At 41.1% G+C, this 1,049,227-nt stretch overlaps 24 protein-coding genes and 3 non-coding genes across 84 annotated transcripts in view; 17 read left to right on the top strand and 10 right to left on the bottom strand.

The window, feature by feature from the left end:
* The first annotated feature begins 9,762 nt into the window (after window positions 1-9,762).
* Window positions 9,763-14,605, top strand: GLRX (glutaredoxin). The gene is made up of 3 exons (XM_048054740.2): window positions 9,763-10,161; window positions 12,172-12,286; window positions 14,373-14,605. Exons 1-2 carry the CDS (start codon window positions 9,964-9,966, stop codon window positions 12,277-12,279), a joined length of 306 nt encoding a protein of 101 aa, XP_047910697.1. The 5' UTR covers window positions 9,763-9,963; the 3' UTR covers window positions 12,280-12,286; window positions 14,373-14,605.
* A 146-nt stretch (window positions 14,606-14,751) lies between these two features.
* On the top strand, window positions 14,752-18,189 carry LOC136789045 (E3 ubiquitin-protein ligase Topors-like). 2 transcript variants are annotated; one of them, XM_066988391.1, is made up of 2 exons: window positions 14,752-15,592; window positions 17,049-18,189. In XM_066988391.1, exon 2 carries the CDS (start codon window positions 17,136-17,138, stop codon window positions 18,165-18,167), a length of 1,032 nt encoding a protein of 343 aa, XP_066844492.1. In that variant the 5' UTR covers window positions 14,752-15,592; window positions 17,049-17,135; the 3' UTR covers window positions 18,168-18,189. The 2 variants fall into 2 exon arrangements, with proteins under 2 accessions (XP_066844492.1, XP_066844491.1); XM_066988390.1 differs by lacking the exon at window positions 14,752-15,592 and adding an exon at window positions 16,695-16,915.
* Window positions 18,190-22,148: 3,959 nt separating this feature from the next.
* Window positions 22,149-27,641, bottom strand: LOC136788992 (E3 ubiquitin-protein ligase Topors-like). Its single transcript, XM_066988222.1, has 3 exons — window positions 27,465-27,641; window positions 26,273-27,331; window positions 22,149-22,214 (listed from the first exon to the last, which is right to left on the bottom strand). Exons 2-3 carry the CDS (start codon window positions 27,242-27,244, stop codon window positions 22,149-22,151), a joined length of 1,038 nt encoding a protein of 345 aa, XP_066844323.1. The 5' UTR covers window positions 27,245-27,331; window positions 27,465-27,641.
* Window positions 27,642-49,196: 21,555 nt separating this feature from the next.
* On the bottom strand, window positions 49,197-50,652 carry LOC136788993 (E3 ubiquitin-protein ligase Topors-like). The gene is made up of 2 exons (XM_066988223.1): window positions 50,440-50,652; window positions 49,197-50,306 (listed from the first exon to the last, which is right to left on the bottom strand). Exon 2 carries the CDS (start codon window positions 50,217-50,219, stop codon window positions 49,197-49,199), a length of 1,023 nt encoding a protein of 340 aa, XP_066844324.1. The 5' UTR covers window positions 50,220-50,306; window positions 50,440-50,652.
* A 7,005-nt stretch (window positions 50,653-57,657) lies between these two features.
* Window positions 57,658-63,544, top strand: LOC136788994 (uncharacterized). The gene is made up of 3 exons (XM_066988224.1): window positions 57,658-58,856; window positions 58,990-60,079; window positions 63,309-63,544. The coding sequence occupies exons 2-3, from the start codon at window positions 59,077-59,079 to the stop codon at window positions 63,542-63,544; spliced, it is 1,239 nt and encodes a 412-aa protein (XP_066844325.1). The 5' UTR covers window positions 57,658-58,856; window positions 58,990-59,076.
* A 2,863-nt stretch (window positions 63,545-66,407) lies between these two features.
* TRNAE-CUC (transfer RNA glutamic acid (anticodon CUC)) lies at window positions 66,408-66,479 on the top strand. Its single transcript has one exon. It is a non-coding gene; the product is annotated as a tRNA-Glu (tRNA).
* A 6,204-nt stretch (window positions 66,480-72,683) lies between these two features.
* On the bottom strand, window positions 72,684-74,151 carry LOC136788995 (E3 ubiquitin-protein ligase Topors-like). Its single transcript, XM_066988226.1, has 2 exons — window positions 73,936-74,151; window positions 72,684-73,802 (listed from the first exon to the last, which is right to left on the bottom strand). Exon 2 carries the CDS (start codon window positions 73,713-73,715, stop codon window positions 72,684-72,686), a length of 1,032 nt encoding a protein of 343 aa, XP_066844327.1. The 5' UTR covers window positions 73,716-73,802; window positions 73,936-74,151.
* Window positions 74,152-92,649: 18,498 nt separating this feature from the next.
* Window positions 92,650-94,115, top strand: LOC136789145 (E3 ubiquitin-protein ligase Topors-like). Its single transcript, XM_066988985.1, has 2 exons — window positions 92,650-92,824; window positions 92,958-94,115. The coding sequence occupies exon 2, from the start codon at window positions 93,045-93,047 to the stop codon at window positions 94,074-94,076; it is 1,032 nt and encodes a 343-aa protein (XP_066845086.1). The 5' UTR covers window positions 92,650-92,824; window positions 92,958-93,044; the 3' UTR covers window positions 94,077-94,115.
* A 2,024-nt stretch (window positions 94,116-96,139) lies between these two features.
* On the top strand, window positions 96,140-96,211 carry TRNAE-CUC (transfer RNA glutamic acid (anticodon CUC)). The gene has a single exon. It is a non-coding gene; the product is annotated as a tRNA-Glu (tRNA).
* A 26,245-nt stretch (window positions 96,212-122,456) lies between these two features.
* LOC136789100 (uncharacterized) lies at window positions 122,457-124,693 on the bottom strand. Its single transcript, XM_066988720.1, has 2 exons — window positions 123,742-124,693; window positions 122,457-123,608 (listed from the first exon to the last, which is right to left on the bottom strand). Exon 2 carries the CDS (start codon window positions 123,519-123,521, stop codon window positions 122,490-122,492), a length of 1,032 nt encoding a protein of 343 aa, XP_066844821.1. The 5' UTR covers window positions 123,522-123,608; window positions 123,742-124,693; the 3' UTR covers window positions 122,457-122,489.
* Window positions 124,694-139,419: 14,726 nt separating this feature from the next.
* On the bottom strand, window positions 139,420-142,059 carry LOC136789096 (E3 ubiquitin-protein ligase Topors-like). The gene is made up of 2 exons (XM_066988638.1): window positions 140,694-142,059; window positions 139,420-140,560 (listed from the first exon to the last, which is right to left on the bottom strand). Exon 2 carries the CDS (start codon window positions 140,471-140,473, stop codon window positions 139,442-139,444), a length of 1,032 nt encoding a protein of 343 aa, XP_066844739.1. The 5' UTR covers window positions 140,474-140,560; window positions 140,694-142,059; the 3' UTR covers window positions 139,420-139,441.
* A 4,616-nt stretch (window positions 142,060-146,675) lies between these two features.
* Window positions 146,676-149,174, top strand: LOC136788996 (E3 ubiquitin-protein ligase Topors-like). Its single transcript, XM_066988227.1, has 2 exons — window positions 146,676-147,922; window positions 148,056-149,174. Exon 2 carries the CDS (start codon window positions 148,143-148,145, stop codon window positions 149,172-149,174), a length of 1,032 nt encoding a protein of 343 aa, XP_066844328.1. The 5' UTR covers window positions 146,676-147,922; window positions 148,056-148,142.
* Window positions 149,175-159,086: 9,912 nt separating this feature from the next.
* On the top strand, window positions 159,087-160,537 carry LOC136788891 (E3 ubiquitin-protein ligase Topors-like). Its single transcript, XM_066987598.1, has 2 exons — window positions 159,087-159,262; window positions 159,396-160,537. The coding sequence occupies exon 2, from the start codon at window positions 159,484-159,486 to the stop codon at window positions 160,513-160,515; it is 1,032 nt and encodes a 343-aa protein (XP_066843699.1). The 5' UTR covers window positions 159,087-159,262; window positions 159,396-159,483; the 3' UTR covers window positions 160,516-160,537.
* Window positions 160,538-169,109: 8,572 nt separating this feature from the next.
* On the top strand, window positions 169,110-172,265 carry LOC136789060 (E3 ubiquitin-protein ligase Topors-like). Its single transcript, XM_066988453.1, has 2 exons — window positions 169,110-170,981; window positions 171,115-172,265. Exon 2 carries the CDS (start codon window positions 171,203-171,205, stop codon window positions 172,232-172,234), a length of 1,032 nt encoding a protein of 343 aa, XP_066844554.1. The 5' UTR covers window positions 169,110-170,981; window positions 171,115-171,202; the 3' UTR covers window positions 172,235-172,265.
* Window positions 172,266-183,445: 11,180 nt separating this feature from the next.
* On the top strand, window positions 183,446-186,829 carry LOC136789078 (E3 ubiquitin-protein ligase Topors-like). Its single transcript, XM_066988515.1, has 2 exons — window positions 183,446-185,563; window positions 185,697-186,829. Exon 2 carries the CDS (start codon window positions 185,784-185,786, stop codon window positions 186,813-186,815), a length of 1,032 nt encoding a protein of 343 aa, XP_066844616.1. The 5' UTR covers window positions 183,446-185,563; window positions 185,697-185,783; the 3' UTR covers window positions 186,816-186,829.
* A 9,554-nt stretch (window positions 186,830-196,383) lies between these two features.
* Window positions 196,384-199,052, top strand: LOC136789051 (E3 ubiquitin-protein ligase Topors-like). The gene is made up of 2 exons (XM_066988421.1): window positions 196,384-197,015; window positions 197,149-199,052. The coding sequence occupies exon 2, from the start codon at window positions 197,236-197,238 to the stop codon at window positions 198,265-198,267; it is 1,032 nt and encodes a 343-aa protein (XP_066844522.1). The 5' UTR covers window positions 196,384-197,015; window positions 197,149-197,235; the 3' UTR covers window positions 198,268-199,052.
* A 981-nt stretch (window positions 199,053-200,033) lies between these two features.
* On the top strand, window positions 200,034-200,105 carry TRNAE-CUC (transfer RNA glutamic acid (anticodon CUC)). The gene has a single exon. It is a non-coding gene; the product is annotated as a tRNA-Glu (tRNA).
* Window positions 200,106-205,070: 4,965 nt separating this feature from the next.
* Window positions 205,071-209,285, top strand: LOC136789133 (E3 ubiquitin-protein ligase Topors-like). 2 transcript variants are annotated; one of them, XM_066988906.1, is made up of 2 exons: window positions 205,071-205,314; window positions 208,153-209,285. In XM_066988906.1, exon 2 carries the CDS (start codon window positions 208,240-208,242, stop codon window positions 209,269-209,271), a length of 1,032 nt encoding a protein of 343 aa, XP_066845007.1. In that variant the 5' UTR covers window positions 205,071-205,314; window positions 208,153-208,239; the 3' UTR covers window positions 209,272-209,285. The 2 variants fall into 2 exon arrangements, with proteins under 2 accessions (XP_066845007.1, XP_066845006.1); XM_066988905.1 differs by lacking the exon at window positions 205,071-205,314 and adding an exon at window positions 206,098-208,019.
* A 4,603-nt stretch (window positions 209,286-213,888) lies between these two features.
* RHOBTB3 (Rho related BTB domain containing 3) lies at window positions 213,889-238,304 on the bottom strand. Of its 7 annotated transcripts, none has more exons than XM_066988896.1 (12): window positions 238,038-238,304; window positions 237,159-237,351; window positions 233,652-233,844; window positions 231,241-231,389; window positions 229,584-229,695; window positions 228,405-228,770; window positions 225,896-226,029; window positions 224,691-224,802; window positions 223,316-223,489; window positions 221,956-222,122; window positions 220,537-220,633; window positions 213,889-217,713 (listed from the first exon to the last, which is right to left on the bottom strand). In XM_066988896.1, coding segments are annotated over exons 1-12 (1,815 nt in total). In that variant the 5' UTR covers window positions 238,040-238,304; the 3' UTR covers window positions 213,889-217,597. The 7 variants fall into 7 exon arrangements, with proteins under 7 accessions (XP_066844997.1, XP_066844998.1, XP_047902544.2 ...); XM_066988897.1 differs by lacking the exon at window positions 238,038-238,304 and having other exon boundaries at window positions 223,316-223,345; window positions 223,421-223,489; window positions 237,159-237,494; XM_048046587.2 differs by lacking the exon at window positions 238,038-238,304 and having other exon boundaries at window positions 221,956-222,083; window positions 223,421-223,489; window positions 237,159-237,494.
* Window positions 238,305-251,698: 13,394 nt separating this feature from the next.
* On the bottom strand, window positions 251,699-266,228 carry RFESD (Rieske Fe-S domain containing). Of its 2 annotated transcripts, none has more exons than XM_048046569.2 (4): window positions 266,205-266,228; window positions 258,308-258,488; window positions 258,183-258,217; window positions 251,699-257,632 (listed from the first exon to the last, which is right to left on the bottom strand). In XM_048046569.2, exons 1-4 carry the CDS (start codon window positions 266,211-266,213, stop codon window positions 257,339-257,341), a joined length of 519 nt encoding a protein of 172 aa, XP_047902526.1. In that variant the 5' UTR covers window positions 266,214-266,228; the 3' UTR covers window positions 251,699-257,338. The 2 variants fall into 2 exon arrangements, with proteins under 2 accessions (XP_047902526.1, XP_013048774.1); XM_013193320.3 differs by lacking the exon at window positions 266,205-266,228 and adding an exon at window positions 259,381-260,945.
* A 1,822-nt stretch (window positions 266,229-268,050) lies between these two features.
* Window positions 268,051-284,842, bottom strand: ARSK (arylsulfatase family member K). 4 transcript variants are annotated; one of them, XM_066988900.1, is made up of 9 exons: window positions 284,635-284,771; window positions 284,052-284,331; window positions 279,602-279,731; window positions 277,743-277,902; window positions 276,640-276,922; window positions 272,845-273,016; window positions 271,218-271,442; window positions 270,052-270,276; window positions 268,051-269,966 (listed from the first exon to the last, which is right to left on the bottom strand). In XM_066988900.1, the coding sequence occupies exons 3-9, from the start codon at window positions 279,669-279,671 to the stop codon at window positions 269,683-269,685; spliced, it is 1,419 nt and encodes a 472-aa protein (XP_066845001.1). In that variant the 5' UTR covers window positions 279,672-279,731; window positions 284,052-284,331; window positions 284,635-284,771; the 3' UTR covers window positions 268,051-269,682. The 4 variants fall into 4 exon arrangements, with proteins under 4 accessions (XP_066845001.1, XP_066844999.1, XP_047902555.2 ...); XM_066988898.1 differs by having other exon boundaries at window positions 283,579-284,331; XM_048046598.2 differs by lacking the exon at window positions 284,052-284,331 and having other exon boundaries at window positions 284,635-284,842.
* A 49-nt stretch (window positions 284,843-284,891) lies between these two features.
* SKIC3 (SKI3 subunit of superkiller complex) lies at window positions 284,892-333,676 on the top strand. 3 transcript variants are annotated; one of them, XM_066988895.1, is made up of 43 exons: window positions 284,892-284,979; window positions 285,144-285,266; window positions 286,222-286,319; window positions 286,788-286,931; window positions 287,961-288,052; window positions 288,685-288,760; window positions 290,601-290,741; window positions 292,231-292,329; window positions 292,988-293,096; window positions 295,411-295,551; window positions 296,775-296,876; window positions 300,170-300,306; window positions 300,949-301,035; window positions 301,124-301,227; window positions 301,334-301,460; window positions 302,627-302,806; window positions 303,594-303,718; window positions 304,163-304,416; window positions 306,395-306,497; window positions 307,287-307,463; window positions 308,435-308,579; window positions 308,747-308,825; window positions 308,938-308,999; window positions 309,129-309,185; window positions 310,300-310,368; window positions 311,856-311,930; window positions 312,546-312,687; window positions 313,848-313,941; window positions 314,473-314,550; window positions 315,888-316,012; window positions 316,839-316,962; window positions 318,775-318,993; window positions 319,834-319,906; window positions 320,648-320,701; window positions 320,813-320,924; window positions 322,213-322,341; window positions 322,980-323,101; window positions 324,532-324,687; window positions 327,422-327,574; window positions 328,471-328,521; window positions 329,284-329,414; window positions 331,144-331,267; window positions 332,782-333,676. In XM_066988895.1, exons 3-43 carry the CDS (start codon window positions 286,230-286,232, stop codon window positions 332,857-332,859), a joined length of 4,740 nt encoding a protein of 1,579 aa, XP_066844996.1. In that variant the 5' UTR covers window positions 284,892-284,979; window positions 285,144-285,266; window positions 286,222-286,229; the 3' UTR covers window positions 332,860-333,676. The 3 variants fall into 3 exon arrangements, with proteins under 3 accessions (XP_066844996.1, XP_066844995.1, XP_013048756.3); XM_066988894.1 differs by lacking the exon at window positions 284,892-284,979 and having other exon boundaries at window positions 285,037-285,266; XM_013193302.3 differs by lacking the exons at window positions 284,892-284,979; window positions 328,471-328,521 and having other exon boundaries at window positions 285,038-285,266.
* A 4,018-nt stretch (window positions 333,677-337,694) lies between these two features.
* Window positions 337,695-363,835, bottom strand: FAM81B (family with sequence similarity 81 member B). Its single transcript, XM_013193324.3, has 8 exons — window positions 363,753-363,835; window positions 354,949-355,192; window positions 352,834-352,952; window positions 348,711-348,840; window positions 346,594-346,700; window positions 342,628-342,760; window positions 340,516-340,711; window positions 337,695-337,846 (listed from the first exon to the last, which is right to left on the bottom strand). The coding sequence occupies exons 1-8, from the start codon at window positions 363,761-363,763 to the stop codon at window positions 337,725-337,727; spliced, it is 1,062 nt and encodes a 353-aa protein (XP_013048778.3). The 5' UTR covers window positions 363,764-363,835; the 3' UTR covers window positions 337,695-337,724.
* A 26,274-nt stretch (window positions 363,836-390,109) lies between these two features.
* On the top strand, window positions 390,110-662,626 carry MCTP1 (multiple C2 and transmembrane domain containing 1). Of its 13 annotated transcripts, XM_066988624.1 has the most exons (23): window positions 469,607-469,681; window positions 469,792-469,830; window positions 486,395-486,509; window positions 506,207-506,349; window positions 508,995-509,074; window positions 509,638-509,746; window positions 516,664-516,702; window positions 527,669-527,839; window positions 530,854-530,984; window positions 542,480-542,666; window positions 547,649-547,742; window positions 559,631-559,733; window positions 563,031-563,133; window positions 563,515-563,616; window positions 563,959-564,033; window positions 565,848-565,967; window positions 607,045-607,164; window positions 623,388-623,441; window positions 630,301-630,381; window positions 652,321-652,430; window positions 655,571-655,680; window positions 659,234-659,331; window positions 660,506-662,626. In XM_066988624.1, the coding sequence occupies exons 3-23, from the start codon at window positions 486,449-486,451 to the stop codon at window positions 660,575-660,577; spliced, it is 2,163 nt and encodes a 720-aa protein (XP_066844725.1). In that variant the 5' UTR covers window positions 469,607-469,681; window positions 469,792-469,830; window positions 486,395-486,448; the 3' UTR covers window positions 660,578-662,626. The 13 variants fall into 13 exon arrangements, with proteins under 13 accessions (XP_066844726.1, XP_066844720.1, XP_066844727.1 ...); XM_066988625.1 differs by lacking the exons at window positions 469,607-469,681; window positions 469,792-469,830 and adding an exon at window positions 390,110-390,242; XM_066988619.1 differs by lacking the exons at window positions 469,607-469,681; window positions 469,792-469,830 and adding an exon at window positions 423,331-423,780.
* Window positions 662,627-675,745: 13,119 nt separating this feature from the next.
* Window positions 675,746-715,474, bottom strand: SLF1 (SMC5-SMC6 complex localization factor 1). 2 transcript variants are annotated; one of them, XM_048046668.2, is made up of 18 exons: window positions 715,280-715,474; window positions 714,833-714,946; window positions 714,596-714,671; window positions 711,894-712,137; window positions 710,664-710,826; window positions 704,723-704,854; window positions 702,727-702,780; window positions 698,414-698,572; window positions 697,613-697,779; window positions 696,098-696,235; window positions 695,262-695,427; window positions 687,314-687,461; window positions 685,061-685,206; window positions 682,986-683,155; window positions 682,359-682,486; window positions 680,275-680,367; window positions 679,708-679,890; window positions 675,746-676,767 (listed from the first exon to the last, which is right to left on the bottom strand). In XM_048046668.2, the coding sequence occupies exons 1-18, from the start codon at window positions 715,304-715,306 to the stop codon at window positions 676,283-676,285; spliced, it is 2,793 nt and encodes a 930-aa protein (XP_047902625.2). In that variant the 5' UTR covers window positions 715,307-715,474; the 3' UTR covers window positions 675,746-676,282. The 2 variants fall into 2 exon arrangements, with proteins under 2 accessions (XP_047902625.2, XP_013048761.2); XM_013193307.3 differs by lacking the exon at window positions 715,280-715,474 and adding an exon at window positions 715,104-715,268.
* On the top strand, window positions 715,262-974,921 carry KIAA0825 (KIAA0825 ortholog). 23 transcript variants are annotated; one of them, XM_066988616.1, is made up of 24 exons: window positions 715,262-715,485; window positions 715,833-715,925; window positions 722,409-722,591; window positions 727,104-727,189; window positions 733,993-734,132; window positions 754,405-754,544; window positions 764,165-764,333; window positions 769,537-770,206; window positions 794,215-794,385; window positions 802,619-802,713; window positions 804,536-804,763; window positions 805,690-805,955; window positions 807,258-807,408; window positions 812,475-812,665; window positions 814,804-814,986; window positions 826,043-826,153; window positions 831,554-831,693; window positions 840,358-840,546; window positions 842,031-842,264; window positions 844,121-844,529; window positions 848,477-848,633; window positions 852,819-852,974; window positions 856,947-857,041; window positions 937,092-939,593. In XM_066988616.1, exons 6-24 carry the CDS (start codon window positions 754,414-754,416, stop codon window positions 937,228-937,230), a joined length of 3,885 nt encoding a protein of 1,294 aa, XP_066844717.1. In that variant the 5' UTR covers window positions 715,262-715,485; window positions 715,833-715,925; window positions 722,409-722,591; window positions 727,104-727,189; window positions 733,993-734,132; window positions 754,405-754,413; the 3' UTR covers window positions 937,231-939,593. The 23 variants fall into 23 exon arrangements, with proteins under 23 accessions (XP_066844717.1, XP_066844715.1, XP_047902616.2 ...); XM_066988614.1 differs by lacking the exon at window positions 733,993-734,132 and adding an exon at window positions 751,570-751,742; XM_048046659.2 differs by lacking the exons at window positions 722,409-722,591; window positions 733,993-734,132; window positions 937,092-939,593 and adding exons at window positions 968,785-968,911; window positions 973,140-974,921.
* Window positions 974,922-982,069: 7,148 nt separating this feature from the next.
* ARB2A (ARB2 cotranscriptional regulator A) overlaps window positions 982,070-1,049,227 on the top strand; it is a 259,415-nt gene continuing 192,257 nt past the window's right edge. Inside the window, exons 1-7 of one of the 9 annotated variants that reach the window (XM_066988633.1) lie at window positions 982,131-982,210; window positions 992,384-993,623; window positions 1,003,767-1,003,835; window positions 1,007,204-1,007,305; window positions 1,009,987-1,010,087; window positions 1,036,097-1,036,162; window positions 1,043,983-1,044,174. In XM_066988633.1, the coding sequence (XP_066844734.1) occupies window positions 1,003,778-1,003,835; window positions 1,007,204-1,007,305; window positions 1,009,987-1,010,087; window positions 1,036,097-1,036,162; window positions 1,043,983-1,044,174 (519 nt within the window). In that variant the 5' untranslated portion in view covers window positions 982,131-982,210; window positions 992,384-993,623; window positions 1,003,767-1,003,777. Of the gene's footprint in view, window positions 982,211-982,988; window positions 983,125-992,383; window positions 993,624-1,003,711; window positions 1,003,836-1,007,203; window positions 1,007,306-1,009,986; window positions 1,010,088-1,036,096; window positions 1,036,163-1,043,982; window positions 1,044,175-1,049,227 lie in introns of those variants that run through there. The other 8 variants (XM_066988632.1, XM_066988634.1, XM_066988630.1 and 5 more) reach the window with 8 other exon arrangements.

Below are 1,049,227 nucleotides of genomic sequence, written 5' to 3' on the forward strand. Positions count from 1 at the left end.
AGACCTCTCTCCCATCGCAGGAAAACACAGGAATTCTGCAAAAGCTCCATTTTGGCAAAGTTCAAACTACCTGAGGATACAGTGAAATGAATTGGCATCTACGTCCACTGAGTTTTCATGAGTGGGAGCCAACCTCCTCACTTCTGTTTGGGAAGGGGGAACAGCCACCTCACAGGCAGACCTCACATCTCCCCTCTGCAGGAGGCACCAGGAACGCCCGTCCGCGTCCCGTCCCACCACGGCACTACCTTCTGCTCAGAGGTTTGAGTATCTTGGGGTGGGAAAAGCCCCAAACACTTCCCCCTTGAACCATTCTTCTGGTGTTTCAATAATGAAGAACCAGAAACAAACAAAGAAGGAAAACGAACAAAGAACCACCAAAAACAAGTCCAGAAAAAAAAAAAAAGAAAGAAAAAAAAAAAGAAAAAAAAAAAAAGGAAACCTGTAGCAAGGAAAATGGCATTTCACATCTAGTTATTTGGTATTTGGGGTTTTTGATGATTTTCCAGACTACTCTACTTGTTTAACACATTCAGGAATACATTTGTATGTAAGGATCATTTTTAGCTCTGATGTCCCAGCTGCAGCTATAAGCTGTGGAAGACAGACTGCTGTGCAAACAACTTGACTATGCCCAGAACAAGGTACGAGGGGACCACGTCTCCTTGCTTCTCCTCAGAAAATACCGGGGTAAGCAATGTAGCTCTTCACAACATAAATAAATAAATAAATAAATAAATAAATAAATAAATAAATAAATGAAAGTTAAACGATCATTCAGCAAGAATACTCAGAAACTTATATTCATAATAGCATTATGTATAAATGTGGCACCCTCAGATACAAAGATCTGGATAAAGATTGTGTATAAATGTGACACAAATACAAAATTGAGATTTATTGAGATTTCTTGGCAGAGAAGTGAAAATAAATACTCATTTTATATGTGTATTTCTTTTCTCTTTCTCACAGCATTTTCCTTCCTCCCACCGTGCTCAATTCAATTTTCCTTTTCCAAAATTTATGGCCCTGATTCTTATTCCGCACAGAAACAGCTGGCCCCATGATTGATGTGCATCAACAGCAGCAAAAGGAAAATCTGTGGATGCAAAATGTCTGCAAGATAACATAGCGACAGAGGCTCACAGAGCACACTGACACACTGCTGAGCAGTAGCATTTTCACTAGGAAATTGCTTTGAATTTTCTAATAGAATTACAAAAGCAAGAGGAAATATACTAAATTCCAGTGCGTTGGTAGTCCAGCAAGATAAATGACTCCAAGCACTTCTCATCTGTAATAGTATTCAATTAAACAAGTACTCCATCACCCAGGGAACATTATTACACTTAGAGAAACATAAAGACGGGAAATGTAATTCACAAGACAAACACGGACTAGGAGCAGAAGACGGGAAATTACTAACCAAAGCCAAGCAAAGCAGGAGGTGCCTGACCAAAATGATTCCCAGTGCCCCTACACTGAAACTCATGTACGTAGACAAAAGATGAATTTGGTGTGCTCTCTTTAACAGTGTAGCCAAACAAAAACACTGCCTTTTGCCCAATAAGCAAATACGAACACAAAAGGCTTATATATATATATACATATATATATACATACATATATATGAGGGTTACTCACCGTAAATTATGAAACTGCTCTGCACAAACAAAGCAAACCTTCAAGTGCATTGGAAGGAAGGCCTTTTATCTGGTGTCAAGAGGGCAGAGTCTGGGGATGTCCAGAGGATTACTTGTGTATTCTGTAATAAATTCCCTTAACCTTGCTCCATCTCAGTTTGGGTTTTCTGATAGAAACTCACAGAGCCACTGCAAATGCTATTAAATAACTCTGTATAAATATAACACCTAAATGATACAAATTCTCCCAGTTTTCATGATGATGCTTTAACACATGTAAGATCAATGAAAATATCTAACATTATTACTAGAAAGAGTTTATTTCTTTAAAAATACAAATCATGCTTTTAACCACCCTATGCCAGGATATGTTAAATTCCTTCAGATAATAATTCTTCAAAGGGACAGGACCAAACCAGCACGCCTTTTGCTTCACATACCAGCCATGTTACTCAGCACTTAAGAGCAGCTGCACAGGAAAACAAGAACAGGTTGGGCATGTGCCCACTTTTTCTTTTTTCTTTCTTTTTTCTTTTTTCTTTTTTCTTTTTCTTTTTCTTTTTCTTTTTCTTTTTCTTTTTCTTTTTCTTTTTCTTTTTCTTTTTCTTTTTCTTTTTCTTTTTCTTTTTCTTTTTCTTTTTCTTTTTCTTTTTCTTTTTCTTTTTCTTTTTCTTTTTCTTTTTCTTTTTTTTTCTTTTTCTTTTTCTTTTTCTTTTTCTTTTTCTTTTTCTTTTTCTTTTTCTTTTTCTTTTTTTTCTTTTTCTTTTTCTTTTTCTTTTTCTTTTTCTTTTTCTTTTTCTTTTTCTTTTTCTTTTTCTTTTCTTTTCTTTTTCTTTTTCGTTTCTTTTCTTTTTCTTTTTTCTTTTTCTTTTTCTTTATTTCTTTTTCTTTTTCTTTTCTTTTCTTTTTTCTCTTATTTTTCTTTTTCTTTTCTTTTTTCCTTTTTCTTTCTTTTGCTTTCTCTTTCTCTCTTTCTTCCTTTCTGTTTCTCCATTTCTTTTTCTTTCTTTCTTCCTTCCTTCCTTCCTTTCTTTTTCTTTCCTTTCTTTCTTTCTTTTTCTTTCTTTCTTTCTTTCTTTTTTCTTTCTTTTCTTTCTTTCTTTCTTTCTTTCTTTCTTTCTTTCTTTCTTTCTTTCTTTCTTTCTTTCTTTCTTTCTTTCTTTCTTTCTTTCTTTCTTTCTCTCTCTCTCTCTCTCTCTTTCTTTCTTTCTTTCTTTCTTTCTTTCTTTCTTTCTCTTTCTTTCTCTTTCTTCCTTTCTTTCTCTTTCTTTCTCTCTTTCTTTCTCTTGCTTGATTTCTTGCTTTCTTTTTCTTGCTTTCTTGCTTTCTTTTTCTCCTTCCATCCTTCTCCTTCCTCCCTTCCTCCCTCCCTTCCTTCCGTCCCACCGAGGCCGGGCCGCACGGGGACACCCCGCGGCGCGCTGCTGCCTCCCGGCGGAGGCTGCGCGGGGCGAGGCCGCGTCCTCCCCCGGCACGGGCACGGCCCCGCGGTGCTCCTTGCCCAGCCCAGGCCGTGGGGCACAGCGAGAGGAGCCCCCGCGCCCTGCCCTGGGAGCGGGGGGGACCCACAAACCTTTCAGATTTAGCCGTTCCTCGGCCTGCTTCTTAAAAAAATTGGTTGCAGGGGCTGTCGTGAGGGATGCAGAAGGCTCTTGCACAGAAAAAAAAAAAAAAATTCTAGTATTTGTGCAGAGCAAATGCACAAACATTTTTGTGCATTTTTTTTTTTAAGGAATGGACAGCTACACAAAATTATTCAAATTATTGTTATTCTCTACTATAGCCAATTCAAGGACAAAACTGTGCATAAGGATTGGGCTAATGCTTAAAGGAATCAAAACTAACCTAGCCACCTAGCATTAATGTCTGGCCAGGACATGGTATTGCACCAAGAAACAGGAGGGTGCAGGTGCAAAATCCTGTATCTCTTTCAAAGCACAAGGCCAGGTTTGATTTGATTTTCAGTTGTTCTTGCTAGCCCAGAATAGTAAATTTTGCCGTTTTGCGTGTTGTGTGATCTTTTCCATCTGCAGCCTCACATAACAATCTATACAGTGCCTTAAACACCCCTGCTGGGGTGGTGCCAGTCAGTGCAATCACAAAGAACTGGTGCATTAACGAGGGCACTTCCGAGACCCCTGGGATAAGAGACTGAGAGAGGTCAGCAGGAAAGGAGCTGAAGTCCTAGCAGAAGGCTATGACCGGCTTGGCGGCACCACTGGCACGTGGTCCCAAGGCTCCTCTCCATCCCCTGATGTGAGTGGGAGCAATGCACCCGCTCACACCGTGTTCATACTTAAGTCTCACGTAGAAATATGCTGAGACTCAACTTGCCTGACCCAGACGTTCTTCTCTCGGTGGAGAAGAGGCAGCCGCGGGCTCCTAGGTAGTTGTAGCTTGAATGCAGGCAATAGCTTTCTGGCATCTGCCCTCCATTTCTACTGCATCCCATAGGATCCAGCTCCATCAGTCACACCAGACCATAGCCACATTCATCTCCATGAAAAGCAGCTAAAACAGCCACCCTGACTGGGTGACCCCTAATATTCACTATCAACAGGCATAAGGAGGGACACAGGAGGCAAGACAGTCAGCAAATGCTGTAAGAGGTGCATGGCATCCCCAAGGTCTCCCCATGCCTTTTCCTCAGCCACCACTGTCCCCCTAACCACAAGAGAGCCTCCTGATCCTGGCAGAAACGCAGAACTTACTGCATTTCCCACATCTGGGCAATTGTTGCACTGTATTTCTGGAAGAACAATAATAATTAAAAAATCTGTTTCTAACCGGAGGAAGAGAGAGTCTGAGGACAGTTGTGTCCATGCTGTCCCTGTGTAAAGTGGCAGAAATACTGCGCTCCTGACTAAAAGGAATGTTTTCCTTGATATACACAGCTATTTATACCTGCCACATCAGCGGGATGTCCACACAATGGTAATTTTTCTGCCAACTGTTTATCAAAGAAGCCAGGACAAAAAATGAGCTGCAAACCGCGGGGCCGACCTGGATTTCTAATGCATTACTTTCAACTATACAAGATTTCCCAAACACTTCATATTCATCTACTGCCAATCACCACAAACCACATTTCCCTCAAAATCTTAGGAAGCTTAACCTTCTATCCTGAAAATAAAACAGTGCAGGAAAACATGAGGAGTTGTGCCTTCTTCTAATCTCCTAAACGATTCAGATCAGTGTGCTGTCCTCAAACAACTCCTACAGATATGCAGATTGTCTCGCCGTGTGGGCCCTGTGTTCAGCTGGGATCCCAGATGAGCTCTCCCCTTTGGTGTAAAGCCAACTTTAAGGGAAACAATTTTGGAACCGTGGCAGCATTACTGTTTTTGGACAATCATTGATCCCTGACCGGCTGCTAAAAATAGCTTCCCTCTGCACACGCGGCTGTTTCGCTGGAACTGGCTGAGTTTGCTGGGATTTGCAAAACCCGTTTTCCCTGCACTATTTCCCCACCTGTCTTCCCCAGCCTGAGATTGCAACTCTCCTTCTGCTGGGAGGAAAATGAAAACGTTTCTTACCATCATCACCCGTTCTGTGCCTTCCGTCAGGCGGAGAGGGCTTAGGAAGACCAAAGCTTTGTTCATGTTTTACAGGGTATTTGGGTATTGCTTTGCTCAGTGGTGCAAGGTGGAGCTGTTTGGGCCCATTTTCAGAGCTGACCTGGAGTCACACCAGGCCAGCGGTGCAGGACCTAAATCCCCAAAGCTTTTTTTGCGTCCGTCTGGACCTGCCATAAAATACTGACTGAATAGCACCCAAGCCTCCCGTTCCCACTCCGATTTTACTCTTCCTACTTTAACAGCCTGTAAGACTCCTTAAGTTCAGTCACAGTTCTCTGTGCACGGGGTAAAAACCCAGGCTGTATGTAAATATTCAATATGCCAGCCTGCCACTTGGAAATACAGACTGCGATCTGAATGTGTGTGGGCACCATATACGAGGAAGAACAAACATTTTACTGCAAACATACGTATGTAAATATTAAACTGAATGTAAATTTTCAGTTCAGATGTTCTCAGTCTGGAAATAACTTGCACATATTTCATTTTTAAATGGTTCATAAAAAGGCTTACCAGATTCATAATCTGGTAATTACCAGAAAATAATATTATGGACACTTTTCAAGCTTGTATAGGATCAAGACTCAGGCATATAAGTATATGCCTGAATGCCATTAATATTTTTACACACTTCATTGCACGGGACTGACCCTACACTTATCCTTCCCTTTTTCCTTACATTAGTGATGCATTTTTACCCATTCTCAAAGCAGAGGTTTTCCCTAAAGGAAGTGTACCTACGCATTTTTAGACTTTCCCAGGCGAATATCTAACATTAGTGAGTTTTTCTGGGATTTTCACACTTTCATTGCCGTAACATCCAGAATAAGTAAGTGATGTTGAACCTGGGTGGCACTGGAAAAGTGAGAGATTATCCTTTCACAACGCCATCAATCACAGGCACTTGGCACACGTACCAGTGAAGCCTGTGTTTATCACAGAACCTATAGCTCCAGGACACTGGGCACCAAATAACCCCACAAGTAATGATCGCAAACCACACCCCGTGGTGTGGATTGAGATATCTTAAACCAGCATCCACAGGTTTTGCTCGGGTGCTTAATGCGGCCGTCATTCAATGTGTTCAGGAAAGCGCAGCCTTGCAGACCCACACCACGCATGTAGCATCACAACCAGAACCTCTTACAGGAGGAACTCTCCTGCACCCTGACCTTCTCTGCTGTGCCTACAGACTATAAATCTGGTGAAGAGCAGCTCAAACCTCTCTCCCTTCTGCATTTCAGGCCTCTCTTCCTTGTGGACTAACAGCCCTATCATATTTCTTCAACTCCATGCCTATCTGATGTTATTTAGTAATCCTCACAGCAGGCAGACCTGCAGAACATTATTCAGGGGAGTTTTTTAACCCTAAAGGTGCCTGTACCTTGAGTAAAGCCTTCCCAGGGCACTCCACAAAGAACGAGGTGCCACCCTGTAATTTGGAAATACAGACGATGATTTAAAGGTGTGTGGGCACCACTCACAAGGAAGAACAAACCTTTTAGTGACTTACAATTCTTACTTTATCGTTTTAAGGCTCCACACCACAGAATTTACACGTGAATCCGGAGGATCAGAGCTTCAGTTAACCCCACGTTAACCGTGGCATTTGCTTCTTCAGGTTTAGTTGCATTTTTCTCCTTGTTCATGTAGTTTGCACCTGGTGTTGTCAAGCATCCAGCCAGGATCCACGTGCCTTTCCTACGTATGAAAACTAAACAAATAGCACAATAAATAATGGTAATGACAGCAGCGTTGTCTGGAAGGTGAGGAAATCTCTTGAGGGGAAGAATCCCAAGCCAGGTGTAGCTGGATGCCCCAAAGTGGCACCAGGAGCTGGCCTCTGCATCAGCCAGGGGACTGTGCCCCAACGGGCATCACAAAACCTCCAGGTAGCCTGGCTGGGCTTTTCCTAGGTTTCCTTTGAGGATATTTTTAAAGGACGATAAAAAGGGCTGAGTTTTAAGACTTCTCTTCGCATACCCAGACCTGAGCAAATTGCATGAAATCTTCCTTTGGCGATCTTATCCCTGTGGATGAACTGAACACTGGGAGTGTTCAGCCCCAGGCTCGGTAAAACAGTCTCCCAGGAGCTTTTTGTCACACTGAGTCTAACCGCACATCTTTTTGACAAGTACAGGGGAGTGGGATTTTAGCCTGTCCTGGGCTGCCACATAAGCAGAGAGCAGCCAGGAACTGTAGGGTTTGGGGTGTCTCCCAAAGGGTGGCTGGATCTCACCATGCTGTCCCCCAGTCTCCAGCAGAGATATTATCAGAGCTCCCAAAAAATGACCAAGCAAGTATCTTCAGTCAAAACAGGCTTCAAAAATGCCTCAAGCATCCACCAATCTTTCCTAAACCCCATCCACTTTTAAATCTATTAATCTGGTATATGCAGTCCACAAACACACGCATACATAGCGCCTAATTTTGCTGTAGCTTCAAGGTGAGAGACCAGGTACTTAGCCAGGTGGAGGCTATCATGAAGGCTGAGGCACACGTACCAGATAAAATAATTTGGGAAGAGCAGTGGGTCTCAGAAGTCTTCCGTTTTCTTATTACTAGGAAAGTCAACTGAAAGCTGAAAGCAGAAGTTAATCTAGAGATTTTATGTGGTGTACCAAGCACACAACCGATGCCTGGCAAGCATGGTGTGCCAGATGTGGCATGGTGTACAAAGAGGATACAGAGCCTAATTTTTCCTTTCTCAGCTCTGAACAAGAGTGGGTAGAGCTCAGAATACACATTTTTTTTGTACACAATAGTGCGTTTTTCCCTCTACAATGCTGATGATGCAGCAAACAGAATTTGGGAAGCTGTGTTTTGGGTAGGAGAAGAGCTCTCATGTCTGCCTATCCTGTACAAGGTTGATTGACAGAAAAAAAAAAAGAAAAAAGCGGAATGGTCCTGGTGCTGCTTTTTCACAGCTCATGAAAATAACAAGTTGAATGTATCTATTCTCTTGTTCTTTTAAGCCTTGATGTTGTAAATAGCTAAAACGTGCACAGGGTGCCTACACTCGGTGAGTGGCCAAGTTACTGCAGGGCATTTCCTACATGTGCAGTTCTGGGCCCCCCAGTCCGAGAGAGAGATGGGCTTACTGGAGAGGGTCCATGAAGGGCCCTGAACGTGGGAAGGGACCACTGCACCTCTCATGCAAGGAGGCCATCCAGCCTGGAAAAGAGAGGCTCAGGCGGGTGAGAGGCTCATGACCAGAGGCAATGTGGACAGACTGAAATGCAGGAGGCTCCATTTAATTGGAAGAAGGAAAACATTTTTTTTTTTTTTCAATTTCTGGAGACATCCAAGCCCTGATGGACACGAGGCTGAGCAACCTGCTCAAGGTGAACTGCCCCGGGCAGGGTCTGGCAGGGAGGTCCGCAGAGGTTCCTGCCCAACCCAGCCACTCTGTCATTCCCTGCAAATTAAATGTGTGGGAAGTGCTGGGTGCTCAGAGGTTTAGTTCAAGAAACAGTGAAGCGTCAGGCTGAGCAGTAAGGGCTATAATGCCTGAACTGACTTAGAGCAAGACCTTTATCTTTTGCGTCATAGTTTTTCTCAGCTAGAGAGGTGGGAAAAATCATCCAGGGAGCTGAATGTTGGAGGACTGCCCAGTGTCTTTGCCCCGTGCCTTCCGCGAGGCAGAAGTCCCCTCCAACAGCACGGGGAAATGAAAAGTTGCAGCTTTATTGGGGGGGGGCAGGTGGTGTAGGACGCCCTCTGCCTGGATGACCGATCCTGCAGTGCCGGGCACGGCTGTGCCCCAGACGAGTTCCTCCCTGCAGGTGAGATGGTGCCCCCACGGGCAAATACAGCCCCCCGAGGGATTTCAGTCTTAGCACTTTTCCCTGTGCCAGGCGTATAAAATCACACTTACTTGTTTCGTGCAACGTGTGTTGAATCGCGCTGAGGCAGTTAGTAGCTTCCCCAAAATGGTTTTTCAGCACTGGTCTGCTGAAAATTATTTTATTGGTCTATAATAATCTATAATAATATAAATATAATAATATTATTTTATGGTCTGCTGCTATTATTTTAATAACATTTGGGGACTTTTTTTTTTCAGTTCTGGAGCTGGTTCTTCAAACACTTCCAGTTCTCTCTTCATGTCTGGGGTAAAACACAGACACTTTGAAAACTGAAGCAAGTCTGACAAGTCATCAAGGAATTTTGGGAACTGCAGGCGGGGAATCCTACCCATTATGGAAAGTTTGCAGGTAAAAATACATACACACATTTTTTTTTATTATTTTTTTATTGTTTTTTAGCTTGTATAATAGGAAGTCTGCATAGCAAAACTATCTGCAGTTTTCCTGTTGTCTGTGCAAGTCAGGGTGAGTGCCGTGTCCCGCAGCGTACGAGGTGAGAGGCAGGAAAGGCACAACAAAACCCTTGAAATAGGAGAAAGGCAATGGAGAAAGCACAGCTTCAGCAAGAACATTTGTTAATGAGAAACTACTGCAGACCTTGTACATGCATAAAACAGCACTTGATAATTCTCTGCCTACTTTTACTCCACTAGCTATCTCACCAGCTTGTGGCTTCTGGCAAAATATATAGAAAGTGGAAGTATTGCTTTAAAGCATGCGATTGGGTCTGTAAGAGATTACATCCTCCTGGGGAGGAGTTTTCCAGGAGGAAGGCACGGTGCAGCCCATAAATATCTGGGACTGGGACTGCTGCTGTCCCACTTGCTGTGAGCGTGCTGCTGAGGGGCACTGCTCCTGCTCCTGCCCAGCAACATGGTCGATGCCTTTGTGAAGAGCAAAATCCGAGATGACAAAGTCACCCTTTTCATCAAGGCATCCTGCCCTTACTGCAGGAATGCAGTGGAATTGCTCCAGGAATTTAACTTTTTGCCAGGACACCTGGAGGTGGTGGACATCACCGGGATGGAGGACGTGCAGGACTACTTCCAGCGAACGACAGGGCAGCGAACCGTAAGTGTTGGCTCTCCTGTTCCAGAATTTTGTCTCCTGTGCCAGCTGGCAGCCGGGCCCGCTGCTGCGGAGGGTGAGGCAAGGTCTCCTCACCGGGTACTTCCCAGTGAGACTGGCCAGGTCGTGGGGAGAAGCGCCACCCCACCCCACCGCACCCTATCCTACCCTGTTTTTTTAAATCGCTCTCCTCCTGCCCCGACTGCTGTGCTGCTGCTCTCCAGCAGTGCTGCCCCGCAGCCCACTCCCCCTGTGGACCTCCACCCTGTGCCGCCTGGGGCTGCAAGACCCCCAGGGACACCTTGTGCCTCCTTCAAATCCACCTGCCATTGCTGCGTGGGAAAACCTGACGCTTGCTCTGGCTGCAGAAGGGCTTGCGCAGGGAGCGCCCGCACGTTTTGGGAACTGTGGCCCGAATTCCCCCGGTGATTGTGCTCTGAATCTGCCTGAGTCCGCACGGTGCACTTGCAGAGGAGGGAGGGCCACAAGTTTGTCGGAAATTGGGCAACTGTTTTCCCCTCTGATGTCAAGCAGAAAAAACACTTCAAATTGACTCATTTCAGCCGGCAGCAGAGTAGGCACCGTGCTTGCAAAACGTAGTGGCCGCTTATTCGGAAGCTTAATTAAATAATTAGATTTGTGTGAGGGAGCAACGTTACGTGCTTGGATTGCACAAGTAACTTCCTCAGAAACACTGCCATGCAGGTCGGGCAGTTCGTGCCCCAGCGTTAGCCCCACCTTTGTGTAACCAACACACCTTCTTCTCCTCCCCGGTGCCTTTCTGCCAGCAACGGCCCGGGCTACTTCCCACGAGTCACGCATGTGAAGCACCTCGCTCGGCTTCTTCGGAAGGGCACGCGACACCCGAGCATTCGACAACTCACCCTCGGGGCTGCTGGAGCACCCTGGCGCACTTTTTCTGCGCTGACTGCCAATAAATATCTTTAATGTTTCTTCCCTCAGCCCCAGCCTGCTGTAGCACTGGACCCATCGGACCTTTTGGAGTGTAGTTAATATTTCATCCCTGTATCCTCTGCCTTTTGTGAGCTGTGTGAGACACTGCCATGTGCTGGTGGCAGTCCCTGCAGACCTCAGGAAACCTCACGGCCTTACACGTGGGCTCAGACACAGCCCCGGCATTGAGCGGTGCTGGAAATGGCAACAACACCATAAAAGCAGAAGTGTTTTCCCAGCAGCAAGGGAATCTAGGAGGGAGAGGACGGATATCTTAGTGAAGCCACATATTGAAAGCAGCAGATGATTTCACAGCAGGAGAGGAACCGACAGCATGAGTAGCAAGAGAAGCCCCACACAGGAAGCGGAAGCGAATTTCCTGGCTGATAAGGCATGGTGTGAGGTTTGACAGTGGGAGAAGTCAGCTGCTGAAAGCAGAAAGCAAATTCGCAGCATGGGAGGGATGGAGAGAGAGGGTTTGCTCACGTTGTGCTTTGCCGAGTTGAGGAGGGGGGTGTCAGGCCAGGGTCACGGAATAAAGCTTGCCTTGTCTGGTGCTGCAGGTTAGAATCAGAATCGGGGAGCGGTTTGGGTTGGAAGGGACCTGACAGATAGTTCTGTAATTGTTCCTGGCCTTCAGGAGAACCCTTTTTTTTCTTTTTTTATTTCTTCCCTGAAATTTGACTCTGGGCTGGCTGCCCATCCCTCTCACTCGGGTGACAACCATCAGACAGTTGTCCCTCTGCTGGCACAGCCCTGAGGAACTTGCTGGCTGCTGCAGGCAGGGAGGCAGCCCCAGTGCATGCCCTGCAGGTCCGCAGGCTCTGCGCCGCGCACCGCGAGGGGAGACGCTCAGTCTGCATGGAACGGAGAGAGGAGACACAAGGCTTGCTGAAAAGGGACCAGCAGGGGTGGGGGAAGAAAAGGGACATTTTGTAAACTGCCGGTCTCTTTATCATGAAGTCTGCTCTCCCGACAAGTCCTCTCCCTGCTCTGCTCTTTTAGTGACCCAGAGGTTGCCCTCTTTACTGATTAATCTGTATCGCTGTTTCTGTCCAGGTCCCTCGTGTGTTTATTGGGAGAACCTGCATTGGAGGATTTTCTGATCTGCAGAATTTGTATCAGGAGCTCCCCGGTATGCTACAGAAGATTGGTGCCCTGCAGTAGCTGAAGGGTAGGTAGCTGTAGGACTACAGCTTTGGACAACAGCAATGCTTTCCAGTGCCATAGACGGAATTTGAGTATAGCTGTGAGCAATCCAGCACAGGCATCCATGGCAAGAGCAATGCTGGACTGTATACCTGGGTAATGTGCACACTGCAGCCTTGCAGAGGACAAGGTACAGCTAATATCAATACACAGCCCCAGGCCTGTGCCCTTTGGCTTCCCTTGTGAAAGGCTTACTGATCAGCAGGTCAGCTCTGGCTACAGGACTAAAGATGTTGCAGGACAGTCCCCTGCCTAAAATCCTGAACGGAGTTTCTCTTTGATTATCTTTTTTTTTGGAAATTAGGAAATTATTGAAGCTAATTTGTTTTCCCTTTCCCTTTTTATTACTAAAGCATGACTTGATGGAGCAGTACTGTGTCCTGTTACATGACAATGAAATGCCCATTCCCTTCTGGTATTCCCAGCTGCAGCGTATGCTTTGTGAAATGTTTGACAGCATGCATTTCAGTTGCTAGCCTTTGCCTAGGATCTAGCCAAAAATGATTTTCCCAGGGACAGAAAGGAGGCCCTTTTGTTCTCTTTTGGCCCCACCAACAGTCCTGCATATCCTTGTTCACCCACGTCCTACTAATATAGCATTAGAAGCTGTCTTTTTTGCCCATTGACGTCCCTTGCAAGTCACATCTTGAAGTGAGGACTGGCTTTCCTAGCATCATTCCTACATGCCTGGGCAATGTTTCCAAATTCCTCCTTTCTAACCCATCCCTGCTTTCAGCTCCCTGTGCTGCCCGTTCACACTAGGGCCCTGCTGCGAGCTCCTTGTTCAGCCAGGCTGCTCTCCTGCTGCACCTACCCGCTCCCTGGAGCACCGGGCTTTGGGCAGGCCACTTCTGTGCTCAGAAGGCTAGGGGACAGGAGAGTAGGGCCTAACATCTGTGCCTGTGGGGTGCACAGAAAGGCGGAGAGGACACTGAGCAGTAGCAGCAGGTGAAGAACTGGAGGAAATACTGCAGTGGGCTGTCCCCGGTCCTCAGCTGCACAAAGGAGCTCATGCAGGAGGCAGCGCTGTGGCTGGGAACCCCGACCCCTCTCAGGTGCAACATGGAAGAAAAAGTCGGCCAGATGAGAGCTGTGCCCTTTAATAAGCCCCAGGCACTTTACTTTCTAGAGAAGAGGGGACGGAGGTGCACAAGTAGCCAGCTCTGCAGGAGGCCAGGTCCAGCTTCAGCGAGCAGTGCGGGACACTACGGTGCTAGGCACTGTGCAACAAGAGCACACCCGTCTCCTGCTCTAAAGGGTGCTGGTGAGATGGGCACAAAACCCTGCCTGTTGCTGCTGCTCGTTAAGCATCCCTTAACAACCTGTTGTAGCATGCACCCAGAGGGAGATTTTTTTTTTTTTAACCTAGGACCTGCTTATCCACAAGTAAAGATGCAACTAACTGCAAAAACAGACAAGGGTGTGTTTGTGGGTGTGGGTGCATACAACTCCAATACTGTGATTTCTGCACAATAAATAATGCATGATCATTACAGCACCCTGAATTAAGCTTAAAAGTGGGCATGTCTTCTCAGGAAGAGCACAGGCATTGGGACGGGTTGCCCAGGGAGGCGGTGGAGTCACCATCCCTGGGGGTGTTAAGGAAAGGTTGGACATGGTGATAAAGACAAAGTTTAGTGGGTGATATCGGTCATAGGGGTATGGTTGGACCAGATGATCTTGGAGGTCTTTTCCAACCTTTAAGATTCTATGTTTCTATGTGGCTGAATTCCTTGCTTTATGAAGTTGGAAGTGCTCATTTCCCTCACTTGGATGAAACCTGTTGGTTTGGTGTGGTGATTTTTAGCAAAGAAGACTGGAGTTAGGTATATGTATGTGAAATACATATAACCTGTGCATTGTACACAAAGAAGTGTGTGTATGTACAGACATGGACTTATGTATATGACTTAAATTTATACGCATGTATACACACACTTAAATCTGTACTTAAAAGGTCTCCAAAGTCTGTTCCATAAGGGTATTTGTTTATAAAGTAATCTATCCCTGGAGTGATCTCTACCATTTATGTCCACTATTTCTGCTTCCAGGACAAAGATGACCACGAACTGTGACCTCCCCATCTTAACATGCGCACTTCTTGGAACAGATTCTTTCCAGCTGCTCTCTGTGGGATCAAATACATCTTTTTAGGGGAATGCAACTTCTTTTCATTTCCTTTATATGTGCTTCAGCGTGTCACATTTCTTCATCCTTTCTGTAGTTGCAGAAAGAAGTCCAGAATGTGAAACAAATCAGGCTAATAAAATACACTTGCACTAAATGGCTCTGCTCACCTTTGTGTTTCTTTTCTAGATCCTACACTCATTCTAAGTGCCTCTTTTCTCTCTACAATCTTTTTCTATCTGTCTCTCCCAGAGGACCTTCTCGAAATCCTCAGCACTTTCCATGCCTTGTAAAACATGTCATTAAAATGGATCAAGCTGGAGCTGCACACAGTAACACCGGCTTGCTGTAATGCAGCCCCGAAAGCAAGCACTTGCAGCCTGTAAATACTGGCCCTTGCCTTATGACCCATCATCCTTCAGCTGATGTCTCATGGCAGGGTCATGAAGGTTGGAGCAGCCTTTTTTCTGTAAATGTTTTGTTACAACACAGCTACTGGCAAGAAGGGTTATGGATTCTTCATTTCTGGCTGTAATCTAAGAGCTGCTTCAGACAGAAAATGCCTGGGGCTGTCGGACAAATCCTTGATTGAGGAGGCTGCTAATTGAAGAATACTCCACTGTGACAGCACTGGTCAAATTAAGACTTCAACTAAATAGTGTTGTGCAGGGAAACCAGACTTATGGGAAAAGGATCGTGCAGCTACTACCAGACAAAAAAAAAAAAAAAAAAAAAAAAAAAAAAAAAAAAAAAGAGCCTCTCTAAAACCTTGGCATTAAAATAACAAAATTTTGTTTCCAAAATTGAAAGTTTAAAGATTGCTTTTAGTTGATGAAGAGGCAAAATAAATAAATAAGTAAATAAGTAAATAAATAAAAGCCTTCTAAATTCTTCCCACTTTTATTTCTCTCTTTTAAGCTCTGCTTTGTGTGCTGAGCAGACAAAGGCCTAACGGGAAGAATCTAGAACAATTCTGGGGCCACCATGTCAGCATGGCCCCAGCGGTCACATCCTTGACAAAGCTTCGTCCTGAGCACAGCCTCTCACCCTGTGGGGAGCTCTCATGAGACAGCACGAGCTTGTCCTCACAGCCACCAGATCAGCGAGAAGCCATGCAACCTGTCCTCGCTGTAAAATTTCCTAGGTGAGCCAGCTCTGGTTGCTGACCTTCAATAAACTCATCAGAAGAGAAAGAGAAGGTATCATGGGCTTTTTTCCATTCTTGGAAAGCAACGGAAAAGACAAATACTTAATTCTGGGGAAGTTTAAATCCGTAACTTCTTGGCAGAAGAGCGATCTCATATTTCATAGAGTGATAGGATCATGGAATAATGGAGTGGTTTGGGTTGGAGGGGACCTTAAAGCCCACCCAGCGCCACCCCCTGCCATGGGCAGGGACACCTCCCAGCAGCCCAGGCTGCCCCCAGCTCCATCCAGCCTGGCCTTGGGCACTGCCAGGGATGGGGGAGCCACAGCAAATCGGGGCAGCCTGGGCTGGTGCCTCACCGCCCTCAGAGCAGAGAAATTTTTCTTTCTAGCTCACCTAATCTCCAACTTTGAGACATGGATATAGTGCAGGACAGTGTCAAATGCCTTGCAAAAATCCAGGTAGAGGACAGTTGCTCTTCCCCTATCCACCAGTGCTGTAACCCCAATGTAGAAGGCCACCAGATTTGTCAGATGTGATCTGACAAAAACCTCAACTGTGTTAATTTCTGGACAAGTACAGAGGATCTCAGAGCAGAAGCATTTTTACTTGCGATAGCAGTGGTGGGTGTCCCTACCCAACGCTTCTTAATATGCCCTGAATGTACAGTTTTGTTTTATTTGACCAACACAGGGCTTTTACAGTCAGAAAGGCCCGTGTCTGCTGTGTCTTGAAACTTTGGAAACTCTTTTTGGAACTTCAGTTGATGTTTTGGAATGGACAGTGAGAGGTACAAGGGCACCTGCCGGAGCACTGGCAAGACAGGGCCCAGGCCTGGGTGGCTGCTGGGAAGCACCAACATGGAGCAGAAGACAAAGGACGAGGGGAGGGAGCAGGCAGCAGCTTCATGGCAGAGCCAGTGGGCATGCAGAGGCACGGTGCTGGTGCTGGCCATGGCCCTGCTGGGCTGAGCGCTGCGGGCCGGGGCAACGCAGCAGGTTGTGACTTCACCCAGCGATGGGCTCTGAGGTCACCCAGAGCAATGGTCTCTGAGGTCACCCAGCAATCGACTATGACTTCATGGCCCTCGCTGCTCATATTGGGGCGCAGGCAGAGCCCGCCCCAGCCTGGCTCGTGCCTGGACTCCCGCTGAGCGTTTGTGCGAGGCTTGGAGCGCCGAGCAAGGATTTGTTGGAGCTGTGCTGTGGGGCCGTCGGCAGCTGTTCTCAGTGCCCGTCCCCGCAGGCAGTGCCTGTGTTTCCCCGGCCCTGCCTGGCTCAGGCAGCCGGGGCCCTGTGAGGAGCACTTGCAGCAGCGCAGGTGAGCTGTGTGGGGACACGTGCCCCGGGGCGGCCCGCGGGGGACGTGGGACCACCCAGCCGTGGGGCTGGGGCCGGGGGGGTTCCTGCTGAGGGGCCGGGGCACAGCCAGTGACCTTCTCTCTTCCTCGCAGCGTGCGCGATACCCGCTGCTGCAGTGCCGGTGCAGGGGAGCAGCTCATCAGCATCAGCTCTCCCCAGCGCACCTTAACGAGAAGATCATGGCCACGGAGGAGGCGTGGATGTGTCCCGTGTGCCGGGAGGGGCGAAAGGACGTGGCCTACGCGACACCATGTAACCACCGGTTCTGCCTGGGCTGCATCCAGCGCTGGGCAAAACTGAAGGCGAGCTGCCCACTCTGCAGGACGGGCATGAGGACCATCAAGGTTTCCGTGCGGGGAGACGAAGACTACCTGGAATGCATCGTCTCCCCTCCCGCAGTGCCTGTACCTGTTGGCTTCCAGGCAGGCAGCGCCACCGCCCCCCACAGCCCTGCAGCGCCGGCTGCGTCCTCTGTGCCAGCCGAGGAGAGGGATGCGGAGCCCGATCCCCGCGCTGCTGTGGGCGGCCTCCTGCCCGAGGACTGGGCCGTGCTGTTCAGGGAGCGCAGGGACATCCTCGACCCTGTGCTGCCCTGGCTTCGCCGCCAGCTCTCAGCCATCTATGGGACACGCTGGTGGCAGGAGAGAGCTGCAGAGAGCTTCCTCCTGCACTCCCTGTGTGTGATGGGGCTGGACAGGGACGCCATCATTCAGCACACACAGCCCGCCTTGGGGCCCCTCACCGTGCCGCTCATCGACGGGCTCGTCGGCACCATCGTGGCTCTCTGCGGCGAGGACGCACGGAGGCTGCTGGGCCTCGAGAGCAGCCGCCCTGCCAGGGCGCAGGAGGCCAGACCTGCAGCTGCTTCTGGGCACGCTGCTCCAGCGCAGGGAGCCTTCAGTACCAGCCCCGCGCCCTCCAGCAGCTCTGCAGACCCTGACACGGACGAGATCCCCGGCACATCCAGCGCTTTCCAGCGTGGGGGTCCTGGCGAAGTCCCAGCTGCAGGCAGCCCCAGGGAGCACGAAGAGCCCCGTGAAGAGCTGGGGCAGGAGGCAGCAGCAGGTCCCTCTGCCCGGGCCTGCAGGCGCAGACCCTCCACTCCTCACCGCTCGACTCGGGGGTCCCGGCGCCCCAGGAAGCGCACCCGGGCGAGCAGTGCCCAAGACTCTCCCCAGCCCTGCAAGAGGCCGCCCCCCCGGCGCCTCTAGCAGGGCTCTTGCGGGTGGTGAAATAAAGAACAATAAAACATATTGAATATACAACAGAAAAAGTCTCGGTGTGATTCGACCCAGAGCTGGCACAGCCCCGTGCATGCTGCTGCCTTCCTTCCCTTTTCCTGGTGCCATCCCCATGCCCTGCTGGCCCCCACTGTCCCTTTGGTCATGGGTGATTAATGCCCCAGGTGGGGTCTCCCGAGAGCAGAGCAGAGGGGAACAATCCCCTCCCTCACCCTGCTGGCCACCATGCTGTCGGTGCAGCCCAGGCTACGAGTGGCTTTCTGAGCTGCAAGCACACCTTGCCAGCTCATGTCGAGCTGCTCAGCAACCAGCACCCCCAGAACCCTCTGCTCAGGGCTGCTCTCAATCCATTCCCTGCCCAGCCTGTATTTGTGCTTTGGGTTGCTCTAATTCAGATGCAGGGCCTTCCATTTGGCCTTGTTGAACCTCAGGAGATTCACACAAGCCCACCTCCCCGGCTTTTCAAAGTTCTCCTGGATGGCATCCCTTCCCTTCAGCATCTTGACAGCACCACCCAGCTTGGTGTCTGCAAGCTTGCTGAGGGGGCACTCAATCCCACTGCTCATGTCAGCGACAAAGATGTTAAACAGCACCGGTCCCTAGAGCGACCCCTCAGGAACACCACTCCTCACTGGCCTCCCCCTAGACACTGAGCCATTGACCACAACTCTTTGAGTGTGGACATCCAGCCAATTCCTTACCCACCGAGTGGTCCAGCCATCAAATCCCTGTCTCTCTAACTTGGAGACAAGGGTATGGTGCAGGCCAGTGCCAAATGCTTTGCGCAAGTCCAGGTAGATGATATCAGTTGCTCTTCCCCTACGCACCAATGCTGTGGGCCCCCTGTAGAAGGCCACCAGGTTTGTCAGTCCAGTCAAACCTTTAGTGAAGCCATGCTGGCTGTTCACCACTCACCTCTTTCTTTTCCCTGTGCCTTAGAATAGTTTCCAGGAGGATCTGTTCCATGATTTGACTGGGCACAGAGCCGAGGCCTCTAGTTCCCTGGCTCTTCCTTTTTCCCTTTTTAAAAATGGGGGTTATGTTTCCCCTCTTCCAGCTGGCTTTAGATATGGCAGAATGGGAAAAGGAGGGCACCTTTCCTAGTCAGCTCTCCTAGTACCTGTACCAAGAAGATAGCAGCAAGGCGCTTCGGGAATTTCCTGGACCTCTTTGTCTCAGCGATGTGATATTCCCGCTTGATGTCGGGCACGCTGAAGTGCCCCGTAAGGACAAGGGCAGACGATCTAGAAGTTTTCTCACTTCCTTAAAGCATGATTCATCAGTGCCGTCATCCCGGCCAGCTCGTCTATAGCGGACTCCCACAACGACATCCCTTTCAGCTGCCTGTCGCTAGGTCCTTACTCAGTGGCTCTAAACCCCATTGTCACCGACTGGGAGCTCCGTACAGCCCAGTGCCTCCGTTACATAGCGCGTGGCCTCCCCAGCCTCACCTGCCCTGCCCGTCCCTTCTGAAGAGCCTGGAAGCATCCATCACAACGCACCAGTCACAGGCCTCTTCCCACCGGGTTTCACTCATGCCAACAGTGTCGTAGCTCTGGCATGGGGCCAAGGCTTCCAGCTCCTCTTGCTTGTTTCTCATGTTGCATGTGCTTGTGGAGAAATAGTTCAGATGTGCTTCATTGAAGCCAGCCCCTCGCTGGGCACACTGAAGGGTCTTGCTAGCACATGGTCCCTCCGCTTTTGGTGTGCAGTCCATAACTTGTCAATTTTAGCCCTCCCTGGTGGTCTAGTGGTTAGGATTCGGCCCTCTCACCGCCGCGGCCCGGCTTCGATTCCCGGTCAGGGAATTCCCATTTTCCCAGGTGCCCTTACGTAACAGATTTGAGGCGCTGGAGCTTGAGAAGCCGGTGGGTGAGGACGAGGTAGAAAGTCTACCCAGGAGGATGCCTAGGGCGAGGAAGCTGACTCCACGCCTCAAGACTGCCTCCACCAAGAAAGACAGAAGGGTGATCGTAGTAGGTGACTCCCTTCTCAGGGGAACAGAGGGCCCTGTTTGTCGACCTGACCCTACCCGTAGGGAAGTCTGCTGCCTCCCTGGGGCCAGGGTCAGGGATGTTGCCAGGAAGCTTCCCAACCTGGTTCGCCCCTCTGACTACTATTCTCTTTTGATAGTCCAGGCTGGCAGTGATGATATTGAAGAGAGAAGCCTGAAGGCTATCAAACGGGACTTTAGGGCACTGGGAAGGTTAGTGGATGGAGTGGGAGTACAGGTGGTGTTTTCGTCTATCCCTGCAGTGGCAGGGAGGAGTACCGAGCGGACACGGAAAGCCCACTTGATTAACAGGTGGCTCAGCGGCTGGTGCCAACACAGAAATTTTGTTTTTTTTGACCATGGGGTGCTTTACTCGGCACCCGGCCTGGTGACCGCAGACGGGTCCCTATCTCTAAGGGGAAAACGGATCCTAGCCCAGGAGCTGGCAGGGCTCGTTGAGAGGGCTTTAAACTAGGAAAGAAGGGGGATGGGGCTGAAATTAGGCTTGTTGGAGCTGTGCCAGGGGGAACAATGGCAAAGCCGGGGAAGAAGGCGATGGCCCAGCTGAAGTGCATCTACACTAATGCACGCAGCATGGGTAACAAACAAGAGGAGCTGGAAGCCATCGTGCAGCAGGCAGGCTATGACTTGGTTGCCATCACGGAAACGTGGTGGGACCACTCTCATGACTGGAGTGCTGCAATGCCTGGCTATAGGCTCTTCAGAAGGGACAGGCAGCACAGAAGGGGTGGTGGCGTGGCTGTCTATATTAGAGAGTGTTTAGATGTAGAGGAACTTGAGGCTGGGAATGATAAGGTTGAGTCCCTGTGGGTTAGGATCAGAGGGAAGGCCAACAAGGCAAGCTTCCCGGTGGGGGTCTGTTATAGACCGCCAAACCAGGCTGAGGAGACTGATGAGGAGTTCTACAGGCAGCTGGCAGAAGCCGCGAAATCGTCAGCGCTTGTTCTCTTGGGGGACTTCAACTTCCCAGACATATCCTGGAAACACAACACAGCCCAGAGAAAGCAGTCTAAGAGGCTTCTGGAGAGCGTGGAAGATAGCTTCCTGACGCAGCTGGTTAGAGAGCCTACCAGGGGAGGTGCCCCGCTAGACCTTCTGTTCACAAACAGTGATGGACTGGTGGGAGATATGGTGGTCGAGAGCTGTCTTGGGCAGAGTGACCACGAAATGGTAGAGTTCTCTATTCTTGGCGATGTCAGGAAGGGGACGAGTAAAACCACTGTCTTGGACTTCCAGGGGGCTGACTTTGAGCTGTTCAGGACACTGGTTGGCAGAGTCCCTTGGGAGGAGGTTCTGAAGGGCAAAGGAGTCCAGGAAGGCTGGGCACTCTTCAAGAAGGAAATCTTAATGGCTCAGGAGCGGTCTGCCCCCACGTGCCCAAAGACGAGCCGACGCAGAACTAGACCAGCCTGGCTGAACAGAGAGTTGTGGCTCAAGCTTAGGAGAAAAAGGAGGGTTTATAACCTTTGGAAAAGAGGGCGGTCTACTCAAGAGGACTTTAAGGATGTTGCGAGGCTGTGCAGGGACAAAATTAGAAAGGCCAAAGCTCATCTGGAGCTCAATCTGGCTACTGCTGTTAAAGATAACAAAAAACATTTTTACAAATACATCAACGCAAAAAGGAGGACTAAGGAGAATCTCCATCCTTTACCGGATGCGGGGGGAAACTTAGTGACAAGAGATGAGGAAAAGGCTGAGGTGCTCAGTGTCTTCTTTGCCTCAGTCTTTAGCGGCAAGACCGGTTGTTCTCTGGATACTCGGTACCCTGAGCTGGTGGAAGGGGATGGGGAACAGGATGTGGCCCTCGCTATCCATGAGGAAATGGTTGGCGACCTGCTACAGCACTTGGATGTACGCAAGTCGATGGGGCCGGATGGGATCCACCCGAGGGTACTGAGCGAACCGGCGGAGGAGCTGGCCAAGCCGCTTTCCATCATTTATTGGCAGTCCTGGCTACCAGGGGAGGTCCCAGTCGACTGGCGGCTAGCAAACGTGACGCCCATCTATAAGAAAGGTCGGAGGGTAGAGCCGGGGAACTATAGGCCTGTTAGTTTGACCTCAGTGCCAGGGAAGCTCATGGAGCAGATTATCTTGAATGTCATCACACGGCACTTGCAGGGCAAGCAGGCGATCAGGCCCAGTCAGCATGGGTTTATGAAAGGTAGGTCTTGCTTGACGAACTCGATCTCCTTCTATGACCAAGTGACGCGCTTGGTGGATGAGGGGAAGGCTGTGGATGTGATCTACCTTGACTTCAGCAAGACTTTTGACACCGTTTCCCACAGCATTCTCCTCAAGAAACTGGCTGCTCGTGGCTTGGACTGGCATACGCTTTGTTGGGTTAAAAACTGGCTGGATGGCCGGGCCCAAAGAGTGGTGGTGAATGGAGCCAAATCCAGTTGGAGGCCGGTTACTAGTGGAGTCCCGCAGGGCTCAGTGCTGGGGCCAGTCCTCTTCAATATCTTTATCGATGACCTGGATGAGGGGATCGAGTGCACCCTCAGTAAGTTTGCAGACGACACCAAGTTAGGTGCGTGTGTCGATCTGCTCGAGGGAAGGAAGGCTCTGCAGGAGGATCTGGATAGGCTGGACCGATGGGCTGAGGTCAACTGTATGAAGTTCAAGAAGGCCAAGTGCCGGGTCCTGCATCTGGGGCGTAACAACCCCAAGCAGAGCTACAGGCTGGGAGATGAGTGGCTGGAAAGCTGCCTGGCCGAGAAGGACCTGGGAGTATTGGTTGATAGTCGGCTGAATATGAGCCAGCAGTGTGCTCAGGTGGCCAAGAAGACCAACAGCATCCTGGCCTGTATAAGAAGCAGTGTGGCCAGCAGGTGTAGGGAGGTGATTGTCCCCCTGTACTCGGCTCTGGTGAGGCCGCACCTCGAATACTGTGTTCAGTTTTGGGCCCCTCGCTACAGGAAGGACATGGAGGTGCTCGAGAGAGTCCAGAGAAGGGCGACCAAGCTGGTGAGGGGTCTGGAGAACAAGCGTTACGAGGAGCGGCTGAGGGAGCTGGGGTTGTTTAGCCTGGAGAAGAGGAGGCTCAGGGGAGACCTCATTGCTCTCTATAGGTACCTTAAAGGAGGCTGTAGAGAGGTGGGGTTTGGTCTATTCTCCCATGTGCCTGGTGACACGACGAGGGGGAATGGGCTAAAGTTGCACCAGGGGAGGTTTAGGTTGGATGTTAGGAAGAACTTCTTTACTGAAAGGGTTATTAAGCATTGGAACGGGCTGCCCAGGGAGGTGGTGGAGTCACCATCCCTGGAGGTCTTTAAAAGACGTTTAGATGTAGAGCTTAGCGATATGGTTTAGTGGAGTGCTTAGTGTTAGGTCGGAGGTTGGACTCGATGATCTTGAGGTCTCTTCCAACCTAGAAATCTGTGATACTGTGATACTGTGATCAATTACAGCTCGATAGGCACAAACCAGACCCCAGCATGCTACGGTGATTTGTGTCACTTTGGAACTGCCAGAGTCATGAGACCTTTTTTTCAAACATTCTGCCAGTTTTTTAGGATTTTGCACTTGTTCAGGGGTGAATGTCCAAAACACTGGAGGTGCCTACTGCTCTAGAAACATGCCCATATCCTCCCACACTCCCTGCCACTTGCAACTATCCCGCCTCAAGACAGATCTCCGGATGAGATTCCTAAGTAGTTGTTTAACCCTCAACAAAACCTGAAGCGCATTCAGGAGACATAACAACAAGAACATGCTGGCCTGAGTATCCCAAGGATATTCAACATCTTGGAGAACCACCGTAACTAGCTCGGGGGATAAGAGGGTGGTGAAGGAGAAAGGGAGAGTGAACAGGTAGGGAAACATGTCTTCCCCTGTCCCCTTCACAGATTGGCTCCCTGACGAAAAAAGGCAATAGGTGTAATTGCTAATAGTTTCTGAGATATGGTTTCCAAAGTATAGAGTCGGCGTCAGTGCTGAGTACAAGTACCAGGTTAGAGTCATGACCAGAAATTTCATCATTTCATAAGCCATTGTTACACCGCACAGTACCACAACAATCTTAAACCAGGGCCCGGAAAGGATAAACAACGCGACAGGGAGCACATACAGAAAGTAACGTGCTGTAAAACTCAAATTGGAAAACAGGCACAGCAGACTGGAGATTAAGGCAATCAACATGGTGACTAGCAACTATTAAGCAGGTCCAATACTTATACCAATTTTAGTTTAACACACTCTGGTCAAATCTGTCGATATCTCAACCCTTCGAGCCCCACATTGGGTGCCAAAAGGACTGTTGTGGTTTAACCCGGCTGGCAGCTAAACACCACACAGCCGTTCGCTCACGCTCCCCCCTCCCTCTCTGGGATGGGGGAGAGGAACGGGAAAGTGAAGCCTGAGAGTTGAGGTAAAGACAGTTTATTAAGACAGGAAAAAAATAATAACAATAATAATAATAGTGATAATAATAATAGTGTTAATGATAATAGTATTAATAAAAATAATGTGTATGAAACAAGTGATGCACAATGCAATTGCTCACCACCCGCTGACCGATGCCCAGCCTATCCCCGAGCAGCCGGCCCCCCACCCCGGCCAGCCACCCCTATATATTGTTTAGCATGACGTCAGATGGTATGGAATACCCCTTTGGCCAGTTTGGGTCAGCTGTCCTGGGTCTGTCCCCTCCCAGCTCCTGCTGCACCCCCAGCCTGCTCACTGGCAGGACAGAGCGAGAAGCCGAAAAGTCCTTGGCCTGGTGTAAGCACTGCTCTACAACAATTAAAAAGTCAGCATGTTATCAGCGCTCTTCTCATCCTAATCCAAAACATAGCACCCTACCAACTACTAGGAGGAAAATTAACTCTTTCCTAACTGGAACCAGGACAGCCACCATCCACAAATCAGGAGAAAGAGCGAGCGTTTTTCCCAGTCTGCCGTATCTAAAGGCAGCTGGAAGAGGGGAAACATAACCCCCATTTTTAAAAAGGGAAAAAGGAAGAGCCAGGGAGCTACAGGCCTCAGCTCTGTGCCCAGTCAGATCATGGAACAGATCCTCCTGGAAACTATTCTAAGGCACAGGGAAAAGAAAGAGGTGAGTGGTGAACAGCCAGCATGGCTTCACTAAAGGTTTGCCTGGACTGACAAACCTGGTGGCCTTCTACAGGGGGCCTACAGCATTGGTGCGTAGGGGAAGAGCAACTGACATCATCTACCTGGACTTGTGCAAAGCCTTTGGCACTGGCCTGCACCATATCCTTGTCTCCAAGTTAGAGAGACAGGGATTTGATGGCTGGACCACTCGGTGGGTAAGGAATTGGCTGGATGTCCACACTCAAAGAGTTGTGGTCAATGGCTCAGTGTCTCGGGGGAGGCCAGTGAGGAGTGGTGTTCCTGAGGGGTCGCTCTAGGGACCGGTGCTGTTTAACATCTTTGTCGCTGACATGACCAGTGGGATTGAGTGCCCCCTCAGCAAGCTTGCAGACACCAAGCTGGGTGGTGCTGTCAAGATGCTGAAGGGAAGGGATGCCATCCAGGAGAACTTTGAAAAGCCGGGGAGGTGGGCTTGTGTGAATCTGCTGAGGTTCAACAAGGCCAAATGGAAGGCCCTGCATCTGAATTCGAGCAATCTAAAGCACAAATACAGGCTGGGCAGGGAATGGATTGAGAGCAGCCCTGAGCAGAGGGTTCTGGGGGTCCTGGTTGCTGAGCAGCTCGACATGAGCTGGCAAGGTGTGCTTGCAGCTCAGAAAGCCACTCGTAGCCTGGGCTGCACCAACAGCATGGTGGCCAGCAGGGCGAGGTAGGGGATTGTTCCCCTCTGCTCTGCTCTCGGGAGACCCCACCTGGAGCATTAATCACCCATGACCAAAGGGACAGTGGGGGCCAGCAGGGCACGGGGACGGCACCAGGAAAAGGGAGGGAAGGCAGCAGCATGGACGGGGCTGTGCCAGCTCTGGTTTGAATCACACCGAGACTTTTTCTGTGGTATATTCAATCTATTTTATTGTTTTTTATTTCACCACCCGCAGGAGCCCTGCTAGAGGCGCCGGGGGGGCGTCCTCTTGCAGGGCTGGGGAGAGTCTTGGGCACTGCTCGCCCGGGTGCGCTTCCTGGGGCGCCGGGACCCCCGAGTCGAGCGGTGAGGAGTGGAGGGTCTGCGCCTGCAGCCCCGGGCAGAGGGACCTGCTGCTGCCTCCTGCCCCAGCTCTTCACGGGGCTCTTCCTGCTCCCTGGGGCTGTCTGCAGATGGGACTTCGCCAGGACCCCCACGCTGGAGCACGCTGGATGTGCCGGGGATCTCCTCGACGTCAGGGTCTGCAGAGCTGCTGGAGGGCGCGGGGCTGGTACTGAAGGCTCCCTGCGCTGGAGCAGCGTGCCCAGAAGCAGCTGCAGGTCTGGCCTCCTGCGCCCTGGCAGGGCGGCTGCTCTCGAGGCCCAGCAGCCTCCGTGCGTCCTCGCCGCAGAGAGCCACGATGGTGCCGACGAGCCCGTCGATGAGCGGCACGGTGAGGGGCCCCAAGGCGGGCTGTGTGTGCTGAATGATGGCGTCCCTGTCCAGGCCCATCACACACAGGGAGTGCAGGAGGAAGCTCTCTGCAGCTCTCTCCTGCCACCAGCGTGTCCCATAGATGGCTGAGAGCTGGCGGCGAAGCCAGGGCAGCACAGGGTCGAGGATGTCCCTGCGCTCCCTGAACAGCACGGCCCAGTCCTCGGGCAGGAGGCCGCCCACAGCAGCGCGGGGATCGGGCTCCGCATCCCTCTCCTCGGCTGGCACAGAGGACGCAGCCGGCGCTGCAGGGCTGTGGGGGGCGGTGGCGCTGCCTGCCTGGAAGCCAACAGGTACGGGCACTGCGGGAGGGGAGACGATGCATTCCAGGTAGTCTTCGTCTCCCCGCACGGAAACCTTGATGGTCCTCATGCCCGTCCTGCAGAGTGGGCAGCTCGCCTTCAGTTTTGCCCAGCGCTGGATGCAGCCCAGGCAGAACCGGTGGTTACACGGTGTCGCGTAGGCCACGTCCTTTCGCCCCTCCCGGCACACGGGACACGTCCACGCCTCCTCCGTGGCCATGATCTTCTCGTTAAGGTGCGCTGGGGAGAGCTGATGCTGATGAGCTGCTCCCCTGCACCGGCACTGCAGCAGCGGGTATCGCGCACGCTGCGAGGAAGAGAGAAGGTCACTGGCTGTGCCCCGGCCCCTCAGCAGGAACCCCCCCGGCCCCAGCCCCACGGCTGGGTGGTCCCACGTCCCCCGCGGGCTGCCCCGGGGCACGTGTCCCCACACAGCTCACCTGCGCTGCTGCAAGTGCTCCTCACAGGGCCCCGGCTGCCTGAGCCAGGCAGGGCCGGGGAAACACAGGCACTGCCTGCGGGGACGGGCACCGAGAACAGCTGCCGACGGCCCCACAGCACAGCTCCAACAAATCCTTGCTCGGCGCTCCAAGCCTCGCACAAACGCTCAGCGGGAGTCCAGGCACGAGCCAGGCTGGGGCGGGCTCTGCCTGCGCCCCAATATGAGCAGCGAGGGCCGTGAAGTCACAGCCCGTTGCTGGGTGACCTCAGAGCCCATCGCTCTGGGTGACCTCAGAGCCCATGGCTCTGGGTGACCCCCACAAACCAAAGCACGTGTCTGAGAGCATTGCCCAGACGGTTTTGGGCTGAGGTCATAGAATCATAGAATCATAGAATATCCTGAGTTGGAAGGGACCCTTAAGGATCATCAAGTCCAACTCTTGATACCGCACAGGTCTACCCAAAAGTTCAGACCATGTGACTAAGTGCACAGTCCAATCTCTTCTTAAATTCAGACAGGCTCGGTGCAGTGACCACTTCCCTGGGGAGCCTGTTCCAGTGTGCAACCACCCTCTCTGTGACGAACCCCCTCCTGATGTCGAGCCTAAATTTCCCCTGCCTCAGCTTAACCCCGTTCCCGTGGGTCCTGTCACTGGTGTTAATGGAGAAAAGGTCTCCTGCCTCTCGACACCCCCTTACGAGGAAGTTGTAGACTGTGATGAGGTCTCCCCTCAGCCTCCTCTTCTCCAGGCTGAACAGGCCCAGTGACCTCAGCCGTTCCTCGTACGTCTTCCCCTCCAGGCCTTTCACCATCTTCGTAGCCCTCCTCTGTACACTCTCCAACAGTTTCATATCCTTTTTATACTGTGGTGCCCAGAACTGCACACAGTACTCGAGGTGAGGCCGCACCAGCGCAGAGTAGAGCGGGACAATCACCTCCCTTGACCTACTAGCCATGCCGTGCTTGATTCACCCCAGGACACGGTTGGCCCTCCTGGCCGCCAGGGCACACTGCTGGCTCATATTCAACTTGCTGTCTACCACGACCCCCAGATCCCTCTCTTCTAGGCTGCTCTCCAGCGTCTCATCGCCCAGTCTGTATGTGCAGCCAGGGTTTCCCCGTCCCAGGTGCAGGACCCGGCACTTGCTCTTATTGAACTTCATGCGGTTGGTGATCGCCCAGCTCTCCAACCTATCCAGATCCCTCTGCAAGGCCTTTCCACCCTCATTCGAGTCCACAACTCCTCCAAGTTTGGTGTCATCAGCAAACTTGCTCAAAATACCTTCTATTCCTACATCCAGATCGTTTATAAAAATATTGAAAAGTACCGGCCCTAAAATGGAGCCTTGAGGGACCCCACTGGTGACCGCCCGCCAGCCTGACGCAGCCCCATTTACCATAACCCTTTGAGCCCTGCCCGTTAGCCAATTGCTCACCCATTGTATGATGTTTTTATTTAGCTGTATGGTGGACATTTTGTCCAGTAGGATCCTATGGGAAACCGTGTCAAAAGCCTTGCTGAAGTCCAAAAAAATCACATCAGCTGGTTTCCCTTGGTCCATCATACGGGTGATCTTATCATAAAAGAAAATCAGGTTAGTTAGGCAGGACCTACCCTTCACAAACCCATGCTGGCTGGGACCAATGACTGCTTTGTCCCCCAGGTGAGCCTCAATAAGTTCGAGAACCATCTTCTCCATGATTTTACCAGGCACTGACGTGAGACTGACAGGCCTGTAATTGCTAGGGTCTTCTTTCTGACCCTTCTTGTAAATCGGCACAACATTTGCCAGCTTCCAGTCTACCGGGACCTCTCCAAATTCCCAGGATCGTTGAAAAATAATTGAGAGAGGTTCCGCGATGACGTCCGCCAGCTCTTTCAGCACCCGGGGATGAATCCCATCCGGACCCATGGACTTGTAGGGATCCAGGTGGAGTAGCAAATCCCGCACACGTTCAGGGTCGGTTGGGAATTTGTCATCCCCACCGTCCCGGTCCTCCAGCTCAGGGCACCCTGGGTCCCGAAGCCCATCATCGGCATTGAAGACAGAGGCAAAGAAGGCGTTAAGCGTCTCTGCTTTGCCTATGTCATTGTCTGTGAGGAGACCTTCCCTATCAAGGAGCGGCCCTATGTATTCTTTAGTTCTCCTTTTTCCATTCACATATCTGAAAAAGCCCTTTTTATTTTCTCTCACAGACACAGCCAGCTTCAACTCTAGGTGTGCTTTGGCCACACGAATTTTCTGCCTACAAACACGAACAGCATCCCTGTATTCTTTCCATGACACCTGTCCCTCCTTCCAGTAGCGAAACACTCTCTGTTTCCGCCTAATCTCCATTAGAATGTTCCTGGTCAGCCACGCCGGCCTCCTGCCCCGCCTGCCTGACTTGCGATATTTAGGAATTGCCTGATCTTGTGCTTCTAGGAGGCATCGCTTAAAGAATGACCAGCACTGGTGGACATCGAGGCCTTCAAGAACAGTTTCCCAGGGGACCTTGCTGACTAGTTCCCTGAGCAGCCTGAAGTCCGCTTTCCCCATATCTAGGGATGAGGTTTTGGTGGCACTTTTCCTTCTGTCACCGTAAATTTTGAACTCAACCACTTTATGGTCGCTTTGACCAAGGCGGCCACCAATCACCACATCTCCCACCAGACCCTCTCTGTTTTCTAGCAACAGGTCTAGGAGGGCACCTTTCCTAGTTGGCTCCGTTAGCACCTGCACCAAGAAGTTATCATCTAGGTGCTTCATGAACCTCCTGGACTTGCTCGTGTCAGCCGTGTGGCCCTCCCAGTTAACGTCTGGCAAGTTGAAGTCCCCCATAAGGACAAGGGGAGTTAATCTCGAGGCCTCTCTTAGTTCTGTAAAGAATAATTTATCGGCGCTATCGTCCTGGCCAGGCGGTCTGTAATAGACTCCCACAACGACATCCCCTTTATTCGTTCGTCCCTTGATCCTTACCCAGAGGCTCTCAACTTTGCCATCGCCGACCTGAAGTTCCACACAGTCCAGCCCCTGCTTCACGTATATCGTCACCCCACCACCTCGCCTACCCTGCCTGTCCCTCCTGAAGAGCCTGTAACCATCTATCGCAACACCCCAGTCACAGGACTCATCCCACCAGGTTTCGCTTATGCCGATGATGTCGTAGTTGCGGGACTGGGCCAGGACTTCTAGTTCATCCATTTTATTCCTCATACTGCGTGTGTTCGTGTAGAAGCACTTCAGGTGCGTCTCCTTACACTCAGCACCTTGTGGATCTGCCCGAAGGACCTCACTGGCACCCAGCCCCTCTGATTCTAGCGTACCTTCCCTTAGGTTTTCACCGGCGTGCCTGGTTTTAGCCCCTTCCCCCTTCGACTCTAGTTTAAAGCCCTATCTATCAGCCCTGCCAACTCCTGACCAAAGATCCTTACCCCTCTCCAAGAGAGGCACATCCCATCCGGTGCCATCAGGCCCTGTGTAGCATAGACCTTCCCGTGATCAAAGAACCCAAAGTTCTGCTGGTCACACCAGTCTCGAAACCACGAGTTTATGTGAACAGCACGCCTTTCAGCTTCGATCCCCCCTATCGGAAGGACAGAGGCAAACACAACCTGCGCCCCTGATCCTCTAAGTAGTCGCCCCACATCCCTAAAGTCTCTTTTGATCGCCTTCGGACTTCTCATTGCTACTTCATCGCTACCAGCCTGAAAGACCAGTAGCGGGTAGTAGTCAGTGGGCCGTACCAGGTGCTGGACTTTCTTGGCGAAGTCTCTCACCCGAGCCCCAGGGAGGCAACAGACTTCTCTGCGGGTTGGGTCTGGTCGGCATATCGGTCCCTCTGTCCCTTTCAGAAGGGAGCCCCCCATAACAATAGCCCTTCTTTCTTTTTTGAAGGATGATGTGGCAATGCGTCACAGGTCAACTGTATGAAGTTCAACAAGGCCAAGTGCCGGGTCCTGCATCTGGGGCGTAACAACCCCAAGCAGAGCTACAGGCTGGGAGATGAGTGGTTGGAAAACTCCCTGGCCGAGAAGGACCTGGGAGTACTGGTTGATAGTCGGCTGAATATGAGCCAGCAGTGTGCTCAGGTGGCCAAGAAGGCCAACAGCATCCTGGCCTGTATAAGAAGCAGTGTGGCCAGCAGGTGTAGCGAGGTGATCGTCCCCATGTACTCGGCTCTGGTGAGGCCGCACCTCGAGTACTGTGTTCAGTTTTGGGCCCCTCGCTACAAGAAGGACATGGAGGTGCTCGAGAGAGTCCAGAGAAGGGCAATGAAGCTGGTGAGGGGAATAGTTCAGATGTGCTTCACTGAACCCAGCCCCTCGCTGGGCACACTGAAGGGTCTTGCTAGCACATGGTCCCTCCGGTTTTGGTGTGCAGTCCATGGCTTATCGCTGGCAGGCCTGGCTTTGTCCCTTTCCGCCTCTGAATCTAAGTATAAAGCCCTGACAATCAGCCTTGCTTACTCCAAGGCAAAAATCCTTTTTTTCCTCTGAGCAAGGTGCTTCCCACCAGGGCCCAAGTGGCTTGGTGTCATGTAGACCCTCCCAACAGCAAGGAACCCAAAACCATGTTGGTGGCACCAGCCTCGCAGCCACTTGTTCATCTGCTGGCTCTGCATGTTCCTTTCGGTATTGATACCTGCTACTGGAAAGACGGAGGAAAACACTGCTCGTGCACCTAATCCTGCAACCAGTTGCTGCAAAGCCGTAAAGTCCCTTTTGATCACTCTTGGATTTCTCTTTGCTACCTCATTACTGTCAACGTGAAAAACCAATGCGATGTGTGAGGGGCTTGCCATGGAGAGCAGGACCTAACCAGGGACACTATTGCACGGGTTATGCCAGCACTTGTCTGCCAGCAAAGAGACTTGTGGTGCACAAGGAGCTGGGAGGGAACAGCAGCAGGACGCTGAGCTGAGGTAGCCAGAAGGATATTCCATAACCTAGGGCATCGTGCTGAACTGTTGCTATGAAGTGCTTGGCCAGGCTGGAATGAGGGCTGCTCCTTGGGGATGGGATAGGCATCAGGAAGGGGTTCTTCACTAAGAGGGTTGTCGCACACTGGAACAGGCTCCGCAGGGAAGTAGTGACTGCACCAAGCCTGTTGGAGTTTAAGAAGCGTTTGGACAGTGCACTTAGTCACGTTGTTATTTACATGGACCCATATATGCATTACTCTGTTTTACGCAGCCAGAAAAGGATAAAATGGCTCAAATGGGCATAAAAGAAATAGATGGGGGTAAATGGGTATTGCCTGATGGACGGGAAATTCTTCCTAAGTCTGCAGCTGTGCGAGTGCTACGGAGGTTTCATGAGAACACCCACTGGGGAGCTCAAGCACTAGTGGATCAATTCGCTACAAAATATATGTGTATTGGAATATAGAATGTAGCAAAAGGAGTTGTGCATGATTGTCTTGTCTGTAAGAGAGTGAATGCCCGGCAAATGAGGAAAAGAGTGTTAGGAGGTCGGGAATTAGCGCACCGACCTTTTGCCAGAATTCAATTGGATTTCACAGAACTTCCAAAAGTAGGAAGGTACAAATATTTATTAGTGATTGTACACCATCTCACGCACTTTGTGGAAGCTTTCCCGACAATGAGAACAACTGCCCAAGCTGTGGTAAAAATACTATTAGAAAACATTATCCCGAGGTACGGGATTGTAGAAACAATTGATTCTGACCGAGGCCTGCACTTTATATCAAAAGTGTCCCAAGAAACTATGAAAGCCTTGGGGACAAGTTGGGAATATCATACTCCGTGGCACCCTCAAAGCTCTGGAAAGATAGAACGAATGAATGGGGAAATTAAAAAGCAACTAACAAAGCTTATGATGGAGAAAAAATCCTCCTGGGTGAAATGTTTACGGTTTGCACTATTGAATATTCGAACACAGCCTCGAGCCGATGTCGGCATCTCACCTTTTGAAATGCTATACGGTATGCCTTATGATCTAGAGATGCCATCTGATCACCCCCAGATACAGGACATTCAATTAACACCTTATTTAATACAGCTTATGAATAGACGGAGGGAATTACAAGCGAAAGGCTTGGTGGCATAGTGTCCCCCGTTAGATATAGCAATCCATAGAATACAGCCTGGAGATAAGGTTCTAATTAAGACATGGAAAGAAACATCTTTAACACCACGGTGGGAAGGCCCCTATGTTGTTTTACTTACCACAGAGACAGCTATCCGGACGGCTGAGAAGGGGTGGGCACATGCCAGTCGTGTGAAGGGACCAATCCAGACAAGTGAATGGGAAGCGATTGCAGGCCCTGATGACTTAAAGCTCACTCTGAAATGGACTCGATAAGTATATACTGTCACTGTCTATGTATGGTAAAAAGGGGGAGGAGGGGGGCTCTGTGTGATCGGTAACAGGCAAGAGGTTGCAGCTAACCGAGAAACACCCCTGAAGAGCACTACTGCTGCCGAGAAGAACGCGCACCTTGTAGTTCGCCGCAACCGAACGGGCAAGCGAGGCAGAGAGTGAAACGGCAGGGAACTGCGTGACCAGTTAAAAAAAAAAAAAAAAAAAAAAAAAGAACTCCAAAAAAGGGCCCTATCCACTTTTTGCGATACATAGTAATAGGTGTAAGTGTTCGCACTGTTCCTGGGTCTGTGCACCCTCATCAACCTTTTATCTGGAGCCTAATTAGATGGGAAGATTACCATGTTGTGCAGCAAATAATCACCGCTGGGGGCCCTAGTTTTAAGGTCTTACTGTGTGACCTTGTGACATGGGGCAAAAATGTACCAAACATATGTTGTGGTCAATTGAGCTTCTATATGTGCCCAAGTTCTAACCCGGGAAGACCGTATTGTAACTATCCACATGAATACTTTTGTGCCTATTGGGGTTGTGAGACTATTGCCACAGACTGGAATCCCGGAGCTGGAGCGGACAAATATTTGAAGGTGGGTACGGGCCACCCGGATGTAACGATAAGGGCGAACTACAGCATTACGCCACCCTCTCCAGGTCAGACTGCAAATTCATATACATCAATGTTACCCAACCGGGAGATCAAAGGTGGACCCTAGGGCAACGCTGGGGAATTAGGTTGCATGAATCCGGAGCTGATAGGGGAGAGATAATATATATATGGAAAGAAGAGATTAAGAACCCCCAACGGGTAGGACCAAACCAAGAACTGTCAGGAAATGTTTTAAGAATTCAACCTACACAAGCTTCTGAAATACGAACTCCAAATAGCCCAAAACCACTGAAGGTCATTAATAAATCAGTAGGACAAAAATATGAAAAAAATGAAGGGATGACTGAGAATAACATGCGAAAAATCATGGATGCTAGTTATTATTTATTGAATCAAACAAATCCCAACATCCCTAAACCTTGCTGGTTATGCCTTGATATAAGGCCTCCATATTATGACGCCACTGGGGATCTGGGAGAGGCCACCCGTTCACGTAACCCCAACCCTCCACAATGCAATTGGGGGAGGGATGTAGGAATAACATTGACGGAAGTAACTGGGAATGGCAAGTGTGTAGGTACAATCCCTAGTGAGAAGCTCCATCTATACAGTATTACGGAGAAGGTTACACCAGGAAGTAGAGAAAGGTGGTTAATTCCCGCAAACAACGCTAGATGGGTCTGCTCATCGATAGGTGTTACCCCTTGTTTATCACTTGAACTCTTTAATGTGTCTCAAGATTTCTGTATACAGGTGATAATTGTACCAAGAATTCTATACCATTCTGAAGAGTATGTATACACACGGCACACGGTAGCAGAGAACCACTTAACAAAAAGAGAACCAAACACGGCTATAACATTGGCAACGTTGATAATTCTGGGAGGCACCGGGGTGGGCACTGGAGTTGCCTCTCTGGTCAGACAAAGTCAGGAGTTCACCTCCCTACGTGTGGCTGTAGATGAAGACTTAACTCGAGTTGAACAGTCAATTACTGCCCTGGAAAAATCGGTACGGTCATTATTGGAAGTTGTTTTGTAAAATCGTAGAGGATTAGATCTGGTGTATTTACAACACGGTGGCTTATGTGCCGCCTTGAAAGAAGAATGCTGTGTATATGCAGACCACACTGGAGTAGTGAGGGATACAATGATGAAGCTCAGAGAAGGATTAGAAAAAAGAAAGCGAGAAAATGAGGCTAAGCAGAATTGGTACGAATCTTGGTTTAATTATTCACCCTGGCTTACAACTTTACTGTCGACAATAGCGGGACCTTTGTTGTTATTAACGTTGAGTCTAACTTTTGGACCATGTATTCTTAATCGAGTCATCGCCATTGTAAAAAACTGTTTAGAGGCAGCACATTTGATGCATATCAGTGCCAAATATGAACCCATAACCACGAGTGAGGGTGCTGAAACTCTAACGCTCAGCAGACAGGCATACCAGGAATTAATGAACAAAATAACTAACTAAAAGAAAAAGGAGGGATTGTGGTGTATGAAGCATGTTTGTTCATTATTTCCCATGGCTATATTAAGAAGGAACAAAGGGAGTCGCCAGGTGGCTGTAAGGACCTTGAGGCTCCCTGCCTGTTGCTGTCTCGGACGGAAAGTTGAGAGAACTTTGTGTAAATACTATAACTGCAAAATTGATAACCCACTGTCCTATCTTAAGACAAACCAACGTGACCGGTTAAGGAGGGAAAAACACCACATACCAAGCGGAAGAAGACTACAGCCTTCATCCGTGCAACCACCATAGGGACGGGAGACGACCCCCTAGCAACAGTCGACGCAGCCGCAGTACCAGGAAGGGGGCTACGTAACCCCGGAAGAACTCGGTGATATAAGGGACTGTGAAAAGGGGGGGGCGCGCGCCGTTTAGAGGAGCACGGACTCCCCGGCCGCCCAGCGCTGTTTTGCTTGTTGATCGCTTACTCAATAAACTAATTCTTTCTGGCTAAAGGAGTAATTTATAACAACGTGGTCGGAATTTGGGGGTAGACTTGTGTGGTGCCAGGAGTTGGACTCGATGATCCTCATGGGTCCCTTCCAACTCAGGATATTCTGTGATTCAGTGATTCAGTGATTCTATGCCACCAGAAATGGGCAGCATCCAGGCACCGAGTGCCAAGTGTAATTGTGGAGGACGCTGGCTTCCTTAAGCATGAGGCTTAGTAGTTGAGTCCATGCAGCCCAGTTTCCCTCCATTCGGACTCTCCTTCGTGAAAATTCACCCAGTGACAGGGAGCGACCTGGAAGCTTTGCAGCATCTGTATGCAGATGCTGTATACAAGGAAAGCATAACCCTAACCCTGCTCTCTTCATGACTTTGAGAGCTATCGTGTCAGGGATCTCTCCCATGGTTTAGGAATGGGTTCTCTTTTTAAAGTCTGTTTTGCGCAGAGACTGCTGCTGTCCTTGCCATTGTGTGTGTAAGCAGAGGCTGCAACTTTCAACCCTACTCCAGCCAGGGATGGGTTTGCTGCTTCACTCTGTGGGTATTTCTTCTTCCTCTGGACAGCCCTAATCTTCCCCCGATGTTGTGCTTAGGTTTTGAGATTTCTGTCCTCAAGAAGAGCTTTCTATTTCTTGCCTTGGCCTAGTGTTCAGTGCATTTTTCCTTTGGCCTAGAGAAATAACATTTTTAAATTAACCTCCAATTCTTCTGTTTCAGCCACAAAGGTTCCTTTGCTTCAGTCTTGTTCCCCATACGCAATGTGGAGAAAAGACGCTTCTCCTTCCGTATAGCCAACGTTATTACTATATCCATTATTCTACACTAGGTGAGGCATCCTCTCCTCAATACCATACAGAAAAACCATTCCTAAATTTTTCTTTCTCCTTTCCCTTTCCCTTTCCCTTTCCCTTTCCCTTTCCCTTTCCCTTTCCCTTTCCCTTTCCCTTTCCCTTTCCCTCTCCCTCTCCCTCTCCCTCTCCCTCTCCCTCTCCCTCTCCCTCTCCCTCTCCCTCTCCCTCTCCCTCTCCCTCTCCCTCTCCCTCTCCCTCTACTTTTCCCTTTCCCTTTCCCTTTCCCTTTCCCTTTCCCTTTCCCTTTCCCTTTCCCTTTCCCTTTCCCTTTCCCTTTCCCTTTCCCTTTCCCTTTCCCTTTCCCTTTCCCTTTCCCTTTCCCTTTCCCTTTCCCTTTCCCTTTCCCTTTCCCTTTCCCTTTCCCTTTTGCCTTTTCACTTTCCCCTTTCCCCTTTCCTTTTTAAATGCAGCTTGCTTAAGGATCGAGATGTAAGGCTGGGGGCTGCAAGAGAGCATTAGTCAGCAATGTTGCCCTTCTACATTCAACAGAGAAAGCAGTGGATGGGAGCAGATTTGCATCTGTTGTGTACAAAATGCTTCACGCAGGGACAGTGCAAAAGGCTAAAGGGATATTGCACAACACAGGGCATGGTGCTGAATTATTCCTAGGAACTGCTAGGCCAGGCTGGTATGAGGGCTGCTACTTGGGGATGGGACGGACACCTGTCAGCAGATGGTCAGCGGTTGAACTTTGCCTCGCTTACCTTCCCTATTCTTTTATTCCTGTTCTTCTTATGAACACGAATATGATTTTCTCTTTATTATTATTATTATTATTATTATTTTATGATTTTTCAACTCCCCCCAATCAATTGGGAGGGAAAAATGGTAAAAATATGGTGAAAAGTATTCTGGGAGTTCTTAAGATCACCTGAAGGACAATGCAGTCATTGATCACAGCCAACGCAGGTTCACGAGGGGAAAGTGCTGCTTAACGCACTTGATTTCCTTTTCGGAAGTGCTCAACCATCTGGTTGGCCAAGGGAAGCCAGCTGATGGCACCTGTTTGGATTTCAGCACAGCTTCAATACTGTTTCTCACTGTCTCCTTCTGGACAAATTGAGCAGCACACAGCTAGAGCAATGCATAATGCGATGGGTGAACATGTGGCTGACGGGTCGGGCTCCAAGGGTTATCGTAAATGGGGTTGCATCGGGCTGGCGGCCAGTCGCTAGGGGGCTTCCGCAGGCCTCCATTTTAGGGCCAGTTCTCTTCAATGTTGTCCTAAGCGACTTGCATGTAGGACTCGAGGGTGTCTTGAGTCCCATTAGGCACGATGCTAAATTGGGAGGAGCGCCTGACTCCATGGAGGGGAGGAAGGCTTTGCAGACAGATCCTGACAAATCAGAGAGCTGGGCAATCCCCAAAAAGATGAGGTTCAGCGAGAGCGAGTGAGGGATTGCGCACCTGGCAACGGGCAACCCTGGCTGTCCGGGCAGTCTGGGGGGAGGAGAGGCTGGAGCGCAGCCCTGCAGAGAGGGCTCTGGGGCTTTTGGTCGACGGCAAGTTGAACGTGAGTCAGCCGTGGGCCCTGGCAGGCAGGAGGGGCAACGGCATCGTGGGGTGCCTCCAGCACAGCATGGCTAGGCGGTCGCGGGCAGGGATTGCTGTGCTCTGCTCTGCGCTCTTTCAGCATCAGCTCGAGTCCTGTGTGCACTTTTGGGCACGGCACTATCAGAAGGCCGTAAAACTCTTCGAGAGAGAGCATCCAAAGGAGCGCTTCAAAGTGGTGAGGGGTCTGGAGGGCAGGACAGATGAGGAGCGGCTGAGGTGCCTGCGTTTGTTCAGCCTGCAGGAGACTGAGGAGAGGCCTGATGGTGGCCTGCAGCTTCCTCACGAGGGGAGCGGAGGGCCCGGCGCTAAGCTCTGCTCTCTGGGGACGCTGACAAAACTCGAGGGAATGGCATGGAGCTGTGACAGGGGAGGGGTTGCCTGGAGGTGAGGACAAGATTTTTCACTGACACGGGGCTTGGCCACAAAACCAGGCCTCCCAGTGAAGTGGTCAGGGCAGCAAGCCTGCTGGAGTTCACAAAACGTCTGGGCAATGCTCTCAGACACGTGCTTTGGTTTGTGGGGGTCACCCAGAGCCATGGGCTCTGAGGTCACCCAGAGCCATGGGCTCTGAGGTCAGCCAGCAACGGACTGTGACTTCACGGCCCTCGCTGCTCATATTGGGGCGCAGGCAGAGCCCGCCCCAGCCTGGCTCGTGCCTGGACTCCCGCTGAGCGTTTGTGCGAGGCTTGGAGCGCCGAGCAAGGATTTGTTGGAGCTGTGCTGTGGGGCCGTCGGCAGCTGTTCTCAGTGCCCGTCCCCGCAGGCAGTGCCTGTGTTTCCCCGGCCCTGCCTGGCTCAGGCAGCCGGGGCCCTGTGAGGAGCACTTGCAGCAGCGCAGGTGAGCTGTGTGGGGACACGTGCCCCGGGGCGGCCCGCGGGGGACGTGGGACCACCCAGCCGTGGGGCTGGGGCCGGGGGGGTTCCTGCTGAGGGGCCGGGGCACAGCCAGTGACCTTCTCTCTTCCTCGCAGCGTGCGCGATACCCGCTGCTGCAGTGCCGGTGCAGGGGAGCAGCTCATCAGCATCAGCTCTCCCCAGCGCACCTTAACGAGAAGATCATGGCCACGGAGGAGGCGTGGACGTGTCCCGTGTGCCGGGAGGGGCGAAAGGACGTGGCCTACGCGACACCATGTAACCACCGGTTCTGCCTGGGCTGCATCCAGCGCTGGGCAAAACTGAAGGCGAGCTGCCCACTCTGCAGGACGGGCATGAGGACCATCAAGGTTTCCGTGCGGGGAGACGAAGACTACCTGGAATGCATCGTCTCCCCTCCCGCAGTGCCCGTACCTGTTGGCTTCCAGGCAGGCAGCGCCACCGCCCCCCACAGCCCTGCAGCGCCGGCTGCGTCCTCTGTGCCAGCCGAGGAGAGGGATGCGGAGCCCGATCCCCGCGCTACTGTGGGCGGCCTCCTGCCCGAGGACTGGGCCGTGCTGTTCAGGGAGCGCAGGGACATCCTCGACCCTGTGCTGCCCTGGCTTCGCCGCCAGCTCTCAGCCATCTATGGGACACGCTGGTGGCAGGCGAGAGCTGCAGAGAGCTTCCTCCTGCACTCCCTGTGTGTGATGGGGCTGGACAGGGACGCCATCATTCAGCACACACAGCCCGCCTTGGGGCCCCTCACCGTGCCGCTCATCGACGGGCTCGTCGGCACCATCGTGGCTCTCTGCGGCGAGGACGCACGGAGGCTGCTGGGCCTCGAGAGCAGCCGCCCTGCCAGGGCGCAGGAGGCCAGACCTGCAGCTGCTTCTGGGCACGCTGCTCCAGCGCAGGGAGCCTTCAGTACCAGCCCTGCGCCCTCCAGCAGCTCTGCAGACCCTGACGTCGAGGAGATCCCCGGCACATCCAGCGCTTTCCAGCATGGGGATCCTGGCGAAGTCCCAGCTGCAGACAGCCCCAGGGAGCAGGAAGAGCCCCGTGAAGAGCTGGGGCAGGAGGCAGCAGCAGGTCCCTCTGCCCGGGGCTGCAGGCGCAGACCCTCCACTCCTCACCGCTCAACTCGGGGGTCCCGGCGCCCCAGGAAGCGCACCCGGGCGAGCAGTGCCCAAGACTCTCCCCAGCCCTGCAAGAGGCCACCCCCCCGGCGCTTCTAGCAGGGCTCCTGCTGGTGGTGAAATAAAGAACAATAAAATAGATTGAATATACCACAGAAAAAGTCTCGGTGTGATTCAAACCAGAGCTGGCACAGCCCCGTGCATGCTGCTGCCTTCCCTCCCTTTTTCTAGTGCCGTCCCCGTGCCCTGCTGGCCCCCACTGTCCCTTTGGTCACGGGTGATTAATGCTCCAGGTGGGGTCTCCCGAGAGCAGAGCAGAGGGGAACAATCCCCTCCCTCGCCCTGCTGGCCACCATGCTGTCGGTGCAGCCCAGGCTACGAGTGGCTTTCTGAGCTGCAAGCACACCTTGCCAGCTCATGTCGAGCTCCTCAACAACCAGCACCCCCAGAACCCTCTGCTCAGGGCTGCTCTCAATCCATTCCCTGCCCAGCCTGCATTTGTGCTTTGGTTTGCTCTAATTCAGATGCAGGGCCTTCCATTTGGTCTTGTTGAACCTCAGGAGATTCACACAAGCCCACCTCCCCGGCTTTTCAAAGTGCTCCTGGATGGCATCCCTTCCCTTCAGCATGCTGACAGCACCACCCAGCTTGGTGACTGCAAGCTTGCTGAGGGGGCACTCAATCCCACTGGTCATGTCAGCGACAAAGATGTTAAACAGCACCGGTCCCTAGAGCGACCCCCAGAAACACAACTCCTCACTGGCCTCCCCCTAGACACTGAGCCATTGACCACAACTCTTTGAGTGTGGACATCCAGCCAATTCCTTACCCACCGAGTGGTCCATCCATCAAATCCCTGTCTCTCTAACTTGGAGACAAGGATATGGTGCAGGCCAGTGCCAAAAGCTTTGCACAAGTCCAGGTAGATGATGTCAGTTGCTCTTCCCCTACGCACCAATGCTGTAGGCCCCCTGTAGAAGGCCACCAGGTTTGTCAGTCAAGGCAAACCTTTAGTGAAGCCATGCTGGCTGTTCACCACTCACCTCTTTCTTTTCCATGTGCCTTAGAATAGTTTCCAGGAGGATCTGTTCCATGATCTGACTGGGCACAGAGCTGAGGCCTGTAGTTGCCCGGCTCTTCCTTTTTCCTTTTTTAAAAATGGGGGTTATGTTTCCCCTCTTCCAGCTGCCTTTAGATATGGCAGACTGGGAAAAACGCTCGCTCTTTCTCCTGACTCGTGGATGATGGCAAAGGCCCTGTGCAGGAGGTTCAAGCAATGGAAGCAGAGCTGCTGGCAGCACAGGGGCCAACCCATGTGGGCTGCTGCACTGGGGCAAGATCTTGCTGCCCAGGTAGAGAAGCTGGTTGGAAAGTGCACCACGGGGATGCTCACGGACCTGAGCAGGGCCGCAGAAAAACAGCAAAACAACCAGTCCAGGCTGCTCAGATTGAAGTGTTCCCGTTTCCACTTCACCCACAAGACCCCCCCTCTTTCCAAGCAGCAGGTCTAGGAGGGCACCTTTCCTAGTCAGCTCTCCTAGGACCTGTACCAAGAAGATAGCATCAAGGCGCTTCGGGAATCTCCTGGACCTCTTTGTCTCAGCGATGTGATATTCCGGGTTGATGTCTGGCAGGCTGAAGTGCCCCATAAGGACAAGGGCAGACGATCTAGATGTTTTCTCACTTCCTTAAAGCATGATTCATCAGTGCCGTCATCCCGGCCGGCTCGTCTATAGCGGACTCCCACAACGACATCCCTTTCAGTTGCCTGTCCCTTGCTCCTTACCCAGAGGCTCTAAACCCCATTGTCACCGACTGGGAGCTCCGTACAGCGCAGTGCCTCCGTTACACAGCGCGTGGCCCCCCCAGCCTCACCTGCCCTGCCCGTCCCTTCTGACGAGCCTGGAAACATCCATCACAACGCAGCAGTCACAGGCCTCTTCCCACCACGTTTCACTCATGCCAAGAGTGTCGTAGCTCTGGCATGGGGCCAAGGCTTCTAGCTCCTCTTGCTTGTTTCTCATGCTGCATGCGCTTGTGGAGAAATAGTTCAGATGTGCTTCACTGAACCCAGCCCCTCGCTGGGCACACTGAAGGGTCTTGCTAGCACATGGTCCCTCCGGTTTTGGTGTGCAGTCCATAACTTGTCAATTTTAGCCCTCCCTGGTGGTCTAGTGGTTAGGGTTCGGTGCTCTCACCGCTGCGGCCCGGCTTCGATTCCCGGTCAGGGAATTCCCATTTTCCCAGGTGCCCTTACGTAACAGATTTGAGGCGCTGGAGCTTGAGAAGCCGGTGGGTGAGGACGAGGTAGAAAGTCTACCCAGGAGGATGCCTAGGGCGAGGAAGCTGACTCCACGCCTCAAGACTGCCTCCACCAAGAAAGACAGAAGGGTGATCGTAGTAGGTGACTCCCTTCTCAGGGGAACAGAGGGCCCTGTTTGTCGACCTGACCCTACCCGTAGGGAAGTCTGCTGCCTCCCTGGGGCCAGGGTCAGGGATGTTGCCAGGAAGCTTCCCAACCTGGTTCGCCCCTCTGACTACTATTCTCTTTTGATAGTCCAGGCTGGCAGTGATGATATTGAAGAGAGAAGCCTGAAGGCTATCAAACGGGACTTTAGGGGACTGGGAAGGTTAGTGGATGGAGCGGGAGTACAGGTGGTGTTTTCGTCTATCCCTGCAGTGGCAGGGAGGAGTACCGAGCGGACACAGAAAGCCCACCTGATTAACACGTGGCTCAGAGGCTGGTGCCAACACAGAAATTTTGTTTTTTTTGACCATGGGGCGCTTTACTCGGCACCCGGCCTGGTGACCGCAGACGGGTCCCTATCTCTAAGGGGAAAACGGATCCTAGCCCAGGAGCTGGCAGGGCTCGTTGAGAGGGCTTTAAACTAGGAAAGAAGGGGGATGGGGCTGAAATTAGGCTTGTTGGAGCTGTGCCAGGGGGAACAATGGCAAAGCCAGGGAAGAAGGCGATGGCCCAGCTGAAGTCCATCTACACTAATGCACGCAGCATGGGTAACAAACAAGAGGAGCTGGAAGCCATCGTGCAGCAGGCAGGCTATGACTTGGTTGCCATCACGGAAACGTGGTGGGACCACTCTCATGACTGGAGTGCTGCAATGCCTGGCTATAGGCTCTTCAGAAGGGACAGGCAGCACAGAAGGGGTGGTGGTGTGGCTCTCTATATTAGAGAGTGTTTAGATGTTGAGGAACTTGAGGCTGGGAATGATAAGGTTGAGTCCCTGTGGGTTAGGATCAGAGGGAAGGCCAACAAGGCAAGCATCCCGGTGGGGGTCTGTTATAGACCGCCAAACCAGGCTGAGGAGACTGATGAGGAGTTCTACAGGCAGCTGGCAGAAGCCGCGAAATCGTCAGCGCTTGTTCTCGTGGGGGACTTCAACTTCCCAGACATATCGTGGAAGTACAACACAGCCCAGAGAAAGCAGTCTAAGAGGTTTCTGGAGAGTGTGGAAGATAGCTTCCTGACGCAGCTGGTTAGAGAGCCTACCAGGGGAGGTGCCCCGCTAGACCTTCTGTTCACAAACAGTGATGGACTGGTGGGAGATATGGTGGTCGAGAGCTGTCTTGGGCAGAGTGACCACGAAATGGTAGAGTTCTCTATTCTTGGCGATGTCAGGAAGGGGACGAGTAAAACCGCTGTCTTGGACTTCCAGGGGGCTGACTTTGAGCTGTTCAGGACACTGGTTGGCAGAGTCCCTTGGGAGGAGGTTCTGAAGGGCAAAGGAGTCCAGGAAGGCTGGGCACTCTTCAAGAAGGACATCTTATTGGCTCAGGAGTGGTCTGTCCCCACGTGCCCAAAGACGAGCCGACGCGGAACTAGACCAGCCTGGCTGAACAGAGAGTTGTGGCTCGAGCTTAGGAGAAAAAGGAGGGTTTATAACCTTTGGAAAAGAGGGCGGGCTACTCAAGAGGACTTTAAGGATGTTGTGAGGCTGTGCAGGGACAAAATTAGAAAGGCCAAAGCTCATCTGGAGCTCAATCTGGCTACTGCCATTAAAGAAAACAAAAAACGTTTTTACAAATACATCAACGCAAAAAGGAGGACTAAGGAGAATCTCCATCCTTTACCGGATGCGGGGGGAAACTTAGTGACAAGAGATGAGGAAAAGGCTGAGGTGCTCAGTGTCTTCTTTGCCTCAGTCTTTAGCGGCAAGACCGGTTGTTCTCTGGATACTCGGTACCCTGAGCTGGTGGAAGGGGATGGGGAACAGGATGTGGCCCTCGCTATCCATGAGGAAATGGTTGGCGACCTGCTACAGCACTTGGATGTACGCAAGTCGATGGGGCCGGATGGGATGCACCCGAGGGTACTGAGCGAATTGGCGGAGGAGCTGGCCAAGCCGCTTTCCATCATTTATTGGCAGTCCTGGCTATCAGGGGAGGTCCCAGTCGACTGGCGGCTAGCAAACGTGACGCCCATCTATGAGAAGGGTCGGAGGGTAGAGCCGGGGAACTATAGGCCTGTTAGTTTGACCTCAGTGCCAGGGAAGCTCATGGAGCAGATTATCTTGAATGTCATCACACGGCACTTGCAGGGCAAGCAGGCGATCAGGCCCAGTCAGCATGGGTTTATGAAAGGTAGGTCTTGCTTGACGAACTCGATCTCCTTCTATGACCAAGTGACGCGCTTGGTGGATGAGGGGAAGGCTGTGGATGTGATCTACCTTGACATCAGCAAGGCTTTTGACACCGTTTCCCACAGCATTCTCCTCAAGAAACTGGCTGCTCGTGGCTTGGACTGGCATACGCTTTGTTGGGTTAAAAACTGGCTGGATGGCAGGGCCCAAAGAGTAGCGGTGAATGGAGCCAAATCCAGTTGGAGGCCGGTTACTAGTGGAGTCCCGCAGGGCTCAGTGCTGGGGCCAGCCCTCTTCAATATCTTTATCGATGACCTGGATGAGAGGATCGAGTGCACCCTCAGTAAGTTTGCAGATGACACCAAGTTAGGTGCGTGTGTCGATCTGCTCGAGGGAAGGAAGGCTCTGCAGGAGGATCTGGATAGGCTGGACCAATGGGCTGAGGTCAACTGTATGAAGTTCAAGAAGGCCAAGTGCCGGGTCCTGCATCTGGGGCGCAACAACCCCAAGCAGAGCTACAGGCTGGGAGATGAGTGGCTGGAAAGCTGCCTGGCCGAGAAGGACCTGGGAGTACTGGTTGATAGTTGGCTGAATATGAGCCAGCAGTGTGCCCAGGTGGCCAAGAAGACCAACAGCATCCTGGCCTGCATAAGAAGCAGTGTGGCCAGCAGGTGTAGGGAGGTGATTGTCCCCCTGTACTCGGCTCTGGTGAGGCCGCACCTCGAGTACTGTGTTCAGTTTTGGGCCCCTCGCTACAGGAAGGACATGGAGGTGCTCGAGAGAGTCCAGAGAAGGGCGACCAAGCTGGTGAGGGGTCTGGAGAACAAGTGTTACGAGGAGCGGCTGAGGGAGCTTGGGTTGTTTAGCCTGGAGAAGAGGAGGCTCAGGGGAGACCTCATTGCTCTCTACAGTTACCTTAAAGGAGGCTGTAGAGAGGTGGGGGTTGGTCTATTCTCCCACGTGCCTGGTGACAGGACGAGGGGGAATGGGCTAAAGTTGCGCCAGGGGAGGTTTAGGTTGGATGTTAGGAAGAACTTCTTTACTGAAAGGGTTATTAAGCATTGGAACGGGCTGCCCAGGGAGGTGGTGGAGTCACCATCCCTGGAGGTCTTTAAAAGAAGTTTAGATGTAGAGCTTAGGGATATGGTTTAGTGGAGTACTTAGTGTTAGGTCGGAGGTTGGACTCGATGATCTTGAGGTCTCTTCCAACCTAGAAATCTGTGATACTGTGATACTGTGATCAATTACAGCTCGATAGGCACAAACCAGACCCCAGCACGCTACAGTGATTTGTGTCACTTTGGAACTGCCAGAGTCATGACACCTTTTTTTCAAACATTCTGCCAGCTTTTTAGGATTTTGCACTTGTTCAGGAGTGAATGTCCAAAACACTGGAGGTGCCTACTGCTCTAGAAACATGCCCATATCCTCCCACACTCCCTGCCACTTGCAACTATTCCGCCTCAAGACAGATCTCCGGATGAGATTCCTAAGTAGTTGTTTAACCCTCAACAAAACCTGAAGCGCATTCAGGAGACATAACAACAAGAACATGCTGGTCTGAGTATCCCAAGGATATTCAACATCTTGGAGAACCACCATAACTAGCTCGGGGGATAAGAGGGTGGTGAAGGAGAAAGGGAGAGTGAACAGGTAGGGAAACATGTCTTCCCCTGTCCCCTTCACAGATTTGCTCCCTGACGAAAAAAGGCAATAGATGTAATTGCTAATAGTTTCCGAGATATGGGTTCCAAAGTATAGAGTCGACGTCAGTGCTGAGTACAAGTACCAGGTTAGAGTCATGACCAGAAATTTCATCATTTCATAAGCCATTGTTACACCGCACAGTACCACAACAATCTTAAACCAGGGCCCGGAAAGGATAAACAGAGCGACAGGGAGCACATACAGAAAGTAACCTGCTGTAAAACTCAATTTGGAAAACAGGCACAGCAGACTGGAGATTAAGGCAATCAACATGGTGACTAGCAACTATTAAGCAGGTCCACTACTTATACCAATTTTAGTTTAACACACTCTGGTCAAATCTGTCGATATCTCAACCCTTCGAGCCCCACATTGGGTGCCAAAAGGACTGTTGTGGTTTAACCCTGCCGGCAGCTAAACACCACACAGCCGTTCGCTCACGCTCCCCCCTCCCTCTCTGGGATGGGGGAGAGAAACGGGAAAGTGAAGCCTGAGAGTTGAGGTAAAGACAGTTTATTAAGACAGGAAAAAAATAATAACAATAATAATAATAGTGATAATAATAATAGTGTTAATGATAATAGTATTAATAATAACAATGTGTATGAAACAAGTGATGCACAATGCAATTGCTCACCACCCGCTGACCGATGCCCAGCCTATCCCTGAGTAGCCGGCCCCCCCACCCCGACCAGCCACCCCTATATATTGTTTAGCATGACGCCAGATGGTATGGAATACCCCTTTGGCCAGTTTGGGTCAGCTGTCCTGGGTCTGTCCCCTCCCAGCTCCTGCTGCACCCCCAGCCTGCCCGCTGGCAGGACAGAGCGAGAAGCCGAAAAGTCCTTGGCCTGGTGTAAACACTGCTCTGCAACAATTAAAACATCAGCATGTTATCAGCGCTCTTCTCATCCTAATCCAAAACATAGCACCCTACCAGCTACTATGAGGAAAATTAGCTCTGTACTAACTGGAACCAGGACAGCCACCATCCACAAATCAAGAGAAAGAGCGAGCGTTTTTCCCATTCTGCCATATCTAAAGGCAGCTGGAAGAGGGGAAACATAACCCCCATTTTTAAAAAGGGAAAAAGGAAGAGCCAGGCAACTACAGGCCTCAGCTCTGTGCCCAGTCAGATCATGGAACAGATCCTCCTGGAAACTATTCTAAGGCACATGGAAAAGAAAGAGGTGAGTGGTGAACAGCCAGCATGGCTTCACTAAAGGTTTGCCTGGACTGACAAACCTGGTGGCCTTCTACAGTGGCGCTACAGCATTGGTGCGTAGGGGAAGAGCAACTGACATCATCTACCTGGACTTGTGCAAAGCCTTTGGCACTGGCCTGCACCATATCCTTGTCTCCAAGTTAGAGAGACAGGGATTTGATGGATGGACCACTCGGTGGGTAAGGAATTGGCTGGATGTCCACACTCAAAGAGTTGTGGTCAATGGCTCAGTGTCTCGGGGGAGGCCAGTGAGGAGTGGTGTTCCTGAGGGGTCGCTCTAGGGACCGGTGCTGTTTAACATCTTTGTCGCTGACATGAGCAGTGGGATTGAGTGCCCCCTCAGCAAGCTTGCAGACACCAAGCTGGGTGGTGCTGTCAGCATGCTGAAGGGAAGGGATGCCATCCAGGAGCACTTTGAAAATCCGTGGAGGTGGGCTTGTGTGAATCTCCTGAGGTTCAACAAGGCCAAATGGAAGGCCCTGCATCTGAATTAGAGCAATCCAAAGCACAAATACAGGCTGGGCAGGGAATGGATTGAGAGCAGCCCTGAGCAGAGGGTTCTGGGGGTGCTGGTTGCTGAGAAGCTCGACATGAGCTGGCAAGGTGTGCTTGCAGCTCAGAAAGCCACTCGTAGCCTGGGCTGCACCAACAGCATGGTGGCCAGCAGGGCGAGGGAGGGGATTGTTCCCCTCTGCTCTGCTCTCGGGAGACCCCACCTGGAGCATTAATCACCCATGACCAAAGGGACAGTGGGGGCCAGCAGGGCACGGGGACGGCACCAGGAAAAGGGAGGGAAGGCAGCAGCATGCACGGGGCTGTGCCAGCTCTGGTTTGAATCACACCGAGACTTTTACTATGCTATATTTAATCTGTTTTATTGTTTTTTATTTCACCACCCGCAGGAGCCCTGCTAGAAGCGCCGGGGGGGCGGCCTCTTGCAGGGCTGGGGAGAGTCTTGGGCACTGCTCGCCCGGGTGCGCTTCCTGGGGCGCCGGGACCCCCGAGTCGAGCGGTGAGGAGTGGAGGGTCTGCGCCTGCAGGCCCGGGCAGAGGGACCTGCTGCTGCCTCCTGCCCCAGCTCTTCACGGGGCTCTTCCTGCTCCCTGGGGCTGTCTGCAGCTGGGACTTCGCCAGGACCCCCACGCTGGAAAGCGCTGGATGTGCCAGGGATCTCCTCGACATCAGAGCTGCTGGAGGGCGCGGGGCTGGTACTGAAGGCTCCCTGCGCTGGAGCAGCGTGCCCAGAAGCAGCTGCAGGTCTGGCCTCCTGCGCCCTGGCAGGGCGGCTGCTCTCGAGGCCCAGCAGCCTCCGTGCGTCCTCGCCGCAGAGAGCCACGATGGTGCCGACGAGCCCGTCGATGAGCGGCACGGTGAGGGGCCCCAAGGCGGGCTGTGTGTGCTGAATGATGGCGTCCCTGTCCAGCCCCATCACACACAGGGAGTGCAGGAGGAAGCTCTCTGCAGCTCTCTCCTGCCACCAGCGTGTCCCATAGATGGCTGAGAGCTGGCGGCGAAGCCAGGGCAGCACAGGGTCGAGGATGTCCCTGCGCTCCCTGAACAGCACGGCCCAGTCCTCGGGCAGGAGGCCGCCCACAGCAGCGCGGGGATCGGGCTCCGCATCCCTCTCCTCGGCTGGCACAGAGGACGCAGCCGGCGCTGCAGGGCTGTGGGGGGCGGTGGCGCTGCCTGCCTGGAAGCCAACAGGTACGGGCACTGCGGGAGGGGAGACGATGCATTCCAGGTAGTCTTCGTCTCCCCGCACGGAAACCTTGATGGTCCTCATGCCCGTCCTGCAGAGTGGGCAGCTCGCCTTCAGTTTTGCCCAGCGCTGGATGCAGCCCAGGCAGAACCGGTGGTTACACGGTGTCGCGTAGGCCACGTCCTTTCGCCCCTCCCGGCACACGGGACACGTCCACGCCTCCTCCGTGGCCATGATCTTCTCGTTAAGGTGCGCTGGGGAGAGCTGATGCTGATGAGCTGCTCCCCTGCACCGGCACTGCAGCAGCGGGTATCGCGCACGCTGCGAGGAAGAGAGAAGGTCACTGGCTGTGCCCCGGCCCCTCAGCAGGAACCCCCCCGGCCCCAGCCCCAAGGCTGGGTGGTCCCACGTCCCCCGCGGGCCGCCCCGGGGCACGTGTCCCCACACAGCTCACCTGCGCTGCTGCAAGTGCTCCTCACAGGGCCCCGGCTGCCTGAGCCAGGCAGGGCCGGGGAAACACAGGCACTGCCTGCGGGGACGGGCACTGAGAACAGCTGCCGACGGCCCCACAGCACAGCTCCAACAAATCCTTGCTCGGCGCTCCAAGCCTCGCACAAACGCTCAGCGGGAGTCCAGGCACGAGCCAGGCTGGGACGGGCTCTGCCTGCGCCCCAATATGAGCAGCGAGGGCCGTGAAGTCACAGTCCGTTGCTGGGTGACCTCAGAGACCATGGCTCTAGGTGACCCCCACAAACCAAAGCATGTGTTTGAGAGCATTGCCCAGACGTTTTTGGGCTGAGGTCAACTGTATGAAGTTCAACAAGGCCAAGTGCCGGGTCCTGCATCTGGGGCGTAACAACCCCAAGCAGAGCTACAGGCTGGGAGATGAGTGGTTGGAAAGCTGCCTGGCAGAGAAGAACCTGGGAGTATTGGTTGATAGTCGGCTGAATATGAGCCAGCAGTGTGCTCAGGTGGCCAAGAAGGCCAACAGCATCCTGGACATGGAGGTGCTCGAGAGAGTCCAGAGAAGGGCAACGAAGCTGGTGAGGGGAATAGTTCAGATGTGCTTCACTGAACCCAGCCCCTCGCTGGGCACACTGAAGGGTCTTGCTAGCACATGGTCCCTCCGCTTTTGGTGTGCAGTCCATAGCTTATCGCTGGCAGGCCTGGCTTTGTCCCTTTCCGCCTCTGAATCTAAGTTTAAAGCCCTGACAATCAGCCTTGCTTACTCCAGGGCGAAAATCCTTTTTCTCCTCTGAGCAAGGTGCTTCCCACCAGGGCCCAGGTGGCTTGGTGTCATGTAGACCTTCCCAGCAGCAAGGAACCCAAAACCGTGTTGGTGGCACCAGCCTCGCAGCCACTTGTTCATCTGCTGGCTCTGCATGTTCCTTTCGGTATTGATACCTGCTACTGGAAAGACGGAGGAAAACACTGCTCGTGCACCTAATCCTGCAACCAGTTGCCACAAAGCCGTAAAGTCCCTTTTGATCACTCTTGGATTTCTCTTTGCTACCTCATTACTGTCAACGTGACAAACCAATGCGATGTGTGAGGGTCTTGCCATGGAGAGCAGGACCTTTCCAGGGACACTATTGCATGGGTTATGCCAGCACTTGTCTGCCAGCAAAGAGACTTGCGGTGCACAAGGAGCTGGGAGGGGACAGCAGTAGGATGCTGAGCTGAAGTAGCCAGAAGGATATTCCATAACCTAGGGCATCGTGCTGAACTGTTGCTATGAAGTGCTTGGCCAGGCTGGAATGAGGGCTGCTCCTTGGGGATGGGATAGGCATCAGGAAGAAGTTCTTCACTGAGAGGGTTGTCGCACACTGGAACAGGCTCCGCAGGGAAGTAGTGACTGCACCAAGCCTGTTGGAGTTTAAGAAGCGTTTGGACTGTGCATTTAGTCACGTTATTTACACGGACCCATATATGCATTACTCTGTTTTACGCAGCCAGAAAAGGATAAAATGGCTCCAATGGGCATAAAAGAAATAGATGGGGTAAATGGGTATTGCCTGATGGACGGGAAATTCTTCCTAAGTCTGCAGCTGTGCGAGTGCTACGGAGGTTTCATGAGAACACCCACTGGGGAGCTCAAGCACTAGTGGATCAATTCGCTACAAAATATATGTGTATTGGAATATAGAATGTAGCAAAATGAGTTGTGCATGATTGTCTGGTGTGTAAGAGAGTGAATGCCCGGCAAATGAGGAAAAGAGTGTTAGGAGGTCGGGAATTAGCGCACCGGCCTTTTGCCAGAATTCAATTGGATTTCACAGAACTTCCAGAAGTAGGAAGGTACAAATATTTATTAGTAATTGCAGACCATCTCACGCACTTTGTGGAAGCTTTCCCGACAACGAGAACAACGGCCCAAGCTGTGGTAAAAATACTATTAGAAAACATTATCCCGAGGTACGGGATTGTAGAAACAATTGATTCTGACCGAGGCCCGCACTTTATATCAAAACTGTCCCAAGAAACTATGAAAGCCTTGGGGACAAGTTGGGAATATCATACTCCGTGGCACCCTCAAAGCTCTGGAAAGGTAGAACGAATGAATGGGGAAATTAAAAAGCAACTAACAAAGCTTATGATGGAGCCAAAATCCTCCTGGGTGAAATGTTTACCGCTTGCACTATTGAATATTCGAACACAGCCTCGAGCCGATGTCGGCATCTCACCTTTTGAAATGCTATACGGTATGCCTTATGATCTAGAGATGCCATCTGATCACCCCCAGATACAGGACATTCAATTAACACCTTATTTAATACAGCTTATGAATAGACGGAGGGAATTACAAGCGAAAGGCTTGGTGGCATAGCGTCCCCCGTTAGATATAGCAATCCATAGAATACAGCCTGGAGATAAGGTTCTAATTAAGACATGGAAAGAAACATCTTTAACACCACGGTGGGAAGGCCCCTATGTTGTTTTACTTACCACAGAGACAGCTATCCGGACGGCTGAGAAGGGGTGGGCGCATGCCAGTCGTGTGAAGGGACCAATCCAGACAAGTGAATGGGAAGCGATTGCAGGCCCTGATGACTTAAAGCTCACTCTGAAACGGACTCGATAAGTATATACTGTCACTGTCTATGTATGGTAAAAAGGGGGAGGAGGGGGGCTCTGTGTGGTCGGTAACAGGCAAGAGGTTGCAGCTAACCGAGAAACACCCCTGAAGAGCACTACTGCTGCCGAGAAGAACGCGCACCTTGTAGTTCGCCGCAACCGAACGGGCAAGCGAGGCAGAGAGTGAAACGGTGGGGAACTGCGTCACCAGGTAAAAAAAAAAGAAAAAAATAAGAAAAAAAAAAACCTCCGAAAATGGGCCCTATCCACTTTTTGCGATACACAGCAATAGGTGTGTTTACACTGTTCCTGGGTCTGCGCACCCTCATCAACCTTTTATTGGGAGCCTAATTAGATGGGAAGATTACCATGTTGTGCAGCAAATAATCACCGCTGGGGGCTCTAGTTGTAAGGTCTTACTGTGTGACCTTGTGACATGGGGCAAAAATGTACCAAACGTATGTTCTGGTCAATTGAGCTTCTATATGTGCCCAAGTTCTAACCCGGGAAGACCGTATTGTAACTATCCACATGAATACTTTTGTGCCTATTGGGGTTGTGAGACTATTGCCACAGACTGGAATCCCGGAGCTGGAGCGGACAAATATTTGAAGGTGGGTACGGGCCACCAGGATGTAACGATAAGGGCGAACTACAGCATTACGTCACCCTCTCCAGATCAGATTGCAAATTCATATACATCAATGTAACCCAACCGGGAGATCAAAGGTGGACCCTAGGGCAACGCTGGGGAATTAGGTTGCATGAATCCGGAGCTGATAGGGGAGAGATAATATATATATGGAAAGAAGAGATTAAGAACCCCCAACGGGTAGGACCAAACCAAGAACTGTCAGGAAATGTTTTAAGAATTCAACCTACACAAGCTTCTGAAATACGAACTCCAAATAGCCCAAAACCACTGAAGGTCATTAATAAATCAGTAGGACAAAAATATGAAAAAAATGAAGGGATGACTGAGAATAACATGCAGAAAATCATGGATGCTAGTTATTATTTATTGAATCAAACAAATCCCAACATCCCTAAACCTTGCTGGTTATGCCTTGATATAAGGCCTCCATATTATGACGCCACTGGGGATCTGGGAGAGGCCACCCGTTCACGTAACCCCAACCCTCCACAATGCAATGGGGGGAGGGATGTAGGAATAACATTGACGGAAGTAACTGGGAATGGCAAGTGTGTAGGTACAATCCCTAGTGAGAAGCTCCATCTATACAGTATTACGGAGAAGGTTACACCAGGAAGTAGAGAAAGGTGGTTAATTCCCGCAAACAACGCTAGATGGGTCTGCTCATCGATAGGTGTTACCCCTTGTTTATCACTTGAACTCTTTAATGTATCTCAAGATTTCTGTATACAGGTGATAATTGTACCAAGAATTCTATACCACTCTGAAGACTACGTATATACACAGCACACGGTAGCAGAGAACCACTTAAGAAAAAGAGAACCAAACACGGCTATAACATTGGCAACGTTGATAATTCTGGGAGGCACCGGGGTGGGCACTGGAGTTGCCTCTCTGGTCAGACACAGTCAGGAGTTCACCTCCCTACGTGTGGCTGTAGATGAAGACTTAACTCGAGTTGAACAGTCAATTACTGCCCTGGAAAAATCGGTACGGTCATTATTGGAAGTTGTTTTGCAAAATTGTAGAGGATTAGATCTGGTGTATTTACAACACGGTGGCTTATGTGCCGCCTTGAAAGAAGAATGCTGTGTATATGCAGACCACACTGGAGTAGTGAGGGATACAATGATGAAGCTCAGAGAAGGATAAGAAAAAAGAAAGCGAGAAAATGAGGCTAAGCAGAATTGGTACAAATCTTGGTTTAATTATTCACCCTGGCTTACAACTTTACTGTCGACAATAGCGGGACCTTTGTTGTTATTAACGTTGAGTCTAACTTTTGGACCATGTATTCTTAATCAAGTAATCGCCATTGTAAAAAACTGTTTAGAGGCAGCACATTTGATGCATATCAGTGCCAAATATGAGCCCATAACCACGAGTGAGGATGCTGAAACTCTAACGCTCAGCAGACAGGCATACCAGGAATTAATGAACAAAATAAGTAACTAAAAGAAAAAGGAGGGATTGTGGTGTATGAAGCATGTTTGTTCATTATTTCCCATGGCTATATTAAGAAGGAACAAAGGGAGTCGCCAGGTGGCTGTAAGGACCTTGAGGCTCCCTGCCTGTTGCTGTCTCGGACGGAAAGTTGAGAGAACTTTGTGTAAATACTATAACTGCAAAATTGATAACCCACTGTCCTATCTGAAGACAAACCAACACGACCGGTTAAGGAGGGAAAAAAAAACCACATACCAAGCGGAAGAAGACTACAGCCTTCATCCGTGCGACCACCATAGGGATGGGAGACGACCCCCTAGCAACAGTCGACGCAGCCGCAGTACCAGGAAGGGGGCTACGTAACCCCGGAAGAACTCGGTGATATAAGGGACTGTGAAAAGGGGGGGGCGCGCGCCGTTTAGAGGAGCACGGACTCCCCGGCCGCCCAGCGCTGTTTTGCTTGTTGATCGCTTACTCAATAAACTAATTCTTTCTGGCTAAAGGAGTAATTTATAACAACGTGGTCGGAATTTGGGGGTAGACTTGTGTGGTGCCAGGAGTTGGACTCGATGATCCTCATGGGTCCCTTCCAACTCAGGATATTCTGTGATTCAGTGATTGTGTGATTCTATGCCACCAGAACTGGGCAGCATCCAGGCACCGACTGCCAAGTGTAATTGTGGAGGACGCTGGCTTCCTTAAGCATGAGGCTTAGTAGTTGAGTCCATGCAGCCCAGTTTCCCTCCATTCGGACTCTCCTTCGTGAAAATTCACCCAGTGACAGGGAGCGACCTGGAAGCTTCGCAGCATCTGTATGCAGATGCTGTATACAAGGAAAGCATAACCCTAACCCTGCTCTCTTCATGACTTTGAGAGCTATCGTGTCAGGGATCTCTCCCATGGTTTAGGAATGGGTTCTCTTTTTAAAGTCTGTTTTGCGCAGAGACTGCTGCTGTCCTTGCCATTGTGTGTGTAAGCAGAGGCTGCAACTTTCAACCCTACTCCAGCCAGGGATGGGTTTGCCGCTTCACTCTGTGGGTATTTCTTCTTCCTCTGGACAGCCCTAATCTTCCCCCGATGTTGTGCTTAGGTTTTGAGATTTCTGTCCTCAAGAAGAGCTTTCTATTTCTTGCCTTGGCCTAGTGTTCAGTGCATTTGTCCTTTGGCCTAGAGAAATAACATTTTTAAATTAACCTCCAATTCTTCTGTTTCAGCCACAAAGGTTCCTTTGCTTCAGTCTTGTTCCCCATACGCAATGTGGAGAAAAGACGCTTCTCCTTCCGTATAGCCAACGTTATTACTATATCCATTATTCTACACTAGGTGAGGCATCCTCTCCTCAATACCATACAGAAAAACCATTCCTAAATTTTTCTTTCTCCTTTCCCTTTCCCTTTCCCTTTCCCTTTCCCTTTCCCTTTCCCTCTCCCTTTCCCTCTCCCTCTCCCTCTCCCTCTCCCTCTCCCTCTCCCTCTCCCTCTCCCTCTCCCTCTCCCTCTCCCTATCCCTCTCCCTCTCCCTCTCCCTCTCCCTCTCCCTCTCCCTCTCCCTCTCCCTCTCCCTCTCCCTTTCCCTTTCCCTTTCCCTTTCCCTTTCCCTTTCCCTTTCCCTTTCCCTTTCCCTTTCCCTTTCCCTTTCCCTTTCCCTTTCCCTTTCCCTTTCCCTTTCCCTTTTGCCTTTTCACTTTCCCCTTTCCCCTTTCCTTTTTAAAAGCAGCTTGCTTAAGGATCGAGATGTAAGGCTGGGGGCTGCAAGAGAGCATTAGTCAGCAATGTTGCCCTTCTACATTCAACAGAGAAAGCAGTGGATGGGAACAGATTTGCATCTGTTGTGTACAAAATGCTTCACGCAGGGACAGTGCAAAAGGCTAAAGGGATATTGCACAACACAGGGCATGGTGCTGAATTATTCCTAGGAACTGCTAGGCCAGGCTGGTATGAGGGCTGCTACTTGGGGATGGGACGGACACCTGTCAGCAGATGGTCAGCGGTTGAACTTTGCCTCGCTTACCTTCCCTATTCTTTTATTCCTGTTCTTCTTATGAACACAAATATGATTTTCTCTTTATTATTATTATTATTATTATTTTATGATTTTTCAACTCCCCCCAATCAATTGGGAGGGAAAAATGGTAAAAATACGGTGAAAAGTATTCTGGGACTTCTTAAGATCAACTGAAGGACAATGCAGTCATTGATCACAGCCAACGCAGGTTCACGAGGGGAAAGTGCTGCTTAACGCACTTGATTTCCTTTTCGGAAGTGGTCAACCGTCTGGTTGGCCAAGGGAAGCCAGCTGATGGCACCTGTTTGGATTTCAGCACAGCTTCAATACTGTTTCTCACTGTCTCCTTCTGGACAAATTGAGCAGCACACAGCTAGAGCAATGCATAATGCGATGGGTGAACAAGCGGCTGACGGGTCGGGCTCCAAGGGTTATGGTAAATGGGGTTGCATCGGGCTGGCGGCCAGTCGCTAGGGGGCTTCCGCAGGCCTCCATTTTAGGGCCAGTTCTCTTCAATGTTGTCCTAAGGGACTTGCACGCAGGACTCGAGGGTGTCTTGAGTCCATTTAGGCACGATGCTAAATTGGGAGGAGCGCCTGACTCGATGGAGGGGAGGAAGGCCTTGCAGAGAGATCCTGACAAACCAGAGAGCTGGGCAATCCCCAACAAGATGAGGTTCAGCGAGAGCGAGTGAGGGATTGCGCACCTGGCAACGGGCAACCCTGGCTGTCCGGACAGTATGGGGGGAGGAGAGGCTGGAGCGCAGCCCTGCAGAGAGGGCTCTGGGGCTTTTGGTCGACGGCAAGTTGAACGTGAGTCAGCCGTGGGCCCTGGCAGGCAGGAGGGGCAACGGCATCGTGGGGTGCCTCCAGCACAGCATGGCTAGGCGGTCGCGGGCAGGGATTGCTGTGCTCTGCTCTGCGCTCTTTCAGCATCAGCTCGAGTCCTGTGTGCACTTTTGGGCATGGCACTATCAGAAGGCCATAAAACTCTTCGAGAGAGAGCATCCAAAGGAGGGCTTCAAAGTGGTGAAGGGTCTGGAGAGCAGGACAGATGAGGAGCGGCTGAGGTGCCTGTGTTTGTTCAGCCTGCAGGAGACTGAGGAGAGGCCTGATGGCGGCCTGCAGCTTCCTCACGAGGGGAGCGGAGGGCCCGGCGCTAAGCTCTGCTCTCTGGGGACAGTGACAAAACTCGAGGCAATGGCATGGAGCTGTGACAGGGGAGGGTCCGCCTGGAGGTGAGGACAAGATTTTTCACTGACACGGGGCTTGGCCACTGAACCAGGCCTCCCAGTGAAGTGGTCAGGGCAGCAAGCCTGCTGGAGTTCACAAAACGTCTGGGCAATGCTCTCAGACACGTGCTTTGGTTTGTGGGGGTCACCCAGAGCCATGGGCTCTGAGGTCACCCAGAGCCATGGGCTCTGAGGTCAGCCAGCAACGGACTGTGACTTCACGGCCCTCGCTGCTCATATTGGGGCGCAGGCAGAGCCCGCCCCAGCCTGGCTCGTGCCTGGACTCCCGCTGAGCGTTTGTGCGAGGCTTGGAGCGCCGAGCAAGGATTTGTTGGAGCTGTGCTGTGGGGCCGTCGGCAGCTGTTCTCAGTGCCCGTCCCCGCAGGCAGTGCCTGTGTTTCCCCGGCCCTGCCTGGCTCAGGCAGCCGGGGCCCTGTGAGGAGCACTTGCAGCAGCGCAGGTGAGCTGTGTGGGGACACGTGCCCCGGGGCGGCCCGCGGGGGACGTGGGACCACCCAGCCGTGGGGCTGGGGCCGGGGGGGTTCCTGCTGAGGGGCCGGGGCACAGCCAGTGACCTTCTCTCTTCCTCGCAGCGTGCGCGATACCCGCTGCTGCAGTGCCGGTGCAGGGGAGCAGCTCATCAGCATCAGCTCTCCCCAGCGCACCTTAACGAGAAGATCATGGCCACGGAGGAGGCATGGACGTGTCCCGTGTGCCGGGAGGGGCGAAAGGACGTGGCCTACGCGACACCGTGTAACCACCGGTTCTGCCTGGGCTGCATCCAGCGCTGGGCAAAACTGAAGGCGAGCTGCCCACTCTGCAGGACGGGCATGAGGACCATCAAGGTTTCCGTGCGGGGAGACGAAGACTACCTGGAATGCATCGTCTCCCCTCCCGCAGTGCCCGTACCTGTTGGCTTCCAGGCAGGCAGCGCCACCGCCCCCCACAGCCCTGCAGCGCCGGCTGCGTCCTCTGTGCCAGCCGAGGAGAGGGATGCGGAGCCCGATCCCCGCGCTGCTGTGGGCGGCCTCCTGCCCGAGGACTGGGCCGTGCTGTTCAGGGAGCGCAGGGACATCCTCGACCCTGTGCTGCCCTGGCTTCGCCGCCAGCTCTCAGCCATCTATGGGACACGCTGGTGGCAGGCGAGAGCTGCAGAGAGCTTCCTCCTGCACTCCCTGTGTGTGATGGGGCTGGACAGGGACGCCATCATTCAGCACACACAGCCCGCCTTGGGGCCCCTCACCGTGCCGCTCATCGACGGGCTCGTCGGCACCATCGTGGCTCTCTGCGGCGAGGACGCACGGAGGCTGCTGGGCCTCGAGAGCAGCCGCCCTGCCAGGGCGCAGGAGGCCAGACCTGCAGCTGCTTCTGGGCACGCTGCTCCAGCGCAGGGAGCCTTCAGTACCAGCCCCGCGCCCTCCAGCAGCCCTGCAGACCCTGACGTCGAGGAGATCCCCGGCACATCCAGCATGCTGCAGCGTGGGGGTCCTGGCGAAGTCCCATCTGCAGACAGCCCCAGGGAGCAGGAAGAGCCCCGTGAAGAGCTGGGGCAGGAGGCAGCAGCAGGTCCCTCTGCCCGGGGCTGCAGGCGCAGACCCTCCAAGCCTCACCGCTCGACTCGGGGGTCCCGGCGCCCCAGGAAGCGCACCCGGGCGAGCAGTGCCCAAGACTCTCCCCAGCCCTGCAAGAGGCCGCCCCCCCGGCGCCTCTAGCAGGGCTCCTGCGGGTGGTGAAATAAAGAACAATAAAATAGATTGAATATACCACAGAAAAAGTCTCGGTGTGATTCAAACCAGAGCTGGCACAGCCCCGTGCATGCTGCTGCCTTCCCTCCCTTTTCCTGGTGCCGTCCCCGTGCCCTGCTGGCCCCCACTGTCCCTTTGGTCACGGGTGATTAATGCTCCAGGTGCGGTCTCCCGAGAGCAGAGCAGAGGGGAACAATCCCCTCCCTCGCCCTGCTGGCCACCGTGCTGTCGGTGCAGCCCAGGCTACGAGTGGCTTTCTGAGCTGCAAGCACACCTTGCCAGCTCATGTCGAGCTTCTCAGCAACCAGCACCCCCAGAACCCTCTGCTCAGGGCTGCTCTCAATCCATTCCCTGCCCAGCCTGTATTTGTGCTTTGGATTGCTTGAATTCAGATGCAGGGCCTTCCATTTGGCCTTGTTGAACCTCAGCAGATTCACACAAGCCCACCTCCGCGGCTTTTCAAAGTTCTCCTGGATGGCATCCCTTCCCTTCAGCATGCTGACAGCACCACCCAGCTTGGTGTCTGCAAACTTGCTGAGGGGGCACTCAATCCCACTGGTCATGTCAGCGACAAAGATGTTAAACAGCACCGGTCCCTAGAGCGACCCCTCAGGAACACCACTCCTCACTGGCCTCCCCCGAGACACTGAGCCATTGACCACAACTCTTTGAGTGTGGACATCCAGCCAATTCCTTACCCACCGAGTGGTCCATCCATCAAATCCCTGTCTCTCTAACTTGGAGACAAGGGTATGGTGCAGGCCAGTGCCAAAGGCTTTGCACAAGTCCAGGTAGATGATGTCAGTTGCTCTTCCCCTACGCACCAATGCTGTAGGCCCCCTGTAGAAGGCCACCAGGTTTGTCAGTCCAGGCAAACCTTTAGTGAAGCCATGCTGGCTGTTCACCACTCACCTCTTTCTTTTCCATGTGCCTTAGAATAGTTTCCAGGAGGATCTGTTCCATGATCTGACTGGGCACAGAGCTGAGGCCTGTAGTTCCCCGGGTCTTCCTTTTTCCCTTTTTGAAAATGGGGGTTATGTTTCCCCTCTTCCAGCTGCCTTTAGATACGGCAGACTGGGAAAAACGCTCGCTCTTTCTCTTGATTTGTGGATGGTGGCTGTCCTGGTTCCAGTTACGACAGAGTTAATTTTTCCTCATAGTAGCTGGTAGGGTGCTATGTTTTGGATTAGGATGAGAAGAGCGCTGATAACATGCTGATGTTTTAATTGTTGCAGAGCAGTGCTTACACCAGGCCAAGGACTTTTCAGCTTCTCGCTCTGTCCTGCCAGCGAGCAGGCTGGGAGTGCAGCAGGAGCTGGGAGGGACAGACCCAGGACAGCTGACCCAAACTGGCCAAAGGGGTATTCCATACCATCTGACGTCATGCTAAATAATATATAGGGGTGGCTGGTCGGGGTGGGGGGCCGGCTGCTCGGGGATAGGCTGGGCATCGGTCAGCGGGTGGTGAGCAATTGCATTGTGCATCACTTGTTTCACACACATTATTATTATTAATACTATTATCATTATCACTATTATTATTATTGTTATTATTATTATTATTTTCCTGTCTTAATAAACTGTCTTTACCTCAACTCTCAGGCTTCACTTTCCCGTTTCTCTCCCCCATCCCAGAGAGGGAGGGGGGAGCGTGAGCGAACGGCTGTGTGGTGTTTAGCTGCCGGCAGGGTTAAACCACAACAGTCCTTTTGGCACCCAATGTGGGGCTCGAAGGGTTGAGATATCGACAGATTTGACCAGAGTGTGTTAAACTAAAATTGGTATAAGTAGTGGACCTGCTTAATAGTTGCTAGTCACCATGTTGATTGCCTTAATCTCCAGTCTGCTGTACCTGTATTCCAAATTGAGTTTTATAGTGTGTTACATTCTGTATGTGCTCCCTGTCGCGCTGTTTATCCTTTCCAGGCCCTGGTTTAAGATTGTTGTGGTACTGTGCGGTGTAACAATGGCTTATGAAATGATGAAATATCTGGTCACGACTCTAACCTGGTATTTGTACTCAGCACTGACGTCGACTCTATACGTTGGAAACCATATCTCGGAAACTATTAGCAATTACACCTATTGCCTTTTTTCGTCAGGGAGCCAATCTGTGAAGGGGACAGGGGAAGACATGTTTCCCTACCTGTTCACTCTCCCTTTCTCCTTCACCACCCTCTTATCCCCCGAGCTAGTTATGGTGTTTCTCCGAGACGTTGAATATCCTTGGGATACTCAGACCAGCCTGCTCTTGTTGTTATGTCTCCTGAATGCGCTTCAGGTTTTGTTGAGGGTTAAACAACTACTTAGGAATCTCATCCGGAGATCTGTCTTGAGGCGGGATAGTTGCGAGTGGCAGGGAGTGTGGGAGGATATGGGCATGTTTCTAGAGCAGTAGGCACCTCCAGTGTTTTGGACATTCACCCCTGAACAAGTGCAAAATCCTAAAAAGCTGGCAGAATGCTTGAAAAAAAGGTGTCATGACTCTGGCAGTTCCAAAGTGACATAAATCACTGTAGTGTGCTGGGGTCTGGCTTGTGCCTATCGAGCTGCAATTGATGCTACTAGCAACCTAGCTCCAGCTCCAGCTCCTGCAGCCGCTCCCACTCCTGTGTCTGGGTCAGAGAAACGAGCTGTAGCAGTGCAAGTTGCCCCTGCAGAGGGTATTCCAACCCCTGTGGCAGACCCTGTGGCTGGGTCAGAGAAACGAGCTGTAGCAGTGCAAGTTGCCCCTGTAGACAAGGTGAAAAAATGGTATAGAGGCTCAGGTCGTTTAGAACGCAGACAGTCTTCTGCTAAGTCTGGGCATAGAGAAGACGAGGCTGGGCCATCAAATGTGCAGGAGGATGAAGATGAGGATGAGGATGACGAAAAATCAACAGTAACTACCCGAACCCTACACCAGCGTGAGCTACGAGGTGTGCGAAAAGATTTTGGTCGCTGTATAGGTGAGCAGCTTGTCACCTGGCTGCGCCGGTGCTGGGACACGGGAGCCAATTGTGTGGAATTAGAGGGCAGGGAAGCCAGGCGGCTGGGATCCCTTGCTAGGGACGCAGGCATTGACAAAGCAATTGGAGATGGAGCACGATCTCGCAGCCTCTGGAGGCGTCTCCTGTCAGCTGTGCAGGAAAGGTATCCCTTCAAGGAAGAACTTGTATGTCTACCAGGCAAGTGGACCATCATGGAGAAGGGAATTCAGTACCTGAGGGAATTAGCCATACGGGAAGTCATTTCTAAGGACCTAGACGACGCACAAACATCCACAGATCCAGATGAAGTCCAGTGTAGACGAGCCATGTGGCGGAAGTTTGTACGGAGTGCACCATCATCATATGCCAGCTCATTGGCAATAATAACCTGGAAAGAGAATGAGGGACCCGCAGTGGATGAAGTGGCTAAATAACTCCAGCAGTACGAAGAAAGTCTCTCCTCTTCCCTACAGGCCTGCGTCTCGGCTGTGGAGAAACTCTCGGAAGAGTTCCACCAACTTCAAGAGAATTTATCTTCCCCTCCACCTGAACGAACCAGTGTCCACCAGCTAAAAGAGATACTTTGGAGAAACTTTCTGAAGAGGTCCACCAACTTAAAGAGAGTTTATTTTCCTCCCCACCTGTACAAACCAGTGTCTCAGCTATTAGGGGTAAATGTCCATCTCTGCAAGGAAGACAATATGGTGAGCACACACCCCACGCCACCCTGTGGTTTTACCTACGTGACCATGGAGAGGACATGAGAAAATGGGATGGAAAATCTACGGCGACCCTAGAGGCACGGGTACGTGAGTTGCAAAAGAAAACAATTGGGAAAAAGGGGTTCTCTGAAAAGTTTGCTGCTCCAACTTCCAGCAGGCAGCCCTTTAAACATAGAAACAAAGATTCTGACCAGGACTAGAGGGGCCCTGCCTCCAGCCAGGGGGAGGAAAGGGACAATCGAGTTTATTGGACTGTGTGGATTCGATGGCCTGGCACGTCAGATGCACAGAAGTATAAGGCTTTTAGGAGAAGGAAGAGCCCCGTGAAGAGCTGGTGCAGGAGGCAGCAGCAGGTCCCTCTGCCCGGGCCTGCAGGCGCAGACCCTCCACTCCTCACCGCTCGACTTGGGGGTCCCGGCGCCCCAGGAAGCGCACCCGGGCGAGCAGTGCCCAAGACTCTCCCCAGCCCTGCAAGAGGAAGCCCCCCCGGCGCCTCTAGCACGTCTTCTGCGGGTGGTGAAATAAAGAACAATAAAATAGATTGAATATGCCACAGAAAAAGTCTCGGTGTGATTCAAACCAGAGCTGGCACAGCCCCGTGCATGCTGCTGCCTTCCCTCCCTTTTCCTGGTGCCGTCCCCGTGCCCTGCTGGCCCCCACTGTCCTGGCTGCCCTGGCTGTCCCCCCATGGCTGATTAATGCTCCAGGTGGGGTCTCCCGAGAGCAGAGCAGAGGGGAACAATCCCCTCCCTCGCCCTGCTGGCCACCATGCTGTCAGTGCAGCCCAGGCTACGAGTGGCTTTCTGAGCTGCAAGCACACCTTGCCAGCTCATGTCGAGGTGATCAGCAACCAGCACCCCCAGAACCCTCTGCTCAGGGCTGCTCTCAATCCATTCCCTGCCCAGCCTGTATTTGTGCTTTGGATTGCTCGAATTCAGATGCAGGGCCTTCCATTTGGCCTTTTTGAACCTCAGGAGATTCACGCAAGCCCACCTCCCCGGCTTTTCAAAGTTCTCCTGGATGGCATCCCTTCCCTTCAGCATCTTGACAGCACCACCCAGCTTGGTGTCTGCAAGCTTGCTGAAGGGGCACTCAATCCCACTGGTCATGTCAGCGACAAAGATATTAAACAGCACCGGTCCCTAGAGCGACCCCTCAGGAACACCACTCCTCACTGGCCTCCCCTTAGACACTGAGCCATTGACCACAACTCTTTGAGTGTGGACATCCAGCCAATTCCTTACCCACCGAGTGGTCCATCCATCAAATCCCTGTCTCTCTAACTTGGAGACAAGGATATGGTGCAGGCCAGTGCCAAAGGCTTTGCACAAGTCCAGGTAGATGATGTCAGTTGCTCTTCCCCTACGCACCAATGCTGTAGGCCCCCTGTAGAAGGCCACCAGGTTTGTCAGTCAAGGCAAACCTTTAGTGAAGCCATGCTGGCTGTTCACCACTCACCTCTTTCTTTTCCATGTGCCTTAGAATAGTTTCCAGGAGGATCTGTTCCATGATCTGACTGGGCACAGAGCTGAGGCCTGTAGCTCCCTGGCTCTTCCTTTTTCCCTTTTTAAAAATGGGGGTTATGTTTCCCCTCTTCCAGCTGCCTTTAGATACGGCAGACTGGGAAAAACTCTCGCTCTTTCTCCTGACTCGTGGATGGTGGCAAAGGCCCTGTGCAGGAGGTTCAAGCAATGGAAGCAGAGCTGCTGGCAGCACAGGGGCCAACCCATGTGGGCTGCTGCACTGGGGCAAGATCTTGCTGCCCAGGTAGAGAAGCTGGTTGGAAAGTGCACCACGGGGATGCTCACGGACCTGAGCAGGGCCGCAGAAAAACAGCAAAACAACCAGTCCAGGCTGCTCAGATTGAAGTGTTCCCGTTTCCACTTCACCCACAAGACCCCCCCTCTTTCCAAGCAGCAGGTCTAGGAGGGCACCTTTCCTAGTCAGCTCTCCTAGGACCTGTACCAAGAAGATAGCATCAAGGCGCTTCGGGAATCTCCTGGACCTCTTTGTCTCAGCGATGTGATATTCCGGGTTGATGTCTGGCAGGCTGAAGTGCCCCATAAGGACAAGGGCAGACGATCTAGAAGTTTTCTCAGTTCCTTAAAGCATGATTCATCAGTGCCGTCATCCCGGCCGGCTCGTCTATAGCGGACTCCCACAACGACATCCCTTTCAGTTGCCTGTCCCTAGGTCCTTACCCAGAGGCTCTAAACCCCATTGTCACCGACTGGGAGCTCCGTACAGCCCAGTGCCTCCGTTACACAGCGCGTGGCCCCCCCAGCCTCACCTGCCTTGCCCGTCCCTTCTGAAGATCCTGGAAACATCCATCACAACGCAGCAGTCACAGGCCTCTTCCCACCACGTTTCACTCATGCCAAGAGTGTCGTAGCTCTGGCATGGGGCCAAGGCTTCCAGCTCCTCTTGCTTGTTTCTCCTGCTGCATGCGCTTGTGGAGAAATAGTTCAGATGTGCTTCACTGAACCCAGCCCCTCGCTGGGCACACTGAAGGGTCTTGCTAGCACATGGTCCCTCCGGTTTTGGTGTGCAGTCCATAACTTGTCAATTTTAGCCCTCCCTGGTGGTCTAGTGGTTAGGATTCGGCGCTCTCACCGCTGCGGCCCGGGTTCGATTCCCGGTCAGGGAAGTTCCATTTTCCCACGTGCCCTTACGTAACAGATTTGAGGCGCTGGAGCTTGAGAGGCCGGTGGGTGAGGACGAGGTAGAAAGTCTACCCAGGAGGATGCCTAGGGCGAGGAAGCTGACTCCACGCCTCAAGACTGCCTCCACCAAGAAAGACAGAAGGGTGATCGTAGTAGGTGACTCCCTTCTCAGGGGAACAGAGGGCCCTGTTTGTCGACCTGACCCTACCCATAGGGAATTCTGCTGCCTCCCTGGGGCCAGGGTCAGGGATGTTGCCAGGAAGCTTCCCAACCTGGTTCACCCCTCTGACTACTATTCTCTTTTGATAGTCCAGGCTGGCAGTGATGATATTGAAGAGAGAAGCCTGAAGTCTATCAAACGGGACTTTAGGGGACTGGGAAGGTTAGTGGATGGAGCGGGAGTACAGGTGGTGTTTTCGTCTATCCCTGCAGTAGCACGGAGGAGTACCGAGCGGACACGGAAAGCCCACCTGATTAACACGTGGCTCAGAGGCTGGTGCCAACACAGAAATTTTGTTTTTTTTGACCATGGGGCGCTTTACTCGGCACCCGGCCTGGTGACCGCAGACGGGTCCCTATCTCTAAGGGGAAAACGGATCCTAGCCCAGGAGCTGGCAGGGCTTGAGAGGGCTTTAAACTAGGAAAGAAGGGGGATGGGTCTGAAATTAGGCTTGTTGGAGCTGTGCCAGGGGGAACAATGGCAAAGCCAGGGAAGAAGGCGATGGCCCAGCTGAAGTGCATCTACACTAATGCACGCAGCATGGGTAACAAACAAGAGGAGCTGGAAGCCATCGTGCAGCAGGCAGGCTATGACTTGGTTGCCATCACGGAAGCGTGGTGGGACCACTCTCATGACTGGAGTGCTGCAATGTCTGGCTATAGGCTCTTCAGAAGGGACAGGCAGCACAGAAGGGGTGGTGGCGTGGCTCTCTATATTAGAGAGTGTTTAGATGTTGAGGAACTTGAGGCTGGGAATGATAAGGTTGAGTCCCTGTGGGTTAGGATCAGAGGGAAGGCCAACAAGGCAAGCATCCCGGTGGGGGTCTGTTATAGACCGCCAAACCAGGCTGAGGAGACTGATGAGGAGTTCTACAGGCAGCTGGCAGAAGCCGCGAAATCGTCAGCGCTTGTTCTCTTGGGGGACTTCAACTTCCTAGACATATCCTGGAAGCACAACACAGCCCAGAGAAAGCAGTCTAAGAGGTTTCTGGAGAGTGTGGAAGATAGCTTCCTGACGCAGCTGGTTAGAGAGCCTACCAGGGGAGGTGCCCCGCTAGACCTTCTGTTCACAAACAGTGATGGACTGGTGGGAGATATGGTGGTCGAGAGCTGTCTTGGGCAGAGTGACCACGAAATGGTAGAGTTCTCTATTCTTGGCGATGTCAGGAAGGGGACGAGTAAAACCGCTGTCTTGGACTTCCAGTGGGCTGACTTTGAGCTGTTCAGGACACTGGTTGGCAGAGTTCCTTGGGAGGAGGTTCTGAAGGGCAAAGGAGTCCAGGAAGGCTGGGCACTCTTCAAGAAGGACATCTTAATGGCTCAGGAGTGGTCTGTCCCCACGTGCCCAAAGACGAGCCGACGCGGAATTAGACCAGCCTGGCTGAACAGAGAGTTGTGGCTCGAGCTTAGGAGAAAAAGGAGGGTTTATAATCTTTGGAAAAGAGGGCGGGCTACTCAAGAGGACTTTAAGGATGTTGCGAGGCTGTGCAGGGACAAAATTAGAAAGGCCAAAGCTCATCTGGAGCTCAATCTGGCTACTGCCATTAAAGAAAACAAAAAACGTTTTTACAAATACATCAACGCAAAAAGGAGGACTAAGGAGAATCTCCATCCTTTACCGGATGCGGGGGGAAACTTAGTGACAAGAGATGAGGAAAAGGCTGAGGTGCTCAGTGTCTTCTTTGCCTCAGTCTTTAGCGGCAAGACCGGTTGTTCTCTGGATACCCGGTACCCTGAGCTGGTGGAAGGGGATGGGGAACAGGATGTGGCCCTCGCTATCCATGAGGAAATGGTTGGCGACCTGCTACAGCACTTGGATGTACGCAAGTCGATGGGGCCGGATGGGATCCACCCGAGGGTACTGAGCGAACCGGTGGAGGAGCTGGCCAAGCCGCTTTCCATCATTTATTGGCAGTCCTGGCTATCAGGGGAGGTCCCAGTTGACTGGCGGCTAGCAAACGTGACGCCCATCTATAAGAAGGGTCGGAGGGTAGAGCCGGGGAACTATAGGCCTGTTAGTTTGACCTCAGTGCCAGGGAAGCTCATGGAGCAGATTATCTTGAATGTCATCACACGGCACTTGCAGGGCAACCAGGCGATCAGGCCCAGTCAGCATGGGTTTATGAAAGGTAGGTCTTGCTTGACGAACCTGATCTCCTTCTATGACCAAGTGACGCGCTTGGTGGATGAGGGGAAGGCTGTGGATGTGATCTACCTTGACATCAGCAAGGCTTTTGACACCGTTTCCCACAGCATTCTCCTCAAGAAACTGGCTGCTCGTGGCTTGGACTGGCATACGCTTTGTTGGGTTAAAAACTGGCTGGATGGCCGGGCCCAAAGAGTAGCGGTGAATGGAGCCAAATCCAGTTGGAGGCCGGTTACTAGTGGAGTCCCGCAGGGCTCAGTGCTGGGGTCAGTCCTCTTCAATATCTTTATCGATGACCTGGATGAGAGGATCGAGTGCACCCTCAGTAAGTTTGCAGATGACACCAAGTTAGGTGCGTGTGTCGATCTGCTCGAGGGAAGGAAGGTTCTGCAGGAGGATCTGGATAGGCTGGAGCGATGGGCTGAGGTCAACTGTATGAAGTTCAAGAAGGCCAAGTGCCGGGTCCTGCATCTGGGGCGCAACAACCCCAAGCAGAGCTACAGGCTGGGAGATGAGTGGTTGGAAAGCTGCCTGGCCGAGAAGGACCTGGGAGTACTGGTTGATAGTCGGCTGAATATGAGCCAGCAGTGTGCTCAGGTGGCCAAGAAGACCAACAGCATCCTGGCCTGTATAAGAAGCAGTGTGGCCAGCAGGTGTAGGGAGGTGATTGTCCCCCTGTACTCGGCTCTGGTGAGGCCGCACCTCGAGTACTGTGTTCAGTTTTGGGCCCCTCGCTACAGGAAGGACATGGAGGTGCTCGAGAGAGTCCAGAGAAGGGCGACCAAGCTGGTGAGGGGTCTGGAGAACAAGTGTTACGAGGAGCGGCTGAATGAGCTGGGGTTGTTTAGCCTGGAGAAGAGGAGGCTCAGGGGAGACCTCATTGCTCTCTACAGTTACCTTAAAGGAGGCTGTAGAGAGGTGGGGGTTGGTCTATTCTCCCACGTGCCTGGTGACAGGACGAGGGGGAATGGGCTAAAGTTGCGCCAGGGGAGATTTAGGTTGGATGTTAGGAAGAACTTCTTTACTGAAAGGGTTATTAAGCATTGGAACGGGCTGCCCAGGGAGGTGGTGGAGTCACCATCCCTGGAGGTCTTTAAAAGAAGTTTAGATGTAGAGCTTAGCGATATGGTTTAGTGGAGTACTTAGTGTTAGGTCGGAGGTTGGACTCGATGATCTTGAGGTCTCTTCCAACCTAGAAATCTGTGATACTGTGATACTGTGATCAATTGCAGCTCGATAGGCACAAACCAGACCCCAGCATGCTACAGTGATTTGTGTCACTTTGGAACTGCCAGAGTCATGACACCTTTTTTTCAAACATTCTGCCAGTTTTTTAGGATTTTGCACTTGTTCAGGGGTGAATGTCCAAAACACTGGAGGTGCCTACTGCTCTAGAAACATGCCCATATCCTCCCACACTCCCTGCCACTTGCAACTATCCCGCCTCAAGACAGATCTCCGGATGAGATTCCTAAGTAGTTGTTTAACCCTCAACAAAACCTGAAGCGCATTCAGGAGACATAACAACAAGAACATGCTGGTCTGAGTATCCCAAGGATATTCAACATCTTGGAGAACCACCATAACTAGCTCGGGGGATAAGAGGGTGGTGAAGGAGAAAGGGAGAGTGAACAGGTAGGGAAACATGTCTTCCCCTGTCCCCTTCACAGATTGGCTCCCTGACGAAAAAAGGCAATAGATGTAATTGCTAATAGTTTCCGAGATATGGGTTCCAAAGTATAGAGTCGACGTCAGTGCTGAGTACAAGTACCAGGTTAGAGTCATGACCAGAAATTTCATCATTTCATAAGCCATTGTTACACCGCACAGTACCACAACAATCTTAAACCAGGGCCCGGAAAGGATAAACAGAGCGACAGGGAGCACATACAGAATGTAACACACTATAAAACTCAATTTGGAAAACAGGCACAGCAGACTGGAGATTAAGGCAATCAACATGGTGACTAGCAACTATTAAGCAGGTCCACTACTTATACCAATTTTAGTTTAACACACTCTGGTCAAATCTGTCGATATCTCAACCCTTCGAGCCCCACATTGGGTGCCAAAAGGACTGTTGTGGTTTAACCCTGCCGGCAGCTAAACACCACACAGCCGTTCGCTCACGCTCCCCCCTCCCTCTCTGGGATGGGGGAGAGAAACGGGAAAGTGAAGCCTGAGAGTTGAGGTAAAGACAGTTTATTAAGACAGGAAAAAAATAATAACAATAATAATAATAGTGATAATAATAATAGTGTTAATGATAATAGTATTAATAATAATAATGTGTATGAAACAAGTGATGCACAATGCAATTGCTCACCACCCGCTGACCGATGCCCAGCCTATCCCCGAGCAGCCGGCCCCCCACCCCGGCCAGCCACCTCTATATATTGTTTAGCATGACGTCAGATGGTATGGAATACCCCTTTGGCCAGTTTGGGTCAGCTGTCCTGGGTCTGTCCCCTCCCAGCTCCTGCTGCACCCCCAGCCTGCCCGCTGGCAGGACAGAGCGAGAAGCCGAAAAGTCCTTGGCCTGGTGTAAGCACTGCTCTGCAACAATTAAAACATCAGCATGTTATCAGCGCTCTTCTCATCCTAATCCAAAATATAGCACCCTACCAGCTACTATGAGGAAAATTAGCTCTGTACTAACTGGAACCAGGACAGCCACCATCCACAAATCAAGAGAAAGAGCGAGCGTTTTTCCCATTCTGCCATATCTAAAGCCAGCTGGAAGAGGGGAAACATAACCCCCATTTTTAAGAAGGGAAAAAGGAAGACCCGGGGAACCACAGGCCTCAGCTCTGTGCCCAGTCAGATCATGGAACAGATCCTCCTGGAAACTATTCTAAGGCACATGGAAAAGAAAGAGGTGAGTGGCGAACAGCCAGCATGGCTTCACTAAAGGTTTGCCTTGACTGACAAACCTGGTGGCCTTCTACAGTGGCGCTACAGCATTGGTGCGTAGGGGAAGAGCAACTGACATCATCTACCTGGACTTGTGCAAAGCCTTTGGCACTGGCCTGCACCATATCCTTGTCTCCAAGTTAGAGAGACAGGGATTTGATGGATGGACCACTCGGTGGGTAAGGAATTGGCTGGATGTCCACACTCAAAGAGTTGTGGTCAATGGCTCAGTGTCTCGGGGGAGGCCAGTGAGGAGTGGTGTTCCTGAGGGGTCGCTCTAGGGACCGGTGCTGTTTAACATCTTTGTCGCTGACATGATCAGTGGGATTGAGTGCCCCCTCAGCAAGCTTGCAGACACCAAGCTGGGTGGTGCTGTCAAGATGCTGAAGGGAAGGGATGCCATCCAGGAGAACTTTGAAAAGCCGGGGAGGTGGGCTTGTGTGAATCTCCTGAGGTTCAACAAGGCCAAATGGAAGGCCCTGCATCTGAATTCGAGCAATCCAAAGCACAAATACAGGCTGGGCAGGGAATGGATTGAGAGCAGCCCTGAGCAGAGGGTTCTGGGGGTGCTGGTTGCTGAGCAGCTCGACATGAGCTGGCAAGGTGTGCTTGCAGCTCAGAAAGCCACTCGTAGCCTGGGCTGCACCGACAGCGTGGAGGCCAGCAGGGCGAGGGAGGGGATTGTTCCCCTCTGCTCTGCTCTCGGGAGACCCCACCTGGAGCATTAATCAGCCATGACCAAAGGGACAGTGGGGGCCAGCAGGGCACGGGGACGGCACCAGGAAAAGGGAGGGAAGGCAGCAGCATGCACGGGGCTGTGCCAGCTCTGGTTTGAATCACACCGAGACTTTTTCTATGCTATATTTAATCTGTTTTATTGTTTTTTATTTCACCACCCGCAGGAGCCCTGCTAGAAGCGCCGGGGGGGCGGCCTCTTGCAGGGCTGGGGAGAGTCTTGGGCACTGCTCGCCCGGGTGCGCTTCCTGGGGCGCCGGGACCCCCGAGTCGAGCGGTGAGGAGTGGAGGGTCTGCGCCTGCAGGCCCGGGCAGAGGGACCTGCTGCTGCCTCCTGCCCCAGCTCTTCACGGGGCTCTTCCTGCTCCCTGGGGCTGTCTGCAGTTGGGACTTCGCCAGGACCCCCACGCTGGAGCATGCTGGATGTGCCGGGGATCTCGTCCGTGTCAGGGTCTGCAGAGCTGCTGGAGGGCGTGGGGCTGATACTGAAGGCTCCCTGCGCTGGAGCAGCGTGCCCAGAAGCAGCTGCAGGTCTGGCCTCCTGCACCCTGGCAGGGCGGCTGCTCTCGAGGCCCAGCAGCCTCCGTGCGTCCTCGCCGCAGAGAGCCACGATGGTGCCGACGAGCCCGTCGATGAGCGGCACGGTGAGGGGCCCCAAGGCGGGCTGTGTGTGCTGAATGATGGCGTCCCTGTCCAGCCCCATCACACACAGGGAGTGCAGGAGGAAGCTCTCTGCAGCTCTCGCCTGCCACCAGCGTGTCCCATAGATGGCTGAGAGCTGGCGGCGAAGCCAGGGCAGCACAGGGTCGAGGATGTCCCTGCGCTCCCTGAACAGCACGGCCCAGTCCTCGGGCAGGAGGCCGCCCACAGCAGCGCGGGGATCGGGCTCCGCATCCCTCTCCTCGGCTGGCACAGAGGACGCAGCCGGCGCTGCAGGGCTGTGGGGGGCGGTGGCGCTGCCTGCCTGGAAGCCAACAGGTACGGGCACTGCGGGAGGGGAGACGATGCATTCCAGGTAGTCTTCGTCTCCCCGCACGGAAACCTTGATGGTCCTCATGCCCGTCCTGCAGAGTGGGCAGCTCGCCTTCAGTTTTGCCCAGCGCTGGATGCAGCCCAGGCAGAACCGGTGGTTACATGGTGTCGCGTAGGCCACGTCCTTTCGCCCCTCCCGGCACACGGGACACGTCCACGCCTCCTCCGTGGCCATGATCTTCTCGTTAAGGTGCGCTGGGGAGAGCTGATGCTGATGAGCTGCTCCCCTGCACCGGCACTGCAGCAGCGGGTATCGCGCACGCTGCGAGGAAGAGAGAAGGTCACTGGCTGTGCCCCGGCCCCTCAGCAGGAACCCCCCCGGCCCCAGCCCCACGGCTGGGTGGTCCCACGTCCCCCGCGGGCCGCCCCGGGGCACGTGTCCCCACACAGCTCACCTGCGCTGCTGCAAGTGCTCCTCACAGGGCCCCGGCTGCCTGAGCCAGGCAGGGCCGGGGAAACACAGGCACTGCCTGCGGGGACGGGCACTGAGAACAGCTGCCGACGGCCCCACAGCACAGCTCCAACAAATCCTTGCTCGGCGCTCCAAGCCTCGCACAAACGCTCAGCGGGAGTCCAGGCACGAGCCAGGCTGGGGCGGGCTCTGCCTGCGCCCCAATATGAGCAGCGAGGGCCGTGAAGTCACAGTCCGTTGCTGGGTGACCTCAGAGCCCATGGCTCTGGGTGACCCCCACAAACCAAAGCACGTGTCTGAGAGCATTGCCCAGACGTTTTTGGGCTGAGGTCAACTGTATGAAGTTCAACAAGGCCAAGTGCCGGGTCCTGCATCTGGGGCGTAACAACCCCAAGCAGAGCTACAGGCTTGGAGGTGAGTGGTTGGAAAGCTGCCTGGCAGAGAAGAACCTGGGAGTATTGGTTGATAGTCGGCTGAATATGAGCCAGCAGTGTGCTCAGATGGCCAAGAAGGCCAACAGCATCCTGGACATGGAGGTGCTCGAGAGAGTCCAGAGAAGGGCAACGAAGCTGGTGAGGGGAATAGTTCAGATGTGCTTCATTGAACCCAGCCCCTCGCTGGGCACACTGAAGGGTCTTGCTAGCACATGGTCCCTCCGCTTTTGGTGTGCAGTCCATAGCTTATCGCTGGCAGGCCTGGCTTTGTCCCTTTCCGCCTCTGAATCTAAGTTTAAAGCCCTGACAATCAGCCTTGCTTACTCCAGGGCAAAAATCCTTTTTCTCCTCTGAGCAAGGTGCTTCCCACCAGGGCCCAGGTGGCTTGGTGTCATGTAGACCTTCCCAGCAGCAAGGAATTCAACACCGTGTTGGTGGCACCAGCCTCGCAGCCACTTGTTCCTCTGCTGGGTCTGCGTGTTCCTTTCGGTATTGATACCTGCTACTGGAAAGACGGAGGAAAACACTGCTCGTGCACCTAATCCTGCAACCAGTTGACACAAAGCCGTAAAGTCCCTTTTGATCACTCTTGGATTTCTCTTTGCTACCTCATTACTGTCAACGTGAAAAACCAATGCGATGTGTGAGGGGCTTGCCATGGAGAGCAGGACCTTTCCAGGGACACTATTGCACGGGTTATGCCAGCACTTGTCTGCCAGCAAAGAGACTTGCGGTGCACAAGGAGCTGGGAGGGGACAGCAGCAGGACGCTGAGCTGAGGTAGCCAGAAGGATATTCCATAACCTAGGGCATCGTGCTGAACTATTGCTATAAAGTGCTTGGCCAGGCTGGAATGAGGGCTGCTCCTTGGGGATGGGATAGGCATCAGGAAGAGGTTCTTCACTGAGAGGGTTGTCGCACACTGGAACAGGCTCCGCAGGGAAGTAGTGACTGCACCAAGCCTGTTGGAGTTTAAGAAGCGTTTGGACTGTGCACTTAGTCACGTTATTTACACGGACCCATATATGCATTACTCTGTTTTACGCAGCCAGAAAAGGATAAAATGCCTCCAATGGGCATAAAAGAAATAGATGGGGGTAAATGGGTATTGCCTGATGGACGGGAAATGCTTCCTAAGTCTGCAGCTTTGCGAGTGCTACGGAGGTTTCATGAGAACACCCACTGGGGAGCTCAAGCACTAGTGGATCAATTCGCTACAAAATATATGTGTATTGGAATATACAATGTAGCAAAAGGAGTTGTGCATGATTGTCTTGTCTGTAAGAGAGTGACTGCCCGGCAAATGAGGAAAAGAGTGTTAGGAGGTCGGGAATTAGCGCACCGGCCTTTTGCCAGAATTCAATTGGATTTCACAGAACTTCCAAAAGTAGGAAGGTAGAAATATTTATTAGTGATTGTAGACCATCTCACGCACTTTGTGGAAGCTTTCCCGACAACGAGAACAACGGCCCAAGCTGTGGTAAAAATACTATTAGAAAACATTATCCCGAGGTACGGGATTGTAGAAACAATTGATTCTGACCGAGGCCCGCACTTTATATCAAAACTGTCCCAAGAAACTATGAAAGCCTTGGGGACAAGTTGGGAATATCATACTCCGTGGCACCCTCAAAGCTCTGGAAAGGTAGAACGAATGAATGGGGAAATTAAAAAGCAACTAACAAAGCTTATGATGGAGACAAAAACCTCCTGGGTGAAATGTTTACCGCTTGCACTATTGAATATTCGAACACAGCCTCGAGCCGATGTCGGAATCTCACCTTTTGAAATGCTATACGGTATGCCTTATGATCTAGAGATGCCATCTGATCACCCCCAGATACAGGACATTCAATTAACACCCTATTTAATACAGCTTATGAATAGACGGAGGGAATTACAAGCGAAAGGCTTGGTGGCATAGCGTCCCCCGTTAGATATAGCAATCCATAGAATACAGCCTGGAGATAAGGTTCTAATTAAGACATGGAAAGAAACATCTTTAACACCACGGTGGGAACGCCCCTATGTTGTTTTACTTACCACAGAGACAGCTATCCGGACGGCTGAGAAGGGGTGGAGGCATGCCAGTCGTGTGAAGGGACCAATCCAGACAAGAGAATGGGAAGCGGTCGCAGGCCCTGATGACTTCAAGCTCACTCTGAAACGGACTCGATAAGTATAATATATACTGTCACTGTCTATGTATGGTAAAAAGGGGGAGGAGGGGGGCTCTGTGTGATCGGTAACAGGCAAGAGGTTGCAGCTAACCAAGAAACACCCCTGAAGAGCACTACTGCTGCCGAGAAGAACGCGCACCTTGTAGTTCGCCGCAACCGAACTGACAAGCGAGGCAGAGAGTGAAACGGCGGGGAACTGCGTGACCAGGTAAAAAAAAAAAAGGAAAAAATAAGAAAAAAAAAAAACTCCGAAAATGGGCCCTATCCACTTTTTGCGATACATAGCAATAGGTGTGTTTACACTGTTCCTGGGTCTGCGCACCCTCATCAACCTTTTATTTGGAGCCTAATTAGATGGGAAGATTACCATGTTGTGCAGCAAATAATCACCGCTGGGGGCCCTAGTTTTAAGGTCTTACTGTGTGACTTTGTGACATGGGGCAAAAATGTACCAAACATATGTTGTGGTCAATTGAGCTTCTATATGTGCCCAAGTTCTAACCCGGGAAGACCGTATTGTAACTATCCACATAAATACTTTTGTGCCTATTGGGGTTGTGAGACTATTGCCACAGACTAGAATCCCGGAGCTGGAGCGGACAAATATTTGAAGGTGGGTACGGGCCACCCGGATGTAACGATAAGGGCGAACTACAGCATTACGCCACCCTCTCCAGGTCAGACTGCAAATTCATATACATCAATGTTACCCAACCGGGAGATCAAAGGTGGACCCTAGGGCAACGCTGGGGAATTAGGTTGCATGAATCCGGAGCTGATAGGGGAGGGATAATATATATAAGGAAAGAAGAGATTAAGAACCCCCAACGGGTAGGACCAAACCAAGAACTGTCAGGAAATGTTTTAAGAATTCAACCTACACAAGCTTCTGAAATACGAACTCCAAATAGCCCAAAACCACTGAAGGTCATTAATAAATCAGTAGGCCAAAAATATGAAAAAAATGAAGGGATGACTGAGAATAACATGTGGAAAATCGTGGATGCTAGTTATTATCTATTGAATCAAACAAATCCCAACATCCCTAAACCTTGCTGGTTATGCCTTGATATAAGGCCTCCATATTATGACGCAACTGGGGATCTGGGAGAGGCCACCCGTTCACGTAACCCCAACCCTCCACAATGCAATGGGGGGAGGGATGTAGGAATAACATTGACGGAAGTAACTGGGAATGGCAGGTGTGTAGGTACAATCCCTAGTGAGAAGCTCCATCTATGCAGTATTACGGAGAAGGTTACACCAGGAGGTAGAGAAAGGTGGTTAATTCCCGCAAACAACGCTAGATGGGTCTGCTCATCGATAGGTGTTACCCCTTGTTTATCACTTGAACTCTTTAATGTGTCTCAAGATTTCTGTATACAGGTGATAATTGTACCAAGAATTCTATACCATTCTGAAGACTGCGTATATACACGGCACACGGTAGCAGAGAACCACTTAACAAAAAGAGAACCAATCACGGCTATAACATTGGAAACGTTGATAATTCTGGGAGGCACCGGGGTGGGCACTGGAGTTGCCTCTCTGGTCAGACAAAGTCAGGAGTTCACCTCCCTATGTGTGGCTGTAGATGAAGACTTAACTCGAGTTGAACAGTCAATTACTGCCCTGGAAAAATCGGCAAGGTCATTATCGGAAGTTGTTTTGCAAAATCGTAGAGGATTAGATCTGGTGTACTTACAACACGGTGGCTTATGTGCCGCCTTGAAAGAAGAATGCTGTGTATATGCAGACCACACTGGAGTAGTGAGGGATACAATGATGAAGCTCAGAGAAGGATTAGAAAAAAGAAAGCGAGAAAATGAGGCTAAGCAGAATTGGTACGAATCTTGGTTTAATTATTCACCCTGGCTTACAACTTTACTGTCGACAATAGCGGGACCTTTGTTGTTATTAATGTTGAGTCTAACTTTTGGACCATGTATTCTTAATCGAGTAATCGCCATTGTAAAAAACCGTTTAGAGGCAGCACATTTGATGCATATCAGTGCCAAATATGAACCCATAACCACGAGTGAGGATGCTGAAACTCTAACGCTCAGCAGACAGGCATACCAGGAATTAATGAACAAAATAACTAACTAAAAGAAAAAGGAGGGATTGTGGTGTATGAAGCATGTTTGTTCATTATTTCCCATGGCTATATTAAGAAGGAACAAAGGGAGTCGCCAGGTGGCTATAAGGACCTGGAGGCTCCCTGCCTGTTGCTGTCTCGGACGGAAAGTTGAGAGAACTTTGTGTAAATACTATAACTGCAAAATTGATAACCCACTGTCCTATCTGAAGACAAACCAACATGACCGTTAAGGAGGGAAAAACACCACATACCAAGCGGAAGAAGACTACAGCCTTCATCCGTGCGACCACCAGAGGGACGGGAGACGACCCCCTAACAACAGTCGACGCAGCCGCAGTACCAGGAAGGGGGCTACGTAACCCCGGAAGAACTCGGTGATATAAGGGACTGTGAAAAGGGGGGGGGGGCGCAAGCCGTTTAGAGGAGCACAGACTCCCCGGCCGCCCAGCGCTGTTTTGCTTGTTGATCGCTTACTCAATAAAGTAATTCTTTCTGGCTAAAGGAGTAATTTATAACAACGTGGTCGGAATTTTGGGGTAGACCTGTGTGGTGCCAGGAGTTGGACTTGATGATCCTCATGGGTCCCTTCCAACTCAGGATATTCTGTGATTGTGTGATTCAGGGATTCTCTGCCGCCAGAACTGGGCAGCGTCCAGGCACCGAGTGCCAAGTGTAATTGTGGCTTGCTTAAGGATCGAGATGTAAGACTGGGGGCTGCAAGAGAGTTTTAGTCACCAATGTTGCCATTTTACATTCAACAGAGAATGCAGTGGATGGGAGCAGATTTGCATCTGTTGTGTACAAAATGCTTCACACAGGGACATTGCAAAAGGCCAAAGGGATATTGCACAACACAGGGCATGGTGCTGAATTATTACTGGGAACTGCTAGGCAAGGCCGGTATGAGGGCTGCTACTTGGCGTTGGGATGGACATCTGTCAGCAGCTGGTCAGCGGTTGCACTTTGCCTCGCTTACCTTCCCTATTCTTTTATTCCTGTTCTTCTTAGGAACATGACTATGATTTTCTCTTTATTATTATTATTATTATTATTATTATTATTATTTTATGGTTTTTCAACTCCCCCCAATCAATTGGGAGGGAAAAATGTTAAAAATATGGTGAAAAGTATTCTGGGAGTTCTTAATATCACCTGAAGGACAATGCAGCCATTGATCACAGCCAACACACGTTCACGAGGGGAAAGTGCTGCTTAACGCACTTGATTTCCTTTAGGAAGTGGTCAGCCGTCTAGTTGGCCAAGGGAAGCCAGCTGATGGCACCTGTTTGGACTTCAGCACAGCTTCAATACTGTTTCTCACTGTCTCCTTCTGGACAAATTGAGCAGCACACAGCTAGAGCAATGCATAATGCGATGGGTGAACAAGCGGCTGACGGGTCGGGCTCCAAGGGTTAGCGTAAATGGGGTTGCATTGGGCTGGCGGCCAGTCGCTAGGGGGCTTCCGCAGGCCTCCATTTTAGGGCCAGTTCTCCTCAATGTTGTCTTAAGTGACTTGCATGTAGGACTCGAGGGCGTCTTGAGTCCCTTTAGGCACAATGCTAAATTGGGAGGAGCGCCTGACTCCATGGAGGGGAGGAAGGCCTTGCAGAGAGATCCTGACAAACCAGAGAGCTGGGCAATCCCCAACAAGATGAGGTTCAGCGAGAGCGAGTGAGGGATTGCGCACCTGGCAACGGGCAACCCTGGCTGTCCGGACAGCCTGGGGGGAGGAGAGGCTGGAGCGCAGCCCTGCAGAGAGGGCTCTGGGGCTTTTGGTCGACGGCAAGTTGAACGTGAGTCAGCCGTGGGCCCTGGCAGGCAGGAGGGGCAACGGCATCGTGGGGTGCCTCCAGCACAGCATGGCTAGGCGGTCGCGGGCAGGGATTGCTGTGCTCTGCTCTGCGCTCTTTCAGCATCAGCTCGAGTCCTGTGTGCACTTTTGGGCACGGCACTATCAGAAGGCCATAAAACTCTTCGAGAGAGAGCATCCAAAGGAGGGCTTCAAAGTGGTGAAGGGTCTGGAGGGCAGAACAGATGAGGAGCGGCTGAGGTGCCTGCGTTTGTTCAGCCTGCAGGAGACTGAGGAGAGGCCTGATGGCGGCCTGCAGCTTCCTCACGAGGGGAGCGGAGGGCCCGGCGCTAAGCTCTGCTCTCTGGGGACGCTGACAAAACTCGAGGCAATGGCATGGAGCTGTGACAGGGGAGGGGTTGCCCGGAGGTGAGGACAAGATTTTTCACTGACACGGGGCTTGGCCACTGAACCAGGCCTCCCAGTGAAGTGGTCAGGGCAGCAAGCCTGCTGGAGTTCACAAACGTCTGGGCAATGCTCTCAGACACGTGCTTTGGTTTGTGGGGGTCACCCAGAGCCATGGGCTCTGAGGTCACCCAGAGCCATGGGCTCTGAGGTCACCCAGCAATGGACTGTGACTTCACGGCCCTCGCTGCTCATATTGGGGCGCAGGCAGAGCCCGCCCCAGCCTGGCTCGTGCCTGGACTCCCGCTGAGCGTTTGTGCGAGGCTTGGAGCGCCGAGCAAGGATTTGTTGGAGCTGTGCTGTGGGGCCGTCGGCAGCTGTTCTCAGTGCCCGTCCCCGCAGGCAGTGCCTGTGTTTCCCCGGCCCTGCCTGGCTCAGGCAGCCGGGGCCCTGTGAGGAGCACTTGCAGCAGCGCAGGTGAGCTGTGTGGGGACACGTGCCCCGGGGCGGCCCGCGGGGGACGTGGGACCACCCAGCCGTGGGGCTGGGGCCGGGGGGGTTCCTGCTGAGGGGCCGGGGCACAGCCAGTGACCTTCTCTCTTCCTCGCAGCGTGCGCGATACCCGCTGCTGCAGTGCCGGTGCAGGGGAGCAGCTCATCAGCATCAGCTCTCCCCAGCGCACCTTAACGAGAGGATCATGGCCACGGAGGAGGCGTGGACGTGTCCCGTGTGCCGGGAGGGGCGAAAGGACGTGGCCTACGCGACACCGTGTAACCACCGGTTCTGCCTGGGCTGCATCCAGCGCTGGGCAAAACTGAAGGCGAGCTGCCCACTCTGCAGGACGGGCATGAGGACCATCAAGGTTTCCGTGCGGGGAGACGAAGACTACCTGGAATGCATCGTCTCCCCTCCCGCAGTGCCCGTACCTGTTGGCTTCCAGGCAGGCAGCGCCACCGCCCCCCACAGCCCTGCAGCGCCGGCTGCGTCCTCTGTGCCAGCCGAGGAGAGGGATGCGGAGCCCGATCCCCGCGCTGCTGTGGGCGGCCTCCTGCCCGAGGACTGGGCCGTGCTGTTCAGGGAGCGCAGGGACATCCTCGACCCTGTGCTGCCCTGGCTTCGCCGCCAGCTCTCAGCCATCTATGGGACACGCTGGTGGCAGGCGAGAGCTGCAGAGAGCTTCCTCCTGCACTCCCTGTGTGTGATGGGGCTGGACAGGGACGCCATCATTCAGCACACACAGCCCGCCTTGGGGCCCCTCACCGTGCCGCTCATCGACGGGCTCGTCAGCACCATCGTGGCTCTCTGCGGCGAGGACGCACGGAGGCTGCTGGGCCTCGAGAGCAGCCGCCCTGCCAGGGCGCAGGAGGCCAGACCTGCAGCTGCTTCTGGGCACGCTGCTCCAGCGCAGGGAGCCTTCAGTACCAGCCCCGCGCCCTCCAGCAGCTCTGCAGACCCTGACATCGAGGAGATCCCCGGCACATCCAGCGCTTTCCAGCATGGGGATCCTGGCGAAGTCCCATCTGCAGACAGCCCCAGGGAGCAGGGAGAGCCCCGTGAAGAGCTGGGGCAGGAGGCAGCAGCAGGTCCCTCTGCCCGGGCCTGCAGGCGCAGACCCTCCACTCCTCACCGCTCGACTCGGGGGTCCCGGCGCCCCAGGAAGCGCACCCGGGCGAGCAGTGCCCAAGACTCTCCCCAGCCCTGCAAGAGGCCGCCCCCCCGGCGCTTCTAGCAGGGCTCCTGCGGGTGGTGAAATAAAAAACAATAAAACAGATTAAATATAGCATAGAAAAAGTCTCGGTGTGATTCAAACCAGAGCTGGCACAGCCCCGTGCATGCTGCTGCCTTCCCTCTCTTTTCCTGGTGCCGTCCCCATGCCCTGCTGGCCCCCACTGTCCCTTTGGTCATGGCTGATTAATGTGCTTTGAAATGCCATTGCTTTATCATAGCAGAACCTCAGCTCAAACAATGTTCTAAAACTCTTTTCCAGCAGCGAGTGCTGTTCTAGTAACTCACACTGCAGTACCTTTCCAGCTGCATTTTATTCGTTTGATATAAATCAGCATTTGACCTATTAGACAGGTAGCCCTTGAAAGCGGCCAGAAGCAGTCTGTGTGGCTTAATGTCACTCGGCAATACGGTCAGATAGCACAGGCATCTGAAGGCTGCCCTGAGGAGGAGCAGAGGGCAGGCACAAGCCTCAACTATGTGCAGTCTGGGGCTGCTTTGGCTAAGTTGGTCAAAGCAACACGTGGGCATTTTGATTTCACTTTAAGAATGGTCAGATTAAGATTTATTCTTCAGTGACCTAATCCAAGCCCCAGTTAAGTGTTTCAAACGGAAACAAGAAAGGTCAGAGAGGAATTTGCCCTGTTTGAACAAACCAGGCTGATTCCTCACAAGATTTCTGGAGAGCCAAGTGCCTCTCCCGTTGAGGTGACCTGCGATCTAGAAATATGTTGAAATACAAAGCACTACTCACAAGGTCATATCAGAAATTAACTGAAGAAAACTGTTAAATGAAAAGAGAAAAGTGAAAAGTGTACAGCAGTTCAAAGGTGAGGTGGTATGGCTTGCCTTCTACATTGATTTTGTTTCCTGCTTCGCAACAGGACTTCATGACAGTTATATAAAAAAAATACAGAGAAACCTCTTGCTGTTGTTAAAAAAAAAAAAAAAAAGAAACTGAACTAAAGAGGTAAAAAAAATGCAAAATTCTTTGGGATAACTTCATCTAGAAAGAACACTAATATCGGTCTTAGGTGGAAATGTTACTAAATAGAACGATTCAAGTGGCAAAATACAAAACCAAAGCAACTGGAATCTAAGTGGAAACACATTCTTGTGGTTGAAATGTCTTTGTCTCTAGTTTGTTTAAATAAACCTTCATGCAGAGTCCAGTTCAAATACAGCACAGACAACAAAAGACAGAAGAAAAAGAAGATGGGGAGATGGGAAACAGCTTAGAAAAACGGGCAGTCCATAATGGTCTATTTCCGAGAAGAGGGTTTAGTAAACACTATCTACATTTTCAAGATGAAACAAGTGTTTATTTTATTTTGGTAACCTTTTTTATCTCCCTTTCTAATGATACTCTCTTGAGTGTGCTCCCCAGAAAGCATGATTTTACCTGTGGATAGACACCATCATCCTGGAAGATGCTTAATGGTTTCAGCTGTCACTGCAGTTAACTTTAGCTTGTTGGGAGTTAAATACCCTTTGCAAATATGATCAGCCTCTTTTGCTCTGCGTGTCTCTCTCTCCTGTCTCAACAAAACCATCCCACCACCTTGTGCTCTGCCTGAATTGTGTTTTCTTGGGGAACATTCTCAAAGATTGCTCTTCTCTGGACTCATCAGTGGCAGCTAAGGAAATCACGGGTCTTTTGTCCAAAGGAGAAATAAATATCTAAGATTATTTGGCAGGAGAAAGATTGTACAGGGAAGATTGTTTTTAAGAAATCATGGAATGGTTTGGGTTGGAAGAGACCTTATAGACCACCCACTTCCCACCCCACTTCCATGGGCAGGGACACCTGCCAGCAGCCCAGGCTGCCCCCAGCCCCATCCAGCCTGGCCTTGGGCACCGCCAGGGATGGGACAGCCCCAGCTCCTTGGGGCAGCCTGTGCTGGTGCCTCAGAGTAGAGAAGTTCTTCTTTCTAGATCACCTAATCTACCCACTTTTAGTTTCAAACCCTTAACCGTTGCCCTATCCCTCCACCCCCTGACATAGAGTTCCTCCCCAGCCTTCCTGTAGCCCACCTGAGGCACAGGAAGTCCACTGTAAGGTCTCCCTAGAGCCTTCTCTTCTCCAGGTTGAACAACCCCAACTCCTTCAGCCTGTCTCCATAGGAGAGGTTCTCCAGTTCTTTCATCATCCCCATAGTCTCCACTGGACTCATTCTAATACTTCTGTGTCCTTCATGTGTTGGAGGCCCCAGAGCTGAACACGGGGCTCCAGGTGGGGTCTCCCGAGAGCAGAGCAGAGGGGAACAATCCCCTCCCTCGCCCTGCTGGCCACCATGCTCTCGGTGCAGCCCAGGGTGCGAGTGGCTTTCCGAGCTGCAAGCACACGTTGCCAGCTCATGTCGAGCTTCTCAGCAACCAGCACCCCCAGAACCCTCTGCTCAGGGCTGCTCTCAATCCATTCCCTGCCCAGCCTGTATTTGTGCTTTGGTTTGCTCTAATTCAGATGCAGGGCCTTCCATTTGGCCTTGTTGAACCTCAGCAGATTCACACAAGCCCACCTCCCCGGCTTTTCAAAGTTCTCCTGTATGGCATCCCTTCCCTTCAGCATCTTGACAGCACCACACAGCTTGGTGTCTGCAAGCTTGCTGAGGGGGCACTCAATCCCACTGCTCATGTCAGCGACAAAGATGTTAAACAGCACCGGTCCCCAGAGCGACCCCTCAGGAACACCACTCCTCACTGGCCTCCCCCTAGACCCTGAGCCATTGACCACAACTCTTTGAGTGTGGACATCCAGCCAATTCCTTACCCACCGAGTGGTCCATCCATCAAATCCCTGTCTCTCTAACTTGGAGACAAGGATATGGTGCAGGCCAGTGCCAAAGGCTTTGCACAAGTCCAGGTAGATGATGTCAGTTGCTCTTCCCCTACGCACCAATGCTGTAGCCCCACTGTAGAAGGCCACCAGGTTTGTCAGTCAAGGCAAACCTTTAGTGAAGCCATGCTGGCTGTTCACCACTCACCTCTTTCTTTTCCATGTGCCTTAGAATAGTTTCCAGGAGGATCTGTTCCATGATCTGACTGGGCACAGAGCTGAGGCCTGTAGTTGCCTGGCTCTTCCTTTTTCCCTTTTTAAAAATGGGCGTTATGTTTCCCCTCTTCCAGCTGCCTTTAGATACGGCAGACTGGGAAAAATGCTCGCTCTTTCTCCTGACTCGTGGATGGTGGCAAAGGCCCTGTGCAGGAGGTTCAAGCAATGGAAGCAGAGCTGCTGGCAGCACAGGGGCCAACCCATGTGGGCTGCTGCACTGGGGCAAGATCTTGCTGCCCAGGTAGAGAAGCTGGTTGGAAAGTGCACCACGGGGATGCTCACGGACCTGAGCAGGGCCGCAGAAAAACAGCAAAACAACCAGTCCAGGCTGCTTAGATTGAAGTGTTCCCGTTTCCACTTCACCCACAAGACCCCCCTCTTTCCAAGCAGCAGGTCTAGGAGGGCACCTTTCCTAGTCAGCTCTCCTAGGACCTGTACCAAGAAGATAGCATCAAGGCGCTTCGGGAATCTCCTGGACCTCTTTGTCTCAGCGATGTGATATTCCGGGTTGATGTCTGGCAGGCTGAAGTGCCCCATAAGGACAAGGGCAGACGATCTAGAAGTTTTCTCAGTTCCTTAAAGCATGATTCATCAGTGCCGTCATCCCGGCCGGCTCGTCTATAGCGGACTCCCACAACGACATCCCTTTCAGTTGCCTGTCCCTTGCTCCTTACCCAGCGGCTCTAAACCCCATTGTCACCGACTGGGAGCTCCGTACAGCCCAGTGTCTCCGTTACATAGCGCGTGGCCCCCCCAGCCTCACCTGCCCTGCCCGTCCCTTCTGACGAGCCTGGAAGCATCCATCACAACGCAGCAGTCACAGGCCTCTTCCCACCGGCTTTCACTCATGCCAAGAGTGTCGTAGCTCTGGCATGGGGCCAAGGCTTCTAGCTCCTCTTGCTTGTTTCTTCTGCTGCATGCGCTTGTGGAGAAATAGTTCAGATGTGCTTCACTGAACCCAGCCCCTCGCTGGGCATACTGAAGGGTCTTGCTAGCACATGGTCCCTCCGGTTTTGGTGTGCAGTCCATAGCTTATCGCTGGCAGGCCTGGCTTCGTCCCTTTCCGCCTTTGAATCTAAGTTTAAAGCCCTGACAATCAGCCTTCCTCACTCCAGGGCAAAAATCCTTTTCCTCCTCTGAGCAAGGTGCTTCCCATCATGACCCAGGTGGCTTGGTGTCATGTAGACCTTCCCATCAGCAAGGAACCCAACACCGTGTTGGTGGCACCAGCCTCGCAGCCACTTGTTCCTCTGCTGGGTCTGCGTGTTCCTTTCGGTATTGATACCTGCTACTGGAAAGACGGAGGAAAACACTGCTCGTGCACCTAATCCTGCAACCAGTTGACACAAAGCCGTAAAGTCCCTTTTGATCACTCTTGGATTTCTCTTTGCTACCTCATTTCTGTCAACGTGAAAAACCAATGCGATGTTTGAGGGGCTTGCCATGGAGAGCAGGACCTAACCAGGGACACTATTGCACGGGTTATGCCAGCACTTGTCTGCCAGCAAAGAGACTTGCGGTGCACAAGGAGCTGGGAGGGGACAGCAGCAGGACAGCTGAGCTGAAGTAGCCAGAAGGATATTCCATAACCTAGGGCATCGTGCTGAACTATTGCTATGAAGTGCTTGGCCAGGCTGGAATGAGGGCTGCTCCTTGGGGATGGGATAGGCATCAGGAAGAGGTTCTTCACTGAGAGGGTTGTCGCACACTGGAACAGACTCCGCAGGGAAGTAGTGACTGCACCAAGCCTGTTGGAGTTTAAGAAGTGTTTGGACTGTGCACTTAGTCACGTGGTCTGAATTTTGGGGTAGACCTGTGTGGTGCCAGGAGTTGGACTCGATGATCCTCCTGGGTCCCTTCCAACTCAGGATATTCTGTGATTCAGTGATTCAGTGATTCTATGCCCCCAGAACTGGGCAGTGTCCAGGCACCGAGTGCCAAGTGTAATTGTGGAGGACGCTGGCTTCCTTAAGCATGAGGCTTAGTAGTTGAGTCCATGCAGCCCAGTTTCCCTCCATTCGGACTCTCCTTCGTGAAAATTCACCCAATGACAGGGAGCGACCTGGAAGCTTCGCAGCATCTGTATGCAGATGCTGTATACAAGGAAAGCATAACCCTAACAAGCAATGGAAACAGCAAACACTGCGTGCAAAACTGCTCTTCTGCTCTCTTCATGACTTTGAGAGCTATCGTGTCAGGGATCTCTCCCATGGTTTAGGAATGGGTTCTCTTTTTAAAGTCTGCTTTGCGCAGAGACTGCTGCTGTCCTTGCCATCGTGTATGTAAGCCGAGGCTGCAACTTTCAGCCCTACTCCAGCCAGGGATGGGTTTGCCACTTCACTCTGAGGGTATTTCTTCTTCCTCTGGACAGCCCTAATCTTCCCCCGATGTTGTGCTTAGGTTTTGAGATTTCTGTCCTCAAGAAGAGCTTTCTATTTCTTGCCTTGGCCTAGTGTTCAGTGCATTTTTCCTTTGGCCTAGAGAAATAACATTTTTAAATTAACCTCCAATTCTTCTGTTTCAGCCACAAAGGTTCCTTTGCTTCAGTCTTGTTCCCCATACGCAATGTGGAGGAAAGACGCTTCTCCTTCTGTATAGCCAACGTTATTACTATATTCATTATTCTACACAAGAGGAGTCATGCTCTCCTCAATACCATACAGAAAAAACATTCCTAAATTTTTATTTCTCCTTTCCCTTTCCCTTTCCCTTTCCCTTTCCCTTTCCCTTTCCCTTTCCCTTTCCCTCTCCCTTTCCCTTTCCCCTTCTCTTTCCCCTTTCCCCTTTCCCTTTCATTTTTAAATGCAGCATGCACAGGAGTATCGTGGCCTGAACGAAGTCACGCCACCACTGAGTGCTGCAGTGCCGGACATGCTAGAACTCCAGTATGAACTGGAATCAAAGGCAGCCAAGTGGTATGCCACAATTGATATCGCTAATGCATTTTTCTCCATCCCTCTAGCAGCACAGTGCAGGCCACAGTTTGCTTTCACTTGGAGGGGAGTCCAATATATTTGGAATCGGCTGCCCCAGGGGTGGAAATATAGCCCCACCATTTGCCATGGACTGATCCAGTCTGCGCTGGAGCAGGGGGAAGCTCTTGAACACCTGCAGTACATCGATGACATCATTGTGTGGGGTGACACTGCAGAGGAAGTTTTCGAGAAAGGGAAGAAAATAGCCCAAATCCCTCTGAAGGCCGGTTTTGCCATAAAACAGAATAAAGTTAAAGGACCTGCACGAGAGATCCAGTTTTTAGGAATAAAATGGCAAGATGGACGTCGTCAAATCCCAATGGATGTGATCAACAAAATAACAGCTATGTCTCCACCAACTAGCAAAAAAGAAACACAAACTTTCCTAGGTGTCGTGGGGTTTTGGAGAATGCATATTCCAAATTACAGTCTGATTGTAAACCCGCTCTACCAAGTAACCCGTAAGAAGAATGCTTTTGAATGGGGCCCTGAGCAACGACAAGCCTTTGAAAAAATTAAGCAGGAAATAGTTCATGCAGTAGCCCTTGGGCCAGTCCGAACAGGACCAGATGTATAGAATGTGCTCTACACCGCAGCCGGGGAGAATGGTCCCACCTGGAGCCTCTGGCAGAAAGAACCTGGGGAAACTCGAGGTCCACCCCTGGGGTTTTGGAGTCGGGGATACAGAGGATCTGAGGCCCGCTACACTCCAACTGAAAAGGAGATATTGGCAGCATATGAAGGAGTTCGATCTGCTTCGGAAGTGGTCGGTACTGAAGCGCAGCTCCTCCTGGCACCCCGACTGCCGGTACTAGGCTGGATGTTCAAAGGAAGGGTCCCCTCTACACATCATCATTCAACTGATGCTACATGGAGCAAGTGGGTTGCACTGATTACTCAGTGGGCTCGAATAGGAAACCCCAGTCGCCCAGGAATCTTGGAGGTGATTATGGACTGGCCAGAAGGCAAATACTTTGGGATATCATCAGAGGAGGAGGTGGTCTGTGCTGAAGAAGCCCCACTGTACAACAAGCTACCGGAAAATGAGAAGAAATATGCCTTGTTCACTGATGGGTCCTGTCGTATTGTGGGAAAGCATTGGAGATGGAAAGCTGCTGTATGGAGTCCTACACGACGAGTTGCAGAAGCTGCTGAGGGAGAAGGTGAATCGAGTCAGTTTGCAGAAGTGAAAGCCATTCAGCTGGCTTTAGATATTGGTGAACGAGAAAAGTGGCCAGTCCTCTATCTCTATACTGATTCATGGATGGTAGCAAATGCCCTGTGGGGGTGGTTACAACAATGGAAGCAGAACAACTGGGAGCGCAGGGGCCAACCCATCTGGGCTGCTGCATTGTGGCAAGATATTGCTGCCCGGGTAGAGAACCTGGTTGTAAAGGTACGCCACGTAGATGCTCATGTGCCCAAGAATCGGGCTACTGAAGAACATCAAAACAACCAGCAGGTGGATCAGGCTGCTAAGACTGAAGTGGCTCAGGTGGACCTGGACTGGCAACATAAAAGTGAATTATTTATAGCCCGATGGGCCCATGACACCTCAGGCCATCAAGGTAGAGATGCAACATACAGATGGGCTCGTGATCGAGGGGTGGACCTGACCATGGACCCTATAGCACAGGTTATTCATGACTGTGAAACATGTGCTGCAATCAAGCAAGCCAAACGGTCAAAGCCTCTTTGGTATGGAGGACGATGGCTGAAATATAAATATGGAGAGGCCTGGCAGATTGATTACATCACACTCCCTCAAACCCGCAACGGCAAGCGCCACGTACTTACGATGGTGGAAGCAACCACCGGATGGCTGGAAACATATCCTGTGCCCCATGCCACCGCCCGGAACACTAATAAATTTTCATAAATTTTTTTTCATAAATTCATAAATTTTTCTTTCTCCTTTCCCTCTCCCTCTCCCTCTCCCTTTCCCTTTCCCTTTCCCTTTCCCTTTCCCTTTCCCTTTCCCTTTCCCTTTCCCTTTCCCTTTCCCTTTCCCTTTCCCTTTCCCTTTCCCTTTCCCTTTCCCTTTCCCTTTCCCTTTCCCTTTCCCTTTCCCCTTTCCCCTTTCCCCTTTCCTTTTCAAATGCAGCTTGCTTAAGGATCGAGATGTAAGACTGGGGACTGCAAGAGAGCATTATTCAGCAATGTTGCCCTTCTACATTTAACAGAGAAAGCAGTGGATGGGAGCAGATTTGCATCTGTTGTGTACAAAATGCTTCACACAGGGACATTGCAAAAGGCCAAAGGGATATTGCACAACACAGGGCATGGTGCTGAATTATTCCTAGGAACTGCTAGGCCAGGCTGGTATGAGGGCTGCTACTTGGGGATGGGATGGACATCTGTCAGCAGCTGGTCAGCGGTTGCACTTTGCCTCGCTTACCTTCCCTATTCTTTTATTCCTGTTCTTCTTAGGAACATGAATATGATTAAGAAGAGATTGGACTGTGCACTTAGTCACATGGTCTGAACTTTTGGGTAGACCTGTGCAGTATCAAGAGTTGGACTTGATGATCCTTAAGGGTCCCTTCCAACTCAGGATATTCTATGATTCTATGATTTTCTCTTTATTATTATAATTCTTATTATTTCATGATTTTTCAACTCCCCCCAAACAATTGGGAGGGAAAAATGGTAAAAATATGGTGAAAAGTATTCTGGGAGTTCTTAAGATCACCTGAAGGACAATGCAGTCATTGATCACAGCCAACGCAGGTTCACGAGGGGAAAGTGCTGCTTAACGCACTTGATTTCCTTTTCGGAAGTGCTCAACCGTCTAGTTGGCCAAGGGAAGCCAGCTGATGGCACCTGTTTGGATTTCAGCACAGCTTCAATACTGTTTCTCACTGTCTCCTTCTGGACAAATTGAGCAGCACACAGCTAGAGCAATGCATAGTGCGATGGCTGAACAAGTGGCTGACGGGTCGCGCTCCAAGGGTTATCGTAAATGGGGTTGCATCGGGCTGGCGGCCAGTCGCTAGGGGGCTTCCGCAGGCCTCCATTTTAGGGCCAGTTCTCCTCAATGTTGTCCTAAGCGACTTGCATGTAGGACTGGAGGGCGTCTTGAGTCCATTTAGGCACGATGCTAAATTGGGAGGAGCGTCTGACTCCATGGAGGGGAGGAAGGCCTTGCAGAGAGATCCTGACAAACCAGAGAGCTGGGCAATCCCCAACAAGATGAGGTTCAGCGAGAGCGAGTGAGGGATTGCGCACCTGGCAACGGGCAACCCTGGCTGTCCGGGCAGTCTGGGGGGAGGAGAGGCTGGAGCGCAGCCCTGCAGAGAGGGCTCTGGGGCTTTTGGTCGACGGCAAGTTGAACGTGAGTCAGCCGTGGGCCCTGGCAGGCAGGAGGGGCAACGGCATCATGGGGTGCCTCCAGCACAGCATGGCTAGGCGGTCGCGGGCAGGGATTGCTGTGCTCTGCTCTGCGCTCTTTCAGCATCAGCTCGAGTCCTGTGTGCACTTTTGGGCACGGCACTATCAGAAGGCCGTAAAACTCTTCGAGAGAGAGCATCCAAAGGAGCGCTTCAAAGTGGTGAGGGGTCTGGAGGGCAGGACAGATGAGGAGCGGCTGAGGTGCCTGCGTTTGTTCAGCCTGCAGGAGACTGAGGAGAGGCCTGATGGCGGCCTGCAGCTTCCTCATGAGGGGAGCGGAGGGCCCGGCGCTAAGCTCTGCTCTCTGGGGACGGTGACAAAACTCGAGGCAATGGCATGGAGCTGTGACAGGGGAGGGTCTGCCTGGAGGTGAGGACAAGATTTTTCACTGACACGGGGCTTGGCCACTGAACCAGGCCTCCCAGTGAAGTGGTCAGGGCAGCAAGCCTGCTGGAGTTCACAAACGTCTGGGCAATGCTCTCAGACACGTGCTTTGGTTTGTGGGGGTCACCCAGAGCCATGGGCTCTGAGGTCACCCAGAGCCATGGGCTCTGAGGTCAGCCAGCAACGGACTGTGACCTCACGGCCCTCGCTGCTCATATTGGGGCGCAGGCAGAGCCCGCCCCAGCCTGGCTCGTGCCTGGACTCCCGCTGAGCGTTTGTGCGAGGCTTGGAGCGCCGAGCAAGGATTTGTTGGAGCTGTGCTGTGGGGCCGTCGGCAGCTGTTCTCAGTGCCCGTCCCCGCAGGCAGTGCCTGTGTTTCCCCGGCCCTGCCTGGCTCAGGCAGCCGGGGCCCTGTGAGGAGCACTTGCAGCAGCGCAGGTGAGCTGTGTGGGGACACGTGCCCCGGGGCGGCCCGCGGGGGACGTGGGACCACCCAGCCGTGGGGCTGGGGCCGGGGGGGTTCCTGCTGAGGGGCCGGGGCACAGCCAGTGACCTTCTCTCTTCCTCGCAGCGTGCGCGATACCCGCTGCTGCAGTGCCGGTGCAGGGGAGCAGCCCATCACCATCAGCTCTCCCCAGCGCACCTTAACGAGAAGATCATGGCCACGGAGGAGGCGTGGACGTGTCCCGTGTGCCGGGAGGGGCGAAAGGACGTGGCCTACGCGACACCATGTAACCACCGGTTCTGCCTGGGCTGCATCCAGCGCTGGGCAAAACTGAAGGCGAGCTGCCCACTCTGCAGGACGGGCATGAGGACCATCAAGGTTTCCGTGCGGGGAGACGAAGACTACCTGGAATGCATCGTCTCCCCTCCCGCAGTGCCCGTACCTGTTGGCTTCCAGGCAGGCAGCGCCACTGCCCCCCACAGCCCTGCAGCGCCGGCTGCGTCCTCTGTGCCAGCCGAGGAGAGGGATGCGGAGCCCGATCCCCGCGCTGCTGTGGGCGGCCTCCTGCCCGAGGACTGGGCCGTGCTGTTCAGGGAGCGCAGGGACATCCTCGACCCTGTGCTGCCCTGGCTTCGCCGCCAGCTCTCAGCCATCTATGGGACACGCTGGTGGCAGGCGAGAGCTGCAGAGAGCTTCCTCCTGCACTCCCTGTGTGTGATGGGGCTGGACAGGGACGCCATCATTCAGCACACACAGCCCGCCTTGGGGCCCCTCACCGTGCCGCTCATCGACGGGCTCGTCAGCACCATCGTGGCTCTCTGCGGCGAGGACGCACGGAGGCTGCTGGGCCTCGAGAGCAGCCGCCCTGCCAGGGCGCAGGAGGCCAGACCTGCAGCTGCTTCTGGGCACGCTGCTCCAGCGCAGGGAGCCTTCAGTACCAGCCCTGCGCCCTCCAGCAGCTCTGCAGACCCTGACGTCGAGGAGATCCCCGGCACATCCAGCGCTTTCCAGCGTGGGGGTCCTGATGAAGTCCCAGCTGCAGACAGCCCCAGGGAGCAGGAAGAGCCCCGTGAAGAGCTGGGGCAGGAGGCAGCAGCAGGTCCCTCTGCCCGGGGCTGCAGGCGCAGACCCTCCGCTCCTCACCGCTCGACTCGGGGGTCCCGGCGCCCCAGGAAGCGCACCCGGGCGAGCAGTGCCCAAGACTCTCCCCAGCCCTGCAAGAGGCCCCCCCCCCGGCGCTTCTAGCAGGGCTCTTGCAGTTTATGAAAAAGAACAATAAAATAGATTGAATACACCACAGAAAAAGTCTCGGTGTGATTCAAACCAGAGCTGGCACAGCCCCGTGCATGCTGCTGCCTTCCCTCCCTTTCCCTGGTGCCGTCCCCGTGCCCCCGTGCTGGCCCCCACTGTCCCTTTGGTCACGGGTGGTTAATGCTCCAGGTGGGGTCTCCCGAGAGCAGAGCAGAGGGGAACAATCCCCTCCCTCGCCCTGCTGGCCACCATGCTGTCAGTGCAGCTCAGGCTACGAGTGGCTTTCTGAGCTGCAAGCACACCTTGCCAGCTCATGTAGAGGTGATCAGCAACCAGCACCCCCAGAACCCTCTGCTCAGGGCTACTGTCAATCCATTCCCTGCCCAGCCTGTATCTGTGCTTTGGATTGCTCTAATTCAGATGCAGGGCCTTCCATTTGGCCTTTTTGAACCTCAGGAGATTCACGCAAGCCCACCTCCCCGGCTTTTCAAAGTGCTCCTGGATGGCATCCCTTCCCTTCAGCATCTTGACAGCACCACCCAGCTTGGTGTCTGCAAGCTTGCTGAGGGGGCACTCAATCCCACTGATCATGTCAGCGACAAAGATGTTAAACAGCACCGGTCCCTAGAGCGACCCCTCAGGAACACCACTCCTCACTGGCCTCCCCTTAGACACTGAGCCATTGACCACAACTCTTTGAGTGTGGACATCCAGCCAATTCCTTACCCACCGAGTGGTCCATCCATCAAATCCCTGTCTCTCTAACCTAGAGACAAGGATATGGTGCAGGCCAGTGCCAAAGGCTTTGCACAAGTCCAGGTAGATGATGTCAGTTGCTCTTCCCCTACGCACCAATGCTGTAACCCCCCTGTAGAAGGCCACCAGGTTTGTCAGTCAAGGCAAACCTTTAGTGAAGCCATGCTGGCTGTTCACCACTCACCTCTTTCTTTTCCATGTGCCTTAGAATAGTTTCCAGGAGGATCTGTTCCATGATCTGACTGGGCACAGAGCTGAGGCCTGTAGTTGCCTGGCTCTTCCTTTTTCCCTTTTTAAAAATGGGGGTTATGTTTCCCCTCTTCCAGCTGCCTTTAGATATGGCAGACTGGGAAAAACGCTCGCTCTTTCTCCTGACTCGTGGATGGTGGCAAAGACCCTGTGCAGGAGGTTCAAGCAATGGAAGCAGAGCTGCTGGCAGCACAGGGGCCAACCCATGTGGGCTGCTGCACTGGGGCAAGATCTTGCTGCCCAGGTAGAGAAGCTGGTTGGAAAGTGCACCACGGGGATGCTCACGGACCTGAGCAGGGCCGCAGAAAAACAGCAAAACAACCAGTCCAGGCTGCTCAGATTGAAGTGTTCCCGTTTCCACTTCACCCACAAGACCCCCCCTCTTTCCAAGCAGCAGGTCTAGGAGGGCACCTTTCCTAGTCAGCTCTCCTAGGACCTGTACCAAGAAGATAGCATCAAGGCGCTTCGGGAATCTCCTGGACCTCTTTGTCTCAGCGATGTGATATTCCGGATTGATGTGTGGCAGGCTGAAGTGCCCCGTAAGGACAAGGGCAGACGATCTAGAAGTTTTCTCAGTTCCTTAAAGCATGATTCATCAGTGCCGTCATCCCGGCCGGCTCGTCTATAGCGGACTCCCACAACGACATCCCTTTCAATTGCCTTTCCCTAGGTCCTTACCCAGCGGCTCTAAACCCCATTGTCACCGACTGGGAGCTCCGTACAGCCCAGTGCCTCCGTTACACAGCGCGTGGTCCCCCCAGCCTCACCTGCCCTGCCCGTCCCTTCTGACGAGCCTGGAAACATACATGACAACGCAGCAGTCACAGGCCTCTTCCCACCGGGTTTCACTCATGCCAAGAGTGTCGTAGCTCTGGCATGGGGCCAAGGCTTCTAGCTCCTCTTGCTTGTTTCTCCTGCTGCATGCGCTTGTGGAGAAATAGTTCAGATGTGCTTCACTGAACCCAGCCCCTCGCTGGGCATACTGAAGTGTCTTGCTAGCACATGGTCCCTCCGCTTTTGGTGTGCAGTCCATAACTTGTCAATTTTAGCCCTCCCTGGTGGTCTAGTGGTTAGGATTCGGCGCTCTCACCGCCGCGGCCCGGCTTCGATTCCCGGTCAGGGAAGTTCCATTTTCCCACGTGCCCTTACGTAACAGATTTGAGGCGCTGGAGCTTGAGAGGCCGGTGGGTGAGGACGAGGTAGAAAGTCTACCCAGGAGGATGCCTAGGGCGAGGAAGCTGACTCCACACCTCAAGACTGCCTCCACCAAGAAAGACAGAAGGGTGATCGTAGTAGGTGACTCCCTTCTCAGGGGAACAGAGGGCCCTGTTTGTCGACCTGACCCTACCCGTAGGGAATTCTGCTGCCTCCCTGGGGCCAGGGTCAGGGATGTTGCCAGGAAGCTTCCCAACCTGGTTCGCCCCTCTGACTACTATTCTCTTTTGATAGTCCAGGCTGGCAGTGATGATATTGAAGAGAGAAGCCTGAAGGCTATCAAACGGGACTTTAGGGGACTGGGAAGGTTAGTGGATGGAGCGGGAGTACAGGTGGTGTTTTCGTCTATCCCTGCAGTGGCAGGGAGGAGTACCGAGCGGACACGGAAAGCCCACCTGATTAACACGTGGCTCAGAGGCTGGTGCCAACACAGAAATTTTGTTTTTTTTGACCATGGGGCGCTTTACTCGGCACCCGGCCTGGTGACCGCAGACGGGTCCCTATCTCTAAGGGGAAAACGGATCCTAGCCCAGGAGCTGGCAGGGCTCGTTGAGAGGGCTTTAAACTAGGAAAGAAGGGGGATGGGTCTGAAATTAGGCTTGTTGGAGCTGTGCCAGGGGGAACAATGGCAAAGCCGGGGAAGAAGGCGATGGCCCAGCTGAAGTGCATCTACACTAATGCACGCAGCATGGGTAACAAACAAGAGGAGCTGGAAGCCATCGTGCAGCAGGCAGGCTATGACTTGGTTGCCATCACGGAAGCGTGGTGGGACCACTCTCATGACTGGAGTGCTGCAATGTCTGGCTATAGGCTCTTCAGAAGGGACAGGCAGCACAGAAGGGGTGGTGGTGTGGCTCTCTATATTAGAGAGTGTTTAGATGTTGAGGAACTTGAGGCTGGGAATGATAAGGTTGAGTCCCTGTGGGTTAGGATCAGAGGGAAGGCAAACAAGGCAAGCATCCCGGTGGGGGTCTGTTATAGACCGCCAAACCAGGCTGAGGAGACTGATGAGGAGTTCTACAGGCAGCTGGCAGAAGCCGCGAAATCGTCAGCGCTTGTTCTCTTGGGGGACTTCAACTTCGCAGACATATCCTGGAAGCACAACACAGCCCAGAGAAAGCAGTCTAAGAGGTTTCTGGAGAGTGTGGAAGATAGCTTCCTGACGCAGCTGGTTAGAGAGCCTACCAGGGGAGGTGCCCCGCTAGACCTTCTGTTCACAAACAGTGATGGACTGGTGGGAGATATGGTGGTCGAGAGCTGTCTTGGGCAGAGAGACCACGAAATGGTAGAGTTCTCTATTCTTGGCGAAGTCAGGAAGGGGACGAGTAAAACCGCTGTCTTGGACTTCCGGAGGGCTGACTTTGAGCTGTTCAGGACACTGGTTGGCAGAGTCCCTTGGGAGGAGGTTCTGAAGGGCAAAGGAGTCCAGGAATGCTGGGCACTCTTCAAGAAGGACATCTTAATGGCTCAGGAGTGGTCTGTCCCCACGTGCCCAAAGACGAGCCGACGCGGAACTAGACCAGCCTGGCTGAACAGAGAGTTGTGGCTCGAGCTTAGGAGAAAAAGGAGGGTTTATAATCTTTGGAAAAGAGGGCGGGCTACTCAAGAGGACTTTAAGGATGTTGCGAGGCTGTGCAGGGACAAAATTAGAAAGGCCAAAGCTCATCTGGAGCTCAATCTGGCTACTGCCGTTAAAGATAACAAAAAACGTTTTTACAAATACATCAACTAAAAAGGAGGACTAAGGAGAATCTCCATCCTTTACCGGATGCGGGGGGAAACTTAGTGACAAGAGATGAGGGAAAGGCTGAGGTGCTCAATGCTTTCTTTGCCTCAGTCTTTAGCGGCAAGACCGGTTGTTCTCTGGATACCCGGTACCCTGAGCTGGTGGAAGGGGATGGGGAACAGGATGTGGCCCTCGCTATCCATGAGGAAATGGTTGGCGACCTGCTACAGCACTTGGATGTATGCAAGTCGATGGGGCCGGATGGGATCCACCCGAGGGTACTGAGCGAACTGGCGGAGGAGCTGGCCAAGCCGCTTTCCATCATTTATTGGCAGTCCTGGCTATCAGGGGAGGTCCCAGTTGACTGGCGGCTAGCAAACGTGACGCCCATCTATAAGAAGGGTCGGAGGGTAGAGCCGGGGAACTATAGGCCTGTTAGTTTGACCTCAGTGCCAGGGAAGCTCATGGAGCAGATTATCTTGAATGTCATCACACGGCACTTGCAGGGCAACCAGGCGATCAGGCCCAGTCAGCATGGGTTTATGAAAGGTAGGTCTTGCTTGACGAACTCGATCTCCTTCTATGACCAAGTGACGCGCTTAGTGGATGAGGGGAAGGCTGTGGATGTGATCTACCTTGACATCAGCAAGGCTTTTGACACCGTTTCCCACAGCATTCTCCTCAAGAAACTGGCTGCTCGTGACTTGGACTGGCATACGCTTTGTTGGGTTAAAAACTGGCTGGATGGCCGGGCCCAAAGAGTAGCGGTGAATGGAGCCAAATCCAGTTGGAGGCCGGTTACTAGTGGAGTACCCCAGGGCTCAGTGCTGGGGCCAGCCCTCTTCAATATCTTTATCGATGACCTGGATGAGAAGATCGAGTGCACCCTCAGTAAGTTTGCAGATGACACCAAGTTAGGTGCGTGTGTCGATCTGCTCGAGGGAAGGAAGGTTCTGCAGGAGGATCTGGATAGGCTGGACCAATGGGCTGAGGTCAACTGTATGAAGTTCAACAAGGCCAAGTGCCGGGTCCTGCATCTGGGGCACAACAACCCCAAGCAGAGCTACAGGCTGGGAGATGAGTGGCTGGAAAGCTGCCTGGCCGAGAAGGACCTGGGAGTACTGGTTGATAGTTGGCTGAATATGAGCCAGCAGTGTGCCCAGGTGGCCAAGAAGACCAACAGCATCCTGGCCTGCATAAGAAGCAGTGTGGCCAGCAGGTGTAGGGAGGTGATTGTCCCCCTGTACTCGGCTCTGGTGAGGCCGCACCTCGAGTACTGTGTTCAGTTTTGGGCCCCTCGCTACAGGAAGGACATGGAGGTGCTCGAGAGAGTCCAGAGAAGGGCGACCAAGCTGGTGAGGGGTCTGGAGAACAAGTGTTACGAGGAGCGGCTGAGGGAGCTGGGGTTGTTTAGCCTGGAGAAGAGGAGGCTCAGGGGAGACCTCATTGCTCTCTACAGTTACCTTAAAGGAGGCTGTAGAGAGGTGGGGTTTGGTCTATTCTCCCACGTGCCTGGTGACAGGACGAGGGGGAATGGGCTAAAGTTGCGCCAGGGGAGGTTTAGGTTGGATGTTAGGAAGAACTTCTTTACTGAAAGGGTTATTAAGCATTGGAACGGGCTGCCCAGGGAGGTGGTGGAGTCACCATCCCTGGAGGTCTTTAAAAGAAGTTTAGATGTAGAGCTTAGGGATATGGTTTAGTAGAGTACTTAGTGTTAGGTCGGAGGTTGGACTCGATGATCTTGAGGTCTCTTCCAACCTAGAAATCTGTGATACTGTGATACTGTGATCAATTACAGCTCGATAGGCACAAACCAGACCCCAGCACGCTACAGTGATTTGTGTCACTTTGGTACTGCCAGAGTCATGACACCTTTTTTTCAAGCATTCTTCCAGCTTTTTAGGATTTTGCACTTGTTCAGGAGTGAATGTCCAAAACACTGGAGGTGCCTACTGCTCTAGAAACATGCCCATATCCTCCCACACTCCCTGCCACTTGCAACTATTCCGCCTCAAGACAGATCTCCGGATGAGATTCCTAAGTAGTTGTTTAACCCTCAACAAAACCTGAAGCGCATTCAGGAGACATAACAACAAGAACATGCTGGTCTGAGTATCCCAAGGATATTCAACATCTCGGAGAACCACCGTAACTAGCTCGGGGGATAAGAGGGTGGTGAAGGAGAAAGGGAGAGTGAACAGGTAGGGAAACATGTCTTCCCCTGTCCCCTTCACAGATTGGCTCCCTGACGAAAAAAGGCAATAGGTGTAATTGCTAATAGTTTCTGAGATATGGGTTCCAAAGTATAGAGTCGACGTCAGTGCTGAGTACAAGTACCAGGTTAGAGTCATGACCAGAAATTTCATCATTTCATAAGCCATTGTTACACCGCACAGTACCACAACAATCTTAAACCAGGGCCCGGAAAGGATAAACAGAGCGACAGGGAGCACATACAGAAAGTAACCTGCTGTAAAACTCAATTTGGAAAACAGGCACAGCAGACTGGAGATTAAGGCAATCAACATGGTGACTAGCAACTATTAAGCAGGTCCACTACTTATACCAATTTTAGTTTAACACACTCTGGTCAAATCTGTCGATATCTCAACCCTTCGAGCCCCACATTGGGTGCCAAAAGGACTGTTGTGGTTTAACCCTGCCGGCAGCTAAACACCACACAGCCGTTCGCTCACGCTCCCCCCTCCCTCTCTGGGATGGGGGAGAGAAACGGGAAAGTGAAGCCTGAGAGTTGAGGTAAAGACAGTTTATTAAGACAGGAAAAAAATAATAACAATAATAATAATAGTGATAATAATAATAGTGTTAATGATAATAGTATTAATAATAATAATGTGTATGAAACAAGTGATGCACAATGCAATTGCTCACCACCCGCTGACCGATGCCCAGCCTATCCCTGAGTAGCCGGCCCCCCCACCCCGACCAGCCACCCCTATATATTGTTTAGCATGACGCCAGATGGTATGGAATACCCCTTTGGCCAGTTTGGGTCAGCTGTCCTGGGTCTGTCCCCTCCCAGCTCCTGCTGCACCCCCAGCCTGCCCGCTGGCAGGACAGAGCGAGAAGCCGAAAAGTCCTTGGCCTGGTGTAAGCACTGCTCTGCAACAATTAAAATATCAGCATGTTATCAGCGCTCTTCTCATCCTAATCCAAAATATAGCACCCTACCAGCTACTATGAGGAAAATTAGCTCTGTACTAACTGGAACCAGGACAGCCACCATCCACAAATCAAGAGAAAGAGCGAGCGTTTTTCCCATTCTGCCATATCTAAAGGCAGCTGGAAGAGGGGAAACATAACCCCCATTTTTAAAAAGGGAAAAAGGAAGAGCCAGGCAACTACAGGCCTCAGCTCTGTGCCCAGTCAGATCATGGAACAGATCCTCCTGGAAACTATTCTAAGGCACATGGAAAAGAAAGAGGTGAGTGGTGAACAGCCAGCATGGCTTCACTAAAGGTTTGCCTGGACTGACAAACCTGGTGGCCTTCTACAGTGGCGCTACAGCATTGGTGCGTAGGGGAAGAGCAACTGACATCATCTACCTGGACTTGTGCAAAGCCTTTGGCACTGGCCTGCACCATACCCTTGTCTCTAGGTTAGAGAGACAGGGATTTGATGGATGGACCACTCGGTGGGTAAGGAATTGGCTGGATGTCCACACTCAAAGAGTTGTGGTCAATGGCTCAGTGTCTAAGGGGAGGCCAGTGAGGAGTGGTGTTCCTGAGGGGTCGCTCTAGGGACCGGTGCTGTTTAACATCTTTGTCGCTGACATGACCAGTGGGATTGAGTGCCCCCTCAGCAAGCTTGCAGACACCAAGCTGTGTGGTGCTGTCAGCATGCTGAAGGGAAGCGATGGCATCCAGGAGCACTTTGAAAAGCCGGGGAGGTGGGCTTGTGTGAATCTCCTGAGGTTCAACAAGGCCAAATGGAAGGCCCTGCATCTGAATTAGAGCAATCCCAAGCACAAATACAGGCTGGGCAGAGAATGGATTGAGAGCAGCCCTGAGCAGAGGGTTCTGGGGGTGCTGGTTGCTGAGAAGCTCGACATGAGCTGGCAAGGTGTGCTTGCAGATCAGAAAGCCACTCGTAGCCTGGGCTGCACCGACAGCATGGTGGCCAGCAGGGCGAGGGAGGGGATTGTTCCCCTCTGCTCTGCTCTCGGGAGACCCCACCTGGAGCATTAATCAGCCATGACCAAAGGGACAGTGGGGGCCAGCAGGGCACGGGGACGGCACCAGGAAAAGGGAGGGAAGGCAGCAGCATGCACGGGGCTGTGCCAGCTCTGGTTTGAATCACACCGAGACTTTTTCTGTGGTGTATTCAATCTATTTTATTGTTCTTTTTCATAAACTGCAAGAGCCCTGCTAGAAGCGCCGGGGGGGGGGCCTCTTGCAGGGCTGGGGAGAGTCTTGGGCACTGCTCGCCCGGGTGCGCTTCCTGGGGCGCCGGGACCCCCGAGTCGAGCGGTGAGGAGTGGAGGGTCTGCGCCTGCAGGCCCGGGCAGAGGGACCTGCTGCTGCCTCCTGCCCCAGCTCTTCACGGGGCTCTTCCTGCTCCCTGGGGCTGTCTGCAGCTGGGACTTCGCCAGGACCCCCACGCTGGAAAGCGCTGGATGTGCCGGGGATCTCCTGGACGTCAGGGTCTGCAGAGCTGCTTGAGGGCGCAGGGCTGGTACTGAAGGCTCCCTGCGCTGGAGCAGCGTGCCCAGAACCAGCTGCAGGTCTGGCCTCCTGCGCCCTGGCAGGGCGGCTGCTCTCGAGGCCCAGCAGCCTCCGTGAGTCCTCGCCGCAGAGAGCCACGATGGTGCCGACGAGCCCGTCGATGAGCGGCACGGTGAGGGGCCCCAAGGCGGGCTGTGTGTGCTGAATGATGGCGTCCCTGTCCAGCCCCATCACACACAGGGAGTGAAGGAGGAAGCTCTCTGCAGCTCTCGCCTGCCACCAGCGTGTCCCATAGATGGCTGAGAGCTGGCGGCGAAGCCAGGGCAGCACAGGGTCGAGGATGTCCCTGCGCTCCCTGAACAGCACGGCCCAGTCCTCGGGCAGGAGGCCGCCCACAGCAGCGCGGGGATCGGGCTCCGCATCCCTCTCCTCGGCTGGCACAGAGGACGCAGCCAGCGCTGCAGGGCTGTGGGGGGCAGTGGCGCTGCCTGCCTGGAAGCCAACAGGTACGGGCACTGCGGGAGGGGAGACGATGCATTCCAGGTAGTCTTCGTCTCCCCGCACGGAAACCTTGATGGTCCTCATGCCCGTCCTGCAGAGTGGGCAGCTCGCCTTCAGTTTTGCCCAGCGCTGGATGCAGCCCAGGCAGAACCGGTGGTTACATGGTGTCGCGTAGGCCACGTCCTTTCGCCCCTCCCGGCACACGGGACACGTCCACGCCTCCTCCGTGGCCATGATCTTCTCGTTAAGGTGCGCTGGGGAGAGCTGATGCTGATGAGCTGCTCCCCTGCACCGGCACTGCAGCAGCGGGTATCGCGCACGCTGCGAGGAAGAGAGAAGGTCACTGGCTGTGCCCCGGCCCCTCAGCAGGAACCCCCCCGGCCCCAGCCCCACGGCTGGGTGGTCCCACGTCCCCCGCGGGCCGCCCCGGAGCACGTGTCCCCACACAGCTCACCTGCGCTGCTGCAAGTGCTCCTCACAGGGCCCCGGCTGCCTGAGCCAGGCAGGGCCGGGGAAACACAGGCACTGCCTGCGGGGACGGGCACTGAGAACAGCTGCCGACTGCCCCACAGCACAGCTCCAACAAATCCTTGCTCGGCGCTCCAAGCCTCGCACAAACGCTCAGCGGGAGTCCAGGCACGAGCCAGGCTGGGGCGGGCTCTGCCTGCGCCCCAATATGAGCAGCGAGGGCCGTGAAGTCACAGCCCGTTGCTGGCTGACCTCAGAGACCATGGCTCTGGGTGACCTCAGAGCCCATGGCTCTGGGTGACCCCCACAAACCAAAGCACGTGTCTGAGAGCATTGCCCAGACGTTTTTGGGCTGAGTTCAACTGTATGAAGTTCAACAAGGCCAAGTGCCGGGTCCTGCATCTGGGGCGTAACAACCCCAAGCAGAGCTACAGGCTGGGAGATGAGTTTTTGGAAAACTCCCTGGCCGAGAAGGACCTGGGAGTACTGGTTGATAGTTGGCTGAATATGAGCCAGCAGTGTGCTCAGGTGGCCAAGAAGGCCAACAGCATCGTGGCCTGTATAAGAAGCAGTGTGGCCAGCAGGTCTAGGGAGGTGATTGTCCCCCTGTACTTGGCTCTGGTGAGGCCGCACCTCGAGTACTGTGTTCAGTTTTGGGCCCCTCGCTACAAGAAGGACATGGAGGTGCTCGAGAGAGTCCAGAGAAGGGCAACGAAGCTGGTGAGGGGAATAGTTTAGACGTGCTTCATTGAACCCAGCCCCTCGCTGGGCACACTGAAGGGTCTTGCTAGCACATGGTCCCTCCGGTTTTGGTGTGCAGTCCATGGCTTATCGCTGGCAGGCCTGGCTTTGTCCCTTTCCGCCTCTGAATCTAAGTTTAAAGCCCTGACAATCAGCCTTGCTTACTCCAGGACAAAAATCCTTTTCCTCCTCTGAGCAAGGTGCTTCCCACCAGGGCCCAGGTGGCTTGGTGTCATGTAGACCTTCCCAGCAGCAAGGAACCCAAAACCGTGTTGGTGGCACCAGCCTCGCAGCCACTTGTTCATCTGCTGGCTCTGCGTGTTCCTTTCGGTATTGATACCTGCTACTGGAAAGACGGAGGAAAACACTGCTCGTGCACCTAATCCTCCAACCAGTTGCTGCAAAGCCGTAAAGTCCCTTTTGATCACTCTTGGATTTCTCTTTGCTACCTCATTACTGTCAACGTGAAAAACCAATGTGATGTGTGAGGGGCTTGCCATGGAGAGCAGGACCTAACCAGGGACACTATTGCACGGGTTATGCCAGCACTTGTCTGCCAGCAAAGAGACTTGCGGTGCACAAGGAGCTGGGAGGGGACAGCAGCAGGACGCTGAGCTGAAGTAGCCAGAAGGATATTCCATAACCTAGGGCATCGTGCTGAACTATTGCTATGACGTGCTTGGCCAGGCTGGAATGAGGGCTGCTCCTTGGGGATGGGATAGGCATCAGGAAGAGGTTCTTCACTGAGAGGGTTGTCGCACACTGGAACAGGCTCCCCAGGGAAGTAGTCACTGCACCAAGCCTGTTGGAGTTTAAGAAGCGTTTGGACTGTGCACTTAGTCACGTTGTTATTTACATGGACCCATATATGCATTACTCTGTTTTACGCAGCCAGAAAAGGATAAAATGGCTCCAATGGGCATAAAAGAAATAGATGGGGGTAAATGGGTATTGCCTGATGGACGGGAAATGCTTCCTAAGTCTGCAGCTGTGCGAGTGCTACGGAGGTTTCATGAGAACACCCACTGGGGAGCTCAAGCACTAGTGGATCAATTCGCTACAAAATATATGTGTATTGGAATATACAATGTAGCAAAAGGAGTTGTGCATGATTGTCTTGTCTGTAAGAGAGTGAATGCCCGGCAAATGAGGAAAAGAGTGTTAGGAGGTCGGGAATTAGCACACCGACCTTTTGCCAGAATTCAATTGGATTTCACAGAACTTCCAAAAGTAGGAAGGTACAAATATTTATTAGTGATTGTAGACCATCTCACGCACTTTGTGGAAGCTTTCCTGACAACGAGAACAACGGCCCAAGCTGTGGTAAAAATACTATTAGAAAACATTATCCCGAGGTACGGGATTGTAGGAAAAATTGATTCTGACCGAGGCCCGCACTTTATATCAAAAGTGTCCCAAGAAACTATGAAAGCCTTGGGGACAAGTTGGGAATATCATACTCCGTGGCACCCTCAAAGCTCTGGAAAGGTAGAACGAATGAATGGGGAAATTAAAAAGCAACTAACAAAGCTTATGATGGAGACAAAAACCTCCTGGGTGAAATGTTTACCGCTTGCACTATTGAATATTCGAACACAGCCTCGAGCCGATGTCGGCATCTCACCTTTTGAAATGCTATACGGTATGCCTTATGATCTAGAGATGCCATCTGATCACCCCCAGATACAGGACATTCAATTAACACCTTATTTAATACAGCTTATGAATAGACGGAGGGAATTACAAGCGAAAGGCTTGGTGGCATAGCGTCCCCCGTTAGATATAGCAATCCGTAGAATACAGCCTGGAGATAAGGTTCTAATTAAGACATGGAAAGAAACATCTTTAACACCACGGTGGGAAGGCCCCTATGTTGTTTTACTTACCACAGAGACAGCTATCCGGACGGCTGAGAAGGGGTGGGCGCATGCCAGTCGTGTGAAGGGACCAATCCAGACAAGTGAATGGGAAGCGGTCGCAGGCCCTGATGACTTAAAGCTCACTCTGAAACGGACTCGATAAGTATAATATATACTGTCACTGTCTATGTATGGTAAAAAGGGGGAGGAGGGGGGCTCTGTGTGATCGGTAACAGGCAAGAGGTTGCAGCTAACCGAGAAACACCCCTGAAGAGCACTACTGCTGCCGAGAAGAACCCGCACCTTGTAGTTCGCCGCAACCGAACTGACAAGCGAGGCAGAGAGTGAAACGGCGGGGAACTGCGTGACCAGGTAAAAAACAAAAAAAAAGGAAAAAAAAAAAAACCTCCGGGAATGGGCCCTATCCACTTTTTGCGATACATAGTAATAGGTGTAAGTGTTTGCACTTTTCCTGGGTCTGCGCACCCTCATCAACCTTTTATTGGGAGCCTAATTAGATGGGAAGATTACCATGTTGTGCAGCAAATAATCACCGCTGGGGGCCCTAATTTTAAGGTCTTACTGTGTGACCTTGTGACATGGGGCAAAAATGTACCTAACAGATGTTGTGGTCAATTGAGCTTCTATATGTGCCCAAGTTCTAACCCGGGAAGACCGTATTGTAACTATCCACATGAATATTTTGTGCCTATTGGGGTTGTGAGACTATTGCCACAGACTGGAATCCCGGAGCTGGAGCGGACAAATATTTGAAGGTGGGTACGGGCCACCCGGATGTAACCATAAGGGCGAACTACAGCATTACGCCACCCTCTCCAGGTCAGATTGCAAATTCATATACATCAATGTTACCCAACCGGGAGATCAAAGGTGGACCCTAGGACAACGCTGGGGAATTAGGTTGCATGAATCCGGAGCTGATAGGGGAGGGATAATATATATAAGGAAAGAAGAGATTAAGAACCCCCAACGGGTAGGACCAAACCAAGAACTGTCAGGAAATGTTTTAAGAATTCAACCTACACAAGCTTCTGAAATACGAACTCCAAATAGCCCAAAACCTCTGAAGGTCATTAATAAATCAGTAGGCCAAAAATATGAAAAAAATGAAGAGATGACTGAGAATAACATGTGGAAAATCATGGATGCTAGGTATTACCTATTGAATCAAACAAATCCCAACATCCCTAAACCTTGCTGGTTATGCCTTGATATAAGGCCTCCATATTATGACGCCACTGGGGATCTGGGAGAGGCCACCTGTTCACGTAACCCCAGAATCACAGAATCACAGAATCGTCTAGGTTGGAAGAGACCTCCAAGACCATCTAGTCCAACCTCTGCCCTAACACTAACAAGTCCTTCTCCAAACCATATCACTAAGCGTTACATCTAAACGTCTTTTAAAGACCTCCAGGGATGGCGACTCAACCACCTCCCTGGGCAGTCCATTCCAATGCCTAACAACCCTTTCAGTAAAGAAGTTCTTCCTAACATCCAACCTAAACCTCCCCTGGCGCAACTTTCACCCATTCCCCCTCGTCCTGTCACCAGGCACGTGGGAGAACAGACCAACCCCCACCTCTCTACAGCCTCCTTTAAGGTACCTGTAGAGAGCGATGAGGTCTCCCCTGAGCCTCCTCTTCTCCAGGCTAAACAACCCCAGCTCCCTCAGCCGCTCCTCGTAACACTTGTTCTCCAGACCCCTCACCAGCTTCGTTGCCCTTCTCTGGACTCTCTCGAGCACCTCCATGTCCTTCCTGTAGCGAGGGGCCCAAACCTGAACACAGTACTCAAGGTGCAGCCTCACCAGAGCCGAGTACAGGAGGACAATCACCTCCCTAGACCTGCTGGCCACACTGCTTCTTATACAGGCCAGGATGCTGTTGGCCTTCTTGGCCACCTGAGCACACTGCTGGCTCATATTCAGCCAACTATCAACCAGTACTCCCAGGTCCTTCTCGGCCAGGCAGCTTTCCAACCACTCATCTCCCAGCCTGTAGCTCTGCTTGGGGTTGTTACGCCCCAGATGCAGGACCCGGCACTTGTCCTTCTTGAAATTCATACAGTTGACCTCAACCCATCGGTCCAGCCTATCCAGATCCTCCTGCAGAACCTTCCTTCCCTCGAGCAGATCGACACACGCACCTAACTTGGTGTCATCTGCAAACTTACTGAGGGTGCACTCGATCCTCTCATCCAGGTCATCGATAAAGATATTAAAGAGGACCGGCCCCAGCACTGAGCCCTGGGGGACTCCACTAGTGACCGGCCTCCAACTGGATTTGGCTCCATTCACCGCTACTCTTGGCCCGGCCATCCAGCCAGTTTTTAACCCAACAAAGCATTCGCCAGTCCAAGCCACGAGCAGCCAGTTTCTTGAGGAGAATGTTGTGGGAAACGGTGTCAAAAGCCTTGCTGAAGTCAAGGTAGATCACATCCACAGCCTTCCCCTCAACCATCAAGCGCGTCACTTGGTCATAGAAGGAGATCAGGTTCGTCAAGCATGACCTATCTTTCATAAACCCATGCTGACTGGGCCTGATCGCCTGGTTGCCATGCAAGTGCCGCGTGATGACACTCAAGATAATCTGCTCCATGAGCTTTCCTGGCACTGAGGTCAAACTAACAGGCCTATAGTTCCCCGGCTCTACCCTCCAGTCCTTCTTGAAGATGGGCGTCACGTTTGCTAGCCGCCAGTCGACTGGGACCTCCCCTGATAGCCAGGACTGCCAATAAATGATGGAAAGCGGCTTGGCCAGCTCCTCCGCCAGTTCGCTCAGTACCCTCGGGTGGATCCCATCCGGCCCCATCGACTTGCGTACATCCAAGTGCTGTAGCAGGTCGCCAACCATTTCCTCATGGATAGTGAGGGCCACATCCTGTTCCCCATCCCCTTCCACCAGCTCAGGGTAGCAGGTATCCAGAGAACAACCGGTCTTGCCGCTAAAGACTGAGGCAAAGAAAGCATTGAGCACCTCAGCCTTTTCCTCATCTCTTGTCACTAAGTTTCCCCCCGCATCCGGTAAAGGATGGAGATTCTCCTTAGTCCTCCTTTTTGTGTTGATGTATTTGTAAAAACATTTTTTTTTTTATCTTTAACGGCAGTAGCCAGATTGAGCTCCAGATGAGCTTTGACCTTTCTAATTTTGTCCCTGCACAGCCTCGCAACATCCTTATAGTCCTCCTGAGTAGCCCCCCCTCTTTTCCAAAGATTATAAACCCTCCTTTTTCTCCTAAGCTCGAGCCACAAGTCTCTGTTCAGCCAGGCCGGTCTAGTTCCACGCCGGCTCGTCTTTGGGCACGTGGGGACAGACCACTCCTGAGCCATTAAGATTTCCTTCTTGAGGAGTGCCCAGCCTTCCTGGACTCCTTTGCCCTTCAGAACCTCCTCCCAAGGGACTCTGCCGACCAGTGTCCTGAACAACTCAGAGTCAGCCCCCTGGAAATCCAAGACAGCGGTTTTACTCGTCCCCTTCCTGACATCGCCAAGAATAGAGAACACTACCATTTCGTGGTCACTCTGCCCAAGACAGCTCTCGACCACCACATCTCCCACCAGTCCATCACTGTTCGTGAACAGGAGGTCTAGCGGGGCACCTCCCCTGGTAGGCTCTCTAACCAGCTGCGTCAGGAAGCTATCTTCCACGCTCTCCAGAAGCCTCTTAGACTGCTTTCTCTGGGCTGTGTTGTGCTTCCAGGATATGTCTGGGAAGTTGAAGTCCCCCACGAGAACAAGCGCTGACGATTTCGCGGCTTCTGCCAGCTGCCTGTAGAACTCCACATCAGTCTCCTCAGCCTGGTTTGGCGGTCTATAACAGACCCCCACCGGGATGCTTGCCTTGCTGACCTTCCCTCTGATCCTAACCCACAGGGACTCAACCTTATCATTCCCAGCCTCAAGTTCCTCAACATCTAAATACTCTCTAATATAGAGAGCCACGCCACCACCCCTTCTGTGCTGCCTGTCCCTTCTGAAGAGCCTATAGCCAGACATTGCAGCACTCCAGTCATGAGAGTGGTCCCACCAAGTTTCCGTGATGGCAACCAAGTAATAGTCTTCCCGCTGCACGATGGCTTCCAGCTCGTCCTGTTTGTTGCCCATGCTGCGTGCATTAGTGTAGATGCACTTCAGCTGGGCCATCGCCTTCTTCCCTGGCTTTGCCATTGTTCCCCCCAGCACAGCTCCAACAAGCCTAATTTCAGACCCATCCCCTTTCTTTCCTAGTTTAAAGCCCTCTCAACGAGCCCTGCCAGCTCCTGGGCTACGATCTGTTTTCCCCTTAGAGAACCCCAACCTTAGAGAACCCCAACCCTCCACAATGCAATTGGGGGAGGGATGTAGGAATAACATTGACGGAAGTAACTGGGAATGGCAGGTGTGTAGGTACAATCCCTAGTGAGAAGCTCCATCTATGCAGTATTACGGAGAAGGTTACACCAGGAAGTAGAGAAAGGTGGTTAATTCCTGCAAACAACGCTAGATGGGTCTGCTCATCGATAGGTGTTACCCCTTGTTTATCACTTGAACTCTTTAATGTGTCTCAAGATTTCTGTATACAGGTGATAATTGTACCAAGAATTCTATACCATTCTGAAGACTGCGTATATACACGGCACACGGTAGCAGAGAACCACTTAACAAAAAGAGAACCAATCACGGCTATAACATTGGAAACGTTGATAATTCTGGGAGGCACCGGGGTGGGCACTGGAGTTGCCTCTCTGGTCAGACAAAGTCAGGAGTTCACCTCCCTACGTGTGGCTGTAGATTAAGACTTAACTCGAGTTGAACAGTCAATTACTGCCCTGGAAAAATCGGCAAGGTCATTATCGGAAGTTGTTTTGCAAAATCATAGAGGATTAGATCTGGTGTATTTACAACATGGTGGATTATGTGCCGCCTTGAAAGAAGAATGCTGTGTATATGCAGACCACACTGGAGTAGTGAGGGATACAATGATGAAGCTCAGAGAAGGATTAGAAAAAAGAAAACGAGAAAATGAGGCTAAGCAGAATTGGTACGAATCTTGGTTTAATTATTCACCCTGGCTTACAAGTTTACTGTCGACAATAGCGGGACCTTTGTCGTTATAAAGGTTAAGTCTAACTTTTGGACCATGTATTCTTAATCGAGTAATCGCGATTGTAAAAAAACGTTTAGAGGCAGCACATTTGATGCATACCAGTGCCAAATATGAAGCCATAACCACGAGTGAGGATGCTGAAACTCTAACGCTCAGCAGACAGGCATACCAGGAATTAATGAACAAAATAACTAACTAAAAGAAAAAGGAGGGATTGTGGTGTATGAAGCATGTTTGTTCATTATTTCCCATGGCTATATTAAGAAGGAACAAAGGGAGTCGCCAGGTGGCTATAAGGACCTTGAGGCTCCCTGCCTGTTGCTGTCTCGGACGGAAAGTTGAGAGAACTTTGTGTAAATACTATAACTGCAAAATTGATAACCTACTGTCCTATCTTAAGACAAACCAACATGACCGTTAAGGAGGGAAAAACACCACATACCAAGCGGAGGAAGACTACAGCCTTCATCCGTGCGACCACCAGAGGGATGGGAGACGACCCCCTAACAACAGTCGACGCAGCCGCAGTACCAGGAAGGGGGCTACGTAACCCCGGAAGAACTCGGTGATATAAGGGACTGTGAAAAGGGGGGGGGCGCACGCCGTTTGGAGGAGCACGGACTCCCCGGCCGCCCAGCGCTCTTTTGCTTGTTGATCGCTTACTCAATAAAGTAATTCTTTCTGGCTAAAGGAGTAATTTATAACAACGTGGCCGGAATTCTACATTCTACAGAGAAAGCAGTGGATGGGAGCAGATTTGCTTCTGTTGTGTACAAAATGCTTCACGCAGGGACATTGCAAAAGGCCAAAGGATATTGCATAACACAGGGCATGGTGCAGAATTAATACTACGAACTGCTAGGCCAGGCTGGTATGAGGGCTGCTACTTGGGGATGGGATGGACATCTGTCAGCAGCTGGTCAGTGGTTGCACTTTGCCTCGCTTACCTTCCCTATTCTTTTATTCCTGTTCTTCTTAGGAACACAAATATGATTTTCTCTTTATTATTATTATTATTATTATTATTATTATTATATGATTTTTCAATTCCCCCCAATCAATTGGGAGGGAGAAATGGTAAAAATATGGTGAAAAGTATTCTGGGACTTCTTAATATCACCTGAAGGACAATGCAGTCATTGATCACAGCCAACGCACGTTCACGAGGGGAAAGTGCTGCTTAACGCACTTGATTTCCTTTTCGGAAGTGCTCAACCGTCTAGTTGGCCAAGGGAAGCCAGCTGATGGCACCTGTTTGGATTTCAGCACAGCTTCAATACTGTTTCTCACTGTCTCCTTCTGGAGAAGTTGAGCAGCACACAGCTAGAGCAATGCATAATGCGATGGCTGAACAAGTGGCTGACGGGTCGGGCTCCAAGAGTTATGGTAAATGGGGTTGCATCGGGCTGGCGGCCAGTCGCTAGGGGGCTTCCGCAGGCCTCCATTTTAGGGCCAGTTCTCTTCAATGTTGTCCTAAGTGACTTGCACGCAGGACTCGAGGGCGTCTTGAGTCCATTTAGGCACGATGCTAAATTGGGAGGAGCGTCTGACTCGATGGAGGGGAGGAAGGCCTTGCAGAGAGATCCTGACAAATCAGAGAGCTGGGCAATCCCCAACAAGATGAGGTTCAGCGAGAGCGAGTGAGGGATTGCGCACCTGGCAACGGGCAACCCTGGCTGTCCGGACAGTCTGGGGGGAGGAGAGGCTGGAGCGCAGCCCTGCAGAGAGGGCTCTGGGGCTTTTGGTCGACGGCAAGTTGAACGTGAGTCAGTCGTGGGCCCTGGCAGGCAGGAGGGGCAACGGCATCGTGGGGTGCCTCCAGCACAGCATGGCTAGGCGGTCGTGGGCAGGGATTGCTGTGCTCTGCTCTGCGCTCTTTCAGCATCAGCTCGAGTCCTGTGTGCACTTTTGGGCACGGCACTATCAGAAGGCCATAAAGCTCTTCGAGAGAGAGCATCCAATCAAAGTGGTGAAGGGTCTGGAGGGCAGGACAGATGAGGAGCGGCTGAGGTGCCTGCGTTTGTTCAGCCTGCAGGAGACTGAGGAGAGGCCTGATGGCGGCCTGCAGCTTCCTCACGAGGGGAGCGGAGGGCCCGGCGCTAAGCTCTGCTCTCTGGGGACGCTGACAAAACTCGAGGCAATGGCATGGAGCTGTGACAGGGGAGGGTCCGCCTGGAGGTGAGGACAAGATTTTCACTGACACGGGGCTTGGCCACTGAACCAGGCCTCCCAGTGAAGTGGTCAGGGCAGCAGGCCTGCTGGAGTTCACAAAACGTCTGGGCAATGCTCTCAGACACGTGCCTTGGTTTGTGGGGGTCATCCAGAGCCATGGGCTCTGAGGTCACCCAGAGCCATGGGCTATGAGGTCAGCCAGCAACGGGCTGTGACTTCACGGCCCTCGCTGCTCATATTGGGGCGCAGGCAGAGCCCACCCCAGCCTGGCTCGTGCCTGGACTCCCGCTGAGCGTTTGTGCGAGGCTTGGAGCGCCGAGCAAGGATTTGTTGGAGCTGTGCTGTGGGGCCGTCGGCAGCTGTTCTCAGTGCCCGTCCCCGCAGGCAGTGCCTGTGTTTCCCCGGCCCTGCCTGGCTCAGGCAGCCGGGGCCCTGTGAGGAGCACTTGCAGCAGCGCAGGTGAGCTGTGTGGGGACACGTGCCCCGGGGCGGCCCGCGGGGGACGTGGGACCACCCAGCCGTGGGGCTGGGGCCGGGGGGGTTCCTGCTGAGGGGCCGGGGCACAGCCAGTGACCTTCTCTCTTCCTCGCAGCGTGCGCGATACCCGCTGCTGCAGTGCCGGTGCAGGGGAGCAGCTCATCACCATCAGCTCTCCCCAGCGCACCTTAACGAGAAGATCATGGCCACGGAGGAGGCGTGGACGTGTCCCGTGTGCCGGGAGGGGCGAAAGGACGTGGCCTACGCGACACCATGTAACCACCGGTTCTGCCTGGGCTGCATCCAGCGCTGGGCAAAACTGAAGGCGAGCTGCCCACTCTGCAGGACGGGCATGAGGACCATCAAGGTTTCCGTGCGGGGAGACGAAGACTACCTGGAATGCATCGTCTCCCCTCCCGCAGTGCCCGTACCTGTTGGCCTCCAGGCAGGCAGCGCCACCGCCCCCCACAGCCCTGCAGCGCCGGCTGCGTCCTCTGTGCCAGCCGAGGAGAGGGATGCGGAGCCCGATCCCCGCGCTGCTGTGGGCGGCCTCCTGCCCGAGGACTGGGCCGTGCTGTTCAGGGAGCGCAGGGACATCCTCGACCCTGTGCTGCCCTGGCTTCGCCGCCAGCTCTCAGCCATCTATGGGACACGCTGGTGGCAGGCGAGAGCTGCAGAGAGCTTCCTCCTGCACTCCCTGTGTGTGATGGGGCTGGACAGGGACGCCATCATTCAGCACACACAGCCCGCCTTGGGGCCCCTCACCGTGCCGCTCATCGACGGGCTCGTCGGCACCATCGTGGCTCTCTGCGGCGAGGACGCACGGAGGCTGCTGGGCCTCGAGAGCAGCCGCCCTGCCAGGGCGCAGGAGGCCAGACCTGCAGCTGCTTCTGGGCACGCTGCTCCAGCGCAGGGAGCCTTCAGTACCAGCCCTGCGCCCTCAAGCAGCTCTGAAGACCCTGACACGGACCAGATCCCCGGCACATCCAGCGCTTTCCAGCGTGGGGGTCCTGATGAAGTCCCAGCTGCAGACAGCCCCAGGGAGCAGGAAGAGCCCCGTGAAGAGCTGGGGCAGGAGGCAGCAGCAGGTCCCTCTGCCCGGGCCTGCAGGCGCAGACCCTCCACTCCTCACCGCTTGACTCGGGGGTCCCGGCGCCCCAGGAAGCGCACCCGGGCGAGCAGTGCCCAAGACTCTCCCCAGCCCTGCAAGAGGACGCCCCCCCGGCGCTTCTAGCAGGCGTCTTGCAGTTTATGAAATAAAGAACAATAAAATAGATGGAACATACCACAGAAAATGTCTCAGTGTGATTCAGACCAGAGCTGGCACAGCCCCGTGCATGCTGCTGCCTTCCCTCCCTTTTCCTGGTGCCGTCCCCGTGCCCTGCTGGCCCCCACTGTCCCTTTGGTCACGGGTGATTAATGCTCCAGGTGGGGTCTCCCGAGAGCAGAGCAGAGGGGAACAATCCCCTCCCTCGCCCTGCTGGCCACCATGCTGTTGGTGCAGCCCAGGCTACGAGTGGCTTTCTGAGCTGCAAGCACACCTTGCCAGCTCATGTCGAGGTGATCAGCAACCAGCACCCCCAGAACCCTCTGCTCAGGGCTGCTCTCAATCCATTCTCTGCCCAGCCTGTATTTGTGCTTTGGATTGCTCTAATTCAGATGCAGGGCCTTCCGTTTGGCCTTGTTGAACCTCAGGAGATTCACACAAGCCCACCTCCCCGGCTTTTCAAAGTTCTCCTGGATGGCATCCCTTCCCTTCAGCATCTTGACAGCACCACCCAGCTTGGTGTCTGCAAGCTTGCTGAGGGGGCACTCAATCCCACTGCTCATGTCAGCGACAAAGATGTTAAACAGCACCGGTCCCTACAGCGACCCCCTCAGGAACACCACTTCTCACTGGCCTCCCCCGAGACACTGAGCCATTGACCACAACTCTTTGAGTGTGGACATCCAGCCAATTCCTTACCCACCGAGTGGTCCATCCATCAAATCCCTGTCTCTCTAACTTGGAGACAAGGATATGGTGCAGGCTAGTGCCAAAGGCTTTGCACAAGTCCAGGTAGATGATGTCAGTTGCTCTTCCCCTACGCACCAATGCTGTAGGCCCCCTGTAGAAGGCCGCCAGGTTTGTCAGTCAAGGCAAACCTTTAGTGAAGCCATGCTGGCTGTTCACCACTCACCTCTTTCTTTTCCATGTGCCCTAGAATCTTTTCCAGGAGGATCTGTTCCATGATCTGACTGGGCACAGAGCTGAGGCCTGTAGTTGCCTGGCTCTTCCTTTTTCCCTTTTGAAAAATGGGGGTTATGTTTCCCCTCTTCCAGCTGCCTTTAGATATGGCAGACTGGGAAAAACGCTCGCTCTTTCTCCTGACTCCTGGATGGTGGCAAATGCCCTGTGCAGGAGGTTCAAGCAATGGAAGCAGGGCTGCTGGCAGCACAGGGGCCAACCCATGTGGGCTGCTGCACTGGGGCAAGATCTTGCCGACCAGGTAGAGAAGCTGGTTGGAAAGTGCACCACGGGGATGCTCACGGACCTGAGCAGGGCCGCAGAAAAACAGCAAAACAACCAGGCCAGGCTGCTCAGATTGAAGTGTCCCCATTTGCACTTCACCCACAAGACCCCCTGGGTCTGGGAAGGTTAGTGGATGGAGCGGGAGTACAGGTGGTGTTTTCGTCTATCCCTGCAGTGGCAGGGAGGAGTACCGAGCGGACACGGAAAGCCCACCTGATTAACACGTGGCTCAGAGGCTGGTGCCAGCACAGAAATTTTGTTTCTTTTGACCATGGGGCGCTTTACTCGGCACCCGGCCTGGTGACCGCAGACGGGTCCCTTTCTCTAAGGGGAAAACGGATCCTAGCCCAGGAGCTGGCAGGGCTCGTTGAGAGGGCTTTAAACTAGGAAAGAAGGGGGATGGGGCTGAAATTAGGCTTGTTGGAGCTGTGCCGGGGGGAACAATGGCAAAGCTGGGGAAGAAGGCGATGGCCCAGCTGAAGTGCATCTACACTAATGCACGCAGCATGGGTAACAAACAAGAGGAGCTGGAAGCCATCGTGCAGCAGGCAGGCTATGACTTGGTTGCCATCACAGAAACGTGGTGGGACCACTCTCATGACTGGAGTGCTGCAATGCCTGGCTATAGGCTCTTCAGAAGGGACAGGCAGCACAGAAGGGGTGGTGGCGTGGCTGTCTATATTAGAGAGTGTTTAGATGTTGAGGAACTTGAGGCTGGGAATGATAAGGTTGAGTCCCTGTGGGTTAGGATCAGAAGGAAGGCCAACAAGGGAAGCTTCCCGGTGGGGGTCTGTTATAGACCGCCAAACCAGGCTGAGGAGACTGATGTGGAGTTCTACAGGCAGCTGGCAGAAGCCGCGAAATCGTCAGCGCTTGTTCTCGTGGGGGACTTCAACTTCCCAGACATATCCTGGAAGTACAACACAGCCCAGAGAAAGCAGTCTAAGAGGCTTCTGGAGAGCGTGGAAGATAGCTTCCTGACGCAGCTGGTTAGAAAGCCTACCAGGGGAGGTGCCCCGCTAGACCTTCTGTTCACGAACAGTGACGGACTGGTGGGAGATGTGGTGGTCGAGAGCTGTCTTGGGCAGAGTGACCACGAAATGGTAGAGTTCTCTATTCTTGGCGATGTCAGGAAGGGGACGAGTAAAACCGCTGTCTTGGACTTCCAGGGGGCTGACTTTGAGCTGTTCAGGACACTGGTTGGCAGAGTCCCTTGGGAGGAGGTTCTGAAGGGCAAAGGAGTCCAGGAAGGCTGGGCACTCTTCAAGAAGGAAATCTTAATAGCTCAGGAGCGGTCTGTCCCCATGTGCCCAAAGACGAGCCGACGCGGAACTAGACCAGCCTGGCTGAACAGAGAGTTGTGGCTCGAGCTTAGGAGAAAAAGGAGGGTTTATAATCTTTGGAAAAGAGGGCGGGCTACTCAAGAGGACTTTAAGGATGTTGCGAGGCTGTGCAGGGACAAAATTAGAAAGGTCAAAGCTCATCTGGAGCTCAATCTGGCTACTGCCGTTAAAGATAACAAAAAACGTTTTTACAAATACATCAACGCAAAAAGGAGGACTAAGGAGAATCTCCATCCTTTACCGGATGCGGGGGGAAACTTAGTGACAAGAGATGAGGAAAAGGCTGAGGTGCTCAGTGTCTTCTTTGCCTCAATCTTTAGCGGCAAGACCGGTTGTTCTCTGGATACCCGGTACCCTGAGCTGGTGGAAGGGGATGGGGAACAGGATGTGGCCCTCGCTATCCATGAGGAAATGGTTGGCGACCTGCTACAGCACTTGGATGTACGCAAGTCGATGGGGCCGGATGGGATCCACCCGAGGGTACTGAGCGAACTGGCGGAGGAGCTGGCCAAGCCGCTTTCCATCATTTATTGGCAGTCCTGGCTATCAGGGGAGGTCCCAGTCGACTGGCGGCTAGCAAACGTGACGCCCATCTATAAGAAGGGTCGGAGGGTAGAGCCGGGGAACTATAGGCCTGTTAGTTTGACCTCAGTGCCAGGGAAGCTCATGGAGCAGATTATCTTGAATGTCATCACACGGCACTTGCATGGCAACCAGGCGATCAGGCCCAGTCAGCATGGGTTTATGAAAGGTAGGTCTTGCTTAACGAACCTGATCTCCTTCTATGACCAAGTGACGCGCTTGGTGGATGAGGGGAAGGCTGTGGATGTGATCTACCTTGACTTCAGTAAGGCTTTTGACACCGTTTCCCACAGCATTCTCCTCAAGAAACTGGCTGCTCGTGGCTTGGACTGGCATACGCTTTGTTGGGTTAAAAACTGGCTGGATGGCCGGGCCCAAAGAGTAGTGGTGAATGGAGCCAAATCCAGTTGGAGGCCGGTTACTAGTGGAGTCCCGCAGGGCTCAGTGCTGGGGCCAGTCCTCTTCAATATCTTTATCAATGACCTGGATGAGGGGATCGAGTGCACCCTCAGTAAGTTTGCAGATGACACCAAGTTAGGTGCGTGTGTCGATCTGCTCGAGGGAAGGAAGGCTCTGCAGGAGGATCTGGATAGGCTGGACCGATGGGCTGAGGTCAACTGTATGAAGTTCAACAAGGCCAAGTGCCGGGTCCTGCACCTGGGGCGTAACAACCCCAAGCAGAGATACAGGCTGGGAGATGAGTGGCTGGAAAGCTGCCTGGCCGAGAAGGACCTGGGAGTACTGGTTGATAGTTGGCTGAATATGAGCCAGCAGTGTGCTCAGGTGGCCAAGAAGGCCAACGGCATCCTGGTCTGTATAAGAAGCAGTGTGGCCAGCAGGTGTAGGGAGGTGATTGTCCTCCTGTACTCAGCTCTGGTGAGGCCGCACCTCGAGTACTGTGTTCAGTTTTGGGCCCCTCGCTACAAGAAGGACATGGAGGTGCTCGAGAGAGTCCAGAGAAGGGCGACCAAGCTGGTGAGGGGTCTGGAGAACAAGCGTTACGAGGAGCGGCTGAGGGAGCTGGGGTTGTTTAGCCTGGAGAAGAGGAGGCTCAGGGGAGACCTCATCGCTCTCTATAGGTACCTTAAAGGAGGCTGTAGAGAGGTGGGGGTTGGTATATTCTCCCACGTGCCTGGTGACAGGACGAGGGGGAATGGGCTAAAGTTGCGCCAGGGGAGGTTTAGGTTGGATGTTAGGAAGAACTTCTTTACTGAAAGGGTTATTAAGCATTGGAACGGGCTGCCCAGGGAGGTGGTGGAGTCACCATCCCTGGAGGTCTTTAAAAGACGTTTAGATGTAGAGCTTAGCGATATGGTTTAGTGGAGTACTTAGTGTTAGGTCGGAGGTTGGACTCGATGATCTTGAGGTCTCTTCCAACCTAGAAATCTGTGATACTGTGATACTGTGATCAATTACAGCTCGATAGGCACAAACCAGACCCCAGCACGCTACAGTGATTTGTGTCACTTTGGAACTGCCAGAGTCATGACACCTTTTTTTCAAACATTCTGCCACTTTTTTAGGATTTTGCACTTGTTCAGGGGTGAATGTCCAAAACACTGGAGGTGCCTACTGCTCTAGAAACATGCCCATATCCTCCCACACTCCCTGCCACTTGCAACTATCCCGCCTCAAGACAGATCTCCGGATGAGATTCCTAAGTAGTTGTTTAACCCTCAACAAAACCTGAAGCGCATTCAGGAGACATAACAACAAGAGCAGGCTTGCCTGAGTATCCCAAGGATATTCAACATCTTGGAGAACCACCGTAACTAGCTCGGGGGATAAGAGGGTGGTGGTGAAGGAGAAAGGGAGAGTGAACAGGTAGGGAAACATGTCTTCCCCTGTCCCCTTCACAGATTGGCTCCCTGACGAAAAAAGGCAATAGGTGTAATTGCTAATAGTTTCTGAGATATGGTTTCCAAAGTATAGAGTCGACGTCAGTGCTGAGTACAAGTACCAGGTTAGAGTCATGACCAGAAATTTCATCATTTCATAAGCCATTGTTACACCGCACAGTACCACAACAATCTTAAACCAGGGCCCGGAAAGGATAAACAGAGCGACAGGGAGCACATACAGAATGTAACACACTATAAAACTCAATTTGGAAAACAGGCACAGCAGACTGGAGATTAAGGCAATCAACATGGTGACTAGCAACTATTAAGCAGGTCCACTACTTATACCAATTTTAGTTTAACACACTCTGGTCAGATTTGTCGATATCTCAACCCTTCGAGCCCCACATTGGGTGCCAAAAGGACTGTTGTGGTTTAACCCTGCCGGCAGCTAAACACCACACAGCCGTTTGCTCACCCTCCCCCCTCCCTCTCTGGGATGGGGGAGAGAAATGGGAAAGTGAAGCCGGTGAGTTGAGATAAAGACAGTTTATTAAGACAGGAAAAAAATAATAACAATAATAATAATAGTGATAATAATAATAGTGTTAATGATAATAGTATTAATAATAATAATGTGTACGAAACAAGTGATGCACAATGCAATTGCTCACCACCCGCTGACCGATGCCCAGCCTATCCCCGAGCAGCCCGGCCCCCCACCCCGGCCAGCCACCCCTATATATTGTTTAGCATGACGTCAGATGGTATGGAATACCCCTTTGGCCAGTTTGGGTCAGCTGTCCTGGGTCTGTCCCCTCCCAGCTCCTGCTGCACCCCCAGCCTGCTCGCTGGCAGGACAGAGCGAGAAGCTGAAAAGTCCTTGGCCTGGTGTAAACACTGCTCTGCAACAATTAAAACGTCAGCATGTTATCAGCGCTCTTCTCATCCTAATCCAAAACATAGCACCCTACCAGCTACTAGGAGGAAAATTAACTGTTTCCTAACTGGAACCAGGACAGCCACCATCCACAAATCAGGAGAAAGAGCGAGCGTTTTTCCCAGTCTGCCATATCTAAAGGCAGCTGGAAGAGGGGAAACATAACCCCCATTTTTCAAAAGGGAAAAAGGAAGACCCGGGGAACTGCAGGCCTCAGCTCTGTGCCCAGTCAGATCATGGAACAGATCCTCCTGGAAACTATTCTAAGGCACAGGGAAAAGAAAGAGGTGAGTGGTGAACAGCCAGCATGGCTTCACTAAAGGTTTGCCTGGACTGACAAACCTGGTGGCCTTCTACAGTGGGGCTACGGCATTGGTGCGTAGGGGAAGAGCAACTGACATCACCTACCTGGACTTGTGCAAAGCCTTTGGCACTGGCCTGCACCATATCCTTGTCTCCAAGTTAGAGAGACAGGGATTTGATGGCTGGACCACTCGGTGGGTAAGGAATTGGCTGGATGTCCACACTCAAAGAGTTGTGGTCAATGGCTCAGTGTCTCGGGGGAGGCCAGTGAGGAGTGGTGTTCCTGAGGGGTCGCTGTAGGGACCGGTGCTGTTTAACATCTTTGTCACTGACATGAGCAGTGGGATTGAGTGCCCCCTCAGCAAGCTTGCAGACACCAAGCTGGGTGGTGCTGTCAGCATGCTGAAGGGAAGGGATGCCATCCAGGAGCACTTTGAAAAGCCGTGGAGGTGGGCTTGTGTGAATCTCCTGAGGTTCAACAAGGCCAAATGGAAGGCCCTGCATCTGAATTAGAGCAATCCCAAGCACAAATACAGGCTGGGCAGGGAATGGATTGAGAGCAGCCCTGAGCAGAGGGTTCTGGGGGTGCTGGTTGCTGATCACCTCGACATGAGCTGGCAAGGTGTGCTTGCAGCTCAGAAAGCCACTCGTAGCCTGGGCTGCACCGACCGCACTGTGGCCAGCAGGGCGAGGGAGGGGATTGTTCCCCTCTGCTCTGCTCTCGGGAGACCCCACCTGGAGCATTAATCACCCGTGACCAAAGGGACAGTGGGGGCCAGCAGGGCACGGGGACGGCACCAGGAAAAGGGAGGGAAGGCAGCAGCATGCACGGGGCTGTGCCAGCTCTGGGTCGAATCACACCGAGACTTTTTCTGTGGTATATTCAATCTATTTTATTGTTTTTCATTTCATCACCCGCAGGAGCCCTGCTAGAGGCGCCGGGGGGGCGGCCTCTTGCAGGGCTGGGGAGAGTCTTGGGCACTGCTCGCCCGGGTGCGCTTCCTGGGGCGCCGGGACCCCCGAGTCGAGCGGTGAGGAGCGGAGGGTCTGCGCCTGCAGCCCCGGGCAGAGGGACCTGCTGCTGCCTCCTGCCCCAGCTCTTCACGGGGCTCTTCCTGCTCCCTGGGGCTGTCTGCAGCTGGGACTTCGCCAGGACCCCCATGCTGGAAAGCGCTGGATGTGCCGGGGATCTGGTTCGTGTCAGGGTCTGCAGAGCTGCTGGAGGGCACGGGGCTGGTCCTGAAGGCTCCCTGCGCTGGAGCAGCGTGCCCAGAAGCAGCTGCAGGTCTGGCCTCCTGCGCCCTGGCAGGGCGGCTGCTCTCGAGGCCCAGCAGCCTCCGTGCGTCCTCGCCGCAGAGAGCCACGATGGTGCCGACGAGCCCGTCGATGAGCGGCACGGTGAGGGGCCCCAAGGCGGGCTGTGTGTGCTGAATGATGGCGTCCCTGTCCAGCCCCATCACACACAGGGAGTGCAGGAGGAAGCTCTCTGCAGCTCTCGCCTGCCACCAGCGTGTCCCATAGATGGCTGAGAGCTGGCGGCGAAGCCAGGGCAGCACAGGGTCGAGGATGTCCCTGCGCTCCCTGATCAGCACGGCCCAGTCCTCGGGCAGGAGGCCGCCCACAGCAGCGCGGGGATCGGGCTCCGCATCCCTCTCCTCGGCTGGCACAGAGGACGCAGCCGGCGCTGCAGGGCTGTGGGGGGCGGTGGCGCTGCCTGCCTGGAAGCCAACAGGTACGGGCACTGCGGGAGGGGAGACGATGCATTCCAGGTAGTCTTCGTCTCCCCGCACGGAAACCTTGATGGTCCTCATGCCCGTCCTGCAGAGTGGGCAGCTCGCCTTCAGTTTTGCCCAGCGCTGGATGCAGCCCAGGCAGAACCGGTGGTTACATGGTGTCGCGTAGGCCACGTCCTTTCGCCCCTCCCGGCACACGGGACACGTCCACGCCTCCTCCGTGGCCATGATCTTCTCGTTAAGGTGCTCTGGGGAGAGCTGATGGGGATGAGCTGCTCCCCTGCACCGGCACTGCAGCAGCGGGTATCACGCACGCTGCGAGGAAGAGAGAAGGTCACTGGCTGTGCCCCGGCCCCTCAGCAGGAACCCCCCCGGCCCCAGCCCCACGGCTGGGTGGTCCCACATCCCCCGGGGGCCGCCCCGGGGCACGTGACCCCACACAGCTCACCTGCGCTGCTGCAAGTGCTCCTCACAGGGCCCCGGCTGCCTGAGCCAGGCAGGGCCGGGGAAACACAGGCACTGCCTGCGGGGACGGGCACTGAGAACAGCTGCCGACGGCCCCACAGCACAGCTCCAACAAATCCTTGCTCGGCGCTCCAAGCCTCGCACAAACGCTCAGCGGGAGTCCAGGCACGAGCCAGGCTGGGGCGGGCTCTGCCTGCGCCCCAATATGAGCAGCGAGGGCCATGAAGTCATAGTCGATTGCTGGGTGACCTCAGAGACCATGGCTCTGGGTGACCTCAGAGCCCATGGCTCTGGGTGACCCCCACAAACCAAAGCACGTGTCTGAGAGCATTGCCCAGATGTTTTTGGGCTGAGGTCAACTGTATGAAGTTCAACAAGGCCAAGTGCCGGGTCCTGCACCTGGGGCGTAACAACCCCAAGCAGAGCTACAGGCTGGGAGATGAGTTTTTGGAAAACTCCCTGGCCGAGAAGGACCTGGGAGTACTGGTTGATAGTTGGCTGAATATGAGCCAGCAGTGTGCTCAGGTGGCCAAGAAGGCCAACAGCATCCTGGCCTGTATAAGAAGCAGTGTGGCCAGCAGGTGTAGGGAGGTGATTGTCCCCCTGTACTTGGCTCTGGTGAGGCCGCACCTCGAGTACTGTGTTCAGTTTTGGGCCCCTCGCTACAAGAAGGACATGGAGGTGCTCGAGAGAGTCCAGAGAAGGGCAACGAAGCTGGTGAGGGGAATAGTTCAGATGTGCTTCACTGAACCCAGCCCCTCGCTGGGCACACTGAAGGGTCTTGCTAGCACATGGTCCCTCCGCTTTTGGTGTGCAGTCCATGGCTTATCGCTGGCAGGCCTGGCTTTGTCCCTTTCCGCCTCTGAATCTAAGTTTAAAGCCCTGACAATCAGCCTTGCTTACTCCAGGACAAAAATCCTTTTCCTCCTCTGAGAAAGGTGCTTCCCACCAGGGCCCAGGTGGCTTGGTGTCATGTAGACCTTCCCAACAGCAAGGAACCCAAAACCGTGTTGGTGGCACCAGCCTCGCAGCCACTTGTTCCTCTGCTGGGTCTGCGTGTTCCTTTCGGTATTGATACCTGCTACTGGAAAGACGGAGGAAAACACTGCTCGTGCACCTAATCCTCCAACCAGTTGACACAAAGACGTAAAGTCCCTTTTGATCACTCTTGGATTTCTCTTTGCTACCTCATTACTGTCAACGTGAAAAACCAATGCGATGTTTGAGGGGCTTGCCATGGTGAGCAGGACCTAACCAGGGACACTATTGCACGGGTTATGCCAGCACTTGTCTGCCAGCAGAGACTTGCGGTGCACAAGGAGCTGGGAGGGGACAGCAGCAGGACGCTGAGCTGAAGTAGCCAGAAGGATATTCCATAACCTAGGGCATCGTGCTGAACTATTGCTATGACGTGCTTGGCCAGGCTGGAATGAGGGTTGCTCCTTGGGGATGGGATAGGCATCAGGAAGAGGTTCTTCACTGAGAGGGTTCTCGCACACTGGAACAGGCTCCGCAGGGAAGTAGTAAGTGCACCAAGCCTGTTGGAGTTTAAGAAGCGTTTGGACTGTGCACTTAGTCATGTTGTTATTTACATGGACCCATATATGCATTACTCTGTTTTACGCAGCCAGAAAAGGATAAAATGGCTCCAATGGGCATAAAAGAAATAGATGGGGGTAAATGGGTATTGCCTGATGGACGGGAAATGCTTCCTAAGTCTGCAGCTGTGCGAGTGCTACGGAGGTTTCATGAGAACACCCACTGGGGAGCTCAAGCACTAGTGGATCAATTCGCTACAAAATATATGTGTATTGGAATATACAATGTAGCAAAAGGAGTTGTGCATGATTGTCTTGTCTGTAAGAGAGTGAATGCCCGGCAAATGAGGAAAAGAGTGTTAGGAGATCGGGAATTAGCGCACCGGCCTTTTGCCAGAATTCAATTGGATTTCACAGAACTTCCAAAAGTAGGAAGGTACAAATATTTCTTAGTAATTGCAGACCATCTCACGCACTTTGTGGAAGCTTTCCCGACAACGAGAACAACGGCCCAAGCTGTGGTAAAAATACTATTAGAAAACATTATCCCGAGGTACGGGATTGTAGGAACAATTGATTCTGACCGAGGCCCGCACTTTATATCAAAAGTGTCCCAAGAAACTATGAAAGCCTTGGGGACAAGTTGGGAATATCATACTCCGTGGCACCCTCAAAGCTCTGGAAAGGTAGAACGAATGAATGGGGAAATTAAAAAGCAACTAACAAAGCTTATGATGGAGACAAAAACCTCCTGGGTGAAATGTTTACCGCTTGCACTATTGAATATTCGAACACAGCCTCGAGCCGATGTCGGCATCTCACCTTTTGAAATGCTATACGGTATGCCTTATGATCTAGAGATGCCATCTGATCACCCCCAGATACAGGACATTCAATTAACACCTTATTTAATACAGCTTATGAATAGACGGAGGGAATTACAAGCGAAAGGCTTGGTGGCATAGCGTCCCCCGTTAGATATAGCAATCCATAGAATACAGCCTGGAGATAAGGTTCTAATTAAGACATGGAAAGAAACATCTTTAACACCACGGTGGGAAGGCCCCTATGTTGTTTTACTTACCACAGAGACAGCTATCCGGACAGCTGAGAAGGGGTGGACGCATGCCAGTCGTGTGAAGGGACCAATCCAGACAAGTGAATGGGAAGCGGTCGCAGGCCCTGATGACTTCAAGCTCACTCTGAAACGGACTCGATAAGTATAATATATACTGTCACTGTCTATGTATCGTAAAAAGGGGGAGGAGGGGGGCTCTGTGTGATCGGTAACAGGCAAGAGGTTGCAGCTAACCAAGAAACACCCCTGAAGAGCACTACTGCTGCCGAGAAGAACGCGCACCTTGTAGTTCGCCGCAACCGAACTGACAAGCGAGGCAGAGAGTGAAACGGCGGGGAACTGCGTGACCAGGTAAAAAAGAAAAAAAGAAAAAGAAAAAAAAACTTCCGAAAATGGGCCCTATCCACTTTTTGCGATACATAGCAATAGGTGTGTTTACACTGTTCCTGGGTCTGCGCACCCTCATCAACCTTTTATTTGGAGCCTAATTAGATGGGAAGATTACCATGTTGTGCAGCAAATAATCACCGCTGGGGGCCCTAGTTTTAAGGTCTTACTGTGTGACCTTGTGACATGGGGCAAAAATGTACCTAACATATGTTGTGGTCAATTGAGCTTCTATATGTGCCCAAGTTCTAACCCGGGAAGACCGTATTGTAACTATCCACATGAATACTTTTGTGCCTATTGGGGTTGTGAGACTATTGCCACAGACTGGAATCCCGGAGCTGGAGCGGACAAATATGTGAAGGTGTGTACGGGCCACCAGGATGTAACGATAAGGGCGAACTACAGCATTACGCCACCCTCTCCAGGTCAGATTGCAAATTCATATACATCAATGTAACCCAACCGGGAGATCAAAGGTGGACCCTAGGACAACGCTGGGGAATTAGGTTGCATGAATCCGGAGCTGATAGGGGAGGGATAATATATATATGGAAAGAAGAGATTAAGAACCCCCAACGGGTAGGACCAAACCAAGAACTGTCAGGAAATGTTTTAAGAATTCAACCTACACAAGCTTCTGAAATATGAACTCCAAATAGCCCAAAACCACTGAAGGTCATTAATAAATCAGTAGGCCAAAAATATGAAAAAAATGAAGGGATGACTGAGAATAACATGTGTAAGATCATGGATGCTAGTTATTACCTATTGAATCAAACAAATCCCAACATCCCTAAACCTTGCTGGTTATGCCTTGATATAAGGCCTCCATATTATGACGCCACTGGGGATCTGGGAGAGGCCACCCATTCACGTAACCCCAACCCTCCACAATGCAATTGGGGGAGGGATGTAGGAATAACATTGACGGAAGTAACTGGGAATGGCAGGTGTGTAGGTACAATCCCTAGTGAGAAGCTCCATCTATGCGGTATCACGGAGAAGGTTACACCAGGAGGTAAAGAAAACTGGTTAATTCCCGCAAACAACGCTAGATGGGTCTGCTCATCGATAGGTGTTACCCCTTGTTTATCACTTGAACTCTTTAATGTATCTCAAGATTTCTGTATACAGGTGATAATTGTACCAAGAATTCTATACCATTCTGAAGAGTACGTATATACACGGCACACGGTAGCAGAGAACCACTTAAGAAAAAGAGAACCAATCACGGCTATAACATTGGCAACGTTGATAATTCTGGGAGGCACCGGGGTGGGCACTGGAGTTGCCTCTCTGGTCAGACAAAGTCAGGAGTTCACCTCCCTATGTGTGGCTGTAGATGAAGACTTAACTCGAGTTGAACAGTCAATTACTGCCCTGGAAAAATCGGCAAGGTCATTATCGGAAGTTGTTTTGCAAAATCGTAGAGGATTAGATCTGGTGTATTTACAACACGGTGGCTTATGTGCCGCCTTGAAAGAAGAATGCTGTGTATATGCAGACCACACTGGAGTAGTGAGGGATACAATGATGAAGCTCAGAGAAGGATTAGCAAAAAGAAAGCGAGAAAATGAGGCTAAGCAGAATTGGTACGAATCTTGGTTTAATTATTCACCCTGGCTTACAACTTTACTGTCGACAATAGCGGGACCTTTGTTGTTATTAATGTTGAGTCTAACTTTTGGACCATGTATTCTTAATCGAGTAATCGCGATTGTAAAAAAACGTTTAGAGGCAGCACATTTGATGCATATCAGTGCCAAATATGAACCCATAACCACGAGTGAGGGTGCTGAAACTCTAACGCTCAGCAGACAGGCATACCAGGAATTAATGAACAAAATAACTAACTAAAAGAAAAAGGAGGGACTGTGGTGTATGAAGCATGTTTGTTCATTATTTCCCATGGCTATATTAAGAAGGAACAAAGGGAGTCGCCAGGTGGCTGTAAGGACCTGGAGGCTCCCTGCCTGTTGCTGTCTCGGACGGACAGTTGAGAGAACTTTGTGTAAATACTATAACTGCAAAATTGATAACCCACTGTCCTATCTTAAGACAAACCAACGTGACCGGTTAAGGAGGGAAAAACACCACATACCAAGCGGAGGAAGACTACAGCCTTCATCCGTGCAACCACCAGAGGGACGGGAGACGACCCCCTAACAACAGTCGACGCAGCCGCAGTACCAGGAAGGGGGCTACGTAAGCCCGGAAGAACTCGGTGATATAAGGGACTGTGAAAAGGGGGGGGGATGCACGCCGTTTGGAGGAGCACGGACTCCCCGGCCGCCCAGCGCTGTTTTGCTTGTTGATCGCTTACTCAATAAACTAATTCTTTCTGGCTAAAGGAGTAATTTATAACAACGTGGTCGGAATTTGGGGGCAGACCTGTGTGGTGCCAGGAGTTGGACTCGATGATCCTTATGGGTCCCTTCCAACTCAGGATATTCTGTGATTCAGTGATTCTCTGCCGCCAGAACTGGGCAGCGGTTGCACTTTGCCTCGCTTACCTTCCCTATTCTTTTATTCCTGTTCTTCTTAGGAACATGAATATGATTTTCTCTTTATTATTATTATTATTATTATTATTATTATTATTTTATGATTATTTAACTCCCCCCAATCGATTGGGAGGGAAAAGTGGTAAAAATATGGTGAAAATATTCTGGGAGTTCTTAATATCACCTGAAGGACAATGCAGTCATTGATCACAGCCAACGCACGTTCACGAGGGGAAAGTGCTGCTTAATGCACTTGATTTCCTTTTAGGAAGTGGTCAACCGTCTAGTTGGCCAAGGGAAGCCAGCTGATGGCACCTGTTTGGACTTCAGCACAGTTTCAATACTGTTTCTCACTGTCTCCTTCTGGACAAGTTGAGCAGCACACAGCTAGAGCAATGCATAATGCCATGGGTGAACAAGTGGCTGACGGGTCGGGCTCCAAGAGTTATGGTAAATGGGGTTGCATCGGGCTGGCGGCCAGTCGCTAGGGGGCTTCCGCAGGCCTCCATTTTAGGGCCAGTTCTCCTCAATGTTGTCTTAAGTGACTTGCATGTAGGACTCGAGGGCGTCTTGAGTCCATTTAGGCACGATGCTAAATTGGGAGGAGCGTCTGACTCGATGGAGGGGAGGAAGGCCTTGCAGAGAGATCGTGACAAACCAGAGAGCTGGGCAATCCCCAACAAGATGAGGTTCAGCGAGAGCGAGTGAGGGATTGCGCACCTGGCAACGGGCAACCCTGGCTGTCCGGGCAGTCTGGGGGGAGGAGAGGCTGGAGCGCAGCCCTGCAGAGAGGGCTCTGGGGCTTTTGGTCGACGGCAAGTTGAACGTGAGTCAGCCGTGGGCCCTGGCAGGCAGGAGGGGCAACGGCATCGTGGGGTGCCTCCAGCACAGCATGGCTAGGCGGTCGCGGGCAGGGATTGCTGTGCTCTGCTCTGCGCTCTTTCAGCATCAGCTCGAGTCCTGTGTGCACTTTTGGGCACGGCACTATCAGAAGGCCGTAAAACTCTTCGAGAGAGAGCATCCAAAGGAGCGCTTCAAAGTGGTGAGGGGTCTGGAGGGCAGGACAGATGAGGAGCGGCTGAGGTGCCTGCGTTTGTTCAGCCTGCAGGAGACTGAGGAGAGGCCTGATGGCGGCCTGCAGCTTCCTCACGAGGGGAGCGGAGGGATCGGCACTAAGCTCTGCTCTCTGGGGACGGTGACAAAAGTGGAGGGAATGGCATGGAGCTGTGACAGGGGAGGGTCCGCCTGGAGGTGAGGACAAGATTTTTCACTGACACGGGGCTTGGCCACTGAACCAGGCCTCCCAGTGAAGTGGTCAGGGCAGCAAGCCTGCTGGAGCTCACAAAACGTCTGGGCAATGCTCTCAGACACGTGCTTTGGTTTGTGGGGGTCACCCAGAGCCATGGGCTCTGAGGTCACCCAGAGCCATGGTCTCTGAGGTCAGCCAGCAACGGACTGTGACTTCACGGCCCTCGCTGCTCATATTGGGGCGCAGGCAGAGCCCGCCCCAGCCTGGCTCGTGCCTGGACTCCCGCTGAGCGTTTGTGCGAGGCTTGGAGCGCCGAGCAAGGATTTGTTGGAGCTGTGCTGTGGGGCCGTCGGCAGCTGTTCTCAGTGCCCGTCCCCGCAGGCAGTGCCTGTGTTTCCCCGGCCCTGCCTGGCTCAGGCAGCCGGGGCCCTGTGAGGAGCACTTGCAGCAGCGCAGGTGAGCTGTGTGGGGACACGTGCCCCGGGGCGGCCCGCGGGGGACGTGGGACCACCCAGCCGTGGGGCTGGGGCCGGGGGGGTTCCTGCTGAGGGGCCGGGGCACAGCCAGTGACCTTCTCTCTTCCTCGCAGCGTGCGCGATACCCGCTGCTGCAGTGCCAGTGCAGGGGAGCAGCTCATCACCATCAGCTCTCCCCAGCGCACCTTAACGAGAAGATCATGGCCACGGAGGAGGCGTGGACGTGTCCCGTGTGCCGGGAGGGGCGAAAGGACGTGGCCTACGCGACACCGTGTAACCACCGGTTCTGCCTGGGCTGCATCCAGCGCTGGGCAAAACTGAAGGCGAGCTGCCCACTCTGCAGGACGGGCATGAGGACCATCAAGGTTTCCGTGCGGGGAGACGAAGACTACCTGGAATGCATCGTCTCCCCTCCCGCAGTGCCCGTACCTGTTGGCTTCCAGGCAGGCAGCGCCACCGCCCCCCACAGCCCTGCAGCGCCGGCTGCGTCCTCTGTGCCAGCCGAGGAGAGGGATGCGGAGCCCGATCCCCGCGCTGCTGTGGGCGGCCTCCTGCCCGAGGACTGGGCCGTGCTGTTCAGGGAGCGCAGGGACATCCTCGACCCTGTGCTGCCCTGGCTTCGCCGCCAGCTCTCAGCCATCTATGGGACACGCTGGTGGCAGGCGAGAGCTGCAGAGAGCTTCCTCCTGCACTCCCTGTGTGTGATGGGGCTGGACAGGGACGCCATCATTCAGCACACACAGCCCGCCTTGGGGCCCCTCACCGTGCCGCTCATCGACGGGCTCGTCGGCACCATCGTGGCTCTCTGCGGCGAGGACGCACGGAGGCTGCTGGGCCTCGAGAGCAGCCGCCCTGCCAGGGCGCAGGAGGCCAGACCTGCAGCTGCTTCTGGGCACGCTGCTCCAGCGCAGGGAGCCTTCAGTACCAGCCCTGTGCCCTCCAGCAGCTCTGAAGACCCTGACACGGACCAGATCCCCGGCACATCCAGCGCTTTCCAGCGTGGGGGTCCTGGCGAAGTCCCAGCTGCAGACAGCCCCAGGGAGCAGGAAGAGCCCCGTGAAGAGCTGGGGCAGGAGGCAGCAGCAGGTCCCTCTGCCCGGGCCTGCAGGCGCAGACCCTCCACTCCTCACCGCTTGACTCGGGGGTCCCGGCGCCCCAGGAAGCGCACCCGGGCGAGCAGTGCCCAAGACTCTCCCCAGCCCTGCAAGAGGACGCCCCCCCGGCGCTTCTAGCAGGCGTCTTGCAGTTTATGAAATAAAGAACAATAAAATAGATGGAACATACCACAGAAAATGTCTCAGTGTGATTCAGACCAGAGCTGGCACAGCCCCGTGCATGCTGCTGCCTTCCCTCCCTTTTCCTGGTGCCGTCCCCGTGCCCTGCTGGCCCCCACTGTCCCTTTGGTCACGGGTGATTAATGCTCCAGGTGGGGTCTCCCGAGAGCAGAGCAGAGGGGAACAATCCCCTCCCTCGCCCTGCTGGCCACCATGCTGTTGGTGCAGCCCAGGCTACGAGTGGCTTTCTGAGCTGCAAGCACACCTTGCCAGCTCATGTCGAGCTGATCAGCAACCAGCACCCCCAGAACCCTCTGCTCAGGGCTGCTCTCAATCCATTCCCTGCCCAGCCTGTATTTGTGCTTTGGATTGCTCTAATTCAGATGCAGGGCCTTCCGTTTGGCCTTGTTGAACCTCAGGAGATTCACACAAGCCCACCTCCCCGGCTTTTCAAAGTTCTCCTGGATGGCATCCCTTCCCTTCAGCATCTTGACAGCACCACCCAGCTTGGTGTCTGCAAGCTTGCTGAGGGGGCACTCAATCCCACTGCTCATGTCAGCGACAAAGATGTTAAACAGCACCGGTCCCTAGAGCGACCCCCTCAGGAACACCACTTCTCACTGGCCTCCCCCGAGACACTGAGCCATTGACCACAACTCTTTGAGTGTGGACATCCAGCCAATTCCTTACCCACCGAGTGGTCCATCCATCAAATCCCTGTCTTTCTAACTTGGAGACAAGGAGATGGTGCAGGCTAGTGCCAAAGGCTTTGCACAAGTCCAGGTAGATGATGTCAGTTGCTCTTCCCCTACGCACCAATGCTGTAGGCCCCCTGTAGAAGGCCGCCAGGTTTGTCAGTCAAGGCAAACCTTTAGTGAAGCCATGCTGGCTGTTCACCACTCACCTCTTTCTTTTCCATGTGCCCTAGAATCTTTTCCAGGAGGATCTGTTCCATGATCTGACTGGGCACAGAGCTGAGGCCTGTAGTTGCCTGGCTCTTCCTTTTTCCCTTTTGAAAAATGGGGGTTATGTTTCCCCTCTTCCAGCTGCCTTTAGATATGGCAGACTGGGAAAAACGCTCGCTCTTTCTCCTGACTCCTGGATGGTGGCAAATGCCCTGTGCAGGAGGTTCAAGCAATGGAAGCAGGGCTGCTGGCAGCACAGGGGCCAACCCATGTGGGCTGCTGCACTGGGGCAAGATCTTGCCGACCAGGTAGAGAAGCTGGTTGGAAAGTGCACCACGGGGATGCTCACGGACCTGAGCAGGGCCGCAGAAAAACAGCAAAACAACCAGGCCAGGCTGCTCAGATTGAAGTGTCCCCATTTGCACTTCACCCACAAGACCCCCTGGGTCTGGGAAGGTTAGTGGATGGAGCGGGAGTACAGGTGGTGTTTTCGTCTATCCCTGCAGTGGCAGGGAGGAGTACCGAGCTGACACGGAAAGCCCACCTGATTAACACGTGGCTCAGAGGCTGGTGCCAACACAGAAATTTTGTTTCTTTTGACCATGGGGCGCTTTACTCGGCACCCGGCCTGGTGACCGCAGACGGGTCCCTTTCTCTAAGGGGAAAACGGATCCTAGCCCAGGAGCTGGCAGGGCTCGTTGAGAGGGCTTTAAACTAGGAAAGAAGGGGGATGGGGCTGAAATTAGGCTTGTTGGAGCTGTGCCGGGGGGAACAATGGCAAAGCTGGGGAAGAAGGCGATGGCCCAGCTGAAGTGCATCTACACTAATGCACGCAGCATGGGTAACAAACAAGAGGAGCTGGAAGCCATCGTGCAGCAGGCAGGCTATGACTTGGTTGCCATCACAGAAACGTGGTGGGACCACTCTCATGACTGGAGTGCTGCAATGCCTGGCTATAGGCTCTTCAGAAGGGACAGGCAGCACAGAAGGGGTGGTGGCGTGGCTGTCTATATTACAGAGTGTTTAGATGTTGAGGAACTTGAGGCTGGGAATGATAAGGTTGAGTCCCTGTGGGTTAGGATCAGAAGGAAGGCCAACAAGGCAAGCTTCCCGGTGGGGGTCTGTTATAGACCGCCAAACCAGGCTGAGGAGACTGATGTGGAGTTCTACAGGCAGCTGGCAGAAGCCGCGAAATCGTCAGCGCTTGTTCTCGTGGGGGACTTCAACTTCGCAGACATATCCTGGAAGTACAACACAGCCCAGAGAAAGCAGTCTAAGAGGCTTCTGGAGAGCGTGGAAGATAGCTTCCTGACGCAGCTGGTTAGAAAGCCTACCAGGGGAGGTGCCCCGCTAGACCTTCTGTTCACGAACAGTGACGGACTGGTGGGAGATGTGGTGGTCGAGAGCTGTCTTGGGCAGAGTGACCACGAAATGGTAGAGTTCTCTATTCTTGGCGATGTCAGGAAGGGGACGAGTAAAACCGCTGTCTTGGACTTCCAGGGGGCTGACTTTGAGCTGTTCAGGACACTGGTTGGCAGAGTCCCTTGGGAGGAGGTTCTGAAGGGCAAAGGAGTCCAGGAAGGCTGGGCACTCTTCAAGAAGGAAATCTTAATAGCTCAGGAGCGGTCTGTCCCCACGTGCCCAAAGACGAGCCGACGCGGAACTAGACCAGCCTGGCTGAACAGAGAGTTGTGGCTCGAGCTTAGGAGAAAAAGGAGGGTTTATAATCTTTGGAAAAGAGGGCGGGCTACTCAAGAGGACTTTAAGGATGTTGCGAGGCTGTGTAGGGACAAAATTAGAAAGGTCAAAGCTCATCTGGAGCTCAATCTGGCTACTGCCGTTAAAGATAACAAAAAACGTTTTTACAAATACATCAACGCAAAAAGGAGGACTAAGGAGAATCTCCATCCTTTACCGGATGCGGGGGGAAACTTAGTGACAAGAGATGAGGAAAAGGCTGAGGTGCTCAGTGTCTTCTTTGCCTCAATCTTCAGCGGCAAGACCGGTTGTTCTCTGGATACCCGGTACCCTGAGCTGGTGGAAGGGGATGGGGAACAGGATGTGGCCCTCGCTATCCATGAGGAAATGGTTGGCGACCTGCTACAGCACTTGGATGTACGCAAGTCGATGGGGCCGGATGGGATCCACCCGAGGGTACTGAGCGAACTGGCGGAGGAGCTGGCCAAGCCGCTTTCCATCATTTATTGGCAGTCCTGGCTATCAGGGGAGGTCCCAGTCGACTGGCGGCTAGCAAACGTGACGCCCATCTATAAGAAGGGTCGGAGGGTAGAGCCGGGGAACTATAGGCCTGTTAGTTTGACCTCAGTGCCAGGGAAGCTCATGGAGCAGATTATCTTGAATGTCATCACACGGCACTTGCATGGCAACCAGGCGATCAGGCCCAGTCAGCATGGGTTTATGAAAGGTAGGTCTTGCTTAAAGAACCTGATCTCCTTCTATGACCAAGTGACGCGCTTGGTGGATGAGGGGAAGGCTGTGGATGTGATCTACCTTGACTTCAGTAAGGCTTTTGACACCGTTTCCCACAGCATTCTCCTCAAGAAACTGGCTGCTCGTGGCTTGGACTGGCATACGCTTTGTTGGGTTAAAAACTGGCTGGATGGCCGGGCCCAAAGAGTAGTGGTGAATGGAGCCAAATCCAGTTGGAGGCCGGTTACTAGTGGAGTCCCGCAGGGCTCAGTGCTGGGGCCAGCCCTCTTCAATATCTTTATCAATGACCTGGATGAGGGGATCGAGTGCACCCTCAGTAAGTTTGCAGATGACACCAAGTTAGGTGCGTGTGTCGATCTGCTCGAGGGAAGGAAGGCTCTGCAGGAGGATCTGGATAGGCTGGACCGATGGGCTGAGGTCAACTGTATGAAGTTCAACAAGGCCAAGTGCCGGGTCCTGCACCTGGGGCGTAACAACCCCAAGCAGAGATACAGGCTGGGAGATGAGTGGCTGGAAAGCTGCCTGGCAGAGAAGGACCTGGGAGTACTGGTTGATAGTTGGCTGAATATGAGCCAGCAGTGTGCTCAGGTGGCCAAGAAGGCCAACGGCATCCTGGTCTGTATAAGAAGCAGTGTGGCCAGCAGGTGTAGGGAGGTGATTGTCCTCCTGTACTCAGCTCTGGTGAGGCCGCACCTCGAGTACTGTGTTCAGTTTTGGGCCCCTCGCTACAAGAAGGACATGGAGGTGCTCGAGAGAGTCCAGAGAAGGGCGACCAAGCTGGTGAGGGGTCTGGAGAACAAGCGTTACGAGGAGCGGCTGAGGGAGCTGGGGTTGTTTAGCCTGGAGAAGAGGAGGCTCAGGGGAGACCTCATTGCTCTCTATAGGTACCTTAAAGGAGGCTGTAGAGAGGTGGGGGTTGGTATATTCTCCCACGTGCCTGGTGACAGGACGAGGGGGAATGGGCTAAAGTTGCGCCAGGGGAGGTTTAGGTTGGATGTTAGGAAGAACTTCTTTACTGAAAGGGTTATTAAGCATTGGAACGGGCTGCCCAGGGAGGTGGTGGAGTCACCATCCCTGGAGGTCTTTAAAAGACGTTTAGATGTAGAGCTTAGCGATATGGTTTAGTGGAGTACTTAGTGTTAGGTCGGAGGTTGGACTCGATGATCTTGAGGTCTCTTCCAACCTAGAAATCTGTGATACTGTGATACTGTGATCAATTACAGCTCGATAGGCACAAACCAGACCCCAGCACGCTACAGTGATTTGTGTCACTTTGGAACTGCCAGAGTCATGACACCTTTTTTTCAAACATTCTGCCACTTTTTTAGGATTTTGCACTTGTTCAGGGGTGAATGTCCAAAACACTGGAGGTGCCTACTGCTCTAGAAACATGCCCATATCCTCCCACACTCCCTGCCACTTGCAACTATCCCGCCTCAAGACAGATCTCCGGATGAGATTCCTAAGTAGTTGTTTAACCCTCAACAAAACCTGAAGCGCATTCAGGAGACATAACAACAAGAGCAGGCTTGCCTGAGTATCCCAAGGATATTCAACATCTTGGAGAACCACCGTAACTAGCTCGGGGGATAAGAGGGTGGTGGTGAAGGAGAAAGGGAGAGTGAACAGGTAGGGAAACATGTCTTCCCCTGTCCCCTTCACAGATTGGCTCCCTGACGAAAAAAGGCAATAGGTGTAATTGCTAATAGTTTCTGAGATATGGTTTCCAAAGTATAGAGTCGACGTCAGTGCTGAGTACAAGTACCAGGTTAGAGTCATGACCAGAAATTTCATCATTTCATAAGCCATTGTTACACCGCACAGTACCACAACAATCTTAAACCAGGGCCCGGAAAGGATAAACAGAGCGACAGGGAGCACATACAGAATGTAACACACTATAAAACTCAATTTGGAAAACAGGCACAGCAGACTGGAGATTAAGGCAATCAACATGGTGACTAGCAACTATTAAGCAGGTCCAATACTTATACCAATTTTAGTTTAACACACTCTGGTCAGATTTGTCGATATCTCAACCCTTCGAGCCCCACATTGGGTGCCAAAAGGACTGTTGTGGTTTAACCCTGCCGGCAGCTAAACACCACACAGCCGTTTGCTCACCCTCCCCCCTCCCTCTCTGGGATGGGGGAGAGAAATGGGAAAGTGAAGCCTGAGAGTTGAGATAAAGACAGTTTATTAAGACAGGAAAAAAATAATAACAATAATAATAATAGTGATAATAATAATAGTGTTAATGATAATAGTATTAATAATAATAATGTGTATGAAACAAGTGATGCACAATGCAATTGCTCACCACCCGCTGACCGATGCCCAGCCTATCCCCGAGCAGCCCGGCCCCCCACCCCGGCCAGCCACCCCTATATATTGTTTAGCATGACGTCAGATGGTATGGAATACCCCTTTGGCCAGTTTGGGTCAGCTGTCCTGGGTCTGTCCCCTCCCAGCTCCTGCTGCACCCCCAGCCTGCTCGCTGGCAGGACAGAGCGAGAAGCTGAAAAGTCCTTGGCCTGGTGTAAACACTGCTCTGCAACAATTAAAACGTCAGCATGTTATCAGCGCTCTTCTCATCCTAATCCAAAACATAGCACCCTACCAGCTACTAGGAGGAAAATTAACTGTTTCCTAACTGGAACCAGGACAGCCACCATCCACAAATCAGGAGAAAGAGCGAGCGTTTTTCCCAGTCTGCCATATCTAAAGGCAGCTGGAAGAGGGGAAACATAACCCCCATTTTTCAAAAGGGAAAAAGGAAGACCCGGGGAACTGCAGGCCTCAGCTCTGTGCCCAGTCAGATCATGGAACAGATCCTCCTGGAAACTATTCTAAGGCACAGGGAAAAGAAAGAGGTGAGTGGTGAACAGCCAGCATGGCTTCACTAAAGGTTTGCCTTGACTGACAAACCTGGTGGCCTTCTACAGTGGGGCTACGGCATTGGTGCGTAGGGGAAGAGCAACTGACATCACCTACCTGGACTTGTGCAAAGCCTTTGGCACTGGCCTGCACCATATCCTTGTCTCCAAGTTAGAGAGACAGGGATTTGATGGATGGACCACTCGGTGGGTAAGGAATTGGCTGGATGTCCACACTCAAAGAGTTGTGGTCAATGGCTCAGTGTCTCGGGGGAGGCCAGTGAGGAGTGGTGTTCCTGAGGGGTCGCTGTAGGGACCGGTGCTGTTTAACATCTTTGTCACTGACATGAGCAGTGGGATTGAGTGCCCCCTCAGCAAGCTTGCAGACACCAAGCTGGGTGGTGCTGTCAGCATGCTGAAGGGAAGGGATGCCATCCAGGAGCACTTTGAAAAGCCGTGGAGGTGGGCTTGTGTGAATCTCCTGAGGTTCAACAAGGCCAAATGGAAGGCCCTGCATCTGAATTAGAGCAATCCCAAGCACAAATACAGGCTGGGCAGGGAATGGATTGAGAGCAGCCCTGAGCAGAGGGTTCTGGGGGTGCTGGTTGCTGATCACCTCGACATGAGCTGGCAAGGTGTGCTTGCAGCTCAGAAAGCCACTCGTAGCCTGGGCTGCACCGACCGCACTGTGGCCAGCAGGGCGAGGGAGGGGATTGTTCCCCTCTGCTCTGCTCTCGGGAGACCCCACCTGGGGCATTAATCACCCGTGACCAAAGGGACAGTGGGGGCCAGCAGGGCACGGGGACGGCACCAGGAAAAGGGAGGGAAGGCAGCAGCATGCACGGGGCTGTGCCAGCTCTGGGTCGAATCACACCGAGACTTTTTCTGTGGTATATTCAATCTATTTTATTGTTTTTCATTTCATCACCCGCAGGAGCCCTGCTAGAGGCGCCGGGGGGGCGGCCTCTTGCAGGGCTGGGGAGAGTCTTGGGCACTGCTCGCCCGGGTGCGCTTCCTGGGGCGCCGGGACCCCCGAGTCGAGCGGTGAGGAGCGGAGGGTCTGCGCCTGCAGCCCCGGGCAGAGGGACCTGCTGCTGCCTCCTGCCCCAGCTCTTCACGGGGCTCTTCCTGCTCCCTGGGGCTGTCTGCAGCTGGGACTTCGCCAGGACCCCCATGCTGGAAAGCGCTGGATGTGCCGGGGATCTGGTTCGTGTCAGGGTCTGCAGAGCTGCTGGAGGGCGCGGGGCTGGTCCTGAAGGCTCCCTGCGCTGGAGCAGCGTGCCCAGAAGCAGCTGCAGGTCTGGCCTCCTGCGCCCTGGCAGGGCGGCTGCTCTCGAGGCCCAGCAGCCTCCGTGCGTCCTCGCCGCAGAGAGCCACGATGGTGCCGACGAGCCCGTCGATGAGCGGCACGGTGAGGGGCCCCAAGGCGGGCTGTGTGTGCTGAATGATGGCGTCCCTGTCCAGCCCCATCACACACAGGGAGTGCAGGAGGAAGCTCTCTGCAGCTCTCGCCTGCCACCAGCGTGTCCCATAGATGGCTGAGAGCTGGCGGCGAAGCCAGGGCAGCACAGGGTCGAGGATGTCCCTGCGCTCCCTGAACAGCACGGCCCAGTCCTCGGGCAGGAGGCCGCCCACAGCAGCGCGGGGATCGGGCTCCGCATCCCTCTCCTCGGCTGGCACAGAGGACGCAGCCGGCGCTGCAGGGCTGTGGGGGGCGGTGGCGCTGCCTGCCTGGAAGCCAACAGGTACGGGCACTGCGGGAGGGGAGACGATGCATTCCAGGTAGTCTTCGTCTCCCCGCACGGAAACCTTGATGGTCCTCATGCCCGTCCTGCAGAGTGGGCAGCTCGCCTTCAGTTTTGCCCAGCGCTGGATGCAGCCCAGGCAGAACCGGTGGTTACATGGTGTCGCGTAGGCCATGTCCTTTCGCCCCTCCCGGCACACGGGACACGTCCACGCCTCCTCCGTGGCCATGATCTTCTCGTTAAGGTGCTCTGGGGAGAGCTGATGCTGATGAGCTGCTCCCCTGCACCGGCACTGCAGCAGCGGGTATCGCGCACGCTGCGAGGAAGAGAGAAGGTCACTGGCTGTGCCCCGGCCCCTCAGCAGGAACCCCCCCGGCCCCAGCCCCACGGCTGGGTGGTCCCACGTCCCCCGCGGGCCGCCCCGGGGCACGTGTCCCCACACAGCTCACCTGCGCTGCTGCAAGTGCTCCTCACAGGGCCCCGGCTGCCTGAGCCAGGCAGGGCCGGGGAAACACAGGCACTGCCTGCGGGGACGGGCACTGAGAACAGCTGCCGACGGCCCCACAGCACAGCTCCAACAAATCCTTGCTCGGCGCTCCAAGCCTCGCACAAACGCTCAGCGGGAGTCCAGGCACGAGCCAGGCTGGGGCGGGCTCTGCCTGCGCCCCAATATGAGCAGCGAGGGCCATGAAGTCATAGTCGATTGCTGGGTGACCTCAGAGACCATGGCTCTGGGTGACCTCAGAGCCCATGGCTCTGGGTGACCCCCACAAACCAAAGCACGTGTCTGAGAGCATTGCCCAGATGTTTTTGGGCTGAGGTCAACTGTATGAAGTTCAACAAGGCCAAGTGCCGGGTCCTGCACCTGGGGCGTAACAACCCCAAGCAGAGCTACAGGCTGGGAGATGAGTTTTTGGAAAACTCCCTGGCCGAGAAGGACCTGGGAGTACTGGTTGATAGTTGGCTGAATATGAGCCAGCAGTGTGCTCAGGTGGCCAAGAAGGCCAACAGCATCCTGGCCTGTATAAGAAGCAGTGTGGCCAGCAGGTGTAGGGAGGTGATTGTCCCCCTGTACTTGGCTCTGGTGAGGCCGCACCTCGAGTACTGTGTTCAGTTTTGGGCCCCTCGCTACAAGAAGGACATGGAGGTGCTCGAGAGAGTCCAGAGAAGGGCAACGAAGCTGGTGAGGGGAATAGTTCAGATGTGCTTCACTGAACCCAGCCCCTCGCTGGGCACACTGAAGGGTCTTGCTAGCACATGGTCCCTCCGCTTTTGGTGTGCAGTCCATGGCTTATCGCTGGCAGGCCTGGCTTTGTCCCTTTCCGCCTCTGAATCTAAGTTTAAAGCCCTGACAATCAGCCTTGCTTACTCCAGGACAAAAATCCTTTTCCTCCTCTGAGAAAGGTGCTTCCCACCAGGGCCCAGGTGGCTTGGTGTCATGTAGACCTTCCCAACAGCAAGGAACCCAAAACCGTGTTGGTGGCACCAGCCTCGCAGCCACTTGTTCCTCTGCTGGGTCTGCGTGTTCCTTTCGGTATTGATACCTGCTACTGGAAAGACGGAGGAAAACACTGCTCGTGCACCTAATCCTCCAACCAGTTGACACAAAGACGTAAAGTCCCTTTTGATCACTCTTGGATTTCTCTTTGCTACCTCATTACTGTCAACGTGAAAAACCAATGCGATGTTTGAGGGGCTTGCCATGGAGAGCAGGACCTAACCAGGGACACTATTGCACGGGTTATGCCAGCACTTGTCTGCCAGCAGAGACTTGCGGTGCACAAGGAGCTGGGAGGGGACAGCAGCAGGACGCTGAGCTGAAGTAGCCAGAAGGATATTCCATAACCTAGGGCATCGTGCTGAACTATTGCTATGACGTGCTTGGCCAGGCTGGAATGAGGGTTGCTCCTTGGGGATGGGATAGGCATCAGGAAGAGGTTCTTCACTGAGAGGGTTCTCGCACACTGGAACAGGCTCCGCAGGGAAGTAGTAAGTGCACCAAGCCTGTTGGAGTTTAAGAAGTGTTTGGACTGTGCACTTAGTCATGTTGTTATTTACATGGACCCATATATGCATTACTCTGTTTTACGCAGCCAGAAAAGGATAAAATGGCTCCAATGGGCATAAAAGAAATAGATGGGGGTAAATGGGTATTGCCTGATGGACGGGAAATGCTTCCTAAGTCTGCAGCTGTGCGAGTGCTACGGAGGTTTCATGAGAACACCCACTGGGGAGCTCAAGCACTAGTGGATCAATTCGCTACAAAATATATGTGTATTGGAATATACAATGTAGCAAAAGGAGTTGTGCATGATTGTCTTGTCTGTAAGAGAGTGAATGCCCGGCAAATGAGGAAAAGAGTGTTAGGAGATCGGGAATTAGCGCACCGGCCTTTTGCCAGAATTCAATTGGATTTCACAGAACTTCCAAAAGTAGGAAGGTACAAATATTTCTTAGTAATTGCAGACCATCTCACGCACTTTGTGGAAGCTTTCCCGACAACGAGAACAACGGCCCAAGCTGTGGTAAAAATACTATTAGAAAACATTATCCCGAGGTACGGGATTGTAGGAACAATTGATTCTGACCGAGGCCCGCACTTTATATCAAAACTGTCCCAAGAAACTATGAAAGCCTTGGGGACAAGTTGGGAATATCATACTCCGTGGCACCCTCAAAGCTCTGGAAAGGTAGAACGAATGAATGGGGAAATTAAAAAGCAACTAACAAAGCTTATGATGGAGCCAAAATCCTCCTGGGTGAAATGTTTACCGCTTGCACTATTGAATATTCGAACACAGCCTCGAGCCGATGTCGGAATCTCACCTTTTGAAATGCTATACGGTATGCCTTATGATCTAGAGATGCCATCTGATCACCCCCAGATACAGGACATTCAATTAACACCTTATTTAATACAGCTTATGAATAGACGGAGGGAATTACAAGCGAAAGGCTTGGTGGCATAGCGTCCCCCGTTAGATATAGCAATCCATAGAATACAGCCTGGAGATAAGGTTCTAATTAAGACATGGAAAGAAACATCTTTAACACCACGGTGGGAAGGCCCCTATGTTGTTTTACTTACCACAGAGACAGCTATCCGGACAGCTGAGAAGGGGTGGACGCATGCCAGTCGTGTGAAGGGACCAATCCAGACAAGTGAATGGGAAGCGGTCGCAGGCCCTGATGACTTAAAGCTCACTCTGAAACGGACTCGATAAGTATAATATATACTGTCACTGTCTATGTATCGTAAAAAGGGGGAGGAGGGGGGCTCTGTGTGATCGGTAACAGGCAAGAGGTTGCAGCTAACCAAGAAACACCCCTGAAGAGCACTACTGCTGCCGAGAAGAACGCGCACCTTGTAGTTCGCCGCAACCGAACTGACAAGCGAGGCAGAGAGTGAAACGGCGGGGAACTGCGTGACCAGGTAAAAAAGAAAAAAAGAAAAAGAAAAAAAAACTTCCGAAAATGGGCCCTATCCACTTTTTGCGATACATAGCAATAGGTGTGTTTACACTGTTCCTGGGTCTGCGCACCCTCATCAACCTTTTATTTGGAGCCTAATTAGATGGGAAGATTACCATGTTGTGCAGCAAATAATCACCGCTGGGGGCCCTAGTTTTAAGGTCTTACTGTGTGACCTTGTGACATGGGGCAAAAATGTACCTAACATATGTTGTGGTCAATTGAGCTTCTATATGTGCCCAAGTTCTAACCCGGGAAGACCGTATTGTAACTATCCACATGAATACTTTTGTGCCTATTGGGGTTGTGAGACTATTGCCACAGACTGGAATCCCGGAGCTGGAGCGGACAAATATGTGAAGGTGTGTACGGGCCACCAGGATGTAACGATAAGGGCGAACTACAGCATTACGCCACCCTCTCCAGGTCAGATTGCAAATTCATATACATCAATGTAACCCAACCGGGAGATCAAAGGTGGACCCTAGGACAACGCTGGGGAATTAGGTTGCATGAATCCGGAGCTGATAGGGGAGGGATAATATATATATGGAAAGAAGAGATTAAGAACCCCCAACGGGTAGGACCAAACCAAGAACTGTCAGGAAATGTTTTAAGAATTCAACCTACACAAGCTTCTGAAATATGAACTCCAAATAGCCCAAAACCACTGAAGGTCATTAATAAATCAGTAGGCCAAAAATATGAAAAAAATGAAGGGATGACTGAGAATAACATGTGTAAGATCATGGATGCTAGTTATTACCTATTGAATCAAACAAATCCCAACATCCCTAAACCTTGCTGGTTATGCCTTGATATAAGGCCTCCATATTATGACGCCACTGGGGATCTGGGAGAGGCCACCCATTCACGTAACCCCAACCCTCCACAATGCAATTGGGGGAGGGATGTAGGAATAACATTGACGGAAGTAACTGGGAATGGCAGGTGTGTAGGTACAATCCCTAGTGAGAAGCTCCATCTATGCGGTATCACGGAGAAGGTTACACCAGGAGGTAAAGAAAACTGGTTAATTCCCGCAAACAACGCTAGATGGGTCTGCTCATCGATAGGTGTTACCCCTTGTTTATCACTTGAACTCTTTAATGTATCTCAAGATTTCTGTATACAGGTGATAATTGTACCAAGAATTCTATACCATTCTGAAGAGTACGTATATACACGGCACACGGTAGCAGAGAACCACTTAAGAAAAAGAGAACCAATCACGGCTATAACATTGGCAACGTTGATAATTCTGGGAGGCACCGGGGTGGGCACTGGAGTTGCCTCTCTGGTCAGACAAAGTCAGGAGTTCACCTCCCTACATGTGGCTGTAGATGAAGACTTAACTCGAGTTGAATAGTCAATTATTGCCCTGGAAAAATCGGCAAGGTCATTATCGGAAGTTGTTTTGCAAAATCGTAGAGGATTAGATCTGGTGTATTTACAACACGGTGGCTTATGTGCCGCCTTGAAAGAAGAATGCTGTGTATATGCAGACCACACTGGAGTAGTGAGGGATACAATGATGAAGCTCAGAGAAGGATTAGCAAAAAGAAAGCGAGAAAATGAGGCTAAGCAGAATTGGTACGAATCTTGGTTTAATTATTCACCCTGGCTTACAACTTTACTGTCGACAATAGCGGGACCTTTGTTGTTATTAATGTTGAGTCTAACTTTTGGACCATGTATTCTTAATCGAGTAATCGCGATTGTAAAAAAACGTTTAGAGGCAGCACATTTGATGCATATCAGTGCCAAATATGAACCCATAACCACGAGTGAGGGTGCTGAAACTCTAACGCTCAGCAGACAGGCATACCAGGAATTAATGAACAAAATAACTAACTAAAAGAAAAAGGAGGGACTGTGGTGTATGAAGCATGTTTGTTCATTATTTCCCATGGCTATATTAAGAAGGAACAAAGGGAGTCGCCAGGTGGCTGTAAGGACCTGGAGGCTCCCTGCCTGTTGCTGTCTCGGACGGACAGTTGAGAGAACTTTGTGTAAATACTATAACTGCAAAATTGATAACCCACTGTCCTATCTTAAGACAAACCAACGTGACCGGTTAAGGAGGGAAAAACACCACATACCAAGCGGAGGAAGACTACAGCCTTCATCCGTGCAACCACCAGAGGGACGGGAGACGACCCCCTAACAACAGTCGACGCAGCCGCAGTACCAGGAAGGGGGCTACGTAAGCCCGGAAGAACTCGGTGATATAAGGGACTGTGAAAAGGGGGGGGATGCACGCCGTTTGGAGGAGCACGGACTCCCCGGCCGCCCAGCGCTGTTTTGCTTGTTGATCGCTTACTCAATAAACTAATTCTTTCTGGCTAAAGGAGTAATTTATAACAACGTGGTCGGAATTTGGGGGCAGACCTGTGTGGTGCCAGGAGTTGGACTCGATGATCCTTATGGGTCCCTTCCAACTCAGGATATTCTGTGATTCAGTGATTCTCTGCCGCCAGAACTGGGCAGCGGTTGCACTTTGCCTCGCTTACCTTCCCTATTCTTTTATTCCTGTTCTTCTTAGGAACATGAATATGATTTTCTCTTTATTATTATTATTATTATTATTATTATTATTTTATGATTATTTAACTCCCCCCAATCGATTGGGAGGGAAAAGTGGTAAAAATATGGTGAAAAGTATTCTGGGACTTCTTAATATCACCTGAAGGACAATGCAGTCATTGATCACAGCCAACGCACGTTCACGAGGGGAAAGTGCTGCTTAATGCACTTGATTTCCTTTTAGGAAGTGGTCAACCGTCTAGTTGGCCAAGGGAAGCCAGCTGATGGCACCTGTTTGGACTTCAGCACAGTTTCAATACTGTTTCTCACTGTCTCCTTCTGGACAAATTGAGCAGCACACAGCTAGAGCAATGCATAATGCCATGGGTGAACAAGTGGCTGAAGGGTCGGGCTCCAAGAGTTATGGTAAATGGGGTTGCATCGGGCTGGCGGCCAGTCGCTAGGGGGCTTCCGCAGGCCTCCATTTTAGGGCCAGTTCTCCTCAATGTTGTCTTAAGTGACTTGCATGTAGGACTCGAGGGCGTCTTGAGTCCATTTAGGCACGATGCTAAATTGGGAGGAGCGTCTGACTCCATGGAGGGGAGGAAGGCCTTGCAGAGAGATCCTGACAAACCAGAGAGCTGGGCAATCCCCAACAAGATGAGGTTCAGCGAGAGCGAGTGAGGGATTGCGCACCTGGCAACGGGCAACCCTGGCTGTCCGGGCAGTCTGGGGGGAGGAGAGGCTGGAGCGCAGCCCTGCAGAGAGGGCTCTGGGGCTTTTGGTCGACGGCAAGTTGAACGTGAGTCAGCCGTGGGCCCTGGCAGGCAGGAGGGGCAACGGCATCGTGGGGTGCCTCCAGCACAGCATGGCTAGGCGGTCGCGGGCAGGGATTGCTGTGCTCTGCTCTGCGCTCTTTCAGCATCAGCTCGAGTCCTGTGTGCACTTTTGGGCACGGCACTATCAGAAGGCCGTAAAACTCTTCGAGAGAGAGCATCCAAAGGAGCGCTTCAAAGTGGTGAGGGGTCTGGAGGGCAGGACAGATGAGGAGCGGCTGAGGTGCCTGCGTTTGTTCAGCCTGCAGGAGACTGAGGAGAGGCCTGATGGCGGCCTGCAGCTTCCTCACGAGGGGAGCGGAGGGCCCGGCGCTAAGCTCTGCTCTCTGGGGATGCTGACAAAACTCGAGGGAATGGCATGGAGCTGTGACAGGGGAGGGTCCGCCTGGAGGTGAGGACAAGATTTTTCACTGACACGGGGCTTGGCCACTGAACCAGGCCTCCCAGTGAAGTGGTCAGGGCAGCAAGCCTGCTGGAGTTCACAAAACGTCTGGGCAATGCTCTCAGACACGTGCTTTGGTTTGTGGGGGTCACCCAGAGCCATGGGCTCTGAGGTCACCCAGAGCCATGGTCTCTGAGGTCAGCCAGCAACGGACTGTGACTTCACGGCCCTCGCTGCTCATATTGGGGCGCAGGCAGAGCCCGCCCCAGCCTGGCTCGTGCCTGGACTCCCGCTGAGCGTTTGTGCGAGGCTTGGAGCGCCGAGCAAGGATTTGTTGGAGCTGTGCTGTGGGGCCGTCGGCAGCTGTTCTCAGTGCCCGTCCCCGCAGGCAGTGCCTGTGTTTCCCCGGCCCTGCCTGGCTCAGGCAGCCGGGGCCCTGTGAGGAGCACTTGCAGCAGCGCAGGTGAGCTGTGTGGGGACACGTGCCCCGGGGCGGCCCGCGGGGGACGTGGGACCACCCAGCCGTGGGGCTGGGGCCGGGGGGGTTCCTGCTGAGGGGCCGGGGCACAGCCAGTGACCTTCTCTCTTCCTCGCAGCGTGCGCGATACCCGCTGCTGCAGTGCCGGTGCAGGGGAGCAGCTCATCAGCATCAGCTCTCCCCAGCGCACCTTAACGAGAAGATCATGGCCACGGAGGAGGCGTGGACGTGTCCCGTGTGCCGGGAGGGGCGAAAGGACGTGGCCTACGCGACACCATGTAACCACCGGTTCTGCCTGGGCTGCATCCAGCGCTGGGCAAAACTGAAGGCGAGCTGCCCACTCTGCAGGACGGGCATGAGGACCATCAAGGTTTCCGTGCGGGGAGACGAAGACTACCTGGAATGCATCGTCTCCCCTCCCGCAGTGCCCGTACCTGTTGGCTTCCAGGCAGGCAGCGCCACCGCCCCCCACAGCCCTGCAGCGCCGGCTGCGTCCTCTGTGCCAGCCGAGGAGAGGGATGCGGAGCCCGATCCCCGCGCTGCTGTGGGCGGCCTCCTGCCCGAGGACTGGGCCGTGCTGTTCAGGGAGCGCAGGGACATCCTCGACCCTGTGCTGCCCTGGCTTCGCCGCCAGCTCTCAGCCATCTATGGGACACGCTGGTGGCAGGCGAGAGCTGCAGAGAGCTTCCTCCTGCACTCCCTGTGTGTGATGGGGCTGGACAGGGACGCCATCATTCAGCACACACAGCCCGCCTTGGGGCCCCTCACCGTGCCGCTCATCGACGGGCTCGTCGGCACCATCGTGGCTCTCTGCGGCGAGGACGCACGGAGGCTGCTGGGCCTCGAGAGCAGCCGCCCTGCCAGGGCGCAGGAGGCCAGACCTGCAGCTGCTTCTGGGCACGCTGCTCCAGCGCAGGGAGCCTTCAGGACCAGCCCCGCGCCCTCCAGCAGCTCTGCAGACCCTGACGTCGAGGAAATCCCCGGCACATCCAGCGCTTTCCAGCATGGGGATCCTGGCGAAGTCCCAGCTGCAGACAGCCCCAGGGAGCAGGAAGAGCCCCGTGAAGAGCTGGGGCAGGAGGCAGCAGCAGGTCCCTCTGCCCGGGGCTGCAGGCGCAGACCCTCCGCTCCTCACCGCTCGACTCGGGGGTCCCGGCGCCCCAGGAAGCGCACCCGGGCAGGCAGTGCCCAAGACTCTCCCCAGCCCTGCAAGAGGCCAACCCCCCGGCGCTTCTAGCAGGGCTCCTGCTGGTGGTGAAATAAAGAACAATAAAAGAGATTGAATATACCACAGAAAAAGTCTCGGTGTGATTCAAACCAGAGCTGGCACAGCCCCGTGCATGCTGCTGCCTTCCCTCCCTTTTCCTGGTGCCGTCCCCGTGCCCTGCTGGCCCCCCTGTCCCTTTAGTCACGGCTGATTAATGTGCTTTGAAATGCCATTGCTTTATCATAGCAGAACCTCAGCTCAAACAATGTTCTAAAACTCTTTTCCAGCAGCGAGTGCTGTTCTAGTAACTCACACTGCAGTACCTTTCCAGCTGCATTTTATTCGTTTGATATAAATCAGCATTTGACCTATTAGACAGGTAGCCCTTGAAAGCGTTCAGAAGCAGTCTGTGTGGCTTAATGTCACTCGGCAATACGGTCAGATAGCACAGGCATCTGAAGGCTGCCCTGAGGAGGAGCAGAGGGCAGGCACAAGCCTCGCCTATCCGCAGACTGGTGCTGCTTTTGCTAAGTTGGTCAAAGCAACACGTGGGCATTTTGATTTCAGTTTAAGAATGGTTAGATTTAGATTTATTCCTCAGTGACCTAATCCAAGCACCAGTTAAGTGTTGCAAACGGAAACAAGAAAGGCCAGAGAGGAATTTGCCCTGTTTGAACAAACCAGCCTGATTCCTCACAAGATTTCTGGAGAGCCAAGTGCCTCTCCTGTTGAGGTGACCTGCGATCTAGAAATATGTTGAAATACAAAACACTACTCACAAGGTCATATCAGAAATTAACTGAAGAAAACTGTTAAATGAAAAGAGAAAAGTGAAAAGTGTACAGCAGTTCAAAGGTGAGGTGGTATGGCTTGCCTTCTACATTGATTTTGTTTCCTGCTTCGCAACAGGACTTCATGACAGTTATATAAAAAAAATACAGAGAAACCTCTTGGTATTGTTAAAAAAAAAAAAAAAAGAAACTGAACTAAAGAGGTAAAAAAAATGCAAAATTCTTTGGGATAACTTCATCTAGAAAGAACACTAATATCGGTCTTAGGTGGAAATGTTACTAAATAGAACGATTCAAGTGGCAAAATACAAAACCAAAGCAACTGGAATCTAAGTGGAAACACATTCTTGTGGTTGAAATGTCTTTCTCTCTAGTTTGTTTAAATAAACCTTCATCCAGAGTCCAGTTCAAATACAGCACAGACAACAAAAGACAGAAGAAAAAGAAGATGGGGAGATGGGAAACAGCTTAGAAAAACGGGCAGTCCATAATGGTCTATTTCCGAGAAGAGGGTTTAGTAAACACTATTTACATTTTCAAGATGAAACAAGTGTTTATTTTATTTTGGTAACCTTATTTTGGTAACCTTTTTTATCTCCCTTTCTAATGATAGTCTCTTGAGTGTGCTCCCCAGAAAGCATGATTTTACCTGTGGATAGACACCATCATCCTGGAAGATGCTTAATGGTTTCAGCTGTCACTGGAGTTAACTTTAGCTTGTTGGGAGTTAAATATCCTTTGCAAATATGATCAGCCTCTTTGGCTCTGCATGGCTCTCTCTCCTGTCTCAACAAAACCATCCCACCACCTTGTGCTCTGCCTGAATTGTGTTTTCTTGGGGAACAGTCTCAAAGATTGCTCTTCTCTGGACTCAACAGTGGCAGCTAAGGAAATCACACGTCTTTTGTCCAAAGGAGAAATAAATATCTAAGATTATTTGGCAGGAGAAAGATTGTACAGGGAAGATTGTTTTTAAGAAATCATGGAATGGTTTGGGTTGGAAGAGACCTTATAGACCACCCACTTCCCACTCCACTTCCATGAGCAGGGACACCTGCCAGCAGCCCAGGCTGCCCCCAGCCCCATCCAGCCTGACCTTGGGCACCGCCAGGGATGGGGCAGCCCCGGCTCCTTGGGGCAGCCTGTGCTGGTGCCTCATAGTAGAGTTCTTCTTTCTAGATCACCTAATCTACCCACTTTTAGTTTCAAACCCTTAACCGTTGCCCTATCCCTCCACCCCCTGACATAGAGTTCCTCCCCAGCCTTCCTGTAGCCCACCTGAGGCACAGGAAGTCCACTGTAAGGTCTCCCTAGAGCCTTCTCTTCTCCAGGTTGAACAACCCCAACTCCTTCAGCCTGTCTCCATAGGAGAGGTTCTCCAGTTCTTTCATCATCCCCATAGTCTCCACTGGACTCATTCTAATACTTCTGTGTCCTTCATGTGTTGGAGGCCCCAGAGCTGAACACGGGGCTCCAGGTGGGGTCTCCCGAGAGCAGAGCAGAGGGGAACAATCCCCTACCTCGCCCTGCTGGCCACCATGCTGTCGGTGCAGCCCAGGGTGCGAGTGGCTTTCCGAGCTGCAAGCACACCTTGCCAGCTCATGTCGAGCTTCTCAGCAACCAGCACCCCCAGAACCCTCTGCTCAGGGCTGCTCTCAATCCATTCCCTGCCCAGCCTGTATTTGTGCTTTGGATTGCTCTAATTCAGATGCAGGGCCTTCCATTTGGCCTTGTTGAACCTCAGGAGATTCACACAAGCCCACCTCCCCGGCTTTTCAAAGTGCTCCTGGATGGCATCCCTTCCCTTCAGCATGCTGACAGCACCACACAGCTTGGTGTCTGCAGGCTTGCTGAGGGGGCACTCAATCCCACTGCTCATGTCAGCGACAAAGATGTTAAACAGCACCGGTCCCTACAGCGACCCCTCAGGAACACCACTCCTCACTGGCCTCCCCCTAGACCCTGAGCCATTGACCACAACTCTTTGAGTGTGGACATCCAGCCAATTCCTTACCCACTGAGTGGTCCATCCATCAAATCCCTGTCTCTCTAACTTGGAGACAAGGATATGGTGCAGGCCAGTGCCAAAGGCTTTGCACAAGTCCAGGTAGATGATGTCAGTTGCTCTTCCCCTACGCACCAATGCTGTAGCCCCACTGTAGAAGGCCACCAGGTTTGTCAGTCCAGGCAAACCTTTAGTGAAGCCATGCTGGCTGTTCACCACTCACCTCTTTCTTTTCCATGTGCCTTAGAATAGTTTCCAGGAGGATCTGTTCCATGATCTGACTGGGCACAGAGCTGAGGCCTGTAGTTGCCTGGCTCTTCCTTTTTCCCTTTTTAAAAATGGGGGTTATGTTTCCCCTCTTCCAGCTGCCTTTAGATACGGCAGACTGGGAAAAATGCTCGCTCTTTCTCCTGACTCATGGATGGTGGCAAAGGCCCTGTGCAGGAGGTTCAAGCAATGGAAGCAGAGCTGCTGGCAGCACAGGGGCCAACCCATGTGGGCTGCTGCACTGGGGCAAGATCTTGCTGCCCAGGTAGAGAAGCTGGTTGGAAAGTGCACCACGGGGATGCTCACGGACCTGAGCAGGGCCGCAGAAAAACAGCAAAACAACCAGTCCAGGCTGCTTATATTGAAGTGTTCCCGTTTCCACTTCACCCACAAGACCCCCCCTCTTTCCAAGCAGCAGGTCTAGGAGGGCACCTTTCCTAGTCAGCTCTCCTAGGACCTGTACCAAGAAGATAGCATCAAGGCGCTTCGGGAATCTCCTGGACCTCTTTGTCTCAGCAATGTGATATTCCGGGTTGATGTCTGGCAGGCTGAAGTGCCCCATAAGGACAAGGGCAGACGATCTAGAAGTTTTCTCAGTTCCTTAAAGCATGATTCATCAGTGAGTGGAGAAATAGTTCAGATATGCTTCACTGAACCCAGCCCCTCGCTGGGCATACTGAAGGGTCTTGCTAGCACATGGTCCCTCCGCTTTTGGTGTGCAGTCAATAGCTTATCGCTGGCAGGCCTGGCTTCGTCCCTTTCCGCCTTTGAATCTAAGTTTAAAGCCCTGACAATCAGCCTTCCTTACTCCAGGGCAAAAATCCTTTTCCTCCTCTGAGAAAGGTGCTTCCCATCACGACCCAGGTGGCTTGGTGTCATGTAGACCTTCCCATCAGCAAGGAACCCAACACCGTGTTGGTGGCACCAGCCTCGCAGCCACTTGTTCCTCTGCTGGGTCTGCGTGTTCCTTTCGGTATTGATACCTGCTACTGGAAAGACGGAGGAAAACACTGCTCGTGCACCTAATCCTCCAACCAGTTGACACAAAGACGTAAAGTCCCTTTTGATCACTCTTGGATTTCTCTTTGCTACCTCATTTCTGTCAACGTGAAAAACCAATGCGATGTTTGAGGGGCTTGCCATGGAGAGCAGGACCTAACCAGGGACACTATTGCACGGGTTATGCCAGCACTTGTCTGCCAGCAAAGAGACTTGCGGTGCACAAGGAGCTGGGAGGGGACAGCAGCAGGACAGCTGAGCTGAAGTAGCCAGAAGGATATTCCATAACCTAGGGCATCGTGCTGAACTATTGCTATAAAGTGCTTGGCCAGGCTGGAATGAGGGCTGCTCCTTGGGGATGGGATAGGCATCAGGAAGAGGTTCTTCACTGAGAGGGTTGTCGCACACTGGAACAGACTCCGCAGGGAAGTAGTGACTGCACCAAGCCTGTTGGAGTTTAACAAGTGTTTGGACTGTGCACTTAGTCACGTGGTCGGAATTTTGGGGTAGACCTGTGTGGTGCCAGGAGTTGGACTCGATGATCCTCCTGGGTCCCTTCCAACTCAGGATATTCTGTGATTCAGTGATTCAGTGATTCTATGCCCCCAGAACTGGGCAGCGTCCAGGCACCGACTGCCAAGTGTAATTGTGGAGGACGCTGGCTTCCTTAAGCATGAGGCTTAGTAGTTGAGTCCATGCAGCCCAGTTTCCCTCCATTCGGACTCTCCTTCGTGAAAATTCACCCAGAGACAGGGAGCGGCCTGGAAGCTTCGCAGCATCTGTATGCAGATGCTGTATACAAGGAAAGCATAACCCTAACAAGCAATGGAAACAGCAAACGCTGCGTGCAAAACTGCTCTTCTGCTCTCTTCATGACTTTGAGAGCTATCGTGTCAGGGATCTCTCCCATGGTTTAGGAATGGGTTCTCTTTTTCAAGTCTGCTTTGCGCAGAGACTGCTGCTGTCCTTGCCATCGTGTATGTAAGCAGAGGCTGCAACTTTCAACCCTACTCCAGCCAGGGATGGGTTTGCCACTTCACTCTGAGGGTATTTCTTCTTCCTCTGGACAGCCCTAATCTTCCCCCGATGTTGTGCTTAGGTTTTGAGATTTCTGTCCTCAAGAAGAGCTTTCTATTTCTTGCCTTGGCATAGTGTTCAGTGCATTTTTCCTTTGGCCTAGAGAAATAACATTTTTAAATTAACCTCCAATTCTTCTGTTTCAGCCACAAAGGTTCCTTTGCTTCAGTCTTGTTCCCTATACGCAATGTGGAGGAAAGACGCTTCTCCTTCTGTATAGCCAACGTTATTACTATATTCATTATTCTACACAAGAGGAGTCATGCTCTCCTCAATACCATACAGAAAAAACATTCCTAAATTTTTATTTCTCCTTTCCCTTTCCCTTTCCCTTTCCCTTTCCCTTTCCCTTTCCCTTTCCCTTTCCCTTTCCCTTTCCCTTTCCCTTTCCCTTTCCCTTTCCCTTTCCCTTTCCCTTTCCCTTTCCCTTTCTTTCCCTTTCCCTTTCCCTTTCCCTTTCCCTTTCCCTTTCCCTTTCCCTTTCCCTTTCCCTTTCCCTTTCCCTTTCCCTTTCCCTTTCCCTTTCCCTTTCCCTTTCCCTTTCCCTTTCCCTTTCCCTTTCCCTTTCCCTTTCCCTTTCCCTTTCCCTTTCCCTTTCCCTTTCCCTTTCCCTCTCCCTCTCCCTCTCCCTTTCTCTTTCCCCTTTCCCCTTTCCCCTTTCCCCTTTCCCTTTCATTTTTAAATGCAGCATGCACAGGACTATCGTGGCCTGAACGAAGTCACGCCACCACTGAGTGCTGCAGTGCCGGACATGCTAGAACTCCAGTATGAACTGGAATCAAAGGCAGCCAAGTGGTATGCCACAATTGATATCGCTAATGCATTTTTCTCCATCCCTCTAGCAGCACAGTGCAGGCCACAGTTTGCTTTCACTTGGAGGGGAGTCCAATATATTTGGAATCGGCTGCCCCAGGGGTGGAAATATAGCCCCACCATTTGCCATGGACTGATCCAGTCTGCGCTGGAGCAGGGGGAAGCTCTTGAACACCTGCAGTACATCGATGACATCATTGTGTGGGGTGACACCGCAGAGGAAGTTTTCGAGAAAGGGAAGAAAATAGCCCAAATCCCTCTGAAGGCCGGTTTTGCCATAAAACAGGATAAAGTTAAAGGACCTGCACGAGAGATCCAGTTCTTAGGAATAAAATGGCAAGATGGACGTCGTCAAATCCCAATGGATGTGATCAACAAAATAACAGCTATGTCTCCACCAACTAGCAAAAAAGAAACACAAACTTTCCTAGGTGTCGTGGGGTTTTGGAGAATGCATATTCCAAATTACAGTCTGATTGTAAACCCGCTCTACCAAGTAACCCGTAAGAAGAATGCTTTTGAATGGGGCCCTGAGCAACGACAAGCCTTTGAAAAAATTAAGCAGGAAATAGTTCATGCAGTAGCCCTTGGGCCAGTCCGAACAGGACCAGATGTATAGAATGTGCTCTACACCGCAGCCGGGGAGAATGGCCCCACCTGGAGCCTCTGGCAGAAAGAACCTGGGGAAATTCGAGGTCGACCCCTGGGGTTTTGGAGTCGGGGATACAGAGGATCTGAGGCCCGCTACACTCCAACTGAAAAGGAGATATTGGCAGCATATGAAGGAGTTCGATCTGCTTCGGAAGTGGTCGGTACTGAAGCGCAGCTCCTCCTGGCACCCCGACTGCCGGTACTAGGCTGGATGTTCAAAGGAAGGGTCCCCTCTACACATCATGCAACTGATGCTACATGGAGCAAGTGGGTTGCACTGATTACTCAGCGGGCTCGAATAGGAAACCCCAGTCGCCCAGGAATCTTGGAGGTGATTATGGACTGGCCAGAAGGCAAATACTTTGGGATATCATCAGAGGAGGAGGTGGTCTGTGCTGAAGAAGCCCCACTGTACAACAAGCTACCGGAAAATGAGAAGAAATATGCCTTGTTCACTGACGGGTCCTGTCGTATTGTGGGAAAGCATCGGAGATGGAAAGCTGCTGTATGGAGTCCTACACGACGAGTTGCAGAAGCTGCTGAGGGAGAAGGTGAATCGAGTCAGTTTGCAGAAGTGAAAGCCATTCAGCTGGCTTTAGATATTGCTGAACGAGAAAAGTGGCCAGTCCTCTATCTCTATACTGATTCATGGATGGTAGCAAATGCCCTGTGGGGGTGGTTACAACGATGGAAGCAGAACAACTGGGAGCGCAGGGGCCAACCCATCTGGGCTGCTGCATTGTGGCAAGATATTGCTGCCCGGGTAGAGAACCTGGTTGTAAAGGTACGCCACGTAGATGCTCATGTGCCCAAGAATCGGGCTACTGAAGAACATCAAAACAACCAGCAGGTGGATCAGGCTGCTAAGACTGAAGTGGCTCAGGTGGACCTGGACTGGCAAAATAAAAGTGAATTATTTATAGCCCGATGGGCCCATGACACCTCAGGCCATCAAGGTAGAGATGCAACATACAGATGGGCTCGTGATCGAGGGGTGGACCTGACCATGGACCCTATAGCACAGGTTATTCATGACTGTGAAACATGTGCTGCAATCAAGCAAGTCAAACGGTCAAAGCCTCTTTGGTATGGAGGACGATGGCTGAAATATAAATATGGAGAGGCCTGGCAGATTGATTACATCACACTCCCTCAAACCCGCAACGGCAAGCGCCACGTACTTACAATGGTGGAAGCAACCACCGGATGGCTGGAAACATATCCTGTGCCCCATGCCACCGCCCGGAACACTAATAAATTTTCATAAATTTTTTTTCATAAATTCATAAATTTTTCTTTCTCCTTTCCCTTTCCCTTTCCCTTTCCCTTTCCCTTTCCCTTTCCCTTTCCCTTTCCCTTTCCCTTTCCCTTTCCCTTTCCCTTTCCCTTTCCCTTTCCCTTTCCCTTTCCCTTTCCCTTTCCCTTTCCCTTTCCCTTTCCCTTTCCCTTTCCCTTTCCCTTTCCCTTTCCCCTTCCCCTTTCCCCTTTCCCCTTTCCCCTTTCCCCTTTCCTTTTCAAATGCAGCTTGCTTAAGGATCGAGATGTAAGACTGGGGGCTGCAAGAGAGCATTAGTCAGCAATGTTGCCCTTCTACATTCAACAGAGAAAGCAGTGGATGGGAGCAGATTTGCATCTGTTGTGTACAAAATTCTTCACGCAGGGACAGTGCAAAAGGCCAAAGGGATATTGCACAACACAGGGCATGGTGCTGAATTATTCCTAGGAACTGCTAGGCCAGGCTGGTATGAGGGCTGCTACTTGGGGATGGGATGGACATCTGTCAGCAGCTGGTCAGCGGTTGCACTTTGCCTCGCTTACCTTCCCTATTCTTTTATTCCTGTTCTTCTTAGGAACATGAATATGATTTTCTCTTTATTATTATTATTATTATTTTTATTATTATTATTTTATGGTTTTTCAACTCCCCCCAATCAATTGGGAGGGAAAAATGTTAAAAATATGGTGAAAAGTATTCTGGGAGTTCTTAAGATCACCTGAAGGACAATGCAGCCATTGATCACAGCCAACGCACGTTCACGAGGGGAAAGTGCTGCTTAACGCACTTGATTTCCTTTTAGGAAGTGGTCAACCGTCTAGTTGGCCAAGGGAAGCCAGCTGATGGCACCTGTTTGGATTTCAGCACAGCTTCAATACTGTTTCTCACTGTCTCCTTCTGGACAAATTGAGCGGCACACAGCTAGAGCAATGCATAATGCCATGGGTGAACAAGCGGCTGACGGGTCGGGCTCCAAGGGTTATCGTAAATGGGGTTGCATCGGGCTGGCGGCCAGTCGCTAGGGGGCTTCCGCAGGCCTCCATTTTAGGGCCAGTTCTCTTCAATGTTGTCTTAAGTGACTTGCATGTAGGACTCGAGGGCGTCTTGAGTCCATTTAGGCACGATGCTAAATTGGGAGGAGCGTCTGACTCGATGGAGGGGAGGAAGGCCTTGCAGAGAGATCCTGACAAACCAGAGAGCTGGGCAATCCCCAACAAGATGAGGTTCAGCGAGAGCGAGTGAGGGATTGCGCACCTGGCAACGGGCAACCCTGGCTGTCCGGGCAGTCTGGGGGGAGGAGAGGCTGGAGCGCAGCCCTGCAGAGAGGGCTCTGGGGCTTTTGGTCGACGGCAAGTTGAACGTGAGTCAGCCGTGGGCCCTGGCAGGCAGGAGGGCCAACGGCATCGTGGGGTGCCTCCAGCACAGCATGGCTAGGCGGTCGCGGGCAGGGATTGCTGTGCTCTGCTCTGCGCTCTTTCAGCATCAGCTCGAGTCCTGTGTGCACTTTTGGGCACGGCACTATCAGAAGGCCATAAAATTCTTCGAGAGAGAGCATCCAAAGGAGCGCTTCAAAGTGGTGAGGGGTCTGCAGGGCAGGACAGATGAGGAGCGGCTGAGGTACCTGCGTTTGTTCAGCCTGCAGGAGACTGAGGAGAGGCCTGATGGCGGCCTGCAGCTTCCTCACGAGGGGAGCGGAGGGCCCGGCGCTAAGCTCTGCTCTCTGGGGACGGTGACAAAACTCGAGGGAATGGCATGGAGCTGTGACAGGGGAGGGTCCGCCTGGAGGTGAGGACAAGATTTTTCACTGACACGGGGCTTGGCCACTGAACCAGGCCTCCCAGTGAAGTGGTCAGGGCAGCAAGCCTGCTGGAGTTCACAAAACGTCCGGGCAATGCTCTCAGACACGTGCTTTGGTTTGTGGGGGTCACCCAGAGCCATGGGCTCTGAGGTCACCCAGAGCCATGGTCTCTGAGGTCAGCCAGCAACGGACTGTGACTTCACGGCCCTCGCTGCTCATATTGGGGCGCAGGCAGAGCCCGCCCCAGCCTGGCTCGTGCCTGGACTCCCGCTGAGCGTTTGTGCGAGGCTTGGAGCGCCGAGCAAGGATTTGTTGGAGCTGTGCTGTGGGGCCGTCGGCAGCTGTTCTCAGTGCCCGTCCCCGCAGGCAGTGCCTGTGTTTCCCCGGCCCTGCCTGGCTCAGGCAGCCGGGGCCCTGTGAGGAGCACTTGCAGCAGCGCAGGTGAGCTGTGTGGGGACACGTGCCCCGGGGCGGCCCGCGGGGGACGTGGGACCACCCAGCCGTGGGGCTGGGGCCGGGGGGGTTCCTGCTGAGGGGCCGGGGCACAGCCAGTGACCTTCTCTCTTCCTCGCAGCGTGCGCGATACCCGCTGCTGCAGTGCCGGTGCAGGGGAGCAGCTCATCAGCATCAGCTCTCCCCTAGCACACCTTAACGAGAAGATCATGGCCACGGAGGAGGCGTGGACGTGTCCCGTGTGCCGGGAGGGGCGAAAGGACGTGGCCTACGCGACACCATGTAACCACCGGTTCTGCCTGGGCTGCATCCAGCGCTGGGCAAAACTGAAGGCGAGCTGCCCACTCTGCAGGACGGGCATGAGGACCATCAAGGTTTCCGTGCGGGGAGACGAAGACTACCTGGAATGCATCGTCTCCCCTCCCGCAGTGCCCGTACCTGTTGGCTTCCAGGCAGGCAGCGCCACTGCCCCCCACAGCCCTGCAGCGCCGGCTGCGTCCTCTGTGCCAGCCGAGGAGAGGGATGCGGAGCCCGATCCCCGCGCTGCTGTGGGCGGCCTCCTGCCCGAGGACTGGGCCGTGCTGTTCAGGGAGCGCAGGGACATCCTCGACCCTGTGCTGCCCTGGCTTCGCCGCCAGCTCTCAGCCATCTATGGGACACGCTGGTGGCAGGCGAGAGCTGCAGAGAGCTTCCTCCTGCACTCCCTGTGTGTGATGGGGCTGGACAGGGACGCCATCATTCAGCACACACAGCCCGCCTTGGGGCCCCTCACCGTGCCGCTCATCGACGGGCTCGTCGGCACCATCGTGGCTCTCTGCGGCGAGGACGCACGGAGGCTGCTGGGCCTCGAGAGCAGCCGCCCTGCCAGGGCGCAGGAGGCCAGACCTGCAGCTGCTTCTGGGCACGCTGCTCCAGCGCAGGGAGCCTTCAGGACCAGCCCCGCGCCCTCCAGCAGCTCTGCAGACCCTGACGTCGAGGAAATCCCCGGCACATCCAGCGCTTTCCAGCATGGGGATCCTGGCGAAGTCCCAGCTGCAGACAGCCCCAGGGAGCAGGAAGAGCCCCGTGAAGAGCTGGGGCAGGAGGCAGCAGCAGGTCCCTCTGCCCGGGGCTGCAGGCGCAGACCCTCCGCTCCTCACCGCTCGACTCGGGGGTCCCGGCGCCCCAGGAAGCGCACCCGGGCAGGCAGTGCCCAAGACTCTCCCCAGCCCTGCAAGAGGCCAACCCCCCGGCGCTTCTAGCAGGGCTCCTGCGGGTGGTGAAATAAAGAACAATAAAAGAGATTGAATATACCACAGAAAAAGTCTCGGTGTGATTCAAACCAGAGCTGGCACAGCCCCGTGCATGCTGCTGCCTTCCCTCCCTTTTCCTGGTGCCGTCCCCGTGCCCTGCTGGCCCCCCTGTCCCTTTAGTCACGGCTGATTAATGTGCTTTGAAATGCCATTGCTTTATCATAGCAGAACCTCAGCTCAAACAATGTTCTAAAACTCTTTTCCAGCAGCGAGTGCTGTTCTAGTAACTCACACTGCAGTACCTTTCCAGCTGCATTTTATTCGTTTGATATAAATCAGCATTTGACCTATTAGACAGGTAGCCCTTGAAAGCGTTCAGAAGCAGTCTGTGTGGCTTAATGTCACTCGGCAATACGGTCAGATAGCACAGGCATCTGAAGGCTGCCCTGAGGAGGAGCAGAGGGCAGGCACAAGCCTCGCCTATCCGCAGACTGGTGCTGCTTTTGCTAAGTTGGTCAAAGCAACACGTGGGCATTTTGATTTCAGTTTAAGAATGGTTAGATTTAGATTTATTCCTCAGTGACCTAATCCAAGCACCAGTTAAGTGTTGCAAACGGAAACAAGAAAGGCCAGAGAGGAATTTGCCCTGTTTGAACAAACCAGCCTGATTCCTCACAAGATTTCTGGAGAGCCAAGTGCCTCTCCTGTTGAGGTGACCTGCGATCTAGAAATATGTTGAAATACAAAACACTACTCACAAGGTCATATCAGAAATTAACTGAAGAAAACTGTTAAATGAAAAGAGAAAAGTGAAAAGTGTACAGCAGTTCAAAGGTGAGGTGGTATGGCTTGCCTTCTACATTGATTTTGTTTCCTGCTTCGCAACAGGACTTCATGACAGTTATATAAAAAAAATACAGAGAAACCTCTTGGTATTGTTAAAAAAAAAAAAAAAAGAAACTGAACTAAAGAGGTAAAAAAAATGCAAAATTCTTTGGGATAACTTCATCTAGAAAGAACACTAATATCGGTCTTAGGTGGAAATGTTACTAAATAGAACGATTCAAGTGGCAAAATACAAAACCAAAGCAACTGGAATCTAAGTGGAAACACATTCTTGTGGTTGAAATGTCTTTCTCTCTAGTTTGTTTAAATAAACCTTCATCCAGAGTCCAGTTCAAATACAGCACAGACAACAAAAGACAGAAGAAAAAGAAGATGGGGAGATGGGAAACAGCTTAGAAAAACGGGCAGTCCATAATGGTCTATTTCCGAGAAGAGGGTTTAGTAAACACTATTTACATTTTCAAGATGAAACAAGTGTTTATTTTATTTTGGTAACCTTATTTTGGTAACCTTTTTTATCTCCCTTTCTAATGATAGTCTCTTGAGTGTGCTCCCCAGAAAGCATGATTTTACCTGTGGATAGACACCATCATCCTGGAAGATGCTTAATGGTTTCAGCTGTCACTGGAGTTAACTTTAGCTTGTTGGGAGTTAAATACCCTTTGCAAATATGATCAGCCTCTTTGGCTCTGCATGGCTCTCTCTCCTGTCTCAACAAAACCATCCCACCACCTTGTGCTCTGCCTGAATTGTGTTTTCTTGGGGAACAGTCTCAAAGATTGCTCTTCTCTGGACTCAACAGTGGCAGCTAAGGAAATCACACGTCTTTTGTCCAAAGGAGAAATAAATATCTAAGATTATTTGGCAGGAGAAAGATTGTACAGGGAAGATTGTTTTTAAGAAATCATGGAATGGTTTGGGTTGGAAGAGACCTTATAGACCACCCACTTCCCACTCCACTTCCATGAGCAGGGACACCTGCCAGCAGCCCAGGCTGCCCCCAGCCCCATCCAGCCTGACCTTGGGCACCGCCAGGGATGGGGCAGCCCCGGCTCCTTGGGGCAGCCTGTGCTGGTGCCTCATAGTAGAGTTCTTCTTTCTAGATCACCTAATCTACCCACTTTTAGTTTCAAGCCCTTAACCGTTGCCCTATCCCTCCACCCCCTGACATAGAGTTCCTCCCCAGCCTTCCTGTAGCCCACCTGAGGCACAGGAAGTCCACTGTAAGGTCTCCCTAGAGCCTTCTCTTCTCCAGGTTGAACAACCCCAACTCCTTCAGCCTGTCTCCATAGGAGAGGTTCTCCAGTTCTTTCATCATCCCCATAGTCTCCACTGGACTCATTCTAATACTTCTGTGTCCTTCATGTGTTGGAGGCCCCAGAGCTGAACACGGGGCTCCAGGTGGGGTCTCCCGAGAGCAGAGCAGAGGGGAACAATCCCCTCCCTCGCCCTGCTGGCCACCATGCTGTCGGTGCAGCCCAGGGTGCGAGTGGCTTTCCGAGCTGCAAGCACACCTTGCCAGCTCATGTCGAGCTTCTCAGCAACCAGCACCCCCAGAACCCTCTGCTCAGGGCTGCTCTCAATCCATTCCCTGCCCAGCCTGTATTTGTGCTTTGGATTGCTCTAATTCAGATGCAGGGCCTTCCATTTGGCCTTGTTGAACCTCAGGAGATTCACACAAGCCCACCTCCCCGGCTTTTCAAAGTGCTCCTGGATGGCATCCCTTCCCTTCAGCATGCTGACAGCACCACACAGCTTGGTGTCTGCAGGCTTGCTGAGGGGGCACTCAATCCCACTGCTCATGTCAGCGACAAAGATGTTAAACAGCACCGGTCCCTACAGCGACCCCTCAGGAACACCACTCCTCACTGGCCTCCCCCTAGACCCTGAGCCATTGACCACAACTCTTTGAGTGTGGACATCCAGCCAATTCCTTACCCACCGAGTGGTCCATCCATCAAATCCCTGTCTCTCTAACTTGGAGACAAGGATATGGTGCAGGCCAGTGCCAAAGGCTTTGCACAAGTCCAGGTAGATGATGTCAGTTGCTCTTCCCCTACGCACCAATGCTGTAGCCCCACTGTAGAAGGCCACCAGGTTTGTCAGTCCAGGCAAACCTTTAGTGAAGCCATGCTGGCTGTTCACCACTCACCTCTTTCTTTTCCATGTGCCTTAGAATAGTTTCCAGGAGGATCTGTTCCATGATCTGACTGGGCACAGAGCTGAGGCCTGTAGTTGCCTGGCTCTTCCTTTTTCCCTTTTTAAAAATGGGGGTTATGTTTCCCCTCTTCCAGCTGCCTTTAGATACGGCAGACTGGGAAAAATGCTCGCTCTTTCTCCTGACTCATGGATGGTGGCAAAGGCCCTGTGCAGGAGGTTCAAGCAATGGAAGCAGAGCTGCTGGCAGCACAGGGGCCAACCCATGTGGGCTGCTGCACTGGGGCAAGATCTTGCTGCCCAGGTAGAGAAGCTGGTTGGAAAGTGCACCACGGGGATGCTCACGGACCTGAGCAGGGCCGCAGAAAAACAGCAAAACAACCAGTCCAGGCTGCTTATATTGAAGTGTTCCCGTTTCCACTTCACCCACAAGACCCCCCCTCTTTCCAAGCAGCAGGTCTAGGAGGGCACCTTTCCTAGTCAGCTCTCCTAGGACCTGTACCAAGAAGATAGCATCAAGGCGCTTCGGGAATCTCCTGGACCTCTTTGTCTCAGCAATGTGATATTCCGGGTTGATGTCTGGCAGGCTGAAGTGCCCCATAAGGACAAGGGCAGACGATCTAGAAGTTTTCTCAGTTCCTTAAAGCATGATTCATCAGTGAGTGGAGAAATAGTTCAGATATGCTTCACTGAACCCAGCCCCTCGCTGGGCATACTGAAGGGTCTTGCTAGCACATGGTCCCTCCGCTTTTGGTGTGCAGTCAATAGCTTATCGCTGGCAGGCCTGGCTTCGTCCCTTTCCGCCTTTGAATCTAAGTTTAAAGCCCTGACAATCAGCCTTCCTTACTCCAGGGCAAAAATCCTTTTCCTCCTCTGAGAAAGGTGCTTCCCATCACGACCCAGGTGGCTTGGTGTCATGTAGACCTTCCCATCAGCAAGGAACCCAACACCGTGTTGGTGGCACCAGCCTCGCAGCCACTTGTTCCTCTGCTGGGTCTGCGTGTTCCTTTCGGTATTGATACCTGCTACTGGAAAGACGGAGGAAAACACTGCTCGTGCACCTAATCCTCCAACCAGTTGACACAAAGACGTAAAGTCCCTTTTGATCACTCTTGGATTTCTCTTTGCTACCTCATTTCTGTCAACGTGAAAAACCAATGCGATGTTTGAGGGGCTTGCCATGGAGAGCAGGACCTAACCAGGGACACTATTGCACGGGTTATGCCAGCACTTGTCTGCCAGCAAAGAGACTTGCGGTGCACAAGGAGCTGGGAGGGGACAGCAGCAGGACAGCTGAGCTGAAGTAGCCAGAAGGATATTCCATAACCTAGGGCATCGTGCTGAACTATTGCTATAAAGTGCTTGGCCAGGCTGGAATGAGGGCTGCTCCTTGGGGATGGGATAGGCATCAGGAAGAGGTTCTTCACTGAGAGGGTTGTCGCACACTGGAACAGACTCCGCAGGGAAGTAGTGACTGCACCAAGCCTGTTGGAGTTTAACAAGTGTTTGGACTGTGCACTTAGTCACGTGGTCGGAATTTTGGGGTAGACCTGTGTGGTGCCAGGAGTTGGACTCGATGATCCTCCTGGGTCCCTTCCAACTCAGGATATTCTGTGATTCAGTGATTCAGTGATTCTATGCCCCCAGAACTGGGCAGCGTCCAGGCACCGACTGCCAAGTGTAATTGTGGAGGACGCTGGCTTCCTTAAGCATGAGGCTTAGTAGTTGAGTCCATGCAGCCCAGTTTCCCTCCATTCGGACTCTCCTTCGTGAAAATTCACCCAGAGACAGGGAGCGGCCTGGAAGCTTCGCAGCATCTGTATGCAGATGCTGTATACAAGGAAAGCATAACCCTAACAAGCAATGGAAACAGCAAACGCTGCGTGCAAAACTGCTCTTCTGCTCTCTTCATGACTTTGAGAGCTATCGTGTCAGGGATCTCTCCCATGGTTTAGGAATGGGTTCTCTTTTTCAAGTCTGCTTTGCGCAGAGACTGCTGCTGTCCTTGCCATCGTGTATGTAAGCAGAGGCTGCAACTTTCAACCCTACTCCAGCCAGGGATGGGTTTGCCACTTCACTCTGAGGGTATTTCTTCTTCCTCTGGACAGCCCTAATCTTCCCCCGATGTTGTGCTTAGGTTTTGAGATTTCTGTCCTCAAGAAGAGCTTTCTATTTCTTGCCTTGGCATAGTGTTCAGTGCATTTTTCCTTTGGCCTAGAGAAATAACATTTTTAAATTAACCTCCAATTCTTCTGTTTCAGCCACAAAGGTTCCTTTGCTTCAGTCTTGTTCCCCATACGCAATGTGGAGGAAAGACGCTTCTCCTTCTGTATAGCCAACGTTATTACTATATTCATTATTCTACACAAGAGGAGTCATGCTCTCCTCAATACCATACAGAAAAAACATTCCTAAATTTTTATTTCTCCTTTCCCTTTCCCTTTCCCTTTCCCTTTCCCTTTCCCTTTCCCTTTCCCTTTCCCTTTCCCTTTCCCTTTCCCTTTCCCTTTCCCTTTCCCTTTCCCTTTCCCTTTCCCTTTCCCTTTCCCTTTCCCTTTCCCTTTCTTTCCCTTTCCCTTTCCCTTTCCCTTTCCCTTTCCCTTTCCCTTTCCCTTTCCCTTTCCCTTTCCCTTTCCCTTTCCCTTTCCCTTTCCCTTTCCCTTTCCCTTTCCCTTTCCCTTTCCCTTTCCCTTTCCCTTTCCCTTTCCCTTTCCCTTTCCCTTTCCCTTTCCCTTTCCCTTTCCCTTTCCCTTTCCCTTTCCCTTTCCCTTTCCCTTTCCCTTTCCCTTTCCCTTTCTCCTTTCCCTTTCCCTTTCCCTTTCCCTTTCCCTTTCCCTTTCCCTTTCCCTTTCCCTTTCCCTTTCCCTTTCCCTTTCCCTTTCCCTTTCCCTTTCCCTTTCCCCTTTCCCTTTCCCTTTCCCTTTCCCTTTCCCTTTCCCTTTCCCTTTCCCTTTCCCTTTCCCTTTCCCTTTCCCTTTCCCTTTCCCTTTCCCTTTCCCTTTCCCTTTCCCTTTCCCTTTCCCTTTCCCTTTCCCTTTCCCTTTCCCTTTCCCTTTCCCTTTCCCTTTCCCTTTCCCTTTCCCTTTCCCTTTCCCTTTCCCTCTCCCTCTCCCTCTCCCTTTCTCTTTCCCCTTTCCCCTTTTCCCTTTCCCCTTTCCCTTTCATTTTTAAATGCAGCATGCACAGGACTATCGTGGCCTGAACGAAGTCACGCCACCACTGAGTGCTGCAGTGCCGGACATGCTAGAACTCCAGTATGAACTGGAATCAAAGGCAGCCAAGTGGTATGCCACAATTGATATCGCTAATGTATTTTTCTCCATCCCTCTAGCAGCACAGTGCAGGCCACAGTTTGCTTTCACTTGGAGGGGAGTCCAATATATTTGGAATCGGCTGCCCCAGGGGTGGAAATATAGCCCCACCATTTGCCATGGACTGATCCAGTCTGCGCTGGAGCAGGGGGAAGCTCTTGAACACCTGCAGTACATCGATGACATCATTGTGTGGGGTGACACTGCAGAGGAAGTTTTCGAGAAAGGGAAGAAAATAGCCCAAATCCCTCTGAAGGCCGGTTTTGCCATAAAACAGGATAAAGTTAAAGGACCTGCACGAGAGATCCAGTTCTTAGGAATAAAATGGCAAGATGGACGTCGTCAAATCCCAATGGATGTGATCAACAAAATAACAGCTATGTCTCCACCAACTAGCAAAAAAGAAACACAAACTTTCCTAGGTGTCGTGGAGTTTTGGAGAATGCATATTCCAAATTACAGTCTGATTGTAAACCCGCTCTACCAAGTAACCCGTAAGAAGAATGCTTTTGAATGGGGCCCTGAGCAACGACAAGCCTTTGAAAAAATTAAGCAGGAAATAGTTCATGCAGTAGCCCTTGGGCCAGTCCGAACAGGACCAGATGTATAGAATGTGCTCTACACCGCAGCCGGGGAGAATGGCCCCACCTGGAGCCTCTGGCAGAAAGAACCTGGGGAAATTCGAGGTCGACCCCTGGGGTTTTGGAGTCGGGGATACAGAGGATCTGAGGCCCGCTACACTCCAACTGAAAAGGAGATATTGGCAGCATATGAAGGAGTTCGATCTGCTTCGGAAGTGGTCGGTACTGAAGCGCAGCTCCTCCTGGCACCCCGACTGCCGGTACTAGGCTGGATGTTCAAAGGAAGGGTCCCCTCTACACATCATGCAACTGATGCTACATGGAGCAAGTGGGTTGCACTGATTACTCAGCGGGCTCGAATAGGAAACCCCAGTCGCCCAGGAATCTTGGAGGTGATTATGGACTGGCCAGAAGGCAAATACTTTGGGATATCATCAGAGGAGGAGGTGGTCTGTGCTGAAGAAGCCCCACTGTACAACAAGCTACCGGAAAATGAGAAGAAATATGCCTTGTTCACTGACGGGTCCTGTCGTATTGTGGGAAAGCATCGGAGATGGAAAACTGCTGTATGGAGTCCTACACGACGAGTTGCAGAAGCTGCTGAGGGAGAAGGTGAATCGAGTCAGTTTGCAGAAGTGAAAGCCATTCAGCTGGCTTTAGATATTGCTGAACGAGAAAAGTGGCCAGTCCTCTATCTCTATACTGATTCATGGATGGTAGCAAATGCCCTGTGGGGGTGGTTACAACGATGGAAGCAGAACAACTGGGAGCGCAGGGGCCAACCCATCTGGGCTGCTGCATTGTGGCAAGATATTGCTGCCCGGGTAGAGAACCTGGTTGTAAAGGTACGCCACGTAGATGCTCATGTGCCCAAGAATCGGGCTACTGAAGAACATCAAAACAACCAGCAGGTGGATCAGGCTGCTAAGACTGAAGTGGCTCAGGTGGACCTGGACTGGCAAAATAAAAGTGAATTATTTATAGCCCGATGGGCCCATGACACCTCAGGCCATCAAGGTAGAGATGCAACATACAGATGGGCTCGTGATCGAGGGGTGGACCTGACCATGGACCCTATAGCACAGGTTATTCATGACTGTGAAACATGTGCTGCAATCAAGCAAGCCAAACGGTCAAAGCCTCTTTGGTATGGAGGACGATGGCTGAAATATAAATATGGAGAGGCCTGGCAGATTGATTACATCACACTCCCTCAAACCCGCAACGGCAAGCGCCACGTACTTACAATGGTGGAAGCAACCACCGGATGGCTGGAAACATATCCTGTGCCCCATGCCACCGCCCGGAACACTAATAAATTTTCATAAATTTTTTTTCATAAATTCATAAATTTTTCTTTCTCCTTTCCCTTTCCCTTTCCCTTTCCCTTTCCCTTTCCCTTTCCCTTTCCCTTTCCCTTTCCCTTTCCCTTTCCCTTTCCCTTTCCCTTTCCCTTTCCCTTTCCCTTTCCCTTTCCCTTTCCCTTTCCCTTTCCCTTTCCCCTTCCCCTTTCCCCTTTCCCCTTTCCCCTTTCCCCTTCCCCTTTCCCCTTTCCCCTTTCCCCTTTCCCCTTTCCTTTTCAAATGCAGCTTGCTTAAGGATCGAGATGTAAGACTGGGGGCTGCAAGAGAGCATTAGTCAGCAATGTTGCCCTTCTACATTCAACAGAGAAAGCAGTGGATGGGAGCAGATTTGCATCTGTTGTGTACAAAATTCTTCACGCAGGGACAGTGCAAAAGGCCAAAGGGATATTGCACAACACAGGGCATGGTGCTGAATTATTCCTAGGAACTGCTAGGCCAGGCTGGTATGAGGGCTGCTACTTGGGGATGGGATGGACATCTGTCAGCAGCTGGTCAGCGGTTGCACTTTGCCTCGCTTACCTTCCCTATTCTTTTATTCCTGTTCTTCTTAGGAACATGAATATGATTTTCTCTTTATTATTATTATTATTATTTTTATTATTATTATTTTATGGTTTTTCAACTCCCCCCAATCAATTGGGAGGGAAAAATGTTAAAAATATGGTGAAAAGTATTCTGGGAGTTCTTAAGATCACCTGAAGGACAATGCAGCCATTGATCACAGCCAACGCACGTTCACGAGGGGAAAGTGCTGCTTAACGCACTTGATTTCCTTTTAGGAAGTGGTCAACCGTCTAGTTGGCCAAGGGAAGCCAGCTGATGGCACCTGTTTGGATTTCAGCACAGCTTCAATACTGTTTCTCACTGTCTCCTTCTGGACAAATTGAGCGGCACACAGCTAGAGCAATGCATAATGCCATGGGTGAACAAGCGGCTGACGGGTCGGGCTCCAAGGGTTATCGTAAATGGGGTTGCATCGGGCTGGCGGCCAGTCGCTAGGGGGCTTCCGCAGGCCTCCATTTTAGGGCCAGTTCTCTTCAATGTTGTCTTAAGTGACTTGCATGTAGGACTCGAGGGCGTCTTGAGTCCATTTAGGCACGATGCTAAATTGGGAGGAGCGTCTGACTCCATGGAGGGGAGGAAGGCCTTGCAGAGAGATCCTGACAAACCAGAGAGCTGGGCAATCCCCAACAAGATGAGGTTCAGCGAGAGCGAGTGAGGGATTGCGCACCTGGCAACGGGCAACCCTGGCTGTCCGGGCAGTCTGGGGGGAGGAGAGGCTGGAGCGCAGCCCTGCAGAGAGGGCTCTGGGGCTTTTGGTCGACGGCAAGTTGAACGTGAGTCAGCCGTGGGCCCTGGCAGGCAGGAGGGGCAACGGCATCGTGGGGTGCCTCCAGCACAGCATGGCTAGGCGGTCGCGGGCAGGGATTGCTGTGCTCTGCTCTGCGCTCTTTCAGCATCAGCTCGAGTCCTGTGTGCACTTTTGGGCACGGCACTATCAGAAGGCCATAAAATTCTTCGAGAGAGAGCATCCAAAGGAGCGCTTCAAAGTGGTGAGGGGTCTGGAGGGCAGGACAGATGAGGAGCGGCTGAGGTGCCTGCGTTTGTTCAGCCTGCAGGAGACTGAGGAGAGGCCTGATGGCGGCCTGCAGCTTCCTCACGAGGGGAGCGGAGGGCCCGGCGCTAAGCTCTGCTCTCTGGGGACGCTGACAAAACTCGAGGCAATGGCATGGAGCTGTGACAGGGGAGGGTCCGCCTGGAGGTGAGGACAAGATTTTTCACTGACACGGGGCTTGGCCACTGAACCAGGCCTCCCAGTGAAGTGGTCAGGGCAGCAAGCCTGCTGGAGTTCACAAAACGTCTGGGCAATGCTCTCAGACACGTGCTTTGGTTTGTGGGGGTCACCCAGAGCCATGGGCTCTGAGGTCACCCAGAGCCATGGGCTCTGAGGTCAGCCAGCAACGGACTGTGACTTCACGGCCCTCGCTGCTCATATTGGGGCGCAGGCAGAGCCCGCCCCAGCCTGGCTCGTGCCTGGACTCCCGCTGAGCGTTTGTGCGAGGCTTGGAGCGCCGAGCAAGGATTTGTTGGAGCTGTGCTGTGGGGCCGTCGGCAGCTGTTCTCAGTGCCCGTCCCCGCAGGCAGTGCCTGTGTTTCCCCGGCCCTGCCTGGCTCAGGCAGCCGGGGCCCTGTGAGGAGCACTTGCAGCAGCGCAGGTGAGCTGTGTGGGGACACGTGCCCCGGGGCGGCCCGCGGGGGACGTGGGACCACCCAGCCGTGGGGCTGGGGCCGGGGGGGTTCCTGCTGAGGGGCCGGGGCACAGCCAGTGACCTTCTCTCTTCCTCGCAGCGTGCGCGATACCCGCTGCTGCAGTGCCGGTGCAGGGGAGCAGCTCATCCCCATCAGCTCTCCCCTAGCACACCTTAACGAGAAGATCATGGCCACGGAGGAGGCGTGGACGTGTCCCGTGTGCCGGGAGGGGCGAAAGGACGTGGCCTACGCGACACCATGTAACCACCGGTTCTGCCTGGGCTGCATCCAGCGCTGGGCAAAACTGAAGGCGAGCTGCCCACTCTGCAGGACGGGCATGAGGACCATCAAGGTTTCCGTGCGGGGAGACGAAGACTACCTGGAATGCATCGTCTCCCCTCCCGCAGTGCCCGTACCTGTTGGCTTCCAGGCAGGCAGCGCCACTGCCCCCCACAGCCCTGCAGCGCCGGCTGCGTCCTCTGTGCCAGCCGAGGAGAGGGATGCGGAGCCCGATCCCCGCGCTGCTGTGGGCGGCCTCCTGCCCGAGGACTGGGCCGTGCTGTTCAGGGAGCGCAGGGACATCCTCGACCCTGTGCTGCCCTGGCTTCGCCGCCAGCTCTCAGCCATCTATGGGACACGCTGGTGGCAGGCGAGAGCTGCAGAGAGCTTCCTCCTGCACTCCCTGTGTGTGATGGGGCTGGACAGGGACGCCATCATTCAGCACACACAGCCCGCCTTGGGGCCCCTCACCGTGCCGCTCATCGACGGGCTCGTCGGCACCATCGTGGCTCTCTGCGGCGAGGACGCACGGAGGCTGCTGGGCCTCGAGAGCAGCCGCCCTGCCAGGGCGCAGGAGGCCAGACCTGCAGCTGCTTCTGGGCACGCTGCTCCAGCGCAGGGAGCCTTCAGTACCAGCCCTGCGCCCTCCAGCAGCTCTGCAGACCCTGACGTCGAGGAGATCCCCGGCATATCCAGCGCTTTCCAACATGGGGATCCTGATGAAGTCCCAGCTGCAGACAGCCCCAGGGAGCAGGAAGAGCCCCGTGAAGAGCTGGGGCAGGAGGCAGCAGCAGGTCCCTCTGCCCGGGCCTGCAGGCGCAGACCCTCCGCTCCTCACCGCTCGACTCGGGGGTCCCGGCGCCCCAGGAAGCGCACCCGGGCGAGCAGTGCCCAACACTCTCCCCAGCCCTGCAAGAGGCCGCCCCCCCGGCGCTTCTAGCAGGGCTCCTGCGGGTGGTGAAATAAAAAACAATAAAACAGATTAAATATAGCATAGAAAAAGTCTCGGTGTGATTCAAACCAGAGCTGGCACAGCCCCGTGCATGCTGCTGCCTTCCCTCTCTTTTCCTGGTGCCGTCCCCATGCCCTGCTGGCCCCCACTGTCCCTTTGGTCATGGCTGATTAATGTGCTTTGAAATGCCATTGCTTTATCATAGCAGAACCTCAGCTCAAACAATGTTCTAAAACTCTTTTCCAGCAGCGAGTGCTGTTCTAGTAACTCACACTGCAGTACCTTTCCAGCTGCATTTTATTCGTTTGATATAAATCAGCATTTGACCTATTAGACAGGTAGCCCTTGAAAGCGTTCAGAAGCAGTCTGTGTGGCTTAATGTCACTCGGCAATACGGTCAGATAGCACAGGCATCTGAAGGCTGCCCTGAGGAGGAGCAGAGGGCAGGCACAAGCCTCGCCTATCCGCAGACTGGTGCTGCTTTGGCTAAGTTGGTCAAAGCAACACGTGGGCATTTTGATTTCACTTTAAGAATGGTCAGATTAAGATTTATTCTTCAGTGACCTAATCCAAGCCCCAGTTAAGTGTTTCAAACGGAAACAAGAAAGGTCAGAGAGGAATTTGCCCTGTTTGAACAAACCAGGCTGATTCCTCACAAGATTTCTGGAGAGCCAAGTGCCTCTCCTGTTGAGGTGACCTGCGATCTAGAAATATGTTGAAATACAAAGCACTACTCACAAGGTCATATCAGAAATTAACTGAAGAAAACTGTTAAATGAAAAGAGAAAAGTGAAAAGTGTACAGCAGTTCAAAGGTGAGGTGGTATGGCTTGCCTTCTACATTGATTTTGTTTCCTGCTTCGCAACAGGACTTCATGACAGTTATATAAAAAAAATACAGAGAAACCTCTTGCTGTTGTTAAAAAAAAAAAAAAAAAGAAACTGAACTAAAGAGGTAAAAAAAACGCAAAATTCTTTGGGATAACTTCATCTAGAAAGAACACTAATATCGGTCTTAGGTGGAAATGTTACTAAATAGAACGATTCAAGTGGCAAAATACAAAACCAAAGCAACTGGAATCTAAGTGGAAACACATTCTTGTGGTTGAAATGTCTTTGTCTCTAGTTTGTTTAAATAAACCCTCATCCAGAGTCCAGTTCAAATACAGCACAGACAACAGAAGACAGAAGAAAAAGAAGATGGGGAGATGGGAAACAGCTTAGAAAAACGGGCAGTCCATAATGGTCTATTTCCGAGAAGAGGGTTTAGTAAACACTATTTACATTTTCAAGATGAAACAAGTGTTTATTTTATTTTGGTAACCTTTTTTATCTCCCTTTCTAATGATAGTCTCTTGAGTGTGCTCCCCAGAAAGCATGATTTTACCTGTGGATAGACACCATCATCCTGGAAGATGCTTAATGGTTTCAGCTGTCACTGCAGTTAACTTTAGCTTGTTGGGAGTTAAATACCCTTTGCAAATATGATCAGCCTCTTTTGCTCTGCATGGCTCTCTCTCCTGTCTCAACAAAACCATCCCACCACCTTGTGCTCTGCCTGAATTGTGTTTTCTTGGGGAACATTCTCAAAGATTGCTCTTCTCTGGACTCATCAGTGGCAGCTAAGGAAATCACGGGTCTTTTGTCCAAAGGAGAAATAAATATCTAAGATTATTTGGCAGGAGAAAGATTGTACAGGGAAGATTGTTTTTAAGAAATCATGGAATGGTTTGGGTTGGAAGAGACCTTATAGACCACCCACTTCCCACCCCACTTCCATGGGCAGGGACACCTCCCAGCAGCCCAGGCTGCCCCCAGCCCCATCCAGCCTGGCCTTGGGCACCGCCAGGGATGGGACAGCCCCAGCTCCTCGGGGCAGCCTGTGCTGGTGCCTCAGAGTAGAGAAGTTCTTCTTTCTAGATCACCTAATCTACCCACTTTTAGTTTCAAACCCTTAACCATTGCCCTATCCCTCCACCCCCTGACATAGAGTCCCTCCCCAGCCTTCCTGTAGCCCACCTGAGGCACAGGAAGTCCACTGTAAGGTCTCCCTAGAGCCTTCTCTTCTCCAGGTTGAACAACCCCAACTCCTCCAGCCTGTCTCCATAGGAGAGGTTCTCCAGTTCTTTCATCATCCCCATAGTCTCCACTGGACTCATTCTAATACTTCTGTGTCCTCCTTGTGTTGGAGGCCCAGAGCTGAACATGGGGCTCCAGGTGGGGTCTCCCGAGAGCAGAGCAGAGGGGAACAATCCCCTCCCTCGCCCTGCTGGCCACCATGCTGTCGGTGCAGCCCAGGGTGCGAGTGGCTTTCTGAGCTGCAAGCACACGTTGCCAGCTCATGTCGAGCTGCTCAGCAACCAGCACCCCCAGAACCCTCTGCTCAGGGCTGCTCTCAATCCATTCCCTGCCCAGCCTGTATTTGTGCTTTGGATTGCTCTAATTCAGATGCAGGGCCTTCCATTTGGCCTTGTTGAACCTCAGGAGATTCACACAAGCCCACCTCCCCGGCTTTTCTAAGTGCTCCTGCATGCCATCCCTTCCCTTCAGCATCTTGACAGCACCACACAGCTTGGTGCCTGCAAGCTTGCTGAGGGGGCACTCAATCCCACTGGTCATGTCAGCGACAAAGATGTTAAACAGCACCGGTCCCTACAGCGACCCCTCAGGAACACCACTCCTCACTGGCCTCCCCCTAGACACTGAGCCATTGACCACAACTCTTTGAGTGTGGACATCCAGCCAATTCCTTACCCACCGAGTGGTCCATCCATCAAATCCCTGTCTCTCTAACTTGGAGACAAGGATATGGTGCAGGCCAGTGCCAAAGGCTTTGCACAAGTCCAGGTAGATGATGTCAGTTGCTCTTCCCCTACGCACCAATGCTGTAGGCCCCCTGTAGAAGGCCGCCAGGTTTGTCAGTCCAGGCAAACCTTTAGTGAAGCCATGCTGGCTGTTCACCACTCACCTCTTTCTTTTCCATGTGCCTTAGAATAGTTTCCAGGAGGATCTGTTCCATGATCTGACTGGGCACAGAGCTGAGGCCTGTAGTTGCCTGGCTCTTCCTTTTTCCCTTTTTAAAAACGGGGGTTATGTTTCCCCTCTTCCAGCTGCCTTTAGATACGGCAGACTGGGAAAAACGCTCGCTCTTTCTCCTGACTCATGGATGGTGGCAAAGGCCCTGTGCAGGAGGTTCAAGCAATGGAAGCAGAGCTGCTGGCAGCACAGGGGCCAACCCATGTGGGCTGCTGCACTGGGGCAAGATCTTGCTGCCCAGGTAGAGAAGCTGGTTGGAAAGTGCACCACGGGGATGCTCACGGACCTGAGCAGGGCCGCAGAAAAACAGCAAAACAACCAGTCCAGGCTGCTCAGATTGAAGTGTTCCCGTTTCCACTTCACCCACAAGACCCCCCCTCTTTCCAAGCAGCAGGTCTAGGAGGGCACCTTTCCTAGTCAGCTCTCCTAGGACCTGTACCAAGAAGCCAAGAAGCATCAAGGCGCTTCGGGAATCTCCTGGACCTCTTTGTCTCAGCGATGTGATATTCTGGGTTGATGTCTGGCAGGCTGAAGTGCCCCATAAGGACAAGGGCAGACGATCTAGAAGTTTTCTCACTTCCTTAAAGCGTGATTCATCAGTGCCGTCATCCCGGCCGGCTCGTCTATAGCAGACTCCCACAACGACATCCCTTTCAGTTGCCTGTCCCTAGGTCCTTACCCAGCGGCTCTAAACCCCATTGTCACTGTCCTGGTTCCAATTAGGACAGAGTTAATTTTCCCTCCTAGTAGCTGGTAGGGTGCTATGTTTTGGATTAGGATGAGAAGAGCGCTGATAACATGCTGATGTTTTAATTGTTGCAGAGCAGTGTTTACACCAGGCCAAGGACTTTTCGGCTTCTCGCTCTGTCCTGCCAGTGAGCAGGCTGGGGGTGCAGCAGGAGCTGGGAGGGGACAGACCCAGGACAGCTGACCCAAACTGGCCAAAGGGGTATTCCATACCATCTGACGTCATGCTAAACAATATATAGGGGTGGCTGGCCGGGGTGGGGGGCCGGCTGCTCGGGGATAGGCTGGGCATCGGTCAGCGGGTGGTGAGCAATTGCATTGTGCATCACTTGTTTTCTTACACATTATTATTATTAATACTATTATCATTATCACTATTATTATTATTATTGTTATTATTATATTCCTGTCTTAATAAACTGTCTTTATCTCAACTCACCGGCTTCACTTTCCCGTTTCTCTCCCCCATCCCAGAGAGGGAGGGGGGAGCGTGAGCGAACGGCTGTGTGCTGTTTAGCTGCCAGCCGGGTTAAACCACAACAGTCCTTTTGGCGCCCAACGTGGGGCTCGAAGGGTTGAGATATCGACAGATTTGACCAGAGTGTGTTAAACTAAAATTGGTATAAGTAGTGGACCTGCTTAATAGTTGCTAGTCACCATGTTGCTTGCCTTAGTCTCCAGTCTGCTGTACCTGTATTCCAAATTGAGTTTTATAGCGCGTTACTTTCTGTATGTGCTCCCTGTTGCACTGTTTATCCTTTCCGGGCCCTGGTTTAAGATTGTTATGGTACTGTGCGGTGTAGCAATGGCTTATGAAATGATGAAATATCTGGTCATGACTCTAACGTGGTATTTGTACTCAGCACTGACGTCGACTCTATACTTTGGAACCCATATCTCGGAAACTATTAGCAATTACACCTATTGCCTGTTTTCGTTAGGGAGCCAATCTGTGAAGGGGACAGGGGAAGACATGTTTCCCTACCTGTTCACTCTCCCTTTCTCCTTCACCACCACCCTCTTATCCCCCGAGCTAGTTACGGTGGTTCTCCGAGATGTTGAATATCCTTGGGATACTCAGACCAGCCTGCTCTTGTTGTTATGTCTCCTGAATGCGCTTCAGGTTTTGTTGAGGGTTAAACAACTACTTAGGAATCTCATCCGGAGATCTGTCTTGAGGCGGGATAGTTGCGAGTGGCAGGGAGTGTGGGAGGATATGGGCATGTTTCTAGAGCAGAAGGCACCTCCAGTGTTTTGGACATTCACCCCTGAACAAGTGCAAAATCCTAAAAAGCTGGCAGAATGCTTGAAAAAAAGGTGTCATGACTCTGGCAGTGCCAAAGTGACATAAATCACTGTAGCGTGCTGGGGTCTGGCTTGTGCCTATCGAGCTGCAATTGATGCTACTAGCAACCTAGCTCCAGCTCCAGCTCCTGCAGCCACTCCAGCTCCAGCTCCTGCAGCCGCTCCAGCTCCAGCTCCTGCAGCCGCTCCAGCCCCTGCAGCAGCTCCGGCTCCTGCAGCTGCTCCCACTCCTGTGTCTGGGTCAGAGAAACAAGCTGTAGCAGTGCAAGTTGACCCCGCAGAGGGTATTCCAACCCCTGTGGCAGACCCTGTGTCTGAGTCAGAGAAACGAGCTGTAGCAGTGCAAGTTGCCCCTGTAGACAAGGTGAAAAAATGGTATAGAGGCTCAGGTCGTTTAGAACGCAGACAGTCTTCTGCTAGGTCTGGGCATAGTGAAGACGAGGCTGGGCCATCAAAGGTGCAGGAGACTGAAGATGAGGATGAGGATGTCGAAAAATCAACAGTAACTACCCGGACTCTATACCAGCGTGAGCTACGAGATGTGCGAAAAGATTTTGGTCGCTGTATAGGTGAGCAGCTTGTCACCTGGCTGCTCCGGTGCTGGGACACGGGAGCCAATTGTGTGGAATTAGAGGGCAGGGAAGCCAGGCGGCTGGGATCCCTTGCTAGGGACACATGCATTGACAAAGCAATTGGAGATGGAGCACGACCTCGCAGCCTCTGGAGGCGTCTCCTGTCAGCTGTGAAGGAAAGGTATCCCTTCAAGGAAGAACTTGTATGTCTACCAGGCAAATGGACCACCACAGAGAAGGGAATTCAGTACCTGTGAGAATTAGCCATACGGGAAGACATTTCTAAGGACCTAGACGACGCACAAACATCCGCAGATCCAGATGCAGTCCGGTGTACACCACCCATGTGGCGGAAGTTTTTACGGAGTGCACCATCAGCATATGCCAGCTCATTGGCAATACTAGCCTGGAAAGCGGAGGAGAATCCCCCAGTGAATGAAGTGGCTAAATTACTCCGGCAGTACGAAGGAAATCTCTCCTCTTCCCTACAGGTCTCTGTCTCGGCTGTGGAGAAACTCTCTGAAGAGTTCCACCAACTTCAAGAGAATTTATCTTCCCCTCCACCTGAACGAACCAGTGTCCACCAGCTAAAAGAGAATGCTTTGGAGAAAATTTCTGAAAAGATCCACCAACTTGAAGAAAGATTATCTTCCCCTCCACCTGAACGAACCAGTGTCCACCAGCTAAAAGAGAATACTTTGGAGAAACTTTCTGAAAAGATCCACCAACTTGAAGAGAGATTATTTTCCTCCCCACCTGTACAAACCAGTGTCTCAGCTATTAGGGGTAAACGTTCATCTATGCAAGGAAGACAATATGATGGGCACACACCCCGCGCCACCCTGTGGTTTTACCTACGTGACCATGGAGAGGACATGAGAAAATGGGATGGAAAATCTACGGCGACCCTAGAGGCACGGGTACGTGAATTGCAAAGGAAAACAATTGGGAAAAAGGAGTTCTCTGAAAAGTTTGCTGCTCCAACTTCCAGCAGGCAGTCCTTTAAACACAGAAACGAAGATTCTGAGCAGGACTAGAGGGGCCCTGCCTCCAGCCAGGGGGAGGAAAGGGACAATCGAGTTTATTGGACTGTGTGGATTCGATGGCCTGGCACGTCAGACGCACAGAAGTATAAGGCTTTGGTAGACACCGGTGCACAACGTACTCTAATGCCATCAAGCTATAAAGGGCCAGAGCCCATCTGTATTTATGGTGTGACGGGGGGATCCCAGCAGTTAACTGTATTGGAGGCTGAAGTGAGTCTAACCGGTAATGAGTGGCAAAAGCACCGTATTGTGACTGGCCCAGATGCTCCGTGCATCCTTGGCATAGACTATCTTAGAAGAGGATATTTCAAGGACCCAAAAGGGTTCCGCTGGGCTTTTGGCATAGCTGCCTTGGAGACAGAGGACATTAAACAGTTGTCTACCTTGCCTGGTCTCTCAGAGGACCCTTCTGTTGTGGGGTTGCTGAGGGTTGAAGAACAGCAAGTGCCGATCGCTACCACAACTGTGCACCGGCGGCAATATCGCACCAACCGAGACTCCCTGAGTCCCATCCATAAGCTAATTCGTCAACTGGAGAGCCAAGGAGTGATCAGCAAGACTCATTCACCTTTTAATAGTCCCATATGGCCAGTGCGAAAGTCTAATGGTGAGTGGAGACTAACAGTGGACTATCGTGGCCTGAACGAAGTCACGCCACCACTGAGTGCTGCAGTGCCGGACATGCTAGAACTCCAGTATGAACTGGAATCAAAGGCAGCCAAGTGGTATGCCACAACTGATATCGCTAATGCATTTTTCTCCATCCCTCTAGCAGCACAGTGCAGGCCACAGTTTGCTTTCACTTGGAGGGGAGTCCAATATATTTGGAATCGGCTGCCCCAGGGGTGGAAACACAGCCCTACCATTTGCCATGGACTGATCCAGTCTGCGCTGGAGCAGGGGGAAGCTCCTGAACACCTGCAGTACATCGACGACATCATTGTGTGGGGTGACACTGCAGAAGAAGTTTTCGAGAAAGGGAAGAAAATAGTCCAAATCCTTCTGAAGGCCGGTTTTGCCATAAAACAGAATAAAGTTAAAGGACCTGCACGAGAGATCCAGTTTTTAGGAATAAAATGGCAAGATGGACGCCGTCAAATCCCAATGGATGTGATCAACAAAATAACAGCTATGTCTCCACCAACTAGCAAAAAAGAAACACAAACTTTCCTAGGTGTCGTGGAGTTTTGGAGAATGCATATTCCAAATTACAGTCTGATTGTAAACCCGCTCTACCAAGTAACCCGTAAGAAGAATGCTTTTGAATGGGGCCCTGAGCAACGACAAGCCTTTGAACAAATTAAGCAGGAAATAGTTCATGCAGTAGCCTTCGGGCCAGTCCGAACAGGACCAGATGTAAAGAATGTGCTCTACACCGCAGCCGGGGAGAATGGTCCCACCTGGAGCCTCTGGCAGAAAGAACCTGGGGAAATTCGAGGTCGACCCCTGGGGTTTTGGAGTCGGGGATACAGAGGATCTGAGGCCCGCTACACTCCAACTGAAAAGGAGATATTGCAGCATATGAAGGAGTTCGATCTGCTTTGGAAGTGGTCGGTACTGAAGCGCAGCTCCTCCTGGCACCCCGACTGCCGGTACTAGGCTGGATGTTCAAAGGAAGGGTCCCCTCTACACATCATGCAACTGATGCTACATGGAGCAAGTGGGTTGCACTGATTACTCAGCGGGCTCGAATAGGAAACCCCAGTCGCCCAGGAATCTTGGAGGTGATTATGGACTGGCCAGAAGGCAAATACTTTGGGATATCATCAGAGGAGGAGGTGGTTCGTGCTGAAGAAGCCCCACTGTACAACAAGCTACCGGAAAATGAGAAGAAATATGCCTTGTTCACTGATGGGTCCTGTCGTATTGTGGGAAAGCATCGGAGATGGAAAGCTGCTGTATGGAGTCCTACACGACGAGTTGCAAAGGCTGCTGAGGGAGAAGGTGAATCGAGTCAGTTTGCAGAAGTGAAAGCCATTCAGCTGGCTTTAGATATTGCTGAACGAGAAAAGTGGCCAGTTCTCTATCTCTATACTGATTCATGGATGGTAGCAAATGCCCTGTGGGGGTGGTTACAGCAATGGAAGCAGAACAACTGGGAGCGCAGGGGCCAACCCATCTGGGCTGCTGTATTGTGGCAAGATATTGCTGCCCGGGTAGAGAACCTGGTTGTAAAGGTACGCCACGTAGATGCTCATGTGCCCAAGAATCGGGCTACTGAAGAACATCAAAACAACCAGCAGGTGGATCAGGCTGCTAAGATTGAAGTGGCTCAGGTGGACCTGGACTGGCAACATAAAAGTGAATTATTTATAGCCCGATGGGCCCATGACACCTCAGGCCATCAAGGTAGAGATGCAACATACAGATGGGCTCGTGATCGAGGGGTGGACCTGACCATGGACCCTATAGCACAGGTTATTCATGACTGTGAAACATGTGCTGCAATCAAGCAAGTCAAACGGTCAAAGCCTCTTTGGTATGGAGGACGATGGCTGAAATATAAATATGGAGAGGCCTGGCAGATTGATTACATCACACTCCCTCAAACCCGCAACGGCAAGCGCCACGTACTTACAATGGTGGAAGCAACCACCGGATGGCTGGAAACATATCCTGTGCCCCATGCCACCGCCCGGAACACTATCCTGGGCCTTGAAAAGCAAGTCCTATGGCGACATGGCACCCCAGAGAGAATTGAGTCAGACAACGGGACTCATTTCCGAAACAACCTTATAGACACTTGGGCCAAAGAACATGGTATTGAGTGGGTGTATCACATCCCCTAACATGCACCAGCCTCTGGAAAAGTTGAACGATACAATGGACTGTTGAAGACTACACTGAAAGCAATGGGTGCTGGGACATTCAAAAATTGGGATACACATTTGGCAAAGGCCACCTGGTTAGTCAATACTAGGGGATCTGCCAACTGAGCTGGACCTGCCCAATCAAACCTGTTACGCACTGTAGAAGGGGATAAAGTTCCTGTAGTACACGTAAGAAACATGCTGGGTAAAACAGTCTGGGCTACTCCTGCCTCAGGAAAAGGCAAACCCATTTGTGGAATTGCTTTTGCTCAGCGACCTGGATGCACTTGGTGGGTAACACAAAAGAATGGGGAGGTCCGGTGTGTACCTCAAGGGGATTTGATACTGGGTGAGAATAGCCCATGAGTTGATTTGTAGTATGTTAATTATTATATAATACTGTATGTCATCACTACCATGATTGCTATATATCATAGATGAAAATGCTGATTAAATACAAGGTATTGGAAAGAGTGTAACCTGAGCATGACATAAACGGTATGGAATAAGGGGTGGATATCTGTCCTGCTTCCAGTTAGGACAGAGTTTATTTTCCTCCTAGTAGCTGGTAGGGTGCTATGTTTTGGATTAGGATGAGAAGAGCGCTGATAACATGCTGATGTTTTAATTGTTGCAGAGCAGTGTTTACACCAGGCCAAGGACTTTTCGGCTTCTTGCTCTGTCCTGCCAGCGAGCAGGCTGGGGGTGCAGCAGGAGCTGGGAGGGACAGACCCAGGACAGCTGACCCAAACTGGCCAAAGGGGTATTCCATACCATCTGACGTCATGCTAAACAATATATGGGGGTGGCTGGCTGGGGTGGGGCGCCGGCTGCTCGGGGATAGGCTGGGCATCGGTCAGCGGGTGGTGAGCAATTGCATTGTGCATCACTTGTTTCATACACATTATTATTATTAATACCATTATCATTATCACTATTATTATTGTTGTTGTTATTATTTTCCTGTCTTAATAAACTGTCTTTATCTCAACTCACAGGCTTCACTTTCCCGTTTCTCTCCCCCATCCCAGAGAGGGAGGGGGGAGGGTGAGCGAACGGCTTTGCCCTGTTTAGCCGCCAGCCAGGTTAAAAAGAAGCTTCCCAGCATCTGTATGCAGATGTTGTATACAAGGAAAGCATAACCCTAACAAGCAATGGAAACAGCAAACGCTGCGTGCAAAACTGCTCTTCTGCTCTCTTCATGACTTTGAGAGCTATTGTGTCAGGGATCTCTCCCATGGTTTAGGAATGGGTTCTCTTTTTAAAGTCTGCTTTGCGCAGAGACTGCTGCTGTACTTGCCATCGTGTGTGTAAGCAGAGGCTGCAACTTTCAACCCTACTCCAGCCAGGGCTGGGTTTGCCACTTCACTCTGTGGGTATTTCTTCTTCCTCTGGACAGCCCTAATCTTCCCCCGATGTTGTGCTTAGGTTTTGAGATTTCTGTCCTCAAGAAGAGCTTTCTATTTCTTGCCTTGGCCTAGTGTTCAGTGCATTTTTCCTTTGGCATAGAGAACAAAGGTTCCTTTGCTTCAGTCTTGTTCCCCATACGCAATGTGGAGGAAAGACACTTCTCCTTCCGTATAGCCAACATTATGACCATATTCCTTATAATACACAAGAGGAGGCATCCTCTCCTCAATACCATACAGAAAAAACATTCATAAATTTATCTTTCTCCTTTCCCTTTCCCTTTCCCTTTCCCTTTCCCTTTCCCTTTCCCTTTCCCTTTCCCTTTCCCTTTCCCTTTCCCTTTCCCTTTCCCTTTTCCCCTTTCCCCTTTCCCCTTTCCCCTTTCCCCTTTCCCCTTTCCTTTTCAAATGAAGCTTGCTTAAGGATCAAGATGTAAGACTGGGGGCTGCAAGAGAGCATTAGTCAGCAATGTTGCCCTTCTACATTCATCAGAGAAAGCAGTGGATGGGAGCAGATTTGCTTCTGTTGTGTACAAAATGCTTCACACAGGGACATTGCAAAAGGCCAAAGGGATATTGCACAACACAGGGCATGGTGCTGAATTATTCCTAGGAACTGCTAGGCCAGGCTGGTATGAGGGCTGCTACTTGGGGATGGGATGGACATCTGTCAGCAGCTGGTCAGCGGTTGCACTTTGCCTCGCTTACCTTCCCTATTCTTTTATTCCTGTTCTTCTTAGGAACATGAATATGATTTTCTCTTTATTATTATTATTATTATTATTTTCTGATTTTTCAACTCCCCCCAATCAATTGGGAGGGAAAAATGTTAAAAATATGGTGAAAAGTATTCTGGGAGTTCTTAAGATCACCTGAAGGACAATGCAGCCATTGATCACAGCCAACGCACGTTCACGAGGGGAAAGTGCTGCTTAACGCACTTGATTTCCTTTTCGGAAGTGCTCAACCGTCTAGTTGGCCAAGGGAAGCCAGCTGATGGCACCTGTTTGGACTTCAGCACAGCTTCAATACTGTTTCTCACTGTCTCCTTCTGGACAAATTGAGCGGCACACAGCTAGAGCAATGCATAATGCGATGGCTGAACAAGCGGCTGACGGGTCAGGCTCCAAGGGTTATCGTAAATGGGGTTGCATCGGGCTGGCGGCCAGTCGCTAGGGGGCTTCCGCAGGCCTCCATTTTAGGGCCAGTTCTCCTCAATGTTGTCTTAAGTGACTTGCATGTAGGACTCGAGGGCGTCTTGAGTCCATTTAGGCACGATGCTAAATTGGGAGGAGCGTCTGACTCCATGGAGGGGAGGAAGGCCTTGCAGAGAGATCCTGACAAACCAGAGAGCTGGGCAATCCCCAACAAGATGAGGTTCAGCGAGAGCGAGTGAGGGATTGCGCACCTGGCAACGGGCAACCCTGGCTGTCCGGGCAGTCTGGGGGGAGGAGAGGCTGGAGCGCAGCCCTGCAGAGAGGGCTCTGGGGCTTTTGGTCGACGGCAAGTTGAACGTGAGTCAGCCGTGGGCCCTGGCAGGCAGGAGGGGCAACGGCATCGTGGGGTGCCTCCAGCACAGCATGGCTAGGCGGTCGCGGGCAGGGATTACTGTGCTCTGCTCTGCACTCTTTCAGCATCAGCTCGAGTCCTGTGTGCACTTTTGGGCACGGCACTATCAGAAGGCCGTAAAACTCTTCGAGAGAGAGCATCCAAAGGAGGGCTTCAAAGTGGTGAGGGGTCTGGAGGGCAGGACAGATGAGGAGCGGCTGAGGTGCCTGCGTTTGTTCAGCCTGCAGGAGACTGAGGAGAGGCCTGATGGCGGCCTGCAGCTTCCTCACGAGGGGAGCGGAGGGCCCGGCGCTAAGCTCTGCTCTCTGGGGACGCTGACAAAACTCGAGGCAATGGCATGGAGCTGTGACAGGGGAGGGTCCGCCTGGAGGTGAGGACAAGATTTTTCACTGACACGGGGCTTGGCCACTGAACCAGGCCTCCCAGTGAAGTGGTCAGGGCAGCAGGCCTGCTGGAGTTCACAAAACGTCTGGGCAATGTTCTCAGACACGTGCTTTGGTTTGTGGGGGTCACCCAGAGCCATGGGCTCTGAGGTCACCAAGAGCCATGGTCTCTGAGGTCAGCCAGCAACGGACTGTGACTTCACGGCCCTCGCTGCTCATATTGGGGCGCAGGCAGAGCCCGCCCCAGCCTGGCTCGTGCCTGGACTCCCGCTGAGCGTTTGTGCGAGGCTTGGAGCGCCGAGCAAGGATTTGTTGGAGCTGTGCTGTGGGGCCGTCGGCAGCTGTTCTCAGTGCCCGTCCCCGCAGGCAGTGCCTGTGTTTCCCCGGCCCTGCCTGGCTCAGGCAGCCGGGGCCCTGTGAGGAGCACTTGCAGCAGCGCAGGTGAGCTGTGTGGGGACACGTGCCGCGGGGCGGCCCGCGGGGGACGTGGGACCACCCAGCCGTGGGGCTGGGGCCGGGGGGGTTCCTGCTGAGGGGCCGGGGCACAGCCAGTGACCTTCTCTCTTCCTCGCAGCGTGCGCGATACCCGCTGCTGCAGTGCCGGTGCAGGGGAGCAGCTCATCAGCATCAGCTCTCCCCAGCGCACCTTAACGAGAAGATCATGGCCACGGAGGAGGCGTGGACGTGTCCCGTGTGCCGGGAGGGGCGAAAGGACGTGGCCTACGCGACACCATGTAACCACCGGTTCTGCCTGGGCTGCATCCAGCGCTGGGCAAAACTGAAGGCGAGCTGCCCACTCTGCAGGACGGGCATGAGGACCATCAAGGTTTCCGTGCGGGGAGACGAAGACTACCTGGAATGCATCGTCTCCCCTCCCGCAGTGCCCGTACCTGTTGGCTTCCAGGCAGGCAGCGCCACCGCCCCCCACAGCCCTGCAGCGCCGGCTGCGTCCTCTGTGCCAGCCGAGGAGAGGGATGCGGAGCCCGATCCCCGCGCTGCTGTGGGCGGCCTCCTGCCCGAGGACTGGGCCGTGCTGTTCAGGGAGCGCAGGGACATCCTCGACCCTGTGCTGCCCTGGCTTCGCCGCCAGCTCTCAGCCATCTATGGGACACGCTGGTGGCAGGCGAGAGCTGCAGAGAGCTTCCTCCTGCACTCCCTGTGTGTGATGGGGCTGGACAGGGACGCCATCATTCAGCACACACAGCCCGCCTTGGGGCCCCTCACCGTGCCGCTCATCGACGGGCTCGTCGGCACCATCGTGGCTCTCTGCGGCGAGGACGCACGGAGGCTGCTGGGCCTCGAGAGCAGCCGCCCTGCCAGGGCGCAGGAGGCCAGACCTGCAGCTGCTTCTGGGCACGCTGCTCCAGCGCAGGGAGCCTTCAGTACCAGCCCTGTGCCCTCCAGCAGCTCTGCAGACCCTGACACGGACCAGATCCCTGGCACATCGAACGCTTTCCAGCGTGGGGGTCCTGGCGAAGTCCCAGCTGCAGACAGCCCCAGGGAGCAGGAAGAGCCCCGTGAAGAGCTGGGGCAGGAGGCAGCAGCAGGTCCCTCTGCCCGGGCCTGCAGGCGCAGACCCTCCACTCCTCACCGCTCGACTCGGGGGTCCCGGCGCCCCAGGAAGCGCACCTGGGCGAGCAGTGCCCAAGACTCTCCCCAGCCCTGCAAGAGGCCGCCCCCCCGGCGCCTCTAGCAGGGCTCCTGCGGGTGATGAAATAAAAAACAATAAAAGAGATTGGATATACCACAGAAAAAGTCTCGGTGTGATTCAAACCAGAGCTGGCACAGCCCCGTGCATGCTGCTGCCTTCCCTCCCTTTTCCTGGTGCCGTCCCCGTGCCCTGCTGGCCCCCACTGTCCCTTTGGTCATGGGTGATTAATGCCCCAGGTGGGGTCTCCCGAGAGCAGAGCAGAGGGGAACAATCCCCTCCCTCGCCCTGCTGGCCACCACGCTGTCGGTGCAGCCCAGGCTACGACTGGCTTTCTGAGCTGCAAGCACACCTTGCCAGCTCATGTCGAGCTCATCAGCAACCACCACCCCCAGAACCCTCTGCTCAGGGCTGCTCTCAATCCATTCCCTGCCCAGCCTGTATTTGTGCTTTGGATTGCTCTAATTCAGATGCAGGGCCTTCCATTTGGCCTTGTTGAACCTCAGCAGATTCACACAAGCCCACCTCCACGGCTTTTCAAAGTTCTCCTGGATGGCATCCCTTCCCTTCAGCATGCTGACAGCACCACCCAGCTTGGTGTCTGCAAGCTTGCTGAGGGGGCACTCAATCCCACTGCTCATGTCAGCGACAAAGATGTTAAACAGCACCGGTCCCTAGAGCGACCCCTCAGGAACACCACTCCTCACTGGCCTCCCCCGAGACACTGAGCCATTGACCACAACTCTTTGAGTGTGGACATCCAGCCAATTCCTTACCCACCGAGTGGTCCATCCATCAAATCCCTGTCTCTCTAACTTGGAGACAAGGATATGGTGCAGGCCAGTGCCAAAGGCTTTGCACAAGTCCAGGTAGATGATGTCAGTTGCTCTTCCCCTACACACCAATGCTGTAGGCCCCCTGTAGAAGGCCACCAGGTTTGTCAGTCAAGGCAAACCTTTAGTGAAGCCATGCTGGCTGTTCACCACTCACCTCTTTCTTTTCCATGTGCCTTAGAATAGTTTCCAGGAGGATCTGTTCCATGATCTGACTGGGCACAGAGCTGAGGCCTGTAGTTGCCTGGGTCTTCCTTTTTCCCTTTTTAAAAATGGGGGTTATGTTTCCCCTCTTCCAGCTGCCTTTAGATATGTCAGAATGGGAAAAACGCTCGCTCTTTCTCTTGATTTGTGGATGGTGGCTCTCCTGGTTCCAGTTAGGAAAGAGTTAATTTTCCTCCTAGTAGCTGGTAGGGTGCTATGTTTTGGATTAGGATGAGAAGAGCGCTGATAACATGCTGATGTTTTAATTGTTGCAGAGCAGTGTTTACACCAGGCCAAGGACTTTTCAGCTTCTCGCTCTGTCCTGCCAGCGAGCAGGCTGGGGGTGCAGCAGGAGCTGGGAGGGGACAGACCCAGGACAGCTGACCCAAACTGGCCAAAGGGGTATTCCATACCATCTGACGTCATGCTAAACAATATATAGGGGTGGCTGGCCGGGGTGGGGGGGCCGGCTGCTCGGGGAAAGACTGGGCATCGGTCAGCGGGTGGTGAGCAATTGCATTGTGCATCACTTGTTTCATACACATTATTATTATTAATACTATTATCATTATCACTATTATTATTATTGTTATTATTATTATTATTTTCCTGTCTTAATAAACTGTCTTTATCTCAACTCACCGGCTTCACTTTCCCGTTCCTCTCCCCTATCCCAGAGAGGGAGGGGGGAGGGTGAGCGAACGGCTGTGTGCTGTTTAGCTGCCGGCAGGGTTAAACCACAACAGTCCTTTTGGCGCCCAACGTGGGGCTCGAAGGGTTGAGATATCGACAGATTTGACCAGAGTGTGTTAAACTAAAATTGGTATAAGTATTGGACATGCTTAATAGTTGCTAGTCACCATGTTGATTGCCTTAATCTCCAGTCTGCTGTGCCTGTTTTCCAAATTGAGTTTTATAGCGCGTTACTTTCTGTATGTGCTCCCTGTCGTGCTGTTTATCCTTTCCGGGCCCTGGTTTAAGATTGTTGTGGTACTGTGCGGTGTAACAATGGCTTATGAAATGATGAAATATCTGGTCACGACTCTAACCTGGTACTTGTACTCAGCACTGTCGTCGACTCTATACTTTGGAAACCATATCTCAGAAACTATTAGCAATTACACCTATTGCCTTTTTTTGTCAGGGAGCCAATCTGTGAAGGGGACAGGGGAAGACATGTTTCCCTACCTGTTCACTCTCCCTTTCTCCTTCACCACCCTCTTATCCCCCGAGCTAGTTACGGTGGTTCTCCAAGATGTCGAATATCCTTGGGATACTCAGACCAGCATGTTCTTGTTGTTATGTCTCCTGAATGCGCTTCAGGTTTTGTTGAGGGTTAAACAACTACTTAGGAATCTCATCCGGAGATCTGTCCTGAGGCAGGATAGTTCCAAGTGGCAGGGAGTGTGGGAGGATATGGGCATGTTTCTAGAGCAGTAGGCACCTCCAGTGTTTTGGACATTCACCCCAGAACAACTGCAAAATCCTAAAAAGCTGGCAGAATGCTTGAAAAAAAGGTCTCATGACTCTGGCAGTTCCAAAGTGACACAAATCACTGTAGCGTGCTGGGGTCTGGCTTGTGCCTATCGAGCTGCAATTGATGCTACTATCAACCTAGCGACAGCTCCTGCAGCCGCTCCAGCTTCTGCAGCCGCTCCGGCTCCTGCAGCCGTCCCAGTTCCAGCTCCCACAGCCGCTCCAGTTCCAGCTCCTGCAGCTGCTCCCACTCCTGTGGCTGGGTCAGAGAAACGAGCTGTAGCAGTGCAAGTTGACCCTGTAGACAAGGTGAAAAAATGGTATAGAGACTCAGGTCCTTTAGAACGCAGACAGTCTTCTGCTAGGTCTGGGTATAGAGAAGACGAGGCTGGGCCATCAAATGTGCAGGAGGATGAAGATGAGGATGAGGATGTCGAAAAATCAATAGTAACTACCCGGACTCTATACCAGCGTGAGCTACGAGATGTGCGAAAAGATTTTGGTCGCTGTATAGGTGAGCAGCTTGTCACCTGGCTGCTCTGGTGCTGGGACACTGGAGCCAATTGTGTGGAATTAGAGGGCAGGGAAGACAGGCGGCTGGGATCCCTTGCTAGGGACACATGCATTGACAAAGCAATTGGAGATGGAGCACGATCTCACAGCCTCTGGAGGCGTCTCCTGTCAGCTGTGAAGGAAAGGTATCCCTTCAAGGAAGAACTTGTATGTCTACCAGGCAAGTGGACCACCATGGAGAAGGGAATTCAGTACCTGAGGGAATTAGCCATACGGGAAGTAATTTCTAAGGACCTAGACGACGCACAAACATCCACAGATCCAGATGAAGTCCAGTGTACACGACCCATGTTGCGGAAGTTTGTACGGAGTACACCATCATCTTATGCCAGCTCATTGGCAATAATAACCTGGAAAGAGAATGAGGGACCCGCAGTGGATGAAGTGGCTAAATAACTCCGGCAGTACGAAGAAAGTCTCTCCTCTTCCCTACAGGCCTGCGTCTCGGCTGTGGAGAAACTCTCGGAAGAGTTCCACCAACTTCAAGAGAATTTATCTTCCCCTCCACCTGAACGAACCAGTGTCCACCAGCTAAAAGAGAATGCTTTGGAGAAAATTTCTGAAAAGATCCACCAACTTGAAGAAAGATTATCTTCCCCTCCACCTGAACGAACCAGTGTCCACCAGCTAAAAGAGAATACTTTGGAGAAACTTTCTGAAAAGATCCACCAACTTGAAGAGAGATTATTTTCCTCCCCACCTGTACAAACCAGTGTCTCAGCTATTAGGGGTAAACGTTCATCTATGCAAGGAAGACAATATGGTGGGCACACAACCCACGCCACCCTGTGCTTTTACCTACGTGACCATGGAGAGGACATGAGAAATTGGGATGGAAAATCTACTGCGACCCTAGAGGCACGGGTACGTGAATTGCAAAGGAAAACAATTGGGAAAAAGGAGTTCTCTGAAAAGTTTGCTGCTCCAACTTCCAGCAGGCAGTCCTTTAAACACAGAAACGAAGATTCTGACCAGGACTAGAGGCGCCCTGCCTCCAGCCAGGGGGAGGAAAGGGACAATCGAGTTTATTGGACTGTGTGGATTCGATGGCCTGGCACGTCAGACGCACAGAAGTATAAGGCTTTGGTAGACACCGGTGCACAATGTACTCTAATGCCATCAAGCTATAAAGGGCCAGAGCCCATCTGTATTTATGGTGTGACGGGGGGATCCCAGCAGTTAACTGTATTGGAGGCTGAAGTGAGTCTAACCGGTAATGAGTGGCAAAAGCACCGTATTGTGACTGGCCCAGATGCTCCGTGCATCCTTGGCATAGACTATCTTAGAAGAGGATATTTCAAGGACCCAAAAGGGTTCCGCTGGGCTTTTGGCATAGCTGCCTTGGAGACAGAGGACATTAAACAGCTGTCTACCTTGCCTGGTCTCTCAGAGGACCCTTCTGTTGTGGGGTTGCTGAGGGTTGAAGAACAGCAAGTGCCGATCGCTACCACAACTGTGCACCGGCGGCAATATCGCACCAACCGAGACTCCCTGAGTCCCATCCATAAGCTAATTCGTCAACTGGAGAGCCAAGGAGTGATCAGCAAGACTCATTCACCTTTTAATAGTCCAATATGGCCAGTGCGAAAGTCTAATGGTGAGTGGAGACTAACAGTGGACTATCGTGGCCTGAACGAAGTCACGCCACCACTGAGTGCTGCAGTGCCGGACATGCTAGAACTCCAGTATGAACTGGAATCAAAGGCAGCCAAGTGGTATGCCACAACTGATATCGCTAATGCATTTTTCTCCATCCCTCTAGCAGCACAGTGCAGGCCACAGTTTGCTTTCACTTGGAGGGGAGTCCAATATATTTGGAATCGGCTGCCCCAGGGGTGGAAACACAGCCCTACCATTTGCCATGGACTGATCCAGTCTGCGCTGGAGCAGGGGGAAGCTCCTGAACACCTGCAGTACATCGACGACATCATTGTGTGGGGTGACACTGCAGAAGAAGTTTTCGAGAAAGGGAAGAAAATAGTCCAAATCCTTCTGAAGGCCGGTTTTGCCATAAAACAGAATAAAGTTAAAGGACCTGCACGAGAGATCCAGTTTTTAGGAATAAAATGGCAAGATGGACGCCGTCAAATCCCAATGGATGTGATCAACAAAATAACAGCTATGTCTCCACCAACTAGCAAAAAAGAAACACAAACTTTCCTAGGTGTCGTGGAGTTTTGGAGAATGCATATTCCAAATTACAGTCTGATTGTAAACCCGCTCTACCAAGTAACCCGTAAGAAGAATGCTTTTGAATGGGGCCCTGAGCAACGACAAGCCTTTGAACAAATTAAGCAGGAAATAGTTCATGCAGTAGCCCTCGGGCCAGTCCGAACAGGACCAGATGTAAAGAATGTGCTCTACACCGCAGCCGGGGAGAATGGTCCCACCTGGAGCCTCTGGCAGAAAGAACCTGGGGAAACTCGAGGTCCACCCCTGGGGTTTTGGAGTCGTGGATACAGAGAATCTGAAGCCCGCTATACTCCAACTGAAAAGGAGATATTGGCAGCATATGAAGGAGTTCGATCTGCTTCGGAAGTGGTCGGTACTGAAGCGCAGCTCCTCCTGGCACCCCAACTGCCGGTACTAGGCTGGATGTTCAAAGGAAGGGTCCCCTCTACACATCATGCAACTGATGCTACATGGAGCAAGTGGGTTGCACTGATTACTCAGCGGGCTCGAATAGGAAACCCCAGTCGCCCAGGAATCTTGGAGGTGATTATGGACTGGCCAGAAGGCAAATACTTTGGGATATCATCAGAGGAGGAGGTGGTTCGTGCTGAAGAAGCCCCACTGTACAACAAGCTACCGGAAAATGAGAAGAAATATGCCTTGTTCACTGATGGGTCCTGTCGTATTGTGGGAAAGCATCGGAGATGGAAAGCTGCTGTATGGAGTCCTACACGACGAGTTGCAAAGGCTGCTGAGGGAGAAGGTGAATCGAGTCAGTTTGCAGAAGTGAAAGCCATTCAGCTGGCTTTAGATATTGCTGAACGAGAAAAGTGGCCAGTTCTCTATCTCTATACTGATTCATGGATGGTAGCAAATGCCCTGTGGGGGTGGTTACAACAATGGAAGCAGAACAACTGGCAGCGCAGGGGCAAGCCCATCTGGGCTGCAGCATTGTGGCAAGATATTGCTGCCCGGGTAGAGAACCTGGTTGTAAAGGTACGCCACGTAGATGCTCATGTGCCCAAGAATCGGGCTACTGAAGAACATCAAAACAACCAGCAGGTGGATCAGGCTGCTAAGATTGAAGTGGCCCAGGTGGACCTGGACTGGCAAGATAAAGGTGAATTATTTATAGCCCGAAGAGGCCCATGACACCTCAGGCCATCAAGGTAGAGATGCAACATACAGATGGGCTCGTGATCGAGGGGTGGACCTGACCATGGACACTATAGCACAGGTTATTCATGACTGTGAAACATGTGCTGCAATCAAGCAAGCCAAACGGTCAAAACCTCTTTGGTATGGAGGACGATGGCTGAAATATAAATATGGAGAGGCCTGGCAGATTGATTACATCACACTCCCTCAAACCCGCAACGGCAAGCGCCACGTACTTACGATGGTGGAAGCAACCACCGGATGGCTGGAAACATATCCTGTGCCCCATGCCACCGCCCGGAACACTATCCTGGGCCTTGAAAAGCAAGTCCTATGGCGACATGGCACCCCAGAGAGAATTGAGTCAGACAACGGGACTCATTTCCGAAACAACCTTATAGACACTTGGGCCAAAGAACATGGTATTGAGTGGGTGTATCACATCCCCTATCATGCACCAGCCTCTGGAAAAGTTGAACGATACAATGGACTGTTGAAGACTACACTGAAAGCAATGGGTGCTGGGACATTCAAAAATTGGGATACACATTTGGCAAAGGCCACCTGGTTAGTCAATACCAGGGGATCTGCCAACCGAGCTGGACCTGCCCAATCAAACCTGTTACGCACTGTAGAAGGGGATAAAGTTCCTGTAGTGCACGTAAGAAACATGCTGGGTAAAATAGTCTGGGCTACTCCTGCCTCGGGAAAAGGCAAACCCATTCGTGGAATTGCTTTTGCTCAGGGACCTGAATGCACTTGGTGGGTAATGCAAAAGAATGGGGGGGTCCGGTGTGTACCTCAAGGGGATTTGATACTGGGTGAGAATAGCCCATGAGTTGATTTGTAGTATGTTAATTATTATATAATACTGTATGTCATCACTACCATGATTGCTATATATCAAAGATGAAAATGGTGATTAATTAGAATGTATTGGAAAGAGTGTAACCTGAGCATGACATAAGTGGTATGGAATAAGGGGGGGATATCTGTCCTGGTTCCAGTTAGGACAGAGTTAATTTTCCCTCCTAGTAGCTGGTAGGGTGCTATGTTTTGGATTAGGATGAGAAGAGCGCTGATAACATGCTGACGTTTTAATTGTTGCAGAGCAGTGTTTACACCAGGCCAAGGACTTTTCGGCTTCTCGCTCTGTCCTGCCAGCGAGCAGGCTGGGGGTGCAGCAGGAGCTGGGAGGGGACAGACCCAGGACAGCTGACCCAAACTGGCCAAAGGGGTATTCCATACCACCTGACATCATGCTAAACAATATATAGGGGTGGCTGGCCGGGGTGGGGGGCAGGGCTGCTCGGGGATAGGCTGGGCATCGGTCAGCGGGTGGTGAGCAATTGCATTGTGCATCACTTGTTTTCTTACACATTATTATTATTAATACTATTATCATTATCACTATTATTATTATTATTGTTATTATTATATTCCTGTCTTAATAAACTGTCTTTATCTCAACTCACTGGCTTCACTTTCCCGTTTCTCTCTCCCATCCAAGAGAGGGAGGGGGGAGGGTGAGCGAACGGCTGTGTGGTGTTTAGCTGCCAGCCGGGTTAAAACACAACAGACAGAAATCCTAAAACCTAAGCACAACATCGGGGGAAGATTAGGGCTGTCCAGAGGAAGAAGAAATACCCTCAGAGTGAAGTGGCAAACCCATCCCTGGCTGAAGTAGGGTTGAAAGTTGCAGCCTCTGCTTACACACACGATGGCAAGTACAGCAGCAGTCTCTGCGCAAAACAGACTTTAAAAAGAGAACCCATTCCTAAACCATGGGAGAGATCCCTGACACAATAGCTCTCATAGTCATGAAGAGAGCAGAAGAGCAGTTTTGCACGCAGCGTTTGCTGTTTCCATTGCTTGTTAGGGTTATGCTTTCCTTGTATACAGCATCTGCATACAGATGCTGCGAAGCTTCCAGGTTGCTCCCTGTCACTGGGTGAATTTTCACGAAGGAGAGTCCGAATGGAGGGAAACTGGGCTGCATGGACTCAACTACTAAGCCTCATGCTTAAGGAAGCCAGCGTCCTCCACAATTACACTTGGCACTCGGTGCCTGGATGCTGCCCATTTCTGGTGGCATAGAATCACTGAATCACTGAATCACAGAATATCCTGAGTTGGAAGGGACCCAGGAGGATCATCGAGTCCAACTCCTGGCACCACACAGGTCTACCCCAAAATTCCGACCACATGACTAAGTGCACAGTCCAAACGCTTCTTAAACTCCAACAGGCTTGGTGCAGTCACTACTTCCCTGCGGAGCCTGTTCCAGTGTGCGACAACCCTCTCAGTGAAGAACCTCTTCCTGATGCCTATCCCATCCCCAAGGAGCAGCCCTCATTCCAGCCTGGCCAAGCACTTCATAGCAATAGTTCAGCACGATGCCCTAGGTTATGGAATATCCTTCTGGCTACTTCAGCTCAGCTGTCCTGCTGCTGTCCCCTCCCAGCTCCTTGTGCACCGCAAGTCTCTTTGCTGGCAGACAAGTGCTGGCATAACCCGTGCAGTAGTGTCCCTGGTTAGGTCCTGCTCTCCATGGCAAGCCCCTCACACATCGCATTGGTTTTTCACGTTGACAGTAATGAGGTAGCAAAGAGAAATCCAAGAGTGATCAAAAGGGACTTTACGGCTTTGCGGCAACTGGTTGCAGGATTAGGTGCATGAGCAGTGTTTTCCTCCGTCTTTCCAGTAGCAGGTATCAATACCGAAAGGAACACGCAGACCCAGCAGATGAACAAGTGGCTGCGAGGCTGGTGCCACCAACACGGTGTTGGGTTCCTTGCTGATGGGAAGGTCTACGTGACACCAAGCCACCTGGGTCGTGATGGGAAGCACCTTGCTCAGAGGAGGAAAAGGATTTTTGCCCTGGAGTAAGCAAGGCTGATTGTCAGGGCTTTAAACTTAGATTCAGAGGCAGAAAGGGACAAAGCCAGGCCTGCCAGCGATAAGCTATGGACTGCACACCAAAACCGGAGGGACCATGTGCTGGCAAGACCCTTCAGTGTGCACAGCGAGGGGCTGGGTTCAGTGAAGCACATCTGAACTATTCCCCTCACCAGCTTCGTTGCCCTTCTCTGGACTCTCTCGAGCACCTCCATGTCTTTTTGTAGCGAGGGGCCCAAAACTGAACACAGTACTCAAGGTGCGGCCTCACCAGAGCCGAGTACAGGAGGACAATCACCTCCCTAGACCTGCTGGCCACACTGCTTCTTATACAGGCCAGGATGCTGTTGGCCTTCTTGGCCACCTGAGCACACTGCTGGCTCATATTCAGCCAACTATCAACCAGTACTCCCAGGTCCTTCTCGGCCAGGGAGTTTTCCAACCACTCATCTCCCAGCCTGTAGCTCTGCTTGGAGTTGTTACGCCCCAGATGCAGGACCCAGCACTTGGCCTTGTTGAACTTCATACAGTTGACCTCAGCCCAAAAACGTCTGGGCAATGCTCTCAGACACGTGCTTTGGTTTGTGGGGGTCACCCAGAGCCATGGGCTCTGAGGTCACCCAGAGCGATGGGCTCTGAGGTCACCCAGAGCGATGGGCTCTGAGGTCAGCCAGCAACGGGCTGTGACTTCACGGCCCTCGCTGCTCATATTGGGGCGCAGGCAGAGCCCGCCCCAGCCTGGCTCGTGCCTGGACTCCCGCTGAGCGTTTGTGCGAGGCTTGGAGCGCCGAGCAAGGATTTGTTGGAGCTGTGCTGTGGGGCCGTCGGCAGCTGTTCTCAGTGCCCGTCCCCGCAGGCAGTGCCTGTGTTTCCCCGGCCCTGCCTGGCTCAGGCAGCCGGGGCCCTGTGAGGAGCACTTGCAGCAGCGCAGGTGAGCTGTGTGGGGACACGTGCCCCGCGGCGGCCCGCGGGGGACGTGGGACCACCCAGCCGTGGGGCTGGGGCCGGGGGGGTTCCTGCTGAGGGGCCGGGGCACAGCCAGTGACCTTCTCTCTTCCTCGCAGCGTGCGCGATACCCGCTGCTGCAGTGCCGGTGCAGGGGAGCAGCTCATCACCATCAGCTCTCCCCAGCGCACCTTAACGAGAAGATCATGGCCACGGAGGAGGCGTGGACGTGTCCCGTGTGCCGGGAGGGGCGAAAGGACGTGGCCTACGCGACACCGTGTAACCACCGGTTCTGCCTGGGCTGCATCCAGCGCTGGGCAAAACTGAAGGCGAGCTGCCCACTCTGCAGGACGGGCATGAGGACCATCAAGGTTTCCGTGCGGGGAGACGAAGACTACCTGGAATGCATCGTCTCCCCTCCCGCAGTGCCCGTACCTGTTGGCTTCCAGGCAGGCAGCGCCACCGCCCCCCACAGCCCTGCAGCGCCGGCTGCGTCCTCTGTGCCAGCCGAGGAGAGGGATGCGGAGCCCGATCCCCGCGCTGCTGTGGGCGGCCTCCTGCCCGAGGACTGGGCCGTGCTGTTCAGGGAGCGCAGGGACATCCTCGACCCTGTGCTGCCCTGGCTTCGCCGCCAGCTCTCAGCCATCTATGGGACACGCTGGTGGCAGGCGAGAGCTGCAGAGAGCTTCCTCCTGCACTCCCTGTGTGTGATGGGGCTGGACAGGGACGCCATCATTCAGCACACACAGCCCGCCTTGGGGCCCCTCACCGTGCCGCTCATCGACGGGCTCGTCGGCACCATCGTGGCTCTCTGCGGCGAGGACGCACGGAGGCTGCTGGGCCTCGAGAGCAGCCGCCCTGCCAGGGCGCAGGAGGCCAGACCTGCAGCTGCTTCTGGGCACGCTGCTCCAGCGCAGGGAGCCTTCAGGACCAGCCCCGCGCCCTCCAGCAGCTCTGCAGACCCTGACACAGACGAGATTCCCGGCACATCCAGCGCTTTCCAGCGTGGGGGTCCTGGCGAAGTCCCAGCTGCAGACAGCCCCAGGGAGCAGGAAGAGCCCCGTGAAGAGCTGGGGCAGGAGGCAGCAGCAGGTCCCTCTGCCCGGGCCTGCAGGCGCAGACCCTCCGCTCCTCACCGCTCGACTCGGGGGTCCCGGCGCCCCAGGAAGCGCACCCGGGCGAGCAGTGCCCAAGACTCTCCCCAGCCCTGCAAGAGGACGCCCCCCCGGCGCCTCTAGCAGGGCTCTTGTGGGTGGTGAAATAAAGAACAATAATACATATTGAATATACAACAGAAAAAGTCTCGTTGTGATTCGACCCAGAGCTGGCACAGCCCCGTGCATGCTGCTGCCTTCCCTCCCTTTTCCTGGTGCCATCCCCGTGCCCTGCTGGCCCCCACTGTCCCTTTGGTCATGGGTGATTAATGCTCCAGGTGGGGTCTCCCGAGAGCAGAGCAGAGGGGAACAATCCCCTCCCTCGCCCTGCTGGCCACCACGCTGTTGGTGCAGCCCAGGCTACGAGCGGCTTTCTGAGCTGCAAGCACACCTTGCCAGCTCATGTCGAGCTCCTCAGCAACCAGCACCCCCGGAACCCTCTGCTCAGGGCTGCTCTCAATCCATTCCCTGCCCAGCCTGCATTTGTGCTTTGGATTGCTCTAATTCAGATGCAGGGCCTTCCATTTGGCCTTGTTGAACCTCAGCAGATTCACACAAGCCCACCTCCACGGCTTTTCAAAGTGCTCCTGGATGGCATCCCTTCCCTTCAGCATCTTGACAGCACCACCCAGCTTGGTGTCTGCAAGCTTGCTGAGGGGGCACTCAATCCCACTGGTCATGTCAGCGACAAAGATGTTAAACAGCACCGGTCCCTAGAGCGACCCCTCAGGAACACCACTCCTCACTGGCCTCCCCCTAGACACTGAGCCATTGACCACAACTCTTTGAGTGTGGACATCCAGCCAATTCCTTACCCACCGAGTGGTCCATCCATCAAATCCCTGTCTCTCTAACTTGGAGACAAGGATATGGTGCAGGCCAGTGCCAAATGCTTTGCGCAAGTCCAGGTAGATGATGTCAGTTGCTCTTCCCCTACGCACCAATGCTGTGGGCCCCCTGTAGAAGGCCACCAGGTTTGTCAGTCAAGGCAAACCTTTAGTGAAGCCATGCTGGCTGTTCACCACTCACCTCTTTCTTTTCCCTGTGCCTTAGAATAGTTTCCAGGAGGATCTGTTCCATGATTTGACTGGGCACAGAGCCGAGGCCTCTAGTTCCCTGGCTCTTCCTTTTTCCCTTTTTAAAAATGGGGGTTATGTTTCCCCTCTTCCAGCTGGCTTTAGATATGGCAGAATGGGAAAAGGAGGGCACCTTTCCTAGTCAGCTCTCCTAGTACCTGTGCCAAGAAGATAGCAGCAAGGCGCTTCGGGAATTTCCTGGACCTCTTTGTCTCAGCGATGTGATATTCCCGCTTGATGTCGGGCACGCTGAAGTGCCCCGTAAGGACAAGGGCAGACGATCTAGAAGTTTTCTCACTTCCTTAAAGCATCATTCATCAGTGCCGTCATCCCGGCCGGCTCGTCTATAGCAGACTCCCACAACGACATCCCTTTCAGCTGCCTGTCCCTAGGTCCTTACTCAGTGGCTCTAAACCCCATTGTCACCGACTGGGAGCTCCGTACAGCGCAGTGCCTCCGTTACATAGCGCGTGGCCTCCCTAGCCTCACCTGCCCTGCCCGTCCCTTCTGAAGAGCCTGGAAGCATCCATCACAACGCAGCAGTCACAGGCCTCTTCCCACCGGGTTTCACTCATGCCAAGAGTGTCGTAGCTCTGGCATGGGGCCAAGGCTTCCAGCTCCTCTTGCTTGTTTCTCATGTTGCATGTGCTTGTGGAGAAATAGTTCAGATGTGCTTCATTGAAGCCAGCCCCTCGCTGGGCACACTGAAGGGTCTTGCTAGCACATGGTCCCTCCGCTTTTGGTGTGCAGTCCATAACTTGTCAATTTTAGCCCTCCCTGGTGGTCTAGTGGTTAGGATTCGGCGCTCTCACCGCCGCGGCCCGGCTTCGATTCCCGGTCAGGGAATTCCCATTTTCCCAGGTGCCCTTACGTAACAGATTTGAGGCGCTGGAGCTTGAGAAGCCGGTGGGTGAGGACGAGGTAGAAAGTCTACCCAGGAGGATGCCTAGGGCGAGGAAGCTGACTCCACGCCTCAAGACTGCCTCCACCAAGAAAGACAGAAGGGTGATCGTAGTAGGTGACTCCCTTCTCAGGGGAACAGAGGGCCCTGTTTGTCGACCTGACCCTACCCGTAGGGAAGTCTGCTGCCTCCCTGGGGCCAGGGTCAGGGATGTTGCCAGGAAGCTTCCCAACCTGGTTCGCCCCTCTGACTACTATTCTCTTTTGATAGTCCAGGCTGGCAGTGATGATATTGAAGAGAGAAGCCTGAAGGCTATCAAACAGGACTTTAGGGGACTGGGAAGGTTAGTGGATGGAGCGGGAGTACAGGTGGTGTTTTCGTCTATCCCTGCAGTGGCAGGGAGGAGTACCGAGCGGACACGGAAAGCCCACCTGATTAACACGTGGCTCAGAGGCTGGTGCCAACACAGAAATTTTGTTTTTTTTGACCATGGGGCGCTTTACTCGGCACCCGGCCTGGTGACCGCAGACGGGTCCCTATCTCTAAGGGGAAAACGGATCCTAGCCCAGGAGCTGGCAGGGCTCGTTGAGAGGGCTTTAAACTAGGAAAGAAGGGGGATGGGGCTGAAATTAGGCTTGTTGGAGCTGTGCCGGGGGGAACAATGGCAAAGCCGGGGAAGAAGGCGATGGCCCAGCTGAAGTGCATCTACACTAATGCACGCAGCATGGGTAACAAACAAGAGGAGCTGGAAGCCATCGTGCAGCAGGCAGGCTATGACTTGGTTGCCATCACAGAAACGTGGTGGGACCACTCTCATGACTGGAGTGCTGCAATGTCTGGCTATAGGCTCTTCAGAAGGGACAGGCAGCACAGAAGGGGTGGTGGCGTGGCTGTCTATATTAGAGAGTGTTTAGATGTTGAGGAACTTGAGGCTGGGAATGATAAGGTTGAGTCCCTATGGGTTAGGATCACTGGGAAGGCCAACAAGGCAAGCATCCTGGTGGGGATCTGTTATAGACCGCCAAACCAGGCTGAGGAGACTGATGAGGAGTTCTACAGGCAGCTGGCAGAAGCCGCGAAATCGTCAGCGCTTGTTCTCGTGGGGGACTTCAACTTCCCAGACATATCCTGGAAGTACAACACAGCCCAGAGAAAGCAGTCTAAGAGGTTTCTGGAGAGCGTGGAAGATAGCTTCCTGACGCAGCTGGTTAGAGAGCCTACCAGGGGAGGTGCCCCGCTAGACCTTCTGTTCACGAACAGTGACGGACTGGTGGGAGATGTGGTGGTCGAGAGCTGTCTTGGGCAGAGTGACCACGAAATGGTAGAGTTCTCTATTCTTGGCGAAGTCAGGAAGGGGACGAGTAAAACCGCTGTCTTGGACTTCCAGGGGGCTGACTTTGAGCTGTTCAGGACACTGGTTGGCAGAGTCCCTTGGGAGGAGGTTCTGAAGGGCAAAGGAGTCCAGGAAGGCTGGGCACTCTTCAAGAAGGAAATCTTAATGGCTCAGGAGCGGTCTGCCCCCACGTGCCCAAAGACGAGCCGACGCGGAACTAGACCGGCCTGGCTGAACAGAGAGTTGTGGCTCGAGCTTAGGAGAAAAAGGAGGGTTTATAACCTTTGGAAAAGAGGGCGGTCTACTCAAGAGGACTTTAAGGATGTTGCGAGGCTGTGCAGGGACAAAATTAGAAAGGCCAAAGCTCATCTGGAGCTCAATCTGGCTACTGCTGTTAAAGATAACAAAAAACATTTTTACAAATACATCAACGCAAAAAGGAGGACTAAGGAGAATCTCCATCCTTTACCGGATGCGGGGGGAAACTTAGTGACAAGAGATGAGGAAAAGGCTGAGGTGCTCAGTGTCTTCTTTGCCTCAGTCTTTAGCGGCAAGACCGGTTGTTCTCTGGATACTCGGTACCCTGAGCTGGTGGAAGGGGATGGGGAACAGGATGTGGCCCTCGCTATCCATGAGGAAATGGTTGGCGACCTGCTACAGCACTTGGATGTACGCAAGTCGATGGGGCCGGATGGGATCCACCCGAGGGTACTGAGCGAACCGGCAGAGGAGCTGGCCAAGCCGCTTTCCATCATTTATTGGCAGTCCTGGCTATCAGGGGAGGTCCCAGTCGACTGGCGGCTAGCAAACGTGACGCCCATCTATAAGAAGGGTCGGAGGGTAGAGCCGGGGAACTATAGGCCTGTTAGTTTGACCTCAGTGCCAGGAAAGCTCATGGAGCAGATTATCTTGAATGTCATCACACGGCACTTGCAGGGCAACCAGGCGATCAGGCCCAGTCAGCATGGGTTTATGAAAGGTAGGTCTTGTTTGACGAACTTGATCTCCTTCTATGACCAAGTGACGCGCTTGGTGGATGAGGGGAAGGCTGTGGTTGTGATCTACCTTGACTTCAGCAAGGCTTTTGACACCGTTTCCCACAGCATTCTCCTCAAGAAACTGGCTGCTCGTGGCTTGGACTGGCATACGCTTTGTTGGGTTAAAAACTGGCTGGATGGCCGGGCCCAAAGAGTAGTGGTGAATGGAGCCAAATCCAGTTGGAGGCCGGTTATTAGTGGCGTCCCCCAGGGCTCAGTGCTGGGGCCGGTCCACTTCAATATCTTTGTCGATGACCTGGATGAGGGGATCGAGTGCACCCTCAGTAAGTTTGCAGATGACACCAAGCTAAGTGCGTGTGTCAATCTGCTCGAGGGAAGGAAGGCTCTGCAGGAGGATCTGGATAGGCTGGACCTATACCGATGGGCTGAGGTCAACTGTATGAAGTTCAAGAAGGCCAAGTGCCGGGTCCTGCATCTGGGGCGTAACAACCCCAAGCAGAGCTACAGGCTGGGAGAAGAGTGGTTGGAAAGCTGCCTGGCCGGGAAGGACCTTGGAGTATTGGTTGATAGTTGCTGAATATGAGCCAGCAGTGTGCTCAGGTGGCCAAGAAGGCCAACAGCATCGTGGCCTGTATAAGAAGCAGTGTGGCCAGCAGGTGTAGGGAGGTGATTGTCCCCCTGTACTCGGCTCTGGTGAGGCCGCACCTCGAGTACTGTGTTCAGTTTTGGGCCCCTCGCTACAAGAAGGACATGGAGGTGCTCGAGAGAGTCCAGAGAAGGGCGACCAAGCTGGTGAGGGGTCTGGAGAACAAGTGTTACGAGGAGCGGCTGAGGGAGCTGGGGTTGTTTATCCTGGAGAAGAGGAGGCTCAGGGGAGACCTCATCGCTCTCTACAGGTACCTTAAAGGAGGCTGTAGAGAGGTGGGGGTTGGTCTGTTCTCCCACGTGCCTGGTGACACGACGAGGGGGAATGGGCTAAAGTTGCGCCAGGGGAGGTTTAGGTTGGATGTTAGGAAGAACTTCTTTACTGAAAGGGTTGTTAGGCACTGGAATGGGCTGCCCACGGAGGTGGTTGAGTCACCATCCCTGGAGGTCTTTAAAAAATGTTTAGATGTAGTCCTTAGTGATATGGTTTAGTGGAGGTCTTGTTAGTGTTAGGACAGAGGTTGGACTAGATGATCTTGGAGGTCTCTTCCAACCTAGACAATTCTGTGATTCTGTGATTATCGCTGACCGGCCTGGCTTTGTCCCTTTCTGCCTCTGAATCTAAGTTTAAAGCCCTGACAATCAGCCTTGCTTACTCCAGGGCAAAAATCCTTTTCCTCCTCTGAGAAAGGTGCTTCCCACCAGGACTCAGGTGGCTTGGTGTCATGTAGACCTTCCCATCAGCAAGGAACCCAACACCGTGTTGGTGGCACCAGCCTCGCAGCCACTTGTTCATCTGCTAGGTCTGCGTGTTCCTTTCGGTATTGATGCCTGCTACTGGTAAGACGGAGGAAAACACTGCTCGTGCACCTAATCCTCCAACCAGTTGACACAAAGACGTAAAGTCCCTTTTGATCACTCTTGGATTTCTCTTTGCTACCTCATTACTGTCAACGTGAAAAACCAATGCGATGTTTGAGGGGCTTGCCATGGAGAGCAGGACCTAACCAGGGACACTATTGCACGGGTTATGCCAGCACTTGTCTGCCAACAAAGAGACTTGCGGTGCACAAGGAGCTGGGAGGGGACAGCAGCAGGACGCTGAGCTGAAGTAGCCAGAAGGATATTCCATAACCTAGGGCATCGTGCTGAACTATTGCTATGAAGTGCTTGGCCAGGCTGGAATGAGGGCTGCTCCTTGGGGATGGGATAGGCATCAGGAAGAAGTTCTTCACTGAGAGGGTTGTCGCACACTGGAACAGGCTCCGCAGGGAAGTAGTGACTGCACCAAGCCTGTTGGAGTTTAAGAAGCGTTTGGACTGTGCACTTAGTCACGTGGTCGGAATTTTGGGGTAGACCTGTGTGGTGCCAGGAGTTGGACTCGATGATCCTCCTGGGTCCCTTCCAACTCAGGATATTCTGTGATTCAGTGATTCAGTGATTCTATGCCCCCAGAACTGGGCAGCGTCCAGGCACCGACTGCCAAGTGTAATTGTGGAGGACGCTGGCTTCCTTAAGCATGAGGCTTAGTAGTTGAGTCCATGCAGCCCAGTTTCCCTCCATTCGGACTCTCCTTCGTGAAAATTCACCCAGTGACAGGGAGCGACCTGGAAGCTTCGCAGCATCTGTATGCAGATGCTGTATACAAGGAAAGCATAACCCTAACAAGCAATGGAAACAGCAAACACTGCGTGCAAAACCTCTCTTCCGCTCCCTTCATGACTTTGAGAGCTATTGTGTCAGGGATCTCTCCCATGGTTTAGGAATGGGTTCTCTTTTTAAAGTCTGTTTTGCGCAGAGACTGCTGCTGTACTTGCCATCGTGTATGTAAGCAGAGGCTGCAACTTTCAACCCTACTCCAGCCAGGGATGGGTTTGCCGCTTCACTCTGTGGGTATTTCTTCTTCCTCTGGACAGCCCTAATCTTCCCCCGATGTTGTGCTTAGGTTTTGAGATTTCTCTCCTCAAGAAGAGCTTTCTATTTCTTGCCTTGGCCTAGTGTTCAGTGCATTTTTCCTTTGGCCTAGAGAAATAACATTTTTAAATTAACCTCCAATTCTTCTGTTTCAGCCACAAAGGTTCCTTTGCTTCAGTCTTGTTCCCCATACGCAATGTGGAGGAAAGACGCTTCTCCTTCCGTATAGCCAACGTTATGACTATATCCATTATTCTACACTAGGTGAGGCATCCTCTCCTCAATACCATACAGAAAAACCATTCCTAAATTTTTCTTTCTCCTTTCCCTTTCCCTTTCCGTTTCCGTTTCGCTCTCCCTCTCCCTCTCCCTCTCCCTCTCCCTCTCCCTCTCCCTCTCCCTCTCCCTCTCCCTCTCCCTCTCCCTCTCCCTCTCCCTCTCCCTCTCCCTCTCCCTCTCCCTCTCCCTCTCCCTCTCCCTCTCCCTCTCCCTCTCCCTCTCCCTCTCCCTCTCCCTCTCCCTCTCCCTCTCCCTCTCCCTCTCCCTCTCCCTCTCCCTCTCCCTCTCCCTCTCCCTCTCCCTCTCCCTCTCCCTCTCCCTCTCCCTCTCCCTCTCCCTCTCCCTCTCCCTTTCCCTTTCCCTTTCCCTTTCCCTTTCCCTTTCCCTTTCCCTTTCCCCCTTTCCCTTTTCCCTTTTCCCTTTTCCCTTTCCCTTTCCCTTTCCCTTTCCCTTTTTCCCTTTCCCTTTCCCTTTCCCTTTCCCTTTCCCTTTCCCTTTCCCTTTCCCTTTCCCTTTCCCTTTCCCTTTCCCTTTCCCTTCCCTTCCCCTTCCCCTTCCCCTTCCCCTTCCCCTTCCCCTTCCCCTTCCCCTTCCCCTTCCCCTTCCCCTTTCCCTTTCCCTTTCCCTTTCCCTTTCCCTTTCCCTTTCCCTTTCCCTTTCCCTTTTGCCTTTTCACTTTGCCCTTTCCACTCTCCTTTTCAAATGCAGCTTGCTTAAGTTTCGAGATGTAAGACTGGGGACTGCAAGAGAGCATTAGTCAGCAATGTTGCCCTTCTACATTCAACAGAGAAAGCAGTGGATGGGAGCAGATTTGCATCTGTTGTGTACAAAATGCTTCACACAGGGACATTGCAAAAGGCCAAAGTGATATTGCACAACACAGGGCGTGGTGCTGAATTATTACTACGAACTGCTAGGCCAGGCTGGTATGAGGGCTGCTACTTGGGGATGGGATGGACATCTGTCAGCAGCTGGTCAGTGGTTGCACTTTGCCTCGCTTACCTTCCCTATTCTTTTATTCCTGTTCTTCTTAGAAACATGAATATGATTTTCTCTTTATTATTATTATTATTGTTATTATTTTATGATTTTTCAACTCCCCCGAATCAATTGGGAGGGAAAAATGTTAAAAATATGGTGAAAAGTATTCTGGGAGTTCTTAAGATCACCTGAAGGACAATGCAGCCATTGATCACAGCCAACGCAGGTTCACGAGGGGAAAGTGCTGCTTAACGCACTTGATTTCCTTTTAGGAAGTGGTCAACCGTCTGGTTGGCCAAGGGAAGCCAGCTGATGGCACCTGTTTGGACTTCAGCACAGCTTCAATACTGTTTCTCACTGTCTCCTTCTGGACAAGTTGAGCAGCACACAGCTAGAGCAATGCATAATGCGATGGCTGAACAAGCAGCTGACGGGTCGGGCTCCAAGGGTTATCGTAAATGGGGTTGCATCGGGCTGGCGGCCAGTCGCTAGGGGGCTTCCGCAGGCCTCCATTTTAGGGCCAGTTCTCCTCAATGTTGTCCTAAGCGACTTGCATGTAGGACTCGAGGGCGTCTTGAGTCCATTTAGGCACAATGCTAAATTGGGAGGAGCGTCTGACTCGATGGAGGGGAGGAAGGCCTTGCAGAGAGATCCTGACAAACCAGAGAGCTGGGCAATCCCCAACAAGATGAGGTTCAGCGAGAGCGAGTGAGGGATTGCGCACCTGGCAACGGGCAACCCTGGCTGTCCGGGCAGTCTGGGGGGAGGAGAGGCTGGAGCGCAGCCCTGCAGAGAGGGCTCTGGGGCTTTTGGTCGACGGCAAGTTGAACGTGAGTCAGCCGTGGGCCCTGGCAGGCAGGAGGGGCAACGGCATCGTGGGGTGCCTCCAGCACAGCATGGCTAGGCGGTCGCGGGCAGGGATTGCTGTGCTCTGCTCTGCGCTCTTTCAGCATCAGCTCGAGTCCTGTGTGCACTTTTGGGCACGGCACTATCAGAAGGCCATAAAATTCTTCGAGAGAGAGCATCCAAAGGAGCGCTTCAAAGTGGTGAGGGGTCTGGAGGGCAGGACAGATGAGGAGCGGCTGAGGTGCCTGCGTTTGTTCAGCCTGCAGGAGACTGAGGAGAGGCCTGATGGCGGCCTGCAGCTTCCTCACGAGGGGAGCGGAGGGCCCGGCGCTAAGCTCTGCTCTCTGGGGACGCTGACAAAACTCGAGGCAATGGCATGGAGCTGTGACAGGGGAGGGTCCGCCTGGAGGTGAGGACAAGATTTTTCACTGACACGGGGCTTGGCCACTGAACCAGGCCTCCCAGTGAAGTGGTCAGGGCAGCAAGCCTGCTGGAGTTCACAAAACGTCTGGGCAATGCTCTCAGACACGTGCTTTGGTTTGTGGGGGTCACCCAGAGCCATGGGCTCTGAGGTCACCCAGAGCCATGGGCTCTGAGGTCAGCCAGCAACGGACTGTGACTTCACGGCCCTCGCTGCTCATATTGGGGCGCAGGCAGAGCCCGCCCCAGCCTGGCTCGTGCCTGGACTCCCGCTGAGCGTTTGTGCGAGGCTTGGAGCGCCGAGCAAGGATTTGTTGGAGCTGTGCTGTGGGGCCGTCGGCAGCTGTTCTCAGTGCCCGTCCCCGCAGGCAGTGCCTGTGTTTCCCCGGCCCTGCCTGGCTCAGGCAGCCGGGGCCCTGTGAGGAGCACTTGCAGCAGCGCAGGTGAGCTGTGTGGGGACACGTGCCCCGGGGCGGCCCGCGGGGGACGTGGGACCACCCAGCCGTGGGGCTGGGGCCGGGGGGGTTCCTGCTGAGGGGCCGGGGCACAGCCAGTGACCTTCTCTCTTCCTCGCAGCGTGCGCGATACCCGCTGCTGCAGTGCCGGTGCAGGGGAGCAGCTCATCAGCATCAGCTCTCCCCAGCGCACCTTAACGAGAAGATCATGGCCACAGAGGAGGCGTGGACGTGTCCCGTGTGCCGGGAGGGGCGAAAGGACGTGGCCTACGCGACACCATGTAACCACCGGTTCTGCCTGGGCTGCATCCAGCGCTGGGCAAAACTGAAGGCGAGCTGCCCACTCTGCAGGACGGGCATGAGGACCATCAAGGTTTCCGTGCGGGGAGACGAAGACTACCTGGAATGCATCGTCTCCCCTCCCGCAGTGCCCGTACCTGTTGGCTTCCAGGCAGGCAGCGCCACCGCCCCCCACAGCCCTGCAGCGCCGGCTGCGTCCTCTGTGCCAGCCGAGGAGAGGGATGCGGAGCCCGATCCCCGCGCTGCTGTGGGCGGCCTCCTGCCCGAGGACTGGGCCGTGCTGTTCAGGGAGCGCAGGGACATCCTCGACCCTGTGCTGCCCTGGCTTCGCCGCCAGCTCTCAGCCATCTATGGGACACGCTGGTGGCAGGCGAGAGCTGCAGAGAGCTTCCTCCTGCACTCCCTGTGTGTGATGGGGCTGGACAGGGACGCCATCATTCAGCACACACAGCCCGCCTTGGGGCCCCTCACCGTGCCGCTCATCGACGGGCTCGTCGGCACCATCGTGGCTCTCTGCGGCGAGGACGCACGGAGGCTGCTGGGCCTCGAGAGCAGCCGCCCTGCCAGGGCGCAGGAGGCCAGACCTGCAGCTGCTTCTGGGCACGCTGCTCCAGCGCAGGGAGCCTTCAGGACCAGCCCTGCGCCCTCCAGCAGCTCTGCAGACCCTGACGTCGAGGAGATCCCCGGCACATCCAGCATGCTCCAGCGTGGGGGTCCTGCTGAAGTCCCATCTGCAGACAGCCCCAGGGAGCAGGAAGAGCCCCGTGAAGAGCTGGGGCAGGAGGCAGCAGCAGGTCCCTCTGCCCGGGGCTGCAGGCGCAGACCCTCCACTCCTCACCGCTCGACTCGGGGGTCCCGGCGCCCCAGGAAGCGCACCCGGGCAGGCAGTGCCCAAGACTCTCCCCAGCCCTGCAAGAGGACGCCCCCCCGGCGCCTCTAGCAGGGCTCCTGCGGGTGGTGAAATAAAAAACAATAAAATAGATTGAATATACCACAGAAAAAGTCTCGGTGTGATTCAAACCAGAGCTGGCACAGCCCCGTGCATGCTGCTGCCTTCCCTCCCTTTTCCTGGTGCCGTCCCCGTGCCCTGCTGGCCCCCACTGTCCCTTTGGTCATGGCTGATTAATGTGCTTTGAAATGCCATTGCTTTATCATAGCAGAACCTCAGCTCAAACAATGTTCTAAAACTCTTTTCCAGCAGCGAGTGCTGTTCTAGTAACTCACACTGCAGTGCCTTTCCAGCTGCATTTTATTTGTTTGATATAAATCAGCATTTGACCTATTAGACAGGTAGCCCTTGAAAGCGTCCAGAAGCAGTCTGTGTGGCTTAATGTCACTCGGCAATACGGTCAGATAGCACAGGCATCTGAAGGCTGCCCTGAGGAGGAGCAGAGGGCAGGCACAAGCCTCGCCTATCCGCAGACTGGGGCTGCTTTGGCTAAGTTGGTCAAAGCAACACGTGGGCATTTTGATTTCAGTTTAAGAATGGCTGGATTTAGATTCATTCTTCATTGACCTAATCCAAGCCCCAGTTAAGTGTTTCAAACGGAAACAAGAAAGGTCAGAGAGGAATTTGCCCTGTTTGAACAAACCAGCCTCAAGTTTTCTGGAGAGCCAAGTGCCTCTCCTGTTGAGGTGACCTGCGATCTAGAAATACGTTGAAATACAAAATACTAGTCACAAGGTCATATCAGAAATTAACAGAAGAAAGCTGTTAAATGGAAAGAGTTTAGAAAAAAAAAGTGAAAAGTGTACAGCAGTTCAAAGGTGAGGTGGTATGGCTTGCCTTCTACATTGATTTTGTTTCCTGCTTCGCAGCAGGACTTCATGACAGTTATATAAAAAAAATACAGAGAAACCTATTGCTGTTGTAAAAAAAAAATAAAAGGGGAAAGAAATGCAAAATTCTTTGGGATAACTTCATCTAGAAAGAACACTAATATCGGTCTTAGGTGGAAATGTTACTAAATAGAACAATTCAAGTGGCAAAATACAAAACCAAAGCAACTGGAATCTAAGTGGAAACACATTCTTGTGGTTGAAATGTCTTTGTCTCTACTTTGTTTAAATAAACCTTCATAAAGAGTCCAGTTCAAATACAGCACAGACAACAAAAGACAGAAGAAAAAGAAGATGGGGAGATGGGAAACAGCTTAGAAAAATGGGCAGTCCATAATGGCCTATTTCAGAGAAGAGGGTTTAGTAAACACTATCTACATTTTCAAGATGAAACAACTGTTTGTTTTATTTTGGTAACCTTTTTTATCTCCCTTTCTAATGATACTCTCTTGAGTGTGCGCCCCAGAAAGCATGATTTTACCTGTGGATAGACACCATCATCCTGGAAGATGCTTAATGGTTTCAGCTGTCACTGCAGTTAACTTTAGCTTGTTGGGAGTTAAATACCCTTTGCAAATAGGATCAGCCTCTTTGGCTCTGCATGGCTCTCTCTCCTGTCTTGACAAAACCATCCCATCACATACTGCTCTGCTTCTTTTTTTTTTGTTGTGTTTTCTTGGGGAACAGTCTCAAAGATTGCTCTTCTCCGGACTCATCAGTGGCAGCTAAGGAAATCACAGGTCTTTTGTCCAAAGGAGAAAGAAATATCTAAGATTATTTGGCATGAGAAAGATTGTACAGGGAAGATTGCTTTTAAGAAATCATGGAATGGTTTGGGTTGGAAGAGACCTTATAGACCACCCACTTCCCACCTCACTTCCATGGGCAGGGACACCTCCCAGCAGCCCAGGCTGCCCCCAGCCCCATCCAGCCTGGCCTTGGGCACTGCCAGGGATGGGGCAGCCACAGCTCCTCGGGGCAGCCTGGGCCTGGGCCTCACCGCCCTCTGAGTAAAGAATTTCTTTGTTATATCTAATGTAAATCTCCCCTCTTTTAAAGCCATCACCCCTTGTCCTATCCATACACCCCCTGACACAGAGTCCCTCCCCAGCTTTCCTGTAGCCCCCCTTTAGGCACTGGCAGGCCGCTGTGAGTTCTCCCTGGAGCTTTCTCCAGGCTGAACAGCCGCAGTTCCCTCAGCCTGGCTTTGTAAGAGAGGTGCTCCAGCCCTCTGATTCAGAGTGGAACTTGAACAACTTAAGATGACTTACGCAAATTTGTGCAGATTTGTTCAGCAAACTTTAACATTCTCCCAAGCAACGAACAGTCCGCGAACATAAGTTCAACACAGACATTTCCTAGATTACAGGACAGTTTTGTTTTTTAGAAGTGTGCTTGTATTCACTGTTCCCAGTCCTTTTATGCAGCTGTAGGAATTTATTCTCTGTGTTCACACACGTCCACAGGTACGTCAGAGCCACTGCTGGAGGGTGCATTTTACAGAATCTTAGGTGATGGTCAATTGCAAACGCTGCTGCTGAGAGCAGCTGCTGAAAAGGTGTTAAAGTTACAGCAATGATTTCCTATTTTTAGTGCTTGAGAAAGTCACATTGCTTCCCTTCTTGCTTAACACTTCTGAGGGGAGTTATTTTAGGGCACATTTGCAGAAGTGAAATTACATGCTGTAAATTGAGTACTTTGGTACTGATGGGCATCAGCAAAGAGCATTTGGTCAACAATGGCACCTTCTGTGTTTTTTGATTGGTCCTGTTTTTTTATTTTTTATTTTTTAATTTAAAAAAAAGGAAAGAGCAGAGCTTATTCACGCGGCTCTGTAACCACATCATTATTGCAAGCTGAACTGTGAGAGGAATTCAGAAAAAGCTAAATATAGAATTTGAGCAATTTTACCTCCCCCAAAGCTCCCCAGTGGTGGTGCACAGCAACACGCTGCCTAATGCCCAGCTCTTCTTTTCAAGAAAAGTGTGTTCAAAATGAATCAGTGAAGAGAGGAAATAGGACAACTCAGCTGAATAATCAGATGGATATGAACAGTTTCTGGCTAAGACACCCATCCACTTTCCGAGAACCACAGGGTTCGACTTGGACACAATTCTGGTTTTCACCATTTTTACACGTAAGTAACAAATTCACACTGATAGGATTCACATTATCAGCTGGGGTTTCTCAGAGGAGCTGGAACGTGAGGTTTGCTCAGGTGCACAACAAATGCACACAGATTATGTTAAGCTGTAACTGTCGAAACATCCATCTGTCTTTCCTGGATATTCAGTCAGTTTCTAGAGCATTTATTGCAAATGGGGCAACCAAGACATTAATCAGAATTCCTAATAGACAGGAAAGAACAAAACAGTGGTGAATGGGCAGATGAAACTTAACATAAATCTGCACTTGTGTCATCCTCTTTCCAGAAAGGTCAAAGATATATTTAAGCAGTTTGCCAGATCTTAGGATGCATTATCTGATATGGATTTCATGCTAGGATTAGAGTGCGTTGAGACATATTCCTATTTTAAAACCTTTTGCTGTACTATATAGGCAAAACTCCTAATATAACAAATAAGGTAGAGAGGGAAAGCTGAACTACGATTTTTACAGAAATTCTTGAAATTTTGCCAAAGTTCAAATACAAAGCTGAAACAGCACTTCAAATGATAAAAGTATGCAGAGAACATAAGCCAGGAAAGGAGAATGTCATGACATGAATTGCAGGGTGTGGAGAGTTTTGTGTTAAACCTACCAAATGGGTGCATTCAAACCTGCAGAGCTGTTGGAAAAGTACAGTCTCTCCCATTTTCCAGGCCCATCTATTTCCGTTTTACAAGAAATCCTAAAAAATCAACTAGCAGGGCATGCTAAGGGTCAGAAAACCAAACGCAATCCTCGCTGGAGCAGCTGGGGCAGACCACCACTGGAGGGCAGAGGTGCCCGGAGACCACCCAAATGCCTCCCGTGAGTGCTGGTCAGCAAACAGTGCCCACCCGAGCAAAACGTCCCACCAGCAACCTGTCCGAGGAGATTACATGAGACACGGTGCAATTTCACCCATGGTGCAGGGCTCCAGTCATCGTTTTCCTTGTTGTGCAGTGCCTTGCTGTACTTCGTGGTAAGCAAATACGTGCTGCACCGACAACATCAGCCTTGCTTGCTGGCTGGAAAAGCATGACATATTGCTGCTAGTTGTCTCTTACAATTAGTCAGCTTCGTCTTGCCTCATTATCTGTGAATAATTAGCATTGCTGGGAGCTGACAAGACACAGATTAGCTGTTCTTTGCTGCATCACTAACAAGAAAAGCTATTTGAAGTACCTTACACATTTCTTCTACCCTTTGTGTGATTCAATGAAGACTGCCTGGGCTTGTTAAAGGACAGCTAACAACCCAAATGACAATGCGATTCTAATTTCAGATATGAATAAGCAGCTAAATCCCCTTCGTTTGACACAGGACCATTCACTAAAATTTTCAGACTTTTTCATCTCGCAGCCACGTGAAGAAAGCAAAAAATGTTAAAATGCCATCGAATGCAGCGCATCTTAATTTAAGGTCTGGGGATACACTGCAGTACAAATAATTCCGTATCTGTTCCCTCACTTATCACATTGCACACAAATGATAAGTTAATGAGCTACAAAAATACTTCCATTGTAATGCTCAAATATTCTAATACAAATGGGAAAATAACCACAAGGCCGACTAGAGAAAATCTTTTTATTTTGTAACAAAAAAATTAAATATTAAATCTAATAACATGTACATTTAATCACAGTATGTTAAAAGAAAAAATATAGGAAATGGTGAGTTCCAGTACATGCCTGATAAAATAACTTCTCTTCCTTCTAATTATTAAAATTATTTTTTTATTTTTGTTTTTTTGAAAACAAATGCACCAAGACCTATAGCAGAGATTCTTAACTATAATAAGGACTATAATAAGGAAAACTGTTAGTGCAGAAACTTTCCATGTTAGTCTCTGTAGAGCTCCGTGCTAGCTTGGAGGAAGCCTACACATGTACCAGTACAGTGAGAATGATACGGTGCAAGCTCTTACTCAACAAATTGTCTTCTAAAAGTGGATTTTTAGACTTAGCTCTAATGAGGGACTCTGAAGTCAAATTTCCACTTAAATGTCAGTCCAAAAATGTCATCCCAAACCCTCTAAAACCTGCTAAGCTCCTGCCTAAGTACCCAAATTCACCACCTGCCCCCTCCTTTGAGCCCAAGGTGCCCGATGCTCTCAGAGTCAGGAGATGCTGGGACCTGTGCAAGCCCCGTGGCTTGGCACCGTGACGTTTGGGTCTCCCCACCAGGGGCACTGGGGGCTCTCTGCTGCCCTGGGGGCTATGTAAGAAATGTAGGTTTGAACCCCATCAGACCAAGGCCACCACTGGTTCTCCGGACTCTATTTAGAGGCAAATCCTAATTCTCACAGAGCAAAAATGTTCTTGTGGGCGGTTATGAGAACTGAAAACTGGATCTGTCAACAATACATTAAACCGTTTTTCAGAACGTGGCAAGTCTGTTTTAAAGAGAAGTGGATGTTGCTAGCAAGATAACTCTGTGTAAAACATCTGAGAGAGTACATTTCCTACTCTAGCACATAAATTTTCCTCCTCCCACATTTTACTCTTTTCAAAGCCACTAGTTTGAATAATTCTTTTCAGCTTCTTCATAATTTTTACTTTATACTATAGCAAAGATCCTAACACGTTATGCAAAGTTATTCACAAATATCAAACTCAGTAGTGCCTTAATTCCTGACTATCCATGATCTGTATGTTCCCACAGGTATCAAAATACTAAAAAAATTTGCCAACAGCAACTAACCAAGCATCATGACCTACTCTCAGTTGTATTTTAGAACGTTAAACTATCAGGTTTAAAAATAGCTTTAAGACAAATACATTTCTACAGAAAATCATCATACGGAATAAAAATAAGAATTTATAGTTACACTTCTTCTAAGAATTTAAATTTATCAGATGCTCTATGTGTGCAAAGTTAGCATATCTCCACCTGATACAGGTGGCATTATGGGGATACTCTATAAGATGAAAAACTGTTTTAATGTCTGAAGAGTAATATGCAGTATATGTATGAATACATAATAAATACTTTCACACTGCCTGGCTTCTCAGTATAAAATGTGTAATTACCACTGACTGTAACACATAATACCAAAATATTTCTCTTGGTTGGATACAAAGTTCTTATTTCCATTAAGCCTATTTTAAATGTCTATAAAACATTTACATAAAGTTAAAATAGCATTTTGTTATATCTTATCTACTTACGTTATCGGCAACATATTATCTTTTAACGGAAAAAAAAAAACAACTGGGAAAGCTTTCAAGACATTGAAAATTTAGGACTGCATGCAACACAAACATTCACACAACTTTTGTCTCAGTTTTGTACAAGAAGTCCTTGTGAGGCATATAAACGTATCTTCTGTCAGTGGCAACTGACGGAAGCGCATTTTTGACCAAGCATGTCTCAGGTACCCAGGAAAGCTATGGTTCAGCTGTGTGCTCATTTTTGCTCATGGCTTTTATTGTCCAAGAAAATGTAAGTTTTACCTATTAATTTATGCCTAGAATTTTTATTTTCTACTAAAATGATACCATCATTTTAGGGAGGAAAAAACTTCTTTAAATTTCAATTCAATACATACTACTTTTCTAATCATTTTTCTTTGCTATTTTCAGTTTTATTTAGTGATCTTGAAAAAGTGACTTAATGTTCTGCATTTCTAACTGCTTATACGCAACATGTGGATTGTTATATTTCATCTTTAAAGAACATTAAGATCTCCAGTTGACAAGTTAAAAATAAAAATGATTTACCATTCTTATCTAATATAAAACTAACTTTAGAATTTTGAGCCTGCAGCAGCCAGCTGAGTCATAATTTCTCTCTCTTTTATTTTATTTTTTTGTCCCAGAATAGGACAAAAAAAAAAACCCTCAGCAAAATATCACCAGAAAAAAAAATGATTCTAGGAATATAAAAAAACAATTTACTTATGAAATTTTATTGAAATATAAAAATAATCCATATAAGCAAAAAGATTCATCTCCAGTAATTTGCAGTTCCATCTTCATCTCACAGGTTTAGTTAATTTCCAAGTACTTTTGAGATAATCTGCTGTGAAATTTAGAGAAACACTAAATATTTTTTTCAGTGTCCTTTCTTGGTCTTTCTGGGCTCAGAAAACACGTAACAAAATTAAAGGCAGCTGGCAAACCAGAATTGAAATAAAAGTACAAGAAGACTGATAGTGAAGAGTTTACTTCCTTGCTAGGATTTCACTTAGAGAAACTATCCTCTGATAGGTACCCTCAACATAAATGCTGTGTTAATTTTGTCATTAGTATTAATACATACATATAACTTAATGGCAAGAGAAGTGAATGATTTTGGCCTGTGACCTGAAGAATATTCTTAAAGACTGTCTGCTATTGACGGGTCATCCTATGCATAGTTTTCGGGATTTACTTCCTATATCTGAGAAAGAATCCATGCATTCAGAAAATACAATCAGATTTCTATCATACATAGTAGCTTATGAACATACTGTGATAATTCCATTTTAACTGACTCCCCACTGGAGAGGGTCAAGCCGAACATTGCATTACAACAGATGATGTTCCTCATAGGACCAGTGTACCTAGCTGTAGGCCACCTCCCTCCACCATCAGGACATCAATTTCAAACATTGACGCTATCAGCTACCACTGGGGACTTCTGATAATGAGACCCACTTTTCCCATAAAAAGTCACTACTGCCAGTGAGTTTTCTCCCACAAAACGTTTGAATGACTGCTGGCTCCCCGCCTATAAGAGTTCCACTGAAAAGAAAAACAAATCTGAAGTAGAAAATGAATGCTTACTAAAATATGAATTAAGCTTACCCTTTATTTTGCAAACCAATAAATGCTGCAGTAAATTTTTGTGTTTTCAGATATTTAAAGGACTTAAGAGTTGGCTTGTCAGCTTCCTTACTCTGCTACTGTACTCTTATTGTATACAGATTTAGAAAAAAAGATTTGTTTTCAACAACTTTACAGCTGAAAATAACCATGAAAACCACTAAAAATAAACAATAAAGAACTTAAAAGGGGGAGCAGATGTCAGTCTTGACATGGCCTGGTTTAATTCCCATGAACGTGAAATCCTTATGCTTGAAATAATTATTCATGATACAGTTCTTACAGCTTTAAGGAAGAAAGTAGAATCATTTATTATCAAAGCAAATAACATTAGTAAGTGCACTATAGTATTGCATACAATGTTCTAGGGAACATCAGTGTTTATTTTTTGCTGTTAATATGATTTTTATGCTCCATGTAATCCCCACTCAGAGATTTCCCAGTCGAGCTGCACTTCGACTGTGTCCAGTCTCCTTACATTACTGCGCAATGACATTTCTGAGAGTGGATGTAATTCCTGTATTCGGCAAGTTGCTTCAGGTACATGTTGGACGGCCACCTGTGCATCTCTACAAAATTGCGCTCCTCCACTAAACAAAGCAAAAAATGAATTAAATGTAATATACGTACAGGTATGAGTGCACAGGCTGCACCAAGTTTCTTAAAACTGGTTTAAAAACATCACGGATATAAATACAATATAAAAAGTAAAGTTGGAATGAATGACTGCATACATTTTGTCTAGATCTTAGTCTAGGACCCATGATACAAAACTTTGCACATGACGTTCCATTGTTAATAAGTCAGCAGTAAATATGTTACTTAATAAAATGGATACAACACTCATTCAGAGAGCAGAGAGATCATCCTAAAGATGGATACTCTTTATTCTTAGAAGACAAACTAAACTGCAAGAGCTTTTCCATACCGTAACATTGCAAGGGAGGGTATTTCAATCCTTATGCCAATTGTTTATTTTGAGATTACAAAAAGCAAGGTAAAGAGGGCAACTAAGAATTTATCAAGATTTTTGTCTTTTATGCCATGTTTTCTGTCACTGACTATATAAAATCACGTAACAGATATTAGACACATTGCTTAGGTGAATTTGCTTTGCCTTTGCAGAACAATGCCTTTTCACCCCTGAAGCCCACGCCTATAGCTCCTGGATTGCCCTGCAGCAGCAGCTGCCCAGCCAGGCAGGACAGAGACCCAAGCACAGCAGGTACCCGAAGAGCAGCAAGGCCAGGCAAGTTATGTTGATAATGGGCGACGGGCAGCGCCTTTCGTTTGTCTTCGGCAAAATGCAGAGCTGCTTTTGACGATTTCAAGGGTTCAGCTGTAGGAAAGTAACTAGAAATCAGCTAATCCGTGGTCAATTGTTCTTGAAACCGGAGGTGATGCTACATTGTGATGTTCTGAACAATACAGGTCGACTACCAGTAACTGCTGCTTTCTGAGGAGTGAGCTCCCCACCAGAGCTGCACCTGTGGGAGCACTTGTGCCCTGGCAGGTCAGAACAAGACATTTTCACCCGATCCACCTGTATTTACATTTGCACTTTTCTTTCTTTCCCTCACCTTGCCCAGTGCAAGTTCAACGGAGCAGAGCGTGTCAATCCCTCAACAAATCATCTGGTAGAGACTGGGAGGAAAGAGAACAGCAAAGGGCAGGCTACCAAACCTCAAAGAATACCAATCTGGCACCCTTTTCCCTTGAGTGAATATGAATGCTTTCCACCAGGGGCTGGCCCCAAAACTGGGTGTCCATCACCGCTGAGATTTCAGACACCTCGTCAAAAAGCCAACAGCCGCATCGGCCCCAGGTGCTTCACGAGGGATGAGGGCACAGAGGACACTGCAGGTGATAGCACAGCAAACATTTGGTGTGGTAATATCGTACAGCTTATCCCCGAGCTACTCGGGCACTGTCAGAGCATGTCCTGACCGTTAGCAGAAGTCTCCTAAGTTTCACTTGCACAAGTCTCACAGCAGGTTCGTACGCAGACTGACATCCACTTGTGTAACTGCAGATGCAGGCAGAAGCACACTTACAACTTCCCACAGCAGAAAAACATCACTTAATAAACAAATTTCGTAGAAATTCTGCATCCGTACAGGTAAAATAAGATATCTCCTGCTGACGTTGACAGTGAGAAGCAGCATCAGACGTTAAAGCTTTAGCATAGCTATCCGGAGCTCAGCCTCTTGACGGAGCTCGTGCAGCACTAAGAAATAATTTACGGTGAGTGTGAAGAGACCTGCTGTGCTCGAGGAAACCTCAGGGGCTGCCTGTGAAAGCCTGAGTCTCAGACAGTGTCCTGAGGGCGGTGGTAGCACCCTTCCAGATAGGAGGAGAAGCTCAGGAAGGCTGAAGCCCCGCAGCGAGGGAGGTTCAGACATGCACACTCTGCCGCCCCAACCAGCAGGAAGGAGAGCGAACCAAGCCTGCTGAGGATGAACCCCCAGGTGGATGACACCCACCAGCACAGGTGTCCTGCTCCCAGACATGATCCAACTCTGGCTGCACAAAATGGGTCTTTTGAAGGTGGGCAGATGGCCCGATGGAGGACAAAGCCCACGTGCAAACAAAGCAGGGAGGACCCAGCCCTCCTCCCTTTGTTCATAACAATCACAAGTCGTCTGTCATCACACATACAGATACAAGCCATACAAATGAGGAAATAAGACTTTTAAACAATTTGGGGCCAAAGAGAGCTTCAGTGCACTAAGAATTCCCTTCTGAAGACACTGACCCCCCTACAAACAGCCTGAATATGATCACCAGGCCTAAGAGCTGCACCTGCCAAGACCACCTTCACCTGAGTGACAAAAAGTCCCGTAGGCAACAGAGAAAACTTTCTGGAGTTACATGTCAGGAAACAAACATAGTCAGGGTTGAAAAATAAATCTCAATTCCCTGGAAGAACCTGGATTTAATTACTTGAAAGGATGTTAGTTAGTCACTTGATTTCAAAAGATCTGCTGGGGAGTACGACAGGGATCTTATTTTCCACCGACAAAAATCCTCACCCTTAAACAGCAGGTACTGGAAGTGACTCATTACAAACCAAACAAACTTACAGGCGTAAGCGTGTGCAAGGGCTGAGATGTGATGACCGAATTGCCCTCGTCAGTTCAGCTCTGCGTGGGACCAGCTGTGCTAATCATCAGCACAGGGATCAAAGACAAGGGTGCGGGGTGCTGGCTGTGCTGCCCTCCATGTGCCTCGTGCTTGTTCCACACCAGGGTGGTGAACCAAAAGGGTCCCACAGGCTTCGGATTGCTCTAGATTATACAGCTAGAGAAGTCCTAATCTTCCTATGCAGAAGTAGCATTCTTCAACATCACACTTCTAATCTAAAAAGAACTGAAAAACATTTCTTTTTTTTCAAAATAATTGGTAAGGGCTACCTGAAAGATCTTGAAATTCAGGCTTTTGACTGAAGATGAGGTAGTTAGTGGCGATAAAATGAAGAAGCCAAGTTGAAAGGCAATCGGAATTGTGAAACTGCAAGAAGAAAGGAGACACAAGCAACGCTCTTAATACTACCAGGTCTAAAAGTATAAGAGAAAAACAACCACAACTCCCATGCCAAAATATATCAGATTACCACTGTCACACACACACAGCAGCATATTAGATGATTTTTTTACAGGAGGAGATAAAAGAGTCACTGGCAGAAATACTTAAACAGATGTTGACCCCTGAATGAATGATAAAACTGCCCTCCTCAAGCTGTACGACCTAATCCATGGGTCTTTTGGTCATGAATCTTGAAACTTTTGGCTTCTGCATATTAGCAGAACTTCAGAAAAAGTCATAAAGGAGCACCCTCTGCCTCCTCTGTGCCTCAGTGAGTGGGGTGCTCTCATAGCTCCTGTGGCTGGAGCCCCCTGGGGGACAGAAGCAAATCTGTGTGTGAGAGAGGTTCACCATCCGTCCTGGTTGCAGCTGGGTCGATTCTGAAACAGCAGCAAAGCCCACTAGCATAACATGCAGAGCTGAAAATCCAGTGAGACATTTCAGGTGCTGACAGTGAAGGAAATGCCATGGAAATCCCTACTAATTTACTGAAATATTGGCACAAAAGGAGAATAACTTTTAAAAAACACGTTTTAAAAAATGCAGTTGAGAAGATGTATTATTAATAAGATGTACATCATTACATGCATTCACAAAGAGAGAAAGCCTGTAAGTATATAAACTGGTGTCCTATCTCCTGTGGCAACTCAGAAACAGGAGGAGGGCAGCTATGTCGCTTCTTTTACTAATCGTAACATTTCAGAATTGAGTTCACCTTTAAAGAAAAAAATGTTTCATTACTGTAAATCAGCAGTCTGCTTCTTTATGTATCTCCCAATATATAATAAATGTAATTTGCCTTATTCTCTTTTTATGATCATGGCATTTTGCTCTCTCTTCTTTCTCTATAAAATCCTTCTTTGGATTTTGTCACAGAGATTTTCTGTGACAGTTAGATATAATACAATTTTCTTTTTGACTAAAAAAGGAGGTATGGCATCTTCAGTTGCCTTAAACGCACCTTTTTGGCAGGAATAACAATAAAGCTGAATTACTGCAGTGTGTCATTGATGAAGAAAATTGCACAAAATATGATATGACTGTACTTTCTACAGTAAAAGGTTGATGAAGACCTTATTTGAGCCACCCTTGTGCCATTAAAAATCCTTAAGCACCAGATTATATCAGCGCTTGTCCTTGAAAGTGAAATTATTAAGATCTTAAAAATCATAAGTTAGGATTAAAAAAAAAATCCCCTCTAACTAAGGTGACCATATATATTCTTATTTAATTTATAAAATTCATACCTTAGCTTTTTTGAGCAAGCTAACAATACTCAGACTTGTGGTCGCCAGTTCTCTGCTAGGCATGCTCTGAAGCTGTGTGATAATGTAAAGCTCACAGATATGCTGGAGTCTCATTACTTGGTACATCTCTGCACAGATCAAGAGGGACATAGCTTGGAGAATACTAGCTGAAAAACAACAGAATGTCAGTTACAAGTACTATACTTTTTTGAGAAGACACTCAAAGCTGCTTTTCACAGAATGATCTTTCAAACATTTAATGCTGAACACAAAATCAAGATGCTGATACCTTTTATTTATTATTATTATTATTATTACTATTATTTTTATTGTTTGCTATATCACTTTCTTTTTCCTGATAAACTATTTAATTACCAAGAAAAAAGTAGTTAGTAAATTTTTAGAAGGCAAGTGTAATAAACTGTAATCAATATCCCATATCGTGAAGATGTTAAGTCAAATACTACTGATCTCTTTAAATTGAATGATGAATAATAACAGGATTTAGCTTTCTAACTTCTCTTTTGAAAAAGAACATCTGTAATACTTGTAAGAGTAAACACAATGAAAAGGCCAAAGAAGAGAGCTTTTGAAGGGAGCTTTTTTTTTTTTTTAATGTGATATAGAGGTTGAATATTTAAACCAATGGACAGTGAAATGTTAGAAGGATTGACAAGAGAAAAGTGAAAAAAAAATAACAACAAAGTCGAATTATTTAGGAAGAACAAAAAAAACAAAATTAAGTATAACACCATAATTCATTCTATAAAAGGAAGATTATCTGTATATAAATCACATTTCATTTTTGCGACTGCTTTTTTTCTCATTAAAAAAGACAAAAGATAAGCAAAGAATACTTTAGTTCTTTTTTTCTTGACAAACACTCCAATGTACATGTACATTAGGAGGGCTTTATACACAAATAAGATATCAGTGTATATACATAAGGTATTCTTGCAGTTTAATTTTAGTTACATTAGCTTAGCAAAATGTAAGCCAACCAAAATGACAATTTTGAAATAAAACCCTGAAGTAAGATTCAAAGCAATACTCCTTAGATTCAGAAAGATAATTGCAAATGCTGTAGTAGACCAGAAACAAAATTTTACTTTTTTTAGTCTTGCTACATAAGCATAAAACTACTACAGCATTTTATTAGTGATAATCACTCTATTTGCATATTGATTTTACTTGAATAAGATGGATTTCTTTTTTTAGTGCAAAATGTTAACAATTTTTCTTTCTTGAGACATTGTAGACAAAAATACTGGCATTTTCTGACTAAATAAATGCTGCTACATTGCTCCCTATCCCTTCATTCTCAGTGTGGAAAAATATGTGTATTTTTAAATATTCTTACCTGGACAGCAGGAGTCGGTATAGAGATATTCTAGAAAGGAGAGGAAAGTGTCTTTGGAAACCCCATACACTGGAACCAGAATACTATTTGCTTCTAGATAATTACCATTAAACATAGCTGCCATTACCTCACAGCGAGCTACCAGAACTGCTCTGTGTGCTGGTACAGTTGCACCTGCAGGACGCAAGAGAAAAATCGATGATGGATTTATATACACAGTAAGATCTTAATATTAAAGCTTATATTATCTTGGAATGCTTACACGTCACTTAGCACGATTAAAAGCAATTTTAGAGTGTTTAAAATTGACAATAGCCAATAGATAATTAATACTGAACAGATACGCATGAGCATGCAGTTGTAGATTTGCGTACTGATTAAGAGGTTCAATCACACTACGAGTTTTTACACAAACATAATGGGCTCCCATGGTGCCAAAGCATGTTTGTAAGCTAGAAAACTTAGAGCAACTCTCAGTATTCAAGGATTAGTTTCAGAATAAAAATCTGTTTGCCTGAAAAAGACCAGAGCCCTCGTTTCCCTTAGTAATTACTAAATTGTAATAAAATTATTGTGGTCGATGAGTTAGGAAAAAAATTGTGGAAGATTCATCAACCATTAAAAATAGGTCCACATTTTGTTAGTGGATAAGTATGTGTTTTTTTTTAAATACAGGTTGACTCATTTGCTGGTAACTTTTGTTCTGTGTAATACACGGTGGTATGGTCTCACCAGCTTCCCACAGGGCCTCTCTCGGGAATGGGATACTGAGCTGAATTGTTTGTGTCGTTAAACTCAACATGAGGATTTTGTTCTCGTTTTCAAAGATTTTTTTGTTTTTATGGCATATTAAACAGAACATCTAGAAAGAATCTGCTTGTCCACGCGTGCTTATTTTTGAGGGATTAATGTTTCATATTTGGCTCTGAGACTTAAAGCTAAAATAATTAAACAATTGTCTAACCCTAAAAGGCCATTTCTGTATGAAGGGTGGGTGTGGACAAATTGAGAAAATCATTAGCATTTAAAAAACAATCTCATTCTTATTCTCACAAAAGTATGCAACTTTTTTTTAAAAATCTTTTTTTTTTTAAGGGTGAAGGCATTTCATTTCCAGAACAAGTCACGAATGCTACTCCAGCATATTGTGCATCCGAGTACATTGTTCATAGACAAACGGAGAGCTGGCTGAGCATGGACACTGCCCTAAAGCATCCATACAGACAAGCTGAGCAAAAAACTGCTTTCCACCGTGACAGGAAAGTGTATACATTTACTTAGTTCTGACTTCCATGCAGATGCACTGGAAAATACAGTCACATCCCCTTTCAGGGAGGATAATTGCTGGAGACATGGGGGAGCAGAGGTGCTGTACCTTGTATTGTGAAGATGACATCCGCCAGGACAGGCGTATTAAAGAACAGCCTGAGAGAGGTATTGTACAACTGTTTTATCTGGTGAGAGCTGCCATCCCTCAAATTGTTTAGCTGCAAAATAAACTATTAATAAAAATCTGGCAAGTATAGCTGGCCACAGAATAAATGACTACAAGACATGATTTATGGGGGCAGACTAAGCAGCAGCCTGTCGCTCTCAGCGTTGTTTTCCTGCTAATCCCACCCAATGGCAACCCCTGCATCTGCAATTCCACAAACCTCCATATCTTTCCAGTCCCTGTTCCAATTCATTTCTAGCCCTCATGCTTTTGAAGTAATGTGAAATAGAAGTAGCCTGAAGGCATGATGAAAGCCCCAAAGGAAAACAAACAAACAACCCTCCCCCCAACAAATAAACAAAAAAAAAAAACCAGCCGCTCAGGCTTATTACATTAAAAGCTTTCCAGACTTTTAAAATCCAACCCTACTAATAGTTTAGCTGTGGACACGTGTGACTGGCAAGCTACGACTGAGAATTCAGAAGCTTAAAACACTAGGTAACTTTTTGATCTGTATATTATGCTATCTCAAGATGGTGCAAGATGATTTCCCATTTACACATCACAGAAATGTTTTATGCAAGTGCTATAGTATCAGGGAATCTATAAGCGCTACGTGTAAATGGCTGTTAAAACTAATTTTATACTGTAAATTTTTATTGACACAAGTAATGTGACATAGATAACACTTTACTGGGAAGTCAGTTACTGAATTACATACATTAAGCAATAGACAGATTTCCACATCACATCATTTATAAGGGAAATCAACTCTCCCAATCTCCTCCAGAAGCATAACTTTTGGCACATTTTCAGGAGAGCAAAGCTTTCCTGGGCAGCCTCTATTACATGAGAATTAGGAACACATAATCATATTGTTAGACAACGTGTGAAGCTGTAAATATGAGTAATCCTGTTAGGAGACCTGCTTATGTGCTTTCTACTGATTACATTCATCCAGCACAGTACGTCAGCATCTCTGTCTTTCTAAACACAGAGATAAACAGGTAAACGTATATGAACAACCTACTGACAAAACAGCAAAAGAAAACATAAGCTAAAACAAATACAGAACAAAGCTGACAATGAAATCTTGTCTATAGAAGAATTTTCTAAGAATGTAAGTAACTAATACTACCAGTTACCCCAAGAGGGTTTAGGTGTACCTTCCCTGGAGTTTTCAGGATACATTTAACTTTCTCAAGCACATGTTCAGTTTTTTCAGAATCCTTCAACTTCTTTTTTATATCCTCTTCTAGTCGTTCCCACTGGCAAGCACCTGTCACAAAACCAGGCAAAGTTGGCTTATAAATAAATAGTTAAGGCCCAGGACTTACCAGGCAGAGAAAACTTGTTATCAATACCAAACACATCCTGCAAAAATTATATTTTTTGCCAAGATGTGCTCAGAAATTGGAAGATGTGATTCTGCTACAATCAAGCTTTCATGGTAAGCTGGAGATGGCTTTTACAACAATGCCACCAGGCACAGATAGCATGGGCTAGGCAGCACTCTTGCTTTCAGAATGATTTTCTGTGATTCCCCTCAGCTCAACCATTATGTATTGAAGATACATATTCAGAAAAAAATATAGAATGCTTCGCTATTTATTAGGATTCTATAGCGTCTGATCAACCAGCGTCACTGTTTGCATTGCTTTGTAGGTGTCTGAACCAGAAAAGCTCCATGCCCAGTTACACTCTGAATACTGGTAACTGAAAACAGAGTGAAGTTTGCAGTGGAACTTCTTTCTTTCTTGTTTTCAGACTCAAAACCACAATACGCTCTTAGGTCTCTCCATAGTTTTCTTTCAAAAACTAAAACTGTTGGACAGAGATAAAAAAAGCGTTTCTTGTGATGACCTGTGAAGGCTCATAGTTGGCTTAGGCACAGAGTCTGGCCCCAACTGTCAAAAATTTCTTTATGGTAAAGAAATACTATACATCATTGCCAAATTGTAAATGCAAATCAGGTGACAGTAGCCAGATTGGAAAACAAAACAAAACAAAACAAAACAAACAAAAAAACACAGTTTATCCTCAAACACTATGCTGGGGTAAGTCTCAAAGACAGGAGGCACTTCTTGGGTATCTTCCCTCTGTGACCCACAGGGCCCTGCAGCAGGGAAGGTCCAGAGACAGAAAAAAGCTCAGGATAAAGAACAGGTCAGCACTGCCCTCACAGCACTCTGCTTCACCGAAGGTGGAAAGCGCACTCAGAAGCTGAAAGGGCATCGAGCATCTGCAGCTCTAACAGCTCCTGCATAAGGACAGTAAGTGCCTGTAATCTTATGAGCATGATGCCACGGTGCTAATGGGCTGAAATGATGACACTGTCTCATGGCCTGATCTCTTCTAGCTTATGCCTTAAACGTCTTCAGAAGTCACTGCCATTGCTCAGTTGTACCAAACTGTGCAAAGACTTAAGGCAATTCCCTTCAGGTTGGGAGCTGTGACGTTGAGCAGAGTTTCACCCACCTCTGTCCGAAGCTGCTCACCCCTTTGGTTCCCATAAACAAAAATAAAAAAAATACACAGACATCAGCAAACGCTAATGGTAAATTAACAACTCAAACAGATAAAGACACTGTACTTATCTTTCATGTGTTGAAATTCCAAGTATTATCCTCTACTCATGCCACCAATAAATAAAATAATGAATCTATTCACACCAAAAAACAACTGCATCTGTTCTCCATGCTCAACACTGTTTGAAAGCTCTAATGGGGAGATTTTCCAGGTTGAAAGCTGAATGAGCCTCCCTTGTATCTTTGTAAGCCTGTACTCATGTCTCAGTCACTGAGGAAAAATCCTTTCCATGTGTTAAGCAGGTATGGATCTACATACGTCGACTAAGCTTCCTTATACATAGAGTTCTAACAATATATTTATTTAGGTCTTTTTTATTACGATTAACATCAGAATGCATCACTAAAAAGCCTTCTAACTCTTTCCACAGATAAAAAAAATCTATATTCTTATGTACTGACAGGTTGCAGAATATTTTGTAAAGGATAACAGGTACCTCTGGGAAAAAAAAAAGAAAAAAAACAAAAAAAAAGAATTCTCTTTCATCTGACAATTCCTAAGCAATATTTTTAAAGATAAAAAAAATTAGTTCCATTTTAATAGATAGCTAGGGGTAATTTTGTTTAGATGAGATCACTGCCTCGACTTCATTAGCAGCAAATCATATGCAATATACAGAAGTTCTCTGCACCGAAACCAGACGTCACTACTTTCTTTTGAACAGCACCATATCCAGAAGAGAAAGAGCATGTAAGATTTACTTCTGTAACACTGCATTCTCTTTAACGTGTGGAGCATGCAGACATTTAAAGTACTTTCAAAGCCTGAACCCTGCAGCTGTCATGAGTTCTATATTTTGTTGGCAAAGCTTTGAAACATCACTGATCTTAGCTTATGGCTGTAGACAAGTAAAATATCATGCTGAATAGATCTGGAGTGACAGACAATTTAATTTTTAATGGAAATATGGGCTTCTCTCCCACAGCCATTGCTCCTCGGAGCCAAGCAGGTGTAGCGATGTGGCACAGCACGTGCACACCAAACGCAGCCTAAGGACGGCCCTTGCTTTAGCGCATGTGCTCCCAAGCAAGGCGTGTGCTGCGGCAGAAATAGGCAGCCAGGTACCTGAGTAGATGAAGTGCAGGATGTCCAACAGACAGGAGCAGAAGACGGAGTCCTTAACAATCACCCTGGCTGGGGGGCTGGGTTCCGCGGCGCCGCGAGGAACCAGCAGCCTGGCCCCGGTGTCCACCGCAAAGAGGCTCTGTGCTGTCCGCACGATGGAGGAGTCGTGGACGTCCGCGGGGCTCTTCACGTTGAAGAGCAGCATGAAGACCTGGCTCACAGAGCACAGGATGACCTTGTGAGCCTCCATCACCTTGCTGAAGTCTTCTGAGTAAAAGGCCACATCCGCGCACTGGCAGCAGAACAGCAAGTTGTGCATGTCAGAGTCGTAATGCGAGGCCTCTCCTTTTAAGATCGGCAATTTTTCTGCAAAAGTTAAGGAGCTGGTCTGTAAAATTGAAGCAGTTATTAACTGTAGAACACTTATTTTCCCAGAAATCTGATCAAATCAAGGACAATTTTTGGAAAGAAAAAAAAAAAAGAAAAAAGATAATATTTGATGCAGTTCGCATACGCCTAGTGAAATACTCCTAAAATGGAAATATTTAGTAGAACTTGTTTAGCAAAGCATGTCTACCAACTTACAAAACCTTTTAAGGCACTTATGACTGAAATAAATCTTGGCTGTAAGTCCCAAAGCTACAGGATCCAAGTGCATTTTCTAGTACATGCAAGACAAGACAGCTACATAGTTAGAAGCAAAATCTTTTCAATAATCCTTTCTCTGGATATGTGCATCAGATGCTTGGAAATCGCATGCAGGAGGAACTCAAGTATTTTTCCTTGTTTTATTTAAGGCAAATAGAAATATTACCTGTTGATATTGTAGAACAATAAAGCATTATGTAATGACTTCCTTTTATAATTTGTATGTTAATCTTTTACATAAATCATTTATTAGTTTGTACACCGGCCTTTTTTCATCAAGCGCACCAGAAAATGACTCTTGTTATTTGTGTCTGAAATAAATTAGAAGCCCATTGCTATGTTACATGTTGCTACACAATTCTCCCTATACTAATTAAACTACCACTAAGAGACAATGCAACCAGAGCATCATAACCAGCATAGCTGATGACAGATAGCACCGTTCAGAATAATTACGACAAAGCATTAATTGCATAAAGAACACCACACACATAGCAGACAATACAGCAGAGACCATACATCAGCGAGCACCTGGCTGTTCAAGCTGAGGAGGTTGCACTCGATGGCACTTCTGGGTCTTTTTTCTTTTCTTCATTTTTTCAGATGACTTCTGATTCAAACTTTGGATCATAAAATATTCCAGCTAAAATATGAAATGCAATTTAACAAATCCTATTAATTTAAGAACAAACTAGCCATGAAACTAAGGACAATGAGTGGACCTGACATGCAGGACTGAAGTTACTGCCATTAGGAAGGGCCACCCAGGTTATCAGAGTCCTGGCACTTCCTTATCAGGAGAAGATACCAAAGGTGGTTGAAATCAGCATAATTTAAAAGACTATTTATTCACATGGCGATGGTTATTTCTCTTGTGTTTCAACTTCTCAAAAATGACAGGCACAAAGATATTCAGTTTATCATCTTTACTAGATGCTAATTACACAATTACAGAGAAGAATAAGACTCAATGTCTAATGATCAGGTGCTAGTGATAGAAACAACAAACCCTATACGAGCTCTTCAGCTTACAATCCACACAATGCTACAGTGCCTTCAGGAAAAGCCATGTTAACATATAACCTGTGTGAGCACGGTGTTTTACTACAAGAGACAGCAAGCGTGATCACTGCAATAAAAATGTACCTCAGGTGAAATGATCCATTTAAAAAGAGCAAAGAGGCATAAATGGTGGTATGGTTCTAGGTAATGGATGTGTTAAACACTTTTAGCACCCAATGCATTCCAGTAGCACGCACAGTGCTTTATGAAAACTAGAAGAATATTCTGCTTGGATGAGATGTTGTGAGGATTCCTTGGTTTTAGTTGGGAATGAATGGATCCAATAAAAACTGGCTAACTTGTGCCAGATATTTCAAGTTGCTATCAAATCCCATGGAAGCACACTGCATTTATACGTCAGGGACAACTGTCACACCATGTGAAATTACTGGGCTAAAGGAACTACATTTTTTTCTTCAAATCCAAATGCTACCAGGGAAGTAAATAAAAGGTTCAACAAAACCCTGAGCTTAAAATGTCTCATAAGGTTGAAAATTAAATGCAAATGTGAAACAATTTTATGGAGAAGTCTGAAAGACTGTGGTTTGAAACTGTTCTGTGGACCTCCCTGCATTTAGGATAGAGGAAAAATAAAATGCTAATTAAAGGTGAAATATTTTTAACAAGCTTTTGAGCTTCTGCCTTGTTTGACTTTACTGCAACTGACCCCAGGTTCTGCTCAGGATTACTGACAGTGCCATGACTGTTTGCTGAGAGACCACAAGAATACGCTAAAAAATCAGCCACTTTAGCAATCTTATTGTCCTCATTTTATGAGCACGGCAACAGAGGGATTGAGCAATTACAGTAAAACTTAAAAAAGAGATGAGGACATGACAGAATAACAGCTGGAAGGGACCTGCGGAGGTCACCCGCTCAAACCACCAGCTCCAAGCAGGTCTCCTCTTTCAAACCCACACATCGGGTTGTCAAAGGTGCCTTGTCCAGCTGGGGTCTATCAAGCTAGAGCAGGAAAAAAGCACCAGAAGGGTACGGGGAGTCCCTGCAGCATGCACCACGGCCTCCCTCGTGTCTCCAGGAGGCAGTTACAGATGGCCAGTCAGGCCCATTAGGCCCATCAGGCCCACACCGCGCCATGCTGGGAGCCCTGCGGCCCATCACTTACCACACCCCCGAAATACTTCTGGATATAGAAGTCGTTAAGAGTGTGCAGCTCAAGGTAAGTAGCTCCGAACTCCTTAGCAAGCTGGAGCCCCTCGGAGGTGGTAACACAGCTCCCCCGGTCCGAGGTGCATAGCGGGCAGGTACAGGGCACTGCGGAGAAAACAGGGGTGCGTGTAACGCATTTTGGTCCAACCACCCGGACTACTCATCTCCCTAAACAGTTGTGAGGATGTTCTGCTCAGAAAATAAAAAACAGTCAAACACAGCAATTTTCTGGTAAGCAATCTGTAATCACAGCGACACGAACAACTTCTTGCAGTCCGTTCAAAACACCATCTGCTATGCAAAACTCAGTTTATCCTACACTAGCATTACTTTAAATACCACTTGGATTCTATTTGAACTCAATTCAAGGCAGAAAAGTTGAGCAGGACTTTCAGGACGCTGGTTTGGGGCTGGCACGTGCTGTGCCAGCCTGCAGGCCTCACCACGGGTCGCTGCCACCCTCCAGCCTGTCGCACTGCGGCCTCTCCGCGCACTCCAGACAAGGAAAGTAAAAATTTCCACCAACAGTCCTGGCTGCTATGAGCACACACGTAACAGTAGAGTACGATTTATTTTCAGGTTTTACATAAATCTTTATGCCAAAGCAGCTATTTTTGAAGACTGTGCTGTTTAACTGATGAAAACCTGTTAGCCACCCGGGCTCAACTTTGCTCAACTCCAGCAAGAGCTGCCTGCAAAAACACGCTCCCAGATACGCCGCACGCTTGTTTCCACTGCTCTGGCCCACGGGCAACATGCGTTAACATCGCCGTTTTTGTTTCTGTTGGCAGCGGCACTTGCTACTACAAAGGATTAAAATCTTAGTAATGAGTACGAGCAAGCCACTGGGCCTGCGCATACCTCCCCCAAACAAAGGGGCTCAGTGCGAGCCCCAGTGGCCGGGTCTCGCCCCAGGCTGTGGCTGGGAGCCCTGGCCTCTCCCCTGGCCTCCCCCAAGGGGAGGCAGGCAGAGGGAGGCTGGGGAAGGACAACGCCAGCGGCGGAGTCTGGCAGTGCCGTGCTTCCGACAGCAAGCGCAGGGAAGGGAAAGAATCGGGGAAGCCCAGCATTAGTTCAACGGGACCTTACCTCTAGAACGGCAGACTTATTGCCTTTTTGTAGATCACAGCTTAAAAGTATTTTATCGCTGTTAGTGACTTACTAAAGGAAATAAAAAAAAAAACAAAGCAAAATAAAATAAAATGGGAAAGAAGGGAAAGGGAAAGTAGGGAAAGGGAAAGAAGGGAAAGATTTAACTCTTATAGAGTTCTTTAACAATCCCACCTCAATCGCTGAGCAAAATGGTACATAAATAGATGCTGGCAAAACTAAGCATTATGTCCACAGAAGATATAAATAAATATTAAGCAATATGACATGTATTTCACAAAGTAAATTACTATAGATATGTTCATAAATCACATCCCTTACTCTTAGCTGGAGAGATGCTCAGAAACATTGCTTTTAGTCAAACTCATACAGTAAAACCAAGTCACAAGTTTGGTACTCATTGTCTTGGAAAGAAAACACTTAAGAAAATCAGACTCCGTGACTAAGCAGACTGTATGAAAACCAGCAAAAGCACAATGCAAAATATCTGGAAATAGAGAATGAAGTTTGTGCGGTTATTCTGTCAGTATTTGTGCTATATTTTTTTCACTTTACTTCAGGATATAAGCAGACAAAAGCTACCCATGTCTACCCAAACTGTAAACATCTTCTCACCAGCGCTGCCCCAGTCGGCTGCGGGACACCGAGGTGTCAATCCACACCTGTGTGACTGCGGTTTCCTTAAGTGTGAAACAGCAGCACCTCCCTGCTAGCTACACATCCAGGGTACAGTCAGTGTGCTCTGCCCTCGCTGTGGGCCTCCTGCTCAGCCAGTGTGGTACCAAAGGGCTGTGTCTCTGCTCCTCTGACGACACCCTAGAGGATGCAGAGGATTTTTCCACCACCTCAGCAGTGGCTGCAGGCTGATGCGCTGAGTTTTAATGCTGGGGATATGTGGTACCTGCAATAGGGCTAGAGAGAGCTCACAACTACAGAGCTCGTCTCGTACACTCAAATTTATGACTCTTTAATCCTAAACACTAGATTTAATCTCCACCTCTGATGACTCCACAAGAAGAGTCGTCGAAGAGGTCAAAGCAGGATAGGATGCCTTTTGTCGTTGGGGTTAATTAACCATAAGGGTTCTTGCCCACACGCCAGCCTACAGAACCACAATACACGAGCACATTACTGTCATTCTGACAGGTTAATTGTTCTGTTAGCAACCTGGAAAAACAATCAGCTTCTACTGAAATTACTACATGTCTAACTTCCAAGTGGCGTTTTAACTATTGCTTCAGAAGATCGGATACTTACAGTTTTTTCTTGCACCAATAGCAGAAATTATTACTGGAATTGAACAGTGGTTTAACGCCTTTTTTATCATTGGGACATAACTGTCTTTTATTTCTTGAAACAAAGTCTTGTCGTTGACAGAGTATTTAATCACAATAATATCAGCTCCTCCAATAAGACTGCGAGAAGTGTACCAGTCGCTGTCAAATATATCCTAAACAGGAAAAAAAAAAAAAAGTCAAGAATCCCTTGTCTATAAATGAAAAGACGAACTATTCAATATAATTTAATGCAAAACCTTACAGGAGTGCTTTTAACTGATAGTCTAATATCTCATTTGAAGACATGCAACAAAGACCAGAACTGATGCTCTGTAATTCTGTTGTTTGCAAAACAAGTTATTCAGATAGTATTTATCTAGGGATATAATTTGCATGAAGAAACATTGCTGTTTAAAATACTTAACTTTCAAATGTTTCTATTAAGGAAATAAAAGAAACTTCAGTGGTAAAAAATTGTAGCAGTTCATATAAAACCATTAATTATAATAATATTTTAGGTAGAGGGTTACACAGAACAATACTATGTACTTATGAACCTTTAGATACAGTTTTCATCATTTGAGTGTAATTTTTATCTGCTTCTCAAAAGCTTCTGAGCAAAAACAAGTGCTGATGTCTTCAGTACAAGGACTTATGTTACATAACTAACCTTCCTTTTTCAATTTCTCATTCAATTTGTCATTACTCTGGTCTGTAAAAGTAAGATTTACACTCTAAAATTATTTTGTATTGAATTAAATCACAACTGTGCTGCATCTACATGTAATATTAGTTATTACTCATATAGTCACTTGCATGGCATCTCCAATTTCAGAATTTCTGCTTTACCAAACACTAGCTCAGAAATAGCAACGGCTCTTGCACATCTGCTCAATTGAAAACTCTTGACAGAAATCTGGAAATTTTCCAGAGAACTAAAAATCAATTAAAAAATCTAAAATAGTATAACCTTTCAGAACAGTACTATACAGCATGAAGCAAAGCTAACAGAAAATATGATCTTGAGAAAAAAAAAAATGGAAACGAGCAATGATGAAACGCAGAAGACGTGGAAGAGAGGAGGAAATGGACATAAAAGAAGAGACAAAAGAACGTGACTCAAAGTACACACAAGCCAATAAAATGGCAACTCGCTTCCCAGGACTGTCAAATCCGATACAGCCATAGCTTGCCAGACAAAGCAACCTCTTCTAGAGCAAACCTTAAACTTCTCTTGCAAATTACTCCTTTCAAGTCACTAGCTCCCATACTTCTCGTATGGGCAGCATTGCCCAAAAACAGCTCAAACTCGCTCAGGAGTCTGGCGGCCACCTCCAGCCACCAAATACCAGGACCCCAGGGCAGCGCTGATGCCACTGCACAGAAGGATGCCACCGCAGCGGTGTTCGTCATGCAGACCAGACTTTTCACATTTCTCCAGCCCATCACGGCAAAAAGCACGTTGGGAGCTGCTGGAAAACCCTGACACAACCCGTTCAGAGAGACTTAGGGAATGCAGCAAGGCGTTGAGGGTTCAGCCAAACCCACCCGAGCTGCTGACCCCTCCTGCAGACAGAAGACACCGGCCAGGACACGTGCACTAAGACAGCAAACACACCCCGTGCCATGATCTGTCTCACAGCAGCGCCCACCCACGCCATGGGACCCAGGTAAATTTGCCCCCACGGTGCTGGCACATCACGACAGCTGAAGGGAGGCGTGCACGGGGCGAAGAGCAGCCTGCCACCCTGCAGCAACCAGTGTGCTCGCTTGCCAAGCCTTATGTGCAGCGCTGGCTTGCTTCGATCGTGTGGGTTCGATCTAGATATGGTACAAACCCTAGCTGAAATGGAAGTTACGCTTAGATGAAACAATGCAAAGCCCACTACGCCACTGCCTCTAGGATTCAGTACCCTGCACGAAGTACGAACCCTTTCCCGTGAGGAATATGATACATTAGCGACAACCACACCTGAGGCACCACCAGTCATTGTTGTGAGCTGTAACGTGGTATTTCCCTGGGCTAGCAAAGAATAGTCCTGCACGGACCACAACGACCTAACAAACCTCAAGAATGCAGCCTACCAACAACAGTCCTGTCCTGCTCCCTCCTAGCAAGCAGCCAGCTTCACTCTGGACAAAAAACCTTCTGAGGAGTCCAGTCCAACTCTCCGAGATGTCTTCTGCCGAACAAAAAATGCCCATTGTTCCTCATTATTCCCAGTAATAGGCCCCCTGCCTCTTTAGCTGAGAATGGGAACAACAAAAGGCCAATGCCGAAAAACATATTGCCACAGACAATAACAAGATAGTCTTTCAAGGCCAAAAGTTATAAGGGGTCCAGAAATGAAGAGTCTTGTTCTCTACAAGGTCAAATGGACATAAAACAACATAAGAACGTGAAAAATGCATCTCTAATCTAGGTCTGCACACTTTTCTCCTCCTACCATTCTCCAGCTATCGCTGCCTGCCTTCCAACCCCCCTTGCCAAGCTCCAGTCCTTTGAACCACCCTTTGAAGTCCTACAGCTTTAATTTACATTCAGCGGCTTCTACTCATTGCTGTGCTCCAACGAACTGAACAAAGCACACATGCAGATGAAATGCATGTTTAAAGATTTAAAAAATAAATATAAATCAGACATCCCATCAAAAAAAAAAAAAGGAAAAGCGGTGAGAAATAGAGAACAGAATGATAGCTAAATTGGATAAATTTAAGATTACAGGCTCCTGATCATGTATTGCTGCACTGGTAGGATTCCTGCAGATTGAAAAAGAAAAAAAAAAAAAGTTTCCCTTACAGGGCTGCAAAAATCACCCTCAGGATAAAATTATTAAGTTCAGACCTTAATTACTTAATTACTGTCTCAGAGTTTTATTTTGTTAAAGCTGTTAAAGCTTTTTTTTTTTTGAAGGCAATCAGGTGTTAGTAAGTATGCCGTAGTCTAAAGTATCAGTGTCGTTTCTTGCATAATCATCGACCTGCTCGTACCCCTAATTAAGTTATCCCACCCGTTAGCAAAAGTTCCAGCAACACGGTAGAGTGTCAGGACCCTCATTATTTACTTTCCGATAGGAGAAATCACGTTAGGACGTGACAATTCATCACAGCAGAAGTAAAAGGACTTTACATGCAGTGCGTTTAGCCAGAGGACAGGTAACAGAACCTGCCATTTCTCAGAGCCTTTTCAGTCTTACAGAGAAAAAAAAAAAAAAAAAATCCCTCTGCGGGCCGCTGCACTGTTTCCCGATATTTTGAGATTGCTTTTTTTTTTTTCGGTGTTCTGCCATAAGCCCTCGTGCCGCAGCACCAGCCGTCTGTCGTCGGTCGGGACGAGCCGTGCAGACCCCAGCACGGCATCGGCCGTCCCGGGGAGACCCTCGGGGGCAGAGCAGAGCCTTTCCCCAGCGGGGATGCCCCCGCGTTTCGGGCCGACGACACCCCGGGGTGGGGGGGGGGAACCGAGGGGACCCGCGCCGCGCCGTACCCATCGCGGACACTCGTGGACCTCCAGCGGCACGCCGCCCAGGATGCGAGCCCGGAGCCGGCTGGGAGCGGGGCTGCCCAGCTCGGCCACCAGGCCGCTGCCCCGCAGGTAGCTCCGCACCAGCCCCGCCTGCCCGGCGCTGCCCGACGCCGACGCCTCCCGCTCCGTGCCCAGCGCCACGATGCTCACCGACCTGCAACGGCACCGCGCGTCCGCACCCGCGCCGACATCACGAGGCATCACCCCCGGCATCACCCCGGTAACCCCCCCGGCACACCCCCGGACCCCCCCGGCACCCCCCCGGGACCCCCGATCCCCCCCCGGACCCCCTCGGCATCTCCCCGGCACCCCCGACCCCCCCCGGACCCCCCCCCGGCATCTCCCCGGCACCCCCGACCCCCCCCGGACCCCCCCCCGGCATCTCCCCGGGTACCCCCCGGACCCCCCCGGCACCCCCCCGGCACACCCGACACCCCCCCGGACCCCCCCGGACCCCCCCGGCATCTCCCCGGCTACCCCCCGGGACCCCCCGGGACCCCCCCCCGGCATCTCTCCTGGCCCCCCCGACCCCCCTGGACCCCCTGATCCCCCCCCGGCACCCCCGGACCCCCCCCCGGCATCTCCCCGGGTACCCCCCGGTAACCCCCGGTACCCCTCCTGGCCCCCCCGACCCCCCCTGCACCCCCTGATCCCCCCCCGGCACCCCCCAGACCCCCCCGGCACCCCCGACCCCCCCCCCCCGGACCCCCCCGGACCCCCCCGGACGCCCCCCCGGCATCTCCCCGGGTACCCCCCAGCACCCCCCGGACCCCCCCCCCCGGCATCTCCCCGGGTACCCCCCCGGCCCCCCCCCCCCCCCGGCCCCGCGTGGCCCCCTACATGCTCCCGGCTCTGCCTCCCTCCCTCCCGCACTACGTCACGGGCACCGCACGCTGACGTCACGCCCAGCACGCGGCGGGGGGGGGCGAGGTGAGGGCCCCGCGCATGCGGCTGCGGGAGCGGGGCCGGGGCTGTGGCGGGGCCCGGGGGGTGGGGAGGGGGCGGGGTGGTCGGTAGGGATCGGTGGTTACTGAGCTCGTTAGTGCAGGTTTTTAGGTTTTTTTAACCTAAAATGGAAGATGACAACCCAAAGCGTCCCGTCATCCTGTCCTGAAGGGGCTGCATGAAGGCTGGGGAGGGTCTCTGTGTCAGGGGGAGTAGGGATAGGGCAAGGGGTGAGGGCTGGAAACTAAAGGTGGGGAGGTTTAGGTGAGGTATAGGGAAGAAATTTGTCCCTCTGAGGGCGGTGAGGCCCAGGCCCAGGCTGCCCAGAGGAGCTGTGGCTGCCCCATCCCTGGCAGTGCCCAAGGCCAGGCTGGATGGGGCTGGGGGCAGCCTGGGCTGCTGGCAGGTGTCCCTGCCCATGGCAGGGGGTGGCACTGGGTGGGCTTTAAGGGCCCTTCCAGCCCAAACCATTCTCTGGTTCTTCTCACTCCTTCCTCAAACCACTTGGGAGAGAAAGAAAAAAGAAAAGAAAAAGGAAAAGAAAAGAAAAAAGAAGGAAAGGGAAAGGGAAAGGAAAAAAAGCAAAGAAAGGAAAGGAAAGGAAAGGAAAGGAAAGGAAAGGAAAGGAAAGGAAAGGAAAGGAAAGGAAAGGAAAGGAAAGGAAAGGAAAGGAAAGGAAAGGAAAGGAAAGGAAAGGAAAGGAAAGGAAAGGAAAGGAAAGGAAAGGAAAGGAAAGGAAAGGAAAGGAAAGGAAAGGAAAGGAAAGGAAAGGAAAGGAAAGGAAAGGAAGAGAAAAGCAGAGAAGAGAAAAGAAGAGAAGAGAAAAGAAGAGAAGAGAAAAGAAGAGAAGAGAAAAGAAGAGAAGAGAAAAGAAGAGAAAAGAAAAGAAAAGAAGAGAAAAGAAGAGAAAAGAAAAGAAAAGGGGGAAGAAAACAAAAAGGAAAGAAAAGAGGAAAAAAAAGAAAAGGAAATAAAAGGGAAAAGAAAAGAGGAAAGAAAAGAAGAAAAGTAATACGACTTAAATTTTACATGGTAGCAAACTCCATGAACTGAGAATTTGCTTGACATCTCCACCTCAGATGCATTCTGCAAGTTATGTGGGCAAGTGAAAGCAATAAAAGATTGTTTGACTGAAAGAAGAGGATTATAAAGGATTGCTTGACTGTTCCCTATGTGGCAGTCTGGAAGCTGAATATCCTATGATCAGCAAACACTTCAGCCAGCAGGCGTTTGCTGCTGCTGCAGACACACAAAAACAACATTGCAGAAAAGAGAGAGCGTGTTTGACAAGACTCAGAAAACAATAGCATATTTGATCTTGTGCATTTTAGACTGGGACGTTATTATTTTCTTTCAAATTATTTCTGTTGAAGCTTTGCAGTGAATATCTCAGAAAAAGCAATGAAGACAAATACGCAGTCTTTCCCAACAAAAGGGCAATGATATTTTCCATGGCAAGGAGATAAGCACAGCCAAGTCAAGGGGGAAGACTTTTTCCTTGTGGAAGCTGTAGTCTCACTTGCACAGATCAAGACGTGACCAACTGTCCCATATTTTCACATCAGTGGAATGATTTAATGCATTTGGATTCAGCGTTGTCCTATTCGTTAGCTGATTCTGCACACTGCCCGGAGCTTCTGCTCACTTTTTAGCAGCTTTCAGTACATGACAAACTATGTTGTTCTCAGAGAGGTAAATTTCCATTTTTTTTTTCCCCCCAAAGAACATAGAAAGTGACTCCAGGTAACAGCAATCTTTTTTGGTGAGTGGGGGTGTGTTGCAAAATACAAACTTTGTCAGCCCTGATTTTATTGGTGCCCATCCACGCTGCTGCACAGTCTGGCAGCCGAGATTCTTACGCAGACAAAGCACAAACCAACAAAAGGAGTTTTTCTGTTGCTGTAGCCATCTGCCCAATCCAAGCCAACAAAAGCAGCCTGTATGTGGGAAAGCAAGGAATGAATGGCGGGGCAGTGTTAAGGACTGTGAATATTTTTCAGTACGACTATGCCAGAAAAAAAATATATATATAATTGTGGAGTTGCTCTGGCTTGGAAGCACACAAATACTTGTGCAGCAGTGCCAGTTGTACCGATGGCACATGCACCCCCTGCCAGAGCCTGCTGCCCCTCCAGCCCTCGGCCTCGCAGTGCGACAGGCAGCACGGATCCCAGAACGTTGCGTTGCGTCCACCACCGTAAATGATGCAATGCTGTGACCTTTGAAAAATCGCCTTTCGTGCAAATCGCCTTCGAAAAACTCATTGTGCTTTTATAAAGGTGATTTATGCCTCTGCTTTTACATCTAGTACATTTACAGGCTTGTAAACATCACTCGTAACTCCCTCAGCCATCCCCTCTCCAAAGTGAAGGGTCAAATGAAGGCGGCCCTTCAGCCCCTTCAGTCTCCCGATCATTTCGTCTCGTGGTTATCTACTCCAGAGATCATCTCCCGCTCCTTCAGTTGTGTGGGTTCCTTCTGGAGTTTCTCAGCATTCAGCATCTGACCGCCTGTAAGAAGTTTAAGTATCACCTGCAGACCTGGAGGTTTCACAGGTCCCCAGCGAACATCAATCATCAAGGACAACCCGAGGCTTCTGTCCTGACCTGGGGAATTCCCATCCTTGCAAGCATGCAAGGTTTGACTGGAAAAGTCCTTGAGCAATTTGATGCAATTAGACCTGCTCGGAGAAGGAGGTTGGCTAGATGACCTCCAGGAGGTCACTTCCTACCTGAATTATTATTATTAATTATTATTATTACTGACTCTTTGGATCTCCTTCTTCCTAAAGACTGACCACTAAGCCCTGTCCTTCACTCCCTCTTCTTACACCAGCTTTCAATCCAAAACCAAATCTCTCGTCCAATCTTGTGGTAACTTGGTTTCTTTACAACACTTAATAAGCTTTACAAAAAGCTTCTCAAAGGCTTTTTGAAAACGCAGGCAGACTATTATACTCGCGCAACTCTCTTTATCCACATACTTACTGCCCTTCCTCCAAATTCCGGTGATGCAGGACTTCCCTCCACAGAAGCCACTCCTTCCAAGCAGACACTGTTTGTCCATGCGTCCCTTCATCATTTTTGTTACAGACTCTCTCATCTTTTCAGGAATGAAGGCCAGTCCCATTGGTTCCGCATTCCCCGGAGCCCCTCTCAAGCAGTTTTTGCCTGCCAGGCCCACAGCATGGGGCCACCTGTAAAGATTTAGCACAAGCCTCAGACCCCAGGTCGGGGGGTTCCTATCTGAGTTTCTGAGGAGTGGTCTAGCAAATATTATCTAGTCCTAGCTACTTATTAATGTCTACTCTATCTATTTGGTCTAGTGCCGCTATATCAAAACAAGAAACAGTAGTAAAAAAAAACAAGTAACATCAGCCCCATATTGAATCCAAGGTGTGAAGGGAGTTGAAAATGATCTAATAGGAGGAGAAGGAGAAGTAAAAAAGCCGCTTTCTAAATTTAAACCAGATCCAGTTTATAGTATTTATAGCAGAAGAGAGCTGCGAAAGCCACTACTGAGTTGTGAAAACCTGCTAACGTGGTGTGGGTAAGCAGTGGACTATTGGAAGCCAGCTCTGCTGCTGCAGGAGTCCAGACCGCCCTCCTGGGTCATTGACTTCAGCAGTAAAAGGCTCCCGTTCCCAAGTCACGAGGAGCAGCCTCATCGCCGCGGTGCCTGCATGCCTGCAACCTGCAGCACTGGTCTAAAATTCAGAGACGAAGGGCCGCAACAACGCTAAAATGCTGCACGATAAAACACCCCCGTGTAGCAAATGCCGTAGAGCCGCACCGTGTAATTCTTATGTCTTCGTTTAACAAGAGTTACTGATTGCATTAGCACGCCTGTCAAAGAATAAATAAATAAATAAACGGTTTACACGTTATTGTTGTTTTAGAAAACAAGCCTCCCAGGTAGACACAGGCCATCCCTACACACACAGGAGCAGTGTGCCCACCCTGTACCACCTGCCCGCTTCCCCCGCAGCTCCCCCCATGCCCCCACGCTGGGGTTCTCCCGTCCAGGGCTGGTCTGTGGGGAGAGGTGGTCGTGGGGGAACAAGGACGGAGCAGGTGCTGGCCACCAGGGAGCTGGGGGAGCTCTCCCCAGCAGGTCCCTGCTGTGCAGGTGGCCCCGTCCACAGGGCACTCGGAGAGGCATGGGACCGCCTCACTAGGAGATGCTGCTGTAGGTCGGGGGCAGGGAAGAGGTGGCACACCCTGAGTGTATTTTGAAACTTGTGGGCTATTTTAATCCACTTTATGATCCCCTGGATAAGCACTTAAGACCGAGTGACCCAGCACATGAATTGTACAGGGAGACGTGCCTCAAGGTTATTTACTGTGCTCTGCCCTGTGCTTGTGCACAGTTTCGTTCATTAATGAGTAAAGATTCTAGTTTTGGTCACTAAAAATACACTATATGGGTGCAGATAACATTCATGACATCAAGTAAATGAAGAGTTAATGTGAGTTTTAAGAAAATAAAATTAAGGAAGAATGATTAGAGCTGTATATATAAATAGCCACCACAAAGGCTACGCGTAACAGAATTATTTATTCACCTATGAGTGTCAAAAGTTCATAATGAGTCATAAATGAAACCTCATTGGGAGTAGGCTTCCTGTTTAAAGTTACCTTTAAATTATTTTTATACAACCGCACTTCTCCAGAATTAAAAGAAACAGTAGATTATTAATTAGCTGTCCTTATGTGGATATTAAACAACTTTCAGGTCATTACTGGATGGGCATTTTCATGTTTAAAAAATTTGGTTCTGGTTTCTCCTGCACTTTTAGACTACTTATTCCGAAACTGGAGCACTCTCTTGAGGGGTATTTGGCTGCTCAGGAACCTTTGCTGAATGCTAAACTGTACATTTGATGTGAGAAATGGCACACGATGAAAGAGTAGAAATGAAAACGTCTTTATAAGTGGATTTACTTTGATGAGCAGAAGCCGGTGAATGACTATTTTCCTGCCTCAAATCCTGGATATACAGAGTGCAGTCCAAGAAGTGTTCCTGTTTTGGCTGTTGTCTCCATAGTTGTGTTAATTAAGTCTCAGTACTGAACAGCCTATTTTTACAAAACTGATAGCAATTTAGTATCTTCAAGGCTTTTCTTCCTTTGGTTGACTGTAGTCAAAGTTTACTGCTAAAGGCAGATAGAGGAGCAGATATGGACAATGTTACTCTCTAAGCTTTACTTCTGCTGAAAATCAGGCTAGCAATATGCATTTAATTTGAAATGCATATCTGCATAAATAAATCACCACTGAAATCACTAAAGAGGACCAGGTCAAAATTGGTATGGTTTCAAGTAAAAAGTTTTCAAGTAAAAGCTGACATTTCTGAACGCCAGCTCTGCAAACAGAAAATAAAAACTTGACTTGATCCATAAATCAGTATAGTGCTTTTATTTTTTACTTTCTCTAAGTAGAGGTAAATAAAGTTAACACAACATACCTTTGTTGCTGGTCTAGAGGTTGCACAGATATAAATTGACTGATTAGAACCTGATATTTTGTCATAACTAGCTTCAGTGTCCATTGCTTTATTGATTGTACCATAGTTACAAGGAAAACAAGGCCAAAGGGCTGGACTGGTCAACGTGAAAGAAGCAATCAAATTTCATTAGCTCTGAAGCTCTAAATTTTTCATACTGAGGAAAAACAAACAACAACTCTAACAGCAACATGAACAAATGGAGAAGATAGAGAAGAGGAATTTTCTTATATTATAGTAATACACTGTTCTTGTGTGCAAAACTCAAGTTGCATATCAGGTTTGTTTTCTACCTTCTAAGGTATACCAAACACTGGAATGAATAATTTGTATTAACTTGCTTTTTTATTGCTGGTATTTTCTTATTCAAAGCTGTGGTGCTTTTCTAATGAAAGTATACACACTATAAATATCACTTTCCTACTCTTCTAATAACCTCATAGCAAAGCCATATGCTTTGTTAACTTAAAAGAATGTTATTTTGTCTGCATTTCATAAATCCTTTATCCTTCTTTCTTAATGTTAACTTTTCTGTACTGAATTAAAAAGAAAAAAAAAAAAGAAGAAAAAAAAGTACTGTTTTCATAAACCATCTTCATAGCCCGTTAAGTAAAAACTGTGCTCTGCACCTCTCCTGAAAATCAGTTTCCAAGAGATGAAGCATCACTTTGGAATTTAAAACTGAAGATTAAAACAGCATATGATAAATAGCATCGACTTGTTATGTCAAAGGACCTATTTTTGCCTTATTTTCTATTTGGAGTCACTGGATAAAGCTCCAAATCATCAAGATGTTCTGATATTCCTACAATCTAAGGAAGAGATACTACTAAATAAGAATAATAATAAGAAACACTACTAAAAGGTAACATTTGCAGCATGTATTTGACATGTTTATGTCTTCTCTGAAAACATTTACAAGGAAAAAAAGATTCAGGCTTCTTCTGCATCAAAAGATATGATGGTTCTTGGTGGTGTTTTTTTTCACTTTTGTTTTTTTCTTATTTGTTATATTTGAATCATCAGTAATATTCACTTAGTTTTCTACAGTAAAGAGTCTTAAATTACATCAGGATTTTTAATTACGTATTTGGCAATAACTTGAGCTACAGCCTGGATTGTAGATTTGTGTCTACAGAAATCTTGCCAGAGTTGCCTAACAATGCTTCTCCATATAACAAAATAGGAAAGCAAAGGGCATGATGTCTGAAAAAAAAACAAGCAGTGCAAAATGCTTGGGAGCAAAGTGAAAATGGAAAACGAGTAATAAAGAAGTCTGTGTGCAGTGATGTTTTTTTTTGTTTCATAACAAAAGTGAAAAATAAGCAAACAACAACAAAACCACTCCTGCTTGAAGTCCAGAAGTGAGAACAGGAAAATTTAAAAGAAAAAATATATATATGAATGGAAGTTATTTGAAAAGCTTCAGTCTCTAAGAGTATTTTACTTTCTCTCTGTATCAGTCAAAACATTTGTACTAATTTAAAACTGTGCTGTCAGCAAAGAGATGTTTTAGTAGATAGAGTATTTTATATAGCATATTTCTAGAGATTCCTAGATGGGATTTAATTAACTTAATTTTAATCTTTTAGATAGGTAGATAGATAGATAGATCGACTGATCGATCTATCCGTGGTTTAATATATGTTTCTCTGCTAGAGAATTGTTTTAACATCCAGTCCTTTTATGAGTTTAATTCCTGACCAAGAGAACCTTGCAACAACTAGTCAGTGAGAGCAACAAATCTGATAATGTCATCAATAACATTTCTAAACTTTCTAAAAATTAGTTAGCCTGATATAGACTACACAGACCTCAGGCAGTGTGAGAGCAGGTTCTTCATAAGTCTTATCTACCTTCGTCCAACCTCTGTGTTGTAGTATGGGGCATATATGGTAAATGCCTATCCACTGGGTATGTCACAGTATAAACTTCTCTTCATAAGCTGCAGAATTTCTAAACTAAGTGAAGTGTTTATATGCTGATATTTGAGACATTTTTTTAGTGATGAGTAATGGTTTGATGATCATTTTGCAGTGCTCTCTCATCACTATAGTGATGAGAAACCATTCTATGGTTTTGATGTTTTGAATGCTGTTGATAGTATTCTGCATCCATCTCAAATCATGACTCACCATTTATTTTAAAAAAGAAACAGATCATTTACCTGAATTTGCGCTTTCGTACTTGACCACTGCAGACAGGAAAACCTCAAAAACACAAAAACATCCAAGTGTAGGATGCTATCTTTCAACTCACACATCAGATTACTTTTATTAACAGCCTGGAAAAGCTCTAACTTCTTATGAAAAAGTACTGATGCTTTTAAACACGGATGAGCAGAAAATGTTTGACCCACACCTATGCTTATGAAGCAGGGGGCATGAGCATTTGCTAAATGAAGAGGGAAACACTGTAGCAGCACTGAGACATAAAACTGATGAATGTTCTACCTATTGTAGGCGACTGCAAATGGAAGCTGCCTTTGGTTAGATCCATGCCAATGAAGTCTTAGAAATTTTACCAGTGCTACCTAATTCTCTGTGTTTGAAATCCTCCTGAATTTCACTGTAATTGGAAGGGGGTAGCTGGATCTCAGTCCTTGCTGTGGCAAATAAGCTGTAGAAGGTGTTTTAAAACTCCATGTTCTTTCCTGCTGGCTGCTTTATGATTGCACAGAAATTTTTAAGCAGTGTTTTATGACATATGAATTTTACCAAAGAAGCATCAGAATGCTTATTCCCTTATTCCCTAGAAAATACTAAATTGCCAAGCTTTTAATTCTTTGCCCTCTGTCTCATTTAACTTTCCATGTGCATTTTGTTGGCAAGACTTACTTTCAGTTATCAATAAAAGATTTTCTTTCCAGTTGCCTATAAAATTTGGACCCATTTTTAACATTTTGAGACACTTAACTGAGAAACGATGTCAGTTTCTGTACAGATCTCCATTTGATGGTTCTTTTTATGATGCTATGTGAGGATTAGAATGAAGTCATTTCTGCCTGCACAGAATATGATGAACTGCCATCACAGCAAAAAAGCAGTGATGCATGAGAAAAAAATAAATACATAAAAAAAGAAAGGAATAGAGTGAAGATTGATGAGATAGTAAGGTCACTTCAAAATCATCACTTTAGAAGGTAGGAAAACTGGCATAAAAGATTGAGAGATTGTTAAAATCAAGTTCATAAAGTTATTTCTTAATAGAATATTAACGGAGGGTGGTTTGAGGATACACCAATTCATATTTACTTTTGTAATTTTAAGATATTATCTTTAAAGTAGCAAAATAAATAACGTTTACAACTTTTTTTTTTTTTTTGATCTCAACCAGCAGAAGTTTTTCTTTTCCTCTTCCTTTTTTTTTTTTTTTTTTTGTGATAAGCCACTCATATTCTGTGTGCTTTTAACTGAAGCGGATGCTCACAGGTAATCTAGGATAAAGGCATGCCCAAACAGTGATACACTTTGAAAAATCCTTTTCTTTCACAAACCGGTTCCTAATAAACACTACGGCTTAAAAACAGTGCAGAATAGATTATTTATCTCTCTTAGCCAGATGCCCACATGGAATAAAAATAGAAGATTGTGTCTTTTCAGAAGATTTATTCAGAAGTCTGACTTCTATTAATTAAAAAATCGTTTACATTTTTTGCCTTTATGTCAAATTAAAAGTTTGTTTTAATTTGTTGCCTTCATATGGAGGGGAGGAGGAAAACACTTCATGTTAGGAAGATTGCCAAGAGGAGGGATTACAGAGATGTATGTTCCCATTACATAGCCTTGGCTCTCAGAACTGGACATCTAAATTAGGCACCTAAATGAACAACACATATCTGAGACTAAACAAGTAAATCTTGTTGATGTCAGCTGAAAATTCTTGCTCACGAAATTAAAGAATGTAAGATGACAAATATCAGTTTATTTTGGTACAAGTAATGAGGATGCTCAAAATTATAAAGGTATTTTATTAATCTAGTATACTGAAAGAAAATACTAGAATGTAAAAATACCTTCCTAGCTGTTTTAGCTTCAGTATTCTATTTTAACAAATTTAAAGAAAATTGATGAGTTATACTGCAGTGTAACTAATGAAATTCAAATTCTCATACCTTCAGACAGATTCTGCATTCTTACTTTTTTTTTAGGTAAGTTATTTCAGTTCCAATTCTTTACAGTGAAACATCTTGTGCACCTAGAGGTGAATTTATGCTTGACTTCTTTCTTGATACCAGAAAATAAAACATAATACTATTTCAACTATTAAGACAATATGAAGTTCTGCAGCTAATCTCAATGGGACAGTAGGATCAGATGGCTTTGAAAGTGGAAATTGGGTCAGACACCTGGTTACACTATAATGCAAACAGTTAGTTAAAAGAAGTACAGGAACATCTCAGATGACTGAATATACCTTAAATTAGGTTTGATGTTTTAGAAGGAAGCCCACTTAGGTAATAGTGTAAATGACAGCAAAAATTTGCTTCTAAACTCCAGATAATTAAACATAATGGCAAAATGAACATTAAGATACAATAATGAACATTATTACTGGGAGATATAAATGGAAAAGTTAATTATGAAAAAGGAAGCACCAGTAGACTGATGTTAAAATGATACCTCTGTTTTAAATGGAGCTTGTGCTTTTATTTCTTTTTTATTCATTTTCAACTGTAATTTAAGCTTTCCCAGTCCTAGCAGAATCATCTAGTGCAAATGTGTCTGGTTTGTTTATTTATTTATTTATTTTTGCTACACTATCTTTTATCTTCATAACTCTACACTTTTACGTAAGTTTTTTTTACAATTAAAAGTACAATTACTCAAGCACAGTAAAGACATTTTGCCGACTACATCCAATTCACCTATTTTATTGTCTTTGACTGTACACTAACCGTTCATCAGACACCTTTCTTTAGATCTATTAGGTTTCCAGCCAGGTGACAGCATCCTCTGGCACTCCCTACAAGCGGTCTCTGCACCAAAGACAAACTGCAGTTACGGCTGCACAAAGCAGTGCCTCTTCCAGTCCATCTGCAGAGGACAAGTGTTGTTCTTACCTCTGTGGCACTCTGAAGAGAAGGAATGCGGAGATGATATTACGTTGAGGTTTTTATTTACAAAGAGCTGAAGTCAATTCCACGAAACCATGAATATTCCTAAGAGGTGGGAGTTGTTCAGAGATCAAAAGACATCAGGGTCATCACATAATGGTGCAGCTCCAATTTAGCAACTTTTGGGTCGGATCTACAAACACTCACTTTCCAATATTCTCTTTTTGCATTGTTTTAATTCACTCTTTGCTTCCAGATTAGGAAGAAATGAGGACATTGAGACAGTCTCAATCTGTTCCTAAGGTGATGATGGGGGTTTGGGATGTCAACCATGAGCAAAAAAAATATTCTTTTCTCTGTATGTGCAATGTTTATTGCACGGTGTCACAGCTTGAATGTGTTACATTCATCTTAGATGTGAAAAGTTTCTAGTAACTCTCGAAGACAATTTTCCTTGCTAGAATATGTAAATAAATTTAGGCAAGTCACTTGAAAAAAATTCTAATGGGCAATAACTGACTGCACATTTCTCCATTTCTTGACCCCCTGTGTCATTATTCATCCGAGTACAAAGTGGTTACTAGAAATCAACACTGAAGAAAGATGTCATTTCACATAAAAGATCTGTATGTTCTTATGTACTCAGAAAAACAACAACAATAAAAACAACAACAAAAAACACCCCAGGTTCTCAGTATGTCAGTTTAGATATGGGACTTTACCTAAAGTTAACATACACTGTTTATGTTAATTTTTGACTCATTTGCCAGGAATAATGGTGACCATTATCATTTGATCCTGCTAGAAAATTGTGATAAGCTTTTCAATAAAAACTTCCATATTATAGTGTTACAGTTCGAGACATACACAGAGCAATCAAGGTAAAACGAAGCTCAATTGCCGAGAATATTTAACACACAAAAAGCAAACTATAGGACATCAGGTCTTTCATCCTGTAAAACAGTATACGTGCCCAAGTATTCATTTACCTTGCCTTCAACTTGACTTTTTATCAGCAAGCACCAACTAGCGAGCAGTATGTGATTCCTAAGTCTTGCCATAAGGATGTTCTGTAAAAATCTTAGTCCTCTTGCTGCAGAAGTTTTGCCCCTAACTTCGAGGCTGCCATGGTTAGGTATTTTGTACAAAGTTTTGGTATGGAACACCATTACTCTGCTCCATAATGCCAGAGACAAAGAGCTGTGCATATTAATACGACGGAATATGAAAATGGTTAAGGTTGTGCTTCACAGCCAAATGAAGGCATGAGAACAAGAAAGCATTAGTAAGTTATGCCCTCATAAAAAGGCGCTTATCTTAATCTGCCACGTTACTCGTAAATTTTAAGGGTTTAGGTTTATGCGTTAGAACCTGGATTTTCTAACTCTTTAAAGGATTGGTATGTGAATGAAATGGTTATCTTGCAGTTTCCTCATTTGTTGTGCACCATGCGTTATAGCCTAGCAGCTAGAGCTTTGTTGACAGAAATGTGTATGTACGTATGTATGCTTGTGTATTAGGCATATGTAGGTATAACCATGTATCTAATGGTACCTGCTCTTAATCTGAAGAAAAGAAAGCCATCTTCTGAGATGAAAGTAGTAAACCAGGTACCATCGAGTGTTCTACAAAGATCCCATCTCAGCTGAGAAAGCAGCATGCCTGACTTTCGGAAGGATGCAGCTGCAGTTAATGCTCAGGAGCGTGTGCTCTGAAATTTCGCTGGTTTAAAAAAAGATCTTGCCAAGAGTGAGTACTGCTTATTTTGGAAACTCAGTTCCTCCGCTTTGAAATTAACCACCTTAAGCTGGTTGGCTGCCTGGCATGCTGCCACCTGTTGTTCCATATTGCTGGCTGAAAAGAAACTCGGAGATGGGTGGTGCGTGAAAGACCTTGGTATTGACTTTGTTCGTGGTATTCACTCTTTACTAATAATTATATTGTTCCTGATGCATAGAAATGAAGTTGCAGAAGCCTGTTCTACGTTAAATACCAGGAGTTTGTCAAGGGTTCCACGCTGATGCTGTGTTCTTTATTTCAACTGGAATGCACCTGACTAAATAAGCAGCCTAATATTCTCACTGTCACTCTTCCCACCTACAAATGCTCGATAAAGGGAACTAGAGGGACCAGAGAGAACACTGTCCTCCACGATCATCTACCCGGTAACTAATTACCCAGCAACCCTCCAGCAGGTCCGTTAGCAGTTACAGCAGGAGCCACGTGAATGTAAACTTTTCACCAACTTATGGATTTCACTGGTAGGGAGCGCTTGGTCCGTGAAGGCACGTAGAGTCCCCCCGGGGTGCTGACTACGCTGCGCAGGGGGCAATGCTGAAGAGCCAGGTGCAAGGCAAGCCCAGCAGCTTTCTGGCAACCGGCCTTGTGCATGCAAGAGGTCACTAAAAATGTCATTGCTTAAGTAATGGAAAAGCTAATCATTACAGCGAAAGATCATAAACTGCTGCCCTTTGGGAAGGGCAGCAACTACGTGTTGTTTTCTTTATCTAAAATCTCAGGAGGGGGATTTAGGACAGCTCTGGCTTTGTCTCCTTTGAACATAAAAAGAAGAAAACAGGTTTATTTTGTTTGGCTTGAAGGACCTTTTGATTCTTTCTTGTTTCCATTTTGTAATGAGGAGATAGAGGAACACTGGGTAAATGCCAAAACGACACTTTGTATTATTTTTGTTTCATTTTCAATACTTACACTTTTTTTTTTTTTTTCCCTAAAGGAATACTCATCTAGACCAAAATTAAGAAACATTCAAAATGTCAATTTCTGTTTCAGTTGCACAGCTATAAAATATGGATAGCACTATTCGCCAAGGAATTGACAACTAAAATTTGAAAAATGCAGAATTATTATTGCAGACAAGTTTGATACATGGAAAAGCTTAATTGTCCAGATTAACAACCTCATAACCAAATCTTCACTAATTAAATATATGTGCTGTATGAAAATGCTAAAACGTCAATGAATTGTGAGAAATGCAAACAGTTACCTGATTTTTTATTTTTATTTATTTTTCACTCTGGGATCATACAGTGGACAAAACAATTGCTACTTCAAATGTCAAGTACATAAGAGATGTGCCACGTTGCTGTAATGATCCCTTAATGGGTAAGTTAATAATTCACCTGAGTTTAGACGACTCATCTTGTTTAGAAAACAGGAGTTAGGAGCAGCTGAGGAGACTGGGGTGTTTAGTCTGGAGAAGAGGAGGCTGAGGGGAGACCTCATCGCACTCTACAATTTCCTGCAAGGAGGCTGCAGCACGGAGGCAGTCGGTCTCTTTTCTCAGGTGAGAAGAGATAGGCCATTAGGAGAGGGTCTCAGTTTGGGGCAGGTTGTTCTTGGGTCGGGTATTAGGAAGAATTTCTTCATGCAGGGTGTGGTCGAGCATTGGAACAGCCTGCCCAGTTAGGTGGTGGAGTCCCTGTTCCTGCAGCTATTTAAGAGATGCGTGGACATGGCACTAAGGTACATGGTTTAGTGATGGGGACTCAGTAGGCCTGGTGGATGGTCGGGCTTGATGATCTTGAAGGCCTTTTCCAACCTAGACCATTCTAGGACCCTGTGAGTGACAGGGTTTAAGAAGGTGCCTGTATCTGGGGAGGGGAGGGACATTACTGCAGATACAGCACAGCCATGAAACTTAATGAGTTACTATGTGGGGAACTGGTAGACTTCCTGGACAAGGATCTGTAGCCCTGAACCCAAATCTTCTCCATCGTACCCATTCTTGCACATCACTGTTGTGTTTATGGGATTCTGAACTGTGTCCAAGGTACTCCACCTTACATCCTCTTACCAACAGTCATGGGCACGTGAGACAAAGTTCGAGGAATAGTAAAACAGAAACAGCCAAATGAGGCAACATTATTGACTTACTGTATTTTACTGTTATGACTGTTCTCAAAAACAATTTTTCCATTCTGGACTTAAATTATTAAAAAATGCATTCTATCCACCATTCATTGAAAAGACATTAAAAAAAAAAAAAAAAAAAAAAAAAGCTATCCCATCATCAATCTTCTTGGCAAATCCCTTTTTTGATCCTTTTTGGATCCAACACTAGCTCTCCATGCTTTTCCTCTACCTCAGAGGAGAACTGTGTAAGATTTATTAATTGGATTTGCTTTAGTATGTTGGGATACCATTTGTCCCTTAGGACAAGAAGCCAGGCTCCTATGTAACAGCTGAAAAAATATGAGAAATTAAATTTCCTGTGAACAACTAAAAGTTTTTAAGTTATTTGCGTGAAAAGCAGTAACATACAAGAACCACCTCCTTCACCTTTCCTAGACAGAATACGAATATAAAGTTAAAAAAAAAAATCTGTATGCAAAGCACGTAATACATGGAGAAATGGAAATCCCTCAGCCTGCATAATCCACCAGTAAGTGCAGGAATTTGTGAAGTTATCCTGAAAGAAAAGGTTTGGGCTAGGAGGAAGGTATCAGAGGGAATAAGAGTATCCTTACAAGTCAGCAAAGAAGAATCTTATAAAAGACATTCACAGAAATAGATAGCTGCTGTCAAAGCTCACCTCCAAGTTACAGAAGTGAAACCCTGTGTGATTAGAGATGAAGACAGAGAAGTACACATTTTTAATTACCAGTATTTTTTTTCTATTGTTAAAATATCTCTAATATGTATGTCCTTACACTGATCAGCAATCACTTCTTTAAAAAGCAACAGAAAAAATAAAAAAGAATCGAATATTACATTATTTTGGTTAACATCAGGCATTGTTTCAGCTTAGCACCCGCTGGAGTATCTAAACTGGCAACGAAAATTCTCACAAACACCTGCATCTCGTAAGAGATAGCGAGCTTCGGGTTTTCTTTGGATGCTGAGTCTCATTAAAAATATGGTGAGCGGTGCAAGGTGACACGGCCTCGTGGGATGTGCGCCGCATCTCCAGCATCTACAGCTTTTTAACTTCAGATGCGGGTGGCTTTCTCCTGGGTGCTGAGTCTGCAGTGCTGGGAACACTGGGAGATGTACAACCAGGACAGGGGAAGGCAACCGCTGCACTGCTCCTCTGTGCTTTTCTGGCCCAAACTGCAGCTGTAAAAGTGTGTCATTTTCCCTGCAGCAATTTGCACTAAATAAGCATGCTGGTTTTTTTCAGGATGTTCAGAATACGCTACGGTAAAAATGCACTTCTTACTCTAATGCAAAGAGAATGTACCTATGCGTCTTGAATATTATCGGCAAGCAAGGCAGAAGTAATAACTTCTGTTAAACAATATATATATGTGTGTGTGTGCATATATAAAGCATCGCACTCCCTGATGCCTCTCATACTCCTTATCCCCTCGCCCTGAGTGCAGTGCCATTTTAACCACTGGCTGCGCTGACTGAACTTGCTGACCCAGCAGAAAACCATTTGCTGTTTTTTTGCCAAGGACCCTCACTGGTACCATAGCCAGGGGTGGCTCAGAGACCTCACCCGACCAGCTGCTCAGTCTCCCCCCCCTTTTTGCCTCGGCCACTCTGTCCCTCACACCGACTCCAGTCTTCGTCGAAACCTTGGCACTGAGAGCAAATGGCGGTCTCGGCACGCACGTCCCCTTTTCCTACACAAAACAAAAGGCTCAGGCACCTCTTCGTCAATATTATTTCCATTCCCTGCCTCCAGTAACCTTCAAAAACACCAAGCCAAGTGGGAAGGCAGATGGGATGCTTGGGAACTGGTGAGAGCTGACTCTTTAAACCTATGTCTGTACGATATCAGAGCTAACAACACGAATTACTTTTCCTGAACAGAGCAGAAACTACAGCTGTAAACTTGAGAGTGCATTTCATTCCAAAATTGAGCATGAAAAGAGGGAACTGTGCAATGCTATTAAAAGGGCTTTGGCAGTGAAAACATGGTTTTAAAATTGTTGTTCCTCCTAGACATTTTTCTTGTGTGTTCTCCAGTCCTGCAAGGACTGCTGTCACCAGTGTATGCACTTCACGAGCTGCACTTAATTAAGGACTACCTTCATAAGCTTCTGAATCCTAACTTTACTATCAATTATTACATTGAAAAAGTACCTTATTTAATGTACAGTGCCAAATGAAGTCAACAGGACATGACATAACAAGGTATTACATGCAGAAAGGAAAACTTAAGCCACCTATCCTTACAGGTACTACTGTCTAATTAAGGTTTATGGTACATCAGGTTGAGGCTCAAGCTACTATGACTGCTGTCATAGTAGTGTGAACATCAAAACCCTACTTTTTCAAAAAGATGGATCCATGATAGAATAAATGTAACTTGTTTATTCCATTCAAGCTGCTTTTGAAAGTAGCTTGCAGAGCTGGAGCATCTCACAGAGTCATCATGAAAATTTTCAAGCCAAAGCACAAAATATATTTCTCTTTTCTTTGTGAGACAGGTTAATGATAGGAAATTAATGCAGGCCTGCAGTTTTAAACAATGCTCAGGCAAGACTGTGAGCTACTTGCTGTTGCATCTGAACATTTAATTTAAGGTCTACGCATTCTTAGTCTTTGTTAATACCATAAATGTTGTTATCATTAATATCTCCATAATTTCTTTCTACTGGAAAAAAAATGTAAAAAATAATATCTAAGCAATCACATGAGTCAGCGAAAGTGTATCTGAAGGTCTTAACATATTTTTCTTTTACATGATGTGTGCCTTTCAATAGTACATGACACCAATGCTTACGTTTCATCACTGGTGAAACTAGTTGGGTGAAAATGGAGGAAAGGGAAGAAAAATCCTGTCCCCTCTTAATGTGGCCAAGCCAGTGTACAGTGATGTGTCTTCTGTGTCCTTTGGCATAGCAGCCGTATCGCTTTACCACTAACCTCACCTTCCTACTACCTACACTTCAAGAAGAGTAAGAAGAGAAGTTTATGTGTTCCTTTAAAATAGAAAAAAGAAAGCACATGCACACACACAAAAGCCCAACAACAAATACAACAACAAGAACAACAGAACCAACACCGAAGAACTGGTCAGTAAATAACAGCAGTTTCTGGCAGTCGATCAACTCCAATTCATCTGACAGAAGGCAAGCGTTTACATCTGATCTAGTCAGCACAGCCTGATTTAATGGTCAGTGAGAGGAGGAGGAAGAACATATCTCAGTGCTGCACTCCTTCTAAAACACAAAACTGAAACGGGTCAGATCAACAGCACCTTGAAGGTGCTCCCCTATTGACCATGCAAACAACATAAGGAGCAATGACCAGAAGCAGATGCCTAAGTTTAAGTAGGATGAATCCATCACACCGTGACATAAATTGAGAATGTGTTCTGCTTTTTTCTTTGTGATCAAACAGGCACAGATGTCTTTCTCTGACAGTTCTCTACACCTCCCTGATTTTAAATACATTGACGTGAACAGTGATGTTGACACAGACCTCCTTATCCTCCCCGTACACTAAAAGCAAGATAACCTACTGCACAGATGAGAGAAACTTACAGTAAAGACCAAATAGCTTGAAACTGAACCCATGTAAGATAGAACTTCTGCAAACAGCCAACAAATCAACGGAAAAGGCTCCCTGAAAAATTACAGGCAGGCTGCAGTGACATTACTAGACAGACCGACAGGTCAGGAGTCTGGGGCTGATGTTAACCTTCACGCAGTATTCCTCTAACTGAAGAGAAGGTCTCTGGGCTCTGTGCTCTGGGTGGGAAAACCCACCCTGTCCCAGAACACAGACTGCCCTTCATGCAACACAAGGCAGGGTGTCCTGGGAGCGGGGTTCTCAGGGCAGATCTAATGTTATACAGGGAACTCAAATGCAGCAACCTAACTTTTGCCTCTGAATAAAAAGCATACCCTTTATAGTGAATATATAATGATGTTACTCAAAATAAATAAAAACAGACGAACAAGAACTATGCATGTCTCTCTCTCTTTTTTTTTTTTTTTTTTTTTTTTTTTACCCAACAGTTTCTTTGCTTCTTTCTCATCCAACAACAGAATCAGGAAGAATAAGTTATACATGACAAATATACGTCACATTATTTGATGAACTACCAGAAGAGTTCAGTGAGGAGTAGGAGAATAAATGCTACTATGGAATCTGGTAGCAATACACAAATGGGCATAAAAAAGCACATTAAAATATGCTCAAGCGTTGTACTTCTCCTTGTGAAAATGTAGCCCTTTGGATTTATAAACATCCACAGATTGCTCAAATATCTAAAACGTTAAAATTTTCTGTCATTTATACAGAAGACATTGTAATCATAAACTGTTAAATATATAAACATAACCTTTACACCAGACTATTTACCTTAAACAATGTTTCATAAATGTTTCATAAGTGATAATATATTATACTATATCCCCTCTTGAAAATTAAAATAATTCTAGCAATACAGAATTTATAAGATATAAAGTATGATATGCACTCTGCTCTAAGTCAGTCTTCTTGAAATTCAAGAGAAAAAAAAAATCAATGGCACAGACCTAGTCATATCCCCAACTAAGTAGAGCTTCTTATCTTACTAATTTCTACATTATTGAATGCATAATATAAACATCAGAATTTAATCTGGAAACAGTCTTTACAGCCATGTTACATTTTTATTTAATTACAATGATTCTTCATAGGGACATTCACCAGCATTTTGCTTCCTAGACACAATTTACTCTGCTGCCTGTGAGTTGCTTTTTTTTTTCACAGCTAAATCACCATTATTTTTGTACTTGTCAGCAAAATAATCAGAGTCAAAGCTTACAGACAAATCTGGAGGACTCACATAAACGTTGCCATTGTTTACTGTAACTTTGTGAATCCTTTGTTTTACTCCTTTTGACTGCCACCGAGGTGTTGGTGATGGCTCCAAAGGGTTTATTCCTTCATATAATCCTTCTCCTGTTTCCAGAGTAATTACATACTTATGCCAAGGACAAACAATACATGGTTGACCAGCGATATCCTGAAAAGAGGGAAAAATAAAGAAAAATTAAGTAATCATATTCTGACTCTTCTCCTTTAAGAATCCCCAGGCCAAAAAATCTGTCTGGTGATTCAACTGCATGTCTATTGTGGCAGGAACAAAAATTCCTGCTCCTAAGAGCACCATATTACAGTAGCAAACTGGACCAGTGATCTTTTTGGTGCTGGAGCCCTTTATTCAGCAGTGAACAACACCAGGTTTTCCCTGCAACTTTTGTAATACAGCTGCTAATCATAATATTCTACCATTATGGGATGCATCCACACAGCAAAGGGAATCAGATTCTCACTCTATTTCTCATCTCACCATTTCAGTCTCCCAAGATTAAAACAAAAAAAAACCAACAAACAAAAACCAAACCATGCCAAAAAAATAATAATAATAATAATGTAAAAAGTGTGATAGGAAGCATTATTTTTACTTAAATATCCATTTCTTTCAATGTTATGTTCAGTCAAAAGTTTTCAGAGAAAATGCATTTGAGATTTCAAAAGACTCTGTGCACATGCATATTACTTTGCTTACATACCTCTATTTCTCCAAGGTTTAAAGGGCCTCCTTCATCTGAAACATGGCAGAATAAAATATTAATTCATTCAGCATATGTTATGCTTAACTGTAGCAACATTAAGACCGAACGAGCAAATATCTTACGGTAGCAGCGAGAGTCCAAAGCATGAAATTTCCCTTCATGGTAGAAAACAACAACTTCTCTGCCATTGACTTTGGCGGTTATTCTTTGGGAGTTTTTTATGTCATCTTCTTTTCCAACTAGTACAAGACCATCTGGCTCCATTTCAACTGTTCCTTTGCTTGGGCTGTGCAAATCCACATCCTTAAAACACACAAAAAATAATTCAAAAAGGCAGCTTATGAAGCAGTCCATGTTTGGATTTCTACATCTGGAATGGATGTCCCAGTCCCAGAGAAAGCCACAGCTCATTTAACGCATGAGATGAAAGGAACAGAAGTTTTAGTAAAAGATTAACAATATGCACATGAAGCAAAGCACAGGAGTTTGGTGATAATGTTTCACCAACATGTTCACTACCAGAAGCAGAACTGTGAACACCAGCTGTTGCAAACCTCATACCTGAGGCTGAGACAAGATAAATTCCAAATCATTGCTTATTTACTCTTCACTTTAGTCACTATCTCCCCTAATGCAAACAAATCCAGTGATGCTGATTTTAAAATATTTAATTATTTAGCTATGCAATGAGTAAGCTGTAGCATTTACAAGTAAATTTAATACTCTTTAAATACTATAATGGCTAGAAATACAACCTATCTATGTTGACAAAAAAGTAAAAATATCATCTGCAAAAGGAAGAAAACAAAACCAAACAAAAAAGTTTATTTGAGAAGCTATAATAAAATGGGCTTTTTAGTGGATGTGTTCTGCCTTTCCCTTCTTCTCTTTACATATTTCAGATGTCTAAGAGCCTCTCCCTCTCTCAGCAGAGGACACGAGGCAGTTTTCCTCTTTTATCACAAACCTTTCCTCCTATTAAATTTGCTTACAATTAGCTACTGTGTTCCAGTCACCTCAGAAGTCCTAGTGCCACAATATTACCCTCAATTCCACAGAAGATCAGTCTAAAAAAAGCCGTTGCACACACTGAGAACAAAGAGGAACCACATACATACAGATTCCAGTTGCAAAGAGGTTTAAGAGCTACAAAGAGCAGTGCAACTTATCAGGCACGCAGCAAGCTGTACGGTACCTTAGATCCACACCAGATTACAACAGAGATGAGAAAGCAGATGAAGAAATGAATGCTCAGAATAATGAGGTCCAACATTGTCTCTCTTCAGTGTTCCTATCACAACTAGGCCTGCTTTGTTCGCATAGGTAACAGCATTTATCAAAGTGCTTCTTTACAAAAAAACGTAAGCCAGTGGGACTGGCCCCAATAGCACGAAAAGGCAGGCTTTATGAAGGCTCAGCATGGCAAAGGAGAGCTCTGCGAGGACTGATAAGGAGTGGGGATGAGCTGGGGCTGTCCTGATAACAGGAGATCAGAGCTCAGAGTTCCTCTCGCTGCATTTCCCCTTATAAGCAATGCTCCACCACCGCCTGCTCCAAGCGGGACACGTCAAACTGAAACCCTGCGCAGAAGTCACGTATTATGTCACGTAGTGTGTTCTGTGTGTACGCAGCCTCAGCAACTGCATGTTTCCTCATAACCGCTATGCTGGGAAGACTGGTATAAATAACAGAGTGGCACTTGCAAGGCCAGTTATTATTTGCTTTGTGCATAACGAAATACAACTACCAATTCCTTGCATTCCAGTCACAGGAATTTCTACCAAGTCTTTCCTAGAAAGTGAAATATCACAGTTGTCAGACTCACAGGAGCATCCAATAAGGCATTCACATTTATCTTATTTTCTTTAGAAAACGGTGTGTAGCAACTTAACCATGAGAACTAGAATAGGATATTCTCAATTTTTACTATCAGGATTTTTTGGGGCTGACTGCATATAAACTTTCCAAACTCAACAAAACCTTAAAATTCAGGTGCATGTAGTTAAGCACACTCTTGTGAGGACACTTATAAAGACAGACATATGCACACACACACTTATACATGCATAAACACACACATATATATCCACGTCCAGACCTGTATTAAAGTAACACATAGTAGTTCATTTAGTGGTGACATTTCTACAGCCATCCTGGATTTCAAACACAAAAAACCAGCCAGCCAAATAAGTGTGAAACGTGGCTCAGACTGCCAGCATCTTGTGGACCCTACGCTAAATGCCCGGGGTCAGTCATCGGCAGCCAACTGCTCCGCTCCACAGGCCGGCTCAGACGTAAACCCCTCCGTGCTTATCTGCAGCCAGCTGCGGACCAGGGACTGCCCAGCGGGACTGAGCCCTCGGGGCAGCGTATGGCCGGTGATGCAGGACAGAGCTTGCCAAACACGCGGTGACCGCCAATTTTCTCCCCTCTGAAAAGCCACGCGGAAAAGGCCTCTGCAGCTCGACCCTCTCAGAAGCCTTCCCGTGGCCATGAAGAGGGGACGTGCCTGCAGAGCACCGACAGAAGGTGGCAGATTTCAGCCTAAAGCACACGGAAAGCCTGCGTGGAGGCAGCTTCTTGCCCACAGGAGCCTGCCCGGCCTGTGTCCCCCGGCCTGAGCCCAGCCCCAGGCCTAGCTGCAGGGCGCTGTGCCAGCCAGCAGGACTGCCGCTCCTGGCGGCGCCCCGAGCGTGACGCTGGCTTCCCGCTGGGCCCCATGCCAGCACTCAGAGGGCTGGCTGAGGCGTTCGGGGGAATAACGCTGTCTCTGGGATCATGTTAATCACCCGCTGCGAGGATGTGTTAGGCGGGGGTAACAACAAGCTGTGGGTACGGGAAGGATGCACCTCATAATTCAGCAGTTTAATCATAGACTCGTGGGATCAGAGAATGGTTGGGGCTGGAAGGGACCTTAACGCCCACCCAGTTCCAACCCCCTGCCATGGGCAGGGACATCTTCCACTAGATCAGGTTGCCCAGGGCCCCATCCAACCCAGCCTAGCATTAATGAGTTAGGGATTGACACCCCATCAGAAAAACAACTGGGCTCCAGGAAGGAGATAAAATTCCTAGTAATCAGGTGGCTAGGAGCAAGTTAAAAGTACCCTGGGATGTCCTAGTGGACATTTGTGACCTGCCCGACCCAGCAGCAGACAGTGGGTGCGTGGGGATTCAGGAGGTTCTGGTGCACAAGCTCAAACCCTGCACAACACGCTAAAGGCACCAGTACAGCAGGAGTGGTGTGACCGGGCTGGAGAGGCTCTCAGCAGCTTAAAGAAGTAACAGCCTGTGAGTTGTTAGGACCCCTACAAGCTTGAGACCCCTTTGCACTGCCAGTAATGGTACGGGATTCAGGAGCGTGGTGGGGACTGTCGCAGCAGGTAAGTCAGGGTCAAGGAGAATGGCCCATACGGCTCAGTTCAAAGCCATGGCAGGCAGCACACGGTGTTTGAAAAGTGCTGGTTAGGGCACTATCTAGCCTTAATGGATACACAGAACCTCACCCAGAACAGGAATGAACATTTAAAACTACCCGCATCTATGAAAGCCCACCCCTTCCTGCTGGTTGGTGCACAAATGTCCATGCAGACATGAGCTGTACCCCAGGGCAGAGGGTGAGGGAAGCCTGAAAGAAGGGAAACTCACTGAAGATGTCCAGGAGATTGGGATGCCTCCACAACCCTGGCAGGATCCTAACTCTCCAATACAGGAAGCCCCCAAATTTAATCCTCAGCAACACAACAGAGTGTCGTTCACAGATAAGTGGCTAGAACACATGCTGCCATATCAGTCAAGGATTGAAAAGTCCTGTCACACGAACTGAGGGATCTGCTCAATTAGCCGAGTTGCAAGCTGTTTAAATGGCTCTGGAAGCAGAAGGTAAGGTTATTTACACCAATTCCTGTGAAGCCTGGTCAGGAGCCACTGAAGAAATGGAAGGAAAATAATTGGCAAGTTAATAACTGAGACGTTTAGGGGAAAGGAATATGGCAACAAACACTGAAGCATGCAGAAATCAGACCCACTGCAATGGGAGATGTGGATCAGAGGAATTCTGATCCAGTGCATGTCTGGAATAACAAGGCTGATAAGCATGCCAGGGATATGCCCCTCATAGAGGGATTTTCTGGAGCTCTGAGCACTGACCATGGGACACTGGAGAATACGATGTGTTTAAACCAGCTAGTAGATGAGGTTGGCCTAGTAGCTTGCTTAATGCTAAATACATAACTGGGAAGTCTAATTTCTGCAAAATAAATAAATAAATAGATAAAATGAAAAAGCACATAGCAGGACAATTAAATGCCAATTTACCTGAAGGAAAAGGGTTATGGGAAGTGTGGCAAACAAATTATGTAGGCCCTTAGTCTGGAACATCTGAAGGGTAGATTTAACATATTAACTGGAGTAGGAGTCATAAGTGGAATAGAATCATAGAATCATGAAAAGAGGAAAAGACCTGTATGAACATCAAGTTAGGAAGACAACAGGATTCACTACTGTTGCAGGTCTGGATTGCTGGTTTCCCACCTTACCATTACCACAAGAAATGCTAGATAATGGCTTTCCCTTCAAGAATAAATAAGACTGGTGTAAACAACGAGGGGTTAAACAGACTTTCTACTTACTTCACCATCCTCCAAGTAATGGATGTTAGAAGGGTGGGATGGTTTATTAGAAAAACAAGTAAGGAGAATGGAAACACTACAATGGGGACAGACACTGTGGCCAGCAGTCTATGCCCTAAACAATCAGCAAACCTCTGTGGGAAGTCCAAAAGGCAAAGCTTTTGACCTAAGATACTTGTGAGGGCCAGAAGGTTCCAAAACTTGATTAACCAGACTTTATAGAGCTGGAGATCAAGTCTGGATTAAGCAATTAATGGATTATACCCAAGATGTCTCTTTGTTTTGTTTTCCAGGCTCGTGAACTCTATGTGGGAACACTCCAAGTGCCTACACTGTACTGGACTGCACCTAAGGCATTATTACCTTTTTTGTAATAATTTCACTTTTCTTTGTATTTATAATTTTACATGTGTCTTGCTTTCGGATCAGAAGAACCCTCAACATATACTATCTCTTTTTGTTAATATGAAATATTTATTTTAAAATTTAAAATCTTTGGCTTGTATTATCTTGAATCAAGAAAATTGTCTATTTTACAGTTATATGTGTCTTTCTGCTGTTTCCTGTAACAAAAGCAGGCCGGAAGGAAAAAATATTAAATTGTCATAGAATCATTGAATCATAGAATGGTTTGGGTTGGAAGGAACCTTACAGACCACCCAGGTCCAAGCCCCTGCCATGACAGGGACACCTCCCACCAGACCAGGTTGCTCAATGCCTGGCCTTGAGCTCCTCAAATGCTGGTTATGTACCCACTTACCCTCTCAAGGAGTGACAGGATTACCTCTCTTAGGTGTCCCACTGGAAGCACCTCCTAACACTTCTCAGAGAGAGAATTCGACCAGTTGATGCATGGGCTTCCTGCAAAGCCATGAATGTGCTCACTGTGTGTTGCTGACTTTCTCCATGGTCACATTCCCAGTAGACTAAATGCCTCAAGTTGCCTGAATATTTCAAGGAAAGGACAGGAGCTAGGAAAGGAATACAGGTGTGAAGCAATGCTCAGTTGTGTGTGGAACTCCAGTATTATGCATGTCACTAAAGACACTTGGTCCAGATGGGAATACGCATTTAATTTTTCTCTTGTGTTATACTGCAAATTATTCGATACCTTATAATAAAATTAAGGACTGCTCACCCCCAAATCACCATCCTTATCATATGCTGCTGAAAGATACAGTGAATTTGCAGGATTGAGTAATCAATTGTGCTTATAAGAGCCTGTCATTAGACAGCACAGACACCTTCCTGTACAGTGGGATGGTTACTTACACATTCAGAAGTATATTATACTCTATGGCAGGGGCTGGCCCATTATTTACCCAGGCACATTCAATCTCCAAATCCTCTAGTGGAAAAATCAAAACACGTATGGAACGTATCTTGAATCCTATTTCCAAATCTCAGTGTAATTGTACTTGAATCTGCCATCACAAATCAATGGGCAATGCCACCACCAATGCAGTTTTGGCTTTGCAAGAAGAGATATCAGGAATATCAAAAGTAGTGCTCCAAAATCAGATGGCATTGCATATGCCATCTCTCAAGGTAGCGTGCGTGTATTGATAAATACAACCCGCTGTACTTATGCTGCTCAATCCGGTCATATCTCCATTGACATTTCTGTTATAAGAGAATATTTAAAAACCTCCCACGGAATGGGAGAAAACAGACAGAACGCAGACTTATGGGGACAGTCACTCGATGCCGGAGGTTGGTTCAGGAGTATTCTGAGGCCAATTTTGAACTGGATCATTTTGGTTTTACTGACGATACAGTTTATACATTAGCAAAACTGTCTTTATGTCGTCCGACATTGAGCTGCAAATGCATATTACTACCCACCAACAAACCTTTGGCAATCCACAGCATAGAAGCTGCAGGCTTTGGAAGATAATAACCCTTGTACACGTGCATGTGTGATGGTGTCAAGGGGTGGAGTGACAGGTGCTGCACATGCAAGAGCTGGATGTCACAGACCACCAAGAAGGAGCTACTCAAGGGGCAGAATTCCTGGGCACGGCATGGCTTGGTTCACAGCGTGGAGCAGGCTGGCCAAAGACCTACCATGGCAAGCTGCAGCCCCGTGGTCTCCTCCACCCTGTGAGTCTCTAGTGACACCATACACTCACACAAGCAGAGATAAAGGGAATGAAGGAATATAAGTGTTGAATAAACACAAGGACAAGGAGGTGCAAGACAGCACCCGGAGCATGAGCTGGGCAGAGCTCATCACCAGTACCAGACTGGCATTTAGTTGGTTTGAGAGGACTGAGCATGGGGCTAAGTGAAGGTCTAAAAGAAGGAACCCCCCTACTAGCTGTGGTGCCAACAGCCAGGGAAGGCAAGATTCAACCCAGCACATCTTGAGCATGGTGAGGACATTCCAGGGAAACCTGAACTGGAGGGGAAGCTCAGGGGACATGGGTGAGAGTGATAATGCATGCATCCGTGTTGCTTGCAGAAAGGCCTTAAAGAATTGGCCAGCTGTATCTACCTGTCTAGCTGCAGTAGAGAAGAACTAAATAAACTTCCCCCCTCCGTTCTTACTCATTTACATTTCCCACGAGTGATTGTTTGATTAATCCTAGAATCAGAAAGTAATCGCAGACACCCCTCTACTGGTGTGTCAGTCACAGTCTGCTTTCATGGGAAGATTTTCAGTTCCTAAGGCCTGCTGCAGTATGCATACATTTGTGCTCTCAGTAATGTTACCAACACGTGCAGTGAGGAAGGTCAGTTTAGGGCATGGCTCCTTCCTACTTGTGGAGGGCCTCGCTGGGTCTTCAGCCAGGGCTTTTTCTTGATTATTTTAGGTTACAAACCAGCACTATTTCAGTGACACAGCATTTGAGGCTCCTTATATCCACACTCTGTCACTGGCCGTCACCAACCTATCCAACAATATTCAGCATTTTTTTTTCCTGTATGTTTCTCTCTTTCCTATGGGCATCTTGTCTTGTTTCAAAAAATGTCTCCTGGTAGGTATTTGTGTTGAACCACATTTACTTGTAAAGGTACCAGATTCTGACAGGTAGTGGCAGCAGCTGAAACTCAAGCTTCCTCTAATGATGTTAGACTTAATGTGACTTTTCCTAGAAAAAGACATCATTCTGAAAACAGGTACTTTGTGTGGTATTTTTACAAAACATCATTACAATAATTCATGTTAACTTGTAATTACTGGTGATGGCGAAGAGTTATTATAAAGGTTGTAAAGCTGGAAGGGTGGTACGTAAATGGGACTGAACTTTGTTCACTGAAAGAAAAAAAGAAAAAAAAAAAAAGAATGGCAAATCACCACCCAGCATGCAGAAATGAAGGGCTGTAAAGAGTGTCAAGGGGGCATTTGGTCGAGCTCTCTTACCTAGCGCAGGATCACACGTACCTTGCCCATTCTTGACAAGTATTTTCAACTTATTTGTAATAAATTCCAGTGTCAGTTTCGATAGCCTCTCTAGACAGTCTGTTTTTATGTTTAACCATCCTTATACAATTTTTTCCCCAAATACCACATCAGAACAGCCATGCCTGAAAAACAAAGGCATCTTTTTATATTCTTGGTGACAGCAGTTTGTTGTGCTTTTAAGTGAGCCCTATTATTATCTGGGGACATATCAAGGCTTCTCTGAAGTCTGAAACAAACCTAGCATGACTCACAGTCCCTTGCTTATATTATATACCTTTGAATGCTCTCATCTGGTTACATCTTTCTTAAAATACAAAGCCACAAACTGGGGATATTTTGAGGATTCACTAGTATTAAGAAGAATAAAATAATTACCTTGTGTCTTGTATATAACTCTGTTTTAAATCATCCAAGAATGTCCTTTGTTTCTTTTGTCATCACATTATACTGCTGATTCTTACTCTGCTCCTTGTTCACTCCACTTTTTTTTTTTTGTTCCTGAAAAAACTGCACCATAGACAGGTTGCAACCTAGACAACACCTAGTTTATCTAGAATCTATTTCTACACCTTGCTTAAAAAGAAATAATAAACATGTCATTGCCTAATTGCATGCATTTTTTCTCACTGATTAGGCAAGCTGTCCTGACAAAGACAGATGATTATTTTCATGACTTGATGGCATAACCAACACTGGCAGCCTCCTACCTCTGCAGTGTCTTCTAGGAACTTGTAGTTACAAAAATAATTCCCATTGTTATTCTTCAGAACACTGGTACCTCACCTGCTTTTTTTTGTTTGTCTTGTTTGTTTTCAGGATTTCATGATGCTCTGTTGACCTGAGTTAATCTGAAAACATGCTTGACTGCATTGTTATTCCAGCCCTTCTTCTCCCTTTCACTCCCCAGTTTCTCATTATTTATTACCAATATTATACCTTATTATCTCTATTTTTATGTATTTATCTTCTTTACATTGTACAACTTGTTTAGAGTGATCGAAAAAGGTGCTTTTCCAGTTAGTTTGCCAAGCTTGCATGTTGCAAACATCATTTGATTTGTTGTAGCAATGCAGATGCATTAGCATAATTAAGACAGCGAAGCTGAATATGACCAATTGCAAATATATCTATTTTATAGTTGAATTAGTTCAGTTCTCCACCAAAACAGGCAGATTGTTTATCGCAAATTGAGGCTGTTAAGTGTTAGGGGGCTTTTGCCTTCTTTCTTTCTAAGAACTTGTGGAAGACAAAGTTTTGCTTTTAACAAATAAATAAATGTTTTCTGGTTAAATAAGCTTTTTAAGACGAACAAATACAAAAATAAATACTTGACTGTCACAGAATACCAGAATGGTTGAGGTTAGCGGCACTTCTCCCTGCTAAAGATGGGCCATCTACAGCAGGTTGCCCAGCACCATGTCCTAGACTGGATAGGCCAACTTGGCATCTGACCACAATCCTCACCACCTTACATGCCACGGAATAACTCAGAGATCATCCCTACCTACCGGAATTCTACTTTAGGTTTGTGAGCTAGCACATTACTGGGTTTCCCTCAATTATCTGGGAAGCTGCCCCTATGAACTGGACTTTTCTGCAGTCTGTTATTCAGCAAGTCGTTGCAAGGATTTAAGGTAGGAACTTTGTTTTTCCATTTCACACATTAATACAAACTGCATTTTTGTTAGCCTGACAGTTACAAATAAGTGCATCTTTAAAGTCTTTCATCTTCAGAGAAATGTAACACTGCGTTCACAGAATTGACAGAACACAATTTTCCCTAGTGATATAGTTAAACATTAAAGAAAGCACTGACAAAAAAAAATAAAAAAGTTCACTATCATTTTATTTTGCTGTATTCTGTACAATTTATTCCATTCTGTCCAGAACTCTGGAAAGTGATCAATTTATTTATTATTTTCCTTGTTGAATGAGCCTTCATAGGGACATTTTTACATTTTTTCCCTGTACTTATGCAGCCAGTTTATATTAGAATGCTAAGATGTATTTTTTGTTGAAATGATTGCATCACTATGTGAATTCATTTTTGCAAGAATTGCAAAGGCACATGCTACAGGGTTTAAAGGTTTATTTGAACTTAATATATACCTAATAATAGTGTAGTAAGCAGTTTACAAAATGCATGTAGAGTACTTAACCATCAGAAAATACTTTTTTTTTCATTTTATTATTATTTTTTTTACAAGCTTACTGTTACTGATGAATATTGCATTAAAAATTCCAGAGAGCATTTAGGTATGAACTATATCTAAACTATGATATCTAAACTATATATCTATGAACTATATATAATATCATCCTGAATTGCTACTATAGCTGCAACAACCATGCTTGAAAATAAGCACGTGTAAGTGCTGCTATGAGGGTATTCTTCATTAAGCAAAAGTTAAGACTTACTAGCTAAATCTTATCTCCTTCCAAAACTGCTTTGTTTTTTGTCACATTCCTGGTAAAATGACAAATACTATTTTTATGTTAATTTTTTCTGAAAGCTTCGACAGCATCTCCTCTGTATACATTTCAGATTCCAGTTTTGCACATTAAAACATTTACCTGCAGAATCTAACTCCATAATGGGGAATCTACTCAATCAGTTTTCACCTTATGTTGTGCAAATAGCATTACCACTTTTCACAGAACAGCTGTAGTAACAAGTTTGGTCTGAGGGTCTTATTATTTTTTTTTCCCCCTTTAATTTCCAACAGTGACCAAAGGCCAAATTCCTCTTCATAGCAAACATGTTCAATGAGTAGCCTATGCATGTAGTGAAATTATTTTGAACAGTGAAGCATGATAAGCTCAGATCCAAAAGCCAGAGATTAGAAGGCTGATCCTCAAAGGATGAAGATTCAATGATGTATAAATAGGGAATGCTGAAAATATTAAGTACTTGAATAAACTGCATTTATGTCCAGACCAGTAGTGGTTGGTATCTTTTTGATGAAATTTGAACCTCTACGGCATCTCCAAACTGGATGACTGTGAATTTATTATGAACTTAAAGTCCACCTTGATGGAAAACCGGCTCTAGCACATGTCTCTGTGACTGGCATCCCACCATACTAGGTACTATAATCCGTTTTCCAGTCTGTCCTTAGAAATGCAAATTCCTGTTAAGTTCTGACACTTAATACTTGGCATTTCGGCAACCAGCTAAACATTCCATACACATAATTAACACTTACGTGCTATCCTTCCTATGAATACTTAAGTGATATGGAATTATAACACGTAGAACCTAAATCTGTTGTGCTGGCTAGTTATATTAAATGTTTTTGGCTTTTTAACTAAAGCCAGTAATTCTCTGAGCATCTTTGCTTTAAATAGCTTGTATAAGATAGCAGTTCTAACACTTGAAACACAACAGAATATCACAAATGCAGAATGCTTCCACATCATCAGTCATAAGAAATCTGCGTTGTATTTATTTATGTATTTATTTTATTAATTCTCTCTGACTCAGCCACTTGTCAATTGCGTTCTCATATTTTTTTGGTTCCTTTAACCAATCTTGATGCCATCTAAGGTTGGCAATAACAGCTGAGTAATTCTTGCCCAAACTTTGTTTCCAGCTGATAAATTGTTTTTTGTTATAGTCCTGAACATAAGAAGAAACCTTTGGGTAGTTTACTACAGAGCGAAGTATTTTGTCCAGGGAATTTACAATTACTGGGAATTTTACGGCAACATTTGTCAGCTCATCTGGATCAGCAGAAAGGTCTGGAACAAACAAAAAGGCAGTTAAGAGCCAATGTGCATTTAAGTAAATTTATCAATCAGTTAGGACACAAGAGTTGTAACATACCGAACAGTTGTGGAAGTACTGAATGGCCATCTGAGTACGCGATATACTTCCATTTATCAGTTCGAAGCATGTATGTGGAAGCATTCACATTGCACCCGTGGAACTCACTCAACACCCACGAGGGCCGAGGCCCTCTGGGTGACACTTCATCTTCGGCCTTTCCCTGTAGCAGCGGTATAAGAGAATATCCACTGAGGTTCTGTGGGACAGGAATTCCTGCTATATCTAAGCAAAGATATATATATAATCAAGACACTACTGCAGTTAAAACAATATAGAAAACAATTTTTCACTAGCTTTTACCGCCAGAAGTACAGTTTTATCTATTGCCCTACATTTTCTCAAGCAATTGTAGCACGCATGTGATGCTTCTTAAATAAAGAGTTTTGCAGACTGCTTTGAAAAGAACAGTTTTCTGATCAGCAGCCTAAAAGATCGTAGATAAAGCCTGGAATGGTGACTTCACCTAATATTTAGTTCCAAAGAGATCTTGTGTGATTTGTCACACGAAAACTGTTTGAAAATACACTCTTATAAGCACCTTCTATTTATTTGTAAGTAATTTGATGCAAGTCCTTTTCATTTGATTCTCTGCTCCATAAAGGATATTTCCATATCCAAGAATATAAGAATGGATATGGATTATCACATTTTATGACGCTTGCTCAAATCAATTGTACCTTTCCTACACAAAGACCTTTATTAAGTTTCTTCCACATGACACTTCATAAAGAAAATTCCTTTGATAAGATAATGAAGCTGCCATCCTTTCAGATAAAATCACATATCTGGATGCATTTACATTGTAATTTCTATAGTGAATTATTAGATATGCATGCTAGCAAGGATTATTCATATCTAAACTATGTCTGATTGGTTTGTATCTCATAATACATTTTTAAACAAATAATCCCAAATAAAATCATTCTCTGTAATTGTGAGAATGATGGTAAGAGTAATAAGGAACAACACCAACTCTTTTACTCAGTTTTAATACGCACTTCTTGCATTTTGTATTAAGTCCATACCTATGCTCCCCACATAAATTGTTACCTCCTGTTGTGTTTACTACAATGTTTCACAAAGTGGAGACATCATTCTGTCTATAATGCATATATACAATAATAATTAAGTGAAAAAAAATAATTTGAAATGACTTAACTCACCAAGCATAGTAGGATATATATCCACAAGAGACACCATGTTTGATATTTGCTGCTGTTCTTTTATGCCTGGCCCCATAACTAAAAGAGGAACATGGGAACTTCCTTCATACATGCTCATTTTGTAGAACTGCCGGTGCTCCATAGCAAGTTCTCCATGATCAGAAGTGAATATAACAATTGTTTCTTTAAGAAGCCCAGTATCTCTCAGAGCTGAAATAATCTCACCTGCAACAAGAAAAAGGTATTCAGAAAGATACATTCAAAATATTCCTTTAAACTCCTGTATCGGCAGAGTGGCACGCAAACCCTGTGTAATCCTATTCAAAGGCTTGGGAAATCCTCCCTCTGCCACAGAAGGCTGAGCCCAAAGCATGCATCCCAGAACATTATACAGTATTATATTGTAGTAAATTAGTTGCAGCAGTCTGCTTCCCAATGAAGCCTGGAGGGCACTGAACAACAACCATAAAAATTATGAAGGGCAGAGATGCGCCACAGGATGAGGTGCATTTTTGCTACTATAACTAATAATAGTTATTGCGACAGAAGCAAAACACAGCACCAGAAGCCCTAACACTATGCCTAGAGCGAAGGACTGCTCACAGGATCCACCTTACACATAACCATGGGTGTCTTTTCTTCCTGCGCTTATGTCCCACAGGGACCCCTTACACAGACATTTGTTCAAGGAAGACAAGGCCAAGGTCAATGAAATCAGTAACTAAGCAAAGCATCTGCATATCTTTAACATTAGAATAGTTAAGAATAGTTAAGAATAGTTAAAAACTTAAATTACCGCATTAAACCCCAGTGCAGAGTTACTTAGCAACACCCTTATTTCCTAACGTCCCCACTGATCTCTTTTATTTTATAAAATGTGAAAGAGTAATTCTATGCCTGTTAAATTAATCATTCTAAAATTGCAAAAAGATTAGATTATTTATTCATGAATTTCAAATTAGAATGCAAGAAAATTCTTGTTCTTTCACTGCCGCTTTTAAAATTAAGAATTAGAATACCCTAAATGAAGTCCATTTTGCATTATAATTTTTATGCATGTAGACCTTATCACAGATTAGGAAGTATTCTGATTGCTTAATTAATTTTTTTCTTCTTCATTTTCAATAATATGCTGCTAAGGAAGACTTCAAAGGTAGCTTCATTGTTTAAGCCATGGCTGGTTGTTATCATTGTATCTATGCATTTGAAATCAATCTCCAGGGGAACTGCTTCTGCTCCCAAATTTCTGTTTCTTTGCAGCTTTGCTTTGCTGATCTTCCCCCTTTGCACCTATTTCTATTTTACAGTTATTACCTAATGAAAAAATATTTAATTCCTCTTATGCATGTCAAACAAAGCTTTACTGTACTTACTTAGCTTTTATCTACTCTTTGATAGTTTATCCTAGTATTTTTCAGAGTGAATTCACTTTGCAATTGCCTTAAAAGCTATCCAGTTATTCATCATACAGGCTGATTAAGCAACATCTATGTGACTTACTCCTAGGTCTGAACTGTGTGGCTTTGTTTTGTTTTTCCAAAAGACCAGCCCTAACTGCATTTTCTTTTAAATTTCTTAAGAAAAAATCAGAATAAGAAAACCCGCTGTGTTATGAAACTTTACGTACCAAGCATAGCATCTGTCTCTGCACACATAGCATAATAAAATGCTCTAATATTTTTCACTTCTTGCTTTGTAAACTGTCCTGTGCAATTCTTGGTGTAGGACGAATAATAGTCTACTGGATGCATCTCTGAAAGAGAAGACCACTTGGGAATTTTAATAGCTTCATACATTACCTAAAAACAAAGAGGATATTGACATTACTTTAGCAACTGAATTAAACAATTTTAAAAAGAAAAAAAAAACACAAACAACATTTAATTTAAAACTTCTAGCATAATTTCACAGTTCTCAGTTTGTGGTCCAGGAGACAACACCTGTCTATCTGTTACGTGGTGCTGCTACTTTCTCCACACTTCCCCTCTGTTTCCACAGGTATTAAGTCATTTACTTATAAAAGAGAGCTATAAAAATCAGCTAGAAACTAAGGAAAGATGCCAGAAATATGTGCTTTTCTAGCTGATATCTTTTTAAACAGGGAAGTGATAGTGTGGAACAATTTTCTAAATCTGTAATCTAGAGGAATTACGGAAGGATTGGCATAGTGTCTCGTTAAGTGTAAAATACCTCTAAGCCATATTTATGTATGGGTGTCATGTGTGTCTATAAAGCAATACAGAAAGTACTTAGTCTGGGAAGGTCTACCGAAAAATGGACGACAAGTCCATCTCGATAAAAATATTTCAACATGTTAGTCCAATTTTCTAATACATTTCTATTTATTTCTACAAATGTTAAGCCATTTAGTTATAAAGAAGCACAAAATCAGTTTGGAGCTAAAAGGAGGAGCCAATCAATTACATACAATGCTAGATCTGCATATTCAGACTAGCACTCTCACAGATTTTGTGTGCTTAAGCATGAGCTTTAGTGCCTGAAAGTTTGACACATACATTTGCCTAGGCAGTCACACTTGTAAGCATGCTCCTAAGCAAGTGCTGCATTTACCAAAGTTAATTACTACTGTATCACAGATTTAAAACACAAATTACCATAAAGCAGAGAACTATAGTCTCAGTATGGAAAAAATAAGTTTATTAAGCAATAAAAACACATGTTGTTCTCATTTACCTCTGAAAACCTTCTCTAATAATCAGAGCTGAGGCCTAGATTATGATGGTGAAGAAGCAAGTTCCAATAAGCAAGCAGATCAAAGACGCTAGGATTTGCACCATAAGGAACTGAGAAACTCAGAAGTTTCAAGACATGTACAAAAGAGTATATTTTACAGTGTGCAGCATAATACAAAAAAAGAAAAGCTCACTACTTTTTCCTGTATTTTAATGACTGTAATTACTGTAGGAAAAATAGTTATTTCATGAGGTCTAATAATATTAATTGCTACCATGATTTGTACTGCAGTGACAGATATACTGATTGAATTTATAAACCTAATACAGACGAAGTGATTTCATGGATCCCCAACTCTATCTGCTTCATGCCAATGAGAAAGCTGTCATTTCACGTGTCAGAACTCAGGAGAAAGAGCCCTCACGCTCCTCTGGTCCAGCAGCTATTGACATAGCTCCCCCTTCTGACTTTACTACCTATCTCATGCACCCCGTAAAACAGATTTTCACCCAAATGTGGGAAAAGAGAGCACCACCTCCTGTTCACAGGGTGATAGCCAATTTCACTATCCCTGAGAAATGAGATGAGAGCATACTCTGTGCAGTAGACAATACAGAATAATCTATTCCGTGCTCAGATGGAGATTCTCGTGTTACAGAGTCATTGTGGTCTGAAATTCTGCAGTCCTCAGGTAACCAAAACAAAGTTGGACCTAGAAGTATTACATCCCTCATTTACTGGTGCAGACTTCAGAATACCGATGCCAGCTGAACACAATTTTATTTTGCCCACAGGTGTGGTATTGACATCTAGCAAGTGGCTGGGCAACCATGTGCATAGCATGCCTCTCCCTGTCATATATCATACCACTGACAGTCAGTGCTATTACAGCTGTATGTTCCTAAACCTACAAAGTTCTGCCTCCCACAACAGCCAATATTAATATTCTCTCCTGCGTTATCCAGGAGACATATGAAGTCATCTTAACAGCCAGTAAGACAAGAGTTAAAGTGTTCAAAACGTAGTGATAATACCCAGCTTTGTAATAGTCAAAACAGACATATCAAAACCTAAGCTTCCTTTGGGCCTACAGAAAATAGGTGGCAAGAAGAAATCATGGAAGATAAAATAATAACAGACAACTGCTTCAGTCATCTTCCCATCACTGAGGGTCCTTGGCTACATAAAGTCACATTTTAGACTCCTCGAATGGTATTTATTAGCTGTATGAGATATAATGGAAGCAAAAACTTTCCATTCCCATGATTCATTGGAAGACTGAATCCTTTTGTACAAGATTAGAACCTAGCTTTAAGAATTCATAGTCATAATCTCTATGTCTGCCTGTCATAACTTGTAACTAGAAAAGATGCCACATGCCCCGAAAAAGAGCCAGATAGTGCAAATTACAGTGGACCATCTGCTCAGCAGCACAGGGTTTCATAAACATACCATGCTGATACTCCATTCTGTACTAGCTCCCCAGTACGCATGTAACTTAATTCACATTCTTCATCTACACACTCAAATTTCCTTACGAGATTGATCTTTGTCATTTTCATAGTCTGCTTTTTCCATGGCCAAAACAAATGCATTCCAGAAGAATCAGGAAATGGTCAGTAGGTGGTAGCATGTGGTTCACATAACTGAACACAAATACACAGTCGGTGAAAAGACCTCAACAAACTATGGAGTTTAAATAGTCTAACTGGATTAAGTTTGCAAAAATGTGTTTGAGATGTTATAAATTTGAGATGTTATGCTGTGACATGAAAGAAGATACATACCACCACTTGATGTGATACAAGGTATACAACACCACTTTCCAAGAAATGTCTGTTGTAGCAATTGGCACCTAGGAAGTCTCCTTAATATCTAAACTAGATCTTGCTTTTTTCACAGGAAGGATTGTGGTTTTTTTTTTTTTCCCTGCTCTTCCTTTCCCCATAAGCTTCTCAGCATTCTTAATAAAGAATATCTGTTATAGATATTAGACCAATATCTATCAATGTCACTCAACCTTAATTTGTATATCTCTTTTTCTAAGTCTTTGTATTTTTGTTGCACCTAAACAAATTTTGCATCTCCCCAGTAGAAAAGGCAAAATTCAGTTATATGAATTGCATCTGTTTTTTTCTGAAGCAAGTATAAAGTCCTTTAAAACGTGACTCTCGCTTCTTCAGCTGAAGAAACTCCTAATGCCTTTATGCAGTGGAAGCTGTTGTAACCCATTTATAGATTTATGATAGGTAAGGGCACCTGGAGACTACATGAGAGAAAAAAATATTTACTCTGTCTTTATGATGGACTGCTATCTGCTCACTCTGCATGTATAGACATAGCAGGACATTTTGGGACACTAAAAACAAATGATGATACAGTAGCATTGAAAGCAGTTAAGAGAAAAGAGACTTCTGCTTAGAAAATCTCTCACTAAAACTTAGGTCTCATTATATCAATTTAACGTGTTTCTAGCCATTGAACTCCAAATTTCTAACAGTTAGCAGTTTATAACAGTTAGCAATTCAAAACAGGTAGTGGTGATAACTGCTAACAAACCTTCTCCTTTCCTACAAGAGAACAAAATTCTTTGCTTCTATTTGCTTAATCTTAAATCGTAAGTCTAACACCTCATCCAAGTACTACTTACTGTGTACTGAATTATCAAAACTGTGTCTGATCTGAAAACTTACAAGTAATAAAATACTTAAATTCCATCTTCACATACCTTTTCAAGCCAATAGGGAGACGTTAAAAATGTAGAGGAACCAAAATTTTCTCCTGCATAAGGTGATGGATAGGGATGTGGTAAATTTAGTCCCAAGTAAAGAGCAAATGGCTGAGTAAGGTTAATGGCCTCTTCCCGTATCCAAGCCACTGCTTTGTCAGTATTCCGCCAATCTGCTTCCATCACTCTCACGTGCCTCCTATCGCCAGTAAGATTTACCACAGGTCTCCCTTCTTGCCGTAGCAGGAAGTCAACATCCCTAGTCCAGGCTTCCACACGGTTACTGAAAATACATACACAAGACACATACTTGGCGGTTAAGTGTTTTCTTCATTCTTCTTCCAAGTCAAAAGAATTTAGAACTCCCGATGAACTTCTCCTACATTTGTAGCTGTAATCTATCTGTAATTTCTACATAAAGGAGAATTGTTATAAACTTAATCTACAGCTATCGCATATCTATTTTATGCTCATAGCTTTACTCGTTCTTTGCTGCTTCTGAAACTTTTTTCTGTTTTATTATAACTTCATGTCAGAATGGTTCTTCTTACCACTTCTACACAATAACGTTTAGAAATAGCATCTCTACCTTGTTGACGCTGCTCCATATTCTGCTATGGATTCATATTTATCTACCTGTCTTATATTCACATTTATCTATCTATTTATCTAACTATTTATCTGGTAAGCAGGGACTTGGAATTTTTTTATTTAAAAAAACTTACAGCCTTCAAAAAAAAAACATCTCCAGTGTTTGTGATGGTAGCTTTAATATTCAAGTATTATCAAATATGTTTCTCTGTTTTGGTTTTCCTATACTGATACTATATATATAATCAACACAAGAAGTCTTAAAGCAATAAAATATGAAATAACCATTCACATTGAGCAAAGTCACAACCTTGATATTCACCTTCCAGCTAAAGGAAACAGATAAAATGAGATACGCTTATGGCTGCATAAAATTACAGGACAGACCTCTGCTAGGTTCCTAACACAATTTCTTTCAAATAAAAGCACCTACCATTTCAGTCAGAGACAGAAACCACTTGTCAGGCTATTCATTCCTGTCTATGTCATAACAGGAGCATTTCTCTGATTACCTCACTGAATGATGTCCAGAAGTATAATCCAATTTCCCATACTTCTGTGTCTGGTAGCCATGCTTCTCCATGAGATCCATCCACGTTACATAATCTGGATCTAGACCTTTGAAGTTATTCCAAGACTCTGTTAAATGAGTGAAAAGACCGCTCCACATAGCTGGAAAACAAATGAGATACGGTTTGTGAAGTGTAAGTAGTACTTCCTGTTTAAAACTAAGTTGAATATACTTCAGAACGGATCCATCTTTTCATTATTTTAAAGGCAAAAAGTTCACATTAAGAATCAGAAAAATGGCATTTTATATTCCCCACTCAAGTGGATCACATTTTTGTCATCATTATGAGCAACAATTATTAAAAATAATCCCTAGAATCACAGATAAAGGTCCCACCTTTCCATGCACCATAGAGTCATTAAATCAAGCTTTTCTGTAAATCAGGAAAAAATCCACAGCATTGCAGATCCTGACGAAACATGCACACGCGCTCCAAAGCATTATCTCCCCTCACTTCAATTAGATTTTAGCGTTAAAGTATGTTTGTGAAGAAAATTAGTCTTCTACTTTTTTAAAAACTATATGCCTCAGTTTTATCCTTTCCATATATTCTACTTCACTACCAGCTTTAGAAACAAAGCAAAATTATTAATGAAGTGGTCAAAAACAAACAAAACCGAGGAAAGGTTGAGAAGGAACTACAATAAACATTTTTATTATCTAGCCCCTGTTTCTTTGCAGCCTGTCATCTTCCCAAGGGTAGTTTAAAGTCAAAGGTGGATCCAAAAGCAGAACTAAACTCTTCTGTACGCAGTGGAAAAGCCACTAACACTAGAGAATGCTAACACCATACCATGGTGGCACACCTACTCTCCCCACCGACAGCGATGCCTCAGATCATCCCCAGCTCCTCCCTTCCCTTCTAGTATTGTCTCTGACTCCTCCACGATGGATGCACCCTCATTTCCTTGAAAGTTTCCAAGCTACTGGTTAAACAAGAGATGCCTTGCTGGTTCACAGCTACACCTGTCTGCTGCACTTCGGACAGGCTGGTTCCTCCAATTCACGTATGACAGAAAGGGGGATCTCGTCTTCAGCTATAGATGAAATTTCATTTACATCACCACCGGAGGATCTTTGCAACAACTGAGAAGGCTAGAAACACTTTAAGATGTAACCTTTTATTCAAGAATACAGCTTCCTTCTAACTTTCCAAGTTCTAAGCTCTGCAAATGTGAAGTTGCACATGGGACACTTGATTACCGTGAGTAAAGATGAATCCTTAAGTATATAATTAAAGACACTGAAGGATGCACTATGTATTTAACACAGTGTTTAGAATAAATGTAATCTGGAGGCAAGGCTAGCAGCAACCAATGTATTCAATTGGTTTTATTTAATATTTTTTCCTGAAGTAGGAAAGAGAATTTATTGCATTTGTACAGGAAGGGACAAGAGTAGTTCTGAATCCAGTTTCAACACTGCAGCACACAAACTGACAATTTCTTTACAAATCCTCAAGATTTTTAAAAGTTACTGATGCTTCAGTGAAATTTGGAAAAAGACCTGGAAGCTTGGATGTAATTGCACCAAAAAAAAAAAAAAAAGGAAAAAGAAAAAAAGAGAGAGAACAAAAACCTGAAAGGAAGAAGCGTGAGCCACGGAAAAGAGAAATGGATGGAACATCAGAATACTATAGGAACTTCAGACACAAATCAAAAATAAATTGGTTTTACTGAGAAAAAAAAGTGAAAGCCCACAAATTTAAGCCTTTGAAGTTTCTAATAATTACTGTATGTTTAAATTGACGTGTGCAAGTATTTATCATTTTCTTTTATCTGATGTTTTGCTTGGTCTTACCTGCACGGGATGGACAACAAATTGGAGAATTGGTATAAGCATTGAGAAAGACAGCGCCATGTCTTTTCATAAAGTTTATGAAAGGCAATTCCACCGTCTGATTTCCTGGATAAAATGTCAAACGTCCATCCTGCAATCAAACAGAGAAAAACATTATGTAAACACTGTTATCCCAAATTATTGTCAGCAACAATTCTTAACTTGTGATCTTGAAATTGAAATCTTGAAACACTGCTGATTCTACTCAGGTATGGAAAATAAGGAATTGAGAAGCTCTTGTTAGATCAATATAAAATGGATTACTCAAAAAAAAAAAAAAGCCATGCATAAGACAACTGCAATTCTTCATAAAACTACTTCCTTTCGATTGCTCAACACATTCTAAGCTCCAGTTCTTCCAGAGTTATTTCTCCCTCAGGGTCCTAACATGAAGCACTCTACAGCTTAAGGTAAAAGATGAAAAGGAGTTGGTCAGAACACTGATGCAGACTTGTGCAATGACTGGTTTTGAACCAGCCGTATTTTGAACGAGCCTCATTTGGCAGAATGGGGTCTTGGTAGCTGCTGGAGTCAGCAGGCATCATTGTATGACATTAAGTACGGAATTGCACTGTGAGTTTTACCGTAATTCTTTTGTTTCAGGTGAGAAAAGGATTGTTTAGTGAGATAACTACGTCTTCAACAGAAAACATTTAACTGAACAACCATTTTCCTCCTGCTGACTCATAATCAAAAATCACCAGATATGGCCAACAAGGGAGATATGGCCATCAAGGGAGTTGCTGTCTCTTATTGCTGAACGGGTACTTTTATTCAAGCAAGCAAACTGCCGTGATTGCTTCACTGCAGCTGCTGCACAGAAACAGATGGAGACCTCTGACCACCTACTTCAAAACACAAAGAACGCGTACAGTCTCCAGGAATGCAAGATCAATGCCTTCCTTCATATGAAATTTCACCTTTCAAACAGTTTTAAGTTTAAAATGGGTACAAACACTCTTCTGGCATCTGTGTCACAGTGAAAACTCCAAAGGATAAGAGAAAATGCTTTAACTTAGAACAAAACAGGTAGATGGATGTAGGAGTTCCAAGAAAATTCATTGTTTTCTATTCTTGAAGATGGTGTTTGTTTTGAAAATAACTACTGGAAACAAACGTATATATTTTCCTATATGAAGCATTAAGCAAACTTACATAGAAACAATAGTTTCTTCCTGTCTTCAGATTTTCCTTAGAGTTTCAAGAACAGAGATCAGACAATGTAAGACGTATTATTATCTATTTCAAACTGTGCTGTTTCTGCATGTTAGCAGATACATTTTTTAATTTTTGCCTACAGTTTCACTAATGTCATTTTTTTGCATAGTATGTGGGAGAAAAAAAAAAATCAGCAAAAGCAAGTGAGAACAAGCCTCAAGAATTTAGTCTGTGTTCCACTGCTTCCAGGATTCCCCAGGGTAAGCACTGATCATCCATGTGAAAATTTACAAAGAATTAAGACAAAGAAATAAGACAAATGGCAAGGCTGCAATCTGCAGTATCACAGAACTCTGGGCGGAAAGCAGTCTTCAGAGAGTACGTGATCGATCTCCCATCCATCAGCAAGATATTCATAAGGTCCTCCCGTGAAGATGTTTGAACAGCTGGAGCTAACAGTCTTTTCTTTGATAGTGGACAGGCAGGTGACATGTCTATTCTACGAGAGAAATACATTTCTTCAGCAGGCTGAGAAGATGAAAGCTCTACAGCTCTTTTCTGGAAAACCATTCTCTAACGTTTCTGTAGCACTTGGGGATTTTGAAGTACCTGAAGTAGTGCAATCATTCTGAGTTACACAGGGAAGCACATTTCGTCCAGGAGCTCGAGTTGCACCACAAGAAGAGTGAGGGGATGGCTGCCTGTCATCGCTCTGTTCATCTCAAGTAGCAATTCAGGAGCTGAACTACCTACAGCTGCTATGTTCCACCAGCAAGCCTCATAAGCACAGTGCTCGATGTGACGCCTAACAGCAAAAAGCTGGCTGCTCAAGCGAGTGGTCGCTCCCTCGGAGGCCAAACACGGTCCTGAACTACCAAGATGAGAATTTTTGTCATGCTTGGCAAAACAAGTGTGGATTTTGTAGGCAGCGGTATCCCATCACAAAGGCAGGCATAATTTAAAATTAAATCCTGTGCTTTTTGACAGCTTGCAGGACATATGCTTTTCTTTCAGAAAAAAAAATGTTGGTTTCAAATTCACCCAACTCTGCCTTGTGCTGCACTAGAAATGTGATCAAAAAGGTTAACGTATTTCTGCTTTCAGACCTATCTCATAAAGGCTTACACAAAACAATGACTATTTAACATTTTCGTCTTTGTACACACTAAGCGGGTACATATTGTGAAAGGTACCTTTCACAAACAGCACCTTCTTAACTGTTTTTGTAGGAAATATCACAGAAAAACGTCTGTCTTTTTGCTTTTCCTTCTTCCAGGGGTTCCTCACTAATTCCTCAAAGTCAGTTACGAGAATCTTCCCTTTGACAGGACAATATACTTAGATTTGTCTATAGCTTCAGCATCTGAAGAGAAAAAGGCCACTGACAAACTCCCTAAATTTTAAATTTGACATTTTCTTGGTAAATAATAGGCTTAGTAAAAGCTGAAAACTTGGAGAAAAAATTTCATCTACAAAAAACATATTATTTTTGAATATTAAGAGAGATGATGTCCTCACAATAAGAAGAAGAAGCAAAATACAATCAGGGGAACTAAACTGAATAAGGAGCTATTGCATTATCTTTGAAATCACAACAAACAAGTGTTTTAACAAGGGTTTTAAGGACAGATAACACGTTTTATAAATACATAGGAAGAATTTGTCCCACAAATGACAAACAACATGTAAAACATCAAGAACTCTGACCTATGCAATCAAGTAGTGTATTTTGAGATGAGTGGGAGTCAAATGTTGGTTTCTCAACAGGGAATGATAAGGCATTAGATATTAAAAGTCCTTGAAAGTAGAGCCATGGAGCTTATATTTGATTTACAAGAAAGCATAGATCAGATGAGACACAGAAACCAAGGTTTTCCTCAAAGTAAAACTGTGATAAAAACTTTCCCAGTATTCTGGACAGACAGATAGAAGCACTGTGAGAAAAGGGTAAAAAAAAAAAAAAAAAAAAAAGTGCTGTCTATAGCTAGGAACATATTCTGTACAAGGAAATATATTCTGTGTTTGTAAATGAAATAAATAAATAAATAAACTCTTCTACCCCTCCGGGAGTTAAAACAAATATATCAGTAACTCGGTGTAATAAAGCCATCAGAAAGTTATAAAAACATACCTAACGGTTCCTTTATCCTTTTCACTGTAGAAACTCGCTTGACGAGTTTATATTATTTGTTATGCCTAATAAAAGCCTGCGTAAGTCAATATATGACGCCCAACACTTTATCTCAGTCATTTCATGTATGTCTACAAATTCTCCATCCCATCTGTTGTGAGACCTGAAGTCCTTCATATTTCCAATGGTACAGGGTCCAGTGACCTTCATCTCCTTTCTGCTTTTCAAGTCAGAGGGAAAGCATTTATTTAACTTATCAGGCCTACTCCGCTATTGAGAAATATCAACTCTGACAAGAAGAACAAGTATGAAAACAATGAAAAACAAATAATCAGCCTGAAAATAAAAGAAAGTACATCCTGGTGACAGAAGGCCGAGTGACCACATCTGCTGACCAACTGGTTTGTCCTGGACAAACGAGCAAAGACGGTAACATGCCATAGGGTTAGTACTACTCAGAGGTGTCATGACATGTATAACTTAAGCAAAAGTTAGTTGCTAAATGTGACCGGCAATTAAATGTATCACGAATATGTGCATGAATACATTGCTATGTCTGATTGCATAAGTTTGTGCAAAAACAGTTCTACAAAGTGCTTACGTAGTTGTGAGCGATTGGTGAATAAAAAGCTATGAAACATCTATATACCAATGTTTTCGGGGGGCTAGGTGCTTTCTTTTCTGGGAGAGTTGCCAGTAAAATTCTGATTCAGCTGATGACTCTGTGGCCACCTTATACGAACAAGATGAACGTGAGCTGGCAGTGCGCCCTGGTGCCCAAGAAGGCCAACGGCATCCTGGCTGTGTCAGGAATAGTGCAGCCAGCAGGAGCAGGGAGGTGCTCGTCCCCCTGTACTCTGCTCTGGTGAGGCCGCACCTCGAGCACTGTGTTCAGCTTTGGGCCCCTCACTACAAGAAGGGCATCGAGGTCCTGAAGTGTGTCCAGAGAAGGGCTACGAAGGTGGGGAAGGGCCTGGAGCACAAGTCCTGTGAGGAGCAGCTGAGGGCACTGGGGGTTGTTTGGTCTGGAGAAGAGGAGGCTCAGGGGAGACCTCATTGCTCTCCAAAATTTCCCGAAAGGAAGGTGTGGGGGGCTGGGGGTCGGCCTCTTCTCACAGGTACCTAGTGACAGGGCTAGAGGGAATGGCCTCGCGTTGCGCCGGGGGCGGTTGCGGTTGGAAACCAGGAGACGTTTCTTCACCGAGAGGGCTGTGGGGCGCTGGGACGGGGCTGCTCAGGGAGCCGGCTGGGCCGCCACCCCGGAGGCGATTCAGGTGCGGCGCACGGGGACGTGGCTTAGCGCGAGTCCAAGCGGGAGCCTGAGGCTGGACGTGACGGTGCCGGAGGCCTTCTCCCACCAGCACGGCCGTGCGACCCCCGCCGCGTGTTGTTATAAATTCCTCTTTTAGCCGGAAAGAATTGATTTATTGAGTAAGCGATCAGCAAGCAAAACAAAACAAAAAAAAATAATGAACAAACATTTCTTACACGTCACACGTGTGACCCCTATTTCCGCAGCGCCCCTCCCGAGAACCGAGGCCACCCTTCCCACCGCCCCACCTCGCAGCCCCGCCTGCACCGCCGGGGGGGCTCGGCACCGACCCCTCCTCCCGCTCACGGCCGCCCAGCCCTCACCTCAGCACCCCCCGCACCCTGAGGGCGCTACCGGGACGCGGTACTACAGCGGCCCCGGGCACGCACTCACCAGAGAGTCGCAGGCCACCAGCACCACGCTGTGCCGCGGCCGGCGCCCCGAGGCGGCGGGCCGCGGCCTGGCGGCCGCCCAAGGCACGGCGGCCGCGAGCAGCAGCGCCAGCCCGGCCCAGCTCAGGGGCCCCCCGGCCCCGCCGCCCCGCATGGCCGCGGAACGGGCCGGCGACGCCCGGCGGGGCCCGGCCGGGCGGACTACATCTCCCAGCGTGCCCCGGGCTCGCCGCCGGAGGCGGGCGCAATGGCGGCCGAGCGGAACGCGTCCCCGCGGTGGCGTCACGGGGGGGGAGTGCGCCTGCGCGGTTGCGGCGCTGAGGGGAGGTGAGGGGGCTGAGGGGAGGTAAGATGGCGGCCGTGGGGCCGCGGTGGGGTTGGGGGTGAGAGGCGGGGCGCCCGCGGGAAGTCTGGGCTCGCCGGACCGGGCCGAGCCGGGCCGAGCCGGGCCGAGCCGGGCCGAGCCGAGCCGAGCCGGCGCTTCGGGCTGAGTTTGTCTTCTTTCCGCAGGCGGAGATGGAGCCGGGGCTCGGGAGGTGCGCGGGGCGCTGGGTCTGCGGTAACTGAGGAGCGCCCGAGGAGCCCGTGCCCGCTCGGAAGGACAGCGTCTGTCTTCGGCAGCTCGTAAAACGCGTGAGTTTGGAGGTTTTAAAAATCATATATATATATATATATTTGGATTCTGAGGGAATCTTAGACATCAGCCATCTTCCTTCACCCTTTTGCTATTAGTTTCTCCCTAAGCCCCTATTCCCTTCTTCAACTTCAGCTCTTCAGTTTCTAAAAGCTGCTCTTTCGTGTTTCCAGCATGCTTCTTTGCCCGTGCCATCAGAGTCGTTGCTCAGCCACGTCCTGTTTTGCCAGTTTTGATTATGATGTTTTAAAGTTTTGTTTTAGGTGAAATGTTTAACGTGAAACAACAGCGTATGATCATCGCAGACATCACGAACGTGAACGTCTCTTATGCTTGTACTTTAATGCTTCCATGCGGCTGTAGTCATTGGCGGATCTGTCATTTATGTCAGAAGGCAGACCACACCTGAGTGTCGGTGTCCTGCTGAGCATCGTCCCGACACAGACACGAAAATGAAACTCTGATCTCGGGAACCCCTTGGCAACATGTCTAGTGCTTGCTGTTTAGTAATTCCTGCCTTAAGAGAAACTATATGCAGTGTCTTTCACGTGCTGACATTCTAGACCTCTAACTATGGTAACTGTCATACAACAACTCTCATCCCATTGAAGATTATCCCAGAATGAAATTCAGGTTAAGGCTTAGGATAAGTACTGTGTATCATTTAACTGTTTGGAACATAGACTTAGTCCTGCGTTAGGCCTAAGCGTGACCGATTGATCTTAACTATATTTGTTTCAGCAAGTTCTAGGGAATTATCATTCAATGTGCATTTTTGGCATGTTGCAGTAACTAAAGTGTTCGGGATGCTTTCTTTATGCTATTACAGTAGGACATTAGCAATGTTCTGAGTTCCGTTTGTATGGTTGGACTTGATGACCTTAAAGATCTTTTCCAACCTAAATGATTTTGCAATTCTTCTATACTAACTAATTATGTATTGGTTTTATTTAGCAGCCACAATGTCAAATAAGGAGGTGAAAGCAGCATTAAAGAGTGCTAGAGAAGCCATAAGAAATAAAGAATATAAGGAAGCCTTAAAACATTGCAAGGTAACAATTATTTACATGGAAAGTAGTGATTTCTGTACTTTTTGTTTGCTGTTCCCATACACCTAGAACTGTGTAGTTATGTGGAGTGTGGTGTACCTCACCAATGTAATAGTTAAGATTAATCGCATGGCTTAATTACTGTTCCACTCTCCTTTTGTCTTTGCTTACGTATGGAAATAAGAACATTAAGTCTAGAATGCTGGCAATCAAAATTAGTTTCTAACCCCACACTTCAACAGGAAAGCTTTAATTGTAGAGCTGCAGATATGCTTACTGGCTAAACAGTTCCAATGTGAAGCATTTTGTGGCATAAAAATCTCAAGTTATTAATCTTAACCTTTCCCTAAAAATGAGTTAACTTTTGATATTATAAAGAAGAATTCACCAGACCTTAATGACAAAACTTAGTGCATGAATCTGTAAGATGCATTGCATTCATCCTTTTCACCTAAAATCGCATGTTTCTAGGCAGTCTTAAAGCAAGAAAAAAATAACTACAATGCCTGGGTATTTATTGGCCTGGCAGCTGCTGAGCTAGAACAGCCTGATCAGGCCAAAGGAGCATATAAGAAGGCTATTGAACTTGAACCAAACCAGCTGCTGGCGTGGCAGGTAAGTGTATGCCCAGATTCATGTTTTCTTTCCATGAGAAGTATTCCTGTGGAGTTAAGTATGGGAACAAAGCTGAGTTAAGACTTACATTGAATTTTCTTCAGTCATTAAGTTGTACGGAGCTTTTCAGTAGCAGAAGTTAATGTTACGTATGTCCAAACTAAAGCCATGGGTGGTTGCATGTGCGTAGCAGCATGAATTTTAGTTCCATTGTACTTAAGTGTGTATTTCTTCTCTGGACAAGATAGCAGTGAAATGTACTAGGAAGAGCATGAACTGAAGGACGTATAGTAAATTTGTCTGTGCTTAGAAATGCCATGCTCGTAGCTTAACAAACATTTGAGAGTGCTTCTGTCATATAAAATAACATGTTTTATCTAGAAACTTATTTTTCCAGCATCCAGCATGAAATGGATTGTTACTAATTTTTGATGTTACTTAAAAAATAACAACGTACATTTAAAATAGATGTGTGCTGCTGGTGTTGTGACATCCTAAGAGTATATGGTTATAGCATACAGTTGAGTTATTTGGAGACTTGTGAAGCATAAGGTTGCACAATAGGTCTCTCAGAGATGTCAGCATCCGATATTTTTTAATGTAGTAAGGTTTGTTGAGTTTTCAATATAAATAGCTTTTTAAAGTGTAAATACTGGTGCCTGATTTCAAGATATATTGAAATTTCCACAACCATCAGATTCTGGCTTTCAGTTATCATACAAGGTGGTATGGTACTTAGATATAAAGCTTCTGTCTTGTGAGGTGGTATTTGTCTAGATTTGTATATACTCTAATTTGCAGACAAGATTATGTAACATTTACAAGTTTCAAATAGTTGTATTAGTTAATAAAGCGAGGAAAGCTGTTATTTTAAAATAGGTACAGAAATATCAATGTAGATTCTGCTCAGAGATTACTGCATTAACATGTGAAGGCAATATATTTTTTTAGGCGGAACTTGCAATGTGAATTTAAGTCATAACTGCAGACAATGAATGTTACTTATTTTCTGATCTTATTTTCTTAAAGGGATTAGCAAATTTATATGAGAAATCCAACCAAACAGATGTCAAAGGAGACTTAGCAGATGTTTATAAAAAGCTCTTGGAACTCTATGGAAGGTAAAGAATATTGTACCGTAATTCAGTCTAAGGTTTTTAGCTCAGTAAAGTTCAGTAGATGCCATAGCTGATATGATTGCCAGGATAGATTGCCAATTGTTTTTTTTAAGCCACTGGATAAGTGCAGGTTACTTACATTATACAGGTACAGAAAAGCTATGTTATTTCTGTCCCTTTTATAAAGCAAAAACTTTTGGAATAGTTGTAGTTGAGGTTAGCATTTCAGAAGATTCTTATATTGGCCTTTGTCGTCTGTCTAACCTCACCTCCTTGAAGCATTTAGCTGTGATGGTACCAAGCCTGCATTAATAAGGGGACTTAATTTTCCCTCCTTTACAGGGAACCTATGTCATGCACCTCATACAGATACAGTTCTAAACAAAAGTAACTCTCAGCTGTCAGTGTAGCTGACTGGAGGGTTGCATTTGTTTCCTTAATTTGAAAACAGATCAAACAGAAAAGCCCAATCCCTTAAAGACATTGTTTACTCAGTTACAGCAGCGATTTTTAAGGTAATCTGCAATGTTCTAAATATTTTTTTGTTAACTGAATTAAAACTTTATTTGTCAGAATTTGAAAAGTGTATTGCTGTTTTATGGAAAGCTTAGCTTGGTTGATTTTCTTCTTTCTAGTGGAGACAAGCAGAAATGGTGTGATGTATGTAACAAGCTTGTGGAACTATATCATCAAGAAAAGAAATATTTAGAGGTAGGTGACTAATGTTATTTCTCTGTTCTGATCAAAAGGAAATTTCTTGCTAGAATTAACTAGTCTTCATCAAGGAATCCATAGGAGTTTTGGGCCACAGATCGCTTGAAATCTCCTTTTGGATCACAGCGAGGCAGCACAGATTTTTAACTATATTCTTTTTTTTTTTCCTCCCTCTGCATAACAGAATTGGATGGGATCTGCTAAACTGATAAAACTTGACAAAAATGTTAGTGTATAGGCTGGAAGGGTGCAACGTAATTCTTCTGTTTGACTTCTAGAAGTCCAGCATGATACCAAATGCACATTTACCCACAGCACGTGAGAGGAACTTACCCTTTGCCTAGTTTGGCCAGTTCTCAGTACCTGATTAGCTCTTCACTGATGGGATGATCTTTTCATAGGCTGTTTCATGCCAGAGGGTGAGGTGGAATTTACATAAACAACCGAAGCCTATGGATTAGGTACCACATTCTATGAGCAACGATAAGGACGTGAAAATCCGCTCTGGTGCACCACAAGCTTTAGCCCTCCCTGCACTCCTAAAGACCCTGTCAGCATGAGCACTGCAGGGATGGCTCTTGTCAGGTTACCACGAGGTGGAGCTGTTAAACACCTGTAAGGTTTAACAGTAGCTTTATCTACAGTCTAGTGTTACTACAGAATACTTACTTTTGCTGCTACTCTGTTCACTTTTGTGGTGTGTGCTTATACACGACACCATCTTCCCCTTTTCCTCTGACAATGGGGAATGAGAGATTTTACTTATCTCTTAGCATCAGGCTGAAGACTGTTAGCCTCAAAGCTTCTTTGCATAGCACTTTCTGAAACTAAATTTAGTGATAAGTTTAATTTGTGGTTTCCTTCCTATGTTAGGCCTGAGCATCCTTTTTATTCTTAGTCTTGCTGAGTTTTCCACGCTGTAATTTCAGCACGTATTGCTACTGTTCTTGTATTTCTGTTTATAGTGCTGTAGATCTGACAGATATTCTGTTTGTTCTTCAGAGTTTGTAGGAGGACTGTTTGTCTGGTTTTTCTGTTGTTTCCTCAAGGAACCAGAGTCAGAATTCATGCTCTTGGTACCACCTTTACGTAACTTGGAAGGTAGACAAGTCCCCATGCAATGTTTTGGGAGGTGTTAATGCTTTTGTCAGAAGGCAGGTAAATCTGGGTAGTTACTTTAAACATTACTCTGTTGTCTACCCTAGCATGCTAGGAAGCAAGCTCCTGCCTTGCTCCTAGTCAGGATCTGCTAGTTCGTATTTGTCTAATTCTGTTCGCAGCGTACTGCCTGCCAGCGTGTGTTGTGGATAATGTAGGAAGGGCTTCACCAACATCCTTATTTCGAGGTGTACTGTTATTCTTTAACTTAAGGCTTACTTAATGTAGGCAGTTATGTATACTGTTCTCGTTTTGCGTTATAATTTAGTGTTCACTTTCCCTCCTACAATGTCTCTAACTCTCTATATTGGAAGCATTCATTTTTCTCCATGTGGTCCTTAATTACTCAGTCTGGCTGGCACTGGGCTTTCTGTCCAATAACAAGGCAGGTCAGGATAGCTTTAAGTCTTCCTTTTAAATTTTTCAAGAAATGATGCAAGCATTTCTTTGCAATAGTGTGTTATGCAAATGTAAGTAGGCATAGAAATGGAAGTACTCTAGTAATATAGCGGTTTAATTTAGGTTATCTTTTAACTGTTTGAAAGAATGTCAGTCTTGTACAGCAGTGTGCCATTTTAAGAGAGGAAAGTGAAATGCGTGTTTTTTGGAGTTGACAGTACTTGAAAATTTTGTTGAATTTAAAGAGTTACAGCATAGTTTGTTTGTTTCCTATTGACAGGTGGCTGAAACATGGCAGAAACTAATAACTATAAAACGGGAGGAAGGTGCAGAAAAAGCAGAGCTTCATCAGCTTTGGAAAAGGATGATCCAGTTACTGGGAGACAGTGCACAGAGCCAGGACAATAAGACTCTGCAAATGGTAATGTTTTTCCATTCCCATTCATCATCAGATACATATATATACACAGAGCAGCCAGATTCAAGTTAAGCCTTAAAAAAGTACCCATCGTGTGACTTTTTCTCATTAGCATTCAGTGGTACCCAGCTTCTCAGGAAAAAGGTAGGTGATGGCACCATCTGACAGAAACAGTGAAGGTGTTGCTGCCTGAAGTGAAACTTCAGAGGAATCAGGCATCTAAACCCAAACAGTTGTCCTGGAGCTTTGTCATTAACTGCCTCCTAAGTTCTGTGGGAGACCAGGTTTCCCCTGTAACCTGGTGATGCATTGTTCTGCCCCTGCATGGTACAAGAAGCATCGGTGTATTAACACAGCTGAACAGAATAGCTTTTAGCATATTTGAAAGTTCTGATAGAGTCTAGAATAGAGGAATTCTCCAAAACAAGTGACTCCTTCCCATCCCCTCCCGCAAACTGGAAGAGGTAGCTTTGTGCTGTTTTTCGATTTCTTCATACCTAGCGCTCATCTTAGGTATCAATGTTTGGGTTCAAAATTTCCTTTCTCCTGCAAATTTTAAGCTTTTATGTTTTAGGAGAATGTCAAAGTTCTTTGGAGCATTACAGAAAGATCATGAGTTATACTGATTCTGTGCTCTCTATGGCCAAAGTTAATTTTATTTTATCTGTTTTATTCGTTCTTGCAAGATGAACCTCCTTCACAAGGAAGGGTGGAAATTTCTTTTCCCCAGTCTGGTTGATACTAATGGTCCAGAAAGGTAGCAAATACGTGTTCAAGTGCTTTGACAGAGGGAAACTGAATCTAGATCCATAAGTTCTGAGAAGGCAAATGCTCTGCCTTAAGGGCTATTATAAAAAGGAGGTGCTGAAGTCAGTACTTGCTGTCTGTTTTTTTTTTTGTTTTGTGTGTGGGGTGGAGTAGGAGGTGAGCAGGGGTACATTGGTACAAAAAGATTAGGAATGAATTTCACCTGCAAATCTACAATTTACTGCAGTTCTGAACCTGTAAGGTTGTGGTATTGAAGGCTATTCATCATTTCGGGCGTGGGAAACATTATATAAAATTTAATAGTGGGAGAGGGGAAGAGTGTCAAGAAATTAAGGACTTCAGGTTTCTTCAGAGCTCGGGGGGAAGGCTGACAAATAGTAACCTTGGTTTTATTGTACCAAGTCCTTCCTCGAATTGGAATTGGGCACAAGGAAGAATCTGTACTCCCACAAATTTTGCATTCCTTGTACTTATTTTATAAAACATATTACTGCTTTTTCTAGTTTTGGAAAACTAATGTGTTTTGGGTCCTTTATGAGTTGATAAAGGACCCACAGAATGTCAAGGACACCACGATAAGGAATTTTCTTTGTCATTTTCCTCTGCTTTTTGTACTAGGATAAATTTAAGGAGTAGGGTCCAGGTTTAAGTATGCACTTAACTATGATGGTAACATTTTCTTAGAGTCATTGTTTGCTGTACTCCTAATTATTTCTTATTTCAGCTTTTGAATGCATTTGAGGAGGCAGTGAACTCTGCTGACCCTGTTCCCAGTGAAGACCACCAAAATCTTTACAAAGACTTTATTCAGTGCCTGTCAAAGGTAAGGTTTTGTTAGTCTGTCTTCTTCAGCGAGTCATAGAATCAGTCATAGAATCATAGAATGGCTCGGGTTGGAAGGGACCTTAAAGATCATCTAACTCCAACCCCCATGCCATAGGCAGGGATGCCACCCACTAGATTGGGTTGCCCAAAGGCCCATCCAGCCTGGCCTTGGGCACTGCCAGGGATGGGGCATCCACAACTTCTCTGGGCAGCCTGTGCTGGTTGCCTCACTACCCTTAAAGTGAAGAATTTTCTCTTTATGTCTAGTCTGAATCTCTCCTCTTTTAGACCATTCCCCCTTGTCTTATCATTAGCTACCCAAGTAAAGAGTCCTTCTCCATCTTTTTTATAAGGCCTCTTTTTTATAAGGCCCCCAGAGCCTTCTCTTCTCCAGAGAGAGAAGTCTGGGATTGCTCTGACCCAGGTGCAGCACCCTGCACTTGGACTTGTTGAACCTCATGGGCTTCACGTGGGCCCACCTCTCTAGCCTGTCCAGGTCCCTTTGGAAGGCATCTCTTCTGTCTTTGCTATCAACTGCACCGCTCAGCTTGGTGTCATCTGCCAACTTGCTGAAGGTGCACTTGATCACAGTCTCCATGGAACAATCCTGTATGATAATTCACACAAATAGCTCTTTGTTTTCTTTTCCTTACAAGTTTCCTCATGAAACAACTAAGTTGGAAAAGGCCTGTGATGACATGATGGCTTTATATCCTACTGTGAGCTATCCTTTGGAAGTACTTTGCTTGCACTTTATTGAGTCAGGTGAGTAGAATGGGTTTATACACTTTGAGGGGCTTAAAATATTTCTTTTTATAATTGATTTTGTGACAATCTTTTTGACAAGCTTTTACCCTTCACACCTAAATACAAGCACGCTGTTTACTTTGTCATGTTTTACTGCTCTGGAAATGAAAAGTGTTCACTCATACGCTGTTGTGGTTTAACCTGGCAGGCAGTGAAGCACCATGCATTCATTACCTCACTCCCCACCAGTGGGATGGGGGCGAGAAATGGATAAAACTCTTTGGATGAGACAAAAACAGTTTAATAAGAAAAGGAAGGAAATAAATTAAAGAATACACAAAGTGATGCACAATGCTCACCAGTAGCCAACTGATGCTCAACCAGACTGAAACACGGCAGCTCCCCTGGCCGGTTTAACTGTTTAACCCAGTTTTACTGTTCAGCGGGACTCTGTATGGTTTGGGATATTCGTTCAGCGAGTTCAGGCCAGCTGTCCTGGCTGTGTCCCAACGCAGCTCCTTGTGTACCCCCAGCCCCTCACTGGCAGGGCGGTGTGAGAAGCTGAAAAGTCCTTGGCTTGGTGTAAGCACTGCTCAGCGGCAGCCAAAACATTGGTGTGTTATCAGGATTATTCTCATCCTAAGTCCAAAACACAGCACTGTACCAACAACTATGAAGGAAATTAACTCCATCCCAGCTGGAACTAAGACATATGCTTTATAATTACTTGATTTTGTAACAGAATGATAACTGTAAATGGGGAAAAAAAAAAAAAGAAAAAAGTCCAACTCTTGCAATGTATTTGCTTTACAAAAGTCAAAAACAGCCTTTCCAGATAAATGAATCTAAGCTTTGCATTCAGTATGAAGCCTGGAATTCATAGGCACTAAGCCTAGAGGAGTGAATGGAGAAGTTAACTAGTGCTCTAAGGTTGAGGAAGGGCTATGTGTAGGTTACTCTTCAGCAATAAAATCCTTCCTGCCTAAAAAGAAAGATTTGTGAAATTGTTAGCAAGAATGTCTGGTGAATAGAGAATACATAGAACTGTTCAGATGTTTGTTCTTGGTAGAGAAAAATGATCGTTGAGCATAAAATTATGGTGTCTTCAGTATTGCAAGGATCTGAAACTGCAATTGCCATAATCAGTAGTTTTGTGAACAGTGTTGCTTTTATGTTAAACATCTCAGCGTTTTCAAAGATTACTAAATTTTGGCCTTTCCTTTGATTAAGGCATCAGAAGTTGAAGTTAGCTACTTCAAAATGTGTTTTTTTAAAACAAGGAGGAGAATCAGGAAAAAGAACCCTCTCATTTATATAACGAGAAATAACTTTCGGCTTATGTAGAAGAATGCCTTTTCCAATTTTGAAGGTACACTTCATGGAAAAATGAGAAAAATTTTCATTTTAACTTGAAAGTATGAAGACAAACAAGGCCTGAACTTACAATTCCACATGAGAATGCTTCACAGTTGGGAGAAATATGCAGAGACTAATTTCCAGAGGGGCATCTTGTTGTTAGTTGTAGTGTGCATCTTGTAGTCCCTAGATACTGATGCTCTGACAACATCCCACCGTCCCACCATCATCTTGGGGTGGGAAGGATACTTAGGTTTTAGTAAGGCTCTTTGCTTACATATGTGAGTCATTCCAACCATATCATACTGCTTGATGCCCCAAATTTGTGGGCTTGTAACTTAGTTGCAATATTAGTCAATTTTACCAAATTCGAATCAAAGGCATCCTGTATCTTAAATGAGTCCATAATTTAAAGCAAAACAAAACAAAAAAACAGTTCAAAGACTGTTGCTTAAGTTACGAAGTTTACAAGTTAACTTTGTCAATAAAATGTAATGCCGACACATTAACCTATGTGGTTTCACAGCAAGACTGTTTCAGCAAGCCCATCATAACAAATGTGTAGTTACACAGGCCTACTCTGGAAGGAAATTATTTTGATTTATTTGTGGTAGATTTTGACATTCACCTAAGCTCAGATGAAAAGCATATGAACAAATTAGTTTCTATTAATAAAGGAAGCATAGCTGTAATCATTTAATATGAGTTGTTAAAGAATTCAGATTTCAGGTTGGCAGCTTATTTTGTTTGGTGATACTGAGTATATGGATAACTACTTGATTTTTATTTATTTATATGTAGGGAGTATAAGCATATAGTGTAATTGGAAAAAATGTTTAGTGAATAAACTCATTACCTTGAGCTTAAAGGATAAGTGTCGTATAATTTTTTATGTAAATAATTTTAGTTTTCTTGTTGCATTTTTAAATCTACAGCTCAAGAAAGTGTTTCTTTTTTTTTTTTTTTCTGAAACTAGGTGTCGTGTCAGAAGAGGCCCTGCACCGTTTTTCTAAGCTTTTGGAGATGGACTCAAGTAGTGGTCCAGGCATCGTTGGTTTTGGTATAAAATGCCTCCAAGAAAAAAAATACGAGGAGGCTGTTAAGAGTCTTACTGAAGGTAAATGTATAATGTGAGGTATAGGTACTCTGTCTTGACAGCAGCTACAATTAATGTTTTGGGTATCTTAGACTTTCATATTACTTTGCCAGTTCTATTGCAAGTAGTAGAAAGACCAGCTGGCTTTTAAAATAATACTCAATGCTTTGTCTGATTGAAGGATATTTTTTTAAAAATCTCTTCAGGTTTAACATGTCTGAAGGTCTAAGCAATAAAGTTATGCTGTGATACCCTGCATTCCTTTCACCTGGGGTTAGAATAAGACTGTTTCTTTAATTTAGATTTTGGAATATGCTATGTCACAGGAGCATACCCATGCTGAAATGAGGTGACTTGCCTAAATAATGAATTAGACATTTCAATTGCTTAAGAGGAAAGTCCTCCATGGAACAAATTCCTCTTTTAAATGGCAGTTTGACATTTTGATAAAACATATATGCGATTAAGGAATGCAATTTAAATTTGCTTATATTCCTGAAGTACTCTCTCCCAAAACATATCAGTTTTTTACTTCTAGATGTAATACTCATAAAGGGGAGAATACCAAGAGCCTTGCACTCTGCATCAGCAGAAATGTTTGGAGTTGGAAATAATGTCTTTCCTAGTAAGCCAAGTGTTCACATTTTAGGCTCTGAAACTTCAAAGAATTATTTAATAGTAATATATTTCTCAGAAGAATCAAATTCTGTTTTATGACTGAATCTCTCATTAAGGCAAGTTTCTCAGGAAGTTCCAGTGAAATGCTTTTGCGTTGTTTTTTTTGTTTTTTTTTTTTTTGCTGTCTTGAAGTTCTGTAGCTGTTCTGTAGAGCCAGACTTTTCTGGTGTCTAAGGAAAGATTTATAAAGCAGTTTACAGGCTGTTGGTGTTAATTTCTGATCAAAGTGAAGGACTTTTTGCTTTCTGAAACAAAAGTGCACCTTAAGCCAATGTTGTATATTTCCTCACATTTTCCCCTTTTTCTCTTTTATATATATAACATTATAGGCAAAATTAAGCCTAAGAGAGGTTTACATCCTCTGTAGTCTTTCCCTTACAGTTTGGAGGTATCTAAGATAATTTTTTCTTTGAGTCTTAGTTTAAACTAACTGTAAGTCTTTTGCAGATTGTTTGATGTTAGCGTTTTGATGGTGTTGTACGGCAATACAGCATCTGTCAGCCACAGCATCTTTGCAGCCCTAAACAATGTTTTTTTTTTTTTTTTCTTAACCTTTCTTTTACTAGGTTTGAAGAAGGCGAGCCAGTGTCTGGGAGCATGGCATTATTTGGCAGAGGCACAGATGAAAATTCACAAGCACAGGAATGCTGTCCTGTCCTGTAATCAAGGTAACTGCCTGCTAATTGAAGGGGCATCTGCAGTGTTACACCTCTTTATGCAGTCTAGTCAATGTGGCCTTTGCACAGTAGGCCGGTGTTGGCAGCAGCCGTACTCCTTTGCATTTCGCAGTCTCGCTGCTTGTGCTGGGGTCTCTTGCTGCTTTTGGTTTATGACAGCTGAAAATCACCTTGTGCGGCTTAGTCTCAGGAAGAGAGGAAATATTTGGTTAATGAGAACCAGAAAGCTGTCTCGTGGTTAATATTTAGGCGTTTTGCACATTTTCATATACTACTTCAGCTGGTGATTGACCAAGTCAGCCAAACAGCAGTTAACTGCCAGGAACTACAGAGGTGGGTGAAACACAGTGGACTTTATCAGAATCTCACCTTTTCAGTCTTTATATAAAGTTAAGAGTAAAAAGTTAAAGTGCAGAAGAATGTTGGATAGTACAGCTGCATCTTGAGAAACGTTACTCTGAGTGCAACTCTTCATCTGTGCTAGCTGGGAATGAGGGCAGTTCTTATGATCTAGTGATACATGTCTAATGAACAGAATCATTATTTGATGGTTATAAATGAAGGCGCATCCAAAGCAGACTTCTTCTGACAGGGACTAATACAACAAAAAACTCCTCAGGAAAGACTGAGAGAGGTAAAAGTAATCAGACTTGGCTAAACAGTCACAGGAAATTATTAAAAGCAAGGGGAATACTTCAAATGGTGAAGTACTTGCCAAGAGGCAGTACTTGAGGAAGATACAAAAGGGCTATAAAGATGGGTAGAGGAAATGTGAGAACGGAACGAAGTAGGTCAAAAGAGTTCAGGAAACGTATTGCAGAAAGAATGAAAAAGAGGCAATTATTTTCCCATCTGTTTTCACTGTGTAAGAGCTCAGGGAGACTTCTACACCATGACCCTTGTTTCAGGGGTCTCGTCAAAGAACTTATGTGTGATTATAGCATTAATAGAAGTTACTATAAACCAAAACAGGAAAAATGAGCATTAAGAAACTGAGATACTGACCTAGGAATTGAACAGGGCACATCGAGATGAATTTGCTGAAGTTTTAACTGTTAAATCATAGAATCACAACATGGTTTGAGTTGGAGGGGACCTTACAGAGCACGCAATTCCAACCCTCCTGCCATGGGCAGGGACACCTCCCTGTAGATCAGGCTGCCCAAAGCCCCACCCAGCCTGGCCTTGGGTGCTTCCAGGGATGGGGCATCCACAGCTCCTCTGGGCAGCCTGTGCCAGTGCCTCAACCCCCTCGGAGAAGAGAAGTTTTTCCTAATATCTAATCTAAACCTACCCTCTTCAAGTTTCAAGCCATAACCCCTTTTCGTACTACTAAGCTCCCTGATAAAGATTCTCTTTCTAGTGGTATGTAATCACTTAAACTGTCTTTGCACCCAAGTACTTAGACATAGTTAGTGTGACTCCAACTTTCAGGAAGGATTGTAGGAAAGATCGGAAAAACCACAGGCAAGTCTAATGTTTAATGGTGAAACTACTTAAAAACTGAAAGAAGAGAGTAATGGAATTAATGTAGAAAAATGAATTCTGCTCCCACACGGCTCCGTACCACGGGGTCCATCCCCCAGGAGCAAACTGCTCCAGCACGGGTCCCCCACGGGCGGCAGCTCCCCCCAGACCCCCTGCTCCTGCGTGGGCTCCTCTCCACGGGCTGCAGCTCCGGCCCGGGGCCTGCTCCTGCGGGGGCTCTCCGTGGGCCGCAGCCTCCTCCAGGCCACATCCACCTGCTCCACCGGGGGCTCCTCCACGGGCTGCAGCGTGGAGATCTGCTCCGTGTGGGACCCATGGCTGCAGGGGGACAGCCTGCTCCACCAGGGGCCTCTCCACAGGCCGCAGGGGAACTGCTGCTGCCTGCCTGGAGCACCTCCTGCCTCCTGCTGCACTGCCCTTGGGGGCTGCAGGGCTGCTTCTCATTCCTTGTTCTCCCAGCCGCTGTAGCACAGCAGTTTTTTTCCCCATCTTCAATCTGCTCTCCCAGAGCCCTACCAGCATCACTCACAGCCCAGCTCTGGCCAGCGGTGGGTCCCTTTTGGAGCAGCTGGAGCTGGCTCTGATCTGACATGGGGCAGCTGCTGGGCTCTGCTCACAGAGGCTGCCCCTCATTACCAAAACCTTGCCACATAAACCCACTACACTGATAAAATTCCATAGTCATAAAAGCAAAGTCATGCAGTTGTTAGAAGAAACGTTCTCATGAAGCTATCCTATAGTCTTACTGCAGTAAAACACAGAAAGCTATTCATTTTGTATGAAGAAAGTGGGACTGTTTCTTTTCCCCTTCTGTGCTTTACAGGAGAGCTTCAAAGTCAGGAGTTACAGTGAAGGGAATGGTTAGTGAAACAGCACCAACAGGCAGTTGCGTGAAGAACTTGGGCAGTGTGGTGAATTCTTTGTGCAGTTTTAGTACCCACCCACTCTCTAAGAGAAGAAATGATTTTGAAATCCATGAAGTTACAAATCACTTGGAAAATAAATAAAGATCATATGCTTTCTTCTCCCATGCAAGATCTAGTTAGTAACAAATGAAACTAAAGGCTGTCAGGCTCAGAACAAACAACGGAGGCTTTGTTTTACGTGACAAAGTATAAGTTAAGGTATTGAGCCTTGCTAAAAGATGCTGTGGATACTGGAAGTTTCTTTGAGTCCAGAACTGGGAGAGAAATCTAGGGAAGCACTGCTCTGTGCTTGGCCTGTTTTTATGTTTTTCCTGTACATCTGCCGCTAGAGGCAGGATGCTAGGACAGACTGACTCTATCAGGTCAGACGGAAGATTGTCATGTGTGGAAATAGAGCTAACTGACTAGTTGAGAAAGTATTTGTCTTCGGAGAATACTGAAACTCGACAGGGATTCTCTGAGGTGAGATTATACTATTGAAGAAGTAACCAATACCGCTTACAATAGTACAGAGCTATCTTTGCACAGGTACAGAGTTAAATTCTTGGTTTAATAGCAATATTTTTCCCCTTCTGACACTGAAGCATAGAACAACAAATTTGGTTAGTGAAAGGTCATTGTTTTCTCAGAGCATGGATCAGGAAAATATAGCATTCCAATTATTAAGCTAGCATCTAGGAGACAGTTTCTTACATGTCTGACATCACCTTTCTAAAATTGATCAAACTTTTGAACTTGGCATAGGTAGAGATTTTATTTAATAGTTTCTTCAACACAGGAGAGAACAGTCTAATAATTGGCTTTATTAAGTGGTGTTCTTTGTAGTTCCTTTTTTATTTCCATTTGATTAAACTTCTGTCTTGTCAACAGCTCTCAAGAATCTTGGAAATCCTGAGAGTCCTACTCTTCAGCAGAAGAAGGACCGTATTCTTCAGTTGAAAGCAGAGGCTTTGATTAAAATAGGTGATGCCGATGCTGCAGAAGAAGCCATTAATGCACTTGAGCAGGTATTTTCATTGACTAAAATGTACTTTAAGGAAAAAAAAAATGCTCTCATCTTTATGCACTAAAAATTCAAGCTGTGTATTTTTCCCCTTGGCTCGTTTTTGTATTCTGTGTGGTTTAGACAGCTCCTACCAACAGTGGTATAATTAAAACATGCCTTGCTCCCTTGCTTTTAGGCTTTGCTACGACTTCTTTTAAGTCACAATTCTAATTTTAAAAGCCGTTGCTCTTCACCTTATCTGGTCTTGCTTAGTGAAGGTGGGTTCTTGCTAGTTCTGAGGCTATTGTTCATCTTTATTTGAATTACGGTTATAATCCTACGCCCTTTGTCCTCAAGTCACTTGTTATTACACATAAACACATTTCTTCAAGATTGAACAGTGAAGCTTTAAGTGGAAATTGCTTCCCCTGTTATGCCTCACAGTTTCATGTATACTACTTTTTTACTGTTTAAACTTCTGTAGATTTCTCCTTTCTGTTTACAATCTGCCACCTCTTCAGCAAAATTCTATCTTAAGGCTCCTCAAGGGTGGTCTTCCCTCTCAGTGTTTTCTTGTCTTCACGTAGAGTACCTGCTTTTGACACCTTGATTTCTTAGTGTGTGAAAAGAATAACTTCTTTGTATCTATTACCTGATCTTCTAGATTGTGGGTGCAAGCAGCGATCCAGTGGTTTTAGCTTTCAGAGGTCGGGCGTATCTAAACAAAGGTTTAGTGGATCAAGCTTCAAAGGTTAGTGCTCTGTAGTCCTTACTGTAAGCTAAGTAGAACTCTTATTTTCATACAGAAATAACTAGGGAGGGATGACATATTTTTGCAGATTTCACAAGAGCTTCTGTTGTCACACCCTGATCTGGCTGAGGCCCATGCTCTTGAGGGTTTCATCCATTATTCTCAAAAGAAGTATGAACAGGCAGAAAGGAGGTAAACCTTTTTTTCCTTTTTTAACAGGGAAATGTGGGGGAAAATAGAATATAATGTTGTTCAGCTTCTGAGGGTTTGCTTGATCTAATCTGTTCTGTTTATTTAGTTTTCAAAACGCCATTGAAAGAAGGGCTGGAACTGCAGAGTATCATCAGTACCTGGGGCTCACCTATTGGTTCATGAGTGATGAGACAAAAAAAGACAAAGGAAAAACACTCACTCACTTCTTGAAGGTAAAAGCTTCTTTAACTATTCGTGTAGATTAGCATTTTCCTGTATAGGAAATGAAATACAGAAATTATTCTTGACTGGAATTAGACACTTGAATATTCTGTCTGTTACTATTTACAGGCCTCCAGAGCCTGTAAACCACATTGAGCTGTGAAGAAATGCATCACAGGGAGCTGTGCAATTAGTTAGAATCTCCCTGTTTTTGTTTTCTTCTGTTCACCTAAATCTTGAGGTCTTTGGTGTAGCCAAAAGTAGTAGTGGTTCTTTCAATCCCCTTTTCCTTGAGGGCTGTTAAGTTGAGGCCTATAGGTGAACAGTGTAGAACTTTGAAGACATTTTGAAATGTAGAGGGCGAAATGTTTGAAAGTTTGGGGGGGGGGGGGGGGGGAAGAGAATGGTGTTACAGTTTCAGTGTGTATCCACAGAAGTAAGCCTGCAAAGCCCAACTAGTTTATATGCTTTTCCTGATCGTTTGTTTTTTGCTGGTTGTGGCTTTTTCCCTGCACATAGATAAGAATGTAATCCAAAAGATTGTCTGACATCATTACTGAGAATTTAGAAGTTACAAAATAGGAATCTAGATACTGTAAAATCACTATAAATTAATAGCAGGTATGGGCAACTCATATCATCGCCTACTGTTTACAATTCATTAGCAGCAGAGTATAGTGGGCAATGTATTTGAAGTGAACAATAGCCTTAATTCTAAATTATTTTATATGAGCTTTTTTTTATTATTGTCATAGCTGTTGTTATGCTGCTTGGGGGCTGTGGTTTCTTAAGTGAAAACAAATCTGCCAAATGTGCTTAAAAAGGGAACTCAAACTTTAGAAAATGCTAGAGTTAACTGTGATATGATATGGTATGACTATGAGTATAGTGACTGAAATTAAGTGGAATATGAAAATGATGGGATGCAGTATGCAATTGTTTGTTCCCAACATATCTAGCTTGTTAGTACTCATGGCACAAAACATTTTGTACAGAAGGTTTGTGGCAGATTCTGCAAATATTTAAAGCTCAAGCAATCTTTTAAATACTCAGATGTATCACAGAAGATGCTTAAATAAGTTGATAAGCAGAGATTGTACAAGTAGTTATCACTGGACCTGCCCATTTGTTAATCCTTCAAAAGGTGCTCTTATATTGTGTTCATATTTCTTTATAGGCTGCAAAATTGGACAGCTACTTGGGAAGTGTCTTTTGTTATTTAGGTAACTACTACAGAGACATTGCTGGAGACAAAAGTAGAGCTCGTGGTTGCTATAAAAAGGCTTTTGAACTGGATGGAACTGATGAAGAGTCTGGAACAGCAGCTGTAGACTTAAGTGTGGAACTTGGAGACATGGTATTGCATATTCAGGGCCTTGGCTAATGGGTGTCTTGCTTTTCTGTTAATCCTGCTCTTTGAGCAACCACTTCAGGTTTCTTCAGGATTTGAGAATAAGATCTCAAAAAACCAGATGTTCTGTCATTGCTTAGCAGTTTTCATAGCTGGATCTGCTTCAACTCTGTGCTTCAATTCTGATTTAAACCTATCTGGGGAGAAAGGTGGGGGAAGCAAGCATAACGTTGTAGTCATCACGTATGTGATTCAGATGGGAGGATTTTTTTCAGTAGGTTACATGAAGACAAAGTAAGTTTTCTCTTCATATTTAACTTCTGCCATTTCTTTTTCCATCCTCCCCCTTGCTCCTTTCAGAAAAAGCATACAAAGTCATCAGAACATTTTAAACAAATATTTCCTGCATAGCATTGTATAAAAAGTTCTTAGTCTGATATTACAGCAAGAAAGCAGCCCACACTTTGACAGACTATTGGAATATCTAGAGAAACAGACTGAGTATCTGACTTATTGCAAAGACGTGTAACCTTATCTAGTTAAAAAATCAAGTTGCCTATTTGCGAAGGCATATACATAAGAAATAATCACATCTTCAGATGTGACAATTTCCTCCTTTACTCTGCCACTCAGCCTGCCAGCTTTAAAAAGCCATGTGATGTTTCTTCATTACAGTAACTAACAAGTTAGACAGTTTAATGGTTTGCTGGATTTGGGAGTATTCTTCTTAAACAATAACTTTCTTCTTTAGATACAGCTGTTTACTAATGTGGCATTTTTGGTGCTTTGTTAGGATACCGCTCTGTCAATCTTGAATGAAGTAACTGAAAAAGCAAATGCTGGTACAGTAAAATGGGCCTGGCTTCATCGTGGACTTTACTACCTCAGAACTGGGCAGCCGTCACAAGCAGTGGCTGAGTAAGAGAACTCGTGGTTGGTTTAAACTGTTTTGTGTAAATCGCTGTGAAACAGTGTTTGATCTTCGTGATTTTTGAATTTAAGTTAGCTAATCACAAGATGGCCTGTACTAAACAGTGGGAAATGGGTCTGAGCAAGCTGCATCTATCTCCAGTTCTGGAATTAGCACAATGCAGTCTTATCATGATAGCAGTGATCCATGCTAACAAGCCTAGTGACAGGCTTGTCGTAGACACTATAACACTGAATAATGAGCCAAAATTAGGTACAATGCCTAAACTTTTATAATGTGTTCTATGAAGATTAAAACACTATTATGCAATTTCTAAAAGTTCTATATAATCGTGTGGTTGTGTTCTGATAGGATATAATGCAAGGAAATAATTTGTTTTTGTTAACTTGTATCACATTTGATTTAAATAAATTAAATCTTGATTTCTTCAGTTTGCAGGCAGCTCTCAGGGCTGATCCAAAGGATTCCAACTGCTGGGAGTCTCTAGGGGAGGCTTACTTTGGCAGAGGTAGCTATGCAACAGCTCTAAAAGCCTTCAAGAAGGCCAGTGAACTGAACCCAGAGCTTGTATACAGCATTTACAGAGCTGCAGCAGTTGAGCAGATTCTAGGCAAACATGAAAATGCTATAGCTACCTATCAAGAAATCTTAAAGAAGACTGAAGAGTATGTGCCTGCATTGAAAGGTAATATGTCTGAATCTGAAAATTTTAGGTCTTTTCCCCTCTAGTGCTTGAATCTCATGAAGAGGCTCTGATGTAGTTAGGTCTGCCTACGTAAAGGATAGTTTTGCTTGTGTAGAATGCTGTGATTCACATGTATGGAAGACAGTGTGTAGTAGTTTGTAAACTTAGGAAGACTGTTAAACCATGATGCACAGAAGTGATTATTACTGTTGCAAGTAGGTAAAAAAAGGTAACTATTCCTATGTAACTACCAAGCCAAATGGGTAAAGGCATTGAAAATTTTTGTAGTGGATGCCTGCTGATGATGCTCAGCTTCACCTAAGCAGTCAAATACTGTGTATGGCTGAACAGGCAGTGGAGTTGGACTTCTGTGTCAAAAAGGTGGACTATATTTATTTTCTGCTGCTGCTCCTCCTGACTGTTTGTTTCTCACCTTTTGTGTTAACCCTGGTGATTCTGACCCCTGTGATCTTCCTCAGCTGATTAAAAATAGTAGTGAGGTATCCAGAGAGGTCTCACAAGTGTTAGATGTGGCAGTTGGTAGGTTTCTTTAGTATGTAGTTGGGAACAGAGTAGAATGGTAGAGCATGGAGTCCTGGTGATAGTGAAAGCGAGCTGTTGTTCTCAGGTTATATAACATGGGGAGTATATAAAATTTTGATAGTCAATTAATAACTGTTTTGTTCACGTTCTCAACGCCTCTTAGTCTTCAGGCATTCTCATCCTATACGTCCATCTGAAATCAAGCTTTTTGCTGCTTGGTGCTGGTATGAATTTTTAAGTTAGTGGTCCTTGTGTAAAAGGCCTTTGATGTTTGGGTGAGTGTAAGCTGATACACAAAATATACACAAGTGTACTTGTCGTACAGTTTTGATCAAAAAATATACAGTTTCTGAACTGAGCTGTTAGAAGCGTAGTCTTAAGGCAGATGAGAGAATATACTGATGTTGCTTGAATGCGTCTTTTATGCGCATTTTTTATTTGTGCTGTTGAATAATAAGTTTATTCACCTCTGCTCCAGCATATCTCTTCATTTATAACTTCAGGGAATAAAATCAATTTTGCTTTTAGATTGCAGCTTCTTTACAGCTGAAGAGCTTATGTCCTTGGGACTTCTGTGTGGTCAAAACAAATACTTAGTGAGGGCACGATAAGAATCTCACAGAATTGCTGCATCTGGTGCATATGGTCTGCATTTATCACGATGTTATTGATGTTAATTGTTTGTCAAAATCTGCAAAGAGAGATGGTACCTACTTTGATTATTAGTTTGATATAAATAGAGGGGACTAAAGCATGAGGAACGTAGGTTCAGAACTGTGAAAAAAATACTGAGAATTAACGAGGCTCAAATCCAGTGACTTATTGCCAGACAGAATCACTGCAGATATGAGCAGTGTAAAGAATATAATTCAGGCAGTCTCTTGCTGTTTCTGAAATAATAAAAATGGTGGTATTAGATGCGGTTTCTTTAATTGCATTTATTTCCGTATGAAGTAAATTCTTAAGTAGGATTAAATAATTGTGGTTTCAGCCAGTTCTAAAAAAAAAACTTCCCATTTTTCCTACCTTTATATTATTTCTTCTTTTTGTATTTGGCAATGATTTGATAATATTTTTGACTAAAGTGTGAACTGAATACAGCTGTATTTGTCAGACTTGCCAGTGCATAGCACCGCTTTAGTTAATTCTTGAAAACAAACCCAAAGTTTCAATGCTATATTTTTTTATAATTACACAAGTTTATTTTAATATTCAGATTGTTCTACAGTTCATGCTATTGAGGAAGGGGTAAAAGCAAAGTCTCTCTTGTGAGCCACAGAGTGAGTTTGGTTGTGGATCGTTTTGATTAGGCATAGTATATGTAGGGCATAAAGCATAACGTGGAGCAGTCTTTCTTCATACCACCCCACCTCCTTTATCAAGCAGTAACATGGAAGCATCTGTTTTCATAGAGGATATTTTGTCTGTCTTTCAGGACTTGGTGAGTGCTATCTCATGCTGGCGAAATCAGCCCTTGATAAGTATCTTGATAGGAAGGCTGTGGATTACATAGAGCAGGCTCTTGAATTTTTTACAAGGTTAGTACTAAACATTCTGTTATTTCATTTCCGCTGGGCTTGTGGTTTGAAGAAGTTAAGTGTTAGAGGACTTTCAGTTACACTAGATCAAGTGGACTGGGCTTCTAATGTAGAAGAAAGTGTTTAGTGAAAATGGTTTGAATAATGCATGGTGGACTTAGGCTGCCGGAGTGAATGGTAATTAGAGTTTTCTTTTTTTGTGTTTAAAGACACAGAGTCCTTTGATTATAACACAAGTGTGAAGTCGCACACAGTTCACTCCAGCTGTCATCCTGTGTATATGGGTAGAAGGAAGGGAACTTCTACCAAAAATGGTGGATGAGAGGCAGTTGTAGCTTACCTTCCGCAATCTCACTGTTTTGCTTATCAGGCAGAATGCTTTAGAGGCCTAAACTGAACCTTGGGATAATTGTTGGTATAGGAGAAGGTCCGCTAGGTTTCTGCAGATGTCTCATGTCTTGCAATATAAATGATAGTGTTCTGAAATGCAAAAGTTAGTGTTGTCAGCTGATGTTTTGACAGATAACAGGTAATTTTCAGAACAGACTCTTCGTCTCCACAAAATTGGAATACGTTAGCATTTTGTAGTTTCTCTTTTTATGATTATTTTTAACTTTTTAATACTACAGATTGAGTAGCAAGAAAACAGAATAATAAAAAAAAAATCAAGCAGCCCGTCGATTAATTAGAGTTTGTGCCACTATTCAAAGCGGTGAACTTTCTTTCAGGAAAGAGTGTTGCAGTGTCTGAACAGATATTTTGTGGCTTTTCTTAAATATCAATTTACAGGGCAACAAAGCACCGTCCTGATATATCTTCCCTTTGGAAACTGCTTGGAGATACCTGTACTAGTGTGCATGTTATTTCACCAGCCAAAGTGAATGTTCAAGTTCTAGGATTGCTTCTGGGTAAAAACGAAGGCAAACAGATGCTGAAGAAAAATGAGCTGCTCAGACTGGGAGGAAGGTAATTTTTTTTTTTTTTTTACTGTCAAGTTCTTCTACATATCTGTGCACACTATAGAGTCTCAAATGTTCTAGACTATATTATTTCTAGAAAATGAAACAAGTGCTGATCTTTATCACCTGGATATTTAGTGAAGATTAATGAGGAGGTAAAGAGTCTCATGCTTCTTTCAAATTATACCACTCATTTCAGGGTATGATCCCTGGATTGCCGCAGTGGCTCTCAACACTTAATTTAGGGCCTGCTCTTCTCCTTGGTTCTGTCTCCAGAGCACGGCTATATCCTGTCTGTCATTCAACAAATTGTGCTACTTTAAACAGAGTGGTTGTAGTAGTAGTTAGCCCATTCTCCCAGGATTATTAAAGTCCAAGATAATACTGTAAGCTTTATGTCTGTGTTTTTTTGGACAAAACTGTCATCAATTTGAGCCCTAGTTATGGGATCTAAATTACATTGGAAGACGCAATTCCTTTTTCCTGGCCCTGGAAGCTCATGATAATAGAGCTAGAGATAACAGAAATACTTAAAGTTTTCTTGTAGCCTCTTCTGTGGCTCCTTACGAGCTTTGTGCGGCTGGATGCGTTAGTTAAGACAGGCTGGAAATGTACCTCCTTAGAAAATCTCAACAATGATATGTGTAGTCAAAATACTTCCTAGGGAAAGTCTGATTAACTCTGAAAATGGCTGATGTTTGTTTTAATTAAAAATGTGCATATTGCACCTGACATAACTGATGTATTTCACATCTGTAGTTTCACTAGTGGCGGGTAATACAGACCAGGATGGATTCTGTGAAGACAGCTGTCTGAATAAAAATTAGTTGTCATAGGATTTCCATTCTTGTCTGGTTTTGTTTGTATTTATGCATATTTGTTTGGTTTGGGTTTTTAAGCACTCAAGTGTTTTTCAGTTTTCTGTTCTTCATGTTAGGGAGGCTCAGAATAATACTTGTGTGATTCATGTTTCTGTAGGTGTTACGGCAGAGCTTTAAAATTGATGCCTTTGCCTAACATATGGTGTGATCTTGGAATAAATTATTATCGACAAGCAGAGCACCTCACAGCAGTGGATGCTGACATGAATGAGATCAGTGAACTGCTAGAGAAATCTTTGCAGGTACTGCCTGTTTTTCTGTTGCATTCTTTAAAGTTTAAATCAACTTTGGTGTTTCTCTGCCTAACCTCTCTGTCCTCAATAAAACCTAAATCTCTGGATAAGTTAAGTGCATAAAATCTTAATTTTTGATAATCTAGTAATTCAGTTCACATTTGATTTTCTTCCAGTGTCTCAAAAAAGCTGTGAGGCTTGACAGCAAAAATCATCTTTATTGGAATGCACTTGGTGTAGTTGCTTCCTGTAGTGGTAAGTCTTCAGTGAGACCCCTAGCTGCATAATATTCTAAATTAGAAGGCAACTTGACTAATGGTGTTTATGAAATTCAGTTAGATCTAGCTCTCCTTTTTTTTCCCCCCAGCTATTGGGAATTATGCTCTTGCTCAACATTCGTTCATCAAATCTGTTCAAGCTGAGCAAATCGTAAGTGCTGTAGGCAGCTGCCATCTGTTTCAAGTGGGCATTTGAAACTTTTCTTCCCCTGATGCTGTGTCATTTTTTTTAGAATACAGCAATAACACATCGGTTTTAACTTGTATTTGTTCTCCCTAGAATGTTGTTGCCTGGACCAACTTGGGGGTTTTGTATCTAGTGACTGGAAACATTGAGGTACATTTTTTTTCCCATTTCTCAAATGCAGATTCCCTTTCCACTTTTTTTTTTTTTTTAGGGGAATATAGTAGGGTAAGAGTGTGGGCTAACAGTGGAGAGCATACCTCTCAGATTCAAAAAACTTAATTGCATTGAATGAAATAAAATCAGCATCTTTCTTGAGTCACACGAATTAAGTATTTGTTCTGGAGTGGATACAGTTAATTGAACTTACTCTAAATTGCTGAAGTTTCTCTCCAAATGACTAAGTGGAATAGCAAGTGTTCAGAAGGACTGAGAAGGACTGAATCAAACCAACTCACAGCAAGTTTGACTGGGAACTCTTTTAGTCACAAACTGAAACTTTGGGTTTCTGAGTTTCCTGTGGGTAGCTACTTTCTGCTCATTAATATGGTACATGACTTGCCATAGTTCTGTATAACCTTTAGAGCTTCTCTGAATAAAAATTGGAATACCTGTTAAGTGAAGTCCAGGCTTCTCATGCACCTAAAACTACATGCTATCCTATTTGCTGGTCAGAATTTCAGCAATTTTATTTAATTTCTGTAACGTGATGGTCAAGCTTCATTTTTAGTAAAAATAATTTAATAGTACAAACTCCTTACTGCTAAGACTACTCAGGCTAGGACTTTGTTCACCTTGTGCCACATTAAGGGAAGAACAATGAACATGTGCAATCTTGAGGGAAAATTATGACTTGTGGATGGTAATCAGTTTAACAATTTTCAGAATGTGTCAAACTGTTTACATGAAAGAAATGCAAATTCCAAAATCTGGATCCTCTCAAAGGCTGATTTTAAAATAATAATTGTTCCAACAGTTAATCTAGCTTCTTCCTCAGAACAAGGAGGAGGAATTGTATTTGGAAGGGAGAGGAACTTTGATCTCGTAAATATTTTTGATTTTATATTTTACTTTTGAGAAGACTAAACTGCTTTATTTTTGTGGGTGATATGTTGTTCTGTATAGCACACTAGATATTTTTTAGTAGTGACCTAATTTCATTCATGAAAATCTCTTTTAATACTACTGCATGTTAACTATGAATACTCAAAAGTGATCTGTCACCATGCCAGACAGCTGAATAGCATCATTATCTTTGGCTCTGCAGCAAGCTCATGAAGCCTTCAAGGTAGCCCAGTCTCTGGAGCCCTCTTACCTACTGTGTTGGATTGGGCAGGTAAGATGTGAAAAAATCTTAACTGTGCACCAAAACCAGTTGTTATTGCAAGAGAGGTTTTACACTCCATGCTAAGAATTGGCACTTAAGCATGATCTCATAGGATTTTAAGTAGAGGGAGCAGCTGCTTCCCCTGGGGGTGGGTGGGACCCCTTGCTTCTGTATTGGTATATAATGGGAGCTACATTAATCATGTATCTTTATATAAATGTTTTTGTGGCTAATGTAATTCTGAGTTGTATAAGAAATTATCTATTAAAAAAATTAATTTTTGTGCTCTGAAGCTTATTATTAAGTGTTCTTAACAAAGTACCATCTTCGTAAGATGCTAGCTATTTTGGCTTCTGCTGTATGACTGTCTCATTAAATGGCACTGTTTAACGCACTTCTCAGTGTCCCCCTGTCTATCTTCACTGTTAAAAACAGTAAGTCTCTAATGTACCTGGTCCAAAAGCAGCTCTTACATCCTGGGAGGTGCCTTCTTCCACCTACCACTGCGGATTGGATATGCTCCCACTGGTATCTAGGCCATCTGTGAATAGTAGAAGTACTCATGACTCACTTGTGATTGCTGTAGGTGCACTCAATAATCCCATGCTGTTGACCTGCTAATAATATCTAATTGAAACCGGATTCTAAGGGAGGACTAGTGACGTCATGTCAAAATTCAGCTCCCATCATATGTTGTTATAAGTGGAACTAACACTCACAAGTCTTTGTCTTCAAAAATGTAAAGTAGCTGCCCGACACCTTAAGTGTCAAGGGCTGATGCAGCGGAGACTACTTATGCCCTCTTTGAAGTGTTCATTTTATTCTTAGAATTAGAGAATGGTTTGGGTTGGAAGGGATCTTAAAGCTCGTTTAGTTCCAACTCCCTGCTGTGGTCAGGGACACTTCTCACTAGACCAGGTTTCCCAGAGCCCCATCAAACCTGGCCTTAAAAACTTCCAGGATGGTGCATCAGCAGCTTCTCTGGGAAACCCAGTCCAGTGCATCACCACTCTGATTAAAGAATTTCTTCCTTACATCTAATTTAAATCTACCTTCTTTGAGTTTAATGCCATTACCCTTTGTCTTTTTCCTACGCCCCCTGACACAGAGTCCCTCCCCAGCTTTCCTGCAGACCCCTTTAGGTACTGGCAGGCCGCTGTAAGCTCTCCCTGGAGCCTTCTCTTCTCCAGGCTGAACAACCCCTACTCTCTCAGTCTCTCTTTGTAGGAAAGGTGCTCCAGCCCTTTGGTTGTTGCCGTGGCCTCCCCTGGGCCCTCTTCAACAGGTACATGTCTTTATCCTGGGGCCCTAGAGCTGGATGCAGTATTTCAGGTGGAGTCCCAAGAAAGCAGCGTAGAATTTCTTTGAGAGCATGAGAACATAAATTATTTTCATGTTAATTACCTAAGATGTGCCTGAAGTAATGTGTGCTGAGCCTCTTGTTATTGTGATAATTTTTAAAGTACCTGACCACAGGAACCTTTGCTTCTCTGTAGGCTCTTATCGCAGAAAAGGTTGGCAGCTATGATACTATGGATCTCTTCAGGCATACAACTGAACTTAGTATGCATGTAAGTGTAACAGTTATATTGTACTGAAGATTCTTCATATCTAATCTCTCTAGTTAGGTGATGTATTTTTTAAAAAAACAGGTGTCTTTAATGATGGGACAGCTAGAGTTCCAAATGGGGTTATCTGACTTCCATGTTGGTTTTCCTGGCCTGTGCTGGCGCTGAATGGCAAGCAGTTATTTTGTTAAGTGCTTTAGTCCCAGTGGTCCAAGAACTCTGCTCCATAAGTTGTGAAAAAAAATATCTTGATGTTGCACAGAACTGGACAGAGATCAAAGGCATAAATTGGAGACATAAACAGGAAAGAGTGAGGATACTGCCAGTACCCTGGGTTCTAAGAAAGTGGAGGACTTTACATTCTCTTAACCTTTTCTCATTTGTCGTCCCTCCAGTATGTCATAAGTGATACGTAAATATGAGAGTTCTTTAATTGCCCAAAGGACAATTTTTTGTTTGCAGCAATCCAGTTTAGTGTTTTATTCTACTGCTTAACAATTATGCAGACTTTTAGCCAAGATTATGTTAAAACAAAGAATGATTATGGTCTTTTAAGAATTTCAGTGTTACTTAAGCAGGTTCAGTGACTCTCAATTTGTGTGTTTTTTATTTCCTGAGACTGAGGGAGCAAAAGGCTATGCCCACTGGGTTTGTTCAACGCTGCAAGATAAAGACAACAGAAATACTGAGGTGTATCTGTACAACATTGTTCAAATGAATGCTATTCCAGCAGCTCAGGTGGTCATGACCAAATATACAGGTAGGTAACTTAGATGCCTCTCTGAATTGCCAAGCCTGACTACAAGATGTGTTAAATGTCTACTTCTGTACAAGGTCTGGCAGAGAGTGATTCGGCTGGACTAGGCTTTTGTATTGTAGATTAAGCAGACAAAGTGGGGTTAATTGGTTACCGATTTTTATTAATGCACTGGAACAAAATAGGTATGAGTTCTATCATTCCACCAGACTTCGTTTCAGGAACTGAGCACAGTGAGGACCAGAGCCTTGTTATACTTGCCACCAGGTGTCTGGTATCTGACTTCACTTGAGTATATCTGTATGTCTGTGCAGATAGCTGCTAGCTTTTCTGCCCGTGTGCCATACGTTAGGCTGTTTCTGGATACTGTAAAACTTTATAACCTGAAGCACACAATAGTGTTAACCTTCAGTTAGAGACAGAAGACTTTCTTGGGCTTGGCTTCAAGCCAGCGTGGCCTCCATGTTGTGGTGAGCTTGTGTATATTTAGCCCAGAAGGTGGATAGAGCAAGTGTGGATTTTCTTTAATCTGCATCTCTTACTGTAAATACATCCTTGGACTAAATATATCCACTGCTGATATTTTTAGAGCTACAAACTAAGTTACAAGCACTTAAGGTAAGTGTGAGAAGGCATTTGTAAAATCCCTAAGCAAATTTCAAGAAAGGCCTATGTTCCCCTTTCTGGTCTAGGGAAAACTGTTAGGATTGAGATGGCAGCTGCTAACTTTAGCTACTGACAAGCCTTTCAACGTTGTAGTAGTGAAAATAAAATAAACCATAAGGTTCTATTAGTATCTTACTAAAGTCAGTACAAGCTGAGTAATTTATTATTTCATTACCAAAAAAAAAGACACCACAAACCAAAACAAAACACTGTGGGCTGAAAAAAATGTATATATTGGGCACATCAATACTGCGTCATAAGAGTTGAAACGCTTTTGAGCTAGCCTGATGTCATGTTGTGGTCTTAGTATCTCTTCTTTATTTGCTTGCAGCCTGTCAAATAATTCCAGTGAGCAACTGACAGAAGCACTTAGCAAAGTGCTTTTTTTATATATATATATGTGTGTACTGTTACATCAATGTAGCAGTGTTTTTTCTAATACTTTTCACTGCTCTTTCTGATTACATTCTCCTATATTGTCAATACTGATTTTCTAGAAAGAAATCCAGATGATGCATCTGCTTTCACAATGCTTGGTTACTTGAGTGAGTATATGGATCTAAAAAGGCAGGCAAAAGATGCTTATGAGAGGTGAGTTATACATACTAGAATGTTTACTGATAGAAGCTCCTTGTCCTCTTTTTCTGTAAAGGTTTTTCTTTTCTTGCAGTAAACCTTATTTTCAAGAACTCAACAGTACATTTCAACTAACTGTACTGCAAGGGGGATGTGGGGATGTTCTTATATCAAGTTTGGAAATGTAGAACACAAATAACAAGGAGAAGTCAAGTCATTCCAAGGCTGAGTGTCTTACTAGGACATTTAGCTAATTCAATGTATGGCATCTCTCATTTTATTTTTTTTTTTTGGTCTCTATTCTATACTGATTAATGTCAGGGTTTTTTTTCTTTTCAAATGGTAGAGGAGGGTGGTGAAAGAAACCACATTTGGAGAGCATGCTTGGTGATGCATTAAACTTTGTAAGATTGGCTCTGTGCTTTCTGTGCTTATGTGTAAGAAGATTTCTATGTAAAACACTTGTCCATTCTGCTCTGAAAACTAATGTCAGAATACTCGTGTTATAGTCCTATGATAACTACTCTTAATTGTGGTTATTTTAAGGGCCGCTTCATTACTGAAAAACTCTGAGGATACTGAGAAATATAATATAGCTATGCAAAACTATGGCAGATCACTGTGGTAAGTGTTTGTTGATGTACTTATCCCAGCCCCTAGCTTCAGCTTTGGATGTAGTGAATGCAGGGGTGAAAAACTTGTGTGACGCCAAATGGTGGAAGGTCGACAGAGAAAATAATTTATTAAACATCATTCTTAATTTTAGACCAGTCTGACTGAACTCTTTTTGTGCTCCAGAAATGGGTACTATATCAAAACCACATTAAAGGAATTTCTCTACCTCTTGGCAGTTTATAACATATCAGTGATTCCCCTGCACTCAATTTGATCCTTAAAAAAAGTCTAAACAATGTAGCTGTACAGCCTCCAGGGTAAATTGGTTTTTTTAGGATCTCCACACTCTGGATTCAGGTATGCTTAGTTTGAATAAGATAGCTGCTCTAAGATTTATTAGAAGTCCTTTCTACCTGCCCTTTGAATTTGTATTCACTTGTATGACCTGAAGCATGTGTGGTTAGGATGTGGTACGCACGTGACCTTTCTGCTGCTGACCCTTTCTGCTGCAACCCTACACACAATTGAGTTCCCTTAACGGAATCACAGAATCATTAAGGTTGGAAAAGACCTCACGATTCGCTTTGAGTTCTGATGGAAGGCAGGGCACCAGGGTTAACAGATGAAGACTCTTGAACTGTTCTTTGATGCGAGATGGCTCAAGTTTTGCTTATTAGATTTTGTCAATGCTATAGGGAAACTTAATGTATTCTTAATTTTCTGTGCATGTAACTGGAGTACCTAGGCTGTGATAATGCAGTAATTCATTCTTAAATTTCAGAGAAGATTTCTGAAGCAGCTCTTTGGTTTTCCATAGTCTCAGATCCACAGTGTATGCATGGTGATTCCTGTGTGCAACTTACACAAGACTAACAGTTCAATAACTAATAACTAGTTCTAATAATATATTCCTGCATAATTTCTTCCATAGTGGCCTTAGAACAAGAATTCTGTATCTGTTTGTGTATGTACACTTGCCTGTGTGTGCACGTGCATGCTTTGATTTGATTTTTCTCTTGTTTTTTCACCTTTGCGGTTTTCCTACTCTCCCTCCCTATTCCATTGTGCTGACAGTTAAGCTACATCTTTACATATAGCTATCCTGCACATTTTCCCCACCAACAATTTTTCATGCAACAGGTAGTTGGAAAGAGTAACTTCTGTAACGGGAGGAGGGTAAGAAATATTGCACATTCTTGTCCTAGTCCTGCACTTTTCCAGGTGTGTGCTTAGAACTGCTGTTGAAAAGGGGATACTCAGCTGCATGGACAGCTTTTCTGGATTATAACAGCTCTTGCTACATTCTTCATACTAACAATAGTTTTTTTGTTTTTTTTTTTTCACAGTGCCATTGGTGAATGTGATAAAGCCATTGAGGTTTATACATCAATACCTCTAACTGATTTTGATGGCATTGTGGGGATAGCATTAGCCTACTTCAAGAAAGGACTCTTACAAGAAAGTATTAAAGGTAAACATCTGCCTAAGTCAAAGCACTATAGGGCACTTCTTAGAATGAATCTTACCAAAGTTTATTCATCTAACCAACCTAGCTGTAGTTGAGATTATTTCACTCTTTCAGTCCCAATGTATAAATACAAATTCTGTAGCTATTTTAATCATTTAGCTGTTGAGTGCTAGAGCTATTAAATGTACTAAGGAAAGCTACATTTTTATAACTGTTTAGTTCTTGTCCATTAACCTCTTGTGCTCTTAGCTTCTCTCACTATCATGAAATGGCTTTCCTGGGAAAATCAGTTCTGGGTAGGAGATTAATGTGGTGTACAAAGCACTTTACCTTTAGGAATAAATGTAAGTGCCATATTGTCATGTTCTACACTGCTGAGATGTGAGATTTCACAAAGAGGTGTACTGAATTATCAGTGCAGAAGTGTAAGCATTCACAGTAGAGCAGCCAGCTCAGCATTTTAAAGAACTCTGTTTTTGATTGGAGTTGTCTGCCCATCTCAAATACTATTTCATAAATATACTGTCATAAGGGAATCTTTAAACTGCACTCATTAAGTCTTTTTCTAGATATCCCTGCACTACTTCTCAGATTTATTTCCATTTGCTACATATTAAACAGGTTGTAAACAACCCTGGCATTTTCCAACCTACAGTTGCTTTATAATGTCATAGTTGTGTGTTCTGCAGTATGATGTGAGGCATGAAAATGTAGTGAACCTGAAACAAAAGTGCCTTGTGTGTACGTATTAATATCGTGCCTTTCCAGAGGCTTTATGAACAAGGTGTTTTCTTCCCTTCTTTTTCAATTCTTTCTTTTTTTTTACCAGCCTATGAGAAAGCGTTGTCTGTTGCCGAGTCTGAACAAGATAAAGCACATATCCTGACTGCCTTGGCAATAATAGAGTATAAGCAGAACAAAGTGGATGCTGCAAAGACCCTGCTGTTTAAATGGTGAGTGGAGGGAATAACAATCAGTATATGATGCTTTATTGTACTGCTAAAACCGAAAAGTCGCTTTTGTTGGGGGCCTGAGGTTCGACTCCTGTCAACAGAGAATTCCAGTAATGGCTGTACAGTCCCCATCTTGCCAGAAGACTCATGAAGTTACTGAAATAGTGACAATTCATGACTACGCTAAAGCCTGAGTAACTGATGAGTCAGCGAACTAATTAGCTAGGGAGCTGGTACATCCTATTAATCACTGCAGAGTTCTATTTTTGTCCTTAACATCAACAGTGAGAATTTCCTGAATGATGGTAGTCATTTGTGTTTAAAATAATAATAAAAAAGTAGTAAATGCTTTAGAAAAGTAACACTACATTGAATATGTTCAGATCTAAATCTGAAGCACAGTGTTGCAGAGTTATACAGTCGATTTTAATAAGAAGAAAAGAGAACTGTACATTCTAATCGTAGGTCTTTGTTAATGGGAATTTTTGCAGGGGAACTTGAGTGGCCTGAGTAGGGCATTGAGCAAGAAGATTCCTTTTTCTTCTTTCCTCATGGACAGCTTAGCACAGAGATTTTGGTAATGAGTATGTCTCTGTAGCTGGTGTGATAGAGTAACTCTTCTTACTCATGGGAGAGCTATACCCTTCCACTAGCTGACGTGCTTGGTGTTGGCTATTCAAGGTTGCATGTAACAGCTGGTGGGATTTCTTTTTTGCCAGGGACTGAAAACAAAATATAGAATAGGATGTTCACATTCTTGTATATTTTTCAAATGCAGAAATTATGTAAGATTAATTATTAGTTAAAGATTATTATTTATAAAAATTATTCTAAAAAAGCTTGATCAGGAACCTTATTGTAGTCACCTGATAAGTGAAAGTAGGCAGCATTTCATTCTGCAGTTGTGTATAGGACATGACAATTAAGAAACTCCAAATTACTGTTGCCATGCCTTATTCTCTTCCTTTTCTTTTGCCTCCTTCTAATTTGTATTGTCATTTATTGAATTACCTTTGCTGTAAGAATAATTTCAGTTAGTACATCAGTTAACATCTTTGATTTTGGTTGTTTGTAATGAGCTCTCTGTATTATGCAAAGTCAAAGTTCAGGGGATTAATTTGAGTTGAGAGTTCTCCACCTATACTATATAATTTGCAGAAAAAAGTCGTCCACTGTGGCTAGTAGGTCTCCAATAAAGATGGGAGTACTGTTGAGATGCAGTTAAACTCTCATAATGAACAGATTAGCATAACTTAGTACTGATACTAAAACTAATTGATGGTGGAAAGCATGCTCAAAGTACGCTGAGTTGGAAGAAATCTTCATGTAAACAAGGTTTAATTTCTCAGAACAGCCAAATTGAAAGAGCAGTTCTATGCAGCAGGCTCATTTCTGGCTTTTTCCTTCCTGGATTTCTGTTGCAAAGTTGGAAGTAGGCACACTGCAGCTCACTTATGACATGAGTTAGAAGTACAGATGTCTTCAGGAAAAGTAAATAGGTTTCAGCGTTAGACATTCTTTTGCCATTCCTTTTATGGGTGCTACTGAAGGATAGCTAATGTGTTGGAGCCTTGCCAAGTATTTATAAGTACTGTGTGTAGCATACTACCTGAAATGGCACACAACCACTTTCTGTATCTTGATATCTCAAATTTACTGATCTAGCTTGTTCCAGCATCTCATAGTGTTAATTCAGCATATCATAGGTGATATATGGGAGCAAGAGGACTCAAAACCATCAAGTACTGTAGTATTGACAGTAAGTTCAATTTCTGCTCCAAAATAACGTCTCTGTTCCTTCTGATTCAACAGCTCATTAAAGGAACCTAGTACGGAAAGTCTGAAGGTTTTGTGCACGCTAGGACTGGTAAAGCAGGACGTTACACTTGCGACAGCAGCCTTAAAAGAATTACTGAAGCACGAGAAAGGAAAAGATGGGATTTATGAGAGGTGCCTTATTGCATCTGGTGTTTATGCATTACAAGGTAGAAATGTGGCAGTCCAGAGAGAAGTCTCAAAAGCAATACATAGGTATGCATTTTGTTAATATTTAGATTGCCTTGTAAATGTGTTTCTTTATTGATATTCATTAGTAAGCAAAACTCTTTTGCAGCATTTTTCTCTTATTAAAGAATTTTTTTCAAACATGAAAGTGGCTCGTTTAAGATTGTAGAATCAGCAGACAGAAGTTTGCTTTATTCTGCCTGACTTAAGGTATCAAGTGGCAAAAACTTCATGGCTTGTATGTTTTTTTTCTGTTTTTGTTTTGGTGGCTTCTTTGGTAGTTACATCAGTTCACTATGCTATAAAAGCATTCTTCATCTTGCTTACCAGAACTTTCAACTAAGAAAATCTTTAGGGCTTTTATTTAATATTTAACAGCAGCTGAAGCAGTTCATTCCCTTAAGTAGAAGTCTGAGTTTAAAAGTGTTTTGAGTAACCTAGGCATTACAGGAAGGGGGAATTTTAATTATTGCCTTTAAACAAGTCACACCTTACACTCTTTCCAGGTGATTTCATATGCTATGCTTCAAACAATGTTTTTCCCCAAAACTGCAGTTAAAATTCCTTGTTCCTCAGACTATGAAGACCAAACCTGTAGTCTTGGAGTTTGTCCATTTTCTTCCCATGAATATTAATATACATATTATACACTTTATTTCTTTAGCCAGTACTATAATACCAGTGTTGTTTCTTTGTTTTAAATTACTAGACACATCTATTTACAACTGCATTTAGTCTTCTTTCTAAAAACAAAAGATCTATTTGGTATTTACAGCAGCTGCCTACAAAGTCACAGAAGACCGGATTCATTTTCAAACCAGAAAATCTAATGTGCTTGTTTTTTTTTCTTTTTTTTTTTTTTCACAGTAACCCTGATAATCCCGCTCTTTGGTCTCTTTTGTCTCGACTAGTTCCACTGTATACGTTACAGAAGTCAAAAGTAAGTGCATTGTAATGCACTGTAATAAGTCTGTTCTGTTTATAACCTGGGTGTACTACATATTGTTTCTTAACTGAAGAAAAAAGCAAAAACACATCATGCTTCAGTACATGTGCATTCACTAGTTAACATGAAAACTTTAAATATAAATACATTTTGATCAATGCACAGGTACACCCTTAACAAATTACTTATCCGGTTATTTGTGTCCTTAATGGCGTAGTGAACCTTTATCTTCTTGAAATAGACTAAATCGACTAGAAGTATTTCATCAAGAAAAGATTGTACTTAATGTATTTAATTTATATAAAAGGATTTTTCATATATGCATACAATATACATTTTTAAGAAAGGTTTTATATATGTTGAATTTGGTTAATGTACTCAACTTTACTTATTTCATTACCCAGTATTTCTTTGCTGCTTCTGTACCTACTGGTAGCTCTTCTCCAAATAAACACTCATTCCCTTAATGTATGTCAAGTATCTAAAAAGAAATAGCACCTGAAAACAAATCCCTATCTATATGAAACTTTAATTTACAAACACAAGTTGTGGATAAGTTCTGATCTTGAATATCTCTTCATAATTCTCTACAAAGAGATTTGTCTGTAGGAAAGGAAAATCTTTCATTATGCAAACTTTATATTTCTGATTAATACAGACAAAAAAATCTTGCCTTACAGATGTTGTAATGTTTCTTAACCATATAACATTTTTTTTTTTTTTTTAATCTTGCAGGGTGGAGCCATGGCAGGAAACATTGCACATGCACTTGATTCAAGCTATGGGAAGGTTTGTCTCTCTTAAAATGCAGACTTTATAATTCCATTAAACAATCCTAAAATGAACTCCATCTGATCACTTACATATAGTGTTAAGTCACTCTTATGTTGTATTTTATAGGAAGTCCTACTAAATGTTGCAGTTAATCAGTTGGCAGCAGGATGTCACATGTTAAAAGATCAGAGGGAAAATCCTCTGAAAAATATTCAGAAGGCAATCCACCTCTGTCCAGGTGACTGTGTTCTCAAATATGCTAGTGATTTTTTTACTAATCAGAAACAAAATTGTTGTGCTAACAAAGTATTTGCTTTTCTTGGGTCGTTCTGTTACTTTGTTTTGCCTGTGTATGTTCTGGGGAGAACGCCTTGAATGGAAATTTTAACTATCATTGCAAGTTTAGGCTTGGTGAATTCAACGAGATGGGGAAAAATCCCTGAGTTTCATGGCTTATTCTGAAAACATGAGCAATTTGTTACTTCCTCAGCAGGAGAAGAGATAAGTATTATTTTGTACGTAAGAAAAAAGAAAAACACTTGTTCCCTCAGGGTCAGTATGCCACACCAAGCAGAGGAGACTTACTCATCTATCTTGTGAATTAGGATTGGAAATTTTCTATTACAGTATGCTTGTTATAAACTGTAGGCAGCTGTTCACCTATTTCTAAATGGTGATCTTCATTAAATGTATAAAGTGTAAATCTGGTAGGGTTTTTAAGGGGTTTAAAAAGTAAGTCTTGAAAACGAAGTACTAAACCATTGTTTGTTCTGCATTATTTTTGCTTGGATGCATCAGGTCAGTGTGGTTGAAAGTGAAAAAAAAAATTACTTACTTTCCCCCAGATATACACAAAACTGACTGCTATTCATAAGCAGTATAGTTTACATTCCACTTTATTAGATTGTCAAGCTGTCTTTTATTTTCTTGACAAAGAAAAAACTATCTTTGGACTGAAAATTTTCATAGCTGAAATTTTTAATTGAGCTCTGTCTGATTCAGGACAGAGACCAGACTCTTGCAGTTACAGGTGTTCTTGACTGGACTAATTCAAGCTAATGCTGAGCTTGGTTTAGCTGACACTAGAAGTAGGCACGTGTCTGTGATCACCGTAACTTGCATGCTGGTGGTTGAACTAGAATGAGCCCGTGTAACTGGAAGCTGTGGATGGCATCTTGGGATTTTTTCTGTCTCTCTTACGTGGTACTAAATGATAGTCAAGGTTAGTCTGCGTCACTGGAATTAAACACACCAGTGTCCGTATGAAAAATACATTTATTGGCTTTAGAAATGGCATTTTTACCTTAAGATTTGAAGAAGGGTACTTGTTAGAGGCAAATACTTGTCTGCTGCGTTGGGCTGAGCTGATGTGTGTGTCTGATTGGATTACTTGCCTTGTTCTTGTTACCTTTATATACTGTACGTGGTTCCATTGATGGCTATGTTTTTATGCTTAATCATTCCAAATGAACTACCAGGCTATTTAGAATGGGCACGAGTTACCTTTAACCATTGTTTTCTCCTAGATAACCCTGCTGCATGGGCAGTGCTAATGGCAGCCTGTCATGCTGAGAACACTGTTGTCTGTCTAAACAACACTCAGCCAAAGCGAACAGGTCTAGAGATGACACTTGTATCTACAATTTCAGCCAAAAGTAAGATGATACAACACTTTTTAATTAAAAAAAAGAAAAGAAATATAATTGAAGTGTTCTAAGCTTGCAATACTATCCTGAATTTCAGAAGTGTGCATATACAGTGTGAATTGCATAGTAGTAATTAGAGTTGCAACTGTATTTTTTCCCATAAAAATACTAAATCCTAATGTAGAGCTAGCATTAATTACTTAATTGTAGCTTGCATTTCCATCCAGAGCCTCAAATGTTTTTGTTTGTTTGTTTGTTTTTTAAATAGTACTTCTGAACTCTGAGGTGCATATTACAGCAAAGGAACACTGTTCACAAGAAAAGGCTGAAGTTACAATGAGCTCTGTAACTTTTCCAGTAGAGCGATAACCTCAGTTAATAGGCCTGCCTTGCTTAATATCCATAGCATTTTGAAAACTGGAATTAAATCAATTATTTTCAGACCATTAACTCAAAGGGTGGATTTGTTGTTCCATCCTCTTGTTTTCGATTTTATCATCTCTTAATGTTCCTACTAATGAAGGAAGTGATGTCAGACCAATACTCCTAGAAATTCTCCCTTACTAGGTCAATATCCCTTACATGTGACATGGTAGGGCACTATAGAGTGTACAGTAACTCAGTTAGTGTTTTATGTGCCTTTGCAGCTAGAGAAAATAACCTTCCACGTAATTATATCCAGACTCTTGAAGATTGGTCTCTATGTCAAGCTATCACCAGTCTAGAGGAGACTGGTAGAATCTCAGAAGCTGAAGCACTTTGTACCAAGGTATGACAGCAGCATACTGGCAAAATGTGAAAAGAGTTGTATAGAAATCATTGCATGATGAATGTATTGGGTGACGAAACTTGTTCTGCCCTTCCTGCCTTTAAATACTAACTTAGAGTTAAGCACAGCAATAGAGAAATTCAAGACAAGAAATCCAATCAGGAGACTTTCAGGGGACTTAACTGTCTTCTGATCTGTGGTTAAGTTACATTGGTAGTCAATTTCAGATCCACAAGTGGATGCTGCAAGTTTAATTATTAAAAGGAAAAATCTTGAGGCAACACAATTGGAGAAGGGGACTGTTGTGTTAACAGCCTTCAAGTGTATATAAAAGAAGTTTGCAAAAGATTAACAAAATAATAATTGGACTCAGCAGCAGACATCCTTGACTTTCACTTAGAAAAATGGCTAATCCCTTGCAGATGTGTTCCTTGCTTATAGCACTTCTATACTGGTGGGGAAGGGAGTTAATTCCTAAAAATGAGATTCAATGAACATGCTGGGGTTTTTAAGAGACAGGAAAGTATTTTCCCCTAAATGTGCTTGGGGTGGAGGTGTTTTCCTCTTCTGCACATCATGTATACGGACCTTGCTTATATTAAAAAGGGTTGGATATTGCTACAAATACTACATGGCATCTGGGGAAGGAGTAGGAAGAGATTATAGTGATTTTTGCTGATTTTTGTTAGTTAAATAATTTAGGGAAAAGAGAGTCAGTGCCTGCAGTTTCTGTAGAAACCAGAGTAAGACTCTCTGGTATCATTAGCTCTCACTGAGCGTTTTGGATTTTAGGATTTCCAGAAGGTGATATAACTGGGAATGACGAGTCAGGCACTGCACTCTGAATTTGAGACAGGCAACTTAATTCCACACTTCCTGTTGGGTAGAAAAATTGAAGCAAATACTAACAGCTTCTACTTTGTTTCATAAAGTCTCTGCAATCTGGGCATTCTTCGAAGATGCAACTTGTTAAGGCAGGAAATGTTTAGTAAAGTGCTTCTGTTCCAATGAGAATAAAGAACCCTATCTGGGAGAACCAAAACTGAACAAAAAATTGAACATTCTTGAGGTCACTTCAGTCGTGGGATAGACTTTTTCCTCCATCAGCCCAAAACTTGTAGTGATTGTCAAGCCAAACTGGAGCTGGAGGTCTGCCACTTATCTGTCTGTCTTTCAGAAACCTTTAATAGTAAGACAGGTGCAAAATTTAGGAAAGATTTCAAATGTATTTTAAGGGGAAAAGGAAAATAAGTTCCTATTCCCATGTGTCAGTTCCTGGAACGCTTCTTTCTGCAGAGTAGAGGAAAATGCCATCTTGCAAGGATCTTGAGAATGTTTTCAATGCTCTTTTCTGTAAAAGACTCACATGGCAAAAAAGAAAGTATCTTCTGATATTTGTAAATGATCATTCTGATTCCATTTGGTTTTAGGGTTTAAAGAGCTGTCCTGAGCACCCGGGTCTATTTTTGCTTTTGAGACAAGTTCAGTGTAGGCAGCTGTTGCAGACTCACAAAGAGCTTCCAGATACCATCCTGGAGGAGCTTCGCAAAACAGTCATGACCAGTTCTTCAGTTGCAGCCTGGCAAGTAAGTGTGGATTGTCTCCCTGATTTTGGTATGCTGCTTGTTACAGTGAGCTCTGAGAGTATCCATGGTAAGTGTGTGAGAGTTTGTTTCACTGTTTGCTTTTTTTTTGTCCACTGATAGTAAGTAACAAAGAAAATAGCTAGTATTAGCTATTAATATTAGCTAGTAATAGCTAGTATCTTTATAAAGCTGTATCTTTGTTAATTTTCTTTAATAGTTGAAATAATGACAAGTGTTAGAAAGAACAAGCAGACATGGGGGCAGAATTAAAAACCTAGAGGTTAAACACCTGACACATGTGTCTTTGGGGTCATATGACTTAGCAATGTGAGAAAACAGTAAAATATTTCATAGCCTATAAGAGTAGATGGAGGCAAATTGTTTGCACTTCTTTATTCTCTCTTGAGTTCCGTAATTTTCTGACATCAAGTGTCACCGTACTTTCAAGTCAGCTGAGACTGGGAGGAATAGAAGTCACTCACAGGAACAGTGTTTGCTCACTTCCTTTCGTGGAATTGCAGGAGGTCATTTTTAGTTAATATGAAGGTGCTATAACTTAGTTCAAATGCTGCTTCTGTGAGACAATCTGAGGAGACTCTGACATGCCAAAAGGTCTTTCGGGCAATGCAGCATATTTGTGCATATATATATGTGTGTATATATATATTTTTTTTTAACTGTTGCTGTTGGTTACAGTTATTCTCTTCCTTCACTGATACTAGGAGCATGTTTAGCAAAATTCCATGAACTTTCAGAGGTTTTTCATGTAGATGCAGGAAGTACAGTGCTCCCTCTGCCTGTTGAGCACGCAAAACCTCCTTACCGGAAAGTTTCACTAAAGGTGATTTCAGTCCTAGAAGATGAGACCAAGGCTGCTGTAGAGATCATTATGTCCCTTGTCACAAGGCTGCAGGTCATCTTCCCTTCTGGAATATAAGAGTAGCATTTGTGGAAAGGTGCTTTTTTTGGTATGTTTTCCTTAGACTTGTAAAACTTTGTCTTCCTGAACTGCAGAACTCATTCAGATGGGATTTGTAAAATACATGGGTATGTGAGACATGATTATGTTCTCTATTATTTTAGTAATAATATTGAAAATGGAGTTCTTCAGGCAGCTCTTGAATAGCCAAGTGTTGTCCTGCTTATAAGCAGGGAAAGGAAGTGAACTAACCATGTATGTGGTTTTCGTTTTGTTTTGTCTTAATCCAGGTCATACAATACATAAAATACATCTGGATAAGATCTTTTCAGTCTTCAATTAAAGAAAATATTTCTCAGGGCTAGGACAGAGTTCTCAAGAAGCTTGCCTGACTGCTACAGCTGCTCCTAGTGGATAGCTATGCTTTCATGTTTTCTCGCTCCAGACTTCCTAAGAGTTTGATAAATATTTTGTCGTGCTCAAAAGTGTACATCGCAATGTCCTACAGTTTTACTAAATTAGAGTGGCCATTAGCTTAGATTTTTGCTTAAGTTTTTGCTATATGTCTAAATGGTTGTTCTGGGATTTAGGAGAGCTGCTGAACTACTGTTCTGATGGCTGTTCTTCTGCTGTGGCTTACCAGGGAGACAGTGAAAAAGCTGGTCTTGCATGTCTTGCATGGTGCACTTGCATGAGCGTTCTCTTCTTCATATCTTGTGTTCTAGCTATCTTCAGCTGCGAAGCAGTGAGCCCAAGGAAAGGTTTTAGGGGGAGGGTGGAGCACCCTGTTACTTAACACTTGGCACCTGCTTTATTTAACAGAGTAGTCCTACAGCTTGATGGCAAAGGTTCATAATCTCGCTAGTGCTAATAAGAAGGGGCATACTAGAAAATCTTTGTTGACAAATGACTTCTGTGCATCAGAAAGTGTTAAGAATTTTGCCCCTTTTTATACTAGGCAGTCATCAGCTAGCAGAAGTCCTTTACTTAAAAGCAGGAGAATTCTCTTTTCAAAAAAGAAGTTGCTTTGGTTGCTTGGTTATCCAGCAAATAATACTTCTAAATGTGCCTTATGCATTTTGATGTACATCATGCGTATGTCAGGGATTTGCAAACTTGTGGCCGTCTCTCCTTGGAGAAATGTGACGTGGTTACACAATTAACGAGGGAGAAGGTAGAATCTTTTTCCTTCTATTTCTGAGTGAATCCAGAGCTGGTGAAGCTCACAGGAGCGTGAAACTCTGCACACAGGTCCTATTTTCTACTCTCTTTATCCCATGTACTGCCTCCAGGATGACTGTGGTAGGCAAAGAAGCTGTGTAGTGCAAGTTGTACACCCCTTATCTGAGCTCAGACTCACATTGTAATATCTTTCATGTTCCTGAAATTACTCAGTTGTGCTGGAATCTCTGTTAACCTCTACAGAATTTTTAGAAACAAGTGAGGCACAACACAGTTCTCTTTTTCTCTTTTAGCCTTTCTAGACTTTCACAAAGCCAGTCATGTTATTTGTTCATCTCTGAGCAACCTCCAGATGAAGACAGCTATCAGATAGTTGGACATAGATGTCTGGCATAAGTTACTATAGTGAGATGTACTGCTGGCTCTGCAATCAGGAAACTACATTTTCCTGCAGGATAGTGTGCAGTATCTTAGAATGAGGGTGGGGTGGGTGGTGGTGTTTTAGCTAATGCTATAGTGTGGCACTCTTTTAAAAAAACAAAAACAAAAACAAAAAAAACCTAAATTGTATTGCCTAATGGGATGCATGTTTTGTTGGCTCCTTAAATGATTTTTTTGTCTGTTTATTTTCAGTGGCTGGCAAAAGTATATCAGTCCCAAGGAATGATGGTTGGAGCAGAGATGTGTTACAGAAAGAGTCTGCAGTTGGCGTCACAGCAGGGCAGCTGGAGTGGGAAGTTATCCAGTCTGCTCAGGCTGGCTATGCTAGCACTGGAAATCTGCATGGTAGGATAATTAAAATTATATAACTGCATGATGTAACAGGAGTTGATGTAATGTTGGGCTTCTGTAGTCTTTAAATGAAACTCCTGTTTAAATGACTTTGCATTTTATGAGTGACAACTTGATTAGAGAATAAAATAAAATATCAAGGGGCAGTGGGCTGTTTATAGAGTGTTCCTTTGTAAGAGAGGTTGCTGTGAAATAACGCAGTAGAATCACTTGGTACGTAAGAGGCTAACTTGTTCGATAAGGCTTAGTTCTCTGATAGATTCAGTTCTATCATCAAAATTGCCATACCCTTCAAATCTCTGTCCTTATGCTCAGATAACTAGTTTTAATAATTTTTTTTTTTTTTTAATAAATGCTTTTCCTGTACTGGTGCCTGGTGCTCTGTGGTCATTTCTAGATATGGTGCCTTGCCTTGATGTGTAAAGACAGTCTAAGGGAAGTGTACCTTGTGATATGAAGAAAATTGTTCTACTTACTCCTTGCACCGAGGAGCCAGCTGAACATAACTCAATTCCTTGGAGAGTGTCCATTCTCTTTAGGCATTGTCACTCTAGAAACTTGCAGTGTACTGTCAGATTTCTTTCAAACTGGTATAACAGGTAGATACCGTTGTGATCTTGGCTAATGCTTTCTGATGTATTTTAACAGATAATTAAGCTAACAGCCTTATCCAAAATCAGGCAAAGGTACCCCGTAGCACCCTGAGTGCTCATATAAGAAAGACAGGCAGCTTTACTGAGGATAAACCTGCAAAGCTGTTGCTTCTGGTGGGAAAAGAGAATCCCCATCAGAGTAGACAAATTCCTTTCTCACAAACCATCTGCTTCAAAAGCAGAATTTGTCAGGTGACAAAATTTTTTCTTACCATGATTTTTCTGCCCTTTTTCTAGTATGCTGTTTCCAATTTCCTAAATCTCCTAAATGTCTGCGTAGGTCACAAGGTACTCTTTAATTGAATTAACACTACTTCTTCAGATAGTGGCCTAAATTGCATGATACTATGTGACTTTATTTAAAAATATAATTAGAGTGAAACTGATCATCTCATCTCTACTTTTGCACGAGCAGAGCAGTTGATGCATGGATTCCTATTAGGCCTCTCTAATCTGCACTGGCTTAATGAAATGTGCAAGAGCCCGGTCAAAACCTAGGCACCCCTTCAACCACAGCAGTATGAATTCTATCTGGTCAATAGTAAGGTTTCCTTAAGCCAAAAGATACAGTAACTTTCTCAATAGTTGCTTTATTAGGTAATTCCCATCTTGGAGCTGTTTTTTACTTCTAGTAAAACATGTTATGTTCTCCAGTCTTTTCTGGGAATGAATTCTACATTCTAACATAGTTTATTTAATGGGATGAAGGTTTACGAGATGAAGAGCAAACAAAGGGTTTGTGATTGAAACAGTCATTACTAACACATGTATATAAAAACAAAACAACAGAAAAACAACAAAAAGATTCTTCATATAAATAAGCAAGTGGAATGTAGGTTTGTCCAAGACAACTTAATTTGACTTTTCCAGGCTCTTCTAATCAGTGTTTTTATGAAGTTTCGTACTAACTTGCCAAACATTTTATGTAACTCAGAACAATTTGAATTAAACCTTCTCTGTAGAGGGCTGCAAACAAACACTGACTTATATTACACACTACAATGAAGCACTTTCTCTCTCTCTTTCTTTTTTTTTTTTTTTAACTCATAGGCTAATGTCCCAAATGAGCATTGGCCATCCTTGGTTCAAGAGGCAACAACTGAAGCTTTGAAACTCTCACCCTGCCCCTTGGCATCTCTCCTGCAAGCACTACTGCAGTATAACCGCAAAATGGGAGCAAGGTATTTGTGATCTATTAAGCTTAATGGAATACACTGTCTAGAAGTATAAGTGGTCATTATGCCTAGATCTAACTCCAAGACCTAAAAGAAAATTGAAAACGTGAATTAATTCTTGAAGTGACTTTAAAAGGGAGGGCGGAGGGAGGGAGTTTAGTAGTGTGGGGAACTGAAAGCAGCAGAATCCTCCTTCTCAAAAAACTGTAGATGACCTTCACACAAAGAGAAAAACAGGTCTAAGCTTTTTTTAATGGCATTTAATTTAAATAAATTATTCAGACAAACTATAAAGTCCTCTAAGATCTTGTTAAATAGCATGGCAGATACAGATACCACTATGCTATCGCTATTGCTGGGATCCATTTTGCTTTCATTTAAGTCTAAGTCAAGGTTCCTGTCCATTTCTGAACAGACAGGTGCTCATTTTCCCATTGAGGAATGGGAAGAAGACTGAGGTTTGAAGTGGAGACATTGAATCCCCTACTTTATGAGCCTGGCTATTAAGTCAAGGTTCTTCTTACAGATTTTTTAGTTAGGCTATGGAAAACTGGAAAATTCTAGATGTTTTTTATAGATAATTCTAATGAACTAGATTCTCCAGGTTCTGAGATGGCTTACTTTCTCTGTGAGCTTTTAAGAAGGTGACAGTCTAATGTAATTGTGACAGTTGTTGTTTATAATAAAATTGGGCTGGAAACTTGTATAGTCAATTAAAATCCATTCTATTTTAATTTCAAATATTCACTTAGTTGAACAATTGATTAGATCTTGTGATATATCTATGAGGCAATATGTTTCAAAATCCTGTAACAAGAAATTCATCTTAACTACAAATAACAAAACAGAAACAGATGTAACCTCTAATCAGTCTGTTAAATCACATCGTAATGATATAAAGGACAACGTTTGATATAAAGGACAGAATTCTCAAAACAAAAACCAAATCTGATTGCATACCACTGAGTGAATACTGTATACTTAAACTTAACTGCAAGTTCTTGCCACATTTCTAATAATGTGATGAATTTAGAAAACATCTTTGTTAGCTACAAGCTGGCAGTTTTAGAAGGTAGTATCAGCCAAATAAGGCTTAAAACTCTTTGTGGTACTCTGTAAGAAAAAAAAACCCTCTCTTCTGCAATTTCACATCTTGCCCCTGTGTTTTACAGGAACTGTAGTATGTTTTTTAAGTGCCTGGATTAAATGTTTGTGTATAATATTAAATTTCATTGGGATTATTAAGACTCATCATAATAGCTGCTTCTCACAGGAACATCTATCTTCCAAAAGATTTGTTTCGTATCTCTTAAACAAGAGAGTGTCTGCTGTACTGAAGTCATTTTCAGCAGATACTGAAATCAGAAGTTTTGCAGAGTTCACAGAGACAGCATGTTTATCTTGTTACCGTAGCAGTTATAAAATCTGCTATTTCAGTCTGATTCAGGTTAGTCACTAGTTAAAGCACTATCCTGAATGTAATTTATTAAATATAATAATTGTGGCAGTATTCCTTAGCATTGCAGCTGAAAACTAGCTTTCCAGATGCAACTACATAGCAAACCAAGGAACACACAACTCAGCTTCCTCTCTTTTTTGGGTGGTGTGGATACAAGGACCTTCCCTTACATAACTTCTGGTTATTGTTGCTTACCGTCGGATATTGGTGTGTTACATGCCATATAGTCAGTGAAATTTGCAGTTGATTTGGATTGTGTTTTGGTTGTGCTTCCAGGGAGACTCGTCGAATGTTGGAAAGAGTGGTCTACCAACCAGGGAATCCAGAATCCATAGTGTCAGTGGCACGCTGGTACCTCCTGCAGCATCTGTATGCCAAAGATGATTATGAATTAATAGATGTAAGACAGTCCATTTCATATAGAAATTCAATCAATTCCCATCGAGTAATGTGCTTTTAACTTGTAAGTGGGGTAGAGAGAAGCTAGGGAAGTGGTGGCTCTCCTGTGCTACAGGTTGCAGTGTTTAGGAATTCCATGCTGACGAAACACAGCTCAATTTGTATTCAGTTTGCTTGAAAAGTCTTCTCTCCCTCCCTGCAATACTAATGAAAAACAAACAGTAAAATCTCTCTCTGAACCAAATTAGAAAGTTCTACTAGTGACTCCTCAGTAGATATGAGGACCATTTTAACAGAATTTTACCTGAATGTGATAATGCAATCAGGAATGTTAATTTCCTCTAGCCCATCTGGAACAGTGTGGTATGCCTTAACCCAAAAGATCTGAGCAGTAGCAGGCTATACTTTCTGTACTTACAATTTTTATTATATCTGTGATAGTACCTTTTTTTTTGCTCATAGTAAATGGTACATTATTTTTTATTCAGAGTGCTCTGCAAATTGATTTGGTCAAATTCACAAATTTGCAAAGTGATGTAAAAAGAGGTGGTTAAATTTGGCTTGTAATTGGAATCACTTTGCTTACTCAAACTCGGAACATTCTCTTAGTAATCTGAACACTCCTTCCAGTGTGATGATGGGCTCTTTTGTTCTGGATAACACTGAAATGTTGAATCATTAACAAGATCAAACATTAAGTAGGCGTGGCATTGGTAAAAATCTATGCACAGACACAGAGCTTCATTTAAAAAAAAAAATAAATTAATTCTTGTGTTGGGATGATCCTGAAATGATCTCCTTATACTTGCTTCTGCAAAGTCATCTGTACTCTCTACCAGTGAGTAAAATACAAATAATGACTAGAGTTAATATTTACTTAATTCTACTTAATGTTTATCATTTTAAATATGTATGATGTAACTAGATTACAAGAGAAGTGCCAGAAGCTTATAAAGATCTGTGAACATTACGCTGTCAGGGGAGATATTTTAACTAGTAGAAAAGTTTGCAAATATGACGTGGAAAGTAAACGGTGAAAGGTTAAATTTAAGAGGCAAAGGGAAACCTTGGCAGTTTTATGTAAGTAGGTGCACAGAAAGCTTCTTTTTGACAAATTTAGATTTATACAAATGCTCTAGCAGGGAACAAGTGTGCATTGGCAGGGAGATGGGCCTCAACCAGCTCTGCTTGTTTCATTGCCAGCAGGGAACTTACTTACCAAACTCACTTTCAGCCTCAAGTAACAAATGATGCTACTGTAGTGCATTGCAAGTCACTACATGTTTAGCGGGTGACTAGAGAGTGGATTGTGGTTTTTTTGTTTGTTTTTAAATGAATAATGTTTTAAGCAAGCTGATGTGTAATGTTCATGTTTCCTATCTGGACTTAAGGGTTACTTAAATCGCTGAGGGAAGCTAGGTAGCAGAAATTAAAATGCATTTGAGATTTCCAGTAAAATATACCAACACTAAACTTACAAAATTCTCAAATTTTCATTGTTTGATTTCCTTGTAGGTACTTGTAGAAAATGCCAAAGCTAATGGAGATGTTAGAGCTCTGGAACTAAACAAGAAATTGTCATCAAGTGCCTAGTATGTACTATCTGAAGTGGAAAATCTTCTGCTTAAGCAACTTAATCAGGCCATCCTTCAGGAGTATATGTGGTTTGGGCTTTTTTATTTGTTTGTATCCGGTTTTGTTACTTGTTGCCTCAGCTGCAGCTTTATCCTTAGTTTCACTTTTTCTTGAACTCAAGATTTTTTTTTTTATTTTTTATTTTTTTGACATGGGTCTCACCATAAAATACATTTGGCTTGAAGGGAGAACCCTGAATTTTGTTTTTGTTTCCTTCCTCACTAAAATGTCAGTACTGCTTGCAATGGGGTCTACTTGTTTTCTATTTACCCCTTGGCCACACACAAAGAAGTACAATATTAACTGCATTGGCAGTGATGCAAGGTTGAAAAGGTTTCTACTTTTTCTTTTTTCGTGGAACGGAGTGTTACTAGCTAATTAACAGCAAACTTTTCTTCCCTCACAAGTATTATAAAACATACAGACATTTAAAATGCCTCTATTTCTTCAACATATTTTGTTTTGATGTCAAGACCCAAATCCACTTGGAATTTGATATGTGGTGTCAGTTTATACGCTTTTTTTTATCTTTTTTGTTAGCTAACCTTAACTGCAGCAGTGTATCCTTGACTGCAGGCTTCAGTAAATGTTCTCATCAAGAAAAGCTTGTGATCATCAGGGACAGGGTCGTATTTATAACTGTGTATAACAGGCTGTATTTATGTCTTGTTAATTCTGCTGCTGGCTGCTTAATAGGATGAATCATGACAGTGGTTCTTAATACGTGATGTTATTTTGCCTTGATGTACATGAAAATAAAAAAAATAATAAAGCAGTGATTCTAATCTGTTAGCGTTACCACTAGCGATTTTCAAGCTGTTGACAAGAGAGTCACGATAGCTGTCCATTCCTGGTTTATAATTTCTGTGTGACATTATGTCTAGAAAAGTCTTAGAATGGTGAATATCCCGTATTAGAGGAGAGCAGGCACTTCCAAGGCATGCAGCGTGCTGCTGAAATAGTGGGATTAGATTGAATTCACAGCTGGTTTGAGGACCACTTGCATCTGGCTTAAAGAAAAGCGGGATGCTGAGCTGGGGTGAGGGATAACTGAGGCCCCCACCCAGAACATCTTGGCTACCAGTCACGCACAGTGATGCATGGAAAGCAGGCGGGAGCCACAGGCTTGCCACTGTCATTTTTAAGCCAGAAAACTAAGCTCAGTAGGCTGGATTTTCTGCTCTGTGGAGGTGAGCTCTCTGAATGGCAAGAATCCCTCCTCGTCTCCCACACTTTCGTTCTCCCACCCATCTCATTGCAAAATACCTTACTCTAAAAAGATTTTTTTGATTAAATTTAGATTGTGGTTGCCTTCACAGCCTGCTCACATAGTCTAGAATTATCATTAACTGCGAATATTAAAAGGGAATGTTGGAAAAGCCAGACTCGTGACTCTCAAAACTAGCTGTAACTTTTTTTAGCTCTCTGCTATTAATAGCCTTAAGGGTTACAGCCTGTAGTTCATATCCCTGTGTATGGTTATGGTATTTATGCCTCCCACTGTAGTGGTGGGAGAGCCATGATATCCAGCCTGATGACAGTGCAGTAAGTGGCTGCGTTCCCTTGTTTTTAATGCGTTAGACAGAAATGCTTCCACTTGAGCCTATGCTCAGCACCAAATCTTTCTAACACCTAGGAGAACAAAAGACAGCAGGCCGGAGAAACTGGCTTAAGTAACCATCAACTGAATATTCTGTGTATTTAAAATAAGCAGAAGAAAAAAAAATCAGTGTTTTCTTCCTTCAGAAGACCCTGAAGTCAATAACTTTTGCAGTGATCAATGATGAACTCTTTGAACAAGAAAATTAAACAGCCCAAAAGCATATTACATGCCCTGTAGGAAAAAAAACAGCACATATCTCTACCACCTACTCAGTGAAAAGCATTCAGGGAGCTTGAGTTTAAAATTAAGCTTCTGTAAAACCAAACAATATGAGGTAAAAATCTTGCTCTCCTCAATAATGTGCAGCCTCTACAAAATCAGTACTCATAGAAGGCGTGCTGTACCACTGAAAAAATGGGTGAATTCTTGGGGGTTGAGACAGCCCCATATTTTATACTATTGTAGAGCTCAGCTTTGGAATTCAAAGTACTATACAAAGGCACATAAGCATTGTTGAAATGAAGAACTGAGAGCTGGTTATGAATTTCACTGACTGGAACGCCATACATTTGGCTGCTACTAATGTAAAGGAAGAAAAACATACCCAAATTATACTTTGTTTTATTATGTTGTCTTATGCTGAAGGCAGAATGGAATGAGATTTACTGAATCTCAAGGTAGAACTTCTGATTACGTCAGTTGTGAAGAATTTTGTATGCTTACATTTCTTTTTACATAAATGTGAGAGAGAAAAGCTTGCTTGTGAGAGTTTTGCTTACTTGGGTTACTCATTTCTTTCATTCTCTGTACTTCTTTTGCTAATGTGGATTTCTTTTCAACTCTTGGGTTTCTCTTAAAATGGTATCGTGAAGTACAGTGGGTAATTACATTAATTTAAAGTAGTCTTGCCTAACCCCTGAGAGTTTTAACACAGCCACAAATGTTTACTTCTGTCTTTCAGATAGTTTTGTGTGATAGGAAAGTTTTGCTTTGATGAGCATCTTTCATCTCTAAGAATACTTAATCAATTTAATACGTAAACATAAAACTGGAGAACTGTTTTAAAGATGCACAAATGCAACTTTACAATGAAAAGTTGCATCTACAGTCTTGCAGTCCAGTTGAATGTGGTCATGGATGTCTAGAATTTAGCTATCCTTTTCTCCCAATTAATTTGCTATCTATTGAATTAACAGCTGACGGTTGAATAACTTTTTACTGTTCTCAGGGATCATTCTGAGTTTGGTCACAGTAAGCTGTAATAAATACCGAGATAATTCCTTTATGTCACTCAAACAATAGCAATGCTCCGAATATATATTCCCGTATGAACTTAATTTATAATTGCACCCCCAAGCCCTTCTAGTAGAATCACATAAATCAGTATTTAGGTAAAGCAACATTTGATGGTGGCATATTCCCACATGAAGGAATGGGTAATTAGGAAACATGCAGTAATAGTTATGTCCTTTCGTCTGTTCCAAAGTTAGACTCTGAAGGTTGTCTTGTTGTTGGTTTTTGGTTTTTTTTTTGTGTGTGTGTGTTTTGTTTTTTTTCTGGGTGATTTTTGACACCACTTGCTTTCAGAAACACATTCATCAGTAACCTTGGATTTCCTCCTTTATCTGCTGCTCAGCAGCCAACGTACACAGTGTGGAGGCAATACACCAAGCCACACCGACTACCGCTTCTCTGGCAGACAAGTACACGGGTGAAAAATTGCAAGAGTGGCTAGAACAAAGTAGGGGAAGGTTGTGAGGATGCCCTGTACCAAATGTCTTGCTGTGCTGTGACTGCATTGAACAACTTTAAGACCCCATACATAGTCTACAGTGAAGGCAAAGCACCCTTTAATGGACAGAATATGAAGCGGCACTAAAATATGAATTCACAGTAGCTCAATCTGCTGCTTATTATTAGGAGTTTGATGTTGCTGATATCCTACTGCATGTAGAAAATGTGACAAATGCAGATCAACCCAAAGCTCTGCTCCGAAAAGTCAGGCCTCAGTGAAAATGCAGAAATATTGTGACTTTGGTTGCTGGTTTGTTTGTTTGTTTGTTTTGTTTTGTCAAGAAGGGATCATTTTCTAGGATTTTTTAGTTACTGGAGAAACTTTTAACACACCAAAGTTTCTCCCAGCAGGGGCGAACATGATTAATTACTGAAGTAGAGTTCCCTACTGACTGCATCAATTCAGTTTCAGAAACCATGCTGTGCAGGTTTGGCTTCTTAAGAGAAGCCACCTGGAATCTGTGGTTTTGAGAAACCTCTTTTTCTGTAGAGCAAGAAGCACAAGAGCCTTGAGAAGGGAGGTTATCTCAGTCTTCTTGAATTTCCGTCTCTTAGAGACGGATGGTGTTAGGCCTTCGGGTAACAAATGTTACAGTGTAAAAATTCATTTTTTTTATTGCAATTGCACCATGACTGCCTTATTTTGCCTCCTTGCTAAAGAACTCCTACTAGCCTCTGTTGGGAAATTACACTGATATGTTCCTTTTGCTCTACTCCCATTTTTTTTTCCTTATTTACAGATTTCTTTTCTTGTGTTTTTTGTTTTTGCTTGTTTTTTTAAGTAAAGCAAAATTCATGATGTCAGTTACATTTTTGTGTACTATCCTGCTAAGCACCACTTCATTTAGTAAAACAGAAGAGATGAGAAATAAGCCTTCTTAATAATGCATCTGCTAACAATTAACTTGCATTTTAGCACACTTGTACCTGATTTACTAGCTACTTTTAATGATCCAGTAAGTTCTTAGAGTCAGTCCAAGTCATGCATCAGTACATATTCTGATGCCACATTTCATAGTGTTATTGCTACCTACACACTGGAGCTGGAGGAATGTGCTAGGGCTGATTTTAGTGCTTACACCAATCTAAACCCAATATAGCTTATGGCAGGACTGGGCTCACACTGCTTAAGGACTGAGTAGTAGGTTTCTTAAAGTCCTTTAAATAGCATGAATAGCAGAATTCTAAAGTCAGTCCTTAAAAAATCATGCACTTTTTATTGTGAAATTGATATTAAATGACTGTTAGTTTTACAGAGCTGTTATTTTTGTGTCTGCGCAATGTGATAAGTCAGAAGAACGCCCTGCAGGGACAGGGGAAAACAAAGGTGGGTGTGTCTAAAGACTGCTTCTTTTAATCCAGCTACGCTTCTCACTGGAGAGAGCACCTGCAAGTGTTGATAAGGATTTGCTTTTGGAGTTCATTCTTATGGGAGGTCACTTGCTTTGTCTCTTCCAGTGTCTTTCTGAATCTTCTTTTTTTCAAGCTTCAGCTTTGTGTTCTGTATTTGTTTGAGCAGCTCCAGAGACTCATGAATAGACTGAAATCCTGGTAGAAGAATAGGAACAATTAATTAAATAGTGGTTGCTTTCAATACACTAAGAGATTCTGTTTTTTTCTTTGCAGAGGTTTCTGACCCACATGTAATTCAGAGCACATTAAACCCAATCTATTTATTTCATCATTTTACTGATTACCATAGACATGTATTAGTAGCTTAGGTTGCAAACTCCTTGCTATAGGATTAGTGTCTTCCAATGCACTGGACAATACCAAGCATGATAGAAGTAAACTGTAACTGACATATTTGTGGTCTGGAGTTAAGAAAATGCTATGTCTGTGTTTAAAACCAAGGGTACTGTTAGTTTTTGAAGCGTAATGTTCTTCTGCTGAGCACTGATTTTTATTTTATTTATGTATTTGAGTTTGCAGTCCTTATTTTGAATCAGACGCTTCCGTCAATGTGCTTGGCAGCAGTGCCTTTAAGTACAGGTGTGTATGAGTGACCACATTTCCGCAGCACCCTTGGAGTCTGCAGACTGGGTTTAAGTACCTGCCCAGCACATCTTACCCATCTTGTCCATCTTACAGTCTCACAGCTTGTAGCCAGCTGTGCGATTTCTGCTGGCCTGGCATCTTACTGAGAGAAACTCAGCACCTGCAATCAGATAACCAGCCGATGTGTCGAAGGCAATAAAATGGCAAGGTGACCAATTTCAGGAAAACCCATACAGGCACGGCTGATCTGCAGTCTGCCCACCTGCAGGTAGAAAGGTTTGTGCCATGGATCTCCAAGAGCTGTAGCCACTATGAATAAAAATTATGTTTCATCTGAGATGGGCGCTGTTTTTTCATACACAGCTGGGAGAGTGGGAGCTCAGCTTCACTTGCAATGTGTGCTTTGTATATAGCTATAGAAAAGAAATGGGAGTGTGCAGACTTTTCTTTTTTTTTCTAAAAACAGAAGTACAGAGCACTTTTATTGAGCCATAGTACAATTAAACATTGTTGGTAAAGAATGGAAAATTAAGCTGCTGTTAGGTAGCTGTTTCCATTTTGCAGTAACTTTCAAGTTACAACACAGTAATGCTTTGCATTTGTCCAGCATGTCATATAGGTGTTTACTTCTTAGCAAGAAAACTGACTAACAGTGGATTAAAATTAATTCTTGTCCTCTTTTTTTTTTTAAAAAAGTGCTTATAGTAACATGACAGTTCATTACTTTTTTTTTTTTTGGAACACTTGTTTATCATGGATTAATTTTGACACTGCTACACACTAGATAGCGTTCAATGAAATCACTGCAGAGGGTTTAGAATTTTATAAATTCTGAACATGTCTGATTTCCAAGATGCTGATCTGTGCTAAAGCCCAAGAAGCTGTTGAGGCCATTTATAAACTGCTTCTCTGCCCTTCATGCTGCTCTGCACCTCTTCAGTGGCCTTTTCTTCCCCTTTTGGGGGATCAACCCCTGCTAGACCGCTGTGGGAAGGAGGAATCCTTGGACTTGAGTTTAGGGCAAATAAGGCCAAAGTTCTGTGTAAACAGATCTCTTCTGTGGCCGATTTCTATAGGCAAGAATCTGAAGTTAAGAACTCTTGCTAACACACCAGAATATTATATTCTCAAATTTCTTATCCACAGCATTCTTTGGGATGCTGTCTTGTGCTTACTGGGGTGAACTTGAGCAGTCAATCCTTCCTGTGCCAAGCTCCACAAAGACCTCAAGGCTTGGTTTGTTACAGCTTTGGAGCCAGGCTCGTAGGTGGGCTGCGGAAAGTGAAGGAATTGGAACTGAACGAAGGAGCTGGGGTCCTAGATCACAGACAGCTCTGGCGATGAGAACCAGATGCTTGAGTTTCGAGTGAGAACATGTAAGATGTGAAGCACTTGTGTAATGACTTTCAGCCATCTGTTCCCTTGGAGAGATGGGCTGAGTGATTTTTCGGATAACCCGACATTTCCGTTTTGTTTCCGTTACCAGCTGCGAGTAGATGGTATTGCAATGGACCGAGTGATGCAGGGTAGTTTATGGCAGGCAGAATCGTCCTTTTGAAAGCCTTGTGCTTTGTGCCAGGTAAAGGACTTCTAATTGCTGCTGAAGGTTGAAGAGCCAGAACCAGCTGAGATTGGTACAGTGCTCATGTTCTCAGAATTACGTTCGAGGTGACCGTACCTATAAGAAGCAGCCACCGTGCATTCAGCAGTGTTATCCAAATGCTTCCCCGTTCGTTTCTGTAAAGTGTGGCCCGCGGAGGGTATTTGTTACATATCCAGGGGCCTCTTTCTCCAGCTATTGTTAGCTGAGAGTGGGGCATAAAGGATGGAAATGATAGAGACCACCAAACACGTTCACGGGAGCAGAGCCCGTGGGAGAAGGCAAGACTTGCACCTCCCAACTAAGGTTAGTGACCCCATGAGTGGAAGAAATAAGTACTCTAAAATATTTGGAAAGCAGGTTGTGAAATTGTCTTTTAAGTGTTCTTGCCATCAGACCCCTAGGAAAAGAAAGCAGCCGTGTGTGAATGTCGTGCTGGCTGCTGGCGGTGCAGGTAGGCTGACCCAGACACGTAGAAATGACACCTCGTTAACTGGGGCCCAGGAGAGAGAAAGTCCTGTTAAGGTCTTTCTCCCTTTACTGGAAAGTTATTTTCTGCAGCAGTAAGTAACTGTACAAATCTATTTAAAAAACGAACTACATTAAAGACCATTCTCACCTGATCTGTATTCATTCTGGATTTCCTCAAGCTCCTTCCAGATCCGTCTTTCAAATCTGGTGATTCTTGCGTGCAGGTTGTTTTCATCACTTCTCATCTGGCTCAACTGTTGTTTGCATTTCTCTGGTTTCTCTGCTTGTTCTAGCTTTAGTGACAGAAGCAGAAGCTTTTCCTCTATTTTCTTCTCTGCCGCTTCCTTTAAATGCATAGAACAAGTTCACGGTAAGATGCTTTAGGTATGCCCACCGTTAACCTGACACCTGGCATCCTTGAATTCAGTCAGTTTTGCTGCCTCATCCCAAGGGCAGCAGCACTGCAGGAGCGCAGATGAGTTCTGATATCCTGGAGGGAATGTCAGTCCTCTCCTCCCCAATAAACTGCAACTGGGGGAAAAGGCTGGGCCAGGACAGAGGTGATTTTATCATTTTATTTATTCTTTTATTTTAAATCCAGGGATGCACTTCGCAGCACCAGACTGGGGGTTCAGACGAGCCGATTTCAGGTTGCTTTCAGGTTGCACTAAGCTCTGGCGCCAGTTTCCCAGGCTGGAGGCGCATACCCTGCTCAGGCACCTGGAGTAAGGACAGCGAGCCCCACGCAGCTGGGTCAGGAGGCGACCAGCAGTCCTCTCCCTTTGGAGCCCAGCATGGCTCTTGAAGGCCACGTCACCTCCCCAGGGACAAGCTGATGCTTGAGCTGTGCAGTTGCCCACCCCCTTTCCTGCCCATCAAGTTGCACCGAGACCTCTGGCCAACTCCTGATTTGGCCATCGCGGGTCAAAACGGGCAAAACCCTCGGGTCTTCTGCGGCCCTTGCGGCTCGGAGACTCCTGTAGGCCCAGGGCAATGCCAGGCTCTGCCTCTCAGGGGAGATATCTGCAAACCCAGCCGGCTTCTTTGAACCTGAACAGGGCTTAGCGTGGTGCTGAAAACATACTCTGAGCACCCAGGGGCTGAGCTGTGGTTTTTTTTTCAGGGAGGAGATGCCCAGGGGACCACTGGCTGCTCCACAGCACTGCATTCACACAACAGCAGTTGCTCTCCTTATTATTCAGTCTGTCAGGAGGCGGCTTTGGGAGCTTTAAGTCCTCTTAACACCACATTGCTTGGCACTATGGTCTCCCAGAGGAAAGAGCAACCATGTATAATGGGTGTGTTTTATCAAAAGCAATCACAAAAACTGTACTGGTGGAGGAAGTGTATTCTACCGGTAGCTGTGAGAGAGTGCCTGAAAGGTCAGAAACATTTCTAGTATGTGCCTGCACCAAGTGTTGGTTGTATTGAGTACCAGAGATCATCAAGCAGAATAAATGGAGATTAAAGTTCAAGGGTGTTTTAGTTCTCTTTTGCTCCTCGATGTGGTCTTTGATCAGCGATCTTAATCCTGGCACTGAGACGTGGTGGTCATATTTTAATCAGTTTTGAACTCTGAAGCTGAGCGATCTGCATATATCAAAGGAGGGAAAGCTTTTAAAGCTGTGGAGGAATTAATTAAAAGGCATTGGTCCTGTGCCAAGCACTAACTGCTGCTGTGGAATCCAAACTGGCTGCATTTTGATATACCAACTGCGGTATGGCGATGGGCTGCCTATATTTAAAACGAGGCAGAATTTGCATAGAAGATCCCTTACTATTCTCAGCTTGTCAGTGAACGAAAGCCTGATGTTCAGTGGTGGCACTGATGCTCGTTCTGAGGCAGGAAACCACCGCTGTGGGGTACATAGGGATTACATGAACGTGAAGAGTCACCATAACCAAGGAAAAGTGCATTTCCCAGGTTGCTGGGAGTTTTGTCAGAGATACTAAAAAACCACTTGGACAAGCCCCAAGCCCTGCCTTTGCTACCGGCCCTGTTTGAGTGAGGAGTTGAACCTCATGGTCTCCTGATATCCCTTCGAAATAAATTATTCCTCAACTACATGGTTTCCATAGCTCATCATTTTGCTGGCCATGTCCCGAGGCACCCGGGCAATTCCATTTTTTCCACTTGATCTCATTTCTTCTGTTGGTTTTGTTGGGATCAAGGTTTTGGGAGAGGTGCTTCGTGCTCTCCGTCCTGGGAGCCCCACGAGCCAGCCCCATGCCCGGGGGGTGCTGTGGAGGAAAGCCTTACCAGCCTGTCCTTCATCGCATTCAGCAGCTGGTGCCTGTGCTGGGCTTGGTCTTCAGAGCGTGTCAGCTGCGCTTCTGTCCACTTCTGCTGGTGCTGCATCTGATCTTTGAAGTCACTTAGGATGCTCGTCAACCTGAAATTATGATTATTTATTTATTTATTTATTTATTAGCAATGAGACTTAAGGTTTAGTCAGTAATATGGGGGAGTCTTGAGTCATTTGAGTAAATTAAGTTAATGAGACTTAAGGTTTAGTCAGTAATATGGGGGAGTCTTGAGTCATTTGAGTAAATTAAGTTACTCCAAACCTCCTCGGTGGTTTCCCAAGAAGGCCTAAGCTCAATTATTTTATTAATCCTTAACTTGGAGGTTGCGCATACGTGCCAAAATGGGATTTCTCCAGTGCAGTCTAATTCAGGAAAATACCCAAGGACTGAAAAATCTGGATTTCCAACTTGAATGATCTTTATTTGAACCGAGTGAAGAAACCACACTGTCCCACTGGACACCAGCTGTGTAGCTGAGCATCAGGGTGAGCAGCCAAACCCCTTGTGGTCTGAAAATCAAGTTCATAAGGATCAAAGAAGTAGGTGAGTAAAAGTTTACAAATACAGTGCGGTTGCCTTTGAACCAGCAGCTGGACAGGAATGTGAAGGCCCCCCCCAGCGCAGGCAGCACCTGGAGACATGGCAGGGCAGAGAGACCAACAAATGTCACTTGGACCAAATATACAAACTCTCAGGCTAGAGAACTGCATGTTTTAGACTTTGCTTTTCTCATGCTGCAGCTTGTAATTTATAACATGAGCCATGACAAGACATGAATTTAGGTCCAAGTTTAGTCACAGATCTAAATTTTCATGCTTATGCCAGTGACCTGAGTTCGTGGAAAAAAATAATGTGGTTGTATCAATTTCTAACACATACTGTCATGCAAACTGTGACCACTTGAAATTTACTTGGGCTGAATTACAGATCAACTGCTTGGCAACACTGTAGAAACCAACAGTAAAGAGCAGGATTTTATAACCAGACTTCATGCTTAAAGTACTTGTAATACTTAATAGCACTTTTGAAAAGGGTGTTTGAGTGAAATAGTTTTTTTTTATACCAAAGGGATTGATAAAAATTTTGCATCAGTCTAATGAAGTGATAATTACCATCAGCAGCCAGTGTAAATGTGTGAAACAAATTAATGATAACAGAATTTCCCTAAGTGATACGTGTCTGCAGTTTGTTTGCTACGAATAGTGTCTTACCAAGATCGTGTACACAAACAGCTGTTAGGCCAGTTTATTACTCATTTTAATAATTCTAAGGTTTGTGGTTGTTTTTTTAACAATAGAAATTTGAAATATTGATTTTGTCATTTATAGCCCTAGCATGCATATACGAAAATGCACACACTTTACTTCCTGGAGTGCTAGCCTTTGCTTTTGAGAAAATAAAATGATATTGTGATATGATGCTGGTGATATAGACCGCTGTTCGATCTGTGTGGTTTATGGTGGGTAGGAGAGGTACAATGAGCCTTCCTCAGACCTAACAGAGTGAGCCACCCGGCTGGAATAGTACAAGTTGCCATCTGAACCCTGCTTTGCACAGGGCTGGTAGGGATGGAGTTAGGGCTCTGTCGAAGCCACTACTACCTGCCCTGAGGTTATGGACAGCAAACTTGAGGTCAGTAAGCAAGCTGATAATTGCAAGAGTTGTAGTTCTGCTCAGCCAGTGGATCAGGAAATAACAGGGCTGGTACCTCGTCAGATAGACCTTTCGTGTAGTTAATCATAGATTTTTCATCCTTGAGGCATAAAATGAGGTACGATGATGCTGTTTTTGTTAGCACTATTGAAAAAAATGTGATCAACATCATTTTAATGGGTAAAGTGGAATTAAGCATGTATGACTATTGATGGTCAGTTTTGTTCAAAGGTTCAAAATCAAATTCTCTGTGGGGAGTAATATATGCAGTTGGCATGTGACTTTGGTCTGCGTGCTCTGGACTTGGGAAAGAAGGAATTAAAAGGATTTAAACTTAAAAATGAATTATCTGAGAGCAGTGTTTAGGCAAGTTGGAAAACGTGGCAAAAACGTGATGGTTAAGCAGCACCCCGTTTTGCTCCACTGGAACGCCTCTTAAATTGCCATCCCTCCCACGTGGAGCTCACACAATTACATCTCAGGGGAGTGAGAGAGACCGCAGATTTGCCATAGTCTCTGGTCCAGCAAATCTCTGAAATATTAATAAGGGGATACTTGTGGGTATTTAGTAAGAGCATACTCCAGCAGCGCTACAATAAATTTTCATGCATGAGACTAAATCTATTGACGAGTGAGCTGGCTTTGTACAGCTATTCCTAAGCTAACTGGCCTGGAGAGATAAGCATCCAGTCCCCTGATGGCGAAGGTCCACATTACCTAGGGAGTCCTGAAACACTTTAAAAATTCATTAGGTTTTCAATAACAGTATCAGTTTGCTCTTCCACAATACAACTGCCAGACTGCAAAAACTGGTTGGGGACAGCTGCGTGTCAGTTGAAGAGGCAACTCCGGGCTTCAAAGCTGATCCAAACATGCCAGCTTGTAAGTGGAAGCTCCAGTCTGTTCCAGCAAAGGAGGTTAAATTTAATTTCAGCTCTTTAAAAAGTAAGCATAAATCTGGTAGAGTTTTAAAGGTGCGATATGGGAGAAGACAGACATATTTCCCAAAGAGCATGCTATTTTAATTAAATATGATATTAACTGGAATAGAATCTCAGCATTTTGATAAATAAGCCTTTTGGATTTCACGTTAAAAGACAGACTGCCAGTACATCTCAGAGCCTTGAAAGCCATCCCTTTCAAGCTTCCTATTTCTGTTGACAGTTTCAGTAATCTCTAATTAACTTTTGAGAAACTCAGCATTTACTTCAATTCAGTTTTCCAGTTTCCTCCTTTTCTGGCATTGTTCCCTTTTTCTTTCCGTCTTATTTTGCTTTTATTTCCTGTTCCTCTCACTTTGTCTTGATTCTCATTCTCTGTTCTCCGTCCCTCTGTAATTCTTCTTTTTTTATTTCCCCGCTTTAATTCATTCCCCATTTTAGCTGCTATTTCCCCACTGATCCCTATTTCTTTTCCTGTCCTCTTGACAGGAACATTTTTGTGTTTAAAGCTCTAGCATATTTTTAACTCTGAATGCAATTCAGATAAATCATCATTCAAATACCTCAACATTTTAAGGAGTGGGTCTATTCCCTCTGAAATACTGTTATTGCAGTAGTGTTATAATTAGATTTTCACCTACTTGTGCTGGTTCTGCTTTTGAATGCTGGGCTGTTCTGCATTGTTCTGGATATGGATGCTGCATACTTTCATTCATTGCATCCCTCAGTGGAGCTCCCTCCACTCTAAAACTCATCAAGTTTAAAACGACACTCTAAAAGTACTTTTGCAGCTAGAATAGGAGAAATATCCCTCATAAGAAAGAAACAGTAAATTACAAATCCAAGGGCACGTGAAGCTGTGCAGCTGCTTCAGCCCTTGGCTCCATCCCTGGCTTGTCCCTGCCACCTCCCTCCGTCAGCAGCACCCCCGCCCCTGGCTGCTCTCTCAGAAATGGGCAGACTGAGCAAATGCATGAAGAAAATGTCTTCTGCACATTAGGCAAGTCACAAATTAGCCGCAATTATAATGGTAAATAGCGTCTTTGTATTTGGTGCCTTTCTTTTAAGCGTGGAAAGGTAATTGGTTTCATACCTTTCTTCTTACAAGGTGGCATTTAGTGCCTCATTGTAACAATTAGCTTGCAAGACAAGGTACTTTCATTATGTATTTTCATTATTTTATAGCATAGATGTTCATTAACCTTCTCTTAGTGTTTTGAATGGATGTTAATTAATGGGTTTGTTTTGCTGTTTCATAGCAACCTGTTCATCACACTAAAGAATCCAGGGTGAATTATCATAATGAAAAACCCTCCATCACCTACTTGAAATCCAGAAGTTGCAATTTGTGATGTTGATCTCCCTGGACTGTCTTTAAATTTGAGCTTTCATCAGAGCTGGAAGTCTCTATCTTGCCTAATAGCTGCATTACCTAATGAGAGTTCAACAGAGAACACCTTTATGAGCCAGACTATAAGCACTTATATTTAAATATGTATTATGATTGCAAGAGCGGAAAAAAAACAACCAATCAACCAACCAACCAAAAAAAAAAAAAAACCAAAAAAACAGCTAACATGAAGAGCTCTGAACTCTCTCACAAATAATTACACTCAGCAAAGACAGACTTGAGCTCAAAGTCATCAGGGCTGCAAGACCAACCGAAGTCAAAGTCTTTGTGGAGACGGGCTTTGCCATAAAATTCAGGGATATTCACCTATTTATTGTTTCTGCACATTTGTATCCAGCATTAACTGGGCTCCTTCTCACCCGGAGCAGAGAAGGGAGGAGAGTCAGCATCTGTGGGCGACACAGAGGCCATGCCCGCTACGTAAAGGGACGCTGGATGCACAGGTGTTTTTGGAAGGTGTAGGGCAGAGTGATGCAGGAGGCTGGGATCCACCAGAAACCCATTTCTTGCATGGCCTCACCCTCCATGAGCTTCAGCAGCATAGCCTGGGCCAAGGCACTTGCTGCTGCATGCAGATGCTTGATCCCAAAGGGCAGTCTGACCTGATGGGCTTGTGACTCAGCCTGCCTTTCCCCAATTTATTAATAATTTAGAGGGGATGCTAAATCCCAGCGGTGTTCCTCAGTGATTTTACACTAAATGAGGCCAGAAAACACCCTGGTGAGAAGATGCCCTCAGCTCTTTGGTAGCTGTGGCACATCCATGTCAAAAGATTGCCACCAAAGACTCATTACGCTGTCTTGGTACCTAATTTCTTTGCAACAGAACGTGGCTCTTTTTCAGTTCTTTCCTTTGCTTCTGTCCTGCAGTCACATGAGAATAACTTTTCCCACTTCACCTGAGAAAGCATCACGCCTCGTGTCTATGCTGCTTTGTGTACCATGACTCTGACATGCACGTGCTTCATTCCCCATTCCCAGGAAAGAAGAACATTTGTACATGTATTCAGGGAGACAGACGTCCAAATAGTGTCTTATACTAGAATTCCAGGTAAAATACCTTCATTTAAACTGTCACGGGCATTTTTCCTTGTAGAATAGGATGCATGGATAGGCAAGGTACAAAATGACTGGAACGTGTCTTGTGCAGCAGAAGGCGAAGTCAAAATATGATAATGACTTTATACTGGATACCAAGTGCATGAGACTCTGCATGTCCCATACCTGCTCCCAGGCCCAGTCCCAGTGGGCACAGACAACATTTAGTTTGGAGCAGGAGCAGGGGAGTGTGTCATGCTGCATGCTCAGAAAGCCAAACCTCCCAGTGAAGTTGGACTCTTGCGAGATTTTATTGCTAATGCTCCTGATCCTGTCAGAGGATCTAAAACTGCTACTGGGTGCAGAGAACCTGTCACAAGAAGAGACCAGTTCAGAGGAACTGTATGCAGTAACAACTGTTATTTGTTGTTGGCTTATGCTTTCTATGGAGAAAAAGAAATTAAAATAAAATAAAATAAAATAAAATAAAATAAAATAAAATAAAATAAAATAAAATAAAATAAAATAAAATAAAATAAAATAAAATAAAATAAAATAAAATAAAATAAAATAAAATTCAGCGTTGTATTTTCAAAAGCTTTTGTGATACTGCCAACATTCACATGGAATTGGAGATGCTGGTTAGATGCCTTCCTGCCACCACCTTAAAACTGAAGGAAAACCAACTGAACTTTCCAGGTGCACTTAAAACAGAGTTGTGCTTTTTTTCAAGGGTCCTGTAAATTATGTTGAGAAACTGTAAAGGGTCGTTAATAATCTGAGTATCCCAAGTCCTGTAATATTTGTATTATCTGTTATTAGTCTACATCTATTAAAAAGGCTACTTAATCTGTATTTTAAAAAAAAAATGATAATCCTGTCATATAAACACTGTATCCATTGTTAACGGTGGTCAGCAGAGGAGGAGAGGAAGCTCTCTGTATACCAATAGTCACCGCTCCTCAGGTATTTCACCGTGGGCTTCTGCACTCACCATCTTCTCAAAGCCGCTCACAGAATACTTGAGGGTAGAGTGAAGGCTGTAAATCTCCTTATCGATCTTCTGCACCTCGTGCCTGATAATGCTGATGTCTCCTGATAGCTTTGCGATACTTGCCTCGCATCTGCAATCAGAGACAAGAGATCTGCATGGAGACACGTGAGAACAGACAGTGTTGGGGAAGATCAGTTTGGGAGCCACTACAGGCAAAAACCTTTCTGTTTTATAGGAAGCTTTTGTCACTTTGTATTTAAACTCCTCCAGGTGCATTCACCAAAATATCTTGTCATATGTGAAGTGGACAAATAAAGGATTTGAGAGTGACAGCGTTGATTAATAGCCAAGTGACTAAAATTCAGTGATCTTCCCTTTTCAGCTTCTGTCTTCATTGCACCTTTACACATTGCGTATGTACAATGTATACATACATATTTACATATATACGTTTTTTTTTTCCCACAAGACGAAGATTATTTTTGTTAGCTTATTTGTAAATATTCACATAACATTGTAAAAATATTCAAATTGAGCAAGAAGATGCAGCCTTGTGCTTCTGCACCACTCCTCTGGGAGGAGAGGAGTGACAGAGCCTCCTCCCCCGCACATCTGCCCCCCAGGAGCAAGCTCCAGTGTGAGCAGCATTAGAAACAAGATTATCTCAACAAATATCCTAATCGATTCAGCGTGTGCACTACATGAAGCACTGCACCTCTTAACATAAAAAAAAGGAATAGAAATTGAATAACAAAAACAACAAAGTTTTAAAATGCCAGAAAAATTATCCTCCAAAGAGGATAATTCACAGAATAAAGCCAGTGCTGTTGGCAGGTAAAGGGTGCCAAGAGAAATTGCGGCGGTTCAAATAAGACCGGCTTTCTGCCATTTCCTGATGATGCTGAGATATTGTGATACTCCTACAGTGCCTTCACATCAAGCAAATCGAAGAAGCTTCTGCAGACAACAGAGGCTTTGTACACGCACAGACGGAACGAGGCTGCCCTGGAGATGCAGCGTGGGATTAACGCGCCAGGGCTGGAGCAGCGGGGACCCCGTTGGAAGTGTGGCCACCAGACCTCATCTCCCCACGCACTGTGTCCGTGCTGTGCGTGGCATAGCCCTGTGCCTTGCTGTGGTTTGGTGGATTGAGTCCTGCAGTGAATGGGGTTCCCCGGGACTTGCTTAAATCCTGCTCTAAGCCACGGTTCATGTCGGAGATGTGCGGCAGCTTGCAGTGAGGTCCCAGTTTTCCAGGCACAGAAATGGAAGCTGGGAAGCGTGCAAGGAGGAGCAGGACAGATTGGGAAAGGTGTAGAAAAGTGCTCCTTTGAGATTTGCGTATGAATTAAAAAGAATAAAGTCTTAAAAGCCTCTAATGGTTGTACCAAAGGATTTAATTATAGGCAGGAATACAGCTGCCTGCTATAGATTCAAGGAGCTTTACTCTTCACAGTCATGGAAGGAGCAGTATATGTTGGAGTATTTTATTTGGCAAAGTATTGCGTATTCTGAAGGGTCAACTAACTTCATGGGAATGCACCAATCTAGTACTAAGCTGGACTTTTCCTTTGAGTAACAGAAAAGTCCACAAGAAAAAGGAAGTATAATGTAAATGTCTGTGTAAAGTGCAATGTTTATTCAGTCATTTGTTGGTGAGACTGAAGAGAGGAGCCAGTGTTTTTAAGCAGTCAATATTTATAAGTGGTGCTTTCTTTTTTCAGTTGATTACCTTATTTTTGTTGTTCTAATACATGATCCCATTCCCAAAGGAATTATTGTTTCAATATATTTTACGAATTTAAACACAAATAAAAAATACAGCTGGTTTGAGATGTTAGCTGATGATGTTGAAGGCTGTTTTTTTCAGTCACAGCTATTTGACACATCGATGTTTACATGGTGTGGAAATGTAGTCAGAATGTCTCAGAGTCAATGGACAACTGCCCTAGTATTTGGCAAGAGGTCTTTGTCTGTCTTTCAGGGAAAGACAGAGAGGGAGAAAAGAGTGACACAAATTGAATTATAAGAGCTAATCCACATTAATCCTTTACATGTGGCAGAAAACGGGGAAGAATCATCTGCCGTGAGAAAGAGCATCGGTCCACTAAGCTTTATTTCATCCCAGATACTCTTGGATTAAGGTTAGGCTGCAAATCAATAGGAAAACAGTCATTGCAAGTTTGCATTGGGAAGATTTCTATTAATTCAAAAAATGTGAAATATGCACCTTATGCCTCTAGCCACTCTGGGCTCTACTTGCTATACACAGCAATTGCTTATCCTGACTGAAGATCGAAGAAACATGAAGAACCCACATATACCGTATAAACGTAAATGGGACCTTAAGACTTAGCTTCCATACTAAAAAGATGATGATGCTGTTGACTTCATGCTAATCTTAACACATGGTTCCATCTGTGCCTTTTGGGATCCTGCCCCGCACCAAGCAGCAGTCCAAAACCGCTGCCCACATAGCAGCAGCTCCTGTCCTGTGGTGAGGGCTGCATGTGGACAGGGAGGGCCGAGGAAGGCAGCTGATGGAGGGCGATGCTGTGGGTCCCCAGCGGAGCTCCACCTCCTTGTTGGATTTTTTCTTTGTGCAAGTGGAAGTGGGCCAACCTTTTTTTTTTTTTTTTTTTTGTCTCTCCAGATTTTTTTTTCATTTTTTTTTCCTGCTCTCCCTTCATGTGTTCGTTTTTTCTGCTGCAGGCCAGTGATCCAGCACAGAAAATGGGAGTGAGCCTCAGTGCACCTGGCAAGAGCAAAAGGGAAATGCTGGGAAAGAGTAGTGAGACACATCACTCACTGAATATTACGACTGTGCCGAAAGCATATCGTCTGGAAAGTCTGCCAATCCGAATCTGAGAACAGCAAGAGAAAGAAAATCTTGCAGGATCTCCTCCTACTTCCTTCCAATGCTAATCAGACACAAGGTTAAAAAAAAACATTTTTTTTTTTTATTTTTTTTTTTCCTGCCAACTGTGGATGTATTGGCTTCAGCTTCTAGTTTTGGATTCTTGAGCCTTTCTTCATCAGTTTTGGAGTCCTTCAGCACCCTATGATTTTTTTCTCTTTCTCCCGGTAGCTATACATGGAAATGAAGACATCTCTGGATTTCGTTTTTAGAAACTATACATAGATGTGTACTTCTCTTGGCTGGAAATTTTCCTCATCCCACCATCACATTCCTGGTTCTTCTTTACACCGCATCAAGTTTTCACTTCAGAAAGAGAACTCTGGACCCAGTGCAGTATTCTAGTACCAATCTCTGTGCCAAGCACAGAGCTATCAAAATCTCCCTATTGATCTCTGGTCCAAGACCATATTCCTGGCATTTCTGATACTGCATCACTGTGAGAACCCACAGTCAGTTATATACCTACCACATTCCCCAAACTTTTCAGGGAGCATTCACGAGTGGAGCACTCCCTCAATGGGTTTATAAAACACATTATTTATAAACCAGCCGCCACGGTCCCTAATCCAGGACATTCTCTGATAACTGATGATTTGGTGTTATCTACAAATATCAGCAGTAGTGATTTTATATGAAAAGCATATCACTGGCCTCTGGGAAAACAAACAAACAAACATTAGAAACATGCTGGTTCAAGGGGCTTTCTTCCTTAAAGGCAACTTTTTCCAATATATTAGTTTAGAGAGCTCCTAACCCATGTATTCCCTCGACATGACACAGCAGAGTTTTGTTTTCTCATTGTTTTAATCATATTATTTAAATGCCCCATGGAAGTCCACCTTCAAAGGAAGAAATCAGGTTTGCTCACAAAGCCCCACGTTCCAAGAGAAGAGGTGAAGAACCCTACACCACATCCTAGTGAAACAACAGGAAGGCTTCAACTACAACAGCTGAAGTCTAGCCAGACTGGGGAAGGATAAATTCTCCACAGTGTTAAGCATGTGGTGAAGAATGAGACAGGACAACATCGTTATTTTCCCTCCCTGGCTTGATAATTTTACTAACATGGAGAGTGCACAGGACAGATCTGGCCCTAAAATGGAGATATAAAATGAGTGCAAAGTACATTCACGCCTGCTCTGAACTTACTTTGCAGAAGCTGACTAACAGAGATGAAAAAGGGGGCTGTTGTTTATTCCTTACCTTACCACTCTTCCACGCAGGTCTCCAAGACTCTGGATGTATTTATGGTCCAGGTTTTGAACAGCAAAATTAGTTTGCGCTGTGGCACCATCCCTTGTTCTTATTTGCCTCTCCAAAACCTGTAGATTCAAGATCTTTAATGCACTATGGGTTTTCTACATTAGGTTTTTATTTATTTATTTATTTTTTAAATAAGAGTCAGACATGAAACAGAGCGTCCAACAGAGCCCTCCCACCCATGCCACAGACGCGCAAATGCTGGTCTCCTCCCTGACGCTCCTCATTCGGCTTGCCTGAGGAAACATCCCCAAACACACTGTCTGGCACAGAACACTGGCCCATAGGACATGGGCCTGCTGTAAAAAACACTGAAAACACACCCGTCTAGCCCCAAATGTGCACGCAGGTCGGCTGCTGCTCAGTGCCTCATCCAGGCCTGTCTTGCGGCCTGGTGCCAGATTTACTGTGCAGCGATAATGTCTGGTCTGAAGGCAGAAGGAGAGACTGCCCCGAAGGATCTATGCGTGCCACAAGAACTAACTTCAGACAGTCTCTGTGAGCTACCATCACCTTTTTCAGACAGAAAGCTGAGGGAGGGAGCGACGCCCCAAATGCCCTGGTTTTACTTCTCGGGTCGAGAGGAGAGGCCTGGAGCTGACGCTTTGGCGTAGCGCAGCACGCCTGCTGCTCACGGCAGAGCTGCCACCCCACACCCTACCACCACCTCCAGTCAGAGGATCATGAACACCGAATTCATTAAGGTTGTGGCCATTTTCCACTAATTACTTTGATGCAGCAGCAGCCTCTTCCAGCTGTGGCAGAGGGATGCGTTTCCCCACCTTCAGCTTCACTCCTGCGGCAGCAGCATGCCAGAGTCTCCCCCAGAGCAGAATATCCTTTTCTGAAGGATATTCTTCCTGCTTGCAGGAAGACTTGTAGTATGTCAGTCACATTTCCTGTTGGATCCCCTTGTTTTTTTTTTCTTTTCACAATGCTTGAGAAATGGTCATTGCTCAACCGCTGTAATTTGCTATATGCCAGGAGCAGTTCTCCCAAATTGTACTGGTCCTCTGGTGGCTTTGACTGACAGGTCTCACCAAGCTGCTTTCTGTGCTTTACACTCAACAAACAAATCCTCACAGCCTCACAACAAATCTTCACATACAAAGCAAACATGCACCTGAGATTAGGACCTAAAGAAGAGTGATTTACAACCCGGGAAAATGATTAGACTTAGAAAGCTGATAGCAACTTGGGTGATTTTCTCATAAAACAGTCCTGATCTCAGGTGAGCCAAGATTTCATATTTGATAAGACAAATGCACTACATGTCAAATAGTTCTGCAAGTACATGAAAAACGAAATTTTGAATTTACTGGCATTTGGAGGACATTTAACACTTCAAAGGATAAAAAAAATCCTCTTGAGAAGTCTATTTCACTATATTTTTGTCCTGTACACCTTTGTCTAAGAAGAAAAGCCAAAAGGTGTTGGTAAATTTCATATATAAATTTGTCAAATAACAACAAATAATCAAAGATCTTTAGTCAGAATAAATAAACAAGCAAATAAATAAATATATCATCCCATGCACTTCCAGTACAGAATTGTCAGTCAGTTCAAAGTGTGACCTGATCCTTCACCTCAGTTTTCACCTGAGCTTTGTGAAAAGTTTCAACAACTGATTTTGTTTGCATACATAATTTATGTAAAGTAGAACATCTGCAGCTAGAAAACTAAGTAAAATGAAATTTGAGCCTTCGTATTATATGTTAGATGAAAATGTAGTTTACTCATTTCTCTTGAATTCAATCTCCCACACTCAAACAAAACAGAAAACAAATGGAATCTGAACCTTTCAGTTAGAAGAAAGCAACCCCAAAACTCATTAATCTGCTCATTATTTTGCTTTACTTTCCAATTACGTTTTTTATTTTCCCTACTCCTCTCCCTTCTGTTTTCACCAGGAACTGCAAGTGCCACTATGTGAAAAAAATCAGAATTTCCCTAAAACACAGTGCTCGTGTTAAGGACTTTCCTGCCCATGGAGCCAGATGAGCAGAAGCTAGCGTTTTCCCTAGCGTTAGCAGGGGAATTGTCCTCAGCATGTGTTACCTCTATGTCCTGGCTGAGCTTCTGAACCATGCCTGCAATGGTCTGGACGTGGTTTTCCAACAGCTGCCGGGCAGCAGTCTCCCTGTGCTGATAACCCGAGCTCTCCTGGAGGTAGGAGACGATGTTGTCCTTGACTCGGAAGACCTGGTGGAGGAGGAAGGCTGTGGTCCTCTCCTGGCTGGAGATCCACTCCTCCAGCCGCCGCGTCTTGTCTCCGGGGCCAGGAGCAGGGGACACGTCTCTCCTGCGAACACCAGAAACCCCATGTTTGGCAGCTTTTAGGTAAAAAACATAGCCTGAGGACCTGGATTCATTTTTTTTTCGGTGAGGACAGTGGCACAGCCTTCATAAAGCTAGATTAGAAGAGAAAGTTCCTGGTGAGAAGTTAGTGGCTGGGATATGTTGTGCAAGGTAGGGGAAGGAGGGGTGACTGGGAGGTCCCATGAGCTTGAGGATTCACAGTGCTTCCATAGCATATCATCACTGAGATCCTCATTTTATCCTCTTCTTCCTCCATTTTAAACTAAGGCAAAAACGAACACAACCGGTGACCACCCTTGGAAGCAGCCCGGCAGACTCAGCTGGAGCAGAGCAGCCTCCAAAACGTGCGCCGGCCGGGAGTGGGCAGGCAGAGCTTGCACCAAGCGCCTGGGTTTTGTTTTCCCTTGCATTGCTGACACCTACCCGCTGGAAAGATGTCTGCACGCCTAATGGTTTTCTTGCAGCTATCTGTTCCCCATCCACCCACCAGAACCCAGGGGAATGAATCCTGGGCTCAAATATACCCAGTGAAACTGCATATAAATATAGAAGAGAGGGGGAGAGGAGGATGTTGCGTGGATCTGGAACTGGCAGGTACAGAACGAAGCTTCATGCAGATAGGAACAGTCTGGAGCTCAAGGGAAACTGGAGCCACTGGCTACTCCTGTGTAAAAAGCCAGAGAAATTTAATTACTGTAGAACCTCAGGTTTGCATGTTATACAGAAAGTGAAGTTTGTTTCATGTCCAAATTTAACCCGATGGTATATTTTTTATGCTTTCAATGTTGTGTGAAATACTCCTATGTCATAAAATTTAGCTAAAACCCTTAGCTTAATGATGAAGAAAAAATACCCAGTTAGCCAGTTGGGAAAGAAATCACAGAATCAGAGGATGGTTTGGGTTGGAAGGGACCTCACAGATCTCATAGATCACCCCCCCCCCCCCCCCCCCCAAACCCGCCACTGGAATAATCCTACAGGTTTTCTGTTGATCACTGCTTTTAGACTGACATAAATAAAAATTCCAATGTAAAAATAATCTTTAAAAGGGAAGGGGAAAAGAGTTCAGCTGCCTTACTCAATCAATAAACAAAACGCAAAGATGACAGTTTAATGACTGAAGTGTGCCCAAGGATACTCTGCAAAATATTTTACAGCCATATGGGCTGCAATGATGCTCCGCAGCTGGCTTATGTCTCTGTGTATCAGGAGCTGCTTTACATTTGTCTGCACAATTAAGACTTTAAAATACACATAACCGTTGGCAACCATGAAGCACAAAACAGATCTGAACACTTAATTTATATCTCCTCTTGATAAAAGCTCTGAAAACCAAAATGTCCAGTTGAAGCTGTGTGTGTTCTCTTCCACTATGACAGCAGAAGTCACTGAGCAAAAATAAAAGGTGTACATAAGCTGTTTTTCCCTTCGTTTTTGAAAAGTATCATGTTTGTTACAAAACATGAAAGGGAAAGGGGAAGGGGAAGGGGAAGGGGAAGGGGAAGGGGAAGGGGAAGGGGGGGAAGGGGAAGGGGAAGGGGAAGGGGAAGGGGAAGGGGAAGGGGAAGGGGAAGGGGAAGGGGAAGGGGAAGGGGAAGGGGAAGGGGAAGGGGAAGGGGAAGGGGAAGGGGAAGGGGAAGGGGAAGGGGAAGGGGAAGGGGAAGGGTCGCTCTGTCCCACCCCAAGCAGGCTGGCACCAGCTGCAAGTGCTTCTGTCGTCTGGGTGCACAGGGGCAGCTACATCATGTCACCATCCATAAATACCTTCCTTGTTGTTATGAGACTTCAACCATCATATGTCATCGCATGATTCGAATGCTCATACACATAACAAGGGCAATAAAACACCCTCAATGCTCTGTCAGTGTGGCCAGATTGACCAGAGATTTAGATCCATAATTTACAAAAGTTAACTTCTGCTAAGAACTTTGTTGGCTTTGTAACTTAAAATAAAAATTTTAGCTGTGCTTTTGTTTTGCTTTAGTAGAGCCAGCATGGATTTAGGAGGCCCAAGGCACTTTGATTTATTAACGATCTCCCTCAGGAGAGCTGTCTGCTGTAAATGAGCCCTGTGAGCTACTGCTCCGAACATGTCAATTATTATTATTATCAATCCTAATTAACGCCTGAGTGGAGAAGCCAAGGTTCTCAGATCCCAAGGACTGCATACCCTGGAAGCACTTGCACCGGTTGCTCCCACAGGTGTCAGGACACTTTCTGCAGGCAGAGAACATCCCCTGGAGCTCAGGAACAAGGTGAGCACTGCACTTTCAGGTAAAGTGCGAAAGCATAAGGCCAGTGGCCGTAAGCACCCAGGTATTGCCAGCAGTGGCAATTATTTGCAGCTCTACATGTCTACCGATTCTCTTGCTGGGAATTCTGACCCCTAAGCCACCTCAAATCTGTCTGAAATGTCCAAGGAATTCAAAAATTATTAAAGGAAGGAAGACAGGCTGGGAGGTGGAGCAACTTCTCATACTTCATTTTTATCGGAAAGCAAAGGCAGTGCAGAGGCACTTTTTTTCAGGGAAGCATTGCACATCAGGAAGGAAATTATTCAAGTAAGGCAAATACTTCTCGATGCTATATTTCCTGGATTTTCTTTGTTTCTTCTTGTTACTACTGAGAGTGGCTTTATTAAGAAAAAATAAATAAAGGAGAGTATTGTGCTGCTAGCATAAGTTCATTGTTTTTTTAGTGAGACAATGGACATTACCTAACAGACTTGTCTGATGGTACAGCTGCAGATTTAACTGTGGGAAGCCAAGTTTAAGCCAGTGGCCTTCAGAGTGAAAGAGGAAGCAAGAAAATAGCATGAAAATTCAGAGGAGGAACATTATAAATGTGACATCATGGGCAGTTAATCAATTTGCCACTGCTTAAAGTAATCTCCTCAGTTCTGGAAAAAAAAAATATTAAAAAAAATCAATCTGCCACAATGGCACTTCATGGCCGCAACTCATCAACGTGCGCCTTCAAGTCGCATGAACCTGCAACGTTCTTGGTAGGAGCCAATCCATCCTCGTTTCTCTCACGTTCATCAGAGAGCTACGAAGGCTGTGGCTCAGAGAGAATTGGCTCCTGTCTGACAGGGACTTCGGAGAAAATATGTCTGGATCTGAACAAAAAACCCACGGTGAGTGCATCCTCCCCAGCGAGCCAAAATGCAGCATGATGCTCGCCGATGGAAGGGGAGCCTCAGGACAGGAATGAGGAAGCAAAGGCGTTCTGCACAGCTGAAAAATGTCTCCTTTCCAACTGGGGTTGTTGCACGCAGGTGGGTATTTCGTAAATTATCTCCTCTGTTTGGCTTTTGGAAACCTGTATCCAAGCAGGAGTTTCAATAATAGCTGATGGGCTCTTTGCCATTGGCCATGCATCCTGAAAATTTTCACCTGCTGAGGGTAAGAGCAGCGTGTACTTCTGGTGTAGGTCACTCTGCCCTCTGTATGGTGTCACAGGGACCCCTTCCCTTCCACCAACCCAGCAGTGTGTTCTTCCATCCCCTCTGACAATCAGGGATGGTATCTGTTGTGCAAAACCTCTGCTAGAAAACACCGAGGCCAGATTTAAGAACTGTCTGAAACACACAATAAATGTGGCCAGACATAACTCTTTTTTTTTTTTTTGAGACTTTTTTTAACACAGCTCTTGAAAGAGCCTTCCAAAGCCTGCAGAAATTTACTGTGTAACACCACAAATTATATGCAGCTGTTGTTGCAGTACACTGATCTGAATCTTTACTAGTTCCCTGCTAGCTCAGTTAATATAAACATTTCCCATTCTTCTGCACAGGAGAAAATTTATGTGCCAAAAAGCTCAAGGCTGGTCCTGTGTCTCTGAGTGTCTGTCTTCTCCTACCAGCAGGAATTAGCCACAGCATCTTCTGTGCTTGCAGCGGCTCCAGACAGAGTCCAGTGGGAGGGAGCCCAGTGAGCTGCGAGATCCCACTGCCCTGAGATGGATGACCTGATGGAAGAGTCATTAAAGCTAATAGCTTACAGCATCATGCATTGGCCAATAAAGCAAGGAGGAAGAAAAAGAAAAAAAAGGCGTCAAAATCTTAAGAATAATTCTTGCCAGCTTTATGTCCCGCATTTTGAGATGTGGGCTTGTGTTATTTCTTGTGCAGAAGCCACGTGGTGCCAAACAAAAAGAGGATGTGTCAGTGTAACCACAACTGATCCCTGCTCTCTGGGGACAGCGACAGGACCCGAGGGGACGGCATGGAGCTGGGACAGGGGAGGGTCAGGTTGGGTTTTCGGGAAAGGTTCTGCACCCTGAGGCTACTCCCAGCCACTTCCAGCCAGGAGCAGAGCAGGGCCTGGAGGCGGGCAGGATGGGCAGCTCAGGAAGGACCACTGCTTCGTGACGGGGTCTGAAACCCATCTGTAGCATGGGTGGGGAGCCACGAGGCTGCTGCCATCCCTAACCACAATGTGGAGCTCCAGGGGAGCCTCAGAGGACCTGAGGAAGCACATTACTAGGCTGCAGAGGCTGATAATACTCAGCACGAATCACTCAGCTCTTAATAGCAGTTGTCTTCCTTGCCATCAGCTGCCTGACACAAATGCTCCTCTGCGCTGAGCGGCACTCCTTCCCACACGCCTTCCCTGCACAAGGCAGTGCGGCCTCGTATTTCATAGTTATGGTGTGATAACCAAGGTTACCCTGCAAGGGACTCTAACCCGGGAGTCAACGAACACTGCGAGATGGTAAGTTGAATTTATTTGTGTTGTCCTTTGAGCAACCTGCTGAACAAAACGATCGGTGATGTGACTCATCTCCTGGTATCTCTATAAGTATGGATGGAATTAGTGATGTATGTCCCAGAATGCTGAATTTAAGGTCCCTCTTCTAAAATTATTACCCCTTGTAGCTACAGACAAGCTGAGGACAAATTTGTCAAGTAGTTTATTTTTAATTATTATATATTTATAAACCCCATGAATTATTAGCTGATTTGTATTTTATGTATTACAGAGCACTTACCTCATTGCTACTGCTGATCAAATAAATCATTGTTAAACCGTCTGCACGAAGAGAAATGAGACTATAAAACCGGCATGTAATTGCATAGCTGTTGAATAGGCAGCCTCTTAAATAACCAACGTGCAACCGAGATGCCTACAATTCCTCACAAAATAAAAAGTACAGCGAAATAATGTGGAATGTGTTATTATGAAGGCAGCTCAATGTGGCTATAATTTGGGTAACACACGTGGCCGTACTGATGGCTTTCCAGCTCACAAGGCTGTGCCACTAGCAGACGGGTTGCAGCAGCAGCAGAGCAAAGGTGTGAGACCCCCCAGGGAGCCCATCCACCCCTCACCAGAGTGCTCCCAAAGGCTTCAGGCCATCCCAAAATACGACTGGTGGCTCTGGGGTCAGTCACCAGCTCCTCAACATTGCTTCTCCAGAGGCACTATCTGGGAAACAGGGCAAAGGGTGGGCAGCCAGAAATGCAGGTGAGTGTGAAGTATTTGATGAAATTAACCCCAGGCACGTTCCTCGCTAAAGCCAATAACGAATGTTTTGCAGAACATCACCAGCAATGATTTGTCAGCATTGCCTAATTGCTTCTGTCATGAGTGAAACGATCCTGATGCTCTTATTAGCAGTTCCTTGATAACATCTGTTGGACAGGAGGTTTTTAAGCCATGACAAAGATCTAAGGAGTTCAGCAAATGGCTCCTTCAGAGCACTGCTGTGCCCAGATCTGCCTCCTGAATATTTATGTAAACCAGGCTGGAACAATAGCTGGTTTTTCCCATATCCGAGACAGCGGTCAGGCTGTCATGCCTCGTGGAGCTCCGTGTGGACTTGCTGAGCGTGCTGCCCAGCACTGTTCAGTGCACGCTATGCAGCAGCAGGGAAAGCTAGCACTAGCGTGTACTTTCTGGGAAAATCACCCACGTCGTGACCAATGCCGTGGGGCTGAAAGCTGTGCTCTGGCCGTGCAGGCAGCGGTGTGGTGGTGTGGTGCTTCCCATGGCCCAGCAAAGCTAGTGGGAGGACACAGAGGATGCTGGGGGTAGCGCTCTGTAAGACCGTGCGGTGCTCCGCTTTCTGCAGGCAGCACGGGTGCTGCAGCTGTGCTGGACGTGAGCATCCAGATGGGAGGACTCAGCTCTGCCTCCTCGGCTGCCCTCTGGGTTCATTCCTTAGCTTGATTACTTCAGCCTCCCTGGGTTGTAAAAACCCGAGGGCTTTCATCTGGGTGGACTTTCCATATGACACGTGTCATCAAGTAGTTCTTCCAGGAGCTAAACGTAGGACACAACCTTCAGGAGTCGGTCCTGACCTACGTTTTGGCATGGGGTCAAATCTCAAAAGCTGGAGCCAGAACCTTGCCTCTCCACCACATGCAAAATCTGACTGTTAGTGGTACAGTTCCCCTCATGCTCTTATCACCGCAGCAGGCTGGTGACACATACATACGTAACTCTCTAGAAGTGAAAATTTCGAATGGATAGAGGGCATTTCAAAACCTTAAGTCCTTTGGGAAAAATCGGTCTGCGATATGGTGCAGTACGTGGATTCAGCTAGCACAAAACTCTGTAACTGCAAGTACTTTCCCCATTTTTCAGTCTCATTTGCAAAGGCAAAGGTAGAAATATAACTAATATTTACAAGCATTTTGACTGGCTGGCTCTGCCAGTCGGAAGAAGCTGCATGGCTCTGCCTGATCTTGAGGACGGCATAGTTTGCAAATACTTTGCATCACCTCCTCAGAAATGTGACCGCAGGTCTTATTTTCTGTGTCACAACTGCACTCGCAAATCCCCTTCCCGTCACCGAGCTGCGACAGTTTTAGCACCGAGTGAGAGATGCTTGCAGAAAGGTCTGCGTTTAGCCCTCTGCAGGGCATCCCTCTTCCCTCGTGGAGCATCCTCCTGGGTGCTCTGGAGGCAGAGACTCCCTTACTCTGGATGCAGACACGCTCAGAAGGTGCGGACGTGCTCAGAGGAGCCACCAAACCTTTGAAAAGCCTCTCAAAATGAAGATGCAAATAAGGATAACCAAAAAGGATAGGCAAAGCAAAGGCTCAGAGTATGCTTAGTGTCTGGATTTGGGCAATCATGTACAGAGAGCACCAGGAGATGATCGTGGCGTGGGCTGGCATACCAGCTGCTCTGCGCCTCTGCCCACCTCCTGGAGCACCAAGACCACCCTTCGGCCAAGGGCTGGCGCTCAAGTGTCGGGTTCAGCAGTTTTGGGTGGGCTTTCAGCAGGCCCACGACCTGTTCTGGACAATTCTCAGAGCAGGACACTGTTTGTGTTGACGTTTTTTCCTAAGCCTTAATGAGCACTGCCCAACCCACCACTGTGTGGAACTGGGGCTGATTTCCCAGGGAAATTTCAAATCCAGTAGGAAAAATCTTTGCCTTTGGCTGGCTGAGGTTGCCAGCAGGGATGATCACCCAGCGAGGAACAAGCGCAGCTTTCCAGGCAGTACCCACTGTGAAAATAAACAGCGAGGCCCCTGCATCCCAGGGCTGCCAATCCAGCAGAAACATTTGCTTTTGAAGAGCAGCAGTGGAAGGTTTTATTAGGCAGTGTAAACATGGCAAAACATGCTGGCCGACATCCAGTAAGGCACGTCAAAGAGGAGAATGTCCAGACTGGCAAAGCTGATAAATAATCATAGCCAAAAATCACATATACCGGGAAGAAATCTGGTTCTCAGAGATGCAGACACAACCTTCTCAAAATCACCATGCTCACATCGGTGTTATCAAAACCAACATTTTGGTCCAAAAATGTCTAACAGTGTAGTCGATACTGTAACAACATATATAACTGTATAATGAGATTGAGATTGAATAATAAACATTTTCCCGATGTTGCTAATGAGAAATCCAAGTAAATAACTGTAACACACTCTGTCTATCTGTAGGGCACTATTTGCGCTGTGTCATGAATTATGAATGCATAAATTAAGGTTGATAGCGTGCACTGTTACAGCTCCATGTGAAAAGAAGTAGTAAAAGGCCTCTGTAATTCTGAAGTCTGAGTCAGTACTGCGTGTGTAGTACCTGCTTAGGCAGCAGCACTTTTAGTGTGCAAGTTCTCGCTTCCAAAAAGGGTTTTAAATGTACAGACACCCGCAGAGCTGCAGCGCGGGTCTTCCTGCATACGTACACAGCAGCACCGAGTTCTCCCCTCTGGCAGCACCGACCAAGAGTCTCAGGAAAACCATGGACTGAACACTACGGAGGGATCACCCTGTAGGATGAAACCGGTATTTTTTCCTCCCTTTTTCTTTCGAAGCTTCACAGTTAGTCACGCAAACCTTAATCCCACGTGGGCAGAGTTCCAGCAGCAATTGCCAAGGAAACCAGGGTGCTACGAACACCCGAATGCCTCCCAACGACCTCCCCCGACAGCCAGCAGCCGGTTTGCAACTTCGCGGGGCAGCTCAGGGGAGCAGAAAGCAAAACCACAGACGGGCCCACCACCGCGTCCTCAGGGCACCTGTCCCCTGGGAGCGGGCAGGGTGCTCTACGCTGAAATTAGGCCTGCGTGGCGCACAAACTTGCCTGCGTAGCATGTTGCTGCCGGGCAGAGGGGTCAGCAGCTCCCTCCCGGGCCCGGCGGTGGCCGCGTTGTGTTTGCCCTTGTCTCCGGGAAACCCCGGTTCCTGTTCCGAGGAGGCAGCGAGCTGAGGGTTGGCGGCTGGGTGTTTCCTGTGTGCCCAGCCACACCGCCCTGCTCGAGCGACGGTCTCTTGTTCTTGCCCAGGAAGCGTGGCGGGGCCTGCGGGGCTGCAGCTCTCCGGCCTGGTGGGAGAGGAGCCGCAGCGGGGCACACTGGTGGTGAATCCTCCCGTGCTGCCCTCCCACCCTGCCCCTCCACAGGGGGGGCTTGGCCCCCGTTTCTGGCAGTCCTTGCGGCTCTGTCTGAGGCCTCTGATATGTGCTGTGTTTGACCTCTGCCGGGGAAAACTCCGTTGGAGTGGGGCGTCCTTCGAGGGGAACGCGTGAGCCATTTCTCCGAGTGAAACATGCGACCACAGGTGGATGATTTGAGCGACTCAGGGAGCACGCTAGCACAACTGCAGACAGCTCCCCTACAGAAACATCACGGAGGGCTGTGCGAGATGCCACAGGCACCTCTGCCGGCGACGTTTCTGTTCTGCCGGTCATCGTGGTGCCAAAAGCACGCCCACCGTCACCTCCATTTCCAGGTGGGCCAGGGAAATGCAGGCCACAGCCTGTGTGAGTGAGGTGGGTGTCCGAGAACCAGCAAAGGCTGCTGTTTCCGTGTGAAGTGTTGCACGTGGGGATGCTGGTGGGGCGTAAGGGACAGGCCGTGCATGCACAGCTCCTTGTCAGCACCAGGAGGTGCAGGGCAAGATTAGGTGCAAACGGGGCTCGGCGTTGGTGGTCGGATTTGACAGCCCTCTGTATCGGTGAGATCATCTGGTGTTTTGCTTGTGTTACGCAGCGTGGATGTGCAGGGTACATCACAGGACCGATCATGTCAAGGCGCAAAAGACAAAACGCAGTCCTCTCCTTTTTGCTGATGCTTCTGCAAATAGAAAACGACTGAGATTTTTTACAAACATATGTCAAAAGCAAGTGCTGAGTATGTAAGAGGCTAAAAGGCCCTTAAGGAAATATCTCTGTGCATAGGCAGTATTTTCGCCTGAGAACACAGACTGCAAATGAATTTGAGTCCTACTGTGACCCTGCAAAGAATCATGCAGCGCCAGCTGGGTGTCTCCAGCAGGGCAGCCAAAACAGCCCCACAGCTCCTGAAAGGCTGGCACCCCTCCGCAGCTCTGCTCCAACCCACGAAATCAGCTTGCCGGGATGTCTGGAGGCTTCCTCACACTGAATTTGGGAAGAGGCAAGGGCCCTATCTCACTGCACACGTTGTGGGAAGGGCGGTGTGAAAAGCGTCCTCTTCGCTGAAATAAAACTGTGCTGTGACTCCGCCGGGGCAGTTTCATAGCACCTGTTTCCGCCCAGAGGAAATTAATGGCATTCTGCCATTAATTTGGATACAAGGAAACGAAATCCAAAATCAACCACAACAGATTAATCACTTCAAATCTGTCCTGTCCTGTTTCTGTGGTACTCCTTTCCTCCATACAAAATATACCCTTCTAGAACACCCAGGGGAAGAACTCCATACACCCTGTATCAGTTGCTGATGGAAAGGAACATCCTAGAGGTGAGGATGTTTCTTGTTTTACCAAGCAAACAGAAGGATTGCTATTATAACAAACCTCGGTTCATTGAATACCAAAGCTTGTGAACAGAAAATATGACGGAAAACTGAATTAATTGCCAGAGAAAAGAAAGGAAGAAAGGAAGAAAGGAAGAAGGAAAGAAAGGAAGAAGGAAAGAAAGAAACAAGGAAAGAAACAAGGAAAGAAAGAAAGAAAGAAAAAGAAAGAAAGAAAGAAAGAAAGAAAGAAAGAAAGAAAGAAAGAAAGAAAGAAAGAAAGAAAGAAAGAAAGAAAGAAGGAAAGAAAGAAGGAAAGAAAGAAGGAAAGAAAGAAGGAAAGAAGGAAAGAAGGAAAGAAAGGAAGGAAGGAAGGAAGGAAGGAAGGAAGGAAGGAAGGAAGGAAGGAAGGAAGGAAGGAAGGAAGGAAGGAAGGAAGGAAGGAAGGAAGAAAGAAAGAAAGAAAGAAAGAAAGAAAGAAAGAAAGAAAGAAAGAAAGAAAGAAAGAAAGAAAGAAAGAAAGAAAGAAAGAAAGAAAGAAAGAAAGAAAGAAAGAAGGAACATCATGTTTAAAAGAAGGATTTAAAATGCACATTTCCAGAATCTCTGTGCACCTCTGCAGTTAACAGAAGGTTTAATCCACTTCTCAGGCAGGAAATACTTAAGTATATAATAGGCCTCTTTCACAGTGACAACACCTTGCAGAAGCGTAAGAAATAATGGCCAGCAGATGTGGTTGACATGAGAAAGACCCTTACAGCAATCGTCTCAAAAATGAAGAGCCAGAGCAGAAGCTCTTAGTTTCAGCCAGTGGCTTACTCTTAATTTCTTAACACACTTAATTTCTTTCTTTGACTAACAGAAAAGGAGGATTTTTTTTTTTGTTGTTCCTGGTTCTCTACATGTGGAATAAATCTGAGCTTTATTACCAACCCAACTATATCTTGGTGACAAAACAAACAAAGAAAGAAGCAAACAAACAAACAAACACCATAAAGGGTACTGAACACAGAAAACTATCCAAAATATTATATATATATATTATTTTATTTTTTTTGAGGAGAATAGAGGAGAAGGAGTAACTGAAAATAGTTATAAAATACAGCAATAGCTGATTGACAATATTGTTTTCTGAATTTTTGTCGGAGAAAGACCTTGATAAGGATTAGGTGATCCGCAAACATCTGAGCTTTCTGGAATCTGCCCTTACCTTGTGACTCTGAATGGATCCCATGGCTTTGGAGAACATTCGCCACAGCACACAGAGAGAAGTGATGAACAGGAAATCCTGACTGCCTGAACAAAATAAAAAAATTGAAGTGAGTTATTATGATAAGAAATTATCTTATTTATAGAGCTGGTCTCTCTTTCGTGCCAAAGTTTTAATTGCTCAAATCAAGTGGTGGAAAATCTTTTCTGAAGCAAAAGAATTGAGAAAAGAAATGAATCACAAAGATATTAAACTGAAAAGACGGTAAGTTGCACTGAAAAATGTAGATAAACATCTTCCTTATGTTACTTCTAAATAGTTGTATTAAGAGCTTAAATATACCATTGACATGAGTTATTGTAATACATGTAATATATTGTAAAAATGAAGAAAAATCCAAACTCTTGCTGGATTCCATAAGCAGATTTTTATAGCCCTTCCCAAGGGGTGAAGGAACGTAACAAATACCACCGAGGACTTTCTTTAAATTTACATGCATTGGAAAACATCTTAATTCTGCAGTGTTAAACTATCAATATCCTGATATTAGGATAAATACTATTGAAATAAGATAAATCAGCCTATTCTAAAGCAGGCAGGATAAAAGACAAAGGGGTAGAGTCCTCGATATCTTAATTTAGCTGCTGAAACACGCGGTTTTTGGACACCTGGCTGGCACAGTGGCACCCAAACTGCTGGGCTGGGCAGGTAGCTCTCCATGCTCCCTACACACCATCCTGGGGTGCCGACCTTTAAAAGATGGAATTAGAGATCGCTGCAAGTGCCAGCGCTTATGGAGCTGGTGCAGTGCAGCGTCTCGCAGCATGACCCTCCACGGAGGCATCCAGGGCTTTTCGAAGGTCTTGCCTTCAGTCCTTTGCTGCGTCCGAGGCGCTTCTGCTCACGCCTCCCCAGCTGGTGGGAAGGAGCAGCAGGGCGACCACAGCTTGCCACTGCCAGTTTCAGCGGCGCTGGGTGGCACTAAAGCTGGCAGATCGTTTTGTGAAGGCCTGCCCCCAGGTTTTGGGCTCGCTGTCACGCCGTGGAGAGCGTGAGGGACGGGGCTCCCCGTGCCTGGCACTGCCCCGCAGCAGCACGGCCATCGCTCCCTCCCAGCACGACGTGGAGAAATGGGGGCAGGGAGGATTCTCCTGAAAGAGATTCCTGCTTGGCTTTTCCCATTCCATATTTTCACAGGTGGCATATTTCTCACAGAAAGGTAGGCTGCTCTTAAATCAGGCTTTTGGATGATTTCTGTTGACTGCAACTTTTCTCAATCATATCATTGTGTTCTGTACAATTAGATAGTCTACTGCCATGTATGGCATCCTTGCATCTTTTTTTCTACTCTTTCCAGTAATTTGGACTTCCTTCATTATGTTATGCTCTTCTGTTTTTCTCAGTATGTGAACTATGTGCAATTCCTTCACTGTAGATGGTTCAATACTCCGTAAGGTCAGTAAGAAGCCCAAAAGTGTGGTTAGTACAGCTAACTTGGAGGTGGAAGCGAGTTTTGTGCCAAATGTGACACAGAGAAGAGAATGCTGCAGAAAGGTATTGAAGGATTGACTTAAAATTGATGGCTAGTTTAATTTTGTGACTTTTTTATCACAGCTCTGCACAGGAGTAGCTGGCCATCAGACAAGAAGAAAGAAAGAAAGAGGCAAGAGTGGTATAGAAGAGAAGAGGGACTTTTGGTGGCAACTGTGGTGGGGCTGGTCTGGGATCCATCATCTGTTTCAGCCCCAAACACCCCAAAGCCATCAGGAGCCACCAACACCAGTGGTGGCAGTGGTGATAAGGACCCTGGAGAAGCCCTTGGGAGGAAAGATCAGGGAGAATCACTCACATGAGAATCATTAGCATGCAGCTTGTGATCACTTAAGAGATTGGGGTGGGAGCTACAGAAACTTACAGATCCTCTTTTTTTTTTTTAAATCAAATGTACTCCTTACATCAGAATAGTGTCCGGCTTTCAGCTGTTCCAAAGGAAGAGACTGCTTTTGGCTTCAGCAAGAAGCAGGCCATTACTGCAGACCTGCTTTATGAACTCAATTATTTTTTTCACGTTCTGAATGCAATTAAAATAATTGCTGTTTTTATCTCAATGTAAAATATGGTAATTCTTGCTTCTGTAAGCAAAAAACAAGACAGTCTCTTATAATTGAACGTTGAGCTAAAAAGATTTATGTACCAAAAATACAAATATGGAGTGTGTCAGTGGGAGCAAAGATGATACCATAACAGATTGTAAATGTGCACATATATTCAAACGGTGTAAAATGCAAAATCTTGGCATGTTAAGCACTTAATAATCCAGGTCACTGTATGTTAAAACCTTTACAAGACAAAGATAGCATGATAATACCAATATTCTCACACACAAGATTATAGGTTTAGTGTGATGTGCTGTTTTATTGTTTTTTATTTGTCAAATGACTAGACTGTTATTCCAATTCAATTTTATGGCTTCCTATCTGAAGGGTATTAGCTCCGCATAAGTAGGATATGTTGCTTCAATTGTCTTTGAAGGACATATGGTCATGATAATTTTCAATGATGAGCACTACAGGAGTATTTATTAAATTCAGTGAATTAAATTAAATACAGATATAACTGTTTTATCCCAAGATTAAATTAGGTACAGACTTATACTGCATATAAAATGTAGTAAAGCCCAGGTTTAACTACACACAGTATAATGTAACAAGCAATTCAAATTTATTTTTGCTAATGCTTCTCTTTATTTGGTAGGATTAACATGCACTTTGTAAGCAACTTACGCCACCTGACTTCATAACTTTTTTGTTATTTATTTGTCACCTACCTGACTCCACTGAAGGGATAGCTTGCCTGAGGCAGGTTACATGTTATTGTCAGGGAAATATCTTCATGCTTTTGCATTAATGCAACCTGTACCTATATAGCACAGAATTTCCTTGGACTCTGATCTTTTGTAAATACCAGTAATTTATTCTACTCTGTTTCTCTGAGTGTATTTTTTCACCTCTTGACTTTTTTTCACCAAAAAGGTGTTGTAAACTCTCCTTCAAAATATAAAAGACGAGCAAGACCTGTTTCTTTATAGAATGAGAAGGACTGCAAATGTTTAAATTTTTTTAGAAATATGAAATTACTAAGTAATTAATTAAGGTTCCACCTATTTTTAGCATTTTTTATTCTAATGACAGGATAATTTTTGAAAGGTAAAATTGCAAAACAACTTTTGGGAAAGATCTTGAAAAAAAAAAAAAGAAGAAGAAGAGCATGTGTATTTTGGGGTATGTGGCAAGCCACTAGAGCACCTACAGTCTTCAGTTGCTCTCTGGTCAACAGTCTTGGGTCTGAAGTAAGCGGGAAGAAAAATAATTTCTGCACCATGAGCTCTCAGAAGCGAAATCTCTTCTGATTGTCATTTGAGACAAAGAGATTGACAAAGAGAATACATTTTGTAGAAAGAAAACTAATCGTGTTTATATTTTTTAGTCTCACTTTAACTTGGATTCTTTCTAAGTTTGCCCTTCCAGCAGCACAGGCTGCTGTTTCTGCATTTCTTTTCTTACAGAAATGGTTTCACTTTCCTAGCTTCATATATCTCTTAAAAAGTAAATAAATGACGAAAGCTGCTCAGTATTAGCAGCTGTAATGCTGATGACATAGAAAAAAACATAGCTGCCAACCTGGGTTACTCCTACAAGAACAACTACTGCAGCTATTCCTGGGATCGCATGCGTGCAGCAGGGAGGATATATTTGGTAGAGTGCCACAAAAGACCTCATGACAGACAAATCCACACATCATCAGTGGAAGCACTCTGTCATGAGTATATTAGAATTGCAAGTAAGATGTAATAAAGGTGTAATCCCACATTAGTGATGCAGTAATGTTGTTTAACAGACTGTTTAAAACCCAAAAACTATTTGAATATGCTGTTTTGTTGCCAGTCCTACAAGCGTAACTAATCCAGCAGAATATTTTTAGCTATAATTTATCCATCTTTATTTGCATGAGTACGATCAACACTGAATGTATCAGCCTGAAGGTCTGAAAATTATCAAAGCAGTTAAGCATACAACAGGAATGTCCTAGGAGCTCTAAAATGAGCCACCTTTCCCATGGTCCCCATTCCTGTACAAAACTGCTTGCTGTTCCAGTCTCCTCTCAGCAGTAGAAGGTGCTCTTTGTAACGCCGTCGTGCAGAGGAGTTCGGGTCCCTTTCACAAAACCTGGTCCCTCACCGCCTCTGCCGGGTCCTCGCGGCTCGTGGTGGCCAGGGAGAGCGCAGCAGGACTGGACGAGTGCTCGGCAGACGCCCCTGGCGATGAGAGGGAGGGATGCGAGACCCCGGCAGGATGTCTTTCCTTCAAGGTGCTGCCCGTGAGTTTTAGATAAGATGCTGTTTACTTCAACAGCTGAATGTTTTAGCCCTACTGTTCAGCGTGGGACTGGCGTCTCGATTGTTTTAGAAACGTGTGGCTTACAGTGATGGAGGCAAGATTGGCTTAAGGGTGATCCCCTCTTTGGTCAAAACTCATCTTTATCTCCGTTATTTCTTGGAGAAATTCAGCGGAAGCATGAGGCAGCTGAATATAAACTCCAATGACAAATGACTCTCTTGAGAGCCATGGAGAAGAGCAATTAACACAATTTAAAGCTTGGAATAATAAAAGTATGAAAACGTCTCCATAGAATGAGAGAAAGGACATGTACTCATGTTCCTCTGAAGTGTCTCGAGACACAAAACATCTTAAAATGAAAGAGCCCTTTTTGTTTAGTGGAATAACAGCAGGACTTGGCTCAGAGAAAACTATCTTGCAATGCAATTGAAGAAAGCAATTTGGCTGAGAGCTGAGGGTGAAAATCAAATATACTTGGCTCAAATATTTTTCAGTCAAAAAATATAGAATGTTTTGTTGCCAATAGAGTAAAACAAATTTGATGAAAACTGGCACAGAGTACAGGATGAAAAAGAGCTCAAAGAAAGATGAAAGACAGTCGAACGTAGGAACATTGCCTAGACCTCAGCAACATGAAAAGAGCGAAAGCTGCCAAAGTAAAGGGGAACTTGCCCATTGTCATCATGCTGGACAGAAATAGAAGCAAAAGGACCTCTAAACCCCATTCCTGCTCCTGATAAATAAAATACCTGAGTTAGACATGGGTATTTTTTAGACGTGGGTATCAAACTTATCAGCCTTTCTCACACCTCAGTAATGGCAGAGACTTTTAGGAGACACCTCTGAGCATGTTGATTTCACACCTTTCTCCCACTTACAGTTCGCTTCTTTTGGCTGAACGTAGTGACACTAACAAGCATTACAATATTACAAGTAATATTGCCCAGAGGAAGGAAAAGTTGTTACGAAAATCATACAAGGCTTTGCTGCATGTACAAATACTGCTCCAGAAAACCTTGTCTTTTTAAACTGATTTCTATTGAAATTAGTGAAATGCTCTGTAGATGTAAATTAATATTATCTGTTATACTAAAACTATACCTAAGTGTATATGATACACAGTACAACAATAGTGATATTTAATTCTTCTAATGACATGATATTTCTATTACATTACTTTGGGCAGTTAAGTGCCATTTGACGACAGATCATCAGCTTACAAAGATCAGAAGGACATATGTATTAAAATTTTTATAGTCAATTCAGACAGAAGTGTTTATTACTAATCCTCTCTGCTCTTTTTTTAGACATTACTAGTAAATATCTCTCCAACACATTTTCCATAAATGTGAAGAAGTTTGTGGAGGATTCCTCCATACTTTTGAAGGCCACCCTTCTGCTGTCCTGTTCCATCTGTTTTCTTTTTTTTTTCTTTTCTTTTTCTTTTTTTCTTTTCATGAGGCCAAATTAGACATAGCCAAAGGGAGTCAGAAGCTTCCTCTGCTGTTCAGGAAGCACAGATGTATTCCCATCACAGCTCCTCTGACCTTACTTTTCACTTAAGCAGTGCTGGGACAGCTGGAGTAGCCTTAGTTCCTGATGCAGAGTACAACAGAGAGAGAGACATTATTTTTTACTACCGGATAGTGACTTCCCAAAGCTATGATAATGGCAAACGTTTTTATTTTTTAAACCAAATATCGATGTACTCCAGGCACGAAATGACTCATAATGCCCTTTTTATTATTTTAGCACTTCTTTGTCATTAGAGCAATATTTTATATAGGGGATTTGTAAAAGACTGGATTTGCTCTTTTCATGGCTTCTTTATGCAGTTGCCAGCCACACAGTGTCAGACAGTGGTCCACACATTTATACAGATGCTGAATATGATTATGTTTCTGTATGTAACAAGATGATGAGTACTACTGTGCATATTCACTAGGGAAAATAGTTCCTGCATCAAAATGTCCTTTATCACATTATTAATTCAGATGAATGCTTGAAGATGTCTAAAAAGGTTTCTTCAGCTGCAACAAGAGAGAAGGCATGGAAAAGCTCACGAGAAATTCCTCCAGAATATTGCTACTTATATTGTCCTCCAGCTTGGCTTAACCCTGAAGTGCAGGCTGACCTGAATTCAGCTAAGAGAAATGTCATTTTGACTTAGTCCAAACAGATGTCATCCTGCCTGCTACCCACTTCCAGCCGGGCTGCGCAGTGTGGAGGTCTGGGTGGGTGGCATATTATGTCGGTCTCTGTAAGGAAGTGGCACTTGTAGGTAATCATAAAAAAAATATACAAAAAAAAATATAAACACATTTCAAAAAAAAAAAATAAACACATATTGCTGCTGGTCTGCACTGGGTGTTGCAGGGCTGTTTCAGGTGGGACAGATCTGGATGTGTGTTTCTTCTGCAGAGCAATTTTTGTACCCGTGAACTTACTAATATACAGAATTGCCTCCTTTTACAATATGAAGCACTCACATAATATTTCTCATAAAATGCTGCCAGTTTCCCAACAGACAGAACCATCAACTTCTGGACAAAATAACAGTTAGCAATATTTTGTGATTACTCATTGTTTTCCACCTGACTCTGAAGAATTGGATTAATTAAGACTTTTGACATCCAAATGAAGTAAGTGCTACATTAATAAAAACATGGATGGCACTGGAAAACCTACTGTACATCCAAGAACCCATATTTTAACAGAACAAAATGCAGGTCAGCCTCCTGGTACATTAATGAAACCAAATAAGAAATGGATCTGTATACCAGATTGATACAGTGCTCAAAGTGAAAGGCAGATAAATGCATTGTATGGGCTCTATTCCACAGTCATTTTCCATTGGAAATCCATACCAATAACAAGAGCAAGCTAGAATGAGCTACCATAAGCCTCAGAACAAATATGAAGAATATGGGCTTTTAAATCCACTTACGGTTCTATTTTTTTTTTTTTTTTGGTGAAACTAATTGATCTGTCTTTCATAATTTGGAAATAAAAATGATGCATGTCACAGAGAGTACGAATTTTACAAGGCATCATTTTATTCTTTGTGCCTACGGTTATGAGGGAATGACTGTCCCTGCAATAGGTGGACTAATTAGTCTTGCAGACTATCAGATGAGGGTCATGACAGAGTAGAAGCACTTAAGCATCCCAATCCTTGTAGATAGAGTATCTTATAGATAATAAGGATAGAGTATCTTATCTTTATTTATTTGTATTGCAACTCTCCTAAACAGTTTTCAGGCCAGCTGAACAACCTGCCCAATGAATTTCTCAGGGAGGAAAGATGCCATTTTCCTCAGTTGTTTTAGGTTGGTAGTAATGCAACGGAGTAACAAGCCCAAAACATCTGAGGTGGAAGATGCTATATACTTAAAGCCCTATGCTGTGACAGCATTAGCAAGAATACACAATCAACCTGTGCTGCAGCACCAGGAAAGGAGAAGCAACCAACATGGAGCGTTCCTGTGTCCTGCAGGTATTTTGGGGCTTCACGAAGATGCTGTTGGATAGATGGGGTATTTGAGGGGCATATGTACATGGTTCTCTTCACAAACACGGACTTTGGAAGTGTGATTGCTCTTAACCTCTGAACTGGGACTGCCATGACATTCAGAGCATCCAGGATGCTGGAGGTGGAGCAGGGGCTCCTCAACCCTGAGAGCTACCTTGCCGATCTGTGCAGCTTGAGTTTGTTGGTGCAAGGTCACTTTCTTTTTCTATTTTTCTAAAATTCTTCTGGGTCTTTTCTGTATTTGCTCATGTGTAGTTGAATGTCTCAAGGTCAAATGACTGGGCATGCATACTATGGTATATTTCTGCATACCATTATGTGCATGTCAACCACCCTTCCAGAGTGCAAAGTCTAAAAAATGAACATTGCAGTATTTGCATGTGATCCTCACTTGTAGTTACTCATACATGTATTTTAGATACAGTTGGATGTTTTCTTAACAATTTTGTTTCATGCACTGTTGTCTCCATTTCAGGAATGCCTGAATCAGCAGATTTCCAGCAATATTCAGTCACTTATTAGTCCTTCTTATTTGCTTGAAAATGTTCACATTAATTTCATTGGAAAAACATTTTTTTTTTAAATGTGTAATTAACAAAATAACTAGGTATTGTCAGTACTTCTTTGAAGAAAAATTTGTATATACAGATCACTACAAATGAGAAGTCATTAAACCTGATTCTTTACTTGTTACTAATGACTGGGATTCTCATGGACACTTTCAAATCCAAAGAAAAAATAAGCAAGGAAAAATAACACATTCTGTCACAAGTAAGAAACAAATGAAAAATCTTTTGGAAACTTGTCTTTAATTATCTATGTAAAATAAGCGAGCAAGGAAATGTGCAAGTGTTGCTTAGGTGGATTTTACTTTTTTAATTTTCATCATCATATTCCCCATACTGTTCTAACACATCAAACTTCTTAAATCTGCCAGTCACAGTTAAAATTTTGTATGACAGACTTTGGGACTGGATCCAAAAGGATTTTTTATTTCACTTGAAATAAAAAGGCAAAGACAACTGGAAAAAGCAAACAAGTCAAAAGAAGAATGAATGAATAAGATGAAACAACATCAAGAAAGGAACACACAGGGAAAGGCAGAGAGCAATCACAGTGCTTGAAGAGATTAGTGGCTGTGAAATGGTGGAGAAGGCACAAGGCTGCCCCTCAGCCACAAGGACTGTCCTGCACCTCCCACCCTGTGCCCTGGGGTTATTTTTAACACTGTTTTTTAGGTAATTTCATTCTATTCTTTATGGAAAAGAACAGAAGCAAGGTGCATCTTCAGCCCTAATTCCCCTGTGTGCTTTGTGCTGCGAGTGAAGAATTTCTTCCTCACGTCACACCTAATATAAATCTCCCCTCCACTTGTTCAAAGCCATTATTCCTGGTCCCATGGCTACACTCCCTGGTAGAGTCCCTCTCCAGCTTTCTTCTAGGCCACTTTTATGGGTAAGGTTAGGTGGCAAAAATGCAGGACCTAGCAGATTGCAGCCTTATCTACCTTGTTCCACGTGTTCCACATGACATTTTCCAGCTCAGGCTCTAGCCTCTGATCGGTGTAACATAGAATCATAGAAATATTAAGGTTGGAAAAGACCTCCAAGATCACCTGGTCCAACCACCACCCTGCTAGCAATGTCACCCACTCAACCATGTCCCCACGCACCGGGTCCAGCCTTTCCTTGAAGAACCCAAGGGACGGTGACTCCACCACCTCCCTGGGCAACCCGTCCCAATACCTGACCGCTCTTTCTGAGAAGAAATGTCTCCTAATTTACAACCTAAGACTCCCCTGGTGCAACTTGAGGCCATTCCCTCTAGTCTTATCACTAGTTATCTGCAAGAAGAGGCCGACCCCCAGCTCCCCGCACTTTTCTTTCAGGAAATTTTGGAGAGCAATGAGGTCTCCCCTGAGCCTCCTCTTCTCCAGACCAAACAACCCCAGCTCCCTCAGCCGCTCCTCACAGGACTTGTGCTCCAGGCCCTTCACCGGCTTCATAGCCCTTCTCTGGACACGCTCCAGGTTCTCTGTGGTCCTTGCTCAGTTGCTTGTTTCACGCAGTTAATACCACAAGTGGCTTTACCCAAAAAACAAATCTGAGTTGTTTTTTTTTTTTTTAACCTGAAATTATTTGTATTACAGATGATGTTATAGACAAGCAGACTATCCTGCACAACAATATATTTTTTCCTTCTCACTCATTGGTTTTCATTGAAAAACTTTGCCTTTCTAACTGAAGTTTGCTGATCATAACTTTCTCGGCAAAAGTTATTTCTTGAAATATTTTATCCAAATAAGAGGTCAGAAGACAAGTGTTGGTATTACTTATTGTGCTGACGAATTACCCATAAGAATTTAATTCCTCAATAGCTTTACAAGTGAAGTAATTTTTATGTTCTTCAGAAAAGGACTTTATTGTCCTTGAACTATGAGACTGCTGCCAGACTAGAGGTATAGTTGACATCCTCCTTGCAGGCTACCCCCAGTCCTTCAGTATTGTCCTCCCAGGATCAAGTAAATGAGTGAAGTGTTCTGGCATCCCCTCATGACCTCTGAGTCAATAGGCAATAAACTTGAGAGCCAGATTATTTCTCATTTACAGTACTCTGGCTGTATCTCGTGCAGGACAAATCTTGGCAGCATTGTCTTTACGTCTTTGTTTCTTTTGCTGAAAAGATATCCTAATAAAATATAGGGAAAAATTACGTGTATTTAATAGTTTCATTTGCCATATATCAGCTCTACAGAGATTCTCACCCCATTTACTTCCAAAGGCTGTAAGAATCCTGAAGTTTTGAAGCAGTAAAGAGTTTTGGTTTTGTGCGTGCTGTGTTTAAATACCTAAAATCTCTGAGGAAAATGTCAGGCAGGGCTGCCTTTATTCATTCTGTCACATTGTAAAAATATTGTGCCGCTTCCAGTGAACAACCAGAGGCAGCCCTGAGTTACTGCAGCAGCAATGCGCCCCAGCCATCCCCTGCCATGCATCCACCCACCCCAGTGATGCTTCGCCGTTTAGTGGATGTCAGCGGGACAGAATTCATCAGCAATGCCTGTGCACTGCTTTCTGATATTTTATAGTATTTCCTAGTGTGAATTATCCAGCTAGAAGTTAATTTTTTAATAATTTTTTTTCATATTTATCTTCATTTTCACAAGCAGTCTGTTTCATATTTATTCACAGCTGTAAAAATCCTTCCCTCTTAATTGTATATGAGACAACCTATAGTTACTACAACAGTTGCTTAAACATAGAGAAAATTACTTTGTTTTTGTCTTTTATTGGTTACTTTTTGTACAAAACAAGGTTTGCACTGTCTGACTATGGGCCATCTGTGATCGGTAATGAGATGGGTAAGATGCAGTCTTCCTGAAGGAAAGGGAAACATCAGGGAAAACAGGTGCTGCATAATTGCAGGTATGCCTGGCCTTGGCTAAGACAAAACTGTGGGCTAACAACTCTTTTTGGGAGCGATTACTTACAGTCACCTGCGTGTTATGAAAGAAGCTCACGTCAGAACTGAACATGGAAAAACAATGTGCACACTTTTCACGTTAGACTGCCTGGGTATAACAAAGGTATCAACTCTATTGCTCGCAGACCACTTCCATGCCACAGATCAGCTTCCAGAACAGTTTTGCTTGGTGGGAAAATGCCAAAAGTCATGCCTAATCTCAGTGAGCAGGTAACAAGGGTTTGAGAGTAATGGTTATGATTTCTCAGGGTGAGCAGAAGTTAATTTGTTGTGGTTTGCTGTGGTTTGCTGTGGTTTGAAAGGACTTGTGTTAGCTTCATGCTGCCAAAAAAGGGAATTCCCTGGTCATAAGGACACAGATTCTTTCCAGCATATACCCTGAAGAACAGGTACTAAATACAACACAATTTTAACATTCAGGGGTATTGAATACTAAAAAAATACATTTCAAGTGAACCGTATAAATAATCAAACCCCAGCTGATAAACAGATGGCTAATGGGATTAATAACAGGCAGCAAAGTCTCCCCTTTCTATTGAGAAGTCATTTTAGAAAGTGCAGGAACTCAGAGAAATTAAGATTGCCATTGCCTGAACCACAGAAATTTGGTCCTTCAGCAGTGGCTTCATTTTTCAGACTTGTACTTTTTGGCCTCAATTCTCAATGTGGCCTACAATTTCGGAGTTTAAACACAAAAATAATTGCATGTGAAGTTAAAGTGTGTGCAAATATTAGTTGGTAGACATCTGGTCTGAGATTTTCAATGCTCAATTCAAATTGTAAAAAACATTAAAATATCCAAGTTTCATATATTTCTGTAGAGGTTGTCATGTGTACGCAGGTAATTAGATAACGAGTTACTACCACTTGCATCTGTCATCTAAAAATGCAAAAGAGTACCCTGAAAATATGACATTGTGCTCACAGCTCTGAAAATCTGTCTGCTGAGGAACACTACACTCGCCATCTGGCTTCTGCACTGCAGATGACTTTGCAAGCCCTGAAAAATCAGTATTGCTTGGGCTTGTGCTGGATCTCATGCGCCAGATGGCACTTCCACTGAACTTGGCTCTCAAGTAGCTGGCCACAAACTGCTGTGCATTTTATCCATGTTGTAATAATGTTTGTCATTTAGAGAAACTCGAGTTTACCTGCACAGTTCGTTTCTCCCTCTTGATATGCCAAAGTTCTCTCTGTCCTGCACATTGAATACACCTGCACTTACAAACTTTGAAAAAGCTGCCATTAAGAAATATGCCATAAAAGCAAATGAAAAAATCTAGCCTATAAACATATGTTAGTCATAAATTTCATATTGAAGTTACAAATGAAGAAAAAAAGAAAAGAAAAGAAAAGAAAAGAAAAGAAAAGAAAAGAAAAGAAAAGAAAAGAAAAGAAAAGAAAAGAAAAGAAAAGAAAAGAAAAGAAAAGAAAAGAAAAGAAAAGAAAAGAAAAGAAAAGAAAAGAAAAGAAAAGAAAAGAAAAGAAAAGAAAAGAAAAGAAAAGAAAAGAAAAGAAAAGAAAAGAAAAGAAAAGAAAAGAAAAGAAAAGAAAAGAAAAGAAAAGAAACGAGAAGAGAAGAGAAGAGAAGAGAAGAGAAGAGAAGAGAAGAGAAGAGAAGAGAAGAGAAGAGAAGAGAAGAGAAGAGAAGAGAAAAGAAAAGAAAAGAAAAGAAAAGAAAAGAAAAGAAAAGAAAAGAAAAGAAAAGAAAAGAAAAGAAAAGAAAAGAAAAGAAAAGAAAAGAAAAGAAAAGAAAAGAAAAGAAAAGAAAAGAAAAGAAAAGAAAAGAAAAGAAAAGAAAAGAAAAGAAAAGAAAAGAAAAGAAAAGAAAAGAAAAGAAAAGAAAAGAAGAAAGGAAGGTCAAAAAATATTAGGTAATATTAAAAATGAGGGAAACATCTATCATTTTTTAAGTGTCTTTGACCACTAAAACTATGCTGAAAGTATAATCAGTTGTTTTAAACTTGTATGGTCTAAATTATAGTTAGGGAATACAAACACCAGCCAAAGGAAAAACCTAGCATTGAGTTGGTCCAGCAGGATTGTAAAACCTTGGCTTTCTAGGATTCTAGGTAATTATTGGGAATCATTTTCATGTTGTTGTTGTCTATGTCAGTTTCTCTTTTTGAGAAACTCTAAGTGCATTTTATGTTGGCTATTTTGCATTGTCTGTAAAATGACAGATGCAGGCAGGAGCAGTTAGATATTTAATTACCAATCTGCACATATGAGTTCTGTCAGGATAATACAGACCTTTAATCAATCAAAGCAGAATGAACATAGAAATATATTTTTAAATCTGTCCCCACAGAATTTACATCTCCATCAGGTGTTTTATTTCTGTCTGCTACCACGTGCTGTGTCCCCAGTGAGTACTGTGAATATAGACTGTTGGACGTATCCAACACAAGCAAACAAATTCCATCACGTTAAGTATCTGTTACTCAAGAGAGGAATAGGCAAGCTTGTGGAATATCATACTAAATGGCACTCAGGGCAAAAGCAGCTACCTGTGGCTGCACTTCTTTTTCCCATGGTAGCTCTGGTGTTTTAGACATACCTTGATTTTATACAACCTACTCCTATCAATGCACTCTGGAAATTATCTGGTCTCTTCCTTCTTTCCCTGCCCTTTTCAATTTCTTATTATCATATTACCATAGATGCTGTGTGTTGATTTCTAGTCTTGTTGCTCTCCACCCCTTTCCACTGCATTCTGCCTCACAAACACTGACAGTTCTGTTTCTTCTTCCATTTTCTCTTCCTCATCTAGAGTCAATGATGCCATCTGAGCTACTCTCTTAAATCCCATCCAACTGAATCTCAAATTCAGGCAAAAGGCATTTGCCTAATTCTTAGTGCGTTGTAATAGGATTTTTTTTTTCTTTTAAATCTTTTATTAAAAAAACAAAACAAAACAAAACACAAATCACTTCTTGAGATGATTATCTGTCATCCCCATGCTAATTCAGAAAGTGTCTCCTCATTTTTTTTTAATTTTTATTTTTTTGTCTGTTAAATGTTCCTGAAGGAGCAACGTCCAAAGACAACGTAGAGGAACAGCCAATGATGAATAAAGTCACTGTTCTTCATCCTTCTTGTGATGAAAAGTGGGCTGTCTCTGACTTTGTTTCAAATAGTGATAAAACAATCTTTAGACCATAATGTTTCTTGTATTGTTGATTCGTGTAGGCTAGTTTTGAAATACAGAAGTTGATGATTTTCAGTGTCATGCCTGTAATCCCCCAAATAACAATTCATCAATAGTCAATTCAGGAATAATCAACAATCAATATTCATCTAAGCATACAGTATAGCTGTGGAGTTGACAGCATGCGTTGCCCTAAATATATTTCTCACCTTTGCATAAGTAACTCCTAGATAAGGCTATGTCAGATTTCTGTGAGGACTGTGGCTCTGGAAAATAATTGATTTATTGGTGAAATATATATGTTTATCTGCTATCTTTTCTAATCTCTTTATCTAATCTTATATTTAAAGGAAAAAAAAAATAGAAAGTATTTTTCTTCTACTCTGGAGCACCAAGATGCTGTCATGTTTCAGACAAGTAAATATTACTCTTTTTAAAGCCATTCATATATTATTAGAATAGTCAAATGAAATACAGTCACGGCTTACACAAAAAATCATTAAGGAAACGTGATGAAAACCTTCATATCCAACCTCAGACATTTAATGAGTCAGTAACTGTTCTCCTTTTTCAGATCAAATGCCATCCACATGGAGACAGAGAAATATAAATTACAGGGAAACTTCAAAATAAGAAAGATCTAACATAAAAAAGCTTATTCAAATGCCAGAATACAAAGGCAAAAAATCCAAAATGATCAAGTCCCACATCAGACAAAAAGTTCAAAAATCACACCATAGTCATTTTAAAGGAACACATTTACTAAATGCACTTGTTTCCATTGGAATATATTGGAGTATTTATTCATTTTTAGTTGCATTTCTGTTCTCATGGATGCTTAATGACAATATTAACAAGTGGATCACGGATGCAGCACAAAGAGGAGCAGCAGATGGCCTTGTAGTTAGCATGACTATCCCCAACGTAGGTGATTAGCAGCTCCGAAATATGCAAAGAGCATGGAGAGCAGAAAAGGAGGAGGCAAACTCAGAAACTGTACTCGGTGGAGTCTCTGTAGCTGTGGGGTGGCCAGCATGAGAGTGGCACCAGTAGCTCCCAGTGAGGTGGAGGTTGTTTTGGGAACCAGAACAAAAGGCAAACAGACAAAGCTCACAGAAGTGGATGCTCAGATGTACATACTAGTAATGACAGCTATAAATACAGGTCCTCATACTGAGGAGGACTTTGGAGGCTGGTAAAGATTGTTATATCTGATGCTCTGGAGCATCAGAGACAAATATTGGAACCTCAGGGCTGTGCTGAAAATTTCATTTTTCTAGAACTGCTGAAAGGGACCAAAAGCAAATTGTCAATATTGTAGCTCAAAGCATGGGCACACAAAGCCTGGAAGGTGGCTGTTGAATAAAATTGCAACTGAAAGGATACGTCAGAACTAAACTTTATATTAGAGTACAGTTATATGGTTACAGAAAACTCTTTTGGTTCTCAGTGCAACCAGAAAATAATTTAAAAAAATTACCGAGACAGCCAAATTGAGAAAAAAAAAAAAAAAGAAAAAAGAAAAAAAAAGGGTACAGAGACAGCCAAGTATTCTTTTATTTAGGTAACTTGATAGGCAGTTATAAGAAAAAGACTGAATTTACAGACAACCCAGGCACTAAAACTCTCAGTAAAAATTAAGAATCAAGCATTTTTTAACTTCACACCAAATATCTATGTCCTTAGACAAGAAAACAGCTTAAAAAATATGACCCAGAGAAAAACTCAGGCAGCTGTATACAGCCAGATTTATAGTTTGCACAAGCAGTATAACACAGCTACTAAACTCAATCTTGCTCCAAGAAGTTCAAGATATGTCAACAACAGTAGAAATACAGAGAACATTTTTTTTAGAACAAAGGTTTTGCAAATGAAGGGCAAAAATATGTGGAATACTAATTGCTGTGTTAGGAAACACTGGATAGCCTCGAAGAAGTAGTAAGGTAACTTGGGGAAAAAAAATAATGAAGAAAACCAAAACAGTAATTAAACATTTGATGAAATATGGAGCAGGAAGTTAGATAGTTAGGTAGACAAGGAAAGTGCAGGGCAAGTATACTGTCAGATCATAATGTGCTCAAACTGAAATGCAATAAAGAAAAACACATAAGAAGGCTAGGACAGATGCGTGCTTAAGATTGATGCAATTGTGTCTCAAACTGGTACTCCAAAAGTCCAACAGTCATGAAGTATTGCTAATTACTTAAAATGCACTGCTTGACTAGGCTTATGTAAAGCATAACATAAGACCCAACAAAAAGATCTGGTGACTGGAACACAAAGTATTTACATTCTGTGCCAGAAATCACTGAGGTCTCTGGAGGAATTCATTGAGGAAAAGACAATCTGTAAAATAGATGTAAGTCATATGTTCAAAACCAGTGATAGTATGAGTTTATATAGATTTCCCTTATTAACAATAATTTGATAATAGAAGGGAATTAAACTATTTGTATGAGAAACTATAGTGAAAGGAACTTGACATTTTGGTGACTGAAATAACAGAAAAAGGCAGTATGATTCATATAATATATATATATACACACGTATTTATATGTAAGCTCCAAATGATTTTTTCAGTCAGCCTTCTTCTTTTCCATTCCTCCTAATGCTGGTGTTACAGGATGGAGGAGGACACGGAGGAGACAACATGAGTCTTCCACAACCCCTGCTTTCAAATGGGCTTGTAATTGCTCATTGAGTTGCAGAACCACAGTGACATTTCAGGTATTGAGAAGCAGTTCTAAATCTGAGTAATATTAACCCTGGGGAAAAAAAAAATTGAACAACAACAACAACAACAAACACAAATCTTGTGTCCTCTCAAGATATTGAGAGGTTACAAAACACGAAGGCTGTTTGGAGGGGAGATGGCTTTAAGCAGAGTTGACCTGCAAATAAGTAAAAAAAAAAGAGAGAAAAATAATCATTATACTCTCTGAAGCTGTCCAAAAGTAGTTGATGTAGGTGATGTGTGTTGACTGTAAAGACCAGTAAATTTTGAGGGTGTTGTGGTATTTGGAATGTTAATTTATGAGCATGGGAGTGTTCCCCATATAACTAGACAGGGTTAACAGGCAACATCTGGAAGAACAAACAGGAATTGAAGAAAGGGCTAACCACTGGTGATGCTTCAGCAGAGACTTGACAGCTGTCAAGAACTACTGCCAGGAAAGGTTCACTCTGAAAATATGAGATGCTTAACACTCACATGAACCTACAGAGATGCTTTCTCGACCAGCAAAATGCAGTAAAAGTACAGAAAATTGAAAAAGAATAAAACTGTTGTAAGAAGATTTAAAAGGCACCACGTTAAGGCTAAGGAACCAGGCAGGCTCTGAAGGATGAGATGCTTAGCAACAGGAGAAGCTGTAACAGGATGAATATAGAGGGTATCTGCCATATTAAAACTGATTTTTTTTTAAATTTTATTTTGTTTCTAATGCTAAAATAAATGTTTTCTGGTTCTAATAAAGAAGCCTGAACATCATACCTGCAGAGAAACAGAAGCTATGGAGACACAGGTCCCAGCCTAAGGGAGAATTGTGCAATTTCACTGAGGGCTAGGAAAAGCCTAAAAGCATCCCTCTTAAAAAGTGCTCTCAGAGAGACTGGGAAGGGCAAGGAGCTGAACCACTAACCCTTGCTGGTGCTGAAGGCGCACTAGAACCTGTACTAAAGAAGATATTGAGGAGAACTTGAAAAGTGTCTGTGTTTGCCCATTGCTCTAGCAGATAATGAAGTTGGAATTTTGTGGTGAGAAAAAACTCTTGGATCAATCAGCAAAGACAACTTTAACTGTCAGTATGACTATTATTTGTCAGTCCTAAGCACTGATGAGTTTCACAATACAGGAATAAAAAAATGAGGCTGGAGCTGAGATGCATCACAGAACAAGAAAGAAAAATTGATGAACACATTCTGTTGTGCAAAAATACTTGTCATGCAAGCAAATAAAGATAAGTAGTGGAAGAGGCCAAACAGCTAACCTAATACCATCAATTACTGAAGATCCTACAAGCTTTTTAAGTATATGTATAATGTATAAAATATACTTTTAAAAAATATTATATTATTATCTATATATATTTGTTCATATTATAAAAACAGCACAGGTACAGTATGGAGCAGGCAGGTAGTAGATGGTACTTTGAAAAGCTAGTATTAAATGTAGACATGCTTGTTAATATTTGCACACGTTAACTGGAGAAAACCTGAAGTTGCCAGCCAACAAATATAGAAGAAAATTGGGGCTGCATAAAACTTCTAAATTAACATTACAATTTGACACTAGCACTAATACAATTTGGTACTAACAGTAATTACCAAAAAGTGAGCCAGAACTCACTAAAAAAAGAGTTTTGTATTCAGTGGTGGAGACTTGAAGGGGAAAAAGCCTGCTAACAGCAGAGAGATCGCTCTGCTCAGTCCTATAGGAGGGGTGACATGCTTCTACCCGTTTGCAAGGCCATCTTGTTGGACCTCTCTCTGCGGTGGGATTTCCCTCCCAGACAGGTATACGGTCTGACCACATGGCTGGGAGTGCTGTGCGTGCTTTACGGTGCAGCACTGTGGCTTTGCACCAACATTTCGAAGCTTGCAATGCCGTACAGTAATGGCTGAACCTGTATTTTAATTGCTACACCCAAAAAACTCAATAGCTGGTTAAAAATATTCAAAACTGCAGTAAGGAGATGAAAAATTTTCCAGATCTTAGCTGTGATTGGCTTTGTGAGATGCTATGTTATGTCAAATTAGAAGAGCCATATGTAGTAGGAGCATACTTGTATAAAATCCAGGAAGAAATGTACTCTTTACTGTGTATTCTTGGGTGAAGAGAGGACTTGTAGTACTGCCTATAGCTAAGGTTGCCTGAAGTTTCAAATTATATCACATGGTTTCAATGTTTTTCTTTAAATTTTATTTATTTGTTTTAATTTCAAAACCTTTCTTTTGGCTACAACTTTTGTAGAGGATTTTTGCCTCATGCTGAATCCCAATCAGAAAGTTTCAGGTAAAAATACTTTTAGCCATGGCCTAAAATGAGTAAAACAATGTCGTTGCCTGCATAATACAAAAGGTCTTACAACAAGTTGTAGAGAAATTTGAATGACTACTGTTTGTCAGATATCACAGATATCACATGGCAAGACCTGAAATATGCCAGTGGGTTGCCTGTGTCCCAATGTTACTGTGAGAGAAAAACAAACAGTAAGAAACTTTCAAAGCTGTACTTAAGAAATGCATTATAGAAAAAAGCTTTGTCATTTAAAATATCACTTAGATGAAAAAAGGAGACACAAATTCATAATAATTCACAGAGGAAACGTAAAGAAGATGACTGAATGGCAGCACTGAGCATGTGCAAATGAGGTTAAAATGCAGTTCCAGGCTGAGAAAGACCAAGATTGTGTTCAGCCTTTGAGCCTAAGGCCATCTCCAGTCAAATATTGCCTCCGTAGCTGTCTTGTGTATATTTCACAATACGACCACCTTTGCTGCATTTTAGATTCCGAATAATGGGAGAAAAGAGGCTGTTTCAAAAGTAGGAGTTAACTGAGAACTTAGGTATATTTCCAAATGTAAATACTTATGGGTAATGACATGAATATCAGAATCTACAGGGTAACAATTTATTTTTCCAAGAAATAACCAAAAAAAAAAAACAGAGAGAGAGATGTTTATTTAATCTAAACCAGTGGAGAGATATTGGTTTTGGAGCCATTCATTAGAAGTGTTAGAAAATAGATTTTATAAAAATCACAGTGGTTAGCATTGAGTGCTACATTTGTTTTATCAGTTTAAATTAAACTGATTAGCGTAATGACATACATAGAGAGAGCAAATACAGTTCTGAGAAGATTGTAGTCACTTTCCTCACAAAATGTTCTTCCCTTTTTGACATTTCTAATTGATACGTTGGGAAGAAGAAAAAAAAAAAAAGAAAAAAAAAAAGAAATCTCTACTATGAATCTCCTCAGTTTCAGAAACTCCATATTTGAAATACCAGATCTCTCTTTTGTGTGTGTGTGTTTTGTTTTAGCTTATGGAACATCGTTGCAATGGGGTGTAAATAAATGTTTTTAGATCCCTTTTTTATTTCCAGAGCTAATAAAGGCTTATTTGTTCATTTGGAAAAGTGTCATTCCCGGCTGTTACAGGTGTTACATCCATATTCTTTTTAAATGTTGAGATTTCCATCTGAATGTTGCTTGATGTCTTGCTGTGATCTTTCTGCCAGGTTCAGATTCAACTTTAATAAACGAATGTGGCTCAGAGAATTCAGTGTGCAGAATGACTCATTTTATTATAGAACTGTTTATGGTGACTTGATTTGAATTAATGCTAGAATAATCCCACTCTGCCTGTTACAGTGCTGCCATATACTGCCTCCTGGTCCCAGATCCACTTCGCCCCCAGGAAAATGAGCATTTCTGCAACTAAACAGCCTAAGCTACTTTGACCTTTTCCTGTGATACGCAAATCCACTCTCTGGTTGGACAAAATGGACGTGACTTCGACAGATTTGGAAACTGTGACATAATGACACAATTTTAACGTTAGGAGAGATAATGCTGGGTCTGGTGGCAGCCAAATCAAGAGGCTTGCCTGCACAGTATTTGGGACCACCCAGTGCAGAGGTTGTAGCCATGCAGCAAGAGCTGGACTGCAAATGCCAGGCTGCTGCACAGCGCCTTGTGCCCATTTCTCCTTCCAGCCAGTGACTTCCAGGCAACGTTGTGCTTACCAGATCAGCTGATGTAGAAATAATGATTACACAAGTAACAAACTTCCCATATTTCCTGTATTTGAGACAGTTTGATCACCGGTGAAAAAGAGTGCCATTTAAAGGCATATTAAGCTGAGGCTGTTTCAGTATTTTGGGGAATAAGCAGTTATTTTAAACAAAATGTTGTATTCTTTCTATAGCTATTGTCTTTCTGAAAAGAATATTTAATTTTCCATGCCTTCACAGAAATTACAATCTATTTGAAAACCTGCTTATTTTACAGCTGCTTCACTCTAATGTGAAAATACAAAGAGTAAAAGACAAGGCAGATAGAAGTATTCAAATGCTTCTCTAAATAGGCACATTTTCCCTCCCCAAACATAGGTACAGAACCAAATTTATCTTTACTTTTACTTGATTCCTGCTTTTTGGGCCAATCCTTCTTTTCCCAGGAAAGTAAGCCACACAACGAGGTTCCATTTCAGCACGTTTCTGTGTGGTACCTACAACATCAGACAGATATTGCACACTAAGTTCCAAAGGCCAAGAAAACATCTGTTTTCTCCTGTTTCTGTTTGGCAAAAGTCATATTGTCAAATGCCTGGCTGCAACCTTCTTTGGGAAAGCTGAATCAGAATACAGTTGCCCTAATCACCAGCTGGTATGACGAAGTGACTTAGATTGAAATACAACCCAAAATCCAGACAAAGGTACGGCTCACTTTATGCAATAAATATTTATTTACTTCAATTTGTTTTGAAATCATCCCGCTGCTGTTACTTTAATTAAAACAAGAAACTTCAGACAGCATTCAGCATCCAAAATGGAGTGATGGAGCCACTGGTCTGGCGCACTGCGCTGAGGAAACAGACAATATAATTATTTACAACTGTCTTCTTTTTTAGAAAAAGCGTAAGTCAAGATAATTTTTTTTTTCCCCGCTGCATACTTACAGGAAAGAGTGAGGCTGAGCTATAAATCCGCGTGTACAGCTGCAGAAGGGCAGATGTGCCTTGAGACGCCTTCGGTGACGAACCCAGCGCTTTCTGTGGCACCCACTGTGCCGGCAGGAGCAATTTTAGGCACACCTTTCCCCACCATCGCGCCCACAAAGCGACTCCGGCACGCGGCCGGCCTGCACCCTGCCACCTCTCGGGGAAGGTGGGTGCCCTGTGCCCCCTCCCCAAAAATCGCCCTGGTGGGCACCTCCCCGCAGCACTGCCCGTGGAAACCCCTCTCCCAGACGTGCTTTTTATTTTTATTTTTATTTTTATTTTTATTTTTATTTTTATTTTTATTTTTATTTTTATTTTTTTTTTTTATTTTTTCCCCCTTCTCCTCCCCCACCACAGTCTAGATAAAGACGCCGCTGCTTATTTTTATTTTTTTATTTATTTTTTATTTCTCCCGCTCCCGGGAGCTGCCTGCGGGTAAAATGCAGCATCACGGCGCTGCCGGGCAGAGCACGCTGCCCTCCGCGCGGCTGTGCTCAACGCAAAAATACACACACACACACACATATATATATATATTTATATAAAAAGAAAAGAAAAATCGGCGTGGAGGGGGGGGGGGGGCAGGCTAAGCCCACTGTGTCCCCGCAGCATATATAGGCGAGCCCGGCGGTAACTTTGGCTGCCTCCTGCCTTCGCTGCGGGGCCGTCGGTGGCTGTTGGTGGCAGTGTTGGTGGTGGCCGTGTTGGTGGTGCTGGCAGTGGTGGCAGGAGCAGCAGCAGCGGCAGCAGCAGCGGCAGCAGCAGGCGGCGCCGCTCCGTCCCGGCCCGCCGGGGGCTGAGGGCGCCGGGCCGGCCGGGCTGTGCCGCCGGGGCCGCCGCCGGAGGACGATGGAGCCGGGCAAGGAGGGTAAGCCCGGCGAGGCCGAGCCGGCCGCGTCCTTCCAGGCCCGGCTGTGGAGGAACCTGCAGCTGGGGGGCAAGCGCCGCACTGCGGAGCCCCCGGCCCCGCCGAGCGCCAAGGGGGAGCCGGCGGCCGCGGGGCGCTGGGGGGGCCTCAGGCGCCGGCGGCAGGCGCTGGACCGCGTCTTCTCGTCCTCCCAGCCCAACCTGTGCTGCTCGGCCGCCGAGCCCCCCGAGCAGGGCGGCGAGGCCGGCTCCGCCCTGCGCCGCCCGCCCGAGCAGCGGCTGCCCCCCGGCAAGGCCCCGCCGGCCGCCCGCTCGACCCCCGCCGCCCCCTCCGCCCGGCCGGGGGGCGACCAGCGGCCGGGGGGCGGCCCCGAGCCGTGCCGGCGTCCCGGGGCGCACCTGTCCCACCAGAAGAGCTCCTCGCTGCCCAGCACCGCCTGCCTGGAGCAGCTGCTGCAGGGCTCGCCCTCCGCCGGCACCGGGAACCAGGCGGTGAGTCCCTCGGGTGCGGCACGGCGGGGGGCGCCGGGACCCCTGGCACTGAGGGGGGGACCGGGGTGGGTGGCGGGGTCGGGGCGCGGGGGGGACAGGGCTGCACCAGGGCTGCCCTCCTCCCCTGTCCCCTGCTTCCTCTGCCTGTCGCTTTCTATTTTTCCCCCCCCCCCGAGTCAGCCCAAATTCCGTGTCTCGGCAGTGCGAGAGGGACGTGGAGCTTGTAGAAGGGTCCAGCACGGAGCGACGAAGGTGGTTAAGGGACTGGAGCATCTGTCCTGTGAGGAAAGACGGAGGCCTGTTTAGCCTAGAGGGGACCGCGGGGGGAATCTTACCAAACCCTACAAACGCGTGAGGGGACAGTGTAAAGAGGATGGGGCCAAACTCTCAACAGTGGTGGCCAGTGGTAGGGCGAGGGGTAATAGGTATAAATTGAACCACAGGGGCTTTCGTCGCCACGTGAGGAGGAAGAACTCTTTGGTGCGGGTGACAGAGCTCTGGGACAGGCTGCCCAGAGAGGTTGTGGGGTCTCCTTTGGAGGTACTCAACACCCGCCTGCATGCCACCCTGTGTGACGGGCTCCTGCTGGGCAGGGGTTGCACCAGATGATCTCTGGAGGTCCCTTCCAACCTTGGCCATTCTGTGGTTGAGCGGCCCCGCTGGCACACACCTAATACATGACAGTAATTAGCCTATCCGTGCGCTGCCGCCGCTGCACGCCAGTGGCACAGAGTCCCCTCAGTGCCCAGGGAGGGGCAGCAGCTCCAGTGGGTGTCACGTTGGGGTGAGGTGACGGACCCAACGTTGGTAGGACTGCAACAAACCTGCCTCCAGGCCTGCCGTCTGTCCTGTCCTGCCGCCGATCTGTCCGTCCCCTCAACGCCCAAACCCCAAAACACTGTGGGCTGTCGGCGTGGCATCGGCCTGACCGCGCTGGCGAGGCGGGCATTGCTCCTCAGCAGCCCTTACATTTCTGACCGCGCTCACAAAAGTGTATGGCACGTTTCAAGCTGACGTCTTTGGGTTTGGGTTGCGGGAATTACGGGAGTTTTACTCTTCTGGGTATTACAGGGCATTTTAAAGGCTGCCACACCTAGCAGTTAATAAATATGAAAAGCGTCTTTACTTTTTTTTCAGTGCTGTTACGCTGTTGCATTCAGCAAAGAAACAGACCGTTTATTTACAAAACATGTCAATTGTTATTTACTTGCAATGGAATCACTCTCATTTTGAGCAAGGTACAGTCACAACATTTGGAAAGAAGGCTGCTAATCCAAACAAAGTGGTACCCAAGCTTTCCAACAGTTGTCTTTAATGAGCAGGATTATGGCCAATTTCTCCAGGCAATTTCTAGCATTAACTCGGGCTGTGCCTGCATACCAAAACTGCTGTTTTTGATGTTAAGTAAAGCTTTTCGTGTCCCTGGCTTGTTGGTGGAGCTTAGAGCCGCTGATCGTGATGTTTATTCCGAAGAGATGATTTGAAGCAGCTGTTTTGTGGTCCTGTACTCAGCACGTCCTCTGTCCTTCTCATCGCTGGAGGTAGAGTCTCACTCAGGTTATTTAACCTGGTTTAATTCACCATCTTCATCGGGCTATGGAACAGGAGGGGGAACACAACTCAAAATATAAAGCGCTGCTGGACGCTCTCCATTGGTGTCTGGTACTCCTCAGAGGTCTGTGCGCAGCAAGTAACGAATTCTGTGGCCGTCTCGGGTTTCCAGTTCAGTGTATTTCAGGAGTCAGGTCTCGTATGCTTCTGTGCTGTACTCACAGTTCAGTAAGGTTCCTGCCCAACTTTGGTCTTGGCTGATGAAATCAATACTAGTAAAGTTCTGTATGATTTAAGTATCTTATTTCATCAGCAATCGGGTGAGAAAATGCCGCATTCAAATTAAATTAATTGAATATCCACAATGATCCAGAAATTGAACAGTTGTGATCCTCAGTGTGAAGCAGGCAGCAGCATTTCCTTGCATCTGTTTTCCAGTCAAATCTTGAATAAATTTTAAATCAAGTTTTAAATCTAGCAGTATCTTAGTGGTTTTTCTTTTTTTCCTTTCTAAGTATTTTTAACATAGTCATGTGGAAAGGCAGTATTTTGAAGAATGGAATTAAATGAGGCTCCTTCAGGCTTTGTACATGTTTATTCTGTTGATTTTCTTTTCTTTAGTAACTACGTACTAGATATTTTGAGGAAGGAAAATGCTTCCTCGATGGGGGAAAATACTGCAGCTGTAATCAGTGAAAAGGATCATGAGTTAGTGTGGTGAATGGGAAGGCTTGCATTTTAGGTTGCATTACTGTGTGCAGATTTAATCTTGGGATTGTACTTCTTGGCACAGTCACACCATTTAAAAATAATTTGATCTAAGTACAAAGTCTAAACGCTGCGCTATAGTGAGATCACAGTGAACATGGACAATATAGCAAATTCTTTGCTTTCTTGGCATTGGATGAAGTTTCCTTTTCAGTGAATGGGACTAGCACTGTGCTTCAAGAAGACGGACTCTCAAGCATGGAGTCTTCAGCAAAGAACCATTACAGTTGCGCACTGAATCCTGACCTGGTTCTCCTCGGAAGACTGAGCGCCTCTCGAAGCTGCCCTTGGATTGCTTTGGGGAGAGGTGGACGCTACAAACACTCTGCAGGAAACTCAGGTTTCTTTCACAGGGTAGGCAGAATGTAAATGCTGTTTACTAGGACCAAGAAATAAATCTGCGCGTGATAAAACATCATCCTTCTTCCAGCTTCAGAAGGCTGTGTGGCACGTTTGCTCGGCCAAACCTTTCCTGAACCTGGACGTGGCATCCGTCCTCCTTCACCCATCTGGGAGATGCACACCTGAGGGAGCCGCAGGTGGTGGCGGCTCTGTGGAGGTTTCATGGGCAGGAGATGCCAGCAGCCCTCAGGGGGCTCTGCAGCTCCACAGGGGCTTTGGACGTGCCCAGCACTGCCTGTGCCAGCATGGCTTTTCTCCTGACTCTGCACAGAGCTGCATGCCACCTGCAGCTTGTCATAATCAGATAGCGAAAAAACCCAGGGGGGTGGAAATACCACCATTTCTGAATGTTTGCAGTCAGAAGAAAGCCGCAAGTGTTTCGTCATCCTGATCAGAGAACACGGGTGTGGGCAAGTGTCACCTCGAATCAGCAGTGAATGTCAGCGGCATTCCCAGCTGGAAGAGTTCCCTGGCCTCGGCCGTGAGAAGTGCTGTGTGCTGCTTCCCCGGCAGGTTTGCAGGATAGTGACCTGGGAGTCACAGGTTGATCCATGAAACTGAAAGGGCATGTGGCTTCCCTCTCTGCCCGTCTAAGGAGATGAGGGAGGGCTGCAGGGTGCCTGCAGTGGAGGGGAGGGGGCAAGGCTGGGACTGCAGCCCTGCCTCTGGATGCGTAGCCATAGGAAAGCAAGCTTCATTAGTTCTGCTGCACGCAGAACCATTTGTTTAATTAAGATGGCATCCTTCAGACTCGCAGTTATAGGACTTAAGGGCCAAAAAATGGTTGTTAAGTTATATAATGCAGCATAGTGCAAGGGAGAGATGAGGCAGTGAGGAAAAAACCTGGAGGGATGTTTCCAGACAGCCCGTCTGTCTAACTCTCTGTAATATATAGATAGTTAGTAACAAAGTTGGTGTAAGAGGGGGAACTTGGCGGCACCTGGGAGGGAACTGCAGAAATGGGAGGCCATAGTGTAGGGTCAGGTGAAGGAAGGTTGCACATTCAGGTTAAGAAGCACGGCGTTGTGCTGAGGTGTCTGGAAGATGAAAACAGAAGCGGTGGTTACATAGAAATAGGAGCAGAGATGACTGAGGGGGCCTGAAGAGAGCAGAACTCCGAACTGGGTGTGGAAGGGGATGCAGGGCCAGCGAAAAGCTGAGAGGCAGTGCTTCTCTCTGCCAGGATACATCTACACCTGGCAGAGCGCCACTGGGGTCAATGCAGTTACATTAGCAAAACTCTTGCCTTGTTGGGTCTAGTTTGTGTATCTTACAGGTCATCTTCCTGTAATTGATCCAGCCAGGGAAGGTGAAAGAACAAAGCAGAAGGTAAAGGCAAAAGACGTCGGTGAAAATCTGCACAGATAATGCTACACAAGAATCTTAATTGCTACTTTGGATTTCTAGGGAACGAGGGTGACGAGGAAAACCAAACACTTATGATGTGCAAGGGTTACATTTTTCTGAGATAATGCTCATACAAAAGAAGACGAGTTGGAGACAGTTCATTTGCACAGATATTTAGAGCATGATTTGAGGGTGACAGTCTTCTGAGAATAAAAGGGCAAAATTCTGGGCAACAGGAAAAAGCTTTCTTTTGGGAACCTGGCCACCGACACGTAGGGAAGCAGTAGATGAGTGAATTTTAAAGCTGGGCCAGAAGAGCCTTGAGCTCATTAATAGAGATTAAATAAAAGTAGAAATAGCAAGCAGGGAGAAAAAGTTGTTGCTAAAGTTCATTTCTTTCTTAAGAAAGGCTGTTGCTGTTTCTCCGGGCTGTTTGCTTCTCCAGGAGTTTAACTACATATCCAGTTCTACCAAGGGATGTTGTGCATTGCCCTGTTTCCTCGTTGTATTTATTTCTGGTAAACTGTTTACCTCCCAGTGACTGGAGATGCACAAGTCTGTTTTATGTTGTGTTGGACTCTGACCCGTCTGTTAACTTGCAGTATGTTAATACAATGCGTGTATATTGCTAACATGAAAGTCAAGCGATAGCACAACAGAATTGTATTTAATTATATCCTCTGCTTAATTAACTGAAGATCCTCTCCAGAGTTTTCAAAGTGAACTGCATCTTTTCTCAAAGTTGGCCAGTTAGCATTTCTTCTCATGTAGAGTACTTAGAACAGGTATTTTAAAGTGAACTAGTAGCAGCTGTAGATTTACTGTTCATCTGTGACCTCGTTCAAGGTTTAGTTTTTCTCTTTTTTTGCTTTTTTTTTCCTGCCCTGTTTTTACTGGTTGTATGTAAAGCGCTCTATGATAAAATAATGGCATTGAGAATAATGGATGGATGGTACATAGGAATTGCAACAGCCGTTACACTAAAGGAACCCCCAAAATACTAATTTTCTCCCCAGTGACTCTGCTGTAAGGTAGTAACTTTTGCTGTAGGATTAGTAACTACTTTAACTGGATTTCAGATGAGCGTCAAAGCTCTGCTACTTCAGTGTATTTCATAAATTATTTAAAGACGTTGAACTTGCTACATATGAAAAGCCAAACACCTAAATTCAGCCATATTACTAAACTTTTGCTCAAAAAATGCTGAAAAGTGCTTTTTTCTCTTCTGTGGTGCTGGACACAGAAAATTATTAGACAGCAGTAAGACTTACCATCGGTTGCTGTATTGATGCAAAGAGAAACACTTTTTAGTGTTTTAGAAAACACGACTAAAGCAGTTTTAGAGCCGCCAGCACGTCATTCACATTCCTTCTCTGTAGGTAGTTCTAATTTAACTGTTTTGTTGTGATGTGGTGCTAACATATTAATAGACCTAAGCGTCATCTTTATTTTTTGTCTTGGATGAATTGCTGGTCTTTGGCAAGATGACAGAGGACTCTGCATTGATCTGAAGACTGAGGTTTGGCCTTTCCTCTCTTGTTTTGTTATCGATCCTAGATCTTTCTGATTATAAGTGTTATCTTCTAGGGAATTTTAAGAAAGTAGCTATAATGTAAACCTGAAGCTGTAAGTTTAAATGAGAAAAGAAATTGAAAAAAAAAAGTTTTCTCCGTACCTTGTAAAACAGGGAAAGATCCCTCAATCTTCACCTGTAGACTTAATATATTTAATATATAAATTAAATCATGTTTAATTCAGTATGGAGCGTTCTTTAGAGTTGGTGTCTGTGCATGGAAGTAGCAGTGCACAGTCCATGTATTTCTGTACGGGTGAAATGATGACAAACCACACCAAGCGCACAGAAAAAGCCACCTGGAATCAGTGGATCCTCCACATGGGCCAGTCCAGGCACTCAACTTGGAATTTGTCTATGGCCCATCGATAAAGCCTGTTTGTTACCAGGTGATGTAATATTTGGAAATTATCAAAGTTAAGACTGTACAATTCTGTTACTGTAGCTGAAGGATTTTTTCCTAATATTCATTAATTCATTGTATTATTTGTATTTTTCATCCTTTGTATTATTCATCCTTTTGTTTTAGAAGTTATTAAATTTGTTGTACTATGAAGTAACTTCCCATGGATCTCAACTCTGGGTCTTGAAAGAACAGAACAAAAAAATGACAGACCTTATTAAAAAACCTAACTCCTGTGGCAATACCTTTGGTTCAGCTTTCTGAAACAAACAAAAGCTTGTCAACTACTTTAACGTGCTCTAATGCTTCCCTCTGTGTCTTTGTCATAAAGCTACTTGGAGAAATTGGATGTCTTTGAAGAAAAGAGTTTTTAAGCTTTATCAAGAGAAAATAGCTTTTACTCTTTATCATGTTTTATTCTTTACCAAGAGTAAAACCAATATTTTTATTTTATTTATATTGGACGTCAAAGATATCAGATTATTAACTAACAGGTTAATAATTAAAATGTTTTTCTAATGTGTAGAAGTGGGACTACCCAACCTAACTAATGCAATATGATTTTCAACTTGTTTTAGAAAATAAATATGTAAATTAGACTAAATATACTTAATGTTTCCTTTAGTTTCCCTGAAGGATGACTGAGGATCTTCTAGTGTCAACAAGTTCTTCCGTGGATGCTCATATTTGTTGCCAGTCATTAGCACTGGTAGCAAACAGCCTGGTGATTACTTGGCATCTTATCTTTAGAAATGAGAGTATATGTTTAGAGCTTTTTTTTTTTTTATTATTATTATTATTTTTCCATTAAGACCAGGTCTTGCTCTGGTGCCTTTAAGGCTCGGTGTCACTGATGCTAAAAGCAGAGTTTGCTGTGTTGTTGGATGTGGTTCAGTGTTTGTGTCCCTCGTGCTGCAGCAGGGGAAGCCTTTAGCTGCTAAGCCGGGCCGCAGGCCTTACAGCTTGGTGCCAGGCAGTGGCTGCCGAGCTCTTAATCAACTGATTTTTTTTTTTTATTGTGGACCAGTGCCTTTTACCCTGGAAAATACAGGCTAACTAACACAAGAGAAGAGCGGGAGATCATGTGTAAATATTGCCACAGAGAGATCCCGTTGCAATGGTTCAGATCCCTAGTGAAGTTTTTCTGACCTGCACACGCGGATTAAAAGAGCATTGTGGTTTTCTCTGGGAGCCGTTAATCCAATGTCAGTCCTGTCAGGAATAGTACATTTGGTGGTCTTGAGACGGGTAAAAAGACAGAAATCTCGACTGTTAAACTTTGGGATTCTGTTGTCGCAAGACCACATACTTCTTTCCCAGATAGCAGAGAAATTCTGGAATAGGTGACAGGCTTTTACCAATTGTTGTGAAGTGGATTTATTATCTACTTACCCTTCTTCTGGTACTAATCCCCAGCTCCTCCTTTACTGAGATAAATATTACTTGCTTACAGACCTTGCAAAGACGAATAGCTCATCTCTCCAGGACCATGCCATTTTTCCCAGAAATGGGGAAAAAAAAAAATCAAAACATAGGTTTGAATTAATGGCATGCTTTTATGAAAGTGTGTTTTTTCACCAATACAATGCATGGCATGAATGCTGGACATTGTTGAGGCTGGGTTATGGCATAATAGAACACACATCCAGAGGTTTTGCTGCCAATAGGAAGGGAGCTTTGACTGCTAGGACAGATTTGGATGGGCTTTCAAAACCTCCCTGGACTGTCTCTTCATTTTGATACTGGGAGGTGCAGAATTCTGTGAGTGGTGTTTACTCCATCCTTCAGCTTATATCCTCTGTAATGCTTGGCTATTCTTACTTGCAAGTTCTTATTTTTTAAAAAATACATTTTTTTAGTTGAAACGCTCTCTATTTTTCCCACTTTAGCATTACCTTTGTCGTATTAAGATCACAAGTTGCTGTAAGAAATCCTGAACCAAGGTTCGTTACCTCTGAATGAAATCTTGTTTTTCAAACTTTGCTCAATTATGCGTAAATCTTGTTCTTTAAATCCTCGTAGTTTTCCTTTATCCTTCCTCTGCTCATTTGAAATGGCAGAGAAGAAGTAAATTTCTGTCCAGAGAAGCAAAGCAAATTCAGTCACTTGTTTGACTGCTCTTAACTACTGGCACTGTCACGATACCTCACAAAACTGAGCATCAAACAGCTTTTGTAATGCTGCAGTGCTCAAACTTTGCTCTCCTCTCTGTCCTATTCTGGGGAAGTTCTGCACCGGTTTCTCAAGAAAAATCTCGTTCAGGAATGAGTCATGAAATGTGATATCAGGTGCTTTTTTGGAGAAAGGCTGAGTGCTGTTTACATAAGGTAGTTGGCTTGAGTCCGAACGCCAGGCGTGCCATGGGTAGGATGCCACTTGGCTTTGTTGTGTTTGGTCTGTGGCATTCGCTTCTGCTGTGCTTGTGAGCAGGTGACCACGTTGGTCAAAGACAAATAATCCCGTGAAGGCTTGCAGACGCCTGAACAAACCAGAATTAATGCACCTCATGTATATGTGTTTTGCAGTGAAGCTATACAGTACCTTGAAATTAATGAATATCCTTAATATGTTCCCACCTTGTGCAAGCTGTTCCGTTTTGTGTCCTTCGTGTAAGAGATGTCTGTACCCATGAGATGCCTATTTGCTTCTTCACCTGTGTTATTAATTCAGCAGCTAGGCTGCCCTGTAGCTAGTGATAAATATTTTATGGAGGTAGATTTTAGAAAAATACCAGCATCTTCCGAGTGTTGTAGAGGGGAGACAACCCAGACATTTTCTTGTAGCTTGCGTTTCGTTAAGGTAACTTGTGCCATAGTTTATGTAGTAAGAGAAGAAAAGCTATAGTTGACGCTTTGATTGGTGACTGCGACCAGGTTCTCTTTCTAAGCCTTTCCTACCCAGTGCTGGAGTGCACTAACGAGGAAATGCTGAAATGAAGTTTGTCTGGGCTGGCTTTCTGTTTGCTGGCAGACCTGGTGCATGGGAGAGACGCTGAGACCTTTTCCAGAAACTAATTCTCACCCAGCTTGGACAGGACTTCATTTTCAGCCTGCAGCAGAGCTCCTATGCTCCGTCAGAAAACATAACTGCCTTCCAGGGTCTCTGGGATTCCCTTTTACCCCCAGACCTTCAAAACTCCACTCTTTGTCTAAGCGTTGTCTCAAAAAGTTTGTCTGATTCTGTCTGGCAAATGGCTCTGAGCTCTTGGAGAGTGGGGTCCAAAAGCTTCCCAGCAGGAGGAAGCAAACGCTGACTTCCTAATGTTGTACCTGCTGGGCGAGGAATGATTATCAAATGAAACTTCTTGCCCAGCAGAGAGAGCCTGTGAAGATCTAGAAGGCTGGATGAAAGGTAGAAAGAATTGTCAAGCTCTGTGAACTGAAGGTGAGAAATGGGGCTTTGGCCTTTTCATTTTAGGGATGTCCTTATCCCCTTACAGCTAAAGGCTTACTGCCCTCTTTGGCACAGACTTTTATATTCTGTTAGAGTTGTAATTGCATTTTTAAATTTTGAACATTATTGATGGTGGTTTTGATTTTCTGGTTTACTGTAGTTGATCTAACATTAATATAAAAACTATTCTAATCTCAATGTCATAAGAACTGGCTTTTGCAACTTGGTTTTATGCCACATTTTTAGGGTAGTAACAGTACTGCCTCTGGGAATCAGCCAGAGTCCAGGAAATGTGATGGAATGAACGCATGTGCATAGTGTACTCTGATACATTAAAAACAAACAAATAAAAAATCTGCAGATTAAAAAAAAACACTCACTGGGTTACAAGAATTGGGAATTTTAATCTTTGTCATGTTTATAAGATTTGTATCTAAGATTCAGCTAGGAAATGTAGTTCAATATGTAGGGTAACAGTTAATCTCTTGCAATTGCAGTGCTAAGATTGATGTTGCAATCTTTTCTGAGCGCCAGTACCAAATAACGGTAGAAACACTCTAATCATCTCTGCAGTGGAGATACATATTTCTGAAACGATCTACAGAATTTTCCATTTAAACTTGTGTCTGCACAGTTTGGTGGGTTTTGTTCTGCGTAGTGTTTTTCTTGTGTTTTTGTTTTCTCCTCCTTTCACCTCCCAGCTGCAGCATGCGGATGCTTTGGTGGCCTGCCCTTCGGACTAGCAGCATGGTGGGTGGCTGAGTGGTTCTGTGTGGAGAAGACACTTTGGGTGTGAGGCTGCAGCAATATCAGGGCATATTAGCACATTCCACGTAGAATCCCAGATGACGTGTTCAGTAACTTCCCTGTTTACAGGTACTTCCTTACGTTAATCAACACTAGAAAATGAAGTAAGAATCATCCATAAAATTCTGAAGCGATGGAAAAAGAAATGTTTGGAGTATCATGAAATATGCTGCGCTGTTTTTCCCGGTATAACCTTTTCTAGCACCATCTCAACATGCAAAGCACAGCTTTGTTTTCATTACAAAATATTTTTCCTGTTGCTTTCTACTTTTCCCTAACTCGTAAATTTGAGAAAACTCTGTTCCTTTCCCGTGAGTGTAGAGTGCTAGGGAAAAAAATATCAACAGTAATAAATTCACAGGGGGAGAGCTGTTTAGGGCCATTCGAGGTGTCCCCCCACCCCCAGAGGGTGTAGTGGAGGACAGCGTGTGTCTGAAGCCCTGTTGAACAGCCTCAGACGTTCAGAAGCCGAACGTTAACTGCAGCTGTACAGCTTTCTGCTCTTTCTGCTGGTGCTCTGTCGTGCTGTTCCTCCAGACAAACATTAACTTCAGGCCTATCTGTAGCAACGTCTTGAATAATACGAGCTGTAGTTAGTCATGTATTGCCAGAAGCCTCTGTCAGTTGCAGAGTGGCAGGCTCATACTGAGTTTATTTGATCTTTTTAGCTAGTATTTTTAAATATGCCTGTTGTGGCAGGTAGACCTGCCATACTCTAGTTAAACTATTTACTAGCATTAAAAAAAAAAAGCAAAAGCATACAGAAGCATGCTTAACAATTGTTCCAGCTTGTTTCTGCTTACACGTTTGTTTTGCTGCGGTGGTGAGCACAGGTGGGTACATCTTATTATTTACAAACTTCACTGCTTAGAAAGGTAGCACCAGTACTGCCACTCACAGGGACCGGCCAGTGCAGCCTTATCGCACCATCTGTGCTGAAATTCAGCAAGTTCTGACAAAATCCAGGTGCCAGCTACTTCGATTAGCGGCGGAGAAGAAACTGTGAGCAGTGCACAAAGACCTCCCCCCCGTTAGAAATGTTTGGAAGCACCTGGAAGGGAAGGACCTGCAGTGACCCGTCCAGAGCAGCCGGCGGAGGGGCTGGGGGATTTGGCGGTGTGTGAGCGGAGAGGTGAGGAGGGTGACAGGGAGGGGGAGGACCGAGATGCAGGGCCAAGATTTCTGCGCAGCAGTGTGTTTCGCTCGACTTCTGTGCAACAGAGGTGGCAAAAGAACAAAGGGTGTTGACATCACTTAGCTGCAATTAATTGTGGGTTGTCATTATACATGCGGAGATCTTGACACACGTATTTCCTTGACAGCTGCACTGGAGAATCCATAGCATGTGATACCCAGTAGGAACGGACCGTAGACCGATAGACAAAACATTGTGAAATGGAGCGGTTATTCAAGACAAAGCTACTCAAAATCTTTGCGAGTCCCTTCCTAAGGAAAAAGGCTGTCTGTCAGCCTCTTCCTCTGCCACTCCATCTGTTTTCAGCAAAGAGGAATGATTTATTCCTCGTGGTTTATCGTGGTGTGATTGTTGTGATGCGTGTTGCTTTTGTTGGCGTTGAGGTAGCTGGCGAGTGATGGAGGAAAAAAAAGGGATGGGCTCGCACAGGTAGGAGGAGGGTGAGTACCATCCCTAGGGTGCCGGGGGAGATGGCCAGTTGCGGACGGATGCTTTGGTCTGCAAGATTGCTGCCAGCTGTTTTTGGGAAATTTGTTTTCAGCAGCACAGGTTTCATTTGGTTTCAGATTTGGTGAAAACAGTGCGCATCTGAGCCACGGAGGAGGGGGGAAGCAGGTGAGGTGTAGGGGAGCGCACAGGGATGTGCACAGAAGGTTTTGTGTTCGGCACCAGTGCCCTCTGCTCCGCTCCCACACCTGTGCCTTTCCATCGGTGTCCTAGTCTGCGCAGAAGGTTTGCACGCTAAAGCTGGAAGCAAAATGAAGTCCCCTGCCGGATTTCAAATTTAGCCATTACCATCTGAATGGAATTGCAATGACGATGCAGTGCTGTAATGCATTAACAGCTCCTCCGTCTGTCTCCTTGTTGTATCCCTGCTACTAACGTTCAGCGTCACAGGCTGTGGGTTTCCCCGTGTGCCCTGCCGTACGTTTGCTTGGCAGGGCAGATCTGCAGTCTCAATTATGAAACGTGTGTAGACCGCGTTTGCATGAGGGCATGGTGGCAGGTGGCGTGGTGGTGCCAGGCTGCAGAAGGGCCGCACTGGTGCATCACCACCGAGTTATTTGGGTATGGCCTTCGGAAGTCACCAGGCTGTTCCCTCACCCGCAGGCACCTTGTCCTTTGCAAGGCGCCTGGAAAGGAGCGAGGAGAGCTTTTCTGTCACTGCAGCAGCCTAGGGCATCCTGGCCAGGGCAGTCGTCATTTGATTTTGTGAGTCTGTTGGGGAATGGAGTGGCTCTCAGCTGTACCTGCTGCGTAATGAGGTCGATATTTCAGCACTTTGAGGTTTGGCAGGAAAACAAGGCTAGCATCTTTTGTCAACTGACTTTGTTAGGAGCAGGGCGATCTGTGACCCACAGGTTTATTTTTAAAATGCGGAAAGGTTTGTTATCATGTTGCTGAGCATGAGGCTGAGGTATTAGAGACTTTCGGAGTATGGCTGCCGGACATTATACTTTTCCTCATTACTCAAAGAGAGGACGGAAATCTGAGAAGGCAGCAATGTAAGCACACTTTTTTTTTAAACAAAAAGTAATTGAAAAGTGAGTTATTTTTGGCTAGTCCAACATGAAGTTTTATATGCTGTCTTCATTCTGAAGCATTTCAGAAGGGAGAATTTTACCTATCTTGTGAAAATTGTGCAAAATACTTAATTTGTCTTGTGAATATATGGTTGTACGGTGCTCATGCTAGTCACCATGTAGATGTCCCTGCACACAAGAAGCAGTAACTACTGCACGGCTAGAATATTAATTTTCACAGAATCCGGGATTACTGCTTCATTCTCATTAACACGTTCTACTTATTTCTCCCAATTTGTTGCTCACTGGCAAGGTTATTGGATGTGAAACGCCAGGTAGAGGAATTATTTGTTGCATCACACAGCGTAATGGAAATCCTAGGTTGTGCCTCCTGCGCACTGCACAGATGGGAACCTGCACTCGTGCTTCATGGTTTGTCTTAAATTTGATTTTTAAAGAGTGGGGAAAAATGCAAAAGCACTGATGACAATTGCAAGCAAATGGCTCTGTTTCAGTTGTTTTGCAAGACTGAGGGCTTCTGGTGTTTGCGGTATTTCCGCATAAGAAAAGGAAGCAATCTGATGAAGTCCTCCTTTTAGGCTGTCAGAGGAACTGCTGTCCTAAATAGAGCTAAGTGTCAACAGAGCTGCGACTCGCAGCCCCCCGTGCTTTATTCTACTTAGGCCAAGGGAAAAGCCCTGTCATTCACTCTGAGCGGGACTCCACTGCTTGTTGTAACTCGTAGGAGAAGAATAAACTCGCGCTCGTTATTTATTCAGTTATTTATTTATTTGTTCTGTATCAGAAAGGGCCAACCCGCTGTAACTAACGCTTGCGTTTTATTTGTGCTGCTTGATTGCCGATAATGGAAAAAATGCCTCGAGGCCTAAGATGCATTAAAGTGTCACTTCGTTCAAGATGACGCTGCAGCATCCCAAAGAAATAATTGAACAAAGTTACACACTTCTTTTTTTTTCTCCATGCATGGAAGTCATGCATCAGTTCATGAGCCATGTCTAGATGAAGTGCTAGGAAATGTGAAAGGCAAGATTATTACTGCACTAGCCACTAAAAAAACACATGATGAGGAGTAATCTTTTGTGCTTCTTTTTGGCAGATGTCTAATAATGTTTCCTGCAGTGCAGCTGTCCTTACTGTAGAGGCCAGCCAGTCCAACTACTGCCTTAACAACTTGCAGCTAGATGCTGTATCATCTCAGCTACTGGTGCCCGGATGACAATCTGTTTCATACCGGCAAACGTGAGAAAATAGACAAACCTCAGCCTTATATCTCCTCCCACCCTTGCTAAAACCCCAACAGCTTTCTCTCTTCTAGAGGCTTATCATTTATAATACCTTATACCAAGAGGATAAAGGGGGAAAGGTATTTTTTGTGACCCAAAATTGATGTTTTCTCATTGGACCATTCTGTGTAGAATATTCGTATTTCAGAGATTGACTTTTCTTCACAGGTCTCTTGCATTTGAATTGATATCAATTTAAGAATAGAGCTGTGTGTTCATCTGTGCTGATCTAGCAGTATTTTTCTTAAATAACTTCTGATACTTTTCAGTGATATCCTCCAAGAGACTTCTGTCCTTTCAAAATGCCACGAGAAAGAGATTGACGTGTAAGAAATGGCCCAATGCTCTCCAAGTCAAGCAGCTTTCCTGCCCACAGAGGAGCTTTCCAGACCAATCACTTTCAAAACATGGAGCGTGCTTGCTGAATGAGCTAGTAATGACAGCATGAGATTAATGTGCTCTGCTTGTAAACACGAGGTTGTGCAGCATTTTGGGAAAAAATCTTTGTGCATCCTGAGATACACGATTTGAACAGTAATAACATAACTGTTTTGTCAAGAATGTATTTTGACATTTTTGAAATTGACGTTTGAAAGAAAATACTCATGTGTATTCTGACTGGTTCATTTACAGGAGAGAAATTTTCTGACAATTGGCATTTCAGTGTCTTGGTAGATCAGTAGGTCCAATTAAAAAGCCTTTCTCAGAAGAACACAATTTCAGTTCTACCCTTCAAACAGAAATGATCCATTTTTTGTATTACTACTGCCAAAGGGTGGTAAGGCACAAATGTGTAGTGGAATGAAAGTTTTTGTCCAGAGAAGTTGTCACAGCAGTCACAGGCAAACAGCAGAGGAGGACAGTGAGACAGTAAAAAGCAGAAGAATAAACAGCCATCAGCTACTCTATTCTGCAACTTCTGTTTCTAAGGAAGCTACTTAGAAACCAGCATGTGATATCTTATGTAAAACTATGATTAATTTGTTTCCTTGCCTGTCATTGAATGGGTGGAAAATATGCCAGACTTCTCCCTCAGAATGGGAAGGATACATCTTACCTACTGTTAAAATGATGATGAACTTGTTGGTATGTTCAAGGAAACCGGATTTTACTTTGGAGGAAAGCTGTTTTTTTTTTTTTTTCTCCAAGGTGCCTGTTTTTCAACACTGGATTGTATAAAAGTGGTCTTCAACCAACGGCGTGCCGAATCCGTCTCTGGGCTCAGGATATGCTAATTCGTTACGCTTTCGCATCTCCTTGCAGGTCCTGGATGCTTTCTCTAAGACCCATTTTTTGCCAGCAGTGTGAGTTAATCAATTTGAGCTGCTGCAAAATGAATCAGTTTCACTTAGTGACCGCAAAATTGCTTGATCTAATGGGGGGGAAGAAAACCAGCCTTGAGAGAGATTGAGAGGGATCTCAGATGACCTCAGTCTGATGGTTAGGGCATTGAGGTGGGTGGCACTGGGCGTTTCTAAATCACAGCTCCCAGTTAGGCACAACAGGATTTATTCAAACTCATCTCAGCAACGTTGTAAGATGGTTCTGCTGCTGCGATATTGTATGTAGAGTGGGCATGTTGCCACCCTCTGGTTGCTTCCTCTGTGGCCCCGAAGGGGAGGTGCACACCGAGGATTCCTGCCCCATGGCTTTGCTCGGGGGGCTCTGGGTGAGGAGATGCTTTCTGTACAAGTAATGCCAGATTCAGGCAAGGGCCATGATTCACAGCAGCTCTGTGGTGTGACGTCTCTGGAAGGTGTTGCTAGCAGAAATTAAAATGTGGACGTGCACCTGTGTTTGGCTGGCATTTCACCAGAGATGCTGAGAGTCTTGGTGGTTCTGTCACTCCTGTATATAAGTTCCTCCAAACTGAGCTGTGTGTCTCATGAAATTTCTTCAGTGATAGATTTTAAGACATGACCTTGAGTGAAAAGGCTGTCAAGAATATTATATGATAAATGGGAGAATATATATATATATATTTTTCCTTTGGTTCAGTTGAGAATATTGCAGAAGGACTTGTGACACAAAGAGAAAGATCTGGTGGGACTATCAATACCATCAAATTCCAGAATCCATAACGCTCCAGTATAACAAAAGTGTAAGTGCCTGTAGAGAGATGTGTGAGATGCACAGGTCACACCTGGTTTACACTGCCCCCTCACACAGGGATTTGCTTAGCCCTTGTCATCTTTTGTTTGTGTCAGGAATTTGAAATGACCCCATCCTATGGAAGAAAGACTTTCAAATACTTGACATCTGCAATCTTTCCTCAACTATTTCTCCTCACTTTTTGTGCTAAATAGCAATAAAAAACCCTTGTATTTCTGACCCAATTCTAACAGGGTTTATTTTTGTAGTCTGCAGTGTTGCATGCATTGCCTTTAGTATCCTATCAGTTGCTTCTAAATAACTGTAGTCTGTTTTGGTGTGCTGCCCTGACATTAGTATCTGACATTTTCGATATAGTTTTTGTCATGCAGTCAATATTCCGCTAAACCAAAGGAGTCTGCATAGTTAACCATGTGTATTTTGGGAAAAAGGAGAACTTGGGAGTGTTAAAATTGAGGGCATAACATTTTTATGCATAAAATGCTGTGAATTATTCGTAAAAATTAAACAACCTTTCTCTCCCTTGTAATCTAGCAGCAGCATTAGCATGTGTTCAGGCAATACACAAAGTTTATTCCAGAGCCTTTCCAGCCAGGAGCCTCCATGCCTTTGATAACCTGGGATCCCTCTTGCTCCTGAGCACTAATATTCTGTTGTTCAGTCTCACTGATTCTCTTTCCTTGCCCCTCTTCTCCACCCACGTGTGTTGGATTTTGTTTGTGTTCAGTAGGATTTGTCATCCTCTGCTTGTACTTTCTGAGTTGGTGCACATTACTTCAAGTGTGGGCTATCTGAATGAAAATATGGTAAGTGTTCAAATGTTCACTTATATTTGATACTTGCTTAATATACACAATTAATATTTTTAGCATTCTCCTCACCTCGTGTTTTACACCTGCTGAGGGGAGGGAAAAAAAAGGGAGGAAAGGTTGTGTTGACAGAGAAATGTTCTGCCCCCTGTCGTCCTAGATGGTGAGGCATGGAAATTGCAGACCTCCACTTTCAGAATGGCCTTGTCCTGCAGCTGCTGTGCACCTGGAGATTCACTTCGGGTAAAAAACGCCTCCCGGTCTGCAGCTGTACAGAGACTTGATTTAGGTTGAGTTCTCTGTGCTTCTTTCTTTTCCTCCTTGAGTGGTTGATCTGGACAGAAGAAACACAGATGAAATGGAGCAATATCATTTTAGCAGGCAATTGAAGAAAAACTAATTAGCATTTTAATTGTTTTGAATTTTAAGTGGCTTCTGCTTATTCACCACGGGTTGAAGAACTCCCTTCTATGCCTGACCTGATTATATTAATTACTATTCTTAGTGTAGACTGCTTCTGTTACTTGGAGTTAATTTTTGTGTAAGGTTAGATGCTCATCTGGTGTCAACGGGTATACCTCTGTGAAATACAAGGCAGATAATTGGTGCACACCCGCTCAGGATTTGGCCCAGGTTTGGTGTAATTTGGTCGTGCTCTCAGGGCATGGGTACCGTAAGCAGGGCTGATGCCTTTAATTCTGCAAGTCAGGAGTTACTACCCGAGGAGTCCCTTTGCAGCAGGCATTTAAACTCATTAAACGTGTCTTGGTTTGACTGCAGAGTTCTCCAGGGACAGATGGGCCCGCTGCATGCATGTCGGGAAGCATTGCGGTCTGAGCAGCCCCGGGGAATGTCTCTGCCTGATATGACTGGGGACCTAAAAAGAGCGTGGGTGCTGGAGTCAGAGGCATGCTCCTGTGCAGGAAGAGATCAAAGACAGTGCGAGTAAACATGAACCTATCACCTGGGAATTGGGAAGGTGGATGCTAATACTTCTCTAATCGGTTCTGTCTATTTTCTTTTTTTCCCTAAGGCATGCTTAATATAGACTTAAGCAAGTTGAGAATTGTTTTTGGGGAGATTTTGGTTCAGTTGATTCATTTTTTTGTGTGGGATACTTAAATTTTTAGGAGCCTACAAAAAAAGTAAATGGAGACTATGCTGAAAGAAAACTTTGCAGGAAATATCTGTCTTACCGTTTCAATATTGGTTTACAAGACAGGTGAAAGAATCTTTGTTTCATTTGTATGTGAAGTTGTGTATGTTACACAAAATAAGGTGTTTTTATTTGTTTTACAACATCACTGAAGTGCTGTATTAAGAGTTGATGCGTAGGTGTGATAGCAGATGCATACATAACCAATTAGTATTCAAAGCTATCGTATAATTAGTCACAGGCTTCTCCATGCATGCTTATTCCTATGTTAATGATAGAGACTTGTCCACTTCATTTACTCAAAATTAAAATGTGTTAATTCAAAAAGAAAAAAGATATACACCATCCAACTTTCAAAAATGTCATTATCACTTTTACAGTGAAAAGTGAGATCTAATTTGTAAAATTCCCCATAAACATGGGTAATTCTTGATAACTGTTCTTATAGATTTGATTAGGTTGTGATACATGTGATAGTTATTATTATTTTTTCCTTAGTGCATATTATCTAGAAGGTGACATTTTAAGTAACAAATCCAATACAGTTTAACCTTTGCCATCAAATGAACCTTGTGCTGTCATGGACGAGTAGTTTTCTTTTCTAAAGTATTTTGCTGAAGGCAACCTGTTTAACTTGTCATTTTAACGTGTTTTGGCTTGGTGTTTGTAAAAGGTTGATGTCTGTAATAAACCTTACATTTTCTTCCCTTCTGCTGCACTGGAAGTAGCACTTCCTTGTGGAAGGTTGTACATTTGGTTGAAGCATTTTTTTTTCCTTTAATTATCCAGTTTCTCAAAGTTTTACATGTTTTTTGTATTAAATTTTATTGGAGAAAACGTTGCTATTTGCATTATTTAGACTGAGATTGCTTCTGTTACCTATTTCTGTTTTGTTTTTTGTGTGTGTGTGTGTGTAGAACATAGTATTTTGCAGCACCAGTCAGCTTCTGGCAGAAAAACAGTAAAAGACCCCTGAGTTTGTTGATTTATTGTTATTTCGAGAGTTGGTTAGGGTGCCTCAGAAAACCCGTCTTCATGGCCTTGTAATGCCTGAGGCCGCTGCCAGTAGCGTGCAGCCCCACTGGTGCCCTGTAGTGCCCATTTCACGATGTTTGGTGGGATTTTCTGTGGATGAGGATGCATCCACGGCGATGTTGCTTGTCACTTTGGAGTGCCAGAAGTGCGTGTGCGTAGGCTCAGGTGAGCAAGGAGGGCTCCTTTTCTGCTCCTGTTTTTGTTTTTTTTTTGTTTTTTGTTTTTCTCTCCTGCTCACCTCCCTCCGTGCCTGTGCTTTGTTCCCTCTGTGCTGAGGTCCTCTTTATGGTGCTGGGGGGGTTCCTTGTCTGGTGAGTCCGAGGTAGAGGGGGAGATGGATTCAAGGAGATCTCTATCACCCCCACATTTTCTTAGAGGCACTCTTGCACCCTTGGCAGGCAGAATTTGGCCTGAAGAAACAGCCCTTATGTCTGTTGCTGCTGTTTAATTTTACCAGGGGAAAAGATCGCTCTGTTCTTGGTAAGAATTTGTGCTGCTGGTAATAATGCAGTACGCAGAGGAAGCCAAACTTTTTGGTGTGAGGATTTTTCTGTAGGATTGGCAGGGATGAGGGGATTTAACAGGACCTATTTACTGTGGAAAACACTGAACAATAATAAATAATTCCATGATGCAATTTTTGTACAAAACGTAGAACTTTCAAGAGAAGTTTCAGTTGGAAATACAGCCATGGATATCCATGGAAATTAGGAATAAAACTGATCTATGATGTGTTTACCTTTTGTCTTTGAGTTGGAGTACCTTTAAGCAAGGATTTTATACAAGATAGAAGAGCAATGAATAGGGCAGACCAAAGCTACTATATATTGAGAAGCAGAAGGTATGTATCATAAGGTTCTTTGTGTCCTATAGTCCGTGAGAATTTGTTCTGTAGGCTGCACACTTCAACTATCTCAATAAATAGAATTCAAAATCATTGCATTTTTAGGTCAGAGCTCAACTGCGGAGTTAGATTAATCTCCCTAATTTATTCCTTTGTGAACATTCATTACAAAGCTTTAGGAAAAGGCTTTGACTTGTAAGGAAGAGATGAACTAAAAATATCGGAGATGTAGTTCAATCTCTTGTAGATAACTTGCTCTAGGTAGGAGTTGTACAGATTTTTTTCTCCAATTCCTTAATTACTTAAGCGTCATGAATTTCATGTGGTTTCACTGTGCCTCCAGTTAAGATGTTCTTTTGTTCCTCAAAGCCTCAGAGTCCTGGGTTTTGAAGGAGTTTGGTGCTCTTCTGCAAATGTTTTTCCAGGCAGGTGTGCACAGGCTTTCCAGCTGGCTTCCTGGGTGTCAGTGCTGTCGATGAAATGAAGTCTCGTGGTGGATGATTTCTTTTCCCTTCCCTTCATATAAAACTTGAACAGTGTGTTTGAAACCAAACCAAACCAAACCAAAAACCTTCTTTTTGTGGAAGTTAGAATGTCTGATACATTATACAGACTTAACTGAAAACCGAAGTGAGGCAAGCTGTATGCTGGAGTTGCGGAGGCACTGAAATTCTGTCTACCCACATATGTTGTTTCCTGCTTGTATCTAGTGGATAACTACCTATGTAACCATTTAAAATGCATATGTTTTTCATGTATTTTATTTACGCTGATGATACTAAATACTGAATGTGGCAGTAGTATGTCAGTAGAGTTTTGAGGAGAGGGGACTTTAAAAAACTTCTCATTGTGAGTGATGAAATACTGAGCAGTATCAGGTAAATGTTGCACATGACACTAAATATCACAGAACTTTAACACGTTCTTTTAAGATAACATTATACGGCTAACGTGGTGGTAGCAGATTGTAGCAGACAAAATGAAAAATAAGTAAAACCTGTTTTTAAGGAGAAATTTTATTTTGAAGTACTTTAATTTCTCCAGGGAAAGTATTTTCAGACTACCTACCCCATTTATGCACAGAGACAGCAACCGACTCTGAAACCGGTAACCTTTTTACCTTGGACCAAGAATATGATTGTATCAAAAAGCCACAAGTGTTGTGATACATCAAAAGAGAACTGATTTTATGTGCAGTACACCAAGCATACGCATGCAATGTTTGATAAATTTCAGAATGTTTAATGCCAAATTTAAAGAACGTACCACGTAGAAGTGCTGTTTTCCTCGTAGCGTACACACTCTTTATTCCCAGCGACAGTGTGAAGCCTGTTTAGGCAAGCAGTACTTTTTAAACAGGCGTGGGTCATGTAAGTTCTGACATCCGTGTTTTAACAATTCAGTGGGACACCTGGTTTGGAGAAGCGTTCAGCACCTTGTGTTACAAATGGAGCTGATAAGGGGCCTGAAGTTCGAAAAATCCAGCTCCTTATTTAAGCTCTGAAATACAGGCAAGTCCACCTCAGGCATTCATTTGAAAAACACCAGTTCTCCTGTATAATTTCTAGTCATTGTTAGGCCGTACTTCTGCTGAAAAGAAAAATGATTCTTGGAAAATCCTGTAGCTGATCCAAAGGATGCTTTGCTGCCTTGCAATTTTAATCTGAAGAGATACATTGGCAGTCCGTGGCGCTAGCAGTGATTGCAGAGAGATTTTATATATAAACATGAATTTTTCTTTTAATGCAACTAGTGGTTTAATGAAAGAGCAAAACGGTAATGGAGAAAAATGAGGACTTTTCTCAACAGATCAACAGATTCTTCAGATAATCATAAGCTTTAGTCAGTTACTGGCAACCTTTGTGTTCTGTATGTGAAGGAAGAAGACTCTGTTACATGGGAAATACCTTTTGGAGCAGCTGCTCCAGCTGCCTATTAAAAACGTAGCATGGAAGGAGAGAAACCTGGTGGCAGGAGGGTGACACAGAACAGGGGATTGCAGAGTCACATCCAGGACATGCAGCACCCCCTTGTGCAGCTGGAGCTGCTGGCTTGCTATGGCCCCGGCGAGACTGGGTCTGTAAAGCATCACTTGTGGAGCTCCTTCTTGGAGCCAGCACCTTGGGGAGGAGGATAGCAGAGATAATAATAAAAAGGATAGCAAGGTAACCTTGCATCCCTTCACACGGGCCTCCCATTAGCCTGGGGTGCTGTCTGTGGGAGCTACAGGGCTTTTTTTTTTTGCTTTTTTTTTTTTTTTTTTAAATCTCATAAGGCACGAGAGGGATGCTAACATACCAGAGCCGGAGTTACCTTCGTGGCTATGGCCGGTGCGTGGGGCAGGGGTGTTTCCTCCCCGTGCCTTTCCTCCTGCCCTCCTCTGCAGCAGCAGGACCACGCGGGGAGTGTGCTCTTGTACTGCGTGGCATCACGCGTGGCACGATTGCCCAGCGCTGAAGGTTTCACGGTATGACGAGTGTTTCTTCAGAGCTGTCTGCATCTGCAGCGCCTCGGGGGATTATTTCAGAATGCAAAAGAGAACCCGCGTTCAAAATCTTCGGGAGTTCCCGCTTTGCGCAATCCCTTCTGGCTGTTCCAAGGCCTGACGTTTTTTAAGCAATTTCTTTTGTTTACTGCAGGGGCTGAACGGTTTCCTTCCTGCTCGCTGGTCAGAGTTGCCTTGTGGCACTGTCTGCCCTGAGGTGGGACGTATTCTTCTGGACCACATCTGATTTTTGCATGGGAAGTTTTGAAAAGGGCCTCATGGGGAAATGGGGTTGGGCAGGGGCTGGGTGTAGAAGAGGAAAAGGCAGAGAAGAAAAGAGCCAAAAGGAATTATTCTCGAGTTTCTTCCCTCTAGATTTGTTGGTATGTTCTCAGCTCTTCGCCCCTCCCCTGGGATGCCTGCCTACAGCAGAGTCTCTCAGTATGGGATCAGAAACTGATTTTTAGAAGAAATGAGATGGCACAGGCATCTCTGTGGGAGGCTAGAATAGATTTTTACATGGTTCTAGTAGTATGCTCTGATTAAAAAAGCCATAAGATAACTGAATCCTCATTACAGTTTTTAACTTTTTTTTTTTTTTTTTTTGGGGGGGGGGATACTATCCCCATTTTGGAGGAACCCATATCCAGATTCACAAAACTACCTCTGTTAACCCAGACTTCTGTCTTTGCCTCTCGGTTACTTCAGGCCTTCAGAATTCAAGTCCTGCTGTGTGATGTTGCTGTCACGGGATCAAGCGGCTGGGACGATGATTCCTGCTTACCCTGGTGAATTCCTCACACCCGGGGCACCCCAGCCCTTAAGTCTGCATTGTAAGAGGAGTTTGCAGGTGAATAGGCAGCCGTACGTTCTGGCAGCTCCTGGTTTGCTGAGGCCTCTCCTTCAGCTGGAAATCAAGCTGTAAGTTGAGACTGCTTTGAGGAACAGCATGGCTGGTGTGGCTGGCAATAGCTGTGAAGTTAACAAGCGGTGTGAAGCTATCTGCAAGTCCTTGGTCATGCTGACCCTGTAGCACATTCTGCGTGCCGGTCAGGACCTGGCCTTAAAATTTCCTTCACACGCAGAAGCCATTTTTGCATGAATTTGCATTTTCTGGGGGTGCTGTTTACATGGATGTTACCGGCCTGTGGTCTAGCCACTTTGTATGTGCGTGCAGGGTATAAGTTGTTAAAGACGTCCTGGGGAGCACACCTTTACAGTGCTCACGGGCTGGGAATTGCCAGGTTCCTTACAAAAACGGAGCATACCTTCTTAGAAACATTATATAAACCGAGTCACAAAACTAGAGGTGCTTTTCAGAAGACCAGATGAATTGGATATAAAGACGATTACCTAGAAACATGCAGACCAGAAGTGTTGTTCTGTTAGGACGTAGATTTAGACTTACAATAACCACCGCACGCGTTGAGAGTGCTCAAAGAACTAACTTGGGGGGGGTGCGGGGGGAGTAATCATGCACTGCTTGTGTAGTGCAATCTTGTGCAGCCATCCTAGGGCGTTCAAGAATGACTCATGGTTTTTTTGAGTTGCAGGCTTAGAAACTGAGAGTGAAACAGATGTTTTATTTTGGATGCGTTCTGAGGCTTTTTTTGGACTTTCAGGAAGCATTCATTTCTCCATTCTCATTTCATTTCAGAATCAAAAGCATTGCATTTTTAATAAACATGTTTTTCTTAAATTAAAAAAAAAAGACTCTTTTTAACCTAAGGTTTAATATTTCACTGTGATGTATTGATTCTTGAAGCTCTGAAGAGACGCTGAGAATATTATGAGACCTTTGCAATCATTAAATACACCAACATTAATGAAGGATTAGATCGTACGGTGCTATAAAACTATTGCATATGATTATGTTAGAAGTGTCTGAGAAAACCCAAAGCTGTTAGGTTCTGTATTTGTGTGGTTCTTGAGTTTGTTTTTTTTTTCTTATTTGTTTGTTGCTTTGTATGTTGTTTTCTTGTTGTTGTAATTCACTGTTAGCTGGTGGTTGGTTTATGTATGTTGGCTGATTTATCTTAAAGCATGAAATGACTTTTTTAGAAAGAGAACAGAAGGAAAGCTAAACATGAACTATTCACATTGAAGTAATTAATGAAAAGATTTATGGGGGAAAATGAAACAAATGTTCAACTTTTTTTGTTTTTTTCTTAAATAATGCAAAGATCACGCTGCAGCCATACATAACAATAATGTGAGCCACAAGGAAACACAAACCATAGAGGGATACATTTATTTATGCTATCCCAGCATTAAGGGAAGTGTTGTATGGGTGTTTATTACATAGCCTGTATTTAATCTCTGTGCTGGCCGAGTTCCTTTAGTACTTAGCTCTGTGCAGATAACACAAATAAATGTGTGGGCCTGTATACATGTCATGTATAATGCTTCTTATCATTGCACACTTAGTATGTAGTCTACACATGCAGTGTAAATTGACGACTTGTAGATATGTAGGCTCTGGTAAGCCAGAATAGTGGTCACCACAGAAATGAGAGCCCAGATATTTGCTATAAGCCTTTAAGCTTCAGGATTTTTATTTAATTATAAGTTTTTGATGACTGGTGTCATGCAAACCTTTCTTTAGGTCTGAATGGCTATCCGTTGCTTGGAGCCTTGTGGGTTGTTAGGATAGCTAATGGGTCTGGTGTTACTTGGATAAGACCCTGTTTGTTACTTTATAAAGGATCATAAACAACTCCCTGTGCCCCCTGGTTTTGCTGGACAAAGTAAGAGCATAACAGACAGTATCCTAGTTTATAATTTCAGGCTAGCCATGCTAGGCATTACTCTTCCCAAAACTTTTTGGGCTGTCACCTTTTCTCTTTGTTTCTGTAATCCTGCTTCTGCCATAGGCCTGCAGCCCCGTGCAAATCAGTTCCCAGCTTCTATGCTTGTGTTCAACCTAGTCATGTGGCATTTGTCATCAGTCCCTAGAATTCTGTTTTTCACAGTTCTGGCTAACAAATATCTAACTCCTTTATCATTTAACCAGAGTAAGCGTTGCTGTCACATCTGCAACTTCACCAAGGCTTGTGCCTGCATGTAGATCATGCCCTGTTGAGACCATGCATCATTCAGCATGGCATTACCATATGCTTGGAAAGGCAGGGAATGCTCAACAAAACAAGTACCCTAAAGAAAAAAAAAAAAAAAGCCTACTTCCATAAACGGAAAAATCACGGTGAATTTACAAGGATTTACGCTGTTGGAAAATGCAGCCAGCGAGGTTACTAGAGCACATTTTATTTTACGCTTGCGATGGGCTGAGGATGTTTTCATGGGTCAGTTAATGCAGGTCAGCTAACAGCCATTTATTAAGCCACAGCAAGTCAAAAATACGTAGTTGTGTTGTCTGTGCATCTGTGAGAAGAGAGAGGTGGAAATGGGTGTCCTCTGTACCTCAGAATACATCCACACAAAGTGCTGCTTCTGCTATGTTATTACGGATGTCTGAATTAATGTCACGTCTGTGTAAGCAGGTGGTAAGAGGCTAGAGGCACCAGGAATAACTTGTTTTAATAGAGAAGTGGAGCTGCTTGCCTAAGTGGCTGATGTAAACTCCTTTCAATGTGCCCTTCACCTGGTTCCTTTCCTCCCCCTCACTCCCAACAATTGTTCAGAAACCTCATGCAATGGAAAATAATTGAATATTTTAGATCTTAAAACCTTTAGAGACTACTCCATAGACGATGGTGTGCATTTAGGCCCAGGGCTGGATGCAAGAAATGTTGCTGTTTGTAGCGATCAGATGTTTAGCTGAAGATTTTGGGGCTATCTCAAGCTTCCAAGGTGGTGACTTTTCTGTTGTTGTTATTTTTGTGTGGTTGGTTGCAGCCATCATTTTATTTTTGAATGCCTTCATTTATTTTTCATCAGCTTTATCTTTGCTGCTTGCTGAATATAAGAAGGGTAGGAAAAAGTTTTGGATGCAGTAAAGTGAAAGCTGAATTTCTCAACCTACTTCATGTGGTCTCTTTTCTAGCTTTCAAAACCTTATTTTTTTGGTATATTGGTATATTTTTGGTATATTTTAGAGGTGTATTTCACCTAGTAAGTTCTAGCATGGTTTGAGAAAAGGCCTATGAGTATACTAGTTTGCATTGTGCCTGTGATACAAAGCTGTTTTTTCTTTTTTGTGCAGACTCATTCTGAACCACAAAGAAGTTGCAGGCAAGGAATGTTGTTTTTTAAAAATAAAAGTAAATCTTAAACTTTTCTTCAGACATAATAATGTAAAATTTCTGTAGCTATCTGTAGTGCCTGATAATGGGCTTCCTCTATCAGTTGAGTCAAAATGTTTGTATTATTGTCTTCCTTTCAAGGTTAAGATGGTTTGCAGGCCCTCAGACATGAACAGATTTTTCACACAGTAGAAAAAGGATGATAATGCCATGTTTCTTATTTTAGTTGATACCAGCTGGCCATGAGCAATTTTTTGTGTGTATCCTAACTGAAACTAGCAAAACAGATATCTTAATGAACCAGGTCAGCTGGAGGAGCTGATTAGGTCATGTTGCTCTTTCTGGATTAAGCTGTTTGTTCAGTAGAACAGGTGTTTTTGCCAGTGGTTTTGAGCAATGTTACCTGACCTGTAAATTGAGAAGTATTTTCACTTCAGGTTCACTAGTTATAAGTCTGGAGGGGATGGTTTTTTCCACTTACTTTGCAGGATGTATATATATATAGTGTGTGTGTGTGTGTATATATATATATATATATATATATAGTGTGTGTATGTATACCTTGCCTGTGTTTGCAGAGTAATGAAAATCGCCATGGGGCTGGCTGTGGTTGGTTGCTTTCTATAAATGCTGCTGCACTATTTCCAGCACTGGAAAATAATTGTCATGCTTTACAACGTGACAGTTGACTGTGACTGCTGTACTCCCTGCATTGGTACGTGGCGATCACGGAGGCTGTCCGTATTGTGTCCATGAGCACGCCTTGTCCGCTGCCCAGCTATTTTTGTCGTGGGTGGTGTGAGTCCAAGGGGCCAACTCTTGCTTCAGTCCGTCCATCCGTGGAAAAGCAGTAAGGTGTCTTGGCTAATCCTTACACTACTCTTTAGACACGGCAAGGTGGGAACTGGCCAAAACACCTTTTCTGTCTTAATCCAGACGGCGGATCTCTGGATCAGCAGAGCAGGGCGTCGGGTGGTTTGGTTCTGCTGGGAGTTGGAGGTGCAGGCACGGGTCGGGCAGCGTGGCTCGTCCGGGTGAGTCTGGAGGTGGCCATTACAGGGTGAAAACATCCATTTACTGTGATGCCGTTCAGTGCAAGCTCCTGTTTGGGGTGGGAGAAAAGTCCTGCCTCCGAAAGGACCCTCCGAGTGCTTGTGGGCACGGCTGTACGGCTGCTTATTCTGCAGTGGCAGTCGTGCTGCTGAACTGGTTGCTGTGAGCTCTCCTATTGCTAGCTGTGCTCCGCACGTCCCAGGAAAGGTAGGGGTGCAGAGCTCCTGCGTTACTTCAGTCGTGGCCTGCCACATCCGTGTCTCCAGATAAACGAGACCTGTGGGGACTGGGCTGCCTCTCTGCAGGTGCAGCCAGGGCTCGGCTGAGTGCCGGGACAGTACGTGTCCTGTAGGGACAACAGGGGAGAAATTTCGGAGGCACAAAATCTAGGGCACCCTCTGGGAATGGCACATCACAGGGCTTGCCTTGACGCAAGTGTGGGACTGCCTTGGAGGGGGAACAGGACGCAATAACCAGGGCAGCCTGACAACTGCAGAGTGCTGCTTTTCTGCTGAGGAAAAAAACGGTGTTCAAACCAACTTTATAGCAGGGCATTTGACATCGTCTTTTAACTTGCTCGCTGGTTTCAAGTTCGAGCTGTAGTTCCTCACTTTCCTCCAGGCTTCCCAAGCACGTGGCGCATTTCTGGGTGTCAGCGGGGAGCAGTGGGGTGCAGAGCTCCCCCTTCCCCTCTGAGCTGGGGCTCCTTGCTGGGGGGAAGGTTTCAGGGCTGGCAGAGCACCCGCTGCTCACACACCACCGCCGCTGCTCCCGACGTGCCCTGGACCCTCGTGGTGTTCAGCAGGGGCAGATTGCAGCTGGCGCTTTGCGGCTGCGAGGGCACTCCGTGGTACAAAACGCATGGCAAAGCCCATGCTGCAAGTGCTGGCACTTGCTCACCTTAGCACACTTCTCTGGTGCAAATCCATCGCAAATAACCAGCTCAATTCCAATGGCAAGCAGGGGTTAGCAGCGCTAGCTTCGCTTGCCCTGGGAAGAAGACGGATGCAGTTATCGGATGTGGGAGAAAGTATCCAGCGGGCGGCTTGCCAGGGCCGAGCGAGCAGGAGTTGAGGATAAGAAGTCTGCTTCGCCGAGGAGTTGTAGCGACGCGTCCTTTTCCTGATAACTGCACGCATCTGTGTGCGCTTGTTTGACTTTGCTTTTCCTCTCAGATCGCACCGGCTGTGTTAAATCCTAGGCACCCAGCTGTACAGATGTCGCCCATGTTTTGCTGTTTATTCCCCTCGCCCGTCTGGATGGGAACATTGTCCAGAGCAAGCTTAGTTAAAAAAAAAAACAAACCAGCAGAATCCTTGGGAACCCTTCTGGCTTTGATAGACTGCAGTTTGAACATATCCCACCTGTTTGTTGTAGCCATAGCATGCCAAACCTGTACGGTCTGGATTTTCAGGTAATTCAGGCATTTCTGGCTGTACATGAGTCCTTTCTGTTCATTTCATTACAATTGCAAAGTTACAGGAACGGTGCTTATGAGTACATACTATTAACCAAGGCAGGAGACAAAAGTGGTTGTGATTTACTTTTTTTTTTTTTTAAATACTTTTTAACAAAGCAGCTGGTGCCGTTAAGGAAAGTCAGACATAGGTCTGCATGGTGCAAACCAGAAAAAAAGCAACACCCTCAACCACAAAACCAGAAAATGCACTGCAAGCGTGCGAGTGAACCACCATAAGGAAGCTGAGGATACTGCTTGTGAAATCCAGGTAAAAAGATACCTACGAAGCAAGGAGGGTTCTCTCCTGAAGGTGGGAGCACCGCCAGAGCTGTCACCGCTGCCTCCAGGCTTCTGTCACCTGTCCGTGCCCTGAGGGACAAGCGAAGGTGTGGATGGCGATGACAAAGTGCCAGTGAGTGCCTTTTTTTGCAAGGATGAACCGCTTTTTGGAGGCCAGACTGTGGGGTTCAGCAGCTCCCTTTGGTCATCCCTTGGTTCTTCTCACCAAACGGCTTGGGCTCCTGTTCAAGGTTTAGCCTTGTCGGAGGGGTGCACGGAGCAGGAATCCTACAGCAATGTTCGTTATGTTCGTTAGTCAATATGGCTGCAGCACGTTCTGTTTTGGAGCCAGAGATTAAAGAAGAAGTTTTGCCTGTGCCGGCAGCATTACCGGCATTACCTGGTGGGCACGGCCAGCATCTCATCCGCCTCAGTATATGTGGAGCAGCCGAATCCTCAGCAGCCAGAGACGTGTCTCATGAACTCTTTTCGCATGCCCTTCCTTTACGTAGGTGACAAGTGATGACTGGGCAGCCCCGTGTTGAATGATTAATGTAGAAGACTATCCAGCTCATGCCAGCCTGGACCTGCTCTAGCGGGTGCTGCCCACAGCTCTTCTCGTCCGCTGCCCCAGGGGAAGAATTTTAACCCTTCTGTCACGCAGCGCATCAGTGTGTGGGCAAACTGAGTCGGATACACGCTTCGTAAACGTAATTCTGAAATTTCCACGTTCGGCCTGGTCATGTGTCAGCGTTTGCCTACTGTTGAGCTCCATCTGGGCAGCGAAGACTCTGCAGTTACTATTAATGACGCTTATTTTCTTTTAGTACGGAAACTTGTAATTAGCACGATTTAGCTAAAAATCTGGTTGATGATCTCAGTTGCACCGAGACTTGAGATTGGCTGATGGTGTGATCTGACTTCGGAAGTGATTTGGCATGCTGGTGCGCTCCCAGGAAAGCAAGAGATGTTCCTTGTTTAGGAAGAATATATTTTATTTTTTCCCCTTGTCCCTGGAAGACCAAAGGGGGATTGTATTTGTATTCTGGTGGATTCGGCAGTGGTTGCCCAGAGGGGGCTGTTTGCTTGGATACTGCACCTCAGATGAAGGGTTGCTGGTCTCTTTTTGGCTGTAGGGACCTCGTGTGGTCAGGGAGCAGGCCAAAGCGATGCTCACGTAGCTGTCTCTCATCGGAGCTTCACACAAGGCTGAAAAATTCTGCAGCAAAATTCTGGTTTGTAATATTAAAAAAAAAATTAAAAAAATCTGTCTCTGCCAAAATTGGGTTAAAATCTCGCGTTCTGCTCTGGCAGCGCTGAGCACTGGCGGGTGTGGAACAGTCGCTCTCGGTTCTTCTCCTGGACAGAGGAGTTCAGACGTTGCGGCATCGAGGGGAATTGCTCCCTTTGATTTGCAGGAAGGCAGTGCACGGAGGAGAGCTTCTCCTGGCTGCCCTTAAGAGTTTGAAGGGGAAAGCTAAAAATAAGATAAATTCATAACAAAAAGGGAAAAATGAAAGACTTTCATAGCTTCACTTTAATTTCCACTGTGCTTGAGTAAGAAGCAGAAACCCACAGAACTGGCGCCACCGATGAATGAGACAGCTAATTTGACACTGCGGGTTTATTTTGTGTTGTAGGACACCTAAATAAAGACACGAGATTGACTTCCCATATACCACAATCTAGTCAAGATCTAGGTGCAAGAAATAAATGAAGGAGTTTATAGAGAAGTAAGACAATGGTTGCTTTTTATTGAAGTGTCAACAGGAAGAATATATATATTTTTTAAATCAAATAGTGCCCTGTAGTACTGGAAAACAGATAAAATCAAAGACCAGAAAGTTCTGTCATACCCCCAGTATTATGAATTATTAAATTTCTGGAGGAAATAGAAAAAAAAAATGAAGAGAAGTCATGTACTTCAAAATAAATTCCTAAAAATAAGTATGTGGTATGCTGATTGTCTTGTGAGCCCAAGAGGAAAAAATGATTTTAAATATCAGAGAGAGTAGGGTGGTGTTTTTTCTTTTCTTTCCCCAAGCATTTTCTTAAATGCTAGGAAGCAAAGTTATTACCAGTTGATGTTGCTGAATTATTTAGATCTGCAAACACAAGGAAAAACACCTATTCTTAGATTTTAAGTTGTTTGGCTATTATGAAATACAAAATAATAATTAAAAATTAAAAACAAAAACAAACACAGTAGATTGAAACCTGTCGAAAGCAAGAAGATATCACAGAGGCAGGAAAAAGTGTGTGCCCTAAAATTCAGTGTGTTATTTTAAATATGGTAACAATTCTGAATGTACTCTCCCTCCATGCCGTAAATTCGTAAAATCTGATACTGACATAACATTAAACCTGTTGGAAGAAATGAGAGATGTTTTGCATGTGTATATATATAAAAGCAAAGGATTTCAAACATGACTAGGCTTTTTGAATAAGATGTAAATTATTTTAGAATGTTGATATGCAAAGTAATGTTTTCTTACTACTGATTTACTACTTTTTTTTGAGCTCTAAAACAAATGGTAAAGATTTTTTGGATTTTTCCACTAATGTTTTAAAAACCAAACAAACTAAAAACCCTCCACCTCCTCCACCAGCCAAACCCACCACGACTAACAACAAAAAGCAGGTATTCCAGCTGTCCCCTGATACTTATGCTTTTAAAAGGCATTTGGGACCCTGAAGTCTGGGACATAAAGCTGACCAACAAAACCAGCCGCTCTTAAACTGGGAGTACCTGTCAGATTTCCAGTACTGCTTCCCTTTGCCTAAATTTCTATTTATATCAGCTCGGATCTATGTGAGTTGAGTCACTGTCTGTGAACACTTTTTCCAAATGGATGCCGCTTAGGTCTGTGATCCTTGTGTTTTTGAAGCTTTAATAAAGAAATAAATATATATAATAATATTTTTAAAATGCCCCCTGTGCAGCTTATTCAGAAGTCGTGGCAAGAGGTCCCAGTGCAGCAGATTTGACATCAGAGAGTACCCAAAAGTGCTTTACTGATCTGTCCTGTAGAGCTCGGTGTCCTCCCTTTAATGAGGAGGTGGTGGCTGTGTGTGTGCCTGTGCTGACAGAGCACTTGGCAAGGTGGAATTCTGGATCAGAAAATTAGAGTTGTATTTGCCAAGGTTTCCTAACTGTCTGCATCTTTGCATTTGGGTGAGCTGTTCTGGAAATAAACACTTTGCTTCAGCCCAGCACTGCAGGTCGAATTTTGCTTTTTTGTCAGCTGAGAGAAGTGGAAATACAGACTGATTACCACGTATATGCTTGTTTATGAAGAGCTTTTTCAGGGGTGTTGTTCCCGGGCTATATTTTCTTTTTCTTATTGTGTTTTATGTAAGGTATGTAAGGTATTAAAAAAAAAAAATTAAAAAAATGCAGGGAGCTTCTCACTGACTGTGAGACTGGGCTGCACCGTGTCCGAGCTCCGTCTCCACACTGGGTGGCTTGGCTCTCTGGCCAAGCTGAGCTTGTTCGAAGGTCACAGCTGCTGTTGATCAGCCAGAACTTTACAAGAAGTCAGATCTCTGCTCGGACCGCAAATGGCAGAGCTCGTTCGTGCTTTGGTCTCCAGAAAAACACTGCCTGAGCAGCGCTGGGTGCGTGTTTGTAAATTCCGATTCTGCAGGCTCCAGCTAATCTCGTTGTTTTGTCCAGCCTGCAACGATAAAAAGCCTTCTCCCGGCTGCAAGTGCGACCATGGAGGGAAGAAGCTGCTTGCATGCCCCTTGCATGAACGTGTACGGACGCCTGCGTGGGTCCAGAGGTATCGGCGGGGCTCTGCAGAAACGTATGAAGAAGGGCTCCTTGATGAGAGCAGTAAGTGATTGGGGTGGGTAAGCCAAAGGCAGCGCGACGTGCTTCGGGTCGGAGCCTGTGCGAGTGCCCTGCCTGCCCGGCACGGCACCGCTGCCCGCACGCTCTGCGAGCGGGCTTCGTTAGCAATCCCTTCCCTGCGGGCTGCCTTCCTTTTGTCTTTCGGTCTCTTCTCCCGTGCTCTTCCCATGGGGTGAGGAGTGGTGGTGCCTGTGTAGGTCCCTGGAGCACTGTCAGGCTTTTCTGGTGGCGGAGAGGGGATGCCGGGGGTAGGCAGGGGGCTGATGGGCGTGCTGGGGAGCCTGGGCGCTGTCACTCCCCAAAATCACTCGAGCAAGTCGTACCTTTCTGCTCCCATTCCTGTGATAACGGTATGCCGTACTCATCAGTGTCACAGTGGTAGTGATGAGTTGCTTATAAACCACCGATTTCTCTATCAATTATCGCAGCTTCAGCAGTAAGATCTGGGCCTGGGCTAACCAGCGCGAGTATTTCTGCTTGTTCTCTTGGCGGCTCATCCAGCTGAAGCTAAATTCAGCTCCCTCCTTGAGCTACCTGCTTTCATGCTAATGTGTGTTAAATCTCGGCCAGCTGCAGCCACGGAAAGGCAAAGCACACCTGCAGCGGGGATCGAGCCAAGATTAGGAGACTTGATGCTGCTTTTGGAAAGCTGCGTTTTCTTGTTTAAATAATACCGAACTTCGCAGTTATCTAAAATGCAGCGCACTAAAAATTTACTACGCCAGGTGCCTGAAGTGGAATAGTCTCACAATTATCATCTTCACTTAAATAAGGTAATTCCTCCACAGCAGAAGTTTAATTTCTGATTTTGACCTCAGGCTAGTCATAAAAATAAATGACTCCAGCACATACAAAATTTTAAGCGTATAAGGTAGGAGCTACACAAATCTGTATTCTGGTGCCAAACAATAGCAGGGCCTTGTTTCTCCACTCCCAGAATTATTTTTGATCCTACAGATCCGAAACACAGCAGGCGTATTCTGAATCTCTGTTAAATATATAATTAATGAAAACAGTGAATTTCATTGAATTTCCATAGCTGATGTATAGTCAGAAGGCAAATATTTTTATGCCTGTGCTGCTTCAGAGAAATTTTGATTCTGCATTTTTAACAATAATTTACAAGTAGTTTACATTAAACATAAACTTTATTTAGTATCTTTCAACAAATATGAATTGCTTTTCAGAAAGTGTGTGTGTTCAAAGGTACAGCTTGTATTTAACATGTGTAATGACTTGGACTTTTTCAGACTTTTTTGAAACGGGGTACTTCTGTTTATTTCAAGAGTAATGCAGTGGTGGGATAAAATAATTCTTCAACAGAAGTTATTTACAAGGCAAATTCTTCTAAAGAAACAGTAATATTCAGTTTTGGGAAGGAAGATAATCCTTCCATAATTTCTTATGGTGCAAGAATACCACAAAAACGTATATACTTGTCTTTATGTTACTGATTTCTAAATAATCTGTCATATCACAGAATTAGTTTCTGAAAGCAGATCTGTTCCAGATGCTGCCGGTTCATTTATATTTATATTCTTTTTCTTGTAGCGTGCCAAAGATACAGTCAGGATGATATTTGACTTTTTAAGTGTCTTCTTTATCTGAGTTGACTGATTATATGATGCATTAGTTATCTCATAATTACACGTATTTTGCAGTTTCAAAAATTCGATCAGACAGTTGGAAACAAGTAGAGCAAATGTTTGGCCAACTTCTAAGAAAAAAGAACAAAATCTATGTGTTGGAAATTTAATATGCTTTGCTAGCAGTGATCCTACAGTTTCCGTATCTCTCATGCTTAATTTTAAAGACTTTTTTTTCACAAGTTACAGGTTACAAATATTCTGTATGAAGCACCGCTCAGTCTCCCTTGCCAGATGTTTTGGTGATTAGTGACAATGGGTGACTACAGTACCCTGTTGCCTGTAGGGAGAGGCTCCGTTTCTATTATGTTTTGTTTGGGTTTGTTCACTAGAAATTGTTGTTAAAGTCTCTGCTGCTGTGAAATAGGCTGTAATGTATTCACCAGTGGATTTATGAGTACATCCATTCCATGCAAACTTGGCAGCTAGGCAAATTCTTTGAGAGGTTTCTGGCCTTTCCAGGTGTGCTTTTTTTTTTCCTTTTTTTTTTTTTTTCTCCCCCCCCCCCCCCCCCTTGCAATCCTTACAGAAATATGCATATGTATTGGTATGTTTGCATGCAGGTGTGTGAATAAAGTCTATCTTCATTTGCATACTTCCCTGTTAAAACAGAATGAATTTGAAGGCTCTCTCCAGTTATATGGCTCTGGAAGAGCCTACTCTAAATCCTTTATCCTCTCAGTGATGCTTTCCGTGTTTTCAGTAGCTATTTTCTGTGCCACAGTCAAACTCCGAATTTCTCCTGTGCAGTCAGCAATGGAAACCCTTTCTCAGGGAACCGAGGAGGAAGGTGTGCCACGAGCGAAACCACGAGAGCACTGAAATACCCCACCGTCCTTCTCCGCCTGTTTTGGTGATGCCTCTGTGCAATGTAGGTGGCTGTGCTCTGTCCGTGTGTTGCGTCTCTTCAGCCGTGGCCATGTGGGGGCATTACCTTAAGGATCCAGGACAGGCTTGCAGCAAATGCTTGCTTTCCTCATCATCGCTTTACATTAAGCAAGGGACGGGGAGAAGAGGTCAGCTTGCTGACTCTCAGAAACTGTGTGGATCTGGTAGGGAGAAACCGTGTCAGGTAGGCAGGTTTTAAATCAGGGTGTGATTTGTCAAAATCAAAACTCGGCAGTTTTAGTACAGCAAGCAAACTCCGTGTTTATGTCTGGTAAGGTACTTGCCAAGTGGGAAAATACTTGTACAGGCAAGATGCAACAGTAGTAGTGATGGAGAATGTTTTCAGCTAGCTCTTTACTTTTCTCTTTTGTTGGACATAAAAAATGTTTTAGAGAGACAGGGGAAAGCTTACACACGTGAGTAAGTTGGTATTGTTTCAGCTGTATTTAATGGCATCATTTATATAATAATTTTGAAAGAAACTCTATTATATAAGTTACGCTTCTGCATCCTAATGATCTGTTTAACTAAACCTACTAAAAGTCTTTGAGAGAAAACAGGTATTTAAGAGCAATTACAGAGCAATTCTATATTGCCTGTCACTTGATGATTATCACTACTAACATGATGTACTCTCAATTGCTTTTTTGAAAGAGGAAAAATTATTTCCTGTATTATAACTGTAGTTCTTGAAAATATTTTGAACATGGTTTTTCAGGTAACTGTAAAGACACAAATCAACAGATAGACTGTTCTTTGTAACCGAGGAACAAAATATTAATCTAACTCAGTAAACTGCAGCTGTAAGTCCTGTGGAAGAATATGGGACCGCCACTGGTATTTTAATCTAACCTCTGTTCTGTTATTGACATCCTCTGCTTCTAGCAAGTGAAAACATGATTTTTTGTTTCGTTTTTATTTATTTATTTTAATGGTAGTTACAATGGCATTTTATAAGTGAATGACAGTGCTTTTTACTGGTAATGGTTTGGTTTGGAACTGCCATACTGTAGCAGTACTTTAATAAGCACCAGTAATTAATTCTTACTGTCGTAAAGTTCTGTCTTGTCAAGTGCCAACGGTAAGCAGATGACAGAAGGCGTTGCCTAACAGGCCACTGAAATCTTCAGTGAGAGTAAGGCGGTGTGTACCTAAAAACCAGTGCCAGCTAGCTGCATGTGCTACCTGGTTTCTTCTATGCAGACGAGTTGTTTGATACCCTGTAGTTGTGGGAATTCAAGTTCTGTGGGTATAAATGCTGACATTTTCTTCTTTGTTCCTGATTTCTTTTTAAAAATGGAAATAATTATAAGAATATCTGAAAAAACATCTGATAGAAACCTGTCTGCAAAGTAGTCCTTGAAGTATTCTGATGAGACTATTAGATAAATTAATATGGTTCGTAAGAATGTACAGAAAGGTCTTTTGAACTAGTTAAAAGTACCTGAGGGATGAATAGATGAAAATCACTTGGTCCTTAAAATTTGCAAGCAAATTTCCTTCTACTTTTATGCTTATTCAACAAGATTTTCTTTCCCTATATATTTTGTTGGCTAGGGGAAGTAAGCACTGTTTCACATCTTAGGTTGTCACAAATGCTGTGCTTTGCCTTACGTTTGTATAGATGCACGCATATTTGTATATATCTGACTTGCTGAAAATTTTTAGAAACTCATGATGACCAGATTTAGTCAGTAGTGAACATGCACTTGTCTAGGTACCTACTGCGTTTCATTGCTTCGGACTCTGGTTTGGTTGTTTTTTGGTATGCTATTTTAGTTTTTGGATTAATTTTTTTGGTTGGATGATATTTGGCGTCTTAGTGTAATGTCAGTGGTCTTGTGTGGATGGCCCAGTCACTGGCTGCTGTGTTTTCTGAGCAAATGTTGTATGGGTAGCATCCAGTCTCATCGGTAGGCTAAGGAAATTCCAATTTACATTGTCTCTAATTTTCATTTATGTCTGGTTATTTTCTTTGAGTCCTGCAGTCCTGACATGCTGCTCTATACCCTGGTACAAGTTTCACAACACTCAGTCCTCCATTCATGCTGAGATAATCAGGGTTTATTGAATATTTTTGAAAAGAATGTGACTGGAGATGAGGTAAAAAGGGATTAATTCCAGAAACTCTTCCAGGGTTTGACAACTGCAGATTTTTACAAGATGTTGTAAAAATGGAGGTGCATGTTTATTTAGGTTTGAGCCTACTTTTTCTTGTTGGAGATTAAGATTTGTCAGCATTTCAGTCTTAGTGTTTCTAGGGTATTTTTCCTCTCCTTTATGTTCTGTGTGCAGGAGGAGGCATTCTATTGTTATTACTATTTTTTACTAAGCATATACAAGGAATACAAATGCAAACCTGTGAATATCACCCCCATGCACATTTCACACCGAGCACACGCTACCCCTTTGGGTAGTTGCAGGCCACTGCCCGAGTCTGGCTCACCTTTGCTTTTGTGGAGGGAGCTGTAAATTTAATTATTCATAATCAACAGCTTTAGCGTGAGGTCTAGATAAGTGTTAGCTTTAGTCATTTGATGAATTATGAAAAATGCCAATTAGGGCAACTGTGTGCAAAGAACCGCAGTAGACTTTTTTTGAATGTGTCGAAATGTGTGTGCAACATGTAATGTTGGAGTTCACAATTTGGTATTGATGGCCTGTATCATTTTCTACTGTGACTGTAAGAACATTTTCTCATTAGAGATCATAACTAATATGAGGTTTGTAACGTAGCTTGTCATAATTTTATTTTTGCCTGGGAGCAGAAGGTGGCCTAAATTATGTATGTTCTAGTGGCTGCTGAAACACAAAAATATAAATTGTTAAAGAGAAATCTATACGAGAATTAATGCTGGCAGTGGCCAAATGTTGACACACAGTTCTCCTGGCAGGTATTGTTATTCAAATGAGAATGAAAGAAACTTAGTGGCTTCCTATTACGAGTCTGGTATATTCAAGTACAGTAGATGCCAACCGAAGTCTGCAGCTGGTGCTTCTGTTGGCAGAGATCTAGCAGTATCGTTCAAGCATTTCAGGAAAGGAAGGGGTCTTCAATGCTTATGCCCGGGACGTCTCTCAAAAATGCTGTCGAAATGTGTAACCTTGTAGTTCAAGGTTCAGTCCTCTCCTTTTATATCCGCTGCACCAGGACGTACTTTGCGGAGCCATCTGCCACCTGCCCACCTGCGGCGTACCGAAGCAGCTCCGGACCAGCTTCACGAAGCGCTGTGATCAGGAGGAGGCCTGGGGTGACAGGTTTGGGGCCAGGGGAGGTGGGCGGCAGAGCCGTGATACCTTGCTTTGGGGCTGGTGATCCTGTGCTGGAGTGGGAGATTTAAGGCATAAGTCTAGCCTTCGTCTTCCGTGCCTGTGACAGCATTAGAGGGAGCTGGTCTAATAGTGCACAATTATGTCTAAAGATTTTTTTGAGGCACAGTATCATTAAAACTCATGTTAAAAATAGTCATGCACAAAAAATAGTCGTTTTCTAGCATCACTGAACAGAAATATTTCAACAGAAGGTATTGAGGGCATCCCATCGAAGGCTTTTCAACACTTTATTTAATGATTTAGAAATAAATACATTTGCTGTTAATGAAATTGGCAGACAACAGATTGTGGAAAGACGTAGATGACAGTTTGAGTGACTTCACACAGTAGCCTCAAAACAAAACAAAACAACAACACTTCCCAAGTACAGTCAAAACTGGAACTTGTCTATACACTGAGGGGTGAGGAGTGCAGATCTGACCTCAACGAAAGTGGTATAGAAACCTGGAAAGGAGAAATTATAAAAGGGACCTAGAGGTTTTAGCAAGCAATTCAAGCAGAGCGCCTAGTGTAACATCACAGCAAAGTGAGCTGAAGTGGCCTTGAGATTTATAAAACTGAAAATCGTGACTGCAAGGAGAGCTGGTTTTACTTCTGATGTCCTTCTCAGCTGTGCCTCACTCAGAACATTGCGTGCAGCATCTGCGTTTTTAGGAACATGTTGAAAATTAGAGCCTTGGGTTGTCAGAAAAATGATTTGCAGGCTGAGGAAAATGTCAAACAGAGAAAACCTTAAAGTTCAATGTGCTTAGCTTACCTAAAAGAAGGTGGAGAATGGTTTTAATCCAGGAGCACCTCAGCAGAGCAAAGAGGATATCTTCGGTAGATTTTTTCCTGGAGGACTACTCGTGGTGCGAGCAGGGGAAAGGGAGTCAGTGAGCAGGCGAGAGCCTGCTCGTGGAGCGTTACATAAAACTAGGCACGTCAATCAAGTGGTAAAGAGAGATCTCTGCTTTTGGTTCTGGTTATGTAAGGCCTGAGAAGCTCGTTTCTAACTTAACAGGGTGATTAGCTTTGAGAACGGCTTGCCTAGGTGCACAGCAGGCTTGCCATCTTTTTGCATCTGGAAGACGTTTGTCTGCAGAGCCTGATGGGCATGGTGGCAGGCCAGAGCGCTTCGGAGTGATCGCAACCGTCAGCATGGATCATTCCGTAGTCCTGTCAAGAACACGCTCTGAAATCTGGGGGGTAAGTGAAAACTTGTGGAAACCTGAAAATATCTGAAAATCTTTTTTTTTTTTTCCTGATATTTTTTATTTTCTAATGGTTACACCATGGAGCTTAGAGACTCAGACCACGCTCACTTGGTCTTTTTTCATGAGTTGTATATTATATTGTACATATTCCTCTCCAGAAAGCACACAGTATCCCTAAGCAAATGTTAGTGGTCTTTTGAAAAGGCTTTCTTGTCTATACATTACATTTTTCCTGACATTTCTGAAAAGAATTTACATGTAGCAGTGATGGGGCTCGCACGACTTTTTTTCGTGGATGCCAGTGTGGCACTTTTGACTGATCTTCCTTAAATGAGCAGACAGCATTTAATCATATAATTTGTACACCCAAGTCAGAAGTACTTTAAAGCAAAAGAATTCTTTCTGTACAGTAAACAAAATAGTTATTTAGAGCGATGGTTAAGTCATTCTGCATTTACAAGTGTAAGAACTTGAATTATGAAATATATCAGTCTTTTTTTAATTTATTCATGTGTATTTTTTTTTGACATTGAGGTATTGCGCCTGTGTTCAGAACCTCGCAGAACTGAGCTATAAGAGGATGAATTTCATGTTCTCGTAAATGGATTTGTTTACCATTTGTGTTCATAAATCCCTGAAACAAAGGCATGCTGAACTTCAGGGGAAACGTGCCTTCAGTAAGCACCTAATTACAGCTGTGGTTGTAGTTGAAGCGTTCTTATCTTAACAAAACAGAGGAGTGCGGGAAAGAGTAAAGTGAACGTGTAACACTGAAATGACACTACTGCTTTTTACAGAAGGTGAAACCAATTGGCATACAGAATGCCTGAGGGTAGTATATTTTGTAGGACAGAAACGCTGAAATGCCAGACTAGGAGGTACCACCTGAATGCAGTCCTTTATATGGCTTAGGACCATGTTCTCTGACTACATTCAGGAGCAAAGAAGCTACCTGTAAAATGAGGAATGTTTTAGTGTTTAGCAGGATGTGCAGAGTGGTTTGGCCAGAGAAACATTCAAGTAAATTCACGTACTTTTCTGACCACAACAAGTGGGAGAGTGTTCTCCTGTGTCTTCAAGCACGGAAGCATAGGCTCTGAAAACTGGCTATAACTCTGTTTTTACATTCAGAATCACATTCAGTATGCAAGTAATTTTTAAATTTACAAAAAAGGGGGTTTGTCGTTAGTCAGCATCTTACTGCCTGTAGGTGTGTATAGGTAGCGGAGTTGAAGGAGGATGATCCATGTTGATGTGTGACAGAATGAGCGGTGTTCTACAAATACTGCTTCTTAAGAAGCATTTCCATCTGTCATTTACTGAGTAATTTTATACATATTAGTTTAATTTTGCCTTTCATTCCTGCATGTTTTACAAAGAAGAGGCAACAAGTTTGGTAGCTGAGGTATTTCAGGCAAAGCCTTGTTTTGTTGCTGAAGTCCTAACAGATGTGAGGAAACACAGAGCAACATCCTACAGAATTAGTGGGTTTGTTTGCTTGTTTTGTAAAGCTAAACAGTTAATAACAGGAACAGGTAAAAGCAAAATAAAGATATGCCAGAAAGCTCCATCTTCAGGTGTGACCTATTGTCTTTTGTTCTACTTATGGTGTCCAATTTAGGCCTGATACTTTTGCTAGCACGGGGATTTTTTCTGGCTCGTACGAGGCATGTTTTTGAAGATGTTTGGGAATTCATCATAAAAAAAAAAATGAGCTAACTGTAGACAGTTAATGCTTTTGAAATGATCTCCTAACTGAGTAGTTCCCTTCTGTGTGTCCCTGCCTGTGAACAGAAGCTGCAGGACTTTGGAGACATCCGTCCCATCTTTTTTCAGGAGTGGCTTCATCCGCTAGTAGATCCATTTGTAAGGAACTCTAACAGGAGCCGTTTTAGAATATGTTCCTGCAGTGGCCATCGTCTGTTCTCTTCCAGTGTCTACCACCTGTAAAAATATAATGCGTGAGTTTCATACGGTTCCTTTGTTAGCCCTAATGTTAGAGGATCTCACTGGGATTGCCGTGACTGCTTTTGCCAGGTAAGGCAACCCGAACACTTTTCCACTAATTTCAGTCCACAGGTATTTTTGTAGTTAATCAAAATTTAAAGCAGTCTGTCCTACGTTTCCTTTCTGCTTGTTAAGAAAATGGAGCTGTGGTACAATACCTTTTAACTCTCAGTTTATGCCACGGCAGTTGCATACAACTGTAATTGCCTAAAATTTTCTTGAAGAACTCTAATTCCAAAACCAGTCTGTTTTATTTTGTGTCCTTCCTTCTGAAATGTAAGCAGACTTAAGAGACTTCCCATTGTTTGGCCTGGTGTATACTTGTTGTAAGTTAAACAATATAACAAATTCTAAGCATCTGTTTTGATATGTTTCTGCATTTTCTGGGCAGTAGCTATTCTGCTTTTCAACTTGCATTTAATTAATTTTATGCCTCTAGAGCAAAGGATTGAAAATAGCAATCCCAACCCCTTCCATGTCTTCCACAACTCATTAAACAGTTACAGTAACTGTTTTTAAACTACTTTTAGTATGTGTGTCAAGCTCACATTAAATCGTCTTTAAAATGTGTATGTGTGTAATGAACTTTGTCTATTCATAAACAAAAGCATCATGTATTCAAAATGAGTGGTATATTAAAAAAAAAAAAAAGCAGAGGTAATGCACCCCTGTACATTTAAATGATATTTAAAAATTCACGTTCTCTCAGGAATTAGGTTTAACCGAATATTTGATAAAGACTCCCCAGACTCATACAATGTTCTTCTCCAGTCAGTTCCTTTCAGAGACAATGCAGACTGGGAGTCTAGCTTCTAAGAGCAAGTATGTTTATTTTTAATATTATATACTTGAAAGCAGAGACTTGGAAAGGTTTATAAATGAATACCCTGATGTAATTCAGTGCTCGAGGAAGGAAAAAGTCCCGAAGGAAACTGGACTGGGGACAGTTTTATTCCCTCTGTATAGAAATGTGTACAACTAAGCTTAAATGGTTTCAAAGTTCAGCTCTGCTGAGTGCTGGCTGACACGTTTTATTCAGTATATGTTGGTGTTTTGCCTCTAATCAATTCAGTTCTTACTCAGAGCTTTTGGAACAGCCGTTTGCCAGGTATAATATATTGATATTTTATCTTCTTTCTTATGACAAAATCTTAGGTCCTTTTGTGGATATCTGCATCACTGGAAGCTTTCTAAAAAATTAACAAATTAACTGTATGCTTGCTGCCCATTATTTACATCACAGGTGTTATGTATGCATTTCAGCATAGAACAATACGAATCTAGAATTAAACACAAGTAGTTTGGATAACATATTAAAGAACGTGTCTGTGAGGTGTCAGAATTTAAGTATGAAAATGTGTCTTTGGCTATTGAGCCTTTTTTATTCTTTTATAGAATTCCTATTCTTGGCGTAGTTAATAAGTATCACTTGAGTTGTAGCATTGCTGCTTGCAAGCTAGCCATCAAGTTACATAGTGCCCTTCCCATCCTCCTAGGAAGAGTCTGCCTACCCAGAGGCGACAGCCCATGGCTTCTGCCTTTCCCTCTGCAGTGGAGTGCGGAGGAGCAGCAGATGACAGCTGGCAACATCTTTCTGATGCAGTCTGGGGAGGGGCTCAGGTGTGCTAAGATGAAGGTGATGGAAGAGTTTAGCTGGGACACGACGCTGGTTCCCAGAGGTCCTGAATAGTTATCGTGGTCAGCCCTCAAAGCACCTTGCTGGAAAACTTCTCATTTGGGAATGATGAAAAGTTGATGATTCGTAGGACCACTAACCAGGTGAACCATTGGGAATGTAGGACGTCTATTAATATGGTACAAAATATTAATATGGTCAAAAACGTGTGCAATTTCTGTTCACTTGAATGCTAACGCATAATATTCGTTCTCAGTAGATTGAAAAAAGGAGCTGTACTTGTAGCCCTGCTGAATAATTTTATTTACTCTTTCATCTCTTTTATTTACTCTTTCATCTCCTGCTGATCCCACTATTACAAATATATGTAGAGGGGAACCATACTGCTTTGCTGAATTAAAAAATACATATAGGCCTCTGCTTCTACAGGCATCACATCTCTGCATGCTTGTATTTTGTCTGTAAGCCTTGCAAGCAGTCATTTCTATGTACATGGGACTGCAGTGATCTCCTCCCCGTTGCTAGCTCTGTCCTGTTTTCATAGCTTACTTGAGCTTCTTTACATATTGAATCTGTTTTGGATCTAACTCTTGATGGGTCCAAATACAAACAGCTCTCAAGAATTTCCTCTTGTTCCCAGATGTCTTGGCTCTCTGACATACTCTCCAAGCTCACAAAGAAACTTTCCATGATGGCTAACCGGCCTCTCTCCCTAGAATGTGTGAAGGAATGGTTCATCCTCATATTACCATGTGAACTCCCAGCACACGCACATAGTAATACAAATATTAAAATGCATAATTACAACAAAAGCATTGTATACCGCCTGAGGCATGCGGGGATACATTCCTAAAGCTGTGAGTTCTCCCAGGAAATGTTTTAAAAATTCAGTTTTTGTGTTTATAACTTCCTAGTGTTATTTCAGGCTTGTTTTCTGATAAGGTGTTTCAAAAAAAAAAAACACCCCAAACCAGCAAACAAAAAAACATACACACTATTTAAGAGATGCAAAAAATGGGGGATACTGAATAGAAGAAACCTTTGTGAATTTTTTCAAGTATAGAAATCAAACTGACTAAAGGGGTTGCTTCACCTGCCACTGCTAATAAACTCTTTCAAAGGGAGATTTCCTATTCATCAGCAGCACTCGTGTGTCAGGAGATTACACCTTTCCAAACACTGCTGGGTGGGGTAAGAACATAATTAGCTGAAAGGCAGGAGAGCAGCAATTACTGACAGCGGGCCTGCATAAAAGTGATGGGAATAGGAGAAATAGCAGGGCTCGTTACCAATGTTAAAAATATACACAGGCTTCTAGGGATGATTAAAATAAGAAGTTATAGGGCTTAATATGCTAGTATTAACATTACTAGAACTTCAAAGCTGGGGTACAGACAATTCTTTGGTGTGTCTGCTGTGTGTCTTTGTCGCTAAAGGAGGCATGAAAATGCATGTTTGAGCTAAGGATTTACTTCGTTAGGAAAAACTTTACACGATTTTATCATGTTATATTATTTTCTTAGAAAGTATGATTTTTACAGCACTGTGTACTATTGCTCTCTAATCTTTTATTGTAAGAGTTGCTAAATATTTGTGGGAGCATGTCCTTAAATTACAGTTATTACAAGAAATGCATTGGTTTATTTTTTTAATCTAAATCAAGACTTTCAACTTTTCATTGTTCCTTGACAATGGTACTGTTACATCAAAACTGTTGTAAAGTTACAGTAGAGCAAAGTGCTAATTAATTTAGTTTATTTTTCATATACTCAAGATTGAAATAAGCTAGCAAAGGCTGAGGCTTTTCTTACAATTTTGTGTTTTGCAGAAAGCTTCTGCTTCCATTTCTGTCCTTTCCTGTTTGCTTTAAATGAGGAAAACATTGTGGGATCTGAGGCTTCTTAATCAGGAGTTTAAGATGAGAATGTGTCTCTTTTAGCATCATTTGCTGGTTACCTGTTACCTAGAAAAGCAGAGTTTTCTCAGAGGAAGAAGCTAATTCAGAAAGAAAAAGAAAGAAGAGAAAAGTACACATTTGCCTGATTTGTTTCTGCAAATCTATGTAGGGACTGATTGGTCCAAACACACAGATTACGTGTTTCTAATTAACTTGACTGACCGAGGTGGGGGTTACAGGTTCAGGTTCCTCAAATGCGGTTATTAAGGTCCAAGACCCTGGCTGCTCAGCAAACATCTTTATTGGCGAGGATGCTGCAGGGAGAGGAGGGAGGCAGCACTTCCTGCCGCTGCAGGGAGCTGGATGCCTTGCTTGCAGGGTTCCTGGAGCCGTGGATGCCAAATCACGACGGGCACTGCTGTCCCATACTGCTGGCTCAGGTTTCCAAATCTGTAGGAAGAATTAAGCGATTGCCCTCCTGCGTTAGCATCTACTGTTAGGTGTATTCCCGCTTAGCTGTCAGTTTATGTAAGGTCTCCTGAGGTGGTTAAATTTCTTCTTCTGTTGTGGAGGTGAGACCTGAACTTGTGCAAGGCTGTGCATTCCCCAGGCTGCTGAGGGAAAAAATAGGCATTGCAGTGTTGTTTCAAGATTGGCTTTGTTTCCCCTTTTTTTTTTTTTTTTTTATGACTCCCTCACTGTTGCTTCCCAGCACTTCCCACCCTGTTCCTTCAAGTACTTTCAAGGAGATGTCAGTCTCTGCAAGGATTGAGGCTTCTGCTTGTCTTCCTGTGCTTTTCTGCGGTAAGCGCAAAAAAGACTTGCAAGAGTTTCTGGGGGGGACGGAGGGACTTAGTGCAGGGTATATACAGCAAGCAGAGCTCAAGCCCTAAAATTAGAGGGGGCTTCTCGCACTCGGGCTGCTTCCAGTGCAGGTTTGGGAATAAATAAACGCATGGAGCAAGAGAAAGCTGTGAGACTCTGTGTATCGGCGCCGTGCTGCAGTGTGAGCTGCAGGATGGAGATGGCTCTCCATATGCTGTTCTTCTGCACGCCAGGCCCCGGTCCAGCCTGCATCCCGTGCCCCGCTGTGTCGAAGTCTGGCTGTCGTCACCGCTGCAGAGTCGTTCCTCGTGCTTCTCGGTTTGTTGCTCCATCGCCTCCAAATAATCCCCGCTGAGCAGAGCTGACTGCTGCGTGCGTCGCGTCAAGCACAGCGGTTTGCATCCAGGGCCAGAGGCAGCGGTGCTGCCGAGGTGGCATTGCTGAGCTCTGTGTAGCGTTTCAGAGCTGAAAGGAAAGAAGCGTGTTCTAGGTTAGTTATCAGCTCTAGTCGCTTTGTAGTTAGACGATGAACTTCCAGAGCAGCCAGTCTAATGCACTGTAGGGATTATATTTTAGTTACAATACTGTCGCTTTCATGCAATGTGAAGTACTCTTAAGATTTTAGTTTTTACCATAATATTTTTCACAGGACACTAAGATTAATTTAGCAAAAAAATTTAGCAAAAGAATGTATTCTTCAGTAAAATATCAACTTGTCTTGTAGGAATTAAGATATTTTATGGAAGACTTTGACTATGTAGATGCATCAAAAGTTTTCATTTTCAGGCACTGTAGACTTTCAGGCACTGTAGACTTTCATTAAGTGAAACCTATTGTTCAAAGGGAAATGAAGATAGCATGAATGTTACTGCTCTTCTGAATTTTTGTGTTTTAATGTAGAGAAGTATTTGGAGAAGGTGAGTTAATGGGGAACTATTTTGTAGGCACACAGGAGCTTAGCTCATCGGGAAACTTCTGTTCACTGTAGAATAACTTTCAGCTATGGTGCTTGGAAGAAATTTTTAATTAGACTAATTACTGACAATGCCATTTAGGGAGGGCATCCAGCATAATGTGTCACTGTTATTCCATTGTTCCCAAACAATGATATTGCTCCAGGAAGGAGCCGTGGTTGCAGAGCTTATTCACTCAGCTGCACAAATAGCATTTAAATGAGGAGGAAGCTATTTTTCTGGTGGACCCATCAGAGGTGGGTTAAAGACCTATTAAGAGGAAAGCTAACAGTGTGGTTAGAAATATAGAACAGTTTCTTCAGAGTTTATTTTGAGGGAAGTTAAAAACTGGCTCAACAGATACATTTTAGAGTCATAAATACCCTCCCCCTGTGTTGAAAGCTGCAATACGCTTTCCTGCCTGGCATGGTTCTCTCCCTCATCAGGCTAAGGACTTGGTAGTTACTGAATAAATTCCATAAATTCTATTCTAGGCCTAGTCCAATGCATAGGAAGAAAGAAGGAATTATGATAAACTCCTTTTCAGGTGCTGTTTGACATTTTACTTAATACAGAAGCTGCAAAATTACTGAATTCCCTGAAAGAGAGTCTTAGAAATCAATGAGAAATACGAGGAGCTGGGGTGTGCTAAACCAAAAGAAAGCTTGTTCAGTGTATGAAAAGGACAATGAGCTGTGTTTCCGGAGAGCATGCTTTTTGATGATATTGGTGATTTAAAATGTTCCGTCTTCTGGATGAGCAACCTGTTTGTCTAGCTGGTTTGTTCTACCTGTGAAAGTTTGAGGCTTTTCCTGGCAAGTTTCTATTCTACTCTTTTTTTTTTTTTTTCTGCTAACAAATACATAGTGAATCATTACTCCTCTCAGGGAGAGGAGGGAGACAACCCCAAATCTCTAAAAACGAACAAAATGTCAATGCCACTCTGTCCATGCTTGTGGTTAGGCAGCCTCAGCATCCTTCTAGATGGTGAGGAAAGGCTGAAGGTGACTTTTGCCCCCAAAAGGTGCCTGTTACGTGAGCATTAGTCCACTGGAAGAACAACCTACCACCTTCTGTCTCCAACCCACACACAGACACCAATGTGCAGGAACACATTCATCCCCCAGAAAAAATCAAAGCCTTTGCTGTTATGATTATCATTCTTGGTATAACCCTTATATATATAAGGGTTGAAAGTTCAGACTGCTTCACTAGGGAAGAAGAATATTTGCTAGCCAACTTAGGCTTAGTACTTTGTTAGATATTCTTCAAGTAGTATTATTTGCTACATGCCATTTATTTATTTTTAATTTAAAAAAACAGTATATTGTATTCCTGGGTGCATCTGGAAAAGTACACTCTTCAAACATTTATCTGTTGTTGTAGGTCAACAGTCAGTTTTCTAACCTGTAGCACCTTTGGAGTAGCCCCTTTGGAGCCTTGCTAATGAGGAGAGGGGCATGACTGAAGACTCATGATTCTTTCTGGCCCCAGAGATCAGATAAGCCTGATTTATTTCAGGAATTAAATCATTCGTAGAAACCAAAGTAATGGAGTAATGGGCACACATGATTTCTGTTAACACAGGTGTTGCAGCATTTTCTAAGAGCTATCAAATGTTACTGCACAATAATAAGTCTCTGCACTGTTATTGGCATTCTTGCTATCTCACTGCTACTGCCTCATTTAGGTAATGAGGAGTTTTGTGCAGTAGTTGGAATGCAATACTGTGTAAGCATCAAGTATTAGTTTTAAAGATGAAAAGCTTATATGTGGTCATAAATGTTTAATTTTTTAGATATTAGGTTGTAAGTTTCAATTTGAGTAAGTCATTTATTTTTGAGGTACATAATATGTGAATGCATATATATACATATTTCAAAAGCATATTATTCATTAGTAATTGTGCATTAAGATGACAATGTGATAAAATATGACATGTTATGCAACTATGTAGCTTTATAGTATGAAAAAATTGAAGGCATATTAATAATTTCAGTCACGCATTCAAAAATGAGTTATATTATCTTTAGATACAAAATCATGTGCTTTATTTCTTTGCTTCTTGTGGTATCATGACACACTCACTGAAGACAAACTAGGCAGTTTGTAATGAGTTGGGTGCTACTTTTGTGTATATGCCGTCCTTTTTCCATTGGAAAAAAAAATGCAATTATTTGAGAAAATGCGAAATGGAGGTCAGAGGGAACAGTGGACAAGGTTAAAGTAGTTAAATGCTGACAAGAATAACATATAGGTCTTTCCTAGTCTTTCACATACTTCCTACAGGTCCATTGTTTCAGAAGCGTTCCACCTACAGAACATCACCTTCACGAATCACAGGCTTTCTGTGACAAAGTAACGCAGTGAAGAATCAGTTACTGATTGCCTATTGGATAATACTCATCAAGAAGTAAATTCAAAAGAATAAGTTTGAACGAGCATTTTACTTTTACCCATCCTTGTCCTTCAGATTAACTTTGTATTTTAACACTCTCAGGTTTTGTTTGTTTTGGTTTGTACTACTTTTTTAACTATTGATGCTAAGTCCTTGAAAATGTTTAAGAAATGGAACTGACACATATAACATTTTACAATTACATAATGTTAGAAGGATAAGAATAATACAAATTTTGTATTCTTTGTATTATTAGTTACTATGTGCTGTATTTTCTCTTTTTAACAAAGCAGACATAACTAGGACCAGGATGTGTCAGAAGCTTTAGATATGGAATAGATGTATCCTGTGGCACATGGAGAACTGGAAGGTGTTATCTGACAAGAAACAGGGGCTATTTCTTATTCCATCATTGTATGACTCATTGTATGAATATGCTGTCCATCGTTATAAATCACTGCATGAAATACTATAGAAGAGCTCGTAGGTGCATCATAATGTTAACAGGCCTATCTAGCAGTACTTGTTTACCTGCTCAAAAGTTACCTTACTACAAAAGTTCTTACTACCAATTTAAAGGCTTATTTCTCTGAGTAGGCGGCCTTACCTTGATTGAAAATTGCAGAAAATGCTTGCATTTCAGTTGACTTGCATTTCGTCTGGCAATCTACCAAGTTACTAGGAGGAGGTTTACCATGAATAAAGGATGTCATGAGTAAATAAGGTGTGGAAACTTCATAAATGCAGCTGTAGAACTCTGTTTGGGCCAGGTAGTTGCATTCCAGTATTATAAATTATATCAAGGGTAATCATTTACAGCATGCTCTCAAGAGATACAAACCGTGCCATCTACTTTCATAAAAAAGACCCTGTAGTCTCCAAAGTAGCATGACTGCTGAATGCTTTTCAGCTTACCCCTTCGTTTCTGTTTTTCCTGGCAAAATCCTCAAATTATATCTCATATTTATCATAATCATAATTTCCTGTATTGTTGTCTTGTTTCATAGCATCAGGCCTGAAAGTTACTTACATGTTAACCGTTACTCAGTTTTCCTGAATTCTGCATTCCTCTGCATAATTTACGTAGTGAATATTAAATTATTGTTTAAGTTAATAATTTAGTATTAATATAATTGACACAGTCATGTGTCACATCTCATTCATAGGTTATTTCTTGTAGCATAAATATATTTACTAGTTTTACCCATCTTTTAGTCAAACCTACAGCAGTTTAGACAGTGCAGTCATCATATGCTTGTCTTCCCTTATTCCTGGATTATAACTTTTTAAAATTTATTATTTTCCAAAATGTTTCAAACTTCTTGGGAACTGCTTAGGAGGAGGACTGTGTTGCAATTTTCTTAGTGTTTCTATTTGTGTGTGTGTGTGCATTAAAGCACAATGCTGCGTCTTCTGCTGCCAAGAAGGGTGCTTCTTCAGGGAAAATTATTCATTTGCCTTGGGTGATGTTTGCAGTATCCAGCCACAGTGTGTGTCTATCCTTTAATGCTAAACAGGAGAAATACCAAATGTAGACAAAATGTTCGCTACAAAAAAAAAAAAGGGTGTTGAATCTGCTGCTCTTCACTAACATCAAGGAGAATGTGCAGGTGAATGCAGTTTATGGAGAACATAAATATAGGCCCTGAATTAGCCTGGACTGTAGTTGAAAATAGCAGACTATAAACATGAAAGCTGTGTATGAGATGAACTGGTCTCTCTGTTTAGTCACTGACAAGTTTGGTGCTTAACTGGCTGCAGACGAATTACTTGCTTGTACTCTAAAGCATATGGAGCCTCTGCAACTTGAATAAGAAATTAGCACTTTAGAAATGTAGCATATTTTCAAAAACATGAAAGAATTTTACATCAAAATTGGCCACTTGCTACCGATTGATAGAGTAAGGGTGACTGATGTTTTGCTTGAAATTTTAAGGAGGGGAACACAGAAGAGCAGTACTCCTAGATTCATTGTATTTGGCCAAAAAAAACCCAACAAAATACAAAAAAAAACCACAACACCTTCTGCATACATGAAAGTGAGATGAAGGTGTGTGCACTGTAGGTATGCTGGCGTGGTTCTGGCTGTCCTGAAAACTGCATCTTTAGTCGTGTTCAGGGGCCACCGGCTTCTCCACGGGTGATGCTGAGACTGTGGACAGGGTGCTGCCTCGCCACAAGACCTTGCCCATGAAGATGCCCTTTGTGCTCATCATGAAACTCGAGAGAACGTTGTTGTGTGGGATTTATTCAAAACTACCTGGCAAACAATACATATTGTTAATCCCTCTTCTAGAACAGAATATCTTTCCAGAATGGATACAGTTTAATCCTTTTAAAAGCAGAGTTATTCAGTGAGAACAGAGAGACAAGACAGCATCCCTCCGTAGCTGTCCCATGAGCTATTCCTCTCTTTTGCTAAAACATTTTGCTGCCTGAGACCAGTCATCCCATCTCTTCCTGCCAATTACATCTTTTCCATAATTTTCCAGATCACTATGGGATGAAACAATATTAATACCTGAATTTCTCCAGAAGCTGTTTTCCTGCTGTTATTATATTATTGCTTTTATGTATTGCATAATTTAAATAATTACATTTCTCTGCTGAGTTATGGCACAAATGCTGCTGATTTAGTTGTGTGTTTAATGTAAGTGTTGCTTCATGGATTTGGCAATTTCTGTCATGGAGACTAGTCTCCTCTGTCATCTTTTCTATGCCATCTAAATGGTTAAAAAATATTTCCAGCTGTCCATGTGCTTTTCCATTGGAGTCTCTTCTGGAGAAACTGGCTAAAGAGCTACACTCAAAGACGCATTGTAAACTATTTCTTAAGTACTGTTTTATTTGTCAAGAGTGGTTTATTAGAAAAGATTCTAGAGTAGATTACCCATCCAAACTCAAATTCTTCATCTTTCTATTAATTTTTACTATAAATTCTACTGTAAATTTCATTTTACTGTAAATTATCAGACATATTAATCATGACTTGCCCATGAATTTTCTGGAAGAGTTTTAAATGCAAATACACTCTCAGGCCAGGTATTCTTGTTGTGGGGAAGGCTGGTCCCGAAGCTTGTGCCACGCTTCTTCACGAGGTGTACTGCCCAGCTCTTGGTCTTCTTCCACTTTCCTGCCAGTTTGGGAACAGGGAGCAGCAGACTGAATTCATGTTTCCCCTACTGGGGGATGTACACTTAGCACGTGGTTGAGGTCAGGATTCCTGCCAGAGTACGTTATGTCGGTCTTCACGTTGTCTCCCGTTACGTTCTTCTGAACAACTCAAAGTCACTCTTTCACCGAACATTTATTTTGCTATTTCACACGGAGTACGTGCTTGACTGCATACTCTCTGAACTGAAGCTTAGCCTGTTTGCTAGATCGGACATCTTCACCTGTGAGGATGAAATGAGAAAAAACACAGGGCCTCGCTGTGGTGAGTTCCAGAATTTAGATTAGGACTTGAGTTAGTTATCCATCTTCATGGCAGGTGTATTTTTGTGCATGTTTTGTGCACTGCTCAAGGTAACTGTTCGGTGATAGAGAGAAGCTGACGGTAATGCACGGTGCCAGGCAGAGCATCAGTACTGAAGGCCAGTGGCCTTTATGAGCTCTTTCACCTAGCAGTAATGAAAGAAATGGATCTGACTTGATAAAGGATATTTTTCATTTCTACTTTTCTATGTTAATAACAGAGTTTATTAGAAAATTGACTGTGTTATATTGCTTCAGGTGAGGAGGATGCTGTTAGATGCTCTTACGGATGAACTTCTTAAAGGCATGTATGGAAATTCATTTCCAAATCTTTCCTTCCCATTGTGAGCAGCCTTTCCTGAGGTCAGTGAATGACTCCTTTTTATTTTCTGCTTCTTGTATGGCTTTGTCCTGAAAATCTCAGCAAGTTATTTGGTTTAAGCAGAAGTAGAAGGTCTGGAGAGTAAATAATTCATGCAGGGATGTTTGCGGGAGTTCATATGGGGAATGAGGTAGAACAACTGCCTATTTTTAATGGAGGGGAAAAGAATCGGGTGAACGGCTAATATTCAGGATTTAATTTAACTTCTAACAAGTTTGTGTTGAGATTGTACAATGGATGTGTCTGTTTTCTGGTGGGAAATGAAATTAGGACAGAAAAATGAAGCAGGAAACCTTCATTGGAGAGAAAGCTGTTTTGGAGAGCGGAAAAAGGTGGTGAGTTTGGATGGAGACGGTCTGTGAAAAGCTTGAACGGGAGAGGAGTAGAAGCAGTTGTGGCAGCCCCGGAGGTTGATGTGAGTGAGCTGTGTCCCTTCGGGACTTGGACCCTGATAAATAAGTCGTTTAGGGAGGGCTCACTTTTCCTGAGCGCAGCTCAAGTATCTGTGCTGGCTGAGCAGTTCTTGAACTACTGTCACAGGAGTGAAGAACTGAAAAACTGATGCTCTCTTCTGGGAGATGGGAACCGACATATAATATCTATAAATGAGCACTTTTTTTTTTTTTCCCCTTGCCTTGTGCTTGGGAGAAGGGTGTTTTTTTTGTTGTTGTTGTTTTGTTTTGTTTTGTTTTGTTTGCTGTGTTTGGTTTTCCTGAGTCAGTGGTCCTGTGCAGGAAGCCTTAGTATAAGTTTCAGTCACGTACATGGTACTGAATGTGTTTCCTGTGTAGTGGTTCATGGCCTTTTTTTTATGTTGCATCACATCAGTGAAACAATGAAGAATATATTCAAAGACAGAGAATGATGGTTTTGAATTAATATGAGAAAGTTGGTCATAGGAAGACATACCTTCCTGGAGCAAATATGTCTCTTTAAGGCATGTGAGATTACTTAGCAGAAAATGATCCTATGATTCATGATTCTATGAAGTTTGAGAAGATGCACATTATTTAATAGTTGTGATTATTTCACAGATATAATAGTGCTGTGGGTTGTCTGCCCCCAATATTGCAAATGCTGGTCTTTATGTTCATTTTTCTAGGTGGTAAATCTGTGTTGGGTTTGTATAAATGACAAACAGTAGGTTTTGGAGTGTATGTGAGAATGAGAGAAAAATGAGTTGGGTTCCCTTACACATCACTTCACGTCTGAAAGGTAATTTACGCCCCTTGAAGTCAGCTTTATAAAAAATGCAAGATAAAGCAGCCATCAAGAACAGGTAGGATGAAGGGCATAGTTGAATCCATAAAGGTAATGGAAGAATTTCCAGTGTGATCTTTCTGAACAGACAGATACAATTATGCACAGGGGCTCAAGAACGAGTTCAAGCCCAAATAAAATGTTGGTCTCTGAAGAACACAGCCACATGGAAGCCCTCTCCACTGTCTCATGCCCTCTTCCTGGGAGAGGCTAGCATTTTCTGTTTAGTCTAAATTCCAAAGTAACTTGTGTGTGTCTGGAGGTGTTCAGCTGAAAGATGAGTTCAGTTCTGGCCTGCCAGTTACAGTATCAAACGCACCTATCTATCAGCCTTTGCAGTGTTGCTCGCATTTTCTGTCTTATAACTGAACAGCTTTCCTTTTGAGCTTATTCTTGTATTTTGTTGTACATTGGTGAGTCCTAAAGCAAGCATTTTGTTCCCAAGGACTGTGTGTAGGTGTGTTAAAATTTCTGTTTGAATCAAAGTATCCCAGAATTGTAACCATTGCCATTTAAATATTTATGGAAGAAATACCTTAAATTTCATTCCAGTATATAATCCGGAGGATATACCCCTGCTGAAACAAAATAGATGTTTTTGGTGAGTTTTAAGCCAGATATTGAAGAAATTAATATCCTGTTACTGCTGTGCTGTCAGTATTCTTTATCTTCAAGTTGAACTTGTCTCTCTGTATGATTCAATTTTTATTCTAGCTTGTCCTGTTATGCTGAGTACAAACTGTGCCAGATTGTCAATTTTGTAAGTGAATGCCTAATGAATATAAAACTGTACCTACTCTACCATGTGAATTTGATGGATTAGCAGTATAATTTACAAGGTAAGCTTATTTCTAAAGAAGTATATACCGAATAAATGGGTTAGGGAGATTTCATATTTTTATTAGAAGTGTAATTCAATTTGTACTTTTGGAATAATCAGCAGTGAATATAAGAGATTTTTCTGACAGTCTTGCTTAAATAAGCCTTAGCCTTTTAACAAAGCTAGTTCTTTTTTAAAAGCATCTAATATAATCAGAATTTTTAACAGGAAAATTAAACATGATGCATCTTTAAAAAGTTGTGGGTTTTCTTAATTCTTGTAATGTGTTGGTTGTTTTTGTTGACCTTTTCATGTTCAGTTGTTGATGTGAATATTGTTGAAGTTGGTTAGAAAGGTATGGGCAATAAAGATGGAGGAAATAAATTTTACAGAAAATTACTCACTGTCATTTTCTGTGAGTGCTTCAAATAAGGTCTAAAATCAAATTGCTTGTTTTTGGAGTCTTTTTAGCCACCTGTATCTTTCCAAAAGAAAAGAATTCTGTATCCTTCAATGTTCTCTTTGTCAAAAATTGCACTAGGGTAGAATAATTAATTTAAAGAACCATAAACTTCAAATGTTCTTTTCTTGTTTTAAATGTAGCTGTGATCTCAGCACAGTTTAACCGAAATGTAAAGTACATCCATATAGAAATGTAGTAACACCATCACATTCTGAAATTCAGTTATGGTGAAGTTATTTGAACTTTTGAATATTCAAGCTGTAGATTCATGCTCTTGACTAAAAACCATTTGGGGGGCGTCAATCAATTTCACTGATTAGTTTTTGTTAAATTAATGTCTTGTGCCTGATAAAAATTTGTAAGATTACTGTCATTTGTGGAGTACCGAGATCAAGTGCTACAGAAAATATGGAGCCACTGTAATTAGAGAGGCATTTGGTTCAGCGGTGCACATTTTGTTTGAACTGGGGCTCCTGTAATACCTTGTACTGAAGGCTATTGAATGTCATTCTGACATGAGGATTTTATATTTTTAGAGGCAGCTAATTAAGAGATGCGAAGAGCTGAGCCTCGATGCTTCAGTGAGTAATTACCTCCCCTTGATACTTACGTTATTTTAAGTTTGGCTCATAAAAAGAGCAATTTGTGGCTTTCAGCAGCAGCACGGCTGCCCCTGGGGGCAGGGGCTAGAAGCTGTGCCCCGCCGCAGGAGCTGCTGCTGCTGTTGGTACCATGGGTGCCAAGGCATGTGTGTGTGCGGGTACCTTCAGGATGGCTTCGCCCAAGGGCTCAGCCCATCCCCAGCCCTCTGCAGGGCTCAGGTGGGTGCTGACCTCCTCCCCGGGTGCTCCCACCTCCTCTGGGTGTCGCCGGGTGGCTCTGGGCCTGGGGATCGCCGCTCCGGGCAGTCCTGCGGCAGGCTGGTGGTCCTCCCAGCGGCATCGTGCTGCCGTGCCAGGGAGCAAGGAGGTGAGCATTCATGGTGCCGTATGATACGGTTTGGCTGGAGAAAGACCAGGGGACCAAGGCATTACCCTTTGGTACGCGCAACCAGAAGCAGAAGGAAACCATTCTGACGTCTGCCAAGGTTTGTGGTTCCCCTTTGGGGCATCTGTCTGAGCAGAGTGCATCCATTGTCCTGCTGGCAAATTTTGGACAATTTCCGAGATGACTTGCAGTTTAGTATTTTAATAATAATGCATTTAAACATGTTTCTGTAATTTAGGAAGTATGTAGGTAAGGGAGATAAATTCAAAAGAAATTCGTTACTGTATAGATTTTGTGTAGTGCTTTCTAACATTGTAAGGGTAAAATTTGGAAGCAAAGGACCACGCACAACTACCTTGGTTCATTCAGTGCTTAATTGGCTGCAGCAGGGTGTTCTGCTCCCTTCCTCCTGTTGCATAGCTGGACACTTTTCTGTGTCCAGGCACAGCTTTTTCTTTTTTGTTTTTTTTTTTTTTTTGTACAGAATTAATCATTAACATTATCATAGAATCAGGGAGTGGTCTGGGTTGGAAGGGACCTTGCAGAGCACCCAGTTCCAACCCCCCTGCTGTGGGCAGGGACACACGCAGAGCTCCAGGTGGGGTCTCAGAGCAGTGTAGAGGGGGAATTGTGAAATGCTACATTAAATTCATTTTGGATAACAATAAAAATAATACTGTGACTGGAATGGAACAGAGAGTTGAGGGAAAAAAAAAAGCTGTACTTGAGAGGATTTAATAATAAAGTAGGACTGAAAGTATTTTAGTTTCATTGAACATAATTGTGAATGGTAATAACTTAATCGCTTTTAAGACGATTGTGCCAAAACACTTCAAGGAAATGCTCGTGTAGTTTGTACTTGAGGGTACTTAAATTTTCCGTCGGCATCTGAGGCACGTAACACCTGACTTTTTTCTGAGCATTTAAAAACAACTGTTGCAGGAGGGCACGTTCAGTGCCAGCATCATTCATGACCCTTTGGGTACCTGGCAGCAAAACAACACGATGCAAAATTCTTGCTTCTTCAGTAGGTGCTTGCTGGGTTAAATGGGAATAACGCCACCAGTTTCTAACTTACTGTGTGCTTCTGCTTTAGATGTAGTAAGAGGCCTCAGCGTAGGCCTCAGGCATCAGCAGTGATTGAGACTTTTAGGTGTGGCTGGAAACTTTCTCCTTTCCTCTCCTCAAACTGAAAATTCATCTCTGAACGGTGAAAGACTGCCCTGAACCGTAGGTTCACCTGCAGAGGTCTGTGGCAGTGCCTGCAGCTCGCCGTTTTGTCAGCAGAGAAGAGGTGGTTGCTGTAGCTTGGATTAGTTACAGGCCTCAGTGAAATAGCTGGGTGTCAACGCTTGTGTCTCAGTGAAGCAGAATTAACACTCTTGCGTGACTTTTGAAATTTTCTTTACGTTGTGCCGTGGTCTTCCATTGACCTCTCTGTACTTGACTCACAGGAACTTTTCCTGGTCGAAGCACAGTGACAGGAATTAAGTGATATATTGGGTCCCCCACGTACGTTTTGGTGCTATTTGTTAAACTGGCACTATACTTCAGCTGAAACTTTTATCTGAGCACTCTTGGTATCGTGACTGATCACGCAATGTTTAGCCTTTGCTGGAACATCCAAGATCAGGACATTGGCTCCAGTGTCACTCCTCAGATGAGTGGAGAAAGTACAGAGTAGGTACGATGTGTGGGTGAGGCAAAGCAGTAATTGTGAATTCTGATGATCTCTCCTCATGGTTTTTCATAGGGACTTAAAATAACTGCATTAAATGCAGTGTGGGTAGAAAGAGAAGCATAGTAATGATTTAAGAGTTGCTTCATGAGAAGATTTTCTTCTGTTTAACAAGTTCAAAGAGTGTTCTCTCTAGTGGGTACTGACAACCACATATGAGTTAGCATTTGTTATCTGGTACAACAAGCCCCCAGAGTTTCTTTCACTAAAATTTTAATCATAATTTCTTATCGTAGGTATATAGGAAAACTATGGAGGAAATTTGGGGAATTTATGGAAAACTATTAGAAACAGAAACAATTTTTTTTGTTCCCTAGTACATTTTTAACGTAAGATTGATAATTTGCTACACTATATGTTCCTCCACAGTGAGAGTGATTTAAAGATTAATTCAGTTCAGCATATTTTCTGTTGTTAAGATTGTATGAAATCTATTACATCATATAGGAAAAAAGATTATTTAAAGCAATAATAAAAACAAATATTGTTCCCTTATATCATCGATTTCTTCTTTTTACCTGCTGGTTGGAGTCGAGAAGGCCTTGCAAAAGAGTACTTTATTCAGTCTTGTTTTGCAAGCTCTTCTAAAAGTCAAGGAAGCATCTCTATCAGTAGGAAGAAAGTAGGAAAACAAAAAACAAACAAAAAAAACAAAACATCAACATGAGAAAACTGAGCAGCTGCAGGTTAGAAATGTTTTGTCTGTTTGCGTCACTTTCATTATTACAGCTTGAAAAATGGCTGGAAGACTGTCTGCCAGGATTTGAGGTACTTAACGGTGGTCTGAGCTAAGCACAGGGGAAACGAGTCTCCAGAAGCTTACTAGGTGATATTTTGGAGCTGAAACTGTAAGACAGAGATACAAATAAATTAACATGAATAACTTATCTACTGATTTTGGGGGGGGGGGGGGATGAGGAGTTAATGAAGCACAGAAATACACTCTCCCTACTATGGCTGATTCTACAGTTTAGAGATGGAATTGTCCTCTTCTAGGCTAGATTTAACAAGAAGAATTACAGTTGAGCAGATTATCAATAGCAAAATGTTTATTTGTTTGTTTGTTTTTAAATAGCTCTCTTAAGTGCCACAAAGGAAGCAACAGATCTATTACAGTGACAAAGCAATTTCGTTGGACAACAAGGCTGAGAACTATATGTTGGCCACTTGATCTGTATAGTATCAAGTGAATTATGTGTATATGCATGTATGCATGTGTTTTCATTTGCATAAGATAACACTTCTGTTTGCCTCAGAAGAGATTTTTGAGACTACTGTGATGAATTTTTGATGCATAAGCTTATGGTTCTATTTGCATGTTCTTACTTGTTTTAATACAATGATTTTGTAAAATTGTGATCTACGTTCTTCTGGCATTTGGCTTTCTCCCTCTTAATTTTAGCTGCACGTGGAGGAAATATCACCTAATAACAACCTGAACTGTCAAGTAGCCATTGTACATCCTTTTTTTTGTGCTCCACACTTCAAAATATATCTGAGAATTGTTTGATTGACAAAACATTCTGGTGACTTAAATGTTTTATATGGCAAGAGCATTTCAGTGGATAAATTTACACTTTAAGAATAAGATTCAGAGACCTAATACAATACAGTCTTCCCATAATATATCTGATTGTGTTTTTTTTTTTTAAACTTGGGTTGACTGTTTTCAGACGAAAAGATAAAACTTTTGCTGCACTTCCTAATACATAGGAGGAAAAGCCTGGACTTCTTGAAGAATGGAAGTAAGCATTACGGATGCCAGAGGGGGAAAAAAAAAAAAAAGTACAATATTTTCCAAACTTACTAACACATTGTATAAGTTTGAAAAGCATCATAAAAGTTTAGGTTGTTGTAACATGTGACACGTTTTCCTGCCAGACATCTGAGTCTCTTGGATAGCAGTCTAGAATTGTCATTGCAGTGGTAGCCTCGGTAATGGCTTTTATTCCCTAAGAGGAAGTTGGTGTAGTGTGATAAATTAAGATTTCGCTAACGCATAATAGCGGTGAGGAATATCTACTTCTAATTGCTGAGATAACAATTGTTTCTTAGCAGTCTACAGAACTAAATCGGTGCATGCTTTCTGGGGTGTGATCTCTCGTGAGGCTTAGCCAAGGAGACCCTCTCCTCCCCTCGTGGGCTGTGGCGTCTGCTGATGTGTAATTTACTGCAGAGCTGGTCATTCACAGACAGGGGATATCCAATGTCTGCAGCATACAAAGATGACTGTGTCCATGTAACCCCCACGTCTCATGAAACTAACAAATCTCTTTTGATACGTTGGCTGCTTTCATCCACACAAAATGGAGTTGTGGAGTAATTCAGTGTGCTTTACTGAAGTTGTCTGTTGGGTGTATTGCTTCCATCTTTGAGGCAAACTTATGAATCTGTGTTAAGCTTCTGTTACCTTAAGGCAGTGAATAATTTTCAAAATGATATATCTGCTCAAAAGTTTTATTTTTTTCTAATTCAAATGAAATAAGAATACATAGGTAGTATAGGGACAGATATTAATCTTTTAAGCCCCAAGTATTTGTTGTTTAAAATAGATATAACTAGCAGAAAACAGAGGAAATACATCACATTTATTGGAAATGTGTCACTATTTATTTATGTGTGTGTGCATGTATATGTATTTATTTGAAATGATGATATATTTTAAAAGTATTGTAGTTAAAAGTATAATGTAACTAATTTCTTAAGAAGAAATACCTGATGTTTTTCTGTGCACAGTAGTATTTCAATATTTACATTTGAATATGAGTTCCAAGTTTTATCTTTGGCTGACAGACTAAGTAACACCGACACTAATTGAAGTGAGTCTGCATGCTATAAGAGTGGCAGAAGATGGAACTAAAACAATTCACTTCAAAATCTTTTATTATTGATAGTTAATTATATTCCAGATGAAGAATAGACAACACGAGCAATTTGTCGAATAGCAGGTGGGAAACTGAGATGGATCTTGCCCGTTACCTCTGTAAAATGCAAAACTGCTGTTCTGTATAATGACGTTCTGAGAATCTTCCAAAATTTGTCAGTGTCTTTCTCCACCTGCCCTTCTTGTACTTCAGATGCTCTTTAGAGGTACAACCCTGATCACTGCTGAGAGGCTTGAGGACTATTTTGGTGAGGGAGCGGGGCAAACCTGTTGGTGATTGTTACTGGGAACAGATGCTTCAACTGGACTATACTTCTGAAGTATATTTTGTATAGAGTCTTTCTGGCACTCATTTAGGATACTAAGTTTTATCACTTTACTGAAAAGCGTACCAGATCATGAACAAACTGCTGAAATATGAAATGGAAGTTTTACTGTGTAGTGCAAAATCTCATCTTGAAGTAGGAAAGAGCACTCATATCTGGATGTTCAGATTAAAAGAAACAAACAAAAAAACTATTTAAACAGGTCAGCAGGTTGTAATTGTTCTTCATTTATACTGTAACTTTGAATGTTCTGTCCAGTACATATAGGCATTTTACAAATACATAAAATATAGCAACTTTTCTCTGAACTAGGTGATAATGGATGTTATGGATAAAATTCATAATTTTTTCCTTTAATGCAGTCTTACTGTATAAAAGCCTGAAGAGTGACACCCTGAGAGGCTAGAAGAGGAGCAGTAATTAGTGAAGGAAGCGAAGGGTAGAACAAAAGCAAATAATAATCAAATGAGCTGAGGCTTCAGAGCCAGGCATTGTGTAGAACATCTAAATGACTGTATGAGCTTTCCTTGGTGAAGGTTGGTGACTGATGAAAGCTTAGGAAGAAGTCAACCATGAGGTGTTGTCAGTGTAACAGCTTGTTCCTTTGGACAGAAGGCATCCTGCAACTGAGTATAGTGTTGTTTTTGGTAAATTACTAGGAGATGTTTGTAGCATGTGGAGCTTTTTGTGATCAGGGGCAGGCACTGGGCTCTGCTCTCTGGGGACAGCGACAGGACCCGAGGGGACGGCATGGAGCTGGGACAGGGGAGGGTCAGGCTGGGTGTGAGGGAAAGGTTCTGCACCCAGAGGTGGTCGGGCACTGGGACAGGCTGCCCAGGGACGTGGTCATGGCAATGAGTCTGTTCGAGTTCAAGGAGCATTTGGACAACGCTCTCAGACATATGGTCTGATTTTTATTTTATTTTATTATTTCTGATGGTCCTCTGGGGGCCCAGGAGTCCCTTGTGAGTCCCTTCCAACTTGGATATTCTATGATCCTATGATCTATTTCCCTTCGTTTGCTAGAAGGCATGCGCTTGCTAGCAGTAGCAGTTAATTTTTTGTTTGCTCTCCTTACTGTGCCTTGACTGTCGCCCAACTGTCTGTTTCTTGAAGTGCTAGAAAATAAAAATCATGCCAGACATTTCATAAAGGATCAACACCAACATTCTTATTTGTGTCCTGTGAAAACTTTGGAATCTAACACAATGGCTTCAGGCTTACAGGTTTACAGGGATTATGTTCAGTTTGCAGAGAAGAGATTTGACAGTGCACTCCCCTTTGGAAAATTACTGTATGCAGTAGATCAGTGCTTTATTTCTAACAAGACCTTAGAAAAAGTTTAGACGTGCCAGCTTTTCTCATTCCCTCCTCGTTTTCCTTGCCTGGGAGGAGGAGAAAGCACCATCACCAGCAAGATCATAATCAGGCTTCCCTCATCTTTTGAGACAACAAGTACTACTTGTCATGGTAAAAATGACAACCAGTGTCATTTGAATACAGCAATTAATCAGTTAGAAAGCATTTGGCACACAATAGGAGACTAAACCATTAAGAAATGCATGGTGTGGTGTACGAGGAACGTGCTGAATGCACACAGAGGAGAAGGACAGCTTGTTTGCTTTGGATTCAGACTGTTGGGTGGATGGGTGGATGTTACTGTGTGCTTTTTTGCTCATAGGTGAAGCGTCTTCAAGTACATCCTGCATGTTTCAGTACGGAAACCTGCTTGCTGGTCTTGGGTGAGGCCAGCTGTGTTGTTGGTCAAAGCCGAGCGAGTTTGACCTTTGAGAGGAGACAAACAGACCTGAGAGCAGTTAATTGTGCCTGTGGGGGAGAAACCACATTTACTCGGACCTTGATTTCAAGTAGTGGCTAAGGTCTGCAATGGGTGCCAATGCTGAGCACCCAACAACTGGTATCATGGCAGTACTAAGGCTAATAGCATTAGACCTTACAGGCGTAAGAGTCAGTGAGGCTTGAGAAAGCGATAGACCAGGAGAAAGGTCTCTCTCTCACTCTTTCTCTCTCTTTTTTTTTCCCCGTACTGATGGGTTGCTTCTCTTAATCAGATTTTATTTTATTTTTTTTTCCTGGAAGACTCCCTCATGTAGCAGAGGCTGCTGTGCATTGCAGAAGTTACAGCAATTCATTAGTCTCCCGAGCTCCTTAACAAGGACAGGAAACCCCAGAACACATAACTTCCCCTTTCACTCACAAATCTACCACTATGTTAATGCTTTGTAGCTTACAGCTTATTTTATTCTGTACCTTAAGAACTGGACAACCCATTGTCTTCTTGGCGTGTAATTCGTTACTAACGGTGAAGATAACAGCAAAATTCCTCCTGCAAGGTCAGGTATTGCTCAATTTGGTAATGCTTTACTGGAGAGCTACCTGCTTTGGTCGCATAAACGTAGCGGAAAGATTTCCAGTAAAGCATTACCTAATTTAGCAGTGTCTGACCATGCCAGGGGTCACATAAACATATCAAATAGTCTACTCAAAGGCATGTTTGAAAACTGTTCTCTTTCATGCTGCTGTAAAAAAGCGCCCTGTCACGGAGATTTGCCATTATATTGCTTATACACAAGCTCTTAACCACTTTGACCTTGTGGCAGTCAAGGGTTTCTGGTCTCCTTCTGTATGTTAGCACAGAATCCCAGACTGGTTGAGGTTGGAGGCACCGCAGGGAGTCATCTGGTCCAACCCTCTGCTCAAGTAGGGACACCTAGAAAAGGTTGCCCAAACCATGTCCAGGAGGCTTTTGAAGCTCTCCAGGGAGGAGACTCCTCCACCTCTCTGGGCAGCCTGTGCCAGGGCTTTGTCACCCGCACGGCACAGAAGTGCTTCCTGGTGTTCAGGGGGAACCTCCTGTGCTCCAGTTTGTGCCCACTGCCTCTTGTCCTGGCACTGGGCACAACTGAGGAAGAGCCTGGCTCTGTCCTCTTCACACCCTCCCTTCAGACGTTTGTAGACATTGAGATCCTCCTCTTCGCTGGGCTGAACAGCTCCAGCTCTCTCAGCCTCACTTCTGTGGTGTCCGCAAATTTACCGAGGGTACGCTGTACCCCATTGTCCAGATCGTTAATGAAGATGTTAAATAGGATTGGACCCAGTACTCCCTGATGTGATCCTCTTCCACACAGGATCTTCCTTCTGCCCTCTGGGACCTCAGGTTCCCGAAGGCCAGTCTTGCTGGTGAAGACGGGCCAAGAAGGCATTCAGTACTTCAGCCTTTCCACTCGCCTGGGTAGCCGGGTCTCCTGTGCCCTTCAGGAGGGGGCCATCATTTTCCCTACTCTTTCTACTGTTGTTCATGTACCTATAGAAGCCCTTCCCTCTTCCCTTCCCTCTTCCCTTCCCTCTTCCCTTCCCTCTTCCCTTCCCTCTTCCCTTCCCTTCCCCCCTAGTGATTTTATCTATGATATCAAATTTCTGAGAGACCATAGTACGATATATCCATCACAGATGAAATTCCTTTTCTGCACTGGCATTGGATGCAGAGATCTTTTTCTTCTGCAGATTGTGACCCAAAACATGAAGCTGCCCTTCTTTTTGACAGAGTTTGCTTCTTGCAGGCCATTGAATCACGGGAAGAATATTTCTTAGACATGAAGCTTTTGTTCCGTTTACACCTTAGTGCAGGTCTCAGTCAAACCATCCTGTGAAGCATAGCAAAGCTCGGCTGTTATGTTCTTGCATTTATTCAGATACTTTGCCTGGCCTCTTCAGTAGGGTAGGGTGAAGTGATTCAGGGCTGGAAGTAGTGACTAAGATTGCTTAATGCCAGTGTTGTCATCAGGGCATAATGCCACTGTCTTCTCTTTCCTGCCTGTCACCGCAACCTTGGAGTAAAGTCAAATTTCCTATCCAAGAAAATACTCAGTGTAATTTGGAATATAAACAAAATACCTCCTCCTGAATTGCTGTTTTCACTTTCCCTAATGGCTGTATGGAGATGCCTAGGATTGTGTGTTACTTAGGAAGCGTTCAGACAGCTGTTTCCTCTGCTTTACGAAGTGCAGCATGCACTGTCTGCAAGGTGTACCTACGGGTTTCGAATTCGTTGCTCAGGCTTGAAAACAAAACAAATTGGGGATGACTCATTTCTGTATTTTGAACTGATAGTTTTCGTAAGGTATTTTTCGTAGATGAGGTGTCCTTCTGATGTGAGGGTTAAGTGACAGAACACTGAGAGGCATGAGAGTTTGTGCACTGAGTAACGAGCGATCGCAGCGTGCCTTTCGGCGGTGATTTACCGCTGGGCACCTGCACCGCCGTCGTGGTTCTCTTCCAAACAAATTCGTTGCGCAGGAAGAATGTGCAGAGATGGCAAATCCACTATAACTCTCTTGTGTTTTTGTAAAATTGAGTACCTTATAGGCATCGTCACTGTATTTTACCTAGATATAATCAATAAAAATTCAACCACTGCTTTTTGTTGCGCATCTCAGCAGTTACTGGCCTGAGAGGTGGTTTTTCATGACTGGGCGGTAGGAGCTCCAGCTAAAACAAGAAGTTTACTTTGATCTGCCAGCATCCTACCTGTGCTTGCCTTACATTACTTCCCCATCATCCCCACGCTGCTGAAAATGTTGGAAATTTCACATTTGTATAACATTTGGGGAAGTACACTTACGTTTTGTGTTTGGAGTGATTCATGTACAGAAATGGCGTTTTGTGTAAATCATAGAATCATAAAAAGAGATAGGGAAAATTAATTTGGTCTTGAAATGATAGAAAATGCTAGGCAATCAAAATGATAGAAAATGCTCTATGGAATAGATAAATAGTAGCAGTGCTCTGGATTTGGTCTAATTAACACTAGTAGAGCATTAACAAATGTAAATCTGAATTATCATAGTTCGTAGAAAATATTGTCAGTTGCAATATGTGTTTACTATAAGATTTATTTACTGAAAAATGTTAATTACTTTTGTAAAAATGTGTTAAGAAACACATTCATATTTCTCTTGAATTCTTTATGAAATTTAGAGTGCCTATTAGTGGCTTTGACTGAAGAGCTCTCACTTCTTTTAAGTATTCCTAGCACCCTGTGACTTCTTGCACAGTTCTAGCTCTATTTTCTTCTTTAAAAAATTGCTATTCATTCACATCTCTCAACAGTGTCAAGTTTTATGTGGGGGCAAGTGATTTCTGTGAGAATGCCAAGTGCAATTTTGAAATACTTGATTTAGTCACATTCCTGAATTACCCACCCTTGGTCACACTGTGTTATTCATAATTTATTTCCCATTGTACCAAGTTAAAGCTCATTCTGTAGAGATCAGGCTTCAAGTCAGAGTAAGCCAGAAAAAAGCGCAAGAGATGAAGCATGATTCTCTTAGTCATTGACCAAAGTTGCATACTTTCCAGAGGGTAATCTTGACTTCCAGTCTTCCCAGGACTGAAATTTAAAGAAGACTGAAGGAGACAGATTAAAACACAGAAGAGGGGGTGGGTTTGTAGAGCCACAGAACTCATCACCAACAGGTATTCGGGTTTATCCTGTGTTAGCATAGAGAAAATGCCTGATTTGTTTTTTAAACAAAATCCTACCTTTGTCAGTGTAAATAAAGCTTTGTATTTGAACACAAAACAAACCGCCTGCACTGGGCCTTTCATATATGCTAAATCTTCTTTGCTAAATTAATTGGCTAATTAGAGCATGAGGAAAGATGAAAGCTATGTATGAGGCAGTAATGTCACCTTTCCAAACAGAATCTTAAATTCGCTTTAAGAAAGGATGCCAATATGCGTGCTTGCATATTCAGACAACTTTTTGTAAATATTTGGTATGGTGCTAACTTTTGGACTTAGGTAAGGAAAAAGGTTTCTACTTTTTCTTTCAGAGATTAAATGTTTGTACAAGCTGTATGCCTTCCTGCGTAAAAAGAACAAATGAAAGTGCAGCCTATTACAATTATGCTTTTCCAAGGTACTAGAAGAGATGATAACGGTTTGCACGCTCTATTCTCTTCCAGGAAATCATCAGTGTTCCATTGAATAAAAGTACTGTACCATGCAGTGACTGTTTTGAAAAGCACTGAAGCAACTATCTGATGTAATGACATCTCCAGCCGTTTATCTTGAATATTTGTGTTTACAAAAAAGCTGTGAATCTAGTACAGATTTGGTAATAAGCCTGGGGTAGTCTCATAAATGCATTTTTATAACATTAGAAACAAGATCTCTTTTTTCGGTTTCCAGATTGGAAAATGACTATCCTAGCAAATCAAAGCTTTGCTAAGTCTGTTCAATTATTGAAACTTCTTGGGTCCAGTGTTTCCCTGGAGCTCATGATAAATTCTGCTCTGATAGTTTGGAAAAAATCATTATGGGAATAAAGAAAAAGGCATACAGACAATCATGGAGAAGGTCTTTGAAAATAAAAATTATGCAAGCTACTAAAATGAGAAGATGCTTCTTCCCTTGTTTAAGAGCAATACGTAGCACAGAAAATACATTTTAATGGTGCATTAGGTTTTTATTTTGGCATTTAACATTTTTCATATCGTCCAGAAGGAATTATGTAGAAGTCCACTGAAAGGTGATAATGGACAAAAAATTAAGCTTTCTGATGCTGGAGCATCAGAACAGTAAATAGACAATACACACAGTCAGATTTCAAGAGCCTCTGAAGCACTTAAAGGTTTCTGATAAAGCAAATTCCAGAAGTGCTTGGCCTGCTACCAGAAAGCACAGTCATGAGTTGTGCATTTAGGCTTCCTGTATAACACCAGTGGCCACGGTGAGGCGTGTAGTACTACACTACTGGTTAATACTAACACCTCATTACTGGTATTTTCTTGACGAGGGATTTCTCAGAAATTCTTAAATCGGCACCCTCTCACACTGAATATCTGTATTTTAGAGAGGTGCCCTTGGACTGGAGAGCCCAGCACTGCTTTTCAAAGTGGGTGTCTCAGGTCTTTGAAAAAAGAGAGAATGCCAGTCCTTCCTTTGATCGACATCCAGAGGAAAAGTGTCCGCTGTCTTCATACTTGCCTGCATACAGTACAGTGTTATTTATAATGTCCTCCCTTGGTTGAAGTTAACGCTTTTGGAGGGAGATACTTTAATACAAAAGTTAAAATACGGTGCCAAATTGATACGGAGGAAGTATCTTTATGAATTTTGTATTACTTCTTTTAAGACCTTTTATGTCCTTCCTGTGTAGTGTCCGTGTGACAGCTTTCATCCTCTTTACTGTGGTTATTGCAAAAGGAAAGTCCTGAAGGTTAGCTGTAGCACTTTCAAGGTAATCGTGTCTTTGATGTATTGACGAAGACTGCTTTATAGTAAAGGGCAAAGTAAGCATTTATAAAGTCAAGGGTTACAAAGGTGCATCTTACCTTAGTGAGGTACTTGTTGTTGAGGCATTTGTTCAATCAGTTTGGGAAACATACTAGTCTTAAATTTATAAGCAATGTGATTAACCAGCATGGTGCTGCACAAGATGACCTACATGAGTCTATAAAGCTTCTCAGAAAAACTACTTTTAGTTGCTTTAGCATGTCTTAACCCGTTTTAGTGCAGTGTAGAGCTTCTTTCTTTCAGTGCGGTGCTTTTGTAGCAGAAGTGACCTCTGTCATGCCACTCCGTGGGCCGCCTTCTTTCACTGAATTTGGGATTTTGTCATAACTGTACATCTGTCATAACGCATGTTCAGTGCACATCTTAACTTTATCCTCAGCAGCAATATTTGTTATGCTTCAACTTTTTTTTTTTAAATTAGAATTAAAAACTAGAAAACAAGGACCTACACAATCAAAGAAACTGCATGATGTACCTTTAAAGTTATACTTGAACAGACTGTACATTTTCAGTGCTTAAAATAAGGAGGTGCAAACCTCTCTTGTATCTCAAGAGAGTCTCCTTTTACCAGTTTATTGTCTTCAGCAATTACACTGCACCAGGATTACAAGTCTAAACTGAGGTGCTGCTGTTTTTCACAGAGCTTTATCTTAATTTCCACCATAAATTAGTAAGATGGTAGCTCCCTTGGATATATACCTGAAAAACTGCTTATTTCACAATCCTTACTGTTTTCTTTTCAAATTAAGTTCAATTACTGACCTTTTAGATTTATTTATTTATTATTTTTTTGCTAAGTCATCTTTAATGGTTACTTTGATTATTAGAAAGAGAAAATTAACAGAATTGCAAGTATGCTTGTAGGTTTTCAGCATTTTTGCATCCCTTTGTTTTCTGAACTGATGTGAACACCATCTTTGTTCATCAGATACTGAAAGTTCAAGCTGGGTTATAAAGTGTTGATGCATTTCAAAATTAAAACTTTTAAAATGGAGAATCAATACCCTCCTAGACTGTTTATAGACCTATAACTTCTACTAGAAGGATGATTTCTTATTTGGGGAAATGTAACTATACCAATAAATTCTAAATAAGTGCCTGTTTTCAGGGTTTATTCTTTACCAGGATTTCCCATCCTGCATTTCAATAACTTTTTGTTGTGTATCTTCAGCTGTGCTTTTACTCAGCTGAGCTGGAAGATGTATTTTGCAGGTGATTAAAAAAAATAATAAAATTTCAAGTAATGTACTTTTCAATATGGAATGAGTAAGGACTTAATCTGAGTTTGTATGCTGTGTGTTAGCTGTGCCCTGCACTTAACTTAAGAAGGACAAACTGGTGAAGCACACTGGCCCCAGCATCACCTCTTGGGGTACACTGCTGGCCCCCAGCTGGATTTTGTGTCGCTGGTCGCACTGCTCTGAGTGCAGCAGCCTAACGCAGGCTCAGCCTACCTTTCTGTCTATTTGCGAAGTCTGTGCTTTGTCAGCTTGTGTGTGAGGATATTATGGGAGGTGGTGTTGAAAGCCTTGTTAATTTGAAGATAAACAGCATCTGCTGCCCTCCCCTTATCCAGTAAGCCACTCATCTCATCGTAGCAGACTATCAGGTTTATTTTGATGTTGTCATTTAGAACTTACTCGGAACACATGAAAATTAGTTTAGTTTTTAGTTTTTTTTGTTGTTGTTGTTTTTTGTTGTTGTTTTTGTTTTTTGAAGTGGTGGGAAGTGAAATGTCTTAGCTTCAATATCTATATGCTGCTGTTTCAATATCTAACTGAGTAACATGGACCTCCAAAATTTTGTAAGAACAGTTACTTTTGGAGGAGCTCCTTGGAAACAGACATGTATCTTTTCACAACGTATTGGCCACCAGATTTGTCAGGCGTGATCTGCCCTCAGTGAAGCCATATTATCTGTCACCATCACCTCCTTACCTTCCATAGGCATTTAGCTTTCCTAACCCGATCCCTGGCTGCTTGGACAATGTCTGTATCCCTCCTAGGCTACCTGTCCTTGCTCTTACCCTCTGTATATTTTGTTATATATAACATAATCTTTATGTCACCATATAGTATGCTGTCTAAAAAATACCTAAAAAAAATAAATCTTTCTAATCTGTAAAGATTTACTGTCAGCTTCACTGCTGTGTGGGCTGCTGCCTCTTTACAAGTGAGTGAGTTTTCTGCAGCTGTTCAGTGAAGCCATGCTCTCTGCCTAGCATGCAGGCATGGGTCAGCGCTGATTTGCAGCAGGTTTTCCATCCCGTTGTTGTGGTTTAACCCAGCAGGTAGCTCAGCACCACACAGCCGTTCGCTCACCCATTCCTCACCTCCCCCAGCAGGATGTAGGAGAGAGCTGGGGAAAAATGTGAAAACCCATGGGTCAAGATAAAGGCAGTTTAATAGGACAGAAAAGGAAGGGAAAACAATAATAATAATGATATAAAGAATGTACAAAGCAAGTGATGCACAGTGCAACTCCTATCTGACTGATGTCCAGCCAGACCCCGAGCAGCAGCAGCCCCCTGGCCAGCCCCCACATATAATTGTCCCACACGATGCCCCATGGTATCTCTCTGGCAGCTGGGGGCAGCTGTCCTGGCTCTGTCCCCCCCAACCCCTCGCTGGCAGAGCGGTGTGAGAAGCTGGGAAGTCCTTGGCTTAGTGCAAGCACTGCTCTGCAACAGCTAAACATCTAAACATTGGTGTATTATCAGCATTGTTCTCATCCTAAATCCAAAACACTGCACCATACCAGCCACCAGAAGGAAAGTCAACTCTGTCACAGCCAAAACTAGGATACCTTTCCACAACTCTCATTGTTCTAAATAATGCCTGTGTTTTCTACTTTAAAATACTGATTTAACAGCCTCTTTGATCGCCATGCCTCAGGCTATTCCTTTGTGGACAGTGTACTAGGAGAAGCGTTTTTACTCCCTGTTTGCTAGTAGTGTAACAGTGCAAGTCATGGGTTGAATACCCATAACTTACTTCTTATAACTTGCTTGGAGAGGTCTGTTTGGTAGATAGGATCTTTCCTGGGCAATCTGCTGATGATCTGGCAGACTTGCTGCTCTCTATCTGTAGAGAAGTCCCCTCTACCAGGGTTTGCTGTGAAGTTCTTGGAAGGACAGTTGTGGTCGCTGTGTTTGAATTTTTTTTTCCGGTTTGTATCAAGGGGTTCTTTGCCTCCACCAACCTGTTTTTGTGTTTTTTTTTTTTTTTTTTTTTTTGATTTTGTATAATACAGAGGCAGGCATGAGAAGCCCTGTCGTTATGTTCTGGGAGATGCACTCTCTTGGTTAATTTTGGAGAAGCGTGCTTGCAGGGAGCAGGACGACTCAAATAATTTCCAGGACTTCCGCATGTACAAGGAGTAACTGGTTTCAGTTTTCTTTCCAGCTGACTGCGTGCTTAGTGGTCTACAGGAATAAGGTTAGAGGCATAAATAATCAGTAAAATCGGTTGTTATTTATGGTATTTTTTCACGTTTTGGCAGGAAATTCAGTATCTGAGGAAAGTGTATTTGATTCCATCTGCAGAAATGCTTCATGTGGGCAGATACAAGTAATAAGAAATGTAGATGAAGAGTGCTGTCACTAGGCAGAGGAAACACTCAGAGGCATTCATCACGTTACGGGGTAATTTGTATTAGTAGTCGTACAGAAATAAATCATTCCTACTAATTGCATCATAGTTTTGTTACCATTAGTTGACCATTATCGTTAAAGGTTATGGTTACTGTTCTGTTCCTCAATTACAAATGTAAATCCTGCAAACAGTGAATAAAGGAAGAAGTCCTGGCCTCAGCAGCGTTTTCCATACTGAAACCTGAAAAACTGTTCCATGGCACACCAGGACCTCCACAGTGTTCGCGTGGTGCTGAATTAACCTGTAGGAAGTTAAACATTTATCAGTAGTGACAGTATTGGCATTCAGTGAAATTAAAGAAAATCCTAGTACACTGTAAACTAATTTCTTCTTCAGTTGAAAGAAGTACATTGCTAGGCATATCAATATAGAATATGATATGCGTGCATCTTTCTAATCAGATGTTGTTACACTCTTACTATTACTGTCTTTTCCTGAGCTGAAAATGATTTTCCCCTTAGCTGTTGTTAGTATTGGTATAATATCTCATTAATTCTGTATTAATTTAAAATGCTAAATCAGGAAGAAAGGTTGCAAAACTATTATGGATAGTGTTTTTCTTTTGAATGGTACAGCATGCTCTCAAAAAGGTGACACTACTCAAGAAGCTTTGAAGTTCTCTGAAGAAAAATAACACCACAATCGTCTGTTCACTGAATTATGTTGTTCCACTGTTTCAGGTCAATGTACTCTATCACGTTTTATTCAGATGAATAGATCAGAGTGTAGTTAGTCAGTTCATTAGTCCTCAATATGTCACATTGACACTGAAGAAACTTTTCAGGTTGTTTCAAAAGCAAAGTCATCTAACCGTAATTTATAGATGTTCTCTAGAAAGTCTGTGTTTATTGACATACGAGCTTCAGTAGAAAACTCACATTTTAAAAAACACTTTACTCAGTGTCACGGGTCTATTGTCTGATCTCTGATTTCTCATAGCAGACAGCTATGAGACCTGTTTTGCCTTTCAAATAACTGATTTCTCATCCTCTGTTGTAGGGTTTCAAAAAACATATTTTCAAAATGTTTGTTAGCCTAACAATACATCGTCATGTGCCTTTAGAAACTAAGGAGAGAGGTACTTTCTGAAAACAACAACAACAAAAAAAAAGAGACAGAAAAAAAAAGTTTTTCTCCCACCATAATGGGAGATGCACACCACTGTGAAGTGGGGGCTTCAGCATAATACCTTTTCTTCCAAGCTGTCACTTGAGCACTAAGCACAGTATTTCTAAGTCCATACTCGTTTCCTTTTCACCTCTGCTGGTTATCAGTGGCTCTGGGGGAAGCCCTTGGCATGAGCAGGTGGGAGAGCGGCTGTCAGGAGCGACCATGTGGTTCGTGGGGAGAGTTCAGGAGGCATCAGTCAAGAAGGGGATACCTGGGTGTAGATCCCCGGTGCAAGAGTGCACCTGATGGGAAACCTCGTCAACTCCTTCTCCCTGTTTTATCCACAACTTTAAGGGGCTCACTGGGGTGAGTCTCCATCAGCAACCTCCCTTGTGGTCTTGAGTAGCAAAGTGCTTTTTTTTGACATCATCTGGAATGTCTCCTTAACCAGCTTTCAAGCCGCTTCTGCACACAGGTCTTTCCAGGTGCATTTTGACCATACTAAGAACTTGTTTAGTATTTATTTTTTGTAGCAGGTGGAGTTTCTTGCTTTGAAGGCAGGAGGCAGTGATAAAGGACATGGCTTTAACAAACGTACAGATTGAAATTTCTTCTTGCTTTCTGTAGACTTTTATCCTCCATTGCTTGCTTTTCTTCTACATAAATAAGTGAGATTCTTTGGAAATTGCTGTTAAATGAGAATAAAAGCATATGTGCTACTTGCAAATGAATTCATTGTTCTCTGGAGCAGCAGCCAGGGAGATAACAGATGCTATTGTTCCTTTTGTTGACCCTCTCATGGTAGTGTCTGAGTGCTCAACATCATCTGTAAAGTAAGGGAGAATTATTACTCTGCTTCCAGTAATCAAAAGCAAGGCATAGAGGAATTAAATCACATGAGCAAGGGCATATGCATGTATCTGAAGCCATGGAAGCTACACAAATCCTTATTTTAACAACAAAAACATCACTCTCTATCAATTCAAAATAAAACTTTGCTGTTTTAGGGAAAATTTCTCTTCCAGTAGAGAAAGGGGATACTTTACTCCTTATTAACTTGTTCTCCTAAGTTGCTTCAGGAGTCTGCCAAAATCTAGGTTGTCTTCAGCTCTTCACATGGAAGACTCCAGCAGTGTCATCTTTGTGAACATGTCATATGTCATGTGTAACATATATGATGTTTTTTCATGCCATAGGGATGATGACTTTTTGGGGTTTCTTTTGCATGCATTTCCTATGTTTTCTGTTATTTTGGTGTATTGCATCTGATCCAGGTCTATCAGAACGTGTAGTCACAGTCTTGTTCCTTGGGTGAGTGATTCTGGTGTTTACTCTTCTTTTCTTTAGGAATGACTTTTTTATGCCAAGAGAAATATTTAATTCCACCATTAAACTAAGTTAAAATTATGAAAATGGTGGAATGTTCTGACCTAGTCTAGTACCCAAGTTGGTTAGTATGTGGTTGACATGAAATAACTAATTCCACCGTACTTTTTTTCTCCTTTGTAGCAAGGTGCTATTGAGGAACAAACTGGTATTTTTAATGTTTTTTTTTCATTAGAACCAATAATGATATATATTAGATCAGTTATTTCAATGTTCCTATCACACCGACGCTTCATGAGAACACTGATTTTTATGTTTGGCTGCAGGATGATACATACTTTCTGGCTATCCATAGAGTTTGAAACTCATAGTTCACAGGCACACCGCTAAATTTAAGTCTAGACTGACATAGTACAGGGTAAACTGCACCAGTGTGTGAGGGTGTCCCAGGCATCAAGGGGCTTCTCTGTGAAATGGAGAAGTCTAGGAATCCACATTTCCAGGTTGCGCTCATTCATCGGCTGCTGTGGAATATTATGCTTAATGCAGGAGATCCAAAGCCTATAAAACTGAGATCACTTAGATCAAAAGCAATCTGATGTAGAAGAATGTTAAATCTATAGAGCTGACTACAAAATGTTGAAGACATATAAGGATTTTAAAGAGAGCCATTTCTCTTTGCATATTCAAGATTCAAGATTCAAGCTAAATTAAAGCAAGATTTTCTTCAATGAGTGGAGATTAAAAAAATAAATTAAGTGCCATACTAAGGGTAGATATGACTGGACAGACTCTAACATCATACAAATAATGATGTGTAACCAGTTGTGGAATATTTGCACTTAACTCACTTAAACTGAAGATATGTTGAAATTCTATTGAATAAGATCTACGTTATTTTTATCTCAGCCTTTTTATCTTCATTCCTTCTTTGTCAGCTTCTGATATTTCTGTAGTGGCCAAGAAGAAAAATTTTTGAAGTTTTATAGGAGATTAATAGCAGTTATCTGAATAGTGTTTTTAAATCTGTTTAAATTAGTTAGAATCACGGAATCATTTACGTTGGAAAAGACCTCTAAGACCATCAAGCCCAACCGTTACTCTCGCACTGCCAAGTCTACCAGTAAGCCATGTCCCTAAGCACCACATCTGCATGTCTTCTGAAAACCTCCAGGGGTGATGACTCAACCAATTCCCTGGGCAGCCCGTTTCAATGCTGCACAACCCTTTCAGTGAAGAAATTATTCTTAATATCCAACCTAAACCTCCTGTGGCACAATGCGGGGCCATTCCGTCTAGTCCTATCACTAGCTACTTGTGAGAAGAGGCAGACCGCCAGCTCCCCACATCGTTTTTTCAGGTAGCTGTGGAGAGCAATGAGGTCTGCCCTGAGCCTCCTCTTCTCCAGACCAAGCAAACCCAGCTCCCTCAGCCGCTCCTCACAGGACTTGTGCTCCAGGCCCTTCACCAGCTTCGCAGCCCTTCTCTGGACACACTCCAGAGCCTCGATGTCTTTCCTGTAGTGTGGGGCCCAAAACTGAACACAGTACTCGAGGTGCGGCCTCACCAGAGCAGAGTACAGGGGGACGATCACCTCCCTGGTCCTGCTGGCTGCACTGCTCCTGACACAGGCCAGGATGCCGTTGGCCTTCTTGACCATTCTTCTTCCATTCTTCTTGTGGTGAATGGAGTCAAATCTGGTTGGAGGCCGGTCACTAGTGGTGTCCCCCAGGGCTCGGTACTGGGGCCGGTCCTCTTTAATATCTTTATTGATGATCTGGATGAGGGCGTCCAGTGCACCCTCAGTAAGTTTGCAGATGACACCAAGCTAAGTGCGTGTGTCGATCTGCTCGAGGGCAGGAAGGCTCTGCAGGAGGATCTGGATAGGCTAGAGCGATGGGCTGAGGTCAACTGCATGAAGTTCAACAAGGCCAAGTGCCGGGTCCTGCACCTGGGCTGCAACAACCCCAAGCAGAGCTACAGGCTGGGAGATGAGTGGCTGGAAAGCTGCCTGGCCGAGAAGGACCTGGGAGTATTGGTGGATAGTCGGCTGAATATGAGCCAGCAGTGTGCTCAGGTGGCCAAGAAGGCCAACGGCATCCTGGCCTGTATAAGAAGCAGTGTGGCCAGCAGGTCGAGGGAAGTGATTGTGCCCCTGTACTCGGCTCTGGTGAGGCTGCACCTCGAGTACTGTGTTCAGTTTTGGGCCCCTCGCTACAGGAAGGACATGGAGGTGCTCGAGCGAGTCCAGAGAAGGGCGACCAAGCTGGTGAGGGGTCTGGAGAACAAGTCTTACGAGGAGCGGCTGAGGGAGCTGGGCTTGTTCAGCCTGGAGAAGAGGAGGCTCAGGGGCGACCTCATCGCTCTCTACAGTTACCTGAAAGGAGGCTGTAGAGAGGTGGGGGTTGGTCTGTTCTCCCACGTGCCTAGTGACAGGACGAGGGGGAATGGGCTAAAGTTGCGACAGGGGAGTTTTAGGTTGGATGTTAGGAAGAACTTCTTTACTGAAAGGGTTATTAAGCATTGGAACGGGCTGCCCAGGGAGGTGGTGGAGTCACCATCCCTGGAGGTCTTTAAAAGACGTTTAGATGTAGAGCTTAGGGATATGGTTTAGTGGAGTACTTAGCGTTAGGTCGGAGGTTGGACTCGATGATCTTGAGGTCTCTTCCAACCTAGAGAAATCTGTGAATCTGTGAATCTGTGACCACTTGGGCACGCTGCCGGCTCACGTTCAGGTGAGCATCAACCAGCACCCCCAGATCCTTTTCCTCTGCACAGCTTTCCAGCCACTCTGCCCCAAGCCTGTAGCGCTGCATGGGGTTGTTGTGCCCCAGGTGCAGGACCCGGAACTTGGCCTTGTTGAACCTCATCCCCTTGGCCTCAGCCCGTTGGTCCGGCCTATCCAGGTCCCTCTGTAGAGCCTTCCCTTGGAAGTGTCTTCAGAGCGAATATACTAGGGTAGAAAGTATGTATTTTCTTTGATTTTCATAAAATTCGTATGTGTTCATGTGGTAAAACAAACATTTAAGTTTTGTATTTCTCCACTCAAGGCATTAATTGCCAGAATCAGCGTAGGGATTATCTAGGAACTAGTGTTCACAAGTTGAACTTTTGTGTGTGGTTCATGCCAGTGTTTAATGAATAAATGACAGCAACTTTCGTTTATACCACCTTCTGCGGCTGGGGGTGGGGGAGGAAACATTTTCCAGTGTTTAAAGATGTGCAGATAGTTGAGTCATTTCCTCTGAATGTGTTGAAACATATTCACATATCAAGTCTTATCTTACTTTCACTCTGAGTAGCTGCAGTTCACAGCAGTAGTCAAGTGATATTTGCACAGAGCTGTTGCTACCAGCTGGAGGTGAGCAGTTTTACTGAGCAGTTATCAGCTCACAAGGCTAACTCCGCTTAGCAAGTATCTTTGTGAAGCAAGAGGTTTTTAACTCACTGCTGTAATACTATTTCAAATAGGTGAAAGCTGTGGGAACTTCTCCATTTGGACCTGATAAGGTAGGAATTTAGTTTCTTTGTAAAGTATAACAGCTTCTGATTTATCATTGTGTATATGCATCCTGTTTTAAAATGCAGGTAATTTAAAACTCTATGTTGAAAATAATTAAATACATGCTTCTGATGGAATCTGCATGTCCAAAGTGAGTAATGCAAAATGGGGAAAAATGTTTATTCCATTAAGAGTATACCAAATCACACGGACAGAAGCATCAGTCACTTACAGGTGGACTAATGTTTGCAGCTGTTTAGAATATAGGAGGAAAACGCTACTGAAATCACACAGTTTTTGTTCTTTCACTGAATGCTCCATGTTAACAGAAGAATCTATTTATTTACTGATGAATCAGGTAGTTTGAAGACTGTCATTCTTCCTTTTAAGTTGCTCTCAGATACCTGCTGCATAGTGTGTGGATTTTTTGATGGATTTTATGGCTGTAACACACACTGTCATTCTTTAATGACAGCTGAAAATATTGAAATACCTAGGCAGTTCATGTTCAATTAAATCTACCTTTGTAAAACTGGAATCTTATTTTTAATATGTTTTTGCCATTTGTATTTACTAGACTAGTGTTATCTTCCTTACAGCGATCTCTTGAACTATGAGTAAAAGCACCAAGGAAGTTTCTCTTGGTAACTGCTTAGTGTTGTTTTAATGACAGCGGCACTATCAATTTACTTGTTTTGAAATGAATTCATAGTAATACAAATGTTGTGTTCTGATAATTACACTTTACAGAATTTAAAATATAACTTTGGCACATAATTTTAGCATAAAACTACTTCAGTAAAGTAACCTGAGTTACTTAAAGTGTATGCATATTTAAATATATAATTAATTATTATTAATATGGACAATTAATATAATATGGACAATTAAATTCACGATATTTTAGTATGGTTTTCTGTTGTGCAAATGTGGACAGCTTATTTTTAAATGAAATGACCGATGTTTATTTTCTTTTGAGAGAATGATGCATGTGGCATACACATTGACTTCAGGCATCTCTCATTTTGAAAGGGAGATGTCTAATTCTTCACAGATTCTTCTTTCGATATGGATGTGACATCTGTCTCTTGTTCCCTGTTGAGTTATCCTTCACGTGCAGTGTTTGACATAACTTGCAGTGTAATTGTGCACTCTTCAGGCAAGTGAGAGGATTTTTGTGCTTGATATGGCAAGTTTCTCTAGGGACGATAGAAATGCTAGCTATCAGCAATTAGATTGGTACTGTATCTGCATGAGACTTTAGGAAAAATGAAAACAGGCAAAAAAAAAAGAAATGCAGTAATGCAGACATTATTTTAATGCTTAAAAAATGATGATTTTAGGAATGTAAGGTTATTTTGAACAGGAAAAACTGTGTGACTGTAATCTGTGTTTTTTGCAGTGTATTGTCCACCCCTTTAGAGGCTGATTTTGTTTTCCTGTTCACTTTATGTGTGCATCACGTGTTCATGAGTTGCCAAAATGTATTCAGACAGCCCATGTATCTTACCATAATCTTCTCAAAACCAAAATGGCTCAGGAGTATTCATTCTTCTGGCTTGTCCTGGGAACTGAGTAATTCTGCACAGATGAAAGGCAGATCTAATTCAATTCGTGATGCTTTTCATTTCCTTGGCTTAAAGAAGCAGATTTTTTAATTTCTGAAAAAGATTATGCTCTTCGGATTTTTGAAAAAGGAAGGTAAATTTAAAGGTTTTGTGAAATAATTTAAAAGCAATTTATTCCTGGTTCAAAGGCATTGTGTAGACTAGAATTACAGTGATTGTCAATGTGACTGGTGAGTTTGTAAGTGAATCTGGTCTTTGAAAATCTGTGGCTTCATTGCTCTATTGGAAAAAAAAATGCCATCAATGTCTGCTAGGTGGACTGTGTGCTTTGTACATAAATGGTCTCAGAAAATGGATATCCTCAAGCTGTAGTAGGTCTGTTGAATGAGCAACGTGGCATGATCATGGAGTCTATTAAGAGGCAAGTTTTGTCTTTTTTTTTTTTTTTCTGTTATCTTTTTAGTTATGTGGTTAGGGGTTTGTTTGTTGTGTGTAACTGAGAACATCAACATCAGTGGTGCTTTTTATTTATTACTGTTTTTACTTAGGATCCATGGCATGTTATATGCTTATCAATGAAGCAGCTTCATGTTTATATGCTGATATATAATATATTGCTGTACCTTTGAAAATAATGTCTTGCTTTAAAGAAAAAGTCTGAAGCGGGTAGAGGGAAAGGTGTAATTTAAAATGAACATGAGCAGTGCAGAATAAATTCATGGCGTGTATGTACGCTTGTTTGAAGTGTTTGGTGCTCATGCGTATCTTGGATGTGCTCTGCTCCTAACAGGCAGAGGGGATGGTAGTTCCTAATGTCAGCGTCAACACTGGTATACGAGTCCATCCACAAGCATGCTTCAGAAAAGGTAGTTGAGGTCAGCATATGCTTTATTTGCTGTGGTATTTCAAAGCAATAGAGAAACTCAGAATGGTTGAGGTTTGCCTTTGGAAGTAGCCCTTTTGAAAACTTGTCCAGAGCAGGGTCATCTCAAGCAGGCTGACCAGGACTGTGTCCGGTCAGGTTTTGAGCGTGCTCTTAACCTCTCTGGGCAGCCTGGTGTACTGTTTGACCGCCCTCATACAAAAGGTTTACAAAAGGCTTTTCTCAAAGTCTGCTGAGCAGAAGGGAAAAGAGCGCTGAGGCACCTACCGAAACTGGAAAAGCTGGTGAAAAAAACAACAGGGGGTATGGAAAACAGCCTTTACCCTTTTCTAGGGTTTTGTTTTGCACTTGAAATAGGTTTTAAAGTGTTACTCTCTAATCAATGTATCATGGTCCTGTTTACATTTACATGTTTTTAAATTAACTTTCAGTTAGAGGTGATTGCTTTTGTAAACAGTTGTGAGAAATTCTGGTAACTGAAGACTGAGGCCATTAATTAGCTCCATGCACCCGTGGGATAAAATAGAGAGTTGGTAACTTTTTGCACATGACAGATGAATAATCTGATATAAAACTTGCTCTAGAAATTCTTGCATAATATTTGTTATATAAGAATTAATGAAGAGCAGTATCAATCTAATACTATCCCTAGAATTAAGAGCAAACCTTTCTCCTTTGTGATTCTAGATTTTTCTTATAAGCAATTTTTGCTCAATTTCCCTATAAAACAGAAATGGATGAAGGGGTAGCATAGGGAATGAGATTAGGGAGAGGAATGCTGCAACAAATTTTGGCAGACAGTTCATAAAATGATCACAGAATTGTAGAATGGCTCAGGTTGGAAGAGACCTTACAGATCATCCAACTCCAACCCCCTGCCATAGGCAGGGATGCCACCCACCAGACCAGGTTGGCCAAAGCCCCATCCAGCCTGGTCTTGAACACCTCCAGGGATGGGCATCCACAGCTCCTCTGGGCAAACTAATTTACCAAATTGTCTTGAGTTTCAGTGTTAAATCCTGTTCTAACAATCCTCCTCTAAGGTGTTAATGCATGTGGAGAAACTGCAGGGATGTACAGGTGGCTAGATCAAATGAAGTGTATCAGTAGTAGTGCAAAGAAAGCTTCTCCTCTGGGAGTCCACTTAAATTGAGACAGCTCTAATTACTGGGAGTATCCTTTGGATTTCTAGCTAGCTGTCTGTTTGTGGAAGAAACTCAATTCATCCTCTGCTGTGTGGGCATGTGTCAGCTCTCTTGGACTGAAGAACTTCCTAGTCAGCCGTGATGGATGAGGCAGAACTGGACATACCACATCCTACATTGATGCTGCATGAGTAGGCATAGTTCCCACCGTAATCCAGATCCTTCTCCAGCTTGAATATAGCACTTCCTTTCTCCAAGTCCCTGACATCCCTTGTCCTTAAAAAATCGTAGTTAGCAAGTAGATGATTTGGTTATTTCTTAACGCCCCAGTGCCTCCAGCTGCTCCTCATGACTTGTTCTCCAGACCCTTCACCAGCCTCATTGCCCTTCTTTGCACACCTTTGGTCTTCCATCACCTGCCTTCAGCAGAACAGCCCTGTTGGTACTTGGCTGAAAATTATATAAAACTTGAATCAACTCAGCTGGTGGGAATGCTTATCCCAATGGTAGTGACTGGCACATTTGTTTTCTGCTTAATTTTCTGATTTAGCCATCCACATCTACTTTTCCCGGTTGTAATGATGCTGGCTTTACAGGCACTTGAAGATTAATTTCTCAGTTATTCTACTGATACTCTTATTTTACTCAAAGATGCTAAGACACATTTACCTTTGGAAAATTGTTCATAGTGATTTTTGTGATAATGGCATTATTTGCATTAAGAGAATTACACATTTTTTGTTTTTTCTTGGTTGTTGTTGTTGGTTTTTTATGGCATGTATTCACAAGACAATATGAACTGTTGTCTTGTGAAAAATGACAGTTGGTTATTGTTGTTTTCCCCATTCTAGAAAAACTTTCTTAAGATAATAGTTCATATGTGCTTCCTTATTATTTATGTCAATTAGGAATAGATTCCAGCACTTGTAAAGTTCTGCAAGTCCTTCAGCATCATTGTAAGATCAGACTAGGTTTACAAATTATTGATGAGTCAGATCTGTATCTCTTCCTGATGGAGAGGGGAAACATCTTTCTGAAGAGTCAGTTCTTGAACTGTCCCCTTAAGAAATTCAGGGGTTTCAGCTGCTAATAACTCAGATTATGTCATCCATCTCCAGATTACAAAGCTGTAGTAGGCCATGTTATCTAATTGGACAAAATTAAAGTACCTTCTATGGCTAATGGAGGAAAATGGCTACACTGCTTCACCAGTCAGCAGACAGACTTCTCTTCAAAAGCTGCCTGAGTTTAATTTTGTTTTCCTTGGCACTCGGCTAGTTAATTATGACAGTAGGGGTTATTCTGGGTCTGGGCTTTGTCTTGTCATTCTCTGACACTTGCCAGAGACACACTGACTAATGGTGACGGGAAAGCACTTCTCCATTTTATCTGGCATTCGGTGATACCGGCTCCTAAGCAAAGATGCACGCTGCAGACGAGTTGTGCACTATGGTGGATACTGCTGCTCATGGAGGAATTATTTTTACTTAGATCAGTGGGACTTTGGTGGGGTTTGTCTTTCCTTCTGTTTGCAAAAGTATTTCTCCCCGTATGATATTTGATAAATTAGTTCAAGATTCAGGTGGATTCTTGAGAGGATTGGTACTGTCCAGTCCCAATTTGATGGGATTTCACAAACTTTGAGGACTTCTGTACAGATTACTTTCTTGCTTTTTTTCCTTTTACATCAGCCAATGGTGGAGCTAAAATGCGAACAGCATGTGAACAGCAATTTGGGTTGGACCCGATGATATCTCGAGGTCCCTTCCAACCTCTACAATTCTGTGATTCTGTGATTTTACGTCAGGTCTCTAAAAGACAGGCTTGATTTTTTTCCCATAGGTATTGACTGGGCAGTGGTGGGATTTGCCATTAGAGGACAGGGCCTCGTCCTGTTCTCCAACCAAAAAGCACCACTGCTACTCTTCCTTGTAAACTGTATCCCACCCCACAGCTGGTTTCTCTCCTGGGAACTGTGAGTACTGAGTAGGATTGAGTTAATAAACAGTAGACCTGTAGTAGTACCTCTGAGCTCGTTACAACTTCTCATCTTGCCACCTGGGTATCTGACTTGGTATGTGCTGTTTCTGTCTCCTCCAGCTACTTCTCTGGGCCACCAAATGCCATCACTGGGGCCTCCATCAAGCTCTTGGAAGGTCTGAGCGGTAAATCCATGCCTAAAACTTTGAAAAAATACACCTTAGTGAAAGTACTGCAATCTGCTATCATGGACCAGACATGCCATGTTGCAGTATCAGTCATCATTCCCAGCATAGAGTTCGGCGTTGTTGCTCATCAGTAACAAAACAACAACAACAACAACAACAAAAACCATAGCTATGACATACTTGGCTATTGCCATTTCTATTTCAGGAACACATTTTACTTTTTTTTTTCCCCCCTATACTTACACAGTATTTAGACGAATCAAGACAAGTGGAGAGTATCTTAAAGTAGCATGGAACAGCTCTCAGCTTTGCCATAGGTAGGTAAAAAACCACAATGATGTAAAAAAAAAATGTTAGGCCTAGTAGTATTACAGATACTTTTTGTGTGGAAGACCAAATTTTTGTCGTGTTCAAAACTGGAAACCTTGAATTACTCCTCAACTGGTATTTTTCAGTCAGAGTCAGGTTCTCAGTCTCCAAGATTCTCAACTATGGATATTTGTATATCTCTTGGTTCCCTGTAGAAAACTTATTTGCCGTCATTTCTTTTCATCTTGTTCTTGTATCAGAGATTATGCAGTAATGTCTCTGCTGAGTTAAGGAGCTTGTGTGAACCACAGCTGTAAGGTTGTGGGGGGAGTTTGGTAAAAATTTAAATAATGTGCATAAACATATCAGAAGTAATATCAATCTCTAATACATTTGTAGGCCTTAGTAATGAGGTCTAAAAGTTGCATGTTTCAGCGCTCGACTTCCTTCTCAGTATATTTTTTATTTCCATCTCATCTTTACCACTCTTTGTTATGCTGCTTGTACCGGATTTTGGTTTAACTTTTTCTGGGCTTATGGGTTTACCTGTTGAAAGTAGGAAGCCTTTTTGTGACCAGCACATATAAAAATTATTACAAATTATGAAAGAAAATATATTTAAAGGAACAAGGAGAGGTAGAGAATCTTCTTAAGAGATTCTGAAACTTTCAGGAATGAAAAATCTATATTATTCAGTGTGGACTTGAATTTTCAGGTTTTGGAAGCATTTAATCTAGATCAAGCCAAAGTGATCTCGATTAGAATTGCTGATAACAATTGCTGATAACAAATGTCCATCCAACTGCAGACTGGTGAATAATTTTTCTTATGCTACTATCTTGGTATTATGTGGCTCGCTTCAGTACAGTTACTTGTTTGCTTGCAGCAAGAAAATATATTTCAGGTAAGGTGTGTTAAAATATATTTCAGGTAAGGTGTGTTCTGATAGTACTGGTTTAATTGGGGAAGTTATATATTGGGAATGGATCAGTTCTTCCTGGATTATCGCTTTTCTGCTGAAAACTGAGTTATTTCTGGATGTCAGAAAATAACGTGTTTTTTTTTTTTGTGTGTGTGTGTATGTGTGTTTTATTATATAAAACTCCAGGTAACTACATGCAGTCTGGCAAGCTTCTTTTTTAGTTAACTAGGCTTTCAGGCTTACATAAATAAGCATCTGAATTTTATAGGCTGTAAAGGAGAGACAATTTAGGTAATATATTTAGAAAATATTTTCCTCCAATACCCATCGAGATTCCATTTATAATGGATGTTGCAATGGGTAAATGTTTTTTTGTTGCATTAGTTTTCTGAAATGGTAATTTGCAATGTCAGTTTTTGTATAAATTAACACATGGGCTCAGTGCTGTGAAGGGATGCTTTGGTTGCATTCAGGTATATGCACTTTGGCATACATGTTTTGCAGGCTTAGGGCTACTTTGGTTGAATGTCTTTTGTCATTTGCTGCTGAACAGCAAAAATTGTTTAATATAGAATAAAACAAAACTGCCACCTGTTTTCTACAAAGGATACCCACATTTCTAAATCACAAAGTAGAATGTTTCCTTAAGCATTTCCTGTGACACAAATGATGCTTTAAAGAGAAAGCAATAGGGAGTACCCTAGCCTTTGTTATAATCTGATAGTTAGATGTCAAATCAAAAGTGTATTGATTTATCTAGCATGTGTATTTAATTTATTCCTGATTTCCTCTGTAATATTATCTGAAATGGAATTATACACAACCCATCACTGCCTTACATCTCTAGCAGTCAGCTTCTCCTGAAAAGTCACGCGCAGTGGTAAGGGAAGCTTTCGTCCTTTGAGGTTGCTGGTGTAGGGAAAGACCAGGAAAGCTGCTGGGGAAGAACCTACTCTAGACGTGCTATTTCCTGGCTTAATGAAAAACAATGAATAAGGTGTTAACAAACATGGTTCCACAGCAAACTGCTAAGTTGGAACAAATCACTTTTCTTGGAGAGGAAAACCTAAGTCTTAAACCAGCCTAATTTTCAGCAAAAAGAAGTTTTGCTAAAAACAGGAGTGCTGGGAAAAAATAAGTAATGTTAAGGTCACTGAAGTGCTATATCAGTACTTACGAACTAGATCAAACTTGTAACTCAGCAGTTGAAATACCTAATATAGTACTTCTAACCACATGTTTTCTATAACACGGTTTTGAATAAGCAGTATATTAAAAAGCTTTAAAAAGCTTTACAATTATTTATGCATTTATTTATTTATATGAATATGCGTAAATTTATCAAAGCAGTACCAGACAAAGGAAAACAGTGGTAAAATTTATTTGGACTTTCCAAAAAACCTCTTTAACAGCTCTTTACAAAGAGGTTGAGGCAATGTACTTTGAAGGGTCAAAAAAGGAGTAAGAGCTGGAAAATGCTTGAAAAGTTTTTGGTCTAAAACTCCGTTCTTGTAGTTTGTTGTATGAAGGTAAACTGTTGTGTCTGTTAGAAACATTGATAACCCCGGGAGGATTTGGCACAATTAAAGCAGTTTCTTTTCACAGAGCAGAGTCTAGATGTGAGCTTTTGATTTTTGGTATAACGAGGGAGGATAAAAGCCTTGGAGGGAGGGGAGCACAGCACATGGAGCAGGGAAACGTGATGAAAAGAGCCATGGCTGCTTTATTCAAGCACAATGTATGGTCTTGGTGGAGGAGGGCCTGTTTGTTTTTATTTTCTGCTTGCTTTACTATCTTAGTGTCTATAAGTGATCCTGCAGAAGTAAAATTTTATTGTAGATTTCAGTGAATAAATGGTAGCAAACTGAGCAAACAGAACATGAAAGCAGATGGAAGAAGGAACAACTTGATCAAATCTCTTCTGATTGCTTTGTCTATGTTTGGTTTCTCTTCTGATCGTTACGTCTATGTTTGGTTTCCTCTGCTGCCAGACAGGGCTACTGCTTCTTCTGAAACAAGTGTACTTCTGAATACCGAAACTTTCAAAATGTTAATATGCTTACATCTTTTACTATTATTTGTTCATCTATTTGTTACAATTTCAGAAGGAAATCTTGCAAGCTGTTGAAAGTAATCAGTTTTATTTTATTTGAAAGCAACTGAAAGCAAATGCTCATTTTCAGTATCAAAGAGCAACAATAGTACAGATGTCACAAAAAATACTTCAATTATTCTGCAGATATAAATGAGAGTACTGCTTCTTAATTCTTACGGGTTATTTTTAATCAACAGATTCAATAGCTCTTTCACATGTAGTCAAAAAGCTCAAGAAAGAGGAGGCCGAACATTTTGTGCACTTCTATCTCTTACTTAACCACAGTGTATTTCCTGACAATGTAAACTAGATAGTCACATGCAGAGTATACTGACATATGTAGAAGTGTGTGTGTGTGTGTATGAGATTAATGCTAAGTTAAAGTTTCTTCATTCTGCAGAAATAATCTTGAATTTATAGTTCTTCATAATCAAGACATTTCAGACTAGCACGTATCTGCTGTTGCCATTATGTGATAAAGAGCTTATATGCAAAATCTTTCACAGGTCATCTGTACATTTTATCCAATTCTAAATCTTTAAGACCACAGTTGAGGTTTTTTACATCTGTTGTAAGTACTCATATCAAGCCAGTGGGAAACATCTGTTGTATGGCAAACTAACAAAGTAACCAGTCCCATCTGAAGCATGTACGTGGTCAATCAAAAACCATGTTATTTGCAGATATAAAATGCTACAATAATTTCTGCACGTTTCCAACTTAAAACAGAATGTTCTTTTACTTTGATATTGAAATGGATTTGCCTTTTACACCTGCCTCATTATTTAGGGAGCAGGGGAAGTAGATTGAATGAGATGAAATGGGGTGCACAACTCTTTTTCGCTCCCAAGATCATCAGTTCTTCCTGGCTTGCCATCAGCCAAAACACTAGAATAAAAAGTGTTGCTAAGAGTGTGATGGTCACAATAACTCTAAATTAGATAGGTAAATACTCTCAGGGGTATTAAACATTTCTTATCACTTGACTTTATTATAATTGAAGCATAGCTAGTTCCCACTAATTGCATAAGGAGTTGTCAGACACTTAGATATTAAGAATTTTCAAATCTCTTTCCTTACCTTATAAGCAGATGTTTCTAAAGCACTCTGTGTAGTTGAGCCAGAAGCTTTGGCAAAAGAAAATGATCTGAAAAAGTGAGGTTGAGCCAGGCAATAAATGGGGTGGAAAACTCTGCTTACGCAATATTCAAGACACTGCTTCAAAATTTTTGGTATTTTTTTCAAAAGCTGTGGTGATGCTTCATGCCATGCTATCAAACCTGCAGTGTTGATGTCTCTTGCATCCACCATTCAGAACACTTTGATTTAATTTTATTTATTGTATGGACTGTGAAAGGAATGCTATTTATTTCACCATCTCATCTCCTGACTAAGACCCCAGCATGTGGACAGTCAGTGCAGCCATATTGCCAGTTTCTCTTCACTGCTTTTATACAACTCCAGTTACACTGCCGTTTTCCTTTGTCTACTGCAGGAAATGTTTGCTTATGTCAAGCCATGGCTCTGGAAAATTGTAATTATTATTACTTTCCAGGTCTTGCTTGGATGTCTGTGTTTACGTTTTCATGCTGATGCGTTTGTTTTATGTTGGGGAAAAAAAAAGTGCTTTTTGCTTATCACTGTATTCTGGCAGAATATTGAAATAAAACATCAAATGAACAGAGTTGTAACCTGTTGTTTAGATGACACAGATATAAGTTAGATTGAAGTAATATTCATATACCTTCCTAAAATATACTTTTGTCTATAGGAAAATGTTATATTTGGGCTGTATGAATAAAGAATTTTTATCCTTTTTGGAAGGGGGCGTGTATTACAGCTGTAGGTTTTTTTTTTTAGTATATATATTGATTAATATTTTCAGTTTTGGCACTGAACAAACAAAATCAGATTTTAAGATCTGTTCCTTTGAAGTGCTACTCAGTTTCTGCAGCAGAGAGTTCCTGAAATCTTTCATATCCCCTGAATATATGGAGTAAAGTCATGCTAATTGATAGATTTAAACTGTAGGACAGGAGCAATGCCATTAATTTCTTCGGTTTGCTTAAGTGAATAGCTTTGAAGAAGACTGTTGATATTCATGGTGATGAAAAAGGCAATGGATAATTTGCAGATGTTAGTAAACTTCAGGCTGTCAGCTTGGGACAGGTTGCTGCATTAACCTGAAAATTTGTCTTGTGCTTTGAAAGAATATAGCACAACTAATGTTACTGATTCTTATCTCATAGCCATAAAGTGGTAGTCTGACTTCAAAAGATTTGGTCAGAAATTTGGTAATGCCATAGGGACTGTTATCAGTTTCACTGTGTTTTTCTGTTTTATAGTGTTTTTAATCAACTGTGAAAAATGATATGGTGTGTGAATGGTGGCAATTTCGGCCATCCTATTAGTTTCAAAGCATCATCATTTTTCTCACATGCTGGGGTGGAACTGCATCAGGAATGCTTCACACCATGGAAGAATTCAACTTGCCATAAAATTAGACATCTTTTCCCTTTATAAATGCTGCAGCTATGTACCCAGTATGTACCTAGCAGTGAACTATCGTAGAGCCCTCCTACAGGACCAACATTTGTTTGGCTGTAAAAAATAGTTTGTTCATCTAGTTGTTAAACTGCTGTATCTGGAAAACACTGCGAGGTGTCCATCATAGTACGGAAGACAGAGATGCAACTACTTGTCTGACTTTTTAGTTTGGTCAGTCTCAAAGGGCTTAGCAGTGAACAGTTTTATGATACAACTAAAGCCAGAGTTTCCAGCTATTCTAGAGTTGTTTTGGAGAAAACTCAATATTTTTTCTTTATTTCTCACAGAAACAAAGTGGGAGTTGCTACCATAGTAAAAAACAAACAAACAAATCTTTAATTTCTTTCTTGATAACAGACTGCTTTTGCATGAGCTTAGGTGGCAGAAACCTCTCATGGCATCAGAAGACTAATTTTTTATGCTGAGATGCACAGATTCTTCACACTAGTAGTGACCCATAACATGGCAGGGGCACAAGGGCACGTTCTTCCTCAGCTCCCCTCTCTCTCTTATGTCTCCAGAGTGGCAGATTGGCAGTAAACATCTAAACCCTGGAGCTGCTCTAAGAGAGATCAAGCATCGTTTCATATTTCTATGCCAACAGCTTAGCTTCATGAATGTGCTTCATACACTGCATATTACTAACGATGTCTTTGATATTTGGTCTTAAAATACAACACCAAGTGTTTTCCATCTGAAAGTCATCAGTTCTGCTGTTTGTTGATAGCTGGTCTAATAGAGCGTCATTGTCCATGTGTGATAATATGACCCTATGATCATGGCCTTGCATGGAGTAGCCCTCTAACGGAAAAGGATTCAATTAACTTACACCTGAAAAACCAGCTAACTGGTGTTGGGCTCTCTCTTTCCTGACTTCATGCTCTTGAAATAGTCTTCTTTTAGATTTCAGATGATTTTGTATAATATGGAGATGGTTCTTAGGAAAGCAGGTCTTTAAAGGATTGCCACTTTCAGGGGTCATCACAAGTGTGGCCAGTGTGAGCTCCATGTTCTGTTCAGCTCAACTAAACATTGCATTTTCTGGGCATGTTAGGACATCTCTTGACACGTCATGAGTCAGCAGTGAGTTATAGCTGCAGATTCTTTCTTTTTAAGGGTTGACTGTTGAAAGTCTTACCATGGATGTCTCACTGAAAGTGAAAGCAGCTCATGGTGTTGCTCACATTGTTCAGTAAGACAACTGCCCAGGGGAGTTTAGTATGATATCTATTTAACAGAAGAGTCCAGCTGATGAACTGTATGGTCATCAAGACCTTTGTCCTGACCTTTTTCACATGGAGTGTTTACAAGACGATCAGTATCTTTGCCCTCTCTATCAAAATTCACTGTCTACAAGACTTTGGTGTTTGTGCAAAATCAAAACTTTCTTTTAAAGCAATCTAATTCAGATGTTATGGGAAATTGTATAGTCTGGCAATTAAGTCATAATTTAGCTAAAGAGAATATTCTAAAATAAGATGATGACAGATCACTACTAAGGATTAATTCAAATGATTTAATTGTGGCATTGCCTTCCCACAGAAGTTTTTACTTATGCAAAACAATGGTTAATTGCCTTTATGCTCTTTGTATGGAATCTCAATATTTTTCTTAAATATATAATACGAAAAGTATTTTAAGGTTCTTCTCTACATTTTAGACACTAAAAATAAACGCATGACCTTACCTCGTCAGGCTTGGTGTCATCATCCATTAATAAACAGCCTAGTGTCTCATAACAACCTCTAGTTGTGATTAAATTTTTATGGCTACAGAGAACATGTAGCCATGCTTGTTCTTGACATGATTAGGTACAATGTGGAATTTAAGAAAAATTTGTTTTTGAAACAAATGATTACGGCAATTGTAGGATTTGATGTATTTGGTGTATTGATGGCAATTATAGGATCTGATGTATTTTCTCAAGTTTCTTGTCCAAGTATTTCTAACTTTAAGTTCATTACTGCAGAGTGCACAAAAGTAGTTATTATTGTTTTACTAGTTGCCATTATAATTGTTAAATTTTGAAATTTAAATTGTTGGTCAAAAATGATTCACTGACAGTTGGATATGTTATGTCAACCTCAATTTTTACTTACATAATTCAAATGCTGCTTGTCTGATGCAGAAATACTGCTTTGACTTCCTAATACTTAGGGGTAGTTAATATCTGTTAGTTTTATATCATTTGTGTAGCTGTTTATGGCCTGCAGACCTGTTACATTGCTTACCTAAGCATTTCTAGTCTTCTTGAGCAGCTCTCTGAATGAATAAGTGATTAAAGTTGAAAGAGAAAGCTAAGTTCCATTGCAAGAAAAAAGGAAGGAAAGGTGAGAAAGGGAGAAGGAGAGGAACATGGAAATATTTATAGCATTAATTTTAATACAGAGTTTGTGTTGCCCCTAAGAAGGGAAGTGAGAGGGGGGCACCACAAGGAATAATCAGGGAGGAGACGGTGTGTGTTGGCAGACATTGTGGTTCTTCTTGTATCTGCAGCCTCTTGAAGAAAGTCAAGATAGGGGAAGGAAAATCTCAGTGTTCATCACTTTCTTTGGAAGTCACGTTTTATCTTACACAGCACCCTGATGAATGTCGGTGCCTGGGCTGAGCCTGAGGAGCAGGCCAGTAAGATTTTTTTCCTTATTTCTGTCCACATTAGATACTGTGCATTGCAGAAGCGTGTTAAGGGAGGTGAAGAGCGATGGGAGTCCTCCAGCTGCTCGGGCCCAGCAGTGCTCCTGCCCCTTGGCTGCGGCCCAGCCCTGTGCCCGGGGTCCTGGGGTCCCTGACCAGGCTGGGGGACGTGGCTGCTGCTGTCCCCTCTGCAGGTTCAGCCGGTACCAGGCTGAGCACGTACCCCACGGACACACGGACCCTGACATGACCAGCCACAAAGGCTGCCCTGGTCAACAGCACTCACACGTGGGACTCTCGTGGAGATAGCCACAGGCGGCTGAGCCCCCAGCCTGCTCTCTGTCAGGTAGAGGCAGTTCACCAGTTCAGGTTTGCAGAGCTCTGCCCTTCCTGCACCCAGCCAGCCTGGAGCCCTTGGTCACACCTTACCAGCTGCAAGGTTCATCCTTCCTGCGTGAATGAAGGATGAGGTGCAGGTAGCTCATTAGCCTGCCCCTTCTGAGGCTGGGGGCCTCCTTCTGGTGATGGCCTCCTGGCTTACGTGTCCTCTGTCAGGTAACCCCACTGGGATAAACGTGCCTCATTCTCACCTGCTCTTATAAAGAAGTGTGACTGGCCAGACGTGGTTCCCATCACTAGCCTCCCTTTCTTGCTATCCCTCCTGCCTTGGAAGATGGTCCTTGACCAGGTACCCGTAGGGGAGCCGACTATCTCCTACATACCCTTACAAGGCAGGGTGGAAATTCGGTTTTTGTTATTTTCAGCCTTGTAACTGCCTGCGGTCAGTAATTTTTAAGAATGAGATAGACAGTGAGAGATACCCAGAGGAGTTAATCCATTAAAAGGAAGTGGTGGATGACTTCTGCTCTAGTCCTACAAGGTCTTTTGATAGTTTCAGGCATGCTTCAGCAGTTACTTTTCAAAGACAAAAGATAAATTTTGAGAGATTTCAACATCTTCTCTCCCCAGTCAAAGCTCATCTAACCATTTTCTCTGAAGTGCAGTAGTTTTGAAGAATTTCATTTCTTTGGAACTGGTGAGCATTTTGCTATGTGGTTTGGCTACCACTGGATGTGTTGCAACAAAGGTTAATAAATTAGGCTCAGGTGTGACTCTGGAATAACAAGAGTAAAGCATATATTAAATTTTCTTTATTTTGTGATCTTCTTCATGCTTTAAATTTACTAATACCTTAGAAAGAAAATAAGGTGGGTACTAGGAAGAGAAATAACAAAAGTTTCCTTTGCAGTGGTATAGGACTTAGTGTACGTGTTCTCCAATGTATTTCTATCGTATTGCTGCATTTTTTTTTTTCCTTACAGGGGAGCTATAATCTTATAACAAAGTATTAATGGCACTAGTCTTAGAAGACTTACATCCTAGCATGAGAATATCTAATGTCGGTGCTCTATATATAATATGTGAAGCTGCTGTATATACTGTGTATGTATAATAGAAACAGCTATTCTAGTATTAAAATTAAATGTGATGTTCAAAGCATGAACTGTATAAATCTAGCAGGAAATATAATTTCTCTCCTTTGTCATCTGAGACAGAAGTGTGGTTACTATTCATATGCTCCAGGGAGTTCCTTTGCTTCTGACTTTGTTTACTTATTTATTTTTTAATTTCTCTTGATACAATTTATATATATAACTACTCTGAGAATCTTGTCTTTGCCCCTGAGTGCAGGCAGACCAAAAATGCATGTATTACAAATGAAGGGATACAACTACATTTATCTTTAGGATATTTTTCACCAGTCTCCTTCATAACTCTGCGTTAAAATCGCATAATTTGCAAAGCACTGTAACAGCCACCACAATTGTATCACATTTATGTTTAGTCGATGCCTAGATTACCACTGGTGAATAAATGCAGGGTTTAAGAGTACTGATAATTACTAGTTCAAACAGCACTGCAAGGTCCAGGTTCTTTTTTTCTTACTTATTCTGCTCTAGCAGACCAGGAATGAATGTGAATGTAATTAAAAATGGAGGTTAACATAATAAATACAAGTATCAAAGAATCATTTTTCAAACATTTTCTTTAATTTACAAATTTAACCATTGAAAAGTTAAAAAGTTATTTAAAAAGAAAAAGGAACAAAAAAGGTATGCTGAGGAACTGTCGTGCTGAAGACAGGCTTGGGTTCTTTGGTGTTGGGCTGTTAGTTATAAGGTGAAGGAATGGGATACATTCTTGTCTTAATTCAATGGGATGATAATACCATAGAAAAAAACACCTTACTGAAACTCTTTGTAACATTAGCTATTGTATTTTTATTTGTTTCTCCTCCAGAAAACAAGTTCAGTTGGAGCTAGTAATGCAGATTTTCCCTCTGAGGATCCCGGAATGTACCAGTTGGACATTACTTTAAGAAGAGGACAGAATTTAGCAGCAAGGGATCGTGGAGGTAAGTGCGTGCTGGTAAACACAGCCTTAATGTTGGGAAGTTTTCTGTCTGTTGGTTAAATTTAAATGAGATTATTAAAGTTTCACTTAACAATTAACGTTTGAATTTTGTGTTAGTTAAACTCTGTTTAAAACTATGTAGAAGTTCTGTGACTCAAAAGCACACAGTCAAAGGAGCAAAGGCCCACTAAACCCACACAGGAAGAGAAATAATATTTAGCTAATATTGGTTTAATTGTACTATTAGCTAATTTACCTCCATTTTGAGGAAGTTTCAAACTAAGAAAGATTTAATTTAACTATGTAGGTTATTGCTGTCTGGTTCACTAATTACTTACTTTGTTCCTTGACTGCTTAACATAAATAATGGATCTGTGTTTAAAGACAACAACTCTCTATTTGATATGTACAGGTGTTACCTGTTGGCCAATCTGCTGATCACATGTTGGCATTTTACAGTTTGCACTGAGACATGTACCACACACAATTTCTGAAGGATATTTTGACCCACAGGAACAAAGCTGGCTGTCTCAATGACTCTGCGCATGCAACTTTAACTCTTATTTAAGTTAGGTCAGCCAGTAATTCATTTCCAGACAGCTATTTAAGCCTGATAATTCTGACTAGCATATTGGACTTTTGTCAAAACATATTTCTTGTGAGAGAGAAAAAGCAATAGTAGGGCTGCAACTAAAAAAAATAGTATTATACAGAGTCTTTCTGTGTCAACTTGATGAAGTTACTTGGCTGATTTCAGGTCTCAAATGCTCTCTGGTATTTCTCTGATATTTATGTCACCAAAATTGAAATTTCCATATTCTCACTATTGCAAGAATACATTTTTTATTTATATTCTTCCTCTAGATGTATTGATAGCCTATCAAGCTTTGCCAGACATTCATTAAAAATAAAGATACTCAAATGTTTTTGTTTGATGAGCTGGAGAGACATCCATATAACTTGCTCGGTTTCTGAATGATCTGTTGTAATTCAGTCATATCTGCCATTGGTATTGTTTCTAAATGAGCAGAAATGTGATTATAAATGTGTAGGTTTGTTTGCAAGGAAAAAACTGCAGTTGCTTTTTCCATAATAGAGGAATCTAAAGTAAACAAAGGATGGGACAGCTGTCTTCTGAGGTGAAATCCCAGGTTCTGAAATGCGTAGTTTTAGCAAGGCACTGTAAGTGTGCCAGGAAGAAGAGCTTCCATTGCCATCTTGTGAACTGTAGAAAATCCTTCAGGTCGGGAGGGAGCACACCTGTAGCTCCCCACTACTTGCTTAGGCTTCAGATCTCAACTGGGCTTGGGCTTCCAAGAGTCTTTATTTCAGAAATTTAGAGGAAAATATAGACAGTACCTTGTTCAGGGCTCCTTTGTAAGGCCTTGCCTGACAATTCTGGTGGCCTTCTACAAAAATGGGTACAGCACTGGTGAATAGGGGAAGAGCAACAGACATCACCTACCTAGACTTGTGCAAGGCATTTGACAGTGTCATGCATGACATCCTTGTCTCTAAATTGGAGAGACAGGGATTTGATGGATGGACCACTCAGTGGGTAAGGAATTGGCTGGATGGTCGCACTCAAAGAGTTGTGGCCAACAGCTCAATGTCCAGGTGGAGATCAGTGATGAGTAGTGTTCCTCAGGGGTTCGTATTGGCACTGGCATTGTTTATCATTTCTTTTCGGTGATATGGACAGTGGGATCAAGTGTGCCATCAGCAAGTTTGCTGATGACACCAAGTTGTGTGGTGTGGTCAACATGCAAGAAGAAAGGGATGCCATCCAGAGGGACCTGTACAGGCCTGAGAGATGGGCCTGTGCAAACCTCATGGTTCAACATGAGTTCAACAAGGCCGAGTGCAAGTCCGTGGGCCAGGTCAATCCCAAACACAAATGCAGGCTAGGTGGGGAGTGGATTGAGAGCAGCCCTGAGGAGAAGGACCTGGTGGTGGTGGTTGATGAGAAGCTCAACATGAGCCAGCAATGTGCGCTTGCAGCCCAGAAAGCCACCCGTACCCGGGGCTGCACCAAAAGCAGTGTGGCCAGCAGGGCGAGGGAGGGGATTGTCTCCCTCTGCTCTGCTCTTGTGAGACCCCACCTGGAGCCCTATGCTCAGTGCTGGGGCCTCCAGCACAAGGAGGACACAGAAGTATTAGAACAAGTCCAGAGGAGGCCACAAGGATGGTCAAAGGGGTTGGAGAACCTCTTCTGTGGAGACAGGCTGAGGGAGCTGGGATTGTTCATCCTGGAGAAGAGAAGGCCCCGGTGAGACCTCACAGCAACCTTCAAGTACCTAAAGGGGGCTACAGGAGAACTGGAGAGGGACCCTGTGTCAGGGGGTATAGGGATAGGGTAAGGGGTAAAGGTTTCAAACTAAAAATGGGTATATTTAGATTAGATGTAATGAAGAAATTCATTACGCTGAGGGTGGTGAGGCACCAGCCCAGGCTGCCCAGAGGAGCTGCGGCTGCCCCATCCCTGGCAGTGCCCAAGGCCAGGCTGGATGGGGCTGGGGGCAGCCTGGGCTGGGGGGAGGTGTCCCTGCCCATGGCAGGGGGTGGCACTGGGTGGGCTTTAAGGGCCCTTCCAACCCAAACCATTCTGTGATTCTATGATCCCAAGCTAAAATCTGTCCATTCATGACTGAATATCCTTGCTGCCATGTTCTGCGTTCCTGTTTGTTTTCTTTTTCTCGTGGTGTTACTCAGACTGAGGATATTGTGAGCAACTGCAGAACTGGAATGAAGGGCACTGCACAGGTGTTAAGCAAGCACTTGGAGGATTTAGATAGCTGCTGAGTGGAAAGTGCACAGAAAGGTGTTAAATTTGGAAAGTCATTTCTCTCTAAATCCTCTCTAGAGTGTAATACTTGATATCTTTTATTCATTTTTTCAAGAATTCCTGTGGTAGCACCAACGTTATTTCACTAAGAATGGGCATGTAAAACTGAATTCTTACTAGACTTTATTCTGGGTGCAAGAGGAGATTCGGCAAGAAAAGTTCACTTAGGGTATTGAAATGCACAGGGAAAAAAAAGTGGGTCCTGTTCTGAAGTTCTTTGTTCAAATTCTTTTTGCCTCTGAGAAGGACGTTAGAGGGAAATAACTTATGTGCTTGTCACATTCGACACCTGTTTAAAGCCCCTGGTGGAGACAGAATACTGACTTCTCCCAGACCTTTGGTCTGAGCCAGTACCAGCATTTTTGTTGCATTGCCTGCATGCTGAAGCACTGCTTGTGTTAGGGGTTTTGAACCAGAAAGTGATTATGGGACAGTCTGTGGGAGGCACTATGTAAGGATATATATCCAAATGCTAAATGGAGCTGCTAAGACAGATGTGTTGGATATTAAAATCAGAGGTTGGGAGATTTATCACAGGAGTGTCACAGAGAAGTCATAGGCTATAAGTCTGCAGCAGCCCAGTAAGTCTTCCCTCCAAAACTTTTTCCAGATGCCCTGGAAAAGCCCTCTGCTTAAAACCTGATAATTATTTTTTTTTTTTCTGATTGCTGTGAATCTCACTCCAAAAGCATACTTGAACTACTGGTTTTAAAATTATATTTTTGTTCCTTAATTCTCGAACTGTAGTTTCGCATATCTTTTTAGAAACCTGCTGCTGAACATATTGCAGTCTTGGAATTCAAAGTTGAATTCTCCTTGCATGAATGTTCTGCACACTTTGTCTTACCCAAATTTATAAAAAGACAGCATAACATTCTCAGAGAAAAGGGAAAAGATTGCAGCTGTATTTATGTGGCTAGCAATGCCAGCATTGCTCATGGCTAGTAGTTGATAAATAGCACGGTTGGTAGTCACAACAAAGGAAGAACAGAACATTCTTTCTTCATCAGAGGACCAACATCTTGCTGTTGTCTTCTCAGAGGGTTGAAAATAGGTCTTCATTATCACAAGCAATGTTTCTGTACCAGTGTGTGCAGTATGAGAGCAGGAAATGTAACTATTCTTTTTAACTCCTCAGCTTTGTAGGAAAACCTGTCTTCAATCTGATCAAGCTTTCCTTCCAAGTATCGCTAAGCTGTGGTACCATGGTGACATCCCAGCTCTGCGATGAGACGGTTTACATTTTTCTTCTGGCAAAATCCTATAGTGACCACAAGTAGTTTTTAGAATTTGCTTTATTTAAATGCTTCCCGAAGTAAACTATATAATTAGTTAGATTTTAAAATTTAGTTTCCAATCCTTTTTCCTGTGAGGTCTGTTGAATATCCTTGGTAATTTGGTAGAATTAACAAGATAACCTTACACCCTACATCTTTATGTTGCACCTTTTTTTTTTTTCTAGTTTTGATTTCTCATTTCCTTTTTGTCATACAAAGTATTTGTGTAATATGTGTATTTTAAGACTTTTTTGCAAGAATTAAAATTTATAGTCTAAAAAAATCTTTGATTCTTTTGCTGGTCTCTCACTTCCATATAGGTTTTATGCAATTACTTCGTATCAGTAACATGCCTTTATGTTTTTTATGCAATATTTTAAGCAAAAAAAAAACCAAACAACTGGCCAAACAAAAAACAACAACAAAAAACCCTTGTGGTTGATTCATTTTTGTTTTAAGAGGGACTTACACTGAGATGTAAACTGAAATGTTGTAGCACAACTGGTGAAAAAGTGAATTGCATTTTAGTCGTTGGTATTCTACCATTCTCTTAAGTCCAAGGAACAATATCAAAATATTCTTTGAAGTGTTCTAGATACCTTTTTTCTCACAGTCTTTTCTTGCTTCACTGGAGTCAGGAAGCCACTCCCTTTAGTGCTCATAGTGCACAAACTTGGGAAATAAATAGCACAGATTAATCCCACTAAGTCTTATGGTTTGTGTTATGTCAATAAACAGACTAGCTACATGATGAATTCGATCACTTCTGGTTTTAAAATTTATAAATTTTACCAGTACACATGAAAACTTATGTGTTCATGCAAAATAGCAAGGGAAAATTTTGAGTGTAAGTGAATCTTCATTTGGCTTCTTCACAATGATCGGGCAGTAGCTTATTTTGTGTGTGAAATCATCCAGGAAGAGTTCTTGAAAAGAGATGCTTGCAATGTCCTAAGGCCTTGGCCTCTAATTGGATAATACCACCATACCTCTGTGCCTTTTCAGAAGACTATTCAACAGAGCTGCTTAAGCCTTTTTAACAGGAGTGGAGTTTCTCAACTGCCTGGCTCTGGCACTGAAACCTGTACCTGAAATTTTAAGAAATAAAACAGAAATGGTGTGCAGTTTGTGCCTTAATGCAGAGCAAAGGCTGCCTTTCGATTTGATAAATTTAACATTTTCAATATGAAATGTTTACCTCAGCAAGAAACTAGCTGTTTAAATTGAGCATGATTGGGAGAGATGACAGTCAAAACAAGGAAAAATCCAAATAACTGCAATAATGCGAAAATATATACATAGAGCTTGTATTTTGGCTGGTGAATACTCTGTAACCGTATACAGTGTCAGGATGTGGACGAGAAGTAAATACCAACATGATAATAATAAGTAAAATAAGAGCAATCAGCCTTAAGATACAGCTGATTCTGTGCAACCATAAAACATTGAAAGCACACCTATGTGTAATACAATGCACTTAAAATTATTGAAAAGACTTTTTATGTAAGCTTACCTACAGAGAATGTAATTTATGTTTGAATCATGCATCACTATTGTAGGATATTGAAATTCAATCCTAAAATGTAGTGCACACAGGGTAATGATGCAGATCTACAAACTGTTCATCTCCACAGTTCAGGTAGATTGGGATTAGGGAATGAATTTTGCGTATTGTGAAATATAGCTAAGTCTATTACAGGGTTGAGAATGATGGGAATGTGCCAGTGGAAAGGTGTGATGAGAGGGTTAATGGCATAAATCAATACTGTAGCGCTTGTTGCATCTTCATGATGTGGGAAATAGTCACAGGGCCATAGCCGAAGAGAAAAGTTACTCAGAATATAACAGGGAGCCAGAAGCCAAATCGTTTTTAGAAGGTCTTTCAGATCAGTATTTTTGTGCTACTAAATGGAAACAATTTTCAAAGCATCTTTTTAATTGTATTTCTATTTTAACATTTTTGTTGTGTCTGGAATTTTAGAGCTATTGAATACAAAGGAAATCAGATATAATTTGGTTTTGAATGGAAATCAAAGTTTATATTTAGTTTAAATGAGAATATGCAAGAGTGTTAGCTTATTTTAAGGTGTTTCAAAGGGATTATATTGTTTTATCTGAGTCACAATTATACTTAATGCATTTTTTTTAAGCTCTCCAGGAGATATGAATGTCTGGAACAGCTAATTTTTGAAAGCTTAGTTTCTTTACAACAGAGATACTGAGCGTATGATGCTGAAACGAGATCACAGCTTGGCTTGCTTCTTACCCTGGAATTCTTGTAAATGTATGTAGATGTGTGGCAGCATTCATACTGCATAAAAACATTTACAGGATGTTATATTTAAAGGTACATGGTCATTAGGTACACAGAGGTTTTTATTTGTATTTCAGTAAAGATGCCTAAAATTAAGGAAGAGCCTGCTGCAGTTTTGTGTCTCTTTTCTGTAGAGAGATGTTGGCTTGGTTAAAGAGAATTACAGCTGTGGTTTTATTTCTAACTGTCAACATACACAGATCAGCATTGCCCACTATAAAATGCAGATTGGGAAAATACATTCCAGCTCTACCGTAGCCTTGCTGCTGCAGTTGTTTTTCTGTAGCAGTGTGGTGGACACACAGTGTGGCACCACCAAGGAGCTGCTGCTTGCTCTCAGGAGGCCGGTAGTGGTGTGTTCACCTTGCTGAGACGTAGATCTCAGGCAGGATCCTGGTGGCAGTGGCTCATACCTGATGGTGGCTGAGGAATAATCGATGTTCTGTGATGCAGAAGAGCAAGGAGGAAAGAGTGAAGTGCAAATCTGAGAAACGGGAGGGCAGCGTACCCAGAAGGGCAGAGGTAAGCACCCATCTCATGTGTCGCAAGCAGCTTTGTTCTTCTGAGCAGAAGATGCCAAAGTCCACAGAAGGATGGGCTTAGCTGTGTTGCTTTAGTTCCTTCTGATCTCACCTCTGAGTGCCTGCTCTCACTGGCTGGTCCCTCACTACACTGGTTCACCACCATCAAGCAATCTCCTTAAGCCTCCATGCAGTGTTTTTCTTCTAATATGGCTTTCTGTTTCTGCCATAGCCAGGCATTCTTATGCACTATAGCATATCCTCACTTGGAGGGTGATGGTATCCTCCTGTCACTTTGAAAACTTCAGAAGAAACAGGTGCTCCTTTTTGTCTGGGGAGTTGAAAATAAGTCATCATTTTCACCCTACACACCTTTTTCTCCCTTGTATTTTGGTAAGCATCTGATCTGTGTTTCTCTTAACGTACTGTGGCCCTTGTTTTTATTTTTTCCTTCATTCCTCCATCACAAGAAGAAAGAAACATCTGAGGATACTGCACGGCAGCCTTATAAAAGGACTGCTAAATGCTGTGCCTTTAAGGCGGAGTCTTTTACAGTGGGAAGATGGACTGTCCAAGTCCAGTTCATGTCTCAAGTAAATTTGTGGGATTATTAAATAATTTGAGAACATGCCTTAACATGCCACTCCTTGGGATCTTACAATGAAAAATTCTACAATTCCAAAGCAAACTTAGTGTCAGTTCCTCTGGAGACAGCAACAGTTGCTGTGAATTTCCCCGTGGCAAGGTCTAGCCAAAGCTGCCTGTGAGTGTTGACTGGCAAATAGGGGTATTTTTCAACCAGCACTGTCTGTAGGCTCTTACACTTCACCAGCTTCCTCACAACCCTACTAATTAGGCATCCAAATAAAATACTGAATTTTTGGAGGCTCAGAGTGCTTTGAGCCAGAATTTACATCTGTGAGTAGCAGCATATTTAATGCAGTGAAAATTTAAAAATAAAAATCCCCAAATGGACTTTTATTCATGAGAGTTATGCAGATTACACAAAAATATTTGTTGATATGACTGAGTGGATATTAAACAGATATTTATGAAAGACAAAAATAACTGTATAGGTTTTTTTTCAAACATATTTTGATGTGTTGCTTTTAGGCACCCTGATTTGAAAATGTCAGTTTGCAGTACACTGGGCAAACTCATATGCTGCAAAGGTAAAGATGTATTAAGGTAGATTGTGGGCCAAGTAAGTTTACTGTATATTTGAAAATCACAAGCATAAAACAGGAAGTACAGCAGGCTTCTTAATAATTCTAGGTACCCTCTAGATTTTAGAATTACAGAATTTATTTTTGATTTTTACAATAAATTTCGTCTATGTTGGAGTTAATACTAGAATCTCTATGAATTTGAGCGGGCCAGAATTTCTTCTCCTGTAACAGTCTTGTGTATAATATAATATATAAATGTGTGTATGTGTTCAATATATTAGGATCCTATAAAAATGCAATAGAAAGAAAACAGTAAAATTTTCCTTAATGTCTTTGGAGGAATGCTCTCGATAGATTGCTCACTTTTTCTAGAAAAGGCCATTTGAGCAGTTGTGTTTTACAGTTAAAAAATAAAGGAACAGTTAACTAAGAACTTATAAGTACTTGTGCAGATGTGGATGTATGTTTAGTATTTTGGTTACAGGTCAGTTTTAGAAGAATAGAAGTAAAGAATTTGAAGGAATACTAATGAAAACTGAAGTACTCATACAACGTGTAACAAACAGTCAGTAAGAAATGATGCTACTAGGTACAGTGGTGTAAGTTGTGGTGATATAACTTGAAGTACGGTACAACTTGAGATTCAGAGGAGTCCTGCACTCTGAAAATATGTTCTCTAACATGTGAAGACAGCATTTGTTTTTTCAGTTTTAAGGTACCATTGGTCTTCTGGGCATGATCCCATGATACAGTATGAGAAAGAGCACAAATGATGTTTAAATTTGGTTGTAAAGCTTTTGTGCCCGAACACCATTAGCTGACACTGCTGTGATCATTTTGTTGCTGCTCTTAACTACCGGTACAGAATGCTTTTGGATTAGCTTGCCTGTTCACATCAATACAGAGAAAAGCAGTTGTTAGAACAGAATCCATCTGATGTTAGTTGACTACTTACAGAATTTTGTTGTAATTAAAGGAAAAAAAATCAGAATTTTCAGACTTACCTATTGCAGAGACAAACTGCTTCTCTTCCATAACTTAATGTTAATTTCTGCTGTACCGTTTCCTACCTGTGCTCCTGCTTTAATGCTATCTAAAGCAGTATTTTGAACTGCAGTATATGTGATTTCCCTGGGTACATGCTCTAACCTGTACAAAGTAAACAAATCTGTTTTCTCTGTCTTGTCACCTTGTTATACCTTTTATTACCCACACTTTTATGAATAGCATTTTTAGTTGCAATAAGTTACTTCGCTTTTCATTAGTCACAAGAAGAAATCTTCAAATTGAGCAAATGCAATATATTTATCTCAACCTCTGCAGCCCCTTTGGACTGATTTCTCCACTGATAATGCAGAATGTTTAGGAAAGGAAGCAGTGCAGAATTATTAAAAGGATAGGTTTTTTTTCATTGTTAGTTTCTAATCAGTTTGAGTTTGGGAGGTCATCTTAAAATCAGGGTTAAGATAATAGCTTATTTTCAATCAAAATATTTTGACTTCTGATGATGTTTTCTTCTGTATTAACTTCCATTTGATTTGCTGCTGTCACATTTGTGGTAGTTCTCACTGTCGTAAGAAATGGGAGTTTTGCTAATAGGAGAGGTTAATGGGTCTACTGTAACTACTCCTTGTCTGACTGCTGTATACCAGTGATATTGTTACTTTCTTTTAAGACAGAGTTTGGTGATTAAGTGTTGCCACACCAGTAAGCTAGAATGCAGAAGATAGCAGTCCCAGCAAACACACCTTCTGCCTAAGAGCAGTAAAATGTCTGTCACTGAGACCTGGGAGGAAAAAAAAACAATTATATGAGTGGAAACCTTGCATTCCTGAGGCTGTTTCTTATCTCTTCTGTATCTTCTCCTCTGTGATCTTATGGCTGTAAAATTCAGAGATGCTTATTTTCTGTCTGAAAATGATTTCAGCATTGACCGTGCTCAGAATTTGACTTAAAACTAGGAAATCCAAACCGCTGGTTTTCTCTGTGGTATGGTCCTAACCAGACTGCACAGAAACTCAGATTTATGAAAAGGACTTTCTGTATTTTTTTCTGAAATGAAATAAAGCTCTTGATCTCTTGATAGCCTTGCATATTTATTTGCTGCCAAGTCTCAAATAGGAAAGTGAATTGTGGGCATAAGTTGAGTGGACAATCCAACCCCGAGTGAGTTGATTTTAAACAGGTGGATGTAGACAAAAGACAGACACAGAGAGATCTGCAATGAGTCCCACTTTTCATAGCAGTAGCATGGTGCAGAGGCTCTGGTGGGAGCTACATCAGGTACCGCATGGCTAGCTGGTCAAGGGCTGCTCTGTGCTGGTGTGGCCTCAGGTTCCGTTTTGTGTGTGGTTTGGGGCACCACAGCATAAGAAGGGTGTAAAACTGTTAAAGAGTGTCCAAAGGAGGACTACAAAATGGTGAAGGGTCTCGAGGGCAAGATGTATGAGGAGCGGCTGAGGTCCCTTGGTTTGCTCAGCCCCGAGCAGAGCAGGCCGAGGGGAGGCCTCATGGCGGCCTGCAGCTCCCTCACGAGGGGAGCGGAGGGGCAGGCGCTGAGCTCTGCTCTCTGGGGACAGCGACAGGACCCGAGGGAACGGCATGGAGCTGGGACAGGGGAGGGTCAGGCTGGGGGGTAGGGAAAGGTTCTGCACCCAGAGGTGGTCGGGCACTGGGACAGGCTGCCCGGGGACGTGGTCACGGCACTGAGTCTGTTGGAGTTCAAGGAGCATTTGGACAACGCTCTCAGAGAAGTGAATTGTTTTGGGGTGATCCTGTGTGGAGCCAGGTGTTGGACTTGATGATTCTTGTGTATCCCTTCCAACTTGGGTTATTCATTGAGTCTATGACACATGGCATGATATTGAAAAGGAAGGAAAAACTGAGTTGAAGCGAGGCTGCTCACTTGGAAATAACAGATAATAATAGGTAATAGAGGAGCCCAGATTTTTGTTGGAGGCCAGGAGTTTCCTACTCGTCCAGTAGGAGCAGCAAGAGATAGCTATAGGATACAATGTGGTGTTTCCTACCAAGTTACCATTATTCCAAGCCCTGAAGGCTTATTGAACTGGGTGTCACATTAATACTTCATCATTGACAAATACGTTGAAAGCACGTATGATGTGGCTCTGTCCTTGTTCAGGTTCTGCCTTGTAAATTATCATGGTCTGGAGGCATCATTTGGAACTTCTTCCTCTCAAACAAGAAATGTGTAGTTCTCATACCATTTTTGCTAGTTCCAGAAATGATAAAAATAAATAACTTTTTTTTTTTTTTTTCTGAGACTGACAGAAGACTCTGTTAACACTAGAGATCTTTCACTTGGAAATGTCTATTTTTGGTTTAAGATCAGTACTGGGAATAAAACGTTCTTTTTTTTAATTATTATTATTTTTTAATTAATACCATGATGAATATAACAGGGAATTGTTTATCCAGCAACTGCATTCATTTAATGCTTCTCAAATAATTTCCCTTTCCTTCAGTTTCATTACCATATTTCTTATTCTTTAAGTATTGTAGGAACATGTTTATTATTCACTTCAATTTCACATGACAATGTGTTCTGTAGTTAAATGGATTTTTCCTTTGGTAGGTATGTGGAGTATAATGCTAGCATTGCAGATTAGAAAATGTACTTGTTTGTTGCTTGTATTTGTGGAGGCTAAGCTTTCATTCCTATTTAATAGCTTTTATTCTCAAAGAACATATGAATATTCATAAGAGGAGGAAAAGTGTGTATGCTCCTGGTTACAACTCTAAGTCATTTTATGAATGCAGGTGTTCAATGAGTAAGTCATCCCAAGTTGTAAACATCTGACTGAAGCTTTGAATCATTTTGTTCCTATAACCACGAAGTAACAGAGGTAAAGCAAGAGGACTTTGACAGTGCTAAAAATAAGGTTAAAAATAATAATAATAATAATAATAATAATAGGCTGTCCAGCCACATATAAACTGTCAGGCATAATATGTTACTAAAGTGGTATGGTTTAAATACTGTGCCACTGTAGTGCATTCAAAGATGCAGACATTTGTGTAAAAATTGAGTGATGTTCCTAAGTGGACAATTGCAGTGAGAATTTGTACCAAGATCAAAAGACAGATTCTTCAGATCACATTACCTGCTGGACAGGGAAGATGATGTACCACTTGAGTACTTTAAGTTACCCCAGGAGCCAAAATCCTCATGAAACCTGTTGTTAGTAATGCAGGTAAATTATTGCAGGTTGGTGGCAGCATCTTGACTTGGGACTTCGAGACCACTGTCCTCTGATTCGTGTGGAAGAATCTGGTGTGTTAATTCAAAGTCATTACATGGCAATAAACACCTGTGTTTTTAAAGTGTCTAAAAGTGAATTGAAAGTCGTGCTTTGTTCGCATGCTACTATGTCTATTGTGGTTTTTGTTTGTTTGTTTGTTTTGTTTCTCAGATGACCTTAAAAAAAGTAAGGAAATAACAACATTAATGTTTTTAACTAGAAAATTAGAATGTTGTTTTAAGGCAAGTTTTATATAGTGTGTTTCTGTGAATGTTCCTTCATAGTGGAAGCTCTTCTTCACACGACTTTAGCAGGGATTGCCTATGCCATGAGTATGAGTTTCAACTGAGGTATTAAATACTCACTGTACCTTTTGGTTGTTGTTGTGCCTGACATATGTGAGCTGCATGCTGCTAGAGGCTTCTATTTTTGCTTTACCTAACATTTTTATTTTCCATAAGATAAAAATAAATAAGCTACAGCTGAGATCTGATCAGAGATCTGATTGTATTTCAGCGTTTATTTAATGTGTAGTAACTATCGTCCCTGGGGAATGGGAAAAAAATTACTAATAAAGAGATTGTTGGCTGTATTGTTACATTGACAAGGGCAAATCACATTTGTCTATTGCAACTATATAAAAATACATATATTATTTCTGTTAAGCTGGAAGATATAATGCATAAGACCTACAGCGAACTGTATACTTTAGAGAAAGCAAAGCAGATTTTTCTGTCTGTATGAGAAGAGGTGAAACCTCTGACTGATTTTGCAAGAGATGTCTGTCGTCACAAATAGATGATCGTGCTCTAAACAATTTCAGGAATATTGTAATTTCAGTCATAAGCTTTTAGGAGTGGTATATCCTTTGGTCAGGGGATGTACTTCTGTTTACCCTGAGTAACTAGAAAAATAATTCATGCTGTAAGGATCACATTTCTGTAACATGCTTAAATTCTGTTTGAATGGGTCTGACTTCAGCCATGCTTAAGATTAAATAAGTTTTCTTGAAATTAGGCTGACCTTTGAGTACTTGATCTTTGTCTATCCTGTGCTATGCCAGTCTGTTTTTATCATTCCTTCTATTTCACAAGCATAATTAGTATTTGTTTAGATGGGTATTTATTAAACAAAGATGATTGTCATGGGCAATACTGAAATCTAGCAGTTAGACTGCCTTTTTCTTGAAAGAAATGAGTCTTCAAAAGAAAGATAAAAAACTATGACTGCTATAACCAACTTTTTTTTTTTTTAATGGGCACTGAATAATTAAAATCTTGTATTCCCTATTGACTCCTGAGTAGAAGATCTCTGAATCCTGTAGCGCTTGTGTGCTCACTGTAAATTTGTAATTGGCATCTTCATTCTTAGGATATTAATATTCCATAAGTGCTTTTTAAAGTAATTAGTGTCCTTCTTAGGTGAATTGGGTGGATAATTCTTTGTTAGGTGGACAGAAGGACAGAAACTAGGATTATTGATGGAAAAGCTGCATTTTTTACTGTATGCAATAGTGTAAGTAAATAAGATGAATTACTATTTTTGTTTGTTAAATTAATATAAAATAGCTTTTGGAAATATTTTCCTTAGTTTTAGTAATAGAATAGGGGACTGTCAGTACTCCTGAGCAGACATATTCTTTGTTTCTTTTTATGAGACTTTTCATATCACAATTTGGAAATATTAAATATGTAAAATACTAGAAACTGATGCACGTTTCGCTTGATATACTCAATTAACACATACTTGAGAACCATCCTCCCAGTTTTTCTTCTACCTTGGTTGTAAAAAAGAAAATGACTTGAGACTGAGAAACTTCATTATAGGGGAACAAAGTGAATGGAGTTGGAAAGAAAGAAAAAGGGTTCTCCAAGGAGTGAATCCGGACCAAATGCTTGTATTAATAATTAAGCTTCTCAGGAACTGTGATGTCGAAGTTACTGTGCATCTACGTACTGGTATGAAGTTATCATGGTGTAAATAATTAACTTTTTTAAATTATTTATACATCAGGACATAAGATTGGATTTTCTGAAATGGATTTATTTGCATAATGATTATTTGATGATCAGATATGGGTAAAAATCTAGTGAAGTCCTTTATGTGATAGTCCTTGAAGTTAAGGAAAAGGCAAAACCTTTCACAGTGAAAGTGAAGAAAAGCTTGTATTTATGACCGGGGATGGTACACAGTCAATGGGTCCTACCTTTTTTTTTTTTTTTTTTTTTTCGTAAGGTCTCACTCATAGGCAGTGGAGGCTGAGTTGTCTGAACTGCTGTGAAATGGAGCCTTATGAATTAAAGCAGACTGAAATTTCAGTTGGCTCATTCTCTATGGCACACAGAAAATCTGTGGAATTTCAGGAGCTGCCTCATGAGACGTGCAGGTGTTCCTGTATGAAAACATCTGAAAGAGGGATGGGATTGGCCTTCAGGAGGAGTTGCAGTGAAGGTCGCACTAATAGGTATTAGGACCCTGTCCTGATTTACCAACTCTAGTGTCATGCTTTTAGCCATTTGCTTTCTTTCTCTAAAAACCGTAGGTAAAATGAAGCGATTCCAAGATTGTAATTAAAATTGAATAATAATAGAAACACATGACAGTGGTTTAATTATAGCTCTGAGAATAAATTAATTAAGAATATGCCTTGACCTTATTTCATTATTTTTGCTTCCAGATATGTGCACATTGCCTTTTTTCTTGCACTGTTGAAAATTTATTTTCTCCCATATTTATGGGAAGTTTATTGCTTTTTATCTTGTGCGCATTCCCGCAATATTCCTCATGTGTGCTGTACAGGAGCAAGCTCTTTTTAATTAATGTGATTTCCAATTAATATTCTTTAAAGCTTGCATCTTTTCAAAGCACTAGGCTGAACTGTGTCTAAGTGTGCATTCAATCGCACATGTGTAATGAATCCAAAGGAGACTTTTCATTTGTATTAGGTGCTGGAGGGGATGCATCTTTTGTTACATTACCACTTATATTACCTTAGTAGCTTAGTAGCTCTGTAGGCTGGGAAAAAATAAAATAAAAGAGCAAAACACACTGCTGTGAAAAATTGTGACAGAAAAATTTCTGTCCATGTGGCTTATTTTGCAGCAGTGATTAACTGCCTACTGGGAAGAACTTAATGAATTGTGTTATTTGCTTTTTCTCCTATGACTAAAGGAGAGAGGAGAGTAAGATTGTTTTTCAGATTTGTTCTGCTTTGCTTTCTTGACAGTTTTTAAAAACAAGTGTTTCACAGGAGAAAGTTAACTTTTTTAAGATTGTCCAAAAGCAATAATTTGAAATCAGATTTTAAATTGCAGTAATGAGAATCTGAACTGTTTAGAAGCTTTTGATGGGCACAAGCACTGTTCTCTTTCAGGAACGGGCTTGCAAATGGCTTTCTGTTCTGAAAGTTATTCTGGACTGCGAGTGAAATGCAGTGGTGGAGAAATGAATGCCTGTTGTAGTTAAATAGCTTTAATTAAATCAGTTAATTCCCTTGTGTGATAAATTTACTTGGTAGCTCAGCATTTCTATAAAATGCATTTTTTTTTCTTCTTGATATATGAACTATAAAAATATCTGTAGATGAAACAGCAGCTAAAAGTGCTGTTTTTCAGTATTGTTCATCTGCATTATAATATATTTATGTACAAGCATGAATACTTTTTGCCTGTGTTTTCTGTTTTCAGTACAAGGTTTTAAAATTTGCCTTTAGACTTTCAACGTCTGGTTCCCATATGCTCTAGATAAATCTTCAGCTGAGGTTTTTTGAAGAAGCTGTTTGACTTCTGCTCTCCTTGAGTCAAGTATAGAAATACTGTAGGTAAATATGGAGACCTTTGCCTCATCCTTCTCTCTCATTAGCACCAGTTAAGGGGGAGCAGTCTCAAGCTCATTACTTGGTCTCATAGTTGCGTTTACCCCTCTGTTCATTGCTGAATTTTCTTAGGTTAGCATTTATCCCATTATATTAAATAAGATTTAATTAAGGAAAAGAATCTGGTCAACAGGAGGCCAAATATGTTGAAAGGCCTGTTACAAAGCCTCAGAAACCAATTACGTTTATGTATAGAATTTATTGAGAATGTTTCCTTTCTATGAGATATAACGTTGATTATTATTGTGGTGAAATTTGCCTATGAGGTGTTTTCTTTCTGATTACTCTCCTATGGTTCCTTCTGGAAAGCAGTTTAGTATACTTCTGAACAAACACTTCGAAAACACTTTCTCCTGCAAAATGTTTTTATCTTTCTGTGTGTCCAAGATCTAATCTAAGCCTTAAACCTGCAAAGCTAAACTCATCTTAGGTGACGTCTACATAGAGAGAAGTGTTGGATTCAGGACAGTCAGCGCATCCGTACGTGTTAGCGTGTGGGTCCTGCAGGGCCAGAGGAGCCTTCTTCCACAGGATCGAGGAACAACCGCTGTGGTGGTGGCAAGTTTCTCCACTGAAATTCAGCAACGTCTTTAGGTGTTTGTTTGGCTAAGCCTCCTTAGCAAAGAGAGGCTGCCACCCTGTGTGGAGAATCCTTATTGCCTTTACACAGGCAACGGTGCAGCTTCAGCAAAATATCGGTATTACAGAATCATAGATTCTATAGTTGCACAGTTCGGCTTTTTTTGTAAGATTTTAAGCTCATGAGTGAAGGCTTATTGTTTTGTTGTTAGCCGCTACAGGTAGAATAAACATTTGGGCTATTAGGCCTTGGTGTATCAGGTTCATTTGAATGGTTTGATAACAAGGAAAATGATTAAAAATCTGGGATTTGAGTAACAGGAATCCATGACTGGGTATCATTTTTTTTTTTTAGGCCCATTCTGAAGGCTTGTAGATTTTTGCTGGGTTTGTGTGAGGTTAAGATCAAAAGTAAAATGATTTTTATAAAACGGCGAAATTATACTTATGTAGATTGAACTGAGGTTGTTAATTAAAACACACATTATGATTTTATTATATATTTAAAATCCTATTAGCATATGATTAATATTGTACCATTAATAATGCAATATTAATATAATATTGATACAATATAATTATATCAATTATGCAATATTAATATTATGTGTTAATAGGGATCTATAATTGCTATGTATCTGAAAAAAATATTATTTTTATTGTTATAATACATACTAAAATTGGGACCCTGTGACACAGAGCTGTGCAGGAGGTCATTTGATTCTGTTCAGCAGAACTTTTTAGAGGGAAAGTGGTTTTGGCTTCTGCTGTGACTTCTTTCATGCTCTGCTGCTCAGCACAAAATTCCAGGTACATTCCAGAAAAACCTTTTGTTTCCTTGGCGGGGGGTTGTTTAAAAAAGAATACTGGCTTGACACTTGGGCTCAGTGTGTGCTGTTCAAACACTACACCTAGGGTTTTCCTCAACTCTGCAGGGCATTAGTGAAGGATTGCATGACTGATGCGATATTTTTTATTTAATTTTGTCTTTCTTTATATGCAAACTTTAAAAAATCTGATGGTCTTTCTTCGAGGAATGTGAAAGGTCTGTGAAGGGCACAGAACTTCTATCTAATTGGTTCTAGTGAGCTCTTGGCTTTAAAGTGGATATGTGTCAAAGCAAGGTTCAAGCATCCATTGCACAATGTTACAAAGCCTGAGATTTTGCAATACATTGTAAATGGAAGTAACATTTGATATGCTTCACTACTAAATTTGTTGCATAAAAATGAATTAAAATTAAATTGTTTGACATCTGTGTCCTGAAATATTCATGAGCTATTTATCTCACAACACTGTTTTATATTAATTTCAAACATCAAGAGAATTTTGTGAAATTTGCAGAATAAAAAGAATTGGTTAAAGACCAGCTAATCTGCAGCTCAAGGCAGCAGTGAGGAAAATCACAGGGAGAATTATGGCTCGTGGGAGATATATGGCTCACATTCCTCTTGCTGATTTGTTAGTGTCCATGTTCAAAGGATTTCACAGTATGAATTCAAACACATGATCTTTGCCTTACAAATAAATTGTCACCACTACTTAACTACATAACTAAGGAAAAAGTGATTTGTGCTAGAGTAAACTTTTTATGCCACTGAGAGACTGTCCCAGTAATGACAAAAGCGAATGACGGCAGCCCTCTTACATGCGAGATCCCAGTTCCCACAGCTAGATTTTTGAAAGGGATATATAATTTTAGCTAAAGAGTACTGACATCTTGTGGCTGCATGAAACAGTGCAAAGAGCTGTAGTCGTGCCAGACTCAGGAGAGCACGTTGCAGTTTTAATAAAAGACAATCACTGCGTTTCCTTACGGATGTAAACACAAATGTCTGGAATATGTAGCCCATTAATGGTGCGAAGAAAGACTGTTCCCTGTTTTAGCTCAAGAAGATGTAATTTTGTTCATCTTAGATGTATTGTTGATTTTGAAATAAGCTTGAATCCATTAGACTCAAATATTGTTAGGGCTGACACAGCTGGCAGAGAAGCAGAAAGATGAATGCCATCCGAAATTTTTCACTGAGATGAATTCCATGTACATAAAAGTGAAATGTTACCAATTGGCATTTTAGGGAAAGCAATTAGTTTGAATTTTCTACCAAACCTTTTCCTTTCCTTTGAAGTCTTAACTATGTCTTTTGCAATCAAAATGCTTTTTTTTTGTTTTTTGATGCTTTTGCACCCATGCCCCATCCATGGCCCATTCACGGCATTTTTAACGTTTCTATTTCAGTTCTTTATGGGGTTACAGGTCTGGTCAGTCAACTGTTACTTATATCACGGAGCTTAAGCCTGTGCCTGCCTGCTGTTACATGGTCGCTGCAGGAAGCACATGAACTTTGTGGCTTGAATTTAGGGTTAGTTTGCTCACCCTGACGGGTGTAGGAAGTCTTCATGGAAGAGGGAATCCTGGACGCAATAAAGTCAATGAAGAGTTACACCAGTGATGTCCGTGGAGACAGGATTCATTCTTAACATCTGCCCATGCGTTTTCAGACACTTAGTGTAATTAGATTAATGTATTACAGAAATTAATATTATAATCTATTTTTTCTGATTACATTAAGATAAGATCCTAGTCCTGATAAGTTCATTATTTTGTTAACTAAAGACTGCAGCGGAAAAGCCAGTATTCAGTTTGGATGGCAAACAACAGAAAGTGATGCAAACACCCATTCGATATCAGCACAGAGAATTAGCTGAATAATGACACTGTGTAAAATAAATGGTGATAATAAAAAAGTAATTCTTTCCTTAGCTGATGTTTTTAATTTGACTATCAGTAAAAAATTACATTTTTATCTGTATTGTATCGAAAGGACATAATTAACAATATGTATTTTGTTAACAGGAACCAGTGATCCATACGTCAAGTTCAAACTTGGAGGAAAAGAAGTATTTAGAAGTAAAACAATACACAAGAACCTCAATCCTGTATGGGAAGAAAAAACTTCCATTCTTATAGATAATCCAAGAGAACCTGTATATGTAAAGGTATTTATGTCTGACAAATTACAACCAAAGAGTTATTGAAGGAAAGTACAGATTATAATTGCTGCAAAAGTTATTGTGAAGTGCTGCATTATATAAAAAAAATAACAAAAAATTTGAGGTGAAATAAATTAAATACACATAATAATAACATGAGAACTTCCCTTTTAAAGTTCAGTAGAGGCATTTTAGTTTATTTCAGGCTGTAATTATTTCATGCTTCTTAAAGCATCCTTAAGAGAAGGTCACAGAAAGAAAACTGCACTGTATATTGATGGCATGCCATTTATGTGTAGAAACATTGTATAATTCTGACATGAAGCATAATCTATCCCATTAAAAGCAATTCTTTCCTGACATTAACTTCAGAATTAATCAATGTATGTGCCTAATTCTCTCATTTTTTTCTTGTTCATGCCTGAACACAATGGGTTTGCTTATATGTTTTGTAATGCTTTGTGTTTTTTTTTTTTTTTGTCTTTACATTATAACTCTACTCATTATGTCACAGGTGAGGATGATTTTGTCATGACAGAGGCATCATCTGTGCCAAAATATCGGATAGCTTGAGTTTAAATCAAACTGAGGCCAGCGATGCTCAGAGTTAATTGCAACAGTGCCGTTAATATTTCTTAGTTATCCTTATTAGAAAGGAAACATCCATCTGTGTATGCATTCCATGGAATGGAAAAGCACTTTTCTGGCCCGAATTGTTTATGGTGATCTGTTTCCAAATGGGATTCTTCATTTTGTAAAACAATGTAGATAGAAATTAAATTCTAAAAATGTTACAGGAAATATAGTTTTAGGATTCTAATTAGAACATACATAGGATACTTTGAGAAAGGTTAGAAAATTAAGTCATACCTATAATGTAATTTGTCAGAATACTCAGCTTAGTATCAGTGTTAATCTGAAATAGCTGACAAAAACTGTAACTGACATACAAAATTATAGAATTTTTTAGTAGATAAATGTCAGTTAAGCAGTCTTTGAGTATGGCTCTGTATTGTAAGTTTTATGTGTTCTGCTCAAATAATTATAATTCTTAATTGGCACTTTCCTGCTCTTATTACTCTTAGGGATTAGTAAGGAATGAATACATGCCCAGTACTCTAAAACAGAGAAACAGATTCAAAGGGGGGATGCTTACTACATAACTACCTATTTTGATTTGTTTATGCCAAATAGCAACCCTGCAGTAAAGTGACAAGGGAACAGCAGTATGCTTTTTTTTTTTCTAGAAAGTAGATGTTAACAGATATAATACCTATCTATCCATGTACGTACTATGAAAACATTGTCTAAATATTGCAGTTTTTATAGCTCGTCCAGATATTTTAAGACATGGCTAAATTATACTAACTCAACTGTAAAGGTACATTGGACATTTTCATCTTTAATTTGTAGGGTGAGAAAGCAAATCTATTCTGCAAGAATAACAAATTTCATCATTCATTTTCCTTTCACACTAGAATGAAAATGAGACAGAAAAAATATGACAGTACCTGCTCAGGTAGATCAGTGGCTATAGTGGATTTATATACAAAAATGTATATTCAATCCTTTGTGTCCCACAGCAGTGCTGTCGCCGCTAAACTCTTTATTTGTGGATGATGAGTAGCTTTAACTGCTGGAAAAAGAGTTTCTGTAATGCAATAGTTGAAGTATTTATATCAAAATCAAATGCCTTGAGTCCAGGCCTCTCACTTCTCAGTTAAATGTTATCATTACTAGCTATTGATGAGTATCATTCTTACTTAGAGCTGAAGGTATGTTCTGGTCCTCAGAAATTCTCAAAACAATATTTGACAAGAAAATCTAACTTACCTAGAAAATTTGATTTTGAAAATTGACATTTTCCAGCTTTTGATTTCTGTAGTTTTATGTCATAACTTTTCTTTGTTGCCATACATCTTTTTGTTTTTCCCCTCCCAAAGCCATCCCTGAATGGTTTGTTATTCTTCCTTCTGACTTGAGAAGGTGTAATACATCTCAAATCATGATGCAACTCAATGTAATACCCAGAGGTTCTTGTCTGGATTCAGTAAATTTCTCCAGGTACTTTCTCTTTGAGATAGAGAGCTAGTAGGCAGCATTCTCACAGTAGTACTAAGCGTCACTATTTTCTTACGCATACCTATTAAGTCATCAACTTAGATTATAATATTTCTAAAACTTAAAAACTTATAAAATCTTCAAAAGCCAGACTAATACTGTTTTTTACTTCCTAATACTGTCGCAAGTGCTGTTAATAACCCACTTTACACAATCATATCACACCTTTCTTTCTAAACTTCATAAAGTTCATACAGGTGTTAATTCATGTCTAACAAATCAGTGATTCTCCTTGATTTAGTTTTTCTTTTGGTCTTCCTCTCTTTGTGCAACAGGCGTTGTTTGCATATGCAGTCTATTAGCTGTATACGTCTGTGTCTGTACATTGTGCATTCTGACTTTTAAATAAGGAGTTTCAAAATTTACTTTGTGGCCAGAAAGTTACATGATGCGTTCAGTTATTCCTGATTTAACGTGAGGAACACGTGGCTTAACTCTGGAAAAGGATTTTAAAGAACGTGAAGCAGCAAAATTTCAAAAAAATAAGATTTCTAATGCTGGAAAATGCTTTTATCCCCTGTGCATCATAGGTGTTTGACTATGACTTTGGACTTCAAGATGACTTTATTGGATCAGCATTTTTGGATCTCACTTCATTAGAATTAAACAGGTATGGCACAAACAAGCCTATGGAGTAATTCTGTAGGTTTGTCAATTTCATGTTTGTGGAATTGTAAATAGAACCTTATGCTGAAAAGTAATAATGTAAACCTAATCACATAAAACTGGCAGAAGGAAAACATTTAGTTTTAGGGAATTACTGTAACATTAACATTAATAATGTAGTAACTGATCATGCAGAAAATTTGTTACAGCATCTATAGAGAGATAAGTTTTATAACCACTTTACTCTTGTTCTTATTTTATTTCTGTCCACATATTACCACCTACTGCTTATGTTTATTTTTCTTCTTTATTTTTTTTATTTATTTTTTAATCCATTACCATTTTGGTTGATTTAATTGCTTGAGCATGTGTAAGTACTTAACGTGGAGAAACAGCATTTAGTATTTATTTATGAGACTGCAGTACTTAAAGATATAAATAAGCTAAATTTGTGACATCGTTTTCAAGTAGTTTCATATAAATACAGATTTCTTTAATTGTAATGGTTCAGAAATGTAATTATCTGAAAACCTGCAACCAAAACAAATACATGTTTTTCTCTTGTAGGCAAACAGATGTTACTTTGAGTCTGAAGGATCCTCATTACCCAGACCATGATCTGGGAAGTATATTGTTATCAGTTCTGTTGGCTCCTAGAGAAGAACAGCGAGAGGCGGTAATTGCAAATATTTTTATAAGTGTCATCACTCTTGTGACCCCTCTATGGTTAGATGACTTAAAACACAAGAATAAACGATATATCGTGAGATTAATTTGATATTTCCAGGTCTTAGAACAATGCTGAGCAGTGTTTCAGGTATAGCTGAGCATACTTCATCTGGGTTGGATTCTCCCTGAGATGGTAGTGAGTGATTCAGACAGAACATAAACAGTCTGCAGTTTCAAATAAAGTCAGTTGCAGGTGAACAGTGGTGGTTAATATAGAAGAATATCAATGAACCATTGGTGAAGAATTTTGGACCCAGTGCTGCCATCTCCAGATAAGAATATTTGAATACTAATCCACACTGAAAAGAAAGAAACTCGAGGAAAAGTAGTATTTCTACTTTTGGGCTTTTAGTGATGAATTATTACCTGGTATTTTTCAATTTTATTAATAGATTTAAATTGATTTTTTTTCTGGTTTTCTGTGCTTATTGTAATTCCTTCATCAATCTTAGTTTTCTAAGTTGTTTAGCTAGTGAAAATGCTTTCTAGTTTTGTAGATAGGTCCTGTTGTGACAAATTCTGTCTGCAGTTTGGATGCGTTTTGTTTTTAATTTTTCATCTGTTGGTTTTTGACTTAAATAGTGATAGTACATCTACAGTAGTAATACAAGAGATGAAATCTTCTACAGAGGTTGTAAAATAATCTGAATTCCTTTCAGTTCAGAGAGGGGAAAAGAAGTGTTAATCTGATGAAATTTTTCATTCATATTCTGTGTCTGTACTGCAAACAGGGATATGATCAACTTTATAGTTTTTGTAAAAGCATATACATTTCTGTAATGCTACAGGACACTGGTGTGACAGATAATCCTGTTACATACCTGACAAATATTGGTGTGTTGTGATACTCTTCTTTGTCCAACTTTTCCCCTAGTGCTAATTAAATAACCTAGTAACTCAGTAACTGGAACTAGGTATTTGGTAATTGGTACAACAAAGGTGCAGAGTTCTGAAAACAAGTTTCTCCTCTCTTGTTTTTCTTTATGACATTCTGTCAGAAATTACCAAGAATAATGGAAAATAGTAATAATGTACAGGGAGTTTATTTAAACTATATTTAAATTTATTTTATTTAAATTATATTATTCTTTCTTTAAGCTATACCTTTGTGCAGGCAACTCAGAACAGTTCCTTGCAAATTTTCGACACAAAAGTGTTCATCATTTGACTTGAAAACATACATGATTTCATCATTGTTTTTATGTCTTTGAGTAAAAACAGCATTTCTGAGTCAGGTGATAATAGCCCTGTCATTCCAAGTGATTTTGGTATTATCATGCTGTAATCTTAAATCGTGAAGCACAGAATAAATGTGCTTTGGTGTGCAAAACCATTACACGGACAGTAGAAGTTTGTTTGATTTTTTCACCATACAGATAGGATACCTGCTGTGTCTTTCAGTCTTAAGGAAGAATATTATCTATTACACAAAGAGAGCTCATGAAAATCACGTTTGAAAAAGTGAAATTAAGACACTACAGTGTGACATGTCTTTCATATGGGCATTTGGTCAGTAAATTTAGGAACTGAATGTGCCATAGACTTGCTGGACAACGATTTTTCACATACCCAACTGACTGATGGTAATAAGAGGAAAAACTGTTTCTGTGCTGTTATACATTTCATTGTTACCTTTCTATTTAGTAAGTTAATGCTTTTACTTTATCTGAAGTGATCTTTGTTGTTGTTGTTGTTCAAGCTGTTGTTTTTTGGCACTTTATTCTAAAAATGCCCAGGATTGACAATGCCCTGATTCTTAATCTCGAGTTTTCTACTTATTATTAGAAATCAGTCTTGCCAAGATATGGAGCTCACAGCAGTCCTAACAAAGTTACAGTAAAATTAGAGAACTTATGTAACAGCGAAGGAAAGATGACCAATAAGCTTAATACTGAATTGATGTATACAAATGTAGTATAGGTTTAATAGGTCAGGCCACAATTACCTTTTATGCAGTTACCACACGTACTTGTATATTTGTTAATTAGACTTTATTTACTCTCTAAGGAGTAAGTATATTACAAAATATATCACTCAAATTGAATTGTCATCCTTGACTGTTTTTAAAAGGTCTTGTATAATAATGAGGATAATTTTTATTGAGTTTAACTTTGTTGAGAGCAATAAATTTTCAAATGCTGTGCTAGATGATCAAAGCTAATTCTTATCTGCTATAGAAACATGTACTGTATAAAATAGTAATTAAGGAAAATCCCAATCTATATAGTGTTCCATTTGAATGATTACTGCTTCCCTTCTATTTGGTTATCTCTATATAGGTAATAATTCAAATAGTACCTGTTGAAACTTATAGATAGAAACATGTCAGGATCCTTAAATATGTATTAACGATTGCTGCAGAGAAAGTGTGTTCACATCATAACCACTTTTTCCTAAGTCCTTCCAAATTTTCTTAAATGTTTTTGGTTTGATGTTCCTATATAACCTACGTTTCAAAAGTATATTTTCTTCTGCTAAGCTTTATTCGTTCAACTGATTACAAAATGTATGAACAGTTTAAAGTTATATAAGTGGTGTAAAATGGTTAAATTACAAAGCTGAAGAATTCTGAAATTAACGGGTAGCACTTATACGTATTTCATGTACTTAAAGTCCCATGTTCTTAAATTATAAGTGTGCCTTAGGATCATTTTTGGGGAAAGAAAAAGAATAGCTTCAACGGCAGATGTATTAGCTTTCCTACATTGCTATAGCATAGAAGTAGCATTGTGTCTGACCTTATATTTTGGCAGCTCTGTAGTCACACTTCAAACACCAGTCCTCTGAACAATACTTGCTGTTTGTAACGTATTGTTTGAGAATTTTTGCTGCAGATTAGACCTTCCAAGCAGATCATTTAGCTACCTGAATTGGAGCTACTGAGAGCGCTTTGGAGGTCTGGCATTGATGTGTAGATAAGGTCGAGTCTTCTGACAATATGTTTTTTGTATCTAGACAGAGAACAACTCTTAATAGCAAACCATTTTATTGGCATAGCAAAGTAGTGTAGGTACATATTACAAGAAGTGTCCTGTCATCGTGAGTAAGAACTATTGATACTGTTAGCACCTGTGCTGGTTGATAAGATATTCCAGTTGGAATTTCAGTGGACTAGTGGCAGAAAATTGGGGGCCTTATTGTGTATTGCTTCCTACCTATGAGGGGGAGCTATTATTGCAAATCATTTTAAAAAGAAGCAGTTACTATGAAATAGTAATAGTTGATCATGTTTTGGATGGAACTAACCTTTATGAAGCCTTGAGATGTGCAAAGAGATGTGAGAGATTTGGTATGGTACACAGATGAGCATTTTCTTCCTTCTTACTGAAAGAATTTCTGACAAAATGCAAATTTTCAGTGTGCTGATAGATAAGATTTTCTTTCTAATTTATAGCTAAAAGGTCCCATTTCCTAAGATCAAAACAAATCTCATCTTTAGATTCAGATAACTATTAAGAATATTAACATTTGCATATAACTATGTAAAATTATATTAATAACTGGAAGAGCTGAGAATTTATCACCAAATCTTGTTATACTGTCATAAGCAATGCTTAAGGAGTTTACAGTGCTTCCAGGAGAATAATATTAGACATGGTTTCAGTTTAAAACAGGCTCCATATACTATGTTCATAAATAAGAACACGTTGTTTGATTTTTGTAGTCTGTTTTCTCAGGAAAAACATGCAGAAGTAGCCTGCAATTGTCTATGAGTATGGGCAACTGAACAAATTAACATTTCTAGCAAATCTTATATGGATCTTTGCCTTCGGTGTCCTAGTGCTTTTTCTGACAGCATAAAAATTGTAACTTTGCAAGTACTAATCTCATAATATAATGCCATTCAAATTATGTACCTGAATAGAGGTCTATTCTTCTGAGTATTGTTGAAAGGAAAAGTCAGATTTGTTCTGACTTTTGAACATTCATTAAATTGTGAATCAAAATTGATGAATGAATTATTCTTATACACCACAGAAGTAAGAATGTTTTTAGTATTCATGAATACTAACACAATTGAGTTGCACTAGTTCCAATAATTCGTTTGCATTTGCTTTGTGCTGTTAACAGTACTTGTTCTTTACATTAATATTGCTGTTTGAATTACTTTGCTTTGATAGAACAGTTTAGTTAACTAGTGTAAACAAAGAAGACTTAAAATTAAAAAGTACACAAAAAGTATGTGTATACAAAAACATAGTAAAATCTATGAGCTCTACAAAAAAATGCTTTTATCTCTACTTGTAAAAATATGTTTATGATGTAGTCTCTTCTGCCGTTTCCTTAATTTCTCCTTTTGAAGAATGTAATTTTAAAAAGTCAGAACTAACAAAGAAGTGGATTTTCTCTTCAACATGCTTGAATAAAGCTTGTTTTGTTTCTTTAATTCTGACAGCATTTACCTTTAAATACCTGTACATTATGCATGCCTGTGTGTCATTTATATTGCATGCATGCCAATCAAAAATGTGTATGAGATGTCTGCAAATTCTTTGCTTGGTGGTGTAACCATTGGTGCCGTGGTGCATGTGACTGTTTTGGCTCTTTCTCTAGCAGAGTGCAGTGCACAGGTTTTGTCACTGGAGAACTTGCACAGTGTCCGTGAGTTCCTTGGAGCTGCACATCTCCTGTGTATTCTCTAGATCAGTCGCTTCCAGCCTAGGGCTTAAAAACAACTCTCGTCTACAGGGAATCAGAAAGTTGGGGGCTTGGGGCCAGCAGAGCTTGAGCACTACTGTTTGGCAGCTGCCAATGGCTTGAGTAACATAGAAAATGGAAAAAAAAAGGAAGCATATGAGTGTTACTTGGATATTGCTCTTTGGTGAGAATTAAATTACAGCATCTTTTTTTCCTTAAACAATTAATCCCAAATGATGTTTTTTTATGTTTTGTTTTTTTTTTTTTGCTTTTGACTTTTTTTGCTTTTTTGTCAATAAAAATATTGACAATATGCTGTCAATTTGCTTACTGTCTTAAATCTTACAGTCTAACAGTCTAATCTTACAGTGTAAGCTTGTTTTTGTCTTTTTAACCTTGCCAAAGGGATAATGATATATAATAGAAGAAAGAATGACAGAAGGGGAGTCAGTCATGGAGTATTTTTGTATCACACAGTTCCACGTAGAGTAGACCACCCACCACAACCTGCCCCATGCTATATATTTGTTTCATTGGCTTCTAAGGGTGGTTTTGATTGATTCAGCTTAACCTGCTGCGGCTGGTGATGTTGCTAGTGCACTCAGCAAGTAAGTCACGTTTCTTTAGCTGCTGCACACACCTAACTCATCGAAGCTGAAATGATACTACACAGGTGTCTGATTCACATAACTGGGCTGAATCATCCTCCCTGCTCACAGCCTGGTCCACAGCTGAGTGGGTGTAGATGTGTGGGATGAAGCAGCTGCGAGGAAGGGAGGTGCAAAGGTAGGTCGGACAGGATGCAGGAATGTGGTTACACAAGAAATGCTATGGGCCTAGAGCTGCTTGCTCCCCACGTGCCTCTCATTCTGCCCATAAGAAGGAGTGAAGTGGCTTTCTCCGGCTCTGTAAAAAATTTAATATCTATATATATTTAACAAGGCTACGGTACCATTAACTTAATGGCAGAGCCGTTAAGCTTTCTGACCGTAGCAACTTAACAATTTTCTTCACCAGCTTTTTTTTCCTCCCAACAAACTGCATCTATTGGAACCAAATAACCAAATTCTGGATATTTTAAAAGTAGGGAAAACACGTATTTCTTCCTGGTGTTTGTTTTTTTTTTTTCCTTTGCCCCCCCCCCCCCCCCCCCCCCCCCATTTAATACTTATTTCGTACTGAGTAAAACACTCACGTTTCAAAATTTGTTTCAGTCTGAAGAACAAAGCATTTTTGCAATAGTTAATTAAAAAGTAAACATTGTACTTGTTTTTCCACAGTCTAAAAAAAAGTTTAAAGAGAAATTAATGGCCTTCGATTTGTTCTTGCCCAGTGTAAGCACAAGCTGGAAAATGTTGTTAAATTGCACAAACTAATTTCTCTGTATTTCCACAGAACTGCTTTAAGCAATAGTTGTGTTCACAGATAAATTGTCCGCAGATAAATTATCCATCATGACCTGTTTTATTTACCAATTAGGAATCCGTTTCTCTCGACACTATCTTCCAGCATGTTAGAGCAGTACCAAGGTTTTACAGATCACTTACGTAGCAGGACACAGCTACTGTGATTTGTTGTTTTGTTGGGTTTTTTAGATTGAAGGTATGCACTTTTTTCTTGACCATATACTTAATTTTAGCCCATGTGTGTGATTATCAAAAAATAGAGCTATTTTTACTGCTGTGAAGCTAAATAGTAGTGATAATCTTAAAATTTTTGTAATAGATGCATGTTGTCCAAGAATCCTTACGTGGGGCATAGGGTTTATCTTTATGTGGCTATGCCTGTGAGCTAAACAGTAGTGTTCTGAAGAATTGGAGTACATTAATATTTATAAAACAGTCATTCAAGGATCAGGAAAAATTGAATTCAGTATAAGTAATGGCAAATTACTTTTTTTTCCTTATCCAATTCTTTTTTCTCTTCTTTTTTTTTCTTAAAAAAAAGAAAAAGAAAAAAAATATATATATAAATCTTTTTAACATAATGCATTGTCTCCAGAAATAAGAAATTCATACCACCCAGAGAAGTATACCTGGGTGTGAACACTGCTGCTAGATGTCTGGATTTATTTTAGTTTTGTGTAGTTGTCGCTGGAGTGAGTGTATGTGTTGCTGCTTCAGTGGTAATGGTGGTTAAATGTGGATTGTCCCTTTGGAGAGACAGCTGGCCTCCTTTTCTGTATTTCAGAGAAAAGGTAATTAAAATGCTCTATTTTATTTTCAGACAATGCTAATGAGGAAGAGTTGGAAAAGATCAAGTAAGGTAAATTTTAGCATGTGGTCTTCTGGCATTTTTATTACAAGAACTTTGATGTTTTACCAGACATGCCATGCAGGACTTGTGACACAAGATCTATCATCTTCCTAATTGTGTTTTAATGAAATTGTTTGTATTCTGTCAAATCAAAATCATGAAACAGCTGAGCTTTTAATGTAATTATTACATCATTCAAGTTTGTTGTAGCATTTTAGCTTGTCTTGGAAGTCATCTAGTAACTTCTGATAATGACGAGTGAAGGTGTTCTAACTTTTTCTGATAGCTTTAATATCTCATGTATAAACAATTTCTTTTAACACTTATGTGTTAATGTTTAAAAAGAGTTCATGTCAGAGGGTAACTCATGTTCCTATTACTTATTATTATTGCTGTTTACAATGCTTGTGTGAAAAAAATGTTCAGAGTGGCACTTCTCAAAGATAATTTTCTCTGACCACATGACATGCATGTATAGCAAAGAACAATAGCCAGGTTTTCCAAGAGCAGAGGAATCAGTCTTCACTTTATACAGCTCTTCAGATGCATCTCCAGGCAAATTCAGTATCTGACTTTACTACTCCTAGGAGTTATGTGAGTGAGAAAAAGGGTCAGCGTATGTTCTTTTCCTCTAGGGAAAGGCTGGGAGACTCACTGTAGCAGAGTACATTCAGTCTTACCTTTTTCCGGTATGTGTTTTCAAAACATAAAGAAAACGTTCATAATTTCACAGCAGTTTTCTGGCTGCTCTTACTGAATGCTGTTATGCTGCTTTTGAGTTGAGTTGAGCCTTATTATTATTTTTGTAATTATAAGTAGTTTTATATATGAAAGTTTAAATAGTTTTAAATCTGAAAGTCTTCATCTGCATTGGTAGATTTTTTTTTTTAAAATATATTTTCATGTAAAGGTGTTAAAATGAGAACAAATGAAATAGCTATAAAGGGTAATTTCACTTCATAAAATAAGTGATTTACTTTTCTAGCATACTGATGGACAAGGTCATAGGAGGTTATTGATAAATTGTGTTTTATGTACTGCTCACTTGAAAATATTTGCATGATATTTTTAACCTTAAAAAAAAAAAAAAAAAGATCTGATTTGGGTTTTTACAAAGTTTGCTTCTGTGATACAGGACGGTATGTAATCTGTGTTTCCTTTCTGAAATCTACGAAGCAAAGATAGTTGGTGGCGTGGTGGTGCATATTTTGCTTCTCGTATGGTTTGTGTAACGTTTCCCAAAATACATACATAAGTTGCTCAAACTTCTTCTACAGTTGTGAGGTTGGCAAAGGGCCTGGCTGTTCTGCACCCTGCCAGCTAACTCCTCATGTGCTGAACGTATTGGAGGAGAGTTTGTAAAATCAGTTTAGGAAAAAATTGTCCCAAACTTCATTTCAGTTTGACACAAATCTGAGCTTTGATAATCCAGAATGAATGGCATGTCATGATAGCTGGCAATTCTTCAGAGCTGTTCACCTGAATTATTCACCTGTGTTTTCCTTTGTTATGTTCATTTGGTAACACTTAATTCAGTAGTCACCATTTTTGAAAAGGGGAATATCAGAAGATTTAGCAAATAGCAAATGCATGAATTTAAATATTACATTTTTTTACATTTATCTCAGCTCAAGTCATACTTTTGCCTAAATTTGTAATACATGTATAATGAGTAATACACATTGCTATGCTTGTAGTCTGTAGACAGAAGTCTCCCAGTTAAGCCACAGAACTGTGTGATAAACTGCACTGTTTTTTAATTGAAGTCACATTTGTTTTAGTCTGCTCATTTATCTTGTGGGACTCTTCTAGAATTCCAAATCCCTGAACTGTTTTTAGGGGAAAAAAATAAGTAAATTAAAAACATTTGATTTGCAAACAAATCTCTCCAAAAAACAGTTTTCTCTGGGGTGTGGAGTGACCAATATTAAATAAGACGTCATTTGCCCGTTTAAAAAATGTTGAGAGACAGGTGCTTAATGCTTTTAGATAATAAAGAAAGTTCCCTATTTGAGATCCTTCATCTTTGGGGAGTATTTGTACTACATTTATGAGAGTTGAGAAAAAACAGAATTTAAAAAATTTTTTGAAATATCAGTATAAATTTTCCATTTTTTTAAGCTTTCTGAAGTCTTTAACATGGCACTTCTAGGAAATCAATCTGATTTTGTACATTATGATAGTGTACATTACTTTTTTAAACTGAGGTACTTTAAATCTAGATTTTCTATAATATACATAACTTGAATTTAGGACGTAACAAATGCACACTGTTATCACATCACTATGTTACGAGCTGCTTAACTTGCTTGTAAGTTGAGGAGAGGAGAAGAAAACTATTTGTAGGGTCTGAATAGTCAGAGGCATTCATTTAAACCAAGTAGAGGATTTTTTTAAGCTTCTGCTAGCTTTTTCAAAGGAAAAAATGAACAGCTTTAACCTCTGTCAATGGGTTTTCCTCTTTGTGCGTGGAACCTGATTTTTTTGACTTTCTTGGTACTCCGTGTCAACCACACAGTTTTTCTTTAGGGCAAGTTTTCCTTTTTGTGTTAATTCTTCCCATAGATACAGACTTGTCTTTCTCTTTATGGAAGGACCTCCTGGGTTTCGACCTGCATCCTGGTATCCCTGTTTTCTGTTTTCTGCTTTTTGCTATGTTTTTAAAACTTTAGGAAAAAATTAGTTCTGGCTTTTTATTTACTCATTTCCCTCAGCACAGAAGCTTAATCAGTCACTGAGGAAAGGATATGGGAAGAGCCTATTAACATGTTGGCAGCATAAAAATGAGTTAGGAATATACACGTATTACTCTCTTTCTTCTCATTTTATATTCTGTTCAGTACAGTGCTGTCAAACATAACAACAAAAAAGTTGCCTCTTTTATTAAGTACTTCCTTTCATTTTTCTCTTAGCTTCTAATGATGAAATTTAATTTCTTTTGTCATTTGCCTTTACTACCAAAATGTTTTTTAGATAAAACCTTACTGCTTCTAGCACTTCTATAATGTGGAGTGGTGTTTAACATTGAAATCAAAAGCATAAATTTGTGGTCAATCAAGCTGTAATTGTACTTCACTATCAATTTATGTTAGAGCAAATGTGTTTTCCAGTCAAAATTAATTTTTGTTTGTTTGTTTGTTGGTTGTTTTTCTTGGTTATAGCTGGGAAAGGAGAAGAGCTGATATGCTTAATTAAGAAAAAAAAAAGTTGGGTATTTTATAGTTTTTACCTCCCACTACAATGCGCTGACTTTCCAAGTGGCTCTCCCTGCGAGGAGTTACAGGTTTTTTTATAAACATTGCTTGTTTTTTTAGAGATATCAGGTAATCCTACCTGCATTTGACAATTAATCGTTTTCATTAACATAAGCAGAAACCTTTCTTTGTGCCACTCTTTCGAAGAACATTTCATGTTATTTTGAGCAGACAGACTTTTCTGCAGAGAATCTGAAGGTACTGGTAAATTCGGCCCCTTTCTCACTGATGCTGTACAATTTGCTGTATGATTGCGGGAAGTTAATTCAGAAGAATGCAGGGGATAGTGGCGTCAGGTAGTGTGAGGTGAAGGCAATAAAACAGGAAAGAATGATCTTGGAAAGGTAATGAGAGGCCAACAGCAAGGCAGGTGGTTTTGGTGAACAGACTGAATCTCGCTTCCCAGATTTTCAGTTGCCTCGGATATTAAAAAACCTACTTGTGTGCACATTGGATGTGAAAAAAGACAGGAAATAGGAGTGACCACCTGAAAAGTTGTCTTCCTGCCCTAACGTGTGAACAACGTAGCAAACTGTGCTGACTGTTTGTTTAATCTGTCCATAAAAATCTACAGTGATGGATATTCTGCCACTATGCTATCATTTCCATTAGAATGCTGTTTTTTTTTTTTTTCTCCTAGTGTCTAACAGTATCTCCTGTGATGCAAATTGTGCTTATCTCTTCCCTTGACACAGATAGATATGTTTTGTCACAGTGATTTGGGTACAATTTACATACGCATTTTAGAGTACGTCTGGGGAAAAAAAAAAAAAGCTATTTTGAAAAAAATACATGTACATTTAATTTGAAGGAAAGTTTTGGGGTGTTCAGGTGCTAAAGATGAAGAGTCTGTAGGAAGAAAAAAAACAATGGTTTAGTCAATTAGGTTTTACTCTGTGTAGATAGTATGTCAGAAGGAATAGTGATAAGATGGGAGAAATTAACAAGACTGTTGATGGTTGACCACAGCCAGCACAAAGCCTTGATGCTGTGCAAACACTGTTCAGCAACAGGTAACAACACAGTGGTGTGTCATCAACAATGTTTTAGGAACAAATCCAAAACACAGCACCTTCCAGGCTGCTGAGGGAAAACTGAACTCCATCCCAGCCAGACCCGGTACAAGGTCAAATGAAGTTTTTTGGTCAGACTGATTTTCTAACAACCTTTGCTGGGTCTTGGCTCACTGTTAGTTGTGGAGCATGCAGGAAGCCTCTCTGAGAAAGACTGAAGGACAGGGACTGTACAGCTTCAGATCGGAGTGCTCAAAACTATGTCCAACCTGATTTTGAACATTTCCAGTGATGGGGCATCCACAGCTTCTTTGGGTAACCTGTTCCAGTGTCTCACCACTGTCTGCTCATTGCCCAGCCTCTATCCATGTTTGGGATCGACCCAACCCATGTGCACTTGGCCTTGTTGATCTTCATGAGGTTCATATGCACTCACCAAGCCTGCCAGGATCCCTCTGGATGTCATCCCTTCCCTTTAGCGTATCAGCTGCACCACCCAGCTTGCTGTCATCCGGAGAGCTACAGAGCTGCTGGGTGAGGAAATCTGCAGGAAAAGATGTCACCCTCTCTTCGTTTAAAATTTCTCTTTTGTTTCGTATTTTAGAACTGCAAATTCTAGAATGCACTAGAATGTATTAGTGCTATTAATTTTGTATTATTAACACGTGGCGAGCTCTTTCAGTGTGACTTCGATTAACTGAAATGAAAGCTCCATTCTTCCCAGAAAGTAAGATACATTAGTCTGGGTTGCAACAGATTATATATAAACTAAGAGTAAAATTAGTTTTTCATCCTGAAGTCATGACTGTGAAACTGTTTTTGGTTAATTACAGTTGGTGACGAGTGCATTCACTGCCTAAGGCAAGTGAATTAAAGCAGTTTGTAGTTTGTGTTTAGATGACTGTTTTTGCTTTAATTCATCGTTGCAATACTTTTTTCATATACCTTTAAAGACAAAATTATAACTCAGAAACAATTGAAAAAAAAAACTAAATGTAATGTGCTTTCAGCTCCTAACTGCTGACTGTTTTTAAATTTTATTTCGGGTGTTTTCCTAAAAAGATGCATGTTCAGTAGCACTCACTAAAATGCCAAAAACTATGGCCTTATTAACGGATACTTTTATGCCTAATTCAAAATACTTGCTTTATGTGACAGATTTGCCTTTTCCTAGCATGAAAACCCGTATGAAGCATTTTTTCTATTTTAAAATAGAAACAAATGCATTTCTGCTGGAACAAGATGCCTCTTGAGTAGAGAATAAAACTTGGAAATAGCAAATCATGGTTTAAGGATAACAAAGACAAGCAGAAATATGGAGTAGTATGACATTTCTTAATTGAAGGAATTTGCAATCAACGTAGCATCTTTCAAACAAAGCTGTGTATACTTTTAGAATAGGAGGTAGAATTATTTTGAGATGGTTTATAAGAAATTCTTTTTTTAAGATTAAGAAAATATTAGCTTTTGTAAGCCATTGGGTTCTGGATGTCAGTTTATCAGGTGTAAATAGTGCTTGAAGGAAAACTGTTAAATAATGGAATAGAAGTAAAAAATGTCAGAATAGATACACCTGTCTGTTAGACGTCTGGCTACAAAAATTATGCAAATATTTGGTGAAGCTTATATTTGCATTATGGATACGTGAGTGGTAGCAGCTGTTATGGTTATCAATCAAAACAGCAGAGTAGTATTTCGGCGGGGGGGTCTGGGTTCAAGTTTCCACTTCCAAAAGCACAGGTAGTTTTCATCAAGTGTTAGTGGCCACCATGCTTCTTTGTGTCACATCCACTTTGGTGTTAGGACAGCGGAAAACAACACGATCATCAGGAGACTTGTTCACTTCTATGTATTGCCAACACAGGTCCCAAGAGGAATTGCTGGGAGGAGGAGAAGGGTGAAGGTTAGCGTTATACCGGCACAGGCTCTCCAACAACTCCTGCCAGCACACCTTTTTCCTGTATAAATATTTCCGCCCTTTTCCAGAAAATATGAGGCCTAATTAGTGCTTTTAGTCCTCTTAATAGAGTCACAACCTTCATCATATTACACATGAGCTGGCTTCAGTATAAAACTACAGTGTGGCTTTCCTTGCGTTTGTTTAAGTAGCATGCACAATTGTTGGACTCCGGAAACCACAAAAATTCATGAAATGTTGCAAAAGTATCAGCTGTTATTTCAAATATTGCAGTGTCACCAGAAGATTGCTACAACAGTGGCAATATAAAGTTGTCAGAGCAAACATCCTAGACCCGATTTAACATGGTGGTCATATTAAGAATATACAGGATATAGGGCAGTGTAAACTCCTCAGGTTCTGAAAGGGTTAGATTAGCTTCTCCTGGAGTGGAAATGTCCTCAGTTATCAATTATTGTTGATCAGAAGTTAAGATAAATATTCTTTCATATTACAGTAATTATCAGAAGTAATCCATATATAAAGCTTGTTGAGTAACAATGAGCAGAAATTAAAAGGAGTTGTCAGAGTCCCGCTGAAGGCCTTCTTAGTAGCTCAGTAGCTATCTGCTGATGAATTCTGCAAGGTGTTGTATTTTTTCTAATTTCTAACAGAGGAAAAGCATTTTCTGTGCAGTTTTTTTTACATCTGGCTGTCCCTTGATTTTTTGTCATGTAGGCAAGGTAGCATCTGTGTCTATTGACATTCTTAATATATATATATTTTTTTTTCTTTAAATGCTTTAACTGAGCTGTGTACACATCCCAGAAACTGGGGAACTGGGGGAGAAGAATTCTGACTTTTTTCTGGAATTGGCAGCAGTCATTTACAGTGACGGCTTTGATTTGCTTTGCTGTATTTGTGTTTGTATTTGTATTTGTATTCTGTTCAGCCATGGACTGAAGTATCATTCTTTGCTACACTCTTTCTTGATTGCATTTAATTTCAAGGTTCCAACCCAAAGTTAGTCTTTGTTTAGATAAGCTTTTGCAGGAAACATGGCTGCATCATTTATTTATTTGATTTTATGACTTTTTTGTTTAAATAAGTTTGTGGTAGGCACACTGTTCTAATCTGCCTGCAACAGCACCCAGAGGCACTCATTATTTTTGGGTTAGCTGTGCAGACATATCCATGACAGAAGGGAAAATGTTTTCATCCAACTCGGAAATCCTGTTCGTATTAGGCAATAAAACACAGGAGGACTAATGGTTGTATTTAATTTCAGACAGTTTAGTAGTCTAGAGAGGTGAACAATAATTCACTGAAGAGTTATTTCTGAGAAGCAGTATATGGTAGTTAGCTTACTTCATCTCTTAACTGCTGAACTGTTCTCAAGCAATAGATTTTGCATTCAAGGACACAGAGATGTGTGTTTTTCTCTTGCAGGCAGCTATAAGCATCTTTTGACATGAAAGACTCCTTTTCAAAAATCTAATTTTTATTTTCTTTTGGGAAAATAAAATTTCACAGTATGCAAGCTACATTTTTTTTTTTTGGTTGCTTGGTTGTTTATTTTGGTTGGTTGGTTGGTTGATTTTTGTTTTGTTTTTAATCACATTAATGCTGGTTAGCTGTGGCCTGAGAGCTTGTCCTTGCTTCTCTCAGAACTGTGACATTACACAGACAGCATGGCCAGTTACAGGTGGAAGTATTCTGAAATATAACTTCACACCTACTCCCAGAGAAATTAAAAAGTGTGAAGTTTCTTTACGTTTTTATCTGTTTGTTGCAGAAGAGTGAAACCAGGATGCAATATGCATCACCTACTTTGTTGGAAATAAGACAGTTAACAACTAGTTTCAAGAAATATTTCTTCATAGGAGGAACTTGGAAAGAGTCATGCTGATGTCTTCATTTTACTGTCATGGTTTTACTTCTGGCATTGTGGGATGGATTACAGAAGGTTGCTGAGATACCTAAAAAAAGTACCTAGAAATGATGCACCTCTCTCATCCTGTGAAACAAACGTCATAAGGAAAGAACTCTGTGATGTGAAATTAGTCTTATCTTCCATTATTTCATTTATTAGCTTTTGACAAATTTGACTTGAAATCTAGATATTCTCCTTAGCTTTAGTTCCCGCTAGCTGTAGCCCTTCTCTTTCAGTATGTCTTCCTTTTTCAGTTTGCTATTTAATGGATCTATGTGTTGCCAATAAAGCCAGGGAGAGAAGAGCACAACCATGGTCCAAATTCCCTACCTCAGAGAAGCAGCAGCAGCAAGCAGCACATACCAGTTTATTTCTAGCAGCCAGCTTCTTTTATTCCAGCAGATTGAAATTTGGGCTGTAGCTTTGCTACCAGTCAACATGCTGCTGGTATCTGATGAACACTTTGCGCATCATAAACTGTATGATCTGGCTCTGACCTGAAACGGCTTCCTGAAGCAAAACAGGAATATTTGTTCTCAGGATTTCTTCTTGGTTCTCGTAAACTCCTATCTGACCCAGCTGTTCTACACTCTGTGGTGGATCATCTGGTCTTGCCTTGCCACCTCAACTGAAAATTACCTTAGTTGATGAAACTCACTACTGCTCATAAAAAAAAAATAATAAAATAAAATAAATCAGTGTGCTTTATATGGTGGCAGCTGCTCTAATGCAACAAGTTATTTTAAGAACTGTTGAACACAGGGAATTTAGGTCAAGTATATTCTCTAAATGATTCACTGCCTTGTTTGTGATTAGTTAGGTAAAGAGTATATGAGTTAAGTTTTACTTTAAGAGCTCCACAGCTGTAAATGCAAACTAATGCTAATTTTCCATGAAAATATTCTGGAATTCATTTGGATTCCAACTCAGTTCTTTAAAAAGCCCTTATGGGTTCTTTGCTGAAATGTCTCAATGAAACCTCTGCTTCTGTGCCAGTAAGAACTCTCTTTCTAAGCATGCTTTGTCTCATTTTTTTGATTCCTTAACCTGCCTCTCATCACACTGTGTTCAGGGTGGAGTCAGTTTTGGTTAATACCATTCAGTCCTTCTTTTCCTCCAAACCTTCTAAGAAACCAAACAATTAGGAAATGCTACCACTTGTTCACAAGACAAGTTTTCAGAAGTGTTGACTGTATACTGCCAAACTAAGGGCATTATTGCTGAGGTAAAATTCATTACGTTTAATAATTTTACCTTGTTGTAAATGAAATCTCTTCTAACAACTAAGTTTCTTTCCTGTGTCCTAATTTTTGTAGGGTTTCTACTTTCTGGTGTCACACTGCTGCTTTATGTCACAGGTTAAGGTTACTCCACAGCTGAACTCCATAGTTCCTTGTTTGCCTTTGCAGTAACAATAATTTTTTCAGAAACTTCGCTGCAGTCAAATCCTTCACTACTGCAAGGTAGATCTTAACTAAACAGTGAAATATTTTGGCAGTAACCATATTCATCGGAATGAATAGCTATTAGAAATACATATCAATATGATATGCAACATACTGCTAAAAGCATGTTACTCGGGTTTACTCCCACCCCAGTGAACCCAGTCCTTACGTATAACACTTCCCTCTGGAGTTTGGTGAGAGCAGATTGTAATTCAGTCATTATACTCCAGTGTACTTTTTGTAAGCTTCTCTGAATAGTAAATAAAGTGAAATTCCTACCTTATGCATTTGCATGGTTATAACCATCCAGTTCTGTTTACCCTGCGAAAGACTCAAACCAAATTTGCACTGAAAACCCTTAAAAGAATGTGTAAGATCAGACAGAATGATCTTAAAGAATGTGTAAGATCAGAGATGTGTAAATGATGAAGCTAACAATGCAACAGCATTTTATTGTATGGATGGTTCCTGAGCCCACAAAGCCTTTGCTGCTCAAACTACATTGCATAATAAAGAGAATGCAGCCTTGATATATTTACAGCCCAGTGTCGGTGCAGACATGAGGTTTTTTGATTCCTAGGCAGAGTAGTTTGTAAGTTAAATATTGTATAGCTATCTAATGGTCTGAGTTTAGATAAGGCAGTTCTGAATGAATACAATTGCAGATTAAGAGGTATCCTCCCACACACCTGAGACGTGTTTTCTATAACTGAAAAGCGCAAAAGTGGTATGTCAGTTCTCCCCACTCTTCCACCCCTAGCGGAGTTCATTGATGAATGCTGTGGCCATATGGTTTGTGGGTGTCTATGTGAACTTTTTTTCCCCAAAAGTTAGCAATTGAGAGGTCCACAAGTTTCTACACAGTTCAAATTAAAGGTTCGGCAAAGTCTCATCATGAAAATCTTCAACTAACGTGTTGGCACTTAATTCAATTCTCCATGCTGCAAATAGTTGTCAAGCACAGGAGTTTATTGCTTTATTTTTCTGTGGTCCAAGCTTTTTGTGGTGGATTTGTTTTATTTTAATGGTGGTTTCATTTTCTTGCTGTTCTCTGTTTTAATGTTTGTTCAAGTTCCTTCAGTCATATGCAACTCATATAACAGACTTTGTAACGTTTATTTGTAATGTTGCTAGTTTGTTCTGCAGAGAGAGAAGTGAAACAGGAAGAAAACAGACTTTTTTTTTTAAACATTTCCTTAAGCAGTATTAGTTGAGTTTCATTCTGCAAAAGCAGAACATGACATTACCTGCACATTAGTCACAATTTTCTGTCCAAGTAATTCTTTATAATGTGGTTTATATATGTACTGCCAAATCACTTTAAAATGGCTTAAGATGGTTGTTTACATTCATGATAATACAAAAAAGAACATTAAAACACAGGAAATCTATGGATTTGTTTTAACTAAAACTATGTTTTTATTTCCCTGAAGTTTCAGACACAGAGCTTACGCCTCTCAGACTTGCACAGAAAATCTCAGCTGTGGAGAGGGATAGTTAGCGTTACCTTGATAGAAGGTCATGAACTTAAGGCGATGGATGCAAACGGGCTCAGTGATCCTTACGTGAAGTTCCGTCTGGGGCATCAGAAGTACAAGAGCAAGGTAATTTTAGCTGTGGTCTGCGCTGCACATAGACTCTGTTTGAAATAGTTTCTTCCTGTTTGAGCTTTTTTTTTTTGGCTTGCATGAGTACTTAAAAAATGCTGGGGATTTATTAGCTGTCAGAGCACCTGGATTTTTCTTCAGATGTTTTGTTGTATTTCATTATAAACCAAAATATAAATAAAATAAAGCCAGATAGTAAAAAAAAAAAAAAAAAAAAAAAAAAAAAAAGGGGGGGGGGTAGTTTGTAGGTGAGCAGGAGGCACACCATATTTTCCATACAGACTGTGTTGGCTTTTATTTCTCGCTCCTGGTCCATCACTGCAGGGGACAATTGTACAGCAATTGTGACAAGTAGATACCACATCTGTGCGTTTCTGGCTTGATGCAAGCAGACTTGCATCATTTGCATAGTGGTGTCCTTGAAGAGAGTTGTATTTATGTTCTCATTTTGCTCATTGTGTCCTTGCAGCAAGTTTCACTAAGTTTTTGTATACGTATGTGTTTAACATGCAAGGAGGATTGATCAGGGAGAAAATGATTGTAGAGAGCTGCTTGGTTTCCTTGCTATTATTTTCCTCATTCCTGTTGGTTTGAAAATTGCCGTTTGTGGAAGATACTGGGACCACTGATGACACACCTTCCTCTTTCCATGGCCATGACAGCCCTTGTGGTCTTTGAGCCAGAAGAAAGCAAAAGTCAGAAAGAGACCACAAGTGTCTGGGTGTCAACTTTGCAGACCTCAGAGCCAGCCTTAGGGCCTTCTGACCTGAAATTAGGCTTATGGAGGAATTGTTGATTCCCACAGGCTATTCATAAACTGTCTAGTTCTACTCAAAACAATACTGGTGGTTATACTGGTGGTTTTTAAGTTGTTTTTTTTTTTTTTTTTAAAAAAATTATTATTTTTTAGTTGCTGTCTTAATTTGAACAAGTGAATTGACTGATAATCCGAACACTTTTTCTGGAATCATGTAGGGTAAATATAAGTAAGTGTAAAAGGCCTTTTTTTTTTTCAGTGCTCCTTAACTACTGTGTATGATTTAGCTTTTGAAAATGAAAAATGCGTCTTGGTATTACTAAAATTTCAGTGAAGAGAACTCTAGTGGGAATCCTAATGCAGACTGTAGTCTCTATCCCACATTTGAACTGGCTATCAAAGAAGTCAATTCCAATTCTCCTCTATTTCCATTTCTGTAACTATGGTTTTTAAAATCACCTAGAAGATTAGTGACATTTTCCCTGTCATTATTTGGATTATGTAGATTGGAAGAAAATAATGTTTCCCTTTAAGTATTTACATGGGTGCTTTTCAATAACACATTTTGAGGCAAACAAAAAAAAGACACTGAAGAGATGCGCTTCTTTTCAGACATCTCAGACAGAAGATACACTTACCAGTTTGAAATACAGGAAAGATATTTTTCAGAGGTGTAATACTGAATGATCATTATTTATAATCACGTGTCTTTAATGGAACAAGGTGGAGAGTAATTTAGAGATTTATAGGAAAGTCAGAAATCTTTTTGTAGCCTTTTAACAAACGCGAGGGGAAAGCACATGGACTTGGACATTGGCAGATCTTCCATGTCAATATCCTGTACATGCTGTTTGCCATAATCTCCATTTTATTTATTTTACTTTATTTTTTGTCTTCTGGGTAAAAAAGTGAAGCCGTAAATTCATCACGTTACTACATTACCACATTACACACATCTGTTCTAGACCTGTCTTCACACAGGTATTCACTGTAAGGGAATTTATTTGTTCCTTTGATTGACTTTCAGCATCTTTGTTGTATTACGACCAATGGAGTAACTGTTCTTTACTTTTTCTGTGATGTAGGTTGGAACATGCATAGGTGCTATGTGATTGATAGACTCACCCCCCACCCCCCCCAAAAAAAAATAAAAAATATGTATTTATATATTTGACCATTTTAATCCCTTTTTATCCTTTGGATTTGTGATAAGTAAATTCTAGTGCATAGTGTTGAGATTAAACATCTCTTAAATGGCATCAGGATCCATATGCAGCTGGGAGTCCCCATCAATGCCTGAAGAATCATCTGGAAATCTATGTTTTTGTGTCCTCACACCCACTTTAGGGTCTGTATCTACCTACCTTTTCACCCCTTTTGTCACCCAGTTTTATGATAGTGTTACTTGGTTTGAAAAAATATTATTATTATTTTTAAATCTGTGCATTTTCATGTACAAATCAAAACGAAGAAATCAAATCTCATGCTTTTAGGACTTAAACATTTCCGTAGCTTGTCTAGTCCTTAATCCTCTTTAATTTTTCCATTTTTTCAACTCAGTGAAACACATCAACCCTGAAAGTAGAAATAGCTTCATAGGTAAGGTACTAGGACAGATGTGACCACTGTTTTGCATTTTGATTTATAAACATGCAAAGATTCTGTGCTGCAGAGCATGTTCAGAACTACATAGACTGAAGTATGTTAAGTACTGAAAATGATTCAGAAAACTACTTCTATCTGAGCTGCAAAGGAAAGGAAGTAAATTACAGTTGTTTATTTGTTTGTTTGATTTCAATTATTTTTTTTAAATTACATTTTTGTCCCAGTATTGATGAAGCTGGGGAAAGAGGAGATGATCAAATTGTTTCTGTTTAAATACTCTTAGTCACCACCTACTTGTCATTTCAGGTGCTTTGTTTTTCTTTAGGCTGAGGTAATTTGTAGCTAACTGCCACTCAAGATAGGGCATGATTATTCTACAAAAAAATGTATCCATTCCCAGGGTAAATCCTTTGTTCTGAAGGCTTTTGAAGGTGACAGGCTGCAAGATTTTGGAGGTTGATGATGTGTCAAAGAAGCATGAGAGAACTGACCAATAGTCTTTTTTAATTACTGTTTTTTAAATCCTCAGTCCGTGAGATACTCATACCTTAAAAATGCTTCCTGAACACAGACTCTAAAGATCAAATTTGAAATTCAAGAGAAAGTTTGCCTTCACAATGCAATATGACTTCCTTTTTGCTCTTTTCAGATTGTGCCAAAAACTTTGAATCCTCAGTGGAGGGAGCAGTTTGACTTTCATCTCTACGAAGAACGAGGTGGAATTATTGATATTACCGTGTGGGACAAAGATGCTGGCAAAAAGGATGATTTTATTGGCAGGTTTGTGCAATTACAGCCTTCTAGTTCCCTGGGGATGGGAGCAGATGATTAAAATGAACCTTGCCGTTGAAACTATTTCTTAGGATCATTTGTTCTTGCCTTTCTATTTTCAAAGGTGGGGGAGGATTTTTTACAAAGTAAGAGTATAATTTGCTGCGTTGGCATTATTCTTTACCTTGGTGGTGTAAAATAATTTGTGTTGACCAGTAGGTGGCAGCTTTTACCAATTGATAGGCTTAGTTTTTCCAAAATGAAAACCCCATGTTTAGAACTATAATCAAGATGCAGGAGGTTCCATATGGCAACGCCCAGCATAATTCCCATGACTTGTAATAAAAATGTAATACCAAAATGATGTTCTCATTTTTCAGTCTACTTGGTGAATGAAATGAGAGTATTCTGTGAAGAACTCACAGTTCAAGAAATAGTATAAATCTGTGTGATTTTGCTCCCTCTGACTGTCTCAGAAGATGATAGGTGTTTTCAGACATTTGCATTAGTTGTCTTATGCTTATAGATGCTGTACAAAGACAGTGCTTCTTTGAAAGCTGAAAAGTGTTTACATCATATTTTAATAGATATCCATACATTTACAATAAAAATAGTAATTAATCCTGTATACTTTGATTGTTAGAATATTGGTTATAGGTGTTTTCACTAGGGCATTGATACTATTAAGTAGTAGAATGCTTTTTTGGGTGGCTAAAATTAGGAATGGAAATCCTCCAGACCGAGCTATGTGCTTCTGAAGTCCATGTCGTTATGTTTCCACTAACCTTTTCCTCTCTGCTTCTGTTTAAGTTAATGGCTTTCTTTAGATCAATTGGATAATATTACGTGTTTATTTCCTACCAAGCGGGAATTCAGAATAGATGCAGAGTCTTTGGCAAGCAAACAGCCTTAGTATCAGACAAAAGCTTTTCAAAAGCATGCATAGTACAATTTTATTTTATACAATGGAACGTGGATGGAGTGATATGTTTATATTTGAAGTTCATATCGCTATCTTTTCCCTTTTTTGATTTCAGTCAGCACAAAGGGTAACAATGACTATTTTTCTGAAGTAACATAATCATGTAGACCTGTCTCAATATGTGGCAAACCTCTGGAAATCATTTCTATCTTCTGCTAAGCTTTAACCTTCTTATCCAAAACATGGTGAGTTTTAGAGTTCTCACTTAGGACTTTTCAGTACACAGACTTCAGAACAGTACTTACATTATTACTATTATCAGTAATTATAACATTAAGTTTAAAGTATTTTAGAGAACTGTATAAAATAAAGACATGGGTTTTGCTTCAGGGTGCTTGAAACCTAGATAAGAATGCAACAGAGAAATTAGAGTAGAAGAAAAATGTGTAACTTTACGCATATAAGCTATTTAGGTAGCTTTTCAGATATCTGAGAAAGTTATAATGTCTTAAGCTTGAGTATATTTCTTTTTAGTAACTGGAAGCTATCATGGAAGCAACAAGCGATTTCTACATTTTATTCAGGCCCATGAAATGTGGTAGTATGAGAAATCTTCTCTTGAAGAAAACATCTTGAAGCTTTTAGCATTTCTCCCTGAGAGTATCTTGTTTTGTTTTGTTATTCACCCAAACAGATGTAATTCCTCTATTCCTCATTCCTCTGAATGCCAGAAAAGATGCTCCTCTGAGAAAGCTCACCTGCAGTGCTATTGCAGTATTGAACTGATTTCAACAAAATCAGTGGTACTTCTCCCAAAATCTCACCGCGCTTGATTTTTGTGACCTTTCTGCTATCAGTGTGCTTATAATCCCTCTTCACTTTGTCCTTTCAGACACTCTCTCGTTTTCACCAGAGATGGTACCACATCTCTGGATAATGTAACCTTCAAACAAATTCTTCTCCGTGAAGATTTCCATGAAAAACTTTGTCATTTGTCAAACTCAATCTGAATACAAAAATAGGTCTTAATATTCACCTTCACTAATACTCTTCCAATCACTATGGATAAAAATCACCAGTACTTGACAGCTCTGCTTTACAGGGACCTCTCTTACCCAGTTTCTTATTTCAAGGCTGTCTCTGAAAGCTGTAAATGCTTTGGTACAGACACTACAGATTTGTTCTGTGTGTGTGCTGTGATAAATAGATATTAATTTCGTAAAGCAAGATTGAGTTGTAGTCCATGAGTAACGTCTGAGTAGGTCTCTCAAGGCACATAGAATAAACTGAATGTTTTGGCTCGGGTTCCAGGAAAGGTCATCATGTAGGACGGAAACAAAAGACTTCCTTGTAGTGTTCTAGCATGTCTCAGTGATGAAGAATAATCAATTTCATCTTATTACGATCTTCCTACTTTCTTACACAATATTTGAGCCGTAGCTATTATACAGAAATAACTTTATTAAATGAAAACAATTTTTTTCTTGAGAAACTGCCCTGTCCGGCTAAAGCATGGTTAGGGAGAAGCCAGGCTCGTTTGAAGAGATCCTGCACATTGAGAGAAACAGCAGACTGAGTTAAGAAAACAGTATAAAAAAAGTCTAAGGAGCAGTTTTCATCTCTCATCTACAATATTTTTTTTTTTAATTTTTTTTTTGTCTATCACGTTCAACTGCTTGCAGAGCATGGGTGAAGGTCAGCAGAATTTCCCCGTGCAAAATGCAGATGGGCAATCTGCTTTGCCCAGGAGTGTCCTTGTTAGAGCAACATCCCCAAAAAACCCAGAGTTTCTAAAATAAACTGATTGTGGGGAAGGAGAGCAGGAGTTCCCCCACGATCTCGGTGTGGATGCGTGATGGTGGGATGAGAGAGGCGATGCCTACTGGGCAGCTGCAAGTCAGGGCTTCTGAGTGGAAGATTCGCGGGACAAGCTCCAGGAGCTGTGCAGAAAGTGGCACTGGTAGTACCCTGGAATCGAGGTGTTCTTTCTGTGTTAACTTCCATAACTTGCAAATTTCGTTCCGAAGCAGAACATCATAATTTCTTCTGGAATTATATTTTGTGTCAGCTGCACCTCCGTGAAATAAAAGAACTGGGAAGTCATGAACACAGAATTCTGTGGGCCATGTAAGCATTGTCGTAATCATTACTTTGGAGCACTGTGGAGAACCAGGATGAAGTCAGGAGTATGGCAAAGTGGAGATGGCACGTGTGCTCAGCCTGTGAGGGCTTGGGTTTGCAATCCTTTTTTGAGGGCAGGAAGATGAAAGAAGGATGTGAGAGAAGGCTGGAGACATGGAAGTGAGATTCTGGCTTTGGGTCTGCGTGACAGGAGGACAGAAGTGGAAGGAGTGGCTTGTAAGAAAAAGGAAAGTATTAAGAGGGTGAGAGTGACAGTGTGGTATCCTAATTCAGAGAAGGAGAAAGATATGTCTGTCACAGAACTAGCATGAAGCTCCGTCTTCATCTTGGTACCCAGACACGTTTGGTGTGGTGATTCCCAAAGTGAGATGCTGACTGCTTTATTTCCATTCTTAACTTTGAGCCCTATATATTAGTCAAATTTGAGTTGCAACTATATGCACAATCCATGTGAGTATAAAGGATGTAGTGCATCATGAACTTTCATCTACGTTATTCGTAGATTTCCCCCAAAAAAGGAAATCCTAGAACCACTTCAGTGTTTAATTTGAGATTTCAAAAGCCTGAAAAAAGACCTCACACAAAAGCTCTGAGAAAAGTATATTTCTGATGATCTGCTGATTTGTATAAGGAAACACTGACAGATTCATGCAGCATGGAGTGAGGGATTAAATTCTGGCATTCTTCTGAAGATCATTCAAAGAAACAAACAAACAAAAAAAGTCAAGAACCAAGGATGTGAGGTCTTGAAATGCTTTTTTTTTTTTTTTGGAAAGCACCAGCACTTAAAGTCATTGGGGCAGGTTTCTTACCTTCCAGTGAGCATGTGAACTTGCAGTATTAGTCAATACTTCATCTGATAAGTAGAAATACGTAGGTATGTCTGTATTGTGTTCCATCTGAGTATGTTTAATATTCACATGTTTTTGCTATGTGTAAATCATTTCTTTTCCATATTGAGTCGATATACTACTGTGATTAAAAACACATACTGTGATACATTTATGTAGGTAATTCTACGATCAAAATGAAGGTGAAATGATTTTAATCTTCCTGTAATTATTTAACTTTCTTTTCATCTGTGTTTCTGAAGGCGATCCTGACTGTCACCTTTACGATAATCAGCTAATAAATCCTCATGATTGTTACACCTCTATGCATAGCAGTAATCTGAACAAATTGGCTGCTGACAGCTGCAATAAATTGCCAAGAATGAGTGCTGTCAGAGAACAAGTTGTTTCTGTGAACATACAGGATAAGTAAATCCCATGTCATGCAGTTTTATTCAGCTGTAGTTATTTGCAACCCAGTACAGCAGGATTTATAGCATTATTTATTGGTATGAAAAATGCGTGTTTATCTTTAAAATGACATTAACTTTCACTCATATCTTATGCCAGGAAATTACTGTAGACTTCATCTAAATCTATTTTCATCAGTATTTATAGATGTTTCTATCTTTTATCAAACCTGATGCAAATGAAGAACAGCAGAAGACCTTCGGTATTTTATATTCATTAAAGTTATGTATTAACTATATCTGTAGAAAAGTGAGATATGTTCCATAATTTTTCTGAACATTGTCATTAAAATTCAAACTGTTTTTGTGTTTGTATATATGGGTACACACCTTATAACATTTATTTAATTTCGTTCTCTTAAAATGGATGTTGTGAATCCAAAGTTACAATACTGAAAATGAAACATTTTGTTTTTTTTTTTCAACAGCTAATTGGCTATGTTTTGTCTGTTTAATTTTTTCATCATAGTGAAGCTATAGAGGGTTTTTTGGGTGCACATAAACAGAAGCACAATGAGAGCTATAGTGCTGCATTATTAATCTGAAAACACAGTGATATACTGCTCAGAGTTCTATGCCGAAGTGGGATTTTTATATAAAATATTTATGTCTTTTCAGTTTTATTTTTCCACCCAAATTTTTATAATTTCACTATGGCAGACTGAATATTGTCAGCAGAGAACTTAGTTGTGCTGTTCAGCTGTATACTGGTACTGCAACGTGCACGTAAAGTTAAGCGAAGGACACTAAATGTGCTACTGTGAATGTTGCTTTGTCATTTTTTCTAAAGATGTGGAGACTGTAATTTATATTAAAATACTGACAACTTTCTTTTTTAAATATTGTTGCCCGACAAAGAGGCTTTGAATAGTAGTTGTCAATGTCTGTGTGCAGCCGCTGTATTGAAACTGGCGAATTTTTAAATTTCGCAGAATTCTATGGAGACAAAATGGATTTTTCTGGATTTGTAAACAGGACTTTATTATGGTGGTATTTCATCTTTTTTTTATTATTATTTTTTACATGGTTGTTTGAAAAAGTCTGCACGTTGCAGTAACTTTGGAGGCGAATTTTATTTTCAAAGTTTAAATCTATTGTTTAATATTCTATTGTAGTGTGAGTTTTGATCTGTGTGCACATGTGAATTACACAGCAATTCTGTGTAAACACAGACAAGCACACAACCAACAGACTGTGTGTATAATAGTTTGTTGATTATACATGATGACTAAAGTTAAATCATTGCAGATGTATTTCTCTGTGTAAAACGAAGGTTTTGCCAGAAGCATTAAACATCTAAAAATGCTTCTGTCAGGCCTGCCCTTGACAAATCCTGAGATGTGCTGAGCCATCTCCATTTGTGATTGTTTTCAAAGGGTAAATAGTGCATTTTGAAATTTGGCCTTCAGGTATTCCACTCCTTACTTATTACTATCTCCGCACATTTTAGCTGCATGTAACAGTGCAGAGACATTGCTGTTCTGCTAAAAAGCAAGAAAGGGTCATCTTTGTCTTTAATGAAATCTTAATTAAATTTCTCTTACCAGGTATTTTATTGTTCACAGTTTTTATTGACATTTGTTATTGCCATGTACTTTTGCAAAATTAGCAGTACTCCTGGACGTATTAACGGAGATACAGAATGCTGCACACAAACTGGCTATCTTTGTAGATCCTTCTTCTGGCCCTTAAGGTCCTGCATATGGAAATTTACATTACTGTATGAAGTAAGAGCTAAGAAATGAGAGGAAGGGAGAAGGAAAACTAAAATGGCTACCTAGATATGGGGGCCCTGACTGTAAATATGAAGAAAATTAATAGTGTTGATAAGGGTTTTTGAAGACAGATTGGAGCCACGTGGAAGATCATGCAAAGTTGTTTGGACCGGCTAGTGAGGGGAGAACCAAGCAGGAAAAATCAATGTTTCTCAAAGCAAAAGAATGGTTTAGCAAAGGAAAGTGTTAATTTTGATGCGAAGAAATTACAGTGATGAGTGTGCTAACAGTGCGTGTCTGTAGTGCGTGGCTGTGCTGTGAGGATGATATAGGACATAATAAAGCATCTGCAAGTACTTCTTTTTGTCTACACAATTTCAAACGTAAATCTGTAGTGTTATGGCGAAGAGCTATGCTTAGGAAAATGTTGATCTCTCATTCCAAAATCCATCAGTGGGATTTTGTGGCACGGCCCATATTTTTTTTAGCAAGCCATAAATACTTGCCTTCATTCAGGTATAGCTCAGTGACCAGCAAGGTTGCCCTGTTGCTTGGTGGGGCTCTCATATTTCGATTATCCAGACCAACTTACCGTTTCCTCGGGTCCTGCCGGGCTCTGCAGCCATCTGCAACCATCCTGGGGATCTCGTCCAGCACCCCGACCTCCCCTGCCGTCGGTGTCCTACTTAGCTGAGGTGCCGTCTCCAGCTCCTTGGGGAACTTTCCTGGTTTTCAGTCTATCGCCTCTCTCCATCACGTATGACAAGCACAGCGTGGGGTCTGTAGTTTTATTTCTTTCTCATTATCTCTGTGCTTAAAAATGCCACACTCTGGTTCCTCCAAGAACTTCATGTAACTGCAGTCCTGTCTTTTTGAGCCCTATCATTTTCTGTCGCTGCCTTGCAGAATTTCCGCTCTCCGTTTGTTTCCTGGTTTTACTGGAACATTTTACTCTGCTCATAAAGGCTACGGAGTCTCGCAAATTGTAGCAGTTCGTGCCTCGCTTCTTCTGATGTGTGGCCAGCTCAGTTCTAATTGCAGAATTGCACAGTTTCCTCTCCTTGGCATCCTTTGGAGCAGCATAGACCTGGATCACAGTGGAGTTAAAAGGCTGTCTTTCTGAACAAGTCGTGACGATAATTAAGTTGCCTGGGTTGTAGCCAAGTGGTGCTTTTCTGTCCCTATCACTTAGGATTGTGCCAATTCCTCTTTTATGCTTTATTTTGTCATGTGAGAAAATGATCTCGCTATCTGCTGTCTCTCCCTTGCCTGGCCACCTGGCTTTTAAGAGGCCTTCTATGTCATGTCGCTACCTTTGTATTTCATTCATTAGCAAGGATATTTCACCAGGGTGCCAAAGCGGTCTTACATTCCAGGTTCTGTTAGAACTAGAGAGGGGAGGTGATTTTTGCCTCTTAGACCTGCTGATAATAAAATACTACATATAGTTCTGGTTTCCACACTTTAAAAAGGATGCAGGAGAATTTCACTGGATCAGAAAAGTTACAAAAAGTCATTTGAGGGCTGTAGGAGATGTGTTCCAAGGAAATATATAGGGAGCTGGTGGTGTTTAGCATATCAAAAGGAAGATCAAGAAGAGATATGATTATGGTATGTGAGTACCTTCACCTGAAGAAAATACGGGGTACCAATGGCTTTTTTTAACCTAGTAGAGAAAGGCATAAAAAGAACCAAAGCCAGATACATTCAAATTAAAAATAAATCAGAAACTCCTATTTCTAACATTTTGGGTAATTAACACATGCTGAAGACATGTTCAGAGGAAGTGGTGCATTCCCCTTAAATCTTCAAATCCTCTTTCTGGGAGTTGCACCGTGTCTCAGCTGCTACTTACCTATCACACTCCGGTGCGTGAGCTTGAGGCACTTACATCATTTTTTCCTCCCTTCTCATGTCTCAAGGCCTGCAAATCCAGATCCACGTGGCGTCTGGTAATGTTCATGTGCAGAGCTGACAAGGGAGGTATTCGGGAAGATGTATCTCTGTTTCTGAACATGTCAGCTACCCAAGGGCACGTTCACTTGTCCCTTCCCAGCACTTTTAGCATTGTCATAGCTGTGCACTGGAGGGACCGCATAACATGGGGCAGCAGTATAATGCAGAATACTCTAATTACCCTAAAAGCTAAAATTTACTGAAAGGTGATTTATAGTCATGCTTGAAAATCTGTCTGCAGAGGTAATGGCTATTTTTGCTATAGTTCTTCATGCTGGCCTCTTCACCAGAGGTACGCTTTTCCTGTCACCAGCAGCATGTGATAATAATGCCATGAAGACTGAATTCTCCAAAAATTGGTATTATCTCCTGTTTTCAATGTGACTCCAGCCATATGCAACTTATGGTCTTCTGCAAATGTCTATAATTTTTCATGGTCCTCAGTGGAGAATAAAAGACAAAAATTCCTACCACTGCCCTGCTTGTTCTGCAGCACTTTCTGGTAGCATTCAAGTTCACCTTCATCCTCAAACCATCTTTGTTCTCCATGGAAACACTTGCAGGTGACAAATGTGTCTAAAAGCACATCTTAACTGATGTAAAAGTGAGCTTTAAAGCTTGGAATACAGGTATGTGATCTTGGTTATGCACAACTTTGTATTTAGCATCTCCCATGCTTGTCTTGATTACAAATCATTGTCTTAAAAATTAATGTTCATCCTGAACTTTCAACACTGTTAAATCTTGAAAAGTATTTTGTGAATTCTAGTTTTTGCAGGTAAATTGAATCAAAAAACTTTTGTAGGTTTTCCTACTGCTGTTAGTTATTCTAGGATAAGATTACTGCTTAGACAATGTCTTGCTGAAAACAAGCTTCCTTCATTGTTTTGGTCCCATGCAAAGATCTAGTGAGAACAAAAAACAGATCTAACAACAACAACAAATATTGCAGGAAAATTTTGTGTGAGAAAAGAGAAAGTTGATTCCCCCCCCACCACCACCACCAGGAAAAACTCAACTATTAATGGAAAAGATCCCAATTTTTCTAGCAGTGTAAATTAGAATGTTTCTATTTGGTTTTTCCTTCATCTTTGGGCTCCAGTGCATGTGCTGCCAATACACTTGCCTTATGCCTAATGCTCCATCCGCACTGCCTGTGAGTTAGGTGCATGCAAGTTGTATCTCCTGCAATATACTTATAGGAAAAATGTACAGGTAAAATCAGATTTTCAATTTATTTTAGCCTAAATAAGAAGTAACACATACTAATAGTTACAGCACAAAGAGTGCTGTAACTTTGTGAACTCAAGGCATTGGAGCTTGTAGCTCTGACAGAAACACTATGATTTTACAGTCACTACATTTTTATGATGCTTGTAGGTGTTTGGGTTTTTTGTTGGAGTGCAGGTAGCATTTGTTTTCTATTTTTGAGTGAGGGGTGGATTATTTCTGCATTACTTATATTGTAATGGCTTTCTGATTCTTTTACTTGCTCTTAAGAGAGTTTAAATGGTTCTTCCAATGATTATTGGTTAAGGTTACAGAGATTGTTTGCAGAGATATTTTTGAGGAATATCTGTTTTGAAATAAACTATCTAAGAATATTTAACACTAGAGGCATCTTAACCTACTCCTACTCTTAACTTTTGATCATAATATTTATTATCTTAAGGAGAGCATTATACTCCTCACCGTGACCTAAACAAAAATCTGACTGCCTATGTGCATGTGTGAAACTCAGATTGACTGTGAACCTACATTGACAGCAACAGCTTACGTTTTTCCTTAATTTCATTTCTAACATCTTATCTTCCAAAGAGTTCAAAATAAACGGTAAACATAAAACTCAGAGAGCTATGTCAGTTAGAAATTTTCTTATTGTAAAATAATTGAACCTTGTTACTGTATGAGCTTTGCAGTAGTTTAATTTTGACAGCTACACAGACAGTAAATGTTTTTTAAAAAATTAAAAGAAAATTTTCCTGTAGCAAATCTAATCTGCCTGTGATTGCATAGTGCCTATTTTATGAGGATGCATTTATTCTGATAATTGGCTATTTCCTGTCCTTAAATGCCTATTTATTCATGTCTGCCACCTTTTTCTCAGTTTATTGGCCCTGCGGTCACCACATTATCTTTCTCTTCAAAATCAATTGACATTTTATGAAAAGAGTTTGCTAGATGTTTAGCTTAGTGAGAGTGGCATATAGAACATGTGCTTGTCACATTAAATAATCACTGTTAAAAGCAGACTATTTGGTTGTTTAACTAACTATGGAATGTATTCATACACTTTACTTTGATATTGTTTTTGTTTTTATTCAGAGTAATGTATTGGCAAAACACTACTAAGAGATGCTATAAGTGGAAGTATTCCTAAAAGTGCTTTTTCACAGAAATTCCTGTACATTGAGAAATGGCATTACATGATCTTGAAGGTCTTTTCCAACCTTATTGGTTCAATGAGTTGACACAGGCATTGAATTTTTATACACATTCGGGGTTGCAATCTAGGAAAATTGAAACTTGTGAAGTATACATGTTAAAATATTAATACTTCTAAGGTACGTACAGAGTACATATTCACTGACTGTAAGGTATGGTTTTAATTAAAAGTTTCTGGTCAGCTCCTTGTTAGCTTTTCCTTCATAGTTCTATCTTTTATTTTTAAAGACGTTTCAACACTTGCAAAGGTATTTCTGCTGGCTAGCACGTATGGAGCCATTCTTCATTAGTTCAGTGTATGGTGTATCCCGTGCAGCCAAGGTTATTCAGGGAGGGATCAAGCAGGGTGGATTGGCTTCAGCCACTGTTTGTGCAGTTATAAGCAGTCCCTGCTCATTACAACATGAGACATCTTATTATATAGGGGCTTGCGGCATCAAATTTTATCCTGGCTGCTTGCATGAAGCTTTGACCCTGAGCCCTTCACAGCTAACTGCAAGAGAGCTGAGCCTTGGGTGATGCTCAAGTTGTGCTTTTCTATGTTCAGTCGTGTTGACTCCATCACAATTAAGTCCACACAGATTTTATTTTTTCTTTTTTTGTTAGAGGGGACTTTTACTGTTGTTGGATGAATGGTATTGAAAACATTCATACCAAAACTTACATTTTAAGATTTATACAAGAGGCGAAATTGAAAAGTAAAATTTGCATCTGAATATGATTTTTTAAAATTCTCTTTGACTGGAACTCAATTAATGCATTTTAGACAACCTTGCTTCCTGTGTTGTTTTTTTTTTTTTTAATCAATATTTCTATTGTTCACATGCATAACAAGTTGCATCTTTGAAAAAACAGCTAACAAGCAAGCAGCATGGGCTGAAACTGAAGAGAAATCCTTTCAGAAGCTGGAAGGAATTCCTATTGATTTGTCTTTGTTTGTTTGTCCAGCTGAATGCCAGTAAGCCAGCATGCTGTTGCTTAATGTGAAGAAAACCGCAGGCTGATGAAAAATGTTTGTTTCTAGGTGCCAGGTCGACCTGTCAACACTAAGTAAAGAGCAAACTCACAAGCTGGAGATGCCGCTGGAGGAAGGAGAGGGATACCTGGTGTTGCTGGTCACTCTGACAGCCTCAGCTGCAGTCACTATCTCTGACCTCTCTGTCAACTCCCTGGAGGACCCGAAGGAGCGGGAGGAAATACTGAAGAGATATGTATGGAGTTCTCTTTTGCCCTCTGTTTGCAAAATGATTGTTTATATGAATAATAAGCATTAGGGAGAAAAGTCCAAATATATCTCTTACATCCTTATCACATTCAGCCTACGGCAGTCATTTAAACTAGTCATTAATATTATTGCAGCTAAAACAAGTAGCATCAGGAAGGCTGCAAATCCTCTTTGTACAGTAAGGTATTTTTTTACCTTAGTAATTGAGCTATTTCATTTGACTCCGTGACATAAAGAAGTTTGCCTTGCAGATCGTTTTTACCAAGTGCGAGATAACTAAGAAGTAATGTAGTGGCTGCACAGTTTCTGGTGGGTGCTTATGCCAACTGATTTGAAGTGCTAGTCTGGGGTTTTTAAGCTTTGACTAAAGAGGAAGAAATTTTTGACTGTACATTAGAGGCTGAAGTAGCATTTTATATCATCAAATAATTGTTTCAAATATTATTTCCATTTCAAAATATTCTGCAGCAAATTATTTTCATTTCCCAGCATCCTCGCATTACACAGCATCTGTGCAATTTTATCAAAGCAACAGAGAGGGGAGCTCTTACTCCAGCATTTGTTAATGCCTGAATCACTAAAAGTAACTGTCTCCCTACACACAGAGAAAGGAGGAAAAAAAAAAAAAAAAGCTATTTCCACTTAAAATTACAAAGCTTTTATTGTACAATGCTGCCAGGTGTTTAGAAAGGCTTCTCTAGACACTCAGCCATTAAACCAAGCTCTGACTAACAAAGAGCCGCTTAATTTTTTTTTAGATTTTAAAATATTCGTATTCCATGACTGACATCCTTTCAATAACAGAATTTAATAAAGATGTACCTTATCAGTCTGTGCAGATAACGTGAAGTGCTGGTACTAATGCTGTACAATATTCTTCAAACAGATTAGCAGTATGTGCGCTTCAGCAAATTTATTCTGGCTATCTCCCCTGAATCAGCTGTCTGCTAATGCTTGTACAACTCATACACCAATAGTGTTATCATAAACACAGTTTAATAGAGGTGACTTAGTGAGGCTAAACATAATATTCCTAAACCAACTGAGAGCTAAGGTATTTTGCAAAATCTTTGAAAAATAATTACAATTAAGAGAATTATTTCACATTTAGGAAGCCACCAAGACAGCCTGTGGGTGTCAGAATGGATCTTTATAAGTATAATAAATTTCTGGTGGATACGTTTTTGAGCTGACATACTTCTAGCTACCAAGTGTAACAATAGCACATTTCTGCGGATTATTGTGTGTGATGATATGATGGGAGTTGAGTGATACTGATGGTTTTGATAATTTAGAAGCAGTATAGCAACATGTTGTGACTGTGTATTATTAATCAGTTTTCCTAAATTCTCATTTTTTTGAGATTTGGTCCCCAGTGTAAAGCATAATTATGTGGAATAAGATTGATCTATTTATTTCCATTGCTTAAATATTCATGGATTTGTGTCTTTTCTTGTATTTACATTAATGTATGCATTTGAAAATATTTGTATCTTTGGAAGATGTTCTTAACTGCAGAAGTATGAATTTCTCATTTGTGTTTTTAAAAATTATAGAATCAATAGACCTTTTGAAAAATCCTACATTTTTTAATTTAAATGACCTGTAGACAGCAGCAGAAAGAAATGGCAAGGATTAAGAAAATTCAAATAGTTTATTTTCACTGTTGTTTGATTTATCTTTGGTATTCATATCTCTACTTCAAAACTGATAGACAGAAGGACTCTGCAGTTACCAAGATGCACTCTTCCCATTCATGGGCTGTATTTTGGAGCTTATTTTTTGTGTTCTTAAAAAAATCCAGCTTCCATTTGAGAAATGTATTTTGCACCCTTTCCGCAGCCAAAAACAGTTAATGAGCTGACCTTGCCATCAGATCAAATAGCCTTGGAAAATGACTCTATTACTGTCATTTAACCATTTGTAGCTGAACATCAGAGCCTTACAAATTAAACAGGCATTACTGTTTGAACCATTATTTTACCACAATTGTCTGAAAAGATTAATTCCTTTTGGGGTGAGGAGGGGGGCGCATTAATGGGTACAGACCAAGAGAGATTGTATGACCTTTTCAGAACGGGTGTGCTGAACCTATGGTCCCCCTTGTCATAGTTTAAAAACCAGAGGAGCTAGTTTAGAGAAGAAGTTGTTAGCATTCCATTTTTATTATGACATTTCACAGTCATCCGATTTAATGTCCCTTGACCAGATTGTCCACCGTGAGACGATGGGCTTGAAATGTTATTTAGAGCATTGATAAAAGGTGAGCAGTTCTAAGATGACAGTGAGTCATAAGGCTGGTGGTGTGACATTAATTTTCTCCATAACAGAGATGGAATAAGACGTCATGGTGACAAGCTGTCAATCAGTACTGGCCCCTCAGTGTATCTCGATGCCATAGGATGGGGTATTGCTTCTCCCATAATAGAGCTGAACTGAGATGCTCTCCCTGACAGCTGCTGCAGCCATACAGAAAATATATTATACAGCCTTTCATTAAAAAAATAAAGAGGACTCATCTCCAGAGCATTTCAATCTTTTCCCATCTATTGAGGGCTGAAAAGATTCACTGCAAATCACAGATTCCTCTGCTATGGAAATTTCAGGCTTCAGAAACCATAGGTTTTTGAGGCCTTCAACAATAATCATAAATAAGAAGACAATATGATCTGATAAATCATTACTTAAAGTTATGTATTTAAAGTAACGTATTAAAGTCATTTGCTTCTCCCAGAGTCTGTGCAGTAGCGCTGTATACATTTTCACTAGTCTCCACTGTCACGGGGTGCACGTAATCTAAACTAGCTGACTTGCTGGAACTAAAGTTCAAAAATAATTGTTCTGTGGGATGCTAACAAAGGTAGCAAAGTGGAATACAGTACCAGTGCCTTTTTGCAGAACATGCAATTTGCTGGGTGAAATTTGGAGAGGGGAGGATGTACAGCATTGCAGGAAAGGGAGCAGTTTTTTGTCCTGGTCTGTGTTTGTTTGGTGTTTTATTTTGCTTTGTTTTTGCTTTGTTTTCTTTTTGAAGCTAGGTGTTTGTTTCAGTCATTGTGAAACACGTAAAACGTGAAAACCTGTTTGTTAGGTCCTTTCACTTTCATCATGGTATTAGAGCAGAATTATCTCCGTTGAAGTACGAGCTCTGATAAGGAGCTTCCAAACCTCGATCATTATTGAAGTAAATGCGAGATGGTGCCAGCATGGATCTGAATTATAACACTGCTATCTGTACCACCACCTCTGCCACTTTCAGCTTGCATGTAAGCACAAAAGCAGAGGGTTGAGTGTGTGCTGATTAAAGTTCACCGTCAGTACTTTTAAACCCTATTTCTCATTATAAACCTATTAAAAACAAATAAAAATTATCAACCATTTTCCTGTGATGACATACATGCATATTTGTAAGTATGTTGCACGTGTGGTACTGCGCTTAACTGGATTCCTCAGGTCAGGATACTAAGGACAAACCTTCACTGTAAACAATAAATAGTCAGTTGGGGCTTCTGAAATTAATTAATCAGATTGTGATTGGGCTGTTAGAATGCCTTGTTGACAGAAAGAGGGAGATGTATATTATACGTCTAACGTTTTAAAGGATTTTATCTATGCATCAGATTTTTGCGACATTTAATATTGCATTTAAGCAGCACCTGTGATTTTTAGATAAGTGATGTTATTGTGGTTGTCCTTAATAGTCAGTTTTGAATTCATAATAAATTTCAGAATTTTTGACCTGATGTTTACCTGATGGTCGCATATTCTAGAAATCTAGACATTACGATAAGCAGTAAAAAAAGGTTTCACCTGCTAACATACCTTCACATACCTAATTAAAATATTAGAAATGGCCACGGGAACATTTTGCATTTTTTTCAGATGTTAAAATGTTTAGAAATAAATGTACCAGCTAGCATTTATGAACAGGACTTGCAAAAGTAACCCAAAATTAGGCCACATATGATTATAATTTAAAATGGATTTAAAAATCTAATTTTAGTTTCCTCTTTTGGAGTTCTTCCCATAGGTTATGAAGAAACTAAATGTTAACGTCGTATTTGCTATTAATTGATTGCAAAATCAAAATTGAATTCGATGTACCAGCATTTGAAGTTCTGCAACTTTTAAATTACGTTCAAAGTTGGAGCTTAAAAATTTTGGCATACCATGCCTAGCAGCTACAATACCCCCAGTTTGTTACATTTGGTCATTTGAAAAAACTGAATGCAGCTTCCAAGCAGCTTTATATAACTACATAGGATGAGTAAATGCAATTGTTACTCTGCTCTTTACATATATTAAAAAAGGAAGAAAAATTAGATACTGCAGAAACTGATGGTTAAAAAAAAAAAAAGTAAACCCTTTTTTGCTGTGTAATTGAAATTATCTTCTCATTCATTTTTTTCAATCTTTTATTGCCTGTGTTTATTATGAAAAGTGTTAAATTGCTAGAATCCTCTTTTGATTGTTTTTGCTCATATTATTTGCTGCATATATGCTGCATACAGGCTTACATATAATGATCAAGAACAATGAAATTGATACTGGTCCTAAGTCACTGTTCAAAATATTCTTGGAGCCTTCAAAGGGAAAATGTGAGCACAGATTTCACAAAAGTATTCAGGGAGATGAAATGTTTGTATTAATTTTGTTAATACATTGATGTAATTTACAATTGTGATGGAGAGTTGTTTATGTGCTATTAGGGGGATTAAGTCAGTAGAATTAGCATATTTAATCATTTATATTATAATTTTTCCTTTGTGTTTTTGATTGATAAGTTAAAGTTGCAAAATACTGAAAGAAACACCAACAACTGCATGTTTTGCAGAAAATAATAATTAAAAGTGTGAATATGTTAGAATTACACTAACTTATATTTGGGAGAGGGAAGAAGCTACCAACATTGCTTTCATTTTGTCCTTTTTACAATCTAGAATTGTATTTCTTATTATTGTTTTTTAGAGTCCAATGAGGATGTTCCATAACATGAAGGACGTGGGATTTCTTCAGGTGAAGGTCATCCGAGCAGAAGCATTGATGGCAGCTGATGTTACAGGCAAGGACTCATTTAGTTTCTGTGACAGTAAATAGTAGTACTAGGCCTTTTTAAAAGTGATTAAAAGATGGTTAAGTTTATCAAAATATTATTGCCTGCTTGCTTAGTCTCACCTTCTCCTCATTAAAAAGATCCTCAGACATACAAACAAAACTTTTGTAAGCAAGGCAGCAAATCATTCTAATGCTAGTGGACTCCTATGTAGGTTATTTCTGAGAAGGGTGAAATACATATTTTGACCCCATCAGAGGTCCTGCAGAAAGTACTGTATGAGATACTTATTCAAGATTTCTTTTTCTAATTTGGATTATTTTGTATATTTGTATCTATTAAAGCTGAGTTCAACAGACAAGGGAAATGAAAGATGATAGATATAGATAGAACTTTTTTAGATAGAATTTTAGATAGAATTTTTTGCCAAAATAATTGTTTGGCACCTGCCAGATATATAGCAAGGCTGCTTTTGGTTTCAGATATTTCAAACACATGTAAAGTTTCCTTTAAGTAGTGCTTGTCTGTTTAAAAAGGGAAATAAGAATTTTTATATATTATTTTCTATTTTAAGTTATATAGGATGATTGGATAATTAAACCTGTTTCTTTTCAAAACACAGGAAAAGTATCCCAGCCATACTGAATATATTTCTTCAGAAATATCCAAGTTATGTCCTGAAAGTATAATCACCTTCATACTGCAAAGGTTAAATGGAGCAAAACAAGCTCGTTCTCTGTCAGAAAATAACCATCTTCATAATTTTTTTTAAAGGCAAACTATCCTAATATAGCTGGTTTGAGTGCAATTTGGATGTAAATATTTTACTACAAGAGCAGATATAGATATATAGGATGATACTTTCTTTTAATGGTTTTGTTCAAATTAGCATGAGTACCAGTATTTTTTTTCTTAGACAAGGTAACAGAGTAAACATTTAATTGCTGAAACTGATCTTCCAGTTTGTGGCGCACAAAATAACAGATTCTATTTTTGGGGAGCTTGGAGAAATGCTTCTAAAGATTCCTCACTCTGCTTTGACCTTATAATCCAATGTGGTCTGAACAGAGAGAGAGATTAAGTTATTCAGGGGCAAATGGGATAATTCAGTCCCTGACCTCATTCAGTCTTCGACTTTTCCAGATCAACATGTCATTTGTGCTGGTTGAACAGATTTTTTGGAAATACATTTGATTCAATTAAAGATGTACAGAGCTACCAAAAATTTTCAGACATTACATTTAGAATGACAGTCAGGAAGACTGGGAAGAACACACAATAACTTGCCCATGTCCTTAGTATTTTGCTCACTAGCATTTGTACAGTATATATGCTTTTTAAAAAGGCTATGTATTCTAGATGTAACAGAAATCCATGCAAATATTGGATAGTAGTATTTGGTATTTTGAAAAGAGGACAATGGGTTCTTATTAATTTAATTTATGTGGGCATGTACAGATAATTTCAAATTAAAATTTAAGTAGTAATATTTACAAGTAGGCATTTGTTGATTGTCAGTAAATCATGTCTGTAAAAACTACCAAAAAAAAAAAATCCTTCACCTATGTTCAGCTGAGCAATACTTACTAGTCAGTTTAGAGAACACTGTCATCAGTAGTATAACTTGCGCAATTAAGGATTGCTTATGTGAATAAAAACCCAGGAGTAGTTTGCTCTTCTTAATATATCATTTTTTTCACAGTTAATCTTTTGCCCTTCCCTGAGTCTGAAAAGTAGCTGAAACACCTGTGTTGTACCCGTCTGATTTGCTCTGTTTCCTGTGTGTTGAACATATCCCATTTCACTTTCAGGAATCTTTTCATATGCAGTAATAAATCAAAATTTATTAGTTTGGACTGAATGGATTTTTAAAATCCATAATATTCCATCATTAAACATAAGTATAGATGGAAAAAAGATTTCTGTAATCTTTTAAGTAGTCATCAGTCTTACTACACAGTTACAAAGATATTTTTTTTTCCTTTCAAAACGTGAAATTTTTCTTTTGTTACCATACATTCATTGAGAAGCATTGTAATACTGTATTAACTCTGTTTGAATAAAGAGCAATTGAGACTCCCGTTGAATGAATGAGTAAAAAGCACAAATTACTTTTTAATGAAACCCTCAATTCTCCTCCTTTCCAGAGAGAAAGCCCATAGTCTTGTTCAGCTGAATACTTCTACAGTAGGTCACTTCAGTTAAGCCCCTAATAAACTGTTGATAGTTGAGGGTAGTTTTTTCTTCCCCGTTAATAGCCGGGTGTTGGACGCTGCACTTCAAATCATTAAGGTTAAGACCGATTTTTAAACAGAGGGAGAGGAAAAAAATAGAAGGAAAAAGAGATTAAGGGTGATGGTTAAGGCCTCCTTTTACAACTCCCAGATACACACACATGCACTGAACAAGATGCCAGGGCAGACTGAAATCTCAATGAAGCCGTGGGCAGGTGAGAAAATGGTCACCACCTGCCCGAAAAGGGGGTGCTGTCTGAATGTGCCATAACTTAGTTTGAACAATATCTGAGAAAAACACGGAGTCAGACTCCTCTTCACTCTGCCTGCTTTCACGGAAATGACTTGCCTAGGAAAGTGAGAGCCACTGAGGAGATGAGAGGTTCCTGATGGGTGCTTGAAGCCTTTCCCTGACTTCAGGGAGTGCTGAAACACAGGGCATCCGGCAGGACCAGGGCCTTGGAGAGTGCTGGCCGGTTTATCAGGACATCTTCCCTGGTTAAAGTGTCTGTTGACATCAGCCACAGAGTTCTTTCTGTTGGTAAAACAAAACTCTGCGGTTGTCACCAGTACAAAATCGTGTTCTGTTGGAAATTCTGGTCACAGCAGCTGTTATTTCATATAAAATATTTATATTTTAATGTTGCCTTTTTATATTTTATATTTTAATATTGCCTAATGTTTGCCAAACAAGCAAACATCTATAATCTAACAAATGAAATTATGTTATTGACAATACAGTTTACATTTTCTTCTATTCAGCTAAAAGAAGTTGTATTTTTCCCTCTCCCCCATGTCTTTGCTCTCTTGTGGTTCTTCTGGAAGTCATCCAGCCTTTCTCAAGGGTTCAGCTGCTTGCAGAGCACTGGAGTAGTTGCTTGTATGGCTATGGTGAAGTCCTTTTAAATGAGGAAATATTCTGATAATGCAGTAAAATGTAAGGTATAACGGATTCATCTTGTCAGCTGATCTCTGAAATTAATACACATTCTGTTTACCCAAGCCACGGGATGTTTGGACAGCAATAGACCTTTCCAAAGTGAAATAGTGTCAGTTAAAGCAATAAGTAAATTTCTGCTGCAAAGTTGTACATAAGTAGGGTGAGGGGAAACCTGCTATTTTCACAGTGTTTGCCTCTCCTTTTTTGGGGGCATATAGTTTCATCCTTTTCCTGATAACCTGAAATAAAATGTAAAACTCTGCCTTGTTATAGACGAGAAGGAAGCACGGTGGGAAAAGATGTGCTACAGGTTTTATCAGCGTCAGCGCAAGTCCCATTATTTTTCAGGAATAATAGTTAGCAACTCAGATTCATTAGCAGAGCAAAATCTGAGCTCCTCGTGACAGTCTGCCGAGAAAACAGTTTGTTTTGCTGTCTTTGGGCTTTAATTAAGACGTGCTCGATTCTAGCCCCCTCGCCTGCCTCTCGCCCACCCCCACCCCACTTGCTGTGTCACAGACCGGCGATCAGACGCTTTCAGATGGTCCAGCCCATGACTTTGACCTTCTGCGCGGTCCGGCGTTCCCTGGGGAACCGTTCAGCTCATGAGGTCTGATTTCACACTTCCAGGATGCCTCGGCTCTCTTAACAATGACAGGGAGACAAAGCCCTTTAGAGCGGGCCGCATGGGGACTTGTTTAAATTGGAAACTAGAGAGGAGTCAAGGAACAAGGTTACAGGCTACAGAATAGTGCTTTTAATAAAGAGCTCACAGCTCTGGTTCAGCTCAAAGAGGGCTACCTCTGTACAATTAATTGAGACATTTATCTGGAGCATCTTAGGCCTCTACTTTCTCACAGAATTATGTGATAAATATCAGCTAAGAGGCAAATGAGATGTGCATGAAATGAATTTTTAACACTTTGATTACTGTGTCTCCAGTCTTCATTAGAAGTTAATTTATTTGTGTTTCTGACCTCATTATTAATCAGTTTTCTGCATTTTGGGGGGACTACTGAGGTTTCAGAACCTGGTATTTGAAATGCAAGCATAGAAAATGAGAGAGTTTTTTTTTTTCTTTTTTTTTTCTTTTTAAGTTTTATGTATGGCATTCAGCCTTTCTTTTAAGAAAATTCCATGTTAAAATTTTGATTAAAATATTTGAAAGTGGAATGAAGAAACCAAGGTCGCTAGATGTGCAGAATGTAAATGAGTTTTCTAAAATCTGTTCTACTAAGATGTCTTAATACCTTTTGTGCAAAAATAGTCTTTGAAATTGTTTCTCAAATGCTAGCAAATGTCAGAATGACGTATACAAATGTTAAATTCAAAAAGGTGTGGAAGTCTGTACATGTAAAATTGAAGGAATAAATTCAAAGGCCCTTTGGAATTATGGTTCCAAAAGTAATTTGCTCTGTCAATTAGTGCACCCAGACTTCAATATACACTTGAATTATCTTCACAAAGTAATGAAAGCTATGGACACTATTCTCTGGTAGATAAAATCTCGCCTGATCCTGTCCGTATGGTTTACCTGAAGACATCAGTCCAATATCATGTACTGCAAAACTCCTTTTTCTTTCCTAATTAAAGTAGCAGTTTTAGGTTACTAATGGCAAACTCAGAGTTTAAAAGACATTTTCAATTAACCATAACATTTAGAATTAAATATCCAATGAAATTATTTGAGATTGTTACCATGTTTTCCTGTAAATATTCTGCTGAAATGAGTTGAGCAAGGTTTTGGCACTGCGCTGAATCGCCTGGTAATATGCCTTGAACATTCATGAAATCAGACCGTTGCAATGCTGCCGAAGAGGACTTACCATTTCCATTTTAAAGATGGAGAACTAAGAAAGGTTAACGGACTCAGCTAAGGCCCACAGAGCAAGTCCTTGTCAAAGCTGGCATTTGGCTTGGGTCCTGTGCTTAATCCATTAGATAAGGCAGCTTCTCATGCTATTGAGCCATTCCTTCTCCTGGCCAAAGGTCAGACTGACTGCTCTGTTGCAGGCAGCTGGCTGGCAGGGAGCTTGGAACAACATTAGTGACATTAGCGTCTGCATGAGTGGCACTGCCCCCCAGAGTCATGAACTGGCTGTCTTGTCTTCCCAAAAAATAAAGGCATTTTTTGGCTGCGGGGACTTAGGTCTGTAATGGACAGGCATGGCCAGCGTTAGGGGAGAACCATAATAACCTATGAAATATTCAAACAATATTTCAGCTTTTATAACCAAGTTAAACTTGGATTAGTTTTATGAAATTGTGTCTTATGAACTTGACTTTTAGAAGCAGAAATGGAACTGAAATCTACTATTGAATCTTGAAACTATCCAAAATGTCTTTAGTAGTCTTTCTGATTCTAGTTCAGTTTTGATACTGTAGTTTGAACAATACAAAAAATCATGTAATGTTTAGTCTGGAATAAGACTTGTGGTCTACTTACAATCTAGCAAACACTGAAGTTGGGTTTCTATCAGCTTATATAACTTTATGGACTGACCAGTAACAAGTAAATGTTAGATTCCAATCTACATTTAACCTGCCACATGGTTATTTTTTCTTTTTTCTTTTTTTTTTTTCTTTTTTTTTTTCTTTTCTTTTTTTCTTTTGGAAACAAAAAATGAAATTAGGAAATTGTTTCTGGGTGTATAGTGAATCAATGCATACTTTTTATAGCCACAGTAGAAACATCTCCACAGGACTCACAGGGATCTAGCCCCATGCTATCTGCAGACCCTTGTGAGTTAATCCTTACGTAGTGCATTAAGTTTTCAAGGGACAGGTAGGTCTGCCATATACTTCATGGCCTGAATCTACTCTGGAAACCAATTGCATCAGTGATAGCTGGTTGTAAGAGTCAATGGCAGCTCTGACTAGGAAAGAAAAAGTCATTGTGTGATGGCTGATGGTCTGGTTTTTTTTTTTTATTTTCTTTCCTACAAGCTGATTTCTCAAAGACTGAAAACAGAAAAGCATGATGTTAGGTGCACAGGTGTTTTTTTCCTGTCTAAAGCAGGTAATTATCTTACTGCATAAAATATGGATGTTGCCATACGTTTAATTACTTAAGTCTGCCTTTTTACAGTATTATCTGAATAACATAGAGCTGGCATGCAGTTTTCTGGAGACAAATGCTTACATTTAATAGAGCTCTATAATGAAAGAATATCAGAGTTGAAGTTGTACAAAACATGGAAAGAAAGAAATGTAAATTTAAGCTCTGATAGGTTTTTATCAGGGAAAAGTATTTGTGTATAAGTGGAGCCAGAAAGTGAGCATGGAATTACAATGATGTTGAACTGAAGTCCCTATTTGGAAGAATTACTGGGAAGATTTTTGCTGGGAAGACAGTCTACAAAGAATAATAAAAAAAAAAACATTGGACAACTTTGTTCCTTGGAGACTATTGAAGGGCATATCTGTTTAACTTGCCCATAAATACAGATTATATTGTATTGCAATCTGACAGCTCTAACATTCAGGTAAAGTTCATAGTTATATATATAAAAGATACTAGCATCTGAATTGGTTGCATCATTCCATCTGTTGTGAAGGAAGTGGTACTTTGGAAGCTGAATTTGGGGTGAAGTCCATGCTGTTGTCTTAGCAGAATTTGTTGCCCCCTAGAAGTGACATCCTGGGCAGGCTGTGGCTCACCTCAAGCCTGGAGGACAAGCAGCAGTGGCACATGGCTGTGAGATGGGTGCCCAACATAGACTTCTGTCAGGGCTAGGACATCAGTGCTTAAGAGTCCACAAGTTACCTGGCATCTTTTATGCTTGCTGATGAGCTCCAGCATAACGAGTGAGCTGATCTAGGAATGCAGATATCCAGTGGTCTGTGAATGGGTGAAATGGGCATTTCCTCAACTTTCCTAGATGCAGAACACAACAGAACTGTTAGGTAATGCCGTGCTGTAGCTACTTAAGAAAAAAAAATCAGAAGATAAAATAATTTAGAGGTTAAGGTTTTGTTGTTTTGATTTTCTAAGTATTTTGAGAACCAATTCAAAATTGTCACTATTTAAGTCTTTTTAAAGGTGAAAAAGAGCTCTGTATGTACTTGCAGGAGCAGAAGAGTTGTTCCAGTCACCAGCATTCTGAACTCCACGTAATGAATCTGATCTACAAACTTACAAAGACTTTCTAGACCATGTGGGACTAAGACTGTTGAAGCAAGTAACAACTAAGATCTCTTTAGTCCCAGATTAACCTCCCTTGCAGTTTAAGCATTGCTGTAGAACTGGACTTTTGCTGGTGATGAGTTTTCAGTTCATCTAGGGCCATGTGGTAGTTCTGAGAGACCAGGTGAGAGGTAAAAGACATGTTTTAAATAATGCATTTAAAGTGTGCCACATGAGGAATGCAATGCTGATTGAAGTAAAATACTTCACATAGACCTAAGCGAAGTAATCTCAGATGGCATTCCAGTCTTGCTGACTGTCTAAACATTACATGCAATATAGCATAGCACAAACAAGGATATCTGCCAAAGTAGATGCAATCTCTGTTTTAATGAATAAAGCGGGAGACTGCAAAAGATAAGGAGTTCTTTATTTTTTTTATGCAAGAGCTTACATTGTGAAGTAGAATATCTTCTAGGTGTAATTCTCAGATAGTATGGGTCTGCAATGACTAAAGAGGGGAAAAGGGTGAGAAAGATCCATCAAAAGAGAAACTGATTTCTCTTCCGGACTACCATGAGTATTATTTAAATTAGCACTTTATTTCCATCATTTTAGGAGCCCTTAGGACTTTACAAGTAGAGTCCAAAAAGCATGAAACAAAGTGGATAAATGAGATTTGTTTGACTTCTTATTGAGGTTTACTGCAGGTTTGATTTCAGTTACTGGGAAGGTGTACTTCATTGGTTTTATTACCTACTTGTCTTACGAATTCCTTCAAACAGTGCCAAGCATAATAGTGATTAGTCCCACTGAGGTCATGGGATTACTCAAAATCATAGGTGCTGGTTTCAGTGGAGCTGGGGGCATGCTATTAACGTGTGAATTCCTTAAGTAGAGGTGGTGGTCTTGCACAGCACGGAGCCCACACGTTTAGGGCTATATTTGGATGCAGTTTGTGGATGTCATCCTGATCGATAAATTTAAGTACCTCTAAAGTGATCAAATCAGAAGCTGGAGGCCTACAAAAGGCACAGAGCAGCCTCAGTAAATACATAGGTTTGGGTAAAATTTCTTAACATATGACAGGTTATGACAGGTGGTAATATATGACAGTCATGATTCAGTTTGTAGTGAAAAGCGTACATGTGATGATGATATAATTTAGACTGATGTAATTGAGCTTAGGCAGCACAAGTCTAATTGAAAGTTTTAAAGTGTACTTTTAGGACTGCTAGATGAATATCAAATTTCTGAACACGCATGACTCTTTAATACTAAAATGAAAAAAAAAGCATTTTTTTTTTCTTCTTAAATTGCCACTTGCATTAACTAGACAGAATTTGTCTGAGGTTGGCTTGGTTAGAGCATGTTTTGTACTTAAGGTAATGGTTTTGAAAAGTGCAGTGATGAATATATGTTGTAAGTTCTTGGATTTCCTTAGTCCTAGAGACTGAGGAGACATAAGATGCAGTCTTTTATATTTTAATGTTCTTTTAAGACTTTCATTAGGAATGTTCCCATTACTTTAAACACTTGCAATGCAGGAGGTTGCCATGGCTGTCAGTGAGAGGTAAGATTGTAGTTGTTCTTTCTAATAATGAAAACTTGAAAGATGACAGATGGATGTGAGTTTCACTAAGTACTTGTACATTTCTCTGGCTTTGTCTTTCTGGATCATGTTCACTTATTTGGGTTGGTATCCAAATAACATTTGCACGTACCATATGTTTAGCATGTCAGCTAAGAGTGTTCTTTCAGATACCCCGCTTAGTTATGAGCGTTTTAGCATACGGAAGGAGTGCCCATAGGCGATGGTGAAGGGCCTTGCAGATGGGAACTTCATAGCCTCCTCATATGGTAAAAGCAGTGTGCCTTAGTAAGGATATTCATAGCAAGGAAACTTCTACTTGGGAACCAACATATTTGGGCCTTCCTTTGTACCATCTCATAATATTTCCTTTTGTCAATATCTCAAACTCTTTTCAACTTATTTCAGGGGGTAGGGGAGAGACTTGAAAAGCTGAGCATGAGAGGGATTCTTTTATTTCTGATAACCATTTGACTTTGGTTTGATTGAGGACCTCTGTGATTAATGATACATATTATATAGTGTTCTTAAACGGATTTATGTTCATATAAATATATAAAGAGAGTCACTGAAAAAGTGTGTGTCAACAGATGCAGGAAATAAATTAATCTATTAAATACTTCCCCTTTTTTTACAGACAGGACCTCTAGACACTCTAGCAAGTTTTTACTGTATCTGTATACAATTAATAAGCACAAATCACATTTCCCTGTCATATGCAAATATGACTGATGATGCTGTGAAAAAGGAGATAACACCTCGCTCACCTTTTGTGTCAGTTCTGCCTTGTTACTCTAACTATCTTGTGGTTTATGATAATTTTTTTCCAAATACTGAAATCTAGAGAAGGTAAATAAATATGATTTTTTGAAGTTTCCTACAACTATTTAGGCTTGTTATGAAGCAGGAAAACATCAAGCAGGAAAACATCATATATTCATCTCTGGTGACTAATAAGTTAGTCCTTTTTCACGTTTAATGGGAAAGATTCAGTGATACTCTGTTTTCGAGAGAAGGTAAACGTCTGTTCTAACTGTAATTTACAATGCATTTAAAACAATTATTCTTTATCATTAAAGTTAATAATATGCACATTAACCTCTGATGTAGTCTGAATCAATATTGTAGTTTGGAAGATCTGACCCCTGGACAGCTTTGTCTAAATATTGATTTCATTGTCATTTGAATAAGGTATGAAACAAATTACATGCCTCCCTAATATCATTAATGTAGACCCATTGAGCTACTCAGTTTATGGCTTCTTATAATACATGACATAGCATGACGGAATTATTGAAGACACTGTGAAATGCAATTGCATAGTGTGCTAGATTTGATTGTGGAAGGCCAAAGCCAACACTCCGTAACTTTTAAACACTTTGCCATCCAAAGAAAGTCCAGAGACGTGAATGCTCTACTCTCTAGTGTGCAGTTCAGTTGTTAATTTCTGACAAAGTTTCCTCGGGTTCTGGAAGTAGCAATTTGTTTTCCAGCTTTGTACTAATGTATTTGTAGCCTTAAATGAAAATAATACGTGCCCTTGTATGCTGTGCCAAAGGTGAAGGTAAGCAGGCACAGAAGTCAGCCAGGCTAGAACTACTGACATTGTACAATGTTTAAATTTGCCTTTAGCATACCTGGTTGTCTATGAGTTTCATTTTGCTAATTGATAGGACAGCAAAATGATAAGCATTGGATTGTTCCTTTCAGTTACTGGATAAAAACAAAATAGGTAGGAAGGATCTCTCTGTTTGGCTATTACTATCATTATTTAAATATTAGTTAACTATTTTTTTCGCTTTATCAGCTCTTTATTGCAACTGTGTTCTCATCATTCCCCCTCATGTTTTTTTTTTTTTTCTCTTCCTTTCTTTCTTCTTCCGTCTTTGGGAAGGTCCTTTTTTACATGGCTGAACTGTTGCTAAACATGAGACTCAGATGTCTAATTTCTTTCTTCTCCTTTCCAAATACAAATCCTGGCTTTGTAGATATCTAAGAAAAAGCTTAGTGTAACTTGTACATCATCCCCCTAAAATTTTAGTCTGGGTGATTTTTTTCTCCTGTCTCTTTGGTTGGTAGCTGAACACAGCTCACCTTTACTTGTAAGCTGCCACACATGTAGGGGCACACACACATACTTTCTTTACCCATTCCTTCTCTTTAGATTAAAAAAAAGAAAACAAATAAACAAAAAATGTCTGTATCAGTCAATCATACAATTTTCATTATCTACATATTACACTTTTAAAGCATCATCTTCGTACTTTTATCTGTGGTGGCTTTCACGCTGGGGGACCTTCTTGTAAATATGTGCAAAGCTACTTCATTGTGCATTAATGTATACAAAAATCTCAACCACATTTGAGCTTCTGCTGTGCTGAGACTGCAGCCCATCATTCCAGCTGATATTTTCTCATTGTTTAATTGTACTTGCCTATTTTCTCTCTTTTGTTAGGCTTTTATCTGAAACTGTCTTTAAGTCTTTTTGATTTGGGGGAAACGATTTGTGCAGCATGAAACATGTAGAGCATAGTAATCTTTGGATAAGTATCATGGGTGCTATGTTATTACAAATAATATGGAGTAATACTTTTTCAACATATAAAAATGCTCTAATAATGTTATAATTGCAGTCAACATAGTTTTGGCACAATTAAAGTATAGTTCTCTTAGCTGTCTCAGAAGGGTGCTTGGCACCTTTTAGGAACATACTGGTTTTGATGAGATAAAAACTATATGGTAATTTTTTTCTTTTCACTTTTCTTTTTTTTTTCTCCTTTCCTTTTGCCTTTACGAAAAAAAATGTTATTTTACTGAAGAATCTTAATAGATTACAAGGATGATCAGTCTGTTATCATGATCTTGAATAAAATGCAGACCACAGGACTTAGCTGAATTGATTCTTCATTGACTTAAAGTTTAGAAAAACAAACAATTTTGATTTAGAAGTTGCTCATGGTGTATTTTCTCAGTTCATAAAATTTGTTCCAAATTCTCTCTTCATAGGTAAAAGTGACCCATTTTGTGTAGTTGAACTGAATAATGACAGACTGCTGACACATACGGTCTACAAGAACCTCAATCCAGAGTGGAACAAAATCTTCACATTGTAGGTGTTTTGGTTTTGTGAGTGTTTCATGGTGGTTCTTTTGTTTTGTGTTGTTTTGTTTGTTTGTTTGAAGGGAATATATGTGTAAATCAAAGGTACCTACCTCAAGTTCCAGTGAAAGTAACCAATGATGACATACTGCCATTTCTAAACCACACAGCTGCACACTTTTTTGAGGGTTAAAAACATGAAAAATAAAATAGAGAAAAGGCAACATTTACTATTTAAAAGGTAAAAAAGCAAGTTTATTTCTTGTAAACCAGAAACGAGACATACTGAGCATTCCAGACTTCTTCTATCTTCAGTGGAGTTTCAAGGGCTTACTACTGTGGTTTTGGCCCTGAAGTTTGGGTGGAAAAAAGATTCTGTGACCTTCAGTAAAATGTGGTTGTTAACCTTAATGAACTACTCAAAAACTATATAAAGGAATGAATTTTAAATGCATTCATGCTTTTCTGAATTATGGTCTTTGAATTTTGCATTTGTTATTCCTATTTGCCAACTGTACTTCTCACAATATAATGTCATAATAGTGAAATGTTGCTATTGGGCAAAATGCAGTCTTAAGTGTTTAGTTTATTGGGAAGTGGTGCAGTTATCTTCTTTTTTCTTTTTTTCTTGTTCTTTTTTCTTTTTTCTTTTTTCTTTTTTCTTTTTTCTTTTTCTTTTTCTTTTTCTTTTTCTTTTTTTTTCTTTTTCTTTTTCTTTTTCTTTTTCTTTTTCTTTTTCTTTTTCTTTTTCTTTTTCTTTTTCTTTTTCTTTTTCTTTTTCTTTTTCTTTTTCTTTTTCTTTTTCTTTTTCTTTTTCTTTTTCTTTTTCTTTTTCTTTTTCTTTTTCTTTTTCTTTTTCTTTTTCTTTTTCTTTTTCTTTTTCTTTTTCTTTTTCTTTTTCTTTTTCTTTTTCTTTTTCTTTTTCTTTTTCTTTTTCTTTTTCTTTTTCTTTTTCTTTTTCTTTTTCTTTTTCTTTTTCTTTTTCTTTTTCTTTTTCTTTTTCTTTTTCTTTTTCTTTTTCTTTTTCTTTTTCTTTTTCTTTTTCTTTTTCTTTTTCTTTTTCTTTTTCTTTTTCTTTTTCTTTTTCTTTTTCTTTTTCTTTTTCTTTTTCTTTTTCTTTTTCTTTTTCTTTTTCTTTTTCTTTTTCTTTTTCTTTTTCTTTTTCTTTTTCTTTTTCTTTTTCTTTTTCTTTTTCTTTTTCTTTCTTTTTCTTTCTTTTTCTTTTTCTTTTTCTTTTTCTTTTTCTTTTTCTTTTTCTTTTTCTTTTTCTTTTTCTTTTTCTTTTTCTTTTTCTTTTTCTTTTTCTTTTTCTTTTTCTTTTTCTTTTTCTTTTTCTTTTTCTTTTTCTTTTTCTTTTTCTTTTTCTTTTTCTTTTTCTTTTTCTTTTTCTTTTTCTTTTTCTTTTTCTTTTTCTTTTTCTTTTTCTTTTTCTTTTTCTTTTTCTTTTTCTTTTTCTTTTTCTTTTTCTTTTTCTTTTTCTTTTTCTTTTTCTTTTTCTTTTTCTTTTTCTTTTTCTTTTTCTTTTTCTTTTTCTTTTTCTTTTTCTTTTTCTTTTTCTTTTTCTTTTTCTTTTTCTTTTTCTTTTTCTTTTTCTTTTTCTTTTTCTTTTTCTTTTTCTTTTTCTTTTTCTTTTTCTTTTTCTTTTTCTTTTTCTTTTTTTTCTTTTTCTTTTTCTTTTTCTTTTTCTTTTTCTTTTTCTTTTTCTTTTTCTTTTTCTTTTTCTTTTTCTTTTTCTTTTTCTTTTTCTTTTTCTTTTCTTTTTTTCTCCTTTCTCCTTTCTCCTTTCTCCTTTCTCCTTTCTTTCTTTTTTTTAATCCCTGTGTTATTTTGAACACAGTAAAAGGTTCTGACAAAGTAGAAAAAAGTCTTCCACAAACAAAATGTTCATGTTATTTGTCTTGCTCTGTTGCCTTTTTTTTTTTCTTTCTGTCTGTTGGAATGTTACATCAGTGAGTAGAAAACTGATCAGCTGCATGTTTCTCTGCTACTGAAATCAGCTAACAATCCACTGAAAAAATAATAGAGCTTTTAGCTTTGTGTACACTTATCTCACTTTAGCATAAGTGAAAATGCTGTTATGCCATTGATCTTAAATCACAGTCTGATTTTAATCTTCATATTTTTTTCCTCTAAGTCTGTCACTCATATGCTTGGCATCCGCAGCTTTCCTTACCCTGCAGTTGGCTCTCAGGAATGAACTCTGAACAAAAGAAAAACTCTCACAATAGTTGTACTTCCCATTAGCTTATTAACATAGTTCTCATTTGTGTATCTGTACAAACATGCTAATTTCTTCATTAATTTATTTTTAATTATCTATTAATAGAAACGATAACTAATCAACCTCCACTGCTCAACAGTGTTCTCTGCATAAGGAGTTGCCTGCTTTCATACAGGACAAAAGACTAATCAGGAATTAAATAGAAAAACTCAAAAGACCTTCAAGGAAAGTTTTCACCTCTCTTACACACATATCTGCACAGACTATTTTGCTTGTCCTCAAATGTGTTATTTAATTTTGGACTAGCAATGCAGTTTCCTCTGGAGGCACATATTTTAGTGAAGCTGAAGTGCTTTGCTTGAATTCATATTTCCTGGATCAGCTGTTTGATCAAAGACGAGTTCTCTCAAACAATTTTGGTATTTTCTCTCTGCATAAGGAATGTGATTTTTTTCACTTGAGAGTTTGCAATGTACAGCGACATTTGTTGTCCACGGTGGTGGAGTGTTTAATAGCTTGCAGGCAAAAAACAGAACTAGCTGAAAAACACGTCATTTCTTATTTCTTGTTCCTAAGTTGTTGTAATGACTGCTGTGTGTTTGTAATTAAGCAAGGATTTTAGAATTAAAGAGCTCATTCTCTTTACAAGGATGCCTCGTGTAGCTGATGATTGTTTTCATTTACAAGCCTGCAGACAGCACAGTGTTTGCAGTAGGATTTGCTGCAGGGGTAGCAGTGTTCAGGGTGGCTGTGAGTCTCAGCCCGCTGCTTGCCGTGGTAAATCCCCAGTGCTCCTCCGCGCTGGCTCTCCTTGCAGCTCACGCAGCGCAAATGCCAGGTAGGAAATTTAAAGCAACATCCTTCAGAAAACTTCTGCTGGCAAAGCCTTGCAGAGCGCAGTCGCTGCAGCTCCTGGAGAGAGCTGGGGTTACATGGAGGGAAGCCTCATTTTCTTGGATTTTGTTCTCTGCTGTGGCTTGGAAAATATACACAAGTTTCTGGTTTTGCTAACCTCTTGTGCTTTTGTCCTTGGTAACTGCTGGTGTAGGTGACTTCTCTCCTCCATGTGTGCTTTTCCCTCTGTAGCAATATTAAAGACATCCACTCGGTGCTTGAAGTGACAGTTTATGATGAGGACCGCGATCGGAGTGCTGACTTTCTAGGCAAAGTTGCGATACCACTGCTGTCTGTAAGTTTCATTCACCTGACACACCAGTCTGTATTCTTCCTGCTGAAGGGGGGAGAATGAGAAAAAAAAAAAAAAAGAAGAGGAAGAAGAAGGAAAAAAAAAAAAGAGAGAGATTTGCAGCTCTGTGTCTGTCATTTCTCAACCAAGGTCTGTAATAAGAACACTAAAATTTTAACATACTCCATTCACGGCCATGTTGAATCCCATGATAGTTAATTTTTCCTGACAGACTCGGTCCTGGTAATGAACAGGTACTTGTCAGACTTGCCACAGTTGTTTTGGGTTCTCTGTCAGTTTCAGCAGCTGGGGGTCAGGGGTCACCGGGGGGGGGTATTCAGTGGAGACCGCGAGACAGACGGCTGTCATGTCCTTTTCCTGCAGATTCAAAATGGTGAACAGAAAGCCTACGTCTTGAAAAACAAGCAGCTGACAGGGCCAACAAAGGGGGTCATCTATCTTGAAATAGATGTGATTTTTAATGCTGTAAGTCTTAACTTTGGCTTTTTTGTACTGCTAAAGAGTTCAGTTTCATGAAAGCTTTTGTTCACGATTTGTAGAGAATTTCTGTCATTCCTCATTTTCTCTAAACCTTGATGTATACCACAGAATACTCTTCTGCCAATGCCTGGCACACCCACTCTTTTTGTTGCTGCTGCTGCTATTGCTGCTAATGCACGAAGCAGCAGCCCTTGCCTCTGTGTGCATCTGTGTGTCCTGGGCTTGGCAGCCGTGACTTTGAAACTTCATAATTTTTGCAAATCGGAGCATGTGTTATTAGTAAGGAGCGAGTAAGCTTGAAATATTGACACACATTTTAATGCGTAGGTGAAAGCCAGCATACGAACCTTAATGCCCAAAGAACAGAAGTACATTGAAGAGGAAAACAGACTGTCTAAACAGGTAAAGAGTAAGGAAACACTAATCCTTTCCAAAAGCCTTAATATCGAGTGTGCACATCTAAATATCTGGTATCGCGCTGCTGAGGGTAAAGAATAACATTTTCATTACCTGTTTACAAAAGAATATGATAGGTAGAAAGAGACAGAAACAAAATACGTGGTTTTATTGTATCTCTTCTCTATAAACTGCAGCTTAATTTCCATGAAATACGTGAATAAGAACACAGTTGAAACCATCAGGTTCCACACATATCAGATTATAGTGCAGGTGCATGTAAACTAAGTCTTGCATAAATTTTTGCTGTTAACCTTGACCTGAAAGATCTCAATTTTTGTGTATGGTAGAGACTCTTTCAGCATTCTGTAGCCAAATTTTGCACAGCTTTATGGAGTAAGGTTTGAATCTCAGGTGGAAGCAAACTAAGACTCCTTATCACTTTTGAGAGCCATCTGGGTAGGAAATGTGTGGACCCTATTTCTTTTTTCTTTCTTTTTTTTTTCCTGATTATTTGCCACTGATAGTTTTAACAGTAAACACATCTTACTTTTTTCTGCATTTCAATTGCTTTTTTTCAGTTTTTCATGTTACATGAATGATGTATTTTATATGGGGAGAACAGAGCTTTTGACTGAATTGTGGCAACAGGATTTTTTGTTTGCAGTGAAAAGACAAAAGTCTTGAAACTGATTTTTATTTTGTAGAAAACTTCTGGCTTGAGTATAATTTATCTGCGGGATGAATTGTGAATGCGTTGTTTGATGTGTTTCGTTAAAAAGAATATTTATTTCTTTACTCTTGGGAGTAAAGAGTTTACTAAACCTGCATTTTTCACTGTTATGCCAGCAAGGAAACAAGAAGGCCTTTTATTCAAGATTCATTCTTCTCCCCTCTTTGATAACCAAAAATGGCATTGTGCTTTCTGCAGATGGCAAGAGGAGTAAACTTTAAATATCCACTTGGTGGTTTGTTTTTCCTTTTAGCTTTTCTGGAATATCCGACCACAATACCACATGTAGAAAAAAATAAAATAAAAATGAATCTTTACATATGACTAATGCAGTAGCATTTCAAACTATCCAGATGTTCTGGGAGAGAGCACATCTTACCTACCTAGCACTTTATATGCCATTCAATACAGAAATGGAATGATTCACTGGTTTGTTTTCTTCTTTTGGCCAGGTGTATTGCCATTTTAGTGGATTTAAGGGTAATCTTCTGAATTAAACCTAGCCCTGTAATATTTCATCTTGATAGAGATGCAGTTAAAGTTACTTTGATAGATACTTAAACCACACATGGTGATCATGTGAAGTTGTTGCGAAGGAGGAAAATTGGATGTAAAGAATATGTTTGATCTTACAGCAGTGATTTTGCATGTCAAGTTAGCATCCTACTGCATCTTCTTATTAAGAAAGGACAGAATTTTCTAAGTAATTAAGAAAGGGGAAAACCTTGCCTGTTTAATAAAACTCTGATATCTTAATAACAAAATAATTCGTGACATTTCTCAAGTAGCTTTTAAAAATAGATCTCCAGTTGTCACAAAGTTGTGCGAGTGAAGACAACAATTTGTATATAGTTTAGAACTAAATTCAGCAAATAACAATGATACATTTAGATAAATTCTCTGTCTTCCAAGTCTCTAATTTTAAAATACTATTCTCTCTCTGTGAGATAGAGCTTAACCTAGACAGTTTACCATGATATTTTTTCTCAACCTTTACCCAAATTAACAATGAGAATATTATAAACATAAACCTCTTCTGAAGCTTTTGAGGTTTTGAAATATTTTCATTCTTTCACCTTTTTACCAGCTGCTGTTGAGAAATTTCATCCGCATGAAACGTTGTGTCATGGTGCTCATAAATGCCGCCTACTACATTAACAGTTGCTTTGACTGGGATTCACCCCCAAGAAGTCTTGCTGCTTTTTTGGTATGATCTTCTTTATATTACTGTTAATCACCTTTGTGTTAAAGACCAAGAGATGATACAATCTTCATGTAGGCGTTCCTGAATTCTTTTCATTTAAAGTTTTATTTAAAACTATGAGGATATCACAAATCATTTTTATTCACATTTTTTAAAAGTACAGAGTTGTAAAATGTCACACAAACAATATGATCTTTTAAAAATATTTATAATTGTACAAATGGAAGTATGTGATATGACACAGTACAGTTGGTAAAGTATGGGATGATACATATTGAGCTTCTCACGCGTTACTTCTGTTAATTTTTGCTTGTTCCCCTTGTATAATGTTTATATTTTTATAATTTGCTTTTATTGTTTAATATAGGTGCTTTTGCATATCACAGGCATAATATTATTGTTATTTTGTCTTCTACATACCGATATGCTACACCTGTAACTTCTGTAGAAGTACAAACTCTGGACCCAAGTAGTCGCTTGATTACTAAGAATTAATATCCTTGGCTAGATTAAAGACAAACAAACAAACAAAAAAACAACCAACCAACCAACCAAACAAAAAACTTTAAAATCATTAGTGCAAACAAACCTTTTAAACATCAAGCTCTGATCATAGCTCAGTTTTTAGTAAATTTGGTTTTAATAATTTAAATAAAACTAATATGTCTTCATAAACATTACCATCATTAATATTAACCTTTGTGCTCATACTAAATTTGGAAAATTCCAAGCTTTATCACAGATTGTGTTTCTCAGATGAATGTCTTTTGATTTTAATTTTCAAAACTGTATAAGCTACAAATGAGACCAGAGTTCCTGTTTGTTTGGTTTTTGCATATGGGAGTTGCACGAGGAGTTAAAATGTATGCATGGTTATGCTTTCTGGAACATCCAGATTAATGAAATTGGCCGGAATACTGCATTTAGGAACTTCTTCATCAGAGATGTGAACAGAGAATGTTTCTGATGTTGCTTTGAATAATTATAGTGAAAGTGTGGTGATGCTGCTAGAGCTTAGGTGCCTGCAGCTTGGGTCTCTGGAACTTGCAGAAATCAAACTAGGCATTGGAGCAGCAAAACAGGATACTTTGGAGTATATTTAGCTTAGGATGAACAAAATTTCATTGGAAAATGCATTGCCTACATAAAACTCATATCCTTATGCTGCTATTACTGCTCCAGTTTGTAAATATTCATCAGTCCAAGAGCATTTTTAAAATGCATTTGGAACACCTACCTGTAGAAGAAAAGAGAAATGGAATGACATGCTGTTCTTTGTGGCAAATTAAATTATTTCTTTCTCTTGGTGCACTGCTGTGGCCATGCAAAAAGATGTGTTGCTATTAAATCATGGTGGTTTCTGATCATAGAACACATTCAATGTGATAGAGAGTAGCTGGAAATGCATAGGCACAGAATTTGAGTGGAGTGGGCTGTAGGGAGTGTACTTTATTATTGTAGTTATAGAGTGTTGCAGTAGAATTTTGTTCCTGATTATACGTATATAAAAAGCTATTTGTGTTGTTGTTGTTGATTATTTAGTTTTCTTTTAGTATTTATTTCGCTGTGTGGTAGTAGAGGATGTATTATTGTCAGTGTCAGTACTGTGGCTTCATCAATATGTTCCTGATCTGCATCCAGAAGTTTTATCTGTGCCTCTCAAGCTGATGTTGTTTAGTCCAAAGATCACATCATCCCTCTGTTGGACAAAACATCCATAGCGCATTTTTTATTAGCTAAGCTGTATCTCCATGAACTTCTATCATGATTGTAAAGCTTGGATTTAGCTGGTTTCTGGAGTTTCAAGAGGTATTATGGGTCCTTGAAAAATCTCGTATCTTTCATGTGAGTGGTTCACTTTCACATGTAGTACTGAGTTGTGCTTGCACACAGGTTATGCTGCAATTCAGTAGGTTTTATAAAAAAGCTGTACTTGTATGTATCATTTTCATCACTTCAAGAGAAGATACGATTTATATAATAGTGAAGTTGTCTCCCAGAGGTTAGAGAATGTCACAGTGAAATGTCAGTCCCAGAAAGGAGATGAGAAATAGGCCATTCTGTAGGTTTCCAGCTCTGTAGGCAGACTAATAAATAATGTACTAGAAGTAAACTTTTAAACTAACCATTTCTTCCTTCTTGTTGGATTTGAAGGCATACATTGACAGATGATATCGCAACAGAGACTTACATCCATTTCACATAAGTTAAATATGTGAGCGTTGATTTTTCAGACCTCATATTGCCCCAAATTCTTAGAGTGACACTTACAGGCACCCTTTTCTCATACCTTACCCCATGTCTTTGCTTTCCAGGGGGGCCCCTGCTACACAAGACCACATGAGAAGAAATTCTGGTTGACTAGCTCAGTTTTCACAAATATAATGGGTTAGTTATAATCAGAGAGAAGTCCTGGAAAGTCAGACTGCTCTTGGAAAATGACAGAAAGCCTTGATTAATATGGTGACTCTATAATAAGCTACAGTTGTCTGCTTTATGCTCTTTGCACACTGAAGTGTTCACTGCAGTTTCTTTTAAAATCATTCTTCTTGGAGAGTCACAATGTTAGCAGGAAACACTAAAAGTGCTGGTTATTTATACTCCAGAACTTACACGTCTCAAACTTTTAAATTATCTGAGACATTTTTAAAAAGGAAATGCTTTCTGAGAGCTTTATCATGGTGTTCCTTATTCATCCTTTCTCAAAGCTATCTGAAAGTGCCAGCTCAACCACTGGTGCTTCACAAACTGTACTTAGAAGCACAGAGACTTAGAAGCTAAGTTTTCAACATTCTGGATTATGCATTTCCTAGGTTAAGCAGTTATTTTACCTGTTTCTGTTGTACTTCATAAGCTCATTGCCTTCACTAGGGATTTTGCGTGAATGACTTAAAGTTTAGTCTTCTTTTTCTTTTTTTTTTTTTTTCCCTTTTGTGTGCCTCAGTCATTCACAGTAGAAGACTAATTGCTATCCGGATGTAATTTTTTTAAAATGTTGGTGATGATCTTATTTGTTGGTGATGATCTTATTGTGACATGATATTAAGCTGTGTTGTTTTGTGGGTTGTTTTGCAGTTGTTTTTTCATTTGTTTGTTTTTTCCACATATGCAAACAGCTCATGAAATATAGGTTGATCTGGCCACAGTGATGTGACTTCCGATTTGAACTACTGTGTTTTATATTCTTTCCTCCTTCTTTCTGTCCTGTTAAATAAAGGAAATGCATAGCAACAAAGTTAAGGTTTCAGTGCAAAGGAGCTTTTACTCTGTCAGACATAGACCTGTTTTGTCTCCAAGATAATTAAGAATGTCACCTCTTTGCACTTACCCTTCTTAAGCACCTAAATACAGTGTAAAAGAACAGAATACGGGCAGAGAGCCTTTGCTGTAAATTCACCTGATTTGCTGGATTTCATGCTGATTTCTAGATTAGTTGAGCAGTTAATTTTTGTATATCTTTTATTCCATAATTAATATAGTTCACTTCAGGCAGAAGAACTGTATTAGAGTATGCAAAAGTTGTTTTGTTTTGTTCTTTTTCCTCTTCAGATTAATCTACTGTGGGCACTGAATTGTCTACTAAATTGGGCCTAATTTCCGGCAGTTTCTTGACCAGACATTTGTGTTCTTGCAGATGTCAGTGGGTGCCATGTAGGGGGAAAAAGTGTACTCTTTTTTTTTTTTTTTTCCCCAGTACTGTCATTTCTCACTGTAATGAGCACAAAAATAATTGGACAACTGAGCTATCAGTAAAAGGACACACTTCAACATGAGTCAATGAATTATTTTACGGGACAAACTTTAATCTTTAAATGTGATTGTAGATAATTTGTGCTACCATCTGTCCATTTGGAATTCTTTTAGCCTTTTCAGTCGTTATACAGTAAGTGCTGCTGTGTTTAACATTAACATTTGATATTTTACACATTTAATTTCTGTACTGCTGCGTGGTCCTTGGGGAGCTTCGCTCTAGTGCTACATGAGAGAGACAAAGTATTGATCAGTTAACATTTCAGCTACATTTATGTATGTCGCAAAATTAATGAAAATGCCAGACAAAAATGTCAGAGTGCACAAAAAGGTAGAATTTAAATTTGGTAGTTTAATGAAAAGTTTAAGATGTGCATTATCAAAAATGTCCCCTTGCCTTTAAAGTACAATTCATAACTGAGTAACTAAAAGGAACCACATATTTTACTTAGAGGAACATTGAACATGAAATATGAGGGAATATATAATCTTCAAAGTATTTGGTATCCCAAAATGGCCTCAGTAAAGCACTTTAATTGCCTGCTTGAACATTTAACTGTTACTCATAAAATAAACTTGTTTCCTTTCTAATTTGGAAGCAGAGTATCCTCACCTGATCCCACACATACTTTTCAGTATGTCCTCAAATTAATGCTCTCTGCTCTCTGTGAACATGCCCTTACATTCTTATTCCTCTGAATCTTTCAATACATGTGCATGCGTGCACACAGAAAATATTCTTCTCTTTTAGGCTTTGAAATATTGATAAAGTGGTGCACCCTGCATCCAAGTCATTTATCAGGTCTAACTCACCTTCCCTTTGTCTTCTAATGTTACACAATTCATGTGTGTAAATGACATAATAATATCCCTAGCCTTTGATTAAGTGTTAGCTCTCTTGCACACACACCGTTTAATTGCAGTGGTGTCATGCTAATTAACTGAAACTGTGACGGAAATAGAAGAAAAAAAAGAACTGGTCAGTGGCAGGAAATGAGACAGTAAAATAATTTTGTCTACTTGCTTAGCTTTTCCCTTTTATAAAGGGAAATTCTCACTACGATGCATTTCAGAAGCAGCTTTCACTAAATGCTAAAGGACAAAGATTATATTTTGGAGAAACTTGAGATGGTACCATCAGGAGGCAGGAATGCATTTGCGTTAATTATAAAATATTTTTCTTTTTTTTCACACTGTTATTTTGGGATAATCAGAATTTAGGAGATATATTAAAGAATTCACGGATTTTACCCTAGTTGATATCATTTGGGGGGATCTGACATATAAACACCATCAAATTGCCTTTTACTAAACACGATGAAGTGGTTCATTGGATTGTCTTTGCCACCTGTTGTCTAGAATTAGAAATCGGGTGATGTTCTGGTAAGGTAGTTGCAAAACCTCTTACATCCTAAAAAAGCCTTTCCAAAAACTCCTGTTGGTGTCAAAACTGCCAGTTCTCAGGAGAGGTACCTCTTTGCAGAGGTAAAGCGACATGGTAGCAGCAAGGCCAGGTACAAGATTCTTTTTCAGTGCAGGGCACACACGTGTACAAGAGCTTTTCAGCTTTTCATCCGGTCTGTCCCTACCAAAAGGAAAGAGAATAAGGTATACTAGACTGCTGCCATTCTGTTTTTCCAGAATTACAGCAAACAGAAAGAAAAGCAATCTAAATCGTGTTTCCTCTTTCCTGATTTTCTATACACCAGCAGAACTGTGTGAGACAGATGCAAAAATACAGTGGGATTCGAGCTTTCTGCAGCAAAAGTGTGCGTGTCAGTTTTTGGAAAATGGGATAGGAAAGAAACATGTCATTAATCTATGCGTATTCCACAATGTGATGACTTCTGGGATGCAGTGTGTTTGGCACATAGTGTGCTTGCAAGTCTGATACAAGGAAGGATTGGGCAATATTCATATGTTTAATAAATTCCTCTAGTATTTTATATTGTTTTAAAAATTAACTTTCATTTTACTTCCTTTGTAGAGTGAATACATGGCTACTAAATCAATTTAGCATTGTGATTCATTGCCTGAGTGGTGACTTGATGCCGTTGTAGGCAGCCTAGTGTTTCCTGTGTGCCGTCCAGCTGCTGTTCCAGGAGGGCATGTCTCTGTGTCACATCTGTGATTGCCATCCGAGTGACTGGGATACCCACCCCACAGCAACTTAAGTGGCACTATCTCTACCTTTGGGCACGTGAATTGCTCCCATAGCTGTTTGTTTAATCTGCATATCTGCTTTGGGTACTTACCTAGCTTCCACTGTGAGTTCTTTGGGATCTTGAAGTACTTAGTCTCAAAAGCACCTGTGTACTGTATGGAAATACTTCCCTTATTTAGCGTGAGTAATTGAGGTGAAGAGCCTTTATGGTTTCTCAAACTGGAAACAACAGACAAGAGCATTGCTATCACGGCTGGGCATTCCCTTATCTACCAGAGGTTTCTTCCCACTTATTTTCCTTGTCTCACTACTTAGAAAATGGTCAGTTTTGCACTGAAAGTATTTGCCTATTAAAGCTTTCAAAGTGCTGATAAAACCAGATACACAAAAACGTCTGATGCACCGAAATATGATTTGTCAGAAATTAAGAAAAATGATTAGTTAAAATCCTATATTTAGTGTGTCCAAAAAGTTTACAAGATGAGCCTAAATTTCCTCTTCAGGCAGCAATGTGAGCAAAAGAATAGATAGCCAAATCACATGATTTACAGTCTTGGGTCTGGAGTGAGTTCCATACAGCAATACCCTGAAATGATGTTGCTGTCACAAAAGACTATGACAGGTTTTGAATATGCAAAATTAAAAGTAGGGAAGAATTAAATGTATAGTTTTGTTAAAATTAATGCTAAATAAAAACGTATGGATATCAATACAATATTAGTACTGTGCTGTAGACAAAATGCTGACAAAGTCAGAAAAAAAGAGCCTAGTACAATTTTTGATAGATGGATTAGGAAATTTTAACTTTATTTTAATATTTTATACATATGAAAGTGCTGCATCATATCTGAGAAAAGAGATTGTTTTTTTTCAGACAAACTACCTCAGAAATAAATGTGGACAATTTTCTTACTGCCGTTTGCCCAGGCAGTGGGGAGAAGGGAGGACAAAGAAAGGTTTATATTACCAGTGTTCTCTCCTTCCTCTGAGGACAGTTGAGAATGTACAGAATTGAATGCCTTTTTATTTTATTCCCTGTGGGAATACAAGAAGACCAACCATTTTCTAGCATTAATGGATAACATACAGCTTCTAATTGACCGTGCATTAATGAGTGACCATGGGTGACGGAGCACTGGAGCAAGTTTCCCAGAGTGGTTGTCTTCATGGAGATCTTAAAAAGCCACCTGGACATGGTCCTGGGCACCCCGCTCTTGCTGACCCTGCTTGAGCAGGGCGGTGGAGCAGATGGATCCAGAGGTCCCTTCCAACCTCATTCTGTCATTTTGTTATGCCCAGCCTCCTTTGCCTCTACCTGCTGAAGATAAGTGAGCTAACAACCACGCATGGCTCTGGAGTCTCTATTGTTGAGAGCAGCTTGTAGGTGTCCCCAGGCTGTCTGATGTTGCTGGGGCTCTCTCTGCTTGGTGTTACTAAAAGAGTGAGTTGCAGGATGGTTGCAGCTAACCCAGCATGGCTATGTGACCAGAGAGGAGTTGCGCAGCAAGCAATCGTCATGTATTCTTGTCAGCACTTTAATCCTGAGTGTTCAGCACTCTCCTGCATACAAATAAATAAGTTAAATAAATACATAAAGAGCAACAAAATCTAGCTCTTAGAAAAGTTCATATAGCAAGGATATTATATTTGGATAATTATTTAGTAGCAGTGTTCAAAGGACAAAGTAGTTGTATACCTTAGCATTATGTTCCTAGAGTTGTTGTTTCACAGCCGTTGCAAGACATTTTGGCCATTTAAACTTTCATTAAGTAGTGTACATGGGTGAATTATGACATACCTCAACTTTTTCGTCATCTTTATGTTATGAGTCATGTAAGAACCAGATTAGATTAGATTAGATATTTGGACGAAATTTTTCCCTCAGCCCAGGCTGCCCGGAGGAGCTGTGGCTGCCCCATCCCTGGCAGTGCCCAAGGCCAGGCTGGATGGGGCTGGGGGCAGCCTGGGCTGGGGGGAGGGGTCCCTGCCCATGGCAGGGGAGTTGGTTTTAAGGTCCCTTCCAACCCAAACCATTCTGTGATTCTATGATAATCAACACATTTGAAATCACATTATAAAGAGATTTAACTTTTTATTTTAGCAGCAGTGTTATAGTTGTTTGCCTTGGAGTGAAAGAAGTATGGGCAGCATTGGCTTTACAGGACCTTTCAATAATTAAAATAATATAATTTAACATTTTATGAAATGTTTCAGTGTAGTAAAATGTCAATAACTGGGTATATTGTATGCTATTGAGAAAAGCCCAAGTGAGGAAAACTAAATACAGAAGCAGTGTTTCAAAGGTTGCATGCAGGAGGGTTAGGAAAACAGCTTGTCCAGAAGTGAAGCTACCAGTTTCTTTCTAATGATCCTTAAAACATCCTCTGTGTGTTTATCTCTATACATTAGTTGCTTGCTTAGTAAGTATGTAGATCATAGGTGATATATAAGCATCTGTGCCTGGATGGAAGAATTAAAAAAAAAAAAAAAAGTAATTTTCAGTATGCTCAATTTTACTGGAGTAAAAACATGTAATGCTTTCAAATCTTGTAACGTTTCAAATATACACAATTAAAGTGTTTGTCCTACTTATATTGTTTAACATGTAATTTTATAATTTTAATTTTGATTGCAAAAACTGAAATCCATGCCAGAAACTGAAATCCAGACCATCAGTCAAAAAAAAAAAAAAGGCATAAAAAATAATTTGTTTCTACTAGTGCTGCACCTGCTGTATGACTAACAGTAATTGGTCTTCTTGGTTTGTAAATAGAGCCCGAAAAGAAAAACACCCTTAAGTAAGCATCGCAGAAGTTACCCACAAAGTTTCGCAGCATGTTCCTAAAATGGGGACAACCTGACACGCACAGATTTACCCTACATTTTGGCAAAAGAGCGATATTGCGTGGTTCCCACTCCAAAATCGGTAGGTTTGGGAGGGAAGAGGTTGAAAGTTTGCTTCCGTCTGGGCAGGGGGTGGCAGGAGGGTGGTGACGGGTAGTGCTGCTCGTGGCGCCTCATGTCCAGAACTAGCAGGCCTGGCATGGAGAAGGAGTGGTTAATCTGTTTCCCTCAGGACAGTAAGAAATTGAAGTGGAAGAAGTCATGTGGGAGCCATTCTTTCCAAGCCTCACACCTGCCTCAGGCCTGGTGTGTGGTGTTTTGGGGTGACCCTGGCAGCTGATCAGCTCTCTTGGCCTCGCTGGGGCTGGAAATGGGACACGTCCTCGTGCTGTTCCCCTTCATTGTGCCTTGAGCTCCCGTAAGATTCGTCAAGGAAAGTCCTACAAACCATCTGGGCAGCTTTTCCTAAAGTGGGAAAACTCCTGATTTGCACAATTATGGGAACTGCTAACAGAGTGGGCAAAAGCAGTAGTGTCAGACATTGCCCTTTTCTTGGACAACGTGTGTGTACAGAGTAGGCCATCTTGAAATTTCACGTGGGTAAACCATTGAAGCACGGTATAACAGGAGAATACTTAAGAAGTTTTGAAGTGGTGGATTTATTTTTTTTTTTTCATTTTTCACCTCAATCAGACACACGCACATTTGTTAACATAACCCTTATTTTACAGTTTGGTCAGGTTAAACATTGTTTCCATGCGGGGTGCTTTCCATACCCAAAGAGCTAGCATTAAATCAGGTTTTTTTTGGAAAGCCCTCTTTGGACCCCTCTTCTTCCCCTTCCCCTGGTGCTGGCCCAAGGCAACAGCTGCACTCCTCAGTGACAAGGCGTCACTGAGCAGCATAGCCTAGGCAGAATGTGCATTTAGGTTTCTTAATTACAGGTCGAACTGATGGTTACAAAGTTGTGAGGAAAGTCCTGCTGTAGCCTTAGCTGTGTTACTGGTAAAGGTTAGGTGTTAGTAATGGCCTATTTTGCACATTAACTTCTTTTTCTGGTCACAGCAATGAGTAAACAAAACTGCCTCGGTCCTTTCAATTAGGTATTTTTGCAAGAAACAATATTGTGCAGGTAGTTTTTAAATACATGAAATGCTCTTTCAGACTGTGGGGAAAACGCTACGTTTTTACCAAGTGTCATACTTAGGTGATTTAGCTTCTGCAGGAAAGCAGAATTCCAGTTGACCTTGAAGTAAAAAGTCTATAAACTTCAATAGACACTTGTTTGATATAAACAATTCCTTTTTTTTTTTTTTTTTAGTTTTCAACATTCAGAAGAAAAATAGTAGGTGTTGATATCCCAAAATCTGCTTATAGTTTTGCACTAAACAAGGAAGCACAGCAAAAGTATCATTTATTTTGGTTTCACTGGTAGATTTTATTTATTCCAGAATAAGCATTAACACTTACTCATTAGAGATAACTAACTTTGTGATCAGAATTGTTACTGAAGAGGAAAAGGGATTAATAGCTCTAAGCGAAATGGTTGCATGTGATACTCAATAGACTTGCAACCGCATGGCAGATCTTGAATTTGTAAGTTTCTATGAATAACATCAGCAGAATTACTACTGTAGCTCTGAAGTTAAAAGACACAAACTGCTTTCCAGGGACACAAGTAGTGTAAGAAAGAATCCACTAGTCTGCAAAAGAAAAAAAAAAAAAAGGCATAATTTAGTCTTGACATTGACCACTGCTCTCACAACTATTGTTAGCACTGCAAAGTTATGTGTTAAAACTGGTATTATGCAATTGGAACTTCTTGGGCAATTAGTGTGCAGCACTGACTGAATACAAGACATGATTTTCTCTCCACAGCCGTATAGTTGCTGTGATTAGATGAGCCTGTATTCCAATTCTAATTGACTAGCCTCCGTAAGTAGACACTGCTCATTAATGAACACAGACAGACGCTTCCTAACCCCATTAAAAAAAATAGAAAGCTACCAAAGAGATGTGCTCAAAAAGGAATGAAATTAATTCTGTTTTGATATACTGAATATGTATTTTGCATTCATTGTTACAGGCAGTGGCACTGTATGCTTGGGAAAGTTCTGATTAAAAAAACCCAGCACCACTGCCAATATAAATGCATATCTTTGATTCTCTACCCTCAGTGTGTCTCCTCTAAGTAAAACTTGAGGGATAAACACATTAAGCTGATGGTAAATCTCTACTTTAGTAGTAGCTCTGGCAGTACTAATGCAGGAGTTTTTGCTCTTTACTAATATTTCTTCTTAGTCTTTGAGTATATGAATGTGTGATGTCAGCTTTGTTTGAAACACTCCTTTCTGAACTATTCTCATCTTAATAAAGTCAGCCTGTATAATGTTTCTGTTCTTTCTCTGTCCCCCATGAGGTCTGTTCCTTTCTGGTGTTTCTTTCATTTTATAAGGTGAGGGCAAATCTCTTCCTTATTGCAGACCAGAAGGCACAGGTGCACACATTTGGAACTCTATTTTACAGTGACAAATTCTTCAATTTGCAGGCAAAATGTATTTTTTATAATTAAAAGCAGTGAATTCCTTTGAAGATGAGTGGTCAGTACTGTAAAGTCTACTGTTAATGATTATTTAAGCTTTTTTTTTTTTAATGAAGGAAGAACAATTATACTCTGATTGGTACACAGTATTTTTTTTTGCTGTTTTTCTTCTAAGAATATCTAGTTCTAGCAGATGCTGTATTACTTTAACGTGACTGAAGTTAAAACTAGATATTTTTAATATTTGCTGCCATCTTAATTATTACTTGCTAAAAGCATGACTGTTAGCAGAGGGATTATGAGTTAATAAAAATGTCATAGTATTAGTATATAAAACAATATAATTTTCCCAAGATAATGATTAACAGTGTAAGGCCATATTAAGAACGTTCAAAGCCTATTCCCTAAATGTGCTTGATTTTCATCTTTTAGGAACAGTAGCATAATATTGTAATAAGTGAACACAGAAATATAAACAGAGAAATATTTTGGAGGAATTTATTTTCAAGAAGAGGTGACTAATGAAAACTCTTCTGAGCTTGTTGAGCTCTGTTTTTGCATAATGTCACTACGTTCCTAGCATTACAACTTGAAATCAATCTGAAGAGTGTTTTTAATGCTTTGTATTAATTCGCCAGTGCGACTCCAGTGAAACATATCAAAAATTATTTATTCATCACAGTCTATTAGCTAAAGCATTCATAAGATAACTTCAGCTCACTGGCAGCCTGTCAGTATGTAGGTATTCCTTTCACGTCCAAGAACTGTTTTGTATGGGGTTTAGTTTTCTAACTTTTTAAGACATTTTTGCTTTGTTCCCCAGCTGCGTCAGGTTTTTACTAGGTATCTCAGTTCCATTGGTACGAAATTATCCGTAAATCACCGGTGCGCTTGAGCGTCCTCCTTCGCTTGCTCAGAGCTGAAGCCCCCAGGAGAGCTCGCTGAAGTTACCTACCACAGCAGCCGCTGCCCGCCAGGGTCAGGTGCCCCCTCACCGCCCTACCTGAGCACCCGCAAGCTGAGCCCGTCCCATTCAGAGCTCTAAGAACAGGCCCATTGTCACTGCAAGAATCGCTTGTTTCTGGGGGAAAATTATTCCAGTGCTGCTTCTGAATGAATGACAAGGCTGTTGTTACTCCCGGGATATTAGGCCTCACTGCTTTTCTGAGAAAACAAATTTGCTGTAACTTTATCTGTAATTTAGTACTGAATGGGCGCAAATAGGATCTACACGGTATAGAATGCGAGGCAGAAATAAGAGTTTGTTAAAGCCATGAAAGCAACGTGTAACCATTATATTTCCGAAAGCGGCCTTATCGGTCATAGGTATAAAGGAAAAAAAATTCATTATGATCTTAGCATTAGCCATCTGTTTTGACTTTACTTTAAAAGTACAATTGGAAGAGTGAGGTTTCTGTCTATACGGTGAATACGGCGAAAATTACAAGTTCCTGAAAGTAAATGCATACTTTGCCTTGACCAACAGAATGATTACATTATAGACTACTCAACTCTTCTTTTTTGCAAGATCCGTTATTTTTCCTTTTCTCTCAGTAAACTTAGAAGAGCCTTGTTATTCTCAAGTTCCACTTTCTTGAAAACATAATGTCAAAGTGTTTAAATAAAATTTCACTTTTATTGGCTGATTCTTGCTTGTCAACATCCGTTGAACAATCAAGTGTTCAACACTGGAAGTGATAATATTAATTGTTTAAAGCCTTTGTCCTGTACACGCAGGAACACAGCCCTTCCAAGCGGTGCTGGTAAAGCTGATCCACGCCAGCCAGGGTATTTTATTCCATCGGAGTTCACTTTCACGGTTGTGCACTTATTCACTGCTTTACGTCCAGATTAGGTGGCAAATGTGCAAACTGCTTTCTTCATATTCTTTCTCTCTCTCCTTTTTTCCCTTTTCTTTTTTTAACAGAAAAAAAAAAAAATCCAGTTGTAGGAGTTTGATCTTACTGATTAGCAAAGTTAAAGCTAAGAACTTAATGTGGTTTCTAATCAGCTGGCAGCTGTCATTAGTGAGTGACAATGTAGTTAATCCCCCCCGACACTCAGCCCTGCTCCCAAATGCAGAAAAAGCCACCTCCAGGCACACTCCCAACCCAAGCTGAGAGCAGGCAGTGAATATCTGACCCCAGGATCTGAACCTGGGAATCTCTGGTTAGTATGCTTCATTGCCTCTGGATCACTGCACTCGCCCTTCTGCTCCTTTGCTTAGAATCTCTAATATGCCTAATTTAAATTAAATTATTTTAATTAAATCATTCAACTGATTCTCACAGTGCAAGATAGTTACGAATTCTAGTGTTTAAAATCAGGTGTCTTGACCAAACCGATGTTAGTCAGCCAGAGATAACTGCAGATTCTGGCATAGGCAAAGCAAAAGTTACGTGTGAAAAGACAGTCACAGATTAAACTGGAACTAAGAGTCATGTCAGTTATTCCTATAAACGTATCACAGCAGCTGTATTCCTGCTGGTATTTTCATTTTTTCCTTGACATTGTGCCACACGTGCTGGTCTCACAATTTGCAGAGAAGGGAAAAGGCTGAGCAGGCTGCACAGGGAGTTTGTGATTTCTGGATGGAGATAAAGCTCATCTTGTTTTAGCTCCTGATTTGAGCAATCTTGTCATTTGCCAGTCAAAGAATGTTGTAAAGAATTGTCTGCTGCATCACCAGTCAGGGTTTTTCATAGGTAACCCCGCAACAGCTGATGACACGGCACTGTCGTACTCCTGGGCTGGTATTTATTTTATTTTCTGTGGACACCCCCTTTTCTCTAATTTCTCCTATTAAAAAGACCTAAACATTCCTTATTCCTAAGTTTTACAGAGCAATGCAAGCCCCAGACCCTGAAGAGTTTTAATGCATGTGGAGTACTTCAAAAAGCAGCTGCCTGTGCTCTCTAAGTAGTTATGGACTAATTAAATTCCGTTGTCTGCCTGGCAGTGACAAATATGGCACTTCTTTGAGACCACTCTGAGGTCCGGATGCTCAAACAGACACTCGTGTGCAACCCCAAAGTGCAGGACTACCTAGTTGCTCTGTGATGGATCTAGTCTCTGCTGACTTTTGATTTTTAGGACTGATAGTTGAAAAGAAAATATAAATTGGTTAAAAAATGACAGATTATTTCTGGGGGCGTTTTCAGTGTTCACCTTTATGATAGATGCATTTTTTTTTAAGTTAATGCAGTTTAGAAATCATTTTAAGTTTTCCAACACGAAGAAAAGAAATGAGATATTGGATTCGCAAACAAAAGCTTTATTGGTTTATGACAAGTAATCCATCTTTTTGCATTAGTGTAGCATTCTACTCCAGATTATTTTTCATAATTGATAATTTGTGAGTCATATATTTGTTATCTATTCTTTTATGGGTTTCTAAATAGTGAATGATGTCAAAGGTCATTGAGCTTTCATAAAGGAAATGTTTTTATTTTATTTCTTAAGTTTTGATTGGTGTTCTGAAGAACTTTGTAAACGTCTCAGGGAAAAGTACAAAGAAAAAAGTGACAGCAGTTTTCCTGATGGAGAATTTGTGCAACATAATGTTACAGCAAGTTGAAGAAGAAGTTAGTGTTAAGACACACATGAAGAACCAGAGCCAGATAGAAATGTTTTACCAGTTATTTTACATTAAAAGTCAGTTACAATTTATATAATAGTCCTTAAGCTTTAGAAGTTAGAAATATGTGCATTGCACCTGTGTACAGCAAAATTAAGAACGATATTATTTATTTGTATGTGACTGATTCATTTTGATTTTTCCTTATCAGAAATATTTCTTTTACAATAACCAACAGACCATAGCTTTCTTTCCACCATGAAATGGAGTCAGGAGGGAGCGGAAGGGTGTTTCAGTCATGTGTCATCTCCTTTTTTTTTGGAGGAATTTAATATTGGTTGTGGATTAAGAATATCTGGTGAGGAAAAATAAATGTATCTTTGCATGTAAAAAAATAGAAGGTGCACCAAGATGATATTATATGTTGATACAATAGTTTGTCCCAGACAAGTAATTAATAAAAAAAATTTGAGCATATGATATAAAATTTAGTTAGCCTAATGAGACAACTCGTAGGAACTTTTCCCTTTATTAATTTTTCTCTAGCAACCCATGAACATTACCACTAACTGTGCTCACAGAGCTTTCTGATGCAATTAAAAATTGGGAGAACTGAATAAAATATGAATAAGTTCAGTCAGTGGGAAAGGCAACTTAAAATAATTTGTGGATAACTATATAGGAGGCATAAAGTATTTTTAAATGAATTAAATATTAATTTCAGAGCAAATTTGTTATGAATATGCTATTACAGACTATGTGGTTCTCTCTTCAACATTCATTAAAATGTCCTGTGAACAGTTTAATTATACTGAGACATTTCTATTAAAAAAATGATTCAGGATTATCCTCATAATTAAAGTAGAATAGCGCTCATTTAATTGTGATATAATCTTACTAATATATATATATAATGTTATTAAAATAATGTAAACAAGTTTTTACCAATTTATTGAAATGAGAAAAGAATATCTGATGGTTTTCAGTACAACTATCTTTGAACTTTCATCCGAAAATCGTCAATAATTGAATATTTTGTAAAATTTTTTGAACTTCAAATCAGTAACAATATTAGTAGGATCAATATTTTTTCCCCTAAGATATATTTTAGTTGCCTGAGAATAAAGCAAGTTACATATCGTTGATGAATACTTTTCATTTCATACTATAGCTTACATCAGTACATTGTTTTTTTTTTTTTCTGAAACTGTTGTATTTTTTTAACCAAACCCTCTATCATGTTTATTTATTTATTTTTTTAAATGCAGTTTCTAGCCAAGCTGGAAGTACTTAATAATGTATCCTAACTATTTCAGACACATACTTTAATCTAGACACTCCGTTCAACTGGGACTGTAAAATAAAGCAGTTTTCCAGTTCATCAGATAATTAATTTTGAATACGATAATTATTTGATACAAATAGAAAATATCTTGATGTTTAATCCCTGAAAAGTATTATGGATTTGGACAAAACATCTCAAAAAAAAAAAAAAAGCATCATTTTCAAATAACCTTTTTCATAGCATTGCAGTGATACTAAAACGTATCTAATTGTACTTGTGACAGGGTGATGTCCTTTTGTCACTATGGATATGAAATGATAGTCTTTAACAGAAGCTCTGCGTTCTGTATCTAAAAGGAAAATATTCTCAGTTATTACTGTGTTGTGTAATATAACATGCATTTAATGATCTTTTCTTACTGTTTTTATACAACTTGGGAAAACGTTCAAAAAAAAAAAAAAGGAAGGAGAGAAAGAAAGAAAGGAAGGATGTCACATTTTTTTTTAAAAGCAGGATGTACTTTTGAACTGTACGGCTTGCCTGATTCTCAGCCGATCACGAATGCAAGACAGCGCTGCTGCTGCTGCAGTTACGGTTATCTATTAGATGTATACTGCAGCGGTGTCTGCAGAATACTGGGCACATCGCAGGGCCGCTGGTCTGTACATTTAACAGTCCTCTGAGCCTGTGCCATTAAATGTGTATCGTTAAGTTCAATTCAGATCAGAAATGCTGTCCCAGGAGTAAATTTACACATATGCATAAGGTATTTGCTTTATTTCACGTGCAAAGGAAAATGCGTGTGTAAATGATGCACAGAAGAAAAAGCATGCACTTAGGTTAATGAAGTTTTCCAAGCATCTCTTCGTTATGTTGAAAATACTGTAAATACTGCTGTATTTAGACTATTGTAAGTAATTCTCAAGACAGTTGTGCTGTATTGAACGGAGCATTGATTATACAAGAGATATAGGAGAATAGTAAATTTAAGATGGTACAAATACGTCTTGTCCAGCAACTTAATGTATTTGCAAGACCAAGCACCGAATCCTAATCTTTGAATAGTTACGGCCAAAATTATTTTTCAGAAAAGGTGTCTGAAACGTGTGTTAGAAGGGCATAGGTTTTATGTAATTTTTGTCAATTAAAAAAAGCCTATTTTTTGTGATAGTAAAAATGATTTAAATCTAGGTAGAAAAATATTAGCAGCATTGTAAGACTTAGGCTTAAATTGGGTTTACTGAAATCTTCAGGTGTAAAGATGTAAAAAAATTCCATATGTTCCCTGGCCTGAAATGAAGATGGGTTTAATTTAGTGAGAATGCCAGTGCTGTGCTGTTTTCTCATAAAAGTAGGTGTTTTTTTTTTTTTTTTTTTCTTATCTTCCCTGAATGTTATTATCCACTCAGACCTGTAGGTAGCACCCTTGCATCACACAAAAAATAACTGCCTTTTCTGGAGACACAATTACTATTTAGGTCGGGAAGTCTTTACTTGTGCAGACCTCTAAATGTAGCAAGTATTATTTGCATAATTTCCAGACTTTGATGACAATCTGTGATCTTAAAACAGTAGCCTAAAGATTATGCATTAGGTTGTTTGGCCTTATGATTCACTTCTCTCTTAAGACATATCCCTTTTTTCTGTGGGACTGGTAGAGGGAAGGCACAACAGGCGCTCTAATGAGGAGTCATGGAGGTACAACGCTCTCTCGTAATTATTAGTTTTAGCTTACTGTCCATCCCGGATTAATACATTTGCATAGGTCTACAGTTCTGTTAAACATTTTCTTCTCTGTTCTGCAAAGTACTCGACGTGATCTCTTTTAGGACTTTGGTGAGGAAAGCTCCGAGGCTGTGAACAAACTCCAAGGCGCCGCGTTCACTCCTCTTGCCGTGGGCCTGATCCTGCTGGGGACACTGCCCTGCTGGGGACGTGTCCACTCACCCTTGTTGCTGTTACTGCTTTTCAACTTCTGAAATACACACTACCAAAAAAATAATAAAATAAAATAGAAATAAAAGTAATATAGGTTTTACTTTTAAAGGCAGGGTTGTTCAGATAGAAAACTGTTCTGCAAATTATCTTTAGATTTTAACTTTTTTTTTTTCCCCCTCCGGTATGTGCTGCATAATATCACTGCTGCCATTTCCAGAACCCAGCAATACCATGCCATCTCTTAAAATGAGAGTTGATTCTCCTTTGGAGTTTCTCTTCTGTCACTTAACACAGGATGTTTTTAGGTTTATTATTTTATTCCTAAGAGGCCATGCCAAAGACGATCTGTGTATCACCATAAGCAGTGGTCACGGTATACTGAATATAGCTGTTGACATTTTCTCTATTATACTAAGATTGTGCTTAATTTTACTGGGATTCAGTAAGCCATGTTTAAAAAAAATCATACCCGGCTCCTGTTAATGTACACACTTAGTGTTTTTGTCCTTGCAGTGCTGAACTGAGAAGGGAATACCAGACATTCGAGCCAACCTCCTTGTGAACAAACCGATTTTGAATCGTATTGTGTGAGTGTTTGACTGCGAGTTAGAATGGGCAAAGTGAGGTGCAGGCAGGAGGGAACCAACCTTTGACTAACTGCAGCAGCCAAAAAAAGACAAATGAGGACAATCAGCACAGGGGTTTTCAGCCTCTCCTCTCCTTGCTAGAATAGGAGGCATTTTTGTCATAAAGCACAGATTGAGTTCCTGCACAAACTGAGCCACCCTTTGTCTGCTTCCTTTGTAGAATACGAACCACCTCATCTTTAAAATTGTTAAAGGAATCCAGGCATGAAAAAAAGAATGACACGAGAGTATTTTTTATTGGTTATTTTGCCTGGGGACGTGCAGCATGGTTAACAAGAAAAGCTGACTTTTTTTTTTTTTTTAAGGCCTTCCTTCAATTTGTCGTGCCAGTGGCCATGTTAGAAAGGCATCTGGTGTTCGTAGCAAATGTTCGTATCTTAGCTGGTGAGGCAGGGGAGTCATTTTCCAGCATGGGGGTCCCTCAGGGAAGCAGGAAGCCCAGGAGGAGGAGCTCATCACAACTGGCTGCTGTGAAACAGAAGCTTTTACTCCTAGGGAGGAGAAGGAAAAAACAGCGGTGTGAGGAAAGGAAGCTCCTCCATCAACACATTAGAAAAAAATCAATTTAGCAACATTTTATTTTTAAGTCTCACATTACATCCTCTCACCAATGCTTTTTTTTTTTTTTTTTTCATGCCAGACATTTCATAGGCAGGTCATACATAGGTATCAATTTGTGAAGCAAGAAAAAAACTGTCTACAGACATGGCTGGTAGTTTTTCTTTGTATATTACATTCTCTGTATTTCTGTTCTCAGTGTGTGGAAAAAATAAGGCTACACAAAACATGACAGGAAACCATTTAACTGCTTGTCTGGAGGATATGCTGTAAGTTATCTTTTTTAACTTTTCATAGTTAGATAGGACTAGGTAAAAATCTGCTGGGGTCTCTGGCAGAAAGATTACAGAGAAATACAGTTATATGCCACTACGGTAGATTCCTCTAAACTTAAAAGAAAATGTCCATTCAGAGAATAAAGCAATATTTCATAATAAGCATATGCTAAAACTGCTATAGTACTTTTTTTTTTTCTTCCCCATTTTCTCCTCTTGCTTCTTTGAAGCCTACTAGTTGTTTTTCAAGAATTATTCAAAATTTGAATAGTACTTTGCTATCATTTTGCATGGGGGTATTACAGTGATATAAAACCTGTGTCTTATAGATATTATGAACAATATCTTAAGAAAAGTAAGCATTTTTAATGTTTGAAGTCGTTTAAAATTTACCTGGTAATCAGTTTTAAGATGTTCTGTCCTATGATGACATTCAAGCAATTAGATCAAACTCTTTTTCAGAAAAGGGCAGGCTCAGTCCATGTGAATGTGTTTGCTTGAAATATTCCTTCTCTTGGGGAAGAATATCTTCTATTATCAGGAAGGTCTACTGAGCAAAGGACCAGCGATTTGTCACTGTCAAGACACAAGATCAAATTTTCAAAGGAAATAACTGGAATGCAATCACAAGCTTTCACGAAGCAGACACTGAGTATTGTGGTCCTACTTTTAATGTATTTTTCTTTTTGAAATCTGACACGGATAAACATTATTGAAGTACTGTTTTAGGGGATTACGAGTATTACTTTGTTGTACGATGGGAAAAACCCGAGGCCGGATTCTGTTCTTTTTAGGCTAGTTTTACATCGGGATTTTTACTTTATTAGGTTTTCCACTTGTTTACACCATTTTTAGATCAACTTTTGGATATTTTGTTGCAGGGACCAGTATGCTGGGGCAGAGTTCTGATAACTTCATTCTTTTAGGAGGGAAAGGATGACGTTTTATAGCAATGACATGTTCATTCAGTTTGAATTGGCATTGATGGGATCTGGAATTCACCGCTTCTAGATTTTTAACACTGGAAGGACTACGGCTCGGTTAGCACTGTTCTGTGCATTGCTGTCATTTTTGTAGTACTTTCCTGACTAGGAAAGGGTTTATTCTTTGCCAGTGCTGGGAAGCTTTTGTCTGAATTTGTAGTGTAGTCGTGTAAGATTTAGGAGAAGAGGACTGAAGAGAATTACAGACAGCTCCTTGTGATTCGAAGGCTCTGATTTTAGTATGACGCTATTTTAAAGTGGCATGGAAATGCTGCTCTGTTTTTGGCTTTCCGAAATAGCTGTACCCTTTTAGGTTATTCATGCCTCCATAAAAGGAAGGTCACCAGATCTTTTTGCTCATTTTAGTGAGAAATATATTAACTAACAGCGCTCAGACTAAAATACCCAGCTGTTTAAAAAGCAGCAAACACTGTTGTTTGGAAACCTTGCAGTACTTAAAGGTTACTATAAACTGATCCATAAAAGACCTTTCTTACACCATTTCTATCCTATTTCCCCTTAGTCTTTGGTGTTTGTGAAGAACTTACAATTAGTCTTGGTGGTGCCAAGATGCAATCCTAGCAAAAAAATCTTAAAATTATCTTCTTTTTTTCTAAGTGAGTTCTTCATACACAAATCAATAAAGTTTAAGTGTTATGGGTTTTAAATCTTTTGCCAGTTACTTACTGAACTTTTTCTAATCTGAAGTCTTCAAAGGAAAACCAATCAACAATAGTACAATGTTATAACTTGTCCTTTTACTTGCAGACCAGAGCAGTCATTCTACCCTGAGACGAAATGTAAATCCTCCTGTTACCTCTCTTCTACAGGGAAGATCAAAAGGACCTACCAGTAAAAAGCTCGGTTTAGTTTCTCCTCCTGCTGAGATGAAAAACTAATAGTCTGGCTTCATCCTGGTTACCCATAACAAACTCTACTTTTGTCCCCACGTTGTTGTCTGTAACTGACCCAACGACGAGGCATCATTCATTCCGTTGCCCATATTCTCTTCCCAGAACATATATGATAAATATGCTGGACTAAAGCAAAATGGCTAGTGTTTCCCACTGGCTGCTGTTAGACCTTCAGAGGCACTTAGCAAATACGAAAGAGCAGTCACCTTACTGTTATAAAAGATGACTGCTTGCTGCTGTAGCAGTTTGGCAAAATAACGTCAATGCAGTGGGAAATATGTATTGCTCGGGCATTTCTAAACACTGACACTGTTATCTCTGTCTTTAGCCGGGTGGTGGCTGTTCGTGACCATCTGGAAAGGATCCCTTTCCAGAACAGAAGTTGCATGCCTATGGCCTGCATATGTTTAGGTGTCTGGTATTTAGGGACGGAGTTTCACAACTTTTGCTGGTTAATTCTAATAGAGATCTTATGATTTATCCAGCACTTCTCAAAAGTTATAGCTCCATCTGTGGGTTTTAAGGCTTCATTTTTCTGAACCCTGAAATTTAACATTTTGGACATCGGGAATTAATGTTCAGTTTGGGAGTTACACATCCGTACTGGAAGATACCCATTTTAATGAATGAGGGTTGCCAGTATCTAGATTTTATTCACATTCTCATACAGCGTTGTTCCCCTCTGTCCTTAGCACAAATACAAGTGGCACTCCCACGGTTGTTGGGGTCTCAGTAACGTGCAAGTGACCTGGGCAACGCAATGTGCGAAAGGCTGAGCACACTGCACAAGCACTCTGGGCTCTACCTTGGTTTTCCTTGGGTACTTCTCTGGCCCCTCTTTATTTCCTTGGCTTTCATTCTCACTTTAAACCTTTTGTGGGCAGGTGAGCACTCTTCATCTGGCTTTGTTTTCAGTCATATCTTTTTTACTGCTCTCCAGCAGTACCTGCGAACTGCCCATGAAATAACTGCAGTTAAGCTTGCTGGCCAGCGAAGAAATGTAAGATCTTTGGAATGTTTTCGGTTAGTGTTTAAAGGTGGTAAAGATGCTCAATAACACTCGTACCTGTGAACTCTTGGAGATGTGCTTTCATGTCCTAATTTTGATATGGTATTGTGTTTCCTCCTTCATGCATGTGTTAAGAATGTAAATGTTATGAAATGGCCCCACACTTGTCTCCTGGCAAGAAAATTGCAAGAAAAAGAGGATTGGGGTGGGGGAAAAGACAAGGAAAGGAGAAAGAAATATTTCACTTTCTTATCCAAGGTCATTTCAGGTCTAGGTGTTTCCATATATTGGTTATATCATTTTTTAAAAATGAAATTATAGCCAACGTAATATTTAACTGTTTTCTACCTGAATGTTAAGATGGAGCAATTTTTACTTCAACAGCCAGTATTGCTATTAAAATATACACTTTTAACATGGCTATAGCTATAAAGAAAACAAAATCTTAATTGTAACTTGGAGCAGAGAGTGTTGGAATTTACTTTGTGAAAATCAGGTTTAAAATGGAGGGCACTGTACCTTTTGGGTATTTAGTGTAACAGTAGCAATAATGTGTTTACATTGTCTTGTTATTCACTAGAAAGCTAAGCCATCAAATGAATCTGAGCTTGTTTATTTCACAGCTACTTTAATTTTATCTTTTTTTCCCCCTCTCTGTCTCAACGTTTAAATAGACCTTTTCTTTCTAAATCTATTTAAGCAATGCAAGACCTAAATCAATCCTAAGTGGCAACCACTTCTCACAGTGCTGTGTGTGGCTGTGTGTTAATTAGCTGAAATAGATTATCCCCTGGTGTGTGGCGTAGTGTTTGTGGTAACTTTTAGTGTGCATAGTTTGCAGTGAATTTCATGTTTATTTTCATGTACTGAGGCAAATTCTCAGTATGTCTTCAAATTATCTCCTTGGGGGTGTTTTTTCCTGAGCTAATCCTGACAGACTCTTCCTGCCAGATATGCCCGTCATCAAGAACAGGAGAACACTGCACATGCAGGAACCTCGGTGCTTGGGGCTGTATGCAAATTTAATGCCCAGCTCATTTCTGTTTCTCTTACATGGATGACAGACATTTTAACAATAAGTTTCACATTTCCCCATGGAAATCCCATTGTATTACTGTATGTATATGAGTGCATACATACATTTCCTTTGTATATGTGTTTGAATATGATATCAGGAACACCTGTGCTTGTAAATATGTTTTATGCCCTTTTTGTGTATTTACATACAGATAAAATATGTGTAAGAAAGCTTGTGTCAAGAATGCAGTCGTCAAACAGCTCTTTATCAGAGATGTAGCTAGATCCCAGGGAGACTTATCAGATACTAAAAAATAGATAGGGTGGAAAATGTGATAAACAAGAAATTGACACTGAAAATAATTCTACAGCATTTGGGGGTTTCCTGCCTTCATATGGTAGCGAGAAGCAAGAGCATAGAAAATAAGCTTTTGTTTTCTGATGTTTGAAGCGGGCACAGTCAGAGCAAATGATATTCCAACAATTGCAAATAGAGCTTTCTCCAGATATGTCACAATCTTCATGACTGAAATGAATTCTCACTGGTGCTATAGTTTTTGGAAGAGCTGGAAGTTGCTGAAGGACTACTAAATTATTATTTTTTCTGCATTTTAAAGGCAGTAACCAAAATGTAGGCACTTTGACACCAAAATTTATATGTAGACACTGAAATAGAAGGTGATTTGACCGGCAGAGGTGCAGCAAACCCATGTCCCTCTCTTCTTCCTGTGTGTGTGCTTCCATCTGTACGCACACAGACATGCACGTATGTATGCAGCGCATGCATTTTTTGAAAGGAATTACAGGAGGAAATGATTACATCCTTGTCCCATACTGAATGTGGGACACATGCCTATTCCTCTATCTCTGTGAAACCAACGTATTTGAATGTTGATCTGTATGTTTAAATTCAGATAGCTCAAAAGTGGTTTTCAGAAGAATTTTTAAATGGAGATTGCAGAAATATGGAGGGAGATTTTAAAGAGTTTTTAAGACAGAGACTTCATATAGAAAGTATTTTCTTTTTTATTTTTAATTCAAATTTTGGTGAGATTTTTTTTTTCCTCTGGAATTCCTGGTCTACCTATATGGCAAAGTTGTGTTTCTACACCTTTCCTTCTTCGTTTCTACTCATCTTAGTTCGTGTTGGTTTGGGGGACTTAAAAAGCCAACATCACCACCGTATTACTTTTTACTTAAGAGTATTATTAGAAAACATGTACTGCTTTTCTTTTCTTCTTGAGGTGGGAATGACAATTTCATGGTGGTGGTTGCAGTGCAGAAGAAAAAAAAAAAAAAACAACAAAAAAAACACCCACCTACTAAGTATTCAAAAATTGCCATCACAGCTTGAGAATAAGTTCTGTAAAACTAATACTAATATATTCAAGTATAAAAATATACTTTAGAAGTAATTCAGCCAATTGTCTTTCTTTTTATTCTTAGAAATGAAATTGTTATTCATATGGAGCGATATAGCTAAGCCTATGTGTAGATGTAGTTAGGAAATATAAGAACTTGTTTTCCTCTACCTCCTTGTACTACCTGCTCTGAAGTTATATTAAAGAAAATTAAAGAAAGTACCTCATAATTGAAGTTCATTCAACATAACATATTATATCCCATCAATTTTAATGTTATTTCACAAATAATGAACACTATGTAGTAGTACTGAATAGTATGAAATAAAGTGACAGGAATGAAAGAAGTGATATAATTATCTGATGGGGTTTTGACACTGTCTTTATTTTTGTAACTGCATGGGTTGATTAGTGTTGAAACATAAGGAGTACATACAACTTTCCAGAACGTCTGTTGATTTGGTATGTTCTTATACTTATTTGTGTTACTTCTCTCTCTCTTTTTTTTTTTTAACCTCATTATTATGTTGGCCTTTGTTTCAGATTGTATTTGTTCTGTTGCTTTCTTTATCTTTTATCGTGCTCTGTAACAACATGCTACACCACTAGTTCTCAAACTGTGATTTGTAGTCACTTCCCATAGCAAGTACTTCCCAGGTATAAATCCATATTTAAAGTGTATATGTTTAAAAGTTTGATGATAAGGGTGTGTGGTAGTCTGGAAGAAATTGCAATAACTCAAAATAGCCTATCATTTCAGAAGCTCGGGAAGCAGTGCTCTAGGCAGTACAAACTCACTGGGGTTTAGCCATGTCTCATGTGACTGGAAGGTAAGCTGAATAACTCACGCACAGCATGCTGCCTCACCCTTACGTGGCCTTCTTCACAGACAGAACAAGTCTAAAATAAAATAATTTTTTAGCAGAAAAAAAAAGCAGAAATAAAAAGAGAAAATAAAAAAAAAGCAGAAATAAAAGAGGTTATCCACATTCTGAGGGGACATGGGGAGGCTTTGGAGAACATGGCAGTGGCTTCCGTGGTCCATCTAGTGCAACAGCCTTCTTACAAGTTCTGTGGGGTAAGGATTTCATACTCAGCTATTACTGCCAGATCAGGATTGTGCCTTGGGACTTAGCCTACCACCTTCTTTGTTTTTTTTTTTCACCCTTGTTGTGATCAGGACAGGTCAGTACAACGTAGTGTCTTTTTTTCCTGAAAGCTGTACTGCTTATTAACATCATAATTTTCCATTAAATGTGGAAAAGCACTGGTGGGAAATTTCAGGTAGGAAAGCAGTATAAGCAAACCTAGAAGGGTATGGGAAAAAAACAAAACAAAACTTCCTTCATTGTTTCTATACTTCACTGATATCTCTTTATTGTTAAATTATTTGCACTCACTATAGAAAAGTTCATTTCAGTAGACCTTGATATTACATATAGTATGTTACATGCAAATATTTAAAAAATGATATAAAAGTGTACTAGGCAGTAATTAAATAGAGTTTTAAGAAACTTAAGTAGTTTTTGGACTGCTATCCACTGTAGGGTTAAAGGATAATCAGATTTTCAGAAGTTTGTTGCCTCCAATATGATAAAAAGCTTTTACTGTTCAATGAAGATGGTAAAATGCTGAACATTTGTCACTAAATTTGGAATTTCATCTGTGCCTACCCAAATCTGTATAGTCTTTTTCTTGATGTTTTCATGCAAGGTTTGGAAATGAACAACCACTTAACTGTGGTGCAACATGAAAACAAAAGCCCCATGGCTTTTTAGTACATTCTGAAATCATATAGGAAAAAATAAGCAAATGAATTAATAAATAAAGGAAGCAGCAAAAGGAATACAACCTAAAAAGAGTAAGATAGTCTTGTCTGTAAAATTGGAGGAGATGAGAGAAAGATGCCTTGCAAACTCTGTAAGAATATTTTCAAATGGAAAGCACCGGTTTTCTAATTTCCCACTGTTCCCAGCTGACACGGGGGGCAGGCCTTTAACTGCCTGCCAGTGCTTTCTTCTGTTCATTTATTAGTGAATGTAATGTGCCTGCGTGAAGGTGAGGTAGTAAAGAAAAACCATATATAAAATGCAGCTAGCTCTGCTGGTGGCATGGCTCTCTTGAGTCATAGAAGGTTGTGACATAAATAATGATGTGAGTGAAGCTGTGATGGATGTTAGACACGCAGGGTAAAGAGCAGCCCCTGCCCAGATTGCATGCAACTTTTCTCCATAAGGGATTAACCTATACAAAACATATATCCCCCTCCAGGCTTACATTACACCACTAACTGCTCCTAGGGCCTCCTACCTCCTACCTGCTATTTCTATGCTGTCTTGGACCTGAGGTTCATAAAAAACATAAGCTTTTCTGTCTGTGGGACCCATGCAATCCAGCCAAAAGCATGGGAAGCACAAAAATTATTTTGTAGTATTTTCTGAGTGACTCTGTACGTTTATTTTGGACAATGTATGTCTTTGATTTTTCATTGCTTTGCACCATATATAGCCATATACAACATGAAGGCAAAAACATTTCTCATCAGAAAGGAGGATGTTACCCTCTGCTCTGCCATTTGTGCTGCCAGTGGATTTGAGAAAATGGCAAAATAAGGTTCAGAACAAGGAAACTAAACATCTTCCCTTTCACTTCAGTGTCATCTCCAATTTCACAAAGCACCAGACTCGTTGCTACCTTTGAGTTTGTTTTAACCCTTATGAATGGAAAGCCAATGCACCGCAAAGTATCCTGGCACTGCAAGATTTTTTTTTAAATTAATAAAGTAGCTTGAAAGCTGTTTTCCTTTCAACAGGAGCAAGTGGTATGCATCATTTAACCCGGGCAGAACAAGTACAAAGTAGTAGACAGAGCTTTTCTATTTCATCACATTTCTTAATGGAGAGAGGTTAATGATCAAATGAGGTACCAAACAATGAAAGCTCATGCCAACAATGATATTGCTAAATGCTGTATGTGGCCCAAAGGACCTATGTAAAAGGTGTAAAAATGGAATTAAAAAATATGTGGAGGAAAGATTACTGTGCTATGTGAATATGTAGTTTTATCTGTGTGTGCATGCATGTAAAATTATGCATGCACATAATGTATATTTATCTCTTTATTTGGAACGCATTCATTACTGTTTCTAACTGGCGTATATTATTTTTGGTGCCATGACAGGTAACTTCCAGCTATTGTGATTTCCACCTTGCTGGTATTTCAAAGAAACCTAGCAAAAGGAATTGTGGAATCTGACAACAATATATCTTTGCTAGTTTAATTCCACTAAGAGTTATCAGAAACCCAAGAAGAAGCCGCATTGTTTTAAGATATGAAGAGAAACTGTAAGAAGGGACTCTAGGTAGTTTGTTCTATTTTGGACGAACAGTGCAGCTGTGAAACTGTTAATGAAGAAGACAGCTTTTGTGATTATCTTAGATCTCCGCAGAGACTTTTTCCAATAACTCGGATCCTGTTCTCGTTATACACCCAAATTCCTTCTTTCTGCCTGATATTTATTGTAGGTTATTTCAGTAGTACTGTCTGCTGCTAAGATCTGTCATTAATCTCCTCAGCTGCATTTGACTTTGTCGGTCTTCAAATTCTAGCGTTGAAGCTTTTCTTTGGGCCAATATAGTAATGTCATTTATTTTTGTTCTGAGGTAGAAAAATTTTATGTTTATGCTCATCTTAAAATATTGCAACGATTCTGAGGATATATTCCTATATTTTTAAACTTTACAAGACTTCCTAAGAGGGGGTTGACTTCAGTGTTTTGCACGTTGACTTCTGCCTGTACTCTGACGCATTATGGCCAGCACTTGAGAACTGCCCTGTGTGTTAGGAAACAGTAGTTAAACGTGTCAGTTTGGCTACCATCTTCTCCCACACACTCCTTTCTTCTGCTTGCCTCCCCCATGCTCAGTCCTGGTTCTCCAGAGCCAGCATGATGGGCAGACGCATACAGGAGCTGAGAGCTAGATAATCCTGATTTGAATCCTGATTTGACTCTAGGAGGTGTTCTGGAGGGATGCGGGGAGTGAATGGAAAGGCATCTGATTAGGAAGGGTGGGATAGGAGACAGTTTAGGATTCTGCTGAGCATCCTGACAATGTGGGAGGAGCAGGAGGAAGAAAAGAGTGCAGTTAATGAGGTGAGACCCAGCAGTGAAGGGTGAGCCCAATTTCCTTGCAGCAGGAGTTAGGTAGAGACAGAAAATAAGGGGATGAAATGGGAAGTATATCAGTCAGAGCTGCTCTGATGAGACAGCTCAATAGATGGGTAGAGGGGTCTACACGTGCCGGAATACTGTTTCCTGGACAATATGTAGCTGAATTCTTGTGTCTTGCAAATAGCCACGATGAGCGTCAGCAAAATGTTCAGCCTGCTTTCATACACTGTTGTGAAGACAGCAACCAAGCACTGCTATTACATTGAGCATCAGTTCAATTACTAAAAGTGTGCTGCAGCTCTGAAGAGTCCAGACCTGAACATAAACCATCAGCTTACTTCAACACAACAGGTCAGTCACACAGTACTTTACAGGATGTCTAAAATCCTAGCTGAAACTACCCCCGTCTTCCTGTCCCAGATGTCAGCAAAACCCCGTGTGGGAGCTGGGAGCTGGGGAAGGAAGAATGATGCCAGAAGGAAGGTGGCCTGCTCAAACCTCCAACCTGCTTCCTTGTATATGTATAAAATACGCAAAAAGTCAGTAACTACACCATACATTTTTCAGCTTCTTCAATTATGAGAGTCACAAGATCAAACTTTAGTCTGAGGTTTTCAAGGTCATTACTATATCGGCATTCCAGCAATGCAGAAGTAAATAGGGAAGTGAGATTTTTCACTACTGTGTAAATCAACTAAACATCAGTGAGTTTGTGTTTGAAAGACAAAATATACTCCTTTTAACCTATGGACAACTTCTTGTTGTATTTCAAAGACACGTTAAAATTAATAAATGCATTAGAACTTATTTTAATATAGGGAGAAAATCCTTTAGAATGGGAAGTGTTAGGCAACAATTATGGGAGTTTCTGTAATAACTTTCAGCCATTTTGGTTTGGCCAAAAGATTCTGAGACTGAATAGACTGTAAAGGTATAGAAACCATGTATTTATAATTGCAAGTCTTGAGTTGTGTTCACTTACATTTATGAAATGTCTAATTTCAGAATTTGTTCCTGTCAGTTTTGGTCTGCTCGGTATGTGTAGCACGTTAAAAAAAAAAAAAAAAAAAAAAAAGAATTATATCTGCTCTTGTTTTGAAACTGGTGCTCTCATTGCTATGTTACTCTGAAAAGGAAAAAAAAATAATTCAGAGTGTAATAGTGTAGCAATGACTATTAAGAATGACAACATAGCATTCTGTAGATAGCAATGAAATACTCTGCATGCCTCTATTCACCTTTTAAGGGAGTGCTTTGAAATGAGCATCTGTAAAGTATAGTATTCTTCAATGGTTAGTACACAGTATTGATGATGATGATGGCTCAATAAATGTTTTCTTTTTTTTTTTGGAGCTGTAGAACATTTCTATGTTAAAGTACAGCTAACCATGTTGGAGTGGCAGGCATCTGAATACATGAAATGTAACGTTACTGAAACAATGAACTACTAAAAGATGAGGTAGATTCTATGAAATGTCATATATTTGGAGTGCACAACCACACTTCCTGCAAGCTCCTACAGCATGGAGAGAGATGATTTTAAAAAGAAAGACAGCTTGGACTGCAGCATATTCTGGCTGGAAAAAGTAACTATAAAAACAATAGGAAAGTTGCCAGGGCACACCTCTCTGTGCTATGTATGATTTAATGTAGTTTGTGGAAAAACAAATATAATTAAATTTATTGTACAGAAACAATTGTAAGGGCATGTTTCATTTTTTTAATAGCATGAAAATATATTTTTCCCTGCAGAAGCATTACTTCAACAAAAGCAGCAGGAAACAGTTTTCCACTTAGGATCATAAAAAAGAAAATCTTGTTTTGTTGAATGTGTTTGTCTTGACAAATTACCTTATAGGTTATGGATTAAAAATTTCATTTCTCAATACAACTAACAATAGAGAAACTTAAAACTCAGATGCTAAAATCACACACACACACACAAATGTTAGTAGGTTAGCCTGCTTAATTATAAAGTGTATTTCAGAGTATGCTTTTTATTTCTTTTACATGGGTTGTGCCCTACCTAGCATTCTGGTGTCCATAGAGCTTGCTGTTATTGCAGTGAACTTCTGAATATTTTCCACCTTGGTTTTTCTTTCAGTCTGGTTGTTTCTGTTTTTTTTTCCAGCATCTTATATGAATGGTTACCTACCTGTAGCCAGAATGTGAGCTTTTTCTGTCGTTCCCTAACAAAATGACATCGTTTTTCTTTTGCAAGTCTACATTCTTTAGCTTCATGCAGCACCTCTGGTTTCTCAGAGAGGCATTCTGTTTCAAAAATAGATACACACCTCCTCTGTTAGCTTCCCCACAACAGAGGGTAACATGTCAGATTTGCACTTGCCTTAGTTAAGAGGGGCAGCTCGGTGGGTATTGAGAGAAACTTTTCACAAGACTGAAAGTGCACCAGCCCTTGTTAGGTGCGACCAGCATATTTCTTAACCAAGTATCTGACTCCATTTCATGTAAAGGATACCTACTCTTGCAGCAAATGCTGTATGGATCTGCTGCCTGTCTTCAAATGCACTGGAACAGAGCTTTGCACACCAGAGAAGTTTAGCAAAGGCATAGAGAAGTAAAATCAGGCAAACAGTGACTGATACATCAGTAATCTTACCTTAAATATTTTTTATTTATTCCAGTCAAGACTGATTCTACCAAGTCATAAAGGGATAGTTACGGCTATCTTTCCACTCATCTGTTCTGTTTGCAATAGAGTCTCAATTTGAAAATGTATATAAGATATCTTTTATTTAATCAACTGCATTCTAAATACTGTGGCACTTATCTCACTGAAATATTTCATGTTCATGCTGTTTATGCTAATAGCAGGTATCGTTGTTTTACTTATAGTGCCTTTTTTCCACTTTTACCTAGAAGGATATGAACATGCTTCAGCTTTCTTGAGGTCTGCTACAGTCTTCTAAAGAACACTGCCAGTTAAAAATGAACTGAGTTTTATTTTGCATTTTGCTTCTAGAAAGCATTGCAGGATGTAATTATAGCTATCCTACCAGGGAACTAAAAATACTCACATCTCTCAGCGGCCTTGGCCCAGGGACAATCTTCTTACTACAGAATTCAGGTTGTTCAAACACCTGGAGCTGCCTTGCTCTCCTGTCTAAACTAGTATTCTCTGCTGACTTCTCATTTCTGCAATCTACAATCTTACTTTGCACAAGAAAGTTTAGGGGCTTGGTAAACACTGAAGGAAAATATATACCTAGTATCACTTCTAGACATCCCTAGCATCTAAATAAGCGTAAGCAGATCATTTGGGATGGAAGGAGGGAATACTATGTGATGCCTGTGGGGAAAGAGTGAAGCACGGTAAAGGAATGAGAAGTCAGTAATATCACCCCTGGATTAATATGAGAGTTGCAAATAGAAATAGGCACACTTTGGCAGAGATGCTAAACATAACTCTGCAAGCTTTTTCAGAACTGAAGTTGGAGGGAAGTCTAGCAATCAGTGAAGGAGAAAATTAGAAAATTACAAGACAAACTGAGAGATGAAGTTACAGAAAGTGGCAAGGTAGTTGAAATGTATTATTATTCATTAAAATGTGTTTACAGTGAAGTAAGTTAAAAGGTAGAAAGGCATTCTCTTACATTCTGTGAATGACTTGCAGGTTAAGCCATAGGAATTTATAGAAAGCTGGACAATCAAAGGCAAAGAAGTTTTAGGCTTTTCATAGTATCATAGAATCACAGAATATCTCAAGTTGGAAGGGACCCACAAAGATCACAGAGTCCAACTCCTGGGTCTACACAGGACCACCCTAAAAACCAGACACTGTGTCTGGGAGTGCAGTCTAAATGTTTCTTGAACTCCAGCAGGCTCGGTGCCATGACCACAGCCCCGGGCAGCCTGTCCCAGTGCCCGACCACCTCTGGGTGCAGAACCTTTCCCTAACCCCCAGCCTGACCCTCCCCTGTCCCAGCTCCATGCCGTCCCCTCGGGTCCTGTCGCTGTCCCCAGAGAGCAGAGCTCAGCGCCTGCCCCTCCGCTCCCCTCGTGAGGGAGCTGCAGGCCGCCATGAGGCCTCCCCTCGGCCTGCTCTGCTCGGGGCTGAGCAAACCAAGGGACCTCAGCCGCTCCTCATACATCTTGCCCTCGAGACCCTTCACCGTCTTTGTCGCTCTTTGTTTTTATTTATTTATTCTTTACAGTTAAACTCAACCAATATTCCAGACATGCTAGAACAAGAAAACAAAACCAGTCATCAGTCACAAGTGTGAACATCAACCCGAAAGGCTCGCTGAAGTGGATTGATTGATTCATTCATTGATTGCTCACTAAAGCCAACATTAGGCCAAGTTACTTGCCTTCAAGTGATAGTTGATGGCGAGTAGAACCTTTCAAAATAGTTACTAATACATAAAAAAGATTTTAAGGAATTCATTAGGGAAATTTGAATTTGTCTACATGTATTAGTGCTCTATTGAACGGATGTTCTTAGGATTTTGAAAAGTAGTGATGCTGTCTTTTGGTGATTTTTCTGTCATCCTATTCTGTGGTGGCTCCACACCTCTTCCAAACAAAAATTGTAGGTCAGACTGTTTATAAGAACAGAAAGGAAACAGAAGAAGCAGAAATATTGCTTTATTGTACCTTACTTTCAGCTCTGCTTGAAGGGACAGACTCAGCAAGGGCAGTGTGACCAGTTGACATCTCTAGGACATCAGAGAAACCATTATGTTGATGCAGCTATTTCCAAATAGTGGTGGAAAAAAATTTATAGGATTTAGCCTTAACTGAAAGTTTAAGCCAGAATGTCCTCAATATAGTAAGGGCAGTGTAGTTCCCGTCCGTGAAATGAGACTTCAAAAACAGCTTGTGGAAGTCTCTCTGCTCTTTTATGGAATCCAGTATCTCTGTTTGTTCCAAACATGAATATGGTTATCAGAACATAAATCAGTATTTTTTTGCATTTTATTAATGGAAATCACAGTATGCCTCTTAACCAGGTAACTTCAGTCTTGATTCTCATACAACTTAAATTGTTTTGCTGTCCCTATAGGTTTTCCTAGAGCCAAAAGGCTTACTCCTTCAGTGTCTAGACTTCTAAAGGTCCATTTATTTCAGTGGTGATTAGTTATGAATGAGTGGTGGGGAGGGGTTGTTTAGTTTCTCTCTAGTACCAGTAGAAATGAGCACAGAAAAGCCATTTGTGAAGTGTAAGTAGCTCACATTCAGCTGGTAACTTTTTAAACTATGTGACCTATTTTTCTCCGGAAAGAAAAACAAAAAACCTACAAGTCTTTATTTTCCAATACTTGGGTAGTGATGACTTTTATGCTCTATTACACTTGTTATAGCGTTTGTCTTAAAATACTGAATGATTTTCTTTCATCTGCAATTATATAAATAGCTGTAATTATCAAATATGATCCATGTTGTGATTTTACACCTTTCATAAAGTCAGCACTTTGGATTTTGCTTCTAAAGTGACACATACATTTACATTTTCAACTGTCCCACCCTCAGAGCAGTGCAATTGTAACGGAGCAGAATTCTGCTAGGTTCCAAATTTTCGTGTAAAGGAACATGAACATAGTTTTGCAGTAGAGATTTGTGTGTTCAGAAAAGTCTAAAATTATGTGAAATGTACTTTTAAGAAATGTCTTCCAGCGTGTGACACTTCCAACCGAAATGGCATGTTTATTTCTGTAACTGTTAGGCAACTTTTAAGGAATTTTAAAGTTAGGAACAATGGTATTGATTTCCAATGGAAAAATCATATGCAACAGGGGGAGGACTAAATGCATCCTTTTTAAAAGCTCATGGTAAAATTGGACACTTTGAATTGTAAAGAGGCTTGAGCTTTACAGCTGGTTGTCACCCCTCTCTGCAGAACTGTGCTAAAAAGTATAAGTCAGCCTAAGAGTTCTATATTAGAGCAAAGTGAAATCAATCTAAGGACAGGCATTAAAAGCACTTTTTTGCTTAGAAAATAATGGCTGTAACAGTGTTCATGGTAATGTTGCTAAAACAAAGACATGGGTCATTCAGTAAACAATTAGGTTCTGTTCAGAAAATGTAGTATTAAAATAGGACCAAGGCTCAATGAACCATTCTCAGACGTGCCTTTGATCTAATGTATCCTAGTAGGGTGTTTGTTACTTGATACCAGGTATTATTGCTCATAGAGAAAATAGTATTGATTTCTCTGAGTTTGTCTGCATTTTAAAAGTCTTGAGACAACAAATCTGTGTTGAACTGCCCTGACAACAACAATAGGCAGTGTGATATGGGAATGGTCTCAGTGAGCCATATTTCCCTCTTCTAATTTTAACCTGACTACTAAATCTGCAATTTTAATAATGCAGCTCAGAAGCTGTTAAATGAAGGAGAAGAAATGACCCAAGAGATACCACATTTTGTAAATATTTACAGATTTTTTTTCCTTTTTTATTTCCACCTAACTTTTGCTATATGAAACTGAAAACAGTGACATGAATTTTACATTACTAATTCATATGCTGTTTAAAACAGTGCTGTATTCATGCTCTGGGGTTCACTTTCTTGGAATTGTCAGCATTCTTGGAGCAAAGCCTTAGCACTTTCATCTATGGCTTCTGCAAAAAGATGTGAAATGTCAGTTACAAGTTGTAAGAAAAAAAATAAATGAAAAATTTCAAGCTCCTACCTAGCAGGTTTTACTGGTGCTGGCAATCTTGTAAAGACAGGCAGTTTACATTATGATGTGATTGGATGTTAGTATGAAGGTTCTTCAGAGGAAATAAGTCTATCTAGATATAGTTGTGTTTCAAAACATCCTGGCTGGTATGAGGCGCATTAAGTGAGTCATATCTAATTGTCAGACTTGCTTCCTTAATAAATAGCATTGCACCACACTAAGGTGAAAGAATGAAGATGTAATAGAACCATGGATTTGTTGTACAGGTTATCATGGAAATACCATTACCAGAAATCTCTGCCTGGTAGGAAATGGAAAGTCTTTTGCTGTTTTCTTGTAGATCATGGGACCAAAGTATTCTAACAAGAGCTGTCCTAAATACACCAAAAGCCTCACCAAGACTGATGTTAAAATAATACTTCAGTCTATTAAGTGTATATAAATTTTTTTGTGTTCCCATGTTTTAGCCATTTTCAAGTTGACCTGTGCCTATCTAAAGAAATGGAGTAACAGATAGTGTGTTTTAGATTCAAATCTTTCAGAGTCCACTGCTACCTGATGCTCAGGTAACTGGATCTGAAATTGCAAGAGTGCTGAAAAAAAAATGTTGGCGGATGCTTTATAATATGTTCAAAAGACATATTTCTTCCAGACTTACCTCAGCAAGGGCTCTACGTTCTAAATGGACTTCCATATATATTTACATTAATAGCGGTGTGTTTGGGATCTGATACAGCTAAAGGACATATTTCAGTTTTAGATCGTTAAATAGAAGTGCCGTAGAAGAAGAGAGGAGCCATCATCCTCAGAGGTAGCAGACCAGTTTTTTAAATGGAAGAGGCTGCTGACTCTCCAAGGTGCAATGAAAATTATTTTTAAGTGTTTTACAGTATAAACACCATGCAGGATTTTGCTGGAGCCTTAAAACCTGCAGTACTTAATAGAAAGTCTGTACCATGCAGATATGTGGGTTATCTTTCATTCTTCCTAGTCTTCTGAGAATACATACAAGGGACAAAACCTCAGGAAATACAATTGTCCTTTTAAGCTTAAAGGGTAAATGGATGATCTTATGATTAGAGCGCGCTGTTTGGAGTTGCAGACGTAGGCTCTGTTTGCAATTGTGCCAAAACTCTGTTCAGCCAACTTTTAAATTTCCAGGATAATCAGGAGTTGGGTAAAGCATATAGTGCACAGATATAGATAATACCTAAATAAGGCTGTAAGGATCCTCTTTAAAAACGAACAGAGAAAGCCATAACTCGGAGAGGAGGCTGTGGTATGAGTGACGTGCACTGCGTGACATGGCGGCGACGGAAATGTCCGTATCTCACCCTACTGCTGAACACATTACAGCCTCTGACTCCGGGTGCTGTGAATACAGATTTCAGAGGTTCCCGTGTCAGCCTGGGACTCGCGAGGTGACTCAACCGCTTCGACCTCCAGTCCCCAAGCCCTGAAAGCTTAGAGGCTGGCGTGCCGTCAAGGCCCCTTTACTCTTTTGCCACAAGGTAATCCAGATATCACGGTTGCTGAAAGGTTCTGGAAAGCTCCCTACGTGTCAGCTGGAAGCATCCTTTGCTCAGCTGTGTGACTTTATTGAAAGCAGGCATTTCTGTGAAGTAAGCGTTTCCTAATTTTTGTCAGAAGGTTCTCACACAGCTGTACTTGCAGCCCTCCTCCTTCAGCTGTACGCTGTTCCCTGCTGCACCTGAAGATGTGGGTCAGTGTCTCCTGTCTGGGGTGCTCCCTTTTTTTTGTATGCTGTTTTCTGCTGGTAGTCAGATAGAAGGAAATGGAAAAATAAAAAGAGCTGGGAAAGACAAGGGTTAATGCTGTGAAGTCTGTGGGTGCAAACAGGGTTCTGTTAAAAATGAAATGAAATGGGGTGGAGGTAGATAAAAAGAAATCTGAAATAATTGTTCTGTAGAATATGGCCTTTCCACATAGGCAGAAATCTTTCTCTTCACTTCTGTCTGAAGAGAGAGTCAAATAGAGGATCTCATCTCTTAATTAGAAAGAAAAATACTCATCAAACACATCTCATCACTGGAAAGCTAATGATCCACAGCTGCTAGTCTGAAAGGGCAGGCTTTTTTTCTGAACAGTAGGAAGTGTTAATCATTTTGGATGAGATTTCTTTTTAAAATATACTGTAGTTTGCAAAAGAATAGGATATTCAATACTCCAACTTAAATTATTTTTTGAAGTGTTGTACACGAGGGATAGTGTCATGTGTCTCCCTGAACGATCATTTAATGCATGTGTCTCTCACTAAGAGTATCAACTGATGTGATGTTGTAAATGGCCAGTTCATGCCTGTGACTCTGAAAATCTTGATCTCATGGGGGAGAAGAAAAAGTCCTCCCTTATAGCCTTCTGTGTAGGAGATGGCAGCTATATTAAACTGTAACCTTTGAGACTCCCACTCCTCCCTTAAAATAGTTGGCTTGTTTCAGTAGTGATGAGGATCCTTTTTTTAAACAAGTTAAAGCCATTATTTCTTTGGAAGAGGGCAAACCAGATAGAGTCCATATTCCACTGGATGCTTCGTAGGCATAGGCAAGTCCCAGACCTGCCCTTTTATTCTTGTTCCATAGCCTTTCTAGACTTTTTTTTTTTTTTTTGGTCCTTTATTTGTTTAATGGATGGATATGTAAGTTTTCTTCCCCTTCATGGATGAAAAGAAGTCAAGAGAATAGCTTCACACATACCACTTCTTCCCTCTCCCCCTGTCTATGAGGTCCTTTGTGTGCAATAACTGAGCCCCTGGATTTTCTTGCTGTTTTGCACTAGATTTTGGGGTTGTTCATTTTTACTGAAAAGTTCTATCTCCTACTGGGAATCTGCTTGTTTTCTCCCTTGTGTGTTTCTGTGAGTGCATTTTTGTTCTGGGGAAGAGAGTGAGGCCATTTCACTTGCAGTGCCATCACTGTGCTGGTCTCATGCAGCATACATCTCATTTGTGTTGCAAATATAGAGACCCTGTTTTCCCAGTGCCTGGCTGAGACAGGTGCCTGAAAGGAGGAACTAGTTGAAATTCAGCCACACTAGATGGAAATGAAGCTGGCAGGTCAGCAAAATCGTCTAAAGGAGATGGCAGGTGTAATATCCACATTGTGGAAAAGGTATGTCCATACAAGTCATAAAGAGGTAATATCTTAACATAATATCTTATTAGCCTACAAATTACAGTATTTTAAGGAATTAATAGCCTTAAGGATCATTTGGCACTTAGAAATTTCAGGTGATGTGTATTTGAATGGGGACTCATTGATGTCCTGGAGTACAGCTTATGTGATGACCATGTTCCACAGTCTCTTGTCAGGTCAGTATCTCCGGAGACCACCTGGGTTACTGGCTTCATTTCTCAGCAGCCAGGAAATTACACAAAGATTTCCTTTCCATCTTTTTAACCTAAGTTGGGATGGGAACTTAAGGGGGACTGTATGCATTGCCATTTCTCAACTGGTAATCTCTGGGGTCTGTTTTACTGGTTGGATACTGTCTGCTGACTTCCAAAGCTCCCTCCAGCATGTATGCATTGACTCAGGGCCTTTCTGAGGTTAATGGGAGCAAGAACTTTTTGCTTTTCTTTTGAGATACGAATTCTGTTTTTAAGTTGGCCATATCAAATTTACTGCATCAAGTTCCTGCAGATCATGCTCTCAAAAGGGTAGTTAACAAGCTCATGGAGAAACTCTCAAAATCTGTGAGCTGTTGTTTACTTCTTATTCATTACCATTCCTAACAGATTTCCTTTTAAACTAAACAACCTAAAAAAGATGGGTTTCTTTCAAATGAAATATTAACTGTTGGGAGTGCCAATATCCTCTTACATATGTCGCACTCAGTGCTTTTTCAGTTCTTTCAGTGTTTATCATGTTTGTCTTGCAGTCTCCCAGGACTTCTGTATGCATAGCATTCAGTGATAGGGGTGTGAGGTAGCTTAGTTGATCTTGAGATAGGAGATGACTTAAAACAAAGATTTTTTTTTCTTTTATGTGGAAGCTTGTATTTGGTAAGAAGATTTTGTTTTAAATTGAAACAGGAACCCAGCAGAAGACTATTAAAATGCCCATTTTCTTTTTGCTCAAGTTTATATACATCTTGGTGACTGATATGGCAAAATAAGCCGCTTTTTAGTTTTCCTGGTTACTGGAATTGTCTTAGGTTTGCAAGTTATGTGACACAGCACCTTCATTAATTTTAGTTGGTAGTAAAAATACAAACATTCCAGAGCTTAACTATTTGGATGACAATGGCTTAGCAAGGTATCTGAAGCGTAATTGTAAGCTGGAGTAAATAGCATGATTTGCTATAACACTTCCATTTGTGGTTTTGGCCATATTAGGAGAAAACAAACTCAAGTTATGGTTTGAGCTGGCTAAAACAAAGGGGGGTTTGTTCCTAAGTAAAATGGGGTGTAAAACTGGTTTTAGTTTGACCCCATCTATACCCAGATATCTTTACTTCTTTCTTGCAAACCAATTATTCCATACTTGAACCAGCAGGGAAAGGTATCTAGCTGAATGTGTCTCCGCCAGACAGCTGCAGCATCTGACAAAAGTTTAGGACTTCCAGGCTCCAAAAAAGTCATCACCGTACCGATTCTCAGGACCGACAGATCTGGAGCTGAAGTCCACCTTACGAAGCATGTCACAGCTCTGTGGTGTACGGAGCTGTGTGCTGGAGGTGGGTTTCTGCGGGGGTCCGAGTTCCCTTGTACACTCATGGAAGCTTGCGTCTCTGGGAGACGTCGCCCACCGCGCTCCTGCCAGCCCCTTCAGCAAATGGAAGTTTTTGTAGGGGTGGACTTCGGCAGCTGCTCAACACCCCTTTCAATCCCATTTTCTTATATTCTGAGGTCATTACTGTTTCACCGTGTTTTCACTAAAATACTTGCATGCTGTTTGCTTGTTTCTGTGATTTTTTGTGGATTTTCTGTACAAAGGAATTTTTCACATTTAATTACTTCTTCTGTTTGTGTGACATTACTACAACATTATTAGGTTCTTTCTTTTGAACAGCAAATTAACTTTTTGAAATAACCAACTTTATTACATTGTGATCTAATTTTTATGCCATTTTGCATTATTTTGTCCACATAAGCATTATTTTATGAGAAAACAATTAACATTCCATCTTAGGCTATCCTGTGTCAACTTTCGTAGAATCATAGAATTTTCCTTTGCAAAAGATAAGGTACAAAACAGTGAAAAGATTAGCAGTTGCTTTGCACAGGTAAGTGGCTACTCAGTGAAGTGGTTTAACAAGTTGCCTGCCTAAGGATAGGTGATTTACTTTAGAATGGTTTTAATTTGTTGCTCTTAGCTGTGCACAAGAATTTAATGTAATGCTGAGTTGAATCACATTTTTTTTCGTGCTCTGTCTTCTAGCTTTTTCTTTTTGTGGTCTGGAACTTTGAGCTCTACATGATACCACTGGCTTTGTTGCTGCTGTTGGCATGGAACTACTTCCTGATCATATCGGGGAAAGATAACAGGCAACATGATACAGTAAGTCTTCTCTGCTTCAAGCACATACATGTCCTCTTTCTCTTCTCTTCTCTTCTCTTCTCTTCTCTTCTCTTCTCTTCTCTTCTCTTCTCTTCTCTTCTCTTCTCTTCTCTTCTCTTCTCTTCTCTTCTCTTCTCTTCTCTTCTCTTCTCTTCTCTTCTCTTCTCTTCTCTTCTCTTCTCTTCTCTTCTCTTCTCTTCTCTTCTCTTCTCTTCTCTTCTCTTCTCTTCTCTTCTCTTCTCTTCTCTTCTCTTCTCTTCTCTTCTCTTCTCTTCTCTTCTCTTCTCTTCTCTTCTCTTCTCTTCTCTTCTCTTCTCTTCTCTTTCTCTTCTCTTCTCTTCTCTTCTCTTCTCTTCTCTTCTCTTCTCTTCTCTTCTCTTCTCTTCTCTTCTCTTCTCTTCTCTTCTCTTCTCTTCCTCTTCTCTTCTCTTCTCTTCTCTTCTCTTCTCTTCCCTTCTCTTCCCTTCTCTTCCCTTCTCTTCCCTTCTCTTCCCTTCTCTTCCTTCTCTTCCCTTCTCTTCCCTTCTCTTCTCCTCGAATCTCCTCGAATCTCTCTCCGTTCCCGTTCCCGTTCCCGTTCCCTTTCCCTTTCCCTTTCCCTTTCCCTTTCCCTTTCCCTTTCCCTTTCCCTTTCCCTTTCCCTTTCCCTTTCCCTTTCCCTTTCCCTTTCCCTTTCCCTTTCCCTTTCCCTTTCCCTTTCCCTTTCCCTTTCCCTTTCCCTTTCCCTTTCCCTTTCCCTTTCCCTTTCCCTTTCCCTTTCCCTTTCCCTTTCCCTTCCACTTTCCCTTCCCCTTCCCCTTCCCCTTCCCCTTCCCCTTCCCCTTTCCCTCTTTTCTTCCCCTTTCCCCCCTTTCCCCCCTTCCCCCTTTCCCCCCTTCACCCTTTCCGCCCTTCACCCTTTCCCCCTTCCCCTTCCCCTCCCTTCCCCTCCCTTCCCCCTTTCCCCTTCCCCCTTTCCCCTTCCCCCTTTCCCTTCCCCTCCCTTCCCTGCCCCTGCCCCTGCCCCTCCCCTCCCCTCCCCTCCCCTCCCCTCCCCTCCCCTCCCCTCCCCTCCCCTCCCCTCCCCTCCCCTCCCCTCCCCTCCCCTCCCCTCCCCTCCCCTCCCCTTCTCTCTCCTCTCCTCTCTTCTCCTCAAAAATGTTTCTGTTTGGAAAACTCAATGGACAGTTTCCCCACCTGCAATTTAATTTTTTTCCAGCTGGCCAAAAAATATGCCCATTTTTGTTGAAAATATCCTTTAAAAATATAGAATGTACTATCCTCAGAATAGGGTTTGTGTGGGAGCAGAGATGAGAGGCTTATAGGTCAGGAGAAACCAAATTCTTTGAAATTGGTTGTGTGAGACTGTGTCCTTATGTTGCATTTTTTCTTTCACATACTGAAGTTAAAGGTTAAAATGATTCTAAATTGTTAACAGTTTCAGAATGTATCACATTTTATTGGATTTCACAGTTTATCATTTGTATGTTACCATTCATTGAGCTTAGTATAAGCATTTTCTTCTCTTCATCTAATCCTATTATTTAATTAAATGCATTTATCTGGGATGTAAAGTAGCAAACATTTACTAATAACTGATATTAATTGATTTTAAAAAAGCATAGTTTGGATTTTCAGGAGCACATATCAAAAGTCGAAGTTGTTTTCTGTGCAGTGCAAATTTTGTAGTATCCAGGCAGCTTAAGGATTTTGCTGAGCCGTATCAATTTAATATTCATTTCAGTACTCACTCCCTAAAAGCAGTGTGCTGTCTAGGACACTACAATATGGATGGATAGCTAGATGGATGAAAAAAAAAAAGAAAGGGTTGTGTGATTGGTCTTAGAGGACAGTGTTTGGTTAGTTGTACTCTACCTGGAGGTTGGTAACAAGTGGAGTACCACAGCATACAAGGACCTGTCCCATTTGTTGTTGTCTTCAGTGACCTGTAGGAGGTGACAGACTGCACTCCCATCAAGTTTTTGGGTGACACCAGGGCGGTGAGACTAGTTGGTACACCAGATGTGCCAGTCAAAGAGACCTAGGCATGCTGGCGGAATGACCAATAGCTACCTCATGAAATTCAAGAAGGAAAAATATGAAGTCTTGCTCTTTGGGTGGAATAATACCTTGCCATGGTACAGGCTGGAGACTGATTGTCTGGGAAGCAGCTCTCCTGGGCTGGACCTGTGTGTCTCGGTAGACGGCAAGGTAAGCATGAGCCAGCACCGTGACCTGTTGGCAAAACGGGCCACCAGCATCATGGGCTGCATTAACAGTGGACTGAAGGAGCAATTAACCTCCTCTGCACAGCACTTGCTAGGCTGCGTCTGGAATACTGCCCACTGTTGGACACCCCAGTTCAAGAAAGACGTTGATTAATGCGGGTGAGTTCAGTGGAGGGCTGGCACGATGGTGAGGGTGCTTAAGCCCTCACCGTAAGGCGAAGCAGAGAGAAGTGGGCTCAGAGGTTGCAGGTGGCCCAAACAGCTGCCTTCCACTACTACAAGGAGGATATCGAGAAGGTGGAGCTAGGTATTTCATGCTGATACGTGGTTGGGAGAGCAAGAGGCGTACGTTGAAACGAACAAACAAAAATTATCTTTTTTTTGCCGTGAGGATAGTTAAGCAGTGGAAGAGGTTACCCGGGGAGGCAGTGCTGTCTCTGTTGGAACTTTTCAGGTCCTGACAGGCTAAAGCTGTGAGCAACTTGATCTGACCTCATGGTCGACCTTGCTTTGGCCAGGAGGTTGGATTAAACGCTTTTTCAGGTTCCTGCCAGCCTGAACGATCCTACGACCTTAATGTGACCAGAAGAACTGATACAGCCCTGATCCCGGCACTGATATTACTTGTCTGCATCACTGTTAGACTTCAAAGGGTCATCTAAAATTAAAGGTGGGGATGGTAGAGATACTCCCTAATCCCGAAGATTGTTACAAGTATAGAAAAAGCCTAAGATCAAGATTTAAGAAATGCGTTTTGTAAACCACAGCCCTTAGTCTCCTGCTGCCTTTAATGCTTAAAGCTTCTCAACCTGTAGATTTTATGAGTAACTGAAATCCCTTGTGAAAGGAGAGATTTGCTTGTAAGCTGCAATACACTTAATTTCTCTCTGAAATAACACCTACCTGTGAAGATTAATTGGGTCATGTAACTTTGCCACCAAAATAATGAAGCTATTGATGGGCTCTGTTCAGGACACCAAGTGATGCTCTGAAAATGTTCGTCTTGCTGAGGTTGCTTCAGACCAAGCCACACAGTTCATGTTAACCAGTCAGTTTCTTCCTAAATATTTCATATCTGTGCTATTAATTACAACTTTTTATTTATTACAAGTAAGGTGGGACCTCATTTTTACTGAATTGAGCTTGGTTATCATCATGGTGAGCATCTGTCTTCTACGAAGTGGTCTACTAACTTACTGAATGTCTTTCTAATTAACTCACAAATCTTCAGTAATATCGCAAGCCCTTAGCACAGGTCATTAGCACAGTATCATTAGATTAGGAGTCATTTAAATATTTCTGGTTTCCTATGCAGAGTGTAAATATTAACTAAATTAATTAAGCAGTGTTTCCTAGTGGCTAGAGAATGCTTCAGGATTCAGATGATCTGGCTTCTGTTTCCAGGTCTCCAGAGATTTTTTGTGTGCCTCAGTGAAAACAATGACTACTTATCTTAGAAATATTATCTATCTTTAGAAGTTACTTTGTAATCCTCAAGTTAATGATAATGCAAAAAGATAAATGTATTTGCTGTTTCTGTCTTACTGAATTAGCACTAGAGAAGTGTAATTAAATATTGTTTGTACATTATACTTTTGGGCCTTGAAAAGGAGCTCAGAAGAATTTTTTCCCGTTGTAGCATCCCTACAAAAACAATTATCAAATGTCTCATTAGTACAAGTATTAGAGACTGCACTTCACTGCAGATCAGTGAAATGATTCGCTAAGTTTCTGTCCACATCTGAGTGTTAGTATGACTATTCTGCCACTCACTCCAATTCCAACAAGTTGAATGCACAAATCGTTTCTTGAATTAATTGTGCAATGAGGATGGGGCAAGGGGGAGCACCAGGTGTATCTACCAGTAGGATATAAGTCTATTGGAAAGTCCAGTGGAGAGGTGAAGCTGCATAGTTGGTATTATTGCTTTCATGGATTTAGGTGGCCTTTCTTTACATGACTGATCATCACTGTTGTTTTAATCAAATGCCGGCACAAACTTCAGAAGAAGCATTGGAGCCCATATCACTTGTACATTTAGGTCAAGATTAGTTGTGTCTCTGAAAAGCATGCTTTCATCAAATACAAACTCTTGCATTAAATGCTGGGGTAACTGGAGAGGTTTCATGGCCTCACAGAAGGAAGTGTAAGAGTGGGCTATATGTAGATTTAGTGGACAGTTCTCTGAACGAGTGTGAGAATTCAGGACTGATCTAAAATGAATGAACTTTTGGTATTGAGTCGTGCGGCAGGAACTAAAAATCACAGAATAAATATTTTCTCCAGGTATTAAACAAGGAAAAATCACTAAGAAGGCATTCTTAATGCTTTCCTCTGAATTTTGCAGTAACGTTTTTGCCTGAAGCTTACCTAACTTCTGTCCCCAAGGATATTTCTTGATTTAAGGAAATACCATCCATATTCTTGCACTTCCTTATAGTCATACTCCTAAGTATCTGACCTCGTGAAATAATTTATTTTTACCATGACTGCAGTTCTGATCTTAAACAATCCCTACAGAAACACAAGATGAGAACTGAGTGGATCTTACTGCTTTCTGTGTGTGCGTGTGCTTTTTTTCTTCCCAGTGTCTTTTTCACATCCTCTGAGGGAGAGGAAAGGTATCAACTGCTGCCACTTTCCCATCCCTGCTGCCCGCTGCTCCTTGTCATCTGTGCTGTGGGAAGCAGCCCTTCCTGTCAGCTGCTGACGAGGTGTTGCCGTTACATATTGCCAGCCCTGTGCATGTTACAGGTACAGGGTAGCCAAGCATGGCACAGTGACAGACCGCCTGGGCTGCTCAGGGAGAGCAAGGGTAGAGGGAGAGCAAAGGACTGGATTATTCCTCAGACACCTTAATTCTTTGGGAAACCCAAATCGCGTTGCAATAGATGAGCAGCCAGAAAAGTTCATCCTCCACACAGCTGTAATTGAAAGACTTATGTCCAAACTAGCAGAAGGCATGCTGTGGTTTAAAGCTTCTCTTCATTCAGTTTTAGAAACTGCTAAATATTTTGATGTTTTCAGATACACTGTACAAAAAAATCTCTCCTTTATAGATCACTGAGAAGAGCAGCATTGCTGTCTGGGACCTTATTTTTTTCATTTCTATTTCTAAGCAATAGTCGTAGTTATTAGAACTTCATGAAGCTGGTGGAAAAAAAAAATATTTTCTGCTTTTCTAATTCAGGCACTGTTCTGATTGTCTGCTGGATCTGCCTAACTTAAGGAGTGGTCAGATAATCCCTCAAAGTGATTAAAATTGTTCCCACTCTCCAGGTGCTATTGTCCCCTTCCCTGAGATGAAGTAATTGATTGTGTAGTTGGAACACGTATTGCAAATGAAGCCTGGTTTGCATAAGTTACCAATTAAAATGTTTGGTATTTTTTTCAGTTAGGACAAACTGTGACAGTTTCTCAGCCGTTGGGCAGGCATGTTGGGTCTGTTCTGATGACACTCCAAGCTCCTTTTTTTCCTTCACTAAGTAGGTTACATGGAGCCCAGGTGGTTTTCCCTTTGATCCTGCCATAAAGGAGGAAGGGCTGCAGGAGGGGACTTGGTTTTCACAACCAAGGGGTCCTCTTTGAGGGCTGAGGAGTGCTAGGAAGAGACAAAAGCCACCTCAACAAGTTGGGCACAACCACTTTTTCCCAGAAGGTGGCCTACCTGGTGAGGAGAGCATTAAACTTGCAATGATGGGGAAAGGTACAGTTGCATGCATGCAAGATCACAGAGACATGGTGAGACAGACCTCATGACCGGCATGCAGTGGATGGATGCTGGCTTTGTAGTCATGACAGGCCGAGAACTTCAGCAAAGGGAAGATGAAGAAATTGGAGGAGAAGCTGAGAGAGCCTGTTCAGCCTAGAGAAGAGGACACCCAAAGGGATCTTAACAATGTGGATAAGTCCCTGATGGGCGGGGAAGAAGGATCCAGGTTCTTCTCAGCAGTGCCCAGTGGCAGAACTGGTGTCAGTGGGAACAAACTGAAATACGATATTCCGTCTGAGCACAAGAAAAACACTTTTATTGTAAGGGTAGTCAAACACTGGACCAGGTTGCCCAGAGAGGTTGTGGAATATTCAATATTCATCCTTGGAGGTACCCTTGGACACAGTCCTGAGCAACCTGCTCTTAGGTGGCCCTGCTTGAGTAGGGAGGTTGGACCAGATGACCTCAGGAGGTCCTTGCTGACCTCATCCATGCTATGATTCTCTGACTGATGTTACTAATCCTGTTCTCCTTTTGCTCTATTATTTGTTAGTTTTTTTCCTAAGCAATTTAAAATTTAATAGGAAGAATAATGCACATGCCTGGAGTTACCTATGAATGTTCTTCTGCCATATACACCCCTATGGAGAAGAGGTTTAATCACTTCAGTTCACATCCTGCATTTATAGTTAACACTTAGAGCCTTAAAGGAAATATTAAACAGCTAATTTCCTCTTCAAGTTTCAAGTTGCACATGTCATTGCATAGAAAATGATGGTGAGCAGCTGGGAGTTAATGTGCCATACACAAATTCTTATGAATCTGTATAATAGAGTATATACACATATTATTAATCTTGTAAGAGTGATATAAAATGGTACAATACATCTTTTAATTTCACTGGAGAATTTTTGCGAAATAGGCTTTGATGACTTATGTTGCCAGAGTATATGTTTCTATTAAAAGTTAAAGATGTACTCATTTAGGATGAAATTTTTTAAATGGAAGAAAAATAATTTCTGTAGAAGATAACATTTCATTTTGAGATTTTGACCAGTTTGTGTGGGTTCTTTTTATATAGTCCTCCAAAGCGATAGCAAGAGGATTTTTCTCTGATCTTAAATAGACTTTACAGGATATATGGGTTTTATATGGTAATTTATTTTAAGGTAATGATGTATACTCTGATTTTATTTTATTTTTTAATTATGAGTGTTCTGGAAATTACCACATGAAGAAATACAAAAGGTGGAAATGGGAAGAAGGATGCTCGTATCCATCTCACTGGATTCCCTCTTTCCACAAGAAAGAGTGGTGAGGGTGGATGAGCTTGAGTTAGTAGTGTCACAGTCAGTTCAGCTACAGCTAGAACAGTACAGTCCAAATCATTTTGTCGTGGGGACGAGTCAGCAGTGGGCCAGAGCCTTTGGTGAATTTGGGGCTACTCCTGTTTGGCCAGAGAGCAGTACTTTGCTATACAAACAAATCCCACCGGGAAAGGGCCTGACTCCAGGCACCCGTTCCTTGCTGGCGTGAAAGCTGTGTTACCACAAGCAAATAATGAGGTAGTGACTCGCTTTCTCTGCGTTTCTACACATTATGGTCTTAAAGCGTGAAAGAATGACTCCATAAAGCCCTTAGTTAGACGGCATTTCTGCAGACTAATGGAGGACAAACACCAAGTGATTCAGATCCATTGCACGTGCAGCATTGAGGTCTTCTGCTTGAAGTCCAGTGCCTCTTCCGTTGGGGAGTCAGCGGGGATTTCTAGCTGAGGACCAAATTTTTGCTGTGAATTTGTGGCAAAGATAAATGCTATTGTCCCTGTATTCTAGCTAGCTCGTGTTCAGAGGATGTAATTTACATGAGATGATACAAAAGAGGGCTGTCAGGTTGGCAATTACATCTTGGCTTCTCATTTTGACTCTACTTTGCTGAGAAGTTTTGCCCCCGATATGATAGCAACAGCAGCAGCCACAAAATCTCCAGAGTTTGAGGGCTGGTGAGATAAACAGAGTTATGCATAGAAAAATATCTGCACAAAACTAGTTTAAGTCATTGACACCTCTAATAGGAAAAACAGTTGTTTTTCTGAAATGGTTTTCAACATTATGCAGAAGGGGTTTCACCTTATGTTTGCTGACTGCTGCTAACTAGCCAAATGTACTCTGTACCTGGAAATAGAAAGTGACGCTTGTTCTGTTTCTGCTTGAGGCAGATGGCAATCAGCACATCACTCTGAGCAGTGCCGCGACGTCCGCGAGTTTTTCTTAAACCAGGCAGCCTCCCTTACCATTGCCAAATTAATCGGAACTGCAAACCTGCTCTCCGTTTGTTACCATCGCTAAAAGAAGTTAGAAAGGCTTTTGTAAATAGGTCATCATCTGTCTGTGCGTGCAGCCTGGATGCTATCAGAGCACAAAGACCACAAGCAACACGTGCGTGAATATTAAGTAGTCTGCTGTCTTCATGCAGCTGTTTGTTCTTTCTATATGATCCATATGGATCAGGGAGGAAAAAGAAACGATAGCCCCACTATGGGACAGAGGCTTTTTTAATAAATCATAAAGGAAACATGAAAATGTCAGCTTAATCAAGCATTTAAATTTTATTAATCAAGCCTAATTTTTATGAGTGCAAATAATCGCTGAAGCTGGACAAATTTGCTCTAGATTGCATCAGAAACATAATTTTAATATTTAATGGCCTGCTGAATTTAAATGGAGAATTATCTTTATGAAACATGCTCTTCATAATTTGCCATTAAATGAGAAATGAACAAATCAACATAAATCTTACATAAAGGTTATTTAACTAAACGTTGGTACTATAAATATTTTAAATGCGTTATGCACTAATTTAACAGTCACAGAGTACACTATATAAAGATATAAGTTGGGCAGGAAGCATTTCTCTCCTGCAGCATAACAGGATGTGGTACTGCAGTTGACTGGCTGTGCTACAGTTAATCGAGACTGTCCACACTGCAAGTGTAATCCTTGCATCAGGGGTTTTCATACAATATTAGAGTATGAAGTAACCCCTTGCTAAAACTTTGCATGGCTGTTCTCATACCAGTAGCATTTACAAAAAACGAATGCACTACAGAATTGGAATATTTTGGCTTCCTTTGGTCACTTCAAGACAAAACTCCAAAATCTAGCCCTAGATATTTCCAGCATTAAAAAAAAAATGTATTTTTTTCTTCCAGTCATAAATCAGTCATCTGTTAATTTAAATTTTGCCACACTTTTTCAATTATAACCTTACAATATTATTAGCATCTAAGAGAAAATTGAAGTTCACTGCACATAGATGCATTTTTTCTGCGAGACTGTTTTAATGATTTTTTCTTTTGCATTTGCATCAAGATTTACATGGCAACAAGATTTACTTGACAACTTATAGCAGCTATTATAAATAATCAATATTTTATAAACTTAAGATCAGTTTAGTTTGCATTGAAAATTCCCATAGTCATGTGAATTTTTTATTTAGCTTCAGTTTGTTTTCATTTTCCTTAGGAACATTTTAGTTCAGTTTAGACTTTAATAACTTTAGAACTTTAGTACAGTGCTAATATATTAATCAAAATGTATCAATATCTTTTTTTTTATTTTTACTGAAATTGCATTCATTTATATTATATACATTGTCACATAAAATTAATAACAGATTTTTTTCCTACTGAAAAGCTTCTCAACTCAAAATTATAATGTAATAGATTGTGTCACACTTGTGTCAAGCTTAGATTTATGTGGATAAGCACTGTTTTGTAAGAGTAGGATATCTGGTGCTACTAGAATCCTAAAATTACTTGAAGAGAATTAGTAACAATGAAAAGCACCGTTGTCTCTTCATACTGTTATTAATACAATAAACTATTTTATTATGGAGAACTCTCAGAAAATTTTGTGAAGCTGCTTTTTTAGTAGCCCTGTAAAACAAACTTATCGTTGATATTTAGTCATGCAAAGAATGGTTTGGTTTTTTTTCGTTTGTTTCGCTGAGCTGAAAATGAAGTATTCTAAAACCAGAAATATGACATTTTCAAGTGCACAGTACATGCTGAAGCCTTTAGATGGAGACATACTTCAAATAAACACCTAATATTCAGTTCACAGTGTATTGTGTAAATACTAGAAAGAGCTAAAATAGGGAACCAAATATTGAAAAAAAATAGAAGACGGCCTTCTACTTATGCCATTTTGTATAAAAAATGACATATTCTTAACTATTTTAGCAACTGAATATTGAGGGCATATAAAGCTGACAGCAGGAGAAAGGTTACATGTTCTTATAAACTGTATTTACTGCCTGTGCATGTTGCCAAGAAATTTATTATACTGCAAATAAAAATTCTGTTGTTGACATTACAGAACTACATGTAATCAGTAGCATGCATCAAAAAGCATCTGATAGCCATATTAAAGTCTCATTTCCTATTAAGAATCAGACTAAATTACAACATGAGCACTTCCCAGAATAAGCTAACAAAATGCATTCTGTAAGAAGAAATAATTGTATTTGAGTGTCTCTGTAAAAATCAGGAAGTATTTTAGCAGCAAAGTACTAATGCTTTTCTTTTTAGTCTGCTGTCTTCTGTACTGCAATATATTCAACCTTACTGGCAAGCTTATCACACTAATTATTATTACATCTAGTGGTTCAGTTATCTTGATGATTGCTGCAGATGAAATACCCCAAGGTCAAAACATTAATAGTATAAATCAGGATCAGTTGTATTCCAGATATACTACAGTACTAAATCAGAACCTGTTAATTTGATTTTTATTTTTCTTATAAATGCAGTATGAAAAGGTAGACATTTTAATTAAGCTGTATCTCTTGCAAAGTTTCTCCTTAACAATTCAGTGAAAGTAGCAGACATCATGTTGTGAAAATGACTACAAAAACACAGCTACAGTGGGCTTACTGATGATGAATGCCTTTGCTTCAACTTTGAAATTACCAGAAAGAGCCTAAATGATTTTACACATCATTGTTAATCCATACACATTGCATAATTTTATCTTGCATTTTACACACAAACACCGTGAATTGAGTGACAGGCAAACGTATGGTACAGTCTACATTTAGACAATATGGATTACATGAAATCCAAACTGTCCTGAGCAGTACAATTCTGACTGCACCCTTTGTGTATCTAAAATGTATTTAATTCTGAACCAAATCTCATTGCCTTATATTTTGTCTTCCGAAAGTACCTTCTTCTGTACCTTTATGTGAAAGTCAAAATGTCTGCAGATATTTTGACACTGTAGCATATGATACAGCATAAATTGTTTTCTTTTGTTTTTCACTTAAGACCACCTATGTTTGAAGGACTAAACCAAGTAAGACACAAGCAAATCTAGAGAAGCACTAACGCTATGGGTTGTTGTGTACTTCACATCAAAAAGGAAAAAAAAAAAAAAAAAGACAAACTGATAAGGTAACAGACATCAGGCAAACCTGCAGTCTGGTAGTGCCACTCCTTTTATTTTTTCTTTACTTTGCATATTAGTGCAAAGCAGGTATCTGGTACTGATATCATATAAAGTCATCAAAGTTTCTTCTGGGCAGGTATTTCTGTTGGGTTTGCCAAAGAAATTAGAACAGAAGACAATTCATGAAGTAACCTGCGCTGTGCACGTTTTGTATGAGAAACAGCAGGCTGACACTAAGAGAGAAGGGCTTTTAAAAGTGGTGTTAAGTTTTAATGTGCCATTTTTCCATGAACCACTTAGATTCAGGACGAATTGTTAAGTTCTCTACAGTCACTGATTTTTGATTCAAGATGCTTGTAAATAATTACGATTTAAGCATACTTTGCAGGTGTTGATATTAGAAGTTGCAATTAAATATTTTTTCAGAAGTCCTATACTGGTTTTAGATCACCAGATCTTTTTTAGGATAAATGCAGCTTGCAATTAATTAACTTACTAAGAAGACAGCATTCTAGTCCACAAGTATTTGGGTTTTGTCTATGATGCAAATACAGTGGTTGTGCTTTCTTCTGGTAATCTTGCTTGACCTAGGTACACATAGATGCTTTGACAGAACAAGCGCTTCCTTCAATAATCTTGTATGAATTATGAATTGCACAATATTTATAGACAAAGTTCTTTTGCCTCAAAGAGGGTAGGAATGGGTCAGTAGCAATGTCAGTTTGTGGTAATTAGTCTGTACGCTCTTCCTGATTAATACATTTTTAAGAGGGCTATTTTGCACAGAAAGGATCTTATTTTGCAACATTTAAACAACATCTGCTGACTGTTTAGCTATGAAGTAGCTGACATGCCATATTTGAGGATGTCTACGTGTGTTTTTTAAAATGTCATATGTATTAGTATTACATTCAAGGAACAGTACCAAGAATCAGGTTCTTTCAAGACCTTCTACCAGTATGCGGCATATAAGTCTGTGACAAGTGACATTACAGAAGGTCATGTCACTTTTAACTGCTTGCATTAGATCTTTCTGATTTCCCCAGTGCCCTTCCTTTGTTTGATTAATACTACTTGATTTCAAGCAAGCTATTGGAAGGCATAATTTAGAGTGAGTGTTCTAGGGGCAATCTAAGATTTTTGCCATAGAACTTTTAATAAAATAACTCTAATGTTTCATTTTATCTTCATATGCTTTTTCCTGTTCTCCCTCTCTCTCCCTCTACCTCCTTTCCCTTCTCCTCCCTCTCCCCATTATATCTCCCTAAGGTATAATGGTTGACATAGAGATTTGAATAACTACTATGTTGCTTCAAACCCGGGCAGCGCATACGCGCTTTATTTGAATAGCAACGAAGCACTATCAAAGGGGAAAAAAAATCCAAAATGGATTTTTTTTCTACAGTATTTTTAGTACGATGTTAAACTGAAATCTGTTGCTGAGATTCACTGAATATATCTTGAAAAGCTTTACTTTGTTCTGCAAAAATAGGTTGTGCTTCAGTATACAGCTTGTGTTAGGCTTCAGCATACCAATTATTCATATATCATACGATTATGAAGAATCTGTTTTCCTTTTTTTTTAAATTTCTGTCAAAGTTCTGGAAACACTCGAATTTGGTGCTGTAATAAATTGTATTATTGTGTCCATATTGTCTGAACATTCATGTTATTTTTTAACTCTTCCTTTTGAATTTCAAGAAAAGTGAGAGCATGGACTATGCTTCATATTCTTTAAAGAATAATTCCTGCATCTTGGGCATGTGAACACTTTTACTACATTTTATTTTGCTACACTAATTGAATTCTGTTTCCTTTCCAGACGATTCAATACTCTAAAGCTCAATGTAATTGACGGTATGACTAACCTAGAACAAGAGCACAGATTGGTAGTGGCTTTTGAATTAAAAAATGGAATGGAGGAGCTGGAAATACGGGATCAGGGGATTTCAAAGGACTTTTTATGTCCTTTGAACAAGCTAACATTTTGCTACTCTATAGAAGCTTGTAAAGTAGTTTGAGATCATTAGATGAGGAAAAAAAAAAAAGTGAATTTGAAGTATTATTATTCAGATAATTTAGAATGGGTATTGTCATGTAAGTGATTTCAGTGAGGTGCCATCATTTGCGACAATTTTAGAGGTTTCCAATTCAGCTAATTGTCTCCAAGCTAACTTTAGCACTAAAGTGAGATAGGCATTCCACTGTTCAATCCTGTCAAGACAAGGAATTTCTGGATGTACATAAAAGAGATCTTTAAGTGTCTGGGGAATATTAATGTTGAAAAGTAAGAGACCTAGTGAGTTTAGTCAGCTCCAGGCGTAGGCAGTATCTGAGTCAACAGATTTAGGTTTATACCTTGGGCTTTAGTCACCTAATGATGTAATTACAGACCTTTTTGTGTGTGGCAAAACTGATTTAAGAGAGTTTCCATCTCATTGCAGCCCTTAACAGCTTGTTTTCATCCCCTCCTCAGTTCACCAGTTCCTCTGTAGAGCTGATGCAAGCGAATCTGGAGCCACTCTATAAACTGGGTCACTAAAACCATCCACATTGGAAGTCTTAGGGTGGATTTTCTTTAAGAACTGGATCATTCCAATGATATAGTTACAGCTGAGCTCCACGAGCACTTGGAACAGCATAGGGAAGATGAGAGTGAGCTACCGTGAGAGGAGAGGAACAAGTAGCTGATGCAGGTTTGTGAGAAACTGAAGATGTCTTTGCTTCCACAGAAGGGTCTATGAAACTGTGTCCTCAGGCACCTCCAAGTTGGACCCATAAAATGGAGCACTGAACTAAGCAGGAGCTAACCAGCGTTTCAAAAATATGTTCTCCACACTTCCATCTCTCCACGCTAAAGGGTTCAACTAGCCTATCACCATCTGAACATTTTGGTCCTTGTCTCTGGTCCTCCTTCTTTAAGAAATAGAGCAGAGCTGACCCAGAGGGGGAACAGAGGAGAGGCTGGTGGGGGGGGGTTTCTTTTTCACAGCAAGTGTCTGAAGCCCAGGTGTGGTTCCTCTGGCCTCTGTGTGTTCTCATCTGCCTCTGCCTTTCTGTGAAGGCTGGCCTCAGGTCAGAGGCTGCAGACAATCCAGCCAGTCAGGCCCTTCCTGTTGAAACTGCTCTGCTTTGCAGAAAAAAAAATAAAAATAAAAAAAATTGAAGAGGGGTTGTTCATTAGTTGCTCAGGTTATGTTACTTACATGTGCCATTGGACATGCTTACTCTTTACTGTTCTCTGTGTTTCTAGGATTGCTTTTGGTTCTAAGCTCCAGAACACAGTAGCCGGTAGATATGATTGGAGGCTCCCTCCCCTCCAAAATCCCACAGATGTTACTCGAAGTGGTTTGGGAATGGATTCAAACGAGGATGAGCATCTGAAATTGGAAATGAGACCTGTGCAGCTGATGTAGGCAGAGTAGTTTGCTGTGGGTGCATGTTATATCAGTGTTATGCGTTGTTTACATTTTGCCTAGGCCCTTGGAGCATTATTAACTGGGATCTTCTTGATGGTTGAGCTAACCCATTCCTGAATTTCGCCCTTGAATCACGTTAAAGTCCTTCAGTTCTTAGACACGGATTTCAAGCAGATGTGTTTGGGGACTAATGCTGAGGCTGTAACTTGAATGTGTTGTCCTAAATGACAAGTACACTTAAGCCATTTGTGACTTGGGCTATATAACAAAGTAAACTATCATTTCATACAGTGGCAAATCTGTAACATAGGCCAAAGTACTAATGTTTCATGCTAATGTGTTTTTTTCCTTCTCTTGACCTTTTTTTCTCTGTGTTTTGTAATGCATAATACATGGTTTTTGTTAGGCATCTATATGACACTGGGCTAGGTGGATCTTTGCTGAGCTTCGTTATGGCTGTTCCTATATTACAATAAATATTTACTTATAAATAACAATGTAAGTTGCCACATCTTCCCTCATATAAGTGGGTACCAGTTTATTTCAATTCTGTCAACAGAGAATTTTCTCCCATCAGGTAGGCTGAAGAGTTAATCACAGTGTTATGAGAGAGGGATTGTGACTTTATATCGTAGAATCATAGGATGGGTTGGGTTTTGAGACTGATTCAGCCACAGCCCATCTTCAGAAAGTCATTTCATTGCTCTGTAAACTGGATTTAATAGTGGTTCATTTCATGCTCATGCTGTGATTAATAAATTATTAATATTTGTAAAATTAATTGAATGAGCGTATATATTTCATAGTGTTAGACTGAAAAGATTATTTAAATGGAAAAATACATGTGGCAGCTACAGTTAACAATGAATGTGAGGAAAGTTAGATGCACAGATTGTATAAAATCACTATTAGAAACATAGTGCTAATGCTAATAGAGCATATGGTATGTGTCACTGTTGTAGATCGTAAGAGACAAGCTAATATGAATTTATTCCCAGCTTTTTATTCTTCAAAAATATCTTGATGTATGCTATAAATTTTATTTAAAATGTTGCATGTATCTCTAGGTAACACTAAATTTAAAGCAAGAGTGTATGTGTTCAGTATAGCCACCAGTGGAGCTGACAAAGGATTCCTTTAGTTAAAACTATCACACATTGAATTTCGAACTACCTTTTAAATACTTAAATTGTCAAGCAAGCATTTTGTACAGGAAGGGTTTTCAGTATATAATTCCCTAATGTAGGTCAATTACAGCTGTAACACTTTCCAAAATTTGAATCTCTAGATCAAGAGTTTTTTCCTGGTTGTACATTTTCCTTCTGTGCATTTATTTCAAATGTTAATAAAGTTTTCATCTACAAAAGGTTTAGAATTGACAGAACAAAACTCTTCCTTTTTAAATCATGACAACTACTACTGTTTCTGTCTGCAGGTAGTGGAGGACATGCTAGAGGACGAGGAAGAAGAGGATGACAGAGATGACAAGGTAATTATCTTTCCTAGCACTTGGGTACCTGGGGATGGGAGAATTTAGACATGACACTGTTTTTACAGACAGTTAAAAAAGGAGTTGAAGTGTTTTAGTCCAGAAAATTGGACAGAGCTGTTTATCATCCTAACAATGCTACTGTGTGTTGCAGGAAAGGATAGAGGACTATAAATCCTGCTTTTTTTTTTTTTTTTTTTTCTTTCTTGGTCCGGAGCTGGGTCAAATATTTTTTCTGCCAGGAACAAAAATAATTCAGCTTGTCTGGAACTTGATAGCTCTTGTGAAGATAACTGCAGTGACAACTGTTTTTGAAGGACAAAAATTTGTCCTGTCTTGAGTATTACAAATAGGGCTGCACTTTAGGGGGAAAATGGTGTAAAAATAGCAACTCCATACTGGTTTAAGATGGGATATTGACATCTATAATTTTCAAAGAATTACTTGGTAGAAGAGTGGCTGAAATGTTTTGCACTCTGTATGACATTTAAATAATCACAATTCTCATAGGCATCCATTTGATTTGAAGTTGGCGTAGTGGCCCAGCAAGGCAGGAAACTATTGCAGATGATTCAGCTATTGGAGGAAACTGGTTCACTTTGGAGGCTGCTGGTTGGGTTGAGGATTGCAACCACAGTAAATAACAGCTCGTTTCCACATCTTATTGAGCCAAGCTATGGGACTGTTTGGATTGGTTGTCCCCCAGGGAGAGGGAAAAACTGGAGAAAAGAAATTAGAATGACCTTGCATCGCTGAAGCAATGGCTAGCGCTGGCAGGACACCTTTCTGGTGAGACAAGTACAGTGCAGACAGTCCTGTTGTTTCTGGTATTTTGATACCAGTGAGATGGTATTAGTGAAAGAAAAGGAAAAAGAAAAACCAAAAAAAAGAAAGATAATTTTACAAGAACTGTGTATTAAAATACAGATGATTTTGACCTTCACAGATGTTCACACACTTCTGTTGTAGTAGAGCAGTGATTTTTTTTTTCTTTCTTCCTTTTTCTTTTTTTTTTTGAGAGGAGAAAAACAGTGTATCTTAATTTATGCCCTTGACCTTTGTTTCCAGTTGAGATGTACAGTTATATACCACTGTAAGAATTCATATGCTGGCAGCAGCATTTGAAATGTCAGAAAATTCACTGTGATTAGTTAATCCCCTGAATGATTATTTTTCTGTTAGCTAACACCTAAGATCTGAGAGATGATAAAAAAGGAGTATTTTCCTCATTTTGTTGCCAGCTCAAACATTTTACAATTGACAGAAAGATATTATGTGAAATTCTTCTATACATCACTTAAATCGTTAGCTCCATCATTTCAGAATTGGCAAACACTGTAGTAACAAAACCTTCTTTTACAAAACACATAGGTGATGGTTTTTAACACTAAATGATATGAGCATGCACTTCTGGCAATAAAATATATGATTTATTGCAAAGGTCAGCCATGTAGCTGTGAAGAGCTTGTATTTTAACTCAACATGCTGGCTTTGAATCATCATTTCTCTTCTGATAAACACTGATCTGCCATCCATTTGAGGCCATTTTCTCCCGTTTGTTCCTGCTTTATTATTAGAGCTGGTGCAAAAGTATCATCCCAGTAGTACGTGTGCTCCTGGACATTTTAAATAACTGTGATTAGTTCACAAAGAACAATGCTTGGCTGCTTGTAGTTTAAGTCAGACACTGTAGTTACAACATAGTTGTTTTTGGAGATTGCTAAACTCCTTAAAAAGGGAAGATGAAGGTGGGGGGCAAGCCCACTCTCCCCGGCACCCCTCACCCAGTTCCGTGGCTGCTAACAGAAGCCAGGCAGATGAACCTAGTTAGAAATATCGCTCTAGGTTTCGATGTTGTGATCTAATATTTAGTTTTCTCAAATTGACAATAGAGTTCATATATTTTTCTAGACATAGTTACCAATATCGAATAAAAGTAAGTACTAACGTTGCCACGTGCATTAAGTGAGCCCCTCTATTGAATATTTAAGACCTGTCTTTCTGTATAGAATGTGTCTAGGATTATCTGTATAATTTCAAAGCTGCTTCCATTACTGCAAACATTTTGAGTTCTCATAATTGAATATGCTGTTTGAACTGAAAAGAAAATTACACTTCTTAAAAATATGTGGACTACCATGTATATTCAATAGCCCTCAAAGCAGGCATTATTAGGCACTGGGCTAAACTGTAAAACATAAGTGCTTCTCTAGGACTGAACTTTTTGTTGTTGGAAGTGCAGTAGGGTGTTTTTTCCTTTGTGGTGCACTCGGACATACTCTATTTATTACTGCAGGTCCTGTTACGTCCTTTTGTCAAAATGGAAGGAGTGCAGTTTCATATTATTCTAATTCACATATATGTTTTCCTAAAGCTGTGTGCAAAATGAAGTTTTGTGAGAAAACAGACACATTTTTAACACCAGCTGGTAGTGACCTCTGGCTTTTATTATTTCTCTGTTTTCTCATGTGGTAAAATAGAAAAGTCAGGTAAATGGGTCTTCTTATGTGATAAAAGTAAAAAGATTAATAAATGTGCCAAAGCCTCGCTTTAATTGAAACTGAAGCATATGTTGCAAGTATGTAAAATATGTCCCAGATGTTTGACCATGGCTGGTGTCTTTGCTCTCCGTGATTACCACAAGGCAGCTATTAGTCCTGTAACCTTTGGACTTAACGGTAAATGGGGTATTACACGGCACAGAACTGGAGCACCTGTTTTCCATTCAGCAAAGACCCCTGGCAGGCTCTACCTAAGCCTATCCATATGTTTTCACTTAGCAGATTGTTGGGCGATTATGAAAAGTGTCTTTCTTTAGAGCCAGCCTAGATATTAGTCACTTACTTGCAGGGAAAGGGCAACTCCTGGGCTACTTGATGAGGTCCGTGTGGGCGCGCGCTGATGTAGGTTGTGGGATGCGTGATGGAGGGTTGTGGCCCAACACCCCCACGTCGCAGGGCCACAGAGGTAATAAGCTGAGGATGATAAGGACTCAAGTGCATGTAATTAGTTAAAGTAGGGCATTTTATCAATAGTGATGTGTGCGTTACTGAGAGGAGTTTGACAAGGTAGATTTACACGACATATTTGCCTCTAATATTCTGGATTATTATTTTTTTATTTTATTTTACCCTCTGCTGCAATTGAAGTAGACAGGAGTGTCAGTTTAAGGTCACGGGATATTTTTTATTTTTTCTTTGAACTGGAGAATATAAACTTTCATCTTCAGTTGCAATATGACTAATAAAAAAATGGCAAGTACACTTCTTGCTATATCAATTGCAAAGTAATGTTTAACAGTTCAATCCTTTTTTTTTCTAATTTTGTTTCTTTGCCATGTTACCTATTTAAGAACTGAGACGAGTTTGGCTCAGACATTTGTCCTTAGTTTAATACTAGTTTTTCAAAGAAATAGCACTGGATTCTGCATCCCATATGTTCTATACTGATTACTAAATCTATGCCAACCAAAGATTTACAGTTTAATCTGATTTCTCTCTCTCTTCATTTTTTGGCTCCCTTCCAAACACTGGCTTACACACTATCTTAGCAAATAAGGGTCAGTTAAATTACATGAAGTCAAGTTATCAACAAGCTATCAAAAGGGTTTCTACACAGTTATGTAACGATAATGTAGTGGTCAATATGCATAATCTACGCATGTAATAAAGATTTTAGTTTGTCATTTGAAAAGTCCAGGTACACTTTTCACATAGCTTTACTCTTTGAACAAGTTCCACATAGATTTCAGGTATTTGCAGAGAATTTCAGCTCAGCCATTCAGTTCAGCCATTTTGTGGGAAGCACTCAGCATGCCACAGAATTGGGCCAGTGAGTAACACCACTATCACAGACTGAAGAGGAAGAAGACACATGGTATGAGCACTATTCTATTTTTTTTATTAACAGTATCAATATTTTAATAATACAAAAGATTCCAATCATTTGTACTCTTTGACGATTCTCTCTCGAGGCTTTGTACTTTCAAAAAAATCTATGCAGTTCTCATTCAATGTTAGTATGTTTCAAGATAACTAAAAGCTCTTATAATGAAGGATAGTTGAATCAAAACATTTTAAAGCTTTTAATCATCTTTGCCAAGAGGTACCAACTTTGTTTTCAGGCCAAGCCAAGTTTGTAACCTGTCTCAATAGCCTGTCCAGCCTTTTTTTCCAAGAGTATATCATGAGGAGGAGAAAAGATAAACTCAATACAGTGTATACTTTTATATTCTATAGAAGAGACGCTTGTAATCTATTGTAGTGGCAGTTGATTCCTATAAAATAAATGGTGGGAAAACAAGAAAGAAATAAGGCAGTCAGTGGAGAAAAAGAGAACATTCCAAAATGTTGCAAATAGGCACACAAGTTCAGCTGTAGCTTGATTCCACCATTAGAAAGCTACCTTCACTAACATTTAAATATCAGCTGTAAATAATAAAATTTAAACAGCTTCCATTTAAGCTGTAGCTGCACATGAAACTGTTGTCCCCTAAAAACTTAGCTAGATTGTCACTACTTATGAAACAAGCCTACAATAGAGTACTCTGGAATAATAAGTAGCTGCAGGAAAAGTCAAGCAGTTGGTTTCGCCTCAGTTTAGTTATTCACAGAGGGGCAGTCGTAAGGGTCGTGAGGTTTACGTCATAATTGTACCTACTAGGAGGGGTGAAGGGGCAGACTGCTTCAGCCCAGGAAATGAAACATCAGCCTATGCTGTTTTATGATCTTTGGATCATCCCAGTCTCAGTCGTGGAGCTAATTCTGCCTGGATGGACCTTGCATCATGTGGGCATTTTGCACAGTCACTTCCTTAACCTTCAATTTCATAATTTCATCCCTCCCAGGACTAGGACACCAAAGGGGCTCTGTGATCAAAGCAGGCACCTTTGAGAACAGATAACTGAGAGATTTTGATCTTGCAGGATCAGGCTTCTTTACCCCAGTGCAGTCAAAATCAGTGTAATAAAACAAATATTAGTGAGATCAGTACCTCACTAATATTTGTAAGATCTTTAGTGACATTTGTCTTTAAAGTCTGGCACCTTAAAGGTGTGTGAGATCGTCTCTGGAGGACTGTGGGTCTATAAACTGTTGAACAAATTACACTCCTCCATGTATATGATTTTTTTCACCTGTGACTAATGTAGTGTGGGTAATGTTCTTCATTTATTAAGTAATCCAAGTATAATTCAATAAATTATTAAATTAAATGAAGAATATGTCTTAATTATGTTAGCTGTTTCAGAATGTGACATAATTTTGCCCTACATTTTCCCTCTACCCTTAGTATTGCTTCTCAACGTAACCAAGCTGAATGACATTGTTTGAGACTAAGCAAAGGTCTGTTTTTTACCAAGCTCCTCAAAAAGTGGCTGTATAAAATGAGGTGTAGTAAAAGCATATGTATGGTCTTCTCAGTGACTCAGGGGAGAGGAATGATAAGTGTTCAAGGAAACGAGCAAAAGCTTTTACTGCTGAGTTCTCACTGAAACCTTCACATGCATGCAGGTCACTTGGCTCCTCAGCTCCGAAGGCATTCGTTTGTTATGTGGCTTCAGAAGCAGGGAGAATGGACCATTTCTCGTTCTCTAACAGATTTTCTAGATTTTCTTTAATGTAGTTGCACACAGACTCATGAGATCCGGGTTCTGTTTAAGCCACCGTCACGTACTGCCTACAACAGTAAGCAAGCCCCTCTATCCCCTAACGTGAGTGTTTGTCAGCCACCCAAATATTTCTTTACGTTTATTTGAAACTTCCCATTTTATCCTTCTGAAGAGCAGCCCAAAACACCTGTTTTAGAGATGTTTTTTGGGCTTGTCCTACAGCAAAATGTAGAACCCATGATACAGAACAGGTCTTCATTCAAGTTGCACAGAAAGCGGAGGTGGCAGTGGGTAAGGCACAACTTTGGAAGCCGGGTAGAAGAGTGAGGTGGTTTCAGGTGCACTAGCGTGAGGTTGAGTGAGTGCTGCATGGACCCAGTCCCTGTTGGTGAGATGTGTGGCGGGCACGGCGCACATGAACGTGAAGGAAGGAGTGGCAGGAGATGATGTGGGTGAGGACGATGCCTGGTAATGTGGCTCTCCGCAGCAAGTCACGGTCTGGTTTTCAGCTGAGGTTTGCTGCTGAGGCCAGCAGCAAAGCACAACTGAAAGTCTTTCTTTAAAGCTAGGTAGGTGCTTTTTGCTTCACTGAAATGCTTGTAAGAAAAAGTGCAATGTGAACTACAAGCGTTTCACAGGACAGTTGATCAGGTATTGCTGTGCTTTATGCAGACAGACACAGGAAAAAGGGAAAATAAATTGCGGTTTCTTGCAAACTATGTATATATTTTGTGTGCAGCTTGAAATATCAATGTGTCAGTAGATTTTGTATTGTTTAGTTAATGCTGATGTGTGGATCAGTGAAGAACATGCTGGATAGGCCATCCAGAAAATGTAATCCTGACAAAATGAAGCAGGCACCCTTGCCCCAAAGAATTTAAGTGCAAAAGCTGCTCCCAGATGAACGTGGTGTGGAATAAGCATCGGCAACGTGCAGCAGCATCCACAAAGACAGAGTGCACTGTGGCAGAGGGCACTGTCTGCTGCCACTCAGGTTTCATTTGCAGCTCATAAACAGCTAAATTGGGTGTAAATAAAGCGTGTGGACAAATAGTACATATAATTGGCTTTGTTCTACTTCTTTGTAGTTTTGTAGATATCAATCTTATGCATTTACTGATTGCTACTGTAAAAGATGCAAAGGTGTGGCAGTTTAGCGGGGAATCTAAATGAACTGCTGTGATCATCAATTTCAGAAAAATTCAGATATGCTTCAATTCAGAAAGGGGTAACTTTTTCCATCCATCCCAGCAGATGTTTGTGAACATACAGCTCCTAACTGACAGAGACTTCAGATGTCTAGAGACTTTGCTACGGGCTTTTTGCTACCAGGTACCTTCTGCTCCACTGCAGTATACTTGCCTTTTGGAGAGTTCAAATTATATTTGAATACTTCTGCAGAGAAGACAGCTTCTCCGCGGCAGAAAGAGGCTTCTGCCTATTCCTCCATACTGCATCCATTCCTAGTTTCTGCTGGGATGGCAGTTTCATCTTTGCTGATTTGTTTTTGTAGCTTCTTGGTTTTGGTGTCTTTTGGGAACTGGTATATGAAATGCACCACATTTTCAAATGCTCACATTCCAGAATGATGAAGCTTACAGGCCAATTATTTAAACACAGGAACTTTCCAGTAAAACAGCTCTGTAGATTTCAACATACAAGTGAAGGGAAGAATATATTGCTTTTCAGTGTGGAGAAAATACATATTTCTGTTACTATCTACCTTCCTGTACCATGGCTAGCAGAGACTTGAAAATAGCCAGGCAGACAGGTGACTGTAATGTGAAGGATGAGGCTTTCCTAATTTCTGCAAAACCGTATCCCTGTTTGGATAGTTTATGAGGCTTGGTGGGAGGTCTGAGGTGGGGAAGAGGCAGCAGTTTGCCAGCCCTAAGCAGAAATCTGCAGATTTGCTCCATTTGTGAATTCCCTTGTGCATTCCCACAGAAGGAATGAGCCCGCATCCTTCAGGTGGGGCCGGGACCTACCATGGCTGCTCCTGCTCGGTGTGGGCTCCTGCCAGGTCTGGACTGCATTTCCTTTGGGTTTACTGGCTTTTCTGCTGAGTCCTACGCTGGGGGCACGGACACCACCCGTGAACCTGGTGGGAGCAGCTCTGAGTGGAGGAGCCTGCAGGAGGTGGAATAGGCAGAAGGAGACGGGGATGCAGAGACAAAAAAACAAAAACAAAAACAAACATAGAGACAACCTAGGGAATGGATTGGCACCAGGTGGGCAGGCATGCGGCAAGGAGGAGCCCAGGGGGAGCAGAGGCTGGCTGAGCATCGATGCGGGCACACGCAGAGCTAACCTCAAATCTCACAGGTGTCGGTTTTGGAAGCCAGCTTCACCACCTCAGTAGCGCTTTGGATGTAGCCTTTGGTGCACCATCTAGATAGACCAGAAAATTAGAATTTATGGCATATGGAAAAGCAATAAACAGTTGCATTACCACTCTTGCTTAGTATTAAGTGTGGCTTAAGGACTGGGGTGGTATCTGTGTTATCTGCGTGATCAGCAAATGTATGTTTGGGAACAGATGAGGTAATACGATAGGTTAAAATACAGCTGTAGCAGTCTGATAATGCAGTGTTTTTTATTGATTGTCTAACTGAGTAACTACACTGGGTATTTGGTTTGCTTGTCACAGTGCTTAATGCCTGGGGTAGTTGAGCAAGTTACTTTTCCACCCAGTTGACCTCAAAGTCCCACAGTCTTTCAATCAAACTCCTCAGATTTCACAAGCTGGCAGTTCCTTTCCTTTTCTAATGGGCTATGGTAAAGAAAATGCGTCACCTTTTGCACCATGTAATACTAAATCAGATCAGAATTCATGCACAATTATGTCAGTGGAAATCTAATATTACAGACTTGCTTATCTCGAGATAGCACATGGAAAAATAAACTTGCACAACTGACAGACTTACTTGATTCTACAGATAGGTTATTTGTAAGTAATTGAGCTGAAGAATGTATGTGGATTATTTTCATACATTTCAAAAAGCATATAAGAAAAATGGGTAATAAATATTTAAGTATTGTTTCTTTCCTCTTCCCTTTTCTCCTATTTCCTTTCCCTTTTTATCTTTTGTTAGTCTGCTTGAGTGCTAAAGTAACAAAGTCTGGGATGGGAAAAATAGGTTTTATGTTAGCAGACTGTTTTTGTTCTGAAGGCCAACAAGTTTAGAAAAGCAAAATGGACACCAGTCATTTATGTAATGTAACAGATACCTAACGGCATCTAAGTAACACAGAGGCCTGAGAAAAAAGCATTCTGTCGAAAAAGTATTGCTTTCTGTTTTTCTTTAACAGTGTGAAAAAGTCAAAACACTGTTGCTAATCTGAAGCTTTCTTGCAATCAGAAATAGTTATTTAAGATCAATTGCTCAGTAGATGTGCTTTTTTGGTATTTTACGCTAAAAAATATTGCAGTTCCTCCTACCTTCAGCATACACAGCCATGTTTTGATACCTCCTCAATATATTGTATAAGCTATAATTTAAATTTAAGTATGGAACAGGTCTATTGGTCTTTAATTACTCTTTGGTTGAAATTTTAAGTATCAGTAGGGATAGAATAGGTAGGAATCTTTTGGAATACCTTCTTTGCTGCTGAGTAAGAGGCTGATTTCTGATTGGATTTAACTTTTCGGAGAATTTGAAATATGTGTGTATGTGTGGGTGCACCAAAACATCTTCTTGCCTATTCTGTGAAGTGCCTGGTCTGCTCTCCTTTCCACTCTCAAAAAACAAATGCTGAATGAATATTTTAGATCAATATGTAGCATATAGTGAAGATCAAGAAACAGTTTACTCAGCTGTTTTCTGAAGTATAATGTACTCCCATGCATTTTGATAGAGGAATGGTTTGCATAGCAATAGTTGTGGTTTCTGGACAGTCTATTAAAAAGTAAGATTTTGTAGTCTGTTCAGGGAAAGCTTAAAGCTGCATTATCAAAAATTACATTACATAAGATTATAGCCCAAGAGCCAGTTTGTTGCTACATAAATTTTAAAAACATTTGTTATCCTGCGTAATCTTTCTCACCCATCTTCTCCAGGATATATTGATTCAGAAGAAAATGTGTTCCCTAGCACCATGAGGTTTTTTTAAGTTTTATGCTGAATTTTGAAGTCTTGGTGCATAAACATGGAAATTGCATTTCCTGCAAGTGCTGAAGTTTTCTTTTTCCCCAGTGGAATGTTGTCTGTTTATTTGAAAATGGACTGAAAGTGTTCAGATGGCAGCTGCATACTGTCCTTTTGTTGGTTTGCTTTCTAAACCAATACCTGCAGACCATGGAGAGGAGCTGCAGTGACTTACCAACAGCTGTATTCAAACAAGACTACAGGTGCTTTTCAAAATAATCTGACCAGGAATGTAATTACTGGTGCTTGAGGGAAGAAACACAAGACACCAAGCAAATGAGGTCACTTTAAGGTATGAAATGCCACTGTCTTGGAGGCATCCTATTGCAGGAGCTGGGAGCTTACCTCCAAGAAGAGACCGCTGGAAGCTCCTTGTCCTTAAGACTGGTTGTTTTTGAAAGGAAAACAGAACTGGCTGGACTAGGGCTGTGTTTTCATCTGATGCTAGTCAGACTTCAGGGACTGTTTATTCGTGGACCGTAGTCCCCAAAAGCCTCAGACAAAATTCCCACAAAATAACGACCTATCTGCAAATGTTAGAGCACTCACGTTGCTCGCAAATCTTGGTCGTGCAGGGTGGGTTCCGAGCCAGCGGATTCAAGGGCAGCATTTCTTATTGCTGAAGCCCTCACCAAAATGTCAGTGACAAACCTCTTTGCTAGTAATCAAGCTGTATGAGACAGCATCTGTTGATCTAGGTAAAGAACAGTGCAATCCATTCCTGGGAGCCTGATGGAAGTTACTGAATATTTTGGATTTTCCAAATTGCTATCTCCAAATCGCTATTTTGAAAAGGAGCTCAGATGTTGTTTCAGATAGGCATAACCTGTCCAGTTCGAAGAAATACCATTTCTTACAACAAATGGTGTAATGTTACAAAAGCATTATAATGCAAGGAAAGGTGCCACATTTTAAAAGATATGATATGTAGAACATAGTCAAATATTTTTCCAGATAACCAAAACAGAACACTTCTAAAAGGTAGAAAGTAATTATTGAACCCTAGAAGTTTGGCTTTGGTTTTTGATTGTGGTTTTGTTGTTGTTGTTTGGTTGGTTTGTTCTTGTTGTTGGTTAGTTGTTTTTTAATCAACTGCATTGGCTTTTTAAATTAATTTTCCTACCTGTACACTGTTTATATTCTATTCTTAAGACAGTGCTTTTTTTTTTTTCCCTCCCAACCCACACCAACCCCCCTACAGCCTCAGATTTTTGCCTGTAATACATGTTTTGATGCCAGCCATTCAAATCCCTAATTGAGACATTGGAATATTTATTTTCCCTAGACTTTGTTGTGAAAGGAAAAAGTTTTGATATTGCGCTTCCAGATCATTAACAGGTGTTACTGGAAGTATCTCAAATGCATAGGAATGCTTTACAGAGCTTTTTTTTCTCTATTCTGATTTTAATAGTGAGACATTAAGAGTATGGTTTCAGATTGTTAGCATTCAGAAGTCTGTACATGTGTCCTGAAATGGAGAGGAGAAAGAAAGGTCTTTCTCTTTTTCTTTCTTTAAATATTTCTTCTCCTACCTACATCCTATGCATTGGCTAAGCATAGTGCCAAACCCCAGGGGGATTAAGCCTGTGAATGCTGTCATTTGTCAGTATATTAATAGTTCTAGAAAATTACTATTTGATAAGGAGCAGGACCATGGAGTAACACTTTTAAGAAAATATGGGACGACTGCATCAAGAGAAAACATACAGGGAAGGCAGAAAATAAAGAAAAAGGCTGTATACTCCAATGTGTTTCGCCTATATATGTGAGCACAATGACTGAAGAATTTGAGAGCAAATTGTCTGTAGAGCTCTGTATTCAAAGAGCATTTTAAAAGTATAGCTATGATTTGGGTAAATCATGTGTCTAAGATAATAAGCACACAGCAGCTTAGAATTTGTGGCCAACTGAATACAATTCAGTGCATAAGGGATTATTTTTGCCCCACAAATTCACAAAGCAGATTGAAGTTCAAAAAACCTAAGTGATCTTTGTTCACAAATTGTTTGGGTGAAAAAGCAACAGAAACATCTAGTCTGTGTAATTTCATGAGACTTCTTGAAGATCCGAGGTTAAAACAAACTTTTACTGAAAAAAAAAAAAATAATAAAAAAAAATTGACAAAACTAGATTAGAAAATCTATTAGGACTTTTTTATGGAAAGAGGTAAGGAGAGCAAAAAGGGAACAAATTCATCAGCTAAAAGGCATAATGGGAATAAGAAATTCCAGAACTTGAACAGTGAAGAAGAGAATGCCAGGGAGACAATGTATCTGTAGTGCATGAGGAGGGAAATAGAACAAAATGTTTAAAATCTATCTGATATTGGACATCCTTTAAAAATGTTTTCAGCTATGTAGAACAGAAAAAAATAACAGTTAAAATGGAAACATGATGCATTTTTAATGACTGATTTAGGGGAATACTTGGAAGTGATGCTTAGACTGGTAAGAAAATTATAAGATCTTCCTGTTCTAATGACATTTGTTTTCCAAAATTCACGGCAAACTAAGAGAGTCCTGAAAGAGTGGAGAGAAGTGCATTATATTTACCATTTTTAAAACTGAAGAGGGGATTGATCATGACTATTTTTGTTCTCTGTAAATAGTAGAACAGACTTAAAGAAAAAGTGTCCAAACTTAGATTTATTCTCACATTTGCACAAAGAAGCTCAGAGAACTTCATGATGAACCCTTGGGACCACTGACATCAGTGAGCATCACCTACGCTGTTGTGTGCTGCCCACCGTAACATTTTTTTTTTTAAAAAAATTTAAAAGCCCCATATGATTTAGAGATCATGAGATTTACCATGCATGTTTGCTCTCCCAGTCACCACTATCAGATTATGATAACAATGTGTACTTTCATTCGAAAGCATGTGATGATTATTTTTGATCAAAATAGTCCCCAAAGTCAGTACCAGGATTTGGACATCCAGGTTGTTTTCTGTACCCCCTGTTAGTTTCCCAGGAACCTAAAGAGGATTGGAGGGGTTAGTTTTCACAATCTGATCATTTAGAAGATATATTCAGAAAATATTTATGAAGAACATTCAGAAAATGCAGTATTATCTTTTGCAAAGGTACTAAAAGGTAAAACGAAAGAGCCTGAAATCAGTAGGATCAGAGAAAAGTAAAGCTCCAGGTTCTTATTTCAATATTCTTTTTTTTTTTTTTTTTAAATCTTTTTTTTTTTAATAAGATTGTTTATAAGGACAAGGTCTGTGATGGCTTCCCTGGAGTCAGAAAGCATGTATTTCCTCAAAGATGAAACTAAACAGCAGAAATACTGTTGCTGTTATGCTCTACTAATATCCTGCTTTGGTTTGTCCATCATTTATAGAGAGAGGTTAGCGCTCCAACACACCTCTGCTACCTCGATATGCAGAGTTATTCCTTGGCTTTCGAGATGTTGATACCATCCAGTCATCATACCTGTCTTATGGGCCACTATCAATGTCTTTTCTTCAGAGTTGTATCCTAGCCAAAGCGTGTAAGGGCAATCATGGTTCGCAGCGACCTGGCATGGGATTATAAAGTCAGTTATATTAGCCAGGTTACATTCTGTTGGTACTGTGAAAGGCTTTTGACTTCCACAGTCTTTATTTTCTTCCTTCTCCCTCCCCTTCTCAATGTACAATTCTTCCTGCACTCAAGGAGGAAATTGGAAGGGTACTTAGATATGCTAAATTACCTCCAGTATAAACTATATATAATTTGCAGCATTTAGTTATCACTGTTGTTTTACAGATTTAGATCTCTCTTTATACCATTTAAACGGTGGCTGAGCTTTTTTTAAATGTTTATTGAAAGTAGCGTTTCTAATAACAGTACGGAAAAATGGAAGTGTGGATGGGACTGAAACATTCTGTTTCACAGTGTCGCAGAGTGGTGGAGGCTGGAAGGGACCTCCAGAGATCGTCTGGTCCAGCCCCTGCCCAGCAGGAGCACCTGGAGCACCTTGCGCAGGATGGCACCCAGGCAGGTCTGGAGTATCTCCGGAGAAGGAGACTCCACAGCCTCTCTGTTCCAGTGCTCTGTCACCCTCACAGTAAAGAGTTTTTTCCTCGTAAAAATCTAATGGCTTCCTAATAGTATTTCAGATGAATAATTTGGATCTTTCCCTTAATGATGTAAATCATTTCCAGTTGCAATACTTCTGTTTTTCTCAATAATATTAGAGAAGATGGGGAGGGGGAAACACGACACTGTGACTGGATTTGGCAAACAGCACTGATGCCACATAGATGGAATACAAAGAATTTGGAAATCGAATGACCATGTGGAAGACGGTATTAAGTAACAGCCTCTTGCTGTCGAGCAGATCTCTGCCCTTTTGAAGCCAGGACTGGATGCAGTGACACAGTGCTCTACAAAATGGTGCCCTCGTGCTCAGCGGGGCATTTGGGCATTTGCAAATGCAGCCAAGAACACAACGTGTCAAGAGCTGAGGAAGGTCGGTAGCACCCATGTGTGAAAGGTAGAAAATAATGGTAATAACCAGCCTTGGGGAAGGTGGCTGCCTCTTTATACTACTTTTCTGAGAGAGAGTGCCCAATTTAAACCGGTTTAACGAGGCTTGCTTTGTTACCTCACATGCTCTGAGGTAATTGTTAATGTAGTATTTAGTGCTTTTTTACGTTCTTCATCCACCCTCTGTGGTGCAGCTGATGGGTTTTCTGGCCCTGCTTCAGAGTGGGCTCTCCTCTAGGGACACGGGGTCCCACCAGGCCCTGCACTGGTGGGTCCCCATGCCCCTTCCTAGGGCAAACAACAAAAAAAAAAAGTCTTAATAATGCTGGTTGGTATTATTAATATTAATTATTAATATTACTGATACTGTCACTTATTAATATTAATACCGTTAATAATAAAGAGCTTGATCCATCTCCCTGCAGTGGGGAGCAATCTCAAACAAAGCCCTGGAAGTGTGCCGAAACAGGCTGTGCCACCTCCAGTCGATATGGGGACTTCCTTAAATTCCCTTTGCATTAGTATAACACCACGGGGCATTTCCCAGGTGCTGCAGAGAAATGCTTTGCACTGCCACACACTGTTTTCGAATAAGCCTTGTTAGTGAATCCCTTCCCTTCTTCTCCCCCAAAGCACAACATTAATGTTTTCCACCAAACAGGAATCAAAAGCAGTAAATTCAATAAAAAGGGAATTAAATTTCTGGTCCGAGGCTACGTGGGACCTGTGAGCTGAGGAGTGCCAGCTTCTCCAAAGCTGAGAGTTGCGGTGAAAGGGAAGCTCCATTCCTCAGCACAAGGAAGAATTTCCCACCAAATTTTGGGGCACTGACTGGCAGGACCTGATTTCTAAGCTGTTCTGTCATGGAAATTACAAGTAAGCAAACTCTAAGAAAATTGCTGTTGTGTTTTTATAGGCAGAGCAAAGGTTCTCAGGTGATTTACAGCTTGAGATCATGTTGAAGAGATTCTGATTTCCCCACCTCCCTGAGAAAGCTGGTGATCTTAAATATTTGTTCTCGTACATGCTGTTGTACAACAATGTAATAAAAATTAATCTATTTCAAAGCATGTGTTGGCAGACTTCAAGAGAAGGAAACATAAAATAGCTGTTAGGACATAACTATTGGTGTAAGTGAATAATGTTACAACCATAAGCATGCCATTCATTCTCTTAAATTCAATCTTCGTAACTAGAAAAAACATGATAAAATTAAGTGTTTATTTTTCTGGGATGGGGACGATTAGCCAAAAGTGTATTTATTTGTTTGTTTGTTTGTTTATTTATTTATTCCTTTTAGAAGAAATCAGCTCTGTAGCTGGAAAGCATTTATGTGACCTCTTTGTTCAAAAAGGCTTTGGAAGTTCTGTTTTCACTGTTTGGGGAAGTTGAAAAAGCAGGAGAGTTTTTATTGTCATTGTTCACATCTGTGCAAACCCTTTTAGAAATGAGTGGACTTTATTTCTCAGTATTTTCTCTAGTGTACAATATGAGCACTTCCGTGATTCTGTCCATTGATTTCTTGTTTTTCTACTACTACTTTGACAGCTTTTAACAAAGATGCAGTATCTCAACTAATAAACAGCAAAGATTTCAGCTTATGTTCTATATCCTTAGTTTTCATAGTGACTTTATTCTGTCTCGAAGTCTTCTTGTTTGAGTTCTGTGAGAGATTTTAACTGTGTTGTGTTTCTGTCTGAAATGACGGGTGGTTGTTCTATGCACTATTCTGATAACCCTTTTCACAGGAAAATTTCTATATGCCTAATTCCTCCATTAGTTTTATTAATCTCTTCATATTAACAATGTTCTGGCAGTGATCTCCAGCACTGAGTATTGCATGGTATGAATAGAAGAATTCACTTTTACCGGTTTTACCTCTGCTGCCTTTCCAGTTGGTGGAACATTTCTCACTAGTGCCTTATGAGAGTAATTAGGAGCCCCTATTAGCTTTCTCTAAACCGTTCATTATTTTGAATATCTTGATTATGTTCATTCATCTTCTGTGTAAATTAAAATGTCCTAGTGCTTTCTGTTGCTCATTGTCTTACTTTTCTTTGCAGATTTTTTATGATTTCAATAGCTCCGGTCTGCATTTGTTTCTGGATCAGCTTTTTTATTTTTATTTTTAACTTGAATTCAGTTCTTCAGCTGAAATTATCTCATCAGGTTATATGATGTCATTACGTAAAGTTAAACCACCAGTGTTAGGCATACATTTAACCTGGTTATATTCCTCAGAAATTTGACATCACCTCCTTTAGTAATTCTGTCACCTATAAATTTGGTGGTTCAACCTTCTTTCTTTTTGATGTGGATTAATAAATACATTAAATAACATCAACTCTAGTATCAAATTTTATGATAGCTCACTATTAATCTTCTGAAATGTCTGCTCTTTTACCTCTTTCTCCTGGCTTGGTTATTTTAATACCCTTTCTCTTTTAGGAGCAGTGTAAAAGATTTTTTTTGAGAACAGTGTAAATTATCATTTGCTTTTCCAGTATTGTTTGGACTGGTTTTACATTCTAAAATGTTTCAATAACTCAGTCACAAATAATTTAAAAATTCCAGACAGCTCTTCGCATGGTACTTTAAAAACCAGTCTGTGTGGGGGCCTTGAATTTAAGCCCTACTCCTAATTTCTTGCATCTGTATTCTTTGTGGAGGAGCCTGCAGAGGTTTCCCATAAGGATTGTGGCAGAGGATCTGCTTCAAATCAAGCGTGTTGGTAAAAGAGGTTATAGAACAAATCAACAAAACGAACAATAACAAATTATCGGGGGCTGGATGGCGTTTACCCACAGGCTCTGAAGAGACCTGCGGTGAAACAGCTGCGCCACTAACAGCGGTGTGGGTGCCCAACATCCATGTGGGTGCAGACCGAGAGGCTCGTGGAGGGAAAGGCCATTAGGAGTTATTGGGAAGAAGGATCCGTCCTGTTGCACTGGAAGCTGCTGAAACTCCGTTCTCCAAATGCCTGGAAAGCATTCTGGGAAATCTCAGTGTCTGCTTGATCTCCACCTCCTTTTTTTCTGCAGTTCTCCACTGCTGAAGGCTCTGCAGCAGAGTGCACGAGCAGTCCTTCCATGTGTTTAACAGCAAACAACCCCAGCATAGTCTGGGTTTTCCTAAGTATAATCCCATACAAATGTGGCCTGGTACAAAAAGCTGTTTTAATCCAGTGCAGGTGCTTACTGTGATGTATCTGCTGCTAACTGTTGTGCCACAAAGTCTAGATATCTGAAGTGCCTGTCTGCTTAATTTCAAGCTGTCAGGCTGGAGTACTGTAGAGATTTTTTTCTGGAGGAGTGATACCTGCTCTCTGCCTTTTTTTCTTTGGAAAAAGTGTGAACAGTATATCCTCTCAGCCAGTCGTTGCGACGATGATAAAAATTTCACAACCCTTCTCCCTGTTTACTTAGTATTGCTGTGCCCCAGATATGACAATGTGTGCAGATCCGGGAGAAATAATGAAATCTATGGAAAGCAGGCACACAGGAGAAAAAAGGCATTATACGATGGCAGCTTTATTCCCTGCTGTTGTTGGACTGCAAATGGGTACCAAGTTTGCAACTGAGGCTGAAAAGCATTTAAACTTTGTTTTCTAGACAATAAATAATACAGAAACTGTTTGCTGAAAGTTGAAGATGAGAGCTGCTGTTGAATTCTTGCACTCTGGCTGGTGGTTGCTTCTTTTGCGAGTTGTCCTCAAATAAGTGATGAGTTGGTGGTGATTTTTTTTTTTTTAAAGTTCTAATTTGTCTCCTCTGCTGAAAAGGAGGACTATAGCATATTCTAAAGAGGCTGCGCCATCTCAGAGATCATGCAGTAACACAGTCAGTTAGATGGCAGTGGCAGAATTGGGGAAGCAGGAGATGATGGCATGGCACTCATATCCGTCTGTGGGCAGCTGGTGGCAGCAAAGCTTTGAAGCTGTTTGAAGCTGGTGACATCCTACATGGATCTCTGGCATTTGTGGAAATGCCAGGAAAGGATCAGGGATCTGGGAGGGAAGAGAGGCTGGAGACTGACTTTACAATTTTCTGTTTTCTCTCCTGATCATAAACTCCTGTTGCAAAGGGTCCAATTCCAAGAGGGGTCATCATGCTTTGAATGCCAACTCTTCCTTCAGCCTTTCAAGTGCTAAATGCTGTTGGGTGCTCCTTTTGCTCATTCCTAGAATCTTGTCTTATGCATTGATTTGCTTAATGCCCAAAATCTGCTCTGAAATGTTAAACTTCAACAATTTGTTAGTTTGTTTTCAGGCTTGCTACTCCCTGCAGGTTTCCTAGCCCTCCTGCTCCTAGCATTTGTATATCTGTGGATCTTGCCACTTTTAGGTTTTCAAATACCACAGTAGGCAGGTTAGGAGATGATGAGAAAACAAGTGGTGCGGAGAAATGCACGTGACATGGTGACTGGTTGAAGTACATTGTTTATTTATTTCTCCAGAAAAGCACATAAATTCCATTAAACACCTATTTTTCATCTTCTCTATATAAGACATCTCAACTATTTTTTCCTGCTTTGTTTGTAGGATTTAATATAAATAGTATCATTTGTGATCCACTGTACTTTGTATGTCATGAGTACTCAGTGGGCAAGTTAATATTGCCTGAAGACTGGCAAAATTGTGTGCTTCAGGCCATTTATTTTTTTCAGTTACCATTCCAACATTACATTAATCATCTGGATTTTGTATTTAATTTTAACAATAGTTTATTTTCTTTTTTCCTTCTAGGGCATCCCCATTAATTATCATTTCAGCTGATGAAGTTTCATTATTTATTTCTCAAAAGTAAACTCACCTGAGGTGACTGAGGACAAGCTGATAGGTTTTTCTGCAAGGTCTTTTATTGTAAAGTAACTGCTGTATACATACAGTACACAGTCAAAGTTTTTGCTTTAAATACGGATGTTTGTTTTACTGAAAAAAAATGGACATTTGTGTAAATATTTGCCTTTGAGCAACTCTTTTTTCTTCCTGCTATTCTACTCTGTAGTACGATATCAGAACATGCAAGCCTTCAGAAAGTGAACACCTCTAAGTTTTAAGTCAAAGTATAATTTACTGTGGTCCAGAATAAATATGTGCTTTTTTTTCCTTCTGAGACATTATGTATGCTGGAGCTTATTTAAAATGAATGTAGAACAGACTATGGTAGTGGTAAGACATTAAAATAACATTGTTACAAATTACCCTACATTGTGATTCTGCATATTCATGGACCCACCCCGTCTTCATTAGATGGCTGAGCTTTAGATCTTTTCCAAACTTCCAGCAGTTTCTAATAAACAAGGAGGGACTCTTTTTTTCCATTTCAATGAAATGAGCAGATACTGAGAAAACCAGCAGTGGACCCTTTTCAGGCTTTTCCCTGGATTTTTTCCCAATTCCCAGTTCACATATCACTCCTTGCCCACTGTACACTCTTTAATTCTTTTTATATTGTTTTGCTTCAAATGCCAAACTGTTTCTCTACAATGTGTAATTTTCCAAAAGCACAGTTTGAACTTTTATCCAGGAGAATTATGTAAAAAATGTTTTTGAAAGTCTTTCTACAATTTATTAATATTTGATAGACTTCTTGAATAACTGCAGCTACCGTTTGAAATGTGCATGTGTATGTATACGCATTATCTTTGGAACATTATTTAATCTTATATGCTCTAGGCAGGATTTTTTTGGAGCTGAAATAGCAGGACTCGTGACATGATGATGATACTGTGCTTTTTGGTTTTGAGTGTTTGTAGTTCTTTCAGTCATCATCTTGGTCACTACTTTGGGATTGAATCCCAAACTGCTTCCAAGACAATTTGCTTTGAACATTCAAATCCTGTGAATAATGTTGCCCAGATCACATATATTACTATTTTCATCTTGATTGCTTCAGATTCATGTTTTGAATGAAAGATTTCAGGCAACCTACACTTTCTGGCTTACATGAGCACTAGGCCTAATGTTCTTGTTGTCCAGATCAAGTTCTTTAGGAAAGAAATTTCTTTTAGGAAAGAAATTTTGTCTAATCATTGAGCAGTCAACAGCCATCAAGTATTTCAGATTTTAGGGCTTGATCTTCAGCTGGTGTAAATTATCAGGGTTTGGTTGACCTCAGGATAGAGATAGCAAAATGCAGGTGCTGAGAATCTGGCCTGATATTTTCGAGTCTTGGAGCAAGTTACTCTTCACAAATAGTGTCCCTAGCAAAACAGTTTCTTTTGCCTTATTTCATAACAAGTTCAGTTAAATTGCTGGAATCCAAAGCTGTCTTAAACATTTGATTGATTATTCCAATAGTGCACTGTTTGGGCAGCAAGTACCAATGGTGAAGGCATGCCTTTAGTCCTCTGCTCAGCAGTCTGCTTGACCAGGCCCAGGCAATTTAATGTTAAAACTATGTATGCATATTTGGGTATGGAAACTTCAGAAGAAACCCCTTTTGATTTCCATAAAACAAAAAACATCAGAAGTCCATGACATGACCATTTTGAAATTCGAAGTGTTTTTTTATGTGCTTGATCTAAACATGTTGGTAATAACTGTAAGCATAGGAAGAAGAGGTCAGAGCAAACAGTCTGTTTAAAGAGGAGCTGGAAATTTTAGCTTAGTAAACAAAGGAGAGAGTAATACTCCTCTAACCAGTCTTTAGCAACGTGCAGTTACGTGTCTAAACTAAGGTAGTGGCATAGGAGGAGGATACAGGAAGACGATATTCTTCCTCCTGAGAAGAATGGAGTAAGACCGACACTTTTAGAGAATAGTTCATATTAGCCCTAAAACAGAAAACTGGGGCTGGAATGCTGAATTCTTTTAGATCAATATTTGATTCCTGTTTCTTTGCAGTGCTTCAGCTAGTTCTTGTGGTGACAGTTAATATGTTGATGGTGACATCTTTGAGGTTACCTTCTGTAGTCCTGCATTGGAGATGCAGGTCTTCTGGCAGTAGAAGCAATTACAGCTGCTGTCTCTTGGGCTTGCCAGGTCTGGACAATAATTAAGTGTAAAATCATTATCTCTGTTTGTTTAGGTGAATGACTTATGTAAGAATTACAAGATCATCACATGCTGTCAACACAGGACTGGGAAGCTTCCAGAGGCAGTGAAGTAAATCTAAATGCATACTTTGGTGCTGAGACAGTGTCCTAACTCAGAGTGGAGGTGATCTTGTAAAGCTAGCCTTTTTCCTCTGCCTGAGAACATGTTTATTGTTATCATAATCTTTTCAAGGAGAAAATGAAAATGATGTTCTATATACAGTAAAACATCATGTTAAGCTTTACATCTGCTACATTCAAACCAATGTATTTCAGAACTGCAAATGAAATTTTAAATGACTGTAACTTCAGCAGAACTCCATAATCTTTTATATCAGTGAGTGAGAGTGGCATAGACATGTATTGAAAGATAAACTTTGATGTTACTTTAAACTTTCAAAACAGAGCACCATATTATTTTGATGATGCACTCATGTTGGCAATGAGCGGACAACAAAAATGTGAGTCTAATTTAGATGAGTATCTCAAAAGTTCAGATGTTTCACTAATCACAATCCTTCACCGTTCACTTTCTGATTTCTCTGTTTCTCTCCTCCTAACCTGAGTTAAGAATTTTTACAGTAGCAGGTATGACATGTTTCCAAACACCTTCTTTTCAGGCTCTGAATAGTGGGGCTATTCTTACTGAAAGTAACTCTTTCTTTCAACAGATCTACCAAACTCTTTCCTTACCCTTTAAAGATTATGTGAGCTTTGAGCTTTTACTTATCTGAGCTTTGAGCTTTCACTTATTTGAGCTTTGGGCTTTTACTTTTGATTTGTTATCCTTCACATCACAAGTAGACCAGACCTTGAAGAATTGCATTAATGAACACACACTGTTAATTGCAATTGCATTCAGCATAGATAGAGGGTAAATGCTGGTAGAATCTCTGGAATTTAAAATCCAGCTGTAGAGTCATGCTCAAAGTTTGTTTGTTAGTAGAACTTCAGGACTGTATTCTGTCTAACTTAGCTATTGCAATCAGCTGATGGACAATACAGCAAGATTCCTGCTTTATCCTCTGCTAAGTGGCATTGGTGTGACTGGATACAAGAGGAATGCTAACGAGACCACTGCCAACCTCCAGTATAGTTCTGTCTTGCATGAAGTAAGAAACTCTCTTGTTTAAATATAGTGGAATAGGATAAAGGCGAAAACAAGAGGCAGCCGAGGGAAAAATTCCAGGATTTTCAAAGTTGAACTTAAAGCAAATGCATCTGGTGGATTCCCATCATCTCAATGCTCATGTGCTCATGCAATGAGCTCATGCTCAATGCTCATGCTCAATGCTCATGCAATGTGGCTCAAAGCCATAGTCTGGGATTCTTAATTATTTAAGCCTCCTACCAAAATAATGTCAAGAAAGTTACACCATTATTTGGCATGACTTTTTGCCTCTGAATGTATCCCCATGAACAAACAAGCTTCCATCCTTTTAAAGTAGTATGTTTGCTTAGACTATGTATGAAATGAATATCTAAAACTGCATACTGTTAGCCGAAAAGGTACCATGCAATGCAAATTTAAGTGTTTCCTCCCACTAGACGGCCCTTCAGTGAAATGGCATGTCACTCCCCTAATGGGCTCTATTGTGTTCATGTTCCTATTTTATTTGGAGTGTTACCTTCACTGTACTGAAATGTGCAGTGAAGGGAAGATCAGGAAGGAGCTGCACTGAGCAATACCGTGCAACTTAGCAGCAGAAAGAGAAAATAAATAGTATTGGCCAGAAAATTTTCCTTTGAACTATATAAGAATTGCCATTGAAGTTCTTCTCTACTTCACAGAAACATCTAGCACCATTTTTTCCCTAGAATTATTATTACTATTCTTGACTTTTTTTTTTCTGATTTTATATTTATGTTATAGCACTGCAGTAGTTCATTATATTAAAAAAAAATCCTAATTCTTTATATAGGTCGTAGTGCCAAAAAGTCACAGAAGGTTCAAAATGATTTTTATCAACTCTCACTGTATGTTTGAGGAAGAACAGATTGTTGTAATATTCATGCTCACAGGCATGGAGTCTTCATAAACAGTGAATCGTCAGTGTTTTTGTCCACATGTTTATATGATTTCTATTGTGCCTACTTTCTGCTGTTTTAAATATTGAATGCTCAGTAGGCAATAACATTTTATTGCTTCTTTCTTTAATAATCATGACCACAAATATCATTTCTTTCTGTAAAACACTAACCATTTAATAATGATGTGGTTTTCTCTGTATTTTAGAAATCCTCATCCTGATTTCCACTTGGGCATCAGCAATTATTTTCAGTCCTGTTCTGCATGCACTGTTCTCTGTGATAGAATGCACACATAAAGACCCATGTTAGCAAGTAGATTTCAGAGATGAAATTTTAGCATTTGTAAGCAACTGATTATTTTTTTTAAATGCAGTCACTGAATGTGCTTTGCCAGGTAAAAAAAAGATAAAAATGAATTCCAGTTTAAAAAATCAGTTCTGATTCTGTAATGTAACCCTGAGATGTGATGTCCATGTTAAGTTGTGCAAGCTCTGTGAGAAAGCCTGGTCCACCTGTTCCCTTTCAGGATGGTATGAGTAATATCCAGGTGTTTTTATTTATTGTTGATGATGCTAAGGGTAGAAGACGTGCTGGTACCTGTCTGTCTGGCATGCAGTCAGTCACTATTTAAAATAACTAAAAGTCTAGGACCTGAAGAGTTATGAGATGGTTTCACGGAAGGGTGGGATCTTATAAATCATTAAGCTCACCCTGAAAGGTTTTAATCTCTTCAAGAGTCTTCCCAGAAGTGACGAGACCAAATGGTTATGGTACTCCACAGATGGCACCCTTCAAGAGGGAAGAGCGGTTGAAACAACCTGACCCTTTCAGTTCGTTACAGACATAATGGAGGAGGCCAGTTTCAGATCACCCAGTGTGCCTTTCCAGGTTCTCTAGATCATGCAGCTTTACCTCACGATCTCACTTCCAAAGTCAGCCTGAATGTAACAGTATCATCATGGTTGTCTGACCTCTTTCCATTTCCCTGAGAAAAAGGTAAAACAATTACTTACCCACGTATCCATCACCAGGTTCTGAAGCCTGAAGACAGGGGTTCAGAAGACCTGGAGGAGATCAAAAACCTCCAGAGCTGGATTAGTGTAGTCCTGCTGTCTTCTTCTTAGTGACCTTCCCAGAAAGCAGAGGTTAGAGCCTAGGAGGTAATTGGTGAGGCCATTAATCCCCAGTGACATGTTTTTGGGTAGCAGCCAGGCAATAGGATGGTATTCAACAGCCACTGTCTGCGTGCCCTCTCTGAGAGGTACTAATGAATCCTGCCAGTAAACGGGAAATGCATTTCCTACTGGCATGTCTGGGTCTACTCTGCTGGTCTCCAAAAGGAGGTCTCCACAGGTATCACAGCCTGGCACATGGCCGAGGCTTGCACTGGGGGATGACACGTGTGACTACAGACGGCGATGCTCTACTCTGGAGGACAGCTGTTGGTTGAAATAATCCGCAACGGTTCCTCATGGAAGCGTTCTTCCCCTATTAAAGTAACAGGGAGCTATGGGTTTGCTACTAAAGCCAAGGAATGGTAAGGGTGATTCCTCACCAACCTCACTGTCACTGATGATTTTGTAGCCGCAGGTAGTAGCACGCGGAAAGAGCGGTGCATATGTCTTGTTGCGGTCAAGTGACAAGATCAACAACAACAACATCTTCTTACAGCTTACCCGGTATATACTGTGGCTCTCAGGCAGAGATGGGGTGGTGTCCTTTCTGTGTTTCCATCACAAGTTAGCCAGGCTTTGTCTCAGTCATTTTGCTTTGCAAAGAATTTATCATACTCACTTGCACAGCAAGGGGTATTTATGGAAGAGCCTTCTGGAGTCTCTGTCTTTTCCAGACAGCATCTCTTTGAAGTCTCAAAATTTGCTCATATTCTTGATAAAATGCTCCTGTGATTCTTGTTTGTAAGACCTGTCTCTTTCCCTCCAACATAGTTATTAATAGGACAGTTATCTACCATAAGCAATTTGGAGCTTTATTCTCTATATTAAAAATGTCTCCTTTCACTTAAAGCTCTTTCTTTTTCACTACTTTAATTCCATTAACTTCAGCAAAGTTTACTTTTGAGTCTGGCTTATTTATTCTTCCTGCTTTCCCTGTCTTTTGAAATGTTTGTTTTGTAAATGCACTTCAACCTAGAGGAGAGAGAGGTTTAGGGTTAGAGATATAATCCTTTCCTAAATCACCCTATTTTATCTCATGGGATCAGAAGCATAGCCCACTAAATAAAGAGATTCAGACAACATGGTTTGTATTCAGGTTTTGAAGTGAATTTATCTCCACAAAGTCTAGAGGAAACCATTTACTTCATTTTCACCAAATGAAAAATATAGTTATAGCTGAAAATCATATACAAGAATTAAGTATAATTATTGGCCAAGCACTACATCAATCTGTAATCTACAGTTCACTATGAAGTAGGAGGAGGACATGGTTTCAGTAGTTGGGTTCATTCCCTTTTGTAAATTCAAGTCAGACTTTCAGCATCAATTTGACATTGCTTTCGCAGTTTACGCTTAAACCCATCCCCTAGCAAACATCTTGCTTTTCAGATACCTTAAGCCTTCTGTAAGCAAACAAATCACGGAAATTAAATAGTAATAAAGCTGTTGATAGCTTTGTATAATAAATTTTATCTACTATTTAAATGGCAATTATTTCCAGAAACTTGGCAATTGTAGCCATACAAATGATGAAATTGATTCCAGTCACAGCCCATCTTTCTTTGGAAAGGAAATACCAGTAGTGTTTGAAAAATGGATTATTAAGAGCCTTGGTTTGCTCAAGGTGGCTCATATGTTGTATTTGCTAACACAGCATCTTGCTGGAAGAAAATAAATGCAGCTTTTCCCTAGCCCAGATTATTTTCTCCACAAATCTTTGGAGCAGGAAATAAAAAACATCTAATAGTTCTGAGGCATGTGGAATTAGTTTAAGAAAAGCTGAGCCCTGATCCTTCTGACCGCCTCCACTTTCCTGTGCTGTTTTGTCTATTCCTACCTCAGAATATGTCAACAAATTTTCTTTAAGTTCAGAAGGTACAGGGAGGGTGGAAAGAGTGATTCTTTTTCTGTCTCTTTCTGTCTCTTTTTTTTTTTTTCCTTTTCTTTTTGTGTGTGTGTGTTTGTTTTAAAGGGATGATTTAAAGCAGATGTATTTTCAAAAAAGGTACAAGTTTGTCTTGTAAAATATTTGTAAAGAAAAATAGCCTCAGGACCTCTTAAAGTAAACCCTGTTGAGTTCTATAGATATCACAAAAGGTACTATTTTTGTTACATTGACATAATTCTTTTCTCACACAAATTGATTATGAATCAAGATAACATTATAGAGAGGACTGAATCTAAACTGAAGAGGCAAAGCTGATACGTATTTAAAAAGCAGACAAATATCTGTGATTTCTATATGGCTTATTGCTTACCTTTGCTGTACTAGAAAACAGATTAGTCTTATTTCTCCAGTACTGGAAGTATGTTTTACATGAATGAATAGAAGAGATATCTCTTTCCTGATAAGAAATGAAATGCACTGGATATATGCTGCACCTCCTTGGAAGCTGTATACCTGAGGACAATAATGTTCTCACTGCCCAGGCTTCAAGGATGTCATAAATACTACAGAAATTATATCAGAAATAACTCAGTGTTGCTGTACAGCACTGGATGTGGTTGCTATTGGTAGCTGTGATTATGGTCATCCACAAAAACATTTCTTTGTGATGTAAATAATTATTACTCTTAACCGAGAACATAAGGCTTCTCATGTTGCTTGAGAAACTGACTTTTCTCTTGTCTCTGAGTTGTTTTGTTTTCTTAAATTACACTCCGTCACTGTAAGTAGTTTTGCCATCCCTGTCTGTCTCTCTCTCTCTCATGATTGCTTATTTTTTGACAATCTGTATTTTGTAGATAAATTCTTTCAACATCTTTACAAGAAATCTTGACAAAATAGTTGCAGAACCACTGTCACTAGAATAACTTCAGATGAGTTAATGTTAAATGATGTTTTCCTCATCCAAACTGGTTTATAAAAACAGCAAAAATGACAACAGAATAAGTGAACCAACAGACTGGCTGCTAGTTAAGCATCAGAAAAAGAAAAATGAAATGCAACCTATTCTCATTTCTTAGGTACTGGACTTTGGAGTCAATTACAGAGAACAATGTAGTATGTGAGTTTTGGTGGCAAAATGCTAAGCAACTATTTTATCAAATATTTTGCTGCCTTTTGAAAGTCTTGAAATATTTTTCATTACATTTCTTATTTTGAGAAAACACTAATTAAATTTGAATTAGATAGTGTAATATGTCATCGATCCATTGGAAATGTTGAACATACGTTTTTGACTTTCCATGTAGCCCAGGAAAAAATAAAAAATTGTCAATTTTGTCTGTGGGGCCTCATTTTAAGCCCATCTAATTCTAATTTTGTGAGAGTACATTTGGCTTTGTGTGGACTTGATGCTACAGCCTGACAGGGTTTAGAGATAGAAAGCTTTCTGGGGAGAAAGAACAGACTGTCAGAGCAGGAGGAGGCCCGGGTGAGGGATGGTCCATGGAGGGCATTGATGTGCAGCGCAGCACCTTGTTGGTGTCATCCACACCACCGATAGATAGATGGTTCTTCTAGGAGGCAAAGTCTGCTCGAGTTGGCAAACAGGAGGACAACATTTGCTGTTGGCAAATCTGTCAAAGACTACAGTAAACATCTTAATGAGGGTGGGAACTTTTGGGAAACAAATGGTCACTCTGTTTTTGGAAAAAAAAAACACATTTTTAAGGAAAAAAAAAACAATATTGGTGTTAAAGAAAAGAGAAATTATGGTTAGGCTTTTATATTTCTGTAAATTGATGGCTTTAAATCTGATAGCATGTTGAAAACCGAATAAGTAAGGAGATAATCAAATGGCTTCCTAGACGAAGCCTCTCCTGCACCTTTCGTGCATTGTTTGTGGCTGCCATTTTATTAGCTTCTTGAGCCATGCACTGCACTGACCGTACGGTAAAGGCAGTCGGAGCTTTGTCTCCCATACATTTCACTAACTGGAATATTAATACAGAAAAAAAGGGGGAGGGAGAAGCATGCTCGCTGTCCAAGCAGAACGGCAGGCAGCGTGGACGCACGATCGTGGCTTGTCTGGCGCTGCCATGCACGTGGTGGGAACCAGGCCTCAGACCAGGGCGTGCAAGCCTCTGGTTCTCCACGCAGAGCTGTTATCCACCTGGCACACGCATCCGCGAGATAACAGGCATCCTGAGAAACTGCTTTATTCCACCTCCTGGCTCTTGCCGCGTGAGAGGCTGCACAACGTAGGTAGTCGGCACCCTCGACACGTTTATAAACTGGAGGCCTGGGTTACTGAAATGCATGTTTAGGAACTGATGCAACAACAAACAAAACCGTGTGGTGCTAAGTATGTATACAACATCTATTTTTGATATACACTGTTTAAAGGACAAAGGGATAAGTCTGTAACACATGCACTTTTAAAACTTAATGGATGGATGCATGTCATGCTTCTTACAGCCAGGTATTTTTTATATACAATTACTTTTTCTTTTTTTTTAGGACAGTGAAAAAAAAGGATTTATGAATAAACTGTATGCCATCCAGGAGGTGTGTGTTAGTGTCCAGAACGTCCTTGATGAAGTGGCTTCCTTTGGAGAAAGGATAAAGAAGTAAGTGCTGTTGTGGGTGCTGTATTGCTGTCTAGTACTGTTCATATTTCATCCAAGCTGAGGAGCAAAGTCTTAGACCCCTTACCCTGTCCCCTTTTATTTTTTTAATTTTATTTTTATTTTTATTTTTTTTGTGGGAGATTCCAGTTTTGGCCAATCTGTTGTTAAAACTCATCTTAATTTACTTTGTTCTGTGGCAGCCCTGAGTTAATAACAATCCAGTCATGTTAATTTTGGAATTTAGAAATGTATTAATTGTGAAAAAAAAAATCAGAAGTAAGGCACTGAAGTGAAACAGAAAGAGAATCTTACTGTAAATCCTAACAGTAGTTACTTAAAAGTACTAATAAAAATGCAGTTTTGAGAAAGGAAATAAGCAGAGCTGAATCAGGGTATCAGAATTTAAGGACATATGTATGTTCAGTTGCGGGAAGTGTTCTATTTATGTAAGTTAGCAAAACCTTTCCTCCTGGATTATATGTAATTTATAACAATTTATACATGATATGTAAGAATTGCCAACAAATTTAGACCTTAAGCAAGAGAGGTTTTGAGATTTATGACAGGAAGTTTGGTGTATTTTTGGCATGGTCACTGAGCAGCAGTCTAAGGATTTTTATTTGAGATCAGAAGGGTTCCAGAAATGCTGTCAGCTGAGAAGCAGGGACAGAATTGACTTGGCTTTCTGCCCTCCAAAAGCTGAGAGCAAAGCCTTGCAAGATGAAAAGTTGGGAGCAGAGCATTCACAACCTCCTTTCCACTGTGGGCAGGAAGGGTATGCAGAAAGGTGACCTGCAAGTCGTACAGAGTTAGAAAACCTTCACAGGAGACTTTGCTGTAAAGTTTCTGCCGATGCGCTCAGCACATCTTAACGGAAAGAAAGCTGTGTGTTCCTGCTTGTTTAGGGTATGCTCTATGAGCACAAGGCAACCTTTTTTTTTTTTTTTCTTCCTTTTTTTTTCCACTGCTCCGTGTAACGTGCCGTGCCTTGGTGTTCCCAATTATGAGACCACAGCTCGTGCAAAAGGATATGGCCCCAAAATAAATAATGTGTGTTTTAAGAGGATTTTAGAAAATTGATACATGGGGTGGAGGTCAGCCTGCAGGGAACATAAGAGTCATCTCTCCTCGTGTTCTGCGTGCTTTTTTTAATCTATCAGCAATGGCAAACATATCAGAATCAGGACGAAGAGAAGGTTGCCACTGATGTGTTTAAGAGCAAAAGCTCTAATGGGAAAACCTGGGAAGCATTCCCATGGGGACACTTCCAAACAGGCCGCATTCACAGCAGCAGAGGCAGATGTAAGCACATTATATTGCACAAGTTTTCCAGACAAGTAAAATGAGCCTCTGTGAAAGAAGTCTTTTATCAAAAGGCTGCTTAGGGAAGTTGCCTTGATGATTAAGTTTCTTGAATCATGCACTTTGGAAGTGTGGCTTGTTCTATTATATACCAGATGAGAGGAACAGAATTTTCTAAGCAGAGTGAGACCGAATCTTCCTATAAATCTTTGTAATTTGTTCCTAAAACTATAATGGGAAACCTGTACTGAATGCTGTGCTAACACAGCACATAAGGAGGTTTGCTAAGTGAGGAGCCAGTGTTCCCACACATGGTGTGTCTGTGATCCATTGCACAAAGCCGAGTCACAGGAACATGAGCAGACCCTCAACCTTCTGTTCATCCCAAATGCATGCAGAAGAGGGGAAAAGAGCAGGTGTCCCCTGAGGAGAAAGGGAGTGATCCTACACCAAGTGACACTACATAATGTTCACTCTGGAGACATGTCAAAATTGCCAGGGAGAAAAGAAGACAAATAAACACAGGAAGCCAGAGCTCATTATGAAAAATATGGCTAGCAATTCAGATAATTGCAATTATTCAGCCAGAGAAGCCAAAATAATGTAATCACACTGATTGGGCATATAGTTAGTGGTAATACTTTAAAGAGTATCATCAAGCTACTTAGAGCCAAAGCCACATTTTTCTTCTGGATAAATGTCATGCTACACCTTTGACATGGTGGTGCCTTCAAGGAATGATCCCACTTAGCCCAGCTCCCTTTCACTGGTGATCCCGTGGGGCACGTATTAATTGGCCATCTGGCCTTTCTCTCTTCCTTGCTTGCAGAGGTTGGAGGGCCACAGCATGGCTGTTTCAAGACTCATTAGCTTTCACCTCCTCCCTGTCCATACCTCAGCCTCTGTAAAATGAGGTGATCAGCAGTTTTTTATCACACCATAGAGTTTTGGACTCTTATTAAGGACACTTTTAATATGGGGCTTTTTTGTAAAGTGCCCTGAAACTCTGATGGGATCCCAGAAGTCTTCTTCCTTTATTTGTAAAAAATACGCATTTGATTTGATTTTATCTGGAATGATCAAGCTTTTTTCTTTAGCTTTTCCTGTAATGTACTTTATCTTATGCCACTCCCTCGTATTTACTTTTTTACCTTCCTTCCTTTTTCTCCTTCCTCATTTTCCCACTCAGAGTAGGTGTTTTTATCTTTCCTTCGTCCCCTGCTGTTGTATTATCCCAGGTTTTAGGACCAATTGCTCTGTCCCCTCCTTTTCCCTAACACTTTACCTACCCCTATTCTGGTCAGGGAAAAATGCGTGGAAGATGAGGATCTGTGCTGCCTGCACCAGTAAATTTGCAGAGACAGAAAATGTTTGTTTTGTCCAAAGCTGAAACTGGGGGCAGGGACTGAAATTTTCATAAAGCCAAGTAGTGATTCCTCTGGAAGATGGGTGCAGCTGGGCCAGGGAGAGGTGCCATCCAGTGCGGAAGTGGGTGACACCAGGACCTCCTTTTATTTTCATAGCATCATAGACTGGCTCGGGTTGGAAGGGAACTTAAAGGTCATGTAACTCCAACCCCCTGCCATAGGCAGGGAGGCCACACACTAGATCAGGTTTGCAAGGGCCTCGTCCAGCTTGGCCTCGTACACCTCCAGGGATGGGGCATCCAGGTCCAAACCCTGCTCTCCCTGGTGTCCAGCGCCCATGCCTTCATTTGTAGTTTCAGTTCATTGTCATTGATGGAAACTGGCACTCCTCCCCCTTCCTGCCCACTATTTGTCCTTTTATTGACTCTGCTGGGTGACCAATGCTCTGACTTTTATTAATTTTTCACTTAGCACATTCAACTGGACTGTTCCATTCTTGAGCTGGCTGGCAATAGTTGCCCTCTGTGTGTTCACAATCATCCTGTATTTCATTCCACTGAGATACATTGTCCTTGTCTGGGGTAAGTAAAGCGTTTTTTTTAACTGTCTGCGCCACTTAGAAAAAAAATGTTTTTTAAGGGATGAATTATATTGTCAGTACTTTTCTGTATTTATGATCATGAAGCTGCTCCATGATGGAAACAGACAGGTTAGTTAAAAATCACAACTGCGTAAAGATTTAGGCCCACCTGCAAAATGCATTTTTCTTGACTGGCATTCTAGACTTCATCATACTATAAACATGTAGCCACGAGGATTCTTCATATATCAAAGTGTAGCTTTGTCTAGATATTACTCTGATTTATTTTCACCACTTATACACAAACAGAGGCATTTCAATCTATATAGTGCATTTAGGACAGTATGCCTTTTTTACTGCAGTACTTTATCTTGTGAAAGTGTATGTAAACGTAGCAACAAGAAACCTGTTTAAAGGGTCACCTTTAGTCTGACAGACAGGTGCATGTGCTATCTGGCCAGTTGATAATGAACAGAAACTCAGGGGCTGGGGCAGGGGACTCAGGTGAAGGGAGGGGCACTGTGGTTGAGCCAAGCTCTCATTACTTGTCCTTATATTTATTCTTTATACTGATTTTAAACAGTACCATTACCTCGTCTGTTGTAAATAATGCTAAGTCTGCATTTGTTCATTTTTTGTACATCTTACATCACCGGCAGCTGTATCCTTACTCAGTCATGTAAACCTGTGAAGAGTTAAATCCTTTCTGAGGAAAATAATCATGCCTTTGTAAAAAACAAAAAAAAACAAACAAACAAAAAACTTTTGAATATTCAGGACACAACATAAAATCATTGTACTGATTTTGAAGATTATGCTTATATCAGTTAGAATTGTTACTATTCATACAGTCTTTACAAATGAGTGCATCAGAATATATAAAATTGAGAAGGATCGATAATGAAGATGTGAACAAAACAAAATACGGAACTGAAAGAAGCGAGTAAATGGGCTTAGTGTTAAGAATTGCCTCAGAATTTCATTAATTCCCCACAAACCCAGCATCACTTGGGTGCAACCCAAGCTCCTCGTTTATTCCCCAAATTGCATGGTTTCTTGCACAGACAAGATGGTAGGTCTTTTGTTTAAAGAACTTGGTCTATGTCCTTGTTCGGCAGTTTCTTGGACAGATCTTGTACACTCAATTTCATACATTCCCTTGATTTCATGCAAGAAATTAAGCTTAAAATACCTCTCCAAGACCCACAAAAGTATTAAGTCTGCACTGTTGTCTGAAAGGCTACACTGACACCTATCCCTGGCAATACCTTGGGAGGTACTACACTTACCCACAAATGTAAGTTCATGTCTCTGTCTCAGGTAAGGCAGAGCCTTGACTTCCAAACTCGACTCCATGCCTCCCAAACCATGGATGAATAGCGTAATCACTGTTTTAGATGCACCTTGCTCTCTTACCCTCTTTCTCTTTCATTTCCACCTCTCACAAGTTACCTAGTCATACAACTTCAAGCACCTTTGGCACGTTTTTCATATTCATTTCAGTTTAGGCAACTTCTTGTTCAGCCTATGTGTGGAGATACCTTCATTAGGTACCTATTTCCCTTGCATCATGCTGGGAAACGGGAGAGGTACTGCATAGCTGTTGTTCCAGCAACCCAGACCTCCTTGGGGATGTAATGTGCTAGTGCAGAGCCATGTCATGCTGCATGAAGGGAGCAGCTCTCCTTTCAAAAAGGTCTCATTCCAAACAAATGCCTGTTTTCTCCATTATTTTGTGTTTCTAGCCTCCCCTGTGTATATATGTTTCTTCATCCCATGCGTATATCCTGCACTTAAAAGGAACGACCGCTGTGGTTTGACTTCCCACAGGAAACTGGGCCACTCTGTGGTGGCATCTGCCCATTTCATTCTTTGGGGAGGTGTGTGTGTTTTCTTTTGTTTTGTTCTTTTAATGAAAATTCCTCCATACCGTGGCTGGGCTTATGTACAGTTGTCTTTCTTCTGTGCATCCACAGGGGCTGCCCGTTTTGGCCTGCCCTGGTGAGAAATCCTCAGTTCTTTGCCTCCTATCTGTGTTTCTCCCTCGGCAGACAGTTGGTCCTCAAACTTGTCCTGCATTAGCTACAATGGGGCAGGAACCACCTCTGCGCTCTAATCCCATTCATAGCAGTGCACGGTCCTGGCAGCTGCTACAGCTGTTTATATGAGAGAATATAAAGAAAATAACTTCAAACTGAAAAATTTCAAGCTTTTAGAAAAGAAGATCTAATCCCCTTGTTGTATTTTACTTCTCCTGTAGCATCCTGGCTCATCTGTTCTGCTCTTCACTTTTCTCAAGCCCTGACTGTGATTTATTCATGCATTTGCTTTCACAGGGAGGCTGGCTCTTTTCAGTATGAGTAACAAGTGATAAGGCAAGGCCAAACCAAGTCCAGAATTCACCAGTGGGTGGTCTAGTGGCCACGTGCAACAGACAGTGGGGTAGACCTCGAACTTCTCAGTAATTTGCTGATGGAAAGGATCTTCTGTAACAAACGTCTCTGAATCCCACATATTATTTAACAACACTTATTGTTTAATCTAGTGGTAAAAGGATTTTGGTGATCTCCTGTCTTCACCAAATTGCTGAGAATTCATTCAGTGGGCGCCCCTGGCTGTTACCAAGCCTGCTGCTAGTGCACCGTGTCCTGAAGTTTAATGTCCTTGCTAAAGCTTTCTGAAAGGCCTAGGCACCAAAGACTTCTTGGAAGATAAACGGGATTATCTTATCTCTGATAGCCTTCATAAATTACACAGAGCAGCACATTTTCAAATGCTGTCCCAGCTTTCTGCTGCTCAAACGAGAATCTGTGCAGTTTGTACCATTCCTGGCCGTGATTTAGGTGTGTGCTCCCAGAGCCCACACACAAGATTCTTACATGAAAAGTGCATGAATCCGAGCTGGTATGCCATGGTACGTAAACAAGTTTAAGTTAAAAGCCTGCTTTTAGCTTAGTTTGGGGAGGATTTTCTTGGTGCCTTTGAACGTTAATTGTCAATCGGCACTGTAAGGCTCTGAGGTCTGGAAGAACAATTGTGTCCATTGGATGTGCCATTGGATCATCTCTATCTGTCATTTTCAGACAGAGGCTTGTGAAATCTCTTCCTTAAGCGTTCACCTGGTGAACTGCTTCCCATCTGATTCACCATCCATAGCATTAGAAAGTTATTCCTTGCGTCTAGCCTCAGTCTTCTATCCTGCTAGAAAGCCCTCTGTTACTTGTCATATCACCACAGAGATAGGGTACACATTTTTCCTCTCATTCTTCCATCTTCTGCGTAATAACCATGGTTTCTGTTGTAAGGGGAGTTCTCAGTCAAATTTGTTTTAAAGACAGTGTTAGAGGAATTAAGTATGTCACTTTACCTTGAATCACAGGGAACCACAACAGCAGATAATGGCTTTTAAAGCTTTATGGTTCATGCATTAATTAGTTAATGCTACTGTCAGACTTTGAAATTGATCCTAAGGTCTTTCTCAGTACTTTGTCATTAAACATATACACTGTTTTTAAAAAATGGTGAAAGTAACACTTGAATGCTCACTTTTGCAGGCATCAATAAATTTACGAAGAAGCTTCGAAGTCCATATGCAATTGATAACAACGAGCTGCTTGACTTCCTGTCCAGAGTTCCTTCAGACGTGCAAGTGGTGTGTATATTTTTAAGGTGTCCATACAGTTGTTAATTTAACATATGGCATTATCATTTTTTTTTATTATTATTATTTTTATTTTTATTTTTATTTTTTTAAGCTGATTGTTCTGATTTGACCTTCACTTTCTTTGGCACAAAAATAAATTGAAACTTAAGCTGGGGATAGTCCGTGAACCTTAAGGAGTCTGTGGTACTTTGTCCAGTGAGGAGTTAATTACTACCTCAGTTATACTTAATGGGAAATCAATAAAAAGACAAGTATTTGGGAGATGGTAGTAGGTGCTAGAGCTTGTGTTAGGCAGCGTCCAGGCTGTGTAATGTGAATCTCATTGGGGTGAGGCACTGCAAGTTTTTTTTGTTGTTGGAAATGTTGCTCCCTGAGGCCACTAGGAAATGCAGAGAGGCAAAAGAAGGGTCAAATGATGGAGGAGCGGCACATGGGCAGAGTCACCAGCAGGCAGCTTTGCTCAGTGTCCCAAGTACTTCACAGCCTGCTTTTTCTAAAGTGAAAATTTTTGGCTACAATTCAACTGTGACCATAAAATTCTTTAAAAGTGAGCTAGTTATGAATTATAAGCTTTTATAGTGCAGTACACAACCCCTTGTGAAGGTGCAAGCATTAAGATATGTTGGGCACATAAATCATCTCCAGTATCATGAAGATTATATGCTTTCCATATTTCTAGGTAACAATGTCAGTTCAGAGCTGGCTTGAATAGGAGGTACATGTGCACATGTCCAGTCTGAATCTGGCCCCCTCTGTGGTAGGCCTTTGAAAATAAGTATGTTTTTAGGAAAAATATTGCAAAGAATATTCATCCAAAACATTAAAAGGTGATTCTCTTTATTTTCTGTTACATCTCACAGGGGTAAAAAAAAAAAAAAAAGAAGGTAACCTTCTTAAAGATTACGTCAGTACAGTGTTTTATCTCCTGGCAGGATTTTCCTAATGGTATTTTTTCTTCTTACTTTAGGTCCGTCATTCTGTTGTTGTTGATTCACAGCTGTAGAAGCCATATAGATTGCAGGGGGATAGTTTTCATTTTTTGTTTTCTTTTGCCTTGAAAAAAAACAAACAAACAGAAAAAAAAAAACAACAGAAATCTTTCATTCTTGCTTTTTCTTGCCGGTGGCCACCTGACCAGTTTCTGAACATTGTGTTTAAACAGGTGCAATATCATGAACTGAAACAAGATCCCAGTCACAGCCCAAGCAAGAGGAAGAAAAACAATCCTGGCTAGCCAGCTTCATGTATTGAAGAAACTAGCATCTGCTGGGGGAAGATAAAAGGAGAAGCCTACAGCCTAAGCAGCATTTCCTTTCTCTAAGCTTTTTATTTATTTTGCCTTTTTATCTAATGGGGAGAATTTGTAAATACTGTATAAAGGCATTTCTCACTGAATATATACTTAGCACTGTAAAGACACATTTGATGAAGGTTTCGAGTAGGGCTTTTGCTGATTGAAAGGCTTGTTAGAAATAGTGTAACAAGTTAAAGAAATCAAAGTAGAATGGTAAACACGCACTGCTACTCAATGGTCAGAGATATCTCAAATATTCAAATCATGACAATTAAATCTACAAAAGGTGTAAATTTAAATCTGACTGAAAAATTCTGTAAAATTTTATTTGTGAACCTTAATATTTTTATCCAGTAAGTCACCATTACAATTTTCTATGTTTTATACATCTCAGCAGAAATACAAAGTAGTGAAACCTACTGCACTTAAGTTTTAGCAAATTTTTTGAACTCTAGACTGTGGTGTTAACTGCTGGTGCAACGTATTCCTGTGCAGTAGGGCTGCTCATAAGCTAAAGAGAAACACCAAATGCAGATGTCTTTCTGGAGCTCGCAAAAGAACTTCCTGCCATTTTTATCATTCCACTATAAGACCTAAAAATCTCTGTCTCTCTCAAAATACTGCCAGGTTTGTAATTGATTGCCTATCTGATTTTTTTTATATGTACCGGTGATCTTCATTTGTACTACATAGTTTAGTGAATTAAGTCCATAGTTCTGCTGTAATGGAAATACTATCAGACTAACTCCATATCGCTTTGGGTGTCATGCTATGAACACCTTTTGTGCACATAACTATTTTAATAGAGAAATCTTGCAGAAAATGTTTTTGCTTTCAAATCACAAGGTCATACTTATATGCTTTATGATATAACACATTACCTGTTACCAATGTGAAATGTAGTGTAGAGGAAAAAATGCAGTTGTGGTTAAACTGATATACCAGTTTTATTTCCTTAGCTAATAATGTAGTCAGTTCTTCTGATAACAACTGTGCCCTACTGCATGGAAACTGCGTTATTTTATAAATTGAACAAAACTTAGAGTAGGAAGGTTTACATTTCAGAGGTTTTAGTGGCCACTTCATAACGAGTGCTTGGGGATATATTCTGATACCTGCTTGTAGACTTTTCACGCTCAGGTCCCCACGTAATGAGCAGAGAATTCATTCCTAGGGGACTACCTGTGCACAGCTCTTAGCCGTAGCTCCCAGTGACTTTAAAGGGGATTTTTGCCCAGGTGAGAGCTGTAGAACTCCATCCTCGAGAGGAGTTCTTCCTGTTGTTCTCTGTGGGTTACCTCTCATTGGTTGCAATTGCTGATAAAGTTATATTGCACTACTCTAACAATACTTTTTGAAAAGACTATTTAGAAATACTTTGCAAGCAAATGTATATATATTTCTCTAAAGAATTCTACGTTAGCTGCATTGCTCATGAAAGATCATTCTGACTTTTTGTTTATTTTACAGAAATGTTGATGGCCAGTTTCTGATATAGCAGTTATTTTGATCTTGTTATTTGTATGTTCGAAAGAATGCCACTCAAGTAACTGTTCTGTAGGAAGTCTTAGGCCTAAATATGCTCTTGTTACATCATGATTTTTAATGAATTAATTTGCGAAGCTTACTTAACCACCTTTTCATTATATGTTGCCCAAAGAGCAGCATACTATTGATGAAGAAAGATTCACTGATGAGCCTTTTTTGTTAAAAAACTAAACAAACAAACAAGCAAAAAAAAAATCTACTTGACAAAGTGAGAATATTTGTTGCCAGTTGTCACTTCTGCAAAGTTCTTTGATACATTGCAAGCCTTGTATTTTCTTAATATTACCCTTCATTCTGTGTGCAATCTCCTTTTTTGTTTTTTTTTGTTTTGTTTTGTTTTGTTTAGTTTACTCTGTACTCAATTTCAAGTGTCCTCTTTGGTGGTAATGTCTTGACTTATACACAATTACTGCATTAAACACAGTTTTAAGCATCTCTGTACTAATAGTAGGAAGCATCTTTTTCTGAAGTCCTACAGTATCATTTTCCATGATTGGTGTGAAGGACAAGTGAATGAAAGCACTGTATTTCTTTGTGCAGGTTTTCAGTGTTTTAAGCTCAAAAATATGTAAGTGAAGGGCAGGGGCAGGAGGCCGTAAGTTTGTTGAAACTGGTTAAGCTTCTGTTAATGCCTCAACGTTTTAAAGCTGATCTCACTGGAAATGCAATGCACAGAAGTAGGACTGACTCAGAACACACTTTCATTAACTGAGGTTTCTCCTTGCCAAAATAGAATATTATAAAACTATGTGTTAAAATAATTTAATTTGTCTGAGCCCCTTTTCAATATTTTTGTCTCTGTGGGAGAGGCCTCTTCAGAGATTTGATCCTGCCTTATACTGTAAATATTTCAATGTATCTTCAATTTCCAGTTTGTCTCTAAAGTCAACTTCTAACCTTGTGTGGTAACCTTCTAACTTATAACCCTCTAATTTGTCTGGTATTATTCCTAAATAACTTGTCCGTGTGTAAACAATCAGGGTTGAACAATGTCTTTCATTATCTTGAAATTCTTTCTGCTCTAGGGAGAGAAAGTTTAACAGCTTCATTTGGGTCCACACTTCAAGCAGGTGTCAGAACACTTGGTGTCCACTGGAGACTATTTGTCTGAGGTTCTAGTTCCATTTCTGTTGCTACCTCAGAGTACAGTCGGAAGATGCCATTAAAACCATAGCGGGACACTGAGAAATTCATTAAGAAGGCCACATACATGCTAATATGTGCTTTAGCATCAAGAGGAAGAGCCGTTGGACCTGACGGCAATGCACTAACGTATTTCATTCCAGGGTAGCCCAGGAGTACGAAGCAAGAAAAGAAAGGAAAAATTTATTCTCTAGTCAGCATTAGACCACGTACCAGCCGCTCAAAGCATGTTGAGACATTCGCAGCTCGCTCCCCAGCAGCAAGAGATCCCTACCTGCAGGAGAAGGGCGCGCTCCACCTACGCCTCCTTTCCGTGCTCAGCTGCAGGAGTTGTGCTGGCAGCCAGACGCAGGCTTCTTTACATTTCTGAGCCTGCTTCTCTTTTGAGGACAAACTTTTTCCTCCCAACTGGGCTAATTTCCAGATTGCTGTGCAGCTGCTTCTATTAAAGCTGCTAATCTCCCACCCCCACCTAAATTGCAAATTTTCAGTAACTACCTCTTCCTTTGGAATTTTTCTGAAATCTCGCAGAGGTGAACAACCAAAGATTTTTAAGACATACACAGTTGCAATTATAGGTGTTTTTCAGTGTGAAGCACTGGATTTCCATTGCTTTGTGCCTAATTAGAGTACAGCATAAAAGGAATGTATCTTCTGACACTTAAAGGAGAAATTCAGCTACTCCCAAATAAAATGCGATCTTTAGATGTCAACCGAGAAAAAGTGAAGGCTTTAAAAGAACAAACTGCTCTCCACTCGGTCACTTGCACCTCGTTGAAAGCATCATGCAATTGGCTGATCAGTGGAGAGGGAAGCAGAAGGACTGAGGGAGAGGATGATGTGCATTTAGGCCCAGAGTCACTCAAAAAGGGCTAACCTCCAGGTGGTGCTCTCCCTCTGCTCTTGGTGGGAAAAGAAAAGATCCTTCCCTTCCTACCAGAAAAGTAATTCATCTGCGCTAAACAGCCTTTATCTCTCCATATTTCTCCACATTTAAAATATGGTGAACTGCTTCAGTTGGCTAGGCTTAGTCTTTGTTGCGAATACTACATCTCATCCCTTGACAGCAGCCTCTCTCTCAGGGAAAAAAAAAAAGTAAAATAAAAATAAAAAAAAATTGTAGCACAGCTGCTGCCAGCCATAGAAGATGTGAACAAGTGTAGGTCTGGTCATCTGGTTGGGAGGTTAGATACTTTTTGCTGCAACAGGCATTAGAAGGTTTTCACCCCTTTCGTGTCAAAGTAATCAATCAAGAGAAGGCATGTTTCTCACAAACTAAGATTTTTAGATCTTAATTAAATTAAAAATCCATGAGCTATCACTGTGAAGAAAAAAAAAATGAAAGGAAAAGAAAAGGAAAACAGGAAAGGATTAAGGATGAAGGGAAGGGAAGGGAAAAATCTTAACTATCCACTTAACTATCCATTGCACAGGAAACATTGTACTTCTGGAGCATAATTTCCTTTTTCTTAGTAAGAACTTTATGCTCAAGGAATGCCAGATTTAGCCATGGAACAGGACAATTTCCAGTTCTATTGAATCTTGAGAGTCCAACTCAAATTTCTGAAAGTTGGAAATTGACTTTTTTTTTTTTTACCAAGGGGGACCAAAAAATGCATGCAGCCATGTTTTTTCTTCTCATCAGTCTCAGTGCTGAATTAAATTTAAATGTCAAAAGCTTTTTTTTTATGCTTCAGATTGCACAATATAAAAGCCTGAAATCCTTAGCTATGATTCATACAATAATAAAGATTTTTTTTCATTTTAATATAATCAAAGGTAACACTCAAAATGGCTTTTCTTGCTCAGCTTTTGATTAAATTACGGTAGGTGATTAAAGGAAAAGCCACAATGTTGATCATTGATATCTTTTTGATTAAAGAGTGCAGATTAATATTTTCTGGAGTCATTTAATAAGTTGATATTGCCTGACCTTCTGTACCCTGACATAAAGACACATTCCTACAAAGTTTACTTTGCATAATTGTTCATTATTACACATGATCTTTTTTAGGAATGTTAAAAAAAAAAAAAAAAAAAAGCCTTTTAGAGCCACAACTGATGCAGAAAGATCCCCAGTCAAAAGTAGCAAAGAAAGTGCAGACACATTGCATGATTATGCAAAAACATGATCAAATTAATAGGGAGTGATAAGCACGGAGCAGCTGCGAGGAAGAGAACAAGAGCTGGAATTCAGCATCATCCCCTCTTCAGCTACTGCGTCATCACAATTGCCCCAAGTATCGGGACTTTGAAAAGAAAACGAAAATATCAAATAAATGCCATATGGCACCGTTGCTAGATACTACTGGAAGAGGGGAGGAGAGCCATTTAACTAACCTGCAGCATGGGCACCGCTGCCAGCTGGACGCTTCCAGCCGTCACACCTGATGCTGGCCCCAATGCGGTCTGCACTGCCGAGCCCCTGCCACTGAACGAGGCACTGGGAGATCCCTTCAAGGGATGTCTGGTTCCAGTTCTGCTCCTACCATGTTGTATTACTGACCTCGTTAATTAATGGCTTGGTGCACTGGACGTTCCTCTCGTTTGCATGTTTCCACCCCCTAAGGCAGCCTGCTCGGTGTGCGTCTGTGCTTGAGTTATGACACAAAGGAAGATTTTTCTCTGCCTCCTGAACAAATACGGTAACAAAAGCAAAAAAATATTCTCCTTTCCCCCAGGATGGACACGTAACAAGCTCGACAAGCAGTCCCACTCGAAGCGGGAGGAGCCGTTGCTCACGGGCACAAGATAATGGCTTGATCAGAAGGAATGGGCCTAGAGACTAAAGCAATTCCTTCTCTCAGCTACATTTCTGTTCTTCCAGCTGAGGCCCTGTACAGGCATGTATTGAAGGAGGGGAAGGAGAAGTAGGGATGGCCCTGGATTATTAAAAGCATTACTGGTAAACTAAATGGCTAGGAAGTATAACTTTAATTCTTGCAGATTTCTTTAAAGACTGGGATTCATTTAAAGGATGGAACTCCATCTGCAGTATGTGTGTAAATATAAGTGCCTCGCTTAGAAGAAAGTTCAATGACAGGAATTTGCTGTGGCAGTATACAATTCTGGAAAGAATGGGAGACATCTTGGGACAGAGATGGGAGAAGAATTACGGTGGAACCAGCCTTCCTGCTGTCCTTCCCTTCACAACACAGCCACGGCGTTCCCCCTGGCACCCTTAAGAGCCCCACATCCCAAAGCTGTGGTTACATCCACACCTTCCTTTCCAGCTACCACATGGTTTTTAGTCTCTTTTTAAGGTCAGATGTTGCTGACTGCATGCTGTGGAGTTGGTCCCATGCCTGCTGGTGCCAAGGCCCACTCCTTCCCATCTTCCTAGAGACCCTGGCCAACAGTCTCGAGACAGCCGAACTCAAGGCTACTGCACCTTACCTCTTCTCCTTGATTTCCTGGCACTTCTGATAGTACCCTTTACACCTTACTGGGGACTGCCACTCTCTGCCATGTCGTGTTCTCCTGCTGCTTCTCCTCATTTTGCTTGTTGTTCTTGGTAGGCTTCTCCTTTCTTTTCCCACCCAGAAATTCTCTTTGTCTTTTTCATCCTCTTATAGACCTAATTCCTAGGCAGTATGTTCACAAAACTTCGCCTCCCTCTTCTTGGTACCCTGCATCCAGACTCTGTCCGCTCCCCACACCACAGCAGAGTTCGGCCCGGCCTTCCAGTTGGCTGTGAGCTCTTTGGAGTCTGTGGGCTGGTGGTCACAGGTTGGTCTTTTCAGAGCCCTTAGACCTCTCTGAAATGCAAAAGCAATTAAAGTCAGTGGTGCTGTTGACTGTGACATGTGGCAGATCCTGGGTGGAAACTCAACAGGAACAAGGTCCTGCCTGTACGGCACGAGAGCTGAAGGACAGGGGACTTAGGAGGATCAGGCCACACACTCTTCCCACAGTGACCCCGCTGTCTGTAGCAGGATTTTTTTGTTTCAATGCTCCAATCTAGCCTCTTCTTCCTGCTGCTCAGTGTGTTTTTACTGTTGTGGTGGGCGTCAGTGGGTTGTGAAATGTTTTGAAATTGTTTCCTATGAAAGTCAGTCTGGAAATGAAGAATATGAGATAAGAAAAATCCACATTTAAAGGAAGCAAATCTCCTCTGGGAGTTGCATAACCACTCTGTATTATATATATTTATATATATATGCATCTTACTGTGTGCTACTTGATTCTGAAATGTCTGGGTTTACAGTCTTGCTCCATTCCAGTTAGATTTGTACCGCTGTATGACTTCAAAATCAAATCACAATGGGCATTTGACTTTGGAAAATAAATTGACAGAAACCATACAAAAGCAGAAAACCTGTAGTTTGTGAAGAGTTGTGTTTAAAGTAGGTAACTGCAGCAAAGTATGGGTTGGAAGAAGATGCTCTAAGGAATTCTTAATGGTGGAGAACTAGTTTTCATTGTGCACTTTGCTGCTCTTGGTTAAGTCCTGAGGTTTACAATTAAATACAGTCCTATGATTTTTACAGCTTGGCCTTTTTCTCTGCAGCACAATGCAGAAGCTGCACTTTGACCAGACACTCTGCAGAACAAACAGTGGCATTTTAAAAAGAAATGAATTTTTGAAGTAGTTGACACTTACACTTGATGCCAGAACTGTCAAATGCCAGGAAGTTTAAAGCCAGGGCTTCTGTTTACCTTTTGATTTAAGTTGTGACAAAGCAAAGGGAGAGGTGAAGAGAGGATCTGGAGTCACGCAGGGAGTTTGCACCAACCTGTCACTGGTAGGAAATTGGGCTCACATATTATTGAGGATACAGAGAGCTGGGAGCTTGATGTGTGCAGTCTCTGGAGCTGCAGATGCTCGGCACAGCTGACAGTAGCTGAGATTAGAAGATCAGGGTTATAACAAAGGAGCCATTAGGTGCACGCTTACCTTTCTGTGAAGGGGCTTATATAATGTCTGCCCTGCTGCCCTGTCTCCAGCTGGTGCATTAGCTCATTGTTTTTGTGAGCGCTAATTTAAATGACCTACTTTAAAAATGAAAATGGCAACAGTGCCCAGGAAGGACAAACTCTCAGCCCTAATTCTGAATTTTGTGTGTTTTCTCCTTCTCGGCCTCAGTATTAAACCCTCTTTTTGCTTTCAGTACAGAGTTGGGGAAATGTGACAGACTCCACTGTAGCTATTTGACAAGTTCCTAGCTTTTAGAAATACCAGTTCCTACGCTGATATTTTGTTTTCATTCATTTGCACACACCCCTACAGAGCGCACATTCAGCTCAGTGCTGAACAGTACACATTCCCCTGGCATTGTGCACTCATGTAACAGGGAAAGTCCATGCATCTCAAATTCTCTCACCGAGTAACGAAATTCTGTGGTGAAAAATATATGCAAATTCTCATATTATTTCCAAATAATGTGCTTTAAAAATCATTTCTCATTCCTACAGTCAGTGTGGAAAAACATTTGACAATTTGTCTTTTAATTTCAGCCCTGTTCACCCTTCTACCACAGATAGACGTTTAGCCATGGAATGAAGAGCTAGAGACATCAAGTGTGTGTGTGGACTTCATATAATATACACTGTTGTTAAATGAGGGGAAAAAATAAAATAAAATTAACGCAAATCAGTTTGTTAAGCCAGGGAATGAAGCTAAACTGAAGGTGGGCAGGTAGGAGTGCTCTTGGCACTCCTGGCTGGAACTTTAAATAGAAATCCGAGTAACGTGGATTTAGCAGGTGACAGCACCACTAAAGGCCTTGCAAAACTTCTGTAGACAGCATATGAGGTGTTCAGAAGCAAGTGTCTTTTGAACGGTGGAAGGAGAAGGCTTAAAAACCTGCAAGGTTCAGGTTCAGAGCAGATCTGAGAGCATCCTCCCACTGAGCCCCACATCCAACATCCTGACACGGGGTCATGCAGACGAGCAGGTGGCATCTTCCAGACGTCCCGCCTGTCACAAGGAACATGGATGGGAAAGGCAGTCGAATGTGACAGCACTTCAGAAATGAAGACCAATCCTCCATATGGATGGATGAAAGTCTTAAAATTTCTCACAGACTGTAAAGGCTTTTTCTGGGCCATCTTTCCGGTCAATAAAAATCTGACTGCCCTAGCAGAGGCAGGAAGCAGGCGCCCAGTGGGATGTTTGCTAAGGCCCTGAAAGCTTTGCAAAAGTTGGTATAGAGAAAATGTCCTCTACGTGCAGCATGCAAAGGCCAGCGGCTGTCAGGCTGCCGGAGGGCAGCTACAGAGGTTTGGAGCTGTGCTGATGACAACCGCAGCTTGGATAACTTGAAGCAGACCCTGTGTGCAACTCCTTGGCTTGGCTCTAGTGGGCATTGCACTTCCCAAGCTGGAGAGGCCTCAGTGGCCTCAAATGCACACTGCACACTTCCTAGCAGTATGATGTGGCCAACGTGAGGCTATCCAGATGGGAGAGACCTGGCTAACTAGAGCAATGACCGACCCTCTGTCAGCTTGCTGCAGAAGTTGGTCCAGGGCCACTGGTGTGGGAGACAGCAGGGGCGGGAGACAGCCTGCAGCCTCGAGGGTGATGCTTCTGGAGGGGAACAGGAAGAGATCTAACTAAAACCGGTAAGTTCTTGTTTGCTTTTCACATGGATATTGCAGAGACATCGGTCTAGTCCTCATGTGCACTCCTGCGGGAGAAAAGAGAACAAACGTTTCCTCCCCTTGAGAAGGTGCTCTGGCTTGTAGAGGCTTCTGGGAGAGTGAACAGTTTTGAAAGATATTTGTAATACTCGTTCTGCTTTCTGAAACGAGTCTTCCACATAGGCATCCACTTTGGGGAAATACATGGAAACCAGGGATAATTCCATCTCTCTAACTCTGAGTAAGCAGACGGGATTAAAGTGTGCTGCGACCTCATACATCCCTCTTGGCTGCCAGGAGGAACGCATCAGTTCTTCATGCCAGCTGCAGACAGTTCCCTTTTGGTTTCCCTTGTGGCTTCGTTCCAGTCTGGAGGAACCTTGCTGTCCCTGTGCTGTTATACAGAAACCTGGAGAGACCTGAGAGTTTTTCCTTGGGTCTGGCATCTGCTAGAAACCCAATGTGTTCATATTCATCTGGTGTTTTCCAGATCTGCACAGTCTAAGGAAAACACAAAAACTGTATTTCGATTTATAAAAGGGAAACGTTTGAAATGGCACCCCTTTTGCCTGTTTGTAGCCTGTCTTGCAAAGCAGGTGTTTTCATTTTTTCCCCTTCAGCAGGCTGGGACAGCACCCTCCAGCAGCCCAGCAGCCTGACATCGGACTGATGGCTAGCACTCGGTATAGACAAGTGAGATGGTAATACCATATCAAATAAAACGTGTCATAAACCTAGTATAAATGTGGCGCAACATGCATTTGAAAGGATTTTTATGGATTTATCAAAAAATAAAAAAATAAAAAAAATAAAAACAACCAAACATTTATTTAATCACGTTGGTGATGTCCCTAAAAATATAGCTACACTAGAGCCTTTGATAGCTGTACCCGTTGTTCAATCTTATCAGTTCCCTCCCTGATTTTTCTGTGTGGAGTTTGCAAAGGCCCATCAGGGAACAAGTAATTCTTCATGTTCTATGAACACTCCTGAAGTCAGAAGGGGTTGATAGAGAAGATATGTTATCATCAGTCCACATGGTATCCATATGAAGTTCAATCTTCAGTAGTTCAAGAGCCATTACAGATAGCATGTCCCCCACACAGAGAGGGGGTGCTTTGAAAAGCTAAAAGTGATGCTTGGATGACCACCTCAAACTGCCAGATCGTATTTGTTCTCAGAGCAAAACTTCAACAGACATGCACGTACTGGGGTAGATAGCACAACATCCTCTGAAGAAAATAAGAGAGGGAGCATTAATGAGAAATATGCTTTAAGACTAAATTGGCAAGTGAGGTAAACAACAAATCAGCAAGATAAGCTATTTAGTCTGCAGTTTTATGATTATTCTTTTTAAATATAGATCTCCTTAGATTAGTTTGTTTTTTATTTTTCAGATTAGCTATGCCTTCCCTGAATTATCAAAAGCACCATTGGTTACAAACGATTTGGTGTATGGATAATTATATTAAGAGCCACTTCTTCTTATTTTAAAGTACAAGAGCAAAGTGATTTAGGTGTACTGGCAGCTAAACAAGAATGAGGCCTTCTTTACATGATTCTGATGAAAAACGGTGACATTTAGCAAATGTATACAGGCTCATTTAGGTAAGACAAGAATTAGATTAATCAGACTTCAGCTGTGTGCAAGTGACAAGCCACAATGGGCAAACTTCCCTGTGTCAGCACTCTCAACAATTTGTATAAGCTGACTGTTTGGTCTTCCACTGTTTTATTCTCACTTCTCCTACGTTCAAGATTAATGACAATTTTCCAGCTTCAATAAGATAGCTCTCCTGAAAGATTAATGAAACCTGTATTGAAAGAATACTTTCTTAACCGGACCTGAGTTTTGCACTGCTTCTGCTTCTTTCTCTTTCCTTGCCTTGTGCCAGCAGCCTCTAGTAATACCTGGTGTTGTTAACAACCAATAAATAGTCTGATTTACCTTATCGTGTATATTATCATCAGAATTAGGCAGGTAGAGGTATTTTTTTTAATATTTCTGTTTATTTTTTGCTGAAATCGGAACATGCTCTCCAACACTTGGTTCACAGATGCCTGTGCAGAAAGTGTTACTGAAGCTCTACAGCTTTACCATTTCATCTGTTCTGCACAAGGCTCCCTGCCCATCTGCAGGACAAATTCTGTTAAATAGTCCTTAGATTATCCCCCTCCTTTTTTTTTTTTTTTTTCAGTATCATCTTTTTTTTTTTTTTTTTTCTGCATTTCTAGGAAAATATGCTACCTAAAATATGCTACAAGTTTCTATTGATATCCTGACTTAAAATAACTCTGGCAAACTAGAGTCTATTTTTTTCAAACAGATCTTTACATTTTGTTGATAAATTAGGTACATTTGTAATATCTTCATCTAAATATGACAGCAGAGATGAATATTTGGCAAAGTGTAATTTTTAGATCAGTTTTCCTAAAGAAGCATCATTTCATATACTGGTAAATATGGTGATAAATTTATGAACTTGTAGGGATCTTTATATATTACATTTTGATGATTAATACAGTATAGAATTATTTGTGTTTAACAGATTAAAAAACGAGTTATCTATCTGACAGATTTTGAACAGTATTCAGTGGGGAATAATAAGTGAAGTTTTTCATGGTGTTCCTCTGGGGTTGGCACTTAGACTGGTATATTATTTCACCAATGGATTAAACACACAGTCATTCATATTTACATCTGCATGTGGCACAAGACATGAAGAAATGCCTACTCACACAGATTGATCTGTTCAGTCACTAAATTGGATTCCCTGTTAAAAAAAGAAGAAAAAAAAGTCTTACTGCAGCCAGCTCAAGCTGAACGTCGGGCCGCACGACGAAAGCCATGCCTTCCCGACACCAAACTGCAGATGACTCTGGCTTTACCAGGCACTCGACCACAAGGGAGCATGGCATGATGCCCAGCATGGTCCAAGAATGTGCTAGCCCAAGGCAGAGGGCTGATATTAACACTGCACAGGGCATTTGTGGAACTGCCCCTTATGAATGCGGGGACTGAGCAACTCAGGTGGTGCAGGGAAGAGCTTCAGAACTGTCCAGAGTTAGGTATTTTAAAGAAGGGAGCCCTGGCACTGAGCTTTCAATAACACCTTCCAATAACAAACTTTCAATAGTCATCAAAGCCACAGCAACACTTAAACTGTGTGAGCTAAGCCTTGCTCATAAAACAACAAAACAACAGCAAAAGTCCAAGCCAGTGCTTAGTATGCTGTCTTTAGTAATTTATTTGCTAAGTGTTACCATTCCGAAATCAATAAACACCCAGGAAAAGTGTCTTTACAGGTACCAACAGGCTGCATATAAACTGTTGTGCTTCATGTCCAGCAACGGCAGTGTTGTGAAACAAAGGATATGTGTCAGAGAAAATATACAACTGAAGTTTGGCTTCATGTAACTTCTTTTTGGCCGCTTTTTAGGCTTGAGCATCAACTTTGCATCCCATTACAACTCCTGACTGCACGTCGCAGTGTGCTTTACCTTCTGTTTTCCTCCTACCAACTATTGTGCTGCCACGGACTACTGTTCGCTCATCAGGGCAGCACTTGGTGCATGTACGTGTAAAAGTGACATTTCCCAACGGCACGCTGAAGGTGGAGAAAACTGAAGAACTTGCTAAAGGCCTGGACTGGTTGAGGATGAAGATGTGAGCACTTGTGAAGTGCTTTGGCTTGTGAAACATGGGCACGCAGGGAAGATGGGAAGCGGGACATGTTGGCTGGTATTGTTTGTTCTTGTAACTAAACTGGGAAGTGGAAAATATCCTGCATAACGATCAGGATTTTAAAAAGCAGAAATATCCTACATACCTAACTTCTGGATGTTTCATTTTGTAATGTTAATAATCATTGAGAACATTTCTACAATATGTTGGAGAGAGGACTCTGAAACTAGTTCAAATAGGTAAGAAGGACTTATAAATAACAGATTTTTTTTTTTTTTTCCCAACTACACAACATAATAGCAAATAACTGTACAGAATAACTTGGATTAAGCACAGAATCCCTCTATCAGACCAAAACAATGCTTTTCTTGCTTTCATTTCTGTCATTAATATACTATATTAGGAATAGGTATGAATATTCTGAAACATTTGCTTTTTCAGATCCATCAGAATTCTTTTCCCATGGTTTTCTGAGTCACAATTATTTTAAGTTCCCGATTACCTACCAAATTCATAATTAAAGAAAACTTTAATATGCCGACATATTTTGCATTCCTTACAAAGTAAGTGCATAGCATTTCTTTCATCATGCCCTGCAACAGGGAATACTGAAGTTTGTTGTTAGTTCATCTTACACAGAACAAAGGCTTTTTGGGGGTTGCTTTTTTACTTTTACTGGAGAAAAATCAAAAGGGCACAAACAGAAACAAATCAAATATGAGCTGACCCTTTATTCTATTAGGGTAGGCTGTTCTGCATGAAAATAATAATCAGTCATTAATAAACACTGAACATTTGTAATGAAGATCTGGTTCCAAGACCAAACCAGTCTGAGCATCTTCAGTAGATTAATTGCTGTGAGATCATATATCTCAGCTGCAGAAAGGCTAAATGGAAGTTTTAATGTGCTGCAAGCCAGCTGCATCAATGTAACTTATTCCCTCTAGTCAAGCAACATCAATTTCAGAAGCAGCTATTATCCACACCCTTTCTTTTAAGGTTCCTTTTTTTAATATTATAAATTGCTACTACAGAAGAATTGGAAACGTTGCTAATTAGTACCTTCCTTTTGAAGGCTAATTTTGAATTATTCTTGATCTTTTACTGAATCCATTAGAAAAAAAAAAAAAAAAAAAGGATCAGTTGTCCTCATTCTAAGGCAGCATTTCCTTCTCTTCCCTGGAAAGGGGAAGAGAGAAACTTCCCTTGGAAGTGTATCTTCTCAGACCTAGTCTTAAATCATTTTGTTACTCAATCTCTACCAAGAAGCATGTCAAGAATGGTCATTACTATATAAATGTGCAGAAAGAGTTCTCCAAAATATGCATCTCTTTGAGATCCCCAACCTCACGCAGCACAATTATACAGTTCAGCTGCTGCAGGAGCTTCGATACCTTTAAAGAACAGCACAGGATTTTCTATTTTTCTTAATTAATTAAAAGGACCATCTGATAGAATATGTAGCACGCAATCCCAAATTAGGTTAGAGGATTAGTTTAGAGGATTTATCATGTGTAGTTCACATGTATTCATAGAATGGAGAACAAAATTCTCATATTAAATGGGCTGTAATTTTTAAGGAGATCCATGCTTAGTGTCAGAATCTGATGCCCAGTACATACTTAAACTGTCTTGTCTAATCCTTAGTAAATTCCTCCGGCCAACATAGCTAGATTTGTACCACTACTTCCACCAGCATCTTTAGTGGAGGGAATCCCAGGCATGTTACCAAGACCATATTATGCATTACCAGCGTACGGGATTTATCAAACCACTGCGAACCAGCCTGAGTTAGCGCAGAGTCAGTGATACCGTAAGTTATGCTGAAGGTACATTTGGCCCTCCACAGCATCACTGGCCTGGGAAGCAGAAGGATGTCCTGATGGTTTTACAGCTCCAGTCAGTGATACCAACTGGAGTCCTGTATAAAGCCTGAGTACCTCAGCCAGTCTCCTTGGTGTAGTCCCTGCACAAACTAATATGACCATGAGTGCCATGGTGCATCTTTGTGTGACGTTTTCTAACAAACTAGCAAAAACCAGGGAAATGACAGTATACCATTTCTGAAATCAGAAGGTATACTTACCTTACGTTTTTAATTTTGCAAGATGTAATTTCCAAAATGTAATTTCACTTTTTACAAGACAGAGATAAGCAAGATAAAAATGGAGAGAATAAATTTCTTTTTCCCTATGTTCTTCTTTATTGACAGGTAAAATATCATTTTTATTAAAAGACAAGAAAATATGTAGGTACACACTTTTAAAAAGGAAAAACTGTTTTTTGTAGCATCCAACTCACTTTAACAGCAGAGGCTCTACCTTTGGAAACCAAAGTGAGCTATGGCATGAGACTGCTGATAAAGATTACGAGGCCAGAAAAAGCAAAGTTTTACTTAGTGCAAATGATACAGCACCTTCCTGAGGTGGTCACAGGCATCCAGAGCTGTCTGACAACTAGAAGGCAATGCTAGATAAATTTTGCCTGAAAAAAAATGCACTGAATGAATACATCTGATTTCCAGGTTCGACTAGAGGAAAGTATTGATGTCATGGGTGATAAAAACATGTAGGGCTGTGAAATTTGTACTTCTTAATTGCCAGAAAAACTGTTAGCCAACTATCAATGGCCAGCCATCAAGATTTAACTAATGGTAACTAGTTTTGGAAGCTACCAGTTAAAAGGATTTAAGTAAAGAGCTGATTTGCCTCTACCACAGTTTCCAGAGTTGCTAATAAAGCCTTCATCTGTTCTCCTGGAAAAAGAAATATATTTGTAGATATCTCTTGAAGAAACTGTGGTAGCTTTTTAAAAGTTTCTAGCTCTCTAAAGTACATATCTACTAACCAATCTGCAGAAAACGTACTTTCCATCTTATAGTAATCATGAGCCCTTACTGGAAGTCTGCTTGAACAAGCTACCTTTCTCAGAGTTGAAGTAAAGGGTGAAAACAGATTATAAACTGAACAAAAATTTAGCAGCATCTTGTTAAATAAAATCAACCACAGTTCTCTTTGCTGACTGCAGTAATCTTGTTCAGTGCGTTCATAGAATCTTCCAATTTTCTCTTCTGGATGAACAATGTTCAAAAGTTCTTGTTTTACTGGTAGGGACTGAACATAATCCAGTGGCAATTTTCCATTGGAGTCCCTCTGCTGTAGAAGGACTGGTCCTGCAAGAAAAATACAAACATTAATAATAATGACATGTTCCAGCTGGCAGCTGATCAAGATTATTTTTTTTGCCAGAAACTAGGAGTCTGTTTAAACTCATTTTTATTATGTTGGTACAACTGATGAGCTAGACATTTGCAACCAGAGAAGGGCAACGAAGCTGGTGAGGGATCTGGAGAACAAGTCTTACGAGGAGAGGCTGAGAGAGCTGGGGTTGTTTAGCCTCAAGAAGAGGAGGCTCAGGGGAGACCTCATCGCTCTCTACAGGTACCTTAAAGGAGGCTGTAGAGAGCTGGGGGTTGGTCTGTTCTCCCACGTGCCTGGTGACAGGACGAGGGGGAATGGGCGAAAGTTGCGCCAGGGGAGGTTTAGGTTGGATGTTAGGAAGAACTTCTTTACCGAAAGGGTTGTTAGGCATTGGAATGGGCTGCCCACGGAAGTGGTTGAGTCACCATCCCTGGAGGTATTTAAAAGACGTTTAGATGTAGCCCTTAGTGATATGGTTTAGTGGAGGACTTGTTAGTGTTAGGTCAGAGGTTGGACTGGGTGATCTTGGAGGTCTCTTCCAACCTAGATGATTCTGTGATTCTGAACACAATTTAGAACATGCAGAGAGAACATTTGTAACAGTTTCTTTATGACATAGTTTTAATTTTCTTCCTGGTTTTGCTATGTTGAAAGTCAAGGATTATTATACAGAAATGTGAAAGAAATTCAAATGTACCTTACCCCTAAAATTTCAAGTAGCAATGTACCAATGTACAATTTCACAAAGAAATTTACAGGCTGGGTTATTTACTGAAACTGTCTCAAAATTAAAGGCAATTTATTATGATGGTCTTTATTTTACGTTTTTGGCTGGCGTGGCTAACCTTGTCCTAAGCTATGCATCAAGATAAACTACTGAGGTAGGAATCCTAGTCTTCCTCAACTGAGCTAGAAAATTTAGTCTCAGCAGATCGTTGCAAAAAATAATTACTATAGTAATTGGATTTAAAGTAATTAAGTGGGACATGGTTTTCTTATTCAGAGAATAAGAAAATAATATTTCTTTTCATACTACATTCTTTCAATATTTCCTGTTTATTAGTACAATGGAGCTATTAATATTTAAACAGTTTACAGATGTCCTGATAAGTTTAAGAAAGGCCACACCAGTAAGAAAAAAATGAAGAGGGATGTAACACTACAGGTGGTGTTTTTCAAAGGTGAGAACAACATAAATCTTCGCATGTAAATTTGGGTTACTATGCAAAAGAAATGATGCAATTTCATAACTTTAGTGTGTTTTCAGAAATATATTTTAATTACAAAAGATTACTCATTGCATGACTTTACTGTTATTAGAGCTTCTAACTTCCCTGTGATTGAAGCTATATTGTTTTACTCCCTCACTGACTATGTAAAATAATTAAGTTCTGCAAGCTGAGGACCTTTTTGCAGAAAGGGAAGAAGTTATTGCAGAGCTGTGCTCTAAGTTATTGAGCAGAGTAAATCCAGACTGAATGGGTAACACGTTTTCTACCATAGTCTTGTCAGCTACTTGACAGGCCAAAACCCGGAGTGTGACAAAGGCAAAGATAAGGGCACATGCAGCCTTATAGTTGCCAGAAAACTTTGATGAATGCAAGTGCAAGTAGAGCTCTTCCCGTAGGACAACAGGATCATCCACTACCTATTCTTCACAATAGCCGAGGAAAAATGCACATCTATCAGTGCAATGCCATTTCCAATTGAGGAGCTGGGCTTACTACATTATTGGCTATTGCATCACTTAGACCGATGGAAGTGAGCCCAGGTATTGGCTTGGCATGTCAGATGTGTGGTTCAGTAGATATATAAAACACCTGGGAGCCCAAGAACTGAAGCTCAGCAAACACAGAGAGGTGAAACTGCAAAGGAATGAATGTATAGATCATGAGCCGGCGCTTGTACAACAGACAGAGACAGCCTTTAGGGGGCAGGAGAAGACTGTAAATACACAGGGTCTTATGCCAAGAATGAAATAAAATTTTTGTTTCTCTAGCTTAATTAAGTAATAGGCCATCTAAATACAGTGCATTCTTTTACCTTAAGGCTACAAGCAGAATGATTTTTATTGAAAAAATCTGGACTCAGCATATAACACAGAGATTAAATTGACACTGTAGGTCAAGAGTAAGGATATCGCAAATACCCATTTTAGTAAATAAATTAAAAGAAAGAAGAGTTGATATCCAGGATCATTCTTTGCTGTTGTTTTGTTTTAAAAAGCATGTTAAGTTAATTATGTTGATACGGGGTATTTCAACACAAGATACAAGTTCCCTGTCACTTAAAAAACATACTGTTCAAAACATTTATCACGTGTCTGCCTAAGGGGCAATGTATCTTTTTTTAGAAACTAAGGCGCCCCTCCCACTATTATCCCTAAACAGCAGTTATCACAATTACAATATAGATTCCTTTCTTAAACTAATTACCAAGCTAATTGTGTTCTTCAAAGACCATCACATTAATTTTCATAAATGCTGAACAAATTTAAATTGAAATACATGATTATATAGAGATTTACTGATCTATTTTTGCATTACAGTAAAAATAGATCAAAACAAAAGAAAACCCTTAGCTTTACTTGGTGAATAGGTAATCTTTATCTTTGTTAATTAGTTTGGAGGATATAGTTACAATGCATATGGTGTAAAATACAGAATAAAAACATTATCATATTGGAAACAAAAGTGAAAATCCTGGCTAATTTCATATTCAGCTGATCAAGATAAGTGTGAGAACAGTAATATTTTTATTGTGACCAAAACAGCTTGGCTTAAAAATGTTTTAAAGTAAATATTTTATAATAAAATTTTATTTTATGCAACCATTAATAAAAGCACCACAAACTTCGTATGGACTCAGAACAGGATAATTTCCCTAAACCAGTTTAGCGTATATGCACTCACCCCCATGCTGAAGTAGCAGCTTGCCAATTTCTACGTGTCCATTTGACAGTGCATCATGCAAAGGAGTCACCCCGTCCACTTGACTGAGCAGGTCTACCTCTGGACAACGTTGCAAAATTTCATGGACACACACTGTGCTGCCATGGTTACAGGCTTCATGCAAAGGCGTCCAGCCAGCATGGTCTGAATTATAAATCAAGGGAAGTTTTAAAACAGCAGAAGTAGTACTAAAATGCTAATAACGTAATTCATTAGACAGCAAAACAGTTGACTTTTTAGCATTCATTATGGTGACAGTGGCAACATGTGATTTCAAAATAAGAACTTCTATTGAAAAACATGATAAAAAAATCGCATTTTTAAAAATTGATACAAAATGTGATGTTAAAGCACATTTAATTTAAAATTAACCTTTCAGCAATGTTTGCTATGAAGTCCCGATTTTGTTAGTTATAATAATAAAGGCAGTTTTCATAGCATAAATATAAACTTCATTACCAAAAGGATGTTTAACAGTTCCTTATCTGGCTTAATTTCTTAGTTCTGTAGAGAAAATGAATAACTTACCTTTAACATTAATTTCTATTCCAGGGGAAGAGAGAAGCTGAATCAATCTCTCCACTTTGTTTCTTATGCAAGCTTCATGCAGGGCTGTCTCTCCTACCATAAAAAATTAATAGATTACACTAGACTAGGCAAGATAGCAACTAAAGAAAATAATCAAAGTGCCTGGAACTAGGAGACCTGGCTATATGCCAGAAAATTCAATAATGAGTAAGATTTTCCTTTATCCTGTTTAACCATCTTTTAAGAAAATTCAAAAAAAAAAAAACCCACAGCGCTTCTGTTCCACCAGAGATCCAGCAATGAAATTGTATTGCAAATGGTTTAACACAGGAATTATCTCCCCCCAGTTCAAGGTTTAAAGCTTCAATCACACTATAAAAGCACCAAGTGATCACAGAACACCAAAAATACTGGGTTTTGAAGCAATAAAACTTTAGAGTGCAGTTGCCCTCCCTTAAATTTATTCATGAACCTACGTTAAAATGTATGGTTCTTTTTACACAGCATTTATAGCTTAATTCAAATGAATGTTTCTGGCTAAGCACGAGTGCCTCTACACACTCAAGTATAATTCAGAACTTCAGATCCGTTAACAGATGGTTTGCTGTTTCTCAATAGGCTGTCTGACTTGGCTACAGTAGCAAGGGAAGGGGGAAAAGAGGGAGAAATACATGAAGGGGTCCTAATAATAATAGTAATAATAATAATAATAATAACAAAAAAGAAAATCCTCTGAAAAAAAAAATACCAAGCCTTGGTATCATGTAAAACTGAAGTGTGAAAAATTGAACAGCAAGCAACTGAGAACTGCTGCTTATATATAAAGACACCATTAGTCTCTGCATGATAAAAACTTCAGACCCATTCTGAACACTGTTTTGCTTTCAAGTAAATGATTAGGTTTGAACAAGAGCCAGAGAAAAATCTTGATGCCAGGTGAAAGATGATGCAACAAACATCTTAGAAATGAAGAATATCTCTGGCTAAATCTCTTCAGCGTTTGCAATAAGATTAACATAGCGTATTTTGTTATATTAATACTTTCACTATGTAAATCTGTCAGCTCCATACTCATTCTTTCAACAGTAGATACTACTTACAATTTTGGCAGGGAAAGAATAGAAAAAAAAGCATTTTTTCCTGTAGTCCTTCAGCTCACTTTTCTTTGTAGAAGTCAGCATGTAATAATTCACATCAATTTTACTTGCAAAAGCAATAAAGAGAAAGTGAACCAATTTTAAAAATGCATGGTCTGGCTCTGTTACTGAAGCTCTCTTAAATCCCAAAAGAGGGTGAGGTGGTTTTTTTTTTTGTCCTTCACTGTTTGTGATACAATTCTGATTATAATTTTTTGAACAATCCTAGGTTCTATTTGCTAGTTTTTCCTAAGCCTTCTCTTGGGTGTCATGATTAATAGTTGTGTTTTAAGTGATATAGGTAAATTTCTGATGATGAAGATAATAAAAAGTAGTTCCAGTGAGTAATTCTGTTGAGGTAAAGCCTCATGTAAAGTACAATTTATTGCATTTGTGTAATAAGTAGGAACTGAATGAATTACTGCAGTGCTGTTTTATTCCTTAGGTACTTGGGTTCCAGTATAGCTAAGACAAAAGCCAAATGCCTTTCATAGTCTGGGCTGAATGCCTGGAAGAAAACAGTCCATATGCTTAACACAGCTATGTAACATAGCATACTCCTCAGTCTTTGTTCACAAAATGTCTAGGACTGAAAGAGATGAAGACTGAATTATACTTTCAAATCAGAAGACGTTGATCCTACCAAGCACAGGTTGAGGTGGATTAGCAAAGTAAGGCGGGCAAGCCTGGAATGAGCTCACACAAGCTGTACACTGTATTTAATATCTGGGAGGGGGAGGGGAATGAAGAAGGCAGCTTTATTCCACCATATATACAATTCCTCCTCTCAAACAGACATTGACAAAAAGAAATGTGAACCATAAGAAAATAATTCTTGGGCATAAGCCATCATTTTAGTTGAGCATTCATAAGGTCAAGATTTTTAAACCTGAAACTGCCGATTCTAACCATATAAAGTTCTTAACATAAATTAGATACATAGAATACCTTTAACATTTCTCCTGTAAAAATGCGCTTCTTCAGCTAAAATGTAGCAATTCTCTTTGGTGTCTGAAGCCCCAACTTTCTCCCTTGCTCTACGCGTCCTTGTACAGCACTTACTAAATACTAAGTCACTGAAAAGAGAGCAAAGGAGACACATCTAAAATCACTCTTTTATTTTTTTGGATAGAGTGTATGTACCTAAAGACTTTAAAATGTGTATAGGTATCGTACTTAGATCTAAGAATTTCAGAGTTATTTCTAAAATGTCTTAACTATGTAATTTATATGTCATTTAATTATAACTGTATTTAAAACAGCAATAAAATTAAATTACCCACAATTAAACTTTTTTAAAAGGTAATTCTGTGAATTGTTCAACTTCTCTATGTATCCTTTATTTATAATATTGGGAAAATATTACTACATCAGTCTGCATGTATGCAGAGATGGAGGATGGGGAGAAAAGGGGAACCCCACACCAGAGGTGTTACAGGTTTAAAATGGTGATTTCTGTCAGTTGTAGTAATTTGTAGACAACAAAACAGGTCATATAAAGTTCAAGAAATGTGTCAGGTCAGAAGCTGTCCCCCAAAGCAGAATAAAACTGGTGATGTTATAGGTATTACTTACGGTAGATCAGGCAGCACTTTGACTTGGTTCTGCTTATCACCATTTAGCATCTGTAATGCCCTTTGAGACTCAGGGCATGGCCAACGCCCTGTTTTCTTTTTCTTTGCTTTACGTATCTTTCTTGTCTCACACATCCCTAACTCTCTCAAGGCAGGCAAATAGGAACAGACCTGTTGCAAAAGTAACATTTTCAGTGAGTTTCTGTAAAGTAAACTAAAAGTCTTTTTTCTGTTCTTGCACTTCATGTACAAGCAGTCATTCACCACCCACAGGGTACTGCATCTCAGTTTTTTAAAATATGGTCCCTAAGTGATGTTTGCACATATAGGTTGTTGTCAGCTCTGCGATCTTTATTTTAATATTGTTGTAATTCACAACAACTCATACGCTAGCCTCAGAGGTGAGTGAGATATGTCTGAGCCAGGAGGTGGGATTTTTTTTTTTCTGTAGCCGAGAACATATTCGTCTCTTTAACTGGATATAACTGGACTAAAGAAAAGCTAATTGATTCTCACTTACTTAATGGAAGTATTTACAAGCTTTCTTCCCCCAGCTCAGGGAGCAACTTAGCAAAGAAATACTCCCCTCTTTCATCCCTTCTAAGCTAAGGGTTGGAATAAGCCTTTGGACATTGTGAAAGCAGTAAGCTAGTCAGTTAGCTCTTAAGTGTTCTTTCATTATTGGGATAGCATTGTAGGTATTTTGGCTCGTTTCTGGCAATACAGAGCTTCCAACCCACATCTGACCCTCTTTTCAAAAAGTCATGCGAGATTTTGCAGTTTGGCAAAAGCATAGTCCAGTGAGGGTCTCACTGCATGATTAGTCATTAGATCAAAGAATATTAAAGAAGGCTTTGAGTACGTAACACATCGCTGAAGATTATGCAAGCAGTGTGCTATGAAGGAACTCACTGTACAGTTACTTGCGGAGAGTCGGAGAGCACTGCTTAAACCCATAGGAAAGCCTAGCTGATAAATGCTGTATGAGAAGAGCAAGCAAAATTGGAAAATGGTCAGTCTTTATTGTATGGAACAAGAAAGAAAGAATGCTAAGGAAAGCCATAGAAACCCATGAACTTTTATTCAGGCTCTGCTAACATTTTTTAAAGTTCTTGCAGAGAGTGATTAGTAGTCATGGCAATAATAAAAATAGTGATTCCTGCTACATATGTGTTGGCAACATACGTTAAATATTAGATCTCGTTGGTTTATTTTTGAAATTCTGTCAGTCTTTTGTTCAAGCTCTCTTTAAACACAATGTATTAATAAACAATGATCTCTGTTCACAATAAATTTCTGTAAAGTTTGAGAAAACTTATGTATGGAAAAAATTATTAAGTTTGACTTTGTTTTTCTTTAACTCTACCTGTCAACTTCAGGCCATAACACTCAAGAATTCCATATTCTGGTTAGACTTTAGCATAGAAGTTACTGAAATGTGGCTCTAAGTTAGGTCATGTCATTGCTGTGTGATCTTCCTGATGTGTGTGTATCCTGACAGTGACTGTGGTTTTGAGAATTTCATTATATATTTCCTCATCAGCTATCACAGTTTGTGATTTGAAGGCAAGAAAAGGTTTGCAAGTAGGAGAAAGCTTTTAAGAGGAGAAATTCATAGGAAGACGCTGTGGTTCAGAATAATAAAATCTCGTATCTAACAAATGCTTGGACACAGTAGAATAAAAATCTGAAGGAAAACATATCCATGGAAAACCATGCAGTATTTTGCATTTTCCTTAATTACAGACATAATATTGCAAAAAAGTATTCATATCAAAGATTATTTTAAAAAGCTTTCCTTTTGACTTTCCATGTTAGCTGCATGTAAACAGATTAATTAACTTGAAGAGGTGTTACCAATTCTCTGGTAAGAAAAACTTCACTATTGTTTTGAACCTTGCTCTCAGGCAGATAGAAATATAAATGCAGAAGAGTTACTGCAGGTGGAAGAGCATACATGCAATGACCAAGACCTTACACCACAAAAGAAAGATATTTTCCAAGACTTTCGCAAATCTAATTATTTGTTAAGTACTTAAGTATCCTAGGTTATTAAAGAGTGTAAGAGTTACTTACTATTTTCTGAAGAGAAAGAGGTTCTGTAGAAATAGTTACATTCCTCTGTAAACACAGTTTTTTAAAAACTGCTTCTGCCACAAACATTTGAAGCCAGAGGGATGGTATGGTACAAATGAACATTTGTAAATCATGTATTGAAAAATCTGGATAAAAACAAAGGCAAGAAAAAGAGCTCTACTGTTGCAGTTACTGTAAGTTATTCTCTATTAGAATTACTAAAATAGTCATATTAAAAAAGATTGTATCCATCATCTGATAACAAGACCAGCTTCTTAGACAATGATCATCAAACTTTAAAAGACAAAGCACCACTTCTTACAATATTAAGCACTTTTAAAAAATGCTCTGAACACAACCTTATAAAAGCTCTAGATTGATTTTGAGAATGAAATTATTCATTTGATGAAATTATGCAAGTGATCACCTTTAAAATTTCATGTGACATAATACAAACACAATTTAGGTAATATGTATGTAACACAAACAAAGAAATCTGATTAAGTAATGCAGGGCGACCTACAAATTCTACATGGGACCTTAAGCAAATTCCAATACTATTCAGATGTACCTGTCTTCAGGCTTAGCTCTGGCCTACTTCATTGTTTTTATTTGTTTGTTTGGGGTTTTGTTTGTTTGTTTTGTTTTGTATTTGTTTTTAGAGGAGATGGAATGGATGATTTTTCTTAAGGTTATATTTGCATTTTGATTCTAGCAGTAGAATTTCATCAAAATAGCACCTGAAAAAGGTGGAAAGCAAGGTCTGCCAAGGTCTTTACTGTACTGAGGTAGTATTCTGCTCTGCTGAGAAATGCTCACACAGTAACTGGTATACAGACACAATCAAAACAAGAATAACATTTAAGTGTCTTCTACTCCAAGATTGACAGAATCTTAGGAAAATTCTGTTATGGTTTTTCACACTTTAAGTCCTGTGGACTGAAGTGAGCTCCAGTGATCACCAATTATAATGTCAAATAATCTTTATTCTTTACAACCAGACTATGAATGTTATTCCTATGAATGGTCTGAATGGATGAAGAAGCATATAAAAATTAATTTAAAAAGAAAATCCTTTGGAGAGGTAGCAGGAGATACTAAAAGCTCCACTGACGTAAATACTACAAAGTTCCAACTTTTTTTTTGGTTTGTTTTTTGTTGTGTTTTTTTAAATCTGAGGCAGGTTATAATGGTTCTGATCATTCACTTTCCATAGGAAAGACCAAGACCAGAGTCAAACTATTTGACTAGAGACACAGAATTCAGTGTTGTTTTTTTTTGTTTGTTTTTTCACGACAGCTCTTCTCAAGTGTCCAGGTGGAGAAGGCAACAGCACTTCAAATGAAGTCTAACCAACACCTTTCTCTACAGAAAATTATGATTGAATATGACTGAAACTGGGATATACTTAGAGGTATAAAAGCTGAGATACAGTTTTCCCATGATTCTATAACAACAACAAAAAAAAAATGGTGGGAATGAAGTTTCAATATAAAATTAAAAATATTCAGTCTTTTCTTCAGATTATTTTTTTCGGTCCAGTTGAGTTCCTCATCCTCAATTGCTGAAACAACCAATAACACAGCTGATGTTGAATGGCAACGGTCCGAGCCATAACATTTCTCTTCATCTAGTATATTAATTGAAGAGGAACAATAGATATATGATACTCATAGGAGCAGTTGAATCCCACCCTACCCCATTAATGTCCTTTAAATCTAAGGATTTGGAATGAGACATTGAAATGTTTCCATCTGATGTCTGTAAGGACCAAAATTTCAGGGTAGCTTTTGGACTTACTGCTGAAATGTCTTTAACAAATAAGATCAAGCCTGCTGAGTGAAAGGTCTCATCTGAAAATTGGTCTGAGCAAAGGTGTCCCGAATTGCCTCTCTGAAGTTATGGCTTATTATGATATGCTTACACTTCCTCCTAAACTGACAAGAGAACTGCAAAGATTTTATTTCCTCTTCACACTCTTTAATAATACCTAATACCTACTAATACCTATTGAGATTTATTTAAAAGGATTTTAATAGGAAAGCTCTCTCTATTTGGTCTTTGCTTGGGACAGACATACACATGCATATGCACACACACAGAGTAAAACAGTTTCCTGCATACACATCACACTGTAAGATAGCATGGCTGCAAAAGAAGGTAAAACATAACTTGAATGTAAACTGAGAATTTTAATTTAGGACTTCTTTGGTATATCTGATTAAAAGATTGAGAAGCATTTCAAACACTCACCGTCACAAGCAATGGCAACGTATTGTGCTAAATCATCAGCTATTTGACAAAACACATTTCGGTCCATAAGTAAACCTGAGATGATCCAATACTCCACTACAGTTCCAAGAATTGCCTTTAATAGAGCAGCTATTTCACATCTGAAAGCCTACAAGGAGAAAAAAAAAAAAAAAGTATCTATAGACCTGTATTGTATAGTAAATTCACACTGAAAATGTGCCAGTAATAATGCCAGAGAACATCTTCAAATAAAAGGCATATCAGTTCTTCACTGGCGTTTCTCTCTCTGATTAAAAACAAACTGTTGCAGCCAGGTCAACAAAATTAATTATGCCATTAATGCCATACCAGTTGAGATATGGCATTAGAGAACTACAAATTATTTGGAAACATACTTTCTAGAACACCATGCAAAATATGATCAAAGATTACAAGTACAAAGTAATTTATTTTCAAAACAGGTTTTGTTTAACTGTAAAATTTCAAGTATTGCATTTTTGCTAGTTAACCTTGTGTTTATTTAATAATTACAGGGCTCTTAGCCTCCTTGCTCTGTTAGGATTCACAGTTCCTAAAGGTACCATCATGAAACTAAAGCCCCCAGTGTGATTAACCACATACATATGTGCCAAAAGGTGGGTAAGGTCGTAAGGTGCTACTCTATTGCACATAAAAAACTTTGGCAGTATGTGGGATCAGGAAACTTTCTTCTACTATTAAACTTCCAAAAAGACCAGCAGCCGCATTTTTAAAGTGAATGGAAGTAAGGTCACTAGCCTTAGCTTTTTCTCCCCTGAACCTGCAGGAAAAATAAGGATACACAGATAAGAAAGCAAAGCATATTTTCTTGAGGAGTTACTAAGATGACGTGTAGCTAGACAACTTGTCATCCAGGAGGTACTGTCACATTAACATATGTATTCATCCATACTAGCACTTCACCTCACTATTATAGGTTCGGTAGCATGCTGTTTCTGGTGTCCAAGTTAGTATGTGCAAAGGATAGTCAGATCTGTCTACACAACACCTTTCTCCACCGTGTAGAAATATTCTGTGCAATGAGTCTGAAATACGACATTCCTCCAACCACATGTTCAACCACACCAAATTCACAGATTTGTACGTCAGTTTTGAATGTGAAAATTAGAAAAATACATGCAAGATAGTAAGAATACATGAAGCTAATTTGACAAAATTAGCAGAGTCTAAGTAGAGCCTACACCTAAGGCTCTACTAGAGAATCACTACAGTTACACTAGAGCATCTGCTGATACACTGCATTCCAGTGAACAAGAACGCATACTTCGAAACACACAATTTTGGATAAGAGAGAAATGGAATCAAATATGTACTTATTGGTAAGCTTGAGACTTTAAAGAGTTACTTAAAGGAAACAGAACTTTTCTTTTTTTAGTTGTGCTCCACAATCAATGGTTTGTCTGATACTCCTTTGAGAACAAAATACATTCAGGGTTGGTTTAAAATAATTTAATACAATTCCCTCAGGAGCTGGAAAGCACCAAAGACCAAAGCAGTTTGAGCTTCATCAATAAATCAGACATATATGAGAACAATGGACACTGTGACACAGATGAAATTTATTATAAAAATACTACAAAATCATCTGCAGAAAACCTACATACATACTGCCCATACAGTTAACAGCCTTTCTTGTCATTCAAAAGAAAAGGAATAAACAGAACTACAAATAAACGTTGTGTGGGGGGGTGAGGTAATCTCTGTCACTGAAAGCTTTTAAGATCTGGTTAGACAAAATCTGTCAGGAATGTGATCTTTGAGATAGCTTCCTGCCCTAATTCCTTTTTTTCTGTTCAGCTCTGCTTGATTTGTTTTGCCCCTTGCTTTACTGTATCCTAATACATTATTTTAGATGAAATGTGAGATCTCATATGGAAAAAAAAATGGAGCACTAGTATGGCAGGTCAACAACATGATTTTTTTTTTTCTGCCAATATTTAAATATTTTCAAGATATATTACTCTGTATCTTCTCAGAATTCAGGAATAAAAATTGAAGAACTAATTCAAAACATCCCAAATTTCCTTAGTTATGCATACCTCTTCGTCATTGGATCTCAAAGCAAAATACTGGGTGAATACTTTAACCCTGTCAATAGCTGTTAAAAAAAAATAAATTACAGAAATGCATCGACTAAGCTGATTTTTAACAGAAGTAAGTGACAGGATCAAGGACATACAGACGTAGACTGAGGTAAATGCAGATGTAAAGCACAAGTATTTACATTGTTTTTTCATGTTTCTAAACCACAAGGTTGTATTACTTCAGCTGTGACAATTTGTGGAGAGGATGGGAGACACAACACAGACAGGACAGGACAGGAAATGGAAATAATGAGTGTTAATACTGCAAGTATAAATGATGTTCCACAAAGCCAGATATACAGTTGCAAAGTAAATCTGACTGGTGGTACATTAGCTGCAGCTGCCTTTGCTAGTTAAGTATATCTGCACTCTGAGGAACACAACCCAGGTAACGCCAACTGGTACAGGCTTAGCTGGCATTCTGACAACAGTACAAACCAAGAGCTTTCTCATCATGAAATAAATGGTTCAATGTTACAAATGAGGGGATAATGCTCTAATTTACTTAAAGCATAATCTGTTTTAAGAATATTGAAATATTAACTTATTAACAATATTTTCATTTTCAGCCACAGAAAAATACAAACATAGTCATGAAAACATATGTGTACAGTATTAAAAAGGAAAAAGAAGCTAGCATTTCCAACTGACATGGGAATGTTACCATGTATGCCAAAACATCATTGTGCAAATAAATAGCTCCTGCTTTCAAACTCATGAGACTACATCCTCTAAATCAATCCTAAAGAAAAGTCTTTTGCAGCTTTACAACTGTAGTGCTGGTTTAAAGCTGCAGATTTCCTGTAATTTAGTTGATATTTTTAATGACCAACCTAACATAAAGGGAAAAAAATAAAAAAGCTTCAGCAGCAATATTTTTAAAATATAAGCATAATTCTTAAAAAGCTAAGTGATCTCTGTATGCAAATCAGTAACAAAGTAAATTCACAGGAGCCCGCTGATTTTTTGTACATATACAAAAGCAATATTCAGAACATTATATGAAAACTCTTATTCCTGAATATAAAATAACAAATTACCCATACAAATGACATAAGGTCCTATACTATTACCAAAGGCAATTTCGCATTATGTAAAAATACTTCTAAATGAGAGGTCACCATCATTTAGATAAATTATGTGGCTATTGGTCACTGGAACACAAGCCTTCAATCAGTGAAAATTGAGAATATTCAGAAACCACTGATTTTGGCCCTACCACTTATTCTTCAACCTTTAACCAGACTTGAACCTGACTTAGTTTTGTTTCTTTATAAATCAGCGAATGAGAACGTGATTTTTGTAGGTGCATTAAGAAACTATTCAAGTATCTCTCTTTTCCCCGCAAATGCGTAATTTTAAAATTCCTGCAAATAATGTAATACTACAAAATGTAGTATTTCAAATCACATTGAAAAGATTCTTAAAGGACTACAGTATTACTTATGATGCCAAAGCGGGTCTGGTTGGCAAAGATTTTTCATTTTATTCACAGGAGCCTGTATGGTGCTACGCTTTGAATTTGTTCCTAAACCAGTGTTAATGACACACCAGTGTGTTACCTGTTGCTGAACACTGCTGGAACCTGCAAGTTGCTGAACTTGCAAGTAGACTGGGGGTGCTAATTGGGAAAATGTGAAAGCCTGGATGCCTACTTGCTGGGGGTGCACGGGAGGTTGGGGGGGGGGATGCAGCCAGGACAGCTGACCCCAAACGACCAAAGCAATAGCCCATACCATACGATGTTGTCCTCAACAAAAAAAGTTGGGGAGGGCGAAGAAGGAGGAAGGGGGACATTTGGAGCTGTGGCATTTGTCTTGCCAAGTAACCGCTATGTGTTCCGAAGTCCTGCTTCCCAGGAAGCTGCTGAAGATCTGCCTAACAATGAGATATAGTGAATGAGCTTATATTCCTTTGGTTGTGTGCACAGCTTTGCTTCACTTACTAAACTGTCTTTATCCCTACTCAGAAGTTTTACTGCTCTTGCTCTTCCAATTCTCTCTCCCATCCTGCAAAGGGGGGACTGTGTGAGTGGCTGAGTGGGGGCTTACCTGCCAGCTGAGGTCAACCCACTACACCATGCTTAGCTAATTAAATAAGATCCAATTAAGTATTTTTTTTCAAAACTCTCTTACTGGTTGTTAGAGTTGAGAATCAATGCTAACTCAGAAAAAGCACTGAAGCGAACAAAGGCTGTTGACTGTGTTAGCATATAAAGGACAACGGGTGACTGTTAGCTTAGCAAACCCAGTTCCTCCATTGCTGTTTCATTTAATGCTTTCAGGAGTCAAGTACTCCAGTGATAGAAGTTTTAGTACTCATATAAAAGTTCTCATTGGAAAGCTTTTAAGTCACGGGAAAATTCATTTTAACTTTCTTACTTTGAATTAGAGAGTTATTTTAGAGATGCGTTTTAGAGTTCTTTTCTATAAGGTATAATGTTTTCAGGGTTATACAGTACTCTGAAAACTGTCTAAAACATACTTCCAAGAAAGTTTTGGGGAGTAACAGAAAGACATTCAATTCTACAAATTTATACCATACTGTAATGATACTTGAAACATGGAAGAAAGCACACTAGAAATATGAAAGACAATGCAAATAAAAATTGGAATGAATCCCTTTTATATTCCTTTGTCAGACTGTGTATTACAGCCTTAAAAAAAAAGAAAGAAAGAAAAAAAGCAGCAGCAGAGATGACAAGTGTTCTGGTTCTTTTAGTGAGGCAGTATCACCATGAAAAGATGCCCTAACTGAATGGCTACTCAGTGTTACAAATAATACGTTTGTTCCTTTGTAAATTTTAAAGTTAATTTAACAGCTCTGTTTCAAGGAACCTTGTGAGTTTCTGCATCAATCCTATTTACTTTTCAAGTATGACACGCATAGACTCATTCCCATGATTCTATGATTTTAGCCATATATTCAATATTGATTCCAGAGATGAAGAGATGGAAAAAAACACATCTGTGTTCTTTGGCAGTGCATTTTAAACTACAAGAATACTTTTATTCCACCAGGATGTCGCAGTAGATTAACACAGTGATGAGTGAGGGCATTCGATTTCCTGTCACTAACTTTATTACAGTACTTTTATGATAAATTCCAACACAAGAAAGTAAATGCACCTGTATATGTAATGACAGTCACCCACATATGTAACCATAGTCTTTGTAGCCCTTCGTTCTTTATTTTTCTTTGTTCCTGATACAGGTTACAATGGGCCTGAAAAGTGAAAAACCTTCAGAGTATTTACTCCAAGAAAACCAGCAACTCTCATGCAGAATTTCAGCCTGGAGGTTCTCACTTCAGATACTACATCTGTTTCCGGCTTGCTCTTTTTACACACTCATGTATATCTATATATGTTTACATATATGTATTAAGTATTTTTTGCAAAAAAACCCCTAGATGACAGGGAATATATACAGATACTTTCCCTCTCCTCTGATTGCTGATTGTTGCAATCTCTTTGAATCACATAAAAAGAGATGCTTCTCATCAAATTCTGAATAGCTAAAAAAAAAAAATTAAAAAAAAAATCACTTTTACTGCTTAGAAATGAATCTGTTCGATATGCCTCAAAAAGAATTTCATTAAATTATTTCTCTGCTTTTATTCACAGATATTTTCACAGAACAATTGCATGGAAGTTTACTATATCACAATTGGCATGTTTGTGTCTTTCCATGATCTCATACCTTTATGTAAGCAGGCAGACATGGTCACCCCTTTACACTGTGCAAAAAAAAAAACACACAATTTTCTCTGCCTATATGGATAGAAAGATTGCCTGAGCCATTCCTTTAATTTTGGTTTCTAAGTGGCCTTACATGTATATTGAGAATGTGCTGCCTCTTAAGTAAGCAGTTTTTAAAAAACAAAACTGGTAACAATGAATCATACCCTTAAACATAGATGGGGGAAAAATTGCACCCAATATGCTCTATTTAATGGCATATGTTTTTATGTATGCATCTCCAGAATAATTAAAAAAAAAAAAAAGAAGAAGAAAAGAAAACACAGTTCTGTCTGCATAGCTGGGGAGGATCTGCTCTTTTGGCTCCTTTGACCTTTTCAGCTATGTCATGGAATTCTAAAGGGAGTCTCTGAATATAAGAAAAATCATTATTTCAAGTTCTAAACAAAACTGAGAGTGCAGAAAGCAATAATGATGAGTTTTGTATGTAAAAATACAGCATTTTGTTTTAGAGATTATTTTTGCCAAAAAATGGAAAGGAAAAAAATGCATTATAAAAATATGAAGCTAAAGGATAAGGCAGTAGGAAAGAACATACAACACTACAGATATTATCAGGCAACAGAATAGAGGAGCTGCTTTTTAGGCTAGAAATCTGCAAGGACATTGCACAATAATTATAGTGCATCAAATCAAAATGTAAACACAATAGGCATTTTGGCTTTGTGCTGAAAGGACAATTCTTATATCTATATTTTTTTGTATTGTATTTAAACATATATGAAAACTATGAAAAAATAAAATCTAAACAAGAGGTAGGTCTATCTTTTATGCTGTGTTTTAGTCTTCCTTTATTTTTCATACATGTACTACACTCTGCCACAAGTGATTATTCTGCTTATGCAAAGAGCAGTTCATGATAAAGGTATGGCTTACAGCACAGGAACTGGTCAAAAGAAGGCATAGTAGAAAAAAAAAAAAAAGATGTCTACACTTAAACTGCACACTCAACACCAGGAAACATATGAAAGCAATCTCATTTTCCAAAGAATCAGAATGGCCACTGAAATCAACTGAATGTGAGCCTGCTTGGTGCTCAGGACCTTTGAAAAGGTAGGTTGTTTAAATATAAATATGGGTATAGAAGCCTAATTTTAGGCACTTTTTAAATATCTTGACCAAGGATAAAAGGCAGCACTGTTTCAGAATATCTGTCTTTGATAGTCCTCAAAAAAGGTAGGAGGTCTGGCTAGGTAAGATGAGTGAAACTCTCATTATGTTTAATCTTTCTGCTTTCTTAACATAATGAAGAACTAGTAGCTATTATATTGAAAGTGCTTTTTTCTCTGGAATACTTGATTTTCTATTGTTGTTCTGTTATTGTAATGAAAAAGTGAATGAAGTACCTATTTATTCTGTGCTTTCACAATAATTTAAAAGAGAACGCAGAGACAGCAGTAAGTTTGTATTTTATGTGAGAATCAAGAAGTCAAAGATGTTTTACAAGGCCTCTAGCTTCTGAAAAGAAAGAGGTGGTATAGAGGACACTCAGTATCTTTCAGGTCAATGTCCTGCTGGTCAGCAGGTCACAGAACAGCAATTAAGTTGCCTTCAATTCCATTTTTATGAAAAGATCTAGGGAAGATACCAAATGAAACTAAAAGACTTGGGAAGAAAATGGGGCATTTAATAAAATAAAATAATGTTTATCTGTAGAAAACAATAAAAAATTGTTTTCTTAGCTCTCTCCTTCTAATGCTGCCTGAATACAATCACTGTAAAAGAAGATAATCATCTCTTTTGTTACCCCTTATTGTTTGACAGGATGTGTTAAGCTTGTGTCCCTAATGACTACAGTAATACCTGCTGGTAAGGGCATGTGAACATCTGAATGTAGCCAACAAGCTACTCATGACTCGTTTCTTCTCTACAGATCAATATGAGAATCTTATGGATCAATTCATTTCCTTTAGTGGAGCAAAAACCAGCATGCTTCACAACAAAAGGCAGATATAACAAGCAGCTGTGATACTTACATATAATTCCTCACAAAGGAATGAACAAAAAAAGTCTTTTAAAAAATATGTCAGTCTTCATTATTTTAAAGCATAAAATTCATACTCACATCATTTGTTCTGTTCAATTCTCTATGGGAAAGTATGACCCAATCTGCTAGAATATTTATGTGTTTGGTGAAAAGCACTGAGGTTTCGCTTCCCAGCCAAAAGGTTTTCAGAAGAACTGTCTGTGGCATTACTTGCTGGTGCTGTGAATTGGTCTCTTCAACCAAACTGAAAAAAGAAGCAAGTGAAAAAACCTAAATCTTTATGCCACTTTGATTACTATAGTTACTAGACAGAAACCTTATCTTCTGTCAAAACATACAAAGGTTTGGCAATTTTTAAGTATGGAAAGATCAGACACAATTTCTGATGAATAATAAGTAAAATAATGATGACTATTACAGTCAAACTGAAGGAATTCTAATACTGTGCTAATATATAAAGGCTGCCAGAGCAAAACCAAGACATTTTTTATATTTCATAAACTGAGGAAAGATAATTATCTCCCTAGTGAAAGGTAACATTTAATTGATTTTTTTTTTTAAATCAGTATGTTCAAAATACTGCTTGTCGAACTTATGGAATAGATATGGAAACATTGCAAAGCTAAAAATGTAGCTTTACGAGCAAAATTCAATGCTTACTGAAACTTGTTATATAGTGAAATAATAAGGCTGTGAAAAGCTAGTGGTCTTAAAGCACAATTAGAAAAAAACAATACCAATTACAATAAATAAACTGAGAACTAAGAAATATAAAAAAATGTTAAGTAATACCATCTCTGTGAAACAGAATATTATTACAGACATACAAAAATCAGGATACAATCTGATGTAGATTAAAAAATGCATGTGAAATCGTGAAAAAGTAATAAAAGCGTTATCCTATTAAAACCCACCTTTTTGTCAGAAACTCTACTTCAGCTTTTACTAAATCAAAGAAAAACTTCAATAATGTTTTGTGAACTATCCTCTGTTCATCTGCTTTTCCTGAACCTGGGACTGCATGACAAATGGTTCTGCAATAAAGGCAAGACCTGAAAAATAAACACCAAAAAATCCACTTGTATGACGGAAATGATAGTCTGATTTATTGGCAAAGAAGGCAGCTTTGACTTTGGACAATTTTGAAGAGGAAATACCTTGTTCCCCAGCAACATTTATCATTTTAAAAGCCAAACTTTCTGGTTTTAAAGCCACATTTTCTCCAAAAACTTAACATGTTTGTAACTGGGGTCTTGTTTTGTAGATGAAAATAGTGCAAACTGAATCCTTTAACCACGTTTTCTGTATTTTTCTGTCTCAACTGATTTACTGTACAATTACTGATTTTAACAGAACTTCCTGCAAATCCTTTAATTACATGGCAGTCTTGCAGTATTTCATAGACTTAACATCCACCCTATAAACAGTTCAGAAACAGTTCACAAAGTTACTTGGCAGGAATACAGTTTTTGATCAAATCTAGTGCTTGTCTGACATGATGGAGATAATTTTGAATGCGTGCAAAATTTTTCTTGCTAGAATTTTTACTATTAGAAAGAACATGCACATAGACACAACAAAATAACAGATATACAACTGCTAGGTATCCAGAGTCTGCCAAAAGGTACTAAAAGATAAAATATTTTACATATTTTCTCATATTTAAATTCTCTTCCATTACAATGGCACAATGACATGTTCCTAATCAAAATTGTTACATGTCCAATTATGGTGATTCCAATACAGCAATTCAATGCCCTTGAAGTCTATATACACAGTTACTATGATCTACATTTACACACTTCTAATCACAGTTGTACCAAACTATTTAAATATTACTTAAGATTTTATGACAGTAATAAGAAGTGCTGTTTTTGTTCCAACCGCATGAAGAGTTAGTTTCTGTTGATGTAAGTTACAAAGAATGAGTTCCTAAGCTAAAGCATGGACAAACTTGCCAAACAGCTATATAAACTGAGTCCTGTATTTGTACATGTATAGGAAGTTTATGATTAAAATCAAAATAGAACATGAAGCTTCATTCTTGCTAAGATAAGACTGGGCTTTGCCTCATAACTGCAGATATATTTGTGTATATACATATATACATACACACCAGAACAGCAATAATACATAATCGCAATTTTGAGAAGTTTAAAAGAAGAAATCATTCTTCAAAAAAGGAGAACAAACATGTCTTTCTTTTCCTTTCCAAGATACACTTCCACCTGTGAGCTAACGCATACTGAAACATAGCAGAAGTCCAAATCTCAGTTACAATTCTAGACCTTCACATACAGTTAACCTGTTCTGGTGAAGATGTGACTTCAGTATAACAGCATTACAAGCCTCCTTCCCCCTCCCCAGGTTTGGGGTAACTTTTTATCTGGAATAACTATTGCATCTAATACAACATTAAATTTTTTTACCTTACAAGCATCTCTATAAAGGACCATGTTCCTTTCTTACAGATAGGACACTGAAGAAAATCCAAATAATATCTTAATGTAGATGGGGATTTCCATGGAGGATCAAGTTGGAGAACAAGGTACAAAACATGATGAAATTTAGCAAGAAATACTGCATCAGTATTTCCCTGTAATAAAATAAGAAAAAAATATTAGCTATACGTTGCCAAATATACATGATTCAATCTCACATAGCCAAAATGAAAATTAAATTAAATTACATCAGTGAAGTAACAAGCCATTTAATGCATAACTAAAAGCAGAAAAAAATCAGAATTTACAAACAAACAAACATAAAAACAATAAAAAACAATTGTTCTAGTGTGGTATTCCAGTTGAATAAATCACTGCTTAGAACAAACCTTCTTTTCTATTGAGCTTTCTATCTGTAGCCTACAAAGTTAAAAAAAAAACATGTTGCACAAGGGCTGTTTCTACAAGCAATGAAAAAACTCTAGGTTGGTTCTTTCACAATATTTAGACTCCTAAATTCATAGTTTTTGTAAATTAATAATAATATTAAAAAAAGTATTATTTCCTTTCCAGATTGCAGTAATGCTAAGACATTAATGAACATGAAGGGTTAATGCATCACCTAAAACTGTAAGCATACTGTCAGAAGAAAAGACAATATTTCTTGCTTTAATATTTATAACACTTTATAATACTTATATATATATATATACACTTTAAAATACTTTTTTATATATATATATATACACTTTGTAATACTTTTATAATACTTTAGCCTTCAGCTCTTACCAACAGGACATGTTCTAGAAGAGAATGAAAAAAATGCACAGGAGGTATAGAGTACTTCTGAACAGCCGCAAGTTCTGAGATTACATCAGGTAATAAATGCTCTTCGACTAATCCTTCAAATATGTGCCAAGTAATTCTGGACAGGTTGGTATTTTTAATCTAAAAATGGGAATATCTTCATAAGTAAAAGAGCAGCTTATGAACAAACTTACAAACCCAATACAGAACACGAACTAACACAAAATCTTTAAGTAAAATGTTGGCAATATAGTAAAATAGAAGAACGTTATAAATTACAACAGAAAGGTTACTTATTGCCTGATCCAATGAGCTTCTGCCATATAGAATGGAAATACCTTCACCTTACTGCTTACAGCTTTCATTAACAAGAAAGTGCCTTACAGAGTGTGCCTAACTCCTAGGACTATCTGAATGCATTCACCCTTTTAAAAAACAAATTACAATTCACACACTCCTTAGCTTGTCTATAATTTATTCTGAAAAGGTATGCACAGGAATAAGTGTTAATGCTTCTAAATGTGCAGAATACATTCCACAACATATGACTGGAGCAGTAAGATAATTAGTATCAGCAAACAGCTAACAAAAATTGAACAAAAATGTAAAATCACAAAATACATCATTTATAAACTTTATAAAACTACAAACCATGTGACAGTTTTACCTCCCTAGTGCTGCTCCTATTACCATGACATGTCAAAGAAGCAGCTAATGCTACAGATAGTACAGGTATTGATCCCAGTGGACTTCAAAGCTCTGAAGATCTTCTTAATGGCACAAGACTTCCTTCTTATTCTGTGCCACTCATGACAGTGAAACACTTAATTTTGCAAGCTTTCAGAGGGCCTGGAAGAATCTATAATGGCTTTCCTGGAATGCTGTATCTGCCCTGTAATTTCCCTGTTATCCTCTGTACTCTCAGCTTTCAAAAACTTTATTTCCACTGACTAACAATATCAAAGAGGGGGTATTGAAGATCTCAGCTACATTGCTATTTACGTCTTTCCTCTAGTCCAACACAAAGCTAAGATGCATAAGCCAGTTGCAACCATACTGCTGTTAGCTTCTGTTTTGAAATCCAGCTATTTTGTTTAACTGTATAGCCTGAGGTTCTGGTAAACTCAAGGAAACCGGGATAGGGAGCCACAACTGAAAGAAGCAGAGTCAAGAGTAGATCACTGAGTTGATAGAAGTTAAACAATTACGTAGATTTCTTATTGCTTTAGTCCCTTAACACCTGGTAGACTTTACCAACTCTGCCAAGAAACTTGGCTCCTAATGCCTAGTAGACAAAGCAACATGACACAGTCTACCAATTGTTTCAAAATGATTTTAAACTAAAATTAACAGAGTCTTCAAGTCCAATTGTGGTTTGAGGTCATGGAGTATACTGCTATTAGCAAGAATTCCCAAAAATGTTTTAGAAATAAACAAAAACATTAAGAGCTCAGATCAAACCTGATCAAACAACAACAAAAACTTCTGAAAGAAATGACAATCATTGTTAAATCACAGCTAAGGTCTAAGTGAATGAGCTCCATCTTAGCAGTATTTAGTTTCTCAGCAAATGTTACATTTCTGAGATCCCTAAGGCACGCCATTGCTATATTAACAATAAATAAAGATGTTCATCTAGACAATTTTATTTTAATCAAATCTTTGTGCATCTGGCATTTGCAACTCACATTTATTTCAATTTTCTCATTCATATATGCACTGCTAAAATCTTTGCTTTATTTCCTTTGGAAATAATAGTTGCATTCATACTTTTCTAATGCTAATTATATGCAAACTGTACATCTAAGGAGCAATCATAAACTGTTTAATGGCAGTCAAAGAACAACTCTGTTTTCTAGATTTAAAACGTGCAAAGATGACAGTATATTGTGCAGGGACAAGCATGTCACTACTGGCCCTCATCTGGTGATCGTACCAGCACATCTTTTTATATTGTGACAGAAAGTTATGTTTCTTGAAAATACTGGTACTAGACGAAACAGACATCATCCATGCATTATTTGAAAAGTACACTGAACAACTGTCCTGGTTCCAGTTAGGACAGAGTTAATTTTCCTCCTAGTAGCTGGTAGGGTGCTATGTTTTGGATTAGGATGAGAAGAGCGCTGATAACATGCTGATGTTTTAATTGTTGCAGAGCAGTGTTTAGACCAGGCCAAGGACTTTTCAGCTTCTCGCTCTGTCCTGCCAGCGAGCAGGCTGGGGGTGCAGCAGGAGCTGGGAGGGGACAGACCCAGGACAGCTGACCCAAACTGGCCAAAGGGGTATTCCATACCATCTGACGTCATGCTAAACAATATATAGGGGTGGCTGGCCGGGGTGGGGGGCCGGCTGCTCGGGGATAGGCTGGGCATCGGTCAGCGGGTGGTGAGCAATTGCATTGTGCATCACTTGTTTCGTACACATTATTATTATTAGTACTATTATTATTATTATTATTATTATTATTATTATTATTATTATTATTTTCCTGTCTTAATAAACTGTCTTTATCTCAACTCACAGGCTTCACTTTCCCTTTTCTCTCCCCCATCCTACAGAGGGAGGGGGGAGGGTGAGCGAACGGCTGTTTAGCTGCCGGCCGGGTTAAACCACAACAACAACAACAGAAAAAAACAGTTTTGGGAGACTGTGAGAGGCCTTTTGCATTACTTTCAGGCCAGGAAGGAAGAGGAGAACAGGTTTTCATCTTTTTTGGGAGGGATAAGGAAGGATGACAGAAAACCAATATAGTGGACTTTCTGCAGAATCCAGAGACACCTTTTGTAATGAGGGCCTTCAATAAGCTGTGTACAAAACTGTGCTGGCTGGCATTCTGGCTGATGAGGAACTAGCATTTTCCTATGAAGCACTGCTAGTAGAAGCCTTAAAACTTTGAGCAGAAACAAATGAAAATGAAGGTCCATAGAAAAGAAGTTGTGTTTTATGTAACAAAATGCAGAAAAGACAATTTACTTCCCCCAGACTAATAGAAATACTTATTGGAGCCATTTGGAGCTGTGTTTAACAGCCATAAATATACTGCCTATAAAAGAAACATATCAAATGCAAAGGCTAGCAACAGATATTCCACAAAGCAATAAAAGATGGTGGCAGGTCATATTATAGAAAATAATTAGAATTGGGTTCAAAAATTCCAAATTTAAAGTTATATCATTATTAAGAGTACCAGATAACAATTTGTTATCAAAAGTGTTAAGAAACCTGAAGTTTTATTTCCCCATAAACTCACTAACCAAAACATGACTATTACAGTGTAGGACAATGACAAAGGCATATTGATGCTTATGTTTAAAAATATTTTTCTTTTCCCCTATTATATCAATACAAAGGAAACAGATAAAAAGGTAATTCTGTGAAGACTGGGACCTCACTTATACACCAACTAACTATTTACTTAGTATAGTTCACAAAAATGAGTCTTCAGACACAGAAGAAATACACAAAGGTAACACATATGCTTTAAGAGTTTCCCATTTTAACATTTTAAATAGTAAAAGTCACCATATAAAGTACAGTAGCTCGTAGCTAATATGTAAAATTCTTTTTAATTACTGAGATGTAACATTTCAACAAACATATTTAAATAATTTATTCTTAGTGTTATATAGAAAAGGGAAAAATCTGGAAGTATTTTTTTACTTAAGAGACTTTACAACAAAGATTTAATTGGTGCTGACCTGTACCTGATTTATGGCATGCATTTGTCTTAATGGGAAGAAAAATGAGTCAAAGTAGTTATGAGAATAGGACTGGAAAATATGATTCATCCTACTTGTAATCCATACTTCAGTACACTCTGAAACATGCATGATGATGCTTAAAGCTTATGCTGAAGTACTGCTTCTTTCTATGGTGAGACAACCTAGCTAAAATCTGTCTCTACTAGCAAAAACATGAGAACTGCAAAAAGCAGAGTGTATCTTTTCTACTTTACTATTGCAAAAATACAGTGTTTGAATAGTTTATGACACTAAATCACACTATGGCATCTCTCCTGCTTTTCTTAGGTTATTAACAGTGCTCTCTTAGCCAGTAGTATTAAAGGGTTTCTTCATAATAAGACAGCAGTACTGGAAGCATCATAATAACGAACAAATTCACTAGTATTGGAATGACGTTCTTTAACTTTTTAATAATTTTATTAGACTTTTGGATAATGTAAGTATTTTAAAATATTTATTCAACGGCTAATTTCACAATAAAAGTATATTTACTTGACTGCATAAAAAAAATCTATAAATGGAACATGATCTCTTTGCAAGAATCCTTACCTTTGGATTGCATTTATTCAACTGGTCTTTATGAGCAGATATTTGTTTAGCAGTCTTAAAAAAAAAAAAAAATAGTCAACCTGTATGCTGGATACCAATAAACCGTCTATAAATACTGTATTAAAACATTTTTTTTAAACACAGTAAAAACAAAACATTAAACATAGCAATCTATTTGTAGTGCTTTTTAATATTTAGATGGCAAAATTAGGAAATAAGGGATTAATGACCTGAGAGGAGAATGTGCTTTTTTTCTCCTCAGTTTTCCTGTTATTTTCTGCTTCTTTTGCATGCAGTTGTTATGTAATGACAGTTTGACTAGATTTGATCCACTTAACCATTAAAATGTATTAGTGCTTTCAGTTTTTCTATGGCAAAACGCAAACTCTCGATACTCCTTGCAAGTTGCATGTAATGTGATGACAGTAGGTGCAAAAATGTATTACTATTACTGTTACATTTAGTTACCTAGTGTTATGAGCTTAATAATATATTTTATCAGATAAAGTCCTTAGGATTACGATTACTCTATCTGCACATAACTACATAGTAGTTTGAGGGAAAGATAATCTAGTAAGAAGTGCTACTGTTATATATAGTTACTCTGGCTTTGGCTGGGATAGAGTTCCTTTTCTTCAGAGTAGCTCATGGTGTGCTATGATGGATTTGTGACCAAAACAGTGTTACCCGCAAACAGTACTCACACCAAAGCTTTAGCTCTTGCCGAGCAGTGCTGGTACATTTGTCAAGGCCAGCTCCTCACACTACCCAGCCAGTCAGCAGGCTGGGAGGACGCAGCCAGGACAGCTGACGCCAGAGATGGTCCATACCATACGACATTGTATTCAGCAGGAAAAGCTGGGGGAAATGATTCTATGACAGTCATGGCATTTGTCTGCCCAAGTCCCCGTTAGGCATGACGAGCCCTGCTTGCCGGGAAATAGCTGAGCATCTGCCTGCTCATGGGAGCTTATTTTGCTTTGCTTGTGCCCACAGCTCTCACTTATTAAACAGTTTTTACCTCAACCCACCAGTTTTCTTGCCTCTGATTCTCTCCCCAGTCCTGCTGAAGGGAGCTGTGTGGGGTTCAGCTGCCTACTATGGTTAACCTGCAATAGTCCTATACACGAGAAGGTAACGATAGATTTATTTTTTAAAGGTCTGGAGGTTATGGTCTGGTTAAAATGTCACTGATGGAGTATTTGATGGTGTATGGGTTTAAGCAGCATTAGTCTTCAAATTGCCAGTCTTGAGTTTAAACATTTTGTACATGGAGCATTTGAATTGTTTTGTTACTAGGAGCTTATATTGATACATATAGTGGACTTTAATTTGCAGTTACAGAATCAAGAGTGCTTTATGTAAGTGAGCTACTACAAGAATCCTTACACAGTATCACCTGCATCAGTGTAACGTACAGTGATAATACACACTGTAATTAATTGCTTTTTCTAGAAATGAAATGCTGTTTTTAATTACTAATATACCAAGTTTATCAGGATTAGATATGTGACAGCATTAAAACAAAGGAGTGCTTCTTGCTCCAGTTTTTATTTGTAATAACAACAAAAAAAACACTTTCATATCAATCAACAAAATTTTTGCTTGCTCTAGGATATGGCTAATTTTAAAAATGTGTTAGTGTAATTTAGCCAGGTACCAGGGAAGTCATAGAACAATTGTAATCCAATATGACACTGTGTTGAACAATATCAGCTATTACTGATTTCGCATATTACACCAAGGTTTCAAACAGCCTACTATGTCTTTCATACACCTATGACTATCAATTACCACTACTAAGTTGTATTTTGGCTAATGGCAGATGTAGTAAATATAAGATTATTAAACCTTGCAGGCTAAAAAGGCACTACTACTACTATAAAAGAAGTTAAAATATCTAGTTAAGTAGATTCAGTATCCATAATAAAAGTTACATTAAATTATATACATTTTACATTTTATGCTGAGAAAGCATTAACTAATTGTTACTTACCTCGGCAAAATACATATGTTTTATCACAGCATTTTTCAGTTCAACAAGCTTCACCTTAGACTCATTTTGGTCAGTTTCTCGTGCAGGCAGGAAATGGTTCATTTGGGTAACTTCAATATTTTGCGTTTCCTTCTGTGTAGAGCAAAAAACCACATTTAAACTTATAATGATGCTGTAAAACACCTTTTATGTCCTGAAGTCTTTCCATACATTATATTGTAAATACATGTGTGCACATGCATGCTTATTCAATTTTTCAAGGGTCTACAGCATGTGGCAAATAAACTTCTGTGGAAATAGAACACTGAAGTTGCAGGCAGCTATAGCATGAGAACTACCAATATAAGTTTTCCCAGTTATTTTCCTAATTGACTTTAACTCTGTCCCAATCTCTGTTGTTGAAACAAGAGCTGTGTTAAGACATAACAGATTCTCTTTTTGGACTTTTCAAAAACAAAAAGCAAAGCCCACACCTTTTCAATTAGTTGAAAATGTAGTAAGTTTTTTTTTAATATAGGTTTTCATCAGTTTGACTATGATCATTACAGCCACTACAGTGAAATCCTTTCAGTTCTTGCCTTTAAGGGTGCACTAAGCTAGTAATTTAAAATTTAGAAGTGTTTTTTTATCTACACAGACTAACACTAAAATATCTTTGTTTTAGGCTGCATTGAGTTTACATGACAAGGTTTTGGTAGTGGGGGTGGGAGAGCTGCAGGTGTGGCCACTGTGAGTACAGACAGACCAGAAGCTGCCCCATTTTAGAGAAGAGCCAGTTTCAGACAGCTTCAAAAGGAGCTCGCTGCTGGCCAAAACTGAGCCCCCAGATGTAGTGTATTTAAGAAACAGTAAAGACACTTGCAGAAGCTGCAAGACTGAGAAACGAGTGAGAAGCAGCCCTGCAGTCCCCAAGGTCAGTGCAGAAGGAGGGCAGGAGGTGCTCCAGGTACAGAACAGAAGTTCCCCTGTGGCCTGTGGAGGAGCCCCCAGTTGAGCAGTCCATTTCTGAAGGCTTGAACAAAGGGCAGGGCCCACAACTGAGCAGCTCGTGAAGGAGCATTCCCGTGAGAGGTGTGAGGAAGAAGAAGCAGCAGAGATGACACGTTAGAACTGGCCACAACCCCCACGCTGCTCCTGGAGGAGCAGAAGACAGAAGAGTGGGGAATGAAGATGCACATGGGAAGTAGAGTTGAGCAGGGTGAAGGTGTTTTTCATTTTGTTCTTTGTTTCTCACTATTCAACTCTGTTATTAATTAGTAATAAATAAGTCTTTCCCAAATCAAGTCTGCTTGTGACAAGAATTGGCGTGTCAAGTACTTTTGCTAACTTGAAAACAGCTCTAAATAGTTTTTGGTGAGCCAAAGATGAATGTGAACTCAAGCCCTGCTTTGATGCATTAACTAGTCTCTACTTTTAGTGCCACTCTCTGCACATTAGTTTCAACATGCTTCTAAAAATACTTATATTCAGATAATTTATAGTGCCATCTTGGTAAAATTTTGTTTAATTATGAGGATAGCTCCCTAAAATCATGCATGTGGCTTTTACACCTTGAACCAGTAAAAATGACACCTTATAGTTTCAAATCATTTATGACACTCCCACAAAGTGTTTTAACAGCAGAGTTATGAGGTCGATATTATAGGAATAGATATCGAAATACAAAGACAAAGCAAAGTGTTGGTTCAAAAAAATCAAGAGAGAACAGACTGAAAGCCTATGACTACACGCTGTTTCACTTTTAAAAATGAATATAATGCGGTTTTGCTTAATTCAGGATCTGATTTGGGTACTAAACCATAGGACACGTGTGTGTATGGGAAGAAGAAGTAGCAGTCAAATAGCAGAACTACAGATTTACAAAATTGGAACTTTCGAAGTCCTAATGAAATGTGTACGAAGTACTTCTAGAAGCAAGAGAAGAGAGCATGTTCATAACATTTTTTGATAAAGCCTAATGCATGTTAACAAGTGTTGTGCCTATGTTTTACTCTTGTCCTTTTAAAAGACAGAGTCTTGGCAATTTTCTGACTTCTTTAGATGCATTTAAATAGAAACTGGTGCTCTCGCGCCCTCTGAAGTGAGTTACTTTAGTGAAATCTAGAAAAAAGGATGTGTGTAAGTTAATGAACCGGTTAAGATGGAACACTTATCACACTCGGGATGAATTCAGGGTTCATGGAGATCAGTAAAAGCTGAGATAGTCATAAATACTTGACTCTCATTCCTCTATTAAACATAAATTTCCCTAAACAAGTTTCATTAAGAGAGCATGCACTAGACCAAGATCCCACGCTGATGTGTGTTTTAATCAGCATGTAAACACTAAGATCTTTCACCTCCTTTTTTGCCCTTTTGTAACAGCTTTATCAATCATTAAAATGAGGAGAGCAAAATACTTTGATCTGAAGAAAAGATTTCCAGAAGAAGCAGATACTGCCTAATAAACCCACTGTTAGCTCTACTAGTTTGCAAAGGCAGCATTTCTTATTTAGTAGTTGATTAAAATCATCCCTCAATCTGAGGAACTACAAGTCTAAAGGAATTTTTTTGAGTCCTTCAAGTAATTCCAGGATAAAATACTAAGAAGTTTTATATAGTGTATCTGACTCTCCTGCTTGGTAAACTCTATCTCCTGAGAGATTCAAATGTATAACACCCCTTGTTGCATCTTAAGTGTGACCTAAACAATGAAGGACTCAATTTTTTGACCTGAAAAAACAGAAGAGGTAGAAATTGGAATTGTGAGAGTACACAATTTCATAAACACATTCTATGAAAAACAAAGGTGTTTTTTCTGTTCTTGCTTGTGCACACTATTTTTTATATTTCACCTTTTATTTTTATTAAATAATAAATGTTTTCGCCAAAGTAAGTGCTTTCCCCAGAATCTCAAGGCTTTCTGCCAGTATTTAGGATATATAGCAATTTGTGTCTACTGCACAAGCTCCTAGCCAGTCCACCAGGATATCGTGCTCTACCTAAGTTGATGAACAACTGAATACACCTTATATCAAATACATTCCCATAATGAATTTTTCACAGTTGACTGGAGTGAGTTTCCTTTTCTTTTTTTTTAGCATAAAGTACTGTTGATTTGTCCGAACTGAAGTGTATCAATGAACAGATACTTCTAGAAGACCCAATATCCAAATTAGGTAAAGCTTTGACCAGACTGAGACACAGCCGTACTGTTTATACAGTTAAAAGTAGAATTAGAGAGTTAAATCCCTCCCTATTCTACTCTTTCTACACAGTTTTGGTGAAAGTACATGGGATATTAAGCTGCAAAAGCTAAAGAAGCAGTTACACTTTCATTTGGTAAATTTTAATCACCCACTTTCATATCTAAATTTCAAATTGAATAAATCTGTCCACTTCTGCCATAGACACTGTTGAAAAAACAGTAATTGAGTAGTCCTTCACTAATGACAAGCAATGGTAAATGGATCCTTTGCAAAGTTTCCTTCAAATCTGAAATCTGGTCTTTCTGTAGCCATTGTTAGTCTTCTACTCAATTCTTATGAAGTTAACAGACAATGTTTACACCACTGCTACTTTCATCAGTCTCTGAATTGTGCATGCCTCAGTTAAGAAATAATCCCTGGATTTAAATGCTCCAAACTGGAGGGGAAAAAAAAGACTCATGTTCCAGAATGGAAAGAATGACTACTGTAAAGACTGTGGGTCATGGCCTCAACCCATATAGGATCACTTATCAGTGCGGTCTGTAAAAAAACATGACATCGGTCATGGTAAACAAAGGACTATGAATCACGAGGCATCCCGCACCCCCCCCCCCCCCCCCCCCGTGGACACAGTAAAGAAAAAAAAATCTAGTTCTAGTGAGTTCTGCATGTACAAGAAAAAAAGTCACTGAACAGTGGCATGTCCACTCATAGTTCACATGAAAAGGAATGACAGAATTACGCTGTTTTTCTTGCTTTATTTTCTTTTCATGACTGTGATTTTAACTCATTCTGACCTAATTTTGGAGCTGAATGTCAAACCTCACACTTCCAACAACCTGATGTTGCACTGGATGCTTCACCTGGCTCTGTCATTCCAACAAAACTGTCTCTCTGGAAAGATGACTTCAGTATGGCTTCTCCCTTCAAACGAAGTACCTCAGCTTATAGCTAGGTCTTCGTGTCTTAGTACATCTGCTGGTGTACTGTCTCATATTCTAGTAAAATTAACAGAAGAAAACTATTACAGGGACTTTTGAAAATCCTGTTCTACTGATCAAGAAATATAGAGCTTTGTATTCTCAAGAACGTAGGACTTCAGACTAGTAAAAGAGAAAGGAAGTTTTCTCATGACTGGCAACCGGTTTTCTCATACAGAAAATGGCAAAACTGAATCTATCACTACATATGTGAAGATATGATTTGAATCATTAGTATTTTCTGAAACACAGACAATTATATGGTTCCCCTACTATTGCTTCCATAGATGAGGCTGCCATAAATGTATACTGTTGGTATACAAGACATGATTAACAAATCCTCTTGGCATACTACTCTGTTCTCATATGCTTCTTTACGGAATCCTTCAGTTTAAATTGATTTTATTTAACTTTCTCTGTCCTCAGATGTGGAAAGATCTCTGTAGTAATGGGGAGTTAATGGTATGCTTAGACAGCAGTTCACACACCTGTCTTAGGAATTATAATTCTTGCAGCATCAGTCTCAGTACATTGATTGAAAAAGGAATATAGGTGAGAAACTTACGTAAGAGTCCTAGTGCAGGAATAGTTTGACTGAATTTCCTCTGCCCAATATAGAGTCCCCTCAGAGAATTTGTATGGCAACCACCAATTCTTCCCAGCCATGAAGGACTATGAGCAAACTTATTTCTGAGTTAAGAATCTGAATCTTTTTACCAGACTGTAATGTTATGAATAGAAAGGTAGAATAATTGAGGTTAGTTGTGAAAAGAGGTAACTAAATTGATCAAGAAACATGAGGATACCATTAAAATATATTTTAATGGCATATGCTAAACCCAGAAAAAAAAAACATCTACACATATATAGAGACAGACAGATAAACACACAGATCATAGAATCATAGAATTTTAAGGGCTGGAAATGACCTCCAAGATCAACTGGTCCAACCATGATATACAGACACACTTGAAATTGTGACCAAAATAAAGAGGATAAAAATTAGTATTTTTCTTGGTAATTTATGAATAACTTTCTAAACTGTTTATTTGATGGTCAGCTATACTGAAACTTCCTCCTGAAGTCTAATTCCTTTTTTCACTATTAATAGCACAAAGCAGGAGCCGAGAAGGAACATACAGAGCAAGAAGAAGATGTACGCTTCTTTGGTGCCACTTCTACTGGTTTGAATCAAAACACTGCTTTGAGAAAGACAATTTTTTTGTTACAGAATCACAGACTGGTTACAGTTGGAGGTACCTCTGGAGATCATCTGGTTCAACTCCTTGCTCAAGCAAGGCCACCCAGAGCAGGGTGGCTTTTGACAGGCCCAGGTGGCTTTTGAAGATCTCCAAGGAGGACACGCCACCACCTCCCTGGTCAACCTGCGCCACTGTGCTGTGCAGATGACAGAGCAGAAGTGCTTCCTGGTGTTCGGGGGGAACCTCCTGTGCTCCAGTTTGTGCCCACTGCCTCTTGTCCTGGCACTGGGCACCACTGAAAAGAACCTGGTTCCATCCTCTTTGTACACCCCCTGCTCCTGGTACTTATACGCATTGAAAAGATCTCCCATAAACCTTCTCTTTTCTAGGATAAACAGTCCCAGTACAAGAAAGCTGTATTACTTCTAATCAAAGTTCAAAATATTCAGGGTGATCGTATCCATCTCTATTATTAATGCTGCATCATACACAGTAATCAGTACGCCTGACATAAATTGTTAATGACAAAAATGAAAAATTAATTTTATGTATGTTTTTTAAATTTACTTACCTCCAAAAGGTAATCTCCTATATATTGCAAAGGGTAGCACTGATCTTCAGAGAAACGTTTTTCATTTTGCGTAAGATAAAATTTACTATGGACGAATATATGAGTAATATCACTCCCCATATTTTGGGATGAACATATGGTTGCCTTTCCAGCTTGCAGAACTCTAAATAAACATATTTGGAAATATTTATTTACTGTGTTATATTCATACTGCTAAACGTTACGTTAATGTTCACAAACTACAGGTAAGAGAGTGCAGACATATGACATCGCCCAGCCTTCATTAGGAGGATAAAAGGGTGCTTAACAGCCTTGAGAAAAGGAAGGAACACACTTAGCAATGAACTGCAGACAGGTATTTGGTGATGCAGCTTGCAGCCCTGCTCCATGATCAACCAGACAAACTTCACTCCTTTCTTGCCTGTGCATCTGTGGTACACCCAGATCTGAGAAGTACTCCTAACTAACTGGAATTTCAACAGAGTAGGACAGTATGGTCTCCTGCCAGGAATTTACATTGATGGATAACTCTAAAATAAAGTCAGGGGCTGCTTGCTTTTACTGTTTTAGACAAAAATGTTACTTTTAATACTCTGGTTATGATACAATGTATGCTTTAACCATGGAACCCAAATGTGTAGGGAGGAAAAACAACAAAAAAAAGTAGTCTCAGAATTCTCACAGTTGAGTTTTTCTTTTCCTTTGTTTTTGTTACAGTATATATTAATTGTTACAGTACAAATCAGGTGTTCAGAACTACAAGAAACTGTTGCCTACGTGTGACCAAAAAAAAAAGTAAGAAGAAAAAGGTCAAAGTGCAGCCCAGATCCTTTACGCCATAGCTCACGGCTGGCTCAGGTCACCCAACCAAATGAAATGATTCTGGCTACCATTTGTATGTAACTTACACAAACTAAAGCAGTACTCTGAACAAGCAAAAATCTATCTACCTTGTCTCATGAAGAATGTTTCTGTTTACTTAAGATACTAACATATGATAATGCATATTATATTTAATACTATACTAAAAGAAATCTAAAAAAGCAGTGATGTCAAAGATCAAAAGAATTGCAAAACGTAGGAAAGTAGGTTAATGAAAATGATTCCGAGTTTGAAAAGCCAGCAGTTGTTATGGACCAAATTAACTGGGATGGAAGAAGAAAGATGTGTTCAACCATACCGTAAGTGTTCTGTTGCTCATTATTTAAACTTTAAGACATATCCTCCTACCTTATAACAGACGTCATTCGTTTATCACCTTCCTTAACAGCAAGGATAACTTTCCATCTGTGGAAGGCCCCTGGTGCACTAGACTGTGTCAGTTCTTTGCGCCATCTTTTAGGTGCAGATTGCATTTGAGGTGAATAATGGGTGTCTTTTTCAATTTTATATCCCCATTCGTACGTTGTTTCATCAAGCCATCTGCCACTTTCGGCACTATTAATTATGTACTCCTTAGTTAGTATCCACTTTCCTAAAAAGCAAATGAACTGTCAACCACAAAAGATTTTTTTGTGCAGACAAATGGCAATCAGCTGAAGATCTACTATAAAATTAACTTCAACCTTTCTTGTGCAAATAAAAGCTGGAATTATAAGTACCATTTTAAAAACTTCTTCCTACTACAAGAGTTCTCATCTTCACAGTTTAAAAATGAGAAACCTCACAATACCACTGAAAATGATCATTTTGTTTTCTTTTAACGATCAAGTACCTTTTTACCCTTCCCAGATAAATCATGTGACTCTCTCCTCAAAAATCTGCAAATGGAAGTCTCCAGCCTCCCACATTTTGTTTTTTACAACTTGCAAAGAATCTTGCTTAACCCTCTGTTTTCAAGAGCAGTTGAAACTTTTAAAAATGTACCTAAAGAGATCTGAGGTGCATTTGGTGTACTTGTATGTAATAATGCTGTCAAAGCACATTTGCTAGTTGTTTTTTTTTGTTTGGTTGTTTTTTTTTGCTTTTGCTAAGGGCTTAATTTATTGAACTGAGACAATATTTTACCTCCAGTAATTAAAAAGACGGATGAAGTTTTTAGCATGTAAGCTGTTTCTTTTATATATTCTTGGTATTACTTACATTGCAAGTACAGTGAATACCAATGTTAAGGGGATTTGGTTTTAGACTTTTGTCTTTCCCCTTTCTTTTTTTCACAACCTTTTCCTCTCCTCCTCTGGCTCCACCTCCTCTGCCTCTCCTCTTTCATCTTCTGCATGTATGGTTCTGATACTATAAGTAATGATCTTTCCCTTTTTTTCCCCTCTGTTTCTTCTTACAGGTTCAGGTCAAGAGCTGTGGTTACTACCCTGCTCCTGTATTGAAACACTACCTACTGTAAGATACTGTAAGAGAAATAGACTTGAATTGTGTGAACCTAATTGGCTTCACGGAACAGCAGGGTTGACTGGCAAAATGTCTCAGTGCAGGAGCACAAATGGTATTTCTATATAACCTAGTGTAGGTACCAGTAGACTTCTGATGAAATAGGTGTGTTGTACACAACTTGTATGTTAAAGAAATCACTTTCATTTTGAAGTTTCCATCTCAAAATATCTGTCAGCTAGTGAGTCCATGAAGACTGGCATTCACTTCTATTGAGTTCTAAATGTGTTTAAATATGATCTGTTGTGCTTAGGAAAAAATGCATTAGGAATGAACACACTCTGTCTGCCACCAAGGGCAATGATTATGCAAAAATGGTGCCTTTATCAAAATTAAGTTCTAGATAGTTTTGGGGAAGGTTTGAAAACATAGAAATACCAGAGTTCTGCATTGCCATGTGGACAGTATGTATATTGTTTCCACTCAGTTCAAGAAAAATATATCCAGTTGTTTTAAATCTCCAAAAGTAAAATAAATAAATAAAATTTGATATCTAAAGTACCTAAGATTTAAAATGAAATACTACACCACAAATATGATTCTAAATATATCCATACATTGTTTCTCTCATGGCACCTTTCATTCTACTTCCTTTTTGATATGAGTTTGATCAGAATTTTTAGATCCACTCAAGTAATCATTAATGCATATACTGAAATTCTAGCAGTGACAGATGATTGAAAATACCCGCTAATGTGAGTCTAAAATAAGATCACTAATTTTACAGGTATACCCACAATTAAATTTATCTATTTCTGTCTGTAATCTCTTAAATTCAAGACTCAAGATCCATCCCAAAACTTGCTTTAAACATTTGTTATAACACAGTACGGGAAAAATAAGGATCATATTTAAATAGTTAATTAATGAGGACAGCAACATCTTGTAACTCTAAAACATTTTCTAAACTCATTATACAATGATCACAGGTAATTTCTCTTAAAAGTAATCTTAAAATACGTAAATACGTAATTCTTTTTCTAAAAGCATTTTAGTTGCTCCAGTACAGATTTCTAGCATCCAAACTTCGGTGAGAGAAGAACAAGAGGAAAGACCAGAGGCTCACTTCGTAAAATGTCAGTGGCAATAGCCTGGAATTTTGTCATGCTGCATAAACAGAAACTTAGAAACATTGATCCTTAACAACGAATGTTACAGCAAATTTGGTGTCAAAAACCAGCTCACTAACTACAGGTGTCCATACTCTATCCAATCCCTCTTCAAGTGAGCCATACGTAAGCACCTATATCATTTGGATATGACCTCCCCATACAACTGATATATAACAGAAGTTTTTGTTTAGAAACAAATGCATATCAAATGAAAGAAGATGGCAGGAATATCCCTTCGGCGCTTACCAAAGCAAAAAAGAAGTAACTCTAAACTTGAACACAGTACTTTGACAAAAGTCAAGGATATTTGAACAAGCAGAAGGTGGTTTTGTAAGACAGTCCATTCATGAAATTATAACAGTTAACTAGAAGTCTTCAAGGGCTTCTTTTTAGTTCTGTTAAGATTCTTTGAAATTTTACAGCAAATCTACTCACCTGCAGCACAGGCAGCTAAGAACTTTTCACTCTTGCAAAGCTTTTTCGCTATAAGATGTGTACAATTTCTGTATTTCTAATAAAAACACAAACAAAATACACAGTGTCATCACTGAAAACATTTTAACTTTCTTGGCTACTTATACACAACTCTAAATTACTACAAAGTCCTTGATTTTAAGAGTTGCACTTTTTTCCTTCCTGCTTTAAACCGTCACGTGTTTTAACGAACAGTACCTTATTATCAAAGAAAACACAGTCCATTTTGAACAGCAACTCAACTAGTGCTTTCTTCTCTCTTTTTCTAAACCCAGTTAATTGGATTCTCCGTTTCAGGCCACCGCTCGCCATCTGTGAGAAGAAAAACAAGCGAAAAGGAAACACAAAACACACATTATGAAACGCTGCCTGGCGGATTTCCGAGAAAAAAAAAAAGAAAAAAAAAAGAAGAAAAAAAAAAAGTGGGGAAAGACAACGCCAGGAGCCTCGTTACCCGGCGGCCACCCACCGCCCGGAGAGCACCACACAGCCCGCCGCCACCGCAGCCCCGAGCACCCCCGGCACGGCAGGGCGCCCACAAGCAAGGGAAAGGCGAAGGAAAGGCGAGGAAAAGCCTCTTCCTCCTCCTCCTCCTTCTCCTCCTCACAGGAGGCCCCTCGCGGCTCCCGCCCGCAACCCACGTACGCCTGGCGGGAGGGCTGCGCCCGCCATTTCGCGTCCCGCTCCTGGCCGGGCCCTGCCCCGGCCTCTCCTCGGCCCCGTGGCCGCCTCCTCCCGCTCCGCCTCCGGATGTGGCGGCGGGGCCGTTCCGGGCCGTTGTCACCGACGCTCGGCGGTCGCCTGGGGGTTGCGGGCGCGGAGTCGAGCGGGACTTGGGGGCGCCCGGCCGGGTAAGTGGTCCCGGTGGGGCTGCCCCCTGGCTGAGGAGCCCTCCCCGGGGCTCCCCGGGGTGGGTGCGGGTGAGGCCCGCGGCGGGCGGGCGGAGCGCAGCTGGGCTCTGCGCACTTCCACGGCTCCCCGGGCGGCGGCAGCGCCGCCACGATCCGAGGGAGGAGGAGATGATGGTGGTGGTGGTGGTGGTGGTGGTGGTGGTCTTCTCTCGGGCCGCGTGTACCGCGAGGGATGGGGACAGCGGGGTCGTGAGGCGAAAGGGAGGGCTGGGAAACAAACCGGCGCCGCCTCGGAGGCTCGGAGGTGCCTTTTGGCTCTGAAAACCACAACTTTTGTTGCTCAGCAGACAGCAGCAAGAGCAGACGGCGATCTCGTAGGGGCGTGAGGTGGCACCTTGCTTAGCAGAGGACACCGGCGGAGGAGCTGAGCAGACGGCGGTGTAGGTCCGGGCTGAAGTGCCCCCTGCCTGGAGCAGTGCCCCAGGGATTGCCCATCCTATGGGGCCTTTTCTGCACCCACAGAAACTTCCCGGGTTCCACAGGGTGAAGGCTGACCCCCGGGGTGGCTGGGGACCGCTACAGATGGGTGTCAAGGACACTTATTTTGGCTGAGAGGATTGCTGCCCTGGTGATCCAGTTGGCACCAATTCGCTATTATGGAATTTAGTGATTTTTTTTTTTTTTAATTACCAAGCTACCTAAAAATTTTAAAAAAATATTCAGACTGTACATCAACCATGCAATTTAGAAACTTACAAATACTAGGATGACAGTTGTTTGTGAAACTTTGTTTTGGTCCCTTCCACGTATGAGGAGTGACTTCACTTGATTCCTTGTGTCACCTTCACACACAGAATGGATCACACACGATAAATAGTTTAGTGTTTTATAACGAATAAAATAGGCTTTGTAGGATACTTTATTTTTATGTCTATGGTTGGAAAATAGAAGGCATGTATCCTGAGTCAAGAACCTTGAGTTGCCTCCTTAGAGAACTGAATGCTACTCTCTCCCCATAAAATTCATATGTGATAGTGGACAAGTTGCTTTGTACTCATTGAGGTAGCTGTTCTTCTTTTTCTTTTTCTTTTTCTTTTTCTTTTTCTTTTTCTTTTTCTTTTTCTTTTTCTTTTTCTTTTTCTTTTTCTTTTTCTTTTTCTTTTTCTTTTTCTTTTTCTTTTTCTTTTTCTTTTTCTTTTTCTTTTTCTTAAGATATGTGAACTGAGATGTGTATGTCAAAACTTTCACAAATGTTTTTGTCACTACGATTTAGGTCAACAGAAGGAACACTTTGAACTCATTAGTGCTCTAAAACGTAAATATTCCAGTGGGAAAACGCCACCACCACCACCCCAAAGAAAAAGCACAACCACCATGAACACACAAAAAATTTTAGATTTAGACATCTAAAATGTGGCTGCACACTGGACACTTGGTTCTAATCCTGTCAGTTTCCCAGCTATCAACATGGAAAAATAGATCTGTCTGTCCTCATGAGTCTTCTGTTGCTTTTTATAAAGTATTCAGGTACTCCAGTGATTTAATGAACAAGATGGTGAGAAATTTATTTGGAATCCCAAGCAATGTTTTGATTTCATGCTTCACATAAGATATGGAGCCACTCATTGAATAATTATCTAAAATGAGAAATGTTTATCCTGTCTGTAGGCTCATTACTATAAAGTAATGCAAAAACTGTAACCACTTTTGAAGGAAAAGCAAAAGTAGATTCAGGTTGCTACTCTTACTGCTTACTGAAGTTTTTTCCTAACATGTTTCCTTAACATTGTAGTTACATTTTTGTACTCCAGTATGGTGAAGCAACCATCAACTACCTCTGTCATTAGTTTTTATATAGTTGGCACTGAAAAGTCTTAACATCTACAAGAATATTCAGAATCAAATGACTTTATTTATTGCTTGCATTACTTAGTAGACAATGAAAATTAGTTGCACATTACATTTTCTGTTTTGTACCTTTTTCACCTTTATACCTTCACTATTGAGTTGTCAGTGCTGTAAGGGAATACATATTAATTCTCATAATTGGAGTGCAGGAAATCCAAAATGTGCTTGTTTTGCAATACGTAATCTAAGGTTTAGACTACACTTAATTTATTGTCTATAAATATTATATTTATATGATAGTCAAAATTTTCTCTAATTTAAAAACTGGAAAAGAAAGACATACAACTGTTCATAAGAGTAATTAATTTGGGGTTTGTTTACTCTGGTAAAGCTGAAGTAAATAGGGTTTGGATTAATATATTTTAAAGCTAACAGTTGAATTATTATGATTATTAACAGTTATTAAGTGCTAATTATTACTTAGCTAATAGTAACTAATAGTTTTATGCTACAGTGCTCTTAACAGACTAGAGAAGTCTTCAACGTGTAACACTAACTTTCAGCTCAGAATACTGTGAACTAACTACTAGTGAGGAAGTTACATGCTTATATGCTGACTGTTATCTTTGAGAATTTTTTTTTTCTTGTCTGTGGCATGTGAAATATATGTAATCAAAACTGAATCCTCAAACACTTAAATTACATTGCTATTGCAGTGTAGCTTTAACATGGTAAGAATATTTCTGTTACCTTCATTTTGGTGATGTCTGCTAAGTTTGGGTTTCATTTATGCTCTCCATTTTTTTTTTTTTGTAATAAGACTAAAATGTTTTCTTCTTTTTCTGTTCTTGCAGTGATCTCATTACAGTAAATATCTTTCATCTCATTATGATTTTTTTTTCTAATTTACAAGAGAGAAGATGAGTTCTCATAAAGCTATGGGTAGTTTAATTGGAACATTTTCCAGCACCTCTCAGTTTCTTTGTCCTAGCAAAGATGGTTTATTTCTGCAGTATTATACACTATATTTAATCTGTTGCTCTCTGTGTTTGAGATAGATATCTACATTTCATGATTTACATGGCTACACAGTCTACTTCACTTAAAAATTTCCTTTGCTCTTTCACAGAAAGGGTTTGCTTGCAGTATTTCAGGCACCCATCTCTTCAGACTTTCTATCTGCTTCTTTTTAATTTTATTTCCTAGAGACAGAAAAAGAAAAAAAAAAAAGGGAAATTTATTTTTCAATCCACTCTTCTAACTTTCTGCCCATTTTTTTTTTATTTTTTTTTATGGCAGCTTAGGGCTTCGGATCCTTTTTGTCCCACATTAGCCTTTTGACTTTCTATGTGGAAAATGGTAACTGATTTCTTGCAGTAATGGCGATTGGGATACAAATCACACACAGACACACAGAATTGTAGGGGTTGGAAGGGACCTTGAGAGATCATTGGGTCCAACCCCCCTGCCAAAGCAGGTTCCCTAGAGCAGGCTGCCCAGGTAGGCGTCCAGACGGGCCTTGAATATCTCCAGAGAGGGAGACCCCACAGCCTCCCTGGGCAGCCTGTCCCAGCGCTTCGTCACCCTCACCGTGAAGAAGTTCTTTCGTATGTTGGTGCAGAACTTCCTGTGCTCCATCTTGTGGCCATTGCCCCTTGTCCTGTCCCCACAAACCTCTGAAAAGAGGTTGGCCAAATCCCTCCGTCTCCCACACCTCAGGTATTTATAAACATAAATAAGATCCCCCCTCAGTCTTCTTTTCTCCAGGCTGAACAGACCCAGGTCCCTCAGCCTTTCCTCATAGGGCAGATGCTCCAGGCCCCGTACCATCTTTGTGGCCCTCCGCTGGCCTCTCTCCAGGAGATCCCTGTCTTTTTTGTACCAGGGAGCCCAGAACTGGACACAGTACTCCAGGTTAGGCCTGACCAGGGCAGAGTAGAGGGGCAGGATCACCTCCCTTGACCTGCTGGCCATGCTCCTTTTAATGCATGCCAGGATCCCATGGGCCTTCTTGGCCACAAATCACGCATTCATGCATAGGTATCTTTTTCTGTTGTGAAGTGTGATCTGGCAGATTATCTTATCATTATGATTACAATTATGATTATGGTTATCTTATCATTATGATTATTAAGATTATATCTTGTCATGCTTTTCATTATGTACGTGTGGTGGTTTCACACTGATGGCTAGCTGAGCTTCACAATGTCACTCTCTCATCCTTCCTCCTCTGAAGGACAGGGGGAGAAGATACAATGAAAAAATTGCTCATGGGTTGAGATTAGAACAGGGAGATGGCTCACCAACTAGAGTCATGGGGCTCTCCATGGGCCGCAGCCTCCTCCAGGCCACATCCACCTGCTCCACCGGGGGCTCCTCCACGGGCTGCAGCATGGAGATCTGCTCCATGTGGGACCCATGGGTGCAGGGGGACAGCCTGCTCCACCAGGGGCCTCTCCCCAGGCCGCAGGGGAACTGCTGCTGTGAGCCTGGAGCATCTCCTGCCTCCTGCTGCACTCACCTGGGGCGCTGCAGGGCTGCTTCTCGCTCAGTTCTCACTGCTCACGGAGGCTGCCTGTACAGCTCCCCCACTACCTAAACCTTGCCATGTAAACCAAATACAGTACATAAAATATTTTCCATCATATGAAAAACTTTACTGCTTGATCGATTAACAACTGCACACTTTAAAACAGGATTTCTCAGAGGTATTTTTTTCTGTTGCCTCAACTCTGTCTAAGATTTCATCTGCTAATCTTTGACGTTGGCTCTCTCTGCTTGTGTACGTACATGTATATACTCATCTAAGCAGTATCATTGGACAAAACAAAAGTCAAGTGGGTGAATTTTGGTCAAATGCTTAGTAATCACAGCTTTTTAAACGCAACCAGAAGCTACACTGAAAAGTCTATCATAAAAACTAAAACAGTATGAAGTGTCTCCACACTGCCTTCATGTGGAGAGAAATCTTACTTTGTGTCCTCTTCTAAATCCCTTTTCTAAGTCTTTCCTTAGTATGAAGCACTCACTGGCTTTGTCCTAATGGTGAAGGAAAAAAAATATATTTTCTTCTAGAGTTATAAAGGATTACTAGAATTAAAAGTAATATGAACATAATATAAACCTACAGACGCTAGAATAGTTTCTTATTAATAATGGTTCTTCTGTAAATGTACTTAAAGTTTCTTTCGTGTGCTGGTAAATATAGGAATGGCATAATGCGCATTGTGAAAATTGTTGCTTTTCTTCAAGCTGTACTGTAAACTCAGTTATCATAAGTTTGTATTTATATTCAAAATCAACTTTTATGGTCTTTTCAGGAGGCATCATTGGGGTTTCTTTCATGTAACCATTTTACTTACACAAATCATTTCTTTTTTTTTCTGATTATTGTAAGCTCAGCCTATCTTATGTCCTTGCATTCATCTACCCTTCTGCCAGTTCACATCCCATTAATGTGTGTCACTGAATCAAAGCTGAGGGACAAATATAGATAGGGCAGCACAAAGTTCCACAACTTGTTCAGTAACTCTTCTGTATATGATGCTAAGCTATGCACTTTGTATTTGATTACTTATTAAGGAATTAGTGAAATGCACTTCATTAGTGCACTTCAGTCATTCATAACTTGGAGTAGGGTTTTTTTTGATTGTTTTAAAATAGAGATAGTGGGATGGTTTGGTTTTGCATTTAATACTTTTGTACTACACAAAATTTGAGTTTCTTTTCGTTGCCTTACGTTAGCTAGTCCATTGCTGCTTGGACCTTTTTTCTTAATCAGTATACCAGTCTTCTGCCCTGACCTACATCCACCATTCCTGCCTGGCATACTTAATCGACCTACTTCCCCCAACTGACCTTCTAATATTTTCACCTGTGTCAGAGATGTGTTCTGAAATGGTCAGCAACTTTTTGTTCATAGAGGTCCTTTCACCATTTTTCTTTTGAGAATCTGCATAATCCCATTCAGATCATCTGTGTTGAATTGTGTGTGTTTTAAAGTATATTTTTTTGTCTTTGGAGTATTATTCTTCCCTAAGTAACTCCTCTCAGAATGGTGAGTGTGTAATGGTAGCTGTAATTATATTTTTTTCATAGTAATTGTATGTTTTTAAAAAGCAGTGTATATACTCAGAATGTTCAGATATGAAAAATGGCTTCTTTTCTGCAATGAAAACAGAACAAAACAGTTTTATTTCTTATCAGGCTTTTTCAAGGCATGCAACGGCATCGTTGATGCCCTGGCTCAATGTTATTAGAAAAGCAATTTAGGCATGTGGGGTAACATGTACTTTGTACCTTCTCTGCTGTTTGCTGTACTTGAGGTGAGCACAGGGTGTATGCAAAAGATGTAGATGTCTGTGAATGAAAGAAGAAAAGAAGAATACTAAAAAGAAGTTAGGTAAAAAATATGACATGAATTATAATAGGGAAGACAATGAAGCTACAGCAGGAAGAAGGCTAATATCAAGACAACCTCCAGTTTGTTAGCACTGTAGCTATACGTTTCATCAATATGTAACTGGAAGATCATACAATATGGTGAAATGCAAATATCAGACGTATATTTGGAACTGAAGGTAATTTCCCCCCCACCCCCTGCCCCGGTCAGGTTTAAAGAGTATTGTAGAGTTTCTTTTTAATGGCTTAGTTGCCCTGTAAGTTAATGTGAGAGTATTGTCATCAGGAGATATTGCTGGTAACTGTTGTATTTCTTACAGCTTTGTTATCCATCCCTAAGAAATCCAAGGCACTGACAAAGGCGAGCTTCCTCAGTGTATCTTTAGTGTCTTAAAAATGCTGTAGTAAATTAATGTGTTCATTGGTGGTTTTTTATTTTATCAACAATCATTGTCTATTAGACTTAAGAAGCAGACAGCATTTGCCAAAAAATCGATCCAAAACCAACTGTCAGTATGTTTCCAAGTATGTTGTATTACTGTAAAAACCTATTGCCATAAGAAAGGGTGTATCTTTTCAGGTAGGCTTTGAGTGTTTGGTAGTCAGGCTCATTTCAATGCAAAATATGCTGAACATCTATCTTTTTTTTTTTTTTTCACTGTTTTTTTGTGAAGAATTCATTTGGAGGAACAAGAAGTTTTGGTTAATGGCTGGCTGTTTGCCATCACGCTTGTGGACTTGGAAGTGAAAAGTGGAGTGTTGTTATTGAGAAGATTACTGTTTGATTCTGTGAGCCTTTGGTGTACCCAGAAACAAGACATACGTCTTTGTCCCATCCAGAGATACTGCTCTATGTTGTGAGTGACATGTACACTTATCTAAAGAGTCAACAATATCCTGTTGTGATCTGTAGTCTCAGGAGCTTTTTGAAAATTGGAGAGGTCCTCCAAATCGCTTCCTGAAAATAATCTAAGGATTGCAGAAAAGGCAGCTAGACCTTTTGCAGAGGGAGTGCTTTGACAGTCCCTTATGCACAGAATAAAAGACTTCCTTTGAAGCAATGACATAGATAAGGTCTCCTCCTCTTTTCTTCCACTTTCTCAGTGAAGCAATGACATTTATTAGGGCAGAAGATTTTTGCTTTTAGTGGTTTCTCCCATCTGGAGTGCCAGTATTGACAGAAGGGCACTGAGGTTAGCATCATCCCTTGCAACATGATTGCTCATAAAAATCATCATTAAGGGCTGAAGTACCAGCAGAGCTGAAATCACGGGCTGGGAACAGACTGTCTTTTCAAGAAATGTTGGGGGGCATGAAAGCTTCCTTTGGGAATGCGTTATGAGCTCTTCTGTATAAGCATAACTCTTTAAGGATGGTACCCCTGCTGCTGCTGCTTCTCCTCCTTTCCTGCCTCCCCATTCCCAGCAACATCCTCAAAGATCTATCAGGCAGTTACACTGCCAGATCAGAATGGAAGTTAGATATCCAAAGTCCTAATTCCAAGGTGTTAAGAGGTAAACAGAAGCCTCCTTCTGCAGGATCTGAGAAATGACTTCACAAGAAGAGTTGCTAGTAGCAACAGTCAATAGAATATGGATCTTTTGGGTGATGAGAATGCTGTAAGTGAAATGATTTTGAATTCAGCTGACTAAGGGATTCTGGGGGCCAGTGGCCTTTGAGGTGCGTCTCCCCGAGTGGAGATACCACTGTGCGTTTGTGTGTCTGCAGCTAACTCTTCCCATGTTTCAGTGGGGGAACACTTCACCAAATACGACTGTTCCCCTCAAGGGATGGTAAAGTTGGTGTGGTAGGAGAGGAAACAAAATTAAAAAGGAGCAGCATGAGGAATAATGGGGAGACCGGTTACGAGAATTGCATATGTAGCATATTGGACGTACATGATCCAAGTCTTCTGAGGTAAATGGTAAATGCTGATTGAAATGTGGTGAATTAATCTGTCATCTTCTAGTTTAAACTTTTGGAGGTGCTTGCAGAAACTGATTTGCTGCAATTCATGGAGGCATAAAATAGGCCTAGGTAAATTATATTTAGAAGTGTTTCCATATTTAACACATTCATATGCCAGATTTCTCTAAGCAAAATGTACATCTCTTAAATGTTCAGGGTACATCTTATATTGGAATGAAATTGTCTTTGAAAGAGACAATATGGAATTAATCTGAGACACCGTATCTAGTTAAAAATGCGTATGCGTACATATGTCTATATAAAAATATATAGGATGATATTATGGGCCGTGTATGGGCTTTTCTTGAACAAAGCAAAATTCTTTTTGTTCAGTACTGACATACTGAAGTATGATTATATATTCCGTGCAAAATTTCCTATAAATATTTTTTGAATGTGTAGTATTAGGCCACTTTATAAGTAAGGAACTAAAAGAAAAGTTATTGACGAAAAGAATTCTTCCCTTCCCTTCCCTTCCCTTCCCTTCCCTTCCCTTCCCTTCCCTTCCCTTCCCTTCCCTTCCCTTCCCTTCCCTTCCCTTCCCTTCCCTTCCCTTCCCTTCCCTTCCCTTCCCTTCCCTTCCCTTCCCTTCCCTTCCCTTCCCTTCCCTTCCCTTCCCTTCCCTTCCCTTCCCTTCCCTTCCCTTCCCTTCCCTTCCCTTCCCTTCCCTTCCCTTCCCTTCCCTTCCCTTCCCTTCCCTTCCCTTCCCTTCCCTTCCCTTCCCTTCCCTTCCCTTCCCTTCCCTTCCCTTCCCTTCCCTTCCCTTCCCTTCCCTTCCCTTCCCGTTCCCGTTCCCGTTCCCGTTCCCGTTCCCGTTCCCGTTCCCCTGTATACAATGTACTTTAGAATCTTTCTAAATGCGTGATTAGTGGAATTTAACCATAACCATAGTCTAGATAGTCTTCAAAAGCATTCTTTTTGCTTTTATCGATTTGCTGAAGCTCCTGCACTGTGTTTTGGGTTCTGAAGTCCACATTAATGGAAGAGTTTCATTTTTTCTGGGATGAGGAGAAAAATGCCCATGTTTCATAGGCACTGATATTCTAAAATGGAGTTTGATCATTTTTTGACTGATTATGTGTTTTATCTGTTGGAAAGCTTTTCAAGGATTTCTCCACTCTGATGGGCCACTCTTCAAATCTGAGCTTAAATTTATTGAAACTCTTCTGTAGCCTCTGGTTCTTGTAGCAGTATTGGTCTTTTCCTAAAAGTCTGAGTAATATGGTTAATAATTCTCCCCTTTAGAACTAAGCATGTCAGCTAGCTGTCAGCTCTGCGATGTGCCTGATCTTCTCTCTTGCAGGGTTCAATTCAATATCAAATTCAAGTCATCTGAATGGCAATGCCAAAGACTGCCAGAATGTTACTCTGTTCTACTTTGTAATTTCCTCTTCTGTTCATTTTTAAATTTTATGTTTGATAACACAGAATCTCTTTATACATTGTCGCTTAATTTTATTTCTCATTAGTTAATATAGGTGAAATAATCAGTGTGAATGTTTCTGCTTACAATTTTAGTTTTAGCAAATACGCTACTTATTTAACTTGTCCAAACATGTTGAAGGTATTGAATTTTAAGGCAAAAACATTCACAGTCTGAAAAGGGAACACTGACAAGTTCAGTCAAAAGGGAAAAGAAGAATAATTTATAAAAAGAACTGTAGATAATGATGCCAACCAGTTGTTTTAAAGTGCATCTACCTCACCTTTAATGAATTAGATTTGTCAACAGCATATGTTTTATGCACCACTTCTAATGAAGTGGCACACCAGCACTACAGTGGTACTTTGAGGTTTATTCCATCAAAGCTTTTTGCTGTCGTAAAGTAGACCTTTTTAAATAATAGATACTAAAAACTACATTTAAATAACATTAAGGTTGTGACACAAACACCAAATGACAAACTTCAGGCAATTCAAAGTTAGGGCTGACAACTTGTCATTAACTTGCATTGTTGCTTTTTAAAAAAGAAGCACGATTGCATGATTTAAGGATTGAATGTCAGACTAACTTTATATTTCTTGGCTTTTGTGGGCTGGAGTTACAACCTTGCTGTCATTTTTGATACATTTTTTTGCATAGCCTCTGCTTTCAGAAAAGTAATAAAAGCAGTGCAGAAAGTACAGGCTTTGTTGGCTTTGTTGTTCATTTAAAACACAGATGTGAAAGTGTTGGTCCAAGACTAGGGGCTATCTGATCGTCAGACTTTTGAGCAGTTCTTTCAAATTTCCTTCCTCTTTGCTGATTCTTCTACAGAACTCCTGGGAAGTGGTTACAGGAACTATAGTGCTGGGGTGCTGTGCTAAAACCCCTGCAAATGTCAATAGATTCCAATCTCTTCCCACCTAAAGAAGCAGTTTGAAACAAACAAATAAACAAAAAGAGTACTGAATAAAGTAAGAATTTAGTACATGTTGAAAGCCTTGAAAATAGATTCTTTTAATAGCTTTAAATATTGTAAAACAAAAGCAGGTGAACAGGATATTTCCTTTTATTTCCTACATATGTTTTCCCATTTTGTTGCTGTTAAGCAAAATGGAACTTTATATTCTGGCATGCCTATGTAAACAAGATCCTTTCTATTCCTCTGTAGAGATGATTTCTCAAGGTCTGTGAATCAACTTCATGTTCAACTATGATACTTTCTGTAGTTTTGTTGATAAGGTCCACACTGCTGCCAAGTAGGCAGCATCTCACTGCAGTCCCCTTTGCCGTGCCACCATCACAGCTGCCTGGTAACTGGGGTTTGCAGATAGTAAGGGGGTGATGCAGAAGGTATCAGGAAAGGTATGTATATTATAAGGTATTTTTGCTGAGCTAGCTTTTAGCTACCTTATTTCATTCATTGCATTAGTATTCACAAACACTAGCAAAAGCAGCAGCCAATCTTTAGTTCTTATAATACAATATTCACTTCAGACTTCCATCTTTTTTGTATTTGTTATCTAAATTGATTTTTCTATGAGTCAGTGACCACAGGATAGACTATTCTCAATGAGGCCTTTCTGTGAAGTTCAGAAACAATGACTGAGCTATGTGGTCCTTACCTAAACATTTCTAATACCTGCCATGTGTTATTTTGTTTCATTCTGTGGCTTTCTAGTTTCCCATTTGGCACAGATCTTCTCTTTATTACTTTTCTGCTTTTGGAATAACAAAATGAAGTACTATGCTAATGACGTGGTTTGTGTAATACATATCAATAGAAATGGAGGTTTACAAAGTTATTAGCTTTTTTTAACATTTTGATCTCAGATTATTTATTAGTTGGAATTAAGCATATGGTCTTATTGAGTGAGCAATTTTACATAATACTTAGGCCCTTAGGATTTTTATTTGTAAAAGTAGTGGTTCTTCAAATATTACTTATTGATCATTTTATTACTTTCTTTTTACACAGAACCACTGAAAAAACAGTTAATTGAACATTATGCATGGTCTCGTAAAGTCAAAGAAAATTTCAGTTACAGAGGGAACATACTGAAGGTATGTATATATGTAAATTGTACATTTATATCTTGTGAAATTGACTTGCTATAAACTACGAATGCTTAAAAAGCTTTAACTGTATAATGAGATGAGACCTATTCAAAGGAAAGTGCTTATGGGTTCTAATCAAGAATATATATGAATTTTTATTGATTGAAGAAAACATAAGAAGTGCTACATTTATATTTAAGTTTTTTAAAAGTTCTAGGCAAGCTCCGTTCATATCAGCAATTTTATAAATTCTTCTCTCTTTACGCCAGATATAAAAAATGACTAGATGTTCTGTAAGAATTATATAGGTATGAATTTCAGCTGCATGCTAGTGTAATTTTGGAAGAAATCTGAATAAAGTATCTCTTTCTTTGTAGTTAGGAATATACGGCTATTTTAGAAGTTGAGACCATTGTTTTTGAAAATATTATTTTTTAGCATTTCCTTAGGTGCACCAGTCCAAAATATTTATTTTATTTGGAGCAGAACACAGTCTGTTCCATAATATACAGAAAAACCTAATAACCTCTCTTGACCCTATGAAAAGGGTTAAGAAAGGTGACCCTGGTTATCTGAACCCAAGTTATCTGAATCTATTTCCTCTGTGAAATAAATCTATTTATCTTTGCTCTTTTTGAATGCATTGTCATTAATGCATATCGTCACAAAATTCTAACTTAAATAAGAATGTGTAATCATTCCAAGATGTCATTTTGGGAGCTATATTGTCTAGTAGTACAGATGAAGAATTGGATTATTGGTGGTACGAATAGTAGGCTATACAATGTTTCTGAGTCTTACCATGCCATTTGACTGGGAGCATGTGAGTTATGTCAGGTTATGCAGATACAAGGGGTGGTGAGGAATACATCAGACTTGATTCTTTTCATATTATCGACTTATCCCTGGAGCACACTGGTATGATAAAAAATGGAAGAAAACAAAAGACTCTAGTCTGCCTTGGTATTAAAAATGAAATCATTCATTCAATGCCATTCTGTGACATATACTTTAAAAACAAGAGATTTTTGATTCTCTTGTTTGGAAAAAACTTAAAGTTTCTGAATAGTGTTCAGCTCCAAAGATTAGAATGAGTCAGGATATTGCAATGTCATTTATTACCAGCTCATCTAAGAAAAAAATGTTGTTTCAGTAAATGCTCTTTGCCTTTCCTATCCCTGAACTCTTTCTTTGTTACTCAGAATTCATACAATTAAATACTTTTGTCACTGGATGCTTTGTTTGTCCTTGTAACATCCACCACGCTTTTTTTTTGGTGTTGCACGAGTGAAGAAAATCTTCAGCTGGGACCACCTGTTCTTGGCTGGCTCAGAACAAACATAATTTGTCTTGCAGATTAATGGAATAGAGTTGATACTCCAAGGTTCGCTGTTGAACTCATATAAAAATAGATTTGGTTACAACTTATACTTTGGAAGGATATTCTGGTAGAGTTGTCACTACACTCAGTTTTAGGCAGTCAAATTACAGAAAGTATAGATAGAACCATAATAATTTGATTGTTTTCAACTTGAACCTTCTATCCTTCTATGGCTTTTTTAAAATTTATTTACAAAAGTAGTAAAATGCTATAAAAGTTAAGAAGAAATTTGCTGGAATGTTAATGTGACCCTAGAAAAAATGTTACTCATTTTTAATTTAGTCTGTGTATTAACCCTCTTTTTCTCTCTAGAAACTTTTAAATATAATCTTCCATTAAGAAAAAAAAAATAAAAACAGCTTTTTAGTTTTTAGTCTGTTATTGTTCTGAAGGAAAAGATTTATTTCATGTGATAGGTAAGTAGTGCACATTGTTTACACTGTAGTTCCACTTCTCTGCTGGATACACAACTCATTTGAGTCATATAATTATGTAAGAAATAACACAGTGCATGGTGTTCCCTTGTAAGATATTTATGAACACTTGCCCTCTTAATCATGAAACCAAAGGCTAAGTGCTTTCTGCACTAGAGAATTTCATGTAATGTCCTTACAGTATTTGTTTAAGATGATCGGAAGGAGGAACCCCTTTCTGCATCACAAAGGAGCCAGTTGTCTTTCCTTTTTGCATATTAATATATGGTCTAGTCTGGTTCCAAAGGAAGATTTATTTTCCACTGTGTGAATGCATTTTGTTATGATTCCCAACACAGTTGTCTCCATCAGGTTTTTAAATGAAATTATCGATACAACATCTTTACAGAAGAGATGGTAGAACCTATTAGGGTTCTCTGTTAATCATCTTGAATCATACCCACATGGCATTACCTCAGCATATACTGACTAACACTATAGAGGCAGTTGAACTTCGCCACAAAGTACAAGATATTTTTTTCATGAGCTACCAGGTTGAAGACTCTAAGTTGCGCTATGATCAGGAACTTCAGGCTATGGTGTAAGAGCATCACTTACAAAATCCTTGAGAAGATGGAAGCTCATTTCATTATAACTACTTATTTATTTTCCTTTCTTCTCCAGTGGCAATGCAAAGGCATTATGGATAAATGTTCTTTAAAAATGCCACTTTCTTCTGCACTTTTGCTGCTTTTGTAGCATCACAGCTGTGACTTCCACTTTCTCTATAGAAATAAAGATGCAACAGCTGATAACTTTAATTTATCAAGTGAGACAGAACTCATTAGAAGATATGATAGAAAGGATGCTCTGGGAAGATAAAGGTTTCCTCTGATCAAGCAGTTGAGAAAAAAATCAGTTCTATATGGCTTCTAAATGACATAAGAATTTCCTTTCTTTAAAAATAAAAATGAAAATCTGGCTTCCTTGTTAGTTATAGAACTGCAAGTCAGTAAGGCATAAGGTTTATTTTTGTACGATAATTTTGATTACGATTAACTAGGTCAATATACCAGTCAATATTTGTACATTAATATACTGTTCTACAGATGTCTTTCTTACCTCTTACTGCCAGTGTGCGATAGTGCATACATCCTAAATGATAAATAATTTTGTCCTTTAGTGCAGAAAGGTAGCTAATAATCAGTTATGAGTTCTGGTGTGAATTCAAAGTGGCAGTTAACCAGAAGTAAAGACGTATTCAAGACTAAACACTTCATTTAAAAAGACTAATTTATTTTTTTTCCTCCTTTAAGATGCTTTGATAGCAATCTTGTGATGTTTTCTGTGATAAAAGATAATGCAGGTCCAATCTGATACAGACCTAACATGGTAGAATCACTCTCCTGCTGAGTAACAAAATTGTGCTTTTGCTAGCCGTCCTAAAGGAGAAAAATGCAATAAGCTTTTAAAACTCTTATTCTTCACTGGGAAGGAAAGCAAAATAAGAAGGCAAAGAGGAAGATGTCCTACCATGAACATGAGTGATCACAGACACCCAGTTGTCAGCTCAAACTACTAATGCTAAAACTCTCCTGTGTTAGTAGAAAGCATAACTGCCTTGCTGTGAAACTTGAGACACCATCTAGGCATATACCTCTGCATTTCTTAAACCGATTTTATGAATTTGTCAAAGATGGTCTTTTACTGCCTTGGTATATTCCAATTAGTTACCAACTAATGTTTTTAAAGCACCTTTGTTAGTCTTAAATTAGGCTTGCATATGAGAAAATCAATTTGAGGTATTAAAACAAATATCTAACATGAGGCTTTTGATGGGAAGCATCTTGGTTATTGTGTTTTTTGTTTTTTTTATAGCTGATAACACTTCAAAACCTGATTGCAACTTTAAATGAGTCAAAATACTAAGAAGCAATAGACTTCCACATGATTAGGGAGACTGCTGTGTCTATGTGAAGAAAATATATTAAAATGTATTATGCTTTGATTAATCCACATAAACTTCAAGTACAATCCTAATTATACAATACTGTGCCTCATCTGAAAAATCAATTACTTTTAAACTGATATATGTGAAGCAGTGAGTAATGTTATCAACCTCTACTTTGAAGACAAGCCAACAGAGAGGAAAATGATTACAGATCACATCCTTTTGCAGAAGCTTATTTGCCTTGAACATATTTCCTGTTGTCAAATGCTAACCTTTCTTAGACTGTCACTGATGTAGTTGAATATAAAGTTGTCTTCCTCGAAAGTGTGGTTTATATTACATTCTAACAGCAACCATTTGGTCAATTATAGAAAAGTAAAATGATCTTGAAAGAGATCCTATGAGATCTACTGAATTAAAATATTTTGTATAATTTTTTTAAATGCAGTTTATTGTTAGCTTATGACATGCAATTGTCACCTTTTGCATGCAGTTTTTTCTTTTATTTGAAAGTGCTGGCTTCTTTAAACACAATTACAGTTGTTGGTTTGCTAATCCTGTGAGTCAATCTACGCTAAACAAGAAGCTTATATGAAACCCTTGGCAGCTTCAGTGAAAATTAAAAAGCATGCTTTACTGTAGAGATTGTCAAGAGTGGAAATAATATTTGTCCAGTCGGACAGCTTGCTTTTGTAGTCGCTAAATGAAAGTTGAGATTCTGTCTCTTCCTTGAAAGCTTCTATGTCAAGAAGGTAATTTGGACTGTTTGTGGTTTGACAGGGATTATTAAAATCAGATGAAGTGAAGGGAAGGAAGTGTGCGAAAGCAAAATTGACAGTGACACTCTCTATTATTTGCAGCTTGGATCATGATGACTATGTTGATACGATAGATTCTAAATGTTAGGTTCACTGTTGGGATATGTTAAGCAGCAAATACAGTTAAATGCAGTTATAGATGATTTTTCTGACTTAACACAAAGCCATTCAGCACTTGTTTTCTTTGGGGAATTTTGGAGTGGGAAGGGGTGGGGGATGCGTAGGGCACGTTGCGGAAAAAGAGACTAGAGGGGCAAATGGAAAGAAAAAGGGGGTGGTACCAGAGAGAATTTAATTTTTTCCTTTGTGATTTGATTTAGGCAACAACACACTATCCTTCCTTTGAGTTCATACAGTTTGCTGATATACTTGAGAGGGAATAAAACTGAGGACTAAGAATTGATAGAACACGTCATAAGATTTATTTTCTGGTCCCTGGAATTTTGGTAGGAATTTTCTTAGCATTTGTAGTTTTGCATAAAGCAAGCTCAAGTCTTAAAGACTGCTGTTTCATATCAATTTTTCATGACTTGCATCATGCATGTTATGTTTTTAAATAGTGATCTTTTCTGCCACTTCGAGATAAATAATTTAAAAACTTAAATTATTGCAATATTCATATAGCTGAATTTTTAATTGCTGAAGATACATTAGCTGCACACTGTATGCATCTTTTAGTGTCTAGTGAATATACGATGTATTATTTAATTTTAATCCTTTGTTTTATCTCTAGGTTATATAGGTAAACTTTCAATTTTTGAGCAGGCAAGTCAGTGCAAAAATAAAACATCTGATTACTCAAGTTTCAAGGTTGCTCTCATTTCTGTGTGGTTTACTTTCTGTTTTCCAGTGTGAGAACTTTGTGAAAAATTCAGTTTGGGGCCAGTATTCAGTGTAGAGTCTTACCGATTTAATAGGAAATTAGAGAACTGAAAGGAAAACAGGTGACACATAAAAGCCTTTACTGTTATTTAGCACAGCCATAGCTTCATATCTTTCAAACAACTTTGTGGCTAAAAATGCAATGTTTGAACAGTTAAACCATGCCAGTGTAACAAGGCCTGTCTCTCATCTTCACCTATCTTCACAGTGTAGTGAAGCATATTAGCATTCGGAGTGATTCATCTCCCAGAACAAAAGGGGTTAGAGAGCAGAGTGACTGAGGGAAAGGAGGTTACAGAGATTTGTTTGCAGACTTTCAAAATAAAGACTGCCATGAGATCAGAGGGTGCTGTGGAACACTAAGTGGGGACACTGGTAAAGGAGGTGCTCCTATAAAGGAGCACACAGAACTTGTAACTGAGAGAAGAGTGAAAAACCCTGGTGTAGGCTAGAGGAGAGAATGTGAGTCACAAACAACCGCCCTGACACCCACCCTGAAAGATTGAAAATGCGTGCATTGGGCAATCTTGGAGGTAGGTAGAAGGTACAGCAGTGAGCAACTCCCGTGCAAGACACGAAATGTGTGGTTCTGCAGTTGCAGAAGCCTCTACTTGAACTATCAAAAAGTTAGGTTAGCATTACAGTTTTGTTTTTTGATGGGCATACTACCTACCCGCCTTAGATACACCCTCATTTCTGACTGATGCTAGGCATAGTGAAAGACAGTCCTTCAGCTGAAGATCTCAAAACCTGAACAGGACAAAAGAAAGGGAGAGGAGGAAAAGACTGTTCCTGTTTTAATCGAATCTAAAGAATAGGAATACATAATTAACCCAACTCCTGTGCTATATATGAAGTATGTAGCTGAACTAGGAATTGAACTATGCTCACTAGAGGATAATACTTGCAACTGAATGTTTGTGTGCATATATTCATGATTTAGGGAACTGGAGATTTCTGTGTTGGTAGTATAGAAGGCCAATGAATCAGGCAAGTTTCACGCTTTACTATTATGACATTGATAAACAATACATGTAGTTCTTAATTGTTATCAATCATTATCACACAAGATTAAAACAGTCCTTAAAAGGTTTATCCTAAATCGACTGTCAGTTTACAATATCACAGAGCTGATACAGCATAGCTACCATTGATGGCTTAAACAAATTACAGAATACCTAATTAGAAGAACAATCAAAATCCAGGCTCCAGGTTTTGTAGAAGTACTACTCTATTTTAGTTAGAACCGGGGGGAAAGCTGCCCTTCCTAAATGTGCAGCTTTAGCATGTTACTCAGCCAAATGCTCATAGTTTGGGATGTGTCATGATTCTGTTGGACTCCATCTCTGTCTCCTGTTCTCTAGTATTCCTCAGAGGCGCAGTTAATTGGATCAAGCGACATTTTCTAATGTCTGTCTGTGGAATTATTTTGACGGCCCATGAGTGAGGAAAAACAAACTCAAAACTTAGCATTTCAGTAATTACGGTGCTTCAGCTACAAAAGGTGAGATACTTGTTCGGAGATTGAGAACATAGTAGACAAGAGCAGATGCTGCTGGCATAAAGTGCCTTAATTTGTTTGCTTGGTTCCAGAGTGAATTTCAGATCCATCACAGAATCCCAGAATGGTTTGGGTTGGAAGGGACCTTACAGTGCACCCAGTTCCAACCCTTGCCATGGGGGGACACCTCCCACCAGACCAGGTTGGACAAGGCCCCCTGCAGCCTGGCCTTGAACACCTCCAGGGATGGGGCAGCCACAGCTTCTCTGGGCTGCCTGTTCCAGTGCCTCACTACCCTCAGAGCAGAGAAGTTCTTCCTAATATCTAATCTAAATCTCCCCTCTCCCAGTTTAAAGCTCTTACCCCTCGTCCTATCCCTAAAACCCCTGACAAAGAGTCCCTCCCCAGCTTTCCCATAGCCCCCTTTAGGTACTGGAAAGCCTCTATAAGGTCTTCCTGGAGCCTTCTCTTCTCCAGGCTGAACAACCCCAGTTTCCTCAGCCTCTACTCAATAGAATCAGAATGTTTTGAGTTGGAAGGGACCTTTAAAGATCGTCTGCGAGATTCCTTGTTGCTTGTTCATGTTAGTCTATAATAGCTGTACTGAGTTTTATTCTTAATGTAAACAACACAAATGCACCTCACAATTTATGCAGTGTGTTATTTTTACTTCAAATGTAATACATGTGTTTATGTATTGGCATAATTTAACATTTCATTTCCTACTGAAGTGCATAGTTCATTTGTCAGCTGAGACACCTTTCCATGTATAATCCATTTCTAGTGCAGGACTTTCAGTTGTGGGAAAGGAGTCTGTTTCATTTTTTTAAAAAGAAAATCACAATGTAGTGCTAGTATTTGTGAAATAAAGGTCAGCAAAGACTTTGGTGAGCCTCTACACTGGCCATGCTGAGCAGAATCTAGCACACAGAGTGATTAGAAACAATTTTTCTTGATTTCTAAGGGCTACTCTTGGTTTCTGTCAGCATTTTGCATGATGGAGTGATTTGATACTCTGTGGTGGCTTTTGTTTCCAGAAACACCAGCACTAGAAACCAATGCTTTATTACTATTTCATATGACATATCATATATTTGAGTGAAGTAATTTGTTCAACTCCTGCCTCCTTGTAATACCTGCTGTTAAAAGCTTGCTGAAATAGAACTGGACAAAAAGTAACATAAGCAGATTTTTTTTTTTTGAAAGTGAAGGCATTATATAAAATAAGCATTTTCGGTACTTTTAAAACTTGTTGGTAGGCTATCAAAAATAAATTTCCACATTTCATAAGTCGAGTAAATGAAATTGAGCAACAATTATGTGACAAACATCAGCATTTTGTGGTTTTCTCTCCTAAATATCATCGTACCGTCATAATTATTTTTATACCAGGGATGATCTGCCACTTATTTGTGTAGCAGGGACTTCCATTTGTGTCATAAGGATGGTGAGAAAAGACGGAGACCTACAGATTGCTTTGAACTGAAACACAGAGAAACTCTAAAAATGAATTATCTGAAAAATATGATTCCTGTGTTGACTCATTAAGTTATATTCATCTGCAGTTCAAGGAACTGCTTGTAAATCAGTATAAATAACATCCAGATTATCTAATTGCATCTTATTGACACATTATGTGAGACAGAATGGCATATATTTTATGGTACCTGTTCCGTTAACCAGTATAAAAATATAAGCATAGTGACTAATCTTAACATTCGGAAGGGATCATGAGTAGAAGCCTGAAACTAGGGGTGGTGTAAGTTAAATCTGAGAAATAAATCTTTAAAAGTACTGTCAAAATAAACAGCATACTTTTAAAGTAAGACAACAATGAATATCTTGTATTAAGAAATACTGTTGATTCAAATGAGAGTAGAGTTTATTGTCAGTGAATGGACTTAACTTCCAGAGAGGGGAAGTCCTTTGGCCTTTAACACAGACAAATCCTGAGTTTCCTTGTTTTCCTTGCTTACACCAATAGTGCAGGTTCTCATGACATTTAATGGCTTGTTTTGGGAAGGAGTTGAATATTTTCTCTACAAATACTTCCTGTTTGACAAATCTATTATTTCATCTTGATTGCAGTTACAAAGTGAACTTTATGTAAGCCTAATAAAAAGAATAGTACAATCTGTGCTTAATTCATATTTGGAGCTGGGAGGTTAAATAAACAAGGAGCTTGGGTTTCTAAATAAGGTAGGCATTAGTAGTTTGTTAAGAGCTGTCTTTTCTACTTCTGTGTATCTTTAGCTAAACTTTTCCGTCCTTGTTCATGTCCTTGAGAGTATTCAGTTTTAGAAAGAGACTTAACTACCGTATTTTCCAAAACTGAATAAGCCTACTGAGTAAGTGGGTTTTAAAAGCTTTTGAACTGGTCTGTGGTCCAGGAAAGCATGAAATGGAATGTGGAATCACAACTGTCTTCGTTCTTTAAATAGTGGATTCTGTTATATCTGACTGAATAAAAGAATACATGATTTTTTTTTGAAAAATCTTGAGATGCAGAAGTGATCTCTGGGTCATACAGCAGCTATTCCAAATTACGAATGCTAGCTTGATGTTTGGGAGGTAACAAATAGCCTTTTCGAACCACTTACCAACATCTTTTTTGACCACCTCCTCTTTTGTAGGTACTATCTAATATAGAATAGTTGTATTCCTTCTGCATTTGTTGTGCTATTTAGCAAAGTCTGGTGACTTACTTTTACTGTATATGTGTTCTCAAACAGAAGTAAACTTTTCTCTTCAGAAATGTGAATCAAAATAAGAAAGAAGTTTGCTCACTTAAGCTTGGAAATACTTTTTTTTTTTTTTTTTTAATTACACAACAAAGTCTGTAAAAAAGCACAGTAGTTTCTTGAACAGAATTTACTGGTTTGTTAAAAACTCCCCCAACACAGTATTTGCTTCTAGTCAGCTGTTTGATCTGATTAGAACACAAACATAACACGGATATCTTTATGAAATCATCCAAAAAAGCTATCTGTGCTGCAAAATTTGTTTTCAGATCTTTAAACACTTCAAGAAATGCTTTGTAGTGTGTACTTGTAAGAAAGTGTTTGTGAACTATTTGTTTGCTTTGTTTTATAACCTTTATAAAAACTATGTAAAAGTTCGTTTGCTTTATTCTTATATCTTCCCTAGTATTGTACACCTGTTTCACAATGAATGCACTTTGAGCATTCAGAAGTCCAGCACAGAAACATCTGACAGCAATTTCTTATGATGATAATTCCCATACTTTTTATCTTTCATGCCGTGGCAACCATAGATTGTTGTCGTACTTATCTGTATTTGGCTAATGCACAAGTCTAAGCAATAGTGTTTTGTGGTACATAAGAATAAAATGCTATGCATGAAAACTGAGCTTTTGGGGATTGGCCTGCCTGTGTAGCTTGCTATATTCAGTGGAGTTGCAGCTGGATGTGAGGAACACAGCCAGTGACAAACATGGTATAATTTAAAAGACTCCATAACCCTTGGGAATGCCAGCATCTAGTATATATGGATAGCTCTGTTAGTATGGCAACATCTCCAGTGCAGACACATTCTGCAGAGGAGCGGGGGGATCAAGTCCGCTTGAGGCAGCTGAGGGAGCCGCCAGGCCCCGGCAGCCCTAGCGAGGGAGGCTGACAAGGCGTGCACAGAGCCAGCAGCGGCAGCGGCGTGCCGTTTACATTGGGCGTCGCCACCATTTTGCAGCCACTCGCTGAGGCAGCCACCCCCTGACGGTAAAAAATCAGGCCCTAGGAGCGCTGCCACCCAGGAGCACCGCGACCAGGACACGCTTGCAGTTAGCGCAGGCAGGTTGCGCAGGGAGGATCCTCTCCTCCCTTTCCCACTTCCCTTTCTCTTCCTTTCCTCTCCTTTGGGAACTCTGCCTCTTATAATTTACCATGGTGGGCACTTGAGGCAGCGGCCTGGCTGAGGCAGCAACCCAAACGGAGGGGACATGGGCTCTCTGGGCTCATGTGGGCACCCAGGTGGAACCCCTGAGGGGTGAAGTTGCAGTCCGGACTGGTGACTGTGGGGAGCTCCAGAATCTGGAGGCACCCCAGGGCCCTGAGGGAAGAGAGGGCTGTCATAGGTGCAGGTGTGCCCTGCTCAAGGAACTGCTTGAGCAGATGGCTGGGCTGCAGTGAGAAATCAGCAGCCTGAGGGGCTCCTGAGAGTCTCTGAGGGAGACAGATAAGTGTGAACCTGCCCCTACTGAAGCCCACCAGCCCCTTCCTAAGTCCCTGCAAAGGGTAGTAGCTGATCCAGCTGCTTGCCTGCAGGACAGAGAGCTTGACAGCCCGTGAGAGGAAAGGGGCTGGACCCTCGTCTCTGCTCGAAGCAGAAGGAGGTGTCTGCCCCAACACTCACGGTGCCACCAACCCCCATGGTCTCCCTGGGTAATAGATTTGAGGCTGTTGGGCAGGAAAGGGGTGAGGGTCTGGTGAGTAGTCGGAACCCAGGCCTTGAGAAGCACATCGAGGTTGAGGGCAGTAGCGAGCATAGGGAGCGGGGCTGGCTGGGGCACTGCATCCAAACCACTGCCACAAAAAGAGGGCGTAGAGTCTTAGTAACTGGGGACTCCTTGCTGGGAGGCACCAAGGCTCCCACTTGCCATCCAGATAACCTCTCCAGAGAGGTGTGCTGTCTTCCTGGAGCATGTGTCAGAGACGTTAGGAAGGCTCTGCAGCAGCTCATTAAACTGGAAGACTACTGTCCTCTTATCGTCATTCAGGCTGGGTGCCAGGATGCTGTGATGAGGAAAGTGAGTAATATTAAAAAGGGCTTTGCATCCCTGGGAAGGATGTTGAAGGGATTTTGGGTGCAGGTAGTATTCTCCTCTGTCTTCCTGATGGGTAACCGGGACCCAGAAAGAAAGAGAACCGCGCAGGTAAATGACTGGCTAAGGGGGTGGTGTCTAGACCAAGGCTTTGGGTATTTTGATCTTGGGCAGGCCTTTGAGAAGCTGGGTATGTGGGCTTCTGATGGACTCCGACTCAGCAAGTGGGGCACAAGCGTGTTGGGGAGCAAGCTCTCTGGACTGATTACCAGGGCTTTAAACTAGGTTCAGCGGGGAAAGAGAGGGGAATTAGATGTGAAAGAGAACGGCTGGGGGATGTTTTCGCTGCTGTCACTGTTGAAGATAGGGAAAAACCTCTGAGTTGTCCCATAGGATCTTCCGAGGGCTCCTCAGAGAAGGTGATGTTGCCGATTCCTCTGTCCAGAATCTTCTTGCGTCCCTCTAGGGGTAACTGCTCCTGCTGCTTCCCTAAAGTGCCTGTATACCAATGTGCATAGCATGGGAAATAAACAGGATGAGCTGGAGATCTGTGTACGGTCACAGGGCCACGATCTCAATGCGATCACAGAGATGTGGTGGGACAACTCGCATGACTGGAAGGCTGTCATGGAGAGCTATGTCCTCTTTAGGAAAGACAGGCTGGGGAAGCGAGGGGGAGGAGTTGTCCTTTATGTGAGGGAGCAATTAGAGTGTACCCACCTCCACCTGGGGGAGGGTGAAGAACTAGTGGAGAGCTTGTGGGTGAGAATTAAGGGGTGGGCTGGTATGGGGGACACTGTTTTGGGGGTGTACTACAGCTCACCTGATCAGGAGGAGGAAGTTGATGAGGCCTTCTACAGGCAGCTGGAAGTAGCCTCGCAATCCCGGATGCTGGTTCTCATGGGGGAGTTTAATCATCCAGACATCTGTTGGGTAACCAACTCAGCCAGGCACGCACAGTCCAAACAGTTCCTACAATGCGTTGCAGATAATTTTCCGAGGCAGGTGGTGGAAGAGCCGACGAGGCAGGGGGTGCTTCTGGACCTTGTTCTTACCAACAGGGATGGACTTGTTAGGGATGTGAAGGATGGGTGCAGCTTGGGATGCAGCAATCATGAGGTGGTGGAGTTCAAGATGGAACTTGGTAGAAGAAGTAAGGCAAAAAGTAGGATTGCTACCCTGAACTTTCGGAGATCCAACTTTGACCTCTTCGGGACCTACCTGCAGGTATCTCGTGGTCTAGTTTGCTAGAAGGTATGGGTGCTTTTGAGAGCTGGGCAACATTTAAACAGCACTTTTTCTAAGCTCAGGATTGGTGCATCCCTAAGAGTAGGAAGTCGGGGAAGGGGGGCAGGAGACCTGCGTGGATGAGCAAGAACCTCATCGACAAGATCAAAAGGAAAAAGAATGTCTACAAAATGTAGAAAAAGGGCCTGTCCCCTTGGGAGGAGTATAGGAGTGTTGTCAAAGCTTGCAGGGATGAGATGAGGAAGGCTAAAGCCCACCTGGAGATGAAACTGGCAAAGGAGATAAAGGATAATAAGAAGGGTTTCTTTAAGTATGTAAGCAGTCAAAGGAAGGCTAGGGATAATAATGTCGGTCCCCTGCTGAACGAGGGGGGTGTCATAGTAACGGGGGATGCTGAGAAGGGGGACATACCGACTGCCTTCTTTGCTTCGGTCTTTGCTTCAAAGACTCCTCCCCAGGACTCCTGGACCGTGAAGGGAGGAGAGAGAGTCTGGGAAACGGAGGGCTCCCCTCTGGTTGAGGAGGGAGTGGTTCGAGAGCATCTGAGTGGGATCAACGCACACAAATCCATGGGTCCTGATGGGATGCATCCACATCTGCTGAGAGAGCTGGCAGAGGTGATCGCTGAACCACTCTCTTATCATCTTTGACAAGTCTTGGAGAACAGGAGAGGTGCCTGAAGACTGGAGGATAGCCAGTGTCAATCGGGTCTTCAAAAAGGGCAAGAAGGAGGATCTGGGAAACTACAGGCCAGGCAGTATCACTTCTGTCCCTGGAAAGGTGTTGGAACAGCTTGTTCTGGATGCCATCTCCAAGCAATAGGAAGACAAGAAGGTTATGAGGGGTAGTCAGCATGGATTCACCAAGGGGAAATCATGCTCGACCAACCTCATTGCCTTCTATGATGGCATCGCTAGCTGGGTAGATGGGGGAAGAACAATGGATGTCATCTACCTTGACTTCAGCAAGTCTTTTGATACTGTCTCCCACGACATCCTGCTAACCAAGCTGTGAAAGTGAAGGATAGATGAGTGGACAGTAAGGTGGGTTGAGAACTGGCTGACTGGCCGAGCTCAGAGGGTGGTGATCGGCAGCGCAGAGTCCAGCTGGAGACCTGTGACTAGCGGTGTTCCCCAGGGGTCGGTGCTGGGTCCAGTCTTGTTCAACATCTTCATCGACGACCTTGATGAGGGAATAGTGTCCGCCCTCAGCAAGTACGCCGATGATACAAAGCTGGGAGCAGTGGCCAACATGCCAGAAGGCTGTGCTGCCATACAGCGAGACCTGGACAGGCTGGAGGGCTGTGCAGTAAGAAACCAAATGAGGTTTAACAAGAGCAAGTGTAGAGTCCTGCTCCTGGGAAGGAACAACCGCACGTATCAGTACAGGCTGGGGATGACCTGCTGGAGAGGAGCTCTGCGGAGAAGGACCTGGGGGTCCTGGTGGACGACAGGTTGGCCATGAGCCAGCAGTGTGCCCTCGTGGCCAAAAAGGCCCATGGGATCCTGGCGTGCATTAAAAGGAGCGTGGCCAGCAGGTCAAGGGAGGTGATCCTGCCCCTTTACTCTGCCCTGGTCAGGCCTCACCTGGAGTACTGTGTCCAGTTCTGGGCTCCCCGGCACAAAAAAGACAGGAATCTCCTGGAGAGAGGCCAGCGGAGGGCCACAAAGATGGTACGGGGCCTGGAGCATCTGCCCTATGAGGAAAGGCTGAGGGACCTGGGTCTGTTCAGCCTGGAGAAAAGAAGACTGAGGGGGGATCTTATTTATGTTTATAATATGGCCAACCTCTTTTCAGTGGTTTGTGGGGACAGGACAAGGGGCAATGGCCACAAGATGGAGCACAGGAAGTTCCACACCAACACACGAAAGAACTTCTTCACGGTGAGGGTGGCGGTGCACTGGGACAGGCTACCCAGGGAGGTTGTGGAGTCTCCTTGGAAAACGTATTTTGAAAAATACGTCTAAGCTGAGGGATAATAATTAATAACCATCTTTTGAAGTCAAACTTAAAAAAATACTGTCTGTTTTGGTAACAAACTATTCATGAGCTAAACTAACAAATAGTGCAATCTAGCTCCTCTGTTATTCTTAAGAACTTATCTGCATGCCAAGTCATTTGGCAAGCTTTAGAAATGTAGCATGATTGTTTCATTTTCAGCACATGGAAAATGAGTAGCAACTTTTGTCATAGAACTACAAGTTTTGATTCTGATAATTTATCCAAGCTTGTGTGGGATTTTCTGTAAGGAAGAATATGTTGTCCTTAATGAGATGACCCTTTCTATTTTTTTTGTGTTATTTATTGTTTGTCATCTAGCATCAGTGATGACTAAGGTAGTTGTTCTTGACTCAACACCATTTTTATTAAGCAAACCAGCTTTAATTTTTGATCATCTGCTGAAAGTGGCAGAATTCTTGTGGGAGAGACTTGGGGGGGGTCAATACTTTGCAAACAGCATTATTAAAGGCATTATCTCTTCCCTCTCATCCTATATGTATTCATATTTAGGCCGTTGTGCGCCTGGCAGTGTTTCATTTCTTCTCAGTTATCTGAAGCAGTGAAACTGTTCTCAAGCACGTCATAGCCATGAGAGTTTCATGTTTTATGCAGTTTTGGTACTTTGTTTTCTCATTATTTTCAAGAGGAATCTGCACATATCTTCATATAGTTTTCTTGACTTTTGTTGTTGTTATTTTTTCCTTTCTCTCCATCTGTTTCTGAATAACTTCTCATGGAACATGCAATCTGCAAAGTAACTTCTGAGACCTTGATCAGAAACACAGATGGAGAAGAAGGTGACATAATTTTTTCCTGGGCAACCATCTCAAGGTGGCCCTGCCTGAGCAGGGAAATTGGACCAGATGACATCCACAGGTCCTTTCCAACCTCAACCATTCTGTGATTCTATGATTCAATGGAGGACCACCTTTCTGACTAGTATATAGTGTGACATACACTTAGGTTCTTATTCTGAGTGAGGTTTCAAAACTACCTGACAAAGATGAACCTCTGGATTTAATAATACTCTGTGTCCTGAAATCCTGCCTTGGGATTTTGCTCTGGCATGGTCCACATCCCTTCTGTCACCTGACCATTCTGAATCCACTAGCCGACATTTTCCAGAGGGGTTTGATGGCAGGAAATATCTTTCATGATTGTTTCAAAGCACTGTCTTGACTGTGCTGAGGTCTCCTCAGCTCCACTGGTCATCCATATTGCTTTGGATTACAGTTTGTTAACACAGAACTTACAGCTCAGGTTACTCATGCATCCAAATAAGTCAAAGGACTGCAGATGGCCTCTCATTGTTTCCCTTGGCACTGAAAAGAGAGTGGTCAGTCAAGCTCTTCTGGATGTGGCAGAGTTTAGATAGACATCAGTGCTGAAAACCAGTTCTAACATACTTTGTGTAAATGGTGCCAGAGTGGCTCAGAATCTCCATCAGGTTGCATTTTCTGCTTCTGTTGGGGTATTTTCTGTTTAAAACTCCAGAAGTGATTCATCTGCCAAAAAAAAAAAAAAAAGGTGTCCTATGCCCAATTCAGTTGTCCCAGGACAATGCATTTATTCTCCTTCAGTTGGACAGCAGCGAGCCTTTTAGACCTGTGTCCTCATTTTATTTGGTGAGGTAGTTTCCAGGTGCTTTATCTAGATGTCCCTGCAGTCCCTGGCTAGTAGATGCTTTTACCGTAAGTATAAGCCACAATGTCTTCATTTCTTACTCACACCTGCATCCAGTTACTTTTTGCAAAAAGTGTCTGGAGACTTTCTTACTTCCCCTGCTTCCTAAAATCTCCACCTAGCACAAATCAAAACCACTGTTATCTACGCTGAAGGTGTTAGCTGCAGTCAGTGAATGCTAGAATCGGGATCCCACTGTGCGTCATATTATGCTCCTTCTAGGAGGACTGATGCTTTTCATACATCTTTGTGAAGTAGCTACCTCATCCTTTTCTTGGCATTTAAGGACATAGGGTCATCACTTTCCACGTGTTCCAGCATCACAGTACAACTGCATCTTTACTGAGGAATGCTTAATACTGTAATGTTTTGCCTCTTATATTTGGTTACGAATTCTGAGTAAGTTCAGCAGAGTCATTTACAGTGATTTTCTTTTGTATTTGTTTAATTATGTTCCTGAAACTTAGAGGAACTTAATTTTCTCTGAGGCTTTTCTACACCTTTGCAAAACTTGTCTGAGATTGGTGAGAGGGTGAGCCTGGGACAATACTGAGAGAGACAGATACACAAACATAATGGTTGCATAAGCTCAATTTTCTTTGGAAACTAGACTGAAAAGCAGGAACACAAAAAAGGCTGAAGAAGAAGGATAGGATGAGAAAGCAATTAATGTATTAAATAGAAAAGAGTTTAGTACATTAAAAAAAAAAAGGAGCAGGAAATAGCCTTTTTTCCCCTGCATTCCACATATATGTGTGTTAAGAAAGAAAAAGCTATGGGCAGTGAGGAGGAAGACGTTACAGGTCAGATATCATTGTTGTCATTTATGCTACAGTGAAAAGCCTTTTTCTGAAAGAAAAGTGAAACAGATGTCTTTATGATTATTTAGTCTGGCTTTGTCCACTGTCCTCTTACAGTTTGTACATAACAAAATATTGTCAGCCGAAAGTACTTTGTCTGTGTCTCTCCTGGGCTTCACTGTGAATTTGGTGACTTACCTGAAGTAAGAGCAGCATAGGTTTCTTATGAATTCAAAGATGGGAATTGCATCTTTAAGACAAATCTGATTTAATTTATTGGCTGCTCTGAAGGTTTGGATGACAAAGTGACTAAGAAGCTTGGTGTTTCCATTGCATAATCCTAAATATTGAGCATGGGGAAAGCAAATAGATGCATTTCATTCAAAAATGACTTTATCTTGTAAGCTTGAAGACATTCTAGATCATGTATGTTGCAGTATACATACTCCAGTGTGTAAAAGATAAAAGAAAGTAGAGTGTCATTACTTTATTTATCTATTTATTTATTTTTAAGGGAAAGAGAAGCTTAATGGCTTTATGAAGCTGAAAATCATAGATGAATAGGAACCAGTTGTGAATTCATTACCCTTACTTGTATATTCAGCATTAAGCAGCACGGCATGAAACCTTTGCACGTCATGTCAACGAAAATTAATTCAAAGTTTTGATTTAAGAAATGAAAGAAGGACAAAAAAAAGAAACAACAAGGACATTTAATGGACACCTCGTGTCCTGTTGTCAGTAAAACCTTTTGTATGATTATGTGTAGAATTTATTAAGAAGCTTTGATAATAGTTTTTGGGAAAAAAATGATCCATGATATCCCTACTACTAAGGAAGCCCCTAAGATCATCTCTATAAACTTGGACCCACCTAAGAGACATCTCTGTGGAGTGTTCCTGTATTTCGTTTTTATAAAATTGGCATTTTTCAAACTCTTTTAAACTTTTAAATTGAGAAGTAATGGAAGAAAATAGAATGTCCAGGAGTGAAGGGACTGAAATGCAGCCTACCTTTCAAAAGCTGTGGTCACAGACTTTTTTTGTAGTCCTTTTTAAATATAATAGTTTCATTGGAAGGCTATTCCCTGTTAACATTCTAACAACTCTGTATCTGATCTACTGAACTGTAAGACCTCAAAGGTGTTGAAATTTCTTTCCTTTAAATACCATTGTCCTCAAAGAGTATTGTGCCAGGATGAAGGATTTTCCAATAAACAAGAGGAGAAAAGATTTCTGGGATAAGTTTAGAAATATCTAGTATGTATTTGCAAGGTTTTTATTTGAAAATGGTATATGTTAGGTTCTTTACCAGTGTGTTAAAAGGTTAGTTCTGTAGGTACATTTCTTTTAAAACATTAATGACAAGCAAGATTGAAAGGCTATAGCAGGTTTATTTGAGAGTATAGTTCTGAGGGATTTGGGGGTTTATGAAGTATTACCTCTTCTTTCTTTCTTTGTACATGACAGAAAGTGAGAAAGCTCACATATTATCCCTAAATAGCATCTCCTATTGCCATAGGTGAAAAGACAATTCTGCAATAGATGCACCATTAGTCTCACATATAGGAGATTTCTTACCTTTTTGTCCTTCAGGAAAAACAAACAAACAAAAAAACTGCAATGCCACTCAGTGTTTCTGGGTAAACTATTCGTATCAGATATTTTCTCATACTATCATGCAAAATTTAGTCGGTACTTATGATCCTGAGCAATAGGTGTGGAAAATAAATGAAATACCATGTACTGTTTTGAAATTATTCTAATTGTTGTGTGTTTTCTTGGCAAATACCATTAATTAAAAAAAAAAAAAAAAAAGGATGATAAGAAAACATACATAGAAGGTATTTGTACCTAGATTTCTAAGAATCCCTTGTCTATGCATTAGTGATTACTTTAGTCTACTGATCAGTAATTATTTTTGTAATTGAAAATAATTTTTGAAACATTCATCATTCATAAAGCATATGCATTTGACAATGAGATTGATGCAGCTTTAATCACAGCGACAGGAGGATTTTGTGCTGCATTTCAGTGCATATGGCAATAGCAGAAAAGCGGACTATTGAATTTTTTGGGAAAGGCCTTAAACCATTTCTGAAGAACAAAACATTACACCAAGTTTATTCTTTTTTTTTTAAATTTATTACATATATTAGAACTACAGTCATGAAAGTGAATTACATGAGGAGAGGCATCCTGCAGCCTTCTTTATCTTTACTAATGGATAGCTTGTTGATAGACGTTGAATCTTCAATATTGTACACGGTGGGACTCCAGCTATGGGGTACCCAGCTGGGAGATGCTATAAGACCGTTCCACTGAAGAGCTACTCAGAAGATGGCCGTTTCTTCTTTTCTGGAGGTTATGAAATCATGTTATGCTTTATCACTTTTTTCTGACGTAACTCCTCAGGAGTTTCTTTGCAACTCCAGATGGCATGTTCCTCTTTTGAATCCACTGCTTTTGGCCATTGGTGTTTGATTAAGTGTACGTAAATGAGGATTATCTCTATGTCTTTGAGCATCTCTTACCAGTCCTGAGCAGAAGGAAATCTAAGAAAGCAGTGCTGATTCCTTTCCTTTGTATTCTCAGCAACTCACTGTGAGAATCCCAAAGAATGCAGGTGAGGTGGTAAGGAGAACTCATAGATCTTCGTTTTAAATTCTTGCACATACAGAATTCTAGAAAACAGCACAAAGCTTCATAGGTTGAAGAACCCACAAATAACAGCATACCACATTTGTCAGAAATGCACATTAACTGATTCTTAGAATAGGAAGATTTCCGCAAGAGCTACATATCTAGTCTGTTTTCAAGGCTTTAGGCGGTAATGATCATTTTATGGCTGGTGTAACTGCATTAGATTGGAGAACTGCAATCTAATATTACTGCTTTAGATACAAGCCAAAGTGAGGACTGTGTTTCTTCAGTTCCACTTAGTGGAATATATCTTATTCCCACTTTGGGGGAATTTTCTGTCTTTTATAAGGGCAGAGTTGTAGGAAGAACGTGCCCGATATAGTTGCAAATTTAATTATAGATACTGAGAATATTTCTTTGAAAAATGCAAGGGAAAATGTGTTATACGTATGGTGAGTAATAACTAAAGAATATAAAATTAACATTTAAATATAAAATGTCTTCAGGGGGAACATTATAAAATGTTTTTACTAAAACTTGTGTCAAAGTTATTCGTGGCATTCCAAATATTATTTAAATACTACCCTCATGAAGACTATTTTTGGTATGCATTCAATATATATATATATATATTTCTTTTTTTCTGGAACTAGATGGTATTATTTCTGTAAAAGCTGTGTATGTTTCAGGAAAGCCTGGGAAATGGGTGAATATGATGGGCAATTGGAAAATTTAAATTGGGATCTTCTGTACCTGACCGTTAGCAGAACCAAAAAAGGGTTGTGTTATTTTATAGAAGGAAATTTTAATTTCTTTACTTTCTTTTAGCAGTCTTTATTTTAGACAGTGATACAATTTTTGAAAGGATTTTTCCCATGGAAGGTTGGGTAAAAAGCTTTTACTGTATCAGAGGAGAGCTCTAGAAATTACGATTTTTGAATGTATTTCTTGTGTAAACCCTATGTGGTTTCCAAAAAACTTTAAATATTCAGAGATGCAGAGTCTGGAACAGTAGGAATTTCACAATGAATATTATCTCAAGCCACTGCCATCCCTATCTCTGCCTGCTGTGTGATTGCAGATGACATCTTATGTGTAGTAAAGCATCTGGGAACAGTTGTGCAACTAAATACAGATAAGGGAAATCATTGTTAAGATGGTGCTTTGGAATATAAGCTCAGCGATGAAAAATCTTGTCAATTCTCTCATCCCCTCTAGTTTCACAGAGATGTTAGAGCAATAAAAAGATATCACCTGTAAGATAAGAAGCAGTATCAAAAAAAAAAAAAAGAAAAGATTTGGCTAGCTCTGTGTGTATACAGTGCCACACTTTGAAATGTCTGCGTTTACAAATCACTGGTCCATTGACATCCTCTTTTTAAATTAATGTTAACAGTAATAATTATTTTATTTTCCTGGATATGTGTGGGATGAGATCACTAGGTGTAAAATCACGTAACATGAAAGTAAGCTTTCAAATATTTAGATTGTCTGTAACAGTCCAGAAAGTTTGATTACCATGGTACTTAGGTTGCATTTAGACAAAGAATTTTGTGCTGAAGTGCAGGGTATTATATTTTGAAAAAAATGTTGCTAAATGGGTATGGGTATTGTGTAGTAGTTTCTAAATATTTTATATGTGTAAATTATTTAAATTCAAAATATAACTAGTTATTTAAAAGGTATCATGAAAAATACTAAGGGTAGTATTTAAATTATTTGGAAAAAAAGTGTCATACAGGAGCTAAAATAATAGATGGACATTAACTGAATGAAATTCATGACAGGTCTTGATTTCTTGTTTAACTCTTGACTGACTTTTTAAAGACCAAATGGCAGAATTGTAGAATAATTAGATTCAGCTTACACAAATCTTGGTTTAAAAATCACTGATTTTAATAAAGCAATAGCAGCCTACCAATTTGTTCTTGTTGTTGTTTTTGTTGTTGTTGTTTTTTGTTTGTTTGCTTTTTCTTTTTCCACTGAAGGGGTTTGTCTATACATGTGTGCTGGTTGCGGTAAATAACCGAAGTTATGATACAATCAAAATATTTTTTCCATAGTAAACCACAAAGGTAAATTGTCATAACCAAATTGAAGACTTTTTTTTCTTATCCTTCCACTATTAAACACAAACTTGGTATTTAATTCTCTATCTTTGTCAAACTACTTATGTTAAAATTATTTGAAATTCATTTAATTAGTATTGTTAATTTTCAGTCTGCTTAAATAAATGTGTTAAATATTGTGTCATGTTCTGGCCTTACCAGCATAGCAATACAGGGAATTAAGACCTTTTATCAAAGTATGCATCATATACTTGGTGTGACAGCCCATAAATAGTTGGTTCCATTACATATCTGCCAATGCTTAAGTAGTAGATTGTGCTAAGGTTGACATTATTTCATACACACTAGTGTGTGTAGAGAAGCCTACCTCTGGATTTTATTGAAACCTTAATGGTTAGTTTTGTCTTCTTTCTGAAGACCCACTGTTCAATTGGCTCAGCTGGATGCTCAAAGGCAGTGGGCCAGTCTCTCTTCGGATCTCTGTTTTGTGAAATGGTGTACTTCCTAAAACTTCTTAGTTTAAGTAGAGGTTGCATAAATGTATTCAAGGTTTCTTGTGAAAACACAAAAAAGGTTTAAAGTTTACTTGGAGGACCAACAGTGTGACCAAACACCATGTCTGCCTTTACACTTAGTGCTTCAGTTCTGCTCTGATTTTCTTCAATACATAGGTACTATTTTTATTTTTTTCTCAAAAGGGCCTAAAGGACCCAGCTAATCAATTTTCCATTACACTAGGCAATTGATTCAGAGGAAATTCCAGGCCAACTGAACTTTAAATTTGGATTTAGATTTTTTTACCCTGCAGGTCATGTGTAACTATAACAAAAAATTTGCCTGACCCTCTTGATGGTTGATTCTGTCCAGTGATAGCTGAAACCCACTGAAGTCAAAACAAGAATCTTAACTGCCTGAAGTGCTGTAGAGAAATTAAGCAGTAACTGTACTGAGTATTTGTCAATAAATAGCTCTGTCAACGCTTACAAAGTTGCTAGAAATGTTGGAATGGATTTCCATGCTGTTAAAGTGACTTACTTAATAATGTTTTAACCAGTGTAATGAAATACTAATGATTTATATTTAAAAAGAATAGGATTTATTCTGGGACTGGGAGATCTATAGCTGCATATCTATTTTACAGTATGTTAGACTCCAAATCTATAGTTAGATATTGTGATTTAGGGAGGTATACAGATATACTGTATGTGTATATACATTTAGTGAAAATGCCTGTACAAAAATCTACCTAAGTTTTAGGTCCACGTGCTTTTGACAAACTATTTGTCTGAGAACAAATGTTTATTACAGTAAATATAATCATTACAAACTACAAGTTAATCCCAGAAATTCCTTCAAATTTCCATGTATTTCTGTAATGGAAGGTTTTTCACAACAATAATGTTTATTGAATTGTTCTATCAGAATGAGAAAATACCTGATTTGAACTAATTATCATTTTATTTAGGACTTCTATGGAAAGATTGCATGCTTTTCATTGACACTGAAATAAAAAACCCGCACAAAGCAATGAAAAGTACTCCTGAAGTGGTTCAAAAAAAAAAAAAAGTGGCAAACACTGTATGAATTGGGAAAAAAAAAAAGTATCTATCTGTTACATCAACCTGAATCTTCCATAATGTTTTTTCAAATACCCTGTTCCTGATAAAAATCAACTTTTAATGTTAGGATTGTTAGAGGTGCCGTATTGTTACAGTGAAGTTAAATCAAGTTGATACTAAAAATAAAAATATTTAGACATTAAATTTAAAATTAGAGGTGGGTTACAATAAAAGACCTGAAAGCTATTTCTTGTTGAGCTACACTGTACATAGGTTACCTTTCCTGAGTAGCTACCAAATGAGAGTGACAGTTACATCATTTAAATGGCGATTGGTGGCCCTCTAATATATTTTGAAAAGAACTGTAGCTCTTACAGGTGAGCTACACGTGAATCCAGTTCTGTAAGATTGATTGCCTCAAAACACATAATATTTCCCTGTATTAGTTACTACAAAACCTATAGAATAATCCTATTTATGCAGCATAAGAGCTATTGTTAAGTTAATTACATTTGCAGAAGCAGTGCATTATTAAATCTAAAATACTTTGAAAGAATTAGGAATATGAAAGACAATTTTTCCCCCCCGTAATATTACAAATAATAAAAATGTGAAGACGCAGGTTCTTCTCTTAACAAAAATCACTTTTCCACCATCTCAGGAGGGCTTCGCCATACTGGCTGTCAGGGAGCAGCCACGACTCCCCTAGGAGAGGGGGACAGAAGGGGATAACCCCAGCGGTGGAGCAGGTGGTGGTCTGCTTCAGCTGTGCCCACCGGGGCACCCAAGGAACAGTGGAGTCCCTGCTCAGTCTGAATCAGTTTATGTCTTGAGGTACTTACGCGTTCCTTCTGCAACGTTTTTACTTTGCTTTTTTCTTCTTCTTGTGATAGTCTTGTAATACAGAAATATTTGGATTTTTATATGAAGGAGTTGCTGATGACCATGTAAAACGGTATTTGGAAACTGGTTAATCAAATGGTTCTTTTTTCCCCGTAAACCAAGACTGAGAAAAATAATTACCTTGTTTTGACAAGTGAACTGGGAAAGTATGACTTAGAAGCCTTACAGAAATGCATACGTGAAAACTAGGCTGTCGTGTTTACAAGGTGATTTTTTTCATATGATGAATTTTTTAAACAGTAAGTGGTCTGTAAACTGTACTGGTATTTTTCTGTGAAACACAAGCTTATTTTGGCTGCCATGAAAGGAAAAAAATAAGGAACAAATATTAAATTTTGATTGCACAGCTATTTTATGAAAACTTTGAATCATTCAAATGCGTGGGTTTTTTCATTATATGTATCTATTATACAGTACATTTTACACCAATCTTTGACTGTTCTGGAAGAGTAATTCAATAAAAGATGGGTTTCATTTATAGGTGTTGAATAGAGTTAGTGTCACATTCTGTATAAACTCCGAAGTAATTCTTAAGAGAAAAGGGAATGGATTTGTGTGACCATGTCTGAATATAAATAGTATCATATACAAGTAAACAACTTTATTGTCAGTATTTATTTTACCTCTGTTTCATAAAGCACTGTTTAATCCTTTTGCATTTGTTGAACAACTTAGTTGGCCCACTGTTTTTTGCCAGAGTGGCTGACTGAAGTTTTTCAGCATTTGGGAGAGTGCTTTTTAACTTCTACTTTTAATTACAATGTCTTTAATTACAGCAACATCTGTTAAGATACTTTGAGTCTTATGTTCAAAGACCGATCCTCCCTCGATGTATTACATGATGCATTTGGTTTACATCCAGACCTTTTAACCAGAAGGGTGACTGAGTTTCAGCTACATTCCAAAATGTTTAGAAGTCTTGGAATTGTTATTTATGAAGGGGTATTCTTTAGATTCTGAGAATTTAAGAAAATGATATAATAAGTATTTCATAGCTCTATGTGTTTTATACTATTCATTCAAAAGTGCAAGATACAAGGCTCCACAGGACCTTCAGGCTTTAACTTTTCTTTTTGAAAGACCAAAGCCAGAATCAATGGTGACACTTCTGCTGAAGAAATGGGCAGTTTTGCTATTTATAATTTTGTATTCATATTTGACCAAACATACTATCTTGATCTTCAGTCTTAATGTGATGTATATTTTGGAGCATGTGTTTGTAGAATGTTCACTTAGAATCCATCAGTTTATTTTTACAGTAGTGATGCTAGGTAAATTCCCCAAATGTGACTAGAAGAATTTCCTTGGAGAAAAAAAAAAAAAAGAAAAAAAAAAGGAACTTATCTACCAGCAGCAACAGGGGTTAAAAAGTGGTATTCATGCCATCACTATTAAGATTCACATAACAACTGAGCAACTTTCTGCTCAGTTCAGGGTTTAGTCCTTTAGAGATCTTGATATTAAGTACGAAGAAACGGTATTTGAGGAAAAAGTATCAGTCTTGATAGGTTTGCATTTGAATACTGGCAGAGTAGGCACTCGTGATCTCTTTTTCAATAAGGGTTGGTGATGCAGCAAGCATATTTTTTAGTGAAAATATAGTGAGTCACTATCCAAAAGATAATATGAACCACAATCACACTGGTAATTGTATGGTGTTTTTCATAAACTAACTTAGGCTTACAATGTAAGTAAAGCTAATTCTGATCATTCAGGATTTCATTGTTTGGAAAATTACATATGCATTTTATCATTTCTATTATTACAGTTTGTAGTCTAAAATATTAAAATAATCTTGTTTGGCCAACATAGTGCTTGTTTCATAAACTTTTATTGCTTGTAAGAAAAATGGTGAATGTTTAATTCATCATAATTTGTTGCTCAAATACTGCGCGTATCTGAATAATAAAATCTGTGCCTCAAGTTACTGCTGGAATATGAATAGTATTAATAAATAGTAGACATTAAATAGGCTAGTTATTAAGAACTTTCCAATTTTAAGTAATTTTTTCTTTAATTTTAGTCCTAAGTCATCACTAGTTGTAAAATCAATTTCATTATTTCTCAAAAAATAGCAGCACTCTGCTTGTGCTTTGCTTATGACGTAGAGACTCCTGGGATTTAGTGTCTTATTTTGTTTGAGTAGACCAGTGGATTTGACTTAGGTTTTGGCAAAGTAGGTATCAAGTAAGTTACTGAGAAAGACATCTCAAAAGCTTGATGTCTCTTGTTTTCAGGTACATTGAAGTGTTTTGATCTGAATTTTTTTAGGTTCTAGTTAGCTGTGATGATGTGCTTCCATTCCAGAAAACAAAGTTACTACTCCAGTTGAGATAAAATAACTGTTTGTTTAAAAATGAAAAATGAAAGATATGAAATTTATATCTTTTTTACAGGTATACCTCTCTATAGAACTGAACTCAGAAGCAGGCAAAAGGTTTGCTATTCAACACTGATTTTATAATTTCCTACACAAATGCTTCCAGCATTAATGTATGCATTTCATTATTTCAATATCTTATAAATGTTGATACTTACAGTCTGATTTTTTCCTTTCTTAACTATTTTTATGTATTTATATTGTATTTTACAGATTCTGAATATGGAGTGGGGAGGAGAGTATTCTCTCGATTCTTCCAATTTAGACTGTTTGTTAAATGTCCTTCCTGGAGAATCGGAGTTTCAACAAGTCCTTAATGATATTGATGAAAAAATAAAGAAGAATTCTTCCAGGTAAAGAGAGTTTTATTTATATTCAAAATGTTAGTGAAAGTCATTACGTTTAGGAAGAAATACATCTTTTATCTTCTTTCTTTTCTAGCTGTAGGTTAAAATTCTCATTATTTCCATAGTAATTCACTGTTACTGCTTGAGCATTTAACACATTTTAATGGCATTTAATATTTGTGCTCTGGTGTTTCTCTGCATGGTACTTTTAACATTTGCATCATCTTAATCTTGGGATTTATTGTAGTAGTTGTGATAGTGGAAGAAAAAAACATATAGTTCCATTGCAGTTGTATTTTCTATACCTAAAGGAATTTTTGTTCACTAAGAGCTGCAGAATTTTACAAAAAAGTAAAATTTGAACCCATGGTGTCCTTTAAACAGTACTAATGAAAGTAGATAGAGCAAGTTAGTACAAATATTTCTTATAAAATTATTTTACCTATTTCAATTACATTTATGCTGCAATACCAGATTTTCTAACTAGAATTTGGTTTGCAATTTATTTCATTGTCCATTTCTTTGCTGCACACTAGTTCACAAAAATCAATGCTTTAGAAACTGCGAAGTACTGAAAAAGTTCTTTGTTGATGCCCACTTTCTGCATGAGTATAGGAAAATCACTTCAAGGTATTGTGCCTTTCTACTTTGAAAAGTGATGGTGCATTTTGTGGCTAAGCTTTTTTGGTACTTTAAAAATACGTTCTGAAGTATTTTAAATATTGTGAAAGGTGCTCTTATGCAAATAGATTAAGTATCCTTTATACATTCAGAGATATAACAAGAACCATCATCTTGTGTTAAATTTTGACAATGTTTGCCTTTAGATAGAAAAGCATGTTGTAGAGTCATGACTTCAAAGAATGCCCTTCATGACATTTGGTTTTTGATCATGTAATTTTAATGAAGGCCACATTTCTGAGAGGTCTTCGTCTGCTACCAAACGGCTTCCTGAATAATGGAGATAAATCTTTGCTATACGTCACTGAAAACTGATTTAGGTCATCTCTGAATTACTGTTATATTTGCTACGCCAAGCTGAGATTTTTTTTAGGTTTATTGTTATTATTATTAATATTATCAATGTCTCACTTTTCAAAATTTTGCTTAAAATCTTAGTGATTACAGACATTTTGATAGTAGCTACCCAAAGGTAACAATGTTACTGAAGATCTGGGAAATATATTTTGAGTTGTGGACCACTGCACAGTGCAATTTCATATTACAATTTTCCAACTGTTGATGGTAGTGAAATGCTGACGCTTACTTACTTTGTTTGATGTCATAAAATAGTCAAAGATGTGTTTGGTGTATGGTGTTACGTATCTGGGAAAAATAGCACCAGCATATTTAACAAATGTGTAAACCAGATATTGTCACCTCTTCAGCTACCAAATAACACTGATTTTGTCATTGTTATGCAGAGTCAGCCTAAGGATTAGAATGATTATTGTCAAAATGAACACATGCCTTACTACTGTTTTTGTTTGTGTTTTTTAATATGTGTCAAATCTGTACTGCTGGCTAAGAAATCTTTTGGCTGTGGAAGAAGAGGCCAGCTGACCGCTCCTTTTAATAGTACCATCAGTGAACTTTTTATGTTACATTTTACATTAACATCATCACAGTGGAACTATATGCATTTTTAAGAACGCCCCTCTCATAGTTTCAGTCCTACAAATTAGATGAGCCTTTGCTTCTAAGCTTTGTAAGATCCAAAGGTTTTAAGTTCTGCAAGGTCTGCAGGGAGAGGAGGAAATTTGATTAGGGTGTGGTAGCTCAGCAACACGTGTCAGGAAAAGCTTTGCATTTCTGTTGAATTGACACTTAAGATAGTTTTTCAACTCATTTTCTCAGGGAAAGTCAGAAAACCCTGTTGCTACCAGGTGATATTTTGCTCCTGTAATACGTCAGTTTCAGAAATCGAGAGGAGTTTAAAAGAAGATGGACAGCAGCTGATGTGACTTTTAAATTAAAAACAGTCCTTTATTGCTAATATATTAGAGGTAGCATGGAATGAAATCATTTTCAAGTTACCATTGATCTTTGTAAGTGGTATGATAAGAGCAGCTCTATGTGCTACAGTGATACAATTGGAATACAATCTATTTTTCATCAGATAGATTTATGATTTTATTATACCACAGAGAATAAACATAATAGTATACAGCATATATATATTTTTAAAAATGTAACATTGTGTAAAAAATTATGATCCAAAAGTGTGTAAATCACTTGAATGCTCATTTATTGCCTTCCAACTGAATAGCTTTTATAAAATCGTGTGACACAACAAATCAGATATGCTTTCCAGCTCTTGAATTACTTTCTGTGTTTTTGAATTGTACCAATTCTATTTGACACTATAACAAAGGAAAAAAAAAGGCATCTGTGGGAAATTGTTTTATTTCTAAGTTTTAAGGCAATAAGTGGTTCATTCATTCACTATTATATAACAGAGCTCTTATTGCACTTGAATGTAAACTTTATTTTTACACTAGTTTACAGAGGGAGGTGAATATGAACTTTCAAAGCCATTGTCATTGCTGCCCAGTTTTAAGTGCAGTGGTAGTGTCAGGTTATTCTAAAACATGAAGCTGTATTCATAATTTCTTTAGGACTGCCATTTGTCTCCAGTATTTCCCCTCACATTTGCTTTGACTTTCGTTGTTTCTCAAAACTGAGTTGCTTGATTTTTTGTCTTCCAGTATGGACGCCTAAGAGTTCATAACAGTTAATTTATGAGTAATTCACAGAACTAAACTTTTGACTGATATTTACTACTACTAAGCAGAAAATTAGGCATAGGGTTTGAAAGCAAGGCAAGTTTGCGCAGCTTAAATACGATTGCAAGCTTTGTAGGTTCTTTAGCAGTTGATGATTTGTGTGTGTGTGCATACACGTGCATGTGCGTGCACGTGCATTGTTGTCACTTCAGTGGGTGGTTGGCTGCTTTTTAGTGGCAATAAAGTGCCAACAGATGCTATGAGGCTGTAGGACATCGTGAGGTATTCTAGGTCTTCTTCAACAGAAGAATTACTCAGACTTCAGCAAAATTATTTACTAATAATTATATTTCTGTGATACACTGGAGACCATATCTTTGTAGGGCTTTTTACAGAGGCTTAATTTGACTTCAGTCTGATAAACTTCAAGCTGACCCTCTGTCTAATTAACAGTAAATCAGTCATCTGGGATTTTGTTGAAGGTCTTTTTTCAAGGGCTCCAGTGAGGTCAAGACTAATAAGTACTTACAGCATTGCATCTTGTCCCATAACTGTTCATATAAATTATAATCAGGACTTGAGTAAGTCCTTATAATCAGGACAGGATACTTAACTTGCAGACTTCAGGATTATTTGGAAAGTGCCTTAACCAAGATGCTAGTATGACACTTCCCACTTATCTTGGATGTTGTTTACAACATTGCTGATGTGCATAGAAATACTTTCCACCATTAACACTTCACAGCAAAGGAACAGGAGTTTCAGACAAGGTATTAAGCACTGCTGTCTCATTACATTTTTCTGTATCAGAATTACAGTATGCAAGGGCTCATGTATTTTTAAATTGAGATGTGCTGCAAGGGTTATCTTTCTCTCTATTTTTATTTTTTATTTTATTTTGAAGAAAATCGTGGCTTGTTCCTTTCTGGAATTTTCAGGTAGGAGCTACACCTCACTTGTTTCTTATTCAAAAGAATAGGCAAAGTCTTGGAATCTCCATCCAAAATCCCAAGTAGCGGGTGAATATTCACAAGAATTTTAACTACAGCCAACACGACAGGAAAAACATTGTTAATGGACGCTTGGATTTAATATTCATCAAAAAAAAAAAAAAAAAGAAAACCCTGATACTTGTATATGTAATCTGCTTGCTCTACAAGTGCTCTACATTTATATAATATTTAACAGAGAATTTAGCTCTTATTGAGATACTGGAACAATGTTACTAAAATCCTTGTGAAAAGTTTCTGTCTAACCACTGCCCTATTGTAATTCGTAGGTAGGAGTAATTGAACTACAAAAAGGATGTAATTTTATTCCTTTTCAGCTTGTGTTGTCTCTGCGCGTGGCCCCTGAGTTTGAGATAGCTGCTTCTTTCTTGATAGCTTTCTCTCTAGAAAATGTACGAGGAAAATGCATGTGGGAATTACACTGCTAAAAGTTTATTTCAAAGATCTCTTACCCTCAAAGTATATGGCAGGTCCTCTGACACAGATTTCCAAATGGTATGATTGATACTACATGAAATGCCCTGTAAGCTAGCAGTCAAACTTTTCCAGGAATATAAATGATGATCGCAAACTAATACATGGTTAGTGCTTCTGCCTTCAGAAGACAGTGGAAACAATTGTTTCATTAATGTTAAAACAACCTATCTGTTCTTAATAAAAGACATGTAAACATTCTAGCATTCTAACAGCAGATCTGGATGCATATGAGGCTCTTAAGCACAAGTAACATGAGGTTTAAAGATTACTTCAGTTTATAGCTTAGCAGTTTAAATTTAAGCAATCTCATTGTCATTTTATGGCTGTTCCATATTCTATGTGAAATAATTTGAAACAGTGCTCTTTAGGAATTGAAAGGAGTTAAAAGATCATCCTTCAACTTAGTTGTAGTCATCTTAGGCAATGGAGAATGATGCATGGAGACAGCAACCCTCATTTTGATGCTATGTTTTTCAAAATGTTGTATCAGTGTGGCAGCGCATACACTACCAGCTCCATTACAGTACTTGGTTTGTAACTGAACAGTCCCTCAGTTTGTGTGTTGATGCAGTCATGTCAAAAGCAGTCTCTCCACATGGTTAGGTTATTCCTAAAAACGGTTATTAACTTAATAAATAGGAGGACATAGGAGTTCTCAAGTGAAGACTGTCTCTGTACAGTGTGAATACTTACAAATGGTACTCCAGAAAAGCACTCTTAACGTGGACACAGGTAACGTAACAGAATTTAGCTTAATTTGTAAAAATTAAAGCAACAACAACAAAAAAACCACCCTCAATTGTAAGAAGGAGAAGCTATTTCAGTGAAATCACATTTTCACTGGCATAATGGCATATCGGTAATTCTAACTGCAAACATTGATGCGCTCATGGAGGCTCAAGATATTCCTCAAGGGGAACTGAAGGTATCTTTCTTGAAAAATCAGTCAATTTCACAAAAATCCATAACTTTCAGATTGCTTTGCTACAGAGTTAGGTTATTTTTTTTCATTTACTTTTATACTGCACTCTGTATTTAGTAGTTTGGTGGCTGTTTTGTAGTGTTTTTTTTTTTTTTTTTTCTTTTCTTTTTGTGTATGAACAGTTCCATAGCATTCATGGAAGAAAAACTAATTGAGGCCCGTTAAATGCTAAGACACTATCTGGTTTAAATCTATATGTCACAAACTGCTGAAGATGATGAAAATATTCTGAGAAATATTAACTTTTTTTTTTTTTTTCTGGTGTGCCTTGTTTTAATTTTTCTTTGACATCTCCTAGTGACCACTGCCAGACACCTGCAGAAATTCTGACTGACCGTGCACAGATATTCAAATGTAGTACCAATAGACTGAATTCCAACAGAAGAATTAAGTACTTTCTAGTTAGTTCCATCAATGTCTTAACTTTGGTACCTGTTCATTTAAAACATGAATTGGATTCCTTTCCTTATCGGTAAGGTTAAGTGTTTCAGAGGATATTTAAAAAACAAAAAACAAACAAAAAAACCCATATAGAACAAAGACCCGGTTAACAGTGGTAAACAGGAAAAAAACATTAAGTACAGAGCTACATCTGATTTCCCTGTTGTCCTCCAGATCTTGTCTGCCTGATTCAGATGGGGTTGCACACAGACATGTCTGTATTTTTTCCATTGACCACATGTGTTTTTAAGACAACTTATTGTCCTGTCGTTACATGCAGAGTGTCCATTGATATCATCTGGATTGATGCCTCAGTTTGTTCAAAAAATTGAGGTTGTTTACTGCAATGAACTTACTGAAACATAATTTCATTTAACCTTTACTGAAAAAGGATTACTTGGGAAAAAAAATGAATATAGCCTTTTAAATAGCTGTTTGTGATTGTACTTGTTTGTGATTGTAAGAATATAATTCATTACATACCTTAAGCACATTTTTGACATCAAGATCATATATTTTGTTCAGAGTTTTTGAAACTTCAGCAAACTTGGAAAACAGACTCTTTTCTACACAAATACAAAATTATAAAGTTTTATATACTGTAAGGATAATTATAATTTTGAGGAAGTCTTTTATTTAAAAAGCTGCTTTCTAAACTCAGAGGATGCACATAAAGAGTGTTTTTTTCAGAGGTAACCAGAAACCTAAATATTCTATTCAATAATTTAATTAATATAAAGAAGTAATCTTACATAATAGTATATGTTGACAAAAATCATAAAAGTGAGAAATAGCAATGTTTTTGATATCGTGTTTAACTACAGTATGTTGTAAGTAAACAGTATGAAAACATTTTATTCAATGGAAAACAGTTTTAGTACAAATAACACTTTTACCTTACTGAGATAAAAGGATTAAACAAAATTAATAGAATTATAATGGTTTGTACCTACAGGGAGGTCCACTGAAATGTATCCTCCTAATCCCCTTATCAGTGCTGGGACAAATAACTAAAATATCTGTTCCTGTGAAGGCTGTGGCTTGTCCGTGGTTTGTGTTTTATTGACTTGCACACAAATTCAGATGTTGAAGATGAATGTGAAAGCTGGTTCCTAACTGAAGCAGACTGGCAGAGGCTAAGAGCTGTAGTCCCTTTTACAATGCCCGGTGCTGTTATCCGTTGGGTGTGACTGAATGAGGCACATCAGCACACCACAATAAAAAGCCGTAGCTCGTGTTCCAGGAGTCAAGGTGTATGAACAAGGCATTTTGTTTCATACTCCAAAGAACAGGTTTCACAAGTTAAAAAGATACGTGCCAATCTTTTGTCAAGTTTAGAGTCAGCATTCATGGCCGGGCTGTCCCACCAGGAGCCTGACTGGGCCACAGGCAGAGAAAGATTGTTTTTCAGTGGAAGTCCTCTGTGCTCCTGATAAGGTCCTGTGACAATGAGCAGGTACTCGTTTCAGTGCGCATCATTCTGAGCTCACTGATGCTCAGAAAAGTCTCGAGAAGACTTCCGCTTCAATTTTATGGAGAGTGGTGTGCAGACTACCCATGCATTCATAATATTTTAGAAGTTTTAAGATACTTTTTCCATTCGTTCTACTTACTGTATTTGGTTCTTGAAAATAATGCAGCTGTAAAATGCAGTGTCTTCATGTCAGTAAAATACACTTTGACTGGTTTATCATGCGTTTTAAGCATGAAACTAATGTATCCATAATTGTTATTGAATACAATTAAATATAGGAAGATAAGCTGTTCAAAATGACCCATGTATTTTTAAGTTTAAAAGTAAGTAAACTTAAAGTGAGTAACTTACTTAAGTAAGTTTTATAGTCATCCTTGTTTTGGAAACATTGTATGTATTTTTTTTCCCCTTTCAAAATGTTATAGGCACTCTGCACTTAAGTTACAGTACAGAGTTGTCCTTACATTCTGTGTTTACCATTGATACATTTTACTTTTGCAGCTTGTTATTTTCTATGACTATTTTAAAGAAACAAAAGGCACAAAATGGTATTTATCATCACTGATATGTCTTCATGGAATTCTCAGAACAAAATACGTTATATTTGTTGTAGGCTACTTACAAATAAAAGGATAACCCAGTCTGTGGTTTATCTCAGCACATAATTTGGTGTGATCATTTGCTTTTTGTTTTCCATTGATTTTCTAAAATGTCAATTCAAATTAACAGACTTTGTTGCCAAAGGTATGAATGATAGTGATTCATTTTATCGTTATTGATCAGAATGAGACAACTAGAAGGAGTTTAGGGTACATTGCATAATATCTGTAAAAGAATAAAATGCAAATCCCTCAGTAAAGGAGAAAATCCAGTAGAAACAAACAAATAAATAAACAAAAACAAATAAATACTTCTTCCACAGTACCATAGGCACCATCAAATGACAAAACGTAGTCAGTGGGTGATAAGCAAAATGGCTTTTCATCATCTCATCATTTTTCATCCATCATTGTTATTTCTTCATATTTAAAGCAGATTACATATTTTATAAACATTTGTTAAATTAATCCTTCTGTACAGAGGAGTTATGCAGAAAAAAATACCCATACTGTACCTGAGGTTACTAATTTAAAAAGTTACGTTGCATGTGTTTTGGAAAAGCAGAGGTCTTTAAGCTGGTATTTTTGTCACTACTTGTAATACACTTTACCTTGTTACACACTTTGATATTCAGTTCCTCTCTCCTCCTCTCCTCCTGCCCTCATTTTCTCCTCTTCTCCTCTTTTCTAATCTTCTTGTCTACTTTGCCAAACATATTAGTTTGTAAATGTTAGCGAGCAGGTAAAGAAAAACAAACATACTTCATCTATATAAAACGAAGAGGCAGTACAATAGGCTTTCTTGTTGTCATGATGTCATGAAAATAGAGACTAACATGATCAAAAGTATCAGCCACTGAAGTATCTGTAAAGAGCTAGCTGGGTGTCATCTAGTCCTTTAACTCCACTAACAGAAAGAACTGAACTTTAACTTGCATCAAACCTTACATCCTTTATCAGCTCTAAGAACATAAACAATTTAACAAATATACTCCAGAATAAAATTCACGTAATAGTGAGAATTGCTTTGCATTGCCATAAACCAAAATTTGGTCTTAGCGTTGGCTTTGTTTCTATTAAACCTAGGTCCGCCTAGGTTTAACAGATAGTCAATACTACTTTATTAATGGAAACCAGGTAAAACATTAAGCATCGCTTTTAAGATAAGTAGTTACGAAATAGTGAAAAGGTGTTTTTGTAGGAAATGATGTGGAGGTAGACTGTTTCTGGATTTTTATTTTCTGTTCTTTTCATGTAGGTGCCAAATAGAAACACCAACAGAAATGAAACCTGTTTCGATAATCAGCTGTTCTTGTGATTTTTGCCACTGGAATCACAGTAATTACCATATCAACTACACATGATTTCACAAATAGGGGTGTTAAGGAGTGTATCAGCTCCTTGAAAACAAACTTTCTTTCAGATATTCTAATAACAAAAAACAGGAAATAAAAGATCTGCTTTCTCAGCAAAAGTGACTAAAATTCTTTTCAGCTTTTTCTGTGGTGTGTCAATCAGTCTTTAAGAGGTTGTTAATATCTTATGTATTATAAAGCTACTGCTGATTGCTAAAGGAACAGAATGACACATTCACCTTTATATATGGTAGTTAATTCAGCTTATATTATCTTCCTTAGCTAATTAAACACCAAGGACCAGCTCTTACGGTGAGCAATATCTTATTCACCAACTGCTTTACTGGAAAGTACAAGATTGTGTGAGAACTTTTTCAAATACATTATAATATTAATGCTGGAAATTCAGGCCTTACTTAGCAAGAGTAATTTAATTTATGAAGAAGAAGGACTAGTGTTACAATAATTTGAAGTAGTTTTTGTTTTTGAAAAATGGGGTATATAAAATAATTTTATTTCCAAGTCATGAAAAAATCCTTTTTTTTTTTTTTTTTCTTTATAGTATGGAACAGTGTCTTAAAGACCTGCAATCAGAAGTAAATGAAATATGTACTGATGAAATACTTCAAAGCACGAATGACTGCCTTCAGTGGCTAAACAACTGCAATTTTATTTCTCTCAGACCTTCATCTACACCACATGGAGAGCTGATGGAGTTCCTCAGGACCCTGGTAAAAATTGTTTACTACAGAGTTTAATGTTTGGGAAAGTTGGTTTTATGATGCTTATGTTTTTTTGTTTGTTTGTTTGCTTATTTGTTTCTCTTTTCCTGTTAGCTTTATTTCAGTCTCCAGTATTGTGAATGTAGTTCAGAAAACTTAATGTAAAGCTTAGTCCTGACTTGATGTCTGCAGCAAGGCTTTATGTTTCCTTTTGATCATGTCCTAACTAGACAAACTTGGGTCTAAAAAAATTTGCTGATACTTCCACATGTTCAGCATCACCAATACTGTTTTATAAGCATTTGAAGGTGAAAACGTATGAAGTTACTGTCTACACACAGTCTGTTAATTTTAATTCTTTCTCTTCACTTGTATCAGTATGAATATAACCCATCTAATACAGATTATTCTGCTTTATGTGTTGTTTAAGCATTAACTTCATATCTACTTTTTCCTAAATCAGCATGTGGGAGCTACATCCATTTTTCTTGCAAGTTGTGTAACTGGACTTAACCAGAAGTCACATTTCACTTTGGTGAAAAAAGATGTAATTTTTACCCCAAATTTTCCTGAAAAGTTAGCATTAGAATAAATACGTGGAAGTGGAATTCTGGAAAATTGAATTGTCTAAATAAGTGAAGGATAATACCTCAGCAAATGGCAGCCTTCAACTTCATATAGAAACTACATACGTTTGTTTATATAACATACATATATACAAGTATCAACACAAATAAATACAGACTCTGTCCAGTGAATTATTCTGGGTTACTTCTTTGTCATGATTTTGTCATTGGATGTGAACATCTTTAGGATAAGATATCCCATATTGGCAGAAGAAATCTGGTTACAAGAAGTGGAGATTTTTCTTCTTTGGGACTTCTCCTGGCTAAAGCTCAAGCTTCATCAAATCACCTTTTTATTTATTTATTATTCTTTTTGGTGGGTTGTGTTTTTTTTGTTTTGTTGGTTTTGTTTTTGGTTTTGATTTATAAAACTGGTTGTTGATCTTTCAGTCATTCTTGAATCCACTGAATTACATGACTGATAGCCCTGGTTAATTTAAGATATGTCAAATTATGAAGTCATTTCTAGGAAGACCAGGTCTTTAATGTTCATGTGGTGAGGAAGTGATTTAATCCCTTTCTTACGTGGGTGATCGGTATGTATGTTGCTGTTAATAATCGTGCTGCTCAAGGATGTCAGACTGATACTTGTCAGACTTGATCTAGACGGAATGGGAGAATCCCAGAAAATACAGATTTACAAGTTGTTTGATACTCCTCTTAGTCCAGTTATATCCTTACTTAACACCCTCAGAGGAGGGAATGGCAAAGATGGCTTACTCACCCGTGTCCGTTGCCTGTGCTCATCCTTCTGCCGGGTCAATTTAAGCCATATACCTGAACACCAGGTGGCGGCATTTGTTTGGCAAACTCCAAAATATCCCCATCTCTGGAACACTTCGGGTGTATCGTATGCAAAACGTGCTTTCTAGCTCTCAGCTTCCCAAGAGCCTACAGACTTCATGACAGTCTGGCTGTGGGCTGCAGAGGCTAGTTAAACCTTGGGAGCAGCTCTTTGGGAGGCTGCTAAACAGACAGTGAAGGGTGAGAAGCCTCAAAACCTTAATGCTGCACAGCTTATCAGGAGAACGAACGCCTACGGAGCTTGGGAACTTGGACAAAACTGTTTTCAGGCTCGTGGCTTCTCAGATGAACCAGCCTATTGCCTTGATGAGACTACAGATGAAATGTGCATCTGCACTAGCACCGTCTGTCCATCTGTAGGAAATTATACTCATCCTTAGCTCCATAAACACATGTGCATTAAACTGTTTTCAGTTGTATTCAGCATTAATGAGATTACTACAGTCTGACCTTTCTTAACTGTGTATTTCTATCCATTGAATTAATTACTCAGTTGACTTAATTAAAAGCTTGCAAGTGACAAGTTAAATATCATACAATATATCTTCAATAAAATTAACCTTCTTTCCACCCCAGGCCATTTGTTACTATACCTCATTATGTATATTTATTTTGTTAGCGATATCACTTATCTCTTAAGCTTCTGGAACAAATTTAAAAAAATAAATAAATAATGCAATGTGGTATTCTCAAGCATTTATAAAAACTCTCATGAAAATACTGAGAGGTTCTTCATGAACCCTAAAAGACTTCAGTTATGTGAAATCTCATCATTCTGTGTACTATTCTGTAGTTTTAAATACTTAAAAGCTGAACCTGTACACGAACACATCTTCATTAAATTCTCTACGACCTAAACTAATGGCAAATCTCTTTTAAGAAAACCTTAACAATATTGGATGTAGTCTATAGCAGGTAGTAATCTAGTTGATGGAATGCAAGGTTTTTTTTGTGTACTGTTATCACTGACTTTCTGTGCTCATAAGAGAACTTTTCACACTTCTCTAAAACCTTTAGACACTAATTTGGATCTTTTTCTCTTGAATAGTTTTGTCACCATCTTTTGAAGTATTTCTTAAAGATAAACTTTCAAATAGAAAAGCCTATGTCAATACAGGCAGTGTTCAAAGAGACTTGATGATACTGTGTTTTCAGACCTTCACTGTTCACTTCAGGGACTTTTTTTGAGGAACACTAAGTCTAAGATGGCATCTGCAAACTCCCTATTTTTTTATGTTTTAGTCTAAGTTGGAAAGCATTTGAAACTATTAAAATTCTTACTGGCTTTCATGAATAAAAATGTTTTTGTTTAACCTTAAAAAACAGCATAGGGATTTGCTTGGAAGACATTTTGGATTCATCATCTAAAGGCATGAGTTACAATCACTGGTTTGACAGCTTCTCTTGTTCTGTTTATTTCAGAATATAATCACTGAGCATGCTTCATAAAAAAAAAAAAAAAAAAAACTTTAAATTCATAAGTCTATCTGTGGGCACTTGACTTTCCAGCTACTCTAACTATGCTAGCAGCAGTTAGTGACTAGAGTCTCAGTTTACCAGCTCAACACATTCTCTCTGCATCCACAACACTTCATAGAACGCTTTAGTAGACAATAAAAGGAAATTGAATCAGCTTTACATATATGCATATAAATTTCTACTATTTAAGATATTAACTAGTTCCACATATTTCTATAACATGCATGTTTTTATAGGAAGATACTTGACTGATAATTTTCTTTATTGTTCTGTCTACAACATATGTTTCCTGCTAGTAAGTACAAAATTTCATAGGGAGCTCCCCGAAATAAAGATGTGAAGTGGAAGAAAAATAGCTAGATAGTCAATTTTTAAGACTTTCCTGTATGGAAGGTAATTGTGCTCTCTGTCTTTTGTTCAGAATTACCTACTGTGGTAAAAGTTTTTTATTTTTCTTAATGGAACACTCCAAAATAAAGGCCAGTAGGTAGGTTAAAATGTTGCTTTCTCCCATAATAGTGCAACAGTTTTTAGTCGTTAAGAAAAAATACAAGAGGTTCTGATAGTGAAAAATTGCTGTGACTGAATAGCATGCAAAAAAGTCACACTGAAAAGTTTGTCAAAAAATTTGTCTTTTCTATATTTCTTAAATTATCTGTTGATAAAAGAGTGCTACAGTAGAAAGAGCATTTTTTTTAATTTCAAAATTATTGAAGTACTACCATACTCAAATAAGATTCATTTCTCTCTCTTCCATAATGAGAAAAGAAACAAAACTGATTATTTCCTGTGAATACTTTAGTTTAACTAAATCAGTAGTTCTGAGTGTAGAAGGTTTCCGGAAGTTGCCTTACCAGCCTTGCATTATATGTTGGAGAGACCCAAATAAAGGACATGAGAGAAAAGATCTATACTTATGCAATTTGCCACAACACTTTCTATGTTGGAAGATCTTGGAGAGAATTGATGGGAGGTGAGGGAGGAAGCAAGAGGGCCTTCCCTGATTCCCCTCCTATCCTGATTCACTTCAGACTTGCCCGCTTGATTCCTGAAACCCAGAGAATCAAACGTGTAACCAGTTTCTCTCATTTTTTTTTGTGACTGTGATGGCAAATTCTGTAGTTGTCTCTCATGCAGCTGGAAGACTGAGAGTAAGTCTGTTCAATACAACTTTGATGAGCCTAGGGCTGCAGGCAAAGCCAACCTGCAACAGGAAAAATATTGAGAGTGTGGGAAATGGGTTTATAATGGGCAAGATTTTTTCTCCAAGACAGGAAATAGATTTAGGAATCCACTGACCAAGGGACTTGTGGGCCTGCCTTCTACTAATATATTGGACACCACTTCTTCATCCAAGTGATTCCTCAAGCGTATCAAAGAAAGCTGCAGAGTGCCGTTTACATTTATGTCATTGTGAGCCAAGTAGAAGGCATCAAGGTGTGACAAGAACCTCTTATTTGCTGGTTGGCATCTTGGATTTGAAGTGGTTCTAAGATCAGAGATCCTGTCCATGGAACAAGACGGAGGCTTTTCAGATGCAGTGGAGTCTGTACATGTATCCATGTGGCTTCATGGATCTTCTGTTAACTGTCTTCCTTCTTCCTCAATCCATGTAGCTGAGATGTATTTTGAGGCTCCCATACTGTTAATATATCAGTCTGCAGCTGGATTTGACAGGATATGCAGATTCTTACTCTTTTGCCCTATTTGATCTAAGCCCATTGTTCAATTCTTAAGTTTTTAATTGTACTTCTTTAAGGCAGTTCTGGGCAGATTATTTTATGCATAGAATAGCGTTTCTCACAGTTGCCTGCTGAACCAGAACACAGAGGGTAACAGAGGTTTATTTTATAAATCCCTGTCTTGGTTTTATGAGCAAAACCTCCTACTATCCTTGTAAATGTTAATTTCATACAATTTTCTTTCCAAGATGTGTGTGTGGACCTGAACAAACAGTCTCTATCGTCTGCCAAGGCTTATCTAATGAGCTATGTTTTTTCTAGGCTTTCCTTTGAATTGTGGGGTAGGACTGATTGACAAAATGGGTTGAGGATGTAAGAAAGATGGGAAGAAGAATGTAAAGTCACTGGAGTAGGTAGACAAAGGGATGGATAGGAGCATAAATTCATTGGAAAACAGCCTTTGTTATTTCTGTTGTTTATAGAGCAATTTGTTTCATTTTCTCATTTGCTGGTAAGATAATTGGCATTGGAAATAATTGGTACTCTAGCACAAAGCTGTTAATTTTATTAACCAAAGTTAACAAAACATTTCTAAAATACTGTCTGATTAATTTTTGTTAGCAAAGCTTGCTGAAAAATGAGCAAAATCAAGAAGAAATGATACTTCAGTTCCTTCTGGATCTCTCTAGTCAGTGTGGTGTCTCATTTCCCTGTACTCCAAGCGGGACGTCTTTTGAGTTTACATCTTCCATTCATGCCATTGAGGATGATTCAACTATGGACATGAAATCTCTCTGGGATGATGTGAGATTGCATCTTCGACGATTTTTAGTAAATAGACTGCAAAGTCAAGAAGAAACAAATACTAATGCTTCGCAACAACAAATACAGTTTAAAACTCAGTGCATACAGCAACTTTTGTTTCTTTACCCTGAATCAGAAGTCTTAACAAGGTATCAAAACATGCAGAATAAACTGGTTAGTGATCTTCTACAGAACTGTATTTTGTCTGGCTGTGGTGAAACAAATTTTGATAAAGTCGTTCATGGATACCAAAGTTCAATACCCACATTGTGCACAATGATAAAAGAAGATTTCTATGTACTAAGTGGAACTATTGATCCTTCTTCATCATTGAAGTTTATTAATGAAACTTATCTGGATACCATCACTGAGGAAATAACAGTTCTTCTTGAAAGACTTTGCGAGCTGCAGTTCAAAGAAAATGCTCTGCATATAGTTAAGGCAAACAAGATTTCAAAGAAGCATAGAGGAACAGTTCATGCTGTGGGTTAGTAGACTTATTTTATGTTCATTGTAATTAGATATTTTAATTCTATGACCTTTTTTTTTCAGTACACCTGGTTATTTTGTCTGAAGAGAGAGGCCAGAGGTTATTAATTACAGGTTTATGTTTTAAATGCGTTATTGCAATTGAGTTATAGACTATGTCAGAATTGTGATAAAGAATGGTTTTAAAGTAATTGAAATTATCTTATGTTTATTTATGTAGAAATCCCTTTATACTTCACTGTATAACGTTGTCATGTCTTAATCTTTTTTCTTTTTTTTTAATGCAACTTATTCCAACTACTGAAATATACAATGGAATAAGAACTATTCAATCCAGATTTTAAAAAACACAAGGTCTTCAAGCTCTTCAATCTTTTCCCTACAATTTTTATTTTGATTGCTAGAAGTTTTCTGACCATGAAGTACACAGATTCATACACTAGAGGTGACCCAAAAAGATTACTATGCAGATCTTAATTCTCAAAAAGCAAACAAACAAACAAAAAACATTTAGGGTTTCTATTCCTGTGAATATACTATTAGTTATAGTTAATTCTACCTGGTCATTTCTTCTTGTTCTAAGGAATTTAAAGCAGTAATCTGTTATCAATGTATTACATCTATCCTTTTTTTTTTTTACTATTGGTGATTCATGACAAGCCAATCTGCAAAGGGAGGAATCAGAGCTTTGCAAAAAAGTGACACAGCATGGAAACTTTCATAACGTAATTGTACATAGGTAGATTAATGTAATTTATTGCCTACTAATGACAAACCAGAGCAGTGAGAACTAAAAGCAAACTAAGAATACCTGTGGGGGCTGCCCACAGGCAGCAGCTCTTCAGGAACTGCTCCCACACAGCTCCGTACCACGGGGTCCATCCATCCCCCAGGAGCAAACTGCTCCAGCACGGGTCCCCCACGGGCGGCAGCTCCCCCCAGACCCCCTGCTCCTGCGTGGGCTCCTCTCCACGGGCTGCAGCTCCGGCCCGGGGCCTGCTCCTGCGGGGGCTCTCCATGGGCCGCAGCCTCCTCCAGGCCACATCCACCTGCTCCACCGGGGGCTCCTCCACGGGCTGCAGCGTGGAGATCTGCTCCGTGTGGGACCCGTGGGTGCAGGGGGACAGCCTGCTCCACCAGGGGCCTCTCCACAGGCCGCAGGGGAACTGCTGCTGCGTGCCTGGAGCACCTCCTGCCCTCCTTCGCTCACCTCAGGGGCTGCAGGGCTGCTTCTCATCCCTCTCTCCCAGCTGCTGTAGCACAGAAGATTTTTTCCCCTTTCTTCAATCTGCTCTCCCAGAGCCCTACCAGCATCACTCACAGCCCAGCTCTGGCCAGTGGTGGGTCCCTTTTGGAGCAGCTGGAGCTGGCTCCTCTCTGACATGGGGCAGCTGCTCACAGAGGCCGCCCCTGCAGCCCCTCTGCTACCAAAACTTTGCCATGAAAACCTAACACAGGGAGGTGATGATCTGTCAGGTGTACTCAGAAGAAAATTATACTCTTGTGAGTTTTAAAATCAATCTACATGCTAATCTAAGTCAACTAGAAATTCCACTGGAAGAAACACGGAAATAACTTTTCAACAGGAACTGAAATATGGAGGAACACATGAAAGAAAAAGTAAAAGAAGAGGTAAGCAGACAAATAATGTGAAAAGATGACAAGTTCAAGATAAAGCTGTTGTAATTAGTGGAACGGAGTGTTGGTGGAAAACAAGAAGTGTCAGTGTAAATCTCAGTTATGCAATAAATGACTAGAAGAGTATCTTTGAGCTATACGTGGGGTTATGAGTCAGGAAAGGGTTTCACTGCCAAAAAATGACTGGTGGGTAACCGGTGATGGGAGAGTGACTGGGGTTCTTTATCAGGGATTATGGTGATAGGACACAGGCTTTAAACTGAAAAAGGGTAGATTTAGATTAGATATTAGGAAGAACATCTCTACTCTGAGGGGGGTGAGGTCCTGGCACAGGCTGCCCAGAGGAGCTGCGGCTGCCCCATCCCTGGCAGTGCCCAAGGCCAGGCTGGATGGGGCTGGGGGCAGCCTGGGCTGCTGGGAGGTGTCCCTGCCCATGGCAGGGGGTGGCACTGGGTGGGCTTTAAGGGCCCTTCCAACCCAAACCGTTCTGTGATTCTATGAAACCTAGAAGTCTGTGACTTAATCTTTCTTTCACACTCAAAACATCTTAAAACTGCTCTAGTTATCTCCATTTTACATCTAAGACATGGACGTTAAAGTGACCATAAGGGTGGCTCTCTAAAAAGACACACATTAACAGCTTCAGTATTATGTGAAGGAGGATTACAGTCCTTAAGTCAGTGCACAGCTTTATTGCAAATTTAAAAGGACAGAGAAAATGAAAATACACAATGTAAGTCTTGGGAACTGCTGGTGACTTTTAAAACATTTGCTACAATTAAAGCAGGTCTCCAAGGAATGCGTAGCATGGTTTAGTGGTGGATTTTTGTATTAGGTTAAGGGCTGGACTACATGATCTTAGAGGTCTTTTCCAACCTTAATAATTCTATGATTCTATGAATTCTAAAAACTACCTGTATTTCATGAATTCCACACAAGATTTTTATTTTGGTTAAAATATTTTAAATGTCAGGTTTTCAGGTGCAGTATCTGACCCCTTAGCACCCTGTGCTGGCTTTGGCTGGGATTCTGGACTTCCTTCTGATTAGCTCCTGGAGTGCTATAACGGATTTGTGACCAAAACAGTGCTGAGCACACACCGAGGTTTCGGCTCTTGCCAAGCAGTGCTGGCACATTCGCTAAGGCCTCTGCGGTTTCTCACGCTGCCCTGTCAGCCAGCAGGCTGGGAGGACGCAGCCAGGACAGCTGAGCCCAGCAATGTTCCATACCATACGACATTGTGCTCAGCAGGGAAAGCTGGGGGAAATGATTCTGTGATAGCTAGCGTCATGGCATTTGTCTCCCCAAGTCCCCGTTAGGCATGGTGAGTCCTGCTTGCCTGGAAACGGCTGAACATCTGCCTGTCGATGGGATGGAGGGAACAAATTCCTTCTGCTTTGCTCACGTGCACAGCTTTCACTTTACCTATTAAGCTGTCTTTATCTCAACCCACCAGTTTTCTCACGTTGGCCCCTCTGATTGTCACCCCCATCCTGCTGTGTGGAGGGAGGGAACAGCAGCTCTGTGAGGCTCAGTTGCTCACCGGCGTTAATCACAGTACAGCCATAAAATGTGTTTAGAAGCGTTGTTTCTTAATATCATTTCATCTTCAAAATGTCTTCTTAGTGGCCGTCACGTGCATTTCTTCATTGGCTGACCATATAGTATTTCCTAGTGTTGTACTTCAAGAGGTTGGCATGGAGGAATGCATTGATTCACCTGCATTCTCTCACTAGTTTTCTGCAGAATCAGCCAAACTAGTGACAACAGTTTAGTCAACAGGATAGAGTAGGGGGTCAGAGTTATGAAGTTATACAGGATTTTTATTTTTTTTTTTAAATCTTATTTAATTTTCAAGCCATGTCTATTATGTTGGAATTATTAATCAAATGAAGTAAAACTTATACTTGTATCATTACTGAAGCAATTATTATTAAGTAGGTAATTGAATGTGAGCTTGTATGTGAAGAGTCTTTTCTGGTAAGAGACTTCTCTTTTCCATATGTTTGACTGTACCAGATTTATACTATGCTAAGTCAGAAAAAGGCATTTTCCCCTTGGAATTAAAGTGTTCACAAGTCTGTTTATACTGAAAGAAATATTTTGGAAAAAAATTTACAGAATAACTGTTTTGTGAGGTTTATAACTGTAGACAAGTTCGTACTGTCAAGTGGCTTTTCCTGCTTGGAAGTGTTATTAAATACTGATTAGGTCCAGGATACCTTTTGCTGGCCTTACACAGTCAAGAGTGGAATTCTGTGTTTGTACATAGCTTAAGTTAAAAAGACAACTTCTAATAGGTTGGCTTGACAGCGATACCCAGTTTGCTGAGTATCTAAAAATAAAAAAATAAAAAAATAGCAAAGCCAAACATACTGGAGCATTGAACGGAAGGGGAAGGATATTTGTTTTTGTTTTCCTAGCTGAAAGAAAGCTCTACGAATGTGTTTCTTATTTTTTGATGCATGTTGCCTCTGCCCTCTGGGAACCACCAAACCAGCACATTTCAAAACAGCAAAATAATTTAATCTAGAGCATTCAATGGGGACTGTTATCCCACAAGTGAAAAAAAAAAAGCTTGTGTTTACTTAGTCCACCCCCAGGGAATTATTATTTTTTTTCCTAAAATCTACTGTAATTGATCCTCCTGTATAGGAGAGAAAAGAAAATAACAGAAAACAGTCAAACAATCAGAACCTCAGAAAACTTTATATAGATGACCTACTTCTGTCTGGAATATAAAGACAGTCTATAACAGTCTTTAACAGAGTTATAAATCTTCAAAATTTTTCATGTATAACAATCTATTTAGGAATTAAGGAATTAATGCTTTTTCTTTCATGTTCTATTAGAAGAGTTATTTGTTAACTACTGTAATGAAATCATATCTGTTTATCGGGACTGAGGATAAGAACGCTCTGAGAGACAAGCTTGCAAATTGCTATGTGAAAAGAGGCAAATTCTTTGGAACTTGATACCTTTGATTGCCAACTGTAGTGGAGGTAGCTCATGTTATGTTCTAACTTTATCCTGTTACTAGGTAAATCAGTGCCTCTTAATATCTTTAACCATGCAGAATTCAGCCATTCTTAACTGGGCTGCATTAGTAATAGATTTTTATCTAGCATGGGCCCCCTTCGTTGGTGTGTGTACCCTCTGCACAACATCAGTGTTCTGAATTTCTTAAAATAATATCCAAGGATGGTTCCCCTTTTCCTGCCCCCAAATATATATATATAGATATATTTTGCTTGTATTTCTATCATATTAATTGTATGTTTCTTTCAGAAACTTACATACTGTTAAGTATTTTAAAAAAAATGTTATGTATTTGTTAACATAATTAGCACGTAATGAATCATCCAGACAGCTGGTTTTTAGCTAATCTCCTGTGATTTTTTGCTTCATTTTCCATTTTGGTTCATTACTTGCAGTAAGTCTGTTAAATGTGGATTGTATTTCTACCTTTTGAACTTCGTTGTGTTCCTTTGTTTACAAAAACGTTAAGCTAGTTTAATCAGGCTTTTGTGACCTATCTTAATCCTTCATCTCTTTTTAGATGAAAAAACAGCTACTCTTACAAGTGATAAGACATCAGCCAAAGAAACTTTAAAACTGTGACATTATACACATTTTATGTATTAGTGGAAGGTTTTCTTTGGTTTTACTTATATAGTTGTTTTTTTTTTTTTTATGTACGTGCAGAGAGAGAGAGAAAATACTTAATGTGGATTAATTAGCCTACTTTTTAATTTCCTATGGTTAAAACTAAATAAAGTATAGAGCTTTGGGTTTTCTTTTATTTTGACTTGTTCAAATTCATTCACTTATTTTTTTAATTTTGTAGTAAACTTGCCTGAGACCCTTAAAATGAATATGAACCATAATATAATAGCACTTACCCCTAGGAAATACCTTTCTATACTTAAATAATTAATAACTTTAAAACCCTAAATGAGACTTTTTCTAAATGTAAAACAATATGTAGCATGGTTTTCAAAATCAGTGTCTACTTATTTCTATGAAAATATTATTGAAAAGTGAAGGTAAACTAAGGTGATGAAGGTAGGCCTACATATGTTTTTAGCTACAAAGTAATTAGATCACTTTCACTGAAGTGTTTTAATATTCCTTTTTACCCCAATATTACCAACATCTTACTTGTGTCCAGCAGGCCCCCTTTCTCTTTTCTCTCCTGTTTCTTTCTCCAAAATACAACCAACTTGATACTATTATAAAGATATGTTCAAGTATCATTTTCTTGAATATATTGAGTAGATAGATTCAAAGTGTGCTTTCAGTTATGATGTTTTTAATTTATTACATTTAAATATCCATGAGCTGCTAAGGAACATAATTGTGATTATGGAACAAAAAATAAATACGGTGTATTATCTGAACTTGAGTAGAAGTACTGACTGTTGTTTAGAGGAGCTGCATTTGCATAGTAGAGATGTGAACAAGAACAGAAACAGGCTTTGCAGTAACCTCTTTCCATAAAGATCCTTTGGGGGGATTAAATAAAAGGACTTGGTAAGGACAGTTTATTTTGAGGTCACTTGTTCTTAGACATTCCCAGCAATTTGCTTTCCAGCTAAGTTGAATTACAAATTTTGAGGTTTGCACCTTTAACTTAAAGAAATTTCATTTCTCCTCTATATTCATGTCCACATGGCTTTATTTCCACTAGTTTATCATTTCCTCCCTTTGAAATGAAGAACCTTAGTTACAGATTTTCTTTTATCCTTCCACTTAATTTAAATTCAGTTCGTTTGTGATCTCTTGAGCCATGATTATTGCCTACAACCAATCTTGTATGATCTTCATCGTATCTATCAAAAATAAGCCTGAAATAGCATTGATACATGCTGGTTAAGTGGCTGCATGATGAAAAAAAATATATCAGTTCATGTCTGGGAATAATTAGGTCTCCATAACTTTAGTGTAATTTATTCAACATTTATATACGGAAATTAAAGAATCGCAGACTTGATTTCATGTAACTAATATTTATGCCTTTGCACCTTTGTTGAGATTTCTGTCCAGATTACAATCTATAGTAGATAATCTACAATATTAGCATTGTAGGACAATTGATTTCAGAAAGATTGTTTTCTTATGTGTAGTCAATTGATGAAATCTTGCTTTTAAGAAGTTTTAGGATGAAGGGAAAATGTATAGTTGTCACTTGCCTTACTACTGTTCTCTCCCAGAAGATACTGTTGCATCTTTCTGATGTGCTGGTAAAGCACACTAATATAAAGTAGCCCATACGGATTACAGATTACAATGTCCCATTGAGATCCCAGCTCAATAGTTCCAGTCCATTATATAACCCAGATCCTTGCATTAATGCAAGGAAGTTTTCAGTTATATCTACAATTTATTACTAAAGGTGAAATGCTTTATATATATATATATATATATTAAAAAAAAATAATAATTTAATTGTAGAAATTTACGATTGTGGAATTTTCCAAAAATTCTAATGCCAAGGCCCTGCATCTGGGCTGGGGCAATCCCAAGCACAAATACAGGCTGGGCAGGGAATGGATTGAGAGCAGCCCTGAGGAGAAGGACCTGGGGGTGGTGGTTGCTGAGAAGCTCGACATGAGCTGGCAAGGTGTGCTTGCAGCTCAGAAAGCCACTCGTAGCCTGGGCTGCACCGAGAGCATGGTGGCCAGCAGGGCGAGGGAGGGGATTGTTCCCCTCTGCTCTGCTCTCGGGAGACCCCACCTGGAGCCCTGTGCTCAGCTCTGGGGTCCCCAGCACAAGGAGGCCATGGAAATATTAAAACGAGTCCAGAGGAGGGCCACACGGATGATCAAGGGCTGGAGCACCTCTCCAGCCATGCTGAAGGAGTTGGAGTTGTTCAGCCTGGAGAAGAGAAGGCCCCGGGGAGACCTCACAGCGGCCTGCCAGTGCCTAAAGGGGGCTGCGGGAAAGCTGGGGAGGGACCCTGTGTCAGGGGGCGTAGGGATAGGACACAGGGGAATGGCTTTAAACCCCCAAAAAGGTAGGTTTAGATTAGACACTAGGAATCAGCTTTTTACTCAGAGCTGCCCAGAGCTGTGGCTGCCCCATCCCTGGCAGTGCCCAAGGCCAGGCTGGATGGGGCTGGGGGCAGCCTGGGCTGGGGGGAGGTGTCCCTGCCCATGGCAGGGGGTGGCACTGGGTGGGCTTTAAGGGCCCTTCCAGCCCAAACCATTCTGTGATTCTACGAAATTTATTTAAAGACATTTTCATAAATTTAAGCCTTAAATTATTTGAAGACCTACATGTATACCATAGCGACCCTTAGATATTGTGAAGACAAAAATACAGGTAATAGAAAATGTAACTTCAACCTTCTTGCTTCCTTGTATTTCCTTTTTTTTTTTTTTTTTTTTTAAAACAGTAGACCCACCATAAACTGCACATCCCTTTCTTATGGGCATTCGTTTTCTATTTCTGCATGACAAAAGTAGCTGGTGTACTTCAATTATATTTCTGCCTCCTTGACATCTCATTTTCTCTTCTATTTTTGCTGTTTCTGTCACTGCAGAGTGCCTGGTAATGCAGCTTTTATAGGAGCAGGCTATAGGGGGCCTGTATAAAGCAATAGATGCGACAATTGCTGATGAGGAATGGTACATGTATGTAAATAGGCTTTACAGCTAGTGACTCATTGAACTCCACTCTATATAGTGATCTATGCCACAGTCTTCCCAATGTTCTACACAGATGGAATGAAAAAACTTGGAGTTTCCATTAGTGAAAGACAGGGAAGAAATATGGATCAATTAAAACCATAGTACTTCTATGTTATGTGTATATAGCCTTCACAGAAAACATGAAGAGGACATCACAGTGAAAATTACATAAATCCTACGTATGGAATGAGTAAAAATCCAGATGTCTTCATTAGTTTTTTTACTTTAAAAATGCAGAGATCCCTAATTTTGTATCATAAGTCAATCAGTACTGAGATATTCAACAGGTTTAATTCCCACCTACTAAAAAAATACTGAGCAGACAGTGTGGGTAGGGATATATAATAGGGAGTTAGAGTAGAAAAACAACGGACATACAGATATGATGCAGATTTCTGCAGTTGCCTTTGTTCCTTGGGAAACCCATAAAATTTTGACAGCCAAAACAATATCCTATTACTCAGGGGAAACAAAATAAATGTCTTTGCATTTAATCTAGGAAATAATGTGTTTCATAGCCTCTTTGTCACATATTATTTATGTCTTATCCTTGCAAGTATTGTATTTGATTTCTACTGCACAATTATATTAAATGGAAATATGAGTAGAGCTGAGGAGAAAATAAAACCATCTGTTTGAACATAGAGAGTAGAAGTTTTAATAAGAAAGAGGTACTCTTTTAAAGGCCACATGAGCATAATACCCTAGGACCACAAATGTGTTTCTAGTGGGAGAATGACATTTTTGTAAAGATTACAAAAGCATTAAGCTTGTTACTTTTTAAGCTTATAGTAGGGGGTAAGATAACAGTATCTAAGTTACTGAAATGTCAATTGAACTGACAGAATTTCAAAGCTGGTAGCATGCCTGAATACCGTCCTTTTTAGAGCAGTTGGTTGAAATTACTTATTAAGCTCGTAATGTGAAAACTGACAGTGAAATCTCATTATTGATTCACTGTCATATTGAAAAGATGCCCATTCTGGGATTTTATTGGCATATTGTTTATTTACCAAGATAAGTAGGCACTAACTTTGCTTTCAAAGTTATATATTACTAAATCGGAAATAGTTGATGGGTTTTTGGGGTCATATTTTTAGAGGCTATTGTGTCCTAATGAAGTTATGTCACTTCATCTTTGCCAACAGGAGCTTGAATCTGTTTACTGAATTCTGTAGAAGTTCAAAGGGACATAATTCCAGTTTATTTTTTAATTCCATTTTATAATAATGGAATAAATAAATAAATAAATAGAATAAATAACTAACGGACATAATCCAATTTTATTTTATTTTTAAATATTATTATTATTATTTTCTTATTTCTTTATTTTTTTGCTTTCAAAATGTCCACAATTAGCAAACACCAACTAATTATCTTCCTTTTTGCTTCTTCAGCACACCTGGGTGTTCTTCCTCAGCATGAAGTGAGCATTTAACTCACTATGGCCTCTAATTATTGTATTCTCCTCCCAAGCTTAAAAGATGAAAGTGATTTACTCTCCAGTATGATGTTTTGTGGATGGTCAGGGGTCAATCTGAGATTTATATACTGTAGTATTCTATTTAATTGTAAGTGACAAAATTTGAGAATTACTAATCTAGGCTTTCTTTTACTTCAGATTATATGGCTGTGTGAAGAAAAATGTGTAGAACCATGGCAGATAAGAGAAGACTTCAAAAATGTCTTCTAAAGTGACTAAAGAGACTCCTGCATTACTGATTGAAAAGAAAGTTATTACAGGAGACTTTTCAACATGTATTTCCACCATCATGTAAACACAAGTTAATTAGATGGTCCTGGCTGTGATTTTTTGTCAGGACAGAGAACCTATACTGTCACAAAATGTGTATTCAGAGAGAAAGTTTAACTTTAAAGGGCAAAATTATTTTAGCCACAATAGGATGTTTTGCAGAAAGATACATCTATTTAAACTGAAGAGGTGTTATATCCAAGGGATGGATGTTCTGTGCTAGCTTAGAACATAAACCCGTTTTTCATGGTCACTTAGGCTTAGAAATTAAAAAAACCCTCTATTTTCAATCAAGGGGATGCTGTATTTACTGAGTTTTTTTTTGTTGTTGTTGTTTGTGATTTTTTTGTTTGTTTGTTTTGATAAATCTTTTGGTCATTTTATAATTTGTGTCTCTACATTTGCAATGCAGATATTCCTGTCTTGTCTTAACTAGAGAGAATAAGCGTTGTTATAACCCAATCCAACATCTGAGTTTGAAATTTAACATGTGGTGCCCTCTCAAGATTTTTAGTACCCCTAACCACTGGGGACTCTCTGGAGCTGATCCAGTTAAAAGGAGTTATATGAAGAGCTCATATATATAAAGAGGTGTTTTAACAGTATAGTATCAATGAGGAGGAACCAATATGTGCACATTTACACTAATTTATGACTAAATCTATATTTGTAACATGGAAAATGTTCTATCCTTTCTAGAAAATATTTATTAAAAGGTTATGAATTTGCAGAGATGTTTCTCTAGAAGTTTGAAAATGGCAATGTCTGCTGTTTTTTTTTCTGTGTGCCTAAACTTCTTTCTGATTTTTATATTCTTTGTAAAGTATTTGTGAGAACTTTGTGGTGATTTTGCCTAAATAGGGTTTTGAAATATCAAGAGGTAGGAAGCAGAAATACGAGTATCGGCTCCAGCTTTATAAGTAATTTTCTGAGTGTTTTCTCCTATTAGAACAAAAGCTGTCACTATCTGCCTCTGTTATATCTTGGAAATCCCAAGGAGTAAAAGAAGCAAAAGTGACAGAAGCACTTTAATCTATTATTTAGGGAAATACATAATATCAAGTGTAGACTACACAAAGGAATGATGAACGCTTGATAGAAATTTGTGATTGGTTGAAAGTTCCTAGCAATCTAATTTTAATAGAGTGGATCCGTTGTAATGAACCAATCTGTGTGAAACCCAAGCATTCTACTGTGAATGTAAGTACAGAGGATAGAAAAAAAAAGCTAGCAGACATTTTTGTATTTGCAGATATTTAAGAAACCTAAGTCAGTTAAAAATAAATATGTTAATTACAGTGATTTCAAATAAAAATTACAGTTGTTTTTGTCAGCTAAGTGTTTTAAATGGCTCACAGGGGAACACACACAAGTCCTATCAAAGTTAGCATTTGTTAAAAAGTTTGACATACCTGGCAGTACATAATTCTCTTCCAGCAAAGACTGAAGAAGATCAACCTCTTACAATTCTTCAGGAACTCTTCTCTTTCAAAATAGGTGCCATCTCCAGTTTGCTACAGGCTCCCCAGTATGCTTTCTTTTACACTCTTCTTTGTTGTTTCCTGTGTGTGCGAAGGCTTGAGGGAGTGCAGTAACTCCCTCAGCCCACTATGTAGGCAACAGCAATTAAAAAATAATAATAATTGTGTAGAGTCGGTTTCTGGCATTGGTAAGGCCAGAATGTGGTTTCAGTCCTACTGAGAAATGTTACAAGGAATAAGATTTTGCCATAGGATAATTCCTGCAATTTTCTGAAGAGAACTGTTTACCTTTAGTCAGTACTTCAGAAGAAGTTGTCAGTTATAGAATAACATCTAAAAAAGCCACAAATACAAACGCAAATATAGCCTATCTGCAAGTTTTCTTGCTTTTAACTATGGAGAAATTTAAAGGATTTCTGCTATTTCATTACTCTGATAATTATAATTATCAGAAAATGATTGGATACCACCTGCTAAATTCCTTAAAAGGACCCATCAATAATTAGTTTTAATTCATAGACTAATTAATTGGTTTACTTTTGAATTCTTTACAATGTGATTGTGTACCACAAATTGCAGTGTATGATCAGGATGTGTTCTAATTTGTTAGAAAATACATGTATTTTGGAAAATTAAGGAGCACATTGTAGTTTCAGATCAAGCTGAGATAGGTGTCTATGTGTAAAGTTTTTTTGTTAGTTATTATTACAGGGCACTTCATCCTCAGCGCACTTGAGGAATTCTCTATAATTTGTTCAACAGCAAAATAGCTGTATGCTGTCAAGGAATCAGACTGGTGAGATGGTTTGCTTAAGACTATTGCATAAACTTAGCGTCAGGGCACGATCAGTTCATTGTTCTTGCTCTCCAGCCTGTGTTTCCAGCACTGGTCTATCCTTTTGTCATTTGATCGGTGAGCATGATTACAAGTGAAGATTTAATTTTGACAGACGTATACACTCCTTGTTAACAAAGGACTTAGGTTTTTGCTAGATAGCATCTAGCAACCTGATGTTGGAATCAACCTTCACGATGAGGTGAAAACTGGTTTCATTTAACTGGGAAGACATTATGGAGTAGATTTGATTAAAATTTCATGTATAGTGAATCTCCTTCAAAAGATTAGTGTAGTCTTCACAGAGGTTGTTTAATAGCTGGCAGTGACATCTCTCTTCCTATGACAGACACCCTTTCTTGATTAAATATATGCAAATTTATACATGCTTACCATGTTTATACATAAGTTGAAATCCCGTACTTCACTGCATTTTTTGACAAGTGCATAGTGTGGATGTACAGTATAAGCATTTACAAAAGCCATAAGTTAATGGCGACGTCTGATACAAAAATGTTTTCTATCTTCAGATCTGCGACCATTTAAAAAAAGGGGAGGAGGAGGGGGACACAACACAGAGCCAACATGTAATCTGTTTGCATGAGCTTTTTTATCAGCGTCCCATGGCACCTGTAGGCTTCACTGGCAGAAAAAAGGAGCTGCAAAGTAAGACAGGTGTTTAAAAAACCTTAAACAGGCTGATAACAGTTTGCATCCGTGTGGTTTCCTTTGCTGCACTGATAGTTCTTTATGGGTCTGTCAGTTTCAATCAGCAGAGAGTACATGTGATCAGTATATCTGATAAACTTGTCAATGCCTTTTTAAAGCAGGATTCCCCGACCTATTCTATTCAGCTCTCCTCCCCCCTCCCCTTTTTCATCATTTCAAGTAGAACCTTGATAAGACAGAGATATGTCACAGGCAGCTGTGTATAGCTAGCTCAGCTACAACTAATTTGTGCAGGAAAAAATTAAATCAGGAGGTAAATTATTTCATGATTGCTCATTCCCAACAGAGTTGGGCATCATTCTGAAGAAAATATCAAATAATTGGTTTCAGGCCATGTCAGACACATGCAATTCCCTTCACTAATGGCTATGTGAGGTAGCACTAGGCCTCAGGGGTCACCAAAGAACTGAAAATAGCTTAGTGCCAGGCACAGCAATAGAGAGACAGAGCACATAGGAAATGAAGTGGCAATAAGTGCAATCTATAGGGGAAATGTGCTTCACTTGGAGTTTAATATATTGGCTTAGAATCTGGCAGTAAGCCATGCAACAATTGTTTACCTTTTTGTCAGCATCTGCATCTGTTCTGTTTTGTAAACGGCACTTAACTTTCAGTCAGTAAATGCTGGAATCAATAACAACTGTTAAGGGATTTCCTTTCTTTTTTTCATATTCCATAACAAATGCGCACTACAAACAATGTTTGCCTTAGATTAACAAGGAACAGACATTAACAGGGTCAAAGGGATTTGTTGGGGAACATTTTATAGCTTCTTGGGTTTGCAGTAATTGTATCTGTGTGATTTGAATGTATCTTGTAACCTATCCAAATTAAACTGTTAAAAAAATGCTAGCGTGCAGTAATGAAGATGATTTTTTTATAATTATCTTAAGTACTGTGTATAGAAAACTGCTGGCACTGTTTGTAATAATTTAGGTCTGTGTAGTACTGTGTATTACATCTGCTATGCAGAAATATTAAGTTGCCTTTTACAGTATGAGGAAATTAGTGATTATATCCAGCAATACTAATTATTTAAACCTAGCAGTTACATTAAAAATCATATATCAACATGCAGCTTAAGAAGAGAAAACTGTGAGCAGATGTCCATAAAAATTGAATATATCATTACTAAATGCAAGCGAAATAATAGTACAGTTTATATACAAGCTCTGTCTGGGAGTTACTGTGTGCAGATGAATGCTGTCATAAATGCAAGATTGCTACAATAGTTATAGCATCACTTAAAAGTTAATATTGCTGAGAGGTGAGGAACACATTATTGCTGATGGAATTTATGTATGCAACTCCCTGTGCACAGCTTTGAAAATTTACCCCTTGAAATATCCCTATACACAGTGACTACCAGTAGTTGAGTTTCTCTTGCTTTATTAGGCTATTTCTTTTCAGATCTTAACAAAATGTTATTTCCATTTATGGAATGACTCTATTATTTGCATGCAGGTTGTCGTTAGATTTTAAGTTAAATATTACAGGTTTTCTTTTCAATTTTCTTCCTCATATATTGTTACTGGATGAAATCCTTGACATCACTTTCTTGTGTCCCTAGAAGAACAATATTGTAGATCTATCTTATACGAAATTAAGCCTTATAAATGGGGGCAGGGGAATGATATTTAATGTTTTGGGAAGGTATTTTATAGTAAAATTGATTAAAAGCATTTTAAACCCTTGGTTCCTGCTGAGGGAGAAATCCCCACTGTAATCACTAAAGAAGGCAGTCATCAGGTTGCTTTCCAAGGATTCCATTGTGAGTCTCAGAAGCAGTTTAGCCTTGTGTCTCTGTACACTGAATAGTAAGGCTAATTAATCTGAGAGCAGCACTGTGGTAGGGTAGCTATTCTTGAACATCCACAGCCAGCTCGCCTATGATGCAGGGATTTTGGTACCACACTTTACTGTGTCACATCCCTGGATGACTTCAAATGACCAGAATTAGCCATTCCATTTTTTGAGATTTTGTGAATGCCTAAGAGTTAAAAAATATAACATGCCAGGCCCAAAAAATACAAAATCTTACTTTAAGGTTATAGGATTCATTCATATGCATATTTTCATATGCCTTTGAGATTTTAAATACTTCCAAGTACTAACCAAGGAAATTGGAACACACTTTATTTAATGGTTTCAAGAGCTGCAGCTTTGAGGAGCGCACCACTTTTGAAACTTTCTATAACTTAGCAGGTGTACCCAGATCGTTAAGATCTAGAACAGCCTTATTTCTGATGATTCTTCATTTTTAGAGATAAGGGCATATCTTTTCAAGTGGTAAGGTAAAGGCAGAAATCTTGCCACTGATTTTAAGTATTTAGGAGAAGGTTAGATATTATGATCAAATACTTTATTGAAAGTGTGTCTTTTATTCTATGTTTCTTGAAAATATTTTGGATAACTTATTTGCTGGCTTAGAATTCACATGGGCAGTTCTAAACTTAATCACCAGTAAAGTAAAATTTTCTAGTACAATGCTTTTTTTTTTTTTTTTTCAATTCCAAAGAGCTCCCAAGTAGTCACATTATTTAGCAGAAAATATTTTTCATTATATACAAATAAGAGAGAGACGTCTGAAATTCATTGTTGAAGACATATTGCATACACACTGAATTTAACCTTGAAGTTTGAATGACGTGCTGATTTTTAGGGTGTCTCTTGTATTGCTTGGTTCTTTATTTTCTTCATATTTTCTATTGATAAGGGCAATTTCTTTCTCTAGTAACTTCTGTATGTCTTCTATAAGAATTAATTTTGAGCAGGATTAGCCTCTACAGTGTATTTAATTTACCTTTTTAGAAGATAAATTATTAATTTATTATTAATTTAATAATTAATTATTATTCATTTAGCTGTCTGATAGCATTGCAAAGTTGTCCCCAGTTTCACTAGTATTGTGTATGTGTCTCTTTGTATATTATTGATAGTGTGTATTTCACTAGTCCGCATTCTGGATAGGCATATTCATTAGTTTTTGCCATAAAAGAAAGTGGAAGATACTTAGGGAAGGACAAGAAGGTGATAAACAGCTAGAACAGCTTCCATATAAGGAAGAAATAGGCAAGCTAGGATTCTTCACTTTGAAAACAAAAACTGTAAGAAGGCAGGTGAGTATAGATATCTATGAAATGATGGGATACATTAAAAGAAGAAACAGATATCAGATATAGACTGGGCAACGAGATGCTTGAGAGCAGCCCCGCAGAGAGGGATCTGGGGGTTGTGGTTGACAGCAAGTTGAATATGAGCCAGCAGTGTGCCCTGGCAGCCAGGAGGGCCAACCGTGTCCTGGGGTGCATCAAGCATGGCATTGCTAGCCGGTCGAGGGAAGATATTGTCCCGCTCTACTCTGCGCTGGTGCAGCCTCACCTCGAGTACTGTGTGCAGTTCTGGGCACCACAGTATAAAAAGGACATGAAACTGTTGGAGAGTGTCCAGAGGAGGGCGACGAAGATGGTGAAGGGCCTAGAGGGGAAGACATACGAGGAGCGGCTGAGGTCCCTGGGCCTGTTCAGCCTGGAGAAGAGGAGGCTGAGGGGGGACCTCATCACAGTCTACAGCTTCCTCGCGAGGGGGAGTGGAGAGGCAGGCGACCTATTCTCCGTTATCACCAGTGACGGGACCCACGGGAACGGTGTTAAGCTGAGGCAGGGGAAGTTTAGGCTGGACATCAGGAAGAGGTTCTTCACCGAGAGGGTGGTCGCACACTGGAACAGGCTCCCCAGGGAAGCAGTCACTGCACCAAGCCTGTTGGAGTTTAAGAAGCACTGTGCTTCTTTTAAGAAGGACTGTGCACTTAGTCACATGGTCTGAATTTTGGGGTAGACCTGTGTGGTGCCAGGAGTTGGACTCAATGGTCCTTATGGGTCCCTTCCAACTCGGAATATTCTGTGATTCTATGATTCTATGATATCAGTAGTTGACTGATTCTTAAAATAAGTTGACATCAGATGGAACTAGCAGATGAAATATTCAAGCAAAGTGGCACGTTTCTTAATTACACTCTGAGAACCTTGGATTCTAAGGAAGGAGGGAGAAAAGCAGGAAACTGTGGGATGACCACTGCAAGAATTTCAGGGTTTGAGTGATTATGCAAGTACGTGCTGGGTGGAAGATGACCCATAACCTGGTTTACAGTGGATCTTCTGTCCTAATTTACGCTAAGAAAACTCATCTAGGCTTAGCACATTTGAAAATGCAAGTGAAAAGGGTTTCTGTGTGGATGGTAGGACTGTTTTGGCTAAAATTTACCTAAGAACCTGGATTAACAGTCTGGTATAGAATGCAGGACCTATGGATTTCATGTTAAGATGGTAGAATCAAGATGCTGAAACACTTCCAGGAGAATTGCGAGAACTAAAGAATTCCAGTTGAATAATAGCCAAAGATGGAATGAGAGTTTACATGGTTTCAGTTTGTAATTTGTCTCAAAGAGAAAACCTTTTAAGCATTCTTTAATTTTTGTTAACCGTTCTTCAAGAGAAAATGACGTTTCTGAGATAATACAGGCCATTTAAAAAAATAAAACTGGATTTGTGCTTTATTGCTGATGTAAGTCTATCATACCTGAAGGCTATCTTAATTTGGAGGATGTTGTACCTGCTTGTTACCTGCTTGTTACCTGCATTTTTACCTTGTCTACTATCAGACTTTTTTTTTTTTTTTCTTGAATAGTTTTTACTCCTTATGGGTGTGGTATTGTTGCCTTCACTCAGGGCCTCTTTTCATCTATGTAATATCTGATAGGTTACAGCCTTATCTCATCCTTGGACCTGCCTGCATTTGAGGTTTTCCTGTTGCTTTGGAAAGGACTCTGCATCTGCTAATTTTTGATGTCACCGGGCCTGGATGAGGTCTGAACAGAAACTCAAAACCTAGTGTAGTCCATCTCTAGTTTAGCAGGATGGTTGATCGCCTAAGTCAGATTGCTTATTCCTATCTGCTGAAGAAAAATAATCTACATCTGTACAGGTGCAATCAGCCAAATGGTCTCTGACAAAGACAAACTTTGCACTTACCTGGCACTCTCATAATCCTGCACAATTTGAAAGACATTTTTTATTAGTCTTTCTTTGTTCTTTTTTTTTTTTCTTTTTCCCTTTTTTTTTTTTTTTTCTTCAGCAAAGCTCTCTGAAAGTCAGCTTTTTCTCAGATGGCAGGCTTCTGATGTCTGTCACTCAGTGGTTGGGGTGGTGAATCAGCATGCCTGAAGAAATAAATTACTCTTTATGCACCCTTTGCCTATATGTGAGAGGAAGCCGAGAGTACAGATTTTCTAAACGTAGACGTATCAAGAGGATGAACCTTATGAGCTTATTCTTTTGATTCCTTCCACTTTTCTATTGTGAACCATCAAGCTTTATTTACTCGGTCCAAATAAAAGTAGTGCAAGCTGTATTTAATTCAAGTAAAATCTTTGTCTTTCTCCCTGCCCCAGAAAAGGCCATCATCTATGTAGCAGAAGCCTTAAGTGCATTATTTCCTTCCTCTTCTCAGAGTAATTATGTTATCCTCGGTGGATGTGAAGCAGAAATTATGTTTTCCAGAAATGACCTCTTCTTCTATGGCTTTACCCTGAAAACTGAGGCTCCTTCAGGGCTGTGCACAAAACCCTGGGTGTATTGGTAGGCTTTGTTTTCCTGACCAACCTCTTCTGGGACCTCTGCTGCAGCCTCTCCATGATCCCTATTTCAGCTGAGGTCTGGGCCTTCAGTCCCTGCCAGAACTACATCGCAGGTGTCCTGTCCAGCTCCACCACATCTGAGCCTGTGACTTGCCATGGACCCACCTGATTGAGATTTCTTGGCTTGCACTTGGACCCGCCTTAATGCTATGGTCCTGCCTGATGATCACCGGACTGTGTTTGAGCCTCGGTTACACTCACCAGACATCCTGACTCCTGGCTTGGCCTGAGACTTGTGTCATCACCACAAACTTGGCTGATGATCTGGACTCTTGGTTTTAACCTGACGATCATCTCAGGTCTGCCCTGTGTGCCCTGCATAGAGACTGCAGAACAGGGTCCTGCCTGGTGAGGAACAAGACCTCGTGGCCATGTTTCATGCTCTACTCTTTGTCCCTAAGAAAGCAGCCAGCCTTTGCTGCTCCTTAACATTGTGCTTGCATTGGATCTTTTTTATTATTTTTGTGTGTGTGTGTATGTGCCTGAGAATTAGCTTATCCTACAGGCTTAGTAATCTTCCGCTGGCACATTCAGTCTCCAGAGCAGTTCACAGAATCAGGGAAGGGACCTCAGGAGCTCATCTGGCCTAACCCCTGCTCCAGCAGGGCAGGTTGTCCAGACGATGTCCAGGAGGCTTTTGAAGATCTCCGAGGAGACTCCACCACCTCTCTGGGCAGCCTGTGCCACTGTTCCATCACCTGCACAGTACAGAAGTGCTGCCTGATGCTCAGGGGGAACCTCCTGTGCTCCAGTTTGTGCCCACTGCCCCTTGTCCTGGCACTGGGCACCACTGAGAAGCACCTGGTCCATCCTCTCTTCACCTTCCTGTCAAGTATTAGACTGATGAAATCCCCCGAGTCCCCTCTTCAGTTCAGAAATATTCAGTATAGGCACTGGTTTTGCACAAAAGTATTTTTGTGATTCTTGTTCTGCATGGAGTGAAGCCTGAGGCCATACTCAGGAGCTCAGAGCATTTTCTTATCCATATTTGTTTTGCTTCTGACTTCGCCGCTATTTGGAGCAACATTGGCAAAATTGGCGCCCTGTAACACTGACATTGGTTATATGATCCACTTTGCTTCTTTGTAGCCTCTGAACCAGTCTTTCTGTCCCTTTTCAGAAATTCTCCTCTCAAGGTAGTGCCTCAACAGGAAGCCCCCATGTCCTGTTGTTAGGAGGGCTCCATGGATGTCCTGTTGACATAAGCCTGTAGCTAAAGATGCTACTGCAGCTGTTTCCTTGTAAAAGGGCTTACATGAATTAAACTCAGAAATGCAGAAACAATCATATTCAGAAGAATGAGAGTAGCGAACACTCTGCAGGCTGTTCAGGAAGAAAGCTGAGATCCGCTGCAAGTGCTTCCAATCCCCTTGTGCATGGTTCTTTGCGAATTGGCTAGGATGTTGTCAACAGCTTTATACCATCTTCATCACAGATGGATGTCGCTCTTTCTGAATTGTGTGAGTTCTCTGACCTCTTTGTATAACATCAGAAATGGGGAAGAAAAAGGACTATGATGTGTGCGTTCTCTATATAAAACAAGCATCTCATTCAAGCAGCCTGTTCAACAAAGCAGAATCTTGCCATCATCATTGTTTTGAAACTTCACAGAGCCTGCGATGTATGTAAAATCTTTCAATCAAGTTTTAGATATGCAGGTGTGTGCACACTATTTGCCATGATGCACTAAATGCGTGAGTTGTCATTTCTGGGAGAATAAAACTGTGGACATGGAACTGACCATATGTGAAAGGCAATTTACTTCTAGTGGTTTCCCCTGACCAGCTCTTCCAAATTGCTGTGGATGAGCAAAGCAAATTGATGTTCAAGCTAACTTCTTTGGAGTAGCCAACAACACATTTTTGTTATCCAAATCCACAAGAAATAGCATCAGTCTTACATAAGAGTTTGTGTTTGGCACACTTCTGCTTTTGCTGCCCTAGGGACTACACTGTCTAACAAAGACCCATGGCTTCTCTATACATAAAACGAGGTGGAACAGAGTCTTACAGTGGTAGTTCTCGTTAAGACAGGTGGTTACTTCAAAGATTACTACCCTGAGTCAGCAGCATTATAAACTATGTGATCTGTGCAGAATAACACATAGCTATGTCAGCTGTGCAAGTCCTGCTGGAGGACCTGCCATTACTGAACCAGCATTATTACCATCAGTTGTGGTAGGTAGCCAGGTTCATCAGCACGATTTCTGCTGAATGCTAATGTAAGAGTATGTGGCCTGACCCAGCTGTAGCATTGTAACAAAGAACCTGTGCAAATGATGCACTAATCTTTGTTACATCTGCATCTCTGGTATACTCTGATGTCAAATATTAAGTCATATTACATTTTCTTTGACAAAAGAGAGCCTGACACAGGGTGAAAGAAGATTTAAGAATGATATGATATGGAACTGTCTATAAATCCCATATAGAAATTATTTATTTAGTTAGTTGTTTATTTATAGCTTTCCAGAGAAGTCTTAGGTTCTGGGTCATGTGAATCATCACAGCCCAAGGGTTCTCTGGCTTCCAGCTTTGGCGAAGAATGATTCTTCAGCCTGTTTTTCTAGTGTCAGCAATTCTAGGAAAAGCATTTCTTACATGGTGGTCTCATCTTTCCCTTCTGTTTTCTAATGCTTTTATCTTGACCATCTTCTGGTCTAGGTATCTCCTGAAGCTGAAGGAATCAAGACTCCTGGGTTGATGAAGGTTTGCATATCACTTTTTGTTGAAATGGATCACCATTTTCTCACTCCCCATATTTATAGGTTTCTGATGAATACCAAGCTAATTAGTCTATTTAGAGGGATTTCAGCTTCATGTTTCAGGCCTTCGTGACTGCACCACTTAAACCCTTAATCTCTTACCTGCTTTGTTTGTATCTTTTTTATCAAAACCAGAATTTCTGCTATGCTTACCTCAAATTTCTTCTTAATTTTGTATGAAAGTTTGATAGCATCACAGAATACCCCAAGTCAGAAGGAATTCACAAGGATCATCAAGCCCAACTCCTGGCTCCACACGGCGCCACCCGAAAACCAGACCCTATGTCTGAGAGCGTTGTCCAAATGCTTCTTGAACTCCAGCAGGCTCGGTGCTGTGGCCACGTCCCTGGGCAGCCTGTCCCAGTGCCCGACCACCTCTGGGTGCAGAACCTTTCCCTCACACCCAGCCTGACCCTCCCCTGTCCCAGCTCCATGCCATCCCCTCGGGTCCTGTCGCTGTCCCCAGAGAGCAGAGCTCAGCGCCTGCCCCTCCGCTCCCCTCGTGAGGGAGCTGCAGGCCGCCATGAGGCCTCCCCTCGGCCTCCTCTTCAGGATGTTTCTAGAACATACATAGTATTAAATAGTAAAAACTTGTTTGGAAGATTATGAAAGTGTTCATTTGGATATACATGCTGATCACATATTGAAGTATTCTCTCAAATTATTAATGACATGGTAAAAGAGGGACCTTTGAACTTAGTATCTTCTGCTTCCAGCTGAAATATATATGATATTTAATATATGACTAATCACTGAAAGTAAAAAAATAACTTTGCACTTCTCTCTGAGTTTGGTTATATATTTTAAAGTTAATATTACTGTGGTATACCTTTGGCTTCTAGGTCCACTTACTTTCAGTCTAATGAGGACAATAGTTTGGGGGCAGTCAAATAATTGGAAGGTTCCTTTGTTCCCGGGGAGAGGGGACAGGAGCTTCCCAATGTTTTCAAATCACAGGAGACAGAACTAATGTTCCATTGATTTTTATGATGTGATTCATGGTTCTCACTTCTTGCATCTGTTATTTCTGTCTGTCTGTAGACTCAGGCAGTCATTTCCTATCAGTTAAACTCAGTTTATGTTATCAACCTTTCAGGCAAAGGAGAATTCTCTGAATAGCAGAATATCTTTCGGGTGCGATTTAGACTTGAAATTGGAAATCCAGTGCTGCAGGTATTATTTGCTCCTTATTCATAGAGGCAAGGCACCAGCAGAGGCAATTATCTATAGCAGTTTCTTTTGGCATTCTTAGAAATGTAGGGGACTAACATGAATACATCTGTTTGGAACTTTGAGGAAATTCAAATGTGGTTGCAAAACTCACAGTTCAATCTCTAAGGCTGTAAAACAAAAATAGCAAATTAGGGAATTTTTATTCAGAGCTCAGCTCTGCTACTTAGATCTATGTCTATTTAAAAGTGATTTGTGAATACCAAAAACAAACAAACAAAACAAAACAAAAACTAGGAACTTTGAGGGAAAAGGGCGGTACTGAGTACTTTCAGAGCTTCTCTTTCAGATTACTCTGGTTCTCACTCTGACAATGTCTATGTAAACCGTTCTGCTGATGTTACATCTGCAACTGAACTCCATAGGAACATGATATCATCTCACTACAATTTGCATAGAAGTGCATTTAAAGAAGTTACAAAAAAAAAAAAAAACAAAAAGACGTGGTTTGGTAATACAGAATTGGAAACAACTCACTACATTTTATAGTCTGACTGTGCTCAAAGCAGAGTTCCCTAGATTACGTGACATGACTATATGTTACGATTACAGGTGTTAACCTTTCAAAATAATATGTTCAGTTTCTTCTTTTAAATACCAGATGCTTATAGATATAATACTTGCGGATATTTGTTCACTGACAGTCTTGCTTGTTTTCAAACCCCACATATTTAAACTTGTGGAGTGTTAGACTGATGTTTCTTTTCACTCAAATGTCATATTCATCAATGGTATTGTGCTAGCAGATTGTTAAACAGACAAGGTGACTTGCAGAGTGACAGTGTAATGATGTGATGTCCCAAACCATTAAAATATAGTAATGATGTGTGTTGGTTTTTTTTTTTTTCATTTTGTTCTACTAGTTTTTGTAACATAGTGTGTTTTTTTTTGTTGTTGTTTTGTTTTCTGTAAACTGCAAGTGAGATGGTTTCTGAGTAGATCTGTTGCTTGAAAAAATGCTAGTTAATGAATAACAAAACCTGGCGTTAAGTTGTACCTTCCCAGAGAGTTGAGAAATGCCAATGACTTGGGAAGAACTAATAATGAGAAACTTTATAATCAGAAAAAGATAAATTATGCTATGGCAAAAGAATGAAATTACTTGATGCACTATACTTTTCTACATAATCAGTTTTGTAGGATCATTTTTGAAGAAAAAGTAAGTTATTTTATGATTTTGCTTGAACAGCCTCCCAGGAATACCAGAAAAAAAGAAGGAATTTCTGTTTAACATTGTATCAACTCAAGTGTCTTTCTCAACTCATCAAACACTTTTTATTAATGGAAGAAAAAATTGAAGAACTCTCCACAGAAATTTTGTTGGTGCCTTTATTTACTGAGAAGAATAAGAATGTTGAAGGTAATGAATGCTTTTCCTGATTTATTGATTTTATCTGGTGCAAAAGGATAATTTTATATGATTTTCAACATTACTTACGTAATTTATGCCATCATATTATAGAAGTGAGTGTATTACTATATCCACTAAAAGTCTTTTTTTGAAATACACAGATTTACATTTCAATGAAATGATTTGTAGAAAAGAACTGATGGTTGTGTATTAAGATGTGATGTACAGTTGTTATTGATGAACCATCAAGCACTGTAACATTGTGACTCTTATTGAATTTCTTATAAATACCTTATATTTCCTATAGGACAAAATATTATATGAAGTCTGCATTCCTTGAAACTATGACTATTTCTGTACTTGCCCTTGAAATCTACTTCTTTTTTTTTTCTTTCAAGAGAGAAAAACAGACTTATACATCAGTTTTATTGATCTTAATATGATCAAATAAATGTTTTAGTATGCAGACTTGCTTTCACCAATAGTTCCCACAAACACTTACTATTATGTACTATGTTTAGGTGTCAGTAGCTGTTTTTATAAAAGAAGGCTCTACAAGAGAATATAAAATGTTTCACTATCAAGCCTGATGCTCGTATTTACTTTAGATTCCAAGCTTGCTCTGTTTTTTGTCTAATAGAATTCTTGTCAGATGAGGACAACCTAAAATCATGAAAATTCAGGTGAATAACACCTTTTAGCACAGTATGCTGAAAAATGTTCTTCTACACTGCTACTTCTGCCAGTGGAGAGATTCCAGGTCACCAGAGAACAAGTGGTTTCAGGAGCTTTGATTATATTGCAGGAAAGGATCAGACCAGAAATGAGGCCAGGCTGCTTAGGGAGAAAGGACAGGTGGAGTCAAATATTGGTATCTCTGTAGTCAAGCTGCAAGCAGAGAAGCAAGGTGTTTTGGGAACGTGGTCTCAGAATACTAAATTGGTGAAAACTGGAAAAAAGAAAAAAAGATGAAAAGAGTTCAGAGGCACACGTTGTTGATAGATTCTTCATCTGAAATACTGACACTCTAAAATAAAGAAATGCAGGTCAGACTATGTATTCTTAGAATTTACATCAAAGCTCAAATAAAATTTGTATTCAAGTTCCATTTTTACTATTGGTTTCAATGTATTTCAGATTCCTTTAATCTCTCAGTTTTACTAGTTCTCAAGAAGTGGTAAGCTATTATACATGATGTTTTATGTTTTATGGCCTTGATCCTACAAAAGTGTTATAGTAAACTTCTCATAGGGTTAATGAGGAGGTTAGGGTACATATTCAGTAAGGATAATTTTAGATGTTCTTTTTATTTATGTTTTCTGAGAAGAAAACTTTAAAAATTTGAAATATTCTTAAATGGGCAATTGACTTGTCATGTTTAGCTAATGACATGATCTTCAATAAATCAGAGAACTTAATTATTTCAATGTTAACAAGAAATATTTTACTTTTCAGAAAATGTAGTAAGGATTTTATCCTGAGGCGTTTCTTCAAGCTGAATAGCATTCAGAAATGTTCCTCAACAGTGCATTCAGCCTTCTTTTTGGAAAAATACTTTTTTACAGTAATCATGTCTATAGTAAGCAGGTTCCTAAATGGCATCTCTACTTACCAAATCTGAAAGGGGAATATGATTAGATCAGGTTATAGGAAGTGGTCTTCTGGTTAGAAGGCCTGTTCTAAAGAAAACATACAATTACTCTTTGAGACACAGGGGAAGGTAGAGGTAGATCTTTTACAGGTGATGTTCATGAAGTCATCAGGCATATCTTTTTTTTTTTTTTTTTTTTCTCCCAGTGTTACTGTTCTGATTAGGAAGTTTTATTCACAAAACTTTGTTCAGTTATATTTGTTCAGTTATATCAGTTTCTGAAGAATATGTGAAGAGAAGACTTGGCTAGACAAATAAAGAAAAAAGTCTTGACTAAAGGAAGGGTTTATTACGGTTATTTTCACTTCATGTTGTTAGAAATATAAGTTGTAGTGATGAAGTGAAAGCTGATTTGATGTGGGAGAATGACAGCTATGTTTCCAGTAGTTCCAGGTTTTGTTCAGTACCAAAAGGGCTTTAAGATTTTTTCTGTAACTGTCTTACATTAGGCTGATAATCTTTTTTTTTTTTTTTCCAGTGATGAAGGCTGACTTTTGATAAGAACAATTTATTAGAAACCTTGATTTATTTTCATCAGAATACATTGTAATATATGAATATAAAATAAGATGGTCATCTTCTCTACTTAAAAACTTTATCACAAGAAATCATGTTTAATTTAAAAATATATGGTGCAAATCTGTCCAAAGCAGCTTTAAGTTCACTCAGGTACAAGTATCAGGTATACAGCGCAGCACAGGCTGCAGAACTAGCCTAAGAAGCAGAGCAAATTAGCCCAGATTGGACTGTGTGCTGCTGTTGATAGACAGCTACCCTTACTGTCTCTCACTGGTTTAAAGCTAGGTTGGGTGAATGCAAACTCGCCTGCAGTCACTGCAGTGTAGGCATTTCTGAAATATTAGTGCTCTGCAAGTAGTACTGGTGGTAAATTAAGAGAAGCAGGCCAATTCACAAAGGGTAGGCTAATATCCAAGTGAACTAAAGTTTGCCAGACATCACGTAGACTTGAACCTTGCACTTGCTTCCTTTTCTTTCTGGTTGCTTTTAGTATTGAGAGGAGCCTTTTAATCTTTGTAATTCATGCAGAGATGCAACAAAAATAATGTATTTTCATATGCTTATGCCAAGCGTTGAGTTTATTTGTATAGCTGTTTCAATGGCAGTTTTAGTTGATTTTTGTTCAGTGTATCCCATAGTACTTCAATCTTGATATATAGAACGTGTAAAGTTCCATCAGAAACAAAGTGGTTCTTTGGACAGTTCATCTTTTTAAATTTTTTTTTTTTTGTCCCAAAGATGGCATCTGAGTTTTATCTAAATCAGACAGTTTCTTGGCCCTCATTTTTCCCTAAACCCAGCGATGACAAAGAGCAATGGCTGCATAAATTGGATGTAAGAAGAACACTTAGGGTTTATCACAGAAGAATCAAAGATTTCATATCTTCTGACAGATTGTTTGTACTCTTAGGGGGTCTTAAGAGGGGTCAAATGGCTTCTAAGAGTTCCTTAGCTAGATGGTTAAGGGATTGTATTAGGGAGGCGTATGTAGTTAAGGGTAAAGAGGCTCCCAGGGTTTGTAAAGCTCATTACACTAGGACTATAGCTGCTTCTTGGGCGGAGAGGTCGAAGGCTTCCACATTGGAAATTTGCAAGGTGGCCACCTGGGCTTCTCTTCATACTTTTTCATTGCATTATCGCTTGGATGTAGTCTCTTCTGCGGATTCTGCTTTTGGTAGGAGGTTGCTTGTGAACCAAAAAAAAAGAACAGTGAAGAAAAGAAAGACATGTAGTTCACAGTTCTAGCTGGCAACAAGACAAGTTTCTTTGCAGTGTGCACAATGGAATCCTATGAAGACCAATTTAGGCGGTTGAAAATAGATGTTAGAGGGAAGTACTGCCTACCAGTGTTCTCTGATGGTAACCCCATGTCAGACAATAGCACCAAAGGAAACAGTGAACCAGAGTGAACTCTGTAGGGAGATGGATGTAGAGAGATTTTTTTAGGTGGTACGGATAGTTCTCTGAGTTCAGTTGGAGAGTTCTATATCTGACATCTTCTGGAATATATTCAGAATACTCATTTTCCCAAATTGTTTTACATAGATGGAAAAAAATCTGTGAATTGCATTTTCCACTCTAACTTTTTTTCAGTAGTCTCCATCTAGTCCTTCCAGATTTTATTTTTTGACTTTTCTTTATCGGACCTAAGTTTTGCACATGATTTCTAATTATATTTTCATTATCTAAACACAATTAAAAATTAAAAAAGCAGTTTAAGTACTCATTTCATCTCTTATCAGTGTAGTGTTCAATTTTTCTCTTAAATAAAATGAGAAAAAGTTCATGAAAAGTTCTCACGATAATGGAAAATATGACGGAACTCTGCCCCATCCCTGAACTTTAGTGTGGCATCTGGACAAGGCTAACACTCTGTCTTTCTGAGGAAGAGTATCTGTATTTTTCTAATGGTTACAGAACTTTTGTTCTCAGTGTTTCGTATCCTTACTTCCTGTACTACAAGCAATAGGTTTCAGAAAATGGAAGGAGTAACCACCTTCTATTTTTTCTTGAAGAGACATTCAACCATTTCTTCTGCAGGTATCTCATCATGCCTACTGTGATGAGATAGTCTAGTTCTTTATTTACGTTCAGTTGAATTCCCTGAGATGTTCTGACCTATCTAGTACATGCAGCATCACAGGAGCTGTTCTCTTTGAAGGAACCTGGAACATTAAGCTGCAGTCAAAGGTTAAGCAGAAGATCTTGGTTTAGGATCATGCCAAATTGCATTCTCTTCCCATCTTTAAGGTAGATTTCTCTTCCCTCTGGCTTTTCAGAAACCTCTTGTTGAGACTTTTAAGAAATCAAAAACATCTAAAGTACTTTCATCTGTGCCTCACTTTTTTTTTTTTTCATTCCAGTGAGAAAGGTGAACTTTGGACAGATCAGATAATGAGTACCAAGAAAAGCTTTTTCCAATGGAGCTCTTTGAAAACACTGTGGGCAAAGTTGTCAAGCCCTTAGGTTTACAAGCTTTGCCTCAGGGGACCTGGAAGACTTGCAAAGGTCTTTCCTTCACAGCATAAGAAGAAATCATTTACTCTATATCCATTTCTGGAAAGTGTAATAACAGGAGTGCAGAATCAAATTTGTGGGGTACATCCTCCTAATAGACTTTGAAGTTATAAAGATTCAAAAAAGAACATGTGATTTTTGCTTTGCTTTTGAAGCAAAATGTTCAAGTAGCTTCTTTTAGAAATATGTAATTATCAGCAGGTCAATCTAAAGTGAAGATGGAATTTACATCAGAAAGGATTTGATTTCAGGTGTACATTTTCAGTATATGTTTTATTACAGTTTGCTGAGTAAATATACTGAGTATAGAACAAAAAAATAGTAAGTCCATTATTGAAGAAAGGAATTAGGAGGCTCTGTTATTGAAGAAAGGAAGTAGGAGGCTTTTTAATCTACCACATGTAAAATATGTTTTGCTTCTTCTCTGTATTTGTATTCAGGGGGGAATGGTATTTCCCTGTTCTTGAAGACGTATTGTTTCTAATACAGTTTCAATAAAAATTCTGGATGAGCCTACCGAATCCAACTAGCTGCTCTGGTGACACTTACTTACCTTATTTACAGTTACTGAGCAGTCATAAAAAGGTTTCCTCAAGGCTTATCTACTCTATGCTGATGTTAGATGAAGTAACTCTGACAGTTCTTTAGATCCTAAATGTTATGGAAAAAAAAATGGGAAGCTTCAAAATTCTGTAAAAAAATAATTTAATAGATCTTTTTAAAGGGAAGGAATATATATATATATGTAAACAATGCACAAAGTCTCACTGTCATAATCTTCACAAAAATATAACAGTACTGAATTGGACAAAAAATGAAATACGTTGAAGGCAGTGGGGACATAGGCAGCAATATTTGCTTTCAAGAGAAGACCTATCCCATACAAATTTTAAGCATGAAAGGTTGGCTAAAAAAGTATTGATTTTAAGTAAAACACTTGATAAAATCTTCTTTTGAATATCTGCTATCAAAATGATTCTAACTGCCTGCCTGAGATACTGAAGTAACACAGATTGTGAGCAATTTATCAAGTTTGTAGATTGTAAGTTTCAAGAAAGATACAGCAAGGATTTGTGGTTGATTCGGTCTTCTATAGCGATGAAGAACATCAGTTTTAAGCATGGAGGTATAGAATATACCCTTGAAAGGGAGCAAGTATGGAAAAAAAACTGATTATTCCTTCTACATCTTCTGCTTCTTTGTGACATTTATATTGTGCTCTTTCTGCAAATTCTCTAACAGCCATATGACTATGACGACACATATTTATGTCTTTACACATAAATAGAATTTGAAGTTAGAAATTTTGGAGAAGAGAGGCCTCAAAGAATTTGTGTAGAAAATGATGACTGTCTAGGTAGGGATGCTTCCTCCTACCTGTTGTCTGAGCTCCTGTCTACAAAGGGAACTAATTTGGGCTGAGTAGCTTCACTACAGCAGCTTGCAGTTACTATAGTACCATCCTCTTGGACAAAGCTGCACTTTTATTTCCCAGCGGAGTTTGCAAGACAGTCAGAAGAGAAGTGAAGAAGTAGAAGGACACGAAGGGAGTAATTTTATGTGTATCTCTGTAGAAACAATTTTCCAAGGGAAGGCTGTGCTAGCATCTAAAGTGCCTAGGCTTTGGGGAGGTTGCAGCTAGTGCACAGTGATCGATAAAAGGTGTGAGGGAGTCCCTGCTGGCTGGGGTTTAAAATGAACAAGATGAAAGCCAAGTTTACCTAGATGACATTTGGGGAAACCGAAAATTTGGAGAAAGTGGGGTAACAGTGAAGGGTAGAAGACTGAAATGTTTTATATGTGTGTGAGCACACATGCACATGTGTATATATCTGTATATATGTATATACAAATAAAAGACAAGAGTGCTCAGGCTGTTAGAAAAGGAAGTGGGGAAGTCTAGTAAGAGCCTATTGATTTAAAAAATGAAGAAACATTTAAAATGACTAATGCTGAGGGGAGGATCATTTGGCTCTGTGCCTCTGGTCCTGGAGATCCAAATCTGCCATCAGCTAAATACTTGTCTTAGCTTTGAGTTCTGGATAACTTTGGAGAGCAATTCTACAAATACACAAGGATTTTAGGTTAAGTATTAATGTTTTTCTTTAAAGTGTTGATAAAAAATATTAATAGCTGATATAAAATTGTGCTCACTGTTAGAATAGAACATATATCTATAAAAAAGATGAATTGCCAGGAAAAGCAAGGAAAATTTCAGGTAGAAAGTACAGAATAAATATGAGTAAAAATATCCAGTCAGTTCTCTTTTTCATTCTGAAGTAAATTCTAAAGAAAGGTATAAGAAACTTCATCATAACATGCGTTAGAACAAATCAAAATAAGTAGTGCTCATGGTGCTGTCTGCAACACCATACTTTGAATGATCAGAGAGCTAGGTTATCTGGTTAGTCTCATCTTTTTTTATATTCTACCAATTTATCTTTTATTTTTCAGAGCTCAAATCTTTTTTGTTTTGTTTCGTTTTGTTTTCCTGATCTGTTTTGTATGAAAACAGTTCCTGGGAAAAAAAAATAGTAATAACAACAACAATAATAAAAAACTTGAAGCTTTAGAATGCTGTATGGGCATATGAAAAGTGGAATGCTCATTTTCAGAGGTTGAATTGTTTAGGAGAAAAGTAAAATCTACTCTAGGTAAATGAAATCCCATATATATTCACATACTGTATATTTGATAGAAATAGGAAAGCTCTTTAGACCCTGGCTATGTGTACTACTAGTATCTTCAGGTGACTGAAGACATTTAAGTTTATGTGTAAGAGATAATATTTAGTAATACTTGACAGCACTCAATCATTTAAAACTTCTTGGTTTTAATTTCAAATCAGTTATATTAAATTAAGAATATCTACACCTGTGTTTGCCGGCTTTATGCTAGGACACAGATTTTAAAAATATTAGGTTGTTTGGTTTTATTTTCATATTCTTTTTGATACACTGATGGAAGTCTACCCCAGATGTTGGCTTGTCCCTGTCAAACCAGGCAATATTTCCATTACTTCAAGATTTATGAGTGAGCTTTGTACCATCCCATCTCAAGGAGCTTCACCTGTTCTTTTTCCTGTAGCCATTATTTTATTTATAATAACTGTATTAATTAAATGTCTTTTTATTCTTACCATATTGGCATTTCCAAACAAAAACTATAAAAATACATTAGTGTGCAATTCATTTAATTTACTGAACAAAGAATACAAATTAATTTCTACACAGCTGTTCTAACATTATCTGTTCTCCCTAGGAATAGATGACTGTGCAATCAGTATAAAAATGAATTAATGACAAAAGAAACTGTATTTTACACATTATATGTGTGTATGTATAAAATATGAATACAATGGAATGTGGATTTCATCATGTTATGTAAAAGGAGCTGTGTATAACCTGAATTTGACTTTATCATAACATTAGTATTCCACTACATCTTGTTGAGTTTTTTTTAATGCTTCATATTGATATATCAGAAGGTGTTGTACGCTGCTGACTTTTCTACAGAATTAATCTTAACTTTGATCCCCTTTATCATACTGTGCAGGAGTTCTGAAGAAAGCTAGTGGGGAGCTTTTAATAGGAGAAACTAGAGCAAATGAAACCAATGTGCTTCCTGAACAGTTACTTCAGGTAAAAGAGGTGAGTATGAAAAGAGTCTTGCAGCACTTTGTGGGGGATTTTCTTTTGTCTGTGTCTTCAGTGCTGCCTGACACCATATTCATTATAAACACCTATTGCCAGAGTTTCATTATTTAGTTACTGTAATGAATCTGAGGTGCAAACTTTCAACTAAGATGGAGTAAAATCTTAGGGCACTCATAAAGAATTGGTTGGTTTTGTTAAGGTTGAGCAATAATAGAATGGATTTAGCATTAGAAATATAAGATACTTCATAACCAAACAGTAAAAACATGCTAAAATATGTTAGCTTTTATTCAATATTAAATATATTGTAAAATAAAGAAGAATCTTAAAAAAATCTATCAAGTTCTAAGCACTTGATCATAATGCTTCCTGTAGGGATACCTACACACATGATGATCAGTTTCTTTGATGTCAACAAAGTACTGTGTAGTATGCGGTGTTCTTTGTAGAAGGTACATACCAGATTAAGTTTTAGTAGTCGTTTACTACTAAACAAATTTTTACTGTTGATTTTATGGGACCTAAATGCTCTAACAAGTCTGATACTGTGCAGTGGTGGAATTTAATTTCCTAACGGCTGAGTTTTAATGCTGAAATGGCTTTCTGAAATGTGCTTTTAATCCGTTTGTGGGGCAGATGTTCCTGTATCTTATAGATTACAAAGAACATTTTCTGAAGATTGAGCTGTACTTGACCCAAGATCACAGGGAAAATAAATAAATAAGTAAAAATGAAAAATAGACATTACAAACAGGGGAATTACAGAAATGGGTATCTGGGTAGGCTGTCTCTGTGCTCTCTGGAGTTGAGTATTGGGGCTGGGGAAGGGGCATGGAAGGAGAAGGCAGCTTCTAAATTGGAGTAAAGCTGGAAGTGCAAGCCCCTTTGTTTTGTAGCCTTTCATTGTCTTTCAGTTTAATTTTGTAACTACAGCTTGTTAGGAACGCTTCTCTTTTCTCCTACAATGTCCTCATATTGGGGATCTTTACACTACATCTTACACCACTGAAATATTTCTCTTACAGTGGTGCAATTCTCGGTCACTTCTGGTAAGCATGAAGTCTGCTGTAAGTTACATGAACCATGCAAACCAAGAATAGTGGAAAAGTAACTACATCCCACTGTGTCTTCTGTGCAACTGTAACACTTCAGATAACTTCAGAAGTCTCTGTCTAGAGAAGACAGGGAATGAATATAAACCAAAGTAAAATCCAGCTTTGGCTAAAAACTAGAGATCTCCATTTAAACATTTTGATCTCTGCTACATCCACCTCTAAAGAGTGATATCCAGCGTGGCTGTGTTAAAACCACCTTCTCTAACTTCTTTATTATTAATATTCATGGTTAGTAGTTTCTGGTTATTACCTTGCCAAAACAAACAAACAAACAAACAAACAAAAAAGACAGAATTATCACATGGTATCCATTGCTGGATTACTTGTTAAACTATTGATAAAGGTTATAACTGTATTTGGCTTTGTTAAATGTGTATGAAAGATGATATATAATTTAGAGATGCATGGCTTATAAAAAACAGTTGTATTTAATCAAGGGGTTTTATATATTCATTTTCTTAAAACCTTGATGACAAATTTAATATTGCTATTCACTTGTTCATTTTTGTTGAGTGCATATATTGCTCTTAATATAATTTCAAGGCTTGTGTGCTATATTTTAAGGTATTCAAATTAATTTCAAAAGATTATAGTGTCCTTTAATGTTATTTAGTTATGGATATTTAAGTAAATTTCAGGCAGTAATAATAGTAACATTCAATACTGAATTTGTGTTGATTTAATAAAACTATATATTTCAGCCTACTTTACTGAATTTTGGTTGGAGAAATGCGTTCAAAGACCTGTCTTCTTCTGTGGCTCACTGTATAACAATAGCAATTGAGGATTTTTCAACTAAAATTCTTCAACATGAGCAGAAAGAACAGTCTTCAGCTGCAGGCTATGCAATGAGTCTTGTAAACAACCAGCAAATGAGGGAGTCCTGCAGAGCAGTCCAACCGGAGGAGCAACCAAAACGAATTGCTAAGGCAGGTATCAAAAGATCTGAAGTTTGAGGAGACACAGAATGCCAAGGCTGTTTGCCATCTACACTTTGAAGTACTTACAGTACCATTAATATTCTATATCTTATATAAATGGAATTAAGAAGAAAGTGAGAAGCATTACAACATGAGGCTGAGCAGAGCTTTATACAATAGCCCGTAGTCTATACTTGAAAGAATTAACTTTTAAATTTTGCTGGCATTATTGTTTTCATCCAAAAAGTTCTAAAACATTCTGATTAGTGTCTGCTCTGTTACCAAGTTGTTCGATGGGAACATGCTGAAAGCTTTGAAGCATAACTATGAAGGGATTTCCTGTATTTAAATCCTTAGACATGCCATTTAACTAATCAGCATAACCAATAATGTGGCCACATTAGAGTTCTTTGAATTGACATAAAGGTCGTTTATGGCAATTAATTAAATAGTTTGTCTAAGGGAATATTTGTTTGCAAGTTTTTGAATTTAGTGAGATATGCAACTGTTCCAGAAAATTTTGAATGCTGTTAATATTTGCTTAAAGTAACACAAACTTTGGGGAAATATTTTTAGGGAGCTCAGTATATGAACTTACTAACAGATGACAAGTTTTCTTTCATATTCAGTATTCAGAAATGTATATTTTTCAGAATAAATTAGTTTAGAAAATAATCTTATTTATGGTTTTATTTTTTTTTTAATTTTCTCAATATATATTTTGCAGCTTTAAAGCAAGAAGGAGTGAAGTAATAATTCATTTACTGCAGATAAATGTTACTCCCCTGTACAACAGAATGAAATGTTTGTAAAGCTTATTCAATATATTTATGTTCTATACCAATTTCATTATTCAAGAATCTGACCCTAGTGTGTGTAAATTAAACAATGCTGTCAGAATACAAATAACTTGATGCCATGTTTATTTCTCCCAGTTTTGTTCTGACATCATGGAAGAACTTGACACATTGCTTCCATTGGCTTTGGCATGCAGAGATGATTCTCTTCAGGAAATTAGAGCAAACTTTATAGAGGCCTGCAGCAAAGTAGCAACAGCTGTCCTGGCAAGACTAGAGGAGAAAAGCAAAGACGTTCCCTCCAAGGCTCCTCCGCAAAACTTGTATGCTGCTCTTTCCACAGCGATCTATGTCTTTCAGCATTTTACGATGTATAGCAATTTAATGAGAGAAAACAGCAAAAAGTGAGTCCCTTTTACATGTAATAATTTAATTTAAATGTAAATAATATAGGACTTCACTTCATTTTAGTGATGCAGTATGATGATAGTTTTCCAAATTGCATCGTATTTTTTAGCACAAGCACTACATGTACTATTTATGGAAAGACCTGACTCAAAGCTGTTGATAATCTAAAACAGCCATTACAAAACAAATTATTTATGTGTAAGATTTGCATATGATTTGCAGATCAAATTTTTTTTCTTTTTTTTTTTTTTAATGAAGCTTGAATAACTGACATTGTCCAGAGAGCTGAAAGTACTCTGCTATCGTATCAATAGAAGGCTACAGTCTTAATTTTCTTTTCTGGCGTTTGCAATAGCTGAATTTGCTTAAAATCAAATTTGGCACGTAGCAATCCAAGAGAACTTTATTAACATACACTCCTGCAGTTTTTCCTTATACCATCTTTGTTCAAAAATGTGAACAAATATATCCAATCTACGTTTAGAATTTATTTTTCATTCATGCATTTTCATTTCAATGAAAATTACATTTTCACTTCAATTTTCATTGAAAATTAGGAAAGATCAGAAGCAGTAAAGTCTAAGACGGTATTTGACCTGGAAGGTAATATAATTACATTAGCTGTGCTTTTAGAATTTTTTTTTTTTGGCTTAGGATACTAGGAATATCTTTATTAGTCCATGTGTTTTGGCCATATGTGATTTAAAATTAGAAACTAGGTCTTCTGAGGGGAGCACCTGAACTACAACAATTTTGAAGGAATGTATGATTCCTAAAGGGTTGTATACACTGTGCAGCTACTTTCCCTCTGATGATTTTAACCCTCTGCTTCATGAAGTGTGCCTTTATGAAGGGGATGCCTGAATCAAAATATGGCTCAATCATTCTACTTACATGTATTCTGAAATGTTTCCCCAGAATACCTACCTAACAGAAACAATCTCCAGACTCTGTGTTTGTTTTCTTTATCACGTTTAATGTTGGTGTATTTGTTCTTCAACACAGAATCTCCCAGTAACTGAAGGACAAATGCACTCTTATCTCAGAAAATAGGTTAAAGTAATATATTTCCAAGTGACTTGGTTAAATGAGAATTTATAGAAGAGTAGATATACTTAAAGAACTTGTGAAACAAAGACCAGATTTTTTCAAAAGTGAATGTTGCGTTCAGACTCCAGGACTGAGAGGAAATGAATGATTGATTCCTAATAATCAAAAGCATTTGCAGTACTGGGGATTGTTACCTCCTACTGCATGGCCTTTCAATCTTTACTTCTTTGATCATTCTCTCTGAACAGACCCTTGTTCCTAGTGCCTGTCCAACAATATCAGGAATTCATCAACGTTCTCCAGTTTCAAGTTACGAACTACTGCGTCAGAGTTTGTGCTACAAGCATTTTACAGGATGCTGAGAGCCACCATTGGGATGACTACAAAGCTTTTTATGAGGTGTGAAGTTAAGTTTACTATTCCTACTTCTTACAGAATGTGTTTTACTGGTTGCCAGCTCTCTGACTAATTAGAAGCATAAGATCAGCCTAATTTTACATAAAGATCGTTGGAATTAATTGTTCTGGAATATCTGGTTTTGCAGGCAAATGTCTGTGGAAATGATATAAGAAAAAGTAGTAATTTATAGGTGATATAAGTAATTAAAATAGAGATTTTATGTTGTTTGCTTAATAAAATACTGTGTGCCAGGTTCAAGATGCCTTATGGAACTCAGTAAAAAGGTCACTGTCATTTTAACTCTTCTTCTTGCAGAAAGTGTGACATATAACATTGCAAGACAGATATTTTTTAAATCTTTAATCTGATTAAATATTCTTTGATGTTTATTTCAATTAATTTTTTTTTCCTTTTTTTTTTTTTTTTTTTTTTACCTTTTGTGAGTGAGGTATGTTACAAGGAAAGATGGTCCATATAGTTATCTTCAGCATTCAGCTATATATTTTTGAAATAACTGGTGGCATTTCACCTACATTTTGTAGTTGTGGGTGTGCTCTTAAACTACAGTCCTAATGATTCTAAGAAAAAAACACTAAGGTCACGTGAATATATTATTATAATTTACTGATCGCTTTTCCTCTTCCAAGTAGAAGATATTATAGACGTATACGACTTGAAATTTTTTCACATAATTTCAGGATGAAGTGGAAGTATAACTGTGATTTCCTGAAGACAAAGTCTTGCCCTTCCTTATTTCATTTACTGTATGAGAGAATTGGGGGAGTTTTGTTAAACGTTTTCTGTAGTTCTTACATGAGAGAAAAAACTCTGTGATATATGTATTCTACAAATGTAGCATGTAAAGCTGCTGAGTCAGTGACAAAAGTCTGTAGTAGTGATTAAACAGGCCTTAATATAAGTAATGGCATCAGAATGACATTCCTTAAAGATAAGGAAATAAACACTTTCCTTTTCTTTGAATGTGAGCCCAGATATACTGATTTGATAAGAAATAAATTGAGTGGCTTTTGGCAACTGATGTAGATCTGGTCTTAGTTGGTTGTAGTTCCTATGGTGCTGTGTCTGTTTTTTGCTGACCCAATAAACCCCACAGGACAGTTATTAACAATGGAGGAAACCTAATTGTCACAAATAGGAATCTCAACAAAAAAAAAGAGTATTAATTAGCTAAATAATTTTATCAATACCAATCAGAACTCACATGTAGGAAGGGAGGAGGAAAGCTGGTGTTTTGGCTCTGTGTACTCGCAGGGCTTGAGGTCAGAAACATGTAATTTTATGTCATCACCCTACTCTTTTTCTTGAAAGATCTCCTAAGAATGCCACCAGGAAGAATGATGCTGAGCAACTGTTGACTTCTGTGTTGGTCTTGTAGGCATCCTGAGCAGAACAGGATAGCTTAAGGCTTATTGTTTGTTACAGAAACTTCTAGCTGTGAAAGATTGCTCCTTCCAATGTATAAACTCAGCAGAAAGCGTGAGGTTCTTCCTCTTAAGTCAGACTGGAGACACGCTCGTGCCGTTGTCCAAGGCAGTGGCTCATGGGCCTTGTTGCCTTCTCAGTGTATCCTTTGCTGTAAACAGCATCATGATCTGGTTACTTTAAGGGGAAGCTGCACTTGGCTCTGTACTTCTGCTTATCTCATGAGTAGCCTAGCTCTTGCATACAGTTTACCTCAGGCCCCTCATTACCCTTTCTTTTCTGTCCCTCAGTTTTGAATATTACATTATGACTATAAAAAATCCAGTAATCATTTGTAAAGTCTGAATGCAATTTCATAAAGGGAAAAAAAAAAAAAACACATTTCTGTATTCTCCTACTAACACTTCTCCTTCTCACTGCATAAGTAGGGGAGAAGGAAAGAGGAAGAAACCGTTCTTCCCTCAGTCTTGAATAGCATGCTTATAAACAAACTAAATGGCTACCCTACATTTCAGCAATCACATGGGCTTATTCTTCCTTTTCCCTGATAATATAGGGCACTCAAATGATATTAAAGAATGTGATGGCCTTCCCTCCCATTCCCAACTAGTCATTAATGCTACAATGGCTAATAAAATTGCTTGACTTACCTGATTTGTAAATCATCCTGAAAGAAGAGAAAACCACTGAGAGAAAGACAAAGGGAAGGGAGGAAGGGGAGGCAGTGTCTGGGTTTGATTATACAGAGCTGCAGTTTCCATATCCAATTCTGTATTTATTTGTACGACAGTAACATCTGAGGAGAAGAACATTGGTAGTGAATGGTTATTACAATCTATAAAACAAAGCATTACTTCTTTTCTACATTTTTAAAATAAGAATAATGTCTTTTTAAATATATTTGCACTCTTATAACCATTTCAGTACCAGATCATTTGTCCTCATTCTGACATGAACCCAGTCCATTAAGCAGTAACTGGAATTAAAAGCAAAGCCAAAAGAACCATTATAATTAGAGACTAAATATGTAGATTCTAATCACTGTGAGGTGACAGTGATTTTATCATATATTTTTTAAAAAGTTAAGAAGTGATTTGGAAAGATATATATAGTGTTTTTGTGGTAATGTGAGATCTGAACTGAGCATACAGCACTTAGTCTAAGCTGCCAGGGAAACTCTCTGGGTTCAGTATCTCTTTGATGGAGTGCACTGAACACCCGCTGTGCCACTGGGCCAGCTCTCCAGATTATATTTTGGAACGAAGCTTTTAGTGTAACAGACATCTGCTGTAGCTTTAGGAACGTATGTTTTCTAATAGACAAAGAATAAAGAATTGTCTGTTCAAAGATAATATTTGAACATGGCTTATGTAATAAAGCACAGCTGCTTGTTTCCTGATATATAAGCCAAATAAAAGCTCACATCTGTGTGTTATACAAAGTCTGCAAAAATAGCAGATGTTTACCAGTGGAATTGTCTAGAAATGACAACAAACAGGTCAGAAAAGGGGAATGAAGCCCATTTAAATCTTCAGTGAAACTCTGTTGCTTCTGCAGTGGTGGTACAATGTTATAAAAAAGTTTTATTCAATTTACCGCCTTAAATTAAATAAAGCAAAGAAAATTAAGTAATTCACGTTTATAGTTAAAAAATAAAACTAGCTGACATTCAATTACTTATTAAAAATAAATACCCTACATCATTAAGTTCAGTTAGAATTATAAATCTGGTTGTTAACTGTTCATGTTTTTTTGCAATTTTTTAGATTTAGTTTTGTATGTCAAAGATATGATGAAAATGAATTATTTTCCATTAGGGATTCAAACTAATTATTTTATAGCTGCTATGTTTATTCTATACAAGTAGAAAAGTTTTTGCAAAGTATGGGAAGTGTTAGTAAAATGTCTGTAAGATGAGGTTAGGGCTTTTTTTTTTTTTTTTTTTCCTGGATAAATTCTACCGGAATATATCTCAAGAGCAGTCATGATATTATATCTAAGAAATCCACACTTATGTAAATGTATTATTAAGTTTTGAGTTATGCAAACTTATGAAGTTCTGAGTAGAGTTATGAGTTAAACTAGTACTTTCTTATAATGATGTTTCATTATATCCTGTGATAATTTTTAAAGATTGTTTCACATAAGAAAAATGTGAAATTGTTTTAATCTGACTTCTGTATATTCCGATCCATTTTTGATCAATATAAGATCCTATTTTACCTGTGTGAAAAGACATGTCTAAGGCTTAGCTGTACCAAGTATCAGCAAGACTGGTTTTGTTGGATCATGCTTGAACCTGTTCTAAAATGTCACTGGCTCTGCATGTGAAGAAAACTAGGCATATAATTTACCTTTGAAACTTGCCTGTATTACATTTTTCTTTTCTGTATTAGTGATAATGGGAAAATTGGTAGTTTTGCTGATTTTTCTTTCTTTTTCTTTTTCTCCTTCTTCTTTTTCCTCCCCCTTAATGAGATGTTAGAGATGCCTACGTCAATCATAAATTTAATGAGTAGGGCAGTGGTCACAAGTTAGGTACTTCAGTACTTTGTCATAATTTGCTGCTTTTTAATATAAATTACACTTCAAATATAATGGCAGAGAAACATGGAATAATGACAACTTCCAACAATCTGCTTACATGGTGTAGTTAAAAAGAAGCCAGATTATTTTCTGTAGGGAAGAATGTCTATCAAACTCTTACAGTGTTTTAAAAATCATGGGTTTATTTTCTGTATTCGATAATGCAGAAATATTTAAAAAATCTTAAACTATTTCTCGACTGCATTGGAATGTGGGAGGTGAAGGTTCAGGACATTTTTTTTTTTTTTTGATTCAGCTTCATTCTAGTGCTATTTTCTGAATAGGTCTTAGTTGAAATATTTGAATTTGAATTAAAATTTGTTCTTCTTAAATATATTATGAATTGACTACTATGATTTTGACTGTTTTATATTTTTCTGTGGTTTTGGAGTGGTTCTGTATAGATAATGAAATATTAATAGCAATTTTCCTTTCCAGAAAATATTTTGTTAAAATCAGTTGCCACTATCAAATTAAAATATATATATATAAATTCTGGACCTCTTATTAATAGTTTAATTGCTCAGTTTTTGTTTATTTGTTTGTTTGTTTTTTTCCCCTATTCTTACTGTATCCTCACTATGCATAACCAAAGGTTTGTAATCATGGTTATATTATGTCATAATTATGAATGTGGGGAAATACACAAGCTTAAGTAATTTGAGTAACTATTTTCTGTTGAGGATAAAGAAACTGGTGTATCAAATTCATACGACTATTCTAGTGACTATAGAATACATTTTTTAACTGGACTTACAACACTATAGGTTTTGAGAGTAGGTTAGTTTAAGGATATAGAAGGGCAAATGCATGTGGTTTAGTTTGGTGGCAGAATTCTAGTTTTGTAACTGAAATGGAGCAAGTGTTTCTTTGCTAATAAAGATGTTTCACATCTTGTCAAGGACTATTTTTTGATCATCATGTGCTTGAAATTCTTCAACTATTTCCTTTCAGGTTGAATTCATTAGACTCGCAGAAACTAAATTGACATTTTGGAAGGTGTTTTTCTATTATTTACTGTGTGGTGGTTTTGCTAGGGGGAAAGATGCTCATTCTCTGTCCAGATGTGGCATTACTTCTGCTGTGCTCTTCATCATGACCTATGGACCATTCTACCTCCCAAGTTAGCCCAGGAGATTCTTATGGATGTTCTAGAGCAATCTTTAGCCGTGCTGTCCTCCAGATATATGCAAGCCTGTCCCAGTTACAAGAGAACCCCACAAATCAGGTAACAATTTTATATTTACCGTATACTTTTTATAGGTAAAATACATAAATCTTAGTTTTCTGCTATACATTGCTTTAGTTCAAGTTAAATGTTAATACACACGGGGGGGTATAAACAGAACATATTTTCAGGATCATTTTAATTCAATATATTTTTTTATATTTAAGTATATTTGGTAGTTGTATACTGAAGAAGGCAGAATCAAATAAGTATTTTTGAAATTGTGATATAAACTGCTTGACATTTTGAAAGTTTCATGATGAAGAGTGGATCGAGGAGTGGTGCTGCAACTAAAAAATGTGTAAAGAATTGGCATCCTAAAAATCAAACCATTTATTCATGAAGAAAACTCCATGTGTTCTATTTTTTTCATACACCTTTTCAAGTGAAAGACCTACTGGGTCACATCAAAATATTTACTAGAATGAAGACAGCAGTGCAGAAGGCTGTTCCTTCTCCTGTCATTTTAGGAAAGAGGAAGTTGAAGTTCTCCTTGTTTGGATTCTTTTTTCCCAGAGGCTCTTTTTAATAAATATTAAAACAGGTGTTTTGAGGTGGAAGTTCATCCTATCTCTGTCCTTTCACTTTTTATCCAGTGTTTTGTTTGATTGAATAAATAGGTGTATTTGTCATCCTGCTCTTTGCTACTCTTCTTTACTACATGAATATATGTGTCTGTGTTTAAATGTTGAAAGTGATATACTCCATGGTAGCCATGTGAGTGAAAAACCAAAGAGGTTGTCATTTGTAAGAGATGGAAGACACTCAGCAGAGATGTTCTACGTGATTAGTGAGCTAAGCATTATGTGCTGACTTCATAAGTTTTATTGTGAAGAGGAAAACAGCATCATGGAAGGTTTAAGTAATTTGTACAAGCTCACGTTCTTGATATAGCTGGGGAAAAAAACACAACCTGTTATTCAGGGTATTCCAATGTTTACATGCTTTATTTCTACCTTAATTTCAGTTCTAGGTCTTTCTTTATTTTCAGGTATAGAGAAGATAGTTTCATGCAAATTTTGGGAAAAATTTGCTGGAAAAAAATATATACCTCAGATATTTAAGAATATATATTGATACAGTATTCTTTAAATGTAGAAATAATCGTTAGCTTCAAACTAGTGAACAAAACTGAACTTTTTGCGTTGTCTTTTTTGAAGATAAGTTGTTTTGCATAAGGTAATTCATGAATTTATCACTAAATGAATTGAGTTATCCAGTCATATGCAAATGAAAAAACAATTTATAATTTATAATAAATAATAATATTATTTAATACATTTTAACACTGGTTTTCTTTATATATATATATATATATATACACACACATATACTACTGTGCTTTGGGGGATTCTTTTCTCTCAATGGTTCTTGAGATGTTAGAAATCTATAATATTGCCCAATCCCTGTTCACATCTGGTTGCATAGGTTTTCCAAAAATAAGAGGAATCTTTAAAATGCAGATGATCGTATATTTACCCATCGGCTTTTAGGCACTCAGGTGCTTCTTGAAGTCCTACTTCATGACTGCCATATATTTTGTGTTATCCGCCTATTTACTATCTCTTGTATGTCAGCATCCTCTTGTGAAATTTTGTTGTTGTAGTTTGGGTTTTTGCTATTGTTTAGGCCAATTACCCATGATACTCTGCTATTCAATATCAAAGTAACTGATTACTGACTCAGAAATGTTCTGCATCATGTGTTGCCTGTCAGCTGAAGTTCTGCAAACTGAAGATTTAGTTCACTTGTCATTAATTTTTTCCTCTAGTAGAATTTGAAAATAGTATATACAATCTAATATTATGTTATCATAAGGAAAACTAAATTAAGTTTATTTGGATGTAGTGTAGAAGGTAAGTTGTTCCCATCTAGTGGCGTGGTCCTTTTAAAAGGACATTTCCATATTTTGCTAGTCTTCTGTTGACTAGTGTCAGTAACAGCTTTTCTGTGACAGAGCTGCATATTTGCACCATAATAGCTTCAGAATTTCTACAGTAGGGACTGATGAAAGATGAAATTTCAAGTCAATGCTATAATTTAGGTATTTTTTGTTGTTAGAAGAGAACTCTCTAACTGAAATTTACCACTATCCTAATGTCCTATGTATTACTATTTTCCCTTTTTCTTTCCTACAGAATAGATATTGCAGCAATTTTGATGTCCACTGAAAACATGCTGTGGTCAGTTTGTAGTTCAGTACAGGAATTTCTGAATCCACATGAAGACAGAGATCTCAAGATCTATAAAATACATACCCACTGCAATAATCTGCTCTCTGTGCTAGCTATTTTAACTTCACCACTGAAGAATTTGTATGAGTGAGTATGAAATAAACATTCAATTTGATATAAAATAGGGTATTGAACTTACACTGATGTATTCTCAAGATGAATAGTTGTGCTGAAATACAAATGCAATGCACATTTTTGAAACAATTTGATAACCTTTGAATGTTTCTTGATTTGGTCTTGAACTCATCTTTGTGATCTTGCTTAAAGACCAATAACGTCTACTGGGATTTTATTAGCTTTAGATTAACCTCTTCAATGTTCAATAGAATGTTCTGCTGTCATCCCATAATAATTCTATGAGTACTAGAATTTAAAGATAATTTACTGAAATTATTATCTGGTTACATGACAAGCAAGTGTTAGCAATTTTTAAATATTTTTTTTAAGAGAAAGAGTACAAAACTCCCATCTTTATAAAAATTATGTCTTCAGAAGTCACTAATGCAAACTAAAAGAGACATTACTTGCACTGAAGTTAGATCTGAGTCTTCAATTGTTTTTGGTGCTAAAAATTCAGAAGTAAATTCTTTTGTAAGAGAAAATACAAAGAGAAATCTCAAATTTGTATATTAGAAAATGAAAAAAAGTCAAAACCTATTCAACTGTTTTTTATTTTATTATTCTAAATAAGAATATTCTTAGTAATACTAGTGGTACAAAGAGGAAGATGGAGTCCTTAGTGTAAGTTTCTTTAACTACATATTTGTTGCCATATGTGGTCTCATTTCAATATTTATGGGATTAGTGGAACATGCAAAAGTGGATTGTAACTGGGTATGTGATCTTATATAACTCAAGCTTATGTAGATACCAATTAAGAGAGTGCCTCATGAACAAATTAAGTAATGCTGCTGTGGCAAAACTAAGGTGGGCAGCAATGGACATTGTGGTAGCTGTAACTGCTTCTACTGTCAGTTTTAACATGTCACCTTTCCTTTGTGAAAGCACTTAGATCTATGGACTAAAATAAGTATTCTGTCCCTTTTAGCTATTCCAGTCTCCTCCACTAATCAATGTTGTTTACAGATTTATGTATACCTGGAATGATAAAAAATGTGTGCCAACCTCAGAACTCACTGAGTTCCAGTGTAAAGTACCAATGAAGAGGGTGAGAGTATTTTGTATTTTATGTAAAATCATAGAATCATAGAATATCCTGAATTGGAAGGGTTCCACAGGGATCATAAAGTCCAAATCCTGGGTCTGAACAGGACCACCCCAAAATCAGACTATATGTATGTCTGAGAATGCTACAGATTTACTACTTGGTCATATAGATTTCATACTTATGCATTTAAGTTTCAGGATACTAATTTGGTTTTCTAAATATCAAAAACTTGACATGTACAGGATATAACATTTTTACAAAGTCCTCTGCAAATTGCAAACAAAGCTGACAAATTTTGCTTAAGAAGAATATAAAAAATGTCATATTTTGTTATATGTTTATAAAAATAACATTAAAACTGAAAATCATTGTTAGAGAGATGATGCATGGTTTTTCTCTGAGTTCAAAGGAATACATTTTATGAACTGTGTATTCAGCACTTTTGTTTTCAAAACCCTATGAGACTCTATATCAAAACAGTTCTTTTATAGTGCATGTTTCATTACAACCAATATTTGTCAGGTAACCTAACCCACTAATTATATTTCAGATTACAAAGAAAAGACAGGTTTACCAGATTAGTTTCTCAAATGACTATATCCAACTGGTAGTGCTTTCATATACCAAATTTTATGTTGAATTTCTAGGTTCGTTAGTTACTGAGCTATATGTAGTTCATCACATTAAGAATCTATCAATAACAAATTTAGAGGTTATGCATGATTTTAAAGGAATATTAATCCTTCATCAGTTCTCTTTAGAATTACAGCTGTATAATCAAAATTTCCATCTGTTATGTTCATTCTATACCTTTGAAAACTTCGGTAAAATTAACTGGAAGTGAAGTAAAGATTTTGCTATTAAATCTATCATGCTCTCTATTTGTATCACAAGATTTCCCTGCAGGGGATAGTTTTAAATTAAACTTTGGACTGCTTAAGAAAGTCCTGTGTAATCATAAAAGTGTTGATGACAGACCATTGTGTTTCAGGAGTTTACTAATAATAGTACTGGCTAATTTCCAGCTTACTAGAGATGTGGTATTGGCTATTACTTCAAGGGAATTAGAATTATTCAAGAATCTTTATTATGCAGCAAATGCAGCAAAAATAATAGGGGTGCTGAAAAATTAATAATATACTTAATTTAAATGAACTGATTCTGGCAGATGGTTTCTCTTTCCTAATTCTCAGATCAGACCTTGTGCTTCCTACTGTCACTTAGTATCTTTTCTGTATGAAAAGTGTGCAAGATTCACCTGTGAATCTTGGGCCATCGTCAGTTTTTAGCCCTCACTCTTTTTTATGTTTCATTTTTCTCCACTCTTGTCTGGCTTTTCTGAAGTGACTTCAGTATAGTCACAGAATCACAGAATGCTTGGGATGGAAGGGGCCTACCATGCTACAGGGTGAGACTTCTTAAGCTAAGTCATGTTAGTCAAAGCTCCATCCATCCTGGCCTTGAGCACTTCTAGTAAGTAAATATCAAGATCTAAATTGGGAGGACCCATTGACTTCCATGGGAGTAGAGAAGCCTTGCAAAGAGAACTTGACAAATTAGAGGTCTGGGCAACCACATGAAATTTAATAAGAACAAGGGCAGGATTCTTCACCTGGGATGGGGACAACCCTGGCTGTACATACAGACTAGGGACAAGAGGCTTTAGAGCAGCCCCACAGAACTGATCTAGGGGTTATTGTCAAAGGCAAGTTGAACATGAGTCAACCATGTGTCCTAGCAGCCAAAAGGGCCTATCAAATCCTGGGGTGTATCGGCCACAGCATGGCTGAGTGAAGTGATTGTCCTGCTCTGCTCTGCACTGGTGTGGCCTCACCTTGAGTACTGTGTGCAGTTTTGGGTGCTACAGTATAGGGACATAAAACTATTAGAGATTGTCCAAAGGAGGGCTACGAAGATGGTGAAAGGTTTAGAAGGCAAGATGTATGAGTAGAGTCTGAAGTCGCTTGCTTTTTTCAGCCTAGAGGAGCCTGAGGGGCTGCTTCATGGTGGGACACAGCTTCCTCACAAGAGGGAGTGGAGGGATAGACACCAATCTCTTCTCTCAGTGGTCATGATACCAAGCCTGGCAGAGTTCAAGAAGCATTTGGACAGTGCTCTCAGAAATATGGTTTGATTTTGGGTGGTCAGGTGTAGATCCAAGAGTTGGACTTGATTCTTGTGGGTCCCTTCACACTCAGGATGTTCTATGATTCTGTGATCTCACTGCAAGGCCTCTACACTCTCAAGAGAGTTAACAGCTCCTCCTAATTTAGTATCATCTGCAAACTTAGTATGCATTTGAGTCCTGCATCCAGATCATTTATAAAAACATTGAAGAGAACTGGCACCAAAATGGATCCATTGGGAGCCCTACCAGTGACCAGTTGCCAGCCTGCTGTAACCCCATTGCTATAACCCTTTGAGCCCAACCTGCCAGCCAATTGTTCAATTATGTATTTGTCTAGCTGTGTGCTGAACATTTGTCCAGAAGAATACATGTGAGAGATGGTATTGAAAGCTGTGCTGAAATCCAAAAGATAACATCTATTGGCTTCCCTTGATCGACTAGATGGGTAACTTTGTCGTTAAAAGAAATTAAGTTAGTTGAGCACAATGGTACCACTTGTGAACCGGTGTTGGCTATCAGCAAAATGCATTGTCTTTCAAATGTTTTTTCAGTAACTCCCAGAATGATCTTTAATTTTATCAGGCATTGAAGTGAGACTGACAGGCCTGTGATTTCCAGGGTCTTCATTCTTGCCCTTCTTGAAAACTGGGGCAATATTTGCCATCTTCTAGTCAAGTGGGACCTCTCCATATTCCCAAGATCCTTAAAAAATAATTGAGAGAGGTCTCACAATGACATCATCCACTTCTTTCATCTGGCTTAACTGATGTCAGGTAGATGAAGAGAATTACGGTCTTTAGTTTGCTTGCCGTACTCCTCCTAATGCAGCCTGGTGTATGGTTTGTGCTATTTTTAATGAGACTACACTGTGGCCTCATATTCAACACTGTACAGGCCATAAAACCCAGGTTCTTCTGTAAGGTTGGTAATCAGTTCCCAGCCTAGGTTATTATTGTTCTGTTGCTGGAGCACGTTACCTCATCATTACATTAGTAAAGATGCACTTTACCTCAGTGAACTCTGTGAGTTTTCTGATGGCCCTCTCATCTTTGATTCATCACTCTGCTGTTTGTTAACTCCCATACCTACTCCATCCAGTTTAGTGTCATCCACAAAGGTGCATTTTGACTGTACGTTTTTTTTATTATTTTTTTGTCCTTTTTGATGTAGACTATATCACCAGCGTTTCCCTCATCCACCAGGTAGGTCACCCGGTCATAGAAGGAGATGAGGTTGGTCAGGCAAGACTAGCCTTTCGTGAACCCATGCTGGCTGGGCCTGATCCCCTGGTTGTCCCACATATGCTGTGTGATTGCATTCAAGATGACCTGTTCCATCACCTTTCCAGGCACTGAGGTCAGGCTGACAGGCCTGTAGTTCTCTGGGTCCTCCTTGCAGCCCTTCTTATAGATGGGAGTCACATCAGCAAGTCTCCAGTCATCTGAGACCTCCCCGGATGACCATGACTGCTGATAGATGACGGAAAGCGGCCCAGCAATCACATCCACCAACTCCCTCAGCACCGCCGGGTGGATCCCATTTGGCCCCATGGACTTGTGACAGTCCAGGTGGAGCAGCAGGTCTCTAACTGTTTCCACCTGAACTGTGGGGATTTTCTTCTGCTCCTCATCCCAGACTTCCAGGTCGGGAGGCTGAGTACCCTGAGGATAAGTGGCCTGACTAGTAAAGACAGATGCAAAGAAGGCTTTAAGAACCTCTGCCTTTTCCTTATCCTCAGTAGTCATGTTCCCCCCCATGTCCAGTAAAGGATGGAGATTCTCTTTGGCCCTCCTCTTACTGTTAATATATTTGTAAAAATATATTATCCTTAACCATAATGGCCAGGTTGAGCTTGTGCTGGGCTTTAGCCTTCCTGAGTTTTTCTCTGCATATGCTGGGAACCTCCTTCTACTCCCCCCGAGTTCCTGCCCCTTCTTCCGCCAGACATAAACCCTCTTTTTCTCCTGAACACTCAGAAAATGTTGCCTGTTCAGCCACACCGGTCTTCTTCCCTGACAGCTCATCTTACAGCACACAGGGACAGCCTGCTCCTGCGCCTTGAAGGGTGCCTTGAAGGAGCCCTTCCTTCTTGAGGAGTATCCAGCCTTCCTGGACCCTTCTTCCCTTGAGCACTGACTACCAAGGGACCCTCCCTACCAGTGTCCTGAACAATTCAAAGTCTGCCATCCGGAAGTCCAAGGTAGCAGTGTTACTGACGCCCCTCCTGACTTCACCAAGAATAGAGAACTCCACCATGTCATGGTCACCCGTGACAGCTCCCTACCACCCCATCTCCCACCAGTCCTTCTCTGTTCATGAACAGCAGGTCTAGCAGAGCACCCCCTCTGGTAGGCTCATTAACAGCTGAGTCAGGAAGATGTCTTCCATGCACTCCAGGAACCTCCTGGACTGCTTCCTCAGGGCTGTGTTGTATTTCCAGCATATGTCTGGGAAGTTAAAGTCCCCCATGAGAACAAGTGCTGGTGATTGTGACACTTCTGCCAGCTGCTTGTAGAATGTGTTATATATTATTACATATATTATATTCCTTAGTATTTTGTGCTGAGTAGGAGATCACAATTTTTCTTTTAGTGAAGATCATAAAGAGTAAGGTGGATGCAGCTTTTCATGATTTTGTAATACAAATTATTATGTCCTGTTTTTTCAACGAAAAATCAGGCCAATGACTTGAATTCTGAGAGAAGAATTTAGAGATTCTGTTGGTAAAATTGCTGTCTATTGGGTAAAAATTTAAAAAACTGAAAATATTTCCCTTAACCTTATGAGTCACTTGTTAGTCCTGTTTCTTCCCTATAAAGAGCTAAATTCTTCAAAGTCTACAAGGAAATACCATTAGGATACATCTTGTTGGCATTTCATTATTTCACACCTGCACTGATGTTTACCAGATCAATTCTCACCTTGTCATAGTGTACAGAAGAATAAAACTCCTGTAACTTGGAATCTTGCTGTGGTATTAAATACTTTCACAGATGCTATCCACTGCTTTGAGACTATAAGCAGCTGCTTTAACATATCTTGTAGTCAAAACAAATTTCCTACTACCTATTATTACACTTCTGTCAGAAGAGTAGTTGATTTAAACAGTCTGGCAGAGGGTTGGTTTTGCCTTATGTTCTGGTAAGAATTACATAACGAGCAGTGGACACTGAGTACTGCTGGCACCATTTTATTATCATTACACACTTCACTTTTTATAGTATTTGAAGGTAGTAAAATTTAAATAATTTTTTAAACCATCACATTTTCTCCATGTCAGTTTCAAAATTTGCAAAGAGGTTTTGCTCTAAGCCTTAGAGGCCAAATGTATGCCCTGTGCTTGTCATCAGGAGACAGCTAAGACACCATATTTAACAACCTGCATTAGCCTGAAATCTCTAAAAGAGTTCATACACAATCCATAGACAAGATGTGGTCTTTTTTTTTTTTTTCTTTTTCTTTCTTCTTTTTTTTTTTTTCTTTGATAGCCACCCAATCTGTATCTATCATTCTTTCTTGTAGGAAGTCGGTCCTTTGCTATATTAAGAGAAATATTTCAGGGAATGAGAGACAATAACATTTTTTTTCTTGAATTTTCTCAGACTGTTGAAGTTACTGTTTTTAAAATAATTATTTTTCTGTTTAAGTACTCCCTTTATTTACATTATGATCTCAGCTTTAATTTTTCATGAATTCACAAAGAGTACAGATTTACAATATGCTTACCATTCTGCTCAGATATTGCTTACTTAAGATCATTCTAAAAGTCTGTAATACATTGTTTCTACTAGCTTTGTTTGATCAGTAATTTCCAGATAAATCTCCTTATCTTTTGGAGGAGTTCAGAAGCTCTACACCTGTCTTCCTCAAGCAGAGTGTAATTTTCTTTCATCTGCAGTCATATGGGCAAACAGTGACCTTATAGACATTGTAGCTGTACTTCTAAATTACAGATATACAACTGTGAAAAAACGTTTAAAAGTAATTTTAAATAATAAAATGACAAAACACAAATACTGTCAATGCCACTGTGATACAGCACCCTATAAGAAAAAGGAAATTTTATATTTTAGGTAAGGAAATCTTTGAGACTGTATTCCAATTGGTTTCCATTCTATCTCCAGTTTTAAGTGTTTAAATCTACTCTCACTGTTTCTATGTTGTGACGGTGACTTTTTTATGCCATATAAAAAGATTCTCCTGTCCTGAGAAAAACCTCATCTTTCTTCCTTAGATATTTTAAATGTCCTTCACCTCTTACTGCAACAGAAAGAATTCTTACTGAAAATTGGGAATAAAACTAAATCTCTCCAGAAAGTAAAGCAAATATACTAAAATGCCAGTTCTAGAGCCCAGAACTGGCATTTTTAAAGGTAATTACCTTTCTTGCATATGTTGTGTTAAAGAGTAAAGAACGTTGGCAAGACCTGAACCCCCTTGCATCCCAACTTGTTCTCAGATATCAGAGGGGCTGGGGGTGGTTTGGCTTGGATTCTCAGTGTGCCCAATTCAGCACTAAAGTCCAGTCGCATCCAATATACCAAATTACCACAATCACGAACACACAAATAATACAATACACCTTCAGTTTAGCAGATTAACAACTGGTGTACTTTACTGAAGCTACAGGAGGACAGGTTCTTTTGGATTGCCGGTGACAAAGACACTGTCTGCAAAGCACGTGCAAATACCAACAATATGACTAACACAACCAGCTACATACAAGTTAGCTTATGAAACAACTCTATAGAGAATGTTAGGTTTCTTGGGGAAGCACTAGGTATAACCAAGGGTTCAAGTCTGACCCAGTAGGCATCCCTGTGGGGGGGAAGAGAGGTACAGCCCATGAGCCCACCCCAAAACTCAGTGATGTCCTCCTGACTTGTCTGCGATGTTGTCTTACAACATTAAACAACTTTAAAAACCATCTAACATTTTTCCTCTCTGGAGCCTTTTTTTTTCACTATGTTCCTGCTTTTAGGTGGAGCTTGAGTTGCTCTTTGTTATGATTGGTAAAAAATTGTCTTGCTTTTGCTTTAAAGTTACAGGCTCAGAGAAATTCAGAGCACATGCTCATTGAGGTGTGGTTGCACCTTGGAGGCACGCAGCCTTTGGGATGGAGGTGTATTTTGTCATTGTAATGAACTTATAATGAATAAAGTTCACCAGAGGACATAATTTTGTGATCAGTTTGGCTCAGGGCTGGCTATGCAGTCTGTCAGTCCCGTAGTACCATCAGGCTCCCCATCCCTGCAGTGATAGCACAGAGCTTGGTTGTGGTGTCTTCACTCCGCTCCACTCTCTGTGCTATTTCTCTTAGAATCCACACACCAAGCTCCCCTGGTGTTCCCAATGTTTAAGGCTGCAGATTATATTGCCAGGGGGACTGTTGTGGAACAGACTCCTTGCATATCTACCACTTCTCACCCTGAAAATATCCTCAATATTGAACCTTCTCTTAAGATGTGAACACACCTTTAGTTTCAATAAGTCACCTCCACCAATTTTTCCACAACGTAACTTGGAAAATTCAGCCATGATACATAAAGAAACAAGCTTTAGAGAAGGAAAGTTAGTAAAATGAAACATTCACAGCCAAGTAAGTCAAAAAGTGAGTTGCAAAAGGAGTGATAATTTATAATGATTAATGGAGTGTGGATGTAAGGGATGACATCCCTTCTGCAGAAATTGCACTTATTGTAAATGAGAGTAAAAAAAGATGAGACCAAGGGACATCCATTTCTATCACAGTTTATTTCATTGTAGTTGCTACAGAGTTGTACAAATACTCATATATTTATTAATTTTTATTCTTGTATTTAATAATTCTTAAATAATAATTTAAGTCAAGTATTAATTATATCATTTCTGTCCTTACAATTACATATGTGTTTTTATAATCAAATAACATCAGTAACAAATAAGAATAGTTAATTTTTGTTATCAGTTCACTGAACGTGATTTTTGCCTCTCACAGCCTTTAGGTAAGAGAAGTAATGGAGGAGGAGTGACATAAAACTAATTTATCTGATTCTTCGGCAGTCCTTATTTTTTTTAAAAAAAAACAGCAGATATTTCCACCACTATTCTATCTATATCTTACAAGCCAGTGAAGGAGATCTAAGTCTTCTGATTCATTTTTTTCCAGTTCCATCCAAAGTCTATGTCTATTTGGATGTTAATGCAAAAGATAACCGTTATAATTTCAAAAGATATTTTACTTATGTTTATGATACTGATATATTGATAATATGATGCATGTATTGTGCAAAAACAAAAGAGCAATAGAAATAAATGGCTGAAGAGCAATTTGCTTATTCAATGCATTTTAAAATATAGTTTGAAAACCTGCTATATGAGACTAAATATATGAAGACAATTGCTTTAACTGTACTGGAAGTGCTAGATACTGAGCTACAAACAGTGAAAGCAAAATAAAATGAGAATGACATTTTGTAGCATCAAATAAGATCAATAAATCTGCAGTTACATATATGCGCACATATATGTAGTGCTAGATATCATAAGGGATTCTCCATCTTCTATTGATATATATATTTGTATTATTGATTCAAAAGGATTTTCAATGTCCCATGTGATTCAGAAGTTTTTCTCTTCTCTTCTCTTCTCTTCTCTTCTCTTCTCTTCTCTTCTCTTCTCTTCCTCTTCTCTTCTCTTCTCTTCTCTTCTCTTCTCTTCTCTTCTCTTCTCTTCTCTTCTCTTCTTCTCTTCTCTTCTCTTCTCTTCTCTTCTCTTCTCTTCTCTTCTCTTCTCTTCTCTTCTCTTCTCTTCTCTTCTCTTCTCTTCTCTTCTCTTCTCTTCTCTTCTCTTCTCTTCTCTTCTCTTCTCTTCTCTTCTCTTCTCCTCTTCTCTTCCTCTTCTCTTCTCTTCTCTTCTCTTCTCTTCTCTTCTCTTCTCTTCTCTTCTCTTCTCTTCTTCTCTTCTCTTCTCTTCTCTTCTCTTCTCTTCTCTTCTCTTCTCTTCTCTTCTCTTCTCTTCTTCTTCTTCTTCTTCTTCTTCTTCTTCTTCTTCTTCTTCTTCTTCTTCTTCTTCTTCTTCTCTTCTCTTCTCTTCTTCTTCTTCTTCTCTTCTCTTCTCTTCTCTTCTCTTCTTCTCTTTCTTCTCTTCTCTTCTCTTCTCTTCTCTTCTTCTCTTCTCTTCTCTTCTCTTCTCTTCTTCTCTTCTCTTCTCTCTCTTCTTCTTTCTTCTTCTCTTCTTCTTCTTCTTCTCTTCTCTTCTCTTCTTCTTCTTCTTCTTCTTCTTCTTCTTCTTCTTCTTCTTCTTCTTCTTCTTCTTCTTCTTCTTCTTCTTCTTCTTCTTCTTCTTCTTCTTCTTCTTCTTCTTCTTCTTCTTCTTCTTCTTCTTCTTCTTCTTCTTCTTCTTCTTCTTCTTCTTCTTCTTCTTCTTCTTCTTCTTCTTCTTCTTCTTCTTCTTCTTCTTCTTCTTCTTCTTCTTCTTCTTCTTCTTCTTCTTCTTCTTCTTCTTCTTCTTCTTCTTCTTCTTCTTCTTCTTCTTCTTCTTCTTCTTCTTCTTCTTCTTCTTCTTCTTCTTCTTCTTCTTCTTCTTCTTCTTCTTCTTCTTCTTCTTCTTCTTCTTCTTCTTCTTCTTCTTCTTCTTCTTCTTCTTCTTCTTCTTCTTCTTCTTCTTCTTCTTTCTCTTCTCTTCTCTTCTTCTTCTTCTTCTTCTTCTTCTTCTTCTTCTTCTTCTCTTCTCTTCTCTCTCTCTTCTCTTCTCTTCTCTTCTCTTCTTCTTCTCTTCTCTTCTTCTTCTTCTTCTTCTTCTTCTTCTCTTCTCTTCTTCTTCTTCTTCTTCTTCTTCTCTTCTCTTCTTCTTCTTCTTCTTTTCAGGACATTTATGAACAATTCTGGAGAACATCTTCCTCAAGTTATTTCCAAAGACTTTTATCACCCATTACACTGGTTATTTTGCATACCATCATCCTTTCCTTCCTTACTGAAGTGAGTAACAAAAGTTGATTTTAATAAAACTACCAGATAGTCAACATTAATCAAATAGTTTGGAAAAGATTATGTCTGGATACATGTCTAATTAATATTCTGATGAAACAATATAGAAGCATTTTTGAATATTCGTTACAGATTCCCCTAGTCTTCAAAGTTAAGAATTTATAAGAAAGGTCACATTGAAAGCAGTGTACTGTGTAGTTTTTTGCCCATATATTCATTATGTTTGATATTTGAATTGTATTTAAGGTTTTCTTGCTTTAATTAGAGTATATAGCTCTTGACAATAATGTAGTTCAGCACAGGTGCAGTTCTCAAAGACTTATAATTAAGGGGGAGATAAAGAATGTATGTCTTTCTGTTTCTGATTGCTGGTTAAAAAAGGGTCCGATATATAAATAACACATCAAATATATGCTGCTTGATCGTAGTTGATTTTTTGGGAGATTACTGCATGATTAGAGGCAAAAGCTTAATTTCTTTTTCTGTGTCACTGCATATAATGACAAGTTACATATGAGACATATGCTACCAGCTGTGCTGTCATTCCCTTTCTAATTTTGAACCTGAAGCACTCCCACACCAGCGTAGATCCTCTCCTAACCCCTTCACCTCCTCCTCCTCTTCAAAAGTTATTTCCCAAGAGATTTTCACTTTCCATTTTTGTGAAAAGCTGTTTTTGTGAGTTGTTTTTATGTTTTCTGAGAAAGTATTTTTATTTTTTAGGGAAGTATGTTATCACTTGAGAGGTGACCTATTGAAGTCCAACATGCTGTCAGTTTTTGACCTCCTACCTTTTATCTTCCTAATCATAGTACCTTCCCTATGATTTTATCCCAAACTGTGCAGAACATTCTGTATTCTTTCCACCCCTCACCCCTAATTTCATGTCAGCAGTATTAGGTCCTTTCCTGGTGCCTCTAATAACACAATAGATGCTGTGACTGAGTCAAAGTTGTGTGATTGGCCTACTGAAATGCCACAGAATGAATTACCTATTGAATTCAGATTTTGTGCTTTTCTCTGCTCAAAGTAGTCATTTAAGTTTTTCTAAAGCTTGAAGGATAATATGTATGTGGGATCTCTACCTCTGAATCAAATTTCATTGAAATTTGTCAATGGTTTTGTAAGCTGCACATGGATGGAAAGAAAGGAGAGGAAAGGGAGGGTATAGGAGAGGGAATGACTACATGATCACTTAAAAATGCGTGTATTCTATTTCTGAGAAAAATTATCCTTCATTAAGGACTCACAGGAGAAAAAAAGTCATTTTTCTGATCCCCTAGTCCAAGGCTAGTATTCAGAATTTAAATTATGGTGTGAATTCTGAATTTTGGAAGATGACTTCATAAGTGAGTACACTTTGCAGCATAAAAGTATCTAAAGGAAATGTTGATACTACTTCAGTCTTAAAGAGTTCTCTTTTCTGAGGTGGAATTATGATTTTGTAGATGCTGTTTGGGGCAGATTTATTTTGAATAAATAGTAAAAAACTTTTCCAGACCTATTTTCTCTGGATGAAAGGTGAGAAAGCATACATCTCCCCAGCCAATGAGGTGTCTTTTTTTGTTTTGTTTTGTTTTGTTTTGTTTTTCTGGGAAAATGAGAAGTCCAAAAGGAAGGACAACTCTGAAAACATATTGTTAATGTGCCTGTGTAATAATAGTCTATGTATATGTACTGTCTTTGTGATAATGAGTGAACTATGTTGGTAAAATACTTAATGTCTTCTTTTAACAGCACACGTTTCAGGTGCTCAGATAAAAAAGGAAAAAAAAAAGAAAAAAAATTATGTTAAGTAATTTTGAGGAACATGTCCTGAGGTGTTATAAATTTGTTATTGGTTTTACACTGTATATTTTTGATATGGAAGTTTTTCTTTCTTGAAATACTGCATTTAGAATAATAACAAGACACATTATGTTTGCATATTGCAGAAAACTATTAATTAGAGGATCCTACTTTTTCCTTGATTGTTTTATGCTTTTTCTTTCCATAGCTAATAAATATTTATATTAATTGTCTGTACCAAAATTGAAAGCAGAGGCCATTGTACAGCTCCCAGCTGTGGGCACCTAGTTTTTAAGTGGATTTTGAAGACTCTAGTCTGTCATAAATATAAATATTAAGTATTTGCTCTTTCTAACCTTGATATTTCAGGAGAAAGTTCTCCTAGAAATAAATTTGTTTACAATTGTTAATTTTTTTTACAGATTCACTACTTAACCAGGTTTTCTACATTAGTTCTCATATATTTATATGGTTACAGTGTGTTTTATCTATCTGACTTCAACTTTCCTTATAAAACGTTGAATTTATCATTTGAGGTTTTCTCTTTTTTTCCCCATTTTGTATAGTTGGTTATCAAAACAAATAATTACTGATTATAATTTATATTACAGCTCCTTTAGTGGTAATTGTGATTCATTCTTTGCTTCATTTGGGGTTCGTAATCATACCCTTTGCAAATGAGTTCTTTTTTTTTTTCTTCTACTGTACAAAACTGAACATTTATATGTGTGATATTTATATGTACTTCACCTTTTGTCACTTTTTATGAGGCTAGTCTTATTTTCACTAGTACTGAGCTACGAGGATGGGAGAACATATGCCTCTCCATATGCACATTACAAAACTTCTCAGTGCATTTATTGGTGCTAGTTTCATGGCTGTAGGGAATGTCTGCTATATTTTATTTTTCCTCTAAGTGAGTCACACCATTGTACATTTCAATTTGCAAGAGGCTCGAGGAGCCAAGAACGGGTGTATATTACAACATGATAACTTCCCATCTGGTCAATGACAGACAAGTTTTATTTCAACTGAAATATTCTAAAAATGGCATTTATTTCTGAATCCATTTAAAATATTATCCTTCATTAATCTAATTGACCAAACTTGTCCATTTCCTTGTATTTTGAAGGCAGTGACTGACCTTATTAGACTTCATAACATGTGGCATTCAAGGAAGAAGCTAAATAAAGTGAAACTGGCCCATATAATTTAACTAAATTTGTGAAATATTGAGTTTAGTCACATCCAGAGTACCAAGTCTGGTGTGAATATAGTAATTGTTTGAATTTAAACATGTATTAAAAACAACTAATTAGTGCTTAAAACGCATTGGAGTTCATGTACGTATGAATCTTGAAAGTGTAGACAGTAATACTGCTAAGAATGCAAACCCTAAAGTATGCTTGTAATGTGTGTTTAAATATAGAAAAATTATTTTGGCTGCAAGTTCTATCAAGATTTAAATGCATATGTGTATATATTTCTGACAAATATTATTAGAATCCAATATGTACTTATGTGCAAAAACACCATTGTCGAGACAGCGCTACATTGTCAAGGATTATAAATGATGTACGAGATAAAAATCAAAAAAGATGTACATGAGTTTTCATGGCAAGTATGTTGCTTAGCTACTCAGAGGTATTGGCTTTACTGTTAAAATCCCAAAGGCCAAAGTGTGTAAAATCCCCCTATACTGTTGGCTATTAAATAGCCCCCTTGGCTATTGCAGTATTAACCGCAAAGTTTTGGCATAATAGTGTGCTAGAAAGGTCCTGCAGGAAAGTGGTGTTGTGGAAGTTTGGTTTGCTTAGGTTGCCTCAAGGTTGTCCTGCAAGGTCTGTGGCATCCTGATAATTTCTGGTAATGGAAGCGTACAGATGAGAGACTAAACCAGAGAAGCATGTCAACAGGCATTTTCATTTCCAGGTTTTAGTTTTATACACTATCTATATAGTAACCTTGAATGAACAGTGAAGATTTTGTGCAGTCATCTCTTTTCATGCATACATACAAGCTGAGTTGAGTGGTGGCACACTTGGACTGCTCAGATGGTCACAGAAATGTGCAACGTAGAATGAAAACATTTCAGTTTTGTCCCAATAGCTGCACATAAATGGCACATAAAGTAAATGTGCAGGTGCCTATTAATTCTTTTCTAGTATGGCAGGAGAACATAGATCCTGATGAAGAAGGCTTTAACTGATGCTGACAGTGTTTGTGTACTAGCAGAAAATGTTTGTGCTTGCATAGTTTATGCATCCAGACATATGTAGTTTTTATAACTGGTAGGTGTAAAATTTATGTGCATAAGACTTTGCATATGCAGTGCATAAACTTTCAAAGTTAGCAACTATTGTTGTATAAACTTGCAACCAAAATGAATAAATAGAATAGCTAAACACGTCAGAATTTAATTTCAAAAACCCTCAAAATCTTGTCTAAATGTAAAATTAATGTATATGCCATTTAATAAGGGAAAATTAGGCTTTCAAGGAAAATTTTACTGACAAACCAATTTTGAAAACTTCATTTTTAAAATGTCTGAAAGAAGAAAATAATAGATTAAAAAAAAATCTGAGGAGCACAGGAAGTGATTCCCCACTTTGCCACCAGCAACAGACTTAACCTGTGTAGTTACCCTGTAGTTCCTGCAGAACTTGCAGAACTGTGCATGCTTTTTGGTCCCAGGATTTGTCCAGGAAACATCAAAAGGGTGTTTGAAAAGAAAAAGATGTTACGAGGGTGGCTGTGAAGCATTCCAGATGCGCTGCTCTCTCAGAGGCAGCAGACCAGACAAGAAGGGAAGGGATAAGAACTTCAGTCCCAAGGAGGCTGCTTGCTGAACTCAGAAAATATTTGGTGAAGGTGAAATAAAAATCCACGATCATTTTAATTGCTCCAGTATGAGTCTAATGGTTGGTGTTAGGACATTGGCTGAGCTCAGAGGGAGCCCTAGAATATTTCTGTTTGGAAACCTAAACTTCTGGAGAACGTGGAACAGCAAACAGAAAACTACAATCTCCTTGAAAGCTTTCTCACATCTCTGTGCTGTCAGTATAGTCCAACCAGTCTAATACTTCAGGTGAATTTTTCATTATGTGTAAGAATTGTTCAGTCTAATGCAGAATCCTGCAGACCCTTTGAGTATTCCCTCCTTTTATTTATTTATTTATTTATTTAATTATTTAAAGTAACAGTTTCATATCCTTCATTTAGGACAGTTCTGAGCTCTTACTAAACAATTAACATGACAGTAAATTAAAGAATAATAGCCTGAAATTTATTCAAGCACAAGAATACTCCTTTTTGCCTGGTAGAACAAGGCTATACATGGTTCCGTGAAAAAGATAAGTGAAGTTGCTTTGTATCAGTTATAACTTTGGAAGACTACCAAATGTTAATTTGCTTTTAGCTAGTTGAGATTAAATGTAATTCCTTCCCTGAGCTGCCTTAAAGTAAGCAAGCATGAAAGAATTTTCAGAGTAATCTTGGAGGAATTGACATTTAAGGGAGTTAGCATTACATCCACACTTTAAGGATATTAATTTCATAGATAAATTAACTGCATTATTCTGTCTTTATCTTGCATTTTGAAAGGAGTCCATCAGCCGGAGAAATGGCAGCCCAGGGTCAACTGAAACTGCTCTTATCCCAGCCACACTGTAATTTGCACTTGCTTTTGGAAACCTTGCTACATCATGATTGTCTCTTAGTGAGAATTTTACTGAGAAGTTCAAGTAAGTGCTTACGCTGTTGATCCTTGTAAGTATATCAGCGAGAAACACAAATTCATTTTTAACTACTTAAATACTTTGGGTTATCAGTTATCAGTAGGACAGTTCTTGAGTGAGTAAAGAAGAAGAAAGGTTCATTGTTTTTTTAATGATTTTTTTTTTCAGTCAGTCTGAGTGTTCATAGCTTCAAAGCAGGCTACAATTTGATAAAGTAGGCTGATATCTTAAATGCAAAGGAGTCTAAATGACTCTGAACTTAACAGTGCATTGATATCACAACTGCTTTACATAGATTTTTAAAGGTGTGGATCTGAAAGATTACTTTCAAAATTATGTTTCTTCACTGAAAAGCTTCTTAGAGATTTTGTTTATGTTATTACATGTTTATCACTGTAGGTATTCTAGTAGTACATTTATGTTCTCCCTCTTCTTAATACTGTCATTAATGTCATTATGAAAGTGGGGCAAATAAAAGAATGGTTTTATGAGATTTTCTTTTAATCCTGCTAACATTGTATTTGAAGCAACAGATTCTCTCACATCTTTCCTTTTAACACCTTTTGCATCGAATGATCAGATTGTTGAAAAGTTGGTGGAATAATCATGCATTTGCCATAATTTTGCAGCAATATTGAATGAGCGTCTATCAGTTTTTACCTTTGTTTGGCAAAAACATTCCCTCTACTTATTAAATATGCTATTAGATCACATAGTATTAAATATAATGTAATTAATTATTTAGTTAATTCAGTTAATTTAATTTTTCATTTTAAAGTGGTCTAACATTAGTTGGGGATACAACATTGTTTCCACTTCTGTCATGCATCTTATTGAGAACTGCACTGCATTCACTTACCTACTCAAATATGTGTCATCATTTACAAAGATTGACAAATGCTTGATCAGGATCATATTCTTACTCTAGCACTATCCAGTACTGAATTTTAGTAGGTGTTTAAATTATCACAAGGATGAACTGACAGAATGTGTTTTCATCTATTGACTGACCAACCTCTTGAGCTTAAGGGAAATATATGCTACTATGAGTTAGAAAATGTGCTATTTACACAGAATTTATTAATGTAATTACAGTATTGCTATGAATAAACTTTCAGTTTAGATAAAGTTGAAGCCCACAATGATGCATATCTTCTAAATTTCAGTGAGGTTTAATTATATAATGGTAAAGTTATTGTGATCTTTATTCCTTCTCCTATACATCCACTTTACTGGTGTTAGATAAGCTAAAATTTTTGATAGTGTGAGCTGTTATATAGTACAAGATAGTACAAGAAAGGATGGACTAAAAAGTTATATCTTAGTAATGACAGTTTAGGTTTCTTTTGTTTAGTATGGTAAAAAACTTCCAGAATTATGTACTCATCAAGAGTAAACTTTAGCAATGTGCAATTTTATGCATAAAAAGAGATAAAAACAGTAGTTTTTGAGGGATTTGGCCTGCCAAAAAAAAAAATATATATACATGTATATATATATATCAGTAACCTTTAACTAGATTATAAGAATTCTTTGAATAGGAAGGGCCTTTTCACATTTTTCTTGATTTTACACACAGGGTTTCTTTCTCCTTCTATAAACTGTACCAATATGATTACTTTTTTTTTTTTTTCTTTTTTTTTTTTTTGTACTATAGATATACTTCAAGATATTCTTAGCAGGCATCATACAAACACATTTAATTTTATTCCTATTGTTCTCATACAGTTGTACCATGGTAAGGGTCAGAATTAACACATTTTCCTCATTATAATAGGTAGTACTGTTGGGATTTACAGAGTTGTCTCAGAGTATTTTAGAGGATGTGTGTATGCGTGATTTAGTGTTGCTAAATATTGTAAGAAGATTATCATATTTGATGAAGCTACTGAAACCCCATGTTATGCACATATAAGCTCTATGAACAGGTGAAAATTTTTGTACTTTTAATACTTTATGTGTAACATGATATATGAAATGTACGTAGAAGTAGAAAGCTCCTCAACTCTAAAATTGACACACCAAACATATGGAAAGCAGTAAATCAGGATACTCAAAACTGAACCACTTATGTGTCTCCAGTGAATATTGCCATTGGAGAAAATGGACCTATTTTTCCAACTATTTTTTTTTACAAAAATAACTGGAAAATTGGATTTGGATATTGGACCTCTATAAGTTAAACTTAAAGTTTACTTAAAGTTAAAACTACAAGTTTAACTACAAGTTTAAATAACCTGGTTATGCTGAAATACTGTTAATTACAGTGTAATGTATGCCCAGAACTGGTTTTCAATGTACAGCATTCTGAATTTTTTAAGACATATTTTAGAGTCAGTTAAGGGTCTATGTGCCTTTGCTGTGCCTTTCCAGGGAGAAATAATGAATATCTGATACTGTTTTAATTTTCTGACAAAACATTTGGTTTTGCAATTTTCTTGGGGGATTTTTTTTTTTAACGAGAATTGCTTTATCACCCATGGATATGAAACAGAAATGGATTATTTTGACAAGTAACAAATAATAGAGGAATAAAGAAAATGGTGCTTGTGTGATATGAGTTATTGAATCTAGCAGATGCTGATATAAAAAAGGGAAAGGTGAAAGAGAACTCTGAGAATTCTGCTACACTTTCTCTAAATGCATAGCATGCCAGCAGAACAGTCTGTGAGTTCTTGTTTGAGAGCCTTTATTTCCAGGAACCATGAGTTATTCTTCACATAGTAAAGCAAAATGCAGTAGCTGTATTGAACTACACCTTCCCAGCACAGGATTAATACCGACAGGCAACCACTCAGTCAACCTTACCATTTACCAATAGCAGATAAGAAAGTCACTGAGAAATCATCAACATGGTACATCCAAGGGCTTCAATCAGTCCTCAGGTCTCACACATACTTTTGTTTAAGAGGAGATAGTACCAGCAAATTCATGAAAATGAAATGAAATCCTGTTAAAAATTCTTATTTCTTATAATGAATATGTGAGACTCCAGTTGATACACAGATTTAATTTCATTTTATACATACAACTCTAAAAGTGAATACTGGCACGTGGGGATAAACTGGAAGAAAACTGCTTTCACGGCAGGACATGGCCATTGGCAGTTTAACCTAATGCTTTTGGTTTGCACAATATGTTGTTTGAGAGACTAATGGAAATGGGTATTGTATAACCTGTACAGTTAAAAACCTAAATGATATCCTGGTCTTCACTAAAACTGAAGTATTAACTGATAGTGACATTTGCTAATACTCTGTGGTAAGTTAAGGCTACAAATCTGAAAATGGACCCAAAGAAATGTGAACTGCTTCAAAATGAGATAATTTACTTTGCACACACAAGTGGGGCAGGGACGGGAGGATTTCCACTGAGAAAGTAAAATTACGTGGTGCAGCCAACTCCCTAGACACTAATAGATATGAAGATTTTTCTCAGACTATGCTTTTATAAACCAATTTCTTTGAAGAGAAATGACTTGATAATATATATGTGGAATGGAAAGATATTTTTTTTTTTTGCCCACTCCAATTCATTGCCCTTTGTGAAGCAGCTCTTTAACTGCTACAATGCATTTTGCAGCATTTTCATGTAAATGACACTGATTTATTGTAAGTTGTTCTAGGTGAAGAGTAAAAGCTAGTAATTTTACCAGCTGACCTCACTTAGGAATCAGGCAACTTTTAGTAAGAGCAGCGAGCTGTTACAAAAGAAAATGTATGTTCCCTAAAGGAACTTCTTCCATTGGCTTAATCTGTATAACAACCGAAAACTTCTGTTTCAGTACTTGAATGTAATTGTACATCCTTGCAATAACTGCTTGGATTTAATAGTCCTCAGACAAAACCTAATGAGCAACTGGAAAAAATACTAGTCCTATGGTTTCACCACAAATAGATCTGGCGAAATGTAATCACACTAATTTTTTGACAAAACTCGTGGATTAGTCTGCATTACACTGTCCTCGGTAGGAGAGCACCAGAATGTCTTTTAGAGGAGCTGAGATGCTAGTGCAGAGATATCTCTCTCCTCCAAATAGTTTTGGACTATCCAGTATGAGGATAAATAGAGGCTTGCGAGAATAGAGTCCAGAACTCCTAAAAGTTTTCTTAGCTTCTTCATAATTGCAAACTGTATCATGGCAGCCTAACATCAGAAGATTAGAAAATTATTTTAAAGGTGTGTCTGCTACAAATACCTGTCTGACCAGTAATTTTTTGTGGATACTGTACTTGAAAAAACAATGAGGCTAAACAGTAGCAGAGTATACTGGGATGAAGTATTCCTAGATGGAATATCAATGGAAAAGGGATCTTAATCAGATATCCTTTTTCTTTTGTTGACTTTCCAGTGATAAGCTAAAGAAAATGGCAAAGAGATTTTATGGGAGTTTCTGAAAGTATTAAATAAGAGTTTCCATTTGGACTGTAATAAAGCCCTGTCAAAAGTCACACACCTTCTCTTGATAAAATGTGAAGATACTCTCTGTGATATGTCTATGCATGCCTCCGTGCCTTTGAGATATGATCATATGGTTAATTTTTCAAAGTAGAGACCTGATCAGTTCCTGTAAGAATCTCTGGGTACATTAGAGCTCCAGGCAAAATACTTAAGAGGGTGACCTGTACAGTGTCAATCCCCAAAACAATAATACAAAGAATGTAACGTGGCCATAGGACTAAATTCAATAATACCTCATCATACTTTAGCAACAATTTCAGCATTCTGTCCTCTCCACAATCAAGTTTTGAGATGTTATGATAGTGATGATTTTTCCATTTGACACACACAAGATTTCACACAAGCTATTAATTCGGACAATCCTAAGTGGAAGCTTCTTCCCAGATAGTTGGAAAGAAACTATTGTTTCTTTCAGTGAAGCTGTGTTCAGGGAGAAAGTACTATAAGAAGCTGAACAAGTGTAAAATAGTATGAGATTGGTGAGGTATGAATATGCAGCCACAGAAGTAGTTTGCTACTGTGATAATAATTTACAAACAAATGATAAAAAGTTTGCTGCAGTCTTTTTTGGTATTGTGTTGTGCTTTTTACTTGTCACAAGCTTAGGATTCATTGGATTCTTAGGTAGCAGCTAGTATGCAGGATGTTATGATTTTTATTTTACCGAACTCAAACGGGTAGGATTAATATCTGCATTTCATTCAGAATAGAAGTAATGTGATCTAAAATTTATTTTTGGAATAAAAACCTAAAATAACAGACTTTCTGCTGAAATGAAGTTATGTATAAATGTACAAGAGATTCTAACAGTCAAGGCTGACTGGAGAATGACTGCATTGGAAGAGTGCAAGTCTATGAGAGACAAGTAAAGTCATCTGCCAGAGCAGAAAAAAAAAGTCATTCACAGAGGAGGCACTGAGAGTATAGTGCAAAGAAACAAGCAGTACAGAATGCTTGCTGAACGATATTTCTGTATTTGTTCTATAAACAAATAAAATTTTTGCATTCTTTGTATTTTCTTCAGCTGCTGTTATTTAAACTATAAAGAAAAGAGAAGTATTATCTTGGCAAATAAAAGAGCCGTATCAGAAATAACTTATTCTATCATCAGTTTCTCTTCTTGGCTGAAAGAGCATGAAGAAATTTGAATTTTGACTACCTCTTTTCATCAAAAAATACAGCGTAACTGTTCCTAGCTTGTCTATTTGCTAAGGATTCAACAGGGAAAGAGAAGTCTACAGTCAAAAACTGCAGATTTTCTAAATTCAGTAAGATTCATTTCATAGCTAAACCAGTAGCAGAAAAGATCTTGATAAGTGTGATAATGTCAGCAAGTTACTGGGAGGTATTTCTATCAGTAAGAAAGATATATGGATAAATTATACTTGTAAGTCTGCCTCTTGGAAGATATGTCCTTAAAATACATTGTACTATCCTTGGAGGTTAAGTGCATTATTTTGTCATAAGAAGAATGATTCCTTGTGACTGGTTAAAGCATAGGTGTTATTCACTAAATACATGACATTCTTGTGAAGGTATTTATTAATAATACTGTATTAAATTTTATTTATTTTGGCATCCTCTGTGCATTTGGAATATTTTACTATATGGGAGTAACCAATAGAAGATTGTATTTAACAGGTACATAAGTATATAACCATATTTATGTATGGATATAAGTACCTCTAAAAGGAAAAAGAAGCATCTCCTCTGAGCTACCAATAGGAGCTTTAGATTGCCTTCACAGATTAGCTTTTGATATACAAACGTGGTGAGTGGAAAAAAAAAAAAAGTAGAGAGAGAGAGAGGGAAGCATCAGTGGGCAGTAAATATTATGCCTATCATATAAATACTGTTCTTATGTGATGATTAACAAGAAGACTGCATTGGAGTTCACAGTAAGATGAATATTTAATGTTATGACAGGTGAGCTAATAAACGCTAAAAAAAAAATTCTAAGGTAAGAGAAATCTACATATCTTTCTGTAGACTCTACTTCATAATATTTAACCAGCTGTACTGATCAATTAGATAAACCTTTAAACCAGCTGACATTATTCTGCCAATTTCTAAGTCAGAAAACTCAAGGATGCCACATTTCATCTTGAGCTTTGAAGGGTCAGATTTTCTTACAATAAGGGCAACATTTACTTCAGGGTAAAACAAGAAAAAACAGATGAAAGCATGCATATCTTTTAATGCTTAGCCTTGGAATGGTTTCCCAGTGGATTCCCAGATTTTTACTTAATAACATGATATTATTAACCAGTTGTAAGAGGATACATCTACAACTTCCCCCTCCCACCAAATTCTTTTATACTTCTTTCCATTTACCTGAATTTATTGATATCACCAAATTAATTAGAAAAGTTAAGAAGCTGTATCTTGAACTTTCCATGTGGCACTACCATAGAGCAAATATAGCTTTAATTTCAAGTCACAAGCCCCTTTAAACAAAGCAATTTCTCATCATGTTCTGCAAATACAGTTCAGGTAGTATCTATTTTTTTTAAACTTAGAAAACTTAGTAATTAGATTTAGAATTAATTAGAAATTTAATTTTAGAATTAATCAGAATTAATTTTAGAATTAATTAGAAATTTAATTAGAAATTAGATTTAGAAAAATCTAGATTTTTCTCAGCAAACCTTAGAATTTGATTAAATTAATTAAAAAACTACTTCAAGTAAATATAATGAAAGTTCAATTCAAATTTTTGTCCTATGTTTTGAGTACTTCTGAATTTTTCTTTCTGAACTGCTTTTTCTGTTTTCTCAGTTCTTTCCTTGTCATATCTATATTAGACAACATATCACTGGTTTGTGCGAATTAGAGGAATCCATTTGACTTAGGAGCATCTGGCATTGAAAGATGTCTTAGCACAGTATGCCAGCTCACTCAACTCATAGGTAAAAAATCTGACTAAACAAAAAATCTAATGGACAATCTGTCTTTGGCCTTGTAGGCTAGAGGGGAGAAAGAGAGCTTGTTGGTTATGAAATGATTGGTCTTATTCTTCAGATTTCTTCATCCTATGGGCTGTTTCTATTAGGTTTCACTACAAAATCTTTATGGTTTACAATAATATGTGAATTAGATTGCAGGAATTCAGAGATTAAAATGAGATTCTTGAAGTTTACAAAGTTCTCAACTCATTCACAGAGCTAGTTGGAAAACTGTAGTTATCCTCTGTGGTAGATTTTGAAGGCTGGTTGAACAACTGTGAAGAATAAGCCTAGAAACCGTGTTTCTTTTATCTTTCTCCTGCACAGGTTGCAAAAGATAGGGCCAGCCAAACTGGCATAAAACAATGACGTTTTCAAACATAAATCTATCTAAATCAGTCTTATAGAAACTTTCAGTTTTGCAAACTATACATTTGAATGAAAAATGTTTAATTGGTTCTCGTTATGGTCATTTATTAGGATCATTAACATCTGGATATCCCAGACATATGTTAAGAATCATCTCTAACATCAGCACAAGTCAAAGCCGTAGAAATGTTTAAACACATCTTTATCCTTCAGCTGGAAGAATGTTTTTAAATTATGAAAAGCATTTAGAAATATATGTTATATAACCTGTTACCACTCCAATCTATGAAAATCACTAGTTAACTTTAAAAACATATGAGTTTGTATCTTAGAACGGCTCAGATTTTGTTTCAGAGAACTGATTTCTTCTCAGTTTCGTCTTATGCTGAAAAAAAAATCTAAGTCAGTTTGGGGAGTATGCAGCAGTTACTTCATTTTATTTTATATAACCAAATCAATTTCTATAATTTCAAGGCTAATATATTGTTGAGACAAGCTAAGCAGTAATAATTTTTGACTGTGACTCTATGGAAATAGTCCAACCTAATTCTGATTAATATTTAGTGAATAATTGAATTCCAGTTATATACTAAAGTGTTGTGTTTTTTGTTGTTGTTGTTTTGTTTGTTTGTTTTTTAATTAAATAAGCATATTCCATAGTGTGTGTTTTTTTTTTTCTTAATGGCTACATGTAATTCAGAAGGACAGTCAAATGCCATTATGCAGGGGAGATAAGATTTCAGTATCTATAAGTATTAATATTGTTTAAAATATTTTTCAGATAAAGTTTTCTTGCTTTTGTTTTGTTGTTGTTGTTGTTTCTTTGTTTATACTATCTGTTTCTATGACTTGAATTACTTGGAAATTGTTAACAATGGTTTTATTTATTTTGAAGGAAGTGAAGTATTGAATTGCGATGAACGAAGTTCCCTCTCAGAACAGATAAATAAAAAAGAGCCTACTATGATTGAAACAATCTTCACAGTATTATCTCACTGCATTTTGTCACCTAAATCACTAGGAATTGCTTTTGAGACCTACATGGAAAAAGAGCACTTGTGGGATTACTTATACAGCATGACAGGTATTTAGTTTATTAGAAAGTGTTTTAAATCAGATGTTAAACCTTGTCAGTTTTCAGACATGTAGTGCATATTATTTTTGCTCTAATAAATCTGATTGAATGATTGTATGTTTCTTCAAAATTATACTATAAATTGTTCTCAGCGATCAGGTCACTGTAGGAATGGTGGAAATTTTGGAGAAAAGAGAGGTTACAGAACAGTATGGTGGAGCAGGATCTCCTTAAGTGTCTGTCTTACCAGCAGGTTGGCAGCAGATATTGTCTGTAGGTCCTTACACTGTCCCTGTGCATTTAATAACTCCATTTAAAAGTGAGAATCAACTGAAGGGGAGTGGAAGAAGAAAAGGAAGGACTACTGCTGAGGCAGGCCTAGTGTGATGGGCATATAGACTCTGCTGCCAAAAGGCAGACTCCTAATTTTCCATGAAGAGGGAGATTTGCCCTCATGATTGTAGCAACTCATGGTGCCCCCAAGGAAAAGCCATATTCAACTAGAAAAGAGAGATGAGGTATAGAAGGATGATATTGCACATGATGGCTAAAAAGAAAATGAAGAAAGAAAACAGAAGGAAGGTAACAGAAATAAGAATATCACAAAACAGAAAATAATGGTGGTGAAAGAGCTCAGGTATTCCTCTGAGAAAAATGGGATTACAAAAAGTGGAAATGTGAGCCTTAAGAGGAAGAAAAAGATAGAAATATTGTGAGGAAGCTTTGAGAAAGACCCTGCAGAGAAGAAAAAAACTTAGACCAGAAAAAGCATAGACAAGCAAAAGTTAGGGCAAAGGACCTTAGTGGGAAGCATGTCAAAAAATATCTCTGATATGTCCTGCAGCACTCTGCCTGACAACTGCTGCTCTATTGCAATGGAGAAACTGCAGTTCTCTGTGGTGTTAAGAATGTGGAGAAGATTGATACTTGTTGTAATGTCAATAACTGTATATAAGATGTTCCATTTTCCACACGCAATCTCTGATAACATGCTATGTCTCTGTTGATGACTATTATTTTTATGCATTTTTGTTGCCAAAGTATCCTTTCTCCTTTGCTGTTCTCTAATGAAACAGTTTGGTTAGCTAAGAAATGCCATTGTATTAATACTTGCAAGACAAGGAAGTAATAAAAAATAGGTATATCTGCTTGACTCATTAATGTCTAGCAAGTAATTAAGTGTACTCCAAATAAAAAGGAAAATATTAATTAGATTAAATTCTGAAAAAAAATCCTGATGGAGAAGCCATGAAGAAGAGGAGAAAAATGAAATTATATTTTCTGTCAGTACTGTATTAAGATGGTACAAGATGCTATATTGTTTTGCTCTATACTATTTCTTTAATTTGTAACAGGCTGATAGATATAAGGTATTTTGAATCATAATGTTGTTACTTTTCTTTCCATAAGAATTCTGAAACACTTCTTTCTGAAACAGATTTGAACAAATGACTGTACACTCACTGAATATTTAATAATTCTTTCTTCTGAAGTTTCCAGTTGTGGCGAGTTGGAGCCAGAGGTTATCAGATGCTTGAAGCTGACTTTGATTAATTCAGTCAAGGGTATAGTGAAGCAGATAATTTCTTTGATGCATTCATGGGAGGCAACAGAAAACTATGGAACATATCAGCACAAGCAAATAGTTCCTGAAAGTTTACTGAAAACAGTTCCAAAGGAATGGAATTATACACCTCGGGAAATGAAGAGAAAGGAGTCTGGGAAATGTGGGTGCCATTTATACTCTCACATAAATTTGTCTATGTGCTTGTTAACCCTTTAATGTATACATATTAAAATTAAATAGTTAGACTTCATGAGTGTTGCCATCTAACCTTAAGGAAAACAGATTCCAAACATCCTGTAGATTGTTTTGTTTGATTGTTTTGTTGTTGTTTTATTTTGTTTTATTTTGTTTTGTTTTGTTTTTATTGGGGGGGGGCTGTTTGCTTTGTTGTTTGATTGTTTGTTTGTTTTTTAAGTGTTTAGCACTAAAATTCAGCTGTTTGTTTATTTTTACTTAAGGCTTATACCCTTGCATACACCAAGAAGCTTTTTAAAAAATAATTTATGGTAGTACTGATAATAATAGTACCATTTAATTAATTAATTTATTTATTTATTTATTTATTTTAGCGTCTGGCAGTTGTAAGGAGGGATTCAAGGTAGTGTGAAGCATAATATCTCTGCTCTTGCCTTAATGGCTATAACTTCTCGTAGTTATCAACTTTTCAATCTGGACAGTTTAAATTTAGGTATATAGTGTTGACTGAAATTATACCAATTTTTTCATCTCAACTTCACAGCACAACAATTTATTCTTGCATAGCACTAAAACTGGTGTTGAATTCCATGGTGCTTGACTATTGAAAAATTGACTAAAGAAAGAGAAATAATGTATATAACAGGATATATTTCGAAGGTGATAGGATGTAAAGATACTTTCATAAGTGCCTAAGCCCTCCATCATTTCAAAAGACTAACTTGTGGAATTTCACCAGAAATTTATTGCCACCTGATTATTTTCAATACAATACAAATCACTGTAGTATATTTTTCCATAAAGTTTTGGAAATGTAGATTGTGGGAAAGCCTGCTTCCGAGTGCTGGGCCATCAGTCTATTATTTCCATATATCTTTTCTTCAGCATCTTGATGCACATTTTTGCAGCAGTGTTCTCACTGAGTCTCATGGCATTCTAACTGCAACAAATGAACTTTACTCCAGAACTTCTATGACTATTTCAGGCTGGTCTGATAAGCCTGGTCTGATATGACTAGATGAGAAGTAAGGCTTAGATTTGTGAGCAAGTCTGCCTTTTTTTTTTCTTTTCTTTTCTTTTTTTTTTTTTTTAATCGGTTGAGACTAAAAGTGGAAGGGATGAAAGGTTTTCTTGGTTTGTTTGCTTTTTCTTTTCTTTTTTTTGTCATTTTTGTTTGTTGTTGTTGTTTTTAATCCATGCTTGAATATGCATTCTAGGTTACCTTTTGGTTCATTTGTTTCATTTTAGATATGCCTTTGGTTTTTCAACAACATATTTTCTGTAGTTGCTTTTATCCTTATTGTTAATATCTGTAGTCCTTAAAATGGTGTGCTATGTAGTGTGTGCTTCTTTTATGAAAGCTGATAAACTGAAATTTTGTAGGTTTGAATATAAAAAAGGACCGATAGAAAACAAGATTATGAATGTATGCAATATCCTGAGCCATTCAGTACAATGCTCATCTCTTGAAAAAATATTGCACTACAGTTTTGAAGGCAACATTTTTACCATTCAGAATACCTGGGCGTTCTTAATTTGTTCTGTAATAACTGTGCACAGCAAGATTAATTGTTAATAGAGTCACAGTGTAAATGCTATATTTTGTAGGTTCTCTAATTCGTGTTACTGTTTAGATTTTGGGGGTTTTATACAGAGGAAGCATAATACAAGTCAAGCTACAGTGTTGAGTACTTATGCTCTTTACCCATTTTAAGTACAAAAGAAAGTTAGAAATTATCATACAACATTCAGAAGCTTGCTGTGATAGAACTAGAATGTTAATGTTAATCATATCTTCTTTTCTTTCTTTTTTTTTTTAAGGCTTCACAAGGCTTGCAGCTCAGGCAGTATCTATTGTAATCAGCAAGTTACCTACAGTGATTGCATGTTTGCCTCCCCCAATTAAGTACTTCTTTTTTCTGGCTGAGAGAAAAATGTCAAGAAACTTTGCTGAATTGAAGAAAGCTGGTCTGCTTGTCTGGAACTTGATTGTAATTATATGTCGGATATTTGAGGATGGAAATACTGCAGAACTTTTAACAGGTGCAACACTTGACAGATGGAGCAAAGAAAAACTCAGTTTAATTCGTGTGTGCTTAGAAAGTATTATGGGAAAACAGAAAAGTGGTCCTAAACAAGTGACCCAGAAGGTTATACAGAGCATTGAACAGCAAAGACCAAACTGGATCGAAAGCCAGTTGCTGAAGGCAAGAAAATTGAGCACAGACTGGTAAGAATGTAATGCTTTTCAAATGTGATTGTTTATTCTTTATTTTACTGAATTAATTATACGTCTATGGCTGTTGTTCAACTAAAAAAATGTTTAGATAATCAATGATATTATGTTATATGAAATAGACTTGTTCTTAATATTGATGGCGTCCTAGTATGTTTTTGCAAGTGAATTGCATGTCTGAAACAGTTGTTTCAAAAGTCTTTTTATAGTGCTTAGAATGTTTCATAGTTTGTTTCATATTTTATTTCATATTTTTGCTTATAATCATGATCATCCAAAAAGGTGGATAACTTAGTCAGTATGTCTTTCAGAACATGAACAGGTACATGAACAGGGCACCGCAATGCATTTATAAATGAGTTTTGCTATAGTGATTAAATTAAGAGGGACTATAAAAGGCTTTCCATGGTCATCTGAGATTAAAAAGTAAGTAACTTTTAAAACATAACTAACCCTGGGGGCAAGTAGGATATATCAAAACAGGACGAGAAAGTACCCTGCTGTGCCTTTCTGAGGAAATACCAACTTTCCCTGCAGATTTGACATTTAGGTGCAAGTTTTTAAATCCTTATAATGATATTTCAGGAAGTTCTGTACATGTCAACGTTTGTAGTCCTGTTTTAATGCTGAAGTTGTGTTCCACTCTGTAAAAATGCTATTTGTCAACTTCCCAATATTGGATTTATTGGAGTGACAGGACTTAGTGAATTAAACAGTTGGCTGCACTGAAAGTAAGGGTGGTTTGTTTTTTATTTTTTTTCATGTGTTTGTGTGGTTTTATTTCCATGAATATCCTTAGAGGTTCTAGTCATTACCATCGTTACAGTAATTATCAGCATAAATAAACAATGTAGTGATTGTAGATAGGAATCACTGCTATTAATGAAGAGGCTTTCATGTAGCACTTTAATGCACAGGATCTTGTTCCTACAAGTAGTCAAGCAACAAGAGTAGTATTAAATGGCAATAGTGTCACACAAATGCTCGTTGACATTGACCTTTGTGATCTTTTACATTTCCATTTAATACTAATTTACAAGCTCTAATCAAGTGATTAAAGGTTTGAAGCCAGATGCCAGCCACTGAAACAATCATGGAACAACAGAACCAAAAAACTATGATGCACAAAATGTATAGATACTTAATAGGATAGTGTCATAATAGAATTTCTAATTTACCAATAGAACAGGTGTTTTTAAGAATAATATAAATGCAGTGTAAGACAAATATTGCAATACCTACTAAGAGCTAAAGCTTTAGTATTTGCAAGTCTGCTGAAGGTGAGAATTTGAAAGTACTATCAATTTTCTAACGTATCAGAAAAATGCAAAATATATTATCCATAACGGGTATCAGACTGTGGAAAAATGTTTTCTGTACGTCTATAGTGTCTTCCAAATTGAGAACCAGTTTGCAATCAGGGTTCCTAACAGTAAGCTTAAGAAACTAAAGAATGCATTACTTAACTCTCCGAGTGAGTAGATATATGATGCAGCTAGGAAACTGTTTCCTAACTTCAGTGGGATTTCTACAGTAGGAGTGTAGAATAAATGTTATTTTTCTATTTTGTATACACGTATCAACAGTCAATTACTGGGAGAAAAACGTATTTATTAGGTAGCTGAGATATGCAGTGTAGAGATAAAATATCATTATAAATGCGAATTATAAAACTAATATATTAAAGCTGAAATTGAAATGTTTAAACTAGGTAATGGTGGCATATCCACTAAACTAAAGGCAGATTTTTTCAAGGACACTACTGTGTTGTTTATGTGATTTGTTTGAAATCAGAATGGTTATATTCGGTGTAAAAATACATTCTGTATAACCTTTTATAATTCAATCATTTAGTGGGCAAATTTATGCACATGCATTTTTATGTATATTCATACATGTTTATAGACTTTTAATATATACAGTGTGTGGAAGAAAAATAAAAACAATAAAATCCAAAAACGTATGTGTGATTCACAGACCCAGTTGTGGAAAACAACTTTGATGTGCACCAGAATTTTATAAGCAAGTCTTGCATGATTTTATGTTACATTATTGTTATCAGGAATATATTCACACTTTTTGTGAAGCCATATATAGGTTATTGCATTATGGCATACAAATTCAACTTAGTTTTTAGGGAAAAAAAATTGCATTGAAAGATTGTTGTATGCATTGCCTGTCTTGTGTACTGCCTGAAAACATTACTATTCATTAAAATAACCTTCACTTTATAGTAGCACCAGAGCTGTAAACAGTCACATTAGGTTCTGAAAGAGCACACTGCTCAGAAAGAAAAGAAATGTCTGTCTTTGGAAAGTAATTTGTCGAGTTGAAGATTATTGTTTTTCATCATGGTGACCCTGACTTGGCTGGCTGGGTGCATATACAGATTAAGATGAATGCAGTTATTCCTTGGCTGAGGTCTGCCTCTTTCAGGGCACATTCTTCCTAATGACATGATTGATAGGCAGTCCCAAATCCAGGGAGGAACTCATTAATCATAGCACTGACTGAATCCAATCATCTGCTTCACCTGCACACTGACGGACAGGAAAGGATACAATTTGGGTGCTGACACTGATACACTCCTTTGTCAGAGGTCCTCAACTTTTTCAATGTCAATCGCTGAGAAGTTTGACAAGAAATTCAGGTTATATCTATATGTGACATTGAAGCATCAGCCTAACGCGTGCTTTAAGTTTAAAGATCAATGTCTTTGAAGCTTGTGCGTAAAATACACCATAATAACAGAGTATCCCTTACATCCATTCAGCAAAGAACAAAATTATAGTTTATATTTTGAAACTATTTGCTCTGTAGGAAGTTCTGAAGCTGCATGTGGAAGCAATATCAGCTTTAATGTCCAGCAGCTGTGCAGCATTTAAGTGAGCCTTCAGGTCAAGCAACAACTTTCAGCAGAACTAACTTGGTAATCATGGCACGTTTTCAACAGTAAACTGCAACTTACAGCTGATAATACCAAAGTATTTGTATTTTTTCACTTCTAATAAGTAAAATGTCGGGGGCGGGGGGAGGGTGTTGTTTGTTTTAGTCAGAGTGCTTATTTTGTAGACTTTAAATTAATCAAAACAAAGATTGGAGAATGCGTAATATTTTCAGTTGGTCTTTCAAGTTCTTGATGTGTCTGGATACCAACATACATTTGTGTTGCAGCTCAAAAATTGGAGGGAAGAATTATCTTTAGTACTTCTTTTTTTTTTTTTTTTCTTAATACTTTGCCAGTCTACAATATTAAGCAACTACAGAGCTGGTAACTTATGTTCTTATCCAGAGAGCAGTCTAATAATGGTCAGAGTTCTGAATGTTCATTTTTTTTGAGGCTTTTCGGCCTGTCACCTTCATTTTTTTTCCTCTCTTTTTTTAGCAGTTGGACACTAACATTATTAAGAAGGAAAAAAAGGAAAAGTACAGGGCAAAAAGTGCAACAAGTGGCAAATAGGTACCTTTGAAATGGTTACCAGCATACCAGTGGAAAGAAAAAGACTTCATTTTAAAATTTCTAACCTATACTTAGAGTAATGGCTACCTTTCTGACATGTTAATTAGGCTTTAATATGTGCAGCGACAGGCAAAGAAAAATGTACAAAAGATCGAATGCAAATGCTACTGGGAATGGCAAAGATACTTCTCTAGTGGAAAAGAAAATAAAAAAATATTTGCTCCTTGTATGTCCTTACAGTAAAGAATGTTTTAAGTTTTTGGTCTTTCTGTAAAATCGGTAAAATTTGTGTAATACTAAAATGTTATCTTTAATAGTCATTTAATTGTTTAGCATTTTTTAGCGGGAACGTTTCAGAAATGTATACATTTGTGCTGTGCAAGCCAAATGTTTAAGGATTTTTACTTGTTTTTATCTGACTTTGCATTAATATTTTGATTTTTAGTAGTTTAAGAATGTTTTTCAATTTTCCATGTTCCAGTGGCTCGGTTGCAGTGGAAGGTGCACCGTTAGAGGAAGAAGGCATTGCACTTGGATTCACTGAGCAGAAAATAAACATGATGGTCCTGGATATCTGCCACAAACCAGGTGGCAGCGAGTACCTGAGGCAAATTTATCACATCATCCAGCTCAATGAGGTAGGGAAACGGCCTTTTTACCGAGCAATTAGGTGTGTACTGGCCTGAGGCAGCGTCTGCTGGCAGCTAAGGGTTAGTCAAGGAGGTGATAATGCTTCTTAAAGTCAATATGAAATCCTATATTGTATTGTAATAGAATCCATTCAGTTCAGGCTTTTCTGCATTTGTACAGAAGAGATTACTTTACGGGGAAACAATGTAGATTTTATTTATGTACTTAAACTGTATTATGGCACATAAACTTCCTTTAGATTTATATTGTAGACAATAGATACATTTTAGGAGCTTAAGCACAGTTTAAAAAAGGGAAAAAAAAAAAAAAAGACACCACAATGGCAAGGCTATTGAAAAATTGACTGTTACAGGAAGTAAAATTAAATGTGGTAAATCAATTCTTCTGATTTAAAAAACAAACAAACAAACCTCACCGCTGTACTGAGGAAGTAAACGCATCCAAATGCAAATCTTTCTTAATCTAGATAACTGTTTAGTTAAAGTGCTTTTGAAATTACAGTAAACAAATTCACATTTGTTTGCTGCACATGGAATTTCGGTAAGGTAAAAGAATTATATCGTTATTTCTAAGGCTGTACTAAATTGCTGCAAGTTACCAAAAGCATTCTTATTTTATACACTGAAGTAAACGCAGGTTTGCTTAAATTGTATGATAACACAGAGCTACACAGCTTAATTAAGAAAGTTCTGTTTATTAGCTTTAATTACTAAATTACTATTCCTTGAATGCATAAGCAGGTGCTGTTAAGATCATTGAAAGTATACTGAAGTGTTTATAATTAAATGCAAAATAATGCAAATATAGGCACAGGCCAAGATTTTGCTTAGAAAAAAAAATGATAGCACAAAACAATTAGGCAGCAATATGAAGGCAATAAAGAACAGCTTCATACAGGCAGTTTGCTTCTGAAAATCAGATCAACTGTTTAGTTCCTAAGTACAGGCTTACAAGCAACCTTTATGCATCTGCATTTGGAACTTTTAGAAGCAATGTAAGCATGTATGTAGAGATGGCAACCTAATATTAATACAATACAGAATCTTTTCAAGTTTCATCTCAAACAATTAAATGGTTCAGGAAGTGAAGTGAAAATTATTACTGTAATACAGTTCAAACAAAACCTTTTCACCTGGAGCACTTTCAGGATTACTCTTAGTATAATGAACTGAAGAAAAGATGATGAGCAAGACCTCCTAAAATAGCATATAATACAGTAGCTAGGGCCGTCACCTAAGGGACTGTATATGCAGGCTCAACTCTTTATTCTTCTTGGTTTAGACCAGGGAATTGAATCTGTATCCAAACTAAATGCCCAAACCGCCAGACCATTAGCTACCAGCATGGAACTTTGTCGTTTTCCCTTGATGGAGTTGTTTCGCTTTGTAGAAATTGCTGTAAAAATCCATTCTGTAAATTCTAGGGTCAGAAATAGAATTGTGTTCTAGCTGAAGGGGTAGAATGCCCATATCAGGTTCTGGAGACCTTGATTCAAGATCTCACTCCTATGAGTATTCAGTTATTTATACAAAGTGGAGCAGCTCCGATAGGATGTAAGAGGCTGAGAGAATTAGGTGGAAGAGGGACTTCATCCTGTCTTTCCACATCCCAGGTGTCTCTCCTTGAATTTGTGCAGATAGTGTGAGCTTCATTAAAAATAGGACATTTCTCAGTGGAGAAAACCTGCCTTATTTAAGAAAGAAAAAAATAATAATAAAATCATGACCAGCTTGACTGCACAGAAGGACTTATGAACATTACTTCAACTTGGCTTTGATACCATTACAAAACATTTTAATGCTTAGTGTGGTATAATGATAATGCATTTTTCAATATTATTTTTCATAATGTAGATTTTGTTTTTGGTAGTCGGGCACATGAAACAGACGATTTCTGTTCGAAGGTCCATGCTTTTCTTTGTAGGCTTCTTGGACTGTCAAGGGGTCACATTCTTAAAATTAGTTTGGAGATCTTTGTGCTACAGTGATTAATAACTGCATGTGAATAGAGAACAAAATGATGAGTTAGAAAACTTTGGTTCTCAATAATTTTCTTAAGAAAGTCGGGGGAAAAGGGATATAGATTCTTAGAAGCTGTGTTTGGAAACAGAGCTACAATGTGATAAAGACAGACAATTACAGATACTGTAGAACTCAGAACGGTCAACAGTCCTTCATGTATTTATCAGGAAGAATAACTATTTTAAGAGTAATTTTCACTAATTGCTATCAAAGAGAAACCAACTCTCCTGAGCTGTCAAGCTCACAAATCCTCTGTCTGCTTTGTTTCATGCCCAGTCATTAGTAGTAAAGATATAGCTCACATGTTTACAGTCATGATTTATTAACACATTTCTGAAACATTACCCTTTCTGGCTCTACAAAATGTACCGTACTAAAGGAGTCCTCAAAGTAATACATTTATCATTGTTGATCAAGTCTCTGTGTCAAAGCATAAATCCACAGTATTCCAAAGACAGGAAAACTCCTGTATTGGGAATTGAGCTGTATACAACTTCCAATGTTCAAAACCCTAGCAAGTATGGACAGTGAGTTCCAATATATCTTCTGAAAAACCAACAGATTCTGTTTCTTCTGGAGCTGAGAAGCCCAGATGGTTGGGTTGCTTTAGGGCTATCTACAGATTTTGAGGAAATCTGTGCATGTAAGGTACTACATTTAAAAAAAAAAAAAAAAAGGTACATTTGTAGAAGTATCTCTTAAATAAACCCCTCACTATGACTTTAAAATCTTTGCTATGGCATGGAGTAATTAATGAATGGAAAAAAAAGAGAGGGGAGGGGGAAAAAAACCAATGTTTTTGGAGGCTGAGAAAATATAGGTAGAAGACTTCTGGTATGTTTTGACAGCTGTATTACACTGTTGGTTTAAACTGAAAAAGCAATGAGTTCTATTTAAGAAAAAAAAAATCCTTAAAAAAAAATACACTAGGATGATTTTGTGATTGTTTAAGCAGTCCTGTCTACAGGTTGCAGCCAATTGTCAGTCCTACTCTTTCTCTTCCCTTTGTGTTTTCCCACTCTTAGGGCCTCCTTTGCACTAGTACTAGAAATCGTGTGGCTTGCTTATCTGGCTGAAACCTTCCTTTTTTCTGGCTGATTTCACAACATATGCTAGTGCCAACACAAGGGAGAAACAACTACAATCTATGCGGATTGGGAGGAAATTCATGCCTTTCAGGCCAGACCACAGTTGGATCAGTTTAAAGTGATGGTGAAATTATTGTTTTAGAAAGACCAACTTAGAAGTACAGCGTCATGTAATGTAGTTTACGCACTCCCTCACTTGAGTCTGATTTTTTTTTTATTAACTCAATATTACTGCAAAGTAAGAGGAACACTTGTATCCACCCATCTTAATGAAGACTCACCTTGAGTGAGCTCAATGTTATGGCAATCCTATTATTATGGACTTCATTTTAATAACAATAAACAGTTTAATCACAATAGACCTTCCAGCAAATAGATCTGTAAGTGTTTCATTATCTAGCTCTTTGTAAAATGGTTCTATTTAATCAAAACACTTTATTGGCATGCAATGATGATTTATTTACATAGTAGTTTAAGAAGTGAAAACAGAAAAGATTGTGGCCAAAATAATCATGTGTCTGTTACACTATAGTTTCTAAAATTGCCATGTAAATCACGAATGAGTTCTAGTCTTCAAACGCTTAAATAATTAAAAATAGTTTTGAAGAGTCGTAGAGTATTTATTTCCTGTGTTTAAACAACAGATTTTATAGTCATGTAGTGACTATGTAATGCTGCCTAAAAAACAAATATGTCTGCATACTTTATCATATAAAAGAGATGATATATATTAGAACAGATCATAGAAAACATTTGTTCTTCACTACCACATAGACCTAATATCTTAAATGAGAACTGTTAAACATCACTGATGATAAATTCAAAACAGTATCTGATTACAATATTGGATTATTCTGATTTGCTTCAGTTTGATATTCCTAGGAGTTATTTATTGTTGTAGGGTGATATTACTCTTGAAAAGGTCTCTATTTTGAGAGAGGTTTCTTATTTTCCCCTTTAGCATAAGGAAACACACAGTAAAGTTATGCCTGAAATTTGGGAAATTTCAGTTAGAAGGCTAGGTGGCATGTAATTCTTTTTTTTTTTTTTCTCTCCTTAAAAGGAATATTTGCAAGAGCAGCTGTCTTGTAAGAATTACTCTGAAGAGAGTGTTACCTCCAATCAATGCCTGCCTTTGACACTGAAGGGCAGAGAAGAGCAGGCTGTCTTCAATCCTTTCCAGGTGTACAGCCAATCTTGTGCAAAAGTGTTCAATCAGGTTTGTGAAAATCTGAAACCTTGGTTATAGTATAATTTTTACTTGTCAATCTTATTATGATCATGATAATGACAGAGACTGAAATTATGAAAAAGGAATTAATTACATGAGTTCACTTTTGATGAAGTGCAAAGGAATATTATTACTCAGGATTTTAATGAGGGCACTCTCTACAATATCATGGTGTTCAAAAAGCCATTATTGTCCTTTTCTTTTATCAGAATTATTGCATATAAGAGCAATTTGCATTTAGTTAGACTTTCTGTGTTAGTTCAGTACAGTGAAGGAAAACCTATTAGTAACAATGACATGTATTACATCTGTGTAATGGTAGATGAGGCTAGTCTTAGTCCTTTGAAAAATCATGGCAAATCTCCAAGTGCATATTTAGAGTCTTACCTGATGAGTCTTTCACAGAAATGTTGAACAGTAATGTAAACTTTGGAAATACAAAGAAGTGAGAGTAAGTGTTGGAGGGGGGAGAAGTGAAAGCATGCATTTCTGTGTCACTTTCCTGGTATCATAACAAATATATAGAATATACCTACTTGCATAAACCTATACCAGGGACCCACATGACTAATTCATTTCACAAAATGAATTGTATTTGATTGGACTTGGACACCTAAAAAATCTTACACCATGGTTTCTCAAGACTTCCTAATCCATCGTCTACAGTTTTGATTCTTCCCCTACAGTTTCAAACATTTAAAAAGGAATGGCATTAAAGTTGCATGAAATTCACTTTACAGACTTTTGATTGAAAGACACTATTTTTCAGTGCGGCTTTGTTTTTAATTTGGATCATCTGCATTCTCAATTGTGAACACTTTGGTCTATTTCACCAGTTGTATTGCTGTAAAATATACCCGTTTTTCTTCTTTTTTTTTCTACTTGTTTAATCAATACTTAATCATTGTCATGTTACAATCAAAGTGCTAATGTCCCGAAAAAGGAGATTAATATCAATTTCACGTGGCTTCTCATTCCAGAAAAACATGTTTTAAAGTGTCTTTTTTCCTTCCACTGGTCTCTTTATGTATATCCTCACTTGACAGAACCTAAGGGGGTACAGATTCAATTTGAAATGCAGAAGATAGTTCACATGCCTTAAATCATTGATAGTATAGTAGAATAAGACCTTCAAGTAGTGACAACTCAGGGCAGAATTCTTCTGCTATATGATGGGTTTGTAGTGCTCTATTAATCAACAGATGACAATGGATAGTTCATATTAAATCACTTTGTATTTTGTAAACTTTTGGCATAAAGTCTATTATCAGAATATGGAAAAATATCATAGAATTAAGAAAAAAAACGTAGATCACAAAAGGGGGGTTGGACCCAATGATCTTTCAAGGTCCCTTCCAACCCCTACAATTCTGTGATTCTGTGAAAGCTAAAAGTATCTTGTGCCACCACTGTTGTTCCTAATGACAGATATATTTCCTGAACTTAATAATATTTTTAGAGATTTCTCCCCTTCAATACAAATTACACTTTTATTTAGTGGAGTGGGACGTGCTATTTATTAAATAGTGGTCAGTGTAGTTTGGTGTCTGGTCTCTTGCAGACTATTGCTAATCTAGAATACTGTCAGAAGATGCCAGAGCACCGCCAAGGAACAATTATTCTTCTTACGGAATACATCTTTTTCTTACGTTCATTCTTAGTAGTTGGCAACTGCCATGAATCTGAAGAGTTTATAATCCAGTTTATAATTTTTTTCCAGAGTTTATAATTTTTTGCTTTTTCTTTAAATCTAATGTAGCCAGATGTCTTTTCAATACAGGAACTAGCGTTTGTTTCTTAATAAATTCCAAGTCAAAATAAGCCCATTGTGATCCTGGTTTCACATTGTTTTACTGATGAGTTAATTTTGTATAGTATTTAAAAACTTCTCTTTAAGAAGGGCTAAACGAATAGACAATACTGCTTATTGAGTCCTGCAAGCTGACCAGAGAATGTTTGTATTATGCTATGCTATATTATAACTGTAGACATGTTCTTAGCTTCCTCAGTAGAGGATTGTTTAAATGGAATTATTTCAAAAGCTTTCTGAAAGATAAGTTATAGCAAACATATCATATATATTGCTTTCTGATCAGTTTTTGCAATACATTAGGGTGGTTGATTTTTCTGTTCTGTTTTGCTAATTCATCCCCACTGTGCCATCTTTGGCAAGCTACCTAATTATAATTTCTATGAGTTTTACTGCTCCTGAAACAAAGGCCACAAAACTGCTATTTTGAGATCAACTCTATGATTTTTGTTAAAGATATGTAATGCTTTTTACCTTCTAACCCTCAGTTCAGTAGATGATTCTATGAAGTATGTCACTTCTGTTAACAATTCAGCTATTTCATTCTTACATTCCTGCAAAAATCTTGAATAATCACCATCTGGTCCTAGTAACTTGTTGCTCTTGATTTTATCAATTTGTCCTGACACCTCAGTCTCTGCCAGTGCTGCTGCTCTATTGTCTAATAAGATTAAGTCCAGGCTGTACAATGTCTCAACAGTATCAATGAAGAAAAATATTTAATAAATATATATATATATATTTATTTTCCCTTTTCTGAAGTATGGAGGTGTTTTGTGTGTGTAGTTGTTGTTGTTGCTTTCTATTTCTTTTTTTTTTTTTTTTTTCCACAGAATTGATCAGCCTGGTGGACTGAATTTTATCTGTTAGACTAATAAATTTTCCTAGTTGCCACTACTGGCAGTTCAGCTTCTCCTTTTTATCTTGCTTGATTTTACAAGTATTTCCTTTGTATTTACTAATTTCTAATTCATTGCAGAGTATTGAACAGTTGCTTTTCTCCTCTGTATTCTCCCACTCTTCTTTCAGTGGAATCTTTTCCTTATTTCTTGTTTATCAGATGTTCATTGATTCTTCTTCTTTGTTTATTTTCCACTTTTATTTTGTTATTCCTTCTTTAGCTTCTCCTAACCTCCCTTTCTGACTCTGTATTTCACCTTTCTTTTTATATGTTAATTTTAAGTGCATCCCAGAGATGACAATTAGTAAGAAAATGAAAAGAAGGAAGGGAATAACTAAAGGTGGAAGGAAAGGGAGGGACTACCTGGAAGGGATTGCACTGATTCTGCTCTCCCAGAACAACCAAGTGCTGTCAGCAAGAAGAAAAATATATACTGCATGACACACTTCAGTCTTCCTATTTAGCTATATTACCATTGTTATGACTAACTCCATCTTTTTTTTTTTTTAACTGAGTGGTATTTTAGTGTTACAATAATATTTTTTTTAATGATCCCTTCCCAAGAATGTTGAATTGTAATCACTACTTGACCAGTCCTGACAATGAAAATTACTATTATGCAGCAGTTACTATTTTACAAACATAAGAATATGGTGCGTGGTCTTTTGTCTGCCCACCCTTATTTTATGTTGCTTTTACTTATTAAATAAGCAGCATAGAGTTGTATTACTTCATATTGTCCAGACTTACTGCTGTTTATAATAACCATCTGGTGACTGGAGTGCCTTATAAAAAAATAAACAAGTAAATCATCACTCTAATTAAGATACAGGTTACATCTTGAATTCCAACTATGCTAAGATTTTCATGACAAACTTTTTGCTGATAGCAGAAAATAAAAATTTCTGTTACATAAAAAGTTGGCAATTATTTTGTTTTCCAAACAAAGAGTCAAGCTCTCAGACAAAGTGGTTGGGCAGAATGCCATTAACAGTTGGAAGAATAACGGTTCAAAAATTGATTTATCTTTTTATAAATAATGGTTACATTCCCAAATGGATTTATAAATTAATTGCTGTCGTATTAGAATAAAAACCTTCTCCTGTGGACATGATTGATATCGTCTGTCTAAGTCCTTGTTCTAGACCCCCCTCCTTCTTGCTTAGTATATCACAGCTGGAGCTTTAATTTACTGATGATATTAACACTGATTAATAACTAACAATAGCTTCTTGCCATGTATCAACAGTCAACCATTACTGAATGGAACTGGGATTGGTCAAATTTCCTGCCAAATTATTTGGGACTGAAGCAGATGACCTTCAGGGTGCTGCTGGCACACAGGTAAAGGGATTCTGGCAATTAACTGTACTTTCCACTTGTCTGCCTTACTTTAAAATGGTCAGTGAATATATAGTTTTCTGGTGAACTTTATAAAATAATTTATAGATTTATTTTTAAATATGCAGTTTTAAAATTAAGTTCCTGTCTTTGTGTATTTGATTCATACAAAGATGAATTCCTGTTTTGAAGACATAGTTATTTCTGGCTTAGACATGAATCTATGTTGATATTGCCCATAAACTGTGCTTTGAAAAGAAATGAGTAATTGTTAACTTTGCTAGAGCTATACAGCCAACGGAGATTTCAACACAGAACTTTGGGGATGTTTGTTCAAATTGTAATGAGTCTTAAATTCATCTGGGGGCATGAAAAGTATAGCTAGAAATATGAAATATTTCTTTAATAGGTTTTAACTAATGAAACTTATTTTAATAGTGTTTTACTTCTAAAATTTATATCTGTTTGCCATCTAAGGAGATATTAAATTGAGGTTATACTTGTTAAAGTCAGAAAGAGCAATTTTTAAAGTTCAGAAAATTACAGGTGGAAAAAACGAGTGTATTTTATAAAATACTTGTTACATAGCCTTGTAAGAACTGGAAAACATATGTTGTGAACCAAAAGGTTTAATGCTCCCTTCATAATTCTGAATCCTCATAAGGGTAATATCTATTATGGTTGTATCACTTGCCTTTTAAAGTGAATTGTTTTTCTATTTAGAAACTGGTGATGATTTCAAAAGTATATTACTTGCATGTCAAAAATACTTGTTTTTGTCACATTCTTAATTTATCGCTAGAAATTAATGTCCTACACACTTAACTGCGCCCTCATTTTATATATAAAATACTCTTGCAGTTTATTTCCATTCATCTTAATTTTGCTATGATAAATTTTTCTCTTACTTGAATTGTTATTTTCCAAAATTGTAATACAATTGCACAGAAAGTTATGCTGGCAAAAATGTGCTCTCCATTTTGCCAGTCAGTTCTTCTCTTGATGTCCTCTATTACCCAGAACCAAGGAGAATATGCGATTATGTGGAGATCTTGGTCTGTACCAGTAGTGCCATTTTTATGTTAAATGGCAGAGACAATTCAGCACTACTTTTTTTATTTGATAGTTCTCCTGATGATTCAGGATGACTCCTGTCCTTCATTTAAAAATGAACTAGTTTGTCCTTTTAAAAGAGAATTTAATAGACAGTCTTAGACTTAAGATGGTTCTGATACTTCCCTTTGTGTTGATGCCATCAACATGAGCCAAACGGAGTAGAGAGAACTGTTTTGCAGAGGGAACATTTTTCTGAGGTCACTTCTTCTTCAATGTCTTTAAACACATTTCATTTTCCTTTTGATCCCTGTACAAAGTTTAGAAAGAAGTCATGTGTATACCTTCTCTGTCCTTCTCTGTATTACGTTTTTATCACATCATCTATTGCTTCTCTTTTTTCCCTCCAATAACTGCCCTAATTTTTGTCATCCTTCCTAATTTGAAAATGTCTCCATTCACTGCCCTTCTACATGATATGAAAATTCTCATCTTGAAGTGACATTATGCAAGACATTAATGATTATCTAATGGATTTATTATTCAAACCGCTCCTCTCTATTTTACAGACCAACAGATCATCTAAACCCATTGTGAGCGTTAAGCAGAATTGCAAATCCTAATATCTCCCACAGTGACCAGCATCTCCAACCCAGCTTATCCTTATATGACTCAAATTTTAGCCTAGATAAAGTATTTCTGTTCATGTTTTCAGCTAGCTAGACCAATTCTTGCTGGTCTGGTGGTTACTCTAGCAAGCTTTACAATGACTCAGGTAGGCCCTATCTTTACGTAATGCTTCATGCTTCTTCCTAAAACTTCATAAATCTCAGCCTTACTTGTGCTTAGGTCTTAATCACGTACTCACTTAGCGTGATCCTTATTTTGACCTCCTGCTTACGTTGCCCTCCTCCATTGTGTTTTTACTATTTGCCTCCTAAGATGAGGTCAACAAAACCAAGGGCAGTAATTTAAGAGTACAAGCACTCATTTCTTTAACACACGCTAAAGCTTTCTCTTACCAGTTACTTCTGTGCAAATAAAAATATTTTTACCTGTTCTATTGAATATTTTACCTGTTCTATTCTACCTCTATAATGAGGTCTCTTTATTTTTATACTTAAAGAAAAATACTGTCTGATGTATATGAAGCAAAATAGGTATGTTCTGCTTTCACTTTTCTGGGGGGGAAAAAAAAAAGTTTTAAAATGCTTAGGGGACTCATTTACAAGGGAAATGCTCCTCTAACCTAGTTAATGACTGAGTTAGGTGGGAGCGGGTTATGGGAGCATTGTCCCAGAGCCAGCAAGTGGTAGGCAAATTAATTGGTTGGTGGTTAGGGGAAAGTAAAAGACTGGTTAAAACAGAATGAATTGTTGTATACTGCTCACTGTTGGCTACACATGAGTGCATGAATCTATTGCACCCATTCCTATGACCTTCAAAGTAAGTGTTCAGAAGATCTTAAATGACAGGTGTATATTGTTAATTACATCATCTTATTCCAAGGTTATCGAATATAGCAGGCTGTCAAGAATAGCTTATTTGAATTGAGCAATAAGCAGAAACAGAAAAAAATAATGTTCATACATATTTACAGTTCATACCTTTAGAAACTATTTAAAAATCTATCAGAAAGACATATATAGATTACTTCATTTCCTTCCTGGTTTTATTTGTTATTCTTTTTATATATATAGAGTTCTAGCTGCAAAACCAAAAAACATACTTTTCAATTACACTTAAAATAATACCTTTTAATAAGTTAGCCCATTACTAGTCAGGTAATTTGAAGTACTAGATTTACTCAAGTTTTCAAAAATGTCTCAAGTAGTTTCACAGAGATACATGTTGCTTTTCCAAATCTTCTTGGCACTCATCTAAGAATGTTCAGCTATTTTCATGATCAAACGGGAGATCCTTGCCTCTAACGTGTATCAAGACAAGAAGACTGTGTGCTTTTAGTTACTGTTTAATTGACGGCTATCACAACTTTTAATGACCCTTCTGCTCATAAAGGAAATAATATTGTTGCCTGGCTAAGTCATTATCTAGAAACTGTGCAGATTGTTGGTCAGACAGTTAAGACGATAGTTGATACAATCCCTCTGTAGATAATGCAACATTTGAACATACTTTAGTGACTGTGCTGGGTTGGCCTTGGCCAATAACTAGGCATCCATGCAGCCACTTGGTTACACCCTGCAGAAGGATGGGGCAAGAATCAAAGGGGCCACAGTGAGAAAAACTCTCCCATCTCCTCCACCCGAGCGGCACAGGGGAACAGGGAATGGGGGCTGCGGTCAGTCCCTGATGCTTCGTCTCCATCGCTCCTTCACGGTCCCTCTCTGCCCCTGCTCCACATGGGGTCCCTCCCATGGGATGCCGTCCTTCCCGAACTGAGCCTGCGGGGGCTGCCCACAGGCAGCAGCTCTTCAGGAACTGCCCCCACACGGCTCCGTACCACGGGGTCCATCCCCCAGGAGCAAACTGCTCCAGCACGGGTCCCCCACGGGCGGCAGCTCCCCCCAGACCCCCTGCTCCTGCGTGGGCTCCTCTCCACGGGCTGCAGCTCCGGCCCGGGGCCTGCTCCTGCGGGGGCTCTCCATGGGCCGCAGCCTCCTCCAGGCCACATCCACCTGCTCCACCGGGGGCTCCTCCACGGGCTGCAGCGTGGAGATCTGCTCCGTGTGGGACCCATGGGTGCAGGGGGACAGCCTGCTCCACCAGGGGCCTCTCCACAGGCCGCAGGGGAACTGCTGCTGCGTGCCTGGAGCACCTCCTGCCCTCCTGCTGCACTGACCTTGGGGGCTGCAGGGCTGCTTCTCACATTTCTGACTCCTCTCTCCCAGCTGCTGTACCATAGCAGGATTTTTTTTCCCTTCCTTAACTCTGCTCTCCCAGAGCCCAGCCAGCATCACTCATGGCCCAGCTCTGGGCAGCAGGGAGTCCATTTTGGAGCAGCTGTAGCTGGCTCCTCTCTGACATGGGGCAGCTGCTGGGCTCTGCTCACAGAGGCTGCCCCTGCAGTTTCCTTCCCCTCTGGCAAAAACCTTGCCAGGTAAGCCTAAGACAAACGATGTCCAGAAATGTGTTCCTTTGAGAAACATTCTAACTGCCCAGCAACTTTTCAAAGTAGAGTAGAAAATCTGGAGTTGTTTATATATTGACTTTAGGGAAACTATCATAAACTAATAAACTTGTTTTCTGCTAGAATTAGGTAAAATATGTGTGCTAAATATGCACAAACACCCACATTCTTATAACTTCAGAATTCTTCTTAACATAGAATCACAGAATCATCTATGTTGGAAGAGACCTCCAAGATCATCTAGTCCAACCTCTGTCCTAACACTAACAAGTCCTCCACTAAACCATATCCCTAAGCTCTACATCTAAATGTCTTTTAAAGACCTCCAGGGATGGTGACTCAACCACTTCCTTGGGCAGCCCATTCCAATGCCTAACAACCCTTTCAGTAAAGTTCTTCCTAATATCCAACCTAAACCTCCCCTGGCGCAACTTTAGCCCATTCGCCCTCATCCTGTCACCAGGCACGTGGGAGAACAGACCAACCCCCACCTCGCTACGGCCTCCTTTAAGGTACCTGTAGAGTGCGATAAGGTCACGGATGAGCTTCTTCTCCAGGCTGAACAACCCCAGCTCACTCAGCCGTCCCTATTAAGACTTGTTCTCCAGATCCCTCACCAGCTTCGTTGCCCTTCTCTGGACTCCCTCGAGCACCTCCGTGTCCTTCTTGTAGCGAGGGGCCCAAAACTGAACACAGCACTCGAGGTGCAGCCTCACCAGAGCCAAGTATAGGGGGACAATCACTTCCCTAGCCCTGCTGGTCACACTGTTTCTTATGCAAGCCAGGATGCTGTTGGCCTTATTCTGTCTGATAAATTACTGGGCTGGCACTGTTTACGTGTGAAACTGTTGTTTAGGAGGGCAAAGACTATCCTTGGCACTAGGGTGCAATGCTAATGTAAAGAAAATCCTTTCATGCTGTTGAAGTTGATCTTGTACATAGTGTCTCTATTTTAAATCCTTTTGACTATACTTGGTAAGAACCATCTACTCACCTTTTATGAACTAATTTGTTAATATAGTTATGGCATTACCATTCAAGCACTAGTTAGGTGATTTTTTTATTATTTTTTTTTACCGTTGGTTATGCTTAATAAAACTGAAATTAAGTAAAAAAAAAAAAATCTTGTTTCGAATTTCGAGTGATTGCAGGGCAAAATCTGCATAACTCTTGTATATTCTAGTGGATACACAGACACCATCTGTTGAGAATGGTAGCCATATGGTGAACTATTTATAGAAAATGTTTATATTCATTGTGTTGTTGATTATCTAGATATCCAGAAAATGCTCTTTTAAAATCCAGTTTATCAACACATGGAAAAATGTATTATGTAGTTTTGAAATTGAAAAGAATGTCAGCAAACTGCATGCACTTTGTTGCTTGTGGAGGATTTTTATGCAAATGTACACAAGCCCAAGTCTGAGAAATGAAGATACCATACATATGAAAAGGTAGCAAGTTCTTTGACAATTTTCTTTGTAGTAGAAACAAATAGTGGAAGAGGAGTTACGGGCATGATGCCAAGATAGAGGCCATATCTGCATGGCAGAGCATGCCAGTGTTATGTCTAGTGTGCTTTTGCATGTATTAGTCAAGCCTTCTTCTAAACTGCAGATGCTCCTAGACCTTTTGTATCCACACTGCCAGATATTGGAAATCAATATTGTTGTTAAAGCTACATGTCAACTATTAATGATGTGTTGGTGGAGAACTGTGATGCCATTAATACTGTAGTAATTACCACCTGCTTGGTGAGACTATAATGGATGCCCTTATGATGTATATGTGAACAGGTTTTCTAATATACATGGGAGGCTAGCAAATATGGTATCCCACTGTTACCAAATCAAAAGAAACAGGTGAAAGGTGTTAATTCATCACTGCACATCTCTTGGTTGGGCACAGAGTAAGGTTTAGATCCTGGTGCTGGATCAAAAAAGGAGTAAAAAAAGAGTTCCTTGGATTTTTGGATAGGCAAGGACTCTTTTCCATAAATAAGCTGGTCAATGAGAAGATGTATGTCAGATCCATCAACATAAGAATTATCCTTCTTCTGCTTATCTTCTTCTGATACGGCTAATGAAACTACACTCTGATCTCAAAGGATCTGTCAAAAACAGCTTAGTTTCCTGCCTGGCAGATTTAAAGTATTGGTGACAGAATGTATATTGCTAAGCAAAAGGAAAGATGATACTCTGTAAATATTATCTGAATGCCACTTCAGCCATTATTATGGATACAACTTTAGCACAAATTGCACAGGAAAGTGAGGTGAAAGGTGAGACTTCCCATATGGAGTATGTTTCAGACTTTTCTGGTTGTTAGCAGTCTATCTCTCCTGCAGACATGTTGATGAATCCTATGAATAAAATAATATTCTCCAACAACTGATGCTAAAAAGGAAAGGACTGATGTATCCCAGTTAATGTGAGCTCCTTTTTAATACTTGGAAATTCTTTAAGATGAGGCTTTACATGGGATGTGGAAGTATGTACTTAGCAGCTCTTCCTGAAGTAACAGCTATAAAATTGCTTCAATAAGGTTTTGTTCTAACGTGGTGCTTTCAATTGCTCAAAATCTGCCTATAGGAGAAAAAAAAAAAAAAGATATTGGCTATGTTTGCATTAAAAAGTATAGAAAGCATTGCCTTCTGGCTATTTTGGCCTGTGACCGAAAAAGCATTTTGCTAATGTTGTCCCACTGTATCTTGCTTTCCCCATCAAAATTAGGTAGCATTTGTCCATGTTTGTATGTTCTTTGATATGTTTTGATGGAAAAAATAAGTAAATGTAACGCATTAATGCTAATAATGCATATATTCATTTAGTGTTAGAATTCATGTTTCATCAGTTTCTTTTAAAGTGTACATCTTTATAACTAGATATTTTTGTATACTGCAATCACAAATGATTATTTGGAAGTGTGACACTTTGACATTTTATGCCACTATCTAATTAACCTGGTGACTGGCATCCCATGACCTGGCTGACTTTTCTTAAAAATAGATGTATCCTTTCATCTGCAAACAATTTGCCTTCCTTTCAACTCTGTCTTGCATCCTGTTGCTAAGTAAGGATTCTTAAGTGGAGAAAATCATGTTTGAGGTCTTATCTGTTCTTCTTTCTGAGTCTTTCTGATCCAAGTTTTCATTCTTAGCAATCGTTAAGTGTCTACAAAAGCTCTAAATGCATATTAATGCACTCTGAGTACTGATTACCCTAACTATACATGGTAATAAGCTAGTCATTTCATCTATAGGCTTTCTCACTATACCCACAAAGGAAGAGGCTACAAGACACAAGCCAACAAAATGAAAGTCTGTTTTGCCCACTGCCCCATTGTTTCTTTCTTCTGTTTCTGTTAGATCAGGGATTTTCAACAAGGTGCTAGTAATACAGAATAATTTGGTTTCCATACAGGGAATCTAAATTTCTTTGCAAGCTGTAATGAGTTGAGACATGTAAATCCCCTGAAAGGTAGATGGGGAAGTAGTAATATCAAAGTTAAACAGATGGAAAATCTAGTTCTGCAGTTACTTTTAAGTTTTCTTCAACATTGTAAAATAAGTCTGTAGCAAATCCAAGAGTAGAAACTTGTAGTAGAAACTCTTGTAAGTAAATTTTAAGATGCAAAATCTAAAAAAGCAACAGTCCCAGTTGGCAACAAAGGACAGGTGTCTCACCTTTACTTATCTAAGCAATTTCTTGTAAATATAATTTGAATTACCTTGCAGTCTTCTTAGGAAGTGGTGGGCTGGTTAGTATGCTGAAAGAGTTGGGGAACAAATGTTGCTTTCTCTTGACCTTGAGACATTTGCTGTCCATAATAAAAATCAACTAGCAAGGACTGGTAGGTGCTACTGTGATGACAGACTTTTCATAGTTATAACTCCTCCTTCTCTATATTCTACCCTTTCTCCCAGAGCAACAGCTTTCCCACAGTTTTTTGGCTTTCTCACATGGCCTTGCTGGATGCACTTCCATTATCCTGCCTGGATTACCCTGGTTAAACAGCTAACTGCTTAAGAAAGGATGAGAAGTCCCAAAGATCTAATTGCCTCTCCTCCAGGACCAGTTGACAAAGTAAATCTTCCCCAGAAAGTTTTCTGATCATGACGCAATTAAATATGGGAGAGTTAGGCAATTTCACATGTGCCATTAATAGGCACTGTGACTTATATAGTCACCTTAAAACCTGCATAGGCACTGTGATTTGGGGCTTTCTGAACTAACATGCTGACTGATGATCTGGCCCAGAAAAACTGGTGGCGGTTGTTGTTGGTGATGTGGTTTGTTTGTTTTTCCACTATAAACATCTTTCTGGGATCTAACAAAAAAATTAGTCTTTGTAAAGATTGGGAAACCATTATGCATCCTGCATCATGTAGCAAAGAGGGAATTCAGAATTGTCATTCTAATAGTTGACACTGGAAAATGTCATTGAAGAAAGCTTTTTTATGTTAGTCTTTAGATTGACAGGTTATGACAAAACTGCATTCATGTTGCTTGAATACATCTTTTGTCTAGTTTTACATGCTTTTTGACTTGTCTAGAAAATGACATATTGAGGTTTTCATTAGTCTTAACCAGGTGTGATTTTCTTTATAGAAGATACCTTGGTAGGACTACAGTGGAAGGCGAATAAACCAGTGAAGCTTAGAAAGGCCATGGCCCTTCTTCGGATGGTAGTGATGAGTTGAAAGACTCATTAATCAACAACCAAGTCACAGGTGTGATGGCTTTCCTGCAAAGTGCCAACAGACTGTGAAAGTCACATCCAACACATGAAACTGTTAAACTAGACACATCTATAAACATTCTTAAACTTTTTTCTTCCCCTTTTAGTTGAAAAATACAACCCTGCAATGTTTTAATTATTGACTTTTAAAAATTAAAAAATAAATAAATCTCTTTTGCAAGGGACAATTTTTGTTTAAAACAAAAGGAAAAACAGGCACTGTTTTAGTTGTTGCCCATTTTAATATAATAAGTTCATTTAAGCACACAGTTTTGATTTGCAATGATAAGTTTATATGGTTGTTGTGCGTGTTAAATGTGAACAAAAGCTTCAACAGGAAAAATTAATACAGAGACTTTATGCATATAAATGAAAGACCATTTTCTTCATGATTTTCCAGTCCATTCTTCTAGTACAAAAAATATCTGGAACAAAAACTAGTTATTCTGTAGTGCTGTACTGTAGACTGAAAGTCCTAAAGTCCTAAAATGTTTAGAGGATAGGATTTAGAATCTCTTATTTAACCAACTAGGCCTGGATTTTTCACCTGCACTAATGGGAGAAAAACATAATAAGAAGCTAAACAATGAAATATCTGTACACTTTTTCCACATCATTCTTCCTTAAACTCTGTGGATCCCCTGGAATTAAGGAAAGTCTAGTAAGAGGTCTTATAGTGCCCCATTACTTTTTCTCCCCCAGATTATCCTTAAATTGAAATATTCCCTGTAGATAAAAGTTAATTTTACTCTGTCAAAGAGCAATGAATATGAATTTGCTTGGATTTGCTAATTCTGTGGTCTCCCTAACTCTCATTTTTTTCCAAATATGGATGCTCAGGATACTAAAAATATTTCTTTACAATCTGAAGCAGATGAGAAGGTGTCCCAGCTTTAAAAAAGAAAAAAAAAATCTGGTCTTGAATTTCATACGTGAAATTAACTTTACTTTGCAGTCCATGTTCTCCACTTCTTATGTCTGGATCACCAGTTGTAAAGTTATTTTGGTCTAATTCCATTTAAATCAATGGAACTGAATAAAGTGTAATGCTTGCAGGTTCAGCAACAGCACAATGCACACAAAAGACAAAACAATGGTGCTGCATATATTGATGAAGTAATAAGGTATTATAATAGTGATATATCAAAATCATATCTGCTTTGTCTTTACAAGGCTCTGTAAACAGATCTTAGACTGTATCTGTCTTTAAGGTATATCTGTAACAGATCTTATTTGATTACTCAACACAGTGCTACTCTATGTTATTGGAGAACTTGTTAAACTACGTAATGCTGTCATGTCACGTCACCCATTTTAGAAAGAGCTGTTGTAATTTCATTCTAATGGTAGTATATTTTAAAACAGATTTTGCTGTTGGGACCAGGGAAAATTTTATTTTGTTCCAAATTTGACCAAAGATTATTGCCTGTATTTGTGCCCGTTAACTTCCCGTTGTTGCTTTAACTCAGTAATTAAACACTCCCTCAAAAAACACCCTTCAGAATAATACAGAAATAGTTCCTTTAACTATATTAATAAAGATAGTGACAGCTGATTTTAAATGCAACCAAACTCTTCCCACTAAAGTGTTAATGAAATTATCAATAAAAAAGTATAATGATTTCGCTTGGGATAATTACATGGGTAATTTAACAGCACATTTGGATAAAAACTGAAAGCATTTGTATGATATATAGTTAAACCTCAGTAAATGGTATATAGAAAATCAAAAGCTTTCTTATTGTCTTTCAAGTACAAAAGAAATCTTTAAAATGTTAAGTAGTAGCACCGCTTTAAAAGTAAGTTTTCTTTCATTTCCCTCATGTTTTCAACATCACATTATTTATTGTTTCATATGGAATGACTGTCAGATCATTCTATAGAAATAGCATTTAATGTACTTAGTCTCAGAATAAGATGCATAAAGCCAATTGGCTGTTCTGTTGCATAGCTCATGGTGGATAAATGAGTGTTGCGTAAAAAAAATTGGATGCAGTATTTTCAGAATTTTAGCAATAAACAGGAACAGCATTTGAATGCTAAATATATGACTTTGGAAAAAGAAATATGTGGCAATACTGTGTTTGAAAAGAAAGAAGCCACAATTTCTAATGTGAGATGACTTTTTTTTTCTCATTAATATAGAAATACAATATTCAAGATCTTTCTTGATCTTGGTTTTCAGATGATGTGACTGCCCCATATACGGAGGTCAAGCTAATCTTGTAGATGTTCTTTAGTTCCTATTTCTTTGTGAGAAAAGGAATTCTTCTCTGGGGTGTCTCTGCTGCACCTACTGCAATCCACAGATGGAAAGTAGTTCTCTAGTAGGCCAGACCCAGTTTATTTACTGCTTTTATGAGGTCATAGACAGCACCTTAAGCTCATCTGGAGACCAAGGGGCTTTTGTGGTAATCACAGATTGTCTGATAAGCATACACTCAGTTCATTAGGTGAACTGATGCTTGCTCAAGTGTCAATTTTCTAGTTGTTTTGTATTATAGCCACGAGCTGGAATGTGTTCATCAGCTCGCTTTTTCCACAACACCGATGGGGTTTCAGAGAAACAAGCAGAAGCTCCCTATACGGAATAAGTCATAAATATGACTCAGACTAAGAACAGGCTCATTATTTTTAGACCCAGTCCCATCTACACACAAAATTAGTTGAAGCATCAACCTACATTAAACAAAGACAAGCAAAAGATGCAAGATCATACATCTTTCAAATATAAATAGCCAGTGCCAACAGCAAATCTGTCTCTCTTGCTGATCGCCTCCAAAAAATTCCATGTATGCACTGAAGATTATCAATAACAGAATGACATTGTATGGGACCCCAAACTTGAGACCTCTCTAGGAAAAGGAGTAATTACAACTGCTGTCAGACACCAAAAAATTAAAAACACTCTTGAAAATGGAAGTAGTAGACTTATAAAGAAAAGTTATGTTCACTTTTGCCAATGTCTGCAAACAGCTTAACAGTATACCAAGTACTTAATATAGGTGACAGATGCAGCAGTAATTCCCCTGGACATTTGTTCCTATGTGTCACAAAGAGATCATTGACCTATTTCTGTGTAAACTTTCAAACCCAAATTGTCATGGATCAAGGTGACCTGTGACATTAAGACTTCTTGAAATTTGGCTCAAAGATCATTCTCCAATACTGTGCCCAAACCAGAATGACTTAATACTAACCAGTCTCAGCCAGCTTCAGGCCATAACTTTCTGAACAAGAAAAAATCAATGACAGTCAGTTGGTAAAGGGTACCTATTCCTTTTTTCTTACCAACCACAAAAAGCAGTGGGTCTGGAACAAGATTTGTGTGACTATTTTCATAGTTCTAATGTCTTCACTGTTGTTAAATATTTCTAACAGAAAATTAACAGATTATGAGGTGCTTATTCCCTCAAGACAATGCCTTAATTTATTTTGCAGCAGTGTAAAGGAATTGCTCTAATGCTTTTAGAAATATAAACATTGTCAAATTGTTGTTTACTTTATTGATTCTTAGTTCAGTGATGACTGAGTTACTTTCGCGGAAACTATTCTCCTTATACCATGATCTTTTAAGTCTTTCATCAATTTAATTCTATTTGCAAGTGGTTTCCAAGCCTTATTTAAAAATAAAATAAATAAATAAATAAATTTCTTATTCTTTAAAAAACAAAACAAACAAAAAAACAACAAAATCTATTAGTCTCTTTATCTCTAAAAATTATGTTAGGCTCATAGAATCATAGAATACTGTGAGCTGGATATTCTGTAATACTTTATGGTAACAAGGGTTATCAAGTCCAACTCCTGGCTTCTCACAGCACCACCCAAAAAATCAAACCCTACGTCTGAGAGCATTGTCCAAACTTTTCTAAAACTCTGGCAGGCTTGGTGCCATGACCACGTCCCTAGGCAGCCTGTCCAATTCCCCGACCACCTCTGGGTGCAGAACCTTTCCCTAACCCCCAGCCTGACCCTCCCCTGTCCCAGCTCCATGCCGTTCCGTCGGGTCCTGTTGCTGTCCCCAGAGAGCAGAGCTCAGCGCCTGCCCCTCCGCTCCCCTCGTGAGGGAGCTGCAGGCCACCATGAAGCCTCCCCTTGGCCTGCTCTGCTCGGGGCTGAACAAACCCAGGGACCTCAGCCACACCTCATACGTCTTGCCCTCCAAACCCTTCACCATCATTGTTGCCCTTCTTTGGACGCTCTCGAATACTTTTATGTCCTTCTTATCTTGTGGCAACCAAAACTGCACACAGTACTTGGGGTAAGGCCACACTAGTGCAGAGCAGAGTGGGACAGTTCATTCCCTCAACCAGCTGGCAGTGCTGTGCCTGATGCACCCCAGGATATGGTTGACCCTTTTGGCTGGGCACACTGTTAACTCATGTTCAACTGCCGTCAACCCGAACTGCAAAATCTCTTTCTGCAGGGCTGCTCTCCAGCATCTCATGCCCGAGTCTGTGCATGTATCTGGGATTGCTCCATCCCAGGTGAAAAAGCCAGCCCTTGCCCTTATTAAACTTCATATTGTTGGTGACTGTCCAGCACCTTAATTTGTAACAATCTCTCTACAAGGCCTCTCTACTCTCAGGGGAATCAACAGGTCATCCTAACTTAGTATGATCCTCAAACTTACTGTGCATTTGAGTCCTGCATCCAAGTCATTTAGAAAAATGTTGCAGTGAACTGGCCCCCAAAACAGAGTCCTGGAGAACCCTGCTAGTGACTGACCACCAGCCCGATGTAACTCCATTTGCTATAAACCTTTGAGACTGAACCATCAGCCAACTTCTCACCCATTCTATTGGGTACTTGTCTGGCTGTATGTTGGACGTTTTGTCCAGAAGGATACTGTGAGGCGAGTACTGAAAGCTTTGCTGAAATCCAAAGAGATCACATCTACTGTATTCCCTTGGTCAACTAGATATGTAATCTTGTCATAAAAGGTAATTAAGCTAGTTAAGCAGGATTTTCCCTTCAGGAATCCCGGCTGGCTATGACCAATGACTATGTTGTCAAGTCCAGCCTTTCAAGGGAAAAGAGAGCCTGGATGAAATTATCTACCAACCTGTGCAGTTGCATCTTGAAAACCTCTAGTGGGATTTGACCACATCTCTGGTGAGGTTGTTGCAGTGACTGATCTCTGTGTTAAAAATTTCTTATGTATATGAAGATGAAACCTTACCTGGTGCAACCTTTTACCCCTTGTCTTCTCCATGTGGCTGCTTGTGAAGAGAGAACCTCTGTCCTCTTTGTAGGTGCCCCGTAAGTATGCGAGTAATGTGATGGGGTGTCCCCTGAGCCTTCTCTTCCCCAGTATGAAAAGACCTAACTCCTTCAGTCCTTCAGATGGATTCTGCAGTCCTCTATTCAACTTCATGGGCCTCCTCTGGACCCTCTCCAACCCCACAATGGGTTTGGAGCCAGCCACATGGATCCTAGTGTCTTCTGACAATATAGGCTTTTGATGGTAACCACTTTCACCTGCTGATATTAAGACTGATATATTTTTTCCTCTTGCAGTGTGTGTAATTGCATGAAGGTACAATACCATTGCTAGTTCTCATCTCCTTTAATTTTAATTTCAGCTTCTTGTATATAATTCAGTTAGACTATCAACAACTTTTCCTGTTCGTTCTGTACAACTGATTGTTCCACAAAATAACCCCTGAAAGTGTTAATATTGTATTTGCAGACTTTTTACCACAATGTTATTGGACCATTTTACATGAAAATACCTAAAATCATTCTAAGTAGCATCCTTGTAGATTTTGTTTCTTCCTCAGTCTGAGTCTTTTATACATTCAGTATCCTTCTTGGTAAGTCTGGATTTGTCATGATAGCCCTAGGAATGCATGCATGTATTCTAAAAGTCTAGAATGTCTGTCCATACAGCTTTAACAAGAATGGTTTTGCTTGTGGAATTTATTAGTTTTATCACCCTATGTTCATCTTTGCAATATAATCAGTCCATTTTATGTAGTGTATGTATATGTGAGTATTCCACCTCCCATCAATATGCATGATTCCATTATGATTCTTCAGTATTTTTAATATATCAGTGGAGTCTCCTTTTTTCTTCTCTGAGTATGTATAGATATTTGTTGAACATGGAGAGCTGGCTGCTTTGGTTTTCAGTTCTATTTTTATATTACTCCTGATTTTTACATTGCTGACTCTACAGTCCCTACCATCCCTAAATGTATTTTTCTTCTTTTTGTGTCAACAGTTTCATCTACAGTGATTTGGAGAGAATTTTTTCTTTTTTCTAATGGCCTCTTCATGACGTTTTGTACTGTCTTTTGTTAACTTTGTCAAATTTATTTTTTCACTTTAATCTGTCTTTGCTGTCACAGGCAGAATTTTCCTACATGGGTATTAATGAATGATTAATCTTTTTATTCCATACTAAAACATAATCCTGAAACAGCTTATCCATATCCTTAATCTAATGAGTTGTCTCTGTGAATTCAATACAATAACTTGAATTCAACATGTTAATCTAGGTTGTATGTTTGCAGTTCTGGGGCTTGAAGAGGAGACTACTTAGAATTAGCAGGGGTTTTTTGGCCACCTATTCATTTTGTGGTTGCCTTTCTGTCATCTGCAAACAACTGTCTGCCTGCGCCACAGTATTTGGTCTGTATCTTGTCCATATAAGTACACTAAAAATAGATACTGCAGTAATTTTAATTCAAAATTGAATGATAGCTTCTGTGGGGGCCTACTGGATATTTTGAGTGTCCAGTGCTCTTCTGTTCTGTAAAATAAGTGAGTTATATAGCAAATTATACCATCAGACTATCCATTAATCTAGTCAGTCCCATGCACAGTTTTGAGATATGATTTCTTCAAACTGATTCAGTTATAATTTATTAGACATTATTCTTCAATGTCAGCAACACATGCTACATATCTGTTCATGTGAGGACTAACATATGCCCATACAAGATTCTGTGTTACAAGCTCCAGAACAGTAAAGTATTAAAGGGGGTATTTGCCATGAGTAAATATTAAAATAAATGTTCTGTTGACTTTTAAAAATAAAAAACACAGCACATTTAATATTACACATTTAATCTTTTGATTACTATATCATCTGTTGTTCTGGAATGCTAATTATTAGAACAAATGAAAATTTGAGTTTAAACAGCATATTAGTTCTTCCCAGTGGACTAAGAATTAGTAGAGGTTTCATATAGTGGATGTCAAATATTCGTGTGGTTAATGTAAGGAAGGAGTTAGAATGATTTTTTTCTTACTGCACTGAAAAAAACTTGGGAAAAGGGATGAAGAATTGAAGCTCATTCTTCTGTTGCTTAAAATACTGTTTATTGCAATGATAAACAAAAGACTGAAACATGTAGAACAAGCTTTGGTATAACTAACTTAATTTTAAAAGAGCTGGGGAGTTATAGAGAATGTACACCCTGTGAACTGGTTATGTTTTTCTTTAATGACATTTTCTCAGCATCAGATAAAAACATAAAAATGAAGCTTTTTTATCTTCTGCAGCAAACTTGTCAAGTTCTCAGTGGCATCTTTTAATTGTGAAAGCCAAAGGTATACTTCAACTCTCCTATGTTAAGCATTTATATCAAGATCTTTGGATGCTTATTTTTCTCTATAGTTTTAAATGTGTGGGAGCATTTGATCAGTATCCTTTTTATATTCAGAATGAGCCAGCTTCTGTCTCAAAAGTGTCTTATTGTCATGATGTCACTGCATCTCAAGATTTGTGACCTTTTGCTCCATATGGATTCATGGTAGACCACGTTGTGTTTTTGCAGACTAGATTGCTTTTGTCCCCCCGCTAGGGGGTATCAAAGCCTTTTGGACTAAAGTTTTACATACTAGTAAGTTTGCAAATAAATAAATAAATGAAATAAAAATACTATACTAAAATAATCCCACAACAACTGAAAGCAGCCAACAAGGAAACAAACCTAAAGTTTATGTATAATAAGGACCGCCAGATGTCGCAAAGGCATCATTGATCAACTGTTTTTTTATCCAAAATGTGGCACTTATATGAGGAATAGTAGTATTGTGTTTGAGAGTTGCAGAGGCCATAACAGGTCAGTGAAATGTCCTTCAAACATTTGATTTTTACGTTTGAGAATAGGCCAAGATGAAAAGATAACCACATATCTGACATTGACGTTACTACCATTTAGACAACCGATGCAATTGCCTTAGTGAGTGAGATCAATCAGACCTTTATTACTTTGAAAACCACATAAAAGATTTTTTTTTCTTTAAAAATGAAGGTTCTGAACCTCATCAGATCACCAACTTCTAAATGTAAAATTATTAAAATATGTATACAAATTTTTATTTTCTCCCTATTCTTTTAAAAGTTGAATACTACAGGAAACATTAAAAAGAATAAGAAGTAGTCTTGAAAGAATTTGAGCTGAGTTGAACAGTATGCATAAATTGGCAGTTTAACAAGTAGAACTGGAAACAAGCATTTGATGATTGATTTTTTATTGAGACAGAATGAGAATGATAGTGGATAACGTGATTTTCCTTATTGAGAGAAAATATAGTGTTTTTCAACATGTCGTCAGTATGAATGGAAGCCCTGTCAAAAAAACTGAGCAACACATAATATCTTTTAAAAGGTAAATTAACATAAGTATATCACTTAGTTTATGGATCAAATTTTACACTTGTCAGTTTTATTCATAATGTCATAAAGTTTATATTGTAAAGATAGTGTTATTACCTTTGTTATGTCCTGGAAAAGCCTAATATTAACTGAGTTCATTGTAGAATTTAAAGTATATTCAGCTAAAGAAATGCCAGTGCAGAAAATTAAGTCCAAAATATGTATTCATGTGCAGATCTTAGTCAAATCCCTAGTAATTTTAAGTGCTTGAAATACATTATTCAACAAGTAACCTGCTGTATGTTTGCGTTTAATGGGCTCTGCTTGAGTATACAGAAGCTGTCAAGATAAAATATGGAACATGCATCATTCTAATTCAATTATGATTCTTCTTAAAAAATAAAATAAATGTGTGTCCATGTGGGTTAATGTTGTATGTGGAAATGTGCAGTCTTTATTGCTATGATTGGATTTGAATTTGTTTTGTATGATTCCTGATAATTTCTCTGTTGCTCAGGTATATCTATATACATGCCACATACGCAACATGAAAATATAAAAAATATTTTTAATCGAATGTTGAAGATGTTCAAAATGTTAATTGAATTTACACTGAATGCATGTATGTATTTGCACATACAGGCATTTGTGCTTCCCCGTGTAGCACATTTAAAAAAAAAAAAGTGATATAGTTATGCATATACGTACATGCCTAATTGTTATTAAGGAGGTTAAATAGGCCCCGGACATTCTTCTAGCTTCAAATATAATGCTTGTTGAGAACTGATGTGTGGAAGCAAGCACACCTTCATCTCTAATTATGATTTCCTTGACATTTGTTTCTATAATTGCGATGACTGTAGAGTTCTTGACTTAATAGGCAGGATGTAGTTGCATAATATTCCACAGACTTAATTCTTTAACTCCATCTTTGAAATCTTCACAGAACAGTTGTGGGTTTTTTTTTGGCCATGGGTTTATAAATAGAGATAGGTTTTTATATACACGTTTGTGTACTACACTTATGAGTTACACACATATGGAATACTTTGTGTTTTGTTCTAAGACTTTATGTATATTTAACCTTTAATTTAACTAGCAGGTTGTAAGATTTCCATAAAAAATAGATGAGCTTTGAACTCAGTGAATGTTATTGGTGTAGCACAATCAATCATTTCTAAAGGTTAATGGTGTTAAAAACAATGAGAACATATGTCTTATTTTTAATACTGTTATATTAGTAAAATTATTTAGCACAGATAAGGAATTTGTATCCTGTCCTTTGTGTTAAAATGGGATTTACAGTTTTGAATAGCAGATTATGGATTTTATTATCAAAGTTGAAGAAAGAAAAAGACAAATAAGTATTTATATAAACTTTCTTACTATGAATAAGATAATTGGTGATATGCTAGCTATGGCATTTCTCTAGAGCTAAATTAATCTGGAAAGTATTACAATCTTTTTGAAATGTTTTTACTTTTCTCTGTCCTGTTCTGCTATCTTTTAATAAAATATGACTTATATAGGTGTTATCCTAATTACATCATGTACGCAATTTCTGAATGAAATAAAAAGTCAGTATTTGAATGACAGTGTGGTGGGGGGCACAGGATTTCAAATGGTAAAAACCTGCTGAGGTAACAAAGACTGAATTTATCCCTATGTTGCATAGCTTCCTGATCATATCTTTAAACCTGATAGTAACAAAGAATATTTATTTGTTGCCAAGCTATTGTAGGATTTATTCCTGAACTCAAATCCCAATTATCAAGAAAATTGCATCCTCTTTATCTCACAGAAGGGTATACTGCATCATAGCATATTTGGTTATTTGGTACTATAATATGGTTACCTTGCTTGAAACACATGGTCTCTCTTGATATACAAGAAAAAAACTGAATCCATTTCAATAAATTAATAGGGATGAGAATCCCAATCCATAGTTCTTTTCAGAGGTTCACATACATTGTAATGAAATGCATTAGGAGTTTTCTTCACTTGAAATCCAAATGAGACCCATTTTGGCTCACACCCTTGACAGTCTCTTTTATAAGCACTGCTGTCTCCTGTTCATGTGTGGGCTTAGTAAAATGCTTCCTTTGTAAGATGCACAGAGACAATATAATGCCATGAAAGACGAAGGTGTCAAAACACAAAGTTAGAGGCAATCTAATCAATGCCTCCTGATTTAGCCTTTGAAGGCTCTCTTCATTAAAACTCTTTAATTGTGAGGCTTATCTTGAGGTAGAGCTGTTACTTAATATTTTTCAGTGTCATTCTTTGGACAGTCATTTGTACCTTTTAAATGTAATTTCAATATTCATTGTTTAGTAAATTGGATGCCTTGTTAGCAATAGTGGTGGTATGAATGACTTGCATTCAAGTGATTGAAGGTAATAGTGTATAAATGGTTGGTTCTCTCCTCTTGAAGTTTAATGTGTTTTATTTCTCTGTATGTCATTATAAAATATATGTTTTTCATTATGGGTCTTTTTATTTTTATGTATAGGAATGCAGGTTAGAATATTTTAAAATTATGAATAGAAAGACTGCTATCTGAATTTTTTTGAACTTTAAAAATTATTCGAATTCAATACAAACATCGTGAACTCTATGTAACTGGTGAAAAATGTGATCTCAGATTATATTATTCTTCACAAAATTCTGAAAAGATACAAGGTGAAAGAAATGATGGAATACAGGCCTTTACTTCACAACTGATCGTAAAGTTGGTAGTGGTTGCTAGAAAGCAACTTCTTGAAAGCGGTTGAAAACAAAGTGTATCTGAAAGCACATAATTTGGAAAATGCTTTTAAAAGAAATAGTTACTTTCCATCTGAAAATTGCCGACATAAAAATAAATGAATGCCTACCATACAAGCCATCTTTTGTTCATGAGCCAGATGACATATTTTGTTTTTAAAAAAATCCCTATATATGTATAGTTTCTGTGTGTGTGGTGAATTGTAGTACCATGTGTATGTGCATGCACGGCATGTATGTTATATATCAGTAAATGCATTTTCATGTTATAGTATTTGCTCATAGCCTTATTAAAAATTTGAAAGATTTACTGGAAAATAAAAATTGCATATTTTTACAATCTCTCATAAAACTACATCTATTTAATATCTGAAATATCTGGGAAGTTAAAACATCTGATGTTTCCATCATAATTATTAATAATAGAAATAATTTTAACATGTAAAAAAGCAAAAAGACTATAAAATTTATTTGTAGAAGTCCTTGAAAGTGGAAAAAGAATTGAGGCAACTTTGACCTGATTTTTAAATGACTAGTGTGGTGAGTACAGCTGCTCTAGCTTAGTAATTATTTGTGATAGGTTGTTTTTGAGTCCCATATGTATAGGAGCTCCAGGCCCAACTACCTCATTTGCTGGCACACAAACTGATTCTTCCAGGTGCTGAAAATTAAATTTTAATATATTATTTAAATATTAAGAGAATTACAGTTTCAGTAATTTTACTGCTACAGCTGGAGTACAAAGTGTGGCTATGCACTATAGAGGTGGTTGCATAGTCTACCAGAAAGAAAATTCCCATTGGTTTTAAATACTTTCAAGGAAGTAATTGTTTGATACAAAGATAAGAACATATATTTGTTATACAGTGTGTTTTTAAAATATTGTGAGTCTCTTGACCTATTTATAGAGTAAGATTTTGAAATGTTACATTGCAATTTATATGAATTCATATTACAACATAGAGACAATTTTAAGAAATATTAATGAAAAACTTAGTTATCCCTCTGCTGAGTAAGACAACGGTTCCAAAAAGCTGCCAAACAGATGGTTAACCTAAAGCATGTATTTAATTATGTTGATACGAAGTTAATATATTTTCTGGATTAAAGTTCAAGCATGCGACTTTAGTGCATTTAGTCACATGCATAAATGCTTGGCTGAATTGGGGATCTTAACCCTATTTCAGGGTTTAAGAAAAGTGTTTGGAGCTTACTGTCTGGTTTACGCCATTTTTTTACCTTGAAAACATTTAGAAAGGCTATCATAAAAAGGTAAGGCAAGTTTTAGGTTATTTGTGAAGGTATAATTGCACAGAACTGACAATACCATGCAATGAAATTTTTTAATTTCAACACTTTTTTCTGATTCTTATCCCTTGTATTTCATCATTTCAGCATACTTTTAACTACTCTAGGAATGATCAGCAAGGTTCAGGTTCAAATGTGGATTTAGCAGGCTTATAATGTACTTCTGATGGGTTTTTGTATGTTTGTTTGCTTTTGTTTTGTTTTCTTTGTTTTCTTGCCTATTTTCAAACATTATTACTGAATGTGAATCTGTTCTGAAAAAAAACAAAAACCACTGCTATTCTACATGGATTAGCAGCTAACAAGCTAAAAATCTAAGGATATTATCTCCCGTAGTTCTGTGGTCTTCTAATAAATATTACAATCCAGAATCTTTTTACTATGACATCAAAGAATTTAAATAATTAATTGATTAATTGATTTTCAGTATGCATCAATAGAAATCAGTGGCTCATTGGAATAACTTCAGGCTTGTACAGTCTTCTATCTTACCCAGTGAACTTTTAATTTTATGTGCTGTCAGCAATCTACACTCAGTGTCATTCAATTTTTTTCCTAACTGCCCAAATTCAGGTTTGAATTTAAGTTCTCCACTGATCACTTTTTGTAAAAAAATTTTGTAAAATTCTTTCCTTTTTTTTTTTTTTGCTACTTTATATTGATTCATTTTAATAGTGAATGGATCTTTTATTCCATTGTAACAAGAACATCACCCCAGCTCTTGTCCCAAGTCTACTTCACTAAATCCATTAATGTTTGGATTAGATAATTTTTCTGAAAATAAGAGGCTGTATAGACTTAGCACAAGGTCTTGCTTAAGGCAAAAGTTATAGCAACTTTTAGAACACATTCTAATCTTCACAAAGTCATTTTGGAAAGAAGTAAATTGCCATGCTTTTATCTTAATTATGGAGTTGTATTTCACGATGAGTAGTTCACAGTTCTTATAACAGTAAGAGTCTTCTACTATTTTTAATAGTTGTGGAATTTCTTCAGTTTGAAATCTCAAGATGGAACTGATTTAAAACAAAACACCAATATAAAATTACACAAATTAAGTCCAGAAAACAGAATCGTCACCACATGCCCTATAATGTTATACTAGCTATTAATCTGAATTTCTCCATCTAGCCACTGCCTTACATATTTTTCAAATGCCATCCTGTGTTTTATACATGCTGTTTTTATTTTTACTTTTACTATGATTTAAATGTTTTTGTATATGCTAAATATAGATATGTTTGGTTTACAATAAATAGCCTTAATTAATTAAGCGGCAGTATTTCTCCTAGGTTACATAAAGACTTCTGTTAATACAGAATCGGTCTCTACTCTTCCATCCTATTTGAAATAACTTTCAAGCGTAATGAACTATTGTTGTAAATAGTTAACATAATGCATTTTTGAATAGTTCTTTTGGCTACCATAAGGTATTTCTTCCTCCTACTGAGAGATTCATATTCTTGTAAAGGAGGAGTACGTGATTCAGTTTTACTATATATATATATATATATATATATAGTCCATATATTCATTAAATAAGTTTTGATCTCATGTTGCAATTTGGATGTGTTAATATCACTGTTGGATTCTGTACCATGACAAAATAAATTTACCTGATTTCAAGATTAGACTGTTAAGGGCATGATGGTGTTTATAACAAGGCCTGAGGGGATGTTGACCCCTTTGTGTTACCTGATGGGTTATTCCCTGGTACTGTGATTGGGAATTCTCACTTGTCCGCACACCTCTCTGGTTGCCTCCAGCCCTCATGATAGCTCTGATCACTATCCAGTCAGATGGCTGTGCCCTGCGGTTTGATGAACCCTGGTAATGGAGATAAAATCGATTACATTTTCTCTCGCATGTTGTTAACTATTATTAATGTTTACATTGACTAGAAATTAGTTGTCTTATTGGGTTCTCTCTTATAAGTGATGCATGGAAAGATAGCTATGTCAGCTATTGCCTCATGCTGCTTGATGTTGTGGAAAATACTTTTCTGCTGAGGTAAAGCAAACTCTATTTTATTAAAAATACAGAATCTATATTCAAAACTATCAGCAGACTATGTATTTCTACGTATAGCAGTAAAAAAGATAAAATTCACTATTATAAAAAAGTATAATGCTAGAAACTTCTCAAACAAGCACCACTTTATTAAATTGAAACAAAGTAATTTATGGTGTCATTTCCATCCCTTTTTAAGGCAATAAAGTAAAAAAATAACTACATTAGGAATCTGTCTTGAGAACTGAAAATGCATTATATAAGCAAATCCAGAGCCTAGTTTTGTAATCTCACCATTAGAAGACAGCAGACTGGTAAAGCAGAATGCTCTGCTCTTAAACGGACTTTCACAATGGCCTAGGACATTGTTTTCCCTTGATTTAAAGGAACCATTCCCAGATAGAAAGCATGAACCTAATGAAAACAATGAAAAAATTTAAATAAGGCCATGATTTGCTCTTGGGTGACAAATTTTTACATTTGAAGGATGGTAGCAAAATTCTTTAATGCTGTAGTGCACATTTAAAATATACGAAATTTCTTGCATGTAACATAAACAAAGAGTGACAGTTAAGAAAAATATGAACAGTTTTCTCTTACTTACTTTCTCTTACAGCAGCATCCTGAGAATATAAATCCATACATTAGACTCAGACTTAATATAGTGGAAGAGGATTCTTAATTTTTTCTTCTCATTGTTACTCATTCTGTGTGATTATGACCCTGAAACTTCTTAAAACTATCTTCCCCTTACAAGGACTGCAGATATGCTGTAGATTTCAAGTGAAGTACTTAAAACATAACCTAATTTCTTAAGGAATTGTCAAATTTTAACATTTAACTGATTTTTCCTGAATGCTGAGATATAAGGGATTGACCCTTCAAGATGGAACACGTCTAATTGGAAGTAGCATAAAAGATGATAATATCAATGGATTTCAATGTAGTATAATTATATGTTGAAGCAGAACCCTGAAACTCTATTACTGCACATTGACAGGCAGTATCTGAAAAGCCAAAGTCAGGAAGCTAATTTCCAGGGAAAATAATAGTAGACAGATTAATACAAAATATGTATTTTAATTACAAATCATCATAGCCTAATCATCAGGCCTTCTCTCTCCTCTTTTTTCACTGCTAGATATTTTCATTGTTTCCATCTATTTCAAATGAGATTTTAGTAAGAACTAAAATCTTGGCATTCTCAGATCGTAAGGGCCTACAAAACTTATGTTCAACATCTCTCGTTTTTTCATGCTCAGTAATTAAAAATGGCTATGGGCATTCTTTATCCTTTGAGACTTACCAACTGCTATAGCATTTGTAGAATGATTTCTTCACCTGCTTTTATATGGAATAACCAAATATCGGAGCAGCTTGAAGTACTTTAAAAAAAAAAAAAAGTTTACCTCTAGGCTTCTCATCTTCAGCACATAGAAGACGATATCGCTATTCTACTATTCAATTAATTTTGAAATTCTAAGAACAAAAGTCATTAATAAGTCTTTTGTCATGGATAAAAAAAGAGAGATTCCTTTTTAGTATTTGTATGTCATCATGCCAGACCTAGAAAATTAGCCTAATTTATTATTTAAAACACTGGTGGGATTCCTAATTGCATTCATCATTAGATATGACACGTTTAGAACTGAGAACCATATCCAGTGAGAATTTTCCAGTTTGAATTTTGAAATAAAAATATTTTTCAAGAGATCCCTAGCTATTGCTTGTTACTATGGCAACAGCCCTATTTGTCTGAGAGCTCTGCCCGCTGCCAATGAGAGCGCGAGCAGCGTCAACTAAACATACGAATACATCAAAGACAAATTCATATGCTCAATCTGATCAGCTCAATTAATGTAAGAACAGAAGCTGAAGGGGGTTAAAAGAGGGCATCCATTCAGGATAGATGAAGCCCCTTTTAGCAGGATATATACGCCGGCCTTTTGGGGGAGGAATTTAGCACACTGTCAAAAACATTATCAGAAAAGGAAAGTACTAGGCCTCCTACACCTAACAGATATGAAGCTGTCAGACAAAGAATAGCACTATTCATTAAATGACACTTATTTTCTCCCACTTTACAAGAATACAGTGAACAAAACAAGCAGGGGAGCAGCTGAGAGAGACACTTTTTTCTTTTCCTAGTGATGACAGACATGCAGCAATTATGGTGATAACTAAGGAATACTAAACAAGAAGCCAGGCTCCATTCTGTTTATCACCTAAAATTTTATGTTACTAAATTTGCATGCGACTCTTGTTTTGTTTTATTATTTATGTCTAGGACAAATTAGATCCTTTTGTTTTTAACATGGTGCTTTCAGTTTGGTGAAGAACGCTGCTAAACTATACACATTCTCTTGTGTTTCTTGCTAAATGGCCATATCAGGTTGAAGTGCTTTTGAAGTAAGAGAGTTTCAAAGCACAACAAAACTGCTGCTATTGGCGGGGGGGGGAAGTCGGGGGGAGAAGGAGCATTAGTGTAATGACTGGGATTGTGTATTAGGTCTGCCGTACATTAGTTACGAGACAGTGAAAACTTCTGCTAATTCTTGCCTTGACTTTCAAAATGTGGTAGGGATTTATTACTTATTTTTATTATTATTTATACAGTCGTAGAAAGTTTTAGGTGTTACATACATAAGTTGGTGTGTTTTGCAGCAGGTGGAAGTGAGACGGAAGTCCCACAAGGTTGCTAGCTTTTAAGAATCTTACACTTAAGCCATGATGATCTGATTTAAAGCCTATTATCAATAGTCTGCTACTTTTATCTGCATGATCATGGCCTGATTGATACTGACTTTGTAGCCATGTACTCCATAATACGCTGTCAGGGAATGCTGACAGCTGCAATGAAAGAACAATAAATGTGGGGCAGCAGTAATGTAAAGGTCCAGCCAGGCTGTATGAAAACTGATAGCTACGATATTGGCTCCTATGTTACCACACATACCAGTCCCTTTGAGGATTTCTTGGTGAGTGAATTAAAACGGTCTCTTGATACATAGAAGGAGGGTGGGGGGAAGGCCTTCCCTTAAAAAAAAAACTGCAGATTGCTGAAACCTTGTATTAAAGTATATGTGTAGACATAAACCTACTTAAAAATATATATGTATATACATGTATATATATATACATAAATATCAAGAAATATTCCTTCCCTGAAAAATGATGGAACGAAAATTGCTGCAGGTATTTATATACTGGTATTCATCAGTACATAATAGGACCAAACTTAATATGATAGTTTAAGCTTGTTTGTAGTACATCTTTTTCTAGTACTCCAGCTAAGTTTTTGAGGATTTTCCTTGATTGTTACATGTGTTAATTATAATGCAACGAGAAATTTACAGTTTACGATATAATTAAATTCACATGTCCTTGTCTTATAACTGTTGTTCTAAGACAATTCCTAATGACTTGAACCAGGCCTTGATTTTACCTGAAGCCTGTGGCATACTGAGTTCAGTGCTTTTTATTTCATCTTGTAAACAAGCATAGATGTATGTCTATTAAACAAAATAAGCTAGTAGAATGAAAATAAACTAAATCTAAATTCAAAATGGAATATCCTGTTTCAGTGATTTTGGTTTGTAACATTTTTGTGGTGTCAAAGACTTCAAAAAACTGTAGGCCAAACAACAATATCTATCTTGTCAAGGAACTGGAAGAATGTGTTTTCTTGCATTCTCTGCCCTCCTTACCGAACAAATAATACCCAGGTGTCACATAAGTAAATAAAATCAAATACTTGCATTTTTGTTTATTGTTTTATTGGTTAAAAAGACGTACCAGCACCCCAGCGAGTTTAAATCCCATTTGTTGAAACATAAAAAATATATTCCTGGCCTCAAAGAACTCATAGTTGCTGTTATAATTAGGTATTCTGACAAGGATTGTGTAAAAGAACCACAGTTCTTTAGAGATATAGTTAGTTATTTTAATATCTCTTTGCTCTAGTTAGGCTTTAAAAAGCATCTCTTTTTTTTAAAAAAAAAAAGAGTTTTGTAATTTCTTACTGAAGATGCTAGTAAATCTGTCCATCTGTGAAAGAAAGAAGACCTTTGTTCATGTGCTGTCCTTGATATCAGTCCTCACCTTGATAAAGTGTATAGAATCAATGTCCCTTTTGCCGTTACTAAGTTCTAACATCCCTCTACATTCTCATGTTCAGTAAACTCAGAGATGAATTCACAAAGTACTTGCCAATCTGCACTGACTCCTTGCGTGAACTCTTCTAGTTTGCTTGGATTTATTTGTTTTGTTTTGTTTTTGTTTTCTCTAGCAATCTTGCACTTAGTGTGCACTGGAGAAAATATGCATATTTGATGTTATTGTGGGATAGTTTGTGTGCTGCTGTTGACATCCTGAGTTTATGACACACTGCTTTCCAGTGTAGAGAAAGTCAGAGTTGTGACTTTATGGAAATCTTCATTATAAACATCGTAAAGTATAGGACTTGCAGTATAATGGTATATAGTATTTACATACTGGTGGCATGTAAAGATACCTTATGTGATAGTGTGCAAGAAGTCCAAAGGAAGAATTAGAATATAGAGTATTTCCAAGAATACCTACAAATACATAGTCTGCTGATCAATGAAACCATAAGGCCAACTCCCTCTACCCTCAGTCATGAAATTGGGTTCTTTGTCTATAGCGTGATTAGTTGAATAAGGAGGGCAAATGAAATCATTTAACTTAAATGCTGCAATGGTGGTCTTTCTTATACATTCAGATAATCAGTATGCAGCATTCAACTTTCTAAAACAATAAGCTGCTTTTATATCACTATCATTTGGAAAAGTATATGCTCCTGCTAACTCTTACCTTTTCTGTAGGTATGGGTTAAAATGTCTTAACTCCATAATTTTAAAAAATAAAAAGGAAAAAAATAATCAGTTCTAGCCTGATACCTTGCACAATATGCCTGGAATCAGCCTGAAGCAAATTTTAACATTCACATTATAACCCTCTGAAAGTAGGGATGTATAATGGGAACACTGACAGACCCTGAATGACACTTAGGTTGACAGACAGTAGCACCACTAGGCACCCATAATTAGACCTTTTGTGCGCTTGCAGTTAGCTAAAAAATGCTCCCTAGTTTATTAGAAAAACTATTTCAAAATTAATCATCAAAAGGTAAGTTGTGTATTGATGATGGAAATAAAAAAAAATGTAAAAAAATGTTCTTACTTTTGAATTCGTTGTGACAATATCTTTTACAATTTTATTTAAAGATACCCAATTAACTAACGAATTTGTTCAAAAATATCCACCTGACAAAACTCATCAGTATAATGAATTTACTTTGTGGAACATGGCCTTTACTTTTTTTCATGAATAGATGATATTCATTATAGGTTATTGTGGAGTTTATTGTATGCTGTACCAAATGGTTAGCTTACTGAAATACATGTGCATAGCTTTTACATAACTAGTTAAGATACTGTGGGCTTCTTTAACTTCCTGAATATTTCCAAGTTTGGACAAGTTTGCAATGAAATGCATATTAAGTGAAACTATGAGATAAGGTATTTTGTACATAGCACTATGAATCCGTAATGCTGTTGTATTCTTAAAAATAAAAAAGCTTCTATAATATCTTAAATTTCATTACTCTTACTCCAGAACAAAAATTCAGACCATGATAATCTGCATTTGGATAGGAAGAAGAGACAAAGTTTCTAATTTTACTGCTCATGTTTTTTTATAGGGTTCACAATAGTAAAGAGACAGTTAAAATGTTATCTGAAAATAACAGGTCAAAGAGAAATCAGTGCTTTGAATTTCTGTATTGTGCAGAATGAATTAAGTAAAAATTTGGTTTTGTAGAACGATCAAAATTAATAATAGAAAAGAAAGTAATTTGTTACATATAAGATGCAATGATATAAACTTATTGCACACTGGAGGTCACCCTTGCTACTCCAAATTTTTTTATGTTTTTGTAAAAAAAAAAATTGCAGCTTGTATCTTTTACTGTGCACACTGAGCTTTTTAAAATAACTTTAAGCAATAAAACAAGTATATGCTTAAGATTTTGTTAACTCCTTAATTGGTTAAGCAGTATGCGTTATAGGTATAGACCTTTGGAAAAAGTTTTCAGTGTGTGTATTTATCTTCAGTCCCACGGGGATTCTGTATCTGCATTGAAACCTCTGCTACTGGCAATTGCTTTTATCACTCCCTAGGAAAGCTAGTTTAAATCTAGTAGTGGTATATCTAGCTAAATTGCCATTACTTCGCTAGATTACCGTGAAGACCCACCCATAGCTGTATAGAAGTATTAAATTACCATCAAAATAACTGTTATGTCCTTAGATACGTATAATTAAATGTTTTATTCAGTTGATGAGCAAAGTGCAAGTTTTACACTTGATTAGCATAAGAACAGAGCTGAAAGGTCTTGAGAAATCCATCCACTGTAGCCATAGGAGTCTCAAAGGAGATTTTTAAAATGAAATCAATATCCTTACATTTTCATTCTTTTCCATGTCAGAAATCTTTCTGATACATCAGGATGCAAATGTTCTCCAGTTTGCAGCCAGAGTCTTAAGCTGAGAACCTATATTCTACACGAGTTGGAAAAAAAATTAATATATTCTTTTCATCACTCATTTGAGAGATGGGTTTATCACTCATGGAAAAAACTAAATTCATGGAGTGTCCAGTTTACTTATTTCTAACAAATCCAATACAAGTATTTGCTACTACAGCATTGTATATTACCATCCATTATGGGAGATACAACAGTTAATGAACACTAATTGAGAAAGCCCAATAAAACTTTGTGAAATGTTTTGGTGCTGCCTCACTTTGGAGAGTGAGACACACACATTCAGGCTAAGACAAGGTTAGATTCCTCCGCAATCCAACTGTGCAAGCTGTTAGCTGAAAGTGTGTAGTACAATATGGGAAAACCTGCCTGGCCATACAAACACAGGAACTCATGTGCATCAGTACTGATATCTCGTCTCTAGCAGAATCACATTCCAGTGGCTGACAGCTGTGATAAATTTTGTGATTAACTGTGATTTAACCATTGTGAGGTTTGGGATTATAACCTAGGTTCAGAAGCTTGCTGGACTGTGCTCATGACCAGGAGTAACTGTCTTTGTTCCGGGAGCCATCTGCGGCTCTATGAGTTCTGTGTTTTGATATTTGAAATTAGTTCTGCCAGGGAAAAATATTTATCATGGTAAAAGATATATTGGAAATATATGTCTGTGTATTGGAAAATGTATTTTACTGGAAACTCTTGTGGTTGTTTAATAGAGCCACCTGAGTCAAGTGTCTGTTTCTTTGTTGCTTGTTGCCTTCCCCTAAACATCAGCTTAGGCTGGAAACTCTTTGAGAAGTAGCTGTTGCTTTCCTGTCCAAGTGATTTAGCAGCTCCCCCAGTGCCTGTTATGTGATAGCTGCTATGAGTAGTGTGTAGCACCATTCCACTCGGGGGTTTTAAAGTGTCAGAGAGAGCAGATGATAGTTTCTGTTGACTTTTCTGAGTCCCTGGGAGAACTAGCCAAGAACAAAATACTCCCTGGTTCCTTCTTACTCTCAAACCCCTGAAAGATCTTTTCTCATGCTGTTCAGGAAGAGTGGAAAACCAGGATTCTACCAGTGCCACCCATCAGCATTCGCTACTCTGTAATCCAAATTTGAAAAAATACATACCCTCAAAGAACTTCTAGTGCAAACAAAACATGTCTTATAAATTAATGTACAATAAAGGCAGTCATTTGTCTTTCCTAGCATGTTAGCTCAGGATCCTGTGGACTTTCCAGCTGGAGATATTTAATCACTCAACACCTGTCATCCAGACTTTTCATGCTGCTCTCCATGATGCTTCCACTTTTCAATAGAGTCTGTGTGAAGGGACACGTAAGACCTGTATATCCCAGTTTTGTGCTCTTCCTTAATGCAGGGTAAATCCTAGACGGGATCTTACTATTCACCTTCACTGGGAGGCCTAAACTGAGAAAATGAGGCCAAAGGTTCAAATAGACCCAAAGTATTGATTTACTCTTTATTTGAAATAGAGGAAACAATTATTTCAAACCACTCTGCTTAAAAATATACATAGGAATGCAGAATCTAAAGTGTTAGTATGTTGGGTAATTCTTATAGCAGTAAAGATCTACCTGATGTCCAATGCCTCTTCTTTGTCTTTCAAACTATATTTTATATCACTTGCAAAAAAGACATTTCTGGCATACTGTCCTACTTTTCATGGTTTGTGAAGTGATTATTTGATGGTTTCAATTGTATTTTCTTATCAAAGTGCTTTTCTCTACCGTATTCAGATAGTGTTTTACTAGTTAGTTGTTGATGATACTTAGGGATAGCAGTGCTGAACACTAAAGAGTATGATTGGTGTAATAGTAGCAAATCTGAACCCTTACTGAGCTTCAAGTCCCACCTCCATACCTGGGACCCTACAGCCACCAGCATCCAGTGGGAAGACCATCACTGCTGGACAGGACAATGACAAACAGAATAAACTCAGGAAAGACATGCAACCAGCTCTCCTTGACGTATTTAGCCAGGAACTAAAAGTAGACAAAACCTGTAGCTGTAGCAGGAACCACAAGCATGCAATAAAATGATTTTAAGACTTTTAATACCATAACCTCTGTTTGCCTGCAAGCAAGATAAGGAACATGTTGCTCCTTTATTTTTTTTTTTTTTTTCTTTTACATTCTGCTAACCCACCATAAATCACTGTTACTCTTCAGTAAAATACGAATTTCATTTGCAGGACAAAACTGGTCCTGATTTGTAGCTGACATGCTACTGTAAAACACTGTAAACATGATTTTAGTAACAAGGTAAATCTTACTATGAATTTATTCTGTTGGGATGGAACAATGAAGTCACAATTCTGAAAGAGGCCTGTAAATGTTATGTAATATTATCATCATCAATTAGTAAAAGATGCCTTTCCAGTAGCTTCAGCTGAGCAGATAATGAAGAGGTGGAAGGTGGGAGGAGAATTTGTCATTGACTGAGAAACAGGAATGCACTCCTTCCCAGCAGTTCCCCAAACAAGGACTTTCTTTTATATTCTGGCAGCAAGCCAATATGAGCAAGTCAGGCTTTCCAGCTGCCAATTAAAGCAGTCCAGTCCATTTCCTTGCCAAAATGAAGTAGTGGCCCAGTAAAATTATTCACAGTTTCTTCGGGAGAGTGCTAGTGCATTGAAAATGATTTTGTTTCTTAAACCTACAGGAAAACAAACAAACAAACAAACAAAAAACTTAATGAATTATAAAAGTGAGATTGCATGGGATTTGTATAAATGTGATATCTCAGTGGATGAATTTAAATAAACTAGTAGAAAAAATGTTAATCTGTAATTTCTTTAAAACCATTTATGCGTTAAGATCACCAAGTCATACTCAAAACAAAATGAATTATGCAACAAACAAACAAAGAAACAAAACCATCTAATTACATTGTTTTCAAGACGTACATTCGAGCTGTATTCTCCCAAGAGACAACAGATATATATAATTAGTAAAAAATTAAAGAAGTGAAAGGACCAGTAGTATGCCCATAGTATTGGAAAATAAGTCGGAATTTAGTTGGTTTAGATTTCCAGAAAAAGTGGAAAGATGAAATACAGAATCTTAATATTCCATGATATATGAGATGATCTCTCATATTAAGAAAGCTTCTGAGATGCTTATCATGCCTTTGTAAACAGGACTTACATGACAGCAAAAAATGATCATAGAATCAAAATATCGTGGAATGTCTATAATGGTTGGAAGGAACCTTAAAGACCATCTAATTCCAACCCCACTGGCATGAGCAGGGACACCTCCCACCAGATGTGGTTGCTCAAAAACTCATAGTTCAGTTCAATATTGGGTCTAAGTTTTTATGGTAGTGTCAAAAAATTAAAACTTAAAGGGACGATACATGTTTCTTATGGTACAAGTCACTTAAAGATTCATAGCATGTATAAAATCCATGGATGACATCAAGTCCACACATTTAGTTAGTCTGAATTCTTCCTTATAATGAAGATGAAAAATCCTTAGCCAATATTGGGGTTATTTCCAGTCTTTATAGCAGATAAATTCCTCAGTGATAAATTGTTATAAGTAAAAATGCTAATTCCCTTATAACAGAATGGAGCTAGTCAATGAATTTATCGTGGGAAAAACTCTAGTAAAAAGTAGCAAGTGTTGAAATACTTTGGATAAATTTTTTTTCAACATAGAAGCTTGTAAGGGAGAGGTAGCAAGAATGGTTAATAATGAAGGAAGTGGATTTAATTACTACCCAGTCTGTGTGGTGACCTATATGTTATTTGGCAGGAGAGTGGACACATGAAAATATGAAGAAATTAAGCAAGAATGTAATCCTATTGTCATTTAAACCAACTAATTGCATCAAATAAATCAAAAATGCTTAATATTTTATACTGCTAATTTTATTCAATATGCAAATAAACCAATTGTGCCGTCTATTACAGGCAACATTTAGGTTAACCTGGCTCTAAATTTTACAGAGCATGTGTTATCAGAACTTGAGGGTTTCTTTCATTTTTCACAATATTTTACTTTTTATCCAGAACATCAGGACTGACTGCAAACCAAAAATATGTAAAATTAAGAAAAAGTTAAGGCAGTACATTTTAGGATATAAAGTTATATGTTTTTGGTCTTTTATGAAGCAGTTTTTTCTTACTGTCAGTGACTCTAGTGTAAAGTAAAAGCTTCTGTTCCAGATACCTGATTACTAAGTATCCTGATTATCTGAAGCTTCTCTTTGGAAACCTTCCTTATTTTTGACAAGTTGTGGGGTTTTTTTTGTTTTGTTTGTTTGTTTTTTGTGGGTTTTTTTTTGTTTGTTTGTTTTTTCTTCTAAATTTCAATTGTGGAAATGTTATTTCCTAGTAAAGGTAGGCCTTTATCTGACACTTAATGAGATTCAAGTTCTGCATGTATAAGCTGAGGATCATGGATTTGAAGCCCAAAGCAGAAAGTTTTTGTACACTATCAGTTTGTGAAGCTAGAAAGTTTCTTTCTTCTCTCATTCTCTCATTCAACACGTGTGCATTGGAATACCTAAATATTTTTAATGTTCTTGTCATTTTGTTGTTTTTTTTGTTTGTTTGTTTTAAAACATACTAGGCTCTGTACATCTAGCAAGAGCAAGAAATATGTACAAGTAAACGTAGTTTTTTACGTACAGAAGTGTATATAGGTATACAAATTGATCATAAAAATACAGTATCACAGAAGTGAACATTATTCTTGGAGTGATGGGATTTCTGATGATTTGTAGCCACTGTGGGAAGGCATTTTGTAGTCTCAGACTATCCCCAAGAAGGCTTTTTTCCCTTTTGTGAGAGTTTCTTTAGGTCAGAAGACTACTGTCTAGCTTTAGTCAGTCTTTTAGGTGAGCAGCTGACATCCTTTCAATATTTGAACAGACTTTGAACATTATTTAAACTCTAGGGGAAACCACTGTGGAAAGTGGAGGTGTTCAGAGGTAAGAATACCCTAGCTATGAATTCTAATGCTAAGAATGCACATTTTGTTAAGGAAAAAATGCACTATATGAGCAAGTTTTTAGAATGGAAATGTTGTGTCCAATTATTACAGATAGCCTCACTAAGAAGTACATGTAATGAGGCTAAGACATCACTCATTCAGCCATTTTTGGATAACGGTGTTCTGACCTCATGGCTGACCCTCCTTTGAGTAGGAGGTTGGACTAAAGACCTCCTGAAGTCCCTTCCAACCTGAATTTTCCTATGATCTTATGATCATCCACCAGGATTGGAAGAAGTTTCCTAGCAACAAGAAATTGAAGGCATTAGTAATGGATGAAACTTAGCGTCAGGGAAAAATCCAAGAGTACTTCTAATCCATGAATTGAATTGACCAATATTATGTATTTCTCCCTTAAAGCAAAGGAAACTGTACCTTTGTTGGGAACCATTAGAAATGCTTTCTTTCTGCTTATCTGTCTTTCTTTTCGTTCCCCATCACACAGCTCTCTCTCTCTACTTCTGATCTGATTTTACCCATTGACTAGTAGGTGATATTGATATAGCTGTAGGTAGTGATTGATACATAACAGTGTAGTATCATCAATATACTGCTGATTCTTCCTTGTGTGATATTTCTTCCCAATCATTTAGTGGGTGCTTGAAGAAATGAAAAGAAAGTTGTAGGACTTAGTATACTGTCTAGAAATAGAGTGAGGCACATTGAGGAATGACTCACTGCATTTGAGCAAGTTAACTGGGAATTCTCTCACGAAGAGTTAGCCATTATTTACAGTCAATAGTATTACAAATCATGGCAATAGCATTAATGCTGTGGAGACATCCAAAGATTAGAATGAATGTCAACCACTATCTACTGGCAGAGAAAATTACACAGCAGTGCCGCTCTCAGTTCCATATTCTGCACAACTTTCAACAAGTCTTTAACATTTTTTAATAAATACACTTGTTTTGACTTTTCAATAAGTTTTGAAGGAATTCATTTGAAAAAGAGAAAGTTAATGGTGAGCAAAAGTTAACAAGAATTAATGTAATCTCAGAGTATTTTTGCCGAAGTTTCATTCTGACATTACTTTATTTTTGAAAGAAAAAGTGAAGGTTTTTCCTGAAGCACTATGTTCACTGTTCCAGTCTGTACTGACAATTGATATTTATTGCTCAGATGCAAAACAGAAAGGCACTACTGAGATTCACATATTTTGGACTGAAGCCCTTTTGTTGCACAATACTACCTGAAGAGTGAATATAATGAATTGTGAAAAGGTTAGATAGTAAAAAAAAAAAATTTTTTTTTTTGAGTAGTCTTCCTCAATACATTTCTATTACTCTACATAGAACAGAATAGAAGTTTCATGTAATGGTAGTTGTTTGGCTCTGGCACAAGTTGAAGTTTCTCATGATTGATAGAAAATATTTTCTGAATAACTCCTTGAGATAGACCTTGCCAGATGCAATGGAGGCAGAATAAAAAAAAAATCTTGGCCTATAATGAAGCTTCAGCATAACCTTTGAGAAAATGATTGCACGCTAGCTTTTATGTTCTGCTATTTGTGCACAAATTTACCACATTTACCATTTACCACAGAATATCAGTAAATCAAAAATGTAAGTGCCTGCTATGTGCAAGGTGGTTAATAAAGTGATGGTTGAGGCCAGTGTACAAGAATAACTTACTCAGTAAATTCTTGCTCTTTAGTTTACGGGCTTAATGCTATTTTTCTCTGTCAGGCAGAAGAATGTGTTGGAATTGGGGAATTTTGGTCAAGTCAAAATTGTTAATTGATTTTCTTGTCATGGAGGATGATGATCTTTGGCCACTGTTTAGTATGACAATGAACGGTTTAAAAGATTGGCTTGATTGTAACATTCTGAATGTTGGTCTCTTCAGTAAGCATTTGATCCAGAGTTTGATTGTTTGCTTCATTTGAGTCCGAAGTTGTTACAGAAAGTCATAAGACACCAAGAAGGCAGTAAGAATGCAGATGTATAAAATTCTTGAGAGGTACTGTTCATCAGCAAAACTAGGCAGCTACTTGGCACTGGTGTTCTGAGTAATATCGACCTCTCATGGCTAAATATATATGTATTTGATCAATGCTTTACTGTTTGAATATACAGGATGCTTGCTTTAGTAAAAAAGGACAGCATGTGAAAGTATTTGGATAGTATATAAGATGTTGGAAGTGCTCCTTCTTCTTCTTCTTTTTTTTTTTTTTTAATTTTATGGCAATAGTTTACATAAAAATATTTGACATCTCAGTGCAGTCTCACTGCAGCAATTTTAACTGAGTTACCTCAGTGTGAGATCAGAGTTTGTGAGTCCCTCTTAGCCATGTGAAGGTATGCAGCAATTTCTTAAATAACTAGCCCAATTTCTGTTCTTGTTTTTCTTATATGATTGTTCTCATCTTCATAAATATTGAAGTTTGTTGGGTTTTTTTTGTATTCAAAAAAACAAAAGATTCATGGCTATATCCCTGAAAAGGTTTTGTTGCAACTTCTTTAGTACAAGTATTCTCTATTATACTTAATATAAACTGTAAACCTATAAATCTATTTTGAAACAGTGGAATATGGTTGATTATACATACCAAGGAAACAATATTTTCAGCTTTAACCAAATAATTTATTTATTTTTTTTGTGCACAAAAGTCTCATATACCTGCCTGCATTTTTTCCTTGAGTGGGATTTAAAAAAAAAAAATCTGTGTTGACCCTCCCACAAACTTTCCTACATGGTTACAGATTCATTGATTTCAAATGTGCATCTATAGAGCAAATGTTGGAGGGTAAGCAGCAATATCTTTGGAATCAATGAGAACAAGTCAGAAAAAAAAAAAAAGTTTAATAATGTGCAGTGGCTCAGCTCCACTTTTCCTTGCTAATAGCACTGGCTTATGGTCTGTGTGGAAGATGTGACAGTGGCGGCATATTTTGTCTTCCATTTTATATATCTGGTTCACAGATCTTTGTTTTTATGTTTTATATTTGATAATGATACTAGTAACAGTATTAATATGTTTAATATTAACATGATCAAATGCATCATCTTAATGTGACACCAGATTTCTTGTATGTTTAGATCTTGGGTTCAGATTCATTTCAAATGCAAGGTCATGTGAAAAGGAATTGTTAGCTGTCTTGTCTAATCCTTGTCCGATTTTCTTTAGCTGATCGTTTTTTTCCCGATGTTTCTGTGACTGTAGTGGTGGAAGGCTCAGACATTTTGAGGCAGTCAGAATATGTTTTCTCTCAGCCTGTCTTGGCAAATGTTTGTTTCTTACCCCAAAGCATATTGTTTTCTTCCTTGTCATGCCCCTTTTACTTTGTGAAAGATATGAAAACATGTTACTTCTCAACAGGAAGCAATGACTATATTATACATATAAAGATGGATATGTAGCAAATATTCATAGAAGACAGCTGCAAGCTAAAAGATGTTACTCTCAGATCAAAAGTTTCTTGATTACATCACCGTAACCAAAAGATCAAAGATAATGTGATTTAATTTGATCACTGAGTCATCCAAATAAACATGGAGCTCTATTGGCAGTTTTTCTGAGGTGGCAGATTGCAGTTCGTATTTAATCAGGAAAAGTATTTTAAAATAATGCCCTTAATAACGTTTTAAAGTGTTAAAATAATCTCTGTAGTTTCCTAGGGTTTGATGGAGTTTAACCATTGGCATAATGATGTTTTACTGAGACTGTTCCTAAGATATTTGCAAGCACCTCGCTGCAGGGTGTAGGTGTGGTGAGTCACCCATTCAGCACACAGTTCCCTTTCATTCATTCCCACGTTGTAGCCTCCCTGATTTTGCATAACCTATGCAGCGTTCTGTTGTCAATCACTCTCATTTTTGTACAGTAAACTCTCTGGCTCCCTTTTGATTTGAATGAATGGTGCCATTCATTCACATCATACTTTTCTGCAGACGCCATTCAAAAGCAAGGAACAAGCAGTTGGCTTTTAATGTGCAAAGGCTGTAAGAATTGTAAGGCATTGCAGTCAAAGGATGTGATATGTACACAAACCAGTTAAGAAGTGAAGAAGGGAGAAGGCTAGCTGGTTTCACCTCTGCTGCCACAGGCCTATCAGCTAGCAGCAATGGGCTTTTCACCTGGGAGCACAAAACAGAAGGCAAAGCCAGCGTGATCATACTTACCTGTCACTATGTCACGTCATGCTCCTCTATAAGGGTAAGCAATCTTGACGTTTTTTGAATTTCAAGCATTCAAAAGTTAAGAAAACATTGCCCTATCAATTTGCATGTTTTATTTTTTTGATTTCTTCTGGAAGAAACAAAGATTTAATTTTTACTTCAGGTAATTTTCTGAAATCTTAGGTACTGTCATACATAACACTACAGATGTTACCATATACAGCCGTGCTCAGCACAGCTCGGATTCAGGCACAACTTTGAAGTCCTTTAGGGAAATACGGAGAGAAATTCTCCAGCAAAGGAAGTTCAGAGTGAGAAGTGAGAGACTCGTGTGGGTACACTGGTAAAGGGTTGAGGGAAGGCAAGAACCAATCACGGCCTGTGACAGGAAGAGTAAGTGAGAGTTTCTGGATACTGTGGCCTGGAAAGGAAAGAGGCCTAGTACAATATAAAGGATCAGAATGTAAATATCCCTACCAAACCGAGAAAATCACTGACTGTTGATCCCACAGGGTTCATTGGTTGAAGTTTAATACCCTTCCTAAAGTCTAGAAGCAAAAAGTCTCTGCATCGCCTGCTATGGTGATATATTATCTGCTAGCTGATAGGAAGATCTTTGTGATTTGCTAATGCCTTTTCTGATGCCTTCTTAATGATCATTATCATCTTCTACCTTATTCCTTTATTGAAACTTATCATTATTGAAACTCATTGCTTATTGAAACATTGGATAATATATACATATATGTATATATTTCCTGTTCCCCTCTCTGGTTGGCTATATTTTTTAATCCCTGTGATTCTTTAAAACTGCCTAAACCTGATCTCTGTTGTATTTGAGTACTGTGATTAAACAAAATGGAAAATGTTGGGAATGTATCTTTTTCAATTTCCATATGTGTATTATACTATTAATTGAAGGGTTTACCAAAACTATTGATACCTATTAATCAATGAAATAGTTTCTTCCACTTCCTTAGTGGTCTAATTGTATAATGTGGCTTTTAGAAATTAACAGCATATAGTGGTTCTCGTCTGTATGAAGTTTCTAAGGAAAATTCTAAATAAAGATATAGATAGATAAACACAGTTTTCATATCTAGTTAAACATAGCTAAATAAATTCATAATCCAAATTCATGTATCAACAGCTTGTGTTGTGTATCAACAGCAGTTAAGTAGAAGGCTTTCCAGTAAGTCCCACTCTTCTAGTTTCAGTTTCTCCCAACAACATATCCCAGCACAGCTGGATGGAACAAAGAACGGAAGAACCTTGGTTGCACTAAAGGAGGTTTGGGTGCCATGAGGAAAGTCTATGCAATGGCCTTAACATGGTGATGTTTTGTGACACTTCAGTACAGCAATACAAATAGCGAAGCACCTAAAGTTAAGGAAGTCACCCAAAGTTAAGGAAGTCACCTGAAGTGAAGACTGGAAACTCATGTTTCTGGATGATCACTGAAAATGACAAACTTAAAAAAATAATCAGTCAAAATAAATCAGAAAGCTAAGTTTTTTAATGTAATTGTATTACCATATGCTGGTTAACCTGTCTCTGAGGATACTTACACTTGAAAATTCATATTTTTATCTCTTTTCAGTTACTCAGCAGCTAATTCATAATTTACATGGTAAAGTCTATAAAGCAGGAATTTTCTGGGTAATGATATTGCATTAACAATTTTTTCAGTGATTTTGAAATTCATTTTTCTTCTTTATTAAATGAAAAAAACAGTAATAGTTCTCAACATTAACAAAAACTTTCTTTTTAAGTGGAAATGAAATTAAATTATGGGATTTTTTCACCTATATGCCATTATAAATTTTTTTTATATTTCTTTTTGTTTTAAAATACTGTTTTAATCAAATATATATATATACATATATATACTCTTTGTATTTTGCTATGCAGTGTCTGAACTGTAGACTTTGATACATCATTTAGCACTTGTCAACAAAACAATGGATTTAATATCCTTTGTTTAAAAATATTCATATCTGTTGTTGAATGAGACAGTCTATTCAATCTTATAAATATCATATTTAATAAAGAACAATCCACAGCAAAGAGAAAAAATGTCTTTATCCATAAGCAACCAGATGAGAAATGGATTTTTATTCAGTCAAATCCTTTTAGTCAATGAAACAGCACTTTCATGCATACTGCACTCAAGTGATAATTAATATAGTCTAATTCCAGACATGATGCCTGAATTGATGTACTGTCATCAATACCCCATGTTAAAATCAAACCTTGACAGGGACTTAACACCCTGGAACAGGTCATCATATGATAATACTCTTTTTTCCTTTCAGTATTTGTCTTCAACCAAGCAAAGTATTACAAGATGGGGGGAAAAAGAGGGAAATAATTACAAATGAAGAGTGACGCAGGCTGTGAATAGAACATATGTTAGGCTAGGCAGAAGCTTCAGTGAATTATATCATTTCATGATGAAGCGGCAGTGGGGCTGAACGGACCTATTTTAAACCTTGATGTATTTTATCTCTACTGTATTTGGACTGTCATCTTTGGAGAAAGACTTTGTGTAATTGAGAGTCAGCTCCAATCTGCATGACCTGAGCATGAAGTGTAAGCCAGATGAACAGTGTTATGGAAGAAAGGGAAGCATCTAATAAGGTATAAATGGGTAATAACCTTTATGCCCCAGACATTTAAATGCGTTTGTGAAATATGATGTTTAATGGTATTAATTTCATGGTACAATTAATAATATAAACTAAGTTTTAAAATACTTTAAAAATTATTATTATTATTATTTATTTTAATAAAATCTACAGATTTACAGTTGAGACGTCCTTTTTCACATGAAGCATACAATTACAACAGAATCAATTTTTCCTGACATCATGTTTATGATTATAGTGTGTTTTTGTTCTTGAATACAAGGTTCATCTTCATAGGCTGATATGGTTATTTGTTAATTTTGAGGGGAATTTGATTTTATGATGTCCTTGTCTGTAATGTCAGAAATACCTATATCTCTAAACAAGCCCTCAAGAAGTCTGTATTTGTCTGTATATATATATATATTTTTTTTTTCTTTCTTTCTTTCAGTGTTGTAAAAATACGTAATTTTAAGAAAGGTAATTTTCTTACTTTTTAGTTATTGCTCCTTGAGAAGTTGGTATAGTGGTAGCGTGTGATACATACACGTCCATAAACAGTGATTACTTGGGATGAATTTGTGGTAATTCTAATGAGACATAAAGAAGACTTCCAGGAGGTCTTGCTTTTTGATGTAAAACAACGTGAACGCCACACAGAATGTCCAACACAACTCAAGGAGCATACTACATACATCTATTCATTTGAATTTAATTGTATCCCCTTTTGCTTGGTTCTGTCATTAGAAAGGTTGTTCAGACAATTCATCTGTGGGGGTGGAATAATATTTTATTGTTCCTGCTATGTATAAGAACAAGTGATAGCTTCTGTATGCAAGCTACTTGTCCTATACAAAACATTTTCTTGTTAGGTCAATGTAGCTATATAGGATTCGAACAACCATTTTACAGTTTCTTTTGCTTCCTGTGCATAAGTAGCCAATGATTTCAATGTTAGAATAAATGTTAAACACTTCTGTCGTGTTAAAAGGAGATAGTCAGAAGAAACAGAAAAAAAGTAGTAATAATAACCCAGGATATAAACCTTTATACTGGAGAGCACTCTCATCTGTTAGCCAGATTCACAGTGACCAGTGCCTGCATGTAGACCACCTTCATTGCCCAACAAGTTCAATGTGGGACAGGACAGGTCTGCCCACATAGCTTTGACAATGGAACCAGGACCACAGAGGTTTTGGAATCAATTCTTTGCCCTCAGAACCTGTGCATAAAAAAATGGGTTATTGTGTAAATTCTTATACCTTTCCTTCTTCTCAGAAAAATGCTTTCCTCCATTTGGATTGGAGGTCTTAATAAAACTATTATTATTATTATTATTATTATTATTATTATTATTATTATTATTATTATAGTACAGACTATAGCTTTAACATGCTAAAGTATTTTACTTAAACAGTGTTATATCATCCAAAAACGTCAGTGTGATCATACCGTATTTTCTTTATTCTTGTGTTTTGCATTGTTTTATTAAGTTCCCATCATTTTCCTCATAATGTTCTGAGCTCTGTACAACTGATTTCTCCTGTGGTCTGTAGATACTGTGTCCAGGTCATTACACAATGTTCATTATGAATAAGTGATTTCTTGTGAATAAAATGATATGGCACAAGAAGACTTAACATCTTCACATTGTCTTATAGAGATAAGCTGCATATTGATCTAGCATCGGTCCAAACAGTTAACTTGATTCCAGCATGTGCAGGTGAGCCAGGCTATAAAATTAAGCAGATGTAGTGAGAAGGAGCTTGCTTGAAAACAGACCAGAAAGTTCAAAGGTAACAGCAGAAATGAAATCTGAGAAATATCGGTATGTGTCAATCAGACATTAAAGCTTTTTTTTTTTTTTCATCAGCTCATTCAGCCTTGTGTACTAGTGTATACTAGTGTAGTGTGCACTTGTACCTCAATTTCCTTCATGTGGCTCAGCCTTTTGACTCTTTTGCTGTGCAGCTTCGCAGTTTTTACTACTATGTTAAGATATTCTATAGCAGTCTTGAATAGCTTTTTACTGACTTTAAAATAAGTGTATACATACACATGCATACACATGCATATATAAAGAGAAAAACTCATAAAAACGACCTATGTTACCAAACACCAAATGTGTTGCTTTTGAACTGTATCTCCTTACATGATTCCACTGTGATCACTCATTTGAATCTGATACTCCTCTTGCAAACCAGAAAATAAGATGATTTCTGATGAGGAGAAAAGTGTAATATTAGCAGAGTACACAATATATGGAGATTTGGCAAATGAAGAATGCAATTTTGATTTAAAATAGCAATAAACTTTTGTCTCTATAGAGTTGGGAATCTTTCAAAACTACTGTTTACCAGTAGAAAGGGAAGAAAATAACATTAATAAAATGATTAAAGTAGAAAGAAGACTTGTTCACAAGTAAACTCAGGGTAATGTAGCAATATAATTTGTTCACATTTATGAAAATTTGTTTTGAAATTTTATAATGAAATGTTGATTCAAAATTTCTGCTGGTAAAACTTGCTACCTTTTTTCTATTTACACAAATGATTTCTGGTTGACGTTTCCTTTTGCATGTTCTGCTTTGGACTTTTCTCATGTCCTGTGACACATACTGTGTCCACCCAGGTTCCCTCCTTTCTCCTCTCTTACCTGGCAAATTTCGTGTGCGTGCTTTTGATGCCCCTGTCATCTCCACCCAGACCTGACTCTGGTCAGTGTGTTCTCAAATTCATTGTCATTCTGCAGTCAGAGTTGACAATTTTACTTAGGCAATAGGTTTCTAGAATTATTATTATTAGTAGTAGTAGTAGTAAGTAATAGTAGTAGTAATACTAGGCATTGTCGTCGACTAGGCTTTAAAATCCATAAAGAGTTCACGAAAGTGATAAACTGCAAAACAAAGTTGTCTGAGTTGCGGGGCAGACTATGAACTGTTGCTTGTCACACTGAAGCTATCGTCTTCGTGAAAACTATTGTGCATTTCAGAGTGATTTGGACAAGTGCTTATTTGGGTTCAGTTGCTATGAAGAGAAGACAGTATCAACTTCAAAATATAGTAAAACATTACAATACTGATATTTCTCGTCTGTTTTTTGGCCTTTTCGGCCTTATAGCAATAAGACAATAACCCTAGTTAATGAGTTACACAGTCAGAATGAGCAGTATATATTTTTGACCTATTAAGTATTAACTCAGATTTCACATGGTGTATTATAATATTATAATAGGTCTTCTTTCTTTCTTTCTTTTTTTTTTTCTTCCAAACATACATTTAATATAAAAATATGTTTGAGAAAATGCATAACGGTGGGTACATGGTGAGTCTAAGATGAAAATCAGGTGTTCATTTTACCTGTCTGCATATCAGTTTGTGATATTCCCTGTGAGTTTCACACTGAAGAGTGGTAGAAGTTTGACAGTCAGTGGCAGGCAGATTAGCAGTAGTGCTATTGTCTGTCTAGAAATAAACACAGCTCATTGATTTAGAACATAACATTTAGAGTAAATAAAAAACACTTCTCTCTACCTAAAATTTGGGGGAAAAATGTAAACAATAGAAATGCAGAAAACTGATTTTTGTTACTGGAGAATAGTGTACAAATGAAGTGTGCTTGTAAATGTTCTGTATATTATTTTGATGGCTGGAGCTTTATATCTGTTTTTTACATACTCCGTAAAGATTTGTAAACTTTAGGTATTTCAATTGTATTAATATTGCTAATAATTACGAAATTAGCCAAGAGGCAAGTGAAAGCTTTTTAGTATATATATTTTATGTTCTAGATGTGGGTGACTCTTATCAACTTCAAAATTTTAGCATTAGTAATTGAGAAATGTGTATGTTTTATTTTTACAGATACGTAGCTTTTAACATAACAAATCTTAGAGAAGTTATAATATTTATCTGCATTAAAAAAGCTTATTGCAGCAAAGTTGTGAAAAGATCCTTGAATTTTCATTGTTTGAATTTTTAAAGCTTGTGTTCAAGCTTGTATATACCACATTCTTTCTAATTTTATTTTTTTAAGGGATGTAATGATTTTAAAATCATAAGAGAATTCTAGGACCTAGAAGCAAAAGTGTCCACCCTATCAATAAAACTACCAATGTGGTACATATACAAATAAGTGCAAGCTGTACCTCTGCTTACAAAGTACAAAAATAATTTTTACAAAGTTTGGTAATAAAAGGTGCTGCATTGAAAATAAACTTTTTTTTTTTTTCTGTAGAAAAAGTAAAATCTGAATACAAAACATCAAGGAAAAATATTTTCAAAGGAACAAAAAGCACCTGGATCCATAATCTATATCTTTCCCTTCTGTCATTAAAATATATATACATATATAGTAATATTTTTTTCTTGTTTATAATGTCCAATTTTCTTTAAGTGGACGCTGTTGTCCACACATCAGCCAATGAATAAACACAAAAGAATAATTAAACGTTAACATTTGTTCTCAAATCGAATCTGCTCTGTTTGGCTACAAACTAGGAAGCAGAAATAAACAGTAAGAACAGAAAATTCTTTTGGGGATTGACCCAATCATGAGGATGATCAACTTCTATCACAGTTCTTTCCAGAAACATTTTTATTTTACACATTTTCTTTTCCTGAGCAATTATATTTGTTGCAGCTATCATAGAGAAATACCTTCTTTTCATTTATACTTCTATTTTTCCTGTATTCCTTTTGCAAAGCTGCTTTTTTGCCTATACTCCTTTTGCACTAATGGAATATAAGAGACTGTTCTGTACTTGCTTTGTTTATAACAGGATTCCCCTTCCAGATTCCAGTACCGTAGAGCAGCTGGAAGCATTTAGTGGCCGTCTGTACCGGTACTCCCATCTTTTTAGCATTAAAATTAATTTTCCTCATCTTGGCATATAAAGAACCCAAGTGTGCCCCTTACCTCATTACCTGAAATTTTACAGTGACACCAACAGCAGGGGATGTGGTGGAGCAGCTTTTTGGATATCAGAAGTAGAAGCTCTGGGAGTATTAACTTGAATAGACACTGCAGTTCTTGTAGCCTTTAATAGGTTCTTCCTTCGTGACTGCTGATAGCTGGAGCAATGTAGATGGATATCATCCAGGTTTTTCTGTCAGTCTGATAGCTTGCGATTTTTGTGCCTAGGTAGGAGAAGAACTAAGCAGACATCTGAAGAGTATATGTGGTACTCTTTAGTAATCATCGGTCCTGCTGACAGTGGTAGAGGAGGCTAAATAACTGAGCATGTTTATGTGTAGTGCAGTGTAGTGACACAAGGTAAAAATGAAAGCATTTTGTTGACTGTCTTTGCTGCTATTGCAGTAATGCTTATTTTGTGCATGAATGTTAATTTTCAGTTTGGAGAACACGTTTGGTTCCATAAAATCAGTATTCCTGAACATCCTATCTTTATAGAAGTCAGTGTTTTGACACGGAAGGATTATGGATGTTGACATAAATATGGAAGAGGGAAGTTGGATCTCAGGTGGATGCCATCATGCAATGATACAAAGGGGCCCAAGCAGGGGAAGTTCTGGATATTCTTGGGAACAAGAGTAATGGGCACCTGGCCTTCGTTGTGATGACAGTGGGAGATGTGTGCTTAAGGCATCTCAGGTTCCTGTAGCTGGCCCTTTTTCATATTTTTGTGGAACTGGACAAGACTATGTTACATTTTCACCTGTTCAGTGTGTATATTTCACTTCAGATGACTGTTTCAAAGCCACAAATTCACATTAATTGTTTCATTTGCATTACTATGATTTCATATTATTTTATGGCATTAGCTATTTTCAGGTAAATATGATTATTTTTATTACACTTGTTTTCTTTAATTTTCAATAAGCTTTCCTAATTTTGATTTATGAACAAGACCTCTGGAAAATCCCAGATCTTTTAAACATACAGATGAAATTTTCCTTGAATTCCAGACAATGGAATAATCTTTTGAGAGCACTAACATAAAGCTACTAAAAAGACCAAATCAATTTTGAATTAGAACTTGGAAAAGAGATGCTTGCAGATATTGTTTCAAGTAAGAAGTCAAAAGATGAAAAGAAAGCCCTAAAAAGATAAAGAGGGGAAGACAATATTCTGAAAAATTTAAAAGGGGATGTAGAAAAAAAACAAAACAAAACGTACTAAGGATAAAAAGGATAAGAGCATGACAGGAAAGCCACAGTGGAAAGAAAATTACAGACTAAACAATCATGCAACAAAGTGCATATCTTCACTTGCCAAATCAGTGTCAGTGTGATCCTTCCTCAGGCTCTTCTGCCATGCCCTACCTCCGAGCTGGTACTTTTTTTCTCAGGCTCACATGTTAGTGTGCCTTGTGGTAGTTATGTGAAATTTCCTTATGTAATTCCCTCTGGAAAAGGAAAAAACAAACAACAACAACAAAAAAAACAACTGTGATTAGTTCAATACTTAAAAACCTATTGTCTGTCATATAGTCACTGTAGATGAAGGACTAGATTTAGGAACTGAAGAATTACACTGATGCTGAAAATTAAACTTATTTGATCTGGGATCAAATCTTAACATCATTGATATGTGTAGCTGTTTTGCTGTTGACTTCACTGGTGTTGGGATTCATGTCTTTAAGTACCTCAGAAGAAACTGTGAACTGATAATTATTTTTATGAGCTCGTGTAACTTTAAGGAAAGAATGCTTTACATAGATTTAGAGCTCTAAGTATATATTAAGTTTATGTTTAAGTATATATTAAAATCTATTTGTAAAATATTGCTTTGTAATATTTGGAGATATTACCCTTGCAAGCAGTCATAAAAATGCAATCTTTTATTGCTAATATATACATAAAAAGCTGTGGAGCCGTTTGAAAATGTTAGGCCATTTTGAGCTATTCTGTTAGGTGGAGATTCTAAATTTGTTGAGAAGTTTAACATCAAGAGATATGGCTGCCTCTAAAGTAGGTTCATATGTTAGAGAAATGGTTTTTTGAACAGGAGAAACAGAGAGACAGAGACAGAGACAGCTTCCTTTGTGAAAGCAATATTAAAAGTAAAAAAAAAAAATAAAAAAATTAAGGAACTTAGTGCTTTAGTTGATTACAGAATTGTAAAATTGTTCAGTACAGTGGTGTTCAGATTTGAGTAGTGCAAAGATTAAAATTGAAATATTTGTCTTAGTTGCATTTTCTATGAAGTAAGCTCAAAATGTATGGGGTAAAAAGGGAACAGAAATAATTTCATCCTTTGAAAGGAATTCAGTCCTGAAAACAATGTGTATTTTTTTATTATAATTTTTTGCTTATTATATCTAAGTACCTTCATTAAAATCATTTAATCTACCCACCCAATTAAAAATAAACGTTTGAAGAGTAAAGTTCTGTTTTCAGTACATGACACTATATTTTCCTTGGTTCAGCTGATAATTTTACAACCACCCAAAATATGCAAGAGTTGCAAAAAAACACAGTTTAATATTGCTGGAAGGACTTATAATGATATTTTTTCAGGAAAACATGGAAGCTTCTATTTCACTTTTAGCATATTCAATGATTATCAATTGGGGGAGGAAAAAAATACACAGATCATTAAATTGAAAAATAAATGACAGCCTCTGTCCTGTGAATGGCATCCAACTGACTCAAGTATTTGCAGAAGTAAGATCTTATGACAGAGCAGCCGTTATCATGCAGTTCAACATTATTTTATCTTTTTTGAATGAAACCACAGACTATTTGGAAAATGGAAAAGTCTTAATTGATTTTTATGCATAAATTACAGGCTTTTCCTACTCATTTTAGATTTCTGCACTGGTTATGTATTTTAACTAAATTCCATTGAATTGGATAGTAATGTTTTATTAAAAATTGCTTGTTTACCTCACAGCTACGACTACAGAAAGCTCTCTCTAATATCAGATACGGGGGCCTTGTCTCTAGTTCTCTCATTCACACCTGCTTTGTCTGTCATTAGTAATAAAACTCAATCAAAATTGATGGCTAATATGAAGGCTATTCATTCAGAATAAAAAAGAGCAATAAAATGAAATGAAAGAATAACACAGATACCAATATGATGATGTGACTCAGAAAGTCTGTGAACTTAATTTCACTATTAGTGTCTTCTTTTTCCCTTACTCAAATTCCTCAACTCCTCTTCTAATCCACCTGTCATGTGGCTGGCATTGTAAACATATTTAGATGTCAGATTACCATTGAAATACCTTAATGCTGTTAGAAGTATGCATCAAGTTATCTGTGACAGAAATAGTGTCTTCCTACAGCTCTCAAACTTGAGCAGAAGCTTCTGGATAATATTTCTATGCAAATAAATGGTTACAATAAATAAAGCTAATGTTGAATGTTTATTATATATTATTTTTTTAAAGTCAAACAGTATTATAAGAGATCTCATTTAGTGGATCACTTTAAAATAACACATTTTCATTCCAAATAAATTGATATTATATGATCATATACAATTCTAGATATACGGTAGTAGGCAGAACTGTGAAATAAAGAAACCTTGTCCAAGTTCTTTCAAGTATCTCTCCTGTGTTCTGTTGAAATTAGACTTCTATACGTCGATATGTATTTATTAAGAATATTTCATTTTTTTCTGGTGCATTTCCAGAGCTCTAGCATGCAGTGAAGGTTTTATAGTCAGTGTGCAGTGCAGCAGATGTCATTCCATTTGCCTAAGTCCTGCTGACATTTGGAGTTGTGGATTAATTGAGCTACCGAATGAAATTTAATTAAAATTAAATACAGACTTGGCCATTGTATCTGTTCATTTTTTACACTCTAGTGTGTACATTTGCAGTCAGCGCCATAGTTAATTTGTTTAATCAGGATGCTATGTGGGAGAAGCTGCACTTTGTTTTAAGCTAAAATCGTGGCAGATGCCAAGTGGAGCATCCTTTCTATAATTTCATGTGATACAAGTCATGTAAATGATGCTACTGATGTGCCTCGAAATAGCCTAAAGAGTGCAGATTATTAGATTTGGGAAGTTACTGAAAAAGACAAGACTATATTAAAGGTGGGGTTTTGATTGTATTTTTGTTAACGTAAATATATTTTTTAAACCAATGTCTTAGGTACCGTGAAGATTTATTTAGAGTATCAGGAAATACATTGTAAGTGAAAGATGTACAAAAGTATATTTTTTTCTTTCATAAAATGCCACTGTCAAAATCAGTTTAGCCTTGAGATAGACTTGCAATGGAAATGTCAACAGAAGGCATTAAAAAATGCCAGTACTCAATTGCAAGATTTTTTTTTCCTAATAATTAAGAAGGTGTATATGTGGGAAGCGTTCACTTTTTTTTTTCTTTTTTTTTTTTTTTCTCCCAGACCATATTAATAGGTAGCAAATACTAGGTAAAGTAGAAGTAACACTGCAGGGAATATTTATGGATTCTGTCTTTATGCATTTAATTTGGGTCCATCTGGAAACACTTACTTCTGCTCCTTTATATGTAGGTAGCTACTAATTTTAGGTATTCTGACTCAATCTAAATTAGATGCCTAAAGCAGCCAAAGTAGATGGTGTGAATACCTCTCCACACATTAAAATAAAGGTGATATTAGTAGATGCCATTCTGAGTATTACATAATAAACTTAGTGACAGAATGCTATTGTAAAAATTGAGGACACAAAGTCTCTTATTTATAGTTTACTGAATGAACAGACTTTCTAAAAAAATGCAGTTTTTAAACATTGTCCATCATTACTACAATGAAAATCGTTCAGCTGTAACATGCCTTTCCAAGGCCAGTAAGATCTCTCAGCCTCTTTGAGGTACTGTCTAAAGGCAGGACCAGTAAAACCTGGTCCAGCACCTTTGTGATTTGACCTAGACCTTAGTTGCCTTGAAAAATCATGTGACAACACTCATAAGAACGTAGTAATGGCAACCCGGGACAGGACAGAATTCATCTGGCCAAATTTCCCAACTCACAGCAAGAAAGTGGATATTGTAAAGGAGCAATTGGGTGAGAAACACAGGATATCCAGGCTTCCTGCGAAGCCTGAGATGTTCCTGAGGTATTCACTCAGTTCTCATGTTTTTTTTAAACAGGGGAAGTATCTTTATCTAACAGGTAGTGAAGGATTTCTCTTCCATGAACCTGTGCATTCTCCACTTGAATCCACATGAACTTTATACATCCATGGCACTGTATAACTTAACTGCATGTTGCATGAAGAACCCCCTCTTGTTGCTTGTTTTTGACCTGTTGATGTTCTCTGCATTTTGATCTACCAGTTCCTGTGTTGGAAGGGATGGTGTACAATGGATTCCTCATCTCTAATTCCATGTTGTGTAAGGTTTTGTAGTCTTCTGTTGTAACCTGCCCTGCCATCTGTTTTCCAGATAGAAGTAATCTCACCTATTTTTGTACCTTGTTCAGTTATTCTATATCTTTATTTATTTTATTTTTTTAAGTTGGGATAGAGCAGTGGAGGAAACAGAAATGCATACGGTAGTCAAGATGGCTGAGCAAGCCACGGATTCCTGTCTATTGCAAAGCATAGTGCTCTTTTCCTGTTAAATCCAAATGATTACATCCCAAGGCTGCTTTTTTTTTTTTTTAAGTTAGTTTCTACTCATCATTGAACTTCTATTTTCCCAGAACTATTTAAGGCCTCAAGATATTATGCATGTAATAATCAACTCAAGGCCCATCATTTTATAACTAGTTAGGACTGAGGTTACCTTGTACATCATTTTGCATTTGTCTTTGTTCAATTTTATCAGCCATCTTAATGTCCATTAGTTCAGTTTCATACGGGCTTTCCTGATGTTTGCACTATCAGTTTCTGACTTTACCACTTGGCATTGTGTTGCATTATCAGCAAACTTTGTCATCTCACAGCTCACTCAGCATTTTCTCATCATTTATAAATATGTTTAAACACTGTGGATCCTTTTTGAGTTTCTCTGGGTTGCACCATACAAACTGACCATCTATCCTTACCCGTTTCCTGTGTTTTAACTAGATTTATCCATGTCATGATATTTTTTTTTTTTTCCTACCAAGACTGCTCAGTTTCTTTAAAAGGTTTTGGTGAAAGACATTGTCAGGAGCTTTTGAAAACACAAGCAAACTGTATTGAACAGATTTTCTTTACAAACCTGACTGGTGATGCATTTGTCATACATGGCTTCCATTTACAAGGGTGGTCTGATTTGTACCTCGCTCCTGGTACAGCAATTTATTTCTCTCTACACAAATCTTCTTCTTTAGTTTAGTATCCACTAACTTGCCTTATACATTCTTGAGGCTTACCAGCTTGAAGATATTCAAAAATAGGTGGCACATTTGCCACATTCCAGTCCTTAGTTGTCACAGTGGTTGTAAGTGGTATATTGCACACTACAATTAGTGGTTCAGGAGCTTTCCTGAGTTCCTTTAAAACTAGAGGGCAAATGCCATTCGGTCCTGGCAATCCCTACTTTATTTTTTTCTGTTTGTCCCATACTGTTTTCTACTGACATTCAGTATGAGATACATATTCTGCTGAGACCTTTATAAAGAAAGATTGAATTGTAGGCACCTTCTCAAGTTTTCTGTAGTTTATTCAGAAACAAACAACAAAAAATAAACCTGTGACACTTGCATACTGATGGTCTTCTCACTCTGTGAACAATTAAGCAGACATGCTGTTCCTGATGTGTTTGAAAGCATATTATCTAAGCTTTTAATGCCTTGTGTGAGTTGTTACTCGCTCTCCTCTGGACTGCCTCACTGTGTTTTTATAACTAAACTACCACAGTTTATGAGATTATCTCTTTTGAACTTTCAGAATGAAACCTTCTTGTTTTTAGTAACTTCCATTTTCCTTCTGTCTGATTTATGTTAAATTCTTTTTGCCGTATCTGTTCTCTGACCTGACCGTTTGTTTTCTGCATCCACCAGGGCGTCCCTTGGCTTTCCACTGCCTGCAAGGATTTAGTTGTCTTGACTGTCTCTCTCTGGCATATAAGGTTTTCCTTCTTCATATGTAGCAAAACTATAGCGTTTCTGAAGTTCAGCACAACTTTTGAACTGAGGCACAGTTATAGAGTATTTTGGGGGGTTGCTTAAGAATGTTGAATTTAACTGCATTATAGCTACTCTTGGAGAGTAGACTTTTGGCAATAACATTTCAAATCAAGTCTGTTCTGCTCAAAACCAAGTCAAAGGTTGTTTCTTCTCTCATGGGCCACTAAACAGACTGCCCCATCAATCAATTGCTGAGCATGTCTACAAATTTAGTCATATCATCAGGTCACAAAGTGATATTTTTCCAATCCACAGCATGAGAGAGTAACCCGAGTCTCACATTAGTGTTGCATTCTTGCTGTCTGCCCTCCCTCAGCATATCACAGGCAGTATCACCAGTTCTGGTCGGGCAGTCACTAACATCGTTCCAGTGCTATGGTTTTCCCATTTATGTCTTGAATTTTGATCTTTAGAGGATCTATCTTTCTTCAGACAGCTACAGTTGACATCAAGTGTGTTTGGTTTCTGTAAATAGACCGAGACAGTATCCCAGCTAACCTGAATTCTCAGCATCCCTCTGAAGCTGTGTAACTGCACTATCTGTAAGAGTAGATGTATTCTGGAGCTTAATTCTGTATATCACTTTCCTGTCCTCAGCTGTAATCAGTTTGACTTCGTTTGTTGCTTGTATATCTTTCTTACAGCTCTGCAGCAACAAACAGGAACATGGCACTTTGCAGACTAGAATGAACAATGATTCTGAAAGGCTGTTCCCAGCTTTGGCATATGCAGCCAAATTCATAAAATGTCCCACATATAATTAGGTAATAAAAAGCATTTAAAAAGCATTAGACAGGCTTAAATGTGGCTTTCCTATCCACATGGTAAGAAAGGGGTTAGCCAAGGACTTAATGTCCTACTGATGCTATTAAAATTCTGTTGATACACATTTTGATACAATATGAGCTAAAAACTAGAAAGGTAGCTGGAGTGAGGAAAGTCCTATTTTGTGGAGTACCTGAGAGAAAGAATGAAGAAGTAAAAAGATGTTACCTCAAGTTTAGGAGAACCAGAAGCCCAGTAATTTAGAAGGTGACTTTGGACTAAAAAAAAGGTTGGTTTGTGTCTGTTGAAGAAACTGGCATCATGATTAGTGGGCACATCACTGCATGAGAGAGTCTTGTTACAGTGAGATGTGTACTAAAATTTGTTCTTTCTGTTAGTTATGGACATGGAAAAGAATAATTTGGTGAGGGTAAAAATGGCATATGTCAGGACTAGATAAGATCTGGATGGAAAAGAAAAAAAAAAAAAGAAAAAAAGAAATATAACAGGAAATATTTAGAATGTCCTGGAATAACAAAGCTGGGTAGTCACCAAGTTGACAGAATGGTGGGTTTGAGAAACAGGGAAAGATTTCTTGTAGGGGACAGTAAGATTTTAAGCCTAAATTCAGGCAATTGAAGAGGAGGCTCAAAAGAAAGGAAGATAGGCAAGGGGGATGTTTTTACAGGCAGTGGTCTAAACTGAGTGTGAGGAATGAGAGGAGGAGCAAAGGAAGGATATTGAGGGTAATAAACATTTAAATTAGTTGTGCAACTTTAAGAACAAGAAGGTGAAAGATGTGAAGAGACAAGACTTTGCAGATAGAGGCTGAAGATACCAGAGAAGAGCATTCAGTAGTAGAAAAGGCATGTGAGAAGATAGTTGTGGCAGCATAGGTAGGAGAGACTCTGGAGAAGAATAAGCAGATCACAGACAGAAAGATGAGAGTAGGAAGAATATAGTGGATATATTTATGGGTGATGTTACAAAAAAGTTATATAGCTTAATAGATGCAAAAATACATAACAGGAATATTTCAGATTTTGAGTGGAATTGCCAGAGGGGAAGGCTAATGATCCACCATGACAAAGACCCTGTATTCAGCCAGAGCCACTATCATGTGGCTTTGAGAAAGACACTGAAGGACAATCTAATTTTAGGGGAACCTTCTTTCTGGATATACAGACAGTGGTTCATTTAAATCCTTAAGCACAGTAGTCCTGTGTAGCATATTTTATACTTTGTATTTCACTTACAGCTGTTTTATTCATGTGATATCTATTTTAAAATTTTACTGTTCTATTAGCCTCCGTTATCGTCTGACCTTGAGCTTCATAGTAGCCACTGACAGATTTTGTTTCTAAAGTTATAAACAGCCAGTTGAAGTCTTTGTATGACTTTTTATTCATGTGTACAAGAGGGCAAAGTGAGTTGTATTTACAACTGTTACTCTGTCACAGTCTGCAAAGTTTTCCCTGAACTTATATTTACATCTTTTTTAACTTCAGGATTGAAGTCATCTGCTAATACTGAGCAGGTAGCCAGTAATTCGCCATGGTTTCATTCTTCAGTCACATTCATTTAGGAGCAAAACTAATCTTTCCTCATTGTAAGCTTACAAATATAATAGGTGTTTAAACAAGCTTTATACTGTTTCATCTGTAAGCCAAATTTATTTTACCGTCTGTTTTTGGTGTTTACAGCTTTCATATGTATGGGAGCATTACTCAGCATGACAGAGCCTCTTGTCCTGCCTTTACCCTGGTTCATGTTGCTGCAGGAAGTCTACAGATGCACTCTTACACTGAAAATTGGAAACTGTGATAATAGGAGACAGAAAATGTCCTGCTCTTAGTCCAATTAGAAATTAATAATTTGCATGTATTATATCCCTTTGTCTAAGTGATATAGAGTCTAATACCTCTGACATTTGCTGCAGAAATTGCTCTGTGGGGTTCTCTGTTTCACATAATTTGGACTTGCCCCAAGATTATTTAATTACGGAAAAGAAATCTGTGCCGTCATTGAAACATTGTTGGAGATTTCAAGTGGAACCAACATATGCTAAGCCTATACAAATTATTAAACCAGATTTAACTTATACTTTTTCCTTTTACATATTGTGGGTGGCCATGTGCATAGTCTAGAGGATGTAGTCAGAGCAACTACGCCCATTCTATAGTAGCTACTGTATAAACAGAAATAGTTCTGATTAGTTTGTTTTCGAGACAATAAATTCTCAAAAGACAAAAATATGGAATTTCAGAGCAGCCTCCTGAAATACGCAATTGCACTGGTAGTCTTGAATTTCTCTAAGATGGGCTTCTAAGGATGTAGTCGTGTCAACGGATTTTGTCAGGTGAACGCTATGGGAACATTTTTTCTCTATTATTCAGATTGTGCTGTTGGGCTTTAAAGTCATGTACAAAGTCATGTACTATCAGATTGTCTTCATCCGTCTTGAGAACTGTTGCTGCAATATATTTTGTTTTCTGGTTGTTTTCTTTCTTTTTTTTTTTCCTTTTTTCTATTTTTTTTTCTTGTTCTTTACCACAACATTATGTAATTCATAAATTATCCTGGGAAATTGACAGGCTTTTGTTTTCTGTCTAATAAGTATTTTAGTTTGGTGACCTCTGATCATTAGGCTGAATATTTCAGAGAAGAAGAGAATGAGAGTCTGTGAGAAATGCCATTCTTTGATGCCTTTGATGAAGAGATGCTTCATGGAGTCAGTGTGACACACAGCATGGGTGTAATCCTTGACTACAGGCTGACTTTGAACCATCATGTGCCAGCTGTGGTCAACTCTGCATTTTTTAAGGGTGCTTTGGGGACGGACTTTTAATGATGTAAAGATTGTTGCAGGACTGCAGACTATATTCCATCTAGTAGCCATAAGGCACAGCTTTATAATTACACAGCTGCATTATCATTGCAAGTGCTGTAAACTGTACTGACGACTGAGTAAGGGCAAAGACAATCAATAGGTTTATAGTGGTATTCTTACAGGAATCCCTGAGAGTAGAAATATGTAACTGTTTTAATTGACTCACACATTACTAGGAGGCTTTTTGAACAAGGTGTGTCAGATATAAGTTATCTCAACATCACGAGAAATTAGTGTAAGTATTTCTGACCATTTGCAAGGTGATAAGAATTTTTTTATTCTTTTAGGAATGCTAAATGCCACATATTTAAGGAAGTGAATGTGTTTTTTTGTTTGTTTTTAAGAAAATGATCATTTGACATTGACATGTAGTCTTAAGAAGGAAGAGGTAGTAAAGAGATAACTTTTGGAATTTCTAACAAAAAAATTTGGCTGTATAGCTTGGTTTAAGTGAAGTTGGGCTCTCAAAATCCATAACAACAATGACAAGTATTCACAGTTTGAGTCAGGTCCCACAAAGTCATGAATTTATCTAGAGATAATGTTAACTTATGTTGTTTGTTGTTGTTGTTGGTTTTTTTTCTCTTTAGTTTGGGTGATGATTTTTAAGTCTTCAGATGTGTGATTTTTTCCTGTTACTTTAAAATTTTCCTTTAAGAAAAGTGGAAACAATTTTTCTTCATTTTGGTAGGATGAACTATCTCAAGACTTGACAAATAATTATAAAAACAAATAATGTTATACCACCTCTCCTAGGGGATGGGTAAAAATCAAATATTTTCATTTGTCCCTTATTTTTTTTAAGTGATATCTGGTCCTGGAGATGGGGATGGAAACAAGAAAAGGCTTGCTTGTCTTCACCTCTCCTTTTCAGAAAACCATTTTGACTAATTGAACTATTGGTTCATAATGTTATCACATGTAATTCTGCAGGCTGTATGATGATCCTCTGTCACCCCCCAAAAAATGATGGGGGATATATGGGGTAGTGTGTGTTCATTCATGTTAAAGCATTGACACAGAACCATTTCTTGAGTTTAGTCTCAAGGACCAGCTGAGAATCTTTCTCCAGGCATGTCTATGCTACAGACTGCAAGATAGCAAAAATAATGTAGAGGTATTATAAATGAGGTACCTTAGGTACTAGAAGCTTAAGCAGTCTGGAGCTCCCTACAGGCTAATTTCCCTTCCTGAAGCAGAGTAAATTAGCCTGCATGAAGCTCGTGCTGCTGAGAGTAGAGTGCGTCTGGTATCCAAGCTAGTTCATTTAAAAATAGCTTTGGAAACTTGCTGTTCTTTGCAGGCTGACATGTGGGCATGTGTTTATTGTCTGGCTGGGACTGGGGCATGCAGGGAACTGAAATAGTTAAAGGTCACAAGGTACTCTGCCCAACCCTAATTTTAGAAACAGTTTAAATGGTCAATGTAAAATGTATGTGAATATAAACTTAACCTTCCTATCAAAGATAATGTAAGTTTATTAACAAAGGTTTTTTCCTAAATATTTATTTAATAACATTAAAATTAAATGTCCAATTAGCTCTAAATCCATTGTTTGTTATTACAAACATTTACAAGGACTATTTGCTTTCACATGCTGGTGTTTTGGTAGATATTGGTATCATCTTACTTTCTGCTGGGATTAGGAGTTTTATTTTCAACTGAACTGCCAAACTTGTGATAGTAAAAAACCCACCAACCTTAATCTGGGAGTCTAACACATTGATATAACAGTTTTTGTCAAAAATGTTATTCATAAGACAAAAGATGCACTGAATATGTGTTATTTTTAAGTTAGAAATAAAAATGCAATGTGGTTTATAGAAACTAGGGTTTTTCACAGTGATGGCATAAGAAATGTTACCATTTTCCACTGCTGTATGACAACTTCGAAAAATCCTTATCGGGTGACTTTCTGTTACTTTCTCTGAAATACTTTTTTGAAAACATTCAAAGGTATGTGAAAGTGTGAACCCATCTATCTAGTCCACTGTGGAAACCTTGCTTTGCTATAACTAACGCAACGAAAGCAAGGATATTATTACAAATGCATCCCTCCATTTTAGAAGAGTGATTAGAGTAAGCAAGCATGAATATCAAATTTATTTTGCTTTTCTTCTTGGATATTTTGTTTCTAGAAGTGAAAGTGTTTTGGTGATTTGGAGTACACAGTCTTGAGTAACTTCTAATCTGAAATGAAGATATCCAAAACTATTTTAGAAAGATTTTAGAACCTCTCTAACTCTCTGCAGTTATGAAGACTTGCTGTATTTCTGAGCTATAACAAGGAGATTTTTGTAAAATGTTCTTCATAGTAGAACTTGTTTTATGTAAGAAACACACTTAAAAAGCTAATTTCTTTTCTCCTTTCTGCTCTGCAATCCACAAAGTGTGATTAATAATAGATTTAAATTTGCTAAGTGCATTTACTCCTTTGTGCCATCATAAAGAGAATCTATTACTGTAAAATTGAGGCTTAGTTCCAAATTGCGCCATTATGAAGTTTTCTTCCAGCAATGTTTTGTCTCTAATACACTTCCCTCATTGTAATTCTATTGCAAACCTGATGTCTAGCATCAAGTCTCACAATAATTATTTTAAATTGCTACTAGGAACAGTAGTCCTGGTGGGATATATTACTACCATTCTAACAAGATGAATTTCAATGCACTTGTAACCATATTATAGTGTATTATGAAAGAAAGAAAATCTTTGAGTTGTAGGTAGGCAAGCAGATTCAGAATACTGAAAAATGATTTTTATCAACTTCTTAGCACCTTATGTGGCACTTTTACATTATTAATTTAAATTACCAGTAATTATATATTAATATGTGTTGTGATCTATCTTTATATAGCACTTCTGAGTAAAACTTAGAGGTGACATAAGGTGGAGCTTCATAAATGGAGTTGTTGTTTTGCTGAAACATACTACTGGACTCAAGGCCTGGAAGTTGTCTGAACTTGTGCTAAGGCTAAGTAAAAACTGAAAAGGAACGTAAACCAAATGAGTGCATGGTAAATATTCATTTCAAAACAACAGAGCTCCACCCCTGCCATGAAGTTCTGTGTCTCTGCTTCATAACCAGGTAACAGGCTGGCTCCTGAATTCATCCCGCTTAGCCTAGGAACTTAAAAGTAGGTCTCTGACAGCCATTTTAAAATGGGAACCCAGCTGATGTAAAACCTGTACGAGTGCAGTAAAGCACTGTTTTGTACATTTATTATGTTGTGCAATCCTAGAACTAAGTGCTTCTCCTGTAATTAAATGATAATCTGCAATCATTTTCACACAAATATTCAACATCATTCTGGTTATAAACAGATGAATCTGTCATATCTTAACCCAAAATGAACCTTTACAAAGTACTCAGAAGTGGCTAAAATTGCAAACTTCCCCAACTTCATATTTAGCAAATTTGTAACGGAAAGTTAAGCCAGATTAAAATAACGTTCCTGGGCAAACAAGAGGCAAACTTTTACATCATACTGTCTTATAAAAGCATCAAAATGCTTGTCATTAGTACACGTGTGTTCGCAACATGAAAAAATTGGGAAAGATGCATGATAACATTCAACATGGGAACATGTGCTAAGGTCTCATGTTCTTAATGTCCTTTGCAAGAGAACTCAAACTGCAATATAGCATGTGGTGGAAAATCAACAGTAGCTCTTTACCTTTTGTTTTGAAGTGGGTGGGTCTCACATTCTCAAAGTGGTCTTGACACCTGAATCAAGGGAAGAAGCATACTATCTGCATATATTCAAACAGCTACTCAGTCAGTTTGAGGGTGGTCATATCAGGTGCAGTACTACCCTAAGTGATGTCATACACAGATACTGCTATAAAAGTCATGCCACACATTCTTGTTTTTGGGAAAAAAAAGAAAAAAAAAAGAAAAAAAAGTATGTGTAGAGGAATAAATTATTTGAAATAGAAAGTAGCCTTGAGTCTGCTAGCCTGTTTCCTTCAACCACTCACGTCTCTTCATAAACATTTTATAATACCTTCTTCTCTCCCCCTCCCATTTCCGAATTCCAGTAGTGTCTGTGAATTTTGGAAATAATCTTCAATCCAGAAGCATATGTTGAAGTTGTTTCTCTCAGCATGAGACTTGGAAAAAAGCGTGTTGCCTTCTAACTACCAATTAATTTTCACAGCACTATTGATTTAAAACACTGGTGTAAAGAACTACAGACAATTTTAGATTTTTTCTACAGGACAGATTCTTATGTTTTCTTATACATGTTTCCACTGTTACTTTAATTTCTTGAATCCTACACTCCCTTGTGCGTTTGAAGTACAACACTTCTGAATTTTTGTATTTGTGTTCATGCAAGGTCATAGTTACCATACCCAGGTTATTCATACACATCCAGAAAGTTAAAAAATGAGTTTGCAACTTAATTGCATATCTTCTATAAGATCACAAATAAAGATATATAAAAATATATAAATATCTTCTATAAGTTCACAAATCAAGTTTAAAAAGGCATTTAGGCAAAATGTACAGAACTGTCCAAAGAGACCGCATTTTCACACTCAGCTGTTGCCAGCTGACTGATGTGTTAAGGGTGTTGCAGACCTTGACTATCATTTGGTAAATTTGACTAGAAGAGAGCTCAGATCCCCCAAAGTGATGGCCTCTCATCCACTGAGAAGTAGAGTTAAGGAAGCAAACATTTGTGTTGGATGAAGGTTGAAGTACTTAGCACCTTGCAGAGCTGATGCCAGAAACTGAGAAATGAATTGCCAGTAACTACATCACTGCCACTGCTGCTGCCCCATTGAAAATAAATGCGCAATTTTACTTTTGTGCATTGCCAGCTTGGAATGCAAAAATTAATTTTGTTTGTTTAGAAAAAGTACAAAATGAGTGCAAGAGAGTGTCATAAGTGCACAACATGCAGCTCTGCTAGTATGCCTCAGCCCATTATAAAAGTATAACTTTTCAATGTATGTGACAGTAGTTCAATATTCATATTATTTCTACCTTTTTCTTTTTCTTTTTTTTTTAATCTGCTTGAACTCTTGGTAGAAGCATTAGCAATGGCTTTTGACAACAACTTACATACAGCCCTGGTTCTTCACTTGTGATGACTTTCACGCGCTTTGCTCCAAGTCAAGCAAGCAACTTTGCTTTGTTTCCCCCCACCAGTTCTGAGTACTATAAAAAACAATTCAGCTACCATCCATTAGGTGTCATTTTGATTAAGACTACTATTAATACTAAGAAAGGTGTATTCCATGGCACATTTCTTTATGCAGCAGAGGCTGTTGCAGAGAGATAAACAGAATTTCATCCCAGGCCCTCTGAGTGTTAATAAAGTAAAACTGAAGATGCATAGTGCTACTAAAAACACTCTTAAGTGCTAAATAAAAAATTCTGTCAGAGTGAGCCCATAACTTCACCTCATGGGATTGATCACATCCTTCGGCTTAAAATATGAAGTGATCCTTAATGAGAAATTGAAATTAGCTTGGAAATTTCTAGTAATTCTTCTTTGAACTTAGGAAAAGATTAATTCATTTGCTAGTTCAAGAAGTAAGGCAAGAATATGTTCTGTTGAAATATTTTAATAGTACTTAACTTGCCAACACTAGATGGCAAGAGACATATTCTATTTAATGTTAAGAAAATACTATGTGAATTTACCAATATGTGTATCAACTCCAGACTTCAAGGGTGTTGAATGGATTATTGTCCAGAGCTAGATAAATTTGAATTCTGCAGAGCTGAAATGTTGGAAATTAGCTGCATGATGTATGAACCCAAATAATAATGTTCCTGACGTAGGAAAAAGTGATGGAAATTAAACATCTAGTTATGCACAGTGTGTCTGCACAATGTGCTGCATGCACCGCATGTGTTAGAATTTCTTCTCAGTTCTTTTTTTAATCTTTTATTCATAGCATTGCAGGTGATGAAAAATTTATGCCTTGAGTCTGGCATTGAAATTAAATGCAAAATGAAAACAGAAGCAGTTTATACTGACAGCTTAAATATCTTTATCTAACATACGGTTGCACTATAAAAATCACTGGGTGACTTTTAAAATCTCCCACGTGAAAAAATGCAAACATTGCACAATAAAGGATAAAGTTAGGACTCTGTATATTAACAGAAAAGTTTCCTTCATTATTATTCACTTCTAATTTTTCAGAATTGTTTCAGAATGTCAGGTGAGCATGAATACAAATTCCTACACAGTCTAGCTAGTGACAGTATTACATGACATACAGAAAACAACTGTTTTTTTGCATTATATTTTATAAAGATTTCTATACTTGGCTATCTTTAAGTTGAGTATAAGGCATACATCTTGTACTTCCATATCGCTCGAGTAAAAGGTTAATCATCCTGGTGAATCAGTTGCTGAATTCCCATGATCATAGTGCGTGTATTCTGTAATAAGAGCAGCATTACTAAGAAACATACGTATATTTTTAAAGTAATAATCCATAGCACAGAACACTTATGAAATAGTTTTTTAAAAAGCAGTTTTTATTTTATCAAATTCAGCCATGAATGAACTGTTTTTTTGTTACTCAGTTGTTGCTGGTGCTGTTTGTTGTTTTTTTTTTTTTTGGTTGGATTTTTGTGTGTGTGGTTGGTTTTTTTTTTGTTTTGTTTTGTTTTTCTTTTTTTTTTTGTGTTGTATACCTGCAATGATGTTTTGTTGTTGTTGCTACCTTCAGTGTTTATGTCATGCTATGTTGCTAACTATAATTTTAAAATTAAAATTAATAACAAGAAAATAATTGCTATGAACTTTTGTGACCAGTGCATTACTGTGTCTCATGAGATTGATGTACTAAGAAAAATATTTGTGTTTTGTTTTTTTTTTTTAACATTTTAATATCTAAAATGTGAAATGTAGAAATCTATTTGCAGTCACATAGAAAACTAACAGTAAAATATCAATTACATGTTTATATGTAGAAGTCTGTTCTACAGTGTTTACCAGATTTATGTCCAGTTTCTGATTTGTGGCTTTTTACAGTGCCTTATATAAATGTTAGTGTGTATAATTATGCAGATAATTTTATACAATATTAATTGTGCTAAGAGTGTACTGAAAGTCTGTTTAATTCAGTAATTCATTTGCATTTTAATGATTCTAACAGCATAAGGTTACAGAGTAAAATTGAAACATCTCGATGACTGTTACTGTAGTGTGAAAAGAGTTGAAGCTCTTATTTTGCACTCTTAAATCTATTTAATATATCATTAGCAAAATCTGAATTCAAAAACATTAAAGAACGTGTATTCAATAAGTTACCAAAATCTGCTGCAATATATCTCAAGGTCCATTGTATAACAAAGGCTTTTAAAAACATTTTGGAATTTGATATCTATAGCATTTGATTGCTGATTTTAATATGTTCACTACAAGCTGAATTCACTTGAGCAGGTAATTCTGGTAGGGATGTTAGACTGAATTTATCAAATGCACTTGAGGAAAGACACTGAGATACCTTTTCAGTAGAAGGAACGAATGTGAGAAACAAATACTTGTTTATTTTTTAATCAGACCTTTTAAAGACATAAGATGCAGTCTAGTTTTTTTGTTTTTTTTTTTTTTCCTACAGAAATGAATGTCCTAGCTTTTACAAATGCAGGCAATAACGTATTCTGTTGATCTGTATCAATAGATTTTAAGTTAGCTATGTAACATTTCTCTTATTTCTTTTATCATATACAGATTTGGTATCAGCATGAATAAATCTAAATTGTTTGCTTCTTTCTTCCTAATTCCTGAAGCAATGTAAAAGCCTAGAGAGGTTTGAAGTGACAGGATTACAAGCAGTCTTTTGCATACATGGCCTTTAGGGATGAGCGGCTACCTTGCATCTAATAAACAAGAAAGTGAATTCGTTGAATAATGAATTAAGTGGCATAAGTTGTGATAACAAGGAGCAAATGTAACTTCAGACGAATGGTATTTGCTTTGTGTGGGGTTATCTGAGAGGGCTGATGCTTCGCCAAGGGATATCGAAAAAAGGCTCATTATATTAAGATGTTCTTTCACAGAACGCAGCCTAAAATGATCTTGCAATTTTTTCATTTGCTGAGCTCCTTTGTGTGCTTCTATCAAACCAACTGTCTCCACCAGGGGGATAACTGGGATTCTTTTAGGCCACTGAGTTTTGTTTATAATGAAAATTCCTAGTGAGTTTTAGATGGGTCACCCAACAGTTAAATAGAGATGTCTAATTGGTTGATCCATATTAGGGTCAGCAGCTGGTTACAGAATAAAAGCTCACAGTGCCTCACTTGCACAGTTCTGAACCAAATTAAATTATTAATCTACTCTTTGCTTCAGTGTTGCTTCACAGGGATCCCTAACCTGCCATACTGAATAAAGCAGAACTACTACTTTACATTTTCATTATGATGAATTATATTTTAAATTGCAAATACATTCCCGTTTAGTTCACACAGACTATCATATCTGATATCTCAAATTTATTCAGACAGCTAGTGTTTATGTTTATTTTGTTAATTCTAGGTATTAAATGGACCTGGAAAGTCAAAGGCATACAGTGACTTTAAGTTAAGTATTGGAACAGTCAGAATATGACAGTCTGAAAAAAAATGAAAGGAAAATGTTTATTTTCTTCAACTGAAATATATATTTTTTTAATTGAGAATGATTTTTTGTGTTGCAATGAGCTATAAGTTAATTCACAATTAAACACAATTTTCTTTGTAGTAGCAATGAGGAAGAAGGTCTCTTGCCTTTTCTGTCTTCATATTTTTATTGCAATTTTGTGTTATTTCATTAGTTAAAGCTTACATGCATAATGTGCTAGAATACACTTTTGGCAAATTGTTACTTATGAAGAGAGCTGTATGTTCTCAAATAAAACTTGCATTTTTTTAACAATTACGTTTTATAATTCCCAAAAAGAAATAGCTGATGAATCAGTCTCTGCATTGTTGTTCATTCTAGTACAGTAAAGAAGATTATAACTTGAATTGTATTTAGTGAAATAGTGGCAAGAAATATCCTGCTAAATACTTTTTCATTAGTTTTTAAAGATACCTACTGCTAGTGCCCAGCTGATTAAGTAGCCTTGGCAGTAGATCCTGTTGCCTGTAAAAAAATGCATACTGATGTGTCCTGTCTTTAGGAATACTGTTGCAGGTCTTGTTTTTAATTTCAATAGAAAGAGGTTTCAATCTTTAATGTCATATTAAATACAGCATATAACTTCCTGAGAAAGGGACCTGTGAAGGAGATAACAAAAATGAGTTGTTGATTAAGTTGTACCTTGAAATTTGGTCAGCTATTCTAATGATTCTTTACTGAGACTTAAACTAATGGCTGGTTCCAGTGATGCTATCAAACAAGCAGGATTAGTCCTCTTGCGCCAATATGTGAGTTATGTAGCATTGCAGTGGTCACAACAGTAATGCAGTATTTCAGTTTACACCTAAATGAGGTTTTAGTAGCCATTTTTTATGCAATGTGTCTCCAGACATAGGGAATCCTTTGGTTATGAAATGGTTTTGCTGACAGTTTCAAATAAAATTGCAGTGGAGCTCATGGATGCCAAGTTTTAAACTTCCTTGACGTTGATGAGGTTGGCTTTTTTTTTAAAAATGATGATCTAATCTTTTGTTCTTTTTGTTTCTTTTTCAAGTTAGTTAAGTCTAGAAGAGAATCATGACCATGTGAAATAAGTGTTAAGGACAGTGTTAGATGGAGTACAAAGAAAAGGGGAGAAAAATGTGAAGCATTCATGTACATTCCTCAGTTCTTTCTATATTAGCAATATTAATTTAGAAGGAGAATTAAGACTTCTTAAATAAAAGTTAAAAGTGAGGTTGGTGTCAAAAATAAATTAGGGTATGTAAAAAGAATAGGCTAGAAAATAAAGCAGTAATATTATTACTGAAGCTTGTTCTCATTTTGAGTGTTATTTTCCATGCTGGATACCCTTCTCACGATGGATGTGGCAGACTGGGGAGAGCTCAGACAGAGTGGTGCATGGTTAGGAAGTTTACAATGTACCTGAAAACAGTACAGACTTGAAATAGGTGTGATGAGGACACCTATGTGCTAATGTACAGAGGATGTACTTGGAGCTTTTTGTACAGGGGATGAACTTGGAGTGTTTGCTGTTACAAGAGGACGTAAGGGAAATAGAAAGATGGTAAACTCATAGCTGATATAAAATGTGTTTTCCTACGACACATAACTAGTGTAAAGGTAATTGCTATACATCTATTTTAGTAAGCAAGATAAATCTGGCAAGAATAGAAAGCTTTTTACTTCAGAACCACGCATTTTATTGGTAGTGATAAGCAAGGCACAAAACAGACAGATAAGTAGCCTTGTGCTGTCTTCTAAGTAGTAATGATTGGAAGAAGTATTGTGCGGAAGGAGATGATGATGCACTTGGTTTTATGTACCTGCCTTCTAGATTTTCCTTTTCAAACAGTTCCAAAGAAAAGTATTTGCAAAATACTTTCTTGTACTTTCTGAAGTATGTTCATGCAGAGAGTAGGCTTTTCACACTGTCAGTCTTCCCTGGTTGACTATCTCAGTGTCCTGTCCATACCCCTTACTATCCCTTTTCTGCACCTCTCCAAAACTGTAAATCATAATTCCTTTAATTTCTGCAAATTATTGTGTATATTTCATACATATAATTTAGGTAATTTATCTTTCTAATCTCAAAATAGTATTTTTTATACCATCCATATTCTAAGCTATTTTAAATTAGCTTTAATTGTCACTAATAGTTGCTTTGCCACAGCAGCACACAGATTAGGGTTGCTGTACCGTGTGGAGTTTCACCAGTAAATTTTTTTTTTATATCTTGCTAAGGTCCAGTACAATATAGCTGTGGTTTTTTTTGATACTTATGCTATTAGTTGGAAACTTAGTTCTAAGATTATGTGTATCGTCATAACTCTTGTCTTCAGCATAAAACTACCCTAACTTTTGGATGAAGAAAAGTGGGGGTTTGCTCTTGTTTGCTAGCCTCTCCTTGATAAGGAGAAGTTTAAAATAATAAGAAAAAAAATGATCAATGTTAGATAGGTATACCAAATAATCTGTTATCTGTATCATATTTTAAAAGTAAACTTTAATATAGAAGCAGTCGTGAATGTAATATTGCTAAATTCAATATAACTATTTTTAATGTCATATGAGGTATTGGTCAAAAAGCTCTGTTTGCATATATTTGAAAATTTTAATATAATTTTTAAGTGCCTGCTTACTAAGAATGACTATGTGGTGGCAATGGTGAAAAAATACAATGCTGGTAGAAGTCAGTGGTGTATTCTGATCCTTTCTCTAGTTACGAGTACCATAATATATAAAACCTAGAATACTCAATATGGATTAAAAGGAGCCACAGAGCTATGTAATGTTTACTTGCACTGTTTTTTAATTTCACTGAATTGTCAGGCTTTTTAGGTATGGGATTTTGGATAGTTTTTTAATGAAAATGAGTAGAATGATCCAGTCAGAATCAGAGTTTCCAATGAGTAGATTTGTCATAACTGGTGGTTCTGAGAAATGAAATATATTTGTATTCTTATACTTAAAAGTACTACAAAACTTGGTCTTTCAGACCTGTGATGATCTATAATTATTTTGAATTTAAATATTTTATTTTGAGCTTTTTTCCTGGCCACGAGGGGAAACAAATACCAGCCTTTCTAATTAGCACCAACACTGAGAAATAATACCTACATTTTTCCAAAAAAGTAGATTTTGAAGAATTTAATCTAGAAATAATTCAAGCATGGTTCAGTATCTAGCATCGCTGCTTGAGCTGATCTTTGCATTTTGCCTTAAATTTAAAAATTTCTTTTTCTTCATATTTTCAAAATTGTATTTCAGTCTCATGCTTACCAACGACAAAGGTTCACATTCAGCATAAAAATCTACTCCATAGACAAGAGAGATGAGGTATGTCAAACCACAGTCCATCTAAGGTGTAGAAGCAGCTCAAATAAGATTACATTATGGCTAAACTGACCTAAGATAAAACATTTGGATTTAGTCAAAATAATGGAAAGAAACAGGTTTTATTTTTGTTGTGTTCTTCACTTTAGAAGTCAGAAGTTTCAGTGAAAAAATAATTTTACTCTGAAGGTCTTAAGCGAGTTAAGCACCCTTTTCCATCAAGATAATTTTCAAAATGAAACTATGAAGTTCCATGTCAGCTCTACTCAGTAATGATGGTTAATGTTATCAGTGTTTTTCATTTTGATCAACGAATGTAATTTTTAACTTGCTGTTCATTTCAATGATATTTTTCTAAGTAGCTCTTTGTGACATTTTGAGAGAAATTTGGAATGTATCCATGATTATAAGTGTAACAGTGTTATCAAAGTAGACAGATCTTGTACTACTGAATACCCGTAGGTGTGTTCTGAAAGCAAGTTACTCATAAAGATGCTGTTATCTGAGACACTTCATTCTCAAAAAGTTGGTGCTAATTAGAAAGGCTGGTATTTGTTTCCCCTCGTGGCCAAGAAAACAGCTCAAAATAAAATATTTAAAGTCAAAATAAAACATAAAACTTTTTGTTGCCTTCTATGATGGCATCACCTTCGCCTTCTATGATGGCTGGGTAGATGGGGGGAGAGCAGTGGAAGTCATCTACCTTGACTTTAGCAAGGCTTTTGATACTGTCTCCCATGACATCCTGATAGCAAAGCTGAGAAAGTGTGGGATAGAGGAGTGGACATTAAGGTGGGTTGAGAACTGGCTGACTGGCCGAGCTCAGAGGGTGGTGATCGGCGGTGCAGATTCCGGCTGGAGACCTGTGACTAGCGGCGTTCCCCAGGGGTTGGTGCTGGGTCCGGTCGTGTTCAACATCTTCATTGACGACCTTGATGAGGGAATAGTGTCCACCCTCAGCAAGCATGCCGATGATACAAAGCTGGGAGGAGTGGCCAACACGCCAGAAGGCTGTGCTGCCATTCAGCGAGACCTGGACCATCTGGAGAGATGGGCAGGAAGAAACCAAATGAGGTTTAACAAGAGCAAGTGTAGAGTCCTGCTCCTGGGAAGGAACAACCGGACGTTATCAGTACAGGCTGGGGAGGAGCTCTGAGGAGAAGGACCTGGGGGTCCTGGTGGACGACAGGTTGGCCATGAGCCAGCAGTGTGCCCTCGTGGCCAAGAGGGCCCATGGGATCCTGGCGTGCATAAAAAGGAGCATGGCCAGCAGGTCAAGGGAGGTGATCCTCCCCCTTTACTCTGCCCTGGTCAGGCCTAACCTGGAGTACTGTGTCCAGTTCTGGGCTCCCCGGTACAAAAAAGACAGGAATCTCCTGGAGAGAGTCCAGCGGAGGGCCACAAAGATGATACGGGGCCTGGAGCATCTGCCCTATGAGGAAAGGCTGAGGGACCTGGGTCTGTTCAGCCTGGAGAAAAGAAGACTGAGGGGGGATCTTATTTATGTTTATAAATACCTGAAGTGTGGGAGACGGAGGGATTTGGCCAACCTCTTTTCAGTGGTTTGTGGGGACAGGACAAGGGGCAATGGCCACAAGATGGAGCACAGGAAGCTCCGCACCAACATGCGAAAGAACTTCTTCACGGTGAGGGTGACAAAGCGCTGGGACAGGCTGCCCAGGGAGGTTGTGGAGTCTCCTTCTCTGGAGATATTCAAGGCCTGTCTGGATGCCTACCTGGGCAGCCTGCTCTAAGGAACCTGCTTTGGCAGGGGGGTTGGACCCAATGATCTTTCGAGGTCCCTTCCAACCCCTTCGATTCTGTGATTCTGTGATAAAAGCATGAGTATAAGAATGCAGACCTTCCCCTTGAGTTTGACTAAAATAGGGTTCCAGAGACTTGTGACTCTGACTCAGTGCAACCTGCAGTATTAATAGGCATGTTGGCTCTTAATGAAAAGAACTCAAAAGTTCCAACGTGAAGCATAGAATGTTTGTCTTCCTTATTTTTGAGTAGAATTTCTTCTTTACTGAAAGACAAATTTTGCTTCCTGACATTTCCCCAACACATATTTTGACTTGCCATAAATCTAGTTGTTTGGCCAGATTTTTAAAAAGTAAATTTTGTTTTGTTTCTCTCATTGTTACTACAGTAACGAATGTTAATTTCATAGCCAAAATTTTCTTTTTTATCTTTTATATCATGTGGAACGTCTGAGAAGGGGTTCTTTAGACTTTTCTTGGGAATTGCTTTCCATACCAGCTTTGAAGAGTGAAAGATTAGGATGAAAATGGATGTAAACCCTGACCATTGAGGGAATGTCCTTCCATGTGTGCTCTCTATGAATATCTCAGAAAGGAACTTGTCTTTGGCAGTTTGGCAGGAGTGCAGTGACTGGTTTATCATAAAGCACTACTCAGATTTACCAACTCATGATAGTTTTTTTCCTGAATCTATTAGTTATCTTGATTTTCTTGATATATCTTAATTAGTTACCTAGATTTCCACACCCCCTCCCCCCCCCCCCCCCACCCCCCGGAAATGCATAGATTTAACTTAAAAGTAACACCTCACATCAATATAAGATACTTTTAAAATGAAATTTTAAAAAAATTAATGTCTTCTGGCCTTGTGATTCCACAAATATTTTCAAACACAAGCTTGTTGATACTAACTCTGCTTGGCATAATACTTTAAACAAGACCATTCTACCATACTGAAACAAACAGATTAGTAACAAGAACTTTCTTTCAGTTTGGGAACTGGAAGCATTTTAGATTTTTTTTTTTTTTAACATTAACACCACTCCTTTATTCATAATTAATTTAATTCCTTGGAGAGTCTAAAACTTAACTAAAAATTAAAGCTATGGAAAGATATAATTTGCCACTATTTAATTTTGCTTAGTTTTTGAAAAAAAAAAAAAAAAAAGGTAATAATAGTTCCTGTCTAAGAATTTTGAAAGTGTTCTTTAACAGCATCCCAGCCCTTTTGCTCTGCAGGTAGGTTTGGGAAAATCTCAGTTTTCTATAGTATTTCATCTTTCAGCCTCAGAAAATTCCATTGAAACCTTATATTGGATAACCCTTCTTTATTTTCATATAAACATACTCGAAATGTTAAAATGTAAATTTGCAGTATCTGCATGGAAAGTTTGGTGATCTCAAATGCTCCTTTATAATATATATGCCTGCTAGATTTTAGGTAGTTCATTGTAATTCTGTGGCTACTATCAACTGTGCTGTATATTTTCTCAGCCTGTATAAGAAAACATCAAGCTAAATGTGCTTTATTACATGTTTATCTGCCATCAGCTTCTTTGGTAAGAGTTTACCTCTTGCATAGTTTCATAAATGTCTTGAGACTTGAGCAGATAATAGCACTCTACACCTTTGGTCTCCTCATCCCAAGCCCAAATGCTAAAGCAGGCTTATTGGCTGCCGTAAAGGAGATGACAGCAGCATTGTCATCTGGGAGTTTCTGCCACTGTATGGACCCCTCAATTTTGCCCTGCCTGCCTCTTACCAATAGCTCAGTAGTGATTTATACTTCTTCCTTAACTTTAGTTCAGCACATTTTTCTGAACTGCAGAATAAAAGCAAAGAAGATGTAACCATTTCCTTCCTTCAAATGCACATCTAGATAACATTCCATGACAAGCAGATTTCACTATGATTAGGTTTAAAAACAATAACAATAATAATAACCCTTTTACCAAAGTCAGGTATATGCCTTTCTTTGGGGGTGGGAAAAGAAAAAAAGAAAAGAAAGAAAAAGAAAAAGAAAAAAAAAAAAAAGCAAGATTAAATCTGAAGGATGTTTGCCGTAGGAATCCATCTTAGGAAGTTATGAGTAACATGGAGTAATGCAATTTCACTTTTCACCTTAAAAGAAAGCTAAATCTTGCCTGGTGTTTCAATAGGTTGATAATGCTAAGGATTATTATTCTCCTTATTTTCTCATGTGACAGAAGGTAACTGGAAGTCCAGTGGACATTAAATGAAAAAAATAGGTACATTTCAAGCATTCAGATAGGTCTAGTAGTCATAGAATCACAGAATGGTTTGGGCTGGAAGGGCCCTTAAAGCCCACCCAGCGCCACCCCCTGCCATGGGCAGGGACACCTCCCCCCAGCCCAGGCTGCCCCCAGCCCCATCCAGCCTGGCCTTGGGCACTGCCAGGGATGGGGCAGCCCCAGCTCCTCTGGGCAATCTGTTCCAATGACTCATCACCCTCTGAAAGAAGAATTTCTTCCTTATATCTACCCTCTTTCTACCCTCTTTTAGATTAAAACCATCACCCCTTGCCCTATCCCTACACCCCCTGACACAGAGTCCCGCCCCAGCTTTCCTGCAGCCCCCTTTAGGCACTGGCAGGCCGCTGTGAGGTCTACCCAGGGCCTTCTCCAGGCTGAACAACCTCAAACTAGTCATAATTAATAACTGTTTAAGCAAGCAAACAAATACACTGGCTATTCAATCAAGCCAGAGAAACTCTTACTAGAATGAGAATTATTCTTTGACATATCCAAAGTGGAGAAGCAGTGTTTCTGCTGCAATTTTCTTTCTATTGTAATGATTGATTTCTGACACTAGTTTTTAAAACCTTTGACATGAAGCAACCAATTTCTTCTGTTTAAATTATTTTGTATCTTTTATTATAATAATAGTTGTTCTCACCAATCACAGGAAAAATTATTCCTTAATTTGCTAGAGAACAGAATGATTTTGTCAGGAGTTAAGTCACAGGGAGGTTTATATTATGTTTCCTGGTTGGAACCGGTAAGGTTTTTCTGAAAAATTTCTGAGATCTCTCTACACTGTTTCACTTAGAACTGATCAAGAGAGCTAAATCAGACATGGACCTGACAGTAATTTCACAAAAAAATTCACAGATTACAATGAGCATATCTCTGAAAGAAGATCAAGAAATATTAGAATATATATATTCTTTATCAATTCTGACAGTACAGTCTTAGAGTTATTAAAAGTCAAAGAACTGAGCAGATGTCTAGCAATGCTGAATTATACAGTCTGAATAACTTTTATAACTAGCAGATCCAGTGCAATCTTTTCTTGACTGTTAAATGTCTGTCAATAAATCCTGATGCTTAATATCAAGTGGTTAACAGAGCCAGCTGTGTACTGCTCATACATAATAGAAATAAAAAGACTGAAGATTAACATACCAGGTAAATTTATCCACATTACTGAAATTCTATGTATAATTGGCTTTACTGTATTTTTAGTGAATATTCTGGAGATCAGCCCTTGGTCAAATATATTGGAACAATGACTGCAAAATACCTTTGCTAAAATACCCTTCTGCTTTTTAAATTTTTTTATTTTTTTTATTTATTTTCTTTTTTTATTATTATTATTTTATTTTTTTAACCAATTGCAGACCTAATAAGAGCAAGAACATAAACTGTTTTAGTAATCTTATAATACTCCTGGCCATACTTTTACTTTCATGTAATTATATTAGTTGATATAGAAATGTGTGGGTATAATTTTTTGTGATGTCAAGATGTTTAACAGACATTGCAAGTTTTGTCCAGGATTTCATGAATAACCTTCTTTCTTGATATAATTTTTAGATACTAGGAAATGTTTGCAGCTTTCTACCTGCATTTTAACGTTCAGAACTTGACACTTAAAGATATATGGCTAGCAGATGAGTTTACAAAATAAGTGTAAGCTATAGCAAATATAGAAGCTTTTACTGCACTAAAAAATAGACAAATTTGGCTTACACTAAGCTCTTCATGTCTGCCGCCATGATTGCAAGGCTCCAGGCATGAGTGGTGATTACCTAGAATAGAATAGAAGAGTCATTTCTGTTAGTATTACCATAGGGAAAAAAAAAAAAAAGGCCAAACAAACCAGAAACCCCTGATAGGAATCCAAGACATGACTCAACTGGTGCCAAATATTGGTCCCAAACTGGGTGGTGTATTACTGACTTTTTTTTTTTTTTTTAAAGTTCAGACAAAATCGCATGCATATATCAGAGCAATAGATGGACCTGAAGAGTTTGCCAAGCAAGATATTAAAGTTTTAATCTAGAGAGGAAAACTAAAGGCTGGATTTAACAGAAGTTGGGTGTATTCCACAAACCAGCTGTTCAAATTACATGGTATCTTACCAACTGATCTGTATAACAGATGAAACTAACACAAGTAACCACATGTAGAAGCTATGAATTCAAGTTATTCTATTTTAATTTATAAAATAAAACATTATTATGGTATATTTATATTAAACAATCCAGAGACAAGGCATTGGACCATAAAGGCATATGAGCAGTAAGTACAAAATTGCAGTGACTATTGCTGTTGATAGTGCATTAGTAGGCAAAGTAGGCAGATTAATTTACTTACGGTAAGCTAAGTGCATTCTTGGCTCGTAAAGGGAAATCATTTGCTCACTTAAGCCAGATATCTGACTTTTGATGGCAAATGTCACTGCCTGGATTTCCCTTTGACAGTTTGGCAACCTCACACCCCTGTTATAGTATCCACTTATTTGTCTTGTTTTCAGCCAGATTAATCCATTCTGTTTTGACAAGAAGACTGATGGGTAATTGATAACTGTGATAGACACAAACAGAAGAGTTGGATGCTGAATAATTCAGCACTTTTCAATATCAATAAGAGAACAGGTTGAAGAATTTGTGTCTCTATTTACACTTAAACTAAACTAAGTCAGCCCAGACATTTATGCTGCCAGTCTATCAGAAAACCAAACAGTGTACATTCGGTTTCCACCCGACAAAATGTTTTATAAGCTTGTAACAATATGTGTGAAGCTGCCAGAATAATAAATAGGTACAGCAGCCCATGCATGCTAATGTTATGTTGTAAGCAGTTTTGTTGACAAGTGCTAATACTTCTTTCATACTATCATCAAAAGCAGCTAATACAACAGCCATTATTTGTTGGCTTTCCAAGCAAGACATGATGGATTGTGACCTTAATATGGGTTAGCCAAGTTTTGAAAGTTAAACAACTTGCAATAAATCATGGAATTATTACAATGCAGTTTAATTGGTTAAGGACTGTTTATTTCCTAAACAGGGTGAAAAATTTCTGTTTCGGCACTTTTAATTTGCAAAGTGCATTTTCATTATGAATGGCAGTTTAATATTCTGCTCTTTTGTCATGCAAAATATGCAACACACAGGCAATCTATTAATTGGACAAAAATGCATTGCAAGCGTAAATTATCCTTTATATCATCACTTGTGAGCTTTTACATCTATTAAATGCATTAAATGGAACATAGTTAAAGGTTTTACAACTTGGAGGTTAGTTCTGAAATCTAAGTCAAGCTTCAAGATAATTTTAATGACCTTTATTTCTAGCAAAGTAAAGTAATTAATTAGTTGTAAATATAAAGGACAATTTAAGCTATTATATTATTCTTTAAAAAAAATAGGTACACTGATTCTATTGAATAAAAAGTCATAGAATATGTAGCACTTTATATTATTGTATTTCTTTTGTAAAAATAGAGGTTTTTTCTGCCTCCTTTGTTGTCTTTCTCCAAACAAAAATGCCAAATATTACAAAATTAATTTATACAAAGTGACTCAGTCAGAAACAGAAATTGCAGTAGATTTCTAAACTTTGCAGCATTTGGAACTGTATTTTATACATTAATGCTCATTTTGGTCATAATGGTCAAAATGTCAGCTCGAATAGCACACCTTTACAAACCCGAGAACCTTCTTCTAGTATCGCTGAAACACTCTAGAATGACAAGCTTTTTTAATAGTCTAAGAATACAGCTTTTCGATGATTTAATATTGTTAAAATATGAAATTGAAAATACAGTGGAGACCACAAGGCACCTCAGTGGCACACGTTATTTCTATGAGAAAAGCTAAGGGGATAAATTGCCTGGCTAGACATTTTAACAGAAAAGTTAAAAAGGTTCCTAGCACAAGAATAGAGCAAAATACATAGAATATCTAGAATTAGCTATTATCTAAAATTATTTTCAGTAAGCAATAGTTGAACATGGTTCGTGACATGAAAAAGCAAAATATTTTCAGTTACTGCACTCTACTGAATACAGCTTTCTTTAACAACTTATCGGTAGCCTAAAAGTTCAACTTAGTGAGTACAATTATTAACAATTTCTAGTTGTGCAATAACTTTCTTTTAAAAGGAGCCGAATTATCTCAGAGTGTAGTCTTAACCTTTGATAAATGGTGGTGATTCTCTCCTCTTCCACACCCACCACTTGGAATCAGGATCTGGCTTGTGTGGGCAAATCAGCATAAAAGAAATGTACAGATCATTGTAAGTGCTCGAGAATGAACGTTGCTAACACAGAAAGATGTGCCTTCTGTTTGGCACATTACTTACCAAGGCAAGAACGAGTTAAATAACAGGCTTATGGAAAAATAAATAATATCAAGTGACAAACGGTATGTATAGAGTGTCATCCACCAATAATAGGTAATGCACTTCAAGTGACGATGGGCTGATAGGGCAATTCAGGTTGGAAGGGACCTTCTTCTTGGCAACTACGAGGTATGAAGAGGTTAGTCACGACTTTCTGGTCTTGAAAACCAGTACAGATGGAGGCTGCACAACCTCTCTGTTTCTAATGACCGCAATATAGCATTACCTCTTGCTATGAAAACTAAAGGGCATCTAGACATTGACTCCAGAATTTTGCTTTCAACCACACTGGTTATATATCATCTACCTTTGCAATAAAAGAAAATATAGTGCAGTAATCTGCAGTGCAGATTTCAAATACTGCATAAGGAATTTGTCCATAAATTTAAGACAGCAGCCAGTGAGAATATGGTATTCTGATATTTATTTTATTTTATGTTACTTTATTTATTTTATTTTATTATTTTATTTTATTTTATTTTAATTATATTATTTTATTTTTTATTTTCAGTTTTCATTGATTCCTACTGGTATTTCAGAAGTCCGTAAAGTCTTAGGATCATTACTGGACTCAAATACATGAGAGACCACCATTCATCCACCCATATGGAACTGATTTCATGTTATCATTCATGTATTTGTTTCACTTCAAATGGAGCATTTTAACTATATCAAAGAGAATTGTTTCTGTTCCACTTTGTTATGCTAACTAAACTGATAATTGCATCCATCAGGTGAACACTTGGATTATTTACCATTTAATGTTATGAGCAGATAACTTGTACTGTAATGTTCCTTTCCTTAAAATTAGACTGTGATTTTTCCTGTCATGTATTGCAAGATACTTAGCAAAATCTACAGCCGTTCAGGGAAGAGGTATCAAACTTTCTTTTCTTTTCTTTTTTTTTTTTTTCTTCTCATTCTTTTAGTTTGCTCATGCCTTTCCCATATAACTGCTAGCCAACATGAAGAACTCATTGATGGATGCAGTAGCCATGGATATTCCTCAGACAATGCACAGTCAGATGGGTTTGGTTCTCTGTCTCCTTTGCCTTTATCACTAATTGAGAGGAAGGGACAAGGTGGAGTGAATTTACTTGATGGGCCACAGCTTCTGGGATTGTTCAGCTATGCAAGAATAATAATTCAGAACTAGTGGAATTAGCATTGCCAATGGAATACGGGGCAAATGAAGACAGATTTCTTAAAGTGTGTGAAATTTTTTCACAGGAGCTGTGGTGTCAGAAACTCAGTGTGATGTTTCCTTGTCATCTTTACTAGCTGGAAATTTACCTCCCTTGGTTGCTAACAGCTGATAGCTATGATTTGGTAGATTTAAATATAAATCAAGTAAAGATGCTAATTATATCATGTGAAAAATTTGGATATGCTATCAAAGATTGTTGTGGCAAATACAAAGTGGTGGTGGTTTGAGCAGGAAAGTAATTTTATGTTCAGCAAAATAATCTTTAAAAGGAGGTCCTAGAAAATGTTGAGTATATTTATGTTTATAAAACATATATTTTTTTATATTTGTATCTACTTGTATAAAACTCCAGTATTTTAATCCCTCGTGTTTTAAATGATTCAGTTTTAAACTCCAACTCTCTTTGAAACACTGGTCTTCCTTGTAGTTAATAGCATCTGAGTAGAGAGTTTGACTTGTTATACTCTGAAAGGGCCAAACCTTTACCCGGTCTGTTCCAGTATCTTTGCTTGTTCTTGGGTCATAACCAAACCCTTTGCCCGTGAATTTTCTACTCCCCTGCCAAACTCATTTACCATTGGACAATACCTCGCTCTCAGTTTCAGTATTCATCTGCCTCTCCACAAGGTATTGAATGACTACTCAAGCCTGAAAAAACATCTCTCGAGAGACATTTTCAGGTAGCTGAAAATTAGCAATAGCATTTCTACCTGTGGCTATGAAAGACAGCGTGAGAATTAATGATTGTCTGATAGCAAAGAAGGGCTGTTTAAGAAGTTGTCTGGTTTGCCTCCCTGACCACTGCTGGCTGTTGAACCTGTACAGCAGTTCTTTTAACAGGTAGCAGCAGAGCAGAAAGTAACCTTGTGAGGTCTATTTACTAGGGATACTGCTAATCACATGCAACGATTTGTTGCAGGTCTGAACATATGATTCTACTGACATTTCTTTCACTAAGGAGACCACCACTTCGGAGGGTCTGTTCCTCCCCAGATCTGTGCTTCTGTGCTGTTTCGTGGGTGCAGCTCATGTCAGTGCTATTACAGACTTCTTCATGAAACTCCTGGGTTAATGATCTCCTTGTAAAAACAGAAAAACAAAGCAAACAAACAAACAAACAAACAAAACAGCCAAACTGAAAACCAAAGCCTAAATACCAAATGAATCACAGAAAACTCACAGGACTTTATCAGTGTTAAAAGTCAAATCCACATTACTGATAGACATTATAATACGGCACATGATGTTAAATATTTTCCCCATTAAAAGATGTAAGACCTCCTCCATAAGCTTCTCTTTCTTTGATTATAGTTTGGTTGGTTGTTTTTTGGTTGGTTTTTGTGTTTGTGGTTTTCTTCTGGAAATTGTGTGGTGTCTTTATCAGCTTGGTGATTTTTTTTAGTTGCCGGCAGCTTTTGCAAGGGGGTAGAAAAGAACAAATGGGTACATTTCCTCTGTTTCTCTTACTTAGCTCTGGTATATTCCTTAGGGATTTTTGAGGAATTTTCTTCTTTCAGCATTGGGAGATTAATCTGATTTTAAGAGAAAGCTTTCTTATCTTGCGGCTACTGAAGAAGCCAAAGATTCCTATTGATTCAAGGGCATAAGCAAAACGGGACTCAAGAGCAGGGAAGCTGGAGAAACCAAAGGGTATAGCAAACAGAAAGATAAGGTTGAAATATTTTTCAGAGGCAAAAAGCTCCTGGACATACAGGCTACAGGATGAGAAGATTTCAGTGCTGGAGAAAGATCAAGTAGAACAATCAGGAGTAAGAATTTCGGGTGTGAAAGTAGGAGTTTATGGCACAGGAGGCAATATTATACAGAAGTGCCACCTCAGCCTGGTACCGAGATGAATAGCATAGAGCCACCAGCTTTGGTATTTCTGGGGTTTGTTTATCAGCTGGTCAAGATCATTGCCTAGTGTCCAGCAGTACTGACTGTGGCTAGACGGTGGGCTGCAGAGCTTGCTTTCCAGGAAGGATCCAATATAAGCTGACAGCAATAGTTCAGGAAGATCTCGTCTTGGAGCTTTGTCCTTGGGGACATATGGCATTGCTTCTTTTCTTTGATTCATCGGTGACAGAGGCGCTCTTGTTCATTTTCTGATCACAGTAAGTGATTCTGATAAAGAACACAGAAAACAGTTTGGTGAATTCCAGAGCTTCTGAAGGGGTTCTGTCAGGCATTTTGTGGGGGCACAGATGTGGGAGACACAGATGTTACAAAGAGGCTCACTAGGAGGCAGTGGTGTCTATGGTATAGTAACGGAAGAGTTGCAGATGCTGTGTAGATAAGAATGAGCCATAAAGCTAAAGTGAACAAACTTCACAAAGTGATTTTTTGCCTGTTCTTCAGTAGTTATCTCTAACAAAAGAAGCAAAACAACTTAGTTTAAAATATGCTGCATATATATGGCATCTTGTGGGAAAGTTATGTATAGTTACCAAGAATCTTTCACTGTAAAAAGCTAGAACAAGCATTTGGGGGGCTGGAGGAAAGATACGAAGCTCTGCAACTCACAGAAAGAAGTAGCAGATAATTAAATAAAGGAAGTTTATGAAATTGTGAAACAAGTCCTCTTACTTGGGTACCATAAAGAACTACTCTACTAAGGTACTAAAGATATATTAGATTTTTCTGACAACTTAGGGTGAGATTCGAAGGCAGGCATAGGTACCTTTTTTGTGTGTATAATTATGGGAGCATATTTCTAAGAATGTGGGGATTGCAACCACTAGCTTTTATCTGTGATTCAGAATTATGAGGAAAATGTTATACTGTTACTACCATGGTAATTACTGAAGGTAGCTTTTTGTATCTTTTCCTATTATTATTATTGTTGTTGTTGTTATTGGGGGGGGGGGTGCTAGGTTCTTGCATGAATGAAGAAATTACTTCTTAGGCCTTTGTAGCATAAAGGTGAAGTTTAAAACAGTTTTGTTGCAGTGTGGCTGGTCTCTCAAATTGAAATGACATGTGTTTCTGCAATGAAAAAGAATAAAAAGTTCTGTTTGCTCCAACAGAAAGATATGGCAAATTCTGTTTTGTAACATGTTCTTATATGTCTAAGTAATATTTTTATACACTAGATAACCTAGCTACATAGAGCAACACAGAATAAAACCAGGCACAGGATTACTTGAAATTTGTAACAAGAGACTGACTGTTTTTTATAATATATTATCTATCTTGAAAATGTGTAGGACTGCCTTATCACTGTGCTTTATTGTGCAGCCATAAATAAACTGAACTTTTCAGGAGCTTTCTGACTAGATAATAATATAGGCTGTTTTTCTTACGTATCTTTTGTTAATGCAGTACTTTGTTTTGTTGTATGTGCTTATGGGTGTGGAATTTTATGTGGTCACATTTAGGCTTGGTCAATGATACTATAACTATAAACTCCACTTAACACTTTCAGAAAACCAAGCTGTGGCTCCTTGAATTTTGTTGTCACGGAACTGTACTGACAAGTTACTAGCAGTGTTTTTTCTATGACATCATTTTTATAGAGAAAAAAATGGTTAAAAAAAAGAAAAAAGAAATGAGCTTGATTTCCATTGAAGCCGTAGAGTTCTCGAAGTTCATCCATACAGTAATGCTGTTCCATATATTACTAAAATTTGGATCTTCATGACTAATTTGATCTCCTTTGAGAGACATAGGTTAAATGAAATGTAAAACAAGCAGAAATACAATATCAGAAGTGCCTCAAAGCATGCTACTTCTGGATTATGGAACTGATGTGATAAAATATTCAATCTGTCAAAAAATCACTTAGAAAGTTATTTTACTAAATGCAACACGATGTAGTTTTGTAGTTTATAACTTCTGCTTTATACATACTTTTTTTTTTTTTTTTTTTAAACAGTTTTCAACAGATTTAGCCTTGGTCATGCAAATTATACTGTTTTGCCATGTAAAATCCAGAAATAACATGCAGGAATGTAGCATGCAATTGGTTGTCAAAGCAAAGTTAGTTATGCTTAATTTCACTTCTTGATACGAGTGAGTCATAGAATCATAGAATCACAGATTGGTTTGGGTCAGAAGGGCCCTTAAAGCCCACCCAGTGCCACCCCCTGCCATGGGCAGGGACACCTCCCCCCAGCCCAGGCTGCCCCCAGCCCCATCCAGCCTGGCCTTGGGCACTGCCAGGGATGGGGCAGCCACAGCTTCTCTGGACAACCTGTACCAGTGTCTCACAACCCACTGAAGGAAGAATTACCTCCTGGCATATAATCTAAGTCTGCCCTCTTTTAGTTTAAAACCATTCCCCTTTGTCCTATCATTTTTCACCTGAGTAAAGAGTCGTCCTCCATCTTTTTTATAAGTCCACTTTGAGTACTGAAATGCCATAAAGAGGTCTCCCCAGAGCCTTCTCTTCTCCAGGCTGAACATCCCCAGCTCTCTCAGCCTTTCTGCATGGGAGAGGTGCTCCAGCCCCTCGATCAAATTCATTGCCCTCCCCTGGACCCGCTCTAACAGCCCCACATCCTTCTTGTGCTGAGTGCCCCAGACCTGGATGCAGAACTACAAGTGGGGCCTCACAAGGGCAGAGCAGAAGAGCACAATCACCTTCTTCCACCTGCTGGCCACTCCTCTGTTGATGCAGCCCAGGACACAGTTGACCTTCTGGGCTGCAAGCACACACTGCTGGCTCATGTTGAGCTTTTTGTCCACCAGAACCCCCAAGTCCTTCTCTGCAGGGCTGCTTTCCACGAGTTCCTCTCCCAGTCTGGACTCCTGTACAGGACTGCCCTGAACCAGGTGCAGCACCTTGCACTTGGACTTGTTGAGCCTCATTAGCTTCATGTGGGCCCACTTCTCCAGCCTGTCCAGGTCCCTTTGGATGGCATCTCTTCCTTCTGTTGTATCAACTGCACCACTCAGCTTGGTGTCATCTGCAAACTTGCTGAGGGTACGCTTGATCCCACTGTCTATGTCATTTATAAAGATATTAAACAGCACTGGTCCCAGGACAGACCCCTGGGGGACACCACATGTCACCAGCCTCCACCTGGACATGGAGCCATTGACCACCACTCGCTGGGTGCGGCCTTCAAGCCAATTCATTGTCCACATTGTCGCAATCAATCCCTTCCCTAACAGGGGGCAACACCCCCTCCCATCTCTCCTTGCCTTTCTCTTCTGAAGAGCTTGTAGCCCTCTGTTCCAATGTTACTGCTGTGTGATTTGTCCTACCATGCTTCCGTGATAGCAATCAGGTCATAGTTTTCTAACTGCACCATGGTTTCCAACTCCTCCTGCTTGTTTCCCATGCTGTGTGCACTAGTGTAGAGGCACTTCAGCAGGGCTATGGGCTGCATCACCTGTTTAGAGGGCGTTTCCCCAATTCCTTTGGGACAGTTCAATGGTATTTCCCCATTTCTTCTTGAAATATTGGTGTTTCCAGATTCTTTTCTGTCACTCAGATGTAGAGTGACAGAACCCTGCTGAATCTAGTTTAAAGCCTTGCTAATAAGGTCAGCCAGCTTGCTGCCCAGAACACTCTTGCCCCACCTGGTCAGGTGCAGCCTGTCAGATGTCAATATGCCCAGTCTCTCGAAAGTGTGTCCGAGATTGCAGAACCCAAATCCCTCCAGCCACACAGCCAGTTCACCTGACCTGTTTGTCTTCTTCTTCTTGGGTCCCAGTCTCCAAATGGGAGTACAGAGGAGAACACTACCTGTGCTCCTGATCCCTTCAGCATCTTTCCATGGGACATAAAGTCCTTTTTGATATTTTGTAGTCTCCTTCTTGAAGCCTCATTTGGCCCTACGGGAAAGAGTAGGAATAAGTGGTAGTCCTCTGGCTTTGCCAGGCTTGGTTGCTCCTTCATGATATCACAGATGCAGGTCCCTGGTATGCAACAAACCTCTCTAGTGAAATTGTCTGGATGGCAAATGGGTGGTGAGACCCTTGCAAATTTAGAGATGACTGCGCACTGTAGTAGGGTAAAAAATTTCAGCCAATCATTTAATTACTAAAATCTGCAGGACAGCTCCTGAAATTTTTGACTATTTTTAGTCAGCATTTATCTGATGAACTCAGTCACGAAAAACAGGAGTATTGCACATCAGCTGAGAACTGGCTGCAGTCATCAACTGGACCAGCCAACTCAAGGAATTTTGGTCTGTTCACCAGTTCATTCTTAGAGGTGGTCGGTCAGAGAATCACAATGGAGAGATGAAATAACTTCTGATTTACCCGTCGCACTTCAAAATGCAAACAGAGTGACACACAGCTTCATGTAAGGTGTGGCTGTATTACGTCATTATGTTTATGCCTACCATGAATAAGCAAAGCTACAGTTGAGTAAGATTTGATCAGACCTTACACAGAGGGGACTCCTGGTTCTTGCACTGTTTCTAAGGTCTCAGGATGTTCCTTGCTGCTGTCAGAGCCTTCTTTTGCACAGAGAAACATTCTAGCCTGGTCACTAGCAGGAATTAAATACACTGATCCGATGCAGGACACCATATGCATGGAAATGTGCTGCTGTACATCAACAAATAATTTTGTCCATGTCTTTGATATTAAGAAAGTCCTTATTGCTATAGAATGATTGTAATGCTATTTTAAGAAAGTGAAGTAGACATTCTTTTATTGCAAAAATTTGCATTTGGGAATATTTTATTTGCATCTTACATTTTAGAAGTGCCATGGCAAGAAATGCGTTTGATTTTGAAAAAGAATCACTTTGAATAATTAACCATGAATTACTCTAATTAGAAGAAAATAATTATAGGTTGGACATAGCTGCTTCAAATGAGATGTATGGAGTTAGTGACTATTGGAAAAATAATGCCACCTGATAGAAGCTGAAATAAATCTAAAAAAGAACTTTTTCTTAGAATCAGGATTTAACTATGGTATTTTAAAATGTCTCCAATTTAAAACATGCAAATTTCTTCTAGACAGAATTATTAGTAGGGCTATATTGTTGAATTACAAAATCCTCAGTGTAATAATTAAAGAAGGTAGTTTTACCCTTTAAAGAAATTTTTATCCTTTAAAAGAATTGTGATTAACTCTTGTCTTTATATCTGAGCTCTTGCTCAGAACTGGGAATGCTATAGGTACTCTTGATTGATCTTTCTTCTTAAAACCAAGACAGTTTTACAATTAAGTGTTACACAGCACCATTATTTAAAATAGTTTGTATTACATATATAGACACACTTGCAACAACAACATAGTTGTCTTCAATTTCAAGTGTAATGTATTCAACATCCATGCAGCATTAAATTTCATTACCTACAGATGACTAATTTAATAGATTCATTTAAAATCATACTTAAGAAAACATACACAGACTGGATAGTCACATAGATTGCATACTGTTCTTCAGTGTGATTATTGCATGCCTGTAAATAAACTCTTTTATTTCTTAAAATCTTACAAAGAAGGATGACCTTTTTAACACAATGAAAGATTAAGCAATCTGTTTCTACGTAAGCAAATTTCTCTAGACCACCATGCCAGCACCAGTGTATCCTCTCTGATGAATTTTACTGCTGTATATTCATTGTAAGATATTTCTTATGTACACTGGCTATGATATTTGCCAGTTATGTGTTGCTGAAGTCCAGGAACAGAAACAAAATTTTTCTTAAATATTTATCCTTATTATAATTAACATGCTACTTCTACAGATTATACTGATATTTTGATGCAAGTTTCCATCATTTATTTTCTTCATAATCATCAGTTTAATCACCCCTTTTCTTTCTTGCCGTAAATAGCATGATTTAGAAAAAATTAGTACTTGCTTATATCCACAGACAGGTGAATGAAAATTGCAACAAGTGTAGTAAAACACACAGAAATAGTAACATTTGCCATTAGAGAAGCTAAGCTGATGGCCTCCCTCTACAACTCAAAGGCCAAAAGTATGTCTTGATGGAGATTGATCATGGTTTTTTGGTGTTAAAAAATGTGGCTTGATCTTGAGAAAGTGGTGTTGAGCATCTTATAGAAGATCACTAAAAATTTCTAAATTCAATAGTACTTTCTGAATGTACAGGTTGTTGAGTTTTTGTTGGGTTGTGTTTTTTGTTTGTTTTTGTTTTTTTTTTTTCAGATTTTATTGGTTTATATATATTCTATTCTACTTTAGCAACATCTTACCTGATTAGTATTTAGCCATGCTTCACCAGTTTTTTACTCAGCTTGTCATAAATAAGCATTTTTTATAATGTAGGTATTAATATATTGCCATTTCATCTCAAGATTTAATAGCTTTAATTCTTACTTGATCTAGATGCCTAAAAATCATGACTGACTTTAAGCAAATCAAAACTATCATGAAGATATAAAGTAAAACTAAGGATGATGTGGAAGATTCAGACTTTTAATGAACAGTATAATCAGATCACGCGTATAAGGTCTTCCACCTTTGCAGAGTGAATAAATGTGTCTGTTCTACTTCTCTAGAAATGTAACTTTAAAAAAAGAATGAAAAAAAAAAACTCCTTTTAGAATCTAATTACCAAAATGTGTTTACAAAAAAAAAAGGCAATGAAAAATGGGATATTTAATTATGATCTTAAATGACTGAAATTCCAGTGCACCTGTTTAATCAAAAGAAAATAATATATGCGCAGTAGTCTTTTTTTCTATTATGCTTCTGATGACAATAGCAGGGTATTGAGAAATTATAATGGGAAAAGTAATATCTAACACTGTGTTTTGTTATGTCAAGAAATAGAATAACTATTGATATTGGATAATTTTTACAAAATTCTGCTATATTAAGCTATAAGTGTCTACTTCAGCTTTATCTGATTACCATCTAAGTTAAATGCTCACCCAAATATATAATTAGATATATGGTATATCCCTGATACACCCCTTAACAAACATTTATTATCTTCGGATGTATACGTCCATATAGATTATTCCAAAGGTGTTACCAATGTACACCAGCAATTTCTGCCTACAACAGGGGAGAGCCTCAGTTATGTGATCCAGTACATTTTCTTGCATATAACGACACCTTCATTCTGTGAACAGCAAGGACCATGCTGTTGCTGGATCATGGCTGTACAGTGAATAGAGTTGCTGTGTGAACAACTTCTGCAATACCAGAGTTGAAATGTGTGCATGGGCAGGCTGATACAGAGAGCAAAAGGATCCTAGCAGTAGAATGACTTACTGAATTGTTCTAGTCTTGCCTCATAGACAGAGTTTGTGCAGTATGCAGACCAAGTTACTTGGGCTGGAGAATCACAGAATCATAGAATGGCTTAGGTTGGAATTCTTGGCATCCCTGACCTCTAGTTCTTTATTTTTTTCCAACAATTCTGCAACAGACTATGTATCTGTACATATATCCTACATATATGCAAAATAATTACCTCCTGTGTTTCAGGTTTTTATTTATTTATTTATTTATTTATTTATTTATTGTATTTAAAGTGGTTATGGTCCCAAGCAGCAGCTGAGTATATTGAAATTTAAATAAATAATTGATTTTTGTTTCTTTGTACTTGTATTCTTGTTGCTGGATCTTTAGCCTGCACATGTTCAGCTCACTCCAAGGAGTGATAATTTTTTCTGGAGCTCACTTTTTCTGCTCAGGCAGCTTATGAGGTTTGTTATGGACCTGAGCCATGTCCCTAATCTATTATACATTTAACATGTAGGTGTCTGTAGGGCCAGGTACAAATATCTTATCAGACATCAGGTCCTTTCACACACCTAGCATCCATTCATTACTCTATTTCCATAGCATACAAGGTGGGAAAGTGCTACAGCAGTGTGAGGATGGCAGTTTGATGGAGGTATGATCCATAAGGGTCTGCTGATGGGTTGTAGGCTGACACCGCAGTTTTAGTTAAAATGGTAAATATATTGTAATTGTATTGCAAAGATATAACTGTCACCCGAATTGCGATTTTTAGAAGGAAAAAAAAATCTGTGAAATATCTCAGGTAGCAACTGGGTAAGCATGTCATTTGTGTAACCATTTCCCCCTTAGAATTCCACATGCTCAATTAGCACAACTTGATATTTGAACTGAAGAGTTCAATATCCACCCATTACAGTTTAGGTGACTTGTTGCAAATACACATCTAACTGTTTGAAGAACATCTCTCATTTTGTCTAATGCACTTTTATTGAATGAAATTAAGTGCCTTTTCTACTAAGAAGAACAGGAGACATTTCTCCCTCTTTTCTTAGTACTATAGTGGTCAGTCTTTTACAGAAACTGTTTCAAATGTAAAATAACATCTTGCTATGTAAAATAACATTTTGCAAATGTAAAATAATGTCTTGTTATTTATGTACTGCAGATTAGAACAGATAATCTGGGGGTCTTTCTACTGTGATCTAGAGGTATCCGTCACAGAGAACATCCTTTTCTCTGTGAAAAAAAAAAAAAGCTGTGCTTTTGCCCGTATGTTTAAAACAGTAGTCTTCTGACCTACAGTGTCTGAATTTCACAAGCCAAATTAATATCTTCTGTTTGAACCATTTCATTCCATTTCTATGGCCTAAGAAAAATGAAGGGACTTTTAAAAGCTCATGTGTTGTTACACTGTTCATTCGAGGAGGTCAGCTACAACTTCTTATTGTATTCAGAGGAAAAATTCTAAGTAAGCTGCCACTTCGACATTTTTGCAGTCATGTCCCTTCCTTTGATACTTGTGTGTCTGAGAACATTACAGCTGTGAAAACAAATTTAAATAAACTCTTTTTACTATTCCATGTAGTTTATCTCTTCAGATTAAAGATTTGTGATCTAGCCAGGGTTGTTTTTCTCACTCATATTTTTGTACTTTAACATTATGACATGTGAATGCTGCAACCTTACTCCTGGTATTAAAATGAACAAATAAATGTTAGAACTGAACAAGTCTTGACTGTCAAATACAGGCCTCTCTAGCATTCATGGCTAATGGTCTAATCATTGATGCAAAACATCGAAATAATTTGCTTTCCCTGCTTGTTTTTACTGGCCAGGATGCATAGGGAAGTAGTGTGCTCAGTCATAATCATGCTCCACAAAGGCTGGAAATGTTCCCTTTACGCTTCCAATCATTAGGCCAGCTGAAGACAAGACCATTGACAAGTGAGAATGGCAATAATTTATTTTCTGTTGATGGTTTGTGGCAAATCATGTTTGGAGGAGTGGCTGCATACTGTGGGACTACATGAAGAAAGACTGCGATGGGCCTAGATGAAGATCTTCACAGCTCATTTAGTCCAAATGTAGCCACCTGGGTGGTGAATTGGTTCAACGTACCAGCCCAGGCATTCCCGCACAAAATTAGATCACTTACAGGAAAACCATATAGGGCTTCCTTTGAGACATTAATCAAGGGGGTTGAGCTGTCAAAACACGGATTTCAAAATTAAGAAACACAAGGAGGATTAAAATGCAGCAACATCAGAGATTTAAGTATATAATTTCTGTCATGCAATTCCAGGTATGGAAAAGAGCTTGGAGAAGAATGGCGAACTTTTAATGGGTTAAGTGAAATATTAAGGGTGCTTTCAGGAGGGTAGATTTTTACAGGAGTTAATTAGTAAAAGCCGCATGAGGATTTATTTAAGCTTAGGCACACCCCCTTCAACTTTCAGCTGACAGGTCAAATTAATTTATGTGCTTCCTACCAGTGCATAAAACAGTTCATATCTTATTTAAATTTACTTTTTTCCAAGGCCCACTGATGTGCTTAGCTTCTGACATCTCATGCTGTTTCAAAATACAGACAGATATTTTATTTTGCAGGATACGAAAAGCCTGCCCTATTTATATTATCAACTCTATTTATATTTTATTTCTATAAAAAAAATAATAAAGAAATATTGAGACCTGATTCTAAGGGTTTTGCATACATTTTGCTTTTTTTTTTTTTTTTTTTTTTAATGTGATTTTTGTTTCCTAAGAGATTCTGCTGTCTGTACTTAAAGTCAGATATCCTCTTATGTAGTGATCCTTGAATCCTCTGAATGGAAGCATCCTGACCTGACCAGCTAAGAACCACTTCAGATGTTGTGGGGGATTGCATTTTCTTCTCATATTGTCCATTACCCTGGAGGGCAGAAAGTGGGGAGAAACAACCAGAGGGGCAAATTTCCTTTTATCCTCAGAAAACCTGCAAAGTAGACATCTCTCCTGCCTGGCATGTGCTGGACCAAAATTTCCCACAGCAACTCCTTCATTTGCCTCCCACATCCCCCTCACTGTTAACCTGGAGAAGCAAAGAACCTGCATTTTGTGCATGAGGAGCAAAAGGACAATACCTCTAAAACGCTTCAGAAGCCAGAAAACGAGGAGGAGCTGTTACCACAAATATTGTCCTGCTCTATGTCACTCACTTGCTGATGTCCATCAAAGCAGGTGTCCCTGTATGCAGACATAGGCACTGAAAATTCAAGGTTAAAGCTGTGCTAAACACACGGAAGATAATACGTGCTTATATAAGTGTGGATTGCATATATAAGTGGCAGAATTAAGGTTTTCCTGTGTCACACATAAAAAAAAAAATGTTCTATTTCATCTAATAAGACAGTATTTTTTTATTAACTTGGAGTAAGCCTAAGACTCATATCTTGTAATATGGTTTAAGTGATCTCAGAATTTAATCAGCAAATGTGTATTTCCCTATCTAAATATCTATTATTTGTATTTATTTCTCTTTTAAACATCTTAAACTATTACTTATTTAAGAAAACTCAAAACAAAGGGGGCAGAACTAGAATTATTACGTCTTTTCAGTAATCTGGAAGTTTCTGTTTGTACATTGCATGAGGAGACATTAAAAAAATTAAAGTGTGATGCTGGCTTATTATTGTAACATGTACAATACAGAAGTAAATATGTAGCATCTAATATGCCTGGTAATCTGTGAGAAGAGCTAATTTTTTTACTGCATCTTTTATGGTGTCACATTTTCTCTATATGGATATCTCCTGTTCTCCATTAATTGTATCACACTGTGCTCAGAAGCACACTGAAAATACGATGTTTAAAGTTTAAAACTATAACATTATCTTTCGATATACAGACATACCACATCATAAAATACATTTTCTTTTATATTATTTAATGTATTTTTTTTTCAGATTTACTCTGATTTTGTTTTAGATTTGTGCAGCTAATGTAGTAGTATGAATAGAGTGTATGATTGCAACTTGAGCTGTATACTTCCTACATGTTGCATTAATATTGGAAAAATAATAATGAATTTTTCTTAATAATTCATTATACTAGGTATTTGAAATTTTTATTTTTTTATTTGGTATTATTTTTTTTCCTCTAAGGTAACATGACAGGATAACTGTCTTGCATAAACAACAGGATCATCACTCCTTTTCACTGCCTATCAACCAGTTTGTGCTTAACCAAGCATTTATTTATTAGTTCTTAATGGTAAGGTCTACAAGGTTACTACACCTGAGAGAAAAATCTGTAAGACAGACTTTCTAATTAATCACTGGGAGGGTTCAAGAAGGTCTTGTTATTTCTGTGTACAGTAGAATTTATGTAGTCTATTACAAGTGTTGATTGTTAAAACTGCAGCTCATTTTCCTTTCTTTAGATCTGTAGTTCTTTTTGTACAAAACTGTATCATTCTGCTTCATAAAGACACACATATGAAGGTGCGTGTAGAGACACATCTGACTTGTTGCCTGTTTGCCTCTTGAGCATTCAGAAAAAAAGACCCGTAAAAAAGAAAAGGAGAAGGAAAATGAAGACCATCAAGGGTGGCAATTTCAAGCGTGGACAGACAGAAAGGGAAAAAATGACAAAGTAGATATCCTTTATGAAAACAACAATCGTGTAGTTTGCAAACAGTGAAATAATGAAATCATGCAAAATAATTCAAGATAGCAGTTACTGTTTATATTTGCTTGTTTTGTCTTAAATGACAGAATGCATTGAACATGACTGTTTAAGGAGATCTACTAGACTGTGTCCTTCTTTCCACTTTGGGTGGACAGAGCTCTTGCTGCTAGAATATGGGCACTCCAGAGTGAGAAAGGCTGGAGAGAACTTTTAACCTCTCACAATATTCACATGCTGAGATTCCTTATTAAAAAACAAACAAACAAACACTATTTTTGAAATCAAGCAGGAAGGTTATGAAAATGAATCTCTTCATACCATCATTCCCACAGCTGAAGTACTGCCAAATGCTGGAGAAGCTCAGAAGCTTCATCTGGCTCCATGAAGAACAGAGAAGGTAGAGGAAATAGCATTTTAGTCACTGTTACTGTAGCAGAGTAAAACTGCCCAGACCAACCTTTCTGACTGCCCCGAGGAGCTGGGGCTGCCCCATCCCTGGCAGTGCCCAAGACCAGGCTGGATGGGGCTGGGGGCAGCCTGGGCTCGTGGGAGGTGTCCCTGCTCATGGTAGGTCCTTTCCAACCCAAACCACTCCCTGATACTGTGATTGTGCTGTCTCTTTATTCTTTATTTCTAAGGAAACAAATTGTAGCTAACAGGATAAGTAAGAAAATGAAAACCAAAAGAAAAATGGAGCTTAATTATTATTTCTTTCCTTAGCTTTAGTGAAAACCAATGTGTACATTTTAGAAGTCTGTGAACTTTGGCTCACAGGAATCACGTTGGTTTGCCCATCTTTTAAATAGAGATAAATTTCCTCGTGTGGATATCTTGAGAATAAATGTACAATATTCAGGCAAATGCATTTTTGTGCCAGTAGAAATTTCTATACAGAAAGCTGAAGAACTGTTGTTCATGTTCTTAGAAGGAAAAAGCTTTCAGTACCTCCATTGGATCCCCTTCATTTGAGCTACTAAAATACGTAGGTTTTTTTTTTTTTTCTTCATGTATTCATAGATCAGTGCAGCATTTCCCTTATCCACCTACAAATCTTTTTCTTTCTTTTGTGTTAGTGTGTTACTCTTCTTTTGCTATCTAATCTATGTTTTCTTCCTATGCCTCTTGAGCTCGCCCACTGGGCTACTATTTTTGAACTTCAATCTCTCGAAGAAGTTCTTCTTACAAAAGGACATCCTTGCTTCTTCTGCAGGTGATGTTTCTACAGGGAGAAGCAGCACGGAAGCTTGTCCTTATTTACACCTGAGGTTTCCTCTGTTTCATCAAATTGTAGCAGGGAGCATTTGTACTCCTCACAGCTTCCACAATGGATTTCCACACCCTTAGGGAAGGCCACATCTTGAATCTCTGTGAAATATATAGAGAAATGACCTCTCTTCAACTCAGAAGAATATCCCATAGCTGCCTATTGACTCGTTTGCTAGAACTGGATCTGCAATTTAAGAAAGTTTGATAACTAATCATTCTACGTAGTTCAACAAAGTTTGTAAATAGGTGGGGATAGGTGTACATATTATTGAGGGTGGTCAAACAGTGGAGCATGTTGCCCAAAGATATTGCAGATTCCCCGACCGAGCAAGTGTTCAAGACTTGACTGGATGCTGTCCTGACCAACCTGACCTCGTTCCGCCCGTTCTGAGTTGGGGGGGTGGACTACAGGCCCCTTCACACCTTGGTCACAATTCCATGTTTCTTACATTATTTTATAGTAGACAATTTTACATTCAGGGAATTCCAGGCAGTAAGATAATACTCTTTTGAAGGTGTATTTTTCACTTGTGTATTAACAATAGATAAGCAAATCATTGTTCCTTCCCAAGGATACTTAATGTAACCAGCTCTACCTAAGGTATGCAGGTTTGTATGCAAAAAGACATTATAAGTAAATATAAATCCATAAGGGTGGCTAATTTATCATAATCTACAATTTAGTTATGCAGGAGACTACTTGTAAAATTTAGATGTCCTGTGATTTAAGATTAAGATTAAGGTGGAGAATTTTCGTCTCCGCAGGACAGTGATACAGATTTATTCTGAAATATACAATCTGAAATATAAAACATTTTCAATCTTCTTATATACTGTGAAATTAATACTATTATATCCATTTGAGCCATAGTTTTCATCTTTGTCACTTTGCATTTGATGAATATAATCAGATTAAAAAACTTAGAAACATTCATTCTCAGAGGACTTGATTTTATACAGAAAATAGGTCAAGTACGGTCATATAAAGGATATTTTAATATATTTTAATATTACCTTTTTTCATAATCCTGAATTATTAGTTGAATAGTAATTCACACTTAACAGTTTTTGAAAGTCAGATGGAAATAATAGCCCAATTAGTATATCAGGTGTGCTTGTTTAGTAAGTCATGTTAAGGCTTTAGAGTTGTTAAGAATGGCTAATTGACATTCAGTTCAGCGTCTTAATAAGGATAAAAAGGAAAACTAATAGACACAAAAGCATAAAATATGCTCCCTCAGAATATCTAAGTTTGGAACAGGATGAATTACAGGGTGTTATAGGTAATATTTGTAATGAGGAGATATTCTTTGTACTTAAACATTTACAGGTAATATCCATACTTTTGGTTACACTTGGGCATTTTATTTGTCAGAGTGCTGGCAGGCTGTGTATTTGTGAGGCAGAAATGCTCCTTTATTGTACTGACTGGGTAGACCAATGGTTTTAAGGACTGACAGCTTCATCCAGCCATCAGATCATTTTCTCACTTCTTTTTGGTAAGATGTACTCTCCTATTCTAATGTTTGGCTGTGTTTCATTTCCTCAGAGGCCCCCTTTTTTTAGCTGCCTTGAACATCAAAACAAAACAAAACAAAACAAACAAAAAACTGCTCCAGAAGGTGAAGCTGGCCCTTCCATCAACTTTCCATTCACATGAATACTCTGTGGCTCTCTCCCTCCCTCTCTCTCTCTCTCTCTCTCTCTCTGTATATATTTCTTTTTACATATGGCCATTTTTATTTCCTATTGTCTTATTTAGTTACTCTTGTTTATGTTGAAAAATAACTTTTTTCTTTTGTAGTTATTGACCTGCCATTTTTCTTTGAACATAGACACTTATAAAAACATAGCCTTTGTGGATTTAAAACTATAATTTTAACTCTAATTTTTCCTTAGTAAATATCAGTATCAACAAAACATACCTGAATATCTAGACCAATAGACCGTAGAGATATGTTCAACCAACTACTAGTATGTAATCAAAGTGTACTAGCAGAATATTTAAACTTGAGTTTTTGAAGTCACCAATACTATTTGCATGTTTAACAACCTTTAAAACTAGTCAGTATTGAACATCAAAATAACTTTGAAAAAGTCTCATCTTAGGTTTCAATGCCATCTTTCTTTTTTTCCCTGCATTCGTTGGGATCGGTGGACAGTGAATAGCGGTGAATAGTTCATTCCCTGGGAGGGAAGGATTGCATGTGGACTGGAACAGTTTTAACCTACTGGTCCTGGCTGAAGGCTGAGGTCTTGCAAAAATCCACCTGTCTGGTCCTCAACATAGGACAATAAAGTGCTTTAGCAGACAATTAGTCTCACACTGGAGAGATGCCACTGACAGGATCAAAAGGGGTGATACTATCAGTAAGGTTGAGGAAGAGCAATGCTGTTGATAAAATGCTGTTAAAATAATGCTGTTGATAAAACTAAGAAGCAGTAAAGCCGTTCACAATCAAAAGTGGGAATCTGATGTAAATCCTCAAAGATGTGACCTGAAAGAAGGGGACCTGGGGAAGTCTCTGCCCGAGTACTGATGGTCCATCCCAGTGCCCTGTCCTTGGCTGGCCAACAGGCTCCATCGTTGGCAGCTGAAATCATAGAGGCGTACATGTGAGCGGATGCTTGTGCTTCAGACTGTTTTTGACTAATAAGAACGCAGTTGCCCTTCGCCTTCTAATAGAGTCACTTTACTAATGTATAAGGTAATGTTAACCATAAGAGCCACTTGCATTAGTTGTTAAATTGGAAAGTTACACTTTCCAGAAAAAAAAAAAAAAAGGAAAAAAAAAAGAAAAAGAAATGTGTACTATAATAATATTTGGCATGTGAAATTTCATGAGGTTTGATTGGTTTTGGACAAGTTTGGGCTAGAGATGGACACAGCACAGCAAACTTCAGTTTTAACTGAAAGGCAACTGCTGGGGCCCCATCATTAAGTTTGAATTCTTACAAAAACTTCAATTAATTGGATTTTTTCACCAGAACTTTTTGTTTGATTTAAAGTACCACGTAGATTCGTTATAGAAACTTCATTTAAATATGGATTTAATTAGAAATGTTTTATAATTTTAATGAGTCTTAAAAGTCTTTTGATGAGCAGTCAGTGTAATTATGGTATTTAAAATGATTGGATAAATGCATACTTTATAATTTACCTTCCTCGCAACTGTGTTTTCATGCTGGTTATTTTTAACATGAAGAATTGTTTCATTTTGTGTCAGTTTATCCTCCTCTTCCTACCACAAAATGTTTTATCTCTGAAATAAAATTAAATATGCATGATACTAGTAGTATTGGATAATATTGTAATAGCACAGTTAAAAATCAATCTAAGAGATGAAAATTATTTTCATTTTGTTAAAGAAGTGACTAAGTTGATAATTTGTTATCCAGAAGTAAATTACAGACTAGCTTTGTCCTATATGTGTTGTCTCTTTTGTGTTTGAGGAAATTACCTGCAAAATTACTGCAGAAGACATGTTACACTAGGTATTGTGCTATCAGCAATCTGCTTCACTACCACAACATAAAGAAAGAGAGAGGCTCAGCAAATTTAGGAAAATTAGGAGGTTATAGAACTAACAGTTAGAAGGAAAAAAGAAAAAAAAAAAAGATGGAAAAGATGGGGGGAATTTTTAATTCATTTTGTGCTTTATCACACAACCTACATGAAGACCACTAACTGTCAGGTGCTGAGTCTTCCAATTCATTGTTCAGAAACGTTAGCTCCAGCATGTCTAATATGCTGTTGTTACATTCTTGTTGTTTGTTTGTGTTTTTTTTTTCCTTTTTTTTTTTTTATTTGATATGTGTATGAATATGTTTTTAATTAAGAACACTGAGCTCACAGTAAGTTGAGTCTTTAGTACAGAATAGATAAGCTAATATTAGAGTGCAGAGAAGCACTCTAAGCTAATATAAAGAAAGCAGAGAACAGGAATTTTACATATTGTTTCTCAGGACTGCAATACCTGTTTGCAAATCAGTCAAATCTGTTCTGCTAGAATGCTCCAGGAGGGCTGCATTTCCCTGTGGCCCTCCTGGGATACAGATCTTTGTATTTACTTACTGAGCGAGTACTGCAGGGAGAAAATACTTGAATATAATGTAACGTGCATCAACAATTCTCACTCCCTGATTATTGCCTGATTTGGTCTCCATTGTCTTGTAGATCGTGAGGTAGCCATGCCTGCTTAGCACAAAGATTTAGAATTTAGCTCAGAAAAAACTAAAAGAAGGGTAAACGTGTAACGATACTTACTTGAAATAGTCGCCCACATCCAGCAAATTGGGCTGTATGTGGATCTGCGTGTGGGTTTCTGTGTTGCAGCATTAGCCAGGAGTTAATAAAAACTCCTCCTTCACAAAAGTTGATCCTTCCATGATGCCTGTCTCTCCTGGTCTTCTAATAAATTTTCTATGTGGATTTTAGGGTGTGCAACCTTATGGAGAAAATAAAATTCAAGGTGGAGAATGAATTCTATCCAAAAACCATTTGTTCTTTGTATTCATCTTTTTTTTTTTTTTTTTTTAAGGGAGAGGTCAGTCTTTTTGACAAAAGAGTATATTTGTCTGTGTTTTGCAGTACTGCAGTTGGGTTTTAAACATGCTCTAGTTTACCTGCAGCTGAGAAGTGGTATAGGGATGTTAAAAGGTTAGCAATAAGGTAAAAGAGTGTATTGGCATTTATTCAACTGAGATGAGAATGAGTGTAAGATAACAATGAGCCAACAATGTAGTTTTGTGATTGACCCATCAAAAGGTTCTTATGCTCATAAAAATTTAACGTAGGCTACGAGCACTTCATCTCTGCCTCTGAAGTGACTTCGTCATGATTTAAAATGTCTTAGTCATGATTTTAATGTTGTAAGTAGACAGATAAAGCATACGTTTACATGGTGCCCACTTCTACCTTCAAAGCATGGTTTCAGCCATGTCTATGGCTGCTCCAGATTCTTCAGAAACATAGAAATTGCTGCTTGGGATGAAATAGAAATTCCAAGTGCCAGCTGCAGCAGACACTACGTTTTATGATCATAAGGCTCCTTGTAATTTCCAGATCTATCATTCTTATTAAAAATACTGAATAATTAAAACTATTTCAATGTATTTTCAACAACTTATTCTTTCAATATTTTATCCTAGAATAAAGTTCACATGATGCTCCACAAATATGTAGTGAGAATGCTGTTTGCCTTGAGCAGAAATATGGAGAAAATTAGAATTTCAAAAAGGAGAGAAACATTGCACTGACTTTGGCTTCATGGTCTCATTTATTGTAATATCCATCATTTCTTTATTTCTTTGGCAGCTCTTTATGCAGGAATTGTTCTTTTTCTGAAAGCACTGAACTTAGTGCTGATTTCTGATTTTTAGAAATAAAAACTGCATTACCAGGAGCTCAAATATGGTAATAAATTATTATATTTTTTTAACTCTTCACTTCCTCAAATCCATCCTAATCAGGGTAGATCAAACACTATTGCTTAGCATCATGTTCTGTGAAATGTGTAAGCAGCTGCAGAGAAGTTAATAGGCTACAAAATCCTGCTTCAAATGCTGAAAATGGCATTAATTTATAGGCATTTTGCCAGATACTGTAGGCTCCACCTGTATCTGTCTTTTGGAGATCTTCCAGACCTTCCTATATGGAAGCGCATTATTTGGATCATATATAGATTTTATTGGCTTGATTTCAGTATACTTAGTCAATAAAGGAGAGGAAATGGTATTTATGTCGGAGATTTCAAACCTGTTCCCATCCCGCATCAAGACGAAATACAAACCTTTTGGAGTTCATCCTGCACACACACAAAGCCAGGAGCCTGGCAGTTAGGGATTTCACCAGCACATGGGAGACCCCTCCTCTGTCATTCTCTCATGTCTCCTGCATGTGATTTGAATCAGAAAGATACAGACTATCCCATGGTGGCAGTTCCTTTCTCTTGTGCTAAGGAATTAATAAAATCCTCATAGAATCACAGTGTTGCAGCCCGACAGAGTGCTGCACATCTCTGCCTCGTTCTCCCCACATCCCTGACCAAGGGAGCAGGGTGGGGGTGTGAGCTCTGTTTGCCTTTGCCACGAGTTGCAATGGCCAAACCACTACACTCTCGGAATGCAGGAGAGATATTTTCTTGATTTCTAGATGTTAAATGTGTTTTCCCTTTAAATGATGGCCCACGTGTAAAAAATATCTACCAAATCTCTGTTTTCTAGGTCGGCAAAAATTGTAAACATAGCTGTTCAATTCAATTAAAATCTGCATGTCTAAAGCAAGACTTTGCATGGTGGTATTGCTTTCCTGCATATCCTTTTCTTCATCCATCTCCTCCTTGCTTTGTGACTTCCCCTTCTTTTTAGTTAGTCAATCAGATGTAAAACTGCCTTTCTGCTTTATCTGTTAAACAATATCTCCCTTAGCTTATGTGCCTTAGAAAACAATGACAGCCAGGAGAAAGTTTGGCGAGTCACTTGCCAAATATTCTTCTCACTAGCCTGATAGGAAATTAATTAAATGTTCATTAGAGCAAGTACAAAATCGAGTATGAAATCAATATTAGATACATTGTGTTCAGATCAGCTAAGTTTCATCATACTATATTCATGTGTAGTTGTGTTTTTTTGTTTCTTGTTTCTTGTTTTTTGTCTTTGTATCACAAGGTTTTGGGTACTCCAACTCTAACAGAGTAATGAAAAATAATGTAATAGACCAACTCCTTTACTATTTCTGCTAAGTACAGCAAAATCCTTCAATCACTGCTTGCATTAATAAAACCAACATTATAATTTAAATTATTGTACTGGATGAATTTGAAAACTAGAGCCTCATAATCTTTAAAACAATATTTGCACTGTAGCATTTGACTTTCCAAAGAATGGAGGAGTAGAAGAAAGCTACCATAAATATGAGGTCTATTAAGACATTTCAGCATGTAGCATTACTGTTTAATCAACCCCCTGTTTAGCTAGTATTCTAAAGATGTGTATTGAAATATAGTAAATGCTATTTACAATTAAAATATTTCCAGGTGCATGCATATTGGGTAAATCAATTAATCTACATGAGAGTTTAAAATATATTTAATACATAGCTTTATGAAGTAACTTTCTATAGATACTTTCCTTAAGATCAGTTTCATGTTTGAGAGGTTGGCATGCTGTTCTGCAGAGTCACCAGTCTGTAATGGAGCAAAACCACATGGTATTTGTTTTTGTTTGTTCATCTTTTCCCAGTTAACAGCAGCTTAAGTAGTGGACCTGAGCTAAGCAGAGAACAAAGAGAGAACACAGTTTGCCTTTTTCAGAAATACTATTAGGGAATTTCTTCTAGTTTTCTCCCTTGCTTGGGTTTCAAGATGTTGGTCTGCAAGGTTTCCATAATTTTCAGTCCTCTTTTCCCTCACCTTTCTCTTAGCATTTGTGGCAGTGTTTTCCAGATAAGATTTTCCCATTTCTGGATGTAAATATTAGTTACACTGGTAAAAGCAATATTATCTTGTATGATACATGGAGTGAACTGAGGAAAATAGAAAGATTTTCAGTTCCAAACATGAAAAAAAATTCTGTCTGGCTTTATTTCGTTCTCTCTTTATTTAGTATGAACCTTTCTGTAAAGGGCTGCAATACTCCAATGAAAGAGGAGCCAAACTGCTAAGAATGAAGCATACTGTGGACAGAGATCCTGTTTATCTAACTTTATCTCCTTGTCTGTATTTGTTTATTCACCTGTTTTCTAGTCTGTAATTGATTTGTTATGTTATGTAGATTTATATCTGTGGACTATGTTATTCTTCTTTGAGATGGTATCTCTGCATGTATTGGTTGTTGCTTTTTCAGTCTAGCCCTGGTAGTCCTCAGGGAGCATGAGAAAAGGTTGTAAAACCAGTTACTAAGTTTTGAAAATAAAATAAGAAGCAGCTGCTAGGCTTCCGGGCTTGTTGAATTCATATTTTTTTTCTGTATCTAACAATGGAAACCAGCCAATTTATTCTGGCCTTTCCATCTCCTATTTTGTTTTATTTTTGGCATATCTCAATCTCTAACATTAAAGAGTTCGTTCTGACTCAGTATTAGCCTTTAATGATTATGGCCTTTAGTGCACAGTTTCCTTACGGTTGCCTTTCAAAAAAAGTACTACAGACCTGGAAAAGAAATTGTAGATTTTATTATATTAGACATCTATTTTCTATAGGAAAAGAAACACTGGCACTAGTCACATGCTGTTCTTTATTGGAGGACCATATTTGCCCTGCCAGTTTCAGACAGGGAAATGAAGTACTCATGTACACTAGAGATATCTGATTTGAGCATGTTTACTTCAGTATTTCAGCTATTACAAAAGGCTATTACAAAAGCTATAATCACTTCGATTTTTCTATGCAAGGACAGGTTTGCATGGATAAAATAATGCGAAGGAAACTTGCTTCCTTTCCTCAGGGTACAAGTCACTTCTGAGAAGTGATGCTATTCTTATGGGCTGATCCAAGTCCTTGGGAGCAGAAGGGAGCTTTCCTTCACTAGTAAGAGCATTTGACCAAGATCCGTGCAGAACAGTGCTGTTGTCTGGTCGAGGGAATTGTCCCATACCTAAGCTGTGAGCTGGGCAGAAGGACGGGACACCCAAGGAACCCCATCTGCTGTGCCACCACGCCGGAGACACTCTCCTCACTGACTACATGTTCCCAAGGGGTCTAGCCTAAAAAGATGGAGAGAACTACACAAAAACAGATAGTCCTTCCAGAAAATCACCTACCAGGACTAAAAAAAGTGCATTCTAGTGTATATTGAAACATGTATAGGTGTCTTTTTACTACTAGTGAAAGATAACTATTTTACTTGTATATGGGTATTGGGATTATATTCCTGCAACATGCCTTTGCTTGTGTACCATCTTGTGATATTCTTTATTGGATTTTTGTCAGCATTTTCCAGACGGCACTCTTTACTTTTAAGATAGCATATAAATGTACTATATCCAAACATAACTCAAACTGCAAGCTGAAGATTTAGAATATGTAAAAATGTGAAAATTAAGGCCCTCTGAACGATTCAAAGTCTGCCCTCTTAGCTGCAGGTATGGCCTTCTGAGCTTGGGCCAGTACCACGCGAACATAACTATGCTCTTTCCAGCTCATTCAGTCCTGTCTCTGGCATTTATCTACAACGCTTTCTCATGCCATGTAGAAATATCATATGATACCATCTTTAGTTACATGAACGCATACTAGTCAGCGCTAGATGCAGCTGCAGCATGCTTGAGGGGGGACAACTGTGCCATATGGGACAGCACTAATGACGGGGCTAATGTTTCCTTTGGTAAGGCTGCCTGCTAGGATTCCTATAGGTGTGAAGGAGATGTGGTGTTTGTGTGCCATCTGGGGTTGTTCCACACGGTATGGGGAAATACGATGAAACGAAGAGAAGTTGAGAGAGGTAGGACTACTCAGCCTGGAGAAGAGAAGGCTCAAGGGGGTCTCGCTCATGTGTGTGAGTGGATAGATCTCCCCTGATGGGGGGAGCTGAGGTGAGGGTCTCTTCTCAGTGGTGCCCAGTCGGAGGACCGAAGGCAACAGGCACTTACAGGAAATTCTGTGCAAACATAAGAAAAACACTTTTGTTCACTCAAAAGGGGGTCAAAGTCTAGACCACATTGCCCAGAGAAGTTGTGGAGTCTCTGTCCTTGGAGATGCTCCAACCCCTGTGGGACAAGGCCCTGAGCAACCTGCTCCAGGTGACCCTGCTCTAGATGAGCGCCAGGTACTGGGATGGGGCAGGCCTGGTCCTCATGGGAGACTGGGGGGTTCTGGCCAGGGACTGGGCAGGAGTGATTTTTCTTTGCTACAAGTGTGAAAGGACATAACATTTGCTTAAATTTGAATAAAACCTTTTGGTACCAGTACAAGTCAGCTTTCTGGCTCCCCTAAGTGTTCTGCTTAGATTGCACATTTTTTCTGCAAGTCGTGAACTGAGTGGAATTCTTTTAAAAGGGAGGAAATTAATATTACTTAATTCAATATCTTAAGAAAAGTAGGGGATTATATTACCCCCACAATAATCCATGTTTTCAAAATATTCATCTTTTTATGCTATCATAGTAGCATAAGAAGTAGCCTTCTTAACAACGGGAGAAAGTTTTTTGTTGTCAAAATATGATTTTTATTTTTTTTATTCCTATGCCACAAACCTGTCAAATTATCAAATATAATTTCTCATCAGATATATTATGTATTTGTATTTATGGAACATACATATGCCACAGTAACTGCACTTGAAAGCTTAATCCTCTAAAGTATTTACATTGGGTTTTCAGTATTCATTATGGAAAGCCTCTGTAAATTGAAATAAAAGGAGGAGGGGTGAAGAGAGGGAACAAACTGCATGATTTGAAGAGCAGAATATTTTTAGTAGATCACAGAACCATAGAATCATATAGGTTGAAAAAGACCTCTAACATCATCTAGTCCAGCCTTTAACCTAGCACTGCCAAGTCCACCACTAAACCAGGTCACTAAGCTCTACGTGCGCTTTGGTTCCCAAGCTCTACCATGTAATTATACGCAGGTAAACCTTATATTTACTTAATGGAAATGTTGCCAGCACTGTGATCATAACATACTTTGGTGAATTTGCACTTCTTTATTTCCTTGAAAAATAATTACCAAGTTACAAAGATTGTACAGAATGCAAAATCCTTTAAATATTTACATTCTAGCACTTAGCTTATCCATAGTGTTATTGATCCCATTCTTCCATAAAATGGAAATCTTGAATGTCTGCATCATTAGTCTGCTATGCTTACGCATCATTCTCACGTGAGTATATGTACGTGCACATGTATTTGATATTTTGTGTGGATTTGCACAATCAAGGATACAAATGTTCTTATTTAATTCAGAGACTCATATAAGCAACTCAATACATGCACTAGAGTTTCTTGGGATGGTCTAAAGTAGAAATAAAAGAATGGGGAGACGATACAACCTGTAGGCGATAAGCATATGTGATCATACCACCATTATTTCTGTGAATGTCATTATAGGAATTTATCCTTTGTGAATAAACTTTGCTTAGGACTCCAAGAAGTTTGTTTCATTTTGTTTTTAACTTAGTAAAAAGCAACAGCGAAAAATTTGGTTACCGGGAAAGATGAAAATATCAGTTTAGGTTAAAAATATTTGAAAATTTAGGAAAATCAAAAATACATTCCAAATTCAGATATAATTTTGAATAAAAACCTACATCGTGTACTTATAAAATGTTGAAACCAAATGTGCCCATGTTGGATTTAAATTTATATAGCTCTTAATTAAAATATTTGACAATGAACAGGTCATCTAAAATCTGCCCTGTCTTTAAAAAGCTTTCAGCCAATTTTTTCACAAATTAGGACAAGTATAATTTATTATTAAACAACAAATGAGAGTGGCAAGCACCCTCCTTAACCCTGCCAACACAGGGAATGTGCTCACATTCACTTCATCACTCAAAAGCATTATAGTTCTACAATCCTGCTGACCTATGTATATTTCTATAAGTCTTTTCTTCTTCATGCTATTACAGAATCTAATTCACTCCCAAATGCACTTAAATGCAGTAGCAAGTCCCTCTTTCAGAAGACACATATTCCATGACTAAGAGCGAAGTTATGGAAAGCCAGCTGGCCAAGGTCCAGGACAAAACAAGTGTTATGGGAATTCAGGTGCCTTAGTCCAAGTGGAGTATTTGTGGACTGAAGCAGTGTCGAAGAACACTATTAGAAATGTATGATTTCTCTTCTCCGTTTCTTATTTTAGGTGTTATACATACTATGCTTTCTACTGTGCTATGAATTTGAAAGAAAAAGGTTAAATTAAAAAAAGACATAAGAGAAAGCTGCATCCTGTTGCAATATGTTCCCTCTCTCTGCAACTCATGGCTTGGTGTCTGTGAGGCTTGATTCACCATTTTTCAAAGATAAGAGACAGCAACCAACATTAACAGGAAGGTTGGCTAAACACTGCCTCTTCTTTCCAATTCCAGCAGGAAAGCTTCTCACAAAATTTTTGCTGTGTGCCTTCCCCTGTCCTAGACAACATTCTTCGCAGCTGTGTTCTTGCCTTGAAAAATGATCTTTCATTATTTCATTCCAACACTTGTGAAGTTTCTATTTCATAGAAATAGAGAATCAGAGAATCATAGAATGGTTTGTACTGAAATTTTCAAGTTTGATTTAATTATGAATATGGTGAAGGACAATTATTTTCACATACATTTTTATGAAAGCAGTGTAAGTTTCCTCTACAGTTGTATATTGTTTATTTCAGATTAAGAAAGACAGGAACTTGTTTGCATTAGATAGACACAGAGACCTTGTCCCAGTTGGTGTGATTTCAGTGTGAATATCACTACTAAAATCTTAACATTCACAGCATTGTTGCTCTGGGTCTTGTTCAGTAGTATAGTAGCTGTGTATGATGATGGCTGTCCTCCTCCCTGTATTTTTATTGTCCTTCAGGGAAGTACATGTGTAGTAGAAGTATTCAATTACTACACAAATGACTGAAGCAAAGCAGACGCCCTTTGAACTGTTAAAATTTAAGGAGTTTAAATGTTATTACAGTCTTAAAAATATTTTCACCAAATGCAATCTGATTAAAGTACCGATAGAAAAATAAAACGTTGTCTGACATAGAAGCTGGAAGATTTCTCAGGACTTGAGATTAAGGACAAACAGTGGATTTAGACATCTTTCTAATATAGACATAAAATGCATTTCATGGGCTATGATTTTTCATGCTATAAAAGGTGTATTTTCAGCTGAAATAGGAAGTGAAAGCTACAGAGATGTATATTTGTCTAATACTTAAAAGTGGCAAGCAAGATACCAGCTGCTGAGATTCCTCATCTCACAATGCAATATAAACATGATAGACATTGATAAAACAATTGTTTCACTGCCTGCAGGACCGTACTCCACAACTGTCTTTCACAAACTAAGGCAAGCAAAAATATAATTCATTAAAATGCTCCATAAGCAAGAGATAATATTTCTTTCTTCAAGAGTGGCATTTCTCTACCCTTTGCAGCTCATCATAGGGAATGGGGCTGACTTTATTGACATTATTCCAATGTATTTAAAGGTAAAAGGGTGGGTTTTTTTTTCGGTTTTTTTTTTTAGTTAAAACAAAAAATTGCATATAAATTTAAATTTAAATGCATAAATTTGTCATTCAAAATATCAAGAACTATCCAAAACTACCAGACTCCACACATTTTCCATCTCAGGTGCAAACGTATGGGTGTAACCTAGCACAGAGATAATGGTTGTTTCATCCAAAGGTGACTGAAATCTCACCAAAAATCATGAAGCTCCAGCATAGGTCTGAGAACAAGATGTGTGCTGGTGTTTTACAACTAGTGCGGAGGTTGCAAAAGGCAAAAATGAAACACCAAAACACCCACCTCTGCTTCATGCTTGCTTTGTTGCTTGCCTCTTTCTCTGTCGATGGCCAGCAAAAAAAAAAAAAAAAGGTCGTCTTGTCTTCATCAAGCAGCTAATAAAATTTTTCATAATTATATTCTACAAGGAGCAAACATAGGGACAAATATGAGGACTTCTTTTGGAGAAAGTACAATTAATCATTTCACTTCCACTCAAGTTTAAAAGGGAAGTACTTGCTCATGAAAAATGTTCTTTAAACAAAGAGGGACACCGGGGCTAACAGAGCTGGGAGGGCTGCACAGCTGCAAGCGCATTGCACGATGACAGAATGTGCCACAGCTGGCAGCCCATATGAGGGAGAAGTCCCCTGCAGAAAATCTGCACCTATGAAACAATGGGATGAATTTCATTTCAGTTTCACAAAATTGTATTGATTAGTTGTTTATGCACAAATTATGGCTTTCTTTTGCCTCGTTCAGTTTATAGTGTTATTTATAAATAAATTCATTCAGACGGAAGTTTGAAAATTACAGCAGAACAGCTTACTGAAGAAAATGAAGATGAATATGTGGAAAATATTTTCATGAACATTACATGAAACAACTCTTAAAACACATAAACATAAGAAGGAATGGAATTTAAGTTTAAGCATATCTTTTTATTCTTTTCCCACCCTTAACTTATTTTCTTGCACAATACTTGGCAAAAAGAGACCTATTCTGCTTTTACTGACTGTTTTTATCAAAATTATTCTTGAAAATAGTGTAACTGTAAAGATTTCCAGTGGTAATTCAACAAAATATAGAGAAACTTAAGAGCTTGTGGTACTCTAGGCCTGAATATTTACCCACATTATGCTGTCTGAATGGCACTGTCTGTGTCTACTTTAGATTGGATGTGAATTATTTCCTCTTCTTAGCTCAACATCAAATGTATTGCTATTTTTTGATACATAGCAGTTATTATATATGGCTATTATTATTCGGTAGGAAATGCATATTTTCAGCTATCTAATGTACAGCTGTACAGTTAATGTTTCATCATTCACCAGCTTCCCTACAAGATGACCTGAGATACCGGCTTTACCATAGGAGATAACAATGGTTCCAGTATGGCAAGCATATATTTTAGTTCCAGTGGCTGTGCTTTCTTTTTTTTTTTTCCTTCCAGTAAGTGCAGTATGTTGTAAGGTTTATCAAGTCCTTATTAAGAGCTGCAATTATTAAGAAATGCAAGAGATGTCAAAATACTACATAAGCACTATTATGAATACACAAGATACCACTATAGAATGTTTATATTAGGGTGACCCTTTTTGCAAACTGTTCACTTTTTATACATTGTTTTGTATAAGCTTTAAAAAGGGCATGGTTAGTATCTCAAATAGTACCAGTAAGGTGATTTTTCAAGTTCAAAATACATCTGAATTTCATAGCATTCTTACATTTCATACCAACTTTGTTAATATTTACTCTTCCCTGTTATTTTCTGCATAATTTTCACTCAAATCTTTACACATTTGCTATAAATAATGAACTGTAATAAACACTTAGTAACTAATCAGAGTATGCATTAAAGTAAACTTCTCAATGAAAACGAGACTTATCAATGAAAAGGAAACTTCTTAATGAAACTTCTTCAAAAGTGGCAATCTTCAGCAGGTAAAATCTGTGCCACTTCTGGCTATCCCTGTAGAGATATGACTGTGGATGTTTTATTTCTGATTTAGAATGTTTCTTCTTTGCTATCAACTGCATATATTTCCCTTTGGTCTGTAACAGGCACCTAAGCATAGTATGTAGTCACTACATTTTTTTTAAAAGTGACTCCATGGGATTATAAGTACAATTTACAAAATATATGCAAATATATTTTACAATATGTAATTGTATCATGATGTCTTAAATCTAGCCCTGCTAAAATGTCATGCATGGTTTTTAAAAGATCCCTGAAAAAATATTTTCCTCTGCATCTTTGCAAACAAATTTAATGATTCTTTGGCTTTTATAACTCAGTATAGTGGAGAGACAAACACATCACGGAACATATTCCTGTATGCCTGTTTATCTAAATGGATGTATTGATGCTAATTATGAGCAAGGATAGCACATTGATACCTTGCGAAGAAAAGCTGAGCTGGAATAGCTGAACCTTCCTAGGGTACTGAATTCTCCCCTTGCCCTCTGTTAGCTTAAGGATGCACGAGCTAAGACTTCCTCTCTTGCCTCATTTATGAGGGGAAACAGAAGCCCTCCCAAGGCTAGGTATCCTTTTTCACCTCATGATCTAAGGTCTAGGGGACCAGCTTCAGTGATTCCTGTTATTTATCTGTGCTGAAGTGTTTTGCTGCATCTGTCTGAAAAATATTCTGTTAGCTTTCCTTCCCTTGTTCAGCTTTATGGAATATGGAGAGGAACAGCATGCAGAGGAAAGGTTTTAACAATTCTCTTCAGGTGCATACAATATGTCATCTGAAGTATTTGGTGTTTCAGTGTATTTGCAAAAATATTTCAAATGTTTAATTCTGAGTACACTAGTGGTAATTGCCTGAAAACTTCCATTTCTACCCTAATGTTTACAAAGGTGTTGGCATCTTATTCTAAACACATTTTCTTTTAAATATGAAGAATATAATGAAAGTTTGTTTTACTACACATCTGGACACTCTGACTGGTATTATTATTGTTATATGGACTGTAGCTATGTATAAGCAAAATGGTGATATGATGGATTGGCTCAAATAATTTCAGTACCCTTTTGGAATCCTGATTTAATGTTATCTTCCAAGATATGGCCAGAGAAAAATAAAATGTACGACAGCTATGTATTTGGAAATTTTCTCTAAGGGCTATGTTACTAATAACTTGAAATAACAGAGACGTACAGGTTGGCTGTTCAATTGATGAAGCTTGTATTTTGAAAGTAATTCATGATGGTAATGTCATTCGCATTCACATTGCTTGAACTGGCTAACTGGATTTGTACCAATTGCTATTGCCAAAACAGTTGTCACACATTTTATATATGCTAGTAAAAACATGTTCCATTTTGGACCAATTTTAAAAGAGTACATGTTGACTCTTTCTGTGTTTGAACACAGACACCTGAATATTCATCCGATTCAGAACAGCAAAGAAATGCTGTGGCCCCCTTGCTTGCTGTCCAGTAGTCTTTTACAAACCAACACTCTCCCCAGACTTTAAGTGTAGGAGTGGAACAATTTCAAAATTCCATGAGAGACCAGGTGTGTGCCAAGCTCATTTCATAGATCTTTAATTCATGGATACTGTTAAGCAAATGCATAGAAGACATTCTTATCCTCATTGGACCTGCTTAAATGCTTTAAAAATAGACTACTTTTTGATAAAATGGTAATGTAATGTATTAGTAATAACTTTTCATAAAGTGAACACTAAAGAATGTCCAAACTGGATGACATTGAAGATTTTTACCAACACTAACGTTTAAGATTCAATGAAATGTGCTGACAACTATGAAGTCACTATCTTTAAAAGGAATCTGCTGATTTATTGTTAAGCTTCCATTAGCAAAGACTGCTACATTTCTGTGCATTATTCCTCCAGCAATAACTGTTTTGAATGCATTCCATTTAGCATTTTCAGTTGTCTTCCTTCTAAGCAAACAATTCCTCCACCTAAAAATATGCAACAAATCATATTAATTAAAATAAGTCTACTCAACTGGTAAAGTGGTGTTTCAGAATGACTCTGAGGGCCATAAATTCAAATTAAAGGTTGCACTTCTTTTGCCAAGGTTTAAAGAGACTCGTCAGTGCATTAGCAAAAGGAGAAAGAGGAAACCAGTCACCTGGTTTTATAGCATTCATCTGGGATGCTTGCACATGTAACTGTGCTAAGGGCCCGTATAGCCAGATGTTATACACATACCTTAAACAGGGAATGAAGCAGACAGCCACAACAACAACAATTTACTGTTTTGTATGTTTCAGTGGTGTTGGCTGATGCAGTGAGGGTGGTGAGGGGGGAACACAACAGCAATGAATTGGTAACAAATTTGGTAGGAGCTTTCTTTTCTGAAAACTGGTTTAAAACACATAATAAAGTTAATTAAAAGTTATTTCTCTTTCAGGTGGGAGATGAAAGAAGGTGCAGATCTGGAAGACGAGGAGAAAGTTATGGTGGAACACTTAAAAAATGTTTATTTGACACAAAGCACTCCTACCTCAGAGGATAAAGAAGAATAATTACCTTGACAGGTTTCGGGTAGCACCTTTTTCTGAATTCAACATGATTAACTTAATGGCTTAGTTATAACTGACAGGAGTAGAAATCTCAGGAATATATATCTTGAGTAGGAGTTTTAAACTAAAGAATGTTCCCCTGTTATTGTCTAGTCACCCCATCCAAGCAGCAGTTGTTAACACATGCATAAGACAAGCAACAATATATGGAAATGTCAATGTCACAAAACAAGGAAAGTGTTTCTTGATACTGTGGAGGCTTAAACCTGAATGACAAACCAAGAGCTGCTTTAAAATTATAAAACTCACAATGGCATCTGAAAATAAGGCAACTTTGGACACATTCTAAGCAAACACCAGTGATGTGTTGGCATCTACCATTCGGTACCTGGCTGGTGTCAGAGCAGAGCTCAAGGACCTCTTCTTTCTCTTGGTGCTCGTGTTCTGCTTAGTGCTGGCACTAAACCACACAAAAGGGGTGGCAAAGGATGGGTTTGGGCCACAGGTCTGCAGTCCTTGGCGAGTCGCTCTGGGATGGGTACAGCTGGCCATTATTCCCAAGCAAAAATGCACCACATTATTGCCCTCACAAAGTCCGGACTTGGTGTCCAGTGGGTTATGGCTTCAAAGACCGATCATAGTGAAACCTGCTGGCAGCATTCAAGGTTTTGAAACGGATCTTTTCTTTTTTAAATATATATATATTCTTAGGCAGTGATCAAAGGACTATCTTAACAGTGAACTGAGAATAGAAAGAATATAGAAGCCCGTATTTATTTCTGATAAATATAGTAAAATTTCATTTTCAAAGTAAGCCCTCCTTGTCTAATATACAGATTTCCCAAATACTGTTTTTTGTTGTTTTTGTTGCTTCCAGTTAGAGATCTTGCTCATAGATTAAAAATAGCTATTGAGTTAGGCAAGAGCCTATTTTGACAATAATTTTTATACAGAGGTTGTGGTTAGTATTTCCACAGTTCTCTAAAAATAATCCATCATTATTCTATTTGTTTCTTGCATTGGAAGTCCAAGGTAACTATCTCCTCTGCCTGATGATGGATTCTGGCAAGATCTTGGTAAGGCTGTAATCTGAGCTGCAGCTTTGCCTATTCCCAGTGCATCTTCTCACAGATGCTATTATGGACATAACTCAGACCACTTGAATAGGAAGGGAGGCATATTTTTTACCTAAGATTTCAGCAGCAGCATGGGTAATCCTAAAAGTAATGCTGCCATAGGGTCTAATCTGAAATGCAGTTTTTCCTCCTCTTAATTGCTCTTTTTTTTTATCATGTATATAAAATATTTGACCATTTAAAATGAAAATGGGGACTGCTGCTTCCTACAAATCTCCAAAGATCTTGTTACAACACTGCATCGACAAAAGGGATATGTGGCACTGGTACTTCACAAACGCTAAAAATATTATTTAAAAAATAAAACAGACTTTTTCCTCTACCAGTGATATTGTCATTTTGGAACATAAAGAAGTGATGAAGCGTAAAAACAGTTTTTCTTTTCCTTGTATTTCACCTTTGAAGATTAGTTGTGGTTTTAAGGCTTAAAAAATGGATACAGGGATTGCCTGTTATGGCAGGTGCAGTATTCTGACACAAGGCATACATGCTCCAAGCCATACTAATACTGTGTCTGTGCTTGTGGAAGTTAGAATATACTTTCCTGTTTTAGCAAAATCTATTGTACATAATTAAATTTTTGTGTAGTCATGTAAAGCAAATTTCTGTCTATGTGGTGGAACTGACTGAAATACAGTTTGTGAAAAAGCTCTGCTTCTGGGAAACCCTTACTATGAATACGATAAACTTTGCAAGTGAAATAAGCTAACCCTCACTTGCTCTGAAATGGGTGTGCCCATATGTGGGGTGATTCCAAACTGTTTATGATGCTTTAAATTCACAACACGCCTGGTTCTGGAATAATCTATAAACAGTCATGTTAAAAAAAATCATCTTTATGCCCCTTCCTCCCTTTTCTCCCAGCCAAATTAATTCAGCAGTAACCCAGTGGGTTAAGAAAGACAATTTTTTCTTTCTTAGCAGTATATTTATAATCTTTACCAGTGTGAAACTGAGAAGCTAGAATAACTAGCCTGACTAAAAGCTGTACCTTTGCACAATACTTTATTTGGATGTTTTCCTTATCCAAACCTGTATGTATGTATATATGTCTTTTAGAGTCTGAATGAAGGATAACGTGTTTGAAGTTGAACCTGTCCCTCAGTGAGAAATAGCAGGGCTTGGTTTGTTTGCAGTGTAGTGATCCTATTAACTGACCTTCAGGGTATAAAAGAAATATCATCATGGCACCATCACTTACGCTGAACACATACTTTTGTAACATTCACATTTGTTCAAAGAAATTACAGTAATAATAAGAGTCGTACTACTAAGATTGCTAAACATACCATTATTTTATCAAGACTGCTTACTTTAAACTTAAACCCTTAATTGAAGAAAAATGAAAGACACTTGGAAGAGCTGATTATTTTTACATTGTAAGGTGTATAAAATCAGGAGTGCTTGTATAACAGATTTCTACATTCTTTGGCACTTTTAAAATAAATAATAGTTCTATATTCTTAGACAAAGTTCTTCTGATTCAATAATTAACTTAAGATTGCTTTAATTCTGGAGAGCAATAGGTTCACAATGCCACAATGTTCTGCTTTTGTATTTTAAGTGCTGTCTCTTTCTCAGTACTTGTTGACCCAAGAATGTCTCACATTTACATTTAGCCTTAATAAATTAAGGCAATGACGGACAGATTTGCTGGCTGCAATATTGTCCCTGTGTTGCATGACTAGTGCAGTCTGACCACATTAAATGCTCCTGAAAGAGAGTCAAAAATCAGGATAAAAATCTATTATGTACAGCAGACCTTTCTGGATGGGCAAAAGCTGGCCTTGTTGGCTCAGCACATAGCTTAAAAGGAAATTATTATACTTACACAAGTGAATTGGATCAGATAGCACAACCTAAGTACTAAGGATTGACATTAGAGCTGACACCTAATTCTCATTTAATATTTTAGTATGCTAAGCTCTCTTTACTAAACTGTGGCTAAAATTAGAGACTTTGTGGCAAGGAATGCCTGTAATTATGTTTGTTCAATATCAAGTTCAGGGTGCTCCAAGTCTTAGCATCTTGGTACTTTTGAAAGGCAGTCAATGAAATTAGAAGCAGGGCGAAACTGAGATAGCATTAACTGTAAAGAAACTCCAGGAAGACAGACGAGAGAGCGAGAATTTTGGAAAATGACAGACACTGAGACATACCCCTGCCTTTTAGTGACTGCTGTCCTGACAAACAGTCTCCCACAGATCACACTTTATTTTGGCAGAGGGCTTTTGTAAAGACCACAGGCAACAAAGCTGTTTGTTCTAGAAATATGCATGATGGTGAATGGATGTTCTCTAATTCATCTCCACATCCTCACAGCAGTGCAAGATAGGCATGAGGCCTGGCTTCTTCTAATTAGTCTCCTTACACAGAAATATTCCACCCTCCTCTCAGATGGGAGGTCTTAGCAAAATAGTACTGAATCTTATCTACAGAAAGATACCAATTATATGCTGACATAAAACTATTTTATGGAACTCCTTAAAAATACATGCAATCATTCGTAGTGAAAGACAGAATTCAAACTTACAAGGCACCAGTTGAAAGACTGAGCAATTAGACTTATAGCCTTATGCTTGAAACAAAAGAGTAACTTGATGGCAGTGGGAAGACTTCTAAGCAAGGATATAGATCTCAAGTGGGTCTTGGCCGATGAGAAGCTGCTTCCCTGCAGTAACCATCTGTGTGGGAAGCAGTGGCATGACTGGAAGCAGCAGCTCTAAAACAGTTAAATGTAAGGCCCAGGAATTGGGCAAGTGTGAGCTTGGTTTTCCCTCTATCAATGGACCACAAGACTTGGGCAGTAGACTAAACTGACTGGTGTTATAAGGCAGGTAGTATGGGAAATGCATATAAGGTCTTGAGCAGTTTGGGTGTCAAGTTTGCCTTGTAATACCCACCACTAAAATGCTTCATATGAACCAGATGCTTCATCACTACCTTTCTCTGTAGCAAAAGCATCTCAGCACAGTTTACATCAAGTGAAACAACTCCACAAAGCTGACAAAACAAAAACAAAACAAAACAAAACAAAATCAAAAAAGCATGGAAACATGCAAACAAGTAAAATAAATCCAAATCCTTTTCTGTTTTTCCTCAAACAGTTTTTCTGTACCAACAGTCTCAAGAGGAACTTGCAATTGCCAAGTATTAATGACATAAAGTGGTCTTCTGAATTAAGATTGTATATAGATAACTATCCCTAGCTGAGAAGGAGACATTTAAATCACGGCTAGAGCAAATTTGATGACTACCAGTTTGGGCCCTTTAGATCGATGGAAACTTCAGCTGCTGATAGATTGCAACCACCTCTGAGACTCATAAAATGATCTAGGTTGGAAAAGGCCTTCAAGATCATCAAGCCCGACCATCTACCTGGCCTACCAAGCTCCACCACCAAACCACATCCCTTAGTGCCACATCCACACATCTCTTAAATACCTGCAGGGATGGAGACTCCACCACTTCCCTGGGCAACCCATTCCAGTGCTTGACCACATGAAGAAATTCTTCCTAATACCCAACCCAAGCACAACCTGCCACAACTTGATACCTCTTCCTCACATCCTATCACCTGAGAAAAGAGACCTCTTTAAAACTTTCCCAATAAATAAATACATTAATTAAAATGACTGTTGTAGAGCAAGCTTTCACACATAGAAAACACCTGATGTATGGTTATCAATGCACCGAAGCGTGTTCTTTAAGATAACTGTTAATGACGTACATACTTTGTCCCTTGATAAATTCACTAGAGGACAGATATATGGTTACACAAGCAACTGTGGGGAGTTTTTAATCGCATAATATCCAAGTACTTTGCCTTTTGTCCCATAATCTCTTTTTCCTATGTAAAAAGTTCTATTTACGTGATACTTGGCCTCCATGAGGAAATAACACTTCATGTGTTATTTTGGCTCTGTTTTGTTCTCCACCTCAATGACCTTCAAGCATCCTTGAAAAACTTACTGCTTAACGTTTGATATAATTTAGAGCATAGCTGCAGTTCACACTGTTGCACCTGGACAAATAATTCATTTTCTAAATTAACTGTCACAGAGACTTAAAGCAGAGTAAGTCCTATCTGGGTAATTATTTGAGGTTTGGGGCTGTCTGAACACTCCTCCTACTCTTCATGGTCCACATGCATTTCATAATATCTATGCTTTTTGATTGTTCTAAGCTACCTGCATTACCTGAGATAATGGGAGCTATTTGTATACTTTATTTTTTGATTTTCATTTGTTTGTTTGTTTTAACTAAAACTAATGTGTTCTGACCTAGGTTTTGTGTCCTTGAAGTTCTCTGAACTTTAAATTTATGTTTGGAAATCCGTAACTCACCTGTTTTCCCAACTGTCAAACACCTACTTACAAAGCAATGTAGCTTATGCCTTCTCAAACCTGATATACCGTCTTAGGGAACAAACAATTTAATAAATGTAAAATTCAAACTGACCACCTGCAATATTATCATACAAGAAATGTAGTAATCGTCTTCACTTGGAGTGTCACCTCTCTGTATATTTCCGAAATAATACCAATATGGAATTGTTTACTTATGTTCTGTACACTTTGTTGATATCTTCGATTCTATATAATAAACATGACTTAAATGGGTTTTATTATGTAGATTAAGATTATTCTTTCCCTCTAGAGAATGGAATGAAGATTTGAGAGGTAAGAGGTTGAAACAGCAGGTGGTGTATGGACAAGCAAAGAGATTGCTTTCTACAGTAAGCCAGATGTGGCTTTGGGAATGAAATAATCTTGGCAGAAACCCTACGTGCAGGTATGTATTAACTTCAGGAAATTGATGTCTCAGTGTGTGCTATGAAGTGTTTCTTCAGAGGCAAACAGATCAGGTCCATTCAAACAGCAAGAAATTTCCAGTTTCTAGCTCCCCTGTTGCGGTCAAGGCTCCCAGATTTCATAAATGTCCATCTACTTTTTCAATGGACAGATTGATGGAGGTAGCTGGATTAATGCAACATAAATGTATTGCATGATTCATCTGCCCCCCTCTTCTCTGCAGACAGACAATTAACCAGAACAAGGTAGACTGTTTATTTCCAACACCTATCCAGGGACCTGGTCAACAGTATTGAGCAAGATTGTACTTGTACCAGCATTTGCTATCAGATCACAGTACTTCTAAAGCCATGAATCAGAGAATGTTTTAATTTTTCATGTTTTGAAAAGTACAGTGTATCCCTGGTACAGTTCTTGAATTTCTGCACCAAAAGTAGCCAATGACCCTTTGCCTTGCCTTGCCTTGCCTTGCCTTCCCATCCCAACCCATCCCATCCCATCCCATCCCATCCCATCCCATCCCATCCCATCCCATCCCATCCCATCCCATCCCATCCCATCCCATCCCATCCCTTCTCCAGTTTTGGCCAAGATGTCAGTTTTATGACATCTCCTGATGTTTCCAGATGAGACTATGACCATGCCTTACTCAGCACTGTACAAAATGCATACAAATCTGTACAGTGTGTACAAGTGAGATACCAAAAGTAATTCTCCACACACAGCAGTGAAACACTGGTTAAAGCTTCTGCATTTTACCACTAACATTCCTTGATATTTGGGCTGATCTCCAATCTTACAAGCATGAAGGTGAGACGCATTGTTTTGTAAGAGTTTTTTGTTTGTTTGCTTGTTTTGTTTTTGCTTGAAGAGCAGGAGAGGAAGGAGAAGGGATTGTCTGCTTATTCTGTTTACACTGTTTTTTTTAATTCTATTACCTTTGTTGCTGGTTTGGTTTCTTTCCATATTCATGAGTTCAGTCTTTAAAAAGTGTTTATCATGGCAATATGCCCTATAGAAACTAATCCAATCTAGATATTTCTACTAAAATGGTCTATTGTTAACATGATTTCTTGGTTCAGCTTTGTCAGATCTCTCCCTGATATCCACAGTATTCCTTCTTTGAAGTGGGAACAACAGAAAAAATCTGGTATCATGCTGTGCATTTTTAGGGATCTCATTTTTCCAACTTGAGTGCCGAAAGGTGCACTTAAACTACATAACAGAAAAGGCACATGTATTTGCTTTTCCACTTTATATGTACACAAATTGTTTAGATGACAGTTGTACTTTTTTTTTTTTAAATTATATAATACCCTGGAGCAGTCATCTGCTCTAACATGCATTATTTATTTAAAAATCATGTGTGGAGCTAAGGGATTGATAGTTTGGAGCAGAAAAAAAATATAGGCATACTAAGCACCTTCTTGCAAAAATAAATCATGCGGTCATGTATTAAGGTCTAATATTTCAAAATTCAAAGCACAATTAAATTGTTTGCACATGTAACAGCAGTGAAATAACTTTGCAAAGTTTACATCATAAGCCCATATATCTACAGAGCAAATAGAACACAAGCCATAAAGTTCTGTCAATAGAGTTGCTTTCAATCTCTGTTTCATTCCACCAAAACTTTTCATATCAGTCTGGCATTTTTTGAACAACTATATACAGGACCAAAGAACTAGGAGTGGGAACTTGAAATATAGATCATATATATTTAATCTTTACAACAAATGCAAAAGCAATAAGTGAAAAACAAAGACATAACAGACTGTAAAAATTCTCGAGAACATATAATGAAGAGTGAATGTCATGACAGATTTATGTATGTTTGAGTTTCAGCAAAACTGCTGAAGACAAATTTGAGAGTATTTGTGTATCATATTTCTGGCACAATAGCAGGAACCAAAATAAATTATCCAGGAATAAGACATAAGAAACAGATTCAGGGTATAAACAACAAGCAGAATAAGAATTTTGAATTAAAGAAAGAGAACTTTTAGGCCAAAAGGACGAGATGTTTTTCAGCACTCAAGAACAATGTTGGTTTTTCACGAGTTTTCACTATTTCACAGTAATTTTTTTTTAAAGTTTCTAATTTAATTCTTGTGAAAAGTGTTTCTCAAAAGATAACACATCATATTTCTCAGGAAAATTAACATATTTTTATTTTTCATGAAATGCATTCTCTATTTATATGCTGTGCAGAGTACACAAAAATTCCATCGATGTCAGGCCACAAGAATGAATGAGCAGAAACTACAGAGGGAATTCTAGAGAGAGATTTTCTTTTCTTCCATCATCTTTTCTCTTGGGCTTAGTTTCAGGAGGAATTACTGTGTCCCAGAAGACACAGGATAACTCTCCCAGACCCATGCATCCTAGAGCTTCCTATTCTTACACACAACTGCTAGATTACAAAGCCAGGCTTTATTTATTTATTTATTTTAATCTCTGGAAATGGCAGCTGTCATTGGTTTAAAAAATACTCATTTTTCCTATTACAAAAAAAAATTGTGTGTTTTCCATATCTGTAGTCTGACAAGAGCTGGAAGGAGGTTGCTCAGTAGTGATTCCTCTTGTGCAAAGAAATTCCTCTCCTTCAAACAGTATGTTGTGTTTTTAACAGTGTGAGCAACAATAGGTGGTCAGTAGGACAGAGCAGAGGTATAATGTGATTCTCCTCTACCTTAGTACCCTTTACATCCTCGTGTCCCAGCAAATGATTCCTAAACTGGATCGCATTTTTCAATTTCAGGATTCAGTACAAAGCTCAAGTGGTGGAAACAAACCACTTTACGTTTATTATAAATGTAAATCAGACCCATGTAAGATAAAAGTGATCAGTCTTAACATACTTGGGTGCCCTTGTTGCTAACCAGGCTTGTGCAGTTTATAGTGCTCTTAACCTACAATTTTCTCACAGAGGACTAAAGATGTTAAGACTTCACATTATCAGATGCTGAAAGAAGAAATGTAGGTATGTCTGAAGAAAAAGCTATGGTATTCTACCAGCACTGAACCACAGGAGCATTTAACAACTGCTTATGAAAGTTGCATTGCAGGATAGCTATTAAAGTCAGACATCCTACTTGCTACAATCATCTATCAGCTGCTTCTAAAATCCTGCCCACCTTCTGTGTGTCATCTGGAGGAGATAAAGTTTTAATTGTGAGCGGGTGGTATAAAAAAAAATAGAAAAAAAGACAAGGTGCCTTCTGTCATTCCAAATTTCTTGTCGTATCTTGCTTTATGTTTCAGTGTCTTTGTGCCAGTTGGAGGTTTGCAGGCTGCTTTTAAGAAGGCAAAAAATATAAATAAAATCAATAGAAACATAAAAATCTAGGATGACAAAGAACATACCATAAAGAATGTATTGCAGAGAATGAGAAGAAAAAATACTGCATTTTGCTGTTTTATCTCTTTTATGCTTTGACTTGTTTAATCTAAGTTTCAAATAATTCCTAGTTTCCTTGGTATCTATTATGAAATTCCCTCTATGTCTGTTTAGTATGCATTTATATTTATCATCTTAAGAGCTTCTTCCCTGCTTCTACTAAGCTACAGTACTGAACAATAGAAACTCATGTTTGGGGGTTCAAAGTGGTTTCATTCATAATATTTTCATTCAGCTTTTCCGTTCAATTTTTTGAGTTGATGAGACTTGACATTTTTTTTTTTCAGCCATTTGAAATAAGCCTTGTTAAAGCAGTATTTATGTTACTGTAATAAGAACTGTCTTCAGACCATGATCACTTGTCATAGACACTACAAATATTTGGTTCCCCTGGTGTGCTCCTCTTTAGATATGATGATGAAGTCTTAAAATAACTTCTCCCATGTTCAGTGCAATTCTTTTGAGTTACATTTTTGCCTCAAAATTAAAGAAAAAAAAAAAAGTATTTTCCTACTGACAGCACTGAAAATTTCATACTCTGTCATGCAGACTGCAGCCCTCAGTGAGAACAGCTATTCCCATCTCTGCTGAAGACAGACACTGGCACAGACACTCACCCAGGTTGGTGCCTCCTTCACCAGTCGTCTGGCCTGCTTGTCTCACTGTCCCAGAGTATCCCAGGCCCCTTGCTTCCAAGTCATTATTAGTTTAGTGGCTTTTCTCCAGGTCGCGTTCCCAAGTTTGATTTTTTTTTTCCTCTGTGCTGTTTTCAGTGCAGTGTCATTGCTAATTTCATATGACTAGCAGTTGACAATTTTTTCCTCTTTGAAACTCCCTCGCTTTCTTTCAAATTAAATTTCCTAATTGTTTCATGGTTAAGGAATAAAGCCTGTGTCCTTTATTTTATTATTTATATTTCAGAGGGGAAAAACAAAGGCGTGGAAAACGTAAGGACTCCTTTACAGATCAAATCCAGGTGAACATGTATGATGGATGTCTAGCTTATACCAGAAAAAAAAAAAGAAAAAAAAAAGAAAAAAAAAGAAAAAAAAAAAAAGAAAAAAAAGAGAAATGCCTCTCTGCTGCAGATCTGTGACCATCTGCTATTAGATGACTTAGCCGTAATGGCAAAGATACAGAAATCAGGTCTCAAGAGGTCTTCAGGAAATCTTAATAAAGAGACCCCTTTTTTCTTCATTTACCCTAACTAATGAGTTTATAGCAAAAGTGTACTGTTCCTTCAGTGACTGATTTTGCACTTTATACTGTTAAATTTCCTCCCATTTCTTTCATTGTAGTCAAGAAGATCATTACTCATAATAACTTTCAACTTAGTGTCATCTGCAAATTTCATGGGTGCATAACAAATTCTGATTTCTATCTTATTAATGAGTATATTGCACATATTATGTCCAAAAACTTATCACGGTCCCTAAGGAGTGCTCCTACTCATTTTTCTCCTACCTGATAACTGCCTTTCAGCTTAGGCTTCTCTTGTCTCCTTGTCAGCCATTACAATTCTGGTTATTCTGACTTATCATCACCCCCACCTTCAGTAATGTTCCCCATAGGGAATTGTATCAGGGGCTTGATGGGATTCATCCCAGGCTGCTGCAAGCGCTGGCTGATGTCATCACAAGGCCCCTCTTAATTTTCTTTCAATGGTCTTGGGAATATGGAGAGGTCCCAGACGACTGGAAGCTGGCAAGTGTTGCCCCAGTTTTCAAGAAGGGCAAGAAAGAAGACACTGGGAATAACAGACCTGTCAGTCTCAATTGGTAAAGTTATGGAGAAGTCTGTTCTGGGAGTTACTGAAAAATCTGAAAGACAATGCAGTCATTGGTCATAGCCAACACCAGTTCATGAGGGAAAACTTCTGCCTAAGTAGCTTAATTTCCTTTTATGACTAGGTTACCCATCTAGTTGACCAAGGGAAGACAGTAGATGTCCTCTGACAGTAGATGCAATCTTTTTGAATTTTAGCAAAGCTTTCAATACTGTTTCTCACAGTATTCTTCTGGACAAACAACACATAGCTAGACAAATACATAATATGGTGCGTGAACAATTGGCTGATGGGTCAGGATCACACGATTATAGTAAATGGAATTACATCAGGCTAGCAGCCAGTCACTAGTGGGGTTCCACAGGGCTCCATTTTCTGGGCCAGTTCTCTTCAGTGTTTTTATAAATGATGAAGGACTTGATGAAAGACTCAAATGCATACCAAATATGCTTTCGGATGATACTAAATTAGCATGAGCTGTTGACTCCCCAAAGTGTGAAGAGGCCTTGCAGAGAGATCTTGACAAATGAGAGGGCTGGGCAGTCACTAACCACATGAAATTTAAACAAGGTGCTGTATTCAGCACCTGAATCATGGCAACCCTGAATACACGTACAGGCTGAGGACAAGTGTCTGGAGAGCAGCTTCATGGAAAGGGATCTGGGGATTCTGGCTGATGGCAAGTTGAATGTCGAGTCAGCAGTGTGCCCTGGCAGCCAAACGGGCCAACCGCATCCTGGGGCACGTCAAGCACAGTACTGCTGGCTGGTTGATGGAAGTGATGTCCTGCTCTGCTCTGCACTGGTGTGGCCTCATCTCAAGTACTGTGTGCAGCTTTGGGTGCCACAATATATGATGGACATAAAAATATTAGAGAGTGTCCAAAAGAGGACCATGAAGATGGTGAAGGGTCTAGAGGGCAAGACGTGTGAGGAGTGGCTGAGGTCCCTGGGTTTGCTCAGCCCCGAGCAGAGCAGGCCGAGGGGAGGCCTCATGGCGGCCTGCAGCTCCCTCACGAGGGGAGCGGAGGGGCAGGCGCTGAGCTCTGCTCTCTGGGGACAGCGACAGGACCCGAAGGGATGGCATGGAGCTGGGGCAGGGGAGGGTCAGGCTGGGTGTTAGGGAAAGGTTCTGCACCCAGAGGTGGTCGGGCACTGGGACAGGCTGCCAAGGGCTGTGGTCACGGCACTGAGCCTAATGGAGTTTGAGATGCATTTGTACAATATTCTTAGACATAGGGTATGATTTTTGGGTGGTGGTGTGTGGAGCCAGGAGTTGAACTTGATGACCTTTGTGGTTCCCTTCCAACTTGTGATATTCTATTATTTTATGAGTCTACATTATAATGCCTTCTGCATGGAGAATGATTTCTCTTATTCCTTCTGTGGGTGTTGGAGTCATTGAGGCTTCCTGCTTTCCATCAGAATAAGAACAGAGCTGGAAGCAACCTGCATGACAAATGTTGTACCTTCTCCCACACAGACCTGGCCCAGTCCTAGCTCACAGTACTTTGCCTGGGTACTGGGGGCTAACAAGGGTGGAACCACCTACGTCGTGGTTATCCTTGGGACAGGAACAGCTCACAGCCTTCTGCTCTGGACATAACCATCGGAGGTAGCAGCCTCCACACACCATTTGCATAAATTTCAGCAATTTGACCAAACCTGGATAGCTTTTTGAACAGAGCAAGGAAAACACCCTGATGAAATGCAACTAGACACGGGTCCTCTGGCTGCACCTCAGTGAGCATGCCGGAGCTGCTCACGGAGTTCTGCAGCATTTCGGGGCAGACCGTGACGGATTTGTGAGGAGGACGCCTCAAGACACACCGCACAAATATTTTGGTGTACGTCATTTTATTGACCTCAATGTTTTGTTGCCTTATTGACTCCGAGTGTTTTGGTGTGTTTTTTTATTTCCAGTTGACCCCCATCGTTTTGTTGTTTCTACTTTATTGACCCGAACGCCCCGCCGCGCGCCTTGCCGCGTCACCGCCCGCTGCCAGCGCCAGGCCCGCCCCCGCGCCGCCGCCTCCCCGCCCTGCCGCCCCGCTTCCGGCTTCCCCGCCGCGCCCCCCTCCCGGGCGCTGACGTCACGGCGGCGGACCCCGGAAGCGGAGCGGAGCGGAGGGGGGGGGGGGGGAGGTGCCGGCCCCGCCCCGCCGTGTCCGGGCGGCAGGTACGTGCGGCGGGACGGCACCGCGCGGGGGCGGGGGCGGGGGGAGCTGGGTGGCTCGGCTCGGCTCGGCTCGGCTCGGCCTGGCCCGGCCCGGCCCGGCCCGGCTCCGCCGCCGGTGCCGCCCCACGGTCCGGGAGGCCGCGCCGCCGAGAGGGGGCCGTGCGGGCGGCGGAGGGGTGCGGGTGTCCGTCCGTCCATCACGTCTGTCCGTCTGTCTCTCTGTCTGTCCGTCCGTCCGGCCCCTCACACGCAGCCCGCCGGCCCCGCCATAACGGCCGGGCTGCCCCGGTCCCGGTGCGGGAGGAGTGGCACGGCCCCCGCGGAGGGGTCGGGGCTTCTCTTCGGTCCTTCCATTTCCTCATTTCTATTTTTATTTTGTTACTTTATTCGTTTTGCTCGCTCCTTTTGTTTTTATTATCTGCTGCGTTTTATTTGCTCATTTTATGCATTTGCTCATTTATTTGCTCATTTTATTTATCTTATTATTTGCTCATTTTATTTATCTTATTATTTGCTCATTTTATTATTTGCTTATTTTAATATTCATTGCACTTGCTCTTTTATTTACTCATCATTTTATTCACTTTATTTACTTATTCTTTTTATTTTAATTATCTGCGCATTTCATTCATTTTATTTGCTAATTCCATCTTAATTATTTTTTATTTTCTTTATTTTCTTTCACTGTTTAATTTACTTTATTTCCCCCAGCACACGCCATCGCCACAGCTCCTCACGTTCCCTTCACCTTATTTATTTTATTACTTTACCCACTTAGTCGCACCCCCCCCCCCAAGACGTGGTGCTCGCCGCGCATTGCCTGGCAGTCATGGTGTGAACACGGTGCCCCCTGAGCCGGGCAGAGTTTGGCTCTCCTCCGGTCGGAGCTCCTCTTTGGATGGCAGTTCCTCAAGGTACAGCAGCTGAGAAAGCTTCACGAAATCAGGGACGTTTCTGAGTTGCCCAGGCCTAAGCGCAGGGAGGTAACTTGTAAATGACGGCTGGGTTTTAGCTTGGCAGGTAGGCAACTCAGAATTTGTTCTGAACGACCAGTTGTTGCCCATCCGCCCTTCCTTTCAACAAACGCAGTGCCCTTTGGAGAACCGTTGGCTGCTTTCCTTTCCTCTGGTCCCGACAAACTGCTGCCTGCCTTCAGGACGGTTCTCCTTTATCTCTGCTGTGGCTGGGGCCCAGCTGCGCAGTCTCATGTTAGCCCGCTTAGTAAATCTTCAAAAAAAAACGTAAAATTGCGGTATTTCTGCTTGGTGTTTTTCACCGTGGCAGCAAGTTGCAGTGAGCAGGTAGGAGGCCTTGGGCATGGCTCCTGGCAAAAGAAGTGTTGGGAAAGCGACACCAGCTGCAAGGATGGCTGCCTGTCCTTGGCCACACCTGGAAAGTGATTTGGTAGCACAGCGGAGGGTACGATGGTGACATTATCTGTCCTCAGAGAAGCACAAATAGCAAAAAGGCGTGTTTAGTAAGCACTGGCATTGTCTTGGTGTCGTTAAAGGAGTTTGGCTGGAAGATGGTGGCATCGTGTTGTGCCACCTGTGGTAAAGCTGCCTGGTGGTGTGGCACTTTGGTTAGAGAATGGCAGCTGGATGTTAAAATCAGGTATTTCGTAATCATGCAAGGAAAGGTAAAAACATTGTTATGTAGGGAGAACTAAAACCGTAGCGGCTGAAGGCACATAGAAGATGAGAGGGTATCACCAAGTGATACCAACACAAAGTACAACAAGCACGTCGGTACGTGGCGCACTGCATTTGGAAGTCAGCAGTTGTGAGTGTTTTACATTAAGTCATTCCACCTTCTTTCCCCCCAGACTAATTGCTTCCTGCTGATGGGACGGGTGGCCTCAGCAGGGCGGCTGGAGATGGAGCAGCGTGTCCCCGTGTGCCACCCCCGGCTGTATCTTATCCTGTGCCCTCCACAGCCTTCCCCCATGGAAAGGTGGTGGGCCAACACCGGTGTAACATTTACAGCATTTCCATTGACCTGAGGCTTTTTGCCCAAAAGAGTTTAGCTGATGCTGGTGGGTGAGGTGAAGACATCCATCAGGCCTGGGGTGCTGAGCAGCTGGAGGCGGACAGGGGCATCGTCATTTTAGAAGCATGGTGCACGCTCACGCTCAGGCTGCCTTACCGAAACACCTGTCGTTATTGGAGCTTTGTCGATGGTGTCTGGATTTTGTCTGTTCTCTTTGTGTTCCTTTGCAATGGTGGTAGCCGGTTATGACTGTATGTTAATCTGTTAGTTGACTTTTTAGTGAGTTGTCACTTATAGTTAGCTCATGTTTGGGAGAGCTTCTTGTAGTTACTCAGTGGGGAATTATCTGTTGTTTTGTTTTGTTTTTTTTCTTTCAAGTTCACAACCTTACTTTTTTCCCCCTGGAGACTCAGCTCTGACTTTGGAGGTTTTGTCCATTCCAGGCTCTGTAGAAAAAGTTCTGAATGCGACTCTGTTGCTGGTACTTTGAATTTGACCCACTGTTCCTTTGGGGAACAATGCGCTATGGTGACTGAGGAGTTTTTCACATTTACAATAGATTCCTGGAATTCTTTGAAGTAAAGCATACATACAAAGAATGAATGCATATCTTCTTTTTAATTTTTTTCCACTTGCTTACTGAAACAAATTGGTTAGCAGCGAGCATGAAAACATCTGCTTATGAAATTTAATGCTGCCCTATGAGGTTTTTTTTTGTGTGTGTGTGCCTTTTCTCTTTGCAAGTGTGATTGTGCATCTGTCTTCTTGGTCTGTAGGTCAGTTTCACAGATCTGCACTGAGTGGAACTCTTGAAGTACAAGTTAATGGCTATTTTGTATGGATGTTGTTCAGTATTTTAAGCGTTGCGGTTAGGGTGTGCACCACATATATATGCTCATTTTATTTTTGAGTGGAAGACTCTGGAGTGAGGACTCTGATAAGTTAATATCTAGCTAATCACGGTGTCCCATCCACTCTTCCTGTAATGGGACTGAATTGTGTCGGACGGTGAAAAGACAGAGCATTCAATTTTGTGCGATCCTTGACCTTTCTGCTCAGCTCCCCATCAGATAATTATTAGTGCCAGTTTTCGTCGTGGTTCTTGTTTTATGGCTGACTGCTCCTAGGAATTAGGCTGGGACCTCCAAGTCATTTCACTCCCTCCATGCTCACACCAGAGAGTGCCCGGGGTGTGGTTTTGCAGCCCGTTCAGGGCAGGTCATGTCCCCTCTGCTGCGGAAAGGGGCAGCACTCCTTTCTGCCTGGTCCCTCGTGGTGGTCTGAGGGATCGTGAGCCAGGTCAAGAAATGGATCCAGCTAATGCACAGCTGCAGAAGTACAATGCTCCCTTCCCAGTCGCATCAGCCAGCTTGCAAGCACTGGTGAATGCCTTCAGGAGGTGAAGGATGTGGGAATGGAGACACTGCGATGAGGAGGAAGGACAGACTGCCTCCCCTGCAGGTAAAGACTTATCTCAGGTGGGATTCAGATGATCGTGAACCTGCAGCCCGCGCTACTTTGTACTGGAGCCGACAGCGGATGAAACTGTGGTTACCATTTTCCCGACCAGTCCGCTCTCGCAAGTTAATTGCTAACAATACTTCTGGTGAGAACGGCGTCCCACTCGAGGGCTGGTGCCGTCGTTACCTATACCTAGCTGCTCTTATTCCCGTTGTGCCCTGGGGAGGGTTTCAGCCATACCAACCTCCTGCTGATGGAACCTCGCTAGGACTCCAGTTGGTACTCTCTTGAGCTGGTATCCTAAAGAGAAAAGGTGAACCACGTAGAGTTAGTCCAGCTGATTTTAGGTGTTTCTCCATTACAGCTACTTTGGTTTCTAAGCCTTGTGGCTTCCCAGTGCCTGGCAGAAACTGGAGGGGAGCAGTCTGTGTCCAGCCTGCTGTGTAGACATCGGAGTGCTGGAAGTACTGATCTTTAATACTTACACGAAATAGGTGTTGTTTTGAAAGCTGCGGTATTAGCTGAATCAATATGTTTAGAACAGGAGTAAATTTACAAAACTTTACTGTAAGCAAATAGGTTTGTTTTCTCAGGCTGGTAAAGGAAAAAAAAAATCTTTATCACGTGCTTAGAGGGAGACGTGCTGCTTCAAATTGAAGTTGCCTGTGCACACTGTCTGTTGGACTGCAATGAGCAATTCTGGTGCTGACTGGAAGCAGGTCAGTACCTGAAGCACCAGTGATACTGAGTGTTAAAGTGTTTGTGTTTCTTGATGCTCGTGTGTTTAAGGTTAGACTTGCCACATTACACTGTTCAGGTTTTTGCATTTTTTTTTTTTTGTCATTATCAGTTGTTCATAAGGAGGTTTGCCTGTTTACTGCCAATTTCAGGTCAATGTTTGAGGTAAAAAGTTTTTAGAGAGGGACAGACTGAAAAAAGTTTTGGACTGCTTTGAAAAAGTTCTTGATTACTGTAACTATCCCTAGGCATCTCCGAGATGTAGATAAGAAATATGAAATTTAATAGGAAGATAGCTTTGGAAATTGTGAGCTATTTCCCAAGGCAGCTAGTCTGTATTTGTCTGAATTATAAGCTTCATAAAGTTGCCGTTTTCCATTTGCTATTAAATCTTTTAAGATATTTGTTTTGAATTCTCCAGACATTTCAGCTGCTGTGTACATACATATGTAGTCTGCTGGCCTACTCGGCTGTCTTCACCGTGTCAGCTTTACGCAGCACGCACGGTGAGGGCTGCTGGTGGGACGTAGGAAAACACGGGTTCTACTGTTCTTCGTCATCCCTTAGCTGGAGTGCATTGTGTGTTGGGGGAAGGCATAGTGGACCTCGTTGTTTTGCCTCTGCTACATGCTGGGAGTTAGCAGCTGTGTTGTACTTAGCAGCTGTTGTGTAACCTCTGTGCTCGAAGGAAAACTGTCCCCCCCCCCTTTTTTTTTTTAGTAATAACTACTTGTCTGAGAAGATGGACAAGGTGATTCTGATCGATCACGTCAGTACGCCAAGCTAACTGTTATGTCAAAGACCGAGTCCAAGAGATAATGCAGTGGTTGTAGTTTCTTTTAAAGTCCTGCAAGGCTGGCTTCATAAAGCCTTGAAAACCACCTTTGAGTGAATGTCATATTTATGCATTATCATATATTCTGTGCAAATCTAAGTCTCTTTGTTTAACTGAAGAACATGCTAACCCATTTCTTTGCTTTCTTCTTTCTTGTCCTAAGTACAAGTATAGGCAAACAACCTTGAAAGCATCTAGCTTTTTTTTTCTTTTTTTTTTTTTTCCAACTAATGAGCATGTAATTCATCTGGCAGAATGTGTGTGTTACAAATCCATCCCAAGAAACACGATATTGAGTAAGAGGAGCAGATTACAGTAGAAACTGGCACCACGGTCAAAACCAAAATTTGAGATACTTTTAAAAGGAGATGCATGTACGAGGAAGACTTGGTAGCGAAAGTGGCACTGATGAACCATGCTGTATCACGGCTTTAAGGAAATACTGTGAAATGAGGATAAGTAGCGTGCTCATGTGCATGCTTGTCTCTCTTGAAGAACACTAGTCTGCGGAGTGAGAGAGCATCTCTCCACTGAAGCATGCTATCAAATCTCAAGAAATAAAATGTGAGTTACTGGGAATTGTGTATGTATATAGTGGTAACTTCCGACCTGTAACACTGCATTAATGTAGCTGTCCACATCCAAGCCAATGAGAAGATTTCAGAGTAAGCAGAATCATCAAAATCAGCAAGTATTGCAAACTCATTTGATACATAGTAGTCAATGAGTCAGAAGTTAATGTAGGCTTCTTGATACTTTACTTCAAATATTTGTGTTTTGGAACAACAGAATGTGAAATGTACAAGGAGTTGTTGCTTGTCAAAGTGATGGAGCCCCTCTTTTGCTTTGCCTGCCGGTGGTCCTTTCCTGTCTGTGTTGGCAAATCAGGCTGGAAAAAGTTCTCAGGCAGCAGCTGTGTGCTCCTGCCTTGTTCTGTCCTGTTGCCTCAGTTGTACCAGGTAATGAACCAAATCTGGGAATCAGTAAGGTAAAATATAATGCTAAAAAGATACACTGCAATGCACAGGCTCACCATGCATTGCTACCAGCGGTTCTGTCAGCACAGCTGAGGGGGTAGCACGGGTAGGGGCTGGGACCTCTTAAGTCGTTTTGCAAAACTGTGTTTGGGAATATGTCCTTTGATTCCAAGACCTAGAGGCAGGAACTGTCTTTGTTCTGTATTTGTTCTCTGTGACACAGTGGAGTACTTGTTATCTGTCTGGATGAAGACCAACACTGCTTTCCCTTGGGTTGGATTTAACATTTCTCAGCATAAGAAATTGTCCCCAATTTCTAGAAATTTCAAGCATGTTCTGATAATGGCAGCACGAAAGCTCCAGGTTAGCTCCTTTGGCCTTATGTCCACTGTGATAATGAAACTTTATTTCCAGCAAGATGCAGTAGATGCCTAACTGCCATGCTAAGTGAGATTTTGTATCTGTAGCAAACCCCGGCTAGTGTCCTCACTTGTACTTTATTTCTTAAGACGTGATTTTCAGTTGTCAGTGACTCAGAAGCAGACAATGACGTTCTTGGCATGCAGTGCCATATGATCTCCATTTTTGCTCTTACTAAATAGGTTATATGTCTTGGTTTCTAGCATTACATTCATGTGAATCATCCCACCAGCTTTGCAAATATCAGATAGGTTGAATGTAAGTTCCTGAAGGAGCGCTTTAAGTTCTCGTTCGCTATTTTCCCAACATCATTCTGTGGGCAAATTATTATTATTTTTTTTGACTTTTCAGACTTTGTTCTGGTAGTCAGAAAAATGACAATAAATCCCTAAGGAGCAACTAATTTGAGAAGACCGCACCAAAATAACACGAAGTTTGAGCTATTGCCTGTATGGGGTAGTTGGTCTGGGGAAGGGAGCTGAGCCTGGGAGGGATGGAATTATGTTGAGATGGGAAATCCATTTCCTTAATGACACCAACCCATACCTGCATTTTCCTGGTGTGAGAGAGAAAATGCTGGTGCTTTTCTATCAGAGAGAAACTGGAGTTTTCAAAGACAGCAGTGTGTTCCTGTGAGAAGCGAAGATTTTGCCAGCTCAGTGATGCCCATAAGAAACATTCAAAGGAATGTTTTGTTTAACAAATTCTTGACAATTGTGATCTTCAGAGAGTACTATTAACGAGCATATAAGAAAGGTTTATGTATGTGGCAGCATTAAAGTATCTGGCTTTCCAGAAGAGGAGCATGGTGCGGTTAACATAGTATTTTTGTCGAGTCTGTTCTAAACTTCACTTTTCGTAGCAGTGTGGAATAGCAGATAAATATATTTTAATGTTTTACTTTCTGGGATGTGCTGGTAGACATAGCAAAAGCAAATTTACCATGAGTGTGGTCAAACGTGGTAACGGGGCCCGGAGAGGTAGTGGAATTGCCATCCTTGAAAATGTTCAGAACTTGACTGGTCGGTGCAAAGGAGATGATGAGCCCTGCTTTCAGGAGGAGCTTGGACACCTCCAAGCTCCCTTCCAGTGCACGTGATTGTGTGGAACGGCGCCTCTGTGTTTTGGAAGTCAAACACGGTACGTGGCAAGGTCTGCTGTGATGTCAGGTAGGGAAGGTGTCAACTTCAGTATGTACAAATCTCCAACGATTCGAGCGGGACAAAACGTTTTGGAGGAGCTGGGTGTGTGGAGGGTCCTTAGGGGCTTTAATCACTCCCATGCCCATTCTGTAATGACAGCATGAAGGGAGCCAGTGATGAGCGGGCAGGAGGCGGTCTGGAAGGAGTTGTGGAGTTGGCCATCCGTTGCATCCCGTTCCAGTGCTCTTGCACTGGAAGGGGAAAGAAGGACAGTTCAGGAAGGAAGGGAGTGGAGCGCTGCTAGGAGCGTGCAGGGTGAAATGAGGCCAAGTGGGACTTGGAGATTGTGCGAGAAATGGGAGGTAGTGATTGAGAGGCACTTAAAATACGGGGGAGGAAGAACTTAGGTTAGGAGAAACATTAAGGTCATGCTTGCAGCTCAAGAGAGGAAGGTCAAACAAAAAAATGAATAGCTGCTTTCTAAATGAACACCTTCATTCCAGGCATAGACAAAGGGAGAAGTGCAGTGGAAAAAAACAAATGTGATTATGCCTTCACTTTGCTAATGACTTGGGTGGTGATGGCATAGAGAGTAACTTTATTAATTTTACAGAGAGTACCAGGCTGGGAGAGGATTCAAGTTCTGTGAAAAGTAACTTTAGAATTTCAAATGGCTTAGAAAAAATAGAGAAACAAAGTGAAAGAAATAATGTGGTTTGAAAGGACAAATGCAAAGGACTGTGCTTAGGCTTGATAGTTCCCTATATAAACATAAAATAGCAGTAATTACAGAAAAAAATAATTCCAGATTTTTAGATGAATCATAGTCTGAACATGAGTCAGTAACGTTGTGCTGTTGCAAGGAGGGTAATCATTTTTCTGGGATATATAGTCAGAAGGGATGTTTAAACGTGTTACCTGGTAAGTTCATTGTGCACATTGCTTGGACTTGTTCAGTTTGGGCCATCCCTTTTAAGAAACACTTTGGGCCACAGGAGGTTCTTCCAGGGGAAAGCAACAATAATTTTTCAGACTAGAGGAGACTGAGGAAGACACAACAGCTATCTCCAGGTATGGGAGGGGTTGCTAGAAAGAGGAAGGGCATAAACTTCCAAACTGCCTATAGGCCTAGAAGTAAAGATCTGTGACAAAAGACGTGGAAGTTTGGAAGAATCCTCACCTGAAAAGGGTAGTTTGGCGTCAGAATAGATTTCTGTTTAAAGCCGAAATACTGCCGCTGTGTCAAACACAGTAGTTTATTTGCAATCACTAACGCTGGGGATGTGGTTTCTCTGTAGGTGCTGGGAAGTGCGTGCTGCCACCCATCTTGTAAGGCGAGGGGATCTTAAACTTCTCTGGCAGAGGTCGCCTTGCCTCCTAGTCGTCAGCTTTCAGGCGCAGCAGGGGGAGCAGAGCAAAAGGCAGGAGGTCTGGCAGGTTCTGTGTTTGTCTCTCGAGGCTCAGGATGAGGTTCAGGCATGAGCTTAATCAGCAACGTGAACGTAACTTCAGGAAAGCTCTGGGGTATTCGTCACGCGTATTTTTAAAAGGAATTTAGTTAAGGCCATGCTGGATGTCTGATTAGGTGTAGATGATGCTGACTTCGAGAAGTAGGAGAGAATGAGATGTTGTCTTTCCTATTTTGACTTTCTCCACGTTGTTTTTTGTATAATACTGGAGTTTAGTGCATGGGAGCTTAACTGAGTGTGGGTAAACAACCTTAATTTTAATATTTCCCGATACCTGTGGAATTGACAGTGTCTTTTAGTAGTGGAGGCATACATATTTATAATATGCTATCAGATATGGAAAGACAATATGGACATTTTTTAAGGCTCTGTGCATCTACAAGGTGATTTTAACCAGCTGGAAGGTGTTTTAATGCACTTAGGAGAATGATTGCCAACAGAATGAGTAATATACAGCATTGTCAGCTTTCACAGATTTGTCATGGCTGTGGCCCTGGTGGTTTTGACAGTTTCTTGATGATAAATTTTGTCTGTTTCACAGAAATTGAAGAATTAGAATCAGAAATAAATGCTTAGGAACACAAAAGTGAAACCCCTGAGACCACAAGCTCTAATTCTTGCTCATGCACAGGCTGCTTGTAATGATTTTCTCATCCCTTGTTAAAGGCTGTTCATTGCTATTGTGGGAGGTAACTAACGTATGTATAAGGGTGTATACGTAAACACATACTCATACTTTTTGCACAAACTTTTGCACTTTTTCATTTATCGTGCACTTTTATTTTTTTCTCACCTGAAGGTGACAGACTGGCTGGTAGTGGCAGGGACTTCTGGGGCTTGCCTCGCGCATCCCCCATGCCCTTAGTAGTGCCACCGTGTTCAGTGGTTTTGATCATCTCCAAGTAACCTCTCCGGGCAGCCTGTTCTAGTGTTAGACCACCCTTAGACTAAGGGTTTTTGTTATGTTTGGGTGGAATTTCCTAGACTCCAGTTTGTGCCCACTGCCTGTTTCCCTCTGACGGGACGCCACTGGGAGCAGTCTGCCTCAGTGGTCTTCAATTCTCCCGGTCAGGCATTGAACAGGCACCGATGAGACAGACCGCTTCCTCCTCACCCCATGCCCCAACTCGTCTCTTCTCCAGGCTGAACAGTCCCAGCTCTCTCTGCCTCTTCCCCGGTGTCAGATGCTCCACGCTCCTCCTCACCTCTGTCACCCTTCACCAGACCCGCTGCAGGACGTCCGTGCCTGTCTCGTGCTGGGAAGCCCAGAGCTGGATGCAGCGCTCCAGGTGCATCTCACCAGAGCGGAGCAGAGGAGAAGGACCACCTCCCCTGTCTGCTGGCAGTGTCTTCCCTGAAGCAGCCCAGGATGTTGCTGCCAGGATCTCGTTCAGTTACTTGTTTCTTCAGGTCTCATCTCAAACTTGAGCAACATCAGATGCAAAGGCTGGAATTTCTTTCCTGCATCCTTCTAAATTGTGGAATTTCCCCTTTCCAACTTAAAAAAGCCTGAAGCAATGCTAGCTATATTTTTGAAGCTTCAGAGACAGCTACCCAAAAGCTCTGTCCGTTGGAGTGAAGACATTTGCTTCAAAAGACCCATGCAAGATTGAGAAATATTTTTAAGTTGGGCCATTTTTGGTGTACGCTTATTTAAGCAGTTGCTTTCCACTTGGTTTGAAGTTTATAAGGAATTCCTGTGGTAGTTAAATATCTGGTTAGTTAAGATGTATTTTAGCAGGAATATAAAAATAATATTTGTCTCCTTGTTGTGGTGTAACCCGGCAGGCAGCTCAGCACCGTGCAGCTGTTGGCTCGCCCCCCGCCTCCCACTGGGATGGGGGAGAGAATTGTGGGGGGAAAAATAAGTAAAAGATCGTGGGTTGAGATGAAGACAGTTTAATAGGACAGAAAAGGAGGGGAAATAATAATGATAATAATAATAATAGAATGTACAAAGCAAGCGATTCACAGTGCAACTCCTCACCATCATCTGACCGATGTCCAGCCAGACCCCGAGCAGCAACAGCCCCCTGGCCAGCCCCCACATATAATTGTCCCACACGATGCCCCATGGTATCTCTCTGGCAGCTGGGGGCAGCTGTCCTGGGTCTGTCCCCCCGCAGACCCTCACTGGCAGGGTGGTGTGAGAAGCTGGGAAGTCCTTGGCTTAGTGCAAGCACTGCCCTGCAACAGCTAAAGATCGGTGTGTTACATTATCAGCATTGTTCTTATTCTAAACACAAAATACTGCACTGTACCAGCTGTCACAAGGAAGATTAACTCGATCTTAGTTAAAACCACGATGCTGCTGTATTGAGATTGGTTTTACAGCACTGGAGTTCTAATTTCAAATCAATTTGGAAGAGGAGTTTGTGCTCTGTAAGTTTTTTACGTGCTTCTAAAGTTCTGATCTGTCCTCTGTCCCTTCCTCACTTTTTTTTTGATATTTATCAGATATTTTGTGTTACCTTCCAGGTTTGTTCCAAGTAAAATTAATTTAGGTAAAGAAAATGTATCTTTTGTCTAGCATTGCTGATCTCATACTAACTCATTTTTATTGTGAAATTACTTTTCATCTGATTTCCCCTCGGTTTTCTTTTTTCTTTTTGGATTCTTTTTCATATTTGGAGTAAAATTTTGTTACAAAGCATGTAAAGTTTGAAAATTTAGTTTTCTCTAAGATTTTGTTTCTCTTTCTTTTTCCCCCCTTCTCCAACACAAGGAATTTAGAACAAAAGATTTTTGCCTCTAGATTATTTCGTATGTCCACGTGGCTGCAACTGGATTGTTTCTTCTGCTTTCGCTTAAGGATAGGTTAAAAATAAATAAAAGATTGGAGGTGTGATGGTTACATTATTATTTCATTCTTGCAACCTATTTGTTGTGCTGTAAGTATTCCTTACAAATTTATATTGCCCTGTGCTTACACCACTAACCTGACCTCAATGGTCTGTATAGTTTTTACTTCATTTTTAAATGAAATCTTGTTTACATAAAAATACTCTTAAAGGTAATACTATTCTAATATCCAGCAGATTTTCTTGAAATTCTTGAGTTGTGAGAAAGTGTTTGTATTGTCTCTAATGTGTTTTTTCAGAAGTCTCTTGTTATCTTGTTACACTGGATGAGGCTGGTGCTGTTTTGTGTTTTTCCATGTCACACCATATAATATATTTCTGTCTCTTGCATTAATTTCCATGTAGTCTTGGGAAGCAATGCGGTCAGCTGCTGTAGAGGTGAACATAAAAATAAGTATACTAACACACACAGGCTTTAGTACACGATTTAATTTTTTACGATTTTTTTTATGTTTAGGTATTCTCATTCTGATTTTAAGGTGACATAAAGGTAGAATAGTGCAATGGATTGATCACCCTTGTCCTGTAATTACTGTACTTTATCAATAAGCTCTATTGTAGCTGTTACATTTTTCAGCTACCACAGTATTCAAATCAGTAAGTTGTATTTAACAGCAGTATTCCTTCTGAAAATGCATCTAATCACAGTCAGTTAAGCACTGAAGAGTCCTCTACTTCCTGTGACACTTCGTTTTCTTGGTTAGTTATTGTAATTTGTGAGAGTGATTATTTATTAAGTTGACCCAAAGAATGATGAAGGAGGTGTTAAAGGAAGTCCTTTGTCCATTGTTATTCATTTTAAATAATACTTGGCATGATAAAGAAATCCCAGAAGATGATAAAAGTGCTGATGGTATGTCAGTACTTGAGAGAAGAGGGTGGGTTAATACAGATAATAATAGACCATGCTGTCACAATGTAGGTAAAATAATGGAATACTAATGGAAAATTGTATTAATAAATAATTAAATGACAGAATGAACTCTTTGTTGATTCAGATTATGAGTTTGCTTGATTGCAGTTACTGTTCCAGTATTATAGATTTAATGTTATGTAAACTGACTACTTTAAAATAAATCTACTTCAAGACTGCATAGTGTAAATAAAATAGCTGCTTCATGAGGTACTTTATCCCTTCTTGAAAAAGTAACAGTCTTCAGGAATTGTGGTCTTCAGTAAATACTGCGTAGGAATATTTAGGAATTCACTAAATATTCTTGGGAAATAACATTAAATCATCACTAGTAAAATGTTTCCAACCCAAGACTGGTTAAATGTTAAATAGAAAAGAATTTATTTAGCATTATCCCAGTTATTTGGTAAGTTAGGTCTGCAGCCTGAAGGAAAAAAAAAAAGGCAAGTCAGATTGTGAAACAAAGAAATCAGGAGAAACGAGAAGCCACCACTCTAGCAGTGTTTGTCCTATGGAGTTTGGCTTGCATAAAGTTGTCAACTGGGATTTAAGAAATATATGGAAACACTGGAACTGGAAAAAGATTACTTTGAGTTAGAATAAAAATTTCATAGAAGACTCCTAAACTTGCATCTAGTCGAGTAAGGGGAAAATTAGAGAGGGAAACCTTAACAGACTAGTGACTTAACATAGTGACTAGTGACTGAAGCCAGAGTAATTGGGACTGGAAACAAGACCTGAAAGATGTGACTAACCTTTGAAACTACCACTGGAAGCTGTGGAATCTTCAGCACTTAATAAATTAAAATTGAGACTGAATGCCTTTCTGAAGGCATGCTGTAGTTAAACACAAGTGGTTGGTCTCAGGGTTTGATAGCTGTAGGAAGGCAAGGCCCGTGGTTACCAGGACGCAATCCTGGCCTGAAGCTCTGGGCCTTCCAAGCAAGAACTGTGAATTTCTAGTGATGATTTTCATCAAAATGAGTCGTATCCCCGGTTGCTCTTCCTGCTCATCTGCTGCTTCTGTCTGCACACCTTTGAGTGTGGTAGTACTTGGTTGAGTTCTGCTATATTGTTCTGCAGCCACAAATGCTAAGGTAGGCCTCCTAAGGAGGGCTTCGACTGGTTGGAGATGTAGTGTTTTCCACAAAATACATAAATAATCTTACAAGGTTGGTTTGGAGAAGTTGGTGAAGTTTCTTTAGCTCCTGTGTGGGATGGTTACTGTTAGGTCAAGAATTGCCTAACAGTTAAGAGATGAACCCATGAAGGTGTGCACTGACAGAGGTATGAACCGCTAACAGCTGTGCAGGCTGGCCGGGATGTAGCTCTGCTAAAAAGGAGCTGGAGGTCCTGTTGGACAGCAGTCTGAAGAGGCAAACTCTTTCATAAGGATGCTTGGCGAGATGGGAAATTTCATCTGGATATAAGGAAAAGAAAATGTGCTAAAAACACTGAACATTGAAATACGTTCCCAGGAGGAGTGGTGGAGTCTCTCTGACTGGAAATACTGAAGGCCGGTCATGGCAGCACCCTGGGTTACCTAATGGGTAGGCCGAGCTTGCAGCAAAATGCTGGACCAGATGACCTCCGGAGATCTTTTCCAGCCTAGACTGCTCTACGATGCCGTGGCAGCAGTCTTTACTTTGGGCAGATAAAGCAGGGTTGGGGATAAGGCAGTAGCAGAGCTCTCTAGAGTTGTCTGATTCTAATTACAGAATTGAGCAATTAGTGGAACCTTTTTGTGAATGTTTCTGAAATTCATACAAAAGAAATGTTTACTTGCCTTTATATATATATATATATATCTTGGTCCTTTTTATTTTTTTGGACTAAAAAGGAAAAGAAAATTTATTGATGTAAAAACAAGAATCAGAGTGATACAGTCAGAATTTTGAGTTGAAGTTGGTGGTCTTAAATTACGAGCTAAAAGAGTAATGAATTTATGTTACTCACATTGTTTTTATACACTATAATGTGGTGCTGCTTTGCAGAACCAAACTTGTGGACTGCATGTGTTTTACAAGGCTATTTGAGTTGCTTGTCAGATAGTTGAAATGAGGCAGTACTGCTCGGTTTGGTTGGCCAGATAACATGTGCTGCCTCTAAGGTAGAGGGACAGACCAAAGAAATTTGAGATGCTGTAATCATAAAGCTGAGAGAAATGATAAAATTGAAGAGAAAGGTGTCTCATAATGGGGGATGCTGTGGGCAGAGCTGTAGGGCAGATCCATTGAGGCAGACGCTACTGCAAAGAAGGTATGTACACTATGGGAATTTGGGGTGTTGACATTTGATTTTGATGGTAAACTGATGACTTCAGTAGCCCCCCATGCTCATTTCAGTTGTGTGTGATTTGATACTGAATAGCTTCCACCTCTATTAGGTATTTCTGTGTCATCAGAGCACCTGTGTTATATGCAGAGTAGTCAGACTGGGTGGTGATATTCATTCTTTTCATGTACATGTTCTGGTAGGAGTTGGAGGAAAGAAGTATTTCACAGAAAGGAAGGTGCACCTCTCACCTTTCCTTAGCCTCTTTTTGTGCACCTCCTCAGCATGGAGTCTTCAGTAGGATTAAAAATACTTTGCTGTGTGCTAGGATCTGGACTACAGTCAGTTCTGTATTCATTGCATTTTCAGCCTCTCAGTCTGTCATCTTTTCAGGAGTCTTCAATTAATGGCAGGCAGCACTTCTGAAAGTCAAGATATTACTTAAGAGCAAAGGGAGAGAGGAAAAAAAAAAGTGATTTTAAAGTACTAGACACATATGCGTATGTCTAGGCAGCTTTTCATGGTAGCCAAAACAGAAATCGTTTTCCGTTAATTTTCCAGTCTCTCTCTCTTCATCTGTGGCTGTCCTGCAAATTACTTTGGTGTCTCTATTAAGAGAGTCTTTGAGTTTTACTGTGTTTGGAGGCCTTTTCCTCTCCCAGCTGACCCATGGGATTGCTTGAGAGAAGCTGACATTAGAAAAAAGATTAAAAATTCTGACTTTGTCCTGTAACTACTTAGTATGTACAGAGATGAGGCTATTGAAAGTCAGTGTTCTCCACCACATCTTTCAAGCCAGAATCCTGTTAAAACCAACAGTCTAGTGCAATCATCTTAAAAATTCATCCAAACGTGTTTTTTTTAATAAACTATCACAGGGCAATTATGAAGTAATATTGTGCCAATATTACTTATCCTTGCAATGTACACTGTGAGAAAATAAGATTCTGTAATTAAAGACCATTTCACACACAAATGTTTGCCAGATTAGTGTTTCTTCGATGTTTCTTTTTGTCCTAGCCACTTGATAAGTACCCCTGTGCAACAGTGGAGCTACACAATATGAATCTTTTACCGAATATAATATTATTACATACAACGTAGGCTTTTTTTTCAGGTTTTAATTGAAAGATATTAGTTTTTCATAAACTTTGTTTCCTTGAATTTTCCCTGTCATCTGCTGTGTATGGAGGATTCTTAGTGGCATTTTTGAGGAAGATGATGGTGAAAGGTGCAGTGAAATTAATGCCCTACTCATCTTGGGTGCTGAGCTTGGAAAACCTACAGAACTTTCTTCAGAGTTTTTAAAATGGGAATCCAGCAGTCCAGAGTTCTGAGGACTGAAGCAAATTGCTCAGGTTGAATGCCCTGAAAGTGGGAAAAGTGCAAACCAGGTTACCTGAGAACATTTTGTTTTATAGGAATCGAGTAAATCTCGTAAGAACACCTGCAAATTCATCCTCTGAGCAGGGTTCTCTTCTGCAACATTCTCCTGCCTTCGTGGCACGATTGTTTTTTCTGTCCCCAGAGTTACTTGCCTGACTCACTGGGTAGTACCCATCTGCCTCACCACAGGAGGTAGGGTTCTCCATGCACTTAAAGGATTGATATTACACGTTCTTGAGAGAATATTGCATTAAGCATTCAAAGATGCTGCTGCTGCAGAAGAGTTCCTGGATGGTCATTTTGAATCTTCTCATTTGGTTGGTAAGGCCATTGGGTAAACCTCTCAGAGGCTGTGCTGAGGTTGTACTGCCTGCTTTTGTATTCTTATAGCACGTTTATTATTTGATCATGTCTACAGGCATTTATTTATGAAGGTCATTTCCAGCATTTCAAGTCTGTTAAGCTACAACAATTAAAATTTCAGTATGTGGAATCGTGTTGACTCTGCCCTGTGTAAACAACCGAGTCGCTGATGAGGTGGGGGCACTAATGAAAACAGCTCAGAGTCCTCTGCTCTTTGAGCTTAAGGGGTAAATAACATCAGAAGGTAGCTGCTGTGCAAATAAATCAACTGTTCTTGCTGTCTGTGGTCTTGTACTTTATCAGCAAGTTCCACTACCATTTGGTACAGTGCAAAGATGTACTGAGATTCAGGGATTTTGGGACCCTTGCCAATTTCTGTGTACTCCAGGGGTAAAAGATCCTGCTCTCCCAGCATTTGTTGCACACCTCCCATGTGTTTTCCCTCTGTCTTTTTGCAGCTGTATGGAGCATGCTCTAGGCAAATAGGTAAATTTTCTGGAAATTCTGATAAGTTTTAATAAGTCTGTAATAAATGTATGCAAAAAGCAGTTTTTTACTTAAGCAGATCTGGGCAAGCTCTAAGGGGAACAGGAAGAGGCACATGCTGCATGATAAGCTGATCCTCTGGCAAAGTTTCTGATCTCTGCAACGTGGAGATGTTAGAGCTGCTCATTAACAGCAGAACTGCATGGAAGATCCTACCTGTGAACCTTCTTTGTGTACTAGATATAGACATTTTAGCTGAACTTACCCAAAACAGATTGAAAATAATTGTCTTTCAGAGCTGAAGGTTGGCAAACCTAAGTGTAAGTAAATAAGGTCTTTAATAATGAAAGTGAAGTATAGCCTTACCTGAAGCAGTTGCTACTGTTGTTATCTGTAGTGTCCTAAAAATAAGAATAGATAAAATGTAGTTAGGCAAAACCAAAACAAAACAAAAAAATCAACCAGCCAAATAAACAAGAACAACAAAAAAAAGTTATGTTTCTTGTGCTTTATCTGAGCCAATGCAGAAAATGGTCTGATAGCCAAAACTGTCTCCCAGCCATGTATCTGAAGAAAGCCTAGCTCTGAGTCATCAAACACATTGCACAAGCCTCATGCACGCTTGTCCCTAGCGTGCTTGGTATGTCAGTTTACAAAGAACTAGACTGTAATTCAACTGTATTTTAATAAAGCGTTGTTACCACAGTATTCTGATGACTCATGTTTGGATTATGTCCAGATAAAAGTGATGGAGTTGTTTGCTTGAAAATACCCACGTGTTTTCTTCTATGTTGCACTTGTGGTGGGTTAGCATTACATCTTTTTATGGCCTTTGTTTGGAATTTTTGTACCAGATAACGTTGACTTAATTTCAGTTCTTGCTAATGTATAGCAAAATCATATACTAATGTTTTTTTGCCACGTTTCTAGTTGGATTTGCATAACGAGGAATAATTAAAGCCTGTAAAAATCTGTGTATGTGTGCACTTGTTTCGGAGTCAGAATACACAATAGGGTGTCTGATTTAAAGACTAACACGATCAAGCACTATCCAGGTCCAGATCAGCTCTGCGGTCCAAACTTCCAGTACCACTTTACAAATAAGATCATAAAATATGTATGCACACTATCTTAAGTGTGCAGATGTGTGTTTTCTTTGTTTTTAAATTTTTGACCATTTGTTTGTGAATCCATCAGTCCAACTGAATTCAAAAGGGTCTGGTGAAAATGCAGCCTTGTGAAGCCGCAGTATTTCTGATGACAAATTATTGGGCACTGAGGTTGAAGCAACACAGAATACACATAGTATGTCTAGTGACAGAATATTTAAAGTTTGCATGGGAAACCAAGATATATACAAATTAATGTAAGTTCCCTTGGAAATAAACTTATTTAAGTATTCCTCGGGTGAAATAGTAAATTGTTTTTTAGGATGTGTGCTTGGCATAGCTACTGGAACAAACAACCAAAGAAGAGATGTTTTATGAAGAATCTTTAAGTAATTGCGTAGAAGAACATTCAAAATGATCTGTATTTATTATGGGGCAACTGATGAAGGACATTTGTGAATTATGTGAAGTGCTGAATGTATGGAGTTCAAGATGACTGGGGCTTAAAACTGATTCCTAGAGTAAACTGCAATTCCTGCTTTTGCCTGTAAGCAAGTATTCAGGGAGATTTATGTGTACTTACATTCCCAGTGTTCGTTTCTGGACCATCAGACTCCAGTTCATTCAATATCTGTTTGTAAAAGAAAGGAACTCCAACCCTCTCATCTAATTTCTTCTATTTCTCATTTAGCAAATATCAGTGAGGGTTTTAGCAGAGTGCTGTGTTCACACAAACAATACTTAAAATACTGTGTGCTTGTTTCATCCTCATTCTAATATCAAGTCCTCCCTCCAGTGGCTGCTGTAACAGTTTTTTACATTGTCAAAAAGAACTGGAAATTCTGTCTCAGAGCTAAATTCAGATTCAATTATTTATTTATATTTGATGCGTCTAGCTTTGTGAGTGAACCTCTAAGTTATCAATTCTTTCCTCAGTGGCTAGGTCTATGTCAGTTAAAGGAACCCAGGTACACATTCTAGGGGCAAAAATGCCAGAAATTCTTGGTCACTGCATTGATTTATCTGATTAGGAAAAGGGGATTAATTTATCAAGGTAAATCTGTTCAGATAAATTTTGTATTTCTCACCTTAGATAATTAGAAATCTTCGAGCACCTACATGTCATTTGTAGCTGCATTAACTTAACTATACTCAATCATGAATTTTCAATTTTTTTTGTAGGGAAGATTACCTAATTTGTCTGACAAGAATAATTTTCATCTGGCCTATCGGAAATCACTATGATTGTCACTATCACTTTTAATAATTTTAACTTGAGTGGGTTTGTTTGTTTCCTAAGGTGATTAGGTAGAATGTAAATGTTTTTATGCTGGAAACATACAAACTGATGATGGGCAAGATTTTCTAGTTGGTGATCTTCTGTCAGTGAACTATATGGAAGCATCCAAGAAAAATCTTTCATAAAATGCATGTGTGAATCAACATTTGAGTGGTTTTAATATATACATTGAGTATGCTTTATGCCAGTAAAAAGATTTTTTTTCTTATTTATATTGATTAATTCTGTTATTGGGGCTAATGTGATTAAAGCGTTAGTGAAAAAGAAGTCCATCTTAACTGAATCATGCTGAGTTGCATCATTATTTTAAAAAGTGTATGGTCTAAGTAAAGGTTGCATGGTGGAGTTGTGTTTTGTGGAGAGACTTTTGACAGTGTGCTGTCATTTTGCAGCACCTTAGTCTGAACCACCTCCTGTAAAGGAAGGTGTCAAAGTCAACCCTAGCCCAAACTCGTAGAATGTAGAAGACAGTTAACTGTCTTGAACAAATAATAATAACACAAATAATAATAACACAAATAATAATAATGATAAAAATAAATAAAAATAAAAATATATATCTCCTTAGTTAATAACTATCAGCCCCTTACATTTTATTTTTTTCTTAATCTATAGGAAAATGTTTCATGTAATAGGTTTTCCTTGAAGAAAATAGACAATAATCCCCTCATCTTTGTCATACTGTTTTTTTTTTGTTGTTTGTTTGTTTGTTTTTCTTGCTGTACTTACAGTGAACTACCATTACTTAAAACAAACAATTTTGAGATTCTTTCTTACAGTTGCTACTCTTAGGGAACCAGTAGTACAGCAGATAAATCCTGCTGCTCTTTGTTTGAAAGTTGCAAGTTGCTACCGAGATGCAGTTCATGCAGACTCATCCATGATAAAGTGTAAAACAAATTGATGATGACTGACAGATGAAACAAAGAACTAAAAAGATAAAGTGAAAAAGAACTCAATGCATAGAAGTCTTTTAATTGAAAAGGAAGAAGCAGTGATTGTGGTATGGTAGTTTGCTCCCTTGGTGTCAGATTAAAGATGAAAGGGACTGCAGACTTGAATGTCTGGGTTGCCTTCTGTGCAATAGGAAAAAATTTACACACATATTTTGCATATAAATTCTCACCTTGAACATATTGAGGTTCGTTCTATACCTGGACAATTATGCTATAAATTTCAATGCAGATAATGTATTGTAGAGATCACAGTGGTTTAAAAATACATACTCCATGTAGTTTTACTAAAACTGAGGACTGTGTAGTACAGTGTGAACAATTCGATTTACTTCATTGAAAAAGAAAAATCCGTAGAGATTGTGAATGTTCTGTTGCTTATTTGTGGTTTTGCTTGTATTTTCTACTGTGGACTTTAAAAAGTGTGTGGCTTCTCCAAAATGCTTAACGTTTACTGATCCTATGTCAGAGTCGCAAAAAAGGAGTATTGATTAGATAAATGTTCCTTCAGGATTAAGAAGTTAATATTCATTCTTGTGAATCTCTGACCAAGTATGATAGAGGAATTTTTGTCGCACTATGTTGTGAAACTTCCTAATCCAAGATAGCACGATAAGACTTTGTCCAGTATAAGTTTTGAAGAAGAGAAGGTCAATTTTAGTTCTACATTATAGAGTACGATTTTATAATATTCAGGGAAGTTTTGCTTTCAAAACAAATTCTGTTGTTTTATATGCAGTTCTCTTTATGTATATGTGGTAGCAAATCAGATCTCTTGAAGCAGAAGTCAGTAAATTTGTTAATTGCTAACTTGTTGATTTTCAGATTGTCCTTTGATGACAAATGCACATTGACTTTACTATTTTAATTCTGCTGACAGTTTGGGTAAGGATGGCTCAGCTCCAGCAAGGAGGCCCAGATGAAAAAGAGAAGACTACTGCATTAAAGGGTATGAATTCTTCTGCCTTCTTTTTACATATATAGACTCTTCAGAAACAGTTATTAATATTAAGGAAAGGAAAACACTTTTATCTAAGTATGGGTTAGATTCTGGGAGCTGCAATACTGGATAAGACTATAAGTCTGTCTATGTAGTGCTTTTTGTCTAGTGGTGTCCATTATCGATAGTTTCATAAGATGATTCAAAAAATAATGATCTGTGGTAAAGAGTAACAGAGTAAGAAATCCATTAATTTTATAATTTTCATAATTATCCTTTGAAGAAGTTGACTGGTGCTTTTGTGTTCTTATTTTCTGAGGGGTATACTTTAATTTTTATGCTATTTATGTTTCAGAATTTTGTATCCATATTATAGCTTTAAAAAATCTCTTTAGCTGTAGAATGTTAGCAGTGAAAACATTTTCAAGACATTGATTTCCATATTGATTTCATAGAGTTTTCTTTGAATTGTATGTTTAGAAAAATAATTGTGCCTAAGTGACTTAGTGGAGTAAATATCTTTAGGGAAAAAAAATGCATAAATGACAATTTTTAGAGAATGTTTTTCAGATTTAGAAGTACACGGAGTTGATTAGAGTTGCAAGTAAGCTAACCAAACACTGGATTTAAAGTGCTTGCATCAGACACTTACTCTCTAAATTGTCTTTCAGAAGAGAAAAAAGAATAGAAAGAACCTTGCAACTCCAATGTAAAAATTGTGTTTCTACAAATTTATTATTAGAAATGTATCTTTTATCATACAGAGATGGTAGATTCTGCTCCTCCCGTTAAAATTGTGTATTTTGGAAAGGTTTGGTGAAAACCTATGTGGTGGTGTGTTTGTTTTTTTTTTAAATCTTGTACTAATTCTGTCAAATTAATTTATGTTGAGGAAATCATACTTCATGTTGGGAAAAGTAAACCTTCCATTGTATAGTTGGCATTAATTTGATTGTTATCAAGGGCTAGTACCCAAGAAGTATTCCACATAATTAAAACTTTGTGGGAGACTGTGATTTTCTTCATGTGATCTGGTGAACTCCTGTTAAGCTCACAAAAGACCCCTGCAAATCACTCAAATTTGGTCTCTCTTGAATCAAATTTGAGCTCTCTTGAATCAATCTGTAATGTCAAAGATCTTTTGCAAGAATGGTGGATCAGGTCTGAAAAGAACTTCAAATTTTTCTGAGAACACTTTAGCTAGTTTTTACGTGAAAAATTGCACAGCAAGAAAGTGGCTGGTGAGGTGGTTGGAGCTCGTGCTGATTGCAGTCTTACTGAGTGACTCTGAAGATATAAATCATGAGACTCTTTAAATTCTGAAGATAAAGCTTCATGTACTCCATATAGTATTGCCCTTGCTGCTCACGAGATGGGTATTTTTATTATATAGTAACTGACACTTCTGTGTAAACACATTTCCAAATAGGCCACAGTAAGAAGACGTTAAAATTTTGGTGCAGTTAAATTCTAGAGGAGTTGTGACAGCAGTCTCTTCACTGAGGAGAAATAAAGTGTTAACGACTGTTTTTACTACCTTTATATTATGAAAATACAGAGGGAGAAATGGCATACTTTATGTGTCCTGCTGCCAAAAACTTCTTTGACAAAGTTCTTTTCTTCTCTGTCATTCTGTTATTTGGTTGAGAACCAAAGCAACTTGCCCAGAATTTTCAAAGGACAATACACAAGACCAAGCATGAATTGTTTATGTATATGGCTTGTCATGGATCATTAAGCAGAGTTGACAAAAAAGAGAGCTATGGTCAAAAGAACCACATTTAGAAATCTCCTAGTCAACATCCAGTTGTCAATTAGCTATTTAGATAATCACAGAGGTGCTCAGGTACCACAACATCAGTTGGAGAGATATGGAGTTTCAGTGTCTGTGCAAGACTGCCTTAGGTCATTTAGGGAAGGGCAAGCTGGAGATAGCCACGGGCAGATCACCTGAAGACAGTTGCCTGTTTGTTATTTCATAATACAACAGTGTTGAAGCTGATTTTCAGTGCATTTTAAACACTGTAGAAATTTCAGAGGATAAATGTACTAATACAAGGCTTAGATGACATTGTCATTGTCCACAAGACTAATCAAAAAAATATAGAATATCCTGAGCTGGAAGGGACCCACAAGGATCATCAAGTCCACTGATGATCCAAAGCCTATTTAAATAATTATTTTAAATAATTAAAGGATGAAAGTGTAGTTAATGTCAAACTAAGCAAGTGTAAAAAAAAAAAAAAAGACTTTTCAAACTGTTGCATTTCCTTTGAGATACAAATTTGGATGGTAAAGGTAATAAACTAATGTACTAAGAATTCTTAAGGGATTTCATTGGCAATACATGATTTGAAATTACACTTTATTTATAAAACAATTGTACAATGTCAATGTAGAACTTCTAAACTAAGTATTTATGTGGTCTTTAAATTCATTCGTGAGGAAGTAGGAAATATATCTCAGTGGTATCCTGCTCAATCATTTTGTGATATGTTGTTAATCATCTTATTTTGATAACCAGAAAGTATGTTAAAAGGATAGCATTAGGTTATGCGGGTGATGAGCAGTGAGAAGAGAGATGATTGTACAGTATTATTTTTGTATTCAGTAATTGTTTAGTAATTAGAAGTAAGCAAAATAAGTTCCTATGTGCTTGCCTCTGGTTAAATGTAATTCCTTAAATTTAGGATTGAAATATGCAGACTGCACTTATTTTAGTGTGCTTTCATTAATGAATACAGGCTGTACCAGGATATACCATCTTAGAAAACAGGTAGTCTGAAAAGTATGTGTATATCATGGCTTGCTATGAAATGGATAGTAGTTTTCTCTGCCTTGAGAATTATTAAAGGATGGTGGTTAAGGGAAGAGTTCAGATAGCTCAAGTCTGTTCGGGCATCAAAGGGAGGGTTAAGGAGTGTTGTGATCACAGCTGGTAAATGGCTGTGAGACAACATGCATTTGATAATATGAGCTCCTCAGGCAGGCAAACAAGAGTGTATCAATGACTTGATATTGAAGCTAGATAAATTCATGTTAAAAACATGATGCGTGCTAGAAACCAGAGACAAATTTCTGACATTAGTGGTAATGAATCATTGAAACAAATCACTATGTCTTTGACAGCATCTGTTTCTGGACATTTTTTGATCAAGGTTAGAGATAAATAGGCAAATAAATAAATATGCTGAAGATAAGGCACAGCTATTGAATCTAGAGCAAGATTTGCAGTAATGAAGTCCTATGTTTAGTATTATGTAGGTTGTCCTTCTGCCTTTAAGATCTAAAAATCTGAACAAACACATTTTGTCAGTGATTATGGTGAAATAAAGAAGACATAGCATGCATTATGTAATTTTTTTTTCCCTTTTTAGATTTATTGTCTAGAATAGACCTGGATGAACTGATGAAAAAAGATGAACCACCACTTGAATTTCCTGATACTCTGGAAGGATTTGAGTACATATTTAATGAAAGTAAGTTGTATGTGCTTTGTAAATGATATACATAGAACTATGTTGAAGGGTTATCAGAAGTTTAATTATACCTTCTAAATCCATATTAGAATTTCATACTTTTCTTTTAAGAATAAATATTTAAGCCCTAGTGTAACAGCCTTGTAAATCTAGCTAAGTAATAATTTTTTGATTTCATAAAACTGTCAAAAAAATCTCTTGTTTAATACAACAATAGGTTTGGGGTTGTACTGTGTGCATTTCATGGATTCCAGTTTTCTGTAGTGGAAGTGCTGATAGAAAAATTCTGAAAGTAATTTCTGTAGCATTGGCATTAAAAAGTAAAATTGAAGAGTGGTCACTCATTCAAGAAACATTTTATTTATTGATGGATTTTTATTGATACAAAAGGCATAGTAATTTATTTAGATAATAATTTTTGCCAGCTCTTTCATTAATACCAGTTGGAAGACACCTCTGTAGTATTTATTTTGATGAAAGGATGAGCAGTGTGATAGACTGGCTCTTCAGGTGTAGGTCAAGGTTCTGCATTACAGCTAAATGTGTAATGACTACAAGTCAGGCCAGCTAGCTGAATCTGTATGTTTAATGAATAGCAGTATTTATAATTTCCAGTGCATACATTCAAAAATCCAGCTGAGAAATAAGCCTCTGAGCTAAAGTAATACCAGACTCCAGGAAAGGGCTCTTTCAAGATTGTTTGAAACCTGTAGGACAAATGGGGACGTTTACAATTCTACTTCTTTGCAGTGCCTGTTCTGTGAACAGAGGAACTTTAGTTTCTAAATCTGCCTTTCTTACATCTTCCACTTTTAAAGAAAGAAAAAAAAAAGAGCTTTCCTTTAAATGATAGTCATTTATGCAACACTTAGCTTTTTAATACCCTGATGGCTTTCACAGGAAGGTACTTAGAGACTAAAAGTGTCATGAAAGTGATGCTCTTTCTTTGATGGGAGGGGTTCAGCTCTGTCACTTTTCAGCTCCTTATTTTTAGATCTGCACAGTGTCTACTGTCTTCCTTACTGACTTCAGAGTTAATGGTTCATATGTGGTTGGTAAAAAGAGCAGAAATTTTGGGGAATGATGTGTTAGAATGATGTTACTGAATATTCCATCACTAACTTCACAGGCTGAGTGATTTCCAGAGAATGTAGCAAACCTATTACATACATTGCTGGTCAGTATGCTGCCAGAGGTCTTTATTTTGCTTTGTACATTTAATTCACATGTTTGCTCCTATACTCTTAAGTCATAATCGCACTTCTTTTTATGATGGAAAAATAAGGAGGATTTTTATAAGATTCAAAGAATTATGAGAAGACATAAGAGCACCAGAAAGAGAAAAAAAAAAAACCAGGTATTTGATCCAATTTATTAAGGAGACTACACCTTAATGACCTTAATGTATGCTGAACAGTATACTTGAAAAGTAAGCAGATGAAAATGAGCAGCTGAGTGAAGACTTAATGAAAATATAAAAAGGATATTTGTACCTGAGAAAAGGGTGTGAAGTCAGGGAGCATGGAAAATGCATTGGACATCAGGTAAGATTGGTCTGGAAAAAAAATACCAAATAAGGGGATTTATACACAGAAGGAGTAGAGATATCAGCTGTTAAATGTCCCATTTAAAATATCAAGAATCAAAATTTAGAGGTTCTGAAAAAGTGTGAACTGATTTAGCAACTTTTTACAATTCAAAAGGAAACATTTTGTTTTTAAATCTTACTTTCATCATGAAGGCCTTTCAGCTTTCTAGCTGAAAATGATTTGTCTGATTTACTGCAATTTTATGATTCTCTGAGATAATAACTAGTGTTTTTTCTAATAACCTGAAATATTACTGGTCAGATGACTTTTTTTTCCTGCAGTTTGCTTCCTGTTTAGTGCCATTTTATTCTTGATATTTTAACCCAGCCCAAGTCTTCATCTGTGGTTGGATTTGCTACTAACCTTTTGCTATAAGCAAGGAAAGTTACACTGGAACCTCACAGTCAGTAGTGGTTTTGCTTTGATTATGCATTTTGCTTTATTCTGCTCTTATAATTTTGGTGTGTCCAGAGTAAGAGCTCTTACTTGATTGCACTGTGTTAGGATGTTAGGAGTTGAGATATTTACCTGAAACATAGACATGTTTGGTGGCTCTGTCTTTGTTTGTTTGTTTGTTTTGTTTTTTAAAATTAACCAGGAATGTTTTACAGAATATTCTAATCTTGAAAATAAACGCTTCCTTTCCTTCCAGCCCCCATTCCAATTTGTACTCAGATTTCTTTGGAAACGCAGTTGGTTTTGAAGTAGGGGATTTGTAGGTACAATCTGATCACCTCATTGACATAGCAGAGAAGTATTTGATCTGTAAATGTTTACATTTCACTGTTAATCCGTAGCAGTTGAGACAAATGTTTCTTGCAAAGCAGTTTGGTGTTTGATACCCGCATGTAATTTTACTGTCATCACTTGTGTTTAGCTCAGTCTAGCAGTACATACCATTCTAGGAGATTGCATTTTGTTGTTATGCTACAGTTGTTTTCATTCAAAAGTAGTGTAACCGAAAAAGGAGAGGGAGTTCATAATAGCCCAATTTTTATATGTTAGACTTTTTTCACAATTTTCAGTACTACAGTGTATCTTGTTTTTCATGAGGAAATACTCTAAAATGTAGTGATTTTGTTTCTTTTACAGAAGGACAATTAAGACATGCAAAAACTGGGGAGCCATTTGTTTTTAATTATCGTGAAGATTTGCATAGATGGAACCAAAAGCGCTATGAAGCTCTTGGAGAGGTATGTAAATTGCGCGGATGCATGCATGCATATTTGTATTGTTGTGCTGTTTTTTTATTATATTTATTTATGGAATGATACATTTATTTATAAATATTTTAAGAAATATTTAGTGAGGCTGCAGTTTAAAATAGAACATAAATGTGATTAATCAAATCAGAAGTTATTATATAGTGCAGTTATTTCTTTAACTTCTCCTGGATGTGAGGAAGCTCACCCTCAAAGAAATGGGTGCAAAGCAGGGGCATTTTACTTACTAGCTAAAGATGAGTATGTTGGCTGGTCTTCTCACATTTCTAGGAGATACCTGAAGCCACTCTATTAAGAAGAGATATCAAGCTTGATTAATTAGCTGGATATTTGTTGATTAACTAAATCTTTGGATGCTACTGGTATTTTACTGGGCTTTCTGTAGAGGTGCTGTGGATATAGTAGGTGCAGAAGCGACCAAGTATATATATACAGTTCCTTTTCTGTCTGAAAATGACTATAATTTCATTGTCATTATTTTTGTAATATTTTAGGAGTTGGAGCACTGATTTGAGATTGAAGGCATCTGATCTCAGTCAATGCAAAATAGTGTGTGCTTAGGACTTCGTTGCACTGCCATAACCTCTGTGCCCAACAGGAAAAACAGTCTCAGCATGCTGACCTCCTAAGGCGGCAATGCTGCTCACATCACTGTGGCTTTCGGAGGCCCATGAAAGGGGATCCACGGTTCTGTGCACAAAATAGTTTTTTTTTTTCTAAAATACTAGATAACGTTGCCCTGTGGTTTCTGTTTCAAAACATTATGGCTTGTCATTCAAGAACTGCCTTTGCCTCATGGCTTGTCTGCTTTCATCAGTGTTATTATTTTAGTAAGGATTAAACTCATTTATTCCCTGCTTACTCTTTCTGTTACATTTGGACATGTGTTAGATGTTTTGGTTTTTAAACTTTCTTGTATACTAAGGAGTAAAAAAAAGAATGTAAATACCTGAAATGACAGCCAATTCTGCACTGTTGCAAAGTAAATAGTATAGAACACCTTGATTAAGTTTCTTGGATGGATGAGTAAGGATATACTTAAATTTATGTAGTTTCTCATGCTGCCAAGAGAGTATTCATTAAAACTGAAGAAATAATTAAATGGCCTCTTCTAGTTGTACCAGGACAGTCTCCCAGAACTTATGGAGGCACTGAGCATGCTGGCTGAAAAAGGTAGTGTATGGCAGAAGTCTCTGATTAAGTAAAATGAATAAATAGCGTGCCATTCTCTCCTTAACCATTGTAGCGGGGTGAAGTATGGTCCAAAAATTCCTGTCAATGTCAGTTTGGACACTGCCAGGCTGAGTGAAGTGGAAGTAAGTTCAGTGGAGAGTACATCCGAAGAGGAAGAAAAGATGGGTGATTCGCACGTGTACAGGGTAATGCCACAAAGCTTTGAAGTGCCTGTTTTTACACATATAAACCCCCATTTAAATGCACGTACTCTTCTCTGTTCTGTTACAAAGGAATAATTTTTGAGAATAATTTATCAAATAAGCCACGTTCTTAGGTAAATCATAGTGAGTTTTCGGTGGTGCAGATTTTATTTTATTGTTCAGGTAGTGTGAAAAGCTACTGCAGTCCAGACTGCTGTGTTTGTGAACAGATAGGTAACTTGGATTGGTGTCTGTCTCCCACTTGCTTGCTGCGGCTCCTGTGATGGAGGCAGCCTTTCCGTTTGGGATGAAAAGCCATTGCTGACCCTGCCGGGCCTCTTCCAAGTGGCGATCTGGTGCTCTCTGGCTAACTCCACCCTTCCATTTCCTGGGCTCTGTGCTGCATATGCTGGAGCTGTCCAGCTGTTAATCATTGCCATGTCCTGCCAGAGCCTTGTTTATGGGTATAGCAGAACCTTACTTTTTACTTTCTTCTCCTCTGCCTCATTCCTTGGAGACCTGTGACATGGGAGGAGATGATGAGGGCTACGTCTGTGGCTTCTCACATCCTTTCACCTCAACGTTATGGTTTCCTAAACTAGGGAATGTGCTACTGCCAAATCTGTTGTGTTGTCTGAGTTACTTGATATACACTTCTTCCAACAGGAGACAGATTGGCTCCTATTCCACGTGCAGACATTTGTGTGTGCCCGTATTGTTCAAGTATTGCTATTTTGCAAATAAATGAATCGAACAAGATGCATCTATAAAGATATATTAATATGTGGTCTAATGTGCTGCCACACCTTTTCTTAGGCATTTGGAAACATCATCAGATTCCTGCTTCTGAATAGTGAGTGCCACCATTTCAACACATGATAACGTAAATGGCTTTTAGTGATTTTTGGTCAGCCAGGAGGTGGGGTACGTTCACAGAGTGGGTGCCATAACACCTGTGATCTGTCTCGTTCATTTTCATTTACATTAGTTACAGTCGTTCTGTGTGTTCAGGTCTGAATGGTCTGTGAAAATACACATTGTTTATATTGGTAGGTAAAAGATAAGAAAGATTTGAGGTCAGTATTCTGACAGAGGGTGAATTGTTCCAAGTTGTTTATTTGGTTTGTGGTTTTAGGGGAATAAAAGCTCAACTGTATTTCGGTCTGTTGTCTCTGCTGTGTGCTTGATACTACACAGTTCTTCCAACAAGCTGCAAATGTACAAACACTTCTGCTTTTGGCACACTGAGTGTTTCTGTAGTTATCTGAGAACACGGGATGCTGACGGACAGGACCCATGGCTGGGCAGCAGTCTGTCATTCATTCTCACAGCTAAAACTTTCTCCTGTGCCATAGGTTGGTGGGTATGTAGATGTTGAATAGTACTGAACAAGAAATTTACCCTCTGATTAGCAGTTTTGTGGTCTAGGCAAGATGTGTTTAGCAAACTGGTACCTTAAGAAGCAGCAGTTCATATAATTCATAAGGTGATACAGTAAAATGTGACCTTAGGGCTTTGCTTTGAAACATCATCCTCTGGCTTTAGGAGTTCTCTCGTATGTATTTCTGGCTCAACATTTATGTAGCTGAACATACAGTGAGATGATAAAGTAGGTAGACTTCAGACAAAGCATTTTATATATTCATTTTTCATGTGTTGAAAATACACTCATATTTCATAAATTCATTGGGCATAAATTTCGTATTTATTTTTCATGTTATTTATATTAATAAACAATGTGGCCACTGTTTCTATACTTAGTTCAGTCATTGTATGCTGACTTTCTGATTTTTAAGGGGATTTACGTACTCTGCTCAAGGCAGTTTTTTTATTGTACATACACATTGTGGGCTGCTTTTATTGCGTTCTACTCATTTAAGGAGTGGATATAGTTCCTGGCCTCATGTTGCAGCATCATTCTCTCTTTCTTGGAGCATTAATAAATTTCCATTTGGTAATCTATGATTTCTTGCTGTTAAAAGTCGTGAATACGCTGTCTGTGATGTACTGCCATTACTCTGGCTGTATGGAAATTGATTCTTCACAAATTACAATGGTTCGTCAACATCTCCACTTCTTACGTCTCTTTATTCTTCATTCATTGATCTGTTATTTCAGGCACACAATTTGTTCTGCAGCCTCTTGATACGTGCTTCTAAAAGACAATTTAGTGAGCTGTTCATAATTTTCTGATTCTGGTTCAGTCACTGCTATTGCAGCATTGAATTTTGTGGAGAGGCCTCTCCATTTGCTTTTTAAAAATTAAAATGGCAACAGAAGTGCACAGAACATGGTGCTGCAGCTGCTTCTAACTGCCGATTAATCCATGTGGCAAGTTTGAAGTAGGATTGAGAACAGTTTTGTGACAACAGTTCAGTTGTTCAGACATACTGCTCCAGTTCAAGGTTGAAATATATATATTTTTTAATTTGCTCAGTCCTGGAGATTTGGATTCTGGATGAGACTCCAGATTAGACCTGCATGAAGCAAGTCTCCTTGCATGTTAACTAGATCTATTTATTGTTTGTACTGTACTTGCAATTGATATTAGGGCTACTGAAGTCACCAATTGTCAGACCCTGCTTGAGCAAGACATCAAAATTAGCTGGAATTATAAAAGAAATACTACTAAAGTCTATTGCTGGGGCGTCACTTAGCATTCTGCCAATCATACAGATTGTGTTGATAACGAGATTTCACTTCAGAAATATTATGTGGACGTTCTCCTTTCGGCCTTGCAGTTGCCAGAGTATCCCAAGCACCAAGAGACTGTTTATTTGTCTGTGTGTCTGCTAGGTGATTGTGGTTTGGAGATGGCTTAAAGACTATGTAACATATGCAGATGTTTTTGTGAGTATCATCACCAATGAAGAGACTTTTGTCTGTACTGACATCTTGTACCCATGTCTTTCAGTAAATCAAAAAGAATTTGTAATTATGTAGATTATGATATAGACTACGCTATGATGCCTCTGCTGTGGTCCTATTCAAGGACTAGTATATGCCATAATTGCTGGCTGGCTGACCTGCCGAGGCATATAAGCAGATAGCAGATGAATTGCGGTTATTTTTTTACATTTATCACACCACAGCACAGGAAAATACCTTATGTTTACATAGAGCTGGTATGGAAAGCAAATGAATAGAACACCTAAGTCAGAAATTCCTTATGTGTTTCATGTATGATAACTTACAGTTAATTTTACATTTGTCGTGGAAATGCTGTCCCACCAGATAGGCTGCTTTAAAGTACATGCATAATTCTAGGTCCAGCTAATCATAAAGTAGGTTAACCATCAAGGTTAATATTTGTGTGGGGAAAAAATAAGTAAGTAAAATTTTGACGGTGACAACCCATAATTATGATCGCTAAGAAGTAAAATGTGATTTATTTATTTTTTTTAATACAGATCTCTGTTAAGTTAAAGAACAGCTTGGTCTCAACATAATTTAAAAACCAAGCTTTCACCTGCTACTAATTTCCTCCTTGGTTGCAAAGAGCATTATTTGTTTGGATGACTGAGAGAAAGAAGCTATTTACATAGCACAAATGAAAGCATAGAGCAGCAGAAGAGGACATGTAAGTTAATGAAGAAGGAAGCATTAAGTAGTCTGCATTTGAAAGGGTAGCTTCTTACATGAATAACCCAAAATCTGATGATAGGCTGCACGTGCACCTGATAGTACTTAAGGTCCAATCTTGCAGCCGAAGCTCATGTGAATAAACTCAATAGGTCTGATCTTGTGAATAAGGGCTGCAGGATCAAGTTCCAAATAAAATTTGCAGATGATTAGTAGAAATCCTTACACTCTAGTTTCAGTTTCTTTACACAGATAGTTTATCACTAAACATCCCAGATTTTCTCTGACTAGTGAGACTTTAATGTTATGTGCTGCATACCATGGATTAAGCAAAATTATGTTTGTGTACTTTAACTTAGTATTACGTATTTCCTGTTAGTTTAGTCAGTGCTAGGAGGAATTTGTCTTTCTGAGAGGATAAAATAAATTAATAGCGATGTAATATGTAAGCTGTTTCATGTGCATTTGCTTTCTTGGGGTGCTTGCTTGACTAGAGCTGTTGAAGAGGTTGCTGTCTTCAAAAAGATTTGATGCTAAATACTTAACAGGTGTCTGTTGAGCGTGTGTGAACTCAGTTTTTTCCGTTGTATGCATTACAATCAAGTAAGGGTAAACTTTTACGGGGAAAGGAAAAACCCTCACTGAGGAGCTAACACAGACTCTTGCTAACTTCAGATCCTGTTTCAAAAGCAGAGTGAAAGCATTTAATTGAAATTAAGTATTTTTCCTTATCCTTACTTATGAAAATGGTAAAATCACATTTTGGATGGTTTCCTTTGCAAGCAATTTGACAGTGTTGTTTCTGTGCATGTCATGTCCTGTCTGCTAATGAATATTGCAGAAGGTTTTTACTTTAGCAAAATTTTACGGTGGAGTAAATGTCACAAAAATATTTAGAATTGTTCAATTTGGGCAAAAATACCAGAGCAGAAGAGAGAGACTGGGCAAATTCTTTAAAGTAAGGTATGGTGTGATGTCATTTCTTAGTAGGCACAGAGGAATCCACATAGAATAGATACCTTTTGAATGAACCAGGTAGAGAAAGAGTTTAGATGACACCTTTTACATTTTGGACATCGGGGTCAATTATAAATGCAGTTCTTTAGGAATCCATGCCTTATTGGTTTCAGGCTTCTTCATTACTACCTTGCTAACTTTAAATTTGTGACAGACAAGTGTGAAACAGAAACGTGATACAGAACAATTTAAGCAAGCTGAATAACACTAAAAGCACCTAAAAATGGGACAGGATATTGAATTTCTCCCTAATGGTAGTTCCTGAGCCATAAGTAATTATACATTTCAGTAAAGTTCCAGTCCTCTCACTCATTTCCAAACCAGTGCCTTTGAAAACAGAAAGAAAATGCTAGTACAGGCAGTACACACACAAAAAAATCTTTTGTATGTAGTGTCTTTATAATTTTAGAAAGATTTCAGTTTTTTACAATCTGTTTATCTTCAGCATTGCTTTTTGGTGAGTGAAGTAGATGGACAGACAGTTTAGCAAGCATTGAAGACTGCTTGATGGTACCTAAGGAAATTTAAATTTAAATATGAATCTTTGAATCTTTGTTGCATGCAATATATTCATTTGCATATGCTAAATCTGCTTTCAATATCTGCTGTTTGTGAAGACTTTTTACTGGAATGATTATGTCAGATGTGCTTCAGTGAACTCTTCTAGTTTGTAGGCAGCAATTGGCAGTAGGTTGGTTCATCACAGTAACATGACAGTACTCGAAAGGTTCAGAGATAGTTTCATAATTATTGTTAGCATGATTTTTGAAAGAAATGATGAGCATCTCATAAACCCAGATGGGAATTTGTTACATTGTTGATAAATGTGTTGATAAATGTGTTTTACATTTTTAAATTGATAAACAGTGAAAAGCAGAGAAGATACAATAAGGCAGATGGTTGTTTATAAAGCACTTGCAAGTTGCTGCAATTCAAAGAATGGTACTAATTGTTAAAAAGAAGACAAAAATTGGAGTAGGGGGAGTGTTTCAATGAGTTAATCATGAGCTTTTTAAAAATAAAACCTTCAGCAGCTTTAGTTCAATTAGAACCATTCTTGCCATCCTGGTCTTATATGCAAAAGTTTAGACTGCCAGTCCTTAACAAACTTTTGTACCAACCATTTTCCTGTAGCTGAAATTGAAAATACAAATAATCCACCTTTTTTCTTTTTTTCTAAATCCATCCATTCTGTTCTTTCTGTTTTCTTGAAAACATCTTTTGCACAGCAAAATTAAATTGAATCATCATTTGTCTCATTAATCACTCCTGCTTCAAAACAGGAACAGAGCAGTGAACTCCAGAGTCAGCAGAGACTTCACAGCAAGAAAGCAGTATTGGCTTATTTTTTTGTTAAAAGAATGTTGAAAAAATCATTTTTTGGCAACTTGGGGGAGACTAGAAAAACATGTTTAAGTGGTCCGAGGCAGAGTACAGATCAGTATACTTGGATGAAATCGGTTGATTCATTTTTGTCTTGTGCATGTTCAGTTCTTGTTTCCCACCAGTAGTACTAAAAGTTTCTACTGAAGACAAAGTATTTTCATACTGTTTCACAAGGAGATTCTTGAAAACCAGAGATATGGAGATTACTGCCTTCCTCAAGAAACTCTTTTAAAATATGTTTTTTAGTTAAAGAACTCTGTAAGAGTTAGTTTTCTTTCACAGATTTTCATCCTCTCCAAGAAAGAATTTAACACTTCCTCTGTCTTCAACAATAGACCTATATCTTTAAGTTTTCTGACAATATTTTGATTAAAATTCAGCAGAATAGTGGTATTTTTTAATAAAGCTGTATCAGCTGTGTCAGTCCTTAATAGGAATAATTTGAAAGGAAAAAAATTCAATTATAAATCAATAGAGCGTTGTATTTCTGTATATGCAAACAACCTAAAATTACTTTAAGATGCTCCAGCTGCTCAATTCATTAACTCAATCACAACTGAATTTTGGTATCTATTATCTTCTGTTGATCTCTGCAGCAGAAATACTCAGTTAAAGTGCCTGAAGCTGTTAGATGCAGTTAGTACTATTAGGAAAGATCAGTACAATAGGTTGGTTACTTAGGATGTTGAGAGATTTAATATCTAGTTACATCTTAACTCATTCACAGTCCTGTCTGTAACAACTTGAGAAAGTCTCATGTTCCTGCACAAATAGTGTCAATATTTGTTGCATTCAGGGGTAACAGATTTGCCTCTTGAGCTTTTTGAGGGGTTGCACCTTTTAAACCTTCCCCTGTATCTGCCAGATCCTTCAGTTTGCCTCTTACAAACCCCATTGTGAGGTTTGCTTGTTTTGTTTTCTTTTGCTTTTCTGTTGTGAGCATTGTCTTTTCAGACATGCAATGAGTTTATTCAAATAAATGTAGTATGTGAAATTTCTTTTGTTCCTTTTTTTTTTTTTTTTTAATTTTACTGCAATAAATTTCCTTTGCTTCCATATTTTTGATGGTTGGACTTGATGATCTTGGAGGTGTTTTCCAACCTAGGTGGCTCTGTGACTCTATTCTATATTTTAATGTGATGCTTCCATTCTATGTTTAGCTTAGCACAATAACTAGAAGTGCTGCTGTGACATATTGGAGTAGCAGTTCTCTGTTGGAGAAAAGGTATCGGGAGGAAGAGATCTACTGCTGAACTTGGACAGAAGCTCAATTTTTAGTACATCTTTTTAAAGATGTTTCTCCCTTACTTCCTTTTTTTCCTGATCTGGTGGTTGAGTGGTATGTTAGTAATAAATATGAAAGATCTTTGAGGAGAAAAAAAGATAAATTTTTCTCTTCTGATTGAATTTATTGTGGAGAGATGCATTTGTTTTTGCCTCCTTTCCAGCAGTGTAAATTATATAGATATTTTGGTAAATTTACATTCTTTCACTGTAGGTCTGACATCCTGTAAGACAGGATGGAGAAAATATGTAAAAACCAAGCAATCTTTATAAAAAGAGTAATAGTTTAGAACTCAGGGTGGTTAAAATTCTGAAATAAATTTTTACACATTGTTTTTAATTTCTAGATTCAGGAATTCAGCTTCTGTTCCCAGTATATATGCCTCTAAGTGGTTGGTAGTTGCTTTTTTTTTAAAATAAAGCCTGTCATGTATCCATCCCATTCTTAATGCATGTGAGATTCTTCATACAAGTCTAAATGTATAACATACATTTGTAAGTGTTTTTGTTAAGGTATATAACCTGAACTTATGTTTAGACATGATTCGTGTTCCTTCTTTATGCATGTAGTGTCATCACATGCTGGTAAGAATTTTGGTGCTGCAGACCTTAGTGCTGAAGTAAGAGGGGAAAATATTAAATGCAATGAATGGGGGGCTGTCTACTGTAAACTGCAGTTCTTTGAGACACCATTTTGGATATGGTATGTACCTTCGATTCTATGAAGTTGATTAGGAAAATATTTTTGTAAAAACAAACTTAAAATGGAAAATGGAGGATAAAAATTTTATTTTCGTACAACATCGTTACAGTAGGCATGAAGGAAGTGTTATATTAATTGGTTGTGCCGTCTGAAGGTAATGATATAACTGAAAGAAGGAAATTAATCGAAGTTTATGAAGATAGTATGAAGGCAGAAAGTTCAAGCAAAAGAAAAAAAAATTAAGACAGGTAATCAAGAAATTTTTAAAATAAAGTACTTTGAAAGTGCTAGGTATTCTAACTGCTGAATACTGCTAATATACTTCTTATACAGAATACTGCTAAATATTTTTATTCGGGCTTTGGTAGTTACTCAGCTTCCTCTGTGATGGTAAATGTATCAAGATTGTTTTTTTTTCTTTACAGTTTATGCCAACTTTTCTAAAAAATGTTTTCATTTTTTACCATTTTTTGCTGCAAAACAACTTTTTATCCTGCCTTACTTGATATTGTGGAAATGCACATCAAATCTCTTAAGCGAACATTCCTGTTACTGCTGAGTGAGAGAGGTTTATAACTCCAAGTTTTAAAACAAATGTTGTTCTGTGTGCTAGTTAAAAATGTATATGAAAGTGCAGGCAGCAATGGAGGTGGGGAATAGTGCTAAAATAGCTGTCAGCATAAATAGAAATGATGAAACGCTAGGGTAGGAATTGTTTTTGCTGAAGCAGAATGAAGTGTCAAAGATGTCAGGACAGAATGCTGATAGCTGCACAAGTTTTTTGTGTTGGGATGTTTTGGGGTTGTTTTTTTCAGCTTAAAACTTCATAGATCTTTCATGGATTCACAGAGGGAGGCATTTGGTGGTTTTTTTTGTTTTTTTTTTTTTTCCTGAAAGGGCATGGTTTTCACAGGAGTCAAACTTCTTCACTGGAAAACAGTATACCCCTCATACCCAATGCTTGAGAGATGCACTCTGAACTCCTTTAATGTCTGTACATACCATATACATGTGTATGCATGTATACATATGCTGATATTCCTGTGAAAGCAACAGCCATCAAAGCATTCGTAAAAAGTGTATGGCCAGAATATAATTTAAGTAAGTGGCAACAACATAACAGAACACAGGAGTCCTTTTCCATGTTTCCATTCCAGATATCCATGGGGGCAAAAGCCTGCAAAGAATTTACCTTGTGGTTTAACCCATTAATATGGAATGGGACAATGTCTTTTTACTGTTAACTTCTTTATGAGTCTTAAGAGAGAGATCTTTCTGAGGGATGAGGAAATCTACTAGGTTCATCTTTGGAGTGGAGGTATACTCTGTCTCCAATCAGTTCAAAATTATGCATTCTAGAATTGAGGACAATTAGGTTTAAGACTTTTATGTCTTTTTTTTTTTTTTCTGAAAACCAGTAGTTTACATTCTTACAGATAATGTTCCAAAAGGAGTTACACCAGCAAACAGAGAGCTCAGTGTCTATAACTTGTGGGGAAACCATTCAGTTGTGAAGGTGGTACTGATACTTTGGGCAAATGTACTGCTGGTACTGATTGTTGTCTTAGAATGACAGAATAGTTTTGGTTCCACATGTGGGGATTCTGTGGTCAGCTCCCTAGGAGCTGACCCAGGACAAAACTCCCCAGGACAAAACAAGAGTAATTTGAAACTTAATTCAGGTTGACCAATTAAAAAGAATGCGGACTGATTTTAAGCAGGAACACCCTAAACTCTTCATATTCTGGTGCTGGAGTTCCTGATGGAAAGCTCCAAACTGGAACAGTTCAGCCTTACAGACATGAAAGCTTGGGAGGATCTCATCAATATCTATAAATACCTAAAGGGAGGATACAAAGAGGATGAAGTCAGGCGCTTTTCAGTGCAACAGGACATGGGCAGCGGGCACAGACTGGAACACGGGAGGTTCCCCCCTGAACACCAGGCAGCACTTCTCTGCTGGGCGGGTGATGGACACTGGCACAGGCTGCCCAGAAAGTTGGTGGAGTCTTCCTGGAGATCTTCAAAAGCCTCCTGGACGTGTGACTGGGTATCTGGCTGAAGGTGGCCCTGCTTGACTGGTGGGGGCATTGGACCAGAAGACCTCTAGAGGGCCCTGCTAACCTCAGCCACTCTAGGATTCTGTGGAAGGATGAAGTTTGCTTCTGTAAGGTGTCAGAAAAACTGCTAGGCTTACACAGCTGTGAAGCAGACTTGAAGGGAGAAAATGTACTCATGTCCATATTTTGTAAGGCAGTCAGATGTAATGATTCACTGAGATTTTGTTGAGTGCAGTGTCAAAACCAATGGCAACTTTGAAAGGAGCACCACAAAACTTAACACAACTGTTGAACATGTTGTTCCGTAAGGGTAGTGCATCTCAGACTGTCACCATCAGAATATGACATAACTCAAAGAAAAAAAAAAGCGGTTGCCATTATAGACACCGTGGTTCTGTCAAGTGCTGATGTTAGGATTCTAATAGCGAAGAAAACAGCTTGTTTGGTAGCATGAGGTTGTACCCATAGCTCAGCCAGGAGCAGAGCTCTAGTTTATCCTGTTTCGGGATAAAAACCTCTTCTCACTTAATTATTTTTGGAATGTCAGAGACCATTGGAAGCTGCTAGGCACCATGTAAGGATTGATGATGGAGTGAGAAGTCTAATCAGTACTTGCTGATGTCAGCATAATTCATGGTGATGCATAATATGCAAAAATATTTCCAATTTTTTATGGGTTTAGGTAGATAAAATTCAGATAAGTTTCAGAGCAGATGCGTTGAAATCGGCTTGTGGAAATGATCAAGGTATTGAGTTGCAAGTGTAAGGATTCACAAGCTTGATCAGTTCTACATCAGTAAGCTAAAACTGGAAAGTAATAAAATACATGATTCATATTTCCTTCTGGAACAAGCTTTTCTTTATATAGATATGGTATGATTGGATAATTCCAAGGTAAATCTGAAAGGTAATGTTTGTTGATCACTCTGTAACAAAAAATAGTTCTCAGTTCCAGGTCTATCCAAAAATTTAAAAATATCTATTCTTCTACTGTCGTTTAGAAAGATCAGATCTTTGGTGAATTGCTTGCTGTAATCTTGTATCCTCTATTACCAGAAACCAAGGATATTGTCAAATAGATCAGAAATCAGAATTCACTTTGCTGCAGTATTAAATGACCTACTATTAATTTTTGACATACGAATAGCCTGTAACCCCAGAGATAATACGAGTAATGTGAACAGAAATGAGGTAAATTATAAGGTAAATACAAGTGGGAAGTGAAGGTTGATGCACATTTTTAGTAGCTTTTCATGAAGAAGTTTTTGAACAGGCTATATCCAGTAACAGAATGGGTTCTAACTAATATTGTGCTAATGTAATCTGGGGCAGATTTCTCACAATCAGGAATGCATGCATTCTTTATCCTTCATTACAACTCATAATTTTGGGAATATTGTGTTGGCAAAATAAGGCACATCAGCCAACATCACGAATAGGAGGAGAAGCCACAATATTCATTTCCCATCAGCCTGGCCATAAACACAGTATTTGGCTGACTATCAAAAAGAGCAGCAGTAATTGTTTCCAGTATCAGTGGAAGCATTTTGCTATTTAAAAAAAAAAAAAAAAAAAAAAAAAGGAACAGGAACAACAGCAACAAAGCTTCCATTTCATTAACCCAAAAAAAGGCTTGGTCTCTGCCATCAATTAGGGGACAAAAATGGGATTCTCATGGCAAGCTGTAGGTTGTTGTCTGCGGGTGCCTTGCTGCTGCTCGTGAATTGCTGCTGCAGCTGCCAGCAGCTCCCACTGCCTCTGCAGTAGCTGTTTGCCCTCTGCAGGCTCCGATCCCCCTGAGTACAGCTGCACTCTGCAAAAGCAACTTCCCAGCTTGCATAACAAGTGCAGTAGGATTGGCTGTGGTTTATGTAGTGGGTAGTGCCCAGGAGCTCAACCAGACTCGGGTCACTTTGTGAGCACCGGCAAAATGATAGTCCCAGGCTTACAACTTACAACTCTTCTAGTTTGTAGAAGAGAGAGGCAGAAAAAGAAAAGTGTGGAGCACAAGGTTATAGGCAAGTTGCAGATGGCAGTGCAGTGACCTGTCACTTGTCACCTTGCTTCCTGCCAGACCCTGCAGTGACTTGCAGGTCTCCGACACTAAGCACAGTCTGCGTGCTGGTGAGCTGCTCGTGCATCCTCTGTCTGGATTAGGCCGTGAGCAGAACAGCGGGAGCACCCATCATCAGTCTGTGTGTCCCATTTTTTCCTGGGAACAGAAAGATGGGTGTTTGTCCAGGTTATTGACCGGCAGTAGCAGTGGCGATGAAGATGCTCAGACAGTATGTGATCACAGGTCTTCGGGTTGTGTAAAGTAATTAATATGTTTTTGTGTTTGGTGGAGTACATTGTCAGTGCAGATTCTCTGCTCTGATCTCAAGATAGAGATAATTGTACCAAATTCACTTGCCATTAAATAAGTTGCTTTCAGGCAAAAATCTCTCTGAATCCTAAGCTTCCTTCCCTCTCACCTTTTCATTTCACTCTCTTGACTTTTGCTTGTGTTCACTCTATTCTATCTCATATACAATAAGTTTAAAATGACTTTCACGCATTTATTTTCTAATACTCTTTCACTGAACGCAGAACTGTTCAGGCTGGTGACTGTGGTATAAGAAAGTAAACACAAGCGTGCTGTTTACTATAAATGATGTCCATTTTCTTTATGTCTATGTAAGAAAATTGTCTACTTCTTTCTCTGTAATATTACAAAAAAATTACAAGAAGTGGATATTAGGAAAGATTTGCTTTTCATACAATATTTCTGGTGTCATAGGAATTGTCTTTGTTTCTGTATTAGGTATATGTGGCAAGGTTTTGGTAATGAGGGGCGGCCTCTGTGAGCAGAGCCCAGCAGCTGCCCCGTGTCAGATCAGAGCCAGCTCCAGCTGCTCCAAAAGGGACCCACCGCTGGCCAGAGCTGGGCTGTGAGTGATGCTGGTAGGGCTCTAGGAGAGCAGATTGAAGATGGGGAAAAAAACTGCTGTGCTACAGCGGCTGGGAGAGAGGGGTGAGAAATGAGCGAGAAGCAGCCCTGCAGCGCCCCAGGTGAGTGCAGCAGGAGGGCAGGAGGTGCTCCAGGCAGGCAGCAGCAGTTCCCCTGCGGCCTGTGGAGAGGCCCCTGGTGGAGCAGGCTGTCCCCCTGCACCCACGGGTCCCACATGGAGCAGATCTCCACGCTGCAGCCCGTGGAGGAGCCCCCGGTGGAGCAGGTGGATGTGGCCTGGAGCAGGATGGGGCAGCTACAGCTTCTGTGGGCAGCCTGTTCCTGTGCCCCACCACCATCACAGTAAAGATTTTTTTTTTCCTTATATATAATATAAATCTCCCTATATATAATATATATCCCTATATTATATCTAATCTAAATCTCCTATCAGTCTTCTTGTTCTGTTAGACCCCCTTATGCTGAGTCAGTTTTGTCTGTGGTGGTAGTCGGTGAGCAATCTCCCTGTCCTTTTCTCAAACCATGGGCATTTTTTTCATGTTTTCTTCCCCTGTCATTTTGAGGAGGGAGAGTGAAAGCAACGTGGTGGTGTTGGGCTACCCATTGTTAACTGTAACACCTCAGCTTCCTACCTGGTAAGTTTTGTGGCCAGCACATTGAGGGAGGTGATTGTCCCCCTCTGCTCTGCCCTTGTAAGGCCTCACCTGGAGTGCTGCATCCAGGTCTGGGGCACCCAGCACAAGAAGGATGTGGGGCTGTTAGAATAGATCCAGAGGAGGGCCACGAAGATGATCAGAGGTCTGGAGCACCTCTCCTATGAAGAAGTACCGAGAGAGTTGGGGATGTTCAGCCTGAAGAAGAGAAGGCTCTAGGGTGATCTCACTGCAGCCTTTCGGTACTTAAAGTGGGCTCATAATAAAGATGGAGAGCAACTTTTTGCTTGGGCAGATAATGATAAGACAGTGGGGAATGGTTTTAAACTTGAAGAGTGGAGATTTAGATTAGGTGTTAGGAGGAAATTCTTCCTTCAGGGAGTGGTGAGGCACTGGAGAAGGCTGCCCAGAGAAGCTGTGGATGCCCCGTCCCTGGAGGTGTTCAAAGTCAGGTTGGACAAGGCCCTGAGCAACCTGATGTAGTGGGTGGTGTCCCTGCCCATGGCAGGGGGTTTGGAACTGGGTGACGTTTAAGGTCCCTTCCAACCTGAGCCGTTCTGTGATTCTGTGAAGTTTGTTACTCAACTGTTGAATTGAATATTAGTGGGATGAACCACTTGCCTATTCAAGCATGTGTGTTCTTTCCTGCATCCCTCTCCTCCAAAAGAGCAAAAGGTCTCATCACGCAAACTTTTATTGGGAACTTGACAAACACCAGTATGAACGTGGACCGATCCTGATCACAATATTTATAAATGGATATTAGAACAATCTTTTACACCGTGTTTTCTTACTCTGTTTGTTTCACAGCTTCATAGAAATAACTGATGCAGTGGACATGCAAAGTGTTGCTGGTTTAACACAAAATTGTGGAGAGGCAACCTCGTTGCTCTCCTCCCTCCCTGAGGAAGGGAAGTGCAGAAGGAGGTGCTGGTCCCTTGTAACCAGTGGCAGGACGTATGGGAATGGCACCAGAGGAGGCTCAGACTGGACATCAGGAAACATTTCTTTACCATGAGGGTGGACAAACACTGGAACAGGCTTCCTAGGGAGGTGATCGGTGCCCCGTGCTTGTCAGTGTTCAAGAGGAAAGTGTACTGTACCCTCAGTAATGTGCTTTAACATTCAGTTAGCCCTGAAGTGTTTGGGCGGTTGGACTTGATGGTCTTTGAAGGTCACTTCCAATGTAACTCTTCTATTCCATACACTTTTATGTGTAATTGGACTGTCTTTTGGTTGTTGGACTGAGAAAGATATGATTTTTTCCCAGATGAAGTATAATTCATTAAAACAGGTAAAATTCATTAAAATAGAGTAAATTGTGCTGTACAGAGCTCCAATATTAGCTGTTTTTCCTCTTGTCCCAGTATTTGTGCCCATGTTGTTTAATGAGAAGTAGTATACTCATGTGCTGTCTTTGAAAATGGACTGAAAATGGACATTCTGCATAACTGACTACACGAGTTCTTCAGTCATAATTCAATAGGGAGAAAGGATCAACTCTGCTTTTTGGACATCACCAAGGTTAATACGAGCAATTACCAATACCCTCAATACTTCCTGCTTTAATAAGTAGTAGTGTGGGCTATGAAGTTTATTTTACAAACCTTCTTTACCAACAATGTTTCATCTTTATAGGATTGTTTTAAAAATAAAGTAGAAAAAGCACTTAAATTATCCTCTCCAAGTTTGATTTAATAGAGACATTTTGAGTGATAATTTATTTCATTATTACATTAAGTGGTTTCTTTTTTTTTTATGTAAGAGTGAAAGCACAAGGTTTTTACTTGTCACATATGAAGCAATCTTCCTTATATCTTGGTTGAAAGTTCTGGTGGCACTTGCAGTACCTGGAGTTTTTTGTAGTTTCTTCCCTCTTCGAGTTTCCTTGCCAGCAGAACACAAGGCTATGTTAGACAGGCTCAGTCATATGGAATTGAAAACGAAAACCTTTTCTTGAGGAATAGTGAGGAAAAAGAATAGAAAAAGGTTCATCAATGTCCACGGTGTTTTCTTAACCTTCAGCTTGATATCCCAGAAGAGACAGTGCCTTCAGGGCAGGTTTTTCTCTCCTTAAGGGGAAGTTTCTTTCAGAGTACTAGGTATCCTAACTGTATACTAGAAATGCAGAAAGAAAGATAGCCATTTCTCTTAGAAGTTAGATACTGGCTTTTGTCAGTTATTCAAAGCAAGTGGGAGTCACGGGTTTCATTCATGAGAATGCAATGAGTTAGTGACCCCTTTGCAATCTATTTGGTTTACTTGACCTAGTAGAAAGAGGTGCAAGTATTTAATAGTGAAACTATAAACATTTTTGTTGTTTATGTTCCTAAGGGTATCAACCACAATTTGTGCTAAGAAAAGAAAAACAGAAGTGCTGCTAACGGTCAGATCCATGTCCCTTTTCACCCAAATTTATGTAAATCCAATTTATTTTGACCCACTACTGTTTTGGAGCACAGTGGCAAAATGGTTAAGACATCTTGCTATGGAAAGAAGGTGTTAATTTGAGCTCTGCTCTGGATTTACATAAAATTAAGCCTTCAGTCCATCTGTGAATATTTATCTGGTCATTTCTGCTGAGGAATCAAAAGTGGTGAAATGAGATGCTTGACACATCACTGACTTTTTTGTCTGTGACTACAAAAGCTGGTATGCTTTAACTATGTTAATCTGATACATAAGTTGGGTTTGGCATGGATTTTTAACATTTCAAAACTGCATAGAACCACCTCTCCACCTAATCTACAATTTTTTTCATCAGTAGTTGGAATAATCAAAACTACTACTGCTCTCTCTTCCTGATCCCTTGTCATAACTCATCTCTACTGTGAAAATTAGATGTAATAATCCAAAATTTTAGTTCTTCAATTGGAATATTAAAATGTGTTTATAAGCCTCATTTGCATTAGTTCTACTGTTACTCCTGTGTTTGTTTAAAGTTTCCTTCTTCGTTTTGCAACCTTTTCATCCCTTTGTGTTTTACCTCAGTTTGGGTATAGATATGATGCTTTCTGCTGATGTTTAACTGCTTCCAGTGCAAGGTGCTTGAATGAAGCCTCTGCTTTATACTGACACATATAGATGAATACGTATGTGTGTTGTAAAAAAAAAAAAATGAGAATTTTCATAAGATGGGCTATGTAATTAAGCAGTTTATGAAGCCAAATAATTGTTAAGTGAATACTGAAACTAGAGTTGTTTTTCTTTTTTTCTTTTTTAAAGAAAAAGTAAAAAACAAACAAACAAAAAATAAACCAACAGGTGTCAGCAAAGACCATGTAACAAAACGTTAGGTCAAATCACATCAACAGTATATGCTGCATTCATGACAAATCCCTGTTGTTTTTCATTTAATTCTTTCAAAAGATCTTGAGATCCTATTTGTGATCAGTCAACTTAAAATCCAGAATATCACACCCATGTACTAAGGTTGAATTAAATTGCTTTCAGTGGAAAACACAAGAAATCCCTTAGACGTAATGTCAATTCCATCTTAATGAATTGTTCTCCCACACTATAATCCAAGTGAGGTCTTTTGTGGATTTGTAAAATGCCATTGATTTTTATTTTATTTTTTTATTTTTTTTTAGCTTGCAGTGAGCAGAACCTTTAGAAAGTTGATTCAGCTTTTAGGATTTTTTGTTCTGGCATAGTGATGTTTGGGTGGGTTTTTTTTGTTTGTTTTGTTTGTCCCAGTTCTTAGGTAAGTCTGTATCCAAGAGCAGTATGTCAAAAAGTTCCTTTGCATCTCTCATTGTTACTTATTGGCAGGTTCGTCACTCAAGGGTCAAAATAAAGCTCATTCAACCAAGGCAATGGCAGCCACAGAAGCAAGCCTCGGGTCAGTCCCACCATTTGAGATTTGCCGGAGGGCAGTCAGTTGGAATTCATTTTGCATTTTTTCACTGAGCATTGCCACTCTTACCCTGCAGAAAGGAAAAAAGTTGTAGGTTGACTACTGTATGTTATAAGGATTGTTTCCTTCTCTTGCTCATGTTCTCTTTTTGCCTTTAAAGTGCTTGTTATGATTTAGGAGACAAATCTTACAAACTAAGAAAAAACATTACGTGTACTGGTAATGGATCACTTGGTCATGGTATCGCTTCTCGTGGTTTATACTTGTTTATTTTTAAGATAAGTGATAAAACCCCCAACTGCATAAACAGCCTTGGAGCTTTTAGAAAATTACTAGTAATACTAGGGGGCCTAATCTCAGAGGTTGAATTAAAATTATTTAAAAATAGTATTCTTTCTATATCTGTGAAAGATCTTTTTTTTTTTTTTTCTAAGTTAGATTCAAGAAGGCTGTAAGTCAGTGCTGAATTGGTGGTTGGAAACATTTAAGAGGGCTTGGAAGCTGACAGCAATTCTTTTGCTGTAGTGTGCAATGTCAAGTCAAACATATTACTTTAGGAAAAAAAGAACAGAAAGGCAAATGACGTTGATTTTGGTCTATATGTAGAATTGTCAGGCAAACTGGTAATGTTGAACGTTTTAAGTGCAATCCTGTCACAGGGTGGGAATTGACAAATGATTGAACCTAAAGGTTGAATTCTCAGCATTCTCTGAAGGAAAAGAACACTTGCATTTTTTCTTTATTTCAACTTAAAGCATAGCAAATTGTATCCAAACAAGTTATTGTAGAAGTAGAGGTGGGCACGTTTCGGTGCTTTTGGGCAAATCCTTTTCAGTAATATTTCAATTGTATTTTTTTCCCCTTTTTTCTATGCTTTTCTTCACCACACATTTATTTAAGAGATTAAACTGAGGTTAAAGTATAGTTAACTCACAAGGTTAATAGAATAATAAGTACAGCAGGAATGTGTTTAGTCTCCCTTACAATAGGGCTTGTGAAAAAGGAGGAGGTCAGGCAAGAAGGAAAATGCCACACCATCTGTGTTTTATCAGCTACAATCTACTTAATTTCAAATTTAGCATCTACATGATTCTGACAAATTTGGACGGTAATAAAAACCTTCAGGTAAAATTGTCTTACTCTGCATTTTTGTATATCTTGAGAACTTTGTTGAAAAATGAATGAGAACAAGTGATCTGATGAGGTGTTTAAGGAGTGTTGTTTCACAAACGGGCATATTTGGAGGCAGAAGCCTTCTGTCCACTGAGCAAGAATGTCATTGCCAGTGTATCTCAGTCTGGATGTGAAGTAGAATAACTGTAAGAGAGTGGTTACGTCTCATTTAGCCCTTGGGGCGATGAAAAGTGGTGTTGAGCGGCAGTTGTGGAGTTGGGGTTCTATTTCTTTCTGGAGCTGTTGTGAACAAGGAACATGACGTGGGAATTTGAGACCCATCCAGCTTGATCTTGTCCACAAGAGTAATATATTTAATCGATAATTTGATGGGTTTGCCTTTTTTTTTTTTTTTTTTCCTTGAAATCTGCTTAGAAGTGTGTAGGAGCAGGCAGAGGTGTGGGCAACTTGTTTTAACAGCTTGGACTCCCCTATCCTTTCTGCAAAGTTTTGTGATCTGCCCTCTGTCGTGTGGCTGGCCGTAATGCGTGTTATCCTTAGCCGTGCCACGCGTGCTTTGTTCCTCGTCATGTGCTAACCACACACCAACCGTTGGGCACGGTTGCTGGTGTTTTGGTCATGAGGAGTGCACATATGGGAGCAGAGAGGGACATGTGGTGTCTGGTTGTCTTCGAAGAGTCTTTGTGGTTTGCGCTACCCAAAGGGCTCCTCACATCTGTCGTGAATCCCTGAGTGTTGTAATGGTTTCCAGTTCGTACCGGTAGGTGCTGATTTAGAAGCAGAAGGCCACACATCCCACAGACCTATATGACATTTCTTTAACATGTTTTTAGCAGAGAATTCATTCTGGGAAAGTAGTTTATTTTATTCTCGTTCCTTTTTCTCCTCTCCAGTGGGTTTACTATCCTGTTCGCACGCATAATATAGTGGTGGACAGTGACCTGTGGCTGGTTGGAAAGGGCAACCACTCAGGGAAAAAGAGAATTCAGAGAACCTGAGTTATGAAGCACAGCAGGGAGGGGGCATGACTGGCAAGGCTCAGTGCACTTCATTGCATCCCAGCATGGTTTTTGATGTGGTATGTGCTCAAACAGCTCCTCTGGATTAGAATGCAGGTGTTACAAAACAAGTCATTGAGTTGTGACCTGATCTGTGTACCTGGCTATCTCTGTTATGGGAAAGTTCACCACTGGGTCAGCTCCAGTTCTGCTTTTCCTTGTGTATGTCAAGCCGGTTCTTAAAATTAGCTAGAATGCTTCTTTCCATTTCTTACTCAACTCAAATTCATGGTTTTTTATTTTAAGCTGAGTTCCCATCTTGCTCTGTAGGCAGGCTTTTGGTTGCCCACTTTTCCAGACCTCTGCTATTTAAAGATGTTCAATACATGTCACATCTGACTTTGCACTGAAGAGTCTCTTTTTTATTCGTCTACACTTATAATCATGTTCAGGCTACAGTACTTCAGTATCTTTGTAACTAGTTAGTCTCAATGGCTCTTAGTCTTTAATTTCTAGTTTCACACTGTTGTATGCAGATATTGATCTTTTGCTCACTTGGCTTCAGCATGGTTGCAAAGATTTTACAAATTATGCTGATAACAGACTTTTCCAGTACTTCTTGGCAATTGAAAACAGTTCTCTACATGAACAATACAATCTTAGAAGAACAGAAGCCATATGAAGCCAGGGCCTTCCCGATCAATGTCTACTACAATTACACATACCAGAACTATGTTTCCATCTGCGGTTTTGGTTTTGCTCTGTAGACTGCATGGAACATTGTTGTTTTTGCTGCCATTGTTAAAGCTATTTAGCAATGCAAGAGCAATACTCTGCCTAAAAATGAGATAAGATGGATGTTTCTTCTTCTCTTTCTGTGGTGTTCTCTCTTTGTCTCTATCTTCTTTGCTATCTGTCCAGGTCATCAATTTAACTGCTCTGTAATTAAAATGAGTTCGGTTGTGTATCCACGTAAGAGAACTGGATTAAATTTACCTTTGTTGGGTTATCTCCTATCTGTATTTCTTATTTCTGTCAATTCCTAGCTGTAGGTATTTAATTTTGCATCATTGATGTCTTTTGATACCATTGGTTGAATCCTCTTAGAAATACAGTAAGTTGTACTGATCATGACATAGGCCTATCCTCTAATTATGCGTAAGACTTTTGAACTTCACAGATGTCATATTTGTGGCCACTAGTACTTTGAAAAGGTACTTCTGGAGATATTCACACTGTTTAGATCCTACTTAAAGGATACTACTTAAAACATTCTTTTAAACTCTTCAGAAAGGCAACAGTGAGCATTAAACTTTGATTCCTGTCCTGACCAACACATATTACTGCTCTCAATGCAGTCCACAGTAGACGAAGGAGAACTGTTGCAAGGAAATGATAGGAGAACTTAGGTACTTGTATTTTTAGTGCACCTAAGAGAGTAAGCTGCTGTTCTTACTGATCGGGATGTGTTGCACTCAGTTGTCTGTGGTCCCTGCTCTCAGCAGCCGAGCTTTGTTCTAGGAACTCTTCTGGTCCAGCAAAAGTAAGAAAAGCTGTGACACTGCTGATGGCTGAAAATCCTTGGGCTTGCAGAAGGTGGGGTGTTGGCTCCTTAGCTCGCTGAAGCAAAATTGAAGTACAAGCCATTTAGCTTCCTTCCCGAGGATCACTTTGTGCTGGAAGGAAAGTTTCTCTTGGTTCACAATTTTAATACATTTTTGGGGAGTGAGAGTGCTAGGCTAACCTTTTTTTTTTGTGGTGGGGAAGGATTTCTCCCATGCTATCAGAACAGGGGATGAGAGGCATGGATTTGCCTTGTTTTTTGTGTGTTTTTTTTTTTCCCAGTTCTCACTGTAGGCAATGAGAAGACTAGGCTCCCAGTGTTCATACAAGAAATATGAAGAACAAGAACAACCATTTTTCCTCCTTTCTTCTTGATGCCATTGATTTCACACATTGTGGGGCAGGCCTCATTCTTGCTTCTTTTTCTTGTTCCATCTCAGACACCTGGTGCTGCCTGCTGACCAGCAGCCTTGTCACCTGCAGTGCAGAATACTGCTTGCACTGTTGGCACACCTCATGAGCTGGAAAAGCTTTATAAAAAGCAAAAATATTCAGGTTGATCTGAGTAAAATGCTTAGGGCTCTCTAGCAAGTGTTACAGTTTGCCATGAGAATGGCTTGTACTGGATAAGTGACAATACCTTCAGTCCCAAGCAACTGTGTGACAGATAGTTAGTCCAGAAGAATTCATAGAGTCTAGCCGTATTCACTTTCTCATTCAAGAAACCAAGATTCCGCAACAATTTTCAGATCTTAAAGATTCTACCAGTATACATAAACTGATAATATTAAGAAGTAGTGGCTATTTAAATGGTCTCGATTTGTTGTAGTAAGACTTAATTTTTACTAAATAAATAACATAGCACACTTCACTCCTTGATACAGAAAAAGAAACAAAGTTTTTTTTTTTTCAAAATTACAGATCAACCATAAAATCACAAGACGATGATGTTTTCAGATGTGCGAAATTCAGGGATTTGGTGCTACTTCAGGAAATTTTGTGTCACCTTCTGTCCTTTCAAGCTGACAGTGTACCAGCCTTTGCTGAGATATCCCTGAACCTGTTCATCTCCTGCTGCCAAAAAAACCCTCTTGTGGTCTTAGATGCACTGGGGCAGTTCACAGCAGTTTTTCTTCAAGTTTGTCTCAGCCTTGGAGACCATCCAGCTGCTGAGTTGCCTGAATCTCACTTTTTGCATTAGAAACCCCATCCTACTGTATCTTTCTTTATGTTTTCTTTCATTAAAAACATTCATTAGGTTAGGTCTTTGCCATACAGGAGAGTGCTCTCCTGATTTCACCGTTCCCTTTTTAAGGCTGTTATCACTATTTGTTATACTAGAGTAGTGCATAAAGAGCCAGTTAGGATCAGAGCCCCATTGAGTCTTGCTCTTGAAAAAATCAGTAAAGGTTTCCTTCTGCCCTGAAGACATCACAGTCTAAATAGATAAGAGAGAATAGAAGAAATAGATATGTAACACATAGCTGAAAAAAAAAGAGGAGGTTTTTGCAAGTGGTGTCTAAATATATTTTCTTCGTAGCAATTTTTTTCTCTTCCAAGTTTTCTAGTATTTTTGATGGTTAGTAGATGCCTGGGTTTAGAGTGAAAAATAAAATTTCGACGTTTCAGGCCATATTATCATTACACTCTTTTTAATGTCTGTACAACATCAGCATCTGAGACTGCAGGAACTTAACTGCTTTACTTGTTGGCATTACACTGAAGTTGATTTCGGTGAACCATAAAAAGTTTGGCCCTGAAGGTAAAATTACACTGTATGCATGTTCCTAACATACTGCTTTGGGGATAAACATGTCTTAAATCAACTCATCGCTCACAGCTAAATTCCTTCTCCAAATGCAGGTTCCCTGTAGATAGTAATGTTTAGTTAGACTGATTTTCTTTAAAACCATAAAGTTTTTTGAACATAATTCTATCAATGAACATATTTGAGCAAAGAATTCAGAATCTTAATAAAGATTTATTTATTTTTTGTGTAGTGGGGGGTAGAGATGGCGGGGGATGGGTATGACTTTTTTAATTAGCTTCCATCAGTACCTCTAATTCGTTCAAATATGTTCCAAACGTTTGCATATTGTGTTTGCTCACATGTACATAATGAAAACTTTTGGACTTCATTGAAACTTTATTTGGTAATTCTGCATTAGGAAAATTAAAATTGAAGTTTATGATACCCTGGCTCCTACTTGCTCAGTTCATAGTGTGTTGTTAAGATGCCATCACTTGAGAGCTTTGTTACAGCAGCGTTTCTGTTGCAGCTTAATATGCTGTGGGTTCAGATGGCAGTAATTGTGGCCTTGAGCGGTTGGACTAAAGAATACCAGCTGGGTTTGTACCCAGATATTCTTAGATTAATATTTCGTGACTTAAATCTTGTCCTGTCTGGAATTTAAATGTAGTTCCCCAAGCTTTAAAGGGAAGGCAAGCACCATTTGAGGCTCTTAATGAGCATTTTTTTTCCTCTTTAATTTGACTTTTTTTTTTTTCAAACTTCTGTAGCCAGTGAAATCCAGGCAGTTACTTCCGAACCATTTTTACAACCCCATATGGACAAAGCACTTTAGTTTGTTTTGCAGCTTAATTCCCAGATTAATAATAGTTAGAAAGTTCCTCCATCTGCATCTCCATTTTCTTACAATATATAAGGAAGAAAAAATTTCCCTAGGTATTAGGCAAACCTTTGAAGTGTGAACAACTTGGTTACGTTTGAGACAGCAACTCTTTGGTTGCGAGTAAGTTGATTTTTTTTTGGTTGCTTTTGAAATAATTCCTTTTGTTTCAGGTCTAAAATTTCAATTTTTTTTCTGCATGGAGACAAGAGACTTAAACTCCCCCATACTGGGGAATCAGTTGGGCTTTTTTTCTATTTAGAACACTTTTGACCCATCCCTCCCCAGTTCAGTGAATAGAAATGGCAAAGCAACTTGTGCTGAAGGTGACTAAAGATCTGCTCTCCATGTAGCTCAAGAAGTGAACCTGCAGGGGAGAGGGTTTCAGGAGTCCTGCTTATGGAAAAAGATGCTTTTAAAGTATTTCTTTGCAAAAGAGAGCCTTTCTTATACCCCTGAGTATATATTAATTGGTTATAATCCTTAGTTTGAGGCACATAATTACTCACACAGCAGCAGGTGATGGATTCACAGGTACAGTTACAATTTCTTTGTACTGGCAAGCAGCCTTTGCTGAGAGCCAGAGAGGACCATTTTGTATAAATCCCTAAGTTCTGCACTTAGTTGTACAGTGAAGAATTCAGATACGTCGCAAAACATATGCAAGTGCTTAGAAGTTTCACCAGCTAGCCTTTAAGTTGTCTGCCTGGATATGTCATTACTGTAGGTGGTTTAACTTCTGTTCGCTTTTCTTTTTTCTTGTGGTCTGTTTTTTTTCTTACAGATTATTACTAAATATGTTTATGGACTACTGGAAAAGGAATGCCATTTGAAAAAAGTAACTCTCCCGGTAAGTATAAATATTTTTCGAAGATGTTGTTTGCTTGGATCTGTGAAAAGCAGAGACTTCAATCCAGAGTTCAGATAAAGACAAGATGTGCCCGGCCTCTGCATGGTGTTGTCTCAGGAAACTGACTTCATGTGCAGCATGTGTGTGCATTTGGAGAGATGGATCTGCCTGACTTCTCATGTGCTTGATTTCTCTAGCTGAGCCTTCCTTGCCTTGACAGACTCCAGAATGTGCTAATTTTGGTAGAGGCACCACAAAATTTTTGAAAAACATTTGTGAATGTTTTGAGACCTCTACAGATGGGTTCCCAGAGCTAAAGACAGGTGTCTGTACATACAGAGTAATAAACTCAAAACAAAGTCTCAGTAAACTGATCCATGTCTACTTTATAATTTTTTTGAAACACACAATTTCAGGAGCTTATAACATGTATGTGCTATAAAGTGGTGATGTTGTTTGGTGAAAACACTTGATCAGCCCTTAGAAGTGATGAAGCAGTCTCCAGACAGCACATGAGAGTGTTGCTGTCTATAAGTGTATGCGAGAACATGATGTTGTTTGGGTATTTTTATATTCTGTGGGGAGACAGTAGTGTGACTGTGCTGTGTAGGTTTTCCATCGCTATTCTAAACGATTCATGTGGTATTTGGGAAGCTTTTCCACTACAGTTGTTCTCAGCCAGCCCTTCATATTCAGCAGAGAAAAAGCCATTTCAGGTATGGAAGCAAAATTTCCTTTTACTTTCATAGTTCTATAACATTTTGCAATTCCCTTTTCCATTCCCCAAGCATTGTTCAGGGAATGTTTTGATAACCTGTCCTAGCTGCTGAATTTCCTGGCTAGGCTTTGCCAACGTCTTCATCATCAGGGCAGAAGTGTCTGGGAGCTGCACAGGACTGTGCGGGGGATCAGCAGCTGGTAAGCCCAGTATTGCTGCACCCCTGCCCTGAGACCACCTGAGAAAGGTTCCTTTGCTTCAGATTTCTCTGCGTGAACAGCAGAGGATTGGGCTCATTGTGACAGCCTGCCTGATGCAGTGCTTGGTGTGGGATCTCTAACTCCTCTGCACAACTAGTTTTCTCCACTGGGGAAGTTTTGGTCCAGGAATGCTTCTGTATTCCAGACTGGTAATGTGTCAAAAGACTTCCTCGAGCAATGTCACACTCTGAAACCAGGAAGCTGGCATTTTTAAACTTTTATGTGCCCGAATTTTGAGGCTATGTAACTTTCTTTGTAATAAGAATGTGCATATAGGTATTGCAACATTAAACTTCAAAAACGTAGCACCGTACTGCCATCACCTCCGTCACATCTGTGGGTTCTCTTCTGCCCTACTCTGAGATTTGTGCGTCTAGCTTGGGAGAAGAATAGCTCCTTGTATCGCTCTACTTGTTGAAATGATCTGTATTTACTCTTAATTACAAATTGTGTAGTAATCATTGATCTACTGATGGAGTTTGTCAGTAGCACACTTAAACCATTCTCCAACATATTCCAGTTTTTGCAAAGTGTCATGAGTACACTGCATTTTGGAGTGAAGGAAGAACTCACAATGCAACCATTTAATTCTGAGCAGTGTGGAAAATTTGGCACAAGGTGTGAATCCCATTCTTCAGTAACGGCTTTTATTTGTAGAAAGCCCATACCAGAATCAAAACTAGGTTATGAAGAAAACTACAGAAATGAGGCAGAAGGTGAAAAATGAGAGCTGTCTAAAGGTTGTGGTTAAGTCACCCAACAAGCTCCAAGGAACAGCACAAGGAAATGTATTTTAAATTAGTAAGGGAGGCTAATAGAAATAGTAAGATGGTTTGTAGCAATTGTAAGCCCCATGCAGGTGAGGAAAAAAGGGGTCTAACTGCTGGTTAGATATGTTAGATACAAAATCACAGTAAGATCACCCAAAATTAAATTAGGAGAGCTTGTTAAAGTTGTAAAAGTTATTAATAAAACAGTTGATGAGACCGATAGATGAACTGCAAGCAAAACGAATGCTCAGCTCAAATGAGAACAATTAAAGTGGTTGTTTCCAGTAGTATATATCCAGAGGTTTCCACACCACACTGGACTCATTTATTTATTTATTTATTTATTTGAAACAGGATATCGTTCTGAGGAACTGTCTCAAATTGGCATGTCAGTAGAAGAGATCTTAGAATGAATTGATTTATCGTACAATAGACAGCTTCTGGGATGAGATGGTTTTTAAGCCCAAGGTTCTTTAAGAAGTCAAATATGAAGGTGCAGAACAACAAACTAGTGTATAACTACTGCTCAGATCAGCTACTTTCAAAAGAGGCACAGAAAAAAAAGTAAGTATATGATGATTTTTGAAGCGTTCCAGGAGAGATTCCTAGAGCTGTGTATCAGGAAGAAATAATATACTGGGACAAAAGTCAGTACAGCCTTCATTTTAAAAGATCTACTAGAATGCACTGACGGCCTGAAAATCACAAGATCTCGTCAATAAAAGAGTACCTGGATTTCCAGTAATCTGCCAACAAGCTTGCAGAGTGGTTCTAAAGAAGACACTGCATTGGCGTGAGAGGAGAGAGTCTGCTTATGAGTTAATAATAGGCTAAAAGGTAAAGAAAGAAAAAAAGAAAAAAAAAAAAAGGTGTTCATACTTTGCAGATGAAAGAAGTTTTGGCTGATGCAGTGTTGTGAAGGGCTGCACTGATACATATTTGTAAATAAAAGGAAAGAGGAATTGATAGAATGTAAATAACTTTTCTGATTTTTTCAAAAAATAATAAAGAATACTGATATCTAAAGCTGATTGTGATGAGTTTGAGCATTATTTCATGATGCTGAATGATTGGATGATAAAATGACATGAGATTCAATTCTGGTAAATGTGAAATTACGGGGAAAAGAACTCACTCTGTAAACACAATGGTGGCCTCTAAATGAGCTATTACTACTCAGGAAAGATCTTGGAGTGATTGTGAATAGCTCTCTGAGAACATCAGTTAGTGCTCAATGGCAGTCAAAAACCCTCAAAGCAAATAGGATGTTAGGAATTATGAAGTGTTAAGAACAAAACAGAAAAACATCATCATTCCACTCATTATGTGGGCCCCCATCTTGAACACTGTGTGGAGTCTGGACACCGTATCAAAAAGGATATATAGAATTAATAAAAAAAAAAAAATACAGAGGAGGGTTGCGAGGATGATCACAGGAATGAAATGCTTTTCAGACAAAGAAAGGTTAGACAGAAAGATTCTTCAGCTTGGAAAATAGATGGCTGAGGAAGGAATATGACAAATCTATAAAATCATGAAAGCTGTAGAGAAGATGAATAGGGAATGGTTTTTCACTTTTTTTCATAATAGAGAAGGTAAGGGGCATCAAGTTTAAATTATCAGGCAGGAGATCTCTGCTGAAAGAGAGGAAGTACCTTTTTTCATAAAGGTCCCAATTATATTGTAGAACTCATTGCCACAGCATACTATTAAGGAGAAAGGTACAAATGCATTCAAAAAAAACATTTGACAGCATTAAGGTATGAGAGGTACATTGAACTGACACACTTGCTTGTCCAGTAACAAACTCTGGATCAGGAAGCTCCAAAGTCACTGGTTGCCAAAAAGAGGGAAGAATCATTCTTTAAATACTCTTGTCTCATACTTATTCGCCTAAGTGATCTGGCAGAAAAAGGATCCTGGGACCCTTATCCTGATCATTGTGGCCACTCTGTTGTAAACACCTTACATAAATATTTCAGAGGTAAATTTGGAATCATTCTTCCCGAACTTTGTCACAAGGTGATCAGAAAGTCGGTGTACTGGCCTTTGTTTTTCTGTCAGTTCATTACGAAGTTGATGGTGTAATGATGTTTGAATACAAGAAATGTCTTTCAGGACTGTGCATTTTTTTCCAATATGATTTTAGTAGTGCACTGAAATGCTGTGCTCCAGAGGTTCTCTACAACAGCATTTCATGTTCTCTCATCTTCCTTAATTTCCACATCATGGACAAAGTCCAACTCTGCTGTCTTTATTTTGCTTTCTCAGGTGACAGCTTCAGTTTTTGGACTCAATTATTTGTAAATGTCCATTCAGATATAGAAATAAAAACAGTTTGGGAATCTGGGAAGTTTGCTTGTTACTTTATTACTTTAGCATCTATGCCAGATATAAATCCAAACCTTTTTTCCTCCAGAGAGGCTTAGATGTTATTGTTAGTGTAAAATATTGTAGTTCTTTTAATGTTCAAAATCTACAGCTGGACTTGAAAATTTAAATGAAGAAACTCATATTCAGGGAGAAGCAGTGCAATTATTTCTTTTAAATTTCTCATTTTGTGCTCCATTGAAGGTTATATTATTAGTACAAAGAAGAGTGCAGTTTTTTTATCCAGATGAAGCTTTTGTATTTCTCTGGTTTTAATGGCATAATCAGTGATTGATCTTTGCTGTTCTTTAGCTGTTGAGGACAAATAGAGGGTGCTTCTGAATTAAATGCATCTTTAACAGCTTCTGGGAAGGCTTGAGATGGAAGTTTAAATAATTACCAACATGTTTTATTGACGATGCTATTGAAAGGTCTCACTTTGCAGAATCTTCTAACTTACCAGTGCTTTGCTCTTTCACTTCAATAGATAAAACTTCATTCAGTAGTTCTCTTGATCTACTAGAAAGCCAAGAACTATTTTTCTGTGAGAAAACAGTGGTCTTTTATCTCCACGGATTATCCCTTTTGGTTATTTTGTTACCCAAATCCAGTCAATACTTGTTTTGTTTTTTTTAAATTTCACCAGTTTCAGGTGTGTTAATTTAGTTGTAGTAATCACGAATTGATAATTATCAGCTTGTAGTATTGATCAGTAGTTTTCACTTAATTTTTTTTTTTTGGAAAAATAAGGATATTCAATTTTGTGAAGACTATAACATAAGTAAGTTAGTGATCTTTATGTAGAACAACTTAACAGAAAACTTCTTTGTCTTGCAACACAAATGACCAGTTTTCTTCCTACACCTGCTAATCATAATTCCTCCAGTCTTTTTGACTCTTTTCAGTTTCTGTTCTGTTTATTTGCCCTGTTCTTTCCTCCAGTCTCAAGGTACGCCTGTTTCACCTCCTTGTAGGCTCTCAGTATACGTTTTTTATGGTGTTTCTTAATATGTGTAAAAAAGATATTAGTGGTTTTTTTCCCTTTAAAATTTTGAACTGAAGCGATCTCAAACTTTAAACTTCAAGTGGGCAGAATTAAAGACCCCTAGTGCATAGATGGGTCTCATGCATCTTAGACTGCTGATGGCTGAGATCTGAAAATTGACGACGTCTTAGCATGGAGGTTGGAATAAAATTGGATTTCCAGTGTATTTTGTTGTTACCCTAAGTATTGATAACAACTCTGCAAAATACCAACTGGTCTGCAGTTGAAATATTTTATACACTGGTACTACTACATCATGTGATAGCTCGTCAGAGTTGGAACTCATGGAAAAATTACTTCACTGTTTGAAAACTGTAAGAACTTCATTATGTGTGTAGAGTGCATAACTCATCAGAGAATTCCTCACAACTGTAGACATTCATAAAACTTAACATATAGTTTTGCATTGGAAAACTAAATCTGAGAAAAGAAAAATTAAACTTTAATAGTAATTTTAAGCAGTAAATTATCAGCAGAATATAGATTGGTTTGACATTCTTAGCTACGAATTATTGGAAGGTTGTTATTGGAAGTGAATAATAAAGTTGAATTAAGTTGTTAAATTAAACAAATTGAAGCTCCGCATTTTACTGAATTTATTCAATTTGTCTTTAAACAAAGGATCATGAGTAACTCCAGAAGTGCAAGTGGCTAATAAAAATAAATTATTTTACATGGACTCAGTGTGTCTAACACTAAGTGATAACTCTACGTTGATTCGACAATAAAGTAGTGTTGTGTACAAGAGTGACCTTCATGTGCATTCTTTAGTGAAAGGGTGATTTAATGAATTACTTCTGTTTGAAGAAAAATTAGCTTGAAGAAAAGAAAGTTTCCAAGTGTAATGAAGTTGAGGAAAGGAATGAAGGGTTAGTTTTCAGTAGCTTGGTAGATATTTTTTTTTTTTTTTAGATCAGCATAACTGCGAAAATGTGAACTAGTTATATTGTGTCTTCTACTACATATTACAGGTGCTGGTATTTCCTCAGTAGTGAACAAAAAATTGGTTTATAAATACTAAAACATACAGTTTAGTTATATGTTAGTCTGAAGTACAAATTCGCAATGTTTTGTCCTAATTATAATGTAAGTATTCAGTTTATGTGCCAGAAGACAATTACCTCATATCATTACCTCATTACTGTTTGAAATTTAGCATTTTCTAACTATTTGCATCTTCTACATTAAGTTTTAATAAATCAGTACTGATACTTCAGAAGTGGCAATGTGATGAGAAGACAAGTACATTTCCTGTTGTAGACAGTGAAAGTTGGGATACCTGAGATGTTATATCATTTTGGAGCAGGGCATAGGGTCTTCAGCCCTGTGGCAGATGCTGAATGTTCTTCCAGTTAGGAACTCATTTTGTTCAAGTAAAGTCATTGGCTTCATTAAAAAAAAAAAAAAAAGCAAGGCCTAAAAGAGCCTGGAAAGGCCTTAAGAAGAATCTGGAGATTCACATGGAATTACTTTTTCCAGAGGGAAAGTGAATCAGAAAACATACCCAGGAATGAGAGAAAAACTGAAGCATTCCGAGTAGCCAGTTCTCTTTTCTCAGCATAAGGCTCACATCTTCTTGAGCTGGATTTCATCACTGTTGCAGGGTGTAAGGCAATCCAAGGCTATTCCTAGCAGCCATATAGTTAACCTGTGTGGGCCATGAGGTGAGGAGTACAGGAGAGTAAAGAGATTTCCGTGCTCTGTCCTTTTCCTTGCATTCATGTGGGAGAAAAGGAAGAATGGATAGCCATCATCATCTCTCTTTTGCCTTGAGCCAGGCTTGCTAATCCAAGTATGGGCCTGCTTTATAGAACCTCTTTTTTTTTATAGAGCAAAAAGTGTACCTTTATTCTCTAGAGAAAGGACAAAACTTGGAATTAGATTGTGGTTTACTCAATATCAAATCTGCTTGTTGATCTGTTCTTAGCGTAGAGTAACTATGCACTGACCCTGGTGCAGGACTCTTAATGAAGCCAATATTTAAATCCAAATTGGATTTCTATATTTTATTTGGCCTATCCTATTAAATTTATAATAGGGAAATTTACCATGCTGGTTCATACATCGCTCATTGGGTATTTAAGTTGAGGTAGCTGAGATGGAACTCTAGGATGTTTTTCATATTAGATCAGACTTTCATTGTTGCTTCAGGCATAACAGAGATGACAAATTACTTGGTTTTTTTGTTTGTTTGTTTGTTTTTTTCCAGAGGTGTTCTTTTATGGATTCTCTCTTTCGCCAGTAAATTTCTGTAAATAAGCTTTAGCATACTTTTTAACACCCACCTTCCCCTTCCCTCCTCCTTTTGTTTGGATACAGTAAGTTTAAATCTCTCTTGGATAACTGTTCTAAAGCATGGTATGTTTTTATGGTTCAAAGTTAAATAGCATAAATATTAGCTTCTGCTTTATTTTTCTTTAGTGCTGGGCACACATTAGTCCTTAAAACATATATATTTTATATATATATATATATACACAAAACACGTATGTGTGTGTATATATATGTATATATATATACCAGATATATATATACACACAAGTATTTGTTAAAGGGTGAAAATTTTGATACCAGTCCTGGGAGCTAACTTTGTAACTACAGATGTTCTTTTAAAATTTTTTATTGGTTTATAAAACTGTGTATTGCTGTAATTGCAGGTTGATGCAACCGAGAGTGAACCAAAGAGCTTTATTTTTATGAGTGAAGATGCCTTAACAAATCCTGACAAACTGTTGGTCCTAATCCATGGTAATGGTGTTGTCAGAGCAGGTCAGTGGGCTAGGAGACTTATAATTAACGAAGATCTAGACAGTGGCACACAGATACCATACATAAAAAGAGCTATTGAGGTAAGTGAAAGTGTATGTATGTACAGTTGTGTCTGTATATGTATGTGTACTTATATATGAAAAGCTATGAATCTAGGATGTTTAAATTTATTAATCTATTAATCAGTATTTTCCATTTCCCTGTGTGATCGTTTTATTTGTGATGCAAATACTTGCTTGTTGGTTTGTTTTTTTTTTCAGAACTTTTGTCTAATAGAAGCAAGTTTCTCTCCTACAGTAAAACAAAAAATTTGTTGTATGTCATATTGTGGTGGCACTGCCATGTAGTTTAATATGGCAGCTAACATGACAAGAGCCCTTAACAGGCGATGAGATGCAATAGAAGGCACTACAGAAATTTGTTATGATTTGAAGTGTTTTCTTTTACATTTCATTAAATTTGTACGTATTCTCACTCAACGTCTGTTGTAATCTTACGATAACATGAGCTTTCATGATAACAGCAGGCTTTTTTGCTAGGCTTGTACTGAATTTATTAGAGGCACAGGCTTTTTCAGTTTTGCACTGAATACTGATTCATTCTGATTCACCTATCAATATTTGACAGTTAAAAACATTTACATTTTATGGACACTATTCTGTTGTGTTTGCATGTATGTGAGAGACACTGCACAATTTGTGTAATATTTTTAACATGGAACATTGTAGGTATAATACATCTCTTGCATCATGCTACCTAAATGAAATTTCCTGCAGTAGACATTTGAAAAGCCTATTTAAAATTCACTATTTCAATTATATTTACTAAGCTATTCTTAGTAGCAGTGTTGTCACTGTGACTATTGCACATTTTACTAAGTAAAGTTGAATTTTTTCCAGTTGACTTTAAAGTATTCGGTAAGACTCAGAGACAGATCCAAAAATACTTCATGGTTCTAGAGTATGATACAGGTGTATATGGTGAGTCAAGTGTAGGAGGTTAAATTTCTGGAGTGAGAGTTCCAGAACTTTTCCCAAGAAAATTGGAGAGATATAGTTCCTTAAATTTTCCTCATGGTGCTTACAGCCCTTCATTTTTGTTCTTTCCTAAATATGGTGCTGTCTTGGCTAATACAAGATGTTGAGCACTTAAGACTGGGATAGTATCCCTAAATTACAAATTTTGAAGAGAGTATTTCTAGGAGAGGAGAATTACAGGCTCTTTTTCCCGTTTTGTTTTGTTTTTTATCCAATGGCTGTGCCAGTGGAACACAGAGCAGAGCTCTGTTCCCTCAAATGTATAACCTTAAAAACAGATTTTGTATTTCTGCATTTTGAGTGCTTGTTTCAAATACATATGAAAATAACCAAACATTTGATGACGAAATATCTTAAACAGTGTAGTCATTTGATCCCATCAGGATATCAGACTTTATGCTCTTACCTTTAGACTTTCTTCTTTCTTAAGTATTTATTTATTTATTTGTAGTCTTTAGTTGAATAATTCCAGATACTGTAAAATCTGCATTTTTGTCCCTTTTAAAATTCTGGCAAGTATGCTAAATGTGTAAAACACTTACTATCTGCAATGATTTTTTTCATGTAAAATGAACCTTAAATCATATCAAGTTATTTATATCCAATTATATTGTTTTAAATATGTTGATATTATTGGTATAATGTAATCACTGCAGTGAGAATTAGACATGTATCTGGTATATACAAGGCAATATTTTATGGAAATCAAGCCCCAATGAAGATACTTGGAACCTTTATGTTTTGACTAAAGTAAAAAAGAAAAAAAAAAAAAAAGGAGAGAGAGAGAGAAGACAGGGCCGATATCATGTCTACTTCATGTACAGATCATATAGATTACATTTCTAAGTGCAGACGATTATGATAGAATGAGTATAAGGTCTCCAATTTTAGTTAAAATAAAAATTACATCTATTTCTGGGTTTTCTGGAGTTCAGTACTCTAGCTGATTTAGGCACTTCTGTCTCTTATGAAATGAAATAACTGGCCTAGATAGTAAATAGCTTGAATGAAAGTTGTGATAACTCCTCATGCAGTGTTGCCGCTTTGGAGGAAGGAATTATTTTCCTTGATCTTTCAGTGTTTCTTCTAAGAAGAGGTCTCATCTTTGAATGAAACCAGTAAACCTTGTCAAAGCATTAGAATACAGTGCTGATGACAGGAAAACATGGATTTTATTTTATTTTATTTTATTTTATTTTATTTTATTTTATTTTATTTTATTTTATTTTATTTTATTTTATTTTATTTTATTTTATTTTATTTTATTTTTATTTTATTTTATTTTTATTTTATTTTATTTTATTTTAATAATAAACTGTGTGAATTTGAAGTGGATGATAGTATCTGGGATTTGAAAATTCCCCTGATCTGTTGTGAATGTGAAAAATGTTCATGTAGCTTAAAACATTTGCTGTCAACTAGGTTTTTGTTTGTAAAAAATAATTGAAAAAATAATTTGCAAAAGCAATACTTTAACCTTTTGTGCAGATACTAGTCCAGAAATATATTCAATTTACAGACATTTGCAACACCTCTACTTTCCTTAAAACAAAACAGAAACAAAACAAAGGTGAATTTATATAAGCCAAAACTATATATTTTTCTCTGCTGCTTTTCTCTGTGTACAGCGGTGAAACTACCACAAGCAATTTCAGTTAATTTCTTGGAAAAAATGAAAACAGACATACAAAAGCTGAAGGTGTCAGTAGGCAATGGATGTAGCACTCCTAACCAGGAAGTAGATGAAGAAAAAAATTAGAAGAAAGTATTTATTTCTGGCACAGCACTTTCAAGAAGAAAAAGAAGAAAAAAGCTTCTCAAAGTGTGTGTGAATCAGGGAGCAACGGAAAGGCTTAAAGTTTATCAGGTTTCTAGTGGCTTGGGGCAGATACACATTGGAAAGAAAAGATCCAAGGAGAAATGGGAGAAATATCGTGGTGGGATTTCCAGTAGCTAGAAACCTTTTTTTTTTTTTTTATCTGGGTGATTCCCGTAGGTAGTACTTCTTCCATCTTTCATATCAAACTGTATTTTGTAGATTCAGTTCTGTGTGCAATAGGTGTTGGGAGTAGTTTACAAGGTTTTATGTAAAGGAGGTAAGATTAATGTGTTAGATTAGAAATTCAACTTTGGTAGCGTAAAAGGTTTTCTAGAAAATACAAAAGAAAAAAAAACAAGCAATAGGATACAGAACAGATTGTAGAAAAAGGAGGAGGGAGAAAAGTGTATAGAATGTGAGAGACGTGTAAATGCATTAGAACAGGGTAGGTTCAGATATATTTTAGAAAAAAACAAGTACAGAAAAGACAAATGTGATAATATAAAGCAGTAAAACAGTAAGAAATGATTAATAACAATTCTAACATACATATTGTAAGATGATAATTTCCTGTAAATATAGTGCTAAACAAAAATTGTATAATTTTGTTGTTTTGTTAAAATAGAACCTCTCTACTGAAACTTTCTGCAATGGGAAGTACAAATTTTTGATAGAAGCAGTCATCTGACGTGCAAGAGAAGTTCAAGTCTTTCCTCTGGGAATCAGGGACTATTCCACTTTAATTATATTACCATACTGAAGCTATTCAACTTTTTATAAATAAATATTTTGTAAGTTAGAGGAATAATTTTAATATCTCTTCTACATTTTTAGTAAATCTGTAATTCACTGTCTCATAGAGCCAGTCTTTTCTCAGTCACTTCTTATTTTGATATATATACAGTGACTACAGCCAAGGGGAGATAATGAGAAACAGAGCTAAATTATTTAATTCCGTGAAGAGGGTATTTACTTGGGGTGTCAAATATTAAGAATTTAAGTTTGTGGGTTTGTTTAGGTTGTTCGGAGGCTCCCATACCCTGTGAGGTCCTCAGTCACCAGGTGCTACAGGAGGAGGAGGTTAGGTTGTCCAGTTTGTTGTTGAGTGCGAACAACATGGATGGTGATCAGAACAATTGGATGGTAGGTGTACAGGTGATATCAGTGATATTTTGTGAAGTGATGCGTGGAGCAAGCAAGGAGGGATGCCAGTGTCAGCTGCTACTGCTTCATGCAATACTGTTCCTTCTGTAGTGGGTAGAGAAGCTGCCTCTGTGCTTTGAAGTCTGCTGGGAGAAGCTGCAGCTCATCTGCTTAGGGAGGCAGTTTGCTCCTGGAGGAAACAGGACCTCAGCTTACCTGCATTTGGACACTGAGAAGAGTTTTGGAGTCCTCTTATGTGGAATACACTTCCTCTAGGGAACAAAGAGGACATCGACTTCCTGCAGTCTTTACTGCCAAGTAGAAAAAAAAAAAATGATGGATGCTTTCTGTCTTTGGAAATTCAGTATTTTTGTTACCTTAGAGCTGTGGACCCAAAGATGCTAATGAAATTCAACCACAGCAACTGTAAGCTATTGGATTTTTATTATATATTTTTTTGAATAAAGCAAGAATTGCTGCCTGGCTTCGAATTCAGCAATCCCTTTGAGATTGCTTAGATATTGTTATTATTATTTAAAGGAAAATTAATGCTTGGCATAAGGGTAATAGCACTAGAACAAAAGCTTCTTCAAAGAACCTGGATGATTTTTTCAAAAGAGATGCAGCAGCACCCAGCCATCAGAGTTTCCATGAACAGATGAAAACAGGGCTGGCTTGAGATGGGCATCATCTGCAGAAATCTTTCTTTAGTGTCTGATAAAACATGATTTTCATCTTATATTTTCCCTTGTGTTTATCCTATTCTTCCTACAGCATTGTCTAAACAATTTCTGTTCCTAAGAATATTTTTGTCAGAATGTTGGATCTATTCACACAGATTAATATCATTCATTTGTATAAAACTAACAGGGTGGTAATATTTACTGAGAATTGCTGAGGGTGGTTACTTTCTTCATTGTGCAATAAGATGTCATTAGTTTGGTAAGTGCATTGAAAGGAGCAACAAAATTATCAGGTGTAGCAAAGCAGTAGTAAAGTTACTCAGTGTAACTTTCAGGTGATTTTATTAACCGTATTGTTTAGTAACTGGTATGGCAATACATTCTAGCCTTACCATGTTGTAAAAATGAGTGGGGTTTCAAAGCAGATACTTAAACATTTTTGTCGAAAAAA

Source organism: Anser cygnoides, chromosome Z (assembly GCF_040182565.1).
Source record: "Anser cygnoides isolate HZ-2024a breed goose chromosome Z, Taihu_goose_T2T_genome, whole genome shotgun sequence".
Taxonomy (NCBI): domain Eukaryota; kingdom Metazoa; phylum Chordata; class Aves; order Anseriformes; family Anatidae; genus Anser; species Anser cygnoides.

What these genes read in the sequence shown, in the direction of transcription:
- GLRX (XM_048054740.2), top strand. Translation starts at nt 9,964, where the DNA reads ATGGTCGATGCCTTTGTGAAGAGCAAAATCCGAGATGACAAAGTCACC. An exon ending in GAACGACAGGGCAGCGAACC is followed by an intron (nt 10,162 to 12,171) that starts GTAAGTGTTGGC and finishes GTTTCTGTCCAG; the next exon opens with GTCCCTCGTGTGTTTATTGG.
- LOC136789045 (XM_066988391.1), top strand. Translation starts at nt 17,136, where the DNA reads ATGGCCACGGAGGAGGCGTGGATGTGTCCCGTGTGCCGGGAGGGGCGA.
- LOC136788992 (XM_066988222.1), bottom strand. Translation starts at nt 27,244, where the DNA reads ATGGCCACGGAGGAGGCGTGGACGTGTCCCGTGTGCCGGGAGGGGCGA. An exon ending in GCCCCAGGAAGCGCACCCGG is followed by an intron (nt 22,215 to 26,272) that starts GCGAGCAGTGCC and finishes CCTTTCTTATAG; the next exon opens with ATGGGCGTCACGTTTGCTAG.
- LOC136788993 (XM_066988223.1), bottom strand. Translation starts at nt 50,219, where the DNA reads ATGGCCACGGAGGAGGCGTGGACGTGTCCCGTGTGCCGGGAGGGGCGA.
- LOC136788994 (XM_066988224.1), top strand. Translation starts at nt 59,077, where the DNA reads ATGGCCACGGAGGAGGCATGGACGTGTCCCGTGTGCCGGGAGGGGCGA. An exon ending in CCAAGACTCTCCCCAGCCCT is followed by an intron (nt 60,080 to 63,308) that starts GCAAGAGGCCGC and finishes TATGTCTACCAG; the next exon opens with GCAAGTGGACCATCATGGAG.
- LOC136788995 (XM_066988226.1), bottom strand. Translation starts at nt 73,715, where the DNA reads ATGGCCACGGAGGAGGCGTGGACGTGTCCCGTGTGCCGGGAGGGGCGA.
- LOC136789145 (XM_066988985.1), top strand. Translation starts at nt 93,045, where the DNA reads ATGGCCACGGAGGAGGCGTGGACGTGTCCCGTGTGCCGGGAGGGGCGA.
- LOC136789100 (XM_066988720.1), bottom strand. Translation starts at nt 123,521, where the DNA reads ATGGCCACGGAGGAGGCGTGGACGTGTCCCGTGTGCCGGGAGGGGCGA.
- LOC136789096 (XM_066988638.1), bottom strand. Translation starts at nt 140,473, where the DNA reads ATGGCCACGGAGGAGGCGTGGACGTGTCCCGTGTGCCGGGAGGGGCGA.
- LOC136788996 (XM_066988227.1), top strand. Translation starts at nt 148,143, where the DNA reads ATGGCCACGGAGGAGGCGTGGACGTGTCCCGTGTGCCGGGAGGGGCGA.
- LOC136788891 (XM_066987598.1), top strand. Translation starts at nt 159,484, where the DNA reads ATGGCCACGGAGGAGGCGTGGACGTGTCCCGTGTGCCGGGAGGGGCGA.
- LOC136789060 (XM_066988453.1), top strand. Translation starts at nt 171,203, where the DNA reads ATGGCCACGGAGGAGGCGTGGACGTGTCCCGTGTGCCGGGAGGGGCGA.
- LOC136789078 (XM_066988515.1), top strand. Translation starts at nt 185,784, where the DNA reads ATGGCCACGGAGGAGGCGTGGACGTGTCCCGTGTGCCGGGAGGGGCGA.
- LOC136789051 (XM_066988421.1), top strand. Translation starts at nt 197,236, where the DNA reads ATGGCCACGGAGGAGGCGTGGACGTGTCCCGTGTGCCGGGAGGGGCGA.
- LOC136789133 (XM_066988906.1), top strand. Translation starts at nt 208,240, where the DNA reads ATGGCCACAGAGGAGGCGTGGACGTGTCCCGTGTGCCGGGAGGGGCGA.
- RHOBTB3 (XM_048046582.2), bottom strand. Translation starts at nt 237,410, where the DNA reads ATGCCGGGGGTGATGCCTCGTGATGTCGGCGCGGGTGCGGACGCGCGG. An exon ending in AGAAGTATTTCGGGGGTGTG is followed by an intron (nt 229,696 to 231,240) that starts GTAAGTGATGGG and finishes TTCATATTTTAG; the next exon opens with CTGGAATATTTTATGATCCA. An exon ending in TACACCTAAACCCTCTTGGG is followed by an intron (nt 224,803 to 225,895) that starts GTAACTGGTAGT and finishes TTTATTTTGCAG; the next exon opens with CTAAACAATTTGAGGGATGG.
- RFESD (XM_013193320.3), bottom strand. Translation starts at nt 259,458, where the DNA reads ATGTTGGACCTCATTATTCTGAGCATTCATTTCTTCATCTGCTTTCTC. An exon ending in TTTGGACTCTCGCTGCTACC is followed by an intron (nt 258,218 to 258,307) that starts GTAAGATATTTG and finishes GCCATGTTTCAG; the next exon opens with ATGAAGGAGGCCCTTTAAAC. An exon ending in TAAACCTTGGAGAAATAGAG is followed by an intron (nt 257,633 to 258,182) that starts GTATGTAAGCAA and finishes CCCTCTTTTCAG; the next exon opens with GATATCGCTGGTCAACCATG.
- ARSK (XM_048046598.2), bottom strand. Translation starts at nt 284,787, where the DNA reads ATGCGGGGCGGCGGGGCCGGGGGGCCCCTGAGCTGGGCCGGGCTGGCG. An exon ending in TCTGGACATCATTCAGTGAG is followed by an intron (nt 276,923 to 277,742) that starts GTAATCAGAGAA and finishes ATGTATTTTCAG; the next exon opens with TAACCGTGTGGAAGCCTGGA. An exon ending in CTCCCTATTGGCTTGAAAAG is followed by an intron (nt 273,017 to 276,639) that starts GTATGTGAAGAT and finishes CTTTGTTTTTAG; the next exon opens with GTAATGTATGAAGCTATTAA.
- SKIC3 (XM_066988895.1), top strand. Translation starts at nt 286,230, where the DNA reads ATGTCAAATAAGGAGGTGAAAGCAGCATTAAAGAGTGCTAGAGAAGCC. An exon ending in GCAAAAGATGCTTATGAGAG is followed by an intron (nt 313,942 to 314,472) that starts GTGAGTTATACA and finishes GGTTATTTTAAG; the next exon opens with GGCCGCTTCATTACTGAAAA. An exon ending in CTTACAAGAAAGTATTAAAG is followed by an intron (nt 316,013 to 316,838) that starts GTAAACATCTGC and finishes TTTTTTTACCAG; the next exon opens with CCTATGAGAAAGCGTTGTCT.
- FAM81B (XM_013193324.3), bottom strand. An exon ending in TGAGCGGCTTTGAGAAGATG is followed by an intron (nt 346,701 to 348,710) that starts GTGAGTGCAGAA and finishes AACTCTCATTAG; the next exon opens with GTAATGCAGCTATTAGGCAA. An exon ending in CCAGAATGAATACAGATCAG is followed by an intron (nt 337,847 to 340,515) that starts GTGAGAATGGTC and finishes TTCTTCTACCAG; the next exon opens with GATTTCAGTCTATTCATGAG.
- MCTP1 (XM_066988617.1), top strand. Translation starts at nt 426,364, where the DNA reads ATGTGGGGGCATTACCTTAAGGATCCAGGACAGGCTTGCAGCAAATGC. An exon ending in GAAGTCTTGCTGCTTTTTTG is followed by an intron (nt 565,968 to 607,044) that starts GTATGATCTTCT and finishes TCTGTCTTCTAG; the next exon opens with CTTTTTCTTTTTGTGGTCTG. An exon ending in ATACATTGTCCTTGTCTGGG is followed by an intron (nt 655,681 to 659,233) that starts GTAAGTAAAGCG and finishes TCACTTTTGCAG; the next exon opens with GCATCAATAAATTTACGAAG.
- SLF1 (XM_048046668.2), bottom strand. Translation starts at nt 715,306, where the DNA reads ATGGCGGGCGCAGCCCTCCCGCCAGGC. An exon ending in GCGCAGCCCTCCCGCCAGGC is followed by an intron (nt 714,947 to 715,279) that starts GTACGTGGGTTG and finishes TTCTTCTCACAG; the next exon opens with ATGGCGAGCGGTGGCCTGAA. An exon ending in TGAATAAATGCAATCCAAAG is followed by an intron (nt 698,573 to 702,726) that starts GTAAGGATTCTT and finishes TCCCATTTTTAG; the next exon opens with ATTAAAAATACCAACCTGTC.
- KIAA0825 (XM_048046653.2), top strand. Translation starts at nt 754,414, where the DNA reads ATGGAGTGGGGAGGAGAGTATTCTCTCGATTCTTCCAATTTAGACTGT. An exon ending in ATAAAGAAGAATTCTTCCAG is followed by an intron (nt 754,545 to 764,164) that starts GTAAAGAGAGTT and finishes TTTTCTTTATAG; the next exon opens with TATGGAACAGTGTCTTAAAG. An exon ending in AGAAAATTGAGCACAGACTG is followed by an intron (nt 844,530 to 848,476) that starts GTAAGAATGTAA and finishes TCCATGTTCCAG; the next exon opens with TGGCTCGGTTGCAGTGGAAG.